Source organism: Plectropomus leopardus, chromosome 24, assembly GCF_026936395.1.
Source record: "Plectropomus leopardus strain MGB_pleo_1.0 chromosome 24, ASM2693639v1, whole genome shotgun sequence".
Classification (NCBI taxonomy): domain Eukaryota; kingdom Metazoa; phylum Chordata; class Actinopteri; order Perciformes; family Serranidae; genus Plectropomus; species Plectropomus leopardus.
The window spans coordinates 14,233,049-15,386,481 of record NC_142199.1 but is presented as its reverse complement, the minus strand read 5'-3'; the positions used below and the strand labels follow the sequence as shown (position 1 = coordinate 15,386,481).

The window sequence follows — 1,153,433 nt, the reverse complement described above, 5'->3', positions numbered from 1 at the left end:
CGTGCCAGACCTAAACATTTGCATAGGACAGCAAAGTACACTGTATTCTTTTTTCCCCACTGGGAGGTAAAAGTCATGACCGGCCCTACTCAGCCTCTGATTGGCCAGTACTGTGTGGCTTTGTTGGGTGGATCATGTCATAAGAGTGGCGTGGCTCCTTTAGAGACAGGGCGCTGTTTGCATGTGTGAGTGTATGATGTGAGTGATCGAGCGAAAGCTTGTGAGCGGGTGATACGAGTGTCAGTGACTGCATCAGAGTGTACGGAGCAGAGCAGAGAAACTGGTCTTCACCAAGCAGTAAAAGTGGTTAGCTTAGCAGTAAATGTGCAGTTTAAGTCACAATTTATGGTGAATAAATGCTGCTGCTTCTCAAGACCGAATGGAGCTCCGTGTGTGGAGGTAAACAAATATCCGCTGTGCCAGCCAACTACAGTAGGGGAGCTGAAGCAGGAATGGTTGACAATTGGTTGGTGTCAGGGGAAGATTATAAGGCAGCCAATCAGACACAGAGGAGGGCGGGTCGTGCCTTTGCCATGCTGAGATTGCCTCCCAGTCAGCGCTCTGAAAACCTAATTGTGGATAAAATAAAGTTAACATGAATTAAGATTAATAGTTATGTATACTTAGATTTTTCAAGGCAATCGGTTTCCATGATTTTTTGAAGTAAAATCAGATTTATAGTAAATGATTTGTTACAACTTGACCTATTGGCCTTAAATCGAGCGCCAGCATCAAATCAAACTGGATAACTATACTTATACTTGGCAAAGCAGCAGTCCTGCACGGTGACCCCCTGACCTTTCTAGATTAAAATGTGCCAACTGCAATAAAAGTCTGGTTAATTAAATGTTTGTGTTGTTTTGTTTTCTAGACAATGTTCACTTCCAGCAGGCAGCCGAGATTTCTGAAGCTCTGGTGGAGGAGCAGGTGGACTTTGAGGCAATGGTAAGTAATTGGGAAAACCACTGGCCGTCACTGGGAGACTGAGGCTTAGTGTTATTAAAAAAATGCTTTTTTGCCTTCTTTCAGTGGTACACAGACAAGGACCATGGACTCGGTGGCTCGGCCTTTCAACACGTCTTCACCCACATGAGTCACTTCCTAAAGAGGTGCTTTGAATGAAGTCCACTGGATCACGAAAATCTATTTTCATTGTCTGGTGTGAATAAAAAAAATGTCTAAAATTATAAATGCGGGTTTGATTATTAGCACTCCAAATGCCAAGAAAAGGTCTTAAGCACAAAGTGGTCCAAATCATAATGTCATTCTTTGTCTGTAAAATGTTGCCTTCGGCTTCTCTGGAAATTATAATGTACATTTTTACCTGTAACACATCAATATGGAAAATGTGATTTATTATATGATGTTTGTTTAGTGAATTTTACTTTTTTGAGGTCATTATTTGACCTGGGGAACAACGTTGTTATAAAAATGTGAAAGTGTAACTGTATTTGTGCTACTTTGATACGAAGAGTTTTTACAGTATTGTGTTAAATTATGCACAGAAACATCACGCACTACAATAATTTTGTATTGTTTGACCAAATTGATGATTGTTGGCTGTTTGATGTAATGATTGTTTTGTAAAATAATAAAGAATTAAATATTGACAACTATTTGTTGGATGCATCTTGTTAATTCGGCTTAATTCAGCTCTGGAGGTAATAAATGAGGGCCGTCTGTCCTGGCAAAAATCACTGGAGGCCAACATTACTGTCTTGAAGATGCTATGGCGCAGTCGTTTTTTAAACGAGGTGTTGGTATCTTGTGAAACCAGACGACCTCAAAACCAAACCAAGCGCAGAGACTGCACCGTGTGAACCTGCTGTGAGCTGTAATCGCACCACCTTTAAGCAGAAGAGCAGTTTCTCTCATCTGTGCTGCTGCAGGTGCAGCTGCTTCAATCAAAGAGTAGTATGAAAGTCAAGAGCACTCACTCCGCAACAAAATCAAGGGACCAAGAACATCCCCAGAAGCCCAAAATAACTGCTCGACTGGAAGCAGTCTCAGTCGACTGCGGGGTTTCTGACTGATAATTCCAAATCTCCGACTTCAAAGGAGCAGCACTCGTGTTTACTGTACGGGACGTCAGCTGATCTGCTAAACTACCACCTGCTGCCAGTCTGCTGCTAACTATACTATACTATATTGTATATTTGTCTTTTTAAGGAGAAGGACAACCAGCCTATTTGAAGAACAATGACTCACCTGTATAAATGCATAACATTAGTCTATGCATATCAATTAATTCGTAATATTAACTGTAAAATTAAAAAAAAAAAACAAAGTATATCAGTTTGCGATTCCTTAACTGTCCATATTGACATAGTTTTCAACAGGCCTATACACTTTATCACTCGTGGCAGGCTCCAGAAGCCAAATGTTAAAATGCCCAACTTCACAGCAGAAATAAACATGTTTACAGACTCATAATCACTCAGCTGTTTACTTTTTATTAAGGCTCAAAGTTATGCGTAATTAGGCTCAGAACCTCGCTAACACGTGGACACGGAAACTATGAAATGGCTACATTCACATTACAGGGAAGTGCAGCCCACATGGTGCCATGAAGGGTCATTTATTGGACATCAGCCAGGCATCCCAAAAACACTGCTCCAAAGGGCAATTTCTCAGATAACGCCTTCCCATCCTTATTCAGTTTAATGGTACATTTCTCAGATTTTTGGGGGTTCACAAATATTGGCAGTTGTAACACCCCGTTTAATAGGTGGAATCAAATTTCAATGTTGAAATAGATACTGGACAAATACCATGGCTGGAATGGATAATAAATGAGATCAACTCTGTAGGCTTAGTCTGATATCTCAGAGTTATTGCAAGTGCAGTACATCCTCTCACCTAAAAACTGATCACACTTAACAGCCACAAAAAAGGAACAAAATCTCATGAAAAGAATAACGACCCAAATACTGAAAATAAGACACAAAATGCGCCTTTGCAGTTTGACTCAGTCTCTACGGTGTTAACCCACAACATTAAATTGTGAGATTTAAGTGTTACAATCTCTTATTTTTCTTGCAGGATATGCAGAGAAACAATGAAGTGCAAGTCCGTCCTACCTCTCAAGCTGAATCAGCGGGGTTCAGTCATTATCCTGTTTATCAGTCATCATTACGGTGGATCCTTGTACAGTGGCTGGATTGGATCATTTGTTGAATCAGATATCAACATCTGACCTGCACAACACAGAAAGATTAGCATTCAAAAATCTACATCCAGCTGCCTTATATTATCTTCATGCATCACACTGGTAGATTTGTATGAATTTTAACAGTGTAAAAACATTAATTATTAACAGTGTACAAATACACCCACAGACCAAAACAAAAACATTTTTAGAGGTTCAATAATATAATTTGGCATTCCTGTTACCTCAGAGGAGGTAAAAACTTCAAATAACAGCTCAATCCCGAACTAAACACTCAGTCCTTTCTACTAGGTGTGGCAACACATTTTGACAAATACACACCTGAAGCGCAGTCTGGTTGCAGTTCATTTTTATAGAAGTTCTTTGGATGTATAAAACCAGTTTTATTTTGGGCTACCTGCTGGAGAAAACATAATTAGTTATTAGTTTCTATTACTTATATTGCACATGCAAATATAAATGTTTAAACTTTTGTTACTTCGTGGCCTAATTTTTAAACAAGTAATATTCATTGTGGTTTAAATAAACACACACTTGCATTTCCCATTTTTCTGAGCAGCAGTTTTGTGTGAAAGGAAATAAAATAGATATGCGCATATGCAAATATGAGCAGGTTGAGTTCAATGATTTAAGGAAATAGGAATAATCTGGTTTATTATTTGAAGTGTGAAGGTACATATGATCAATTTGATGATTATTCTAGCCAATTATCACATTCATCAATCCCAATGTTAGCCATTCTAAGCCTTTATTGTTAGTGTTTGAAAATTATGTACATATCTTTATTATTATTATTATTTTATTCTTTTTTTGCTGCAGTAACAAAACAATTTCCATCACAGGATAAATATGTATGAATTAAGTAGTGAATTAAAACCATTTCTGACTGAAAATTTAAAAAACAAAACAAAAAAACATTGGGTCTAATGGTAAATTGTTTGTTTTCTATATAGTAAATAAATACTTGAATTGAAGAAGAAGAAGAAAACACTGATAAAGGTTGACTCTTACCAAAATAGAAGAAGAAACAGAACCGGAAACTGAAGCCTGAAGATGGCGACTGCGCAGCACCACAGAGCGACTATTGGGAAAAAAAACACAAAACAATTTTCAGCTCATTGTAACTACACTCGCTTCACAAACACACAAGAAAATGTGCATAAAACCTGTACTGTGAACATGAAATATTCCAAAAAGCTAACCACATATGGTATTAAAGAACGTACATGGTATTTTTATTTAGCTGTTATTTAACTATTGATTTTTGTCTTTTATTTTATGGTAGTATTTTAGCTTTTTCGGGTGCTTTTTAAATTATTATTGGAGTTTTGTTTTATTTTTATGTTTTTAATTTTTTTAATTTTATTTATTTATTTTATCCACATTGGTTTATAGACTAAGTCTTGGTGTTGTGTATATGAAAATTCAATAAAATACTAATTATAAAAAATTAACATTTGAGTTTTACTCAGCCAACAGAACTGATAGTAATGAAAACTGTGCCATTATAACAATTAAATTACCAAATAATTTACACAAGTCAAGCTAAAATGAGTAGCTGATTAATAATTAAGCTTTCTGAAAATTAATTGGTTACTTTGTTGATAAACATTTAAGTCATTTTCCATTTTTTAAACAGTTTTTTTTCTGTTTCTTTCTTTCTTTCATAATATTAATATTTGGAGTTTTTTATTATTATTTTATAATTTAGAGTATTGTGGGGTGATTATTCTGTTTTTTCTAATACTTTTCAGGTTTAGGTGCTTTGCTTTAATAATCACAATTTGAATAATAATTTTGCTTTTCTAATGTATTTTTTCTGTTTTTTTATAATTTCATTTTTTGTGGGTTGTTTTCTTTCTATTTTTATAATTTTTATATTTTTGGAGTTTAGTTTTGGAGGTGTTTTGTTCTATTTTCTTTTTTAACAATTTTGAGGGTTGTCTTTTATTTCTATTTTTTTTTTTTTTTTCCATTTTTGGCTACAGTTATTTTCTCTCCTTTTTTTCCTTTGTGCTTATTTTCAGGTATTTTCTTGTCACCTTTTAATAATTTCATGCTAATATTTTTTCTTGTTAAGTTGCTCATGTCCTTTCATGGGTTTTTCCAAAGACATCAAGCCAATTTGCCCAGCTTTTAAAGGGTTAACCTTTATTTTTATAGAGCATAAGTCTTTATTGAGCAATGGCCCTTGTAAAAACAGAGATAACTGCACAACTGATGCAAAAAAAAAAAAAACCCCAAAAAGGGGTCAATAGAGTATCCTTGAAATTTGTTCGGAAAGAAGCCGCAGATACTGACTCACCTTCCAGATATGGCAGCACACATATCACTTCCCATCATGATGACACAGTAGCACATTAAAGCATCTTCCCTACTGTCTGTTTAACAGGATGAGCTGCGGTTGTTTGATCTTAACACCTAAGTACCAGCTGGCATCACGCATGAATAGCGCCTTTCCTTTCTGGACAAATGCTCGGCTTGTTGATTCGGCCGATGTGGCGGGGGGCCGTGTCTAATGGGTCGAGAGTAACAGGTGGACCTGGCAGAGTGGTAAAATTGGCCCACCTGAGCAGACCCGTCCCCCTCCTCCTATAAGAATATAAAAGACCACAAAGTGAGAGAGCCGGGTTAGAGACAGACACCAGGAACAAGCAGAGGGACTACCAGCACCGATCTGTGGAAAGAAACAAGAAAAGGTGAGCTGTTTAGTTGAAATGGTGAAACTGCTGTAGCTGTCTGATCCAATATGCAAACTTCTCTCTTTGTGTGTTGTTGTGAGGTTCAGGTTATAACCATGAAAAGCATCTACTCCCTGGTTGGTATCCTTCTGGCCCTCGGCTTCGTCCAGAGCAGCTGGCAGCTTCCCCTGCAGGAGGATGACAGCTCAAGGTACAGAGAGCACAAACCAGTGACAGTAATGTCAAAAGAAACACCTTTTGATACTTTATGTACTTTTGTAACTGAGTATTCTCTATTTCTGTACTCAGAGTATGAGGTTTTGTGAGAAAAGGGTCTGAATCTGACTGAATCGCAATTAAAGTCGTGGTACTGGTGGGTCGTTTAAGGTCAAATTCCAAAATTGCAGCATCCATAAGGTTCAGCAGAGTCATGTTTGATGTGACATGAGAAAACTTTACATATATGGTGTCCCAAAGACGCCAAATCATATGAAGCAGTAATCCCAAATCACAAAATGACGGGGACACTCATGACAATAGAGGGATTACTCAAACTCAGATTTAGTCATTTCAAAGACCCCAAATGTACCCAGAAAGAAAGAGGCCTGGTTGAGTTTTTCATACATTTAAATTAATTTAGTTTATTTTTTTAATCCAGTTCAGTTTCACTCTCTTTGCCAATGTTTTTGCTTCTTTCAGTTTGCTTTTTATTGTTTCGAAATGTAAGTTTTTAATTTTCATCAGTTTTAGTATGGCTTTTATTTTATCTTTTAATATTTATGGAGGATATTTGAGAAGTTCAGGTGTTACAATACAAACACAAACTTTTGTGAAGGCTTTTTTGGTCTCAATAATCACATTAACCCTTTGAAACCTGTAGCAACATTACTTCTCTTGTGCTGCTTTCAGACTCCTTTCTCAAGTATTTGAACTTTAAATCCTGAGCAAATTGGTGCGATTTCTTTCTAAAACGTGGGGAAAAAAGCTATGAGCCATTTTGTGAAAAATGTTCCATGAATTAGATTAAGAAAACCATTATGAAAAAGCGAAGGAAAAACATCTTGGGGAAAAGAAAGAAAAGAAGCTAAGGAAAAGCTATATTTATAATTATCACAATGAAATACTTACAGTTATGTTCTAAAATTATTGTATTTTTAATTTGCTCTGTAGTTTTGACACATTAGTGGATGAGCCGCGGGAGCTGTCCAACATGAAGAGACACTCAGAGGGAACTTTCTCAAACGACTACAGCAAATACCTGGAGGACAGGAGGGCGCAGGACTTCGTTCAGTGGCTGATGAACAACAAGAGGAGCGGCTCAAAGTGAGATACACTCCGAAAACGACCATAAAACCTTATATTGTAAAGAAACATTTTGACTTGTTCAGTCAGTGTTGTTTTATCCTTTGAAATCTCAGCAAACTGACTTAATTTGATTAAAAGACATGGAAAGAAGGCAACGAGCAATGAAATGATCCAAAAAATAGAAAAAAAAGAGAAAAAAAACAAAATAGCAAAGAGCACAAGAAATTACCTGAAAATTAGTTTTAAAAAATAAAAAAAACTTTTAAAAAATGTAACACTTCTGTAACATAATTTTAAATGTGTAATTAAGATAAATATGAGGGGTCGGAAGATGAATAGGTGATATTTTTTTCATCTTGCTTGCAAAAGTTAGCCTGAGATTATTAATTTGTACATACAATATAAACTTTTTTCCAACAAGATAATTAACTGCAGCACATGAAATAAATAACATCACCTCTGAATCTGAGCTCACAAGCCAAAACGTTTGATTTAATCTTCAACAATATCATATTTTTTTAACTGATCACATGAATTTGTAATGTGGAACCTTAATCTGAAAACAAACTAGTAGCTTAGTGTATGAAGTGGACGTAAAGGACAATGTGTCCCTCTGAAGTGTAGCAGAGTGCGAGTATAAAGTAGCATAAAATTGACACATTTAACCCTTTAAACACCTGGATTGACATCACTTTTCTTGTGCTGCATTGAGACACCGTTCACAGATATTTCAGCTTTTCAACCCAGCAAATTGGTTTGATTTATGTTTGGGGAAAAGGGGTACTGAGAAACTTGGCAAGAAATGTCTGACAATTTAATTTTTTTTTTTTAAGGTAGAGAAAAATGTCCAGAAAACTATTTGTATAGTTATCATGATAATTATAATACAATAATTATCAAAATTAGAATTATTTTACAGATTTATTGAAAATTTTCCAGACTACGGAGAAGCTTCTTTCCCCAGACTGTGAGACTCATAAACTCCTCCTTCAACGCCAAAAGATGTAGCAGGATTTAGGGATAAATTTGAATTTCTTTTTTTAAACATAGTTTTAAAAATGACAAATAAATCTATTTATAAATCTATATTATTATTATTATTTTTGTAATTGTTGGCTAATCTCTTAAGTTTCCGCCTAGGTTTAAAAAGTTTAAGTAAGTTTTATGTTTAGTGATTCTAATTGTACTGAACTTACTTCCTGTTAGAGCACTTTTTAAAACCTCTTGTGTGTTTTAGTGTTGAAGAGAAGCGCCACGCAGATGGGACCTTCACCAGCGACGTGAGCTCGTACCTCAAGGAACAGGCAATCAAAGACTTTGTTGACCGGCTCAAGCAGGGACAAGTCAGAAGACAGTAGGCTGTCCCTCCGTCCTTCTCCTCCTCCTGCAGTACCAAATTCCCTGCCGGCCCGCCTTCCTGTGTCTGATTCCACCCTGACGAGAGAGACAGAGTCAGAGAGAAACAGCTAATCATCTGCTTCTTGTGTCACCTTCTGTCCTTTCTTTGCTTTTTTTCCCCTTAATGTTCCTTGTGATTGTGCGAAAATAAATCACCTAAACTTTTTCTCACTGCGTTGATTGATATGTTACTTCACTGTGTGATGACTGCCGGAAATGATTTGACACACAAGCGCAAGTGCACAATGAACCAATCACAGAATGATCGTCGCAATGCAAAAATAATGACAACAAAAATGCTGATTTTCTGATGAAGGTCAAACATTGGAGCTTAAAAAGGCAGGTTTCCACGTTGTGGGGCCACTGACCCTTGACAGGCCGTGTTTACATGATGTGCCTGTGTACACACTCAGATCTGAAACGGACAGGCGGGGTGAGGCGTTCAGCAAGAGGCATGTAGATGGGAGCTTCACCAGTGATGTCAGCAAGGTTCTGGACTCCATGGCTGCCAAGGAGTATTTACTCTGGGTCATGACCTCCAAGCCCTCAGGGGAGAGGTAAAACCGACTCAGGTGGCTCATCTGATAATTGCCAGAAATGCGTGGCTCGGCATGATTGTATTTTCTCTTTTTTTGCAGTAAGAAAAGACGAGAGGACCACTGAGACGCTCAGCGAGGACACTCCCTCTGAGTGCTGCACGCAAAGCCACACACAGGAGGAATAGAAAGCCATACTGCTTTGCATGTCGTTGTGTCTGTTTTTTACTCGTGATGCAAAGATACAAAAACTCTTCCATAGTTTTTATGGTGCACCGGAGAGAAGAAATGGAATCGAGGGCATAATTTTTTTTCTACAAATTTAAATTATTTTCTATATTTTTAAGGTGAAAACAAGAACACAAAAAGTTTGATCTCAGGTTGGCCTAAATGAAACACATGTGGTGTAGTTGGTTTTCATTGCATATTCTTAATCCGCTCTGCAAAAATAAAGTTTTTCATTGTGTGTTTGCGGCATTATTTTTAGGGACAATATAACTGAAGCTCATCTTCAGTGAGCTTCACATATATACTTAAAATGTGTCAATATTGGATAATAGTCTTAAAATGATGTCCATATTTTGTTTATGGCTCTCAGCCTAATGTCACTGGGTTATACTAAAAACAAAACTTTAAAACAGCTCTTAAAATCTTTTTTTGAGATCATGACAAATTTCAGCCTCTGAAGTCAAAAACTGTGGACACAGGTTTTTGTGGACCGACCAAACAACTACCCAACAGACAGAGCGAGCTATAGAGCTGCTGGTCGCAGCTAAACGCCATCAGTAATTCCCTAAAATAGTGGGTCGCTGTCGTTTTTTGTCTATATTTTACGAGTCAGGTATCCTTCTGCATCTGCTGTTTACCTGATATTTACATGTGCACGCCAAAGATTACATCTGGCCATGCTCTCAAATGACGCTGCCTGTGCACATATCATATGGATGCAGAATTTGCCGACTGGCCAAGATGCTAGTTAGCACATTAGAAACCTGATGTTGAAAGAACAAAGTATATTCACCATGTGCTATTGAATAATAACACAAATACTTACAAACTGTTTCTGCTAATGGGTTCAATGGTAAGAAAAAACAAGTACTTAAGAAGTATGTTTTGATGTCAGGCTCTCTTGACTTTAATTGTCATCCGAGCTGCCATTTCTCCTTGTGTGCTGATTTAAACCACCAATCGATTTCATTCACCGTCAGGTTCAGACATAATTTCAACATGCTGAATCAGTCACAAAAAAGCCAACACAACAGGTCACGCTGCAAAAACTAGTGCGCCAGGCGCCTGGTGGTAACCGACGGTTGATCATAGGCTTGGTGTGTCTTAATTTAGCCTATATCAATATATTATATCTTGTTTGTTTATCATATTTTGTATTATCAATCTGATTTTGTAATGACAAAAATATCAAATAAGTGAAGGGGGGTATAAAAGTATAGCATTTGCCTGTGAAATGTAGTGGAGTAGAGTTATATTGTAGCATAAAATAGAAAATGTTCAAGGTTACAATTAAACTAAAATCTAACTAAAATCTGTTAATTCTACTTAGAATAATAAGAAAGAAAAGAAGAAAAATAAACCAGGTGCCTTGAAAAAGGAAATTTAATTAATTTGTGTTTACTTTATATAAAAATGTTAACTTTACTTGAAATCTACTTAATTTTGTGCAGTTGTTGCAACTTAAAATTGATAACTGCAATAATCTTGTTCTTTCTAAGTAGCGTAAGTAAACCAAGTAAGTCTGACTTACCTTGATCATCACAAAGAGGATTTTGCCACTGATGAAGTTTGGAGATCTGTGAGTTTCTGTTTTCTTAACAAAAGAAAATACAAATATGATTGACTAGTTTGCAGCTAACAGAATACAGATATTTATCACAGTGAACACAGTAAGTTGCAACAACTTCACAAAATCAAGTAAATATAACTACATTTTAGTAAACCTATCAGTTAGATGTAACATTCACACAAGATTAATGGTTATGTGTACTTACATTTTTCAAGGTTCGGTCTCCTTGATTTATTTAAAATAAAATTCAGCTTGTCAGATTTTACAGTGTAATATTCATCCAAAATGTAAACATATATTTTCATCTGAGTCTGTTTTACTCTCCAACATCTCGTGGGATCAAAAATCTGTGAGTGCCACACAACAAGAAATGCAACAGTTTTTAAAGATTCATTCTATTTCAGATGAACGCAGTCATGTTAGAACAAGGATACTGGTCTGTCTGGGAGACCCAACAGCTGCATTGTGGGTCAGTCACCTCCTGTAGCTCCTGTAGCTGGAGCAGCTTCAGCCTGCGGGTTGATCTGTGCTCCTGCTCTCCAATGAGGCCAAAGATGTGGAGCTCCTGAGGTCAAGGTGGAGACAAGGAGGCAAATACTTACACATTACTAACACTGTATCTGAAGAGTGGTCTAAAATAACTGTTAGAATATAGAATAAATACTTATACATAGTAGTACAGTGAGAATGTGTCTCACCAGCTTACCTCTGACCTCCAGGTGAAAAGATCAATAAAATACCACACCATTTCAGCAGTTTGTTGAAGATCTTTATTTATGCTCTCGCTCACTCGCGCTCTCATTCTCATGAAACGAATCACAAGATAACAACAGATCTGAACTGATAGTTTTCTATACAGGTGACTTAAATTATCAAACAGAAAGTGTACAGCTATCACTACCAAATTTAAGGCAGAATTCCACACAGAAGTGGTCAAAATATTTGATATTGATATAATTCTGACCCCTTATTAGTTTCTATAATCAACTAAGAACCATCAATTAGACAATGGGAAAAGAACATCTACAACAAAAACCTGCCTTCAACACTGACTTCATGTTAGTAATATATTAGTAACATTTTACATGAATAAAATATACTATGTATTATACATTGTTAAGACTCTTTACCGTTTATTACATGTTGCCCTTCCCAGAAAAAAGGTATTATTGCATCTCTAGAAGTAACGATGGTCCTGCGGCAAGACAGTCAAGTCTGTTTCACCGTCATGCAGGTGTTTTTCTTTTTAAAACAATTAGCTTCAGATGCTAACACATTGAGGGTCATTTGGATAGGAGATCACATGTCCATGGATGACACTTACTGACAAGATGACAAAGAGTATGCAGGTGGAAAACACAGAGCTTTCTGTACAGTCACCCTAAAGTTCAGCATTCGCAAATTTGATGAGTTTTTAAAAAGCCAAGGCCAAGTAGCTAGAGATACTGAAAGATCCCAAACTATGCTGAAATGTTAGCTCGAAAATGCTCCAAAAAGCTTGCCCCCAAAAGTACAGTGTTGTCAAATGAATAGTTCATTTTGGGAAATACATTCACTTTCTTTCCAAGAGTTAAATAAAAAGACTAGTAAATGTCTGTATGCTAAATATGAAGCTAATCGTAGCTAGCTTTAAAATGAAAAAAGCTAGTTTTAAAAGATGACATTTTACATTTCAGCATTTATAATACAAGTAGTATGTTAAGTGTTTATTTGTGAGGTTTGGCAGATTTTCTTACATTTGGGCAGAGCCAGGCAAGCTGTTCCACCGTTTTCTGTCTTTATGCTAAGCTAAGCTAAGCTATGTGGCTGCTAGCTTTAGCTTCATCCTTAGAGTACCAGCATGTGAGGTATCAATGTTCTCGTCTAACTCTCAGCAACAAAACAAAAAAATGTATTTCCTCAAAATATCAAACTATTCCTTTAACTCGTTTGGGGAAATGCTTTATTGGAGGTGAGACATTTATCTGTAAAATGAAGAAGACTCTGGAGTGATATGAGCTGTCACTGTCACAAAAACATTTAGATATACAGAATATATAAAATGTAAAGTCAATACTTTCAAAAAATTACTAGATTTCCTATATAGCCAACTCATTAAGATACCAGTGAAATAGATTAGTATTGGCAAATATCTACTTTTTAGGATTTCTACTGTGAGGTGCGTCAAGTCAATAGCGGCATTAAATACTGCACACAAAATCCACTTCTTTGCAGTTTGCTGTGGCAGGTTTTTCAAAGGACTACTGTTGTTGGAAAAATATAAAAACATACAAAATACAAATAAAATAGATTTAAAAACGGTTTAAAATTTTTACGTAATTGGCCCATTGACACAGCAGTTACTGTAAGTGTCATGAAGTTCTGGCTTCCTTCTGTTGCTGGTATCACCAAACACTGATATACATAGAAAAAGAACACAAATGTGTCTCGGTTCCTCGTGTTAATACTGTTTCTAACAATTTTTGTTTTACACAACTTGCACACGGACTTACATGACAAAAACACAGTGTAGCACAGTACAAAGGTGGTTGAGTGTGGCACGGTATCGTTTTTTTTTTTTGTGTTTGTTTTTTGATCTACTGATTGACAGCACAGTGGCACCGCCAGTATGTGTCATCACAAACTTGTCTCCCTGTCCAAGCTCTTCTCATGTCTCCGGCGCTTGTGTCGCTTTTCGCCGCCACTGGAACAACTGCACAAAAAAATATTTCAACCAGACGAAATATTAAAAAGAGAAAAAGCAAGTTTGAGGACTGAAAGCTTGGAAATAAGGGACACAAGTGCAGATTCATAACCAGCTGGCTAACAAATAATCAATCAACATCACACAGCATGCAGATATGTCTCACTATACTTTAAGGACCTGTGTGTAAGATTTAGGGAGATAGATTGGCAGAAATGGATTGGAGCAAGTTTTCTTTCGTGTTTAATCACCTAAAACTAAGCATCGTTGTGTTCTCCTTACCTTAAAATGAGCAGTTTACATGGGGAGCAGGTCCTAGTTTACGGTGATTGACATGTGACACTGCCATGTTTCTACAGAGGCGTTTGGTGGAGTTTTCTGTTTGTATTTTTAAAAATGCTTTATTTAGGGTTTCTAGCTGTTAATAACACCAGATTTGTTTGTTTTCGCGAGGGAGCGACCTTAAAGGATAATTTTGTCCTCTGGTGAAAACTTCTTCAATGTCTGGATCTCAAGTTATCAGAGAAAAAAAACTTCACATTAGCATGTGTTGGACTAGCCGACTGCAGCGACATGCCGACGTGCATCAGAAACACATGGATTTTTAAACTGAAACTTCTTTTTTCGGTGTTTGGTCAGTTTAAATCACCTGGTCTGTTTGTTTTGGAAAGGAGGAGACCTCTACAGATGATTCAACTCATGATAAAAAACCTCTTGTACATCTGGTGCAGAAAAAGGGGATCACACATTAACTTGTGAGAGCATGTTGTGTGAGATTCGCTGATTTGTAACATGAAACCGTGTTGTTTGGTGATTACAGCAGTTGTGATCACCTGATTTGTTTGTTTTGGAGAAGAAGAGATCTCTGCGGAAAAATTCGGCTTCTGATAAATGAAGGAGTTGTAGCTGGGAGCGGTTTTACATCTACAATTCACCGCTGGACGCCACCCAATCCCCCTAAATTTACACACTTAACCTGTAATAGCAAATGACCCTATCATTCCATTATCTTCCCACATTAAAATATAGTAATATAACTATTAATTTTACAACTTTAACAACATGCAAACACATCATAAAATGTGTTCTTAAAGTAACATGCACACCAAGGTCATGCTGTTTTGTAACAACATTCATTTATTACTGATTTACCTCTCTATCTACTGAATCAACCCCAATCTCTGAATCATTACTCGCAGCACAGACCAACACGGTTTTTATCATGCAACGATCAACAGTCATTAGCAGTCAACAGAAGACACAGGACACAGAGACTGTCCATGCTGACAGGGACTGGGAACAGCTTACCTTTGGGATATCAGCTTCTGAGAGGTTAGGAAGGGGAGCTTAGGGGTGGAGTGGAATGAGAGAAGCAGGCAGGAGACACTATGTTAGTCTACTCTGTGGGAAACCTGTGAGGGCAGGGCTGCTCTGAGATAAACCATTTTTATCCAAACATACTAGCTCCTCAGTTTCCTGGAAAAATAGAGAGTAGATGTTCCATAACATTTCAATAGTAAACACCTGCCACTGCTCGCTTTAACACTCAGAAACACCACTATCCCCTTGAATTAGACATTTTTTGACCCTGTGAAAACACACTGGAACCAGAAGGTGGAAGCATCTGATGTTAAACCTGATACCGACGTTAATAATCTGAGAGTTAAGTCACCTTTTAGCGCTGGCTTCCTTCTTCGTGCTCTCGCCGGGGTTGACACTCTTCCACACATTCCCGAAAGATCCTTTAGACATCTCGTCAGTAATATTCACTGTGGCCGGGTCACTCCTTCGAAAACACAAGCAAAATGAAAAAAAATCATTATTTCACTTTGTATGTGAGGTTTTCTACAAATAAACAGCAACAAAAAGGGACGAGAAAGCCAGCAAGACAGGAGACATGAGCCCTCTGAATAAATCATTGATCCTCCTGACGTTTAATAATCAGAGTGACTGAGCTTTTACCACGATGGTGGCTGGCAGAAATGTCATGAATTAGTGGCATGGACAACATAAAATATCAACAACCTCGTGTAATGACGGCTGCTGCTGCACCGTTGGAGAACCTCGCCGATTGGTCTTTAATTACAGTATTTATCATTGACACACTTTAAAATGTGACAAGTTGATCTTACTTAAAATAATCTTTTAAGTAAAAGATCTTTTAAGCAATCAATAAACTGATTGCCTTGAAAAAGGAAAGTAAATTTAACTATAAATCTTCATTTATGATTATTTATACCTAAGTGTTAAGTGTACTTGAAACTGAGCTGTATTTCCTAAATTTTATGAAGTTGTTGCGACTTAAAAATGTGAAAATCTTCAAAGTGACTTGGGGAATATGACATAGCTCCATGGCTGAAAAGTGATCCCGTCGTTTTGTTTAAAAATAGTGAATTACATTTACTTTTTGTAAACTGTACGCTTTGTCACTGACTTTGATAGCGTTCCCTGTTTGGCTCATAATTGAGCCAAATGTTTTCATGAGCTGAGCAGACTAGAAATGTCTCCCGTTGCCATGTTGTAAATAAGGTTTATTAATCACTGAAGGAGTAAAAAAAGTTTCCATGGCATAAGAACCTCATGGGATGGATGGATGATTGTTCCAGGTATTAGTCAAACCTGCAGGTGTTACCAGGGAAACCGAGTTATGGCGTGTGAAAAACTTTAGATTTGGATTGAAAAAAGCATTAAAATATGAATGAATGGTCTTAATTATTTTTTCTTTGGCAAGTGACCACGGTATATTGCCTGATGTGTCCATAATCAAGAATTAACAGCCTCCGCAGAAGCAACCGTCCAACACAAATGCTTCTTCGTCTGCCATTAGTTCTTAATAACGGATACCTCATCAGGCGTTATCCCTTACATCCCAAATGTCAAACTGTTCATTCAAGTCTGGAAGGAAACTTGCACTTTTAGCATATCATTCAACTGATCATAAACAATTTATTCATCAAGAATTTGGACATAGATTTATATTTTACAATTAAAACAATTTAATACTAAAATTAAATACCTTTGATTGGCATTCAAGCAGCTAGAGTTACTGTACTGTACTTAGTTATGATTGGTATGTACTTGAAGCAGACCTATGAATATTTCAGCACTGAAAAAACTGCTTTTGCAGGAGGTTAGGGCACCTAAAATGCAAAATATATGTACAAATGTGATATTTTCACCTATTATTTGTTCGTAGGTATATTGACGATAAAGAGTTTTCTTGCAATAGTTTCCAGAACAGAAGCGCTTCCCATCCAGTCACTGAAAGAATGTATTTCTTTAAAAGTTTTTGATGCCAAATCCCAACATGGATTTTTCCATGGTGTTTCTGAAGGTCTTGGTGTCTTCACATCATATTCTGGAGTGATTTTTGACGATATCAATTCTCCACTGGTCAAAAATGCTTAATTTAGCACCACGTGTGGAAAAATTATATCAACCTAAAAAAAATGCTGCAAAAAAGTGACACATAACTGAACATGGCATGACAATCATAATGTATACACTCTAAACTCTGAAAAGATGCCTACCTAAAACACAATATTTATTCATACTTAGAACTAGAAAAACTTTGCACTGACAGTACAAAAGGCAATGACCAACTGACCAACAGAGGGTGGAAAAAGTAGCAAGAAATTAGTAAAAAGTTACAAGAAAATGACCTAAAAATAAGCAAAAAAACAACTGACCCCGAAATAATAATATGCATATTCTTTTTCTGTAACATAATTTTAAATATAGAATTATGATGATTATGAATATTGTTTTCTGGACCTTTTTCATTCGTTTTTGATAATTTTCCCATTATTCTCCCCCCTTTTTTTTGACTAATTTTCATGTCATTTTCTTTGTCACCTTTTACAAATTTCTTTCAATTTGTGGGACGTTTCTTGCAGAGCTGGTCAATGCCTTTTTTCCCGTGTTTTTGAAAGAAATTAAACTAATTTGCTCAGATTTCAAGGGGTTAAAAAGATTATGAGGAACAAATGCAGCACAAGAAACTGATGTCACAACAGGTTTTTAAGGGTTAAAGGTCAAAATGACTTACTTATAGTGTCCCTCCAGTGGCACTTGTACAATGCCTTCCTCCTCGGCAATAATACTGTGCTCCTCCTGAAGAACAAGACAAAAGAGAGAATCTGAAACCCTGCACAGATGCCAGCTTTTCTGCTGCAGTGGTGCAAATTTTAAGTCATCAGACAGATTTGGCATTTCTTCGTACTGCACCTCCTCTGCAGCATCCTCCAGCTTCTTCTTCTTCCACTCTGGCATCAGGTCATCCAGCCAGCTCAGTTCTCTCTTGCTGAAGATGAAGTCCAGCAGCTTACGAATGAATACCAAGGCCAGGACCTGACGCAGCAGACACGCACGGACATCAACCAACCATAAAAGCACACAAATATACATGCATACACAAATACACTCTGTTGTTACCATCATGGGGAAGACGATGGCGGCCTTGGAGGTCTTGATGACCCAGAGCAGGACCAGGCAGCTGAGCTGAACGATGGTAAAGAGGTGCACCTTCCTCAGCGGGACGTGACGAAGGTAGATGAAATCTGGCTGATGTTTGGCCGGCATGCCGAACAGCCTTAGTCGGTCAAAGAACTGCACGGATACAAACGCACATCCACTCAAGAATTCATCCTACATCTTTCCTCTGTTACTTCTTCCAATGAAAAAAAACTAACATAAAACACTGAGCTCACCTGAATGCCTCTGAGTGAGGACGCCCCCATGTACAGAAAGACTCCGTACAGCACAGGCATGGGAATAAACTGCAGACAGAGAGAACAAATATTTATGTCTCATACATACAGCTATGGAAAAAGAATTAAGAGACCACTGAAAAATTATCACTTTCTCTATCAGTTTTGAACTATTTAAAGTTGAATTAATATTTTTGTTTTATTCTATAAACTACTGAAAACACTCTACCCACACTGTAAATAAGAATACTGTCATTTGGAGCATTTATTTGCAGAAAATAACAACAGGTCAAAATGAAAAAAAAAAGAGGCAGTGCATGTTTGTTCATGTTGATTTCTTTTAACAACACAATATTAATGTTTAAACTAAGGAAGAGATCAGTAATCAATATTTGATGGAATTACCATGATTTCTTATCAGAGCCTTCATTAGTCTTGGGATGCTAAAGTGTATCATAAAGTATCGTTTTGTAATATACTGTAATATATCAGATTGTGCCGTATCCGATCATAACGTATCGTATGATAATGTAACACAACGCGTCATATTGCATTGTATCGCATCGCATCCTATTCTATCGCAACATATCGCATCATATCCTGTTGTAACATTGTGTCGCATTGTATCGTATTGCATTGTATCCTATCCTATTGTAACATATCATATCATATCCTGTTGTAACATATTGCATCGCATCGTATCGTATCGTATCGCATTGTACCCTATCCTATCGCAAAGTATTGTAAAATATCCTACTGTACTGAATCGCATTGAATCATAACGTAACGTATCATAGTTTATTGCACTGAACTGCATTGAACTGCACTGTATTGCATCATGTCCTAAAGTATCGTAACGAATCGTATCAGTATGGTATTATCGGTTTGGTTTTATGGTCATCTTTTACTAATGATTGACAAGTTTGTAAAATGACTGTGTGGGTGTGTACTTTGGCCCCTGACCTTTAGCACAGAGGTCATGAAGACAGAGCAGCCCATCAGGGTGAAGATCATGAGGCCGGTGAAGCGCTGCTCTCGGATTCCCAGGAACTTGGGCTGCTCCCCGGGGGCCGAGCACTCGGACTCCAGCTTCAGGCTGTTGACGTGGGAGATGGAGAGCACGGTGGCTGCAACGAACCACGGCAGGCCCATCACTGAGCATACGCCCAGCATCACACCCACCACAAACAGGTCCAGGTGGTAGCCACAGCCTTTCTGCAGGGGACCAGACACAGTCAGTGAGACTTAGATTCAGCAGTTATTATTAAATGATTACTAAAAAAGAGCTCTGCTATAGTTTGACCCACTCATTTTTAAAAGAGGGCTGAGATTTATTCACACATTTGTTGCACATATATGCATTAACAACATATACAAAACATTCTCAAAGACAGCAGGTGATTTACAGAATACAAAGATATATTTGCTGAAAAAAACAGTCTTTTGGCTAATGTGGTGACTTTATGATTTTAAATAAAAGTTTTAAATGCCTTTAGTTTGTGCTCCTTCCTGTTGATGATGACGGCAGTGATCTGCTGATCCATGAAGATGAGGATGGTGCAGAGTAGCGCGGGGACAAAGGTGATAATTGTGGTCCACCAGGGGTTGGGCCCCACGGGGTTAATAAGCCAGCCACGATCATCCCTGGTTGGCTGGTGAGAGTGAGGGTAAAAATGAGGAAAATGGATGTTATAATATGCAGAGAATAAACACACGTCTGTTACATCATTTTAACTTAGAGTCAATAAATAGTTGAACAAATTTCTTCAAGTTTCTTTCTTGTTGCTCAAACAAATATGTGAAGAAGTTAGTAACGAAAAAAGGTTTGACAGAATTGTAAAAGATGAACAGTTCATAAAAAACAGTTTGCAATTCTTCCGAAAGGATTTAGACGATTTTAACGAAAGACTCTCAAACCATGCTACCGCTCTGGAATGCATTTTAAGTGTGCAAACATCTTTTGACAGACACTGCAAAATTTAAGTGTCAGGAGAGTCGACCAAGAGGAATAATTTCATCACTTCTCTGACGGAGTCCATAAAAAAAGAGAATCACGTCAGATCACAGAATTAAAGGTACAACAACTGCTGGTTGATAAAGTTGAATATGCACTTTCAAAAAAACCCATTAAACAATCAAAACAATTAATTGTGATGCAGCTGCTCAGATTCAAGCAGCATTTCTTGACCTCACCTGTCACATTTGTTCTGATTTTATGCTGTTATATGATAATGTGTGGAAACACATTTAATCGATGTTTAAGATATCAAGATCTAAAGTAAAGGTACCAAACTGATGCATGCATAAGTCTTCACGTGGACTTACTTTGAAGTTGCTGGGCACCTGTAGTTTAGGTGAGGGGATCCCCAAGGCATAATCTACAATAACCATAGTTAGGATGGTGATGAAGACAGCAAAGTCGCTGATGATGGCGCGCACCTGGAGTGAACAAAGAGACAGAGTCCCAGTTATATGCAGATGTTGTAAAAGAAAACTTCAGGTGCAGGATTTAAACACAAACTGAAGGCAAAAGTCTGACAAAAGATCAGCACCCTCTCCGAATTTGCTCCCAGTTAATCTTGTTTTACAGCAGAATGGAGACTAAAAGCTCCTGCAATCAGACTGAACCTTGGCCCACAAAAATAATATTTAAAAGAAAAAGTCTCTGCCTATCTCTTATTCTTTCCAAAGCACCTGAAGTAGATCAGCATATGTGATGAACTTCATCCTACTTTCTTTAGTGCTGCACTTTTTTGGTTTGTACCCACCAAATTTAGTATAGTTCACTAAAACAAGGTTTAAAAAACATTTTAGGTAACTGGATTAAATTTAATTTAATAATTAATAATAATTAATATTTTTTTATTAATATATATTTTTTTAAATTAATTTAATAATTATATGTAGAAAAAAACCCCAATACTGTGTATTTACAAACTAAAATAATTTAAAATATACAAGAGGTGTCTTAAGTTTTAGCCATGAGGAGTTATTGGTTTATGTTTATTGAGACTGTGAATCACTCTTCCTCAAGTGTTTGTATTGTTTTATCTATTCTGAACGTTTAAAATCTTGCCCCTGATATATATTATTTTAAAAAACAAAAACAAACAAAAACTAAAATGAACACTGAAACAAAAATAAAACAAAAAATAAAAGCTAAAGTGAAATATAGTTTGCAAACTATCTAGAATTAAATCGAAATTTATTTTCTATTTTTCTATGTACTTTCTTTTATGATATTGTTTTCCTTTTGGATAACGTGTGTAACATATAATGCTTTTTGGTTTTGCTCTTTGCATAGCAGCTTGTTTTGTCCCCTGCAGTGTCACTCAGTGTAGTCCAGCTCTGCTCCGACTGAGTCAGACTGACTCAGTCGTGCAGATCAAAGCCCCCTCAGTGATGTCTGTGTTTGTGTATGTCGTGTTCTGCTGCTGCTCAAATGTTTATTTGACAAAGATTTCTATCAGATTAAAATATTGCTCTGCTAATTCTTTTTTTTATAACTGGAAGCTGTCAAAAATACTCTTTTCTCTGACTTTTGACATCTCCACACTGTACCACATGCAGACTACAGCAACGCATTTATCACCACAAGGTGGCGCCGGTGCACCGTAGATTCATGTGCCAGCATCACGCCACACATTAGCTCATGAGTGTCATCTCAATGATAAATCATAGAAATTGCACACATAGAACGGCCACACACACTGCAGGCTTTCTGCTGTGGCACAAAACAACAAATAGATGGCAGCAGAATCTAAAAGACACAGGCAGAGGCGAAGCCGTGACATGAGAAGCAATTTCACTCCCGTAACAAAATGAGAAGTGAATGGGGGACTGTAAATTTAATGAAGCAGACTCAATTTTGCAGCCACCGGGCACTCGAACACAGTGTCTTACAGGGACTCTTTGAGTCTGTGTGCTTCAAAACTGATGCAAAGAGTTAGACATAATGAAAAGAAGGAGATGCATTATTCAGGGATCAGTGTGTACCTTGGTGGGGAAGTAGCGGCTCGTCTTGAACTCCTTGAGGAAGGCGGACATGAAGACGGTGGAGAAGAAGAGGACCACGCACCAGAAGAGGACGTCGGGGATGTAGGGGCCGTGGGGACCACAGGCGCTGCCGACAAACTCCCCGTGCAACATCTCGCACTCCTACTGGCACCAGAGGACACGGCGATGATGATGATGATGATGATGATGATGATGATGATAATTGAGGATAAATACATGATTAGAATGGCGGTGAAGACGATGGCGATGATGGATGTCGTGTCAGTGGTACATTCAGATTTGATGTATTCATCACTCTATGCTTTAAATATCTATATAGTACATGATTCATACATTTGCATACAATCCCAGTGGCCTCTCGTGCCTCTCAAACCGTTTGCTGCTTATACCTCCAACAAGCGTGTGTAGGAGTCACACGCCGCCACTGGCACGACTTATTTGTGTCTGACAGTGAGAGAATCCACTCTTCACACTTCATCTCCACGCTCATTCCGCACGGATAAATCCCGTCAAATCCTGCCCACATGGTCCTAATCCCCGCCTAGACTTATGACACTTCTTGATTGAGGCAAAGTGTGGGAGACACGACGCGGTGCCAGAGACTGTAAGAAATATCACCAACTTTTCTGGGGTATTTTGCTTGTGGCTGTGATCAGATGTGCTATTTCTGTCTCTGTAGCCTCTCCTCTTCTCTCCTGCACTCACTTTGACTGTGATTTCTTTACATCTTACTGCTGAACGCAAGATAAAATGAGCTCAAGTAGGCCATAGATGACACTTTTTAAAAATATATACCTACATTATAAAACCTGACAAGCTGATCTTACTTATAATAATCCTGGAAACCAATTGCCTTGAAAAGAGAAGGTAAATATAACCATAAATCTTAATTTATGTTTATTTTACATCTAATTGTTAAGTATACTTGAAATTTAGCTGCATTTACTTCATTTTCTGAAGTTGTTGCAACTTAAAAAATGACTACCTTGTCCCTTCTAAGTGTGTTAGCAACTTAATTTAATCAAGTTAGTCTGACTTAAGCCTTTAACAGTCACACTAAGAAACACATTTGCAAAAAATGTACATAATAGACCATTGAATATGTTAACGAAACGCATCAATTTATAAAAAAAAACTTTTTTTTCCATGTATAATGCATTGTAAAAAGTGCAAAACTCAATGTCATGTAATAGAGAGATCTGAAAGATCTGAAAATTAAAAGTAACTTCATACATACAATAAATTTACAAAAATAAATAGATACAAATACAAATGAATCTAGTGAGAAAAATCTGTATGAAATATATGCTAAAAAACAAATAGTCATTGTTATAGATACATATAGAAATGAATCGAGAAAAAAAAATCTGTATAAAATATACGGTAAAAAAACAATTGTCACTGTTATCATATATAAGCATCTGTATAAAATGAAATTGGATTTTGCCAAGCTTTTAGTAAAGCAATTTGATCATAAAAAGTTTCAACCGTGTGGTTACAATGCCTGTTAAAGGGTTAACACACAGAGGATTTTTCCAGTAAAGAAGTTTTATGTTTAAGAAAATACAAACATGACCGACTATTATGCAACCAGCAGAATACAGAAATATAGCACAGCAAACTTGGTTTAGTGAAGTAAATCTTAATAAGATTCAACATAAATTAAGAATAATAGCTATATCTGTTTACAAAATTTTTAAAAAATAAAATCAGATTTTACAGTGTACAGCAGCTGTTTTGCTATAATTCACTTCACATGTGGAGGGTTCCTTACCTTGACCTCCAGCATGGTCCAGTTGACCTGAGAGGCTGTGATGTTTCTCTCCTCCCAGTACTGCAAGGTCTCATTGCTGGGGTCTGTGGGCTCCACACACGCACACCTGTGGAGCACATTTGTGTTTAGTTTTCCTAAATACTGACAGGAGAAAAGGGTGTTTATAACAATCGACAATAAAAAAATAAATTAATATCAATCAGAAAAAAATCTATTGAGGATAATTTATGTTCTCAAACAGGTGCACCCTTTTGTTTAACTTATGTTTAATTACTTAATGACTGTTTATTTTAGTCTGTTTTAGTGTTTAACAAGATGGTATATCAACTTTATCATTTTTAACATTTATTTATTATTCTGCTTTTTATTGTTTCATTTACCTCTTATACTGGGCCTGGAGTATATTATTTATGTATGTATGTATTTATCATTGTTATTATTACTTAACTTAATTCACTCTCCATTCCACAGCGACACGATGAGCCATCACCATGACACAAATTCTTCTCCTGGCATTTCACTAAACTAAATGTCAGCATCCCCTGCTGTCCACTACACCAGAATAGAAAGCCACAGAAGGAGCTCTTGGCTTGACACAGTCACCAGCCAGCTTATGTGTCGGGATAATGCACGCTGCTCCTGACACACACTCAACATGGGATTATTCACCATAAAGCACCATTACAGAAAAACTGGACAGTGTGTCTACTGTACCGCTGCACCATCTGTCGTTTGATGAGGCAGCAAAACTGATGCAGCACGTGTGCGTGTAAACATGCCAAGTTGTGAGCGCTGTGTATGCGAGACGAGCTGCAACAACAATGACAACATCAGTAAAGAACGCTCCGAAGATGTGAGAGGATATTAAACATTCGTCGGTTCAGCATTTTTCTAAATATATTACATAAGGAGGTGCAGATCATTTATTTATTGACTTCCCTGTAAACAGCTTTGTAATGAAGAATGTAAGTGATAGTTTGTTTTTTTCTGCAGTTCCTAAAAGGAAATGACTCACTTTTTATTGATTCACTCTCCAAATGCATTCAAAGTGTTTCCAGAGAACTTTTCAAAAGTAATATCTGGATCCTTACTCATTTCTCTTCATCTACATGCAGTGTTTTTCTTCTGTTTTTCTCCTAGAGTGTGTTCTTCCCTACACAATGATTTCCTATTGCTGCCTATTGTTTATTAAACCTTTGAATCCTGAGCAAATTGGTTTGATTTATCTCAAAAACGTGTAAAAAGGCAAAGGGCAACTTGCAAAAAATATATATATTTTAAATTATTTTGCAGAATTATAATCATTTTTTTCAGGTCATTTTCTTGTTTTCTTTTTCTTTAATCTTCCCTGTTTTTTGTTTTGTTGTTTTTTTGTTGCATATTTGTGTTTTTTTTTTAATTTTTGTTTTGTTTTTAAGTTGGTTTTTTTATTTATTTATTTTTTTATTTTTTTGCTGTGTTAATTTTGAGGTCATTTTCTTGTAGCTTTACAAGCTAATTTCTTGGTCATTTCTAATCAAGTTGCTCATCGCCTTCTGCCAATCTGCCCAGGTTCCAAAGGGTTAATCTAAAGGGGAAAATATCCATGCTTTTTCACGTTGTTTTCTTGCCATTAAACTAATCTCCATCCACTGGATTTTAATCCATAAACGGTCTTATATAACAAACAACAAAAATATCAGTTCAGTTTTAAATCCATACTGCTTCAATTTTACTGCAAATTAAAGTAGGGCTGCAAGTAATGATCATTTTCATATTCAGTCATTTATCAATTACTAATTAATCAAGTAACTATTTAAAATTAAAGAACTTAGAAAAGTGATTGCTTTCAGGCAAGTTCTCCAGTTATGGTGGTGGTATCCTCGGGAAGTAAAAGTCACTCTGAATCTAAAAATGTGTGAATCATGTCTGTGTGATCATCAAATTTTGATGCTTATTCTGGCGCATGTCTCTCCCTCTTTTATCTTTCCACCTTTAAAGGAATTCTGCACCCACAGAATTACCTTTTCTTTGTCAGTTACTCACCTTGTGTCACCTTGAATTTGTGAAGAAAAGGTTGTTTTTCTACATGCCTCCACATTGAACAGAGAATCCAAAAAGTAGCGCAGACATATTTTTCATAAATTAGTAATCAGTGTCCACAATCAAAAGCTATTTTTGCAAAAATACACGCGTTTTAGAAGTACTATGTCTATGACTGGATAAATAACACTCAAATTTGATTGCAGGAGTTGTGTAAGAGTTTTTAACTAACTTAACTTCACTAACTACTACTACTATCTACTTTTTGGTAGATATTTTCTATGGTTTAAAGTGGACCCCAATGACTTTAATTCATGTTTGCCTTTTTTGGATTCTTCTTTCACCATGGAGGCATGCATGCATTCCTCCCAAATTCAAGTTAACAAACAGTGAGTAAACGATACACAAATGCTCATTTTGCAGGTGAATTATTCCTTTCACTCTCCCTCTCAGTTTAAAAACCTCAATAAAATCTCATAAAAAAATACAGTGAGAAATGCCAGAATGCACCTTCAGATTACTTGTTTTTATCCAGCAGTCCAAAACTATAATCAAGCAAAGAAACAAAAGCAGCAGCACGTATGGATTTCAAAGGAGCACTTACGAGTACTGTGTGAGTTTCTGCAGGTTGTTGTGTTTATTGATGGGGTAGTGCACCCCCAGGTGGAGCAGCTTCTCCAGGGCCTCGTAGATGAAGATGATGCAGATCAGCGCAGCGAAAGCTTCCTCAGTGAAGCGTGTGATGTAACAGACAAGCGAGCTGGCATCCGTGGCCACCAGCAGTAGACAGAAGAAGGCCGTCCACAGGCCAATACAGGCCCTCAGGGAGAGGTAGGAGAGGCCATACTCCCTGAGAGAGACAGGACACACACACACACACACAGGAGTGAAAGGACAAGCAATTAGATATGGCATCCGCACTCAAGCGGAAAACACACACATCCACCATCAACACTGAAACATTTTAGCACAACAAAAACACAGTTTGTGCTGAAAACAAGAAGAAGGGGATGATAACGTACTTGCAGAACTTGAAGAGGATTTTCTCAAAGACGAGAACGGGCCCAGTGCTGCCCAGGATGGTGAGGGGCTGACCGGCGAAAAGAGAGTAGGCTATTCCAGTCATGGACGCCCCAAACAGGGACTCTATAGCACTCTGGGAACACAGGAAATAATGCTCTGACTCAACTGCTTTACATTCTCACCTCGGTTACACTCAGTTAACCCTTTAAAACCTCAACACATTGGCTTGATTTCTTTCAAAAACATGGAAAGAAGGCGACAAGCTTTTCTTTTTGAAAGAAATCAAACCAACTGGGGTTGATTGCTGAGAGATTTGGTTCACAGATTCTTTCCCTTCAGACTGAACTGCAGTAGCTTTAATGATCCCGTGACTTTTTATGTAGAGACATCATGAGGTCACTTTGTCTAATACTTTGGTTTATGACAAAAAAAACCTGCAAATTTAACAGTCCCATCGGCATTATTAATTCTTTGTTGAACTGTGACATTTTACCCACAACTCTCAAGGGCCTATGGGAAATGGTGTTTGTTAAAGGCTAATAAAAAAGAGTGCACCAACACACTTTTGAGTGAGGTTATGTTCCCGGGCTGGATTTTTTAGATATCTGCAGCGATAAAGACGCGAATGGGATTTTGAATGAGATGAGTTTCGATGCTAACATTAACATTTAGCTCAAAGCCCTGCTGTGTTTAAGCACAGTGTTTAGCATGCAGGCACGGCCAGACCAGCTCACCACAACAAACCACAGAGAAGCTCGGATTCTAACACATGCAGAGGGAGCGTGACTTGATTTTCTGCTCAGGACACAATGACTCCACTCTATCTTTACATAGCAAATAGTGGTTTGCTGCTGTATTAATGCTCTGAATTTTGCATACGGAGGAATGAAAAAGAGATTTCTAGAGATAAGTGGAGCAGCATCATTAAGGTAAGGTAGAGTGTGCGCTTCCTTCACTCAGCAGCTGGTTTCAAGGTGCCTGTGAGCAAGATTTGTCAAGCGTTTGATGCAGGGTTCTGTTTAAATGAGCTTCTGAGTCATGTCCTCCCTAGACACTCGGGGCTGTATATGTAGATTTAAGATGATATCCGACCTTGGTTTTTTCTAAACTCTTTCAAAACTCCATTCTCATGAATATAAGGGACATTAATGTGCAATGACGAGGTGATTTTCAGTGGCCCCCAAGTGGCTAAAAGAAGCAGTTACTGTGAGTTGAAGACAAAAGTTTTGGGAGTGATCATCGAGTCTCAATAAAGACGTCGCTTCTTACCACACGTCCCTCTGTGGCCTCACCCAGGAGTCCTCCAAAAGTGATGACAGGTGACATGCAGGCGCAGTAGAGGAAGAGGAAGGAGGCCAGACACTGAAGACTGACGGCGTCTGTGTAGTCGGACAGGTAGTGAGGAGCCTTTCGCTTGATGTCCATAATGAACCCGCCGAATAACCTGTGGAGAGAAAGGGATGTTATCAAAGAATCGCACGCAAACATGAAAGATACACATGCTAATGTGAAACCGCAAATGGCATTTGGTGGTTATTAAGGCTCTAACAATCCATCAATCTGGATCGATATATCGATTCAATGATGCGATGTGTAAACATCGATCCTTATCGCCATCTTTACAATACGCTTTTATTTTGAAATTCCATGTCACCGTAAAACAGGCTAGCAGATAATGAAGCCAGTTAGCTCTAAAGTTTTTGGAAAAAGATCATAATTTGCGTTAAAATGTAAACCAGATTTAAAGAAGTCTTAAAGGTTAACATCAATTCATGTGCGGTTTGATGTATGTCAGTGGAGTCAGTTTAAAGCAAACTGCACTTAACCAATTACAATTATTTGTAATTAATTTGTAACATTTATGCCGGATAGCAAAAAAGAAAGAAAGGGCTTCTTCTGTAACTGATTGTGTTAAAAAGGCAGATAATATCCTCTCATATCTATCACAGGACCCTGAAACAAATCAAATCGATTCAGTCGAATCGAAATCGTATCAGGGCAGACTTTGTGATATCAGCAGATATCTTATCGGTGTCCAAAGGATCGTATGGTAGCGTATTGTGATGACACTGGTGATTTACACCCAAAGTGGTTATGTGATCACAAAATTGAAACACAGTGCAGCGTGACAGTGGCATTAATCTTCTCATCGAACGTATTCACTACCCCTTAAAATACACAGTATCATGTTCTCATACTGCATTGATTCAGACCTCATTAACTGCAGTCTGGCAGCACTTCTCTCCACTGCTGAACTAATGTGTGAGTTCAGCAGAGGACTATTAAGAGTACAAGCTCTATTTTCACTGCATTTACAGTGTTAGTCATCTGCACCATGAGACAAAACACTAAAAAGGGACCGTGCCCCCACACTGATTCCACTTCGGCGTTACGCATGTTTATATCAATGTAAGTGTGTACGTTTGTCGACTCATGCGTCTTTCTAAGAGCGACTTTCAGCCACAGTGAGCAGGCTCTCCTGCTGCAGCGAGCCGGGACCTCGCTGAACCAGCGAGAGATGGTTGCTATGGCAACAGTGGGTGGGACATTATGCTTATTTCAGTCTGAGGCAGCAGTGCCATGTCCCAGGAGGTGTTGGCGGCGGTGGTGGTGGAGGGGTTGGTGGGGGGGTGATAGCTGAGACGGAGCTTCCAGGATAAGATCCTGTACTGCAGCATGGCATAGATCAGCAGCAGCACATCACTCACTCGCCTGCTATTAAAGCACAGAGATGTGCACTTAACACCCCCTGCGCACTGCGCCATCATATCGATGTGCCGAGCTGGAGCTCCAGTACCTCACCGGTCACAATCAGGTGATTTCTGGGTGATGACAACATAATGTTTTTCCAGCTTGACTCCAGTCTGTAATTATTAATATCTGGCTTGTCAAATCATGGTGTCTTTTTGCACCATGAAATTATGTGGAAATTAAATTCTTGATGTCAAGACTTCTTTCACATGTGCCTTTATCAAAGAGTTATGAACAGAAATAATGACAGTTATGAGTTTAAATCCTTCAGTGCCTCTCAAAATTGACACATACCACAGGACTTCAGAGACCCGTTCAACGTACCAATACAACTATGTAAATATACTTCATTACACTTAACATAAAAGTTTTATAAAATAAATGTGTAAGTCTTTCAACAGATACTCTCACAAGTATCTAAAAATCCTAAAAAATAATTTGTTAAGATTATTTATCTATTTGACATGATTTTTCAACAAAAAAAGTTTTTAAAAAAATACAAAAAAAATACTTTGTCAAAATTTTTTTAACAAAGTTTGATAGAATATTCCGAAAATCTGAACAAATAAATAAAATGAGAAAAGTATCTAGCAAGTTGAGCTGTTGGATCAATTTGGTGACAAGGATTCAGTAAGTAAAGTCTGAGTTCCTTTAAACTTTCATCAGTACAGTATTTGAGTACTTGAATGTGGCAAACCGTAAATAACGTTGCGATATTGAGGAATGTGACTTTAAGTGTGGGACAGAGTATCTGAACTCTTAATGAATTTACACTCAAACAAAAGCTCTTTGTGGGGTTGAAGTGTGAGGAATGATAATGTGCCAGGAGGGTAGTCTGCCTGTTCAGAGAGCCGAAATTTACAGTTTGGGGAGAGCCGGGCAGCTAACAGGCGACAGGAGGACAGGGACAAAGAAGCGCTTCGAGAGCTCGAGGCTGTACAACACAAATCACGCCGTCGCCATGTAACACGTACCTCCCAGTGCGCTGCAGCTCAGGGCCACCGTGCCCTCCGTGTTCTCCTGACTCTCCAAGATCTGTCACTCCGTTGGGAACGGGAGGAATCTTCCGCTTTTCCTGCGTGGTTAAGATCACTGTCAGTCAGCTGTCTGTCACTGGCCGTCATCATGAGAACAATAACAAGCGTCAGCTGCACTTAAATCTCCACTGAGACATTTGTTGCAGCAGATGTTCCAGTTATTCCAACACATTCATAAGCGCACTAAAAATGATCGAGCACTTCTGATACAGAGTTCATCGGCATCACAATCTAATTGCACAGTGGCGTGTCATTAATTCACCACATGGGCCTAATGACGACGACAAGGAAAAGAAAAACAAGGCGCTTTTAATCGTCTGGAGCAGCTTTCTGTTAGATAATAACGTTTCTCTCCGAAACAAGATGGCGGATTTTCAAAGTAGACCAAAACAGCTAATGGAAGAAAAGATAACTAATGTTTTGGAGAGGATTGAGAGCAGAACCCTGGGGAGCGGCATCAAAGCTCGGAGTACAACGCAGTCGAGATTAGAGGAGAACACAGATGTTTAAATATTTCTCAGCAGGCAGGATGACGCAGGGCGGACTCACAGGCACATTTTGAAACAACACTGATATATTAAGACAGATTGACTGTAAACACGCTCTCACACTGTGGAGTGATAGAGCTTTTTGAGTGGCAGCAAGGGAGGCGACTCTTTCAAAAACTAACCATTTTCACTTTGAAAAACCTGAATTGTTGGTTTACAACTGGAACCATAAAATAGCAGGCTTTTCTTGACCTGGAGTGCAAATCGAAACAACATCAGCATGCGATATTCTACAGGTTGAAAAGAAAGGATGGAGAGGTCAAGTGAGAAAAAGACAAAAAAGAGCATGCAGTGGTCTTAACTGTTGGTCCGTGCTTGTTTTTTGAGTAAACACAAATATCTGTAAGAACAGAAGAAACGGCTGCCATTGTTTACTTCTGTAGTTTTTTTTTGGTTTCCTGCATAACTAGTGGAGACTCAGTATGGCTTTGTAAATCGTTCCAAGGCCCCAAGAATCCTTCACAGTATAATAGTGTAACAGTTTTAAGATGTTTTAACTTAAACACAGCCATAAATCTCCAATCTATTCCATGCATATCTGGATTTTTTTATATTGATTTGTACAATAATTAAGATGAACATGTATGTTAACTAAAACACGGCCAGAATTCTTTCATCTACTTCGTTCCTGGCTGGACTGTAAGGCTGCAGCAAAGCAAAGTGGGTAAAAACATCAATACACAGAAGCATTTACATATGTAGCCCACTAAGCCATGGTAGAATCACAAAAATCAAGGAGAAATGATCACAAAATCAAGGGAAAAAAGGCAAAATAAGCACAATCTCAGCGAGTCTACAGTATCAGCCAGCAGGACGCTCACAGACGCTTGGGTGGGATATAAAGCGTCGCAGACGTAATGTCATTGACAGGCTGGTGGTGAAATCAAGGCGTAAGGGTGCTAACAAGAACCTAAGTCGGAGGTTCTACAAAGGGCCCATTTCTAACTCAGTTCTAAAAAACAGTTATGGACTTCATTACCTATAGGTCATAAACCAAAACTTTTTTTTTTCCAAATTGGAGCAAAATGCTTTCAATAATCACTTTTCCACATTTACAACCTTTTTTCCTTTAGTTTACCTGAGAGGGCACATTTTTGGGAGGCTCTATTCTGATGGAGGGGTCCCACTCTCCAGGAGGTAACACTGTCACCTGGTCCAGGAACTCGTCGATGCCTGCCACCAGGTCGTTCCTGTCTTTGGCCTTGTAAGCAACATCGTGGAAAATCTGTGGAGCACACGGAGGGAGCGAGTTTCTTTAACAGTCTGCCGTAACACTGGGTCACCGAGTACATCTCAGTGGATTAACAGAGTCATACACCAGTGCCATAACAGGTTTACTGGGCAAAGGATTATTCCTATCAGCAGACATGACGTGAAGACAACAATGTGAAATATTCAGAGCATCCATCAGCCATCGTCACTCTGTATTTATATGGAAAAAATAATGTTATTCCTGCAAAGTAAATCACAGTGATGTGCACAGTGCGTTCCCTTATATGATGAAGTAAGCTGACATCCACACACTTCTATTTTCAAACATCCCAAAGGACAGCTGCTAACGAGAAAAAAAGGCAACATCTGGCTCTGATGATAGTCAGTAACGCTAGCTCCTAACCGCGCTGGGAAATCCTGTCACTGTTTTTATGACATACTCTACTGATCCCCAAAGGCCTCTCCTGCTCTTTAGCAGAGATAAAAGGTCAGGCTCAGTTACAGAAAAAGCAACTTACGGGATGATTTCTCTACTCGTTAAACCACCAGAATGCCGTATAAAACCACAAAAAGACAAGTATCTCACATTTATTGTTCCATTTTTGGAATACAATTATGAGTGCATGACCATAATTCTATGTTTGTACATTTAAGAAAATAAGATACCATCCTTATTATACATCTTTAATGGCTCACGTGCTTCTTTAAATATTAACAATAAGTAACATAACCCTTTGAAACAAATAAGCTTCATTTCTTTAAAAAAAAAAACTTAGAGATGATCAACTTAACAAGAAATGACCCCAAAAAATTAGCAAGAAATTAATTGAAAAAAAAGTAACAAGAAATATACCTGAAATTAGCAAATAAATGAATAAAGTAAAAAACGGAGTTATTTGTTACAATCAATACAACAGAAAAATGACAACGTTTTAATAATAATCTTAAATACTTAACAACAACTAAAAGGAGCTCTTTAAATAACTAAATGTAAGAGCTACCACATAAATAAGTGATTTTTATTTCAAAATCATTTGCATGCCTGCAGGGAGGCCAATATATATATAAATATATACATTAACTCTGCTGCCAGCAGCTGAAACTGAAGGAGACGCTGGCGCATCCTGGTTATGTTATTTATTATTCATGACAGTTTGGCAGATCTCCAGAAGCTTAAACTACATTTAGTAGAGCAGTTTCAATATTTAACCCTTTCAAACCTGGATCAGCATCACTTTGCTTGTGCTGCATTTGGATGCATCTCACAAATTTTAACTAAAGCAATTATAAAGTAAAGTAAATATATATATATAAATATATAAAGTAAATATAAGTCAATTCTTAAAACCTGAGCAACTTGGCAAGCAACGTCCTGCAAAATGCAAGGTGTTTGCTTTAGAAAATTATATTTAAAATTCTGGGGAAAATGTCCAGAGAACTCTCTCTCTCTCGCTCTATATATATATATATATATATATATATATATACATAAACTAAATTATTTTACAGAATTATTAGAATTTATACAGAATATACAGCTTTTTTTTTTTTTTTTAAATTTTTTTTCCATTTACTTACACTTTTTTACCACTTTCTGGGTCAGTTCTTCTAAAGTTGCTCTTGCTTTCTTTAGATTTTTTTTGAAAGAAATCAAGTCAATATGCCCAGTTTTTGAAGAGTTAAAATCTGAACCTTAATAATGCTGCACTTGTGCCTCACCTCATCAGTCATCAGGGTAGCAATGGACCGGCCAATTTCATGATACTGTGGTCCTTTTCCCATGGGGCCAAGCAGGATGAAGAGAAACCTGTGCAGCACAGAGGACGACAGGTTTGAGTACAAAAAACTTCTCCAAAGGGGATTATTAGCTCATCTATTCCAGTTTGACAGAGAATACAGAGAGAGACAGAGAAAGGGAGCTTTTCCAGCAGTTCATGTATCACCTGGTGGTGATGGGAACCTCAGCCAGGCCATTAAGCAGCACAGCCGGAGCCAGGCGGACGAAGGCCACCACAGGGCGCTCCAGGAATTCCAGCTCCCCCACCAGGACGTTAGAGGCCTCAGCACCGGGAGGGATCTTCTTCATGAAGTGGAGGTCGATCTGAGAGACAGAAAGAAACCATCTTAAGACAAAAGATTTAAAGAAATGTTCCACTGGGTTCCTACACCAAGACAGTTACATTTATGATTTTTTTGACTTTTTTAATGCCACTTGCATTGAAATGCCAAAGACAATTTTACAATGACTACAACTGAAAAAAGAAACAGGGAGGGACAACTTTCTCCAAATGTTAACTACAACATAAAGCATGAGTTTTTTGGTCAAGTTGAAAAACAGATGATCTACTTTGTTAAACATGTGAAACAATTAACGTATTATGTTGTCAAAAAAGTATTCATTTGGTTCAAAAGATTGTTTATTTTTCATTTGATTGAATGCGGTAAATCTACATAGGTGTTGTTTTTGCTGGTTCCTCTATCCTGAGCCGTGTAAGGTTAAATTCATTAAATTATTTTAAAAATAGATATTACCAATTATTTTGAGATTTTACACTGCAGTGTAAAGCGGGATTGATCATATAAAATTTTCTTAGAATTTTAAGTCTTTTGAAAGATTGATTTAAGAAATTTTAATGCCAATGAGGCCTTATTTATAGATTTATAGATTAAGTGAATGCCTTTTACAGGAGCCCTGGTTCCACTCTGCTTGTAGATTGAGAGTGAGAGTGATTGTTACAGTAAATAATCTGAAGAAAAATCAAAATACTGGCTGGATCTGACGCCACACAACTACAGAAAACAAACATAACTCCTGTTCACTCCGAGCTGGTTTCCCAGGCTGACCATTTCACACGTAACCCAAGCTTGGTTAAATATACAGCACTAGTTACGTGTCCAGCTATCAGTGGCCGTACATAAACAGCGGGATCAGTGGTGGGTCTGCTTGCTCACCTTGCTGAAGTCCACAGCGCTGTTTTCTCGGCTGACGTCCTGTTTGCCCTCATTGTTGGCTGGCTGGGACTGAGGGGAGACCGTTTGGCCTGTCGGGCAGAGCAGGAAACCAACATTATGTCAATTTTCACTGCGGCTCGGCAGCTATCACAACACTACTTTCCCACACAAAGACAAAGGTCTCCAGTGAGTGACTACAGGGTGCAGTTACATTCTCTGAAGAATATGATACAACACTGGATCCTTTGGCTGCAGGTGCTCAAGCTTGATTGATGAAAAGCTTAGGCTCCGGCGACAAAAGATAATATTGTACCTTGTTTCAGAGTGTGCCGGGTGAGTTAGTTTAACACTAATCTGATGAACGCTCAGGAGTGCAGTGGACTGAGTGATTTTAGCTCGGCCTTAGGCTCAGTCTAAATGTAATGAATGCAGCCATTGTAGCTGTTTGAGCAACGTGAAGGTAACTTATAAAAGTGGCTTGCTCAAAATGTCACTGAAGGAATTGTTGATGCTTTGGGAAATGCTCCTCCATGCTTTATTGCAGAGAGTTAGTTGAGAAGATACCACCATCAATCCACCATGAAGCTTCAGTACAGCCAGCAGCTGGGCACCTGAGCTTAGCTAACTGGAAACAGCTAACCTGGCTCTCTCCAATGACAACCAAATAATCCTAGCAGCATCTGTAAAGCTCACCTTTGAACAGAGCCAGGCTATCTGATTGCTCCTGTTCCAGGCCGTATGCTAAGCTAAGCTAGCTGGTTCCCGGCTATACCTTCACTATTAAGCATACAGACATGAGAATGATATCAGTCTTCTAATCTTACCCAATCGTTAAATTATGTCTTTAAAGGAATAGTTACAAAATACATGCCGAAAGTTAGATGATACCACTCTCAAAATGAAGCTGGAGCCAGTAACTAGTTTATCTTAGCATAAACAGCACAGAACACAACCCCCATCGTCGAACCTCAAATAGTCCATCTCACACTTACCTTTTTAAAACAAACTAAATATAATGTGGTACTTTTGAGGTGCTTGTCGGCAGATTTCTATGACTCAGACAAAGCCAGGCAAGCTTTTTTTCCACTGTTTCCAGTCTTTATGCTAAGCTTAACTAATCAGCTTCATATTTACTGTAAAGATGTAGAGTGTCCCAGGGATGGCGTTTCTCTGTAAGCCAACCTGGTTCCCTCGTCAAAAAGCATATGGGATTTTTCCATTTTGTTTTGGATCACTGCAGACAATAAGCTCTGTGGTAAACAGACGTTTATGATGCTCACACATTTTGCTCAGCAAGATAATCTTCACAACTGAACACCACTTTCAGGATTTTTGAAGCCTAAATGCAAGATGTAAAAAGCCACGGTCGTTTCGCTGCCACTATAAGGCTATAAAGAGGTGTTTAGTGCGATGACGTTCTGTAGTCTCATCAACCGTATTTTTTAAAACACATAAAGCTTCAAAGTTTACGAGTGGGGCATTTACCGACGTATTTTATATTGTAGAACAAAATGTGAAAGTGTCTTCAGCTTGTGTTACCCACAGACCTTTTTTAAGGCCTCTAAAAACACACTGACTTTGAGACGAGGGAACCAGAGGTGCTCAAATGCCAACAAATATCCAGGTTTTAGGACTCATTCCTGGGCTTCTCTATGAGGGTGGTATAACGTACTCTCTGCAAGAAAGTGACTTTTTCCAAAACTGTTGAACTATTTCTTTGAATGACAAGGACAACAAATGAAGATTATATTTTGTGTTATGAGGTTACACTATGAGCTAAAAACAAAAAGCTAGCATTATTAGTAATTAGTCACTGTTATGGGTGTAGAACATGAGTCACAAATCTCCGATGGTTTCTAGTCATTAGACACATTGTTGACAATGACAAGAAGTGGAGAGCATCACCATGAAAAAAGGTCCACTGCAAATGCTCTGTTTGGCCACATAAATAATTCTGCAGAATGACTTCCACTTACCCAAAGTTATTCTAAGATACTTAAAATATAAAAATAAAAGTCTGCATACTTGAAATCGTGCACTTTCCTTTTCATTGCTTCATTCTTAGGATTCAAAAATAGAACAGCTAGAGGAGCATCACGACTCTGAGCTTTGCATAAAGATGCACGAGTTTAAGAATGCAGAGGTCCTCTCTCTTCTTGACTGCAAATAACCTGTTTCTAACCTCTCAAGATGATGCTCTCCACTTTAATTTGCTTTTTTTTTATTCTATTTCTACTGCTATCTCTAGGCTCTCAGTGTTCAGCATCAGCTTAGGCGCTCTGGTTGCCTGTGCAGATTTCCTGCTCTGTGTCTTCATATTCGATGGGACAGTAGCCCTGTGCAACTGCGTGCAGACCACTAAGGCGTTTGGTGTTGCCAAAGGGCGTTTCTGGGGTCATGTGGCCCCTGGCGGAGCTCAATGGTGATGGAGGGGAGGACAGACATGAAACGCAACGCACACACCGCTGCCATGCCACATAGGAGAAAGCCTTTCTGGGTGGGGTGTTCTTGGGAAAATCAGGCAAAGACTGGGGAGATTTTACAGTGTGACAGTAGAGGCCATTTACTGGTTAAGTCAACGACACACGTGCACACACACATGCAACATATAGCAGACGAGAACAAACACACACACAAACATGGAGAAACACAAACAAGAGGAGAAAATGAGATATCACACAGCAGTAAAACGGCAAGTCACAGATGGACACACTTGGAAAAAACATGCAAAGGATCGCAACATTTTACATAAACATACTGGATATATTTGCATACAACAATATGAATGGTCAACATGGAAAAAGCAGAGAATACTACAGGGTTATGTGCAGCTGTGGACTAAGTATTCAAATCCTTTACTTAAGTTAAAGTACTATCACACGGTGAAAATACTCTGTTACGAGAAAAGAAAACAAAGACTCTGAACTCCTGCATTGAAAATGTTACTTAAGTTAAATTAAGTAAGTGTAGCAAGGAAAATGTATAAACTACCCAAAGCAGATAAATCTAAAAAAAAAAATTAAAAAAAAACACGCCAAACACCTAAAAGCCCCTCAAAATTTAAAAAAAGAACCAAAATTCAAAAGAACCCTCTAAATTACATATATAAAAAAACTCAGTTATGAAAAAGAACTCAAAATTATCTAAAAAAATACAGGAAAAAAACATGAAAAAAACTACCTGCAAAGATTTTAAATCATAAAAGCAACCCCCCGCAACCCCCCAAAAATATCAAAACAGCTGCCAATCAATATTCCGTCAATCAACTAATGGATCAACCAATAATTGCCGCTGTACTTGTGTAAATGGTTTGGTAATTTAGTACAAAACAGCATATTTTTTTAACTCCTTTTTTATGTTTTTATAAAAAGAATCTTAATTTGTAAATTAACTACAGCTGTCAGATAAATGCAGTGAAGTAAAAAGTACAGTATTTCCCTCTGAAATGTAGTGGACTAAAAATATAAAGTGGCATGAGAAGATAATACTCAAGTAAAGTACAAGTACCTCAAATTTGTACTTATGCACAGTACTTGAGTAAATGTACTTTGTCACGTTCCATCGCTGGTCATATGTACGTGCTCACCATTCTTGTCCATGGAATGAGGCTCAGACTGCTTCTTGCCGATATCAGCGAAGGAGCGTACAATGGGAATGCGGTTGGCCAGTTTCTTGTGGTTTTGGTGGTGGTGCTGTTTGAGCAGGGCCTCGCGGATCCTCCTCCTGGCATCCTGACCTACAGCGCCCGACAACTCGTGCTGATCCAGAACCATGTCTGACAAGGAAAACACACACAATGGGACACTCAAATGAGGCTTTCCACATCACTCATTCAAGAGTTTATTTTCAATTCACAAAAGCTACTCCTAATAGTGTCTGTCTCTGCGTGGCAGCCAGGGACGCTAAGCTGATTATTCAGACAAAAACCGACCCACTGCTGCTGATTTAATCGCGCCAAACCAGGTTAAGTTTGCCAGATCTCCTCAGCAGCACAGTATTTCCCACAATCACATAAACAATCTCTTTGCTGCCTTAAAAACTAACACACAGTCTTCTAGGCGGACTTCTGTTTACACATCATGGTGTCAGCCTTGCTGACCGTGCCGCTGCCCTGCTGCAAATATTTAAACTTTAAGAATTTATATTCGTTAATTGTGAGGCAGGGCAAGTTCATTTCATTTAACAAGGCAACTGTGCAATGCCAAGACAAGATACATAAGAGAAGGCAGAATAAAAACACAGATTAAGGACAGATTTAAAAAAGGATTAAAAACTGAGCAAATAAGATAGAAGATAAGAAAGGATAAAATTAAATAAAAAAAGAGTACTGCAGTTACAGTGCAGTGTTAATTTAAAGGATGTGGGAGCTGAAAGAGACCATAATATTTAGATTAAAATTAAAGTCTAAATTAGCATTTGACTGCTGTCTTTTGCTCACTCCTCTTTGCATCCAGAAACAATTGTTTTGGTTTCATCTTTGCTTTACTGGAGGAAGTTTTAGCACATCTGTGTGCTCAGTTTACTTGCTCAGTGACATGGAAATATGTCAAAATGTGGGACTGTCATGCACACATCAGCAATAACAATGCAAAGTTAGCTTTGCAGAAAAAATGATTTCGTTTTTTAGATTTAAGTTTTAACTGCAGAACTACACAAGACCATGGGGCACTTTTCAGGCCCGAGTGTTCACCTGCGATCTCCTCCAGCGAGTTGGCCCTCATGTCCAGCATCACGGTGCCGTTCATGATGCAGCTGCGAAGCTCGAAGAGACTGTGTAGAGACAGCGTGGCTACGTAGGGTTTACTCCACCGCTCACCGCCATCCTCAACATCCTCCTCAAACTTAAGCCACCTGCATGCACATATAACACAATTTGGTTAATCCATAAAGAAATTATACTTCTGTATTAACCCTCTGAAGCATGGATCATTTTAAAAGTCTTTAAACCTTTGAACCCTGAGCAAATTAGTGCAACTCCTTTCAAAAACATGGAAAAGAAAACAAGCAACTTGGTAAGAAATGCTCAGAGAATTGCAAGAAATTATAAGATTTATTAAACAGTTTTAAAAGAAAAGTTAGGGGCAAATGTCTTGGAAAATTAGATTTAGATTTATCAAAATAACATTTTTCAAATTATTTCACAGAATTATTATAATTTTTTAAGTACATCTTTCAAGTCATTTCCTTCTTTTTTTTAATTGTTTTTAAATTTCAGGTAATTTTCTTATAATTGTTACGAATTTCTTCCTGTGTCTTCTTCCTATGTTTTTGAAAGAAAACAAGGCAAAAAGTACAGACATCGTGAGAGGTATGGCAGCACAACAAAAGCTCGCAGACACGAATGGGATCAAACTCTCAGGTGCAGCAAAGGAAAAATGACACAGCTGGAGAGACTCAGCCCATGTGGCCGACTGCAGTGGCGTACCTGGCTGTCTCTTTCCATTCGGCGTCCTCACCCTCCCTGAGGCAGATTTCGTCCAGCTCGGTGAATAGGGCGTGGGGGATGTGTTCCTCATCGCCATCCTCTGTCCCCAACAGAAACTGCACTCGTTGAGCTGGTGTGTCTGCTGCAGCAAACCGGCCAGGCGGAGGACGAGTGGAAGTAGAGGATGGAGGAGGAAAGATTGCAACGGGAAAGATTTGAAATAGAGAAATCGAACATTATGTAGACTGTCTGAAGTGCTTTGGAGTGAACTCAAATCTTCCCTCAATAATGTACTTTCGAATTTAACAAACAAACAACTTTAGTCCATTTTGAAGACCTACTGTGTGAGGGAGATTCTCTTCCATCATCAGCTGTGGAGTCCCTCTCCTTGGACCTCTTCCTGTGTCTGTGTCCGTGGTGACGGTGACGTCGGTGTGACCTCCTGCCCAAGGGAACGTGAACCCCGATGTAGAGAGTGCGGTGACCTGGAGACAAGATGCAGCACACAACGTTAGATTATTCAGTCTGTCCTTTAAATTACAAACTAATTTCAAATTTAATCCACTCAAGTTTCCTTCAACCGGATTTAATATTACTTCTTTATCACACCAATTCAATATGTTTCTAACGTTAAAGGCTTGATGAAAGCGTTCTTCCCACCTTCTCTACACTGTAAAATCTGACAAACTGATTTTACTATAAATTCTGAAACCGCCTGCCTCCAAAAATAAGTAAGTAAATGTAACTATTGGTCTTAATTTACACTTATTTTTATCTAATTGTTACTGTTTTTGTTTACTTCAAATAATGTTGTATATAAAAGTATAGTACAGTTGTAACTTAAAAACGTTTTATGTTTTAGCAACTTCACTAAACCAAGTTGACTAAAGGTGAACAAATTGGTAAAATCCTCTGTGATGATCAAGTTAAGTCAGACTAAATTGATTTAATCAAGTTGAAAACACGTAGAAAGAACAAGGTTATTTCACTTGGGATTTTTAAGCTGCAACAACTACACAACATACAGTAAATACAGCTAAATTTCAAGTAAATTTAACACTTTTATATGAAGTAAACACAAAGCTTATAAAGTGCTTTGATAAACAAAGCAAAGCAGAAATGGGATACATGGAGGGCGATACAACATCACATACCCAGTCCTACTGAACAAAAACGAGATGAAACTAGGGAGGAGTTAGGGTAAAAATTTAAACCAGAGGACAAATAAAGCAAGATGTAAAATGTCAATACAAAAGAAAACAAAGACATAGACCAAAACAACAACAACAGAAGCTATAAAATCAAATCAAATAAATAAATAAATAAATAAATAAATAAAGACAACATCACGTACAAGCAAGTTGATAAAAATGGAAAAGAAGATATAAAAGATGTCACTGATTCTGCGAGCCTTATCCCTTCAGGCAGCTCGTTCCAAAGCTGAGGGGCCCTGATGGCAAAGACACGGTCCCCTTTAGTTTTAAGCCTCAACTTTTGTTTACCAAGATTACTCAAAGTAAGATCAACTTGTCAGATTTCACAGTGAAGGTCCCCTTTAAGAAAAGGAAAGACGCCTGTTGCATACCACCAACTCTCGCAGGCCAGTTCAGTGATAGAAATAAACAGAAGTGGTGCTCCTAATTTTCACAAAGTATCACGGGGCTGATTTCATAGCTTGTAGCCTCCAATACCGGGAACTAGAGAAATAAGAGTGTGACTAAATGATTGAGTCAGCCCCCCAAATATGACATGATGGAAAAAATATGCAGAGAAAACAGCTATTGAAACATCCAGTAACAGGTAAGTGCATGTCACGTGGTCAGTTGGAGTGGAAGCAGAGATGCAGCACTCAGTGGATCAACTGCAATGTGCATGCCCTCTTGTGCCTGAGCCTGAATAAAGAGCTATTGTCCTCTTTGAAATCGATATTAAAATTGGATGACCTTCACAATTATGGAGATTTTAATTTTAAATCAATACAGAACGAATAATGAGACGGGGCAGTCTGAAAGGATATTGTTCATTGCAAGCACGAGGGCCTTTCTCTGATGTGTGTGGCTGTGCGTGTATGTGCACGCAGTGAGCGTGCAACCACAGGGTCAGCGTGAAGATAATGCGAGCTGACTTTCTCCTGCTTTATTGCGGTCGAGCTGCCCGGCCAGCGCTTCCTTCCCGGCGGCCCTCGGCTCAGTGGCCGGACACAGACAAGACTATTGGACACCCTGTTCTCTTTATCTGCCTCCTGCACAAAATGAGGCGCCACAGTGTCCGGCATAATGTAACACCAAGGGCTATTTGATGCTTGAGAGCTAAACTGGGGTCCATCAGAGGGTGATAAATTACCTCCAAATTACATCTTTACCTCTTACTTTTGAGCAGATTACAAAGGGATCACGGTAATAATAAATTTCGCTCTCTTCACTTACTCAAGTACAGGCAACCCAATCATATTGTACCAAGACATGAAAATATTCCCACTTGACATTTATAAAACTGCGATCCAACCAAAGAGAGAATATCCACTGGTGATGGGGATTTTGCCTCTCAGACAACATCCAAGTCACCCTACCCTCTTGGAGGAGGTTTTTGGGGCTAAATGTAGCATGTGAGGTTAAAGTTTTTGAGTTTAAAGGTTGAAACATTCAGAGCATTCATATAGCAGCGAACAACTATTTTCTTTGTAAAGATATTGTGGAAAAATGGCATCTTGAGCAGAGACTGAAGTCACGCTCCCACTGTGTGTGTTGTCATCCGAGCTTCTCTGTTTTTTGTCACGGTAGCCCAACACGTTCTCACCCCAAGTCGTCACATATTGCTGCTTTGCAATGGATGTCTACTTATCACACTCTAGGTTTCCCTCTGCGTCTGCTTTTGACTTTCCGAGGTGCTTCTACCATCATGTCAGCACAAGCACATAGTGGGATTACGCTGCACACGGTTGGTGAAACACCAGGACAATAAACCACACATGCTAACACAAATGGTTAGGATTAGGATACGTGTAGTGTACAATAACACTAATAACACACATAACATTTATATTTATACACAGTAAAAAGAAGCATTTTTTACCTTGAAGTTGGCTGAATTTGAAAAGCTGAATCAATACAATTACTTACTTACATTAAGTCAAATTGCTTCTCTTTATTGTGTACTTTTTTTGTTTTTGTTGTGTCCCATTCACTTATAAAACTAACCTAAACCCTTGAATCTAATCAGTTAAAAAAGTTGAGGAACCCTTTTGCTTTTTAAGTTCACTCTGAGCTCAAGTTCAGAAATAAATTAGCTCATTCTGTTTCTCACTGTCAGACTTACAGTGAGAAATCTCACTCTATTTTCATTTCGTCTGAGGGAAAGATATCTGGCATGAATGTCTTAAATTGTTTGCACTTGCTTGGAGAAACAAATAATCACATCATAGCGCACTAATCAGATTTAAGCAATGCACAGACAGAATATGAATCACCTCAGAGTGCACTGACATAACGACATCTGAAAAGAAAAACTCACTTAACACCTTCCCAGAGACAGAGGTTAAGTGAGGTCTCAGGAAACGTAATGGGAAAACTACCTAAACGTCAAAATGTCTTTGCAGTTAGAGAGTGTGTTTTACTCTGTCAGAGCGTCCTGCTAAAGACGCATTCATCCGGAGCAAATTGCTGTTAGCATTGCGTAAATTATGTATGTCAAAAGCAGAGGAAAGCCTGACTTTGCACATGAGGCAAATTTCACAATAAAAGGCCCATTCCAGCAGACAGGAGAAATAAAGGAAAACACAAGAACAGAGCACTAAAGCTTCAAAGTTCATGAGTCAAGATTCATGAGTGGAGGACTTAAATAGCTCGCCTCCTCCAGGCCTCGACCACTGCTGATGTCATACAATCGCTTCTCTCTTTTCTTCTGTCAGTCAAGGCTTGAATTCGTGCAGTGGTGTGTGACAAGCTGAGTTTGGGTGTTCCATATCCTCAAGTGTTTGTGTGTGTATTCATGTATGTGCTGCTTGAATACAGCAGCTCTGATTGGCAGGGCGATGTGCATTCTCTCCGCACAACTGGCTCTGCGGCGCTGACGTCGCAGCACAAACGCTGTACTAAATTAATTATCATAGTTGCAACTCCTGGGCAATGACTTCTACTTGCTGGGGTTGTAAAGTCAAACTGATTAGCATTCACACGAACCTTCTATTAAAATATTATAAAAGCTAATGTTTTCATCTCTGGAAAGTGGCCGTGATTAGTCTGTATTTCATATGCTTTTTGACCAGTTTAGTTGCCAAAATAAAACTTTGGCATGGTACGCTTCTGCAACCAGGGATATGTATTAAATTTGTACATTTGATAAGTATAACATAATTCAAATTACATAAATATGAGTGAGGAAATAGGTGCATATAACAAGTTAGGGTAGGAATACTTTTATTTATTTTATTTTACTGTCTTTAATTAACGTCACTCAAAGGGAGACTGTATCTTGTATGTAACAAATGATGGTATGCTTTGTTATGTTTATCTGCTGCATATATATATATATATATGTGTGTGTGTGTGTGTATGTATGTATGTATATGTTGTTTTTATTGGTTGGTTTATTTGGTTGTTTTTTTTCTTTTTGTTTTTATGTTGTTTTTTTAATATGGTTATATTGTTTATATTGAAATGTCTGTTTTTTTTTTCCTCCATATGATGTTTGACGAATCCAAAGACTTAAATAAATACTTATATGAGATAAGATTTTCTTATCAGCAAAAAGGAGGGGATTTTGGATGGCGTGACAACTACATAAGGAGGAGCAGACAGCAGCAGACCACTGTTTAATACCAACAAAAGCAGCTTAATATTTTTCGACACCTCAGGACACGTCTAAGCTGTGTTTGAAGTGACCAAAACCAAAAGCCATTTATCATGTTTTCATCACCCTAACTTAAACCTAAACCACATATTAACCACAGTGTTGTCATCACACAAAATTTACTACTTAAAACATTTAGGAAAGTGAAGTTTCAACATATTCTGCACAAACGAAGCCTCCCTGGCTCTCAGTCCCAAGCCTATTGGTTTCCAAAAAAACCTCCTGAATCAGCCGGTCTGCAGTTTTTAACAAGCGCTACTGAAACAGAAGAAATGAGTGCATTTGTTATTATTCATAGTCAGCGGCAGATTAATCAACATTTGGCGCTCTCATGAGTATATGGAGCGGCAGGACCATGTGGGACTGAGTCAAAATAAACTAGTGTGTGTGTTCATGGTAATGAAGGAACTTATTACCCAATCTCATTAGGGCTGTACACAACTCCGAATTTTGTCTGTCAAGTCAGATTCAGCAGTTTCAGGTTGTTTTTTTTTTGTTTTTTTTTTGCGACTGCATCAGTAACAGCTTTGTAGCGGGTGGCTTTCCTGTCAGATGGGACACCACAGTGTGTGATTCCACTAATGCTGGCTGCTTTTTAACAGGTGTTTGTGGGCTGACGCTGTCTTGTGCATCACAGAGTGAGACACATGTCTCCCACTCGGCTGCATGTCTCTGTTTGAGATGTTGAAATAAATCGGTCGTGCCGCTGCTTTTAGTTGCCTTTAAACAAACTTTGCAGCAGACTGTGGTTTGAAAGAACACAAACAGAAAACGGAGTCTTCTATGGTTGCATCTTTCTTTCAAACAGAAATACTCTATATTAGGGCCGCTGTCTGTGGCTTTGGCTTACACTTGTTAAAATGATACATTTATAGTTGGTTTTGTTTTGTAATGGGATTTGAAAAAAATAAAAATACATAATATTACCAGAATAATCCTTTAAATCTACTGCCTTTTTTAGCCATCTAACCTCATTCAAACCATGATGTAAACCAATCACGGAATCCCACTGTAAACGGACGTCATGATGACGGTTTCTTTCTTTTTTTTAAATCAGGTGAGAGCTGAGAGGGGCTGTATGTTGGAGCGAGATAACTTCAGAGGATCTCCTTCTCCTGCGTGGTGCTGACGCAGAGTGTCAGCGTTACCACAGCAGCAGACAGAGAGCGAGTCATTACGGCACCCATCATCCCAAGATGAGGGTCCTTGAGATGAAAGCACCATCTCACCGGCACCGTCACAATCAAAGAGTGACATCTTTGCCGGCTGCTTCGCCGAACGTTGCCTGGCAACAAAAGTACAGCGGATACAGACGGGGGAACCAATTCTCTAGGTGACAGATTGTTTTATTTTCGTAACTCCTGTGCTTAACTTTTTTGACAAAAAGTTCCCCCTGAAAGAAAAGATAAATACATCATGAATGATACATCTGTCAGCTTCAGCACTTTCCTGATCTAAAAACTTCTCTTAACAAAAATACTTTTTATTATCTCTATCTGTCTGTATTACTTAGAATTGGTTTCTGCTATTTGTCTGCATTAACTCTTTGAAACAAGAAACAAGGCAACAAGCAACTCATCAAGAAATGTCCCAAAAATTAGGAAAAAAAGTTACAAGAGAATTATGTGAAAATAAGCAAAAAAACACTGAAAAGAAATTAGTGAATGTTTCAAGAAAATACGTTTTTTAAAAAAGTTATAAAGAAACTTACCTAAGGAGAAAATTACCTTAAGAAAGTGCTAAAAATAATCTAATCTATAATTATACGAATTATAAATATACTTTTGTGGACATTTTTCCCTAGTTTAAAAAAAAATAAAAATCTAGTAATAATTTCAGGTAATTTTTCTGTCACATTTTACAATTTTCTTGCATTTTGTGGGACATTTTTTTTCCAAGTTGCTCTTTCTTTTTATTCCTCATGTAAATGATATTGATCCATGTGTTAAAGGGTAAATGTTTAAATAATTGCTTTTGTTTAAGTTTATTTTCTCCCTCCTAAATCGTGGAACAGACCTTTGCACATCAGTTTATGATCTCGATTTGAGAGGGATTCTGCTTTTAATCAGCAAAGATGAAAAAGCCGGTTTTCAGAACAGGCTCTGTGTCAATTCAGGATGCTGTCGGTGCAGAAATAGGCTTCTCATTCTCTTTTACGATGGATGAAATGCTGATGCAAACACACGTGCAGTGAATAAAGCCGGCACGCTTTGATGTTGCAGGACTCACATCAAAACCTAATATCCATTTGTAATGATTTGGACAGGTGGACGGACAAGTTTTGTGCTCTGAGTGAGCTCTGCTGGCAGTAATTCTGCCGTGTTAGACATGTTTAGTGCCGTCAAATTCGGCTACTGCTTGACTGCAAATATAATGTAACAGCCCATTAATTAGGCTTGACTACAAAAGGAAAGAAAACGGGGCCAAAGATACAAAGAATACCAACAACAGCTTATTGTACATTTTGTCTTTTGTTTTCTCTGGTCACTGACGTTTCTATAACATCCTATTAAGCTTCTGTAGCCTGCTGACATACAAGAGGAACACTGAATCACTTTATTACGGTAAATCTACGCATGATGACTGGTTTTGCACTGAAAATAAGGCCGCACTAACTAGCTGTCAAATGTGCATGTACTGTGATGACGCCATATTTTGCAAAATGTAACAACATTCAAAAGGTCTGATACCGATACTTTGACGAGGCTGCGGTGATAGTTTCAGCAAGTGTGGCAAAAGGTGCCCAAACATTTTCATGGATAAAATGTCCATGACTTTTCAAGTACCAATAATGATTTTTTTTTCTCATGCCCCATGTTTTTCAAACACAACATGATTTCAGCAAGCTGGCATACACGAAGGGTGAGACGTTCCGCAGGGAGAAAATAAACAATCGTACGTGACGGTCAGCAGAGCGTCACACATCTTAGAGCTACGTGGCAGTGCTTGCATTCAGGAGGGTGCCAAAATTACGCCCAGAAAAAGTTCAAATGGGTCATCACGATCTAAAAAATGCAGAATGCATGCAGTCAATTGGACATCAGAGGACCTTTGTACACCCATTTATCAAAAATCAGCTGGGAGAGAGCTTGTTGCCACAAGGAACAGACATTTTATAGAGATACATTATGATGCGTTCAAGATCTGTTCAGTAAAAATGAGCATCAGGTGAAGGTCAACCATACCGATCTCATGATGTATTCAATGTGATCTTGTAAAATGTAGCTTTTGGCGAGAAACTTGAATAAATACAGCTGTTTAAAGGAGAAATTTGTCTTCACAGCAACATAAAATAGATATTAGAGAGGGAATTACGATAAAACCTGTAAAAGTTTTTGCTCAATTTAAAAAGGATGGTTTTCACGTGAAATAAGGTCATTTTAAGGGTTATTTCATAAATGTATCTCATTTATTTGTGCTCATTCAATTGTACTGTAATGAAGAGCTTAATGACTTTGAAACAGTTTTTTTATAGTGCAGATTTTTGTATTTCTCTAGCACAAAAGATGAAAGGTGAGACAGAACGCAGGGAGAAAATGAGGAATCGTACGCAACGGTAAGCAAAACGTCACAGATTGACGCATATTATCGCTATGTGACGTCAACAGCTACATAAATTGTGTCTCTTCTCTGGGTGTCTGTGGAAGATTACTGTAAAAATGTCATTACACACAACATAACTCCATGATTTTTCCAAAACTTTCAATAATTTTCCCATGACTTTTCCAGGCCTGGAAAATGTGACTGTGAAACTTTATGTTTTTGAAGTTACCAACTGTAGCGTTAATGATCAGTTAAGGGTGTTACCTTCTAGTTCTTCCTTCTCAAAGTTGGTGTTGAGCATGGAGCGAGTGCCCCCGCGGTCCACCACTGCCTCCTCATCAGTTCTCTACAAGAGACAGGAGAGGACGCATGTTACACACACTTTCACTCCAATACAGATTCACACACATACAAGAAGATATGAAGCACGCTGATGTTAACACGAGCTGACACATGACACTTGATCAGTGTTAATAATTAATGTCAGTACGTCTAACATTCCCCAGCGCTGATGTCTGACTCTTCATGACACACGTCCGTCCAAGGAGCCTTTCTGTCCTCACTCAAGCAAAATCCATATTTCATCTAAACGCTACAAGTTGTTACGTAATTGCCCCTCACCAACCCCCCTCCCCTCCCCCTCGCCTAGTGGGAAGATGTGTCCTGAAATGAAAACACACAAAACTCAGCATCATAACTTCCCCCGACTGTCACCATGGCAACATAAGGCAGCCAATCGCAATTTAAAAAAAAAAAAAAAAGCCACGCTCATCTGCTGAGTGCCAGATAAACAGTACACAGTTTTTGAGTCACGGTTTTAACAGGAATACATCATTGTGCATTAGCTTGAAATCACATAAATGCTCCACCACCTACACCTCCGGCAAGATGAATATCTCAGGAAGTGGAGCAGAGTTGGGGAAATAAGGACCGGTGCTAATGGATGCAACATTGTGCTTTTCTGGTTACTCTGTGCTATAAATAGCTCTGACCTTGAAAAATGAATGCTTACTCTGCTTTTGAATCTTTAATGAAAACACTGGCTTCTTATTCGTGTTTTCATTTGTTTTTCTCCAGCATGGAAACAGATTGTGTAAAAATGTATTGCTGCAGAGCAAAAAAAAAAAATCACACCTACATGTCTTTATGTCTGAAGCAATCCGAGTTATTTTAGCTCTTTTGATCACTTCCAACAGATGACCTCAAGCCATATCAACTCTCCGATCAACACTTATCAACTCAAAATGCGCGCCACTGAAAAACCCACCCTGATTAACACGGAGGGTTTAGTAATAACATGCGTGTCTCCAGCTGGATCATTAAGCCAGTGGACAGTGATCAGACAGTTTTAGCCTGAGACAGATGGCTTTCTGTGGTCCTTCTCACCAAATTCAAAAAGTTGCTGCCCCGGGAGCTTCACGCCGTCAATGCCAGGACAAAAAGTTTCCATGGTCTCCGTCGTCTCCTGCCTCCCTCCAGTCTGTGTGTGAGTTGTGTTTATCATTAGGATCATGTGTTCTCTGCCCTCCAGACGTCCTCCATGTATTTGCTGTCCGTGTTCTGCATCAGGTCATTAGTGTTGTAACAGGTCATTAGGTGTTGTTCTTTTTTTTTCTTTGCTAAGTTGAGTCACTCTGTTACTTGTTTTTAAGCTGACCTGAATGTAAAACAATAGATAAGTCCACAAAAAATGTATTTAAGGGAAACGCTGGACATTGGCAGGGATGTTCACTCTGCTGTCAGATTGTCGGGTTTTCCTGAGACAGTTTACTTTATTTTGTGAGTGTATAAACAGTTTGAAACCCTGCATTAGTTTTCTCAGTTACAAAGTATAATTCTTTTTTCCTTTTTTTTATAAGCAGCCAGTTGATTTACAAAAAACACACCTACATAAACTGTTTTTTTGGGGGGATTATAAATTGCAACAAACTCAAATGCTTAACGGTAATTAATGAAAAAACAAGCCAAGAAATTAGTTAGCATGTAAAAACGCGAAAGCACAAGAGGATGGATAGATTTTTTAAAAAGAGTCCACCTCTTTTAGATTAATCAAGACAGCTATCTCTATTATGTGAAGGAATATCTTAAATATCTTAAAATCAAAGTCCCACTTCAATCAAAATTAAGTGCTTTATGATAAACTAGGTTGATAAATAAATAAAAACAAGAGAAGAGGAGAAAAAAATAGGGGGGAAGAAAACATCATAGTTCAAGTCAATTTCTTTTACGAATCAAGACAGACATCTCTATTATGTCCAAAATAAAGAGAGAATAAATTAATTTAAAAAATAATACACAAATACAATTTTACTTGTTATTTTGTTTACAAACACAAAAAGAGATATTAAAATAAAAATGAAAATTAATTGCTGGTACCAAACAACAGTTTGTACATTACAAAACAAGTGAGAGGGATGTTAGTATTCAAATTATGCACAGGTTTCTCACAAAGAGTCTCTCCGGGTTTCATAAAGTCAATCCATATTGACCATACATTGGTGAATTTATCTTGTTGTTATCTCAGGGAACATATCAATTTCTCAAATATATAAATTTGATGAGCTTTGTTTATCCAGTCCTGAATCTAGGGAGCCTGGAGCTTCAGCCACAATGTTTCTCTACATGCCCACGGTGCAAAGAAGAAGTACAAAGAGAAAATACAGAATAAGAAATATGTACATTGAATTAAATAATAAGAAAAATATGAGACAAAATGTATATGCATACCTACAGATGCTTTATATATGTGTAATATGGTGCAATGTGGTGGGTGCAAAGGGCAGGAGGTTTGCATTGTACCAGGTAAGATATTATTATAAGATAAGATATTATATGAGCCTATACTGCATGTATTCCTTAATAACGTACCATCTGATCCTTACACGAGACACTTTCTGCAAAGCTGCATTTCTAATCCGGTTTTTCATCAGATAATGAAATTTTCTACAGTAATTTAATTTTCTTATTTTTTAATTTTAGATTTTTTTGGGGCATTTTCCCTTTATCCATAGGACAGTCACAGAGAGACAGGACCACAGGTCGGACTCAAACCTGGGCCTGAGCTAGAGGTGGCCCCTATAGGCTTTTTTAAAGGGAACCAATGTGAAACTAACTTCCTGGTCGGCCTACAGAAAAACATCATCCCTGGGGAACTCTATAAGGAGCAGAGATGAGATCACGTTAATCTGCTATACATGCTTTCAGTCCTTTCAGTCAGATTTGCCTACATATGATTTATGGGCGAGATATGAGTGATAATGCCATTAATGGATTTACCACTATGGGAATGTTTGGATGAGGATGCAGCAGTGATTACACGATGGTCTTTGGTTAGTTTATAATGCAGGCATAGAGAGTGGAAGTACGTCTGCCTGAGCTCAGGATTTTTTCATTTTGGGCTGCAGATAACTGCATCAAATCATAACTGTCACAGGAGGGATGGGCTATACTGTATTGTGACGAGCTAAAGGTGGCTGATGCTGGCCATCAATCCCTGATCCCTGAGAGATTAAGCAAGAGCGCTGGTTGTACATCACTCTCACACACAGACACACACACACGCCCACACACATGGCAAACCATGTGAGAAACAAGCCGAAGCACAAAAGGAGTGTGTGGACAGATGCAGAGTGCTGACATGGTGGGCTTACTGTATAGAGCAGAATTAACAGAGCAAGCAGTCTCCCAGACATGCAAGCACACGCACGCACGCACACACACACACACACACACACACACACACACACACAGAGGCCCAGATGAGGATTCATTATGGAGTCCCAGTAGACAGACTTCCCTAGATTTCCCCTGACAGATGGTTAATGGTAATCTGAGATACTTTGACATTTTCTTAATGTGTTAATTTGTCATTGTCCGTGCTGCTGCATTCCAATTTACTCTGATCCGACTCTCCGCAGACTGACCGCTGCACGCCATCTACTGTGAGAGGAATCACAGACATAATCAGCACTCGAGACAGAGAGGTAATATCCCAACGCCAGTGTGGCCAAACTAACTAAATAAAGACCTGACAAAATTGCCTATTAACTAATAAATGTCTTGGTTTTCGGCTTCGTGATGGTGACGGCTGCTAGAACATGAGTGTTTGTGACAAGCCTCGGGAAGGAGCAGAGGGTTGGCCGAGCGCGTCCTCGGGGAACCTCCCTCGGTCTCACTAACACAGTGTGTCCCCGAACCACTACACTCATGTAAACACAGCTAGTGTGCAATTCAAAGCCAGAGCATGAGGATTTTAAAACCAATGTTGCGTGATAGTGAATTAGACTGTGTGCAACCTCATCCGTCTATCTAATACATATCCAACAAGTACATCAATAGCCATCAATACAGTCTCCCACATCTATCCTGCATCTCCCCTGCATTAGCACTGCAGTGGTCACTGCACCACTGTAGATCAACGAGTGAAAGGCAGACTGTAACACTCGAATGTTCACTCACTGAGGAAAAGAAACAGTGTGGCTGTATTTCAGTCTAAAAACAACAAAGTACACACACATTGATATACTGACTATGATCAGGTGTTTGGAATAAGTCAGTTAACAAAGGGATACTGCAGCACAGTGATACCCAACTTCCAACCCGCGGGTCAAACCTGGCCCCTGACAGGGTGCTGTGTGGCCCTCGAACCACCTTCTAATTCACAATAAAAAAAAAAGTGATTCACACTGGGAATTGTTTTTTTATTTTTAGTATACGTAAGGTGCCAGAGTGCATGAAACAACATCAATATAGAGCTTGTTGATCAAAAAAAGTGCCAGTTTAGGATCCCCCCCAACAGAGGTCCTGGATAAGTCCATATTGTCCTAAAATCCTAGAAATGTCCTTAAATACTTGAAACATCCTAAAATCCTAGAAATGCCCTAAAATCTTACAAATGTGCCTAAAATTCTAGAAACAGCCTAAAATCTTTAAAATGTTTGAAAAAACCCTAAAAATGTCCTAAAATCCTAAAAGTGCCTGAAAAGCTTACTAACGTGCCCCATTTCTAGAAATGTCTTAAAATCCTAGAAACATGTGGGGCTGCTGCCACTGGCCCCTGGCCTCCTGTCATTTTGCAAAAGTGGCCCCTCAGTAAAGCAAGTTGAGTTTCCCTGCTTTAAAATGAAAACAAAGGTATGCTGACAAACCCTGGATGTCACAGATGACCTCTGACCTTTTCATATAACTCACTGTGGTGAGTGTAGAAGCTGTCTGCAATGATAAATCAAATGACACGGTTAAAGAAGTATTTCACTGCTGGACAGACGGTCTTTTCATAAAACTGGGCTGTCTCTGCAGTAGAAAGACAGAAATGCTTGTGAAATTGGTTTCTAGATACTTCAGAATAAGAATGAGGAAATAGTCTATCAGTGTTTCAAGGCTTTAGTATATACATTGCTGAGATAGTCAACATCCTCAGCAATCCTCATAGTTCAAAGCTGTCTTAACTGAGATGAACTTCCTGCATAAATAAAGCCTAAAAACTAAATATTTTAATCTTTTCGAAAGCAAAATACAAACACTGTGAATCAAAAAGAATGAATTCCACCTCTTTCCTCAGCTGATCAGAAAAAATGACATATCTAAGCCTGATGTGATGCCCTCTCTGACCTTTCCCAAACAAAGCTCTACCCTGCTCAGTACGACATGAGCCAGAATCCCCTGCCCGCAGGTCCCTGCCTCTATTTATAGACAGAGGTTTCTCTACCTCATGGTGCTGACCCCAGACCAGCCCAGAGAGTCGCATCACTGCTTGCCAATCTGGGTTGAGATTAATCTGCCAGCCTTTAAAACCTTGTCTCTGACCGTGGGATCAGTGATGGAGGGCCCTGTGTGGCGGAGAGAATTAAATCAGCCGTTTCTCGGTTGGCCCGCCGGCCGCTGATGAAGGTTTCAGGGGGGACGGCAGCAGAGAGCACGTGACCAAGACTCCAGGGGAGTCGGGATGGGAGATGTGGAGGAGGGGCAGACATGTGACCGGCATGATGAATAGGTGCATGCTAACATGGATGTACATTATGTCTACATTTTTCCACTGTGAAGCTTTTTTTTTTCCATCATAAGCCTGTTTGCTTTCCTGTGTTATTGATTTGAACACACAGTCCTACATTCACTACTTATATGCACGGCATGTACACTGAATGCAGCACATGTACTGTACACACAGGGACACGCATCCTGCACACAGTTCCTCTGCAGGCAGTGGTGTGATGGGGCGGAGCAGTGCGGAGAAACGAGCTATACACAGGGGAAGAAGAGGCGCAAAAGGCTTCAGGCCTGGACACGAAGCGAGGACCAGAGGATGTTCTCATGTCGCTCTGTGTTAGGAGTTCATGTGTGTGTGTGTGTGTGTGTGTGTGTGTGTACTGTATGTGCTCACTGTGCAAGCATTCGTGCAATAATGATGGGAAGTAGAGCATCATGACCTTGAAAAGACCTTATCTGATTTTGATTCAACGCACATGCTGTCGATGGATACAGTATAGCTTCAAAGTCAATATCCTGCACTGACACGGACAATCTTGCTCAGTTGTTTTTGGTGTTTATTTTTGATTTATTTCATGCAAAATGATTTGTTTCTCATCATTCAAAGTTGTTTCTGATCTGGCACCTCAGTCGCTACATTTTATAGAGTCCTGCCCTCAAGTTAAGTCGGGGGCTACACACCAGAGCCCTGAGGGTGAATCCCCAAAAAATGTCCCAAAAACAGCAAAATCAGAAATGACAGGCAGAGAGAAGAGTCTCTGCAGACACCGCCACATACTTCTATTGGGTCACAACTGATCATGGGTTATATTTATGGGTGGGTTTTTTTGTTGTTTTTTTTTAAGGAAAAACTTACTCATTTTGTCTTTAAGGATTTCTTGTCAAGAAACTATTTGGATTTTGTTATTTTTAAAAGGTCTATCAACATAAACGCATGAATTGCAATGCATTTAAGGTCCATACATAACAATGGTTCTATGAGTACCCATGAGTCTCTCCTTTAAAAACATGTCCATGCTGTTTTTATGCTTTTATGCAACATGTCATTATGGACTTCTTAACTGTTTCATAATGCAAAATAACAGAATTGAAAACGTGATAAAACAATGCTGTTATTTGCAATTAATTCTGCAATTACAAAATTAATCATCTGACAGCTCTTATTATCAATAAATTTATTACAGCAATACTAGTTAGCTTTTGAAAGAAAAAAAAAAAACCTTCTTACGAATAAAATGTTAAATTCACAGAAGATAAAATGCACGCTCAATCTAATACGCTCCAGGTTTGTGCAGCTAAAGCCTTGTGTGTTCAGGTATGATTAGTACCTCATGGTGGCAAATATTAGCAAACTAACTAACAGATACTGTGAAACTGAGATGAGAGCTGCAGTTGGTAACTTTTAGAAATATAACTTTTCTTCATAATAACTAAAACTGAAACTATATACAAACACAGCAGCACATAAAAACAGAGGCCGGGTCACAAACTTTCTCATTTCACAAACTAAAATATGTTTCTGAAAACATATGAGGCAAGAAATAGGCAGCGCAGTAACAGAATCGTATGTATATTTGTTCGGCGCTGCCTCAGTTTGACAGTTTGACCTGACGGCTGACAGTTCACTTGCTTTGATCGACATGATTGACCGCTGCATTACAGCCTCCACTGCTCTGATTGATTGTTCTCGGTTAGCTGGGGAAGATTCGAGTGATTGCCATTAGAATCAGTTAGAGGAGGAGAGGCGATATGATTTTTATATGATGATATGATGATCTGTCTCATGCAACACTTTGTGGATATTAGAGTTGTCAAAAAATCAATACTCTGGAAGAGGTAAGACTACTGCAACAGTCAAAAACATAAATATAAAATTATAATAAATATTTAAAAATAACTATAAACTATAAAATGGGTTCTTTAAGAAATGTTAACTTAAGAAATGGCAATTTTTTTTCCTTATTTTTCAATAAAATGTTGTGAGGGTTTTTTTGTCTTTATTTTCTTGGCTGTTTTTCATAGAATTTTTTTTTCATAAAAATTACCAAAATTACCCCATTTATCATAGCCAGAAACTGTAAAATTAGAAATAATTGCTGGATTTTCAAATCTGTGACGGTCCTTGAACATATCACGTGGCACGCTGAAATTACGAATTATGAATTGAGGTTGAATTTGTTATGAGCTAGTGGGGCGAGAAAAAAAAAAGCTTAATTTTGGGTCCCTGAAAAGTTAGGGAAAAGTTTCAAATTTTTTTCCTGCTGCTTAAAAGCATCATTCTGGCAGATCTTTTAATCAACATGCTCTTTGCGATGCATTTTCAGACCCGGGGCCACCCAGATACATTCTATACGAAAGAATGACCCGAGGCATTTCTTAACCAATCCATCCGGCACCTCTCAACACCTGACTCCGTGTCCCGACCACTCTTCCTAATGAGTTTCATGCCTGACATTGTTCAACAGTGCCCGCGGAGGATCGAGTGATTGCCCCGAAAAGGGCCAACAAAGCCAGCGTATCCTCAGGATCACCAGGCAGCCTCCACTCTGGCTTTTGCGAACACATCTGATGACCAACTGCTGAGCTGAAATCGAATCAACGATCGTGGGAAAGCAAAAAAAACATCCAAACAGAACAATCTCTCCTCTTTCACGTACACACACCTACGCTCACCGTCCTCACTGCACTCAATACTGAATATTCATTTTTTGGTCGTGACCTGACATGGGACAAAGGATGACTAAAACTTGCGGTGTACCCTTGGCGTAATCCTGTACACAACATCGTGTGGTGTACTTTCAACGGATACAGTCCAAAAATAAACCCAGCCAAGAGTGAAAGTGACCTGAAATGTGTGTGCTTGAACTCAGAGGAACATCCTGCTCCAAAAACAACCCGAAGAAGGCTCATTTTCCCCCATCTCACACATCTAAAATCTCCTCCACAGTATGCTCCAGTTTCCCTCTGACTCTGACCTCTCTGTCATGGTGCAGTTAAAGGTGAACGCCACTCACTTGAAACTCCTCCAGAGTGACAGCCGAGTCAGCGTTCGTTCACATGTACAGTAGAGCGCCCAGCTGTAAACCGGAGCCTGAATTTGATTCGGCTTGTCATAGCGGTGTTCAGCCTGGAGCTACTGTCGTGACAGTCAATGGGTGACTGACTTTGTTGACGGATGTTGTTTGTATGACAGCAGGAATTGTTCGAGGGTACTTTTAATGACTACGCTGTAAAATCTGACGTGTTGATCTTACTTAAAAATAATCCTGAAAAAGGAAATATGACTGTAAACTGATATTTATGTTTACTTTATATCTAAGTGTTACGTTTTCTTGAAATGTTTAACTGTTGTGAAGTTGCTGCATTCCATTAGAGCCTGCATAACACACTGGGGGTGAAAAGTGTGAAAGAAGTCAGCGTTACAGAGGCAGCAAGAATCTAACAGGCTCAAAGATATTCTGACATGACTTCCAGCTGGAGCACTTCAGCTCGGATCTGAATTATCAGTCCAAAAGATAAACAACTAAGTTAAAAACACTGTGTCTGTTCTGCAATTTATAAAAGACTGTGCACATAAAAACGTAAGGCAAGATTTTGTGCCCTGGATAGCCCAAATTTGTGAAAAATCTATGAAATTCCCTGGGATACTCTGCTCCTGATGATCATGTTCATCCCTACACACACCTCCTGACATATAAATACAGCAATCAACTATCAGCGCTGTGACAGATTTAGAGCATGCTCGTAAAGACAGCAGAAGTACTACGGCAGCAGAAATGTGTTTAAGGCAAAATTACTTCCAAATTAGCAGTGGGAATACAGAATAGAGAGAAAAATAAAATGAAAAACACTATTATTTTTTATTAATATTTAATTATTCATGTTTGGGCCCGAGCACCAACCGGTGCGAGGACCCTCTTGGAATGCAAGGAGTTATTATTTTTCTCCACAATGAATCCCATTTTTGGAGGTCCAGCCTGGCAAAAAAAATTGTATTTTGGTGGTTTCGGAAATAGGCGTGGCAAAATGGCTCCACAGCGCCCCCTAACGCGTAGCCCAAATGGCCAGTTTCACCTACAATTACGAAATTCGGTACACTTATGTATCATGCTCAGACGCACAAAAAAGCCTGTTGGACCCACCCCCCAAACCCAAAAGGAAGTCAGCCGTTTTGAATTTTGTGCTCATTTTTGGCGATTTCAGGCCTCGTACTTTTGCGAACTCGTCCAACAGGATGTCAAAAACATGTGCGGTGTCTGGAGGTTTGGCTCAGTGGGTAAATCAGATGATTTGTTTGCCTGAGGTTGCCGGTTCAAGTCTTATCTGGGACAGGTGACATTTGACTTTTATGGCATAAATAAAATAAAATATCCGCTGATATATCTGTCTGCTCTGATATAAGTCATCAATGACGTACCTTACAACGAACACTTCAAACTGTTAAAAAACACACGCTTGTCCCCTTGTCTCCTGAATGATCTCATAGTCTGCAGGCGAGCCCTCTAACCAACTGAGCTAAACCTTCAGACATTTCGGCTGTGTTTAAAGTTGCACTTCAGACTCTTCTCTGAGAAGCAAAAACTAACCTGCCCTGGATAAGGTTCAAACTCAACACTCCAAATAGGTTTTTTTTTGTTTTAATATTAATTAATTAATTAATTAATTAACATGAAAGTTTCATGGTTTGGTCTACAAATTATGTACACCAAGATTACGTGGAATTTATGTGCCCTCAAATGCAATCTAGTGGGTGCTGGAAGTACTGTATCATGTGAAATACCTTACTTCAGGTACCAAACTCTCTGCGTGCATTATCCAACTTTCACAGAAATGAACAATCGCTTTAGCTGAAGTTCACCTAGACAGACGTGGGGGTACGAGGGCCCTGTCATCGCTGCTTGCAGCTTTAATTCTTATTGGATTTTGTTTTTAGAATTGAGAACTAATGCTTTGGCTATTCGTGTTAGAGATACAGTAGTGGATTAGTCTGCAAAGCAACAATAAAAGTCTCTTTAGAAAAAAATCATATCTTTTTTCATATTTCCACCAGCACGTGGGAGAGAAAACACAAGGCGTAATGGAAAAAAACATATAACGTCAGTGCAACACTGGCTGGCCATATTAACTATCAGGTGATGTTATCTTTCATACGTAACTAGTTATAAAACAACACAGAGGACGTCTTCAAGTGTCAGCAACACCTGATTTGTCCGGGAGCTTTTGTTCCATTTTTCTGGCCAGTATAAATCACAGACATATTGATTCTCACAAGCTCCTTTCCAGGAATCTGTGCACATGATCTCAGAGAAGCAGAAATGTGACCTCCTTTCTGTGTTCGTCAGAGATCTCTCCTGAGGCTTCCACATCGTCAGAGATGATGAATGTTTACATTACTATAGCATGAGATGTGGGCCAGAACTTGCACTCTGAAAATCATATCAGAGGTTGCACGCGTTTTCCACAGAAAGCTGGGAAAATAACCAAGCAGGTGGCGTTTCATGCAAAATCCATACGACTGGGTTTTAATGTAAATCTGTCTATTTATTTTCAATCTGCTTTAATGGACTTTTTACTGTAAATGTGCTAGAAACCAGATTCTATAGCGTGTAGCTAGCTAAGAGGGGAGATGGATTAGCAGCAGCTGTACAAGCCCTGTGATTGGCTCACGGCTTCTGTTGTCATGGTTTTCATCCCTACAGATGGCCGTGGTTACCGTGGCAATGGCAGCAGGATCAGCATCGGCAGCATCACAGGGAAGAATATGCTAAGTATGCCGGGAACATTTCTACATCATCACTTCTCTCTAACCTTGTGGGACAGAGTGAGATATGGAGGGTGAACGCTGCCCTCCATAACCAGCGAATGAGACTGAGAATCTTCAAAGATTTGAACTAGCAGGTAGGAAAACTTTCTGCATGTCCCAAAAGCACAAAAAGACCAGAAAACATGTATAACAACAAGCCCAAACACAAACATATCCAGTGTTCCTGGCTTTTGTTCGCCAGTTTCCCCTCAGAGATCACCGGGGTCAGTACTGCGAGTATAAGCTCCTCTCTCGCCCCAGAATGACAGTCCCATCTGTCAGCCAACCTCCGCGGGACCTTTCACATGCACATCAGCACAACTGGCCCTCACTGCAGCACAAGAGGCGAGCCTCCCGCAGCCCATCAACTATATAAGCATTTACATCATGCGGTTAGAAAATCACATGCAAGCTTTTTACAGACAACATTGGTGATATAAAGCCACCGTTAAATCTCAACAAGAGTGGATCCAAATCAGGCTTGACTGGTTGACAAATGTATATTTGTGCATGTTGCCAAAATTGCCGAGTGGTGGCTAACTGTTTCCAATTTTAAGTACAGCAAAGTCGACAAAATGCGAACCCTCTTCCAGCTTGATTACTTTTGCAAGATTAGAGTGACCTACCTGATAAATAAATCCTTTGTTGTGGTCCACTGAGAGCATGGTGTGCCTCCTGTAAGGTTGGGGCAGGATGCCCGCTAACTCCCCTTGTGCTTGCAGCAATGGTAAGACAAGAGGCTAAGGCTCAGGGCCTGAGCCCCACTCTGATCTCAGCGTGTGTGTTTGGGATTGTGTGTCAAAGTCAGAGAGAACAGCAGACAAAGATAAAGTCAGCTCCTCTGCTGGGCCATTAGTCGAACCCGCTCCTCTCCTCGACCGCTCTACTCAGCCGCTCTTCCCATGCTGGAATATGGCAGCAGCCTCACTCCTCCACGAGCACAACATGAAAACAAAAGCAGGGAGCTCAGCGCAGCTCCGACTCTGCCTCTCCCTCTGCCGCCAACGGCTTTCATCCAGGGTAGCATCAAATGTTTCTGACAAGCGTCCATCCGCCAATCCCCCCAGAGAGATTAGCGCTCTGACATCACTGACGCTGTGCTGTGCACAGTTCTGCTCTGTAGCTCTGTTACCTAAGAGAAGCCTTAGGTCGCAGGGAGTCAAACAACACCATCCTGTCTGAGGGGCTTCACAGAGCCCCGGTGCGCCTGACATGTGCCACGGTCACTACACACCTCACGTAGAAGCAGCAGTAAGCAGGGTTGGCATTGCAGCCACACTGTATATGTGCATCTTTATGTGTCTGAGGGTGCGTGTCTGCACAACCTACCTGAGGCAAAGAGGCTGCTCTCTGGCTGTAGTGCATTGTCAGCGAAACTGTGATCGAGGCATGGTGTGCTAGAAACAGATACGGAGGAACAAGCAACTATTTCTGCTGCACTGCCTGAGCAGCTGTCATGTGCTTTATCTGATATTCCTTATTGTGTGTTTTTAATGGCAAAGATGATGTGTGGACAGAAAAATCACCCTACAATACAAGATCTGATTTTTCTGTGTCTCTCCTCATCTTACCATCTGTCTCTCACGTTCTTCATCCAGCTCTGTACCCTCTCCCTCTACCTACCTCCATGCCCTCTTCACCCTCCTCCCCACTGACACTGCTATAATTAACCATGGAAAGGGAGCACAGCCGGTCTAGGCTCCTAGCTGCGGTGGGGAGGCTTCCTGCCTGCCTGCCAGTTTTGCACAGTTGGATCAGCAAGTCAAACAGAGATTTCACACTGATCCAAGAACACCACGCTCAAAAGAACAAGCCCGGGCTCCTCCAGCAGACTTCCTCCGTCTGTTCTCACTGATCTGCTCCGACCTTGCCAATCAACCAGCCCCTAACTGGACAGCCTGGCAGAGAGCCGGCTGTTATGTCAGGGTAATAATTAGGACCACAGCACTCAAGTCCAAGTCAAATCCAGGACCAGGTCCAATCAAGTTCAAGAAGTTGTTGACAGAAGTTTAATGCCTGTAAAGAAGATCTTTCTCTGTAGCTGCACCACAAATCATACCATAGCCACAAAAAATACTGTCAACTGCTCATATAATCATCTACAGGAGCAGTTCAAACAAGGTTACTTAGGTACACTAACAATGAAGCTGGAGTCAGCCGCCAATAAACTGACTGGAAACGGGAATTAAAAGACTGTTTCTAGTCCAAATTAAGAAATCAAATCAACAAAACACAAGCAAATTAAGAGAATGTCTTCACTAATTTAACAACTCTTGCAGCGTTTTAAGACAACTCTGCAAATACAAAAAAACCCACAAGGAAATACAGAAACGTGCTGCAAGTACCACGACAAGATAACCACTAAAGTCTAAGTAACCACTAAGTCTCACTAAAAAGTGATTCACACAGTGAAGTTTTCGGAGCGGCCAAACAGTGAAACTACATTCATCATGTGATGCCATGTGGCCCAAAAAGACTTTTCCATATTATATGGCGAAAGAGATTTCTGAGTCTATAACCTAGCAGATACATTTTCTTAACAGTCATCTCAGTCCGATAAAATTAAGAAAGTCGAGAGAAGCCGTGCTATTGCATCAGTTCATCCCTATTCAAGTCAATGGAGTGCCAAACCGTAAGTAGCCACTTCAGCGTAAGTCTCCAGTGCTAATTTGTGAACTGTCTAATTCACAATAACACATAAGGTGCCACAATGCATAGAACAGCATCAAAATAGAGCCTGTTTATCAAAAAAAGTGCCAGTGGAGGATCCCTCGCACCCCACGACAGAGGTCCTAATATCCTTAATATCCAAAAATCCTAGAAATGTAGAGAAATCTGAGAAATGTCCCAAAATCCTAGAAATGTTGTAAAATCTGAGAAATGTCTCAAATCTGAGAAATGTCCTAAAATCTGAAAAATGTCCTAAAATCAAAGAAACATCGTAAAATCCAAAAAATGTCCTTGAATCCGAAAAACATCCTAAATACAGAGAGATGTCCTAAAATCTGAGAAACGTCCTAAAATCCTAGAAATGTCTTAAAATCCTAGAAACTAAAATTTGAGAAATGTGTCAAAATCCTACAAACATCCTAAAATCTGACACATTTTCTAAAATCATCGCAATGCCCTAAAACCCGAGAAATGCCATAAAACCCTAGAAATGTCCTAAAATCTTGAAAACATGTATGGGGCTGCTGCAACTGGCCCCTGGCTTCCTGTCATTTTGCATAAGTGGCCCCCGAGCAGAGCAGGTTGAGTATCCCTGCAAAATGGGATGATAACAAACTGCAAATAGTTTCATTTATGATTTGAAACAGGTCAAAATAAGCTGCAGTACGATGGCACGAATAGTATTTGAAAATGTAAACAAATCCTTCTTGTAGTGAAAGAACGGACAGCAGTAACTTAATTTTAACTGATTAAGCAAATTAAGCAAAGTGATTCCTTTTATAAGTTATGTCAACAAATCCATCAGGTGATGCTACTGAGCCCAAAAAGATTTTCTTACATCGACTTCAACTGTGAAAGAGACGTCTGTAAATCAATGGATACATTTTCTGAGCGTCACAACTCCCACAAAATGACTTAGTGGGGCGCTAAACCATAAGTTAGCCAGTCATCTGACAAAGGCTGTAGCATGTTTGCTCGATGTGCCCAACGATGCAGAAGATCAAGGTAATTTCACAGCAGGGAAGTCAAACTTTCATGGCTTCACACTTCACCGAGCAACTCTGCATCCAGTTTTCTTTATACATTCATGGTTGCATCAGGGCAGCTAGTTGCTTTTGTGACATTTCTCTGCAGCACATTTTCTGTAAGAGATTTATGTTGCAGAGTTGAAGTTTTGCACAATTTTGTCAATACAATGTTTGTCCTACAAAGGCTTATTTTTCTTAATTTGGTTGGTAGTTCATACTGTGACTGCGTTTTTGAATGTGCATTGTTTTCTTTTGTATGTAGCCAATTTTAGCCTGTAGGCTATAATTCTTCTCTGAGGACTTAAGCAGAATTGAAGCACTATTTTACATTTGTATAGTGCCATTCTGTTGTGTTGAAATTTGTAGATTTTTAAATTAATATTGTGATGGAAGGAGCATAAGAAACTGCAGTGTGACTGATTAAAGTCGATATGAGTAGTGGAGACAGAAAACTTATTTTAATGCTGTTCCTACATGTGTGTATGCGCACACACAAGAACTTTATGACCTACTTGGGCCACCCCAGTCAAATCTGGAAAGCATTTCTTCTCAATGCTCTGCACATGTTTTCAAATTTCTGACAATATTTTCTTGTGGTGCCTGTGTTTTGTCTATTTGCATGGTGCATTGAGTTCTCAGGGCCACAATGCAAATAATAAGATAATGGCTATAACTTCATAAATAGGGTACAGACATAAGATTGATATTAAACTTCTCTCTCACTTTAAGCAAGAAAGTTAATAGCGTGTAAACGTATTTACCAAAATGTTTTCCAAGTGCTTCTCTGGAGAGAGTCATCTGAAACAAACTATTATACTTAATCTAGTTCAAAACATTTGTTTCAATGTAAAATTGCTAAAGGTTACACAAAATATTCTATACTTCTTGACTTTTCAATAAGCAGCTTTATGCCCTATAAAACGTGGCTTTATTTAAGAAGGTTTCAATAAACATTGCCACCACTTGTACAGTAAATCAAGCACATTATGACTGAGTTTAAGGGGTTCATGTCAAAATAAATCTACATTTATCTAAAGACCTAAGATAATCTATTTTATGATCGTTACATTAAAATAATCTAAAAAGTAACCTCAACTCCCGAGGAGGACAAGGGTGAACACAGTTATCGAACAACAAAGGCGGTAAACATCACCCTGCATCCTCACGATATTTGGGAACATTGAAGTCTTACGGGGAGAAAATGAAGTTCTATTAAGTGGAGGATTCACAGTTGAGCCACTGGCAGGCACTTTGTGCTCGGTCTTGTCCTCAGTCTGGCTCACAGCCCAAAGTTGCATAAGCAATATTTTGTCAGAACAGATGACATGCATGCATCAAAACTCTTCTCCGCGACTGGCTCAATTGCCTGTTTACGCTCGTATCCTGTGAGTGCTTCGAAGCAACTGCACTTAATTCCCATTATCTATTATTATTTATTTAGCCAATGTGCTCTCAGCCTTGCGTGGCTGCCAGATGCATAGTGGCATGTGTGACAATTGTGTCTAAAAACACACAACATCTGCTTAACAAGCTGGCTAATGAAAGATATACAAACAAATACTGTTGTGCAATATTACCGTAGATTACAGATTATAGAAAACATGGATTAACTGCAAAATGTGATCAGATCAGAGCATGGAAAGACTACTGCATGGGGCCTATCAGGCCCAGGGGCCCATGGTGTCAGGGGGGCCCACTGACCTTTTAACTAAAAATTTTGGTCAAATTAACAGGTGCTGACCAAGAAAAGACAAAAAAAACAAAAAACAACACAACTAAATGCAAGGGAACTGCAAAGAGACACAGTGACCTCAAAGTGATCTCAGAGACAGAGAAATTACTACAAAAAGACAAAAACTGATCTCAGAGACACAAAATTACCTCGAAGAGAGGTGTGAGTCAGCACGTTTCTTATGACCTCACTTTTATCATTCCTGCCTTGGCCTTCATATTTCTTATTTTATTGTTTTTGTTATTGATTTCCTGATTGCATCCCAGCTGGGTTTTCAAACTAGTCTTTAACGAGTGCTGCATTGAGTTATCATCGGTATTACTGAGCAAATCAATATGACTTTTTTCACGTCAGATGAAGAGAATGAGAGATGTACTCACCACATCTTTATTTTCTTGGGGACTTTGCTCCTGCAAGTCAAAGAACAAAATAAACAAGTAAGACAACGGGACACAACAAGGCGTGTGGACACATTACTGTAGAAAACTCAAGTGTCCCTACATGAAACAGTGGAGAAATAAAGCACTGTAGCTGCATAATGAGGCATTCAGATGGAGTCCTTCCTGCTGTAAATTAAACACGCTCTCATGCGTGACCTTGGGAACCTGGTAACATGTTAGAATGGGGTACCGTTTTTTCTGGCATTGTTTTGCACTGAGGACTCCCTGAAATTCTAACACCTCACATACCCATACACATCCTGGTGAAACCATGACAACACATTCGCTTGCTGTGTAGGCGGAGGGACAGTGGGGACGTAGCAGTGAGTTACAATGACAGAGACCACACTGCATAGAGACTGCGGGGGAAAACTGAACAGCCATCCCACGCCACATCAGCCCTGCTGTCAGGCTTCAACTGTAAGCTCCGGAAAACTAAGACCTCATGTAACACGTCCGCAAATAGAACAAGGAGAGTATTGATTTGCCTCCAGAGCAATCGTTGCTTTTAAACATGGTGAGCACAAAGCAATATATTTTTTTTTTCATTATCTCTCTCTGGCATTGACAGTGCATACAAGGCGGCGGACATTTTTTTTTTCCTTCTCCTGCACCTGAATGCTAATGAGGAGAGGCTGACCTCAGACGCAGGCTCTGCCTCCAAGTGTTTGAGACGTTTGAGATTCTGCCGGCGGGCTCAGGGGCCTCAGACCTCAGGGGATTCGACCCCTCTGACCCCTACTGTAGTCCATCAACATGTGGGGGAAGCTCAGATAGAAACTCTCTATCACTCAAGTTGATGGTTTGGGATTTTAACAGGGGCACGTCTAGGGAGCGGCCTGGGGTGGCAACGGCCCTGAAATCTGAAAGGCCACCCCAGGAGCCATCGCCTTATGATTGGCTAACTGCCCAGTAAGTCTGAACTGTTTGTAAACGGGTGCATGTTCATGTTTCCTAAAAACGTTGTGAAATAGTGTGCAACAGACTTTGAGGTATGTTTTCTCCCGTCTGGTGGGTGTGTCAAAGGTGTGCCGAATCAGCAGCGTCATGTACTTAAACCAAATTCTGCTAGATATCTACTGACTGTTTGTACATTTTTTGTTTTATTTCACACAATGAACATATAGCATGTAACTAAACTGAGTTCTACCCTGCTGTATTAGAAGGCAGTGCGCCTGCGTAACACAACATGGTGTTCAACGCACCACCGTTTCTGTTGAAATATACGTTTTGCAACGTTTTGTCAGGGCTAGACGCAGCCCTAAATTTCCATTTATAGGTGCTTAAACCTCAGAGGCAGTTATGTACCCGAGTCATGTCTAGCCTAACTAATTTTACCCACAAACAAACTGATACAGGGGCGGTCTCTAGCTCAGTGAGTAGAGCATCCGCTCCATGTAGGCTGAGTACTTGTACTTGTACTTTTTACTTTAGGAGGAGCAATTTAATAAAGTATGAAGGCTTTATTTTACGTTTGTTTGGTGTCACTGTTGTGTTGTGATTGGTAGCTCTATTCATCTTTTAAACTAAACTATAACAGGAATGTAAGACACCGTGATGTTTGTTGTAATTAAAGAAGGTATAGGTAGTTGAGACAAACATGTTAAATTAAAGCTATGTTGACGCATGTTCCCGCAGCATGGCTCGTACTTCATGCCCAACCTGGGTCACCCCAGTAAAAAAGAAAAAAGTCTAGACACGCCACTGCCATAATGTGAAAGAATGTGATTTTTATACATTTCTGCTCTCAAATTGCGCACAAATAGGCCAAATAAATAAATCAAAATAATCCAGTGAGGCTCCTCATGGACAGATGCAAGACAGTGAGCTGATTATATCAAACTGATGAGGCATATCTTTCCCGTCTCCTCACTGCTCAAACACTTCATGCTCCCATCTCAGCGCTGTATACATACAGCAACAGCTTGATCAGGTTTCATACAGAGTATAAAAACTGGGTCGACTGGTAAACCCTGTGATTTGACTGAAAGGCAACACATCAAAGGAGCCTTATCATGCAAACACATAACTGTAGCCGCTGTGTAACATTGTAGCAACCTGTGCAGTGCATCACAAATGCCATCTGTGTGTAGGCGTTTGTGGTGAAACCGAGATAATTGCTTGGGCAAATATGAATTGTGCACGCTGCGAAAACACCAATTTGGTCAATTTGTGGTGCGCAACGTCCATGCTTGTCACGATATCCACGCGACACCAGTAAAGCAGTCAAAATATGGGTCATTTTGACGCACAGATATTGAATATGAATCATAACGATGATCTCGAGTGCTTTATTCTAAAGAGAATTTGCTTCCATTCAGCTTTGTCTCAGAGTCAAAGCTACATTTTATGAAACTGAACATAACAATAGCGTGTCGATCTACCGTTGGTAAGAGCGGCTCCATTTGAGCTCCTTGATCCGTGATGTCCATCTTTTCTTCTCCTCAGCTGCACAACAGCAAAGTCGAGATGCGCTACTCCTCTTCTGCCAAACGCTGCTTGAAGACGGCTTTCTGTGTTTTCTTTTTTTCCCCTTTCCCCTTCACATTCATCGGCCGGGTTTTCTCAAATGGAGGTAGCACAGCATTCCCGTCCTGCCCTACATAATTTACGCATGAAGGAGGGAGGCAGTGCTTCCCATTACACGCGTTCAAGCCTGGACGCGGCGATGATGAGGCGCACAAGTGAGACGCACTGTACTTCTATCCAAGGACTCATTTGTGACGACTGTTCCAACATAATTGTGTATTTGTAGCCACACAGATATGTTTTAAAATAAATAAGTGTGTCTCTTATATGAAAAATCTCTTGCAATTGTCTGTCTCTTGACAGGAGCGTGTGTGTCACGCGATTTTTTAAATTTAAAGCGACCTGACGTTTCATGCAAACATCATTCAGTCACCAAACAGATGAAATCCAGTTAATAACCACTCATGTCATGTTGCAGTGTTTGCCCATGTGGATTTTCTCAACCACTGGCCTGCGCCATACAGGCCTCACTGTTAGAACAGGTTGCCATCACTATGATCAGAATCAATCCTCGGCTGTAAATACAATATTGTATGATCGATCAATTATGTCAAATGTTCTGTGCGACCCAAAAAAAACCCCACCACCAACAGCAGTCACGCACCGGCCATCCTGTCATTATGTGAGGCTGCAGCACGCGATGGTGCACCGGCATCAGCATCCAGATTACACAAGGATGCTGCTGCGGGGAAAGTTATACACTGGCGCCCCCCTCTGGTCACACGCACGAAACGTCAATTACACACAGCACAGATGCACTGCAAAGAGCATTAGTTGGAAAAAACACTGGAATTTCATTTCAGCAATGCAATTGTGTTATCCCAATTACGTGGTTCACAGTGTAATGCTATTACCTGAATGACACTATTACAAATAACCGTGATTTAAACGTTTTATTGTCATTAAATTGTTGGATTAATGCAGACTTTCATATTAAATTGAGGATTTTACTCTGATTAGCTGCCTGTATTTCAAGGGCAAGGATTCCCAAGATGAGTCCCTGTTAGGCTTTCACATGGAAAACCCAGAGTTGATTTAATCAACAGCTTGAGCTCTAATGAGTTATAGCTTTAAACGCTGCATTGTTAATTACCTTAATAGTATTTTTTCTTCACATCATCACAGAATCACCAACAGTGGTTTTGTCAGATCGAATTCTGAGGACAACAGCAATAATAAAGTGGTTTAATATGGATCTCTTTAAGTATCCCTGACTTTTGGGGCACTTAACGGACTGTTCGTTCTTTATGGGGGGTATTTTTAAAACACTGAGGAAGGAATTACATTTTTTATTTTGGCTCAGGAGAGGGGCACGTGACTTCAAATGACTGTATTTTGTATTTATTTTCCTGAAAATTTTAAAGAAACATGCATGCACCTCAGGGACTGTGCATTATTTATGAGGGAGGGGTGGTGCAAAAAGAGGGAGGCATGTCAAAAAAAAAAAAAAGATTTAAGCACTGGGATGAAATTATGTTGTTCTTTTTCATTGCTAATTTTGGCTTAGTGGAGGGGCACACAGCTTTGGCTGTGTTTTGTTTTCCTGAGGGACTTATGTTTTTTATATATTTAGTTTTGGCTTATAGGTAAAGGGCATAAAACTTTGACTGGCTGTATTTTGTTTTTATTTTACCACACACATACCTCTTGAATCAGTCTTTCAAAAACCACCAAAATTACACCATTTATCATAGCCATAAACAACATTTTTTGTTGGATTTTCAAGTTTTTGATGGTCCTTGAGCACATTGTGTGGGACCACACAAGTGCTTCCATCAGAAAGTTAAAAAAAAAACAAAAAAAAAACATAACCAAATCTTTGCATAAAATGGTGACATTTCATCAAAATCACTATAAAATCATCAAAATCACGATTCTATATGTCTTATTAAAATTTTTGACACAAACAAACTGGTTTCACTTATTAACAGAAATGCATGCATGACAAGAATGAAAAAAGGAGTTTTGTAGTTGTTTTTTAATTCCAGGATTTCGTCATCCTACCTTCAGGGCAGAATAATTTGGAGGAAGTGCATGTAACCAATGTCGAAATTGATCGAAAGACTGCACTGAATGTAACATCTTCAACTTTTAAATCTTGTACATCCTATGGTAAGTTATATATACATATATATATATATATATATATATATATATATATATATATATATATATATATATATATATATATATATATGCAGTACTGTATGGTGGATGGCTCGAGGAAACATATTTATAGCTCTGGGGAGGGTAAAAATAAATAAATAAATAACAAAAAAAAAAAAACAAAAAAAAGAGGCAGTCACACCCCAGCCACCCCCTCCATTGATAAATAGAGAACAGTCCCTACTGTACATCCACCTAGCATCAGTACCTGAGAGAGCAGTCAGGATGTTGTTGTTGATCCGGATCCGGATCCGCCCAGCCAGGCGTCACAGCACCGACAAGATGGCCGAGAGTACGGGACGAAAGTGAGGGAGGAAACAAAAACACTGACGAGCTATCCTTGCTGCAAAAGCTAGACCCGTAGAGCTGCTGAGGACAAGTTCATGCAAAGATCGAAAGCTGGGCGATCGGTGGATTCAAGACTCCGTGCTGTGGGTGACATCTGCGGTATGCAGACCGATCGTGCTCCGAGCCAGCTCGCTGACACAACGTTTGTCAGGTTGTCTGCGTTGGCCAGCTAGCTAGCGAGCTAACCATGTTAGCTAGCTGACAACACCGTTTGCGAGAGAATACGCTTTGAGAAAGTGACAGCGGGGTCATTTTGAAATAAATAGTTGTTGCTACTTCTTCGGTTACCATTTGTCCCCGCAGCGTTACTTCCCCGAGTGGGAAATCGGATTTAACGCGTTAGTTAGCCAACTGGTTAGCAAAGTAACATTGCGGATTTCTTGCTTGCAGAGTTAGCATTAGCAGACGGCTGTTAGCTTGCTCAGCTGTTTTGGTGACTTGGGGTTGTTCCGACACAGGAAAGCTGCACAAGCGTGTTTGCGAGGACGTTTTGTCACTACAAAAAAGTACCTGAGACGGTTCACAGAAGGCCCGTGTCACCCGGAGTCCTGGAGGATTGCTAACATTAGCGCTACCAGAGCCGGGACTGTAAACAGGAGTGAAGCCGAGGAGAGCTCAGCCCTGCGGTGTTGGACGAGGCGCAAATCCAGGCAGCATCACCATGGCCCACTCTCCCGTTCAGGGTAACCTGCCGGGGATGCAGGTAAGACCGAGGTCTTTGGCATCTGTCCCGCAATAAGTAGTCCAGTGCCAGGACAAAATGTACACCGTGTGACTCCCTGCTGTGGGTTTGTGCAGCGCGCACATATGCAACACTGTGGGCATCTCAAGCACACCTTGTTAAACACCACTCTCTCCAAGCTGGCTGTCAGAAATACTGTAAACTTCATAACGCAGATGAGAGAGGGAAGTTATGCGCACATTACGTAGATGCAAGGCTGTCAAAAATAACGTACACGAAGAAAAAAGTAACGCCTGCATATGTACTCCCAAGTTTCACGAAGATCCTACTTGGATCTTGGTTAAGTCAAAATGTTTGAAAAGATGAAACCACACCTATATTTACACATAAGGTGTGGTTAACAATCAGAATAAAAATGAATTATTCAAATATGACCTTTTTTCCTTCATTAGATTTTTTTTTTTGTTCTTTTTATGTATTGGAGATTGCTTCTGTTGTACCCTGATCATAATTTAGTATCATTTTCAACACAGGTGATGCAGACTGATGATGAATTTTAATATTAAGTATTTTGATAGAAAGATGGATTTTTAGGGTTGTTTTGGGGGGTTTTCCAATATAAAACAACTGATTTGGCTGATATGTTCACTTCTTTCCCAAATTAATTTTAGTAAACATAAAGTTTCTTCTGTCGTGTAGTCACCATCATATTATGCACACTCTTAAAATGATGGCTCACCAGCAGATGTAGACATAAAATACAATGCTTTTAAAATACAACTTTATTGGGCAAAATAAGAAAAATACTTACAACTTGTGGCTGATTATTGTACATGTGCAATTTGTCAAAATAAATAAATGAAATATCAGTTTATGATTTCGGCAGAAATCAGCATGACCGTCAATTCTGATATTTCACAACCAATATTGGCCGATACCGATAATGTACTAATATTATCATTTGTCCCTATGAATTTTGATTAAAAAAAGAATCTTGATATAATGTTTTCATCAATTGACATATGTTCACATATATTCACATTTTGGCCTAAACATCTCTGTTTTTCTTTCTCTTTGTACTGTCTCTATGCATTTCCTATTTAATTTATTAAATAGTTGATGAGTGTTGAGAGGTTCAGATGTTTACCATACCTGCCACCGAGGAGCTCATCAACATATTGTTGAGCATAACGTGTAAATATAGGTGTGGTGTCATCTTTTCAAACATTTGGACCTGACGAAGATCTAAGCAGGATTGAAGTGTTGCCTTTATTAAACGTGTGTGGCGTGGAGTTAAGTGTGCAGGCGTTTCCTTTTTACATAAAATCATAATGCACCCAATTGTTGTTAATTCATGCTACAAAGGGCAGAATGAATTTGGAGGAAATGCACTTCAGGCCTGTAATTAATGTCAAAATTGATTAAAAATTGCAACCGAATGCCACATCTTTGCAACAAAATAATTGGAAACAAACCTCCAATATTTCATCCGTGACTTGAAAGCAATATAGCTCCCTAGGTCCCCTATACAAAGAAACTATTATGCACACATGAGCCTTGTTCTTGCCTTTGCTGCTATCTTTAGGATTTTGCCTGTAGGGGATAATTGTGTTGGGTAGATAACTAGAGGAGATAACTGTTCCTAATGTAAACTGCCTCATGCACCAGTTTATATTCCCTGTGCAGGCTTGTTAGCACATTTCTCTGCTTTGGAGGTGGATTCATGCAGACTCAGAGGCTGAGGGGAGGATGCATCAGAGGGAACTTCTGGGATTTTGGCACCTATAAAAGCCTCTGCTCAATTAAAACAGAATAGCTCATGCTAAGTTGTAAAGAAGTTTTTGCTGCCAGTCTGGTGAATATTGTTCTGGCCACAATTATTCATACATTCAACTGCAGGACGCAGAGGCACAAAGTTTTCATTTGAATTCTAAATTCAAATGAAATTCTTGAATTTCAAATGAATTCTAAATAAATAATAAATATTTATTTAGATATAAATAAATAAATAATGATTTAAACAAGTCTAAGTGTAAGATGTAAATCTGGCTGGGAAAGTCAGTGCGTTCAATTTCATTTAAAGCTCTAATTGCAGTTTAACCCTTTTGTTCCGAACAGAGCGTGATTGTTTTATTAAAATATGACTCATCAATTATTGCTTCTGTGCCACACTTTGCATTACATTGTTTAGTCTCTTTTGTGTCTCCTCTATGACATTAGGATCCCTTCTTGTGTGAGGCAGCTGTTTAATTTTTATCCGTCTCAAAACAGGCACATTGACCCTTTTTCTGCCCAAAAGAGGTCATAAAAGGAAGTTGTTTTTGTCAGCGCCGGCTCTTGTGTTTCCCACATTGCAGCCTCTGGAGAGTTAAGTCATTTTAGTTCACTTCCTGCGGCGTTCAAGTCGTTTTTTTTCTTGAGTCAACACTCGCAGACACATGCTGCAGTGTGCTACCCCAGAAAAGTTGGAAATGTTGGTTTGTCATTGGTTCGCTGAACACATGCTCAGCCTTTTCCCTGATTAATAAACACTTCAGAGGTCCACCTAAGGTTTTTTTTTTGTCTGACTACTTATTCACAGTCTGACATCATGCAGCAGTGCTTAATTTGTCTCTCCTGTGGCCTCTAAATAAGTTCTCATTATGTCTCAGAGTGCACAGTCATTTGGCTGTCAACATAATATCATCTTAGAGATTTTTCATAATTGCATCTTCACACAATTCAGCTCATTTACAACTACAGCACCTGATCTGTCCGAAACGCAGTCGTGCTAAATTAAACTGTGTGAGATTATGCATCCGTGCTGGCATCACCAATTCAGATTTCATTTAATGCATACTCATATCAAACTCATATATCTATCTTAAACTCTAATTAATTGTATTAAGCCACTCAAGGTCAGGGGTGCACTGTCAGAAGAGGCAAACCAGGCTAATGTTTGGCACCTCCGCAAAAAAAAAAAAAAATTGGGAAATATTAGCACATTTTACATTTACAACAACAAAGCCCCGATAAAGACACTGTGCAGTGAACTGCTGCCACCCTCCCAAAACCCCCTATGTGGGGCCCCGTCTACTGTAACTACTATGTTACAGTCAGATACCATTATTTATTTCCTTCATTTATCTGCTTTTATTTTTGTAAATGAACTAACTTTGGCCTCTGGACTTTTGGTCAGACAAACAAATCACTTTAAAACATGTGATATACTGACATTTTATAGACTAAACAGATAAAACGAGAAAGCACTTGGCAGACAGTAAACCCCCAAATGGCAGCGTGGCATAAAAAGGACTAAAATGTTATTTTAGAAGTATTATGTGTTACTTAAATTCTTTTTAACCTGCCTGTTATCCAACTGTTACACTCTTTCCCTTTCACTCTCCTGTGTCTCTCTCTGTGTACACAAACACAAGGTGTTGCAATGAGTGAATTAATGTATCCTGTAAGAATGGCACCCTGCTGGTGTTTCCTATTTACTCCCCAACATTCAGTTCTTTTCAAACATTCCTTTTTCTTTCTTTTTCTTTTGTTTTTACTTCTTTTTTTTGAAAATCCGCCTTCCCTTTCCTCCCTTGCTTTGTTCCCCCTCCCGTCACTGCCAGAATGCCAAAGCTGACCCGGAGGAGCTGTTCACAAAACTGGAGCGCATTGGCAAGGGTTCGTTTGGAGAGGTGTTCAAAGGCATCGACAATCGCACCCAGAAAGTGGTGGCCATCAAGATCATCGACCTGGAGGAAGCGGAGGACGAGATCGAGGACATTCAGCAGGAGATCACAGTCCTGAGCCAGTGCGATAGCCCCTTTGTCACCAAGTACTATGGCTCGTACCTGAAGGTGATGCTTGTTACACACATGGTGTCACACAGCGAGGTTATTAGCAATATAATGTACATTAAGAGTTTCTTTTTCATCTCTTCTCCAAGTGAGCAAATAACATAAAAGGATTTCTCTTCCTCTACCCACTCCCCCCCCCAATAATCCTAAATTAAAAACAGATTAGCCTCAGACGGCTTCAGACACCCACCGAGCCGTTATTAGTGTCATCATGACTTGTTTAGAAACGCACCTGGCTCTTGACACCTCGTAATAAGTCCAGCAACCATCTTCATAAACCAGCTGTGAATACGTCTCCACAAACGCACCGCAGCGCTTAATGCTCGTCACCGGCAGCTCACTCTCCCCTCTTTCTGTCTCCACTGTTCCAGGACACAAAGTTATGGATCATCATGGAGTATTTAGGCGGAGGCTCAGCGTTAGATTTGGTAAGTGATTACTGCTTTGTGCTTTTGTCGCACTGAGGTGTGCGACTGCCGGAGATGCACACTGAGAACCCCAGTCATGAGTCATAAAACACGGAAAACTATTAGCATTTCAGCCCCTCCGATTTCCCCGTCTCAAAGTCATTGGGTTTTTTTAGCGTGTTTTTGGTTAACGAATTCCCCACTGTTAATAATTATTGGTATTATTATTGATATCATTATTCAAATCAGAACACGACAGTGGCGTGGAAACTGGACTAAAAGTAGCTGCTATCATTTTTTTAAAGAGAAGATAATCAAATTAAATTATATAAAAATTAATTAGAAGTTTTTTGATATTTATTGTTGGGTAAATTATTTTTTGTATTAATTGAGTAATAAAAAAATCAGAGTTGTTACAGGGTTTTGTACCTGGAAGTTATTGCAAGCAAACAGTAATTTGGTGCACAGACAGACAGATGGGAAGAGGACAGGAAATAGAGAAGAAGAATAGAAGGAGAGAGGAAGTAAGAAAGAAGAAGCATGCCACAGAGCAATAAGATATTTCAGGCTTTGATACACAGACAGTACTTGTTGATTTGGCTCTTTTTGGGATTACAGACATATTCTTTAGTGTAATATAGGTCAACTGCTCCTTTTAATGTAAATCAAAGGTGTGTGTTTGGCTTTAGATGACTTACTCAGTGCTCTTGCTCCACTGTCAGCCCTGTAGAGTGAATAATCGTCCCCCCTGAGGCTCAGCTGACGCCCACAGCTCATGGTCTTTGTTTTTCTTTTAAAGATGGAGCCTGGAGCTCTGGATGAGACCCAGATCGCCACCATCCTGAGAGAGATCCTCAAGGGCCTGGAGTATCTGCACTCTGAGAAGAAGATCCACAGGGATATCAAAGGTAAACAGATTGTGCTGCTATTAGAGGACACAGGTTTCAGCTGGCTACGTGGCACACAAATATCACGTACCACGTTAATGGTATTGACGTCCACTTATGGTTTCATTCATTATATAGTTTGTATTTCATCAGGGGAATAGAGATGATGAAGCTCTGCAGCAGTTTGCTAAAAGGCTTCTGACAGTTGTTCCCTCTTAAGTAAATAAATTGGTGATGCAGATTAATGGCGTCGCCAGACGTGTGTTTCTCTGAGCCGCATCACTTCAAACTCGCCGTCTGTGCTCCTCTCCCCAGCTGCCAACGTGCTTCTGTCCGAGCAGGGAGAGGTGAAGCTGGCGGATTTCGGTGTGGCGGGACAGCTCACGGACACTCAGATCAAACGCAACACCTTTGTTGGCACGCCCTTCTGGATGGCCCCTGAGGTCATCAAACAGTCGGCCTATGACTCCAAGGTGAGGTTGAGGACAATGAGTCCAATTTACACTCTGTATCATTCACACTTTCTCTGCTATATTGATTTTTACTCCTCCACAAACACCACTGACAACTAAATAATTACTAACCACATCCTGCTGAAGATGTGAAATAGTGATGCTGTTTATGGTGTAACGCAAAAGTACACTTAAAAACAGGTCATTCATGTGGACAGTTAGGATAGATTATGATGACCCCAGTGTACTCGGCTACAAAACATTACTAATTTGAAAGCTGAGCAGCAAGGCAGATCAGGGGGACAATCGCACTCGGGCACAGTACTAATCAATCGCACCTAATACAAAGAAATGCTCTGAGAGCTTGTTTACTCTTGGTATTAACTTGCCCAATGCATCATGTGATCTGATCACTCAGACCACATTCAGAGACGGTCTGGGCTGCATATCGCTCGTCTTTCAGCAGTGTGCACACTAATATGTCCTGACCCACATTAAAGGACCACCTACTCAGATGAGGTCATGGCTTATCAACTCCCCGCTGGGAGACACAGCGCAACGAGAGCTGTTAAATGTGCATATAACACGACAAACCTCCTGCTGGTTAAAAACAACAATGCAGTAGGGATGGGTACCAAAATCCAGCATTAAAAGAGCATTGGGGCTGAATTATTAAAAAAGAGTATTGATTAGCTTAACAGTTCTGCTATTGGTATTCGAGAAAGTAAGAACAAATATTTTGTGTTTATTTAGGTGACATAAACTGACATAAACAACTCCATTTCTAATTTGCAATAGAGCACCACATGCATTTATGATGCGCTTTCAGCTTCAATCAGGAGGAGAGCTCTATGTGTCAGAGCCTGCAGAGGTGGGGCGGAGTCAGATCTACCACTCTGTCTCTCTCTCTCTCTCTCTCTCTCTCACACACACACACACACACACACACACACACACAGGAGGCCTGCTCTCAGGAAAACATTATACTTCTCTGTGATTTGACACAGACACTACTCATTGCCACAATTGCATCCACACAACACTAACAATCTTTCAAAACACAGAGGGAAAGTGCATCACATACGGGCGGAGAAAAACAGCGTTTTTGACCACCTAGCTCGTTGTTCAACCCTATAGTCTATAAGAGCGATTTCTTCTAAACAATGCTGTTGCCGAATATTATTTATATACTGTGTTTATATAGAAAATAAAGCAACGTTAATTCTGTTCTTAATTTTTTCCCTTAAAATCCCCCAAAAGAGTAAATAAAAGTACAGTTAGAGTACTGGGTCAATAAGCAGTATTAGAAAGAGTAGAAGTACCGTTAAAATCGCAATGATACCCATCCCTTTTTTTAGATGCAGTCTTTCCTTGCAGCCTGTGACTGACTTTTAGTGCTGCTTTCCTACATTTACTGAGATATTTTGAGCACAGTTTTGGCTGCTGTACCCCCCTCTGGTGAAAGTTCAACAATTTCCACAGAGGTTGTGCCGAGAACACTAGGATTAAAAGGCAATATAGAGCGTATAATGACAGGATAAAAAGTGAAAAAACAAGTGGAACAGGAGTGATTGTTGGTTAGCTGTTTAAATATTACGTATACAAAGTTACCAGCTTGTCTCCCTGTGTACTCCAGGCTGATATCTGGTCTCTGGGAATCACAGCCATCGAGCTGGCGAAAGGTGAGCCGCCCCACTCGGAGCTCCACCCCATGAAGGTTTTATTCCTCATCCCAAAGAACAACCCGCCCACACTGGAGGGCAACTACAGCAAACCGCTCAAGGAGTTTGTCGAGGCCTGCCTCAACAAAGAGCCCAGTTTTGTGAGTTGATTTGTGAAGATTTCATTTTTTTTGTGTGCACAGATAATGTTTCCCCTGACCACATCATATGCTCATCTGTTCATTTCCAGAGGCCGACTGCCAAAGAGCTGCTGAAGCATAAGCTGATTGTTCGCCATGCGAAAAAGACCTCCTACTTGACTGAGCTGGTGGACAAGTACAAGAGGTGGAAGGCAGAGCAGTCCAGAACCACAGAGTCCAGTTCAGATGAGTCTGACTCGTAAGTTTGACGCTGTCCTCCATATTGCACGTTTGCTTTTTTTTTCTGTACAAATCCAGCACGTCTTTATTTCATGTTTTTGTTTTTACTGCCCGCGTTTTGCTCCAATTCAAAAACATGCTTTAGTCAATTTGACCAAAACACTTTGTGCTGCAGGGGAGAAACATCCTCTGTGCTGCTCTCCTCCCACATTTGTTATGATGGGCTTTAAGCATTTAACGCGCATGACTTCATCACCCGTCCTAACAAGTGTTCAAAGCCGCTTTACTATCTGTCCAATCAGAGAGCAGGATGGCCAGGCGTCGGGCGGGAACGACTTTGGCAGTGATGACTGGATCTTCACCATCCGAGAAAAGGACCCCAAGAAGCTGCAGAACGGGGAGGGACAGTCGGGGGCAACAGATCAGGTGAGACTGTCATACCACTGTGACAGATTGCAGATAATGTGCGTTATTTCATAAGAACTAACCCACGCCGAGACGGTGTGAAGTTATTTCGGGATGATTGAAAATAATTCCCCCTCAAGGTGAAGCTGCACCACTTTTATTTCCCTCCACTCCCCGTTCTCACGTGTCTCTCTCTTTCCACAGACAAAAGACATTCCAAAGAGGCCTTATTCACAGAGCCTGGCCACTGTCATCTCTCCTGCATTAGCTGAGGTAAGTATGACCAACACACTGCCTGACCACTGAATAGTCTTATTTACACTCGAGACAATGGATAGGAAAATAAAGAGTCTTATCATGGGTGAAAAAGACACGACAAGTTGCATTGAAATGTATTCCGTGTGATCAGATAGTGTATGACCACATGAAAGTGCAGGTGAAATGCTTCCAAAATAATGAGGACAAATTAGCCGAAGGGCCAAGGGAGGGAGGAATGCATTGCGACCACGCTGAAGACAACGATTTCTCCAAAAATAGCTACACACACTCCCAAACAGAATGACATCATCGCCACCATGCCATTTACGAAGCTACGGTGAAGCAGAGCGTGAAGAACGGCTACAACCGGTCCTGGCTTCCTCACACATGAAACTGGCACACAGAAAAGCCAAGAACAACAAACTGTGCAAACAAGAATGTCATCAGGATCCAATCTGGATTTGAGATGCATTTAAATGCAAAGCGTAAAGAGGGTCATAGTGAATGCTGGGTAACAGAAACATGCGCTAACCACAGAAAAAATGCAAAACTTCTTAATCACTGGCAAATTTTATATCAAAAGATATCCCATTTCAAATGGTTGAAAAAAACTGTCTTTTTAGGATTGAACTTAAAACAAATTCTGCTCTGGGTTCCAGCTCTCATCATATCGTACTCAAACCAAATCTCTGCCTCCTCACTTTTCTCCTCCCTCCCAGCTGAAGGCGAGACAGGAGCAGGTGAATGGGAACCCCATGGTCCTGGATGAGCTGAGGGAGGCCATCCTGTTGGCTGAGGAGGCCTACCCCGGCATCGCCGACTCCCTGGTGGCTCACATGGTCCACAGGCTCCAGAGGTAACATCTGACTCTGAATCCTCATCATGTCATCCAGATATTTTATGCAGTAGATGACGATAATCATCCATCCTGTTTTGATTCTTTTTGCAGTTTCTCCACAAGCAGGATGTCCTCCTCCTCCCCTTAGTATCTGGCTCTCTGCCCCAGCCCTGCTCTCCCAGGCCCCCACCCCCCCAACACCACAGCCAAGTCAGAGGGTTAAAAGTCAGGGGTCAAGTCATTCAATACCAGCTGACCACGTTTGACCTCCCGTGTGGGGGGGGCTAACCTAGCCTGTAAAAATTACTGAACTCCAAAGCGGAGGATAACAGAGAAACTCTGTAGAGCTCCTTTTAGCCACTTACGAGAGGAGGAGCACGGGAGGCAGCAGAGCCCGTGGAATCGGCTGCGATGGGACTCAAAGTCAGAGCAACCCCACCAGTAAAACAGCCACGTCGGACTCTGGGCTCTGTCTACGCCACACTTCTCACGCCTCACACCACAGAGTCTCTACAAGGAATTTGCTCGACGAGGAGCCGAAAGCCTCCCCCCACCCCCCAAAATCCAAGACTTCAATCCCCCTCTTTAATGCAGGCGTCATATCCCCAGAACCTCTGAAAAGCATGCTTGATGAACCTGCAGGGATATTAGTGTGCAAGCTGCGTGTGTGCGTGCTTTAATGCACAACTTGTGTGTGGGCACCTGCGAGCGCGTTTGTGTGTGTGTGTGTGCACGTGTGCTCTCGCGTATGTAAGACTCCCTGTTAAGGCAAATTGCAGCATTCTTAATGAAACCTCAGGTAAAGTGCTTTAAGTGGACTTTGTCCTCCGAGGCAGTGGGAAGAGGAGGAGGAGGAGGAGGAGGAAGAGGGAGGGGTGGGTGCGTCGCCATGCTGTACATGATTACAAGTTGTCATTGCGGGAAATGAATCACTGTGTACAAAATGGTCATGCGCATTTTGTAGATATTGATAATGTTAAAAAGTAGATATTTAAAGATTTCAAAAGTTACTCCAACAGAAAGAACAGAAAATGCCTTGCCTTTTTGAGATACACACGTCTGCGTTCCGGCATTTCATCCGAGATTTCGTTTCTTTTACTCGTGGGTGAGTGAAATTCAGTTCAGTATTCATCGGTGTTTTCCCTTTCTTTGTGACTGAGCTCCAATCTTCCATTTCAATCACCTGCTGAATCACCGGACTAACTATGATACTAAGCTTTTTTTTTTTCGTTTAGAGGCACGAGCTTCTCCTTTGTTTTTGTAGTCGGGGGGGGGGAAGCTGCTGCCTGTACTTATGTTTAGACAATTTAAGTCAGTTTTGAAATTGTTTAGGAAAAGAATGGAGGTAGATCAGTGTCGGCTCTGAAGTAACAGTATTGAGTGCAGCTGAGGACTATTACGAGGGGGAACCACTATGGGCGGTTCAATGCTGATATCATGTTAAGTATTATTTCTCCTTGGCTAATTTATCCGTACTGGAGGCGAGGAATAACTGGCAACGACCACCGTAGGCAATCCCATCATGACACGTGCTCATAGCCAAACTAATCCGCAGAATAGGACGAGCCAAGCCGCAGACATCAACGCCATCCTTATTCCCCCGCTCCAGACATTTCTGTTCTCACTTCCACACCACGCTAGAAGTGCCATGTCCTCTTTTATGCTCTCACCAGATGTTTGTAGTATGATTTGCACCTTTTTTTTTCTTTTTTTTTTAATTTTCAGATCAGTTTTTTGCACTTTGAAAGTGTGTCGAGTATTTAAAAAAAACCTGTAAGAGGAAGAGAAAAAAAACCAACAATGAAAAAAGTCGCTAATAGCCATGTTTTACTATATATGTTTACTTAAGAGTTCCAGAATTTACTACTGTGCTAATGCAGCAATAATGTTGAGGAGTTGCATCAAGACGCACTTGTCAACACAGGGATTGAATGAAATAAAGAAATATCTGATATTTTTATAACGGCAAAGAGTTAAGTATGGAAATATGGAATGCTTTATGGATACGGGCACCTGCCTCCGGCAAAAAAAAAAAAAAAATATCTATACCTTACAGAAAAACATATGCTACGGAAATAACTACAAAATGTGTACATTTGGTCTCCTTTATCATAGCTGACAGTTTATAGTACTGTATATAATCTTTGCTTGTGTCATTTGAGAATTCCCGAGTTAAATGTAAGCTCCTTGTAAGCTTTCAAAGTGACATGAGAAATAAAGATCTAATGCTAACTGAGCACTTTGTTGCACAAGTCTTATTTTCTGGAAACATTTAAGAACGGCAAAAGTAGACAAGCACAGTGTCAGACAAAACGGGTCAGACAAAAAAATGCAGCCTGCAGGGTTCATGGACAAAATTTCATCACTTTTCCAGGACTTTTTAAGGACCCATAATATATATATTTTCTTGTCCCACTTGCACGGCATTTTTCAAACATATCAGACTTAACTTCTGATCAAACATAATTTCAGCGAGCACAGAGCGCAGGGAGGAAATACAAAACATCAGACAGACGCACATGAGAGCTACATTGCAAAGACAGCTATAGAAAATAAATTTGGCATTATGTTATATTACAGGATTGTGCTCTGAAGATTACTGCAACAATTTCATTAAAAATTTTAGCCCTATGAAACCTGAATCCATGTGGATTTTCTTGTGCTGCGTTCAGGTGCCTTTCACAAGTATTTAGAGCAAATTAATTTGATATCTTTTGATAAAAATGGAAAAAAGGGCAATGAACAAGTTGGCAAGAAATGTCAGACAAACTGCACAAAAATAAGATTTAGAAACTTAATGTTGAGAACTATATTTGGATAAGTTTAAAATTATCTTTGAGAATTATTATTTTTAAGCACTCTTTTTCAGGTCATTTCCTTGTGTTTTTTTCTTTCCTTTTTTTTCCAGACATATTTTTATTAACACAATACCAAGCAATAATACTGTAAACAAACAGAATACAAATTACTAGCAACTAAACCCACTGAGAATAAAACGTGCTTGCTTTCTTGCTGGAATAAGCAGCGTCATCCCTAAAGACGTGGTCTGGATGGCAGCATGTTGCCCTAATTCTGCCTAAATCTTTCAGCAATCACGGTGCCTTCACAGATGTGCAAGTTAGCCATGCCATGGCGCTAACACACCACAATACCATCAGAGACGACGGCTTTCGATGCTAGAAACATTTAAGATGTTCCTTTTCTTCTTTCACCACATACATGATTTCCAAAAATAATTTAAAATGTCCAGGGGTTCAAACTACATCATAAGTAACGTAGGTACATTTTGGCTTATTGTCTACAGTGTAAAAACTCAGCAGTGGCTCATTGGCCATATTACTTTTAGAGTTAAGGCACTCAAATTCTGGCAATATGTCAATGACTGACCTGTTTACTCCTGAACTGCAGCTGTGGATGGATTGCTGAATCTGGCACACGAGTCCAGGGTCCCAAAGTGTGAGGGGGCCTCCCTCGCCTTCACCTGCAAAATGTTACACAAATCAACACATACCAACTAGTAGACTGAAAATGGCCACAGAAGGCACAAAAAGAGATACAAAACTGCAAAAAGATATAAATTAAAAAGGTAAAACAGCCAGAGGGCAACAAAACATGACCACACCAAAAATAACCACAAAGAGACACCAAATCCCCAAAAGAAGCATATTGACTACACACATGCAAAACATAAAAAAACAGATTAAACATCTATTAAGTCTGTGTCGTGCACACCACACTGTGAACTCTGTTACAAGTAAAAGTCCTGCATTTAAAATGCTACTTAAGTAAAAGCAATTAAGTATAATGAGGAAAAAGTATCTAATGCAGAGAAATAAAAATGTTTTTTAATTAGAAAACAACACCCCCAAAATCTCAAAATGATAAAAAGAAAAAGTCCCCCCAACATTAAAAAAGCACAACCTCAGAAACACCTCAAAACTATTACAAAAAACACACAAAAACACTTACAATTATTTGAGGGAAAAAAAAGTACCCCCAAAACTCAAAAAATATATATATTTTTTTAAATATTTAAAAAATGAAAAAAAAACAAAAGAAAAAACAAAAAACACAATAGAAAATAACACCCCCAAGACCCCCAAATTATTGGAAAAAATAGAAAATGACTTCAATGTTTATTAAAATAATTTTCTATTATAATAAGCTAATCAATTAATCAACCACTCATTTCAGCTGTACTTGTATAAACTGTTTGATCATTTAATTTATAACAAAACATCATATTTTCAAATCTTAATTAGTAAAGTAAAAAGTACAATATTTACCTCTGTAAATGTTTAAAGTGGCATGAGAATAAAATACTCAAGTAAAGTACCTCAAATTCATACTTACGTACAGTACTTGAGTAAATGTTAGTTACATTCCACCACTGCTCTTGACTGCAGCTTGCTCTTGTTTATACAGGATAGACATGAAGGACACAGTATTTTCTACTATCAAGTAAGGTTGCATATAAGCGGCCTTAAACACACTAGTTTCTACTTGGCACGGTGTGAATCTGCAATGTGAGGTTACCTGAGCGCTGTGGGGGAAAAGGACTTGCCTTCCAGTCTGTTTTTGTCTGCATGCATTCAGGTGCCGCTGTAGTGAAGAAAATGGTAACAGTTAGTCCCCAGAGACATTAAGACACACTTGATCATACCAGCAGTCTGTGGAAGAACTTGAGCACATATATTATTGATAATATTTACCCCTATTTTCATCTATGTCAATAAAATGTTTTGTTTGGTTTTCATAAAGGTAACATTAAAACCTGTGAGATTATATTATTTATCGGATTATTCTTAAGCAAATTTCTTATACACATATCCAAATTTAGTAGATCTAGGCCCTCTGTTTTATTGTTTGAGCATGAAGCCAATCGATACATCAGAACAATTCTCCCATAACGAAAAGACAATCAAGAAAAATGAGATTGTGTACATCCTTTGGCATTTTTAATCAAATTTACATTGCTGTCTGGCTTTGTTGTTGCATATTTGTCACCCCCTTGTATCTGTTCATTTGTCTAATTGTTCTGGTTGTAATTTTCCTTTTTGTTTTTTTTATTAGAGTTTTTTTTATGTCCAATTAAGAGAAAAAAACCCAAAACAATGCAACAGTTAGCCAACCTGAGGGCTCCGCCTCGCGACGTCATTAGAGCTCACTGGGCTGCACCTGTGCTTGACCGTTTAGCTAGTTGGCTAATTTATCTCGATAATGTCGGTAAAACCGTTAATAACGTTAAATAGGCTGCATTATGCTCACTTTCGGTGTTATATTTGTATTCCGGCGGTCTACTGGTATTGGTTAAAAAATACAGTCGGAGTCCTAGAGGGCTAAAACAAGTGGAGTTTAAAATAACAAGTGGCACGCTAGCTAGCTAACGGTAGCTTCAATGAAAACATCGATAAAATCCATATTTTGATGGCTAATGTCACTTCAGGTCATTGTGAAGTTACTGTAAAATATTTTTACCTCAGTAGGTCCCGTTTGTAGACTTTATTGGCATTTAGCAGGGAGGTCGCACAACTTTAACTTCTCGAAAGGCGAACAGCTCGCTCGAGCTCGATCTGGAGGTTGGTTTGTCCTTACCGGGCTACTGTAGAAACATGGCGGATTTCACTATAATACATCCATGATACATAATAGATCCATGAATACATCCATGTCAAAAAAGCACCAGGTGTTGCTGTGCATTGTGCATCAGTTTTTTATCTCGTCAGACAGTGTCTCCCCCTGTTAATGCTTAGCGTATGGTTTTCCTGATTAATAATAATAGTAACATATAGCTATTTTTTAATAAAATTAAATATTAAAGGGTTTTGGTCCACATGCTCAGGAGGGTGAGAGGAAGGATCAGTTATGTAGCTCCTGTGATTCAACACTATTCGATTGCATTGATCAAAACCACAGTTTAAATAATATAAAATTAATTAATTAAAATACAGCATATAAAATATGTTTAAAAAAATGTAAAGAAATATATAGATGAAAATAGAGAAGGGGATATTAAAATATCTAAGAAAAATAAATGTAAAAAAATAAAAGATATAAATAATTTATTATATAATTTAAAATAGAATTATATTTATGTTATTTATTTAACTAGGTTGGTCCCCTTGAGATTAAGATTTTTTTTTCTAGGCGAGACCTGGCCAAGACTAGCTTGTCTTTGTACTGTAATAAGTTGAATATAGGTTGAAAAGGATGTGAAAAACATTGTGTTTTTTTATGTCTTACAGTGTCTCATTTTTATTGAAATCCTTGCCGTACTGTAGTCAATTAGAAAATGTCACTTGCAGTCCTACATGTGGGAAAGATCAATACAAGCTAGAGTACCGTCAGTTTCAGTATACAGGATAAATGTATTGAAAATAACCCTCTTCAATTATATACACTAATATATTTGCACTGAGTTGCCAATTTGTTTACATAATGTCACTGTTGTTTTTTATGTATTTTATCTCTGTATTTTGCAGTTTATTATAGATTTATTATGGAGTTAAGGTTGAATATCCAAAATAAAAAATAAAAACAACGCACCCTTGCCAAAATGTATGCCACATGCATTAAGATGGCCAAAATTATCCAAAATGAGTCCCTAGTGAGGCACAAGGGTGTTTCCATATTGCCCAGGTTGAAAGAAAGTAGTGTGTACACATGTTTACTGAAAATAACATCTTGCTGGTATGTTTATTGAGTCACGTGGGTCAGCAGCCGTTACCACAGGGCAGTTTTCTACCGAGATTGAATATGGAATATTATTTTTTTACCTGAAGAAGCAGTCTTTGGTGTTGGATTTTTCCCTGGAGAAGATGGGAGCATCACATATAGATATAAAACACAATATATTACAATACATACAACACTGTGCTTGGAAAATAAATACAAATGCTGGAATGGTTTCTTTGTATGCAGGCACATTACGAAAGCCTAGGAGACAAAAATTGCATCAAGATGTTGCAACACAGTGCAAAATAAATCATTGTAAAAACAAATTTACAACAGCTAAAGCAAGAAATTACTAACAAACAAATATCCAGGATTTTTTTATTATATGGATACGCTCTAAAAAAAAGAATATTCTCTTAAAGTTTTGGGGCGAAATGGGGATGATAGTGTTTGAATTATCCCTGCCAAGATTCTTCTCGATCACTGTCGGCCATAACCATGGACATGAAACGCAGAACCAAGCAGCATTTATACAAATGGTGTAGAGGATGTTCGCTTTAGATTTTGGTCTGTTTGGGCTCCTCCTCGTCAGAGCTGGAGTCAGAGCTCCTCCTGTCCTCTCTGTAGTTCTCAACCGAGTCCTTCTTGGACATCTCCATGCTCCTCCTCTTCTCCTTCTCTTCAGGTTCCTGTTGGGCAAACTCTGCTTCGATCTGAGCCGGGTCGATGTAGGTGTAGAAATACGCCATGAAGGCAAAGATGAAGCACACCAGCACCAGCAGAGAGGCAAAGAGGATGTACTCGGCCCACTGGTGAACACAAGAACAATCAGATTGCGAAGCTGGAGCTTTGAAACCTCAGCGAAATGGTTTTCTTTCAAAAACACGAGGAGAAGATGAGCGGCTTCACAACACATGGCCCAAAAATTAAAAAATACAAATATAAAAATTAGATATATAAAAAAAGATAAAAATTATAAAATAAAAAAATAAAAATAAAAATTACTGAAAGTGAGCAAAAAGAAAAGTAAAAAATAAAAAATACACAAGAAAATGACCTGGAAAAAATTAATCTAAAATAAATCTACAACAAAAATACCCAAAAGACTCAAATTATTAAGAAATAGATCATTTAAACAGAGAAAAAGAAATCTAAAATCTCAAAATTACAAAAAAATTAACATAAAATTACAAAAAAAGAAAAAACAAACAAACCACAAACTCAAAATTATTTTCAGCAAAAGAAGAAAAAGGAAACACCTCAAAATACCCCAAAATTCAAACAATCAAAATTGTTTAAAAAAAATAGAAAAGTACTCAAATGTTTATTAAACCAGTTTTTAAACTGTCTGATAGTTTCATTTATAACAAACATCAAATGTTAAACCTTCTTATGTTTTTTTTATACAAAAACCTTTTTATATTTTATAAATCTGTAACTTAATTAAAGCTCTTAGGTAAATGTAGTGAAGTAAAAAGCACAATATTTCCCTCTGAAATGTAGTGGAGTAAAAGTATAAAGTAGCATTAAAATAATATACTCAAGTTAAGTAAAAGTACCTCAAATTCATGCTTAACTACAGAAATGGAGTAAATGTACTTGGTTACATTCCAGCACTGGAAAAGATATATGAAGTTAGAGGAATCAGCTTTATTTTTATTATGTTCTATCATAAACAGCCAAAGCAGGTTTCAAACACATATTAAATGCGTTCATATCTTAAAATGAAGGTTACTGGGGGACAATATGTGCGTTCTAATGGTTTATAAAAATTTCACCCACCTGATCTGGGAGTGTTGCAGCCTCGGCCACAATGAGCACAACGATGTTACCTACGGCAACGGTTAACAGCCAACCAGCCTGCAGCACAGACTTCATGTTGCTGGGTGCCTGGAGAGCAAAGGAAGATTAAAAAACTACTTATTATAGTGAATTATAAAAGGCAGCAAGACTATATAAATATATGTATTTTGTTACTTAGTTATCCAGTGCCACTTCTGTTTCCTCTGTAAATGAAGTGATCGGGGTTCCCATACATTTTCATGGACAAAATTTCAAAATGTTTCCAAGACTTTTCAAGGGCCCAATTTTTTTTTCTCTCTTTTCTGTTTATTTTTTTTCAAACTCTGTTCAAAAATTGTTTCAGCGTCCCACATATGTGTTTAAGGACCATCAGAGATGTAAAACTCCAGCGATAATTTCTGTTTTTACCGTTTCTGGCTGTGATAAATGGTGTCATTGTAGTGATTTTTTAAAAATAAAAAACACATTTAAAAAAAAAAAATAAAGGAAAATAAAACACTATTTTTACGGTTTCCATAAAAACCACCCAAAAAAATTTAAAAGGAAAAAAAAACAGTTATTCTTTTTTTAAGAAAAAGTGTCTTCCAAACGTATTTACTTAAAAAAAAAAAAAAGATTAACAATTAAGAATGCTTCTGAAATGCGCCACAGCACAACTGCTCCTGTTTTTAAAAAGATTTTAAAACCCGAATCAGACTTGTCAGGTGAGCTACAGGGTGCTCCGATCTGCACCCTGCTGAACGCCCTTTTCAAGTCATTCGTGTTTTCAGTCGTTGTCAGATATAAAAGGAAAGCCCCCTCTACCTGTGAGTAGGAGAACTCCAGGCCAGTGACGGAGAAGACCACCTCCCCCGCAGTGATGAGGAAATACTGAGGAATCTGCCAGGCCATGTGGATGGTGTTTGGTTTGATGTCCTCCACTGAGCGGATGCTCTGCTCACACTGCACACGGTCAAGTACCAAGATGTGTTACCTCAGTCAAAAAGCATTCAAGCTATACTGTGATTCAAAAATATATTCATGAGTTACATTTTGTCCAAATCTGAAAGTTGGCGGGACGATCAAGGTGTAAGAGCTGCCGAAGCCCAGCTCCTGACTGTAGACGCACTCCTCTCCAGCGGCGCCCCAGATGTGGAACTTTGCACTGACGGACACGAGAAAAGCAGCAGTCAGAGCAAAAACGTACCTCAGGTATAACAGCGTGATATTTACCATGAACTGAGCCTTACAGTCCCCGTGGCACATTCTCATAGGATGACATGTTGTTGATGTCGATGTCCATGAAGTTCTTGTCATTGACTGTTACGTTCAAAACGGAGTTGAAACCATTAAAAAATCTGTGAGAGGAGAATTCAGAACAAAATAGGTGACACAATGTAACATTTGAAGTCAAATTAAAGACATTATTTGTTGGTCTTTGCTCAAGTTATACATATGGATATATTCTAACTGTATTGTGATTTCTACATAATCGGCTCAGTTCGGTCTTGATTGAGGACTCAATCAAATGTGTTCCCGAGATAAACTCGACAAGTTGATCAAACTTAAAATAATCTTGGAAACCAATCGTGTTCAAAAAGGAAAGTGTCATAAGTAAACAAAAATGAAAGCTTTAAAACCTAAGCAACTCATGAAGAATGGACCCAACAATAAGCAGGAAATTTCTTGAAAAGATACAAGAAAATTACCAGAAAATTAGAGTAAATAAATGCATAAAATATAAAAATAAAAAAATGAAATGGAAGGGGGAAAAAAAAGACACTTGCCTGATTGAATTAGCGCCCTGTTCCGGCTTTTTTTTGATGTCCTGGAACTGGAGACAGAAAGATATTTTAGAGCCTCCACATCTCGATACTTAAAGTTAAAGCTGATGAAATCCATTATAAAGGAAACATACAGAACAACCAGAATTACAGTCCAACCGAAATCACATTTTTTGCAGTCCAATAATGCCAACTTGTTTTTTTAAAATGTTTTGTTTGATTGACAGTGGATGGAGGGAGGATTCAGGTTTTGACCGACAGCAGCTGGCAGGCTGAGCTCCAGCAGGGGAACAAGAGAAACTTAAGAGAAACTTAAGCGTCAGCTTTTCAAACCACAGAAGACAGAGTTTAGTTAGCAGTGACGTTAGAGGTTCACAGCAGAATCTAACCAGACCTAAGTGACATTTTCAGGTTTGTTTACATGCTGTCATTTGAGCTGCAGCTGAGCAGCTAATGAGCCGAAAACTGATGCTCGCAGTGCAGTTTTGGTCGCTTGTTCAACAAGCAGGACAAGATACGCGTTCAATTTTGAGTTACACTTTATCACAACGCGTCCATCCTTATTCTCATATAAGTCTAAAAACATCTGTTGTGCTGTAGTTAATGTATTAGCACTGTCGATGTGGATGCATCTGCTCCATTTATGTTATTTTATAACTACTTATTTGTGATATTGTCATGTGAAGGAGAGAATTACAGTTAGAATTTGATTTCTCCAGCACAGTTTTGGTTATGTTTGTTTTTATGTACTTGTTTTTTTATCAAATGTTGTGTGCTAATAATTTAAATTATATTCAAATTAAATAAGTATGAGACTTGAGCAGGAAAGCAGATGAGGCCATTCTGTCTTTATATACCATTATAAATGAAAAGTAGCTTAAAGTAACATTATTCAGACAAGCTTTTAACAGTATACCATTTATATCTGTCGACCATGGAATATTTTTAAATCTTTAGATGAACTTCTAATGATTAGTATTGTCAGATATTCAAAAGCATAGATACTTTCATTGAAAATGAGTTGAGATAAAACCACTTCACTTGTAAATAGACTCTAATATAGTTCTATTTCTTACATTATTCTGTTTTTGTGTTTATAAATAATTTGCCATTTATTTTGCTGATATTTGGTGGACGTTATTTCCACTATGTTGTTTTTACTCGTGCAGCTGTAGCGTAGCGCCCGGGGTGCGGAGCAAACGCAGCAAAAGTTAAAATGAGTTGCGAAAAAATAATAATAAATATGTAATTTCAGTTGGACTTTAACCCCTTCTGTTAGGTGTACTCACCCCTATGGGCCTAGGCAGGGGCCCATCCTTAATAATGACTACAGTGCTGCGATTGCCGGCCACTAAACCAGTAATATAAGTGTTTTCACCTCCAAGATCCAGTATAAACGGTTTATCAAAGGTCAGGTAATCGTCATTAGCCTGTGGAACAAAAGATGAGTCAGTATCAACATACCTTAGTGTGAGCTGACTTACAGACCGTCTTCGTTTGAGTACATTTGAATAGTGAGTGTCTGTATACTATGACTTTTGTTGAAGTACCGTGAAAGGCTGCAGCGTGAACTCGTTGCTTCCAGCTTTGATATTCAGTGGTGTGTTAACCATGTTGATGAACTTGGCCTGGCCCTCAGTGTTTGATGGGAACTTCGGCAGGGTTTTCTAGAGGAGAAAATTGTGCGTGTGACTTGTGTTTTATACGGAAATGTGTGTTTAAGTTGCCCAGTGTATGTTTTTATGTGTGTGACACTCACATCTATTTGTATCTGGACCAGGGCGGCGGAAACAAACGCCAGAGCAGCAAGGAACATCCCAACAGTCATCCTCTTCAAGGGACTACAGGTCAAATACACACATACACACACACATTTTATAACCTTCAGGTTTATTTCTGTAGCTCCGCGTCATATTTAATCACATGGAACGATGGTTTCAGGAGGAGGCCATGTGGTGGTTTGGACGCTTTGTTGTTATCGTTTTGTGTCTCTTTGTAGTCATTACACATCTGTCTGTATTACTGCTATCTGTCATTTTGTGTCTGTAGTCATTTTGTCTTTTTGTGGTCTTTTGAGGTCATTTAGTGAATTTTAGGAATAACTTTGCGTCTTTTTTGTAGTCATTTTGTGGTTTTTTTGTAGTCATTTTGTGTCTTTTTGAGGTAATTTAGCATCTTTTTGTGGTCATTTTGTGTCTTTTTGCTGTAATTTTGTATCTCTGAGAACCTTTTGTGTATTTTTGTAGTATCTGTATGTCTACTTAAGGTCCTTTTGTGTCTTTTTTGTAATCATTGTGTGTCTTTTTGAGGTCATTGTTGTTGTCTTATTGTTGCAAATCTGTGTCTGCAGTAGAAATTTTGTGTCACTTTGAGTGTTTTTGTAGTCATTTTGCATCTTTTTGATGCCAATCTGTGCCTTTTTGTTGCAATTTTATGTCTCTTTGAAGCCAATCTGTGTCTTTTTGTTGCAATTTTGTGTCTCTTTGAGGCCAATCTGTGTCTTTTTGTTGCAATTTTGTGTCTCTTTGAGGCCATTCTGCGTCTTTTTGTTGCAATTTTGTGTCTCTTTGAGGCCATTCTGCGTCTTTTTGTTGTAATTTTGTGTCTCTTTATGTAACTGACAGCATAATAAATGTCTGACTTTTTTCAACCTTGAACTGTCTGCAAAATTAAACAAAACCCCTAAAAATGTTCATGCGACACTTTCCATCGCACATGAACAAAACAGAAAAATAAACTCACGTGAAGTTTAATTTGCACTTGGTAATCAGTGGGTAGATCAGACTGTCCATGATCGGCACCAAAACCAGGATCAAGATAGGGTTGACGGTCTGTTAGGAAGAAGGCGAGTCATTCTTTTAAAGATCCTTTTAGGAACAATCATTAAAAAATAAAAAAAAAAATCCCAACAAAGCAAGTAAAGTGTCATCAAAACAAGTGTCTTACCTGCATCTGATCGGGCTGGATTGTGAGAAGTCCCTGTTGAAGGAAAATGGAAAGAGAGAGACAGATTCTCATTGAATGAAAACTATTTTTTGTGCTTTGTGTTCACAAGGTGTGAAAAAACAAAACAAAAAAAACGTACAAAGTCGCCGTCCATGGTGGTTGCCTGGAGGGTCCATCTGGAGCCCTGTAGAGGAGACACGGCTCTTATTTAGTCTGTCTTTGGATTCTTCCAGCGCACTTAAGCGTTATCTATGTTGTTTTCTATTGAAATTTGCCTTTAATTACAGTTACATGCAGTAAATGTCAGGGAAAAAATATGTCATTACCTGCTGGTCAAAGAGAGCCCAGAACATGGGCAGAGGGATGTAGAGAAAAAGCACCTTCAGCACCATCTTCACCTGCGCAATCAGGAGTTTCTGCAGCCGAACACAGAAAAGAAATTAGGATTTTGACATCAGTGAATGTTGCGTTTGTATTTGCATATATGTAAAAAGACACCAGGTGTTAACAGAGGTTATTGTTTATTGATTTATTTCTAGTTTATCTTCCTCTTTTTATTTAAATATTAATGGAGAAATGTAGATGTTTGATTTTTTAGTATGTGGATGTACGCATATGTTTCATTAATTCGAGTATACGGTTTAAATTAATCACAGGGCCGGTTAATTAAAATTCAATGACTTATAGAGAAGGGGTGGGATTTAGAAAGTTTTTAGTCTCACTATCACTTTTTTTTGAATATGTCAACCAAGTCATAACGTGTTTAACCACTGTTTTGTCTGTTTTTGTATAAAAATTCCTACATTTCATTTTTTTTACATGTTCAAAATGAATCAAAATCAAATTAAATGTATGGCGCACTTACATCATATTTCTCCTCAGCCCAGTCCATCCAGTGGGTTCTCTTCGGGTGCTCAGGACCACGATGCCTGAAGCGGTTCTTGATGGCAAACTGCCGACAGCACAGAGGACACCTCATGTCAACTCTGATCTTTCTGAAGTACATTTTGTTTCCTCAAACGCCACCGAAAGTTTATAAAGTTCCTCAGCTCTAATAAAAAGCATTTCACTCAATTTTTGGAGTGACACCTTTCAGCAGGAGCCACTTACCCCAATGCATTTGCAGACTTTGACCAAGATGTTGCCTTGAGGGTCGTTCTTAATGTACATCCCACTTCCAACGATGAACACGACTGCAGACACACAACAAAAGTATATTTTCACATTCGACTGTTTGACAAACCAGCAACAGGAAATGATCACAAAATAAAGCAGGTCACTGCTAGAAATGTCATTAGCTTATACAGACTTAAAAATTCACGGCGGCACTTTATTACAGTACACCTCTGACATTTTTCAGAGTAGGATCGAGCTGATGAGGAATGGAGGGAAAACTCTCACAGGTCCAGAGCGTCAGATTTGAGTGAGCTATTTCATCCTTATATCGAATGGTTGGTGTTTGAAAAGATACATTTGGCTGTACTTTTTATTATTTAAATTTTTAGACCACTGAACTCTCACAGAAGCATTTCCTGCTGGTTTGTGTAAATGTGTTGTTGTTGACTGCCACACGGTAAATATGCTTTGTTCCTGTGTTGTTAACGTGCTAACTGGCTAACGGCCTCTCGGTTTCCTGTTTTGAACGACTATTACAGATAACCGCTGTCTGCTGGTGTGGAGAGTTATTTCCTCTCATGCACAGAACGTACGTCTTTGTCGGATGTCGATTTGGTTTGTTCACTTTTTAGCTGAGACACGGCGATATGAGGGAGAAATAGCAAGGGGCGTTTGCTCAGAGCCAGTTCTCGAATATCGGCTTGGTGTATCTCGGCCTTTAGTGTTTGTTAAGATCTACAGACATCTGGATCCTACAATTCCCATAATGCAACTGAGTCACATGTCTTGAGTGTCTCCGATTGGTAGAATTTTTAAGACCCCAACCTCCAGTTTTAACCATGGATCTAATGCACGCTCTCTGTTAGGAATTTGTCCCCCAGCCCCCGATGACATAACCCTGATGAAAATGAATTCTTACTCAGAGCGACCACCATGAGAGCAGCGGGGACACCGAAGGCCAGCGGGTAGCACTTCTGCTGCGTGTGAATGCCACACTCCTGAGCTGGAAAGCACACACAGACACGCACGTTTGTTAAAAAGTCAACATGTGAGTCCTTTGTGCGTTTTATGCTCTGTGATGGGCGCACCTCTGAGGATGGGGGTGATGACAGTGGACAGCAGACTGCCGGCGTTGATGGACAGGTAGAAGATGGAGAAGAAGGTGCTTCTCTGCTTCTCCTGTCGGACGCAGAAAAGTCAACGAGTCTTAAGTCAATACAGTTTAATCTTGTAAAATCATACATGATGAAACATCTGATTTCACCAGAGGCGTTGATATTATGTGCTAATCTTCGTGTCCGGCCTTGAACAGTGTAATAAAGTGACTGTGACAGATGTACCTGTGGTTATTAGTTAATGAACAACCAGCTGGAAACAAACAGAGATACAAGAAGTGCTGACGAGTGCGCTGTCCTTAAATTGCTGCGTGTGGCGTTTGCACATGCATGCAGGAAAAAGAGAAAGACAGATAACACCAGTGTCCTGCATGTGGTGTGTGCATGCATTTATGCACATAAGGAGATATTGTACTGTACTAAATTAATTGCAGCATTACTCTTTTATTGTAAAAATCTCAGTAACGATTTTTTTCACAGGTGTGGAATTTTGTACGAGGTTGTGTGAGGTTTTATAAGGAAAAACGTGCAATTTGGTACTTAAAATTTTTGCTGGATTTTATGACGGCTGATTGGGTTCACTTAAGAATTTTTATTCCCCTAATTACGACTTTGGTATCTCATAATTATGCCACAATATCTCATAATTAGAGGACACATAATTTCATAATAATTTCAAAATAGCGATTATGGGATAAAGCCTAACTTTTTATTTGAGACTTCACTGCACTTTTGCAGTTTGCGTGCAGTTGTGTTTCAAGGAAAACTCGAGGTCGTTCTAATGCACGATGAAAACTAATTAAAACGGATATGTGTGCGTTTTAACTTTAGATGTAAATATGCTGCTAGAGTGCATTAAAAAAGCATCAAAAAAGAGCTTTTACAAAAATGTGCCAGGGAAGGAGCTTCGAGTAGAAGTCCAGGCTATTAGGGCTGTGAGTTTAACGTGTTAATTGTGATGCAATTAACATGTACATAATTTTTTTTCATAAATTTCATAAATTTATTTATGTATTTATTTATTGTTTAAATTTAAATTGTGTTAATCGCCAGCTAATATTCCTTCTTTAAGAGGCTGTCGGGGGATGAGTTTTAAAGCTAAAAGCTGGAAACTAGAAGATTTAAGGAATCCAGTGGTGCAAACCATGTGATGCTATTTTATCAGGAAGGGGGGTGAATAATGCTCCAAACTTAGACCAAATTTTTGGCAATGGAGGGGTCTCTTGACCTATTTTTACAGTGTCGTATTAGTACTTTTACTTAAGTAAAGGATCTGAATACTTTGTCCAACACTGCAGAAATGTGCTTTACATTAAAGAGACAAAGTGGATGAGAGATTGTAATCTGTCTTCTCTGGCACTGTGTGTGTGTGTGTGTGTGTGTGTGTGTGTGTGTAGTGTGTGTGTGTGTGTGTGAGTGTGTGTGTGTGCTTGAGCAACATCTAACCTGATGCTCCTCAAACTGGTCTCCACCAAAGGCGGCCACGCAGGGTTTGATGCCTCCTGTGCCGAGTGCAATGAGGAGCAGACCCACCATGGACAGAGCTCTGAGGGACAAACACAGACACACACACAATGTCACTGCTGTCTGCATCTGTTGTGTTTCTGTCACACAGTTGTGTGTGTGTGCATGTGTGTGTGTGTGCAACTCACATGTGGAAGGTCATGTTGTCGGGGGTGCCATCCTTGTCTGTATCTGTGATGTCATGGATAGCACTTACTGCCAAGACAACCTGTCCCAGCGCATAAACGATGGACAGGTAAACAATGGTCCTGTGCAGAGGGAGGAGGAGGAGGAGGAGGAGGAGGAGGAGGAGGAGGAGGAGGAGGAGGAAGAGGAAGGGGCGGAGAGTAAAACAGGTGTGCAGTTTCGAATAGAGATAAGATAGACAAGGGTCAAAAATCCAAGGATGAAATTTAAAAGCTCATTCTGTAAAATACACTAAAGCCTTTGAAACCTGGAGCGAGCTCACTTTTCGTGTGCTGCTTTCAGACGCCTTTCACAACTTTTTAAACCTTTGAACTCTGAGCTAAACTGTGCAGTTTCTTCCAAAAACAAACAAAATAGTCTTGTCTATTTTTTTTAATCAAAATTAGATATTTAAAATTATGTGACACAATTATTAAATATTTTTAGACCTTCTTCCAGATTATTTTCTACATCTTTTGGCTTTCTTTTTTGCCTTTTTTTTAAATTTTGGTAATTATTATTTTTTATTTTTCTATTTTTTTTGCTAATTTCTTGCTACTTTTTAGGTAATTTCGTAATTCATTTTTAATTGTCTTCTTCCCATGTTTTTTTTTTTGTAGAGAAATCAAGCCAATATGCTCAGCTTTCAAAGGCGTAAACCCCAGCGTTGCAAAGCAAATTACCGTTTAATATTCAAAAGTCGTGTTTTGATTCGGTCGCAGGTAAAAGCGTCGCTGCATCTGAAACTCACTTGAACTTGCCGAGCCATGAGTCAGCCACGATGGCTCCCAGGATGGGTGTCAGGTAGCAGAGAGCCACAAATGTGTGGTAGATGGTGGTGGCAAAGTCATCATCCCACTTCAAGAAGTATTTGAAGTACAACACCAGCACGGCTGCACGTGGACAACAAAACAAAAAGAGAAACTGAAGAGGATGCAGAACAAGGTGGAAAAAGTATTCAGATCTTTTACGTTAATTACCAAAGCTAATATACTATACTAACAGTGTAATACTCTGTTGAAGGTAAAAGTCCTGCATTGAAATATGCACTCATTAAAAAAATATTATGCCTATTGTCTGGTACTGGTTGTGTACTTAAGTACATGTTTATGGTGCATAGACTTAACTTGAGTATTTCCATTTTGTGCTACTTTAGTATTTCAGTGCAAAATGTATACTTTTTATTACCTTTAGTACCTTAAATTCTAAAATGTTCAGTACTTGAGTAAATCTACTTCCTTCTCACCACTGGCACCTCTGTATTTTGTTTTTTGGTGTCATGTGTGCTGCTTTTTTTCATAATGATTCAAAGAAAAACTCTATAAAGTGCATAAGAACAAACCAACTCACCTCGCATGCCATAGTAGGAGAAACGCTCGCAGAACTCGTTGACCACAATGAAAAAGATGCTCAGTGGGTAGCCACAGATGGTCACCTGTGAGGGAGGGAAGGAAAAACTCCAGTGACGAAAAACGTGCTGCACAGCCATTTAAACACTTATTGCTGTGTTGTTTCACTTACATGCTAACAGCTTGCATTGCATTTTATAAGACCTTAGTTTGCTATTTTGATTTCTTTCAAAAAATATTGCAATAAGCAACTTGGCATGCAATGTTCTGCAAATTGCAAAAAAAAAAAAGAAGAGAAAATTGTAAAAAAACTGAAAATGAACTAAAAACAAGAGTTTTATGAGCGAATGACCAAATAACTAAGACAAATGCAAAAAAAGTAAAAGTATACTAGTATAAAAGTATATTTTAATTATCAGACAATATTATTTACATTTATTTTGTTTTTCATTTTATTTTAGCTCTTTTTTTCCATTTTTTTTTTGTCTGGCTAATTTCAAGTATTTTTTTTGTAATTTCTTGCAAATTTCAGGCTAATTTCTTTTAAGTTGCTCATTGCTTGCTTGCCATGTTTTTAAAAGAAAATCAAGCAAATTTACTACAAATATGTGCATCTTTTTCCAACTACTACAAAAACAATAACAGCTGGACTTACGCTCTTTTTCTTGGGCTTCCTCATCTCTTCTTTGTCTGCACAAATGAAGTAACACATTATGCAAAGTGACATTTTAACTTGAAAAAATAAATGAAAAAGCAAAATACGCCGATAAATAACGTTTAATGTGAGCAACTTGACAAGCGTAGACCAAATACAGTATAAGCTCGTATGCATAAAGCAATAAAAAGCTGCAATGCATGATATAAATAGAGAATATTCCCCTAAAGTTTGCAGGAATCCCAAATCCCATGTACAGGCAGGTTCCTAAGCATCCCAGTAGCAGGGTTCCCATCCAGACTGGGACTCACCTGCCATGGCTGCTGAGTGTGTCGACTTCAGGTCCCCTCTCTGACTCGATCCTTCAGCAAAAAGACACAGAGAGACTTAAGACCCTTTTCAAGATTCACGACACGAAGACCGAGCCGAGGCCCGTCCGCCTTCTTATGTAACCTCCCATCAACCCTCCTGCAACGCCCACTGATGCTGGACTGTGGATCACACACACGGCAGCACCTCCCAACATGCAAGTCACCATTATTCTGACCTCCCTGCACATTCTTGCCATCATAATCACAGGTGTGACTGTGTGTGTGTGTGTATGTGTGTGTGTCAGTGATTACTTTATGACTCAGGAAACTCAGATGCAAAGCGAGGGTCTTGCCTTACAGATAAAGAGGATTTGACAGGTCAGCTGATAAAGGAAGCAGCAGTCATACTGTATTTCTTGCCGCTTTACAAACTGAAAATGTAAAGCTTGGCTCTGTGACAGGATGTAATGGCACCACGTGTAAAAACAAACAAGGACTGTTTTCATATGACGGTAACAAAAGCAGTGGCGGAAGAAGTATCCTTTACTGAAGTAAAAGTACTAATACCACGAATACTCTGTTACAAAAAAAAGTTTGCATTGCAAATTGCAATTAAGCAAAACTATGTATGTATAGTCAGGAAAAATGTACTAAAAGTATGAAAAGTCAAAGTTCCCAATGCAGAAAATGCTTTTGAAAAGAACTTAAAAAACAAAAAAATATTTTTAAAAAAATAGACAAAACCCCCTGCCACACAAAATTAAAAAAAAAGAAACCCACTTTAAACCTCAAAATTAAAAAAGAAGAAAAGAAACACACCCAAAACTCAATTTATTAATAATAGAAAAAAACATTAAATTATAAAAAAATAGAAAAAAACAAACAAACCAAACCAAATTATAAAAAAGATAAACAAAAAACTCCCCCCAAATTCAAAAATATTTTTATAAAAGAGGAAACAAATTTAGAAAAAAGGGAAAAAAAAGAAAGAACACTCAAAAAGTCAAAATTAAAAAATGCACCCAAATATTAGGAGAAGAAGAAGAAGAAGAAAAGAACAGGAATAATAATAATAATAATAAGAAGAAGAAGAAGAAGAAGAAACAACCAAATAGAAAAGGACAAACCCCAGAACTCAAAATCATTAATACAAATAAATATATAGAAAAAGACTGAAATGTTTATCAGAACAGCTAGCAATTAATATTCTGTGAATCGACCGACTGATTAATCAGCTGTGCTCGTATAAACTTCTTGGTAATTTGATTTATTACAAACATCATATTTTATAAAACCTTCTTATGTTTTTTATGCAAAAATAATTTGTATTGTTGTAAATTTGTAAAGTAATTAAAGCTGTCAGATAAATGTAACGAAGTAAAAAGTACAAATATTTCCCTCTGAAATGTGGAGTAAAAGTTAAAAGCAGCATGAAGATAAAATACTCAACTGTACCTCAAATTCATACTTAAGTGCAGAACTTGAGTAAATGTACTTAGTTATATTCCAACACTGAATAGCAGTGATTAAAACATAAACTTCAGTAACCTTAATTCTTGTGCAATTCCCCAAATAAAGAGAAAGACAAACAAACAGTATGAAACACAGGCAGGACTCACGTCAGACACATGATGCTCAGCAGCTCAGCCCTCGCACACAATGACACCGGCGGGCTGTTTGTGACACCGAGCGCAGGTTTCACAGGAGTCAGCACCCCGATTTCACTCCTGTTTCTGTTCACTGAGTGCGCAGCTCCATGAACCTGACCATCACGCCCACTCACAACTAAACACACAAACAAGAGACACACACACTCTTTCAGGAAGGCAAATACAGTAAGTTATTACTCATAACTGAAGCACATAAGATAAGGACATGAAATAATACTCTAAAATGATCATTCTGTGACGTCAGTCATGACTTTATATCATCTACGTAATTATTTTTAACTGATAATGGAATGACAGTTTTGTCTTGACAAATAAGGTTAGTCGACACCCCGAATTTACTCTTTATTATATAAAGTACAGATAAATGGAAATATACATTTAAAAGAAACATATAGGAACCAATTGCCTTGAAAAATGTAAGTAAACGTAACTATTAATCTTAATTTAAGTTAAATTTATATCTGGTTCCATTTACTTAAAAATGTAGTTATATTGACTAGATTTTGTGAAGTTGTTGCAACTTAAATATGGCACATTTAATAAGTTTATTGACTTCAATTAACCAAATTTCGCTGGTTGCAAACTAGTCACATCATATTTGTATTTTCTTAAGCAAAACACAACTCACAGATCTCTGAACTTCATCATTAGCAAAATCCTCTTCGTCATGATCGAACTAACTTGGTTTACTGAAGTTGCTAACTATTAGAGAAGCTTTTAAAAGTTACATATTAAATGTTTTAAGATCCTTTATTATAAAAAAGTCCAATTTCTATGTAATATCTTGCAAGTACAGGTGCTATATACATACTGTTAAGGTGTCAAAACACCCAAAACACAGACAAACGCACACAGTCTGTGCCTCTAAACGAACCATCGCGATTTCCAAGTAGCTGTGACATCACAAATATACCATGACGACGCTTTCAGATTTGTTAAAACTTGTTAAACTTGAAATGTTTTGCAGTGTGTGTGAAGGAAATCTAAAACTTTGCAGGTTCTTTTTAAACGATCTATTGTGCAAAGCGCAAGCGCATTTATGAAGTGTCCATTTACTTTTGCACTATTCTAATTATCTAATAGCATTATTTATCGATATATTCCAATATATGTTTTACTTTTTGGACACATTTGTCAGTTTTGGACCTACATACTGGTGAACAATGCTGTTGCTGAAAACAAATGCATGTCATAGTGAGGTGAATTCATAGCAAAATGCAGATATGTGCCAGTTTTAACAGTTTCAACTCACCCACAGTAACATATATCCACCATGGATCGTGAATATTTTCTTTGTTGCGTGATCCCACTGTCAAACGAGACATGCAAAAGCTTCACTGACAGTTGGGCGTCTGCAGCTTCTGCTTCACAGATAAGTGTCGGCTTTGAGTTGCATCTGAAACAAAATGGGCTCAGAGGGTGAAAGTGTTCAAGAAATTTAAATGCATTTGAAAACTCACAAAGGAAATAAAACACTTTCACATTCTTCACATTACAAAGTGAATATTTTAGCAATTTCATGGTGAATATACAAAAGAAAAGGCATGGAAAAAGGTATTATTACAGTTTTTCATTTATTTATGTATAAGTCTTAAACATATTTACATGAGCAGTCAATAAGTAAAAACGTTTTTTGTAATCTTACCTCTGATAATAAAAGGCATCTACATGACAGACAAAGAAACAAAGGGGGTAAAAAAACAATTTGTCACACCCTTGTCTTGACTTGCGCGGTCTTTTTTTTTTAAACATCTTTGGCAAGAGTGGTTTTCTGTGCAGTTGGTATCCTCAGTAAAAATATTGCACACGCTTTTTCTTTACAGAAAATAGGTTCAAACATTGTGGTTCACTTGGCTTTAGACACTTTCTATACATGTCCGTTGGCCTAAAAAGTGAGAGATTATTTCAAATGTCCAAGGTCAGATAAAAGATAAACTCTGATGCTTCTGCGCTACACGGAGAAAAAAAAAATGCATCTGCTGTAACAGGATGGAAAAGAATAGAAAAGAGAGATGTAAAAATACTGACGGATGTATGAACGGTTACAGCAGTGGCATTTATTCATTTCTTTTCGTTAAAAACTTTATTGAAGCGCTCTCTCTTACAAACAACTGTCCATAAAAGGGAGTTAAAAAAACAGATAAGGTGTAGGGTCAAACACTGAAGTACCTCATGTCTGTTTCAACATCCTTTGGGTGGAGCTCAAGACACTGGAATAATTAAGATAACACCGTGTTTAACCCTGTCTTACACAGCATAAAAACGAATGTACACAAGAATAAATGACCGACAACTGGCAATAAGTCGATAGAATCACCGTTCACATGTCAACAGTGTTGACCGCAGTCTCCATAGGAAACAAGAACACGGGCCAACTGATAACAGAGAGGAAACATCACGTTTTCCAGCTCATGACGTGTACAGGATGAAAAATACCAAATGGATGATGATCCTCTTGACTGAAATGTGGTCGTTCCTGATGAAGAAGGCATGAGCGCGGCGTATCAGAGGATGGTGGTTGAGCCGTGTGGGTTGGCACTGGTTGGTGTGCCACTGATGGCGTTGAAGATGCCCATAGAGTCGGACAGAGCGCTCCTTGTGCCGTCTTCCACTGGGTTTATCTAACAATAAGGTCAGTTAGGACAGGTTTTTATTTTATTCCTGTTTAAAATGCACACAAGAAATTTCATTTGAGTTTAGGGACTGTAGGAAAATTATTTGAGGGGGTGGGTTATGGTATTGTGCAAAGGTCTTAAGCCACTTTAACTTTATTTTAGCGAGGTTATAATTACCACACGTATTTATTTCTCAGTAGTCTCTTTACTAAAATACAACCAGAACACACAGGAAACACACAGAGTATTAAAAAACAAATATTTCAGAATAAAGCAACTTTAACAGGCTAAAGTTGCAAGTATTTGGTGTGACGTCCCTTTCCACTTACCATGTTTTGAACTCTCTTGGGTTGGCAATTTGAGAGTTACAAAAATAATCTTCTAGGACAACCAAGTTAATAAGCAAAAATTCCAAGACTGTCTTCCCAAGAGAGTTCAGCGTGCTACGTGTAAAGGGAGGTCACAATAAATATTGACTTAGGTCTGAACAAACCATTTTGTTCTGATTTCTTTTTTGTTTATTTAATAAATTGTACATGTTCTCTGTATTCTATGTATATTATTAATTAATTTATTCTATGTTTTATTTATTTATTTAATTTTGTTTTTTAAATTCTTTTTATTTTTTTATTTATTTATTTTTTAAAATTCTTTCTACATTAATAAAAATACTGATAAATAAATACAACTTTTGCACAGTACTATTTGTTGGTTTTTCTTTTTGATGAAGGCAGAGTAGTCTACATTTTTTGGAAAAGGAGGGGAGGGTTATTTTTTTCTCATTCCAGATTTAAATTTTGCATCATTCTTCCCTTGTCTCCTCTGCGTGGAGACAGCACACTCGGCTCTGCTGAAAAATGTAGATAAAAAGATTTATCCAGTGCCTATTTATTGGGCATCAACCTCATGTTTATTTGTGTATTGTTGGAGATAAAAAAAGTCAATCAGTTGGTGGCTGTAATTTATTTAGCAGCTCTTTAGAATGATGACATATTCACCATTTTGTTATATTTGTTATTTAAGATATGACTTTCAGGGTTGTGCATTTTTTTGTGTCAGTCAATGATATTAACATGCTGGTATGGGCTATACTTTAGTATTTACATATATTTAAAAAAAAGACATTTAGACCCGCTCCCCATCTCAATAATTTTCATACAGTCTCTTAGTATTCCTCAGCAACAACAGTAACAAAAGCAGCATTACCATCCGATCTGCTCAGGCCAGCACAAAGAGAGCGGGAGACAGGAGACACGGTTAGTAAATGAGCAGGAAAAGCAGCAGTGAACATCTTCAGGGTTAGAGCGCTTGCTGTTAAATATGAAGTCACAGAAAAAGTGAGAAATGTGCAGCTTGAATTATTTCCACGTGCTATCTATAGGACACCTTCACCAAGAGTCATTTGAAGCTGCAAAATATTTTCCTGGCATTTTATCATTATCTTTTCCAACACATAAACACAATAATGTAATCAGGGTTAAAATCTTAAAGCAAGTCAGACTTAAAACTTTTACAGCCACCAGAAAAAAGCCACCAATTTTACAATTATCCAAATTAAAAAAAACAAACAAAAAAAAATGGATAAAAGGCTTTTAAAGCCACCAGAAATGAAATTTAAACCCTATTTTACAATAATCAAAATTAAAAAAACACACAAAAAACTAATAAAAGGCTTTTAAAGCCACCAGAAATTAAATTTAAGATCAGTTTTGCAAAAATTTAAATTGAAAAACAAACATGGCTTTATTTTGTGCCATAATAAATTAAGGGCTATGTTTAAAAAAAAAATAATAATAATATATATTTTTTTTAAAAAAGAAGTAACCAATTATTTTGACATCTTACAATACTATGTCAAAAAAAAAAAAAATCATAAAATCGTACATCCCATGTTTTAGCGTTTTTTGATTTCTGAAAGATTGATATAAGACATTTTCATGCTATTAGGGCCTTATTTTTTCATGGATGTATTTAATGCCCTTTAAGACTTTTTTAAGGACCCATTGAGAACCCTGATAATATAAGACACCTTACAGTACGTCATTAAAGAAGGTGGCGCATATAGGAAGACGATAAAGTCAAAAAGGAGACACCAATAAACATAAAAAAGAACAATAAAATACAACATACATGCAAACAGTAGTTAGAATAAAATAATCAGAATTCATTAGACAGGTGGTTTTGAGTCTCTAAAAATCTTCACAGATGTGTTCAAACATGGATAGATAATCTATTAAAGTACTCAACGGGCTGGATTTGTGGATTTGTGACTGGATGGTGAATTATGTGTGAGAAATCTGGTATCTGTAGCTGAAACGTATCTGATGTATTAATAAGCAGTAACATCTGATCACGGTCTGAATAATACAAAGCACGTATCCATGGCTGTCCCCCCGTGTCCCTACCTGTTCATGCATGATGTTGGACAGCTCCCTGGTCAGGTCTCTGTAGTTGGCCTTCATCTCGTCATGATACTCCTGCTGGTCCTCTTTGATCAGCCTCTCGTTCACGCCCAGCGCCTGACCGCAGGCGTCCACGAACTGCCTGAGGAGACCCGCAATGGCATGTCAGTGCCGCTTCAAAACTCATGGACAACATTTCAAAACTTTTCCAGGAGATTTCAAGGATCCAAGATGTATTTTTTTCTTACCCCACTTTCTTTTATTGTGTGTAAAACGCATGTTCTTTGCCATGTCATTATAGGTGTGTAAAAATACACTCACCCATGTGGGGTGTTACGTAGTCAACCCATCTTTCCCAGCGTGACATGAATCATTCCAGGTTATAATTAACATGCGCTGTGATCTTGTCCATTTTTAAATGTCCATTGTAATGTCCATTCATGTGTTTAAGGTTGGGCCTTTTTACCTGCTACAAGCAATTTATTTAATAAGAATTTGTCTCTGTTTGCCCATTCTTGAGGTATGAGTCCAAAACAAAGACTTTTACTCTCCAGGGGTAGTTGACATCTGAAAATATCTTGTATAACATTATGTATCTCTTGCCCATTTTTTTTTTAATAACAGGGCAATCCCATAGAACATGGTAGTGACTCTTGCCCCACTTTCCCGGCATTTTTCAAACATACCGTAGAAAGGAGAAAAAATGGAGACACTTGAAAGTAAATGAAACGTTGTCGTGCATCCACGCACATTAGAGCTACGTTACATCAACAGCTTCATAAAACCAACTCTCTGTTACATTACACGGCAGAATATCCGCGGAAGATTACTGTAACAATTTCATGACACAAATCAAAATTCCACGACTTTTCCAAACCTTGCAATTATTTTTAAATCCTTTGAAACTTGGACTGACTTTTATCTTCTTGTGCTGCGTTAAGACGCCTTTCACTGGTGTTTTGAGCGCTGAGAAAATTAGTTTGATTTCTTTCTAAAACATGGAAAAAAGGCCACGAGCAGCTCCTACAAGAAATGTCCTGCAAATTGTAACAACTTTTGCTTTTTTGTTTTACATTTTTAATATATATATATATATATACATTTTTTTTCTCTAGACCGTTTTTGTTAACTGTTTTTGCACCTTGTTTTTTTAATCATACTTGGCACAGTTTTTTTTATTATCTAAAATTTTAATAATTTAATATTTTATATTTGTAATTATTTTTTTACTATTGTTTTATTCTTTCGTTGCTTATACTTCTTTGTACCTCGTAGCTGCTGTAACATTGTGAATTTTCCCACTGTGGGACTAATAAAGGATTATCTTATCTTATCTTATTTTACCTTTTTACAAATATAAATGTAAATGTAAGTACCTGAAAACCTCTTTGAGTTGTTTGACCTTGTTGTCAGGATATTTCTTGGCACTGCTGTCGTCGAGGAAGGCTCTGGCGTAAGCAAGAGGACCGGCATTGACCTGGAAAACAATGGATCGCAAATTACAGCGATGTAATTCAGAAGCGGTCAAATGATTTCGCAACAGCACGACCTCGACGTTGGTACCTGAACGCTGATGCTGCCTTGCAGTTTGAGCTGCAGGCGGATCATGTCCACCTCTGAGGCCGAGCACAGCAGGCGCAGCTCCGCCACCTTGCTACTCATCTCGTCGATGGCCACCTCGATGGGGCTCAGGTCGGTCTGGTGTTGGTACATGACTGCTATACGCTTCTTCACATAAGGGAAACAGTGGGTGGCTGGATGGACATGAGATTGGAGGAGTAAAATAGAGGACAGGGAGAACATAAATTAGGCTTCCAAATGTCATATAAATGTTACAAAAACTATATAAGATCAGGAAAGCAGCAGTAGTGCGTGACAACAACAACAAACAGGTGCTACCTTAAAAACTGACACACTTCTTATATACATACTATAGTGTGTCTCGTGGGGTTGCAACGGTACATTGTAAAATCTTTATTTAAAATTATATCTAATTGGTAAGTTAACTTCAAATTTAGTTACATTCACTTGACTTTGTGAAGTTGTGGCAACTTAAAAATGACAAGTTGAATTTAATCAGTCTTTCTAAGTTTTATCAACTTCAGTACACAAAGTTTACTGCGCTACACATATCTGTATTCTGCTGGTTCATTTTTGTGTTTTCTTAAACACGTTCAATAAACGTAGGTTGCAATTTTCAAACTTGATCGTCGGCAGAATCCTCTTCGTCATGATAAAGTTAAGTCAGACTAACTTGTTTACAGAAGTTTCTAACATTTACAGAGGTTTTTTAATTAAAAATTAAATCTTAGATATAAAGTAAACATTAATAAAAAAAAAAAGTATAATTATATGTACTTTCCCTTTTCAAAGCAATGGGTTTCAAAGATTATTTGAAATGAGATCAACTTGTCAGATTTTAAAGTGTATAAGATGTGCACGATGCTTCTTTAAAAAATTGCAGTTTCCGGGTATTACAGAATTATAATTATAATCGATTAGAATGACCCTCAAAGGAACCAAACAGAAGGATTCATTTTGGTTGAAAAAAATATTATAATTAGGACTTTTTTTTTTTAATAAACGGCATTTTGAGTAAAACGTCTCCCTCCCGTCAACTTTCATGTCACTGGTTTATGGCTGCAACTCTGCTCTCCTATCTGTGTCTCTGTGGTAACTTTCATCACCAGAATATTAACCGAGTTCAACCATAAAGAACCACTGACAAAACTCACTATCAGTCAGCGTGATTATTAACAAGGCCAGATAACGGCTGAACTTTGGGATTAAGTGGACCGCGCAGTAATAAACCTCACCTGGCATTATCTGATTAGCGTTTATAACAACAGACGGCGACCAGAAGGATATTCTTCTTCTTTGCTTCCTCATATTGCAGTGCTGATAAGGCTCTCGAAAAAGACTTGATTTGTTTCTATTATTTCACATTAAAAGCACATTATGTTTCCTGCTCCTGTTTATTGTCTAAACTGCTGATGATGATGATAAATAATTTTCATCAGCACGTGACCTACTGGTGAGGATGGTCCGTCGTTTACACTGCTCCTCCACCCCTCCCTGCTTCTTGCCCGACACTGTGAACGGCGTCTCGAACACAAAGCGCCGGATGTTGTGGCTCTTCTCGAAGTCGGTCTTCCTGTCCTCCAGCTCCTTGTCGTCCAGGTAGGGTGTGACATGGGTCACCTGGATGTAGGCGTACTTGGAATCGAGGTCCCTTGGATTCACCTGTGAGTGCACGCGGGACATAGATATTTTATCTCAACTCAAATATAGATAGCCAGGGTTTCTACACATTGCCATTAACAAAAATTTCAAAACTTTTCCATGACTTTTCAGGGGCCCAAAATACTTTTATTTCTTTTCTTTTCTTTTTTTTTAACATATATAAGATTCAAACACAATTTCAGCATCCCAAATCTGTTTCTTTCTTCTTGTTTTCACAGTTTCTGGCAGTGATAAATGGTGTAATTTTTGTGATTTTTAAAGAAAAAATGCCTTTCAAAAAAAAAAATAATTGATCCAAATATCCATTATCACATGTCGATGCATATTTGAGCTACATTACGTCGTCAGCAGCAGAAAATAAAGTCATAATCTTAATTATGTTTTTGTGTGTGTGTGTGTGTGTGTTGCAGCTCTAATATGTTCATGTGTGTAATCATATTGGGCAAAATACTGCTAGAAATACTAAAGGTAAAGATTTCAAACAAAAACACATGTACAAATACAAATACTACATTAAACTGATGAGCTGTTGTATAAAGTTTTGTTTTGATTATGACTTTTTTTTTAATGCTGTCCTTGAACTTGAACTCACAGTGACATGAACACACACAAATGTGCGACCTGACCTTGCCAGAGTCCTGAATGATCTTGACGTTTTCTTGACCAAACTTGTCAGAGTAGAGCTTCAGGAGCCTCTGGGAAATTTCAGACAGCGGAGTGAATTTTGGCTCCTTGTAGATGTATTCCTTTCCATCTTCATCCTCAAAGAAGCCCTGAAAACGAGAGGATGGAGGTCAAAAATTCTGGCCCACTTTATCACCTGCAGCGAGGATGAGTCAAACCTTGAAAAAGACGGTTTAAGCATGCTAACTTGGGTTTTTTTTTTTGGTTATTTTTTGCCATGGTGTTTAAAATCCAGAGCTTTAAAGGATACGTCACCCACCAAATGATCATTCATGTATCAAATATTCTGTTACGTTGAATTTGAGATGTTTTTTTCTATGATGAACAAAGCAGAGAACATTCAAAACTATATTGAAACCTCATGATGTATAACAGTGAAACTTTTGGTCTCAATCACAGTTAGTTTGTGTTATTGTGTGAATGTGTTGTTTAAAAATGTCAGAGCGGACTCCTCAAAGTCACACAAACAAACAAAGTGATCGAGGCAGCTGTAGACCTGCAGCTCGTGTTCAGCGAGGTAAAATTACTGTTTTTGTCGATGGAGTCTGGCTTGGAACAGAGCATAGAAAAGTTTCACCTTCTGTTTATTTTCCCATCAGAAAATGCTGTGTGTTAGAGAAAGTACTGAGAATATTAATTAGTAAATAAGACTTGAATGATACTGTGACATTTTGGAAGCGGAAGTCTTTTCTTCCTATGTTAACATGTTCCTGTTTAAACTTCCTGTTATTAAACGTTGCTGTTATCAAACATGGATCCCTACGACTTTAATTCATCAAGAGTTTTCTGGTTAACTGTTGAGGCATCCCAGGAAGACGTTGCTTCACAAATTCAATGTAACACAGAGTGATTTACTCACTCTGTGTTACATACATATACATATGGCAATTTGAGGGGTGAAATATTCTTAAAGCGAATATGAAAACTAAGGAAACAAGTTTACAAGGGGAGTTCTTTTTCAAAATTTGACAACTTGTAACAGTCCACGACAAAAAAGAAAAATTTTTCAAACAAAACATAAAGTCGGACCACTGTCATTCCCCGGCTGTCAAACACTGATGCTTTCTAACGCCCCTCCATGTGTGATAGTGACGTAGCATTAACATGTTTTTTTTTAGTTAGGAGACATGCAAGTTCTGTAAGCAACGACAAAGGGGCGTGAGAAAGAATCAGTATTTGACTCCTGGAGATGATAAACTCTTGATACATAACATAGACAAACAAAAAAAATGTTGTTGAAGCAGACGCATACTATAGAAGGCATGCCGAGTGAGGTGCAATATACAAAAGCTACTGAAAGGACCAGTCAAAGAAAGCAACTGAAGAGAAACGGAAAAGAAAATCTATCACCGCATACAAAAAAAACACCCAACAACAAAGCAAAGAGAGGAAAAAAAAAAGTAAAAAAACATCAAACATGCAAACTTCACCATGTTACCATAGAAACAGTCTATTTGATTTAAGTATATGTAACAGCTACTAAGTGATGGATCTGTGAAAAAGTACATAGACGTGTTTGTGCAGGTGGAAACATGCCTGTTTCATCACTGAGGGTAACATGGCAACACACTGGAAGGATTTGCTATTTTGCTTTTGTGGGAAACATAGCAACATTGCTAGAAATAAAGCTGATAACAGCTTTCGTTGTTGCATATGCCATAAAATCTGCATTCAGTCAATATTCTCCCACTTTTGGACCCAAGTTCAAGCCACTATACAGTCGAACGAAGGAGATCTACGGCTACATTTTGCCACTAATAACTAAGTGATACAAAGAAAACATCAGCTCTTGCACTATTTAATGATGCAAGGAAGTGAAAGAGCACACCAGGCCAACTCACACAGCTAAACCTTTACACACTTACCGCAGCCTTGGAGGAGGAGGAGAAAAAAAGAGAAATCTCTATTAAAAAGAGAGTTGTAGTTGGGGAAAATTAAATTCAAAGGTGTGTGTGTTTCAGCGTGTGCATGCACGCAAAAGGCAAGAGGTAACATAACCATCATGCTAATATGTTAAAAGTTGGCACTGAGTTAGCGTTTATGCCCGACAAAAGCAGATGGTTACCGTGTTACGTCTGTGGTGAACTTGCTTTCCACTCTTTTTGCTTTTGGAAACTTTACCTGTCCGAAGAAGGCCACTCTGAAGTACGTGCCCAGCAGTCTTTTGCCACTGTGCATCACCTCCATCACTTTAGTGTAGGCGCGGTGGAGGGTATCGTACAGGTGAGTCAGTTTCTGTTCCACAAAAACACAGAAAAGAATTTGCAAAAATCAACCGAGAACAAGAGAAACGAGATTCATGGCATACAAACACATGGCGGTATGAGTTTACAACCACGTCTGTGAAAACATGGATGCTTCACACACCCAGGGTTCCTGACTTTTAGCCAAAAACATGTTTCATGAAGTCATCATGACCTTGACCTTTGACCATCAATTTTTCATTCTGAAGTCCAAGTGGACATTTGTGCCAAATTCGAGGAATCACCCTCAAGGCCATCTTAAGATATTGTGCTCACAAAAATGAGACAGGTGCAAGGTCACCGTGACCTTGACTTTGACCACCAAAATCTAATCACCTTATCTTTAAATCCGAGTGAACGTTTGTGCCAAATTTGGAGAAATTCACTCACAATTTTCTTGACATATCCCATTCACAAGATTGAGACAGACGAGGTCACAGGAACCTTGACCTTTGACCTATGACCACCAAAATCGAATCAGCTCATCATTGAGTCCTACTGAATATTTGTTTTATATTTGCAGAAATTCCTGTAAAGTGTTGTTGAGATATGGTCTGGCAGACTGGCAACCAGAAAAATAATGCATCCAGCTTCTGCTATCGCCGGCGCAGGGGCATAAAAATCAACCAAGACCATCGAGAGATAAAATATTAAATAACTTATTCATAATTTATTTTATTAAGCTATCTAATGGATGTATTTCTTCTACAAAATAAAATTTCTGCATGCATGATTACCAAATTAAAACCCAGCATTTTTTCCTTGAAAGCAGAAAAGCTAAATAAATATTATTCATATATCTATAAAAGGCTTCCTGCAGAGTTTTAAATTCACAACATGTTTTCTAGCAGGTTTAAGTAATGATGACATGGCTTCTGCAAATCCCGTGTTTTATCACCGTGCTCACTGTGTGCAGTTTACCTCAAAGTCTCTGCGCTGTTCGTAGATGGGAATGATGAGCCTGTAGACGTCAGCGATGAGCTCGTAACGCTCCGCCTTCCAGAGGCCGTCAGCGCACTCCTCTAACAGCTCCATCAACACCTCCTGGACACACACATAAATACATTTAACTTTGTCAAACGTCCCCCTCCTTCCTGCAGTCGCGGCTCAGAATATTGAACCGTTGCATAGAAGGATAATTCTGTTTGTTCCTATTTGTCTAAAAGGCTGCAGGGAGCTTAAGCTGAGCAGAGTGTTCCTATAAAGACAGCAGACGGGGGAGTAAATGGGTCTATCATCTCTTTTTTTAATTGAAGGATGAGTCCAGCTCATAAAGAGGAAAGGTTTTCAGAGCAGATGGAAGGTAAAAGCATTTTTCATTGCCTGCAAATCTGTTGACTGACTCATAAAAGCTCACACGTTCTGTATTCATCACTTTCAATTTCACTGGGTTATCAGTTCACATGAAGACCTATTCTTGGGCCTCTGTGTCAACAATCAGCTGCCCCTGCTGCACTGCCCTGAACACCTCTCTGAGTGCTGCTGAGTGCTGAGTCGTGTTCAGATTTCCCAACACCGCTCCGCCGGCCAGCTCACCGATTTTCTACATATGATTAACAGCACATGTCCCGAGCCCGGTGTCAAAGTCTGCAGTGCTGTCACTCTAGTTACTGCAAAGAGCAATTGATACTCTTACCAGAGATAAGAGCTCCTCTAGACAGTCATTATCTGCCACGTGATGCCAATGAGGAGCTTTAAAAAACATCCTAAATGCTTGGTCAACACAGTCCAGCATCTTTCAAACATTTAAGATTCAAACTTTATTCGGTCATAATTTTAAGCATCTCATATGATGTGTTCAAGGACTGTCAGATTGACAATCTAACAATCATTTGTGTTTTTACAGTTTTTAATTGTGATAAATGGTGTAAAACATTTTCTATAAAAATAATAACCAATTAAAAAAAAAAGAAAGAAAAAAAAATCACTTATTTAAGTTTTCTGTGAAAAAGCTTCCCAAATAACTGAAGAAAATAAATTGCCAAAAAAATTGAAAATAGAGAAAAAAAAATCGCAATTGAAAAAAAGAAAACCAGTTTTATTATTTAAAAAAAAAAGAAGCCAAAAGTTTCCCATGAAAATCGCCAAAAAATGTTATGAATTTCTTTTTTATGACCATGGGAACCCTGACAATCAGACTGGCAGGTATTCAAAGCCCAGTGTGACAGAGCATGGGGTATAGAAAAGACCCCAATACCTCATTGAAGTGAACATCCTGCATCCCTACGTCCTCCATCATGGCGGCCTCCTCATCGATGTTTGGAGTGATGACGCGGAAAGCCGAGCAGCCCTGCCTGAACATACCTAAGATATAGACACAGAACAAACATGAGACAAATTTTCACTTTGTACATATATATCATGTGTTATCTCTGTATCCTGGAACTGATCTGGACCAAAAGTCAACTGTGGCAAGAAGAGTGTTATATAAATACATCACTCGACATGCAGATCGTACTATTTTACCTTGCTATATCTGACTAAAAATATGGAAAACCAATAGTGGTGAGCATGATCATCCTCTGCAGAAACATGATCATATCATACACGTTTAGTAATTTGAACCTGTCATAAAAGACCAGTGTAAGTATATGATGTGTCACTGTGTTGGCTGAGCATGACATATAATTTATCTTCATTTGAAACAAACCATTTCTTACATAAAAAAAAAAGAAATGACATTTTGCAAACCAATCACCAGTAAAAAATCACTGTGCATTTCTGCTTTTCTGAATTGTGTCGGAATTGGGCGAAAACGTTTTTATTTGTGTCTGGCACGGCAGCAGTGCGCTTCAGTAGAATTGCACGTTTTTGCAAATCACAGACACAATACATTTGTACAAAAGTAGTGAGTGTAGAAACGTTAATATCATGCATATGAAACGTATGAATGTAGCGTATTTCTGGTTTGCAGAAATGTTCAATGCCAACATTTTCTTCTGGAAGTTGGGCTGGATGTTTGACATGATGGTTAACAGTGTCATCACTCTTTATCCATACAGGGCTGATATGTACAGTAGCTGCAGCTATCAGCTACCATCTTTACGGTTCATCTTTATCTATATGGTATAATGTCAAACTGAAACATCAGCGACATGTTAATTTCATGTGCCACCTCTTAAATTTCAAGTCTTGCGCCTTTATTAAAGTAGCCAAAGCAGCACACCACTTTTTAATTACAATGTCACTTCAGTTTTCTTGCTATAACTCTTAAAAATGTGAGGACATTTACTTCATTTACTGTACCTGAGTGGTTACAGCGCATGACAAATTCTATTCCAGCTCTGTTATCTATCCAAAAAAAGGCGAAAACGCGCCAAAAAAGAGTCTTTAAAAAACATGAGGGGGAACTTCTATGGATCTAAACGGGTGACGTAATAATACGTTTGTAATATTTTGCTCCCACAACAAATTGGTAGTAAGGGCATGTTGCTGAGCTCTATAAACAGGAAGCTGTCAAACACTGTATCTGACCTGATGATGACCTGCTGACTTTTAGAAGATCTTGTTATACAACAGAGGAAATCTTATCTTGGGAATGCAGTGTTGGAGTGTTTTTGACCTGGGAATGACCCTTGGACAAGTGTTACTGTGTGTATATATGTAGGTACACACCCTACACATACAGTATACACAGTTTAAGAACCAAGAAGTCTGATAAATAAATAAATAAATAAATAAATATGGAGATATTTTAGTCACGCTTCACATGCAAATCATGTAAATTATCTTGGTGTTCTGACCTACTGCAGTATAGTTCCATTAAAAAAGAAAGAATGCATTAATTAGTGCAAACATCTGTAGATGTAAAGCGTTGATTATTATAGTGCACAGCGAGCAAATTAAATCCATTTTATTGTGTTGGTTTAATAGTTATTCTGAGATAATCTTTCTGCTGTGTTAACCTTTAAAGCTGACTCATTATCTGTAAATTGGGATTATAAAAATGTTGGAATGGAGTTTTACAGCTGTTATTTACTGTCAAAGGAAGCATAGATTTACACTTTTACTGTATATCCTCGACTCACCTTTCCTCCACAGGTACTCAGCGACCAGGGCGGCAACATGCACGTAACACATGGCTGCCTGCAGGCGACAAACAGAGACAAGATAGAGTATAAATGCCTCACTTTAGTGAAATGTCCCTTTAAAGACAAAGTGTCCTGCAAGTCTGTGCCAACTAAACAGAAAATATATGTGAAAAACATTTTAAAAATACCTCTGAAAGATCTCCGTTCTTGTTGTGGATGCGAGCCATGCTGTCCAGCCAGGTTTTGCGGAGCTCGGGCGTGCTGGTGTAGGACTTGGCCAAGCTGTACTGGAGGTCCACCAGCATCTCCGGGTCGTTCTCGTGCTCCTTCATCTGCTCTGTGGCCATCAGCACCGTCCTGATGCGCTTTGTCAGGTCCTTCACATCTGACGGAAATGCTGTGTGCTACAACAGGATGATAGCAACATTAGCTCATTACTTGAATTGGTAATAAATGAAAGGTTTTTTATTTTATCAAATTAACAACTTCGATTTACAAAGCTGCTACCAGCTGAAATGATTTTTTTTAAAGTTTTCTCTATAGAGTTGATTGTGACGAAGATGATTTCACCACTGATGAAGTTAGGAGATCTGCAAGTTCTGTTTTAAGAACATGCTTAAGAAAATACAAAGAAAACAGATATACGGCACAGTAAACTTGATTTAAAAAGTTGCAAAAACTTGGAAAGATTCATTTCATTCAACTTGTTAGAAAGTATTAATTAATTTGATTAATAGTTATATTTATTTAAGTTTTTCCAGGCTTCAGTTTCCTCACTTGTCATTTGACAGTGAGGGGTCTTCATTATGGCATCATCGCACAGTGTCCACTCCTCACCTTGATGCTCTTGTCACTGTTGGCGCAGTTGTTAATGATGGAGAGAGACTGCTGGAAACGGGTACCCCCGATGCCAATGACATCAGCAATCAGCTGACTGACAGCAATGACCACCTGTGTGAAACCAGAGGAAGAACGAAGTAAATCTGTACTAATGTATGACCTACAAGAGCGAGGTTTTCAATACTCAAACAGACCCACGTACCTGCAGGTGAGTTCGTACGAAGGACTTGCGTCCCGTATAGTCGAAGTTACTTTTCATGAGGAAGTAGAGAAGGTGGGCGGCGTCACTGCGGATGGAGCTCAGCTTGGAGTTACAGCACTTGAGGATTTCGTAGCATAGAGAGGCACACATGTCGGCCCGGCCGTCAAAGAAGGTGCAGGGGAACTGGAGGACACGTGGAGAGAGACAGGGGGTCAAATACATCTTAAAAACTGAAGGTGAAATGCGGTTTTTCTTTTAAAAACAAGTCCTGATTTTCCTTGACGCCAAAAGGAGACTTGATGCCAGAAAAACAACATGCTCATTTACAGCAGTCTCTTGACCTCTGACCTCAAGATATCTGAATGAAAATGGGTTCTGCGGTTACCCATGAGTCTCCCCTTTACAGACATGTCCACTTCATGCTCGTCCCATGCAGTGTTTTGCTCTCATTTGATTCCTAATCAAGACAATCTGGTAAGAATTGCTTCACCTTGTCAATATGGACTTCAAAACTCTTTTTAAATGCAAAACAATGGAACTGAAAACAGTAAAAAATGGGACGTAATGCAATTAACTGATATTGAAACATAAAAAGTTGACAACCCGAGTGTCTTTCATTGTCTGCAGTCGTGTTACTCTGAGCTGCTGCCTGTCTTGGCAAGGACAGTCTAAAAAATGTGTTTTTTTAATCTCAATGAGTCTTTTACTCCTTTAAATAAAGGCAAAATTAAAAAGAATGCATGACAAATGTAAATTAGGTAAAAGAGAAAATTGAGCCATCAAGGAAAACACAATGAAACCAATTTTCTAAATCCCCTCGCCAGCCATGAATCTGAATCACCTGCCTTTAAAAGCGTAATTTAATGAGATGGTTTGAAAGATGGTGGAGTGAATAAAGGGAGACTCTGTCACCTTGTAGATGAAGGTCCTGAGTGAGGTGAAGACCTGTTTGAGGGCGGCCTCGGACTGAGGGATCTGCAGGAAGCACAGATGCACCTGGAAAACTTTCTTCATCAGAGGGTTGTGACCGAGATCTGACGTCAGCTGAGTCTGAGGACGCAGCAGAGTGTTTGTGAGGACCGGAGTGTCATGAGGCTGGCAAAATGTCGTGTGTGTGTGTGGTGTTACTGTTTGTATTGACATCTGATACCTTGAATCCCATGATGAAGATGCTGAGTGTGTCCAGCACGGTGAGACAGACCTCTGTGGACACGTTGGCCTCCAGCAGACACTGGCTGCTCACGTCTGCTTCCGTATGAGAGTACACTGCACAGACAGCACAGACACAAGGTCAGCGCCGCAGATATCGATTTATTAGAGCTATAAACACATAACACATCATCTGCATGGTCAGACTGTTAATCAGTACCAGTGATTAAATAAATGTTTAAAAAAAGTGCTTAAATTTCTGCTTGCTTGTGGAAGGAGATAAGATTCTTTGTTTTTGCACCTCCTACTGGCTGCCAACAGAGGTCAGTAAAGGACATAGATTAAATTATGCTCCTGTTAAAAAAAAAGCAATAAAAAGAAGATAAATATTACTAATTAGCATTTTAGCCGGCATGTCAGAAACTAAGATGATTCCACCAGGTTTCAGTGGCCATCGGTTTCTTTTAATTTGGCAAAAATATCTGTATTCAGATTCGTACTTGAAGTGTTTTGGTGCTACACCTGAAGATGTTTTCATGTTTTCATTATCCTGAGTGTTTATGTTGTTTGTTAATCAAATGATAAAGCGGGATTTAAAAAATATCTAAGTCTAAATTTAAGCTGTGTAACCATTGAAACTGTGGAAATGTATATACAGTATATATATATATATATATATAGTTTGCTGCTCTGGGGTATTTTTGTACGTTATTTTGTATGATGTGTGCACCTTTTAATATTGATTTTCGTTTATATAATGAATGAAATAGATATGTTAAAAATAAAATCGAAAGAAATAGACACAAAGATCTGAAGTTTTAATATGCATCTTTAAAAAAAAAAAAAAGGTCTAAACAGTGTTGTGGACATCATCTACGTCCACTGTAAAAAGTGAGTTGTGTGTGTGTATGATGTGTTTGTTTCGATTTGACTAACTCTTCAAAACTTTTTTCTTACTGCAAAAATGCTGTCAGATGCTGTTAGTATTAGTTAGTGTATTCATATTTTTTTACATTCCTGCTACTGGTCCCAAAAAGTCAGAGCAGGACAAGAAGTCTTACTGTTGTTGAAGGTGTGAGCGTTCTCCAGAGTTCCCAGCTGCTGAAGGCGGGCATGCAGGATTCCCGCCCTGTTACGAGACACAGGCAGAGTCAGAGACTTCCTGTCTGGAGCCACGGGCCCGGACCCCTCCTGGCTCCTGTTGGGAGAAGAGAAATGCTGTCAGCGATAATTTTGGATATCAGTAAAACTACGGTCGCAACGCAGAAAAGTTCATATATAGAGAATCAGTTCATCAATAATGAAATGAGGAAAAGTCTCACAGGTTTTGCAAAGAAGAAAACAGCAATAGAAATAAACAGCAGATAAATAATTGGCTGGAACATAATGTGGTTTCATGCATATAAGTACATATACATATACAAGTGAGAAGAAAAGACAGCAGTGTCTTACCCATGCAGGGAGGGGCCCGGGGCCGAAACATTAACCACAAAGCAACTTGCCAGCAGTGTTACAGTAAGGGGACCAACCAAAAGGCAAAGGGTTAAAAGATTCAGTAAGGACTGCTGTGTGTAAGTCTGTGCAAAGCTGTAAGTCATATGACTGCATATATAATGATTAAAACTAGTCCCAGTTTAAGAATCAATTAAATATTCAGTGCCAAATTTGTCTTCTGACTTAATGCATTTCCTAAAATACCCTACCTGACGATGAATCTCTTCCCCATGTATCTGAACTGATGAAGGCAGACTCTGCAGGACAAACACAGAGAGGCTCAGTCAGAGGTCATCACCGAGTTCAAGACCAGTCACATCAATCATTATGACAGCAGAGAGTGTTGAGAATGGACAGAAATGCCAATATATAATAACTTCAGGCTTACCACCAGCCGTCTCTAGCTTCATATCAAATGTGCAGACATGAGAGAGGTATCCACCTTTTCATCGCACTCTTTGCAAGAAAGTGTATAAGTTCTAGTTCCCAAAATGTCCAGCTATTGCTAGAGCCAGGAGACGATTAGTTTAGCTTAGCTTAGCATAAAAACTGGAAGCAGGGGGAACAGCTGGCTCGGCTTTGTCCAAAAAAATCTGCTTACCAACAACTTTAAAGCTCACTAATGAACATGTATCTCGTTTGTTTGGTCTGCACGGAAGCAAAAAGGAATAGAGAAGGAACAGTTTCAATGTTATGACTAAAAGGTTGTACTTATCCACTGTCGGCGTAAAACACACGGCAAAACTAACCGTTTTAATGCTAAAGTCACGCAGTAGCACAAACTGACTGACTCACAGCTCCTGTGTTCAGATGTTAAGTCACTGTTTGTCTCAGTGGAGTCTGGCTTCAAAAAAGGGATGCAACAGCTTCAATTTCCCTTCTGAAATCAATATCTGACGTTAAAGTAGTGCAGTAAAAATATTTTTAACAGAGCAATCAATTAAACTGTTATTAGATTTTTAGGTGGAGTTATTTTTAAAATTATTTTGTCAGCTTTTTATGCCTTTTTTTAGATAGGACATATACGCGGGACAGGGGAGAGAGCGGAAATGACATACAAGCAAAGGGCCACAGGTCGGAATCAAACCCGCAGCCGCTGGCGGCAAGGACAACGCCTTTGGTACATGGGGTGCCCGCTCTACCAAGTGAGCCACTGGGTGCCTGGTGGAACTTTTTTTAGGTGGCTAAAATATGTTTTGTTGCTACACCCTATCCATAGAAACATATAAGCTTATCCCTGTCTGATAACACCACTTAAAAGATCCAAACTATCCTTTTAAATTAAATTAATTGAAATCAAAATTAATCTCCTGGCTCTAGCTCGATATTTAAACAGAAAAAAACCCCTCAGATTTCCCAAAATATATGCGATTTCCCAAACACTCTTGTGTGTCTCATTTGATCTTTGTCAACCACTTGCTCTCACTTTTTTGGCTTTCATTTGATTTTCTCAATAAACTTTGGACACTCGTTATTGTGGTTAACTTAGAAACATATATTTATAATTATTTTTGACTCTGATTTAACCCAAGTTCCACTCTCACCTGCTTATGTACACTATCAGAAAAATATTTCTAGTTCAGTACTTACTCGATTAATGTGAAGAAGTCCATCAGTTCTGAGGGAGCTGCTTTGTTCCAGTATGCAAAAAGAGCCTCTAAAGGGGAAGAAAAAGATGCCTATGAAGTGATTGTGAATATCAACTTGTGTCAGAATTCGACACAAAGCCTCAGACAGGCCGTCCTACCCTCTGACATGCTCTTGAGGATATGCAGAAAGCACATGAGCATGTGTTTGATCTCGTCCCGGTCCAGTTTGTCGCAGCGCAGCACAGTGCTGCCCAGAGCCGACGCACACTGGTTCTGATGGAGGAAAGTAGGGAGAGATAGAGAACAAGTTAAAAAAAAGAGAAAAGGTTTTCAGTTATCGGGTGCAGGCGGCAGAAAAAATCAAAACTTAAAAAGGATGAAGAGCAACACTGAAACGAAGCAAACTTCAGAGATGAGAAATGTCAAGTGTTTTCCTTTGGGGCGGGAAAGTATAAGAGCAGTGAAAAAGCACATTTGCTGCAGCGGCTCCGTGCTTTGAGATAACAGCATCAGCTGCAGGTTGGAAAAAGCACGTTCTGAGGAAATAAGTAAAAGAAGGCTACAAGTCTACGGTCAGCTCAACATTCGCATTGCTAAAAGCACAAACACTCCCTGAAGTGGGACACTCAGAGGAGAAGAATGTTGGGAGGAACTTTTTTGGACGTATTGTACAGATGTCTGAGTTTGTTTTGGTTTCTAAACTGAGATTTACTGTCACAAAAAGATCCAAAAGCAACAGATCTACTTTGTCACTATAAATCAGAAATTTGCTGTACAATTATAACCAAAAGTCCCTGCTGGAGAGGTCACGCAGGTCAAACTGAATACTTGAATCGGGATGTTTTCTTCCTGATTTCCCTCCAGTCTGTGGCCTGCAGCGTGTTTGTCATTATCACTGTCCCCGTCCTGCAGCGGGTCAGGCAGGGGCACTGACAGGAGGGAGAAGTCCATGGTGACCCGCTTGTTCGCACGGTTCAGGGGTGGGACTCTGTCCTCGGGGTCCAGGGGGAGAGGGGGCACGTTGACCGAGTGCCTCCTGGTAAATCTCTCCTTTTGGTGGAGTTGGGAAGTTACAGAGCAAGGGGAGGGGGAGTGGGAGCTCTGCAGGAGGAGGTGGGAGGACAGCGAGGATGTCCAGGAGTGAAGATCATGTGAAATGAAGATAAAATATTATGGGAGCGCTGTGCAAACTAACCTTAACCTTGGTGTTGTTTTTTAAATTTGTTTACTCACTTAATTACATTGTGGCCCAGAAACTGTTGGCATTGTACATTTCTGCAGACCACGATTATGATTTATATGTTTCATTCGTATCAAAACAATGTTTTTAAAATAATATATGAGCTGACTTTATTATCTGGAGATGGAGGGGATGGTGGATGCTGTGACACCTGTCAAGCTGCAGACCGTTGTTTGAGACCAACAAACAACAAAAGCAGTTGTTTTTTTACCGAGACATTACTGTGCTTCCTGCCGGGAGAGTACATTAAAAAGCGGCTGTTTTTTATGGACAAATGCGTTGTTTTTACTGCCGGGATAGTGCCACGAAAAATGAGCACTTTAAACCAAAACAACCAAATCAAATAGTCTATGTGCATAACCCTAACCACAATTTAACCCCTGCATAGTTCAAACATGAAGTCACAATGTATTTGCTACATAATAACATACAAATGCATCTTAGGTTTGCAAAAACACACAATGCCAACATTTTTTCTGGCGACTGCTTTGCAGCTGGGGTCTCACAGATCAGGGGTTTTGTATCACAAATAAAATATTGCAAATGAAGTAGTAATCCAGCTGATTTGTCACGTATTCATCTACCTTCTCCAGGGAGTTGGTCTTATCGCTGCTCTTGTCCAGCAGGCTGTTTCCAGAGTCGGTGGAGACCAGAGAGCCTCTGGAGTCTGCGTGGTGAACTGAGCTGATGTTGGGAGTAGAGCTGTGAGGGGAGGCTGCAGGAAGAGAGAAGACAAAAAAAAAAATTGTTGCATATCAGAAGGTGGGAAAAAGTTAACATGTAGATGCATTTGCTGTGAGGCGAGTTTACCTGTTCCGGAAATGACTCCAAACACATCTTTGTGGAGAGCATTTTCGATGCAGCTCCCAGGTTTCTGAGGGGTCACCATGGAGTTGGGCACAAGAGAGTCCTCCCTGGCATTCTGCGACACAAAGCAACACAGTTAGCTGCTTTAGCTGTGCAACTACAATCACAGTAAAAGCTGAAGAAAAAATACAAATACTGTCTAAACACATTATGCTGATATTAAGTCACGTTAAAGAGAAAGCAGGTCCCGCTGGGAGAAACAGAAACACGCTGCTATTCATGATCCCACCACTAGGTGTCACTAGGTGGTTTACATTGTGGTTGCTGAGCGGAGCGGCCTCCTTAATGTCAAGTCTGTAGACGTTCTCCTGGAGCAGCCCAAACATCGGGAGGTAGAGGGTGGCCAGCCTGGCCTGCTGGCTCTGGAAGAACACAGAAAGGAGCTCATGAGCAGTGGTAGAAGTATTCAGATCCTTTATTTTTGTAATAGTACTAATACCACCCTGTGAAAATACTCTGTTACAGGTAAAATTGATTAAATAGGATTAATGTAAGTATAAAGTAAAAGTATATAATCTTAAAACTCAAAATTATTTAAAAACAAAACTACACCCCCCCCCCCCCAAAAAAACACAAATAATTTTTTAAAAAATTACAAAAAAAGGAAAAAACACATTCCAAACTCAAAAATATTTTTTAAAAAATAGAAAAAACATCCAAAACTTAAAAAAAAGGGAAACATTAAAAAAAAGGGGAAAATATTCTACAAAAATGAAAAAAAAAGAGAATAACAATCCCCAAAGCTCAAAATAAAAATAAAAAATAGAAAAGATTCATACTTCAGAAACCAATGCAAACATCTATTACATTTTTGTAAATTAGTAAAGTAACCAAAGCTGTCAGATAAATGTAGTGAGGTAAAAAGTACAATATTTCCCATTTAAATGTGGTAGAGTAAAAGTATAAAGTAGCATGAAAATAAAATACTCAAGTGAAGTACAAGTAGCTCAAATTCATGCTTCCAGCACTGCTTACGAGTCACACAGTCAAAAGTTGTGACTCTAAATCTTTACCAAAGTAAAAGAATTCTTGGGTCATGGTGGAAAAAAAGCCGCCTCAAATGTTGACCAGGTGTGATTGAAGTACAGTAAAGTCGGTCGAGAGCTGTAGAACTCACTTTCGCAGCGTAGCGGTCGTCAAACGTGTGTTTGATCATCAGCCCCTTCAGCACCTGGATGGCGATCTGACGGATCTCTCGAAACTCCTGAAGAGCTCCGCCCACCTCCCTCAGCAGCAGCCCCACCAGGAAGTGGTTTCGACAGAAGTCGTCAGTCAGGGAATAATCCAGCTGGAGATCTGCAGCAGGTCGAAATCAGCAGAAACAATACTCAAATTAATTAATGAAGGCTGTGGTGGAATGTAGCTGAGTACATTTACTCAAGCACTGTTCCTAATTACAAATTTGAGGTACTTGTACATTACTTGAGTATTTTATTTTTATTCTACTACATATGAGTACTGCACTAAATTTCAGAGGGAAATATTGTCCTTTTTACTTTACTAATTTTTTAGTTACTTTACAAATTAAGAGTCAGTTTATACATTTTTTTTTCTTTTTTAAATATTTTTCCTTGAGTTGCGGGGTGTTTTCCCTTTTAATGTAATTTTGCTTTTTTGTTCTGGTATTTTTTCCGTTTGTGTTTTTTTGTCTTTTTCAAAGTAATTTTGAGTTTTCAGGATGTGTCTTTCAATTTTGTAAATAATTTTGAGTTATTTGAGTGTTCTAAATTTGTTTTTGTTTTATTTGCTTGTTTTTTTCTGCATTTGTTACTTTTAATACTTACTTTTACTTTTACTTAAGTAACATTTTCAATGCAGGACTTTAACTTGTAATAAGTATTTTTATAGTGTGGTATTAGTACTTTTACATAAGTAAAAGTAAGGATAGGAAGACTTTGTCCACCACGAGATAAAAGAGATGTTTAGTGTGTGTCATTTACCTTGAAACCTTTGAATTCGGCCTTTTCCAAAGGGCATGGGCAGATTCAGAGGGACGTAGTGCTCATGGTTGCAAACAACCCGCAGGAACTCGAACTTGAATTCATACAAAGTCTGTAAAGAAAAAAAAAAAGAGAGAAAACACATTTAAGGGACGCTTTTATGACTTCAATTTAGCTTTAACTTCATGTTTAATGACTTTAATTAAACCAGTAAAGAGAGTGTTTTACCTTTGGGTCTCCAGGCATAAAGCAGTTCATGTAGTTGTTGATCTGCTTGAATACGAAGCCTCTGTCCATGAAGGTGAAGCAGCGCTGTGAAAACACATGAAATATCACACACATGACATCACAGATGCGGTGATTTCTTTTGATTTAAATTAAACAGGTTCATTGTTTTAAACAATCTGCTGAGGACGGTGCATAACTCTACAGTCCGTGGCATTCTCGTGTTTACCCTTCGCCAAAGGGCGTGTTTTTTTTTTTCCAAACTCATCTACATATCAAAGGGCGATACGGCATCACAGGCATCGGGAGGAGCGCCAACCTTGATGAAAACTGCCAGGCTGTGATTGGCATTGCGAGCCGCGTCCAAGTTGTCCTTGTATTTCTGGGTGATGTGAGGCATCAGCATATTCACCAGCGTCTCCACGGCGTGGTAGAAGGATGCTGAAAAACGCTGGTTCCTTGAGAGCTGGACAGAGAAAGTGAAATGAAATGAGGAAGGGAACGTAGGCTCGGAGGAAAGGAGTTAAAAGAGAGAAGAGTGAAACAAGACCAACCTTGACCTTCCCGCTCTCTATGAGATAATGAGCCACTGATTTCACCAGAGCTTCAAAGAAGTACCACGAATACTGCAAAACAAACACAGTCAGTGCAAGGAAAACTACTGCATTAAATATAATGTATAAAAGATTTCAGTTAACCTGTATTTAAACAGATGTCAGGCATTTTAATCCTTTCACAGGCATTGTAACCATACAGTTTACATTTTTTTTAGATTAAATTGCTCCACTTAAAGCCTGGCAAAACCCAATTTCATTTTATAAAGATGTTTTTAAATTATGTAGTTTAATAATTAGTTAAAATGTAAGTTCTATTTTTATTATATCTAATTTTATATTTTTGTTTCTTTTCTATCATAAATTTAAACTGATTTATTTACTGGATTCATTATTTCTATTTATTTGTATTTCTTTATTTTATGAAGTTAATTTTATTTTCAGATTTTTATTATATAAGACTGACAATTTGTTTTTGTACCATATATTTTATAATGATTTTTTTTACTCAATTAATTTTTAATTGTATCAATTTATTTTTGTTTATTTATTTTAAAATTTGATCGTATGAGGTTGCTTTTATTTTCAGATTTCTATTATATTACATTGACTTTTGCAGTTTTCAGAATGTCTATAATGTCGTATAATTTAATTTTTTATTTATTTTTTTTTTTAAATACATCATTTGATAAAGAGGCGTCTTGCTTCCTTCAGCGCATTGATACGGTTAGCAAGTGCAGTTCGGTAGAAAGAAAATAGTTCCAACATGAAACTGCTCACAGCAAGGTCTGTGGATTGTCTTGAGTAACCGGGTCATGATTCCCAGAAAGAGACGTTGCTGTTGAGTTTTTCAAATGTATGTTTTTGGTGCTTTGAGCACCACAAGCCAAGTGCAAACTAGCTCTATTATAAGAGCATCTGTATGGCTGAAAACAATCTGAACCTCACATCAAAACAATCTAGATGAATAAATAGCACGAGAGGTAAGAAATAAAATATTCATTTTTGATTTAGGTTAAACTGTCCCTTTAAGTTCCATTTTGATATCAATATTAATTTAATTACGTACTGGTTTGTATTAGAGTGATGGCCATGTGAATTTTTTTGTCAATTAAATACATTTCATATTTAGTATTTACTGTCATTTTGTATTGATTACCATGTATAAAATATGAGGAGAATTTTTGTTTTATTGGATGTATTTTTTTTCCTTTGTGCTTCTACGTTACGTTAAAAAAAAGCTGTAAAATATGGAGAATTTAAATAGAAATATTGTGGGGGGAAAAGAGTGATGGACAAAGCTAAACAAACATTTAACTCCTATAACATGGTTACATGTGTACAATCGTCTTCTCAAAGTAAACGCCTAAAATAAAGGCACTGTGACATTTAAGTAGGTAATGTTATTACCTTCAGCAGCTTGTTGCTTGTTAGGAAGTCAGTGGATGGCTTGAGAATGGCTGTCATGGCTTTAGCCAGCTCCTCGTGGACTGTTTTTACGTTGGTGGAGGAAAACGGCTCTGGCTTAAACACAAACTGAGAGCAGAGAGGGGGAGAAAACAGGCTGTAATCATTTAATTTCCACAGAAACATGCGCATTTATTTTCTGTATATCTTTAGCATGAATATCGTGAGAAAAGACTGCACCTTGATATAAGATCTCAAGTAATGTTCCAGCCCTTCTTCGTGGCACTGAGCTACAACATGAACCATCACCCTGAAGAGAATCAGAAAATAACACTGAAATATAAAGAAATAAAATAACAAAGGGGAAGTGCTATAAGGAAAAAAAAACAAAGATGGGAGTCGAATTTATTCATTCTACGGCACCAGCGCCTCATTTACTCGCTGCCTACAGAGCTTCAAAGACTCGTCACACACACACGAGACACATACATGGAGTGTGCAAACCACAGGTGAGTGTCTAATGAGAGAAAGGATTCGGGCGATTAGAGAAAAACAGGAGGAATGCGCTTTGGAATGTGAGCCGGATGAAAGTGCTGCTCTTGTGATTTTCTATGGATGGAGGTTGTTAAAAGAGACTAAAAATATTGCTGTAACACGTAGCGTTCTGCTGCTGGAAACACACATTTCACACATGTGTGTCTGAGTGTGTGTGTGTGGCTTGCCTGGTCACGTTGACAGCCACATCCTCATGTGTGGCTCTGGTTAGGACGCAGAACAGCTGGTTGAGGATGGTGGGCAGAAAATTGACCATCACATGACCCTCCATCGCGTGGAGACTCTGAATGTGAGGGGAGGAAGTGAGAAGAGATAAAAAAAGAAATGAATGAGCGCCGGCTCTGGCTGTCACACTGCCGTACGTGCTGGATTACATGATTGTATTTGATGAGGCATGAATGAAAGGGTGCGTTCTTGTGTTTTCCTTGGCGCATTGGAATACCTTCAGGTATTTCACCAGCTCCCCCTCTGAAGCTTGTTCAGACATCTCCATGATCTGACAGTGGTGGAAGAAGTTGTGCAAGTGCTGATCCTAAAGGAAACATATTTGAATACATATTTAAAGGGAATTTTGAAGTACAGTTTAAATCCAAGGACACCTGAGCAAATTGGCTTGATTTCTTTTAAAAACGTGGGAAGAAGGCAATGAGCAACGAAAGAGGAAATGGCCCAAAAATTGGCAAGAAATGACTGAAAAATGCAAGAAATTTACCTGAAAAATGTAGTTTAAAAATGTAAAAAAAAAAAAAAAATAATAATAATAATAATCCCTTAAATTCCCTAGCTTTTAAAAACATAATTATCTAAATTTACTAGTTAATTGCAAAGAAGAAGAAATTGCCCAAAAATTAGTAAGAAATTAGTAAAAAAGTACACAAAATTTTACTTTAAAATTAGTTAAAAAAGAAAAAAAATCAAGAAAAAAATACTTGGAAAAGGTGCTTAAAAAAGCAGTTCTTCCCAAGTTTTTTAAATCTACTTATTTCTTGTAATTTGTGGAAAATTTCTTGCCAAACTGTTCATTGTCTTTTTTTCCCATGTTTTTGAAAGACACCGTACGAATTTTATCTTGGTTCAAAAGAGTAAATACTTGTGAAAGCGGCACAAGGAAAGTGATGTCGCTCCAGGTTTCAAAGGGTTAATGGATATAATGTGTATATACCTGAGTGTAAACTGTGGAAACAAGATGAGTTGAGACTTTGAAGAGGGGTTTTCCTCCGTCGACCCATTTGATCTCCGAGCCAGAATGCTGCGGTGACAAGAGTGACAGGAGTATCTCATTTATGAGGCATACTGTGGATAAGTGAATTTTTGGGACACGGTGTTTACATGAGCGCAGAGAAATCGGGTTATTCATATTGCCTTTAAACATCTCTCTTTCTTTCAGATGACTCCAGCTAAGAGTTAGAGTAAAGTCGTGTGTCTCGAGTCCACACCTCTGGTAACAATTACTGCGCTGAATGCTACACCGTGTCAATTTCTAAGAGCACTAAGGGCATTTTTGTAAAAAAAAAAAAAAAAAAAAGCTTTTCTGTCAGGGTACGAACAGGGCTGAGTCAAATTCAAGTACTTCTTCAAGCGCTTATTTTTTATTTTCAAGGATGAAATTGTTTTTTTCATCTTTGAAAAAGATGTTGTTTATTTTCATAAACTTCGGCTTATTTACTGCAGAAATAGAGCTCAAAACTTCCATGTGAGCGTTTTGCAGGCTAGCACAACATTTTAGTGGCATCTATTTCCTGGTGTTTACTGAAGATTGACAGTCATACATCATTAGCATCCTTTGTTTAAAACCTTTATCTAATACATTTCATACAATAATTTATGATTCTGTTCTCCTCTCAGTTATATTCAAGTCCTTTTTCAAGGAGCAAGATAAAAGATGTCTGATTTTCAAGGAATTCCAGGATGTAAATTTCTGAGGGACAAATTCAAGTAAACACCTCAATCACCTTACATGAACCTGATCTTTTGAAAAAAAATGTGCGTTTATTTTTTTAAATAATTTTTTAATCTGCTCATTTTTATGATAGTGCTTCTCACACAGGGAGCGACATCTGAAATCAGCACTAAGCTTTATGAGCAAACGCCTACTTGATGAGCCACTTTTGCACATATATGAATTAAGTTTGCTCTAAACCCATTAGCCGTGCATCAAAGAAACAACACTGAGGGATCGTAATGGAGCAATGACATTGATTGTTGGCTTTAATGGATTACATCTTAATGCTGATCAGATTTCGCCTGCATTTCATGTGAAAGCCTGCCGGAGCTCCGCAACGTCCCAATCCAATCAAAGCAAACAAGATCTTTATCCACTAACCACAAATTGCATCACATCCTAAAGTGAGATATCCCATCTTTAAAACCATTTTGGCAAAGCAAAATACTTTGACCCTGCAAAACGTCTTAGCACTAACTCACTTTACTTAAACAGAATATTGCAGCAATCAGTGGCTTCGCATAAGAAGACTATGAAGAGGCTTCAGGGAATGTCAATTCCACACATGAACTTTAAAAAATGTTAATAATAATCAGATTTTTTTTACCTTGTTGAGGCCATCCTGGGAGCCGAGGTACCCGGCGGGCAGATTGGCGGCCACGGGCAGCAGCTGTTCATTCATGATGACTCTGCCGTCCCTGAGCAGAGGCAGCCATGCTGAGCCCACTGTGTGTAAAACAAGCACAGACACGCGACTGTTAAGTGGTAATACTGACATATCTGCAGCATGAAGATCAGAAATTAGAATCTCTCCACCTACAGAGGAGACTCATGAAAACGACCATGTGTAAAGTGCAACGGTGGGAAGTAAATAAGTACATTTACACAAGTACTGTACGTATGTATGAATTTCAGTTACATGTACTTGATTATTTTTTTTAAAAATGTTCATGCTACTTTATAATTTTACTGCACGTCATTTCAGAGAGAAATATTACACGTTTTACTTTGCTTACAAACACACAAGAAGGTTTTATAAAATAAGATGTTTGCAATAAATTAAATTACCAAACAGTTTATTTTTAGTTTAGTTTAATTTTAGTTTAAGAACAGCTGCAACAATTTGATGATTTATCAGTCGATTCATAGAAAATAAATTGGAAAGTATTTTAATAAACATTAGTTTTTTTTCCTTTTTTTTCTAATTGAGCATTTTTGGGGGTGTTGTTTTCAATTTTGTGAATAATTTGAGTTATTTGGATGTTTCTTCTTCTTTTTCAAAAGTAATTTTTGGGTGTTTTTCCCCTTTTAGAAGTTCTGAAGTTTTGATTTTTTTTTTCTTTTTATTTATAAGTAATTTTTTTAAAAAATCCCTTTTTAAAAAATATATATATATTTTTGAGTTTTGGTTTTTATTTTGTTTTTATTATAACTTTGAGTTTATTTTTTCTTTTTTTAAAAATAATTTTATATAATAATTTATTATTTTTTATAAATATCTTTCTACTTTTGGAGGTGTTTTTTTCCATTTTATATTTTTTATTCATATTCATAATTTAGTGGGTCTGGGGGGGTGTCTTTTTTATATAATTTAAAATTTTGGGGTATGTTTTTTTCTACATTTGGGTACTTTTACTTTTAATACATTAAGCACATGTTCCTGATAAAACTTACCTTTACGTAAGTACCATTTTCAATGCAGGACTTTCCCAGGGTGCCATTAGTACTTTAAAGTGTGTGAATACTTCTTCCATCACTGGTTAAGTACGCCTGCATCAAACTGCTTTTGTCCATATTATGCACGCCATTCATTAACATCAATCCACCATATTGTTTTTGCTAAAACCTCCACTGGTGTTTTCATTCAGAGGGGGGACACATGACTGATAGCTGCAGCCTACCTGGAGTCTCCACCAGGTCTTTCTTCTTGCTGTTGCTGTCACAGCTAACATGATAGAAGGTGAAGAGGAGGTGATGCTTCTCATGCAGCTGAGTAGGCAGCTCTATCTTTATCTGCAGGCGAGAAAAACACACACATTCCCCGGGTTGGTTTCCTAATACAGAGGAGGCTTTGTTCAGGAAAATGAAAGCGAAAAAATGCCTGCGGAGCATTTCCAGAGAGGATTCGATGTTGAATCGAAATGTGTTCAAACAATACGAGTGGAGGTGAGAGGTACCTCCTTACTTCAAAACACACTGCTTTCAAAAAAATATTACTTTGTGACTTTGAGCGTAAGCCACAGAGCGTATCAGGCTCTCTCCATTGAGGGTTTTTAGCCATTTTTAAGCACAATACAGAATGCACTGCGTGAATAAGACTGATTCTGAGTAACAGGAGCGCGGACGAACCTCATCGTAGAACTCCGGGTTCTGCTGGTGGTGCAGGACGGCTGCATACGCATGCTTCGTGAATAAAGGACCGCCGGGATGACCGTAGATGCACTGCAATAGATTCAAAAAGTAGACAATTATAAACCATGACAGAGTCCTGATACGTGTTTTTAAACACAGTCGTCACAATGTGGTTTAATGTATTAAGTGCTAGTTTCTGGTTTGGCTATAAATATTCAGTAAAAACTAAATAAAAATGTAATTTCTTACGTATGTAAAAACAAGCAGCAACTCAGATTTAATACAAAAAATAAAAAGTACAATAAAATAAAATTAACCCCAAATTACACATATAAACAGTTGCTAAAAACCTTCAAATGTACCTTTTGAAGTAGCAATTTAGCTTTTGGTCATGCTTGTTGTTGCTGTGCGTCAACACGATGAAATATCGCCATTATCATGATATGAATTTTTCTAATCATATTAAAATGTTACAGGTATTATTGTGAATGATATGATGTGGCACACTCCTCGCCAGGATCATAAAGTCCAAAGCCAAGTCCTAAATGGAGACCCAAAAAATGAGGTGAACGAAATTCAGTGTCAGGACGTCTAATTCCAATGTCAAATTGAGCGGAATACTGACGGCAGATAACGTCGATATTTTGTTTTTTTTAACCAAAATTCAACATCTCCCAAACATCTCAACTTCCAACTTCATATTGATGCATAATATCGATATTTAGTTTTTGTCAGAATGTTCTCAAAATGTGAAATTCTAACGTTGGACATTAAAAATATTGTGGATGAAGCAGGCGCTTCATATATGAAGGCAGCAGATTCCATTCTGGTTCCCAAAGAGCTGAAACGTTAACTGCGTTCAGGATTTTCTGATATTTAAACACACCTTCACCGGCTGGGCTTCATCCTCGTCGGAATCCTTGAATTCAATGCAGACTGCGATATTCCTCGCCTGGAGAGAGGAGACAGAAGTTAAAAACTGGAAGATTCCTGGTTCCAAAGTATCCATTTTAGCCTGGAACCATTTTTTTTTGCCAGAGACTTTCTCTACTCAGTGTCCATTTCAAATGTCCATTAGTGTCTTTACAGAGGGGGGAAATCTTTGAGGAAAAGGACTGCCAGCTGTCGTTTGAAATAAAAGAGGGCAGAGAGGCAGATGGGGGAGAGAATGGTTGGTTTCCTATATGGAGCTGACCTCGTGAAAATAGCAGCCCTGCATTCATGCATTCATGTATTAATGTATTAATGTATTAATCAGAAGCTGCTGCTCTGCGTGAGGATAATTCTATCCAGCTCTGCCACTTGGCTGAGGCCACCTGAGGCGGCTGCCAGTTGTCTCGCAGGCTAAACAGGAACACAGTATGATGATGAGAAGAGAACGCTGGCCATGCAAAAAGCATCACCTCCCAAACAGGATAAGTCACGTGTTTAAGAATGATTGTGTGTAGAAACTCGTTTTGAATTAATCTTTTAAGTTATTCTTTTGTCTTTATTTTGTTTAATTCTATTATTATTACTATAATTTCTGTTTACGGCTTATATTCTTTGAACTGTATTGGTATCTTATTGGTATGGGTTGTTTTTCATTGTTTTTGAATCAGATCTCTTGATTATTTCGATGTTAAATGTTATCTGGTTTTGGCTCTTATAGTTATATTGGGCAGGTAGACTATGTTGGCGGGTGGGTGCGGACTACTACTGCTTTTTCCTTTCTATTCTTCTCTGTATTTGTATGTGTATATGCATATATTACACCCTCATTTATTTTCTGTGTGTGAGGGAAGTAAGCCGACATTGTATAATATGTGCTATACAAATAAAGTTGACTTGACTATTGCCTCTGTAAGAAACGCTTCGTGCTTCTGCTTTGATTCATTTTTCAAAGCACTTTGTAAACTCTGTTGGTAAAGGTGCTAAATAAATACATAAATTAATTAAATTACTATTAATCACTGGCTGACTTCTAAAGCTGGCGATGGAAAAATGACACGTGCATTTAACAGGGGTCCCTTGACCTCTGACCTCAAGATATCTGCATAAAAATGGGTTTTGTGGGCACCCATAAATCTCCCCTTTACAGACACGCCCACTTTATGCTCATCCCATGCAGTTTTTTGCTGACTCCTAATCAAGACAATCTTTCTTTTATTATTTCAATATTTTTACTATGTAAAGCTTCTTTGAGTTGCCTGAAAAGCACTCTATAAATAGAAAGTATTATTATTATTATTTTTATTATCATTATTATTATTATTGTCAATATGGACCTCAAAACTGTTTTAAGTGTAAATGCAAAAAATTGGAATTTAAAACATTTAAAAATGCAATTACTCTCACTTAACTATTGAAATTTTGTAATTAATCACAATTAAAATAATAATAAAAATAATAATTTGACAGCCCTATTTTTGTGTTTCATGTAGAGGGCAAAAAAATAAAAAAATAAAAGAATAAAAAATAACAAAAGGATAAGATCAGTGAAAAATGTCATAAAACATAAGATACAATTAAAAATTAAAAAATATTTTAAAATTCATGTAACCATCATGAGCGTGTAACCAGCAACAGAAAAGGCACAGTCAGCTACACACTGCTCTCACCTTAGCAAAGGACTTCTGCCCGTCATATTTGAGGTGTTTCGGGTACACGTAGAGGTGGTTGTTATAGATAGTGAATGGCTGAGAGCACTTGGCGATGCAGGGTACAAACTCCTCCACCTCCAGGAGAGCGCTGCCGGGCCCGTTGCCTTCAAAGTTCCTCACTGGGATGTAGGAGGAAGTGACACAGTCTGCAGGCAGGAAATGAGAGTTTAAGGTTGACGTCTGATGATCATAAATAGACAGTTAAAATGTTAAATATTTGGAGGGCTTACTGGCTACATCCGGAGCCACGCTGTCAATCGTTACGTCTAAGTTCCCTAAGAGCACAGGGAGTTTGGCCATTTTCTCCGGTCTGTTGAGAAAACACATGTAGAATTTTTTTTTTTTTTTTTTAAAAAGTATCAAAACCAGTCATAGTGATTTCTTGAGCGGGGAAGAGCGTACTTTCTGAAGTCAGTCAGCAGTTTGAACATGTCCTCATCTGACAGCTTGCTGCTGTCCTGTCTGTAAAGAGCTGAAAAGCGGGAGCTTTTGTCCAAAGTTCCTGATGCATCTTTGAACACAGGCCTGCAGAGACAAAAAGACAAAAAAAATCATTGAATCTGCTGGAGAGAAAGAGAGAGAGAGGGAGAGTTTTACACTGGTGGTTTAAAGATTTGCGTCTCCCAGCAGGCCGACTTTCTTTTGACAGTTTCCGCTGAGTTTCTACGCAGCATCCTAACTCTGAATCACTGTGTGGTATTAAGGCACAAGAGAAAAAGTCCCCTTGATTTTCTTTTGTAGCGAAAAGTTTTCCCTCAACCTCAAGACATCATCAGTAATAGTATTTGGGTCCACTGGTGGCTATAAGATCAGCAGCGAGAAAGACTGCCTCTTATTTCTTGGTAGAACTCCGTCATGCTGCAGCTATATGGAGATTTATGTGTTTCAATATAATATATGTGTGAAAAAAAGACCGTCTGTGTGTCAATCTGTAAATAAAATAAATATTTGTGAAGCAAAAAGGTGTGCGAATTCTACACTTGTTTGAACAAAAATTCGGCCATTTAAGGAGAGATCGTCGGCTGATGATACATTTCAAAGCAAGAACATAAACTCTCTCTGTCAATCAAGTTTGTAAAAAACTGGCTTGCTGGGTTTTTTGGGGGTTGTTTTTGGGACCATCCCCAGAGCTGCAAATATTTTTCCTTTAGCCTCCCCCAAGTGACTCTGAGAAAATGCTTGAAGTTTATTTAAATTCAAATCCAATGATAGTTTCTGGTTTTGAAGGTTCTGGATGTCATTTTGGCGATTTTTATATTTTGGCAGGCCTGCAGTTCTGAAGGCATGTTTTCTTTAAAAAATAATCCCAATAAATAAATAAATAAATAAATAAATAAATATCACCAAAAATATTTTAAAGAATATAAACAGCCACAAATTTTTAAAGAAAAAAACTGAAAAAACTTTTTTTGAAAATTATGCAAAATTTAAAAAAACAACCCTGCCATATAAATTTGATTTTTTTAATTCTAAAAAAATCTACACATTTTTACATTTATTTATTTATTTATTTTTTTTTTTTTTTTTAAAGAAAACAGACGTGGTGATTTTGTTTTCTACAGAGATCCAGGCTAAGCCCCTAATGCCCTAAAATTCTAGAAATGTCCAACTTTATTCTTGCAATCTGTTTTATTTCATTTCGTTTCAAGCTCTTATGTGCAGACCTTAAACTAATGACTAAGCAGAAATCTGGACCCAGTTTGGAACCACTGATCAAACATACACTTTTATATTAATATCTTTTTGAGCATGAGAGACACAGGATGCTTGATTGAGGTTTTTTGCTCTTTCTTCATACCTTGCAGCCCAAGCAAACGGCATCCTGTACTGTCCCAGTCTGCTGCAGGCTGTCTTAGCATTCTTCAGCACCTTTTGAGCCATCTACAGGGAGGCAAAAGAATATTTTTACTGATGAATGAGAGAGGAAACTGTAATTCACGGTCACATCCTGGTCGTCTCTGCTAACCTCTGTACCTTGGTGGAGTCTGAGCTCTTCATGTAGGGTTCAGTGCAGTGGGTGATCCCCCCCTGCAGGACCTTCTCAATCCTGGCCACCAGAAAGATCTCTGGGTGGGGGCACGTGACTGAGAACACCCCCTGTCTGGGATACTGGAGAGCACCCACTTGGAGCCCACTGGCCTGCCTGTGTCCAGCCAGCGGACCGTCCCCGCTGCCATTGATGTGCACGTCTTGACCACCGCTGGAGCCCGATGTCATTTGTCGCACCAAAGGGTGGTTGAGATCCACGTGGAAGTCGGCCGAGATCTTTCTGCTGTTCTGGACGTCGAAGAGGGACAGGACCACGTAAAAAGGCTCCACCTTTGGCAGGAAAGAGATGATGGAAAGTGTTGTTGTGATGGAAGTTAGAGGATTAAAAAGCAAACAGAGCGAGTAGAGGAAAGGAAAAACAAAGTAACAGTGAAAAGGACACCCTTCCTTCCTAATGCACTTCTCTTTTTCCTTCAAGTCAAAGTTTACTATTGATGTAATTCATCCTCCCTTTCATTCTTTCCGCATTGCCATTACGCAAACCCATTTATGTGTGTGTGTGTGTGTGTGTGTGTGTGTGTGTGTGTGTGTGGGGTAGAGCTAATAGCTGCGGTTTCCCAGCTAAGTGTGGAACGAGCGCTCCTTCTCCAGAGACAGAGACCTTGGAGATTGACGGCAGGAAACCAGACTCAGACTGGTGCTGCTGCACGGTGGGAGGCCCAGGCTGGTTGCCATGGTAGCGGCCATTCCCTCGTGCCAACAGCGCCAGTTTTGTCAGGGGCCAGCCAAGTGGGCCATCTGAACTGTCTGTTATCTTCTTAACTGATTTAGACCTCGCCCTGGTTTGCTGCAGGACATTTGGCGTGTTTTCGCACTTGCAAATACACGTCCACTTTATAGACGTGTGATTTTCATGTCAACTTTGATAAAAATACACAGTGCGGCCTGTAATTAACACTCTCAGTTATATCTGTTTGGTTTTTATTAAAACGTACATTAGTTGTCGGTCCCTCTTCGTTCTCTGCGACGCAGCCCTGCAGGTTGAAAGACAGGTCGTGACAGCTGACCAGGACTCTCTTCCCGAACTTCTCCTCAAACTGTCGTACGTCTGGCTCGATGCCAGAGAAGTCCAGTTTCTGTGGAGACAAGAGATGTTGTCAAAAAGCTACAAAAAAAAACTTTTTGCTCATAAAAATGAGGAATAACAGGAGGAAAAATGACCATGGTGCTGGTAAACAATTCTCATACAAAATGCACAGGGCGTTATCTTCATCACCTGAGTGTCGGGATCCAGAGTGAACAGTTTCAGGCGAGCTTCACTCCTCATTTTGGACTCAATATCTCTGGCAGTCTGTGAAAAACAAATATCCCCAAACAGCTAATTTTAGAAAAAGAAAGACAATCATGCTGTCCACATCAGAGGCCTGGGTTGGATAAAACTCTGACAGATTCTCAAACAGCACCCTTTCTACAATCAATGCGGCATTAACTTTTTTGGGCCAAACTATAAACACAGAATTTGATATATATAAAGTGCCCCTCAGAAACATTTTGAAAGTCCCCAAATAATAACATGAAATGCAGGATTATATTTGAACCATGCGCGGTCTATTTCAATACTTCCGCTCTCAGTAGCCCTCTGCGTACCTGAGTTGAACACTTAATGTGATTGAGTAATATGCTGCACTGCATCCGCTTTTCATGTTGTCTGTTGTGATCTGTAGCATTTATTGTGTGATTTTGTTTGTGTGGTTAAGTGTTGTTGGTGACCTGGGATGAAAGACAAATTTCCGAATTATTTCTGACATTAAAGTGAAATCTAATATAATCTAATACACTACAAGAAGACAGCATTAAACTGCGCTTCCCTGACAGGTGTCAGTTTAGGGGTAAAAAGCTGCTGGTTGCATGGCAACAAGTGGCATGTCATGAGTGTTGCGGGATTTACGTTCTGAGCTCCTAAGAGCACCTCTAGAGCTGAAAACAGTTGCCTGCTGCGGCTGTAAACAATGTTGCGGTTTCTAATAATGATGATGATGTTGCAGCCTGAAAATTAAAAACAATCTGCAGAAAGATGCAGAAACGATCAGTAGAGCTTTGAGTTATTGAAGAATTGGGAGATTATCATTCTGGGTTTGTCACTCCAAGTATCCCATTTTAGATTACATCTTTTTTTTTTAAACCTTTGAAATCAGAGCAATTTGGTTTGACTTTTTGCACAAACTTGGGTAAAAGGGAACGAGCAACATGACATGTTTGAAAAATAGCAAAAAAATTACCTGAAAAAAGTTTTTAAAAAAACAAACAAACAAGAAAATGACCCAAAAAAAAGTGATGAAAATGAAATAGATCAAAATGAAAAGTTTTTTTGTTGTTCTGTAACTTAGTTTCAAATATATAATCAGAATAATTACAAAGATCATTTTCTGGACATTTCTCCTTATTTCTTTCTTTATTCATTTAAAAGATTTTTTGAGGTGATTTTTGCCTTTATTATGAAAAGATGGCTGAAGCGTGAAAGGGGCAGGTGGGAGTCAAACCCGTGGTCGCTGTATATGGGGCACCCGCTCCACCAGGTGACACCCCATATATTTATTTATTCATGATAGTTATCTTAAAATCCTCCCTCCTTCGTAAAAACACATTCCCAGGTCATTTTCTTGTCACATTTTACAAATTTCTCACAATTTGTGAGAAATATCTTGCCAAGTTTTGTCGTTGCCTTTTCCCCCTACGTTTTAAAAACATCAAGCCAATTCGCTCATGTTTCAATCTTTAAAAAATTGGCTTGTTAGATGCAGAAAATTACAGACTACAGCCTATAAAAGTTTGTTTTCCAACTGCCACGTTCCACATTCACACTCCTGTTCGCCACCAGTGTCGGCCTCATCTGGCCTCTGCGTTTGGAGACCATACACACTCGACCAGATGTTTGCTTGGTTAGCACCAACAGGAAACCTGGTCAGCAGGAAATACAGCTGTCTAGCAATTCCACTCAAAGCAAAAGCAGTTACACTTCAGTCTGCTTCCAAGTGAGGTCATGTGGCACCTTCAGACACCCAGAGCGCCTCTACAGTATGTGGACTAATCCATATGGTGTGGCTGATGGTGAGCATTGTTTCAGTGTTGTTGCAGATGGTAAAAAAGCAGGCTACCTGAAAGCTGTCCTGAAAACTTCCGGAGGAGAGGTCTGTTTTTCCGTGCTCCTCGTCTGTTGGAGAGATCAACAGGAGCTCTGTGAGCTGGTGTAATTATATAAAAACATAATGATGTGTCGGTCTGCCTCTCTGTGAGGAGCAAAGGAGGATTACGTAAGAAAAAAAATAATGATAATTAAGTTATTTATCAAGTACAAGCGATTCTTGTGGGGAGACGTCCTGCAGATAAATTATTCCGTGGGGTAGCAGTGAATCGAAGGAGCCTGCAGGTGTGGCGAGCATCAAAAGAGATGGAGACAAAAAAATGCATATAAACAGCGGAAGGCAGGAGAGATAATTAAACCGCAAAGACAGACGAACGAGATGTCGAAGAAATGAAACAAAAATTGCAGAAAAATGTACCGTCGTGCAGGTCTCCGTTCCTCTTCTCCTGCATGGCCTGTTCAAAGCTGCTGTGGAGGATCTTGTTGAGGGTGCCGATCCACTCGTCCATCTCCGCCTCGCTGTCTGCAGCCAGCAGGAACGTGCTCTTGTCCTGCATCTTCAGCTCGAAGGCAAAGCGACGCACTTTGCTGTTCTGAAAAGAAACAATTGCAAACAATAATTGACTCTTAAGTTTTTATCACAGCCATTTAGAGGCTCATTTTTTGTAAAGAATGCACACATATTGTGGTTTCTGAAGGGGCCACGTGCTTGAGGTACTCTACCTGAACGACCCCCATGCACGAGTCAAGGAAGATGGTTCCTTTGGGTTCCTTTGAGGTGTTCTCGTCCTTGTAGAAGTTGAGGTTGTAGGATCCATCACCCAGCTGGGCCAGATGGAAGTACCTCCTCTTGAAGGACTAGAACATGGAAGCAGAAAATGTTTACATCCCCAATGGCCTCTTTCTCTCTAAAAATACCAAAAGGGTGGAGATGGGGCATGGGAAAGCTCAAGGGTAAAATGACAAAGTACGACATGTTGTGGGATACGGTGAGCAAAGGCTGATTTGATTTCCACATGTGCAAAGAGAAAAAGAACGGACTGGAGAAAAGCCAGGATTTTTAATGACGTCACAATGATAACATGATGCTACACTATTGTTTAAAGTAAAAAAAAAGATGCTCTTGGTAACTTTAGGCTTTACTTTAAAATGACACAACACAACTTAAAGGACTACTCCAGCATTTTTAAGTGTTGTATTTTCATTATGTTGTTGTAAATCTGAGTGACAAATTTAAAAAAGAACAGCAAAAATCCAAAGCATCAGACTGCTTCTGATTGTTAGTCCCTTGTGTTTGTCAAGCTCCAAAAACACTGGATCCTACATTTCCCATGATGCAACTTGATAACATCTTTCAACAGACCCCTGCCTCTTTAATTTTTTGCCTGCTTTATACACTAATTATATTAATTATTATTAATTTATAAAACTTCTCCATTACTTTTCAAGGTTTTTTTATTTTTTAAAAATCGTCAACAATTTTAGAGAGAAAACTAAAACACAACATTAACCAAGATTTGTAAGTTATGAGATTTAAAAAAAGAAAAGAAAAATATAATAAAATAAATAAATACATTTAAAAAATCGTTAAAAAATGCCAATTCATTTTTGTTTGGAAGGCATGTTTTCTTTGAAATTTAGCGGTAAAATAAATACCAGATACAGTCATTTAAAGTTGTACGCCCCTCCCCTTGGTGCAAAAAGTGCTTAAAGAATGATTTGACATGTCTTGTGGGCAGACATGCAAACACAAGAAATTTTGGTGATGAACAAATAAACAAAAACAAACAAAACGTCACACATCGACACATATTAAAGTTACATCGTGAGCTAGAGAAACAAAAAACCGCCATGATTTTTCCAATCTTGAAAAAAATATTATTGTGAAATTCCATGACTTTTCCAGGTTTTCCATGACTGTGGGAAGTGTATATGTTAAAACCTGAAGCACACATACCCGCATAGTAACACTGATTGCACTGTTCATGTTGCCTTTGTACAGCCAGCCGTGTTTAGACACTCCTCCCTTCTGAGACCCCAGTGAGGCTGTGTCCTGCAGAAGGAGGTGCAACAACACACACATTAATACATGATACAATAAGAACTACATACATTTATGTGTGTATGTGGGAACAACACATGCACACTCCAACAAACACGTATTTGCGCACTTTGAGCTTAAAAACCTGCTGACTGCCCACAAGGCCAGTGGGAGGAGAGGCCTTCATTGACAGTCTGTTGAGTCCTGAAAAAGGATGCTCTTCATTAACAATAACATTTAGATCAACGCTGCACTTCTGTAATCTCAGGGGATTTAAGCTGTGACGGTGTTCCCATCAAAGGTCACTGGCCCTCAGTTAAATCAATGCCTGCGAGGTAATTATTGGGAGATGTGCCCTTAAAATGCCTCTAATGTCATGAAGATGTCAGCTATTCTGGGAAACCGCGAGGGACTGGAACATTTAACAAAACATCCAAAGGTTGGCTCGTAATAAAGGGGTGAAATGAAATAAATGAATACAAAAGTTATGCCACGAATTAGATATAATGTGTGTGCCCTATTGCACTCGCTTGTAAACAAGTTCAGCTGAGGCAGGGTTCGGTGAGCAGCTGTGCTCCGCATGTGAGCAGAAGACAATTCTCAGAAGACCATCGGCTGAAACACTGAGAGCTAACAATCACTTCCAGGCAGACAACTGGCAAATTTATTTAAATCGCGGAAATGTGTGAAATTGCCAAATTTGTTTTTATCTGGAACTAACCGAGGCAGCCGTGGACCAGCAGCCCCAGTGTTCTGTGAAGTAAAATGACTGTTTTGGAGTCTGGTGGCTTTAAAATAAGGTCTTCAGCGTCCTGCTGAAAAGGGCTTTTTGTGGTGAATACATTATATATGTTGCCTTCACTTAAAATGAGTTTTTTTAGGCAGACGTGTCTTTCGGTGGCTAAAAACTAACAAACTGAGGCAGCGTTTGCTCAGCACTGTTTCAGTTTATATGGGATGTGGGAGGTTTCCACCTGGAAACTATTGTAAAGGAGTATTTCGAACGTTTCCATGCACAGTTAAGTCGAGCTGTTGGGCCATTATATTGGACTACTGTCCTTGTCCCAGTATACTAGCATAGGGAGAATCGGTTTATTGACGATATGCCGCGTTTCAGCTAGTTGCTATTGGCGCACCTTCTGTTTGACCTATTGTCACATACTAAACAAGTTAGCGAATGGGCTGCATGTTGAACGGTGACAACATGGATAACTTTTCGGCGCTGTACATATCGTATGTAATCCAGGCTTTACTTTTGTCATGCTGAAACCTTTGTCTTGTTTTGTTTTCTTCTCGTCTTTTTCTTTTGTTTTTCACGGCTTTCTTACACAAAATTATGCTGATTGACTTCTGGGTCAAAGCCAGGCGTGAAGACGATGGAGCATGTGCAGAACAACTAACGCAGTTCAGGTCGGACTGAGGCGTATACATGAAATTTGACATAAGTCTGATTTCAGTAACATGTTTACATGTATTTTAAAAGTCTGGTTTTAGTCGGACTAACATCATGTAAATGTGCTAATCGTGATTCGGTTTATTGGAACAGACAGTGAAGAGGTGAAGTCTGGGACTGGTGGACTTACCTCATCTTTTTCCACATCTTCATCCACCTCAAACAGGTGAGCTGCCAGTTTCTCAGGTCTCAGCACCTTACTGAAGGAACAGGGAAAAGATAGCTTAGACCTAACTCACTAAGTTCAACTGTAGTTTATTTAACTCTTTGAAACCTGAGCAATTTGGTTTGAATTCTTGCAAAAAAAATAGGGGGAATGTGATGAGCAACTTTACAAGACAAAGCTAAAAAAAAAAGGCGAGAAATTGGGAAAAGGTTCCAAGAAAAATGTGCCGTCTGGTGGCTCAGTGGGTAGATCAGGCAGAGGCTGGAGGAGGTTGTGTCCTCGCCGCAGTGGCTCCAGATTCAAATTCTGCCCTTTGCTGCATGTCGCCCCCTCTCCCTCTCCCCCTTTCTTGCTAAGCTGTCCTATCAAATAAAGGCGTACAAGCCCGAAAAAACAATCTTTTTAAAAAAGTTCCAAGAAAACTACCTGAAAATAAGCACAAAAAATGAGTAAAAGACAAGAAAATGACTTTAAAAAATGAAAAATATACATGTATACACATTTGTAAATATACAGAATTACTGTGAAAAGAGTTTTCTATTTCTTTTTCCCACATTTCCCCCCTTTTTTTAAACTAATTTTCAGCTCATTTTCTTCTAAGCTTTCACAAATTTCTTGCAAGTTGCTCACTGACTTTCTTGTCCATGTTTTTAAAAGAAATCAAACCAATTTGCCTGGGATTCAAAGGGTTAAGCAGCTGTAAAAGGCATCTGGAAGCAGAACAAGAAAACTGATGTTGATCCAGCTCTAAGAGGGTTAAGGGCACATCACCCAAGGGCTTACATGGACTGCACACTTTACAGGTTAAATGTAAAGAGCAACGGTGATTAACACACACACACACACACACACACACACACACAAACAAAAACACAAAAATGTCAATACAGCAGCAGCATTAAAGTTAAGTCAATAAAAATGATCGAACAACAGCAGTAACATAATTTGTCAGACTTGAAAGTCAGAGGAAAGATTTTAAAATCTGCTTGGCTTTTATTTTATTGGTAGCAAATGCAAAAATATCAGGACTGATGTGACGAGGTCAAACTTCTTAGATCTAGAGATCTCACAGCTGTGTTTTGGGCCAAATGATGACCCCATGTTGCTGTCATGGAAAGACCGCTGACAAAAATAACACTCCTAATATGTGGTTCAAAGGAAAGAGAGAGATCTAAAACTATTGTTATAACTATTCCCAAGAAAATACGTGTTTCACAATCCAAAAGGTGCAAAATGCAAAAGGGTTTTTTAAATCTCAGAGCTACTCATATTGCTTGTAGCTTCACAGGATGTAGCCCAAATCCTGCAGCTGCTCCTCTAAGTGCAGCTCAAACTCCAGGCGGACAGTTTGCCCTTTGACCTTTACAAGACCCAGCTTTGCTCGGGGGAGCCACGAGCATAAACAGTGTCAAGGCCAAGGCCAGGGCTCATCTCGTTTTTACCCCACAATGTTTGAAACACTACATCTGTAAAGCACATTCCCGTCCCTAAAGAAAAGTGGCTCGTCCAAGGACACATAAGGCATTGTGGGATTTCCCTTAGGATTTAATGATATCAATCAGCAGCAGTCCCGGAATAGCTCTGCTTATCCTTGGTAGAAAAACATCGGAAGCTTTCTATTGTTGTCGTGGAGGAGCTCGGAGCTTCCGAGACACAGATTTACGTGTTTCTCGAGTTCTGCCTAAACATTCGCGGGGCGGTAAACAAAGGGCAGTGTCGCTGAACAAAATAAGATTAATAATATCCCCTGGAGGGCTTTTGCTGCATTGCGTGATCTGTGATAGACAAAGCAGCTTTACAGCACATGCACTTTTGGATATAAAGCTTTAGAGAAAACTAGACACACTGCCACACCAATCAAGTGTCACTTCATGTTTACATCCACGTCTGTGAAAACATCTTCCGCAGCAGCACAGATCTATACAATCAGCACTGTGTCAAGGTGGGCACCCAAGGGTCTTGAGTTATGGCCAAAAAAATGATTTATGGGGTCACCGTGACCTTGACCTTTGACCTTAAAGCACCAAATTCTAATCACTTCATTTTTGAGTCCGAGTGGACATTTGTACCAAATTTGAGGAAATTTCCTCAAAGTGTTCTTGAAATATTGTGTTCACAAGGACATTTGACCTATGACCACCAAAATTTAACCAGCTCCTCTTTGATTCTAAGTGAATGCTTGTGGAAAATTTGAATACATTTCCTGTAGGCATTTTTGAGATATCGCATTCACAATGGCGTGCTGAACAGACGTACGTTCATACGGACAGACAGCCTAATAACCTAATGCCTCCGGCCTCGGCTTTCGCCATCGACTTTACAAATTAACACCTTCTAATCTTCTGTTTGTCAAATTGACCTATTATCCACATTTACTTCTCTGTTGCTCAAATTCATAGTTTTCTCAGAGTTAAAGTTTACTTCAGAGTCACAGAGGACGTCATTTGATAAGATGAAGTAAAGTGACCTTCGTGTGTAAAATTGTTGGAGTGTCCCTTAAAAATCAAGAATAAGTGCCCAATTATAGTTGTCTCAATTTAGCTGGGGAAAAAAATGTGTCTTTCTCAAGAGAAAACACAGTGGAAATAATTATCTGATTAACTCAATTTGACAGAAATGGCTTTTAATTTTCCAGTTCAACTCAACGGTGGCAGTGACCTTGGCTGAAAGACTGCAGCTTAGCCGGTTGTTATGACTGTATTGTACTGTTGTACTATCACAGAGAAACTACAGTCCGATGGATCCGTCACCTCACAGCACCCGTACGTATATCTGCGGCACACACACTCACTTTGGGAGCTGGCGGAAGTCTCCGGAATACTCCTCGTACTTGTAATTGACCACATGCCAGTCAGACTTGTAGGTTTTGATACACTGCAGAGACAGAAAGGGAAAGAGGGGGTGAAAGGTCATTCCAACAAGAGAAAACTAAGATGTGCACTTATATACATGGTAGAGACACACACAGGCTCGGGTTTCGAAAATGACCTTAGAAATGTATATTTGATTTTCAGCCAAAAACGCTTTAATGAAAATGGTTCAGGGTGGACTGTTGCTTTTGAAAGGTCCAGTGTGTAGGATTTTTGTGGATATATCAGCAGAAATGGAATATATAATTTTCATAACTATGTTTTCTTTAGTGTATAATGACCTGAAACACAATTGTTGTGTTTTCGTTACCTTCGAATGGGACGTTTACCACCAAGACCACCATGTTTCTACAGACAAAGCAAACACTAGCTCTAGTAAGGGCCGCTCGTGTTTTTGCGTCGGCCATCGTAGTTCTCCTGCATGTTTGGCACATGGGAGAAGTTTTAGTTTGCTGTACCAAATTTAAAATGTACTTGACTACTGTTAAAATCCGAAAAAAATAAAAATTGGCACAAACTGTTCATTATTTAAACATTTCAATTTTACTCCACTTGTTAACCCAGAAGTTTTTTTTCTTTTTTCAGTATCTTTTCTTCATTTGCTGCACAATTTAATTTATTTTTGCATTATTTTATTTTGCGAAATGTATTTTATACAACATTTACAACAAAAATCTGGAATGTAAATCCTCCATGTGATAAATGTATCTAATAAAGTTGAACTTATTAAAACAATTTTTTTTAAAAAAGTTTCAGTTAAATGGTACAGCGTGTAGCATTTAGGGGGATTTATTGTCAGAAATGGAATACGATATTCATAACTATGTTGGCACATTTATACCAACAAGCAGAGTGGATCATCTTCCACGCAGTCTGCCAGCTTGTTTCCACAGTAGCCCAGAACAGACAAACCAAACACTGGCTCTCAACAGGGCTGTTTGTGGTGTGTTTTTGTGTTGGCCACCTTTTTTCTCCAACATACTTGGCACAGAAGTTTCTATCGTTTAATGCAAATGTTAATGTTTAGTGTAAATCCTTCACAGCAGACCTTTAGGGTAGACTTAAGGAGCTTAAGCACATCTAACTACGGTCAGTGGAAATAAGGATTGTTAAAAATTACCAGGGTTGGAAGACAAAAATCAAACACATATGTGCTCCGAAATGGATTAATATCCCTGGCCAGTGCAGGTAGTATTGGAATTACCCCACCTCCCCAAGAGAAATGATTTCCGTCTGAATGGGGCTTTCCTACATAACTGACCCTTCCCTATGCCCCGCCCCTTTGTGATGGACGTCAGCCTCATTCAGCAGCAAAAAACAGATTAACAACAGAAACCTAGACATTAGCTGGTTAGTGCTACACTTTTCAAGGTTTGAGTTTAGTTTTGGAGGAATTTCCTTCCAACCTATCCGCGTAACGTGTATCATTATTGCACAACATTCAGCTTCGGATCCACAAAATCAGCCTAAAAAAGGAAAAGTCTATGGGGCACAGCTGCATAACTGTCGAACACTTGTCGGAGCTGGTCAGTGCTGCACTATGATTGGCCGGTCTGCGCTGAGGGCGGGACTAATTCAAATGATCGCAGAGATTTTGTGATTCTTTTCCTCGCTGTCTGTTCAAGCTAACAAAGTTCCCTGAAGGTTTGCTAATCGACATGTTTTTGTGGGATCATGTTATTTGATTGTTCTTTTTTTCGCCCCTACAGAGAGGGGAGTGGCAACCTAAACATTTGACACAATCACCAGCTGGATCACTTGCTTTGCAATATTCCAACATGTGTTCATCAGCTCTGCAAATTCATAAAATGCACATGTTGAGTGAGGCAAGAGGTCACTAAAAGACTGAAAAATACATTCAGAGAGCAGCCAATCTGTAAAAGGCCTCACAGTTACTCCAGATGCACTTATGATGTCATTTCTGGCTGCAGCCATGGGGGACTATCCCCTATCAGGCTCTATCAGGCCGCACCCTGACCGACCCCCGGCACACAGCTCCTCTGAAACAGCGTGACGTGAACCGTTACTGAACTGCGCTCTCCATCTGTGGCTGATCCTCAGCACCGTCAGGAAACACGTGAGGGCGGGGAACACAAATGGAAGTTCACTTAAAGGCTAACAGAAACATTTTTTGACGTGCGCGGTATCAGTTTACCCTTGTCTCTAAATCATGTGAGCGGTCAACAAACGCTTTTCTTTTTCCACTAGCTTTCTCTGAAATCTAATCAGCTTTTTCCATGCACTGTAAACAGATCAGAGCGGCTGGATTCGTGACCTCTAATATCTGATGGGTGTGTGCATCAAGACAGAGGCGAAGCACCTGTGTTTGGGTGAAAGGCGAGAAAACATGGCTGCACTCCAAACAAAAGGATAAAGCAGGGCCTCGGTCAGGACGGAGAGGTGGAGGCTTTGGCCAAGACAGAGGGATAGAGAATGGACAAAAGCAGGCTTTCGTCCAGGTATGTGTTAGTTTTACCTCTTGGACAAACAGCGAGTGAGCCTCTTTCTCTGCAGTCTCTGGCACGGTGGAGAACAGCGTCCTGCCCTGGCGCCTCAGGGTGGAGATCTGAGGAGACAGAGGGGAAGCATGCATGAAAAAAGAGAGCAGGACAGCATATCCATCCTGCTGGTGTTTTTATACAACAGGACAAATTCACTCGCTAGTACAGTGTGTGTGTGTTTAGTGTTGGTTTTACTGCTCCTCGTGATTATAAGACATTTTATTGATCCCCACAGGGCAGTTCTCTGTGTATTTTCCTTCAAAGGTGGGTCAGAGATCAAGGTGAGCGACAGATCGGCCTCATGCACTTTCTGCCAGATGGTCAAATCATATCCAATTATTCGAAGCTGACGTTTAAAGGAATAGTTTGCCATTTTTGGAAAGGAACTTCTTCTCTTTTTTCACTTGAGGTTGTCTATAGAAGTGAGTCAATCCCCACAGACCCTCATCTGAACATGCCCAACATTCATGAAAACTGCACGGGGAGTGAATATTATACAACTCACCTGTTTATATATTATTAAGGCTTACAGTTCTGCATATTTAAGGGCAGGGCTGCTTGAGTGACAAGCTGTCTGTGAGGAGTCTAAAGTCTAAGAGTCAGAACCACCAGTTTCCATCTCTCATCCAAATATGGTCATTTCTAACTCCAATAAAACAAAGATGCCCAAAATGCCAAGCTCAAGGCCTGGTAGCTCGACTCACAGTAGCTACATTCAGCAATTCATACATTCTATGGTCTAATCATATTGATCATCAATCATGAACTATTCATTAAAAGTTAAAAAGCAGAGATGAAAGGAGATGGTGCTTTTGGAGCTAAAGAAAAGAGAACGAGTGCTGCAGAGAAAGTCCTGCAGCCTGTTTTATTCCAGTCCTAATTCTTTCCTCTGCCGGCCTTATTAGACGGATACAGACAGAGAGAGGGGAGCGAGGATCCATAGCTGAGGAGCAAAAGGCGCCTCAGGGCGTCGAGCCTTCCAAGCTATTGGATGCTGCAGCCACCATTGCTCCCACTTAGCGTTCTGCTTTTCTCCTCAACCCACAAAGATGAGTAGGAAACCAGTGGCACAATGACCCAGTTTTGTCATAAATCTTCTATTCTTAAACTGGCAAGCAGATACAGTTATTGAGCCTGTGCCCTCATTTGTCCTGTTCACTCTTGCAATAGCTATCAGAGTCTTGTCAGAGGCCCAGATGGAGCTCAGTTTATTCAGTCCTGTATGCACATCAGCTACAGCGCTTTAAAGCCGGTGGGGATATGTTAATACATCTGCAGTGAGCAAAATAATGGACTTTCAGGTGAACATAGCAGGGGTTTGGCTACAATAGACTTGACCTATTTGGATTTTTTATGCTTTTCTTGTAGCTGCAAAAAAGCAAAAATTAATTAAAATATTGTTATAAGTTGAAGTTCTGCATTGTGTACTCCGGAAAAAGTACTTAAAGTATTGAAGTTGAAAGTACTAAATGCAGAAAAAAAAAACACCTAAACCAGCAAAACACCCCGACAACTACAAACATTTTAAAAGAACTACCACCCAACCCCAAAAAACAGATTTATTTTTTTTTAAAAAAGGGAAAAAAAATCTGGAAACTCAAAATGATTAATAAGAACTATAATAAAAGTAATAAAAGTATTTACAAACAGAAAAAAACATCAAATTATTAAAAAACTCGAAATTATTTAAATGGGGGAAAATAACATCCAAAAAAACTAAAAATAATTTAAAAACAATAAACACTCAAAAAACTTAAAATTATGAAAAAAGAGGATCCTCGTGGCTCAGTGGTTATGTATAGAGGCTGTGTCCTCACTGCAGCGGCTGCGGGTTCGATTCTGGCCTCAGCTCATGGCTGCATGTCGTTGCCCCCACCGCACCCCCCCACCCCCTCCCTTCACACTTAAGCTAACCCTACGAACCATCTTCCATCGTAAAAAACCCCCAAAACCGGCAGACGGAGCCACGTCATCAAAAAGGTTGATGTCATGAGGATGAGATAGGTGATCGTCATAAAAGAAGGAGATTCGTTCCAATCGCCAAGCAGATAGACCCTGAACCAGAGCTCGGAGCGGCGCAACCAGAGAGACGGAGGTCATGAGCGACGGGACGGAAGAAGCGACAGGCAACAGGTGAGAAAGGAAAGCCCTCCCCTGGGGAACAATGCGGATGCAGGCTTCAAGGGTAAGCAGTAGAGGGCACTGGCAGCCCGGTGCCAGACGCCCCAAGAAGAGAGAACCTGTGCAGTAGCCGAGGTCGTACGGCCGGGGGCACAGCATCTCGGTGCCAGAAGCTCCAACGAGAGCGAACTGTCGAAGTCACTGTGGACGTACAACTGGGGGCAGCGGCACCCCGGTGCCAGATACCCCAGCGAGAGCGAAGTGGTCTGGTTGCCAAGCGTGCACAGCCGGGTGCAATGGCATCCCAACGCAGTCAAGAATCTGGGTCCGAAGATTGGAGGGAACCGGAGATGAACAAGAGACGAACGCGCCAGGAGGGCGGACGGGAGGATCGGCCGTGGCCAGGGTGAAAGTAGGCAAAGGCCGCCACGACTGAAAACGATTAAACTATTGTTTAAAAAAATGCCCTCCAGAAAAATAAATTTCTTTATAATTATTTACATATGATAAGCCAGGCGTGGCTACATTTGAGTATTTTGTGAGTCAAGTTTCACTTCCACTTGACAGAGATGATGACTGGGAGCAAAGGTTATGTAACATTAGGTCGGTTAGTCTAGCTGAGGACTCTTGTCACTGTTTACAAGCGGAGGCTGGTGTGTTTGAGCGCAGTCGAAGGTGCCCTCGAGCTGCAGGTGAGCAGCTGGGTGACGGGGCTAATTTCCATTTTCATCGCCTCGAGCATACTCAGTGAGACAAAGGTGTAGAGTTATATCTTAAGACATTTTTTATGGAAAAAGCTACGAAATATATAATTTATCTGAGCAGATACAAGATTTTAGGGGTTTAGTAAATGCCCAGGGAGGGAGTTTTATTTCAGTCATGAGTCAGCAGGATAAGTGGAGGCTAATCTGTGGTTATAAAAACGCAAAGGTGACGAGGTAATGGCTGAATATTAATTTTTGGGTGAATGGCTAGTTAGCACACAAAATGTGACACTTCATAGAGATTCCAGTTGTGCTCGTACTCGGCATTGGAGTCCAGTCTCAGTCAAATCACTGACAACACACAGCATGTCTGTTTGACCAATCAGTCACGGGAGACTCTGACCTAAGCGCACCACTGTCAATCTACTGTACGCAAGAACTGCTGGCTGCCAATTAACAGCATTCCTTTCACAGTCATTAAACCGCGGCTTTGATGGCCTCCGCTGGGCGAAGGGAGCGTGTTCCCACAGGCAGCGACACCGCGGGGCATGATGATGCCGGGCAGGAATTAAATTCTCTAACGGGGATTTCTGGGCACAGTGGTTTGGGGAGAAGAGGAGCAAGTGCTCTGGAGTCCTCTTTCAACTTGAAAAGATGAAAGTGACTGTATTTGACTGTTTTATCTGCACACACACGGTTACATACGTGCAGGATCGAAAATTTCATTCAAACTCTATTCAAACATACTTTAGATAGATATCCCATCTATTGTATTCAAGGACTGTCAAAATTTTTGTTTTTCGAAATTTCTGGCTATAATAAATGGTATTATTTTGGCAACTTTTTAAAGAAAGCATGCTTTTCAACCCCATTTTTTTAAAATAAATTGTTCCATAAAAATAAAAAAATTGCCAAAACATTTACTTTTATATAAATATCACCAAAAATGCTTAAAAAAAAGGTAAAAAAAAGGTAAAAAATGTAAAAAAAAAAAAAAAAAATCTTTTTTTTTTTAGAAAGAAAACAGTCCACCCAAGCCTGTTCACTAAAAAAAATAAAAGAAAACAACAACAAAAAAAAATCACCAAAATTATTTAAGTCCTCTATTAAAAAAAAAAAAGACAAAAAAGGGGGAAAAATTTCCCTGATTTTTTAAATTCAATTTAGTACACACAAACTACTTCCATGATTTTGCCAAAAGAGTAAATGATTTTCAATAGTCAGATGACCTTTCCAGACCCCCCCCCCAAAAAATGTGATTTTGAAATTCTTTACTTTTCCGGGTTTTTCACGACCGTAGGATCCCTGCATGTTAAAATATTAACCACATTCAGTCTAATATCCGTCTTAGGACGTCTCCCGTTCTACATGAATGCACATGTAGGGAGAAGTTAATCCATAACTCAACCTCCTTTCACTCTTTTTCTTGCATTAGATGTGATGTATCCATACGTGTGTGTATCTGAGCAGCTCATGAAAATGCCAGTGGGCCCGTATGTCTGGCTGCCGCCCCTCCTTCTGCGCTCTGAGCCCAGTGATGTAAAACATATGGCAGCTGAGACAGATGGACGGACTGGGTCGGACCATACAAACACACACTCGCACAAAGGCCAGTTACTAATGGCTGTGCACTGCAGACAGCCTTGTAATGAAAACCACTCATCATCTACTGATTGTGAAATAGTCTGGAGGCAGTCTGTACATCGAGGATTTCCCACACATACTCTGTTATTGCTGCAAACTTCAATTCACAAGTGGGTCTTCTATTCTCCTGTTTTTGTTGCCCTGGAAGCGAGTGTTAGTATTGTAACTGTACAGTATTTTATATATGACAAGTAAAGAATCTTATAAAACTGCTGACAAAAACATCCCGGTAGTTTAATCTCCGTAACAGGCACAGTGATTTGCTTAAAAAGCTTCTTGTTTTCTGTTTTTGTTGTATTACGCGCAGTATAAAAATACTTGTTAAATAAACTCTCCTTAGGTACTAACTTTATTTAGATATTTTCTAGTATTATTTTATCATATTTATCTGAATGCTTTAGTTACTTTATAAGGTTTTTGCAAAAACTCTTTATAAAATATGATGTTTTGTAATAAATTAAATTATAAAACAGATTATACAATTTCAGCTGCTACAATTAGTTGATTAATCAATCAGTTGATTGACATAAAATTAATTGCAGGCTGTTTTGATAAACATTTACTTTTTTCTATATTTTTGAAATAATTTTGAGGGTTGTTGGGTGGCTTTTTTCCCTATTATTTATATTTTCAATTTTAAAAAAATCTTCTTTTTAAAATAATTCTGAGGCTTTTGGGAGTTTTTTTTTTAATTTACCATTTCTTTTTTTGGATAAGTTTAAGTTTTTTTTAACTTATTTGTTCTAATCATTTTGAGTTTTGGGGGTGTTTTTTCTGAAAATAGTTTGGCATTTTCTTATGTTTTTTTTATTTTTTTTAAATAACCTGAAGGTGGGTTTTTTTTCAGATTTTCTGCATTGGATACTTTTTCTTTTAATACTTAAAGTATATGTTCCTAATTATTCTCACTTACTTTTACTGAAACATATTTTTAAAGCAGGATTTTTACTTGTAACAGAGTATTTTAACAGGGTGGTATTAGTACTTTCATTGAGGTCAAGGAGCACTTCATCCACCACCTCACCGTGAACAACAGTGTGGCTCACTGATGTTTTTTTTAACAGTTTTAAAACTGAATCTCTACTGCATAGAAGAATAAGATATATCAGGCTTTGACGCACTCACAGTAATAGTAAGCAGGACACGTTCGTTGGTTTGTCTCTCCACATGGGATATGTTAAAAATAAGAAAAATATTGAGTATGACTGACCTTATCCTTTAAAGTCTGATTACTCGCCACATTATTCAGGAGAGCGGAGGAATGACAAACACATGAGCACGAGCCTGTCCCTGTCTTCTCTCGCTCTCTCAAACTGAGAGTGGATCCTGCTGAGATCTGTCTCGGCACTGTGGTGATGTTATGTTGACACAGTCTTTGAGCTCCTTTGAACACATGCAGCAGATCCATGGAGCGTGTAAATGTTTAGAGGACTGTGAGCCAGCGATTCCACGCAGTACATGTTGAGGTCAAATCCATCGCAGATTCGACACATGGGTTCACCGAATAATGTCATAACTTTCTCACATCTTCATAACCGGCTGTGCAGACACACTGAAAACCACGCCTTGACGGCCTTGCAAAGTTTTTAGTGACTACAAGCTAGTTTAAGGGGAGTCAGTTACTAAACTGGGTTGCACAATTTAACTGTCTCAGCAATTAAAGTCGTCAGCAATGTGATGATAGAAGTTAGCCCAACTCCCCAACTCTGACACATCTCCTTTCACACAACTACAGTCATCCAAACTCATCCATAACCACACTGAGCAGCTTCCATCTCTGGCATGTGGCTTCCTCTGCGAGTCACGTGGCTCTTGTCCTCTCAGCGTATTTATTTGCTGCTTCAAAATCATGACAGTAAAAGCACAGTCAGCACGGCTGTATTTCTCAGCACAGCTTCTGCGAATCTGCAACTTTGTGGTTTATTCACATGCACGCCTCTCCAAAAAAAACAAAAGATCCACTGTCAAACTGCACATCATCGCATTCCAGGAGTTATTTTGTGATTACGTATTGCTGCTCTGACTTCATCTCGTCCAATTCTGCCTCAATCACTTGCAGAGAACAGGTGTTTATTTTCGTTTTGTTGAAACTGACATCTGAATGTGGGCGGTAACTCTTAGAAGCAATCTAAAAATATTGTTGTGAGTGGCATAACTGTCCATAGGTAAAGATTCAAAGTCTGACCTATGGGAGGGGAAAAGCTGGACAAAAACGTACCTGCAGGGTTCAATAAATGAATGTCCACGTCTTACCTGGAAGTCGTCTGTGGGGAACTGCAGCATGTCCCGCAGAACATCACTGATGATCTGGGTCTTCCTCTGCACGAGCACATTCTCGTAGTCCAGAGGCTCTATGACCTTCGGCTTTACCTGAAAGAGTAACAGCAGCGGATCAGCACGCGGCAGCACGTGGCGACTTGTTTATGGTCGCCTTTGTTTTTTTTTATGAATATTTGTGATCTTTCAGGGAAACATCATCATTATTTGACCAATAATTATATAATAATAAGGAATATGGATCAGTGGTGGAATGTAACAAAGTACATTTACTCAAGCAATGTACTTTAGTACAGATCTGAATTACTTTTATTTTACTTATTTTCTTTTCGTGCCACTTTATACATTTCAGAGGGAAATATTGTACTTTTTCTTCACTACATTTATCTGAGATCTTTACCCACTTTACAAATTAAGATTTTTGCATCGGAACAAAAAAGTTTTTAAGATGTTTTGTAATAAATTAAATTGCCACACAATTTACACAAGTATAGCTGCAATTTTTAGCATATTAATCGATCAGTCAATTGTTTTTGAATAGTTTTGAGGTGTTTTTTTTTCTTCTTCTATTTTTTCTGTTTTAGTTTTTACCTTCTTTTACCTTTTTTGATCATTTATTTTCCTGATTGTACTTACTCTCACCAAAGCAACATTTTCAATGGAGGACTTTTACTTGTAAAAAAGAATTTTAAAAGATTGTAATAGTACTTTTACCTCAGTAAAGGATCAGAATACTTTGCTCACTACATGTTTTGCTGTATGGCATGAGTTACCAGTCTGGGGTATTCACACTGTCTGGACAACAATTGTCCTTTCATAGAGTTACTGACAGCTGAGACGGACGCAGAGACGGGGCTGAATGTGGGTTAACAGAAGAGCAGATGAGACAAGCGAGAGGTGGACGGATGAGCGAGAGTCTGCGTGTGCCATTGTACCAGTCACTGTGTCACGAGCTCACGTTCAAAACCTGAACTCCAGAAGTAAATAAAAATCTCTCCTCTGAGAATTTCCAGGACCAGGCGTTATCTGCTCATACCAGCGCAGGAAGATACGCAGTCCAAACAGGATCCGTAGTTTACAGAGACGGCTTTGTGAGCACTGATGCGCGGTAAGATAGCTGAACACGGTGGTTCATGATCAAGCAAAGATTAAACTCCCCCTGCGCTGCAGATGGCGGCTCCATCATTCTGCAAAAAAAGACCCGAGGGATTCCTCCAGTATGTCCTCCCTCGACAAGCCTGACAGTGGTATCAGCAAACCGGCTTCACATGTGACACGCACATGGCTCTGTGTGCATATTAAGAGGAAGCAAACAAAGCTTTGATCCATTTAAAGCTGCGCTACGACAGATTTTAGTTTTTAAATACTTCACATTCCTGATTTTAGAGTGCTGGAGACTGGATTTTTACACAATTATTTTCAAGTATAAATAACAACAAAGCTGTAGGTCAAAACTTGAGAAAAGTCAGATTCATTCTAGTCCCCAGAAGAAAACGCTGGCATTTTCCATTTCTGCAAACAGCAAATACCTTACATTTGCATGTTTCATACATATTACATCAACATTTCTACAGTGACTTAGTATATGAGCTTACTTCGTCTGACTTTGGTTTATCACCTGCCAAGCAGCAGACCAGTGTTTGAAACCAACAAACAGCCAAACTGGTTGCGATTTAGCGAGTCATTGCTGTGTTTACAGTAGCATTTAGGCACCACGTGTGGGTGTTTTGTAGTAAACTCGCTGTTTTCCCAGCAGGGATTAATTGATCTGATGATGACACAAGATGAAATGTGTAATTTAAGGGCAATAGTTTATGAGGAATTTCAGTTTGTGGACTAAGTGATGCGTAAAATCCCTAAATATAGCGTTGAGTGCAGTTTACTGATTGACACATCATAGGATTTCGACGTAAATGATAAATTTTCAGTTTACATCTAAAGTGCAAAGTTCCCTTTATCGACAAACAAACAGAAAAATGGAAGATTAGACAAAACAAAACTTTCATGGTTCTGTATGTTTTGAAATGGTCCCTGGTCTTAATGTGGCAACTAGGCGTAGCTGTAATCCATATTATTTGGATTAGCTTCCTGGTCTGGATCCAACGAACACATAACAAACTGAGGCCAATTAAACAGTCGTCTGACCGTAGATTTACATTTTGATTCGTCCAGCCAATCCCCCTGATGATGTAATGAAAATATCCCTCTGCATCTCTCAGCCCTTTGGATGTAAAAGATCATCTGATAAGCAGAAAATCAGCGGACCTGATTCTCAACTGGATAATTGCCACTCAGACAGAAGATAACAACAAGCAGCTGTGAACTGTGACTTGCCTGCAATTATCTCTGAATACATTAGAAACACAGTTAGGTGGTGATCCAGTTTAACAGGCTGATGAAGATGTTGCTTGTTCTACAAGCTCAAATACTGTCAGTCAAATAATACTCTTACCTAACAAGTATTTATAATCTTGATTGACTGACCGAAAAATGATCCAAATCCAAATTCTGCAATGAAATGACATCTTTAAACGTTTAAACCTTTGAACCTGGACTAAACATCACTTTTCTTGAGTTGCTTTTCAGACTCCTTTCGAAAGTATTTAAACCTTTTAAACCTGGACTTATTTGTGTGATTTCTTTGAGGAAATGTTCCACAAATTGCAAGGAATGAGTAGATTTAAAGAATTATTTTTAAAAATCCTAATCATAATTTCATATTTCAAATTATGCGATAAGATTATTATAATTTTCAGCACTTTTCACCTTCTTTTTTTATTTTATTTCATTTTTTACTTTAATTTAATTTAATATCATTTTATAGGGATATTTTTGTACTTTAAAAATTTTTAAAAATATTTATTTTTATTTTATTTATTAAAAATGCATATATATATATATATATATATATATATATATATATATATATATATATATATATTATAATTATTTTTTTTTTACAAATTTCTTTGTGAAAATTTTTTTTTTGGGTCATTTGTTTGGTTGTTGCTCATTGCCATCGTCCAGTTTTTTTTTAAAGAAATCAAACCAATTTTCTGAAATTTGAAAGGGTTAATAAAATAGTAAAATAAATTAGTACAGTGGCAAACTCCAATGTTTCCAAACCCCAGTCCTACCATGGAAATATCTGCATCTATTAAAAAAAAAAAAGTGTTCAATCAGTGTTCTCTAACAAACTCGTGACCTGCATCTTTATCGCTGCACCAACTTTGCGGCCAACTTGCCGATCTGTTTGACTCTGAGGCGCAGGAACAGTTAATGAACAAAGAGAGCCACAAGTGCTCCATTTCCTAAAAAAAGATCAACATTCAACCCCCCGGAGAGATGTGCCCTGAAGCTGCTATTTCCCATTTCCGTCTAGCCCTTTTAAAAAATCTTCAAAGCTTTTCTTGAAAGGGAATCTAACAGATAAGAAACTTGTTTAAACAATCAGATCACATCGGTTCCTTTTACAACCACCGGAACGAGAGAGAGGGTTTTAGAAAAAAAAAGTTCAAAGTTAAAGATGGCACAGCGCACACTTACCGCTGCCACCTGTGACCCAGCCTCCACCTCCGCCTCAATCTCAGCCAGACTCTTGTACTGCTGCGGTGACTCTATCACCATCTCCCTTTTGGGGGCTTTGCCGGCCCGGCCCTGCATGCTGATCAATCCTGCCTGCCCGCGCTCAGGTGTGACACTCACTGCACACACGCGGCCATGGCACAAAGCAGAGTGTGTGGAGGTAGAGAGAGCTTTGCCGACGTCCAGTGAGATTCCCTCTGTGCTCAATCACAAAGCCCAGCCTCCCTCTCCCTCTCTCCCGCTCTGTGTCTCATCAGAAGGGTAGGGCCCCTCCTACTCTCACAGCTGTGCAGCTGTGGGAGTGTGTGTAGATATGGGTGTGTGTTTCTATGTACAGTATGTGACTTGAGTGAGGAGGAGGAGGAGGGGAGGAGATTGTCCACTCCCCTGTTCAAAACTTGGAAGAGGCCCAGAGTTCATGTTGTCATGTGCATGCTCCACCTGCCTCGTGTGTGTGCTGAAAATACAAAATTCAGAAGACGAGATGAATGGAAAAACAGTTCCAGCTTACAAATGATCAGAGTCCCACTTAAATACTGTCTAATAGGTACAAGAAGGCCCACCATCAGGGGGGTCAAAGAGCACCGCTGGTCCCGGCTCACAGCCAAGGAGGTGGGTTGGGGGGACCAAGTAGGAATATTTATTTACTGGCTCGTGTCACTTACAATATTTGTGTTTTCGTTAAAACACATTCCTTTTTGTCATCCAATACTCCATCCCCCGCACATTCTGTGAAACGGTGCGGTCCATCTGACAACGCAGAACACACACACGTGCCGCTGATGTAAAAATATGAAGCAACCTGCAGCCTGACTGGCAGAGTCAAAATGCCCCACCAAAAATCAGGGGCCCCTCATTGTCTGTAACTGAGGGGCCCACTTTGGAAAACTTTGTACCCCTGCCTGAAATTCCTAATGGGTACAAGAGAAGAGACCATTTATCAGACTTCGAACAGCTCCCTCTGAAGAGAGGACGCTAAAAGTTTTAAACAACGTTTTTCACAAATGCAAAGTTTAACATGTGGATGTATAATGACAGCTGGATACAGAGTCAGAGGCAGGCAAAAGTTACAGTTTTTCATGAACCGGGCAGCTAACTTCCATTTCTAACATTACACTGTTTAACTTTCATTCTTGTCTTAGTATATTTAAGCTTGTTTTATTTCTCTATTCTTGTCTTTGATGACCGTTTTTAAGTTATTATTATTACAACGTCCCTTTATAACAGGTTACTTTCACACTTTGTCCTCAGAGATTTCATGTTTTATGTAAAGCACTTTGAATTGCCTTGTTGCCAGAGTGTGCTGTATAAATTAACTTTTTAACTTTAGGAAAAAAATTATTTAATCGTACGGCTATAGACTTTCAAAATGTTAGCAGTCTGAATGAAATCTGGATAGCAAAATCAGTCAATTGCATTTAGCTAAAAAAAACCAACTGATTTACAGATGTCTCTTTTGCAATGCACGTCTATTGGAGCCACATGGGCATCACGTGACAGACTGGGAGGTTGTGTACAGTTTGACTCCTATTTTAAATTGTCTTCAAAGCCTGACGCTGTTCCTGGAGCCTTAGTACACAAAATTAATGTCTAAAATGTGTGTAATTCTCCTTTAAGAGTGCTGCGCTAGAAATCTTATGCTAGCGGATCTTTTTTTTTTAAAAATGTGTAGTATATTTCAAACAGTTTGCAGCTGTGGAGTTTCAGTGGTGATGTAAGTGTTACTCTGTGTGTAGGGACTGGACTCTGGTAAGCAAGGTCGATATACCAGCTGATATTAGCTCACTGCAATTATATCAGTGAATGTGTTAGCTGATAAATGATAAGAAATTGATGTACAAAAAATACACTATCACTGTGAAAAGGAACTGCATAGGGGACAGTTTTATGAATGAGGTTGCAGACTTCATTATTGTCATACAGGGCTGCATGACAAAGTGGGAGCTGTAGTCCCTTTACACAAAAAATGCAAAACAAAACATGAAATGTTTTTTTATGATTAGTGATGAGTTGAGAACTCTTACGGCCTGAGGGGAAAAAAAGTCTTACATCCTGCATACTCTATAACTACACTATAATTACTGTGAACGTGAGGGATGTACCAAATACCAGTTTTTGGAGCTTTGAAAGGGGAGGGGGGGGGTTAAACATGACTCAGCTAGACATTTCTGTGTTGACATGGACGGCGACATGCAACTGCAACATGTGTTTCTTTTTTAATTAGTCTTCCCCGATATCAGACAGGATTGTCAACTCGTTACGCTTGGTTTCTATCTTCAGCCTGATATTGCGTCGACTCGAAATTTCACGGGCAGGGATTATTCAGTTTTCCATAATCAATCACAACAGACCATATCTGCCTGAATCTCATGTCATTATAAGTCCACACTGATGCAAAACCACGGCAACATACTTGTTTTTTCACGGCTTTAAGAGAGCAGAGTAAATGTCGACAGCCTCGATAGCGTCTGTCTTGTCCGTAACGCTTGCCATTGTTGTTAGTCGAATTGCAACAACAGCATTAGTTCCATCCATAGTGTTGATTGGATGTTTTTTTTTAAATTTTAGCCAAAAACTAGATATACCACCATGCAGATTTATGCCTCTACACAAAAAACATGGATGCTTCACACACATCTTCCCCAGAAACACAGATCTCTGCATTCAGCACAATTTCAATGTGGGCACCCAATGTTCTTGAGTTATGGCCAAAAACATGGTTTATTAGGTAAACATAACCTTGACCTTTGACCTTTGACCACCACATTCTAACCAGTTCATTCTTGAGTCCATGTGGATATCTGTGCCAAATTTGAAGAAACTTCCTCAAGGCCATTTTTAGATATTGCTTTCATGAAAATGAGATAGATAAAAAGGTCAAAGTGACCTTGACCTTTGAACGCCACATTCTAATCAGCTCATCCTGATCAGCGTGAATGTTTGTGTCAAATTCATACAAATTCCCATGAGTTGTTCTTGAGATATCCCATACACAAGAATGTGACAGACGGATAGACGGACAACTCAAAAAGATATTGCCTCCGGCTTTGGCTATTGCAAGACATATATTTTTTTTAAAAAGACAAAAAAATCCCACAGTTGAAAACACAATATCTACCCACTGAACAAATAGTCCAATATTCGGGTCCAACTCTTAAAAAAGAAATTGCCGTTACCTCGACTAGACTGCCAGGTCATAGGTCATTTTTTTGTACATTTTTCAACAAACTTTAACAAATCCTGTGAGTGAACACATGGATTCAGCTCCTAAATTGTTCATTATCTAATGACACGGCATAAAAAATGGTTCTTCTTAAACATCAGTTTCGATTGTCAGATGGATCCTGCATCTGGCTAAAACTGTTGAAATGACCAAAAATAACTGTCAAATTTAGACACTCAATCTGTGTTGATAAAGTTCTGCTCCCCACTGATATTTTGCTTTGCTTTGAAGTGTTCCTGCACCGTATCCGCTGCAGCGGGCACTCACAGCAGGGTCAGTGAAAACGCACTTCCTCCTTATCCGGCTCTCAGACACAACACACACACACACACACACACACACACACACACACACACACACACACACACACACACACACACACACACACACACACACACACACACTCACACACACACACACACACACACACACACACTCCTGCTGCTTCAGGAACAGTTTGAGCTGCCCCTTGTTTCTCTATCCAGTCAGCGTTCTCTCCGAGGAGAATCACTCGCCTTTTATCCTCAAGCAAAGCAGGCGCCTCGGCTCAGCTGTTTTCTATCGGAGAGCGTGTTTCAGAATGATGACATTTAAAGTTTCGACTGAGGAAATACTGAGGATAAATTTATGCAAATACCAAATTTTCTCTCTCTCTCTCTCTCTCTCTCTTATGCGGCGTAAGACACAACTCTCAAACCGCACAGACGTTTACAAGCCACTGAATCTGTCTGACTTAACAAGCATGATTAATAACTCATCCAATTATCTCTATGGGAAGACGAAGTTGGGGCTCTCCAGCGTGCACAGAACGAGAGGGGGAGAGGTGGGATGTCGGGGGGAGGGGGGTGACATGCCACGGGTCAGGATGACTTCAAAGGCCGTCATCTTTCTGTTGCAGTTTCAGCGCCATTGCTCCTAACAAAATGTAGCACAAAGGCGGGCAAGGGTGTGTGTGTGTGTGTGTGCGTGTGTGTGTGTGTGTGTGTGTGCGCAGGGCTCTCTGATGTGTAAGGCACTGTGCATAATTTGCATAACTTGTTTTAACTGTACTCGCTTCAAAGGGACTTGCTGAAACGCACCATTCAGAGAAATAACTTGTGTTAAAAAACACAGGAAACTTCGCGGAGGCTGTAAAAATGAGGTTGCTCATCTTTGCCGACGGGGCACCCGTGAGGAGAGGCGAGATTGAAAAAGCTTTATGAGTTGCAGAAATTACCACCGTGAATAAAGCGGCACAAGTGCCGTAACAAATACAAAAAAGCGTGGAGGGCGGCCATCGCTACAATAGTTACACACAAAGTAACACGCTGTCTATTTTAAGAGGGCATTAGTGCGTAGCTCAAGAGCATAGCCACTCGACCAAAAACAAACGATAAAGATGTGATCGATAACTTCAGAAATAGAAGGCTAACCGTAAGTAGTGCACCTAAAAACAGGACCATTAAAACCGGCAATAAATATGAAATGCACATTTAAAAATAAAGACAGTCAAATAAACAAGACCATACAAACTATGCATAATACAAATAAATCATACACAAAATGGAACAAAACTTGCTGAGATTAATCGATGGCATTTCTTTTTCTTTTGTAAACATCTCATTTTCACTCTGATGTCTATAAGTTGCTTGTTTTTTGCACCAGTTCCTGACGAATCTCGAGTCTGCATCTCTGTACGCTCGCTGTTTGGGGAGTTTTGTAAGTCATTTCCTTTCCTCACTAGTTGATTTGTGAACGCACTTAATGTGGCGGACGCTCCGCGTTTACGTGGAAACGGAGTGGAGTCGGGTAGGGAGAGCAGGGGGTGGTTTGGGAAAGGTTGTTATTTACTGAGACGTCGCTGCTTTTCCTGCTGGGATAGCGCCACAAAATACAGTCGTTTGTTTACAATGACATCACTGTGTTTCCTGCTGAGAAAGTGCCACAAAAAGACGATTATTTTTAACGAGACATTGCAGCATTTCCTGCCAGGACAGTGCCACAAAAAGCAATTAATGTTTTTGCCAAGATGTCGCTACATTTCTAAATGCGGTTGTTTTTTTAGAGACATCGCTGCATTTCCTGCCATGATAGCACCACAAATAGCGGGTATTTTAAGCCAAAACGTGATCTTTTCCAAACCGTAACCAAGCATTTTTTTGTGCATAGACACGAAAAAAGACACGTTAACCACAATGTTGTCGACACGTTAAGTTTCAAAGTATCCGCAACATAATAAAATGCATATGTGATGCATGCACGTTTGTAGAAATGTTAAGTTTTTTTCTGGCGACTGAGATACAAAAACCTCTGTCCTAAGAGACGTGCTGTATGTGTCATACAACAGTTTTATAGCTGTGAGCCTTCTGGATCATTCTGTGGAGCTTTTGCTTTACGACAAAACAAAACTGTGACGCTCAAGCTGGTCGGAAACGTGTCATGTTTCCCGTAGAGTGGCCTGATTATTTTCAGTAGTGCTGGAAAAGATTAAACTTAATCAGTAAACTCAGTGTGTGCTCCAAGAGTATTTCGGGGTGAAGTATTTAAATAAATCTCAGCTGTGTGACCTGGCTGTCCTGTGGCCTCAGCGTGTGAAGGACTGCTGACTGTACTGCGGAGGCCTCAGCGACAGCGTCACCAGCTCAGCGTGATAATCAGCCTCTTGTCACAGACCCTGGCTGCACTGAGGTCATCCCGCTTCATTCACCCACATCTCTGGAGCGCTCGCTCATGCCATCACGCTTCCTCGAGCTATCGCTGGTGCTATGCCAGTAATACCACGAGGGTGTGTGTCTGAATGCGTGTGTGACGGGAGTGCAAAGAAGTTTACAAGAACATCTGCGTAAGAGCTTGACGTAACAAAAAAAAGTTGTTAGAGAGAGAGTTTTCACACAGCTTGAACCCATTAGGACATTTGAGCCTTCCACACCCTTCCTGAGAAGGCACACACACAAACACACACACACACACACACACACACACACACACACACACATATATAGACGTCGAGCGTCACAAAAGTCTACGGAGAATTGCATAAGGGTAGGCTGACGTAATGTTTGGGAGCCAGCTATCACTACAGGCAACCTGGAGAGAGAAAGTGTGAGGGTGTTGCCTGAGAAGAAGTGAGACTGACCCACGATACACACACATATACACACACACACACACACACACACACACACACACACACACGCGCGTGTAGCAATCACATGCATGTTAGCTGCCTGCCCTAAAACTCCTGTCACAAGCCATCACAGTAAAAATGCAGAATGTCCTTTAATCAAAGAAGCAAAAAGCAGCTCTGTCTTGTGGTCAGCGTTATAATGCTATGGCTGCAGGTAGTAGGAGGGAAAAACATGTGGGACAAGTTAAATATGATACCGGAGATGGGAGTTTTCCGAAGTCTCTATGATGTCAGAGCTCTCGGAGGTGCTGAGAGCTCAGCTATGACAGAAACATTAACCGAAGCGCAGAAAGTCCCTGGGATTAGTCCATAGCAACAAGATGTAGATTTATTCAGTCAGCCTGCTGTCTGTTTAAAAAAAAGGGATGATCCTGCTCTGGACCAGAGTGCCGGCAGCTGGTTTTAATGCAGCAGGACTTCCCATAATGGATTATGTACATTCCAGCATACAATATTCATGAGTGCATGTAACAAAACGAGTCAGTAAATACTAAAATACTGCAGAGGAAAACAATATTAAAGTGCAAAAGGTGACTGGACGCATTGCATTAAACTCTTTCGCTCACTCTGTATTAATCTCTATAAACATAAATCAGCATGAAAAAGAAGTTGTTATATCGGAGGCTATCTGATGTCCATTTTAGGTCCATTTACGGTCTTAGTAGGAAATAAATAAATGCAGGGAAACTCACTCTCCAGCTGACTCGGGTGCTTTTACATTTGTTTAACTGTGGATTCATGTACATTGTCCCTTTTTAAATAAATAGATTAGAAATTACAACAAAAAAAACTTTAACATGCAGACACAGACATACATAAATAAACAGTGGTCTACAAAAGTGTGTTTTAAGATATAAATGTATTTATGTATTGTATCACAGTTCGACCGAAAGCCGATGGGTCCTGAAACTGCATCTTTACCAACACTTATCTAACGGTACAGATACATGTGGTGCAGGAGTAAGGCCCGGTCACAAATGGATCTAAAAAGGCGTTGGACCAATAGCGAGCCAACTTGACAATGGCGACCTCTAAAGGAACGAAGAGCCACAATAGAGTCGAAAATAGAGGAAGCTATCATAGTTTTGCTGTGTTTTAAACTCATCTTTCAGAGTACAAACTGCTCCCCAAAGAAAGCATGCTTTTCAGACAGTTATGCTAATCAGAGCCTGTATTTTGGTTGTCAGACTTTGGCCCAGCTTTGGATGCTTCCTGTGTTTTCCAGCTGAACTATAATTAGGATATTAATGGAACGATATATTCCACTGCAACTGCAGATGTTGTTTTTAAAGGAAAGGTTACGAGAGGCCAACCTCAACTTAATGCTCGTCAGGAAACACTGCATCCGAAAGTGATAATGGCCTGCAGTGAATGTCCTTGACTCTAGCAATCCTACTTAACCCCCTCGCTATTGATTGTCCATTAAGTCGGTTTGATTTAACACAGGGCAGGCCGTGGGCTAATGGAGCTAACTTGAGGGAAGTAGCTTAGTGTAGCAGTGCATAAATCCAAGTGGTGGACAACATGGCTACAGACCTAGATTTCACTTTCCTTGCGCAGCACAAGCAAACTCGTGCAAATCCTGAGACGTCGACTTCCCCGCAGCCAAATGAGAAGCTTTTGATGTGCTGCACCAGTAATTGTGAGATGGAGGGCACTGAAAGATATACTTCTAAATCTAGTTCCTCGGGGGACTCTATTAGGAAGATGATTAGCCAAAATTCTGCTGATCAGTGCTGTAACTCATGTTTAATCCGACAAGTCTCCGCTCCGTCTTTAAATTATTCATTTTTTTTACCTAGTTTCCATTCTCAAGAAAGTGTGTGTGTAACACGCATGGAGAAGAAACTACTATGGCTCTAGATAGTGATGATCATACTCAGAAAGAAAAGTGAAAGGATTATTCTCCAGAACCAGGGGTGTAGGTTTTGTTTCAAAATTTAAGGGGGGGGGCACATGTTTAGCAGGGGACTCTGGTCCTCAACAAAGAAATCTTGAGCCTCAAACACTTGATTTTCTGCCTTCTGGTGGATTTTTGAGCACCAATTTTGTCTTTTTCAAGCAGTTTGTCAAAATATAAACTCTCTTATACTACTTTCAATGCACAAAATACACAGGTGTGACGCAGGTCACACCTGTGTCTAATGAGCAATTTAGAGAAGAATCCAGTAAAATCTCATCTAAAATCTACTTACTTTGAGACTTAAACTAACTTTGACATGTCATTTTGAACAGTAAACATTACGTATGTCCTCAGTGGATCGGGTCTGATGACGATGAATTTTTTAATTGACCGGGATCCATTAATTTAAGCACATACTGCGCTAAATATTTTGTTTTAATCCACAATCACACAAGTGCTGTAAACGCAGATTTAATGCAGATATTCAGGTTTTATTGTAATGCTGCTGCTCCAGTAAGTAGATACAGATTTTTTTCCCCGTGTTCAACTTAAGCTGCAACACCACTTTAAGTGGAATTCATTTTTTGGGCATTTTTAGTGGGTTTGATTCCCATTTTCGGCCCTTTGCTGCATGTCGCCCCCTCTCTCTCCCCCTTCACGCTTCACAACTGTCCTATCAATAAAAGGCAAAAATGCCCTAAGGAAAAAAAATCTGAAAAATCCAATCGTGAATAAATTGCTGATTTACAGTGTTGTGTATTGTTATTGCAATGCTACACTAAGTGAATGTGAGAGCAATATCTAAAGACACATTTTATTTGCTTTACTTTTTTTATTTTGTGTAAAAACAAATGCTGCACCAAGTGGAGTTGTGATATGAGCCATATGGAAATACTTTTAGTTTTTTGTCTTTGTAATTGTTGTAAAAATAAAGTATTGCATCGGGACTCAGTACCGGCAGATACTCAATATCAATGTCACTCAAATTAACACAAAGCAATCAGGAGGAGACTCCAAATGTCTACAAAGACATGCAAAAGAATTGCCAAGAGACACAAAACAACTGAAAAAATACATAAAAGGCACTAAATGACTTAAAAGAGATACAAAATGTCATTTAAACTAACCCGTAAGCCATCAGGAAGAGAGAGATCATCAAAATTATGACAAAAAAAAGCACAAGGACAGCAAAGACTCACAAAGTGTCTATAAAAACCCCAATATTTCCTCAAAGAGTCACAAATGTCACAAAATGTCACAAGTATTACATCGGGACTCGGTATCGGCAGATACTCATTATCAAATGACTTGGATCGGGTGCAAAAAAGCTTAATCGGAACATCCGTGGTAAACACACTAAATAATAACTGCACAGGAATTAAACTGGATGAAGAAAAAGCCCAGAAATTAAATAATTAAAATCTCAACTGACAAAAGAGGGAAAAAAGACAAGAAAATACCCTCATACACGAGAGCAGAGAGGTTATATTTGGAAGCAGGTTTACCAGAGCAGTGGTGGGAATCCACTGCTGGGATCCCCTCAGACTCAGAGTTTCCTCCTCCTCCTCCAGAGCCCCCAGCTCCACTGCCCCCTTAACGTAGCCACAGTTCCTCTCAAGGATGGAGCGCAGCCCCTCCAGCAGAACCACGCTGGTGGTGCATCCCATGGTGCCGCCAAACACTCCTCACCACCATGCAGAAAAGACCTAAATATCTAAACTCTTCGCCCAGCTCGATGTCCCGACTTGATCTCTCAACCTTGACCTCTTCCACATGCAGAAAAAGTCCTCTCTCAGGTGTGCCGACAGATGTTCACTCAGGTATCAGTTTCCTCTCCCACAGCCGAGGAGGACTCCCAATCATTCCGCTTGGAGCACAACCGTTGCCTTCGAAAGCAAATCTCAGCCCGAGCGCCGGGCCGCTGAGTCGTATCCTCCTGTGTGCAGCTCAGCCGGGATGGAGGGATGAGGAGAGAAGCTGCTCATTCAGTTGGAGCAGGGCGTCGACTCTCCGACTCCTCTCCCTTCCTTCCTCCCTCTGCTGAGGGGATGCTCAGACGCTCTCACTTTCGCTCTCTCGCTCACTCCTCTCCGCTGCTTTGCTTTCCTCTCCCTCTTCTCTCAACCATGCCATCTCTCTCCATCACGCACTCAAGCCTGTCACTTTCACTTCTTCTCTCCTCCCAGCAGGCTCCTCTCCTCCCTCACTCTCACAGCTTAGTCATTTCTCTGACTCTGCATGCTTTGTCAACAGTAAAAGCAGACTGTTACCAGCTACACACAGTCTCACCACACACACGCACACACACAAACACACACACACTGGCTGCAGCAGACACTGTTTTACTCTTTCTCTCTGCCTCATTCCTCTTTCTCCCTCTGAGAATGAAATTACAAGCGATGCAGTCATCTTTCTGATGTCATTTACATGCACTCCAAGACATAAAAAGGAATGATTTAACATCTCTTGACCTGCGTTGCCAGGCCCACAGCCATTAACGCTCGCTCGGACCAAGCCGCCGCCGAGATGCGTCATAGGACAACCAGGACAAACCAGGCAACCCGCTGCAAATCATCGGCTAATTAACGTCTCTCCCAGCCTCGCATCCTCAAGGGTGTCAGCTGTAGGATGCATGCTTGTTTATGTAAGGCTAATTTAAATGCGCGCACAAACAATTCAGTGAAATTTTTCTCTGCTTCTCTCCGGTGGCTGGTGTAAATATTTCATCAGTGGTTGACACACTCACCTACTTTTAAGTGGATGATGCAGCAAAATGGGCGAGAAGGAAAAATCATATTAAAAAGCAAGAGAGTAGAAGCAGCATTTGGAATCATGGGAATCCTTTTTGTCGGGTTCATGTTGAATTTTTGCAGTGGATTTTGAAACTGACTGAATAGTTAAAGTTGCAGTCACAATAAAATCAAAGAAGCTCAAATATGAGTTGATAAAGAAAGAAGTTTTCAGTTCAGAGCTATGCCTCTTTTAAGCTGTTAACTAGTTTCTGTCATTGCGGTGTTTTCTCATTTAAAAAAGCCTCAACAGCATCCTTTGAACAATGTCATTACATTAGGGCTACCCCCCAGAGGATGCATTAATCTAATGAAATCCAAACTGCACCCCATAATGCACCCAATAACCCTCACACACAGACATCTGCAAACTGGGGAGACCGCAGATTGCACCAGACCACAAAATTATTTCATCAGGATCCACAAACGACATTCATCAGCTGTAAACAGGGAACAGTGGAAGAGACCAAATCCCCCTCAGTCAGCAAAGCAAAGTTAATGCTCTTCTCAGATGCTCATCTTCAAATCTACAAAACAGTCAAGTCTGCCATTGATCATAAATTTACTCCATAAACTTCATGGGTTTTTGCAGGTTTTTTCAGCTTTCCAGTGGTGGTGAGCCTTTAAAGGTACAGTTCACCTCAAGTCAAAAATGCATATTTTACTCTTACTGATAGTGCTATTTGTTGATCAAGATTTAGTTTTGGTGTTGGATGCCATAGAAATGTCTGCCTTCTCTCGAATATAATGGAACTAGATGGCACTTGGCTTGTGGCTCTCAAAACGCCAAAAAAAAAAAAAAAATTTAAGATAATCTACAGATCGTGTTGTGAGCAGTTTCATGTGAGAACTATTTTCTTCCTACTGAAATACACCAACTGTGTCACTGTCCTGTACAAAGAGGGCCGTGCTTGTGAGGGGAGTTCGCAGAAACTGTATGTTTCCTTCTGCGTAGTGATACGGTAGGAAGAAATGGTTCCTACATAAGCATGGTCTGTAGATTATCTGGAGTCATGATTTCTGGGAAGAGACGTCGCACTCTGCAACTCACACAAAAACAATCTAGACCTACAAAGAGAAAAATATGTATTTTTGAGTTTGGAATAAATTATCCCTTTAACCATTTGAAACCTAGACAAACTGGCTTGATTTCTTTCAAAAATATGGGGAGAAGGCGACAAGGAATTTAACAAGAAATGGACCAAAAAAGAAATTATTAAAAAGTTATGAGACAATTACCTAATAATAACAACCAGAATTGCCTGAGGGCTATTGCACAAAACTAGGATATAGTGGATTAAACCAGGATTTTCCAGGTATCCAGGCTGAATTTAGCCTTGACTCAGGTGCATGAAAGCAGAGTCTCATCGGTTACCATGGGGATTTATTCTGTGCAGCTACCCTGCTCTTGACCAGGCTTGTTTAATCCTTGTGCCTGATTTCTTCAGTCAGCTGTCACTCTGATCTGAAAAAAAAACACGTTTCATAATTATTCCATGGTCTTTATTTTGTATTCACTTTTATTAGCCTGCATTAAAATAGACTTTGTAATTCATTAAAGTAAGCCTGCTGCTATCATTTTCAGTGTAAAGTTAAAGGTAACGTGCACACTGAGGGAGATTTAAACCAGGTCCAAACAGCTAAAGTCAGCACTGCTGTCCACAAAACCACCTGTCCTCCTGATCATGTTACTGTCATTAACGGGGACTCAAACCCAAGACCTGCCGGCAGAAACTGATATGATCATCCACTACACTGCATTATCCGCAGTTCTGTGCTTTACACTGATGTGCCTCTCTCATTACTTATGCATTAAATCAATCCCCTATCTTTACTATTTTTTCTCTGTTTGATCATAACGTCCAGATTTACCTTTTTTCCACATTATATGCTTTACCTCCTCATACGTTTCCATGAGAAGCTGCTGCTCACTCTCTGAAATGTCTGCATCATGACACATGTGGTCTACTCATGACAGCGGTGAACGCGCATTAATCCAGAATACTCACACCTGACTCGACACTGACTCTCATCCTGGTTTAGCAAACGTGCAACGCAAACAAGCCTTTTTCCGTTATCCTGGATATCTAAATTCTACGTTTGTGCAACACCACCTCTGGAAAAATGCTTAAAAACCATAATATTTCAAAACATAATTTTAAATATGAAATTATGGCAATTATAAATGTTGTTTTTAAGACATTTTTCTCTAGCTTTTTTTTTTTATTATTTTTTTTATAAACATACTAATTTCGTGCAATTTGTGAAACAATTCCTACCAAGCGACTAACTGCCTTTTTTTCCATGTTGAAAAAGTTGTGAAAGTTGTCTGAAAGCAGCACAAGGAAAGTAATGTTGCACCAGGTTGCAAAGGGGTTAACAACACACTGTTTTTCTTATGTATTAAAAGAAAAACAAATCAGATCCGTAAAGATTTACAGGGCCAATGACGAAATGAAACCCTTATTTCTAGTGAATGTGAAACTGCCATGCTTTAGCTGCATGCTGAAACAATAATAGACACACAAGAGCTTCTTCTGCACCTCTCTAAGAAAGCACAATTCTGTTGCCTTTACATGTTTGAATGCTTCCTGCATGTGCATTTCTGAACGCTGCCTCCTGAGCAGCAGACGGAGAAAGAAGATGTGCATCACTGCTGCCTCCCACAGGCTGCTCCTTGCACTGCAACAACACCGAGGCCTGATGACTCACTGGAAAAACAGACGGACAATGCTCCTTACCTCATTTTTTCTAATACATTTTTGGGAAGCACTCTCACCACATCCACATGAACCAAACAAAAATACTGGGTAGGGATACGTAATCATGAAAGCTTTGCCCAAAACATAACGTGACCCAGAGAGCACGCAAAGCAGAGCAGTGATTCAAAAGACGGCACGGCAGCCAAGTTTTGACATAAGGCGCATGGAAAAAATATCTAGGGATTTGTTTTGCAAAAAGTAGTCCTAGGAGACTTTCACTACTCAAGGTTTTTTTGCAAGCAGGTTTAGAAATCCATGTCTGATTAAACTGCATTAATATACTGATTAAAACGCCATTTTTTACATTTTTTATCCTGATTTGTGAAACAAGACTGAGGGGACCAAAGTGTCAGGGACCCTCTTTTACCTGCAAAATGTTCCTCAAATTAACACAAAGCATTCAGGAGGAGACTCAAAATGTCTACAAAGACATGCAAAAGACTTGCTGAGAGACACAAAACACCTACAAAGAGACACAAAACAACTGAAAAAATACACAAAAGACACTAAAGGACTTCAAAGAGATACAAAATGTCATTTAAATTAACCCAGAAGCCACCAGGAAGAGAGAGATCATCAAAATCATGACAAAAAAATGCACAAGGACTGCAAAGACTCACAAAGTGTCTATAAAAAAAACCCAATATTTCCTCAAAGAGTCACAAAATGTGACTCACTAACTATAAACTGACACAAAATGGCCCAAAAAAGAGATAATGTTTCCTCAAAGAGACACAAAAGCGACAATAAAAAAAGTCACTCAAATTAACACTTAATCAACTAATCACTGCAGTTAATTTAATTTAATTGTTTTAATTGTTAATTTAATTAATCACAAAGCATCATATTTTATAAACTCTTCTCTTTGTCTTTTAAATGCAAAAATTTTAATTAGTAATGTAACTAAAGCCGTAAGATAAATGTAATGAAAAGTATAATATTCCCTTTTGAAATGTAGTTAAGTAAAAGTAGAAAGGCTGAAAGTAGCATGAAAAAAAAACAACTCAACTACAGTTGTACCTCAAATTTGCACTAAAGAGTAATTGAGTAATTGAGTAAATGTACTTAGTTACACATTTTGTTTTTCCATTGTAATTTCATTATATATATATATATATATATATGTGTATATATATATATAGTGCAGGTTCCTTTATCTCAGGCACATGTGCCAATAGTTTCATCAGGGACCTAAATTCAGGTGAACAATAGTTAATGTTAGAATCTGGGTTAGACTCGTGATTCTGGTACTGAGCGTCTCATGAAAGGCCTGCAGGTTATCTGGCAGACCAGCACAGGAGCCTTGTGCACAATGAACAAAACAAAAAAAAAGAGAAAGAGATTTTGGCTGTGTTCAATACTCTTCATGGCTAACAAACCAGTAATGAGATAAACAAGTGCACTGCCGCTGCCTTTTCCTGTAATATATTCTAAACCAGGTCACTGCTTAATGTGCTCTAATTCTACCTAACTCAGCCTTAACTTTCACATGGAAGGATGCTCCGGCTGCCAAAAGGACCATGAATGTTTTCCACACTGAAGTGAAACGTCTATTTTTGCACAGGGAACTGGGTGTGCAACTGTGTCGACGGGGTTTTTTTTATGGTCACTGCACAATTTTTGCAGACACGACTGGCTGCGTTCACAGCTGATTGGAATAGCAACTGTTGTGTTAATCGTGATTACATTAAAGACGTGAAGTTAAAGGGGCACTACACCGATTTAACACATTTAAGTCAGTTTATTTGTCAAAGTGAGAACTTTTCAAGTCTGAGAAAAAAACCCTGATGATGTCACGGTGATAGGATGATGTCATCGGGGGACTTCAGCTCAGGGAGACAACATAAGTGTGTGGAGGTGCAGAGGTGCAGGTCTGTGGTATCAATCGCATTATGAGAAATGAAGGTCTGTGTTTTTGGTTTGGGTTTCACCCCCGGTGTCTGGTAGGAAAGTAAAAGTTAGTATATCTCAGCCTCTGCTGTTTCAATTTGGACTTGGTGTTTTAATCTGTTTCCCAACACTCCTGCATCGGTATGAATGTTCAATATCAACTTACACCCTTTTAAAGGACAATTTCCTGGTGCAAAAGGACTAAAAAATTAAAAGATCTCCTCTATTCATGTGCAAACACTAAGTTTTGAGTTACTCATATATCAGTATAGTCTTTATAATATGCCTAAAATGCTATTTATTGCAAGGCTGTAGCTATGGAGTCGGACCTAAACTGCTGGGGGGGGGTCCAGACCCAGATTATATAATAATCAAATGCACAGCCACAGGGTCCAGATTTCTCACAGAATTACCACATTTTCCATTTTCTTTCCCAAAATGTAAACAATACATTGACTTTGGACACAAATACCTAAAACATTTTGCAAGAATAAACAGAAACGGTGCATCAAAATAGAAGCTCTGTGCGCCGGAAATTCACCGTACATCAAAATAAATAGTATTTTTTCACTAATTTACCACGTTCTCAAGTGCTTTGCAGTCCATTCAGAGTGGACAAGCGACCCACTTTTTGACGGCGACTCACCAGTGGGGAACCACTGCATTATATTATGTAAATATGAAATAAATGAAAGCTTATACTGTCTACAAATTTACACAACATGACTGACACTTTTCTCAGACTGTGGACTATCTGACAAATATAACGTAAAACGACATTAACGTTAGTTGAATAGAACTGTAACTGAACTGAAGAAACTGTAGCAATAATATTGACAATTTGTGACGTTTCTTTATGATTATGACTTTGCTAATGATACGTCTTGACAGTGGCCATTTTTCGATTTTGGAGGGGACATTTTAAGCGTTTTGGAATATCGGGATGGATGTGTAACCCCCAACATACATTACAGTTCCTGCCTTGATTTCATGCAAAGATAAACTTTGCACACTTGCAAACACATCTTCACATGTATCTATTCATGATCAAACAGTGATTTTGTGTTTTGTGCAAATTAGCAAATGCCCGCATGCTAAAAAGCTGATAAACAATCACCATCGGGATTTTAGCATGTCATAGTGAGCATGTTGGCATGGTGACAGTTCAGCCTCACCGAGCCCAAATCCAAACTTCATACTATTCTATACAGTATACCGCGTACGAATCATCACAGTATGCTGTTTTAGCAGTTAGTATATAAAAATAAACAGACTTTTTGTATATTTTTACTTACAAAAAATTACACAATGATGTGATTTTAGCTGCAATCAAACTGCTACTTTGGATCTGCTAGTTAATTTCCCAGGAGACACAATAATGTTGTTTTTTTTTTCGAGATGTAATACTTATTTTTATTTATTTATTTGTTTTGTTTTCTGGAGCTGTTTCACCACAGCCCACAGTTTACTGTAATGTTTTCCAGCTGGGAGCAGCATCAGTGCTATTTCACTAGAAATGCTCTTCCATGGTCTGTTTAACCTTACGTTTAGATTTTAATTTTGTTAAAACGCTCACTATTACACTCTATGGAATCTGCATGCAGTAATCTGAGGATGGTCATACCAGCAAAGACAAAAAACTGTGACTTCTTAAATAATACACTGTCAGCACAATGCTGATCCCATCTCCAGTATTTCATCTTGAGTCTTTTACTTCAAGAATATGATTTAGCAGCCTGGTCTTCACCCAAAAATTTGATTCATGGGCCCAGACATTTTTTCCACAGTAATGAGATAATAATTTACAACGTTCTGTTGGAATTGTGGGAGTTTGTGAGACTGTCTGCTCAACTAGAAATTCAATGTTACTGTCTGCTCAACCTTGGGCGTATTCTTCCAATAAACAACAAAGGGAACCTCAAAACACTGAAGATGTTGCAATAAGTTGAAATCTCCCTTACTCGCTCTCTTGAATCAACACTGCGGGCCATCCAACAGAAACAAAAACACGCAGCAACTATCCAATAAAAACGATGTGGCGCTCAAACAAGAACAGACTTTTTCGTTTGTAAGCCTGCAGGCTCCAAAGAGCGATCACAGATCTCTTTGGCTGAATGTGAAATCGTGTCATGAAGCAGGGATTTTGTTACGCAGTGATGCTGAATCTTGCTGTTTTGTGTCAACCTTAAAGGAGAATTGAAGGCTCACATGCAGGCGGGGTAATGACATACAGGACCGTCTACATGCCATGAAAGCAAGCAGACAGCGGGATGTTTATGCCAGTGTAAGGGTGGTAACGACAGAGAATGAGGTAGCCTAAATAAAGACGACATGTAAACCGCACGCACAGAAAAGCCCAGGCCTCAGCGATCAGCGGCAGCAACTCGTGACACCACAAACCCGGCAGACGACCAAACGCCCCGCTTCATCATAGGTCCTGTATCATGACACGGATATAGGTCAGCAGTGCTAAAGCATCTGCAAATCTGCAGATTATCTCTGCCAGGTTTTTTTTTTCATGCTCTAATCAGAACAAATCCTCTGAAGTGGGAGTTCACGCTTAAGTGAAATTCCACAGTCTGAGCTGCAGGTCTGAACGCTGCAATAATGGGAGGTGATATTAAGGTATCAGAATGCACTTTACACTCCAGAGGAAAAAGAGAGGAGCAAAAAAAGACAACGTGTGTGTGTGTGTGTGTGTGTGTGTGTGTGTGTACAAGTTGATCTGACTTCCAAATAATCTTGGAAACTGATTTCCTTGAAAAAGGAAAGCTTACTTTATCCTGTTAAGTTCTTGCAATTTTAAAATGACAGCTTTATTACCTTGTTCTTTTCGACACCTGAAACACACTGCCTGCATGAGCGTCGCAGAACCTAATGGTTTTTTTTTGGGGTTTTGTTTTATTGGCGCCAGGCACGTCTCAGTTGCCTGTCAGCCACAGCACCTCTAGAGAGATGGTGGATCGCTTTTATTTTTCCACATGCCGTACGCACTTGTTAGCAGAAATAGACTGTGATAATGGTGTTTTGGTAATAATATCTACTCTACACCATCTTGTATTACAGTTTCTATGTCTTTATCTGTCACAGAGATGAGAAAATACAAATAAATCTGTTTTACCAAAACTTTCCTGCTTCCGTTTCAAAATAAAAGTCCTCTGAGGATGTCTCTGTTGACAGAATCCCATCAGTTGTTGATAAAAGGCATTTTATTGTGAAACATTTGCAGGGCTGTGTTGTTGACGATGCAGGAGCTGCATAACTTTGTAAATGAGTGGAATATGTGCTCATAAATGTGGAAATACAGTATTCATAGCAGCAGGCCGCCATGCAGAAGCGTCAGAGCAACAACGCCGCCAGCAAGAACATCGCAGGCGTGAAACAGTTCAGCTAGGTTTCTCACGCATGGAGTGTGTTCCAGGCGTGAATGTTAGCAACTTTTGTAAAATAAGTTAGCCTGAATTTACTGAGAAAAAAAGTAACCAACTTAAAATGACTGCCTCAATCAGTGACGCATAAATGAATTAAGTTAACAAGTTTGATTAACACAAAGGCTTTGAAATTGAGTTGAGAAAACTTAATTGATTTAGGTGTTACCTGAAGTAATTTTTTTAGTTTTTTTCTATTGAGCTGATCATGACAAAGAGGATTTCACCAATTATTAAGTTAGGAGTAATAGCAGTGCCGACACGAGGTCTGTGTCAAACGTAAAGCCAGAAAGACGTGACCATGGGCAGCGCAGTAATGTTTCGATTTCAGATGTCGTTGGCAACCACACTGCTAAGTTAGAATATCTGCAAGTTCTGTTTTTTTAACATGTCTATAAACAAGTATGACTGACTTGCAATCAGCAGAATACAGACACAGATGCAATACATAGTTTTATTGCAACAACTTCACAAAATTATGTAAACTTAACAATTAGATAGAATTTAAACATAAATTAAGACTAACGGTTATATTTACTTACATTTACCATCGGTTCAATTTTTTAAAAGTAAAATCAACTTGTCAGAGTTTACAGTGCAGAGACTCTCATTCAGCACGGCAGCGACTGGGCGGAGGTATAAAAATCCTGTAAGCAAGCATTCCCCACAGTTGGAAGTGATTATTAAAACTGCAGGGGCTGTCTTTACTGCTCTGCTGCTCGGCCTCCACTTTACGGTATAGCACAGAGCCAGCCACGCCTGCACTAACTATGGCGTGTGTACTGCGAGCATCTAACTGGCCTGATCTGGCCTCAGTCTTGAATCTAGATGATTTCTCACATATGCAGGTATTCATAATTAATGCTCCCTTGGGTGCTTAGTGTGACACTAAGTTACAGAGGAGAAAGAGGGCGAGTTTATAAATAGCCGGGACACCTACCATCATCTAATCCATTATTAAATACAGCCCAGGGATCTGATCTGACATCCATTATGCCACTCAACAGTGGATTTAGGCAGAATTAATAGGCCACTATGACAAAATAGACAAGTTTGAGACTAAATAATGGATTTCGTTTCATGTATACAAGAGAGAGGAGTATCTAAAATTTGACACTTTCCTTCATCTTCAAAAGAACTCCCTGCATCCTTTTGGTTTAAACTTACAAAAGCAGTTAGATCAGATCAAAAAGTTGCCACATGAGCATCCCACCGCAACCCGAGGCCCTCCAACCTGCTCCTAGCCGGGTGAAATCTGAGCTGTCGAGGAAATACTTTGATGTCTGGCATACTATATATATGTTTGCTTTTGCCATACCAGCATGTCGGCCTCAATGTCAAATGGGCAGGGGAAACAGCTGCGCCATAAGTACACAGTCAAAAATAGAGGTACAAGCAGGAGTACGGTTTTCACAGTAGGACCATAACTGCACATAATGGGACCCAGATGCGTACCTTGTGATCCACCATAAAGGTACAAAGTCGTTTCTATTAGCTTAAAGTACACGTTACTGCTCATTCAGCCTGAGCTTAATGTACAGCTGCCAAAGGTAGTTAAAGGGGCATTCGGTTTACTCGTCAGTTACAGCAAAACTCGGCTCATGAAAATAATCTTGATTATGTCATAAGTCGCATTGACACTGCCTGTTCAAGGTGGGAGTATAGCGCCATTATGCCACCTCGCCGTTCTGTATGTAACATGCGATTGCAGAAAAGTGTTATGTTGACGACCACAGCGCTAGAGATTTAAAAAGCAGCTTTTAGCTATTAAGTTAAAGAAGAAGAACAGCGGCCATAAATGTCCGCAAACTGAGAAAACTATGAGATTCGGGAGCTCCTTAAACTCCGAGCTGAGGACGAGATCAGCCGCCAAATAACAGAAACGGTAAATAATTGTTATTGACATGTTATGCAGTGGGTTTTTTTGGAAAGTGCTGCCGATGCAAATATTATATGTCACACTAGAGACCAGTACTGTGCATACTGAATGGACTGCATACCACGGAGGTAAACACACAAGCTAGACGCTCTTTGGTGTATGCAGCAGGTGAGCGCTCCATTGGAACAAAAGGCACCAGCTTAACATCTGGTATCTACTTATTATTATATATCTATGGCTTGGAGAAATTAAATACATAAAAGATGTGCGAATGACAGCGGTAGTGTTTGATGGGTGTGGGCATTTACAACGCAGCGAGGGTCTAACCAAATATGTTATTGGTTTCACTATTGGCAACAGTGTTTATAAAGCTTGACTCTTTAAGAGTAGCTATCCCTTTAAAGAAACAGTTCAATGTTTCAGGATGTGCACCAACTCACTTTCTTATCAGGAGCTGGATTTGAAGATTGATAACATTTGTGGTCTGTCAAATAAAACCACAACCAGCAGCCAGTTAGCTTCTCTTTGCATAAAGATTTGCAACATGAGGAAAGGACTAATTTGGCAATCCATATGTGAACCAAAACACAAAAAACAACTCCGTCCTGGAGCCTCCAACAATAAAGGTGGTAACTAATGAGCTGCCATATAGACACACATCATTCTGCGCAATGAAATGTTTACCTCTGCTCCTCTTTTTCTGAACACATAGGCTCACAGTCTGTACTATAATGGCAGTGATGCACAGTATGTGAGGACACATGTCCAACCCCAGAAGAAACACATTAGCACTGTCCACATTACATGGACCCCTCGTCCGCTCTGCAACATTTGGAAATTAAACCAGCAAGTCCAGAGTGATACGACAGAATTTCTGCTTCACTCCCACTGTGCTATGGCTCCTTTTTGAGCTGACTTTATTGGTACACTAGGACACACAGATGCGATTGACAATGTAACTTGACGGTTAGGGTGGGTTTTATTGCTCTCAAGTCTCATTACAATTGAGACTAAACTGTCTGAGCCTTTTGATGACTTTATTACAAGATCAATACGCACACTGGGACCGTGGAGAGAGACTGCAGCTGTAATTGACAGCAAGAGCTAATAGTTGTGGAAAAAAATGGCATATTGATCACCATTATGAAGCAAGACACAGTGACAGGGTTAGTCTGGGTAAGTCCCTGAAACTGAACTACCAACAATGCAGCCTGAAGGAACAATAAACCCTGATCAAATATTGAATTATGAAGAAATGCAACCTATTTTAACACAGAGGAAGATGTCATATCTATGCCATCATTGTCCTCATTATTATAAACAAATCTAATGAGTATATGCCATGCAGCCCACATGCAAAACACAGACGGTGTGTCTTTGGCAGTTTTTACCTTCGTCATTACTCAGCTCTTTCTGTCTAACCTATCTGGTTGCAAGTTGCACCTGAGGGGTCAGATGACAGGTGAGCTAAAAAAGTGTGCAGGCATTCATGTGTGTGTCGTCTTTCTGGTCCCTTTAAACTTGGTGGTGTATATGTCAGTTACCTGGCAACCCCTTTGAGAAAGTTGTAACAATGGACACCTGGTAGAGCGGGGACATGGGGAATATGCACCAGCAAGTGACGGCATAACCACAAAAATGTCACCATTCTCAAAAAAATGATGTTAAATACTTCAAGTTTTCCTAATAAAAAAAACCCCATACATGTTTTTTTTTTAAATAAAATAAAATAAAATGGTTTTGAAGCAAAGGATCAGTTTTGTAGCCTCTATGGTTCACCATTGTCTGAGTGCATTGATTAAAGTTGTAGTGTTAAAAAGACTTTTTTACTACAGTATATAAAATATGTTTTAAAAAAAATAAAAATAAAAATAGAAGAGGGAATATTAAAAATATAAGAAAATATTTTCAAAAAAATACATAACAGATATATCACTTTAAATAGAATTATGCAAGTGCTTCAAGTTAAAAAAAATAAAAAAATAAAACACAGTTGGATTTGTAACAAAACCATATAATGGTAAATGTTATCGGTATTAAATCATTAAATTCTAAGGGTTTGGTTCAGGTTTAGAAAGGTGCAAACACACATCGACGGGGACACAGTCTTCTTCACGACACCCCCACAGTGAGCATACAGTCTTGTTATGTGAGTACAGAGGAGTCAGTTAAGGTTTTTCTTCTTACCACCAACACTGACGTCCTGACAGCCTCGGAGACGCTTTGCCTCAGCTCTGCGGCGGTGCCCGGTTTGTTAAGCCCCCTGGTAAACTTCCTCGCCTCAGGTAGAGCAGAAGCCATAGTATAGTCCACCTTTCATGAGACAGCCAGGTACCGAGGACAGCAGGCTGCGGCGGCAGCTCCGAGCGGCGCTACGACGGCTGAAATCCTGCGCTCCCGGCTGCCCGACGTGCGTAATAGCACCGTGACGCTGTTTTTATCCCGCCATCGCGCCTCTCTTGAACTTCAGCTCGGTCAAAAACGGAGACAGCAAACCGGGTTACCACAAGATGACTTCTCCGGTCAGCAGCAGTCTGAGAGCAACATCCAGCGGCTGCTATTCTCTGTCCCGTCAGCGGAGGTCCCTGCCGAAAACTGGCACGCCCCCCATCCTCAGTGATGCCCAGTGGGACAGCACCGTGAACCAGCCCTGCGATCATATTTAAAGGCTATACGTCGAAACTGGGATCATGAACGCATCGTTTCTACTGTGAGACTTTGGGACAGTCCACACTGTAAAACATTAAAGGTTATTCTAATTTAAAATAATTTTAGAAACAATATGGCCTTAATAAAGGTTAATAATTATAAATAGTCTTTTTTTTATGTCCAAGTGTTACGTTTTCTTGAAATGTAGTTAAATTTACTTAATTTTGTTGCAACTTGAAAATGACTGTTTTTTTCAGTGTTAGCGACTTCATTAAACCAAGTTATTCTGATTTAACTTGATTATGACAAAGGATTTCACCACTGATGAAGTTAGGTCTGCCACTTCTGTTTTGTTAACATATTTAAGAAAATATAAATATGATTGTATAGTTGTTAACCAGCAGAAAACAGATATACAGCACAGTAAACTTGGTAAGCTGAAGTTGCTAAAACTTTTAATTTAATTCAACTTGAATTTTTTAAAATTGTAACAACTTCACAAAATTGGGTAAACATACAGTAAGAGTTTTAAAAGCAATCAGTTTCTAAAACTAGAATAAACTTTTACAGTGCAGCTACCACTGTAAGGTTTGTTCTATCTTCAGTATCACTGTAATGTTTCCATCATGATGTCAGAGATTTGGATGTTTAGATGTCAGTTGATGCATCAATTGTTGTATTATTACAGGCTGCATTAAGTATTTATGCTGCACTAAAGACTATTTTGAGGATATATAACTGCAAACTGCACACTGTTGTGCTGCAGGCGCAGGCGAAAATTGCCACCTGCAGTAATAAATACTGTTTAAACCCTTCAGTCTGTTCTTCGGGCTTTTAACTCTGTATAAAGTTATGTGACCGCACAGAGGCAGTAAAGTAACACTGAGAGTTGAATAACTGCTGATGCCTTCAATAACAATCGGAAATGGCACAGTTGAGCAAGTCAACTTGTGAAACATTGACATCAGGGCGTAAATCGAATGTAATTAAGTACATTTACAAAAGTACTACCCTTAAGTATAATTTTTATGTATGTGTACTCTTGAATATGTCCATTTAATGCCGATTTATACTAGTACTACACTACATTTAAGAAGTAAATACTTTTTAATCACTGGATTTATCTTGAAGCTTATGTTACTAGTGTCATTACGAATTAAGATTATTGATGCAAAATATAAATAAACTAACAATACATCGTTTGGCCTTTAGGTAAAGCCACCCAGCATCATACAGAGTAATTAAAATTAGCTCCATATTTACCAGCTGTAATTAAAGTGATGCAGAGATTAATGCACTTCTAATTACCATTCAAAACAATTATAATGTTCTGACAATGGCCATTCTGTAATATAGTACTTTTACTGTGGGTACTTTAAGCATTTTTTAATGGTAATACTTTTTTACTTAAGTAAGATTTTGAATACTGGATTTTTACTTGTAATAGAGTATTTTTTCACTGTAGAACTGCTACTTTTACTTTAGTAAAATATCTGAATACCTCTTCCAAAACTGAATAAGACAATATCAATGGTAATAATAATAATAATAATAATGTAAAACAATGTAATGTAATCAGTTACAGTTTCTGTTAAAAAATCAAAATGTTAGTGATAATAATAATAATAATAATAATAATAATAATAATAATAATAATAATAATAATAATAATGATAATAATAATAATAATAATTCTGAGAATAATAATGATTGGGCTATTGACATTTTTTTTTACTATAAATTAGCTATTGTTTATCTTTCTCTGTGCAATATATAAAATAAGTTTGCATATTGAAGCAGCATTTTCCCTGCAGGTAAACACTAACCATCACAGAAATGTACAAATATCTTGGTGTATTCCTCGACTGTCATCTCACTTATCGACGCCACATTGAAAACCTCAGTGAGGAGCTCAATCAGAAACTGTGAGTCTATAAAAAGATCAGACCCTCTCTCACCCCTTCTGTTTCAGACACATATCGACACGCAGTACCTCTCACCAGTTTCCTATTGTCTCCCAATTTGGTCCCTCGCCACAGAGGAAACCATTGAAGCAACAGCAAGACAATAGAGCTTACAAGATCCATGGAAAGCTTCCCCGCCGCACTGCACTCTCACAGTCTACCGCCCCGACTTTACAGAACTGTACAAAAAACCGAGCCAGATCCCAAACAACAACTCCAGTCCTGCACTTACTGCTTTACTTCCAAGTCACAACACAAGACAAGAACGCACCACTAGATCACTTTTACATGCACTTGTTCCTGTTTCGCCTCATAAAAACAGTTATGTCAGAGATCATTCTTTCCCACCTGGACCAGATCTGGATTACATTCGAACAATAACCTCTATTACTCATGTTAAACATGCATATAAACACTCTCTGACAGAAGGGAATACCTGAAACTACTGGTTCAAATCAAAAACCATCTTGCTCACGCCACTTAAGAGCCAGTGTGGCTGCCTATGTTTTGTTATTGTTTTGTCTTTAATGATTATTTCTACTTTTAAGTCTGTGCCTTTATAAATACATTAAAAAATGAAATTGCACAGGTTGCATTCTAGGACAGAGTTTCAGGGACACATTGGGGAAAAACAGTTTTTTGAGACTTCAAGAATAAATTATGAGAAAAAAACGTCTGATAATATGAGACTAAAATTGTAGTTTTACATGAAAAAAGTTGTAATTTAAATTTGGACTTTACTCTCATAATATTACTAGTTTATTCTCATAAAATTACGATTTTATTCTTGTAAAATCACAACAATTTTTTCTTGTAAAATTACAACTTTTTTTCTTGTAAAAATCTGGCTTTATTCTCATAATATTAAGACTTTTTTTCTCATAATATTGCCATTTAATTCTCATAAAATTGCAACTTTTTTCCTTGTAAAATTACTTGGTTTTGTTTCTTGTAAAATTCTGATTTTAGTCTTGTAATATTGCAAGTTTATTCTCATAAAATAACAACTTTTTTCTTGTAAAATTGCACCTTTTTTCCTTGTAAAATTACTTGTTTTTTTCCTTGTAAAATTCTGACTTTAGTCTTGGAATATTGCAAGTTTATTCTCATAAAATAACAACTTTTTTTCTTGTAAAATTACAACTTTTTTTCTTGCAAAATTATGACTTTATTCTCGTAATATTCCGACTTTTTTCTCATAATATTCCGACTTCATTCTCGTAACATTACGGCTTTTTTTTCCCTCATGATATTACAACTTTATTCTCGAAATTACAACTTAATTCTCACAACATTGACTTAATTCTCCAAATCTAACTTTGTTTCCCCTGTAACATGGCCCTAATCCTCCGTCGTAGCATTCAGATTACTTCACTGTTTTCATAACATGCATGCTCAAACTGAGTTTGAGTCTTTACAGTGTTTTCAGTAAACTAAGAATTGCATGGAGAGCCTGAACGCAGCACATGTTTCCAGGGTGTTTTATCCACAGTCTGCGACACAGCGGCGCTGCAGCACCCCTCCTCTCTATGTAGGACTGTCCTCCACCCCCAACACCAACCCACAGCAACCTGATACCGGAGACGAGCGGTCCAGACAAGCCTGCAAACGAGGCGTTCCCAGCCGCCCAGCCTGTCTGTCTGTCTGCCCGGCGGAGCTCAGAACCGTCAATGCCAAACGCTGCAGACTGCCTGGGGGAAGATCACACCGACAGATATCCAGTCCCTCAGTCCGGAGGAACGTTAATAATCTCCGTCTATCGCCAACCACAACAGCTCAACGTTGGCGCCGATGACTTGTGAATTATTATTTTTTCCCATAACGAAGATCGTGAAATGAGACGGGACGCGGAGAACTAACTGGCTAGCTGTTAGGCTAACATCGGTTAGCTTCCATAGCGGTCTGCTTGCAACCCAACCGAGCTAATCGGCTAACGTTTATATGCCAAATTTTTGTTAGTTATGTCGACCGATCGCGCAGTTTTTTGAAGCGATCACCCGAGAATGATCTGCACGTATGACAAGTAGTTGTGCATCGGTTGTTTTTAGCGATATTTAGCTTCTTTGATTAAGTTTTCCAGCACCAGACAGTCGCCCGAGGCAGCTAGCATGCTAGCTAGCAGATATGGACGTTGTGGGCTGGCTAGTTGTAGATGGCAGATCCGCCAAACAAGTTAGCTCCTCGGTGTCCGGTCTGTGCGGGAGTCGATAGCACGACCAACTTTTATTGGCACTGAATGTTGGTTATCAATCAATCGATCCCGACAAAACAGCAGCTCTTTTTCGCATCGTTTCTCAATGTGCTGTTCCGTGCCCGAGAGATCAGTTCAAGTTATTGAGCTGACGTGAAGAGGAAAAAGGGCTGAAAACAAACTGCGAAATCAGAGGACCAGAAGAAGTAAAAACAAGACTTGAAGGAGCTCAAACTACGAGACCAAAGTCGGTGTAACGCTGTCATGGCTGTGGGCCGAATCACGATGAAATCACTCGCTAATTTCGGGGTTTGCCTGGCGATTCTCCTGACTTCTGTGGCGGGTAAGTGGCTTAATGTTATTAGTGAATTGATTTTTTTGGAAAGAGGTAAATGTGCTTCTCATGAATATTTGATGCTTTCCTTTTGGTTTCTGCTGCCTGTATTTGGTGCAGATGTTGCAGCCTGTAAAATGTGAGCCACTTTTGCCTTTTCCCAAATCATATATAGTCTTTTATTTGACTGGGGAAGCTCTAGTGTTGATCATATTTGTGCATTATTTAGTAGTTTTATTGCAGATCCTTACAGGCATAATTTCCCTTATTCAGCAAATCCTCCCTAGAATTTCTGTAGGAAATGCCTATCTGTCTGTCACTTAACTATCATTTCTAGTGATGCATATAGAAATATTGGATTTTGTGCAGACATGCCGATATAAAAACAACCAATCTGGCCCTTTACTAATCCCAATATTGATATATCAACTTTTATTCCCACCTGATTTTAGTGATCAAGTCTCCTGTAGAGGAATTGACATATTTTGCATACTCTTGTGGCAGATGGACACACAGAATATAATGCTTTTTTTCGTGAATGAAATATTCATTCATCTCATGTAAAATAAGAAAAATACTTCAACTTAGGGTTGATGTTTTTTCATGTTCACTTTGTCAATAATAAAAGAACAGTTTGTGATATTCACAGAAATCAGCACAGACTCTGATATTTCATTTTAAAGCCTATATCTGCCTATACCGGTGATGTGCCGATGTTATCGTGCACCCCTAATCATTTCCATCCTGTCGTCTGCCTGGCTCATTTGTGGTGTGATCTGTAGTTAAGTAAACCTTCATGGAGATATCCCCTTTAACAGAGCACAAGTGCACCCCTGGCTCCTTTTTAATCATTCTGTGTACAAAGGCCTGGAAAAACACCGCCAAACATACCGCAGTCCTCGTCTGCCAAGTTGTGCCCCTGTTCAAGACTTTGGGCTGAAGCCAGGCTTCTGTGAGACCTTGAGCATGATAAGATAGTAGCTGTGCTGCACAGAGATGGAGGAGTGGTGCATGCAAGGAGGGGAGAAGAGGTGGAATGTGTGGGAAGGGTTTTTACAAGATGGGTAATTTAGGTGGTAGAAGTTCAACATGGTGCTCAGGCTTTGGCAGCGTGTTTGAAAAAAGGTGGTCCTGTCGCCTGGTTTGCTCATGCAGTGTTCCAGCCGAGTGCGTGGGTGTGAATGTGTGTATAAACAGTCTTAATAATGGATTGTGAGTGTGTGTGTTATTGTTGAGACTCCTCCGTCCATTCATAGACAGGGTGTTATCAGAGGCCCAGAATAATAACTGCTGTAGAGGGAAATATGTGAGTGTGGAGCATAATGTGAACACAGAGTGTGACTGTGTTCATTACTTCGGGCCGGGGAGTGCAGCCAGACCATGCCCCTATTTGCATTTACATTTGCATTTAACAGACAAGTGGTAGAGTCCGAGTATTTTTTAATTACTACTTAAATAAATGTTATAATTGACACTGCAATGTCAAGACAGCCTCTGATTATGGGCTGAATGCATGAAGAAATCTGAAAGAAAAGCATGCTGTTATAATGTAAATTAAAAAAAAAGTAAATGTAGATGAGTGTGGTGAAGAAACGCGGTGATTCAGCTGAGAGACAGTTGGACATGATGCATTTACTCAAGAGATGAGTTGTCAGGTTGTGACGTAGGATCAGAAGGGGGGGGGGGTGGAAAATGCTGAGTGCAATTTTCACCCTAAACTGTAATATTCAGCAAAATGTAAAACTGTAATTTATCACGTCAGCAGCGTGCACGCTGAAAGATTTCTCATCACTGCAAAAATATTATCGCCTTGATAAGCTCACCTTTATGAGACGTGGCGTGCAAATTAGTATTCCCCTAGAGCTGCTTAACGACTACGGTGACGGGCAGAGGATTGACATATTCACTCAATAACCGGCACAAGGACGATTAATGGATACTTATATGCATGCGTGCCATGTAAACAGCCGATAAATCCAAATCGTTGCACTGTGCAAAATTAATTACGGCAGCAGTCGGACTTTGTTGGCGTAATGGCTGTAAAGAGACAGGAGACAAGAGCGCGGGCTCCCTCTGTGCTGCTGTTTGGCTCATGAATGCAAAGCAGAGAAATCCCAGTGCCATTTCTTTGGGTGATTGTGGTAATGATGATGATGAGACAAAGCAAAGGGCCTAATAGTCTGCCCCAACACCTTCCCCTTTGCTCCCTGTGACTCTGCTCCAACATTATTGCCTCCCACCTCAGCTATTACCTCTGTTCATTTCTTTTTCAAATTATCATCCGTTCCCTTTCACCTGCCGTGTGTTTAACCTGCTCGCAGCCGAGCTTGTGTCGTCCTTCCGCGCCCTGTCCCCTGTGACTAATCAGTGTGTGGGTGTGCGCCTGCTGCTCCAAAATCTGGAGTAGAAACCGTTCCAAACGTTGGCACAAGCCTGCAGACGCTACCTGCGGCATGACCACAGGTGTCCTTAAGCAGCGGCGTTGGATCAGGACGGACTTCAGCCGAAACTCTCATCAAGCTCAGTTTGTAGCACGTGCATGCTCGTAATGTATGCCACAACCTACATTCAGGCACTGTTGTCCCAGGTAAGCTGGAGGTTTTTCGGGGTCCAAAGAGGATTAGAGCTGAAGTATTATACCATAGCATAAAAAGAACTGCTCATTTGCTCCGCTTGTCCAAACTCTGAAGCTGTGTCTCACGGGCCCCATACTGTGGCGCTGACAGGCCCACTGTTCCCCGAGCAGGCCGCTCCTCTGCGGGCCGCGGGGGACTCTTGGAGCTGTCGGCTCCGCGGTCACATCAGCGGCTCAACCGAAAGTGAAGTTATTGGCTGGAGATTACAGACTGGCGCTGAATAGGTGCGAGTCTGTTTACCACTCAGGCTAGCTCACATTGGAGGCTGCAGAATTCGGTGAGCCAGGTACGGGCTGCTGTCAGCCGTGGCATTTAATCTGTGATTTTAATTGCAAGGTTGATTGGAGAGGACTAAGAGGAGGATGAATCAGAATCGCCTAAATGCCAAGTACAATGCATGATCAGGAATTTGCCTCGGTGGTTCTGCAGCAGAGACATTTTAAATACTAGAAAAGTAAGGATTGTAGCAGCACAGAGAGAGCAGTGAATCTCCTTTTTAAATTAAAAGGGGGGACTACTCATTATTTCCCTTAACGATTAAAGGAGGACTGATTGATTCATGTTCTTTTACATTTGTCTCATACAGCGGCGTAGATGGATGATGCACGTTTTGCAACAGTTTGTATTGAGTGTGTTGTATTGACGTTGACCTGTGATTCAGTAGGCGATGTCATTGTACAGTGTGCATACTTCAAACCTCATGTGGTACCCAAGTGTATTAGATCCACGTCGCACAGTGCAGCTGCGCTAAACTCATGCGATTGATCAAATCTCACAGTCTGTAGGAGGCTTAAGAAAGAAGTGAGCTTACCAGACCCCTGTAGCCTGCTCCTCGTCTTCACTTGAGGCTTGCCGCTCCGAGCATCACATGCTTGACACTCCAAACGAACTGGCGGCAGTCAGCTTGCGTTGTAGGTGATGTCCTGCAGGCGCCAGGTTTTATGCCAAGGAAGAAGGAACTGTGGGATAGAAAAAAAAACGCATCTCAGGTTGTTTTCAGAATTTGAATTTGACGATGTTATCAGAGAGCAATGCTCAATTAGTGAAGTTCTCAAAAACCGTTACTCCCTCAGTTAATTGCTTTGTTTATAGTGTAACAAATTAAGGAAAAATGCCCCACATATATATCTGGTTGTCTGACTAACAGTCCAAAACCCAAAGGTATTCCTTTTTTTTTTTAAAGATATATAAAAAAAAAAAGTAGCTCTCATAATTTGCCACCATCATATACAAAATTCATATTTTCAATAAGAATTCTAGCAAATGCATGCATTTAAAATGAAAGCAAGAGGGTGTGAGAAAGCAGCGCAAAATTAGAACACGTAATAGTCAGTGTGTTGCGTGTCAATCAAGAGCACTGGTTTTGTGCAAAGCCCGGGGGCCCGCTTTACCAAGCAGCATCACCTTTAGCTCTCGGGCTCGTCTGCTGAATGTGCATTACGGTCTTTTCAGGATGTGGAAGCGGCATCCTTGTAGAGTTAAATACAAGGACAGGAAACAGGTAAAATAAGAGTTAATGTAATGATGTGTATTTATTCTGTCTGTGAAACATTTCGGAGCAATGCAATTTAAACAGGAAAATGACTTGCAGAGGCTGAAGGACATAAAAGCACTGCGCCCACTTTGATTCCTTTATGTTTTACACTCGGTCCACAGCATCAATTCGTGAGAAGAGATGACACCGACTGCATCTAGAAACAGGCCAGTGCTGGGATATAGCTAGCCTTTTACTCTATTAGATAAAAAAAAATCAATGCCTGTGTCTCTTAGTACCTTCGTTTGAGTTTTGAGCAGAGGTAAAAACAAAACCAGATACAATAGAACAGTGTTCAGCCGACCTTCTGGTTTGGCAAAAAGGAGAAATTAGTGGATGTTTTAGAAAACAAAAGGTGCAGCCTTGAGATGGTAACTCAGAGTGACAGCCTATGATTAACACGAAGCGTTCTCCTTGACCAGCAGAGACAATAAGTCTAGAGCGCGCAAAAAATGTTGCTCCAAATATGGATGAACCTTTTTTTTTTTCTTTCTTTTTTTGTGTTTTCATGGATAGAAACTTTTGAAAGAAGGGTACTTGTTAACAAATCTCCAGTAGCTTGCAGGCCACATCTAAGGATATTGCTCTGTCTTTGTCCCCTGTGTACTGTGTATATCTTCGGCCTAATATGTTTCTATACAAACCAGCTTATAATAGTTGCAGCAACAATAAAAGGTGCAGTTACGAGAACCCAGCATTACAAGCAATCACTGGTGAAAAGTACAGGTTTCACACCGATTGCACACATTCCAGAGAGGAAAATAGCAGAAGATGGCTTTTGGGCTTGATAAGTATAAGTCTGCCCTATACGGATAACAGTATGAAGGTGTGAATAAAACGATATTTTCGATCAAATATGTCTATTGATGTTTTGACGGTGTTGTAGTGTTGGCTGTAACATAATGTTATTTTTTTGATAAATAATCATCAGTAATGTGGATAGAAAGTCAGTAAATGGAAATAATAGAGCAGCCTTTAAAACCAGGAAAAGACACCAATGTGATGTAAGATATCCAAAATCTATGATGGTATTTATTTACTCTCATGTTGGAGTCAGTCGATATTTGTTTTTCGGGGGCCGATATGATGCTGGTTATTAGTAGTTAATGAGATATATTTTGGATTTGTAATAAAACAAACTCCAATGCAAAACTATGTTTAAATGCCTTTTAGCCGAAGTTTGATCAAAACTAGAATCTTAAACATCATATACAGCAAATTCCCAGCAACTTTTTCTCTCATAAAGTCCAGTGAAAATTTCATTAAAATTTGAATGAAATAAAAGCAGCTCCCCAAGATTTTACAACGTCATAATATTTATGTCGATATCAGGTTATGCTGATCGATAAAGTTTAGGAACAAAAGCAGAAGAAAATAATGGTGGAAGATGTCCATAATATCTGTAATAATAGAAAGATATTAGAAGGATGTTCAGTTTGCGATCACGTAACACAAAGGAAAGCAGGTGTTGGGCAAAATTGTTTGAAAAAAAAAATGTTTTAAATCGACCAACTAATTCATCAAGTAACCGTTAAAGAGGTCTTTGTTTGTGAGCACATCACAGCACCGGCGAGCTGTCACAGAGCGGGTGAAACCCCGTCATACCAGACAACCACAGGATCCTGTCATGCTAGTCTGCGGCCCCTCGTGTGTGTGAGGAGTCTGTTCATTTATCCGACGAGGAAAAGATGTTGTCATAAACACATTTAGATGCAGCCTGAAACCGAACTTTTGCTTGCTCATAAATAATCGAAGATAATACAGCCCCCCCTGTGGTGCGATGGTAAACACCACCACTCTGTCATCTGTGTTTTCATGACATATTCGGGAAAGTTAAGGTATGGCAGGAGGGCGGGAGGGAGGAAAGGAGGGGGGTCGAATATTTGGTAGAAATGCATCGTGGTCAATAATGGAGGCCTCTAAGCTTTGAGGGTATAAGCTCCAGGATTAGCATAACTGTACCAGACCCAGACAGACACAGACTGAGTGGTGGTGTTTTTTAAGGGGGGGAGCAGTCCCGAGGCAACAGATGGGGCAGATTAAAGCCCACACAGGCCCCCCCGTACCCCCCGTATACACATCTTTAAACTCAACCAGGAGACTTGGAAAATTGGGGGTGTCAGCAAATACCCCTGAAACCCATCCATCCTACCTCAGCAACAAGCGTGCACCCAAACAGCAGCAGCAGGTACGATTAGGACCGATAACACGCTTCTGACGGCAGCCGGCGGATGATGGAAACAGCGTGCACGTGGGCACGCGTGGTGAATTTTGAGCGTTTGCACCGGCAACGCTTGAAGGCACATTATTGGCAACCGGGTGGCAAAAGTAAACACCTGAGAGACGGACCGTTTATGTGCATACATTTTTGACAGAAGCACAGAGTCAAAGGCTCTGCGTGGATCAGGACTGGCCGATAAAACAACAATAATATCTCAATGTAATTTTTCTCCTATAGTGATAAAATTTTAAAAAACTGATAAATCCTCCATATAATGAAACCATCCATACGTCTGTAAAGGGGTAATACACCTTACAATCCACTTACAACCACCAAGAAGAAGAATTAGTAGTAGAAATAATTGTAGTAATAGTAGAAGTATTAGTGGTAGTAGAAGAAGTGATAGTGGTAGTTGTAGTAGAGGAAGAGGTAAAAATAACATAAGAAGAAGTAGGAGTAGATAAGATATGACATCATGTAAACAAAGGTAGCGTGAATAAAACTTTCGAACAATAACTTGTCTGTGAACATGATTTCTGCCTCCATCACGTTGGATAAACTTTAATTGCTTCTTGATGGCGTCATAAAAGTCCGTCTTTTGTCATTGTTTTGATTATGAACGGACAGAAGTGACACGCTGTAGGTGTAAAAACGTCGCTGTAACTCTTCTAAAACTGTCCGTGCGAAGAGTCTGATGTGCTCCTCCATACTTCTTTATCTATTTATTGTTTTATTCGCTGACGTTATTTGATTATAACTGTTTGGAATCGACTTCAGATTTGTGTAACGTTATGCTGTTTGGCAAATGTTGTCATATTGTGGCAATAAATAACAGTTTAAACCACATTAAATGCAAAAAATCTGCCTTAAAAGAAATCATGACTTTTTTTTTTTTTAGCAGATAATTAACAATATCGCCCAATATGAGAAATTTTATTTTACCATCCGGCCCTAACGTGGATGCAGTTCTCTGCGTAAACAGTTAATCGGGAGAGTCCTGCTTCCATATCTCTGTGGCTGTGGACGGAGCACACACGTCTGCAGAGGAAATGGCATTGCACGGGTGCGTCAGGCACGTTTCAGCCTCAAGTCAAGAGGGCCTCCTCTGCTTTTTCTCCGCCCCTCCCACTTTGTGTTCCTGCCTCTTATCTCGGACGTGAACTCAGAACGAGCAGCGGGGAGAGAACATCCAACACATCAGTGCACTCTGTGACTTTTAATCAAGTCTCAGACCGCGTCTTGCATCTCTCCGATGGGCCTTGGCAGTAGGAAGGAGAGAGCCAGATTAAATCGCTGTTGTTTTTTAACAGCAAGGCTGAGGGGAAGGGGGTAGTCCGCAAAGGGAGGGATGGGGGGGGGTGTTGCACCGAAGGCCAATTGGGGGAGGAGGCTTCGAGGGGGTAGAGATTAGCAAATAACTGGGCCATGGGTAAACACTCAGCAGTGCCCGCCATCATCCAATGAGCAGGCTTGGAGCAGAAAACTACTCTGGAGCCTTTTGATATGACTCCCCTCTTTCTCTCCCCCTCTCTCTTTCTCTCCCTCCCTCTCTCCCTCATCCGCCTCACTCCACTGGCCTCGCCTGCGTACTCTGACCCACAATCCAATACTGCAGTGGAAGCCAAGATCACACAGCGAGCTCCATAGAGCAGAACCGGGGACAGAGCCTGCCACGGCCAATCACTGATAAAACACAGAGATTGGCAACCAACCAGAAACGCCCCGAAAAAAACAAAACAAAACAAAAAAGGCCGAATTCAGTCAAAGAGCCAACCGCGGTCGAGCCGAGCGGCAGACACACCAATGAGATCTGACTACAGGAGTGCTCCCGTGGCTCCGACTGCAAATGAGCAAAGCCTTGTTGTGACTTCCCGGGTTTGAACTTCATCCCATGCCACACTCTCTCGCTTCTCTGTTCACTTTCTCGTGTGTTGAGCTTCTAAATCCAATAAATATGTTCCAGAGAGTGAATAGCCCTTTGGTGCTAATAGTAAGGAGGAAATGGGGGTTAAAGTCCGTGCTGTCCATTCATCGCGTGATTGCTTGTTCACGCTTGCCGTGCACGCACAATGAAATCTATCTATATCTTTTACACTCTGTAGTGTTTATATGGAGGCATTGCTCTCTTGCTTTGTATAAATGCAGCAAAAATGTATGGAAATAACCTTCTCCCTTACGACAGCGAAGTGCAAAAATCAATCGCACTTGTGAATGAGAGCCCAATCAATTTCTAGATTGGACTCAGGACATAAGCCTTTTTATCTTCAGGTTTTTGGTTTTTTTTTTTCAAGCCAAAGAGCTCTCCTAGCATCATTATAGGGTTTTCATTTCATAGCCTTGAATTGTAGTAAAAAATGTGAATAATTAATGCCGGTATACAGTATCTATCCAGCTTTGAGAGAAAGACAGGAGATAGTCTGCTCTGTGGATTTCTGTTCTCCAGTCCAGGCACAAGGTCAGTCTGCTGCTCTGTCTGTGGGTGTCACCGGCTCCACTTCCTTCTATTGTTCCTTTATGTTTCTCCTCATTTTTTACTAGAGTTCCTCCCCTACAACTCATGTCCTCACCTCCACACCCCTCTCCCCTTGATTTCTCATTCTGGATAATTACAAGGGAAGTGTATATGAGCATAAAAGAACCAATAAAGACATATGTTTTTGAAAAAAAAACTCTACATTCAAGGGAAAAATCTGATCAAAAGTTCATGAGTTTAGGAGCTTTTTAAGCACTGAAACTCTAGTTGATTGCTCAAATAACGGCCAAATGATGCACCGCTTTATATGCTACCACCGCACAGAATTTTGGGACGCCATCATCTCCTTTCCTCTCGTAAAGGAAGGTTTACTGTAAGAATTAAAATTAAAAGTTATATCCTTTTACCTTCTTCACGTATTAACACATACAGTATAACATATTTACAGTGTCAACAGGGCCAGATTTCATTTGAAATTTTGTCATTTTTTTAAACAATGGGTGCTTGATTTCAGAGCGTGGTAATAAGAAGCAGGCTGTCGTTTACGTCGGCTGAATAAGAATAGAATAAGAACTGCTGCTAGCAGATTTTGTTGGCCGTGGCTAGCTACGGTTACATTCACAAGTGTTTCGAAAAACGCTGTTTCTGACTGACGTCTTAATGCCCCTGGCCTTTAAAATAACACTGCTAGCCGGACATGCTAATGTCTGTAGCTTTTGTGAGAGCAGACAATCATGATTTATCCATTTTTTATGACATTTCTAAAAAGATTTCGCTTTTGAGAGGCTAAATAGCCAGCCAGTGCCTAGTTAGGGTTGTAAAGCCATGTTAGGACAATCCCTGCTTAGCGACCGGGTTCACGAAAGGGAAAGCTGATGCCCAACGAAACTGAGGCCATTCCCATTTCATTGCCATGTGATAATACATAATGAAATGAAATTAGTTGATCCTTTGCACAGTCAACCTTTAATGCTAAAGTGGCCTAATCAAAATAATTGTGTTGTCTGAGTTTTGTTAACATGTCCTCTGGAGGCAAGGACGGCCGAAATTGATTTATTTTTCAGTAATTGAAAACGGGGAGAAAAATGAAGAGCTCTTTGCTTGTTCTTCTGCAGAAAAGCCACCGCCCCCTCAAACTAATGAACAAAAGAGAGAACGACAGCTTGAAATGACAGTTTTGTTGATAAAATAGTAACTTTATAATAAGATTGCTGCATTGATTTTAGCACAACAGAATTTTTTATATAGAAATTTGAACGGTTGTTGTGTATTTAAAGTAGACAATAGACCTCTGGAGTGTTCATGGGGGCATTTTTTCCTTTTACGCTTACCGTCAGTTGTCAGCCTCGCACTAGATCAGAGCTGATCTTCCCTCTGCAGCAATAGAAAAGTGGTGAAATATGAATGAATATGGGCCCATTATGTCTCCGCTGTAACACTCTGGTTTAATAGTAGAGCTGATGTTTATTTTGGGAAAAATCATGCTTAGAGATTTGTTATTTTTCCACATCATCTAAGTGAAGAGCTGGAGCTGCCTTTGGGTGGAAATAAAAACCACTCCAAGGAGCGATTCCTTTCCTGTGTTCATCTGTGCAGTATTTATTTGATGTATGTATTTCATGCTCTGTTGGTTTAGCATTAATATATATATATATATTTTTATACGTACAGTATGTGACGTAGAGCATGTACTATTTTTTGGCTGTAACTGGAAGCGCGAAGGGAAACCTCTGCTGTCGGGAATCGGATGGCGAACCCTGGTGGTGCCATTACCAGCTCATTGAAATTCAGTTTCCTCGTCGGAACCAAAAATCCTCCACATACTTAACCCTCAGTTTAAACTCCTTTCCCACTCTGCATGTGCACGGCGTGCTTCCCCCTGTAGGCAAAGTCATTCCCACAGAACAGTAGGCAGCGAAGGCCCACAGGTTGAGGGCAGCCGAGGCCCACAGTAGGCCGAGGTTGATAGCTTTATCTGAGGATGGGAGCAGAGGAGGAAAGTTGGCGGCGTGCCCAGCAGAGCTACCACTCCATCGCGTCACCCTCTGCCCACACAGGCTAGCTTGACCTTGGGCAGGGCACAGTCCCCCTCCTCCCTCCGCCCCTCCATAGCAGACTCACCACCACCCCCGCCGCCCCGCCCCCCACCCCCTCCCGGATAGAGGAAAGGGAGGAGCTGGGAGTAAGGGAAACAAACTGGCACATCATGTTTCCCTTATCAGAAATTACCCACAACGCAGGCTGCGTACACAAACACACACTCTGACATTGGCTCGAACTATTTCTCCCTGGCATCATTAGCGCTCTCCCAGACTTTTGACTGCTAATCAGCAAACTGTCCGTTCACAACCACGCACATTCTGGCTTTTCTTTACGCTCAAAACACATTTGACACCATCTGAAATTCACGTTTTCTGTAAACCCCCGACACAGAAAACAAACCCGGGGCCGCAGACTATGAATAGTTTGGTTCTTAAAGGGACATTTCACCAATTTTCAACCAGCTCGGAATCAAAACAATGTGGCCAGCATGTGAAGATAAACTGTGGTACACTTCCCTCCGTCTGTCCAGTGCCTGGATTTCCCCTCTCCCCCCTCTGAGGGAAACTCATTAGTTCCTACGGCCATCACACTCTAAAACAATGCTGCTTCAGGCTGCAGGGATTGTGCAATACTTCCATGATGTTTTAACGGCAGGGTGTATACAATATGTGTTATGTGCAGTGCAATATTTTGCATGTGCATTTTGGAATATGCACAATTTATTGATGTGATTTGGTACAGTTAGTGCTGTTTCGTTCATACGTGATTTGTTTTGTTTTATTGCTACTGTGAGGGTTTTTATGGGTGCAGCGTCTGAGCCTCGGACAAATTTCCTCCAAGTGTTTCGCCGGGTCATTGCTCGAACTACAGGCTGTACCTAGAGTTACAGGAAGCAGTGAAAACGGAGGCCGAATGAGATCATTCAGTGAAACTAAGCAGTGCTGATCAAATATAAACCAAGATTCTGTTACTGCGTTGCATATTTCTCGCCTCAGATGTTTTCAGAAACATGTTTTAGTTTATTTTTTAACTGTAATATGAGATTTGGCCGCCATTGTTTAACCCAGACCAGTCCGCATCGCATCACCCACCAGTGGGAGGGTCCTTGGACGGTTTTCTAACTCTTGAGCAAAAGCATGTGTTTTTCTCTGTTTTCTCTGGTCATGTAGCAGGTATTTCAAAAGTATTTGCATCTTTCTACTGGCCTCTCTTTATATCGGTGAAATACTCCTTTAAGGATGGGAGCTTTAACGTGTAATTTTTTTGACTTTTACTCATCTTTGTAGTGTTTTAATGGTCATCTTGCAGTTTGTCAGGGTTTTTAATTAGGGTTGTCTCGAGCCCTGATGTTCACTTTCTCTGCACGCCTCTGCATATGTTTTCGTTCTGTCCTTCAGGCTAGAGTTTAAATTGGTGTTTCTATTGATCTTTGCCTGCAAACACTGCTGCCTCTCACAAGCCAGACAGCTAGTTCTCAGCTGTGGATTCTTCCTGTAATAGACCGACGCGGTACAAGTGTCGTTCTGACTCTGTAGCTGGTTTAGCAGAAAAGAAATGTCTGTGTATGTGTTTTTTTTAAATAAATATATAATGTGAAACTATGATTGTTTGTGCTTTGGCTTTTTTAGAAAAGGGGTTGATGTAAAACGCTTTCATCTCCATGAGACAGCGTTCATCTAAAATGTGGATGTTAAGAGAGAAAGAGAAAATCATCGATAAAGAGATGCGATGAAAAGCTGTAGAGCTGTCCCTCTCCCCTCACCATGTTTGCTCATTAACACACACTCACACGCTGCCTCCATCTTTGAGTTGTACGTGTTCACCTCTTGTCAGCCAACTATTTCAACCGCTTTGTTGCTTCCGCAAAGCGACTTACCTCCGAACTCCTCTGTTTCTTCACAGCGGCGCAGGGCGAGGAGAGGGAGTGTGCCTTCACGGACCAGCAGCAGCAGTGGGAGGTGGAGCGAGTCGCGGGGGGCGAAGGCCGGGTCTCCCCAGAGAACACCACCATCCGATGCGCCAAGGGCAGCCACTGCTTTGGCCTGTGGGAGAAAAGCCCCCCAGGAGAAGTGCGACTCGTCAAACAAGGTACATCTTAAGAAACAAAATCTACTTTATACAAATGCAAATAATCATCTTAATGGACAGCTGAATTTTACCTCTGATGTACTTTATCGACCGGGCGTAATTGGAACCATTGTTGTCTGTCCATCCAAGAGAGGTTTATTGTGAAAACCTGTGGAGTTTACAAAATAAAATCTTACTGATGAAAAATAGTGCAATCAAAAACTACATCTACCGCCACGTTTGTATGCCTCTGTGCAGCAGGTAAGTTGCATGCACAGTTTACATCCAAGTCAACATCCATGCAATCAACACAGTTTCAAAATGGGCACTCAAAGTTCTTGAGCTATGGCCAAAAACATGTTTATGAGGTCACCATGACCGTTGAGGTTCGACCACCAAAATCGAATCGTCAAATTTGAAGAAATTTCCACAAGGAGTTCTTTGATATATCGCTTTTTAAAGAACGGGACAAATGCAAGGTCACTGTGACCTTGACCTTTGACCACCAAAATCTAATCAGCTTGTCGTTGAGTCCAAGTGAAAGTTTTTGTCAAATTTGAAGAAATTCCCATAAGGTGTTCTTTGATATATCGCTTTTTAAAGAACAGGACAAATGCAATGTCACTTTGACCTTGACCTTTGTCCACCAAAATCTAATCAGCTTATTGTTGAGTCCAAGTGAATGTTTTTGTCAAATCTGAAGAAAATCCCACAAGGTGTTCTTTGATATATCACTTTTTAAAGAATGGGAGAAATGCAAGGTGACTGTGACCTTGACCTTTGACCACCAAAATCTAATCAGCTCATTGCTGAGTCCAGGTGAACGTTCGTAAAATTTAAATTAATTCTCTCTAGCTGTTCTTGAGATTTCGAGTTCATAAGAATGTGCTGGATGGACAAACAGAGGGGCTGACAGACAATCCGAAAACATAAAGCCTCGCTGCGGCATAAAAGTTTCAGTATACCACAGACAAGTATTTTATTAATATTTTGCCTAAATCATTATGTTTTTTTATTACCAGCTAGCATCACTAACTGTCTATCTGTCACCTCTGTCTGTCAGGTTGCTGGACTCACCTGGGTGACCACCAGGGATGCCGTGACGAGCGCTGTGTGGTGACCAACCTCCCCCCGCAGATCCAGAACGGGACGTACCACTTCTGCTGCTGCGGCAGCGACATGTGCAATGTCAACTTCACAGAGGACTTTCCACCACCGAGCCCCACCACGGCACAACCCATCTGTAAGGACACACACACAATCACTGCTATGCACTGTACATGTAGGAATACATTCGATGACGTCGAAAACAGGCTTTTTAGTAGCGACTTTCATTTAAATTAGCTAATATTTATGTAGTTCTAGTTTTGAATTATATGCTGACCATTTTTTGAAAACGGAGGCAACGAGAGAAATCCAGTAATCCAAGAAATATTCTTAAAAGTCATTAAAATCGCCAACATATCCACATTGTTACAAATCTTTTGACCTACGCTTTATTTCATACTTGAACTTGCTTGGCTAATAACTATATTCCTCCTTAAAACTTATATCTGGATATTATGGGATAATGTTTTATAAGTAGCTTCAACCTGTCCTTACTTTTGTTTTTAAGATTTGGTTTAACATTACCTTGAAAAAGTCTCGCGAAGTGTTAAATGGAAGTGTCTGATACAGTTAGAAAATCACTTTGTCACCTGTGACTGTGGGTCAGTTCCACTACAAGGACGAACTTACAAGAAGAGTTGTGTTTCCTCCGATTGAATTAATTTTAGATGTTGTTACAGTCTCCCTCTTTTCATGCGGATAAATCGACTCGGGACCTGTATTAGAGACTCTGACTTCTGCCCTGGTTGCAATCATCTCTTACACAACTGGGTGCGTGAGGCGGAGGGGGGAATGAATGAAAGAGAAGTGACTAACAAAGGAAAGAATGGGAGAAAACAAACGCCAGCCCACGTCGCTCTGAAACACAAAGCTAATAACAGAAAAGAATGAAAGGATGTTTGATATCATCGGAGCAAACGCACCTACACCTACTCGTAGCTACGTTCTCTATCTTCCTCCTCCTCCTCCTGTGCTTCCTCATTCAGTTTTTAGAGTTTAAGATTCCCGATTGCTCTCTCTTATGAAAATGACAGCTATTTACTGCACAGACGAACTGCTCTGTGTTCACAGAATTTTAGCTTTCTCACTCAGAGGCGTATAGATAATATCCACCAAAGGGTTCTAAAAGTGTTTGGCACTAAAATTCTCTTTCTAACAATGCCCGTTTTATTTTTTTGAAGTTGTTGGTGAGTTCTTAGTAAGGTGTCAAACCAAGTAAACAGATGTATTGTTAAAATGTTCCATCCTCTCAAGGTTGAGCCGTGAATGGAAGCAATGTGAGGGGGAGGGGGGTGACGGCGGTGCTTCATCATCTCTCCTGCCCACACATCAACACAAACACACACTCTCCACCATCCATGTCGTCTCTCCGCATTCCACGGATTACAAGGCGTCTGCTCGATCTGTCTGTCGGCGGGCGTGCCGGTGACTGTTCCACCGAGTACACAGATGACGAGAAAGTTTTTTTGGGGGGAAAATAACCATTTGGCGTCAGAGGGACGTTTGATTGATCACAGAAGCTTAAGTTTGTGTTGTGTTATTAATCCTGTTTGTGTTTTTGCAAAGTTAAGTTCCTGACGTGTCTGGGCAGGTTCGTGCCACCAGTGGTAGGAAATTACTCGAGACAGGTGGCTGTTTGAGTGATCTTAAGCCAAGAATCACAGATGACGACATTCAGAGCGAGGTTGTAGGAGATTTACTTGGATCTTTTATTTCAGTAAAAGTAGTAATACCGCAGTGTGGAAGTAAAAGTCCTGCATACAGGAAGTCATCACATCAGAATTTACTTACAGCAGGGTTCCCACGGTCATAAAAACCCGGAAAAGTCATGGAATTAGTAAAAAAAATATTGAGCGTTTCGGAGAAGTTACAGAACTTTGTCGTGTGTAATGATATTTTTACAGCAATCTTTCATGGATAACCTTCCATTAACTGCAATTTTAATATCTGTAGCTGTGGACGTGACGTTTTGTTAACCGTCGTGTACATTCCTTCATGTAATCCTCACGTAATGTTTTAATCGAATTTGTTCGAGAAGCGGCAGGCAAGTGGGAAAAGAAAAAGAAAATTATTACCGGTTGAAAAATCATGGCGAAGTTTTGAAATGTTCATCCATGAAATGTGTGGGAACCCTGTTAAAATATAAAAAGTAAAAGTACTCAGAATGTGTTTTTGAATTGTAACTTTTTATATATATAAATGTCCCAGCATCGCTTTTATGGGGCAGCTGGTGGACGTTAATTTGAACATCTTTACGCTGCTGGAGGGATGGAGACTTCTAAAAAAAAAGCTTATTTTGAAGAGCAAATTCAAATTTTGTTGTCAAAACACCATTACATCTGGTAAAAAGGCGCATTATGACTTGTTTCAGACTCAAAATGTAGGACTTGGCATTCGATACATAGTTGTATATGCAATAAAATGACTTGGTCTCTCCTCTGGTGGACACTGTTATAACGCAACACAGTTTACTTGTTGATCCTGTTTTGTATTTTTAATCAGAATATGCAGAGCGGCTCGAACTTTTGAATAAATGCAGCTGGGTAAAAAAGGGGCGATAATCGTCGGAGCAGCATAAACTTAAAAAGCGACATTACCATAACGGAGACAGACTTTTGGTGTGTTTGCCAGTGTGTGTGTGTGTGTATCTGTGTTTGTCAGATGGCTTCCTGTGCAACTCTGTTGTTGGCAATGAACTCACTGACCTTGGCATTTGAGGGGAGCTGTGTCAACCCCCGTGTGTGTGCGAGAGTGTGTGTGTGCATGCATGCTCATGCTAGCATGTCAGTCAAAGCTGCCCTCGGGCTCTCCAAGTCATCAATTATTGATAAAGCCGGTGTGTCTCACGGCAGCACCAGAGTGTTGACAAATATAACGGATTTGCAGGAGAGCGTTTCTGGGTGTGTTTCTGCACAGCTGCTCTGGACCTTTTTGTGCGTTTTCTGCAGAGTGCACAGTCCCGGTACATAAGAGCAGGGCGAATATCTAAGCGTGTGTATGTTCGTCTCCAGAGTAGCACTTAAAGCAGATGCACTTTCATTAATCAGAGACACACGACAGCTGAAACTGCAGCCACCTCAGCTAACTGCTTTTATCTGCCGCTGCAACCAAATTCATTCTCGCTGTTTTTTAGGCATTTCCATTCTCTCGCTCTGTCCATTCACTTCCCACACATCCTCTGCTTTTTCTCTTCCTGCTCGGCTTTCCAGTCTGTTGACGTTGCTTCATGCTTGTTTGGCCTAATTGATGTTTTTTTTTCTTCTTTCTTTTCCTTGAAGCGCTTCACGGCATGACTGATTGTAAGCAAACACGCATACTTGCACACCCAAGACATTTGAATGTTTGTGTGTATGTCGGACTGCGTTTTGTATTTGGGCAGGAAAACAAAAAAAAAAAAAAAAAAAAAGACAACATATGCTATGCACACTTGCCAGTCTATTGAGAATCTCGCCGTCACAGGCAAAAAAGACCCGTTTTGACCTCTTTTTAACACGACAGCAGCAGTAAGTCGGTGTTTGAAACATCTTTCTGTATGATCTAACACGGACTGTCACCTCTGCTTTATTTCAAGCTACATAATAGAAGCAAATAAAAGCTAGAGCAATTTCCAGCAGGTTAAAATTCAAGGACAGAACTGCACAAAAGCAACTAATGTTGTCATGATGATACAATTTCTTAAAATTTTCAAAAATATATTTAAACCATAAAGTTCGAATGTTTATGAAAAGATAAATATATCAAGACTTTAATATGACAAAAACAACTTTTCTTTTCTGGTTAGTGGAAGAGAACAACAGCATCCTGTCGTAAACATCAACAATGCACGGTTCCCACGGTCATGGGAAAACCTGGAAATGTCATGGAATTTCATAATCAAATTTTCCAGGCCTTGAATTAGTAGAAATTGAAGGTTTTGGAAACATCCCGGAATTTTGTTGTGTGTGTTGAAATCAGTTGTTCCAATAATTTAGACGCCAGAAAAAAAACCCTCAGTTCATACCATGAGAAGTTTCTTGTTATTATGACGTTTTTCACGTTTTAACGAGACATTTTCACGTTACAAGGAGATAAACAGCATCTTATAACAAGGAAAGTTTGTTGTTGTGACGTGATGAGGTTGTGTGATGTAATAACGTGAAAATATCTTGTTAAAACGCGAGAAAACAAGAAACTTTCCATGGTGTTGGGTTGTTTTGTTTGTTTGATTTCGAGATACCTTGGTAATGGTATGGTGTCGCTCACCGTGAGAATTAAAGGCGCCTTTGTGGAGTTTTCTCTTAGACAAACAAAAAAGTTCTGTTTACAATCAGAGGTAATCACTAAAACAAACTGTGTGTATCCCTGAAGTCTAACGAAAGTGTTGAACACATTTCCTTAGAGAGAAGATGCATTGATAGCTGTTTTTTTTTTAAATTTGTTGTGTCGTTTGTATTCATTACTACAGTGTTTCCTTCCCTGCCTTTGTTAACGCTCTGCTACGCTTCTTATGCAGCAATGCGTCAACTAACTAAATTACAAGTTTGTATCAGTACTTGACACCTTTTAGGATATTGACCCAAATAACCGAGTGTGTAGTAGTAATGAAATGTCTCCAGTCAAACAGTACCTGCACTCCATGCTTTTTGGGCCAGGGGTTTGATCCCCAGCTGTCCTCAGTCTCCGCTGGATCAGCAAACTCTCCGGTGCCGCAGTCACAGTCATTTCAACGTCCGTCCAACAAGCCGTTAAAACTCCCACGGTCGTGAAAAACCTGGAAAAGTTGTAGAATTTCACAATCACATTTTCCAGGACTGGAAAAGTAAGAGAACTAGTAAAAAACCATTTAAAGTTTTGAAAAAATCATGGTGTAATAAATGACTTTAATGTAACTTAAGAGAAAATGTATTTTCTTTGGCTGACGATCAAACGTAGCTTGAATATGCGTGGACTTGGAACAACATTTTGGTCGCTTTTGTTTATTTGTTGTTGACAAAAGTTTAGAAATTTTCTTTCTGCATTCTGTCCACGAGGCATGTCCAATAATTTTTTTGTACATTTGGCTTTAGGGGAAGTGCATACAACTTTAAATGGCTGTGTTTAATATTTATTTTACCGTCCATTTTTAAAGTTAACAAACCTTGCAAACCTGTGGACCCAAGGGTCTAGAGGGCATGTTTTCATAAAAAAGGCAATTTTCTTACTATTATTATTATTATTATTATTATTATTATTATTATTATTATTATAAGAAACTTAACTTAAAATTAAATTTAAAGGAAAATATTTGTTGATTTTCTTTATTTTATTTTTTATTTTTAGTGGGGGGTTTTTTCTCTTTAATTTTTTATGGCAATTTTTGTAGAAAAGGTAAAAAAAAAAGTTTCAAAAGTTTTAAAATTTTCCTTTTTCTTAAAAGTTATTTTGAAAGAAAACCACAGGTTTGGAAGCCATGTTTTCTTTAAAAAAAAAATCCAAAATGACACCAATGTTCACAGCCAGAAACTGAAAAAAATAAATTAAAGTTGGATTTTCAGCTTTCAGACTGTCTTTGAATACATCATTGGGGAACTGAAATCATGTTTAGCAAGCGGGGCAAGGGGGGAAAAAAAGGGGGTCTTTGAAAAGTCATGGAAAAGTTTGGAAATTTTGTCAGTGAAAATGTGCAGGTGCATCTGTGTCATCTCTGTTTTTTACTATTTCAGATGATATCATGTTTCTGCACGAGTCTTGTTTGTTTCAAAAGCTCATCCTCTACATGAATATGTAAATCAACGCACAACACAGAGCTGCGGATCTGCTGTCGATTGTAAAAGTGTGTCTGATGAACTGGTAACTCAGCGTGTGGATATGAGCTGCGGAACATGACCTACCTCTGACTTCCTGCTCACAAATCAAAGGCCAGCGCGCGGCTTCGGCTGTTTGCTCTTCCCACAGAAAGGTCACAGTTTGATTTGTACTTTTGTTTTTGATGTGTCCCCCTTGTAGACCCTCGCACACTGCGCCACGAAGAGACAATAATTATCGCCCTGGCAACCGTCTCCGTGCTGGCCGTGGTTGCTGTAGCAGCCTTCTTTGGTTATCGCATGATGCACGGTGAGTTACCATGGTGCCACGCTGCGAGGAAAAGCAAAGGAGATTCATTATTCAAGGCTGTTTAAATGTTCTTTTGGTGGAATTTCAATTAATTTAGCAAATGGAATCAGAGCTGATCTTTTGTCTAAATGCACCTGCATGTTTTTAAATGAACTCTCTGCGCACGTGTGTGTGTGTGTGTGTGTGTTTGTTACAGGGGATGGTAAACAAGGCCTCCACAACCTGAATATGATGGAGGCTGCGGGCTCTGAGAGCTCTCTGGACCTGGACAATCTCAAACTGCTGGAGGTCAGTGCATACAGCGCGTGCTTTGTTCACATTTCTACCTCCGTCTGTGTCGACTGGCTGCACCTTGTCATATTTTTAGTTTTGTGCCAAACTGTCATCTGTTCATCAATTGTATCGGTTTGTTTTCTGGCCCAGAAAAAAAAGCCAAAGTCTTTAGAGTACCAGTGCAGAGTGCCAACACGACACTGTGTAACACTACTCTCGCTGGCCATATGAGCCAACAGGGAGCCAGAGCGGCAGTGATTGTAAATAGTTTTACGATAATGTGACTCATTAAGATTCAGTAACATTACTGACACAGTTGCGCACTGGTGTGTTGTTTTATTTCGTGGTGATAATGGTTTAAACGGTCTTGTTAAAAAAAAGTAAATCCCCCCCTCAGCGGCATGGCTCACATCTTTTATACCCCAAATCCTGTGGATTTCAATTTGCCTGCTTTTAGGAGATGAGAGCTTGTATCATTGGTTCGGGGCAAGTGGTGTTTCTCAGCATCTCGATACACACTTTGTGTGTGTGTGTGAAGGAGGGAGGGAGAAGACAAGAGTTAGGAAGAGAAAGGAGAAACCAAAGGCACAGAGGCAAAAATACACCCAAAATACATCGAGGTTTACGGTTACATTTGTCGTGTCAATGTGACCTTTATCATCTGATCACGGCAGCACGCATTAAGTGACAGGTCAGGGCGCACAAAAATAGGATTTTGCTTACACTGACACAGGATCCTGAAAACCTGATATGGAAGTGGGAGAGCTTATATTGTGATAGGAAGTCAATGGAGTCCGCATGATATCCAGTCACAATGACAATATAAGCAGGGTGAAGGGATTAGAAGGCCCGCAGGAGAAACGGATGCGGTGTCTGATTTAAATAAAATCCAGCCAAAGGAGACGATGCGATGGCAGCTCAAACTTCTAAAGTACAGTTTAACTTTTCTTAAAAAAAAACCTCACTACCTGCAAGTTTCTCTTTTTTTCCCCATAAAATACAGATTATTTTCTAATTGGAAGCCACATTTTTAAAGCAATAAAAGGCTATCTTGGTGCGTATCACAAGCTTATTTATCAAATGACAGATGAAAGCAAAATTCTAGGATTTTTTTTTACCTTGGTCTTATTTTCATGACCAGTCGTAACTTTACGCTTACCACTTCTGTTTCAGATATTCAGGGAAACTTAAAACTATTTGACAGTGTGGCCTGCAATAAAATAAGTGTTGCGGCCTCTCCCTCTGTGCTGCTGGCTGCATGTCTGCAGCTGCGCACAGTAACAGTAACAGAGAAAGTCAATAGCACTAACTCTGCAGCAAATCACCAAAATGTCCCCAGATTTTGCACTGCACAGAAAAAAAACAACTGCTGGATTTGAAGCAATCTCAGTCCACTGTGGGTCTGCGGCAGATGATTTAAGCATCCGACTTTTAAGGGGCCGGCCCTATGAATTAGGTAAACAAAGGGCAAGTGCAAAAGAATTGGTTCCTAGCTTTGTTAGCAAACAAGATTGCCCAAGGAGTAGATTCATATGCGTGTATGTGCAATAGCTAGTTTCAGTGTTTATTTTAAATTTGCACTCAGAGACAAATGATAATAATGATCCGAGTAATACCTGCAGGTGATTTAAGCTTCATGACTAAAATGCGTCCCCCCTTGTTAACCTGCCCTGAGGTCCAAAAGCAGACGCCATCATATCAGGACCAAGACCTGTGATCAATAAATATTCTCCGCTCAGCCAATCAAATCTGTGCATTCTGTTAAGCATTACGATGCGAGTGTGTGAGATACACACGGTCAGAAAAATGATTGAGAGAAAAGTAATTTGCCTGTGTTCTAAAGAGAGAAAAACAGACAGCAAAAATGAAGCTTTTAATCAAGAATGGACTCTTACATGTTCATTCTTCCTTCAGGCGGTTCAAAACCAGTATGACTCATTATATGTTCCGAGACCAGGGCCATTATTAAAAGCGGCGATGTGAGGCACCGCTACGCGACAAAGCACAGAGCATCTTTTGAGCAAATGCGCCCACTCAAATCCGAATATTGGGTACAGAAAATAAAATATTAGATATGGCACTAAATCGCTGAATCACAGGGCAAGTTGGGGCAGGAGGCGGTTGGGGGATCTGTTTCCCCTTGTTAAAAATTAAAAATAAACTCAACTGAAGGCTGCAGCAGCCTCGTGCTGTTTTCCCTGATATTGTTTTGCTGATGTCATGTTTCCTGAATCCTTTCAGGGGTTGCGAGTGCAAAGTTAGCATGACCCATCCTAACAAAAGGCCGGGGAAAAAAGGATTTTCCCTTTAACTGTCATCTTTACAAGCAGCAGAGCAGCTTATTTTTAGATGATCATGCTGGGGTTTTTTTTTTTTTTTTGTATTTTGTTTTCTACATTCAGCCTGGCCAGCAATTTTATCAAATGCATGCTTTCAGCTGCTTCACCACACTGATAACATTAGTGAAAAAAACAGAACCGAGCACTGAGTTGTCTCAAGTAGATTTCATGTCTCTACAAGCTGGTAATCATACTGGGGAGAAAAAAGATAAAAATCAGTGGTAGTGGTTGGAGGAAGGCAGAAAACACTGATAGACATCAAAAACCAGGGTTCCTGCAGATTAAGGCGGTTCTAGACCTTTTTTTAAAATGCTGCTCGACATTAAATTTAAAACCAATTTTCTAGTAACTAAAATTTAAAGGATTTTAAAGGGGGGGGGGGGGTGTTTCCCTTCTTTTGACATCTATTCAGTGCATTTCAGAACAGAGTGAGAAAGAAAGCGATGTCTTTTCAGGCAGGAGTTGAATTCAAAACACCGTCCTTGTGCATTATCAAATGCAGGCACACGTTCTTTCACATCAGACTCATTGCAGCGGGGCAAGGGAGAGGGGTGGGGGTTTTGGGGGGGCATGGAGTCTCACTCAAAGACAAAACAGAGGCCAAAGCTTTCATGGTGTGTTTTCGAGGCAGAGATAAATGTTTTTTTAGCAGACGTGGAGGTGGAAATCACTGAGAAATAGATGCACTCCTGGAGTCATTTCTTACTCTCATGCAGATGATGTTTTAAGCAGAGTGTTTGGAGCTTAATGGCATGCTCTGCTCTGGCTAATTCAGGACACTAATTGAATGATTTGGAAGGGACTTGAGGCCATTTTAACTGTTTAACCCTGCTGCTTGCCTCTAATTCAGTATATTTCCTGCCTAGCCTCTGCCTGCCTGCCTGCCTGTATTTGTCGACCTCTCTTCTTGTTGTTTTCTTGCCTCTTTATCTGGCATTTTTTCTATATCTTTGCTTGTCGGCATTTCTGTGACATTTCAAAGCGGCACAAACAAAATTCCACTTTCCTCTTGTTTCTTGTGAGACAGGTGTGAGCTAAACACTAAAAAAAAACAACATTTTTTTTAAACAATCTCTTCATCATCCCACCACCGTTACCTCTTTCAGCTGATCGGGCGCGGCAGATACGGCGCCGTCTACTGTGGCTCCCTGGATGAGCGGCCTGTGGCTGTGAAGGTATTCACTGCGGCCAACCGTCAGAACTTCCTGAATGAATGCTCCATCTACCGGCTGCCGCTGCTGGAGCATGACAACATCGCCCGGTTTGTTGCCGCAGACGAGCGGACAGGCCCGGAGGGACGCACGGAGTACCTGCTGGTCATGGACTACTACCCACATGTGAGTAGCAGGGAGGAGAAGAAATTTGGTGTGAAGAGTGTGTGTGTTTGTGTTCAACATAGAGACAGGTGACAAAGTTTGCAATTTTGGATGAAAAATATGAGGCACTCACTGTGGCTGCTTGTTCCATGCATTCTCTCAGTGCCACGCGTGTGTGTTACGGGCGTTTTGAAATGAAGTTTCACTGCAGTTCTGCAGAGACAGAAAGAAGAGTTCAGTGGAGTAAATAAAACCACAGCAAAGCCAAAAAAGTCAGTCTCTAATATGTATGTTTTACACATTTTTCTGTTGATAAATGGGTTGAATATTTTTTGAATTAACTGTGTAATCTAGCAGTGGTGAACAAAGTAAAAAAGTCTATTACTTGAGTCAGAGTATAGATACTTCTGTCAGTTAAAGTACTGGAATACGTGCTTCTAAAAATACTTACGTATTACGTCTTTTTTTTTTTTTTAAATTAAAAAATAATATAAGTCAACACATTGGTAAAGCCACAGCTTAAGTGAAAAAACTAAAAATATTTCAAATAGTTTCCAAAAATTTTGCGGACAAATCCATTAAAAAGTAATTTGACCAAAAAAAACACAAAAACTGTGACTTTTACAAGCACAGACAAATTGGTTTTTTAAAAAAATCAGCTGGAATTATGTAAATGTTTGTTAGCTGTTAGTTTGTGCACAGTAAACAAAGAAAACACGTCAAACTATAGGAGTCATTCTGCATTTCTTTAAAAATGGACTTGAGGTATGGCCATAGAGAATCTCCATCTATCTATCTGAAAAGATTTTGGTTGTTAAATATAACTAAGACCAAAATCTGTAGGTGTCTTTCCAGAGAAAGCCTCGGAAGAAGTGAAAACTGCAATCTTAACAGTGACTCTTACAATTCTTCCGCAAATTGGACTCACTTCTTCTTTTTTTTTCCTGAAAATACTTACTGGTCAAAATTTAAGAACACAACAAATGACCAATAATAAGCTATACAACACAAGAAAAAGAGCAAAATGACAGCAGGACAAAGCCGAGGGAGAGATTTAGATCTAGATTTTTCAGCTGCTGACAATAAAAATAAATAATAATAATAATAATAATAATATTGGACGCCTTAACTCTGATCTCGTGAGCAGTGGACGACTCCAAGTAACGTCAAGAAACGTGAGAATCCAGATGCTTTCCGAGAGCTTGTCAGGCTTTTTTAAAATAGTGAAAATAAACTAGTCCCCATGAAACACCCTCAAGGACCCCAGTTTAAGAACCACTGGTCTAAAAAATGTTAGATAAGTGAAAAAAAGCCTTCCTCTGTCTACCAAGAGCCCAAGGTGACCAACAATCCAAAGATATTTCATCTGAAATTGTAGCAGCAATTCCCCACATCTGAGAAAAGATGAACTGAGTGACAGAAAATGAATTGCCGTCAATTTTGTTATCTTCTAATCTAGAAATCTTTTCAGCACCGAGAAGATTTGTATGAGTTTGTTGTGAATTATTAAGGCTCTGTTCACTCAAAAGGGTGAGTGGGTTAGCAGGGACTGTGGAGGTGATTGTTTTGCAGCTTTTCCTGCAGACAGATGAGTATACAGCAAGTGTAGCAAAAGAAAACTTTGACACTCTGACTGCTTCAGGCTGCCTCCAGGAACTCTATTTTAATGCAGATTCACCTTAAAATTGCATCTGTTTGCCGTCCAAGCCTTCGGCATCATAATCACAAGTCAACTGACCTCCAGCCAGCCTATGAAAGCAGCCTGTTTTGCACCGTAACCATTACGCCAAGACACGTTGTTGTGGAAACGTGGTGCAAGCCAGGACAGGAGCCTGCGACAGATAATGCATTCAAGTAAATGGTAATATAATTTATTTAAAATGAACAGATGTAATGTAATTTTATTTAGTTGCGGATGTGCGAATTGCCTTGCGATTGATTCGGAGAGAAAAGATGAAGCGAATGTGCATGTTTGTGCTGCAGGGCCAGACAAATAATGGATTATCAAGGCTGATGGAGATAATTGAGGAAGGAAAATAATAATAATAATAATAATAATAATATCCAATGTAATTTCTGCTTAACATTTTCACGGGGGTTTTTTGATATCTCCCAGAAGACATTATCATATCTTACAAATTCTAAAACCAGAACAGCACATTGCTTTCTCCTACAAAAATCTCATAAAGCAGGGAAATTGCGAGACTCTTGTAAAGTGGTGATAAAATATTCTGCGAGTCAGATTTATTGTGAAACTCTGGCCTCTCCACTGCGAGGTCAGAGCACTTTTTTTTTTTTCTTTTTTTTCAAAGCTCTAAATTATAAATGTGATGATAATCTTTGTGGAAAATGTCCGTCTTTGACCTTCTCTGGATTTATTGGTGGTGAGAACACTATGGGGTTTTGATTTAAAAATGTGTTTTTGTGCAGCTGAATGTGTGTGAGATGAACTCAGTAGCAAAGTCAGGGATATTGTGATGGGTCGTAATTGGGTTGCATAAAAGAGTAACATAAAAGGACGAAAAATGCTTTGTGAGGACGATAAACATTTCTTTGGTTCTGCCGCGTTTATTAAAAATAGAAGCGTAATGCTGAATTTTGGGATTACTCTCCTAGATCTATAAGATTAAAACAAGCCTCTAAGAGGGAGGTCCTAAATCATATATAAAGTCACCTAACAGGTTTATTGTATGCACATGACTCATACCGGTTGAGTCTGATTTGAGCGTAAACATAGCAGACACTCAAAAAATATTACTTCATGTTGTAACAAGTGCAAAAATAGATGTATGCATAATAAAAAAACAGTATAGCAGCTAACGATGTGTGCTCCATAAAGGGAAGAGTCATGGTTAATACAGGCCAGAATTGCAAATACTAAAGGCAGCAATGTTAACTCGCTATATTTTTTAACTGACAGCCAGCCAATGGCTTTTCACCTACTGCACAGTTAAGTCTGTTACAGCAAATTAAATACGGGAACAAACGCCGTCCTATCAATCACTGATTGGGTCAGACGTGACTTTAGTTTAGGCTGACAGGCGGGCTCATTTGCTGCAAAGAGGTCACATATCGGGCTATAAATCACCTGGGCTGGAAATGGTTTAGAGCTGCCAGGGGCTCTGGGAGCAGGTAAACCAGGCTCAGCACGCTGAGGATAAAATCGCTGACTATGTTTGCATGCCTCTAAATGAATCTGAATTTGATACAGGTCGTGTTAACACCACATTCAGTTTGGATACTCAAAATTAGACCTTTTTTTTCCAAATGAAGCATTTTCTGATTAAGATTTATAGGACGTGACGATGGTTTTTTTTTTCAGATTTTAGGAGCATTCTTTGGACACGTGCAGCCGACGGCACATGCAAAATATGCAACTCAGCTGCAGGTTTCCCCACAGTTTGCGACGCATGGCCTCGCGCCTGTTTAGGGTCAGCTCTGTGTGTTGTACACAGATCAGCCGGTCAGCAGTCTGCAGGGCTAGATAGAGACGCACGCTCAAAAGAAAAGTCCACATTTCTGGTTAGGACAAGAAACACAAATACTTGAAAACACTATGAAAAAACTTGGATACTAAGACGTTTTGGTATTGTTTAAATACCGCAATGCCTACCTTTTCATGAAAGTGAAAGACGGAGGCTGTGTTTGCATGATTTAACAAGTCCGCCCACCATTGGAAAACTTTTTTAAAAATCCTATTTTGATGCTTTTTCATGATAAATTACATGCGAGGGCACGTTCATCGGAGTATGCATGGCATGCAAATGAGAATATTAGTGGATTATTCATTTTCATCAGCCATGGAAACAGCTTAGAAGAAATTATGTCCTTTTCAGCATTTGGGGCAAAAATTGGAATATTTTGTGCGTGTAAATGTAATCGTCCTAATCGCAAAACTTTTTGGAGTTTTGGAGAGTGAGCTCACCTCTGGCTGGCATTAAGAATAATGGAGAATTTCTAGACTGTTTAGCCTTTATAAAAAGAGACTGAGAAATAAAAAGGTATGATCGTAATAACTTTGCTAAAATAAAGTTTATGGTGGCTTTTGCACAGTATTGTAGCGTAGTTAGTTATTTTTCTTATAAATTTCTTATAAATAAAATTTGATATCAGTTGTCGCCTGCTGTCTAAGTGTGCCCTCCGCTGTCACCTTCCGAGTTAATGCTTATTTAATTCATACATTTTAATAAGTCGTCCATCTTTTAAATGGGTGGCAGCTGCACAAAATTGGGCGCCGCAGGCCCACCTGTCCTTATGCATATGGCTGAACACACACACGCTGTTTGTTGACTGAAACACCACGTCAGCATTTCTTTTTTCTTTTATCGATTTTGTTTTTCACTCTCATCCGTGTGCCTTGTCTGTGAGATCTTTTTAAGTGACAGGAGTGGCTGATATTTTTTTTTTTCTGAATTCTCTCTCCATCTCTCTCCTGTTTGTCTGTCTCATCTCCCTTGTTTACCTTCCTCGTGCATCTCTATTTTGGTCTGCCGTTGTCCCTCCTTTGACGCTGACTCTCTGCGCCCTCTCTCCTTCCCTGTCCCCTTTCCTCGTGTCCTCCTCAGGGCTCTCTGAGTCGCTACCTGAGCGTCCAGACCAACGATTGGGTCAGCAGCTGCCGGCTTGCTCACTCTGTCACCCGGGGCCTGGCGTACCTGCACACGGAGCTCTTCAAAGGAGGTGAACTGGAGGACACACACACACACACACACACACACACACACACACACACACACACACACACACACAGAATTAATTACATAACTGCTCGCAGTTTACTCAGACTCAAGTTCCAAGGCTGCTGCTTCCATCTGTTACTGAAACACACACCAAGAATTGTGATGGAAAAACGGGAAAGCCTCCGTGTGTGTGTGTGTGTGTGTGTGTTGCCCTGTTGGTTTAGATTGTGTAGCGAGGCTTTAGAGTGCTGTGTGTTTGTGTGTGTCACGCCCTTTAGTTTGTCTCACTGCCTAGCAGTTGAGCCTTCTTAGGCCCTGCACACTGCGGCTCCACGTGGGTCTGTTTGGCTTGGAGCGCTTTGCATCCCTGCATTTTGACAAACACACACGTACACTGTGCGTGCACGCCCAGTCGAGGGTATTTATAGACTGGCCTCCAGCTAGCCTCAGAGAGTGTAAAAAAAAATGGAGAGAGATAGAGAGAGAGGGACGAAGTAGGGGGGAAGGAAGGCGGATGAAAGATAAGGATTCAGATGACATGTGAATATCCCCGTGGCTCGATGAAATCAGTCTTTTGAGGCAGAAGTGACAACTGAACTAAGACTCTTTTTTTTTTTTTTTTTCCCATCACCAAACCTCAGCCTCAGCGCTCACGCTCGGCCCTCCTCCTTTCCTCTTCATCAGCACGGATACACATCAAACGGTCCTAGAAGCGAGGGGCGAAGAAAGTGCACTTGAAGTTGTGTGTGAAGTAAAAGAATAGAAGTTATTCTGTTTGTGCAAGCATGTGATGAACACAAGCGGGGGCGTCCGTCTCCCTGAGTCGAAAAGCGATCAGCGGAGCGTTGAAGTGACAGAAGAGACGGAGAGGGCTGGTGTTTGTGTGTAGCTGCTAACAGCAGAATCTCTCAGGCTTTGGTACAGTCGTCATCCTCCCCCACTCCTCCTGCACATCAACAGCAGGCAGCAGATAACTGTGGCGGCCGCCCTCTGCCTCGCTGCACCCTCTGCTGGACGGTCAGGCGCTGCAGGCTCAGGCTACTCTCTGATATGGTCTTAATCCCATTGTTGTAGATTAGATTAGTGGGTTTAGCTGTCTGTTGACAGTGCAGCTTGCTTTGGCGAACAATGAGTAATGAGGGTAAAAAGAAAGCTATACGGAAGGATTTTCTGGATTTTAACATTCATTTGCAAATACCGCAAAATTGTGCCAGAGAATATTGTACGTGTGAGGCAAACGTTTTGGGAGCGCTGTTGCAGGCTTACATTTTAAATCAAAGACAAATGAGGCCCAATCCTTTTTGTCTCGTATCTTCCGCTGATTTTCTTTGTCATTATTTTTTTCTCCCCCCTTTTTTTTTCATCCGTCAAGACTTGTACAAGCCGGCGGTTTCCCACAGGGACCTGAACAGCCGCAATGTTCTCGTCAAGGCTGACGGAACGTGTGTCATCATCGATTTCGGCCTGTCAATGAAGCTGACGGGAAACAGGCCGGCGCGTCATGGGGAGGAGGAAAACGCTGCTATAAGTGAGGTGAGTGTTCAGGAGCTTTTAGAATCTCGACCTGAATTCGGTGCGATGGAAGATAATCGGGAGAATACAGGGTTTCCACACACTTTCGTGGACAACATTTCAAAACTTTTCCATGACTTTCCAAAACATACGCTGCATTACATGAAAGATTATCCATGGAAGATTGCTATAACAATTTCAGCACACAAAACAAAAATTCCATGACTTTTCCAAAGCTTCAAATGATTGACATTCATCTTCTTGTGCTGCAATTTCAACGCCTTTCACGGGAGTTTTTAGCCTTGAACGAATTGGTTTGATTTCTTTCGAAACATGAAAAAAAGGCAATGAGCAACTTGACAAGAAATATGCTGCAAATCGCAAGAATTTAGCAGTTCTAGAAAAATCCATTAAAAAAGCAAGGGAAAATGTTGAGAAAAACTATATTTAGAATTGTCATTATTGTAATTTTTAGAAAATATTTAATAGAATTATTACCTTTTAAACACTTTTTTCGTGTAATTTCCTTTTTTTTTAACTTTCTTTTTTTGCTTATGTTTAGGTAACTTTCTCACACTTTTTACTAATTTGTTACAAATTCAAATCAATCCAGTTTACTCAGGTTTAAAGGGTTGAAAATTCCATGAATTTTCCAAAACTTTCGATCATTTTGACTTATTCCATGACTTTTTAGGTCTGAAAAAATATGTTCCATGACTTTTCCAGGTTTTTCATGACTGTGGGAATCCTGTATATGATTTGGACAATTACCACTGACATAATTCCTCACCTTGTCTCCCTTTTTCTTTATTTCCTTCCTGTCTCCTCTTTTCTCGTGACCCACCCCTCTGTGAACCAGGTGGGGACGATCCGCTACATGGCTCCAGAGGTCCTGGAGGGCGCGGTGAACCTGAGGGACTGTGAGTCGGCACTGAAGCAGGTGGATATGTACGCGCTGGGCCTGATCTACTGGGAGACCTTCATGAGATGCACTGACCTTTTCCCTGGTGAGACACACAGACGGACAAACAGACACACAGACAGATGAGAGGAGGACTGTGTGAAGAGAGACAAAAAGACACATATTGTTGTAGTGTTGTTTTAAACCTTCAAACCATCATTAATACTGAGCCATCTCACACTACACTCAGCAAAAAGCCATCAAATACCAGCAGTGGAATGGAACTTAGTGCATTTACTCAAGTACTGTGATTAAGTATAAATTTGAGGTACTTGTACTTTACTTGAGTATTTTCTTTTCATGCTGCATTGTGCTTTTATTCCACTACATTTCAGAGGGAAATACTGCACTTTTTACTTCACAACTGAACTCTCTAGTTACTTTAAAAAATTTAGAAAATAAATAAATAAATAAATAAAAAATTTTGCTTTGAAAACATAAGAAGGATTTATAAAATATTTGCAATATTTTTTTTTTTTTTTTTTAGAATTTTGAGTTGTTTTTCCCCCCTTGTTTTTAGAATTGAATTTTTCGAATTTATTTTGAAGTTTTGGGTGGGGTTTTTTTCTTCTATTTTTTATAATTTGGTGTTTTTTGGATCTTTTTTTCTTTTTATATATATTATTATATATATATATATAAAATATATATATATATATTTCTTTTTGTCTTTTTATTTATTTTCTGGATACAATTTTAAGTTGTTTGGATGTTTTTTTTCTTTTTTAATCGTTTCGATTTGGGGTTTGTTTTTTTTTTTAATAATTAAGTTTGTTTAAATGTTTTTTTTTCTTGAATATTTTTCTGCACTGGGCACTTTTACTTTTAAATACTTATGGTGCATTTTCCTAAGTATACTTAATCACGTCGCATATTATTTTCAGTGCAGGAGTTAAACTTGTAACAGAGTACTTTCACAGGCTGGTAGTAGTACTTTTACTTAAGTAAAGGATCTGAATACTTCTCTGACCCGTCAAAAACACATTAATCACATTAGGATGCAGGCACAGAATCTGTCATTGAAGACAACATATTCATAAGCTTAATGAATATTTCTGCTACACGAAAAATATCCAAGACACATCGTTGCTCTTCCTGTCCTACCTCTAGGAGAGTCCGTGCCAGAGTACCAGATGGCCTTCCAGGCGGAGGCAGGAAACCACCCGACATTTGAGGACATGCAGGTCCTGGTATCCAGGGAGAAGCAGCGGCCCAAATTCCCCGAGGCCTGGAAAGAGAACAGTTTGGTACGTTTCTAATACACCGTCAGCAGAGTGTGAAATATGTCACATTATCTTGAAGTGTTTCACCTTTATTATATAGAGAACATGGCAGGAAAAGAGAGGTAAAATATGCAATGAGCACACCTGGCGGGTTTCAGATTTTAAACGCAGTGGCTACATGATGTGTATCTTAATACAAAGCGATTAGGACAACAACTTAAGGAAAAATCCAGAAGATAAACCTTATTTTGCTCATTTCTAGGCCTTGAAAAGCATGGGAGATTTTTAAAATGTTTCCAAAAAGAATCATTTAAACATCTTTTTGGCGGCTGCGATCGTTCCTCCTGCCCATACAGACTGCAAAGACAAAATCCACAGTTTTTGTTCTGTGGTGACGCAACAGTCGGCCTTCGTCGCCACTTCTAGTTCTTAAATGTCAGTTTGGCGCGTCTGGGTGCTGAGACAAATCAACTGGGTACCCTCCAAAGTTTGTCTTTTCAGCTCGAAAAGTCTCCTTTGCGTTTCCTTGAACCGTGTTTACTTGAGAATCTGCGGTGGCGAGACAGCGACACAGAGTTTGGCACAAACATGACTAACTAACATACACTTTTCAAGACAAGAACACTAGTTTTTGCAGAACAGGAATGTATTTCTACACAGAACAACGGCTGAGTTTTGTCCTCCATCACTTACATTGAAATTGACCTATAAATGATCTCTTTGCACCTGGTTTGAAAAGGACGAACAATTATAGTGAACAGTGACTCTGTCAGTCTACACACTGCACAATGGGTGTGTGAGAATTGTTTTATTAATATATTCTACTAACCTTAAAATGCTGAGGTGGTATGGGCCCTCCTGTGGCTCAGGAGTTAAGACTTGACCATTAACAGAAACACTGAGTCCTGCCAGGGACCTTTACTGCATCTGTCTTTCCCTCCTCTGTCTTAAAACAATACTGACGGCACATATTGACATAAAACAGTTATTGGTCACTGTAATTGTTCCTCCTGTCCACACGGGCTGTAAAGAGATCCCCTCTTAAACTGAACCCCTTAACGCTTCCCTCGGCAAAAGAGAAAAGGGACAAAATCCAGAATAGGTTTCCATAGTGATCAGTGTTTTTGTTTTTAATATTCTATCCAACATTTTTTTCTTACTTAAAAAATGTCAGCAAATCAAGTGACACATAAATGATGATAATAATAATTAGAACTCGCATAAATAAAAATACAGCAATTCCAGAAAACATAAAACAAATAAACAGAAACATATGCATACAAAACAAATCCGTGTTTATTCATTACCACCATCTACTCTGATCTAGCACCCAAAAAGTATGCGAGTGAGTCGCGTGCACGTCATGTGTGATCCACCGCGTCAGTGTTTATTTTTCTCATATTGCTAAATACTCAAACTGCGTCTCCCCCAGGCGGTTCGCTCTTTGAAAGAGACGATGGAGGACTGTTGGGACCAGGACGCAGAGGCCCGACTCACGGCACAGTGCGCTGAGGAACGGCTGGCAGAGCTGCTCCTCATATGGGACCGCTCCAAATCTGTCAGCCCGACACTGAACCCCATGTCCACCACGCTGCACAACGAGAGGTAGGCGGCTACACGTGACCGTCACTATCGCTGCGATTCGTCTTTTAAAATGTGTTTTAACATTTTCTGCGCTCTAAATGTTTCCTTCCAGAAATCGTATGACGCCAAAGTCTGGCCCGTACACAGACCACCCTTCCACTTACATTGAAGAGCACGAGGGTGTAGCCAAGAACACGCAGTCTGACACCACTGGCTCCGTCAGTGGTCGAGCCGGGCCCGGGACCGGAGAGAGGAACAGGAATTCCATCAACCAGGAGCGCCAGCAGCAAGCCAACGCCCGCCTGCCCAGCCCGGAGGGCAGCAGCACCAGTATGGGCCTGAGAGGCAGCCCCTCAGCCTCCACTACAACCACCACTATTATCTCTGACTCTGAGGGCCCAGCAGGGACCGCCACAGTCCCTGTCTGCCTCCACCTGACCCAGGAAGACCTGGAAACCACCAAGCTTGACCCTAAAGAGGTAGACAAGAACCTAAAGGAGAGCTCAGACGAGAACCTGATGGAGCACTCGCAGAAGCAGTTCTGCTCTCCAGATCCGCTGAGCCCCGGCAGCTCCAGCCTCCTGTACCCCCTCATCAAGATGGCCAGCGAGGCCGCGGGCACGTCAGACCCCGCTGCCCCCATGCCCACCACCATCTTCCCCCTGCCCAAGCAGCAGAACCTGCCCAAGAGGCCGTCCAGTCTGCCCCTGCGCACCAAGCCCACCAAGAAGGAGTCCTCGTCTTCGCTCAGGTTCAAGTTTGGACGCTCGGGAAAGTCCAACCTGCGACAGGTGGAGGGGACAAAGATGAACATTGGTGCAGTAACGGGCACAAATACAGTGGTAGAGGCCCATCGGGGCACAGGCACAAACAACACGCCCACTCTACGAGACACGCACGTCAACGGTAGCGTTAATGGCGCCGTCAACGGTCACGCCAGTGCCGGGATCTCGTCCATGGCTGCAGGCGGAGCTACAGGTTTCGGAGGATCCAGCATAACTCAAAACGGGTCCGCAGCCTTGAGGTCGGACGACAGCCGGCTGAGCCTCGGCGTCATCACAGCCAGCCCCGACGAACACGAGCCGCTCCTGAGCCGCGAGCGAGAGCAGCCTGACCCGAGGGACACGTCGTCGAGCGTCGCAGCTCTCCGCTCAGCCCGACCCAACACGAACAACAACAACAGCAACACCGGCCACGGCCAGGGGGACGGGGAGAGCGGAGGAGAGAGCGACGGAGGAGAGGAGGAGGGGAGCGGGGAGGGAGGAAGCAGGGAAACCACGGGGCCCTCGGGAGAAAGCTCGGGCGCGGGGTCTGGCGTCGCTGTCCCCCAGGGGGAAGCTCCAGTTACCATGAGAGGGGAGGCCCTGCTCAGGCAGCCCAGAGCCCGCAGGCCTGAGAGACCCAACTCCCTGGACCTGTCCTTCACAACACAGGATCTGGCCTCACTAGGTGATTTCACACAGCAGTCACTGTCGCGTCCAGAGCATTTAAGAGTTTACCGACAAAAACCGGAGCTCTGTGGCTTCATAAGATTTATCAGACTCTGATATACAAAATACCTTTTAGTGGGATGCATTCACAATGTGCACATCGGATTTTTTTGGCAATAACAACAAAAATACAGTAGGGATTCGTGCTAATATCGGCACGTCATCGGTATTGGCAGATATTGGCTTTAAAATGAGATATCAGAAATGGCCAACATGATTTCTGCCAATATCACAAACTGATTTTTTAAAAGTGAACACATACAAAACAAGTGGCAGCATTTTTCTTATATTGCACAATGAATATATATTGCATACACTGAAAAGTATGTATTTCATGTCTCCATCTGCTGGTGGGTTATCACAGTAACAGTATGCATAATATGATGTTCATTCCGCTGCAGAAGAGACTTAATGATCACTTAAATTAGGTGTTAAAAAAGTGGAAATATCAATATCACATACCGGCTATTGTCGGATATTGGCAGAAAATGCAATACTGTACATTCCTAAAATATAGATTTGTCCTTTAAAGTATTTTGCAAGATGCAAATCCTTACATTGGGGACATCTGAATCTACAATTGTTTGGCATTTTTTAAAGATAAATTATTCAAAACAATGTGGTCCATTATTAAAATATTCCTTTTTTTATTTAACCGACTAACCTACTTAACTATTAAGTTAAACATTTGGTTCAAATGTTTTTATTGTCACATAAATGCAGCTTTTTTGGTCAAGTTCAAAGGTTGGATGATCTACTTAAAATGCCATAAATAAGTAAATAAATACAACTTTCACAAGAAAAACATATATTATTATAAAAGTATTTAGTTAGCCTTGAAAAAAATGTTATTTGTAAATTATCGTTTCATTGGATGTGGTAAATGTGTTGGTTTCTTTATCCTTTTCTGCATGATTTTTATTCATTAATTATTACCAGATATTTTGAGATTTTACAAAGCAAGGTCAGAAAAAAAATTAATAAAATCCGCTTTTTTTAAGCACTTTTTAAGCCTTTTGACAGATCAATTTCAGTCACAACACAAATTATTTTAGATTAATATATTCAGTGCCTTTTGAGATTTCTTTTTAAGGATCCAAAGGAACCCTGACTGCAGTGAGAGGCGGCAGGATTATCAAAAAAACATTTTCGTTGTTCATTTTTTTAATAATATGCAAGACTCCAAATCTCTAGATGTTACTCAGCTCATGCACGCAGCGATGCTGCTCTAATGTGTTAACACGATGCTGGGGAGAAGAAAAAAAAAAAAAAGGTTCCACAATGCACTTGTGCGGCCCCGCGGGTAAACTGAATTGCTCGAGTGGCATTTTAATAAACGGTAATGCTAAAGCGACCTTTTCAAGGGCACGTAGTCCTGCGTGGACGCTGATAGGACGCAGTTATTGAAAATGTTCGTGTGCCGTGGTGTTGCTGGGACTAACCGGGGTTCCTTCCTGTTTTCCAGGGGACGGTTTGGTACAGCCAGACGGAGCCTTGGGGACCGGAGACAAGATCAAGAAGCGCGTCAAAACGCCTTATTCGCTTAAAAAGTGGCGACCCTCCACCTGGGTCATCTCCACAGACACCAGGGGGCCTGAGGTGAACAACAACGGCTCCTCCCGCGGGCCAGGTCACAGTCAGAACCGGCCTAAATCCAGTTCGGCCATCTACCTGCGGGGTGGGAGCTTGGCGAGCGAGCCCAGCGACACGCACGTGTGAACTCAGACCCCTTTGACAAGACTGGATAAAAAAAAAATAAGCAGAGCACGTTTGGTTTCTGTCGGTCGAGTTCTCTGCTCGAAATCAGCAAGAGGAAGCTATGGAGTGTCACGTGAACAAACAGTGGAGTCTGATCGTGTACAGTAATTAGGCCTGTCTCACTCCTGTGTGTTTTCTGATGACGGCATTGCTTTAAATGGAATCCAGCTATGCAGCATTCTCATCCGCTTCTGTTTTGCGCGTTTTATTAATCCTCCCTTTGTCTTTTTCTTTTCATCCTCATGAACATAGCAATCTTTTCAATGGATTTCTTTCTCTCTGTGTGCACTTTGAACCGACTAAAACCAGTGTTTTGAAGTCCTGTCTGTTGCGACCACAACGAGAAGTGGTCTCTAAACTTTAAAAAAAAAAAAAAGGCGATGAAAAACAATCAACACTATGAGCGTTCTCCGTCTCGCGCTTTGCTGTATCGAGCAACGTTCGCGAGTAGGCTCTGTAAAAGAATCGACGGTCTTAAAAGACAGAACAAACTAATATAATTTTTTTTTTTTTTAAATTCCTCGATTTGTATGCAATACCAATTTTTATCTTTTTCGACTGTATCCATTTTTTTTGTATCATCATTTTTAATTGTGCAATAGGATGTAGCTTTTAGATGCTTTTGATGTTTTTATCGCTTCCATCATTTTCGGTCATCGTTTTGTCCCGTCGTTACTTTGATATGTTAATCTCTGTTGCACTTATGACTTGTCACAATCGTTTTTGTAAACAATCCATCGTACACTATCACCCCGAGTCAAGAGGAGAAAAATGGATGACAATCCTCCTCTCGTTCCCTCTTCTCTGAACTATTTTTAGGGGGGCACAAACACTAACAATCAATCCCAGCTGACTGGAAAAGTGGGGTTTTTTTGTGGAACTCCTCTGCTTGCACAATTACACCAGGAATGGCTCACACTTTGGGGTCTTTTAACACTACAATCACCAGAATCTAATCTACGGAGGGATCTGTTACAGTCACTCACTGTACCACTATCGCCTGATCTCACTGTGGACTGTTTTAGCTATCTGTCTCTGACTGAAAGACCACAAACACCAGAACGCCCAGATTCTTCTATTTGAACTCTGTCGGAAATCAGAAACTAGTCTAAAAAGAAACCAAACCCCTCTGAAGCACGCTGGATATTATTTCTGCTTCTCGTTGTCTCATCCTTTTGATGTTTGAATGACTGATTTCTGTGTGTGTGAGCGTGCACGTGTTGTGTTCCTTTACGTCGGCGAGCATTAGAATTGTCGGGGGGGCCTAGCGCTGTACAGGCGTGCTGAAATGTCATTGTACTCATTCTGTATTTTCAGCGCTGCTTCAGGGCATATTAAAATCTCATTTATGTTTTTGTAATCTGTAATTTGTATGGAGAAAAAAAAACATACGTATGTGTATTGCATTGATATTTGCATCATTTTTATGGAATTCTGTTTTGCATTCAATGGACATGGCCTTTGATTCCATTGCTATGCATCTGCTCGGTACAGTTTCTGTAAACATTTTCAAGTCAATATGGAAGAAAAAAACTCAATAAATGTATGAAATAATTGTTGGTTATAATCTGTTAAGGACATGTCTCATTCGGGCGTTTTAATTCTGAAAGCACCGCAGCAGGAACAAAATAGCAGTTGCAAATTTATAAAGACGTTGATCATTTCTACCAGCACGGTAGCGATTTTTCACAGCAGACATTTAGACCTGGCGTAGCTGGTAAAGCACAGGTGTTACTAATTACATTAATAATGCTGCAGTTGTATTCAAATACTCATATGACTGAAAGCAAAGCAGCTAAACGAAACTCTGCCTATTAAATTTATCGCTTACACCTGTGTTTTTTTTTTATATTGTGACATGTCAAACTAATTCAAACTATCTCACGTTTCTGAAATTGTGTTTTATAAAGCAAATATGCACTGTTGCCTCTATGATGAATATGAAATTGCAGCTGTTAGCCTAACCGAACACAGCGTAAAGACTGAAAATGGTCAAAAAGCTATCCTGGCTCTGTTCAAATGTAGCAAAATCGATCTGTCAGCACCATTTAAGCTTTCTGATTAACATATTTTGTTTCCTTTATTAATAAATCTGTACAAAAAGTGTAAAAACCATGGTTTTATATTTTAAAAGAGTGCCAAATGGATGTATTTTTCCTTTTAAAAACTCACACTGACAACAGTGTATTGTCCTTTTCACTTTTTCCTTGGTGCACATCTTATTAAAACCATATTTTAATACTTTGAAAGTAGGTAGGGTAAGTAAAGTAGGTGTTTAAACTGTATGCAGAGGAAAAGGCAAGGTTAACAGTTGTTTTTGGTAGCATTTTGGGAGCCATATTTGTTTTGTTTTGGTTAAAATAAGTCAGAAACAGATTAAAAATGGATTTTATCAAGCCTGTGACATAAGACTGGTCTCCCACACTCCACTGCCAGTTGCTAAAGTGGACACACGAGGGAGACATTTCCTCTCCTCCACTTGTTTACCTCATTTCTCCTCTCCGCCGTCTGCTCCACGCGCCCTAGCAACTGCAGCATCAGCACGAGCACAGCAGCGTTGGTACGCTACGTCACAGCTCTGCTCCGGCAGCGTCAAGTCCGCGAGAGGCACCGGAAGCTGAGCGACCTGCATTCAAAATAATAGAAAACATGTCAAATATATTTTTTAATTTTTATTTTGTTTTAAATTTTTATTTCAGTACCATGGTAGGTTTGCCCGTTTTAGGTTAGTTTTAACTGGGTTTTTTTTGTTCTTTATAGGTTTTTATTATTTTCAGTATGAGTTTTATTATTTTATTGTAATATGGGGGTTATTGCAAGATTTACAAACAATACAATACAAACAGCACTCTGACTGACAGTCATGTAGATATCCCAGTCTCAAAAACCATATGCACAAACGCCTGCTCACACTTTTGTAGACAAATTTGACCAAATTGACATTTCTTAAGCTTAAATATTTTCCTGTATATTTTTAATTTGTTGGTTTGTAAGTATGTTATATTGTTTTAGTAACTTTCCTGTTTTTTTCTTAAGTCTTTCTTCCATAGTTACCTTTAATGTTTAATCACACAGTTTAGTTTTGTTTTACTTAACTATAATAACCTTGATTTTGACCTTTTTTTCTCCAAGATTTGTAAGACAGAACAACATTTTACATTTAATTTGAGAGCTCACGTTTCTATGGCAACAAACATGCCATGTAAACTTGTAGGTGCGGTGTATATATGTCAAAGCAGAATGAACTTGCAAGGGGGCTTTTAGGTAAAAATAGATACTGCAGTTTTTCTGTGCTACAGCACTGCTTGGCCCCAGATTTGTTGTGTAGTACTTTGATTGAACTCATTAATAAAACAACAACACCTAAACACACATTTGAAAAAAAAAAAAAAGCTAAGGTCTTTAAACTACATTTTTATATATGGTGTGAGGTCAAGATAGGGCTTTAAAGTCTGATAACATACAGACCCACATTAAAGCCCTCATAATCATGGGCAGATTATGAGACAATGGGCCCCTGGGTCAGACATGAGCACGGCCCCCACATCTCTCCTGCATAAGACTGGAGACAGACACAGACTTTGTGGTCATTCTTTCTTTTTTTTTTTTGAAGTCATTTTGTGTTGCCTTATAGTAATTTTTGTCTGTTTTGGGTTAATTTGCCCTTTTTGTGGTTATTTTGTGTCTCTTTTAGGTAATATTGTGTCTTTTTTTCAATCATTTTGTGTCTCTCTGAGTTCATTTTATGTCTTTTCTGGTCATTTTCTGTCTCAATTGTTTCGCACCTTTTCGTGCCTCTTCCTAGTAGACAGGGGAGATTTATAATGATTACATTGGATGGTTGCAACAACTGTTATTTCCCAAATCAGAAACATACTAGAGTGATGACATTTACACGATATATGCTGCATTACACCTTCTGCCCCAGAAAAAAAAGACAGAAGACAATCCTGACCTTCCTGTATGAATTTAAAAAACATACTTAATTTGAATCATTGTTTTGTTGACTCCAAAGTGACATAGTGAGCATGTGTCCAAATCAGTGTGTCTACCCAGCACGCGGTGTTCGGTCATGGCAGATATGGTGGGGATGGTTGCAGTAAGTTGTTGCAACCATCCCTAAGTTAAGCAACCATATCAAAACAGACCAGACCACAGATTAGTATCTTCTTCGATGCACAGGTCACTGTAATTACCTAAAAAGGCAGTTTGCCTAATTAAAAAAAAACAAAATAAGATTAGCTGTTATCCATTACATTGTTCGTAATGTAAATCAACGAGCCGCTTTAGTCATGCATTTTTAAGAACACATTTAAGTAAATTACCACAACCCACGGTAAACCAGAAGCTTTGAAATTGAAATTTCTTACATGGAAATAAAAACTCAACAGAATGGAAGTTTTACTTTGAAAAACACATCCGGAAGTTATGTTGTTTCCTCCGCCGTGCTTCACACTGGTCCCTCTCTCCCGTCGTGTCAACCGAGGCTAGCCCAGCATCACCGCCTTCTTCTCTCTATCCCCTCTGTATTTTTCTGTCCGCTATTTTTTTCCACCTTTTCCAGACACCTCGCGAGCTCCACTTTGCGCAAAACGCACCTTCCTCTTTTTTACGCTGATTGTTTTTTGGGGGGGGTTTTTTTGCATCGCAGAGCGTTTTTTGGGCTCGCTTGCTTCAAGCCGTCGTGCCGCATCAACCGGAGAGAAAAACATCCATCCACGACGACGAGGAGGCAGGGTGCGAACACAGCAACGCCCATTTTGACACCTACCGCTTCACTACTACACCCGCGGAGACGTGCTCGTGTCTTTTTCTATGTCTGCCTGTTCGTATCCAAGAGGGCTGTCCTCGCTCGTAGCCTGCGCCGTCGTCCCTTCGCCCAGTCTGATCCCATCGCCTCTTTAGCATCTTCCAGTAGTGAATATCAACAGGGGCTGAGGTGCTCACGAGCTCCATGCCCCCCTGCATGCGGCGCGGCGGGATCACATTTCTGCAGGTGAGTGTTTTTTTTTTAAAATCTTTTTACATTTCTGATGCTCCTCTGTCATGTGGACGTGTGCGCTAGCATGCAGCGTGTTTTGATGATGAAGGTGATGATATGTGCGAGGGAGGGATGGCTGCGTGTCTCATAGTAAACAAAATTGGCCTACATTACCCTGTACATGCAGTGGTGGAATGTAACTGAGTACATTTACTCAAGTACTGTGCTGAAGGGCAGATTTGAGGTACTTTACGTTCCTGTTTTCTTTTTCGTGTCACTTTATACTTTTACTCCACTACATTTCAGAGGGAAATATTGTACTTTATGCTTTGCTACATTTGTCTGAAGGCTTCAGATACATTACAAATTCACATTTTTGCATTAAAACATCAGTTTTAAAAATCAGATGTCCAAACAGTTAAAATTAATCGACTGTTATTAAAGCATTTTTTCACACGTTTATTTTATGTTGTTTTAAAATAATTTCAAGTCATCAATCAAATTTTTTTTTTAATTTTATTTGTTTTTTTTCTAATTTTGACTTTTTTAAAAAAAAATATTTTTTTAATATAATTTTGAGGGGGGGTGTTTTTTTTCTATTTTTAATGTTTTCTGTTTTTGTTTTTTTTTCTTAGTTTTAGGATGTTTTTTATTCCTATGTCAATTAAGTGCAAAAGTAGATGACTGAAGTAGATCTATATCAATGAATTATCAATAAACAGAAAATTAAACTTTTACATTTTATAATTTGTCAAGCAGAAGTGACAAAATTGTGAGTATTTGCGTTTTTTTTCCACTATTCCACTACATAATAAATATTAAACTAAATTGACTGTTTTTTTTTTGTTTGTTTGTTTTTTTTACAAAATAAGCTACTTACATGCATTAATTTGGGATTTAGGAAAATATGATTGTGGTATTTTTCCCTATTTTATGATATTTTATACACTAACTAAAAAATGGAGAAAACAGAAGATTTCCATGCTGCACATATTGATTTCTGTGCACGCTGGCTGTCCCACTTTTGCTTTAGGCTAATCAATTAGGTCTGTCTTGTGTTATGAGCTTATCTGGTTTGAAGTGACCTCAGTGGCTCCTTCAAAAAAAAGCTGAAGAGTAACATGCAGTACCACAACTGCTACTACTACAGTTCCCAGTACTATTGTTGCTGTCAGCCTCCAGTATGTTATAGTGGGCTGGTTTGTGTGTACAGACAGGAAAAGCAGCAGTCAAAATAAAGAAGCCTGAGCATTTTGCTAGCAGACTGCTGATGCCCAAACCCCTGTTTACACACACACACACACACACACACACACACACACAAAAGCAAGCAAGCGCGGCTGTGTGTTAATGAAGATCAGTCGGCCCCGTTCCCTAGCAACAGTGGTGCGCGCTGGTCAAGGCCCCTGCCAAATTTAGCTCCTGGACCCGCGCTGCCAGTCAATGCTGTGTGTTTGTACTCATGGATACAAGCAGCAGGTACAGTGTGTTGTTATTAGGATTGGAGAGCTTTTAAGTTCATGCTGGGAGCGCCCACGCTGAAAAAAATAAAAGCTTTCTCTGTCCTGCAAGGTGCCGTGCATCCATTAAAATGTGTGCATGTGCAGCTTGGTATATGCTGCATTGCTGCAATAGTAAATGATATTAATTAGCGTTAAAGCCCCAAAAGAGAAGAAGCTTTTGAACATGTGCAGATTAGATATTTAGTGTGCCCCATATACCTGAGGCTTCTGCAGGAACCCAGGTTCAAATACAGCTTGTGGCCCTTTTCTGCATCTCATTAGCCCTTCTCTCGCCCACCTTTTCTGTCCGTCTTAACCTGTCCTATCAATAAAGGGAAAAACTGGACTGGGTTACAAATTTCTACTTTAAATAAGCAAGATCAGTCAAAAAACATCAATCAAAAACCTTCGCAAAGGGCGAGGCTGAGCAGGAAATGGCCATAACTCAAATCGTCTTTGATGGATATTTATTAAACTTGTTGCAGACATCTGGAATTAAGTCCTTAACCAAGTTTTGCTCAAGTCCAGTTTAAGCATTTATCGTTATCCTGCACTTATTACAGCCGGACTTACTGCTGCAAAAGTTACACGTGTTTCCTTTAACCCTTTTGTTGGGATACGCCGATCAGAATTTGCTGATGCTCGCTGGTACCCGGGTGTCAGTGCACCCATGAAAAACAAGTGTCTCCAGCTCTGGATCAGGGTCAGTCGGGCAGAAACCAGCACCTGCCCTCAGTGCCCCCTCTCCACCCCCACCCCTCTGCTTTAAGCTGTTTTAATGCCATTAACCAGGGGGCTGTGTGAGACCAGAGGGGGGCATATCCGCTCTGCCCAGCACGGGACGGATTAACATCAATCTGGCAACACACTCTCATAGACACATACGCGCCCACACACACAAACCTAGACAGACAGAGTAAGACAGTCATGAGCTTATCCTGCAGGCCAGCTGTGTGTCTGTTGATTTGTTGATGTGTTTACCATGTGTTGACAAATAACTTGTTTACCGGCACACTCACCTCGGCTCCTCTCTCTCTCCTCCTCAGACTGCATCCGTGGCCTTAACCTCCCACATCTTCCTGCGGTTCTCCTCCGCGTCCTCCGCCGTCCCCCTCCTCTCCCTCTGAGCGCTCTGCTCCTCATTCTCCTCTCGGTTACCCGCCATCGCGTCCAGCTGTGGCCCTCACAGGGCGCGCTCGCTGGCTCTCACCTGACAGGTCCCTGGCCTCAGGACGACAGCCAGCACCAACAATCTCCCTACATGAGGGACAAAGCGACGCAGGTGAGTGCTGCAGGGCGTTTCTGTCTGTGTTTGGGGTGATGTTTAGGTGGGTGGTGCATGAGTTTGTTTATATGCACAGAAAACAAACAAAAATACAAATAATGAAAATGCATGTACAAAGAAAAGAAAAACTCCAACAAGGATTATTTATTACTTCTGTCTGAACAAGAAAAAACTAGTTACTAAACAGAGATTAATCATGTACACATTTTAAAATATTCTCTGTGGAATTTAATCATTTAAACTACATAGTAAAAAGAGTAAAATAGGACCCCTGTATTTGAATCAAATTAGACTTATGCTTGTGAGAATTTTGGAAGGATGCAATTGCCATAAGTAAAAGATAATGCTAGGCTAAAGCTAACCACGCTAAGGCCGCATATTCGGTGTGATGACCTTCTGTAGTTTCATGAAGCCACTTACACTTGTCTTTTTTATGACACATACGAGTTTTAAAGTTCACGATGGCGTATTTACTGATGTATTTTATGTTGTAGAATAAAACGTGAAAGTCTCTTAAGCTTATGTTTACCACAGACCATATGTAAGGATTTTAAAGCATTGACATTTAAATGAGGGAACCAGAGGCGTTGAAATGCAGATTTAGAGGTTCGTAGCTTTATAGAGTGCTGAAGGGATATTTTTGTAAGCCAACCAGGAAGTAAGCATGGCACTGGTTCCCTCATCAAAAACCTTATGGGATTTTCGGTTATCGCCAAAAATAAGCTGACTGATAAATACCACTTTTGTGAGTTTTGAAGCGTAAATGAAATCACCAGAAGCAAAAAGCTATTGTTAGGCTATACACGAACTACATCGTGGACGCACGACTTAAACGTCACAATGACAAAGACTGTAAAAACACTGTAAAAACACGATCGAAAAATATTACAAACAGATAAATCTACAAGTTTGAGTGCGAGTCTGTAAAGCTGTCACAGTTGACAAGTGGGTTCAATGAGTTTCTGTGTCCGCTGTGATGACGTCTAACGTCCCCGACAAACACTGTAGCCCAATTAGCCACTTGTTAGCAACCGCCTCTTTTAAGACGAATAAAACCTTAAAAGTTCAAAAAGCGGGTTTAAGCCAAAATATTTTATGTTGCAGAACAAAACGTTGAAATATCTTTAGCCCGTGTTAACCACAGACCTTATTTAGGGCATTTTACCGAAAACCCATTCATAAAACCCACAGACTTTTAGACGAGAGAACCGTAGCTGCTAAAAGGCTAACGGACTTCCGCGACTCACCACTTCACCACAGGGGTGCATTCATGCTAACATTAGCATGCTAACATGATGCTATTTGGCCGGTATAATGGTTAGCATGTCCATTTTAGTTTAGTCTGTTAGCATGTCAACATTTGCTAATTAGCAATAAACACAAAGTGGAGCCAACCCAGCTGCTGTTGTGTGGAAGTGCAAGTACTGACGAGGGACCAGCTTTCGACACAACACCGGCCCCAGCCCCCCCCCCAAAAAAAAACTGTCGAAAAAACGTAGTATTCTTACACATTTTTCCATGTTAAACAGAAAAATACATTTATGCACAGTCTGAATTCGTGTTTCCGTTTCACCCAGCTAACACGTGAGCTTAATTGCCTCGTTAATTCATGGTACACACTTTAAAACGTTACAGAAATTAAATAAAACTCACCAGCGTTGGTCACTCTTTTTAGTTGTTAAGTTAGTTATTCGACCGTTTAAACAACACGTAACTCTGGTTTGGTCGAAATAATCCCCCAATTAAAGGGTTTAGATGTGAAAATAAGCTGATTCCTCTGCTTTCTGTTGCCCCCGCGTGGACGACGGAACAGCTGTTAACACAAACCGCCCCGCCCAATTCGCTACGGTCTGCAGGCTGCCTTAAAAAATTCAATTTACTCAAATAAATAAATAAAATAATATTATTCCTTTCTGATTTCCTTAGATTACAATAGTTTTAACCACAGAAGAAAAAATTTAATTCCACAATGTAAGTTCAATGTCAGCGTGTTTGGGTGTAATTTCACAGACTGTCCAGCAGATGGCATTCATTCAAAACCGCAGAAAAGTATTATTATTATTATTATTATTATTATTATTATTATTATTATTATTATTATTATTATTAACGGAGTATTATTATTATTATTATTATATTTATTTTTCATTACACCTTTCTGATTTTCTTAGACTACAATAGTTTTAACTAAAGAAAGAGCTTAATTCCACAATGAAGGTTTAATGTTACCAAACCAATACTTTTTAATAAGTAATCTATAAATTTCACTTTTTTTGTTCTGCCAATTCAGTTATTTTATATAGAAAAATTAAATATTAACAGCTTTACCTTAAGTTTTGTTCCTTACAATAAACTAATAATAATAATAATTAGTAGCTGTAGTCGCAGGAGTATGAAAGATATTATTATATTAATAATAATATTATCATTATTAATTTATTTTTGGCATTGATTCATAACAAACCGCAGAAGGGACACTAAACACTGATGTCTGTTCCCCAATAGAGTGGTGAAGGGATGACGTATTTTTGTAGGCCAACCAGGAAGTTACTATCGCACTGGTTCCTTCATCAAACGTTTATGAAACGGGCAATCAGTACAAAGATTGCAGATGGTTGCATCATCATCATCATCATCATCATCATCATCATCACAGTGCTGGGTTGCGTCTATCAGTCACAGACTGACTTTGAGGCAGACTAAGGTCAAACAGAAGCCCTGAGATATTTCTGTTGGTGTATAAAATCCATAACAATGTACTTATAACAGTGATGGAGGAAGTATTCAGATCCGTTATTCAAGTAAAAGTACTAATACTAACCTGTAAAAATGATGTTACAAGTAAACTTACTACATTGAAAATATTGCTTGAGTAAAAGTAAGTATTCTCAGGAAAATGCACTTAAAATATTTTAATTAAAAGTACCCAGTACAGAAAGAAATTCTAAAATAAAAAAATGACCACATACAAAAAAAATCTAGAATTCTAAAAAGAAAAAAAACACCCAAAATTATAAAAGAAAAAAGCAGGGAAAAAACATCCCAACACTCACAATTGTTTAAAAACAAATAGAGAAAACATCCCAGAACACAAGATTCTTAAAAAAATAAATAAATAAATAAAAAAAAAGCCCTAAAAAAAAACCCAAATAAAATTTAAAATCAAATTTCTAATAAATAGTAATATAATAGGTGGAAACCCATTATTATTTTAGAAAAAAATGAATTATAAAAAGAAAAAAAGCAGGGAAAAAACATCCCAAAACATTTGTTTAAAAACAAATAGAGAAAACACCCCAGAACACAAGATTCTTAAAAAAAAGATTAAAAAAAAAAAAAAACAAATAAAATCTAAACTCAAATATCTAAATAAAATAGGGGGAAACCCATTATTATTTTAGAAAAAAATGAAAAAAACACCCCCATAACAATAAATTATAAAAAGAAAAAAGAAGAAATAAAAAATGCTTTAATAATGTTAATCTAAGTAGTTGTAATATAATTTTCTGTGATCAGCTCATTTTTGCAGCTTTACTTGTATATACTGTTAAATTAATACCAAAACATCATATTTTATAAACTCTCGTTATGTTTTTTTAAGCAAAAATCTTAATTTGTAAAGTAACTAAAGCTGTCAATACTCACAGAACCTCAAATTTGTAATTAAATACAGTACTTTAGCAAACGTACTTAGTTACATTACACCACTGACTTATGACAACAGTCTTAGCTGCATTGTGGGTACTCTGACACATTTAATGACAGAAGCACATTATACAGTAGGTTTTAGGATGGTTGACTGGCCTTATATAATGAAGAATCTATGGATTATTTGTATTATCTATAGATTATGAAATACAGGTCTGTTTTTTGTTAGTTTTTTTAGCTGTTTTGTGCTTTGTATGTTTGATATTTTGCTCTAAACAGTGTGTGTGTGTGTGTGTGTGTGTGTGTGTGTGTGTGTGTGTGTCAGACCCCCAGGGCCTGGGCAGATGAGAGGAGGAGGGGCTCTCACAAACGCTCGGCCTCCTGTGGGAGCACCGATCAGCTCAAGGAGGTCAGTTTCTTTCCTAATTTCATAAACAACCAATGGAAAATTGACAATTAACTAATCTGCATACATCGATATGTCTGCATTACAGTGCCTGTGTGTGTGTATGTGTGTGTGTGAACCTCTCCAGATTGCCAAATTGCGTCAGCAGCTCCAGCGCAGCAAACGCAGCAGCCGCCATCGGAGGGATAAAGAGCGCAAGTCCCCTTTCAATGGCAGTCACACCATCATCCAGTCGCAGGTGATCAGCAGAGACAGTGTGTTTGAGGGTGTGTGTGTGTGCACGTGTGTGTGTGTGTGGCTCCTGGCGTCTTCTGGAGCGCAGCCTGTCCTGCTTTCTGGGTGTCCTCATGAGACAGAGAAAAGAGGACTGTCTGAGTTATCTTGCAGTTTTTATGCACAACATCTTTAGACGAGCTCATTGAGGAACACGAAAAGCCGCCAGCAGCAGGAACACGTGCAAAGTAACATGAAGAGTTTCCAAAATGTGCCCTCTGTTGATCGCAAAACAACAGAATCTTTAAAAAAGGGCAACTTTTATATTACTAGTAATCAAATGTAGGCGTGGGCAATATAACGATATACTGGGGTATTTATTTCTTTTGTTTTTTGGTCACCTTTTACTAATTTCTTGCAGTGTGTGGGACATCGAAAGCGTTCAAACCAAATTTTTTAATTCTATAAAAACAGGGTTTTTCTCATAGTGTGTGTAGTGTTTGTCGCCTGTTAATGATCCCGAGTCTCCTGTTTCTGTGGCTTATTCAGTATTTATGATTTATGGATACTTGGATGCTGTAATTTTTCACGTGTGGGCGGAGAAATATGATGCATGCATTTATATTTTTCTGCTCCCTGCAGCTAAAGCAAAATGCTCGATGCAGAATCTGTATTAACTGCATGTCTCCGTGTGTGTGTGTGTGTTTGCAGTCGCCTATGCCCAAGACGATCCTGATACCCATCCCGATATCCAAGTCATCTGCGCCTCGTTTCCGCAACAGCGTGGAGGGCCTTAACCAGGAGATCGAACGCATCATCATCCGGGACACCCCTGAAAAGGACGAGACCATCGTTGTAAGTTCCTCCGACTAACGTCTTTTTTTTAGTATTTACACACCATCACTTTAAAAGTAAAATCACAGCGTCATATTTTACAGTGTTTGAGGATTAACCCCTCGGTGCAACGCTGTTATTGTGACCTCATCAGTGTGTGTTTGCGCCACAGCCACAGGATGTCCCAGATGGACACCGCGCGCCCCCTCCCGTCCCCCCACAGCGCAGCAGCAGCACCCGCAGCATCGACACGCAGACTCCCTCAGGGGGCGGCCTGAGTGGTAACCATAGCAACTGCAGTAGCCGTCCCGACTCCATCTCGCCCTCCTACCTCACCGTCCTCAACGACACGGGCGGAGGCAGCCCCTACGAGGACAAAGGTGACGAACGCACACAAACTATATATTATAGCAAATGTATATTGCACACGAGTCCAGCTGACCCTGACCTTTGACCTCCGTGCCTGTCCTCAGAGCTCGGACCCTGCTCCCCGCTGCCCAAATACGCCGCCTCTCCTCGACCCAACAACAGCTACATGTTCAAGAGAGAACCTCCAGAGGGCTGCGAGAAGGTCAAAGTGTCTGAGGAGACCATGTGAGTAGAGCATCATAAAATATCCAGATTAACCCTTTAACACCTGGACCGTCACCAGTCTGCCTGTGAGGCGTTCAGGCGTCTCTCAGGAGCATTTAAACCTGGGAGAATTGGTTTGGCTTCTCTTGAAAACATGAGTTAAAAAAACACAATGAGCAACTTGGCAAGAAAATGCACAAAAAAATGAGTCAAAGTGACCAAAAAATAACCTGGAAATCTTAGATATCATCAAAAATTAGGGAAAACATTCAGGAAACTATAGTTCTTATAATTAGGTATTAGATCACTTTTTAGCACTTTCTAACTAATAACAACTAATTTCTTGCTAATTTTTGGGCCATTGATTGGACGGTTTAAGAGAGCGGATGACGTGCAGCAAAGGGCAGAGGTTGGGATCGAACCCACGGCTGCTACACATGGGGTGCCCGCTCTACCAACTGAGCTTCTGGGTGCACACAGTTTATTTTGACTCATATAAAGCATCAAATGGATTAATTAACTTTCCCCAACAAAAATTCAACTTTCCTTGTAAATGTGACGCATTGATTTGTATTAGTGCTCTTGTTATGAAGACTAAACGCGCGTGCGTGTGTGTGTGTGTGTGTGTGTGTGTTTACAGGCCCAAACCTCTGCAGGAGATCCCTCCGTTCTTGTGTCCCGACCGCAACAAGGTCAACTTCATCCCCAACAGCGGCTCTGCCTTCTGCCTCGTCAGCATCCTTAAGCCCTTACTCCCCGCCCCGGACCTCAACTTCCGCTCCGGGGTGGGCCTCCGAAGCCTGTCCCCGTCCCTCGTGCCTCTGTCCACCCAGCCCTGCCTCCTGGAGGAGCCCGAGAGCTTCTGACGGCCCACGGCAGCCCCCGCCCCCCTCAAAAATCAACAAAATCAGAAAACATTTCCTAGGAAACCCTTCTGCTCCAAAAAAGAAAAAAAAAGAAAAATGCCTTCAGCATGCCAGCTAAGCTCTCTCTGATGTCCTTATCTTGTTGAAAAAGCGCTTCCCACTGCCTCTCCTCCTCAGACGACTACAACGTGAGAGTCCTGCAGCCCCGTGCGCGGGTCTGCAGCTAACATTTCATCGCTTTCTTCTACCTTTAGTGCTGGTTATGTTCCTGTTTTTTGGGAGGAAAAGGGCGAAAGGACAGACTCAATTTTATTTCATCGTATTATACCATGGCGCCTTTCCACGGACATATCTCTTTTTCTATCTGTAGTTATTTCTCTTGATATATAAAATATGCCTTCCATTGATTTAAAAAGGAAAAAAAAGAAAAAAAAAAGGCCGCTGGTTTCCTTGCCGGCCGAGAGTTTGACCACAGAGGCTAATATTGGTGCTGCCAGATTTATCGTAGCAAAACTTGAACGGTCGCGACAAAGGAGAAGTTTAAAAAAATGTGCCTGATATTTTAGACCGCTCAGTTTCGCTAAACCAGCGTAGTGCTCGGATCATGTTTGTTTCTTTAGCACGACACACATGATGTTTGCACTACGGTGGCCATAGATACACACGGACGAGGCAGGGACACGCAGGAAATATACCAGTGAGGTGGGACGCAGCCCAAACAAGACATTTTCTGACCACCTGTCGTCTAAAACCAGACATCTGTTTTGTACTTTTATCTATGGTGGCTCTGAGGGTCAAAACAATTCAACATTTAAGAAAAACACTACATTTTCCAAAACAAAGTAACATTTCCTAAAAAAAAAACAAAAAAAACTACATATCCCAAAATGCCACATTTCCAGAAAAAATAAACACGTCAGAAAACAAGATAATATTTTCCAAAACAGTAACAAATTAAAAAAAAAAACCAAAAAAAAACAAGAATTCAGAAAACAAAAATTACATTTCCCAAAAAAAACATTTCAGGAAAGAAAAAAAAACCCAAAACAAAACATTTCCCAAAACAGTGAAATTTTCCAAAACAAAATAACATTTCTTAAAACACTACATATCCCAAAACACTTTAACATTTGCCAAAACAAAACATAAAAAAATTCCAAAAACACTACATTAAAAAAAAAAAAATCTCTAAAACAAGACATTTCAGAAAACAAAAATAACATTTCCCAAAACACTACGAAATTTTCCAAAACATTTCAGAAAAGAAAATAACATTTCTCAAAGCACTACATATCCCAAAACACTTAAACATTTCCCAAAACATTAAAAAAAACAACCATTTCCCAAAACACAATTTCCCCCCCACTGGGATCAATAAAGTATTTCTGATTCTAAAATGCAACAACAGATGTTGTACTCAAATTGGGAAATGTTATTTTGTTTTCTGAAATGTGCAGTTTTTGGGAAATGCCATCGTGTTTTAGGGAATTTTTTTGTTTTGGAAAATGTCCTTTTATTCTGGGAAATGTAGCATTTTCTGATACGTTGCAGCGTTTTCTGAAACGTTGTGTTGTTTTGACACTTTCGGGCCACCGTATTTTTCAGCCATTTACAGTGACAGCTGACTGTAGAGTGGTGCAAGCTGATGCCTTTGTTCTGCTAACTGGTAGCAGTGACCTGCTGCCCTGCTGGCTGGTGTGTATCTGTGGGAAACACAGGCCAGGGCTATGATGTTTGCAGCGTGTTCAACCTGTGTCTGCTTGCCCCCCTCCTTCCCAAGCGCCAGCCTTTGCTCAAAATGTCCCTTTTTACTACACGTCCATCACAGCCGCCCCCTTCTGTTCCTCCTCCTGCCATCTCTCTCTCTTTCTCTCTCCGTTTCTTTCCCTCACAGTCACCGAAATGCTGATTTCCTTCTGTCTTGCTCAGCTCCTGTTGTCGTGAAATGTGTCCGGGAGGGTCGCGTTCTCTCTGGCTTGCGGGGCCCCGAGCACAAGGAGGTTGGAGCGCCCAAATACTACACTGCAGAGCATGATGGTAGTTGTAGGAAAGAGAAATCCTGCTCTTTAAAATCTGGGATTGCTTGAATTTTCTTTTTGCAGATTTTATGGAAATTTGGTTAAACTTTGTGAATGGAAACTGAACTGGTGACAGCCCCAAAGTGGCCAAAGTTTAAGTCCTTTTATCACGTGTCAGTGCGTCGTTTTTGCAAAATATTTAACAGAGAAAAGTCATTTAGGAGCAAAAAAGTTGGGGTGCATGGTGCTTCACAGTCTTTTTTTTTTTTTTTTGTCAGGACAGAGCAAACCTGTTTCCAAAATAAAAGAAATACATCCTTTAAAAGAGCAAAACATGCAGAAAAGAACCAAAAAGAAGTGGCAACACTTGAAAAATCATACATCACAATATTTCTCCAACAAAATGCTTTCACAAAATATTTACACAATGAGATATTTGGGGTAATGTGGATATAATGACTACGTGGGTAAAGAAAAATAACAGAACAGCTAGAACAGTCTGCTAAGTTCATAAAATTACATAGTTTTACTGTATTACAGCCTTTAAAACAACCTTTAAAACGTATAATATTATGACATCAAAAAACTTTCCCTGTGGATTTTGAAGTCTTGAAAGTAAGGTTGCAACAACATGAGATGAAAATATGGATAAGCAAATGTACAAAGTATGATAATCGTTAACTTTCATATTACTGTATACCTTAAAACCGTTATATCGCTGCAACCCTGCTTAAAAGACATTAAAATAAAGCCTTAATTGGTATTAAAATGTCTTAAATAAATCTCTCATCTTAAAACGATTTTAACAAATCGTTCTTTGATGCCATTGCTGTTTGAAATATCAAAATAATTGAAAAAGTCTGATACAAACCAATGCATGAGAAGCTTGTATTTTATGCAAAAACACAGCATGATGGGAATTGAGGCAGGGTGCGAAACAAAATCGAAAAGAAAACTGGCCAACGAACACTAGTTCTTCCTTATCACAAGTCAAAAAAAAAACATTTGGGCATGTTTTTTCTTTTAAATTTCTTTCCGAGCGGCATTAAAACGTCTTAAATCTCACTTGCCTTGAGCCAGTGTGTGAATGGGTAAATTTGCTTGTGTTGTAAAGCGCTTTAAATGGTCGTTAAGACTTTAAAAAATGGCTTTATGAATGCAGTCCATTTAACTGTCGTGAAACTTTAACTGTAACTTCGATTGACGCACAGAAGTGTGTGTAGAAAAGGAAGATAATGTGTAGTTTTTTTGGGGGTTGCTCGCCTCTGCGTGCTCGGGCCCATCTTCCTGTAAATGTCATTATTACTTGACTGTGCCTGCTGCGGTGGGATAGGAATGTACCGGATTTGTAAATATAGAGGCACAACTTGTGTTTGTATAATCGGCTGACAAAGATATGTATCTGAATGAGTCTACAATTGTACCATATACCCCTCCCTTCCTTCCTCCCTCCTCCTCCTCCTCCTGCTTTTTCTCCGCTGAGTACTGTGAATTACTACATGTCTCATTATTGTGAATAATAATGTATTTATTTATCAGGAGTGTAATTGGGTCTTCAGAGAATTTTAATCAAGAATAGATTACATCGTCCATCTCAGGTTGTAGTGAATAGGATACAAAAAACAAACTAACTTCTCAGCGCACACTAACAAGTCTACACTGATATTAAAGAGAGCAAACCAACAGCTGCTATCTATGTAGCCTCATACAGTGGAAATCCTGACTGATGTAAACCTGTAGCAGAGTACAAGTAGAGAGAGAAGTGTGGATGTCATTTACCCGGAGACCTGATTTGGTGGCGAAAAAATACGAAGAGTTCTGTTCCAAAATGAGATATCCACTTGCTGAAAAACAATCACGGCGACGTGTTCTTATTTGTCGTTTTTAGACGTCTGTTTACAAAAAAAAAAAAAAAATGTAACTGGTTTGAAAGAGCAGATTCATACAAATATAGATTTTTTTTTTCAAAGTGGATGAAGCGCATTTTGGAATGAGAAATGCTCGACACGATGATCCTTTGTTTGCTTGTCCAGTTTATTGGAAATAGAACTGCCAAGTTTTCATCTGTTAAACCCCTCGAGTGAAATAATAAAAAGGCATAGTTGAATTAAATAAAGCATTTGTGATTGACTTGAGAAATACATTCTTTTTTTTTTTAAGTGTGTAAATTAAAAAGTAAACGGCATAATACACGATGTAACACAAGCACAGCAGTCGCTGATCCTTCCTGCAAAAAACTGACTGCCTTGAAAAACAATCTGTAAGTTAATCTACTTAAATTATGTTTAAATTTGATCTAATTGTTAAATTTACAATGCAATTTGCAACTTAAAAATGACAAGTTTTGTTAAATTAATATTTCTAGGTTTTAGCAACTTAAGTAAATTGAGTTCACTGAGCTATATATCTGTATTCTGCTGCTGCAAACTAGTCAGTCATATTTGTATATTGCTGAACATGTAAACAAAACAGATTTCGCAGATCTCTAAACTTCATCTTTGGTGAAATCCTTTTTTTCATGATCAACACTGTATTGAAAACTTCCAAAAAAGGATTTTCCAAGTTTTCCCAACTCAATTTCAGCTGCAGTTGTGTTAAACAAGCTTAATAAAAATTTAAAAAATCATTTATTTATGTGTTACTGATTGCAGTTATTATTTCATTTATTTAATGATATTTTAATTTATTATTTAATTTATTTTTATTTATCTAAGTTGGTTAATAATCTTCTTTTTTCAGTTAAGTCAGACTGACTTGGTTTACAGAAGTTGATAAAACTTTGAAAAAATAATTTTAAAAAATTCAATTGTCATTTATAAGTTGCAATGATAACCTTTCAAGTAAACTTAACAATTAGATATAAAGTCTGTATAAATTAAGATTAATGGTTATATTTACTTTCATTTTTCAAGGCACTCGGTTTCTGAGATTATTTTTTCCCTAAAATCAGTTTATCAGATTTTACAGCATGTGTCCCATCAAAAACAAGAAGAAAAGAAATAATGACAGTTACTTGATAGCAGGGGTGTATTTGCATCCCCCCCAAAAAACAGAGATAGTATAGTGCAGTTTATATCAAAAGTGTTTTTTCTGAGATGTCAGACACATAATTTGACCCCATGATGCACCGTAGCTCCGCTGAGTGAGATTCATACAGGCACATAAATGTCGAAACTGAGGATTTGGTTTCAGTTGGTGCATGTGTACGACGTATTCACATCAACAGTTTAACTATTATCCATAAAATGCGTTTTTTAGAAAGCTGACTCTTCATTTTGTAAGTGTTCACTAAACCAAACATCCCAATGCGTCAGTTTTGACAGCTTCTTTTTTTTTTTTGTCCCTTCAAAACAAATATAATCAGCGGGAATTAAATCCAGCTCGGGTAACACAGAAATCCATTTTATGAGATGGTAACAGTTCTCCAGTGTTATTTTTTTCCCCACACATAAAATAAAATTTCAAACATTTCATCTGTGAATTCTCAAAATACACAACACACAAGGTTAAAAATAGACTTTACAGTGTTATTTTAGTGTTACTTTCTCAGTGTACTGCGCAACCAAAAAAAACATCTGATTTCTTTTGCAAAATAATCTGAAAATAAATACATTTTGATGCATCTTTAGTAGCAGATTTAGAGGATTTAAACAACCCGCCCGGCCCTAAATAATCTAACCCTGTGTCCTGCTTTAAAACCTCCTCCTTCGAGAGAGAAAAACGATCACGAGATAAATGTTGCATCCTCCACACGTTTTTTTTTCTTGGCCTTTGACTTGTGATTGTGAAATCTGAACGACGGATGATGATTCCATCAGATTATTATCCCGCAACATTCAGAGCCAGAGTGAGTAGAATCGGAGATCCAGGGAGACGCATGAAGTCTCGCAAACGCCACAGACAGTTTGGACAGTGTGTCTCCGCTGTAATGCAACTCCGCTTCAGACAGTCACTGTGACGCCGTCGGTCCTCTCCAGAGACGCTCGCGCGTCAGTGTCAGCCGTTAGACTGAATCCCTCTCAGAAAACAGAGATATTCCCTCACAGGGATCAGCAAAGCGTCACATTATTTATTTTTTTTAAAATCAAACTGCTGGAGTCTTTCAGCTCCAGAGTTTGTGCGGCGGTCTGTATCACGGAGCGAGCTCAGCTGTGGATTACCCGCTTTCTCTGAATCTAACGTCAGGCGTCTCGGATCAGTAAAGTCTAAAGACTGAATTCAGTTTGAGCACGTGGGGATTTTAGCCGTCATCACACGAATGCTCTGATGCTTTAATCTTGCTAATGCTTCATCATCGAATCCCTGCAAAACTAATGTCAACCGCAATCAGGTCTGCTTTTTGCAAAAAGCTAGTCAGCCATATTAACCTATGATGATGGTTAAATAATACCTGTGTTTACCTGCTTAGCATCCGCATGTTAGCGTTGTCATTGTGAGCATGTTTGCATGCTGATGTTAGCTTGTAGCTTAAGTACAGTCTGTAAGAGCTGCTAACATAAAAGCTGTAAATGCTCTAATAAAAGCACTTATTTTATCTGCAATTAGGTATCCCTATCCTGAGCTGCAGTGATGGAATAAGAGTGTAAAAGCATCCGCGCTGGCAGGATTACTGACCCACCCTGTGGTGAAATGAAAGAATAGAAATAGCAGTGTGAGTTTAGTCCAAACGGAGCTTAATAACCCGCTGATCTTGCTCAGTGATACAGGCCTCTGCTGCAACTTGAGTTCCTACTGTTATTGTGCGCAAACACAGGCTCAGTGAGAGGCTGAGGGTCCCTTCTTATCGCTTGTACACTGTGTATATATGTAGAAACTACGCATACTCTTCATTCATACTTGACAATCATGTGCTACGACGTTTCAACATTAAGCAGTAAATAGATTTGTTTTTTAGACATCCTGCGTCTCCTGTGATGTGCACACACGCAGCATACAGACACACCCAAACAACGCAAACATCAGCACACACACACACACAAAAAAAAGTGCGACGCCATCCAAGATAAACCCGTAACTGAAACATTCTCTCCGCTTGACAGAAGCTGCGATAACTGAAAGGTGACACAAACCACTGTGTGTGTGTGCGTGTGTGTGTGTGTGAGTCAGCAGCGTCACGTGTGGAGTTTAACAGTCATTTACGGAGCCGCAGAGAGCAGCTGCGAGTCGCTGAGGAAAGCATTTCACAGCCAACACTGTTTTCATTTTCCAGTGTGGCACAGATGTGAGTGTGTGTTTGTAAGTGTGGGTATGTGGTCACCTCTACTGGTAACAGAAATGCATGTGTGTGTGTGTGTGTGTTTTTTCGCTGTTTACGTGTGGTCTTTTACCTGTCACGAAAACTCGCTGACATCAAGATCCAAATCATACACTGCAGCACACACACACGGCCGGGACTTTAGGCGTTGAGCAGCTCATCGGCAGAGCGTCCAATGGCGTCGGGATTGGAGAGGGGGTCCAGGTCTGCGAACAGGTTGAACCAGGCGGACATGTCTTTGGATCCACCTGGAGCAGCTGCATGCACAATCACACACACACACACACACACACACACACACACACACACACACACACACACACACACACACACACACACACACACAAACATGCAGTTAGAGGAAAATTTGGATTCTGGTTTGTGGTAATTTCATTGTTTGAAAACTTTGTCTGGTGATATGTAAAACTCGAGTACAAGAACGACTAACATCTTAACAGACTAGAGGTCGGTTTTGTGTCGAAATTTAGTTGGACGTGCCAAAAGCTGCAGTTTCTCTAAAGGCCACATGAGGCTGGCTCCAAAAGTGAGTCAATCCCCATTTACAGCAATAATAATCATGTTTACAGCCTGGTGCAAAAAACAATCAAACAAACAAAAAAAAAGGTATTTAACCCTTTAAACCCTGGGCAAACTGGTGCAATTTCTTACAAAAACATGGAAAAATGGCGACAAGCACTTTTTTGCAAGACATTAGTAGATTTGGAAAATTATGTTTAAAATTTTTTTTTAAAAAGTTAAGAAAACGTGACACTTTTTTTCCCATTTTTTAAAAAAATGTATTTATTTATACAGTTTTCTGGTAATTTTCCCGCGCTTTGTCCTAATTTCTTACAAATTTTTGGGGCATTTCCTCTTTTGTTACTCAATGCTTTTTGAAAGAAATCAAGCCAACTGGCTCGGGTTTCAAAGAGTTAATGTATGTATATGTGTGTACTCATTGTGCAAAGTAAGAAAAATACTTAAAGTTAGGGTTGATGATTTGTACATGTTGACTTTGTCAGTAATTTAAAAAACATATATATTGGTTAGTTATATCAGCAGAAAATATGATGTTGGCTAATCTCCATATTTCATTTTAAAGCCAATATCTGCTGATACTGATGACGCGCTGATATTATCGTGCATCCTTACCATTAGCGGCTGTATTTGGAGCCGGCTGAGCTGATTGGCTCTGACCAGGAGGAGGCTGCAGGGGCGGAGCTTGGAACATGGGTGGGGTTGACCAGCCTAAAAAAAAAAAAAAAAGAACAGGGTTTAATTAGTGATGGATCAGCGTGCTGCAGTGTACTGCTCCCTCCAGCAGAGGGCGGTGTGACTGACCTGCAGAGCTCAGACTGTGATCCAGCAGCTGGGAGGGCAGGAAGCCTGTGGGGCTGGGGGGGTGTGAGGGCGGACGTGCCGCTGCTGCTGCTGCTCCGCTACTCGCTGCTCCTGTGCTCTGTGGAGGAACGCTGGGATGTTCAAACAGCCCGAATGCATCCTGCCACTCTCTGCTGAACTCCTCGCTGGCCCCCGGACCAGGGCTGAGGAGGTCTTTGAGGAAAGCCATGTCGCCTCGTTCTCCATCCTCGTCTTCTGGTCTCAGGCCTGTTCCAGCAGTGTGGGGTGGACCACCTGAGAGCAGACAGAAAGGAGAAAGACAGAAGGGGTGCTGTATTAGACCAAATAAAGCAAGATTAAAAATAATAATAAAAAAAAAACAGAAACCAATCACTGAGGTTAATAAGACTGACCTTAAAAAGATAACTCAAAAAGAGAAGAAAATGGCCCCCAAAACTTGCAAGAAATTAGTAAGAAAAAAAAAAGAAAAACTTACAGGAAAATTATCAGAAAATAAGCAAAAAAGCGAGAAAAAAAGAGACAAGAAAATTACATTAAGAAAGTGCAAAATAATTACATTTTTCCTGTCAATAATTTTAAATATATAGATATACTCAGGAAAATAAATATATTTTTTTTGTCTCGTCACCTTTACTTTTTTTTTCTTCAATTTTCCAAACATTTCTTGCTCATTACCTTATTTTCTCTTTGTTTTCAAAAGAAATCAAACCAATTTTCTCAAGTTTGTTAAAATGCTTGTGAAAGGTGTCTGAATGCATTCAAAACAAAACCGATGTCGATCCGGGTTTCAAAGGGTTAAGAGCATGCTTTAATTCCATGCAAGGTTCCCATGGCTGGAAAAACCTGGAAAAGTCATGGAATATCAAAATAATATTTTACAGGCTTGAGAAAGTCATGGAATTAGTAAAAACCTGTAAAAGTTTTAAGTTTTAAAAGTAATGTAACGTAACGGCAAATTTATTTTCAATACGATAGCTGTCAACATTATGTAGCCTTAATATGCGCCGACTCAAGGACTGCACGACATATCGTGTGTGTGTGTGCAGACACAGTTTTTCTAAAGTGAAAATTTTCATTATTTGTCTCTAAAAAGTCATTGAAAAGTTTTAAAATGCTGTCTGCCAAAATGTGTGGTAACCCTGATGCTTGAATACTTTTTAGTTTTAAAGTTTTGTTTTTATATTGCAGAATAAAGAACACAATCCAGCACCTTTCCTCTGCAGCACAAAGGCGTCGGAGGGAGAAAAGGAGCCGTTTTTGTCTGACATCCTAATTACTTTTTCATTGAGCCACGCTGCAGCATGACTCGGCTTTTCAGAACACCTTGTAAATTGCCGCAGCTGAAATTTTAAAAGAGGTATTTATCAAGAAGTCTCTTTTTTTGATAAAGCCGAGCTCCCCTCTCTACAAACGTGGAGTGACATTCAAGTCTAATGAAGCGTTTCCGCGGGAGACACAGGTGCGACTAACAACATCAGTGTCTACAGAGCACTGCAGTAATTACCGGAGCTGAGCCTCCGTTAATGTTATTAGTTTCACCTGCGCTTCTCCTGCTTTCATGAAGCTTGAGGAAACACAAGTGCTCTGATTCTACAACGACTATGAGAGAGAGTTGTGTCTTTTGGGTGTAAAAAGTTGAACTTTTTTTTTTTTTTTTACAAAAGAAACTTGTGAAAAAAGTACACAAAATATTTTAGACCGCCAAAGGTTTGGGAATCTGCAGCTTCAAATGACATCTAACAGGACACATCTGCAGCTCAAAACTGTAATTTGCCAGATCCTGTGCACAGGAAACATTTATATTGTTTGGTATATATGATAAACCATCCAAATCTACTCTGACCAGGTGTGTTCAATGTCCACACAAAAAAAAAATCACTTAAATCTTACAAAACCTTGACTTTTAGTGATCTTAAATGCAGTGTGTGTGGGGGGATGGAAGGACACTCAGTCTGTACAACATTTTTTGGGTTAGTCAGTGGTGAGTAAATGCAGCCAAGAGCATCAAAGAAGTGAGTCTCGGGACTGAAGAAGAAGCTTGACTGTTTTTCCTAAAAGACAAGTGAAGGAAACAAAGCCTCTTGCACCCAGCAGGCAGACTGGATCCAGATCCAAAGTGCTAAAGGAAGCAGAGCCGAGATCCCAGCAGAGGGGATTTGTGCCAAGCAAAAAGTGAGATGGGAAAGCTGAGAGCCAGCGAGGTGGCTAGAGGGAGCAGGAGACAGCGGGCCAGTTTACCAATGGCAGGCGGCTGATTTGGACCTCCAGCCCGAGGAGGAGGAGGCAGGAGCTGGGGCTGGAGAGGGAAGTGTGTCGGTGCTGGGAGCTGCGGCAGGTCGCAGGTCATGAGGATCAGGTCGTCGTCAGAGCCCACTGACAGTCCACTGAGGTCTTGCAGGGCGGGAGTGGGGGTGTTTTGGTGCGCTGAGATCAGAGGATCAACAGGCATCCGGTCCACAGTCAGCGACAGAAATCCCAATTTACATTTACACAAGTGCTGCTGGCTACAGAAAACACCAAACAATAGCTTCTCAACACACACACACACACACACACACACACACACACACACACACACACACACACACACACACACACACACACACACACACACACACACACACACACACATACACAAACTTACCACTGTCGCTGGTTTGGCTCTGTCCGTCACTGCTGTTGGTACGTTCTAGAAAGCAGGGAGCATAAAGAACAGCACAACAACGCTCATGATTTGCATTTTTTTTGCTCATTTTTTTCTTACTTTGTTAGCAGCCATTGATTTCTGTTATTAACCATTGCTTTCTTATTTCTTCTCCTCTCTTGGGTGAGAATGTATTTTTACAAATGTCCGAGAGCAGTGTAATGGAGATGAGAGAAAAAACATCTGATTTTCACAGCCAAGCAAATTTTTTTTTTAATTTGAGGGACGTAACAAAAAAAAACAGAACATGAATATCATTGAATCGGATTTATATGATGTTATAGAGTAATAATTATAATGATTGGATTATTAAATTTCCATACATTTTTCGAAAATTGGGAAAAAAAGACAAGAAATAATAATTAATTATTATTAATTTCCAATTATGCATATGAAGCTGTGACTTAAGAATAAATTCAGAACATTTCAAGAAAAATGTTGCAATATTACAAAAATAAAGTCGTTATAATGAGATTAAAGTTTTTAATTAATTAATTAAAAGCTGTATATTACAGAAATAATCATATTGGGTAAATTAATTAAGTAAATTACTTTAGAAAAAATGTTAGCAATTATTTAGAGATTTTCTAAGGCAATGTGAAAAAAAAAGATTCATAAAAATCCAGCTTCCCGTGCATTTTTAAGACTTTTAGAGGATTGATTGACAACACACACATTTTACTCCAGTCAAGGCTTTATTTCCAGATTGATGAATTCAATGCTTTTAAAGACTTTTTAAGGATCTGGCTCATTGAAAATCAGGATCGTGATTTTCATTCAAGAACTGAGCCGCGTAAACTAAGAAAAAAACTGTGGAAATGTGCCTTTAAGTGTGTGTTTAAGCCCACAGGGGGCAGCACATACCTGCTGCAGACGCACTTCCTGATGGTTTGTCGTCATCCAAGGACACCAGACTGAGGAAGGAGGAAGGAGGATGGGAGGAGGGGAGAAAATTAAAGAGTGCCTTATCTAGCTTGCAAGACACGCTTTAGCTATTTTTAGCAATGCAGTAGCCTCTATTTGATTTGGAGCTGCAGTCTCAGGTTCCTAAGGGCCTCAGCTAACACATGGATCACTACTGATCATCAAATGGAAAAGCTGACGCACACACAGACTTACTGAGCGAACACGGGCATGACACTGGCGTCATGTTTGATGACGACACAGCTGAGGTGACAGTGTGCAAAAACAAAAGGAGAGCGCAGACAGCAAAGTGAAATTATGATGGAAACTGGATAATAAATGGAGTGTGTGTTAATGACAGGACACAAGAGAGGAGCTGCATGAAAGCAGACACAAGGGCTGCGGTCGCAATTTCATAGCAACACACTGTTTAGCAGAGGTGGGATTAAGTCACACGTGCAGGTCTCGAGCAAGTTCCAAGTTACTGTGGTGAGAATCAACGCAGACAAAAATGTGAAAATCCAACAATAATTTCTGTTTTTACAGTTTCTGGCATGCCTTCAAATCTGTTTTCTCAAGAAAACACAAAATAAGAAAAATATCATGCTTTCCAAACCAATTTTCTTATAAGAAAGTAATATAAGAAATTAAAAAAAAAACTCTTCTCCTTTTAATTTTTTAATAGGAATTGCAAAAAAAAGCCCCAATTTTTATAAGAAAACAAGCCTTTCAAAAATTTTAGGGAAAAAAACTCAATTTTTTTTTTAGTTTTTTATAAATATCACCCAAAAAAATTAAAGAAAAAAAACCAAACACATAAAAAAAAAAACCTTAAAAAGTGCATGAATTGCATACAAGTTCCTGTGAAATATTACTGCATGAAAACCCTGGACACGACACCGGCGCAATGCACAGTGCAATCTAGTGGTGATAACAATGTTCATAACAGACTGCGGCGCACAGCTATGAAAGCAGACACACTAATCACTGGTTGCAATGTTAACTGACTGATTAAGAGTCCAGTGTTAGTTACATTATGCAACATAAATGACAGGGGACACGCTTGCTATCAGGTAGTGTAGATTCTGGTAGAGCCGATGCTGGCATGGGTTACCATGGTTACATGTCTCCAACCGAGAAAGATGCTCTCAGGAAGTGACATGGTTATTACAGCTCAGTGTGATCAGAAAGACTATTCAATAAAAAATTTCAGTAAAATATGCTGAACAGTAGTACACGTGGACCATCATATGCGATGCTGTACGCGGCGATCATGTGGCAGGATGTCAGAATTGGATTTTAATTTAAGTCATGGTTTTTACTGTGTCCTCTCACCTGTCTGTGTTGCTCTGTAGAGCTTTCTCCTTCTTCTCCTCTTGTTTCTGTATGTCTGTTATTTCCTCCAGTGGGTCTCGCAGGTCCTGCAGGACAGAGGAATACAGTTAAATGTAATATGAAGACACGTATGAACAGATCGCTTCAGCTGAGAGGACTTCATACTGTGTTGCTGCTGTGTGCTCGGGACCACACACTGGTGTGTCTTTAATCTGAAGTACCTTGAGTGTGGTGAACTGGTACGGTACGTGTCCTTGGAAGGCCTCGTGGATTCCTGACATGGCGTGGGCCGTTTTCTCCCAGAACTGCAGCAGAGTGGTCTGCCAGGACAGGATAGAAAGACATGTTGAATAAAGACAAAGACCAGAGCTACAAGGTAGAAACGTCACGACATTTAATGGGGGTGTACACTGGTGATCCTTTTCAAAATAAGAGCTGACTACACCATTGTGAAGAGTCATTCTTAATACAGGATTTCCACACATTGACATGGACATAATTTCAAGACGTCTTTATGACTTTTCAAGGACCCCAAATCTTTTTTTTTTTTTTATTGCCCCACTTGTGTGGCATTTTTTAAACATATTATATTCAAACTCTATTCAAACATAATTTCAGCATCCCACCTGTTCAAGGACGGACGGCAATTTTGAAAATCCAACAACAATTTCTGTTTTTACAGTTACTGTCTATTATAAGCGGTGTAATTTTGGTGTCTTTATAAGAAGACATCTTTCAAAAATTGATGAAAAAAAACCCAATCATCCAAATTTTTACATTTTCTATAGATATAACATTTAAAAAAAAAAAAAACAGGCAAAAACTTTCAAAGACAAAATGTCTTCAAGCCTGTTTTCTTAAAAAAAATCTCCCGTCACCAGATACAGAAAATGAATCCACTGCTATACATGATTATTTTTCCAAAATTTTCAATGATTTTTACTTGCTCCACGACTTTTCCAGGCCTGAAAAATGTATTTGTGAAATTCCATGACTTTTGCAGGTTTTCCATGTATGTGGGAACACTGTAAAACCAAATCACCTGGTAGGTACAGAGGGAGTGGGAGAGCATGTTGCAGCGACTCGCTCCCAGCATGTCCACCTTCTGACACACGTCGTTCTTTAGTTTCTCAAACTGGCTCTTTGTCCCTCTCACCTGCGTTTGGACCTGAAAACAGGAAAAAAAAAAAAAAATTATACATTTCAAGTGAAAGAGAGCGTCACTCTGATACTCCCGAACCAGCGTGCTCGGACCTTGCGGAACTTCTCCAGCTGTTTGTAGGTGTCTGGGTCCAGTTCTTGGGAGACGTCTTTCATCCAGAGCAGAGCTCCTCTGTACTCTGTGCGGGCCTTCTCCATACGACTGACTGTCAGCAGCGTGTCAGCGATGGCGCGGCGCCTGAACGTCTCCACTTCCTGGTGCAAACGGTGCAGTGGCGGGCAAAGTGCCATCCTATGGAGAAGGACGCGATTTCAGAAAGTTTTTCAAAATTTTAAAAAAGATACTCAGCAAAATAATGCTTTTGTATCACTGCATGTCAGTGGTGGAATGTAAGTAAGTACATTTACTCAAATACTGTACTTAAGTGCAATTTGAGGTACCTTAAAATTTAAAATTTTTGCATCAAAACATAAGAGTTTATAAAAAATCTTTTCTTGTTTCTTTTTTTAAATAAATTGAATTACCAAACAGTTTATATGAGTACAGCTGCAATAAATAGGTGATAAATCAATCAGTCAACTGACAAAAAATTAATTACCAACTATTTCGATAGTTTTTCTTCACAAAAAAAAAAAAAGGGGGGGGGTTCGGGTGTTTTTGTTTTCTAATTTCAAACATTAGATTTTTTTTCCTTTTATTTAAAATAATAAATAATTTAAAGTATTTTGCAAGTTTTATATCTTTTTAATTTTTTTTGAATAATTTTAAGATTTGGGGTGTTTTTTTTTTATAATTTTGAGCGTGTTTCTTTCTTTTAAAAAAATATTTGAGTCTACTAGATGTAGAATTTTGTAGTGTTTTTTTTTTTATAATTTTGAGGGGTTTTGTTTGGGTTTTTTTTCTCTTTATAGATTTGAGGGTTTTTTGGTGGGGTTTTTTTTTCTATTTTTTTAATAATTTTGAGGTTTTTTTCGGTGGCCTTTTACTTGTCACAGAGTACTTTCACAGTGTGGTATTAGTACTTTAACTTAAGCAAAGGACCTGCATACGTCTTCCACCACAGTTCAACACAGGATCATTGGCGTCAATAAGTTCTGCTCCTGACCTCTGCTTGGCGGAGGTGCACAGGGCCTTGCTGGTGGCGTCCATCATGTTGCCGGCTTTTGTGCGATCGTGTTCGGCCTGGAAGCGCAGGAACAGGCCGAGCTCGTTCTCCTCCTGAGACAAGCCTGGAGAGACAACTGGAAGCTTTAGTCCCGCATGTCCACAAAGGACAGAAACGGTTTCGAGAGCAAAAGAAAAGGAGGATGCAGCCTGTTTACATGAGAATCTGAAGGCTTTGTTTCGTCCCCTGAACACAGAGGCATCGGTTTATTTAGAAAAACTAAAAAAAAACAAAAGCTCAAAGATCGCCTCAATCTCAGGAAGTTCTGTGTTTTTTTAGAATAGTGAGTGAGTGATGCAGTTTCATAGCTGACTTCCTCATACCATGACTACTACGAGTACGGCTGTTCAAAGCTGATTTTGAGTCGAGGAGACTCGTGTTCAGCAAAAGCAACTTACGGCTATTGATCACAAACACACAAAAAAATGATAAAACTGTATGTTCTATATGAGCAAAGATGGCAAACTGGATGTTTCTTGACTAATCTGAAAGCGAGTGAAATAAATCCTTCCTGGTGTTCCTCTGTGAGGAGAAATTATGTAACAGGTCTAGTTTTTCACTCACGTGTGATCCTGTGCTGGTACTTCTCGATCACCTTCAGCAGCTCTGTGCACGTTACCTGGACCGAGCGGAAGAACTGAGGAAACAAACAGGATGAATTAGAATAGTTAAAAAAGTTTAAAAAAAATTAAAACGTTTTTAAAAAAGAGTTTAAAAAAAAGATGATAAATGCAATAAATTGAATTACTACAATGTTTATATAAGCACAGCAGGAACGATTAGTTGATTTTTGAATTAGTCGACTGACAGAAAATAATTGCAAACTATTTTGATAAGTTTTTCTCCATTAAAAAAAACCCCACAAAACTTTAAAAAAAAATTTTCAGGTGATTTATTTCATTTTTTTTATGTATATAATTTTGAGTTTGGGGGTTGTTTTTCCCCCCTTTATTTTGTGTTTTTTTTTTCAAATTTTGGGGTGTTTTTGTGTGTTTGATTTCTATTTTTTTAAATAATTGTGAGTTTTGGGGTGTTTTACATTTCTCTAATTATTTTGAGATTTTCAGCCCTTGCCTCAGTTCTTTCTTTGTTTTTTGTTTTTTTTGTTTTTTTTGCAGCGTGACGCTCCAGTGAGGCACTCAGCCTCTCAGTCTCTGAACACAACATATTTTTCTCTTGCTCACTGTCTGGCAGCCTCTCCTCCCATCTGTTCGACTAAACAGTGACTAAATGAAGAGTTTGTCACAGCAGAGTTGAAACAAATAGATCCAAACACCCATTTTTAAACGCTGCGTAACATTACGAGCACCAGGTTCTTCCTCGCACTCCTGAAAAATACAGAGTCACTATCTTAAGCACACATTTAGCGTGCACGTGTCACATACCACATCTTCTGGAAATAGAATCAAACAGTGGTGGGAAAATACATTATATTTTAGGCATGTACACATCAATACATCAAGGCCACCAATTTAAAAAAACATACAAACAAATCATGATAGTTAAAAATAGCTAAATAGCTTTACATATACTAAATGTATATATTTCAAGCGCATGTGATATGCCTATGATTTTTTTTCCCCACACATTAACTGGTATTAATAAAGGCCAAAGCATTTTATATGAAAGTAAATATTAAAAAATATAAGGTAGGAGAAGCGGGGTTCCCACACTTTTCCATGGACAAAATTTTAAAAATTCGCCATGACTTTAAGGACCCAAAATATATATTTTTGCCTGGTGTTTTTTTTTTGTTTTTTTTTTTAAACATATGAGATTCTAACTCTGTTCAAACATGATTTCAGCATCTCACATAATGTGTTTAAGGACAGTAAGAAATGTGAAAATCAAACATTTTCCATTTTTACAGTTTGTAGCGATAAATGGTTTCGTTTGGGCGATTTTAAAAAAAAACATGCCTTTCAAAAATTAAATGGAAAACAGTTAAACGAAAATCACCTAATTTTTTAAAGGAGTAAAAAACTTTTTTTGAAGAAGAAAAAATGCTTTCCAAACCTCTTTGCAAAAAAGTTTTCAATAAAAATCGCCAATAAAAAACAGGAAAAAGGGGAAAAAAAAGAAAAATTCAAAGAATAAAAAAATTGCCAAAACTTTTACAGAAAACATGCCTTCCCAACCTTTCTTAAAAAAATATTTTTTACATAAAAATTACTAATAATTAAAAAGAAAAACACGCAATATTTTAACTTTTTCCTAGAAATTGTCGAAATGTTTTTAAAAAATAAGTTTTTTTTTTTTTTTTAAATCAAAGACCTATTACACACACAAACAAATGTTTTATACACAGAACATTTTAAAAAATTTCAATGCTCTTTAGAAGTTCCATGACATTTTCAGACCTGGAAAATGTGATCATGAAAAAATCCATGACGTTTCCAGGTTTTGCGTGAGCATGGAACCCCTATACAAAAAAGAGTAAAGAGCTGCCTGCTTCTTCTCCCTGCAGCCAGACAGGTTTAAGACTGCAGAAAGCAGAGGGAGGAGACTTTTATAGTTACTGATTAACTGCAGAATAAACAGCTGCCACCTTCAGTGTGTCTGCCTCAGCAGTGGCCAAACATCTGTCAGTGTCAGATCTCTGGCTTTGTACAGGTCAGCGCACCTTTTCTGATGATTAATAGTGACATGACCAATCCTGATCGACGCATCAAGATCATATTTATCTAATGTCAGCTGCTCCGTCTGAGTCACAGCAATATGGCGGGGGAAAAACAGAAGCAGAAGCTCAGTTCTGTCTTTCAAATGGAGATTTTCAGTGTCGAGGTCAAAGTTTCCTCCATCAGCCAGAAAAAGGAAAATACTAAATACAACGGTGATGAAATCTGAATGTGCGCTGTGGAGATGTTGTGATAAAAATGCGATAAAATCAGGTTAGCTGTACGGCTGCCATACAGAAGCGGCTCCAAATCTAATCTGCCCCGGTGGCTTTTAGTGGGCTGCTGCTTCACAGAGGACTCAGAGTCCAGATTAGAAATGATGAAGGAGAAAAACGAAAGCAAAAAATCAGGAGTGCTGGATTTTGCATGTATATCCTCTTCTGCGTTGCACCCTTGTCTTTATAACCCCTTTGAAACCTGGATCGACATCGGTTTTCTTGTGCTGTGTTGTGATGCCTTTTAAAAAGAGATTTAACCCTTGAAACCTCAAGACACATGGTGAAAAAGGCAATGAGCAACTTGGCAAGAAATGTCCCTCAAATTTGCAAGAAATTAGTAAAAGGTGACAATAAAATTACCTGAAAAAAGCAGGAAAATTGAAGTGAAAAATGTCCAGGAAAAAATTAATAATAATAATAATAACTTGTAATTTGTATGGCACAGTTCACACAGCAAGCACAACTTAAAGGGCTTTATAAATAAAAAAAAAATACAGAAAATACAGATAAAAGACGATAAGATAAAATGAATAAGATACAACTAAACCCAGCAAATACATGCACACATAAAAGAAAAAACTAAAAACACACACAAAAAACTATACGTGTACTTACTATAATTTCATATTAAAAAAGTGTATGGATTTTTCATTTTTCATTTTTTAAAAATTTTTTTTTGTCATCTGCTTGATTTTTTTTCCTTTTCTTTTTTAGCTTATTTTCTGGTAATTTTCTTGCTTTTATTATTTATCTTATTTTATTTTTATTTTTTAAACTAATTTCCTGCTTTTTTTTTAAGCCATGTCTCGTAAAGGTGCACATTGGTTTCCACCCATGTTTTTGCAAGAAGTCAAACCAATTTGCTCAGGTTTTAAAGGGTTAACCCTCTCCCCTCTTGTCTGACTTTATCTGCGTCTCAGCAGGAATAAACAGAGGCACAATAGCAGGAGGACACTGGAGGCCTGATCTTGTTCCAGGGTGAACAAAGGCCTCACAGTGCGTCTCGAGCGGCACGGTGAAACTCGACCACGTCCCCGCCTCACAGCCAGACAGCCTGTCACAGCTAAATGCCAGCACATCCAAACTGCCCACACTCATTTGTGGCGCTGGTGAGAAATGACTAAAAGGCGGAGGAACAAACCGATGGCATCACTTTCAAAGCTGTGATGTGGTGTGAGACGTCTCACTCATAATTACAACTCTTGGAATATGACTACAAGAAAAGAGCTGTGCAAACAGTGGACACCTTGTGCCAACACTTTGACGCTCTGAAAAAACCTGTCTCCACAGTCATGCTGCAGACACCTAACACCCATGACTTCATGTAGGAACTGTTGTCCTTTCACAAAACTTAACCTGACAACCGTGTCGCCGCGCAGAAGGAAGCGTGCATCTACTCATGGACAAAAGGGTCGGGACGGCGCAAAATGTAAACAATGTAAACACAGTGGTGCTAGGTGAGTTAGCTGTACATGCACGCTTCCTCCCTCCATCCGTGGTGATTCGGTTAGTAGGTTCCATAGAAAGAAAGTAGTCCCTTGCAATTAAAATAACGATCAATCCGAGCCTTACTGACCTCTGCCTGATCTCTGCTGCCCTCTCTTTCTTCTGTCTTTTTTTATTTATTTTATTTTATTATTTATGTATATATTTATTTATGTATTTTATTTTTATTGGTTTTTTATTTTTGTTTTTTTTTTAGTCTTATTAACCCTGAGATCAATTAATTATTAATGCACTCTACAAATAAAATGTAAAAAAAAAAGAAGTTATTTTTATTATTATTAATAATAATAATAATAATAATAATAATAATAATAATAACTACTTTTATAATGACAGCAAATGCTATTATGCCTGATTATCTAGTTTTTTTCCTGTCTTGTCTATACTTCCATCTCCAACTACCCTCATGTATGCACTGCCTGTAACTGCTCTGTTTCCTTGTTGTACTGCACTTTTCACTCACAAATTAAAATACAATTCTACAATTTCATTTAGCAGACGCTTTTATCCATTCCCATCATAAAGAGTTTAAAAAGAGAGATTCTGTAATTTTGTTGTTTTTTTTTAAAGCAGAGGTGACCAATTGTTTTGAGATTTTACAAAATGCAACGTCAGAAAAAAAGCTATTCATAAAATCCTGCTCCCAATATCTGATAATTTTAAGACTTCTGAAAAAAAATGATATAAGACTTTTTAAAATTAATTGAGGCCTTATTTATAGATTATTGAATTGAATGCCTTTTTAAGACTTTTTTTTAAGGATCCCCACAACAATTGAGAAGAAAAAATCAGAAGGAACATGAACATGCCTCAGTTTCAGCTGTTGACTGATTATATTAGATTTAGTATTAACTTGGTAAGATGGAAACAGAGCTTGCGTTTTCAGACTAAATGTCTTCTCTCCTACCTCCAGTTTGGCATCCAGGTCAGCGTCAGAGGCCACAACGTACTCATCCTCCTTCTTGCCCGTGGCTTTGATGAGGACCTGCTTGGTCTTCCAGAACTTCTTCTGCATGCGAGCCATCACAGAGCTGTCCTCAGCCCGGCTCAGCATGTCCCCTGCAAACCTGGAACAGAGGCATCAGTCAGCTGACGTCTGTCAGTAGCTGTGATTATATAAAACCAACTATACAATGTTCAATACCACAGCGGGAAACTGATACTGAGTAGGAAATGGGAATGAATATGATTTTATTAATAGCAGTTTCATTATCGATTTTGCCTTTGATTCCGACTCTTTATACAAATCTCAAAATTATTCAAAAAAAGGGAAAAAAAACCCCAAAATCTCAAAATAGCTTTGGACCATTTCCTTTCGTCCACCATGATTCTTTGCTGCTGTCAGATCCCAACATCATTATCACATTACTTTATTGTCATTTTATTATTTATTATTATTATTAATATTTTATTTTGCGATAAAATGTAAGTAAAACATGCCATTATTGAAAAGAGGAGTTGGGGTCCATAACATTTAGGGCATAACATGCACTTTTTTAATTAAAAGGTAAATATAATAAGGCTATAACATGACAATGAAAACTTTTATTTATTTGTTTATTATCAGAAAACAGCAGAATAACAGTAGTAAACATATAAGAAAGAGGGAGAAGCACAGTGGTACAGTGTATCAGTTCTGTGGAAAATGAATATTACAATATTAAGACTTTTGTTGTGTTTTTTTTTTTTCTTTAAAAAAATCTTTTGGACAATTTATCTTCTTTTTTCTTTATAAAAAGGCTTCATTTTATATAGGCTTCTAATAGTATTTGGTGATTTTTTTTCTCTTTAAAACTTTTGGTGGGGGGGCTTCCTTAAAAAAAATTGCTCTTTTTTTCCTTGAAACATTATCTGTGATTTTTTTTTCTTTCCATTTTTTTCTGTGATTTCAAAATAAAAATCACTTGTCACAGCCAGAAACTGTGAAAACGAAAATTAGGGTCTGTCTTTGCAAACTGACATCTACTGTGGGAAGTTTTAACTATCGTATAAATAACGGTAATGGATACTCTGATGTAAACAAGAATGTCCACTTACCCATCCATCATTGGATATCAGCCTTTTTCTGCTCTGAAAACACAAAAAAAATACAAAGATGGTATTTAGACAACAAGAATAGGGATAACTTTTCACCAGCAGGTCCTATTTTAATAAAAAAAATGTATACAATCACAATGTCACCCATCATAACACACTAATAGTAGATATATTACAGTAAAAAAACCAAATCATTTGATAACAAGAACTGCATACAGAGGAAGTTAGTCAGTGACTCACATAGTTGATCATCGTGGATGAATTATATCATATGACAATTTCTGCCTTGGATATGATTTAAATAGCAATTTTAACATAATTAACCATAAAGTTATCCCCAGCTCTATTATATTAATAATGAAGGCAATTTTAACTAACTCCTTTCACTCTTTGTCTCCGAAAACTTTTAGAAGGAAGCTTTAAAAAAACAGAATCACTACACCTCATACCCCACAGTATCTTACAGAAACTCAATTTCACAGCTGTATTCAAATGAATAATAGATGATGTTATAAATAATGTTAAATAATAAATAGTCACTGATGTCACTGATTGTCTATCTGGTTTTCTTTTTTTATTTAGGGGCAGTCACACACCTGATAAAAGAGTAAAGACTTTGTCAGCTGGGTAAGATTTTGTGTAAAAACTGTTTGATGTCAGTGGGAGGGACAGTCAAATAATGAATAACTGAAAACTGAGCTGCTGCTGGTTTTCCAGTTGAATCTTACTGGGGCATACATACAATGCAAACACGAAAACAGAGCTGACAGCTGTCCCCCAGTGCAGTATAATGGAGTTAGAAACGGTTATCATGATGATTATTATGGCTGGACAAAAACTCGGTGCTAACGGCTAAAAAGCTAATCTAATATTGTTGAGATGAGACACCTGCGACTACCAGGAGTCAGCAGCCAGCTGTCTGTACAGCAGGTGTTCACTCACAACTAATGCTGCTTTTATTACAGGAAAACACACACAACGTTCACTCTGGTATTTACGGACAGTTGAAATACATTTACTACAAAGTACAAAAGTAGAAATAAACGTAACGGTAGCCGAGAAAACGTCAGTGAATGAGCTCGTGGGCTAGCAGCAGTTTAGCTCTTAGCAATGTCGTGGCAAGAACAGTAACGTCTTGACACGTTTATTTCAACGGCAAGTTGGTTCAAAAAGTGCGTTTTTTCCGTTGTGTTCGGTTTATTTATTAAAATAAACGTACCTTTACCGTTGTAGTTTCGTCCAGCAGTGCGAGCATCTATGCAGCGCAGCTCGGCTAGCCTCCTCCGCCGATAGCCGTCATAATCTGACTCAGAAACAGGATATGCAAAGTGGCTCTCGCGCCGTTTGGACGCGAGGGGGCGCTGCTGAGCGGGACATGCCGAAGACCGTCTATTGAGAAGAGGAGCCACTCAGAGCGGAAAAAGTGGCTGCAAATGTGGACTTCATGAGAAGTATTCAGATCCTTTACTTTAGTAAAAGTACTGATACCACACGATGAAGATACCCCGTTACAAGCAAAAGCCCTGGATTGAAAATGTTATTTGGGTACAAGTAAGTAATTATAATTAGGAAGATATGCTTAAATATTAAAGGTAAAACTACCCAATGTAGAAAACTCGTCAAAATACCTAAAAATCTTGTTATCATTGAAGATAAATACATTTAAAAACACACCAAAACATGTTACTTATAAATATTTAAAAATATTTAAAAAACAAAACTCAAAATTATGAAAAAACAAGAACAGAAAAACACCCAATATAACCTTTAAATAATCAGAAAAGGGGGGGGGGGCACAGAATTAATATTTGTAGTCAAAAACACCCCCAAAACCCTTTAAAATTTAGTAAGAAAGAATATAAACACCTCTAAAACTCAGTTAATAATAAAAAGTAAAAATACCAATTGCAGAAAACTCTTCAAAACACAAATAAAACACCTATAACTCTCATAATTAAAAATAAATGGGAAAAAACACAAAAAATATATATAAAAAAACAAATCTCAAAATTATGGAAAAATACCCCAGAAAAAACACTGAAATAACACCTAAATTATCAAATAAATAAATAAATTAATATATATATAAGATATATATATTTGGAGTAGACAGAAACACCCCAAAAACCCCTTAAAATTTAACAAGAAAAAAGGAATACAAATGCCTCAAAAAGTCAGTTATTAATAATAAAAAAATTCTAACAAATACAAAAAAATACCCCAAAAACTTTAAATCCTAAAAAAGAAAACTTGAAATAATTTAAGGAAAACATCCCCCCAAAAATCTCAATTAAAAATATGCATAAAAAACATAAAATGTTTATCAAAATAATTAATTAATTCTTTTTTTTTTTACTCTTACGTTTTGATGCAAAAAATTTGAAAAAGTTTGAACAGTAACCTAAGTGTTTCGATAAATGTCGTGGCAAAAGGTAAAAAGTATTAAGTGGCATTGAAAGTAAATACTCAAATAAAGTACAAGTACCTCAAATTTGTACTTAAGTACAGTGCTTAAGTAAGTGTACTTTGTTACATTACAGTACATAAGTATTTTTGGGAGTTTCTGCACTTTACTTGAGTTTTTATTTTCCATCAACCTTTTGTGTAAAAAAAAAAAAAAAAGAATATTTTTACTCCTTTACATTTTCCCTTAGCATTTTAGTTCCTTACCACTCAACATATATGGAATATTGAGCTAAATGTTTTTATAATTTTAATAAAGAAACTGACATTGATAAACTTAAATTATAAACGTAGTCGATTTGAATTTTGAAAGATACTAAAATGTATTCAAACTACAAATAAATATCTGAAAAGTTTTTTTTCCTAGTAAAACATTATTTTAATTCAGTTCTGGAATTTTTTAATTTCTCAGTTTATAGGTTTTAAAACATCTTGCCAAAGAACCGCAGATGAAAATTAGCCAGCCGATTAGCACATTAACCAAAAATTTTGATTATTGTGTGCTGAAAAAGAATCAAATGCAATTTAAAGATGAAAAAAAGGTGTGGATATAGTAATCTGTCATACCTGTACATGAATAAATATACTCAGTTACATTCCACCGCAAATATATTGATGCTTTGAGTTTTTCACCTCCAGTCAATAGATTTTTAGAAATAGCATTTGTAAAGTATTCTCAAAAATACTATATACAATCAAATACTAATCATTTTTTTCATTACAATTCATAGTAATTCTGGAAGATAGAAAAAAAATGTTTTTGTAATGGATAATTATAGTGCTGTGAAGGTGCTGAGCTCATTCATGAAATCCTAGAAACGCCCCAGAGTGAGACCTCTTGATTTTTGCTCCTCTTTGGTCAAACCAGTCTGAGGAGGAAGTTCTCCTCAAGACATGCACTGCTTTTTCTATTTCTCAGCCAAAAAACACTTCTACTTAAATAATATATGAACTATATCAGAGCTAAATAAACTATAGTATTTCATGTAAAGAACCCAGTATAATCACTTCCGATAACGATGAGGAAATTTCATCCCCAAATCAAAATTACACATTTTCCCCTTTTTCATAGCGCCATTTATCAGTCTAGTCATCCCTCCCTCAAATGATTTGTATAATGCACCTTTTCTGTATTTTGCATCCTCAAATTGCCTTTAACTTTCTCTTATAATATCTGTGTATCCTGAAAAATCAAACAGAAGGAGGAGACAAAATTAATTTATATTTTTCTTGAGTTACAGGGAAAATAAGACGATCTTTAAGAAAATAGGTGTAAAAATTGAGAGGGGTAAAAATAACCAGGACAGCAAAGAATAAAGTGTTGTACTGTACAAGATTCGAAACCTCTGCTGCTGTCATCCGTCTGTCACAATACTGATATTTCCCATCGCTGAGTCCTTAATGTCTCTGGAGACGGACGTGGAGGCTCTCTGCAGTCCATGTAGAGACTACGCCCCCGCATCCGTCTGACAGGCTGAGTATCTGTAGGTGTACAGCTTGTTATCTGCACCTCCACTTAACATCAGCTGGAAAGAAACACATACAAGTACACAGATTACACACCAATTTAGTGTCTGAAGTTTGTGAAATATATACAGGGATCCCCACACAAACTGTCTTGCATTCTCAAGGACTCCAAATACTTTTTTATATCTTGTCCCAATTTATGAGATTCAAACTATCTGAACACAATTTCAGCATCCCACATGATGTGTTCATGAACAGTAGGAAATTTGAAAATTCACAATTATTTCTGTTTTTACAACACCTTGGTTGGTGAATTTTTTTGGCAGTTTTAAAAGAAAATATTCCTTTATAAATTTAAGAAAAACAAAAAAAAAAAATCAGCCAATTTTTTCTATGAAATGTCAAAATATTTAAAATGTTTTTATAAGAAAAAAGAAATCGCAATAATTTTTCCAAAGAAGATTTTTACCTTCAAGACCTGTTCTCTTAAAAAAAAAACTCAGAAGTTTTCCATAAAAATATTCATGTATTCTATTTAAATATTATCACCAAGATTTCATTTCATATAAATATGCCTTTAAAACCTGCTCTTTAAAAAAAAAGGAAAAAGTTCACCCAAAATTTTGACTTTTTCTACAAAAATCGCAAAAAATTACAACGAAAAAGAAAAATCTTTGTTTTCTATTTAAAAATGATTACCAAAAATTTTTTTAAAAAAGAAGACAAAAAAATCAACATTTTATAAAAAAAAACATGCCTTCAGGTCCTGTTCTCTCTTTACAAAAAAAGAAAAAAAGATAAATAAATCTCAAAAAATGTTTTTTCTACAAAAATCGCCAAATCTTAACTTAAAAAATGAAAAAATCTCCCCAAATGTTCAAGTTTTCCATTTTCTAAAAATCACAAAAAAAGAAAAAAATCACCAACATTTTTTAAAGAAAACAAACCTCCCAAACCCGACGTAACAACCCGTAACCCGACATAACCAAAACACTGTCGCACGTCGACATATATTAGAGCTATGCTACATGAATTAAGTGTTATATTGAGGAAATCTAATTTGGTGATGATTTTTCCAAAACTGATTTCTATGATTGAAAAGTTTGTCTTACCCCGCTTTCTGTCCAGTCCACACAGAAGACTTTGTCCTCGTGGGCCGCCAGGTCATACAGAGGAGCCTTACAGCTGCGGGATGTGAGAGCAACAATTCATGTGTCAGTTTTATCACCGAAAGCCTTAAAATCGGGTTTATTACACAAAATATATAGAAATATACAAAAGAAAACACAAGCACAGACTTCAGCTGAGCATGGAGGTGCAGAGGGCCGAAGAAAGAGCTTTAAAGTGAAAGTATTTCATTGCGACAAAGACAGGAAGCTGTTTAATTGAACAGGATGTCCTGTCCCACATCTGGAAATGAGATTTTAATAATTGTCTTGATGTAGCTCGTCTCACACAGTCAGAGCTTTCTCTACAGACGTACCTTATGTTGACTGATTCAGCTGCTGATAAAAACAAAGAAACGTACAAAAAAAACCCCCAAAAAACAAGAGTTTCTAAAATCTGATGTTTGGCTATAAATGGTCATTTATAATGGTAATTGGTAATTTTTCTTTAATTTGATAATTCTGATGTCTTGGGGGGTGTTTTCTACTGTTCTCTCTACTCTCTACTTTTAAGATTTTTTTTTCAGTGTTTCTTTTTCTATTTTTTTTTTACAAGTGTGAACTATTTTTTATTACTATATTCTATATTTTATAATTTTAGGTTTATGTCTTTTTTTTAAACCGATTTTTTTTTTTTTTAATTTTTTTTCTAATTATCTTAATATATTTAAAATAATTTTCTTGTAATAATAATTTTCTCAGGACTTGCTTCACAGACCTTCTTGTGTCCCACAGTTTGACCAGGTTGTCAAGGGAACCCGAGACCAGCTGGTGCTCGTGTGACGGCGCCCACTTCACGGCGGTGACCCAGCCCGTGTGGGAGGTCAGAGACAGCAGCACCAGCGCTCCGTCTGGAGAGGAGAGGAGGCGTTAATAACGCTGAAGAGGAGAAGCGATCGCGGAGAGTGGGAACCAAACAATGCTGCTAAAAACAGACTTGATCGTGTATATTTTTGACACCGAGACGTGCGGTTATTCAGAGCGCCGTGGTACCTTTAGTGCGAGGATCCCACAGCCGGATGTGCCTGTCGGTGCTGCCCGAGGCGAGTCGTCGACACAGAGGAGAGTAGGAAATACAGTTAAACACTTTGCTGCCCGTCTGTGGAAAGGACAAAAGCATCAGCTATTAATTATGGGGGGAAAAAAAGTGTCAAAATGTTTTTAAAAAATGCACTTATTCCTTGTTGTTTGAGCTTTAATGGATTCTATTTGCAGAATTCATACAAAAATGTTCAAATCATGTTCAATTTTAGTATCTTTTAAGCAACTATTGACTATATATGAAAATATAGATACTTTTTATATCTGAAATGCTTGAAACAGTGCCAGTTTTTTCAGTCTAAGACTGCAGATACAAACTGTAACTGTATGTAGCCTGAGAGGCAAAATCCAGGGCATACAAGGTGAAAACACCTGGTTGACTCAGTTTTTGACCCCGTGTCTGCTCATCAGTGTAATTCTCACCAGCGTAGTCTTGGATCCTCCCGTCTCAACGTCCCACACGCGAATGGTGTGGTCCCATGATGCACTGCACACTTCCTCACTGTCGCACCACAACACGGAGGACACCGCCTCGTTGTGTCCAGATATCGTCATCAGGGGAGTCTGTGACAGCGGGATCAAACTGGAATTTCATCTTTTTTATATCCCTTCATATTCAGAAAAAGTGCTTTTGAATAAACAAGATTTTTAAATGTTTCCATGTTTTATGTCTTTATTTTTGTGTGTGTGTGTGTTTTGATTTTTGAAGTGAAAAAATAATTTGACTTTTTAATGCATTTTTTTCTATTTTATTTCTGAATAATTTTGAGGGGGTTTGGGCTATTTCTTTTTTTTGTTTCTGTTTATTTTCTTTTTAATCATTATGAGGTATGGGTGGGTTGTTTTCTAATTTAAAATTTATTATTATTTATTGATTTTATTGTTTTTGGAAAAACTTTCAATGATTTTTGAAAAGTTCTGTAACTATTCCAGACCTGGAAAATGTGATTGGGAAATTCAATGACTTTTCCAGGTTTTCCATGACCGTGGGGACGCTGTATAATAGTTTTAATCGCACCGTGTTAGCCACACTGATGTAATTCTCTCTTTACTCACCCTGGTCAGACCGAGCTGCTGAGTCTTCTGCTTCTTCCTCGGTCTGTCACCAGCTTCTTCAACCTCGTCTGCCTCGTCTGTGGGCACTGACGGGAAATAAAAAAAAGGTTGTTTGAGATTTTAAATCTTTATTGCTTCACATACGTGTCAGTAACTATGGAAACCTACCTGCTGACCAGATCTTCAACATTTTGTCCCAGGAGCCGCTACAGAACTGTGAGGACACAAGACAAATTCAATGTGTCCTCTGTATCCAAATCATGTCTACTCAATTTTTATTTTTCACCACCATCCGTCCCTCTTTACCTTTGAGCCGGTCGGGTCTGTCGCGACAGTGTCGACGCTCCCCGTGTGTCCCCGGCAGCAGTGTCGGGCTTTCAGCTTGTTCCTCTCAGAGTTCCACTCCCACAGCAGCAGCGTCTGATCCAGAGACGCCGTCAGAAGCAGCGAGGTCAGACCGTCTGCACGCAAATAAATGTCTAATGAACGGCTGACAGAGTGAAGGTTTTCCACTTTGTACGTCTTTGTTTTTTTTATTCTTTTTTTATTGTGAAATACGGTGATAACAGAACAAGTGAAAAGAAGTGCGATGACATATAAACAATTAAAAAATAATAATGGAACTAAAGACAGCAAAACAAAATCATACAAAACAAACTGGGAATCAGCACAGGGTTAAACTGGTGGGCATACATGCAATGTGGTCCAAAAAAATAAATGAATAAATAAATAAAATAAGAAAAATAAAATAAATAAATACATAAATAAATCAAATAAAAAAAATTAAAATAAAATGAATAAATACATACAAATTAAAATTAAAATTAAAATTAAAATTAAAATTAAAATTAAAATTAAAATTAAAATTAAATTAAATGCTCACCTCTTTTAACCCAGGCTACATCTTTAACCACATCCGTGTGTCCGGCCACTGTCATCACCGCCTTGCCCTCAGCAGACCAGATCCTGGCTGTCTTGTCATATGAGCCTGTTAGGATCCTGCAAAAAAAAAAAAAAAGCAAAACATCCCACTGTCAGCTCTGAGATTTATTGCAGATAAACAGCTCAGTGCAAAAGTCTCAGGTTGCCTTAAACTTTATTAGCTTATTATTATCACTAATGTTTATTTCTCTTTACTACTGTCATTTTACCATTCAGCATCTGCGTCCACAGAGCTAATCCAGTCGTCGTGCATCATGCACTCCTCAGGCTCTGGAGCCGTGATCCGCTCCACATACTCAATCTCCACCACTTCTTCCTGAAACACATACAGACGCACTGGTGTGTAAATATGAAAAACCGCATTCACTGACAGTTCAGTCCCCAAAAAAACAAGTATTCAGTGCCATTAATGGAGCAGGCGCACACCGTCGATATGCCTTCTGTGTCCATGTGAGTGGACAGCGGCATTCGCAGGAACTGGCCCCTGACCAGGAAGTCGAACTCCACTTTGCTGTGAGATGCTGCGGAAACAGAAAAACAACATGTGCATTCAAGAGGTTACAATCGTCTCTGATCGGGTGCTGGGGTTTTTATGGAACATTTTACATAATTTAGGCTCAATTTTAAAAAAAAAGAAAAAAAAAAAAAAGAGATACACATAATCAGAAGCAGTACCTCGGGTGAAAAACACACTTTATTTTGAAGTACAGTGAATTTGCAGCAAAGAGCTTTTTATTTTGAAGTGTTTGCTGTAGAATGAGGGTTTTTTTTGTAAGAACAGGAAGTATTTTATTGGTGTGTTCTTAATAGACCCATGGTTATTTTCCTTTTTTAATAATAATAGGCCTTTGGTACTGTTCTTTATTATCAGAGGAGGGGGAGTGGCTGAGTTTCTATTTACCCTCCACAAAGCCACAAATACATGTTCAAGAAAACTTTTTTTACAGTTTATGGCTGTGATATATGGTGATATTAATTTAGTGGTGCGCCTGTGGGTTTGGAAGGCGTGTTTTCTTTAAAAATAACAAAAAAAATCAAAACTTTACAAAAAAATAAAGAAAACTGCTAAACATATATTTAAATTACCATATTTTCTAGAGAAAAAAAACATTGCCCAAAAATTTTTTAAAGTAAAAAAAAAAGAACAGCAACAAAAAAATTTCCTACAGAGGTCCTAGCTTAGCTTCCGGTGTCCTCAAATCCTAGAAAAGCACCTGATTCAAACTTTTTTTTGCAATTAGTTTTACTTCATTCTGTTTTAAGACCTCATATTATTTACAGTTGGTGCAATAAAATTGAATATATGATAATTTATCTCATGTGCAGACCATGAACTAATGACCAAGGAGAAATCTGGACCCAGTTGGGAGCCAATGGCCTAAACAATGACAATCATTTCAGAAAACAAAGATATAAATCTGATTTATTGATATATATTTTTTTATTCTTACCATTTTTAGCCTCCAGCAGCTTGTTGATGATATTACTGAGGTCCTGCACTTCAGAGGCAGCAGGGATGGAGAATGGGACATCATCTATAACATACCTACACAGAGAGGCGTGTTCTCAGTTTATACCATCAAATACACACATAGAATAAACACTGAAATGAGCCGTTCGTCTTTTTATTTACTTTAAATATGAGCACAGCAGTCAGCTACTGCGGCTGTTAGCATTAGCTAGGTAAAACAACAAGCTACAACAGCGACGAACTGTTAGACTTAAACCGAAAAATGTACCAAAATGTAAAGTAACACACGAGTAAAGGGCAATTTAGTGTCTCACTGTTTACTGTAAGCTAAGTCTTGTTAGCTAGCCCGTTAGCCGTCTGTGTTTTCTTGTTTCGTTAACGTGAATAAGAGCTCACCTTTTGTCCTCTGTGAAGAACCTCGCCTGTAACTGCGACATTTTTACTTAAATATGCCTCTTACAAACCACTAGTAACTGTAACTAAAGATACGGCGAAGTAGTTAAAGTGTTTCTTCATAACACATCTGCCTCTCATGAAGTCATGCCGCCATGTGCTACCACAGACAGGCACTGCAGTAGAGCGCAGATACAGCCGATCGATGGTTCGGATCTGTGCTCCTCCAGTAACGAAGTTCCCAGGAAGTGCGCCACGCGCTGATTTTTTTTTTTTTAACAATTTTTTAACAACAATCTTTTCGCAAATACCATGGCAAATATTTTTGCATCGTTATTCAGCAAACTAATAGGTCTCCAATTTTCAATACTCAATTTATCTTTTATTGGTTTAGGAATCAACTTAATCAGACCTTGACCTCTAATTACTTTGGCTATTTTTTCCCAATGTAATAGCTATCCGTCTAATGTCATATTTCATTAGTTCCCAATATTTCCAAAAACTGTTTAGAGAGTCTGCTTGCCTCTGATATTTCAAAGATTATTGTTTGGGCTTCATTTTTAAATTGCTTATTTTGTAATAGTATTCTATTAAATTTCCAGTAATCTCCATTAGAGGCTATTTTTGTGGGCACAATACATTTTGGTTCTCTTAATTTCATTTCTCTGCTCGTGATTATGATATGATTCCCTGATAAGTTGTATGTATATTTGTGTGTGTGTGTGTGTGTGTGTGTGTAGAGAGAGAGAGAGAGAGAGATAAATATACCATTATCTATTGGTCTAAAGAGACCTCCTTAAATCACTGGCTAATTTTTGTTCAGCTGTTGTTAATCACTTCTACGCATGCTCTGTGGGCCAGTAGATCCGTGTATTTTACTTTTTTAATAACTGAAAAAGAGTTTTCTCTGCTTCATGCGCCACTGAGCAGCTCATGAACGAGGCCCTGCCCCCACGGCTGTATCCAGATTTTACTATAATACATCCATGGATGCAAAATTTCATGCAAAATATACAAAATATACAATTTTATGTGTATATTATGTATTCATTTATTTATAATTATTGGATTAATTTTTCTTTTAATTTTTCATTTCCTTTTAGATTTTTTTTAAGCTATGGAAAACCAATGTGTATATTTATAATAATTACGTATTTGAAATTAGTTCACAGAATTATAGAATGACATTTTTATATTCATATTACAGCAATGTATAAAAATAAAATCCACACCATTACAGCAAATACTGTTTATTTCATGAGGGCAGACGTTCAGTCTTAAACAATGCAAAGACTTGTCTAAAGACAAGCTGGGACTCTTTCCTCATCAACTCATCGCTCTGATCTACGATAACGTTTCATTTATCAAAAAAAAAAAAAAACAACAAAAAAACCCACAAAACTTTCAGATCAGAGTAATAGAAACTATCATCATTTTAAAAATATAGATTTACTTTAACTCTTATGACTGTGTGCTGTCGAACTGCTCCTAACTTGCAATTATAAAAGGAGATCCAATGATGATTTTCTATAACGAGCAATTTTTGAGGTCCAAAAAACAGACATTTAATACAGTTTTGCCCTCATTAGATATAAATGTATGACACAAACATGAAATCACATAAAAACTTAAACAGAAAATATATACACTCTCCACTTTTTCACTCGGCGTCCTCCTCCTCTTTGACCTTCTTTTTCTTCTTCTTTTTCTTCTTTTCTGTCGACTGGAGAGAACAGCAATGAGCACGACTAGTCAAACCTTACGAGAACTGTTTTTACCCCTCAAAAACCCGGAGCAACAGCAGTTTCCTTGTACAGCTTTCAGGTGCTTTTTGCAAGTATTAAAATGTTTAAAACACGATTTCTTTCAAAAACATGAAACAAATCTGCAACCTGGCATGAAATGTCCTGTAAATGGCAATAAATTAATTAATTAATTAGTTAATTTAAGGTGACAAGAAAACAACCTAAAACTTAGCTTTAAAAACTATCAACTAAATTGTGAAAAAACATCAAGAAATCTATATTTATCCTTATCATTATATATTTATATTGGATTAAAGAAATGATAATATTATTAGTTTACTTTAGCACTTTTTTCAGGTCATTTTATTTTTTTTTAGTTTTAGTTTTCTTTCCTTTTTTGCTAATTCAGTTAATGTTTTTGCACCATTTTTTTTCCTAATTCAGGTAATTTTCTTGCAAATTTCTATTAGTTTTCTTAATTTAGGTAATTTTTTAGCAACTTTTTTCTTTTTCCCTAATTCCCTAAACTTCTTTTGTAAAAATGAAAAAAAGTAATAAAAAAATGATTTTTTTCTAATTTTGGGGACATTTCTTAAGTTGCTCATTGCCCTTTTTTCATGTTTTTGAAAGAACGTTTCGCCCAGGATTCAAAGGGTTAAGCTCAAGTTTCCAAACACATTCCTACCTCTGTCACTGGCATCTCCTCCTCTTCCTCCTTTGATTCCACCACTTCTGCTTCCTCTTTCTTGTCCTTCTTTTTCTTCTTCTTTTTCTTGGTTGTTTCCTCTGCTGCTGCGGACGTTTCTGCTTCTTCTAATACTAAACAACATAAATAAAACATGTTGAGCATCATAAACGCGACAGTGGACAGCCACGAAATGAGTTTTATTCCTGTTTTACACACCTTCTATTAATGGCTCCTTTTTGGCCTTTTTGGGTTTGACTGCCGGTGTTACGGGCTCCTCCTCCTCCTCCTCCTCCACCTCCTCAAACTTCCTCTTCTTGGAGGTGGAGGGAATAGTCGAGTCACCGGATGGATCGTACATTCTCACTTCACTGTGGAGAAACAAAAAGTTGCTTTAAACGTTTCGGATTTGCACGTGAAAATATAATATCAACGCAAAGGGGCAGTTTGTGACGGTTCACCTCTTGTGCTGGTATTTGTCTGCCTTTGCCATCGCTTTGCCCGTTCCGCTGATTCTTCGGATCTGAGAGGGAAAAAAATAGATGAAATCAGATATATTATCACTGACCTATTTAACCCTTACGGACTGTTTGGTGCATTTTACACTCTTTCATTCTTCAGTTTTTTTTAAATAATTTTGGCTGTGGTTTGCAGAGATTGTGTATTTTTGTTTAAACTCGGAATTTCAGCTCCTACAGTCATTCGAAAATACATTTTGGGAACAAAATTGCTGCGTTCATACTGGTAAGTGCAAAAAATGTGTTATTGAAACACATTCAAACTGCAATTTTTGATCCCACGGCCATCAAAGCTTAAATGTAACGGAATAATAATACAAAGGAGGCATGAAAAGAAAATACTGAAGTACCTAACATTTGCTGTTAAGTAAATGTACTTAGTTACATTCCAGCACTAATGAGGAGACCTCTGGTACTCACTCCTTTCTCCTCCAGCTGCCGCAGCCTGGCCTCCAGTTTGGCACGGTTCTCTGCTCCCATCTCTGCGTTGGTGTCCTCGCCCAGGGCATCGTAGCGAATAGCCAGGGCTGCTTTAGCTGCCAGCATTCGGGAGATCTGGACAATATTTTGACAGAAAAAAATGTAACTTATTTCCTAACCAGCAGACTGTGATGATTATTATCTGATCCAGCTTCTCGTGAACTCACCTTCCCCTTGTTCTTGGCGGTGGTCTGGCCCACGAGGGAGGCGTGGTAGATGAGGCCGTACTTCGGAGTGTCTTTGCGAGTCTTCAGGGCTCTGAACAGAGCCTTCTCTGCTCCTAGGATCTGCACGGTGGATGCCGGATGCTTTGCCAGATTCAGGAGGGAACCTGAAATAAAACGAACAGAGACGAGTCAGTGAAGACGCTCTCTGCAGCAGCTGCTCAGCGCACCGCTCCGGACAAGCTCAGATGAGGTAGTGACTTAAAAGCATCAGGTTTTTTTTTTTCAGGAAAGCGACATCATGTCGTCATCATCACCGCTTGGCTGCCTGTCACACACACACACACACACACGCCTCTACACGTCTCTGTAGCTTACCTGCGTGAGAGATGAGCCGGGCGCCGACCAGCTCGCCCACCATCACCGTCAGGTTGGGTGCGATCGCCATCATTCGGTTCTTTAAGTAGTCGTACAGCTGAGTGCGGTATTCTGAAATCTCTATCACCTGCAGGAAAGAACATTCATGTTACGGCAGTAAGGGGAAACGTGTCAAAGCGGTTCGGTGTTGACGAGCGAGAGCTGTTAAAAAACGTGACTGTTCAGATGAGGTAGTGACTGAAAAACCCACACGATTTGTTTCAGGGAAAAGACAACTGTCGTCATCATCACCACTGTCACTTCAGCTCAGAAATACAACAGGAATATATATATATATATATAAAATAATAATAAAAAAATTAATTTCTTTTCAATTAAAAGTTTTTCACACGTATTAAAGCTACGTTACATTTTTCAGCTACAGAAAATAAATTCACCATTATGTTAAATCAATGCAACTGAACTGATTACACACATTTCCATGAGTTTTCCAAAACTTTCAAAGATTTTTAATAGTTCAATGACTTTTCCAGGCCTGGAAAATTCCATGACTGTGTGGGGAAAAAAGTGCGTCTTGGTCTGAACACGTAATGAAGACAGACAGACCTGATCACACAGGTGCTTGATGTTGCCGATGTCCTGCTCCGACACCTCCGTTCCCATGGAGATCTCCGCGGCCAGCTTCACCTCTGCCTCGATTTCCTCGGGGAGGATTTCGGACAGATCAGAACCTGCCACGTTTGTGCGATCACCTGGAGAAGCAAACACGCACGTTCAGCTACTCGGGAACACTTGTACTGAGACTTTCATACAGCTGCTCAGGAAGATGATTTTGTTCGTTTGATTTTGTTTACCGATATGGCGAACAGCTTTGCAGTAGGCCAAGTTATCGGTGATGACTTTTCCCAGCTCGGGAAAGTGCCAACCGTACCACTCCCTGCAGCGCATGATGTAGTTGTTGAGCTCCTTATCCAGGTCGTCCAAAAGTGCTGAAGGGACAAAGACAGGAAAAAAAAAAAATCAGTCACAGTGCACGTGCACAACCGAAACAGAAAAAATGGGAAGAAAAGAAAACTAAACTAAACTGAATATATTGGGGTGTTTGGATTGATTGTTGGATAAAACTAGTTGTCTAAATTTGATTTTGATCAGGCTTGCTGAAGCTTGAGGAAAGCGGAATTTAAGACTTTTTAATGCCGCTCAGACCAGTGTTACAAAAACTAATATTAACAAAAAAAAACAGACACGACACCAATTATTTTAAAAATTTTAACAATGAAAAGTCAGAACAAATGTTTTAAAAAAATCATAAAATCCCAACAATCCCACATCCAATGTCTTTACATTTTTTTTAACTTTTGATGAATGGATTTAAGGCATTCTAAAATGTAATTAAAAAAAATTCTAAATTTAATTTAAAAAAAAAACATGTATTGGCACATATTGATCAGGGTTGGGGAGAGTTTTGCCAAGTATTATTGTAACATAAAACACAATTTTATAATTTTAATGCAAAAAAGCATTTGGGTTTTCTTTTCATAACAATTACCAATTATATTAATATTTAACCATGCAAAATCAGAAAAAAATAACGCTAAAATCCCATATTAAATGTCTCCGCAAACTAAAAAAAACCCCAAAACTTATTAATTCCGATTTTAAGGCGTTTTTTTAATTTTTTTTTTTATTAATTAAAAATTCAAATTAAACTTCAAGTGAGCTGACATTGAAAATAATTCTTATCTGCAGCCGTATGTATCATTATATAATATATATTTTTATGCATCATAAAAAAATTCCACTTACAGATGGCTTGCACAATCATGGTGTCCACTTTGTCCGGACTGAACTTCAGCTTGTAGCGGGACAAACTGGAGAAAACAGAAAGTAAGACTTATCAATGAACCATTTTACACTTTTTAAATCTTCCTGTGCCTCGGGAGAGACTGCTGCCTCAGTGGTAGTGACGAATGCTGAAATAATTCCACAAAATTGTTTTCGGACAGCAAGTGTAATCATAGGCAGCAGTCGCGTTCATGCGCCGTGGTGCCCGAGTGCGATCGTACCTGTGAGCCAGCCCCAGAGACATGGCGCTCATCTCCCTGGGAGGAAGTCCGGTGATGAGGCCTTCCATCTGGCTACGGATGCATCTCATCAGCTCAGCCACGGCGGGGCTGTGGACGCAACTCACGTCCAGCTTTTCCTGCAAACCACAGCGTTTTAGAGCCACAGCGCTTCACTTAACTATTTAATACAAACGCACATGTGAAGTCACTTACTTTAATAACGCCGCCCAGCTTTGCATCGCTGATGGCCAGCTGCTCGTGAGCTTCTTTAGCAACTATTTTCTTCAGCACTTTCTTCAAACTCTTGCCGACTTTCCCCTCAGTGAGGGCCGTGGCAGCTGAGAGGCACAAGTCAGGAATATTGCATCAACAACATCTGCATGAACTACTGTATAAACACAGAAAACAGTCATATGTCTGAGGGAGAATTGTAGTTCCTGCAGTTTGTGATAAGTAATATATTACGAGGAAAAATACAACAGAAACACTTTAAGTGATACACATGAAAAACAATGAACATGTTACATTATCATAAAGTATATATTTGGTTTGCAAACATAAGCTGTAAATACTTGGATTCCCATCATAACAAGTTTAAGATCAGAAATTTATTGAATTATTTACCAAAAAACAAAGATGCTACCAAAAAAAAACCCAATAAAAATCAACTGCCCATTTATGAGCATTGTTAAAAAACATTTTTAAATATAAAAATCTATTTAAGTAATTTTAATAATTAATCCTTCTATGTCTAAACTACCTACTGACAGCAGACACCGTGGTCTCAGTGGTAGTGACGAATACTGTGAGAAATGCCTCATGTTTTCATCGGACACAGAAACACATCACAGACCACAGATCTTTGGTGTATATCAACGCACAAAGACGCGTGTCCTTACCTGCCAACGCCTCTGTTGTGTCCTGAAACTTCTCAAAGTGCTTCAGCTTCAAACTAGAAGGAGAAAAACAGAACAGTTAATGCTTTATGTAATCGACACGAGTTGCACAGAATCACATGACGACAACGAGGCCATTCCATCAATACTTACATTTTGTTTGCCTTTTCGGGAGTTTCAAACTCCTTATACAGGCTGTCAACTTGCTGCAGCTTAGATTCATCAAGGACCTGAAATATGACAGAAGCTCTTAAGTTTGTTTATATATATATATATATATATATATATATATAGTTATAATTAGGACTGAAAAATTAGGTCTGGGCAGCACTGATGTATGAACGAGTCAAACCAACACATGTATGCAAATGTACACATTTTTCAAATAAAGCTGCACTCCAGATTCAGTGCTAATCAGTGGTGGATAGTAACAAAGTACATTTACTTAAGAACTGTACTTAATTAAGGTCTTTGAGTGTTATTATTATTTTTAAAGGTATTACTTTGACTCCACGACATTTTAAAGACAAATATTGTACTTTTGACTCCACTACATTTCTATGAAGGCTCAGGTTACATTTGTTTTGACGTCAGTGGATGTTTTATTTTTTTTCCTCTTTTCTAAAATGCAAAAGTCCATTAACTGTCATCATGCAGTTCAGCTTATGTGTTGTGGTTTTGTTCCCATATATCTACCTCACACATGTGCGACTCAGATTGAGCAGCTCATCAGTAGAGAAAGGTAGATAAGAGAGTTCAATGGCTACAGCAGCAGATTAAGATTCTCCAGGCCATACCTCAAATGCATGTTTATAATTATTAAAATTAAAAACAGTGTTTTGCTTCAAATGCATGCTGTGTTTACAATGCAATAACTTAATAGTAATTTGCAATCCAACTTAGAAAGCAGGTCAAAGTTTCATTTTTTTTTCTGAGAAGAAAAAAGACAATGGTGGCCCTTTTGTCAATTTACGTTTCTATGGACATTAATACAAATAAGTCAATGACTTTAATGTGTTGTCTTACAGCTATTAGGATCTGTAAATGTGACAATATGATACAACTGAGATTTGTTTTTTGTACTTTGAACACTCAAGTATTATTGAAGGCGACTTTCTCTTGTATTACATTAGTATTTATACTTTTAATCGAGTAAGAGGGTTGAGACTTTGTCCACCACTGGTGCTGATCATGTAATAGCACCATATTTATGATTAAATGTCCAATACGCACGTGAACGTTGTGTTATAAGCAGCAGAAACAGTGGCCTCAACACGCACGTGGTAACAAGGCCTTCTCACCGCCGACTTTAACGTTACCAAAAAACACGCACGCACACGCATGACATTACAACAACGCCTTAACACAGCTATGAACAAGTTAAAACATTAATATGTGCTTTTTTTCCTCACTGCCAGTTACGCTGTACACGGTTAAAACTACATTGTTTCTGGGTGACTAGCTAGGAAGCTAAGCTAACTCGAGTAGCTAAAGCGTAAAAAAAATGTCTTATTTTTTGTAAGTGACAGGAAACAGAATACATACTTTAAATATCGCATATCCAGCGGCTGTCTCGAATAACACGAGCATTTTGGCGGCTGCTCGGTTACTTTACAGGGTTTAAAACTCTTTTCTCGGAGTCTCCTCCACGATGCTGCTCCCACTACGTCTGAAACACACGCGGGCACTGCGCACCCGGCCACCGGAAACTGCTGTCTTCTTCTTCTTCGACGTTTACTGACGGTGGGCAAATTTGGCGCATTACTGCCAGTAAATGTAGATTAAAATGTCGAATCGGACTGTTTTTTTTAATAAATAAATACATTGCTAAATAACTACGATATTTTCAGGATGAAAAGCGAGACATGTTTCCCTTTTTTTATTTTGTTTGTTTAATTATTTAGTTCTAATGGATATTTTTAATATATTTTTCCGAACAAGAAATGTATATTATTGTAAGTATTATTATCTTATACATGTCCTGCTATTTTTTTTACACACTTTAATTTTATTTTAATAGTTGGTATCGGTTGTTTTTTGTTTTGTTTTGTTTTTTAAATTAATGAAATTAAGTACATTTATGACATGAAAAACACTTTCTACTTTACTTTGTCCAGCAGGTGGTACTCAACCTGTATAAAAGTGAGATGGCACTGGGGATGAGAAGAATTTATGATTCTTTTTGAACAAATGTTCCTGTCTAACAAATTACCTCTGGGGGTTTCAGTGACAGTTTGCTACTTCTTAAAATTTTATTTATTTTTAAAAACTTTTTATTTATTCAATATAAAAAAGACCCACACACATACAACATACAGCACAATGGAGATGTTTACAACCCAATCTCGTACTTATATTTTTATTTATTTTTTGGTCCTTTCATGTCCGTATTCAGAATATACAGCTGCTTTTTCTTCTTCTTTTTTATTTTTAATGATAAATGAGTGCAAATCAATAACCTTTGGAATATGGCCAGTTGGCTGGATAAAATATAAATATCTCATGGGCTGCAAACAATCAATCAATTTACCCAAACAATTATTATTATTTAATTGATAATTAAATAATAATAAATTGTTAGTTGCATCAGTATGGTATATCTTTTCCACCCAACACTGACAAAAAAAAGAAAAAAAAAAGACAAAATTCTTAAAGTGGCATGATTCCAAAGAGATCATCTTGTTTTTGTATAGTTTATAGTAACTAACTATAGTTAACCATTCTTAAAAGGTGCGACCACCGACTACTGTCATAAAGTGGAAAATACGAGCACATCAGAGGGCTCATTCATCCTCTGGGGACGTTTCTGCAGAGTCAATGACCTTTTGGAAGGCTGCAGTCGCGTCCTCACACTCTAAATTCTTGGTTCTTGCTGGAATCTGACGGAGAAATAACAGTAGAACAGTCACTTAATGGTCAGTACGGTCCACACACGCACACACACACACAAACACACAACTATCTAGCTATCTATAAGGGTTGAGCAAGTACACCATTATCTGTATCTGTTTGACCAACTTAATTATCTGTGTCCCTATTCGTTCTCAGAGGGGGCGGGGCTTGAACCGAAAGTGGGTGGGGTTTAACCTGGATGTTGGTGATTTAAGCCTGAAATTAATATGGCTTTATTTATGATTAATTGGAAAGCTAGAACAACTTTTAATATAACAAAAATCACATCACAATTTTTAACAACTGTTTTCTAACTGTTCTAAATTACATTTATGAAAAAAAACAACAAAAGAAACATTGCAAAATGTTATTTTTTGCACTGCCAAATTCGTACCTGGTTGCACACAGCTTTTCCGTAGCGCACAAACGTGGCAAAGTGCTCACAGTTGAGACTGAAGAGGTTATATGTGAAGACCTTGTCAAGGAGTGCATCTCGCCTTTGTCTCATGTCCTCAGGCGATGATGGCGTGAAGAAATGGCGGTTGTTGCTGATCAAGACGTGGGCTCCTTTTGGTACGTTGACCTCGCCAAGAGGCACTCTGCGGATCTTGGTCTCCCGAATAAGAAAGTCACCACATACAGGCAGCCATGATTCTATGGACGTACGTATCCTGTTCATCAGCTGCCCTTCATCTGAAGAATAAGACAAAAAATATGGATCCTTTAGATTTTCTGTTTATTTGTACTTACTTTTACTTGTACTTTAGTACAATTTCTTTAAAGTAGTAGTGCTTGTACTTGAGGACAATATTCTGGTACTCGCGCCATCCCTGGTTAAATGGTTTATAAACTGACAGAGCTTATAGAGCTTTTTTAAAGGGTGCTATTTAATAGAATAGTAGCATATAAATCAAAAAGTGGCCTCAACACTAAATATCAAAACATCAGCCATCAGCCAACTAAATTTGGCAACTGAAAGCTGTCAACCACAGGAGCCCTTCACAGCTCAAACACATTCCTCAGATATTTGTCCAGCCATCGTAACGTCATCCTGAAGCACCTGTTGAGGAGTCCTGAGTGCAAAAATCTATTTTTAACCCTGTAACACCTGCATCAGTTAACTTTGCTGCATTTAGAGGCCTTTCAGTTGTTCATTACCGTTCATTACCATTACAGTTCATTTGCTTATTACCGTCTTCCCATATTTTTTGAACGATTTTATTTGCTCACGTTTCAAAGGGTTAAGAAGTCAGTATTGTTTTGTATTGCAGCTTATGTTATGTAATCTATGCATGTAGACTGAATGTTTTACCTCACCTGCAACAGCAAAATGGATCACATGTCCATCTTCATCATACACTCCCCAGTGCGAATATCCAATCGGGTAGGAAAATTCTATCATGTCTCCAAACTTGGCAGTGGATTCAATTTCTTCAACCTGCGTTCATAACAAAAACACATGATGGTAAATAATAATCAAAGAATTAAGTTTCAGATGTGTCTCCACCCTGCTCCACTCCCTTGCCAGCCTTGAAGCAGGTTCAGCCACATTACAATCACCCTGAGGAAGGCTGCTGCCACAAGTGGTAAAACTGACCCCCCTTATTTACAAGTTATAAACTAACAATTTGGATTACATCTATCTCTTGCTCTTATGGAGGTTGACTGCTAGTATTCTGAGTTAGACAAAAGTACCTTCTTAATGAATGCAATGTTATATATGTAATAATGCAGGATGAGTTTAAAATAGGTTCTCTATATATATTTCTTTGCTTTCACAGTTCCATTGGCTTAAGTTGCATTGCTATATTTGCACTTTTCTATTACATAACATTTACCTCCAGAATTACAAAGTGTTATATATTATGAATACATCTTCAAATGGTAAAACATTGTAACATGACTGTTCATACTAAAAATATTTTTATCTTAGTTTTTTTCCACTCTGCTATTACAAGATAATTAACAGCTGATCTTTGTGTTGTCAGTTCTTACCTGCTTCTGATAATCCATGGCTGATTCCTGGTAAATTAATGTCAAGATGGTTGTAGCTCGTGAAGTTCAGTTTGTCCTCACAGGGTGTGTGTGAGAATCTGGTTTGGACTGTTTGTGGCTTGGCATTTATTGGAGGGTAAAAAGACAGCTGATTGGCTAATACAGTGAACAATACCTTAAGAAACTGCCACAAACAAATAACAAATTAAAATAAAATAAAATAAAAATGTAGACGTGTGCATTATTCTTCAATTTTATTCATATAATTAATATTGTTTAAAAAATATTTTATATATGTATATGTATGTATGTATGTATGTATGTATGTATATATACTGTGTGTATGTATATATATATATACATACACACACATATACATATATATATACACACACACACACACACACACACACATATATATATATGTATATACATATGTCATGTACATGTGACCAAGTCACCCCAAATCAATGCTTAATTTTTTTGCTACACCAGACAAATGAGACACCACTTTTAATTGATTTTAGTGTATTTTCTATTTCACAATATTCGATTTTTTAATGATAAATCAGCACTTAAAAAATAGCTTTAATATTACGAGGGGGCGGGGTCAGAGTGATAGGCACCTTACAATCTAATGTAATCCAATCACAAACACGATGTTAGTGTATAATTTTGTCATTTCGTTCGTCCCTGTTATTGGTGGGCGGGTTGTGTGTATTGTTAAATATTCGACGAGAGCGAGAGAGTGCACGAGCGCGAGAGAGAGCGAGACAGGGAGAGAGAGTGCGCGAGCGACCTCACAACTGATGGAGGACAGAGCAGGACACCACCTCAACTTTTCAGCTTGTGGACACCCAGTCCCTGTCTCTCGGTGAGCTACTGTCCCGAACAAACGACACAACTCTGCGATGAACAGGGCGCGCGACACAACGACAGCCTCATTTGCATACGCACCAAAATAGTAACTTCTAAAAATACAGGAGCACAGCAGGAAGCATCTGGGCGCGGAGGACATAATTACCACATTAGACTACAGTTATTCGATAAATAAAGGGGACAGAGACACCGCAGGGATGATGAGAGAGTCCGCTGCCCCGGTGGTGGAGCGGCCCGGACTGGAGGACGTGGCCGAAGAGGAGGACGTGTTCGCCGGTGAGGGGAGCTCCCAGAGCACGCTGGAGCCCCGCAGCTGTCAGGTGTGTGTGTGGGTGTGGGGGTGTTTACCGGTCTGTGAAACCGTGTGCTTCCTTCCTACTACCTACATCCTTAAACCTTAAACATAATAATTGTCAGAAAATGATTTTTGACGTGTCTTGTGTTGTCCGAGAGTTGCTAACGTCGGAATAGGCTAAAAGAGTGGGACAGCTGCGCACGAGCTATGTCCCTCGGTGAGTGGATTTCACTCCATTTGGAAGACTTTATTGATAAAAAATGTGACTTTATTATGTTTGTGTGTCTCTTAGTTCCTTGGGGACACTGAAGTGGAGGGGACAGAGGAGGAGGACGGCCAGCTATCAGTGTCCCAGATGGAGGCAGAGTTTCTCCAGCTGACCCTCAGGAAGCAGGTATCCTACAGGTAGGAAAACACGAAATCAAAAAAGCGGAATGCGACCCACTTTCTGCTAACCTGTTCTACCTGAATGCTACACTTTAGCCCTTCCCTGACTTGCTTTGGCGACTATGTAAATGTTTATAGCACTGTGCACATCTGTGCTTGTGAGAAAGGTAAGTGTTAAAGGTGCTGTCTCACATGTTTATGTGTGTATCCAAAGTGAGAAATTAAGATGAGGTAAATTCCAGAGACTTAAACCTTGTTCAAGCACTATATCAGTGATTCTCAAACTTAAAATTCAAAGACCCAAGGTCCAGAATAATTGGTCATAAGCAAATAACTCTTTTAAACTTGCTTATAACTTCTGAGTATCGTACATTCAAGTTTTAGGCAGTCTGAGACAAAGTGTTTTTAAGCCTAGAGGAAATAAATTCCACAAAAATAGCTTAAACCAAAGCACTGTCCATACGTCTTTGGAAACATGGTTTTCTGGGTCAGCTTTTGTTTTTTTTTTTGCAAATTTGGATAGTGACATCCTCACTGCATTGGCGACGTAATGTGCACTAACAGAAGTATAAAACATTTTTTTCAAAGTAGGAAATGTACATTTTATTACATTCTCTAAGTGAAACAAATAGTTTCTTTTTACAGTGTGATGCTAACATCCTTTAATGTTAACAAGAACTAGAAGATTCTTGGTTGTACACTATTGGTGGCTTTACCTAAGATGTAAACAAGACAGGACAAATGTAACAAAATGATCTGAGCTCAAGCGTCCTTCTCATAATCGGTATACTTCTTCAAATTACGGGTGGGCAATATATAGATTATACTCAATGTATTGCAGCGTGTTCCACATGAGATAGCCTTTACAAAATAAAATGACAATATCACGAACATTGAGTTTAAACTGGCATTAGACTTGCTTTAGCATTCTGGTACTCTCACTCTCTCCGATGGCTCTTTGCATCTCACATACATATACACACACACACACACACACACACACACACACACACACACACACACACTCTCGCTCATCCTCAAAAGTGGTTCTGCTTGCCTGGTTCCTTTTTAAAAACTTCATTATTAGAGTACTTGTTTTACATTTGTTATATAACCGTTGCTGCTTTATTTAATTTCATTTTACCTATACGTTATTTTAGTATTTTTTTGCAATTTCTAAATGTCAAGAAATATATTGTGCATTACAATTTAGCCTTATAATTCTGCAAAATTTTGCAGAAATTACTTGAAATTGAGCTGTATACTTGTATAATTGTATACTTATATGAGTAATGAGTCGTCTACAATGTACAGATATATAACACAATGAATCAGATGACATGTCTAGATAGATTTGGTGGTCAAAGGTCAAGGTCACGCTGACCTTGCATTTGTATCATTCTTGTGAAGTGATATCTCAAGGAGAGAATTTCTTTCTTTGACATAAACAGTCACTTTGCCTCAACGATGAGCTGATTAGAACCAGGTGGCCGAAGGTCAAAGTTGAAGTGACTTCATAAAACGTGTTTTTGGCTGTAACTCTAGAATTCAAAACACTGACTTCGCGACACTAATCTTGGGTGTCTGTAAGTGTAACCTGACTTATTTTTTGGGCTTTTGCCTTTGTCTGATAGGACAACTTTTAGTGTGAAAGGGTGGAAAGAGAGGGGATGAAATGCAGTCTGCTGCATTAAGGACATGGCCTTTGTACATGGGATGCTTGCTCCACCAGGTGAGCAACTGGCGCCCCAGCGTGCTACTGTTTTCATAGTTTTCTTCAGTGAATGCAAGTGACTCACCGTGGGACCTATGCAAGTTAAAATGTGGTGGCACATGGGATGAGATGGTAACTCTCTCTGGTGTTGGGTGTCAGCTGTCACCTTAATCTTTCTCTGTCTCTTCACTGAATCCTGGGACTGGATGTGCTATGGATGCATGTGCACACAACCATGCATCAGCATCAGTACGAACAGAGAAGCCAGCAAAATCAGAATGTGCTGTGAAAATGTGCACTGGCAGACTTCAGACCAGCGTATATAAGGTGCACAAAAAAAGGCGAGAGACAGAATGAAATAATCATCTAGGAATGAAACAATGGGAAACATTAATGTATGTTTACGTGTAAACGTGAACTGTGTTTAATGACGGCTGTTCCCAGTCTTTGCAGCTCAGTAGGAGTTGAAGTTGTGATTGTGTTTCGCACTGCAACATCTTCGTCCTTGGATTTAAACAGATCCACTTACAGAGTGGCTCAAGCTTTTGAAAAACGTTCATTATATTCCAGTAGATACACAGTCTGCATCCGTCGCCTACCATGACAACCTCACCTTATTATTGTCTGACATTGTTCAGCCAGTAAGGAAACAAAATAATGTGAGGAGCACAAAATCTCACTATTCAGAGAAGAATGCTGACTGGGTGGTGCAGTTCATACCTGTTTTACCCAGATAACATTTTAACTCTTTCACTTTTTACTTTTATAGAATTTTACCTCTGCTGGAGGAGCATTTTTGCTGGAGTCACATTACTTTTACTTTGCTATTATTGCAGTACTATTTCCATGTTTGGTCTTGAGTGTGTGTTGGGGTTGTGACTCAAAATCCAGGGTTTCCTACAAATTCTTTTATTTGTGTTGCACCGCCACAGAAGCAGCATTTACCGCTACATTTCATTTAGATTTTTTTTTGGAGCTGTGTTTTCTCTCTCTTTCTCTCTTTTGCACGGCAGCACTTACTCTGTGCACAGACGGAGCAGAAGAGCACCAAGCACAGTCAAACTTAATGTTGTTGATTTATATTTTTCTAGTGTTGTCTTTCGTTTTCCAAACTACTTTAAAAGAAACCAACTGGCTTTATAGTCGACTTGTCCATCTTTTTTGAGGTGTTTATCACTAAAAAAGTGCTTTTATCTCATGAGGTTGAGTCTCTTAAATCCCAGCCAAATACTTGCAAGTCCTCTAACCTCATTTCATTCACTAGAGGCTTCTGGGATGCAGTCAGTTTGTCTGGCAGCCAGCTGAAGATAGATTTAACCAACTCTCCCTTCTGTATTATTTTAGGGCACTTTCACCTTACAGCTCACTATATTGTCATTATTAATGGGGTTGCTGATGCTTCCTCCATCAATGAAACATTGGCCTGTCCGTTGCCCTAGAAACAGTTGGCGTGTGATTGCCTCTAATCTGATTGTGGTCCCTCCTCCTCTGTAAACAGCCCTCGGTCTGAACAGCTGTCCTCTCACTGCTCCAAGCAAAACCTTCGCTACCTGGATATTTCTCTGATTTCATGTTGTCATTGACAGTGATGGATGAAGTATTCAGATCATTTAGTTTAGCAAAAGTATTAATGCCACACTATAAAAATACCCTGTTAGACGTTAACATCCTGCATTGAAAATGCTACTCAAGTTAAGATAAGTAAGTATATTCTGGAAAAAAGTACTCACAGTACTGAATGTGGAAAAAAACCTAAGGAAACAAAAGAACCCAAAACTAAACAATTAAAAACAAGAAAAAAAACATGTAAATTTTATTTAAAAAAACAAAAACAAAAACAAAAATTATTTTAAAAAGGCGAAAACACGCCCTTTATTTAAAATTATTTAAAAAAGGATAAATTTCCCCCCAGAAATCAAATTTATTTAAAGAAAAAGAAAAAAAATTATAAAAGACAAAACACCCCAAAATGCCATATTTAAAAAAAAAAACAAAACTCAAAGTTATTCAAAAAAATAAAACACTTAAATGTTTATCAAAATAGTTGCCAAATTAATTTCTGTCAATTAATTGATTGATTAATGAGCCAGTCATTGCAGTTCTACTTTAATAAACTGTAAACTGTTAACTGTTAATTTAATTGACAAGAAAACATTGTATTTTATAAGCTGTTATGTTTTTTATGCAAAAGTAACTAAAGCATTCTGATAAATGCAGTGAATTAAAAAGTACAATATTCATTTCTGAAATGTAGTGTCGTGAAAGTATAAAGTAGCATGGAAATAAAATACATAAGCTAAGTACCTCATATTGTACTTAAGTACAGTACTTTAGGGAATTCCATTGCTGGTCATTGACAAAGCTTCACAGGTAAATACACAGATGATGACAGATCCAAACAAACTGAATTATTCAGGGAGTAACTTTACACCAAACTGGAAAGCATCGTTTCAATCACCTCTTTGGTTGAATGTTTGACATTTGTGGCTCCTCTGCTCTGACCCTACATCCCTGCAGCACAGTGACAACTTCAACTACTTCAGTTTAGTGCTTAAAGTTGTACTTCACACAACGCTAACATATAATATCCACAGTGACAGACCCTTGATGTGCCGCAGTGACATCATTTGTTTCATTTGTATTTTTCATTTAATAACTAACTAAAAAATGGGCCCTAAAAAATCCCATCACTAAGTTTTGCTTTTTTCTGGAACTTTCAACTACATCTTGTGGCCTTTGTTAATAGACAGAGCTGTGCAACTGACATCAGTTCAGTTGTTCTTGTGTGACTTTCACTAGCAAGGACCAAGAATAACGAGAATGAAAGGGGGAGATCGGGTTAGGAGGATATTTAAGCCGGAAGAGGCACGGTTGAGGTGCGGTAGAGGTGTGGTCCTGCCCCTGAAACTCTGCTATATAGCTTCACTTGTGGAAGTGTGAACAGATGTTTGGTGGGAACACTCTCTCTGTTCAGTCAACCGAATCTCCAGAATAAATGTTGCTGTTGTAAGTTTTTGCAAAACAAAGATATGTCACTTATGCACTTTTGTTATGCAGTGGATATGCTGGAATTTTCTTCATGTTTATTGTGGTTAAAAATCTGAATTGTCCCTTTAAATCACCGGTTTGCTGAGATTTCCATCAAAGTATCGTCACAAATAGCCCGCTTTTCAAAGGGTTCATACCAGGCTCAAATTTAAACGCACCACTGCTTTTGTGCACGGTGTTTCACTTGATGCAGCCAAATAAGACGCAAAAACTGTTATTGACAGGCAGAGCCACACACAGATTTGGCGCCCCAGGCAATCTTCACCCTGCGGTCAAAAATGCATTTTTCATCTTGTTCTTTCCGGAATTTGAGGTTCATTGTGCAGAATGATGTACTATGTGCACATTGTGTTTTCACATTTATCAGCTAAAGGTGGAAACTTGCTCTGTACTCACATTAAAATTCAGTTTAAACCAACGATCTAGCCGCAGGCTTTGGAGATTATGCCTCACCCTGGTGGTGACATGGCAGTTACTCTTTTTTAACCCTTTAACACCTGGATTGATATCAGTTTTCTTGTGCTCTTGTGTGTAGAGTAGAAAATGAAAAATGACCAAAAACAGCTCGGTAAAAAAAAAAAAATAATAATAATAATTAATTTTCTTGATTTTTAAAAAAATGTTATTTTATTTTATGTTGCTTTTATTCAGATCATTTTCTTGTAACTTTTTACTAACTTCTTGCTATTATTTTATGGCTATTTCTCAAAGAAATCAATGCAGTTTACTCAGGTTTCAAAGGGTTAAGGCTTGGCTCTAATAGAAAAGGAAAAGCAAAATTACAATTAAAAATATGTGGTTAAAAAACATTTACCACTTTTGTGCAAGTTCACACAACATCCATGAATTCATGCTTTCTAAAATATATGGGCATTATAAAAAACAATTTCTGGTGTAGGTTTTGGCCTCTGGCTGCATGCTACAGTCAAAACAATAACGACTGTCTTTACTACCTGGGAAGTGTATTTGAAAGCCTCTCTGATATTAAACATGAATACATGCCACACGCTGAATGTGATCTTACACAATATGTGTCCGGATCTGCCCCTGCCCTAATTCACGCGTTTAATTTGTGCTTTCTGCTTCACTTTTTCAAATGTCAGCGCTGGTGTCTGATTTCAGGTGTAACATTTCACAAAGGGAAGGATGTTTTCTGTCACTGCGCTGGAGGTCATGGGAAGACACGGGGAAGCTGTTCATCAGCCAGCTTCTTATGTCACTGCCAGCATGAGATAATCTCAACATAATTTCGTATAATCAGTAATCCAGAGAGGATTGTGCGTGCGTGCTTGTGTTAGCGGTGGGCGGGGGGGTGGGGCAGGCTGGTACGGCTGTCAATTCTCCTGACTCACCACAGGAGTTATGTAACCATCAGTGTCTGTATCTGTGGCACTGCTACACTGTGTGTGTGTGTGTCTGTGTGTGTATTTTATTTTGTTGAAATTACATTTACCTAGACCAGGTCATAAACCGTATGTGCATCATGATGTTGGACGGTTTTGAGCAAAATATGTCCAAAGTAAAAGAAATAGTTTGGATTTTTTGAAGTGGGGTCACATGAGGTACTTATCCATAGTCAGTTTATTATACAAAAGATGATGTTTAAAGTTCAGAGAAGCAGGCTGGAGTACTGACATGATGCTAAGCAATGTACTGCTGTGAATGGGGGCCAGCAACAAAACATATTTTAGCCAGCAAAAAGTGTCCCATCATTAACTTTAACTAACTCTTTTAAACACCAAAGTCAGGCAATAACACAAACAAACTAACTGATTAAGGCAGCAGTAGACTAGATGCTCCCATGTTCCAAGAGGTAAAATGACTGTTTTTCTCAATGGATGCTGTCTTTGAAGAGAATGATATAAGGGCTTTAGTCCCCTGTCAGAAATCTCTGACATCTAGCCTATTCATAACTATTTATAAAGTTCTTACCAAATAAATATGCTGTGTATGATTTATGCAAACCATTGTGTCTGTTCTCACAAAAAATGACCTATTTTGATAATTGTTGACACAAAATTCCTGGTGACGAGAATTTTTAACCACTGTTTTAGACTGTTGCATGATATTTTGTTGCTGTCAGCTTCACACTTTCCCAGCCTGTTGTTCAGTGATTTGCTTTGTGTGGGTTGAATCTGTAGTCGGCCGTGGCTTCGCCCAAAGCCGTGGGTACCTCAGAGACATGCTACAGGACGTGCTGTGACATGATGACTTTCTCTGCTGTTGGCTTGTCAACAATGACTCCCTACACATTCACTGCGGTTTGTTATTATTGAGCAGCACAGCTGTGAAGTTGTGACTGAGTCAGAAACCGCGTTAGCAGATGTGGAGGATATCTCAGTGAAATGCTTCTCACGAGTTTGCCTCTTGCACTTCTCACAATCTGTTTGAGGAATCTTTGCAGTTTTCAGCAGTGCGGCGTATTTCTCATTCATAGGTTGATCTGCAAGTACTCGCCTCAGCGTCTCGAAGGCATCATCCAGAGGTGCACTTGATCCTCACATGAAAGTTAAATCACAAATCTCGATAAAAACAGAAATTTGTGAACATAAGTTTCTCTGCAGCTTCCTTTTCTGTGTAACCAATGAGTGCTGAACTGCAGTCTTGACGCCAAGCTCTCTCAGAATTCTGGTTTTCATTTTTAATACAGAGTCATTAAAATGTTTAGATTTTGCTAGTCAAAGATCAAAGATTAGTTTGACCTTGTCGGTCTCATTCTTGTGAATGAGATATTTCGAGAAGGCTTTGAGGGAATTTCTTCAAATTTGGTGCAAATAACCTCTTATACTCATGGATGAACGGAATAGAATTTAGAAGTCAAAGGTCAAATTCGTTTGACCTTCCTTCCATCTCTTTCTCATGAACGCGATATCTCAAAAACACAGGAATTTCTTCAGATTTTGCACAAATGTTTCTGTGGACTAAATAATGAACTGATTAGATTTTAGATTGTGTTGGCTTTGGTCGTAGTTCATTACACGTCTTTTTGGCATTGGCATTTTTTCAGTGCTCTGCGTGATGAATTTGACAGCATGGAGTGAGGAACTGCTGTAACAGTAACATGTTTCCTCACATATTCGGTAAATTGTCTTCCAACTGTTGTTTTGACACAGAGCCATGGTGAAATCTCTTGAAGACCTCATCTTGACGAGCATCGATGGCTTGTATCAACTTGGAATTTACTGTCGGCTGAATGAAGTGCATGTTTTTTAGCAGACTGTCCTTGATGCACTTTGTGTCGTCAGTGCATTTGTCTTCACAACTCTTCATGGAGGGCTCATGCTCGAGAGAGATGGCAATGTCTGCAGCACATTTCCTTGGCGAGCTTTTTATCTCTTTTATCTGCAACATAACTTAGTAAGCACGAAGTGGAGGAGAGACTAAGGAGAGACTTCATTCAGAGTTCATCAGTGCATAATAAAGACGGATAGCAAAAAGTTCTTTTGGGATTTAACCCCATTGTTACATGAAAATTTAGGAGGAAGAGATGCCATGGTAGTTTAGGAATATAGATATTAGTGGTAGAGGTGAAGAGGAGGATAGGATGAGGAGCAGAAGTGGACACTGGATGCACTAAAGACTGGAGGTAAACGGGGTAGAGGAAGGTTGCATCTGTTTGACCTGAAATGACATTTGACAGCAGCAGAGAGGCTTAGAGAGATTGTAGCAAAATCTGGTTGGATTAATTTAGAGTGACGCCAGCTGATGGAGCAGCAGAGTGAGGCAGGCAGATTTGTGAATGAATGTAAAGATAGTTTCCTGACTGAACTTTTGGCTAAGTTTCATATAACTTTCCATTTCTTGGTGCCAAAAGTGCTATTTCGCAGTAGGGGTTGCATTGTCTGGACCCACCCTGGAGATGTCCAGAAGCTAGGTGACCAGGTTGTGATCCTTGAAGGTGCTTTCATTTTTTGGGTCACAACCTTTTATATCATTACATGTTTGATTTTTGAAAAAAGAAAAAAAAAAAGAAAAGCTTTGCCCCCCTGGGTAGAAGTGATGACCTGAGTGAGTAACTATGACTCTGTGAAAACCATTGTGTCGTCTGATCCTGGGCACAAACATGCAAGAGGCTCCACCACCTCTGCTGAATAGGACTGAAAACACACACTGAGACTTGTCGTCATTTTGTCTTTTGAAGTAATTTTGCATGTAGTTGTTTTTCGGGTAATTTTTGGTCTTTTTATGCCTTTTTGTAGTTATTTTGTGCCTATTTCAGTTAAATTTGTGGTTTTTTTTGTGGTTAATTTCTGTCTCAGTTGGTTGTTTTGCCCCATTTTGTTTTCATTGTATGTCTCTTTGAGGTACTTTTGTGTCTTTTTAGGTGATTTATATATATGCCCCTTTTTGTAATCAATTTTCTCTCTTTGCAGATGTCTTTTTGACATGATTTTGTGTTTTTTGCATCATTTTTGTTGATTTTGTGTCTCTTTGTGTCCTTTTATGTCTCTTTGTTGTTGGTTTTATTTTTTGGTAGTTATTTTGTGTCTCTGTTAATGTTATTTTGTGTCTTTTTGGGGGAATTGTGTCTCCTTTTTGGTCATTTTGTGTCATTTTGTAGTTGTTTTGTTTCTCTTTAATGGAATTTTGTGTTGTTGTTTTTTGTCTTTTTGGTTCTTTAGTGTCTCTTTGCAGTTCCTTCGCATCTCTTTGTCACTTTTTGTGTATCTTCCTGGCCAGTATGTGTTCATTTGAGTGCATTTTACAGATGTAGTTTGGGCTTCTAGGCCTGAGCGTAGTAGGCCTGTTCAGTAATCCACCCATGATCACTCCAGGTCATTTTTACTACATAAACTGTGAGGCTGTGTTGAATAAAATGACCAAGCAGTTTTGCATGATAAGGTGCTGTTTGCACAAAAGGCATCAAGGTGCATCTGGTATTTGTAATCACACTGGGCTGGTTATCAGTGACAACAGAGGAACCCAGACCTGCTGCCTGCAGACGGCTGTAAAGACGTTAATTAGCTGAAAGGAAAGACTTCATACATGTTGTGTTTCTGCAGCTGACACATGCTGATAAGAATCAGACATTAAGCGCTGCCTTCCTGGCAATAATTATACTAATTGTAATACAATTGTGTTTATTCTGTATAATTAGATATGTCTGGTGCCTGAAGGATGCACAATGGAAATAGACCATTTTTATTAGAGAGGGCTTGTGTCAGGTTTACTAAGCCTTTTTAATGGAGTTAGCCTGACACCAGGCTCACAGCATGTTTCTTGTTGTTAGAACACAGGTCTGTAATGCCTTCTGAACAAAATGTTCCCCTTGTGGCAATGTATTAAATCTAATCGTCAGACTCAAATCAGATGAGCTCTTCATTTTGCCCGCTGCATGAGCTTTTCTCTTATTATTGTGCCTGAAATGTCAACTCTGTGCAGGAGCTATCTGATAACCCGAGGCTGTGTTCATACAGCTGCATGAAAAAACATGGCATTTCATTTCGATAGAACCACAGTGTGAGCGCAGTGAGAGCAGGGGAAAAAAAAGTACATAGGGTTGTCATGGGTTGTGGCCACTCATATACATACAAGATCACATTTGTGGTACTTTATATCATGAACGAGGTACATTAATTCTTCAGTCTGTCCTGCAATTATTGACAATAAATAACCTCACAGTCTTTCCTCTCGTGCCACTCTCAGTATAAATTTGATTTTTTTTGCTAGTAAGGCTCTAGAATTAGTGAAATCTTATTTTTGTTGTACTCTGGGGCCTAAATATTTTCACCTCTTCCAGCAGCTTGCATGCCTTTAGTCTTCTCTATGCCTTTAGTATCTGATGTTGTCTGTGGTCATTTTACCTCGGCCTAAGGCAAGACACTAATGATCATATTGATGATCATGATTGACAAATGTTGGATGAATATTAACTTGACCGGCTGAGGGAGTGGGAGGGAGAGAACAATGCCCCTCTCGCCTCAAGCCAAAAAGTTGCATAATGTAGCACAACAGTACACCAGATGGAAGCAAACACAGATGGCCGAGATAAAAAGCAAAAGGACAGATGGGAGTGTCAGTGACCACCAATCGAAAAACTCCTTGTCTTCTTAGGACTCTTTAGTTTTCAGTATGCATGTTGTTTGTGTGTCCTTGTGAATGAAGATGCCTCAGCTCACTTTCTTCTCTAATGACCCCAGATTTACCTCTTATCTCGGTAAGAGACCAAATCGCTCTGCGTTCCATGCATCCTGTAGAACGGGATAACACTTGTAGCATGCTGAAACAACAAATAATCCAAAAGATAAAACACAATTTAAGAGCGGGATGCACTGAGATCTATGACACTCTTTCTGTAGATGTTTTTTTATTGATTTTTGGGTGTAATTGTAACTCAAAGGCATCCCTTTAAATGGTTGCATTTTAATCTGATGGCAGTTAACATGTCGGTCTCGTGCTTGAATAAGCGCCCTGGTCACTTTTAAATAAAAGTCACAACTGAAATCTGACTGGAACATTTTTGTAACACTTTCAACTCTCCACAAGTCTGAACTGAATGCTGTCAAACATTCAGAGACAGAGAGAGAAATGTACCAATTGTTCCACATTCCAAAAACACTGTCATTTATTCATTTTCTCAGTCACCATCACTCATGCACAGCATCAGTTGCATCAATTTACAAGGAAACAGAGTGAAAGAGCTGATTTTAAAAGGGACAGTTGCCCCTAAATGAAATATACATATTGTGTTGCAAATCAGTCGTAGAGATGTCTGTGCTCCCTCACATTCATTCCAAATTCAGATGTCAGTAGTAGCCTAATTTTAAGCTAATTTTCCTTAAAAAAAATTTAGGAAACCAATTTCCTTAAAAATGAAAGTAAATGTATTCTGCTGTTTGCAAACTCATGTTTATATAGCCTTAAACATGGTTAGAAAACATAATTCATAGATCTCCACACTTCATCATGGGCAAAATCCTTTTCATCATGATTGAGTTAAGTCAGATTAACTTGGTTTACTGAAGTTGCTGAAACTTAGAAAGAACAAGGTGATGTCACTTATCATTTTTAAGTTGCAACAACTTCACAAAATGCAGCTACAAGTAAACTCAGCACATAGATATAGAGTAAACATAAATTCAGATTAATAGGTACATTTATTTTTTCAAGTTAATCGGTTGCCAAGATTGTTTTAAGTTAAATCAACTCGTCAGATTTTACAGTGTAACACAGCACTCAGCGGTGCTGTTCACAAATCACTGATGACTTGATCCGATGATCACCTTAGGCCAAAACTTTCACTTATTACACAGAAACCAAAATAAAATAAGCAGAATGTCATGAAATGTAGTGGGCACCAAGTGATGAATCTTTTTCATTTTGGCCCTGAGATTTCCCTGTTTGACTGAAATCTCATCTTTGCACAGGAGCTGTAAGTAATAATAAAGTCATATGCCGAGCACAGTCATTCTGTTTGGTGTGTATACTGAATGAATCACTAAACAAAGGTCAATGTCATTCACTCTGTTGATGGTTTGAGACTCAGCTGACACATGCAACATTTGTTTGCACAGGAGTTTTCTGTCATACTATTATGCACAATGTGGCATACTGTGAAGTGAAGATATTAGTTTTTATTAAGGTCATTTACATTGGCATGAGAATAGGTTTTATTTTACAGTATATGCAAGTCAAATAAGGAGGGCGCTGGCTGTCATATTCTGGTTATCCAGGCTGCAGAATGATTAAAAAGTCTTTATTGCCCTGTCTCTCTGTGATGACCTTGACGACAGTAAAAGCCGTTGATGCATCGCTGCTATTTATACCAGATATGAAAAGCCATGAACAGCTGCCTGGAAGGTAAAAGTGACACTGTCATAAACTGACAATATGTTCACAGAATGGTTAGCAGGCATGTTCAACGTGATTTTTGGATTGGACAGTAAAGCTATGAAAATATTATTCTCAGTACGGGTTCTGTTGTCAGTCCTCAGCTGAAACAAAACTAGCAGTTAGAGTCAGCTGTTAGTGTGCAGAGTCAGATACAGGAAGTAGGGTAATCAATGTCACTGATCACTGCTGTCACTCCACACTGGAGAGGTGACAGGGTCACCACATAATGTGTTACTCTATCCCACTTCTTTGCTTTTTATGTGATTTTTCACAAAACAATAAATAAATCATAAGTGTTGCTATAATTAATGTTATTATGTGATATAATGGTGGCCTATATGTTTGATCAAGCTTCGGTTGATCATAGACTTTCTAAAATAATGGACGAGTAATCAACGGGATGTCACCCATTTGTCATTTTGAAGCCTCAAGTTTGGCAATTTGGCTGTAACTATCTTGAATTTTTGGAGCCAGAAGTGACCATATTTGGAAGATAGATGACAGAAGGCCAGGGGCCAGTCGCAGAAGCCCCATGTTTTTAGGATTTTAGGACGTTTCTAGGATTTTAGTTTTTTTTGTTGTAAAATAAAAAGCTAACCTAGCCTTTTTTAGATGACCAAAACATTATAAAGAACTTTAATGAACTGAAAACACAGAAACAGCAACAGCTATGGCCACACCTACACACGACGTTCTCCCCCCTGTACAGTTAACATGAATGTTGAAATTTGTTAAAGACAGCAATGCCATCACCAACAATAATATATTGCTGTGTAACCACCATGTTGTAAAAAGGTCCTCCTGACTCACGAGTTAAGTTGGCACTAACATGGGGACATGAGGCCTCCTGCAGATGGAGCTGACTGTCAGCAGACAGATGGGTCAGATCTGTACTGGTTATTCATCAATGTCTCTCTTTGTCTTTTACACTCACATCACTGGGAACACTCCGTCTGCTGGTTGTCGAATTTAAATTATCATGACATGCACTCGGAAGCGAGGACTGGTCAGAGTGTAGTAACATGGCGAATGGCTTCATATATCTATCAAAAGGGGCTACTGTTGCTATTAATCTGCAGCTTCATTTCAAGTATCCATCTTCGTTAAAAAAAAAACCCCAGTCCTCATGCATGTCATCAGGTTTAACACCACCTACTATTCAGTACAACTCTTAGTTTGATACAGATTAAGTATTTTTTGGTAGCTTGTTGTATCTGTCGGCCTCGTTTCCACAGCAGCTCACGCACGCAGCAGCTCTGATGTTCTTGTTGCACGTTTCCTCTGCTATCAGATGTAAACGTCCCCACGAGAACCATCAGAGAGAGAGAGAAAGAAGAGGCCGTACTGCTGCCGACCTTTCTCTGCAACTCATTAGGAAGATTGTTTGCTTCGGGGTCAGGTTCGGGATTAATATTTGAATTATAATCAGAGTTTGGTTTGGTAGAAACAGAGGAAATGGGTCAGCGGTGGGTGTTTGGAAGTTAAAAGGATCTCTGCGAATTGTGTGTCATGCTGTTGAGTGGCATTTTATTTGTCATGGAAATACCGAGTGGGCGACGGATGAGAGGGAACAGTGATGACAGAGAAGAGCAGGTGTGTGTGTGTGTGTGTGTGTGTTAGGATGTGCTCTGTCTGTCAGAGAGGCTGAATCCACATCTTTTATCCTCTCTCCTACACACAGCACATAGATATTTTATTGCTATATATAAAACAATATTTTATATAACAATCAGGTCAGGTTGCAGTTAAGTAATGATGACAGCGTAATCACAATAAAATATGGTCCATTTTTTAAGTCGGTTCTTCTTCCATAGTGTGCGATTTGGACTTAGAAAGATTGAATATTCACACATCCTCCACATATGTTGCAATTTTAGCCAATCCTTGTGAAATATCTGTGAAAATGATAATGCTAGTCAGTGTGACCAATCACTGGCCCTCTCTGCATTTTCCAATATTTAAATGAGACTGTGCTTTCTCAGGCTGCGTGTAATCCTCACAAGCTCCGCCAACTCAAATGTCTTCAATTTCGTTTTGATTTCTTTTTTTCTTTTTAAATTTATTAGCATTTTAAGGGTCATTTCAATTATTCCAACAATAAACCCGCACCACCCCAACCCCCACCCCAAGAATTATGACTGAGGTAAGATAGTGTAAAACTGTGAAGAAAAAATAAAATAAAATACTTTATATATTACAATATATTATTATTAAATGTTAGATAATAATAATAATAATAATAATAATAATAATAATAATTATTATTATTATTATTATTATTATTATTATTATTATTATTATTATTATTAAAAAGATAGTAGAAGAAGTATTAAGAAAATTACCTGAAATTAAGAAAAATAATTAAAATATGGAAGAAAATAACCCTTAGAAATAGGTAGAAATTAAAAAAAAAAATTAAAACATAATTTAAAATATTTAATTATTAGAATTATAGTTTTTTTTTGCTTTTTGCTTTTACATTTTCCCTAGTTTTTCGATAATATCTTTTCAGATCATTTTATGGTCACCCTTTACAATTTTTTTTCTTTTGCAATTTGCAGGACTCTTCCTTCCAAGTTGCTTATTGTCTTTTTCCCCTATTTTTTTCAAAAGAAATCAAACCAATTTGTCAGATTTCAGAAGTTTAAATGCTGAATGGAGCATTACACAACTGATGGAGATGTGTTGTTCGAGGGTGAAGTATGCAGCGGTCCAGCAAATTGCCAGACCAGTCTGAGACAGTCTTTCCAAGAAATTTGACATCATTAGTGGTTTCAGCCAGTGCTCAAAGACATCAGTTCATATTCAAGAGACACTGACACTGTTAAGTTTGGCGCCAAGGAGGAAGTAATGTGATGGTGTGAAAGAGCCAGAAATTTGACAGAAGCAGGATATTGCGGTGGATGGATGGCTCAACAAAACATGGGACTTTAAAAAGCAAACCGTTGTTTTTTAACTGTTTCCTACTAGCAGGTATTGTTTTTTTTTTTTTTTTTTAGTAGTTCCCCCGAATCAACAGTTTATCACAGTAACCATGAATGGTCCCCAACAACATCATTCTGATCCAAACCACCAGGCTTTTTCCCTAACCAAGTTGTGCTTAAACATAACCAAACTGAAATAGAGGCAAATGGCTTTAATAGCTAATTTTCTGTTAGTTAGTTAGTTCGTTCGTTATCCCTTTGAAACCTGGAGCAACATCAGATGCATTTGGTATATTTAGGTATTTAAACCTTTGAAATCATCTAAGCAAATTGGTGCAATTACTTTCAAAAACATGGGGGACAAAAGGCAATGAGCAACTTCGTAGGAAATGTTTTATTAATTATAAATATCTATTAGTTTAGGGAAAATGCATTCGAAAAAAAAGCTAGGGAAAATCATACAAAGTGGTGAGGTGAGTGGTATTGAGACTGTGACTGTTGTCAATTTTGTTGTGATTCTTATTCTTATTTAATCATTATGTTGGTATGGTACATAGGAAGTGAAACTATATATTTTCTGATGTTGAGACCATAAATTGACTGCTTTTAGGTGATTCATGGTTAAAAACAAAAACTTCAGTTTCTTCTGCTGGGGCTAATTGAATGTGCCTGAGTTTGGAAACAAACATTTCTGGCTGTTTCTCTGTTAAGCAACTAGATTTCTCAAGTTTGTGTCCCAATTTCCATAGCTTTTGTGAAGCGAAGTCAAAATTAAAGGCCTGAAAGTGTACTTCATTACCGGTTAATTCATGTTTTCAACTTATTGCAGCTGTAAGTGAGATAATTAAACACACAGCTGTCTCTGTGTGGAATACACTTCTCAAGATGAACAAATATCCCTGTAATTCCAAACGCATGACAACCCTGTGAAGTGAATACTGAATCTTGAAGGAAATTGTGGTTAGCTGCCTGCTATCCAGCACCCTCATGTGGACAAATGTTGAGCTTGCGTTTGATCTGGGTGTGTTTGTGCGAGTGCCAGTCAGTGGAAATGAGATGAGTTTTTCTTCTTGATGTGAATCGAATTCAAATTAAACTGTGTAATTCAGCTCACACTGAACTACAGTCGCATCAGATCCACTTTTATGTTGCTGCTTTGCATCATGTGTTTATTGAGGATGAGGCTGGTGTTTGTCTGTGTTGTTCTAGTTTTATGAGTGTATCAAATCAAGGCATAGCTTCTTCCTGGCTGTCACAAAGCTCCATTGTGCTCCACTGTGATGGAAAACAAACACATCAACGAGACACACAGTTGCACTGTGTGACAACACGCACACACACACACACACACACACACACACACACACACACACACACACACACAAACATCATCCTGCTGCCACAAATACTGAGCACAGCACCAAATGTGGATTAATCTACAGCTGAAAATAGTCCCCAACAAAAACACTATATCCCCAGTTTGATAAAAGCTAGAAAAAGCTAGAAAAGTATCAAGAAAATTACCCAAAACTGTGACTTTTACAGCTTATTCTCTGAAAATAAGCTGTGGTGGAAGTACTATTTAGATCCTTAAGTAAAATTACTGATACCATCCTGAGAGAATACTCTTTGACAGCATTGAAAAAAATGTTTAAGTAAAAGCAAGTATACGCATAACAAAAATCGCTGCAGATTCAGCTTCAGTACCAGAGACATATTTTACTTTGTGTGACCTAAACAGAGACATTTGTGAGGGCTGTGAAGTTTGAGGCTGTTATTTTAAGACCGTTTGTAGTTTATTAAACTGCAGTGTTTGCTTTTTGTCTTCTGTTTCGAAGTAAACTGTAACGGGTGTGTTTTGGACCCAGATGCAGTACACAACAACGCTCTGGCAGTCGGTAATAACTTTTATTAATACCAACACAACAGAAGTTCAGTGAGTTCGTTCTTCGGGCTGTGAGCCCTCGTCATGTCTCTGGGGGTCCCACGAAGCGAAGAAACGAAGCTTGTAGCCACTGTGGCTGGTGATGAGGAAGCCCCGTAGCACCACGAGCCGACAACACGTGTAGGAGCATTGTCGGGGGTCGAGCGGAAGAGTGGTCGGGGACAGAAGGCAGGTGGGTTCACGGGGAGTCAGGCGAGGAGAGCAGGTCGGGAACAGGCAGAGCCGGCAACGGAAGATCTGGCAGGAAAGCGCTGGAAAGACATGCATGCTGCAGAGGACGATCTGGCAATGAATGAGTGGGCTGGAGTGTCTTAAATACCGGGTAGATTGATGATGAGCTGCAGCTGTGGGGAGAGCAGGCTGCAGCAGTGGGCGTGGCTTGCAGGTAGAGCAGGTCAGAGGAAGGTTAGTGGAAATACTGGCAGTGAGGAGGAGGAGGAGAATGCAGGAACCATGACATAAACAGTCCTGTTGGACTAAATCATCATATCTGGAAGACATCATCATGCCATTAGACAAACAACTACACACACACTGCTGATTAACAACGTGTGTTTATAATTATAGAAGCATGCCATTTTCACAACTCCTTCAATATGTTTTTTTAAAAAAATCTTTTTGCAAATGGTGCAATTCCACTGTCATTGTTATGTTAACCCTTTGAAACCTGAACAAACAGGCTTAAATTCTTGGGATGAAAGTCTGCACAATTGTGGATACAGGGCTTAAAAAGTCAACCAGGGAGGCCTCAGACACTGTGGGTTTTACAGTGCAACAGCATGTTCAAATCTTTGCAGGTTTTGGCTGCATTGAGGATGTAAACAGTGCAACAAAAACTAGCCAACAGCAGAAGTGATCAGCAGTGAGTCAGTGAGAGAGTTTTAGTCAGGCATGCGACAGGGCAGCTCACACTGAGGCCCCGATTGTAGTCATTATGCACTTCCTGGTTTTTAGCCGGGCGGGTTATAGAGGATCAGTGTGTGTTTACGAGAGAGTGTGTGTGCTGCAGCGTGCAACTCAGTTGTGTGTGTGTGCGTCAGCGGGCGCCTCACATGGAGTGTAATTAAACTCTGTGAGAAACTAAAGAAGAAGAGGAAACAAGAGGAGGATGAAGACAAGGGAGCAGCAAAGTTAGTGAAGAAGCAGAGGAAGAAGAGAGGGAGGAGGAAGACAGAGGAGTGAAAAGCTGCAGAACAAACAAAGAAGAGAGCGAACAGTGACAGGAAGAGTGGACGATACTGCACTGATACTGCTGCTGCTGACAGCTCTGCTGCTGAGGGGGAGACGTGGAGAGGAATGCTGGGAAGGATTATCTCTCCCTCAGGACTAATCTCTCTCTACACACACACACACACACACACACACACACACACACACACACACACACACCTTGTGTATCTTGTAAAAGACCTTTGGCATGTGGATTATTGACTTTGTAGCCTCTGCAGGGTAGCCATGTTTGAAGTCCCAGTGGTAGTAATAAACCATTATAGTAGTGTAATACCACTGAGAATGGCCGTTTGAGTGTAGTACTTTCATAATATTACTTAATTCTTCAAAGCAGTGTTTTGTGGGAAGTAAGTTTTAGATTAGAATTGCTTTAACCTTAAAGTTTATCGTGTTATAGTGGTGCTGTAGCTGAAGCAGAATACATTTAATTCAGCAGTTTCATTATAACTGTATTGTGTGCAGTACTTTGGGTATATATACTCTCTAACATAGTACAGTTCTGTTACAGATGAGTTATTTAAATGTATTGATTCTATTACTGCACCCTTTGGTTGTAGCTCTTTGACTTTACATAATTAGTCATTTTCTCCCGGTTATAGATTGTATTTTACTACAACAACTTTATGACTTGTAGGTGAAAGAGCGGGGACTTTCTTAACAAAGACTCCATTCGAACATAGCAAAGTCCCGATAATACTGCAGCTTCAGAGGAGTTTTTTTTTTAAATGTCATGTTGCTTGTAGCACTTTAGGCAAACTTTACATAATCAGTCATTGTTTCTTGGTAATCGGCAAGATTTCTACTCTCACATTTTGAAGTAAGCTTCCATTTGAACATAATACAGTCCTTTTAAATATTGCAGCTTCAGAGGAGTTCTTTATATGAGGTGATTTTATAATGCACCCTGGTGTGGCTCTTTGGATACTTTGAGCACATTATACATAATTAGTCATTATCTCGTGGTCATAGTTGATATTCCTACAATGAGAACTCTGTGATGTGAGTAGGTGAGAGAGTGGGGACCATTTGCAGCTTGACGGACCTTTCCTCAAGAACCAGTCAAGATGATTTCGACTGCTTCACTATTTGGCTTTTATTTAAACACCAAGACTTCTTTCGGGAATATTTGGAATACTTAAAGGAACTTCGGAGATCTCCTTCGCTTTGGATTGCTTGGACAACACAGGGGACATTCAGGACCTTAAGCCACATATTGACTTCTCCTTTGAAGAAAATTGCACATTTTCAATTATGGTAGCTCATCCTGCCAAAATGTGACAAGTTTTAGCGAAAAAACTAAAGGAGCTAAACAAATTCTCTGCCATGGATTCCGACCTGGGATCAGACGCTGATGTGGGACGCGAGGCTGGACTTGAGGCCTGTGGCGGCGCTCCTGAGAAAGACATGCAAGAGACAGAAAGAGAAGAGCTGCTGAATGTAAAAGAAGGTGATGGAGAATTCAGCTCTGCATCCTCCTCCTCCAACTCCTCCCTGCCCTCGTCCTCCACCTTCCCGACGTACTTCCCCCAAATCTGTGTGGACGAAGAGAAGGAGGTGCTGACCGGCTGCTCCAAGTCTTTCACCGGACTCAAGCTCTTTGGCAGGAGGTAAGACTGAACGAGTGAAGACGAGAATTTGAAAAAGATTGTGGCTAAATGAAGGTGGTTTTCCCAGCATTGGTGTAATACTGTATTTTGGTCAGTAGGTGGAGCCATTGATTACGACTGAGCATGAGGAGACAGGATGTGAACAGATGTGTAGGACTCACATTAGACACAACATCCAAGCCTTGAAAATGCACACGCACACAAACCAAAGGACCTTGCGCATTTCTAGTAAAACAAACTCAAGTGTAGACAATCACACAGCTGTTGCCACGTTTACACTTCCAGGTTTATTCCAATCATTTGGGGAAAAAAATCCTGGTTCTTCCCGAAATGTTCTTTTTCCTGCCGTCCCCTGTGACTCAGATCAGGGTGATATTTTGCCGTGTTTGTGTGTATGTGTATATAACCTTGCCAGTGGGTCAGTAGTCATCATGTGGAGAGGGGACATGATTCCCACAGCAACAGGGGCAGCAGTTGTCATGCCAACATTAGCAGCGCTGACAGTCTTGCCTCCAGCTTGGCTGTGCACTCCGATAAACAGTTGTCAGGAAGCAGCGGATCATGGTGCAGCACTAAAGGCTAATTTGGTTTGTCTGGTGCCCGCGAAGAAAGCAGAACACACACCCAGTGGTGGAGCACTTTGTGTGTCAGAGGAGGCTCATGGGCAATATTGGTTTACCGCTGTTTAGCAACTTATCTTCATGAATTCTTTTCATAGGGCTGAATAATTCAAGGAAGTGCAGTATTTCTGTCCAGTATTGTGACTATGACTTCAGCCTGTGTCATTAAATGACATATGTTTGTTTCACATATCAAGGTTGTGGCAAAATAATCAGTCAAAATGATGCATTTGCTGGTTTGAACTCTATATTTCTAACATCTCAGATTTATGGAAGTTTCTGCGTGTATATGTGTATGTTTTCTGTAACATTTTAAATAAATAAAAGCCTAACCCTAACCCTATGATTAGAAAGATTTTTTTTCCGTGTCACCTTTTACAACCTTTTGCATTTTGCAGGACTTTTTTGTTACTCATGTTTTTCAGCATTTTTTCAAAAGAAGTCAAACCAATTTTCCCAAGTTTAGGAGGTTTAATTGCTTGTGAAAGACGTCTGAATGCAGCACAAGAAAACCGATGTCCATCCACAAGCAAACACCTATTTGCATATATAAAGAAATGAGAAGTAATGGCATCTTGAGGAGAGATTGAGGTCTGGCTTCTTTTGTGAGTGTTTTAATTTTAACTTCTTGTCATCTGGTTAACCAGTCTGGTTTGTATGTACCCTCCCCAATAAACATGTGGTTATGAATAGGAAAAGATTCATATCATCCAGCTTGAAAGTGTGACATTCTCTAAGTAACAGACGAGATAACGAGATATAATATTAGAGGAGATATAATTGCTGCTGGACGCTCAGTAGAGGAATGTGTGTTAACCCTTAGGGGCCTGCTTCAATATCACACACACCTGTATGGCTTTGTGCACAAAATGCACTTTTCAAAATCAAGCTTTAAAAAAAAAAAAATACATTAATATGATTATTTTCTATTTTCATTTTGGTATTTTCTTTTTTAACTAACATCCGTATCATAAATATCAAATATTCATTCTCTTTTGGAATTGTAACCCTTTAAATGATACGTTTTTGTCCTTATGTCATAACCAGTAACTTATTATTACTTTTTTAATTTAATTTTTATAAAAGGCATTGGCTATAAACTTGTTTTAATCAACAGAATACATGTATTTTGAGATAAACAACATAGAAAAAGTAAAACAGCAAAGCATGAAAATAATAAAGGTGAAAGTAGTCTTTTTGTGTGCAACATGCATGGGTTGGAGGAAATGAAAAATGAGTGTTTGAGTTGGAATATTAGTCTGTGCTTAAAGTCACTTCTCTAGTTGATGCAGTTCAGTCTTGAAAAACAAAAAGTGTGCTTCTGAAAGGGGATGTAGCTCACAATCACATCATCTGTCCTCGGCCTTTTCTGTTTCCTCTTTCTGACTGTGCACTTGATGTTTGACTGTGTGTGTGCATGTGTGTGTGTGTTTGTGTGTGAGAGAGAGAGAGTGAGCATTTGACTGTGTTTCATGCAGCTTATGAAGGAAGTACACAAAGTTATTTTAGTCCTTTCTCAGGCTCTTTTTCTATCTCTCGCTCACTCTCTCTCTGAGCCACACCCACTCTCTCACCCACCACTCTGTCAGTGTCTCTCACCCCTCTCTCTGCCTCTCTCTCCCTCTCTCTGCGCTCCACTGTAGCGGTCACTGTACACCGGGGTTTAGTGTGAGCGCGGCAGATAGATGAGAAAGAGAGGTGGAAGCAAGGATGGATAATTTTCTCCTCCTTTTTCAGGTTGGCTCCTAATTTATTCTTTGTTTTCATCATATTCATTAGGATACAGAATATTGTGTGAGCTTTATTTACTTCAAATGTTGAATTTATGAAGGTAGAGATAACTTTATGAAGTGATAGTGAACTTAGGGGCTGATGCAGTGCTGCTGTATTTTCAGTCAGTTTAGACAAAAAGGGGTCAAAACCAGCTGATGAGAGGGAACCTCTGTGATAAATAACACAAAAGATCCTCACTTTTTTTACAACTTTAGATTGTACTCTCATGTCTGTCGATCTGTCGTGAGGTAGAGTTTTAGCACAAAAGGCCTGTGTGCGATTCTTCATCAGAGTCACTTGTCTTTTATTAAGAAATGAAAGAATTTTAACACAATTGAGGAAATAAAGTGAGAGCAACTGCGTGAACTGTCACCTCGCAGCAAGAGGGTTCAGTGTTTTTTTTTTTTTTCCCGGGTCCTCTGGGTTCCTCCCACACCCCAAAGACATGCAGGTTAGGTAACTGGTGATCCTAAATTTCCGTGAATGAGAGCATGAATGGCTGTCTGTCTATAAATTCATGTGGAGGGAAACTCCTAAGCAGATGTTGCAATACAAAGTGGAGAGAGTGCAAACAAAAAGTCTAAGAAAAATACTACTACTAAACTACTACTGCTACTAAATCAAAATTATACATAAAATAAGAGCTGCAGAGTTATATATAACAGAGTTAACTTATATATCTTTACATGTTACAATTACAGCAGAAAATTAAAACAGAAACTTCACATTTCTCAGCAATTAATGAATTTCCACTTGTGTACCTGGCAATAATGTTGTTGTTAACGCGACATCCGATCTCTTGATACGTGGCTAGGATGTGAAAGACCAGCATCCCCAACCCCCAATTTTAGGTGTCACCCGTCAACACGTGCCTGCATGGTGTAAAATATGCTTCAATTCAATTTCAAACTTCAAAAAAACAAAAAAATTGCATACTGTTAGTGTGACAAAAACTGCATGTCCAAAGTAAATTAGGTTAATTAAAAAATGTGCCTTTTTTCTAGCAAGTGTCTAAATTAGGTCAAGTGTTTTACCCCTGGAAAATATAGGTTTTTTTTTTTTTTTTTTGAAAAGTCAACGCCAAATAAACTAGCCAAATTCTGGACGCTGACACTGCCATCAGTGGGCCCTTATCAAAAATCCGTGTCCAGTTGCCTGACTCATCTAAAGCTTGAAATAAATGACACCCCAGAATTGGGCCAAATAAACTGATGCGCTTCCAGCTGCCGACACTGCCATCGCAGGGAGAGGTCATTAGCATCTGTGTAATGTTTTTTTTTTAAAGGTTTTTTTGTTTTTCTCTGCACTTTTTATGCCTCTTTTTTTAGCTTGATTAACATTTTTATTGAAAAGTGAACTAAAACCAGCTCTTACTGGCACACACTGTCACAAACCACAGCTTTAAAAGTTGTAGTTCTCTTCTTGTGGTCATGGGTGTAGTCATTCTGTATGCTACGGTCCGGCCCCTCGTCCAGTGCGCCTGGGTTTTTCACCCTTTACTGTAACGTAAATGAATGTTGTATCAGAGAGGAAGAATTGACATGAAGACAGTCAATGAATGATAACTTAAACAACCAGCAAATGTCACATAAAATACTTTAAAATGGTGATTTAAATGTATTTACATCATTGTGTAAGTGTTTATACTGTGGTGTCATTGTGCTTGTAAAAAGCACTCTGGAGATTTAGCTCTCAGATGACGTTATCCTCATATATCCGCTGTGTTAAAAAGCCTGTAAACTGAGGTACATCGGATTATGCTGAGCAAGGTTACTCAGGTGCCTGTATTTGTGTGTTTGCTGAAATCTGTGTGTGTGTGTGTGTGTGTGTGTATTTCAGTCGTCAGGCTGACATAAGAGCTGCTGTTTAGACTGAAAACATGTCACCATGAACTGACAACACAGAGGGAGAGTGGTAATAAGAGGGCGACAGATGACCGCTGTTTGGACTGGAAACATATGTGTATATCCATGAGAGAGAATAGTGTCACACTTATTAATTTGTCACATAGCATGGAAAGATAGATAACAGGCAAAATGTCACTGTGCAAGACTCTAAGGAGGCAGTTGCAGTCTTCGTGCATAATACTGTTCCCACAAAACATAATGTCATCCATCTAAGTTAACCCTTTAAAAGGGACATCTTTTTTTGTGGTGCTTTCAGATGCCTTTTATGAGTATTTAAAACCTTTAAACCCTGAGCATATTGGTGTAGTTTCTTTTTTTTTTTTTTTTATTAAAACGACAAGAGAAAATTGTTTCAGGGGGTAAAAAAAAGCAAGGGTTCTTAGGTATTTATTTATTATTTTTAAAAATTATATTAAAAAAATTATGCCACAAAATTCTTAAAAAAAATTTTTTTTTTGGGCAATGAGAAAAAAAGAAATGTTCAACAAATTGCAAGAACATAATTTTGAAGACGCTATAGAGAAAATCGACTAGGGAAAAAAGAAAAAAAGCGAAGGTAAATTTATCATTACATATCTTAAATTATGTTACAAAATTCTTATAATTTTTAAGCACCTTTTCTCTGTCATTTCCCTGTTTTTTTTATTTTATTTTAATTTTTTAAACTAATTTTCAGGTAATTTTCTTGTACTTTTTACTGATTTCTTGTTAACTTTGCTTCTTTAGATGCTGATAGCCTTCTTCCCATGTTTTTGAAAGAAATCAATCCAGTTCTCTTGGGTTTCAAAGGGGTAAATCATAACTCCAAATTCCTAAAGTTCCTCAAAGCTCACTGCTAATGTTTTTAAGGTCGACTGTTTAATGCGTCAAGTTTTGAGCACCGTAACTTTAGTTTTAAGCCTTTTAAACCTTCAATAAGTGGTGTGGAATAAAACTCCCTCTGCTACTCTTCCCTTCAGAAATCACATATATATTCCACGTTTTTTTCCCCTCATTTATGTTTTGAAGGAAGCAAAATTTGCTGGTTGGATTCAGTTCATGGCCAGTCTTTTTTTCCAGGAAGTGTTTTGTTCCTGTTCCTTCCTCCAGCCGTTAGTCCAAAGAATGTGTTCTCTATCACCTCACACATAGTTTCTCTCTGGACTGTGCCAACATATCTAGTTTTACATTTTTGAATGGTGTCGGTTATCCAGTTGTCTCTCTGCTGAAGCCTCTTACATGGCCGGGGCAGATCATGCTTCCTCTCATAGTTCACTCCATCACTGGCTGTCATAAATCTCCATCCTGATGACTTTGCCCCCGCAGTGGAAGTCCCTCACGTCTGAATAATTTTACGGATCTAAAGAAACAGCTCCCAAACTGTCTGGGCAATTTTCTGGTCTTTTTCAACCCGTCTGCAGCAGCGAATAGCTGCATGAACCGCAAATCTCTCCCCAACTTTAGCTGACCAATGAGCTGACCCCCGACCCTTGCACAAGGGTCGTTGTCTGTTTTTTATTGCAAATAAAAAACAGACAATTTTTTTCCTTTTTTAAAATTTTATTATTTTTTTAATATATGTATATATTTTACAAAACCTTATCCCTATCCATGACCCTTTTTTAACCCAACCCCATCCCATCCCCTAGACCCTTTATATGGGTAGCATGTGGCCAGTGCAGTTAAGAAGCAGTTAAAATGTACAGTTAAAAAATTGAAAAATAACAGAAAGTTAAATAAAATCTAATAATCCCAGAAAGAACATTAGTAAAGGCAATGCCTTGAAATAAAAATAAGCAGTCATAATAAAAAAAAAAAGACCTAAGGGGGAAGGACTAGTAGTCGTGAGTAATATCTCAAATACCAAAGTCAAACAAACACTTTCATACAAATCATCTGATAGTAATGAAAGCTTTTTTTCCCAGTATGAAATGGAAATGTACTTATTCTTATTGTGCACGGTGCCTGTCAGATGATCCGCGTGTAATTCCAGCTATATCTGTAAAATCCAGAGGCCTTTTCCATTGCCCATCACTCTGTGGGCAGCTTTAGGGCAGCTGCAGTCACAGAAGTCTTTCTTTGAGCTCCGAGCTCCACAGTGAAGCTGACACTAAGTAACAAGCCTGCTGGTTTTGCGGTCAGGCTGATAAACCCCAATGATTCTTGGACTTGGTGAGGTTTGAGTTTTCATCAGAGATGTCCTTTTGGTGCATTTTGTGTATGATAAAGAAGAATGTCGCTCTATCAGGCACGCGGCAAAACATTTGCATGCTTCCTCATTTTCTGCACATGCTCAAATAGTGTCCAAAAGATTTTACGCTAAGATTACATCACACACCTAAAAATAGCTTTTCTAGACTGTGGGAAGTTTTTTGCAAATATGAAAACTTTGTTGTTGATTGACTTCTACAGATGTATTTTTTATAATCGTGGATGTCTATGGGTTAACCAATTACTGCGGGTTGTTTTTTTATGGCATTATCTAAAAAAAATCTCTATCAATGCAGTGACAAAAGATCTATACTGTCACAGCCCTAAATATAGGTAAAAAAAAATTAAATTTTACAGTTTCCCAGGTTTTTTGAATGGGTTTGTAGTGGAAGCCAGTGGACATCATCTCAGTATAAATTAGAATCCGTATATTGCAGTTTGGGATAGGTGTTTTTGGTTTTTTTTTTAATGTGCATATCATATTCATCCTCCCTTGCAATAAGGTCAAGTCAACTTTATTTATATAGCACGTTTAAAACAACCAGGTTGACCAAAGTGCTTTACAGGGTAAAAAGGCAAATAGAATACATCACACAACCTAAAACAATATCAAAATTATCGGCAATATCAATAAAAACAGTAAAATCTGTTGGGATAAAAACATTTTCATCTTAAACGAAGGCCAGGGAGGAAAGATTTAATCGATTTATAGATTTTAATAAAGCCAATCAGAGCGTGGTAAAAGCGGCTAAAAGCTTTGGTCTTACCTCAGAAGAGTTAAACCACATAGCTGGAGAACACTCTTCACATGTCTGTATTTACATAGCACTCCACTGTTTTTCATGTAAATATTTAACCCAACAGTGCACAGCTCTGGATAGTCTCTCTCTCACACACACACACACACACACACACACACACACACACACACACACACACACACACACACCCACACACACACACACACACACACACACACACACACACACACACACTGGCAGAACCTCTTTTTTCTCACCCCCAGGCTGTCCACCTGAGCTGGTTGCTCATTTAACAGAGTTTTACACCCAAGAATAGAAGTATTCCAGATTTAGTCTTTATCCCTTCACCTTAAGAACACTCAGATGTGGGAAACTTGCAGACACTTATAAAACACACTGGCTTGAAGAACTTTTAGACAGCAAATACGCCGTCAGTGCAATATTTGTTTGCGTACAGATGAAGGATGTTTGTGAACTTGACAGGAAGGATGGTTCTTAGTGTTTTTGGATCTGATGGTGTCTCTAGAGAAAATGTCATTACTGTCCTGTCCATTAAAAAAAAAAAGCTTTAAACATGTGCACAAATGCTTTAAATAACAGTTAAAGTTCATCCCATCCTGACAAATGAACAGCTGTCGTGCAAATAACTACTTATTACTGATTTCACCACAACAGCTCACAGGGAGGTCAGTGTGAGTTCATGCCTCCTCTTCCTAACAGTCTGTGCTGTTGTTAACCATGAAGGCCATCTTTGCCTAACCTCGACCAAGTCGATGTAGCTATAATGTATAAACAGAGTTTGAATCTGATATGTTTAAAAAATGGTGGGCAAGAAAAAAATATTTTTGGAGTCCTTGAAAATTACAAAATGTAGTCGATAAAAATGTTTAGGAACCCTGTTTTATTGACTGTAGCTTCCCTCCACTCTTGTGGCAGAATGTCCACTTATTCACAGGAATATTCAAACATGATAACCAGACTAAGCTTCTGTTTTGGAGCATCACTCTCAAAATTGCACATATTTCCTTATATGGGCATATTAAATTACATATTCTGCGCACACTCGTAGTCTCGAGGGGACAAACTCTTTTGATTTAACGTCCTGATTATCTTTCCACATGTTGCATTTCTTTGGAGCACCATTTCAATCACAGTTCTGTTTTTTAAAGCAGTTCTGCTTTCTTCATTAGAAAGCCTTTATTTCGAGAAACAGGCGACAGGAAGATGTTTTCCTGCCTCCATATGCAGATCGAAATATCCCTGTATTTTTTCTCGTCTCGCTTCAGCCAAACAAAGCCCGCTAAGCCGTGTTGACATGCAAATACACACTCAGGTGGGTTATGTTTTATTACGGAGTACTCTCATCTCATCTCTCCCTCACTCTCCCCCGTTATGGTAAGGGATTATCATTGTAGAAGGCAGCTGTTACATAACAGCAACACATGCACATACACACACAGGCGTGCACACACACTCATAGTCATAATATAGTTAAGAGGCGAGGAGGGATTGATAGGAAAGGATCAGAGAAAAGCAGTTTTAAATATTCTTAAGAAAGTCTGTGCTAAGCATTCATTCTTTAATAAACAAACAAGGACAAATTATAGCTGGACTTATACCAATTATTTCGAGGCTGACATAGATATTTGACATTGAGTTTATCAGATAGTCTGATAAACTCAACAGTCATTTTTACATAGACATTAGAGATATTTATCACTGAAAACTGGTAATTAAAAAAAACATAAAGTACATGACCTTTCTGCACTGAAACTTATCATCACATAACATATTGGCCAGAAAGCTAATTTTAGCCAATATATCAGCCCTGACGAGTTCTAAATTAAATATACTGCTTCCTGCTTTTCCTACAGTGCAGCTGCTTTGCTGCTCGCTGTCCATTCTGCTTACATTCTCTTGCCTATTTTGTTTTTTTTTTGCGAAAAATTATGGACAGTGTATTCTTGATACTCATAAATCACAGTGACTAAAATTACCCAGAGACAAATAAGGCCCAACCATATATATAGTATATATATATTTTTTTAGGGCCTGTTAATCAGTGACTGAACACAGGGTGAAGCTCATTAGCAGCAAGAGGACAGCTGTCATCAACTGTTTTAGAAAATTGTAGAGCTCAAAACATAGACCACTTTGAATGTGCAGTTAAATGGACTACGTGGGAATGATACCACTTTACTATGGATTCAAAACAGTAGACAAAAGGATACAGGGCAGCACGGCTAACTAACACCAACATGACTGCAAAAAACAAACAGAGGAGCCGTTCGACAATACATCTGGAAGTAGTATTCCTCTCTTGAACTCTCTCAGTGCAAAGCCTAATAATAAATCATTTCCTTGGGAAATGGGAAGAAGAGTGATAGCCACAGCCCAGTGCCTTGAGATTTGTCACTATTGGCTGGCCTGCACTACTATGCAAGCAGAGGGCTTCATCAACCCCTGAGCTTAGTTGGACTCAGCCTCCTCCACAATAAAGTCTACAACTTGGGAACAGTTTTGCACCACTGCTGCAGGTTCCCTGTAGCCCTCTTCCAGTCCAGCAACCAGAAGATGAACCAACTTCTTCTGGGACTGCAGACATAATTTTTGGGCAAGTTAGAGTAATCTCCACAAGTCAAGAGCAAAGATGCTTAACCTATTATACTTCCTGCATCACCCATCTGCATCCCCCATCTGCTCCCCTGTGAAGGATGCAAGAGAAATCAATACAATGACAAGACATAAGACAACATGTCAGAAACTTTGAAGGAGAGCCAGAAGTGGACTTTAAACACAGAGGACATCAGGACCAAGACAAAGGATCTCCACCTCATTTGCTAAACACCACTTGTGAGGATTCCCTTTTTTAATCCACTCCTTTCTAGTCAGCCTCTCAACCTCCTCTCCTCTCCTGGAGTTCACAGACCAGAAGAGAGGCGTGATCACTGCTGGGACATAACTCCCTCAGTATTTACCTCAACCATTGGCTTTAAGTACCCAGTCAGCTTTGACACTTGTCTCACTTACAAAGCCTGCCGGCAACACTGCCAGGGAATTTGGTGGTCTATTTTAAACGTTTGATCTGCTGCAACATGTTAAAAGGCCCACACACAATAAAGGACATGCACTTGATAAAATCAATCTTAAGATTCAATGTAATATCTATAAAGAGAGGCTTCATAATTTCAATTAAAAACAGCTGAGGCCAGACAAGACTTTATCCCAGTAGTACTAACAATTCTTGTGCCTTGTACACCCCTTTTGAGAAGCTAACTAATCTCTTTTGTGTACTATGACTTTTTCTAGCGTTAAGCCCTTCTCACAAGCTGCTAGTCCTCCACTGCCCTCTCCGTAACAGATTCTCTGGGCAAATCATGATATCCTTAAATAGACTACATTACCCAGGGGGCACTGGGGGCACATGTACATGCACTGCATGACACTCTGGCACTCTCAAATGCAGAGACTATGTTTTTGCCATTGGTGATCATAAATCTAAGCAAATCACCATGACACGTGAAGTCCTCCAGGGTTCTACTGGGCCGCTATTTTTCAACCTTAGCATGCTCCCTCTAGGTCAAATCACACATGACAACAATGTTGCTTATCACAGATTCGCAGACGACACTCAGATTTACTTAGCTCTCTCACAAGTGACTATGGTCCCTTTGAGTCACTCTGTCAATGCCTAGAGAGAGGAAATGGCTGGATAAAATAATTCTTTTGTTAATTTGATTAACACAATGCAGTCAAGGAGGACAGAAAGATACAAAGTTATTATTCAGCTTTGAGTCAAGAGCTATAAAGACAAGCTACTAAGTGAATGTGTGTTAAGGCAGTTCAAAATTGGGACCCAAAAGCAGACACCAGAAGACTGAACTGTTTAGACGGTTTATTTTAGGAAAAAGGAAAGTTGGTTGAAGGCTTGGCTGGAGTGGACAGGCTGAGGAGGTTGGATTCGGTGGAGCAGGGCAGGCAGTGAAGTGGAAGGTGGAGAAACTAAATTGGCTGCTGAAGACAGAGGTGAGGCAGGTCGAGTCTTGTAAAGTGGTGGAGCTGGCATGGAGGATTGCTACAGAGACAGAACGATCTGGGGGAGTCTGGAGGTCTGAACCAGGGTTATATACACTGCAGGGCTTGATTGGAGATTAGGTGCAGGTGAGGAGAACCAGCAGCTGCAGGTAATCAGATGGGCAGGCAGGAGGAGGTAACCCAGAGTCCACGCCCAGCAACACAGAGGCAGGAGGAGGGAACCCAGAAGTCCACGCCCAACAACACAGACAGACTGAGACAAACATGACACAATAGGGAGGGGGAAAAACAACAGGAAAACAGGAGAGGAAAGGGAGAGGCTAAGCCCAAACCCTAACAATGTGTATGAAATCACATCTGGATTTTATCAGTATACAAAACACTTTATATAGCAAATGTTAAATGAGGTGTTTGTATTTTCCACATACTATACTACTATAACTTATGAGTTTTTTTTGTAAATACTGTACTTTGACTGTTTCAGTTTTTCAACATATTGTACTATGACTTTTTTTTTTACATATTTTACTTTGTGTGTGTGTGCTGTTAGCTTTCCTGATCTAATTTTACTGAGGAATTGTTCAGTGTGTAGAGAACTGGATAGGTGCAGTCACACTGGTGCAAAAAAACCACTTTATTCCCTGGAACAAAAAGAGTGCCCCAGGGATGACGCTTTTCTGGAGGCCGATGAGTAAGTTAGCTACACCCTGGTTCCCTCGTCAAAAAGCCTATGGGACTTTTCATTTTGTTATTCATTTATTGATTCATTTATTTATTTTAAAATGATAAAAATGATAATGCAAAATGATAATATAGGTTAGGGTTAGTATAGGGTTAGTAGTTAGGGTTAGTAGTATACTAGGTTAGTATAGGGTTAGCAAGATTCCTGTTAACAGCAGCACATAGCCTAAAACTAATAGTGATACAAATACACATGAAGAACATAAAATGGGAGCATTATTTTTCTCCATGGTTGCAAAAAGTTACGACAGCTCCTTTTTCTGCCACAGAGAGGGAAGTTTGTCCCAAAGATTGCGGCTGTATTTATATATATCCAACACCCTGATGGAGGGTGCGTCACTCAGCTGTGAAGTTAACTAAAAATGGAGAGACTCTCTGAGATGTAGCGGAAGTTGGTAGGGTCCAGTTTTTGAAATGCCTAACATCTGACTTGCTCAAGTGTGTTGAGGCGATACAGATTGTACTTGGTCACACTTCAACAAGTTTTAACTTGTTGAAACGAGGAAGCAAAGTGAAAAGGAAATCAAAGTGTCACGTGAGCGCTTTGAAGTGAACTGGCCTTAAGTCCTCAATGTGATCAAGAAATAATAATAATAATCATGGCTTCATTTGAAGAAATAGCATATCACCTCAGAACATGATTGCAGTTAGCTTCGGTGTGTGGTTTAACGGAGGCCATTCATCGCTGTGACCACCCCTGACCTTTGTGACAGAGCATTAGGGGAGAAAATGCTCATCTGTTTCATGTCAGCGGTGGGATTAAGTGAGCAGCAGAGCTTTCAGCGTGCTGATGATTCACTGAGATGGGACTTCCCGTTCGACTGCGCGGTGGTTTCAGTCGCAGAGCTCTAAGCTGCGCTGTTCTCTCTGATGTCTTGTGTTACATTATATACTGTTCCGCTCATACTCAGCGCTGATCGCACCACATGGCATGTTCTCTGAGCTATAGTCTCATCTGGTGTGCTGAGCTAGTTGTTTGTGGTCTGCAGCAGTGCGTCGTGTGGCTCCTACTCAGTCATTCTGTTTCTTGTAACTTCGTTGGTCAAACTAGAGACAAATACAAAACAGGTTCTTTGTTGATTTTCCTACCTCTCATAACCACACACCTCTTTTGTGTTTCATAGTTTTTAATGAGTTTAATGTCCCATTTACTGTAAACTGTGTCTGCAGCAGGAAACACTCGGTCCGTTTGATGCCTAGTTGACAGTTATTGTAATAAAGGACAGAGCCGCAACAGTTTAAGAGTTAATCATTGCACAGTTCTGCATGTTGCAGTTTCAGGCTTGATGCGACTTTGTGTTTCATATGCAAAACTGCCCATAGTGTGACAAGATGTGTCATCCTGAATAAATATATGCTCAGTTTCCAGTTTATTATGCCCACCGAGCTAAAACGAACGCAGTCTGAGTCAGATTTCTGCAATGCATCCTACCTTCATTAAAGTTTTTTCAGATTTTTTTGTTTTTTGACATGATGGAGCATCTAATGAAGTTGTTTACAGTCCCTTTGCCATCCAACAGCAAGTAAAAACAAGTATCAGCACAAAGTATGCAAAAATATAAATACAAAATATAAATGCAGTAATAGTAAAACAATTACCAAGTGTATGGAAATATTTAAAAGTACAAGTATGTATAATGTGCCGAGTATGTAAAGTGTGCAAAATTTATAATGTAAAGAAAAACAGAAATGAACAATCAGTACTAATATTTCAATATTTAGAATTTTAAATATGTGTAATGTGCTGAGTGTGTTAAGTGTGTAAAATGTAAAGAAATACAGTACTAAACAATTAGCACCAATCTGTGAATATATACATTTTTAATATGTACAGTGTGCTGTACTGTAAAGAAATAACATCATTTTGTGAAGGGGGAAACGTTTAAATACTTTTAAAAGGCATCTGAAAGCAGCACAAGACATGTGATGTTGCCCGAGCTTTCAGAGCTTTTAGGGACCAAAAGCAAACACTTTTCCCCATGTGCCTTACTTTGGGCCCAGATTATGTGTCATTGATCAAGCAAAAGTGGAGTTGGACACGCCCAAAATGCACTTGCTCCATACAAGTCCAGTAAGATGAATGTCACCTTTTTTGTGACATCTCAGATTTCAGTCAAATCAATGGATAGAGGAGCTCTGAAATTAAATTTGTGGCCTTGGATTAAAGCAAACCTACAGAGTTCAGATTAGTTTTCATGGTGTCGTTTCTCGATTTACCATTTTGCTCACGCTCCTGCCTGTGATAGCATAATTTGATACTTCCCGACTCAGCAAATTTGTCCTGAAAATATCTCAGCACTCAGAGTGACAGATTTGTACTTAAAGGAAAAGAAAATCCGATCAAGCTTGGGGACATTAAAAGAAACCAGGGCATGACTCTGGCGAAACCCAGCACACTTACCGGCCCTTCTCTGCACTAATAGTCACAGAAACGAAGAGAACCAAAAGCTGAATTAAGCACTAAAAGTGACCGCAACGCCTGTTCATTGCCACTGCTTATCAAATCACAAAGATAAGACGGACATATCTGTATAATCTTTTGGATGCGACGCAACACTGAGTGTGTGCGGCTGTGCTGTCTGATAAGTGTTAAAAAGGAGAGGTTAGAGATTAACCCTTTGAAACCAGAGCAAATTGACCACATTTCTTTCAAAAACATGGAAAGAAAGCAACAAAAGAAGAAATGAAAATAAATGAGTAGAATGAATAAATAAAAAATAAATAAATTTAAACCATATGAAAGGAAACTTTTGAAGATTTCTGCCATGCAATAACACCTCTACTAGCACGTGCTGCTTCATGCCTGAAGGAGCTAGTTCCTACCGCCAAGTGCATTGTATCATGTGACTTATAAAGCAAAAAAAATGTTTCCATTGCACTTTTGCAAAATACGGCTTTTTTGAATCACCAGAAAAAACAAGTCATGCTAGCGTAAAAACTTCTGTTTTCTTTTTTTCATCTCGTGAGGAAAATATCTGTTTAGCTGCCAAAAACTCAACTATGTTCTCTATCTGTGTCTAACTGTTCATCAAAACTTTTTCTCTAAATGATAAGCTGAGTGACTTTGAACACAGCAGCACTGCATCAGGGATCCATAGATGGAATTAACAGCTGGTTAGATGATTAAACATTTGAACAAATGACTTGTACACAGACACCGAGTCACTACGATTTGCCAGCGCAATCATAGAGAACCCCAGTAACTGACTTTCAGAATTTAACCAATATTTATTACTAGAAAGGAAGGACTTCGTTTTTTGAATAGTTTTACGTAAAAGATTCTGTTTGTTGATGTCAAATAGGGAACACATTTAATAAACACAAAAGCCTATTTGTCCCTTCAGCATTTCTAAAGGACGACTGGAAAGGAGCTGGACTTCCATCAGTTACCATGGATACCATCCTCCGATGCATGAATATTAAAACATCATGTGAACTAATATCTGACCTTTAACCTTGAGCTTTAGAGAAGACATGGAAAAGGCACTGCTACCTCCATTACCCAAGCCTTTTTAATATCTTCCGCATTGCGATTGACTCCAAGACATGATGGAATTCTTCTTCCAACGTCATTTCCGTCGTCGCCAAAAAAGACAGAAGCATGCGGCCGCAGCGCGTCAGCCTGGTCCTGCTCTTCAGACCAGCAAAGCCAGGAGGCGCTCCAGTGCTGGTCTGCCCTCTGTGGCTTTAGTTCAGTCCAGACGCTCCTCTGTCGGTTTGCCTCCCGTTTCCACCGACCAGCGCAGGCGCCCCAGTGTCGGCTTACTGGTGGCCAGTGGACAGAGGCGACAGTCTGTCATAGAGGTAACAAAAACAAGCGAAGCGTCAGGAGAGTCTGGACGAGGAAGTGAGAAAGCAGACGTAGTCATCAAGAGAGGAAGGAGAGGATTTCAGTATAAACCTCACCATAATCGCAATGCCCCTGGCAAAGTCCATCGAGGGATGGCGATGCGACATCGATGTCCCTCTAAAGTCAAATCTATCGAACCTCATTTACTGGGATCCTCCATGTTACTTGCGAGTTTAGTCCAGATGGGCAGAGGAGTGAAAGAAAAGGAAGACGAACTGGACGTCTCCAAGTGTTCCTGTTCTGAGTCAGATGGAGAGGAAGAGACTGATGAAGAAGATATGAACTCCAGGTCCACAGCTCAGATGCACTTAACTCAGGCAGTCCTTATAGAAAACATTACACCCCGTCCATTGCTCCGCCCTCCTCGCTGTCTTAGACGAAACTCCTCCCATCTCCTCCCGGTGGACTCTTTGTTTCGCAGCAGTGGAACAGGATATGGAGTTTACGGTCGATACAGTCGACGGGGGTCCAGTCAACTTTACCGGGCTTTAAATAAACAGATCCAGACTTCCACAACCAGCCCGAGTCTGGGTCAGTCCGCAGGTCTGAGCTCCGAGCCCGGAGCTGCAGAGACAGATAGATCGTCCTCTGGAGCTTCACTCCATAAAAGCTCCTCTTCACCCCTGGGGGGAGCAAAGGGAACCATATACTATGACCCTTATCTGGAAACATGGGAGAACTTCCTGTCGTATGTAACACACACACACACACACACACCCACACACACCCACACACACACACACACACACACACACACACACACACACACACACACACACACACACACACACACACACACAGAATAACAAAGTGTACATGTATCGGTTCTGCACTCCACTGCAGGGATCCTCTACTTGCTTTGCTTTGTGGCCACTTTTGCTTTTGTGGCCAGGAGCTGGTTGCAGCAGTTGCATCCGTTTCTAGAATGTTAGGACATTTCTCGGATGTTTGTAGAGATTTAGGATGTTTCTTGGACTTCAGGACATTTCTTAGATTTTAGGATGTTTCTATGATTGTGGAACGTTTCTAGGATTGTAGGACATTTCTAGTATTTAAGGAGGTTTTTTCAGAAGTTCTTAGGATTTTAGTCACATTTGCAGATTTTCAGACATTTCCAGGATTTTAAGACATTTCTTGGACTTTCAGACATTTCAGGATTTTAGGATGTTTGTAGGACTTGTAGGACGTTTTATAGTATTCTTGGACATTTCTCAAATTTTAGGATGTTTCTGGGATTTTAGGGGGCCTTAAAATGCAAACTGAAATTGGCTTTTAGAGAGTCGTTTTATGAAAACGCCACCCCTTCTATTGCTGTTTAAACTGGCAATGTGCAGTTCCTGCGAGAATGGTAACGTCACAGCCGCACTTCTTACATGTGCATTACATTTCAGACGCATGCACAAGTAGGAGGACAATAATAACAACAAAGAAAAAGCTCTTTTGTCTTTCAGACCATTTTCTTCCTTAGTTGTTTATACTGCGCCTTTCAGCTCCACGTCATGCTCTCCTTATCGGCTCTTTGCTGCTTCAGACGGATTGTTTAGATTTTTTAGATTTAGTGCAAAGTTGTTGTAAAAGGCTGCTGTTTCAGATGGATCATTGCAAGACTTTATCCAGTGCTCGCAGTTTGTCATTGATTTAAATATGTTAAACTATACACACACACACACACACACACACACACACACACACAGAATTTTTTTGCACTGTCAGCCAGGAACAAGGGAGTAACAATAGCAGCTAATGTGCATGCTGTCCTCGTGTCATAATGTTGAACTTAAACACACAGATAACATGAAATATCTGTGTTTGTTTCCACTGTCCAAAGACAGGCTACTCTGGAAGCTGAAATGCTCCTAAATGTGAATGTGACTGGTTGTCTGTGTATATGTGTGTCAGCGTGGATGGATAAAAAGTGTCACTGCTGTGCACTATGGCCAATTTTTGGTTGTGTGTATTGTGTGCGTACTGTCGGTTTAGACATCAGCGCAGAGCATCATGGATTGAATGCAGATACTTAAACCGTTTTCCAACTGATGCGGGGAAATGTTTCAATCTGAAATATACTTCTGTATTGTACTCTTTATACTTATTACTTGCTAGCAGGGAAATCAAGAAATTTCAACACACCCCGGAATATGAATTTTAAGCTTTTATTATGCCTCTGTGCTAACGTCTTTCTGTTCATCTGATTCTAGTAAAAGCATTATCTCAAGAACACTTTGAGGGAATTTCTTCAAATTTCAAACGCTAAATCTCAAGGGCACCTTTGTGCAATTTCTTCAACTTTCACACAAACACTGGCTTTGATTCAGCACTGAACTGATTAGAATTTGGTGTTCAGCGGTCGAGGTCACTGTGACCTTGCATCAGTCTCATTTTCGTGTACGCAATATATGAAGAAAGCCTTGAGGGAGTTTCCTCAAGTTTCACAGACACGGATGTAAACTTTAAGTGTAACTTGACAGGTGCGCAGAGGCATACAACAGCGGTATATCTAGTTTTTCATATATTTCTTTTGAATTTGAACCTGCGGAAATAAGAAAACCTCCAAGAATACGCCTAAAAAAATAACCTTACTTTGTTTGACATGTTAAGAAGGAACATTTCCAAACATAGAGATCCCATTTTTCACTTTCAGATCTGATGTTGGGAGATTTTAGTTTTATTGTAAAAAAAAAAATGTTGTTGCCTCTTTGTATTTGATCGTTGAGCAGAAAATAAGAGTATTCACAATTTGCTGTCTCTGTGTGTTTTTCCAGGAAAGCGATAGCAAAGTCTGGCCTGCACCATCTGCCCTGTCAGCCCAGCACATCGTCCCTGGGCAGGACCGACCCAGAAGCAAGTATCCGCAGCACTGTGGACTGGACTGTGAGTCAACGGGGGTTTAAGAAAACACAAACAGAAAATGTTGGCATTGCATGTTTCCACAGCAACGTTACATTTCCATGTAATTATGTCGCGGATATGCTGAAATGTCAACTTTCACAACACATGTTTCAATAAGATGTGGTTAACATGTTGTGAGGAACAAAAATGACATACGGTTTGAAAAAGATCATGTTTTGGCTTATAATACTGTGTTTTGGGGGCACAATCCCCAGTAGAAATGAAGTGATGGGCTTCCAAAAAATGACGTAAACTAAAATGACCTGACTTAAAAAAACAGCAATGACTCGCTAAATTAAATCTGATTTTGAACAGTGGTCTGCAGCTCAGCAACTCCTCCCCTACACCAGAAAATAAAAAAAAATGATCAAATGATTGGCAGCAGCGGATTTCAAACAAAACCTGTAAAATTTAAGTAAAATATCCCATTTCAAATAAAGTTTTAAATTTTCATCAAAGGTTTGGTGGAGAAACGCTTTTACTTTTTTCCCCTCTGAAATTTTTACAATCAAACACCTTAAATTAAGGGGCAGCATTCAAAAATCTAACAGAAAAACACTTATTTTGCAGATTTTTCTGATTTATTACAATCATACACCCTCAATTTATTGAAAAACGAGGAAAGAATCTGAAAAAAACCTGTATAATTGAAGTAAAATATCCTCATTCAAAGAAAGTGCAAAAATAGTACATTTACACAAACTTTCATCATAGGTTTTGCAGAGAAACACTGTTATTTTACAGATTTTTACTAATTATTATGATAAAGCATTTTCAGTTACGTGATGGTACTGAAGTTCTGTAGAAAAATACTGTTATTTTACAGATTTTATGAATTATTATGATCAAGTACCTTCAGCTGAGTGAAAAATGGTGAAATGACTGGCAGTAAAATGTGTGGGAACCCTACGTTAGTCAAATGGCATAGCCTCAGGCTGAGAATGAACTGTCAGTGGTTTCACAATACTGCACGTCTTTCAAACATCATCAATTACCCATGAGCCTTTAATTTTTCAGTGACAATAAAACAGATTTATAGAAAATGAGGTGATTTTTTTTTTAAATGCTCTGTGTCCTTGTGTGTCTGCAGGAGACAGCTGTGTATGGAGATCATATCTGGTTTGAGACAAATGTGTCTGGAGACTACTGTTATGTGGGCGAACAGCACTGTATAGCCAGAGCACTGGTGAGTGTCTCACCCTGATTGTGTCCTCTGTCCCCCGTCCCTCTGTCCTCCATCCCTCTCTGTGTTCTCAGCACTGTTTTCTACACGCTCCATTCATACAGCTGTTGTGATTTAGTGCATTAGGGTGACGCATCACACAGTTTTCTCTCAGTTTCTCAGACCAAATGTTTACACATCTGCATATTTGCAACTCACGTGTTTACACATCGAAATCTGCTAAATGTTCTCTCGCACAGCCTTTCAAATCTGCACCAACTAAACAACTGAAGCACTTTTAAAAACATCCCCTTCATCAAAACAAGTAGCAACATCTCATGGTCCAACTTTTTTTTTTTTATCCACGTCTCATCAGGCTTCATTTGGCCTGTGGACAGTGGTGGACAAAGTATTCATATCCTTTACTTAATTACTCATACCACCCTGGAAAAATGCGCTATTACAAGTAAAAAGTAAGAGTAAGTATACCTGGTAAAATGTACTTAAAGTATGAAAAAGTCAAAGAAGCAAATACAGAAAAATCTTCACAACAAAAAAAATTCAAAACATAGAAAAAAACAACCCCAATATCTCCAAATATAAAAAAACCCACCCCAAAATTATAAAAAAAAAGGGGGCAAACGGTTCAACTTGAACTTGATTCATTCTGTTGTGCATTCTCTGTCATTACTGCCCGTCACGCCACCAACAACTATATTCAGATTTATAATTAAAGTACATCAAGCCCATTAATCACTCTGCCTACCTGAGTGAATCTCTGACAGCTTACTGACAGTAACTCCGCTGCTGGATAATCCTCTCATATTTGCTAAAAACAACACCTCATGAACAGTGATGCTGTTGTGATTCATCCCCAGCATCAAGGCAGTCATTCAGTGTCACCGAACATGGTCGTGTCATGTTATAATTTCACTCCTGTCAGCTCATATTAAAGTCAAACACATGGCAAGCAAGTCACATCTCTCTCTCTCTCTCTCTCTCTCACACACACACACACACACACACACACACACACACACACACACACAAACAAGGTCAGTCATGTTCTTTCTATGAATCTGTTCTCAGTAAGAGGCATTTGACTTCTTGCAGCACATGGCTGACTCCAAGTGGCCACAAATGGTATTACAACTTAATTTTATCTATTTATTTACTTATTTTTGAGAAAAAATTAGACACTTTATTCATCTTTGGAAGGGTTAAGGTAATAAGGAACTCTACAAGACATGGCCAAAAAATAGTTAAAAATTACCCAAAAACAAGAACAACAACAACAAAAAAGCCATGAAAATAAGCACAAAGTCAAAGTTAAAAATAAAACAAAAGAAAGAAATTGACCAACAAAGTGATGAAAAAAATCTATATGTAGACATTTTTCCTGCAACATAAATTAAAAGTTAAAAAAAGGGTTTCTGGACATTTTTCTAGTTTTTTTGTGATAATTTCCTGATTATTCCTTGCATTTTTTGCAATGCATTTTAAAAAAATAATTTCAGGATATTTTCTTTCTTTTTTCTTGCATATTTTGAGACATTTCTTGACAAATTGTTGAATACTTTCCCCCCTGTCTTTTCCAAAGAAATCAAACCAGTATGAATAGGTTTCAAAAGGGAAAATCCCAGAGGGGAAATTCAAATTTTCTCACTGTGTTTTTATGTACACACAAACCGGTAATACTCCTGAAATGCATTCAATTTTATAATTACAGTTACACTTTTGCTCATGTGATTTTTTGTCAATGATGTTTTTCTGTATGTGAAAACTGATCATGTTCTTCTTCTCTTTTATAGCAAAAGTCTGTCAGTCGCAGAAAGTGCGCCGCCTGTAAGATCGTCGCCCACACCATCTGTATAGAACAACTGGAGAAGGTAATTTCTCTCTTGTGTCCTCAGAATACTTTTCCCAGACTGATCAAGAAATCAAAATGAATTAAGCTGTTTAATTGACTTTATGGAGACAAGAAACGTAAAGATGCAGGTGTGAAACGTCCTCCATGACAGACAGATAAAGGTGGAGAGAGGATAAAAGATGGATATTTAAAGCATCTTACACGTGGGATAAAAGGTGACGGAGGCACAAATAAAGAAGGATTAAACTTTTAGTCCTCAAGGATGAGTTTAAGATGAGAGAGAAGTGAAAAAGACGGATTACCTTAAAGCCTCACTCATGATGGAAATCTAAAATTGGATCCAAGATTCTTTATTTATTTCACAGTTATTTCATTTGTTTCATTTTCATTGGAGGACAGCTTGTCTTTAAATGTCCCTCCTGTCTAACTTGCAGTTTCCCAGCTCTAGGGCCATTCTGTTGGACGCCACCCTGCCCCTCAATGAGCCAGACTTTAGAGTGAGATACACAAACCTCCTCCTGTCTCTCCTCTGTCCTCGTCTCTGTCCCTCAGTCAGACAGAAACACACAGACCAAAGGTGGTGTCTGGACCTTTGTGCATGTTAGTGTTTCCCGCGGGATGAGAATTTATTTGGAGAATCTTTGTAGGTGGGGGCAAATGCATGGGGGAGTGCCACCCAAATGAAATCTCTACAATACATGGTAAACACATATAGCGTGTATTCTCTTAAGGTTTGTGGATAATGTACTTTTAAAGGTCCAGTGTGTAAAATGTAGTGGTCACAAATGCAAAATGCAACCTTCTGATACTCCAACAGATGAGAATTCCTTCAGTTTTTATTGTTGAGGAAGTTTTAATGTGAAGCCATATTCGAGCCTCTGTCTCTTGAATATGATATCTCTGATGTCTGTCTGATGGGAATTTCTTCAAATTCAGCACAAATGTCCAATTGGACTCAACAATAAATATATTAGATTTCGATGGACATAGATCAAAGGTCAAAGTCACTGTGTCCTTGTGTGTCTCAAGAACACCTTGACTGAATTTCTTCAAATTTAACGCGCGTGTCCACTGGACTCAAAGATGAACGGATTAGACTTTTGATTTAGATTTTTTATGTTTATTCCATTGCTGCCAGTATATCCTGCTAAATCCTACGCACTGGATCTTTAAATGAGTCTATCGCATTTGAATCTAGTCCAGGTCGGACACACATCCTTTGCAAACTTCCACTTTTGTTCTTGCATCATGGAAGGGTGATTTTCTTTTCCTTAAATCCCGTAAAAACTTCTCTTTAACTGATTTTCTTTTTCCATCAAACTGGTATGACAAATCTAATGCCACTTTCTGAAACAGCAGAGGTGGAGGTAACAGCAAAGCGGGATCAGGACAGAAACACTCTTTATAGACTTTGCCGTCGACATGGAGAATAGAACATTTCCGAACCCCCACAGTGCTCAGCACATGGAACAGTTTGGTTGACGATCACAGAGTCCTTTCGGTCTATCTGCTCTGGTCATGGTGGCCCTAGTTTTTCCTTTTCTTCTGTGTACACTTCATCTTAGGAAATTGGGGTTGTTACACCATTTTCCTCCGCCACAAAGTCACACGTTTGAACCTCTTTGTCATAACCACTTCTTTCTCTTAAAACATGTTTTTCCCTGCCTACCCGATCACTGGAAATCCTTTCAATCAAGACTCTACAGCCGTCCGTTCTGGAGCTTCATGCTTTTTCCTAAAACCTCTCACAACATTTTCTTTCTCTGCTCTCCTCCAGATTAATTTCAGGTGTAAACCATCTTTCAGAGAATCAGGCTCTAGGAACATCCGAGAGGTGAGTTCTTGGACGTTTAAATCCAAGCTGTGCTGCTAATTACTCAGATTCTTCTTTTTTTGCAAGCCCAGAAGCGAACAGGCAAATATTTTTATGTTCATATTCAAAATGGGTTGTGAATTCATTGGAAAATGACCATTTGTGCGATTTGTGTGTTTAGCCCATTGTGGTGCGTCATCACTGGGTGCATCGGAGACGACAAGAAGGCAAATGTAAACAATGTGGGAAGGTGAGTGGTATTTCTGATCATTTCTTTCTATTAAAAAACAATATAGACATAGACATAGCATTTTTGCTTTGGCTTTACTTCTCAGCCCCTTAGTTTGCTGCTTGGTTATTCACTTTTTTTTTTTTTTTAACATTCGTAAACATTATTTCTCTCTTGCAAGTCCCCCAAATTAATGGAAGTGATATCCTAAATTGGCTAAATTGGCACTTTATCTAACATAAATGAAACAGGAATTTTAATTTGATTTTTCGAAAGCAGTGAAGCACAAAATTAAAGGAGGTAATAATTATTGTTTCTGTTTTCGTGTGCAGGGCTTCCAGCAGAAGTTTACTTTCCACAGTAAAGAGATTGTGGCCATTAGCTGCTCCTGGTGCAAACAGGCTGTGAGTATGTCTGGAAAAGATATATACATATATCAACGGCTTTTTCTGCAGAATTATATTCTCTCTAGTCTTTAAATCGGAATAAATACATTCATAATATTTCCATATTTCCCTCTTTAGTATCACAACAAGGTGTCCTGCTTCATGCTGCAGCAGATTGAGGAGGCTTGTCCAATAGGAGCTCACGCTGCCCTCATAGTTCCGCCCACATGGATCATTCGAGTCCGCCGCCATCAGGTAACGCTGCTTTCAGTCTCTTTTTTTCCTCCTAGTTTGATTTTATTGGAAACACAAATATAAAACATCAACCCACACCCACCCTAAACAAACTTTGAGTCTACATTGAAAATAATGGTGATAATGATAATAATAATAATAATAATAATAATAATAATAATAAGCCAAACTAAAAAACTGAAATATCAAATATGATGCAAAATGATTTCTATTTACTCTGGCTATTATTTCATAGTTCAGGCTTTACAGGGTTAAAAAGATAGTTATAGCTTATTAATCAGAAGCTTTTATATTGTGCCGAAGTGTGATATGAAGGGTCGCCTCCTGACATCAACTTCCTTAGCTTGAACCTTGAAGTGCAAACTCGATTTTCTCAAGTTTGAGAAAAAAAACATCATGTCCTCCAAGCAGGGAGACGCTGATAGAGGACTCGATGATTTCCAGAAGAATTCTCCTTCGTGCCAGGAAGAAGGATAATGCAATTACATCCGCCAGTTTGGCTCGTACGTTTGGCAAATCTACAGAAACCCTAAAGGATGTCAGTTGAGGGACATGGCTGCAGATCCATTTGTAGAACGTCGGATAAAGTTTGAAAAAAGTTCCCCCTAAAGTTTTTGAAATTTCCACGTTGGGTATATTCTGCTAATTTTGCCTTTGAATAGTATCCTGTGAAGGGCCTTGAACTGTACGACCTTGAGCTTTAAGACCCCACCAATGGTCTTAAAGCTTAACATTAATTTCTTTCTCTCAAGCAGCTTTAGCTTTAAAACCAATTTGTTGTAATGCGACATAAGGCAAAGATAAATCCAGTCGAGGATCCAATTTGAGGAGTTCCTCCCAAGGCAATTGAGTCAGTTGTGAAGGAAACTAAGTGGATACATAATAGGTGTTTTCAGACTAAACTGTTCTGGATAATCCTTGAAAGGAACTGCCCATTGAGCTGAGAAACACATACCATCACCATTTTTTTTCATTTGCATTGCCAATAGGAACACTGAAGTTATTACTGTAAGACAGGCAGTGGTTGCTTTAGCAATGTCAGTTTAGCTTTGATGAGCCAAAACCACCTATTTCCACTACTTTATATATGCCAGGGGGCGTGTCTAGGGAGTGGCCTGGGGGGTGGCACGGCCCACTCTGAAATCTGACTGCCCACCTCATTCAGATTCTGCTCAGTCATGTTGAATTGTTTGACAAGCAAACTGAATTTTTGTGTAAAGGTGCAGTTTTGGCTCTAACCGGAGAGGCAGTAATGTGCCAAAGTTGTGTCTGGCCTGCCAAAAAGCCACAGAAGAGGAAGAAAATCTGTTTTTGAATTGGAGCGGAGCCACAGCTCTCTATTTTACATTCGTGTGGAGTCACTCTGTTGGGGTTTGAGTGGTAGCCCTATATGTCTTTTTAACTATAAACAGGAATGTAAGACACTGCAATGTTAGGAATTTCAGTAGGTTTGCCTGCCTAAGTCAGTGCCCCACTTGGGCCACCTCAGTGATAAAAGTCTGGACGTGTTACTAATATACGACCTAAAGCCTGGACTTTACCGTCAGTCCATTTGTCTGTTTTCGTCCACGTTTTTTATTAACTGCTGCTGTCTCTGTTTTGCATTGTATGTTGTAACAGGCTTTATGTGGCCAATGTATGCCTACCCTCTCTGAAATAGGAGTTCAAAAAAGTCCCTCAAAACATCACTATAAGAACTACAATCGCTCCTAGTTCTTGCTGTGCGGACACAATGATAGGTGATTGTTTCTAAAATTACATTTTATTGAAGTAGAGGTGAATTTAAAGTGACACCAGAGCTGATAACAGATTTGACATGCATGGCATTGACTGAACAGCAGGGGGTGTCAGCTGCACGCGAAAGGATAGCAACTTTTGGATATCAGCTGACAACTAATAGTGAGTGAAATTTTGTTGGGGAAGGCCTTATCCAAATTTCATTTTCTGGAGAACACCTCCACTAGCTTTAGGGTGTTTAGCAAGTCATAAAAGTTCATTTTGTTTAAAGTATGAAAAAAAGATAAACAAAGTGGGGTAGATTGAAACAAAAAATGGGTAAAATAGTCTGTTTTACAACAATAATTCTGTAAGTTATATAATATTATAGCTATTGTTATAATTTCTCTGAACGTCTGATTTTGTTTGAGAAAGTTGGGGGAGTTTGAAGATAGTGTCAACCCCCAGATATTTGAACCGTAATTGGCGTATATTGAAAGGCAAGTTTGACTGCTGCAGCTGTGAAGCTGTTATATTAATAACAGGGAAACCAGTTGCTTTTTTTTGAAGATGTGGAGATCTGGGTAAAGAGATAGCTTTTGTTCTATCTACCCTCCAGGTGAACTTTCTCGCAATAGAGCGGAGAAACAGGGGTTTTTGAAAAGGGGCTCCATCACTAAAGTGAATAAAAGGGGACTTTGATGAGTCCTGTGAGGCAGTGTAAGAAAAATCAGTTGGTGTATCATTAGTGCAGACTCTCACCTGCTGTTTAATCTATATATGGAAGATGGATCCATGAGGTGAAACGTTCACCAAAGCCATATTTTCTAAGAGATTACAACTCCTCTATTCTATCAAATGCTGTTTTTTTTTAGTTTAATGATGTAACAGCTTCACAGTGTTTGGTGGTTTATCCTCTTTCACTTGTGTTTCAAAATAAAATGAAACATTTCCAAATATTGGTAGTTAAATTCCTCCTATTGTGATTGTCTTGAGACTAAGGTGAGATGGTCAGCATATCAGAATGATGTTGTAGTGAGCGGTTTTGTCTCCAGCATGTTAATAATGAGCGTGCATGTGTTGATGTTAAGCAGAAGCTTTGTCTTTAACTTCATCACACACATTTGTTTTAATGAAGAGAAAGACCGTTTCCTTCATTATGAGGAAAAAGCTGCTTCCTGTCTTCCTCTCTGCTCTCCGTGAGATCAGCCCGCAGTGACCTGACTCTAATTTGTGTCTCTGACAGTCATCTATGAAGTCAAGTAAGAAGAAGAAGAGAACATCGTTCAAGAGGAAAAGCAGCAAGAAAGGAGCAGAGGTGAGTCCTGTACTGTCGTTTGCATCTTTAGCTACCTGGTTATGAGATACGAATTAAACAAGCAAAACATATTTTATGTCTCCTTACAGTGCTTTTGATTATTTGCTTTGTGTGTGATACACTCTGAAACTCCCTTATAGGATAACTTTGGTATTTTTCAACCTGGATCCTATTTTCCCATGTTTTTTGTGCACAATGGAGATAGCAGTTTTTGAAAATTGGTCTAGTATTAAGCAGGTTTGTTTGTTTTTGCCACTGACAGGCTCATACTGTAATTCTAAGTGTGCCAACTTTATAGAAATGATCCCTACAGAGATAGACATTTTTTTATAGAGTAAGATCCATTTTATTTAAACAGAAACAGCCCCAAAATCGCGATCCAGCAAACTCCATGTAAATGAGCACATTTTTTTCATTGGAAAACACACTTTATTTAAAGTTGAGAGAAATAAAATAAAACTTACAAGAACCATCATTTTTTCACTGCTCCAAAGATCACCAAGTCTTGTTTGGTTGAAATAAACCCTTAAATGTTGCCTCTTAAGTCTGGTAAGCTTGGCAGTAGTGATTTGGGGCTTTTTTTTGTCACTGTAGACTGCAGCGCTCTCACTCAATACTGGACTAGTTTCTAAAATTGTCGTTCCCTTTTGTCACTTGGACATAAAAACATGGTAAATGTGTTTGAAAAATGCTTAAGTTACTCTTTAAGTATAAAACCTTTTTTAAAGATAGGGGCGGGATTTGTGGTAAATTTGCAGTTGTTTTTGTTTCTCAGGAAGGACGACAATGGAAGCCATTTTTAATCAGACCCATCCCTTCACCGCTGATGAAACCACTGCTGGTGTTTGTCAACCCCAAGAGTGGAGGAAACCAGGTATTCATGAGCAACCCAGTCAACACAGCCACTGGGTCAATTACTGGAGTGATGCTGGTTCAGTGAACTAGTAAATAAACCATTAACAAACCATCAACATGACTTACAAAAGTCTTACAAAACAATGTCTTAGTACCAACTGAATCTTTGTTAATTGAGTTACTGCCAGTCCTCCTGCAACCATTATTTTCTCTGTCTGACAGGGTACGAAGATCCTGCAGTCCTTCATGTGGTTACTGAACCCCAGACAGGTGTTTGACCTGAGCCAAGGAGGACCAAAGGAAGGGTAGGTTTCCCTCTCTCACACACACACACACACACACACACACACACACACACACACACACACACACACACACCCACACACACTCACACACACACACACACACACACACACACACACACACACACACACACACACACACACACACACACACACACACACACACACACACAGCTGGTGCTGTCAGATTTGTTTGATTTAATCAGTAATCAGTGTCTATCTTATAGCCTGGAGCTGTATCGCAAAGTCCATAACCTGAGGATCCTGGCCTGTGGAGGAGACGGCACGGTGAGTAACACACCAACACACACAGACTATGATGTCAAGGATACATAACTTCCTGGATAGATAAAGGGACACAGCTTTTTGTCTCTGTAACGGCATGTCTGTGTGTCTGAAACCAGGTGGGCTGGATCCTGTCTTGTCTCGATGAACTGGCCTTAAATCCTCAACCTCCTGTTGCCGTGTTACCACTTGGGACAGGAAATGACCTCGCCAGGACCCTCAACTGGGGAGGGGTGAGCACAAACACTGACAAACACACAGCTGAACCGTACGAGTCAATACAGACAGTCTAATTACACGCTGCTGGCAATCCGAACAACTGCTGGCTCATTTCTAATTCACCACTCAGTGAGCCCTCGTATGCTGCGCTGAAGCTTCTGAATTTGCTTATTTTTTTTCTCTTTAATTTGTCACTAATCTGTATGTACATATGGATTCAGTCCAAACTAACAAACAGGTGGTTCAGACACAGCTTTATGTTCTGAGCAAAGTTTCCTCAAGCTGCAGCTATTGTTATTCAGACGTAAGAAAGTCCATCTATTTCAGCACGTCAACATTTATATTCATATACACATGTATGCATGTATATGTACATTTTCTGCAACTATCCATATATTCCAGGGCTACACAGATGAACCTCTTTCTAAGATCCTTTCTCACGTGGAGGATGGGACTGTCGTCCAGCTAGACAGATGGAATCTACAGGTTGAACCAAACCACGCTGCAGGGGCTGAAGTGGACGAACAGCAAACTGATAAGGTCAGTGCACATATACACACAGTGGCTAAAAAAAGTTATTATATACACATACTCTGAGCTGACTTTTGAAACTTCCATAGTTTAATAAGTTTATGGAGCCTAAGGACTCTAAAAACAACCCACTGAATGCGCTGACCTGCATGTACAATCCAGAAATCTTCTCATTCTCTTGCCGATGCCTTGTCTATCAAACAGTTTAATTTGCTGTGGATGCAGCTTCTTAAGATAAATAAAATAAAAATAAAATTAGAATACAGCCTAACTTCACCACCCAGTTACACACTTGAAGCTTTACAACTATTCTAAAGCATCTTTGCCAGACAGAAAAATATTTCTAAAAAGTGTATGAATTTACAATTAAAAAGTACATTTAAATTTGTTAAATTTTGGAATAACATTCAGCCAATTTTGAAATCCAAAAGTGAAATACTGTTGCCAGTGCAAACAATTTGTTGTGGATTTATGGACCTTTTAAATGTCTGCTGATTTCACAGCAAATATAACCAAATATAACAAGTAATGAGAGCCTTTATAGAAATATAGTGGATTCAAAGTCATATGTTTCCAAAAAATACAATCCTCCCGTAAAGTATAGATACTCAAAAACTGTACTTAAGTGCAGAACTTAAGTAAATGTACTTAGTTAGTGTCCACCACTGCCTCTGATTGAGCCATAACATGCTAAAAAAAAGTGAAAAGTGAGTGAACTTGTTTATTCCTCCATGCGTTATGCAAACATTTTTGCCCAGCTACTTTAGATACAAACGATGTCTGTAATTGTCAGGCTTGTTTTCTAGTAACAAATGAACACAAATATGATATTGAGACCGATATCAGCATGTGTGGTTGTGCCTTTGGACTTTGATACTACAATACGTGCACTCATTTCCTGCCAAATTTCCCTTTAATGAAAACACGGCTGTTTAAACAAATAAATACTGACAAATATGTCTCTGCTCTCTGTCCATGGTGCTGAAATATGCAGCTAAATAGATCTGATGAGTGGACTACACTTTTTACTCAGATGTGCGTGTTGTGTGTTCATGTTCGTGTGTGCTCTCTCTCAGCTTCCTCTAGACGTTTTCAACAATTACTTCAGTCTTGGATTTGATGCCCATGTGACTTTAGAGTTCCACGAGTCAAGAGGTATGTTCACGTTAACAACCAGAACAACAAAAACACAAATGTTACTACACAATATATTGCGTCAGAAGCTCCTTATTATTGTTCATATTCATATTAATGTGTAAAGATTAGTGCGACCTGTGTGGAAACTTTACTTTTCCATTTAATTTGCTAAATATTTATGAAAAATCTTGATTTACCGTGTCTGTGTGTGTCACTATTTCAGAGGCCAATCCCGAGAAGTTTAACAGTCGTTTTAGGAATAAGATGTTCTATGCTGGGGTGAGTTCTTCTTCATGTTAACTCTTTAAAACCTGGGCAGATTTGGTTTGATCTCTTAAAGAAATAAAGAAAGAAAGGTCATCTAAATAATGAGAATCATTTTGTAACATTATTTTAAATATATAATTATAATTGTATTTTTTTTTCCTGAGATTTTTTCTGCATTTAAAAAATGCTTCTATTTTTAAAAAAGAAAAGAAAAAGAAAATGGGAAAGTGCAGAGAAGATTTTTAGATTATTTTCTAATATAATTTTTAATGTGTTATTATGACAATTATAAATATACTATTTGCTTAGCTATTTTTTAATTTGAAAGAACTTGATAAAAAATTCAAAAGATTACCTAAAAATTAATTAGAAAAAACATACAAACAAATGAAAAAAAGTAAAAAGATGACACTTCTAAATATACTTTTTCCCTAGCTTTTTTTGTTTTTTTCCCCTTGACATTTTTCCCTAGCTTTTTAAAAATTATTTTCTAAATCTATTGATCATTTGCTGCCAAGTTGCACATCACCTTTTTTTCCCCATGTCTTTGACAGAAATTACACCAATTAGCAAAAGGTTCTGAGATCTATATACCCGTGAAAGCAGCTGAAAGAAAATGATGTGTTGGTTCAGGTTTCAAAGGATGGACATCAGTGTGTGAATGTTTCTGTCTCACTTCTGTCTCACTTCTGTCTTCCTTAATGACACACTCTTAACAATTTGACATTTTGCTGACAAACTAACCATCAGACAAGAAGGTCATCTTTTGAACCATTTTGTCCAGTATACATCTGTAGACTGCATACAAATGTAGTTTTATCAAAAGTTGCGATCAAGACCTACAGAGACTAAAGTCCAGAAAGGGAAAACACATTTAACAAAATGACATGAGACTTTTAGTGAGAGAAACTTCCAGTATTGGTGTCGCTCAGACCAGCTGTGTCGCTGCACTGCTCGGGGGCGCTCCGTTTTTCTTTGAAATCTAACAGTTTGAGGTCGGAGGTCACACCAGTTGCTGTGTTATAAATGTCTGCTGTTGGTCCTCGGGCTCCTTTATGTGGCGAACATGAGGTCAGTCAGATCAGGCCGCTGTGTCGGAGAGAAAATAACTCTGCGGTGATGAAGATTGAATGCTGTCTCTGACTTTGCCAGGGGGCAGTGCAAGATCTCTGCGTCCTACTGTGGGTTTTATAGAGCACTCCTCTGAGGCTGCCCTGCTTACCTGTCTGTTTGTGTGTGTGTGTGTGTGTGTGTCTCATACAGACAGCGTTCTCAGATTTCCTGATGGGAAGCTCCAAAGACCTGTCCAAACACATCAAAGTGGTGGTGAGTAGCCATCCGTCAAACAGTCAGTCATTTGCACACAAACAGAGTCTCTCTTTTTGTCTGTCCGTCTCTCTGTTGTCTTCGTCAGCGGATGCACGATGAGGGTCTGGAATTTCATGGTGGCCTGTCGGGCTCGCTGTTTTCTCTCCATCTCTGTTTTGCTTCTCCTCTTGTCTTCTGGAGGATTTAAGAATTGGGTCATTTAATAAAAAAAAACAGCACAGAGCAGGGACAAGGATTATGTAAAAGAGGGAAATGTTAAAGCTGGAGTGCAGAACTCTTGTTTCCACCCTCGGGCAGTGAGAGTAATTAAACAAACATTGTTGATGTGTATGTATAGCGTATGCCTGCAGGTAGGCTCCCTATATTCCTCCCGCCCCTGAGAGAGTCTTTTCTTTCATGCCTCTGCACCGGCAATAGTTGTGGCTGGAGGCATTATATTTTCAAATTGTCTGTCTGTTTGTCCTGTTCTCTTTTACTACTACAACAATTGATTACTAAACAATTGATAGCCTCTGCAGTATCAGACGCTGTATCCAGTAGACACAACCCATTTTTAGGCATGCAGACCTGTTTAAGTGAAGGAGTTTAAAGTTGACTCTCTGTTACTCTGCAGTGTGACGGGACAGATTTAACGTCAAAGGTTCAGGACTTGAAGCTGCAGTGTTTGGTCTTTCTCAACATCCCCAGGTAATACTACTGACACCACTACTGTTACACCACCTGTTACCATGTCGACTGCGTTTTTGGGTTGTCTGCCTGTCCGTCTGTCTCATTCTTGTGAACACGCTATCTCAAGAACACCTTAAGGAAAATTCAAATTTGGCAGAAACGTTCACTTGGAGGATGAACTGATCAGATTTTGGTAGTCAAAAGTCAAAGGCCAAGGTCAGTGTGGCCTTGTTTGTCTCGTTCTTGTAAATGAGATATGACAAGAGCACCTTTTAGAGGACTTTTTTCCCTCAGATTTGACACAAAAATCCTCTTGGACTCAAGGATGAACTGTCGCCAGTCATTTATGGCTTTTATCAAGTACATTTAACCATGTGGTTACAACCCTTAACATTGCAAGAACTGAGCATCAAGTGCTAAATTGGAGATAATAAGAGATCAAGAAAGTCCTAAAGTAGCTTTAGACTATCCCTGGTGTATCACTTTATATGCAGTCTGTTTCTTGGCACATTTGCTCTGTGCAGGTCCCCAGGAACAATGGACAGCTAGTCTGGGTTTTTTTGTGTTCCGTGTTAGCGATCTGGTCAGCCAGGTGTTGTATTGTTCCAGTAACACAGGGCTGAGGTTGGGACTGAAACACAGATCAGGACAAAGGAGGAGAGCGGTGAATAAACAATAGCAGAATGACAGAAAGTCTGTAAATGAGGAGAGCATGATTTCATTAAAACTGACATCTGCACACCAACCTTTTGTGTGGAAGCAGATTCCACGAGTTGGGAGCCTAACCCTGAAACCTGGCACACAAAGCCAGGTTTTGGTGCCACCGTCCACAATGCCATCTCAACCCATTCTCAATGTCCGCTGATGAATATGATTTTGGCAAAGACTGGTGTGCACCAAGTCTGTTCTGGTCTAGCTCTATTTGTTTTGACAGTTGGCTGATAAAAATCATATAGCATGTGAGGATTTTAACGTGCAGTCTTTAAATACAGTTGCTGTCAATCGTTCTCAGAATTTTTTTTTAACGTGTTTGATATTTGTGACTGGCATGGGGCCGAGGGACACGTAACTCAGCGCGTTACCTAAAGTTAGCTTTGTTTTGGCTTTAGGCTGCACAATCCTACGCGCCTCTCCATCCGGGATCTCAGCCAAACTCTGAATGTTTTTCCTCTTTTTTTTTTTGTTTTTTGGCCTTTTTGGCCTTTTTGTCATATTAGCACAAAAATTAAAATCTTGTAAAGAGGTCCCCCGAGTTCAAAACAAACAAACTGAAATCCCAACCCTGACATTTTAATGGATTATCAAAAAGTCTGCATGTGGCTCAGCATAAATGATCAACACTTCAACACTCACATTGTAATTTTCCACATTTTAATACGTTTGAAAGTCATGAAATATGTTTCAGAGTTCAGTAAGCAGGAAGCAATATTTTTTGTTTTGGGGGATTACCTTTACATAAGTGGAATCTGCATCAGGTGTTGATTCTTTGAAAGCTTCCCTGAAACAGCAGAAATTTCTTCAGCAAATCCAGCTGCATTAACAGTTTCAATAAATGGACATTTTATTGATGTAAGTGTCTCTGACTGTACTGATGGCTGTGATGATGACGTGGTGTGTGCGTGTTGTGTTCTTCAGATACTGTGCAGGTACTACACCGTGGGGAAACCCCAGTGAACACCACGACTTTGAACCCCAGCGCCATGACGACGGATACATCGAGGTCATCGGATTCACTATGACCTCACTAGTATGTAGCTTACTGTTCCTGAAATGTACAATAAATAAGTTTTGCAACTTACAGAAATTAGGAATGGGAATTTAAAGCTTGCTACGATTAATTTATTTTTCTTTCCTTTCTTAGTTGGGTAGGTGATTTTGTTTTAAATGTTCAAAATTAAATGTATTTAATTAAATACAAAAAGATGATCTCCTATTAAAGGTTACAAAAGTGCGAGTCTACCATCATAAGTTAAAAAGCCACAATGACCCAAATGTTGGAGGATTTGTGATTTTAAATTGCAAAGTAAAATGTGTGTGTGTGTGTGTGTGTGTGTGCGTGTGCGTGTGCGTGTGCGTGCAGGCCACTTTGCAGGTTGGAGGTCACGGCGAGAGGTTGAACCAGTGCAGAGAAGTGACCCTCACCACTACAAAGCCTCTGCCAGTACAGGTACACACTGTATACACAGGTACACACTGTATACACAGGTACACACTGTATACACAGGTTCACACTGTGTATACTCATGTTACTGTAGGGTTACGTGTTATACAGTCAGCCACATTCTTCACAGTGAGAATCAGTGACGCATTATCACCACGTTGTTCACTGATTATGAATCTAAATGCACGCACTGAGGTAGTTTGGGGATGAACCTGTTAATATGATTGATTGGTGTAATTGTTAGGTGGATGGTGAACCTTGCAGACTCACTCCCTCTGTGATCCACATCAGCCTCAGAAACCAGGCCAACATGGTTCAGAAGACCAAGCGGCGGACGTCACTGCCGCACCTCAACGAGTAAGTTACACACAGATTGTCACAACTTCAGCCAGCTGAGTTAATTCAGACTTTCTGACCCTGCTGCCAAATAGCATGATGATGCGATTTTTTAACAGAGGAGCCGCTAACCCAACTTGCTTTGCCTGGGGGCCACTTTTGCAGAATGACAGGGGGCCAGGGGACAGTTGCAGCCCCATACATGTTTCTAGGATTTCAGGACGTTTCTTGGATATTAGGATGTTTCTAGGATTTTGGGACATTTCAAGGATTTTAGAACATGAACATGCTCAGATTTAGGAATTTTTTGGGGATTTTAGAAGGTTTCTAGGCTTTTAGGAAGTTTCTAGGATTTAAGGAATGCGATTAATGATTTTAGGGCATTCCTCAGATTTAAGGATGTTTCTAGGATTTTAGGACGTTTTAAGGATTTTAGGAGGTTTCTAGGATTTAATGACATTTACTGAATTGTTGGATGTTTCTGGGATTTTTAGATCATTTATAAGATTTTAGGATTTTTCAGCTTTTCAGGACATTAGAGGCTTGGCTAGGGATCTTCCATTGGTGCTTTTTTGATAAACAAGCTCTATTTTGATGCTTTTTATGCACTCTGGCACCTTATGTACTGTTATGTACTACAATTCTCAGTATGTGATTTTTTTAATGGTGAAAATGGTTTCAGGGGCCATCTGGCACCCTTTCAGGGGCAAGATTTGGCCTGTGGCCATAAGTTGAGTATCTCTGCTCCAACTGGACACGACTACATACAACTTTTAATTATGAGTTTTCTGAAAGCTGTCTGGTCTTTTTTGTGTCTCAGTCAGCAGCCGGTCCCAGAGAGGCTGAGGATCAGAGTCAGTAAGATCAGCATGACCGACTACGAGGCTCTGCACTATGACAAGGACAAACTACGGCAAGCATGTAAGAAAACACACACACACACGTGCACACTGGAATCCGTATATATTCCAAACAGCATATTTGTAGACACACATCGGGGAACTGATGGAACTGGACAAACTGTGTGGGAGTTTTGGTCTTTAGCTGGTGCAACACTCAAAACACAAAAATAAGCAAATATATGGAGGTCAGAACAAAAAACAGACCCAGAAAAAGCATTAGGATTAAACCTTATAGTTTTGGTTGAAAAATGTTTTATTCGTGACATGATACAGAGTACAGAGTGGGGAGTGTAGCCAGAGAGGCAGCTGCATCAGAGACAAAGTAGTGCATTTTTATTTTTTATTTTTTGGCTAACAATTTAACTCCTTTCAAACCTGGATCAACATCAGTGTTTCCTGTGCTGCATTCAGATGCCCTTCACAAGTAATAAAACAGCTTTTGTGCTGCTGGCTTTAAAGTCGTAGCAGCGGTGGTTGTTGTGGTGGTGACAGGAGTGGCGGTTTGAGTCGGATACTTAGGAGGAGGATACAACACGGGGATCTGGTAGGTCTGAGGACACACACGATTGGCTAAAGTCTCCCGTCACAGAAAAGATTTTCTAAAGCCTAAAAACAAAGCCAAAAGGAGCTGCAGAAGTTTAATTTTTCGGAGTCCCAAAGCCAAAATAAAACTGCCTATTGCATCTTTGAACTCCTATATTTTTCTCTGCAGAGAGTAATCGGTTATATAAGCTCATATTTTCAGCCATTGTCTCATAAGTATGTAGTCATGGTACCCAGTAAGGAGTTAAACAGGGCCAAGAAGCTGCAGGTCGATGTACCTGAATGACGGCAGCATCTTCACGCTCAAGTGGGAATAAATAAAGCTGCGTGATGATTAGGAGGTGGAGCGCTGATGTGAAGGTCAACGAGATCACTGCAAGCTGTCTTCTTCATGCCGCATCTCAGACACCCTTCATTTCTGCTGAGGAGGGGCTGGATGCGTCTGCGTTCAAACAAAACACACACAAAAACTAGAGCAGCACGCTTATGTTTCAGGAATATAGAGTGGGAACGCTCCTCTGTCTGTCTGTCTCTCATTAGGAACAATTACACTCAGCTGGCTACACACACACACACACACATAGAGACACACACACATGCATATGCAGTCAGTGGGTTTATTTTAGTTTAAAGTTTTGACACAGGGTGGCGCTGTTAGCTTTTACAATACAGTAAACGGCATGTTAACATTTTGAAACCTTGATTGACATCAGTTTCATCATCATTTGTATGCACTACTTGGGGGGGAAATATGTATACATATTACCTTCATATTAATAAAATAAATCACAATCATATGTTTTTCTTTTTTTCAAATTCAGTTCTGTCGTTTTTCGGACCGATTTCATAATTTTCATATCTTGTCCTCTGGTCTCTGGTCTGTCTAAAGTTTTTTTTCTCATTATGCAAATCAATCACTGCTCTCAACTTGTGGATGTGTCACACTTTGGGGAGACGGTAAAAATATGCTCCGTACTCCGAGGCGCTGCCGTTATATCATCTCTCGCTGTGGCTCCATCCCGAACATGAAGAGAAAATGGAGATTGTATAATAAAGATTCTGATGACCTTTCATGACTGCACATGGCTGCGCAGCATTACACAAGAGCTATCATCTAAGAGCTGATTCAAATTCTGATCAAATACTATGGAGACGTTGTTTTGGCTGGTAAAAATAACAACGTATGAGTACCAAATGTTAGATAAATGGTAGCAAAGTCATTGGACAATCATAAAGAAATGCTGTTAGTTATAATATATGAAGTGGGTTTTTCCACATCCCTAAAACCTGTTTCAAAGCCAAAGGTATCATGGGAGGAAGGCAATGAGCTATAAAAGAAGAATTAACCCAAACATGATCAAGTAATCAGTAAAAAATACAAGAAAATTACCTGGAAATTATTTAAAAGAAATTAATAAATAAAAAGAATAGAAATAATTAATTTCTTAATTTAAAAAAAAATGTAAAAATTTAAAATACGTAATTATGATTATTATAAAAAGAGTTTTTAACAGTCCATCGAAGTCTTTCTACAAGACTGTTACATTTATGACTCAATGTGGACATAGTTTAATGCTTTGAAACCTGTGCAAATTAGCTTGATTTCTTTCAAACGCACAGAGAGAAGGCAAATGAGTGATGAAAGAAATGACCAAATATTAGCAAAAAAAGTAAGAAGTATAAGAAAATTACCTGTAAATTAGTAAAATAATAATAAAAAATAAATAAATCAATAAAAGTAAAAGAAAAGAAAGTTAAACCCACCAAAGAATAACCTAGAACCTAGAAAGTGCTTAATAATTTTGTCACATTATGCACTGTGCATTTTCTAGCTTTTTGAGATCTATTACTGTCTTGCAATTTGTCGAACATTGCCAAGTTGAACAAGTTGCTCATTGCCTTTTTTCCCTTGTTTTTGAAAAAAAAAAAAAAAATCACACTAATTTAAGATTTAAATACTTGTGAAAGGCATCTAAAAGCAGCATGAGAAAAAGTATGTCGTTCCAGGTTTCAAAGGGTTTATACTGATGTGAAACAAAGAAAAACACCTCATCCTCACATTTGTTGAGTTGGAACCTGAGGATATCAGGCTATATGACCCAATTAATCACTTATCAAAGTGCTTTGCAATTAATTTTCCGCTGCGAGACTAATTGACTAATCAAATAATCACGTTCTAATCATGCTCTAATATGTCTGTGGAAATCCTTCAGTGCGATTTACATTTTCCACATTTTGTCTTCTTGATGCAAAACCCTGAACACTGCTTGTATTTTCATGAGCTGTCTTCACAAAACAGTGCATCAGCGCACACAACAAACCATCTGCCCGTGTGCAACTTGAAAAGGTCAGATAAAAAACAAACTCAAAGACAGTCCATTAAATGAATGCAGCATTTGCAATTTGAAAGCGTGTTTGGTTTTAAGATGCACTTTGCAAATATACTGCTGTGCTTTTCCTGTCATATTTCTAAAGGATTTTTGGGAAAGAATTAGAGAAACGCGGACAGGCTACATTTTACTTAAATCTGTCAAAATACGACTAATGCTGTGTCTCAGTTAAGATACTTCCATTAGTACTACACTGTGCGCACTGTGTCATTACTTTTGTAGAGCCCAAATCTTGACATGGTAGCGTTGTCTCAAATCAAACACAGCTGATTTTTTTAACGTACTCGATGGATATATGTCTCTCAAATTGTCACAGTTTTGTTTATATCCATGTTAGTGAGCACTTCTCCTTTTCCAAGATAATCCAGCCACATGACAGGTGTTTCTGTTTAACTCTTTAAAAACTGTGCAAACTGGCGTGATTCCTTTCAAGAACATAAGAAGGCAATGAGCGACTTTACAAGAAATGACCCAAAATGTTGGCAAGAAATTATGAATGAATTAATGAAATTAAATTAAAATACAAGAACATTACCTGAAATTCTGCAAAAAATCCCACAAAAAAACAAAACTAACAACAACTATAAAAAGACAAGCCAAATACAAACAAGGAAATGACCTGAAAAGAAGCCCCCCCTAAAAGATTTTTTTCCTACATCATTTTAAATACATATTTTTTTCCCCATATATTTTTTGTTAATTCTCTCTCCTTCTTCTTCTTCCTAGCTAAGCCAAGAATGTCCTTAAAAATGTCCAAAATATCCTAGAAATGTCTGTAAATCCAAGGAATGTCCTCAAATTCTATAAATGTCCTAACATCCTAGTAACACCCCAAATCCTAGGACCATCCTAAAATCCTAAAAATGTTCTAAAAGCCTAGAAACATCCCAAAATCTTGGAAAGCCCTAAAATCCTACAAATGTCATAAAATCATAGAAACAACCTAAAATCCTAGAAATGTCCTAAAATCCTAGAAATGTCAGACAATCTTAGATCTTAGACATACTAAAATCCCAGAACTGTCCTAAAATACTAGAAACTTGGGACATCATATTGTCATCATAATCATCATGCCATCATAAAATCTCAGAAAAAGTGGCCCTCAAGCAGAGCAAGTTGAGTGTCCCTGCTGTATCCAGGTCTCCTTATACATCCATGGTCCAACCTCTTCAACCTCAAGTCCAACAGTCCACACTCAGCATTTTGGCCGTTAGGACACCATCCAGGTTCTCATAGCGTATTTCATTTTTTCATACTTCTTGGTATAAATGCACTAAAGATAGCAAACCTAAGCACAGAAGAATCGATACAAGACACAACATGAGCTTCCATAGTCAAGTTACTACAGCTCACTCCCACTGCAGTCTTTGTCTTCCACACTGAGACATTTAGTATCAATGAGAGGTGTATGTGTGTGTGTGTGTGTGTGTGTGTGTGTGTGTGTGTGTGTGTGTGTGTGTGGGTTTGACAGCTCTTTCAGCACAATGATCTGTGTGATGTTGAGCCAGCAGTGTTTGTGTTGGTGCAGCTGGCGGCAGGCCTGCGCCGCCTCGGGGAGCACTCTTGTTTCAACGACCTATGTCGGCTTACAGATGACGAGCCAGCTTGGTCAGGCTCATTTAAGGAAATAAAAAAAACACACCAACGTTAACTTGGCACGGAAACTTGGCACGGAGCGTAAATTATCATTTGTGGAGATGTCCAATATTGATGTCATTCTTAAATACTGGGCTTCACTAACTAAACTGTACAAATGTGCCGCACATGATTCGGCTCTATGTGCTTTAATTATGTTCAGCACAGAATTTGTGTTTATGCACTTTTTATTCTCCTTTTTGATATTGAGGAACAGCAGGCACATTTCGAACTGGAGTTACTTTGAAGTAACTTCCAGTTGGCCTTGTCTCGTGGCTGAGTAGGAGACGTCTACACAGTCTACGCGTTTATGTTCTTTTATTCTCTGTAATGCAGAGCAGTGATCGTGCTGAGCTGAATGTTTGCAGCGGAGATGTCTTTGTTAGTTTTTTGTTTATGAAAAACAAAAAACGCCACATCACAGCCTCTAGCTTCTTGTTCATTAATACAAAAACCAAAAGCAACCCATAGTGTCCAGTCACAGTCAGGGGCGGATCAGAGGACAATGAGCCTCTGGGCACAGATATGCAAAGGGGGCCCCACCACCTCTCCTACATAGACACACTGACTTTGTGGTGGTTTTGTGTGTCTTTGTGGTCATGAATCAGATTTTTTGGGGGTTTGTGTCTCCAAATGGTGTTTTTTGTGTCTGTACTAGTTTTGTGTCTCCTTGTGATTATTTTATTGTGTGTCTTTGTATTCATTTTGTGTCTCTTTGTATTTATTTTTCTGTCTCTTTGTAGTAATTTTGATTTCGACATGATTTTTGGAGTAACATTTTGCAAGTAAAAGTCAGGGCGGCCCTTTGACACAACGGTCCCCTGGGCCTGTGTGCGGTCGGCTCACTTAGTAATCCACCCATGTTCGCAGTTCTTGTGGTCTCAAAGTATCTGCAGACCTGACATGTGGTTTTGAAATTGCACAATACCTCACACACAATGTCAAATCTGCTTTGACTTGTGATTTTAAGGACTTGAAACAGCTCAAAGAGGATGTTTTAACAAATATTTCAGAATAATTTACAGCCAGTTTATCAGCTGCTGGTGGTTCCCAGTTTCGGTCCTCAGAACCACTGTGCTGCTTATTGTCCTTCCTACATATTTAATTTGACACCAGCGCCTGCTATATGACCAGAATGAACACCAGCAGCACTCAGAGACTCCTGGGGGCCGAAGTTGAGCACCGCTGTATAAGTAGATATCAAAGTGCTGTTGGATAATTGTCTTGTTCCTCTGTATCTCCAGCCATTCCTCTGGGACTGATCGTGGTTTCCGGTGACAGCGACTTAGAAACCTGCAGAGAACACATCCAGCGTTTGCAGGAGGTAAGGAGGAGAGAGGAGGGGACGGTGAGGGAGGGGGGTGTGGAGATGAAAAGACTGTGGTTCTGTGACACTGAGTGGAAAGAGAAAGCAGCGTCACAAAGGAAGATGAAGGGGAGAGGAAGCAGAAAAGTTTTTTTTTGTTTGGAACAAAGCTAATTAAAGTGTGTTTGGTTGAGTTAATAGACAGCAAGGACTTTTTGCAGTCGTAAAGTTTGTTTTACATAACATGCAGAGGCGTCACACTCTGAAAACAACTGTGTTGTGTTTCTGTCGAGATGTCAAGTTGTATTAAGACATCTATATGGCTGGGTCTCGGCTCGCTCTCATTGGCTGAGCAAATGCATGCAATTTTCAGTGCGCTGCCTCACAGTTTGAGTTGTCAAGCCTATAGATCGCTCTCCTCTCTACTCTGCCATGCTTCCATTTTCCTCTCCAGGACTTCTGTTCTGTGCATCCTTCCCTCAGGTGCTTGGGATTGCAGGTTGGTAGTTGGATGCTGGAGCTTGTCGTGTGTGTTTTTGTAAAGCTCAGAGGCACACGGGAAACTAATAGCTCAACATTTTATTGGAAAATATTACAGATGAGAATTATCAGTCAATCAATAACTTTCACTTTGCATTGTAAATATGCTAAAAGAAGCAGAAAAACATCAAACACAGGAAAGACGATGCGTATGGAAGGAGTGTAGTTGTATAGTGTGTGTTCTGCTAAAACACTTTTTTGGTCCAAACTGCTCATTGAACTTAGACAATACGTGTACAGGTGACAACATTCAACCACAGCATCGTTAATAAGAAAGCTTGAAGAAGGAGCTAACAGGTTACTGTGCTGCAGTTCTCTCAGGCGTGTTTGAATTTACTTATTTTTTTTGAGTCAAACCATCAAAGTCATGAGCAGCTTCCTGTCTGAATACAGAGATGGATTTTGGTGGAAAGGTTACAGCTGACACCAGAGCCAGCGTGAGTGATTGATGGCTGAAGGAGTCGAGTTAAAGACGGCTCCGAATGTTCCACCAAAATGACATCCAGCTTTGAATTTCTCCACCGCGCACACATGCAGGCACACATGCACACACACATGCACACACACACACACACACACACACACACACACACACACACACACACACACTATTCTAAACAAACAAACACCCACACACATAAACAGAACAGATTCTGTATCCTACTCCAGGGAATACAAAGTACAGCATGTGGCTAGTACTACATTACTAATGCATTACACAACATGGTTCGTGCACACAGCTGAAACCATGTTCTAAACAGGATCAGAAAAAAATTGAATATCCTTTTATTCACTCCAAATACCACGCAAAATAAAAACATACTAACGTTTTAGTCAGCATCAAAACAGAGCAGAGTGAGAGAATGAGAATAGCTCTACCGAAATGCTTAAAATAAAGAAAATAGTGTGCTTCACCTAAAAGAGTACCTCAACAACTCCGAGTCTTAGTTCCCAATCACACTGAGACAGACTTCAACCTTGGCAAAGCGCGACGTGCATGTGGAGATGGGCTGCGTGTGCAAGCGGGCGCTTAAATGCGAACAGAAAAACACACACAAACCTAACTCCTGTAATAAGACAGGAGATTACTAAACCTGCATGCAATCAGGACATGAGACATGAATTCCCCTCATATCTCACATTCTCCAGCGCTCTCTCACAGTCCAACTGCTAACTTGCTAGCTCGCCTATTTATCTGCATAGTAAACGCCATTATATACCCAGTAGGGAGATTCACCTGGCTGCTCATGCAACTCCGTGCATGTATTTGACGGTTAGTATTTGAATAATGGGGTGACCTTCATTGTAATTAAATGCGGCTTATATCAACCTTTTATCTGCATTTGTCATTGTCCCACTGTTCCTATCACAGTTACTGGTATTAAAACAGTAGTAGAGCCCGCTTCTTGCTTGATTTCGATTAGCTGAATGAGCCACATGGGGCCTTGCAGAGCAGTGCGCCTCTACGCCTCACGCTGAATATTTTTATTTTATTCATGTCTGCCGGAAAAATGTGACATGAGCAGCACAAGAAAGGAGCACATGCCTTGCATGCTGTATCATCATGTATGGGGCCCTGGTCTCCTGACATAGGAGCAAGACTGTGTGGCGGTTTTACCTCGTTTTTTGTTTGTTTTGCACCTCCTTGTAGTCAGTATGCATCTTATTGTGGTTTTGTTTCCCTTTATTGTAGCTCTGTGTCTCCTTGAGGCAGTTTTTTGTCCTTTTTGATCATTTTGCATCTCCGTATGGTCGTTTTGAGTCCCTTTGAGGTTATTTTGTGTCACTTTGACACACTTTTGTCACTTTGTGTTTTGTGTGGCTGCTTTGTGTTTTTTGTGGTTATATTGTATTTCTGAGATGCTCATAGGTAGGAATACATTTGGTTGGAAAAATACCTAATCCATTTAAAATAGTAATTATGGTGTAGTTTTTGACAATTTTAAACATATTGAGTTAAAAAATACTGGAACCAGTCTTAAAGATGTAAGTTTTTAGCCCCAAGCTATGAAAATATTTACCTTAACTGCAAAAAAACGGTTCAGCATCTGTCACTGGATACGCCTCTTTCATAATATCATACTTTCCCAACTCAGCACTACTCTCCAGCTCTACTGGCACTGTGGAAAGGAGGGAAATGGTGCTTTAGACCTTTATCTTGTGTGTCAGACGCTAAATATCACATGAGTATTGCAGCTCTATCCATTTTGGTCCTTTCATGTTCGAACAGTCATTATGGAACATCTCCCTAATGGAGACCTATGTTTGAAAGGCCAAAAGGCCATTACTTTAACAGATAAATGAAGCCGGCAAAGTTAGAGATTACATGTCTGAAACAGGGCTATATTCAGCCGAGCCCAGTCCAGACTGTGGCTGGGAGGAAAGTAAAACTGAGAGTTTGTCTTTTGTACTTTCTTTATTACAAACAGCAGAAATGATTCCATGAGTGTTTAACCATCAATGTCAGACACTTTAGGATGAAAAGTGAAATAAAAAAAAGGCACTACTGAAGTGGTACTGGCCTTCCACCTGCAGAGGTGAGAGGCAGGTCATCTGTTTAACCATTTTGTTCAATAGGTCTGAGTACAGACGCTTTCTTTTTAATTTGGTTGTAGTAGTAGAAGTATTTTAGTATGTGTGTGGAAGCTTTTATAGCAAAACCCAACTGTGAAGAAATCAATGTCAATAGTTGTCTGTGAATCGTCTTTAGTGACTTTTTGCTTTACATGAAAACACTTTGAGTACTGGAGCTTCTTGAGCCTCTATTTTCAGTGCAATGCAAACACTAGAGATGTGCCAAGACTTGTTTTAAAAAAACAACTAAATAATAAAAAAAGAAAAAACACTCAAAACTCATAATTATAAAAAATCCAAAAAAGTCTGAATGATAAAAAACATAAAAAAACACTCCAAACTTTAGAATGTAAAAAACATAAAAATAAAACACATAAAAAAAAGAAGAAAAAACATCCAGAAACTTAAAATTATAAGCAGTGAAAGTAACACCCCCCCAAAATTTTAATTATTTTTTAAAATTAGAAAAAAACTTAAATGTTTACATCTTCTGAGAATCGACTGATGGATTAATCAGCTAATTGTTTCAGCTGTACTTGTATAAATAGACTAATGAAAGATGAATGTGCAAAATCTTTCTTTGAAAAGTAACTGAAGCTGTCAAATAAATGTATTCAAGTAAAAAATACAATATTTCCCACTAAAGTGTTGTAGACTAAAAGTATAAAGTAGCATCAAAATAAAACACTCAAGTAAAGTACAAGTATTTCAAAACCATTCCCAAGTACAGCACTGCACTGTATCAGGACTGCAAATGGCAGGATAGGTGCAAACAGATTCAGCTGCATTTTAATGAGGCTGCATAAAGTAAGATTGTATTGTGTTGAAAATTGCGTCTGTCACTGACATAGACATCTGAGAGCCATGCTTTGACTTTGAGCATGACACACAGCACATAACATACTGATTCTGTCAACTTTTTCTTTTACACATTTCGTGATGCACAAAGGCACATCGTCGGTGATGTAACCTGGGGTCATTCGCTGTTTTTCTGCATCAAACTGCCTTTTCTCAGGCAATCTAGTTGGTGGAGATCAGTCGCTTGAATCCAACAGCATGCGTGTTTCATGGATCACGCCTTTTGATCCTCAGCCATCTTGATGTTTGTCTGTAATGGTCATGATCGCTCATCTCTTTGCAGTGCTATGATACGGAGAAGCTTTAAAGACAAAGCCCCAGTAGTGATTGTCAATTGGTACATATGTGCCAGCCATCCCCCTGCTGCTGCCTTCGCCAATAATGTTTGTTTACTGCGCTCTCTTGATCTCTGTAGCCTCCTCCTCCAAGTTAATCCTAGAGGGAGCGTCTTCGCCTCTTGACGAGGCTGTGTGCCTTCCTTCCAACAATTCCTGTGCAGATAGTATCTACCGTGTAGTCGGCATCTGCCCCTCCCCAAGGCTTCGGATTCATCCTAAGGATTTCCCTCTCTGGTGCAGTGGGCATATTAGTGTTTTTTCCAGATCCCAGTGGAGGATCTCATAAATGGACTGGACCAGCTCAGTTTTTTTAGAAATCCAGCCAAAAAAATCTTGTTTATAACTTGTTCTCTGGAGCATACTTCCTCCCGCCCAGTTTTCTGTAACCATGAAACTTCTTTCCTGTCCTTCCTTAGTGTCAACGCAGAAAAACACTGAGCCCTGCCCATCAAAAACCGTTACCTAGCACGCTGTTTTGCAGCTATGACTCAACCTGATCAATCTTGTGCCCTAGATGTCCTTGGATATCTAGGGCACAAATGTCCTTGGACATTTTTTTGGGTAACCAAAAACTCCTCTGTCAGTCTGCTAAAGGGTTGCCTTTGCTTGTTGTGAGTTAACATATTTATTCTACAACCCAACCCTTCTATGACACATTTTTACACATTTTATGGGATGAAATGATTAATTGACTACATTTAATATGCAAATTTAGAGGTCAAAGGTAAGCTTTACTGTGAAATCATACTGTTTTGCAAAAACACTTCGACTGCTGTTATTTAACACCATAACATAAGAATGAAAGATTGTGACCACATCTGAAATTTGGTCTGATACTGAATTGGTGACACTTAATGTGGTTGTCCACCTTAAAACTGTGATCGTCTGCGCTGCCGGGTTGAAGATGTATGTGAAGCATTCATGTTTTGGAATTTTTAGCTTCTTTGCGGCAACATCCATATTTGAAGCATCGTCTGTCGTCATGGTTACATATGAGTCGAGACAGACATGGATGTAAACTGCAACTTGACTTACTGGCAAGGCATGTAGAAATGGTAATCTATTTGTAGCCTAAAACAGAGTCAGTGGCCACTTGTAATGGCTATTCTGTAGATGATTGTGTTGCAACCTAAAAGTGGGTCTTCCACTTATTGGAAGGTCGGCGGTTGGATCCCCGGCTCCTCCAGTACGCTTGCTGAAGTTTCCTTGGGCAAGATACTAAACCTCATATTGCTTCTGATGGCTGTTCCATCCGTGTGTGAGTGTGTTTGAATGGTTTACTGAGTAGCAGGTGGCACTTCGTTTGGCTGCCTCAGCCTACAGAGTGTGGATGTGTGTGAATGGGTGACTGTAGCATGTAGAGTTAAAGCGCTTTGAGTGGTGAAAAGACAAGAAAGGTGCTTTACAAGAGCAAGTCCATTTACCGTCCATTTAGAAAACACAACCTTGTGCACAAAAAACCTGACTCGACAGGACTTTCAGTTTGTCCTCAGATGAAAGTTCAACGTAAATGGCCTCAGCGTGGGTGCAGATTTGAGGCGCTGGGAATTAATGTCTTTCACGCTGTGCCGTCCACACAACTGTAACTATATTTCTACCTGCAGAATTCATCTTTTTTCTGCTTTTGATCAGCCTTTTTCATCACGCTTTAATGCTTTAAGAGGATAATTAATCAGCACACTTCTCTGATTTAGATTCCCTTTCACTTCACAATATATGAACAAAAACACCCTCAAACTAGTTTTATTCATGAAATCATCAGAAGATATACACATAAAGTAGAGATTAGTTTCCCCTCATGTGTCTCAGCATGTTAACAGCATGATGCATGGACTATAGTTTGTGTTTTTTTGATATGTGTGTGTGTCTGACCGGTACAAAGTGTATTGATATACTGTGTTTCAGTGTGCTCACGCTATCAATATTCTGTTTTTTGTGGGGAGGTAAGTTAACCCTATGAAACTTAAGTCGGCATCAGTTTTCTAATGCTGCGTTCAGACAACTTTCACAAGCTTTTTAACCTTTTGAAACAGGAACTAATTGATTTCTTTTAAAAAACATGGGGGAAAAGGCAATAAGCAACTTCGCCAGCAAAAAAAATCCTTTAAATTGAATACATTGCAAGACATTTCTGTTTGTTTGTCTTTCATTCTTTTTTTTATTTTAAGGTATTTGTCTTGCATCTTCTATTTTACTGCTACTTTAGCTTACAACTTCACTAATTTCTCAGTCATTTTTAGGTCACGTCTAGTTAAGTTACCCTTTGCCTTCTTACCAGTTTTTGAAAGAAATCAAATTAATTTGCTGAGTTTTGTGAGTTGTATTGCGAGCTGTTGTTTGAGGGGATTTAGACTCAGACTGTTGCATCCAAAGAGATAAAACAAGTGCTCAGTGACTTAAAGTGAATCTTTTATTTCTAATTGTTTCTTTATTTCAGTGCAGGGTCAATTAATTTTTCTCTTTGAGGCCCTGATCACGTTTGAAGAGGTCTGAGAACAATAACAATCAACTGAGAAAGACAATTCAAAGTACAGTTCCAATCTTTGCAAAGTCTCAATTGTTCAATAAATGCTTTTCGCAGTTTTGTCTGTCACGCGGTCAGCAGCACACAGGATCAGACAGAAAACCAATTATAAATGTTATAACTGAAACTCAAAGAGCTCGATACTTTTGAAATTGAACCATAATATAAAGTCAGTTTTCACTACTTGTAGTAGCAAAACTTTCTAAAGCTCTTTAGATTCATAATATATCATACTTACTGTGATACTGCGATTGGCCCCCAAGCAAAGCAAGTTTAGTATCTCTGATGTAAGGTATGTATGAACAACAGTTCATTCTCTATTTAAAACAAACAAACAAACAAACAAACAAAAACAGTTTGTAAATGCCATAATAGATTCTAGCAATACTTATTACTACATGAAGTAACTTAAAATTACTTAATCAGCTGATACTACGAAGCAACCAGCAGCAGATTTCTGTTTAAGACAGAACATCAACCATTAAACAGGAAGCAAAACTGGTTGGAGGGGGCTTTAAGCCGTATGCATCTATTATATTTATTATTTATAGTGTAGATTGACAGAGATACATTTGATATAACCTAGTAGTTGTTTCAGCACCGTGGACAGCTCTGTTTGTTAAGTGTCGGGGCTGCGGGCGCAGCAGAGGCGCTGATGTGCTGTCCGTGGTGCTGAAACATCGCTGCTGTGCGGAGTAATGCACAGAATATTTGCACTGAACTCCTTTTTTAACCCTATTATAGCAATCAAACAGCCAGAAGGGAACTGACAGGGAAGTGGGCAAAGTTTAAAACAAACATTTTACCGATAGAACTAAAAAGTCATTGTTCATCTGTTTAATCCAGCTGCCTCTTTGGGTAGCACAGGCAAACCTTGGGTTACACAAATGTAGCCAACAGACATAAATACTCAGAGAGTATTTTGCTAGCAATAAAATTAAGGATGCACTAGAGACTGAAACATATTTGGTGCTATAATAAAATCTATAATTGTTCCTGCATGTTTGGTTAAATAATTGGAAATAGTGTTTAAACTAGAGCAAAATATCACAGTCCAGAGTTTGGGTTAGGGTTTATAGTGGGAGGTGAAAGAAGTAATTTACTTTACTTGAGTAAAAGTACCAAAACCACACTGTAAAAATACTCTGTTACACGTAGAAGCTCTGGATTCTGGAGTAAAAGTACCTAAATTATGAACAGTAAAAGTACTTAAAGGTATTTTTAACAAGACATCGAGACACTTTGCAGCCATTTTCCAGCCCCCAAATCAAGTATTTTTAACGAGACCTTGGGACATTAAGCATATGTTTTTGCAGTGAAAAAAACAGATATTTTTAATGAAACATTTAATAGCCATGTTTCTTACAACAAAACCAAGTATTTGAACCTGAAATAAAGAAACAAAAAAGGTTAATTTAATAAAAGTACATGTAGTGCAGAAAAAAGATTAAGATTTAGTGGAGTAGAAGTAGAAAGTGGGAAAAATTGAAATACTCAAGTACACTACACAAACCTCAAACTTGTACTCAAGCGTTTGAATAAATGTACTTAATTACATTCCACCGCTGTTTATTAATTAACACGCGTTGCACCGAATGACATATATTATGCAAAGCTTTGTAGTTTCACATTAATTTAATGTCACCTTGTACGCAACGTCTCTGGTTGGGACTGAATTTAATTGTCGGTGTCAGTCAGAGAGGTGGCGAGGTGTTACCCAGCGCAATAAAACAGAAACGGCATCTCATAGAAAACAACCTCAGCCGTGGAAAATGTGTCACTCTTAACTCCACCGTGTACAGCATGTGACAAAGTAGAGCTGCACTGTCACAAAAAATAGCAGAGTAGTCGTCCGCATCCCAAGGTTGTTTAATACAAAGTACACCCACTAATCTGTCTGTCGGGAAAGTGGGAGACGATACTGAGCAGCAAACAGTTTGAATCAGAGTGGTTAACAACAATGCAATGCAACAAATGAATTAATAAAGGGATTAATTAAGTCTTCTTGACCACGTCACATCAAGTGCTACTTAAGTCCACTTGAAGAGCACTACTGGGACCACTACAGATAATTGCATGTGAACATTAATTAATTTGCATTTTAGACATCACTGACTCTCACTGAAACACTTTGGCTACAGTTTAAATTCCACCATACAAGGAGCAGCCATGTACAAGGTTTTGACCTAGTCTTGTTTTGCTGTCTGAATTTTTTCTTCTTTCTGTCCTCTCCGTGGCCGTGGGGAGTTTTGAGCTACTGGGACGCAGTACTGTCATGCTCTGTCATCCTGACAGGTGCAGCGGAGGGGATGAGGTTGCTGTGCTTTTACAGTGCGCCGGCCTGTGTAACCTGAAGAGAGCACAGAGCTGTGCAGTCTTATTTCACTGCTTAACCCTTTGAAACTCAAGCATATTGGCAGGATTTCTGAAATCTGGTAAGAAGGCAATGAGCAACTTAACAAGATGTAGACCAAAAATTGGCAAGAAATTTGTAAAAAAAAGAAAAAAAAAATTACAAGAAAATAAAAAACAAACAAAAACAAAATGCAAAAAATAAGAGAATAGTGTTAAGAAGGTTTTTTTTCTGTATCATAGTTTTAAGTACATAATTGTAAGTATTTTTGGACATTTTCCCTAATAATCGTTCTCCCACTCCCCATCTAATTTTTTGACAACGTGACAAGGAGTGCCACAAAAATTAGCAACAAACTGATAAAAAAACAAAAAAAAAGAAAAAAACAAAAAAAAACTCAGACATAACCCCCCAAAAAAACAAGAAAATGACGTTAAGAAAGAGGAAAAAATAAAAAAATATAATTTTCTGTATTAAATTTTTAAATACATGTTTATAAGAATTAATATATATATATATATATATATATATATATATATATATATATATATATATATATATATATATATATATATATATATATATATATTATCCAACAATCCTCCTACCACTCCCCACCTAATTTATTTTTTAAAAATAATTTCTTAATAATCTTAGAATTTTTTTGCAAATTAAATCAATTTTCCCAGGATTAAATGCTTGTGAAAGGCATCTGAACGCAGCACAACAAAACTGACGTTGATCCAGGTGTTAAAGGGTTAATAGAGTGGACTTCACTTTAAAGGTGGCTTCATAATTTTCAGTGGGTTTTTTTTTCAATTTATGTTTATGTTTCAATTTATGATAATTCTGTATCTTTCCTAAAGGGGTTGTGTCCACCAAAGCAGACACAGACACCGTGTATGAAGAATTAACGAGCAATCCTTTAATAGCCAAAAAACAGGTCGGTACACAGAAGATCCAAACAAAGCTCAGGCAGAGGTACAAAATCGTCTGTGCAAAAAAACAGAAAACAGGTCTAACTCTCAAAAAGGCTCACAAAACTCACACAAGGACTTGACTGGGAGAGGGGAGACAATTGGACACAGGTGCAACACATTAGGGCTGTGCAGGTAATCACACAGGAGGGAGACAAGGAGATAGGACCTCACGTGATTTGTGCAAAGCATTTTTGCTACGTATAAACCTGCATACTGCTCTGGCTGCCTTTTTGTTTTTGATTCCAGAAGTCGCACAAACAAACTTAACGATAAAGTCAACGCCAGACTACAAACTGCTGTATGCTGTGAGGTAAAATGATAGTTTCTGTCAGAGGAGTCTGGTGAGTTTAAAGAGGGCAATATAACGGCAGGGAGAGGGCTGTCTAATGGCAAGATAAAGCTGTAAAATCATCTAAATATAGAGTACACTTAAACTGATATTGATTTTTATTTTTTATTTTAATGGTGGTTTCTTTTTCTTATGAGGCTTATATATGTTTTACTGCTGCCCCTGTACACAGCCACCAGACTTCACTGACAGAATCAGTTATTTTTTGTTCTCACAGTACAAAAGGAGACAGTCAGTTTGTGTTATTGCTGGACTTTTGGGACTTGGGACTTTTTTTTTCACCTGGATAATTAAAGGTTTTTTTCATGATAAAATAGCACCATCTGCCACCTCGAAGCTCAAATATTCCAAGCTAACACTTTCCTGTCAGCGCTTTTTGATAAAGGCTGAGACTTTTGATGTGAGAAACAAGGTAAAGACAATTAACCCTTTGGAACCTGGATCGTCATCACTTTTCTTGAGCTGCATTCACATGCTTTTCACAAGTTTTTAAACCTGTGAGAGAAGATTGTTCTGATTTCTTTCAGAAATGTGGGGTAAAGGACAATTTGTAACTTTTACAATTTTTTTTATACTTTTAAAAGCTAGTCAAGAGAACTATATTTACAATTAAAATGTTGAAGTCATTTATTATAATTTTCAAGCACTTTTTTTCGGATAATTGCTTTTTTGGTAACTTTTCGATGTTCGTGTAGGTTTGTTTTGGGTTTTTCAGGTGAGTTTCTAGTACTTTTTCCCTTTTTTTTTTTTTTTACTAATGTCTCGCTTATTTCTGGGTCACTTTTTTCTTTACCTGCTCATTGTTTTGAAGGAAATCAAGCAGATAAGCCCAGCTTTTAAAGGGTTAACCAACTGAAATAGCCATAAATATCTCAAAACTGTACAAAATACAGCCTCTTCTATTGCATCTAGTATGAATCTAGTCACAAAAATAGATTTACAGTATAATCAAAATACTAAAATGTCTTTTAAAAAAGTTTTTTCTTAAAAAAGAAGCAATTTGATCGCAAAACTAAAAGTCAGCTGTGCGGCTACAATTACTGTTAAAGGGTTAAAATCATATTTAACACAGTCACTGTTAACATTCACTTGTTGCTCTGTCTTGTTGCTCTCTTACTGAAATCAGACATCATTTCCTCGGTTCTCTTGGTATTTAGCCGAAGAAAACTGGCCTGACACCAAATCAACAAACGCCTCCACACATCCTCGATTCTTTATTCCATCTTCAGTCATCAAAACAATCGCTTCTGTGTTTGGGGGTTAAAAAGAAGTCCATATTTTTTTATCTCTCCTGCCTCAGTGACATGCGCGCATGTTAATGTCCGACCCTTGTGAATGGTGCACATGGCCGTGTAATAAGCTCTAATCCAGCCGCGCTCCCTCAACCTTCAAAAAAGGAAAACGTACTTCCAAGATGCTTCATAGAGCAGCTGAAAAGCAGAGGTAATCCCATTACCTAAATGCATGTAAACGAGCTGGATGCGAGAGATCTCTGGAACACGCTGTATTTAGGCAACCGGTGTGGATGAGAGGGCCGCGCTCTGCTCTCCCTCTGTGGATGTCATGTACCCACATCCTTCATCTCACAATGAGCTTTTCATCTTCCCCTTCAGGAGCGAGCGGAGCAACACCAGCTCTGCGAATGTTATTTTTAACAACACTATCCAGTTGTTATATAGGTTAGATCACTAACACCGAGAAGACGGCTCGTGAGTTGTTGTCAGACTTTGTGTTGCATAGCAACCGGATGATGTAACGCTCGTTTTCGCCGTTTGATCTCCTGCTCTCTGGTGATGCTCGCTGGTGCAGTTTTTGTGAGATGATTTCTGGTAACAGTGTTGCACTTCAATTAGTATGTATTCAGTACATTTATTCACTGTGTGACCAAAATATTACTGTCTGTGTTTGTTTTTTTACTGGTAAACATCAGTACAACCAGACTTTACATTTAAAACATATATTTTGAGATCACGACTCAGCAATTTTAATTATCTCAGGAAAAAAAAAAACTTTATGTCGTGATGACGCCACAATCAACCCAATAACCGGAGATGATAAAAGGTTTTATTTGTCATCTCCAAAAAAAAGTTTATTTTATTAGGTTATCTCAAAAAATAGTTAGTTAAGATATGTCATTGAAAAAAACAACACTTTTATGACATTATCTTGGAAAAACAGAAGGTTTGTTGTTTCAAGATAGCAAGATAAATGACATTGTTATCAAAAGATAATAAATGGTTGTTTTGTTATGCTATTTAAAAAAAAAAAATTGTTGTCATCTCAAGATAACGAGATAGACTTGGAAAAAGTGCTTAAACGGATAATAATTCTGTAGCATAATATTAGATATGTAATTGTGATGAATATAAATATAGTTTTTCCTCAGCTTTTTCCCTTTTCTCGAGATATAGGGTACCGTTTTAATAATAATAATAATAATACAAAATTACAAAAAAAGAGAAAATAAAGAAAGCGAAGCAAAAAACAAACAAGGAAATGACCCAAAAAATGCCAAAAAATTGTGATGTTGCTGTAACATGATTAAAGTATGTAGTAAGATATACTTATAGTAAAGTTTTTACCTTCTCTAGCTTTTTAACAAATTTGTAGCACATTTCTCACCAAATTGCTCATTGTGATTTTTCCTTTTATTTTAAAAATTAAATACTCCACTGCTGAGGGTTCAAAGGTTTAAATGTGATGTCGCTCCAGGTTTCGAAGGGTTAAAATGTCAGCAGCATTTAGTTTTATTCATATTTAATCAATTTTCTAATACCAGATTTATATATACTTTAAAAAATATAGGTAATATGTCATCCTTTATTGGATTTTTGAGAATTATTGTCAGAATATTTTGTAAAGAGGAGACGTGTATCTCGCTGCTGATTCCTCGAGCGATAGGCAAACTGCACATCCAGGCCGGCGCTCCTTTTTGATATATAACACACCCGACTCCAGACGCAGAGTGAATCAGAGACGAGGCTTACTAAATCTGACCGAAACACAGAGAGAACTCAGCAACTTTGTGTGTAAGAAGGTAAACTGGAGCGAGCGCAGGAGCGGCGGGAGAAGAAAGAAGGTGAAGAGAGGAGTCAGTCAGTCAAACGTGTTCAGCGTTTGATTCCGTGTTTGTAGGGCTGCCGTAAAAGCCTGCGGGCGTTTTACTCGGCTCGAGACTGCTGCCAGAGTCGACAGCAGGATGAGATAAGTGCAGACAAACGCAGGGAGGAGAGTAGGAGTGTTTACTTCATCCAGCCTTTCTGTCACAGTCTGCACGAAAGCTTTGCAGTTTGAAGGGAAAACAACTTTTCTTTCTTTCGCCTCGTTTTTCCTCCTGTCGCGGCTGTTGGAAGGTGACTTTTTACATTCAGTCACTACTCTACAGCGCTGAGCTGAAATTGTTTTGTGTTGCTTTGAGGCTGCAAGAACGGCATTGATGATAAATCTGACTAGTTTTACTTAGTTAGTGTACTCAGGAAAATATACTTAATGTATTAAAAGTACCAAATGCAGAAAAACAAGAACCTTAAGATTACTAGAAAACTCAAAATTATTTAAGAAACTAAAAAACACCCTGAAACTCAAAATTGTTTGAAAAATTACTAAACACTCCCAAACTCAAAAGGATAAAAAACCTAAAAACTCAAGATTATTAAAACAGAGAAGAAAAAAACCCCAACAAAATATTAAAAAATTGGAAAAAACCCTAAACATCCCAAAACGCAAAAATTACAAAGAATGAACAACCCAAAAAATTTTTCCAAAAAACCTTCAGAAATATTTTTTAAAAAAATTTAAAAAAAAAGACCAACCACCCCCCAAAATTTAGAATGATAAAAACTAGAAAAAACACCCCCAAACCTTAAATTGTCGAATAAATAAATAAATGAAGTTATAAATAATAGGAAAAAAACACCCTACAGAACTTAAAATTATTTTTAAAAAAATTAAAAAAACAAAAGAAAAAAAAATTAAGTGTTTATCAAAAACAGTTAGCAATTAATTTTCTGTCAATTAACTAATTGATTAATCAGCTAATTGATGCAGCTGGACTTGTATAAACTGTTTGGTAATTCCATTTATTACAAAACACATTTTAAAAACTCATGTTTTTATGCAGAAATCATAATTTGCTAAGAAACTAAAGCATTCAGATAAATGTAATGAAGTACAGAGTACAATATTTCCCTTTTAAATGTAGTGGGGTAAAACTATAAAGTGGCATGAATACTCAAGTAAAGAACAGGTAACTCAAATTTGTCCTGAAGTGCAGTACTTGAGTAAATGTACTTAATTACATCCCACCACTGTCTTGTCTGCTTTCTAATTTTCATGTCTTGCAAGCATTGTGAGGTCACAGCTGTCACCATCTTTGTTTTTGTCTAACCTTTTCGTAAATGTCAGCGTGCTGTCTGCTCAGCTGCTTTGTTGCTGCTCCTGTTCTCGTTCTCAGCGGATTGCAGATGAATCAATTCTATAAAATCTGATTCTCCCAGAACCGCTAACGTCAGATAACATGACAGACCGAGACAGGATGTCACTGAATACAAGATTCCTCTTATTAGCAGTAGAGCCACAGGTCAAGCTGTTTTGTCAACTTCAGACCGAGATGTTATTGGCTGGTAGACAAGCAGTTGAACTAATCAGGAGCCATGCAGGTCACTGAATACATTTTGCTCTTGAACTTTAATTAGTTCCAATGCCCATTTTCCTTCTTTCACATTGTTAACTTTTTTGTGTTTTTTGTAATGTAAAACATCATGTCAAAAGTTACTTTTTATTTAGGTTAAGTCCCATTTTTGCTGTTTTGCTGCACCCTTATCACTCTATTAAGTAGGCATGAAAATGTTTTGGCTTAAAAGAACGTTTGATGGCACAAAAGTCGCTGAAAACACAGCCACAGGATGCTAAAAAAAACCACCCATATTTGGGGGCACAAATGTTTAAAAGCAACTTGTTTAAAAAAGCTGTTTGAGGGCAGAAACACTGCTGGAAACACAGTGACTGTGTGCAAAAAACCCCACCTATTTTTGAAGATAGAATAACAGCTGTAAATGCAGCCATGAGTTGCTAAAAAGATCTACATTTGGGGGTAGAAACACAGCTGAACATGTAGCCATGGGTTACTAAAAAACACCCACGTTTGGATGCAAGAACACTGCTGAAAACACAGCGACAACTTGCTAAATAATAGCCAATGTTTTGGGGACCAAACCACTGCTGCAAATGCAGCAACAAGTCACTCAAGAACAGCCACATTTTGGGGCCGAAATGCTAGAAATGCAGCGACAGGTGGCCAAAAAAAACATCCACATTTGGAGGCAGAAATGCTGCTGAAAACAGAGCACCAGGTCGCTAAAAAACACCCATACACACGTGTTTGACATCCACAAACATTTGTACAGGTCTGTAAAAAACATTTGGGGGCAGAAGTGCTGTTTTAAACACCATAATGTGTCACTACTGAACAAGCAGAGATGTTTATTGTTGTGCAGCTTCCTAATTAACCCTGAATTTGAATCAACAACGCTGTAAAACAGTTTCAACACGATCTGAACACGATGGTTTTTGTTTTTAACAAGAATGGCAAAACAAAGATGAACCAAAGTTTTTTAAAGCAAGAAGGAACTAAAGAGCATGCAGCATATAACATAAAGCCTCAGACGCATGCAGGAATGATGAAACTTGAGGCACAGTTAACAGAATAAAACTTAAAGTTTGAAACATTTATAGAGAGGAGCAGATTTAAGGAGGCAGAGGATCCACATTTGTGGGGCTTCTGCTGAGAAACTCCATTAGCACAACATTTAGCGCTTGATCTGTGGACAGGCAGGAGTCTTTGGTCGGAGGATCTAAGGTGTCTGGCAGTGTGGTGCAGGGGCAGCAGTTCACAGATGGAAGAAGGGCTAAGACCAGTTAGTGCAGCGTAAACAAAGAACAAGGTTTTAAACTTCAGTCTGCAGCTAACAGGGAGCCCGAGCGGGGAGGCAGGAATCTCAGTAATGGTGTCTGGTTTTTTTTTGATCTTGTTAAAAATCTTGCTGCAGCTTTCTGAGCTAATTGGAGACGGGATGTAAAAAAAAAAAAAAAAAGAACCAAAATACAAAAAGTTCCAGTAATGAGGCGAGTTGATTTGAAGGTGTGGACATCTTCCTCCAGGTCACAGGCAGAATTCCCCTGTGTTTTACAAATCTGATAGACCAGTTTGTTCAAACTTTATTGCTAAATCAAATATGACGCCTGCTTCATTTATGTTTTGTTATAAGGAGATAGTGTCCTCGACCATATATAATGGACGTAATCAACATGATGTCACACACTGGTTTGTGGACTCCCTTTTTTGAAGTCTTGGGTTCAGCCATCTTGGATTTTTGGAGCCCAAAGTGACCATATTTGGAAAAAAAATGTGTAGCTAACCCTTACGCTAGCTGACAGCTTAGTTAGTATGGTGCAGCATGGATGTATTAAGAAAACTGGATACAGTGTTGGAGATGGGGGCCTATTATATCTATAGAGTACCCCAGGGATGAGGTTATTCTGTAGGCCAACCCAGAAGCTAACATTGCTCTGGCTTCCTTGTTAAAAAAGCCTTTGGGAATTTTGCATTGGATTTTGGATTGTGGCAAAAAACAAGCTCTGTGGTAGTCAAAAGTTAATGATACTTAGAGGTTTTGCTCAGCAAGATAATCACCCAAAATGAACACAGCTGCAATAATTACTTCATTCATCGATCAGTCAATTCACAGAAAACTGGTTTGATCAACACTGCATGCTTTTTCTCTGTTTTTTTTTTTAAAAAAAAGTATTTATAATATTTTTGAATTTGGTGGGTTTTAATTTACTGTTAATTTTCTTTTGTAAAATTTAGAATTTTTTATTTTTTTGTTTTTATAATGTTGAGGTTTGAGATGTTTTTCTCTTATTTATTTTAATAACTCTGAGTTTGTGAGGTGTTTTTTTTCTATTTTTTTTTTTTAGAAATAATTTGTAGTTGTTTTTTTGTTTTTTCTTTTTGTTTTTTCTTTCTTTTTTTAAAACTATTTTTCTGCATTGGGGGCCTTAACTTTTGATACTTTTATTACTTGTTCCTAATTAAACTTACTTTAACTTTATTTATTTATTTTTACTATTTTCACTGTGCAGTATGAGCACTATTACTAAAGTTAAGGGAGTGAATGTCTTCAGTATGAAAAGTTATACTAGATTATCACAGTTATTAAGCTGCAAAGGAAGGCAAATCTGAGTGTCATTAAAAATCCAGATATTTTTGGGTGATTTAGCACAATGTTAGAATATATAAATAGATCAAAGCAGCAGAGTGCAGAATCATTATTCCAGAGATTAAAGCTCTGTGGTCAGACAGACACAGACACAGAGGAGGAGAGAGTGTGACCTCTGACAGATTACTGCGGGCTAAATGACAAACTACATTCAGAAAATCACCAGTGAGGACTAAAGAGGAGTGAATGTGGCGGCAGGAGGAGCCGGGAGTCAAACTGCCGTCCCTCTGTGATTAGTTTGTTACCTTGCAGGCCACCTGTGACATTATGCCGTTATGTTCCTGCTCTCTGCTGTGAGCTCCACATTTGTCTTTGGGCTACAATTTATGCAGTTTTACAATTTAGTAGTTTCCTTTTATTATTTGTCGTATGCAGTGTTGTAAAGTTACCTGACTTTTAGCTTTATGATGGCAAGCATTACGTGTGGTTTTACCTGTGCGTCGTCTGTTATGTTACATTATTGCATTGGTTGTAATGCATTCAGACGTCTTTCACTATCATGTAAGGGGAAAAAAGCAATGAGCTGCATGATTAAAAATGTCCCCTAAAGTGCAAAAAATTAGGAAAATGTGACAAGACAACAGGATGAAAATTAGCAGGGGGAGATTATTAGATATTATCGAAAAATTAGGGAAAATGTTCAGAAAAATGTCATTCTTAAAAGTATGTTACATTATTTTTTTCAATTAAATTTTTGCCTCTTTTTAAAGGTAAGTTTCGCCTGTTTGCTTTTTTCCCTTCTCATTTTAGGTACTTTTTACTAATTTCTTGCTCATTTTTTGGTCATGTCTTGTTAAGTTGCTCATTGCCTTGTTTTGGAAAGAAATCCAGCCAATATGCTCAGGTTTCAAAGGGTTAAACAATGTAATGAACTGGCCCTGGCTCTCATCAGTGTTTTTTTTTGGCTCTTTTTTTAAGAGCCCAGACTGCTCTTTAGCTTCAGAATTACAAAAGGTAGAGCATCAAGTGTTCAGCATTTGACGAGTTGTGAGGGAGACCAGGTTGGTTCCTAGGTCGGCAGACCTCTGAAGTCAACACTTGAAAATCAAGTCAATCAAAATGCAAATAACACAACAATCACATCTCAAACATTTGTTACATCACATCTCAAACAAGAGTTATAATGGCAGGTTTGACCACAAGTAGTTTGCAAACATGGTACCTTGTTGCTTTGCCCTGATGTTAACAGCTCATATTCACCATAAAAAGGACGTCAAACAGATTGCCCGTTCCCGTATCAGACTGTTGTTAAACCGCAGTTTCACACTTAAAGAAAGAAGCCAAACTTGCTCCTCCAACCACCCATTTCTTCTTCTTCTTCTTTTCTCCTAATCTAACTCTGTGTCTGTTTATCTTTTCAGGAGGATGCAGCCAAGCCGAAGAATCTTTCCTCACAAAGATTATCTCCAAAGTGGTGTTTCCTTGACTGTAAGTACATCCCGTTCTTTTTTTTTTCCTTGGTCTATTTCTCCACTACCTGGACTCCCCTCATGTACATTATTCCACAACATAACTTCACTTTCTTCAAATAAAGAGTACTCTTGCATATGAGAATAACTCAGTTAGGCATAGGTTTGTATTTTTATTCAAAACAGGACCAGTCAGTACTTCACTGTGACCCTTCATGACACAGAATGAAGTCTTTGTATCAAATAGCCTTGAAACTCAACCTCATATCTCGTCAGTGCATACTAAACTGCATACAGAAAAGATATGAATACTATACTGTATCTTCCTAGAAGAATGCAATGCTTTTGTTTTCAGCTGCATATAATGTATTCCTATGTGAATATGTGTATATCAGAACAGGTCTTTTAATCAGTGCTGAGTTTACTCAGCCTGTATTAGCACGACTTCAGCTTATATAACAGACTGGGATTGCCAGCTGACTCTATTATACATGTTCCACTTGGATTAGCTCGGTGACGTTTGGTTGCGTCAGCTTGTGAAAGTTTGAGCACCCAAACTACTATGACTGCAGTCGGTTTCATTAAATATGCATCGAAAAATTTCACACGGACTGCAAAACCTCTTTATGATGCTCACTGACCAAGTCATTGTTTTGCTGGTCACGAGTTAAGTCATGTTGCAAGTCAACAGTGACAAGTCCCAGTTTAAGGTCCAAGTTCTAAACTTTGAGTTTGAGTCCTAAAAACATCACAATGGGCTCTTTATCAAATGAAATACCATTTTAACGGCATAATTATATATTCATTTCCTGCTTTTAAAAAAAAGTTCATTTATTAGTTAAAACAATTTTGTCAGGAGTTTTTGCGTCTACATTTGTAATTTTGGACCTGTGGTCACTCAAACGGGGCCACTAAAACGTCTTGACTGCCCGATTTGTTCGTTGCAGTATTTTTTGTTGTTTTGATGCTTTTAATCAAGCAAACGGCGTGATACCAACGTACTTCTGCTGGAGGCGATGAAGAAAAGAAGAGGGTGAGCCATGCACGTACAGATTTTCTTTTGCCTCGTTTATGAAAAGGTTTAAACTGCCCCTATGTAAGAGGTTGAAATGTGAATCAGTTTGGGTCTGATTTAGGTGTTTATACGGATCGTGTTTGAGTTTATAAACCTATTCTAATCAGATTAGTGGGCTCCATGTAAACACCTCCTACAGTAGCTTTAAAACTCTGCCTGGTATAGCCTCTTAAAGACAGGAATGATCGCTCACAATTAATGCAATTTAAAAAAAAATGACAAAAGTGGTAATCGCATTACTATTAACAGCCCAAGTTTCCATCCTTTACAGTCTAAAAATGTATATGAAGCTAATATGAGGATTCAGCAGTCTGAGTTAAACAAAGTGACAGTATTTTAGTATGTTTTCTCTCTGACAGCACCTCCCTGCTGAGCTTCAGTGGAAGGGATAGAAACACAAATAGGGAATTTGGTCCTAAAAATACTCTAACTTTGTTTTGACTTTGACAAACATGTTTAACTGAGGCTGCTGAAGCCTCAAACCGACTTCAGATCAACTTTGAAAAAACAGCTTTTTGCACACATCTTCTACTGGGCGCGTGCAGTGTGCATGCACGTTTCAGCGCATGTAAATGGCCTGTACACGACATTCATTGCAGCCACATGGAAGAATCTAATTTCCATTTAAAGAAGGTTACACTAAATGAAATGCACGCAGAAACAAAACCTGTGAGATGCAAACAGATTTCCGAGATTCTGAAAATAACATAAAGCGCAGTTCCATCTGATTCTGTTTATTGGTGAATGTCATGAATATTAATCTCATACAGCGGCGGCTTACCAAAAATATCACAGAGGAAAAAAATGTCACTTACACAATGTTATACATGCACACACACACACACACACACACACACACACACACACACACGCCTGTGTTTGCGCCCTGGTGGAATTTAGCCGAGAACAAACAAAGATACAACAGCTCGCTGAAACAAAAAAAAAAGAGAGAGAAGTGTTTGAAGAGGACAGTGTGTGGGTGGTGAGCAGGTGCGCAGGTAGCTTGTCGTCCTGTGGGTTAATCCAAGCGACGTCTCACTGCGTGTTATCCTTTTAAACATCAGTAAACCTATAGCACGCTGTTATGAAAATTTCACTCCCTGATCAGGCTTTTAGGCTTCAGAGATCTCCGAGTCCTTTGATACTAATGATCCGCCCGAACCAGTCCTGATCTAATATTTAGATGTCTCTACATAATGCAGCTGCACAGTGCACACTTATCCCCTTTTCTCATACAGTATCTCAGCAATCACCATCTAATTAGAGGAAAATATTAAAAAGGGAAATCAATATTTCAAATTAAAGCTGCAAGCAGCAGTCGGCAGGCTCTTGCGCCTTCTTCTCGTCGAGGCAGGTTTGCATTTCTCTAACTTTAGACGCTGAGCTCGACTTAAGGCTCATTTATACCCCCTTTACATATGAATATAAACCCGTCCATTTCAATTGTGTAAACATCACTGTCCTTGTACTTTTGTGCGTCCTTAATTTCGGCAGAGATAGAGCAGCTCCTTTCAACAGTAAAAAACGACAATTTTTAGAACTTTGGGTCAGAATATGTGCAACATTTATTTGGAGCGTATTAGAGCCTTGAGCGTTCAGTCTCCTTCCCTTTATACTACTTATTTATCAGGGGTAATGCTCATTAAGCAACAATTAGTCATCCGAGTTGGACTAATCTCCATTGTTGGCTGTTGTTAAAATGGTCCTACAGGCATGGGTAAAAAGCCTCATTACTAGCAGAAAAACATGAACTTTTTTTTAAATCCAACCGAGCAGAACTGGAATATCTTTATCAGAAACACTTAGAACAAAAGTGTCGGGAGGAAACTTATGTTCAATTTAACAATGATAAATTCTAATTGCCTTTTTAGTGTGGACGATATTTAAAAGGTTAACACTGTCTTTTTGTTTTGTCTTTTTAGCTACAACGGCAGATCGTTTCTACAGGATAGACAGAGCACAGGTAAGATTACCTCTTTATTTCGTTAGACTGTTAATTTAATACATTTAGAAATGCAGAGGAGTTAGGAGATTTTTTATTTCCAACTATGAGTCATGTGTGCTGTCAGCATGGGGCCAAAACAACCTACCTCCAAGAAGATAAGCCAGCTCATCACGGTGCTCGCACTAACTCTCAGCGGTGGAACCAGATGTCCACTGCTTGATAAGCATGAACAGATTTTGGTTCCTTGCCAGCTGCTTAATTATTCCCATTGGTTGGGTCGTACTTGGCACATTTGGCATGTTGCTCTGACAAGTGGTTAGCACACCGCAGGTACAGCGGCTTGGGCTGCTGCATCTGGTTGCCGTGTCCTGTTAATATTCAGCTCCTTCCGAGTTTAGACTTTCACTATCAGAGGCAGAGAGCACACAGAGAATCACAAAAAATGTCACGCCAACAATTAACAACTGGCTGTCATGGCCTCATTACAAGACAACAGGCCTCTGAGCACGATACGCAGAAGGCCCCACCACCTCTGCATAGCAAAACACAGACCTAGCTGTGTTTTTGCCTCTTTTTTGTTGTTTGGCTTTTTTTTCTAGTTATAATACATCTTTACCCCATCTCTTAGGTAATTTTGTGTAATTTTTTACTCATGCCGTGTCTTTTTCTCATTTTTAGTCTTTTGCTGTATTTTTTGGTCATTTTCTCTCTTTGTAGTCCTTTTGTCTCTTGGAAGTAATTTTGTGTATTTTATGGTCATTTTGTGTCTTTTTGTGATCATACTGTGTCTTTAAAGTTGTTTTTTGTATTTTTTGTTGTCATTTTGTGTCTATTTGTAGTTGTTTTTGTCTCTTTTGTCATTTTGTGTATTTGCTTATGTCATTGTATCTCTGTGGTCTTTCTATGTATTTCTGTATGGTTACGTCTCTTCGAGGTTATTTTGTGTATGTTTGAGATACTTTTGTGTATTTTTTTGTTTTGTCTGTTTGAGGTCTTTTTATTGCAATTTTGTGTCTCATTGTAGTTGTTTTATGTCTTTTTGGGTATTTTAGTCTATTTCTTTACATCGTTTTGTTTCTCTTTGTAGTCATCATTTCTCTTAGGGTTACTTTGTGTCTGTCTGAGATAATTTTGTGTTTCTTTCATTTTGAGTCTCTTCCTGGTCAGCATGTGTTAATTATTTTGTGTCTGTTTGAGATTACTTTTTTAATATTTTTCGTCATTTATGTATGCTTGACTCCTGATTACTATTGTTTACTTTTATTTAAATAACATAAATAAATTTTACCTTTAACACAGTATTTTCACACATTGGTATTAGTACTCTAAGTAAAGAAACTGAATACTTTGTCCACCATTGCAGCTTTGTTTTGTTCCAGTATGAGCATACTGGTTAAAGCTGTCTTTTGCTTCAATTTTTTATCAGGAACATCTCAACTACGTATCAGAAATCTCCCAGGAAGAGATCTTCATCCTGGATCCTGAGCTGGTTTTGATGTCGACGGTAGCCACGTCCCCTGCAGCCATGCCGGACCTGGTTAACCCCGCCTCCAGCCTGGTCAACAGCGGGTAAGTCAGTCACCACCTCCTGTCAGAACAGTTTTCCACTAAATTCACTGTGCTTGTTGAACTGGTTCCACTTCAGGATTCTTGAAACCTCCAATATTACAGAAACTGGCCACAATCAAGACGTGTCTGACAGTTATAGTGGAGAATACCTTCAGGGGCAGCTCGTCTTCAGCTATAAAAACCTGATTTGCAAAGCAATGAAAAGTTCTGTGTTATGACACGAATTTTAAACTTTACAGTGAGCTACAAACCCCACAGCCAGTTGTGGACGACGTATTCAGATCCTTTGTTTAAGCAAAAGTACAAATACCACCCTGTAAAAATACTTTTTAATAGTAAAAGTCCTCCATAGACAATGTTACTTAAGTAAAATTAAGGCTGTATAATCAGGAAAATATGGTAAAAGTATCCAGAAGTAAAAGTACCCAAAGCAGAAAAATCTTAAACAAGATGATCAAAAAATGGCAAAACCTTATAATAAAGAAAAAGAAAAAGGAAAAAACAGGTCAGGTCAACAATGTTCACACATGTTTTTTTGATGTATGTTTTGAGTAACAAATATTTTACGGTGCATACCCCACTGCAGAATTCTGTTTTCTCATATCCTGCCTTTTACTGAGCTCATCAGCATTCGATCTCCAAACACTTGGTGCAAATCCTGTGTTTTGTGATTTGCTATTTACTGTTGAGCCCAAACACAACTCTTTTCTTTTCTTTTCTTTTCTTTTCTTTTCTCACTTTATCTTGTTCTGCCTCATTCATTACGCAATATAAGCACAGAGCCCGAATGTGGGCAGCTTACCAACCAACACTGTAAACTGATGAAAGACAGTAAAAGGCATGATTAATACTGTGCGTTTTAATTTGCATTCACTGGTTTCCATCAAATCTCAAGAAATGCAAATCAACGCCTACAATAGAGCGGCGAAAATCTGTACATCAGTGTGCTATTCAGCTAGTCCCAACAGATACAAACAAGAAACCCACTGAGCAAAGATTTCACAAATTCTACAAAATGTTTTGTGAATGGAGTTTACATTTGTGTGTGTGAATTTTGCTTAATAAAAAAGATACAGATAGCTGGGAACAATATAACAATAATATTTTAAGATGAATATCTTAGTTAGCCAAAGCTTGCATTCCCTTTAGCTGTGTTATTGTTGATATGCAACATGAACTTGGAGAAGGACAGTAGTGTAATTAAATGGCCTAATGGAGCTATGAAGGAATGTTTTCGGGTCTTCTTTAGCTGGACTGTAAATGGAGTCACATTCACCCGCTCACACACTGGTGGCTGAGGCGACTACACAAGTTGCCATCTGATTACCTGAACATTCACATGCACTTACTCACCAATTTGGAACAATTTATGGTTCAGTATAGGTGGTTCGTATATAGCAAATGCTATAGACGAGATAGATGCTGATAATGAGGCTGTTGTAAATCAGCGTCTTCTCAAAATTAACCTAAATCGTAGTTTGTTTCACTTTGCTCCAGCTACACTCTTAAAATCTTGGCAAAAGAAGTAGGTTGGCATAGCTCCACATCAGTGTGGACTTTAAATGACTTAGATCCAGGCAGAAACAACGGTCTCGTCATTGGTTAGGGAAAAATCGAACCTTCCTCCCCCACAGAAATCGATCACATTGGACACAGTGTCAGACTGAAGATGGAAACACTGTAATGAGCTGAAAATACTGTCTGATATTGAGCAAGTCCAAACCATGACTTAAACAAAGAAAGTATGCTGCAGCATATGTAAGATGCTACACATTTGTTTGTGTGTAAATGTGTTTTGTGAAGGGAGAGATGCAGCTACAGCTGCCTCTGTTTTTTATGTTTTGACTGTTCTTTTAAAGAAGTGCTTAATGACCGCCATTTCCAGGGCCTGTAGGGGGAAAATAATAACGTATTGACTGGTTGCAAAAACTCTGATTCTGAGTTGTTAAAATTGTGTTTGAAAAACCCTGTAAGCACAAGATAAGGGAAGCAAGAGTGAGATTTTAAATGTTGCACAATATTCTTCAATTTTACAGCTAATAGGATCAAACTGTCACGCTTATTGAATTGGTTTTGAGTGGACTTAAGGACAACTCAGACCCCTACCTGATATTGAGGACGTAAAAGCTTGTCTAATTTTCTGAATTTTGTTAGTAATTAATGAGGCCAATTCGTTTCATGACTCGGTGGATTAAAGTTCAGGGGCCACCTGCACCTCAGGATTTGTCAGCCTATCAACAACAAATTAATAGAATTTAATATTATGATTTTTAGCAGCTGCGCCGGCAATAGCTGTGATCAGCAGCATATGTGTTCAGGTTGTCCGTCCATCTTTTTCATGTGTTATCTTCAGAACGCCGAACGGGAAATTCCTCAACTTTGGTATAAATGTCCACTTGAACAGATTGGAATTCGGTGGTCAAAGGCTAAGGTGCTCTGACCTCACATTTGTCTCATTGTCTTGAATGCGATATCGCAATAATACCTAGTGGGAATTTCTTCAAATTTGGTGGTCAAAGGCCAAGGCACTATGACCCTGTTTGTCTCATTGTTCTAAACAAGATATCTCAAGAAGGACTGGTGGGAATTTCTTCAAATTTGGCACAAACATCCACGTTTTCCACCAGCTGTGCTCAGCTTTTGGATTTCTTTAAATATTGCGTGGTATTTCTCCAGGGTACTTTTTTCCTTCTCATGACATTCTTGACTTTAGTGGGAGCAGTGGCATCAACATTTGGTGTTTTCGAACTGAAATTATCCGCAAGATTATCTGCTGCGGGGGCGGCTGTGGAACAGAAAGCCTGAATGAATAATTCACTTGTGTTTTTACTGATATACCGTTCAGTGATTATCTCTGTTTGAACATTTGTGCGCGGTAAGATAATCATCTCAAAGAAAACAGAGGAATGATCAGAAAGAGCAGCATCCGTCAGCACAGCCTCAGAAATCCTCAGACTCTTGGAGATAATAAAGTACTCGCTTTGCCTCTTATCTATAGTTATCCAGAATACAGCAAACTTCTTTAGTGCTGTTGTCCTGGGGGTTATCATCATAAATTTTAAAATCATAAATGACTACACAGTCAGACACCAGTTCAGGTAAATCATCAAAGTTGGCACAGTATTAACCCTTTGAAACCTGAGGAAATTGGCTGAATTTTTTAAAAAAAAGTATGGGAAGAAGGGAGCAAGCAACTAAAGAGGAAATGGCCCAAAATGAACAAGAAATAATAAAAAAAGGACAAGAAAATTACCTGAAAATTAACACAATAAAGAAAAAGTAAAGAAAACAATCAAATGACCTGAAAAAAAATCTACTAAATTTCTGTAACATAACTTAAAATGTGTAATTTTAAATATTATAATATGGTAATTATAAAAATTGTTATAGTTCTTTTCCCACTAGAAATTTTCCCCAGCTTTATTTTAAAAGTATTTTTCTAAATCTACTAATTTGTGCATTTTTTAAATTATTTTTTTTACCATGTTGCTCATTACCTTTTTTCCCATGTTTTTGAAAGAAATCGTACCAATTTGCTCTGGGTTCAAAGGTGGAAATACTGGTACAAGGTGCCTGAACCATGGGGAGTTCAGTGACGATTAACAAAATACTTCTGCTTGCATCAGATAGAATTTCCAAACAAAACACAGCAGTAACCTAAGGCAGAATTTAATGTGAGTTAACCAGCACAAAAAAAACATAAAAACCATTGTTGGCCCCCACATTCAGCATAATTTGAGCACCGTCTCCCACAGCTAAAATTAAAGGTTAAATTGTCTTTTCAATGAGTTTTCCTCTTTACTCCACATGAGACCTTCATGCTTTTTTTCCTGTAGACTGGCACACAAGTCAATTGAGCTAAAACATGAATTTGGCTGTTTGTGGGTGGGCGGTTTTCCACTTACCCTTAGGTTTAACTCCCAAATTAGCCCAGCAGGTAAAAATCTCACTGACAGTGCATGACTTGACTGGTTTTGTTTATGGACTGATGTGCTGGGGAAAGTACATTTAGGACGAGTCCAGCTCTACTTTTACTCGTTAAGTGGTGAAGTAAGGCACAGGTGTGTTTTTAGGCATAACACAAATTCAACCAGTCAAAGTGGCATCTCCCATTCCCTTTAAAAGCCAGGTGTGATTGTCACCTTGCGCACTTTAGATTTTGTTTCCATTTGTTCCACAACTTTTCAGTTTTATCCATTTACTTTTTTTTGTTAATTCTCATAATATTATGACTTTTTTCCCTCAAAATTACAACATTTATCTCATAATCGTATGACTTTATTCCCAAACTTTAAGTTTATTTTTTTCTCAATATGGCTCTGAGTATAATCACGTAATATTAAGAAAAATTACAACATTATTCATGTAAAATTACACCTTTTTTTCTTGTAATATTACATTATTTCTTGTAACAAACACATTACAAATTTAGTTTTGTAACATTTTGACTTTTTCTTGTAAATTAAAACTTTAGTTTTGTTTTATTACTATTTTTTTCTTGTGAAATTATAACTTAATTCCCATAAAATTATGACTTTTTTGTGTAAATTACAATTATATTCTGATAAGTTGTCATTTATTTTTTCCTCATTATTGCCCTGAGTTTTATTACAAAATGTTACGAAGAAAACACACCTTTATCCATGGAAAATTACAATGTCATTCTTTTTTTCACTGTGAATTTACGACTTTGTTCTCCAAACGTTATGACTTTTTTCTCATAAAATGAAACCTTATTTTCATAATATTACAATTTTTTGTCTTGTTAAACTTTTTCCTCGTTATCAATATTGCAACTTTTTTTCTCCAAATTCTTATTCTCATAATATTCTGACTTTTTTCTTGTGAATTACTAAATTCTTGTAATAATACAATTGTGTTTTTCTTTATCCCTTTCTTTTACTTTTCTTCCTTAAATAATGACTCTGCAATTGTAATATTATGACTATATTCTCAAAAACTCTGATTTTATTCTCATTTAATAGGGCACTGATACTCTGTGTTATTCTGTGTAATTTTTGGTGAGATTTGTGGGCAAAAATCCATATTTGTTGTGAAATGGCTTGAGAACAGTCTATGTATCAGCGGTGGAGCACACGGGAGTGTCATTGTTAGTCCATTTGACTCCAGTTAAACCTCAGCGTCATCATCATCATCACACATCAGTGATCACCTGTCACTCTTTTTTTGCTGATCTTTAGGGACAGTCCCTCTAGTCAGACCTCCAACCCAGTGTTTGTCTACCCTGTCACTCCTTCCTCTCCTCCACCTTCATCCCCTGTTTCCAGGTAAAAACACGCATTGAACACAAACATCCCGTACACTGCAAAGTTCTTTAAAAAGCTTTTTGAATTATGTCTCATTTTTATACAGTTATATAAAACAGTCAATACAGTGACAGTTACAGTTTTTAAAGTATGTATGCTAAGGCAAAACTTTGAGAAAACAACATTGTGTTTCAGTCAGAAAAGTGGATGTCAAGTTGTATTATGACATCTTTATGGCTGGGACTGCGGGAAGGGCTCGGCTCGCTCTCATTGGCTGAGGAAGCGCATGCAAATTTCATTATGCTGCTCCGCAGTTTGAATTGCCGAGCCTATGGAGCCTATTAAAGGGCAAAGCCTGCATGAAGTAGAACTGCATAATTCGAAGGTGTGTGTGCATGTGCACACAGATTTGTGTGTGGGTGTATAAATACATGAATAATATTTTCTATTTGCATTTTTCCACACTTTATTTTCCTTCCTGAAGTAGCCAAGTGTTACGATGGTGTTTGCTATGGTTGTGTGTGTGTGTGTGTGTTCCCAGTGTGTGTGTTTGTGGACAACACATTTCCCTACTTGCCCTGCCTCCATATGAAATCCTTTTAGCCATATTTACACACTCACTCACACAGATTAAATTCTCACCTACAGGAACCTGTTAGAGTAGTTGTCTGTTGATGCTCTTTAAATGCTCTCCCTCTCCAGGCAGGGGGTTGTAAAAAAACAGAAAACAGACTTAGTGAGAGAGGAGATGGTGTAGAGATTACTCTTTTTTTTCTCTGTTAACTGATTTTTGGATAATTCTGGTGTTACTCTTCCCTTCTGCAACCCTGTGTCCTCATATTAGAACTCTAACAAATATTATGATTTACAAGTCTTTATGAAGCCTTTTTCCACTTTTCTTGTGCTGCATTCAGACATCTTTCACAATCTATTTAACCTTTTAACAGGAATAATGTGATGCAATCTCTTTGAAAGTGGGGAAAAAGGCAATGACCAAGGTTGCAAGAAATGATGCATAAATTTCAAGAAATCAGGAAAAAAGTGACAAGAAAATGGCCTCAAAATTAGTTAAGAAAACGGAAGGGGGGGTTTGAAAAAAAATACACATTTAAAAAAAAATATTCAGCACTTTTTGGTGTCATCTCCTTTTCACTCTTCTTTTTGCTCATTTTTAGATTATTTTCTTGCAACTTTTCTTTTTTTTAAACAAATTGTATGCTAATTTTTAGGCCACGTGTTGTTAAGTTGCATTCTCGCCGTGTTTGCTCAGGTTTTAGATAGTTAAATCTAAATACATTTATAGTTTGATATGACACATGACATATTTGACCAAATTCAACAATAGAAACAAGCTAAGTCACTATTAATTAGGAAGTACTCATTTGAGGATATCGGGACTATATCATTGTGTTATTGCAGCATTTCCACACAGTGTGACAAACTGTTCTGACAGACAATTAAACAAACCTTAGAACGTGGAGCAATTCAAATTCATACAGAGTTACATAATAAACACATCATTAGACTCTAAATATGTTGCATTATTTGCAAATTTGCTTTTGCAGAAGTATTTTTTGGCATTGAAATGAACAGTTTTAGACTCAAACTGTGACCCCTAACCTATAAAGTTACAAGGATTGCACAAATGTTGCGGTGTTTGCAATTGTTTGTGTGTGTTTGCAATTGTTTGTGTGTGTGTGTGTGTGTGTGTGTGTGTGTGTGTGTGTGTGTGTTCATGGTAATGAAGGAACATGTCACCCAGTAACACAGCTGTACAAGAAATGTACTATGGAATTGCCGGTTTTATCCTTTAAAAAACTGTAACTTGTAACTTCCAACATTGTTTCACTTTAGGAACTCAAGATGGTGAGTTAGTTTACAGTCCAAGAACTGAATGAATAAGTGACCAATCAAATCACAGACCCCTTCAAAGAGGTCTGTAAGAGCTGAAGTACTTCCTGACACGGAGACACTCTGTTTTCTCTCCATTTTTGTGCAGGTGTATGCAAAGCTGTGTTTATGCAGATCAACAGATGGTGCTTCATTTTTTTTAACCAGCTCAGATCAAAAAATATTTTTATCTATGAGAGGAGTTCTCAGGGGACATCTGTTGTTTATTCTGAGTAATGCTCTCGATAGGAAGCCTGCGACTGAGTCATGGCCATGATGATATTCTGTATAACAGCACAAACTGGAGTGTGATATTTCGTTTATACAACAGTTGTACAAGTGCCATTTAGTGGTGGACAGTAATAAGAGAACAGATTATGATTTGTTTATTTATCTTAAGATTGATTTGGCTCCACTGATACCAATAGTTCCACAGCATCCCTGTTTTTTAGGTCTACATGTTAGGGATGGCCAGTTACTTAGTATTATATACATTTATCTGTACATAACCATATTCTGCTGTTTGTAAACTAATCAGGCATATTTATATATTCTTAAACATGATAACTTTGTCATTGGTGAAATCCTTTTTGTCACGATCAATGCTATCGAGAAAACTTTCAAAAAAATGCTTCAGCTGGTAACACATGAATGAATTAAGTTTTCTCAACTCAATTTCAAAGCTGTTGTTTTAATCGAACTTGTTAACTTGATTTGAAAAAACTCAATGTATTTATTAAAAATTTACGTAATTCTTTCAAGTTGGTTAACATTTTTTTTATTTCAGTTAAGTCAGACTAACTTGATTGACTAAAGTCACCAACATTCAGAAAACAAGGTAATTTCAATTGTCATTTTCAAGTTTACAAAATAACTTTACAAAATAAAGTAAATATGACTACATTTTAAGTAAACTTAAGAATTTGATACAAAGCAATCATAAATTCAGATGAATGGTCATATTTCCTTTTTTAAGTAAGGTCAACTTGTCATATTTTACAGTGCAGTATTGTTGTAAATATGACAGATATGAATCCTCCGGTTAACAAAAACGTCTCTTTTACCGCTCGCATAATGCAGTGTTTACTCATTAGCATCAGTGCTCTTTTGTACCATTTTGGTAATGACTGGTAGTTATTAGTATAAACATAAGTGGGCTCGCTGTGCTGACAGCACCACTGAAGTTAATTGACCCTCGCTAACAGCTCTGAGAGTACCAGGCTGTTTGGTTTACAGCCCGGAACTGTATTTACTTTTCATGCCATCTGAGTTTAACGATCACAAGTCTGAACACTTTGATTATCAGCTAGTGGAGCAACAATGCAGACAATATGACAGCGGGGTAAAATCAACACTTAGAGGATCAAAACATTTCTGCGAACATATAGATTAGTGTTGAGAACAGAAAAAAAGAGGGAACAAATAAAGTAACAGGTAAAGGCAGAGCAACACAACCTGCTGATCCTCACAACACTTCCCTTTGGCTATGTGTGTGTGTGCGCACGCATGTGTGTGTGTGTGTGTGTGTGTGTGTGTGTGTGTGTGTGTGTGTGTGCGCGCACGTGTGTTGGCGGGCTGATTTGCAATGCTGAGTGCACTGAGTGGGAGGACGAGGAGGAGAGATGAGACCGAGAGGCAGGGGCAGAGTGAGGGAGAGATGGGTTTAGGAGAAAAGATAGAGTCAGAAAAAACATTGGATGGAGAGAGAAATGCATGTCAGAGCACTCGAGAGTCACACCAATCTACTGTTCTTAGACGCGCACACACGCACACACACACACACACACACACACACACACACACACACACACACTCTCTCTCTCAGTGTAGCAGTTTGCCCACGCAGGGCCAGAGGTGAACGCTATTCCTCCCACTATAATTACCTCTCTCTCTTCTGCTCTCCATCCCTCTGTCTCTCTGACAAACACACTGAAACACACCCACACACCAAACATTTTGTTTTTAAAAAAAACGATTTCTGAGCCGATTCGCTTCGTTGGTTGACACTTCAGCAGCAGGTGTAAATCTGTTTAAGCCGACACAATCAGGCTGTCAGGTCAGGGAATTTCTGAAATGTGAGCGAGGTGTATTTCAGGAAAGAAAACTTGAGATGTCACAGTCACACAGATGTGGCAGAAATTCCTTTCCAGTAGAGTTTTGTAATATTTGAGTTTATATTTAGTGTATTCACAACACGAACAGAGAAAAACCAAGAAAACTAAACCACAGACGCTTGCCTTTATGGTGGATTGATGCGTCCGTCATTGTGGTAAATGTTTTGTGCTGGAAACCACAATTGTAAAGCTCCAACTACAATACAATCACATATCCAGGAGAAAATCGACCTTTAGTTGAGTTTTGCCAGCTCTTGTTAGACTGTCAAAGTAAACTTCTATGTCAAAAAGGATTGTAATTGCCATAAAGGCTCAAAATAATTGAAATTTTGGACATTTACATTTTAGTGGCAACTGTTAAGTCAAGTTAAGTCTGCTGATGAAAGTCAAAACCTACAGGACAAGAGAGTTTGTGAGTTTAGATCAACTTTTCAACATGAGAATTGGCTCTTTGTCCAGACAGATTTGTGGTCAACACAAGGAGTTAATTGTAAGTCCTATTGTAAAAAAACTAAAGGGGACTGATACAATTGCTGCTAACCACCCCCAACCAATACCCCCCATTATTGTCTTTAATCCTTTCAAACCTGCAAACTGAATTGTTCTTTTTTTTTCTTTTCAAAAACATGGGAAGAGGGCAGAGAGCAATAAAAGAAGAAATTTACAAGAAATCAGTTTTTAAAAAACAACATAAAACAAGAAAATTATGTAAAAAAAGAAAAACAGGTTCGTTTTTTAACTTAAAATGTTAACTTCACTGACATTATTGGATGCCCGTCAGACATTAGTGATTTTTAGAATTAGTTTTCAACAAGCCTACAACTAAAAATCTTTTATAGCTTTTGTTTTTGGTGTGCCACCCAACGACTTTCAGTTTGGCCACCAATACTCTGGTACTCTGTGAAACCAGACTTGTATGTATTTATGTCTTCTGCATCCCGTTTGTCCTTGTAAGTGTTGCTGTTTTGATACTTTATGTGAGACTCGTACTGGTCTTCCTTCACAGTCATGTTTAGGGAGATTCTTCACGTACTGAAAATTCTGAGAGAATTTCATATACCTTCTTCTTCCTCTTGGTATGCCCTCAGCTTGTCCTACTTTCACACCGATCAAAATGCGTTTCTCTTCCTTCTCCTTTTTCTCTACCACTGGCGTTATCTTGCTCATGCTCATTATCTCAGCGTTCAACTCTTCAACTCTATCTGGCAAGGATCCATTCTTACAAGTGAAGTGAATGCAGTGAGGAGGTGACAAAAAGGTTGTGGATTGTAGTTTTGACATTGGAAGGCAGGCAGTGATCACTAGCTTACACATGCCTCCTGACACACACTATATTCCTTTGAAGAAACTGACAGGGATGTTAAAAAAAAGATTCTTATATAGGGGAAAATATGCATTAAGAATGTACTCTGCAGAACATCTTTCCTTCATACATTTTCATACTGTGAGTATCTGAACTTAGTACAGGAAAAGCTGTAAGCTCTCAGAGATTGAGTTTGTTCAGTGATTTTGCTTCCTGTGTTGTGCTGTAGTTCTTCTCAGAGGCATCGAGTGAACAGTGACAGCTCTGCCGGTGATGCTTTGATGCACAACCCAACCCCTGTGACCAGCAAACTCACCAGGTCAGTACTCTTAAGCCTCCTGCTGACTTAGATTTTTTTTAATCTTATAAGTTTTGTGCAAGCTCAACTCTGCGACAGGATCTTAATAAACTTGGGTAAGAAGTCAAGTTTGATAAATTGAAAACTGTACGATGACAATGCCTATCACAGGCAACGACGTACGTGTGTCGATGTAAATGTGCAAGAACAAAATGTCCTTGCATGATCCATCCACGCCGCTGTAGTGGTAAGAGCGGACAGCAGATTTGCAACTCTGCTCTGCTCTCTGCTACGTTCAAGTTAAGAAATGTTTGACCAAAGATTTCACCACATTTCTTTCCCAATTGTCATCTTTTGTCTGGGACAGTTAAAAATTGCACAGTGTATACAGCGCTTTAGTCTCTCCTAATGTGGAATTGGACAACATCTCTACAATTCTGCACCTCTGCACCGCTCACGTTCACATTAGAGAATGAGTTTGTTTTTTACCACTCAGCTATGATTTTTGCAATTGAGCTATGTCTTGTTATTGAACCCACCAATTGCTGCTCGGGGCTAAATGTTTTGTTTTACATTTCGTGTCATTGAGTTTCATTGCTTTTTCATTCTGCTTCCTGTTAAATGTCGTCTATTTACTGGTTTGTGTTTCGCAGGGCGGGATGCATCCATCGCTCCAACACCACAGGCTCTGATTTTAAACCACGACTGAGGTCAGTACACTCATAAACACATGTTTGCACTGTTATTAAACCAGCAAATCATCAACACAACACAGTTAGTTAACAAGAAAATGTATCCAACTGACTGTGAACTCAGAGGGAGGGATTGTTTTTCACTCACGTACAACTTCATCTTAAATCACTAAAGATTCAACAAAGCAGCACGAGGTGAATGCAGGTGTTAGAACGCCGCCACAAGACTTTGTGATGTGATACGGCGGGGCATTTGATGTGTCTCTTTTGTGTGTGAGTGTGTGTGTTCGGCTAAGTTTTCATTCATTAACAACCCCTACACAAAGTTCTTGTTATATTGTCAGTTCGAGTCGAGTCCCCGTGTCACATCCTTCTGCTCATTAAAACATACTGGTAGCCATTAAAGCAAAACAGTACTGTGCTCATTAAAACACCATCGCACTGACAAAAGAAGTACATGCGTTTTTTTGTTTTTTTTTGTCCAGCCTGTCTGCTCAGGCTGACGCATGAGGTCACATCCCATGTCTAGTTAGAGACACACTTTATTTGAGGGGCTGTGCATAATACTGTCAGGACACATGAAGGAGGCTTTATGAATGTTTAAGACTATTGTCATTTAAAGACCCAGTGTTTAGGATTTAGGGGGATGTATTGGCAAAAATGGAATATAATATGATAAGTATGGCTTTTTTGTGTGTATAATCACCTCAAAATAAGAATGGTTTTGTTTTTGTTACCTGATGCTGGGTTCAGACCCGATTTTGCTGACATAACCCTTTAACAGGATTGTGAATGACAATGAGTGTTGTAGGCAACAATCGATCATTTTATCCCATGTAGTGAGTCATATAGTAAATTAAATATGGATGTCTTCAGGGCAAGGGAATGAAAACCACAAAACATGAGACGGAACAAAAAAAAAAACGAATGAGTGTGGGCGCAGAAAAACCTAAGGGCAATGATATACTTTGTAGAGTTACTTGTTTCAACTGTGGTCTGGTACAACTATATTAAATAGGGAGAGTGAGTCTTGAATTGTATTCAACATATTAGAAGCAGTTTTCACTCTGCCCTGTGCTGGACTGTGTGTGTGTGTGTGTGTGTGTGTATGCATGTGTGTGTGTGTGTGTGTGTGTGTGTGTGTGTGTGTGTGTGTGTGTGTGTGTGTCTGAGCAAACTAAAGTCTTCTGCAGGAAAGTACGGGAGCATCAGAGGTTCAATCTTTTCCAAGCTGCTCATCAATTTTAATGTCTCATTTGTCTCTGCATGTTTAAACGACAAAACAGATGATCATTTTACACTTTTTTTAAATTGTAGATTAATTTTCTTGACAACTCATTTCTTTCTGTCATCTTAACCATTAAATTTCACTGCTACCTGTCCATATTAAGACAAAGTGTGTACATCAGTGTTTGTGCGTGATTGAGTGTTTGAGAATGAGGACTGCACTGTAGCTGGCTGTAAATGCAAAGTGGACAGAGACACTGAAGTGGGTGAACAGCTTTTCTGTCTGTGTTGATCTCTTTGTCCAGGCAGGAAAAGAGCCAAAAGACAAGTGAAGCGGAGAAGGAGCGAGAAAAAGGTAACACACACACACACACACACACGCACCTGACAGCTACGAGGTTCAGCTCTGTGTCGAACGTGAAATTTGAATGAATCTTTAAATCAAACGTCAAGCCGTTACAGCCGGTCTAACAACCTACCTATAGGACACAGAAATGTGTGTTTGTGTGTGTGTGTGTGTGTGTGTGTGTGTGTGGGGGTGTTTAGAAAAAGAAGTGAGACAGCCTCTGTGTCTCCAGACAGACTGTTTTCATCTCTGACACATATTTTTCTCAACCTCTGTCTCTTTGCGCTCACTTTGCATGCTGGGAGTTGGCTGTGTGGGAGCCTGAGCTGTCTTTTCTGTCAGCTTCACTGTGGTTTTATTCTCTTTGGGAACTTGCATGTTTTCACTCCATGATCTGGTTCAGTTTAGTTGCTTTCTTGGCCGAGACTTCGCCAGCAGTTTTTGCGTTTGATTCCAGTTTTGGTGTTTTGCATTTTTGAGCTGAACACAACCCAGTTCTCGCTGTCAGTCATTAAAGTCACGATGGAAATCAGTCAAATTCTGCAACAACAGTCGGGCTGCTGTTTCTCAAAGAGACGACTCAGAGGAAAGTATTCCTGACAACTTTAGATTGTTTAATATACGGACATAAATTTACATCTTTAAAAGATAAATCTTATTATATATTGTTCATCATTTCTGTCAGCTTTACTTACTAAATTATAAGATGTCATCTAGGAACACTGTGACCATCAGACAGGTCAGGATCCCAACGATCTAAGGCAGTGGTTCCCAACCGGTCCCGCCACTGGGTCCAGATTTCTCCTTAGTCATTAGTTCAAGGTCCACACATGAAAGAAATGACCACATATTCACTTTGATTTGACAAAATCTAACTAACTTTTAGCTTAAAAACAGAATGAGGTAAAACATATTGCAAGAAGTGCAATTAAAATTATTCAAAATAAAAGTTCTGTGCAACAAATTCACTGTACTTGTACAAAAATAAAGTGTACTTTTCACAAATTTGACATGGTCACAAGTCACTTGCAGTCCATCCAGAATGGGAGAGGGCCCGAAAACCACCAGTTGGGAACCACTGAACCACTTTTTATGCTTCTTACTGTGGAAATAATTGATCACTTTATATAGATCAAAAAACCCCAGACAGAATAACAGTGCAACTTGTCATTAAATGGATGAAAAAGTTCAGGTGAAATTCTGTTAAATAAATCCCTCATACATCCAGGAGGTAATGTAACACCCAGGGAAATAGATGCGTCATCCTCCATACTGTCTATATCAGGTAAACACTGCTTTCAAGGTTACGGTCCTTTTCTCTGGAGTACCAGGTATAAGCGAGAGCTGACTGTGAGCCGTACGCTCCATGGAGGCTTCTAGTGTCTCAGTGAGGAGAGGGTGTTCTGTCAACAAGAGCACTATAGCAAAAATTAAGCAAGGGATCAGGGGACGGGTTCAGTTTTTATACCTCCACACTGAGGAGAGCTGTGGCCGCAGGCACATGTTTTTGTACATCTGTATATACAGATATATATCTATATATATATATATATATATATATATATATAGATAACATTCAAGGAAGGAAGTAATGATCAGATTTTGGTGGCCAAAGGTCAAGATCACCTTCACCTCGTCTTTTTTACTTAGACGTAGATGGATTTTTGGATAAATAACTGTGAAGGGCTTATGAAAGCAGCACAAGAAAGATGCTCCAGATTTCAAAGTGTGAAGATTAAAAAAAAAAGGGCTATCCTAAGTTTTTTATTAGCTGAAGCTGTTTGCTGCATTAGTGCTCCTTTAATGCAGCATTGTCATTGAAATGCTTCTTCGGTGAGTTTACTGGGATATAGACAGACAGCAGGAACTTAATTTACATTTTATGTTGTGATGGGGGGCTGGTGTTTTTTTTTCTGTCATATTTTTTAAATATTTTTTTCTTTCTTTTTATTTTTAAATTTTGAGGGGTATTTTGTGAAAAAATTTCTGGTAACTTTGAGGGTTTTTTTTAAATTGAAATATTTTTTGATGTGATTTTCTCTCTCTAATAATTTTAAGGTATTGGTATTTTTTTGTTAGATTTTTCTGCATTGGGTACTTTTACTTTTTATTCTTAGAGTATATTTTTCTATAATTTTTTTTTTTTTTTTTTTTTTGACACAGCACTATTCTCAGTCTGACTGCAGCCAATCGAAGAAACTGAGTTTCTTCGCTGAACACTTGTTTACTGGGATATTAACAGATAGCAGGACCTGAATTTGCATAATCTGTTGTGGAAAAAAAAGTCGATTAACTTGCAGAAATGTTAAAATTCAATCTACCTTTCTTTGTGTTCAACATCAACGCATCTGCTAATTCCGATGCAGACATTCGTCCTCTCTTTCTCACACACACACACACACACACACACACACACACACACACACACACACACACACACACACACACACACACACACACACACACACACACACACACACACACACACACACACACACACAGACAGCTCCCATAAGGGTCAGACAGGTTGACTGCATCAAACTGAGAGTTCAATGGAGCAAGTGACGTGCGTCCGTGTGTGTGTGTGTGTGTGTGTGTGTGTGCCCAATTTATGAGTGTGTGAGACAGAAAGAAGGAGGAGTGGGGGGGCAGGTCTTAGCATCGCCTCTATGGTTTTATAAATCTCCTGTGCGCTCCTGTCTTCCTCTCCTCTGCCTCTCCCCTTCATGTCTTAAGGCTGGCTCTCATTTTCTCTGGTTTACTTAATTCCTTCCCTGGGCTAAATTCATTTAATTCCTACATTCAAAGTGTGTGTTGGGTTTTGTGGTGTGTGTGTTGTTTTTGATTTGTCTTGCAGCCACAAAAGCTCTTAGAGATTTTTGAAGTCCTCTCTCTCTCTCTCTCCCACACTAACACACTCGCACTAAGCCTAACATAACTGGATTAGGACTCAGCTATTTAGAGGGAGAGGGAGTGAGAGCGAGTATTGAGGTCAACCTAATAAACATTCATCTCATATGTCAGCCTGGCTTTAGCCATACGCACAGCATGTGTTTCAAGCACTTAATGACATTAACATACCATGCTGTCTGCGCGGGAAATGCTTTTGATGAGCACGCACATTATATTGATGAAGTTTTAATTCCAACATTTATATCTAATCTTCTCTATCTCCCTCCGTTTGTTTCTGTCGCTCTTATATGTGCCAGAGATGTTGTTTGAGTGTGTGAAGAACAAGGACGTGAAGAAGGTGAGTGACACTTTCATTCGCCAGTCCCATCATCAGCGTTTGAATATTCATCTGTCTACACGGCACGGCTAAAAACCCAATCATTTCTCCCTGCGAACATTAATTACCATGAGGTGTAATTGATATAATTTGACTGAATTAAACAGGGATCACGCAGCGTGGTGTAAGTTGAAGTCCCTAACTGAAAAGCAGTAAACAGCTGTTAGTTTGTGATTTAAACATTCTAAACATGAAAATAAAAAAAGCTCAAAACACGTCGTCTGTATAGCATCCAGCCACTTTATGCCTTGAAAGTTCATAAACGCCAAAGTCAGACACACGCGGTCATCAGCAGAAATAGCGAGCATGGAGTTTAATGGTCATAGAGACTTTTTGACCTCACGGTCTGGATTTCTGTTATAGACACGAGGAATGATCGATTTTACGCAACTTTTCCTTTTCCGGTACAAAATAAAAGCCCTCTGACAACGATTTTGTCGACACATTCCTTTAAATGTCTTACACAAGGCATTCTATTGTAAAATAATTGCAGGACCATATTGACAATGCAAGCGCTTCTACCGCTCCATTAATGAGTAGAATATGTGCTTTTAATTGTGGAAATACAGAACTCATAGCAGCAGGCGAGGCTGTCATCTTCACCTTGTTTGAGGAGAAAGAGACAGAGCTCCTCCTGCAACTTTTTTTCAGCATCCTCCTCAGCAAAGGAAGAGAAAAAATCCAAGTGCTGTGCCAATTTAAAGCTCTGTTAATGTTTAAAGTGGTTTTCATATATAAAAAGTGACAAAAAAAGACTAGAAAAGAAAGCACATCTACACTTTGCCCCTCATTGAGAAGTGAATTTTCAGTCACAAAATCTCTTTTCCATTCTCTCGAATTTAACCCCCATTTGGCCCCAAAGCTGCAGGAGCTGCACCTGAAGGGGGCGGACCTCACAGTGCTGGACTCATCCGGCTGCAGTCTGCTGCACCATGCTGTCGGCACAGGAAGTAAAGACACGGTCCGCTACATCCTGGACAACGGTAACTATAGCTGACAGCCATATAAATATATATATGGTGTTTACATTCAGACAAAACAAAACAAAATTTTGAGCATTGAACATATTATTTTCTTCATTCTGGTGAATTTTTTAAGCACCAGTTTACTTGTGACGATTCAAAACATGGGAACATAATGGAACATAAAGCAGACAGGCTTCAAGCACGTACAGTTTTAAAATATTTACTCACCTGTACATCAGCTTCTCTAGTTTCATGTTATCTCTGCTAAACACAAATGTCCACATGACCCTCCATATACATGCAGCCGTGCATACTTTATATATGAGCCCTAACATGCCATTTATCACATCAATAATAAAAGAATGATATCAGCATATCCAGGGTACAAGATGGATGTATCCCACGTCTTGATTGGAAAATGCTAAATTTGCAGAAGGAGAAAGATATAGAAGTGGAATAAGCTTTTTAAATGTTTCAATTTTGTCATATTTGGAATAATTGGTGTGCATGTAAATCATCATTTCCCTCGTGTGTACACCCTTGACCAAGTAATGACCGTGAATGACTCACATGGCCTTAATTGTTGCAGATGTGACATTTATTGAGACATACTTCTTGTTTTCATCATGAAATTTGTAAAATGTCACTGTGAACTTTAATTGCGAAGAGACAATTTACGATCGATCTGTTGTCACACTGCTAGAAATAAGAATTGCAACAATAAGATAACTAATCCAAATTCTAAAGCACATCCTGAGGTAATGTTAATGTGTTACAGTCTCACTGTTCATCTGCTGCCACTGCAATAAAGAGAATTACGAAATTCATACTAATAAAGCAATTACATACATTTTCCACATAAAACCACTGAACGCAAATGCTGATCGTCGTGTGTCGCTGATACTCAGCAGTCATGCTCAAATGTCACTCTACTTTCATCTGTCTGTTTTCCAGCTCCAAGTGACCTGCTTGATGTCACAGAAAAAATACAGTAAGTAAAGTCCTGGATCCATCCGTGTCCAAACTACTCAAGAATTTAAAAGGTTCCCACGCTCACAAAAAACCTGGTTACGCCATGGCATTTCACTATCACATTTTCCATGGCCTGGTAAAGTCACGGAAAGAGGAAAAAATAAAAGTTTTGAAAAAGTTTTTTTTTTTTTACACCCTCTAAACCTGAACAACCTGGATTCATTTCTTTCAAACATGGGAGAAAAAGGAAAAAAAAAAAAAAAAAAAAGCAGCTTATAAGAAGAAATTACCCCCAAAATTTGCAACAAATGAGTAAAAAGCTCTGAGAAAATGACCTGATCATAAACAAAAAAAAAAGGAAATAAAGAACAATAGCAAACAAAAAAAATAACCATGTAGAGTTTTAATAATTACAAACCTTTCCCCAGCTTTTTGAAACTCATTTTCTAAAACTACTACATTCTTGCAATTTGCAGGACATCCCTTGCCAGTTAGCTTATTGCCTTCTTTTTTTTTGTCATGTTTTCAAAAGAAATCAAACTAATTTGCTCAGCACTCAAAATACCACTGAAAGGCGTCTGAATGCAGTTGACTGTGGATCCAGGTTTCAGGAGGTGAAAAATTATTATTATTATATTTATATTATTATATATATTATATTATTATTAACGGATTTTGTCATGTTTGATGCCATTAAAATAATGTAACATAACAGAAAAATAATATGTATCGATGCGTGACAACATTTTACTCACTGTTACGTGTACATTTTCCCTTCATGCTGAAATGATGTTTGAAAAATGCCGGGCAAGTGGAGCTTGAAAAAGAAAATGATCGCAGCTCCTTAAAAAGTTCACGGAAAAGTTTTGAAATTTTGTCCATGAAAATGTGTGTTAACCTTATAAATATTACATGTGAATTCAGCAAATTATGAAAGCTTGTGACCATAACTTAAAATACATATATAGGTGTTACAGTGTGGCTGAGAACATGTTGTCAAACTGTGAAACTTTGCCCCGTGACTGCAGCATCAGCTTTGATGTTGTTCCACTGAGCCCCGCTCCGTCTATATGTGCTGCACATCTTAACAAGCATTCGAAATCTTAAAGAGAATAAACATAAGAAAGCAAACAAAAGCCGCAGGGTGCTTGGTCATCAGCGATGCTCGACTCTCACAAGACACGAGGTGCTGTTCTCTCATGTTCGCTCTGTCTCTCTCTCCGTCTGAACTCTGGACCAACAGCGGAGAGACAGTTCTGCATCGAGCTGCATCCCTGTGTCACAGGACCATCTGTCATTATCTGGTAGAAGCCGGAGCCTCGCTGATGAAAACAGACCTGCAGGTATGTTCTGTACACATGTGTTGGGGTTTTTCAAGCTTTCAGTGAATTTTATTGCAGAGAAAGTCAACCGTGTGGTTACAATGCCGACTGAAGGGTTAATGTATGCAAAATGTCTGCAAGAATTTATATTTTTGTGATTTGACACCACTACAATATGTCAAGAAATTTCTTTAAATTTGACATTCACAAACATTCACTTGAATGATAATTAGATTAGAATTTTGTTTTTAAAGGGCATGCATATATCATGGCTCAAATTTGCCACAAATGTCCACTGGAACTCAAGACAATTTTGCAGTTTATGCCAGAAGAGTTATAAACATGGATAGCTACTGAGCTACTTACTTTGTGACATCTTTTGATAAGACATATTAAAGTTAGTACTTGCTAAGTGTCCACTCCTCACTCTCTATCTGTCCTCTCTCACCCCCCCCCAGCCACTTCCTGTCTGCTGTCCACATAAGTCTTAAACCAACAACCTCAGAGTTACATGGCAGCATCTTATCACCTGTGTTTCCTCTCTCCCTTATGGAAGTTAAACCTTTAAAGTCCACTGCACTGCATGAGTCTTGAACCGCCAACCTCTAGGTAACATGGCAGTTTCTTATCACCTGGGCCACCTTGTCTGACTGTTTGGTGCAGCTTCCATGTGTATTTCTCCGCTTCCTTATGGAAGTTCAGCTTCTCTCTGAGTGTCATTGCCAGAGTTTTATCACCTGTGCATCAGCTGGCTCATCATAAGTGCTGTTATTAAGCATTTTTGACACTATGTAAGTAAGTAAGTAAGATAAAACTGAAATACAACATCCAGTTGAGTTGAGTTGTCGGAAACCAAGGGTTTGAATCTTACTTGGGACAAATACATTTTAAAGTTCCATTACCAAATGAAAAGGTTAAATACGCCTGGAGAAAAACTATGAATGCCGATGGGGCTGGTGGCGTGGTGGATAGACTGTAAGGACAGTGAACCTAAGATTGAAGGTTCGAATCCAGCGTCGCCAGAACCGGAGGTGCTTCTATCCGTTGGGTGGGAGGGAAGGGAGGACGTATTTCCTCCCAGGGTTTCTGGGGTGTGTAAAGCAGGGGTTATACCAGAAAAACGTAGAATCGGCTGAAGTTTAAGAGATAAGTGTAGAAGTAGCAATTGGGTGAGGTTGTATTTTATGTGTATATATAAATGTAAATATATATATATATATATATATATATATATATATATATATATATATATATATATACACAGACACACACATAAAGTGTGTGTGTGTGTATATGTATGTATATATTATGTATATATTTTAATATAAAATATTATATATTTAATTAATATTATCATTATTGTATAATAATTGTATTGTTTTGTATAATAAGCCAACACAAACACTGTTTATCAGCTAAAAAGACTCTACAACATACAGCTAAGCGACATATCATTTTAATTTAATTTTTAACTGACTACAAGTACATTTTTCCTGTCAAGAACTTAGTTATGCACTTGACTCACAGTTGAATTTTTGAAACAAGATTCGATCTCACGACCTTCCGATCATGAGACAAGCACCTTAGCTCTCAGAGCTATCCCTGGCTGATGAAAACTTTGTTCCTTGCAGGTAAATTAAGTATCATGACGTCTGTCAAAAAGCATGACTGATATGTGGGTCAGGCCATGAATGAGCCGATATTGTCTCTGCAACAGATAAATCATTATCAGCAGAGACTTCTGGCATTTTTCTATGAAAGTCTCTCAAGCCTTTTTGACAAAGGTATACATATATTTAAAGCTGATTTAGGTTGACTTTATTTGGTGAATTTTCCCTGCCCAGAGCTTAACTGACTCATATATCAGTGGAGTCTTTGACCAACACTGAAATTTCCCTGTCAACACCACATGACCCTTATATCAGCAGGGCGAACTGCTTTATCAGGTGGAATAGGTAAGCAAGATTTGATCTCATGATCTACTGGTTACAGAACAAGCGCCTCAACCCTCAGAGCTAAACCTCCCAGCACTTGAAGAGTTTTCAACGTCTCGTTTGGCTCTGTACTCAGGACGATAGCATTCAAAAGACACCTGTGCCGAGTAAGATTCAATCTCACAACCCTTTGGTCATGAGGCAAGCACCTTAACCCTCAGAGCTAACCCTCCCAGCACTTGAACTGTTTTCGACGTCTCCTTTGGCTCTGTACTTAGGACAAGAGCGTTCAAAAGACACCTGTGCCAGGTAAGATTCAAACTCAGGACCTCCAAGTTACTAGAAGCACACTCAGTTCTGGCAATGCTGGATTTGAACCATCAATCTTTGGTTTACTGCCCATGCAGCCTATCCACCAGACCACCATCACCACCATCATCTTCTGCATTCAAGCTTTTTCTCCAGGCGCATTTAACCTTTCCATTTGGTAATGGAACTTTAAAATTTATTTGTCCCAAGTAAGATTCAAACCCTTGGTTTCCGGGTCTGGGAGCAAGCACAATAACGCTCTGAGCTAATCCACCTGACACTTCAGTTGTATTCAATGTTCCATTTCACTCTTATCTTTGGACAGAAAGCTAAAAAACTCACCTGTCCCAGGTAAGATACCAACTCTCAATCTCCAAGTCACTGAGCAAGTGCATTAACTCTCTGAGCAAAACCACCCGAAACTTCAATTAAATGTCTTAACTCAGGAACAAGCACAAGTGGCTGAAGCACTCTTGGTCAATACTGGACCAGTTTCAAAAGTTCTTAGACACAAAAACACAGAAAAACTAGGTCAAGGATGTAAAAACACCAATTTTAACCCTTTAAGTAAATATTCTGTTTTCTGGTTAGGTCTACCGCTGTGAACGTCTCTTGGTGTGTATTGTGTGTGTCGTCTCAAACATGCATCTTCTTTCATTTTTCTTCAGTTTTCCACAAAGGTTTCAACAGTGTAGAAAAAGCTCCTCGCCGGCTGGACTCAGCAATGACCTAGATACAGAGAGAGGAAGAGAGAGGGAGGGGCAGAGAGAGGGGGAAGAATGGAGGGAGAGAGATGGTGAGAGAGCGCAATGGATGGAAAAAGAGACGACTGACTTGAAAACACAAGACTATGATTTTGACATTGCGATAAAGTACTGTTTTATCTCTACATATCTCTGCACTCAGCACTCAGGGTCTCTCTCTCTCTCTCTCTCTCTCTCTCTCTCTCGTTTTTTCCACTCACTCTCTTACTGGGAATGTTTCCAAATCTGGTAGAACCCCAAAGACAAATGTGCACGCACACACACACACACACACACACACTCTGGACTCAACTAATTAGGGTCTGTTCAAAACTCTGGAAGTGAATCAGCACATAAGCCCCTCCCCCCTAAACAGCCACTTAGAATATGCGTATGTATGTATTTACTGTATATTTGTGTATATGTTTGTGTTTGTGTGTGTGTGTGTGTGTGTGCATGCATGCATGTGCGTGTGTGTTTCTCTCAAGGACACATGTTATTTATTTCATTTCAAATTCAGTATTTTCTCGTTATCTCATTGCTTTCGCTTGCAGACAATAACGCCATAACAACAGCACTTTACAGTTATGGAGAAATGTGAAATGGAAAACTCGGCTGGCTGTAAACTCACTATCACACACACACTGTTGACACGGCCACTGAGTCCTAATGAAACACCACAATCTCTACAGTGCAGAGGAGGGGAGAGGCCGGTCATTAGAGCAAGTGGGAATAAGACTCCAACTGAAGCCTGCTTTGTTTTTAACAAGAGTCCAAAGCCCAGTGTTCATCACAGCTCGCTGTTAAACCGTGTTAGCAGAGTCACCAGTATGTTATTTATTCTGTTTACTGCTGAGTCTTACAGTACCAGAGGTCTCACTGTGTAAGGGTTTGGATTAAACAGCGTGCTTTTTTTGAATTTTTGAGTCTTGTGTATTGTCAATGAACCAGGATGTTAGAGGTTAACTATGTGTCTGTGAAGATGTGCGCAGAGCAGTCTCTGATGTCCCGTTGCTCAATCACAACTCATCCACTTTATTCTCCCATGACTGGATATTAGACAGAAGAAGCTTGGTAGAGGAACAGCTCTTGGTCCAAGTCAGGTCAACACAAAAAACAAACAATTGAAATAAGATAAATAATGTATACTTGTGTCTTTTTCAGGGTGATACTCCAAAGAACAGGGCGGAGAAAGCCAATGACTCTGAACTGGCAGCCTATCTGGAGAACAGGCAGCATTACCAGATGATACAGAGAGAGGACCAGGAAACGGCCGTCTGAGCAGGACGTGGATGATGACCCTGCTGTCTTTTTCCTCATCCTCATGAGTCTGACGGCAGCTCATTGAGGCCTGTATGAAGGGAGGACTGGTACATGCATTCCAGCTTGTGCTTTCAAGGAATGACACGTGTCAGCAGACTGAGGGGAGCTGTGCCAAATCTGATCGCAACATGCATTGATTAAGGCATGAGGAAGAACGGAAATATGATGAGATGTACAAGAAGCCATTCCATTTTATTTTGAGTTGCCCAGTCATAAGACGTTTTAGTGAAGTCAAACAATGGAAAGAGTGTTGGAATGTGCGCAGGTATTTTGTCTCTGGCCTTGAAGAGTGATTTTGGGGAGTCAATTTGGAACGGACTTGTTCTTCAAAACTCCTTCATATCAAACAAATTCAAAGGACTCAAACTAAAATCATCTGCCATAAATTAGCGATAAACCAATGTTTATTTCTATGTTGTTGTTTTTTATCAGAGTCTATAGATTTGATTATATCATGGGTGAAAAAGAAATCAGGAAATGTAGTTTCTTACATTGACCCATGGAGCAAAAATCTACATTATCTAATTGTTAGGATGTTAGGTTAGGCTTGGGTGGTATGGATGTTTTTTTATACCTGAAATTTGACCACAGTAAACGGTATATATGATGGTATAAGTGTGCATATTCTCACACCTATTTTTCTTATCTAACAGAAAAATACACCATCTGAATTTAAGTTCCACCAGTAGCTCTGATGGTGTGTGCTGTGCACTACTTACAATATTTATGACTCTATAGAAAAAGAACCCTTCATGATTTCTATATATCCTGATAAACTCTGATGCCACCCAAGCCTATGATAAGTTTTTGTTTGGTGAGATTATAAAAAATATTTTGTGCTTGTTGTGACGACATTTTGGCGTTGGATGAATATAAACAAGCAAATTTTGACATAGCGGTTAAAGAAAGTAATAGAAAGGTGAGATTCATCCTGGACGATGAATATCCACAGCTAATTTCATCCAATCAGACCCTTTGTTTTTTGGAATATGGGTATCAGATCGCTTTGCAATCTAGTAGTTTTCAAGAGATCTTGTTTGGACCAAAGAGCTGGACTGAATGACCAATCACGCAACTGGCAGGTACCATCCTAGTAATATCCCTGTTTGCTTTTTGGAAAGTGATTATTTTGCTGAATATAAACGCCATCATCAGTTATGTTGTTAACGTGCTTTGGTTGGTCGTACCTCACCCATGAGACTTTATCAATATACTGTATCTACTGTATTTCGTTGACTTATATCAACACATTCTAGAGATAATTATTATTTATATGTTGGGAAATAATCGAAGTGATGTTTTTTATGGTGCCTGTGCTGAACGATCGGATGTCAGATGACTTCACATTCCTGGCAGGGGGTGGGAAGGTTGGACTGGGAGTCAGATCAGATCAAATGTACATTAGTTGAAAAAAAAAAAAAAACAAAGAAAATTGTGTGCTTATATTTCATTCAGACGGCTTTTGTAAAGATCAAATATGATTATTTACAGTTTCTTGTGCCAATATTGAATCTTGTTTACATGTAGATATAGGCTGAATCATGCTGACGTTGCGCGAACAGCAACAATTACTTTCGGGTAGACAAACTGGCAATCGATTTCAATTGCAGAGGTAATTGAAATCGGTAAATTGTTCATTTCTGTTGTCATTTTCAGCTGTGACTGATCATGCAGAGAATACAGTGGTCCAGCTTATCTGAAATTTCTACTGGGCTTATTTTAATGTACTGTGTTGCTTTGTTAGCATCTTCAGTTCCCCAAATCTTGCAACACGTGGGCTAAGTAATCTACTACTGTCGATTCTGCTGCAGCAAAAGGTGTTTTAGCCACATGATAAATCAATATAATATAAATTAGAACATTTTATCCACTTTGCAGAACACTGGAGTTGCTTATCGACAGCCGCTCTGACTGATTAAAGTGTAAAGTAAAGAAAATTTCTTTTTGTCTATGGCCTTCAGAAATAGCTGTCTGACGTTAAGGAAAATATTCTCGATATAGCTTACTCTTTAAATTCTATATTTTTTGCCGGCCTTTTCTTAGGTGACCATTTGATTTATGTATTTAGCTGAATGGTTTTCTACCTGAAAGTTATTGTCAATTAACACTGTGATTCGGTCTATAGTACAAGTCATTGACTCTTGATTCTTTAATCTGAACTGTGTTGAGCACCAACACTGAGGAGCATTTCAATTTCTGGGGTCACTTTTTGAGACTGCAGCAAAGTCAAAAATTAAACTTAAACCATCCTTTCAAACTCTGTCTTCTTTAAGTCCTTTTAAGCTTTGGAGAAGGACAGGTTTTTAGCCCCTTCAGAACCCAATTATTTTAGAAAACACCCAAAAATATGTATTGATGGACTCCAAATGCACTAATGAATAAGTTGAAAAAAGTCACAGTAAAGCATGTCGTCCAAAACTTGATAAAAATGTCATACTATAGCATGTGGTCCAAAATATCGATTAAAAAAATCCTCAAGGTATAGTATATTGTCCAAAAATTGATAAAATACATCAACCCTCTCTCTGTGGATTGCAATAATGCGATAATAATTGCGATGTTTCAGCACTCTGGACAGCTCATTTTCCCTCACTCACACCTGCATGGAACGAACAGAGCTGTCCGTGGTCCTGAAACGACTGCTACGCTATGTCACATTTATCTCAGCCAATTATTTTGTTATTTCTGCTCTTTCAGCTTTATTTCAGAAATATAGAAAAAAAAAAAAAAAAAGAAAGAAAGAAAGAAATATTTGGAAAATTTCAAGAAATTAGTAGATTTAAAAAAATATTCTTAAAAATTGTCCAGAAAACTAATAATTTTCGTAATTGTATATTTAAAATGATTGCTCATTGCCCTTTTTTCCCATGTTTTTGAATTTTTAATTTTTTTTGTTGCCGAAAAAACCCCCCCAAAAAAACAGATATTTAAAAAGACTTCCACATTTTGACAGAAACATTTTGTCTGAAAAGGCAAAATTCTTACTGATGCCTAGAATTAAATTATTATTTTATGATGGAGGATTAGTGCTATTTAAAGAAAAAAAATCTTAGAATATAGTGACAAATTAAATAAAAGAAGTCTAAATATTCCAAAAGAAAAACAACTATTATTGTCTTATGTTGATATTATTCAACTCGTACTTTTATCCTACAAACAATGCATAAAAAATCAGTGATTTAATTTCTCATAAAATTATGATTTTTATCTTTTTTTTTTTTCTCTCATAAATCTAAAAAACACGCGCAAAACACTAGAGGGCATATTTAATATGAAAAATAGCGTTCCAGTTTTGCTTTATTATTTAAGAGAAAAGTTTACTTTCATTTCAAAACTGCTTTAAAGATCTCCTTGGAAAAAAATTACACCACTACAAATGACCAGACGTACTAAGTTACGGTGAAAATGGGACGGTAGAAAAAACAGTCACGGTACATGCTGTTCCAACAGAGAGAGAAATGAATGTAATGTGTGATGACCCTGTACTAACCAATGCTGACTACTTTCTATAGCGTGAAGTGTAATGTACCACAAACCTTCCAGGAAGCTATGAGTCAGAGATTTGTACTATTTCTATGAAGGAGGAATGGATTCCCTCAGGGGAAATAATACATTTACATTGGCCGCACTGACAGAAGCTGCGGGAGCAGGTGGGTCGATGCACTCAAAGACAACTCTGAAGTGACTTAAACATACAAAGCCAGGGGCCAAAAGCATCAACAATGTGTGCAAAGAACCTGGTACGCCTTTTCTCAAAACATAAACTGGTGTTTATAAAGCAGTAATGTGTACCGAGAACGTGCACACCTCGGGCACTCTCCGGAGCGCGGTTTTAGCCGTGTTAGCTGCAGGTGATAAGAGACGGGAAATGAGGTTGTTTTGCAGCCAATGGTGCATTTATGGAGTTCATTTTAAATTATTAATGTGTGATTCATATTTATTTACATTCATCTCCCTGTTTGTGATTGTTTCAGCACTAAAAATGTAAAATTTTTACAATCATTAATCCCTCTGATGTTCAATAATCACAATGATTATTAAATTTTTTCCAGGACGACGGTTTGCAGAAATGTGATGAATCAGAGATACGGACGCTACGAATATCCAAAGCAGTACAAAATGACTTTGGCATCAACGTGTTGATCCTGAAATTCTCACGCGGCGCCGCTCTGTTGAGACTTAACGCGTCCGCCTTTGACGTTTTTAGGTATCCTTCCGTGTCAGCCATCTACCATCACGATGGTTGGGGATTTGTCACGAATAGTTACAATCCCCAACCATGGCACATGGTATGATGTAGAGAAAAAAAGAAGCGAATTCTGGACTCCGGCGTGAAACACACAAAGTTATTTTAAGTCCTGGTAAATATATCCTCAGCGAACAGTTACAACACTGATCAAGTGCCAGAACAAATTTACAAATGGCATATGAATGCATTGATATAGTTCTTTAATTCATCCCACAGCAGACCGACTAAGTAACCTCACAATTTCACAGCATGTTGAAAAATGTAGATGATGTTTTTGGACTTTTAAAATATTTGGTGATTTTTTTTTTTTTTAAATACATTTTTTTTTGTGATTTTCTGTTTTTAAATTTTTGGGTGATTTAAATTAAATTAATTAATTAAATTGTTTCTAAATTTGTTCCTCTAAAAATTCTTTTTTTTTCCTTTTAATTTATTTTTCTGATTTTTAAAGAAAAAATGCTTTCCAAACTCAACAAAAAAAACAACCAAACAAAAAAAAACCCCAGAACAAAACAAACAATATACAGCCACCCCCCTCCTCTGATAAATAAAGAACAGTCCCTTATTATCATTTTGAAGAAAAAAGAAAAAGCCACATAATACCAAGTACACCTACTGTTCTTACGAAAAAAAAAGTCTCAATCCACAGCTGGAAACTTGCACTTCAAAATAAAAGCTCTGTGCTGCAAATTCAAAGCAAAATAAAGTGTGTTTTCTCACAAACCTGACACGGTTGCACTTTTGGACTGCAACCCATCCATCGGGAACCACTGCTTTAAGGCATTTTGAATTCGGATTGAATCCTGATTGTAACTTCACCACAATGAACCTGATGAAACAGAGATTTTACATCAGCAGATGTTACAATAAACAAGGAAAGAACACTTTTTTGGGACATTTTTCACTGTGATAAGAAATATGCAGAGCAAAAGAGAATATTCATACTGTGACAGGGAGATTTTAAAAGTAGATTCCTTTTGCAGAAATGAGCGACGGACAGCATTCACAGAAGCAACGCGGCCCGCTTTCTGTGAGAGCTCATTCCTTTAAAATCTCTATTCATTTTCCCATTGACAAGTACAAGCTAATTTCTTATGAATAATAAAAGCCTTATTTCGGAGGTTATTTTGCTGTCTTTGATCAGCGCTATGACACACTGCCAAGTGCTCTTACGCTCATTTTTACAAAAGCTTACTCACACTATATGAACTGCTGTGCGGCGAGCAACACCTACAGCAACAACTTGTCGCGGAGCCACGTTTATATATATAGTAATGCTGAAAAATTGATGGTTCAAGGGTTATTGTGAAAAAAAAGTTTATTTGGAGTAATATGTGTTCTAAGCGATGTTAGTTAAAGAATCTCTCTGGCTCTTGGCTTTTTTTAAATACCATCAAAGCTTCTCTTATAGTTTTTTCCAGATTTTCTCTGCTGTTATTCTTGCCTCGATGTAGATCAGCTCCACAATATGGCTGCGAGATGAAAGCAGAGACGTGAGTCGATTCAGTCGCATCCGATAAGAAAAGCGATCAAAGACGCAACAAAAAAAAGAAAAAGCTGCCGCGAGATTCTTCTGGAGTTTTATAGGCGCCGCTTTTCTGTCTCGTGCACTGATGCGGATCTATGTGATCAACCAAATACAAAAGTAAAGTGGAGAAATGTGTTTGGTCGAGCACTTTTGCGTGACCCGGTTGACCCGGCGGCCTGCAGAGGGTTGTGCGTGCATCCTGCCAGCACATGTGTGCAGGCAGATGAGTCAGGGGCTTGTTGGTTGGATGGTTAATGTGTGTGTGTGTGTGTGTGTGTGTGTGTGTGTTTGAGGGCGTGGGGTGAACGGGGCTAATGCAACCAGAATGAACTGGTTTGGGAGACAAAAGCAGGGGGCTCGGGGAGGTGCATGAATGAGAGTTATAGGAGGCGACAGAGACAGAACTTTCCCCCTGAGTCGATCTGCAACAGCCTGGCAAACAAGTAAGTGTGCTCTCATCTTTTACAGAAATGCTCTGAACTTTCAAAACTGACAAAAAACTGTATCAATAATTCATTTTTTTGTGTGTGTGTAGTTGATTGTTTTAACAAAGAGTCAAGTTTTGCTAAAAACCTCGACAGCTGACATATGTGAAGTGTGTTTCTGAGAAAATGTGTCTAAAAATCTTGTTTTATGTCTTTGTGTATTCAAAATTACCCTTTGAAACCTGAGCAACTTTTTTTTTTTAAAGATTGGGGGATATAATGAGCAACTTAGAAATCAGTAAAAAAAACAACAAAGAGAAAATTGCACAAAAAAGCTTCTTTTAATATACTTATATTATTTTTATCTCTCCTTGTTTAAAAAAAAAAAAAAAAATTTAGGCCATTTTCTTGACATCTTTTCCCTATTTTTTTCACAGTTTGCCTTCTTTCCTTCAAGTTTTGAAAAAGAAACCAATCTTTTTGTTTTTCAGGTTTCAAAGGTTTTAATGCTTGCAAAAGGCATCTGAACGCAACACAAAAAACTGATGACATCAAGTGTTAAAGGGTTAAAACGAATGTTTAAAACAACCACGTCATATTTACTGTCAATGTTATTCCACTATGTGCCCTGAAATGTATTTTATAACATTTTTAATTAGTTTATTTAAACTGAATAAAGTATTCCAAATACTTTGGATTACTTTTGGAATACTTCTATATCATGGTGTTTTGCACATTTTTCACATTCTTGTCCCAGCTGTGCAGCTGAGACATCCTAATTATATTTAAAATAATAATCCAACAGTGTCTAAAAACAGGATATTTCATAATAATAATAATAATAATAATAATTCATCTATCACTTCTGATCATTCATTTATACTTTTTCAATTTTTATACCATATTACCAGACTTTCCAGTCTTTCTATGTGACTTTATTTATTATAAATTATGAGTTAGCGAAAAAGTTGCAATATTATAAAAAATCTATTTATTTATTTTTACTTCTTTTTTACTATTTTACTTTTTTATTCTGAAGTTTTACAGATACATAATTGGATATGAAATGGATACATGTTGTACTGTACTTGTCTTATGTCTTGCTCTTGCACGTTGGCAATAGCAGCAGTAGAACATCTAAAAACACTCAAAATTATTAATTTTTTGAAAAAAAATCTCACCTCAAACCTTAAAATTATATATAAAAAAGGAAAACAACATCCCCTTTACATCAAAATTATATAAAAAATAAATAAATCAAAATTAGAAAACTGTAAAATCCCCCAAAAAAACCCAAAGAAATGAAAAAAAGTAAAAAAAATAAATAAAAAAATAAATTGCCAAAATATTTGGCAATGAATTAACCATGAATCAACTGATTATTTTAATTAACTCATTCTTGCAGCAGTACTTGTATTTTTATACAAAGTTGTTTTATTTATGAAAATTAAAGAAGAAAATTCCTAAATATTTCCTTTTTTAATGCATAAATAAGTAACTGAGGCTGTGAGATTATTATAGTGAAGTAAAAAGTACAATATTTTCCTCTGAAATGCAATAAAAAAATTAAATAGCACTAAAAGACTAAATGTACTTAGTTACATTTGGCCACTGCACATCAGCCCCTGTTTACTGTAAATCAAACTCTGCACTGTACATTCGTCCTCGGCTACTTCCCTCTCCCATTTGTTTGCTGCTTATCATCTGCCCGCTGGGTTTTTATTAGTCTTTATGTAATTGTCCCATTTCCTGTGCCAGATCGCAGCACTTTCCCCACATCTCGACTCTAAAATGCTGCAACTAAAGCTCTTCTGCACACACTTCATATGGTGCGTGTGTGTGTGAGCACGGAAATGTGTGTGTGCAGAAGTTAAGCCACTGTGGCACATTTTAAGGGTTCGATTGAAACGTCGTAGTTGTAAATGCATGGTTTTTTTTTTGCTTCCTGCTGATACAAGTAGCTTTGTTGTGTTGGGGGGGTTCGCAGTGCGTGAACGTGCGAGTGTGTGAGGATGAAAGAGAGGGGAGACGGAGAGGTGGAACGCGCCGGGCAGATGGGAGCAGTGTTGAGAAAATTATATATTATTAGCTTTGATTTTTGCTGACAAACTGGGCAACGGGACAGGCTGGTAAGCGGCAACCAAAAGGCGATTAGAGAGAAAGACAGATGCAGCTCAATAAAATTTAATTGTGCAAAGCGTCATTGCCCCCAAAGTGAACATTTATAACCCTGACAGCTATGAATTACATTCAAGTGCACTGCCGTAAATTCTCAGATAGTGGCCTCTCACCTCAGAGCGAATCAGGTCTTTAGATAAAATATGTTTTAACAACAACAGTGTACTTTTTGTTTTTTGTGTTGTTAGAAGTTTGATTTTCTATATATAAAAATTGGAAACTTTTATATATTTACCTGTTATCTTGATGACTTCAACATATGTCCATTTCCACCGATCCTGGTCCTGGTGCAAGAATGCCCCCCATACACCTCTATTTGTGGATTGTGCACAGGTCCTCTGCTGCAGTTTTACTTGCCCCCGGGTTTTCTGTGCAAGAATATTAAAAAGAAAGTTAATGACAACATAAGTTCATAATGTGTACCAGGTAAACAAGATATCAGTGGAAATAATGCATGCATTACATATTCCATTATATTTAATATCCAGTATAATATCCATTTATACTTAAGTATAAACTAGGACAGTGTATCTCCATACAGAGGTTTGTATCATATTCTATAAATTAGATGTTACGCTCATAATTTGCATAAAGTTGCAGAGGTTAGGTTGAGAAAAAGAAACATGTTTGGGCATCTTTAGGTTGTTAATACAGATGTTTCACATTAAAACTCTTCCAGAGTATCAAAGGGTGTAATCCTTCCTTTCCCGGTAGGTTTTAATGTGAAACATCTGTAGGAATCGCTGACTCATGGCTAACTTGTGGCTGAGTGCATAACTGTCTGATAACCACACAGCTACATCAGCATTCTGCTACGTTACTGAACTTTTTGTGGGGCTTTGAGTCTTATGTGTTTAGCACGTTTTCGGGAAGCTGATTGGCATGTGCAGGAAGTATTGCAACTTGTTAACCAAATTGACAGCGCTTTTCATGCGTTTTGTATTCATGAGATTTGGCCATATGTCGACTGAGTCATTAGTATATTTTTTTATGTATAAAGCCATTCTGGGCAAGTGTCCACGTTAATTCTGCCAATGTATTTCCTCAGTATTTAAGTAAATATTGAATAAATGTTGACAGAGCAACTGGTGCCAGTAGAAACGCCAGACCTAGGTCATTCAGAGCCACAAGGATGCTTCCCTAGGATTGTATTTCAACCATGATCGGTGCGAACCTGTGAGACAAGAAAGTACAGTAGCTCAGAGGAAGAAGCCAGTAACAGCTAGTAACATGTATTAGAGAGAGAGAGAAGGCGAAGGGAGCTCAGTGTATCATGTCAAACTAGGCTGGTCCAAGGCAAGCCAGAGCCAGCCCTAACTATAAGCTTTACTGAGGAGGGAAGTCTTAAGTCTACTCCTAAATGTGGAGACATGAATGTTTGTAAATAGAGAGAGAGAAGGAAAGAAAAGCTCAGAGTATCATTGGAAATTCCCTGTCTGACTAAGCCTACGTAAACCTGACTAGGGGCTGGTCCAAGGCAAGCCCAAGCAAGCCCTAACTATAAGCTTTACTGAAGAGATAAGTCTTGAGCCCACTCTTAAATGTGGAGACATGAAAGTCTGCAAACAGAGAGAGAGAGAGGAGAGAAAAGCTGATTTGACACGTGCCTTTTGATGGAGGTGTATTTCAGCCTTATTTCACATTGCTACCACAGTCTAAAACTCAATGTATGCCGTTGTGTACAGCACATAAGTCAGAAGACGCTTCAGGATGCAGAAACACAAATAAATTATGAGTAAAACCGCCGCTGAAGTCAAGTGTACTGATTAAAACTGATGTGTTTTTGCGCCAAAGTTATAAGACAGAAGACTGACAAACAAGTCCGTTTAGAGAGGCTGTCAGTTACGGGTGCCACGGAGATGTGTATGTTTACTGTCTCTCTACCCATCTGTCTCGATTCCTTCCTCTGTCTCTCTGGTCCGTCTGGCCCTCTGTTGTAGTTAGTAGGTCATACGGGGACCGATAAAAAGTCATTTCCGCTTGGCTGCTTTCAAAATCCCTAATTACAGAGTCAACAGCAACACACACACACACACACACACACACAAGCTCTCAAGCCCTTATCTCAACCTCCCTCACTTCTAATAATTTGGTCAGAATCCAGACTCCAAACTTGGGTGGCTGGGGAGAAAAATTTGTCTTTTTCACAGAACACTTGGCTTTTCAGATTAAAAAGTGAACATGCCACAGAAATTTATATTGTCAGCCTTTTATCATGAGCTGTGTGTGTGTGTGTGTGTGTGTGTGCGCGTGAAAGTGTGACTGTGTTTTGCTTCACTGACCAACTACGACTCTTGGTCCTGTCAGATAACAACACTATGTCCGCTGAATGCCAGCTCTGCAGAAATTAAAATGAAAGGTTATTTGTTGTAATCCTAGGTCTGCACTGCATAGTAACGCGAAACGATGCCAGTCCCACCTCTCCGCTCTCCTGAAGAGTCAAGTTCAGGCGGTCATGCCACAGTAGCCATGGAAACCATTGAGCACCAGACAAACTACTAAACGTGCATTCGGATTGAACACAAAGTGAATCTTCACAAATCTGAACAAATTTGACCACTTTAGTGACCGTTTCACTAGAACGGCAATGCTAGACAACAATTTGAGTCCATATTTTCTTCCTGTAAGCTGACACCATTCACATACACTGCAAAGCATTGCAATGGGAAACATTATTTGCAATATCAATAGATGGTATAACTCTTTGATCACCAACACATGTATTAAATAGCTATGCTTAACAAGGCGGGTTGGCCACTAATCGGAAGATTGGTTCAATTCCTGGCTCCTCAAGTCCGCATGTAGAAGTATCCACATGGCAAGATACTGAAACCCAAACTGCTCCCAATGGCTGTTCCATTGGTGCGTGAATGTGTGTGTGTTAACACTGAGTAGCAGGTGGCACCTTGTTTGGTAACCTTGGCCATCAGCAATCCATGAATGGGTGAACTCTAACGTTAAAGTGCTTTAAGTGGTCCGAAAGACTAGAAAGGCGCTATACAAGTGCAGTCCATTCAACATTTGTGACATTTCATCTGGATTACTGCATTATTGAGATTTATTCCACCAGAAACGGGGCAAAAAGCCGCCACAGGCACTTGCCTGATGTTCGATTTTCTAGTATTTATAGTCATACGTGCCTTTATATAGTACATATACATATAGTTGTAGTATAGTATTGTAATTTCAACAACTTTCTAGCTTGTGGGGCTTCTTGTCCTAGGCAAAAAAGATTTTCAGTTTTATGCTACTACAACATAATTGGCTATTTTTACAGTCAATTGACTTTGCTCTTAAGGGAATATCCTTCTCCAATAAGTAAATGGAGAATCGATCAAGTTTTGAGAAACATCACTTTCTGACAATACTTGCTGCCTGCAGGTTCATCCAACCCTTTAATGTAGTCACATTCTTCTATTTTTAATTCACACAGTATATGGATTTGCCACTTCCTGCCCTCTATCTGAATTGCCACAATAGTCATGTAATTGCAAACAATCTATACAAAGGGACCCATTTAGAAAGGTGTTTCTAATATTTGGTCCACCTCCATTAACATAGATAGAAAAAGAGCTGAATAGGCCAAACTAAAAATATTCTCACAATGGTAGAGCTCAGAGTTATTACACTGGTGTACCTAATGAACAGTTACAGGCCAGTCTGCATCTTTATCTGTCTGCTCCTGTTACCAAACTCAACCAAACTGCAGCAGAGTCTGGACAAACTCAGCAGGAATGATATCCACAGGTTAACAAGCACTGAATACTAAATCTGGTACTATATTTTTATGGGCTGCAGTTTGGCTTGTACGGAAAGTGTTGAAGGCATCAAGTGTGTATAGGAGCTGGTATCAGTCGAATTGAGTCAAGTTGAGCACATGGGTTTGTGGTTTAGGCAGTGAGAGCATACAGCTGAGGCAGGCCCAGAGGGGAAAACATGATTCAGTCAGTCACCACCCACATTGCTTTAAGCTAAACTTCCTAACCCTTGTCACAAAGCAAGTGAGTTTGGTAACACAAGGAAGCCGAGTAGGCGGTAAAGCCGAGGGCTTCTGTCACGTTGGGCTTTAGACTGTGAGCACATGGCTATTTTTCGGAGGCATTATGTATCAACCTTGCAATCAATACAGAAGAATTGTGCACCAGTGCTCAGGCCATATCGCGTTTAAAAGCTATTGCTCACTGTAATTATATTTCCAGTCTTTCATTTACTTTGTGATACAGGATGACAATGCAGGTTGGCCTTGACTTGATCAGGGACAGCGTCTCAATGTAATGCACAGTAAAATGCATGCAGAACTTTTCAAAATAAACTCAATGTGGGTACAACACTTTTGTTGCCTAGCTAGGTGTAGGCAACAAAAGAACATGGTTAGGTTTAGGCAATAAACAAACCTGGGTAGGTTTTGCCAAAAAAAGGTCAAGATTCGGTGCTTTAGGCAACAAAAGGATAAAGTTCGGTTGCTGCAACAAAAGGACAAGGTTTGGTTTGGGCAACAAAAGAAGGGGGTTAGGGTAAGGCAACAAAAGAAGGGGGTTAGGGTAAGGCAACAAAAGAAGGGGGTTAGGGTAAGGCAACAAAAGAAGGGGGTTCAGTTTAGGTAACAAAAGAATGCAGTTTGATTTCGGTAACAAAAATACAAGGTTAAGCATAGGCGACAAAAGTGCGTGACTATAGCTAGATTTAGGCAACAAAAAATAGGGTTAGGTATAGATGACAAAACACCTAAACCTTTAGGTATTCGTCCAATGGGCTTTGTCCATTGGACGAAGTGCTATAGTATTTGAGGAGTTGGGAGTGAGACGAGGTTGTTCTTCGACTGTGATAGAGAGCAGCAATCTCAATAAGCAGAGAGGTTGCAACGGAAATGTGCTTATTGTGTGTATAATTTAACTGACAACCAAATGACAGAGCAAAAAAATATGAAACAGCCACAGGTTATATCCTAATTTAATCTCAGTCATGGGGGAAGACTCCACGTCTGTCGTAATAAACCACAGTCAGGGAAGAAGAAGGAAAGCATTTCTTCCTTTCGTCTCTCTGACACACTCATTCCACTGGAAATAACTTCTCATACATCCTGACCCCGAAGAAATCCTTTCTTTGTCTACTTTCATGTTCATGAGAAAGTCAGGATGTGATTTCAGGACTGTTTTTTTTTTACTGTTTTTGTGTCTTGTGGCAGATGGACCTCTAGGCACTGACAAAGATAATCAGAGCAGAGAGAAGAAAGTCACTCGGGGGAGTTTAGAGTTTTTCTGTCTGTTGACCAGGATTTTGCTTTCTGATAGCGTCGACGCATTCGCACAGCGACTACAGTGGCAGAAATATCACGTCTTTAAAATCAATCCATCCTTGCATCTTTGGATTATATGCAAAATGACCGAGATCAAAGACCCATTCGAATCTAAAGTGTTTCTCAGAAGCATTAAATATTCATTTCTGAATAAGCAAAGTTTTATTTAGGTCTTTAAGTATTTATTAAGAGTTTAACACTCAAAAACTTAGCATCCTCATCAGAACAGAGTGGGTTTGGTTTGATAACTGGATATAAACTAAACCAACTGATACACAGGGGCGGATTCTGAGACAATGGGGCCCCTGGGCACAGGCGTGCAAAAGACCCCACCACCTCTTCTAAACAGGAGCGTGACACACTGATTTTATAGTTGTTTAACCTCTTTATGTAGGTTGTTTTGTGTCTTTTTGTAGTCACTTCTCTTTCTCTGTAATAATTTTGGGTCTCCTTGTTGTTACTTTCCATCTTTTTTAGTAATTTTTGTCTCATGGTAATTTTGAGCCTCTTTGTGATCACTTTTTGTCTCTTTTTAATCATTTTAAGTCTCTTTGTAATCAGTTGTGTCTCTTTGTGGCCAACAGTGTCTATTTGTAGTCATTTTGAGTCTGTTTGTAGTTGTTTCACATTGCTTTGTAGTTGCTTTTTGACTCTTTGTAGTCATTTTGTGACTCTTTATGGTGGCTTTCTGTCTCTTTGAAGTCATTTTGAGTCTCTTTATAGTAATTTTGAGTCTTTTTGTAGTATTTTTGTGACTCTGCAGTCATTTTAAGTCTCCTTTTTGAGTCTCTTTGTAATCAACTGTGTCTTTGTAGTCATCTTGAGATTCTTTGTATTTGCTTTGTATCTCTTTGTAATCATTTTGAGTCTTTTTGTAAGTACTTTACATGTGTTTGTGGTCACTTTGAGGACGAGTATGTGAAATGTGATCTCATATTAAGTAGAAATACGCATTAGAGCACATAAAATCTAAAAAGGACATATGACCTACTGTCTAATTGGTTCCTCCACTCTTAGCTACTGTTGTATTGCACAAACATACTTACACTGGCGCACATAATCAAGCCCTGTGGTGTGATCCCAGTGTGTTTTTCGGTCACTGGCTTCACTCAGACTGAGATTTTGTATCATGGATAAAGAGCTTGCGATAGGGTTCTCTCTCTCTTTCTGTTTGCTGCTTCCTGTTTCTCTTGGCCTCTGTCTCTTCTCACTCGCTACGTTATGTGCAGACAGGCTGGCCTGGCATCCTGATAACATGAACTTGATATTCTGTTTCGCTCTGTTTATACAGACTCTCTGGCACCCCAAACACTGAGAGCAAGAGGGTCCGTGTATGGAAGGAGGATGGGTTAAATAAAACTAGACTTTCACCAAGGGAACCATCCCTTGGAAACCAAAAGTCAACGTTGTTTTAAAGTAACGCTATGCAATCTACGTTGTCATTTACTGACGTAGTTCACATAGAATTTGTGTCACGTCAGGTTATTTACCAAATGATCTTCTTCTAAACCTAACCAAGTGGTTCTGTCGCCTAAACCTAACCCAATCTTCACTCCTATCTGTGCATTGGTCACATCATTGCAGCCTTTTCCAAATACCTGGATTATACACAAATTTCTGACTCATGATTACACGGGATTTGTAGGAAATTTTGTGAATTACTTTTCGTAGGAAAACGTATGAACAGTGGCAGAGTTTAAAGCCAAACCATGACCTTTTTAATCCTAACCATTTAATTGCATAAACCTAACTACAGTTTTTTGTTACCTAAAGTTAACCATGTTCTTTTGTTACCCAAATCTAAACACAAAATCACATTTTTTGTTGCTTTAACCTACTTTCGATTCTTTTACATCAAGCCAAAGCGAGTTTACAGCTTTATAGGTCAGAAATGAGTTTTCTCTCATTATCTGGTTGTTTCTACAAGGTGAAGGCTTCTGAGCCAGGAAGACAGTTGCTTTCAAGCTCTGTCACACACTCACAAACAAATGTCAAGCCCAAATGAAAAGAGGCCACAGCTCCACTATGATGATACTTATCTACAGACATAGAGCACAGCTCACAATCAGCACTGGCTGTAGTGCTTCAGTCGTGTCTTTCTCAGGATCTTTTTTCCATTCTCTCGTCTCATTTTGGGTGCTTTTGACGCCAATTTGTCTTACAAATGATCTCAAAATTAGGTCATTTCAATCTCTGAGATTTGACGTATTGTTTTCGACATTTAAACATGTCAGAGTGCAGGCATAAACACAAAAAAAATCAACCTGCGATATAACTGAATAATCACGATGCACTGGTGTGCTTCGTCAGCAAACGCTGCAGAAAGCCGAGCTAACTATGAGCCACAAGGGACACTGTTATAAAGGGCCCCCCCAAGAAAAAATACTAATGTATATTTAATGAAAAGTGGTTCGCAGATGAGGATTTTGGGTTTGGAAAAAGTTGATAATTTCACAGCTGAATGCTCCCTTTGTTGGCATTCTCTTCCATGTAAATTTGAGGGGAGGCTGGCACTCGCGTGTCAAACTGACAGTCGGAGAGACAAAGAGCATAATGGCAAAAAAGTTATGTAAAAAAACAACCAGATAATTTCATAGTTATATGAAATATGAAATATATAGTCAAAAATCCAAACTATTCATTGAACGTACACTGAGGAAACAGTCCAATAACAGGGTGAGGGGGGTAACCCCACAACAAAGTCCCCAGTTGGATTGGAACCAGGAATGCTGCAGGGTAGAGTACGGAGCAGCGCTAAAGTGCATTTAATATGCATCTTTTGATTTGCCGTCACTATCACTTTCACTGAAGTGACTTTAACTGTCACAGTACTTTAGTTGTTACTGAAATATTGAAAATATGAAAAGCCAAGCTCTTTCAGCCTGTCTCTCTGTCTGTCACTCACCCTCGCTCACTGGCTCTGTGGCGGCTGAAAGGCACACAGTACATCTTTCCCTCTCTGTTTGTGCTGCACTTAAGACTGCACACAGCGCTCTGCCTGCGGGTCCTGGCATGTCAAATTTTCACAACACAATAGCTGTCTCAATTTTTTATAGAAATCAATAAAATCCCACTTCAGCAAGCTGTTAGCGGCACTGAGATCCCTTATTTGCTCTTTGAGGCATTTTTAATCAGCCATCCGTGTTCATCCGGGGCCCGGTCGCTGGGACAGCAGCCTGGGCAAATTATTCCTTCTCCACAGTAACGTTTCCCAGCTCCTTTTCGGGGAAACCCGAGGCGTTCCCAGGCCAGATGAGATATACAATCCCTATAGCATGTTCTGGGTCTGCCTCAGGGCCCCTTACTGGTTGGAGGTGCCCAGAACACATCAGGATGACTCTTCTGAGGGATTTTGGTGGCTTCCTGCCACAGCGGGTGGAGGTCGGCCAGGAAGACAGGGTCATCGACCTCCCTAAAGAACCTCTTCAGAACGTCCGCCACGTCTTTCGATGAAGTGGTCTCCAGCTCACAGTTTCAAGCATCTTTATGAAACTCCTCTGTCAGGAGTTTGATTCTAGATTTGACGCCACTCTTCCTCTAGGTTCCTTTAAGAGGAGGCATCCTGATCAGATGACAGAACTACCTCAACGGGCACCTTTTGACGCAATGGAGCAGTATCGCTACTCCGAACTTCCTATAACCTTCCAAGGTCCTCACCCTATCTCTTTGCCACCCCTCAAAGGAAACTCATTTCGGCCACTCGTATCCGCAGTCCCATTCTTTCGGTCATTACCCAAAAGCTCTTGACCAGAGGTGAGGGTTGGGACTTAGATGGACTGGTAGATCCAGAGGCTTTGCCTTCTGGCTCAGCTCCCTCTTCACCATGACGGCCCACTGCAACACTGGCCAAACCAACCAAGACCTCGAAATACTTGAACTCCTTTATGCCGCAGTAACTCTCCCCAAACCAAGAAGATGAAATCCACAGTTTTCCAGCAGAGAACCATGGCCCCAGACTTTGAAGTACTGACACTCATCCAAACCACTTCACACTGAAACCGCCCCAGTGCATGCTGGAAGTCACGGTGTGATGACGCCAACAGAACCACATCATCTGCAAAGAGCAACGATGGAATCCTGAGGCCCCAAAACTGGATACTTTTCCCCATGAACATCAAAAACACACAGAATCTTTGTGTAATACTAATTTGTGGAGTTTAACTAAGTACATCTACTCAAGCACTGTACTTTAGTATGAATTTGAGGTCCTTGTACTTTACTTAAGTATTTCATTTTCATGCCATTCATTTTCTTTCTACTTTTACTCCACTACATTTCGGAGGGTAGTATTGCACTTTTTACTTCACTACATTCATCTGAACGCTTGTTACTTTAAAAAATAGGATATTTGCATTAAAACACAACAAGACTTCATGAAATAGGATGTTTTGTACTAAAATTAAATATAAAATGTAAAATTACCAAACATTTTAAACAAGTACAGCTGCAGTGATTAGTTAAATGATCAACCAGTTAGTACATTTTTTTTTAAATAATTATAATTTAAATAATTATTTTTCTTTTTAAGTTTTGGGATGAGTTTTTTTTTTCTATTTTTTATAAATAAAATTTTGGAGGTGTTTTTTTAATTCCTTTTAAATATTTTCAGTGTTTCTTTTATATTGTTTTTATTCTAATAATTGTGATTTTTTGGGGGCCCATTTTTTTTTAATTTAGAGGGGCTTAGGGGCTTTATTATTTATTTTTTAAGTGTAGTAAGTGTAGCAGTTTTTAAATGGATTAGTTGTGTGTTTGCTACCACTAAATAGCAAAAAAAGTGTCCACAAATGTTATGTCCCTGCAGTAGTTAAGAAGCATCCTGTGGGGATGAGGGGACCGTCATTAACCCTTAACCTGCAACAAGACTCTAAGTCGTTCCTCAACACTGATTGGACACAGTTATATTGACTTCTTACCTTCATTCTGAGCCTTAATGGGACTCTCCAAATGCATAACTCCAAAGTAAATTCTCAGCCTCATTTTGTCTCCTAACATCACAGCTGTCTTACCAACATGATCTTAAAACCAATCTCTTAAGCACTGGAAGATACATAAATGAGGCTCGGCTTGACCAGGGTCTTTACGGCCATAAAAATGTTCTCACTCCCCCTGCTGCTACTTCACATGATCCTGGAAAAGCTTGGAAGCGTTTCCTCATGGGATGCTGCTGCGTTGCTTTTCAACCGCAGTCCCTGGACAGGTTATTAGTGCAGCAGTGCATAATTGCAGCCTGGTTGGTGTGTGAAACATCCTCTCCATCATGCTCCACCAGCTCTGCTTGCACTGCTGTGTATGACTTAAAATGAGAGAAGCTAAACCCTAAAAGAAATGTTTTGTCTGAGCTTTTCGTGAGGACGCTGACATTGCACGTCTTGCTTAGTAATGTATATTTGCATCTGGAACGTTCACTGTCTGTTGATCTTAAACGTTCACATTGATGTTACGATTATAACTGGCATTTCAGCACTTTCAGTCATTTTTGTCTTATTGCAGGATTCATTTTTGTCTTTTTTTTGGTTGTTTTGTGTGTTTTGTAGTTGCTTCTGTCTTACTGAGGTCATTTTGCATCCTTCTTAGACATTTTGTGTCCTCCCCTGTGGGTGCTTTATGTGTTTTTTTTGTGGTCATTTTGTACTTACATGTGGTTATTTTAGTTGTTTTGTGTTGCTTTGTTGTCATTTTTTTGATCAGAGCCAAAAGATGTGGCTGAAAGCTTCCACAAGTACGTGGACCTTGTGACCAATGTGTCATGCGTTTTTATATTTCAATAACTTTATAAAAGTACAACTGAATCATGCTAACATACATCAATGAGTTCTAACTCATCAATGTTAGTTTCAAATAAGTTTATTTGTTGATTCACTTTTTGGTAAAAAAGAATATTTAAAACTTTTCCAGTAAAGAGAGGATGATCAGATCGGCTTAGCGCTGAGGCCTTAGGGTGAATCCGTCGATGTCAGATCCTGCTGGCTACTGAGGCAAAGCCAGTGATAGCTAATGATGTCTGTTGGCAAGCTTGAAGCCTTCACTTGAAGATAAAAGAGTTTTGCGGATTGAAAAACATGAATAACATCCATCTTCTGCTGGCCGTTTTTTTATCTCACGTCTAAATGAAGAATCATTTCGATAAGTATCTGGTATGCAGCGGGACTAGAAGCTGAACCCAGAACCCTACAGAAGCGAACTACATATTATAGCAATATATATATGTTTGTTATTGGTAGCTCTCTGCTGGGGAACGTAATCTTTGATGTGATCATTTTTCATGCTGATGTCTTGTTCTGTATTGTATTCGGAGCATAAATGCGTGCCTCAGTAGGGATACAGGTTGCGGATAGCACTAAATATCTGCCCACCTTTCCCAGTAGTAAACACAGAGTGGAACAAAAAAGACTAAATTAATCTAATGAAACACTAAACGACTACAAAGAGACAAAAACGACCAAAAAAACACCTAAATGAAACACTGAATGACTACAGAGAAAAACCAAATGATTACAAAGAGACACTAAATGACTATAAAGAGACACTGAATGAAAACTAAGAGACAAGGAACATTCAAAAAGACGGTAAAGTTAAAGGTAAACCGCAAAGAAACACAAAATGACTACAGAGAGAGACAAAACGATTATAAAAAGACACCAAATGACCCCAAAGAGACAAAGAGCAACCAGAAAATATATTAAATTACCTCAAAGAAATGCAAAAAAACTACAAAAAGAGACAAAAGAACAGAAAATCAGCTCAAAGGGACACAAAACAACAAAAAGACAAAAAAAAGCACCCCAAAACAGCAAGGTGATAAAAAATCACATCGAATAGATGCGTACAAAAAGATGCCAAACCTGTGTCTGTGTGTCTCGCTCTTATGTAGGAAAGGTGGTGGGGCCTTTTTGCAAATCTGTGCCCAGGCCATTGTGTCATTATCAGCCTGTGCTATTCAACCATGTTATTCTAGGAAATAATCATAGCCCATCAAACAATGCTTCATTTCAAAGAACTCTTACAGCAAAAGAATGTTGGCTGCTCAGCTCGAGCTGATGGAGGAAGTTAAAATTTTCTAGAAAATAAAATTTATGATCTAATGTTTATAATAATATAAAAATTGTATCAGTATATTTTTCAGATTTTTTTCTATTATTTATATTTGTATAATATATATTTTTTTTACGTCTACCGACTGTGCTGACTATACAGAAATACAAAAGAACGTCACATTGGTCTCACTGAGAATTTATAAAAGCTGTATTTCTAAAACAACATATGTTCTTGTTGTCTTGTGTTAAATGGTGTAAAGTCCCTTTTTTCAGGTTGTTATGAGCTGCGATGCTACCATTAATGGTTTATCACTTGTAATGTGCGTGTACCTTTTTTAATGTTGATTCTGGCCGCTGCGGTGTATTTGTCCAGGATGAGGGCCGCGCTGCTGCTGCTGCTGTTAGTCACGCTCATCACCGTCCAAACTGTAGCTGGAGGGAAAAACAAGAAAGGTAAAAAACTCTCTTTATCTTTGTCGTTCCTGCTCTTTCTCATCATTTCTATATCTCTGTTTTTAAAATACGCTATGAGTTCCTGCAGTTTAAGTGTATAAAATCTCATATCCACTTCCACAAACGTCAACAGTCAGTATCTCCTGATTTTATTCATTTTTATTTATCTTTTTTATTTTGTTGTATTTTTGCATTCTGAGGATATGATAGGAATACAGGAATCTCAGGAAAGACTAATAAATCTTCAATATCGATGCAAGGACAAGATCAAGGGTGTGGTTGTAGGAGGGTGGGTTTATGTACACACTGACTAAAGCCTATTGAATCCAAAAGCGTGGAGAAAGCAGAACTATCACTATCAATATGCATGTGAATGTTAAAATCCCCTATGCTAATAATTTTGTCTGATTTAAGCACTAAACTTGATATGAGCTCAGAGAATTCAGATAGAAATTCAGAGAATGGGCCGGGGTACACTATAACAAATAGAATTGGCTCTAGAGTTTTCCAGGATGGGTGAGTTATATTGAATTAAACAAATGAACATTTACATTATGGGTGTGTGACTGTGCTAAAAAATTCAGACAGGCGTGTAAGACGGCGACTCTGCACCCTGGTCCCAACTCTGGTTTGTCATGGCTTTGGGCCTCTAATAAACTCGGCCAGATTCCTAGAGAGTAGAGCAGCTCCATCCAAAGCAGGATGGATGCTGTCCCTCCGGATAAGACCAGGTTTACCGCAAAAAGAGTGCCAATTATTAACGAAGCCCACATCATTTGCTGGACAAAAGAAACACTTATTAGAAAGAGATTTTGCACCTAATTGCTTAATTTAGCATTCAGGCATTTCCCAGTTTGCAGCACTCCCCTGCAGACTGGTATGAATTTGTGGATGTTGAAATCATATTGAAACTATGCATGTCTGAAACAGTTCTCGAAATTATTGTGCCCACAGAGAAAAACAAACCCTCCCAGTCCGGGTCAGAATGCACCGACTGGCGCTATGGCAACTGTGTCCCTAGCAACGGGGACTGCGGAGCAGGGTTTAGAGTGGGGTCATGTGACCAGCAGAACAAGAAGATGAAGTGTAGAGTACCTTGCAACTGGAAAAAGGACTTTGGAGGTAACACACACACACACACACACACACACACACACACACACACACACACATACACACACACACACACACTCACAGAATAGTTGTGCTCCATTGGACTGTAGAGTTAGAGATTTGATGGATACAGTGCAGGTGATCTCAAGTCATCTGCAGCTCCAACACCCAATGTGAACTTTTGCTTTATTTTCCAACGCATCAGACAAACTGTTCACACTTGACTAAATGATTCCATCGCATGTCAAAACAGACGTGGAAGAAACAACATCACACCTGTAACACATGATGCAATCCAGCGCAGCAGCCCTGCATAAATACCTCTGTGCAGCTGTAATGATAATTTGTGTTGATATGTTGTCAGCAAAGATTCTGCTCTAATTGATTCAGCAACAAATGCTTATGACATACTTTGTGATATGCCTGGAGCTTGTGCTCTCCCATGTTGTTGCATCATTTGGCAGGTTGGTCTTTCATTTAAAACCCAGTTCAGACCAAAGATTTGCAATGAAATGTGTTAAAACTCGTATCTACTTGCAGCGATCTAAAAACCAAAACGACTAGAAGAGTTGATGTGTTGCCTCCATAGCAGCACTTCCATTCCATATTCTGGCTTTGACAAAATATTTCTTAAAATTTGGCACAACAATCCTTCGGAGCCAACAATGAATGAATGATCAGACTTTCTTAGATTTTGAGGTTTAAAGGTCAAGGTCACAGCGACCTTGCTTTAAAAAATGGTTTAGTCTTGCTGCAAATCTTTGGTCCGAGCGCTTGTGAGAGGAGACCTGCACTTACTGTACATTTATCTTATTAAGTAGGAAAACGTTTCCAAAGGTAGGGACCACATTATGATAGTGAGCTAAAAAAAGCCACGCTTTTCTGTGCATTCTGGGTATGAATAAGTAATCAAGAAAACGCAGAAAGCGTGCAGACGTGTATGTTGTAATTAGATCTGCATGTAACCAAGTGCCAACCAATGTAGTACTTTATAGGTCAGGCTGTGTGCTTTGGAATTAGCTGCTGCATGAATGAGGGAGATCAAGATCGGTGAGATGTAAAGGTAGAAATTTTGTGGTTCTGGTTATGATTATAGCTGTGCACTTCACTCAATGTGGAAAGGTCGGACAAGTTATTTTTAGTACAAGGTGAGTTGTTTGACTAAGAACTAAGCCGAAGCTCAACCTTGAATTCATGTTCTGAATTTGTCTGCTTTTACTGCCGTAAGTACTTCAGGCACCCATTCAACCTACTAATGCCCACTGGACCGTGTCTGTATGTGTGAAAGCTGTGTTGCATGTGTTCAGGTATGTTCTCTTTGTCTCTTTACCTCTCTTTTCCAGCTGACTGTAAGTACCGCTTTGGCAGTTGGGGAGAGTGTGATCCGACCTCTGGCTCACGGACCAGAACAGGGACACTGAAGAAGGCTTTTTTTAATGCTGAGTGTCAACAGACCATTTCCGTCTCCAAACCTTGCACTGGAACAACCAAGACAAAAACCAAAGGTAAGACAGACAAGTTCACCATTTGGTGTTTATCCAGCTCAATGTAGAGGAACCAACTATGGGCAGATTTGTGCAAAATTTGAGCGGTATTTTCGAAATGTCGATAAAACACAATCGAATGGGGCTTTCTTGAATACAATCTAATGTGAATTGTCTTTTTTGCCTTAAATAGGAAATTTTCCAAAATTGAAGTGTTTCCATCAAGTGTATTTTATATAAGCAATTTCAATTTGCACAATTTGAGATGTATATTGCTTTTTAGAAACTATATTTGAGGTTTTCATGTTTCATGTTAGATTTTATACCTGATTGCACATACATGTGGATTTAGCCATCTCTACCATTCCAAACCTTTACATCCCACCACTATCAGGCCAAAAATCCTGCTTGTACATAAGGAAAATTACAATATACTGATATTTTAACTTTGGAGAGCCTTAAGAATCTTTTTTCCTCCTCGCCCATACCTCTCCTGCAGATGATCTGAACTGCCATTTTAGATTCCTTTAATTCCGTATCCTTGTTCAAATACAAATCAGTATTTTGTATATAATAGTATTCGTGACTATGTTTGTGTCTTTTCCAGGCAAGAAGAAAAAAGGCAAGGGCAATTAGAAACAGGCTGTACTCAAGAGTCTCCAGGAACAGACAAGAGTCTTCAGAGCTGAAGAACAAATAGAAATAAAACAAAAATGATCTGAACCAGCTTTCCTCTGACAGTTGCACAGTGCCCCCAACACTTAGAGATTTATAGCCTAATTTCCATACACGCAATTTTGAATCCAGGTTTCCTAAACTATATGTAGCGTATTGTTACTGTATGTGTCCCCAGCAGGTAGGATAGCAAGACATTTTTTTAAGACAAAGAAAGGAGACCTTTAGACACCCATGTTTTCAACAATCATTAAAAAGCCCATTTTTTAAGCAACGGTTCTTCCAAATCAAATCTGGGTAAAAACTCAGCCCTTTAGCAAATACCCTAATTTGTAAACCTTATTTCTAAGAGTGTATATACATTTCTAAACTACCATGTTCCTTAACTTTGAAATATTGTTCAAAAAAAGTTCTTCATCGACCCTTTGACCAATCACTACCAAACCTGTCATAGACTAAATGTATCTACACTGGGCGTGGGAGCTATTTTAACTCCCAGGTTGTCTCAGCTTGTCTATGCTTTGGGTCTGAATCATTTTGTTAGTCTTGGATGTGTCAGTAGCATCCACACACAAACTTGTATACTCTGTGTTTTCTTGTTTCAGCTAATTCTGGGACAACAAACACAACCAAGAATCCATGCTTTTCACTTATTCTAACCACAGTGGCTTGTAGATGAAAGGGCATTTGGAATATTGGCTTTGTACATTTCCTTTCCCTTGTCATACATTTTTTAAACACTTTGAATATTGAAGAAAACACATTTTATGTAAGGCTTTTCCTTGCTCACCATTTCCTCCCACTTTAGATTGACCTTTTTTTCTGGCGTCATTTCTTTTTCCACTTTTCTTTTGTTTATTAAAATTTCCGAACATACTGTAAAACTGTGTCCTTTGTATTATTTCGGACTTCTAAACTCTGTGTCATATGTATCTACTGTATACTCTCTTGTCTTTTCTGAACAGGTTTTTTCCATAATGAACCTCAGGATGTCTTTTCAGTCAGGGCCCAACACTTTGTCTGGGGCCCAGCTGAACATTTGGCCCTAATACCACTAAGATTACAGACTCTATTTAAAGTAGATTAGCATCAAATTTGCTCATAGGGGTTGATGGACAGACTTAAAATGGTAGACTTTGTGACTGTAAAATCCTTTCTGAAGGGTCCAGTGAAGAGCACTGCTTTAGGGTTCCAATGGGACCCAACACGAATTTCATGGGAATGGACAATGGTTTCCATTCCACATTCAGATGGGAAGCGAACACTGAACTCCTGCATAAAAGTCTGGGGTTTGTTTGATTCATCCAACGCTCTCGCCCACCCTATAGGGACCTTTGTGCTCCTGATATTATGCCACTTCTGGCATCGTTTTAACTTGACGCCGTCCAGCGGCATATCATGCAGACAAGACAGGTATCGTCCGGCTGTGTTCTCAACTGACGCATACGATACGTATCATGCTGCCGCAACAGGTGTCTGGCAGCATATCATAACACTGTAAATTGTTCCATTGGGCCAAATTCTTTGCCGATACCACCCAAGTGGCGTATCATATAGCCGTTTAAGGTGGCCTTTCACCAAGATCACTCCAAAAGCAATGGTATTTCACAACTTCAGAATAAGAACAGGCTGACATAACAATACACATTGGCAGGAATTTCTCAGGAATATTACAGATAATAATATTAACAACACTGAATTCCTAGAACATTTTCCCCCTGTTAAACTATTTTTGGACAATTTTCCTGATCTGACTCAAAGGTTTCAGGACAAAGGCTGTTTGTTGTACCAAATGTAAAGCCTCCTGAGGTAAATTCATGATTTGTTACATCGAGCTACATAAATCAAATTGACTCCAATTGTCTTCAACTAGTTGTGATGTAGATGATCTGGTGCCACTCCACTTTGATCTCGTTTTAATGACCTGATTCGGCTGTCTCTGTAAAACACACACATCGTACGCACCTCCAGTCAGTCCCTGTGTGTCTCTGTCTCTGCGATACACACTAACACACACCTACTGTGTCACTGTGCCTTTGATGTAGGCTAGAGAAGAAAGCCTTCATCAATAAATAAAGAGCTCCCTACAGCATGATTTATTTCTGCTGTCTTCATTCCAACCGATTCACATTTCACTGAGGTTCCACACATGGAGTTTGTCCTGGTGTTTGTGAAGTCGCATGAACTTTGCAGTGTTATTTGATGCAGTCTGTTTTGTAGCTCCCCTTTGTTTTGCCTGTGTTATCATTATTATCATTATTTTTATTCCTATGAGGAAATCTGTGCATAGGAACTATTAAGTCCAACATTCTCTTTTCTCAAAAACTATCTCCTCCTGCATTTTCTTTTTCTCATTTGACACCAAACTTGCTCCACTGCGTCTTCAGACTGTCCCCACCAACAATGCAGTCAGATTTTTTTTTTATTAATTTATAAATTGAGAATTTAAAAAAAGAATTGCCACTAAACTCGGACGAGTTTTCATTTAAAATTGTTGCCTTTTTTTTTCCCTGCAGAGGTCGGGACTAAACCCCCAATGTCCTCAAATCCTAGAAACACCCCTGTTTTTGCATTCAATTCTTGCAATATGTTTTATTTCATTGCGTTTTAATCCCATATGTGTTATTAACATTTTGTGAATAAAATGAAATATCTTGTGTGCAGATCCTGAACTAATGCCTATGGAGATATCTGGACCTATATTGGCCGGACCAGTTGGGAACCACCACTTTAAAATGTAATTTAGGGATGATGACAAAAGTAGGTTCGGTCCCTTAGATGTACGATCTCCAGCTGTTGTCGAGATAAATAATCTCCACATGACCAAATTTTAATTCTTGGAAGAAAAAACCCCAAAAGTGAGTCCTGTCTACTTTAACCATTAGTGACAACAGGACTAAAAGTACTAATAAAGGAGGGAAAACTGCCTTTTCATGCTGTAAGGAAGTACGACGGAAATGAAAACAGCACGGAGAAAGATCAAAACCATAATAAGGGAGCGCGAGGCAGCCCACGGCGATGAAACACTGTCACAGTTAAAGAGGGACGCAGAGAAAGCCTGGAAGGGTTTACAGTCTATTACAGGATAGAAACCCAAAGGACAATTTATCTCATTTACTAACGAGCAGGACCTTGTCGGGACTCAAAGAGCTTTTGTTGTGGATCCCACACCGAGGATTTTAGATGAGAGAAAACGAGAGGTACTTAAAGTAGAAAAAGGCGCTTTTTATCCTGAAGATGAGTGTGTGTGCACTCTAACCACCTGGGCGGGACAAACGGTGCCATTGGCTGCAAATACAGTTGTGACACACACATTTTAAGGAGGTTTTGCTTTTTTCTGCAGCTGTGATGCAACTTTTTATGTTTTTTTTTTTTTTTTTAATCTCTTTTGAGTCACAATGTGTCTCTTTGGGGTCATTTTTGCTTGTCCTATTGAGATAAATTTGGTGGTTTGCATTCATTCTATATCTTTTTTTGAGTTTTTTTGAGGAAACTTTGTGTCTCCTTTGGTCTATTTGTGGTTGTTTTGTATATATTTTGGGTCTCATTGGGGTAATTTTCCATAAATTTGTGTTTCTTGAGATATCTGTGTCTTTTTCTGTGTCTCTGTGGTTATTTTGTGTCTTTTTTTGGTTGTTTTGTGTGTTTTTTTTAATCCAACTGAGTCTCTTTGGTGTAAATTTGTGTCTCACTGAGGTAAATTTGCGTTTCTTTGAGGTAACTTTGTGTCTTTTTTGGTCGTTTTGTGTCGCTTTGTAGTAATTTTGCATCTCTGTGGCTGTTTTGTCTGTTTTTGTGGTTATTTAGTGTTTCTTTGCAGTTTCTCTGGATCTCTTTGTGGTCTTTCTGTGTTTTTTATGGTCATTTTGAGCCTCTTCATGGCTTGTAATTAATTAATTTTAGTGCCATTTTGTAGGTAAAGGCCATATTCAGTACCGGGAGGGTAAAGACTACATAGTATATGCAAACAGACAAACAAACTGAAGTCACAGAAAAGCAGTACACCTGAATAATAATAGGATAATAGAAGTGATTATTTCTTATGGGCATGCTAATGGAAGGCACACTACATCAACATTTCATGGATTTCTTACGTCTTTTTCTTCATTGTGATTAGAAACAATATCAAATCAAGAAAAATATCTTTTAAAAAGTGGCTCGGAGCAGGCATGTTTATCCAGCAGCTAATAACAGGAAAGGCTGGAGCAGAAAACAAACCTTCCTCAAGGGCAAAGCTAATGCTCGTATTGTTATCCAAGCACAAAACACACAATGGAGTCATATCATAATCATTCGGCTTGTACAAACCCACACGTGATCATTATGTGTTCAAGAGATGCAATCACGTGTAGTTAGAAATGTGATTGCACAAGTCAGAATAAGCATGTGAGGCTGAAAAGTTCTCACTGACCTTTTGAAGATGTTGGTTGAAGAAATAAAAGAGGCAGGCTGTGTGTGTGCATGGTCCAAAAAACAGTCCGCCACTGGGAAAAAAAAAAAAAATCACATTTTAATGCAAAGAAGCTGCTTCATATTTTGCGCAACTTTTAAAAAATAAATAAATAAATAAAGTCAAGTAAGAAGTACACATAATGCATATACAAGAACAGAAGAAGTTAAATAAAAAAAATGTAAAAATAATTAAAAATAGCTAGTTAAAGTTCCTCCCATGCTGACACTTTTATTTACACTTTTTGATTAACTTATTTTTTCGCCGATCACAAAAAACAAAAACAAGTAATCGGTCAGGCTGACAATCTGTTGACCCCTAACAGGCCTTCAGGGACTGTGTAGGAGAGACACATCAGATTGGACCTACCTTAGGCTTACATGGTTTCTTTAATAAGCCATTATGAGCCTACTGTATAAAGACACCTGATTTGCAATTCATTTTAAATTGGAGACAAATCTGGCATACATATTAACTTTTCCATCTAAGTACCTGTTGCTGTGTGCTCATGAACCCAGAGGTTCTTAACCTTTAGGAAAATCCCTCATACATACATTTGGAATATGTCAGTGTGTGTAAATATGAATAATCAGCTGAGAGCTCCGTCAATGTATCAATCTGTTATCTTGAGGATTTTACAGAAGCTGGAGACACAAAATGTAGCAAATTCTGATTACAAACTGGGAGTAAACAAGAACAAATGTGTTTGTATGGCTGAGACACTGCTGATAAATTACACAGACACAGACGGGCTCCTGCATACGGTTTCGTTGGTGCAATATTTGTTTTTCGGTTGATTGTGTTAAGTGTGCGTGCAAGATGCCTCACGCATACAAGTTCCCGTTTCACATTCCTCATGCTGATTATGCGTCCTCATAACAAGAGCTGCTCAGCAGAAGATGACCGCATTTTCACCATGGCAACGCTGCCTCTCCGCTGCTATCTGTGTGACTGACTGCTACAAACCAGTGACTTCTATTGTTTTGTTATATTGCTATTGTGTGTGAGGTGCTCAGGTTTCTGTGAATTCGTTTCATATAGTGAAAGTCACTGTATAGAAAAAGTGGAGAAACATACTGATTATAGTGAGGGCAACATAGAATTTTTTAGATGAAAAAAACCCCCGAAAAACAGTAAAAATTAGGGCTGTCAAAAGCAAATATTAACCTAGATTTACTTTTTTTTCCTTTTGCTTTCAGATGCCTTTGCATTTTTTTTTTTAAACTTTGAACACTAAGCAAATTTTTGCAATTTCTTTCCAAAACATGGATAAAAAAAACAAAAAAAACAATGAACAACTTGACAAGAAATGTCCCACAAATTGCAAAACAATCTGGAGATGTAGAAAATTATTTTTAAAAAGCTAGGGAAAAATATCAAGGGGAAAATATGATCACCATTATAATCATCATAATTATTTATGTTACAAAATGATTGACCACCATTTCCAAGTAATTTCCTGATTTTTATCCTTTTTTTAAAAAGAATTTAATTATTTATCATATTTTTTATGTTACTATTTTTTTTATGTTACAAAATTAATGAGCACTCATTTCCTTATTTTTAACCTTTTAAAAAAGTATTTATTTACTTATCTATTTATTTATCATATTTTTCTTTTTTTATTTATCATAATTACTTATATTACTAATTTTTTGTTATGTTACAAAATTAATGAGCACCTTTTTCAGGTCAGTTTTCCAGGTCTTTTTTCGTTATTTATTTATTAATTTATTCACTTTTTAAAAAGTCCATATTGACAAGCTGAAGCATTTCTTACCAGATTGTCTTGATGGAAGTAAAGGACCGAAGCGGTCCTGAGTGGTCCGGTTGATGCGGTGGGCCTTTAAAAAGCCTGCAATGAAAAATTAAGTGCGAAATTTTTAATGATTTGTAATTAGTGGCATAACTAATAAAAAGAACAAAAAAAAATCCATAACATGCTGTTCAAAATATAATTCTAACATTGATATATTAATTAATATTAATATAACTTTCGCTCTTTTTTTTGGATACTATCTAAAACTTATTTTATAGTCATTTTCTTGTTATCTTTGACTATTTATTACAAGAAAAGAAAATGCAAGAAAAGTGATGTTTATCCAAGTGTTAATGGCTTAATAATCAATTATAGGATTGAAATTGAGAAAATGTATTCTGTTATTTAACGGCGACTTTTAACCCCCCCCGATTCTGACTCCTAACGACCGGCTCCTCCTGATCTAGGTCAGCTCTGATGTTCTGATCTCTGTGTTCCGTTTCATTGGAATCGACACTGGAATAAATGATGTGTGTAGTTTCTGTCTGTGTTGCCATGGCTACGCCTCGACATTAGCGTTACAGTGCCAGTTCCAGTGGGAGGGGCCTTTCTCCGGTTCCCAGTGCTGATGCTTGCTTTCTTTAACAGATAAAAGGCAAACGTTTGCATTGAATGATAAAAATCACATTACACAGATGGAGAAATGTATTGATCTTCATGTGTTTGTCTAATCCTCTCTGATTTCTTTCCCGCAGTAACAGTGATTTCAGTCCCTCTCCACTCATACATGCACTTTTCATCTTGGAGTTTCAGCGTGCAGAAAGAAGTCTTTGCAAAGAGTTTCCACACTCATTTTTGTGCTTATAAGTACCTTTAGGATTTGTGCCATCGCAGCTATTCTGGAGCCAACTGTGATCCTACATACAACTCACACTTATTCTAAAATCTAACAAACAGTCGATGAAGCAAAGTTGAAGCTGAAATGACTTAGTAGACATTAGAAGAGTTACTGCAGAAAATTAATTTATTTATAGTCCAGCTTAAATATAATATATAACATAATATAATATTTATATTTTCCAGCCGGGGCAACATATTCTCAACCCAACTTGTCACCATTGCAACTAGAGACTCTTTTATGTGCAATAATACTTATTTATACTCATTTGCGCTGTTAAATTTGTATTTCTGTTGTCCTATGATGTGTGTGCATGTGTGTGTTTATTCAGATCGATTTATTCTTGTATTTGCATTAATTCCTGTTCGATTTAATAAAGTTGTGCACGGTAAATATGTATGTGTATGTAGGCGTACATACATGTATGTATATGTAAGTGTATGTGTGTATAAATATGTTTATAGTTGCATATATGTGTAAAATATATATATATATATATATATATATATATATATATATATATATATGTATATATATATATACACAGAGGAGTCGGGATAAGTATTTTTTTTTTGCTTTTTTTATTTGCCATATTCAAAATAAAGATCTTATCTAATTGTTTCATTTTATTGTACTTATTTGTTGCATCTACTGTTTTAGATTCTAGTGTCCTTTGTCACTGCCGCTTTTACCAGGACCTCAGTGCATAATTTTGTACCCTGTAACGTACACGCACACGGTGGGATTATGCTGCACGTGCTTATATTTAGGCAACAACAGCACATAGCAAGCAGAACGCCAAACATGCTGGCACGGATGGCACAAAGTAAAGTGTAAACATAGCCCTGGTTGTAAATAAACTTGGTGGCCTTTTAAAATCAAACATCACAAAACCATGCATTTTATAGGAAATTCTGTATTGCAATTATAGATAAAGATAAAAGTTATTACATACCAACGCTGCTGCTGCTGTTTGCTGATGGAAACAACAGAGTTGAAAGGTCAAAGGGTGACTTCCTGCTTCCTACTTCCTGTCTCACTTAAAGGAGCATGTCAAAGAAAACATTAAACATAGGAAAGTGTTATGAATACAGACCGTAAAAGAACCATAAATGTGAATCTTACTTCAAATTTGGTTGCATTTACTTAATTTTCTAAAGCTGTTGCAACTTGAAAATGACAAGTGAAATGACCTTGTTCTTTTGTTTTAGCAACGTCAGTAAACCAAGTTAGTCTGACTTAACTTCATCATTGCAAAGAGGATTTGGCTCGTGATGAAGTAAGATCTGCAGGTTCTGTTTTTGTTTAAAACTATGCAAATATGACCAACTAGTTTGCAAGCAGCAGAATAAAGATATAAGGGACAGTAAGTCAGGAGTTAGTAAGTTAGTTTAGTTAGTTAGTCTGATCCATCCCACAGGATTATAGGACACCATCACAATACAAAGCAAAAATTAGTTTGCAAAATAAAATATGACAAACATTCTTTCAAAATTGAATTGTGCAGTGAAAAATAAATTTTGCAAATTTTGCAGGTTTACAGCAAAATTTTTCATACAAGAATAACCACCTTAATCTTCGTGCATCATGCAATATATACTGAATCAATGTCTGTTTTTATGTTGCAAAACTATGTAAGGTTAATCTAATCTTACTGTCTCTCCTTCACTGACAACAGGTGACACTGTTAGCATCAAGCTTTGACCGAGGTCTCTTGATTTTCTCCCAAAGTTTCTCTGCCTGAGTTTGTCCCATAAACTCCAAATAATGTAGGGCTACCTTCCCTTCACGTTCATCCAGGACCGCAAGACAACATCCATCTGTTCTTTCTGTGTCACTTTATTTAGGCATTCATAAAAAGCACCGCGCGTTTCTTACATTATTGATTCACTGCTTTTTGAAGCCCGATTTTGTTGATGGACCATCTTGATTACCCAGCAAATCTTGGCCGAAAAAATGCTGAGCTGCCGTGTGCCTCTGGGCTTTTTGCTGTTCACTTGTACTGGACATGTAATGATGTGCTTCCATGACTGCCACTTCTCTAAGGCACTATGGTTGTTTTCAGCTCTTGATTTGTTGGACAGCTACTCATTTGAAGGTGTCACCCTCACGAAATGTTTCGTTTTCTTTGTACAAGATGGTGGAAGACGTATTTAGACCCTTTACTTAAGTAAAAGTCCTAATGCCACAGCAGTGACTGAGTTACGTATGATTCTAAGGTTACTATATTGAAAATGTTTGGCGCAAACCTTGATTTTAACATTATGTCCATGGATTGAGGATTTGAAAAACTGGAGCAGGTGGAAAACAAATAAGGAGTGGTGCTCAACTTCTGCACTGGCTCTCCAGGAAATGTCCAGGAAATCTTTACAGGCTCACTCAATGGAAGATGAAAACACCCTAACCTTCTGAGACGACAGTGACATCAGGGGAATAGATCTGACAAATGAGAATTTACCCAATCTACCATCAGATAAGACTGCCTTTGAGCTGCTTTCCTTTCACTCGGAGAAAAACCTGAAGGAACTTTATCCTAACCTTTGCAAAGCCTTGAGAATTTCAAGCAATTGGTGACAGCAGCATTGACAAGGGGGAGCTTTTTTAAAAATGAAAGGTCATCAAAAGCTACCTTTGATGCCAAAGAACCATTTGACTGGTCTGACCATCTTGAGCAAAAATCATAGTCCTGCGACAAAGTACTTTTTCATTTTCTTTCAGTCAGTTCAGTTAAACTCCAACACGTTCTCAAACCATTAGATGGTGCAACTTTGTCTGCGACCTTCTGCGTATCATGTGCACCAAACTGGTTAAGGTTAGGGTTAGGGCCGTTCTTAAGTAATGGCGTCCGTGCACGTTGCATGTGGATGCGACCAGTGCCGTCTGGCAGCGTATAATAACAACAGTGCCTGGTCTGTCCAGCTGTGTTCCCGGTGGAATGGGAAGATGACTTTTGGCTTCACGCTTGTGCGCAAAAAAACAATGACAAGAGCAGACAAATTTGACAAGTTCGGAGTGAGAACAAGTTGGGTCATCGTCATCATCTAAATGTCATGTCCTGTCAAATCATCAGTTGAGGTAAGACTGACTTCACACCTGTTAGGGGATTGGTGTAAATTTTAAAACATAATTTAAGCTATGTTCAAAGTTGCACACAGTTGGAGCAAAAGGCTGCACGACATTTGGTATCTTCTACATGTGCACCATTGAGAGTGTCCTTACCTAATACATCTCCGGCTGGTATGGTGGCTGCATCGCCCTTAACCGTTTGGATCTACAGAGAGTCGTGAGAATTGCCATCCATGGAGGACCTACACACAGTGATGCAGGAAGAAACAGGATTACCACAGACCCCAATCACCCCAGCCACACACTGTTTTGCCTTCAGGTCACATACGCTGAGAATGAAGTGGTGTGTTGAAGGGAACAACATTTGCATATTCATAGGCTCTGGATTTTTCAATAAAGGATTTTTAACAAGGTGAGACCTTCCACACAAGTATTTTTAAATTTATGCCTTCAGACATGTCTGGAGGGGCTCTTAAAAATCTGAAAAGTTCCTTTGAATAATTACATTTTTATACAGTGTAAAAGGCTGTGCCATTTTTAGTTCAATGTATTTTGAAACAACACACATTATACATCTTTTCAACAGCAGGTGTTTATTAGCATTACAGTTTTGTATCAACACAAATTGCTTCTAATATATCTTTAATACATCTCTTTTAAAAAGTAATACTAGCTGTGTATTGTGCCAGGCTATGATTTATGTTGCTTTGAAAATGATACGTCTATTCAAATGCTGTTTTACATGGAAAAGTATGAAAGTAAGTATGGACAACCATAAAGAATTATACAGACAAAATCAGAAATAAAAAAATAAAAATCACCAGAATGTTTTTCCCAAAAGCCAACATTAGAAGCCAAAGATAAGGAAGGACCTGACTACTGTGGCACTCAGTGTTTTAAAGAGTAAATCAAACATTATTTATAGAGGGCAGAAAACTGCTGTTTAAGTTCTATCGCCCACGAAAGAAATAAAATGTTTTCACCATACTTACATGTTTGAGGTACTGTTGGATCACTGAAGTTCTTTTATTTTGAAGACTTTCAGCTACTACTTTCTGCACACATGTTTTTTGGTAATTAAATAAGTTCCTACTTTCTCCATTTAGTAGTAAAACCTACTTTCTTAGTTTACTTCTTTACATGTATCCTGAGTTACTTTGTTGAATTGTTGAACTTAACAGCAACTGTTTTTGGTGATCTCCAATTCTTTCCTTGCTGAAGTGATGTCGAAGTGTACTCAGTACACTTTGAGAACACAGTTGGCGTTATACAGTTAACCAGCCCCCACCAAATTTTCAGTGCTTTTAAGCTGAACTTGGTTCTGCCTTAGATTAAGTGCCACCCAAAGAGCCCAAATTTAGGTTTGGGAACTCATCCAAAAAGTGGTGGGATAAACAATAGAAAACAAACCTGTGACAATGACTTCATCTTAAAAGGTACGTTTTTCAACGAAAAACCTTTGTTTTTGTGTCTAAGACACAAAATGGTAAATGGGCGACATTTGTACGGTACTTTTTCTTTCTCAAAGTGCAGCACAATTCACACACACATTCGTAAACTACCTTGTGGCTCAGAGGTAGAGTGGTCGTTACAGTGGTTGTTCACTTATCGGAGGATCTGCAGTTCGTTGGACAAGATACTGAACCCCAAATTGCGTGTGAGTGCATTTGAATGTTTAAAAACTGAGTATCAGATGGCACCTTGTATGGTAGCCTCAGCCACCAGTGTGTGACTGTATGTGTGAAGGGGTGAATATCACAGGTAGTGTTAATGCGCTTTATTTTGTTGAAAGACTAGGAGTGCAGTTTACCATTAACTGGCAGCTAATTCTACCATACAAGGCACCATCTGCCATCTTCAGATAAACATTCACACGCAACTTAGAGCAATTTGGAGTTAAAGTTGGGGGTTAACAGTGCCATGGGATAAAATAGTAAATATATGCCGATGACACTGTCTTAGAGTCCACACTGAAAAACACTAAATTTACCTTTTAAGTTACGGGTCATTGCATTCCTGTAGTAAAAAAGGCGTACTTGTGTACTGACCAAGAGTCTATCTTGCAAGCTTAAGGTTGGAAATATTCAGTCTTATACTTCTGCACTTTCTGCACATTAAGTGTTGATTTACCCTTTAAAGAGTCGCTCTGTTTACATCTTCTCCGCTGTTGGGAACCCAATTCTGGGTGAGTTGCAGATTAAATGTAAAGCATATACAGTACATATACAGAGGTATTAACATAGAGGAAACATTACATGGACATAATATGTGGGTGTTTCCTTTAGTTTTGCATTTATATTACAGATTTCCCCACTCCCGATATAAAACATATGTCATCTCAATACAGGGATGAACTCTTGACATAAAAATGAATGGCAAAAATCAGTTGCTCTTCCATATGGTGAAAATGTTTTGTTGTCACTTAACTGATACCATTGAGCTGAAGTTTTTAATAGCAATACTCTGACAAAATATAAGACTACAATTCACAATGTCTTTAGATCACTATAACGTTCATGCTCTGTACATTGGGAGGTAAATATATTTTATATACTTTGACAGAACACAAGGACCATGTCTCTCTCTTTGGAATGAGTCAGTATGTGATATATTAAGCTCAAATATTCACAATCGTTGTGTTGAGTATTTACAGCAAAGAGCTTTAAATTGACATTTGAACATACAGTGGTGTATTTCGACTGGTGACTATTTACTACCTTTGATTTATACATTACACTGACTTTACATATAGATCTTTAAAAAATATTTGGACAGTGTTATACAGTAAACTCTCAAATGAAACAAAAATTCAAGTTGTTCAGCCCAATTAAGTTTTCTTGAGGCGATTGCTTCAGTTTGCTAGTTTGAACAGAATTCATCCAGATTTATGAAACAGAAAATGTGATTTTTAGCTATCATGGTACAACATTTGTTCATCATATTCTAACAGGAAAAAATACATTTTGCGTGAAACCCGCTAATATGATGATAAAACCTGTCATCACATATCATCAGAAATATTTTAGCAAGAGTGTTGTTCCAGGGATTCTTCAGCATCGTCATATCATCGGAGAAAACGCATACTGGGGTGCAACACTGAGCTAACCATTGGCTATTTTTTCAACTTTTCGCCAAAGCATACACGCTCCTCCATTGACTGACTAAACGACCCTGAATCATTTTTAAATGTGCCTTCATTTCTAGAGATGTGGTACAAACTGTATCTTCACATACAGTGTGGACTGACATTTGGGGCTAAGGCTTATGCAGGACCAGAGACCTTCCTTTGGGGCTGCTCTTTGGGCAAATATTTTTAGTATTCAGGATGAATTGGAGACAAAGACTTGTTTACTTGGTTGTGGCTACCCTTACAAAGACGCTCCCTGTAGTGGTTGTTGTGACCTTGGCGGACTCCTTAGCATCACATTATCTCTAAGTCTGAGCCACCCCATGGAGGAAACTCATCTGGCCACTTTAATCCGTGATCTCATTCTTTTGGTAAGCTCATGACCATAGGTGAGGGTTGGGAAATAGACTTGTGGTAAAGAGGCTCTTGATTTCTGGAACCAAACTGCTTGTCCATCTTATGCTCCACTTCACCAACTATACTATGAACAAGATCTTAGGATACTTGAACTCTTTCCCTTGGGACAGGTTTGGTTGCAGAACCCCTTGCTTTGCGTAGAAGTGAGTCCGACTTTATCTCAGTGGTACTGCGACATCTTCTGCACTAGATTCATTTACTTTCCCTAGAGCCAGTCTGCACTGCGAGGGGTAAGCACGCCTGGGTCTTTGTCCCTGCCTGCCGCCCTGTACACAAGAACCTCAAACCTGCAGTTCAAAGGGTTTTTTGTAACCATGGCCATGGTAGTGCCCCAAGTATGTCTTCTGATGAGAGCTCCTATCATCTTTGCCAAACTCTGGCCACACCTAACTACCATGGTTACAAATAAACTAGATGTTGCTAAATGAGAAACGGCTGTTAATGGTTCTTTTCAAGGTAGTGAGAGACTTTGTCTCCAATCACTTCTGAAATGCGCTGAATACTAAATACTTTAAGGACATAAAGTCCAGTAGTTGTACAGAATACAAAATTTGATTTAGTTTGGTATGTTTGGCACTCTTCCCTGTTACAGCTCAGTTTAAGATGGATGGAATTTCTCGTGAATATATCGTGCCTAGTGAAGCTTTAATTCCTTCAGTCAGTGAAGCAGTCAGGCAGTTAGTCCAATTCCTCTAAAGTCTGCTGTCGTGCATTTATTCTGCACATCTTGTCAATTAAGCATGTCAGCTAACCAAGTTGTGATCCTCACTGCCAATCATGTCCTGCAGTCTGTCGGTGATTGTCTTTGTACGGCTCCTGCGGTTTCTTTGACACTTTCTTTTGCTTTTCTTTCTCACTCTTTCTCTTCTACTTTCTTATTACACCGAGCAGCCATTCTCAAGTTGTTGTTGTTGCTCTAATCTCGATACAGGCTTTATTCTCATTGTGAGAAAACAAACAAATAGGTTTTTCAAAAGTGCTGTCAAAAACTCTGGCTTTTATGATTGAACCTGAAGTGTAAATGGTAGCAGAACTTAAGAAGAAGTGGCAATAGAAAAGAAACTCAATACGAAAAAGGAAAACATACAGAAGAGTAAAAATGTGAGCAGAGATCTGTTTCTATGTAGGTGTAAACTGGCTGAACAAATACATAAAATGCCAGCCAATAAAGGGATATATTAGTAGAAACAGTATTAGCAGATTTAAATGGCATCATTTCCAGTGCAATTACTTGTTTTATTTTGCTCCAAAATGCTCCATAGCAATGTTAGTCATTTGCAAAGTAAAAACTTTGCAAAAGAAATAAAAAAAACAGCAAGAGAGAGAAACACGGCGTGAAAATGAAAATACGATGATGTGGAAGACGGCATGAAAAATAATGACTAAATGAAGAAATACTGCAGGGGAAGGAGCAGAATGAATTACCAAAGGCTTTTGAAATGATCCTACAGAGTCTCACTGCAGACAACAACTGACAATAACAGGAGCTGTTTTCACTTCATAATCTCTTTGGAATTCTCCCCATTTCTACATGTTGTGACAGTCATGCAATTATATGCCAAATTATAGTCATATTCAAAATGATCACTGTTTCGTAACAAAGCACACTGTGAGACAGCACATGCCTGTGCTATAGAAGCCAAAGCAAAACAGTGTTGTTGCTTAAACTTTCAATTTTAGTCAGAATGGAGGAATTTGATTCAAAATGGCTCTGTAACAACTGTCCTTTGGGCATAGACGACAGACTTTAGTCTCTGAACAGCAGAGAAATGATAGGAAATGAGGCGAGAGAAAAGTAATGGCATGCAAACAGATCACGGCCTGAATTCCGTCACATTTTGCTGAATGCATTTTAACTGCTAGTCCACCAGGATGCTCTATTTCTTTGCTACTTTGAGTCCTATTCTTGCAAAACTTGCAAAAAATTAATGTTAATATCATGAGTAGGTTGATACCACTGTTCCTGGCTGACTGGTTTTAAAAGACGAAATTTGTAAAAGGAGTCTTGAATCTGAATTTGACCGTCAAATACATGATATTGTACCAACAGAAACACTTGCTTTTAGATCAGGCTTTTACTTCTTTCTGTGTCATGTCAATAAAACGACCCTTGATAGATGCTTGATATTCAAAATTTTTGCTTTATTTTCACTACTTTCAAGCAAATTGTTTCAGTTTTAAAAAAGAAAAGGCTTCAATAAAGCGAAGAGAAAGCTAAAACTTAATTTAGCCTAAAAGGTGTAGCAAAAGTTTGCGATGAATCATGCAAAATATGATATAAGCATTGTATATGGTATGTTTTTGCTTTGGTTTGTTCTCGAGAGGTTTCTGATCAAATTTGCTTTTTTGCACACAAGCTCGTATCTTCAAGTTTTCATAACTTTATTTATCCAGGAAAAGTAGCTCGCTGAGATTAAAAATCTTTTATCAAACTAAATTTCCCAGGAGTGAATTGGTGATTCAGGAGTTGTCCATCCAATCCAGAGAGGAGCTCCAACTATGAGTAACCTCACATTGTATTTGGAAAAAAACAAATGTTTCAACTTATGGAACCTAGACTCATTTCTCCCACTTGGTAATCCATGGTTCATCCCTCATAATTTGATCTTATTGATTTGATTCAGATTTGATTTGATCTTGTTTTATCTGGCCTTTTTTAAAAAAAAAAGATCCCTTTTGATCTGATCGTGAATAAGTCTTGTTGATGTGATCCCATCTGATTTGATCCTGATTTGACCCTGTTTCTCTCTGATCCAGTTTAATTTGATGTAGTTTGATTTGATCCAGTTATTTCTGATCTAAATTGTTTTGATCTTGATTGATCCTCTTTAACCTGATCTTGTTTAATTGGATCCTATGAAATTTGATCCTTTTTAATTTGATCTCGTTTGATTTGGTCCCATTTGATTTGACCCCACTAGACTTAATCTATTTTGATATCTGTGTGCGAGAAAAAACTAACTTATATGTAACAAAAAAAATCTTTCACACTGCTCTAAAGTGGTCAGAGTTTCTGAGCTGGTGCTGTGAATTGCTCCTATAAAATCCCGACATTGTTAAGGGCAGAGTGAAAATCAAAAGGAGTCATCTAAATGGAGAGGCAGTGAAAAAGGCAGCAGGTTCTAAAAGAAAACTGGTACTTTAAGAACCTTTTGCATCAGGTCACTATGAAGCCTCACTTTAAACACTAACACGTCTAGACACGGTGTCTCCAAGCTTCACCTCAACCCTTGAAGAAGCACTTCACGAAAGTGAAGTTTCCGTTTTTAGTTTGGCTCTTAGACTTTTTCTCAAACAGGCTGAAATGAGGCGGAAGAGTTTTTACACGTATATCAAAATAAATGACGGGTATTCTATTAAAAATTCAGGGCTAATTATATGAAGCTAAACAGATTGGCCTTCCACTGACGTAACATACTATTCACCAATGCAACCTGTCTAATCTTCAGCCACTTGCTTTTGTCTCACTACTGTTTGATTGTGATGTAAAGTTTTAAAACTCTTTTAACCTGCAACTTTGCTTAACAAACCTCCCACACACAAGTGAGGATGATTGGTGATGACATGGCAAAGACAAACTGTGGAAAATAAGCACAGCCTGCACATAAATGACAGCAGAACAGTGAAGTTAAATTAAAGAATTCTGCATCTTTGTGGTGAACTGACATCTGACTGACAGCGCAGCAGCCTCGCCAGTCTGCTAAATGTTTAGTCAAACTTTCACTCACCCACACTGAGTGAGCGTAGTTAGACTAACCAAATGTGATTGAAAAAGAGGAGGACAGTCAACTAGACCCAGAGGTAAGTATACGCCTTACAATAGCATATATGCATACAGTCAATTAGGACTTTGTGAGTTCAGCCTCATGAGCCCCATCTACAAATGTTGACCGGACGCTGACCGAGCATTGATATCTGACGAACTGGGAGTAAGACCAGGTTGGAAAATGTTACAACTGCGCAAGATTCAGCCAAGAAACTTCACAGGTTGTGATCAAAAGGATGGAGGAGTTCAAAGATGGACGTGGTTTAAGGAAGTAGGCAGAGAGTAGGAGAGAAGTGGGCAAGTAGCAAGCCCACTGGAAGTACACCTGGCTTTGAAGCCAATTTTCGTTATTGTCGAAAGGTCTAATTACACCGTCACATAATTCTCTGCAGCCAAAAAGGACATTGACTTACATGGCGAAAGAGTAACAGCGCCTGCAAAATGACTCATTTCACTACCGAAATTGAATTCACTGGGTCCTAACTAGAAGAAAGTCAAAAAGAGCTGCACAATTAAATCATTTTATCCCGATCCAAGTTAATGGAGTGCTAAACCGTAAGTAGCCGGATCAGCCAAGGGGGACACCTCTACTGCACCAGTGTGGAGGTACCACCGATCATCCGCTTAATTTTATACATGGCAGTTGAAACATACTGGCTTCTTGCACCACTGAGCAACTTTCATGGGAATGTGCAGTCCCCCGCTTTCAACACCGAATCCAGTTCTCTTAATACATCTATGGGACGAAGTACAGAAGGGGCCATCCTTGGTCGACATTCGCCCTGGTTTTATTTTTGCATCCTTTTTTCTCTTTTCTGTGGGTAATAGGTGCTTGATTAGGTCATGACCAGCTCCTGAGCCATGCTAAGCTGACACATCCACATAATACGCAGACAGAAAGCCTACCCCAGTCCTGCTGAGCCATACAGGATTTTAAGCACTCCGGCTGACTGGTAGACATTTCACTTCTCAAATGGGATAGCTGCGTTTGAAACGGGCCTGGGACAAATCCTTGTTGGGCATGAATAATGTCTGACCTAAATTTATAGCCTGCACAAAATTCTAACCTGACATCCCCTTATCGTTTATCCACATGATTGAACTAACAGCTGTCAGTATGTCTCATAAAGAGAAAGAATCATTGTGTATGAGGATAGGAGGAATAACGAGGACAATAGATTAATTAATGAGAATAAAAAAGAATTCTTTATGCTAATGAGTCAGTCAAAATTTAATGCTGCTATCCTGATTTTAGATTAATTATTGTGTTTTTAGACTTTCTGACTATATCTCCAGCATTGAGCCCAGGACTTAATGAGGAATTCCTGTACTTCCTCTGTTCTCCTCCCAATGTGGCCTCATTTTCTTCCACAGGCTCATCATTCTCTCCCCCTAATTCCCTCTTTTACCCTCTGTGTTATTTTCCTCCCTCTCCAGATGTTTTCTCTATAGAATCTATTTTCTTCACTCTCTCTACCTCTCCTCGTCTTCTCTTTTTCATCTTTGTTTCATCCCCTCCCTTTACACACTGTACTGCATGAAGCTATTAAACAGTTTGGTGTGAGGGGAGATACGGAAACAGTTCAGTGAAGTGTTAAGCCTGAAGAATGTCCGTTTAGATGAATTTTGGTTGCACTTGCGTTGACAGTAAGTACATTTTTCAAAATACAAATCCTGTTTTTGCAGTATTGAGGCTTGAAGCTGCAAAGTGGATTGCATTGTCCAGTCAGCTGAACATTCGTTAGAAGAGTCAATGCCTCAGTTATTATGCAAAACAAACCAATTTACTTACTGTAAAAGATTACCTTGCAGTCTACTGTACACCATAACACTATAAAGTCCTTATGCACCACAAGGTATGAAGAAGATATAACTCCTTAACATCATAAAACAGTGGAGGGTTTCACAGATCCAGTATTTTGGAAACAATCCGAATCCAAACCGCATAACCGAATCTGAAGTGAAGAAATTAAAAGAGACAGCTATGACGAAAAAGAGCAAACAATCCTGAACTTTGAGTGAAGTTTGAGTCATTTTATTCGTTTCCAAACCTAACCCCAATAACTTTATTTGCCTAAACGTAACCTCTGTAACTTTATGTTAAGTAGTCACTTTATGTCAAGGACTTAATGTCATTTGCAGGGCACTAATTGGTAAGGTGGCTTTCAAACCATTATATGAGGATACATGGGATATGACTAAAGATAATCAAACTGCAGTCTGCCCCCTTTTATTTTCTGTATTGAACTTGGCATGTACGGAAATATTGAAACCAAAGAAGTGATTAAGAATGGAAAATAGAATCAAAAAGCTGTTTCCACTTAACAGATCCGGATAAAGTCAGAGATAATGTCTTTGACTTGATGTGGTGCAGACTTAGCTTTACTTTTTCATTTAATTTGTCAACCAAATTTCCGTCCCGCAACTATCAAATGGATAAATCAAACATCAAAGTCTAAATGGGAAATCGCCACAAAGTGACATGCCCACACTCCTCGGTGGATGAATGCTCTTTGCTTGAGAGGCGTCATGACTAATTTCTCTGGCCAAGCTGCATAATGTTTGTAATGACTACATCAGAAACAAAATTCTCTCCATGAAATTTCATGTATAAAGTCATGGCAATTAGAGGATAAGGCCATATTTTGTAGACATCTTGCACATTCATTTAATGCCGCCATCTGGGCAAACAATCCATTTGGACAGAAGAAATATACGATTAGAAAAGTGCAGCCAGACAGCCAGAAGCTGATCATGGCCACTCTTGACAACTCACGCAGTGCCCAAATGTGCCCGAGGGAACGGTCCCTCCAGCTCCCTTACAGTTAAATTGCAAAGATAACAAAACAGGGACTGATTTGAATCACGCTGTACTTTAGGGCTTCAACAAATGTCTGTTTCTGAGCCACGACAAAGGCCAAAATGTGGCCTGCAACAGATTAGGTAATCTTGTGATTTTTAGCTAAGAAAACTGCCAGAAATGCCTTTTGTTGTGGCCTCCTGAGGCCCAAGCTTTATGTTTGGTATACATTTTTTAATTTCTCCTTGCTATTTGAGATTAGCAGCACCTTCTTGTAAGAGTACCAAACTGTTCATTTTAATGCCTGAAAATTGTTGCGCAAAAACAAAATTACAAAGAATGCAACACGTGTTCAATGTTTTGGAAATCTTTGGGTTAGGGGTCACTGCAAGGGCGTAAACCCATCATTTCAGAAGTGAGGGGGGCAGATTGTTCAGGAATAAAACGACTTTTACTGAGTGATTTATCATCCTCTCACATTCAATGTGTGGCAGCCAGGGACTGATTCAAGTTCTTTAAAATTATAAAATGTTATACTATTAAAAAAATCAAAAGTTTGAGCTGCCAAGCTCTGGCTGACTTGACACAGACTGACCCTCAAGCATCTCCAGAGTAAGTAGCCAGATAATTAAGTGCCAAGTGACAACAACTGAATGTGAAAAGTTCGGTAAACGCTGTGGAAATTAATCTCAGACATGTCCTTAGCCAGTTATAATGTGTCCTCACCTGTGAAGCGTCAGGCTGATGGTCAGTGCTGCAGCCTGCTCTCTGTCCTGACTGCTGCGTGCTGCCTTCTCCCTGCTCTATCTATTGCGATTCAGATGAAAAATATGTGCAAAGAATTTTTTTAGAAAAGTAGTTGTTAAAAAGCAGTGAAGATGAATGCCAAAGTCTTCTTCTATGAATATATTTCCCTGTAGCCATTAGTTATAATCTCTCCTCACCTGTGAAGCGTCTCCCTGACTGTCAGTGCTGCAGCCTGCTCTCTGCGTGCTGCTTTCTCTCTGCTCTGTTTATTGCACTAATACAAATAAAAACAAAATTAAGAATAGTAGTAGTGAAATAGCTGTGGGAATTAATCTCAAAGTCACTTTTATGCTATAAATATGACAGCTATAATCTGTCCTCACCTGTGAAGCCCCTGCATGAGCATCAGTGTTGCTTTCTGGTCCACCTTCTCCTCCCTGCTCTTTCTGTTGGAGCATTAAAGATTAAAAAAAAAATAAGTGCAAAGCAATACTGAGCACAAATTCTGCGCAGAAATGAAGTAGGAGTGGCTCTATTCCTAGCATAAAGCTAGCTCACCAAAGGTAACAATATCGTAAGTATTCTTCTTGAAGTAGTATGCAAAAATGTGCTAAAAACAAGGAGTTGATGGAAGTCACTGCAGATTATGATTTGACGGCTTATGCATTGGAATCACCGAAACGCACACCGATCACATGCTATAACAAATGTCTTTTATAGGTCACATGATGCTATGGCTACGCACTCCCTCGGGCATGATGCAGCAGGCGCTACAAGATGTGTTATTGCATCGCATTACTCTTCAAACGTTTAGCACATAATCTGGATGTTTTGAATCCACAATTCCTGTGTGAAATCATGGACTATCATACATGGCCGCTCCCATGTAAAAGGGGCTTACCTTTCCATTATCACTCATATAACACACCTACATGGTCTTGGATAATAATGATGGTTAGTGCATTCGCCATACTTCTTGGAATGTTATAATCAGGGGAGAAAACTTAAGTTTTGACCAAATCTGTAATGGAAACCTGCCTTTTGACATATTGGCAGTGAGAAATTTTTTTTAATTGCTTGTGCAAACCCTTATGTGTGACTGGCTCTGCTGTAAGTCTGTGTTATTACAGCTAATTTTTAGATAACTGGTGAAGGCTTGTTAAGCTGGTTCTTCATACTAACTACTCCAACTGGCTGCTGCCATCACCAGTTCGCGCCACACTGTCATTGTGATTAAGGCCGTTGCCATGGCTGCGGCATCGGCTCTTTTTTAATTACCATGGCAGTGACATATTTTTAATGGGCGGCGAAGCTATTCCTGAACTCTGAAACTCATCCATCATATCCCATAGAAGCACGGTGATTAGCTCAGTCTTAAGGGTAGCCGGGCAGGTTGAAGAATCACTGTTTACACTCTGGATCTGAATGGGATGACTGGTATTCATTTGCAGAACAAACCACAGGTGCTCATCCCCTGCAGATGTCTCTTCTCTTTAGAAGAACTCTCCAACTATCATCCATTTCACCCCTCCAGCTCCTTCAACTCTCTTCCACTCACCTTCTCTCCCTTTGGCCCCTGTTCCTGCAGTGGTTTTCCCCCCCGTCCCCATCCATCCCACCCTCAGTCTGCTCCTCCCATCTCATCTCGTACCTATATTTTTATACTGGCACAGCAGCAGGTTCTTGAATGTCTTTTTAAATGTGGCGTTGCACAGTGCGTAACAAGCGGGGTTGATTGTAGAGTTGACATAACACAGCCAGTAGCCAATAATCCACACAGTGTCAGGGACACAAGACTGGCAGAAGGTGGAGATCAACACCATGACGTTATACGGCGTCCATGTGATGATGAAAGCCAGCAGGATGGCAAAGATAGTCTTGGTCACCTGTAGAGCAAAAGAAGAAAAGAGAAATGAATAGTAAATGAGAGCGCAGTTATCTTTTTGATACCCCAGGCATCTATTTGTTTTTGATTCAGTTCACTGTGGTATGAAAATCAATTTGCTGAGATTTAAAACTTGTTTGGGATAGTTAATCCATGAGCGTGAACATTGTGTCTGTTGTTTTGTAGTTTTAAATAAAATCTTTGTGCCTACTGGCCTGAAAATTAAACACTTTGTTTGACAAAACAATGATGCAACTGACAAAAAATAACAGCAGAGTGATTGAAATGACATAAAAGATTGATTATTTCAAGTACTGATTATAATTCAGAACTGAAATAAACTCAAATTGAGGAAAGGCAACAAGGGGAGAAGAATAATTTGAAATCACCGATTTTTTTTCCTGGCAGTAATGCTCAGTATACATGCTTTAATAACTGGGCTAAAACATGTTAAAACATTGTTTTTGTCCTTTTAGCAAGTCGATTCCTACAATCAGCTTCAACACCACAGGCCTAGTACTATAATCTCATCACACAGCTATTTGGTACGGTGGCTCTGAGAGCTCAATGCACTGCATATGAAGATAACATATGCAAATGCACACAACAAAGGCAAATGAAGAAACGTCTTCACCAATTTGACGCCGTATTTAGGACGACAATTACTGCTACTACCCGATGTATTACTTGCAATAGTCAAAGAGACTAACAAGATGGTTTAACGCCAAATTCTAATCATTTCAGTCTTGAGTCAGAGTGGACATTTGTGCCAAATTTGAGGAAATTTTGCAAGGCCTTTTCGAGATATTGCCTCCACGAGAATGAGAGAGAGGCAATGTCTCAGTGACATTGACCTTTGACCATAGAGTTCTAATCAGTCCATCCTCTTCCACTGCTGTTGTTTTGAATTGCAAGTGCTGGAACAAAATAAAAAAAAATATGCTTTAAGATACATGCATTCACTTTAAAAGCTCAGAGGAATGCTTCAAAATGCCATCTGTCATTTTGAACACTAATGAAGGGAAGTGACTGCAACTCAACAGCAAATAATCAGCAGCTGCTCTGTATTATTGTAATACAGGTAACCTGGGTAGTCCCATCTGTAAACCAACAACATATTGTATGCTGCCATGCAAAACTGATCATTTGTTTATTGTCATGTTAAATGAAACTGCAATTTTCTATCTGGACGATTAACAAAGGTGTAGCCTGGATCACGGTATAGTTTGCTTGTGTGACCTACTTTGCAGACCAATAAATTTGATTCAACTATTAGCATTTAGTCAGAAAAGATTATGTGAGGGTAAAACTAGAATAACTTCTGATGTTTTGGATATATTTATCGTTATTTGTGTGTTTTGTGTAAGAATACAAGTGGATGTTTGTGTTCTCAAGATGCTCTGAAGATATTATGCTCACCTGAATGAGCCAATGCAAGGCCACAGTGACCTTGAACTTTGACCACCCAAGTCTACTCAGTTCAAGGTTTGGTACAAGTGGATGTTTGTGCCGAATTTGAAGACGTTCCCTCAATGTGTTCTTGAGATATGGCATTGATGAGGAAAAAAACAGGTGCAAGGTCACGATGATCTGGACTTTTGACCACAGAATTTGAATGAGTTCATCCTTTTGTCCAAGTGGACGTTTGTGCCAAAGAAATTCCCTAAATGTGCTCTTAAGGTGTGGCGTTGACAAGAAAGAGACAGGCAAAAGGTTGCAGTGATCTTGACCTTTGACCAACAAATTTAAATCAGTTCATCTTTTAGTCCAAATCGACATTTGTGCCCAGATTTGAAGAAATTCCCTCAATGTGTTCATGAAATATAGAGTCTACAAGAATAAGATGGAAGGACTGACAGACAAATAACCTGAAAATTGCATGCCTCCAGCCACCGCTGTCATGCAAGACAGCATAAATACCTAATGTTACTCCCATTATTAACACTCATATATGCCTTTGTGTTCTTGCACTATTAATCAAACAACTGTTTCATGTAATATAATATGTCAGCACTCTATGTATCCATTTATGCCTCATGTATGTGCAGTGTTACATTAACATACTTTCTTTTCCCTGGCAGCCATCTGTCTTTTCCTCTTCACTTGGCTTCTAGCGATGCTTGCAAACTTTCGTGCCACAGTCCTAGGGCGGCTGATTGGTATTGAATGCCTCTCGGCTCCGTCTACAGGGGGGACTATCTCTATAGCTGTGATGCATTCGTCCCCGGCCTGCTTTGTTACAATCTTTATCTTGGACCACCTCGAGGCGGAGTTCATCTTGGGCACTGCAGGATTGGCTGTTGTCGTGGCAACTGGGTCGGGATTTGTTGTTGCCTGTAACAAAACCAAGAGAATTTTGTTAGGAACCTTTATAGCCTAATTGTGTGACTTCTTGTAGTATGTACCATGACAAAAATGCCAGAATGATCCCTAAAAAAAAATACTTAGTATCCAGTGTTACAGTTTTTATCTATTGCTTAGGCACATTTTCCGAAGCACTGTTGAAGTTTTTAAAACACTAACAGCAATCATTGCGAGAACCTTGTGTAACAGAAATTTAAAACGAAAAATAGAAAGAATGATGCAAGGTCACAGCAATGAAAACGCAGTCACAAAACTTTGCAGATTTGTGATGGAGATTAAAATGAACAGCATGGTCAAATATGAACGTTCTCGAAAATGTGCCAAAAGAAGAGGGCAGGGAGTCGGGAAGGGGCCCTTGGCTACTGTAGGCCCCCGACTGATGCTCGCTTGAAGTTGCGGATTGCTGTATCGTGGCTACAAAGTTCCTATCGTAGGATCTGTAGTTTGTATTGAATGCAAAAAAAAAAAGACAATAGAAAGTTGTTCAACTTTTAAACACCAACCTCAGATATCACCTCGTTGTTGGTGTTGTCCTTTGGTTCTGTGGGTGGGATAAAAGCTGTGGAGGAATCATTGGAGCTCTCTTTTTCCTCCTACGCAGATAATTAAGAAAGATAGACGGACAGAAAGAACAACAACACAACATTAGCAATTAAAAACTAGATTAGGCACTGCTACCACACAGTAAAAGCATCCAAATGACATGAATCTATGAAGCTGTGACACTGCTGATCAGCGCATACGTAAGCAGAGATGTTAATGGTGTGCGAGCGCGTACCTGTGTGAGTCCTGGACTGGGCTGTGCCGGAGGCTGTGGCTGAGCAGCTTTTGGTTCCTCCACTCTGCCATTCTTCACAGCCTCCAGCGCAGTAGTAGTCGAGTCCAGACTGAGTTTGGGAGTAGAGCGGGGACTGGCCTGGGGACTGGTTTCATTATTATTGTTCTGCTTTAACAGGTGACTCTTCATCAAGCTAGGAGTTCTGAAAAAAAGCAGATAAGCACATTTTACAATCCACAAATGGATATGAATAATAAATTGCACATGCATTATGGTAATTTATTCTGCAGCAAATTGTGTATATGATTTATTGATGTTAAAATGCTATTGATGTTAATAGCATGCATTTCACCATGCTATTAACATCAATAGCATTTCACCATGCTATTGATGTTAATAGCATGGTGAAATGCATCTAGTGCCAAGTTGAGATTTATTGACCCATGTGGTAACTCCTCTGGTTAAACACAGAAATCTACTCTCCTGGATGTTGTAAAGTTTAAGCTGAGAGCAGACAGAGTGAGCCTTGGGCAGAATGATAGCGATACTGAGATTGTGTATTTAGCACAAACTGTCTTTGTTTGGAATATAAAGGCATTTAGATGGACGGCATAAAAGTTGAATATGGGTAGTGTATGAAAGGAAGTTTGACACTTTCTTCTGCAGCGAAAACTGCTCATCATTGGAATCCCTTGGAACTAACCAAATTCAAGCTCAGCACAGTAGTCGTCAAATATTAGTATCATATGTTCCAGGAGCTGATAATCAGGCTGACTTTCAGGCACAGAGAGTCTGCACCCAGAGGTATTAGTTATGTTGTGGATTTGGCAAAGCTTGGACTGATCTGTTCTGTCAACAGAAAAAAACTCATTGTGAGAGCTGATTTCCCCTTTGGACTCAAGGAGTTCCCATAGACGTTTTTAGAGTGACTGAAAGGCTTGTTGTATGATTTTCACCACTACCTATGATTCTCCATATACTCAACTGGATTGCCATAGGTCATTAAAATGTGCTATTAATAGCTCTATGGTTGCCAGGGAGGTTTCGTTTGCGGCACACCTCCAGTCGACCCATTGCCAACTATGGTACTTGCCAGTTAAGGCAGATCTTCTTTCCCAGTCTGACTTGGTATTCCAACCCATCAACTCTGCCAATGTGCGCAAGGCCACTTTGCAGCCCCTTCCTCAGGAGTTAGGCCATCCAACCAAGCAATGCTAGAGCTCCACCCACCCCTAAAATGGAGGGTGTTCTCTGAATATTGTCAAAAAAGCCAGCTAGACACAGCCGTATGCTCTGTCCACATGGCTTTGTGCTTCCTTCAGATGCTTTTGTGTATGCTTCCACAATACAGTGGGAGGAGTGTCAGCTGGGAGACACTGCTTCTTTTGTCTAAACAGCATCTGTTACGTTGAGTGGTTGACACTATTCATACGCCTACTACAAGCAAAACCTTCCTGTCCCTGGTATGCTTGCAGTGAAACCCGTCTAGAAGAATGTCTTCTTCCTCAGTTGCTTTAAGGGGAGTACCTCCAGCAGGGACAGGAACACTACAGAACAGTAACCATCTTTTGCCGCTCAGGATGGACTGGGTGCACTTACAGATGGCAAGCAAAGCCCGCTAAGGTCTGTCACATGACTGTTTTGGTATAAAGTCCAGAGGATAGGTGGACAGGTTGCATTATTTATGGTAAATACCATGATGACATCATGGTTTAGTGTCATAGATCCATAGCAATACTTGTAATTTTAAATTAATGCATTATAATTTCATTTTTTCCCCCCATGCTATTGTTTGTTTCTTTCACAAAGTTGTTTCTTACATATATCATTAATTTGATTACGTTGATGCTCTTACTTTATTCCTTTCTTCTCCTTCTTCTCTGGTTTGTGTTTGGAGACCCTACTCCGGGAGGCCAGGGAAATGTGGATGTACAGGACTGTCATAATAATGACAGGAAGATAGAATGCTGCTATGGCTGTCCCAAACGTCACCGCAGGGTTCGAAAGGAACTGTAGGAAAGAGCATTTGACATATATACGACGGTTTATTAGGTACACTTGTGTAGTACCTGAACTGTTTAACTTTAAAGTTGTATTTAGTGTTGGAGGTATTAGATTATCACATACTACTAGTCTGCCTAAAGTATCAGTTGGTTTTATGTACTGTACCTGAATATAACACTCTCCAGGTGGCACTGTTCGCTGTCCAACGATGAACTGCCAGAACAAGATGGCAGGAGCCCACAGTATGAACGATAGGATCCATGCGGCCGCGATCATTAACCCCGCCATCTTAGTTGTCCTTCTCGTCGGATACGTGAGGGGTTTGGTCACGCAAAAATAGCGATCGAAGCTGATGATCAATAAATTCATCACCGAGGCGTTTGAGACAACATAATCTAAAGCTAGCCACAAGTCACAGACCACCGGTCCGAGTGGCCAGTAGCCGACGATGATGTAGACTGTGTACAGGTTCATGCTGAAAACACCAATGATCAAGTCGGCACATGCTAATGAAAATAAGAAGTAGTTATTGACAGTTTGTAGGTGGCGGTTGACTTTGATGGAAAGCATGACTAAAATATTTCCTGTGACAGTCACGAAGCTCAGAGATCCCGTAACCAAGGCGATAAAAAACATCTCCAGAGCTTTGTACGGACTTCCTGCCCCGGCTCCATCATCCACAGGGGAGCAGAAAGTTGAGTCATTGGAGGACGTGTTGCATGAGGCGTTGGAGAACACGTCAGCTGATTGGATGCCCAATGACCCTGAAGGCAGAAAGAGAGAAAAAACGAAATTATAGCATGGACATTATCATAATAGTGGCTGATGACCTGTAATTTAATTCTAACTTTAAAATGACTGGAAAAGTGAGTCGGTGCATTGACACTAACCCTCGGCTTTACATTAAGAAAACTACCAAGATAATGATAGACTTTGGCTTGAAGTACTTTTTTAAAATTACCAAGAAACTAGTTTGTATGAATAAATTTAAATTTCTTGGCACTATAATCACAGTTAACTTTAATTGCAATTTTTTAGAAATGTTAATCATGGCTCATTAGAGATGACACTTTTCTAAACAGTTTGAAAATAAGCTATGAGCAACCATTTCTTTAACGCCTCTAACTGCTCCATTGGGGACACCCATCCGGTTTTACTGCTCCTCCCCATCCACTCTGCACTTAGTCGAGTTTTGCAAATGTGAAATCACTCCTTGCAGTATAATTACTTCTCCCTCTAGTTCCCATCATTAAAACTATCCATTGTATTTGGATATCATTGTGATAGAGGTATTTTCTTTCTCAAAGTCAAAGGTGCTGACGCCTATAAGTGGGTTTCCGTTACAAATTTGTGCAAAACTTAAGCGATATTTTCGAAATCTTGCTGAAACGTAATTGCAAGATGATTTTAATTGAGTTCTGCGTCTTCTCTCGCAATGTTATTTGACTTTTCCTCTCACAATAAAATTCCAAGAAGCATGGTGATGGATGTTCAAAACATTAGGATAAGTACTAAGGATAAGTACCTCATACAACCCAACTTAAATAATTCTGAACTATACCTTTAAAAAAAAAGTTCTGATACGTGTATAGAAGAATCACGAACATAAACAGTGATGCTTAAATCTGTTAGATGACAGTAAAAACAGAAACAGAGAGGAGAAACTCTAAATAGCTGTGATTCAAGTACAATATTAAAGTACTTCAAGCTATAATAATCCAAAAAATAACAATAATAGAAATAGTAAAATAACAAAAATAGCAGGTATAAATGGATAAAATGGGGCTGTTTTTGCCTCCTTTCCTGCACATTTACCACTACTGGGGTATTATTTTACAAAAATACTAAAGGTAGATGAATGATTCAGGTTTTTTTATCTTTTTTTTTTTTTTTTTTAAACAGCTATCATCAGCACAAAACCCACTTTAAGCGGTGAAATCCAAGAGGATTAAATTTTTTCGATTTGTTGTAACATGACTCAGAAAGTAGTGTGAATAAATAATGTGTGAGAAAGTTGTTTTACTGACGATAACCGGAGTTTATACCACTGGATAAGCCTGACTGAAATTCCCCCGCATGAGTCATGTGTTTGTGCTGATGATTTCAGCTCAATATGAGCTTCAGCGCAGCGCTCTCACTCAGCAGAGATTTTCAAGTCATTAGTCAGAGTCCCTTTTCTTTCCTGCCACAGAGGTTTTTTTCAGAAGTACAGTATAAATCAATGAATTTCGGTGCATTTACAGAGCAAATATTTTGGTTCAACTGGCACTGAACCACGCGTATGAGTGTTCCTACCTACAACAAAAACCCTTTTTTTCAGGGCTGCTGAGGACGAGAGTTCAGGACCATGGAGTACAGCTGCACAGCATGATCACAAGGTTTTCATGAATAAAGGATATTTTTTGCCTCGTTTACTTAGTATGTGTCCACTAAACTATGTAGGTTTATTCAGAACAGATAAAATTCAAATGGATTATGCACACGAGGGAGTATAAAGGGAATAAAAGAGAAGAAATGCATGAAAAGCTAAATTGATTAGGGAAAATATTCTGCTTTTTTGAGTTTTGGTCAACTACCACGAGTATCATCTATTTAAACGCCATAGCAACAAGCGAAACAGGACACCATCGTCATCTGTAATTTGTAAATTTTTACTCTTTTTTTGTCTTAGAAAAGGCAGCTGTTAACACGTGGCTAAATGAGACGACACAACGTCATCACACCAAACGCGGCGTTAAAGCCTCGTTGTGTTGGTGATGCTTACAGCCAAACATCAGCTTTTTACTTCTGGTGATTGCATTTAGGCTTTAACCCTTTGGGCCCGCTTTAATATTACAAACACTTGTATTGCTCTGTGCACAAAATGCGCTTTTTTTAAAAAAAATCAAGCATTAAAAAACATTATGCATTGAATCGAGATCATCTTTTTAACCGACATCAGTCCTAATCATAAATTCAGTAGAAACTAGTAAAAAAAAGCACATGAAAATCAAATAAAAATTAGCTTTACAAGAAAAAGAAAAGGAAATGACCTTAAAAAGGGGGTTATTATAAAATTATAATAACTCAGTAAAATATTTGTTATTTTAATTATAATTATAAATATAGTCTATGAACATTTTCCCCAGCTTTTGTAAAAAAAAAAAAAAAAAAAAATCTAAATTGACTAATTTCTTGCAATTTGCAGGAATTTCTTACTAAGTTGCTTACTGCCTTTCGCCCATGTTTTTGCAACAAATCAAACCATGTTGCTACTTGTAAAAGGTGTAGAAATGCAGCACCAGTCACGCCACTGGTGATGATTGGCGGAGTGACAATGGCGTTTGTATATGAGTTTATTTTTGAAAAGGTGACCACCTCTAACTGGACCGGCATATTATAAACCAGCTTATGGCTGAAATGAAATGCTCAAACATCTCTCTAATACATTCATATAGAATGCTAATCAAGTATATTCGCATGTGCATTTATAGCTGGCACCACTTCAAAGCCCCATGCCTATTGAAAATTAATGCACTCCCTCGAACCAATCTGTGCGGCGAATTCAATTTAGGCCATGGTTTAAATATACAGCGTATTGTTCTTTTAACAAGATGCTGAGTCAACACAGTTATTCTGTTGATATTTAAACTCATTTAACAGAGAGAGACTGGCTCTCTCTGATAACATTCAGTGGATGTATTAAGTGCAAGAATAAAACTGCAAAACCAGGAAAGTAGGAGATGAGTTCAGGGGGAAAGAGGGGAGATTCATATTTTAAACATTAAAGCAGAACTTCAATCATTCTCAACCTTCCCACATAATTTTTCTCTTTTTTAAAGTATTCTAGCAAATGGTTTTGTCTGGACTTTAAGGGTTGAACTGTTTATTCTACTACATTGACGCTAAAGAGAAATGTTTGGATTGGCAGTCCCACTGCACTAACGTGTAGATTTGCAAAATAGAGCTAAAAACATAGTGACTATGATGGTCCGCAGGACTTGGATCGAGCTAAAATGAGGAAAAACAACAGAACTGGGCACTGATACAGGACCAGTGTTCGCTAACAAGCAGAAGTCATTTTCCATGACCCACTGATTCTAAGTATGAACCTGCCAAACCCCTGGAGAGTGTTCAGCCAGTCAGCTGTAGAGAACATGAGCTACCTGCTATTACTACCTCTGTGCACTGACACTTATAGGCAATTTGTGCAAAATCGGATGAGTAATATAGTTAGAGCTCTTGCTTTAAAAAAAAAAGGCAACTGGAGCTTAAATTCTGGAGGTTTAACTGAGAAAAGTTTCTTCTGTACATTGTACGTTTAGTTTTTGTTATGCTTTTTTTATTCCACACTTTCCTGCATATTCATTGATTTGTGGCGGCCTGCCACGATTAAAACACAAAAGATTTTTTATTTTTTTATTTTTTTAAAAGATTTTTTATTTTTGAAGCTGGACCATTCATTAGTTTTTAGTGTTTATTTACTTTTTCTGCAAATTTAGTTATCTATAGGCTTGCTCCATCAGCATTTTATTGTACTTGTACAGTGACAATAAAGATATCTATGAAGGGGAGCTGTTAAAAACCATACAGGATTCTGATATACGTTGCAGTTCTTGGAGTGCAGAGCATACTCTGGGCACAGATGGAGCAGCAGAACGTCAGGCGCATTGAAAAAGAAACTTAGCCGTTCATTCTATGTTTGAAGCTGGACCGTTCATTAGGAACACGGTTGAAAAATACATATACAGAGTACAGAGTGTACTGCAGCTATATATATATATAGCATTCTATTAAACACTGCAGCTTTCAGAGCACAGAGTATATACTTTGGGCTGTGTTTTTTCTGTTTTTTTTTTTTTTTTAAATAATATTGAGCTTTTTGGATGTGTTTTTTTCTGCATCCTGTGCTTTTACTTTTAATACTTTGTGTACATTTTCCTGATAACCCTAACCCTGAATAAGATTTTTCTGTATTAGGTACTTTTACTTTAAATACTTAGTACATTTTCCTGAGTTTACTTACTTACTTTTACTTAAGTACCATTTTCAATGCAGGACTTTACTTGTAACAGAGTATTTTCCTAGGGCAGTATTAGTACTTTTTTTAAGTAAAGGATCTGAATACTTCTTCCACCACTGCATGTGCAACATATATTCACCGCAAAACCCTGCACAAACTACATGCAGGATGATACCACACAAACACACACACACACACACACACACACACACACACACACACACACACACACAGATATCTAGAATATAAAAAGGTTGTTTTTCTTTTCATTTTAAATAAGCTAATGAAGCTACTTGACAACATGAGGATATAACGGTGTCATTAGCTCTCTTCTCATTTATGCATGCAGGCCTCACCAACTAAACCAAAATACTGCACGATCAGTGCATGCATATCGCATCACACACACAGACATTTACACATACCGACCAGCATATAACCATAAAAACACGGATGCACACACGATCACACACACATACGCAGCTCCCTTGGTACCAGTTCAACCACAGCAAGGCATCAGCTGAGAGAGCAGCTGTGTTTAAACATGTATGCAATGTATCTGCAGTGTTTGAATCATGTATGTGTATCCTGCCTCTCTATGACAGGCCAATGATATACTACATTTATGCAGAGAACTGCAGTTAGCTGCAAATCTTAGTGTGCTGTTACAGAAAAGCACATTATTGGTTTTTAGAGAGCCTCTGCACAGAAGAGACTGTAAAAAGCCGAGTTGAAACACTCCAACTTATACTGCAAAAATCTTCTATAAAAATTAAAGAATGGTTCAAATCATGAATGGAGCTAAAACTTAATTTTTTTTAAAGAATCCCCCAGATTCAAAAAAAAGAAAATAAAGAAATGACCAAAAAACTAAAAATAAAATACAGAAGAAAAAAAAAAAACACCCCAAAAAATTTTCACTAACCAATAAATGTCAAAAATAATTTAAAATTTGTAATTGTTCATCAAAACAATTGGAAATTATTGTCATTATTGTATTAACAGTTTGGTAATACAATGCATTACAATACAGTATTTTTTTTTACATTTTGTTATTTTTTTATGCAAAAAACTATTAATCAGTTAACTTAAATGTAGAGAAGTAAAAAGCACAGTATTTCCCTCTGAAATGTAGTGGAGTAAAGGTATACTGTTTTATCTGAAATGATTTTTTTTATTCTTTTCACTTTTTAATTTTTTTTTACCCCCCTTGTTAATTTTTTTTTAAATATTTGTTTATTCAACCATTAATTATTTGATTGTTTTTTTTAATGAACTTTCAAACCACCCAAACCCCTGAGGAAATTTTAACCAAAGTTGTTTTTTAAGTGGGAGTATTTTGCGTTTAACCCTCACTAAATAAATTTTTAAAAATTAATTAATAATAATAATAATAAATAGTAATAATACTACATGGAGGTGAGTGAGAAACTTTTTCCTTTTTTTTTTGTAATTTGGTTTCCAAACTCGGAACACAGAAGATAACCACAATACAAAATGGCATGTAAAAGATTTGCAGTGGACTTTAGGTCTAATTATAATCACACCACGGAGATCTGCTGACCCTGCAGGTTAATTAATGTCCTGATAATTCATGGAACACAGGTAAGAGATCACGACTGCGAAAAGGACCCAATGTGCTGCTTGTAATCATCACGCTTACATGTTCTCCCACAGCAGCACGCAGCCACAGGCAATGCAATTACACACAATCGCAATTCACAAGTGCACACATGGTCACTGTGCAAACACACTTTAGAGACATAATTAAGCTGCGAATTGTAGCCTCCTGGTTGTTTGTGGAAAGTAAGCTTTTCCAGTTACGGACTCAAAGCTACACAAACTGATTTTTTTTTTTTTGGATGCTGAGGAGCAGAAGAACTGGACTGTCAGCACAGACACGTTATCACACTTGAAGCAGTTTTTGTGTGCCTGATTATGAATTCAAGTCCAATATTGACTCTCCATCTGGTTTGGACTTGAGCAAGTCCAGAGGAAGATTCGGTCTGTCTGCTGATTGGTGGTGCACGTTGCTGCTGCGGGGAAACCAGCATCATGAAACTGATGAGACTTAACAGACAACCGAAATAATACCTCACATAGATCAAAGAGATTTGAGGATTTAAGACATGTGACTTGCACAGCAATAACTTAGTTCCACCTGCACACATATACTGTCATATATGAAGTTAGTGAGATTTACTTGGGCAACTGGGGCTAAAATTATCCCTACATTTATGCATTATACATTAAAAAACCCTCAAAATTCAAAATTATTTAAGAAAAAATGAAAATACCCCCAAACTCAAAATTCTAAAAAGAAAAAAAACAGAAAAAGAACAGAAAAAAAAATATTTTAAAAAACTAAATTATCAGAAAAAAGGAAATACAAATGATCAAAAAATATTAAAAAGCACACACACAAAACCCTCGAATAATGTTAAATAAAGAGAAGAAAAAACACCCCCCAAATTATTCAGAAAATAAAGAAACTGAAATTTTTAAGAAAAAAAGAATACTAGAAAAAAAAAACTATTAAAATGTTAAAAGTGAGATAAAACATAAAAATATATTAAAAAAACAAAAAAAAGGAAAATGAAATGCAATTTAAAAAAAATAAAAAAAACAAAAAAAAAACTTAAATGTTTATCAAAACAATTTGCTAACAATTTTCGGTCAACTCACTGGTCAACTAATCGTTGCAGCTGTATTTGTAGGAACAGTTTGGTAACCTTATTTACTACAAAAGCATATTTTATAAAACTCTTAACAGGGTAAAAGTATAAAGTGGCATGAAAACAAAACTTTCGTGTACCTCAAATTTGTACTTAAATACAGTACTTGAGTAAAGCACTTGTGAAGAAACAAAAAGTTGAAGTATCATGAACATATCTTCGTCAGAGAGCTCGCGTTTTGTTGCAAAATCCAACATAAAATATATGCATATTCATCCCTGTAGAGCTCTATCAATATGTATTTATTATCTATACGTGCTGAAATTCTTTTATAATATAGTCGGAGTAAAAAAAAATTTAAAAACCCAATGAAATTAATGAAAAAATTCATTTTAGGTCAGAATATCATTGAGTGGCTTTTGAAAGCTATTGAGCAACATTAGTCGTGTTATGTTCTAAAAGCCACCCAGAGCTCTCTAAATTTTTTATGCATCACTCGTGTGCCAAAGGGAGCTAATTCTGGATACAGGGTCTATTGTTTATGTAATACTCTAGTTACTGTACTCACAGTTTGAGGTTTTTTTTTTATGTAATCATGAAGTAACCTCGAAAACGAAATTAAGAGATAAAAAAAAGACATTTCAGTTCCAACACAAGGACACCCCTGCACACAGAACACAACACTCGGCTTAGATCCTCTCCGAAAAACACACCACACAGGCTGATGAGAGGCACTTTGCCATCAATTTCATCACCATCATCTTACACACTCATGTATACATGAACAGCATTCCAACAACAAGGCCGGAGCCAGCGCGCTCCTGCAACATTTATGTCTTCCTAACATTGGGCGTTCACACGCACAGTCAACAGACACAGCAGCCAGCACTCTTCTGAAATATTCATCTAAAATAGACATTATATTAAATTATACAACTGAAGATGTTGGCGTGTTTCATTCCGCATTTACCTACTACGGCTGCAGAATTGGAAAAGTCGAAAATGTGTGCAGAACAACACGGCAAAGAGTCGCTCTCAAACAGAATGTATGAAAATAGAAACCCACGAACATTTTTATACATTCAACAAATCCTGTAATAAATGCTCACGGAGGTTGATTTAACTCTATGTTTTCGTTTGAGACTAGAGTACGGCAAATGGATCTGCACCAATGAAAACAGTCAACATTTTTACTTTTTACTTGAAACATTTTGCTATAACCTGAAAATATGTAAAATATCTCGCAAAAAATATCTTGTAAAACACGGAAAATATCAAAAAAAAACTTTCTTTCTCGTACGAGAAACTTTCTTGTTGAAAAAAGAAGGAAAAAACAACAAAACATTCTTGCTACAACTTGCAAAAAAAATCTTATTATAAAATGTAAACAACAAACAAGAATCTTGTTGTTTTTTCAAATAAAAATAATTAGTAAAAATGTGAAAAAATCTTGTCTCATAACAATGTATTTTCCAGGTTTTTACCAGATATTTACATTATGATGAGATGTTTTCCTATTATAACAAGAGGCGTTTCTTGTTATAACATCTTATAACATGCAAATATCTGTAAAGTCTCGTAAAAAATATTTTATTAAAACATTAAAATCTTGTCATAACATGAAAATATCTTGTAAAAACGTGAAAAATATCTTGTTATAATGAGACACCTTCCATGTTTTTACCTGATACAGTTTTTTTTTTTGTTTGTTTTGTACCGACAGTTGTACACTGTTGTACCCTGCTGTTTGTCAGATGTGTGTTTAGGTATGGAATGCTCTATGATTTCTGTTTTTCTCGTCTTTTTTCCATCACCTCCTTCCCAAAATGTCCCGAGAGAAAGGACAGGTGAACGACAGGGTGACTTTCTCTGTCATACCTCAACGCTGAAATCAAAACACCCATGTTGAATTTAGAAGAAAAGGCTCAAATAGTAGAGGAAGTCTAAAACGGTCCGTGGGGAGGAAAGAAGCCGGTCGGGCAGTTTTCCAGCAAACAAGCCCCTGTGGGGCCGCTGTTGTTGTTTTGCTGGAAGTGTGGACGCGAGCAAACCGACAGCAAGCCCACAGCATTATCCTCATTATTGCTCCATTGTGGGCTTTTGTGTGCAGGGCAGTCCTCGGTGAGCATAAACGACCAGTTACGCCTGTTAAGTCAAGATCACAAACAAATGATTATGCTGCAAGCACCAGAAAAAAAACCATTAAAAAATAAAGAAAGTCTATAATCACACGGCTTAAAACAACCGTGCCTTATTTTTTGTAGCTTTATCAGTTAAGATGATATTGTTCTCAGCACAGGAGCTGCTGACGCTTTGGATTGCTTAAACTCGCTTCCTCGATATTAGGCTTGTAAGTTTTCATAATTACATTCCGATGACAATTAAACTGCTTCGAGTGTTACATCCAGAGAGGACGTTTCTTAGAGTTATTGAACCAATACGTTTATGTGTCGCGCTGGATTCACCTAGAGGCTGAAATTCACCCAGATGCTGAAATTCAACTAGATGCTGAAATTCACCTAGATGCTGAATTTCTCACATGCATTGGCTAACAGAAGCATCTGTAGCTGCAGCAACACAAATAAATACAGAAATCATGCACTGGATAAATATTATTTTCATCCACTTGTGATGAACGTTTTTGCACTGCACAACCGTAGTATCACACGACCAGCTCACAGAGCACCCTGCTTTACAAATTCAGATTTTTGCATAGAAAACAGAGTTTATAAAATATGTTTTGATAGAAGTTAAATTACCCAACTGTTTATACAAGCAGCTGCAACCATAAATTGATTTATTAGACGGAAAATTAATTGCCAACTATTTTGATAAACATTCAAGTCATTTTTTAAATATAATTTTGAGTTTTGTGAGTGTTTTCTTTTTTTTTTTAACAATTCTGAGTTGCTTATTTTATATTTTTGAGTTTTGTGGTGTTTTATTTGTATATTACTTAAGTTAAGTATATAACTTCAGTTACTTTTTTTTTTTTTTACTTTTAAAACGTTGTACTTATTCATGAATATGCATAGTTATTTTTACTTAGGTAAAAATTCCAATGCAGGATTTTTTTTTGTAACAGTATTTTTGCAATGTGGGATCTACCGTGTACATTCATAGTATTAAAGTAGTATAGTATTCTCCTGATGTCTATTTTCTGTGTGTTTACTTGCATGTTTTCATGAGTTTACATGTTTAGTTTAGCATTCCAAAGTACCTCTCTTCTTCATAATGAAAAATCTGGAGTATTAGACTCGCTTTGTGTGCCTCATAGGGCTCACTTGACTGCTCTGACATCCATAATCCCCAAAAGTGCTGCTGTACCAGCTGCTAGGCAGTGCAGACTTGCAACAACACGTGGGAATCTGGAGAGAATTTCTGCTCTTAATGCAGAGTCACAAAGAGATTTAGGGTTTTTACTCCAGTAATGTTTGGAAAAAACATATTGACTTTATTTGTAACAAAATTATAAAGTCACTTGGCATCATCAGCAAACTACAAAGTTTTCTGAATGTTTTTTGTGTATTAACTTAATATTATTCCATGATTTATCTGACTAATAGTAATATTGATTGGGCAAATACATACCCCTCTAATCTTCGAAAACTATTTGCAGAAAAAACGATTTGTAGGATTGGCAACTCTCTCATCCTCAAATGAGATGTTCCTCTTCAGATATGTGTATTTGTACATAAATGCATGCCTTTACTGTCTTCTGTGTAATCATCCTTTAGCCATTTCTTTGAATTTAATTCACAAATTAATTCATATAATATTAGACACGTCAATCAGCTTCACCTTCCATTTTACAAAACAAAACGTGGTCAGTATTCCCTCAGATATTGTCGTGCATGGATATAAAATGATAAAGTACGCGTAGTGAGAGTTAAAACAAGGAAATTACATTTAAATCATGATGTTTAACTCATTGAGTGCCATTAACGTATATAGACAACCCTCTCTGCTTAATGAGCCACAGTTGCCCGAAGTGCAAATGTTGAAACATCTGCATGTTGTTCATTCAACTGATCAATGCCTGATTAAGAAAATAATTTCAAAATACTTAACTAAATGCTAAATACTGACGCTAAAGTTAACTGTTAATTAAATTAGTCTGAGGTCGGAAGAAATCTGTTAGTGTCCGCCTCTATATCCCTCTCTTACACCATTTTTCCTTCTTGCTTTGTCACTATGCCCTCCCTTTCTCTTCATCTCTATATCTCTTGCCTCCTCTTTATCCTTTGGTCAAGCCACTGGTTTGTTCTCTGTGTGTGTGTGTGTGTGTGTGTGTGTGTGTGTGTGTGTGTGTGTGTGTGTGTGTGTGTGTGTGTGTGTGTGAAGCAGAGACAGAGCGAGATTTACCCTCACCCCCAACATCATAGCAACGCCAATCCATATTTCACAGTGCAGGGCCAGCAGCACTCTGTGCGACTATGGATATGCAAGTGTGTGTGCTGCATGAGTGTGTGTTAGCAACATTAGCTATTCTATTTGACACATTCGCACTGGAACGGAGCTTCTCTCCTTTTCTAGCATGCATCTGAGTCCTTAGTTACATACATTTTGCTTGTAACCTTTTGGGTTTTTCTTTTTCGACTTAATTTAGTCCAGTTCCGCAAGAAGCCACGTGGCTAAATGTTATGCTCTCAAACTAATCACTGGTACTTGCCAAATTCTCAAAATCTCGTCATCTCGCCCTTCAGCCTTCCCTTGATCCAGTGCAAGGATGGAGCAAGTTCTCTACCTTGCACTGGAGATGCAACCAAAGTATCTTAGGTATCTGAGTATCTTAAATTGCGAGTACAATGCTGCGTGGAGCATGCTGGAGAGCTCAGTCACATTTCTTTTTGCCTGATTTTCTATTATGCCTCATAACATTGACATTTCAGCCTTTGCTCCCTAGTCTGCTTACCTTTGTTTGACGACCTTTAGCCAGTTTTGGAAATTTGCCTTCTTGCCAATACCATCTTGTCAATGCTTGTCCTGCTAACTGGCTATTTGTCCCATATCGCCACCACTCTTTGGTTCTCCAGCGGGCTCATGCCATTTTTGAAGTACATTGTGGCGACCCACAATTGAGGCAGATAATAGAGTTCAAGGCTGCTTGCCAGGTATGTTCCCAGTGCATGCTTTAGCCCTTTAAACCCCTTCCAATTTCCATTGACCGCAGCTCCACACCTCACTGGACTTCACCTCCCTCTAAGGGTAAAACGAGACAGACATGCAAGAACCACCGAAACCAACAGATTATTTCTAAAGTTACTCAACGTGTTCTGCAACTTTCTTGTGATTAGAATTATCTCTTAGTATAAATGAAATTCACAAAAGGGCAAGGCCTACCATGCCCATTGCTTAGAGAGCAAAAACTCTACTAAACTCTACTCTCTAAATACACCAGACTTTCTCAAGATCTGCAGGACCCGTTAAAATAATGATTTGGTAATTTTACTTGCTCAACTGGTTACAATATGTACTTATGTAAAACATAAGTAGAAAGGTAGAAATTAAGGCTAATTCCACACATAAGCCTGTGGCAAATAAAGCTCCAGTCCAAATAGTAGTTGTTGACATAACATTAAGTATTTGAGATTTCTCAGACAATACTATATTGTTACATTTTCTAAACATCCTTCTGAATCTTCATTAGATCTACTTATTAGCACAATCTCTTTAAATTAAAGATGGGTGAAAATGAATAAAATATGTGCTATGTTAGCACAATCACTTCTAATCCTACCAGACTAGTCGTTTTCTCTAGCTTTGAACAGTTGGCACAAATCCGCATCTGCCTCTAGTCAAACCCCTATCCCCTAATTCCTCTATCCCCCCTCTGCATCCTACCCGCTCTCTCCAACTTTACATCCCTCTGTGCCCATTCTGATGCCAGCTCACAGCCAATGTGCCAGTAACAACATCTGGGGCTGATACATACACATCCATACTCAGACACACATGCACAGAGATGCAGTATATGCAACATGGCAACTGCAATATCCTCAAAAACTAGGCCAATACAGGGTGGAAACAGACGATGACAGCACGACTGCAGGTCTAAATCATGTTAGCCGCACTATAAAGGCTTCATTAGGATGGTACCTCCCACAACCCGTACCCAAAGGAAATCTTTTGAATTAATATTACTGAATAAAATGTGGGTAAAGAATTAATCTGACTGATTGACAGCCTAGAAATCAGCTCTCTACTCCCATTTCACTCTTCACCTACTATTGGAAGCATACGTTCTCACACTGGGGGGGACCCTACTATTACTCATATAGATGCAGATTATTTTCTTGATTAATCAATTATTCATTACATCTATAAATTTATTGGACCTCAATGGCTGAGAAATGAAGCCAATGCAGAAGAGCCAAAAACTGTTTCCCAGATTGGAGCTATGGTGTCTAAAATAAGCTGTATATCAAAAGATCTAGTCAATGAAGTGTTTTTTGGGTTGTGTTTTTTTTTTAACAAAGTCAGAATTGTGGAAGCCGTGTTTCACTCAAATTGATTTAATATTCATAGGAATACATTTCAGAATATTGTTTAATAATGACATCAAGTAAAGTATGATTCTGGATTAATTAAAATGTAAAGAATATTTGTGATACTCATAGGTATCATTTGGATTCATTTTAACAAATTTGTATTTTCTACCAATTTTCATTTCTTCAGTTTATGAGTCAGAGTGGAGGTGGGAACATTCTCCCATCAAATTTGTTTTTCAAAAATGCCAAAGATTTCTTAGAAAGTGGCCTACGCCTTCTTTTGTGCCTAAAAAATGTTAGTAAATGAGGTCCCTGGCCAGATGACATCCCCTCCCACCAACATATCTGTTCCCACTCTCTCTCAACAGCCTTGCAGTTTATCACACACTCCTTACCAGTTCGTCAAAGTTCCAATAAGCTTCTTGTCTCTTCTGTCTACTATATGCATGTGTATGTTACCTTTAACCTGGCTTCTGAAATATGTTACTTAGCCTTAGATTCTCTTGCCTAACCTTCGTCAGATTAGTTTGCTTGCATGGACTACCTTGCCAGTTTTGACCCTTATATGCCTCATGATTCGGATACCTGCATTTAAGACTATACAGTGAAAGAAACACGTAAAAAGTGTTTAATACGGCAACTTAAATGTATTTAATACTTGGCGCAGAAGCCTTTGTTTGCGAGGACAGCTTCAAGATGCTTCCTGTGCGATGCAACTAATCTCCAACAGTGTTCAGGTGGGATTTGGCCTCATTCCTCCGCACAAACAGTCTTTAAATCTTGAAGATTTCGGGGGGCCCGCTGAATCTTCATCTTCACTTCCTTCCACAAATAATGGGTTTAAGTCTGTGATTGACTGAGCCACTCCAACACCTTTGTTTTCTTCCTCTGGAACCAATTGACAGTCTCTTTTGCAGTATGCTTTGGATCGATGTCCTGCCGCAAGGTCTACCCACATCTCATACTCATCCTAATCCTCCAGGTGGATGGCAACAGATTCTTCCCAAGAATTTCATCCATTCACTCCATTCATTTTCCAATGGATAATTTTCATACCACCATGATTTCATGTCTTTCTAGAGCTATTTTTTAATTGGTCTTTGCTTCTGTGCAGAGTCAGTTGACGATGTTCCTTTGACTTGCAGAAAATGGTCCTATTGGTACTGTAGGAACATTTATTGAGTATAGTTGAGAAATCCATTGGTAACCAGTTCCAATACTATGATGCTCGACAATCTTGTTGCAAAGGTCTTGGTAGAAGTCTTCGCCTTGATCCATCATGTATTCAATACTTTTTTCCTGTCATTGCACTTTATTGCACATTATGGATTGAAATGTTGTTTTTTCTTTTTCTGTATAGTTTAATACCAATGTCTGGTCTACATTTCATATGAAAAGTCAACAAGTTCTCATCCCAAGTCATCTTATATTCCTGCTTTGTCAGAGGACTTCCCCGTCTACAAATTATAAAATACTGTTTCCGTTGGTGAAGTTTCAGGATGCAACTACAGCATTCATTGATGGATCATGCAGACGGGACAGGTGTTGTTTGGCTTATCAAAACACCACAAACTGCTCCGTCCACCCGCATTCTCAGCTGCACCAACCGGTGGCATATCATACAACTGCAAAAGTTGGTTTCTGGCATCGGGATCTAACACTAACACACACAAAATGTTGACATACTGAATACTTACTTCCTACACTGTATATTTGTTAATCAAACCTCTGAACTAATCCTGTATGGCGACTGGGTTGTTTGGGTTGCCCGTAGTTCCCAGCCATGACACAAACACGTGATGTTCATGATTATGTAAATGGGGGATTTGACTGTTGAAAAATGAGCCATGAGACCACCTAAACTTCAAAAAGAAACAGTCCAAGAAAAGAAAAGCGGGTAACTTCAAAATCTGGAGCGAGTTCACAAAGTATGTTAAAGCCAAGAACAAGGAGCTGCGAGTAAATTTTTGGATCAGAATCATTCAGGAGAATAAATCAAAAAAGGTCAGAAAAAAAAGGAAAAAAACTGATCTAACCAAAGGTAAAGAAATGGGGTACTGCCTGAAGTGGAAATTATACTTGCAAGCGGCAATATCACAACTGGGCTGTAAATCCCTTCAGAAGCATCAAAGAAGCTTCAGAAGTCTCATAAGTGTTTCATCCTTTGGAAGACACTTTAAAGGCAATCTGTGATGATCCAAATGTACACAAAATGTAAGCAGCGCCACTGAAATTCAAACTCAAGATTGGAACCTGTGCTCACTCCCAGAATAATTAATAGGTCTGCAGATACAGGGACCGGCGCTGTCAGCCACTAACACAACGGAAGTGTGCTTTCTGTTGCTGTGAAAGGTGTTTATCCCTTCTTTGCAACAAAAATTCCTCATATAATACACTTTTCCAAATATCACCAACTGGATCTCAAGCATCCATGAGATAATAAACCTTTAAAGGGTCGTGGGGGTGAGAGTTCATTGAAGGGTCTCTTTTCAATCTACTGTGCAATGTTACAATCACCCACCACAAAAAATCCTCCTCTTTATTCTGCAGATTGTTAAATATTTCATCAAAAAAATCTGGGGTCATGCAAAGTTTAGCAGAAGTTTAATCAATCTTTTTCCTAAGCGTTCGCTCTCTCTCTCATTCTTTGCTTCTTCCAACTCCATCAGCTGACTATGAAGGGCGGAACTTTGATCTCGCCATGATGCTCATGTGCCAATCATATGGTTGCTTTCGAACTTTAAAAATGTTCTCGTCTCTGCTGCCCGTCACATCGGCCCGTTCTTATTCCAACTTTGTAAAATACCACCGCTTTGACAGTGCTTTTGACGCAAGCTCATGATGGCGAAAGCAACCTTTGCGTCAAATTGAAACATCGCTGGCTGGCAGATGAGAACACCGCCGGACAGAACTGGTTGTGATGTTATTACACGCTGGCAAACAGCAAGACAGAACCTGCTGCGTCACTTGAGAACACGGCCGGGTGGAAACCATCGCGTCAGTTTCCTAGACTTTTTTCAAAAGTAAAATCAAATTGTCAGAGTTTACTGTGACAGCTGTGTAATACTAAACTAACTGGAGTGAACATAAACTCCTGACAACCGTCGGCCAGTTAAAACTACATGAAGCAGAAGGCAGGTACAGGACAGCAAGAATGCATCTGCCAGAGATGACCACAGAAACATTCATCTCAGAGCTGAGTGCAGACAGAACGAAACAGCTGTCAGGTGCATGTAACTGAAGCACCAAACTGTCAGAGCGGTGACAGAAACGGAGAAGATTTAGGCTGCAAGTGTGATGAGGAGCAGAAAGCCAGAGTGGCATCATCGTACAGAGCAGCCCATCAACAGCTGGAAATAAGGGAATATGTGCAACTCTGACTGGTTATGATTTATAAAATACAAATAGATATTTTCTAAAAAAAAAATGTGGACCAACCATAGACTGTAGATAAAGATGGACAGCATAACAGCTCCCTCAAAGTGTAGCTTTTCAATTTGGATCGCCCCCTGGTGTTTGGCTGCAGTATAGGTCATAAAGCCCGCCCCTTCATGTTAGTGAATGGGACAAACTAAAAACTCGCCAAATACATTTTTTCCTAAAATAAGACTTCTGTCACTTAAGGTAGTTTACTAAGTTATTAAATCATACAATTATTGCTTCTACTTTATTTATATACAGTCTATTCTGTCTCCATAAACCACCATTGTCAAAAAGACGTCTGTAAAACTGTTGATAGGGCACCTCGAACTGCAAACGAGGTCAATTATGACTTTTCCTGTAATTATTTTTTGATCTATGGAGGTTTGTAAAACTTAGTAAACCTAGGAGATTGAAACTTCTTTGGTTTTTGTGCTAGAAAACTGCATTGAGCTCAACAAGTGCCAACTTGGCATCCGGTATCTGGTTATTGTTATGCATCCATGAGTTATGTGCTGGACTATTTATTGACCAGGGATAGGGATATACTGGAATCCATCACTGGTTGCCTGGCAACCTCCTCATGATGACAAGACTCTAGGCATAAAAGCAAATAAGTGCATTTCCCAAAATGTCAAACTAGTACTGTGAGACTTCACATAAAAACACAACAACTGGCGTACTGTGGCCTAAGATTATTCATCAGACTGTGATATTTAACCCTTTGAGCCCTGAGCAAATAGGTTTGTGTTCTTTAATGGGGACATAAACAACCCCAATTAAAAAAAATTGAACAATCTCTTTAAGAAACTGAAAAACAAAACCAACATGGCACACAGTAATGTTTAACACAAGAAAAAGTATTAATGCAATCTTTTTGTTTTGACCAATCTGACAGAAAATTAACCTAACAGCCCCCTCTAGTGGAGCCAGCGCTAGACAAAGCAACTGTGGAGCAAGACTGCAAATAATATATAATAAGAAACAAAACGGCCGAAAACAAAACATTGTCTTTGCGTGGATTATTCGTACATGCAAACAGCAGATCATCCTCTACACCCACAGTGTCCTCGTCTCAGTGACAGGGAGCTTGAGTCTCTTCAGTCATGTGTCAGACAAAAAGAGGGGACATCACCTGCGCAGGCTGGCAGTCTTTACAGCATTTAAGCAGTGATGTGATATTCTGAAACCTGGGCTGTGCTGGAGGATTTATAAGCTGAGCTTCTGACAAAGAAGAGAATCACAGTGCAGAGTGAAGATGTACAATAATTGCTTATTTAAAAGAAAAATCTCCACAAATCGAATGCTTTTTCCCTCTATTTAGGAATGCACATGCCAAAAAAAGGCATGTTATACAACTCATGTTGAACAGCAGGTTTACATACATGGAAGAAAATCAGAAATGACTGATGAAATGACCCAAAAATTATCAAGAAATTAGTGAAAAGTATATGAAAATTACCTGAAAATTAGTAAAAAAAAATAAATAAATAAAAAAAATAAAATATGTAAGTATGGAATTTATAGTTTTTTCCCTACTTTTTTATTTTGTTTTATCTAGAAATTTCTCCCTATTTTTAATTTTTTTTTCCCTAGACATTTTCCCCAACCTTTTCGTTTTTCTCTAGACATTTTTCCCTAATCTTTTTCATTATTCCCGAGATATTTTTCCTATTTTTTTTTAAATTTTTACCAAGAAATGTTTCCTTTTCTTTCCCTATTGTTTTTCCCTTTTTTTTCTTTTTTTCCCTGGACATTTTTCCTACACTTTTTTGTATCTTTTTCCCTAAAAAAAATCCTGAGCTTTCTATAAAAAAAAAAATTTAAAAAAAGTCTAAATTGACTAATTTCTTGCAATTTTTGAACTTTTCGTACCAGGTTCCTCAATGCTTTTTTTCCCATGTTTTTGATAGAAATCACACCAGTGCTCATGGTTCAAAGGTTAAGTCATGCTGATGGAGATATAAATTAAAAATATGTACACTTGGTAATAATGGCTGTTAGTAGCTTAGAATTCCAAAAGTATGGCAGAAACACACTCGCTGAAATCTAAAAACACACATTTTTCCTTACTTTAGCATATGCATGTTATCATGCATGCACACACCCACAGCCAAAATTCTTCATCCGCACACACAACTGTATAAGTGCACACACTCACACTAACAAACGCGCCTCGCCGCCACAGGGAGCTGTTCTCTGCAGGAGGAGGGATGTAAATAGGATAGAATTAGGAGAGCAGGAGGAAGAGAGGAGACATGCGAGGTAAGGAGAGGGGAGCAAGGAGAACAGAAGAGCTGCTGATGGAGGGGAGGAGACAGGGGAGGAATCGCAGAAAATGGAGTAGAGGGGGAATGTTACATCAACCCCCTGATGTTTTATCTGGAACTCAGCGCTGTCAATCATTTCATCATATGGAGTCTGCAGCCCTTTTCTATTCCCACATAAGAAAAGACTTCTGTAACCACGTATTACCTCGCTCACCCATCCTGCCGCTCAGTGGATGCCATTTAAAAAAATACTCAGAATAAAAGGTCAGAAAAGACGCGTAAGTGCGCACATGATTAAGATCTTCAATCACATACTATTGAGTGACAAGAAAATTTGAGACCCCAATTCACGCGGATGCGATCAATACGGCAGTCAGTCAATAGGACCTCTGATAGACTGTTAATTGCTGTTGACATCGGTGGCGGATCTTCCTGCAGGTGTCATAGGCGGCCAATTAGAGCCCAACACAGACATTGTTGGCATTCAAAAAAAAACGTAATATATTGACGTCAGTGGAGTCATTAGGCCTAAACGTCTTCAGCCCTGAATGTTTTATAAAAAGCCCAGATCTAGTAAGATACTACAGTATAGAATAGTATAGTGTAGTATGGTACAGTACAGTATAGTACAGTATAGTATCGTAGAGTGTAATGCAGTATAGTATGGTATAGTATAGTATAGTATAGTACAGCAAAGCACAGTGTGGTTATAGTATAGTATAGTATAGTATAGTATAGTATAGTATAGTATAGTATAGTATAGTATAGTATAGTATAGTATCGTATCGTATCGTATCGTATGGCATAGTATAGTACAGCACAGCAAAGCATAGCATGGTATGATTATGGCATGGTTATAGTATAGTATAGTATAGTATGAGTATACAACTTGAAATGGCTTTGTATTTATTTTACCCCCCAAAATTTATTTTCTTTTATCTTAATTTTTGCCTTTTTTAAAAACATTTGGCTTTTTTTCCCCCAAATTTTTTATTTCTCGAAACATTTTTGGGCAATTTTTTTATTTCCTTCTAAAAATAATTTTAGTAGTTTCAAAAATAAGAATAGGCCTAAGGGACTGTTCTTTATTTATCAGAGAAATGGGGTGGTGTGTTTTTTTTAACTACCACTTTTATCATTATTGTTATGTATTTATTTTTTTTATTTGTTTTGACTTATTTGCTGGTTTTCTGCGCCGAAAATGCTCAGTCCAGCACTGACATTTTCTTCTCTCAGTTTTGAGGCAGTTGTTTTAACGTTGTTGGACCACATCGTAGAGTCTGTCTTATATTTTGCGTCTCCGAACATTATGTGTAAATGAGTTGAAAAATTTTTATCACGCAAAGAACGAAAGCAGCTGCCTCTGCACAAAATGAACATCCTAAGTCAGTAAATATCACTGTCTCCTCATTAAGTGTCTTCTCATGGTTTAAAAACTACATTTCCCACACTTCTCTCCTCCTCTCTCAGTATCTGTGTGTCTCCCACGCCTAATATTTCAGATATATTCACATTATGTTGTCAATTTTTGCACTTTCTTCTCTTTTTTCGACCCTTCGCTTTCATATTTCACTAACGACGTGAAAACGGGAGATGAGGTGCAGAAGGAGAGGTGCCAGTGGGAAAAAGAGAGGAGAGGGGGAAGGAGGAGAGGAGGAGTTTATTCAGGCTTTTTAATCCCTGAAAACCTGATTCTGTTCACCGTTTTTGTCTTCTCCTCCCTCACCGCCTCCTGTCTTCCTACGCCCCGTTCTCCTCATCTTCATTTTCTCCTCATCTGCCCCCGAGGGAGAGCTGCTGCTGTCATTGTTTGGATTTAACAAAACATTTCTTAAAAATTAACCATTTAGACATGGTTGTGAAAAAAACTGCCAGCTCTTTTCAACATGATGTCGATTACCGATCATGTGAAGGCAAAATCCTCACATATTTGCTGCCTCTAAAGCATTTATTTCATTTTTTTATTTTTAATTATTAGTCAAAAATGAGGGAAAATAATGAATAAAGAATGGAGAAAATCCTCCTCTCATTGAATTATGATTTAATTATTCACTATTATTCAAGAGAATGCTAATACATAATGTTTACCTCACATCTTCACACTGTCTGCTGGGGTGTGAGACTATTGGCCGTGCTATTTTGTTTACGCTCCTTAATAATAAAAAATTATTTTACTGTAACTGTTTGCCTCATTTTGTTTGACACATCCAGGAAACTTGTTTTTGATATATATATATATATATTTTTTTTTTACTATTATTTGTGATTTAAATTATAATGATGATGATGACTATTGATAATAATTTTATTATATATTTTTTTAAATCATTTCTATTATTTTAGCTTTAACGTCAACCTAATAAATGTTAATAATAATAATTCGTATTATTATTATAACTATTATTTATTTATTTTGATTTTTTAAAACCATTTTTAATTATTTTACCTTTTCTTAACATTAACCTAATAAATGAAAAATATATAATAATAAAAATAAAAATTAAAAATAATACTATTAAAGACTTGGATTCATATAGTGTCTTTCAAGGCACCCATGGTTAAGACTAAGAAAAAAAAATTTTTAAAAAGGAATAAAAAAATTAAAATAAAATAAAATAAATACCCAGAAAAAAAACCAATATTTGTCTGATGAGTGAGCTGGAGCTGAGCATGTGTTGAATGCATTGTTGGCTTTTGCATGCCTCACTTTACCAGAGTGCATCACGGTAATTCAGCACTGTGAGTGAGAAACAACCACCAGATCAAAGTCACTTTACGCACCTTTCCAGGGTGTCACAAACCCCACTGACGATCTATCTGATGGCATTTTCCTGACAGTGTCACCTCAGAAAGAGCCTACGTGCCGTCTCTAGTCATGTGGAGTTATAATTTAACCAAAAATACTCCAAAAAAAAACTGTGCGCAAACCCTCAATAACTGTGTGCGTGCTGCGTATTAAAATGCACTCACCATTGAAGTTCCAGGGAGGCTGAAGCCCCCCGACTCCGTTACTGTCGTTACTCATGTTGCATGGCGGAGCACCGACAGCTACCGACCTGAGCGCGCGCTCTCTCTCCCTGCGCGTCCTCTCCTCCACTTCTCCAAGTTTCCCTCCGGCTGGCGCACCACAGCCACTCCTGTAGTCCTTCTTCTGACGGATATCCCTTTATTTCTTGATTTGTCCTCCACTCTTTACTCTGTTGATCCTGCGCTTCTCTTTTCTCTTCTGGTGTTTTTTTTTTTTATTTTCCTCTCTGAGGAGACGCCGAGTCAAGCAGCGGCGTCTTCAGGAGTCTGTAGTTTAGACATAAAAATAATTAAAAAAAAAAAAAAAAGATTCGGCATTAGAATGGGACTTATTTTTTCTTTATTAGACATTAAGTCTCCACGAATACCAAAATCCCTCCGCTCAGCCTCTCGCGCATGATTTTGCGCGCACCAGACGCACCAGAGAGCGCACGTTCATTCAGAGAGAGAGAGAGAGAGTGGGAGAGGGGGATGTACAGAGAGAGAGAGAGGAGAGAGAGAGATGCACACAGAGAGAGAGAGAGCGAGGGAGAGAGAGAGAGAGGAGAGATAGAGAGAGGAGAGCTAAAGAGAGCAAGAGAGGGGGGGATGCAAAGAGAGAGAGAGAGAAGAGAGAGAGAGATGCACACAGAGAGAGGGAGGGGAGAGAAAGAGAGGAAGATAGAGAGATGCACAGAGAGAGAGAAAGGGAGAGAGAGAGAGAGGAGAGATAAAGAGAGCAAGAGAGAGAGGGGGATTCACAGAGAGAGAGAGAAAGAGAGGAAGAGAGAGAGGAGAGATAGAGAAGAGGGAGATATGCACAGAGAGAGAGAGAAGAAGAGAAGGAGAAGGGAGAGAAAGAGAGGGAGAGAGAGAGATGCACACACAGAGAGAGAAGGAGAGAGAGGAAGAGAGAGAGGAAAGGGAGAGATGAACAGAGAGAGAGAGAAGGAGAGAGGGAGGAGAGAGAGATGCGCAGAGAGAGACAGAGAGATGTACAGAGAGAGAAAGCAAGAGAAAGAGACAGAGAGAAAGGAGAGAGAAAAGGAGAGAGAGATGCACAGAGAGAGAGAGAAAAGGAGAGAGGGAGGAGAAAGAAAAAGAGAGAGATGCACAGAGAAAGAGAGAGAGCAAAAAGGAGAGAGATGCTCACAAGAAGAGAGAGAGAAAGAGATAGAGAGAGAGAGGAAGCGAGAGAAAAGGAGAGATGCGCGCAGAAAGAGAGAGAGAAAAGGAGAGAGAGAGAGAGAAAGAGAGATGACTTGTGATGTCATTTCTTCTCAGCCAATCCTCAGTGAATCCTCTCTGTTGATTGCATCTAACATTTATTTCTGCACATTGTTTGGAATTCATCAGGAACATTCACTCAGGGCTCAGAGGAGTGGAAACGATACTTTCTACTGAAGGAAAGTAAAACGGTAAAACTCAAAAATCACAACATCCTGCACAAAACTATTTTTAATGGCATTTCTCTGCTGCATCTGCAATCAAAATATCGCCAGATTATTCCGTTCCCATGATTATTCATTAGTATTATTATGTTTTATATATTATAGACATTTTTTCTTTTTTGCCCCGAGAAATTTTCCCCTAGCTTTAACAAAAAATAATTTTCTTAATTTAATATTTTTTTGGAACATTTCTGTTGTGAAAAGTGTCTGAAAACAACAGAAGAAAAGTGATGACTCCAGGTTTCAAAGGTTAACGAGAAATTAGCAACTTAGAGCAACTTAATGGTATATTAAATTATTATATTAATTATATTATATTAATATATTAAATTATTATTTAATTATTATGTCTTTTATAAAATCTGGAAAACAATTTTTTTAAACAATATTGTAATGATCAGAATCTAAAAATTGGACTTCTTTATTATTTTTTAATAATTTGTAACTAATTTCTCGAGATAATTTGCATATATATATCTATGTATATACAAATTGATATATGTTTATATATGTTATATATAGATATATAAATACATACATAGATAGACTGATACATACATAAATACACAGATAGATAAATGGATAGATACACAGATATAATTTGATATATTTTATTATATTTCTTTAACATAATTTAAATGCAATTTTTGTTGTTATTGTTATTATTATATTTATAAAAATATGTTATATATAGATATATAGATACATGAATAAATTCATAGAGAAGTACATAGAATTTTTTTAATGTATTTTTGTTATTATTATATCTATAAAAAACACGTTATATATATATAGATAGATGGATGGATAGATACACAGATAGATGCATAAATACATACACACAAAGATATATAATTTGATATATTTTAGCGTATTTTTTCTTAAACATAATTTAAATGTAATTTTTGTTCTTCTTATTATTATTATTAAATCTATAAAAACAATAGAGATTTTTTTTTTTAGGCAAAATTTCATTTCAAATAATGTCCCCTGCAAGGTTAAATGCTGACTAACGTTATCACTGTAACACGGCGACTGATTATTAAATGTTCTTTCATATAAAACATTCCCTAAATGTTACACGAGAACAAAGGAAGAACATTTTGAAAACAACAAAAATGCTACTGAGGCCTGAAATTACAGAACACAACATTAATATATATCCAGTGATTTTTATACCTTAATAATTGATCCATTATGTGTGTGTGTGTGTGTGTGTTTGAGCCAACAACCTTACATAAGAAAAGCTTTGCTCCAGTCACCTCACCTGTCACACACACACACACAGAAACACACACCTGCATGTGTCATTATGGATTGAAGTGGGCTGATTTTGGCTCGGCCATTATCTTCTTACACAACCCACTACAGTGAAGAGAGTCTGTGTGTGTGTGTGTGTGTGTGTGTGCATTACTCATGTGCTTATGTGCCATTTCAAGTCATTTCTAAAATTGCACACTAATAAAGCGCTGCGCTCCATCTATCAGCCCTCTGCTCTCTCTTTTGTCAGCGGGGCTGCTCGGCTTCTTTGTGATGCATTCAAGTCACAAACACCAAACCGATGCAATTACTACCGCTTTGAAACCTGGAGACGCGCACAAAAAAAAAAAAAGATTTCCTAAAACTCGTGCACACCAGCATCCACATGAGTCGTGTTATACTGACCCTTTGAAACCTGCAGCGACAGAATTGTTTTATTTTCCTTTTACAAGTTTTTAAAAGCTTTGATTTTTGAGCATATTGGTGCAATTTCTTTTTTTTTTTAAATGCATGGGAGAAAGTGAGCAATTTGGTAAGAAATGTTCCACAAATTGCAGGGAATTTCTAAATTTAGACAACTATTTTTTTAAAAAAACCCCAAAATATTCAAAATAAGTCCCACAATGGAGAAAAGCTGCACAAAAAAGCACAGATATAAAAAAGCAAGATAAATCAAACAAAAAGAAAAATACAAATAGTATAAATAAGAAATAAAACTCAACAATTTAAGAAAAAAAGGCCATATGTCCTATGTGCATCTGAAATAAAATATTAAATTTGGTATATAAATACACAAATTTTGATGTAACAAAGGGACGTTTGCGATTTCTTTAAAAAAAAAAAATGGGAAAAAAGGCAATGTGCAATTTGGTAAGAAATGTTCCACAAATAGCAATAAAATTGTGGACATTTATTTTTTAAAAAGCTAGGAAAAAATGTTTAGGAAAATAATAAGAAAAGCTAGGAAAAACTATATCTATAAATTGTATAATTAAATATTTGAAGTTATGTTCAAGAATTCTTACAATTTTTAAGGAAATTTTCCGGGATATTTAGTTTTTTGGGGTTTTTTTTGTTTAACTTATTTTTATTTATTTTTGGTTTTTTGGGGGTTTTTTGGGTTTGGGTTTTTAAACAAATTTTCATGTTCTTTTGGAAATAAAAAGTATTTTTTCTTTACTAATTTTCTGGTATTTTCATGTGCTTTTTGTTAATTTCTTGCAAATTTTGGGGTTATTTCTTTCTTTCGTTGCTCATTGCATTCTTCCCATGTTTTTGTCAGAAAGCAAGCCACATTGCTCAGGTCTTAAAGGGTTAATTTTAGCATCGCACAACAATATGTGTGTAGTATTCCATATTTGACAAGAGCAGATCTTAAGATGGGATCACTCCAGCCACAATACAGCGATGAGTGATTTTAAAGCAAATATTAATGTTATGTATCATAATTTTTAAGCACGTTTTTCATTTTTCTTTTTTTTTACCATCTTTTGTGTATGTTTGTGTTTTTTTGTTGTATTAAAGTAAAATAAATCTGATGATAATTATCATGTTTTCTCACAAAATTACAAAGCTGGTTGAAAATCAGTAAAATATTCCTTTAAATCTTCTGTTGAAGAATTTAAAACAGGCGTTGCAGCCTTTGACGTGATCTTTGGATGCCTCCATTTCTTGAAATAGTCTTTTTGGAAACTGTTTCTGAACTTTGAGAATCAAGATAGCTCAGAAAAGCCACGCACACCTGTTTTGGTGACCTGGTTGTCATGGCAACGTGGCTACGGGGGATGCAAACTCCATGGAGTCTGTTTCCTGTTTGTACTGTCATAAATATCTTCATTTCACACAACTGATTCAATAACAGCACAAACCTTATGAATATAATACAAACTCCATTGTTTGCTTTAACCCTTTGACACCTTTGAGACAAAAATAGCAAGAAATGAATGAAAAGTGACAAGAAAATTGCATGAAAATTAGTTTAAAAGAATATTAAAAATCAAAAACAAACCAGAAAATTACCTGAAAAGTGAAAGAAAAAAAAAGAAAAAATAATAATATAAATGATTATGACTATAGTTTTGTAATAATTTTCACCCTTTAAAATAATAATAATAACAATAATAATAATATATGTATATGTAAAATATATATCTCAGATGAGAAAGTATGCCTTGTTAAAAATAATGTGTCACGAAGCATTAAATTTGTTCAAGGCTCAAAATCAAGTGTTTGATGCTGTATCCAATAGTCAAATCAAATTACAAACGACAACAAAAGTACAACTGTCCCCTTAAGAAAACATAAAATAGTCATTTTACTTAGTTTGATTTTCTCCAAGTATGAATGGTTAGACTCCGGGATTCTCAACTATCTTTGCTTAGGAGCCACTTTTGCAAAATGACAGGTGGCCAGGGGCCAGTTGCAGCAGCCCCACATGGGCCCAGACCTAAAGAATCCCTGGTACCACCTGAGGAGGCAAGTCTAGTAAAGATTTTTGTAATCCTCCATGTCTGAGTGACATATTCTGCTGTGATAACCTTTGCAGAGTGGAAGCTTAGTTATATTAAACATGACTTTTATACCCATACTTAGTGGCAGGCATCCCTAATAATGAAATGAGCATTTTTGCCCAGAAGCTACCTTGGCTACAGCCAAAGGTTTGGTAAGAAACTGCTCTTTGGTTGTTCAACTATAAAATGATAATACAGGGCAATAAGTAAAACCATGATGAGGTAAGAAACTATTCTAACACTGTAAACACATATGCTTAGTCATAAATACATGTAATCCCTTATATGTCGTTAGAGGTCTAGATTGATATGTCTAGAATCACCACACTGTGCATCAATGTATACTACAACCACAGTAATTTTATCACCATCACTCATAAGACAGCCCTCTCTCTCATCATGTGACTCCCTGAGTACAGTTATGTATGCAAGCGCATTACTAACATTTTTCTTTTTTGCATTTATGAGACATCACTTGATATTGATATTTTAATTCTTTTAAACAGTGATTCTCATCACGTCAGAGATAAAAAAGTAGAGTAAAGTTTATTCATGAAGCCTAATATTTGCCTTTGTATTTAGCTTTGAATGCAGGCATCATATTACTGCACGACACTAACTCAGCCTCTTCCCTGGAGCCTTTGTCCTCCCAAGCAGGTTTCCTTGGATCGCAGTTGTGCCCGGATCGTGGATCGTGGCTGCACTGCGGCCATGGTCCTGCCTGATGTCTACTGCAACTGCTATAATATTAATTATACTGACAGCATATATACACTATCATATGTTAATATATACCAAAAGGGTCTAAGGACCAAAAATAAATAAATGAAGTTAAGTGCAGTAACAGGACAGTGTGTTAGAATTCTCTTTTCTTCAGCAACCATGTGTTACAAATGGAGAGGTAAATTTGGGAAAAACACATATGTAAAGGAGCACACACTCTACAGAAAGTACAGCATCCGAAGCAGCATGAGAAGTCACTTTATTTGCAGCAGTTCTGTCACAACTGTAGTGCTTGAACTGAAAAAGAATCCATTTCTTTACATTATGAGCAACAAAAAAACAAACAAAAAATCAACACTGTACATGTTTGTATGAAAAGTTATTGACCTGATAAGTGGGTTTTTTCATTTCACATCTGTGGTTCAAATATCATAAAACACAGATGTCACCGTCTACAGTGTCAACATTGTCTACAAACTTTTCACACTACATGCTGAAATGCCTTTTATTTGTCGTCAGAACTCTTCTCACAGCAGCGAGTGTGTGTTTCTCTCTGGATGTTGTGCAGGTTGACCTCTTGTCAGTTAGACACAGCATCAATGTCTATATTAGGGTCTCAGTCGAGTCCTTGTTACAGTAAGACAAACTTTTCACAACCTTTCACTGATACAACAGTGTACCGACACTACCATATATCAAGATCCAAGCTTCTTCAACCCATAAATAGAGGCTTTGTTTGGATTTAGTTCCGTGGAATATTAAATTTAAAAAAGCCTATTCTTCATCAGCAAGTACATTTGAAAGTCCTTGTAGTCTTGCAATAGCAGCACTGTGAGTGGGTGCATTGGTGAAAACAGTCCCCACAAACAAAGGTGTTCCTCTCAGGATGTGGCGAATAACTGTGCAGGAGCCCGACACCTCGATGTGGAAACCCAAATCTCTCAGTTCATCCTCTGTCCGCAGTTTGGGTTGACTTGATGGAGATGCAAAGAACTGTTGGGGAACATGAGGTGATATGATGTATGACTGCATAACATTGTTACAAATATTCTGCCCTTTTATGTTCGTATATAGAGTGCCCCAGGGATGGTATTTTTCTGCATGCCAACTAATGTCGCTCTGGTTCCCTAAAAATAAAAAGCCTATGGGAAGTTTTTTTAAATGCAGAGGGGCAAACAAGTGTTTTTGATACTTGACACAAATACAGACCACTTTCAGGGTTTTTGAAGCCTTAATGTAAAAACAATAAGTATAAAGCTATTATCATGCTAAAGCAAACTACACTATGCGTCACCACAGCAACAAGACTGTAAAGCCTGTTTGCGTGGTTTGGCGTAATGACATCTGTAGTCTCATTTAGCCACTTATTAGCAACCGTCTTTTTAAAGACACAGAAAAGCCTCAAAGTTTGCGAGTGTAATATTTACTAATGTGTTTTATGTTGTAGAAAAAAACTTATTTCTTTAGCCAGAATTACCACAGAATTTATTGAAGGCTTTTAAACAAAAAAAAAAAAAAAAAAGTTGTCTTTGAGATGAGAGAACCTGAGGCGCTGAAATGCCAACAAACTGAGCAGAATAACTCACAGCTTCTCCTGTTGTTGGGTCGATGAAGTCTGCCCAGTAGCCTGCAGTCCACAGAGCGAAACACATTTCCTTTGCTCCGCTCACAAACTGCAGTTGGGAGAAAACGCAGTCAGCAGCTGCTTCAATATCATGTCTCATCTTCAAAGTTATAATAACAAGAAAATATCCCAGGACTTACTCTGTGGAGCAGCTGGTCTCTGTCCAGCTCTGCTGCCTCCTCACACCAACTGTTACTCTGAGTGACCGTCACTACCGTGATGGAGGAGGTGGGCGCTGAGGGGAACATGAGCTCAAGATCTGACACACAAACACAGTTCTGTTAATTCAGGTCACGAGGAGCCGATATGTGAGGTGAGTTAAAGCCAAATAACCGTCCCTTACCTTTTCTTAACAGTTCAGGGCAGGAATTTATCGAGCAGTCTGTGTCCGTCTGGCTAAAGTATTGCTCGGCTTTGTGAACTCGCATGTCTATAGTACCCAGGGTACCCTGATGAACAAACAAACAGACACTGATAAAGCAGCTTTAAGGACCAGACATAATAATAAAACTGAGATAAACATTTGAACACATGCAGAATACAAAACAATCAATTTTGTTTGATTGCTGTTTGTATCATGTTGCAATCAATAACTGTGATAACTGTCAATTAATTTGATAATCTTTCAAATAAAATGCCATTAAATGTTTTTCATAAACATGGAAAGAAGGAAATGAGCAACAAAAGAAGAAATGACCCCAAAATTAGCTAGAAATTTGTAAAAAGTGCAAGAAAAAGAATTAGTACCAAAAAAAAAAAAATGCAAACAAGACTTGGAAAAAATCCCTTAATTTCTTATAATTCTGTAACATAATTTTAAATATGTAAATATGATTATTATAAATATAGTTTTTCCCTAGCTTTTTTTAACAAAACATTTTCCCCTTTTTAATGGGTTATTTGGTCATTTTTCACTTACTGTTAAGTTGCTGCAGAGTTGCTACAACCCAAAATTTATAAATAATACAGGAATAAAAGTAAATAAAAAGCAAAGGCCTTGAGACACTGAGTCTTTTTTTCAAAAGTCTTACCTGGAACTCATTAACAAACTGGGCCAGTATGAACTGGTGTCTCTCTATGCTGCTTGGGGCCGTCAGTACATCGGGTACTGTCCTTTGCACTGGTGTCCTCTTCTGGTTTCCCATGCCCTCTAGGTGGCAGTCAAAGCCTGCGTTACCTGGCAACTGAAAGCGCTGGTCCTGAGGTCCAAATGGTCCCATGTTCTCATCAGGCCACACAGTCCTGGGACCTGGAGGGGACGTGACAAAGATATTAGAGTGTGTTTTCTGCTGAAAACTGCATCTCTAACACTGTCTGAAGCCTTGTTAGACCCGTCATCTTGTCACTCTTTCACATATTGTTTTGGTAACACAATTAAAGGGACTGGAACGAGCACAAAGACACACCAAACTAAAATCAAAGTCGTAAGTTCCCTTCAGATCTCACCTGAGTCTGTGGGGGATACAGCTGTGTAAGGCTCGTCTGAGCTTGCAGCAGAGAAGGTTCTGGTTCTTCCGACTCGGAGAGCAGGGAATGCTTGATGGCCAGCGGCCTTCGATAGGACCCACCGGCCTCGACCACACAGAATCTGTACAGAAGCAAAAGCACCTGTTAACAGACGTAAACATTTTTCAGAAGGCCTACTGCATAAAAGAGGGGCAGCATTTGATTAATCCTTAATACAGAGGACAGTATACCTGCAGCTACACACTCCTGTTTGTTTTGCATAATCGTGCACATCGAATGTAACCCACTTTTAGGAAACGCTTGAAATGTTGTGGTGAATTCGGCATTTGGCTGATTTAACAAAAGTCACACTAATTCACACAGGTGAACTCAGTACAAGTGGGATACAATCCTAAAAATGTTGTGGTAAAAAAGGTAAAAGCTAGAAGACACTTGATGCTTTGACCCTTTGAAACCTTGTTTCCTTTCAAAAGTGTGAAAGAAAACCAATGAGCAACTTAAAAAGAGATGCTCCAAAATCAGAAATGAATCAGTTTGTCAAAATTACTTGAAAATAAGCACACAAAAAGAGATTTTAAATCATAAATCAATAAAAACGACTTTAAGGAAATCCTAAAAATGGAGACAAAAACAAAAAAAAAAAGTATTTTCTGAAACATAATTTCGAATACTTAATCACAAGGTTTATAAATATAGTTTTCTGGACATTTTTCCCCTACTTTTTTCCCTCCATATCTAATCATACCGACCAGATAATTTTCAGCAATTTGTTTCTCACATTTTACATATTTTTCTGCACTTTGTGGGACATTTCTTGCCAAGTTGCTCATTGCCTATGGGGGCAAAGGCAATGAGCAACTTGGCAAGAAATGTTTCAGAGGATGACATGCTTGTGAAAGGTGACTGAACGCAGCACAACATAAAAGGCTTAAGCACTAAACAAATACCAATCTAATGACAATGTTTTAAACTAAAAAAAATACTACATTTCTTATTCAGCTTGAATTTTGTACAACACATAATATCCTGCAAAAATGCTTGTTTTTTAAGACATTTGGCAGACACTCTTCTTCATAGTAGCTTCATACATGGGACAGAGCTACAACTGGCCATGCTATGAGTAAGTAAGGAAGATATATCACTTACACTACTCGACATTATTGCTTGTATTCTTCTTCTGTTAATATTAACCTGTTGGGTAAAAACAACAACAATTGATACAACAGAACACAAAAACAAGAAACAAGAACAAGAAAACACAAATTGCGATTTTTAAAAGCTGGACTGCACCAACAAGGATCAACTTTTAAACCTGGTTATATTATGGTTAAAGTTTAAATTCTGTCACAGCAAACGAAACCTCTCTTTAAATCTCAATTTAGGTTTTACTCTAATCACAGATTCAATTTAACTCTGTTGTAATAAAACTTTAATCTCCAGTTACTGGGTGCTGACAGCATATGGATCATTTCTGTATTTATTTACATACTTCTTTATTTCTTGTTCTTTGTATTTCTATAAAATATTGATTCAACTTCATTATAATTCTGCTTAAGAAAATAAACTTGTTTTTACTCAAGCAAGATTCATTTTTAATGATGCAACAGAGTTCTGCTTGATTTAATATCTAGATTTTCTCATTTTACACTGAGTTTTACTAGACTCTGATATGAGCTAATCTCAGATTAATTTAATCCTTGTTAGTGTAACCCAGTCAGTTTGCTTTACATTTGCTAGCGAAGGTTACTTACGGTTATGTTAGCACATGCTAGCTGACATGATGCAACGATTGCATGGATCTTAAACGGGTCAACAAAAGAAACTATGGTCGAGTCTAACGTGTGTTTGTTAAGAACAGCATTAGCAGTAAGCTCGTAACTGGTATATAAAAAAAAAAAATCATAACATATAATAGGTTCAACACAAACAAACAGCTAACTACTGTTAGCGCGTTGTTTGCTAACGTTAGCCCATATGGTCGGTCAGCTGATAACTTCCTGATACTTTCCCTTTTTAAACATCATTGTACACTTCCTCAATAGATATCATCTTGCACAAAACACATCACAACCTCTACAATTAGCTGGTTCACAATCGTTGTTAAAAAATGACAAATAAGTATCTGTTAATAGGATTACATAATGAAAAGTACATGTTGTTCTTACCTGTCAACTAGCACGTCCACAACTCGATGCTATCGCAAAACAACAACGGAAAGTGACGAGGGACAAACTACTGCGCAGTTTGCATAACGGTTACGTCCACTGACGTTTTCGCGTTTGCGACGTAAGGTTGGGTAACTGAGGTTTTGGAAAGAGTTTCACCATTTTCTGCGTGAAATTGTGTTATTTTGGGACAATATACATTTCTAATACACCACATACTTTTCGTCCATTAACCCTTTGAAACCTAAAAAGGACATTACTTTTCTTTTGCTGCTCTCAGACGCCCTTCACAAGTATTTGAACCTTTGAACTCTGAGCAACTTGGTGTGATTTCTTTCAAAAACATGGGGCAAAAGGCAACAAGCAACAACAAAAAGCTAGGGAAAAGTTATATTTATAATTCTCATAATACATATTTAAATAATGTTACAAAATGGCAAAAATGTTTACACACTTTTACAAGGTAATTTCCTTAATATTTTTTTTTCCTTTTTAAAACTGAATTTCAGGAAGTTTTCTTGTACTTTTTTGTTAATTGTTGTTGTTTTTTTCTTTTGTTGCTCATTGCTTTCTTCCTAAGAAATCAAGCCAATTTGCTTGTGTGTCAAAAGGTTAAACCAGTGCAGCACTTCAGATATTATGACGCGTGTAATCTCATTTTTAACCACAAGATGGCAGCAAAGTACAAGTTAACATGACCAAGGATTCAGTCTCGCTTGTATCTGACTTGCAATGTGGCCTTAACATTGCACACTAGTTGGTATTTCTGAATTCTAATTTAGTTTTTAAAGTTTCTATTATGTACATTTGATTGCCATATTGTTATTAGTTCTCTAGCTTGCTTTAAAATGCAGCATGTAGTGCTGTTTGGAGACTGACCCTTTGAAACCTGAGAAAAATGGCTTGATTTCTTTCAAAAACATGGGAAGAAGGCAATGAGCAACGAAAGAAGACATTACCCAAAAATGAGAAAGAATAAGTAAAAAGTGACAAAATTAAAAAGAGTCCTAAAAAAGGAAATGGGAAAAGTGCATAAAAACTTATAATTCTGTGATATACTTTTAAAAATGCAATTATGGTTTTCCCCTAACTTTGTCCTTTCATTCCCTAGCTTTTGTTTAAAAACAAAAAATAAAACCATTTTCTAAATCTACTATCTTGTAGTTTGTGGAACATTTCTAAACAAGTTGCTCATTACCTTTTTTCCTACATTTTTGATAGAAATCTCACCAGTTAGCTCAGGGTTTAAAGCATTGAATACTTGAAGACTTTGTTCTGATGATTTTTAAGAGTTCCAGCATGTTGATAATTCAACTGTCTAACAACAAAAGGAATATTGGTTGTTTCAAGATTCAGTTTTACAATACGGAGCAGGTAGAGGTGTTATGAAACAGTAGGTAATTAATGCCAGGAGGCAGCTGATTCAAATGGCATTAACTTGTAGATATCAATACACAGTAACCAAAAATAAATAAATAAATAAACAATAACTTCAGTGGACAGCCCTCTGTGTAACTGAAATAAACAAGGGCGGGTGAAAAGTGCATTAATAGCACTTTCACTTAAGTTCTTCAAACTCCTCTAATTCTCTTTGTCTTTACCTTGGCTAACCTCTGAATAATGTCCACAATCAAAATGTGTTTGTACCTGGCAGATCCCAGGTGGGAAAACTGTAGAGAAAAGGTACACATGCTCAGCAAAATCCCGTTCCTTGATCGATAAAGTTTAAAAAGAATAGAGGAATTGTCCTGGCAAGAACAGTGTTGTTTGCTTTCAGAAGACGCAAAGGACAAGGACAGCTAGTAAAGTACATTTTGCTGGCGTAGACACATCTCTTTAGCTGACTTGGACACGCTGATTGACACTTTCTCTGAACTAACAGGATATGCAGTAGGAGTTTACCCTGGGACCAACATGCTTCACTCACTGTGGGCCGCTGCAGCAACGTCAAGTGTGTGTGTGTGTGTGTGTGTGTGTGTGTGTGTGTGTGTGTGTGTGTGTGTGTGTGTGTGTGTGTGTGTGTGTGTGTGTGTGGTGATGTGGCATGTGGAACCGCATAGAGCTTGGCTGTCAGTGAATCTCCCACAGGATCATTTGTAACAGCAACACAGCATCCACCCTAGATGGAGCCCCTGTGGGATGTACGCGCACACACACACACACACACACACACACACACACACACACACACACACACACACACACACACACACACACACACACACACACACACACACACACTGATATGCACCAGCATCCCAAAGCAGTTTCCAAATGAATTCTTCACCTCAGGCTCTCTCCACAGTGTTGTTGTTTGGAGGTGGAAAGCACTGAATGACTCAAAATGAGTTGATTCTGGTGGAAATTCAATGCTGTGTTTTGTATTGAGATATGAGACATTAAAGCTGCACTGAACATTTTTTTTTATCATCAATTACACTGTCCTTTGTGTTTAAAATTAATCAATTTGTCATAAAACTTTAGAAAATAGTAAAACTCTCATTCACAATTCCCCATGTGACGTCTTAAAACTGCTTGTTTAGTCAGAAAAATAGTCCACATTCAAACTGAGAGGGGCAAATATAAACAACCTCCTGTGTATTTTTCAGTCTGCTGTAATAGCGTAATATAATAGTCCAGTATCAGACCTAACTGTTTCTGTGAAACGCCTTTCCCTGGACAGCCGTGACGGGTTTCGTGAGTGGAATTCCAAAGTGCAGCGAAGCCTTGAGACCTCCAGACAAAGCCATGACTCAGACGAGGTCTTTTTATTGCTGCGCTGTCAGGCCACATCGCATCTAGTCTGGAATCAGCACTTTTCTATTACCATTTCATCCACTGTCGAAAAACCACATTTCCATCTCCCATTCTGAGCTACCTGCCTGTGTCAGCAGCAGCACGCTATTAACTGCGCTCACTCTTTAGCTAATGATATATTGAGAGCCATTAAAGACCGATATCCCATCTCCTCGGCGAGATGCAGAACATATTAGAATTGCAGAGTTACAGGATTCGGTCACGTTTCCATCACCTCCACGTATTTTATCCATGTTTGATTGTGTTGGATTTAAAACCCCAGTGTTGATGTGTGAGGCTTTAAATCTTTTATATCTGCGGGCTGCAGTCACGTCCTCCATGTCAGCCTTTGTTTTGTTCGACATTACTACAAACTGAACCCTGAGGCTTCGACAGTTACATTCCTGCAATTGGTTACTTGCAAGCTTGCAGCTGTACAAACAAACAAGAAACATCCTCTAAGATGAAATCTAGCCTGCAGGATCGGGTGCAGAACGTGGGCCTTACCTTTGTTTACTTTCTTGCTGAGAGTCAAGAATAAATCTTGATTACATTTTTTTTAACTACGTTTAAAATCTACCTTTTACCTTGTATTTGTCGGCCCAGTACGAAGCTGGTTAGCTTAGCTTAGCATAAAGACAGGAAAAAGGGGAGGTGTCTATAGGCTCTGTCCAAAGTTAATCTCGAAATGTTTTATGTCCTTTGTCCTTTGTTATCTGTATCACATTCAAGGAGCATGAAAAGGTCAGTATTTAACACCCTGGGAATGAGACCAGGCTGGGCTGGCTGGCAGGAAAACAAACAACTAACAAGATATAACATGTTAATTAGTTAACATTAGAGGGTGTCGGTAGGTGGATTTCATTAGCTTTGCGTGGACGTCTTTATGCAAAGCTAAGATAAACATTTCCTGCTTGTAGCTTCATATTTAGCACACAGACATTATAAAGAGGCACCTATCTTATCTAACTGTAAAGAAAGCACATAAGTTAATTTCTCAACTGTTTCTCTAATATGTAAAAACAACTAATGTTAATGTATTTTGAGCTGTGATGGCTTCAAGAAGTTTATTTTCTGTGAAGCAGTCACATCCTTAATCATCCAAACAGCCAGGCAGGTTAACACATGTCTGCAGAGTCTCAGCTGCTCCGAGTGTCACCAGCTGGCTGCCAACTGCCTGCAAACACCACACTGGACGCTTTCTCAGCTCACTTAACAAGGAGAAACACACGAAGTGTCTGTGGATCTGGGTAAACTGCAAAAACATGCATGTTTCAGGGGATTATACTGCATTTATTAACTGATTTTTACAATAGTTTCTTCAGACAACTGTGAGCTGTTTCCATGCAGCTGCTGATTTTCACCCAGACTTACTAAAAAAAAGGACAAGGATGTAAAACTCCAAAAATCTGTCAACGTATTTATGTATGGCACTTGTTTTCTGAAAGTTATAATAAAATAGATGTAACCTTCACAAACTAAAGAAGCTTTTAGCTGAAGTTCGAGCTGGACGACAATTACCATTTTAATTTTCTCATCTCTGCAGGTCTCCAGCTCTCACTTATTATTCAGGGACCTCGCTGGGATATGTTTTGTTGTTTTCTCTGTCAAGGGCATTTAAATGACCTTATTTGTTACATCTCTGTTGCTGCTCTGCATCACTGCCATACAGACCACATCTACAGCTCTCCAGGGTGGCATCTTTAAAAAGACTTATAGGTTCTTCACTGATGGGGTTAATCTTTCAATATTAACCCAACATCCATTCATTTTCTTCCCTGACTGACCTAACTTTGTGAACATGGTCACAGTGGGCATTGATGCAAAATGCATGAACAGCCCCTCCTGAAACATGCAAAATCATATGAATAGAGAGTAACATGCACACTCTGTGCTGCCTCATTAGTGGTGGTGGACCTCAGGCTTTCACACGGAAAATAATTGAAGAGTTCAGCGCTACTGACAACGCTCAGAGCATTTTGGAATCCATTTTAACTGTAAGCACCAGGTGCAAGTATGATAATATCTCCAGAAAGTAGCACAGAGGCTCAAGAGAGTGCAATAACCCACTGCAGAGATGATTTCTGCTTTAACAACAAACAAAAAAAAAGCCGGCTAATGAAGTGCCAAAACACCATGGTGGCTCAACCAGACTAAAGCCAGCTTTATTCTTTCTGTGTCTGCAGAAGGGTCCGCTCTGGTCCACCGGACATAAATGTCGCCATGTCCACATGAACCCCGAAGCAGACATCCACATGCAGTCCAACATTTGTGACCACGCAGACTGTCCGACTGCTCAAGCTCCAGTTACAAAATATAATCTCTTGTTCTACACTCCAGTCAAGCTGGTGCTGTATGCTCCTCTGGCTGGTTTTCCACAGGAAAAGGCATACAGAGATAACAAAGCGGACACTTGTTTTGAAAACAGAATGTGCGAGTAGATCTGCAGTTAGCCAAATTCATACAATTAATATCTAAAGGAATACAATTACAACTGGGACAACTTGAAAAAAAAAAGTTGTGGATCGCGAAATGTTCACGCAAGAAACACCAGATCAAGTTCGAAGCTTTACGTAGACATTCAGTGCAGTATGTCATTGGCTCTGAAGTCTACAGCCACGCTACCTATGGATGGATTACTGAGCGGCCCTAGACACACAGGCTCAGGGGCCAAAAAAGTTTGGGGCCCCTGTGGCCTTCATATGCAAAATGTCAAATTAATGTGTACCGATTAGGAAGAGACTCAAATGACCATGAAGAGACACAAAAATACCACAAAGAGATACAAAGGAATTGCTAAGAGACACAACTAACTAAAAAAAATGGCGAAACAACCACAAAGAGACACAAAGAAAACTACAAACCAACACAATATGACCAAAAGGGAGAGAAAAAAAAGTACCTCAACAAGAAAAAGAGATCCAAATTACCACAAAAAGACAGAAAACAACTGCAGACACAATCTGACCTCAAGGGACAGAACAACAAAAAGATGCAAATTGACAAAACAAACCACCACAAAGTCTGTGTGTGTTGCTTCTGTTTAGGAAAGGTGGTGGGGCCCTTTGCATATCTATGCCCAGGGGCCCATTGTCTTATAATCAGCCCATGATGCAAGCAACTCTGTTAAGCAACTATACACAAAGCAGTGCCTCAAGCTGAATGCAACCACCAGCATGCTAACATACTGATGTTTAGCAGGTTAAATGTTGGTCACTAAGTTTAATTTGATCCACCTGATGTGACGTGAGGCCTGGATCCACATCTGAGTTGCTGTTTATTGTCTGGACAGGGACAGAATACATGTGTTGGACAGCTAAACAGTTAGCGTGCAATGGTTAACTTAAACCCAGCATGATACAATAGATCAACTTATAATTTTAGCACAGCAGCTAGCTGGCTTGACGACCTAACTGGTTTCTTTTTAGCTGAAGGCTGCTGTGTTGTGGTGCTATAAGGCCGTACACACGCATTGCGAGAGAACCGTGGCCTGCACGTTCTGTGGGATAGATGCCATTCTCCCTGTTGAAAGTTAGTGTCGTACAAGATTGACTTTGAAACTGCTACTTAAAGGCAGAAAAGCTACATAATGCTGCTTTAAGTGCTGCAAAATGCTGTGTGTGTAAAATTTCATTCATGCTCCACACTTCTGCACCAAAGTGGTCACTGCCATCCCTCGAGCCATGCTGCAAGCATGACTAAAAATGGAAAAATGTAACTCAGCTTAGTGTATATTGCGATACAGTTGTAGGCTATAACTCTAACAGCAAATGACCTATCTGGTGAACATTTAAAACACTTCAGTGCGTCTGCTGCTTAAAGCAAGGGAGATTTAGGACTTTTGAAGTCTTTTTATTGCCACCCAGAATGAAGTTTATGACCAATTTACTTATAACCAAATAACCAATTGTGATGTAAAATGTGACTCTTTGTCCAGAGATGAAGTTTTCTATGTCAAATGTTGAAAAAACACTCCTTTTGAGAGCAGAACACACAGAAGACAATAAATATATTCTATTATCATTAAAATATCCATTTAAATAACCAACAAAAGTGGGAAATATCTGCAATTTTTGGCTGGTTTTCTGTGCAATTTTATGTTTCTCGATCTGCATGTGAGATTCCACTGCTTGGATTTACATCATGACAAGTTTAAAAAAAGATGGAATTTATTAAATTGTTTAACAAACAACCTCAGAAAAAAAGGTTTAATAAATCCAATGCCTATTTAAGACTTTTTAAAAATCCTCAAGAACCCTGACATTTAAGGTCCTGAGTGACACCTATTAAGTCCAACTTCATGACCCATTCACTCTCAGTTAACTCCTGTGTGCTCGTCTTGTCCCTCGGTGCTGCAGAAAGTTCCAGTGACGCACAATGAGCTTAACTTGGCAGTTACAACTGTGACAGGAAGGGTCAGAAATAACAAAATATTACTGTAGGTGCTTGCACCTGATGCTCGTTTATCGAAGTCTGTTCCAAAACGCTCTGAGCGCTGTCAGTGCTGCTGAACTGTGCAATTAGGCCTTTTCCCAGTTGTAAGCCTGGGGGCTGCAGTCACTAATGAGGTAGTGGTGGGTGTGTGTCTGCTGTTGCACTGTGCGCATAAAATTATGTATATGTATAGAGGGCCTCGGGGTGTAGCTGCACCACCGGCGCCAACTGATGCTCGACTAGTGGCTGGTGGTAATGTAAGGCAGGTTCTGGTAAATCCCCGATCACTGTGTGCTCACTTTTACTTTGTTCAGTAACACCGACGTCATACCTGAGAGCTGCTCCTTTATGCAGCAAAAGCTTCATTAAAATTCAGGCGGCTAGTAATTATGAGCAAGATAATTACTACACAGTTTGCATACGAGAACACTCAAGCATGTGCCACCCTGATCATTTATGCCATTTTACATATCTTTACATATCATGAATGCATGCCTACAGAGCAAAGCCTCACAAAGTGCTCCAGAAGCGTTCTGGTTCAGATGATATTCGCAACACTGAATTTTTTCCAGTCAGATTGAAACGATGGAAGTGGAGATAGAAAAATATGGTTGCACATGTTTTTCTGACCATCCTGGTAAGAGATGAAACTCTCAGGATTGATGCACGTTTTCACTCTGAAGCAAAGCCTCTCCTTCCTCAATTGCTTTTCCACCAGGTTCTTCTGAAAAACCTCACTATGTGTGTGTGTGTGTGTGTGTTTGCTACCACCAACCACAAGCAGAATCAATACCTGCAATAAGTATCTGGCATCTGGAGTGTGTACACTTGACAGAGTTTCATGAGATGACTCACTTGAATTGTCGTCATGTGTATGGATTTTTACTTCTTGCACCACAGATCAGAGTGTGCAATCATACAACTGGCACTACTGGGAGACTTGGAAGTGTCTGTAACCACATGAAGAAGCCGGTAAAGCTGATAAAAACACACAGTGGAAAAGCAATTCAGATGGAGGAAAGTTGGGTTTTGGAGGATGGATAACTTGGCTAGGAGGTGTCGATGCTACAACTTTTTTGTGTTCTTCTTTCTCTGTGATTATTTAGAATAATGATCACCGCAGCTTAAAAAACCCAAAAAGCATCACTAGACAATGGTTGCACCCCGTCCCTCCCTCAGTAGAAGAATGGGCAGACACAATGAATGACATATGCTGAAAAGCATCACTCTCTCACTTCATTAACAAAGGGAGAACTTTAAGAAGAGAAGGTCAAAATGTGTCACTTTCATGAAAAACACACATTTTGAGATCTCACAAACTGAAACAAACACTCCCAAACTAACTCCACAGGTATGACGGACTGTCCCCTTTATTACTGTATGATGAAAACTATATGATATGCTTGATGATCGAATTGCATTATCCTTTAAAAATGCTAGATGATCCCCTGCAAAGGTGCTGAATTCTTTTATCATTTTTATTTATTTATTTATTCTCATTCTACATGTAATATTGTTCCATACATCCCTGTTCTTTGGTTCAATAAAAGCAGGTCCTATTATCCTACTTCATGCCAAGAGACTGGGGCTAAAATGTGAGCAAAACAGCCACAACAGAGTATTGCTATCAAGTATTATAAAAATTTGGTTACATTATTTTGGCATTTATAACCTGGTTCAGTTTGAATGGTCACACACAAAAACGTCTATAAAGATCTGTTATTGAAAAGTTATTTGTTATCTAATATAAAAAAAAGACGGAGCCACTAATGTTAGCCTGAGCTCATGACTGGCTCACGCACAGTGAACGCTCTCTTCCTCATTCAGACTTTCTATTGTGACTGTAATCCAACACAGTAATGTAGAGAGCAGGTGGACGTGATGGTGGGTAATAACTGTTGTTAGCTTGTCAACTTATTAGCCAGGCCTGCTGATGTTAGCATAGGTAGAGCAGACAAACACACTGTTTACTTTAGCTGCGTGCCACCTACCTTGGAGGTCAGAGCTGGGAAGGACGTCACATCGAAGTTGGCTGAATTCCAGCAGGCCTTCGAAAGAAAGACAAAAGATGTGGTCAATAACAGCTGTAGCCGGGTAAGCAGTTGTTAGCAATAGCAGTTGATAATAATGCATTACACTGTATCAACTCACAAGCAAGCAACATAATCAATGATGACACTGGTGGGTGTGTAAAGGAAAAATGTGAGGTCAACATACAAAAGCAACAATACAATAAAGCAGCCTAACTTATCCTGTCAGCTCACACTTCAATGTTAAAGACCGACTCAGGGATAAATGGAAGGGATCTTATGTGTGCAGCAAACTTTCATCAACACGTGAATAAAGAAATGTGAATGTAACGGCATTATTTTTCATTTAGTAATGAGAACAGTATCCTTTTGGTCCTTGAAGATCAGCAGGAGCCTTTGGTCACAAAAGCTGCTACAGCAAGATGAAGCTTTGAAGGTCAGCATGCAAAAGTCGCAGGATAATTTACTGTACGTTTATACTCTGAAGCAACAGTGCTGGAATTTATATTTCCTCCGCTCTTATCTGTTGCCTTTTAACCAGGCCTCAATCTGACATTTTTTTTAGTTGGAAACACTGTGTCAGTCCTTCCCACTGACATTTAACTCAGCCAATGGGATTACTACTGCCTCCAGATGAGCCTGCAAGAAATGTTTGTGTAACTAAAACTTCTATTCTCATGTACATCCGCATGTGTGTGTGTGTGTGTCGGCGCTCATCATTTTTCAGGGAGCAGAGGTAGGGTGACATTTCTGAAGGCACGTAAAACCTTGCCACTGTCTCACAGCACTGTCTGTTCGGATTACAGCAGCAGCGTCGACAGGGAAAGCTCTCTCAAAGTGTGTAAAAATATCCAACTTCTGTCACGGCTGATGCACAGAAAACGAAAACAGACAACATGACTTCAGCTCGTATTAAAAAGAGGCTGGTTCGTACCAGCTTATGCTAAATTGTGTGTGTATTTTGTGATCTCTAAATGCAGGAAAACAGCTTGAATACTAATGAAGTGATTATCCACAATTTGACAGTTACGGCATGTTTTCCTCATACTTTACAGCAATTTTAGCCTCTAAGGGACTTATTTGAAACAGCACTGGAATAAGAAGCTGACTTGTCTCGCACAATGTTAACCGTTTGAAACCTAGATCGACATCACTTTTCTTGTGCTGCGTTCAGACGGCACTTACAAGTGAGCCTTTGAACGCTGAGAAAAGTGGTTTGATTTCTTTCAAAAATGTGGGTAAAAACATAATGAGGAACCAGAAATGTAAAGCAAATAGCAAGAAATTAGATTAAGAAAATGTATATGTTTAAAGATGTCCAAAAAACTACATCTCTAATTGTCATAATATATTATAAAATTATTTTACAAGTATTAAAGTCACTTCCTCCTAATCATTTCCATGTTTTCTTTTGTTGTTGTTTTGTTTTTTACTTTGTTGTTTGTTTGTTTTTTATTTCTTAACTCATTATCAGGGGATTTTCTTGTACTTTTAATGAATTTCTTGCTATTTTTGGGTCATTTCCTCTTCAGCTCTTTATTGTTTTAGTGTCTTCGAGGAAATAGTTATAGCAAGGCCGTAGCCACGGCGTTAACATTGGGGGTACGATGCTGTGAGAGTATTAGGGCCATTGTTTGCTACTAAATGTAATGTCATAAAATAAAATAAAATAAGAATTCTTGAGGTGTTACAACTAAAAAAAAAACTGTGATGCTATTTTGAAAATATTACTGCAATGTTTTCTCAAAATATTGTCACTTAATTCTAATAATTTTAAAACTTAACTCTTAAAATATTACTTTCTTGTAATGTTATTATTTTCTAAAAATTATGACTTTATTCTCTCAAACATCCTTCCTCCTAACATAGCTCTTATGAACTGATAAATCTGATAAAGAATGGTTTTCATTGTGGGGGTCTAATCATGCATACAGATTTGGTTTTACTGTGTTTGCTGATCTCAGGATATCTTAAAATCTGAACAAATAACTATTTATAAACTTTTCCAGGACGTTTCAAGGACCCATAATACTTCATTTTTTCCCCTGCCCGACTTACTCAGCATTTTACATCAGATTCAAACTCTACTCAAACATAAATACAGCTGGAAATGTAGAAAAAAAAGAGGAAACATATGCAATGGTAAACAAAACGTCACATATCAACCCATATTAGAGCTACATTGCGTATCAGCTACAGGACACAAATCTGTCGTTATTTTACACGGAAAGTTGTCCATGGAAGAATACTAAAACAAAAATTCAAAAACTTTTCCAGAGTTTTCAGTGATTTTTGGAATTTTCATGACTGTTGTCAGCCTGGAAACTGACTGAGACAATTCTGTGACTTTTCCAGGATTTCCATCACTGTGGGAACCCTAAGAAACACCCAAATACCTGCACTATCAGTGGCAGTTATTTTGAAGAAAGATCCTTTGCAATTCAAGGGCTTTGTTTCAATTTCTGCAAATACAGGAACAAGTACACAGCATTGTTTCAATGTGCTCTCTCAACATCCCCCCCGGGCCATGTGAGAAACCCCTCCACACCTTCAGGCTGAATGACACAAAATGGCATTGTGATGACGGCATGGTGCACAAAGGGTGTGGATTGGGCTCTGCGATGCCACGGCTCATAATGCCCCCCTAACCTGCTCTTTCATTTCCCATTCAAAACAACAGAGTATCATAGTCTTTGTCAGATCTCGGAGGGTGGCAACTCAGCGCGAGAGGCGACGGTCCAGTGACTCTAATACAGTTTGATTGAGGGGATTTCACACTCAGTGCCTAAAGGTAATGCATTAGCTAATCTCAGCATACAATGCTGCTGTTTGTTAAACCTATGGAGGATAAAACAATTCCTTATAGAAACATGAATCTCTGACAGATTTCTTGCAACAAAACACAGTAAAATCACGAGAAATGGAAGAATTTACCGTGCAGAAATAGATTCAATACACATCCGAGCAAGAAGCTAAACAAGTTCACAGTGTGAGGCCTAATATGTATTGATGTGTTCATGTCAGCTGTCTCTTTGGCTGTGTTACACGCTCTGATGATCGCCATCCTGCCCGAGAGCCACCTACATGGACCACATGGGGCTTTAATACAATAGTGAGCTTATATAATGCATAAGGAGGATGTGGCAGGAGGTGAGGATGAGATGATGTCATTGTTAAGGGTCATTTATCATCCCTTTACATGAGAAATAAAATGTCTTCTTTGTGTCATATGATCATGTCACACTTGAACTAAACTACTATTCTGTTTCACTCGTACCCGTAAGTTTTCAGAAAATGTGCACAAACACAGACAAAACGAACAGATAAAATACAGATAAAAGGCTCCATCGTGTCTAATAGGGATGATAACAATTAATCGACGACCAATAATTGGTCATTAAGAGTTTAATCAAACATGAAATTTTATCAATGAATTAATAGGCTGTGCAATATTACTTCTTAAATGGAGTGTTCGACCATTTCTTTTGTTTTATGTTTTTCATTGTCTGTAAATATTTCTGTCTGAAATACAATCATTTCTATATTTCCTTTTTTACATGTACAAAATAAATCAAATCAAAAATTAAATATTAAATATTGTCAAAGTGTATGCCATATATTGCTGTCAGCTTTGATGGCGGAATATACACATTTGGTATTGTTTAAAATAAACAATGTTTATATGTGTTTTTCACATAACGAATCAACTAATCAATCATTAATTTTACCAATACTTGATTGAGTATAGCGCTTATGATTTGCAACCCTAGTGTCTAATGTTGACCACAAATGAACCCAGTTTCTGGTAAATAGCTATGCTTGTTTGTTTAGAGACGTCCTAAAAAAAAGGAACAGTATAATTGTGTAGCTGGATTGTAAGACTACATGAAATGTATCCATGACACACATTTGCCTTCACACCAAGCAGGTAGAGCTAAAACAATTAAATGTGTGAATTAGCCTCCAGAAAACTGACCCACATTATTAAAACAGGAGGGCAGATAATGGTAACAGACAGCTGGAGGTGATCCAATGAGTTCACCACACATCAGGCACCCCAGGGCGGATTTAACTCTTCATGGTTGGATTACACGCAGCAGCATGATACTGCGCCGAGGGGGGAAGCACCTTTGAGAAACAATGAGTGCCTGCATGAGCTGAGACAGATCTCTCAAAGGTCAGGGGTTGTAAGGAATAAAATAAGTTTTCTACATGTGTTTGCATTTCAACTCACATAAAAAAGAGAATGCTATTGTGCATTAAGAGTCTGTTTACTCCTTCAGAAAAGGAGTGAAACTTGAGTTTCTAACAATTAATTCAATTTTTTAGCAAGTAGAATGTTTACAATGTTCATCATCTTGGTTTATTATGTTAGTGTGCTAAATCAGCACCAAACACATAAAAAACAACATCAAGATGTGGTGGAAATGTCATTAGTTTTGCAAGTATGCAGCCAGGGACCTAAGTACTAGACACAAATCACAAATTAGTGCCTCACTGTTGTACAAGAGGAATTGCCAAAGTTTGGAAAATTTATCATCTGGGGAACCATGAATGTCGTACCCAAAGCAGTGCAAATCTATCTAATAACCTATGAAATATTTCACAGAATAACAGACAATTTTGACCTGCTGATGTCGCAAGAAAAAAGCAGAGGGATCACAAAAGTCCTTAGGGTTCATCCTCTGGACACCGTGTCTGTTTAAATGTCCTGGCAATCCATTCAATAGTTGTAAGGAGCTATTTCAGTCTGGACATTAGTGGTGGACTAGCCAACACTGCCATCCCTAAAGACACTTTACGGCCACGGCTAAGGAAGTTCTCACATCAGGGACTTGGGGCCAGATCTGTGAACAGTTGACCACAAAGTCCAGTTGGTTGGATTAGTGTGAGTGGTGCCTCTATCCTTGCCCCGGTGTACTTGAGAAGGTGGTCTTGAGTACACTTCATATGCACTCAGGTAAGATTCACATCAGGTGTGAAAACAAACACGGAAGAAGATGAGAAGCTATTTAGCACAAGTTGTCTGCAAATGGAGTTGCAGAGGCATTTTTGCATTTTTTGCATTTTAACACCGCCAATCTCTTCCGATATCATATGCGTGCTGATCTTGTCGACTGAACTGCAAAGCCATGGGTGATAAAGTAGGATGGCAGGTGAGAGGGTCATTCTTGACAGTCTCCAAAATATTAACAGGCATAAAGCAACGGTGGACTCCATGGGCTTGGGATTTTGCGTTCTTTTCTCCACATAAACGAATGTCACTTAGACGATAACACAAATGTACTTTGGTACAGAATAATATCGCTAATGTGAAAGCTGAGTGGTTGGGGAAATTGCACTTGGTACCAATTAATATCTAATATGAAAACACCACAAGAATATTAATGAAACTGAGGCAAACAAACAAATTAAAACTGAAGGAGAGAATAATCAACAGATAAAACCTGCAGCCTCGCAGCAAGCAGCCACACATTTCCTGCTACTGACCAGTGAGTGGCATTTTAAATTCTCAACTCCTCTTAATTGGAGCCAACCATCTGCTCAGGCAACCATAGCATGAGCTCAACAGATATGAAGCACTAAAAGAAACATTAATCTAAGACTCTCAGTTACTGCTGACGTCAAAATTCAACAATGGGCGCACACACACAGAGTTACGTTAGTGACTTTCACTTTAAGTCGGATATATAGTTGCTGTTAACTATGCAAGAAAGAACCAAGACAGTAAAGGTGTGGGCTGGAAAATAAAAACAATGAGTTTAAGCCTTTGAAATCTAGATTGACATCAGCTTTCGTGAGCCAAAAAATTGCAATGACCAACTCGGCAAGAAATGTGCCACAAATTATGAGAATTTATAAAAAAAGTGACAAGAAATTTACACAAAAAGCATTCAAAAAAAATGTCAAAAAAATGAAAAAATGTCCAGAAAATTATATTTATTATTATGTTTTTAAATTTAAAATTGTGTAACAAGAAATATATATAATACTTTTTTTGTTTTAGCACCTTTTTAGGTTATTTTCTTATTTGTTTTGTTTTTTTATTGTTTTTTTTTTTTTTTTTTACATTTTTATTTTCACATTTAAGAAGAAATTGTAAATGTCTTGTGAAGTTGCCTGTTGCCTTCTCAACACAAATTTGCTCAGGTTTGAAAGGGTTAAAGACACTAAAACGCTCTATAAAGAATAAAGCTGCAAAGCTAGAATATAATTATCTGTAGGTTCAACACGACCTGCAACGCCTCTCACATGACATATAGTCTTTTGATCCATTGTTAAAGATGAAACAATGAAACAGCAAGGTTTGGATTTAAACACCGCTCCGACTTATATCTGTGGTTGTAATAATGTCCACTGAGCGTTTCACTGCTTGCTGCCCTGTAGTCCTGGTGACCTTTGCTCTGCAGCATCATTAAATAAAGGCCTTGTGACATGTCAAAGTGTGCACATGTCCTTTCCTCTTTTAATGACTCACACCCTATAAACCAGGACACCACCACACTTCACAAGGTTTTGTGTTTTCCAGTCTGCAGGCAGGGTTACAGTGGTGACAGCTGAAGCGTGACCGTATTGCTCTGCTATCGCCGTCTTTGTCTCGTGGCTCCGTGCCTGCGTACAGTGCAGGAATGTGCATGAGTGTGGCGTGCCAGACAAGGTGAGAGCGCTGACCTCTCTCAGTCAGACAGAGGCAATGACCCGACAAGCGCTGACCTAATTTGGTGGAGTGTATCTCTGATCTGCTGATGTTACCTTCAGCAACCTGCAATGTTGAAATTCCCTGCAGCTGTTAGTCATGACAGGTGGAGGGAAATTGGGATGGTGTGTTAGGTGATCCAGATCTGAGCTGTATTTTTTCTATATTCCCTTTTACTTGTCAGGCAAAAACAAAATGACTGTTTGAGGTATTTGGGTCTTACTTTAATGTATACAAAGTATACAAAAATCAAATAATTATTAATAAATATAGTTTTTCCTGAAAAAATGTTAATTTTTTGCATATTTTACCAGCACCTGGCTGGTGGCTGGTGCTTATGTCCAACCCTGGTGGGTCTGTTTGAGTGAAGGGCGTCGCTACAGTCTGAGCCAGATCCATCCATCCCTCCTCCACTGCTCTAGGCAAATATGGTCACTTCTAGCTCCAAAAATCCAATATGGCAACAGCTGAAATGTTACACTCGAGGCTTCAAAACGGAAATCCACAAACCAATGTGTGACACCATGTGGACTACATCCATTACGTATACAGTCTATGGTGCGGACATGAAGGCTAGAAGATCAAACATCGGATCTTCGGATTAGGGAACGGCTCGCTCTGTCTGGGCTAATTTACAGTAATAACATGCAGAGACTGTCCTCCACTTCTTGGGCCCCTCATGAATATGAAAGGAGATGAACTGTATCCATTGTGGTATTGATTGACCAGTCATTTCAAAAGGTCACAATAATCCATCTGGACCAGGAGTACACTGAATGAATTTGACTAAATAGACAAATGTATGCGTTCATGTTACTTGACTGACAGAAAGACAGCTCAGAGAAGACTTGAATGTGATTATTTTTGGCGTGTATGTCAGTTATTCAGGCAAGATCATCCCCAAATTATCTATTAAAATATTTAAACATTACAGCAACAGAATAGATTAGTTAACCACACAAACATTAAATCATGATATTAAGTCACTTTATAAATTAAACATTTTCCTATTAAAAAATATTTTAAAAAGAGTGTCATACAACACTAAACAAGAGAATATTTTGGGTCCAGTCCTCTCAATCTTTACTTCCCCCACTGGATTAAGGCCATTGATTCACCCAGTGCACTTCGAGGTCAAAAATTGGCTGTTTGCCCAATCAATGGCCACCTTCCCGCCGCCTATCGACCAATCAATAGGCCTACCTGCTTTAATCTTTCTGCAGCTTCCTCTCTACGTGTAACCCTGCATCTATCCTCAGAATGGCACTGCATCCTCACCAGCAGCAAAAACTCATAACGAAGCCCAAATTGGTCAGAATCTCCTCAGGAGGACGTTCGGAAATCAATACTTTGAGAGAGAGAGAGAGAGAGAGAGAGGTGGATTCAGGCGATGCTGATTGTTATGAGTCTCCAGCGAGACGATCATAATCTCAATACTGTTGTGGAAGATATGTGGAAAACTGTCTGATGAGAGACCAAACTGTGGCTTTTTTTAAAGAAGTCTGATGGACAGACATCTTCTGTAGCAGCTAATTCAGATATTTAATTTTTACATGCTAAAATATACTTAATAGCCCTTTATTGTCTCAAGTCTTAAAGAATGACTGGAGGAGGAGAGCACAAAGTCATAAAGACAACAGCCAGGCTATTGAGCCGCTTTAACCTCAAGGTCACCTACTTTTCAAATCCCTACACAGTCATGGCGAGTGAAGCATACCTTCGCATTGATAACTATTGATGAGGTGTTCATACAAGGTTTAAAACCTTCAGTGGCCACCAGCGTAAGAGATAAACCTCCATTAGCTATTAATTTGGCCTTGGAGGCAGCGTAAAAAGCTATAAATACAAACAGTTACCCATTCACACATCCAGCAAATACAAAGCAATATTCACAATTTTCTTTCCTTTTTTTTGACTTTTTTTGACTTTCCTTTTTTAGTGGACGGTGCCAGCAGGAGAAAAACTACTGCGTAACAGCCAAAGATGCAAAAAAACTGTACAGAGCTGAAAAGAAATGCTAAGTTGATGATCATTTTCTGTTTATTACTAAAACTGATCACTTTTACTTTTAAAAAAGTCATTGTTAATTGTTAATATAAAAATATTGACTATTGCAGCTTCAATAAGGCCTATACCTCCCCCTTGTGCCATGACTGATGGAAAGATAGAAGGTTTTCTTTAGATGTCTGACAGGAAGTGATGCGTTGTGCTTGAAATAGGAGAGTACCAGGGTAGCATGAAGAATGACAGCCAGAACCAGCCACAAACTCAAACTAAATCAATCTGATTTGATGAGTGATCTTAGGGAAGCAGAAACAGCACAGCAATAACCACTTTTCGAGCAACAATGGAGTAAAAACACCCCAAAAGGACGATCTTACAACTCAGTAAGAGGCAGTGACAGATCGCACCAAGCCCGCCACCCCCACCGTGCACTCATGGTGCGGCAGCAGACTCAGATGAAGGAGGTAAATAGGTTTTGACAGCAAATTACAAAGCCTCTCGGCTGGGCTGGGCAGCAGCATCATGTGTTTTAAAGGATGGTGAAGGACACATAAGAGACAGATAAACACAATGAGATTCAGGGTTGCCCTATAATCCAGAGACAAAGCGTTAACAGGTACAGGTGCATGTTGCCACCTTAGGGACATTTAAGAAGGACATGTTGGTTTTAAAGTTGTGGTTATTTATTAAAAATGCTGCATATAGTATGTTGCGATGGGTGAACGGATTCTTTTCAATTTCAGTTCCTTCAATTTGACCCATATAAATGCATCAAAACTTTCAGATTTCCATTCCTGATTCATTGCATTTGTTCTTCGTTTTTGTGAAATACTCCCAAATATAAAACATAACACATCTTGTTTGTAGTGTACATGCTGTTCATGAACTAAACAAAGTCAGAAGGACAACCATCTAAGGAGCACAAAAATGCACCATTACGTTCAGCTAGCGGAGGTCACAACTCAATTTAATTGGCCTTTCCTCGTTCATTCTGTGCCGTTTCTGCACTACGTTAAGATGTGTTACAGATTCACAAGCATGCTGACATTCAACCGGGTACATACTGGGCACTAAAAACAGTCATTCTGAAAGATTTGTTTTTTTTTCATTATTGTCTTAATTTTGGAAACACATCAGCGAACAGCATTTTTGGATTTATTGTTGGTGTATTCAGCTAGACAGCAACTCTTAATCTAAACTGCTCTGTTTAAAGCAGATTTTTGGAGACATGTTTCTATCTTTTAGCAGAGCTTGCCCAGGTACACTACTCATCTGTGTGTGAGACTGATTATGTCAAGTGTTTTAAATCGTGATGTTGTAGCAAAAAATGCATGTGTTTAGGATAGGGTGTGCATGTGTTTAGGATAGGGGTGTGACAATCCACAAAATCATAACGCGGCGGACTTTGTGAGATCAGCAAATATCATATCATTGTCCAAAGTATCCATATAATATTGTATCGCAATGAAACCAGTGATTTACACCCTTAGTTTAACAAATACAGAGGGTACGACTTGATAAATGAGACTTGGATTATACTGAATGATTTGAGTTTGTAAACACACGTTTTGATGTATATGTGCTGTTGTTAAATGTGGACCCCTAAGACTTCAATAAATCAATAATTGTCTTTGTTTGTGGATTCTTTGTGCACCACAGAGGCATGCAAAATAAACAAATTTATCTTCATAAATTCATCATAAAATAGGGTAAGTAACTGATTTACAAATTATCAGTTTTGGGGTAAAGTATTAATAAAAAAACCCCACTTCATTTCTATTCTCTAAGGCTCAAGATACAAAGACGTATTTTTTCACCTCAATGCCAGCGAGGGTTGTGCAGGCAAGTGTAAATATTTTCTGCTCTGAGGAACCTTGAATGATTGTTGGTGTAAATACTGTGATGCACCGCTTCTCCATCTTCCATTCGCTCTGAACCAACCAGGATTCAGCTGCTTTTTTTTTCATTCACTCCGCTCTAAAAAAGGTTAAAAAAGAGTCCAGCCTTTACCTCTGCACACACAATGTCACCCTCCATTGCTTATTCATACACACACGGAGACGAGCGAACACACACACACCGGCAGCAGAAGATGAGGGTCAAGGACGGGTGGGACCTCAGAGACATTGTTGAAAGCTGATGGCCTCTCCAAAACAAACAGAGGCTGGGATGCAGCGAGAGAGAGGGAGCGGTAAATGAAAGAAAGCTATCAGAAGTAGCAGCTGGATTGGTTGTGACAAGGCACTGATGGGATAGAGAGGCTCCTACAATATAGAAAGCCCTGCCATCAGCAGTTCTGTGCCTTCAGGTAATGGGCAAATAACATGAATACACTTCCTTGCTGATGCACTTACTGCGACAGTATTGCACTTTGGTTCCTGTGAGAGTGCTTTCCTTTGTCGCCTCGCGGAGCAACAAGGAGAGGCAGCAGCATCTGGCCACACCATCCCTCCCAGCAGATAAACTTCCATCTTTGTCTTCCTCACTGTCGCTCCATGTTTTTGCTGAACATTCAAAATGTTTTTTTTTAAAAAACCTGTAATTTCACTTCTGCTTCTATTACCCGCTACACAAAACCCGCCTTGATATGAAATAGCTCTGATTCATTTTCCCCCGACAGATGGAAGTGAAGCACCATTTTCGATTTGCAGCTACCAGCCAGGATTCACTCAATTACCCAGTGGCGTTTTTGTGACCTTGCACAAGATAGTAATGACCTCCCCGTCCCGCTGAGCTCTTCTTTTTATTTTTTCTCTCCTTTTTTTTCCAGGGGACAGCAAGTCCTCCATCACAGCGCGAGCTGATTGATGCCTTAGGTGCATGACCTCATGTTAGACAAGGATGCCGGCAAATCAAGTCTCTATTTCAACATCTTTTTTTAAATGCCAGGCTATTTTGATTTCACAATTATATTATTTTCAAGATTCCTTACATCTTGAATCAATAGAAGTCAATGAGATTTTCTCTGTTAAACATTAACCCTTTAAAATCAGAGCCAATTAACCTGATTTTTTACAAGAACATAAGGAAGAGGCAGTGAGCAACTTTATGCATCAAACACCGTCCCCCTCCCATCCCATCACTCTCACTGACCGCTACATTTCTGCATTTATCTGGCATTAATATGACATTAATGCATAGTGCATTGACTATTTGCATTATGCGACAAGGTATAGTGTACCTTACTTAAAACTCAGGATTTTTACAAAATGTTATTATTTTTATTTTATTATTTTTATTCTAATTTTCTAATGTTTTGCGTGAAGGGCAACAGGCATTGTCAGAATTTCATTGTGTGGTGTAAACGGCTGTGTATGACAATTAACTTATTGAATAAGAAATGACACCCCCCACCCCCTCCACACACACACACACACACAAAGCATGATATTAGTTAAAGTAAAGAAATTTCCTGAAAATAAATAAATAAAAATTATAAAAATGAGGAAATTACCTGAAAAAAGTTAAAAAATAAATAAATAATAGAGAATAATAATAATTAGTTTTCCGGACATTTTTTTCCCCCTTTTCTGTGTTCATTTTACTGTACTCTCTCTCTCTTTCTTCTTTGGTCAGGTCATTTTTCTTTTCATCCTTTACTTTTTTCTTTTTTTTCAATTTACAGTACATTTCTTGCCAAGCTGTTCATTACCTTTTCTCCATGTTTTCTAAAGAAAGCAAACCAATTTGCTCAGGTGTCAAAGGTGTCAAACGCTTGTGAAAGGCATCTGAACACAGTACAAGAAAACTGATATTGATCCAGGTTTCAAAGGGTTAACCAAGCCACACATTAGCTCCCCCGAATCTGAAATCCCTTCTGGTTGGATGATCAGAACCATAAGCAGCAGCTAAATCACTGCCTTGCACAGGATGACATGCAAACTGCTCTTGTTTAACAAAGAATAAAGCTCTGTCACATAAACGCTGACAATAATAACCACAGATTATACAACACACGACTGCAGACAGGATCATTTAAACATGCTTGCAAAACACGTCACATCTGAGAAACTGCACTTCATTGCATTTCACAGTCAAACTGAAACTAATGACACACAGTCAACAGAAGCTCATATACATGGATGCATGTTAGCACCACACATACATTATGCATAATCATAACACGCTGCTGCTGCTGAGTTTGCATCATCATTGTGTTCACAAAACAATTTACTAAACATTCCTTGAAAATGAAGTCAAACATTGGAGCATGCCGAGCAACTATAACAAGATTACACGCAGAATAAATTGCATTTTGCATCTTTCATTGTCTCCTCATTATACCGATCTGCTGTAGCTCTGAGACGAAACACTGTCTTACTCAACAGAAGAAAACCGTGACACAAGAGGCTGAATTTTAAGCTTTGGTGGAGAATATTTGAGGAAAAGTTTACCTTTGACCTCGTCTGTGATCATACCAAAGGTTTGCTTATTTATGCTGCTGGAGGAGGAGAAAAAAGTATGATGCATGATGTTGGTCAAATGATGTTTGATCCAGTTCAAAGTCAATAGAAGCTGCAACAAACAGCAGCTGATTTTTCTCCTCACAAGAAACATTGTGCAGCTCTGACACTGTCAAGTTGTTTGTATGACTGCAGAAGATTTACTGATATTTCTAGTCCCATTTTGCATTTGTTCCTTCTGAAGCAACTCGCGTTTCCTTTGAGCTGCAGACAGTTGTGGTGTCATGCTCCAACATCGAAGCCTTAAAATAGAACCACATTAAATAATGAAGGTGACGCAGGACAAAAAAACATCCATGCACCAAAAGTCATTTGGGGCACATATGGTTTTATCCTGACACCGGCACCTGCTTCAATCTGAGGTCATTTTATTTGTTTGAATGATTATATCAGCACAAATGGAATAATTACTTGATTAATAACGTGTCAAAGGGAAAATACAATGTTCTGAAAGTACCTGTTCACTTCTTTAGTGAAACAGAACTAGAAAAAATATACTTGCCTGTAGACAAATATTGAATTTTTTCACATGCTCCTGACCTGCTATGCACTGACTAAGGACTATATAGGTTATGCATATCATTTGAATTAATTAATTGGAAGTTGAACACTATCTCAGTTTTCCCTATAATTAGTAGCAAATTACATAGTTCTCTTCAGGAAACCTTCCAAAGAATTTGCAGTCACATATCAGTTAATTTCTAGGAAATTAAGTTAGAAATTAAGTAAGTTAGAAGGGCAAACAGACCGCGTAAAAAAATCTGTAAGACTAACCCGCCTATTTATTTATTTTCTTTCTTAAATTAAATACTCATTTATCAATTTGATTTTTTTTCTGGTGTGTTGTGTTTGTTTTTTGTGGGTGCTTATGTTGCTATTTTTGCTTTTTCTGCTTTTTATTTCTCGCTAGTTTGCTTGCTGGCTCTTTATAATTATTTGATGAGTTACATAAGGTGCAAACTATTGTTGTACTGTCTGTTTTTCATTTGTACTAAATAACAATAAATCATAATATTATATTGTGAGGCCTCAGGTGATTGCCACCGCTCCTGATCACACCGTCTTTCAAAGCAGCAACATTTTGCAGCAAAATCAATCATTTTAATGGAAGTTGTTGTAATGTTTTCAGAAAACTCTAAATTAGGTCACAGCTTTGTTTACAGCAACTCGCTAAATGAGTTTTCTCAGTCAGACCACGTTAATGCTGTTCGACGCACTTCATTACAGCATCATCATCCTCACATTACTGCACACCAAACAGCTTCCAGCCGCACCGACATGAGATCATAATGCCTTGATGAGTGGTGACAGTGATCAGAGCGTAGCGTCACACACGAAAATGACACACACCTAACGGCTGAGGAGTAGTGACAGTCATAATGAAGTATCCATATTTAATATGTCAGCTGCTGGTGTTTCAGTCTAAAACTGAACCGTTGTGACTCTGAGTGCGGAGCCTTGATACAGTAGCTGTTCAGCAGTGCTGCACTGACACCCTGAGGCCTCTGTGTCACTCGTCCTGTACAAGACCAACTCATTCATAGAGCACATGGAAGCTATTTCTTGCATGACGTCACTGCTCAGAAAGGATTTTACATTTACATTTTACATGACGTGGTTTAAAATCTTGAAAATGCACATACAAGGTAGAATAATTCAACCACTGTCACTTCACATGTGGCATAAAAGAGATTATATTGTATTTTTGCCGTGCAGTGAAGCAGAGCGTGCAACAAATTCACTCTGAACTGATGAAACAAATTCATTTAAAAGCAATAAGGGGCCTTATCAACATTTTACAGAGTCTGCAGAACGTTGGCTCAGTGAGATATCATTTTCAGCTTCCTGGGGGAATATGCCACCGTTCATTTAATCCGTGGCTCCCTGCAACACTTCCCTCAAACAAGCACAAAACAAAGGAAGCCGAGAGAAAGGAAAACACAACTCATGTTTCATTAAATCAGTAGGAAACCAGAAAGCAATCAATGCAGAACACGACTTTGCCATTTTCCTATTCACTGACTCAGAAATTGAAGGATAGGGATCTTGTAATTTGAAAGCGTCGGATGAATTCTGTTTGATTGACAGCTGCTGCAGTGTGCACATGGATATGAACAGACACATGCATGTAAAAGTATACTTGCATCAATATTGTGTCACGGCTAATAATTAATTCCCAATTTCTCCACATTCAAACAGTGCAAACGCACTGTCTTATTGATTAAAAGCCACATTGGTGTTAAGAAGCAGCTCCTCTGCAGCACAATAATCTATACTTCATTTCGACTGGAACTTGATAGAATTAGGAGGTAATGAAACATAAAAGGTTTTCCCAAAGGTGGCAGAGAGGGAGATTCAGCATAACATAATTCAGAAGTTCTGTTTCTTTTCTGCTCTTTGTGCACTTTTCTTCAAATAAGGCTGTGTATGAAAGCAAATGGGAGACATAAATATTTAAATTTTTATAGCCACTGTATACTTGCAATTAAAATTTAGGCACCACTGGGATCATTGCACTGAAACATTTTACTTATTTGTTCGGATTTTACCTGTTTGAAATTAAAATAAATAATTTCTTGACTGGCAATTTCAAAAGCTAAATTAATAAAGGAAAAAATTAAAATTTCAGGTTGCTCAAATTTCACTGGTCAAACTCAAATCTAGAAATGAAAGAGTTGAAAATTTTCAAATAAAATGTCAGTCATACACTCCACTCCACACACTTTTTTCAATCTGAATTTGTGATCATTAAATTATTCATTGCAGTTTTTGGAATCAAGAAATTCAAACTTAACTTAGACAAATGGTTTTCAAAGTAAAATATGTCAAATGAATATAGTGGTTAAATTTAAATATTGAGTGTTTTAATGGCAGTACAATTCAAATACTAGCTAGTCCATAGCTGTGAGTTTATTTACTTCTAAATGATGAAAAAGCAATATTACTGTATGTAAAGCATCCAGAATATTTCAAAGACATCTCTGCTTTGCAGCATCCACTGACTGTCACAGGATGTGACAGCGGGCTGCAGAGACCACCGTGCTCTGCAGTGACACTCTGTCCACTCGCATCAACAGCATCGTTCCTCACAGCGGCATGTCACTATCCCGCCTTTAACCACCTGCTCAGGGGGGAAATAAAGCAGCTATGGCAACACCTGCCCACATCTGACGCCTCCGCGGCCACCCAGTCACTGTTTTTATGGGTCACGAGATGATGGCTGGTCATTTTTCTGATGGCCGGATACAAAATGCTGGCAGGCTGCTGAAGAGGAGCAGAGGCTGGTTTTAGTGATGCTGCACGTTTAGTTGCACTTTTGAATCACCGACGTTAAATATTACTCGGTGATAATGTAAAAACTTTTGACAAAATAGTTTCACATTTTGGGAAACGCGTTCAACGGCTTTCTTGTGGAGTTAGATGAGAAGATTAATACCACTCTCGTGCTTGTTTGCTAAATATGAAGCCAGAGCCAGAAGACGGTTAGCTTAGCTTAGCATAAAGATTGGAAGCAGGGGGAAACAGAAATTTGCAGACCAGCACCTCCTCTGCAGCACTCCAGACTCTCACTATTTAGTCACATATTTTGACCACTGAGCACTACTAGTATTTTTCAAATACTATTAATATATGAGGTGGAGAGCTGTTAGTTATTTTCCAGCTTACAGTGAATAAATCATCATGTTTAATGGCGCCGTGGTAACAGTCTGACTTCATGAGTGGTACTGCAGTAGTGTGAGCAGGTGGGACACGTGTTTGTACTTTCAAATCTCCAATTGCAACTATTTAGTCACATTTCGCGAACACAGAGCACCAGTGCGACATGCAAATATCAGTAATATTTAAACTGAAGCGCTGTTAGTTTGTTGCCCGTGCACTGTGAATGAATCCTCACAGTTAAAGACCCCACTATATCCGTTTAACTGTCTGCTCACGCTAACATCCACCTGTTGACCAGAAGCTTCAAATCCACAACAAAAACATCAACACTTCCGGACTAAGACGAGCCAGGTCCTTCAAAATAAAAGCACTCTGGGTCCCGCTTTGATTTATATAATTATAACAGTACTATAAAAGTACTTCATTTCACTTCCTTATAACCGTATTTTAGTAAATGTTATTGTAACAGTTGTGTATTCAACTTTATTATATGATAGCAGCTGCTTTATTTAACTGTAACTGCAGTTCATCCAATAGTTTTGTTTTTTACTAGTCAACATTAGTGTAAAGGACATTTAAAAATATCGAGATATATATTGTGCATCACGATATAGCCTCAAAATATCAGAATATAATTTTTAAGCCATGTCGCCCAGTTTTAGTGTAGCATTTAGCAAGTATATAGCCAGATATTACTCTTTTTTATTTTATTTTTTTTACAGTTAGCTGAAATCGTCTACCCAGGTGGTGAGAAACACAACTTTAAATGAATGCTAATCTTGCTCCATGTCTGCAAGATGAGGGAACTGCTTACTAACAAGTTAGCCATATAAACCTTATAAAATGATAATATGTCAGTGTTGAAGCTTACACGTCTTCCTTACATACACTGAGCAAATGAACTCCAGTAGATGGAGCATGAAAGAGTGTCCAGATGTACTTTTAGCGACAACATTAAGCTATAGGTAACTAAAAAAAGGTAACTCAAACGGTAGCCTGTTTGAGAAACACTGAAACAACGTAATATTTGCTCGCTCGCTCGTTCTCATCATGTCCAGTTAAGACAAGGTACTGAATTGCAATATATTGCAAGGTGTTCCTGTTATCTTGAAACAAAAATCTTTAGACTCTTGTTTACGTGTGAGAACTGCAGTGCATGATGGTGATTAAATTACAACACTTATCTTGAACATCGTCACGGTTGGTTTCTGTATTTATCAGAAGATTAAATAAATTCATATATGAAATGATGTAACTGCAGAGATATCTGTCTGCTGTGCTGTTAGACACACACACACACAAAGAATACAAAGATGAGAGATAAAGAGCGTAAAATGAAGTGATTTACTTTGTAATGAACTGGGACATAGTGAGCTTGAATCTATCGGGTCAGATAGTATCTGCAGTGACTGTTCAAATCTTTCATGTTTAATATTTGAACAATTACCGAAGAGACAAAAACAAATGCGTGTACACATACATCCACAGCTGTCACTTTGATACCCTGAAACAGAATTTGTCTGAAGCTCTGTAAATTATTTTTAGCCAGACATTTTGCAACAAAGTGGCGGTGCAATGTTTCCTTTTTAATTGAAGTTTAGTCTGTCACTTGGGAATTAAAGCATCAAATAAACTGTGCAGCAATGTGTCCTGAATTTGTTTTTAATATTGAGTGGAAATAATATCTCCCACTTTGTCTTCGAAGTTATTAACAAAAACAAGACACTGCCAGTGTTCGAGGGGGAGTTTCAGTATTCATATGAGCACACGGAGGAGATTAAGTTTTTTGGAGCACATTTGGTGGCTAGAAGAAGGACTTGGACCAACACACTCATCTCTCTTAAAGTTTCTGAAGTTTTGTGCTTACAAAGTTTCTAAAAAAATTAAGCCGTAAAATCAGCAGTTTGTAGTCAGCTGTGAAATGTCAGAAGACAATTTCTAATAATACCCAAACTATGAGTGCTGTGAAAACCTTTTTTTTTTTATCACTTTTGTTATATTATTTGGAAATCAAGCAGGGTATTGTAGAATAAAAACAAGAAGCAATATACTGCATGATGTCTCTGAATCATAAAAGTCTTCGGCAAACACGCCAGAGTATATTTAATCTAAAACTTTTCCATTTGCAGAATGTGAGTGTAAACACTGAGTAAGAGCTTTAGAAGAAGGTAAAGAGACAGAAACAGGGAAAAGTATTCGGTTACACACCAAAAAGTACAAATAATGTATCTGAGTGCTACCTTTCATTGTTTTTCTGATGGCAGAAGGCAGCGGTCGCACAGCACCCATCACAGACACACTTCAATTAATGTACTGTATTTGCTCGTCACCCTTCATACCACTTCAGCTTCTGGCTTCTCCCTCAGTTAATATCATGACGACGCGAAAGTGAGCAACTGGGAATTCCACGCTTCACATTCTGCAATTTCACACGTTTGAAAAAGAAATTCACGAAATCTCATTTCCAAACCTAATTTGCTTTTTACAATGCTCAACTGCCCAGTGACGAGAACAGATTAAATGGAGCCAAACCAGATGCGCGGCAATAAAGCACCAAGAAATTAAATTTTCTCTTAAAGTTGCACAGCAGTAAATTACTTTTAAAGTTGCAATGCTTTAGTAAAGTTTAATTGCCGTAAACACTTCACAACTCATTTTAAAGTTGAGATCTAATTAAAATTCACTTATGCTAAGAAATCACCTTATGTTTCCTTGGTATTTGTTTTGACTTTTTTTTTAACCTAGAAGAAGAAATATAAGAGTTATTCATCAAGTACCAAATACAGAACTGCTCGACTGATTGGTGCAATGACTCTGTGTGTGACTCTGTGCCAAGAAAAAGTTGTGTCTAAACTTATTTCCTATTTTATTAACTCACTGTAGTTACTGTCCACCATTTTATTTGAGAGTCAGAATTATGAATGTTCAGTTAAACTGCTCACTGGAGAGCAAAACTGACCGTCTGTTGCACAGGGAGTACTGAACGAGTTGTGAGAGAAAAGTTTCAGACACAGCCTAAATATTACCTCACTTCTAATGGCCACATGAGCTCAGTAAACTGGCTTGAGACCAATGTTGTTACTCGGCTGCCCTAAATATTCTTTGTGTCGTGATTTGAATCACGGGGAAACATGCCAAACACAGAGGTGACAGGCCTGCTCATTTACCAACTGGACACATGAAACGGCTCAAACCATCTCGACCTTTGTAATGTGGTAGGATCACAAAAATGAGTGTGCAGGACCGTGGCACTTCATAAAAAGACATAAAAGGTAAGATTTGTTCTGAATTTACCTCTTTGAAATCAAAACATAAACTTCTTGAATTGGAAATTTCAAAAGCTGAAGTTTATTCAGTGTTAACAAATTCAGATCCAAAAGTTAGATTTTGTTTGTTTAAATTGATTTGGTCAAAATTCAGATCCAACAATATAATTTAAAGCATCTAGTTTTTTTCTGAAACTTGGATTTGTGGACTGTAATTTGTGAACAATGGAAAAAAAATCAAATTCAACTTTTGAAAATGCAAGTAAAGACATAAATTCAGAACAAATGAATTAAGATACATGTTTTTTTTAAGTAAAATCTTTAAATACTACAAATTCAGTGGTAGGTTGTTAAAATGAAAAAACTTACTTCTCTTATTTGCTACCATAAACTTAGCAGGGATAAAAGTAACACAAACAGAAACTGATGTTAGCAAGCTAGTCTAAACACTACTTAGCTAAATAAATAGTCCATAAAGTGTTTCACTTCATGAGTGGAAGCTAGTTAGCTTGCTTGTTTGAATAGGAAATAGGAAAGGTTATAATCGGTATGCACATTTGGGTCAAATGATCTTTATCAGCTCTTGCTGCAATATGCACTGATGGAAACACAACACTGGTGTGAAAGCGCAATTTTTAACTCCTTAACCAGCGAGCTGCAATGACATGCCTAACAAATCCAAATTAGTCTGCACTGTGTTGGAAAGAGAGACTAAAAAAGTAAGCAACGTATCAAGAGAAGTAATCACCGTAAAGTTTTCACAGATCTCTATGCTGCTTGCTACTGTTAAGAAATTTATTGGCTGGCCTGTCCATGAAATCAAATGTGATACACCCAAAAAAAATGGGAATATTCAAATTTTAGCTCAACTTTACATATACTGATGCTAGTAAGAAGCTGAAGTCAAGAACTGTCGCCTCCTAATGTAAATACACGAGACTGGGACAAATAAACCTCTGCAATGTTCAAGTGGTTTCCAATTGCTTCCATTTTGCAAACAGCATCTGGGTGTTTTTTGTTGTTTAGAAATCTGCAGATCACTCTGACCTTCAGCCGCCTCCCTGATGGCAGCCTTGTAACACCATACTTTGTCTTCTCTGTGTGGATCTACTCTCCGGTTTGTCTGTGGCTCTTCTTTCCTCCGAGACCCGCCGGGCCAATAATGAGTTTGATATTAAAAGCCTGGGTGCTTTTTCATGTTCAAAAAAGCTGCTCAGCAGGACACTCACAAGCCTGGAGACAGCAGCCCGCTGCCTCTGCAGAGCTGCAGGAGAACGATCGCACACAGCAGCAGAAAATAATCTGAGCAAGTGTGTTTGACAAAGCTAAAATGTCAGAACATTTTAGGGAGAAAGCCGTTTAAAGGTCTTGTATGATTAGGTGCCAACTGATGGGTACATTTCTGCACGCTTTTCCGTTTCCATTTATTTTTGTATGAATTCTATCTTATCCTTCACATATTTAGCCATAAAGACCTCCAGATGCCAAAACACTGGAGGTGAAAAGCACCAAAACATGTAAATCTGTAAGATGCTTAACTCCCACACAGCACCTGCTCTTTCTGTGACTCAGCCGATCTGCCGGCTCTGTAACATCCTCCTGTGTGTGTCTCTGAGGAGCCACAAAGGTCTGCCTGCTGCACACACACACACACACACACACACACACACACACACACACACACACACACATGTTCAACACACAGGCCAGGGCAAGGCCTCTCTCTGACTTAATCTGACTGGTTTGTCTTGCAGAAAACCAGCCATGTGACGACTCTTGAGAGATATGCGGCTTGCTTTTGTTAATCCCCTGCCTGGAACAGAAAAACTTGCTATTTTACAGCCCGAAACTACTACTAAACAAAACATACAAAACAAAAGAAAAGCACAAAGAGCCTGCAGCTTCCATCTGTTTGCTTTTATCACAAAAAGCGGCGGCTGGATTTGTTCTGATTGCAGAAACATATGTACATTACTTATTATGGAATACTGACAAAGAACAACTAACTTTTTAATTTTGTCCCTTGGTCACAGTTTGAGCGTGTTTGCCTGTCCGTCTTTTCACCACCAGTCTCTGCCACCATGTGAGCAACATAATCCCATCAATTCTGCTTCAGTTTTCCATTGATGTCGGCACTGGACTTTTGTTCAACTTTTGAGCCTCATATGCTCAGAAACTACAAGGGAATGAAGAGTGGTTTTTTTATTTACACTTTTGATTGAGGAAGTGCCAAAACATGTGTGTCATGGCTGCAGGCCATACCATTTTATTCTGATTATTTACAAAAGGAATGGGTACTTTAATGGGACATGCCCTCGTGGTTTTTGTGTGCGCGCCTTGAAATAATTAGATAAAAATCAATTCCAAAAACATTTTACATTGCGTCAGAACAGAACAAAAACTCCTTGGAGAGCCCAGAAGATAAGATTTAGCAATCCCCGCCTCACTGGCCAAGGACATCAATAACAAAACACGACATTCACTGTAAATGATCCATCTGGTGCTAATGGATGGATTATGAGACAATGGGTCCTCTGAGGTATTCTGCTGGTTAAACATCACACTAAATTACTGCTATTTTGTTCATGCTACACAGGAAGACACACATCCCTTCACTAATATCATCCATGAAGGACAAAGCTTGTTTTATTCTATATAATAAATCCCATGAAAAGACCAAATGCAACATGTGATAGATGAATAGAATGCAAAAAAGCACATGTACTGATCAAAACATTCATGCAAAGACAAAAAAATGAACTGATAACAGATAACAGCACATGTGACACATGCACATGTTTTCCCTGCACTTCAGGAGATGTTTAACATTGGTTGGTGGGTTAAATGGTGTTTGAGAGACCCGCAGACAGATGACTCAAAGCTTGTAATTCAGAAGAAATTAATTTTCGTTGGATTTTTGTTTAATGCTTGTGTGTGTTTTAAACTCAGCAGAAGAGAGCAAAATTCCTAACATCAACATTACAGATAAAACACACAGTTAGGCTTAAGTGACTGCAGTCAGTGCCTGTTCTGTTCATAAGGTCCGATTGCAGAATGAGGGGACAGAGTTGTCCCTCTTGTGCCAGCACAGGAGGTGGTGACAGCTAAGCAACGTTGTGTTGACGGGAGAGGCAGTAGGACGGGATTATGGGCAGGACAGGTGTGATGTTTTGACGACGTGTTGTGTGTGCGACCCATCACGAGAGATTTAAAAAGCAGCTGTTAGCAGCTAGCAAGAATAACAGCGGCTGTAAATGTCTGCAAATTGGAAAACCAACGAGGTCCCTGTCACCATATGACAGGGACAGTAAATTATAGTCATTGAGATGTACCGCCATTGTTACTGTTTAGAAAGCACCGCTGACGCATATATTATATGCCACACTGGAGACTGACTGTCGTATAAGACATCACACCTGTCGAGGTCTATACCTGACTCAGAATTATGTCAGTAAATAAGATTTCAGGCAGTTTAAGGCAGTTCAATACAAATATTTGACAATTTGTTTTGTTTACCATATAAACTTTAAAGTTTTGACGGGGCTCAGCAGGATGTTCACTGTGAAAGCGGCATCATGTCATATAGAAACTAAACAACCAAAGGCATCTACTGGCACCTACGATGTTGACATAGCTAGTCGGGAGAGGGCTAAAGATTAGTCGAAGGACATTTCAAAGTGTCTCTCATCTCAAAATATTTAAATGAAAATGTGTTCTATGGGTACCCAGGGGTTTCCTCTAAACTGGAGCAGCCTTTTTCCCAGTAAATGTTTTGTTCCTTAAAATCAATGTACTCCAAATTAAAACAGCATATTTGTCTTTTTAAGAAAAAGGACAACCAGCCTATTTGAAGAACAATGAAGCGCCTAACATATAGATACATGACACATTAAAACATGATTTGTTGAGTGTACAGCTTTTAATTAAATTTTATTATTTAGCTAAATTTTGTATGTGGCCCACATTATGCTGCAATGAATTTAAGAAAACAACTTTAAGATATAGATTTTGAATTTGAAAAAGAAAGGCCCACATTAAAATAAGATAAATGATGAAATAAGGTAAAAGTCGAAAAACACGGATCTCAACATACTGAATTCCTCCACTTACACACATGAACATGTACTGGAGTGGAGGTGAGGTTGTAAACCGGTTTTTCATGGAAAAACTTCACCACAGTCATCTGTCCTCGCATGAGAAAAACAGTTCACCTTCTCACATACATGAACGCACACACACACACACACACACACCAACAGTGACATTTCAGGTCCTCCCAATGACAATGTCTACAATAACCAAAGGGCAAAGTGTGTGCGTGGAACTGTGTGTCTGCGTGCGGGAAAAGGAGGACGTCATGTTTACACAATCTGACAAGCAAATCTATGGCGGAGGAAAAAATGCTCAGCCACTGGAGTAAAAGTCTGCAGCCTTAGAATTTGAAAAGATAAGTCTTCTATAAAACACATCACAGATATGACATATCTGGGTCCCCACCAGCGTGGAAAAATTGTCTCAGACTCGCACAAGTGAAGTCACAACAACTCGCTGTCATATTTCTGCTTCGTGCCGGCATCAGTGAGTCAGTAGTGTTCGGGATTTCAGGTTTAAATTAGTCAAGCTGCTCCCGCTGTGTCGGATGGTTTCACAAATTCACATTATGACTATTTCTAGACATACACAGTTACTTCACGACAGCGTACAGCACTCTGCTCTGTATCCAGTTCATACAAGGTTTGAAAACTTTCACTTGGTCCGTTTTTTTAGTTTTGTTTAGTGAAGTTTATTCCCGCCTTCAAAAATGCAAAAAGATCTGTGTCATGTGTTTTCAGTGTAGTGAGGAACACATGTTGTTGCAGGATTCTGCACTACGTGGAGCAAATATCCTCACAAGGGAGGATGAATAGTGATGGCATATTGGGGTTATTTGGGGTCTAGATTTGGATTTAGGGTCAAAACTGGAAACGAGCTACATGACCTAAAGGCCATTTTTCACCCCTGCTTTCATTTCCTTAGAGAGTCTGTATAAAACAGAGCAGGTCAATGTTACAGTTGTTAACATGTATGTGCAGTAGTTTAGGATTTAGACTTTTTAACACCTGCATCACACTTACAGGACAATTAAAATCTTGATAAACCTAAACATAATCCTGAGCTGGTCATGAGCATGGACTTAAAAATCATTTTTTTTAAACATTTCATTTGGATTGGCTCATTGTTCAGTTGATTTGTGTGTACAAGTTTTTCATCGTCTCCAAATGTCAGCTTTCCAATAGCTGAAAACACACAAAATTGTCAGTTTGTTCTGTTGCGTGACAATGGCTTTTGAGAATTTTAATTTAACCTAAAAAGTATCACATTTTCATAAAATTCTGATTGGAAACATATCCTTTAAATGTTGGCTGTCTGAAACTGGAGTAAATAATTTGGAGATAAGTTATGATAGGATGTTCACTGGGCATCGACATACTACTGCACACCGAAGCCTCTTTTTTGATTTATTATCTAAAGCCTGACATATGTTATTCTTCTGTGCCATAGAGCACCAGAAACACATCAGTGATTACCATGATCACACAAAATACTGACACTGCATACTTTATTTTGACTCAGTCCCACACACAGGATATTGCTGCTGAATATTCATGCGAATGCCAAATGTGGATTAATCCACAGCTGAAAATAGTCTCAAACAAATGCACTATTTAGTCCAGTTTGAATCAGGTTTGATATAAAACTATGTTATAAAAGCTGTTTTTTAAGAAAAGTGGAAACTAAATGTGATCAACACAGACTTTCATCTTCAGCTAATGGTTTTTGGGCTCAGAGCCACAAACAGAGCACCCTGTCACTAGCGAGGAGCATCAGTTTTGGGCGATATCCACGGCACTTAGCACAATGTTCCATGATGTTTTTTAATGTTCACTTTGAACAATATCTCTACGTGGCCACCACAGTATGGTTAGTTCACAGAAAGAGAAAACAGGGGCGCTTTTGTTCAAGAGGTTAAAACTACAATTACCAGAACGCTTCACACCTGATCAGACCAATAAACGCTCCCGCTGCAGGTGATGTAATGTGGCCCGGAAGTATCCCTTTCACAACAAACTGTAAGTTTTGGTGTTTTCATAGAATAAAAAGTTTCATTTTATAATGACCTAATGTCCTCGCAAAGTAGTGAGACAGGCTCAGGCCTGTTTTAACACCCACCACCAAAATGATCTTAAACACCCTCAAACTGTATTCCCTACGGTCCTTTTGCTTATTCAACTCTGATATGCACACTTTTCCAGCATGTCAGCAAGTTTGCTTGTCGCCGCTCTATCGAGAACAACTTGAAAGGGGCGTCTGACTGCGACTTTGCTCGCTAAGCCTCTGGATAGACTCCCACTGCCATCCTCTGGCTTTCACATCCACACAGAGAGAGGGAGAGCATCTCCCCCCTCGCCTTAAGAGTGTGTGTGGGAAGAACACACAAGAGATAATAACTAACGTGTCAAACCTGGAGCGAGATCAAAGCGGCCCGGCTGACAGGAAACCTTCTTACCAACACGGCGGCGGTACGTGGGGGTGGGGGGTGGGGGTGGGGATTTACACGTTATGCAATGCGATGCAAAGCAAAGTGGCTGTTGTATTAACAATCAAAACATCCCCAGAAGTTCTCAATGAACTGTTTCCTTCACCTCACATTGAACTCAACGACCTTAAAATCCTTCCACAGCAGCATTGTGGAGAAACACAGACTGAATGTGTCTGCAACAACATTATGGGATATATTTATAAATGTCCCTTGCAGCAGTGCAGGAGCTCTGTGTTAATTGATCTTCTATGCTGTACAGAAGGAGCCCTAAAAGCAATTAAATGCTTTTCAGTTTATTCTCTGCAACTGAAGACTAATTGTGTTTTCAACAGAGGCGAGGGAAGAGCCAGGACGCACCTGCAGCGTTTTTTAATTAGTCATTTTTCTGAGGCACTATTAAAGAGACTAATCTATGGAGAGACGCGCGAGTCTCTTGATGTTTACCTCCTCTCTCCCACGTGGGTTTATATGGAGAACGCGAGGACAATAAAGTGAAAAGGTAGCAGGAAGGAGGAGTGACAGCATGCCAGCTCTTTTTTTTTCTTTACTTTGGCACACATCACGAGTCCCACTTCATCTGAATAAAGTTTTTGTGTGACAGTTTCCAGCTCACCCTTGAAAACTAAAGCAAAGTTGAGTATCTCATGTGCTGCAGCCACTTCCAACTTGTTCGATCAAGTCTCACAAATGCACAGTTTGTTTCCTTAAACTTTTAGGATTTGTGATTAATTCTTGGTTATATTCTGTCATGAATTCCTGACGATGTAGTGACAGTTAGCTTTATTTTAGCAGCACATACCTGTGTTACTAATGTATATTTTCACCAGTGAAGGCATTGCTTTGTTATGCGTTACATTAAATAAACTATAAACTACAGTAACTAAGACCAGTAAATTTACTTTGACAGTTTGTGTTTCAACTTGTTTGCTGCTTTGTCAGGCACTAAATGGATGGATGATCTCAGTTTGTCTTTCATTAGGCGCAGAAGGTGTAGAGATTTGTGGTCGACAGATTATCAGCCTGGCCAGTTATCGGGGCTGATATTTGGCATTTTGCCGACTATCTGTATCTGCGTTTTATTTAAAAGATCACTGATGAAATTAAGTAATTAAAAGTGCAACATAAATTGTCAGCATGGAAGGAACTTTTACTTTGTAAAACTTCATAGACCTATTTTTATTTATTCATTTTTTATCAAAATCTTTACTTTATAAAAATATTGCTGGGAACTTGCTGTATATGATTTTAAAAGTCTCAGTTTTGATTAAATGTTTGCCAAAAGCATTTAAAAAAGTTTTGTGTTGTAGTTTATTATATTCCAAATTCTAAACATTGTAGAAAACAGAAAGATTTTCTATTTTAATGTAAATGCAAATCGTTTCCATATATTGGTTACGAGTGTCATTAACTACTAATAATCAGTATCATATCGTCCCCAAAAAAACAATATCAGCAGACCTCTAGCAGAGATGCAGTTAGGAGCAGTATGTCTCCTTCCAAATGTATCACTCTATGGCTTTGCTAAAAACACTTGGTAAGCCTTCAGTGGTGGACAGGAATTTTCTGGGAGTGCTACATTTACTCTGCAATCACAATCCTCTTTTAAACTGTCTGTTAAAGGCAGAAAAAGCCTGCAGTTATGCAGCTTTGTTGTTTTGTGTAAAAGGTACAACTGCAGAATGGGGGGGAGTATTTGCCAGCATTTGGTCTATTCTTTATGAAAAATGTGACATACAATTCAAAACCAGCGTGCAAGAAGTCCTGCATGAACTACGTGCCATGAGTCACACGCTGCATACTCAACTTGCTTGCTACTCCGGAGTTTGTCCCAGCACACTTGTTTTTCACAGGACACTAGACTTTAATGAATCAATCTGATGCTCTACTTCACAGCTGAGCTGAGTTGCCCAAAGAGAAACTAACCAACCGCACCAACCCAGATGCCAGAAACAAAATGTTGGGACTGCAAGTTTCTGCAAACCACTAACACATTATATATGCACATTATTATGAGCCTGGTACACTGAAACTTTATATTTCAACAATGCTGTGGTTAAGACATGGTTAGGTGTCGATTCAAAAACCACTTGCTTATAATTAGGAAAAGATCTTATTTCAGCTTAAAATACCTGTTTTTTGGGGGAAAAAACCCTGCTGGAAAAACAGCAACTTCTCAGTTAAAATGACTTCTTTTTGTGCCACTAAAAATCATTGACAGGTCTCTACAAAGCATTTATGTATGACGCCTCAAAAGCAGCTGGAAACACAGCAATGACCTGCTAAATACCAACTGGTTTTGTTGTTTGTTGGTCTTGATCAGTAGTCTGCAGTGGTCCACCATCCACCATCCCCTCCACCTCCTGATTACACAGTCAGCTCTACGTCACGTTAGAAATGTTGTTTTGATGCGTATAAAACATGAAAATGCTCACTTCAATGTATTTTTTTGCTCGCTTCTGCTTCAGAACCACAAAACTTAGCCACGACTGAGAGGAAGTACCTTTAAATCATATTTTGTAGTCATCTACTTTGACCTACTTTGAAAATTGAGCCTATTTCAGCATCTGTAAGACAGGCTTTATTGTTGTGGCCGGCACAAAAGGATCCGACATGCTGTATCACAAAGATGCATCATTCATTTCAACTTCTAAAGATGGATGTTTTGGCAAACTGCCTTATACAGGATGAAATCCAACGCCTGACTGACAAATGTAGGACGGGTGTTTTGGATGAGAGCTCTCAGTGTAATCAACTCCAGGGATATAGAAATAGAGGCCTCAGACAGGCCATTCATTACCAAGAAAGGCCTACATAAAAAAAACAATAATAGTGAAACCAAAAAATTCCACATACTGTATAATATCTCAGACCAGTGGTGGAGGAAGTATTCAGATCCTTTACTTAAGTAAAAGCACTAATACCACCATGTGGAAATACTCAGTATAAAGTAAAAGTCTTGCACTGAAAATGTTGAATAAGTAAAAGTAAGTACTCAGGAAAATGTGCTTTAAGTATGAAAAGTAAATGTACCTTTTTCAGAAAAATCTAAAATAAAAAAATAAAAAAACTCAAACCTTAAAAATGTTAATCAAAACAGAAAAATAGCTCATATTTTCTGTTCTCTTCTCATGTTTTTTAATGCAAAAAATGTCATATGTTTTGTAAGTGGTGACTTCAGTTGTCAGATAAATGTAATTCAGTAAAAAGTATAATAATTCTCTCTGAAGTGTAGTAAAGTATAATGTTGCATGAAAAGAACTGACTCAAGTCAAGTACAAATACCTGAAATTTGTACTTGAGTACAGTACTTGAGTAAATGTACTTAGTTACAGTCCACAATTGTTTAAGACTCAAACATACAACAAACATTATATACAACATAAAATACAAATCTAAAACTACACATACCATAGTCTAAATTCATTGCAAAAGGCCCAGCAAGATATTGAATGTGATCTGTTTGGGAGTATTCATATCAGAAATCGAATGTACATTAAAGAGATGTCAGCCTCCAGGATGTTTAGAGAGACCAGCCCTCTCCTCTTTGTTTCCATTTCCCCTTTGAACTCCGCCAGTTTCAGTCCCAGCTGAGAGGAAGGAAAGACGAAAGGAGAGAAGAGGAAAGAGGAGAGCAAAGGAAGAGGTGGGGGTGGGGGGGGGCACTTCCTGTGAAACCTCCAGCAGTTACGGATCTGAGAGGAGATGAGCTCAGTTCACAGGGGGAGCTCCTTCACCCAGCAGACACAAATACCATGGCAAAGTGCCATTACAAAGAAGGTCAGAGTGTAACAGGACACATCCTCCAACTGCAACAGGGGTCTTACAACAAAACATCCAGTTTTCAGGACATAGGACAGGAAATGAGGAAAAGGATGAACATCATATCATCCACGTGTTCAAGGTCAAGTGCTCCATCAACTGTACTTTACTACATTACATTTAGTGATGGCAGGATGAAACAGGAAGCATTATCACTTGTGAATAAGCCCTCAGGAACAGCGCTGGGCTTTGAAGCCAACATGGCACAGTGCCCAAACTATGTAACTATAACTTCCAGGTCAGTCACATGATGCCACTGTGGCCAAAATACACTTTTTTCCCATACATTGTGAAAAAGACGGCCGTAAATCAGTAGATTTTCTGAGCATCACCGCCCCTGATGATGATGAACATGATAAATTGGCTGAAAAAGTGCTGACAAAGGCAAACAGTGCGGGACACAACACAAAAACAAGGCAACAGACAATCACCAACGGCCCACCAACAAAAAAATATGTTAGCTCTGAATTGCCTTGCACCAAAATATAACCAGCATTATCTACGATTTCTCTGGCAAAATCACAGTTTCTCACCCTTTTATCACCATTTCTCGACAGCAGATGCAGATAATAACTAGACTCTGTGGTACCACACACACACCCTCTGTGAACTGGAATAAGAGTATTTCTCACTGATGTTTTGGATTGATATTGCCAACTTTCTAAACTGATCTTCCTGCACTTTAATAATGTATTTCAACTTGAAGGGGATGCCAAAAGTTGCATCATATAAACAAATTTCTCAGCTGTATGGACAGAACTGAGAAATATGTGGCGGAGTAGACAGATTACTTGGAAAACATTGCTGACGTGGACAAATCCTCAAGTAAAGCACACACCATGTGCATGAGACTCACTTACACACTTTTTGGGGGTCTGAGAGCTAATTGGGTGCTTGTAGATCAGAGTAGATTGTGGCGCATGTCTATGTAGGAATATGAATTTTTTTCTTTGAAAGATTTTTTTTCCTTAGAAGCCCTTATGTGTTTTTACTCTGATTAATTATCGTCATGATTATTTTTTATTTAGTTATTTATTTAGTTTTATTTAGATACAGTTTTACATTTCATTCGCTAACCACAGGTGACATTATTTAAATGTCAAAGAAAGTTAAATCAATCATTTATGAGAAAAAATTAATTTCAACAATATAGCAAATAAGAATTAAAAACCTATTAGGGCCTTTAAGTTACAAAATAATTATATGATGCATACAACACAAACTTTGGCTTCAAAAATATGCAAATATATTTTGTTAGTTTCTTTGTTTTTGGTTTTCAGTTTTTGTCTTCTCATTTTAGCATTTTGGGTTAGGGTTTTGTCTATGTATCTGTTTGAATTTCTGTAAATTGGGCAATAAATAAAGTAGAGGGGGGAAACACACACATACGCGCGCGCACACGGAAAAACACAACCTTTTCAGGGGACAGTAAATATAGTATTATTACACTCAGCAGAACAAGAAAAACTTAAAATGTTAACTCACAGTTCGGTGTCAGTCCATGAAAAACAGTCCGTGGGCCAAAAATAAAAAACAACAACAACAACAATGGCGTCCTCTCGACCAGCGGCTCACCGGCGTTAGCTTACAAACTTTAGACTTTTTCAACTAAAATTACGCCACAATTGCGCGTTATTGTCCACAGCTACGGTCTTCGTCTGTACACGCAAACTTTCACCCGACTAAACTGTATTTTTAGCTATTTTTCCAGCTCTGTTTTCCTCCTCCTCCTCGTCTGCTCTGCCTCGAGGCTGCGCACTGTTTTCGCCCCGCCCTCTCACGTTCATTTCCTGTCTGACAACCAATTACGGCAGGTGTTTCAATCGATACCTTCATTAACCAATCACATATAATGGGCTCAAAATAAAGGCACAATCCGTGTTTTTATCACTTGATTTATCCCACGGTTTGCTTTCAATAAAATTTTAACTGTTTATTCTAACTACTGAGTCACTATTTACATGCTAGCTTATTTATTAGTAAATTAAATATAAATCAAAATCTTCTTAATCTTTTAGTTCACCATTTGTTTCTTTATTAAGCTCAATTGCTGTTGGTTGATTTCTTTACTGCAGCATTTTATTCACTTAATTTGGAACTAACTTGTTTTAACCAATTACTTATAACACTTGTAATTATAAGCCAGTTATTTGTGTGTACGGGAGGGCTGGGTGACATAAACAATGTGCTGACAGGAGTAAGGAAGTAGTAGCCTATAAATACTGAAAGTCAGCATAATGAGGCAGGTTGGGGTGGTTTATCCTTACCTTATTTCCTTTCCTAAACCTATAGGTCTAACATGTCCTGCCTATCCTATGTAACACCTTACACTTTATAACACCAATCCATGTTTCTTTTACTGAAGCTAACTTGCATAACTCTACATAAATTCGTAAAATATCATAAAAATTGTGGCACAAGAAGACACTTTAAAACTTGATTTACTCACAAAGGGGGGTGGGGGGGTCAGAAATAAAGGCAGCATACTCTGTGCATCTGATAGACCAACATCTGCAAGAATTCCCAGACTGAAGAACATTGCTTGGGGTAATTTATGCCAAACACTTGAGGCACGCATACCGCTCTGAGCAAAAAAATGATGCTCCCTTGCTCCTCTGTTCACATCAGTAAAACCTGAGAGAAGTAGGACAAAAGATTCAGGCTTCACATTCTGGACTATCTGTACATAATGCGGCATATTTGTCCAAATCTGTAGCATTTCACTCATTTTACAGCCCTATCAATAAAGATTTCATTTTACAATCTTTTATACACATACATACATACATAGTAAAAGAACAATCAGGCAAACAAGCAAAAATAAATATATTTAAATAAATTTTAAAAATTAAAATAAAAAGAAAATATAAAAAAGAAAAAACATTACAATAAAAACATTACATTGCCTGTTTTACGGCGCGTGTTACCCACTTTTAAATTAATCTTACATATTTTCTGTACAAGGAATAGTTAATGTTATTATCACTGTTTTCTTAGACAATAAAAATACTCAGATCACAATGTGATGAAGAAATTATTCTTGTTGTAAGATGAATGGCATGGTTTTTTTTTGAAGTGAGCAAATATTGATCATGTGCTTTAGCAAAAGATAAAGTGAGTCTTGGCAGGATGTGGTCAAACTGCAGTCATTTGAGACAGGAGATGGTTGCCGGAAGTAGCTGTATTGATTCCTCTGTGTGTGTGTGTGTGTGTGTGTGTGTGTGTGTGTGTGTGTGTGTGTTTGCACTGTGTATGTAACTGAAGCATCATTCAATTCAAATGGGTTTTCTTACAGATTGGTGGCAGAAAGGCTTTTAGGTAAAGTTGAGACAGAAAAAAAAAATCTTTAAGACTCCTGGATGTGAAATTTTGAATGCGAGCTAGACCTTGGTTACATTCTTGTTTCAAAAGTTGTTTTTTTTTTTACATCAGCAAAGCCGATCATGGCATTTCCTAACTTGTCAAAAGATTCAATTTCTATCAAGAATACATTTATTTATTTTTTTATTTCAATACTAAATGGAATCCAAGAATCAAAACCAGTCCTGCAGCTTTTTTTGATTGACATCAGTTTAATTTGATGCATTGGAGAACACATCACACATGTCACATTTTTAAGAGTGAACTCATGGATCAATGCTGAATGTGAATGTGATTTTTTTTTTAAAAAATCCAATCCACAAGGTCGTGTATCAGTGCTCCCCGTGTACCAATGCTTTACATGGATCAATGCAAACCAACATGGATGACTGCTGGGGTTACATGGTCTCCTTTGATCCATTATTAATAGTGCTGAGGTGCTGCTTTTTTCTGTGTTTTGACTGTGTGTGTGTGAGAGGGAGAGAGAGAGATTCCTCAGAGGAATATTTTGTGCACACAGCATATATTACTGGCAGTAGCTACGAGAAAAATTGTCCTTGGCAAATTTCCTGGAAAAAAAAGTTTTTAGTGTCATCATTTTGGCTTGTTATTCATGTAGTTGCTGATTAATGCTGCGGCTGTTAAAGTCATCATCAATATCAGTATTGTCCTCATTCTCATCCCAAACCGGAAGGCAAACATCATGATCTTTTTTTTTTTTTTTATAATTTTTATCAGCTGACAGTTTTAATATGTCAAGTAAGAAACTCCTTTGCCAAAAACTCAAATTAAGTGGGTCATTTTTGGTTTCCTGCTATTATATTTTTTCTTTTGTTCAAGCTCCCCTCTTCAGAATCAGTCTAAGCTTTATTGTGTAGAGCCCATTTACTACTAACTCTCTGCAAAATAAAGGCCTTGACATCCACATCCAGTCTAATCCAAACTCCTCATACACTCATTCACACAGAGAATGACGGCCGATGACACAGGCAGGTCTCCCACATCACAAAACCTTACAAGTCTTTCACATTTGTAAAAAGTCAGTGACGTTAAAAGGAAACCTTGACCAGTTCATCCTTTAGTGTTTGAAGCAGGTAAAAACAAGCCAGTGAATCATTTTCCAGGTAAACGTTAGCCGAGGATTTTCTCTTTACCTGCAGATGCCTGTCATGCTTTGGTAGTACAAGTGGAGAGAGTTGCAAAAAATAATTCAAGCATTGTGAAATCAAAGCTTTCCGTTCTAGGGCTGCATATAGTTCACCACCCTCATGGTGGAAGATTTAACATCAAAATTCATAGGGCATTTCTAAACAAAAGCATTTTTTTTTTCTTTTTGTTTGAAAATGAGAAATGAGAATGAGAAGAATGAACTGGAACCCACCACTAATGCTGTATCCAGGTCTCTTAATATACCCATGCTGTCATGTAGAGAGGGAATTTGTGTTTCCTCGGACAGCGAAGGAATGGCCCGCCTCACTCTGCTTCTGATTGGCTTATACCTGACGTTCTTACCCTAACCCGAACCAACAAACTCAAGTACTAACGAGATTCGCTGTCCTCATATTTGCACGTTTGTGTGTGGAAATACTATGCGGTGGATTTGCCAATACTGAACAGAGCTTTTTCAAATGACCTTCCTCCGCAAACTAATATAGTCAGCTGATGATAGGCTACTTGTGGTTGGATATAAAGCTATAAGTTATACTTCAGGTAGCCTGACATTTGCAAACAAAGTCTTTTATTTCCACCGCATGATCTATGAAACTGTTGTGTGATTTTATGTGATTAATGAGTGTGAATGCTTTTTTTTCCATGTTGTTTAAGCGCCCAAACCAAAGACAATATTCTGTCACTATATGACAGACAATCTTGAATCTTGTCACAGTTTAATCTGCTCCATACACATTTGCTCTTTGCTTTGTCACTCAAAAAATGAACCACACTCTAAACTATTGAATTTAGAATAAGTTTTACTTTTACTGCTAGTGCTTGTTAGCTTAGACAATCTTTGATACTTTGAAGGAAAAGTGGGAATTTGGATGTAAAAACACAAGAAAATGCTTTCTCCTCACACTGGGTGCAGTAAATGACACCATTCACCCAGGAACACAAGGTAACAACACAGAAAGGCATTTTTCATTTAATAGGACCATTAAGTGATCTCTTAAGGGACCTCTTTGAATGTCTGACATTAAAGCGGCGCGAGGCAATTTCACATACTGGCAGCTGCAAATGGAAGCAATAGATAAGTGCTTGAAATGTAATGAGTTTAGTCGCCAGAAATCCAACAATGTGACTTCAGTAAACTGCACTTGGTACACTCACGTTAACCAATACAGAGAACACTCAAGGACAATCCAGGTCTAACGCTGGTCTGAGTTTCTCAAAATTGAGTGCTTTGACTTTGTTTGTGCTTCATTCAACATTTACCGAAGAAATTTGACAATTCTTGATGATTTTTAAGATAATTTTGCATTTTTGTGGGCCCAAGTCACAGCCACGACACAGCCTTTGAATATCTGGAGCTTCATACCAGAAATCATGTAACATTAAGTCAGCTTTCTCATATGAAACAGACACATATCTTCATTGTGGTCAAGGGGAGTTAAGATGTGGATCGGTCTTTGTTGGACGGCTTTTTGGATGGAGTGAGTGTTTTACAGTATTTCATTTTTGAGGTTTCCATTGTTGTGTCTTCTGGGTGGAGTCCGTTTCCCATCGTTGTCCATATCCATCACTTAAACTAAATTAGAACAAACTGTCTGAATCTGTAGTGCTTTTAAAAAATGACCCGTGCATGATCTTTCAGGTGTTTTTTAGATACCTGATTAGATGATGCAGGATGTTCTAAAACGCCTTCGGGATTTTTTCTTCGGGTTATTTCTTAATTTTCCAGATGGCGGGGAAATCCCGAGAGTTTGCCTTGAAATATGCAGAATGACAGCAGAGGTACAGTGTTCCCCTTGTTTAATTGAGTTTCAGTTTTTGGGCCCCCTCCTCGCAGGGACTTTGAGTCATCCATAACCTCGCTGAGGTTTAATTGCTTTTGGCTGTCGAGCACCTCGGGGAGCAACGCGGCAGCTGTACAGGATTCCTGCGTTAGGAGGTACTCAGGCATACTTTCACTGAACTAAGAGGGTTTTTTTACACTCATGAAGAGACTAAGTCGATTTTAAAAATAAAGTGCACTATGGATTCACCACTAGTATCTTAATATTTACATAAGAGTGTCAAATGTGTTAGCAATTAATGAGTGTTTCCAAACCCTGCCTCTCCGTCTGTTCTATGCTACGGCGAATTAACAAGACAATTATATTACATTTTCAGCCCACATAATCCGTCATGATTACATAGAAAAGCTGCGTGCCTCATGTTGACTTATAAAGTCTGAACAAATGTCGTCTTACTCACAAATTCACTGATGAACTGCTGCTTGAAAAAAAAAGAGGCTGCTGCACCCCTTTGTGTGCCGGTGTAAAAAGAATAGCCTTGAATTAGTTTTTCATCGGCTGGTCTACTCTTTTCTGCACCGATGCTGTCAACAGAGGTGTCTCCTCAAGCGCACAAAGGGCAGTTTTCTTATTTCACCTTGACACGAATGAGCGCATTCGTTAAAAACTTTGCAAAAAAAGCAAAGGTGCGCTGTGGTTTCCTCTCAGCGAGCTGCTCTCTGATAGCGTGCATGTGAATGTTTCTAATAAGGTTTCTAATAATAGTGTTGCTGTGGCTTCTTCCATCTGTGATCCATCCTCAATCTTTGGCTTTGCTCAGAGATGACTGATATGTGAAGAGTCAGTAGGCTGCACGCAGCTGATAAGCCAAGTCTGCACAACCCGATGGACTCACCTCTAATCTCCACACAGTTTGATTCCAGGGGTTTCCGTGTGTGTGTGTGTGTCTTGGACCACCTAACCTTGGCAGATTCATTTTAAAAGGCTGAAGAGATATTATCTCACGAGCTTAAAGTGGAAGAGTATAGACAGAGCTACTGGGCGTACACTAGACCCTTCAAACTCTTATTCTGGGTTCACTGCAAAGACTTCAGGAGAAATATTTAGTGCAAGTGATTAGAAGCATTTTCGTTAGCACACACTGATGCAGCAGATCCATGCATTTATTGTTAATTCAGTGTTTTTTCCAATAACATTCTGCTCAACTGTTTGGTACGGCACAGTTGGAGTTACTATATCTTACCAAAAACGTGCTAAATTTAACTCAATCTGACCGAGTTATGTCTACCATACCGTTTAGGTTTGTTGTCCTAAAAAAAGCCACTAAATGTCATTTTGTCTTTAAACAGTCTGGCTTTTAATTCAACGTTGGTTTGGCTTGGAACTGTATTTATCTATTGTCTATTTATTTATATATTTTGGTCTGTTTCACAGTTTTTACTAGTTTCTATATAATTTTATTATTTTTAACATATTTATTATCCTACTTGTGTTTTCATCCTTTCATTATTTACAGTCTGAGTATTCTATTTATTTATTCATTTTATTACTATTATCATTTCATTTATTTATCCATTCATTTTTATCTTTCTGTGTCCTGTCACTGGTGTTTCCTCATTTAAGGTGGCGTTTCTTTACTTCCTGGTTTAAATGATGTACTATTTGAGAACCTCCAAGTGGAGGTTGTGCCAAATTTAAGGAAACTCCCTCAAAGGCCTTCCTGAGACATTGCACTCACAAGAACAAGACAGACGAGGTCACAGTGACATTGACCTTTGACATATGACCACCAAAAGCTAATGAGTTCATGAGTTGGGGTGGACGTTTGTGCTAATTTGAACTCTCAAGGCAATGCTGAGACACTGTGTTCACGAGAATGAGATGGATGGACAGACAACCAAATTATATAATGTCAAAAAAGGGTATTTACAAGTCACATGTGGGCCCAATAAAAGTCCACAGCCAGTTTCAGTCTGTTTCACTACATTTTCAAACAAAACTGTTTGGGCCGTCTCTGTTCTGTTGTCAAACACTGCACCATCTATAGAGCTGACTGTTACCAATCGCTCGTCATATATGAAGCACAAAAAACTGGGTTACCATGGAAATAAAAGTCACAGTGAGACTTACACCTAATTGGTCCATATCTGACCTTGGCAGGAGGTTGATCGGCTTAGTAAACATTTATGCTAATGATGCTGCATCTTTACCCGCTGCTCCATCAGCACATGGAGATCCCGGAGGAGTTCTCCTCCCCTCTGGCTCCCTGCTGAGACACCAGTCACCCACAGTTTAAAGGCGTGTGGAGACGCTACTACCTCGAATTTGCATTTCAATCTGTAATCAACTATCGAAGTATTTGTGTGTGTAGTTTTAAAGTGAGAAATGTGAGGGGCATGGATGGCAAAATCCAGCCCCCTCCCTCACACCAAAACAATTTGAGAGGCTCTCTGCTGAGCTAATGCATCTGAATACATTACAGTCCATTAACAAACAGCCGCTGCAGGATGTAATTGTGATTTAATAGCCTGAGACACGAGAGGTACCACATGGATAAGACAAGTTTGATTAAGAGGACGATCATTAAGTGTAAACCATCTTTGAAATGTGCATTGAAAGTACGTTACGAAATTTGGCTTTTCCTCAAGCCTTTTCTGCGTTATTTATACCCCACAACAAATTTTCTCACTCTGACGTTTCTCTAATCTCATAAAAGCGTGATTTCCTAATTTATTTCTGCACACAGCTCACACTCGAGCCGACAATGGGCCTGTTTTCATGGGACTTGAGGCAAGGTTTTCATTCTGCCATAATAAAAACTTGTCATAATTTCAATTTTTAACAAGATTTTAAGACAACTCATCAGAACAAAACAATGTCCAGGAGTGAGGATAAGATTTAGAAGCAAATTGAGTTACAGCTCAGCAAAACAAACGCACAGCGGGGTTTCAGCAGCGCACCAGGAGTGGCTGACAACTGATAAGCGTCTTTGGCTCCATGTGGCATCAGTGGCGCAGTAGGGGGGGTTGGGTGGGGGGGTGTTGATGGGTGGTGAGCATGCCAGGGACCCATCCGGAGCTGATTCATGCTAATCGGGGCAGGTGGGAGTCCTGGGTGCTTTTTTGTTATTGGTGAAGTAAACACACTCAGCAGGAGGGAAGTGTCACTCTTTGTGTCTTTCTCACACCACACACACACACGAACACACACACACACACACACACACACACACACACACACACACATACACACAGTGATTTTGTGATGCTCCAGTTTCTCTAATCTATAGGGGGTCCTCGGCTCATGGAGATACTGTAAATTAACTAATAAATAAACAAACACTCTCAACGGCGGTAATGCCTCATTAAGATTGCCTAGAATTTGGATTAGTTGTGACCCAAGTGTGTGTGTGAGCCAAAGCCACATCTGGGACTGCTGGACAGGAAGTGGTGATGGCTGAGGTTAATGAGGTCGAAGCTCGGAGGAGAGGCTGCTTAGAAAGATGGAGAGAAGGGTGTAAAAGGCTATTCTGGCCGAATCATAGAACAACAGGACAAAACTGCCGTGCAGTCATTCACCTGAATGAACTGTCTTTACACTCTCTCATTCCAATTAAAAGTAGTAATGGTTAAAAAGGAGAACTAAGATGCTTTTCCATTTCATGTCTTGTACAATGAATGTTGATATTAAACATGGCAGGTTTGAAATAAAAAACATTTACAGTAAAAAGTGCCGCTACACGCCTCTACAGTTGCTCTTCGGCTGTAATAGAGTGCCACATGATGGTTTTTTGTAGGCCAACCCAGAAGTTAATATCACCCATCAGGTTCTGGATCATCTCAGAAAATAAGCTCTGTGGCAAACAAACATTTATGATACTTAAATATTTTGTTCAGCAAGACAGTCTTCACAAATGATCACCGCTTTCACAATTTTTGAAGGCCAAACACAATTGCCAGAAGCAAAAAGCTATTGTTAAAAACAATGTATAAACAAACCACTCCATTGCATCGCCACCCTTATGAGGTGGTAAAACCGTGACTGACAGACCTTATTTAGGGCTTCTAACCAAAAACCCATTCAAAGAACCCATTGAGTTTGAGACTAGGGAGCCGGAGGTGCTGAAACGCTGAGTGATTTCCAAGTTTCAGGACTCTAGGTCCTCGGGTTCTATGATGGTGGATGGAGGGAGGCTTAAAAATAAAGGATCCTAAAACATTAAAGCATGTAAAAATGTTCTACTAGAAAACCAAATGACAAGTATGAGCCTGAAAATGAGCAAAATAGGTCCTCTTTAAAAGAGGAGGAAGTTTTCTCAGGGAATGGCTCACTTTGAAAACTTAAAATGTTGTCTTCATTATCAAAACCTTCTTCCAGCACCAGAGGGAGAAAACCTTAAACACAAGCATCCAAAACTATCCAGTCACAGTTCCTGTTGTCTCTAAGCAAACAATGTGAGGCCGAGTTGAGGTAAACTGGCAGTGCAGGGTGGAGAAACTGCACTTTAGGTGTAAAATAAGAGGTTATTTTGCATGTTACTGGAGAAAAACACAAAAACTTTGTGTCTCAGTGGATCATTTGCTCCAGCCCGTTGTAGCATATCTGACGTTTACTGCTATAAAGAAGATAAATTTAGATCTTAAGCAGACCATGAGGACTTTCCCCTGACAACATGCTCAGACATGTGTTGGGTTTGGCCTCTGACCAAAAAGGCCAAGCCGGGAAGCAGATGGCAAGGAGAGCAGAGATGTAGGAGGTCAGTGGTCTGGATCTAGACCACAGACATATGGCAAACCAGACCGGAGAGAGCGGAGCATGTTGGGAAAAGACCAGGGAATCCAGTTCACCAGTATATAGAAAACTATTGTACGGGAAGTCAAGTATTTAATGTCAAGTCTAAATGTCAAACTAGCTTTCAGTTTTGTAGTCACAGCTCAGTTCGTGCCAAAATCCACAGGGCGCTAGCTAGCTCACGAGAAAACTGTAACCAATAAAACATGAGTCAGGGACTTTTGTGGTGATCTGGAAGCTGCTCTGCAGTTTACCACAGAGACATTCCAGCAAGAAGCATGAAAAGATTTTCCTGTTGTTCCCACAGTCGGGTCCAAACAAAAGCCCCCATGGAGGGCAGCAGTGAGCCAAAGTTTTCAAGTGAAAAGTGGTACTTATTAGTACAAAGCCTTTACTAGTTCAAAAAAATGGCACACTATCAGGTCATGTTCTTGCCTAAAAATAACAGATATTCATTTTGTTAATCAGTTTTATCTTTTGTTTTCAAGTTTTCAATAATAAAACGTACCTCTGATCTATTCAGTACTCATGGGTTTTGCTGCTATAATCTCATTTGTACCTCAAGTTCAAGTATCGATAAATAATAAATAAGAATGTTTTTCAAACTTAAACTTTGTTGATTATTTAATCAAGAATATTTAATATTATAGAGAAACACTAAAGTTTTAAAGGCATTTTAAATCACATTCTATGAATTAATATTCAGGCTGCTCTCAAGTAATGCACCACAATTTTTTACATAATCCATGTGATCAAGAGCCAGTGACTTGTGTTTATCCCCCTGTAGTCAGAAAGGTTGCGATCATGTGACCTGAGCACTGACATGAGTAAAGAAGAAAGTAGTGTAAAGACAGACACCACACAGGACTTTCCCCAGGAGACCTTTTTAAACCTGGATCAACATCAGTTTTGTTGTGCTGCATTCAGATGCCTTTCACAATCATTTAAAACCTTTGGGACCCGAGAAAATTTGGTTTGATGTCTTTTGAGAGCAAAGGAAATGAGCAGCTTGGCAAATAATGTCCGGCAAATTGCAATAAATTACCACAAGGTGTAAAAAAAGTGACATGACATTTAGCTATGGGGAGATTATTAGATATTGTCAAAAATAGAGGAAAATGTCCAGAAAACTTATAATTATATATTTTGTATTATGTTGTAGACTAAAAACCACTCATTTTAGCTAGTTTTTGGCCATTTCTCCCTAATTTGCTCATTGTCTTCTTCCCATGTTTTTGAAAGAAATTAGGCCAATTTGCTCTGGTTTCAAAGGGTTAACTTGCCTAAACCCAACCTATATAATATAACTTGCCAAAACTTTAAGTGCCCAGCAATGTATCTTTTCCCAAACCTTACATAGCTTTTCTTGCCTAATCCTAAAAAAAAAATCCAACCATATCTACTTTCCTAAACCTTACCTATGTAACATAACGTCATTCGTATGGCTGTACATTTTTGTGACATATTAAGCAGGAGAATGACAGGAAACCTGGACACCTTGAAAGTTCTTCATATGAATTTGATCTGCTGAAATACTGACAATGCATTTGTCTATAGCCAAGCAAACCCAAAATGTGAACAAATTTGAACAAAATTGCATGATCTTAATGAATTCCAACAGAAATATATGATTATCTTTGCCTCATAAACTTCAGCTGAAGCACTATCTGAAAGCGCCTTGTACACAAAGGCTCCTCACTGTTACTTTGCCTAGTTGTATCAGCATTTTAGATTAAGCCACATGTTCCCCATGTTGCGCCAGTTCATTCATAATGAACTAAAGGCTTGTCATTAAGCTCAAGCCGTCTGCACGCCTCAGAGCCACGGGGAACACGTTCCTCTCTTCATCCTCTTTTCTCAAAGACCTTCAGCCCGGACCCAACACAAGCTTTTTCTGTAAAAGAAAAAAAAAAAAAAAAACGGCCATTGTTTTGCTTCAGCCTGTCTCTATTTTACAGCTGTGCATGACTGATTGTCTAAGGCAGGCGGATTGGGGGGGGGGCAATGCACCACCAGTTTAGACCTATTGATCTACACGCTCCCAGTCTGTGTCCGTCCCAGCTGGTCCTGCAGGAAAATAGTAAACTGCGGGGGGGTTGAGGTTAGCGGCTGCTCTCACACACACACAAACAACTTGGGGAAGCCGGCATATACATTCAGAGAACTTAAAGAGTGTGTGAGGATATTCTGGGGGCAAGCAGCGATGACGCCTCCTTTATTGAACTGTTGTGTGAAACACAACAGCTCGCTTCCACCTCAGCCGTGACTTCACCGGTTCAATGGCGGCAGTCGATCGCACATAAAAAGCAATATGTGTGTGATAGATGATCATTCGTGCTCAATCGAGTTTTTGCTTTTGCCATAACAGTTCATCCAAGCGATCTTATTTCTTAATCAAGATGAAAAAAGCTTCTTCGCCTCTACAAAGATGGTAAAGAATAGTGTGCCATCCTCACTAAGCCTGTTACTGCAGAAAGATTTAGTAATTTATTCTGTTTTGCACTGGAGAGTGGGAAAAGGATATTTGGCTTAATATTAAAACTATTTATCAAAACTGTACATGTGGAAAATCTGGAGTGATAGTTTAAAGTGGTCTTGGGTTAGTTTGCTCATCATGAATCAAAGTCAAATAAGCAATCAGAAGCTTTTTTTTTTCATGCTGTGATCCATTTATTTGTGTGAAATTGAGGAAAAATGTCAAGTGAGAAATGGCATCTTGTAAAAAGTCTTAACAGCTCCCAGCTCCATTTCAAAGCGCACAGTTTGTCACCTGTCAGATTAATGGGCTGGGAGGCAGGTGTAAACAAAAGAATATGCCAACAAGACGCTCTAATTCTCTTTCCTTCAAACAATTTTTGTCTTTTGGGACTGAGCTGCCAAAGGCTACAATGGAGCTCAACCTTTTTATGTGCCAGATAGGAGTGGCTTCTTGTCACATTTCTCTCACATAAATGGCACCACTGTATGAGTTTGTGACTCATGTCTGTGTCAGCCTATTTGTCAGAGTTTTATATTAGACAACAGACTCTTCAGCCATGCCAGCGGCTCTGTGAGATGGCAGGCTAACATGCTCACAGTGACGATGGTGACTAGCTGCATGTTTAGCAGGTATAGAGTTATGTTTACCTCAATAACTAAGTGTGTTCACATCTGATAATTAGCAGTAAGCACAAAAAATAGCTCAGATGGATGGGAATGTCATGTTGTCTTGACAATAAGCTTATTGGACAAATTTTGACCTGATGATGGTGCTAGATTCAAAGTTAATGAATCTCTAAATTAACTCTGTGAAGAACATGAATCTCTTAACCAAACATGAAAAAGTAAAATTTTACAAAATTTTAATACAAGTTAAAAGTTTGACTTGCTGGTGGCACCAAATTTCATCCTCTGGGGACAAAGAATGCCTGCACTAACCTTAATGGCATCCACGCAATAGTTGTGAAGATACTTCACCAAAAAACAAACATGTCAATCAAGAAGCAACCTCTGAAAAATGAAGCTGATGAAGCTAATGTGGAAGTGTCAAAAACTGCAGTTCCTCTAATGGCCACCTGAGGCTGGCTTCAAAAGCCAAAAAACAACAACAACAACAACAACAACAACAACAACAACAACAACAACAACAAGATGGCAGCAGGCAAAATTCCATATTTAAAGTTTCCAAATAGGACTCCACACACTAACGGGTGGCGTCACGATGGTTACGTCCATTAGTTTCATACAATCTGTGATGTCAACCTTAAGGTGGTGCTCCAGGAAAACTAAGAGATCACCAAAGTCAGTAGGATTCATCCTCTGGGGACTATAAATGTTTGTATAAAATATCATCTGATTGTTGTTGATATATTTCAGATTTACATGCTGGTCCAGATAACACTGCCATTCCTCGAGCCACAACAATAGAGAAATATACTCTGTGCATCTGAACAGCTGCAAATCATAAGATCAGTACCTCGGGGGAAACTGCGGAAATCACTCACAGCACATCTGCAATCAATGGATTAGCTCACTTCACCTCCCATACTTATACACTAAGGCTGGGTAAAATGAGGCGTTTTGGGACACATACAGTACAAGACAGGGTGGACTGCAGAATTGCTAAAGACTGAATTTCTGCCAGCTCAGCCCACCAATAGGGAGTGTTTAAGACCAGGGCTGTGCTCAGGCGCTCTGCTTTAGTGGGATTCCTTACTTATTACAGTATCTGGGTCAGGCTAAATACCATTACAGTCTGGACCCGGCTGTCGAATTAAGGCTAAATTGCCACAGAGATGTTGTGTTTTTGTCAGGGTCAGTGTCACTCTGCTATCACAGTGAGTCTGCGGTAAACAACTTCCAGTGTTGCAGAAGTCGCTTGGCGATAAAGTGTTGCAATTCAGTTTGTGTCGTCTCCACCCTGCCTCAGTCTACCTTGCTGAGCTATGTCCTACATTTCCCAAATGCATTTCAACAAGCCTCTAAGAACTAGACATGACCATTCAAATATGTCTGCATGAAGGAGAAAGTGTATGAAAAAGACCAACAATGGAGGCAATAACATGAGTAACACTGTTTTTTTCTGTTGAAGAAAGAAGCAAGTTGTGTCCTTCACTCAAACGCTCAACATGTCAGACATACTTCACTCTGATTTATGGGGCTATACTCTGGGTGTAGAAAGTGCTATTTGATCTACATCTTGCACAGCGGACTACTCCCTTGTGTGTCTGGTGAAAATAGAAGCAAAGCCAACTCGAGAAAGAGGCCCTTGCTGTTTAATAGTGAAGGACTGACCCCAAAACCAGATAACAGCTGTTGTTTTGCTGAAAATTGCTCTCTCTCACTCCATTATGCAGGAAATAATGTGATGTCACTGAAAACCTCATGAATGCAGAACAACATCAGATAGCTTTTTTTGCTTTCTGTCTGAGAGTTACATGAGAAGATCAACATAACACTCCTGTGCGGACACGAAACATAAAGCTATCGTTAGTTTAGCTGAACGCAAAGACTGCAAAGGAGGGGGGACAGGCCCGACTCTGTCCACTGTCAACAAAATCTGCCTGCATCCTCTAAAGCTCACGGATTTACACGCTGTACCTCAACTGTTTAATCCGTACAAAAAGTAAAATGTAAAATGACAAGTTACTGTTTTATGAGATGTTTTGTGAGATGCCGACACTTTTTTTCTGGCCATTGGATGATAAAAAGAATCAACTGACCACACTATAGACTGAAGGTCAAATCTAACACACGCTGCTCTACATGAATATTGTAGCTGCAGCATGTCAGTAGAAATATAAGACGAGTCCACAGACTTCACAAATGAGACTTAAATCTAATATAAATGCATGTTACTTGAAAAAAAAGTTTTCTCCATGCAGCCATAAGGAGCACAGTTACATCTTTCATCTCTGACATTTATTTTTCACCTGACAGCCCTGTTTTCCTGCCCCTGACAGCCTAATACATCTCAGCCCTTATATACAGTATGTGATGAAGTCATCGCTTGATATATAGGCTTGCTGTGTGAGGAAAAGCAGTTTGCATGCTCGGCAGCCCCGGGGAATTTACCACGGCCCGTACGACATTGTCTGCTTCCAGTGATACTGTAGCTTTTTCAAGCAGACGAGACGCTGAAGCCTGACTCACAGAGAGCTTTTTGTTCCATTCAGCTGCTACAAAACCTGCTTTTCACTGCGATGTCAGGACAGTCAAGGACTCAAGTCCAACTTGTTTTTCTGAAAGGAAAGATTGTTGTCATATATTGGAGCTGATGTGAATGGTAACTCTGCTGTGTAAATACTAAACTATTTAAACCCATTTTGTGTGAAATCTACAGTAACCACTCTTTTTTGCACAATGTTTAGTGAACTGGGCCCAGCTACCCATGTCTGGGTTGAAAAAAAAGAGTAATAAAATAAATGTTATTGCGTACAATCAAAAATGAAATTCAGCCAGTATCATTTTATGTACAAAGAACAGAGTCCAACAGAGGACTTACAATATTATTAACATGACTAATGCTCAATCCCTATTTCCCAAATGTTCCCCACCCAGGAATAAACCCTCCTGTCACAAGCTCAGTTCCATTTAGGTGGGTCATTACAAACAATAAACCACTCACAATGTGAGTGAAGGCGAATGTAAACTCAGAAAAAAGACAGTATTTATGGTTTCTAAGAGATTTGACTTCGGGCATGTTTGTGCACTTCACATGCAAAAAGCTTTTGTTCGAAACAGCAAACAAAGACTCAAAACCACCGTCACATCTCAGCTGCGTGTCTTTGTCTGCGTGTTACAGAGCAGGAAACCATCAGGCCTTATGTCGACTGCACCTGTGCAATCATGACAACACATCACAGGTGTGTCCTTCGTTCTAATGAGTCCAATTAAAGGACGAAGAAAACTAAATATTACTCAGCCATCACACACATCACCTTCAAATACTAAATAAATTTAATACATTGAGGTGCATTTAATGTGAAGTTGACAACTGATGGTAAAATTACTGTTCCAGAGTTTGACGATTTTTGTTTCCTTTTTTTAAAACGGTAAACTTCTTGTAAATTTTACTTCTTTGTTTTTTTTAACTGTCATTTTTTTTACATACATAATATATTCTGAAACAGTGCTGTGGTTTCATAAAAATATTTAGTATTTCTTTATGAGGAAAACAAAATTTTCCAAAGTCATACACTAACATACTATTCATGCTAAGCATGAATTATGTAGTGTGTTCACACTGCACAATATGTGGATGAACGCATTAAATGTTTGGTTGTATACTGAAACTTGTACAGTGAAACTTGTTGGCTTGTTTTTACAACATTTAGGAACAAAAAACTCCTGAGTCCAAAACTGAGAAAAATTTCCAGTTTCTGTGAACACCACAGCAGAGGGGGCGTTCACATGAACTCTTCTTGTGAACACACAAAACACAACCCCATTTGATCGCAGCACTAGAGACGTGAGCTTACTGGATGTACTCAGCTGCCCCACAATGCATTACTTCTCTTCAGACTGTGCAACAGCTCGCACAGCAGAGATTCTGAACCAGACTAAAAGATGTTATCAGGTCATTTTAATTTTTTATGTTTTTTTCAGCAAGAAAGTAACTTTAGATTCCTACTATTAGGTCAGTTTCTCCAAATAACACGTTTGGAAAATTGCAGTGTTGTCAGAGATGTGAGAACCACTAACTGGGTCAGACTGTCCATCAATACAGTCATGTGATGCAGTCACAAAACTGTCTTGCCTGAGTGGACTTAAATGTGAATAGTCTGTTGGCAATGGCATACTTAACTATTCATTCAGGAGGCACCATGCAGTCCATATATTGAGTATGCTATAGAAAATACATTAATATACAAGTCCAAACACAGCCGTGGTCTCAGAAGGCAGTCACCTGTGTGATACTGCTATGATTGCAAAGCTCTTTGCATAAACACACAGATGTGGCTGGAATTAACTTGTTTGCATCACAGGTGCTGAAGTCCGCATCTGATTTTTGTTGAGAGCGGTTGTTTTTTTTTTACCCGCTTTGACTCATATCTGATTTCTGTGTTTACACAAGATCTCTTTGGTTTACAGCTTACACAACCCGCATGCGTCACCAACTGATACAAACGTGAAAGAAATTCTAATTGAAGCTATTGCTTCCATATGAGCTGAACTTTAAGGTGTTAAAAAAATGGATCATCCTTGATAGCAGCCTGGCCTTGGGCAGAAATGATTGCTGTTACCTCAGCTCGGAGGAAAGTGTGAAATCTGGTGAAAACCCAATGACGCAACGGACAGAAAAATACAATCTGTGCCAACATCAACACAATCGATTTACTTCAAATGGAAGACAGACGGTGTTTCCAATGAGTCGAAGCTCTGGTGAAGTGAGAACTTTTGAACTGAAAGATGGCAATGCTGTGACATCATGTTTTCTCTCAATGAACAAAAAAAACGCACTTCTCTTCAATTCCATTTGCATTTATTCTAAAGGGAAAATATATAATTCAATAAATATTGCGGCAACAACATTGGCAAAGACAATTGAAGGTGACATCAACATTCAAGAAAACATGATAAAGTACACGGGGAGGAGACAACGGATTAGAAAATCAAGATGGGCCACTGAGCTGCCAAATGTGACAACACTGGCATTTGAACAAGCTAACTGGGAAGTTACATTAAAAGTGCATCAATACCTTTGATATTTAAACAGCTCCGTAACTGCACTGTTGTTAGAGAAAAAAAACAAAAAACTTTACACCGTAAACAACACTTCAGATTAGTCTCTTTTTTTAACTCCCATTTGTTGTTTACATTATGAAGCATTTTCTTATGAAGGGTAATGAAAACCTAAAATGACCTTTCATGTAAAATGAAATTATCCAATTTGAATAAAGGCCCGGTCACATCAGAGGGTGGAACAGCATAATTTGCCTTCTTAAAGTGGTTGGCTTCTTTACCTGGTGCATTGTAACAGTTTAGATGATGTCTTTCGAAAATGCACATTCGTATGATATCTAACAATTTAGTGTCCCACAAATGGCGTTGTTGTTAACTTTTAACTTAACATTAACTTACATACTTAATGTAAAGTTACACTGATTTTAGGAGTAAAGTTATATAGGTTAGATTTAGGCAAAGAAACATGGTTGGGGGTCTTCACGTTACGTACATTATGTTAATTTACGTAAGTTATGTTTTGGCAAGTAAAGTTCCATAGGTAAGTTTTGGGAAAGTAAAGATTTAGGTATGTCACGTTACGTCCGTTCCAAAGCACAAAGATACATTGCATTAAGTTACATTTTAGTTATGTAAATTAAATAAGTTAGGTACATGACATATACTCAAAATTAATTTGGTTTTACATTTGATACAAACATCAGTGTCCTGGGGAAAAGTCCTGTGTTTGTTTGACCAATTCATCACTACAACATACCTCCTTATGTGAACTTTCTCTATATATACCACTTCCTTCTTCACTACCATCACCGCATTCGTAAAGTGATCATGGCTGTCGCAGCCCCCGATTACGAGGGGATAGCACGAATTACGATGAATTACTTTTCGTAGGTAGATATACAAACACCGAGAACAGCCTGGCTGATGAGCTGACTGTTAACACCCTGGCCTGTCAGCTAACACTCTGACGCTTCAGCTTCACATTCGTCTTCATTTTCTGTCTGTTCCATTTACTTGCCTTTCAGCTGAGTAATGCTAACAAATTTTATTTTGAGCAATTATTATTATTTTTCTGATTAGTGCTTTAGCTAAAATAGTTAATTGTTTATCCAAATAGTTGCTGGTGTGACTGGGCCTTTGTGAGTGTTTTGCCGAACAACAGAGTCTGAACACCGCAGGGGAAAGGCAAGGCAGAGATGTTTTCAGAGCCTAATAAACAAGCTTTAATTGTTGCTTACATTTTCACTCCCTCCCTAAAGTGCAGTGGGAAAATGACTCATAGCTCAAACTGGCTGTCTGCCTGTTAAGACCTTCTCATTTTACATAATTAGTCACGTTTTCACTTGATATGCCGTGGTCAACTAAAGCTTTTCAGCCCATTAAGGCTCCATTAAGTGTTTTAAAAATGCGTTATGCAAGTTTTGTGTGTTTCAAAAGAGTGTCACTAATTGAGGGGCCAAGTTGCATTTGTTTATCACATGGACTTGAAGAACTGTTGGGCAAATCCTGGAGGCTGACTACAGCTTCGAGCTATTTCGCTTATGGCTCCCCAGCATGATTCAGAGTCCATAAACATGTCAGTGTGGAAAACATTTGGGATAATCTGTCTTGAGAGAGTCTTTATGTACCTTTAGCTGTTGACGTGAAATAAACGGGCACTGAATGGCTGTCTGCAACGACCGCGCAGTTACGAACTTGAGAATCTTTCAGCTGTTTGTGATTGAGACTCATCAGGATGAAGCTAAAATTAAACAGTGATGCAGTTACACACCAATGACTTCACATTATACCGACAACATATCAGAGACAGGGGATGAACAGCGTCACATTTTCCTTGTGCGGGACTAAGAAATTCCTCTTGTAGTGTCCTCTGCACGCAGACTAACAGTTACAGGAGCAGGGGTGAGAGTGACTCAGTTCCAAACTACAGTGACGAGTTGTATAAGCCCTCCGAGCAAAAAGTCTTTGATCCAGCACAAACAACAGCAGCTCCTCTTTTTTCCCAGGCAGCAAACCCCCCATCGCCGGCTTTGGCTCTCATTCAAAACATCACATGTTCTTAAACCTTTCAAATGAGCATCTCCTAATGACATCACTCCAACTGCTCATTTCCTGTTGGTGTGGAAAGCCTCGACTGCATCCGCTCCGTCCTCCCAGAGGAAGCAGGTCACTTCCCCGAGCAGGTAGCTCGCTGACAGATAGCTTCCTCGTCTGGTGGGGCGGGGGGCCACATGGATTGGGACGCTACTACGCAGAGTTCTCACTGGTGCAGAGTATTCCAGTAACATGTACATGAATTGAAGCTTATAAAACCCCTTTCCGGACACATAAGGGGTCTTTAGCATGCAGGAAAGAGCGTCACCCCATTGCTTCCTGCTTGCGCTGAGCTCTGTCCTCAGTCTTAGTCTAATCCCCCGCAGTCCAATCAGTCACATGACCGAGCAACTTTTGGCTTTGTCCTTCCGGAGGTCTGAGGCCACGGCCGCCAGGTCAGGCCGGCCGGGCATGTGTGAAATCCTCTTGTTCCCGCGGGTGGCCTTACTGCGCTTGACGTTTTTGTTGTTCTTGTTGATGCAAGCCAGCGTGGCCACGTGAAAAATGTCTCTGACACTGTTCTCCGACTGCTGAGCTGAGCACTCGATGTAGGGCGCCGAGATCTGCTTCGCCATGCTGGAACCCTGAGGAAGATGAGGTCAAATATGGTCACCGCCGGAAGTTAAAATGTGCAGGTCAGGTTAACTCGTTTTTAAAGACTGGATTTGCTCTCTTAGGGATCAGTTATGGCTTACAAAGTACAATAAGCGTTCATTCATGAGTAAATCCAGTCAAAAAACTGCTTTAGTAGTTGCATGTTTCATTGAATATGTCTAACAATGTACAAAACTTTAAATCTGCATACCTGGTCATAAGAGACTGGTGTCTGTCTGTGGTTAGAAAGCTCCACCAGTGTGCTCAGGTCGGTCCGCAGGTCAGACTTGCATCCAACCAAGAGCATCTTAGTGTTGGGACAAAACTCCTGGATCTCTCCTTTCCACTGTGGAGAAAGACAAAGGCTTGCATCATGCAATATTCAGAGAGAAAACAATGTTTTCCTCTTAATTCATTCAAAAGTAATGAGAAAAACTGGAAAACTTTTACCACAGCTGCTAAAAAAGGCTTTAACTAGTCAGATTGATAGATTATTTTATTCATCTCCAAAGTGAAATGAAGTCGTCATAGCAACCCAATACATTAAAATACAACAAAATGCAAGGAGGCAGTAATTATAGGGCGGTGGCACATTCGTCTAAATACTCAAATATGTACAAATGCCATGTTAAAATGTGAGTATGTGAATATGAGTTCTATTAAGTTAATCAATACAGCACACCAATTATCAATTACTTAATTACTGAAGTTACTGAATAAGTTATTAATGTTTCAAATACAAGTTTAATGTTTGATAGCCTACTAGGATAATAAAATCAATTGCTTTTTCAGTCCACATGATACATATTACTGCAATAAAAATGACTGATGAGATGAACAGACTGAAAACTGTATCTTATTAGATAAAAAGAGATGTTGACAAAGTTTTCTACAATTTGCGATTGGTTATCGCAATGCTTAGCAAATTGCAAAACATTTAAAAAAGAGGGGTTGGGCCCCCCCCCCCCCGTGTTAAACAGGTTATTATGGCACTGTAATATTAACAAAATATCAGTATTTAGTTTCATTTTCCTAACAGACCAAATATGAATTTAAATCAAGCAAAGCCTAAAGTTTGAAAATGTAATCTCACGGCAAGTAAGTGTTCTAACATGTTAAAATATGCATGTTAGCGGGAACGACCTGACACAGCGTCCCACGAGTTCCACCCCCGCCACCCATCCTTTTAAGTCCAAAGGTTAAAGCTGCCACTTCCTGCAGCCCCTCACGATTTCAACCTTGGAAAGGAACTACAAATAATCCCCATGTTCCCTCCCTGACAACAATAAATGCTCTGTGATCGATGGTATTTCTCCAGGGGCATTAATCTGCGGCTCATGTGCCTCAGGGCTGGCTGGCTGGCCGGCTGGTCAGGGGGATCAAGTTCATTGACATCCAAAGAGGAAGTTGTTTTGCACAATGTGTCTGTCACTCAGTCTGCACAAACAGCTCTTGACTAGAAGCCAACGAGAGCGACGCTAATCTTAATCTAGAAGGTAAACTTGTTGGTGTTGTAACTTTTTTGGGAAAAAGAACATGAAACAGGAAGTTCCTTATAAAACTGGAGCAGATGCAAGGTGCGTATTACTGTCGAAAAACAATGGTTTTTGCATATTTTGCAACCTTTTTTCTGAGTTGCATTAAGCCGTCTGCCCATCAGATGACTGCTTTATGTTCAGTACAGTCAATGCGACCACAGTCATCAGGCGTTAACCACCACCAGCTTCATGTGAGTAACCAGCAGCAACATTTCAGTTTAAAAGTCAGTCGGAGCAGAATGTTACTTCCTACTCCCAATCGCCCCGGGGATTTAACCCAGCGACCCTTCAGTCACACTCCAACTTCACATCCTCACATCACAAGATCTGACGTGACTCAGGCAACAGTTAAGTCTCTTGACTCTAGATGAGGCTTTTGTCAGCAGATCAAACGAAATCACAGCCTTTACAGTGGAGGAACGTTTGAGAGTTTAGAGGCTCTAAGACTTCTGCTGAGCTTATCAAAGGCTTGATGATCGCGTCTTGAATCAGTGTGTTAGAAAAGAGCAACAGACCTTTTTCAGCACGCTGTCAAGGGTTTCGGGGCGGCTGATGTCGAAACAGATGAGGACGGCGTCGGAGTCTGGGTAGGAGAGGGGTCGCACATTGTCGTAGTAGGGAGATCCTGAAACAAAGAAAAAGAAGAACGTCAAACAGTATTCCAGAGTTTATCCAAAGGTGCTTGAAGTACTTGAATTCACGACTCAGAAAGTTAAAACCTGGAATACTTTGAAAATCTGACCTTTTGATTTAGTACTTGAGAGGATCACAAAATGATCAATTATTTGATGAAATGCATTAGATGAAGATTATAAACCAGTCAGCAATGAATCGTCATGGTTGCAATTATTTGCTGATGCTGTATGAGGGTCAAACGTTGGTAAACACCAGTAAATAGTTTTGAGCTGCACTTTGGCGGTAAATCAGTGAAAGTTAATCAATAATAAGTTAATTTTAGGCTCTGGTCACATGTTTGCTCCATTTGTAAATTTGTACTTTTTTCTTGGTTTGGGGGAGAAAACAGTTTCATTCTTGAAAATAAAAATAAATGCTTGAAAAAGTATTTTGAAGTCCTTGAATGTGACTTGGCACTATTTGTACGAACCCTAGTATTCACACATAATTTAGATTTAAAAAGAATGGATTATTGTGCTGGATTAGCACAGGTTTCCCAATTCAGGAGTGTGATGGTGGAAAAATCTGTTCTCCTGGGAGGCGTCATATTTTTTACTGGAGGAAATACCTTCATCGATGTGAGGGGCAGCAACTACAATCCACAGAAAACCACAAACACATTTTGTTGTATGCATGACCACGGCCAAATCATTGCTTTAAACTCAAAAGTATTTCTGACAGTTATTCTCATATGGCATGATTGCAGCTCCGCCATAATCCATAGCAACCAGGCGAGAAAAAACAAATAATGCAGCATCAGTCGAAAAAATGTGCTGACTACGACACTTGTTGAAGAAATCCTCCGTGGAGAAACACAGAACTTCAGAGAGAGGAATACTTCAAATTGAAACCATGTGTGAGGGCGACGCCCATCTCTCCGGCAGACTGAAACATCTCCGGAGAGGAAGGGGGGGTGGCGTAATGTCAAGGTGAGTCAAGATCACATGACGAGCTAGAGCTGACCACACACAACCGGCTGCCAAGAATCTGGAGAATTTTGTTTTTGGTAACTGAAGGTTCCCCTGGGAGGTCTTTTCTAAACACTGCTGCGGAGAAAAGCCAGGAATGCACTGTCGCACACACGCACACGCACACACACACAGAGTTGGGGATCTAGTGTTTCTAATCTAAACAGTCTGGATGGGAGACGACACCGTTTATACAATCCGTGCTTCCTTCCAGGCCTGGGCCTCGCACAACAAAGCATGACACTAGCTGATGTGTGCACAATAAATGTAGCGCCGCTGCATACAGAAATGTGAACCATATCTATGTCCACAATCATGCGTTCCCAGTGTGTGAGCCTGGGTCGTCTGGGAGGGGATCGAATGGGCCGATGAGGTCACTGCTACATCCAACGAGGAACATTAACAATACTCCAAAAACGCTTCACCCACTGAGTGCGACAAAGTAACCTTTATGATGCAGAAGTTGATATGAGACATACCCTCTCTGTGAAACCAGAGAAAAGCAGAGCTGTGGCTAATACTTGAATCAGTATTTTGCCTGAGGTTAGCAATTCATCTGTATCTAGAAATCCACACCACTTCACTGTAATAGCTAAATTATCGTGCTTAAAATGATGTTTTCATTACTCCAATTATTACATTTACTGTGGAATTCTTTGTAGTAATGACTGCCTGTAATGCTTAAGGGACTGTTCTTTATCTATGAGCAGGGTGGGCGTGGCACAAACAAAGGTAGGCATGTTTATTAATTTTCTGAGCACTGGAGAGGGACCTCTGTTTTTTTTATTTTAGCAAGGAGGAAGGAAGTACAACTTTAAATGGTGGTATTTTGTATTTGTTTTTAATATCATCTGAACCTCAAAACCAGCTGGCGGGTTTTAAAGGCACGTTTGCTTTCAAAGTCGCCAGAATCATAAAATTCGAATCACAAGAAAATGAACAAAATTCATGGTCACAAATGGCAAGATTAAATTACTTGATGGCCATTCAAGCTAGCAGGACGTTAAACCGGAAATCAGTCGCTCCACCAGTGGAAGTTACCCACTCGGGCCCAGTGTGCATGCTCTATGGGCCCAATAATACAGAATATCCATGTACTTTAATACAGCAGAAATTGTTTTTAGTGTTTTTAAGCTTCATGCACGACTGAACAGCTCTCATAGGAATGACCGGGGCCCCGCCTCCATGCGGTATCCAGCTTTTCTTAATGCAGCCATGAGGTTAAGTTAATTATCTTGTGGGAACAAGTTATGATCTTGTGCGAACAACATAATAACTTGCTCCCACAAGATAATTAGTTACTATAGTTAGTTACTATCTTGCGTGCCAGGATAAAAATGGTAACCTTTCAGAACTTTACAGGCTCCAGAGATAGCATAAAGCCATATTTGTCTAACTGACTAGCATCTAATAAAATGTAATCATGAGATCCTGCTAACAGCATTGATCCTACTTTATTTTATTGGGCACATTTGAGCATAGGGAGATGGTGGTGACGTGTTTTTTGTCCTAACAGCGTGCTCTGACTCAAACCCAAAATTCCACAGTATCATTTCCCAAATGTTGTTACTCAGGCCTTCCAGGATGCAGCAGATCTCTGTGTCTTCATGCCTTTTACTATTTCAAGGGAAATTCAGTGAAGTGTGAATGCCAGAACCTACACAGAATAAATTATAGTGACGTCTTCACCGGAACATAATGTGTTTCAGATGGGAACAGGCTGGTTATTTCCCAACGACTCTCTGCTTTCTCACTCCCCGAGGATCTTTTAGAAAGCTGATAGGTGACACCACCGAAACAAAAAGGCCGACTGAGCTTCTATCATCGACACGGCACAGGAAGAACACGGCTGAGGAGGAATGTGGGATCCCCGCAAGAATTTATTCCCCATTTTTCACGGCTGTCCCACAATCAATCACGACCGCATTGCATTGTTGGAAGTTTTTTTTCCTTTTTTTTCAGCGCTCACAGCCTGGAACCAATCACTGGAAAAATAAGACCCGGCGACTGAAAGGGTAAGCTGTGGAGTCGGTTGACATTTTACAATGAATTGATTGTTTTGACCAACTCGATTGCGGAGAAACACACATATGCGTCGCCGGGCTGCAGTGTGTGTGGTCTTGTTTTCGCATATTCTTGTGAATTTACCTGGAGATTAAAGTATTTATAGCTGCAGATTCTCTGAGTGCATCTTTGCAAACATAAACAGTAAACTTTCACAGAGGATCAGAATTTGCATCTAGTGTGTTGAAATGTGTGCGTGGGCCTAATGGCTTTCAGGAGACTTTTAATAGGAGACGTCGTCTTTCTTGTGGGTCGTTTATAGCCGAGTCGTAACTGCATCAGACCTGCGTCTGAGACTAAACTCTGCTCTGAGGTCATCTTCCTGCCAACCAGAAAGATAAGAGGAAATCCCACAGCTAACACACACACACACACACACACACACACACACACACACACACACACACACACACACACACACACACACACACACACACACACACACACACACACACACACACACAGGACCTGGTGACTGTCATCTAATTAGCTCCTGTCATTGTTCCCCCACAGGATCTCTAAATCTGGAAGGAAGACACACACCCTGTCCTCCCCTGTCCGTCCTTTAAACACACAGTGACAAATACTCTCCAGCCCTCTCTTAAATATATTCTCCCTTGTGTCTCGCTCACAGCAAATGAATGCACAATGACATGAGAGGATACAGTAAACTGCGACACAATTCCACTGTGGTTCTGATGAAAAAGCGATTTTCCATGACTGAACAGAAAATGTAAAAATGTCCTTCCTTCCTGGTTTGCTAATGTGCTTTTTCGGTCTCGTTCCCACAACAGCTGGGATGAAAAGCACCACTAATGCAATAAATATACATGAAAGAGTTGGAAAATACATTCTGCACCATTCATGTAATGTGACTCAATGTACAAATTCCCAGATGTTCCACCAAAAAAAGAGAGAGAATCTGATATTTCCTGCCGCCTGCCTGTGCTAAAATATCCCATAATGCTCAAGACATCCCACTTTCTGTTGGAAGCTTTCACACAAATAGCTTACAGACATGGAAATGTGCTTTATCTCACATAAACGCACAGTCCTGAGGTAAACCAGCTGCGTCTGACAGTCTGGAGGTGTGGCAACAGGTCTGCAGGCCTGCTGATTTACTGCATAGCTAACATAGCAGAGCGGAGCGGAGCTGAGGGGCGGTGAGAGTGTGTGTGTGTGTGTACGTGTGTGTGGAGAGGCGCTGAGCCTTCAGGGACACCTGTGGAAACAACAAACAGCGACGTGCACGTCCAGCCATCCCACACCATAGAGCTTAAATACCAGCCAGACACATTCAACACACACAGAGAAGACGACAAAGAGCAATTTAAACTGCAGTAACCCGAACTAATATCAGCTGTAGTTGCTGTGGTTACCAAGATATCTGCTGCTGCAAACACTGCCATCCTGCTCAACTCTGAAAGGACCGAGCTAATATGAGCTACAATACGTGTATATAGCTGTCACCTTGAATCCTGCTAAACCCAATTAAAAATCTAAGGGGGGGGGGGGGACACACTGGAAAATCCGATTTTGATGGACATCCCTAAAAGTGTAACAATATGAGTTTCCATAACATATTTGCACAAAACTTATATATATTTTGAAGATGTCGATAAAACACAATTGTGAGATGACTGCGTTTCCACTGAGTGATGTTATGCTTGTTCTCCTGTCGCAATAACATTCAAAGAAACCCCTAACATCCAGATGTGAATGCATCTAAAACACAAAAGAGCCACATGAATGAGCTCTGCAGGTGTTGTTAGTGACACTTGAGGCCACATTCACAACAAGGTGTGAATAAAGCAAGACTCTGATTACAAATGAAGTTCGGCATGTGCATTCAAACAGGAATGGACGGACACGGAAAGCCAAGAGCGTAAGGTGTTCAGTGTCAAGACCAGACACTGATTTTAATGTCAGGTGTCAGGTCCTTTCACGACATTAGCGGACAGGAAGTCCAATAATCTCTCCAGGAATCCCACTGCCCTTCAGTTCATACACTGTATCACCACCAGTGGCTCAAGGCTCTCTCGCCAGTCGGCAAATTCCAGCGTGATTCAATTTCCCCTTGGAAACGAGGTAGGGCTTTAGTGAACCACGCCACTTCTCTTTCACTCTGCGAGGGATCTGGGCCTGCTGGTACAATAGGGGTCTTTGTAGAGGAGGAAGTAGAAACCTTTAGTCTGAGGAATGCCAGACATGCGGCTCCAATTCGCTGAGCCTAGAAATGTGATCCTGAGCAACAATGGCCGCCGACATAAGAATGGAGGGGGCACGGAGCGTGTGAGCGGCAGAGGAGCTTACAGAGAGCATGAAAAAGTCTCACAGTTCAGCTGTCCAGCATTACAGGGGAAACAGCTCATGCAACATGCTTGGGAAGCTAAACAAGGCAATGAGCTATCTTTTTTTCCTTTAAGAACTTTATCTGACTTCTGTTTTTAAAAAGTGGGTCATCTTTTAATGTGCAGAGTCGGCAGCTGTTCAAATCGGCACTAAACAAAAAAACAACTTTCCCTTAAGGTTCCCCAGGATAAATATTATCAAATGAGATCTGTGGGGTCTCACACGTGGGTCTCTTTGGGAGTCCTTGATGTAAAAAAGCCTGAGACTTCCTGTGTTTTTTCCTGATAAGATTATATTCAATCTTTTATTTGTACTAGCTTTGGGAAATCGCCTAAACAAGTTGGAACGAACACCTTGTACTAAGCTGCTTCGTGCAGTCCACTCATAATGAATATCTGACCAGAGCAAAGGTGCCAAATCTGATTCAACCAATCCACCATTAGCCTGGGATTAGCGCGGAAACGATTAGGTGACTGACAGAAAATTCAAGAACGGCAATTTTGGTTTTCCAACCTCATACGTTTCTGCGTTCACTGCCTTCATAGATAGCTTTGTTTCCGGTAAGAAGAGAATCATAAACAGCAGTGGGACACTTGGCAGCTAAGGAGCGAGCTGTTTTTCTCAGGAATTTGTGAAGAACAAGCAAGAGCTAAAGCAAGAGCCATGACTGGACTTGTTTTTATCATGTGGCCAGAAACATGACTCTAAATTAAATCAAAGCTCCATGTCAGCTACAGGATATGTGCAAATAAGCAACTGTTTGTTAACATGTTAGCCATAAGTACATCAGTGCTGTTGTATAGCTTGTTGTACTGTGCACATGTAGCCATCAAATACATGAAAAAATTGGAAAAATTAAAAAGAAAGACGGAAAGTTGGAAATCCGACTTCTGGGGATGTTCCAGTGTAAATTTCTGACTGGGAACTTTTATCTCTGACTTAACAGTATAAATTAAACACACTATTAATAGTATAATTGTGACATCACAAGTTCTTGGAAGTTTCAAAGTAATTTTTAATAGCAGTAGAAATTTGACTTTTTTCACAGACCCTTAAATATGTTTGGTTTGGACAAGCAATTTTAAAATATCACCTTGAGCTTTAGGAAAGTGTTTTAGGACTGGGCAATATAACGGTATTATGTCGCTATCATAATATGAGACAAACCATCATTTTAGATTTTGGTTTTCATACTATTATAAATATTGTGTTTTCCTGGTTTTATAGGCTGTATTACCACACTTCTCTAGTTGTTCTATCATTTGTCTTTTGCCTCTTATTCATTATAACCATGTTACTTATCAAAAATCTCATTGTGTGAATATTGTGTGAAAGAGCCAATAGACAGCCCTCCAGTTTTGTTGCAGGATTGATGGAGGTATTTGGTCAAAAATATGGTGCTATTTTATTTTCTTCCAAATTGCCTAGCCCTCATCTTTGGGTAAGACAAGCAATTTAAAGATACCACCTTGGTCTCTGGAAAAATGTGATAAACATTTTTTTCTTTTTTGCTATTTTCCTGACATGTCAATAATGACAGAAGTCGTTAGTTGCAGCCCTGCCTGGAATTACCCACTAACAGCTTTTTAGATGGATTTTTGCTCCTTTCAACTCAGGGAAATGAGATGAGGCCTCGGGCGCTCTGAGCCACGGGAGTTGTTCTGTTTACCTTCCCTGTCTTCCTATCCTCCTGTTTGACTCTCACACAAACACCTTTCGCAGCTCATTTAGACATGCAGGCAGACAGCATAAACCGCTTCCTCTGCTGCTGAAAGACGTGCGAGGCATCAAAGGCTGCGCCTCGGCCCCATCGGGCCCCACCCTGAGGCTGGGGAAGCAAAGCCAGCACCGACAAGCAGGGTGGCGGACAAATGGAAGGCAATGCAACTGGCAGGCATTTACCTTAATGACCTGGATTACTCCCATCACCCTCCCTTTTAAACACACACACACGCCAACCATCTCATTAGGCCACTCATCACAGCAGAACAAAGACCACCACAGTGTGTGGAGGTGTTTGAGAGGAAGAAGGGGGATGAAGTGTTTGTCTTTGTGTCCTGGTCTTTGTCCTAGTGCATGCTGGGGTCACACACACACACACACACACACACACACAGCCTCCCGAGCACACCTCAGGAGATAAGGGATCGATTGGATTGGCCATGGCCGATGGTTGCCTCTACAAAGCGACCAGTCAAGCCGAAGGCTGTATCAATCAGTCATTGGGTGTGTGTATGTGTGCATGCTGGGTGGGGGTGAGGATTGAAGGGGGTGGGGGGGTCTGGCTCCATCTCAGACCCACTGATCTAATAGGAACGGCGTCCCCCCCTTGCTGTTTTATGAAGCAGAGAGAAGAAGAAAAATGGCTCCAGGCGGCCTGCCAACACAGTGCAATAAAACAAAATTCTCACTCTTGCCGACTTTCATTTCTTCGCCTTTCTACGTCCACAGCACACATATACTGTAGAGGAGGAAGAATTTGAAATCTGATCTCTTGCTTTGCTTGCTTGTCGTGTTACACTGTAAAATCTGGCAAGTTCATTTTACTTGGAAAAATGCAGGAAACCGACTGCCTTGGAACATGTACGTAAATGTGACTGTTAATCTATCATTCATTTCATTAAACGTACTTCATGTCTAACTCTTAAGTTTGCTTAAAACTTAGTTATATTTAAGCAACTTTAAAATGACACGTTTAATTAAATCAGTCTTTCTAAGTTTTAGCAACTTCAGTGAACCAAGTTTTCTGTGCAATATATATGTATTCTGCTGGTTGCAAACTAGTCGGTTTTACTTGTGTTTTCTTAAACATGTTAAGATAATAACTAACAGATCGCCTGACTTTTATCATTGGCAAAATCCTCTTTGTCATGATCAAGTTAAGTCAGACTAACTTGGTTTACTGAATTTGCTAACACTTAAAAAAGAACAATGTATTTTCATTTGTCACTTTTAAGTTGCAACAACTAAACAAAATTAAGTAAATACGACTAAATTTCATCTTAACCTAACAATAGGCCACTACACAGTGAACATAAATTAAGAATAATGGCTATATTTACTTTCCTTTTTCAAGGCAATAGGTTTGTTTCTAAGATTATTTTAAGTAAGACTCAAATTGTAAGATTTTACAGTGTGGAAGATGAGGGTTATTAACTCTGAAGCATTAAAACAGCAAAAATCCAACTTTATGCTCGTCAGAGGAGGTCCAGCTGTGGTTACAATCGTGTAAAACCAAAATCTGTAAGTTAACTCAGTAGTTTTGCTTCATTTCACGCTGATCTTTGCTTAAAAGGCGGACAGAGTTACTCAAACATCGCTCAGGAATTCCAGGCTGGAGACCCGCAACAGCTGGCTGTCTGCTTATCCCCGCCCATCACATACACACACACCACATGCTCACACACACGCAACATACGCCTCACTCACGCCTCACTGCTGTGCTATTCACTGCTCAGGCATTGATGGATGGGAAGGTTTGTTTACACACACACACACACACATTTAAACACACACACACAGGGGACGCAGCAGCTGGCTTTGGACCCTGAAGTCCAACCAACAACCGATAAAAGCTTTGGAGCCAGTGTTGCACAACAAAAACTTTCCCGAAAAAGCCACAGTGGGAAGAATTTCAAAGTGTGTTCACCAGATGTATGAATACTCTATTCAGCCTATCATTATCTTTCCTTTCCCGTTTCAGATTTCCTCCCCTGGGGAGAATTCATGAATCAAATCCAGCTCTTTTTTTGAATTTGAGTGTTACCCCTGAACTTTAATACTTTTCTATGTGGGTAAAAGGTGAGCTGTTTCCTAATCTGAGGGGAAACGTGTCTGGCTTGTACAGCAACTCCAGACTACGAGAAAGGATTAACCCAGCTTTATTGATTAAAAATGGGTCACAGATTAATTTCATTATTCAAAAAGGGAAGCCTCTTTGTGTTCTGTGATTTGGACATTTGTAAGGAAAATATATGGTGGCCCTGAAGGTCAAAACAATACAACATTTCAGAATATTATATTTCCCAAAACACTGCAACATCTCCCAAAACAAAACCTTTCCCCAAACATTAACACAGTTCCCAATGTTGCAACATTTTTGGGAATTGTTGTAGTGTTTTGGGAGATGTTGTTTGGTTTTCTGAAATGCTGTTTTGTTTTGACCTTCAGGGCCACCATAGAAATACCTGAATGAAGCTATGGCCACACACAGATTCAATTTTCCTTCTATTTCATCATCTCTACCCAGCAGGACAGGGGTCACAGAGGGGTTGTGCAAGTGAACTGCATTTACGGACATGTCCAGACATTTCACCACAAATGATTTGCAGAGACGTGAAGCAACCAAGGTAAGAAGGAAGGTGCAGTTACCTGAGGTGTCCCACAAACTGAGCTCAATCCTCTGCGTGTCGATTTCGAAACTGGCTGTGTAGTTTTCAAACACTGTTGGGACGTAGCTCTGCAAGACACATGGATAAAGTAAGTGTTAAAAATAACCAAAATTAGGCTTGTAAACTGCTGAATAATGCTACATTATTTCATCTAGAGATGTCCTGATCAGATCAGAAGGATCAGTATTGGGCCCGATCTACACATTTTTAGATTGATCAGGATAGATTATTTTGAGCATGTGCCCCGCCCCATCCTTTATTTACATCCCCCATCACACAGGTATCATCAACAGAGAGCAGGATATGCAGCATATATTTTCAGGTTTTATTGTAATGCTGCTAGTCCAATGAGTAGAAACTGATTTTTTTTCATGTTCAACTTAAGCTGCTACTCCACTAAAAGTGGAACTGAAATTTGTGCTGTTTATTTTTGGTGAACTAGCTTTATTATTATGCTGTAAAATGCAGAACTGTGACTGATTTTTATTTGCTGTAACTGGGAATGTCAAAGTTCAGCTATAACACTACTTTATATAATTGTAGTGTTCTGTACTTGTGTTACATTACTGCATTAAGTGAACTTAAGCAAGTTCTAAAGACACTTTTTATTTCATTTACCTCTTCTTTTTTAAAAGAAAAAACAAATGCTGACTCAGTGGAATTGTGATAAGAGCCATATTAAAGATTTATAGCTTATTTTAGTAAAATAAAATGAAATAACTGTTTGGATGCAGTTTTTTTTCTTGTATTGCATTGCAGGGTTATTAGACTGTCAAGCATATACACTGGATTGGTTTTAATAACTTTTAAGTATTTGAAGGGTGCACTGTGCAACTGTATTATCCAGGTAAATAAAAGTATTGGATTTGGTATCAGCTGATAGTCAATATTAGGCTAAATGACTCGGATCAGGCAAAAAAAAAACCTGATCGGGACATCCCTAATAACATCATAATACTACAGCACTGTTACCTCTATTAGACATGCATGTCAGCTGCAACACATACATGCATCACACACTCTATACATGCCCTTCATCATTTTATCATCGACCTATCACACTCATCCATCCCCATACGAGCACGAGCTGCCTGGTTATCAGATCACTGTGTTAGTAATAGCAGGTTAATGAGCATCGTGTGAGTGAGTGTGCGGGGTGTGCGGGGTGTGCGGGGTCTCACCTCCGGGAAACAGTCCTTGGCGAACACGTGAAGCAGGGCAGTCTTCCCGCACTGGCTGTCTCCCACCACCACTATCTTACACTTCACACTCTGACTGGGATCCATGCCGGATTTCAGAGATAGTTTCTGACACGAGCGTCTCTCCTTCATTGATTTCAGTCGCAATTCAGTATAAAAGTCCAATCCTGCGTGTGCGTGTCTGTGCGTGTGTAGGAAATGTCGAGATGTAAAAAGCGACAGAAGCGTCTCCCAGCTTGCCTGCGTGCCTCCCCCGGTGTCTCCGCCTGCTCTGAGCCGGTAAATGCCATTTGCCTGTATTTATAAGGAGGCAGGAGCCAATGGCAGCAGCTCTCCTCCCGTCAGGACGAGGCTCGTCCCTCCCGCGAGCCTCCACACAGCAGCCTGCTGCTGCTGGGTCTGTCCTCCAGCACGGCGCCCCCCTTTGGACTACTCTCTGACTACAACTTTATGTCAAATGCATGCAAGATTATTAATAATAAGTCACAAAAACAATGGTAATCTATTGAGTGGCTGGTAGATTTTGGACTCCACCAGCCTCAGTGGACAAAGTTAATTTCCAGCCCTGTTAGTTAAGAGTAATTTAAAAAATAATTAAGTTTTGGATCTGTCTTACAAATGAAGAAATACTGGAAAAATGTACTGTTCCTTGTGAAAAACAACTGTTAAAACTGTTAAATCTATCTATCTATCTATCTATCTATCTATCTATCTATCTATCTATCTTTCTATCTATCTATCTATCTATCTATCTATCTATCTATCTTTCTATATATCTATCTATCTATCTATCTATCTATCTTTCTATCTATCTATCTATCTATCTATCTATCTATCTATCTTTCTATCTATCTATCTATCTATCTATCTATATGTCTATATATAAGAGTACATAGTATATATTCAATACTGCAGTAACATTTACATTGAGAGCAAATATTAAAAGACAAATATCGCATAGCTATATCATGACAGTTAGCAGATAGTACGTATCATAAAACATTAGAGTTACTGCAGTAAACATTAACAAGAGAGAACGAGAAAGTGCAGCTGGTACCAGCAATAAGATAACGTGCATGGAAAATAAGTTTTCAACCGTTTCAAATATTCAATAGCCTATCAATGTGTATCAATAAATTCATATTTTTAACAACTATTCTCTCCCAACAAATGGTCCCACAAACTGAGTTGGTTCATATTTCATGATGCTCTCTTGCATCACACTCAGATATCTTCTATTTTTGTCAGTAAATGCAACTGTTATTGGTTTTTCAGGGCTGACACCCATTATTAGTAGTTAATGACAGCGATAATCAATATCTGGAACTAATATGCATTCAAATAAAAATGAAAATCCTTCTGTCAATATTTAGAATTTGTAATATATAACAAACTCCAGCACAAAACTTTCTGCATCATATACGGCAAGTTACCAGCAACTTTTTAAGAAAGTCAAGTGAAAATTTAAATAAAACAAAAAAAAAAACCAAATTGCTCCTTGAGGTTTTACAACATTTTTTTTTGCACTTTTTAATTAATTTCACTGGCGATCATTAAAATAAAGCGCCGATGTGGATAACCAGCAATATGCCAAATACTGGTTCAATTAATTGGCCAGGCCGATAATCTGTCGACCCCTTATGTATAGCCTTGCACAAAATTCAAAAAAGAATTAACAGCAAGTATTGAGAAGGGTACATTTCATAATTAGTACATAAATAAAACTCAATGAATGGAGTTGAAATGGGCTATAATTTGTAATTACTCATGTAAAGCTTATTTATAGAGGTTTTCTTTTGTCTTGACATTTGTCTTCACTTTAAATGAATTTAAAGCATTAAAGTGTCACGCTGCTTACCACTGTGAGAAACAATTTATTCATTAATATATTCCCTATACAACTTAACTGCACTTAAACAGTATGGTGATTGTGGCAGTTTCATTAAAAAAGTGCTATAAAAGTGTTTCTGCTGGGCCACAGCACAATAAAGAGCCCGTCGAGGCTCCTGTAACCCTGCAGTCCAGTTTTATCCCAAAGTGATGTTGCAAAACACCTTTTTATCATCATTCTTTACACATTTCACTCAATTCTTACAGAAAACGAGCCAGAGGCTGAACACTGAGCAGGTGTTGACTGAGTCACACACTTAAGAGGTTTTCCTAAGAAGTAATCAAATTTGGAAAACTAATAAACCCAATGAACCCAGGACCAAGTGCTGCTTATATCCAGTGAGCGGCTTTGGTAGTTTCCCCTCATTATTTGTGAATAACACGCATACTTATTGTGACACACACGGCCAGAGAGACACATTAGCTTTCACACAGATCCTTGGGAGAAGACACAGAGAAATGGGTGAAATGAAATCTAGATTTCCCCACAGGCTCGATAATGCACCACATTCACATCATTCTGTCTGTTTCAGAGTGTGAACAGACACCCTTCTGGTCTCAAGGCCCCGTCTCTCAGCCTTCAGGCCGCTCTCCCAACACGGCATCACCGCTAATTTTACAGAAATGGGAAAACAGCAGCGTTCTGCATCAGCTCTCCCCTCTGTGACAGAGTGATTGGACTCTCTGTGTTGCTGGCAGCGTTTTTTTTTGTTGTTTTTTTGGGGGGTTTTTTTTACGGTGAGACAGCTCCACCCTGCAGGCTGTGTGGTGGGAGTCCCGTCTGTTGTGTGGGAGCTCTGCCTCCAGGACACAGCACTGCCAGGAGAGAAGGGACGGGGGGATTTTACACACTATAGCACCACTATTTGGCTGCCATCTCTGTACCATATGCATTTGACCTCATTCATATTCTGGCTGACTCAGATGATGATGGAGATTTTACCTGCATGGGTTGTCTTTTTGTGATTTTTGTCTTGTGTATTAATTTGATTTTCTTTTTTTAAATGCGGTTTAGCTAATCCATAATCCTGCTTCTTATCTTTATCATGTCTTTAGGTTCAAAGAAGTGCAGCCTGCTGAGACTGAAAGGACCGTTACAGAGGAGACAGTGAGCACAACCACATTATCTGAGGTGTTTACACACTGTGCCCCTGTGCCCTTCTCCAGTTTTTTTCAGGATGAATGCCTCTGTGTGTGTGTGTGTGTGTGTGTGTGTGTGTGTGTGTGTGTGCGTGTGTGTGTGTGTGTGTGTGTGTGTGTGTGCGCACGCACATGCGTGCGTGTGTGTGTGTGTGAGAGTGCTGCGTTCTGCTATAGCCTGCAGCGTTGCCAGTCTCACTTGGGTGCAGCCACACATTTGGGCCAAAGTGAGATTGTGCAGAAACAGCTTAAAGGACAAAGTCACCGATTTATATATTTCCTCAGTCTGTAATGCATTTAGGAGATATTCTTTGTGTTATTTGTGTTATTCTTTTGTCTTTTCCTTAACATGCCATTTCCAAAGCCAAGTTTATACTTCTGCCCTTTCTTACGGCTTCCCCTCTGTGATTGTAAGACAATGGGCACAGACATGAAAAAAGCACCGATATGCAAGACGTTACTGAATCTACTCTGGATCAGAAATCATTTAATTAAAGTGCTCTAGCCACTCATGTAAAATAAAAACAGAAACTCAACACAGTGGCACAGAAACTATGCCGCCAACTACTATTCTGGAGGTGTAACTACAGAGCAGACAAACTACTGCACAAGTACAAATACTCACAATGGCACACAACACTTGCATAAGCTACACACAACAATACACACAAAGACACACAACAATAAATCAGCCTTTAGTCTTCATCCCTCTCTGACTTCTTATACTTCCCAAAATGCCCTGCAGCAAACCACAAATGCAGGATATAAAATTGCCAATGCATTGTAGGTTAAAGGAGAGAGTCATATTCTGGTGACGGAAAAGCCAAACTCGACATGTCGTGTATATCATTCTGGACTGTTGAGTCTTATGTCAATACAGACATTGATTCCCTCCCCCCTGCATCTACAGCATGATTGATGTTTCAGATGAACGTACAGTGTAGTCGGCATTAAAGTGGGTCTTTGTATTAATGGAACTGGCAGACAAGTGCTGTCGCCTAAATACTGTACATGGCTCCAAGAATAGAAATGAGGGTACCACCTGTTTGTGGTCACATGGCGCTGTCAACATCCTGTGCATCTTGTAAATTTCCATGACAGCACACAGACACAAACTAATCAGAGCTCATGTTCCAACAGCTTTTACATATTCATATCATTTCTTCCCTCTTTATTGTTTTTTTTTTAACTGAGGAAATTAAAGCAGACTCGTCCTTTTTAAGCACCACAACACTCTTATTTTGGAGATAATGTGAATGAACAGAACATGTAGCTTAGCATCAGCTTGGTTACAGAGATGATCTTGAGGTATCCTTGACATAAACGTCAATAGCTCAAATACTGCATGTCTCCTCTGGGACCACGTATACGAGCCATCCTCACTGCCTGTCACATACGATGGAATAACGCACAGATGCCCTTGGAAAATAAGGGATTTCAGGTATAACGTACGAAAACTGTGATGCAACTAGCAAATTTGAGTCCTTGGCTGAATGATTTTGGATGCTCAGACTAGCAAAAATAATGATTTACATTTTAATTAATACACTTAAACTAATAACGTTTGAGGCGCACACGCTGTATGAGATGAATACTGGATGACCTTGGTCTGTATTCCCGTAATGCTTTATTACACAACTGGGTCAGCACACATCTACCTTGCAGTATTTTTTAAAGCAGTTCAACATGTTGGCACGCTAAATGTTGGAACCGTGACATCAAATCAGCTACAGATATTTTTAAAGCCATAAATCGTTTGAATTATTCATACTGAAAATACCTCAAAGCTGTAATATTGTACTTTCCGATGATAAACGCACATCCGCGCGTGTTTTTTATGGCAAGCATTGCTGTTTGTGATATCCAGTACAGTTCAGGTCTGGGTCACGCACCAGTGCACTTAATTCTTCCTGTGTGTGAGAGGAGTTTCAAATTTAGAGGGATTTGTCATGTTGTTACCATGAATTCCCAAAACATTAGGTAATCACAGATACTGTAACTATTGTAAATTAAAAAACAGTTTGTCCAAGCAGGTCACACGATGATTAAGAATGAGTAAGAAATGAAAGTACTGGAAGTGAATGTGAAGTGGTTTGGTTTTAGCCAGCGGGCCGGCAGTGCTGGAGGTTACTGGGGAGTCTAGGTCACTGGGCCGCTCTCCCTCTGCCCTGACAGCAGGCTGCCCCACAGTTATCTCTGTCGACGTGCATTCAATCAGCGGAGCGCTGACATTTACTGCTGGGGCACACACACACATTCACTTGTTTCCAGTTTGAGAGGGGTTTCCTCGACAGTTAGTCACTGCGACCGCTGGAAATTAGGGGCAGATTCAAAGCAGTTCAGGGAGAAATAGCGATGGACGATTCTTTGGTTCTCTATTCAGAAATTGGTGCGAGCACCATGGGAATTGTTTTACATTTAACCCCTTGAAACCTGAGCAAATTGGCTTGATTTCTTTCAGAAAGGGAAACAGCCATCTAGCAAAGAAGAAATTACCCCTAAATTTGCAAGAAATTAGTGAAAAGTACAAGAAAATTAGCTGAAAATGAATGCAAGAAAAACAACACAAAGAACAAGAAAAAAAGGAAATACAAACAAGAAAAAAAAATACTAATACAAAAGTGCTTAAAAATGATAGTATTCCGTAACATAACTCAACATATATAATTTTAAATAATCTTATCATGATAATTAGAAATATAGTTTTTTTTCTACCTTTTGTCTTTTTTCATTCATTTTCTGTAGATTTTTTAAAAATTATTTTCTAAATCTACTAATCTCTTGCAATTTGTGGCACACTTCATACCAGGTTCCTTTTTGCCTTTTTATCCATGTTTTTTTTAAAATGAATCCCACAAATTTGCTCAGAGTTCAAAGGTCTCAATAGGCATCTGAAAGCAGCATGAGAAAAGTGATGTCGCTCCATGTTTCAAAGGGTTAAATATATAAGTCATAAACCTCCACATCAGTTTTAAACATACAGCATTGCCATAACCTTTAAATCATCGTCTAACTACACTGTCTGCTGCTTTGCGTTAAAGGCTTGAATAAAATCTTCAAAGCGCCTGTTAAATAAAATACATTTTGTCAAACACAAGATGTCAGAGTTGTTTGACCTCTCAGCATTCTGGCTAACTGGCTCTGCTCTCAGCTCGCAGCCTTGATCTCCAGCTGACGGCAGCAGGGGGCCGCAGTCTCTAAGTGCTCCAGTTTCAGAACAAGGAGGGATGTTATTTCACACCAGCTGAGCCAGTGAGTGACCCTTAATGACATGTGTGTGAGAGTGTGTCCGTGTGAATGCGATCACACACAAATTCATTTCCCTAATCTGCACAGTGAATAAATGCCCAAAGTGGTGACATCACTGGAGTTACTGCAATCCCACCATGATGACATCATCAAAGAGACATAACTGTAGTTATTATAAGTTTACTGCAGTGATTTAGTATTTTCTGAATTATATCAGAAACAAATTGGTGACAACAGATTCTTTGTTAAACCTCTGTTCATGGTTATCGAGTGCCCCCAACTTTTCTTAAACTGAAACTTCACAAATATGCTCATAACCTTCGAGCTAATTAGCCTAATTATCATGTCTGATTGTCCATTATTGTCTTCCTGTCCTAAAAGAAAAAAAAAAACCAAAAACAAATCCTTAAACCAGGTTTAACTTTAGAGGTCACATTTGTATGTACTCAATACTCTGACTTCTTTCCAAGTACTATGGTCTTTTACATGTTTAAATAATAATACATTTCTTTTTTCCAGTGTAGAAGTATAGGAGGGTATATGTACATATATTTAAGTATCAGTTTCTTATTCAATTGATAAACAAATATACATAAATAAATCCGACTCTGCAGATACCTCAGTGTACGCTGCTCTTGAAACAAATTGGTGGATTGAAATTAAAATTCATTGATGCTCTACATCAAACCGGCTCTATGTGAAATGTTTTACAATCCCAAAAAGCCTGGAGTGAAGAGCTTCATTTTTAAAACAGTCCCCCAAAATTTTTCCATCCTATTTATTAACGTTATCTTTCTGTACAAGATTTTATATCTTATTAAATTACAACATTCCCTTCATCTTAAATTCATACCTTTAAGTCTTGGTTCCAAAAATGTGTTTTAGATTAGAGCAAAGTATGTTTCAGTTTTTTGAAAAGAGTAAAGGCTTTGAGGGTGAGAACTAACCAGTTCCTTAAAGCCTACTTTTGCTCGTGTTTTTGGAAAGGCCAAAAAAAAAAAGACTTCATGGATCATCTATGAGTACACACTTCTATATGTGAATGAATCACTTAACAGGGCATCTGTATCGAGTACAATTCCACACTAACTTCTATTAAGCAATTGTTTTCAGTAGTTTTCCTGACAGCACTGAAATTTCCAGATGCTGTTGTTGTGACTTCACTGTTGTTTCGGAGAAATCATGGCTGAGAAATTGCTATATTTAGAAGTAACCTCCGTCACTGTAGTGTCATCACTCAAAAAACCCCACAGTCCATGAAATCATGGCAGTGACATCACTGTACTGTCTGTGATTTTCTCCACTTTGACAGTTTCTGCTTTGTTGGATCCGACGTAATATGAATTGAACGTGGATTGGAACATCATGAACATCACTGACTGGGAGGATTTCCAAAATTCCTTTTAGCATTAAAAATGTCTTGAGAAATCTCTCTTCCTGTTTCCAGAAACCCTCTTAGTTCATTCTGCTCTTTCGTTTTTGGCTCCAGTTTTAATGGAGTGACAGAGAGGCGTGCAATAGGTGAAATTAACATTAAAACCTGGTTTCTCATACGGATATATGCTTATTATCCAGGGTCAGTCTGTTCAAACGTTTCATGGGACCGCACAGTTTTACCAAATACTGTCTGAGTCACCGCTGCTGATAGCACAGCAGAGATGGAAGAAGTATTTAGCTCCTTTACTTTAGTAAATGTACTTATACCATGCTGTGAAAATACTCTGTTACAAGTAAAAGTCCTGCATTGAAAATGGTACTTAAGTAAAAGTCAGTAAGTAAACTCAGGAAAATGTACTAAGTATTTAAAGTAAAAGTACCTAATACAGAAAAATCTTATTAAAAAAAGTATATGTAAAAACCCCAAAATTAAAAACTATTAATAAAAAATAAAAAAAGTGTAAAATGATAAAAAAATAGAAAAAACACTCCCCAAAAATAAAAAAAAAATTAAAACAGCCCCAATCTCAAAATTATTCAAAAAGAAGGGACAAAAAAACAGACTTAGAAACAACTGAAACTAACACCCCCCAAAACTAAAAATATGAAAAAATACTTTTATGTTTATCAAAATAGTTGACATTGGTGAATCAACTTATTGTTGCAGCCATACTTGTATAAACATATTTTATAAACCCCTCTCATGTTTTTTTTTTACAAAAATCTTCATTTGTGAAGAAACTTAAGCTTTCAGATAAATGTAGTGACATATAAAGTCCAATATTTCCCTCTGAATGTACGGGAGTAAAAGTATAAAGTAGCATGAAAAGAAAATACTTAAGTAAAAATGCCTCAAGTTCATACATAACTACAGTACTTAGTAAAAGTACATAGTTGCATTCCACCACTGGCTGTCAGTCAGCATTACATCAGATAAAATCATGGAGCACCAGAGCCAAAAAGTCTCATTATTTAACAGGTAAAAGTCTCGACAAAGACATTCTGGGTTTTCTAGTGCATGAAACAACGTCAACTGACTGGAACCCTCTAATGAATCCTAATAAGCCTCGGCTCTTTTACTCCCCCTTAGCTTACTAACACATGACATTTTGTTTTAATAAACCATTAGCTTAATATCCTCCACTGGATGTACTGTAGGGCAGCGAGGGCACGGCACACACACTGTGACGGGAACACACACAGACGTGCGCAGACAGAGGAGAAAGGCAATGGCGCGTTAGACAAGAGTACAGTAAGTCTGCGGAGTGTCCCCCGTCAGTCATTAGGTCCGTTCAGGCATGGATACACACTGATGTAATGAGGCACAGTGAATGTGTTCAGGGTGTGTGTGTGTGTTTAATAGATTGGAGGATGAATCATTCCAGGGATGACCTGATTCTTCAGGGAAGTTTGAGGAAGTGTGTGTTTGTGTGTGTGTATGTGTTTGGGGGTTAACGGCGCATGAAATTATGTCTTCATTAGCATCTCCTCAAGATAAACCACATGATGGGGCAATAATCGTATCTGTCAGTGACATGACGGTAACAAAGGATATTTGTGAGTCTAATTATTAATTGACGGCAGTGAAAAAATGATTAAACCCTGTGTATCCGTTTTTAAATACCTATCTACCACAAAAAAACTGCCTGTGAGTACGCTGACATTGCCCACAAACCGAGTGGCTTTATTACACGGATGTAAAAAGATAACTGGATACAGTGTTGGAGGCGGGGCCCTTTTCATTCTTATGAAAGTTGCTCAGTGGTGCATGAAGCCAAAGAAGTTAAATTTCCTGGGTAATAAAGGAAAAGGAAGTGCACAACAGACCAAAATTCCAAAACCCCATTAGTCCAAAAAATGTTTAAAATGTCTAGTTTCCACAAAAAGACACTCTATGCAATTAGTTTGTTTCCCAGCAGTGCTGAGCTGCCAATCCAGGAGGGCTTTAGCAACCTGACACTGGTTTCCCTGCGATTTTTGGAGCAGCAAACATTGGTGTTTTAAGCCAAAAATATGATTTTTTTCCCACTATAACCGAGTAGTTTTTGTGTCTATACCTAACCATGCATTAACCACAGCATTTAAAAAAATAACTTTATCCTGGTTTACAGAAACATACAATGCAAACATTTTTCTGGCAGTTGGGTTGTCTAACTGCAGGAAATTTGTACTTTTGGAGAAGCAGGATTTTCTAGAAATTGTTTTGGGGATAACGGGCTGTCAGAGAAATGGAAATGGAAATTTGGGCCGCTGGAGCAACAGGCAGTCTGCTGTAGACTTTGCAGGTCGAGTGACAACTAACTTCTGCTAACTGGGTGAAAACTGTGTGGTTCTTCGAGACTTTTGAAATGTTAGCAGACTGATTGGATCAAACACACAAACAAGTGATTTTACACAAGGTTGTGACATTAAGAAAAATTGATTAATTGATTTACACACATTTCTTTCACAATGCAAGTCGATGGGGTCAAATGGAATCACTTGACCCTAAAGTTGTCGTTACACATTTTAGCCACAATGTCAAATTGGCTTCAAAGCCTGTCTGTTTTCATAGTTTATGTCAGCTATTGCAGCCTCTTTACTACACTATTGTTCTGAGGGATTGTTAGTCTGTGTTGCTTAGTTCTAAAAAAATTGTAAGCTGATAGCATACTGTTTTACTGAGGACTAGATTTTGTGGATGCATGCAAAAATATAACAATCATCATAGTTCATTTTTTGGTCAATATCATTGGAGAAAGTGTAATTGAAATTGCAGTTTTCACTATCACAGGTTACTTTCTTTTGCTTTAGTCTCTCTTTTTTGATTTTTTTAAAAAAAGAAAATATATTTCAAAGGCTGTCGAAATCATTCCAGTTCTGCTTTATTTTGCAGTCACGTTGTCTGCGATCCAAACCAGCGCCTGCCGTAATTCCTCATGATCCTCGGAAATGTGCGGCTGCTGTGCGAGGATGTGGTTTTTGTTAACAACCGTGCGCAGACCCACCACAGTCGCCCGATGAGTCAAATCACATCACAGGGGCGATCCAGATCTGAAGCGGGCGTGTGTATGTGTGTGTGTTTGCGTGTGTGTCGTGTGAGGTGGAGATGAGGGTGACAGCCAGGAAACAGCCTCTGGTGTCATCCAGCTCTTTATCACTGTAATGATAAACGAGAAGCTCCATATGTTTTGGGATGATGTTAATGTCGGGGCTAAAATTTGCCCTCATGCGCGGCGAAAGAAAGATAAGGCAACCACTGCTGTCGCCAGTGTGGGTCTGATAAAAAGCTGTGAAATATCAATCAGCACTGACTGATGTTAATGTTGACATGTTAGCAGGGTTCGGATGTGCTCTTTTTATGGCTTTCAGGTGACATGATGTGCCCCCTGGCTGCTTTATTAGAGGTCCTCAGCTGTAAATGACAGGCAGTAGCTGATTATATTTCTAATGAGTATGACCGGGGGTATTACGCATACAAATTTTTGATGGGGCAGAGTTTCAATACTGGACATGCACAGGAAAGACAGTCATTCACTTTATTATGCAAGATTAGATCAAAGATATTTTCATTTATGCTATTTTTTTACTTAGATTTTTAGTGAACTTGATAAAAAATGTTGCTGGGAACTTGCTGTAAATGAAGTTGAATGTTTAAATGTTGATTAAACGTTTGCTAAAGGCACTTTAAACAAAGTTTTGTGTTGGAGTTTGTTATTTTTCTAAATTCTAAATACTGACAGAAAGATTTTCATTTTTATTGTCAATTCATAGCGGTTCCAAATATCGGTCTCATTAACCACTAACAATCAGTATCTGTATCAGCCCTGAAAAGCAATATCAGTCTACCTTTAATCAGTGCAAAACATGATGCAAAAATACAGTGTAACAAAACTTTGTGGCCATATGTTAACTGTAACCTTTACCCAGCGAACCAGAATGACCTTGGTTTTGACACATTTAATTTGAGATGTTGATAAAAGTTAGTGGTTTCACATTTGGAAAATAAATTCATAGAAAATCAGTCTAACTCTCTAAATAAGGACATCCACGCTGAAATAACCCTCTCAGATATTTCATGTTCTGGCTAAATATAGCTAACAACCAGGCCATCTCTCTGGCCCATATACTGTATGTGTTAACTACTCTTCACTAGACCTATATGAAAGTGACAGACGTGGCTGCTGGGAGGTTTGAGAGCCTCTACAGCGCAGAGACGAGCTAAATCACACTGTGCCGCGTTCACTGTGAACTGTCTGATAAGCTTATCCTGCAGACACACATACATGTGTAAATGTTGTATTACAATGCTTTGCTTTGTCTTTAGATATTTAAAATATTAAAATTAATGATGGCTGAGTTCCATTTTGCTACCTGAGTTTCAAGGTTATTTTTATATTTATTTTAAATAATTATGCCTTTATGAAAATAATTGGTGATTTATTTTCCACTTAACCTTGCGAGAAAATTGGATCAATTTCTCTCAAAAACACAGGAAGAAGGCAATGAGCAGCTTAAGAAGAAATTACTTTAAAAAAAAAAAGAAAAAATTAAAAAGTAAAAAAAAATTACAACGAAATTACCTGAAAAATGAGCAAAAAATGAGGGGGGAAAAAAGAAAAAAGAAAACAAAAACGAAGAAAATGACTTGGAAAAATGTGTTTAAATATATAATTATGATATTTTAAAAAAATAGCAAAAAAGAAAAGAAAACATAAAACATAAATAGATAAAAAAAAATCATAATTATGTGACATAATTTTCAATATATAATTATTCCACTAACAAATGTAGGTTTCTGGACATTTTCCCCTTACTTATTTTCAATAAAATTCTAAATCTACTAATTTCTTTCAATTTGCAGGATTGAGTTAAGTTAATTAGATTTCTGGTCGTTTTATAGACATGTGCGCAGAGTCTCATTCAAATGCATGTCGCCTTGAAATAAATGGTTTGACGTGAGAAAGCAGAAAGTAGAGTATCACTGTCATCTGGGTCCTCACTGCGGCGTGCCACACAGTCAGATGAGAGCATCACAGAGCTTTCTGATAGCTCAGAGTCGCCTTCTCTTTGTCAGCACTGTGGTGATGTTCATGCCATCTTTGGAGCGCCTCCACAGCTCATCCTGCAACCCCCCCACCTACTGGCAAGCCTCAGCACCGTGGCCTGGAAATCAGCACCAGACGTGGCGAGGATGCAGCCAAACCGTCACGCTGCCCAAACTGATGGAGGGAGCTCGTGACGGGGGGGGATGGGTGTTGAAACAGGAGGTGTGATTGTGTCAGCATCTGTGAGTGCGCATTTATGTGCAGGAAAATGGGAATCCTGCATACAGATATGAAAATTTAATGTCTGTACGTGCACGGGACGGCCAACAAAAATATGTTGCAATATGTTTCAAAGCGATTGGGATATCCCAGACAAGGATGGAAATAAAAACGCTTTCAGGGCTTCCTGAAAGGAAAAGAGGTGTGTTGTTACTTTGAGCCAGTGTGGTGCTGGGATTTAGAGGTTTCAGGAGGTGGGGGTTTCATGCCAACATTTCTTTGATCTACTGAAGTGGCCTGAGGTCTGAGCAGCCTGCTGTGAGAGGGGCGGTGGGTGGAGGGTAAGTAGGTGGAGCAGAGGTGTGTGTGTGTGTGTATGTGTGTAATTCAGCACATAAAACCAAGGTTACACATGAAAACGCTGTAGTGCGCAGCCTTGTATTAAAAAGGTAATTGTTTTAATGAGATTATGTGTCAGGTGAGATTAATATGAGAGGCTGATGAGTTCATAAATCATATTGAGATGCACACTGCATACATCACACAGAAGAAAAAATGTTGGTTAAATTAAGCCTTTTGAACAAATGAAAATCTATATTTTGAAGTATTTTTGCAATATGTAAAAAAACACCCTGGACAGGCCGAGTATTATTTATGTATTCTTTAAATGGCTTCGTGTGAGAAAAAAAGTCCCATTTGTTGAACTTTGAGGGCACACACAGGTGTGTATGTATATTCTTACTCCATGACATCCCAAGGTAAATATTGTACTTTTTACATCACCACATTTATCTGAACGCTCAACATACTTTACAGATTACAGTTTTTGCATAAAAACACAAGACGTGTTTATAAAATATGATGAGTGTTATAAATTAAATGACCAAAGAGTTCATGGTAGTATGCTTCAATTAGTTGATAAATCAGTTGATTGACAGAAAATCATCGCCAACTACTTTGTTTGAGGTGTTTTGTTTTGTTTAATATTTTTTAGTTTTGAGGTGTTTTTTCTATTGTTTTTAAGTAATTTTTAGTTTTTTATTATTTTTCTTATAATTTTGAGCTTTTGTTTTTTTTTTTTTTTTTAGATTTTTCTGTATTTGGTAATTTTACTCATACTTTAAGTACTTTTTTCCAGATTTTACTAACTTCCTTTTACTGAAGTAACATTTTTAACTTGTAACAGAGTATTTTTAACAGTGTGCTTTTAGTACTGCTACTTAAGTAGAGGATCTGAATACTTCTTCAACCACTGCCTGCATATCGAGTTGGGGTTTTGTGTAGGAGAATAATGGTAATAATGTGAGATTAGAAGTAGGCTAAGTATTACTTATTGACAGAATTGCTGCATTTACATGTTGACTCAACATTTTGGCTGGTGGCAGAACCCACCATTCATTTGTCCTTCGGATGGGTGATAACAAACATGAGGAGCACTTGGGCAGAAAAGCACCTTTTCCTGCAGTGGTGGTGATGCACAGAGAGCGTGCATTAATGTTATATATGGGGGAGGCCGCCTGAGCAAACAAAGAGGGATTCCTTGTAAAACAAGCACATGAGCGCATGTGACACATTTGCAAATGCAGCAGCGAGCCGGTGGGCCAAGGGTGTAGCCAAGAGGGGGAAATGTCACTTGTCTCTCCTCGATTTGGGTCTGTCTCCACTTATAAAAGTCTCATAAAACCATTAATGCTGTGCAGATGTAGACGTTTTAGCCGTGAGCTAACAATATGGAGGGCGCAGTATGTTGAGAATGCCTTTGATCAGGTCTTTATGAAGGAGACGGGCACTTTGATGATTTTGCTGACATTTCCAGGAGACTTTAAAACCTCGAGTCGGGCTAATCAAATCAGTGTGTATTCTCTCTCGTCGAGGTTAGGTAGCATGTATGCGGGTAGCCTTTTAGGAGTTTGTTTTTTTATGGTTTGGAGATGAGGAGACATTGAGTCTAAGTGCTTTTTGAATAAATGAAAAGATGTTTGCACTTTATGCACAGACACAAGACCTTCAGCAGACTTCTTAATATAATGTGCATGCTATAGTTTCTATACCTGCATTATCATGGTCATGTGTACAGTGCATACGTTGTGCATTGAGCCAAAAGTTAAACACTTTCGTTTTTATTTTGCATTATTTACAGGTTTAAGTTGAGGTTGAAGGTTTTTTTATGCATATAAAAGACTTATTTCTCTCAAATTTGGTCATAAATTTGTTAAAATCTGTGTTAGTGAGCACCTCTTCTTTGAAACCTGGATCAACATCAGTTTTCTGGTTCTGGGTTGTGATACCTTTCACAAATACTGAATGCTGAATACCACAATCAAAAACCTGGTCAGAACCGGATATCTCACCAAAAAAGCATCTCTGTAATCTCTACTCAAGTGCGATCCTAATAAATGCTTGTTGTTGGATTTTTTTCAATATCAAACCGCATATTTTATCGAGGCTTTTTACTGTGTCCGACCCAACGTACACCTGTGTAGTAATCCTGCTGTTTAATCAGCGTCTTGATATGCCACACCTGTCAGGTGGAGGGATTATCTCGTGCACAGGATTTTTTTCATTTTAATTCAAGCTCTGATCAGTGTATATTTGTTTTTTTTTTTGGCTGTAACCTACGTATTTGGACTTCTTACTTCACAACATTCATATCTGACAGCTTTAGTAAAGTAACTACAATTAGCCAATTAGAAAACTACTATCTGCGAAACATTTAAGTTTTAAAAAGTTTTTTAAACTTTTTTTTTTATAATTTTAAGTTTTGGGGGTCATTTTTTGTTATAGAAGATGCATTGAGTAGTTTAACTTTAATAATTTAAGTATATTTAAGTATATTTTATACTCATCTTATACTTAGTTGTACACAATTAAAAACAGCATAAAATCCAGTTGAACAATCAACCAGTAATAACAATATTGACAATTTGTAAACTTAATTTGAGATTATGATTAAATTTGCAAATCATTATTTCAGACAGCAGTGGGTGGTTACATGTCACAGATCAATTATTGTTTTTAATATCAGTATATAGGTGAGGACATTTTGAGCATATTTGAATATTGGGCAGGAGTCCACTACAGTATTTTATATTACTTTCTTTGTCTAAACTAAACAGCATTTCTACACACAATCTGTGTCATTGTCTTTCTCCTCTGGATATTTCTTTGTCTTTGTCTGAGCATTAACATTTCACTTAAAGCCAGAACCATTCATCTTCACCACGCGACTGATTTCAGATGCCGACAGCATACAAATGCACTCATCACACACACCTGCATGTGCAAACACACCCATGCTGGCACATCCTGTTGGCTCAGTAGGCCGCTGATGTATTCACAACCTTTTCTTACACGACGCCGCCTCGCTCTTCTCCATCTGTCCCTCCTCGTTTTACCATTTAGTCCAGACAAACCAGATAACAGCGGTGTGGTTACAGCGAACCCGGGTTATAAATTATACAGGGAGTCTTTTTATGTAATCTGTTCCCAGTATAATTATGCAAATCTCTCTTTTGTCAAGCTGAACCGGATTACTTGGGTGTCTCTGTGTGGCTGTCACTGGCAAAGTCCTCACTTTTTAGGGTCCAATCTTGTGCAGTTTAAGTGAACTCACCACACCGATTACATCCAAACTTTCACACTGTCACAGATTTATTTTATTATCAACCTGGGGTCCTGTCATGGTCAGTGGAGCCTGTGGAATCGCAGACAGACTGCGAGACGGTGCCACTGATGCCATTTCTGTGGTGGCTTCAATTTTGAAAAATGTCAAGGCCATTAAATCGCACAGGTGCTTTCACATGAATCTCAATTATTAGACCAATTTCTGTAGGTTTTTTGCCTCCTGGACACATCCGCGGACAGTTAAAAATAAGACAGAGTGCCTCAAATGATCTGGAGAGACACACAAATCATCTGATGCCATGTGGTGCCACCTGAGAAATATGCCTCTCTCAGGCTCCTGGTATCTCTTGTCAGTTAATGGAGCCGAGAGATGAGGGCTGAAATTGAGAAGCCCTCCCACAAGACAGTATGAGCAATCATATGATATTTTGGACCAGCTGCAGACAATAAACCAGTTTGACCATCAAGCCAGTACATCACTTTCTCCAAAAACTATGACTTCTACCTCCCCAATGCCTTTCAACAATTCTCTTTCTTCATTATATTAGGAACAACATTTCTTGCCTAAACTGGCTCTCGCACAGAGAAATCAGAGTCAGATCTGTGTCACTGAAGAAACACTCTTCAGTGTGCAGGATTTAGGGTGAAAATAATACATATGTTTTCTTGAGTGTAAAATCACCAGAAAATAACAAAGGTTGTATTTTACTACCTTTACATGAGCTGTTTAAATCTATATAGGTATTGGGTCCTTGTCCACAGAGTTCGCTGTGTTGCGCCACGATGTTTCTACAGTAGCCCAGAACAGACAAACCAAACACTGGCTCTAGATAGTCACATACACGCTTTCATGCCGGCCACTATAGTTAGAGGCCTGTCTGTGATGAAAGCATCGAACAAATATAGATTTTTAAAAATAAAACTGTTCTAGTCAATGTTTTTACCGATAGAAGTCACGCGGCCCGTTTGACTATTTTAACACGAGCGCTCTGAATAAATAATGTATCATCCTACTGATGCGTAATAATTCTAATGATTGAGATTTTGAGAGATGATGATGATTTTGAGAATGATTTTGATTTTAAAAAATGTGATTATTTAAAGGTTAGGGACGCTAAAAACATCCACAGATTTACGTACTTACAGTTGTCCTGGCGCCACTGCAGAACACAGTGGTGTAACTTAGTAATGACGGGCCCTGAAGCTCCTTACTTAGGAAGCACACGGACACACACTCTTAGATACGCACACACGATTAGGTATAAACATGAAGCAGGTTCCTACAGCTTAAAGTATGTTGGATTAAAGTCTTTATGAGACTCTTTTTAATGATACTTGGAATGAAATCAAACTTAACCCATATGTTTTGGTCATGCCCTGCTCTGGTAACCTATTGGTCTGTTACCTCTGAAATACTATCAAAGGCATGTTAGTCTAAGAACATACCCAATGTATTTTTTATGCCAACATTTCTGAATACAAAAACAAATTAAAATTAAATATGGGAATCAGCCACCATTCTGATTTCTGCTGACATGACAAACCGTTTTTTTCTCTTTTCTTTCTTTCAACAAAAAATAAACAGACGACAAAATCAGTAAGTAAATAAATAAAATTAAGTATTAAAATAGAGATAAACCAAGGTGCGGGCATACAGATGGGATATATTCAGTCATAGATGAAGAAAACTCCATAATTTTCCACTAAACAGATATATCAATATTGGTTGCTGACCAAATGACTTGTCATACATCTGCATTTCGGATATCAGCAGAAAATACAGCTTCGTGCATACCTAAAAAACACCATGTCCCAAAAACTGACAGATAAAGTGGCACAAAGTTCACCCACAAAAGCACAAACACATCATGAAACAGGTTCTCAGCGGTACCTCAGTCCAAAATGAAGACAACCTTTTAAACAAGGGCACGGCGGCCCAACTGATACCCCAAAAAATCCCCTTGAAAAACACTTGTACTCACCAATTTGAATGCTTCTGTCTCTGTCTCTGACTGGTCCAGCCTGCAACCGAAAATATGTAAATGTAACAGATTTCTAATGCTAGGAACAGCTAGCATCTACTAGGCTATTAGTTAGCTTACCATAAAACATAACAGGCTGGCTAGCCACCTGTGCAGAGACATTCATTTACAAGTAGCCCACAATTTTGCCAACATAAAACATGTATGCCTTGTCTTAAAATTCACAACTAACACAATAGCTAACGATACAATATTTAAACCAATGATATCCAGCTTGCTGCTAACGTTAGCTTACCTGCTACGTGTTTGTTGACACTAAGGGGCAGCGCGAGGGTCTTGTCCACGAGCTGGCGACCTGTTGTAAAAATGAAATCCATAAGAATTAAATTTAGGGAGTTAAATAACCTTATCCTCCTTTTATTTTCTCTTATTTCTTTATTTGGAAACCGCTTCTGTGTTTGCATGACAGCTCGCATGGCTTACCTTGGAGTCCTCAGCTTTTACTTGTTTACATTTTGGCCGTGTCCCCGAGCTGGAGTCCTGCCGTCCTGTCACCTGATCAAATGGAGACTTCCGATTGGACAACACATATATATTACCCAGAGAAGAAGAAAAAGAAGAAAAAGAAGAAGAAGAACATGGTCAACTAATACTTATGAATGCTGGTCACTTGATGAATGATTTTAACAACTATGTTTTATTTGACTCTTTTAAATCTGAATTAGGGTCAGTTTTCTTGTGCTGCCTTCACACACCTTTCACAATCTATTTAAACCTATTTAAACAATCTAAATTGATTTCTTTGAAAAAGACAATTTTTTTTGCCACAATTTTTAAAAAATTAGAAAAAGGTGACAAGACAATGACCTCAAAATAAGTTGGAAAAAAGGGACAGGGGTAAAAAAAAAATCTATATTTATATGTACTATAAATTATGTTACAGAAAAAGAGGTATATTCGTATATTTTTAATATTAATTTTCCGCACTTTTTTGGGAGAGATATTCTTGTTATTCTTGTATACTACTTTCCTCCACTTTTTGGGCCATGCTTTATTTACTGTACTTACTTCAGTAAGTTCAGTAAGTAAACAGGTGATGGGGGCAGTACCTGGTGACTCACCTGGTAAAGCAGGAGCCCCATGTGCAGGAGGTTATGTCTTTGCTGCAGTGGTTGTGGGTTCACTTCCACTCTTGGCCCTTTTGCTGCATGACATCCCCTCTCTCTCCCCCTTTCACACTTTCTGTCCTGTCAGATAAAGGGAAAATCCACAAAAATAATCTTTAAAAAACAGCTGATGGGATCACATTGCACTGGAGCTGTACGTTGTTTAATTTCATGTGACGTACCAGGGCATCACTTTCTCAAAAAAGGGGATTTTTTTCTTCATAATGTCATTTCTGAACCCCTAAGACATTGCAACACTTCTCTTTCTGCATCATGATAAGAACAGTTGAAGCACAGATTGGCTAATGAGATAAAACAGAGTCAGGTGTGCATAATTGCAAAGTCTGAATGACCCTTTAAGTATGGTCTGAATGAAGACTGTTGTCACCAGGTCCTTGTTTTCATCTGCAGAAAATCACACTGTTGTTTTTTAACCAGAGATCACATGCAGCCAGCCTCAGCCAAAGTCAAAGTTATAAATTCAGGGGGGCCCACATATGGCACACGTGTGTTGAGCATTGTGGCCTGTGGTGTCGAGGTTTAACAGGCAACTTCTTCACACCCCGCTAACTGCGAGCTTTTTGAAATGGTCAGAGGAGAGACTGATAATTGTACCAACACTTCCTGAGGTTATCCATGAGGCGTCGTAAAGTGAGAAAGAGAGAAGATGGTGCAGTGCAGGAGGTCAGGAACTTAAGCCCCTGAAACTTAAGAAAACTGGTTAGATTTCTGTCAAAAAACATGGGGAGAAGAAAACTTTTTGTCTTTTTTTAAAGATTATTTTTTGGGGCATTTTCCAGAGACAGCTCAGAGACAGACAGGAAAGGTTGGAGAGACAAGGGGGAATAACACGCAGCAAAAGGCCACAGGCTGGACTCAAACCCTGGCTGCTGTAAAAGCCTCAGGCACATGAGGCACACACTCTACCAGTTGAGCTCGAGATCATCCCAACATAAAGAAACCCCCACACAAGTGTTCCACGAGTTTTAAAAGCTGGGGCTATATGTATATTTATATATTATATTTTAATTACTGTAAAAAAGAAAAAATAAATGTAGAATTATGTTACAGAATTATTAGAATTTTTCTGCATTTTTTCCAGGTCATCTTTGTTTTGTTTTTAACTTCCTTCTTTTTTTTGTTTTTTAATGTAGTTTTTTTATTACTAATTTTCAGGTAATTTTCCTGTAATTTTTTATAATTTCTTACTCATGTTTGGGTCATTTCCTCTTTCATTGCTCATTGCTTTCTCTCCTTGTTTTGGAAAGAAATTAAGTTTTTTTTCAGGTTGAAGAGCATGACAATCAATGGGATCACTGGGGTGCCACAAATCTGAGGACACACAATTTACACATTAATCATTAGTCACACGTGGGTCACTTGTGTAAAAATTAATGGGATTTGGTCTGTTTACATTATGGGGTCATATGTTGTGAGTCCAATTAAACACCATTCATCCTTTTTCCTCCGCTAACACACTGTTTTCCTGCTCTGTTGCCCCCAATTTTTCCTACAAGACTCTTCCATCACAACCACTAACGCCCATGCAACATTTAGGCAGAGCAGCGGGGGGGGGGGCTCCCTGCCTCCCCCTCCTGCGCAGGGTGATGATCTGTAAAGAGAATCATTAAGATGCAATTTGTGACTGCGACGTGCACACACACATCGCCTGGAGAGAACGATTCATCACCAGCAGCCTCGCTCCTCACAGTGAAAACATATGATGCAGAGGCTCGGCTGCTCGGCTGCGTGACCTCCGACCTCTGAGACGTGTGTGCCTGAATGTGACCGCACGAGTATACACACACTAAGAATAAAACAATAGCTGCATGCAGGATTTGTGCCACAGCGCTCCGATCTGAGTACCTTGTGATTTGTGTCTTTATTTCTCTTTTAGGTCAAGTAGTGTCTGTTTGTGGTCAAATTGCAACCCTGTGGTAATTTTGTTTCTTGTTGTGGCTGTTTTTGTGTCTTTATAATTGTTTTACATCTTATTGTATGCATTTGACACCTAGTCTGTGTCTTTTCAGTCTCTTTTGTGGTCATTATGCATTTCTTTCTCATCGTTTTGTGCCTCTTTGTGGGAGTTTTGCGTCTCTTTCTGGTCACTTTGCTTCCCTTTATAACATTTTTTTATTCTTACGGGTTGTTTTGTGTCTCTTTGTAGTCACATTTGACCCTTTGTGGTCATTTTATTGACTTTCCAACAAGAAATGTCAACAGTCAAAGTCATTAGCAGCCTGGTAGGCCAATTCAGTGATCCATCCATGGTCCAATGACAGCTTTGATCCACAGCAGATCCAAACCCCCAGGAAACATCCTTGAGAAAGACACGCAGTTTTCTGGCCTGCCGCTGTTTTTGACCTCCATCATGGAAGTCATACAATTAATATATTCAAAAATGCACCCACCTAATTGCACTTTATGCATAATGAGGAGACAGGATGAAAGGAGATGTAATGGAGGACCAGTGTCAGGACCATTTCAGAGAAACACATTCATGCTCCTTGCATGTTGACCCTTCTTTCCATTTCAGCACAATGACTCCGGCCCCCTCCCAAATAATGGATAATTGCTGGAGACGTGTTATCAAAGGGGCTCAGAGGTCTGCGTGTTAAGAGGCAGCGCGCTCTCCTCTGCTCCTCTTTGATGAAGGGTTCTCCTGCTGTAATGTAATTCCTCCGTCCTCCTGGATGTTTTCATTGTATTGGAGAGCTTCCCCTAACGACTGCAGCTCGGCAACCTCTCCCACTATGTTCCTATGGTAACAACCGGGAGTGTGTGTGTGTGTGTGTGTGTGTGTCTGGGAGATGAGTGATTGTCTGTGTTTGTGTGCGTTCATTATGGTGGTGTGGCTCATTTTTACATAATGAATCAATTATGGAGGCTGCGGAGCGAGCTCATTTGAATAATCGCAGAAAAAAACACTCTGTACACGACATGATTTTACTGAGCATCTTCACACATCGCATGTAGGTTCAGCATCTCCCTTGGAGAGGGTGCAGCACTGTGTGTGTGTGTGTAGGGAGGGGAGAGGGTGTATAATGGGACGTCCAACTGACATCATTTGCCTGCCAATCTGCACCCTGCTCGCCAAAGCCAGCCTCCATAATAGCTTCACTGAGCAGCATCATGGCAGCATCTCTATTTTTAAACAGTTCATCACAGGGGAGAAAGTGTCATACCGCCCCCTAATGTCCAATGGTGGTCCATAAATCTGATCAAAACTACAGAATAATCCAGGAACATTTTACAGCCACATACATAAACATTCTGAAACCTGGATTTACGACACTTTTTTCTTGTGATGCATTCAGACACATTTCACAAGTATGTAAACCTTTCTTTTGAAAAACACGGGGAAAAGGCAATGAGCAACTTGGCAAAAAATAATTTCTTTGCAACTTATATTTGCAAAAAATAATTTCACTCTTAAGTTGTCCTATCAAATAAAGGCAAAAATATTTAAAAAAAACAAAATCATTTTTAAAATTCTAGAAAAAAAGCTAAACTATATTTGAACTAATCATAATTGTATATTAAAAATAATTATTTTAGAGAATTATTATACTTTTTAAGCTAATTTTTTCAGGTCTTTTTTTTTTACGTGTGCAAGTTTTAGGTCATTTTTTTTGTACTTGTTTTTCCCCAATCTTAAGTTGCTTCTTGCCTTCCTACCATGTTTTTCAAATAATTCAAGCCAATTTTCCCAGGTTTCAAAAGGTTAAATAATAAAGCCTCAATGACAGAAATCAGCTTTACCAAGTTCAAATTTGGGTTAGTATTGATATATTTTACAATCAGAAATACAATTATTTTTTCGGGATTTTCCCTTTATTTGATAAAACAGACAGTGAGAAGGAGGAAAGTGAGGGGATGACATGCAACAAAGGGCCAAAGCTGGAACTGAACACATGGTTTCTGTGGCTTTTATATACTGAACACTTGGTCTACCACATGAGCTACTCAACACCTCAGAAGTTATTGGCATGACCTGTCTACCCATTTCATAACACAGACAATGAGAATCAGGATGACATGCAGCAAAAGGCCAAATGTGGACTTGAACCCATAACTGCTGTGATTTTTGTTCAGGGGGTACCTGCTCCACCAGGTGAGCTACACTCTACTTGCCTTTAAAGTTATCTGTCTTCAGATTTCCTCTCACTATTTTCCTTGGTGTTGCTTTAATGTATAAAAGCACTAATTGACTTTTCTGACTGCAGATAGATCAATGATACAGTTTCTATGGTTGTAAATATTAGGCAGGACTGTGAAAAATATATCACAGGGATCTAAACTCTGGCTGTAATCTACCTTCACTTCAGCTGCTGTTTTCAGACTGATTTGTGGGTAACACGCGCCATCCTGTGGTCAGATAAAAGTACATTCATTTGTTTTTGCTCCATCTATGACTTCCTCTGAGACCCTTTTCCACTATCATTGAACCAGTTTCATTCTGGTTCTGGCATCTAATATTAAAATGTTCAGAGCATTTACTAATAAACTAATGAACTGGTCTAGAACCTGAACATTTGGTTCTCAGCTGGACCCAAAAAACAGTAAGTTGTGCAGTGGTCTTTTAAGTCTTCTATAAAAATCACAAAAAAAAATCCCCCATGAATAAAAAGGTTGCCAACACTTTTTTCCAAGTCTGTTTTCATAAAAAAATTAAAACAAAATAAGAGAAAGTAATTACCAAAGTTCTCTATACAAAAATGCCAAATTCTTTTTTTAAAAAAGGAAAAGAAATCACAAAAACTCCACAAAAAAGAAAACATGCCTTCCAAACCTGTTTTCTTAAAAATAAATAAATAAATAAATAAAAATCACCAAAGTTTTCCATAAAAATGGCCAAAAATGAAAAAGAAAAGACTTGGCAACACTTTTTAGGTTTTCTTTAAAAGCTGCTACATCGTGGCAGCCTGATGCTCAGTTGGTAGAGAAATAGCTCATATATAACGACTGTGCTGTTAACACGAGTTCAAGTCCACCCATGGTCCTTTGCTGCATGTCATCCTCTCTCTCCTGGATATTTACTCCTATGCTGTCCTTTTAAATAAAGGCAAACATACATTTTAACAAATAAAATCACTTTTAAAATTCTAGAAAAAATTCTAAAGCTAAACTGTATTGGAAATTATCATAATTATACATTTAAAATGATTATTTTAGAGAATTATTATAATTTTTAAGCATTTTTCAGGTCATTTCTTTTTATAACTTTCCTTTTTTATGTGTATACATATTTTAGGTAATTTTTTTGTAATTGTTTTCCCCCAATTTCTCGCAAATTTTTAGATCATTTCTTCTTCTTCACTATTTTCCTTTGGGCTGCTTTAATGTGTAAAAGCACTAATTGTTTTTTTCTGAGTCATGGATGCAGATAGATCTACGATACAGTTTCTATGGTTGTAAATATTAGGCAGTAATGTGAAAAATAACTGAGTGTCTCACAGGGATCTAAACTCTGGCTGTAATCTACCTTCACTTCAGCTGCTGTTTTCAGACTGATTTGTGGGTAACACGCGCCATCCTGTGGTCAGATAAAAGCATTTGTTTTTGCTCCATCTCTGAGACCCTTTCCCACTATCATTGAACCAGTTTCATTCTGGTTCTGGCATCTAATATTAAAATGTTCAGAGCATTTACTAATAAACTAATAAACTGGTCTAGAACCTGAACATTTGGTTCTCAGCTGGACCCAAAAAACAGTAAGTTGTGCAGTGGTCTCCTTAATATTTGGTCCATGTTCTTTTTTGAATGAAAACAAATTCACAAATTTAAGAAAAACAAAACAAACAAACAAAAAAATGTCCCCAATGTTGATTTCTTTTTAAAGTTTTTTTTAGGCTTTTACCTTTATTGTGATAGGACGGTATAAGTCTAAAAGGGGGAGAGAGAGAGAGGGGACAACATGTAGCAAAGGGCCAGAATCAAACCTGCAACCACTGCAGCGAGGACTTAGGTTCTGCACAGAGCTACTATACTATACTATAGTAGAGTTAACAGTTTAGGGGTTGCCCTAAACTGTTAACTCTGCTATAAAAATCACCCAAAAAAACCCCAAAACCCTACAGATAAAAAATTGCCAACATTGTTTTCCAAGCCTGTTTTCATAAAAAAAAGAAATTAATTACCAAAGTGTGTTAAAATAATTGAATGTATTACACACAACACATTTCCATGATTTTTCCAAAGCTTTCAATGATTTTTTACTAGTTTTATGACCTTTCCAAGCCTGGAAAATGTGATTGTGAAATTCCACGACCTTTAGAGGTTTTCCATTATGGTTCTGCACAAAGCTGTTGGAAACGCAGGCTGGTTCACTAGGTAGCATCAAGGTTTCAAGAGTCCTGAATGGAACCGGTCCAAGAGCCAGAGCTAATATGGAGGAAAAAGGTTTTGTGAGTCTGTGAGTTTAGAAAATGTGTCCTTCACCGTCTGACAGAACAAGTGACTAAATATCGACATCCCGATGATTTTAATGCACGAATCCTCCGGCACGTAGAGAACATCTTTGTACAGGAAACTCAAATCATCGCAGATTTCAATCAGTTTGTTTTTCTTCTCCTCCGTGTCAAAGTCAATCTGATGAACTCTTAACATCAACTGCCAATGCTTCACCAAAAATTTGAAGTCACTTAGCGCCTCCTGGATCCTCGACTCTGTCTTGGAAGGTTTTCTCTCAGTCAACAAAATCCGCGTGAGTTCGGTACCTTCACACTCGACACACACATCAAGACCTTTCAAGCATCTGTCAAACTCCGTTTGGTCACATTTTTTAATGTATCTGAATACATAGGAGTCGACCCAGACGCTCCCCTCCTCCTGATCCAGAGACAGCTCGTCTCCGTCCACAGTATCGCTCTGTGAGACGCCTTTACGTCTGGTCTGGAGGATCTTAGCTGCTGCTTTGCTCTGATCTGATTCCTTCAGATAGTCAGAGCTGTTGTAGAAGGAGTCTGTATGATTCTCTCCTCTGATCTCAGGTACTGAAATCCTGTCTGGTCTGCTGCGTTTTTCTGAAATGTCGTCTACTCTTGGCCGCTCTGCTGATATTTCCTGTGCAGGGAGAAGGTTTCTGCCTGATAAGGAAGATCTAACCCTGTCACTGAGCGCTTGTGTGCGGCTGGCCTTCGCTGGCTCGGTCCTATTTTCTCTCTGCTCCTCCTCTCCGTCACTGTGTGTGTCACAAAGACTCCCCACAGCCACTCTCTCAGGGGAAACTTTTCGCCTCGGGGAAGCGTTTTGAGTTTTTGCATTTGAGCGCCGGCTTTGGACCGCCTCACCTGGGGTCTGCTGCGGCGTCGATAAGCAGTCTGAGCTCGGCAGTCCCGGCTTAGCTTTGCGGCTTACAGAGGCCACGGACTCATGATGAGATATTACCCTCGGATTAAGAGGAGTTTCTCTTAGTTTGACGGCAGCAGTTTGGGCTGAGACTTGGGATTTAAGCCGGCTGGCCCTGAGGGTGAGGTCCTGTCTCAGGGCCTGGACGGCAGCAAAAGGCCCTTCAATGGTGGCTTTCATCTGCTGGGGGAGACACTTGAAACGCAGCGACCTGTGAGCGGACCGCAGACTCTGAATCAGCGAGGCTTGATCTCTGCCGAACAGGGAGAGATCCACCGTAGCGCTGGGGACGTATAAAAACACCTGCAGCACAACAACACATTTTAAGTACCAGTTTGATAAGAAACAAATTAATAAATAAATCAGAGTTTATGAATTAACTAAACAGAGGCCTTCTTAAATACTAATGTAATGTGTATTTGCAGGGAAAATGAAATATAACTAGCAAAGTGATAAATGGATGGGGATGAAATTTCTAAAATTACATCAAGGTTTCTTGGACTCTTAATTGACGAGAAACTCACTTGAAAAAATCACACTGGTTTTGTTTGAAGCAAGGCTACAAAATCTCAAGGAACTATAATAAAAAAAACGTGCATTATTACATCCATCTGCTAAAGAGGAGGATTATGAGGCCTGATCATGCACGTGATGCAAAAACAGACTGTTAATTTATTTAACTAGTGCAGGGGCTTTGTTTGCACTTTAATCTGTGAATTCAGGTTGTACACACTGTGCATTTTAAACAGCTGTATATTTATTATAATTTATTTATTTTAACACACACACCACATGGTTTTCATTCTGCACTTTAATACCATTTCAATGGCTCTTTTATTCTTGGTGCTTTTATATATATTCTTTTATGTCAAATTTTGATTGACATCACTCCTTGTGCTGCATTTGGACACCTTTCATGAGTATTTAAACCTTTGAATCCCTGAGCAAGTTGCTTTAAATTCTTTCAAAAATATGGGGGAAAAGGCAATGAGCAACTCTGCAAGAAATGTCCCCAAAATTGCAAGTAATTAGTCGATTCAGAAAATGATCCCTGTTCACCCTCTCCCCATTATATTTCTAATTATTGTAATTCTATGTTTAAAATAATTTTTCAGGGTTCAAGCTTTTTCAGAGAATTCTTCTTATATTTTCATTTATTTTTTAACTTTCCTGTTTGTTTGTGTTTGTTCATTATTATTATTATTATTATTATTATTATTATTATTATTATTATTTTATATATAGTTAGGTCATTTTTTGTACTTTTATTTACTTATTTCTTGAACATTTCTGGGTCATTTTTTCTTAAGTTACTCATTGCTTTCTTTCCATGTTTTTGAAAGAAAGGGTTTCAGTGGGTTGAAGTATTGTTTATAAAAACAGACTTTCCAGAAAACTTAAATGAATGTTTTATCTACAATTCTAGTACATAAACTTGAACTTTTGAACACATTCTTTGTTTTTGTCCCAATACAAAAAGAAACTTAAAAGTGGTTTAATATCACAAAGATTTGGTTCTGTATAGATTATGGCTGTGTTGTGTGGCTGCTGCGTTTCTGCTTAGTACTGATTTATTTGATGTTATGTTCATTTCTTTTCAGTATTGTTGATTGGGTGGAAGATATGTATTTATATTGATATTTCACTTCACAATATGTGATATATTTCCTTATTTTCCGGAGGCCCATTGTAGGTTTTTTACCTCACCTGCACATGAAAACAGTTTAATATATATCCCTTTTTCTTTTTTCTTTTATGTTCAAATGTGAAAATAAATAAACTAAAACTAAAAGTTACAGATGAGCCAAAATCACATGAATTTTACTTAAAACGTCAACTTACATCAGTCGTGAAGGGGAACACAGTGAGAAGGTAGTCCTCAGGAAACTCGCTGTCCATCATGATGTGTTGCTCCTTTCGCACCGCCCTCTCTGCATCTGCCAAGAGAGCCGCACTGTTTCTGCAAGGTCTCCACTCATGTGTTCATTATAATGATGCTTCATAAAGACACTCTTGTCACGGAGGCTGCACAAAGCCGATTTATTATCTACCCGTCTGATGCTACTGTGTGACTATAATATGGCAAAATAAACCATTCATCAGCCAGGCACACATCCAAGCAGCTCTTCATGTACATAAATGTTTAAATAAATTAGTAAATAATGTTTTGTACTGTATAATTGGTTCCCATGGGGTGGAGCTGTCGTTCCCACGGGAACCAATTAGAGCATAAAACAGGCGATACATTAAACAATGACTGAAGTTGGTTTAAGGCATTTATGTATTTTCATTGCCATTCACTGATGCGGCCTCAGGTGTGCTTCTCATATACTGCCATTACAGTCCAGCCACAGCTAATAAAAATCAAAAACAAACAAATAAATAAAATATAACCACACAGCTACCTGGAAATTGAAATCTAGTCAACTCCTCTGATCATCAAAAATATTCAGTCTAAAAAGTTTTTAAGTAAAAAGTTTGTTTTAATCAAATTTGCTAAGGTTATTTCCTGATCCACTTTACCAGAATATACTGTTTTTGCTCTTTGTTGGGACACTAGCAAAAATATTTAGCATTACTTAAGGATTGTACTTTATTTATTTAAAGCAGAGAAGAGCTGGGATGCCATTTTCTCTTTTTATAACTATATATCGTGACCCCACAGCTACAACTATTTTTCCTTGAGTCTGACCTGAGTGACTGGAGCAAAAAAAGCATGCAAGCAAATAACCCCATTTCACAGTTTCTTATTTTTTTACAGTTTCTGGCCATGATAAATGCTGTGGTTTTGAATTTTTTTTTTTAAAGAAAAAGGCTTTTCAAACCCAGTTATGGGTTCGGGGGTTCTGGGGCAACTTAGAATAAATACAAAACATGAACATTTAAAGCTGAATGTCCCTCCTCTAAGACAATTCCTCCCCTATTTTTCACCATCTCCTCACCTCCTATAAATAATGAACAGTCCGTAAAAAGGAAGAAATGTCAATATATATTAATATACAGTGTTGGGAAGGTTATTTTTTAAATGTTATATGTAACAGATGATGAGTTACCCTGTTAAATGTGTAATAATTGGCAATAATGCTGAAAAGACTCGTTGCGCTCAAATTTGTCTTAATGACTTTGCTAATCCACATTGTCCAAAAATATGGAAAAAAAAGATGTAAAAAAACAAAATGAACATTTTATTTAACATATGAACTTTTTACTGAAAAGACTGTTTTAGTCTGTAACCTCTTTGTAATCACCAACATTTTGATTAGTAATTGCAATTTAACTTTTTTTCTCAGTAACTGATTACAATTACATTTCTTTTGAATTTTATTGACAAATTACTCCTCAACACGGTCAATATAACTCATAATACATAGTTTTGTTCAAAATGTACAAAATTGGCGAAATAAAAATATATTTTATTTTATGATACAGGTGGCTGGAAGAGTACAAACAGGTGCAGGTGTACCAGGCTCCGTTAGAAAATCATCGACTTCTGTGTGTAGTGGAGTGTTAATGGTTTAAAGGCTAGGTCACTCATTTTCACACCAGAAATACATTAAAACCAGCTGCATGTGTTGTCAACTTACTTTTTGTGTATCTCAATATGCCCGGATATTTATTGATGCTTAGCTTTATGACTAAAATGCGATGACACATAAGAGGCACTAACAGGAGCTACTGAACAAGGAAGTCAAACTAAAAACTGTCATTTTGAAAACTGAGCTCGGCGTGTCAGTTATAAACACCAGTTAAGCTGTTTATTAACGTATGTCACACACACACACACACACACACACACACACGCAAACAAACAAACAAACACAGTATATTATAATTACCTAGTAGCCTGTTTAGCTACAACTTGTTAGTTTACCTTTAGCTTCGTCAAAAGTGACAAAAGCGACTCCGTCCATGTTGGTGGGATATTTCACCACCTCGACGTCTCCTCCGTGACTCCTCCTGCGACTCTGGAAATGAATTGTCAGCTTGTCAATCATCCTGCTGAGGGGTAACACGTCGGGGACACCGGACACAACCACCGTCCTGCTCCTCTCCTTTCGGGAGTCGGTCTCCATCTCGGCTGCAGACATGAAGCTTAGCTAACATACCAGCTAACTGCTAAGGCGCGTTTTTTTTTTAAGCACGCGACACCAGAGACCGTTTTTTGGCTGGGCTAAAGCGCGCGCCGTTGCTATAAACACAGATTTACATGTAAATGTGTAGTTTCACTTTCACTCTGCTTCAAGCTGTCTGACAGTTAAAAGCTGTAGTAGCAGCATTTGTCCACCAGGTGTCTCTGTTTCCCTACATTTCACCCACAGAGGAGACAGTTGGTTCAAAATGGCTAATTTATGCAGCTGGAAATTAGGCTGCTAAGCAGAGCAAATATCTCTGCAATGCCCAAAAGGCAGATTCAAACCTAAGGCAACATTTTCCACAGAGTTGCCTCATCATCTTGCTCCGAGGAAACATTTTAATACACCCCTCAGTTCTACATTATTGCTCGCCTTTCAGCACTGGAAAAAGTTATGTCAACACATGTGGTGCAAACATTTATTAGAGTCAAACCAAAAGACAAAAAAGAAAAAGAAAAGAAAAGCCACACCAGACACAGAACACCTCTCATGATTCACACAAACAAAGAACCGAAGTGACAAACTCGATTGCATTTTTCTTGTGCATATAAACATTTTAATTAAATATAAAAGAAAGTGGCCTGGCCGAGTGCAACAAACAGGTACGAGGGGGGTCGATAAAAAGAAAATCCAGGCCCTGTCCGACTCCAACCTCCATCTCGTTCATCACTTCAGTGCAAATCCAACATTCACCATGTATAAAAGTGACTTTAAATAATTCAGGTAGTATATCTATTATTCAGTGTTTATTATTGTATGGGCTCACATGGTACAAGTGTTACTGCGTGTTATTGTTGGGAGCATGTAAACGACAGAGGAAACCCAGTCCTGTGTGTCAGGATATAAATGCTGCTCGGCTTCATGAGTCTGTGGACACATGGTGGAATTATTGATGGATGTTAAATAAAACTGCTTTGATGTGAACGCTCTTAAATGCAATACGGAGCCCCGATTTCACAAATTTTTAAAGTGGGCACAAAAACATTTTTGAACCAGAAACAAGTTCAGCTCGTGTCGTCACACTCATACACCTGCGATCAAAAGAGCCACAGTGGAGTCACAAACAGCTGACAACTGAATCCCAAACATCTCAAAAACACTTTTAAACAGCAAACTAGAATTTTTAGAATAGAGAGGGGCCAGCTCAGCGGCCACGGACGCATTTCAAAAAAAAAAAAAAAAACCCGTCGGCCAGAGAAAAAAAAAAAAGATAAAATGAACTAAAACGAAATAAAAGTGAACATTCATTCTTCAAACATTTGATTTTTGATTTGGACAGAGTCTGAACCGAGACAGTCCAGACTGAGGCAGCAGAGGCAGGTGGTTGGATGTGCGTTCATGTGGCGCTCCTTAGATGCACCAAGATCTTAGCAGCTATGAGCCGGCCTTGTCCGAGTCACACGGCTCCCCTTTGTGTCTAGTTCTGAGTTTTAAGGTGGCCGGGGGCCTGCTGTGGTGGTGGTGGTGGAGCGCGGTGCTCGGGGCAGCGTATCTAGAGGGTAGCATGGCAAAGATGGAGTATGATGAGGCCAGGTGTCCGCTGGGAGCGTCTCTGGTCGTGTTGTTGCACAGCCGGGGCTGATGGTCCGACAGCCGCTGGATCAATTCGCCCCCTTTGCAGAGCTCTGCCAGGAGGTGGTGGGAGTCTGTACAGCTGATCCCCTCTGGAGGATCTGTCACTTCCAGTATCTGACTGCTCACTGCAGACACACACAGACAGCACCGTGAGCAGCCGAGCCAGTAAATAAAACAACTGTCATGGGTGAAGAGAAAATTCAGACCTGCACCATCGGGAGGCTTCAAATAAAGTGCTGCTGTCAGCTTTAAAGCTCTCAGTGGAAGGTCAGTCGAGCTATAACTTATAGAAAATATCACAACATTTTGTGTTTTTACTCGTTTTTGATAGATTGCATATTTTAAAAAATGTCTAAAAAGCACGACATTTTAGAGGCAATGATGTAATGTTGAACTTTCCACTGACACTTAATGCACAACACAGTGGGCCGCCGCCGAGCCCCCTCCTTGTTGATTGTACCAGTGCGATTGTTGACAAGAGCACCTGAATAATGCAAAAAAATACCTCGGCGAGTGCAAAAAATACGACGCTATATTTGAAATAATCAGCACATTTCTCTCGGCACAATACCGCCGGGGCTGCAGGTTCCACTGCCAGGTGTGAATTCTGCCCTGTCTGTAATTTATTCTGCTTACATTCACAAACAGACGCTTTTCTCCACAGCTGCCGAGCGCGGCAAGCATATTTTGACACAACAAAAACCTGATGTTATTTCAGTTAATCTGCTAAATAGACTACACAGCAGCTGAGCTGATCAAACGTGATGAATCTGAACACGACTTTCATTTATGATTGACATCTGAAGCCTGATGTTTCACTCTGGTGTTTTGAGAAACTGAACTCCTACACACAGCTTCATAGAAATCATTTCACAATATACCAGGTTTATGTATTTAGCCTCTTTCTGTAGAGGGAAGGTCACAATTTGGTCAGAACCTGATAAACTAAAAAAGAGCACTGTAAACTCAGGGTTCACTAAACTCAAGCCTCCCTCTGGACTTCCTATTACCTGCTTCACCTACACTGAGATCTGAAGACAGAGATTTTCTGCTGGCCTTCCTCCCATGACCGCTACGCCAAACCCCCAGTGGACCCTGAGGACACAGAGGACAGCAGTCAGGTTATTAGTGGAGGAGTGAGGGGATGTGTGCTGACCTGATATGTAATAGCTTTATTTGATAAAGACAAATAACCACAGTTTTAACTTTTATTACTGATAGAAGACTTGAAAGAAACACAATTTCAAAGTGTTCAAGCATTATAAGTGTGTGTGTGTGTGTGTGTGTGTGTGTGTGTGTGTGTGTGTGTGTGTGTGTATGTGTGTCTGACCTGGTGTTTGGCCACCATGTGGGCAGTGTGGATCAGCGGAGGTCTGATGGAGGGTTTGTACTGCAGAGGTTGGCCCAGTAGAGAGTAGTGTGCTTCACCTACACGATACAATATAGACAAAACACAGAAAGTTATCAAAGACCGTGGATTTTTAGATCTGCACCTTTTAAAAAACGTAACATCCAACGTTACCAGGAGTTTGTATGCAGTTATATTTGCACCTAAATCCTCAGCAAACTTAGCATGCAACCTTGCCTTCTTTAGGTAGCTAGCTGATTTTTGCCAGATATTAACTGCCTGCTAAGCCATTTGGCTAATTTAGTGATTCCAGTAGCACAGCCAACACATTAATAACATTATTTGAGCAAACAAAATCCATTCTGTGTAATTTCTGGACCTTTATGAAGTCCAATTTGTAAATTAGTCTTTAGTGTATAAGCTTGCAACCTAGCCCCCTTTTAGGTAGCCAATTGACTTTTGCCAGATTTGCAGTAGTTAGCTCAGGTTTTCGGTGGTCTGAGTTAGTGTAATCTTCGTTTTAAGGGTTGGTATACTGTGTTTAATTGTAATAAGTAAGCCAGCTAACTAGATATATTAAACTTCACACTTACATTTTTTTAACGGGTGCTTTTACTACTGAGTTGAAAAATGTAGGGAACATTTTCTTATAAGTAACAAAAATGATCAAGTTAGCCAACTAAAAAACTGGAAAAAAAAGAGCGGAAGAGTAAATTAAGCGATGCACAAAACAGATTTTTGTTTGTGCAACTGAAATCACTGTTTGGATGATAACTTTGCAACAAAATATGATTAAAATGCTTACTAACACTCAGGATCGAGGCAGAAATATATATGTATTATATATATATAATACACCTCCACAGAGTTTGATTCGCCTGCTCTGAGCATGTCTTAAATGCTGGTCTGTGAGAGCGTAAACAGTGGTGCTCCGGGTGTCTCTGACCTTGTCCACTGTGGCAGAAGGCTGTAGGGAGCGGCGGGTGGTGGGCCATGACAGGGATGGACGAGATGCCTGATGGGAGGCCCTTGACGCTGGGCGGCTGGCCTGGCGAGGGAGTGAGTGCCGGAGACAAGGGCAAGCTGCTCTACACACAACACACCGGCGGTGCAACGAAAGGGAAACGGGGAAGAACACAAAACACTTTCATTCAAAAAAAGCAACCATCGCCATTTCTCTCTTTTGCAAAGTCATTCTGCTGTTCAAGTTGTTGCTTTAATGTACCGTTCCATCCACATTAGTCCCCCTAATGTACCATTACCCCCTAATGCTAAGGACTATTTTCTCCTCATTTTCAGGTTACGCCAGCGTTGACTTCATTTGCAGAGCCTATTTACTTCGACATTTAACCTGCCTGGAGCGCCGGGGAGGCCCAATTCTCACGTCACTGCAGACTCAGACAACCAAACTAAATTGCCTTTCAAATTGCTTTCTTGTGACCGTCTTAACTTCCTGACACATACTGTATTGTCCTATGTGGCAAACATTACCTGCACAAATTTATAATCTAATTTGACATTATTTGGATATTGTTGTTGTCAAGTCAAACCTCTGGGCGACAAAGCTAATTAAATCTTCTCACAACCACAAGACAACCTCAATAAGGTTATTAAAAGGTTATGAACACAATGTGAGGACTTTGCAGCGCATAAATGCTGTTTTTTATTTTAACCATTGTTTTAAAAGTGGTGCTGTTTTGAGTGATGGTGTCGATGCACATGGGCAGCGTTTGTACCTGGGTGTTGTCTGGAGGCGGGGGGAGCTCAGCAGGCCTGCGGCTGCGCTGGTGCTCGGGGCCCGGGTGTTTGTGGCTGGGCTGTTTCCGCTGGCAGGGGGAGGGGGCCCGGGGCTGCTGGCAGGAGGGTGCTGTCATTTGCAGCATCACCATGCCGCTGCCGGGAGCAGGGGGTAACAGCCCTGCACAAACAAGAACAAAAAAGGAAAAACACAAGCTATAATTGAAAAACAGTGTTGACAGGAGGCACATCAGGTCAGGCAGACAACACTTAATACTTCTTATTTCTATTTAATTTGTTCTAGAAACTCATAATTTATGCACCAAACTCTAAATGTGTTTTTGCCCAAAAGCTCCCTTTCAGCACTTTTGTTCAGCTACACACCTCATCAGTGAAAACGTCGCTTTCACACCGTTAGCCGCTGAGCAATTAGGTTCTAAGTGCCTTGATTATAAGGGCACATCCGTAGTGGCAATAATAGTCCGTTTGCTTTTGCTGCTAAATCCTCTGCAATGATCCGGGAGATCCAATTATCTTATTAGTTTGTGACGCATGAAAACAAAAAACCCTAAACAATCAGAGGTTGAGAAGCAACCTTCTGCTCCATGAACTCAAAAAGTATATCATTTTTCCGTCTAATTAATTTCTGTTTACATAAAGCTCAGTGAAAAATCAGAATATAAGCTTTGCACAGCCGACGCCACTGTTGATTTATGAATTATTACCTCACAACAGTAGCAAGGACAATGGATATTTGGACTTAATCTGCAGATTATTTCTGGCCCCGGCCTAGCCAATTAAAAATGTTTACTGGTGACGCTGTAGGTGAGGCCGTAGCGAGACCTTCATCTGACCTCATTACTGACGGGCTGGAAATGATGGCTCCCTCCATCGCTCGCCCATAATAATCAGGCATGAATAATAAAGGTCATTAGTAAGGAGACTGCCCCACCTGGGCCTCTGGACGGTGATTCTGTGAGTCCTCGAAAGGCCAATACATGAAAAGATGGGTTATTATGGCCATTTTTATTCTTTCAGACTGACTAGTAATTTTTTATCCTATTTTTATATTATTTCACTTTGGTAGTTTCATCTATCCGTCTCCCAATTTACCAATAAATATGTATTACAACCAGACCGATATATTGCCAAAGCGGATATATCTGCTGATATTAGCTTTTTATTTTATACATGGAGCTGGGCAATCTATCGATATTTTATTGATATCGTAATATGAGACTACATATCTTCTAAGATTTTGGATATTGTAATATCCTAAGTGTCTTTTCCTGGTTTTAACGTCAGTAGAAGATGCACACAGTACACACAGCATAAATTAAGCAGAGAATTATCATTTAGGAGTTGGACAGTTGGGACACAAGGACTATTTTTACTGTAATATCAGATTGGCCAATGCCAAACCACGTGATAATATATCCCTATACAACCGCTGCAGCATAATTGACATTAAAGCTGCCAAAAACTTCATCCAAAGAGTCACAATGACATTAGTGTTTTCTCATTTCAATGTTTTTTTTACCGTATTAAACAACATTTTGAGTTGTCGTCAACATAACATCTACAGTGGACGACCTACCGGCTGTTTAATCTCCATGCAGCTCTGTAGGAAGAGGAGGATGTGCAAATCACTTTCACTTATCCACACCCCAGGGAGCCGTCATCACCACGCCTCACTCTTTCTCATTTTGAAAATCCGGAGTGTAAATCTAATCACGCTTCTGACGCTCACACAGTGGCAAAGTAAACCCGGGGAAGATTATTTCATTATGAAGGCCGAGTCATAGCTATGGAGGGATGCATTCTGCGGTTATTGACACTGAGAGATGGGAAAAAATAAAGACTGTCGGAGCGCTGGCAGTGATGGGGAATCTCCTGGGCAGCTAATGTCAGAGACTGAATATTCTCGCTGTGCTGTGTGATCCTGCTGCACATCACTGTGTGTTTTGGAGCTCGTGCTTGGGAGTGGCTGGGCTTCAGAGGGGAGCATACCTGCATACTGTTGTCCTGGATGCTGCTGGGAGACGCAGGGGGAGGAGGTCTGAGGAAACTGGAGCTGCTCCATCATTTGGGCAGGCAGGAAACTCACTGTGGAACTGTGAATAAACACAGAGGAAACCAAGTGTTTCAGAGCTTCTGCAGAGTTCAAGTTAAATTAAGACTTAATTTTTACAGCATAGAGAGCGCAACTTAAATGTTGTTGCATTGTCATATTGGCCATAATAACAAAACATGCGGTGTTTCCCATGGAATTAATTTATATGTCTCCTGAGCTCACAATGAGGTGGAAAACTAGGTTTTTGTGGGACCGTGAACACAAGGCAGATGGGAGTTCTTTTTTTTCTTTAGCAGCAGTCAGCAGTTTTTGTGATGCGGAGTGAATGATTGATATTTTGATCTGCTCAGAGCTGATCAGACCAGCTCGATGGAGAAGCTGCTGCTAGTGAAGGCAAACTTTCAGACCCAGCCACGTGAACAGTTCAGTTTCACTTTCACTGCATCTGATGTTCTGCTGCTCCAGAGTACGCTCTGCACTCTGAGAGTGTAATGAATAATTGAACAGTATATATATTCTAACAATGCTCCTAATAAACGGTCCATCTCCAAAAAAAAGAAAATCCATTTGTGGTGACAGATGTTTTAATCGTGGCAGGTTGATTAAACAAATAAGTGAATGTGTGGGGAACCCTGAGTTGATCAGGCAGGGATGAGGAGGCTAAGAATTAATTACAATATGCTTGAGTTTATTGACATTATTGACTATTTGTTTAAAAGTCATTCTTTAAAAAGTAAAAGAAAAACATTTGATGTTTCAGCTTCTGAAATGTGAGAATTTGTTGCTTATTACTGTCTCCCTGTGTATTAATTTGAATACATTTCAGTATTATACTGATGCTCAAACAAAGCACGTCCTCAGCTCTGTTTAAAAAAAAATGATGGGCAGTTTATACTGTTTTTGGATGTGGCATTGACCAAACAATCTAAAAAATAATAATCTGCAAATGCAAATTCAAATAAAAACTTTTCCCATATCTGCAGATACTCTGTATGGGGTTTAAATGTTGCTAAATTTGTCAGCAGAAGTGTTCCTGGCGCTGCAGAGCCTTAGCACCTGAAGAAAAAGATGCGATGCTCACACCTAAGTTGGCCTTAAAAGTGTTTAGAAAATCACTTCTAAACCTGCACGGACGTAAATCTCCAGGAGCGCCGAGATCTTAGCGCTTCAGCTGGGGTGTTAAATTTGAAATTTAACTTTAAGTCCATCTGCAAAGCAGGCGCTCTGCTCGGTAAGCAACCTGCCTGCAGGGACTCATGTACAGCTGGTGAAAAAGCAGGCTGCAGGTGGACAGTCGGGCCTCGTGGGAGAACACTGAGCCTCTCCAACGCTGCCGCATAAATCATTTCCACACTGACTGGCCTACTAAAGCAGCCTCATTTTACAGCTGGGACGATGAGAGAGTGACCTCTTCTTTCTCATGTGTGTATGTGTGTGTGTGCGTTGTTCTTCTGCAGGTGATGGCTGCCTACATGGCTGTTTCATGTCTGCTGTTTGTTATGTATACGAGCGTGCACAACGGTCCCAGTAGTGCTCCGCTCACCAGTATCCAGATTGATTGGGTCCATGGAGGTAGAAACTAATTACATGTTTTGCTTTCTGTGAACTAGTTCTATCAATCAGCTTATAATGAGAGAAGCACAGCGCTCACACTGCTCCACACCGGCAGAGTAATGGAGAAAAACGAGTGGAGCTCTTAGGGAGGGCGCGGAGTCCACATTCATCAGCTACAACGCGGACCTGGTTCACCAAAAGGATCGTGGTGATCACTTCATCCCCCCCCCTCCACAGTGAGCAAAGATGACCTTGGCTCAGAGATGCTTTGGGGATTCACTCATCAGGTCTATAAATAAGAGGCACCTTCAGGAGTGAGAAACGGCATCGAGCACCTGGAAATCGGTTTCTGGGACAAAGAACATCTAAAGGCGAGCCAATAATCTCGCCTGAATCTGATTAAAGCTCCTTCAGCTGTCAGAAACTGTCGTTATGAAAAGGATGAACATAAATCGCACTCCGTTTATCAGTGTAAACATTACTGAAAGGTTCTGTACGCAAAATTCAGTTTTAATACATCAGAAAACAACTATTTAAAGATATAATGGAGTAATGGCATCCTGAGCAGAGGAGAAAGTCACGCTCCCTCTGTGTGTGTGTTGTAATCGGAGCTTTTGTGGTTTTTTGTGGTGAATCCATGTTAGTGCATGTGTGTATCCCACTGGCTAGCTCATCACCGCCAGTTTATAGTCATAAAGGAGTAAAGAAAACAGAAAATAAAGATAGAAGTTTTTTTTTTCTTAAAAACTGAATCAAACTGATTATTACATTGTCAAATTATTGTATATTTATTTAATATTTGACAGTCTATGAATTGATTAATCAATGCAGCTCTGAAAATTACGTAAACATTCAGTTATCTGGTATTTTCTATTTAAAAATATTCTTAACTAGGCACCTTACAAGGTGAATAAGTTTAAAAAAACGTTTTACAAAAATTACAAAAAATATGTGCACCCTGCACTTCTTTTGTGCACTCACACAAAAAATTGATCTTGATCATTTGATGCAAAACCAGGCACACTGTGTATTTTTATACTATGCATGTTTACACTAGTACACAGGGCTCTCTTAAAAAGAGATTTAGATTCCGATGAGACTTCCTGTTTGAATAAAGGGATGAATAATTATGAAAACATCTTTTTTTCTTCAGTCAGCCATATGTTGTTGTTGTATTTATTTATTTATTCTGTTGCATTTGATGTTGGTTCAGCACATATATAACAACCTAATATGAGAAATAAATCGTGTTTTTGTGTGTGGAGTGTCGATGGTACCTCATGGTGGTGTGCTGGTTGGGGGGGAGCAGGCTGTAGCAGGGCTGCATGCCAGCGACAGCCACTGCCCCCTGTCCTGGCTGACAGGACACAAACACTGGCTGCTGGTACGTCTGCTGTGGCACAGAAACCTGCTGCAGGAGGAGGATTGGAAGAACAGTCGGTAAACATGGAAACCGAGCAAACACAGACAAAAACACAGAAAACTGGCTTTAATGGCTGATTCCAGCACATCACTGTTAGATCCTTTTCAAAGGTCTTTTTTACTCATGTAGTTATTCATTTTCACAGCTGGATAACAAGCAATAACATTTTAAAAGTGTCTTAAGATTTCCACTTGCTAGAAAAACCAGTAGAAGAGCGTCACAGTGAGTGCTTTTTCTATGACTGGTGTGAGTGAACACTTTAGTTTTACATTCCTCTGTTAGACATTTCAAAAATGAACACACTTTTGTATTCTCTTTAATCCTAAAGGACAAATAGCTCAAAAAGTCAACACTGTTTTTTCCATTAATATCAAGCGAATGCTTTTATTTTTGAGGCTCTCTGCTCTTTCTGGTACGAAGAGCGACCAGCAGCCTCCTTTGACAAACAATGGTCTCAAAACCGGCAAATTCCATTCATGACAAAATGAACCGAATGCTCTTTTCTATCTTTCCTCCGGTCATATTAATCTGACACTCATCACAGTACCTGATAAGACTGCATTGGAGGGTACTGGACCATCATGCCTTGCATCTGGTTGCCCATATTGCTTTGCTGGTTGCCAGTGAGAGCGAGGTTGGATGTTGGCTGCACGCCCACTATGGTCTGGTAGCTGGACGCTGGGTTTGGCATCATGGCTTGGTGCACTGAGGCGAAATGAGAAAAGGCACAACGCTGTGACCGAATGAAAGGAGACTCCTGATAGGAAACACGGTGAGAATAATCAAACGATTAATATTCATGATTCCTGTGCGGCACAGGCGAAGAAGGCACTAATAAAAGCTCCGTTATCCAGATTTTTTTTGGGGGGGGGTAGTTGATTTGATTGATTTTAGAGGGAAATGTGCTCATCCCCGGGAGGAGAACAAAAGAAGGAGCAGCAGATTGAAAGATTGTGGGAGTCGGGGCTCAGCTCGGGGAGTTGCGCTGTTGCAGCTAAGCAGGTTTGAGGCACTTGGAATAAATGAGAAGTCGATATATTTGATTTAGCCTGTGGTGGCCTGAACCTACAACCTGAGGGGCCTGCTCATGAACAACAAAAAATAAACGTCCACTTCATCGAGTGATTAAGTTCAAACAGAGAACGGGAACACATTTCTATCGTACTACTTAAAAAGCCATTTAGAGTGCCCCGAAGAAAGTGACAAAGTCACACGTCCATTTTCCAAACGGCCTAAAATGGCGGCGCTCGCTCCTAGCCGGAGGGGAAGGGGAGAATCACACACTTAAATGTCAAGGTGACAAAAAGAGACGTTTGAAAATACTGTCCCTCGTGACACACACACACACGTGGTAATCCAAGGGACAAAGCAGAGGACGTCCTTTTGTGAAGGTGTCTTTACAGTCTGCCGCCCTGGGAGAAAAGTACAACTAGACAATGAGAGTGCTCGGCGAGGAACAGAGAGGGGGGGGGGACTATTTTTATCCACCCTCGTCTCCCACCTTCACTTACAAACCAAGCATGAAATGACCGTAATATCAAACGCAGCCCATTTTATTCCATTCCAGCGGGCAGCAGATGAGGGACGGTGGTCGTTGACCCTATGGTTTTTGGAGGGTGACAGTTTAAGGATTAGAGACGTCCGGTGAGGAGGCTGAGACAAATTACAAAGGAAGTTTTTGGCTTGCGTCCACTGCGGCGAGGTGACTGGGTGTCCTGCAGGTGAGGAGTGAGGGGCGGAAAAAGAGACCGGTTCACTGTGAGATTCATAGAGGCCTCTCAGACAGCGTCCCGGCCCCGCATCCCGCCTCTCAGGCTCAACGTGCTTCCTCTACGGCAGGAGTGTCAAACTCATTCTCGTTCTACGGCCACATGCAGCTCAATTTGACGTCAAGTAAAACCATAAGATATTTTACAGTTTAACAAATTGGATATAGTAAAAATGCTTCGTTTTTCAGGATGGGTGCAGTTTGAGATGCTCAACTATTTCAGTCATTGTCAGGAATTACTTTTTAAAGCGCCTCAATTTTTAGATTTGAGTTTCATAAATGTTGGAATTTTACTTTGGAATATTTCTAAATGCTCAAATTTTGTGCAGAGTCAAAGGTGTCCTCAACTCAAATATCCCTTTGTCAGGAATTATCTTTCTAATTTTTACTTTTACTACAGAAAAAAATCAAAGAAAAAAGACAATTTTATTACAGTTTATTGGTATTTCCTTAATAATTTGTCGAGATAAAATCGGTCAGACTCTGATATTAATGACTTCTATGAAATGTCGCACTTTGCAAAGTCCTCCAGAGGGCCGGACTGGACCCTTTGGCAGGCTGATTCAGGCCCGGGGGTCATATGTTTGACACCCCTGCTCTACGGAATGACATCACACTTTTAAAAACCATTAAAATGAGCAGGCTCCTGTCTTGAAAGGCCCAAACAAAACAAAAAAAATCAACACAACAGATAACTGACTGCCTCATTAGATCCGTAACAGATACTGGAGGGTTTATATCCAGTGTCCGTGTTTTAGTACGACTGCTGCTTCTATTTTATGAACTGTTTTACAGTACCTTTTCAAATTCACTGAGGTATCCCAGGATTTTCTCATCACTGTTTTAGTCATTTCTTTTTAGACTGCGCCATGTTTTCGCAACTAATTATTTTCATTAATCACCTAATGTGCCGATTAATTTCCTGTTGAATCGTTTCGCCTACAAATGTCAGAAAACATCAATATCATTTTTCTCTGGGCCCAGGGTGGCATTTTCATCATGGCTGCTACAGCTTGAGGCAAGTAATATTCAAGACTTTTTAAAAAAAAAATATATATATACATTTAATAGTAATTTTACAATAACCAAAATTGAAAAAACAAAACAAAACATGAACTGACAGGGATTACTACTTCAATTAGGGAAAAATGCTAATTGTACCATAAAACTTTCTGAGCATCTCTGCTGGAAACAAAATAACACTTTTGTGATTTCACAATGCAATGTCAGAAAAAACAAATCAAAAATCCGACTTTCCATGTCTTTGTATTTTTTAGACTTTGAGAAGATTGATTTAAGACATTTCAATACAAATCGAGGCCCTATTTAATAATAAATTAATTGCCTTTTTCGACTTTTTACTGTTCAGTGGGGACTCATAGGGACTCATAATATTCCTTTTGACTCAACCAAAAGACATTAAGTGTATGATCACATTTGTCAAAGAAAAGCTGTAAATTCTCACATTGGAGAAGCTGAAATCAGGGACTGTGTGGCTTTTTTTTGTTGCCTGAATGATAATTTAACTTGACTAATCGATGAACTGCCTCACCATTTCAGCTCTGCATGAGGGTACCATCTCAATCTTGTTAAGGTTTTCATCACTCCTTAAAAGAAAAGCTGCCTTTCTTTCATGTAACTTCCCTTGGAAGTGAGGTTTGTTGCATTTTCTTCCTGGCACTGGCTAATAAACTGTAGCGTCACCAAACAGTAAAGAGTAAGGAAGACAAATCCGTCAATCCCTTCACATATAATACGAGCTGCTTTCCCAGAATGACCATGACTGAAGCCGCAGCCCTGTGGTGGCGGTGACTGTCTGATGCAAGGGAGTGGAAACATGCACAGGTTCCTCTGTGGACTCTGGCTGCGCCATCAGAGAATTCCCACTGATTACTTATTTATTATGTGTGCACTCCCTGCTACAATATCTTCACCTTTAGCCGGTCTTATATATCTTTTTTTTTAATTAATGCAAAAACAGAAGGGGAACGACGTGCTGAAGTCAATTTTTTTTTCTGTTTCCCTGAGAAATAATTGCTGTCCTTTGCCTTTGTAGGTCAGCTTCATTTGTCCGCTGTCTATTCCCCGGGTCCCCAGCAGGGAAGCCGCATTTGCAGCCTACAGATGACAGAATAGTGCCGCAGCCACTTACAGAGACCCGCGTGTGCGCCTGTGTGTGTGTGTGTGTGTCTGTCTGTGTGTGTGTGTGTGTATGTGTGTGTGAGAGAGAGTGTACAAGCCACAATTGTAGCAGCATTACATTCAGTTAGGCAAGAGTGTGAATGTGTGTGTGTGTGTGTGTGTGTGTATGTGTGTGTGAGAGAGACTGAGCAGGAGCTAACAATCTCAACTCCTGCGGTGAAAGAAAAAAACAAAAAAAACCCCAGAATAATCAAGTGGATGACTCCCGGGGAGACATCTGAACTCGTAAAAAAACAAACAAGCAGAGAGGAAAGAAAGGGGGGAAATATTTGTCCTTCACTGGAGCCATCGGACCGAGGCTGGCATAGCTCCCTTGTGAAGAAACACGCGAGAACAACAACAAATAAATGCTATCTAAGAGCTGAAAGGGAGAAGTTTAAATCTGTTGATGAAGCAGCGAGGCCGGGTTTTCCTCTTGACGACAAGAAGTCTCAACTTTCAAGGAAAAATCAGTTGCTTCTCATCAGAGACTTTCAGACCTCGTTCATTAAAGCACCCTTTGATTTGTCTTTAGATCCACAGTGGAAATATTTCAAAGCCGTGTCTGAATAAGTTTGCAGCTTTGGTTCATCGCAGAGAACTGGGGAAGGGAAGGTATTTGTCAGACAACCCAACTTTGACTCAGATTTAAAGAGGACCCATTATGCTTCTCCCTAAACTCTATCATATACATATATATATATATATATATATATATATATATATATATATATATATATATATATATATTTCTATTTTCCAAACAAGCTGACGTCAGTTTGTGACACATTTCTTTATTTGATCATCTGTTACTTCAGCTGTCTACATGCGGCACATTGCTACATGTAGCTACATGCTAACGTCAAGGAAACATGTAATCTTGATTGCTGATGTTAATTTCTCCCCAATTTCAGATTGGATTCCTACTCGAACATGACCGGTTGTGAAGACTTTGGTTAAGAAGCTTTAACTGGTGATTTAAGGGTATAAAGTGCTGCTATGCTTTGTAGTCATTTCCTGGTTGCAATAAAGAGGCAAAATCCCTCTTCTTCTGTGGACCACCATGTGACCTTCTGGAAAAATTATGTATTGCAGTTAATGATCGAGAAATATTTCTTTGATCTTGTTAAGACTGTGAAAATTGGTAATTAGAAAGACCACACAATTCGCATAAGTGATGTCATATCTTTCTCTCTCACTGAAGCTGCGACGCCTGGATGTTTCAAACTCACATCAGCAACAGGTCCTGCTTATTCTTTTGCTTCCCTGCTTATAAAAACACTTAACACTTAACTTTTCACTTAACTACATTTTAGAGGGAAATATTGTACTTTTAACTTCACATTTATCTGAAACCTTAAGATACTTAACAGATTAACATTTTGCATAAAAACATAAGAAGTGTTCATAAAATAATTTTTTGTTACAAATCAAATTACCTAACAGTTTACACAAGTCCAGCTGAAATGATTAGTTGATTAATCAGTCAACTGACAAAAAAACAACTGCCAACTCTTTTGATAGATATTTAAGTATTTCTCTTTTTAAAAATAACTATTTTCCCAAATTGAGGTGTCCTGACAGACATCGTAAAGGGAGGGGACTTTGCCTCTCTATGACAGTGCACAAACAGTAAGGGAACACATCTGGAATCAGAAGTGGACCAATCAGAGCACACTGAGCTTTTTCTGGAGGGGAGGCTTAAATAGATGAAGTGTCACAGAGGAAGAGTGAATACAGGTGTTCCAATAAAGAAAAAGATAACAATAATCGTGAAAATGAGCATAATAGGTCTTTTTTAATGACAATACTAGTGTCAAATAGACGTAAAAATAGGGCCTTGTGTGGCTGTGTGTACCTTGATGTGCGTGTGAAAAATGTGTCCATCTCAACCATTGAGAAAGGCAGCATGACAGAGATGATCCATGCGTCAAAAGTGAAAATAAAGGGATTTACTCATTAATATTATACTTACTTAATATTTAACATGGATCCTCCTTAAAACAGTCATGTTAGTACCTTGTTGGAATCCTAACGTTTCAGACAGGCAGTATGAGACAGATAAAGTGTTTTTTTTAACTATTAAAGTGTGTAAACATGTTTAGTAGAAACCCCCAAAAATGAGAATGAACTTGAAAAATAAGAAAAAATGGGTCCCCTTTAACAACAAGGGTTAGACAGACTTATTATTACTATTTTTCAAACAGGGCCCTCTTTGGCTGAGTGTTTTTTTGTAAAAAAAAATGTGTCCATGTCAACAGGTCATTTTGTCTCATTTACGCCAATCTTTCACAGACTTTTAACATTTTACACAAATCTTTTCAACTGTTGAGAAAGCCAACATGATTTAAATGATCAATGAGTCAAAAGTGAAACTAACTGGATATTCTCATCATAAAATAAAGACGTAATACTCAGTATTTAACGTTAAAAATGGCCTTGTTCCTACCTTGCTGCTGGGGCAGGTTTTGGCTCTGAGGGCAGTTATAGGACAGCGGGTTGACAGGGGGCCGGTAGTGTTGCTGCTGGCTGGAGCAGTGGGGGTGGTGGGCTGAAGAGCAGTAACACGCCGACATCTGGAACAAACACACAGCACGAATTCAAGCACCGAGTGACACTGTCAGCAGTCCCATTTGAATCAACTTCCCAGCAAGAGGAGAAAAGAAGGATTAGTCATGACGCTGGTTTCCCAACAGGAGTGACTCATGTTGGACACATATCCACACTCTGAAGCGTGGTATGAAATGTCTCTACCTGCTGGACAGGCTGCTGGATGTAGGTGTGCTGCTGGAGCAGCTGCTGGTTCAGCGTAGACCCGGGGAAAGCAGCAGGGCCCGGGGTGGAGCTGGGGTACGCGTGGTTGGGGCCAGGGGTCGGGAGCGGGACGGGCTGACCCTGCAGCACACCTGGGTGTCCCCCCGATGGCCCCGCCACCATGAAGCTAGCAACCTGCTGCTGCTGTGGAGCTCCCTGCAGCACCATAGGGGAGGGGTGGTGGTGGAATACGGTCGGGTAGTGGCGGGCGTCCGGAGCTGAAGCACCACTGTCGCTGGGCGGCTGCTGCGCCAGAGTCATGTGACTGAACTGGGCGTTGAGAGAATCAGGCTGCAGAGAGAATTTAGTGTTTAAAAACCTTACTGATAGAATATTAATCAATATGATTTCTAAGCTCAGTGCTAAATCAAAGACTACTGTAAAACAAATGCAGTGACCCAGGTCAGAGAGTCTAAAGTGATCTATTTATCTGCATCACTACGGCATGCCAGTTCAGGTCATTTCTGACATGTTGTCGGAAAAAGTAGTGTTTTTAGTCATGGATTATTCAGCGCCAACATCTGCTGATGAATTAAATATTAATGGAACTTTCCACAGGCATAATTAGTCACAGAGGCATGTCTTTCACTAAAACCAGGTCAGAAATGAGGTTAAGTGAATGCATGATCTATATATGTGGGAACCGGCTCCTGCTGGATTTAGATACACCTTTCCAACAAGAAAAAAAATCAACTGAACAGTGAAGCAGGGTGATAGCAAGGTGTTTTAAAGCTTGAAAAGGTGAAATAATGCTGTAATTTAAAAAAATCGTGTTGAGCCAAACCTCAGAGGACAAGAGCTACACTAAAAGTGCACACCAAACTCTGCTTGATTATAATTTAAGAGAACTTTTTCTGATGTGGCAAATAACAGAAAATAATTTAAGAGCTCATTAAAAGGCATATAAATACAGTCAAAGTAGAGCATTTCTTTCTGGGCATCTGTGTCAGAGTTTAGGAATTTGAGTGCTCTATAAATTAAGTATTAATAAGCCAGATCTGACAGGAGATGGATCGAGGAGGGGAAAAAAACAATCAAATGGAAGAAAGAAGGAGTTCTGTACCACAGTGTACTGTTGGTTAGGACAGACGGGCAGGAACTGAGAAGGAGGAAGAGGAGGAAGAGGATACGAGACCGTTGGGTTGTGAACAGGCTCAGAGGACAGCTGGAGAGGAGGACAGATCGGCTGAGGAGGGAAGGGCAGAAGAGATGGACAGAGGGACAGGAGATGAGACTGGAGGAAGGATGCTAGTAAAATGGTGGGAGCTTCAACTGACCATTTGCTAAACACAGCTTGTGTTTTCACTTAATGTTACACGAAAAAAAGCGTTTACTATTAAAACTAACTGATATGTTAGGTAACACTATCTCGAGTAACGCTGACTGGAGAATAAACTTCCCCACAAGTAAGTACCATTTCGGTACCACAAGTACCATTTAGGACCAGTGAGGAGATACAACACAGAAAAGACTAAACATGAGCCTTTATTTTCAAAAACGGAGTCTTGATACCGGCTTAAAGCAGCTACAAGGAGTGTTTCCATAAGCCAAACCATAACCGAGAAAATTAGCTATTTGAATATTTTCATTCTTATTGGTTGTCTCTGGGTTTGATCCTCTTTCATAAAGTTACACTGGTGGCTAAAACAAAGCTATCTAATTGTTTGGATAATGCCACTTAAATGTAGCCAACGTTTGTTGCATTTGTCAAGCAAAGGAAGCGCCGCAAAGCTTTCTGTGATTATGATCTATGCAACCTGCAAACAGCTGTGTTAACAAAACAAACTGTCTTCCTTTACTTAAAAAGAAATGCATGTGTTCGCCTCAGGCTGTGTAGCAGATATCTTTAAGATATCGACTAAATTAACCAATTTTTTCAAGCATCTAGAAAAAAATACTAATTGCATGATTTTGCTTGCAGCCAATCACTGCAAGTGTTTAGCGACTAAATGCAACATGTGATTGGTGCACAACTGCAGCAGCTGCAGCCCTTACAGTCTGTAATGTGGTGAGGTTGTGTGTGGTGTATTTAACAGAACTGGCAGTTTAGTGTACGCAGATGCCACTGAAGCACTGGGAAACATGGCTATATGCTACACGCCACTCCACAGGGGACGCCAAAAATCAATACAAAATAAAAGTTCCTTGTAGTTGCTTTAAACACGGAGAAATCCAAAGCTTGACAGGCCTGCTGTGCCTTGTTATGATTGTTAGGCGGTGAATAGACAATTCGTTAAGGGGTTTAACCAACGATCAATTAAATGGCTCAGTGAAGCTCTGACCATCTAACTATCAGCTCCCATTTCAACACTACAGGTTAGTGAGGTTAGAGAAAGTTAGAAAAAACACTGCTGTCGTTACATGAATTTAATTTAAGTGACAAAAAGATGGAGAAAATGTAGCCCCGCCCACTGACCTGAGAGTGGAGGTGATTGGTTGGCTGTTGCTGCGTCGTGCCAGGGATTGGCTGCTGCGGGGCTTTTCCCTGCTGTGGGTTCCTGCCAGCAGCGGGGGCGACGGAGGCCGGGTTATAAACTACGGCGCTGCCATCGGGGTGGATGAAAGGCTTGCCTGTCAGATTCAGAGGAGACAAACAACCACAGTGATGTGAAATGTACACGCACAAACAGCTGAGTTCTGCTCGTCGTGACAGCGAGGACACACCCAAGCATGGCTCATGAGAGGAGAGGCGACGGGAATTAACAACCTTGGCAGCATTTGAAGTTCAGTTTGCAGCTCAAAAGTGTACAACTGGCCTGTGATGAATATTTACAGATTTCTCCCATCTGTTCAGTGCATTTTGATCAGCATGCTTTTTGGTTTCTAGTTTGACAGACAAACCGAGTGCAGCCCCATGCCAACCTGTGGTTCTGTCCCCAAGTCATGAATAATTCATTAGCAAACCAGAAAATTACAAGATGTGAGCATTTCTTTGATTTCAGGCAGCGGACTGAGATTGGGTCACCATCAAAAAAGAAATCCTGTGCCTTCTTGTGATTTTTGCAGTGGTGGAAGAAGTATTTAGATCCTTTACCTTAGTAAAAGTAATAACATTATACTGTGAAAATACTCTGTTCTTAGTGAAAGTCCTGCTTGGAAAATTGTAATGCAGAAAAATTACACACACATCCAAAAAACTCAAAATTAGTTGGAAAAAAAATCTAAAAAACAAACAAAAAACCCTCTACATTATTGAAAAAAGATAAAAAGAATAAATCTCCATAAAGTCAAAATCATATATATATAAAAATAGAAAAAAACTGCCCCAAAAATCAAAAATGAAAATGACACCCCCCCAAACTCAAAATCATTTAAAAAATATATAATTAAAATACTAAAACTAAACTAAATGTATCAAAGCAATTGGCAATTAATTTTCTGTGAATCGACTGATTGTTGCAGCTGTACTTGTAAAAATTGTTGTGTAATTTAATTCTCATGTTTTTTATGCAAAACTCTTAATTTGTAAATCAACTAAAGCTGTCAGATAAATGTAGTGAAGTAAATAGTAGAATATTCCTTCTGAAATGTAGTGGAGTAAAAGTATAAAGCCGCATGAAAAGGACCTCAAATGCATACTTTAGTACAGTACTTAGGGAAATGCACTCAGTTACATCCCACCACTAGATTTTTGATTCAGTGAAACGTCGTTTTTCAAAAGAAACTCTGGTTGTCATCGTCACATCACTCACCTGTGTGTGGGTTGACCAGCACGCTGCCGGGTGGTATCCCTGAGGCTTCCAGCGGCAACACATAATAGTTTGTTGTGTCTGTGGCTGATGGTGGCTGTGAAGCGACGCTCTTGATCATCTCAGGAGGTCCAGAGCCTCTGGTGTCGGCAGCCGGGTGGATTAAAGGTGCGCTGGGGATGCTGGACCAGGACGAGGCCGAGACTGGGAGAGGCAGCTGGGGACGGGACAGAGAGCTGGACGAGGAGCCGACGCTGCTGCACGATTCTGAACCTTTGGAGAGAACAAAGAGTTATCATCTATTTCTTAAATTCACCAGAAAGACTTGGAATCCTTTGAGAGGAGGAGCATTAACTTGTTATCACACGGGTGGACAGTTGATGGAGATGATGGAGCAGTCGTGCCTCTTGCTAACAATGCAACCTCTCCTGTGGCTGCACGGCATTCTGGTCTCTTGAGGCAACTGTTGATGGAGAAATTGGTATCTGTGCACCGTCTGTGATGGATTTCTCCCTGTATAATTACCGCATGGTGTGCAAAATGGTGAGTGTACAAAAGTTTTTGGAGGAAGCAATCTGGCGTTTGGAGTTTTAGATGGCTGCGTTTTTTTGGCCTCTGGGGGGGGCATGGCAGAAGAAGTTTTAGAACCACTTGCTTATTGTTAAAAAAAATAGAAAAGGGACGAATGAATCCTACACACATGCGGTTTAAATAATTGGGTTTTAATTAGTCGGCTTGCAGTGATCATTTTGGGTCTTTTCATAAATAACATATGGATTTTTTAAAAACCATGATATTTTTTGCTTTATTCTAGGTCTGTTGCCATAGCTATTTCAAGTGGATGACAATACTGTAATTAAAATTGTAATTGCAAAAAGAATATTATTGTCATTTAAAGACTATTCTATGACAGTGACCCTTTCAAAGAACAATAATTGTGTATTTTTTAAAGAATATTTTGATATTGGAATTGGAATGTGTTTTTTTATAATACCCTGAAATTATAAAAAATTTAAGGGTATATAAAAATATGTTCTTTCTTTTTGTTTGGCTTGGTATCTGCGCAAAAGAAAATGCTTAGGTGCTGCACCCAAGTCTAAATGATGACAGTTAAAACCCTGATGTTTCTCTTAGTATTGTGTGTGCTAAAATGTTGGGGACACTGTTTCAGATTCTCAGTCATCTTGATTATGGTAATTCTAAGTGCTGTATTTAAGGCAGCTGAACTTGCTTGAGTCTCTTGAGGATGTTTCACCTCTCATCCAAGAGGCTTCTTCACTTCTGAAGAACTGAGGCGGAACGTCTTCAAGAGACTCAATGAAGTCCAGCTGTCTCCGATACACTTAGAAATGTTGGTGACATCTTTATGTAAACAAACATGCATGTAAGCAGGAGAGCAATATCACACAATGACCTTGATAACTCTTTGTTGACCTTGATAAATCACCATAACAGGCAGCAGCAATGCCTTGCGAGTGCTGCATGCACACTGAAATCATAATGAGAAAAAAAAGCTAATTTTTGATTTCATCAAAGCTTATGGCTGCCAGTCATGGCTGCTTGTAATGGAGATTGAAATGATGAATGACATTTGTGGCAGAAGTCTGTCATGTGAATTGTTAATGTTTACCTAAGGAAAAGTAGTATTATCATTATATAAAAATACTTGTTTACAAGCAACAGTCTTGCATCCAAAACTGTACTTGTATTAAAGTACAGAATCATCAATTGTACTTAACGAGTATCAAAAGTAGTAGTGCTCTTTACGGAGCAAAACTACTAATACACAATGTAAAGCAATGGATTCTATATTATAAGCTGGTCATATGGTTTGTATGTTAAATTTCAATCTGTAAAGTACAGCTGCCAAACAAACGCAGTGGAGGAAAAAGTGCAATAATTTCCTCTTAATGGCAGAGAACTGGAAGTCGATAACAGCACAAAATGGAAAAGGGTACGTCGCTAGTACTTGAGTGTTTGAGCAAATGTACTTAGTTACCAAAACCCACGTGGCACGTGAGCTTTGTGACTTTGACCTAAAACTGTGAAGATTATGTCAAAATGAAATCACAATGGCAGAAACAGAAAAATAATAACAGAAATAATAAAGTTTTCATTTCAGACGACTGAGAGGAGTTCTGCCTTCATCATATATAAGCTCTTGTTCTCAGGTAGAGATGGCGTGCAGCCTGTTGCAAGGAGGTTATTCGAGGGTTTAGGCGAAGGGCAAATGCAGCTGAACACGGCAGCGCAGGCAAGATGTCTCCTCGACTTATACTCCCAAAACACAAAGTGAGGGCAGCCAGCCGCCTCGTAAACAACTTAAAAAACTGCTCAGGCAAGAAGCCCGCTGCTGCTGCTGCTATACCTCTCAGTGAGAAGAAGAGAAAAAAACACAAGGAGACTGGCAAAAATAGAAAAACGCCAGACGGAAACAGTGGCAGGGAACAAAAATGGGGAGCAGAGGCCGACCAAGGACTTCTCTCCTGTATTTGCCGAGATAAAGGAGACAGACCCGCGGTGACGAACACATTTCATCTAATCTCAGCCAATCTAGTTACAAATGGATCATATTGTGGAGTAAGCACCTGCAGTTGTGGAGCAGCCTTAACTTCATCTCGGTGACGTGCGTGCCACTTCCCCGGCGCTTAGGCTTATACATTATGCAGTAACTCCTCACTGCTAGGTTTTACACTACTGCTGCTACAACACTTTTTAAGAGCCTCCTCCATCACCGCGCTGCTGTGCGGTCATTAGTTTTGACAGCTGTCCGGCTACAGGGCGGCCCGCAGACTTTATCGACCGCGGCAGGACAACAAACATTTGTTCTGATGAGACCTAAGGTGCCCTGAATGCCTGAGGATTTTGCTTGAAGCTCAATATGCAAAATATCTATTTCTGTCCCCCATGTACCCACAGTAACATCTAATTAGGAAATATTTCACCTCCATGCTGTGACAGTTTCCTTTTCCCTTTCTGAGTGCTGGAATGAAAGAATTACATTACAGCTGCAGGGATTAATCGATTGGTTGTCAACTATTAAATGAAATGCCAACCAATTTCATGATTGATTTATTAGGTAGGTCATTTTTTTAACAGAAAAAAGTCAAAATTCTCTGATTCCAGCTTCTTAAATGTGATTTTTTTTCTGGTTTCTTCATAAAATACGACATCTGAGGTGGTCATCTTGGACTTTGGGAAACACTAATGGACATTTCTTACCATTTTAATTGACATTTTATAGAGTGAACAGCTAGTTCATTTAATCCAGAAAATAAGTTATCGACAATGACAATAATAGCTGCAGCCCCAAACTACATACTCACTAACGATTTAATTTAAACTTTGATAGACTGACAAGAACAACTCTACCTGTGCTTTTGGAAAAAGAGCCACCTATCACAGAAACACCTGAGTCATTTTAAACATGACGAGGTTTCTCCTCTGAAAAACAAGTCATTCACATGTGTACATGGCAGAATATTGACTGCTGCACCTTTAAAGTGCAAGTAGATGATGTTTTTTGTATATCAGGCTGCCTGAATATGGTATATTTTCACTGTTGTTTTAGTCTGAGATGAATAAGTGACTAATCTTAGTAGTACAGTTGTGTTTCACGGCTCTGGTCTCCCTCCACTTGCCTGTTTTGGAGAGCCTCCCGGTGCTCTTGCTGCTGGCCGTGCTGTCCCCTCGGACGAGGCCGGGGGAGATGCCGCTGAAGCTGCTGGCCTTGGTGATGGCGGGCCGCGGGGCGAGCCGATTTGAGCTGTCCGAGCTGTCAGTGCTGCTCCACGGTCGGGGCTCGCCGTGCCGCGGCAATGTTTCTGTCTCGGAGCTGCTCTGCCTGCTGGCGCCCGATCGGCCGGCCCGTAACCTGGAAAAGAAAAGAGTGTTGAAATTGTTTGTGCTTATTTAAATCTTAAAGGTCCCATATATGCAAATTTTCAGGTTCATATTTGTATTGTGGGCTTCTACCAGAAGATGTTTACATCCTTTATTGTTCAAAAACATTATTTTTCTTATAGTCTGCCTGAATATAAAATAAACACTGAAAAACATTCAGGAAAACAGGAAATACAAAGGGGCCCATTTACAGTGCTTATGTTGAATCTGAATAGTATGACTATAGTAACCAATAGTTGTGACATCACAAATTCACAGATGTCATGACAGCTCGTTTGAAGGCACTGTTTCTGAATACTGGCTTTCTGCATTTCTCTGTGACAATCTTCTTGATACAGTATTTATAAAGCACATACACAGGCTCTGTATTAAATTGGACATGGAAATCTAACTTTTTACAATATGAGACGGTGAGTTAGAATTCTGTTTGTATTTCTACTTTAAAATGCTTTTAAATGGAGAATAATAGAGACTTAGCCACTGCAACATGTTCTTAATCATATCACAGCATCTGCAAACATATCTTTGTTGAAAATTTTGTCCATACAATGTCAAAAACAGTAAAAAATAAATAAATACAAAAAATCCAACACAAATTCCCAAAGTCCACAAGTTCTTGTTTCTGTTTTTGTGAAAAACTGTAAAAAAAAATTTAGTTTTATGCTATAAAACACACAAAAAAGCAAACAAATCTTCATATTTCAGAAGATGGACCTACAGAATTTGTTGCATTTTTGCTTTTAAATTTGATAATTATGATATAACCTGCAAATTCATTCTCTGTCAACCAACTAATTTATTGATCGCTTCAGCTCCAATCTTACCATTTTTAGGTGAGTTAACTGACTAAAAAGTTTTCAATCTTTTGACACAAAAACGACTCAACTATAATATCTGAATCATGGCCAGTATTCATCCTGTAACACTCTATTCAGCTATGTAGATTTAACTATACCAAGCCTGCATCTTTAACATAACACCCATGTGTTCTGCAGTGTTTAAACAATAAAAGATGGCATTTAAAAAAAAAAAAACAACAGAAAAAACATCTCATGGTGTAGTTGGCAAGCTCTGGTTGGAATAGGCCGTCCCACATGAGGACGCCCGGGCAGAAAATCCTATTTAACAGCAGCTTTCCTGAGCAGCAAAAACAAATCCTCAGATCAGCACTCCTGCTCCTGAGCGAGCCGATTAAGGCGGACGGTGATTCAAAGGGGTTTTTCTCCGCCGGCGGTTTCGGGGCCTCTGAAAGAGCTGAATGATGTGTGACGGGCGGCGGACCTACCTGAACATTTGCCGCCTCTGTTGGGTGCTCATGCATGCGCCTTCATCCTGAGCGCTGGAGGGAGGGGGGAGGGAGGAGAGAGGTATTAGAGGAGCAGGCGCTGACAAAATGAGATATCCACCATTTTGAAACATGACAGAGCTGACTCTAATTGCTGCTCTGATGGGTAAACTATAAAAGTGAATTAAGGTAGCAGCGATATGAAGAGCTTTAGTTACACTTTTAAGGATCAAACCGGATCTGTTTCGGCCAATTAACTGACAATTCATCATCCACATTTGAGGGCTTTTTTGGAACAAAATTATGACTCAGTGAGAGGTGCAGCAAAGTCGTAAGATTAATGTGATTTTACTGCTTACCTTCTGTCTAGTAAGAAGTGATCTCCCTGTGGGTGCAAATGAAAATGACAGTCAGTTAAAGGGGTGCAGGCAGTTCATAGCATTATTTGTTCCTATTGTTATCTTGGAGGCTACGTCTCCTTGAATTAAAAATCTACTTGATTTCTTTATTACGGAAGCGTAGAAATGCCCGGCCAGAAAAAGAAAACTGATCAGTATCAGGTAATAACATGAAGTTTCTTCTTGTAATGTAAAAATATCTTGCAAAACAACATTCCCACACATTTTCATGGACAAAATTTCAAAAGTTTTCATGACTTTTCAAGGACCCGTAATACTTTTTTCCCCCTTGCCCTGTGTTTTCTAAACATATCAGATTCAAACTTTATTTTAAACATAATTTCAGCTAGAAATTATATTATGTGGCAAGAAAATGAGGAAATGTATGCAATGGTAAACAAAAAGATGTCAAACATTGACCCATGTTATGGCTTTTTCCACTACAGGAAATTAATTTGCTGGCATGTTACATAACACTGTGGGTTATCTGTGGAAGATTACTGAAATTATTTCATTGCACAAAAGAAAATTCAATTTTTTTCCCAAACTTTGAATGGTTTTTTGGTAATTCTATTACATTTATAGGCCTGGTAAACGTGAAAGGTTTTCCATGGCTGTAGGAACCCTGGTTATAACGATAAAGTTTCTTGTTTTAACATGAAATATTTTGAAAGAATGTGAGTTAAAACAAGAAATTTTTGATGTTTCCACTGCCAAGAGGGTCAAAGACAGATGTCAGAAAGAGATCAACCCTCTAAATTATCAAACATGACTTCATGCCCGAGCAGAATCTTGGAAATTTTGGAAACTTTTCTACTAAATTCCAGGGAGTCCAACTGAGAGTATTGTCTAGCTTGACATATCTTGAAGGCAAACATACAGTCACAGCCCAGTGGTTCAGACAGGTGGTATATATTCAGGTTAAGGTGGTGGAAGTAAACACAAATATTGTCTCCTGAATAGTTTTGTCGCAACCATTACTTCTTCCATAATTAATTTAATATAATGTTTAATTTAATTTGTAATAGCTGTGGGTTGTTTTTTTTTACTTTAATACTTTTTACTTTATTTTTTGTTTAATTATATTTTTTATTTATGCTTTGGTAAATGTGCCTTAAAGTGGCCTTGTGCACACAGTGCATGCATCGGATCTATCCTGTGTAGGTGTGTGAATGCATCTCCTTTATAATATTGTTTTTGTTTTCTTTCTTGTTTATGAATCATTACTTATTCCATATCCTTTTGCTATCTTGTCATCTGTGATCATGTGTACATGTAATTAAACTTGTCGTGGTTTAAGTTGCTATAAACACTCTTTTTCTACAGGAAACAATAAAAAGCACGACTGAAAAAAAGGGACTTTTCATGTTATTACCTGATATTGGTCAGTTGTTTTTTTTCCTGGCAGTTTTATGCTTCTGTCCTTTATGACTGACTGCAGCTTTAATCAATTCATCAATAAACATCATAGCTTTGACAGCTGCTTGCTGTACCTGCTGCAGGTCTGCGCATAAATGTGACTCTATAGGTTTGGCGTCACATCAGAGGGACCCTGTCTAAAAATTCATAAATCCAGCAGCGATAATTGGTAGCAAGAAATCTACAGAATTTGCACATGAATAGAAACGACACAAAGATTTGTGCAACATGCCCCCCACCTCCCACCCCCTCTCCTCCACCACCTCCCCCAACTCCGCCTACACAAACAGCTCTCACATCATGTGCAAATATCCTTTCTCTGGCTCGCTGGTACTCCTCCTCCCTCTCCTCCATCGATTTGCTCCTCTTGTCAGCTTTCAAACGCATTCGAATCTGGCAAGGACACACCACACACACACACATATACACACACGCGCTTCTTTAGCAGCTATGTCAGGGACGCCAGATTGTCCCACTCTTACCAACATGTCAGAAATGAAAGTGACAGCTTGGTGGAAAAAAAAATGCAAAAAAAAAAAAATGCAAAAAAAAAAAAAAAACACCTACCGTGCTGTCTTCGCGATCAAAGCTGGAGTTGTCTCGTTTGAGAATGTAGCGTTTCTGAAAATCGTCCGCCCTGTCATCCTTGATGTGCTCTGAGAATTTCTGATCGGGTCTGTTGGTGGGGGGAATTCACAGGAGTTTTAGTGGCAGCTTAATTTCAGGCAGATGCTGACAGTGACATATGTTAACCAACAAGCACGGTGGGAAAAATATATCTGTCCATCGATTGAGAAAGACTTTACTCAGATAAGGTCAATAAAAAGATCATCAAAAGACCAAACAGGGGCTCACATTCTAGTGTTGGTGGTTTTGTTGATCACCACTGACTTTCCGCTGGGGTCCACATTGTGGTCCATGCCAAAGTAGGCTGCCACTCGGTGTAGCAGCATCCTGTGGTAGGACGTCATGGGTGGGAATTTTCTCTTTTGGCTTCTAGAAGGAGACAGAAATGATGTTTAAATTGATTTTTTGGGGAAAGTAACACCAGTCAGGCTGGAATGACGAGTTACACAGGCAAAGCAAGGCCTTTTTCATAATTGTTTCATCATGTATGGATAAATCTGCTCTCGACTGCTTTAAAAACATTTCAAAGTACCTGAGTTAACCCTTTGAAACCTAGATTGACATCAGTTCTTTTGTGCTGCATTCAGACGCCTTCGAAGCATTTAAACCTTTGAAACATGAGCTGCTAAGATTGATTTCTTTTAAAAACATCTTAAAAAAGCAATCAGTAAATTGGCATGGAATGCACCACAAATTGCAAACAAATTGTGACAAAAAAAATATCTGAAAGTAGCTTAAAAAATGGAGAATAATTATAAAATTATCAAATAACTAGGGAAAAATATCACAAAAACTAAATTTATAGTTACTATAATTATATATTTAAAATTAAGTTACACAAAAACATTTAATTAAGTTAAACATAAATTTGCTATTTTTATTTTATTTTAGCTTTTTTTTAATGTAATTTGCTAAAACTAATCTTTCACTGTTTTTTTTCAGCTAATTTCTGGTCATTTTCTTGCAAATTTTGGGGTAATCTTTGTTTTTGGCTTCATGTTTCTAAAAATAAATAATGTCAATTTTATCATTTTTTTCAATCAATTATTATGGTCTTTTGAGTTCAATAACCTTTCAGAGTCATCTTTTTAAAATTCTACGTTTCTAAAAGAAATAACGTAAATTTGTTCAGGTTTCTGAGGGATAACCGGAGGAAAACTTAAAGCCATAATGACTACATTTGTAATTATGATCCAAATGTAATATTTTACACCTTCAAAAGACACTTAAAGGAGAATATGCTGACCCGAGTCAAAAGTAAGGTCACAGCCTCCTTATAAAAATGATGTGATGCTTCCAATTTTCTACAGCGCTGCAACAAAATGAAACAGCTGAGACGCTGAACAGCTGCTCGTCTTAATTGTGCGACATCAAGCACAGCCCATCTGAGAGCGTAAACATCCTCCTGTGCTCCTGTTTGAGGAATGTCTTAACTCAAATGGAAAAGTTTTCATTCCCAGCTACTGCAGCTGGGCTCGCTAATTAAGTTCTCCTCCTCCGGTTCAAACGTGCCACGGTGTGAATTGAATCTGAGTGAAAACAGTAATATCTAAATGAAGGCGTCTTACTCATTATTGCTGATGAAGTCCAAGATGTCCTGTTCCAGCTTCAGTAGCATGATTCGATCCCTAAAGAAACGACACGTGATTGTTTTTGAGCTCATTATCGATAATCTTCATTTCTCTGGTCATAAGAAAAATCAATGTTCACACAGTAAAAATAAGAGCTGTTAAGCAACACTGTAAAATGTATTTTTGTGTCCTATGAAACCATTTGGTAATAGCTAGAATTGAGCCGAAAACTTGGATAAAATGAGTGCTCAAGACCACCATGGCTGTCATTCCTATGCTCAAACATGAAGAGCTGGACGGGTAAATGTGTCAAGCTGATACAACGGATCACTCTTCACCCAGACACTTTGAAAACTGACATAGTCACTCGCCGCAAATGTGACCTCCTACGTTGATTCTTTAAGCATACTGCGTTCCTAATGAATGTAAGGCTCGTGATCAGATTGTGGGAGACTCTCCAGCTGTATTTCCTCTCCTCGGTCCAAAAATTTAAGCATCTAAAAACGCTGACAGGAGAAATAATATTTACTCCCTTATTCTCCATGCACTGTGTTGCTGCTATCATAAATATGTGACTGAATGTGATCTTCTCTGTCAGAAAGCTTGCACTTCCTGGTGTATGTGCCATGTCCTCTCAGCTGAAATAGATCTGACTCCGTTAAACCCGTCTTTAATTCTGTTTATCGCTTTACTAAATTAAAAAAGACAGCTGCTTTTGTGTCGTCACTTGTTCCTTCACTTCTCTGCAAATACAGTAATTTCCACCACAGGTATCATCTGAGTAAAATGTGCCCAGTGTGTACTTGTGATGAAGGAAAAATCCTTGTTTGGGTCACCGTGTTCAATCAAAAATGATCTGGAGCTATCTATCCATTCAGCAAATTTTTGTTTCCTAGGATAGCGAAGGAAGGACCCTCCCTGCTCTATTTCTGATCTAACAAATCTAACAAATCTCACTCCTCTTGCCAATCAGAGGGAGAGTCAGGCGGGTCATTCCTTCGCTATCCTAGCAAATCTGCCTCTAGAAAGCTAGAAATAAAACGTGAGGCAAAGCTTAAAAATTACAATAGCGTCCTATATTTTGGACACTCCGGCTCTTCGTACTTATTTGTATTTTAAGATTTTTTTTTGGCCTATATTTGATAGGACAGCTGGAGATTGACAGGAAATGGGGAGGATAGGGAGCAAAGGGACACATGAATCTTGAACTTCCTGAATGTTGCATTTGGTCAATAGCGGGAATTCCTGTGTCAAGTTTACCAAATTTAAGCAATTTGTTTCATGAGAAAATCAACTTATCACAGCAGTTCCACTGAAATGGTAAAAGTTTGTCTTCAGGCTCAAAAGATGACCTCCTGAGGGTCCGTGTCTCACTGCTGCAGTCAGATTTGGGTGTTGAGCGTACCTGGGGTTGCCCTTCAATGTGTTGACCAGGAACTCGTGGAGATCTATGCCCGTTGAATCTGTGTAGTCTTGACTGGAATCTGAAGAGAAACACAGATGTTGTTACCTTTAAAATGAAGACAATGCATCAAAGATATTCTGCTCTAAATGTTACCTACACACAGTCTCCACAAACTCAAATATGTCCTGATTTATAAGAAAAATCTCCCTCATTACATGCTTGTCGTTTTCTGAATATAACTGTATTTATGTGAATAATAAGGGACTTGAGATGTTCCGCCCCGTTAACTCCCAAAATTAATGATAAACAGCTAATGAAACGCCCGTTGTGAATATTGATATGCAAATTAATCAGCTTGTCATTCAAGGATTTGCGAAGAAAAAAAATGGAAAAAGTCAGACTGCACATTCTGAAGAGAGAAACTTCACTGAGGGTGACATTGCTGGAGATCACGCTATTAGTTTGTTGTTATTGTTGTGACCGATATGGAAAAAATAATAAAAATAAAAATCTGGCAGCCTGTGTCAGCAGCAGTGAGCGCTGCCAGCTGAACCATTTAAGAAATGAGGAAGTGGTCTGATAACGAAGTCGACACCGAAAACGCGTGTTCCTGTGCACCAACAAAAGAATGGGACCCATCAGTGGGAGTCGGGGGACACCGGAGCTCGCTCCCCTCGGTGGGTGTCTGGTTTCTATAATTGGAGGCTGCCTCATCAGCGGTGTTGCTCCACAGAGGGAAGCAGACACCTTTAGACGCCTGTGGGAATCCGTATAATTGCTTAACACCTTGAGCTTGTCGCAATTAACTGAATCACGCCAATTATCGGCCCATAATGAGATATCGTATAAAACAGAGAAGTGCCTCTGGACAAACTGGAGGGCACTGTGCGGGGGGAAAAAAAATGTTTAGGGTTGGCTGTTCCTTGACATGGTAAAGGATGTAATTATTAGAAGACTGTAATTTGGCTGAGTGACATGGATTGTGTGATAAGTATCATTAAAGCATTTGGCTTCATTTCAATACTTTGTCAGTGACACACTGCCAGCAAAGTGACATTGTAAACACATATATAATCTATCGCAGTGGTGGGCGTTGCATTGATTATACTGCATGTATTGTAGGCTTGTTCCATGTGGGATGTATAAAAAGACTATAGTGTGAGTTTTTGTATCTGCAGGGCTCCAGACTGCGACTACTTTATTGCATTTTGTAACCAGAGAGCACCGGAGCAACTTGCAAACACTATAAATATATGAGCTGTTGGTTTGTTTCCCGCTCACAGCGAATAAATCCTCACGTTTCGCAACATCACTGAAACAGTACTTTACAGTACAGTAACAGTACTACTGTACTTTCAACGCTTCCGTACCGAGACGAGCTGGGGACTTCAGAATAAAAGCAGTGCTTCTGCTTTAATTGGTTTCATTACATCGATACTTTATCTAAAAAAACTACTTTATCAAACTTTATCAAAACAGTTCTTTTTAAGACTCCATTATTATAGTTTTTTTATTTTAACAGTACATTATTAACTTAATTAAAAGAGTGCATTACTTAATTAACAGTACTTCAGCTTTATTATAACAACACTGATTATTATAACAGGTCTTTATAACAGTACTTTGTTTAACTTTATTATAACAATAGCTACTTTTTAAGTATTATAGTAGTCGACAGTAGTTGAGAAGATATTTCAAAATATCAAGATATATATTGTGTATTGTAATCTTTGCTTAAATTATGATGATATTATTTATAGACTATATCGCCCCACCCTAATGTATTGCGTGATTGATTTTCAGATGTGCACATATTCCCCTATCTATAAATTCCATTTTCGGATGGGGGAAAAGGACATGCATCTTTCGAGCTCCTTTTTTTGGGGAGTAAGCAATGTTTATAAATGAGGCCCCAGGTGTTTGTGATGTAAAGAAAGCTGAGGTGTTAATGGAAAGATTTCAGCTCCTCTGACTGTGATGGAAAATCTGTTTCACTGACATCAGTTTCGTCAGCTCGTCTTCCTAACCTTAAAATCAAACCAAGGACATAGACACGTTAAAACGTATACACAAGGGGATGAAAAATACTAATTTAAAAAATAATGAAAACAGGTTAAAAAAAAAAAGAGGAACTTATCTCTAAAAACATGAAATATCATCAATAAGAGTGGTTTGTTTGAAGGGATACAGATTCAGAAATAATGCTCCCATGACCCTGATTTTACCCTAAACAAATTGGATGCGAGCTATCAGGGACAGGCTGATCGGGGCTCTCCTCATACTGCAAATTTTCAGTCAATATTTCTTCAGGTGAGTCATCACACAAACAGCTCTATGTGAGAGTCAAAAGACTTTTAAAAACAACTTATAGAAGTTGTTATTAGTGCCTATAGGACAGATTTGGGGCTTAATTTCAAGACTATAAAGGGAGTTTAAGAAGTTTAGCTGGCAAGTGCCACCTATATTAAAGAAAAATGGCAAAGGGAACCTCACAGCTGCATTCCAGAGAAAGTCTGGACAAAATATTGTGAATTTCAAATGAAGATGTCCACCTCAACAGTATGAGGGGCATTTGGCTGGAAGAGTATTACTAAATATTTTAATTAAACCTGCTCAGAAGTCTCATCACTCTTCCAGCTGCTGGAGGAAATGTGGCTCCCAGGAAGCCAAACACCGCCATGTGTTTTGAGCCTGTCCAAAAAATAAATGCTTTCTGGCATGAGCTTTATACAGTATGAGTGACTATAATGTGGGATGAACTCATTTTTGAACTTTCAGCATCTACAAATATTTGAAGTGAATACTTAAATGTAGCTGTTAGTAAAGCAATTAGGAAGAAATGGCTTAAATAGACACCCCATCTACACAGAACCGGTATGACATCATTATGAAATCTTTACAATAGAAAGAATTCCCACTGTGGCTTTAGGAAATTAAATTTGGAGGAAGTGGAAGATGTTTTTTTTTGTTTTTTTTCCCAAAACACTTATTTAAATTTTGATTATTCTTTAAATCATATTCATTTATCTTAAATGAACATACACCTTTTATGTTTATAATAATATAAAATTAATTCAAATAAAGAAAAATAAAATAAACCAAAATATGTTTGTATCAAAAAAAGACAGAAAAGATGGATCGCTCTATAAAAAAACTAAGGATGACTGAACTGTTGCTAAGGTTAAAAAAAAAGAAAAAGAAAAAAGACCTTGTGCCTTGAGCACTTCGCTGTGGGTTTAATTAAATTTCTTACCTCTTGACAGCATTTTTCTTGGTGTTTTCTCAGGTTTGTCCACCTTATCGCAGCTCTCCTCTTTCTCAGCTTGGTCCTGTGTGGCTCGATCTTCTTTTTCAAAGGGCTGCAGAAGGAATCCGTCCTGTTCAAGGAAGAAAAAAAAAACACTGATTGAAAACCTGATAGATTCAGATTTGTGAAACCGAACTTGCTGATGTCTTTATGAAACGCTGGATTATGTGTGTGTGTTTGGACGCCAACACATAAAAGCAATACTGGCAACATTTGAGAAGAGCTTCATGTGACCTAAGTCAGTTCTGATTCGAGGAACAGACATGAGACACTCATTTAGAAAGGAGCCATTAAATATGAGGCGTTTAATTCCCTCTGATCTCGCCTGAGGTTCTGGGTTAATTAGAGAATAACATGGGCAAAAGAGGTCACGGAAAGACACTTAATAAACTCTCCTGGTTTATCAGCCAAACTTGTTTCCTAGCTGGTAATAATGCGCCTGCGTCCATGAATTCCAAATCACAATGGCAATTAATCTGCCAGATAAGCTTGTTTTTTATTAAACCGCCTGAATAAAACATGAATTTGAGCCCAGAATTAAACAACGCAGCACATTTCATTCCTTAAAATTCAACAGAATGGAGGAGTTAGCTGTAATCCCCCTTCCAACTGTAAAAAATTTGGAAAATCAAGCGTGCTGCAATCTGAATGGAAGATGTGGATGTTTTTGCGAGATCTATTAAAAACGGCCTTGATTTACCCCAGTCGTGCTCTTCCTCGCCACACACACGCACACACACACGACTCAGAGCAGTATCTGATTTGCTTTTCAGGCAATTCTACAAAAGGCTGAAAGGAACGCTGAAAAAAAAAGAAAAGAGGAGAGGGGTTGCCAGTGCACCGTAAGTGGATTAAACACAACTCTGGGAAGCTAACATCAGACAGTGTGTGAGTGTGAGTGAGTGTGTGTGAGTGTGTGTGAGTGTGTGTGAGTGTGTGTGTGCAAGAGAGAAAGGAATGAATGAAGGAGTGAGAGCAGGGGTGACCTAGTGGCGGGAGAGCGGCTCATAACCAAAAAAGGTCACGAGTTTGATCCCTGTAACAGCTGCGGAGCCAGATAATGAGACGCTACGTTCTTCATTTCAAGACGCTCTGAATATATGTGAAAATGTAATATGCTAATGCGAAACGTGACTGACTAATTGCCTGAGCGAGACTGGGAGAAAGCGAAAATGAGTCTAGGACTGTGTGCTGTGGAAGTGACAGCGAGTTCATGTGTGTGTGTTCGTCAAAGCAAAAGGATTTTTTTCTCTCTCTCTCGCTGGCACGAAGCGGTGATGTTTGCTACTTAATGCCACCCTCGGCATCACATTGAAGCCGCCCGGTTGATGTGCAGCTGTTGCGAGCTGCCTCGTTTGTTTCCTGACATCCATTTACCTCGAGATAAAGGAAAAAGCAGCGTGAAAATGACGGTCCTCTGAATATGTAATGAACGTGCTGTCAGTCTAAAACAAAAAGTGCGCTGCGTATTCAGAGGCCCCTGACTATCGGCCATTGATTGGAATTGACAGCCGGGCGTACAGTGTGGGGACAGATGTAGTTTTTCAGGATGCAGAGACGGCTTGGACAGCCTACAGATCCATACAGCCCTTTGTTAACGCTTACAATCTGACATTGGAGACAATAACGGAAAATGGCGAACAATAGGAAATGTTTATAATCAAGCGGTTTGAATGGGAAACAGAGATCTTATGTGTACTCCACTTGTGTTTTTCTCCTCTTCCTTTATTGCTTTACCTCACTCCTCGAGGTTAGTTTGCCGCAGAAGGAGTCTGGACTCCGGGCCCAATAACAGTAGCGGGGGAAATATCAGGAGTATTCAATTAGAGCGCTCCACAGCTCTCTGTAGCTGACGTGTGGAAATTGTAATTTCCTCGACATGATTGATGGCAGTAATACAGGACGTCGTGTGAGTGCAGACGATGCGAGACTGTTGTGGGAATAACACCGCCCTCTGGTTACGGCGCTCGATGCTGACTGGCTGAAACGCCCCGCAACAAACACACCTGAGTGTAAATGTGTGTGTGAAAGTGTGCCAGGGGCTGTGCAGAGTGGCATGTAATGGAGAAACTTCGATCAGAGCGGGGCTTTGCCCGGAGATACGCCGCCAAAGAAGAGTTGATTTAGCAAAGTAACGGCCGGCTCGCTGCTGGAGCTCGGCGCTCTCCGTTTTGATGATGTGATGTTTTCATCAAGCGGCCACGGGCAGGTATTTAATCATAGCTGTCACGCGAAGGGACGCTAATCAAGCATCAGAGGTCTACCTGCTCGATTGTAATGAGCTGAGATGAAGAACTGATCCCTGGTCAGCACTTCGGCGTGATGCATGTGGGCGTGGGGGCTTAACGAATCGGGCTGAGGTGTCAGAGAACAACCGATGTCACACTGGGCTTGATGGGATGACTGGGATGAATCCTGCTCCATATGAACAGTGTGGGTGCATGTGAGTTAGGGATGTGCCGGTATCACATTTTCACGCTACGGTCTTTGTGGCCAAAGATTTCATGATAAACTCTTCTATCATAATAACCATCAAACTAAACAGAAAATTTATCAGAGCTGAAATATATTAAAATTACTCTAGGGCTGAGCAAAACATTGATATTACATCGATAATGCAATATGAGACTTACAGAGACAGGCAAGTCACACAAGTGCAAGTCTTTTCAGATCTTCTGTCTCAAATCTAAGTCAAGTCTCAAGTCATAAATACTATGCTAAAGTCAAATTCAGTCTTTTATCATGTTATGTTAGCAAAACAAGACTCAACTTTGCGATTTTAGTCTGCAACAACTTAAGTCATGTGACTAAATCACTAAATCTAAAACTTCCTCTGGAGATCTTAGATTTTGAAAATACTAACATCATAAGTGTTGTCTTTTTCCGGATATAAAGGCTGCATCATGGTAAAATGACGTCATTTTTTGAACTTGCCAGTAGGGGTGAGCATGAGTACTCCAGTACTCGGTTTCGCCTAATCTCCCATGTGTGTAACATGACTGTAGAGCTGCTGCTTCATCATCAGACACTAGGAGATTTTCAATTTATTTTTATTTTTTTGGTCATTTCTTCAGGTGTTACACATTAAAAAAAAAATCAAGCCAGATTTCTCTCAAGTTTTAAAGGATTCGCTTTGAATTTATGGTTTAAAAGGCTAATTGAAGCATGCATGTTCAATAAATTAATCTGAACAAGTTTTCTGTTGTTGGACATTTTACACTCTTATTCTTCCATTGCATTTTTTTGGGTGAGCTGTCAAGTACCTTATTATGATTTAATGTGAGTACATGAAGACGCCCTCCCTACTAAACAGACCATTCTTGCTGTTTTATTGTTTGCAGTTATCCACTGAATCATTACTTCCACATTATTATTGATTATTTAGCAAAAATATCATTGTGGAGATATTTTGTTGCGGCACCAATAGTCAACCCTAAAATGTCATCAATATCGTGGTATTTGGTCCAAAATACTGTAATTTTTGATTTTATCCATATCACCCAGCCCTGAATAACTTCACACCTAACTGAATTTTTAACCAGTTCATTTAAATTATGTATGTCTGGAATGGATTTTCAAGTAATTTTCTAAGCATTTCCTGCTGGATGTTAATAGCTAAAAGGCCGAAACTTAGAACGAAACATGTTTCTTTACAGTTCTCATAAGCTACCAGCAGAATATTATGTTTGCATTCTTGATGTAAGGAGTTTCCTGTTTGTCAGTCTCATACAATGCATGCTCTCTCTCACTGAACGTTATGACCTGGCACCCATAAACTAGCTGCACTTCAGTACTAGCTAATGTTAGCAGAGCAAGTCACTACTGCACAGACACTAGTCTTTCTGTGTCAGAATATTTCACGGTGGTAAATAGTAAATCTGGCATACCAGCACATCCCTAATGTGAATGCACTCTGGTTAATCGGAGACTGTTACCTGAGGTGCTGCTGGAGGCTCAGGAATAGGGCAAGGAAAGGACTCTTCACACACTGCCAGGCTCCGCACGAGCTTTAGCCTGGTGTTGGACTAAGGGGGAGGGGGGTGCAGGTAGGTGGGCACAGTTAAAACCATGCACACACACACAACTGCATCAATATCATCACAGTGACAAGCCAAAGTGAAACAGAAACAGCCAGCGAGCACAATCGATTCTTGCAAGCATATCATACAGTTTCAATATTTCACATTTTAGCTGACAAATCGTTCCTCCGAGTGACTGAGCTTTCCCTGCTAAGGTGATTGTAGACCAGTGGCTGCAGATATTCTCAGATAACTTGATCAGGACAATCGTAAATAAAAAATGGAGTAAGCATTCTCACATAAACCAGAGCTTTCTCGTGTTTTTCCTGAGGGAGCGTCAACAGCAATGCAGCAAGCACACAGGAAACGTCCATCTCAAGCGCAGGCATAAATCACCAGAACCTTCGCTATCATACATGTAATGTCACCTAAACAACTCATTTTAAACATCTGGAGCAATGCGACAGCTGGCTGACAGGAAACACTGACTGATTCCAAACAAACAACCCAAGTGCACATTTTGCAGGTTAGAGCATCCTTGCACAACATGCATGTCGAGCGTACCGTACCTTAGAGTACTTCACAGGCTGTCCATAGGTAAGGGAGGGGTGCAGGGGGAAAAGTGCACAGGAAGAAAAATCAAACAAACCACAGAAGTTTGGTGGTGGGGAGAGAGGATTGTTACTTTAAGAAAAGTGGAGAAGTTTGAATTAAATATGACTGGCCTACATTTTGGCATGCTACCAGCTCTGCAAAAGAGCAAAAACAATTCCAACAAAGCAAAAAAAAAAAAAAAAAAACAAATATTCTCCCGTAATGTTTTTAACGTTTGTTCCTAAACTGAAAAGTTGAAGAGCACAGAGCAGAATTTAGCGGCATTGATCTGCAGAAACAATAAATTGTGCAGCATGAAATCTGAAGTTCACCCTTTTCCTGGGAGCAGAATTAAATTTGTGGAGCATATGCTATCAAAACGGCTGCGCTTTGGAGCCCCTTCTTCACACACACACACACACACACACACACACACACACACACACACACACACACACACACACACACACACACACACAAAACACACATTGCGGAAAACAAAAGCCAGACGTGTGGCTGCGAACGATTCAGGTCAGTTTTATATGCGTCGCTCCCAGCTCCATTTAGCTGTCATGTGAATCAGACCCCGGCGCTGGAGGTGAGATGCAGAGAGCAGAGAGAGACTGGCCGCCCAACAGTGTGTGAGACAGCTCGGTGCCTTTGCGCTTCACGCACTGGTGGCTGTGTGTGTATGTGTGAGTGTGTGTGTGTGTATAAACAGACGGTCTCTCAGTAGCATGCATAGAGGAGCGGAGGAGAAAATGGGGGGGAGGCAAGACCTGGCAGGAGCCATTTCTGGCAAAATTGTAACAGAGCCCAGTCCTCTGCTTCCTAATCCCAACATGCGTCCACACACACATGTGCACACACTGTCCTTCCCACCTGTCCTCTGATATCAAAAGGACAACCCCTCCCCTCCCTGATTGAGCTGGAGGGCCAAATAACACCTATGAAAAATTGAAATGGACCGCTGTTCGCCCATCTCTGATGCCTGTGACCTGCCGCGCCCCTTTCTATATCAGGTAAAATGGATGTGGATGGAGGAGAGGAGGGCTGGGAGGGGGGAGAGGGCTGGGACTGTGAGCGCACCGCTACACCAGCTAATTGAGCGGCGTGGGGCCGGTGGGGAATGAACAATGCCGGCAGGAGATAAAGGAATGGGAAAGGGGGAGAGGGAAAGGGCTGAAGTCAGCAGAAGTAGGGCGGCCACCAGCCACCTGTCCTGCCGCAGAGGACGGAGCCGGAGAGCTGGAGGCAGATGGTGGCAAAGTCACCCAGTCTCACACGCCCCGCCCCCCCCCACCTCCCCGCCCCCCTGCTTTTCCTCCGTCGGAATGCTCTTCCACGTTACCCCCCTCCCCTGTTTCATACCCCAGTTCCCTTCCTCCTCTATTTCTCTCACAATGAACATTTCAGGCATTTAACCGGCGCTCTGACACAGAACGACAGAATTAGCTTCACCTCCTCTGCTGCTGGAAATTACGAGCAGAAAGGTCAGGGGCTGCAGTGCCGTCAGCATATCTTGGCATATCCTGTGACCACCGAATAATTATGCCAGGGTGAGTTTTAGGAGATGGGGTAGAGGTAGGAGTAAGTCACTAGATACTATACATTTAGGGAGGTCACAAAAAAGCATTAGAGGGGGGAGAGATACATGCAAAGTCAATTTAAGGTGAGATGCATTAGGAGAGGGACAGAGTTTTGCTGAAGAGCTGATTAAAAACTAGCAGCTTTCTTGATTTGAGGCTAGGATTTTTCACCAAAAACACTCATTTCAACCACTACTTTCAAATCTATTACAGTTTAAATGTAGAAATGTATTGACTACAGGCAGCACCAGTCCCATAGTGCTGTTGGTAAATACTGGAATTCATGTTTCTCATAAAAAAATGGCAGAATTATTGGTGCATTTTATGAAACAGCAGCCACTGTGGTCACAAGTGGCAATAACAAGATAACGGCAGTGATTTTCCCTTAATTTGCCAAGATTCTCTTGAGCGACTCACTTAAACGAATGGTTAAATATTAGCATTAATACACTTATTGAGAGGATTGATTATTTAAGCTAACCTAAGCTTGTTAGTTTCTATTAATCTTGTTATTGAACTGATAAGGTTATCCCATAAATGTCCTTTCAAAGAAATTAGTTTTCCCCCTACAATAACACAGAATAATTACTCCAGTGTTTCCACTATATCTATTCCACAGCAGAGCACCACTGTGAGTCCACTGAGGCCATGAAGATTACCCTGCAGTCATGTTGTGTCCAAATAATCAAAAAAAAAAAAGTTCCTAGCTGTGAAAATTCATGTCAACGGCCCCTCAAGTTGCAACAACAAGTCAGAAAATTGATGAAAATGTTGATGTCATAAATGCTAAAAACCTGCTGGACAAAAATGTTTAGATGATGGTGAGAGAGTTTTTATTAATTCACATATAGCATGTCAATTTGTCATTTTAAACATCGTGTTAGGGTGTAATAGATAGTTGCTGCCCAGCTGATTACAATGAATAGTGATAGAATTATTGCTTAAAAATGACATATTTTCTTTATAAATATGTGCTGTGAGGTGGATCTAATTCATGCCGATGTGAAGAGTGGTTCATGTGGATTTGAAAAGAAAATTATAAATATTTGGAAATGTAGGCCAACAGCTAAAGATTATAAAAAGAACTTTAAAGTGTTGATTTTTAGAGTGGAAACTGGTGTGGCGGTAGGTGGTAGATTTAGGGGAAACACTGGACATCATTATTAGGACAAATAGGAAAGTGTCATAAAGTCAACAGTTGCTAACATTAGCCCCCATAATCCACTGGTCATACCAGACCAAATAAGGCTGTAGCAGCAAAACGCCTGATTGTACTGAAGTGAGCAATGTTGCGTTTTATTGCTGATGAAGTCAACTTCATGTTTCCAAGTAAAGATTGTGTTATTCTGTCTTTCAAAAGTTACAGAGTTCAAGTTCCCTTTTGCTCTGCCTGTTCTGGACAGATTTAACTTTAAACTTCCATCTTCACGCTTCATTTTCATCTCCCCTCTGCTTTCCTTCCTGTTTTTTTCCCTTCATTTCTCAACACCTTCTCTCTCCTTCTTTTTCACCTTCCTCCTCTCCTTGATCCCTCCTCCCTACAACCTCTCTCCCTCCCTCTCCTGTGTCCCCTCCTCTCACCCCCGCAGCTCCCCCATGCTGGTGTCATTCTGTTCCTCGGGGTAACATAGACACAGGAAGTTGGTAGATAAGCCAGGATTTGAGCTCCAGATTATCTGCCTGCCTGACTCGCTCGCTCTGCCTGCCTCCAACCACAAGGCCAGATTGGCCTGAATCCTATTTTTAGGCTGCAGCCAAAGAGTCAATCCTTTTACTTTCCTGGATTCAGCTTCCTTGGCCACACTCGCAGAGATTTCACATCATTTTTTGCCATTTGTGAGCACAAACGAGTCTGCACTAGTCTCACTTTTACAGCCAAATTATCAAGTGCAAATTTCCTGCGGTCCCAAAGCACATTTGTTGCAATGACATAGAGACCTAATTAATTAGCAGTTTATTTGAGAGCGATCTCAGCTGCCCTGAATCCCCTCTAGATCCACTGCTTTAATGTCTCCATGGAGGATGCACCAGATTCACTAGTTTCCACGACTAAATGATCTTTACACACTCGGGAGTTTCACGGGCGAGGAGTCTCACCCTGATCGACCTCAGAGCCGTGGCACATTATTTTTTTTCAGCGTGTGCAGATGATGCTTTTCAGGAATAATCTTTCTTGCTGAAGCAGCTGAGGAAATCATCTTAAATGCCGCAGGTGACAGGAGATCCCCGGGGCAGTTTGTGTTTGACGTTGACTGTTACTGAATTTTCATGGAGATGAGTGTGGAAGAAAAGTGAGAATCACTCCGGGTCCAGTCAGGCTGCTGGCGCCTCGAACCTGATTAGACGACTATGACGGATTTAGGAAAAGAGACTTTCTGCGCACTTTCAGATATTCTATCCTTACGATACAGGACAGTGATTTATATGAAAGACGTCTTTCTGGAGGTTTTTTTTTTTTTTGAGTGAACATAAATATCATTCAGTTCTTTACCTGTGCGTCCCTCTTATTGTTGCTGCCGTGTTCATCTCTGCTGCTCTGGCTCTGGTCGGTGACCTCAGACTTGGTGGCGTTGTCTTTTGGAGATGGCGACATGTCGGCAGCTTCGGAAACCTTCATCGTTTCAGTGTCGACTGTATCGGACATTCTCATTGCAAAGTCTTACCGGGAGATGCTGGCAAATATAGAGAACCTGGAAGAGACAAATACATCTATGAGGGCTGTTTTTTTGACGTATTTAAAGAAAGAATCACATCATTATGTGAGAAATTTTACGTTGGGAGAGGCTACACATGTCATCTTTTATTTCAGTTTCAAAGTATTAAATAACAGATTCAACTAAAATACACCACAAAGTATTATGTTTTTATTTCAGTTTAAACCCGGTATTAAGGTGTTTCTTTGGTGATCCGATCACAAGTGGACAGCGTTGAATATAAGTGTGAACGACCACCAAGTTGCATTGTCATCAGCCCACTTGCTGAGGTTGTCTGTGATATATTTGTCCACATATCTATGTAGTGTAAATGCAAATGTGTCCTGATTGTGTTCCTGTCAGGACTACATCATCAATGCAGGACATGGAGGTTGTACTGATGACAGCACACAAATACTCTGTAACTTGCCTATTTCATGAAAAACTGTCCATCGTTTTACCCTCAAACGGAAAAATGTTTAATATCTCTGTTATCGACACAACTGCTATCGTGACTAGCAGGCATTCTCGCAGCAGCTAGCTAAAGTGTGAGCATAAAAATGTCTTGATGTAGGAATATCTGAAATCTAAACCCCAATTCTAGATATGAAGACCAGGCTGAACGTTTCTTTTCAGCAGAACCACTTAGACAGTGAAATGTTACAAACACAAACATGTGCGTACTTTTTACATTCTAACTTACTGCTATTGTATCAAATTTAGGATCATCACAACTATGCTATGTTTAAAAGTACCAAGTGGTCACACAATAAAAAAAAGAAATCACGTATTGAAATAAAACATTTTGGTTTTATTTGTTAATTTTTTGTTTCATAATCCCATCAACCCAATGAATCTGAATCAAATCATGAGGCGCCTAGAGATTCCCACCCCTTGTACTTTAGGCAGCTCATCAAAAATTACAACTTGTGTGACAAAATACAATTTTAACACATTCTCATTATACTTCACAGAAACCATCAGTCAAGTAATTGTATGTACACATAAACACAATAATAAACTTAGTTGAAGCAGGTTTCTTATTCCATAAATAACAATCTAACAACAAAATAAGCTTGTAAATTCAGAATCAAACAGATCTGTGTATGCGCTGATCTTTAATTAATGTCTATAAGGTACAGATCAATGCAAATAAATATAAAGAATGGAAACACTGAGCATGCGGGGTGTGTCCAGTAAGGAGAGTCTCTGGTCATTGTCCTCATCCTTCTTCTCTCCACTGTGGAAGAGAAACAGTTTATCATCATTACGTCAGTGATATAAACTCACTGTAAATTACATGTGATAAATGCAATAATCAATAAATGCAATAAAGAGTCCTGCTTTATTCAACTATAAACTGAATTATAATATTTAGTGGAAATATGAGGTGTATTACTGTTGCATTAAGGTCCAACAGTAAAAATAGTAAAAACATTTAACACGAAGAAAACTATCTTTATGAATAAAGAAAACTTACTTGTTCACAGGAGCACCAGCTCTTCATATGCATCGCCGTCCACTTTGTTTCAGTTTATCTTGCGAGTTTTATTTTGAAAGAGGAAGCGCCAACTCCGCAGCAGTAAAAACGGTGATTGCACAGATGCTAATTTCTCACTAAGCGGCGTAACAAATGTTTTCATGGCAGACATTTATAGCAGCAGCAGCACAGGTGTAACTAATACCATTACTGATGGCTCCATATCTAAATGGAACTCAGCCATTTTTAATGTCATTAGTTACATCTGTGTTAGACAACTCAGCTCAGTGTACGCTGTGAGAGAGCTCTGTGAGGGAGCAGGAGGAGGAGGAGGGAAGAGGCGGTTTGTGTCATCAGCACAGTCTGTGGTCATCAGTCACTCCTTACTGTCTGAGCTGTCTCACAGCTCCGCAGCTGTTCTGCGACAGACAATGGACATGATTGGACAAGACGCAGCAGGAGGACAGTTTGCTCCTGTGAGATTCAACAGCTTAAGAATACAGTGTCTGGCCCCTCTTGGGCCCCAGAAATAATAAACCTTTGACATCATTTTTGAAAGTGTTTGAGGAAAACATGGAGGGGCACATGTCCATAGCATGAGTCATCCAACCTTTTATGGAGCACCTCCAATTGGAAAAAAATAGGTTTGAAATTAGCTGAATATAACTTAATTGTGTTGCAATATTTCTAAGTGAACCAGAATGTGTTACAGATTAATTCAAATTCTGAGGGTGCAGCCTAAAGGCAGTGCAGCCAAAAAGGGGCAAAAACACAGTTACATTGGGTGTCCTGCTCTTGGCCCTTTGCTGCATGTTGTATCGCTCTCTCACCCCCTTTCACGCTATCAAACTTCTGTCCTATCTAATAAGGGCAAAAATGCTAAAAAATAATCTTTTTTTTTCTTAAACTAATTTATCAGCAAAATGTGAAATAGCCAAAATAATTCAAAAATTTAAAAGGGTATATTATTCAATTTTAAAGTTAAATTTTAAGAAATAATCATAAGAAATAAAACAAAATTCAATTAAATTTTTTTTTGATTAATGCTTCAAAGACAAATTTTCTAATTTTTCTTTTTGTGTGCAGTCAATCAAAAAAACTTGGAACTACCAGCACACAGAATATACAGCCATATCTCATCAGGAAGATTCAAAGGTAATAATAAATAAAAAGTCTTTTAGATATTCAGCCTTTTATTACACTACCTTTGAGTGAGCACAAATTCAATCATGCAATATTATAACACAACCTTTAGTATAACCCTCTTTCACATGGAATACATATTTATAAAAACTGTCTCAAAGGCCTTTTTATTATTTATAATAAGTCCCTCTCTAATATAATTCTATGTTGCTGTAAAAACGACAGATTTCTTCTTCAAACAGCGTATTTATTCAAGTTTCTCACCAAAAACTATATATTGCAAGAATATTTTGACCCAATAATGTTAACATTATAATTAACCTTTGCCCATTACTCATTTTTACTTGATAGAGCTTGGACGCATCATAATGTAACTCAATTAAACCTCAATTATACATCTTTTAGCTCTGTTCGCTCACCTCCTGCTGATTTCAACACATATTTGTTTACACTGCTGCAGAAAACAATGGGCTGATTTGTGGATGGGCTGATTTTAGGCAGATAGATCGGTGAATTGTGTATGACGTTCAGCAGCAATTATAGCTCATTTATGACTCTGGTTCTAACATAGAGACTTTTTGGTGGTGACGTCAGCTTAATTTGGCAGGATGGGGGAAAAAAATCAAAATAAAAGAGTTCTATATTATTGCCAATCTTGGAACATTAGCAGTTTTGCACCTATGGTCTGTTGCATGATATAAGTGTGTAATGCCATGACCTCCCTATGTTGAAGTCATGGTGCGAGTTCATCGTGCTGCTCTGCCCTAATTATGCAGCCAGGCCCCATGCAGTGAAACACACACACACACACACACACACACACACACACACACACACACACACACACACACACACACATCGGCACAAGAAGGGAGGGCAGACATCTGGTACATGAGAGCTATGATTAATAGGTTAATTAGAAACGGGCTCATCAAATTCACTTTGCACATCAAAACTGGATCCACACATGACAGCACCTACTCTGTGCTTCAGTGTGTACGTGACTGGCTGCGTGTGTGTTCCAGCCTTCACCAATCAGCGGGGGCATCAACCTATTTGCCCGCCAGTGATCAGAGCCATTTTCCTATCTGATCGCCGAGCAGCAAAGCGGCTGGCTGAGACTTGATTGTTTATCTCCGTCCCAAAAGAGCTGAGGCAGCGAGCGGGAGCCGCTCTCGTTTAAAAGGCGGTATCCAATTCCTCTATGTCAGAGTAATTGACTTCTAGTGAGGTCCGCTGCTCTCCTGAGCTCTTCTGCCAGGCAAATGGACCGCTAACCCGATGCTGTGCGGGGCTAGGAGGTTAGCTTAAACGTAGCCAGGCACTGGAGAGTCGGATGTTGAATTTCAATGACCTGTCAGAGGTTTGACAAAAGCAACGCCGGCTGCTGCTTTACATTATTTTTACATTCTGAAGGAAAACAGCTTAATACTCCAGAGTGCCACGCACGCCTTTGAATATTTAGCGTCTGTTGCTGACATTTTGATGAGTGAAGTCTCTTGAGTCGCTCCGTTGAAGATTTGCAATATTGGACAGATATTTTCAAGAGCCGGGCCTGTGATGGATAGCCATTTTGTCCCTCACCGAATCATTCATTCTTCCAAACACATTTTATCATGGGACACGAGTGTTGGACTAAATTTGGCTTCAGACTTTGATGCATTGGAATTTCGCCGTCTCGTCTCTCATGGCTGAGGTAATTGCACCGTGAGCCTGTTTGGAATCCCTGATGTTTTGACTGCATAAGTAATATAGATCATCATTTGATCCTTAGTGTTGCATTAAGGAAACGTCTGGGAATTTAGAGAGGAGCAAATTAGTCTCTTATGAGTGAGACTGAAAACACACGTCAACGTATTTCTCTTATATGTATATTTCAGGCTCCCTTAATATTGTAATGTCATATCATGGATTATTCACTCGATGTAATGATAGCTATTTGCTTTCATGCTACAATAATGTAGCAGGAGGGGAAACTACAATCAATCAAGTGCATTTCAGAGTAACTGTTACAACGGTTCTGAATGAATATCTGCTTTCTCGGTGCTCCTCAGCGTACGCCAGTACTTAAAAAAAATACTTAATTACACTCCACCTTTCAGGTCGGAGAAATATCTTACTGTAGTTTGTTAAGTTTAAAATTAAAAGCTTGGCAGCTATGGCTCTCTCAGTCAAAACAAAAGCAATGCTAACACTGCAGTCAGTTTCTCCCGGTTAGAATTCCTCAATTCTACCAGGAGCCAGATTGTCTGCAGACGTCTCCTCCTCTCCAAATCAAATTGACCTTGTGATTTAACTCAGTGGAAACACTGATTGTAACAGTTTAATGATAAAAATCAGTGCTTCTCTGACGCTGTTTGGTTCGTTGCAGAGGGGCAGCTAGCCCTGGGCCTGCTGGTGTGTGCTCCCCTTCTCGCAGGACTCAAGGTCCAGATGTTCAGGAGTTTTTTACCAGGAGCAGGATTATCCACAGAGGTCTCTCCCTCTCCGGAACAAACAGACTCCACCATTTAAACTGGTCAAAGCACTGAATATGTTAAAAACCTGTATTTATATGCTGTTGTTTGGCACAGCAGGGGCTGGATTTGAGGTGCTGCCGATGTTTGCTTATCTTGTTTCTCTGATAACTTCCAGACGTCAAATTGCTAAAATTATTCATCCATGTGAAAACATATGGGTGAAAACAACCAAGATCAAAACATTTTTGCTTAAAGCTGGATAAAAAGTCAACTAATAAGATGTCTTCATGTATTTCATCCATTAACTGTACAGCGGTTTCTAGAAAGAGTACTTAGTGAGATGTGAACAGACTCGGTGGGTTGAAAAAGCAATGTAGAGAGTTTAAATACGTTATTTCAGGTATTGGTTACTTTTGATGGACTTGACATTGCACTACTGCAAAGCTATTTTTAATAACATTTTACTCTTAGTGGTGAAAAGGGCTCAAGGTGTTGTGGGGAGTGAGATTAGGGCTTATGAAGTTATTTAGTTTTATTTTTAATTCTTCAGTAGTAGTGATAGCTGGAGCATCAGTGCTGTGGTGATGACGTTTTTCTGTAGGCTAATTCAAATTTGTTTCTCTTGGATATTGGATTATTGCAAAACAATAAGTTCTGTGGAAAACAACCATTTATGATGCTCACACGTTTTGTTCAGCAAGATATTCTTCCCAAATGAACAAAGCTATCGTCAAGCTATAAACAAACTACAACACGGTCGCATGAATTCAACATCACCACCACGAAGCTGCAAAGCTGTGTTCAATGTGATGACATTCTGTAGTCTCATTTAGCCACTTGCTAGCAACCGCCTTTTTAAAGACCTTATTTCAGGCATTAAAACCCCCCACTGATTTCAAGACTAGGGGACCAGAAGTGCTAAAATGCTAACTCATTTCTAGGTTTTAGGAGTCATTCCTGTAATACTCAAAATGTGAATAAATGTGTATGTTGTGTAGGTTAAAAGGAAATGAATTGTGCTTTCTTAATGCAAACACATATTTGACAAATGAAATACAAATTATTTCCCTTCATGAGAGATTTGATTGGCACCCTTTTGATTACATCATCTTGTTGGGCCCTCCTCTTCTGAAGTGGTGTAATCGCACCCAAAAGCAGAATTAGCGCCAACAAATGTTCCCCTTGATGAGTCAACTTCTAATATTCACACGACAGTAGCACATTTTCCGAAACTTGACATTTATAACATCAAGATTCCCAGAAAATGTACCAAATCCCTTGACTGAGTATTAGTGAAAAAATATAGAAACATAGGAGACATACTTGTTGCGTAGCCAGTGGTGGTTGTGGCGAAGAAGGATGTGGCTGGTGAAGTCGATGAGGCTGAGCCTACCGATGCCATTCGAGACTTCTTTGCCCATGTCTGCTTCAGCTGCTCTGAACAGCAACCGGGGCCTCCGACACCCTCATGACCCCTGCTGACCTGCAACCGAGAGAGGCACGGGGTTAGCGCTGTGGCGTTAGGGGTGAGAAAGGGTCGGGGGTCGGGGTCGCAGAGGTCGAGCGGACTGACAGCAGCCAGGACGTCAGCAAACTCTGAAATATTTGTGTGTCGGAGCAAAAAGTGAAAGTGTGTTTGAGTGTGTATTCCTGGGCCTGTGCGTGCCGATGCACCATAAATAATTGATGAGCACCGAGATGGGAGTGCGGCGGAGGCAACAGGAGGAGACACCCCTGCCAACCTCGTAAAAACCAAGCATTAGGAATTCAGAGAGCAGCGGGGGGAAGATAGCATTTCTCAAGTGAAAATCCTCTGCCATTTGGTGGCACATAAATTTCATATCGTTGAGCGTACAATCTCTATTTTCCAGCAAATTCTTTTCTTGCTGAACTACAGGGCGACACTGGCGGGGCAGGGGCAGACATCTGAAAACGACAACTACAGGACTGCAAAATATTCACATAATACTGCAGAAAAAGTGTTTTCTGATTCTTGCTAAATCAGTATTTCACTGCGCGCTTCCCTTCACTGCTCTGCTGAATTGCTGCCTTAATTAGCCATGTTCCTGCTCTACATTGTGGAAATGTGACATTATTGCTTGACTTTATTGGCTGCGGTTGGTTGTAATTGCCAAGTTAGGATGATAAACATCAGATTAGGGCTGCAACCAGCTTTCATTTTCATTATCGATTCATCTGATGCTTGTTTAGACCATTATCGTTTTTTGGTTTTTTTTGGTCAATAACATGTCAGAAAATAAAAAGACAAATATTTTAATGCCCAAGGTGGCTTCTTTAACCCTTTCAAAGCTGAGCAAATTGGCTTGATTTCTCTACAAAAACACAGACAGAAGGCAATGAAAGAAGATATGACCCCAAAATTAGCAAGAAATTAGCAAAAAATTAAAGATAATAAGCTGAAAATTAGTTAAAAAGAAAGTTAAAAACAAAAAACTAAAAAAAACATGGTTATGACCTAGAGAAAGTGTTTATAATAATTTGGTAACAATTGTTTTCCGCTAGCTTTTTTTCTTTTTACCTTGAACATTTTTCCCTTAGCTTTTTTAAAAATACTTTCCTCAGTCTTCTAATTTCTTGCAAGGTTTCAAAGGGTTAATTGTCTTGTTTTTTATGACCAGCAGTCCAAACCAGAACAAATAAATGGTTCATCTATAACCAGAATGGTTGCAAACTCACTAATCGATTATTGGTTTCAGGTTTACATCAGATTTCTCGATGCTGCATGCTCCTTTACAACAACATACACGACTGATCCTCACTCCGGCTTCTTATTGTCTCCCTACGTTTCTCTCCCTCCTCCCCTAATCTCCGTCTCAGCGAGCGGGCGAGGTGCCACGTTGACTCTGGCACCCGGCGGTGCCAAGGCCTGGCGGCTGCTCCCAACATGGTCTTGGTGCTGAGACCCCCCCCGTGCCGGCCAAAAAGGTCAAGTGGAATCCCTGCTCACTTTATAATCTTTCCTCTCGTGACACCTCAGCCTGCAGCCGGAGCGGAGATGATGACGGGTGGAAGCGAGGTGACATAGAGCAGTCGCCATTTGGTGCATTGCTTTTGTTCAACCACGAATACCAGTCCAAGACTCCAAAACTCCTTACAGGGAATATCATTTGTCCTCACACTTGTCATAGTTGTGATCTCATTCTTAGTGAGTAAATAGGAAATCTGAATATTTGCTTTTCTAATTGACATTTTAGCAAATTTGTGGGTAAAATGTCCTGTTGTGCCTGTAGCGTTTCTCCCTGGCATAGGCAGATGGACGAGTGTGAGGCCCGAGGCAGGATCTATTCATCAATGTAGATGTCCTTTATATAATTACTTACATCCATAGAGAACAAAACAGAAAATATATCTCCCACTGCATGGTCATCTCTCGATAGCCTCTGTCTTTTTCCTCTTGTTCCAAAATACTCTTATCTCTACCTTTGTACCTCTTATCGCTTTCTGAATGCCCCCAGAACCTTTTAGATTATTCAAGTGTGCATCATTTTGGCACCGTAGCTCAAGATTTTGCCCTCCTCGCTCGGAAAAGTGGTGCCAATTCAAGCTTCGGCGAGTAGAGGCGCCCGCGAAATGCCCAAAATGGAAAAAAATGTGGATCCCTGCTATGTAATTCAGTGCTGGTCCTGCAGCTATCACACATGCACACACGCAGAGTGTAAAAGTTGCTCTGACAGCGGTGCGGCTGAGTCTGGCCATAGGCGCTTCAGGTTTTATGACCAGAGCTGCTGAGCGGGCTTCAGGACTTCACACTGATCCTGCGTGTGTGTGTGTGTGTGTGTGTGTGTGTGTGTGTGTGTGTGTGTGGGTGTGAGTCTGTGTGTGTGTGTGGGTATGAGTCTGTGTGTGTGTGTGGTGGAGATGCTCTCATGAATGCTAATGGCGCAAACAATGCACACACACGCACTCAAAAAAAATGATTTGACAGACACAGGCAAAGCATCAGCGTTCGATTGGTGCTCAGCAGCTTCTGACACACCTTAGCGCTGCAAAACACGCACGCACACACACACAAACACACACACACACACACACACACACACACACACACACACACACACTCACTCACTCACTCACTCACTCACTCACTTCCACGGCAGTGAACTTGTAGAGACGCTCCGCCCGCTGCCTGTGCGTCCTCCAGTATTGCGCCGGAGCTGACAGGGAGTGGTTCATTGGTATTACAGTCGCCGCAGAGCGCAGCAACCTTAAAAAGGCTCCCTCAGGCATCATTCAGTGTCACACCGCCCCTTCACACCACCTTTATCACCATGCCCAACGGCATATCAACCAAGCATACACTTACACTGACGCATCACACCTGCCAATCAATGGTTTTAAATGCACATTTGTCCATTTGGACGCATAAGAATACAAGAATCTAAAATAACTGTCACAAAAATCAAAAGATGACAATAATTTGATCAGCTGAAACCACATATGCAAACACACATTCGCCACTTATATTCTTGACAAAAATTAACACTCAAAAAACCCACAGCGGGGTCATAAGGGTGGCCGTTAACTGAGCAGTTAATCATACACCACGCTCTTAACAGACTACTCTCACGGACAATTACATTCGATGGCAAGCTAATGAGAAATTTTTCAATCACTGTGAAGCGGCACAAGAGCCTATTGGTGGTGGCGGTGGCACACGCACACAGTAACAGGCGAGCAAGCACACTCCAGCACACTTATTTTCCTTCCCCTTCACACAAGCACAAACACACACCTGCCTCTCACTCTTGCAAAGGCTGACCTTTCCCTCCCACACCTCCGCTCTGCTCTGCTCTGCCCGGCTCTGCGTGGATCAGGGCTCTTGTCTGGGCTAAAACCGGCTCAACTGGAGGTGAAGGACCCTCAATCCCTCCCTCTATCTGCTCCTCCAGCCCCGGCTCTATTCTCGGTAGAGAACAAGGGGATGAGTCAAACAGCGGGGCGGAAAAGAACACCTTCGCAAGCTTCTTCGTCCAAAGAAAATCTGATGATTTCTGAGCGCCTGAGCTGCTTGCGGCTGCAGATTTCGAGCGGAAAAATAATTCACGCTTTACTGCTGCTGATGAGCTTTTGCAAGTGTCACATAAAAAAAGGACAACAGTAGGAGCGGTGCCAAACAGCTGGGACATTGTCTGCGGAGATGTCGAATACTAAACAGAGCTCTATTCAGCGGAGCATGGGGAAACAAAAGCAGAGATACAAAGGTGATGCCATGTCTGGGGGCTTTGTGTCACCTGCTTGCCATATCCGAGGAAGAATAACCACTCCTGCTCGGCTGATTTCTAGAATTCAACCACAGCCACACATTTTACAGCAGTTCATTGCTGACAACCAAACACAACAACAAAAGGACGGATTTAGAACAAATCGGCTTCGGCAGAGCGCAGGACATGCGCCCCGGCTGATAAAATCAGACATCAAATAAACAGTTAATTAGGTTACTAATGCTGGTTCGCACTCGTGGCGCTGCAATAAAATTGATTTCAGCGTTTTGCTAAACTGAGTAACTAATCTCCCATTTTCTCGCCATTTCTGCTAATTGCAAAGCAAGGGAAGCACTGACAGGGGAGCTATATAATTGGACCAGAAAACGATTAGTGTAAAGCTTATGAAATTATAGCACTTTCATACACTGCTCGCCTCAATTTCTGGGGCGACTAAGGCAGTGTCAGTTTAAGGAACTGCCTGTAATAGCTCAGACTGAATTAACTGGAAAAACATAAACAGGCACAAATGAGCCTCTAATTGCGCTTCTCGCTCTGCCTCCAGGTCGCATAAGGCGGTGGGAGCACGGTGCGGCGGAGCAGAGGCGCAGTCAGCCGGCATTAATAAATTAAATCCACAGCAGAGCATGTAGGTAATCCATTACCTATCCCACAGGAGAGCTTCCAGGGAATATCAATCTAGGCAATTAGAGGAGAAACAATAAACAGAAAACTAACATGCAAGTCTAGCAGTTTTAATCTACGGAGCCTTATGAGAGGAGGATGACTCAAAAAGTCCGCCAGACTCATTAAAAGTCCATTTGCAGACAACACCTGCAGAACAAACAGGGGAGAGAGGGGATGAGCTTGGCTGGAGAACAATGCAGAGCGAAGCCTCTTATTGGCTCATCTTGGTTAATTATCCTCGTAATGAAAAGCAGAAGCAGCATTGGCAAACTGGCGAGGAGATTTGGGAAGCTCTGGCTCGGCTCACTGAGTAGCGCGGCACTGACAGCACAACCCAATCTCATGTTGCGCTGAGTTTAACAAGCCAGAAGCAAAAAGACTGCACACTTGCTTGCTGCCATGCTATGATAAAAGAAACAGAGAAGCTGAGATTTTCGCACGGATTAACATGTTTTTTTTAAAGCAGAATTGACACAACAGGCAGAAATCAAGAGCCTCGAAGGCAGAGAAAATGTTAGAAACGAAAAGAAAAGCAGAACAAGATAACGGACAAGAAATCAGGAAATCAGAAAAAGCGTGTGAGATGGCTTGAAGCTGCAGGACCTACCTGCCCGGCAGCTCTGCCCTCCATCCCTTCTGCCACTCAACCGTTTAGTTTCCATTGTACAGGAGGCACAATTTGCTGGAGAGGAGGCTGGAGTCGCCTCCCAGCTCGCTCCTCGGCAGCCTGCTGCCTCCTGTTCGCTCGCTCGACTGAGTGAGAGTGTAAGACGGGGAGAGGGGAGTGTAAAGGGAGAGGGTGAGTGGGTGTCACAAAAAGAGAGAGAGAAAGAGGGAGGGTGGGAGGGAGGGAGAGTGCTGTGCGAGCACAAGTCTACCTGCCACAACCCATCAAGCCAGTCAGCCTTGGAGACAGCGCCAAATCAACAGCTGGCCCCTGTGTGATGTCAGAGCCTCAACAGCCAGTCACGGCAGCCGAGGCAGGCCGGCGCTACGGAACGCCGACTGAACCAAAGTCACCGGCTAAATGGGGCTCTTCATTAGCTACTCTGCTTTAGGATGGAGGCGGGGGTGAGAGGGAAGAGGAGGAGGAGGAGGAGGAAAGGGCAGCCAGGGACATGGGATGGATGGAAGGAGAGGAAGAGAGGAGGAAGATGAGAGAACGGGAGGGTGGGAGCAGTAAGAGACGAAGAAAGGAGGCGAAAAGAAAGCCGAGGAGAAGGAGAGGAGAGGATAGGGGGACGGGGATCGACATGTCTGTGGCCAGCTAGGTGCTCAAAGACCAGGTGGAGAGTCGATGGGGAGGCGCTGGCCGCTGAGAGGCCGAGCTGTTCACTGGGCTACCTTCCCATTAAAGCTGGCACCCTGCTTTTCACACAAGAAGACAGGGCTACGGCTAATCCCACAGACCGCCACCACCTGAAATACCACTAGGGGTGTGCTATATTATATCGTACATGATAATACCAATATAATATTCAAAATGAGTAGAAACATGTATATCATGATAATGGCAGTATACTGGAGGAGAAATTGCAGCACATACCTTATTTATATATATTTTTACTCTTTATAGATTGAAGGCAATGTTTTTTGCAAGTGTTAGATGTGTAATTTTTGATTGATTTTATTTTGTCGCAATATTTTTATTTTATACAAAATCTGAATCGCAGCATGACTGTTTATGATCTCAAGTACTGAGATTGTTATTGTTTGATTTCTACAAACCGTTTGTCAACACATACAACTATAACACTTATTTTGTTGCAATTTGTATGTATTTTCTTAAAATATCCTTTGTATTTTTGTCATATCCTCAAGAATATTGCAAAAACACCCTGAAATATCATGATATCATTTTAAAAACATATCGCCCTCCTCTAAATACCACCCATCACTGAATCAGAGGAGCTAAATACTGCAATAAAACATTCAGCTTCAGGCAATCTCAAATAAGCTCATTGGTGGATCAGCTAGAAAACAATACACTGACTAAGGAAGGAAGTGCCTGATCAAACCGCACCCTCTTTTTCATTTAAATCAGCCTTTTGTGACTTAAGAGGATTTAAAAGGAAAAACAATGAGGGATCACAGCCTCCGCCAGAATTCACTCGCCTTGTTTATTTCATTAAAGATCAAGTATTCTGCTTGCTCTGCACACACGACGAAGAAAGAGTGATAATTGAGCTCTGGAAATAATCGACTTCATGAAGCACTTTCATCACTAAGTGACTGACAAGCTGTCAAAGACACAGGAAGTCACAAACAGGTCCTGTGCGCAGCTCCAAGTCTAGACTGCCATAATGTGATTGTTTTTGTCCTTTCAGTCACTCAGACTTTAACAGCAAACACAGTGGGCGGAAAAGTTCCTGCTGTCACTTAGCAACCAACACCAGGCTGCGACAACCGATCCGATCCAATCCTGCCTCATAATTGTACCATTCGTTATGCCAGGTCTCTGAAGAATTTATTATTGTGTTTTCTTAATCCCACGAAAAGGTCACCAATTGAACAAACTATTTATGGATAGGCGGATGAATTATTTAATGGGCCCCAGACCAAATATTATAGGAAAGAGAGATTTCCCCCCCTGGAAGGCGATGAATTATTTAGTCACTGGGACACATCTTTGGTGAAAGCTATTACACAGCATCCTCAACCTCAATATCGGATAATGTCATCAGCTCCAAATATGCCCTAACCTGCGTAATGAATGGTCAACAGAGTGGCGGCTGCGGTGAGGCCTGAGCAGCGGCGAGGGGAAACAGTTATGGCAAACAATTATGAGCATTTATTTTAAGCCCTGAAGGGGTGAACCACAGTGCAGACAATCACAAGAGCAGGCAGGTAAAAAAAAGATGTTGATATTTATCTCTATGTCACTCCAACATGGACATAACCTGATTGAGGATTTGTAATTGAGCAATTATGGTCATGATTTCCCACAATATATGTAGCATATCACTGGACAGCACAGTTGCAAGCCCCTGCAAAGATTAACACATCACTTTCTCCTCTCACTTAAACAGCAGCCGGAGGGACGGAGCCAGCATCCTCTCTCCACCCACCAGACTCCGCTGGTACCGTCATGAATATGATACAATCCTGATGCTCAGCATCTGTGGTGGCAACTTATAAGCACAGTGCCATCTCTACAACTCTATGAAGCCATCACTGTCTATGTTAGACCATTGTAATTATAGTGGTTATAGGTTATGTATTACACATGTACCAAATGAGTCATTAGATGAATGATTTATGGCCTTTTAAAAACACAAATCTAGTTTAAATCAGGTTCCACTATACACTTTAAAATCTCTCTGACAACAATAATGGAGTTATACTGTATATGCAAAATTTAAAAGAGCTAAATTACTATGTAAATGGCTTTTTTTTAATAATTTTGAAAATGCTTGTGGTTGATTATGTGCAAAACTACATTGCATCATTAATCATTTTACATTAATATTTACAATTGACTTAAATGACAAGCCTTACAGGACTATTTCCACTCATTTGTCATTCCAAATACATTAACCCTTTTGCACTTATTTGGTATACTCTTGCTTGTGAGGCAACTGCGCAATGCTATATGCCATTTATTAATACATGAGGCTTGCTTGATTAAATTGTAACATTGCCAAACATATATAATGTTATCACAAAGACAAGCTATTACAATTATATTAAACCATAGAGAAAGGTGTGGAGACTCGTCTCAAACAACGTATTTAATTTGCATTCAGTGCAACGTAACTTCAATGCTAGTTTCTCTCGCTTTTCCACAGCGAGCCCATACCACCAGACTCCGTTACAAATTTGGTAATTTATATGCTTCCTTGCTATCGGCGAACCCCGGACAACATGTGGCATTTCAATATAATAGTTGATACGTGTAACTTTAATTCGGCACATGAGACATGTACACAGGCAGCGTAACAATGTAATTATAGCTCAGTTTATTGAAGTGGCTAACGGTTAACCGTGGTGCTCACTGCTCGCTGCCGCATATCACCGGGAGAGAAACAGCCGAACCAGGCCCGAAAGTTATTGAATTACACCATTATATTTCATTACTGCTGTTTGCTTTTTCGGACGAACGATGAATTTCAGTACAATTTAGTGTGTGAGGTGTTTATTATAACCAAAAAGTCAGGCAACATTATAAGCTACATTGGTATCGTGTCGCGGCTAAGCTAACGATTATTACCTGGCACTGCTAACGCTTAAACACGGCCAAACACCGGGCGCTCTGTGCTGTCACGCACTAGCAAGAGAGATGTTTACTGCTAAGTAGCTCGTGTTACATGATTACAACAATCCGGTTAACGTGGTTTTCCCCCCCACAAACCGGTAACTGTTGGAGAATATACTGCAGATATCTAATGTTGCCTTACCGCTTTGGTTTACAATCGGTGAACACAGCCGTGGTCTCTGCCCAGGGTGAAGTAGCTAATAGTGTTTGTGGCGGAGTGAAGGAGAGGCGGTGGAGTCCGGGGTTGCCAGTTCTGCTTGTGAAAGTGCAAAAGTCAATGTAATATAATGGGGCTCTGAAAATAAAAGTAATGTCATACAATAAGCATATCAGAATAAATAAGAACAAATAAATAGATGCAAATAAAAAAATCTGTATAAAATTTCTGGTAAAATAAAAACAAAAAATACACATTTTCAATGTTATATAATAATCTGAAAATACAATTAACAAAATAAATTTCAAAATAAACACATAAAAAAATACAAATTAAAAAATGAATCTAGTAACAAAATCTGAAATCTAAAAGAAGAAGAAGAAAAGGAAGAAGGCTCCGCTTGCACACCTTTTCTGCAAAATAAAAAGTTCTTTAAAATAATAATGATCATTCGGTAAAAGACTTATAAATATTATGATTTAGTTTGGGGCATTTTTCCTGGCTTTTAAAAAAATAATAATTTTCCAAATCCACTAATTTCCTGTAATTCACGATACATTTCTTGCAAAGACAGACTTTTTTTGTATAACCATGTTTTCAAAAGAATGTTGCCAATGTATGTTTCTGAAAACCACAAATAGGTTACATTTGTTGTTATTATAGAGCAGAACTTTAGGTCTGTGTGACAAAAACACGTAAAACCAAACCAACTCCAAAACCACAACTCAAAATATGACTCTGCCAAGTCACATACACTGCTTTTAACTCCAGCAACAATGCTATCATCTTCAAATGTATGCAATACTGATAAAGCTGCACCATGAATGTTTAGTGTGTCATCATAATAGCAGTTTCCCCTCATCACCTAGCTCTTAGAATGGCCTAGAGACTGTATATCATCAGCATATTCATCATATGAAAGGATTTTAAATCATTTTACATAATCGTTTTAATACTAATTTTATTTGATTTTACCTTTTATATATTATCACTTCACTCTTTTATTATAAATCTGTATCCTTTATTATGTTTTTATATTTCATTGCTCTGTAAAGCACTTTGAATTGACCTATTGTATTAAATATGCTATACAAATAAAGCCGCCTTGCCTTGCATTTTCATGCTTATTCACAATATTTTTTAACTCTAAACTTGTGGTAAATATATGTGTACATATGTATTTACTACATTTTTGTCTACCTGTCAACTGATACACTGTATCCTGTTAATAAAAGGAGATTTATTAGTACATTTGTCCTTGATCCTGCTACATCTTTGGAGTTGAAGGATGATAATATATATAATATATGATAATATACAATGAAATGCACTGCAGGAACTGAATGATACCATCAGCAGCAACATCACCAGGAAACCGGATGTAATCTCTAAGTAGCTGCTGATTCTAATCAGCTCAACTTTCTTCTCAAAGATGTAGCAGTGTCAGGGACCAATCAATGACCAATGATCTTCCTTGCCTTACCTTACCCTAAATACCTTTACACATATGTGTCAGTGGGCAATGTATATTAAATTTAAATTATTTAATCTCATCTCATCTCATTTAATCTCATCTGTTTGATGTGAAGGTTGACCACTTACAGTAAAAAAAAGACAAGAAAAAAGGAGAAACTGGACTATTTACAATTTTTTGGTTACATTCTTTGAGGCCCACAGTGTGTGTGAGTGTGTGTATACATAGGTGTGTGATGGGTCCTATATTTCTGTGTGAGATGATCTGTGTGTGTGTGTGTGTGTGTGTGTGTGTACAAAAGGTAGATTTATTGTCATTTTTCTGAAACGTGGTTTCAGAAGAAATTAGATTAAAGTTGATCCTAAATCCTTCTACATCTTTTTGGCGTTGAAGGAGGTGTTGAGGAGTCTGAGCCTGGGGAAAGAAGCTGCTCCGTAGTCTGGTGGTTCAGCAGCGGATACTTCTGTATCTTTCTCCAGGTGGCAGCAGGGTTAACAGACTGTGTCTGAGGTGGCTGCTGTTTTTCAGTAACCTTTGGGTTCTGTGCAGACACCTCACCTCACCGAGGTCACTGATGCTCTGTAGATGGGAACCAGTGATGTTCTGGGCAGTTTTAATCACCCGCTGTAGAGCCTTCCTGTCCTGGGCCATGCAAAAACCATGCCAGTTTGTGATGTTTCCAGTCAGTATACTTTTTTTATTGTTCCTCTGCAGAAGATAACCAGGATCTTGCTCTGGAATTTGAAAAGACTCAAAAGTACGTTAATATATGCTATACGTGAACCATAAAAAAGAGAAAAATGAGAACACCAGCTAAGATACACCCTGATATTGGCAAAACCGCAGCAACATTTCAAAAGCAGTCCAATCCGCGGAAAGACCACGGACCTGGCAACCTTGGTGGAGTCCAGCGGCGGCCTGGGAGAGTGCGTCACATCGTCACGTTCGTACACACGTACGTCTGACCGTTTTTGGATAGCAGCGCGCATGTACGCAGTTAGTCTGACAATTTCGTCATTTGTCATAAATATGTTTTAACACTGACTGTGTAGTTTTCGGTAAATAGTAACAACAGCAGCCCATAAAGTACCGGGGAGTTGCAGAGACTACTCAGTGGTACGTGCTGCGGAGTGAACCCCTAGTTTGCCGCGAAACTTTTCAGTGTTTCACCTCAGTCTGCTGTTTCATAAACTATTTGACTGCTGTGCTTCACCCCACCGTCTCACCGGGTAGGCAAACCACGCATACACTTCCAAAAACAACGCTAGTTTGTTCGTAGTTAGCCTAAATGCTAACAGGACATGTTAATGTGTGCGCGCGAGCACTGCCCCTGAAACCAGGATGCCATAGCAACGCGATGTGTAGCAGGTCGGCTCTATTTGGAGGAGCACATTGTAGTGTAACTCCAAAACACACATAACCTAACAAAAAGGATCAATTTTGTTTGCTTGCAATGTTTTCCCACTCATTTGTAGCCAGGTACAAGGTCCAAAAAGCAACATATACTAACAAAATGCGTTAAGAAAAGAATATATGAATTTAACTGATTTTATTTCTAAGGAGAAGTCTGTGTACTTCCGGTGTTGTATCGAAATGTGTGTCCCTCCCCCGTCTTTAGTGCTGCTCCTTGTTGAACAGTTTATGTTGCTAGCTTTTGCTACCACCTGACTTCTTTTGGTGCTATTACTCACCCCAAATTTAGTCTTTTCATACTTTGTTTTGTGTGAAAGTGTTGTCGGCTCCTAACCTGCCAATTTATTCTTTGACACCTTAAAAATATATCTGTCAAAGTTATGTTTAAACAACATACATAACTTAAGCTAACTTACTGCAAAATACTGCCTTCCAGATCAGAATATAATAGCCTGACACATTTAGGTGGTTTGGTGGAAAATTAACTATCAGATTTAATTTGTGGTTGTTATTGTTATTACATTATTTTATTATTTTTTTTTTTTTACATTTATTTAACCATGAAGTCCTTTGAGATTGTTTGGCTTAGGGGAGGGACATACAACTTTAAGTGCTTGTACATTGTATTTAGGCTATTTTAAATATCCTCAGACCCCTAAAACCTGCAAATGGGTTTGAAAGGGATGTTTTCTTTTGAAAGTCTCCAAAATGACGCCATTCATTACTCAGAAAAAAAGCCAGAAACTGTGAAATACACATCTCAGCCACCCCCTGCTCTGATAAATTAAGCACAGTCCCTTACAATCATTGTTATTGTTCTTATTATTATTACTGCTGTTACACAAAGTTTCCCAAAGATTACAACTTTGATATAACAAGTACATGATGCTAAGCATGCACAAAATATATGACATTTGGCATTTATCATAGACACAGCTTGCTCTGTGACATCTTTCTGGACAGTCCTGTCCTCATGATAAGTTGTTACTGTTTTAGACACAATGATTTTGAGGGCTTGTTGGTGTACACTTCCCAACTCTAATTACATATGGAAGCAGAACGTGTGCCTGGATTGACCAGGACAGCAGCAGGTGAGGCAACACAAAAAAGATGCTGCTGTCACTGGGGGCAGCTGAGACAGGCAACTTTTAGCTTCTCATCTAAAATTCAGACTGTCTTAGTCCGCTTTACTGCGTCATCCAGCTTCCAATAATGGCATTCCTGTCAGAGCTGGTAGGCAGCAGAGGAAAGTTTGTTACCATTATATAAAACATGCTTAAATCAGCATTGGTATAGTCAAAAAAATTGCCTAATAAATGTCTAATAGATGCTGTCATGACTAATTCAGATTAAACCTACTTTAAGATATAAAACTCAGTTTACCAATGTGTTTTTTTTCCAGCCTAAAATTGGAGCCAGCTGACTGAGCAGGGCTGAGAAACTGATGAGGACTTAGCAATGAAAATGGATGATAATGGCCTACAGACCTCTCGCTGTGATACAAGATGGTCACAGCAACTGTCAGGCCTTCCTCACAAGCTCCTGCAGCGCCTGATGCCTTTCCAAAGGGAGGGAGTGGAGTTCGCTTTATCCAGAGATGGACGGTAAGCAGTCAGCAAAGTCATAGCTATTCTGTTTATATCAGTTTAATTTCTGATTTTTAAACGTTTATTATGTGAAGTCCTATGTTTAAAGTCTCATATTGGAAAATTCAGACTTCTATGTTTTTTAAAATTTTTATTATGAAGCAGGTGTATGTGTTGCATAAATACTGTGAAAGTATCCAAACGCTCGATCCGCAGAGAAAACACACAGCCCGTTCTCGGAAACTGTTTATCGAGAAATTGTGATGTCACATGTGCAATATAGAGTAAACTTTATAATAATGATAATAAACTTTATTTATTATCATTATTATACATTATACAATTATACAAGAAATGCAGCCAAACATGCTTTGCAACAAAGAAATTACATGCACCGAGTACTTCACATGAAAAGACATAATAAAACTTGAATGTAAAAATAAGATAAGATCAGATTAAAATGCATAGAATGCATCTTCACATGGATAAAACTGCTTGATAATACCAGTGAGAGTAAGATAAAAAATAAGGACAAACATAAAATGCACAGAATGCTTTACATAAGATGGAAAATAAATCCCTTTAAGATAATATTAATAAAAACAAAGCTAAAAGTAGAGTGTATAAAATGCATAAAATTAAGGAAAATGTGACAATTTTAAGAGGTGCAGCAGTGCGTAAGTGTATAAAGGTAGAACACGCTGCTACAGTGCAGTCAAAATCGTTTCTTGGATGCACGAAGACGCTGAAAACGCAGATGTGGAAGACCTGCACACACTGACCAATCAGGGCAGACTGGGGGTCTTAAACGGACAGGTGCTAAAATGCAGCATTTCAGACAGACAGTGAATCCAGGTATATTCAGGCAGACAGTATGAGAAAAATAATGTGTTTTTTTAAACATTATAGCATGTAAACATGTTCCAGTAGAGAGCTAAAATACAAGTATGACCATAAAATGAGCACAAAATGGGACCTTTGAGAAACAGCTTTAATGAATACATTATTAAAAGTCATTTTAAAACTAAAGTCCAGCTTGCATCTTGCAAATCAGCAGTATCAAGACTGGGGTTGCAGCTGTTTTAAGGTGTGCTGTGGTATAAATATAGTTGGTTCTCATACTGTGTACATTTGCTTATCTATTGTTTTGGGAAAAAATGCATTCAGACAGAGAATAAGTTATTTTCAAATGGGAGACTTTTTAGACATATATCCATGAATAAAGTGGTTTAAAAAAATCTCCCGTTTTAATTTCTTTAAGGGTTATTGTAACTGATTATGATAATAATTCTGTGATGCGGCAATACTGCTGCAACCGTAAACATGACAAAGAAAAACATCAGTGTGTCTGACTGTAGTTGTAAGGGTCTGCTGCATGTTCTCAGTGTATCCCCCCTCTGGGTTCATGCCATCCAGTGTTTGCAGCCTTACCTTCCACTTCACTGCTGCAGTGTGTAAATATTGATTTATTGCTATGAAGATGCTTTTAGCTCAAATCTATTGTTGTAGCATTTCATAAAAGAATACAAGTAGATTCTTGTATCTTCACTCAGAGGCTTCACACATTTGCTGCCACCAATTACAGGACGGCGTTATGAAAACGCCGGCGCTTGATGTGTTTCGATTTTTCACTTCTTGATGATGAAGATGCTCGGCTTATGTCCACAGTTGAAAACAAAACTTTGTAAAGGCATTTTGGCCTCTAATGCAGCATCAGCGCTGATAATTTGCCAGATGGAGCAGTCCTCCCTCTATGGGGAAAACTTCAGTGGCATTATGGAGGGAAAAAGTCATGAATGTGTGTGAATATATTCTAAAATTAAAAGGTCAGATAGAGTCCAGGTTGTATCTAACAATTACCAGTCCGTGCAAAGTTTCTCACTTGCCCTTAACTCCTTAAGTGTTTGGCTGTGTCGAGCATTAGTTGCTGGAACCGACCAGCACTTCCTTCTCCCCGACCAGTCGATGTACGCTCGGGTTCTCGGGAAGGTCAGCACAGGGGGAGCCAATCTTAGCGCCGCTGCTGTGATGCGGAGCAGCCATATTGATTCAGGAACACTGGGAGGCACTGCTTTGTTACTTGGGTGGGTCAGGAGTCAATTGGCTCTCTCTGCACCGTGTGGACAGCTACCTCAGTCAATTGGCATCAGTGTGACAGGGAGAGCAGCGCGGGCAGTGCTGCTCTCTGGAGACGAGCTGAAGTGACGTTAGCACAAGGTATTACAGGTGGAGGGAGCCCGAGAGGGGAATGAGCACATGACGTTAGTTTACCAACATATCAGTGCATATAGAAAATAAACATCTTAACATCGTAACTAAGCTGCTGGAGGATTGCTGTGTGAGGAAGGGATATTTCCAGAGCCCTTTATTTCTATGAACTAATGCTGTAATTTACAGTCACGCCGTTTTCGCTACAATAGGTTTTTATGCTTTTATGTGCAAAAATACTTGAATATTTACTCTTATATTTATTAATACTCGTTTGCATTTTTAAATTTGTATTGTTTTTATCCGTGCTTAGTCTTAGATTATGTTGTTTTATTTCATTACATTTATTTGTTATTGCTGATTTGTTGTTTTGTATTCAAGTCATAGAAATAGCATTATAGAGGACATTATACTGTTTGCTGAGGTCATTCTACAAGTGTAAAAGGAAATGGCGATTGTTTTTTAGTTGTCATGGTGACAACACATCACATCACACGTGGGCTGTTTAGTATGTGACATTCACCAGTTTGAGAATTCAAGAAAAAGAAATACAACCGCACCAGTCCAAGTTTCTCTCTTTCACTAAACAAAGACTTCAAATCGTAGCTTAACTGCTATGTTAACTCATCGTAAAACACACACAATTTTCAAGAGATTAAAAATATTGACCAAAACATCTTAGTCTTGACTTTTTGCTCAATCGCCAGCTCTTGTTTGGTCAGAATAAACCCTTCATTCACCACTTTATAAAACTATAAAAAATGAAATTAATGCCTCTCACTCGTTCTTCAGTGGCAGCTACAGTAACGTTACATCATGTTCCATCAAACATGCAATTCATGTAAAAAAAGAAACAAAAACATTTATCTGCTAGTTTTATAAATTAATTTTTTTGCACTTTCTTGAAGTCATTTTATTGCTTTTTTGTTCATTTTTTTTTCTTTTTTGTGCTTATTTTCAGGTAATTTTCTTATAACTTTTTACTAATTTCTGCTATGTTTTGGGGCCTTTTTTTTTATTTTTTAAAGATTATATTTTGGGGGCATTTTCCCTTTATTCATAGGACAGTTACAGAGAGACAGAGACAGAGGTGGGTGAGCGAGGGGAGAATACACACAGCAAACGGTTGCTGGTTGGACTCGAATCTGAGCTGCTGCAGAAGCCTCACGTTTATGGGGCACACACTCTACCTGATGAGCTAGAGGTCATCTCAGGGCTACTTTGCTCAGGGTTTAAAGGGTTAATGCTAGTGTCATCCATTAGCATTAAAACATGAGACCATTTTCGGAAGCCAAGAAGTAATGTGGGATAATATAGTGACTAAAAATGCATCATTTTAAACCCACTGTACCGCGCTCTCACACAGACAGACGGCAAAGATGATTACAAGCTAAAAATGGTCATTTTATTGACAGTAATGTTGATGTGTCTGTGTATCTGAGGCACCCTGCTGCTCTTTATTTGCTCACTCAATATCCTTGAAAGGAATTAAAGCAGCAGTGTCTATTTTTACGGATACTCAGCAGAGACTAGAACGCCGTGTAGTTGCAGACTTGTTGGATTTTTAGGAAGGAGTGTAACAATTGTGGGAAATGTAGGATATCAGCACCTGAAGTGGAACTAGACGAGGCAGTCTGACAGAGAAAAAAAAAATAAACGTCAGCCCTTCATTATAAAATAACTCCTGGAATGCACCGAACATCACAGATTGATGTTGGATATCTAACGGCGTGGGAGGATCCGGGGGCGGATTTTTCCTTTAAATCTCGTGTCTTTTCACATCCAGAGCATCAAGCGCACCGAACCAAAACATCAAATGTTGTTGCGATTCACATACTTATGGCCGCCGCTGTATGGGTCTGTGTAGGAGGGGGAGTGAATTTGATGGAGTTGGAGAGGGCTAATGTGGGAAAGTTGTGGAACAGTGCGACAATAAAAACCCCCGAGATGTGGTTGATTGTATTGTTTGGAAAGTTTGGAAGAAGTGTGTTGTTTGAGTGCTCACATATATTCGGCTATTCTGAAACATACATTTGCCCACGGTATATCTTTAAAACGCAGTACTCTGATATATAAAAAAAACATCAATTTGGAGTAAAAGTACATCCATTAAGAGCTCTTGGTCACTTCCATTAAGGTGTTGACTGCAGCTCGGAGCTATCCATGAGCATCCATGTGATGCACTGTATGTCCGCCGCGCTCTGATTTGTCCAAAATATGATTGTAAGTGACTGGCTGTGCTTTTATTGAATAAGACCTGCTCTGCTGATGTGAGAGGAGATCAATAAGCTGACTGTGTCGTCTCTGTCTGTGATGGTCAAATTACAGAGTGGAGTCCTTTCCACAGATGGAGTTTGTTCTCTGTACACATACAAGTTGATTTATTTACGCCCATTAAGAGTTGTTCGCTTTACGCTGAGTGGTTCCATGTAATCATTTGGGTTATTCAGTGGTACACTGGGAGTTGCAGTACTGGGAGTACAATTTCAGAGTCCCTGTTTAAAGTAGTAATACACAAGATTTTCATTAAAATGGAGAGAGACAACTTCCCTTACTGTTTCCAAGTGATTTCGGCGTTGTTGCAAAGACAACCGGACCGTTTTCTGTTTCCCATAGAGCCGAGTGATGAGGCTGTATTTCTTTTGCTTGGCAGAGTATCCACAGTTGGCCTTGTGGGGATAGTAACTGCAAAGAACCTACATATACACTCTTTTTTTATTTTAATTAGTTTTGAAACTTACTTGTCTGGGTCATTATTAAACCTGTCTATCCTGTTATTTTTATTTTTATTTTATTCTTCATTTTTCTTTTATTATCTATTCTTGTTATTATTATTTCATTTTTTTTGTAATTTTTTTTTTTTTTAATTGTTTTTCTGTCTTATATTTTGACTGTAAAACACTTGATATACTATACCATAGTATACTATACCACACCATACCATACCATACTATATAATACCACAGCATACTGTACTATACTATACTATACTATACTATAGTATACTAATATACTGGTGGTGTCATAACTGTGTAGCTGTTACATTGTGCGATTGAGCATTTTCTTCACTGGGATACGTTAAAGTAAAAAACGTATATTTCCACTTTAAATGAATGTTTGTTCGGTTGCTATCCATCACTGGATGAGGTGGCACATTGGTGACGAAGCCTATGGCTCAGTGATGAAAGCCCATGCATTTGGAGTGGTACAAACTTGGTGTCTGTGGGGACTTTTGAGGGACAAATTTAAAGAGGATAGGTCAAAATCAAAGCAGCAGCTTGAGGAGAGAAATCACTTTTAGTCTCTACTATATGTTATGCAATGTCAAACCTAATCAGTTTCATTATTCCACTGAGATCCAGCAGTCTGCGGACAATTCTCATGTACCTGACCTGTAATGTGAGACGGACACTCGGTCCAGGATCATCTCAAAAAGAAGAAAATGTCCCTTACATCTTTAAAGCGCCTCATTTACAGTGTTTACCTTCTACAGCGCTCTATATTCCATTTCCTCCTAATTAAGCGTGAAATTTGCCATAATTTTTAATGTAAGTTTGCGATATGAAGACGGCAGGAGTTCTATTATACAGCATGAAAAATGTAATTTTACTCACCATTAGTAACCCGTAGCCTTAATAGCCGGCTTTCCTTTATTTGGATAGTATTGGAGGTTTTTATGGAAACAAAGTATAGAGGCTACACATGATAAATAAACTGTGCAGCCTGCTGGGTCAGTTTGTGTGTTAGAGAGAAGAACTGGGCTGGTGGGAGACATTTTTAACGAGTATTGTAACATAAAAAAAAAGCGCTTTTGTTTAGTTTATCATTTCAAGAAACTGAAATCTTTGGAGAAAAATGCATCATTAGAGCCAAACATTCATACATCTTTATGTACATGCTCCTGAATTAAATGCAGCACAACGTGGATTATGATTAAACTCTCAGCAAAAAAGAATTACAAAGGATTATAAGGCCATAATGTAAGAGAAAAGTCACACCCACATACCATAATGAAACATATTGTGTTCACTGTTGGACTGACCTTGATGAGGACCCTCATTAACCCTTTAACCCCCGGATCAACATCAGTTTTCTTTTGCTGCATTGAGACACCTTTTACTAGCAACATCTAAAACCTGAGAAAACTGATTTAAAAAAGAAAAAAAAAGACAATAATTAGTAAAAGTTGACATGGAAATGATCTGGAATTTAGCTGCAGAGGATTATTTTGATGATCAAAAAATGAGGGAATACAGAAAACTGTATTTATGATTCTCATTATTATGTTCTTAAAATAATTTTATAGAAAAAAGGATGTGCTGCAGGTTTGTGAAATAATACATAACTAATAAGGAAAATATTAATGACATTCTGTAATGTGAATGTAGCAGAGAGCAGAGCAGAGCTGCTGTCTGACTCCCCATTAAGAGAGAGTGTACATTTACGCACAAGGTGCTTCATCGATAATTTCAGAAGCTAAAAATGTGATTCTGTTTTTTCTGTCAGGTTAAAAACTACAGTTTGTAGTTTGTCTGCTGAAATGTCCCACAATATATGCTGCAGTGACGCCACTGCTTTTACTATATTACTCTCAACAGAAATCTGCTCATTTCTCCAATTTGCTGCATCCACCATGTAAATAGCAGTGCGCCAGCTGCATGCACACCTGGCTTTTAAAAGGAATGGGAGATGACACTCTGATTGGTTAATTTATGCTACGCCCAAAACACCCCTATGATTAATGAGGGGACTAAATACAACCCCTATGCACTCAGATTATGTACCATTTAACTAGCAGAGAGGAGTTGGACACGCCCAAAATGCTCTGGTGGCATGCATATATGACTATGTACTATAGATTGTTTAAATATGGCCTTAACTCAACCTGCAACTGTGTTGTCTTTCTGTGACAACCTGTGACCATCGTCACATGCCTGAGCTGCAGCATAGCTGCCTATTTAATAGGTCATTTTTTTAATTTAACTGGTTATTTTTGTCTAATGTGTTTTTTTAATTGTTATTATTTTTTGTTTGACCTAAAATAAAAACAAGGTAGATAAAAAGATAAATTAAAAATATAACATCAACAACAATAATAATAATAATAATGAAAAAGTTAATTTTTGCAGCACATTCAAATCAACATTGCAAAAAGTGCTGCACACATTAAAATCTAAATAAAACACACACACAGGAAAAATAAAAACAATACAATACAAGAGAGAAATATAAAAACAGCAATTTAAAGTTCAGCAGAGCAGAGCAAAGAAAAAGAAATTAAAAGAGAAATTATAGGAATGTCTTCTGATAAAAATAAGTCTTCAAAAGTGATTTAAAAGGAAACGATGTAGCAAGCCAGATCAATCCACAATATATGGTATATGTATGGTGAAAATGCTGTTGTGATAAGGCATTTTTTAAAAGATTTATTTTCCTGAAGAAAATAGTATTCAAGAAATTTTATTGGTTATCTTTTATGTAGGGCGATGCATTTTTTAGGATAATATGCGATGTTCATACTGTGCACATTTCAGCAACATTTAAAATACTATTTGATTACTGAAAAATAGGATTAACAGTTTCAAAGGACAATATTTTTTTCTGACAACGTTTAGGGAACTTAGGTCATAAGGAACATCTCTACTTTGGGAACCAGTGGAATAAAGTTAGGTAAAAACAACATAGGACAAAAAGAAAAGCCAGTGTGTGTAACTTTATTGAAAGTCCAGCAAGTACAAAAAGTGTTTCTATTTTAAGCACCACTGAAAAAAAACAATAAAAGAGCTCTGTGATAGATTTGGGTGGCAGAAAGTTGTGCTTAAGTTAAGAAAAAAACAAACCTGTGAGCAAAACACTGGTGAATTGCCCCATATAGCTCGGTTTTAAACTTTTCCTTTTAAAGTCACGCACACTATTGAAACATCTTCCATCTCCCACAGCCCAAACCTCTTCCGCCAAAGGCTACTTTATTTTGATTTCAAGTTCATTTGCAATGTACAGCCAAACTGCACCCTGAACCCATAACTGTGTGTGAGCGTGACACACTGTAGCCCCCTCTGATCAGCCTTTTGTGCAGCGTCCAACCTCTGAGCCGCTTTCCCGCTGACCGCAGCGCTCTGCGGGTCCGATCCTCAGAAGAGAACCGTAACAGGGCTGGAAGATTGGGGTTAGACACGACACATCAGCACGCAGAGGTCAAAGCCATCAAATCATCGTAGCCAGCTTGGGAGGTAGGGGAGCCCATTTCCTGACACTTTGGGGCTTGTGGGTTTCGGAGATAACATTAGAAAGATGGGGCGGCGGGGACCGTGCCGTCGTCAGGCAACAGCGCTGCAGCATCCTCGCAGTCTCAAACCGTCAAGACGACACTCAGGTTATTTAAAGGAGGATGATTAATGTGTTGGGAAATGGCAAGCACCTGCCCCAGCCCGCCGCGCTCCCTCCCCCAGTTTGTGTGTGTGTGTGTGTGTGTGTGGGTGGGTGGGTGGTGGTATGCGCAAGCACATATATGTATGTGTGTGTGTGCACTTTGTATATATCATGCTTCTTTTTTTCCCCTCTTTTCTTTTGTGTGCATTTTTCACACATACTAGCCCCTGTGTGTGTGTGTGTGTGTGTGTGTGTGTGTGTGTGCGCGCGTGTGTGTGTGCACATTGCGCTGACTGGGCCGGTGTGCTGGCAATTAGAAAAACCACCAGTGGCAAGGTGCACATTAATCATGTTCCTCAGCTGAAAGAGAGAAATGGGGCGGAGATGGGGGGAAGAGGAGGAGGTGGAGGAGGAGAGAGAATAATGAGAGACCGTGTCTGAGGTATTCAGAGCTGCTCCATCGCACTGTTTGCTCTGACATGCCGTTGGAAGCATTTATGAATAAGCAAGGTCATGACAATAGGCCCGAGTCCAGCGGGCAGAGAGAGGCAGAGGTTGATCTATCTATACTTTTTCCACGGGGGACAACTTCAGCTAAAGAATGTGTCGCGCTTTCATTGTTCCTTTATCATGCAGAGTGTAAAGGGGCTGTTCTGTGGTTGCTAAAACACACCATATCAGAGACAGCCAGACAGGTGAGCTGCTGCTTTTATCCTAGTTTAAGGCTCCACTGCAGGCTCATCGTACACTCCTAAAATGTGCATTAAAAGGATTAACTGTTTGTTAAAATGGCTTATAAAATGAACATTTTATTAATCTTTAACCCTTTGAACCTGCACAAACTGACCTGATGTCTTTCGAAAACATGGGGAGAAGACAATGAGCACTGACCCAAATTTTTTTGAGAAAATTGTGAAAAAACAAGAAAATCACCTAAAAATTAGAAAAACAAAACAAAATGAAAGTTAACCCCCCCCAGACAAACCAGGGAAAGTGATTAAAAAAGAAAATTATCCTGTGAAATATTTTTAATATATGATAATTCTAATTATACATATAGTTTTTCTCAACACTTTTCCCTAGGTTTTTTAAAAAGTAATTATCCAAATCTAGGAAATTCTTGCAGTTTGCAGGACATCTCTTGCCAAGTTGCTCATTGACTTTTTCCCCACTTTTTCAAAATGAAAGCAAAACATTTTGCTCAGGTTTTGAGGGTTTAAATGCTTGTAAAAATGCGTCTGAACGTACCACAAGAGTTGTCAACACAATTGGCACAGACCATTTGAAAGGCAGCGCTACTTTGTGCACTTCTGCTATGAACGGAAAGCAAGGATTGAAAGAATAAAAATCTGGAGCTGCAGATGGCTGGAAGATGCCATCAAGACTAACAGCATGTAAAATATTACCCCTATAATATTAAAACAAGCTCGCTGCATTTTATAACAGATTTTGACAGCAGGCATTTGGAGAAATTGGACTGTGAAAGTGCTCACACTGCAAGATGGAATTTCCAAAAAAGAGCAGAACGTCTGACATGCAGATTGTCCGACAGCCAGTTGATCAATTCTAAAATTAGTCAGGGGCTGAATCCGTACAGTGTGTGCCTGGTATTAATAAACTCACATCTCTGACCAAAAAAAGTTTTAAAATATTTGTATTTAAATTCATTTATTTATGGCTCGACACCTACATACAACAAAAATAATATGGTTAGCTGAAGGGAAGCTTACCAGAGTTCATTTATCAGTTCTATCCATATTGTTTTGATCCAAAGCTGGTTGAAAATTGGCGAAATATCCCTTAAATGTACCTCACACACCACAGGAAGATTTTGCAAGATGATCTTGAGAACCTTATAAGAAATCGTGGCTTTGCTGATGAATGTCAGAAGGGTGTTTTTGTTTAATCTTGGACTTTCCAGCTCAGCTCCCGCAAAAAGTTTAAAAAACACTGTGAAAGCAAAATTGTTACATTCATACTGTCTCAGTCTAACTGCAGTTTTTGATCCCACAGCCATAAAAGCATAAAGACATGCACTGTATTATTTCTGGGTGTCATTCTGGGCTTTTGCCTTGGAATTTTTCATCTTTAATCTTTTCTACCTGATGATGTCATTTTTACCATATTTGGCATATAAAGAATATACATGCTATTTCCCACTAGGTGCACTGTCACATTCAATGTTGCTGCAAATCACTGACATATCCCAGGCTGTGATATTAAAAAAAAATCTACTTTGCATGTATTATATTGAAATTAATTCAATTACTTTTCATCTTAATAGAGGCATCATGACAAAAACCTGGCATTTAAAGGGTTAAAATTCTGAAAATTAATGAATATTTGAATTTATGATTAGGACTGATGTTGGTAAAAAAATTAACTCAGTTGAAGTAGAAATTAATAATGTATAATATTTTTTAAAGCTTGCATTTTGTGCACAGAACAACATAAGTGTGTCGTATCAAAGCGGGCTCTAAGGGTTAATTGCCATGTTAACACATGTTAAAACGCACTTCATCAAAGTCGACAGAAACAATAAAAACTTGAAAAGTCGCACGTTTCCACTTTAGATTTGTTGAAAACATATAAAGACACTTCAGTCCTTCCCAAAGTCCAACTGAACTGTGAATTTGTGATCAACAGCTCTCGCCTGTCAGCAGAATATCAGCTTGTGAGCTGACAAATAAAGAGCATAAGATTTGATGTCTTTTTTTTCAAATTGACAATTTCCTCGAAAAATATCATTCAACTCTAGTTTCTGCATCACCCAGCGTGCTCCTCTCTGTCGCTGGGAATTGGATGAACCCAAACGCAGCGAGCTCTCCCCAAAGTCTCTGCCAAGACACAGAAGTTTTCAATAGGAACAACAACAACATAAATATTGAATAGAAACAACAGCGAACTGAAACAAAGCAGCAGCACAGAGCTAAATCACAAGTGACAGATTTGTAATATGTCCAAGAGCGACTGAGTGTGAGGTGACGGTGTGTGTTTTTCTGTGGCCAGAGAGGTTTGAAGAGTTGGGTTGTGACAGGAAGCTTTGGACAGGCCAACAGTGTCTGGACACGAAAAACAATAACTTCCTGTCTAATGAAGGATGCTGTGGTGCCCTTGAGCAAAGCGCTCATGCTGCCCAAGCTGTTTTTATGTATAAAGTTTTTATAGGAACCAGGTCATGTCTAATTAAGTCTTCTGTTTTCTTTTGTTTTACAGATGTATGATCGCCGATGAGGTAAGCACACACAACGCTGGCTCAGGAAATCTATTTTCTTTAAAAAAAAAAAAAAAAAAAAGGAACCTGGGACTTTTGCTGCATGCTTTCCAAATTAATTTGTCAGCACTGTGCAGCACTCCCACGTGCCTAATCGCTTTTGACACACGAATCATTCTGAGACCTTATTACTCTTGGGCCTCACATCAGCGCAGCCGTCATATGCAATTTACCGCAGAGTCTGCGTGCAATTGACTTGTTTTTCTCCCCCCTTCGCCGGGTGTTGATTTGCTCCGTCCAGATGGGTCTTGGGAAGACGGTGCAGGCCATCGCGGTGGCGTGCGCCTTCAGGCAGGAGTGGCCCCTGCTGGTGGTGGTGCCCTCGTCACTCAAGTATCCCTGGATCGAGGAGCTGGAGAGGTGGATCCCCGAGCTGCAGCCTGGAGACATCAACCTGGTGGAGAGCAAGAGCCACATCATGTAGGTCATCCACCTTCATCCCCACAACAACCTCACCTGTGCAACACACACACATTTCGGCTCCGGTCCAGGTATCCGAGGAGATTTTAATGTCCTGGAAAAATGGGAGAAATTCGAGTCAAATATTATGTGTGTTCATCGAACTTAAAAGCAATTAGTAGAGAAGCTATAGAAAAAGTTGAATAGTTTTTATAATATACTCACGTGCATGAGAACGCAATTTAAAAATTAATAAATATTGCGTCAGCCTACATTAGAAACAGGATAAAACAAATAATTTTTCATGTAGAGATAAAAATAAAACAGAACAACTATTTTCAAACAAAAGAAAAATTTGTCGTGTCAATAGACTTATGTGCATAATAGTGCTGTTTTTAAAATAAATACATATTTGGCGAGCCTTTGTCCATTGGGGCAACATTTAAACTAAGAATTTTCTGCAGCTTAAGCCCAACATATTCTCAGAGAAGATAAAACAGAAAAACTGAACTAACAAACAAAAATAAATCCCATCAATTTACTCATGTGCAGAATAACACTATTTTAAATCCCCCCAAAAATAAATACACTTTGCCCTACCCTAGCGCTGTTGGGGCAACATGTAAACCTAAAGAATTTTTGCAGCTTTAGACCTTCATATTTTCAGATAAAAAAAAAAAAAAATTTAGGTATTTGCAAACAAACAAAAAAAAATCAGCCTCTTAGTTTTCTTATTTTATTGCAACTAAATCTTGGTTTTCTGACTCCTTAAATCTGCATTAACTTATTTTTTGGCCACTTGGGGGCAGTGGACCCAAGCTATGAACACAATACTGACATATTATCTCATAAGTACATAGGTGATACATGAGATACAGTTGCTTGTTTACACATTCAGCAAATTTGGCAATATTAGCACTCTTGGTGATTAATACTGAATCTCTTTAGCTCTGTTTTGGTCTCCACCGACTCAATCAGGCAGAAGCACGACCACTTTGTAATACAGACCTTATGTTAATTATAAACTTGTGAAGAATCATTATCAAAATGTGTTACGAGAATATATTTGGATTATGGGCCTTCATATAAATGATAAATATTTAATCAGCAAACATCATTTTGTTCTTCTTTTGTTCTTCTTTGTTCATCGGTTGTGGACGACACTGACTGGTCAGTATGTAATGTTTAATGAAAGGCTAATATTAGCAAACTGATAAAACCTCCGTACTGTCAAACTTTTTATTTAACTGCAGTTTTCGAGAGAAAAAGTCAAACCTTTAGGGAAATAGAAGAAATGTATTACTGACTGTCTTAAAAAATAGTTGCATTTATGACTTTGTTTGAAATACAAAATGTCAAACGTGTATCACTTTATTTTGCAGTGTTACCTTGAATTCCTAAAGAAAATGTTGATTTTCTTGCATGCCTCCACAGAAAATGCAAAAATTGATTGACTGATTAACTGCGGACTGAATTTAACAGCCTTACTATGTACATCTGAAATTAAAGTGAAACTTATCTTTGCCCTCCTCAAAGCCTGGCTCTGATATTGAGGTGTTTAGCATGTGTTTGCAAAGTACGGAGCATACGACTGGTCAAATGAGATTTAGATGTTTTGATGTAGTTTTGTTGTAAAACAAAGTCCCCAATCAATCAGTCAATCAATATTATCTCCATTTTCCATGGAAGCATGCAAGAAAAACAAGGTTTTCTTCACAAATTCAACGTAACATGGTCGGACTGATTGACTTTTTTGTGCTGCGTTCAGACACCTTTTACATATTTTGAAACCTTTGGACCCTGAGCAAAGCTGTTTTGAATTCTTTTGAAAACATCTGGAAAAAGGCAATGAGCAACTTGGAAAGAAATGTCCTGCAAACTGAAAGGAATAAGACGATTCAGAAAATGTTATTTTTTGAAAAGCTAGGGAAACAAGTCCAGAAAACTATATTTGTTTTATCCGAATTAAATAGCCATGTGTGATACACACACAGGGACACACATGCACTAACATGCAGTTACGGCTACACAACAAACAACAGAGAAGCTCTCTGCTAAGGGCGCCATTAATCCACTGTATCTGTACATAGTTTATAGTGGTTTGCTGCTATATTTATGTTGTGAATGTTGTATACAGCTCTTTTATCGGTCATCTTGTGCAGCTAACCAATAATAATTAAGGCCCAGAAACCTAAAAGACAAGGTGACGTCTTTAAATAGTTCAAAACGTGAAGATTACATTTATCATCACACATGACTCATAAAAACCCAGCAAATATTCACATTTTAGCTGGAAACTGTGCATATCTGTCTTTTCTTCCTCAAAAAGTAATTTAATGATTAATCTATAAAACATTTTTAATTAATTCAAGGCAAAATTCTCTATGTTATGGAGCAAAATAGGGTCACATTTTGCACATTTAGACCCACAGTCTTTAGAGTGCATAAATATGGATATTTAAGCAAAGTACATAATCCAGTGGATTATGTTCATCATACACAGGATTATGTAAGTGAAAGGTTGCAGCCATTATTTGAATTTAAGTGGAAGTTGTGTCCTTCTGCTTCATGCGAGCGGTAATAATTTACCTAAAGAGCTGGAAGGAAAACATAAACACACTCGGTCGCACAGCGCGAAGGTGCGGCAGGCTGATAGACAGAGAAGTTGACAATTTAATCTCAAAGTGTCCCTCGGTGTCAGGAGCCAGCAGGGCCCGATGTTTGACAGCGCTGACAGACAAATCATGTCAACGCAACGTCTGCAATATTGAACAAGAGCAGGAAAAATTTTCAGCGCGGGAAGAGGAAAACTGCTGTCGTGGAGAAATGTGGCTCATTTTCGCAGCTGTTTATATAGACTCAGGTTTGCGGTGCATCTCCGCATGATGGACTAATGTCATGTATAAAATATCATCATCTCAACTTTCCCCTAGTTCTCTTAGTTTTTTATTTTTGAATGAAACTTTCTGCATGTGTGACTTGGAAGGAAAAAAAACTCCACCTCACATCACAGACAAGGCGCAAAGAGGTTGTGAAAGCCTTCTGGGGAAAACGTGTCCTTGAACTGGGAAGTGTTAATGACTGAACAGGGAGGCAAGAAAAAATTATGCAGCACCTCCTCTGAGCATTTTGACTCAATTGTTGTTTTATAGAACATGAATGACACCTTAGGTTTATTTCAGCTTGTGTGTGTGTATGTGTGTGCGTGCGTGCGTGCATGCGTGTGTTTGTGTGTGTGGCGACGGCAAAGAAATTAGAAGCTGACAGATGCTGTAGAGGTTTTTGATTTCTCAGAGATTCTTATTGAGTTCCATGCAGCTGAATGCTGCCGCCGTGTTTGTTTGTTTATCTGCAACTGTGTATCTGTGTGTTTGTGTTAAGGGGCTGCGCATAAACTGGAAAATATAGAAATTGCAATGCAGCCCTGGAATGGATTTCTTAAGCGCTAGAGAAGAGTATAAAAAAAAAAAAAATCAGCAGTCCTATTCTGCGCCTGGCAGTGTCCGCATATGTGTCTTCCTTTGTGTGCCTCAACATTTATCAAGTCCACACTCCCATTTTAAATAGTCTGCTTTACTTTACCTGGAGGGCGCAGCTGCCGAGTCAATAAACACTACAACATTTGAACAGATGTTGAGTTTCTATTTAGTACTCGCTTTTAATATATGTTTGTCAGTGTTAAAGGTGACTACTGTAAGAGCACAACAGCGGTTTAAAGGCTGACGATATTTCATAGCATGTATTGTGCTTCCACAGCATGAAATATCTTCTTCTTCTGTGCCAAAGAGCTCCATTATTGTCCAAAAAACTATTAAAAGCACATCAATGAGTCACACTGCTGCACTCGGTGACATGTTATTGTAATAAACGTCGGCACTGCAGCTTTTTTTTTTTACTCAATCCCAAATACACCATCATGCCATAAATGCTATTTCAACCAAACGTGTATTAACCCTGGAGCGAAATCTCTTCTCTTGTGTTGGACAAATTGGTGAGATTTCTTTCAGAAATAAAAAAAAAATGCAACAAGCAATATGGTAAGAAATATTCCACAAATTGGAAGAAATATGCTGAAATAGATCAATTGTTTCATAATTTAAAAAAAGGGTACCTGCTTCGAAAAATGCAAAACAAACAAAAACTGGCTCTCTCAAAATGAAATATTTTCATTTTTTAGTGCTGAATGATAGTGAATTGAATATATATCTTGGGTGTTTGAACTGTTGGTGGTAAAAAATGAAAAGCGTAAATTGCATCTCTAGTAAATAGATGACGTGTTTATCACGTTTGTGTTTACATGTTATATAATTTTTTTCTAAATGAAAAAGGATAATTTATGATGCATCACTTGAAACATACATCATCTGCATAGTGTGTTTTTTCTGTGTGTGTGTGTGTGTGTGTGTGTGTGTTCTTGTCCCTCCAGGGGTATCAGCTGCAGTAAGGTGACAGTGCTGGGTTATGGTCTGCTCACCACGGATGCCCGCCCCCTGGTGGAGGCCCTGACCAGGCAGCAGTTCGCTGTGGTCGTGGTGGACGAGTCACATTATCTCAAATCCAGGAACGCAGCGCGGACTAAGATTCTGGTGCCTCTTATCCAGAGTGCCAAGCGGGCCATCTTGCTCACCGGTACCCCTGCCCTGGGTCGGCCTGAAGAGGTAAGACAATCTGGTAAAATGGAAATTGACCAGCGCCTCATGTTAAAATACAAAATTAAAGTGTTTTGTTTACTTCCAAGACAAGATGAACCTTGCTGATTTAAAACTCCTTTATAAATTGATAATATTTAGCCCTTTGAAACCTGAGCAAAAAAAGAAAAAATCCAGGAAAGACCTGAAAAAACTTCTCAAAATAACAATTATTTGTACATCTGTATTATTACTGTACAGTTAATTTGTATGAATAATTCTAACTATATTATGATAATTAGAAATACAGTTCTCCAGAATTTTTTCTCTGGGCTGAAGAGGAAGGAGCAATGTAGGAAATATAGGAAAAACATTCAGCAGATTATAAGCATACATACATTTGCTTCAAATGGGATTCTGAGCCCACAGTCATGAAGAATCATTAGTAGGTCATAGAGCTAACTCGGGGCTCAGCACAGGTAGATCGCCATGGTAACTTGCTCTTGAGCAGGTTACACTGCGATCTAACATTCAAAAAGCCAATTAACTCTCCCCGGCATCACTTATCCTCGAGGATCCCGTGGACTTATTTCAATAACCTTTGTTGCAAAAACTTCATTTACAAAGGCCGATATGAACAGACACTGCACTGCAATAAATGAGACAAGTAATAAAAAAGGAGCACATGGGGGGGGGGACTATTGAGTTTAGAGACAATAAGAAGTGCTGTTCACAGGACAGCCGTGTTTGGAGAGCGCCGCAGCCGTTCCCCTCTCCATAATGATTTATTATATCATGTTTATATATGATGCATCGAAGCAGTAGATTGCAGCTATATTCCATCACAGCAGCCGCGCAAGATGAAGTGGACTTTGTGAATAGAAAATCTTTTCACAGTCTCAACGTGAAGAGACAATACAGTATCAATAAGATGTACTGTATGTCCACTGTGCTCTAATGATGGGACACTGATACAGCCTTGTGCTTCGGCCTTTACAGTCTTTTCCTCCAGTCATCCTCTCAAGCCTCAGGAGCAGTTAGTTTTGGCTTTTATTATATTCTTTTGTTGCTCATGTGATCATTATAATGGCTAAGTTCATTATACAAGTCAGTAGTCAATTTCTTCACTATACTTGCATACAGTTCTTCAAGATAACCTCTGCCTTATTTTCTTTATATTTTATTGCTGCTATTGCATGTAAAAATTAGTAGTTCACTATGGATGTACATATACTGTACACAACATCCTGTTTTTACTAATATAGTTCTACAGCACGCGCGCACACACACGCAAACTCTCTCTCACACACACACACACAGACCCATAATTATTCATAACCTGCCTTTTTTGTTTATTTGCTTTTATAAAAAAAAATCTGTCTCTGTTGTACCAATATTGTACAGAATACAATTTTATGTGTCCCATTTCTTAGGGCTATACAAATACATAAAAAATGCATAAAATCATTGAAAGACCAAAACAAAGCAGAAACATAACAGAGGCAACAAGAGAATAGGAGTTAAAGCTCCTAAAAACTCAGTTTTAATATTAAGTGTTTGTTATTTTTGTTATTTATATATAATAACAATAATCTATGTTAAAGTTTGGGGGTACAAAACCTCAGGGATTTTATTTATAAGGAGATGACATTTAACAACGTCAAAGCTGTGTGGATGTGGCAAATGTTGCTTAATCCTGATTGGTGAAAGGAAGGTGACATCACCTTTTTCAGACTAAGCCGCGCCCACCTCACACAGTCGAGTCACACTAAAAAAGCAGCACAGACAGAAATGAAAAAAAAAAACAACCCTCAACTTTGGGAGAAAATTACTGTAAACTCAAACAGGAGCAAACAGTGCATTTATTAGGAACTATTTTGAGCTGCAGACTAATAAACTTTTGTTATTTGATATTAGTTTCCATTTCGGAACATTTAGGGTCGGGATCTCAGCAGTATGTCTGGCATGAGACCGTGAAGAGACTCAAAACTACTAGATTCCATAAAATGAAACCACCTCAAAAGGAATTCAATATATTCTATTTCACTGATCAATCATTGACATGATTGGGTGGAATAACTGTGTAGATAAACTGGTTAAAAAAAAAAAGTAATCATAGACATTATGCAGAGCAAAATGATATCTTAGGAGATCTATAGTCGGGGTCATGTGTGGCAACCCACAAGGATCAATCCCAGGATGCACTTTAACCCTTTGAACCCTGAGCAAATTGGTTTGATTACTCAAAAACATTGGAATAAAGGTGATGAGCAACTTGGCAAAAAATGTACCAGAAATAAGTACATTTAAAAAATTATTTAAAAATCTGGGAAAAAATGACAGAGGACTGTATTTCTAATCATCATAATTATATATTTAAAATTATTTTATAGAGTTATTATAATTTTTAGCAGTTTTTTTCATGTCATTTTTCCTGGTGGTTTTTTTCTTCTCTCTTCTGTTTGTTTATTTGCTCATTTTCAGGTGATTTTCTTGTACTTTTTTCACTTGCATTTTTTGCTTTAGGTTTCTTGATAATGCCGGTAATTTCTACTAACTGCTCATTGCAGTCTTTCCATGTTTTAGTAGGAAATCTAGCCAATTTGCTCAGTGTTCAAACAGTTAATATCTGATGTTGATTTAAACTTTTTTTTTTAAATTAAAAGTATCAAAATAGTAAAAAGTACAAGAAAATTACCTGAAAATTAGCACAAATAAACCTAAACAAACATATCAAGCAAACATGGAAGTAAAAAACACCCCAAACCAACAACAGGGAAATGGTCTGAAAAAAACACTTAAAAGTATAATAATGGTCTCAAATATTTTTAGATATGTAATTATCATGATTAGAAATATTGTTTTCTGCAAATTTTTACCTTGCTTAAAAAAGGTCTCCTGAGGTTCCAAGGGGTTAAATTATGTCAGATATGCCAACCTGTTCTCATTCCAAAGCTGTCAGATACTGACGCTTTGTCACACTCCTCAGCATGTCATAGTGATGTACGAGGCATCATTCAGCGCATCTTTGTGACGCACAGCTGAAACATTGTAACACGTCGTTATTGTTGTGAACCAGCACGACATTTGAAAACAGACTGTGAACCAGTGTAAAGCTAAATCTGCTGGGGTTTGGTCACCTTTATTACCACTTCTGTCGCTGTTTTGTAAAGGCACTTAAAAAACATGTTGGTTAAGATAAGTATTAATCCAGGATTGACATCATGTGTTTGTGTGTTGGCGATGTTAAAGTACGTATGCGAGACGGATTCCACCGTCATCTAACTGCCACATTGCTGTGAGGAAAACTTAATTATTGCCTCGACTTGATCATGATAATTAACTGATGAGATTCAGGCAGCTAATTAATTCCAAAATAGAGCTTAGTACTTGTAAGAAATCTCGAGAAGATGTGTCATGGAGACGGTTTGTTATACTGCACGTGTGTGCGTGTGTGTGTGTGTGTGTGTGTGTGTGTGTGTGTGTGTGTGTGTGTGTGTGTGTGTGATACATGCCATCCTGTCTTTGCCACTGCCTGCCTGCAGTGTTGAGGTTAGTTTTTTAGATATCATCTCTCCCTCTCTCTGCCACTAGAATCTGAAACTGAATATAACATTTTATCATCCGCAGCATAAACCTGATAAGCCCTGTCCCTGCCTCTGTGCCAGTCTCCTCACTGCCATCATTACTCACTGTGGGCTCTGACATCGAGTTAGCACACAGCTCAGGGCATGCTGCACCGTTCATGATGTGCCCTCATTCCACCCACCTATTATATCAACAGTGTGAGGGGGGAAAATGCAAAGTTCCTGTTGAACAAGTGCTGAATTTAGAGTAGCGCTCTCACTGTGGCTGCTTATTCAGATCGCCTTGCTGCTGATTACCTGTCATTACTTCAGAAATTGCTGCAAATACTGAAAAATTGACATGTTGACGTTTGCATACGCACATTCTTTGAGCTTTGTTGCAGCCCACGATGCACACACTCTTTACCTACTCACTGCATGAAAAGGCTCTTTTCAAAATGCCATACATCCACTGATGACAGAACAGCTTGTAATTTTTATGATGCAAAATCTTTTGATGACTCAATTTTCATGTCAGCGCTTATTTAGCAGCAGTAGGTCGCTTTTCCTTGTCTGTATTTTCATTTAATTTTCACATCAGTCTCATTTTCTTCGCCCAGTGTGGCGGGTTGACCTGGTTAATTGCACAACACGACTGATAAACTAGGCGAAGGACAACGGGACCTTGAATAAATTGCACACAAGATGCACTTCATGACAGTAGACTAATAGTGAGCACAGGTAAGGTCTGCGTTTAAAGCCAAAAAAAGCTCTTGCTACTTTTGAGTTATTGCCTGCAGCTTTCAGAAACTGAGAGGTGAGAAGTTGTGGCAACTATACAATCTTTATGATGTGCTGCTAAATTTGCCAGTTTGGTGTGGGAAGGAGATTGGTGAAATTTACATAAGATAGATGACACACACACACACACACACACAAAAACTTTTTTAAAGAAATACTTTGGGATTTAGGAAAATACAGTATGCTTCTTCTCTTTCTTGCAAGACTTATGTGAGAAGACTGTTAGAGCAGCTGCTTAGCTTAGCACAAAGACAAAAAGGCAAAAAAAAAATAGTAGTAGTATTCAGCCATGTTTATATCATGTCTAACATTACATGTATTAAATAGTATTTTATTTTAAAAGTGTTTTTTAAAACTTTGGGTGAAGCGAGCAGGGTAAATTAGCAAGACTGGCTTTTACTAAACAGTGGCTAACGTTAACGTGGGAAAGAAACATCTCCTGGTGAGTTGCGGAGTGTTTACTCGTTGTTTAACCTTTATGGTAAAGTTGTTCATATTTTACATGTGACATGAAACTTAGTATGACAGAAGGACAAGTAGAGAAGAGTAAAAAACTAATTTTGGTGAGTTTATGACTGTAACGTAAGTTAGCTAATGTGACAAAGCAATACCTAGCTAAAAAGTTTGCTAACATTAACCACCACAAGCTAATGGACAATTACAGGATAAAAGTGAATTCTAAAATTTAACATGGCATCAGTTTGAGTAGAGAAAAGTAATAAAGTCATTTAAATAATGTATATGTCCATTATTTATCTAAAGTTTGCTAACGTTAGCTACTACAAGCTATAGGACAATTACTGGAAATTGGTAAATGCTAAAATTAGCATAAGTTTAGCTTGTAAAGAGCTGTCAATGAGTCAGTTAACTAATGTAAGTTACAGAGCATTATTTAGCCAATGTTTGCTAAAATTAGCTACCACAAGCTAAAAGATATTATTGGTCAATGATTAATACTAAACTCAAATAGAGGAAAAGTTATAGATCCAGTTAACTAATGTCATTTTTACAGCGTTATTTAGAATTATTTTGCTAACACTAGCTAACACAAGCTAAACGATAATTACTGGATTATGGTGAATGCTAAAATTTAGCATAGCATTAGCTAGAGAAAACTGTAGAGTCAGTTAACTCATGTCAGGTACATAGCAATTTTTAACTAAAACTTGCTAACATTAGCGACCACAAGCTAAACGACAATTACTAGATGATGGAAAATGCTAAAATTTAGCGTAATTTAGCTCATAAAGAGCTGTTAATGAGTCAGTTAACTAATGTTAGCTACATAGCAATAGCTAGCTAAAGTTTGCTAACATTAGTCTACAGTCTACAGGATAATGTTGAATTCTAAAATTTAGCTCAAATAGAGAACTGTTAATAAGTCAGTTAACTAATGTCAGTAGCATAGGTATATTTATATCAAGTCAGCTAACATTAGCTTTCACAAGCTATGGGACTATTACAGGATAATGGCAAATGCTAAATTTGCATAGCATTAGCTCAAGTAGAGAGCAGTGATAAGAGCTGGTTAATAAATGTCAGTTAGGTTTTATACAATTGGCTAAAGTCTGTTAACATAGACAATTATGGGATAATGGTGAATGCTAAAACATAGCATAACATTAGCTAGAGTAGTGAGCATTGATGAAGTGATGAGTATTAGCTACAGTGCTACATTGATATAAAGTTAGCTAACATTAGCCACCATTAGCTACTGGTCACACCAGAACAAGTGTAGCAGCCAAACCCCTGAGTGTAACAAATTGAGCAAAGGTGAGTTTCTGTACATTGATTTATCTGTTTTTATGTATGAGGAAAAATGTGCTATATACTATATCTTTGTCTCACCAAATCCAAAAAGAATTGCTGAAAGCTTACCAACATTAGCTAAAATGAAGGTAGTTAGGTAGTCTCATTTTATGGTGTGTATGTTGTCACTATTTTATGGGTAAAATGACAAACAAAACAGATCATACTGCATTGAAATAAAAAGACACATGTTATTGGATGGAAAACGTGTGAGATATACTGAGAAGGATAATTTACAGTTAAAAGGAGATTCATGTAAAAAAATGTGACAGTCTTTGTGTCTTTGTCTTCCTTTCCCTCACACACACACACCCTGTAATGTGTGGTTTAATACAGCATATCAGTTAAAGTCCTTTTTCTGTCTCTTTCACAGCTCTTCATGCAGATTGATGCTCTTTACCCGAAGAAGCTTGGAACCTGGCCTGACTATGCCAAGAAATACTGCAATGCCCATTACAGGTGAGTCAACACACACACACACAAGCTGACATCCACCAAGTCCAAAATGTTCCACTTCCTGTGTAGGGTATCTTTATGCTACTATAGTGTAAAAACCCAAAGTATAAAAAGACAAGATCCTGGACAGATTCCGACTAGCTGTTACCTTTCTGCTCTTCTTCAAGGTTTTATGCTAAACCATGCTCAGATAAGCTAAGCTAATCATCTCCTGGCTCACAGTGACATCAGAGTGGTGTCAGTCTTTTTATTTAACCAAGAAAGTGAGTAAGTGTATTTCTTAAAATGTCAAATTATCCGTTTAATACCTTATTTTGTTCTGTTCTCATGTTTAAAATCTTAATTCTTATCTTAGAGGTATTAGCAGAGTTTAATTTAGATCTCACCCGCCATTAAATTCTCACTCTTTTCAAGTGTCTGCTGGGATAAGGTGGGCTGTACCTGTGTCTGGAGTGGCGCTGCTGCTGAGTTGAGGGTTTGTTGTCAGAGCCAGACCACAACTGAAGCCAAGCGTTAAATGCCAACTGGCTGCCAGTAGCCAGTGACGATCAGTTACATGTGTGAACAAACACATCAAATGCATTGTTTTGGATGTCCATCAAAGTCAGCAGCTCGGTCTGGGATGGGCCTGCTGCCATTAATGATAACACTTTGTATATAATAGCACTTAGTGTGGCAGGGGAATGCCGTTCTGAGCCACATAAACATATCCACACAAAAGATCATACACAAAGAAAAGGGCACGAGGCAGTATCATGTGACTAAATCTTCCTTCATTATAGAGAGGTAATTGTGGGAAATGGCAGCAGTCCAGGAGACAGAGAGCCTCACAGCTGGAAAGCTGCTGGTTCAAATCCCGTCACCAGGCAGAGACGTTATTTTAGAAAGAGTGAATGAGTTACCCTTCTCTCAGCAGCTACAAGTCTAAATACCGAAGTGTGAAACAGCACATTTTGGCAGTGCCTTGTTAAGTTTGTCCACACTCGCGGCCAATATGGCAGATAACCAGCCTTTGTGTGCAGGGCCAGTTCTATTCTAAAAATCCATTTGGCAGATAGATTGTGAAAGTTGCCGTTGAGTTTTGGGATAAACCTGCTGCTGTGGCCATTAGACAAAATAGTTTCTTGCTCTGCAAAGTGCCCTTAAGCAAAAAACTGATCCCCCGACTGCTCCAGCAGAGCTGCTCAGCAGTAAACGATGGAAGGCTGTTGTAGTGCCGGGCAGCTCCCAGGTGGGAATGTTTAAATGTGTTTAACTATTCCTTCAGGGCATTGCCGTAAATAAGTATGTTTTCTTAGGAAGTTTCTCTTGTAGAGAAATGTGTATAAAAAACAAATGCATCAGCAACAACAGCTTTGCATCTCATTCACTCTGTGCAGGTTCTTTGGAGCTCGCAGGCAGTGGGACTGTCGCGGGGCGTCCAACCTGGAGGAGCTGCACCAGCGGCTGAGTGAGATCATGATCCGCCGTCTCAAGGCTGATGTGCTCAGTCAGCTGCCCCCCAAAATCCGCCAGCGTATTCCCTTCGACCTTCCTAAGGAAGCGGCAAAGGTACATGTTTGTCAGACATTCATTTTATTTATCATTTCCTTGTTGTACACGAGTGATATGTTTCTGCATTGTCCAGGGCTGCGACTATCAATTGCTTTCATTATAGACTAATCATTAATTGATAAATAATTTTGTGTCTAGAATGTCAGACAGTAATAACATGCCCATCGTAATTTCCCAGAGCCCAAGGTGACATTATCAAATGTCTGGCTTGAAAAAAAAAAGACTAAAATGATTAATTAACTATCAAAATAGTCCCCCAAATAATTTTCTGTTGACTGACTAAATGATTAATTGTTTCAGCTCCTACATTTTCAGACGCGCCCAGCACAAATCTAAAAATCTAAATATCCAGTTGAGTGTCACATCTGGATAAATGAAGATGCCACAAATTCATGCTGTTAAGTGAAATTAAATTCTTTTATCGCCTAGTTTGTGTATTTTTCACCACACAGGGTGCGTTTCATTGAAATGTAGAGTGTCTCATATTCATCACTTTTTGATATTTTGCTACTGTGTCTTCAAATGTTGTCTCAACTAATTTTCAGGAATCGATAAATTGTTTTCAAGTTAAGCAAAAATGCCAAATATAGAGTGCACGAGCAAATGTATGGCCTGGCAACTCGAGCAGTTCTGTTGTTGGGGAGATACTCTCAGTCTAACAGCTTCAGGCCTCAGGGACTTCATGCAAATCTCTGTCAGGGGAAACATAACAGATCCGTTATAACAGCTGACGGTGTAACATACTGTATAATATTCTCTGGTCCATTTCCATGACTGTCACCTCTCCTTCACTGCCTCCCATCCAAGTCAGGGACCACTTTGCTTGTGCGAGACATTTTTCAGCATCTAGCGTTCCCTCTTTATTTCTGTTACAGTGCGGTGCTGCTCTGATGACACGTCGCTGGTAGCTGCATTAATATTTTCTAATTGTTTCAACCACTGTCACTGCTAATTAGTTCTGTTTTTGTCTGTTGAGTTCTGAAGCTCCGCCGTGTCAAGTTCTTCTTTTTACCCTCGGGCAGCATTAACCGATCGTCTTATGTAGACAAGTTTGTGCAGTTAACAGTTTGGTGAATTTGACTTAGAACACCCTCAAGACTTATTCTCTTTTTTTTCCAGCTTCTCAGACGTTAAGGTTTGCCGCTTTTCTCTGTTTATATATCATAGTAAACTGAATATGTTTTGTTTTTTGATTATTGGACAAAACCAGCAATTTAAAGACATCACCTTGGGCTGCGGGAAATTACGATTGCCATTTTTTTACTATTTGCTTACATTTTAGAGATGAAACAATAAACAGATAAAGCAATTATGAAGACAGTGTTGAGCGATCCTCTCCATAACAAATACCGTTTTCTGTGTTGCTATTATCATTATTATTATTATTGGTCTGGTAGTAGATGTAATGAAATTCATTGATTTCACCATGCCAAAGCCTCTGAAATGCTACATAACAACACAAGACAACGGTTTCAAAATCATATCATACATTTATATCACAGCAGTGGTGAAGCCAGTATTAAAGCTGTGACTCAATTTAAGCGAATCGGAGCACTTGGAGTGTAGGTCTAAAAGATGAAAATAATAGAATTTATGAATGGTTTTAAACACACAGAGATGTGTTTGCGTAAATTAACACATTAATAGCCAACATTGTCAGGGTCACTGAGTAGAAAAAACAACCAAAGATTGTTTTTTCTTCCTGCTCACGCCATGCAGCTCTTTTTCTGTCTCTTGATGAGCGAAAAATCACTTCCCTGTCATTTTCACTCTGTGGATTGCTTCAATGGAAAGAATAGAATCAGGGTGGAAAGTTAAAGGTAAAAACCGCAGAAAGCATGCAAGGCCGAACTGAGGCGATGTGCTCTGTCTATCTGACCTCTGCTCTTTTCAGTGCACCAGGGACAGTGCAAGCCCAGCCGATCTGTATTTTGGTTGCTTTTGCTGTTTTTCTATAGGGTACAGAAAACTTAAACTGAGAGGACGTGAATTTCAAGGAAACAAAATGTTGACAGTGCCACTTGTCACGTTGCACATTCAACTGAAAGAAGACAATTATTTAAATTTTCTCCTAAATTAGCCTACAAAACTGTTTTTTACTCTATACTTGCACTTACCTGTGGGCAAAATGTAGATTAACCCAACTCACTCTAACACCTATTTTCCTACATAAAACCTACCACTGCATGGGACTACATATTTATTCCTTACCTTTATACTGACCTGCAATGCTTAAATAATAACAACATGATTTTTCTGAAAATCATTCTTGAATTTTAATTTTAAATATGGTTCGATGGATGATGCCAAAGTAAACCGAAAATGCAACTGAGTGTGATGTTTGCAGTTTACTCATCCATTCATGTACGAGAGATATTACTTCTCTTTGGAACTAAAACTCTGAATACTGCCTATTGCTTCTTTAAGATTAAATAACTGCCCTTTCGCTTATGCAGAGATACACTGAGGCGTGTGTGTGTGTGTGTGTGTGTGCGTGTGTGTGTGTGTGTGTGTGCGTGTGTGTGTATGTGTGTGTGTGTGTGTTCCCTCTCCACCGGCGTAAAGAGGATACCAGGGTATTTGTAGAGTAAATGTCATGTTTCGTGTGTAGGTGTTTACATCTCTTTTAGCCTCCCCAAAGTTCTGGTTGCGGTTTCTGCCTCCTACGCCGCACTGGATGCATGTGTGCACGTGAATGTGGCTTGGACCTGGCCCCATGCGCCCATCCTCCACTCGCTGCGTCGGGTCGCTGGTGTCAGTGCTACGAGGGGTTTTTAGTTTCCCACTGGGAGCAGCCAGCGCTAAGAACAATACACATTTAGAAGCATCCACTTTGTTATATTTTGCATCATATCAGCAGGAGAGGGAGAAAAAAAACACTGGAGAGCTCTTTCAGCGCTAATTACGCACCGAGCCACCATTCCAGGAATGACACAACAATAAGGAAGTTACTCGGGAAAGTGATGATGCAGGATTTTTACCCCAATCTATTTAAATGTTAAGGGACACTTTAATTGGGGGCTAAATATGGTCAGTGTTTCTACACAGCGATGCCAATTAGGCCACAGAACGTACGTGTAGAACAGCTGGAAAAGTTCATGTCACATCTTGTAGTTCTTCTTGCATTGCTTGCTTATCTCAAGTTGGCTGAAACAGCAGCTGTAATATCCTCCGAGAAATGAGCTCTGGGATCATTTGTCTTTGGTGAAAACAAAAAGCACGGCTGGCTGCGGCTGGTTTTTACAGTTTTGTTTTGTTACTTTTTTTGTTCATGAGATGAATGTATGAGTGTTTTTAACAGGTATTTGTCCACAGAGAATAATAGACAGACGTTTTATGCTCCCAGCTAAATGGACTGGTTTTAAGAGATGAGAAAGGGAGATGTGAAGTGGCCAGTCACCCAAAGCGCCGGCCATTGTGCTTCCTACAAGCGCAAAATCATGAACAATATAAAACATAAAAGCCTGGGTGGACATTATTTTTTCTCAAAACAAACTGTCTTTTGAAGGATAGTTTTGCTAACTGATGATACGCACAGTACACCAGGACCACTCACCAGTTCAGCCTCGTTCCTCCTGTCTCATTTTACTCCCTAATGATAGCTTTTATCTTCAGCAGCAGACACTTTTTATGCCCCTCCTGCCCTTTACGTTTTCAGCCCTGGCCTTTTGTCAGTGTTAGTCTAGCGAATAGCATCAAGGGTGGAGTGTTTAGCCACTCATCCCCCCCCCCCGGCAGATTAAAAAGCAATGCCTGGATGTGAAATTTTTAATTAGAAATAAACATTGAGCGACAGTCCAAACTGTGTTTATGCAGCTGCTGCTGAGTGAAACATCTGAGAGGAAACATAAAGGAAACGCAGCTTTGTGCTCCTGCAATATGATACTATTTATTCATTCAACCGTCCTTGACTTTGACGAGGTTTGAATCCACTGAAATGCTAATTATTTCACTAAATAGTGTAAAGCTTTCATGTTCCACCAAAAGCTTTTTCATTGTAGCGGTCCAGGACACGCAAAAAAATGCAGTTGTGAAACTTCCATTATATGTGCATGTGCTCGCATTAATAAGGCTTCTCTCCATTTCCCACCTTTTTTTTTCTTGTCCCCTCCGACCCCCCTCCTCCCCCTCGCTCACTCATCATTATGTGTATGTATGTGCTTAATCGCGCACGGACCACCTCTTCCTTCAACTCGCCATATGGTTCACAGTTTTGCATCGTTTGATATGCAGCGCTTAAAGAAAGTGTTCATTCCTGTGGAATTTTTTTACACATTTTGTGGCGTTGCTGCCTGAATTCAGACAGACGAAACTGAGAGTTGTGAACAAAAGGCAAAAAATAACCTCCAATGACAAAGTGCTCTGAAGTTAGACAATTTAGAAAAAGTCAAAGGAGCACTTGAGATTATAGGCACGCTGGAGTTATTGCATTGAAATTGAATCAAACCCAAGTTTTGCAATTATTCCACACAGCATGCTGCTTTTCTTGTTACATTTCTGCATAATGTGCTGCATTGTAGTACAAAATATTGCTGCTAATTCACTATATGTTTTTATGATAAACAGGGCTAACCTACATGCTGACAACAAATGCAGGGCCTCTCTGCGTGTCTTGTCTATGAGCAGGAGATAGCATATGCTGCTCCTCACCGGCAGCCTCTCCCACTGTGCTCCTCTCAGCTCTCCTCCACCGCCTTAAATACTCCTCGCCAATCACCTTGAGAGCACGCGAGGCGTCTTTGATTTATTGTACCGGCCCGGCTGCTTCTCCATCTTCGACCCCGGCTTGTCACAAGGCGGCTATAATTGGGAGATGCTCATGACCCACCTAACACAGCAGCCCAGTCGGAGGGGGTGGCATCCTTGGGAATTCTCCATCTTTCTCTTTCTCTTTTTTTCCTCTCCCTCTTTCTTTCTTTCTCTTCCAGGGAAAGTAGGACACCCAGCAGCACCATTAATTGTTTTGCCCTTTATATCTCAAAAACAGTAGCGAGAGAGAGAGAGAGATGGAAGGGTGGATGAAGAAGTAAAGGACGCAGCCTCACTGTCTTTGTGCTCTCCTTCGCTTCACAGGAGGCCTCGGCCAGCTTCGCAGAGTGGGAGAGACTGATGAAGGGGCTGGGATCAGGGGTCGCCACCACGGACAACCCCTTCACGCAGGTCATGAGCCTGGTCACGCACATGTACAAACAAACAGCTATTGCCAAGGTAACAGAAGACCAGAGAACATGTTGTTTTAACCTACTCTATGTCATTATACAGTATACCTTTCATGGACAAGGCTGCTCATATTTTATATTTCTCAAAATCCTACTAACCAGTGGTGGACAGTAACAAAGTACATTTACTAAAGCACTGCGCTTAAGTACAGTTTTTTAATTTTTTTTTAGTATCTGTACAATAATTGAGCATGTTTTTTTTTAAACATATTCCATTTGAAAAACAAATATTGTGCTTTTGACGCCACTACATTTCTATGAAGGCTCTCACTCGTGACATTTGCTTTGAAGTCAGCAGATGACTTTTCTTTTCCAAACTGCAAAAGTCCATAAATCCACAACAGATTCTTTGCACTGGCAACAAAAGCTCACTTTTGGACATAAAAATTGGGTGGGTGATATCCAAAATTAAACACTGTCTGAAAGTTATTTTATTTATGAATTCATACAATTCTTAGTAAAATTTTTCTATATTGCCAAGTTACAAGATAGAGCTACAGGTGTGTAACAGAGATGTTATGTAGGTTTGTTAGTTAATTCATTATTTTATTTATTTATTAAAAAATGATAGCAATTCCACTGTTTGGGAGGCAAGGCATTGGCTGGAGGACAAGAAATATTTAGTTTAGAGCTAGTAGTTAGTTGACACAGAGAAACACACAGGAAGTGTAGTTAAAAATGAAAATGATAATGGTGGTCCTTTTGTAAATGTGTGTTTCTAGGGGCATTTCTAAAGGCTTTGCAGTATTTTCAACAAGCTTTTTATTCTACAGTTTTTGCAAGAAGTCATTGCACTCAGTGGGTTGTTAAAGAGTCATTAGGAACTTTAAATATATTGTGACAATATACAACAATGCATTGAAATAAAAAAATACATTGAATAATAGTTTTTTTTTAAAGTAAGGAAGTACTTTCTCCTTTATTGGAGTAATTTTTGACCAGTAGTATCTATACTTTGACTCAAGTAATAGACTTATGTACTTTGTCCACCACTGCTACTCCCAAGTATAATCTGTGTGTATAAAGCCTGATATCTTATTTCTTTATGTCATAGAGCTGCATTTTGACCAAAAACACACCAAGGAGCCACAAAGTTGCACTGAGTCACATTGTTCCCTCATTAGCATGAACACACACACTGTAGTTTGTTTTGACTCAGTCCCACAAACACCATCATGCTGCCATAAATACTTACTAGAACGCCAAATGTGTGTTAATCCATTGCAGAAAATAGTCCCCAGCAACTTCAGATCGACTAGTGTTTGCTAAAAAGTACATCTCCCATTTGATTTAGTAAATTATGGGGATTCTTTTTAAAGTAAAACTATTTTTTAAAGACCTTCAGTCGGAAGCTCGGGGCTTAGTGTTACAAACAGGGTCAGAAATCAAAAGGTATTGAAAGGCAGACTAACACATTGTTGGTCTTGATTTTTTCATGGATTTTCAGGGACACAAGCCTTATCCTTCAAACAGCATAGTGCTTTAATATCTGGATGCTGAGAGTGATATTTCATCTTAGAGCATTTGTACTTAATGCACTCAAAGCTCCACTGGCGGTGAGCTGCAGTCAACATCCAACAGGAGCTGCTTTCACCACTGGCCCTGCGCTCTCTTTTATCAACTCAGACGGGAAGGGAAAATGTTAACTTTTCAGCACCTCAGACAAAAAAGCAGCCTTGGATTTTGTGTTTTACCAACATGCATTTGACATTCATGCAAGGAAGCAAGTCAGCATGGCCACAGAGCCTTGTGCCTTTCGTGTCTGTAAACTAGAAAAATAGGCTCCTTTCTGTAGCTGTAATAAGAGGAGATTTTAATAAATAACAGTTGTAATAGTTAGATAAGAAGATCAATGCCACTCTCATGTCTGTATGAAGCTTCAGCCAGCAGCTGGTTTGCTTAGCTTAGCCGAAAGACTAAAAACAGTCTGGAAAACGGCTCGCCGGGCTCTGTGTAGAGGTAACAAAATCCACCTACCAACACCTCAGAACTGAGGTCAAACGAACGGTTTATTTTCGGTCATTGACTGAATTTTTTAAACAGTGACAGAAAATTCTGAAAGCCGTCTGTCAGTTTGACAAATTAGAACACAGAGGGCGAGCTACCATAACTTTTAGTAATTCAGAGTGTCCAGTTGGTGGCACGTACATATTAATTAGTTGTTGTCTAGTCCTGTCTTTGATATCATGTGCATGAAGCTGAATATTGGAAGTTTCTTTGCTTGGTTTTTGTCTCTGTTCATCTTTTTCAATCGATGTAGTGCTGCAGAGCACAGCCAAACAATGCTCTGCCACTTTTTCTCAACAAATGAAGCAATAGTATATCTTCAGTTTGCATATACTGTTTGAAATTCATACATACACATCATTACTAAAGTATATGTCATGCAAGAGAGACAGCAAAATAAAATGGAATGGACAAAGTTCTCATTTTGGCATTTAAGGATTGCTGACTGATTCACATCAGCTCATGCATTGAATAACATGGAAGAAAACATTCCACCCTTAAAATTGGCAGTAGCTGCTGGCAGTAGCCTTTGAGTGGCACAGTATATTTACTTTTTTCTCAGTCTATATCATCTAACTATAAATGATGAAAAGGCAGCAAAATATTCTTTTATTTTAGACTTATAGCTGACTGATGTATGTAAACTTGCCAATGAAGGAACAGTGGTTGCATAACCTTTGAAAAGAACCACAGATTAAACCATAGGCATGTCATCCTTATAAAGAAAACGTTCTACAAGTTAATTCTGTAACTAAAAAATGAAAATGAATGAATGAAATTTTATACGCTGTGGAAAATGTCTAATCATTTTTGAAAAAATGACGGGTGATAATAGATCAGATAGATGACAGAGTTTTTATCAGCCTGTCTGTCAAAATGATGAACAATGAGAAAGTGTGACGCAACCTCTGCCTCTAAGGATACGAGAGCGATATCAGTCTTCTGGTGTAACAAGGAAGCATATAAATAGTGTTTTACCATAATGTAGAACTGTTCCTTTAACTTGCTTTTTTTTTTGTAGCACAACATTAAGTTAATGCAAACATGCAAACCATGAAATGATAAATGTCTTTTTCAAAATAATAGTATTTAACTAAGCACACAGTAATTTCTGGACAGTAAACTATTAGAATAAACATATTGGAGCCAAAAATGTAACAAACGCCCCTAGTTGTTTTTTGGAGTTAAAAGTCAAGCTTCCCCCAGCTTTACATAACTACACAAACTGTGAGAAAACAGACAGCCTCACATCATTAGTGCCATATTGCCATACTTTTCTAGATGGATAGAATTGCAACTTGAGGTTGAGTGTTCACAGGACATAATTTAACCTCGATGACTCCTCTGATAGCCAACAGTAAAATCCTCAGACCACCTAGAACAGTTTAAATAACTAACAAATTGGCAAAAGAATGCAATTTTTATTCATTTTCATGTTTCAGGAAATGGTGAATTGATGGTACAGCATCATGTTCAGAGCGCTTGGCCAACCACTCAGTGGGATCTCATGGGAAAGCATTGCCATGGTAACAGAGCCTAATGGTCGCCAGTGAAAGCACTTAGACAAAGTAGGGAGTTATAACTGAGGTATTATTTAGTTGCGTCCAGCCTGGCATGATTACACCTTATCTCAAAGTTACACACCGCACTAAAATAGCATCTCTGTGATGTTGTTGCCATGGAAACTCAGTCGGCTCTCAGTTTGAAGTGACATTTTTTTTAATGAGAGAGAAATAAGCAATGTGGGAAGGTGGCTTTATGCACACAGTATGAAGAAGGTTGGGATCAGAGCAACCGGTGTCGAGACTCTAACAGGCATTTATATTTCCTGTTCCTCAGTGGAAACATTTGTTTTAGACAGTAAGATAGTTTCAGCCACTGATCAGTTTCTTTACCAATCTTGATGCTGTGAAAACAGGCAATTCCTCATTCTCTTAAATTTGTAGTTGAGTAAACATTTCCACCAAATATAGTATCCCTCTCCAATCATCTGCCATGTTCAAGAGCTGGCATTTCTCTCAATTAGCCCGATGCCCTCAGCCATGAGGAGCGTAGCCCCGAGGTTAACGAAGACCGGAGATAACCACTGAATGCAATCATCGACACGCTACTCGCTCAGCCTGCCTCCGAGCTTGGATCTTTTCTGCGCTTGGCGTTGTTTGCTGATTGGATTTCTGCTCAGTTTAGCCTAACACTGGACCTCCTTTCATTACAACCCCCCCCGTCCACTCACCCACCTCAAAGCCGATACTGCCGGCCCAGTCTCATTTCCTCTCCTATTGGTTTTTAGAGCCAGACACACTTTCTACTTCAGGAAAAAAAAACGCGTTCTTTCTTCTTTTTTTGGATCATCAGGAGGGGTGGAATGGTGTGATAGATTCACACATCTATGTCACTCTGACGAGCATCATGGCCCCTGCCTGCCTGCCAGTCCGCTTGGCGACGGAGCTGCCAAACGCCTTTGGGGTATTTTTATTGCTTTACCCGCCAAGCATCTGCTCCCAATTACCCAGAGAGGACAGCTCTGATGCTGGACTTTAAAGCGAGCTAACGGGCCGCTTCAGACAGCCGAGAAGTTTGTGCACTAATTAAACTCAGCGGAAGGAAGCCGGCGAAGCCAAGCCGTCAGTAATGAGGACCCCCCAGATCAGAACAGGGTCGGCAGGCCTGGCGGAGAGATTCATTATCAGGCGCATCGGCTAATTATCAGCAAGGCAAAGCAGAGGTTCTCCCACCAGAGCAGGTGTGATGGCGGCAGAGGTTGTCAGGTTGCAGGAGGTGTGGAGATTATAGGGGTGGAATTCACACCACGGAGAAAGGCCTGTCTCCAAAAGCGTCTAGTAAGGGCTCTGTTTGACTCAAATCAAAACTCAGTATTTCTCACTAGTTGGTGCTATTCTTGGCTGCTTTTTGGCCTGGGGCTCTGAGATGAGCCGAGCCCGGATGCTCAATGACACGCTCATACAGCACATCCACTACGGCTTTGCAGAAGGTAGCGGGGACGGCCACAGCCATCACAGTGTGATCGCTGGGCAGCAGCACACGGTGAAATGATAGATAGGGATACCTGCAGGGTACAGTTAACTCACTCGCACTTCTGCTGCTTTCTTTTTTAGATCGTTAGCTTCACACTGTCAATCAGGGTCGGAGACTTCAGCAGAAACAAGCAGGATCGTCATAAATTTGTGATGTTTTTTAAGCATTGTTACCATTTGACTTCATAAATAAAACAAGACTAACAGGTAAAAAAAGGCATGAATAAAACAGGGTTATGAGAATAAACCAAACAAATAAGAATGAAATGGTTGAACTTTTACTTGCAGCAGTGATTTTGGACTGTAGCCAGCCTAATACACTTTTTAAGGGCATTTGCAAGTTCTGACAAAATCTGAAAATGTTCTGAATCAAGTGTTGAACATCTAGTAAACAGACTCTTTTTCTTAATAAATCTAATACCATGACATTTGGAGAAAAAAAAAGGCTTTTGTCTTTATTAAGTTGTTGGCAAATTCAGAGAAATGTGTTGTATCTGGTGTTCAGATTCCGAAAAGAAAGAGCACACACCAATCATATCTCCAAGCTGTGAGTTATTGATTTGCTCTCACTATCTGTGAGCTGACAAATGCGCCCCAGTCGCTCTGTGTGCTCTCTCCTTTTAAAGTCTGGATCCCTGGCATTCAATAGAGAATCGATCACGCAGAAAGGATGCCGCGGTGATTAATTGACTTCTTCACTGATCTAGCCGATTCCTCTGTGTGTGGTCGACCGGCGGAGTGATGGATTCAGTAGCTCTCTTTCATCTGTGTCTATTTCTGTGTGTGTGGCCAGGCGGGAGCTGTGAAGGACTACATTAAGATGATGCTGGAGGCAGAGCAGCTGAAGTTCCTGGTGTTCGCCCACCACCTCACCATGCTGCAGGCCTGCGCTGAGGCCGCCATCGAGGCCAAGGTAACCTCAGGCGCTCCGCAAGCAACTGGATCTTTTAAAACGTGTTAAAAGGATTCAAAACAGACTGCTGGTTCAAACTGAAGTTTCTTAAAACTAGAGTTTATAGAGGCATAGGTGAATTCCGATCCAGTTACAAATACAGGTTGCAAAGGCACGTCCTTGTAAGTCTCATCCTCTTCCATATCAGCTCGAAACATAATACTCTGCTAATTACAGGGACATGCTCATCTATTTATGGATGTATGGAAATGTGAGGTACATTGATGATGACTGAACACCATGCATCTGCCACTTAACATAACATAACATAATGTCACTTAACCATCAATTTTCTTTCTTATTTTAAACATAATTTCAAAGCTTTAGTGTGCTATGATCAGTAAACCAGCTTCCTGTGTGCTTAGCCGTTATTACACAAATAGGTTGTTTAAAAAACCATCTATCATGACATATATCCATTGTGTAAAGAAGTAGATGAAAGAGGATTATAAAAAAGGAAAGGATCACAAAAAAAATGTACTAGACTCTGTTTTGGTCAACCAACCTGCTTCAGCATGTCCACTCTGAGTAAACCAGACAGAAAAAATTCAGTCAATTTTAGCTGCACACCTTCCACAGAGAACCTCAGTAATGAGTCCTAAAATGCAGAAATGAATTAGCATTACAGCATCCCCCAGTTCCCTCGTCTCAAACTCAATGAGTTTTCTGTGAATGGGTTTTTGGCTAGAGGCCTAAAATAAAGTCTGTAGTTAATATAAGCTTTAGAGACATTAACGTTTTGTGCTACAACATAAAATATGTCAGTAAATACCCCACTGTGAACTTTAAAGCTTTATGTGTCTTAAAAAAAGGTGGTTTCTAACAAGTGGCTAGAAGAGACTACAGAATGTCATCACAGCGCTGAATGTGGCTTTATAGCCTCGTAGCGATGCCAACGCGTTTTAGCCTAGCAGTAGCTTTTTACTTATAGTGATTGCATTGAGGCCTCAAAAAACCCTGAAAGTGGTGTTCATTAGTGAAGATTATCTTGCTGAACAAAGCGTGACAGTATCATAAACATTTGTTTGACGCAGGGATGATTTTCTGCTGTAATTCAAGTTTCAAAGTGAAAATGCCACAGGCTTTTTGACATAGATGCCAGGGTGGCACTAATGGCTGTGTTGGCCTAAAGAAAATCTCATTCTTGTATTGTAGTGTCCTCAGTTCAGAAACAGAAAATGTAGCCAAATACTCAGAACTTTACCTTGGGTGCTCTCAGTGTAATCTACAACATCTTTCACCATTTATTGTCAATGGAGCAGCTCCATTTTTATCCCTCTAACTTTTGGATTTGGGAGAGAGTTGTTCATGTTTACTATTGTTTTTTCGACACACTTTGACCATAGGAGTAACAAATTAGATTTGAAAATGGGTGTAATTCTCTTTTAAATGGTCCTGGTTTGTAAAATTAAACCTACTAAAAGACTCGGAGGGTTCTCAAAAGTAAAACAGATCAGGTTAAAGAAAGCTCAAGGTCACAAGGTGGTAAGTTTACTGCTAGCAAATCTATCTGTGGTTTTAGAAAGTTGATGCTAGATAGAAAACTGGTAGACAGAGAGAGAGAGAGCTATCTTTCTTTTGCTAGTTAATAATTTATTTAACTAGCAACATATCTAGCCATCTATCTAATTCTACCATCTTTATCTCACTATCTATCAATTTCTCTATCTAGCCTTACTTAAGATGTTAAAAAGCTATAGAGCTAGTTAGTTACGAGCTATGTAGCCAACATCAATTTACACGTCTCTATCTCTGTGATAATCAGAATTTGAGGCATGTAATCATCGTCGTTTAGTGTGTCAGTACAGTGACTAAAAGGTTTTGGTATTTCATATCCAAGCGCATTTCTTTTTTATTTTATGTGCAAGAAAAGGTAAGTGTCCTCCATGCAGCTGTCAGTTACACATCATGGCACCTAACCATTAATGTTCTTTCTTATTCTGACCATAATTTCAGAGCTTTTGTCAGCAATGATCAGTCAGAAAACCAGCTTCCTGTCCACTTAGCTGTTATAACACCACACTCTTAAATAGCTTCAGTCTGGTTTCCCAAAACCTCAAAGAGGTGGTTTAAAAAGCGCTGGACTTTGTGTTATTCTTGCACACGTCAGTTGCTTTAAAGCAAGAGGGAGCGCTGTTTCTATATGGTTGATATTTCATTTTGGCAGAAATGGTTGTTTCTGTCATTTCCATTTATGATTTTAAATTTTTTCCCAGCTGCAGAGACCTGAAATGGCCATTAACAGTAACCTGGAAGCACTAAATGTGCAGAATGTATTCATATTTTACTCCCTCTTCCTGGCTAACCAGAGATAATTGGCCCCATACCTAAGTTTTATTCTTTCATCTTTTGTCCCTCTGTGTTTGTATGTCAGAACCTTACATATCTGTGATAATCTTAGACGCATGAACACGAAGCTCACATGTTGGGCTTGTGAGCTTCAGTGGGAGCTATCTGGCAGATGTTACCAGTCATGTACTGCAAAGTTCAGATGTACAGTATAACACATGTACAATATTTAGATAATTAACTAATTATAAGTTGAAACGCAATAAATCATCTCTTAAATAATCTATTAATTATCGTCTAAACGTCTTTTTCTCATTCTTGAAAAGAAGTCTACTTTTTCTCTCTCAGAAAGTAAACTTTACTTCCACAGTTCATCTCCCAAGGCGTGTTTCACAAGTCATCACAAGCAAACGATGTCTCTTAGTTCAGTCCCGACAACCTGTGAAAGAGTTCATGAGTGTGCCTGCATGTGTGTGTGTGTGTGTGTGTGTGTGTGTGTGTGTGTGTGTGTGTGTGTGTGTGTTTGTGTGTGACGCAGGGGTCGAGGAGGTGTTGTCGAATGTAATGCAGGGGCACGATGTGTGATAGCACATTCCACTGCGAGACGCTCGCTCTCTGGTGCGTTCGCACTCACCAATTAACAGAGATGGGCTAAAAAAAGAAATGACAGGCAACGGGCTGCAATGAGAAGCTAGGCAGAGGCGACTCACATGACGTTATCGCCGCTTTTATGCTCCACGCTTTACCATTTCTCACCTGCTGTCGATGTGGTTGGAGAGTTTGTTGAATAAAGTTGTTTTATACTAAATTAAGTGCAACTCTGATGAAACAGCAGGTGGATTTTTTGAATGTTTTTATGGGCTTGAGATGCTCAAATCTAGTGGATGTTTAATGCTCCCTGAGCACATTTATGTGACCTTTATTTTTCTGGGAAAAGTCAAACCGACCTCTGTGTTCTTTCTCAGCAAGGTTCTGCTTCATATTCATGCAGTTGCTGTTACATTCATATGTGGGAGCTGCACAGTACAAAAACACTCTCCTACTGTCGGCCACTAACCAGCTCTGCAGGACCGATGGACCCAAATCAAAAGAGAGCAGTGGCCATGGTGCATTAGCAGCTCAGTGAATGTCAAGTTCAGGTTTAATGAACACTGAGCCGCCGCTGGCTTTGTTTGGCGTTATAAAATGTTACGAAATATTCTGTCATTACTATTGCTCTCATTTTCTTTCACTACTGTATCTAGTTCACTGCGGCTCCTCTGCTCATGTCCTCTATGATGTGTTCATTCACACTTTTGTCATTGAAATATATCCAGTTTGGAGGTTAATGAAATGCTCCCTGCCTTTAATGCTCCAGTACAACCTGCACTGGCTTTTTAGAAGCGAACAATGCTGTCCACCACAAACTGTGTGAACCTTCAGTTGATTCAGGGGGATATGCAGACAACCACACTTACATAATCTCATCCAGTTATTTGGAGGAGCACTTCAGATGACAATCAAGCTCTGCTGCAAAGGCTTAGAAGTATTTCGGCTGTGTGTGTATTCACTTATACACCTGTCATAAATAACATGTAAGACTTGGTTGGTCTGGCCTTGAAGTTGAAATTTTGTTTAAATTTAAGTTGAAAATATTTTTTTACAGAGATTTTCAGTGAATTTATGTTTATTCAAAGAAAAAAAGAAGCAAAAATCCAGTTGCCCATGGTTTTAAGGCATGTTTTCTTCAAAAAATAGAAATTGATTGATTGATTTTTTTAAAAAATTATGTTTAAAATAAAATTTAAAAAATGTTTTTTTAGAGAAAACTTTGATATGAATTGCTATCTTTTTAAAGTTGCTGACAGTTTTATAAAAACCTTAAAAAAAATTGGAGATTTCTTTTTTAAAGAAATAAGGTTTGAAAGGCATGCTTTCTAAAAAAAATCTTAAAAGATTTGGCCCATTTTCTTTTTCGTAAGAGTTTGAAAGGCATATTTTCATTAAAAATAGCCAAAATGAAACCATTTATCACAGCTGGAAACTATGCAAACAGAAATTAGCGTGCATTTTCAAATGTCTGACAGTCCATGAAAACATAATGGGAAACGCTGAAATTATGTTTGAACAGAGTTTGAATCTGATTGGTTTAAAAAAAAAAAAGCTGGGCAAACTAAAAAATATATATATTTTGGTTCCTTGAAAAGTCACAGAAAAGGTTGAAATTTTGTCCATGAAAATGTGTGGGAACCCTGAATATATCACTGTCTTTCTCTTACAAATGAAAACATGATGAAAACATGAATATTATTGCAGCTTGAAAGCTTTTCCTTTCTCCAAATGCAACAAATGATTCTAAAAATGAGCTTTTCATTCAAACATTTCTGTTTCTGTTCCACGGCAGCCGTCACTGTGTGGTTTATCACTGCTCAACTGTCATCCTTTGTGAACTGAATTTTCTTCCAAAAAGTAAACATTCTGTCGTCTTGCCTCTGTTGTTCCAGGCTGGTTATATCCGTATCGACGGCAGCGTCCCGTCCTCAGAGCGAATCCAGTTGGTCCACAAGTTCCAGAGTGACCCAGAGACGCGAGTGGCCATCCTGAGCATCCAGGCAGCTGGTCAGGTACTCACACACTCGAACACTCTATGACATCATATCTTTGATTTCAGTTGCGATATACAAATATAAAAAAAAATGAAAACAAAATCTGCTATTCAAAGAGTCACAAATCACATTTTGTGCTGGCATAGTCATTAAGGAATTATTCAATTTAATTACATTTTTTCTAAAGCGACATGGTGCAGATACTTTTAATTGAATGAATACCTCAAGTGCTGCTGTCTAAACCTGTGTTGCACTATGTAAGGCAACGGGATGAATAAAGTCATTTGGTGCATGTAAGCAATGATAATGGCTGCTGTTTGTTGAATTAAATCATAATCAAGGTTTGTGCAAGAAGAAAAAAAATGCTGTGAAAATGTGTTTTACTCTTAATAACAAACTTAATAAACTCATTGACATCTATTACTCCGGGTGACAGACCGTGTGCACAAATGTTACGCATTCCAATCAAAGGAAGTAGGTGCTTGAAGCTCTTCTATGGCAATTAGCTGCTAATATTCTGTTATTAAAAAGGATTTCGCCAAATTACATTTTATTGGATGTGGGCTGGAGTGTTCCATTTGAGCTGGTTGAATAGGACATTTTTGCTCTAATTGAGCTATTATTAGTGTGTGTCTGTGTGTGTGTGTGTGTGTGTGTGTGTGTGTGTGTGTGTGTGTGTGTGTGTCCTCTCCAGGGTTTGACCTTCACCGCAGCCAGCCATGTGGTGTTTGCCGAGCTCTACTGGAACCCCGGCCACATCAAGCAGGCTGAGGATCGAGCCCACCGAATCGGGCAGACGTCCTCAGTCAACGTGCACTACCTCATCGCCAAGGGCACCTTTGACACCGTCATGTGGTCCATGCTCAACAGGAAGGTACTGCGGGTGACACACTGGGAAAGATTTATGCTCAGCCTTTGATTCATTAACACACATTTCACCAATTAATGTCATTTAATCTGAATGATAAATCACTAGAAACACGGTCCAATATCACCAAACATTTATGTCAAGGCATATACCTAATTAATTATCAATTTAATTGAATATGATCTCACTTATATACTCATCTTCTATCGATCAGCCAATCTCTGGAGAAAAAAGTAACATCAAACATATCATACACAGCAACTGCCTGAATAGCCTTTTTATCAGTGTTGTAGGATATGTCTGTTTTGCTGAGCTATTTCTGTGTGTGTGTGTGTGTGTGTGTGTGTGTGTTTGTACATTTGTACATACACATGTATAGAATAGATGGATAAGATAAGAAATAGATGATTATTGTAAAGATGGAAGTTGGCTGTTCAAAAAGAGATGATCTTCTGTATTTCAGTGCATATAGTGTATGCATTCATGAACACACTTGTGAAACTGATTTGCATGTGAGAACAGGCTTTCGGGATTTGCGTTAATAATCACACATGTCAAATTTTGTAATCAAAACTGATTTATTTCAATAGTTTTGTTTAGGATATGATTTGTAAAATAAATAATTAAAACCAAAAAGAAACATAAATAAAAAACAAACAAACAAACAGAATGTCCTCTATGTCCTTCAGGAAACGGTGACCGGCAGCACCCTGAATGGCAGGAAGGGTTACCTGGAGGCTGCCGTAGGCGACAAGGACAAGTGGGAGTTCCTCAACTTTGCAGATGCGTGGACGCCGAGCGAGATGGTGCCGCCGCTGGAGGGAGACGCAGGGAATGTGAAGGATGACATGTTCTTCACTCGAGTGAGTTCATCAGAAACACCAGTAGGAAGGGATTATTTTAGTTAAACTCTTTTTAATTTGCATCTGAGATCATTAGAAAAGGAAGGTTTTTAAAAATGGACTGATTATTTGTTTTTTGCCTTTTAAATGCACAAACACAAGAAACTCCAACAACACACAGTAACCCAAATAACTAACCACCTAAGTGAGATTCATGCTATCTGATGTACAGAGCACATTATCTCCTCAGACATATAAACTCACTTGAATATGTTGGGATCTATAAGTTTGAAGATGTCATATCTTTGTACATATATAAGCAAACGCTCAGTCCCATTACGGTCGACAGTGATGCAAGAAATAAACATCAGGAGGAAAAGAAGATAAATCATAATTAAAGAAAAGAATAATTATCATTTTGAGACTGAAAAATTAGCCTTTAGGAAGACAAAAATGTCGGCACTAAGATGTGAAGCATCAGATGAAAGAATGGGAAAACTGTGGCATCCTCATACTCATAAAAAACTTACAGCTGCTAATTTGGCAAAGACCTGGTTTGGATCTTTGTCAGGTTAAATGGTGATCTGACCTGGTCGTTCGATCAAATAGTTGTAGATTTCATTCACTTGTGCCATTTAGTTGGATCATTTTGCTAAGATAAGCAAAATAGGGAAACACTGTGACAGACTGACACATTTAGTTTATTAGTCGCGGGGTTTCCATTACAGATTTGCGCAAAACTTAAGAAATACTTACAAAATGTCATCAAAAGGTTTATTTCTATTGCTGCTACCTCACTATGTTTAATCTTTTCTAACTGAAGGCGATGTAGGCATGTTAGGCGAGCGACAATGGAAAGGCAAGCACCTTACACATGGTAGCGGCCACTTATGAGGGATTTCTGGGATGTGATAGTCCACGATTTCACAGAGGATTTGTGGATTCAAAACTTCCAGATGATCCTCTCAACTTTTGCAGTTACGTGATGCAACAACAGCTCTTGTAGCTCCTGCTGCATCATGAGGGAGCCAGTTCCTACTGACAAGCATATAGCCATAGCATCATGTGACCTATAGAAGCAAAAAAAGTGTTTCCATTGCAGTTTTGTGAAATATGGCTTTTTCTAATTGCCTGAAATACCACCTCATGTGAACGTAAAAACTTTTTAGTGATAAATTATTATTATTTTTTTTTAATTGACATGTTCCATGAGGCGTATTTTATATTTGCAATTTCATTTTGCATAGTTTGAGGGTTAATTGGAACCCCATCTAATATATCTTTTCCTCTCTGTTAGTCATATTGGCCCCCATTTATAAGATGAACCTATGACACAAAACTGGGTTTCTGGTCATTTCCACGCAGAGCTCTGCATTTATCAATGTGAATGTGAGCGGAGGCTAATGTTCACTCAGCGGTGCAGCAGAGGAAATATGGCTCAGTCGGAAAATTGTTAATACACCATACTCTGACTGACATTTTAAGTGTTTGCAGCCACATATTAATTACTTTAAAATGTTTAGTAAATGTTAGAAAATATTATATTTTGAAACAACCTACTTCAGCTCTTTCACAGCTGGCGGTGTCCCGGCTCTGTGGGACTGTCTGCAAGCTGAACACAACTCCTGCATGACCCTAATTTATCTGAAACTTTTATTAGAAATAAATAAATTAGTAAAATTAAAAAAGCAGCCCCAGTAATCATGGCCACATTCTTCACATTGTAAATCAGTTATAAGCTTTCATGTGAATTTTCTAACAATATCACTGTGACATAATATTATTAATATATGTCAGCTATGGGTCAGTACATATCGTGGATGTATAAATTTCATATTCTAGTCTTAACCGAAGTTCGATTCTTCACTGCAACACTGTGGACCGCAGCAATAATTCCTTACCATTTTTTTGATTTCCTTTGATGCCACTTTTCAGGCGCAAACAGAACGAGTTTGTTAAATCGGACCTTAGAGGTCAGCGTTTCCATTTCCAGCTCAGATGAGTTTTATTCTCTTTAACGTATTACGCCTCTCCATGTCGTAAACTCTCAGGGCAAGGCTTCCAAACTCAGAATAAATCGGGGAAGAATTTGTAAACGACGATTGTTTTCAGTGGCTGCGTTTATCAACAGCCGCTCGTTTGTACGCTGTGATCGGTGAGATAAGACCGATTCATGAATCACACGTGAACCCTGTCTTAGGTTGATTTCTGTTCTTGGATCTGCGCTGGTTTGTACGCTGGTTTGGTAAATGAGGGCTAAAGTGCTGAAATAAAAATTTGACTTAAAATCTCATGTTTTTCACCAGTTACAGGCATTGTGTTACTGATTCAGCACTTGGTTGCATATTGTGGCACCAGTTGTTTTACCTTCCAGAGGGCGTGGTTGTCAGATTATGACCCGCTGTGCTCCTTGCAAGAGGACCCACTCTGTATGTCAATGTAGTCTGAGGTACCGAAAACACAAAAATCCTTAGTGTGAGATGATTATACACTATTTAAAACATGTTTATTATATTATATTCAATTTCTGCCACTATATCTCCCATATCTGTCTTTGATATATCATCACTGAGTCTGTGTGTTCAGTTAGTGAGGAAATTTTGATATCAGGGGGCAAAAAGTTCTGTACTTTGGTTGTTGTTATAGAGAAAGACTGTAAAGAGACCTTGGGAAAAGAACCCTGTCACTCAAAACAAGTGTTCTCTTCGCTCTAGCGATGTCTTCTGAGTGGAGCTTAATGAAGTCCTTCAAAGGGGAAGAAACCACATTGTGAGTAATTGTACTTACTGACTTAGAAATATTACAGTTTTTTAAATTAAAATGACATTTGGAGTGCAGTAATCACAGTCGTGGTGAGATTTGCTGTCCTGGCGTTTCAAGGCTTTTTTAAATAGATGGAGTTGAATGCAGTAATCAAGAAAGAACATAAGGAGCTCATCTGTATTTAAATAATCATGAATATGTCTGAGGTTTGTGGGATTAAATAATGTTTTCATTTTAGAGTTTGTCAGCTTTTAGTTTTTTCTATTGCTCAAGCACATTTTTTGAAATACTTTCTCAAAACATTAACTGCAATCACCAAATAAATAAAATACTTAAAATATTTCCTCCTCCATGTGTTTTAAGGAATACTTTTAATTATGCTAAAATGTACTTTTTCATGGTTTTCCTGCATAAAATTAAAAAAAAACTAGGGTCTGGAAGCAGATCTGAATAATTGTGGATCTGGCGTCTACTGCGCCCACCCCTGCTGCTCATGCTACGATTCACCTCCGCTTTCCATCATATCTGCTATGATGGTGTTTTTGCGAGAAGTGGTAGGAAGCTCCAGGGTTTAGTTTACATCACAAAACTTAACTCTCTACCATGTTTGATGTCAAACTTTAACTTTGCTAATGCTAAATCTGCTCTTTGTACTGACAAGTCCGCTCTGCACTGAGGATTCAGGTCTCCTTGCCGGTGTCGTGTCAAAGTCTGTTTCTCCGTTGATGTGTTTTTTCTGTACTAGACAGCGATTGGTTTTCCTATCAGTGACATGCCTAATCTAGTTTGCACAGCATACTCAGACTTTAAAGTAATGCACAGACATCGCTCCGTTCAGTAGAGCGGTGGTGTCCGAACTTTTTTGAATTGGGGCCAGATCCAATACGCTTCTTTCTTCAAATATGTTTTTAAAAAAAAACAAAAAACAAAAACACAAACAAATGGGACAAATGCAACTGTTTCTTCTTTCACTGAAATTTATTCAACTTTCCACTGCTCTTAAAAGCTCTGGTCCTCACTGCCGACACTTCTTTCTGTGGCCATGTCTTAGCAGAAAATGTCATATGCTTGTTTGCGAGTTCTGCCTGTGCAGTTCCTACTCGATCTATGTATGGCAGTCCTACTATTGTAAGGTAAAGGGAAAAAAAGCAAAGTGATTTTGCTTAAATAACCAATATTCTTAAAAAGTCAAGCAGAGAGCCGTTTAAAATCTGTCCAGGGGCCACATTTTGCACCAGGGCTGAACTTTTGACATGCCTGAAGTAGAGGAATGTGAGAACACCTCTCTAGTGACAAGTTTAGTCAAAGTTACAGAAAACACATTATCTGTTTCTTTATGTTGTTTCTCATAAAAAAATACAAACAGTAGGAATAATAATTATACATTTTATCTGTAGGCACCTTTCAACGCACTCAAGGACGCCTTACAAGAGACAGTTGTAAACAAGCCGCAATGCATCCATACATCATAAAGACAAACAATCATTAATATACCATAATAAGTTCATATAAGAACCTGACAAAATCACTGTCATAAAAACTAGTATAACAGAATCATCATCAGTGTGTGTCGCCATAAAATCAGAGTGAATTTGCCAGCTTGAAAAGATGTGTTTTAAACATTTGACAGATATGACATTTGAGTATATGTTGAACACATTTACAGGTCACTTCTGATCAATACAGTGGGTTTCACTTTCATGCATCAGCCTTATTAATTGTCAGGTTGCGTCTGTAGCAAGTCCTTTTTGATGTTACTGTCAGACTTTTTAAATGTGAAAAACTTTCTGTGCCTTTCTATTATTTGTCCTCTGGTAGTTTTTATTTCCTGTGTTACTAGGATACACATTGGCATCAGACAATGTTGCTCTGTATTTTTATCAAAGGGTAAAATAATTGCCTTGTGACAAGTATAATGAAAGAGAGATTAAAATCATGGAAGCTCTTTTGCTTTACAGGTGGATAAAGAAGCTGATGTTTATGTAACTAACTGTGCGCCTTGATTTAAAAAACTAACTTAAGTTTCCATCTTTTTCTTAGTTTGAGAAAGAGAAGCAGCACGACATCCGTTCCTTCTTCTCCCCGAGCACCAGCAAGGAGAAGAAGAGGAAGAGAGCTGAGGATGAGGAAACATCTCCCTCCATCTCCTCAGAGACGGCCGCCGCACCATCTGGCAGTGAAACAAGCTCTGACAAATTAAAGGAGAAGAAAGAAAAGTCCCATTCTGAAATCTCGGCACCAGACCAGGACTTCGCCCCCCAGCTCAAGAGGGTCCGGACACCAAAGCCCAGCCCGAGTCCCAGGTCCAGATTTGGTGGGAAGCGAAGGTCGGCTGCTGGCTCCTGTAGCCCCAGCACCCAGGTCTCCCTCATGGCCCCACGAAAGCTGTCAGAGCCCGATGCTTGTGCCCGTGAGAAGTGGAACTGTGGGGCCTGCACCTACGCCAACAGCAGCCTGCTGCCTTACTGCGAGATGTGCGAGTTCCCGCGCTTTTCTCCTGCTGTCCAGTCAGGTAGGAATTTTCTTTTTTTTTAACATTGTTTTTTTTAAACAATCACTGGGTAAATAAAGAGGAAAAATAAATAGGCAAACAAATAAACAAAAAATTAAAAATACAAGAATTAACAACTAAACAAAAAATAAAATAAAATAAACTATAACATGACAATTAAAAAATAAGTAAAGAAAAAAAATATATAATTTAAAAAAAGGTGTTGGTGCAGTATAGGTTTGTCCAATGACATTTCCAGGAAGTCATTCCAGGCTTTCCATGTTGTAAAAAATCTCTGTGGTGTACCTCTTACATTGTACATCATCTTTTATTAGGATATACAGTAGCTGAGTTCATTTATCCACCATGGGTGGCTGGGTGGGTCCTCATTAATCCATTTGGACAAAATACATTTGTTTGCTTCTGTCATGGCCAGCCAAAAAACATAGCTGAATGTACTGAGTTAAACTGACAGTTAGAGTAGTCTCAAAGATGTACTATGGAAAGTGATAAACAGTCAGGTGGGATTAACAAAATTAACAAATCATCTGATCTGGTCACCTGCACTGTGCGTGTCTGCTTGTGTGTTCCACTTTTTGTTCCTATATGAACACACTAACTTCATTTCAATGCAAACTGGATTCCAGTAAGAAAAAGACGATAATGCAGCTGCCTCTTACTTGAAATGAAGCACCTGAAGCTGAAATCCATTCATATCTTTATTTTCCTTCCTGTCAATATCAATCGTAGCAGTCTGTTGACATAATACTTTTGAACAGCATTACAGATTTCACCAGATGGAGATGCGTGATAGCGAAAGATGGAGGCAGGCTTGCCAGAGTCTGAAATAGCACTGCTCTGAGAATATTGTCTCTCTCTCTCTCAGATGACAAGGACACAGTATAATTCTCACCTGTCAAACTGAGAGAGAGAGAGAGAGAGCGGGAACAGGCTCTTACTATTGCTGCAAACGTCTCGCACAAAGTTAGGAAAAGTTGAGCCGGCTCTAGCTGATATCTCTGACAGCCTATGATTGTATCTTGCAGGAGAGAGGGGAGGGAAGTCATTATGACCTGGCAGGCTGCAGGTCCGCGCTCTTTAAATGTCTGAGATGCATCACATCGGATCACGGGGTTGAAAAAATATCCTCAACTTTGACGCGGTTTCAGCAGTGATATTTAAGCAGCGTTAGTGTTTAGTGTTTCTTTGGGTGCAGGATGTTGGGCTGAATTTTATATTCATATTGACGTTAGAACGTTTGTAATTTAAAATCAGACAAACCTATATATCTGCACACATGGATCAGTGTTTGTGCTTGTTGCTTCTTCTGCACGCTGACACAGCCTCCCACTGACAATCATCTGAAAAAATGAATACACCAACAGGTGGCAAAGAGGATTAACTAAACAGAGAGCCATGGCAGGTTAGAGTATACAGAAATGAAATAGGTGCCTTGTTTGCTTCATTAATTCACTGACTGTTTACATACTGCACATACGCTAAATATCACAAAATATCTGTAGGGGAAGAAAAAAGATTAGAAAGAAAGATTCTACCAAGAAAAAGCAATTTGTGTGAGCTAAGTTACGGTCGGAAATTGAAAGGTCTCATTGATTAACCCTCAAAGACAGCCGCCCGTGGCTAAAAATAGCTGCCATTCTAAAATGTTAAATAACTTTTAAATCAATAATCCCATCAGCATGCTTTGAAAAGGCATGTTAAGTGGAGAATCTCCGCTTCCCAGTGATCACATAAGCCCTGTTTGGATGTACATAAATATTAGAATACACATGTTTTTCACTGAAAAATGCTTCGGATTATCTTATGATAAATGGCTGTAACTTGTTAAGGTGAGAGGAAGACTGAAATTCATTTGGAAGTTCAAAACATTTATCAACAACTTTCTAAATGAAAAAAAATACGGGAAGTTCACATAAAAACACAAATTTTTAATGGCTTTTTTAAAAATTCAGTTAAATTCATTCATTATTACACAAAGCAAGGGTAAAATTGTGACTTTAAATGAGTCAGACAGAAACTTGGGGTACTTCTGAATCAAATGATGCTAGAATTGGTTAGAAAATCAAAATAAATACAGGAGAGTCATGCACTCCTAGAATTGCTCTAAGTCTTTGATGGTTAATTCACTGAATTTTATGTACTTACCTTTAAAAGTGTGTTTTTGTGGTGCTGGTAGGCATGTTTTTTGCAATGTTATCTGTTTCCCCCTTGTTCCACTCTGTAACCTAAGCTAAGCTAATCAGTCTCCTGGCTGTAGCGTCATATTTTGTCTAACTCTCAGCAAGAAGGCAAATACAATTGCCGTCATAGTTAGGGGGCGTACAGTTGTGATAATAGAGCATATCAGTGGCAAAAACAAGAACTTTTAATGGGCGTAAATTGACGGTGCAAACATGCCCTGAGTGTTTCCATTGTAGCCTAGCAGCTGCCCACACTCAGTACTGGACCAATTTAAGAAAAAATGCACACAAACACATGGGAAAATAGGGTCCAGGTAAAAACAGTGGAATTTTAGGTGTATTTGATGTGCAGAAAGTCACACGGCGACTCTTCAGCGTGGTAGCGAATGCTTTGTTTTCCCCCTCAGTGAAAAAATATATGATGTTTTGTGAGGGTACAAATACTGACTGTATCAGTAATAGGTATTTCAAAATGTTGAACTATTTCTTAAAAGACATGTTTTATAACTGTTCAGCACCACAACTAACATAATAGTTGAAAGAAAACAGTTTTTAAGGTCATGAAGGAAAATACTCAAGTACAATCAAGTGAATTCAAGGAACCAGAATGCAAAGGGATGGTGAGGATGACTCAGGACTGAACGACCTCAGTGTGAGCTGGAGGGAAACATTGCATACAGATATTTTTTTATTATTATCTGACAAATTATAGGTTTTTATATTTTATAACGTAATTAAACTTTTGTGTGGAGGACACGTTATCAGAGCATCGAAATGACCAATGACACTGACTTAAACAAATTTTTGCAAATGTTGATTGAATGAAGGACCAATTGATTTCTTTTACTGATTTTTCTAAATAGCCCTCATGTAAACTACACGTCCTAAATAAGAATCTAAATTGCATAAAACCAAAATATTTTTCAATAAAGGAATTTTGCCACACTAGGTAATTAGATAGACAGGTAGAAAGATGTGCATTTATCTCTCGATTGTTATTATTATTTTTCAGTGGTGCCAACTTGTCATTTTTCAGTAAAAATCAACATTTTAAATGCAAAATAGGTCATTTTTGAGATTTTTGTGGATCTGATGAGTTTTTCAAAAGGGGGGGTGATGAGTGCTGCGAGTACAGAGCCACGCAGGGGTAGTTTTTAACTGCCCGCATGGTAAGAATCTTTTACAGTAGCTTTATGATAAATTTGTGGCTTATATGATGGTGTGTCAAGTGTGGGGCTGTGAATTACCCTGATAAGGCTGTTTTTATTTGTAATGTAATGTAATTTTATAGAGACAGGGACATCAACCTTACATGTAACAAGGAGAGATGCATTATACCAGGTTTTATCAAAGCTGCTATTTTCTGCCCATAATTGCTGGGGCAGGTAGATGGAATAAATAAATTAATGACAGAAATTGACTGAATAAAGTTAGCCAACGTTAGTCAGTGTTTTCCTCTGCGCTGCTGCTTGTACTTAGTAACATTAAGACGTATTTAAGCTCTATTCAGTAAAAATGACAACTGGACAAATACAATTATAACGTTCACAATTATTTTGTAAAAATTAGTTTGTTGATGTGAAACTTGAATAAATACAGCTTTTAAAAGGAGATATTTGTAAATGTTTTCACAACAATATAAAATAGATATTAGAGAGGGCATTGTGATTATTACATATAGTAGGCCTTTAAAGCAACTATTTTTTTAGAGATGTTTTTCATCTGAAAGGTTATATTAAAGGTTGATTTAATGATTGTGTACTAGTGAATTTGTATTTATTAAAAGGTAGTGTAATGGAGAACTGAATGCCTTTAAAAACAGTTCAGTGATTTTTTTTATGATGAAGATTTCTTTGTTTCGCTTGCACAAATAAAAACGAAATAAGCATATCTAAGCGATGTCTTTTAATTAACCAAGCAGCAGTTGCAATCTAAAAAAAAACCTTTTACTCGCTACAAAGTACTTTGATAGAGTTTTGGACCCAGCTCAACACTCTCTTGGCAGTTTTTTTTAACTGTGTTGAACTAACATCCCCTTTACATTACTTTTATAGCAGTAAGATTACTTTAATTAGAGGGTATTTCTATCTATATCCTCATGCTGAAATTGACTGGAAATACACATTTAAAAACTAATTTTTAACTTTCCAGGAGGTATGCCCCCAGATCGCCCTAGAGGGTTCACCTTTTTGTCACCTTTGTCACCCCTGATGAGTTTGCATCCCTGCTTTTTGCTGTAAACACATATACCGTACATGTGCAGCACCCAGTATGACGTTCAATGTTTTTTTTTCTGTGTGAATGACTTTCAAGTTGCATTATGCAAATATGGGATCTATATTTAGTGTGAGTATAGAATAAATATTGGCTCTGCTGGAGGTTTGTTTGCTGCTCAGTCCATTGGCAGTGAGGACGGTGCACTTAGAACACATACAGTTCAAACAAGCAGTACCTCTGCGTTTGAGCATCAGCGAAAACACACACCCACACGCTCACCCACACACACATATCTGTTAACAGAATTCACCCCCCATTTCATTCTCAGCTGCAGCAGATGCTTGATAACTATTCAGCAATCACACTCTCCTCTTTGTCACAAGCGCCACTCTGCATTCACAGCAGCAGGCTGTGTCAGCTCGCTAGACGGGGAATTTAACAACCTGCTAAATTTGTAAATGACAGACTGAGCTGAGAAATAACAACTGTATTTATGGAGATATCTCTCAACTTGGCACTGCAATCCTCAGCTCGTGGAAATGTTAGAAAATAATCAGGTCAGAGCCTACAGTATGACATGAGAGATGGTATCCCTTCAAGAGCAACAATTTCTCACAATGACAGAGAAGAAAGTTGTGACACTGGCTCAGAAGTCGTGTCACTGGCATTAAGACGTGTTGCAGAGGATCACAGAATACTGACGCATGATGCAACGACATCAGGGCTTCATTTTCAAAGAAAAGGAACAGAGGAAGCATCATTTGGCTTCAACTGTCTGTGGATTTAAGCAGCATGGCAAAAATACAGCAAGACAGCAGCTGTAGAGGAAGAATAGTCAGCATACAGAAGGATATTGGTCTGTTGTACCAGGAGGCGTTTGTACCAGAGTGAACTGTAACAGAATGAGATGCAAAATATAAGAAAGATTGCATGAATAAGAAAGACTTTTATGACTTGATGGAAAGTGTTTAAGCATGATGTGTGAAAGAGAAATGCTAAATGAAAATATTATTATGTTGGAGTAGTTAGCTAATGCTACTGTAGGTATTAAGTGAGTTAGTCAGACACGCTTACGTAACCCAGCTCATGTTCAAGCACAGTTGAATCCATGCCATGCTCTTTTGCTCTTGTGTTTTGCCTTTTGAAAGGCTAAAAGAAGAAACTGTCCTCCAAAGCCTTTTTCAGCTGTATGTTGAGTATTGCTCTTATTGAAGTGCCATGGACACCACTTTTTTCATGTTGGGAAATACAGTAGGCCTGCAGTGCCTAGCTATGGTTGCAAAGCTGTAATTAAACAATCGGTGTTTGTTGGAGGGGTTTAGTGTAAAATTGTAAAAGCAAAATTCTTTTAAATTTGGGGTAATCGGTTGAAGCTGCGGCTGGTTTTATAATGCCCAGTTTTCTTTTATTAAAGTTGTTGGCTCTCTTTGCTGTGGTGGCCTTCACTTCTCATATTTACTACAGGAAATTATTTCCTGTGCGCCAGGGAGGGAAACTTCCAAAATCACAACAGCTTTCATTAATTGGACACAAATTGAATCACTGTTGGGCTATATCGTCAGTAATCAAGAGCTGTTTTTAATCAAAGTGTCATGCGTTATAAACTCCTTTATGTGACAGGCTTTGGCATCTCAGGTGGTCTCGTCTGAGCAGTTTCCTGAAGTCGACCTAGCACCAGTGAACAACAAGACAGCTTCTGTTCAACCATTTTCAGGTTGAATCAGTGGTGTTGAGTTCCTGTGTTTGCAGCTTTTCGAGGCCGAGAGCGTGGGCACGGTTCAGTTCTTAAGCTCTTTCACCAGTAGACCAACAATTTGTCTCTCAGCACCTGCTGTGAGAGAGTATTCAGGAAGAGGGCAATTTGGTTATCTCCTGGCTCTCTGCAACTCTCAGCTAGCACTCTCTCCTTGTCCTGATTTTTTTTGGACTGATTTTAAGCATTTAAAGGTCGACTCCATCTGCCATCCTCTCCAGCTTTTTCAAATGGAAATTACTTAACTGTTACCAAAAAGCAGGAACATGATTATAACAATAATAGTAATAATAAATGAAAGGCATGTTTTCTTTAAAAATAATCCTATTTTTGTAGAAAAAAGGGCAATTCTTTCTTTTTAATTTTTGTCATTTTAAAGAACTCTTTGTTTGTTTGTTTGTTTGTTTGTTTTGTTTTTCTGAAATTTTTGTAAGGTATGTTTTCTTCAAAAATTCCCAAAGTGACAGCAGAAATTATTGTTGGATTTTAAAATGCCTTAAACACATCATGTGGGACGCTGAAATTGTGTTTGAACAGTTTGAATGTGATATGTGTAAAAAATGCCGGGCAAGAAAAAAAATGACAAATGAGCGAGCCCTGGCTGAAGACATTATATTCCTCTCTTCATAGCCACCAGACTCCTTTCACAAAAACAATGATTTTACCTCGCATAACACGAGAGTTGCTGGTTTACTGCTTCCTTGATTCGTTTATTTGTGTTATTGTGTGACTTTTAGATCCACACTAATGTAGCATCCACAGCAGTGCAGCAGTTGCTGAGCTTCTGTGCTGGTGAGGGGGTGAGAGAAATATAGCTAATTTGGAAGATCGATAACCCACAATTCTCAAAAAAGGCTTGGCTCAGTCACAGAGAGGAAATGTACATAAGGTGACATTTGAAAACATTTTTAAAAGGGCTCAGGAGAATAGCATTTTGGAGCTAAAACGTGTACTTTCAGCAAAATTTGAACGTTCAGAGTTAAATACACAAGAAACACTTTGATGAAGCTAAAGAATGATATTAAAAAAAGTAAAAATAACAGACCTGGCCCTGAACAACAGAGTATCTTTAACTGTTTGATATCAGACAGTATTTGAGGACCGAGTACTTTCCTTTTCTTTGCTACGTTTTTTGCCACAGGCTGCAGCTGTTTCACTCCCTGCAGACTGCAATGAAAGCTTTTCCTGTTTTATTCAAGCACTGGAGTGTGTTACTTTTCATGTGAGTCCTCATAAGCTCATGCCGTTGGCTCATGCGTAGGATCACATGCTTTTTCCAGTGTGTTTGTGTGTAGTAGTGTGTTTGTGTGTGTCTGGAACCGAGACTCAATTTTGGAGTCTCATCAAGCCACTACAGACATAATGGGGCCCTGATTGGGGGGAAAACAAGAGGGTTGACGGGTAAAGTCGAGGCACGGCCCTGTAGGATTTCCCCGTTAACATCTTCCTCGGTGGGGACAGCTTAACACAAATTGAGCCGTCTCTCTGCGGTCTCGCTCGGCTTGTTAGTGGAGGGGGGCAGCGGCGGGGCCAGGAGCCCGGAGACTCACATGACATTTGAGGGAGCCGACTAGAGGCTGGCCTTTTGAAGAAACAAGCCACAGAGAGGCAGGATCACTAATTAGCCCTCTGCGTCCCCGAGTCTCACAACTTACTGTCTTGTTAGATTTCACACCTCAAGTTCAACAAATAATGTGAAAGGATATGATTTAAATTTAACTAGGGAAGTAGGGAAAGGAAATTGTGTTGCACTTCTCTGGAGGAAGTTCTGTTCAGGCTGAAAATGACATTTACATGTGGTTATAAATAATTGTTTTCTTTCCTTCAGCTGCTACTCTGTCTTTTAGCTTTACCTTGATAATATACTTCAGTAGTGTCAAACCCTCAGTTTGTGAGCAGCCGTGCCTCAGATCAAGACTTAGAAGTAAAATTTTAAATAACGTGGAATATGAATGGCATTGGCATAATCCTTGCATCCATTAACATTTTCTTGGCTTAGATTCCTGCTTGACCTTCACAGAATTACAGCATTCGGTATGAATGAAAATGACATGAATGGTTCTGACTAGTGAGCCTAAAAGGTGCTGTAAGCTGATTCTTTAAAGCAAGATCTGCGATTGGCATCCCGCCATTATCAGCTGTTTGAATACTGCTCGCTGCGCCCGGCTGGAGCGGCGCACAGATGCAGCAATCGCTGACAATTATTTTGTTTAGGTTTAATTGCACACGATGCAGGCGGGCAATTAACAAAACAATGTGACACGAACATAATTCATTCTCCCGGCAAATTATATTGACGGTTTGATCGAGAGCTGGTGGAAGAGTGGAGGGGGGTGGCAGGTGTTCCATCTGCAGCCCTCTGCTTCACTGACGATGTGCTGCTGAGCAAGGCTCTGAGACCAAAATCTCCTCAGCAGTGTAGACGTTCAATTAGTGATCAGTTTAATCAGCCAACTATTTGGAATAGATCATCATTTTAAATATTTTTTTTTTTTACGTTGTTAATGCTTCCTTGTAAACATGAACATCCTCTTACATAAGTTGGGTGTGTTTCCCTGCTAACATCTATTCATCTATTCATCTATTTTCCCCAATCACATCCTCTGAAATTGTCAGTAAAGGACTTATGATAGCTAATAACATCACTAATGAGCCATATTGAGTTTTACTTTCATGTCAGCAGTCATTTTGTCACACTCTTCAGTTGATGGATATCTCGCCAGGGAATGAAACTCTTCAAAGTCTGATTACACTGTGCACCTCGGCCAATAAAGTAATCTTAATCTTTCTCTCCCTCCCTTTTTTCTCTGCTGGCTCAGAGCCACTCAGGCCTAAGCAACCCCCCTCAACCGAACGGGACCAGGCATGCGTGGTCCTCCCCAGCTCCGACAGCAAGCCAGAACTCAGCCGGGGAAAAGACCAGACTCCAAAACCACGCAAAGACAAACAGAGCGAGGAGGAGGATGAGCCTCTGAAAGACAAACAGAAACCAGGAGAAGCAGAGGAGGAGGACAAGCGGCAGCTCAAAGGCAAACAATCAGTGGGAGAGCGAGGCGACAACGTCGCTGGCGGTGGCGGCTGCCTCCCCCCCGACCACACACAGGGTAATCCCACCTGCAATCTTCTACTTTTCATATCTAGGGAAATTGGCTAGTGCCGCATTGTCACCTGCCCATATAATCCTGTTTAATATCATCACTTCAAACCAATAAGGGACTATATCTCATTCCATATGGGGCTGGGCATTATTATTCTTACTATTATTAGTATCTAGTTGGGGATATTGCCTATTTCTGCACTCAGGAAGCTACAGGAGATATTGAATAAAACTTATCTCCAGAGTGCAGCTTGTTGAAACAAGAGACACCAAAATACACACAAGGTTTGAGGTTCAATCACTGTCCAGTAGACAACCCATGAGCTTCTGATTGGCTGTTTTTTAATAAAGTGGACTGAGGTCTCATTAGATAAAAGGGACACCAACTTACCCTTGAAACACAACCTGCTTCCCCTGCTCTCCCCATCCACTCCGGTTATACGTGTACATGTCTGCGAGTCTCTGAGGCTTGTGAAGAAACAAATTCCCAATTACACAGTGTGTAATATTGCAAATTAAGACCTCTGTGTTCAAGTAGTTGTGTCTCAAAGGGATACACATTGCAATAAATTGCGCTAATTACAAAGAACTAATTACACCGTGTGCAATATGAAGTGCCTTAAAAAAATTGCCAGACTAGCAGAGTCTAAGAAAAGCCTGTGACCTGGGTGTTGCCTCTGAAAGCGTGCAGACATTTTGGGTCAGAGTTATTGAAGGATGAAACTGAGCTGGTAGCAGTTCAGGGCTGTTTTTAAAGCTTCTTTGTCAGATACTTAACATAGGAACGAATATTGCACAAGCCATTTAGGTTTTAACAGGCAGGCTATCAACCCCTATTACCCTTTAACATCCTAAGATCAGTGTGCAACAACTTGGCAGATTCCTTTCCTTCAAAGACACACACACATACACAGACACACACACACACACACACACTGACATCTATTAGTGGCCAGAGATTGTCAAGTGGTTAATTTCCCGTCTCTGTAGCTACCTGTGCCCCCCCAACGGTCTAGGATTGAATCCCACTGCAGCTTCCCCTGCAGTGCCTTCTGCACTGTGCCCCCCCACCCCTCTACTCTCAGGCGAAGAAATACTAAATGTGAGCTAAAGGCCCGCTTTCCTTTTTGAAAAACACCTCTATTTAGAGCGACTCTAGGGGAGAGATAAAAGCCTCACTGTCGATCAGAAATGGCAGCACTAAAGAGACACTGCTGGATGCCAACTTGGCCCCCCACCTCCCCTTTGGACATGTGCTTTCCCTGGAGTAAGCTAATGTCTGTCTGTCTTTCTGTCGTCGCTTTATCTACAGTATGTGTGTGTCTATATTATCAGTTTATATATGTCTATCTTTCCATTGTCTATTTTTTTTTGTCATATAGCTAGTTAGATGTCTTTTTTTGGCATTTCTGCTTTGATAATAAGAGAGATAGACAGGAAAAGCAGAGGAGAGATGTTGATAAGCAGAAAGGGAAAGATCAGAGGGTAAGGACTCAGCCTGTATGTTTTCTACCCCATGAGATAGGCGCTATCTATCTATCAATCAGTTGTCTATTTATCCCTCAATATTTATATCAATATCAATATTTATTGATATAACCCGTACACATATTGTGGGCACAAACCTCGAAAATCCACATTTCACTATTTTATATATATATATATTTTTTTTTTCATAAATTAAGTCTGTTGGTCCCCCTCGATGTCTATCACCGGGTCTTACCATTTCTCAACCAATAAAATGTACTTAAAAAAGCTTGTGACTAAACCTCCTATCTTCATTGGATCCTTATAAAAACACAACGTTTTTCTAATTCATGAAAAAAAGCAATTTTAGAGATAGGAGGTTTGCACCTGACAGAAACACGATGTGTGAATCAATGGCCCGAACCTAAATTCTAAACCTGTGAACTGGAGCTAAACATTTCTGGTAATAACCTACTCACTGTTGGCTATACTTTGTGTCATTTCCAGTGTGTATCACAATAGAAAATGTGTGTTCTGCTTTAAAAAGTAATAAGGACAGACAGACGGACTGCAAACTCTTCTTTTGAGTGGTTACTACTTAAGCTTATGACCTCGGTTGCACAGCTGATAACCTACGTGGTTTGTATACACGAGCGCACAGTTGATAGGTACAGTGGTTTGTTTACATGACGTTACAGAGGTGCATGTTAAACGGATTCAGTGTGGACAGAGACTCTTACTTGTGTTAGACCTACATATTTGCAAAGGGAAATATTTTAACAGGATATTATGACCGTAGGGATTTAAATATGTCTGGACCCCAGCAGATTTTCCAAGTCAAAAGCCGAATCAGAAAGCCTGAGCACAGCAGCGATGATGAGAAAGCTACTTGTTATGTGACACATAGAGACAGAGAGGGGGAGAGAAGGTGTAAATTGGTTTGTTGCACTGTGTTTCTGAAAATTATAACAACTTACTCAGAACGCTGCTTTGTCACTTTATTTCATGTCGTAGAACAAAACATGAAAATCTCTTCAGCTTGTGTTAACCACAAACCTCATTTATGGCTTCTAACCAAAAACCCTTTTAAAAAAATCCATTGATTTTAAGACGAGGGAACCAGAGGTGCTAAAATGCGAACAGATTTCTGGGTTTTAGAACTCATTAATGGGGTTCTTTATTTCTGTCCATATATCTATATAGGTAGCTATCTGCCCAGCTGTCTGTTTTCTGTCTATCTTTGTCGCTATTTATCTGTTTATCTAGATAGTAGGGTTGTCTGTCTGTCTGTCTGTCTGTCTGTCCATCCATCCCGTTGGTGCTTAGTTTGTTTGTTAGTTACATGCAGCTGCCACTCTGTCTCTGGCAGCGTGGATTTAGTATGAAACACAGCGGTTGTCCAATAAAAGTGACCTATGGGGTCAGGAGCGATGCCTAATGATTTTCCTCTACCTGCCCGTGGTTTTAGAAGGCAAACCGCAGAGCTGTCGGCCGCCCCCACCTCTTGATTGCTCTGAGATTACTTTCCTCACAGCACAGACAGGCAATCACTCCTCCTCCACCTCTCTCTCTCTCTCTCTCCCTCTCTCTCTCTCTCCTTACTGTCTGTCGCCTCATCTATCTGCATGACCCAAACACTCCAACATGTATACATGTTTGTTTGGATGTTAGTTCAAACGTTGCGGCACCATCAGCTGCACCAAACGTCTTCATACTTAAAGTGTGCAGTTGGAAACATTTTTTATATAAATATATCTATGTCTTTTGTTTCGATCCTGCAGAAGATGAGATGACTCAGTCCAATTAGGCGTTGTTTTCTTTCTCTCGCAGTAAAATAACAGATAAATCCCTTGGGGTGTTTTGAAGGCACTGTTCATACTGTGTAAGTGACAGTCTAATAAGACGGCTTTGTAAGATGAATTGCCCCCATCGTATAAATGGCCCACTTAATGCAGCTGGCGCGTTCCGCCACTGCAAACAGGGAAAGGGGGGGAAAAAAACTGCTTACAACAAATATAGGGTGCACATTGCAGAGCTGCTAGGTTTCATTACAGATGTAGAAGGACAGATAGATGGGATTTTGTGAAACGCGAGTGTCCTAAAGATGGTTTGGCTCCAGGTTTGTGGTGCTGCACAATGCCTTCGCCCGGTCGTCTCGATATTTTCAGACACAAAGTGGCCCATTCCAGCCGATGCCGGGGTGAGATCAGAACAGCGTGTACCAGACCCAGGGAAATTGCACCTGTGAGGGTGGCTACCATAAAAATGAAAGATATCAACATTGTACAGGATAGGTCAAGGAGAGGAAATGACTTAACAGGATGATCTCATTTTTAACAAAAAAGTTTTAGTATCAAATTGTATTAAAAAAAATTCCACAAATCAGTGGTTGAATATAACTTCTGTAAATTCTCAAATTAAAGCAGATGCCATCTGTGCAGGCAGTGCTGCGACGGTAGCTTAGTAATGATCATAAAAACAGCAAAGTGGAAGCAGGTGAAATGAATTAGTGAATGAAAACAGTATTTGTGTAAAAATGACAAACCTGGAGCAGCAGTATCTGCTAATGTTGCACTGAAGTGGAAATATAGTTGTTACAGATTTTATCCAGACAGAAAATAAAACAGAAATAAAAGTCTGTCTCTTATATAAAACTGTGAAGCAAAAGCCTCGTTATCTCTGCAGTTGAGGTAAATAGTTGAGGTACTTTTACTTTACCAAGTTCTTCTGTTTTATCCTCCTTTAGATTAATACTGATGGGGTCATTTTGGGTCTGAATGAGTTCTTGTATTTGTGATATATTTCCTTTTTTGCATAATTTTGCAAGTTTCAAATAATTAGGTAAACAGATTTATTCAGATGTTCAGCTGCCACAAACACTTTGTTTAGATTATGAAGCCTACACTGCCACATGAATCTACATGTTAACGTCAGGGAAACCTCTAATTCTGGTTAATTTCCCTCAATTTCGGATCATATTCGGATTCAGAACATGTGCGCTTGTAAAGATTTTGGTTCAGAAGTTATAATTGGTAGTTTTTCTCTGTTACAGACAATTACCAGCTGCAGTGGTGGTGTAGAGATGTTGCGATATGGAGGACTTTGAAGTGACGACCGATCAGAGCAAACTTAGCTTTTTTGGTAGCTGGGTTAAGAGGGAGGAGCAGGGGTGCTCTGTAGCTCACCTGGAAGAGCAGGCATCCCATGTACAAAGGCTATGTCTTTGCCGCAGCGCCCACAAGCAGCGCCCAAACATGGCCCTTTGCTGCATGTCGTCCCCTTTCTTCTTCCATCACATGTTATACCTGTCCTATCAAATAAAGGCAAAAAAGCCCCAAAATATAATCTTAAAATGGCCATACAGGTGGTCCAGCACAGACAGTATGAGACAAAGAATGTCTTTTGAACATTAAAGCATTCAAATATGTTTGACTAGAAAATTTAAAAACAACTATGAACCTGAAAATAAGCAGATCCTCTTTAAGGTTATGATCTGAATGTATTACACCACTAGAAGATGATGAGATGATAAAAAATTGTGAATTAGGCAAAAAAAATAAATAATTTATCCATGTAGTTCACGGGAAAAAAGTGTAGCAAATGCGATCAACAGAAAATCGGAAACGGAAATCAACTCTAGCCTTAACTGTATTTTCTGATATATTAAAGCCCCTTAAAAGTTCAAATCTTCAGTATTTTTCTGTAACATCGAATGTACATGACTGAATAGACTAAATTGAATCAAAGTTCAGGACAAACGTCCTTGAATATTATTCATGATCACTCAAACAACCCACACCTATCATCACGTTTCCATTCAAACATCGTTGAACTGGTGCATGGAAGTACATGATTTCATCCTCTTCCAACTGAACCCCACCCACTTCAAACCAGTGACGAAAAAACACAAATTACAGAAAATAACCCCAAGACCTCAATGACTCATGATGAGAAGCTGATAGAGAAAATGTGTTTGCTTGTCCTTCAATATCTTGATATTGCAGGGCATGATGGGAAGGATGTCTTTGTTCCAGTGTGTTCTTCTGTCACTCGAGCCTCACAGCGTTTCAGTACAAAAGCTCATTCCGTCCCATAACAACCAGAAACCCGCTGCAGGTACATGGCAGCACCTGTTCAGTGGACACACTCATGTCACAGACATCAGCTTGTGTCAGTATTTTCTCCCATTAGCAAGCCAAACGGACACACACACACTCTGGTGAACACACGCCACACACACACACAGACAGACATGGCAGACAACTGGCCACACGAAGTGATTTAAGGCAAGTATTATCAGAGTGTTATAGGTCATTGTCTAAATGAAGCGTGGTCGAGCAGCGGCAGTCTCATTTCCACCGCCTGACCTTTTCTTGCTAGATGCTGGCAGGATGAGCGAGCTACATGGCTGACATTAATGACCTGCTCTCTCTCCTCTCCTCCTCTGTTTCTCTCCATCTGTGACTGTCACTTTATCTCTCTCTCTCTCTCTCTCTCTAGTGCTGCGTTTTCATCCTGTCGTTCAGCGAATTCTTGAGTGAACATGTGAAAAATAATTTGGAAGGTTTCTGCCAAAGAAATGGGCTCTCTGTGTCGCTTCAATGTATCACAAAACATGAAAAGGATACCTCAGCATACCAGGATATCTCCTTATTTGCTTCAAGTCTGAAAAATTGTCACTCAGTAAACGAGAGGGAGGTGTCTAGATTACAACATCACTGCCTGCCTTGGTGTTGTACACCACAAATGATGCATGATTTTGCAAATCTATTTTTTTTCCACCTAATATTTATTCAGAAACTTAAAATCAGCAGCCAGCATGGGATGTGTGTCCAATCAGGTCTAATTTTGAGACACTTGCTGTCTTTATTCTATGAATGTGGCATTCACTTTTGCTTTAGAGGTAGAAAACCTACAACTACCAGAATGCACTGCTCGCCACTGGACCAATAAATACTCCCACCGTTGAGTAATGTAATGCAAATTCGTCTGCTTGAAACTATGGCGGCTGTTGGTAACAAACAATCTTACATTACAGTTAAAAAGAAATATAAAATATTTTAATGACAACACTAGAATTAGCAACGTAGTGTCTTGGTTTGGTTTTACTGTTTGATGTGCAGGAAGTAGTGTGCCGCCTACTTCCTGTTCACTAACTCTTGCTATTACAGCTAAACTGTACACTAAAATATATTTCTGAAAACATTTTAGGAGAAAAATAGGTAGTGCAGTAACATAATTTTGATTTCTGGTTGACCTGTTTTACAGTTTGATCGCAATTTGGTCTGAGTTTGAGAAAGACTAAGAGGGAGGCAAGTCTGTCTCTTGATCTGATTCTATATTCTGTGTGTCCATGGTGGGCAATATGAAAGTGTGGAAATACAGCCTGTAGTTTGAGTGACAGCCAGGGGGAGGAAGCGCAACTCCGCAGAATTATCCATTTTGCATCATCGGACTGAATTTTTTTTTTAAAGATTTTTTTGTTTTAAACATTTTTATTTGATAGAACAAACTGCTTAAGAGTCAAAGGGGGATAGATGGGGGATGTTATGCAGCAAAGGCACTGGTTAGATGGAGGAAAGTTAACCACAAAATTGACAAATTCTTCCCACATTGTTTTGATACAAAGCTGGTTGAAAATGGACAAACTATCCCTTTAAATGCTTGTATTTTACTATGGCAACATTTTGGTGCTAAAAATTCATATTTATTACATTCCAAACAACCTGCACTGCTGCTTTTAGAAACATAAGTGTAAGTGTATAAGATTTTTAGACATGAAGGTCGGTTTTCATATAAACTTGTGAGTGCAGAATTGACTCTAATTCCTTTTTATTAAAATTTATGGAAATGCCAAAGATAATTACTTAAACATTTTCATTTCAGATTCCATAATCAAGTGTTTGTTATTAGGTAGTTCCAAACACATGTGTACACATTTTAATGATCTGCTACAAATGTCATATCTCCTCAATATTGTGCTGTGTGTAATAAATCTGCGAAGCCGCTGGAGTTTAATGTCTCTGCTAGTCATTGCATCACCAGAGGAGCAAACAGAGGTACCAATAAAGCAGTGAAAGCCAATAATGAGCCAATAATATATACTCAGTGAGATATCAGCAAGCATCTTCCTCTCTCCCTGCAGACCGGAGAGCCGCTGCGTGTCTGCCGTCTGCTGCTAATGACGATGATGAGGGCGATGATGGTGATGACGCCAGCGCCGCCCATCCCGTCTACCCGGGCCTGCAGTTCTGCGCCAGCCAGTACACAGACCGAATATATCTTTACTCCAAGGTACTGGTCTGTGTGAGTGTTTGATTGTGCATATTGGATAATGGTTAGACTCAGCTCATAATGGGACCAGGGTTGTTTTACTAATGATTTTTCCTGGCTTATTTTTTTCCTCAAGGTTGTGAATAGATGGTGCAGTAACAGGAAGTGTTATGTAATGCAACGCTTTTACCTCAAACGGCCTCTCTGTACTTCACTCTCATCAACTCTCACTTTGGTTTCTATCTTAATCTCTTGTAGTTGTTTTTTAGTCCTCCTAAGCTGCCATGCAACACCTGAGATTTACAAGGCAAAGCTTTGCAATATATGTTTTTTTTTATGCATACAATGTGAAAACTGTCAATGTCAATTTGTTGCTTTGACTTGCAGATGTGTTTCAGCTGCAAATGTCTGCTCTTGGATTTAGTTTAGTTTCCCATCAATTTCACTGCGTAGTATCAACACATTTCACTTTTCCCTCAGTAAACTGCATTCCTGCTCGTGCTGTCACAGTGAAGGAATTTGCCCTGCTGTAATTAAGGCTGGTTAAAAAGTGCAGTATGCGGTATTGCTGCCACTTGAAGTTGTTTTTGCATTTTACCTTATTTATCCTTATCAAAGTGCTTTGTAAATAAGCTTTATTTTTGGCTATTATTCGGTTTAATGTCCCTTTTTGATTAACAAAGATGATATAGTTTCAGACGAATGAAATACTTGTTTATTGTTCAATGCAGAACACAAATGGGCATCGAGGCGCAACAAAGGGGGCTGCTTTTTTTTACACTGAGACGCTTTGGATGTGTCTGGTTGCTATGATACAGAATATCGACAAAAGTAAAAATGTCAGTACAATTTAGAGCACTTGCTCTGGTTGAGGGGAAGGATGAAGCACGTAGGGAGAGTGGAGGGACCCGTGGGTCCATGTGGGTTCTGTTTCAGTTTCCAGGGATCCCATGGTCATGGAAAACCTGAAAAAGTCATGGAATTTTGATATGTACAATGATTTTTACAATAATCTTCTGTAGATAACATTCCATAACAACAACATCATTTTCTGTAGCTGTTTAGGTAACATAGCTTTAACATGCATCAGTGTGTGACAGCGTTTTGTTTACCATCATGTACGTTTCGTTGTTATCTACCTGGGTTCTTCTCTCTCCTTTCCTGTGTGCCACCGAGCTGAAATTATGTCTGAATCTTTAGTTTAAATCTGTTTGTTGAACAACTCCAGGCAAGTGGGGCAAGAAAAAAAAACAACTTTATTCTGGGTCCTTAAAAGTCATGGAAAAGTCAATGAAAATGTGTGGGAACCCTGAGTTTCTCCTCCATTGTTGTTAAGTGATGTGACGGTTGGTGGTATTTGTCCTGCCCTTCCTACATTGTGATTGGACGGCCGGATAAAAAGTGACAGCGACAACGCAGCGCTTTACCCAAAGTTTAAAAGCTCTTTTATGATTAAAAGCTCAGCGATGCATCACACGGCAATCCTCAGAGCTGAAAAAAAAGCCAACAGGGAAGTGCCAAAACATAATTTAGGACAAATTGCACTGAGTGACAGGCTGTCTGCCGATAGTGTCTAAGTCAGATCCTCCCATCGCTCCTCCGCAGCGCCAGCCTCTCGCCCAAATATGGTCAAGACCAAGATGGTGACAGTTGAAAAGCGGAACTTAATGCTTCAAAATGGGAGCCCACAAACCAATGGGTAACATCACGGTAGCTATGTCCATTATTTTAACAATCTATAGTTATGCTGCTGGCATTTGAATTACAGTATAAATGCACGGCGCTCCCATGAAAAAAAGAAAAAACGTAAACATAGCGCATGGGGTGGTTCCTCTTATTCCTGCCTAAGAAGACAAACGATTTGAAAAACAAGCATAAAGGTATTCTTACATTATTGGAAACATGGCCAAAAATTACTTTTTGTTGTCAAGAAGCCTGAAATAAAAACAAAAAGGGTTTCCTGCGCATTACAAAAAAGCTCTGCACACTTTCACAACTAGAAACTTGTCCATTTTCATCTTTCAAGCTGCACTTTGTGACATTTTTCTTTAAAAACACACTTAGGTTACACACTCAGGTTAAGACTAGCAACATTCACAACATGACCTCACAGATTCACTGAATTACATTTTCACAAAAAGTCATCAAGTCAAAAGTTCAAACAACACAACTGCATATAATTTATTCCTCCACTGAGAAGAAGCTGGACTGTCATATTTAATATGATGTCTGATATCATGTCACATGTTTGTTTACCAGTTACATTCAGAACTGTTATTCCTGCAGCATGTGTTGTGCAGCTTTAACTGTCAGGAAACAAGTTCTTTTTACTTTCTAAATGAAAGTCAGACGTGTCTGATGTAATAGTTTTTTTTATATCAGGTCTCCAGGCAGTAAGAATAAGTAAAACTGAAAGGGCATGTAGAGTTGTGATACCCACTCGATATTTCGTTCCTCACCAGCTTGTTCCTGTCATATTCAACTGCACAGTGAACAAAACATAATTAATTAGTTTTTTTTTTTCGCGGGAAGTCTCATTGAGATCAGGATGTCTTTATGAAGATAGAGCTGCAAACAACACTACAGTGAGAAAATAGGAGCAGCGCAGTTCTCTCACACATTGCTAATTAGCAAACAGGACAGATGTGAGGAAATAGTTACAGGCAACATTAAGAAAGTCAAAGTTTGAGAATGAAACTAATGGGGATTGAAAGAGCTCAAATTATTCCAGTTACAAGCTGCATTCTGGTAATCTTAGACTTTAAAAATGTGCCACATTGTTTCATTATAGGTTTGTGGAAATGTACTATTACTGAATGACCGTGGTGCTTGATGTTAGATCAAGAGCCTGTTTGAGTCATTCGTGATTATTATTGTTTTAAATTCTTTTCTCTGAGATTGATTGAACCCGTGTGGTAAAAGAGGAAAGAGAAGCTCTTCAGATCCATTTTTATTCTTCAGTTCAATACAAATGAAAGGTTTAGGAATTACCAAAGGATTACCAATCTGATTTAACAAAGATCTGCCCATCGTCAGGCCTCTTTCCAATGTTTCCTGTTTTATCTAACATCCTCCAGCACTCAGGAAGTCTCAACATTTTATCTAGTATACTTGGTGCACAAATGTTTGAAGTTTAAAAGGGCAGTCCACCAATGCGTGAAAGGACATGTAGGATCAAGGGCGCTTTCTTGCATCGAGTTCAACTGTCTTTGGATGTTTTGGATATTGTCGGTTCGGGCAGCATAATTAATCGCAAAAAAAAGAAAAAATCCCCGTCTTGATGAATATTTGTACGCAATCTAATTTCTAAATGAAGATGGTTCACTTGCTCTTATTTCCCAATGCATCCATGTCAGCTGCATTAGCAGTTTCATTTGCTATGTGTTAACCAACAGGATCCCCCTGAAAAAAAATCTTATTTATGTTATTTACCTAGTTTATGTGCACTTGTTTCATTTTAGCTCAGTGTGAGAGATGTTAATGTGTTAATTGTCCAAACAAGTGTATTTATTAATCCTAGTCCACTCAAAACCAAAGATAGACCCCAAGCATCTTAGACGCGTTTTTTCACTTGTGCATCTAACATTGCAATTAATGTTTTTTAAGAATCGTGTAAGAGGATCGTGATCTCAATTCGTGAGTCAAATTTTAGCAGGAATTGTGCAGCCCTCCTGTCGGTGATAGTGAGCAGAAGTTAAAACAGTAGAAACTTAAAAATATGCCGGCTGCATAAAGTCAGTCCTGGAGACAAAGTCTTATATATCTTGGCCTCTGCTGCAGGGGTGTTTTTATTTGAGTCTTTTTCTATCTGTCAGGTGGTACTAAATCACTGGAATGTCACTTTAATATTACTGTTTTCCGTGTTGTTGACATACCTTGGTCTAATGTGGTGTAGAACAAATGGATGCTAACATTGCTCAGAATAAAAACCAGTCGAAGACCTTGCTGCTCTGTTTAAATAGTAATGAACAACAACAGTGGCAGAAGTGACAGAGCGCTGCAGACCGTTGGAGGAAGAAATGTAAGATCAGTCATAAATTTGTACATATCCCCTAACAAGCTCCAGTCGGTTCATTTTGAAAGAGCTGACCAAGAGATAGCAACAAAGACACCGAGGCAGAGAAGAAAAGAGAGAGAGTTTACCTTCAGTTTCCAATCTTGTTTTGTTTTAAACAAACAGCACACGCTCTCTCGCAGAGGGTTTTGGTGTGAAGACATCAGTATTTGATTCAGATAATCAAGTAAAATGTTGTTTGAGCTTCGTTTCTCTGTGAACTTTGTGTTGCTTCCAGCGCCCTCGCAGACAAAGATAAACTATAGTTTAACCCCAGTCCGACTCTGATTACACTCCGGTGCATTCTTGGCACTCGTCTTGAGTGCCACTTGCCAACAGACCTCTGTATTGATCGGATTGTGATACTTAATGCCCTTTTGTTTCATTCATGAGGGATCAGATCCCTTCCCTACTAACGTAGATAAGAGACAAGAGGGTTTTACATAGAGAGGACCGAAGCGCTGAACTGAATCACCAATGGAATATTACCCTGACGGCAATAGACAAGTGTCATGTACGTGTGGCTGAGACGATAAGCTGCGGAGATAAATGTCCCCCGCTGTCGTTTAAATGATAAACTGTAGGAATTCTGGCTGGAAGGCTGTCACATTGGGATAATCCTGGAGCAGGCGTAGAATTCACACAGGGGGCCGCTCAATGCACAATCAGAGGAAGATTTGTCACCGGGGTTTGAATGAGAAATATTGAGAGTATTAGGAATTTTATGTCCATTTTCTACACATCAAAGAGTTGTTTTATTCAAGGATTCACTGCTCCTGCTTTCGGGCGGGTGGGTGGATTGTTTCATGTCAACACCAGGAGGAGCAGATGGGTGGGGTTTACCACGTCAGTATGATTCAGACATGCATTATGTTGTGCTTATAAAACCTGCGCTATGACTCTGCATATTTTAGGGTATCCGTTATGTTGTCATATGTGACAAACCGCTGAAATACTTAATAAAAATTATTTCATAAAAGGTCTATATCTATAGCTGATATAGAGTATTGACATGATAGTATATCTACACTGTAAAATCTGACAGGTTAATCTCACTTAGGTAAGAGCCAGAAAACCAATCGTCTCGAAAAGTCTTAAGTTATTTTGACTTTATCTCTAAGAAGTCGACTTTATAATCTACATAAAGTAAACATAACTTGAGACTTGGGTTCCCATGGTCATGGAAAACCAAAAAAAACAATGGAATTTCACAGTCACATTTTCCTGGCCTGGAAGAGTCATTAAATTTGTAAAAAGATTTTTTTGGTCCTTTAGATACATTATTCTTCAGCGTTGTGTGCATTGATGATGTTGTTTAGCCTCTATGGTTTGTCTTGGAATGGTTGCTAAAATCTGAGGAAAACACAAAGCAATCCTGCCAGACAACAATAATACCACTCGGAGACGCTAGGTGGGGGTGGAATTAAAAAGTTGAAAACTTGACGCTTTCCACTTTAAACTACAGTAATCTGAGATTGAAATGATTGTATCTAGGATGTATGTATTTTTTACTCATGAGCTCGTCCTCGTGGAGGATAGTTCATCTCTTTTTAATCTCATATAAAGTAGTAAGGCTCTATTCCTGCTCCGTGTTGTAACAGCACAAGTCGTTTCCACCGCTCCCCTGACTCTGCGTGATATTTATTTTGCCATCATCCAAATAAACACACGGGCCTCTGCACACTGAGGGTGCCGCACAGGAAAAACTTCCTATGTTGATGCTGATGTTGATTTGTATCACCAAATCCCCGTGTCAGCTGATGGCAGGTATTAACCTTTAAACTTTATCTTTTCTCCTGTCTCATGTCTGTCCTCTCTGTCCACCATGTCCAAGTGTCTCTGTAAGCTGCAGATTGTTGCTTTTGCCTAAATTCAGTGGTCAGCCTCTGAATGTCCCCTGATGTTTGGCACAATCGCTGTCATCTGAGGGAAGTTAACTCTGAGTTTAAGTGGCTTCCCAGGCTTCAAATTGGCAGTAGTTAGTTCTAATGAAGCAGTAATAACCAGGAAAGTGTTCTTTATTGTGGTTATTTTTTCACAATGATAATGCAGATACCTTCAAGCTGCGGCAGTATGATTACCCATAATCACAGCAAGGTACATTCTCGTGGGTATGTGCAGGTTTGTTTTTTTACACTCTTTACAGTCCTCATTATTTTTGTTACTAATGCATGCGTACTGTCACAAGAGAAGCATTATGTTCAAAGTAGTGTACATATATTAGAATAAAGACGAGAGAGATCACTAACGAGCTCCTTTGTTACCACAAGAATTGCCATGGCAACCAATAAAGAATAAAGTGTGGCCATATTACAGGACTTGGATGTAATTGGATTCAAGTTGTGCAAGTTAGTCATTAAAAATCTGAATGCATGGCTGAAAATACACGTAGTTTAATACAAATCGAGGTGCAGAACACGTATGATTGACTAATTACATATGATCACTACATATTGCAGAGTGACAGTTTAAGTGCTGCAGCTGCTATTGTCATACATGTTCCATCCAGGTGTAAATTGCATCCTATAGTTTCATTTATTATTTTAACTTATTTTAAGAGTGACGACTTCTTTTGTACTGTAATCCCTTTACAACCCACACAAGGTTCCTTTTTCACATGTAAAAATAGTGTCAGTGTGTTATTATCCGCCCTTCTTTCTACATGTTCACAGTCAGTGCGTTTACATGCACATGAATTACCCATTTATGAGACTTATCCCAGTTATGGTCATATTTGCAGAGAGAAATCAGGTTATTCCAGTTTTTTTCAAATACATAATAAAGACTAGTATCCGGGTTCCTGATGACTGCAAGCTCAGTGATGTTTCCAAAACAAACTGTCAATTTGTAACAGTTAATCTGACACATCTCACATCCTGTAACTGCTACACTTAAAATTGTTTGACTGATGCTTAAATTAATCCACATTCACATTACTTAAAGGAGCCGTAAGGGAATTTAAGTTTGGCATGTATTAGTATCAAGGGACATCTGACTTTGAATTTTTGACTGACTTTATACAAATTACGTGATATGGATAGGGGATAACCACGCCCGAATCAACCAAGTTTCATTAAACTGTGAAAAAACTAAAATTACAGTGTTTCAAATTTAGATCTAGGCTAATATCTGATCTTTTTTATGCTTTTTATTATGCATGTAAGACCCTAAATTACATATTTTGGCAATTTGGGTACCCTGAGGCTTTAATGGGCTTCACACTACTGAATGCCAACAAAGCGTCACAGACTTGGCTCCTTTACTTGATCACCAAAAACAAGAGATACGAGCAACAGGAAATTTGACACAGATCCTTCATTTTGACCGGTGTCTGCCTGGCACTTTCACTGCCACCGTGCAAAACAATACTAACCTGCTGAAGTTTAGCAGATATAATGTTCACCATTTTCATCTTAGTTTAGAGTGTTAGCATGAAACACAGAGTAAAGCTGAAGCTGATGGGAATGTCTTTCATTTTGCCGGCTGTTTGTTCATAAACTGTGGATCAATTTGATGAAAAATGTTTACCAGTGTTTCATTCTACGGTTGGACAGACAAGACGACTTTCTCACACAAACTGCAGATGATGTGTGCGGAAACCTGAATCAGTGACAAATGGCAGTGCAGCATGCTACACTGAATCCAGCATTTTCAAGCAAGATGTATTAGTATGCATATATAAAATGTCTCCATCATCAATTGCTGACAAAAACATTGCTTGAATCAGTTTCTTCCTCGCACGAAAAGAAAAACAGTGTTTGTTTCTGTAATAGAAACCCAACTTCACACTTAGCTTTTTGGCAAAACACTCCAGATGATGTTTAAAAGACAGATTGTCTTCTAAGAAAAAAAAAAAGGTTTGTAAAAAATTTGTAAATTGAGCCTCGTTCAATCAATTTATTACTTAAAGTAACAATGTGATTACATCGTCAGCTGTCTGCTTCGACCTTGAAAACCACATCATCTCAGTTTTGTCAGCTGTCTGCCATGCCCAGCGTTATTTCATCCACCTCTGCATTTGCGCTTTAAAGTCTGCCTGAAATGGCGGTTTTGGATCAGGACCAATCGAACCAGCAGATGGTAGAAAAATTTGTAGTGTGGGTTTGATGTTGTCAAGGAATGGAAGGAAAACTTTAGCATGTCAAGAGCATCACTTCTATGTTTGAGTGAGCTCCATCATCGCATTCTGGTGAGGACGGAGATATTTTGTAAAACGAAGGTTGTGTGGACAGAATTATTCTTTTAAACATAAGGGGAAAATATCTTTCTTTCTTCTTTTCTTAAATAGCTGTAGACAGAGCTTAAGAATCGTTTTTTTGTTACCTTAGAATGAGCTGTTTATATCTTCATACAGAGCGCGTCCTCTTCCATGTAGTTTGCCATGTTGTTTCTACAGTAGCCCAGAATGGACAAAACAAACGCTCCGAAAAAGGGCCTTTCATGTTTTCCTACACCCTTGGCACACGGAAGAAGTTTCATTCGGTTGTAATCTGCAATCTCACCACAAGATCCCCCATTTGACCTTTAAAAAGAATAAAAAAGTAAAAGAATATCAAAGTTCAAACATGAAAATAGATGATAATTCAAGTCAAATAGCTGTCAAACAGAAATCGCTTCATGGACACTATACAGTATATTTTATCTAGTGGTGTTGCAATTATGTGATAGCAATGACCAGCACTGAACACAGCAGGATTTGACTTAATCTGTCTCACGGTTTCATTTCTGCTATCTGAGACAGTGATGTTAGCAGTGAAAAAAAGATGTATTTTATGAGACAACAGAAAGACACCCACCTTCTCTGACACATAAAACATTCATTTGACAGCATCAGAGAGATTTGTTTGCAATCTATCCCTCCGTACGTTATATAATGACAATATTACCCTGACATTTATTCTTGTCAGGCGAGTGAAACAATAACTCTACCGCATCGTCATTCACTCAGATAGACAGCGAGCAAGTGAACGCGCGTGGTCGTATTTGTTTGCTTTGGTTCCACCAGTGACTCAGCAGCAAATCCCACGTCTCACCAACTGTTTGGGCAGGAAAACACGAGGAGCCAGTCAGGAACCTCCAAAGAACCATGAAGGGACTGTGTGAAGTGGAGTGGGGCCACTGTGGAGCATTTACTGCCTCAAAGAACCACCGAGTGTGTTTTATGGATCTCTCTCCGCCTCATGAGTGAGAGTGTGGGGATTAAAGCCAGAACCATTGTCTAGTTTTTTTTGGCATTTACGCTTAAAAAAAATAACAAACAATAAATCAAAAACTCATCGTTTCAGCTCTGCTAAGTTGAAATACTTTCATTTTCATTACTTTTTTGGCATTTATAGTCCCAATGAGATCAGCTTATAATTCATGAAAACCCCCAGTACAAATTATAAAATGATTGTTGTTGATATGATGGAGTTGCGCGTGCAGAAATGAATACTTTTTTCTTTTTGAGTGATTAAGTAATTAAATCAATTCTATATGAAGCAGCTTTTAGTCACAGAAGTCTTCACAAAGAAAACTGTAATTGCTCCAAATACAAAGGGTCAGTTCACTCATTCTGCTATCAAACCACGAAGCTGTTTTATTGATGTGATTTCAATATTTTGATCGCATTCTTTTGATGATTGTGTACAGTTTCTAAAGAAAACATTAAACCATAAATGCAAAGTCAGTATTTATATACATCCATATATTATCTTAGTTTAAGGAAAAATAATAAAGATATGCAGGATATATCATTTAGAGTTCCTGACTCCTAGGTTTATGGAGGAAGAAAAAGCAAAACAAGAAATACAATTACTTTCTAGGTTGTGTGATTGTATGATATATACGAACCTCTTCCAAGCAAAGAAATAGTCCCTGTACAAACTTTTGGCTGCATAATCGATGGATTATTTAGATTTATGCCATAAAATTTGGTTTCAATCCAGTAGCAAGTAAAAGAGGCCCACTATCTCAGACATGGATACGAATACTTTTTATTAATAAAAGCAGATGATGTACTTTCATGTACGAGGGAGCAGTGTGTCATGATTTTCAAAATGAACGTTAAGCGATAATGTGTAATAGCTAAAGAGGACCAATTACAGAGAAGACCAGAGAAGATCCAATTTGACTGAAATAATAATTTGACTTCTATATACCTGGATATTCTTTGCCTGAGCTACTCTGAAAAGACGTCTTCATTTCCCTCGTCCTCCCTTCTTGTCTGTTGCAGCTCAAGAGTTCTCTTCCTCAAGAGAAGTGTTTTTCCTCTTTTATTCAGCCTTTACTGCAATTATGTGTCAGATAACAGTATAATTTGTGCCGTGGTGCAAATGCACAACACCTATGCTGTTTGTGTGCAAACATGACAACAGCAGTGGAGAAGCAAAGAGTATGCATTAGTATCTGTAGTATAGATACAGTCGTATTGATCCACCAACCCCTGCTGAAAGGATGTTTGTGGTACATTTTATAAATGTCATTATGAGCACAAATATTTAATTCCATTAACTTCCATAGCATTGAGGTGACAGTGAAAATCTTAAATCTCATAGCAAATAAAACCAAAACCACATGATAACTAACATATTTGTAATAATAATTAGTGATATCATGTCATATCTCTTTCTCTCACTAAACTGTTAATAAATAGAGTCGAAACAATGGCTGCACAATATGCAAAAAAATCATATTGCAATTGTTTTTGACGGATAACAACACAATGCTTCATTTATAACAGTTTATTGTGGCACTTTTTATTTTTATAAAAAAATAGCAGCTCCTGCGATTTGGATATTGGCTATATTGCGATTTTTGATCAAATTTCAATCGATTGTGCAGCCCTAGTCATTAAAACACCTTAAGCTTGACATTGAAGCTAGCAGTTTTACAAAAATAAATAAATAAATAAATAAATCTTCAGTCAATGTCCACTTACTTAGACTCTCTCCAGGGCTTTCAGCCACGTCTCATGAACTTTCTTAGTATCACTGAGTGTAAAGAAGTAGTTTTAAATAAATATCCCAGTTACAAAAATAAAAGGAGTGTCTATAATAACACTAATTAGATTAAGACAAAAAAAAAACAAAAGCAGAACTTGCAAAAAAAAAACTAAATATTTCACAGATGTTCAGAAAGAAGGCACAGATTTCATAGATGTATGTAAAGTCTTCTTCGTATATGACAGTAAATACGCTGTTAAGCTCTTATCTGTGAGGCCAAAGAGTTTTATTCGTGGTATCTCTAGTGAGAGTGATGGTGATGTTAGTATCAATAGTGTTAGTAACTGTAGTAACAAATCTCTTTGCTCAAGGCTGTCTTCTTCCTCTCTGTCTCCTCGTGTGTTAGGACGGGACTCCGTTGAACTTGAGCTTCGTCCCCCTGGACATCAAACTAACCAACTGGGACGACCTGCCCGAAGCCTTCAGCCGGCGCCGGGAAAATCGAATACAGGTCTGCCCTTCCCGCCAGGCTCTGTGTGTGTGTGTGTGTGTGTGTGTGTGTGTGTGTGTGTGTGTGTGTGTGTGTGTGTGTGTGTGTGTGTGTGTGTGTGTGTGTGTGTGTGTCTCCCACATGTGCTTTGATATTCGTGAAAATGAGTGTGTGTGTGTGTGTGTGGATTGGAGTGTTTACACAGGGGAGAAGTCGCTACTTAATGTGTCATTACTTTAAAAGCGCCTTTAAGGGGAATTCTGCTGGAGTTGATTTTTAGGTTTTAAATGTGCCAATTTTTCCATTTTTGATTGATTATAAAGATATTGACTATATGACTTTCAGGGTTGCCACGGTCATGGAAAACCTGCCAAAGTCATGGAATTTCACAATCACATTTTTCAGGCCTGGAAAAGTCACGGGGCTCGAAAAAAAATCATTGAAAGTTTTAGAAAAATCATGTCAGTTTGTGTACCGAATTTAATTGCATTAAACTAATATAACATAATGATTTTATTTTCTATAGCTGATGACATAACGCAGGTTTTCCGTCTATCCCTTCATGTCTGCCCACGAGACATGTTCAATCATTTTTTGAGGCTGTTTTTTTAATGATATGACCAGCATTCATAAAGAAAACATTCCCTGTGGGTTTGGAAAGCAAGGCAATTTTTTGTTTTGTGTTTTGTTGAAAACGGATCATTTTTTAGAGATGTGTTTATTCATTTTCTTTTTTTTTAATTTGGTTGTTTTGTTTTTTAATTACAGGTTATGAAGGCATATTTTCTTTAATTATTTTGCGAATTTCATAGAAAATTTCAAATATAGGGTGTTTTTTTGTTTGTTTGTTTAATTTTGAAACGGAACATTTTCTTTATAACTTTCCAAAATGACACCATTTATAATACTCAGGAGAAAAAAAAGGAATTATTGTTGGATTTTGAGATTTCTGCCAGTCAATTTCAGCATCATGTTGGAGCTGAAATCATGTTTAGTGTTGGAATCTTACATGTCTGAAAAAACACGAGGGAAGAGGGGCATGGGAAAAAAATTGGGATCCTTGAAAATTCATGGAAGTTTTGAAATTTTGTCCATGACAATGTGCAAGAACTCTGGATTTTACATAATATCCAAGAAGACAGACAATTCTAGAGTGCAGCTGAAAGTTGTTGAGTTGGGAAGCCCAAAGGCGGCTTTAAGGATGACCTTATTTTTAGACCAAGATAATTCAGTTTGATATCACAGTCAGTCGGGCTATCTCCCCAATTCCACTGACCCAGTAAAGATGAGGCTGTTCGGGGTTATTAAACAGATATCAGATATGTGTGTGTTACAGCCTTTCAGTGAAGCTCAATTTTAACTAAGAAAAGTGGCACCAATGATGATGAGGAGGAAGAGCAGCAGCAGCCTCCAGAGGTGGAGGTGGATTGTGGACTTCCACCACTGCAGGGCCGCAGGGGGGAGAGAGAGAGGAGGGGCTGGAGGATGATGGAGAGAGGAGAAGAGAGAGGGGGCGGTGTGGGGGTGTTTGGGCAGCCGAGGAGACCGGCAAAAGAGAAAGTGCCGTTTTATGACGGTCGTTAAAGGAGACGGATCATCGCCTGAAACGACCCCGCACGACAACCAGCTAATATTAAATCCTGCAATCTGCCGCGGCAGTAACGGAGCCGCTGACAGACGCCCCACCTGTCACGTTGTTTATGTTGGTTTGTAAAACGAAGGCGTGAGTTGCATCCATCCTCTGACCCATCATTTACGCCCTGTTACACACCAATTGTCCATCAAAATCAATAGTAAGCAAGCGGTTTAATGTGGGCTGCAACGCGGCTTGGACAGGGAGGCAGTGGTGTGTAAACTCACCCACACAACCAAAGACAGGCTGCCCGAGCAAACATTTTGAGAAACAATTCATAGGAAACTATAATTAATGATATCTGAACAATCTGTATTTCATGAAAACTGAGATGGTTAAGGTAACTAAACATGAATAATACATTTCTTAGAGGTTACGTTGTCATTCTCTCTGATGTAATTCTGTGCTTTTTACAAGATCAGGCTATTCTGTGTATTTCGGCAAATCCCATGAAAAGACAAACAACAGACAGTTTGTTTCTGTGTCTGTTTGTTGCGCTCAGACAGCTCACATGTGTATAGTTTGAGGTTTTAGCAAACGTCATTCAAACAGCGGATTAATCCACATGTGGTCCTCTAGCGAGTGTTTCCAGCATCAGGATGGCGCATGTGGGATTGAGTCAAAATAAACTAAGGCGATGGTGTGAACTGTAATGTGTTTTTAATTGTTGTTAGACAGCGATAGAGGTCTGTGGCACAGAGGAGGAAGATACATCAGCAGATATATCAGCAAAGCCAACCTCACCAATTCAGCGTTACGAGCAGTTGCACAGGGCACCCTCATCTTCAGGGGACCCTTTAATTTCTTTTTCTATTATAATCATAAAACTACAAAATTGAAATTGACCTTCTAAAAATTTCCCAACAAATACTAACATTTTGTGCCATTTTTGCCAACAAATTGTGACAAAACAATAAGCTTAGAGACAGACGTTAACATTTTATTGATTATTCTCAACTGATCATTGTGCCAAACATGTACAATATCATTAGCTATGTGTAGTAAATGTATACCCATCAGTAGAGCTTTTACAATTAATTGTATTTTTGAAGTAAAAAAACAACTAAAAATTGTCCCATTCCAGCTTCTTAAATGTTAGTTTTTCAGTTACTGAATCTCTTTGTGATGTGGACACAATAAGACATTTGAGGACGTCATCTTGGGCTTTGGCAAACACTAAACGACATTTATTCACCATTTTCTGACATTTACAGACCAAAAACCAAATCCTGAATCCTGATGAAAGGAATACAGGAATACAGCTTTATTCTTTAGGAGATAAAAGCGTGATTAACATACAGCTCTGTCCAGCTTCACAGAGATAAATCAAAGCCCTCCCAGTTTCCACCCACACACTGTCTGATTCTCACCTATTAACCCACACGACCTTTGGAGGAGCTGGAAGCTGGAAACACCATCCCACTCTCCTCCTCAGTCACGACTTCTGACTTCTGATTCCACACCGCTTGACTTTCGGCTGACCTTCGATGACCTCACAGAACAGTTACCGTCTCCGGATGTTTCATCTAAAGCAGACAGTCCAGTCTATGTAGAGCAGGCTTTTCTTGATCAGTCGGTGGATTACATTCCTCCTGACTGCAGCACCCTGATCTCAGTCTGAGCTACAAACCTCAGCTCAGCCTTTAGTTACTCTGATCTTCCAGAGGTATCATATCAAAATCACCAAATGATTTGATTTGCTCTACCGTGTCATTTATTTATATCAGACAGTACCTTTAAATGTCGTTATACGGGGTTACCACGGTCATGGAAAACCAGGAAAAGTCATGGAATTTCACAATCACATTTTCCAGGCCTGGAAAAAGTCTGAAAGTTTTCAGAAAAATATTTGAAATGTGTTGTGTGTTATAAATTCAATTTTTTTTTTTTTAAATGTTTTAGACCAAATTTTTTGACTTGCCTTGGAGGGCATGTTCTCTTTCAAAAGATTTTGGCAAATTTTTCTTCTGTAAAAGAAATTAAAAATTGAAGAGTTTTATAGATTTTTTTTAGATGGCGATTTAATTTTTTTTTTTATTTATTCATTCATATACAGTTTTGGAAAGCATGTTTTCTTGAAAAACAAATCTTTAATTTTCTTCCCCAATTTTTACAGAAAACTTTGTAATTGGGGCAATTCTTTTTTCCTTAAATTTTTGAAAGGTATGTTTTCTTTAAAAATCACACCATTTATCACAGCCAGAAGCTGTAAAAACAGAAGTTATTGCTGGATGTTCAAACAATCCTTGAACTCATTAATGTGGGCTGCTGAAATGATGTTGGAAGTTTGAATCTGATATGTTTAAAAAAAAAAAAAAAAAGACTGGGCAAGAAAAAGAAAAGTAATGGAAAAATTCTAAAGTTTTGTCCAGGAAAATGTGTGAGAACTGTGGTAAAAATATACCATTTTCATCCTCATGTTAAAACACTTATTTTCATCCTGTTGCTCTTTTTCTCTTTGATTTCTCTTTTGTTTTACCTGATTTTAATCTGCTGCTGCTGTTAGTAATATTTCTGTCAAAATACACTCAATTCAACTGCAGAAACATCAACAAAGAAAGCTTGGGCTGGAAAATTGTCTGTATAATGCACATTGAGTTTTATCTAAACACAAATCATCTTTTTGTGAGAGTGGGTATCATCTATGAAAAAAAGAAAAAAAAAGCACTCCTCCAGTGTAATATACGTAGGTAAATTGGCCATTAGGCCTTGGTGCTTGGTGCGCTATTTGTTATTTTGCCAGTGGATTTTCTTTGAATCCTTGACTTGGCTGAAAGCATATACAGCTCTCTCCTGGTTTGATGGGTTTTATTCAGCTATCTGGTAAACTGTCTCCTTGTGTGTGTTGGTGTGTGTGTGCTCTGCAGTTTGGATTGTTTGTTTTCAGCTTAAGTGTATTTTCAAAATTGAAAAACTGAAGAAAAAAAAGTGTTTTTCTCTTAAAGAGTCCAAACTTATCAATTTGTGTTGAAGATGAAGGCTCCAGCAGTCTCGGTTTCAGCTTGAAATTGAATATGAAGTGAGGTGTCGTGTCCCCTTCCCTCACCTGCAGGTGCTGAGGTTCGTTCAGGACTGGAGCAGCCTGGCAGCCATGAAGCAGAAACTGCTCCGACGCAGCGGCCTCCTCTTCCACAGCCCCACTTTAGGCCTGCAGCAGCTGGCCGCCACCCAGCGCCCTCACTTCAGCACAAAGAGGTCAGATTCTAGCTGGAAAAATGTTCTTGAAGGAAACAGGCTACTTTGACTTTCAAATACTTTAAATACTCTGGCCAACTGATGACGATGCAGCTGATAAAATCCCGTGGCAACAATTTTAAATTGAGACAACAATTGGTGCATGTCATCAGGAATGCTTTTGTCTAAAATTAGGAAGCCATTTATTTTTAAAAAAATCCTGAAACAAAATGAGCAAATCTCCTCCTGTTATCACTATAAATAAGTCTGCAACAAGGGAACAAATATGTCTTCCCCTCTGAGCTGATCAGTGAGAACTAATTTGACCCAGCACCCCCATTGTGCCGGTACAATGGGGGTACATTTCAAAATAGTGGAAGCGGCAAGATGAATTAATTCCCACCGTTATGTCAGAAACCGGAAAGCAGCGTGTGAGATTTCACTGAGAAACAGGCAGATTTGTAAATACTAACTGCCCCAGGCGTCATGGAAGGCTGAATAGTATTTGTGTGTGCTTGCATGTGTGTGTGGGTGTATCAAAGGGTGTCAGCTGAGGCAAAAGAGAAGATGGGTGAGTGCTGCTGTGTATGTGTTCATGTGTGTTTTTTGACAAACAAGCATTGTTGCTGGCACACTAATTACAGCTGGCGTGGATAGAGGCAGGGAGAGTTTGCCAATTACAGGGTAGACTCCTGTGCGTGTGTGTGTGTGTGTGTGTAACTGAGAGTGTGTTCCTCAACCGGGGAATGTGTTTGGGTGCACGAACCTAATCAAGGTGTGAGTAGGAGGCAATTGGCCCGGCTTGATTTGATACCTGTTTGATTTATTCACTAATCAGAACCAATCAAGCTCCAGCTTCGGCTCAGCGGGGCGATCACGGCTCACCTTCCCTGCACTGAGACGCTCAGCTTTCAACTACTTCAAACTTAATGCACTTTGCCTTGGTTTCCATCGCTGTGGATGTTTTCGTCATAAGCCACTCGTGGTGATTTACAGTGATTTTAGAAGCGTTAAGAGGATTTTAATCGGGTTGCATCCTGCCTAAGTATGCCTTATTGCTAGGATTACTGTAAACATTGGCCATAAAATGTTTATTATGCGCAATTATTATAGTATAAGTGCACAGTTTCACATGAGCAGAGTTAACACCAGGAAATATTCGCCTCCCATTCACACATGAAGTTCAACTTTGGTGAACTTTGACCAGCGAAGTTGCACTTTTAAAGACGTATGTGTGGAGAAGACATTGATTGTTGCTGTGTTTAGTATGTCAATGTGATATTGGCCATGAAAAATACAAACTGCCCCACATGAGAGATGCTGCCTGGCTGGCAGCGAGTCAGGAGACAGTAAGACGAAAGAATGTGGAAAATGTATAAATAACAACATAACAACATATTTTGTGCTTACATTAGCTGGCACACTAGCTTTACAACACATCAGGCACTACCTACATTCAGCACTAATATCATGAGTTTATCCTAATAAGAACACACTTTCTTTCTTTCTTTCTTTCTTTCTTTCTTTCTTTCTGTCTTTCTTTCTTTCTGTCTTTCTTTCTTTCTTTCTTTCTTTCTTTCTTTCTGTCTTTCTTTCTTTCTTTCTTTTCTTGTTGAATTAAAATAAAATACTGTGGTGTTTTTTCAGGTGGATTAGCGAGTTAGTTAAACCACTTGTTACTTACTTGTGTTGCTCTGCAGCGCAGAGACAAGTCTAGTGCACTATTTGTAATATGTCCTCTCCTATATCTGAAATATTTCCAAACAACTCATGATTATAGTTGCCGACGGATGATTTTCGTTTTTCCCATCTGCAGCTGCAACATTTGGGGAAGTTTGGGCAGCCGCAGCTGCAGGGTGCACGCGTGGCAGCATGACAGCTCCTAAAAAGTGGATCGTGCGTCAATATTACAGAAGATCGTGTTCATTTAATCATGGGAAGCCAAAATCCCAAAATGATTAATTTTTGATTAATTTTGCAGCCCAAAGATCCAGTTAGTCTCCCTGTGAACTATTCCAGTGGAAATATACCATAAGTGGATTGCAGCCATCATTTATGTTATCAGATTGCTTTTCCTGAGATGACATGTCAGATTGTCTACTGTGAAAAAGGTCTATTTTAATGTATTTAGAGAAAGCATAAACAATGTACACAGCCGCTATTTGTGTAGATTGATGGAAACAGACACATTGGACAGGACAGCTGTAATGTGGGAATAAAATTACATTCTTAACATCTGTATAATAACATTAATTCAGAAATCATACACCATAGTGCCTAAATAGACGAGAAATGAATAAGTAACCAGAAAATTTGGCTCAGAATATGAAGGGCGCTTTTTGACATCGTGTCACTATAGCAGCTCTTATTAAAGCTTACTCTAGTGATTCAGAATTACACTTCCACAAAGTTTGGTGACTTGTGAGAGACAGATTTAGCAGAGGCCGTGATGTCCTGACTTTTAGTCCCTCGAATAAGACACACTGCAGAGAAAAAAGAAAAAAAAAAACACTAGATCCTGCTCTTCCCATTATGCAACTTTATAGTGTCTTTCATTAGACAGTCCCGGCCTGATAAACACCCACATCTTTCAAACTCTACACCTCCAGTTTGTAACACAGGCTCTCTGCTATAAATTTGAAGTCTCAAGCCGAACAGAGAAAAGACAGGGTTATTTTCTCCGACTTGACAAAGCTCCTCTAGAGCCACAGAATAATTATACAACTGTTTTCACTGGATGAACGAGTTTTTTGAACTTTATTGGAAAATCGCCACTTTAAAGTAATAATCCTTCAGATTTTCAGCATATCAGAGCACACTTTTGACACTTTTTATGGCCAGCAACTTATTTGCATGTATTTTCTTTGTGTAACTGCCTCTCCATGGAGAGGCTTTGTTATTGACAGTGCACACCTTTACCCTAGTGTGTTTTTGAGTTAGTTCTTCTTTCCGGCATGTCTGTTTTTGCATCAAAATATGTTTTTTCAAGCCCCTCTTAGAAGTATGTCCACACGACCTGATGTAGGTTTCTGCATGACGACTTTGAATTTGGAAAGGTAGATGGGAGCACTGGCATAGAAATTAAGCAACTTACTGCTGTGGATGCCACTTTAGTTTGATTTTCACAATAATAACCTAACTAACCGATCAAAGGCAGCAGGTTGATCAGCAAACTCCAGTGTGCTGTGAGGGAAAATTACTGAGCCTGGCAGTGGAACAGCTTCAGTTCCTCATCTGAAACGACCGTCAAACTGTAGGATTAAGTGATTAAATATGCTGTTGTAAATATCACATACACTTAAACTTAAATTTAAACTTTTTTTTAGATTTTAATTCCAGTGAAGGCCTTCACCTTCCCCAATACACACAGTTCACTGGCAGTGTAAGCATAGAGAGTACGGAGGGTGTTAACACTAGCAGGATCTGAGCTTTGAGATGGAAGATGGTGCTATTTTATAAATACTAAACCATCATTTTACATAATGAAGACACACTGAACTTCAATATAATATAATGCTGCATTTGTGAGCCATTTATGCTATTGTCTTTTAACACATTTATAGATCTATAGTCAGTGTATTACCTACAGTATATGGCTGTCAGCACGCTCCCAGTTTGGAGAAACAGATAGGAATGAAGAAGTTATTATTTTTCACGTGTTCCACTCTAAAAAGTTTGCAAATTTTTCAGCATTTTATGTAGATCATCAAACTTTTTACATTAACCCAAAAGGTCATGTTTTATTTTGAAGTTAAAAATTGTCCCTAATTCAATTAATTGATGTCAGTTACTGTTTCATTTGTCTTCAATTCTTCAAGAAAACAAGTTTAAGTAGCTTTAAATACAGTTTGTTTGTAGTTCCCATAGTGCAGATTTTCATATACAAAATGATGTTAATTTAAAGTTGCCATCACACCTACTGGATAATGGTTAAACATCGAAATATAAAACTTGAATTTGTAGCTTCATGTTTCTTCAGAGGTGGACCATTGCAGTGCATGTAATTGGGTAGACTGGAGCTGTACGTCTCTCTGAGGCCAGTGGAGGAGAGCAGCCATCAATCACAGCAGCTTCAGATGGGCCAGACCGTAGCATTAGCTCGTTAGTTTGATTTCACACAGCTGAGCAGGGCCTGGCCCCGGTGCTGAACCGCAGGCCGGCCTGGGAGGAGCCGGGCTGCTGTCTGCTGCTCTGCGGGTCTGCAGGTACGCTGTCAGCAACCGGCTGCCGCCACAGGCCTGCGGCAGCGCTCCTGCAGCTGTGCATTAAACGTCTACCAGCAGTAAACCATGTCCACACAATCCACCGGAGCTGTTGGTAAGTTATCTTGAAGGCATTGTACATTGAAGAAAATACACCTTTTGAGTTCTGGCAGAGAATTATATGAAGAGAACTGACACTGCAATCATGTGTATACAGTAAATATGAAGCTACCAGTTACCAAGCAACCAGAGGAGACTTTAGGAAGTTACAGCTCCCGGCCAAGCAATAGTCCAGAACATAACCCCTTGTAACCCGCGAATTAGCATACAGACATGAAAGTGGTATCAGTCTTCTCATCTTCCTTCCTAAAATGTCAAACCTTCCCTTTAAAAGTGCCCTGTGACCTGTCTACATTCAGCATTTCACACCAAAATGCAGAAATAAAGAAACGTGATGAATGCATTTCCTTGCTCACAAAATATTTGCAGAGCTGATTTTTGAAAATATTTAAAAATCCATTCATAGTCGGTCAGTGAAAAAGCATGACACCTGCAAGGATATGCTTGTATCTTCCATGTTCATGGTATAAACATTGCTTCATAGCACTACTGTGGGTCTGACACTTTCAATGCAAAATATATAATGTATAAGGAAGGAGCAGCAGTCGTCTTTAGTGTAAAGAATTACTGTCCAAGCTGCATATAAACATGCAAACACACACACACATCCACACTCTCCCAGAAGCGCAGTTGGACTCCAGTTTAGTGTAAGGTATCTCGTTTCATCCAGCCTCTGTGCTGGGACTGTTTGAAGCAAAGGAAGCTCATGTGTTTGATGGAGACTTACCTTCTTCCTCATCTCCCCTCAGCTTCCAGAGAAACTTCTCCTCTTTGATGTGTCTCCCTCCTCCACTTTCTGCCTCCTGTCATCCATCTTTCCTTTATTTTTTTTTCCTCTCTTCTACCTTTTTTTCCATCTCCCTCCCAAAGAAAGTATTCTGTCCAGATGGAGGTGGTGGAAATGCATAAAAATGTCACTGCATAGCCTGCAGGGCTGAGCAGGAATACTAAAAGCAGAGTTTAACAGTGGCAACAGTTTCCTGTTTAAATAGCAGGGTGTTTCATGGAGGCGAGTATTTCATTAGTAATCAGGGGAACGGCGCAGTCAGGATAGAAACACATCACATAACCATTCTGGAAGAATTAAATAACACATTCATATTTAAATTTCTTTTTATATGGAAATAATACGCCTTTGATAGTGGTGAATACACCTGTGAGCATTTCAACTGTATGTGTGTTTTTTGTTTTTTTTTTGGCTGAAACATCTAATTTGCGGCTGAATTTTGATATAAGTGGCAACAACCTTTCAGGAAGATGTCAAATGCTTTTACAGCACTTTTTACAGCCTAGTTAAACAGTTTTAAATGTATTTTTCTACATGTCTCATAGGTCTAGGAGCTGTCCCAATTATTGATTTTATTTCAGAGGGAGCAGTGCTGCCGTTTCTCTGCCAGCCATAAAGTTTCATCAAACCAAGTTTACGAATTGACAAAGCTGTCAATGCAAATGTTTATAAAATACGACATTAGTCGTCGATCTACATAACAATTAGTGAACAGCTATATCGCAAAGATTGATTGACTGTGAAACAGCCGTACTACACAGTAGCTGCCTCCTGTCTCTCCATCTGCCTTTATTGTTGCTTTTTAAAGGGACAGTTCACCCTAAACCAAAAATATATATTTTCCTTTCACCTGTGGTGCTGTTTATCAGTCTAGATTGTTTTGGTGTGAGTTACAGAGTGTGGGAGATATTGACCGTAGAGATGTCTGTCTTCTCTCCAATATAATGGAAGTAGACGGAACTCGGATTGTGGTGCTCCAAAATAATCATGACTCACCCCCACACACCCCAGGACAGAGGTCCTAGCTAAGCCCCACATGTCCTTAAATCCTACAAGCATCCTGTAATCCAAGAAATATCTTAAATTCTATAAAATGTCCTGAAGTCTTATAAAAGTGATACAATCCTAGAAATGGCATTAAATCCTAGAAATGGCATTAAATCCTATGAATCTTCTTAAATCCTAGAAATGTCCTAAAATCATAGAAATGACCTAAAATCCTAGAAACATGCTTAAGTCTAGAAAAATCAAAAATACTAGAAATGTCATAAAAATCTAGAAACATGTATGGGCTTGCTGCGACTGGCCACTGGCCTCCTGTCATTTTGCAAAAGTGGCAAGTTGAGTATCCCTGCTCCACAAGAAGGTTGAATCTTTGTCAGTTATTCAGTAGCAATAAGACACATGCTGCACCTTTAAACTTAAAAAAAGTACACAAACAATAAAAATCATCACAGAGCCCCAAAATACTGTCAGATCATTAGCTGGTTGACTTCAGCAAACATCCACCCTGCCAAAGTGTCTTTGAGCAAAACAAGGCATCTCCACCACCTGTCCCACTGATGTGTGGGAGCTAAGTGTGATCTCTGACCTCCTGTAGAGGAGGACAAAGAAAGGATAGCTGCTCTATGTGGACCATTAAAGTGTTGTACCATTGCTTTGTAGAAAGCCTTAATGTTACCTGGCCACGTTTAGTGATTGGTCACTTTTCTTCAAAGACCACAGCAATTTTCTTACAGCTAGAACACACAAGTCAGAGATTTATTTTCCTCCCAGCTCCTCCTCTCCTGTATTTGGCATAAACTCTCACACCAGGGGGTCATTTTAATCCCGTCCAGATTGTCATGTAGTGTTTCGTGCAATTTTCAACTTGCACACCTAGCATTTGTATTACATAGGCCATAAAAACCAACGGCGGGGTAGATGGATTAAATTAGATGATTGACGGTCTCTGTGGGGAAATTAAATTGCTGCCGCAGCAATAGTGATGGATTCAGCAGACAAAGCGAAGAGAACAAACAGAATATGAGCACACAAATAGGATTGAAAATAAGGAATGAAAGTAAGAATTTGTGCATTTTAAGCACAGTTTGGTGCCAAGAAAAAATGAAACGCGCATCTGGCTTTGCACTGAGGCTGTTTGTGGAGTTCTGCCAGTTGTGTGGGTGTTGGTGTGTGTTACATTCGTGTGGGTGAGTCCCAGGATTACCGCAGTCCCGACTAGATGACTAAGACTACAGCTATGCTTGAGCAACATCAAATTTCCCATCTTACCTGGTGCTAATGCTGTCCAGAGAGAGCTTATGCATCTTCTCGCTCTCACTCCCCCATACTCTACATGTGAATCAGCTCTCTTCAAGCTCTTTGGTTATATAACGTGTGCAAATCCTCCGTTCCTTCACAGCCCCGTTTATCCCATTTTCACAGGTACCTCAGCAAAGACGAGGTGGCCCGGGCCTCCCTGAACAAGGCGCAGCAGGAGGGAGGCAGCGTTCAACTGGTCACCAAGGAAAACTTCTTCGCCAAACGGAGGTCTGCTGCTTCGCTAACGCCACCTGCTTCAGAGAGGTAGGTTAAAGGGGTAAATGTGTGGGTGGATGTTCACAGCAGGAGAGGTCAAGCTGTCCTGAGGTCTTGAAAAGTCTTAAATTACATCTTCTTGACTCGAAGTTTAACATTCTGCAATCTTAGGTTTCAGAATCAGATGAAGATGTAGCTGATTGCAAATCATCTGCCTTGTTTATTTGGTTTATTACAAATGCAAGATCACCGCCAACAGCATTTAGTTCTTGTTTTAAACATGAGGTTTTATGATCAGTACATGGAGGTGGTCTGTGTCATCACGTGGCTTTGTCTTTGGGATTTGGTGTATTTTCATTTTCCTTCCCCTTGCTGTCTCCATGGAGATCTGTGTGTGCCTTGTGGGAGAGGCACAAAGGCCCGCTGAGCATGTTAGTACAGTAAATATAGACCATAATACAATCTACTGGCTGAGTTGCAACCAGCTCACCCAAGGAGGGAAGATCACTATGGAAACTGGTGAATTGTTGTAAAGATGATTTTTTTTTTTTAAGATTATTTTTTGGGCATTTTTTAGCCTTTGTTAGATAGGGCAGATCAATAGTGTGAAAGGGGGAGAGAGATTGGAGACAACATGCAGCAAAGGGGAGTCCTTAAGTGGGAGTTGAACTTGAGGCCACTGCGTTAAGGACACTGCCTTTATTCATGGGGCGCCTGCTTTATCCACTCAGCCACTGACACCCCTTGCTACTCCTTTTACTCTGGTAGTGGCATGAGCAAGTCACATTGACTTCAATGTACAAATTTGTCTCAGTCTACATGAGCTTTGTGATATTGTTATAATAATGTTCTGCAAAAAGCCACATGCAGCTAGTAAATGGACTGTGCTTTTAACAGGTCCAGTGAGCTCTTAAGTATGATCAGGCTTTATCTTTAGGGCACTGATGATCAAATGATGTCGTTCTTTATCAGTAAAAGGTGAATCTCACAGTTAGCAGACGTCTGTTACTGATTGTTATGGTAATTTTGTTTTTAAACATTTTATTCTCAGTGCTGGCCTCCCTTTGTGCAAAACCCCCAAAACCAGCACTGGTTTCAAATGGGCACCAAACTTTTTTCAGTGCTGAACTTTGTCTGGAATAATAAAAATTGAATTTTTCAACAAGCTGCATTTACAAACTATTACTAAAAATATTTTTAAAAAAGAAAGAAAATACACCTAGTGCCAAATTATTACTGAAGGTTGCATTGCAGCAGCCAATATGGATTTGTACCAAACTGAGTTTCATTTCTTTGTTCCATTTTGTAGTTCAGTGTTACATCGGGTATCTGTATAAATACTGCTAAAGTTAATTAGATCTTCTTTCTTTCTTTTATGCTAATCGGTTTCTACATTTTCATTTTGCTCAGTCCAACACGAATGTGTCATTTCAAACGTTGGTGCCAACGACTTAGGTGTTATTTGTCGGCTGCACCACGTCAGCCCAGCGTGGCATGAATCACAGGTGTTTGCTTTAATATTATGAATGTTAAAACTGAGATAAACTGGATTTGACAAATTTTCTCAAATAAACCACCGTCTCCATGAAGAAAGAATTTAAATATATAAAATAGAGTCGTCCTGTTCAGCAGGGAGAAGGCGCTCAGCTGATTGACAGCTGGACTCAGCGGCGTCAGATGTCGCTCCTCTCTCGTGCCGTTGGTTTCTTTTGGTATAAAGCATCAGAGATCAGCTCGGCGGTAAACATTAGCAGGCTGTGAGCCGTTTGCTGAAGGCATGTCGCGTGATTTCTGGGGTTTGCAGCACGAGTTACCTCATGCTGCGATGTAGAGCTGCCAACACGCTCATTCGCTTTGTGCATATATGAATTCAAATGACTTTGAGTCAGTGCAGCAAAGTACATATGATTGATTTTAATAACATTATTGCAACGAAACACATTCTTTAATATGTTTTTTTGTATTTTTCTGCCTGATTCATTCAACATTTACAGTTAATAGCAAACCATGTATTACTGGGTTACTTTTTTTTTTTCCCAAAGTACCATGTTTCACCATTCTCAGTTTGGGCCCACCAGTAAAAAAGTCTATTTCTGTCTCTCTTTTATCCACAAGATGTTGCTGGCACAGCATTTGTCTCTTGGTACTTCCAATTTTTGGTATCTTCTCAACTTTGAAGCAGCAAGGTTCCTTTTTTAGAGGGTTTTTTTCTTCTCCATTTCAATGATTAAATCTCACTCTGTAGTGCTGTGTCTCTCTGGCTCTTTGTTCCTCTCTCTGTCTGTCTGAATTGTAAACCATGGGGAAAGAGAATTTAGTCCATCTGTCCCCTCCAACGTGGCTCTAGCACCCTGCTGGGACAACATGGCAAATGCCCAAACTCGCTGTCCTCTGCCAAAAGGACAGGCACACACACACACACTTGAAATGTTCTGCAGATGCATCACCATCATGTACAGTGTATACACACAGTATGTAGACATTTCTCTCTCTCTCTCACACACACACACACACACTTACACACACGCGCGCACACACACACACACACACACACACACCATATGTCCATCAACTCTGCATCTGCAGCTCACAAAGCAAGCAGAGATTTTTTTTTTTTGAATTGGATGAATAGATATTGGATTGTTTGCTTTTCTCTACATTGAATCTGGCTGTTGGCTTCCAGACTGACAGGTCAAGGTAGCTCATCTTTGATGTTTAGTGCATAAAGGGCTAAAAATCTGCAGCAGCCATGCTGCCTGAATCAGAAAGATACGAGGAATAGATTGTGTATATAGATGGAATCCATTTATTTAGTAGCATTTAATGTGTTCTCCCCTGATATTGAAAATAATTCTGAATACTGTACTTTGTCTTTTCTTGTCAGTACCTTGAAGTGTTAGTGCAGCTTTAGCTCTGCTAAGGTCAAATTCCACCATGTTCAGAGTTAAGTTAGTTAGCTAAACATTACATTCCTTACAGTGGGGGAGGAAGTAATTACATCTTTAACTAAGGGATGCACAATGATGTCAGCACACCATCGGCAGGTATTGGCCTTAAAATGAAATAACGGAATTGGCCAACATGCTGATTTCTGCCGATATCATAAACCATTTTTTTTAAATGACAAAGCAAACATTTATCAACATCAACATCGACCTTAAGTTGAAGTAATTTTCTTATTGTGCACAATGAATAGATATTACATACATTAAAGAGCATTGTATTTCATGTCTACATCTGCTGAGCCACCATGATAAGAGTATGCATAATATGATGTCTAATTCCACTACAGAAAGACTTGCTTTAATTCTGGATAATCTGCATTTTTGCACCACTGATTCTATCAGTAAAATGACTGAAAATGAGGTCTTGTCACATTTTAAAGCAGTTGATGAATGAACTCTTTCCTCCTTTTTCTTTCTGTGTGTCTCTGCAGCCATGACAAGACGTCCTGTATCACAATGGACAATCAGCTATCATCACAGTCTGGCTACCTGCAGGCGTTGGACAGTGAGGGCGTCCCTCTGTGTCTGTCCTGCCAACAGGCCTGCTCTACCACCACCGGGCCCTGGGACACTCGATTCTGCAGCCACAAGTATGTAAACACTAAAAACATACAGTTTGCAGGCTACATACATTAGATACAAATGAATTAGCATGGTCTTCGTGTAATGGGGAGAATCTAAGGGATAAATTAGACATCTCCAGGTCTTTTAGAGTCACACAAAAAGTTCCAGAGACTTGCTTCAAATCGCAGATGCATGTAAATCTGAGCATTCCCGTCTTGGAGCACCAGATGGGTGGGGCTTACTGCCACGGGACGATCCAGCCCGGCGTCGGTAAAATGTCTGTTAAAGATAGAGCATATTAAATTAACTTTCAAATAGTTTGTGATTGCTTAAACTTTACAGTACCGTTTGTCCTCTGTGCCAAAGCCCACCCATCTGGCACCTAAAAATTTAATTATAGTCAGAGATTTAGGAGTTTTTGTGCAAAACAACCTCAAAAACTATAATATTGACTTCACCTTGTCTTTACTGGCTTCATTTAAAAAAAAAATACAGTTTTCTGATGATTGAAATAGATTTCTGTTTCCAGATTAGACTGCAGCTCCTGTATTTGTAATGATCATTTTCCTGTCATGATCAATTCACTGCATTTTAATATCAATATGAATTAAGTGTGAAAATGTTGATAGTTCAGTCTCTGCAATCTTTTGTCTCTGAACGAGACGCTGCACCCTTTCCAGATCATTTACATGGTCACTCTGTACAAGACCGCCAACTAAATTCTAAAGAGGTTTCTCTGTGTCCCTTTACTCTCACTTCCCTTTGAAAGTAGAAATTCAATTTCCGTAAGTGCTTTTCAAGAGCCAAATTCAGGTCATTGAGTCAAGGTGAGATCCTTTTCTCCTCTATAGCTGGATTTGATCAAACTTCAACACAGAGATGTGCTCCTGTTCACCTCGCAGCAGAATCATAGCAGAAAAGAGACAATAACAACTTCCCCCGGTTTGTAAAAAATAAAGAATTTCAGCTGTTGTTATTCTAAATGTAAAAGCAGATTTATTTCCCTCTTCACCCACAGGTGCCAGGAGGAGTTCCAGTTGCGCTCAAGCCAAACGTACATGCGCTCGCGAGTGCTGGAGGCGGAGGGGGGCATCTGTCAGCACTGCGGCCTCCACGCCCACGACCTGTTCCTTAAGGTCCGTGACGCCCCGCCCTCCCAGCGTAAGGATATCCTGGACAACACCTGGCTCGCGCAGCTGTCAATCAAACAGGTCAGTTACCAGAGCACAGGAAGAAAGTGTTTTCAAGTGACAGATACAGATGATAGTTCATTGGCTGCAATTAACATCAAACAATAGTTGTATAGACTGTATATAGAATAATGGACGTAGCCACCGTGATGTCACCCACTGGTTTGTGGGTTCCTGTTTTGAAGCCTCAAGTTTGGCATTTTAACTGTTGCAGTCTTGTTTTTATGAGCCAAAAGGGAGCATGTGATAGCAGGTGATTGCTTGGTTAGTACAGTACGTTTATAGCGATGGTTAACTGTGATAATGCTCATCCAAAAACAGGCTTTAAAACATTACAACAAAATGTACCTACCAACAAACTGAATATCCATCTTGTCGGGGGGATTTAAGAACAACCAAATGCTGAACAAGACTTATTTAGGTGACTACAACATTTTCAGTTTCATGTACTGACAACACACAGAAAAAGAAGAAGAGGAGGACATACTTTTTTAATGTTTTGTTAACCATTATAAATGTTTCTTCATTTTACTCCCTGCCCTTTATCTCACACTTCATGTACGTGACTTGTTGACAAGCGGTACCCACTTGTCACTCAAAGCAGCCCCGCCCTTAATTATGCATAACTGTAAGTCTTGATAAAAATGTAAATGAGTGAGTGATGTCAAAATTCACCTTCATACAGTCATCATGAACAGGTAAATTAGCTTTGGAGACCGAGAATGTTTTTTGTACCAGGCTGTGAACATGTTTGTTTCTGCTGTGTAGTCAGGCATTTTAACATCTTTTAGGATTGACTCTCTCTTGGAGCCGGTCTGAAGTGGCCAGTTGATAAGGTTGCTACTTGGTGAGCGTGCTAACATCTGCTAATTAGCGCTAAACACAAACTACAGTCGAGGCTGATGGGTGTATCTTCAGTGATTTCCTTAGAGTTGGATGTCGGGGTTCAGGTGAAATACAGCTGTTTGCACCTTTAGTGCTTTCTAAGCAAGTAACAGCCTTATTAGAGCCACAGCATTAAAGACGCTACAACACACATCGTCCTAACATTGCTCTCCTGATGTGAGCTACATAACTGACAAGAAAAGCCATTTCTTGTCTGTGTAAGTGCAAAAATAAAAGCACCCTGTACTCCCCATCCCACCCACCTACGCACACACACACACACACACAGGTTGATCTGCACTCCAAGGGGCCAGCTCCCAGTAAATGGATTGCTGGGCCCATTGATTTTTTTTCCCAGTGCCAGGCCTCGACCAGTAAGCCTGTTTGATTTGGTTGGCTGTTATCCTGCAAAGCCAGCCCCCACCCCTCTCTCTCTCTCTCACACACACACACACACACTCCCCCCTTCCAAGTGCCGCCGGCAGCAGCATCAGCGTCGATCGATGCTCCCAGCTTTAGAGGAAACAAACTCAGCCACATGATAAGACGCCGCAGCAGTGGAGGAGCCTCGAGATTATAGGCTCATTCTTTGGTTCATACTGGGACGGGGGGGGTCTGGTGTGTGTGTGTACATGTGTATGTGGGTCTTTATGTGTACCTTGGGGTCTCTTTGGGTGTGTGCAAGTATGTGTATAACAGAATTCTGCCATGTCTGTATTGGTATTTTGGTGTGTGTGTGTATTTTCTGTATTTATTAGGGCCTTACGGTGCCTGTGAGCAGAATTCTGGTGTGTGTGTGTGTGTGTGTGTGTGTGTGTGTGTGTGTGTGTGTGTGTGTGCGTGCACGCGTACGTGCGTGCGCATGTGTGTAGTAGTAGTGGGGTCTGGTGTAACAAGGTGCACAGTTTTGGCACAAAAGCAGGTTCAATTGACTGGAGAGAGAGAGAGAGAGAGTGAGTGTGTGTGTGTGTGTGTGTGTGTGTGTGTGTGTGTGTGTGTGTGTGTGTGTGTGTGAGAGAGAGACGTGAACTCTGCCCTTGTGAGCAGGCCTGTTCTTTAAATCTGTTGGGATCAATTCCAGCTCGCTGCCTTAATGTCGGCAGAGTAGCACTCAAAGCAGGAAAATGGATTTTTTGCCCTGAACTCTTCCTATCAGGCTTCTCTCTCTCTGTTTCTAATTCTCCCTAATTCTCATCTTTTGCTCCTCCACTTGCTTACATTGTATTCTCTCTCAATCCCTTTCTTCTTACTGTTTCTGTCTTTCTGTCGTTTTGTCTATTTCTTTTCAGGATAAAATGAAACACACCAGCAAGCAACATATTGGTTCAGTTTCCAGGTCGTTTTGTTCCCAGTGTTTCCTCTCTGCTCCACTGGAGTTCAGTAATCTGCTCCAGTAAATACACAAACCAGGTCATTCAACCAGTAACTTGTTTGTTCTATATACAGTAGGCTGTTGATTCTGCCTGCATGTTATTAGTATAGATTTAACAAGTGAATTAGAAATCTTTAATTGGTCCCTGGTAATCTATTTGGGTGCTCAAACACTTTGCTCATTAATCAATCAACAGAAAGTCGTTTATCATGAAAACATACAAAAAAAAATTCTAGTTCCACTGTCTCAAATCTGAAGATTTACTGTTTTTCTCTGTTTAATGTTACTGTTAATTTAATATCTTTGGCTTTTGTACTGCTTGTAACTGTTACTCTTGGCCTCTTTTTCACATTTTTTTTAGCATTTTATAGACACTTTTCAGTGTCTATAAATGGATAATGGATTATTTTTTTAACCCTATATCCACGCTTTTGTGTCCAAGTGACAAATGTGAACAAAAATTTGTGAAACTGGTCTAGTATTGAGTAGGACGGCTGCAGCCAGCAGCTACGAAACAGGCAGCAATGTAACCACTTAGAGCATTTATGCACTTTTGCATCCAATAAAAGTGCATCTTTTGTCACTGACAGGCTCAGATTATCATAAAAAGTGTTTAATATCACTATGGAAAAGATAGAACTTCTTCTTTTTATTTAACCAGAAAAAGGCCCAAAATCATCATGACCAGATTGTTTTGAGTTAAAGAGTCATTTAGCATGTATACAGTCAGCATATTTTTGCATCTAAGTGTTTAAACTATGGGTCAGATTCAACTAAACCAGAGTAGTGATTGTTGGAACAGTGGAAAGCAACCAATGTGGGGTTTTTTTTTGTTTTTGTTTACTTTTATATTTTTTGTTTAAGTGGAGTCGGGTTGGTTTAGCAATTGGACAAACAAAAAGAGTCTTAATCTTCAACAAAAAGCTCTATCTCTTTAGTTTAGATTGATGACAAAAGTTAACGCTTTTATCGGACGTTAACTGATGGTGAGAACATGCCCTGAGTGGTTACAATGCAGCCAAAAATGATGGTTAACAGTAGTCACTTAGACACCAAAAAATTAGGAAAATACACTCCATGTTAAAAAATACACAAGTTACCCTTTAAAAGACCTCATGGCAGGTTGTTAAAACAAGATTAAGAGTCTACAGCTCTGTTAGGCAAAATCTAAGTACAATGGTTGTGAGAACTAAGTGCTTATGTGAGATGTTAACATGCTCAACATTTAAATGCTGATATTTAGAAGGTACGTTTCCCATGTTCACCATATTGATTTAGCATAATAGCATTCTGTAAGGTGAGCACAATGACAGTGTTAATATGTGTTTCATGTTCATCTTGGCATGCTTAAACACTAACACTTGGTAATTACTACGAAGCACAGGGTCTCAGGGCTCAGGTGAAGTAAGGTTGTATTTTAAGTGCATTACTTCATTAGACGTACAGTGAAATATAAAAAATAATACCATAATATCCTATGCATCTTTTGCAAAAGCTACTAAAATGCTTAAGCAGGAAATGCTGTTCATTGGGAAAGTGATGTTTTCATGTTTTATTCATGAAATGGAAAATATTAGATATTACAAAGCCATTTACAGTTTAAAAACATGGCTTTGGCATATAGGTGTATGTATCGTTCTGTAGCATGTTATTCCCTCTGGTTTATTTAACCTCATTTCTGTGCTGTTGTCAGGCAGACTCACATGTACTCAATACAGTTGCCCATTATGTAGGACAGAAAACATTTGTAGTGGTTTATATGTCTACTATTACTACTACTATATCTGATGGTGATTGATAATCATTGTTTCATGCATCCTTACATTTGAAACCTTTGTCAGAGGCCTTATTTTGCATTTTTCTTTCATTATTTCCTGTTGTGGATTTATGCCATTTATGCAGCTTGCTGTCATGAGCACTTTTTAAGATCTATTTGTTTTTTATCCTTTTTTGTTTTGTGAAACACATTACAGAAGTGCCCCTGCGGTGCAGATTTGTTTAATACAAATGGTTGTGTGTGTATGTGTGTGTGTGTGTGTGTGTGTGGATGAGTGTGTGTTTGTGTGCTGCAAAAAAACCTATTTGGGTCACTTTAGCACTCTGAGCTTTACTAAAGACATCACATCAGTTCAAAAAATGAACTTTAGCATAGATGGATGGTTTGGGAGGGCAGCGCAATCACTGCTTGTTTTTGGCAATTTGGAGCAGTATAAGAAAACATCCAGGGGTAGTCAGTGCTCTGAGACACTCACTATTTCATTCTGTGTGTGCCTCCAGCTGAATGAGATGATCCGCGCTCCGGTCGAAGGGGACTTCTGGCAGGTCGACCACATCCGGCCGGTCTACAGCGGAGGAGGACAGTGCACCCTGGACAACCTGCAGACGCTCTGCACCGTCTGCCACAAAGCCGTACGTTCACACTCCGCATCGCTGCACCCATAACAACCGCAGCAGCAGCTTTTAGAGCCAAAGGGCTTAAGGGGCAAAAGCAATCTGTCCAACATTTAAGGTGCACAGTGGATGGACCTCTCCTTTATCCCCATATAAAAAGAAAGCCCCATCACTCATATTGAGGATCATATGTGATGGCAGTAATGTGATACATGGTCAAACACATTGATCAAAAGTCATACCATCCCTCACACGGCTATATATTGCCTGTAATAACATCACATGATGTGCCTGTATGACATAATGATATATAGCATTTGTTGCCTTGGGAACATTTTTCCTTCTTGAGCTCCTTCAGTCAATATTTCATAATCACAGACAATCCACATCTTTAAGACAGAACTGATCAGCGAGCAGAATAAAATTCATTGTAACCTAAGATGTGCTTTACTTTCACGCCCAAATGCATTTTTGTCAGAGTGGGTGTCAGTCTGGAAGAAAGCGCTTCATACGTTGACGTGTGTAAACTGATGTGGAGAGCTGCTCGTTCTGATAAGGGGGTCCTCTCGCTGTTTATGCCACCGCTCGGACACTTTAATCTAGAGATGCTCAATATATTGATCTCACTTTTCTCTTCAGCGCCCGACTGCAGATTTTAACCTCTTACATCATGTTCCATTTTTTTTTTTTTTCCCCCACAGAGGACGGCTCTGCAAGCCAGAGAGCGGAGCCAGATGAGGAAGAGCGCTGCAGCTTCCAAGGTTGCGTCAGACATCAGCAGGTTCTTCGTCAGGAAATGAAACGCAGGTTTAGTAAGGGTTTGATAGGTGTTAAATTTCTTGAATCACGTTGTTGAGTTCTGACTTTTAGGATTTCTGCACTTTAAAAAGAAACTACTTCTTTCAACTTAAAAAAAAGTTAGTGTCCATGCTGCCTTAGAATATTAAGTTGACTAAATTTAAGAAGACAAGTTTGAGTCAAATAAGGTTCATCTCAATCCAGTTCTGTTGATATAATTTAGTTTACATGACTAAACGGTTTGAGTACAACTGACTCAAGATCAAATTACGGAAACAAAAAATAAGTAAATTCTGCTGAATTGAGTTTGAGTGATGTAAACTAAAGAAATCAAGCACAAGTGAGCTTCAAGTTATGTAAACTTGAGGAGTTAAGTACAACTGAACTTAGATCAAGTTACATAAACTATATAATGACTGTAACTGTGTGGATGAAGGTGCATCATAATTCCTCAGTGACAACTCTCATTTAAGTATCAGAGCTGCCATTCACTCTGACAGATTAGGATAAAAGGTCCGCTTTCCTTTGAGTCCCTGATTTTCTTCGACTTCGCTCTCCGATGATATCAGCGGCGTCCTGTCGGACTCTGCTGCACCTGTGGAGATTTACCTAAAAAACAGTCACGACTGCATCAAATGCTAATTCAGCCAACTCCCCTCTCGTCCCCGAACCGTCACAAGGGCGGTAGTTTTGATTTATGATGGCCCCCTTTTGCTGGAGGCTGAAATGGAGCAGGTTGTTTAGAGAGATGCTGCTATTTTAAGGTTTTTGCAAACTTGGTGAAAAGTAGCAGGTGAGCGATGAATTGGGGGCTTTGTGATTAGAACTTCACAGCAGAAAACACAACCAAGTGTCCTCATTGGCGCCCTCAACAAGTGGCGCCTTGCAAATCTTGCTTTTTGGGAGCTAGATGAACGCTCCCTCGTGAAATAAAAGCCTATTTCCATCTTGTTTCATGTTGTCTCCTTGTGTTCCTCTGCTGCTTTCACCACGGTTCGGACTGTAAATACACCAAGACGTTGGTTGTTCTGACAAGCTAGCAAATCGTTTCATCGCCTGAAGTCAGGAACATTATTGTCCATGTCCACGCATCTTCCTCCTCTTCAGCTGTGCTTGATGATCTGAACAGAGCTAAAGTCAGTCAGAAGGGCTATGTTTAGACAGACGGAGAGCAGAGTTACTATGGAAACAAGGCTTCAGGTTCAGCAATGTCGGGAATATTGAATCTCTTCTTGTGAGAGTTATACAATGAGCCAGACAGACATCAGAAACTCCAATCAATACCAGCAGGCTCCTGTGAAAATGAGGCCGTCACATTCCTCCGCAGCAGAATTTGACTTCCCCTCTCGGTGCTGAGGCTCGGCAGGTTGACGTCGCCGATGTCGTCATGTCACGATTTGTCTGTCTGTCAAGCCGCGTCAAACCCCAAACTCAGCAAATTCCACCATCGCTGAAAAGTTTTTAAATTTTTCTGGCAGCCCCAACTTCTCTCAGCCTATCAGAGCGCTCAGCTTCAAACTTTCTCGGAGCCCATGTGGGTGCACGCGTGGGTGTGTGTGTATTTCCCCTACGGCTGCTCCAGGTCTCCACTTAATAAGACCGTTGTTCCTCTCCTGTCCAAACCGACAAGCTTTGTGAGTAATGAACATCTCCCAGGCAGCCTTCCAACAACAGCAGGTTTCAGTGTCAGTCCCTGTCAGCAGCCAATGACTCTGATCTGCTGTTTTATTACACCCAAAAGGTGGATGTGCACGTGTGTGTGTGTGCGGGAGAGAGAAAGTAGCGCAAAAGTGTTCTGCTGTGCGCTACACAAATAAAATGTGTGTGATACACAAATAAAGCGTGTGCAAAGTGTTTATTGGAAGAGAGAGGAAGTGTGTGTTTGTCAGACCAGACGGAGTCATAATGAGGCAGCGCCCAGATGAAGACATCTCATGTTCTTCCCAGAGGGGCTGCTGGGTAAAGAGCAGCGCTGCAGCCGCGTGACACTGTTTGCGTTGGACCACCTATCAGCCCAGAGGAAAAACATTACCTCCGTAGGTGATGACAGTAATAAAGATGGACTCAAACACCGCTGGCCGGCCACTGAGGTCTGCATGTTTGCTCTCCGTCGAACCCCCCACCCCCGTCTTCCTTGAAAGCCGGCATCAAACCCGACTCACTTTCTCCATCAAGTGCAATCAATGTCTTTGCCTCGGCGCAGAGACGTTTCAACAGGTTCCATAGCAACACGGCATACTCTGAACGTCACATGGCCAAAATTAGCTGGGCAAATATCTGGTGGAAATAATCACATATAGTTAGAAAATCACAGTGTAGTGACAAAGACAAGACAATAGAAAGAGGAACGACAAATGGCACCATCTGCAGAAAACAACGAAAAAAGAAGTGCAATCCAAAATCACCACTGCAGAGAACGAGCCATATCAAACTGAATGACAAATAATCCAACAGTAATAGACTTTTAAGGATAACTGGTGATAGTACTTTTTTTTCTTATTGTCAACAAATCCCACGAAAAGACCAAAACCAACAATGCATCGATTCTACTACCAAGTGTTGTTTATCTAAAGCCTGATATATTTTATTCCTCTGTAGCTTCATTGTTGTCCAGAATTATCCAATTAAGAATAGTGAAAAGGCAGTTTCAGCTTTAGTCTGTAATGTTTAAGTGCAACACAATATGTGGGGAACATGCAACTCCAAGAGATTGGATCAGAAGGAAGTCATCTTGTTATACTTAAATTTGTTTCTCTCAGTTGTCTTTTTTACTTAGAAAATGCTTGTATTGTTTAAATCACGGTATGTCAAAACTACAAAGAGGTGAACAAATTTAAGGAAAAAAGGCACCTTGATAGGGCTGCAGAGGGCTCAGAATTATGTCAGTCAAATTGGATTTTCTTGTTCAATACGAATATTCGACATCTTTTTATTTTCCATATGAAGTTTTGTTAAACGTGACTCAGCGGGACACTCAGTGTGACAGCAGCATTTACGTTATATAGTAAACAAGCTTACAGCGCTAACTCAGATTGCAAATGTTTTATGTTTCATCCAGTCAGTCCAATAACATTTCTAAAGTCGAGAAAAGCTGCAACACTCCAATTACTATCACTTACAAACTAATGGTCAAAAACAGTTTTAATCACCCCAAAAAACATATTATTGTCTAAATGTATTTATATACCCAGGAAGAGAAAAGAGAGGAATTTTTGATATGTAAATAAATATTTTGAACCTGTGTTTGAGAGAAGTCAAGAGACTCCTCAGTCCCATATACTCCATCTTGCTGCAGAATCTTTACTTGAGCACCAAATGTTAATCAATCCGCAGCTTAAAGTAGTCCCCAACAAACACGCTCTTTCCTCCTGTTTAAGTAACATTTATGAAAGACTGCAGTGCTCTGCTATTTTTCATTCAATGAGATCATGTGCATTGTTTGAAAATAAAACTATATATTTGCAACAGGTATAAAGATAGAGAGAACTAACACATTGTTGGTTGTGGTCTTATCACAAACATTAAAAACATCAAAAGGACCATTCGTGGAGGAATACATTTCTGTTAAAAATGAATACTAACATCAAAGTTGCAATAGTGTTTCTCAATGTGGGTCAGAGGACCTCCAGGGGCCCTTCACAGGGCTCCTCGGGGTCCACAGCAAATTGAGAAATAGATTAATATCGCTGTAACTCAATTCCACAGGAATTTCTCTAATTACAAGCATTACATTATGTGTAATAATGATTATTGTAATTGTAGGTTTCATTTTCATTATCACCTCCCCATAGGGGTGACAAAGTGTGTCTTTGTTAGGGGTCTGGGACGTGAAAATGCTTGAAAAGCTGTTCCAACCAGGCAAAATTTGACAGTAAACCATACAAATCATTCATAATTCAATCGTGATTTGCATTCAGACAGCAAGGCGTTATATTTGGCGCCATTCCATTGGTTATTCCATTTCAGCCTCGCCTGCCCCCATAATCTACTTTGGCCTTTTCAGCTGAAGGAAGCGCTTCTACAAACCCAATCTTGTGTGACAGGTGTGATGGAGAAGGGCCAATAAAAGCCTGCACAGCGCTCTGCGTGCAGCCGCCGGCTCTCCAATCCGTGGCTGAATCCTGCTGTGGTTTGATTCCTGGCTGCCATATTCTCCACTGTGATCCCTCTGTGTCTGTGACCCTCCCTGCCCTTCAGCATGGAAAAGGAAATAGACACGAGGGAGGTCGAACCCCGCTGCTCTCCTTCAGGAGTGAAAAACAGGAGCGGCAGCATCTCCGTCTTGCCAAAGCACCTCTGATATTGTGTCATTTGGTGGAATGTGAACTGCAGAACCTCATTATAGAAAAGGAATGGACCTCCAGTCAGACCTCCGCAGTGTTGTGTTACAACATCAAGAGGGCTTGTATTCTAAAAGGCTGCACCCGTATCGTCTAATTGAACTCTGGAGTCGACGTTTAGGAAGCAATTCTTGGCTTTAACCAGCCACAGCCGATGAGAGGCTTTTGTCTTTATTGTCATATTATCTCTTGGGATGGTGATGAGATGATTAATCATTTCCTGCTGCAGAAACTGCTTGCAGAAAGCTGGCACAGCTCTGCAGAGCGCGACGCCCTGGGTGGAGGAAAACGGTATTATGGCCCAGGTAATTGGTAGAGGACCATCACTCATGAGCGATCTAATTAATCTCATTAAAATACCCTCTCTGGTTGCACAGAGATGTTTCCAAAATGGGCTTATCCATCCTGATGAGTGTCATACACGCAAATGATATTCCAAGAGAAACTGCAGCCGAGGCGAGTAACAGAAAAATCGATACAACAGTTTCATGCAAACAGTGGCTGGCTATTTCCTAATGTCATTCAGCGTGGTAGGGGATGTGCAGTGGTGAAAGGATGCTTTCTCATTGCTCAGCTGGAGGTGGCTTTTGTCAAGTCCAAATTCTATTTATTCAAGATGGCTCCCTGGTTGTCTCCCAAGATGCATGGCATGCTGCGGATTAAGACCAAAACCGCAATCAATTCACCCAGCAGGAGATCAGGGGAAAATAACAGATAAGGTTCTTAGCAAAATTCATACAGTCCCCAATCTGGCTAGGATTAATGTATGTCTACGCTGTAGCTCGCTCTCATTTGTATGTTGGAGCTTGTGCAGGGCTAAATTGGCGCGTCATGTGGTCTATTACAATCAGGCTTTGTAAGGAAAGGCTCCTGTGAGGACTGGATGTGACCACAGTGTTTTACAAGGTATCTGCAGGGCCAGACCTAGCACATGTAGTGCCTTAGGTAAGGTTCCCCTGCCCCCACCCCCCCAAAAAAACTATTATTATCCTTTAAATCCATTGTATTTATTATAAGAAGAGTTAATGACAATCAATACAAAGAAACAAATGACAACAAAAAATAAAAACATTTTTAAAAACTAAGACATTACAGTATGTGCAAATTTACCACCTATGTTACCTATAGGAAGATCCACCATTCGGCACCACCTAATGCAATGTAACCAATGCATTTTTTTATCCATATTATTGCAGACTGAGTAGGGAGAGGGCAGCATGCAGTGGTCAGGACAGACACCAGGCTGCAGCACTGACAGTCAGGGAGAGGCTTCACAGGTGAGAACAGATTATAACTAATGGCTATAGGGAAATATACTTATAGAATAAGACTTTGGCATTCATCTCCACAGCTATTCCTGAACTACTCTTCTAAAATTTCTTTGCACATATTTTTTGTCTGTATTGCAATAGATAAAGCAGGGAAAGGGCAGCACACAGCAGTCAGGAAAAAGACCATGCTGCAGCACTGACCATCAGCCTGAGGCTTCACAGGTGAGGACAGATTTTAACTGGCTAAGGACATGTTGTCTATAGGATAAGAGAGACTCTGAGATTCATTTCCACAGCTATTACTGAACTTCTCATGTTCAGTGTTGTCTCTTGGCACATAATTATCTGGCTACTTACTCTGTAGATGCTTTAGGGTCATTCTGTGTCAACTCAACCAGAGCTTGGCAGCTCAAACTTTTGATTTTGTTCATTTTAAAGAACTTGAGTTGGTCCCCGGGTGCCATACTGTGGTAGTTTGTGGTTATTTGGTTCTTTAGCCGCTAAGGAAAGGCACAATTGAATGTGGGAGAAAGTTAATCGCTCAATTAAAGTCGTCTTATTCCTGAACAATCTTCCCCCCTCACTTCTGAAATGATGGCTACGCCCCTGCTGTCTCCTGTAGAAAGATCTGCAGCAGGCATAATGCAATGTAGAACTAATGTAATCTCATCTATATTTTATTATCTTTAACATTTCCAATTTACAGCAGGCTGTGTCAGCATATCCATCTATGTGAAAGAAAAAAAAGTCTAGTATTAATTTAAAAGAGTATGCATAAAAGCACTTAAAACTAACATATGCAGCGTTCACTTAACATACATTTCATACATTGAAATGTCACATACAGCCACATTAGAGTCCTGGCGGCACTTTACATCAGAGGAAGAAAGCCACAGTAGGCTCCAGTATTACCGCTTTCCCCTTTCATGTATGCTGTGTTCAGATGATTGAGGTTAAAAATGGAAAGCCGAACAAAACGCCCTCCAACAAGTTCCCTTTTCATGAGCCTTAAAAGACATCTTTTCATCTCCCATTTTAGTTTGTGGCCATTGATCAGCCATCTTTCATAGATTGCTTCCAGACATCTATTCAGCCGCTCTGTCGCTGCTCAGCATGCTTTTATTTCATAGGTCTTAATGGCAAGGTCTGGCTTTTGTGCTTAGATTAAAAACCTGAATCGCAATCGTTTGAATTGCCGATAAACTCACAGGAAGTAGTCTTTGTTGACTTTTGTAAAAAAGACTGAACCAACAGCTTAGAAAGTTTGCACACTGATGCAAAACTGGATTTTTTTTTTTAAATTTGGGGGGCAAAATAGGACTTCTCTTGCCTCATCCTGCAAAATTAGGATTTTTTTTTTCTTTCTGCGCATGAGCCTGAAAAAGGTCATGTCAGTCTTGTGACAAGAGTGACAGGTCTGGGGCATCATTACTGAGACTTGGAAGGTCTGTGTAAGCACCTTTGGTCACCTCAGGAGAATAGATCCCCACTGCGCTGCCGTCGGCCTAATGAGCACAGACAGCCCAGTGTCTAATGAGAAGAGGGCGATTGCGACTGTCTTCCATCAGCCCTCTGCTCTGCCGGTACAACATCCCATAATGCCTTGAACACACGGCGTGAGCGACTGAACAGTGGCGAGTATCTTGTCACACATCAATGAAGGGGCTACGGAGTCAGCGAAGGAATGTGCTAAAAATGTCCTCACCGCAGAGTCCACAACTGGAAACATAGTGACTAGCTTCCTTTAGGTTGACTTCATATTTATCCACACAGTCAATAAGATCATGTGACAGCGCGTCTGGACCGGCTGCAAGAAATAATTCGAGGCACTTCATTGCAGCCTGTTCTCTATGTGGTCCCTTGTTTCCAGCTGGCAAGACATGTTGGGATTACATCTACTAAAGCAGTCTGTTTTTAGTTCCTACTCAAACATTTGGTGAATTCCTGGCATGTCCAACTCCTAAAAATCTCCCGATAACTTACTTTTTTGTTCTCAGCCTCTTTGCATCTCACATTAGAGTGTGTAATGCTTTATGGATGCCAGAAGGGAACTGCAGCCTTATTCGCTTGCAGCTGAAAAACAGCTCACCTTCTTGCACATGTTGCAAATCATCGTGTGTCTTAAAAGGAGCTACAGGTTTGCTTTAATAATATGTTTCACTGGAGCAACATTTGCTCTTATGTCCACCTTTTCAAGGTTTGTTTCCAAGCCGTTTGAACGTCCTTCAGTGGATATTGTTGGACAGATTGGCTTTGGACTCAGCAACAATTGATTTGCCTTTGGTGGTGATCCAGATCTGGGATTTCTGCCACTAGATGATGATTATCACCTTGTAGCGTTGTTATAAAACTCGCAAAAAAAAAAGAAAAAAAAGACTTGAATCCAAAAGTTTTGGGTAAGTTTGCAAGAGGCCAAGTTTAACTTGAAGTGTTAGGAGCGATTTCTTTGGAGAATTGCTCAGCGTTGGCGGAGGTTCTCGGGTGCCTTATAGTTAGAAAATTAACCCAATCAAATCAGGAAAGAAGGAGACACCTTTTCTTAGCAGCAAACACAATTATTCATATTCTGCATGTTGGCATTTCAGTTCAGCCAAAGCTGTGATGTAAGTTATTGTGAGGCTTCTCCTCCCTCGTACAGTATCATTAGCAAAAAGCCTATTAATACACTGAGGAGCGGTTAGTGTAATTACTGGAACCACAAAGAATAGGCCTCCTTTCTTTTTGATATTATGAATGTATCGTGGCAAAGAACACTCGATGAACTATGAAGGCCATTATCAGTTTAGTTTTATTTCACTAGATGTTGCTGTAAATGCTAAATATAAGTGAATGAAAATGTGTAGCTGAGTAAAATCTGTCATCAATCTTTCATCATATATGTAAATCTGACTTCATGCAAAGCCAATTATACCTGTGTCACAAATGCCCATTGAAATTTATTGATAAGTACTTTCACAATTGCCTCTTTGAGTGGGTTGCATTTGGCCACTCAACCGTGGACATCTTCACACCCACACCACAATTTCTTTTTTTTTTTTTTGTATGTTCAGTTATGCCAGTATCTCAATTACTGTGCGAGTGGGCTGGTGCAAAAAAAGGGGGGAAAGTTGGCTATAGCAACATTCACCATCAGCCCACACAGAATTATTCTATGTGATGATATAAATCCTATTTAATTATGTGGTAGCGGGCAGGTTTGCCAGGCGTGATGAAAGGAGCGAGGTGTTCAGATACACCTGGAGAAGCGAGTTGGACGATTTAACACACGGCGGGAGCATCAGCGTTAATCCTGAGAGTGTAAAAATGGAGTCTACCCCGTGCCAGGGTTTATATAATTCAACTTTTTTTAGGTAGTTTTGAACACATGATGTCCTAGATTCATATCAGGTGTATTAGGGAACAGGCAACAAAAATAACTAACAGAAAGTCTGCCGCCCAGTATCTGAAATAAGAGCGTGGATACCTGATCCCAGCCTTACGATACCCAACAGGACCTCGCTGGCTGGCTCGAGTTAGGACAGATGTCTCCAAATGATGCTCCAGTTTGGCCTACTTGAAATTGGACTTTAATTTCTTTTGAGAGGAAATATATTCAATGGTGCAGTGGACGGTATATGCTGGCCATTTGAAGCTTATCCACCTATCAGCCAAAAAGCCATTGGAATTTACAGGAGAGTATACCCATTTCCTGATCAGTATCCTCACCATCTACCATCTCATCAACCAGCATTACACCACTGAATATAGCATTAAAATAAGTCAAAATAATGGATCAACTGTCTGTATTGGGCCACTTTATGGTCAGTTCTGGGGCTTGTTATTTGCGTGACGATGCATGAACTCAAACACAAATTGTATGTCTGCTTGCATTAATCCTTTGAAACCTGAGCAAATTGGCTTTATTTCTTTCAAAACAGGGCATTAACAAGAAAGTAGTAAAAAGTACAAGAAAATTACCTGAAAATTAGAGGGGAAAAAAAAGACGAAAACAACCCCCATCGAAAACAAAGCAACAAACAACCAAAAAAAAAAAAAAAAAAAAGGAAATAAGGAAATGACCTAGGAAAAATGTGTATAGAATTCTAATAATTTTGTCATGTGAATTTAAATAGGTGACTTTATTTCCCTAGCTTGTTGAAAAGAATTTTCTACTCATATCTTGTAATTTCTGGAGCAGTTCTTGCCTAGTTGCTTGTTGCCTTTGTTTTTTGAATGAAAAAGCACCAATTTGGTCAAGGTTTAAATGCGTGTGAAAGTGATGTCATTTCAGGTTCCAAAGGGTTAACTGTATCTGGCTCAGGACGGTTCAGACATAAAAAATCAGATTTCCCACTGGGTTTAGATCAGGCTCGGTCACCACTCTCTCAGGTTCAAGTTGGGTACGGGTAGAAATGTGTAGCCCAAGCCCCGATATATCCTGAAAGCTGATGATGGTGGATGTTGTGACTTATTTTGTGTCCTGACAAATAGTTGCACCTTTTGATTTACGTCCAGTGCCAGTGCTGTAGTCTGCCAAATAACCCCACATATACCCATAACTTGTGGTTTTTATAGTTAGATTTTTGTAAGAGTGACAAAAAACAAACTATAACTTGTTCATTCATCAGCTTCAAGGCCCAGACACAACAAATCGACATCAAAGAACAAGTGTGGCTGAAGGCCGACTGTTGTGTCCCCTCATGTTGCCGGTGTTTCAACCAAAAAGTTGCACTCCTTTTCCTTAATCATACCCAAGTTGCATATTTAATTTGGGAAGCTTGAATGTCGTTCGGGGTTTTTGCAGAATCATTTATTTTCTAGTCCTATACACAATGATCACTTCTATATTCACGTCTTTCTCGAATACATGACCAAATACAAAAGCATGTACCAAGTTTAGTCTGTGAAAGAGAGATTCATTCATGTAATTTTCGTGTTTAATTAGTCTTGTTCACGAGAGCTGCCCATTGTATTCCATCAATACTAGAAAACCAGTCTATTGCTTGATCTGTGTTTGCATTCATCTTTGATTGTGATACAGTCCTTTACATGGTTGTGGCTCCGTAATAGATTAGTTAAGTTCAGGTGGAATTTTATTCATGTCTGTGGGGAACTTCGCTTGCTGTAGGTACAGAGAAAAAGAGACGAATAGAGAGTAATGACGATGATTCATCCAGTAAATGCAACATATATATGAGTGTACTCTACATCAGCAGGCAAATATGTTTTACAGCATATTCATAGTGTCAGATGTACTTCAGCGTTTACTGAAGTGAGTGATTGATTCTTTGTCAAATTAATGAGAAACTGATTCAAAGAAAGAAAACAAAGATAATAATATGACATGAACACATGCTGGAGGAATTACCCGCAGCAGGTGCATCTTTGGGATATTTCTCTCTCTCACACACGCACACACACACACAGGAGATTAGCTTTGTTGCACTCACAATTGCACACACAAAAGCATGAACTGCTGCCTCGCACTCACACATGCCTCTGCTGTTGAGAACATGTCGATAGATGATTACAGACGTTTCGGCGGCAAAACAATTTTTTGGCGTCATTATCTCAATGTTTGGGCTGTAATGCTTGACATTGCATTAAGGCACCATATGGGGAACAATGAAAATGTAAAATATAAGCACAAATATAAACCCTCTTATTATTGTGACTGCTTTTCATACCTGCTGTGCTCGTCTGGCACAGCACATAAAAACATATTGTTTTTAGTGCATTTATGTATTGTGTAATATATTTCATAAAACTGCAGTCGGTATAGAGGCAAGATACCATTATCATATCTCAAAGCTGAAACCAGAGTCACTATTTTCATCTGCGCTGCTTCACCTTAAGATATCAATAAACCCTTGGCAGCACCCCCACTGCTTCACCCTGCCGCTGCGAATACAGAAAACCAGATTTCTATGCTCTGTTGACCCAAATCCAGCTTTGGAAAGCCTCGACTCCTACCTTTCCAATTCAGCTTTCTATATAACCAACTCATCCTCCTCCTCATACTCCCACTCGGGCCGCATAATCCATAACGTTTTGTTTCGCTGCTACGCCGATGACACCCCGCTGTATCTCCCACGGAAACATGATGATCCAAATAGCTGCTTCTGTCGTGTAAAGCACAGGACGTCCTAAAGGCTTCAACAGCTGCATGGTAGTAAGTTATTTTAACTGGCAGTCCCTCCATGAAGGCATCATTGTAAGAAAACCAAAAGCCAAATTAAGGTTAAAAAGAGGTCAAGAAGATAATCCATTTTTATATAACTTCAATCAGTCTGCTGTGACTCTTACTAAAGCTCCAAGAAACATCAAAGCCAAAATTTCCGTGATAATTTCCACATATCTGAGAGCTCTGACCTTTGTGGCACTGGCTGCATAACAATAAACTTCAAATGAACATCAAAGCTCATTTAGCCGCACAAAGTCTCCTTTATTTGTGATGTATTCAGGGTAAAGTGCTACCCTTTAGTGTTTAAGATCTCTTGTCTCTTTGCTGACTTTGTTAGCAGATGCCAAATCTATAAGCCAGGTTTTTTTGTCAGTTACTGTTACTATGGAAACTTAGGTCTCTGACAGAGTTAAGGAAGCTAACATTTAAAACGTATGCTGCATTAAAGTGCTTCCTGAATGGTTCTGTTTACCAAGTTGGCGAGTCAGCTTGTTGCTGCACCGGTATGTTCCCTACAAACATGAGAATGGTGTCGATCCTCTCGTGTGACTCTCGGCAAGTTTGCACGCTCCCAAAAAAATTCAAACTATTCCTTTAAGTGACTAAAACAATTTACAGGAAAAAAAATAAACATGCATGTTATACCCTTACAGTCATGAACACATTTTAGTTTTCATGTGACTGTGAATCATCATCATCAGCTGGATACATTTGGGTCATGTCTGACAAAAATTGAAAACTCAATTTTAACATGATGATGTTATAAATTCTTTCAGTTGTCGAGACGCCGGTGACAAAAGGCATAGCAGAGTATAAAGCATTAGGAGGAAAATAATTATCAGGGTAGGTATTTTCTTGGTGTTGTGATTGCAGGGTCATTATGCTCTCCCTAATGAAACAAACCAGCAGAGAGCCTCCATCTCGGCTGTAGCCGTTATCATCGCCCTTCAGAGAATATAAAAAGGAAAACACTTCAGCAGCAGGCTAATTAAAACCAGAGAGGTCTGGATGAGGAGGCCAAACAACCCACACAGGTGGCGGGCACGTCACTGTGTGTGTTTATGTGTGTGTGAGCTACTGTAGCACATCATGTTTATGCATGTCTGTGTGAGTGTGGGTGTGTGAGGCAGCAATTCATGTTTTTTCTTTATTTGTGTGTGTCAGTGTGGTACATCTGCGAGTGTGTGTGAGGAAGCAAAGGACAATGTTAAAATGCGTGTGTGTGTTTGAGGCAGCAGTTCCTGTGTGTGTGTGTGTGTGTGTGTCAGAGGTGTATGATTGTTAGAGGTGCTTTCCATTCATTTTAATGGCTTCAGCCTCCACTGCTGTCGCTTCATTCTCCTGCCTGCACTGCTGACAGGAAGGACCTAGCAGCTTTCATCTGACAGGACCCTGCTCAAATAGGCCATTGGTGCACCATAATTAGTTCAAATGTCGAAGCCGGTGAATTATTGATGATTGGGGACGAGTAGGGAGGAAGACATTTCACATCAACTGTGTGTGTGTGTGTGTGTGTGTGTGTTTTTTTTTTAGCTGTCTCTTTTTTAAAGGACAGCTGGTGCTCTGCGGTTCACACCACAAACATGAATCTCTGGTGTTCAGGCCACGAGAGGATGCATTTGCATCGGGCGGAGAAATAAACTAGGGTAGTAAAGGGAATAATTACAGAGAAAAACTGTGAAATAATGTCTTGTTTTTCACTGAGAACAGCTGGCTAAAGAGAGTGCTTCAGCTTTCTTTCCGGCATGTGAAAAAGGGATACCTTAGCAGTGGCTGGAAACAAAAAGTAAACCACGCCATGAAGACAGAGGCTAATTTATGCTGCTGCCAATCATTGGATATAATTGCGCTACCATGGCATAATGGCAGCCCAGGCCCAGTCATTTTCCCCCTCCGGCTCTATCTCAGGTACTTAGAGGGGTTTCCATCAGCTCCTGATTTTTCAAGAGAGACCTCTCAGACAGGAATGACAATGGACTTTCAATGGCTTATAATTATGCCACTTTCCTGCACAATTTTCTGGGCATCATTTGCATTAAGACTCATATGGGTATAAGTGCACCATATGCCGCTCTGTGAAGGCCTTTTGATCAACTCCACCGCTGAAATTACCGAGTGCCGTGACATTTCCTGGAATGTCTCTGAGCCTCTGCTGTCCGACAGTTATCTGAATCTGTTAATTAGATGGATCAAGTCCAAAGTTTTTGGCGGCACAGGATGACACGTGTGTGTGATGACTGTGACTCGGGATCACAAAGTGTGCTGAGAGGCACCTTGGATTCATGGCATGAAACGCAGCGTCCTTTTTCAAGGTTATTCAACACTGCGTCTTGTTTGCTTTTTTAAAAAAAAAAGAATCCTAAAAGCAGAGAAAATGATGCTGGATGTTTGTGTAGCTGCTGATCTGCCCTGCTGGTAGTGAAAGGCCAAAGGTAATACTGCCATCTTGTGGTCATGACGCAGTAAGACAGCTGTGGATCTGAGACACATCATGATAAAAAGAGACATTTTTTTCAGTATATCTTTGGCATATTATTCTTGTCTCAAAGAAAATAAATTTAAATGATGCTGTCATCATTTTGCATCCTGGATCACATCAAAGAGGACCACGAGAAAACTTTTAAAGTGCAGCTCAATCATCCATTCACCTTAAATTTGTTTCATTAGCTGCTGAAATAATCATAACAATAATGGGATTTGTGTCTGGGACCTTTGCATTTGCATGTCTATATCCATTCCTGTCTTTTGAGTTGTAATTAGAGCTTGGACGGTGTTTTCCTTTCAGATGGCTCTTAATTCTGGGATTTGTTGCTCACAAAAGCCTCTCTCATATCTCTTCCTCTCTGCGGATTTTCGAGCAGTAGGCGTCTCTTATTCAGCTCGAGAGGTTGCTGAAAATAAATCATCACCCTCCCACCAGTATGCGAGAATGTCCAGATGGTTGAATTTTCACTGACGTCCTCCTGCTGAATTTCCCCATTGTCTTTGCACACTAAAATTAGAAGGTAATACTTGGTGAAAACGCTGCGTCTGCTCTGAGGGTGCTAGTTAATTATCAGGAACTGGATTTATGTTCCACCCACGAATGAACCATCAGCGCTGCATTGTGTGAGAGTGTAAAGTCCAACGCTGAACCTTGAAACCCCCTTGAGGGTTTGTTGGAGGGACCAAATGTGAGGTTTCACAGACAAACACTCTTTGCAGCGTGTTCCTTTTGCGAGAACAAAAGAAAGAAAATGCCCTCAAGGTGATTTAGCTACTATAAGAGAAAGATTACATAGTTTCTACAATTACCAAGACACAAAAGCATGCTTAAAATGCCCAAACTAATTTAAATATGCTGCTCATGCAGTCGCTCAACTTGTATTTCCAATCATGCCTCATTACTCCCATTAACATTACTAATTTAGTAGCACAGCAACCCAACTGCTGATCACTTCAGCACTCTATTAGAGCTCCAATATGGCTGTTTTAATTATAGCCTGCACTAAAAGCTGATCATTTAAAGTCATCAGTATTGTTCAGTAAGTAGCCTGTGCCATAATCAATTAATCAATCGAGTGCATGTAAGCAGAGAGGCAGCAGGAAGTGACCATTGTGTGTTCGGTTTTGATGAGAATTCCCTTTGGCGGCGTTTGACAAATGACCGTTTTATCTTCGAATGCAGCGAGGGCTTAAATTCAATGGGGAATAAATCCAATGTTATGAGGCTGGGATTAAACCATCTGCATGATTTGGCACTTCTTTTCATTTTTGCATGCTATGTGTGCTTTCCAGGCCAAAATTAGGGGCTTAAGATTTTATTTTTTTTTGCACTGAGGATTGCGTTTTTTAAGAGTGAAACTTGACTCAAGGCGATCCCGAGTACCTCGGGTTGAGTGTTCAGATTTAACAGGGAGGTCCTTGCATGTTTGTCGAACTGCAAATGGAAAATCGATGATTTCAGTGGCGACAAAAATAAGCAAGGCGTGGAATATTTTGGCAGATCAGCTCTTGTAGTCAGAAATTGGCAAATCATTACATCCCAGTGACTTACTTCTTTGAACAGTACATGGCGTGTTTAGGCAGGTAATTGTATCAATGTTGTATAAGCAGCTGATTAATATTCTGTATTAAACTGATAAAAAATTGAAAATGACAGAAAAAGTAGTTTAATTTAAAAAACAACAACTCAAAGACCGTTTACTATGATTTTTACTCCTCAAGCTTTTAATTGCATCACAAGGTCTTCCTCACTGAGGGAACTATCTTTTTGGTCAGACTGCTTTTCCAAAGGTCAAGAAATTAGAAAATCTGCACATTTGAAGAAGTAGAAGTAGACACTTTGCTTTAAAATTGAGGCACAATCATTATTTGATTCATTATTGAAAACTGTTGCATATTAATTTTCTGTCTTTCGGTCATAGTTTGACCCAAAAAAGGTTCCAGAGCTTTCAGCCATATCTCAGTGTCTGTCTTTTCAGATGAGAGTATGTTTAGATGTTTTGAAGACAGCTCAGTCTTTAATTCTTTTATATTTTTCTCCACTGTTATCTCACAGAGGAAGCCAGTGAACTGCAGCTGAGAGCAATGGAAAAAAACTAGTAAGTAGACAATAAGTTTTTCTTAGGTCAACAATTAACTTTCTGGAGCTGAAACTATAAATTGATTTGACTGTGGTGGAAATATTATTAGATTCTTTACTTAAGTACAAATACTGGTACCACCCTTTGAATATACTCTGCTCCACGGAAAAGCCCTGCTTTGAAAGTGGTTAAGAAAAGTAAGTGGGTATAATCAGGAAAATGTACTGAAAGTATTAAAAGTAAAAGTACTCAATGCAGAAAAATCTTTTTAAAAAATCCTCAAAAAACCTTAAAATTATTATTTTTTAAAGGTATAAGAAAAAACACACCCAAAAAACTCAAAATTATTAAAAAAGGAACACCCCTCCCCAAAAAAACCCAATTTTTTAAAGAAACTCTTTTTTAAAAACAGAAAACAACATCCCCAAACTCAAACTTATTATTTAAAAAAAGAGCGGTTGTACTTATATAAACTGCCGTGTAATTTAATAAACAGCATCATATTTTGCAAACTCTTCTTATGATTTTTATGCAAAAATCTTATTTTAGGGGGTAACTTAAGCTGTCAGATAAAAAGCCTTAGTTGCTGCTCCTCCTGATCCGCGCGTTCATTTTACCTCCGCTTACCTTATGTTGCCATCACAGTTTAAATTGGAACTTATTATGGCGTTTGTGCCCCTACGTTCATGAATGAATGCGACTTTTTAGCAGGGTGATGTCGAAATAAAAACATTACAGTAAAAGGAAAAATGTATTTTTAATTACATTTCAGGGATCTAATGATTTAATTATTTTCATTCAAATTTTTGTATGACTTTAAGGGTTCCCAGGGTCATGGGAAATGTTGAAAAATTATGGAGATGTGTGTCATTAATTAAATTTTATTATTGTAACATATCAGTGATACCTAAAAAAGACATGGTGTCTTTCAATTTTTTATAGAAGACGTTTTTTTTTTTGCGTAATTAAAAGAAAAGGTGTAGAAGATAAGTTTTCCTCAAAAAATTTGGCAATTTTTTTTTCTTTAAAATCTTTTCGCAATTTCTACAGAATCATATAAAAAAAACACCATAGCTACATCCATTATTTTATACGGTCTATGATTGAAAGCCAGTAGATTAGACAAAGTTCAGAAGACAAGTCAGTTCTGATAGTTGATTAAATAATTTCAAAGCAAAAATGTAAGAAAAGAGTTGCTGATTCCAGCTTCTCAAATTTAAATACTTGCTGTGTTTTCAATATTTGACAGTTTTATGCAAATCTTTGAGACAGGAGTGCTGGTTGGATAAAATTAAGACATTTAAGATTAAGAAATTAAGACAAGAGTCTGTGAACTTTTGATTTTGCAATCATTTTCTAGACTAAAGGGTTAATTGAGAAATGAAACGAACAGCCTATTAAAAGCTTTGGCAACTCCTTTTTGTTGTTTTCTTTTTCATTTAATTTCACTTTAGAGAAAGGTTTGCCCTCTCCGACCAAACGCGATCAAAAACTCAAAAGTTAAATCCATGTTTGTGGTTACATGTCAGATACTTCAGAAGAGAAAATCACTGATGTGTAAAAAAAATCACTTTTACACCTTTATTTGGGCTTCCAATACACAAATCGAGGATATGTTCATCAATACAGTCTGCTTTAGATCTCATGATACACTGAATGGAGGAAGGTTTGGACTGATGCAATAAACCAACAGATTGAAATCTGAACTACAGTCCTATATACACAATCTTATTTTAGAGATCTGTATTTTCTGATAGTTAATAACATTTATACTGTATAGCGATTGACAAGGTACAATCACAAGGCCTTTTTGCAATTTTAGCCGATATATCTTAAATGCACTTTCACAGCAGATGTAACGTAAACTTCATTTGTAGCTCTAGAATGAGTCTGCACATTAAGTTTAGGTGCGGCCTTAGAAGTCCCAACAGACAGCAAATTCTGCCTCACGTGTTTTGTTTTCGTGGGACGATTGATGCACTCTTTGAAAAGTAAGCAGACCGTGTTTTTCTATGACAGATACCGAAGTACTGCCGTCGTCGTCAGCAAATGGACGAGGTGATACATCTCCACAGATACAGGTAACAAACCCAAACAGAGGAAGATTCGTTCTTATATCAAAAAAGTTCAAGACCTGAGATTTTCAGTGGAACAAAATGTCTTAACATACAAAAAAAAAACAAAAAAAAAACTGTCTGTAAACTGTCACGATGGCTGCGAACACTAGCTCTGTCTTCCCTTTTGTGACTGAAAACATGCACGTTAAAATCATAGTCAGCTCGCGTTTAAAAGAATGTTTAAAAATCTCATTGTTCCAGCCGCATTCTCAAAATTTCATTTTTTTTGTTGCAAGCTAGTAGTACACAGCTCTATGCATATAATTTTACATTTTTGACAGCTTAACGAGAATCATCAGTAATCAGTGTGTAGACACGACTGAGGGCGATGCAGATAACTTAAGACAAATAAATTCTTCTTTTAAAATTCTATTAAACATGGTAATACCTTATTCTAGACAACACTGCGGACTCTCTGAGGGTTACAAGTTCATTCCTTGGGCACTTAGTAAAGAGTCCAGCATGTCAAAAGTGTCTTTGTAGTCAGTGTGTTGGCCGTTGGAGGTCAGCATGCCGTTGGTTCCGTCGTGGCCGTGGTGCTCCATCATCCGCTGGCCGCTCTCTGATGCGTAGTGGGACGAGCTGAGGCCTCCTTTGGAGCTCCTGCTGCTCTTGGACGAGTGGTGGTGGTGGTTGTGGTTTCCTGCGTCAGAGTGAGGCCTCTTACGAGACGAGCCGGAAGAGCCCACATCCGCGGCTCGTATATTTAAGGAGGCGTTCTCTATTGTCCCTCTGCTGTTTCCGCTGAGGGAGTAAGGGTGCGAGTGGCCGTGTTTTGAGTGACGGTGGCTGCCGTGCTCTTTGTGCTTGTCTTTTCCAGGCAGAGTCCCGCCCTGCTCTGAGCCTCCGTGACGCTCAGATGAAACTTTGATTCTCATCTTGAGCTCCTCGCTCGTGGCTGAGCCGTTCTCAGCAAAAGAGGGAGGCAGCCGAGCCTTTTTCGAGCTGCTCTTCTCTCTCCTGCTGTCTCCTGACTGGCCGGCCTGCTGCGGCTGAGAGCGTTTCTTGTGGTGATGCGAGGAGAGAGCCGGGGGCGGAGCGTACATGTCCGCGCCCGGCTCGTCCTTTATACCGTTCTGCAAGGCCATCTCCGCCGCATGTTTTTCTCTGTACTTTTCCAGAGTCAAGACTTTCTGCGGCCGCGAAAAAGCGGCAGCGTTTGTACTGAGCTGCTGGTGTTTACTACTAGACCCGCCTGCAGTTTTGTGTTCGTGTTTCACCACCGTGAAGTCTGAAAGGTGAGGCTCGGAGAACTGGTCGTAGCCGCAGCTCTTTGACTGGTCGCTCAGTGGCTGGTAGGAGGCGTAGGAGGCTGCGATGTTGTTAAGAGAGGGCATGTCTGAAGAGTCTGATGAGGTGGAGGGGAAGAAGGAGTTGGTGACACCAGGAAGGCCATCTAAGGATGTCCCCTGGAAGGCACTATCCACTGTGGGGCCCTCCGTCTTTGGCTTCTTAGCTGCTTGAATAGCCTACAGGACAGCAGAGAATTCAGATATTGACGGTTATTTTCCTCTCTGTTCCAGTCAAATTATACACACTGCCCTTGTATAGCTGCCTCACAGGTATTTCTGACTTACCCTCCAATTTCGTATCCTCTTCAGTTTGCTGGGTGTCTTCTCCAGAATCTGAAGAAACTCGTGTGTGAGCTCTGAAAACAGTGAGGACAGCTGCATCAGGATCACCTCTCCATACTGTGAGTTCATACTCATCATGCAGATACTATTTGCTGACAACTGAGACTGCAACACATTGGCCTCACATTGTCTTTCTAGCTGGATAATTAAGCCACATTTGTTGCGCTACGTTTTAGGATTAATCAGACATTTATTTTCTTGATTAAGCTAAATTTCTTGGAATTACTCAAATCCAAACCAAACACCTCAAAGCGACACAAACAGTCATACTGTTCTGAACTGAAACAGAGTCGTCATATCAGAATTTATGTGACTTTTATGTCACTCTAGATCAACATTCATCCCAGTTCTGTGCTGGCAGAAATTGCTTGAAATAATCAGTGAATCCATTCACGTCACAGTCCCTCCACATCTGCACAAATCTCCCTACGAAAAGCTGCAGATACAAATTTGAAGTGCTTTCTCCACATTCCAGTCCTTGTTATCATCTGCTGTATCTGGGGTTTTTTTCTTTTAAATTCATAAATATTAATTTTAAATAATATTAATAACTTTTATAGCACCTATAAAAACAGGGTTTAAAAAGACAAAAAAAGGCAAAGCAGAAGCAAGAAGGGTTTCTTGAAGACGCAACACAACTATAATAACAATGATACCAAACTGAAGCCAGACAAAATATAAAGTAGAATTTAACATGAAACAATTGCAAAACAAAAAATAACAATAACAACCCATAACAATAAGAGTAAATACAATTGAAAGAATATTAGCAGGAAAAAAACACTGAAATAACAGTACTAATGACAGAATTAAACACAATCGAGACGGAATAAACAAATTAAATGATTAATTAAAATAAAACCAAAAATTGATGAATTAAATGTGGCGGTGGATAGAGGTTGATTGGGGCACTTTGAGTAACATGACATAATAATAGTTTAAAGAAAAACAAGCCAATGCAAGAAATCAGAAAATGGCAGTTTGAGGGCACGGACCTTAAGCTGCTTAAATAGCAAACCAAACTCAACCAGGGAAAAACACCCCAACCCTAAAATAGCATCAAACTTTTCTGTAAATTTATAACATTTAACGCAACACAGTAATTTGGAATTATATATCTGAAGTTCAAGAAAAGGACCAATAAGTGACAGAAGCTCTTACCGTCCAACAGCTGTAATGTTACGGTGCGGTCCACGTACTCCCACCAGTGTTTGCTGTCTGTAGACACGGGGATCTCCCAGTTGGACCACTTGCAGGCCAGGTGGATGCAAACACACGCGACGACTGTAGGTCTGTACTGCAGGCAGAAGGTGGTGAGGTGCAAACTGCAGGAGGAGAAAAGACACAAAAGAGAGAAATACAACCGTCAGCCGCAGGCATTTTATTCAAACATACAAATTTAATATACATCTTAGACAGTTTACAACATAGCAACATGAACATACATTCAAATTAATAGCAGATTTTTAAACAATACTGTAAAGCCATCAAAATTAAAATATTATTTTCACATCACATACACACAGCCTTACCTTTAAGTACTGGAACAGCTAAAAAAAATCCTACGTTTGTTACGTTCCTAAATGTATGAATGAGTCATACAAACAGTTTCATATGGCAATATACTGAACCTGTATTTGTCGCACATTGTTGTGTTTTGATTTGAATTTGTAAAAAAATTATAAAGCATTTAAAACAGTGTTTCTCAATCTTTTCATGGGAAATAATTTCAAGGAATCTTTACTTTCAAGTAATTCAATAAAATCTATTCACTACTTCTATTCGCTTTAAAATGAGTTACGACAGAAAGTAACTCGTCATCACTGAAACATCACAACATCAAACATGAGAACTTTGAAGGGACAGTTCACCCCAAAATCAAAAATACATATTTTACCTCTTACCCGTAGTGCTACTTATGAATGAGGATTTTTTTAGTGTGAGTTGCAGTGTTAGAAATATCTATCATTGTATCAGAGAGAGGCAGACATATGATACCTCCAACACTCTGCAACTAACACCAAACAAATCTAGATAAATAAACAGCACTACACATAAGAGAAAATGACGTGTGTTTAATTCTGCTGTGAACTGTCCCTTTAAGACTGAGAAACACTGATTAGCCATGGCAAAGGATTAGGCTTTAAGTTTTCTACAGTTAATTTTCTGTGCACCCTGAATCCCAAACTACACTGCAAACTGGCTCTCAAAGCAAAAGACGCTGAAACACGAGTACAGGCAACACGGCTGATATAAGCAGCGCTCATATCAAGATGAGTGAAATGTCCTCGTATTAAATCTGTAACAGCGCGTATCTTAAATATATGTTGTGCTGTACTGTCAGCACAGACATGATGTTCAGACTGTTTGTTGACTGTAGCCTGAGGAACCGTTTCTTCCGCTGTCTCGCCCTCCAGCTACACCTCAACAGACTGTATTTGCTCTTAACAGCCAGAACAAATTTGGCTGCATCTGTTATGTCACCCAGATAGATAGAGAGATACCCGGCAACAACATGAACACTTCTCACTGATATAATTATTTTAATACCCTCACAATCATCAGTCTAGTTAAGACAATAAATCTTTCTTTGTGCATGAACTCAAAAGAAGAGATCCTATCTACCATCATCTGGGAGCTTCAATCTGTCAGACTTGCATTTCAAACTAGCAGGTTCTGTAAAACAAGTAAAATACACACCCAAAACAGCAGAACAACATAATCAAGATTTGAAACTTATTAACAAATTGTTAAAAAAATACAATAACTTTAATATACACTTAAGTTAACAACTATATTAGATTTTTGAGATGGTCATTGAAACTAGGTTACCACAGTTTGCAGTATAGTTTGGCGTTTCATTGTTAGCTCTTTTAGGGTGAAAAATGTGCAAAAAAAAAAAATAAAAATTTAAAAAGAACTGTAAACTATACTTACCAAAGCACTCTATAAGTTTAAGAATCTTTAGTGGCAATCTATATTCAGGCTACCGCTTGAGTGTTTTTTTTTGTTTTTTTTTTTTAGACATATGCACTCCGTACCAAACAACCTTGAGAGGTAAACAGCACCACTACATTCCACCTTGTGCATTCAACCCCTATGTGCCAACACAGAGCCCTTGTACAATACACCGCACACAGCAGCCCGGACCGGTACTTCCCCACGTTGGGGGTTCCCGGGATCCAGGCGCAAACAGGGCGTTGGACACAGGAAGGGGGGCCCTGCAGGACAGGAAGCTATAGTGTGCCATTACAGTGCAATAATGGGAACAGGATAATAACCTGTTGGTAGCCATGAAATAGGAAGTCTGTGCCAAATCCTTGCTTGCTGTAAAAGAAGGAGAAAGTTCATTTTAGGACTTTAATATCAAATAATGCAGTGCAATTCATGTAGCTGTGTAGATGAAAAGATTGGAAGCTGCACAAAGAAAAATTAAATTATGGCACAACAGCTAAAAACAGCAGCCAAATAATGATTTTTCCATTTTAAAAACTGTTCTTTAGAAGCAATATAAAGTGAAAAAAGATGGTTATACCTCGCACTAGCTGGGAACACCTCACAACATCTGTGTGTGGATGATCAACTGTTATTTCAAAACCTGCAATAAAGATGTCGAATGTCAACGATGAGCCGCAGATGTAGGCACAACGTTAGCAGAAGCAGAACTCCTCCGTGATATTGTGGTTTCCATAACTTAAAAAAAAGGAACTAAAAGATCGACCCCATGTGTTTGTTAAATATTTGAAAAGGCAAACTGCATAGCCAGTGTCAACATGCCCATGTGGTACATGTGTAATTTTGTTGTTTGCATTTACTCCTGCAGGAGTAATGCTGCTACAGTGGCTGACAGTAGAAGCCAGTAAAGCACAGAAAGAAAACTAAAAAAACAGCACTCACCCAGCGTCTGCAGCACTATCGTTTCCAGTGCTACAAGCTCTTGTGCCTGCTGCTGGAATGCCTGAAAAAAAAAATCAATCAGTGAACAATTTTAAATCTGCTTTCCAACACCTTTATACTGTTGACTGTTGTCAGCATTTCTGCAAGATAAAAGCAATGACAGCAGGGAAACTGCAAAGGCTGGTGGAGTAACAGTATTTGTAGAGGGGACTGCTGCACCTTTTAGCAGTCTGATATAAATGTATGAGCACAGTAAAGCCTTTCAGTTTGAAGACTTGTCTTGTGTCATACAGCTTTGATTCAACCTAAGTTGCGACAAAAATTAGTTTAAACTTGTGCATTGTTTTTGCACTTTGATGGAAGGGTAGCACATTAAAAACTTGCCAAAAATGAATAGCCCTTAGATCACAGCTCGTACAAAGCAGGCAAAGCAAAAACAGAGCGTGCTCAATGTATGACACTCTACAACTGTAACATTGCAATAAGTTAATTGGGATAAAAACTGCAATGTCAATAAAATACAATATATACAGTATACAATATACAAATACAATTTTGCAGCCCCACTCACTGAGGATGCAAATTTTTAGAATGTAGATTTGGCCAAATTAATTTTGTCCTCTCTTCCTAAAACAAAGCACATTATTGCAAAAGGTAAATATTATTGGACTTAAAATTAAAGTTTTATTATCATCCAAATCTTATCTGCAATAAGACAATTATTCGGTCCATCAAACCTCTGACAACTGTGGAAAATGTCGACCACAAATTCATGGAGCAAACGATTATGTGGCGTGATTGATTTTTAATTTTGTGTCATGCATACAAGCATGTGCTCAATCCTAAAGGGTTTACAAGACACCGCTGCAAAATTGTTGCAGTGTAGAGTCAAAAATGCATGTTATCTTACTGCTCAGTGCTTAAAAAAATACTCTGCCATCTATCCCCGATCCCATAAACAAAGTCTACCACAAAAAAAGAGATTCCCTTTGTAAAACGCAAATCTTTTTTTTTAGCAGCCATCCAAACCAAAAGAAATCAACATAAATGGAAGTTATTTGAAAAGTTGTTGCTGTAAAGACGCTCTCTGCTGTAGCTGCAGATGTCTTTTCTCTCTAAAGCCTTACAGCGCCACTTAACAACTGAGCAAACTCCCCTAAAACCAAACTTCCCCAGTCATAGTTTACTTACGTTGCTCTTAGTGTCTAGGGCGGGCTCTTGTGGGTTAATGCAGGCATGGGCTATTTTAATGACATGCTCCAGCTTTCTGGGCTGCTCCTCAACTTTTGCTGCCAGGAACAACGTAGTCTGAGAAATGACCTAGAGAGAGAGAAAGAGAGAAAAACCTCAGTCCGTTTTCATAGTCGACACTGGCAGTAATTATAGCATCAGCCAACACTGCGGCGGTACTTACATTTCTGTGGAATTTGCTGAAGGAGTGAATCATATAAAACCTGTGCATATATACTATAGCAGTGTTGATAATCAGTTGCGATCTGAGTAAACAGTTAAGGCATAAAACATGGATGATATAACCAGGGTTCCTACAGCTTAAGGAAAGTTACATTTGAGACTTTTTAAGACCTTTTAATACCACTTTTGGTTAAAAATTGCAACATGAACTGACATCAATTAGTTGGATTAGGGACAATTTTACCCAAATGTTTACCTCAACATAATACATGACTCTTTGGGTTTTAAAGTTAGATAATCGACTTTTGAGTGGAACTCATGGAAAACATTACCCTTAAGTTATCATGTACATATTAAAAATGTTCATTTTCATTTGATTGGATGTTGTAGAAGTTCATGTGTTGTTAGTTTCTCTATTTTGATCTGCATGGCTTAAAATTCCTTAAATTATTAAAATAAATAGATGTTAGCAATTATTTTTAAGATGTTACGATGCAGCATCAAAGTGATTCCTAATGTCCTAGCAGTTTTAAGACTGTTGATAGGAATTTTAATACCCATTAAGGCCTAATTTGTAGATCAATGAATTGAATGCCTTTTGAGAGCTGTTAAGTCTGTATAATATTATTACAGTGTGAATAAGTACACTATAGTTTGACAGCTTTAGTGCAGAAACCTTGAAACATTAGCATCGAGCTAGCGATGAGTAGACAGTTAGCAAAACGTGTACCCGGCGAGTTAGAGCAAATCGCACAATCAATTCATTGACCCCGTCTTTCAAATGTGTAATTATACATTTTTGAAGTAGTATTTGGTTAAAATAACACGTACAGCTGCGATCGGTGATGATCTGCCTGCGAGATATTGAGACACAAAGCTAACAATGGAATCAGCAGCCTAAAGAGACAAAACAATAGCTAACTAGCAAGCAGGCTGAAACGCTTCCACACACATACATGCAAACAACATGATAGTTAAGTTTAAAAGGCCCTTATTTTCAGGGAAGACTGTGTGTGATTGTGAAAGATAGTATCTATTTTAGGGGGTTAAATATGAATTGTGGCAAGCCTCGCCATCCCGGCCTCTCTGTAAGCTAATGCTAGCTGAAGCTAACCCGTCTGTCGGCCGGCTGGTTTTCAGAAAGGATACACGTTGAGTCTCTGGCCTATATCTTGGATTAAGTTGGCGGCCTGCTGCCGGTAAGAGAGCTCCCTGTCGGCCTCTATTCCGCTGCGTCGAGACGGCGTGTTTTCGAGCTGCTCCCGGGTGAAGAGCCATTTCGTAGAGGGTCCCCGGTGCACCGCCATTACGCTCCCACAGCCAAGCCCGACGGTGCTAGCATCGGGAGGGAGTGGGGCGACGGGGGCACCGGAAGGACGAAATGAGGAGCCGAGGCTGATTAAAACCGGTAACCTGCTTTCTGAACAGCGCACCTAGCGGCCGACGGTGTAACTAGCACTCAATGTTGCAATGCTATACTTTATTTATTTATTTATTTATTTATTTATTTATTTATTTATTTATTTATTTATTTATTTATTTAAAGAAACATTTTTTTCCTCAAAAATTGTATTTATTAATCTTTTATAACATCCCAGGGAACGTTCCCACAAAATTGGCCAGTGTTAACCACAAGTTACAATAATGTTTTGAAAAAGCCTTTTCAATCTAATGTTCAAAAGACATTTTAAGGATGTTTATCATTTCAAGTGACGTTCATGTCCCCCTGCTAGCTGGGTATGTGTTTGCAGATGAATGTGTCATTAGCTAAAATTTAAGAATCCTAGTTTACAAGTCACCTTAAATCCCAAATGGGTGCTAGATGTCAAAGATGTCTTTTTCAGGCTCCTCTTAAGTTGATTTGCCCTCCTCTGAACATTTAAAATCCTACCTTGCTTTAAAGTTTTTTTCTGTTTCCTGAAGCATGGAAAATGGTTGAAAATGAGAAGAAGCAAGAGACCCCCACAAAGGACATTAGTTAAAATGTGTATTTGAAAGGCTTACAATTAATATATATGTCTAAAACCTTAATATAATATTGTTAAGACCATCTTAAATAAAAAAAAAACAGTATCCATATGAATAACAAAAGCAATATATGTTTGTAAATTCGATCATTTATCTAGGACAAATATAATACAGCAGTCGGGGGGAAATTTCCTAGCCACTTTTAAGCCACTAAGGGTCAGAATTGCACTTTCAATGATTATTACACTGAGAACAAATTAAAACATTTTTATTTTTTGCTCCCATCTTTTACAAGTTTAAGTTTAAAATTGAATCCCTTTTTTAAGATTATTTTTTGGGCATTTTTCCCTTTTGCTTATAGGACAGTTAATTATAACAATAATAATAATAGCTTGGATGACATAGATTATAATTATTTTTATTTTATTATTATTATTTCAGGGTAATCAAATACCTCTGGGTGCAAGCATCAGTATCAGACATTTTATGGGAGATGAATATATAGTGAAACTATATGGTTGAACATCTTCTAGCCTGCTTTACTCTCTTTCTACTACTAGATGGAAGCAGAGACCAAGAAATAAAGCTCAGTGAGAGAAAACTCCCTCTGGCCCATTGCTCTCACAGAACAATATTAATACGATGCATCATTGTAGTCTAGACTGATTAAAAAATTTAAAAAAAAAAAAAAAAAAAAGATTCAAATTGATTTATATGTATTTAAATGTGGACTTTATTCATAAAATGACAAAAAAGTAAAAGTAATGTAACATGTCAGGCCCGTTTTATATTCCCCTCACATTTCAATTATAACACATTGCATTTGGAAATTGTTTTTAAACTCTAAGTGAACGCTTTATTATTACTAAATACATGAAAACCCATTGTCAGCTCCGCGTTTTATCCCACAGAAAGCAGTATAAACTGTTAGTGCGCGTGCTTATCCTGCAGCTCTGTATCTTAGCAACCCGTTACCGGAATCCCGTTCCTTTTCCCCGGTGTGGTGTAATTATTCCAAGCAAAAACATAATTTAATCACACTTTAAGCTTAAACTAATATAATGGGGGGAGGGGAAACACTCATCATCGTCCGTGATTTAGCCACAGATGAGGAAATAACGACGCTTATCTGAAGGTGTAAATGCAGAGATAGAAAGTACTGCTCACGAGGACAACCCGTGGTGACTAACTTATTGTCACAATAATATCTTTTAAAGAGCGCACGAGACGGTTGAGTAACGGCCCCGGTCTCTCTGCGCGTTTTCCTGCTCGCTCAATCCACCTGGGACATGTGTTTTCCTCTCGCGCGTGGCGCAGAGCGCGCGGCACAGCAGCAGTTTTGCTCGGCTCCGGCGCGTGCACAGGTCTCCGCCGGGATTGTTAATTAGAGTCCAGGTGCGGCTTTTTCACGACGTCGCGAATTGGAGCCTGTTGAGAATATTTTTTCTTTTGGTTTCTGCTTGTCCAGACTGAGAGCAGCAGGTTTGTCAGCAGACACTCACACTACCGGTTACCACCTTCAAAATAAACAGCTAGACTATTTCTTTAACGAAAACTGTGCAAATTTAAACCTTAAAACATTAAGCTACTGATGAATTCAGACTGTTTACATAATTTAAGATAAGTTAAATTAGCCGACTAGCTAATACAACAATAACAAATAACTTAATTAAAAGTTTTGCATTCCGAATTTTACTGAGAAGCATTTTAATGTTTTTGGAAGTACATACAATTTTGACAACATGATATAGCCTACTGTTTGGGTAGTTTATCTACACTAGTGCATGCTATTTTATAAATTCATGATATGTATTAAATGTGGATTTTTTTCTAGAATGTAACTAGCAACTGTGTATGTCAAATTAATGTGATGGAATAAAAAGAAACCAAATTCCTTCGAGATGTAGAGGCACACTCAAGTTAAGTTCCCAAATTGCACTTGCGGTCCTTAAGTAAATGTAAATTACTACAGTATTTTGGGTAACCAGGAGTAAAAAAAATGCCGTTATTATCTATAAAATAATAATATCAAAAATGCTTAAATGTGGGATAATTTCTGAACAGAATAGACGTTTTCGCATAATTGTCTTTCCAAGTGACGTGAGGGCGTTTGTTTTGAAATTCACATCTCCTAATTTCCGGTATTGTTTCACTTCACAGTGTGCAATTTGGCGCAACTGGACCTGCAGCCCTGCGAGGAGTCTCTCCCTCCCTCTCTGTCTCTGGGTGTCTCCCCAGTTGAGAGCCTGCACTTCTCGTCCAGGTGTGACATTTTTGGAGTGCCTCATTAGAACCGCAACCTGCCGAGAAGATGACGGACTCCACACCGCCAGACTCCACCGCCGTCCCGGACCCGGTTGTTGCAGTGGACCCCACGGCCGTGAACGGGCAGTGCGAGCAGGCGGACCCCCAACAACAAGAGCAGCAGCAGCAGCAGCAGCAACAGCAGCCCAGCACCGAAGGTCCGACAGAGGGTCTCAAGATGGACCAGGAGATGAAGATAACAGACAGCCTAGAGGACGGAGGTATGTGTGAAAGTTACAGACTCACCGGGTGCCCCGTGGCCAGGGCGCACACTGTGCGTAATACCACGGAGAGTAGCCCAGTGTGCAGTCTGTTATTCTGTATTAGGCTGCGAATCTGTTTATTATGATAAAACTTTAACTATACTGAAAAGTGTTGCTATAAATGCTCCCAAATGTTCCAAATTGTGCACAAATGAGACAAATGACAGACACCTTAATGTTATGGTCAGTATGACAAATTATCTACAGAGCTGTATGACGAGGAAATACAGAGTATTCTGTTTGACACACAGTACTGTGCAAAAGTCTTTGGCCACCATAGAGTTGTTGTTTTAGCAACTTATATATAACAGAGAACATATACAGTGCATTAAAATACTAAAAAAGTCCGATCAAAATGGCTTTTTGGCTTCTTCTGACTGCAGTCAATAGTGTGAAACATGGAATCATACAATCATAACAAAAGGTAGCTCAAAAAAATCAATATTGAGCTTTGGACATGTTTTGAATGCAACCTGGTTTAAATATACCAGAAGATTAGTATCATAAATCTCATATTGACTCTCCAAGAGAGTTCAAGACATGCTGAGTGGAAAGGGAGGTCACACTAGACACTGATGAAGTTGGTTTATTCTGAAGTATTTGTATTTTTAATACTGTATACATATTTACTGTATGATCTAGTTGTACTTAAGTAAAGAGACTAATGAGAAAAAAGTATGTATGATCATAATAACCTTGCTTAAATAACAAAATTTAAGGTGGCCTAGGACTTCTGCACAGTAATGTATATTAGAATACAGATTATTCTTTTAGACATATGTTGCCTAAAATACTGTGCAGTGATTACAGGTTTTGTTAATTAATCAGTGGATTGGTTTTAGTGAAGCCCACAGATCCATTAAAACCTTGATAGGTGTTTAATATCTTAAATATGGCAAAGGTGAAAGTGTAACTTGTATTCTGACGCTTTCACTCCTAACTAATCAGATATTAAATATAAATTCATAATGTTAATTTTGGCCGTATAGGTCTCATTGATTAGTTCTGATGAGGTGTCAGGTCACTGTAATGAGATGCATGCATTATTAAAGACACTGCCGAACCCCGATTATTATGAGAGTGCTAACAGGAGACTGATTCTGACTGTTTCAGAACAATCTGTCCTCACGATATTACGACATTACAATCCTAAAACTCTGACTTAACACAAAAGCAAACATGACTTTGTGAATAACTCCAGCACATCTCAAGCCTTTGCAAGTTTATTATCATGGCAAAGAGGAAAAAAGTGGAAACCAGCTGCCTGGTAGCTGTTGATGACAATTTAACGCTTAACTGGTTTAAGGAATGTCATAGATTTTTCACATTTTTTTCGGGTGTCTTTCGGGTCTTTGGTCTAAAGCAGGGCTATCCAAACTTCTGTGAATAGGGGCCAGATTACATAATGTGAGAATGCAGCTGCTTCTTCATACAATTTATTAAAAAAATGACAAAGGACACAAACACAGCTGTTTTATCTTGAAAAAGTATTCAATTTTCCACCGCTCCTGAAAGCAACAGCTCTCACTGTAGACTTTATTGGTATTTTTTGCTGTGGTCATGTCTTCTACCTTTCAGGGAATATCTGGTGTTAGGTAACAGTTTACTTGTTTACTTTCTGTTTCTAAAAAAAACATTAGTTATTCCAACGTCATTCTACACACTGTATAATAGTCCTGCCATCATGAATGAAAGTAAATGCAAAGTGATCTTGCTTGATTAACCAACACTGAGTTAATCATATGGTATATTTTGAAAGCTGAGGCCATTTAAAATTGGTCTGAGGGCCACACTGGCCCCTGAAATGGACTTTTGACATGACTAGTATGGAGCTGTGGTTCTCAACCTTTTTCTTGTCAAGGACCCTGAAATTGAAACGTATTATGTCACACAGACCCCCATTTGATAAGATTTCACCTGAGTGACCTCTATTTGAAACATTTGAGTCATTATATGATTAGAAAAGATAAGAATTCATATTGAATTCATACATTTTATCCAATCTTTAAATTAAGATATATCGTTTTCACTCACACTGGGCTACCGCTATAGTGAATTAAAGGTCCAGTGTTTAGGGTTTAGAGGCATGTTTGCGGAAATAAAATTTAACAGTCATGACATGTTGTCAGTAGTTTTTAATCAGTTTTTAATCACCTAAAACTGTGAATCATAGCATTTTTTTGTTACATTAGAATTGGAGTTCCCCATATTGTTCTGCAGTAACCTTCAACGGACGAATCAAACGCTGGCTATAAAAACGTCTGTTTGTGTTGTTCTGTTGGCCACCCTTTCCTACACTTCTAGAGAGGTTTCCGTTTGCATCCACACTGCTAGATACCACTTAATCATCCACACTAGACCTTTAAATAGTGAAAATAAACAGTCCTTCATCTTTTTGTGACACCCTGGAACTCTCTAAAGGTCCCCTGGGGGTCCCCGGACCCTTAGTTGAGGACCACTGATCTAAAGAACAGAATTACTGGATTTTCTCTGGAAAAAGGAAGTAAATTCTGCTCAAATTAACCTTAAATATAACCAGGATCAATTAATAGTGTTATAAAGTGACTGTGACTCATAAACATAAAAACTGGTGTTAAGTTTATAGATAAGACTTAGTTAGGACCTTTCTGACCTGTGACCTTGTTAATCTGGGGTCACGTTTCAGATGTCTGTGAGTTTTTAGCAGCTCCAAGAGAAAAGAGACGTTTCCCCTCTAAACTTCTCACATGTTTTTCATGTCAGTAAAAATCTAATAATGCAAGATACAAAAATATGTGAGTCACAGGGGTCTTTTTTTTTGCTAAAGGAAAATTTTTTTTAAGTTTTGATTATTTAATTACATTTCTCAGATTTTATTACATTACTGTAACTTTGACTGAAATAGGAAACAAAGCTCAACTCCACTGATGTCTGAAAATCAGTGATACAGTCACAATACAGTCAGTTACTTTTGGGTTTATGTTACAGTTTATCCAGTCTACAGATGTTCATTAAGACCAGTAACATGCATCATCATCATCATCATCATCATCATACATTTACAGCTGTTATAGCCATGCCCAGTCAACCACCTCAGACCTAAATATCCAATCAGCTTATGGCTGGATTGCCATGACATTGTGTAGAGACATGGTCAAAATGACTTTTCCTCTGACACGGGGGTTTTGATGTTTTGATGACTTAGTGCCACTTTTTAGAACCAGCACATGATTGAGGGCCACGCAGGAAAAGTGCAGTTGCAAGTTGTCCACTGAAATCTCTGACTTTAGCTAACATCACTCGCACTGATGATAAAACTTCAGTCCTGTGACACTCGTGAGGAGCCACAACTGTCACACAGCCAACAGCTTTCTACAACTTGTCATCCCTAATTTCACAGATGCTTGTTAGGGTTTCATGCGGATCCTTCGTAGTGTATTAAACAGTGGTGGAATGTAACACAGTTCATTTACTCAATTACTGTACATAAGTGCAAATTTGAGGTACTTGTGCTTTACTTGAGTATTTTCTTTTCATGCCACCTCATACTTTTACCCCACTAAATTTCAGAGGGAAATACTGTACTTTTTACTTCATTACATTTATCTTAATGCTTTAGTTAATTTGTAAATTAAGATAAAAATATGATGTTTTATAATAAATTAAATCACCAAACTGTTTATACAAATACAGCTGCAATTCTTAGTTGGTTAATCAATCAGCCAATTGATAGAAAACTAATTGCCACTGTTTTTTTTGTTTTGTTTTTTGGGGCTGTTCTTTTTCTGTTTTTTATAATTTTAGTTTTTTATTTTTTTGTTTTAATTAATTTTAATTTTTTTCTTAATCTAAATTAATCTGATTTTTTTTCTAATAATTTTGAGTTTTTTCTCTTTTAATAATTGTTATTCTTATTTAATTCATTTTTTATTGATAACTCAATGTTTTCAGGTGTTTTTGTATTTTAATAATTCTGATGTTTTGTAGTTTTATTTTCTGTGTTTTAATGTAATAATTTAGAGGTTTTGGCATGTTTTGTTTGATTTTAAGATTTTTCTGCATTGGGTGCTTTTACTTCTAAAACTTTAAGTACATTTTCCTGATCATACTTAGTTTTACTTAAGTAACATTTCATTGGAGGACCTTGTGAATTGTAAATGTACTGTACTTGTAAATGAGTACTTTTACAGGGTGTTATTGGTACTTTTACTTACTGGCATTTAATGTAAGCTGCTGAAAGTTAAAGCACTGAATTGGACTGCAAATGTCTGAAATATAATGAATGTATTTCATATCACATTCAGGGATCACACACCATGTTTCTGAGGGCCATTGGCCGTACTTTAAGCAACAGTGCTCAACACCACCATGTTAGAGTTAACATTTGTGATTATCAGTAAAATGTCTTACACGTTTTTCAACAGATTACCATGAAATTTAGTACAGACATTCATATTTTCCTCACGATGAATTCGTATGACTTTAATGATCCTATATCTTATCTGTAGTTAAAAATCTCAATTAACTTAAAACTGTCTAATGCTTCGGTTTTGGTCAATGATGAAATCGTTAACTGATGACGTCCCCATCAGCATCGGATGTACTTTTTGTACTTTTTGTTCTGAGCTAATGCTAACATTAGCATGCTTACAATCACAATTCTTACATGGTGATGTTTAGCAGTTTATATTTATTTGCTTATTAGCTCTAAGTGCAACATCACTGTAGAAAATGCAGAAATATACAATAACTCCATATAATTAAAGTCAGTTCAATGTTTATCAGTTTGGTATTGCATTAATTCGTACATGTTCTAAATCTGGAAACTGAGCTTAAAAGCAGCAACGGCGAGTTAAACCGCCCCCTCTGTTTTCCTGGCCGCGCTCTCTGACTCATATTTGTCTGTATACTGTGGGTCACTGTGCCCTGTGTTTTTGTCTGCAGGTCTTCTGGAAAGCAGCATGCGTCTGAAGCCTCATGAAGCACAGAGTTACCGCAAGAAAGCTCTGTGGGTGTCTTGGGTGTCCATAGTGATCACCATCATCCTGGCCATCGCCGCCTTCAGTGAGTAACGCTGCTTCACGTCTTTTCTTTAATGAGTCTCACAGGAAGTGATGTTTTTAACCATTTTGATCACAGACACACACAAAAAATCCAAAGAAACACTGATGCCTGCTGTTTGTGCAGTTGAATGACAGGTTTGTTAATTACTGTGACACCCTGCTGATCACTGTGACACCCAACAGCCTGATTAAACGTCAGCACTTAAAAGAAAGACAGCATGAAGGACATGAATCTGATGAGAACATGCCACTTTGGCAGTCCACGCTTCATACCGAGATCCTGTTTGATTCAACCCTAAACCTTGAGCCTCCCACCGCCTCCACTCTAAATGACGGTTTCTCTCAGTGAAGAAAGCAACATGGAACATTTGTGAGTTAAGTGTGAGCTCGACCTTGAGTCTTGCTTTTGTTTTGAGCTTTTATTCCTTTTGAAGGCAGAACAAGTTTGAACGTTTTTGTCGTAAGCGTTCTGATTTTTCCTCCCGGATACAATGAATCATTCTGGGTTTTGACATTGAGAAGAGAAAGGGAAAAATTCTGAGTGTCTCTCACGCTTTTATATCCCTTAGTTTTAATTTCTCTGCATGTCAAAGGTTGCTCTCCTTGAATCTAATTTGGGATAGAAGTGATTCACTTTGTAGGTGTGATTCAGCTTATATTTCGTGTTTTTTTTTTAAATTTGTTAAATTGGAATTGAAGGGCCATTTCAGAAAATCCTGCAGATGACTTAAACATTTGACAGACTTGTAGACATTTAACGATGAATGCATGTCAGATATCTTCCAAAACATCAAGTAAAATGTGACAAGTGGTGCTTGAGATGATGATGTTTGTTGATCTCTTGGTAGTCTTGTCTATATTCAAGTGATGCTTCTTCCTCCTCTGCAGTAAATGCAGATTGGTGCTTGACAGATGCGTAAAGAGGATAAGCTTTGCTGCAGTGTAGCTGATCACCTCAGTATTGGTTTGCAGATGTGCAGATAAAAGAGCTTCCTGTGATGCTGAAGAAGGATAGCATGTTATATTTCTTCTCTGTGAGCTTGTTTTTAAATGTTCACGTAGCTCATGGAGAAAGACTTGCAGCTGGACATTTCTCTTCTCATGCATTTTGATCACATCTGTGTCGTCCTGCAGTGGTGCCGTCGCATGTCACATCACGCCTCTTACTCATAAATGAAACATGGCACTGCTTGTAAATGAGCTGCAGAAAAGAGCGGAGGAAGAGATGAATGAGGCCGGTGCAGCAGCAGTGACAGTAAACAGTGATCTGACTCGCAGTCACACCGGGCCAGTGTCATTACACACACGTAATTGGATTATTTCGATTGTGACGCTCGAGAGAGAAAAAGTCGTTAATTGGAGTCTTGTTTGAGGTTGAAATCGAGAATCGGTATTCGATTTGTAGGTACAAACTGACCACTTGTGTCAGAGTTAGTGAAGCAAGTTGTTGGAGTGAAGTGGTTATAGACTGAGAGGTTTTGTTTTGGAAAATCACAGCCTCTTCCTGAGCTCCGTCTGTGTTGTTTCATTTTGGCCATTTCCTGTTCTGATAAGGAAACGCGGGCAGAGAAGCGGGACTGGACAGGCCTGTCTGTCAGCCTCCTTCTCTCTGGCATGTGTGTTAAGTCGCTTAAACTATGTGTTTAATACAATCAGCTGAGAGGCCCATTCAATGCAAACTGGAGATTCTAGTCCAACATGTCATGCTATTTTTTTTGTGATTTATGAAGGTATTGTTATGAAAAGGGTTAATCAGTTTTATATTAACGCAGTTTAATTTCAGTAGTGCACACTATGATCGTATTATTGCTGTGCAAAGTCTCCACTTTGTTCTGCCTGCAACTTCCTGTGTGACACTGTGGTGAAAATTAAATTTTATTAGCAAACAAGCCGCTGCCCCAGTGCATGATCACAAGAGGTTTTACTGTCAGCGGCTGTTTGGAAACAAGCCGATGTGTACTGAGAGTAAAATATATCGTCCCCATTGTAAATATAAACAGTTTTAATGGGCAAAGACTGTGTGAGAAAAGTCTTTTTATGAAGCAGCTGTTAGCTGGTTGGTCACACCCTGTCCTCCTTTATGTCTGTTAGCTCTGTACTTGGACTGTCCTCAGCATGTCTTTTACTATGAGGAGCTTCATAAAGTCAGATAACACTAACTTCATTAAAACTAATAGACTCAGGATGCAGAAAATACGCAAAAAACACCATCAACTCTCTTTTATAAGTGTCCAACAATAGTGAGCTAATTTGTAAAGAGATAAAGGACTGGTTGACATTTGGTCCCTTTTATTGTCTATATGTGTGCTGAAGCTTATAATAACTGCTTCTATAGCATCATTTAAATATTTGACACAGTAAGTTGACATATTTTCACCACAAATCAAGCTGTTTATAAAACAATGATTATCATTATTCATTTTTCTTATTAAAGAATTAATTTGACATATTAAGAAATACAATCATTCGCTTCCATGAGATGATCGGTACTGCTCTCATGCTACATTATGTAGCATAAGAAAATAGTTAATTTAGAAAATGATTCTAGGGAAAGAAAATTCCAGAGAACTTTAATTCTGATTGTGAATTTTAAACATTTTTAAGGTAATTTTCCTTTTGTTGTTGTTTTTTATGTATTTATTTTCTTGTTCTTTTTACTAATTTCTTGCTAATTTTTGGGTCATTTCTTCTGAAGTTGCTCATTCCCTTTCTTCCATGTTTTTTGAAAGAAATCAAAGGGTTAAGGGAGTCACAGGCTATAAATATTTCTTGGCACCCAGCGGGTGCACGATGAGTTTGCCAGGAAATTGTTGGAGCACACAACTCCTCTTAAAACTTAGGGTTTTCATGCTTCGTTGTTTGTATGAATTGAACAAACAAGTTATGTTTATTAAAGAGCTTCAGAGGTACCAATGTGCAGATTTTACACTCTAGAGAGAGCCAGAGGGAACTTTCTTGTATTCACACTGTGGCTGACGTTGGTGGCTGCAGAGCCGCCATGTGAGAGCCCCGCGGGGTGTCGGTGCCGTCACCCCACCTGCTGCTGTTCCCTGTCAGCTCTGCACGATGACAGAATGACACAGATCCTGTTAAACATTAGCAGGACTCAAACATGGCAAAGACTCCATCCTAAGCATGTCTGAGTGTGTGAATGCTGCAGGTGCGTCTTTAACGTCATTGTATGGACATTACAGTGAGGAAAGAGCATGTGAATGGGACAGTTCATAGATGAAAGGTGCCACTGTCACTTTATATTATGGTTTTTGGAGCAGTCTGTCGCATCCATCTTGGGAAAATGAGAGTGTTGGCTGTTGGCTGCTGCCTGTCTATCTTTAGAGAAAGAATACGAGTGTAAACTGGAGGAAAAGTGGCTTTCAGCAGCAGTTTATGTTGGCAGAGATTCCCAGTTCACCTGGCTCTGCTTTAGTTATAGAAAAAGTTTGACCTTTTGGCAAACACACTTCGATTTGTTGCAGCGAGTTAGATGAGAAGATCGATAACACTCCTATTGTCAGGTAGCACAGCGGACAGACTGAATCTGAGCTGTCCTGTTTACAGTGGTGGACGAAGTCTTCAGATCCTACAGTATCACAATACCACACAGTGAAAATACTTTGTTTCAAATAAAAGTCCTGTATTAAAAATGTTTCTTAAGTAAAAGTAACTAAGTATAATCAGGGAAATATACTTTAAGTATTAAAAGTTAAAGTCCAATACAGAGAATTCTTTTTTTAAAAAGAGAAATAAAAACAAGCCAAAACCTTAAAATTAAAAAATACAAAACACCAAAAAAAAAACCCTCTTGAAAATGTTAACAAAAATAGAAGAACGCCACAAAACTCAATTATTAGAAAAAAACAAACCCCAAACTAAAAATTATTTAAAAAAAACACCCCAAACCCCTCAAAAGTGATCAAAAGACACCTTAAAAACTTCAAATTATATAAAAACAACAACAATGATTAAGATTAGTAGCAAATAGAAAAAAACAGGGTTGCAACAACGATTCGGTTCAAATCGATTATTAAATGTGTTGGCAACATGGATGTATTATAGTGAGGTTGGCAACCATGTTGGCAACGAATACAATTATCGATTTGTTGTGTCGCACGATTATTACGTCACTCGCTGTGCTACGCCGACAGGTACGGAAGTGGAAAAGGCAGAGAAAACGCTTCGTACAAAAACTTTAACTTTAATATTATTTTGACAGCTCACGTATGTTCAAGCAACCGCCTCTTTGTGCACTTCTAGCACTGTTGTCAATGATAATATGTTTTTGAACAAAGTGATGGGAGAAAAAAAAATGCTTATTTGATTATTATTTCTATTTGTATTTTAAAAAAATCTGATTCATAGATTAAATAAAAAAATAATTGACCGCCTAATCGATTATCAAAATAATCTGTAGTTGCAGCCCTAGAAAAAAACAACCCTGAAACTTCTCTTATTAAAATATAGTACAATACCCAAATCCTAAAAATTATACATATAAAAAAAATGAAAAAAAAAACCCAAAACAAACAAACAAAACAGGTGGCAATTAATTTTCTGTCGATTGAATGATTAGTCAAATAATCATTGCAGTTGTTCTTGTATAAACTGTTTGGTAATTTAATTTCTTACAAAACAGCATTTTTATAAAAAAAGAAACTCTTGTCATGTTGTTATAAAAAAATCTTAATTTGTAAAGTAACTAAGCGTTCCGATAAATGTAGCAAAATAAAAGGTTCAATACTTCCCTCTGAAATGTAGCTGGATGAAAGTATTATGTTACATGAAAGTAAAAATATCTGAGTTAAGTACAAAAACCTCACATTTGTACTTTACAGTACAAGAGTAAATGTCCTTAGTTGCATTTCACCTCTGCCTGTTTGGATCAGACTGAAGCAGAGTTGTTGTTGTGACCCCAAATTTCACCTCCAGCTCATGTTTTCTTGTCTGCAGTCCTTCCTAGAATAAAATGAGCAGAGTAGAGCTGAGCTGAATGAAGCAATGAGAAAGTAATGGAGCCGCTCGCTGCTGCTTTAAGACGTATGCATCGCCACAACAACACAGTGAGACAAACACCATCAGTCCACCAAGTGTAAAAACAACCTTGACAACAAAGTGTTTCTCTGATATGCAGAATGCAGCTCCAGAAACAGCCAATAACGCGGCAGAGCTCGGGTAGTGTTTTATCTTCTGTTCTCCTGCTTCTCTTGTCAGATGTGACAAGCAGGGAGGAGGAGGGGGGAACTGGGAGACGAGAGACCTCATATATATGTGTGAGTGTGTGTGTGAGTGTGTGTGTGATAGCCTGATGAGATGCTGGAGCTCCGTCCCCGCTGACACCCACCCAGCTTTCTTGGGAGCCAATTAGCCATCACTGGGCTCAGCTTTGACGACTGCAGAGCAGCAGCAGATTCATTTACACACAATTTCTTCTCTCGGCTCCTAATGAAGGAGCTAGGAGGAGAAAAGGGAAGGAAATAGGGCAGAAGGGAGGAGGAGCGAACATTTCTGGATTTGGACATCCAGTTCATGATGTTACAGGCAATTCTGTGGGGTTTCCATCATGAAAAATGTCTATAAAATTGCATGAAAGCAAAAGTTTTGCCTGCAGTCACAAATCTGCTCCCTTGATGATTTAGTAGATGGTTTTGTATTTCAGTCAGAAATTGAATCTGCAGTCATACTTTTCTTGAAGTTATTTTTAAGCCCTGCTGTGTGTCTTTGTGCTCATACATGCTGCACAGGCTCAGATGATGTGCCAAAGTCCTTCACATGTAATCAAAAGAAGAAAGCCTCATGCTCCTGCTACATTTTCCTTGTTATGTCAGCTCTGGCAGATATGTGTCACTTGGGTGTCTCCACAGTCCCTCCCTCTCTATTTACCTTCATTTGAACAGCTGTCAGGTTGTGTTTGCCGGATCATACGTCTGTTATCACAGCGAGAGCTCAGGCACACAGGGATTGACTTTTTCATCAGAATATCTCCAGCCTGCCTGTTTGAAGAAGAGATCAACTATGTACATTGTGTAATCTGTTTTTATTTCATATGCATCATGCAGAATACACTGTAGGCTATGATGTTTCTGCAGTGTACAATATATGGTACTTGTGTGATGATACATAAGTTAAACTATCTGGAAGCCTCTTGGTTTTTCAATCTTCTTCACAAGAATAGAAACATCTAGACATCACACTAAAAAAAGAAATAAATCAGACATTATAAAAATTAGCGTCAAAATTGTACACAACATGTTTTAATTGGCTTTTAGGGCTGTCGAAACATCTTCTTTTATTATGTTTTTATTTTTTTTTTCAATTGAAGACAAGTGCAAGATGGAAATGTGCAACAGCAAGAGGGCACTCAGGATCCCCCAAAAAGGCTTGCACAACAAGACAAAGTTCAGATTGAAAATTAACCCTTTTCTTTCAAAAACTTTGGAAAAATTTGGTAAGAAATGATCTGCAAGAAGTTAGTAGATTGAGAAAATTCTTCTTCTTCTTCTTTCTTTCTTCCTTTCTTTCTTTCTTTCTTTTTTTATTTTTCTTAATTTTTTGCGCAGCTCAAATTGTTTAGATTTCTTTCAAAAATATAGGGGAAAAAAGACAAGGAATGTCCCACAAATAGTAAGAAATATATTTTTACAAATCCAGGGGAAAATGTCCAGAAACTATATTCATAATTATATTGAAAAATACATTACGGAATTATTATTTTAAGCACTTTTTTCAAGAAAATTATTCTTTTTTTAAATAGTTAGGGACAAATAAAAAAACTATGTAAAAACTATATTTATAATAATCATAATTACATATTTCATATTAAGTGATTATTATTATAATTTTTAAGCACTTTTTCCAAGCCTTGTTTGCCTTTTTGTTTTCTTTTATTTACTGATTTTCATGTAAATTCCTTGTACTTTTTGGGTATTTTTTTTCTTATTTCATTGCTCATTGCCTTCCTACCATATGAATTCTCATTAAAACATGAACTTTCCTTTTGATGTTCACTCTTAAATAATGGATAACAACATGTTTTTGGCATATATATTAGGACATTGACAAAAAAAGAGAAATAATAATAATGTTCCTTTGTTTCACAATGACTTTCATGAATGTCTGTGTAAGGCATGGGAGTTTAGCCTAAAACTGTGCCGACAGGTTGCCATACCCGAATGCCATATCAGATTACATTCTCTAAAATCTAAAAACTCTCAGAATCTCTAAATCTCTAAAAATTATGAGTCAGGCGCTGTATGTGATTCTGCTAAATAGACCAAAAATTGTTGTGCAGATCATTTTTGTAATCAGCTCTTGTCACTGCTTCTGTGCTGCATCTCTGCAGATCTCTGGTGTCATAAAAAAATCCCACCTACTCATTTGTATTCAGGGGTTGCTCCTGTTTTTGCAAAAGCAAGTGAAGGCAGCATTCATTTCTTTTTTTTTTCATTTTTGGTATGGGGAAAGTAGATGATTGCACCTTCAGCCCAGAGAGAGCAACTGATGTAGATGAAACAATAAAAGAGTGAAGGATGGCGAAGAAAAGGGTGATCTGTAGGTTGCTAGAGGAGGAGAGAAAGAAGGGAGAAGATGGAAAAAATCATGATTTTGCTATCCTTGCAGCAGAAAGAAAAAGAGTGTCAAAAGAGGAAGCACAGAGAAAGAGATACCACACAATGCTGTGTTTCTATGTGCAGCGCTGAGGCAAGTTTCTGGCCCCCAGTGAGTGTCGCTAAAAATAAACCTGGGAGGAGAGGAGAGGATTCCTCCCCTCTATCTTTCCGCATCTTTCTCCCTTTTCTCTCTCCTTCCTGCTCTTCATATTCTCTGCCACTGCAGGTGTGTGTGTGTGTGGGGATGATCACACACGGTGCTTCAGCCTCAATGTTTGTTTTCAACACAGCTACAGCTCATTATTATTGGGCCAAAACAGGCTCATAATATGCTGATAACTAAATCACTACAAAATGCATCTTACCCGGCCTGTCTGTCAGGTTTTCTGCACAGACTAGAAAAATTCACACAAAAATGCCTCTGGACATAATTATCTATTACTGCAGCCAAACAGTGTCCTGAACTACAATGAATGTGTTTATATATATGTATATTGTGAATATGTGTTTATGTACAGATTCAGTGACAGGAGAATGCCATTCTGCTGTCTGTATTCTCACAAAAATCAACTTAAATGGTGTTTTTTTTTTTTGCTCTCAGAGATATAAGCACACCTCCTGTAAGCAGTCTACAGTGTGTAACATGAAGAGATATTGTATAGGTTCAACAGTTAACACTGCAGCATTACAGCAGGAGACATCAGATTATTAAACATAATATGCAGAATAATCCATGTTCATGACCAGATATCGGAAGAAGATAGACAAGATAGGATAAGCCTTTATTGGTCCCACAATGGGGAAATTTGCATTTTTACAGCAGCAGGGTTTGTACAAGATGAGCAAGCAAAAGAGCAACATAAATAGTAGAAAAACAAGATGCAGTAGTGAAAAACAAGAGTGTAAACTCAATAGTTAAAAATATTTACATCAGTTGCACATGGAAGATAATTGCACTTGTAAAAAATTGCATAAATGGAAGGGTGTGTGTATTTGCACCACGTGAAATGAGGTTGAAGGAATATCAATCAACACACATGTTGAAATAATGTGACACGTGTCCCTTGTTGTTCACTGTCCCTCCTCTTCTGTTTTCTTTCCAGCTGTTTCCATCATGCGCCACAGTGCTTCAGCCTTTGGATTTGCTGTAAGTTAACTGTAAAAACTTCCCTTCACTAAAGCTACAATGAGAAACACTGTATGCTGTAGTGAAGAGAATATTAAACATCTCCTGTTTGTTTTTGCTCTGCAGTTCGACGCCACACTGGATGTGTTGTCCTCCGTTATTGTACTGTGGCGGTATAGCAATGCTGCAGCTGTCCACTCAGCACATCGCGAATACATGTAAGTACAGTCACCCAGACCAAGTCAGACCTGGTTTAATGACATACTAAACAGGATTTTCTTGAAAAAAAGAACCATGTATAGACTTACACAGGAATAATCCCCCTCTGGAAGTGAGTGGCAGTCTACATACAGTCAATAATGCTCCTAAAACCAGAATAATATTAGCATATCCCACATGTCTTCACTGGAAAATGCTTAATGCTTAGGAATAATAGGGGAATATTGGTGTGCATGAAGCTGTAGTCAGTGTTCGGCAGGCTTTTTACTCTAATTTGTTTTTGCATTGAATTATCTTAAAAAAGTTGTAACCACCCAAATGAAACTTTCTGATGGCAAATCTGATTGGTGATCTGATTGACTGATGTATTTTTTAAAGTCAGTGTTCAGCTTGAAATAGTGTTCTTTTGAGTGCTTTGTTTCTGTTTATATATATGTATATATATATTTAGTTGTTTTTTGATTTTTTTTTTTTGGTCTAAAGTTAGAAGATTAGCCCACTTGCAAACCCTGCAATTGTTTTAGCCTTTGTTTTTGGTTTTATTCCATCTGTGACGACCAAACAAACTTAGAAAAGTGATGAAATCCATTCCAGTGTGTCCACTGTGTCTCATGTGTGGTCCGCTTTGTCCTGTAGAGGAGTGTGTCACATAAAGGGTCTCTGCAGCTTTGTCAGCCTCGGCCCGTTGGGACCGATCACAGACAGGCGCCTCACGTCTTATCTATACCTGGCTGACAGTGGTATGTGTGTGTGTGTGTGTGTGTGTGTGTGTGTGTGTGTGTGTGTGTGTGTGTGTGTGTGTGTGTGTGTGTGTGTGTGTGTGTGAAGGTCAGGTGGGCTTTTCAGAGCCTGTTGAATGGTCAGGGTCCTGACAGTTCTCAGGTGACTCAGAGAGAGAGAGCGAGAGAGACAGAGAAAAGCAAGTGTAATGCATTCATCTCTCACTTTATTTTTGTCCTGTTCTCTTCAGATGAGTCTTAATGTTACTAGAGGAGTTAACAGCAAACGAGCTGCCGTTACCCAGAAAGCAATAACCACTTTATCTATGAAAAACAAGACATTCAACCAAAACAAAAGCATCTGTTGTGAATGAATCAGATGAAATTATTGCTGTCCTTTCTGTCAGAGCATCTGGTAGATTCACACAGTGAATCTGTCAGTCCAGACGTGCACACACACACACACACACACACACACACACACACACACACACACACACACACACACACCAAACACACACAAAAGAGCAACTGCTAATGAGATCAACAGATGAGATCCTGTCTTCTGGAGACGAGATAGTAACAGAGACAGAAAAAGACATTAATTCAACCGGGGATTCAATATATGACATGCACCAAAAATGAAATACCATTTAGTGCTAACATACATTTCAGTTTCTCATTTCAGAAATAGCCACACAAATACCACATTTTTTGAAAATGAAATTTTAAATGAACTAAAGCATGATCATTTTTGTTTACAGGCCCGAGCCTGATAAAGTAATAAACAGATGAATATTACAGAAAGAAAATGAACAAATACCAGTTGGAAAAAAAAAGATCATAAACACACACATGAATCATTGAAAGATATGTTTTAGTCACTCTTCCTAACATACCTTTGTTAACCTGCAATTAATCCCTAACATGAATTATCGAAGGGCCTCTGTGTCATCTCTAAATTAAGTCAGTTATATCTTTGGGTGATTCATGAGTGACTGCCATACATTTATCAATCTGCCTTCATTTCCTTTTATTTCGGCGCGTAGTCTTTCTGTGGGTGAAGATTTCTTTATACCATTGTGTTACTGATGGAGGTATTTCTTGGATCCAATAAAATAGTTGGAATACCCGAATAAAAGTAGTCGCCAAAATTATGAGCTGCTCCTTTGTTGTTGAATTAAGAGGCAAGTGTAACAGTAGAATAAGTCGCTAAAAGTCATGAGGTCACAAACGGATTCTTTTAATATCAGTTACAAAACTATTTATCTAAGGTTTGCAAACATTAGCCCGGGGGAGAGAGTGTGTTTTATTACTGATGAATTCACATTTAATTATGGAAAAAAGACTGTTTCCTCCTTAGATTCATAGTTTTACTTCAGTGTTATTTTCAAACATGAATATACTACTTTTGGTAATTAGTGCTATGAGCATTAAAATATGCATGGTATTTAACTGCAAGTCTTCATTAATTCATAATTGCTGAAAATCAAATATTCGTCTTAATGGTGTACCTTTTTCTGTGCAATAACGTGATCACAGAACAAGAAAAGACAGGCACCAGGACACATAGACAAGAGATGATATAAAATAAGAACCAGACAAAAGATAAAAATAAACAAAAAGGAATACAGGTTCAATGGTAATATTATGTAGATGTATACATTTTTAAGCTGCACATATGCAGATTTTATATATCCATACATAAACTCTTACTCATTTTTGTGTGCAAAGGTGAGGGACAAGGGAAGGGAATTAGGGGGTGAGGGGAGATGTAGGGAGCAGAGGGTGTGTCCCACAGACAGTGACAGTGGCCAATTAAATTATGAATCAACAGCATAAAACAAAAAACAAAAAGGTTTTTCCATCACTTACTTCCAATGTAAAAAAACCCCTCAAAAAACATATGCTCTTAATTAAGAAAACTATAAACAAAAGTCAATGATTTTGTCTCATTGTATATTCAAAATCCAAAACCAGAATAATACATCTATATCATCAAGATATATAGAAGTTTCTGTCTTCAGTCACATGCTGTAGAAGTTGTGTTTTTGGTTGATATATGAGTGTGTTAAATCCTCTCATTAAAACATCCACACAAAATCATTTTTTCACAGCAGCCTTCGTTATGTCACTTCAGCGGCTAATTGGAGAATATGGATAAAGTTCAGGAAGCTACTCAGCTGGTAATTGTCTTCGCTGAGAGGCCAGGCTTCTCTCTGTATTACACACACACACACACACACACACACACACACACACACACACACACACATATTCATACATAAATGTTCTTTATCTCAGAAAAGTGAGAGAAAGTGAGAACTTAAACGCACGTATGTACATGTACTTAAGTCGACATGTATGACATGTACACATGGATCAGCTAAAACACATTCACACACAGACACGCACGCACACAAACACACACACAAGCACACCCACACACGCACACACACACACACACACACACACTCTAAAGCATTGTTTGTTTTTCTCCTCTGGCTGTTTTTTAATTGTTGGACAGTTAGTGAGAAAATTAGTGAAGCATATCCAGAGAATCAATATTATTCTTGAATTTCTTTTTTTCTTTGTGTCTTAAGTTTGATCGAAGAGATGTGGCTGAATAGTGATGCACAGGTACAGACCGGTTGCCAAGGCAACAGGCTCAAGATGTCAAAACAAGACAAATTAGGGAATTTTGTTTCCCAATGAAAGAGGGAGCCCTTCGAAACAAAAACACCTTAATTGACATGACTGCGGCAAATGTTAGAGTGAATTACTGTTGTTGCGGTTGCTGTTGTGTTGATAGTGATGTCATCCACCTGTGATGTGATGCATGTGACGGAAAAGACGCTGTGTTTTGCTGGAAACCTTCACATCTTTGTTTTGTTGTTGTCGTTGTGGAGCCAACAGCAGCTTAGAGACACGGTGTCATTTTTTCATCCTCTGCACCCCACAGGGGGCCTGTTAGTGGGGATTGAGAGCTCCCAGCATGTGTGTGTGTGCGTGCCCCTCCATGGCCTTCCTGTAGTGATGTTGGGTGTTGCCTTGGTTACCTCATCCGGTCAAAAACCCAGGACACTAAAAATGTGGTTTGAGAGCAGCCATCTGAATTGAGCACACACTGGTAGCCATGCATGACCAGGGCATATGCTGCAGTTGATCTGTGTCTCCCTCTGGACTTTGTTAATTGGTTAAAGGTTTTTAAAGGACATCTGCTGCTTCCAAATAAGTCTTGATGGAGCATCTTCGTTTCATATGTAATTGTAAATGCAGTCAGCTGTCATTCAGGATTCATTTAGGGTGATAGATAAATGTAGGTTTAGCTGTCTTTTTCTCAGCATAAAGCCTGATTTATGTTCGGGCAGCAACTTCCTGTCATCTTCTGTGTGTGTCACTTTTTTATCGCTCTGTGTCATTTCTCTAAATCTGGACGTTTTTGCGGGTCCTTGAATGTAGCGCAAGGGGAATTTATTTTTTTATTTATTTTTTTTTTCCTCAGCAGCAGTTTGCAAAGTTTGAGTTGTGGTGGATAATTGATCTGTTGATCTGATCAAAACTGATGATCAGATTGATAGATGAGAGGAGCAGCTACTGCAGAGGCCAGTGAACTCATTCTTTCTGACCCAGTGCAATGAATGCTTCACTTTTTATTCAGCTTGGTGTTCTGCTGCTCTGTTTGTGCCCAAATTTAACCAAACACTATATATATTCAATCAGTGCTGTCAGGATAGTTTTGTGTGTCCTGGCGTGAGCAACATGGGGTCATATCCGGTTGATCTGATCATCAAAACAGTTGGCAAACATCCGAAAATACCAAAAGTGCACCTCCTTATCAATGTCCTTCATTTGCTGGACCAAAACATTGTTGCTCTTGTTTGTTTAAATCGACAATTTCCTTTACTTTTTCTCTCATTGTCATCTCAGTGTAAGTAAGTAAATCTCCCCCTCTGTGATTAACTCACTGACTTCAAATCCCGTCATTGTTAAAATGGAAATGGATAAAGATAGATACAAAGTAAATACAAGGATATATATATATATATATATATATATATATATATATATATATATATATATATATATATATATATATATATATATATACCGATCGGGATGCTCTGATGTAACTAAACAAGCCAGTTGGAAGATCTTACCATGAAAACGACCGAAACCTTTCGCAGAAACATAAGTTGAGTACGCAGCTTTGTGATTTCTGCCGAGCAGTGCTCTGAAAAACTGTTGACCATCCTACCATAATGTCGTGTTAAGGTGTCATTTTCTCTGTGGTGACACTTAATGCTGCTAAAAGAGAGCAGGTGGTTACTGGTGTCTTTCAGCAACACCGCTGTCAATACATTTACATGATAGATAACCAGACGGCCACCTCAGCTAATGAGCGCGGACACTATTGATTGGCTCACACTGTCCAACTTGGCACAGGAACTGTAATTTGTGTTTGTGTGGTTATTAATGCACTCTTCATCACTGTTTACTTCCATCTCTTTTCCTCTACAGAGCCTGTGTTATCCTGGGCGTTATTTTCATCCTGTCCTCCTTGTGCATTCTGGGTAAGGCTATCCACGACCTGGCCACCAAGCTGCTACCTGAAGTGGTAAGAATTTATCCATTATCTGCCTTTCACAAGCTATTGAACCCATTGAAACCTGAACATATTGGTTTGATTTCTTTAAAAAGAAATTGAGAAAAAGGCACGAACAACTTGGCCAGAAGTCCAAAAAACTACAAGAAACAAGTAAAAGGTGACAAAAAAAGAACTGAAAATTAATTTTAAAAAAGGGATAAGGGCTTATTTTCAGATAATTTTACTGTAATTTTTAAATGACTTCTTGCTAATGTTTCAGCCATGTCTTGTATTGTTTGTTTATTGCCTTCTTTTTTAAAGACATGAAACCAATTTTCTAGGCTGCATAGAAATATTTCACAACAAAAAACTTGATTATAGTTAATTACCACGTTTTTATCATATATGACATCGTACAGTAAATATCAGTGTGCAGGAAATGGCTCTGATGCAGTGCAGGGGTTCAAATTAGATTCAAACTGGAGATAGAGATATTTGAATTATAGCCTCGACCATGAGGGACAGGTTGTCATGCATTAACACATGAACAGTCTGTCGTACATTGTGACAGCTGCATCACTGTCAATGAAAAAGTCAAACAGGGTCACTTAACGGTTTGATCCATCTCACTGGAGTCATAATGCAGAACTGATGCCAGTAGTTTGGTGTTTAATCTGATTTTTTGGTGGAATTTGTGGTTATTTTTAACACTACTCTGTCTGCCTGCTGTGGTACGACCAGTCTGCCAGTGACGAGGATTTCTCTCAGAATCCAAAATGCCCTGCTGACTTTGTGCCTGTTTCCAACATTACCCTCCCAAAATCTGAGTGTTCTTCTCAGCATCCAAGACAAACATGCTGACCATTATTCACGTGATTTGCATGAAGCTGCTGATATAATGTGGTCAATTCTGTCCCCGTCCTGCCATTTGAACTGGCAGTAAATCTGATAAGATGGCCGTCACGTGGTGCTGGTCACTGGAGGACTGGTTGGTGGTTCAGGTCCAGCTGAAGGTCAGGATATAAAGAGGAGCAGCTCAGTGTGACTGAACAGATGGCAGGTTTTGGCTTTTTGTCTTCAGGCCAAAGAAACCACAAATCACATCTTGTTGATTTGATTCTAATTAAATTTGATGTGTCAAGGCTGCAGTGGTGCATTTGGGAATCGTCAAACTATTATCATATTTGACTCTTTCATTTTCATATTTAGTAGGCTGTAATGCAGGCAATGTGAAGTTGGATAAAACAAACTTGATGCACTCATGCGTGGAGTAGGAACAAATGCACTTGAATTAAGTTAAAAAACAACAACTTTTATTCAAAAAATGGCTACTTGCTTTAAAACACCGACCAGTCTTTGACTGTGAGGTGTCCATCAGGGTGTCCATCAGCGTATGTGTGTGTGACAGAGGTTTAACAGTGTTGCTGCTGCTGTACGAAGAATGTCACAAATCTCATAGTTTTATTGCCCTGTTGCCGGGCAGTAGTCAGCTCCGTAGCTGCGCAGTTGAGGATCTGAAGCTAATGATGGTGATGATGAGTAAATATGGGAACATGATGCTTTGGTGAGCTGAATTCCTGTTGAGAGATTATTGCTGTTCAGGCCCTCAGTGCCTCTTTCTGCTTTAGTTCTGGGATCTAATTCACACTGGTGTCATTTTGAAAGTAGGAAACTGATTGTTGCTGTCTGTTTTAGCCTCAAATGCATGATTACACATTTTAAATAATGGCAGTATCTACTGTACAACTCCCAGGCTGATTTTACCAGTTGTGTGAAGACTTTATTTCAGACTCTTAAAGGAGCAAACAGCAGCACATACAATCTTAAAAGCTTCACATCTGAACTGTATCACACTACAGCAAAGAAAAGAAATCATGCGCTCGAACATCAGTTTGAAAATATACTTTTTAATTTCATTCTGAGAAAAAGAAAATCTTGTGTAGCTGCTTTACTTAAAGATATACTATATATAAACTGTCAGTAAATAACTAAAAACATTACATCCAAATTTAGCCCCTTTTCTCTCTGCGACTGTGCTATCGTAGGAACGTTATATTTTTTGTAATGGAAAAACCAATACTAGCGAGCTAACTAAGCTAACCGCTGGCACCTACCTGTCCAAAAGAAAACAGGATGACTCCACATCACTGTTCATCCTCTTCTTGTGTGTTTTTTCAGCACCGTCAGCAACATTTTTGCAGCTTCCTCTTATATGTCTGCTGCTACGGTCTGATCCTTCTCTTTTTATAAAGTCCAAGGTTACTATAGCTAACTAAAACTCTATTAAACCAAAATTACGTATGTGTGAAAAATAACTAAAATAACTGACATAAAAATAAAAACTCTATTTATAGGATATTGTTTACTAACAAATATGGGAAATGTCATGGTCTTGTTTTTTTTCAATTTTGTCAAATTTGTCAACAACAATTATGAAAGGCGTTGCATGTTTTGGAGACTGGGATGTCTACATGATTGTGAGTTAGTTGTCTTCACAAAGTATTGTTGTTTTTAAATCTTGCCCCTTACAAATACCGCCCATATTATAATAAAAAACTAAAAGCTAACACTGAAATTGATAAAATCTAAATAAAAATTAGAACTTTTTTAAACAGAAAAACTAAACTGAAACAGGCTCACTCACTGGAAACTAACTAAGTCTAATCTGAATTAAAAACAAAAATCAGTAAAAAAGGAAAAGCGCCATAATAACTCTCGTCCTGACCCCAGCAGCGCTTTTATTGGCTGTGGGCTACACAGCAAAATAAGAAGGAAAATTAAAAACCTGGGGAAAGGGCAGAGTCTCTGCAGATGAGGAAGAGAGAGGAATTACTTTTGTATGAGTCCACAAATGAAGTGTGCCATACCATTTATACATTACTAAAAATCTTTGATTTTACTTCTGCTTCATATTGTTGTTACAGGTGGTGATGATGATGCTAAGTTTCAAATCTAGATTGATAAAAGGGTAAACAGATGAAGATCTGTTTAATGGGTGAGGAATTGGTATTTTGGAGTGGGTCAGACAGGATTTAGCTGGTGTTTCTGTGTTTATTTGTACATAATTCTATTCTTGTGAGTATAGATTTCATTTCGGTTAACTTTCCAACTCAATAACTTACTCCCTGCCTTGTATTATTGCAACATGCTTGTTGTGATATTGTTATGAAATATAGACGGAGAGAACAGACCGACTTCACAGTGGAATACTCCACACTCTGTTAAGGTTAGATTTTGGGAAAAGCATAAAAAACAAAATTCATCAACACAGTTGAATGCATCTAAATCATTTTTTTCGTGTTATTGGTCCAGATGCAGAACAGAAATATACCGTGATGAGACATGCACATTTCAGGGGTTTCAAATAGCCTTTGCAGCTCACTCAGGCTCAAAATTCAATTAGTCTCCAAATCCTTTATTGATGTTTCAGACCAACTGTGTTTTCCATCTCTTCATCTGTGGCTGCAGCGAGGGGAAGCGCCGGGCCTGACTGACAGCGAGCAGCAAAGCATAAACAAAGGCCGACTGTGGGAGCGGCGAGGCAGACAGATTGTGTTTTTCTGAGTCGACCCGCTCCTCCTCTGTCACACAGTTGGCTTCTACCACTCTGCTTTCTGGTGCATCACACTTTGAGTTAAATATAGCGTGTGTATGGCTCACAGCCGCCCTCAGTATTCAAATGCTAGAAATACGGTTTATTCTCACAGCCTCGCGCTCCTTCTCGCTATGAAATGTTAATAAGCAGCTGTTTAGGTATGCAGTCATGAGGAAGAGGAGGGCAGAGACAGAGAGGGTGGAAGAGGAGGCATGAGGGGGAGGATGTTTGGTTTTTGACACCTGACTGTTCCTGCTCTGCTGCTCCTCTGAGCCCAATTAATGTCGGTTAGCAGCCAAAACAAAGTTGTGGTCCTCATGCAGGCATTTCATCACTGTTTGGTGGAGACCTTTTAACTCTCAACAGGGTCTCCTTTATATGTTAAATGAATTTGAAGAGTTGCAGTGACTTCTGAGAGTTGAGAAGATTTCACAACCCCTGTGCTTATGAAATCCACTCAGAAGCCCCCAGAAAACCTTTGAAATACACGATCCCCAAGCGAAAGACGAGACAAATTTCAAATCTGTAGCTGTGTTCAGTGGAGCCACGCCAGACCTGAACTTTCAGACCAGATAGTACCACTGTGATTAAACTTTTCATGCATAATTATATCTAATAATAATAACATCTTCGTATTCTGCACCAGCAGCTCTGTAAGTTATATGTAAATGTCAAGAACTGTGTTCACATTCTGGGCAGGTTCTGTCTGTCATGAGCTCTCCCTCCTCTCCTTTCTCCCCCGTGTGTGTGTGTGTGTGTATGTGTGTGTGTGTGTGTGGGCATTTCTGTTTCTCATGGGTCAAAATGCCGGCTAGTGCACTATGAATATTGATGATAACTTTACTGGGGGGATTCCTCTTAAAGTTGATTTGAATATTTGAGGAATGCAATATCCAGATACCATCAAACATGATGTACTTTAAGTAGTAAAATACTTCTAGTTGTAGTATCTTGGGGTGGCACAGTGGTACAGTGGTAGGCACTGTCGCCTCACAGCAAGAGTGTTCTGGGTTCAAACCCGCCAGCCAGGACCAGGGTCTGATAGCTTTGTGCCAAGAACACAGCAGTCGCTTCACAGTTAAGCTATGGCTTTGGCTACACTTAAGACATAACAGATTTGGATTGTTTGCAGAGCGGATGTGCAGCAGAATGTATCTTTTGCTGACTATACCTGCAGTGAACATACAGCATAGAGCTGGAGGAGTCACATTCAAAGCAGATGGTGATTCAGCTTTCGTTTTGGGATGTTTCTTAAATTTTTGGACTCTGCACAGCACTAATGTAATGCAATATGGTTAGGTAAACATTTACAGACTACAGAAGACTTTGTAAAGGATAAAGTTACAAAGAAATTGCTAGCTGGTACTGTCAAAAAAAATACTGACCGCGTGATTAAGACCCAAAAGTGGAAGCCCAGTTTGATACAAAGTAGCTAATTTACATTAATTATACATTAACAGGAAATATTTTGGTGTTTCGTTGACTTTTTGGCATCACAAAGTCATTTCCTGTGTATCATAGTTTATTAAATAAAAAATATAGACACTTTATGATCAATGTCTCTGCAAAAAGGTGTTGTATGTCTCACGTAAAAAATGTAAAAAGAAGACTTGCCTTTTATTACGTTTGTAGAGTGGATCTCCGCTGTGCACATGCACCACTGCTCTCACAGCTATTATAGCTGGTTTCATTGATAATATTGTAAGCGTAATGATGCACCAGCCATTATGTGAACGGTCCGCATCCATTAGGTCTTCCACATAGCCTCGGTGTGAGTAATACTCATAAACTACGAAAAGCAGCTGCAGTAAGGAGAAAAAAGACTAAATATAGTCTATAATTTGTTCCTTATAGCTAAGATGGTGTATGATGAATAGCTTCCATTTGAAAAATAATTGTAGGTTTGTATTTGCTGAAATTAAATATTTGTCCTTGTTGCTGAAGAATGTATCCAATATTTTGAGAATAATTAACTATTAAGTTATTATTCTCACAGCTGAGTCACAGCACTGACTCAGGCCTATGCAGCATGCTGAGGTTTTCTCTCCATCTCCTCTTTGATGTGTGCAAGCTCGCCAAAGTAGCTTTTCATGGCTCCAAGGCCGTAGTGCAATATTAATGCTGCCGCAGAGGCACTGAGTGCTCTGCAGCTCCCTTTCTCTTTTCTCATCCATCCCTTCTTCTCCTCCACCCATCCTGTGTGCATTCAGTTTGTGATTTAGGCTCACAATAGGTGCAACAAGAAAGTAATCCTGAAGTTCTTTAAAACCACCGTGTCAGGTCAAGAAAAGGCATATGATGAGATAGAGATCATTTCCTGGAAAAGTAATTAAATAAGAGCGATGAGACGCAAAGGAATAACCATTATTTGAGCATGATTTCAACGAGTGGTCGAGAGAGAGAAGTGATGTTGTCTCTGTTGCAGAGATGCTGACAAGTTACGTTTTCCAACTTGATTCTCAAGTCTTTGAGTTAGAGTCCAAGTCAAGTCTCCTATGTTTTAATCTCTCATGTTTCTAATGATCAAATTTTTATTTAGTTTTGTGCAAGGTACAATAACAAATAATAACAACCAGTGCAATAGCGCATCCTCATACACTGAGCCGCATCTTATCCATATGTGCCCATTAACACATTAAACCTCCCCTCCCTTCTCCACACAGGCTGGCTTAGAATGTTCTTGAAGTCATATGATTTAAAATTAATGAATCAATTTAAAAAAGAAGAAAAAAAACTCACAGAAATAAATAATAATGATAAATAAATAGAATAAAATAAAGAAATACTAAAAAAAACAACAACAAACAAACACAGAAATAATTGCTCATATCATTCCTCTCTCCTCCATGTAAAAGAAGCCAAACAAAACAAAACACAAAAACAACTCGGTAAAGTGAATCTAGGAATAATAACCAACCTGATTCATTAAGGTGAATTTTGCCTGACCCTCTCCACTGCCTTAGCCAGAGTTTCAGTATTATTCACCATGACCTTATTGGACCGGGCAATAGACAGTTCCAGAGATATTATGTCATGTAGTCGAGCAGCCCATTGAGTAATATGTAGTGTATGTTGGGATTTCTATCTCTGTGTAAGAATTTTCTTTGCAGCTGTCAAGCCTAAAAGCAAGGGATAATGAGGAATCAACATTTAGAAGTAAAATTATCGGAGTACATCGATTACAATTATAAATCCTATCAGAGAAGCCACTTGAGACCAGAAAAGCTCCACCTCTAGGCATCGCCACATTGTATACAAATAGGTTCCTATATCTCTATTTTTCCATAAGTGGCAAATGTATGTGGAGAGTGATATGAAAGTTGATGGCACCACACAGTGTGCATTTGCTTATGTATGATATTGTCTCCGTACTGTTATAGTCATTATAGCAGAGATGCTGAGAGCACAGACGTCGTGTGAATGAAAGGCTGTAGCCAAAACCTTTTTCTCCGATGCACATAACTCTGATGTTTTCTGCAGCCTTTGGGACCACATCAGACCGGAGCTCCATTACAATCCTCCCTGCTGGCTTCCTGTCGATAGAAATGTAAAAGTAAACTTTAGATAACGCCATACCGCAACTGTCATGCAAGAACCGTTGCCGTGTAAATGGCCCCTCTAACATCAATGCAGTCTGAGGGAAATTCAGTTTTTTTTTTTAAACATAAAAGCATTCAAACACGCTTTAGTGAGTACCCAAATTACAAGGAGGAACCTAAAAAATTAGCATAATAAGTCCCCTTTAATAAATGCTAAAAAAAAGTCTTATTAGTTCACTAACTCACAAACTACTTAAAATCATGTTAAAGTAAGATACTTAATGATAGATATTGTTTTTGCCCCTTTCCTAAAAAAGTACAGTTCTGCAGGAAAACATTAACTGTAAACCAAAATCTAAATTAAATTCCTCTTTTTTTCGTGGTGTCTGCAGTCTTCTGCTCAGACTGCGAGTGGCCTTTCAGTGGGATGTAAAACCCAGAACACAAAACACTCACAGCTGCCTGTACAGTTATAGTACAGTTTTTACTTTTTATTTTTGTCATTATCATAATACCTGACATCAAACAAGCTGTTGGGCCTCAAAGTGACATGGATCAACCAGTGGTACACTTTGAGGGAGGACCAAGGATTGAACCCTGTGGGACAACAGTGACATGACCAGGTGATTAACAAAGAACTGATCATTAAGTTAAAAAAAACATGACTCTCACTTTGTCTCTGTGCTTCCGTCTGTCTCTCAGGATGACTTCCTGTTCAGCGTGTCCATCGTCAGCGGCTTGGTGTGCATCATTCTCGCCGTGATCAAGTTTATGCTCGGCAAAGTGCTCACGAGCAGGGCCCTCATCACTGATGGTAGGTGCCTGTCGTTTGCCACCTACATAGAGCCAGGTGCATTTTGGTTTAACGAGATGACCTTTGAGTATCTGACAGATATTAGAGGCATGTCAAGAATCTGTCATGTCACGAGACACTTAACATGTAAGCCACAGCCAGCAATGTCACATGTCCATTAGACTCTTAGCAGGTGTCTGAGGGACGCCCAAACACAACGAGGGCTGAATTCCAACACTTACAAACCCCTCCTCAGCTAAAACGTGACTGTTTTTTCTCTTTTCAGGATTTAACTCTCTGGTCGGGGGAATCATGGGGTTCTCCATCCTCATAAGCGCTGAGGTGTTCAAGCATGAACCCCAGGTGTGGTACCTGGACGGGACAATAGGCGTCCTCATAGGTCTGATCATCCTCGCCTATGGAATCAAGTAAGTGATTACAAGAGAGTTTTGATAACACATACGGTTGGCTGGCTATAGCCAACTGTATGTGTTGGAGATGTGTTGGAGATGTATAACCTGGCTATACATCTCCCCTGTCACTGTTTTCTGTTTGTTTATGGGGAATGAGTGCCTCATATAACAGATCTATGATGGTTTCTTAACATCTTTGGTTCTTATACATCTCTTACAAACATCATATATATGGTTTTTGATCAGTTTAAAGTAGTGGTAGACTTTTTACTAGGGTGGCCTGAGTGGGACACTGATTCATGCAGGGTTGGCATGAAGTATGAGCGCTGCTGCGGACACAGGTGTTTGCACAGCTTTGATTTACAATTTTAAATTAGTCAGCCTAGACACATTACTGCCTCTCAGGTTTAAGACCGAATTGCACCTGTAAACAAAATCTCAGTTTGATAGTCAAACGGCTCTAACTGACTGCACAGATAGCCAGTCATAGCGAGGTGGCACTTCGGGCGGCCAATCATATTCAAGGGGTTGCCCCGTGCAACCACAGGCCACTCCCTAAACACGCCCCTGGTTCAAATCACTGGGGTGTGTTTGTTTTGAAAAGGAAGAGACCTCTATGGATAATTTGGCTTCTGGTGATTGGTGGTTGCAGTCTACAAGTCACCACCTACGCCACTGAATCCCCCTAAATTTTACACTCTTCACCTTTAAACAAGTGTGCTGCTCTTATGAAAATCCTTACTGCAAATGCATTGAGGTTTTCTAACTTAAGTAACACCCAGAACCTAAAATTAACCTCTGTCTGTCTGCAGTGTCTCACTAAGTTGATACCAGATGTTTTATTAAAAGGATCAAAGCATTTGCATCAGCTCAGTTTTTCCTTTCCTCCTCTCCTGCTGCAGGCTGCTGCTCGACATGGTCCCACGGATCCGACAAACCAGGAACTACGAGCGCTTTGAGTGACGGAGCGCAGAGGGAAAGAAAGAGGGAGTAGAGGAGGGATGGACGGGGACTGACTGACTGACTGACAGGAGAGGGACAGGGTTTCAGTCCCTATCGTCCCTCCACAGATGAACGCATTCAGTCCTTGAGGTGCCAGTGGTGTCCATACTGTCCTCCCTTTCAAAGAACTCTGAGGATCCAATGATGATGTTCTTGTCGCCTTTTAAGTGTTTTACAGTTTGGTGTACATATGATCTATTTATGTATTTTAACAGTGAATGGGACAGTCTGTTCTTTCATGCCTCCATATTTAAACATTAAAAAGAGAAAGGGAGTTAAACTAACTTGTAAAAGTTGTTGACTCAGTTGCAGAGACGAGGCAGAGCTGCAGGAGACACATGGACGCCGAGACTCCATAACTCCCCCGAAGCAACAGATTTCTGTACAGCGAGTTGATGTACAGTACCTCAGTTACACCTCATCGCCCTGTCAAAACACAGCAGTTTATTTTCCCATGGTTCCTAGAGGCCTTTGCTCAGCTGTGCTATAAAACGTGGCAGTGTGGCAGGTGAAGCTGATTGATGTAGCTGATGTAGCAGAGGAGGATTTATGCTGTTTGACTTTTTTTTATGACAAGAGAGGATATATCAATACAAGGCCCATTTGGCACAGAGAGCAGGTATACAAGCACACAGGCTCATGTGATTTGCCGTTTACAATATTTATCCAGGCTGTTGTGACGGGAGCTGAAGCCTCGGGTGGGCACTGTTTCAGCAGCGTGATGCCAGCGCCGGCTTACACCGCAGGAGGATGGAAATCAGAGTTTTTGGCATCCAGTCACACAGTCATGACCTGACAAATGTAACAGAAGAAATACGACAGAAAGCAGCTCTGTAGCTTCCACCGTTTTTGTTTGTTTTTGAAGCTACAAACCCAACTATATCTTTTGTACGTTGACACTGTGCACCATCTACTGACCAGAAGAGGTAACTGCCACACACACGTGAAAATGTATGAATGTGCATCTGATACAGCTATATACAGAGCAAGCTTTTTTTAATAACTGAGATAAAACACAGTTTATTTCCTGCTTACTGTCAGCACTCCCTTTATTAGAACCTTTTATGTTTCAAATCTTCACCAGGCATCTTAATTCAGCACGTTTTCTACAACCTAATCGACTTCCTGTCAGTAAAAGGGTCATGCAGATTGTTGTGATTTACACACAAAGATGTTAACATGATGTCCCGAAATACCTGTCCAACTACTTTGATCGCATCAGAGACAATCGCAATGATTCAACAAGACATCGCCCAACAGGTTTTAGTCTTTCAGATTCAAAAGTTCAGTGGGCAAAAAACAACTTTTTATATACGGCTACAATTGAATGGAATAAACTTCTAGTGTCTCTGAAACTGATTGAAGCAGAGAGACATTTTATTAGTCTCTCATAGTAGGGACCTTTTGTGTTTCTTTTTCAGTTCTGTATGTAGTGATGTGGATATTGTTAGGTTAATCCCTGACAGTTGTAGATGTATGTGATAACTGTCTTCAGGTGAAGCCGTTTCTAACGTGCATTTTATGATCGTAAAATGGATCGATCTATCAAATTCACTACAAACAAACTGCAATTTAATACAAGCGTGAAAGGCACCAAATCTCACCTGAGTGAGATACCACACCAACATTAAATGTTAATTAAAATTAGCCAAACAAAACCTTTAAAACCTGTATTGACATCAGTTTTCTTGTGGAGTGTGCAAGCACTTTTTACAAGCATTTAAACCTTTTAAACCTGAGCAAATTGGCTTGATTTCTGCCAAAAACATGGGAAAAAAAGGCACTGTGCAACTGCAAGAAATTAGTAGATTTAGAAAGTTTTGTTTTTTTTTAAATCAAGGGGAAAATCCAGAGAACTTAATTTCTATTTATCATAATTATTAATTTTACAGAAATATTATATATCTTAAGCAGTTTTTTTCAGGTTAATTCCTGCTGTTTGCTAAAGTTTCAAAGGGTCGCCATGGTAACTTGTGCTGCAGACCTAACCTGCTCAGGACCAGTTTATGTGAAATCGGCTGCGAAGCTCCTTTAACAGCTCCTTGCATCGCTCAGTAGTAAATGTCAATTTCTACACACACATTCACAGCTGAGAGAAAACATTATAAATGCACTTTTTTCCAAATTGCTGAGCAACAATGTTGCAGAAATGCCAGTGAACAGAGATGTGCAATTACATTAGTGCGCATTGTATGCATCGCATTGTGTTATTTTTGTTTTCAATTTGGACCTACAGTTCATTAGGGATGCAGAGAATCTGAGCAAGAGTGTACAGCCCTCTGGACCAGCTGATGTTTATAGTTTCGGGTTGAAATCGGATAAAAAAGCTCACTTTAATTTGGCCCAAAACTAAAATGATCTGTCATTACGGGACAGTGTCAGACCTCAGTGCAGTTCTTGAGTGTAACGTTCAAATCTGCTGCATTGAGTTTAAAGTTAAAGAGGTGCAGAATTTGAAGTTTTCACATTAGAAATAAAAAGAGTGAACTGAGTGGTAAAATATATTAACCTATAAATTTACAAATTTAGTCTTTTTCTCAGTATTACTTTCTTAGGGACTGTTAATTATTTATGATTATGAGTGGGAAGGGGGTAGTGCAGATTTGAAAGACAGGTTTTCATTACAAATCACCAAAATTAATCAATTTATCACAGCTGGAAATTGTAAAAAAACAAAGTAATCATCAGATTTTTAACCTTCTGATGTACCTTGAACATGCAGTGCATGATGAGGGCTTCCATCATTAAAATCACTTGATTCTTCATGTCTCATTTACAGTGATGTGGTTATGTAGGAGGGAGGGTTGTGTGTACCCCTGGTCACTCAGTGACAGTCCCTTATTAGTGACAGTGTTGTTTTGGCTGTAATATGTTTTTCTCATATTCTCCATAGGTGGAAGTAGGCGACACACGAGCAATCCGTTTTTGTGCAGCAGTAGAATGAAAAGATGTCAAAAGGACCGCACACAGAGCCTGAGGAGGAAAGCCTGGCTAAACAGAGACAGTTGATAATCACCTCTATGCAAGGTACATACAGTCACAACACACTCAGAAAAGTCATGGAATTTGCAAATAGCGATTGCAGGGCCTGGAAAAAAATTTGGAAAGCTAAGTATAACCTGAAAATTCTGGAAAAGTTATGAAATTTTTAAACAAACCTGTATAATAAAACAGGGTGTGCTCAAAGAAAAAAAAATTAAATTGAAATTGAACATTTGAAAAGAATTTCTGTTTTTAGAGTTTCTGGCGATGATAAATGGTGTTGTTTTTGGTGATTTTTAAAGAAACGTGTCATGTAAACCCATAGAAAAAAAAATGCAAAAAAATTTAGTTCACAAAATGCAAAAAAAACATTGAAAGAAAAAAATAGCCAAATCTTTACACATGGAAAAAAATGACTTTTTTAAATTACCCAAAACTGTCACCCTGTCCCTTCTTAAAAATAACAAAGTTATCAGTTCTAAGTGGCACGAGATTAAAATACTCAAGTAATGTTAAAGTTCCTCGGATTTGTACTCTGTAACTTTAATAACAGTAATTGGGATCAGTTGTGTAGTAGTATTTCTTTAACCCTGAAATTAAATAATCCAGTCATTAAAATTACTCTCAAACATTGTCGAAATTTGATGAAATGATATTCATGCATTTGTTAAATTATTCGCAAATGTAAAATTATTTTTCCTTTTGCTGGATGACAATTTGTGGACTGTAAAAATTGATAATTGTATTGTTATTGTTTCTTGGATGAGGGCCAGTGTCTGTCTAGAGTCATAAAGATATTTTGGTGCCTTTCCTTCTCTCTTGATGCCTGATGAAGACCGTGACTGAAAGCGTCTGTAGTGAGCTGACAGTGTGCAGGAAGCTTTTCTTCTTCATGATTTCATTTTGCAACCAGCTGTGAATTCAATATTTGAATTATACTGTGAAAGATTCCTCCGTGCAGCTGTTTGACTGCTGATAATTGTTCAGTAAATAGTTTGAAAAAAGACGTCTGAGTTATCTGCTAACTGCTGCTTTGGTGTTGTCACTGTTTTTCTGTCCGCTGGTTGTTGTTAACTGATCATGTTATTGGCTCCACATCAGTGAAAGTGGCACGCGAACCGCAGCGATGGTTTTGGACAACAGTAAAGTCAATAGTCATCTTCTTTATTGTGTAGAGAGTCAATATGTATCGTCTCTTCTCTGGAGCTGCTGTTTGTTTTGGCATTTAGAACAAGGCACTTTATTTTTTCTAGCGAAGTTTGTTGACTTGTGAAAAGATAACACTCAGAGTGATTTGAATCATTTAATAATGATGTTACGACTTCATACAGCCAAGGCGTTTGGACTTGGCTGCTGTTGGTAGATCCTCCACAGAAATGAACCATCAGCTCGGCTCTGACCTGATCTCCAGTTTGGCTTCCAGTTCATCAGCTTATTTAATTCATGTTTGCTTTTAACCCCAAATTTTGACGTGAATGTGCACAAAACTACGAGTTTACTGACATACAGTGGATACTACACTTCTCAATATGGAATTGCATCTGAAAATAACTTTGAAGCCTTAAATGTAAATGCTCAGTGTTTAGCGTAAGCACATTAATGTATACGTGCTGCGTGTAACAAATTAACTTTTATCAATGTAACATATCAGTGATATACAGAAAAAATTGTGTGCCCATGTGTTTGGAAGGTATGCTTTCTTAAAAAAAAACAACTTTTTTGTCTTTACAATTTTTGGCAATATATAATGATTGTTCTTTTTTTTTATTTTTTTTATTTTATTTTTTTTTTAAAGAAAACTGGTTTGTAAGTCATGTTTTCTTGTAGAAAGTATTTGCATTTTTTTTCTTTTTAAGCCCCTAATTTCATAAAATCCAAGAAATGTCCAAACTTCTGAGAAACCTCCTAAAATCCTAGAAATGTCTGAAATCCTAGACATATTCTAAAATCAGAAAAATTTCCTAAAATCCTTGTCAAGTCGTAAAATCCTTGAAATGTCCTATAATTTTTACAAATGTCCAACATCCAAGAAACCTCCTAAAGTCCTAGAAACATCCACAAATCTGAAAATCGTAGAAATGTCTTAAAATCCTAGAAATGCCCTAAAACGTCCAAAAATCTGTGAATTCTCCTAAAATCCTAGAAATGTCCTGAAATCAGAAACATTTCCTCAAATCCTTGACACGTCCTAAAATCCTTGAAATGTCCTAAAATTCTGGAAACGTCCTAAAAACTAGAAACATGTTTGCAAAAGAGGCCTCCGAGCAAAGCAAGTTAAGAATCACTGCTCGACATGTTAATTGATACAGGTACATTTCTGCCTCATCTTGGTTAAATTGTTGAAGACGGTCCTTTTAGATGCACAGGTTACTCATAATGACCAAATACTTCACTTTTTATGTAGTTCTTGCTTTTCACCCAGCACTATCAGTACTAAGCCATGTCAAATCAAGCTGTATTCTCCTTTAAGGATCACCACTGTCCTCCCTTGGCATCGCCTGTCTGCCTTCCCTGGTCAAAGTCCTGCCGTGCGTTTTGATAAGACAGGCACTGGTGGCATCACAGTCACTCTGCTCTACACCTTGCCACGCTCCACCATCTCAAGACAACCTCTGCTTTACCCCAGAATGGATCCCGTGTACGAGACCGCCGAGGTCACCTACGAAAACCAGTCGTCAGGTGTGTATGACCTGACCTACGAGGCGCCGTACCAAGAGCCCTCTGACCTCGTAGCAGAGTACGAGAACACGGGACGGGCCATCGGGCAAATACCAGCTCCCCCTTCTCTCCCCCCACCTCTCCCTCCTACAGAGGAGAGGCGAGGCAGTTCCTCCTCCTCCTCTTCATCCTCCTCATCTTCCTCGTCTTCCTCGCATGCCGAAAATGAAGAGGAGAGGGAGACGGAGGACTGGAACAGGTATGAGGAGAAAGAGGAAGAGGAGAAAATAGAGGCAGAGGAGAGCAGCAAAGATCTGAGTTGGGTGAGAAGATCTCCAGAGGTGGAGGAGGAGAAGGAGGAGAAGGAGGAGAAGGAGGAGAAGGAGGAGGAGGAGGAGGAGGAGGAGGAAAGGAGGGACTCATCACGCAGATCCTCATCTTCCTCATCATCTTCATCCGCCTCTGAGAAAGAGGAACCTGAGAAACCCAAGCCTGAGAAGGACGGGCCAGAAGTCCAGCTTTTTGTAAAGGTAGGGGTGTGTTGGATTTAGGTGAAATTGAGCTCAGTTTAATCTGTTTGACATTTTACAGCGTGCATGTTTGCACATGTTGCACGCGCGCACACACACACACACACACGACCTTGCACGCTCAAACTGACCACCCATCTTTGAACTAAACTGTAGGCCTCATAAATCGCAGTCATAATCCCATTCATATCAGTTGTTCATGAACAAGAGGTGCAAAGTCAGAGTGTCTCCTAATGTGTGTGTGCGTGCGTGTATGTGTGCGTGCGTGCGTGCATGTGTGCGTGCGTGTGTGGGTGTGTGTATGTGTGTGCATATGTGGAATGTGACTGTCACACATCTAGATTCAGACCTTGTAGGACTTGATGTGCTATTGTTTGAGACTTCTGCCTCCATGTGCTGTTCACACACACGTATTTATAGGTCATCATGTTTAGTCATTTGTGTGTGTGAGAGAAAGTGTGTGTGTGTGTGTGTGTGTGTGTGTGTGTGTTACTGTGTTTCTAAATATAAGTTAAGTTGAACTGACAAGAATGTTCTGACTCAGTGTTGGGATAGTTGGGGATGGTTCCTGTCGCATGGCCATGTGAATTCACGTGTGTGTGTGTGTGTGTGTGTGTGTGTGTGTGTGTGTACTACACTAAGTGTGTATCGAAATATCTATCTATCTATCTATCTATCTATCTGTGCTGAACGTTGTACCTCCACACCCAAACATTACACAATCTGCAAATGCCACACTAAAGTCCAATAGCGCTGGAGTAAATAGCGATCATAAATCTGGCACTTTGAAACTACAGCTGCATAAATTATAGCAGTATAACTCTGAGGTTATTGCAGTAGAATAAGAGCGGCGGCACCGAGCCCAGTCAGGGCTCCAAACTATTTTAATACTGACTGACTTAAATGCTTTATTGAAGTGTTAGCATTGTGTTAGCATCGGAGCCTAGTTTTAATTACTTAGAAGCTTACTTATTCAAAGTAAAGACAAATCCAATAAATTTAGCATAATTGTGTAAATGTCAACAAAACTTGCTTTAGATCAGTAATATCTTTGTTGTACACACCATAACTATGAAGATGAATATAATTCAGCTACTTTATTTCATTAAATTGTTCCACTGCTTACCCTCTGAAAAAGGACTGCTGGGTATCTCGACCAAAATCCATTTCTAAACAACTTATTAACATTTACAACCACAGACAAGTGGATAACTGTAACAGCCTTTTATTAATGATTTATTAACATTAATGAAATGACCAGCTTTTGTTGGTGGCTAATTAGAAATTAAAACATTTTTTGAAGGTCTTTCTGAAGAATCACAGACTTAGCTTTAAAAAAAAAAAAAAAACCACATACAGCAAGTGTAATGCTAAAGGAGGATTTTCCACAACCTGGCAACCCAAAAGCTATTCTTATCAGTGGCTTCCCAGCAGGCCACGGCTGTCATTAAATGTTGATATTTGGTTACATTTAGTTAAATGGCTGGATAACTTCTATGCCAGCATCATGACGTAGAATACTGAGGACAAATGAAATCACTATTTTGTTGATTGTGTTAAGTAACCAGGATCCACTGTTTTCAAAAGACCAACGTCATCTTGACATAGTTTAGTTGTAGGCGGGGAGAACTAAACCTTGTCTGCAAAATGCCATGATGGTAACATCCACAACTTGACTTGAAAAAATGTGAAATTCTTGAGTTGTTAGACATTTAAAATATCGCCAAACTGATCGCCAAACAAAATTTAACGTCTTTCCCACATAAGGATATAAGGGTATAACATCTTCCTAACATTATTGACCTCCAGTGCAAGCCGGTGTAAGTAATGTTAAAAGCAATTGTAAATATATTACATATATTACAGCTCCTAATCCCTTTATAAATGATACTTTATTAGAAAATGGTACTGAAATATATTATTAGATTCTTGAGTTGAGCAATACAATTTCCCCTTAAAAATGGTCCACAGTTATCAAGTATTATTTTTAAAAAGCTGCTGAGTACTTTCCTACAACAGCTGTAGTTTTAAGCAAACATTAACCAAACATTACAAAGAAGTGCATTTGTTGGGGACTATTTTCAGCTGCGGATTAATACACATTTCGTACTCTACATGGTATTTACAGCATATTTTGTATGTGGGATCAAATCAAAATAAACTACAGTGCCCAGGGTCACCCAGTGCATCAGTGTGGTGTGTTTGTAACAGTTTTTGGACAATAATCGAGCTGTAGAGGAAGAAGATAAATCAGGCTTTAATACACATACAGCATTTGGTAGCAGGATACATTCATTCATCAAACATTCATCACAGGGCTGAGAATTCCCAGCATGGGACCCACGGGTGCTGATGAGTCTGAGAAGGAGACGATGACTCTCAATGATTCAAAGTCACCCGGTTGTGCTGTCAATCAGAGCGGTAAGAGGTGGGAGGGGCAGGGCACCCTTGGGTGACTTGCTCTGCCCTTTCCCCCCGTCACTACATTAATGCTTTCAGTGACAACCCCACCCAACATAAGGGGGCTATTTTTGCCTGACAGCGTCACGCCCCACTGCTGAGGCCTCGGGTACAAATTGAACCTCTCACACACACACGCACTCTCTGGCACTCGTCCTCGGCTGACACTGACAGGAGCTGCTATGGGACCAAGCGGACCTCACCGCATGGACCTGGAGTAGAATCTGCTGTAAACTGACACGACTGACACACACACAAACACACCTACACGCTTGTGGAAAGAAAAGCAAGGCGAGTTTTACTTGACCATGACGGATACTGCGGCCGAGGAGGACAAGGACCCTGATATTGAGCTATTTGTCAAGGTGGGGAGTTTTGTGTGTGTGTTTTTGGTGTTGGTTCACCACAAACTGACACTATATCAGTTTACTTCTCATTTATGAAGTACAATTCTGTGCAAACTTTATTATCTTACCCTACCTTTAACAGCTTTTTTTTCATAAGGTCAAGTATTTAGGCTGCATATGCACACTATAGAATCTGTAAAGTGTGTGTGTGTGTATGCAGAGGGTGGCTCCTTTAAGCGTGTGCATGCCATGTTGTTGTTGTGTGCTGATTTTTCCATGTGTTAACCTGACACCCACGTGCATAGACAATCTCTCTCTTTCTCTCTCCCAATGAATTATTACTGTGGTCCTTTCAGTATTCAGAGCAGCAGCTTGAACGCTCTGAGGTTATGATACAATATGTGTTAGTTTGTATATTAAGGTATGCAAGTGTGTATTTATGCGCAGGTTTTAGCATTTCCCTTTGTTTGGTCATCACAGTGGAAACATTGCTCACTTACAGTCATTTAATAGATAAAGCAAGTGCAAATTACCATCAGCATCTTTTATCTTCAACATTGGTAATGAACAAATCTGATCCATTTTTCAAACAAGGCTTGCAAAATCTTTTATGTTGATTGCATAATGTCATGGCTTTAGCAAAATGAAAAAACTGTGTTAAATTTGGAGGCTATTAGCCGAGCTTCAACTATGCAATCTGCCTGCCTCCGGGTACAATCTCCCAGGAAAAATGAAAGATCAATTTATGGCATAAAAGGAAGTGCATCAACCATTGCGCAACAAAAGCGGGAAGAGAACTGTGCTGTTTTTTTTGGGTTTTTTTACCATGTCCAGCACATCTGCAGCAAAGCATTCATTTTGCAGTGAACTAGTGATTTTGCAGATGTCATAACTGTCCACAGTAGTAGTGGATTGATTGATTGATTTACAGGTCAGTGAGTTTGTGACATTACTATAACAGTTATTATAATGAATATGAAATGAACTCTATACTTTATATGAGTAATTAGTGTAATATATACCATGATGGTAAAGTTAGATGAAAAGCTGCCACATAGCTAAAATCTTGGTAATGTTGGTAAATTAGATTTTTTGGCAGACAAATGAGAAGATTGATACCATTCATATACCTGTATGCTTCATGAAGCTATAGCTGACAGCTTTTTATCATTTTTTCATTTATTATTTATATATACATACATAGCTTAGTATAGGCCTATAGACTGGAAACAGGGAGAAATAGCCACTGAAGTAATACGTGTTTTTATTTCTTTGCTAAACACTTGATCTACTGTAAGAACTGGATACTGTGCATCAACTTTGAGTATCACGGCACATGATGTCCTTCATTCTGGTGAATTTTTATGCACTAATTTGTATCTCTTCTGCATAAATTTATGGCGTAAATGGCATCTGCAATTTTGTCAAAATAAAAGTCTTCGGGTACTTTCATGCTTTTAATTTATGGGGTTGAATCCACATGTGTGTGTGGTATCTAGATGGCAATGTAAAATATTTTATTTACATATTGAACTGAAATGAATGGACGTCCATGTTTTTATGAAGAAATGCTTCATTCAGATTTCTAAAACACAAGAGCATTATTTACACTTATTTTGTCATTTTTTACACGACTTCTTGTCTCAGAGCTGAATATCTTTCTGTATAAAACACATCAAATCTGCCAAATGGGGTAAGATGACTGGACTAGTTTCCTCACATATTTCAGAAATGGAGTGTCAGTAAGCAAGGGCGAGGAAAAAAGATCACACTTATGTTTGAACAGTGGCAGCGTGTGTCTCTGTGGATTGACAGGACAGTGTATGATTTCTGTAGCTGATATGCCACCACACTATTGTACAGTAGGAACCACACGTCCAAGCAGCGTGCAGTGAAGCGGCTAATGGAAGCAGCGTGGATTATTCATGTTGGACTCGGTGTCTCGTTACAGTGTCCTGTTGCAGCTATGCACGCACACACACACACACACACACACACACACACACAAACACACACACACACACACACTCAAGCAAACATAAACACATACTCATGCTACTGTTTGATCATATGCCATTTATAAATGTGTGTATGTACACACACAGACTTAGCCTCAAACCCACTGCTTCAAACTAAAAGGCGCTGATTCATCTTTTTGTACAATGTGTGTGCGTTTATCTGTGCGTTGCGTGTATGTGTGAATCAGTGTGTTGCAATGAGTTTGTGCATTTATACAGCTATGGAAAGTGTTTATGTTTGTCTCCATTGCTGAATTAGTGTCTTACTATGTTTCTCTCTCTCTCTCTGTGTGTGTGTGTGTGTGTGTGTGTGTGTGTGTGTATGCAGGCTGGGAGTGATGGGGAGAGCATTGGAAACTGTCCCTTCTCTCAACGCCTCTTTATGATCCTCTGGCTGAAAGGTGTAGTCTTCAATGTCACCACTGTTGACCTCAAGAGGTAATAATAATAATATCATGTCTTTGTTGTCTTTGCATATGGATAAAAGAAAAAGTACTCTAAAAACATTAAAATTAAACCCACAAACACATCTCTATGTCATTATGAGACAAAAAACAACTTTCCGCCTCTGTACGTGCACTTCAAAATCGAAGCTCCTGTAAAGAATATAAGCATATGTAGGTGTTTAAAGAGGCTCTATAGGATATTCAGAACAGCAAACAACTTTGCTGTGTAAAGGTAAAGTGGATTAAAGGCGTCCTGAGCATGAAATGATACTCCAGGATACCTCTGTGTGCGCATAAGTGCGAGCTTCTCTGTTTTTTGTTGATGATGTCACCGATTTTCAAACATCTTTTCTCGGCCCAAGAAGAGTTTTACATATACAAAACCTCCATGGATCAAAAATTCATAAAAGGAAAGGTCATAATAGACCTTGTTCGCGGTTAAACTTGTCCTGTCAACAGTTTTACAGATGTCTCTTTTACAATGGTGGTCTATGGGGAAAATGCTTTTTGGGTGGCAGGGGATTTTTGGCCACTGGGAAAAAAATTGCTGCAAGGCTGAGCAGCTTTCAAAGAAACAAAAAAAAGCACTATTTCTGCGTACCTGGATCTTCCACATCATGGCGCTCATAGAGCATGTGCACTGTGCCCGAGTGGGTAACTTCTGCCAGCTGAGCAACTGACTTCCGGTTTAGCGCTTTGTTTGCGATTGGCGATCAAATAATTTAATCTTGCAGCTCTTTTAGGCTTTACTGAATGAATTCAAAGCCTGGCGCTCTTCCAGGGGGCTTGGCCTGTCTGCAGGCAAGCTCTGAATCATAGATGTGCTCTGAATATTGTATAGAGCTCCTTTAAAGTATTACATTGACCTACTGTATACACAACATCCCATAACTACCTGTTTGACTAAGCAGCTAACAGATAGCTTACGAGCTTTAAGATGTGCATTTAATTATGCTCCTGCTCCAAGTGTCGCTTTGAGAAATACATGGAGTTAATGAACAAAATCTCAAAGGGTCACATTTAAAAAACGCTTCACATAAAAGAGTAATTGTTGCTGGGAAATGAGGCCCAAGATAGTCAGTTATAGTAGCTACAGCACCGCGGCTTAACAGACCAAGAGAAGAGGATCCTTTGTTTACTGTAATCTGTAATGTTGAAACAGTATTTCATTGCATATTTGTCGCAGAGTTTTTAAAGTGATTCCACTGTTATTAGGAAACCAGCTGACCTTCACAACCTGGCTCCGGGGACGCACCCGCCCTTCCTCACCTTCCAAGGGGAGGTTCTCACAGACGTCAACAAAGTAGAGGAGTATCTGGAGGCGATGCTGGCTCCGCCGAAGTAAGCCAAACACACAGAGACACAAACACACTCACACGGGAAAAGGAAATAGAACAAGCAGCATCCTTTGTAACGTCATGTTTTTGTTTCATAGGTACCCCAAACTTGCAGCAAAGAATCGTGAATCAAACATAGCAGGAAATGACATATTTGCCAAGTTCTCCGCTTACGTCAAAAACACGAGACCGGATAAACATCGAGGTAAGCATGCTATATGCAAAACTTATGTATCCAAAAAACATATATTCAAACAGAAGCACTGGTTTACAGTGATGGAAAAAAAAATCACCCAAAACCTCAAAATGATAAAAGGATAATGATATGATAAAAAAAAATACCTCCCAAAATTAAAAATAATTTTTAAAAAAGGGCTTAAATGTTTATCAAAATAGTTGAGAATTTTCTGCCAAATGACTCATTTATTAATCAACTACCTGTACTTGTACATGTATGAACTATTATGTAATTTAATTCATAAGAAAACATCTTACTTTATAAACTCTTCTCATGTTTCTTATGCAACAGTCTTACTCTGTAAAGTAACTAAAGCGTTCAGATAAATGTAGTGAAGTGAAAAGTACAATATTTCCCTCTAAAATGTAGTGGAATAAAAGTATGGCATGAAAAGAAAAAACTCAAGTAAAGTACAAGTACCTTATTTTCATACTTAAATACAGCATTTGAATAAACATTCTTAATTCTACCACTGCTGGTTTATGAACTCTGGTGACCTTCTGGCCTGGATATTTGCTGTATCTGTGTGTCCCAGCATTAGAGAAGAGTCTAGACAAGTCCCTGGACAAGCTGGATAAGTACCTGATGAGTCCACTACCTGATGAGGTCCAGGTGGGACACCCTGGTGGCGACGGAGAATCCAAACGCAAATACCTGGATGGAGACGAACTGACGCTGGCTGATTGCAACCTTCTGCCCAAACTTCATGTTGTCAAGGTAACCTACTTTGGATTGAATTAGGTTCATTTGATTTTTTCTTGAAAGAAGTGTTTCAACCACTTATTTTCCACAGGTGGTTGCGAAGAAATATCGAAACTATGACATCCCGTCTGAATTCAGAGGGCTGTGGCGTTACCTCAACAACGCCTACAGCCGGGATGAGTTCACCAACACGTGCGCAGCCGATGTGGAAATCGAGCTAGCCTATAAGGACGTTGCAAAGAGGTTGGGAAAGTGAATGCGTCACTCCCACCATTACCATTGTAACTTTCTCTACTTTTACAAAATCTACTAAATCACACTGATAACACACAGCAACTACAAAGCATGAGTCGTTTTTAACGTGTACGGGCTGAAATGTGGATCGATGTAGGACATTGGTGTGTGTCTCAAAGAAAGGACGAATGATTCAATGTTTTTTTAAGTGTCTGTCTCAATTTTTATGCCTCTGTGATAATACTGTAAACCAGTGGAAGAGGCTGAAATTGTTGGCCGTGGTGATTATACTGCTAATATTTCTCAAAAGAAAAATAGCATGATTTTTTATTGAGGAAAAGGTTTAAAGTTTGCAATTGACCAATCAAATGTCATGCCCCATATGGGCACATTGATAGGACAGCTTGAGATAGGGCCGCTGCAGAAGCCTTCGCCATACGGGGCACACACCTTACAGGTGAGCTAGAGGTCATCCCACACTACTGCTTTGTTGTCAAATCTATGACGAGTGTTCCAATAATAAAGTGTGTAGGTAAAAAAGAAACGATTATCTGCTTTAACGTGCTGTGCCAGAATGGAAAGCTTGACAGTCCCTAGCAACAGAACCCAATCAAGGGTGGTTTCAATTAGAAATGTCAAAAATTAATGGGGAGAACAAAATTTAGTTGGCAGACCTCTGGTCAATCTATGATGGAGGTTTTTTTTTTATCTCCTGAGCCTTACTGAAATATTACCCCTTTCTACTCATAGTTAACCTGCCTGTTAACCCTTTGAAACATGAGTAAATTGGCCTATTTTCAAAATCATGAGGAAAAGGCAGGGGGAAAGTTAGAAAGAAATGACCCAAAAATTTGGCAAAAAGTGCAAGAAATTTACCTGAAAATTAGGAAGAAATGAAGAGAGAAAAAACAAGGAGATGGCCTGAAAAAGTGCTTTAAAATAGTACTAATAAAAATGTAATAATATATTTAAAAAATAATTTAAAAAAACTATAAAATATTTTTAAGGTAACTCAGTGCTGTTTCCTTCAAAAAAAAAACTGCAGTGTGAAAGTTTAAATACTTGTGAAGGTGTCAGAATGCAACACAAGAAAAGTGATGTCAATCCAGGTTTCAAACAAATTCACATTGTCAATTCACATGTAATAGGAATAATGGGATGCATAAAACATGATTCTCTGACTTGTCCTCTTTCTTCTGTTGTATTATTACATCGCAGGGTCGAATTAATAGACAAGAAAAAGTTGTGATAAAAAACAGTTAAGAATGTGTTTCAGCCAAAGTACCTAGTAGACTTCAGAGATATGGCATCTCTTTCCTTTTCTGTCAGAGGCGATTAAATGATTGACTTTTACAGCATCACACCACCCTTTACGTATCATACTGACCCTCGTATTAAACGGTCACAGTCTATGTCAGATTGTTCTTTCAGTTTGATAAATCAGCCAATAGTGGAAGAAAAAGCACCCAAACAAACCAGGCTGTTGTGCTGTCATGTAATTTTAATCGTGAGTGACTTCTTGGGAATCAAGCTCTGCTCTGCCTTCAGCTCTTTGTCTGTACAGTAAATTATATATGTCTGAATATAATATGAATGTGAAATATTGATGTCATCAAAGGACTTCTCCTGCCCCGCGGAGCTGTGTGATAATAATATAAACGTCATATTTCTGTAAATGATTGTAGCTCAGCTTTATTCATATTCTTTCTGATGATTAGAACCAACTGTGTATATGTCGCTTATTTGAATAATAAATCTATTTTCTCAGAGACGAAGTTTGAAAGTTGTGGGTTTTTTCTACTGGAAGCTGTCTCGTAGATGTATGAGCGTGGTACATAAGAATGGATATTGAACGTGCCTTCATGTCAGGCTGTTATTGTGGGACGTGCAAATGTCACAAGGAAAACAGCAAATCGTGAATGCTTTGTCGTTGAATTGTTTATGAAAATACATGCAAAGTCATGTTAGGCGTGTCATGCTGTCTGGTTAATCCACTTTTATTATTGAATATTGGGAACACTTTTGTGTTACGCCATATATTTAGCCATTTAAAGAGATATTTATCCTGACCTCTCACAAAGTTCTCTATTTTTGTCATAAATCAGCACCCTAACTTAAGATGTATGCAATTTTCATGTCATTACATGACAAAAATCATCATATCCCTTGATTATTGAGCAGTGGTTTACTTTTTAGCACATTTAAAAAATGCATGTTGTGTCTTCTAAATGTATTTAGTGACTGAGGGTGTATTTAAGCATCTCTACATTATAATGCAAAGGGATCATTGCCTAATTTAAGGAGCCTTTGTCATCCAACAGTCAGCAGATGGCAGTAAATACAAAGCTTTCATTGGTCAGCCACAGCATGAACACACAGTTAGGGACTGTTCTCTATTATCTCTACCGTCTCTTTACCTTGATATGGCAATTATCACTTAACAGTCGCCAGCAAGCTTTGGCTAAATAAATAACTGCGTAAAATAATATATTTCTAAATTAAAATATATTTAAATACAACTTTTGTCGCAACTGCTTCTGGTTTATTCTAAATATTTGGATTTTGGAATTGATTGTGTGTTGCATATTCCAATGTAATTAATTTCTGATTTCTGAGTGAACGGATTCCTTAAATTAATTAACTGCCTTTAAAACCAGGGGAGGACAACACCTAGACTGTGCTTTATTTATCACAGTGGGGGGTTGCTGGGGTGTGGCATTGTGTGTATAGCCGATGATTACGTACACATGCAAAAAGGGAGAGACATGGCAAATAATATATATATATATATATATGTATATATATATATATGTGTGTGTGTGTGTGTGTGTGTGTGTGTGTGTGTTTGTATTTTTGTGTTTATTTTCTGCCAATCTGTCAAGAAACACACCCTTAAAACTACACCGTTTATCAAAGCCAGATAAGACAGACCCCCCCCCCCTTCACTGCAACTGTCTTGTAAAACGCATTTCTCCAGGTCACTCAAGGAGGCTCAAGGAAACATAACTGTAGCCTAAGGGAGGGTTTAAAAAAAAAGAAAAAAAACAAACAGAAAAAAAGCCACACCCAAGCCAACCCCCTCCTCTGATAAACAAAGAACAACCCCTTACCTACATCAAATATCACAAGCTTGTTATTTGTTTTAATCATAGACTGTTTATAAGATAACCTTTATTTACAGTTGGTGGTCAAAAACTCTTATTTTGTTGAGTAAAGCCTGTTGACAAACACAGTGGGGTAAAAAATAAAGTCAGTATCTCTGTATTGAAGCAGAGGTATGAAGTGGGATGAAATAATAATACTCGTGTACACGTACCTCATTTTATTACAGTATTTGTACAGTGCTTGAGTAAATAATTCACTGTCCAGCATTAGCCTCTACGTTTCCTGCAGAGCGGTAACACAGAGACGGTCCCTAAACTGTCGCTCGCTTTCTGCAAGTGGGCAGAGCAACACAGGGGCTCGTGCGCTGTAGGTGAAACCAGTCTGCCCAACACAACGACGTCTCCGCTCGCTCTCCCCCTGGATTTTAAGTCTTTTCATCACCTCACATCACCGCTGTGGGTTCCCGACAGAAACTACAGAAAAGGTAAACCTCTTTTATGTGACCGTAACCTCCCATAAGCCCGTCTTGTGCCTCATTGTTGGGGGGAAACGCTGGGAGCAGCGGCGCAGTGTTTAGCTGCTCGGGAGTGGGCGACTTGTCATTGCGGCGTGTTTTGTTGTGAAATGTGTGGTGGTCGACTGGGGCAGCTAGCTCGTCTCGAGCCCTAAAATTAAGCTAATGTAGCCAGAAATGGTGATAGCTTGCTTGTAAGTCGGCTAGCCACATTAAAGAGAGCGTGGTAGGTAACTGAGCTGAGTGGCTAACGATAACGCTAGCGGTGTTTTTGGTGCCAGTTAGTGAATTAGGACGTTACAAACCGCAGCGAGCAGGGGGTCCTATTGTTATTACACGACCGGTTAGCTACCTAGCATATAAAAGAAGTGAGAGCAGCACAGTATGATACTGTATATATGGACCGCAGGGTCTCTGTGGCCCAATAGCATCATTGTATCTCGAAAATGTCTCGAACAGGTTGTTCAAGAATAACTCAGTCATTGCCAGCTTGTCTTGGTTAAGGTGCATTTTTACAGCAGAGCTTCCTTAATGATGTACATCTGAGATATTGTTTGCAATAAAGTAGCATTGCTGTCAGCTATTTTTAGTTTATTATTCCATCATGTGTACAGTTAACCACGGAGAAAGCCGGTGACATTTACAGCTGCACTATCATTGACAGGCAGCAGTCGTCGTCGCTAAGATTTTGTGCACTTATTTGTGTCGTAGAACAGTTTTATTCCCCAGAAATATTTAATTTTCAGTTTTTATGCTGTAAAATATAGATTTTTGGATTTTTATAATACATACAGCATGTCAAAATACTTTGAAATACAGAGGATCGCCATTATGATCATTTAAGTCTAACATTAAAAACACCTGTGCTGTAATTAATGTACCAGCTGTGTTGATGTGTAATGTATATGCGTTTGCTCCATTAAATTCAGTGTTTGTCATATTGTCATGTTAAAGAGAAAATTACTGTCAGAATTTGAATAGAGGGGAGGTTTTTACTATAAGCACCTTTAGGTTTCTTAACCTCTCCTGCACAATTCTTCTTCTTATTTATTTTTTGTTATCTACTTTTTTAAAAATCAAATCTTGGGTGCCAATAAATTAGAATTTTAACTTAGAAAAGAAAAAATTAAATAACATAACATGTAATTACTATCTTAATACAGTACAAATGAGAAAAAATGACACAATAAATACATAAAAAGAAAAAATATCATATGTCATAATCTACACAAAATGGAGTAAATTTATTGCAATAAATGCAAAATATGATAAGAATTTAAAAGACAAAAAATATTGCACAAGCTCAGAGACTGCATGGTCCACAGAAATTAGTCATTCAGCTGATCATCTGACAAATTTAATCTCTTTAAATAATTTATAAAAGGATTCTATATATTCTCAAATGTATGCTGCTTGCCCTTTCATATGTAAGTTATCCTTTGTAATGGACTGATAATATCAGTCTTATCAACTGATTAGTTCTTGACTTGTTTCCTTAAATTTGCGTAACATTTTTTTGCACAAAGTGAGCTGAGGTCTATAAATGCTTGTTCATTGTTACAACAGGTATGTTCCTCTGGATACAGGCCCAACATAAAAAAAAGTTTAGGGTGTCTTACAACAGTTTTAACAGACACAGCAGGATAAAACAGCAACCAGGCATTTCACCTTGTTACACACGAGCCAGGGCGACGTGTTTGCTCGGGGTTTTTCTTTCAGCTTCCACAGATGATGTTGCGTTTTGGTGACACAGCCTCAGATAACAGGCTGTGGAAGTTAATCATGTTAATTCATGCCCTGTAGGCGCACTGTGTTCTTTTTTGGAAATGCTTGGCTGGAATAACGGTAGGACCTGTGATTTTGGCCGGCATTGCACAATACAACACCTGTTTTGAAATCAACCTGGGGTACACTGCAGTGCATGCCAGGTTAGTATGTTCTTTGTGTTTTGCAGTTTTCTACTGAGGACTAGTTAAAGCTAGAGAAGTGAAATGAGTCTGTAACAAGGATGTAAGGAGAATGAGAGGCTTGATTCTTTGTTCTGGTGTGTATTAGATCACTGTGGCTCATTGCTGAGGCACTTAGCTCACCAGCAGTTCAGTAATTTGCAGTCTGCAGACTCTGAACCATGAGCAGTCTCATGTAATCAGGTTATGAAATGCTGATATGATTATAGGAGATGTATCTTGTGTCATTATCATGCAGGCTGCAAATGTGATTGGGTGTACTTTCAACAAGAAGCTTGTCAAAAAGATGCTTGTGAGTCGCTTTTGGTACAGAGAAATCTCCCTACCGGGACAGTAAATCTTATCTTATTAAATGTGACCCAGCAAAAATGTCCCTCCTTCCTGCTTATGATTCGCAAGCTAATGCTGAGTGTAGTGACCATCCCAAGGTGAGCCGCCAACTGCCCCTGGCTTTATAAAGAGCTCTTTCAGCCACCTTTCTGCTGGAGCTCTTGGGATTATAAATCCTGGGGAAAAGGAGCTTTGCTTCGGTGGCATGCTTCACTGGCAAGAAATCGTTGGAGGGTGTGTGTATGTGTGGGGGGGTGATGCTTTGGTGGGCTCGGGTGGAGAGCCAGCAGAGGCAGCGGAGGGATGAAGAGCAGGGGATTGAAGATGGAGGGATCGGGGAGAACTGGGCTGTGGTGATGGATGCCATGCAGGGAAGTGGAACACTTGGCCTTTCTGTGATCACAGCTTTTCTTCATTGCATACACATAAAAGATGAAACTAAACACACAACTTTGAAAACTTGAAGCTCATATATCAACAACAGGACTCCAGGCTCCTAAACACAAAGCAAAATTTTGGTGTTTTCACTCAAACAAAGATATTAAATGACACTTTTTCAAAACTCTGCCTTTAAATGTAACTGTTTTAATCATGTTTGGACCATTGTTGTTTTTTCTTTCTTTGTGTTTTCTGTGCTCTCAGCATCATGGAAAATGAGGACTTGCCCTTAATGATGCCCTCGAGATTTAAATAAAAAAAGGTTATCTTTGTCAAATGTTGGAAAACCCCTTTTTTCCCTCTATGTATTTGGTTTACCAACAGAAATTGGAAGTATCTGGTATTTCTAGCTGGATTTCGGTTTTGTGTTTCTTTCTCACTCTGCGTGTGAGATTCCACTGCTTGGATTCCAATCACGACGGGTTTAAGAAAAGATATTTATTAAAATATTTAACAAAAAATAGATGTTACCAATATTTTTGAAATTTTACACTGCAACATCAGAAAAATGATTGAAAAAAATCCTACTTTCCATATCTGAGCCTTTTCTTTTAGACTTTTGAAAGATTAATTTAAGACATTTTAACACAAATAATGACCTTTTTCTTAGACTAATGAATTCAGTGCCATTTTTAGGATTTAGGATCTGTGGGAACCCTGCAATCATGTGCTAGAGCTTAAAAAGGCCTTAGGTGGCTGCGACTGTGTTGGGGGAAAATGGAGCAGTGTGGAGCACAGAGATCGAGGCCAAAAAATATATTTAACAGACAGTAAAGTCAGCTGAAAATTGTACCGTATGACAGTGACAAATAAATTTGTTACCTATTTGAATATGTGCTCTGATTTGATCATCACAGCTCCAGAAACACAGTTTTTACATTTTCTCACTGCTTTTTGAATTTTACTTATTAGTGTGATTTTTGCGAATTTTTCCAAAAAAAGTTAATATTTGTGTATTTGATAGACTGATGTGCAATGTATCCTCTGCTGACACAGTGATCATGCCGACCCACTGAGTGTGTCAATGCGATATTTATATGATTGTATTAAAATATGGTGATATACATAAATAACAAAAACATGTAGCCTATTTATGGAGAAAAAACCCTAAACTTTAAAAAAAGGAGAAAAGGGAAAAGATTTCTTCCCATCTTTATACATTTGTGAATCTGTAATATGTCCTCATGAACCACAATAAACAGTATTTTTAATGATAGTGTTGTAGATTTATTTCAGATGTGTTTAAGTGATGCTCCATATGAGATATTAATGAGCTGTGTGTATTGTTTTGTCGGAAAGAATCAGGTTTGAGAAGAGGGATTGTGGTTTTGAGTGCAGTGTTTCATTTTGCTAGAGACTCGTGGATAAAATACTTTACTCTTTTCAGTTTTATGTGTACAGTTTTGTGAAATTGAGCTATAGTTTCAGAAAATGTGTTTAAACGATTGGGAAAAACTGTTAAGGGCTCCTGTTCTTGGGGCACAAACACACAAACACCTGTCTTCTGTCACTCGTGAGGTCAGTCTGGTTACTGATCAAAAATTCAAGACAGCATTCCCTAACTGTGATTTGACTTATTTAACGCCAGGGTCTGTATAGAGTACACTTGAGGTCAAAATGAGGTATAAAATCAGCTCTCAGGGAGAAGATTGAGCCATGTGCATTGCACTTTAGCCAGAAACCCCACTCCACCTTGGCACTCCACTCTGAAGAAGCTCTTTCCCATCATGCAGCACACACATTCGCTTATTTACAGTCAGCCTACTGTTTGGATCTCTGCAGTTGCAAAGCACTCAGTTATGCGTGCTGCACATCCGAGCTGCAGAGAGGTGTTCACTGGAAGGGCAGCTCACAGTAAGTCTTATTGAAAAGCTGTTTTCACATTCAGTGCAAAAAACTGAAGAGGTAATAAGAGGAAGAATTTCAGAAAGCCTTTACTGTAACCTTAAACATTAATCAAGTCGTCCATTTCAAGCCTGGTCTTTGTCTCAGAGACAATTGAAATATTCAATTTATAGGCATAATAATGAACTTTTATCTGCTGATAAAGACATTGAAATGTCATGTGGGTGGGAGACAATTATGTTGAGGGTTTCTGCAGATCCTTAAAAAGTCTTAAAAACATTGACCTCATTTATCATAACATAAGGCCTTAATTGGTATTAAAATGACTTAAATTAATATTTCAATAGTCCTTAAAAATGTCCAGACATGGGAAGCTGGATTTTACAAAACGTTTTTTATGACGTTGCCTTGTAAAATATAAAATATTGGTAACATCTACTTTTTGTTTAATAATTTAATAAATTGCTTTTCTTCAACACGCCATGCTGGGAATGCAAACAGTGGAATCTCACATGCAGAGTGAGAAACACAAAATTGCTAAGAAAACCGGTGAGAAATGGCAGATATTTCCTACTTCTTCTGGTCACATAAAAAGATATCTTTATGATATTATAATATTTTCATTTTCCACCATGTGTTCAACTCTAAAAAGACCCCAGCCTTGAGTTCTGTGCGGGCACACGCCTTTACGGGTACACATGCCAAATGAAGTACTCTATTGGTATCGTTATCGCATTACAGCTACTGGTATCAGTACTGTATTGCAATTTTTTTAAATGATACCCAGCCATAATCGTCACAGCACTACCAAGGATAGAGTGAGGACATTTTGCCACTCCTGACTTCTTAAAAGGCTTTTTGAGGATTTGGGTTGCATTAAGAGTGAAGAGCAGCATTAGGATTAGTTTAACGTTGGTGAAAGTGGTATGATTTAGGCATGTAGTGCACAGGGACAGGGTTTTGGGATTTAATGTCAGTGAAGGCATACATCATGCATATTTTTGCATACGTCTCACTGCTTAACTCATTGACCTTAACCCTTCGAAACATGAATGATTTGGTTTGATTTCTTTCAAAAACATGGAAAGAATGAGCAATAAATAAAAATGAAAAATTAATAAAAAAAGTTACATGAAAATTAGCTGAAACAGGCAAAGAGCTAATTTCAGGATATTTTCTTGTCACCTTTTACTTTTTTTTTTTCTTTTTTTTTTCAAATTTGCGGGTCATTTCATGACAAGTTGCTGATTATGTTTCCCCCATGTTTTCAGAGGCAATGAAATCAAATTTGCTCATCTTCCAAAGGTTTAAATTCTTGTGAAAGGCTTCCAAATGCAGTGCAAAAACAACTGATGTGGATCAGGGGATTCAAAGGGTTAAATGCTGCACTTAACTCTGAAAATACTTAATGCTTGTGTGTGTTTGCATCACTTAAGTGTTGGTCTTGCACATATTGTAATGAGGCCAACTGGTGTTAGCATAACAACAGAGCTTGTATGTGGTGCTGACAGGAGGAAGGAAGTGCAACGACTACTCTCAGCACCTCATCTGCAATTCCTACCCACGCTTGTCGCCGGGGTTGTTTTCGACATGCAGGTCATGTTCAGGGTGGTCTTGTCCTCTCCCTCTCATCTCATGGCAGCATGTTGCGGCAGGTTAAACCTGTCAGTGCTAGTCTGAGGAAAGTGATGCTTTTGCAGTGGTGTTTTTTTTTTTTTTGCGAGGTGACTTTATAAAGTGTTTGGAACAAGCATGTCTATTGTAAAAGGCAAAAAAAAAAACGTTTTAGTTCTTGGGCATGCAAAGACCTCGAGTGTTTGCATTTGATTGTTGGCACCCACACACACAGAGGGGATGGAGAGAGCAGTTCCTGTGAAGTCAGTGTTACAGTCCCTGAGAATGTACCCGGTGGTGTTGGTCATCAGTGTCTCAATAATGATAACTTCCCTTTCTTTTGAATTTCCAAAAAATGTTCTGTCTGTTTGTTGTTGCAGTAATTGTTGATGTCATAGTTATTCCTGCACTCCCTGAATCATATGCTGGCTCACTAACATGGCATTCAGTTATTAAAACTACTGAGAACCCCTGGCACAGTATGTCATAAAAATGTAACCAAAAAAAAAGACATTAAAAAAGTCATAGTGTAGTATGCCATAAAAATATCATAAAAATGTCACAGAAAAGCATGCTAAAAAACATAGTACAGCATGCTATAAATATGTCCCAAAAATACAACAGTATGCCAAAAAGAAACATAGAACAGTATACAATTAAAGGTCATTAAATAGTCACAGTATTAGTAATATTATCTATAAGTAAAAGTGTCATAAAAAAGAACAGTACACCAATGAGAAGCACGGGTAGCCATAAAATGCTGCAAAAAAAGTAGAGTACACCATAAAAATGTCGCAAGAAGTACGTTATGCCATGAAAATGCCATAAAAAACATAGTATTGTATGTCAGAAAATACCATAAGAAAGTCATAGTGCCTAATGCACTATGACTTTTTCATGGCATCCTTTATGGCATACTGTACTTTTTTTTAGTGTTTTATGGTGTCTCTTGCTTTTTTTGTGTTTTGGCTTTAACTTTCAAGAAAATCAAAATTGACTCTATATTGTGTATCTCTAAAAGAGATTTTTGGGTCTCTTCCTATTTGGCTTCCTTTCCCATAAGGATTGTGTGAAATTCAGCATGTTTTGTTTCTCCCGGCTCCAAAAGTGCTGAGGCGATTCCTTTTTGTGAGGGCAGTCAAGAGTTCACAGATTCTCCCAGTGTTTAGGGGGGAGAAATGCCAGTCTTTGCGGGCGCCCTGGGTGTTTAAGCTGTCCAGGGGCCTCTACTCGATCGGAGCAACCGGTTCCTGTATGAACGCTCCCCTGCGGTCACAGTTGATTGGATTTTAGCTTCCAGGTTGGAGCAGGACTTCTTCCTGGGCAGGTCAAGGTTGTCAGGTGCCGGGCTTCAAATTTGGTGGTTCACAGCGTGTTACTGAGAGTCCAGGGGTGAAACTTGAGCCCCCCTGCTGCAAGGATAACCTGGTTCTGTGATGAACATCGTTTTCGCTCTGAAACTTAAATACCTAGTTTCTTGTATAGAGGTCCACAAAGTCATTCACTCTTATCCGACTGACTGAAGTGAAGAGAAAGAGATGGAGGGAAGCAGACATGGCAACATTTGAATGTTTTGTGATCTGATAGCACATGTTTATTTTTTGAATGACATTTGTTTTATATTTGCCATGTAAATGAATGCATGCTTGTGTTCAGGTACTGAGGATTTTACCTCCTGCAGCAATGTGTCACTTGTCATTGAGCAGAAGTGGCCCCAGAGAAAAGCAAGTTTAAATATCCCTGCTCGTGTGCATCACCATCCCTCTTGATGTCATCACCTGACACCTGATAAAACCCTGAAATTGGTCCCCTTGAAGACCTATTTGAGTCCATCAGTGACTCACTAAAGAACACATTAACATTGATCACATTTTACATGAACGTCTTGAACCGAGCTTCGGGGGGAAAGCTCATCTCAAAGTGTGCTGTTAGCTGTTGATATCTGGTTACGAGCTGGATTCACACCAGTAAGGTGGTGAAGCTGCAGCAGGGCCTGTTTCTCTGGAGGGCCTAATGAATAATTAAGAGGCGGGGCTTATGTGAAGAAGTCCATTAAGATGCAGAGTCACACCGGTCTCCATGGTAGCAGGGCCATATTATCAGGATCACGTCTCCTTTGGCCGGGCAACAGGCAAGCTAGCACAGTCTTAGTCGGAGAGGATAGACGTTGACTGGAAAGAGGGATTTCACTTTGCCGGATGAGGTTTTTAAATGATCTTTGAAAATAAAGCGGAGCCTTTAAGCGTCTGTGGAAAATGGAGGGCTGTCACAGCATCAGTAAGAGAAAAAGGTGGGCTGAGTCAGGCATGAGGCCATCTTGAGTCTTGTGCATGTGTATTTGCTTTTGTCTTGCAATGTTTTATTGGGCAGAGTTTGGTCGTACTGAATTGATTAGACGATTAGTGGACTGGCATAAGATAAATCTGCAAAAATGTTGATAATCAGTTAATTTATAAGGCATTTTTTAAGCAAAGATAAACTGGTTCTAGCTCCTCAAAAATAAGTAAGACCCCTTTTTACACCCTGCATTAAGATGCATTACCTATCCAGATTGTATCCAGACATGATTTAACTTGATTACATGTGTACGTGGTATTAATATGTGTCTCCAGTGCCCACATTGAGATCCAGTTGAGATCTGATTGTTCTATTCAGCTAAAAAAGCCGAAAGTTTCCAAACAGGCCAACGCCCCTTCACCAACAATAGGGGTGAAGCATATCATATTGTTCATGATAAAAACCTTTTCTTTTTAAATTTTGGTCAACAACAACAAAAAAACTAAGGGCCATGGACTGCTGTCACTCAGATTTCCTCTGTATGTAAGTCCATCATGCAGCAGTGATGATGCAGGATGACAGTGGGTTACATGTCAGTCTGAGTGACTTTACGCCCACAGCTCTTTTAGTTTGTTAAAAGCCAGTGTGAACATGAACCCAGCAATATTTCATTTTTGTAAGAGAGACCAGCAAATTCTAACAATTAAAAATCTGAGGCGATCACATTTTTTAAATTTTTTACTTAAATAAGTTATTTATTTGATAGTCAAAATAGCTGCAGATAAATTTTACAAACATTTTATGTCAATTTATTAATTGAGGAATCGTCGCAGTTCTGAAGTACATCCATAAAACGGACCTTAACGATGTCACTATAGCCTCTGGGACCTTAGTGAAGGGCATTCTCATTACTTGAATAATCAATAATGAAATCGGTAACTGTCAGTCGTGGCCTTGGAGTATAGCATAGGTCATTTTGCAGCGCAGGCTGTCATAACCCTTCTTTGAAAAGTAAGGCTGTCACTACCAGAGAGCTCTGAAGTTACCTGAGTGTGAGAAGCCAATCTCTATTTATATTCAGAATAAAAATGGATACTTTTTCAAAGCTGATCCATAATTGATAGCCAAAGCTACATCTAGAGCATATTTCATTACTTTCTTTGGTTATGCAACGAGCTCTTAGTGTATGTTATTTCAGTTCAGTAGAATGCTCCCTCTTTTAGACCTGGAGTAATGCACTGGAATTAATCTGGACCTCCTCCGTCTGCTTCACCTTTATAGAATAACCCTAAATACACTTTTAAGGAAGATATTTTGAGCTCCAATCACAGATGCAAAGGAAATGGACGTCTCTACCTCGCTCAGCCATCTGGCCCGGTCTTAATAATTCAGCATATGACAGGACAAGGGCAAAGGCCGTGTGATTAGGGCTCCGCTGGCAAAGATATTAAAGGCTGAGATGATTATTTAGACAATAATGCGATATTGTTTATTCTAAATCCCTATGACTTTGCCATAAATCAGTTACATCTGCGCACACGGGGAAAATAAACCCATGATTGTGGCAACAAATACCAATCACGGTAAACACTCATAGTGGATATTGCTTCAGCCTTGAGCAATCCTGCTGGTATTTGTAAATCTGAGCAGGCCTTACAAAAGCTTGAAAAACACGGTTCTGCCTTGTTATCAGTCGTGAGTTGCTCTGTTGCCACTGAACCTGAAATTGACTCAACTTTTTGTCTTGAACTTTGAGCCGATCTCATGTCTTTTTTCCACTTTGCAGAGTCATTTTGTAGTCTGAGGGAAATGTGCTGCCTTTGAAATGTCCTTGTATCTGTCCCCTGATATGTACTTTTTTGAGTGACATTGTTAAGGATTTATCTTTATTTATTTATTTATTTATTTTTGCATTAATTAACAGGAAATTGACCAACCAGGACCTTCCAGATACATGTGTTTTTAGCTTCAAATCACTTGTCACACCTTGATTCTAAACAGATTATCTCCAATATATTATTACTACAAAAAGCAATCAACTGCACTGCTAAGATATAATGCTTGTATTGGATTTAACTTAATTAGTTTTTCACTTTAATATTAATTAGTTTTCTCTGTTAATGCATTATAACTCCAGATTTAGTAAAGGCTTTTTACAGTGCGTAAATATAAATCTCATCAGTGTAACAATTAAAGTAAACATTTTTCATTAGGAACACAGTGTGAAAACTGTCAAACAGCAGCCAGGAAACCAAATCTGTAATTTCAGAGTAGAAATTCACTTGGAAAATAACCATAATTTGTCTCATTCCGGCTTTTTTCAGATTGTGATTTTCTTTCTCCGTCAGTGGCAGTTATCCTACCCCTCTTTTGAAATTTGTTTCTGTTATTTCCTTGCTCGAGAGCACAGAAGACCTTCCTCTTTTCATGTCTTGCTTGGCATATCAGTACGCCGGTGTGGTCGATACCTGAAACTGAAAAAGAAATGCAATTTTAGAGCTGAAATTTCAGCTGTATTGTCCCTAACATGAAAAAAGCCCTTTAGGAGATTTGGGAGGACAGTGATTCCTCCCAGGCTTGAATGATTTGATTGTTTCTGTCTTCACCTCCTTTTGAAGCTACAGGGTTTTGTGAGCTGCTACTTCTACCAACTATTCAGCAGGTTGTTATGTTATCATCTCAAGTTGCAAAGGGTCATATATTCTGCAACCTTAGCTGGCTGTCAACACAGTTTCACTGGGCTGTTGCTGCTGAGAGCCAGAGGGCTCGCTGCCAGACAAATTAAGATCCTGAATTAGAAACCAGAAGGTAACTGAGAGGAGATATATGCTCCTCTGGGGGCTGAATAGCTGCATCGGCCCGTTCTCTACAGATTATACAACACAGCCTGTGATTGGGAGGCTTCCTAACAAAGGAGTGATGTTACGTGATCAGTTTCAGTCTTAAATAAGATGGATGGGATGTCATAGCATGACTAGAAGTGCCAACTTCACTGTCTTTTTTTTCTCTGTAGTTATTTATTTAGTTTACCTTTTTAAAATATATCATTATTTCTTTATTTTTTTTATGTTTATATTTTTAAAAAAAATGTTTATTATTATATTCACTTTTATTTCTATGCAGTTTCATATATGTTGTGTTGTTTGCTCAGCCCCTCTTCTCTCTCACTTTTCTCAGCTGCATACACACATGCACCTTAACATATGTACACAAGTGACCTCAATAACCACACATACCATATGATCATTTTTTGTATGTTTGTTGTTGTTTTATTTGTTTGTCTGTTTGTCGTCCTTTTTTTTGTCCTGTCTAGTCCAGTCATGTCTAAATTTCCATTTTAATCTACTCCCATATATGCATTGTCTGTCAATATCCTGTTGTTGTTATTTTTTTTCCACCGCCCTTTGCACTCACTAATTGAAAAAAAAAAAAAAAATCAAATAAGATGGACTGACAGGAAATCAGGCTGGAGAAGAGAGCCAACTAAGAGGATGTGCATTCAGAAACTGAAGCAGCAGAGTCAGTGTTCTGTGTAGGTTTTGGCTTGTGCATCCTACAGCGATGCACCATGTGGTAGTCGGCGCAGGGTTCCTCTCTGATAAACAGCCCCGAAGCCTCCCGTTGTCGTCGGCGCCCAACTAGCAAGCGCTGCCAGCCTTTTCCTGCCCTCCTCCAACAGAGTCCCAAGCAATGAGAGACATCCGATGTTATCAGCACTGCAGCGCTACTGCCAAGGGCTTGTCTCATGAATTCACAGTGCAGTGCAGAGATTCGCCCCCCCCCTTCCTACCGAAAGCCTCGTTCTGCACACATCACAAAGCAAATTAGAGTTAAACGCAGAAAAAAGGATACAGGAATTTGCATTTTTCCTTGTCGTCATTTTAGACAATACAGTATTTATCCCTGCTTTGTTGAAGTGTGTGAAAGGATCTGTCCGCACAGAAACACGAGCCTTTGTCTTAAATGACTGAACAATTATGGTGTGTCATAACCTGCTGTGAGATTCCAGCCCTGTTGGAGGCTGCTCGCAGCTGTCTCTGACCTATTTATGAAGCTGATGGATGGAAGGTGAAAAGAGCCTTTTGTGTGGCTGCCTTTTGTGTTTCTTGGGAAGGTGCTGATGATGTTTCCGCCGACAGTTCTGATGTCTTCGCTGCGCCTCATTCTGAACACTGACCACTCAGAAAAATATTCCGAACAACAGATCGATCGATACAATGATTAAAAAAATGGACCGGTGAAGCAGTTTTGGTCAAGTTGCGGTGTTGCGTCCACGGAGGCGGCTGCGGTCCTGACCTGGTTAGAGCCGCTTTGAAAGAGCATAAGAAAGCTGCAGTTCAAAAGCAAGGCTGCAGAAATCCCCTCCCCACACTTAGCCTCATTTACAGCTACAGTGGTTGAATGCAGATGAGAGAACATCTTTTTCTTTTGGCTGGATTGTGCTGGAAAGATCATTTTTTTTCTTTTTGTTGCTTAATGCCGTAAAGCCAGAGGCATTTATTTAGTTGTGCATAGATTGCCTCGAGGATTTCGAAAAGACTTGTTGAGCTATGTAACAGCTTCACAAGTGCTGCAGGGCCATTTCATTTTGCGTTATGCACAAGAGTTTGATGATTTTGACCAAATGTGATATCATTGGCATGGTTGTGCTCAATCAGCTATTGAAATGTGATTTTTGTTGAATATGCATAGCTTTTTAGGACTATTATCTATTTATATGTTTACTCTCAGCCGGTAAAACATGGAAATAAAAACCTGTTGATGATGTGGGAAGTCGACCAATTTTACCTCCTTGCTCAGGGGGGCTCTATCACAAAGCCATATTAGTGTCTTAATGAGGTATGTTGAGTCAGGGTTTTTTGTTCTGTGAAGGTGGCTCTCTTTTAATCTGGCTAGATTGCCATGGTAACTTGTGCTGCAAACTTAACCTTGTTGGGAGCAGGTTATGTTCAGAGTTTTAGCTTGAAGGCCCAGGTGACTCTACAAGAAGCTTCTATGAAATCACAGGGAGCTTTAAACATTGTGCTATGTTTTTTAATAGGGGTGACATCTACCTGTATATGAATTGAGTTACAGCACCTTCAAATCATACCATAATGTTACCACTTTGGATCACTTGGTTCTGATTTGCTGAAGTCCGCTTTACACTGCTGGTTTATTACAGCTGATAGATTAATCTTTTGATATTTATCACAGATAATATTCAAACAGTAAATTAATTTCACTTTGATTTTTCCAGTCTGCTTCATTATGGGACAGAGTCAGATCTAAATATAGTTCTTAATTATAACACTTAAATTTGCTGCACTAAGTTTAAAGTTTCAGAGCTGCAGAATGATCAGGTGTCACGTTAGAAATAACTGAGTGAAAAAATAATATTGTGCATTCCTCTTTCACCTTAATTTATTCATCATTCATGATTTTGTAGTGTGAAATGGCCTGCTGAAGGCACCATTGGCTCCACAGTCAAAGAGAGCCCAGCTATGTTGAGCAAGCATTGTGGTACGACCCCCTGATCTGGTCCTGCGGTCATGTTTTTCCTTTTTCTAATTCTATTTTTCTTGTTTTTTTCACCTCTCCTTTTGTTTCAGATCACTTTCTTCCCTTGTGTGCCCCCCCTAATTGTCTGCCCCACCCTGATTAGTCTCACCTGTCCCTCATTAGTCCTGCAGTCAGCTCTCATCATGCTCACCTGCTTTCACTCCCTCAGTTAGTCTTCCCTAATTATCTCTGCCCAGTTCTTTAGTTTGTCAGTTTGTCTTCATCCCTCCTTTGGTTTTATGTTGTCTGTTTTTCCTGTGCCTACCTACTTGATTTTCAGACTCTTGACTGTAAGCCTTTTAAAAATAAGTCTTTTAATTCTGCTGTCTTTTTTTCTGTCGTCTGCATTTGGTCCAGTCCTACGTGCTCCTCAAAACATGACATATCTGTTGCTACAAATGTGTCTAAAACAAACAGTACATAGTTAGAGTCAACTTTGAAGGCTTTTAGAGTGAGTAATTGAGACAGTGGACAATGTTGCACAAAGCAAAAGCTATAGCAACAGGAAAGGGAGAGGAGATTGTGGTTTGTGATTTTGATAACGGCTCACTCACCAAGTGTATGTTCAACTCTGGCCCCATTTACACTTCATTTCAGCCGTCTCATGTCCAGATAAAAGTCCAGATGTGACTTAAAGACTCATTTAGACTCAAGTAAATCCATAAATGCTTCCACAGCTGGGTGCAACTTTTGTATGACTGTATGTGTTGAAATCGCTGGAGCTGTTTTTCCTAGTTGCATGAATGAAACAGGCAGAACAACAGTTGATTTCAGTGTGTCAGCTGCTGTTATCACTGCAGACAGATGCTGTAAGGGCTATTTCCACACACTAGTCACAGTTGGGGTAAAATATGCATGCATTTGGGAGATGCTTTTACGCTGAATTTCAATTCAGTTTTCTCTATCTTTATGTTTAAAAATGAAGAATCTTTATTCATATATTTATATTTTTTTATATTTTATTCATTCAGCATTACTGTAGACTAACTACTTAGCACTAATACTGCTTTGACAAATTCATGTTGTATCTGACCTTATGCCTCCTACAGATTTGTATATAAGTGGGAGTAAATGAGTAAAATCTTGACCTTTTAACATTTATGTACACATGCTCATCCACATGCACACAGTCCAAGACAAACAGCTTCCTACATTTATCCAGCAGAAAAGCCTGTTTGGCAACATTTGGCCGAAAAATGAAAACGTTATAACAGAAAAGGCATGTATTAAAATTCAGTTTGTGTACTGGCTTGTCAGTGAGGAAGATATATTGTGGGCTATCCAAATGTTTATATTTTGAGGGAACTATAAACCCTCTTGCATAAATTCCATAGAGCCCCATCAATCATGAAGATCACTGTGTCTGCGTGAGACGAGGCTGCTCTGTGTGGCCTCTCTTTCATGAGAAGCATTAAACTTTAAATTACTTTTGAAGACCTTATCTTGTTTTTAGCCAGTAGTAGCATGTACTCATGCATTAAGTCAGACATAACCGAAATGCCCATAGACTTTGCTCTTATTTTCCCTTTGAAAGAAAAGATTTTATAAAGATGAGGCCCTGCATGTGGTAATTTCTGTGTGTAAAAAAATCTAAATTATATATTATTGACAAAACAAGTGAAATCGTTTTCTCTGCAGCCTGGCTCACTTTAATGCATGCCTCCATTCAACCTCTGAATTCTGTCACCTTCGACACACAGCCACCTCCAGTTGGGATACAGTGTGCCTCTGTGCTGTGTGGTCTGCTGCAGCTATAAACTGGCTGCTTTGCTTAAAGTAACAGGCTGGAGATCTGCACTGCACTCATGTCTGACCTCATGTTTAGTCACTTATTCATGGCTAGTTCCTCATTCTCCAAAACCGTTTCCTGTGAACTTGATGCCTTCCTGCAATGTTTCTCAGCAAGCTGTAATATTGCATAATCATGCTTTATCACCTCTAGCGTTTGGTCTTTGGCTGTCGCTCTTTGAAAATCTGTTTATACACTGCAGAATCCAAAATCACACCTTCTAAATGAAAGTTCAGCCTTAGTAAAGCATAACCTGATGTTGCAGGACATGCTGTGTTTCTGCCTGAAAGAAAGACTAAGCCATACAACGATATTTTGGGCTCTCTGAATTTATAATCTACTCTCTTTCCTCTCTGTCTATTCTGCAGCAGGATGCAACAAGTTGGACTCCGTCCACTTAGATGTTACTGAGCGGCGACAATGGGTCAGAGAAGGAAGTCACGCCGGTGAGGCAAACACACCGAACACCACCACCCAAAACCCACCGCAGCTTCACCGACTGATGCAGCCATGCCCCGCCTGCCCTCCTGATTCTGCTCTACCTTCCCTCGGTTGAATCAGAGTCACAGCAGCCTGACAACTCCTCCGGTCAGCATGGCTACACCTTTCCTGTGGAAGCTGTCGTCCCAGAAGCTGGGCTTCTTCCTGGTCAGCTTTGGGTTCATCTGGGGCATGATGCTGCTGCATTTCACCATCCAGCAGCGGGCCAGCCATGAGAATAGCGCCGTGCTGAGGCAGCAGATCCTGGACCTCAGCAAACGCTACATCAAGGCGCTGGCTGAGGAGAACCAGAGTGTCATGGATGGGCCTTACGTGGGTACCATGACAGCTTACGGTGAGTAGCTCTCTCGCTGAGTCCTTTGAAACCTCTAGCGACATCACTTTTCTTTTGCTGCTTTTAGACGCCTTTCACATGTATTTGAACCTTTAAACACAAAGAAAATTGGTGCTTTTTTTTCAAAAACATGGAGAAAAGGCGATGAGCAACTTGGTAAATAATGTTCCACAATTGCAAGAAATTAGTCGATTTAGAAAATTATTTTAAAAATCTAGAGAAAAATGCCTTGTAAAAAAGAGAAAAATCGAGGAAAAAAACTTATTTATAATGATCATAATTAATATTCAAAATGATTTTTTAAGCACTTTTTCCGAAGGTAATGTATTTAATTATTTTTTGCTTTTGTGTGTGTGTGTTTGTTTGTTTTTTAATACATTTTCAGGTGAATTTCTTAGAATTTCTTGTTAATTTTGTGTAATCTCTTCTGTTGTTGCTCATGTATTATTTATTTATTTATTTATTGTTATTACAAATTTTCAGGTCATTTTCTTGTAACTTTTTTCTAATTTCTTGCCAATTTTTGGGTGATTTTGTCTTTCATTGCTCATTGCCTTCTTATGTTTGTTAGAGAAATCAAGCCAGTTTGCTCAGGTTTCAAAGAATTAATGTTGAAGAACCAGTGAATCTGAAGCATATAGGTTTCATTTCCAGTTGAATAACATGGGAAACATTTGCAGGAATAGCTTGCTTTTAGCATAGCAAAATTAATGTATGAATCACTGCTACATGAGCCATAGCTTCTTTCATTTTCATAAGATTACTGCCAGGCAATAAAACAGAAAGCAAGGTACGCTTTAATAGAGTTAAAATGTAGGACTGGTCTCTGTTTCCCCACTTCTTTAAATTGGAGCGACTGGTTCCACTTGTCTACCTCCTGAGCAGCCACAACATTGCCTATATTCAAGAGAACCTGTGCGGGCGATTTCACGCTGATACAGCTGCATCTGAGCATCATACTGTTATAGCACAGGTCCAGGAGAGCCATCAATAAGTTATTCATGCCGTTAATAGACCTGTATGGCTCGATGGGAGGCTTCATTAGAAACCTGAGATTGGAATTGATTGTTCTGTAATGCCCAGAGAAACAACAGGATACAGTAAAGCTGCAGGAGATTTAATCAGCTCCCAGAGAACATATAGAAGAGTGTGTGAAGAAACCAGTGCAGCACTTCACCCTTGAGCCTACTGGTTTGATTTCTTTCAAAAACAAGGGGTGAAGGCAACGAGCAACTTTAACACATGGACTAAAAAATTGCAAGAAATTAGTCAAAAGTTACAGGAAAATTCAGTGAAAATAAAAGAATGAAAATTACCCCCAAAAAGTGCACTTTTTGTCTGTTATATAATTTTAACCAAATAATTGCAGTGATTACAAATATAGCTTTCTGCACATTTTTCTCTAGTTCATGATAATTTTCTAATAATTCTCCTCCCTTTTTTAAACTAATTTTCAACTTTTTTCTCACCTTTTACTAATGTCTTGTAATTGTGGGATATTTCTTGCTAAGCTTGATTTATTTGAAAGAAATCAAACCAATTTGCCAAGGTTTCATAGGGTTAAATAGCTTGTTAGAGGCATCTTAATGCAGCACAAGAAAACTGATGTCAGTCCAGGTTTTAAAGGGTTAAAAGTACTGTACATGCAAACATACCACCAGACAGAAACTACTTTCAGCGGGCTGTACTTTCCATTTACGTCATCAGTATTAGTCGAGCCGCTTGAAGAAAATCAAACCTCAACATCTGGCTTATTTAATCATGTAATTTGTAATGTGTAATTTAACATTACCTGGTTAATAATGCAGGATGAAGAATGAACAAGGTCAGATTATTCAGCTGTAATTCCCCACTCATAGACATTTTTCAAATTATGCCTAAACACTGTATTTACATAGGACCTATCCTTATTAATCACGTAATTAAATGTGATCAGAGCTTAGACTGTAGATTTTCCTCTAACATGATCCAGAGTCTCCAAGGAACAGTGTCCTGTCCAGTTAGTTTCGTTCCCTTGTATGATGGATTGATTTGTCGGAGCTGCAGCACAGTCCGCTGACCGCCGTCCAATATCACATCAAAATCCATTTCATGTCCTTGATTAGATAGGGAGGCAGCAGGATGCTGTGCGCTTCCTGTGCTCACTCACTTGGTCGATGAGCTTCCCTGATACAATTTGCAGAATCCCAGTTTCCTCCTTTGATACCCATAAATGACCCATAAAATCTTAATGCATTTGAATTTAATATTGTGTCTCCTGAAAGCCCATTTGTCAAGTCATGTTACTTTTTTATAGCCACGATATCACAAATCACAAATTTGCCTCAAGGGGCTGCACAGTCTGTGCAGCAGACGACACCCTCCGTCCTCGGCTGACTGTACCTGTTGAAAAGCAGAAGCAGATGTCAGCGTGTCAGAGCGGCGGGCAGTCTCCCTGCACACACACGGACGAGATACTTTGTGATAGGACTAAATATAGTATGTCTTCAACTAATTTATATTACTGTCTTCATGTTAGGCATTCTGTTAACACCTTCTTTCCTTTTTTTCTTTTTCCTGTCATACCTCTTTCTCAGCATAATGATATATTTGTGATCTGGGCTACGCAGTATATCGATTTTATGATATGATGCTATATATCAACTATATATCGACTCTCAATATTGTAATATTGTAAGTATTGTGTATTCCTGGTTTTAAAGGCACCAATTTTTAAAAGTCTCATGTCAATATTTATTGAAATAGTCAATCTTACAATATCACTACTATGAGGATATCAAGGTGCTGGTTTGACTCCAGCCCGACTTGTAATTGTAGAGCTAAGTTTTCCATGGGTCAGTCCATTATTCTGGTTCATATTTTTTGGTGATTCACCAAGTCATTGTTTTGTTTTGGTTTAAAATTTATTTGAACAACTCGTAGACTGTACCATCCAGTTAATACATCAGCAATTAATGATTGTTTTTTGTTGCTGATTAATCAATCAACAATCTTTACAATTAACTGATTAGTTGTTTAGTCTGTAAAATATAAAAAAAAAACTGTGAAAAATGTCAATTAGTGTTTCCAAAAACCCAAATGTTGTCCTAATATTTCTGGATTTTTTTTAGTCCAAAATCCAGAAATATTAAGTTTACTGTCATAGAGGATAAAATGAGCCAAAAAATTCACATATAAAAACTTTTTTTGGTCTTGAAAGTTGCTCAGCAGTTAACTAATTTAATAGTTAACTACTAGGGTAATCATTGCAGCTCCATAAGCTGAGATGCAGTTTTATGTTGTTTATTAAAAATTTACATCAAAGTCAAACCAGGCAGCAGTTTGCAGCAGTAATGACATTTTTTCCACGGCCAGGAGGTGTGTTCATGTGTTTCAGGCGGGAAGAAACTCTCTTTAACACAGGCCAGCATGTCACAGGAGTCACAGGCCTCTGTTTACTCATTGACTATGAATGTTTGCTGGCTGTATTTAACTGCTAACAACTTTCAGTTTAATTGTTGATTGATCTGCTGGTTATTCTCAGTTAATCCAATGAGTCGCTTGCCGTTTAAAGAGGGAAGGAAGAATCTTTGTGTAGGTCTGAAGTAAAATAGAGAGCGATGGAGTCAAACATCAGTGCCACGTTTGCATCAAAAACATGTCTCTCTACCTGAAGTCTGTCTCGAGGCGCCGTCACACCATCCTCTCCCTCCACTGTAAAGTCAGACGTGACGAGGATATGATCTTTCCTGAAACCGAGCCGTGCAGCATTATGTGACAAGCCACCTGACACCGTGTCTCGTTGCCACACAGTTCAGCAGCTATTGTGGATTTCTTTTGTGGCGTGGAGACATATCACCGTTGTAGTCTCTGCCTCGGCCTGCTCCGCCGGGCCAGCACCAGAAGTCAAGAGAATAAGGCTTATATTGGTCTAATCCTCTCTGTCCTCTCTGGGGTGGAAGGTCACATTGTGTCCTCCTCCTGCTCTTTGTTATATTACGTTGGTAGGATACACAAACCTCTGATGAGCTGGGCCGAAGTGGATGACAATAAACAATAGAAGTCACTGATGAATGTTCTGGGCTTACGGTTCCAGTGGCTTAATGAAAAATCCCCAGTCATTGTGCATCCAGATTGTTATCTTATATGACACTATTATTAAAAACAAAGTGAAGTTCGCTGTGTGTGCCGCTCCAGGATTTGTTTTGCAACTGCATCACCTTGCTAAGAAATATTGAGACAGGCAGAAATGTGTCCCTAGGTGTGCTGTTACTCATCTGGTTACCTGGCAGCAGCATTAGTGTGCAGAAGGACAAGTCGAAGCATTATTCACAGTCCCGTGAATGCTTTTTGAACACACTGGCTAATGAAGGTCTCTGACTCAAAGCCTCACATTTAATCTTTGTAAAACCTGAGAACAAATAACTATTTGTTCTACAGATATATACACATTTTTACAGTTTTTTTCGCTCTTATTTCTCTCTGCACTTCTTCTCCTGATTGTAAATGCAAGCTAAGAGCAAATGATTTATTGTTTTTCCTATCATAAAGCATGTTGACATTAGCTCCGAGCTGAGATATTAAACAGGCCTAGAGGCTCTCTGATGTACAGCCTGGAGTCAGTGGGCACCGGCCGATGTACAGTACGTGCCAGAGGTAAACAGAGGGGGGCATTAACTCCGGGCTCACCCCTTTTTTTCTAATTATGCTCAGCCCAATTGCTTGGCAAGGCTGCCAGCTCCAAAGCTTTCCATTTGCTTTCTTCCCGCTCTCACTGCTCCGTGCATCTGCTCCTCCCAGCGCACGGCTCGTCCAAATCAGACGGCGTTTTCTCTTCACACGAATCAGGCTGGTGTGCTCTGCCAGGCCTCGTTGTGCCCTTGCCAATCTTTCTGACGTGATGAAAACTGGCATGTCAAATGCTGCACGGTGAGGGAAAATGTGGCGCTCGTATGTGATAGACAAGCTGCAATTATCATCATCCCAGCAAGGCACGCTTGGTGCACATTGGATTGTGTCTGCACACGCAAAAGCCAATGCATTGATGATAGATATGAGTTTGATAATGATGACAGAGCTCTTTGCTGCAAACATGTTGTTGATAACATAATATGTGTTGTTCTACTTAGAGCAGCTCAAAATAACTTAACATTTCCCTGCAAATGTCATTGCAATTGCTGCCAGTTAAAGTATTGAACAAGCAGTAAGGGCCTTAACATTTTGTATGTTAAGGCATGGCAAGGCAATCTAGTTAAGGCAATCTAGCAATAGCTCTGTCCTATGCAGAGAAATGCTCACGGCCACAGAAATGCAAAGACCCAAATTAAACAGCAAGGTCATTTAGAAAGTCGCCGCAGCTCCAGTTTTACATTTAAATGAGCCTCAAAGAAATCCAAAGACTTGTAGTAGGAGATAAAAAGTCCACACGGCAGTTGAGTGTGGGCTAGCACGTATTCACTGTTAGTAGTGAAAAATTCTTTTACAGCTGTATTGATTTTTATGCTGAATTTCATGCTGAATTTGGGTGATTCTGTCTCAGCAGTGCACCTGACAGGTTTTATTCATTCCAGTTTCTGGTGGGGAAATAATACATTTCACAACCACCCCAATAATCTGATTCACATTCTTACTTCCAGATTTGAAGAAAACGCTTGCAGTGCTGCTGGATAACATCATGCTGAGGCTCGGCAAGCTGGAGTCCAAGGTGGAAAACATCTACAACGGCACGGGGGGCAACCTGACCAACGGCACCAGCACGGCCACGCCCAGCGGTACCAACTCAGAGAAAGTGAATGTGGCAGGTATGTTTTCCATTTTTATGCCTCCGCATTGGCAATAGCATTATAGCATTATAATAGAATTATGTTTTTGCGTTGTCCGTCTTTCCATCTGCAGTATCTCAAGAACGCCTTGAGGCAGTTTATTTGAATTTAGCACAAAGATCCAATTGGACTCAAGCATGAACTAATTAGATTTTGGTGTGTGGGTCAAAGGTTAAGCTCACTGGCTTCGTTTATCTCATTTTTGTAAACGTGATATCTTCAAGAGCAACTTAAGGGAATTTCTTCAAATTCAACACAAATATTGTGTTGGGGGTCAAAGTTCAAGGTCACGATGACCTCATAAAACATATTTTTTGCCGTAACTGAAGAACCTTGTGTTCCCACCTTAAAACTGTGCTGATTGTATAGATCCTCTGTGCTGTCGGGGGGGAAGACGTGTGTGAAGCGTCGTAAACTCGATATAAACTGTAAGTGCAACTTGACTGGTGTGTGGAGGCATACGACCGTGTGCCGGTATTTCTAGTTTGCTTTGCTTTTGAGTAGTCTGGTTTGTGTGCATGTTGTGGGGAAGTGGTTCGAGAAGGAAAGCTGGAAGGATTTGTCTTAAGTCTGGATTTGTGCACATCTTCAATAAAGACTCTCATCCCAAAGGATTGGAGCTTTAAGAGAAAACTCTCTCCAGGCTCATCCTCTCAGAATAAGTTCAGAAAGTCATTATTCGCATGAACTGTGACTCATGTATGAGCAAGTTTCTTTTTCCAGAGAGCCCCTGTTGTTCAGGCTATGAATACACAGTAAGAATATAGTAGCTGAGGCCAATTAAAGAAATGAGGATAAGCTGATTGTGGGTTTTTTTTTCTACGACCCTTGTTTCATTAAAAAAAATTCCCATAGTTAATAACATTCCCGAGGCATACAAGCAGCTAAACACGGCCAGTATATTGCGTAGTGCACACCAGGCACATTTATAGGACCAGACCGCATCCTTGGACATAATTCAAATAAGGCCTCCGTTCACGCTGCATGACCCTTTTATTAGTTTTCATTGATTTTCCTGCCAGCTTTCAGATGATGGATTCAGCCCGGTTGAGAGAGCGAGGTGTTGGTTTTTCTGGGATCCTGGGACTTGCTCTCAGTTGTTTGCGCAGCATTAAACAGTAGGAATGTGAAATCTGTGCTCAGAGGCAATATATGTAGAATTGGATTATGCTGATTGAGTTGTGCAAAGTCACATTTGAACAGATCTAGTCCTAATGACAGCTGCTGCGCTGCCATCTCTTATCAAGATGTCTCTTCTGTAACTTTCTCTCTCTTAAGACGTTGAGGTTCCAGATTAATAGACATGAGCATCACACGAAAATGATCATTATCACGACAATTGACGTCATAGACCGCACTCCGATGTGATGACTCAGAATGAGAATCTGACTTCCTTGCATTTAATCTTTTTTCCATCAATGACAAACCACTTATGCCACATCCTTTCACAGAATCTGCAACACCTAGTGCAGAGTCTTCCTTGTTTCGAGTCTTCTTTCTCTTTGGATCCTCAAAGTGCTTTTCTCTTGTCCTGAGGTAAACGTTTGAGAAAAACTAACTGCTAATAGTGAACTGAATATTTTTGGTTATATGCAGCTTTGGACTCCATAAAACTGTAGTACCTCTCTCACCGGACAAAAACAAACTAATGACCACTAATGTCTGACTTTTTTTTCTGTTGTGGGAAAGGTCATTATTGGCTTTCACCCCTGAGACAAATGACTCTGCATTAGTCACAGGTATTTATCAACTCCAGCTCGATTGGCAGTGATGGAAACATGATACCCGGGTGGGCGCAATTATCTTTTCCACTTTTCTTGCAAAATGCTATGACAAAGTAATTCTGTCTCATTTATACAAGCACCCAAACATTGCTCCAAATTAGTCAGCATTGAGTTTGGAAGAAGAATGAATAAGTTACTGATGTAAAAAAGAAATAACTATGGTGACATTTTCACTGCCCTTCAGGCTGCTTTCTACTGTTTTCGATCCCTGTATTCTGGTGCATTTGAGACATCAAACATGACATACCTATAAAAAACAGACAGGCTTACAGCAGAGTTCTATACATGGCTCTGGTCTACTAGCAACAAGAAAGGATGAAAATAATAAAAAATATTGGGAGATATTGCCGTGACAATACAGATTTTTCCTCACTGCAGTAAAAAAAAAACAAAAAAAACACCATGTAGCTGTAACTTCATCACCATGTAGTGTCACACAACTGTGATATTGCTGTGATGTTGTATCATCACAGCCCTAATATAAGATAAGGTTTTATGAAATTTAATGAAAATTAAACAATAAAAAATAAAAATGGTTAAGAACGTAGACTTTTAAGCCCCTTTCCAACTGGACAAAACCCCAACAGCATACATGTGCTAATTTTGATGGAAAAGGGGCATTATTGCATCGAGTCCTTTTAAAAATGACAGTGACTGTGGCAGCCAAGCCTCCTGTCTCCTCAGGCAGTGTGTACAAGAGTCTGTTCTCTGTCTGGTCTCAATCCTGCCATTGTGGACACTAGAGATGAGACACTAATCTCAACACATTGTTGGACAATCTTGGCTCGAGCTCCCGTGCTGCCTAGCGATACTACCTGGACCTGTGACACATGTCAATAAAACTGCAGTTCACTTAAAACTTCCAGCAGCCCCCTTGAGAGACAACATTTGGATCCTGAATGCAGGTCAAGCTGACAAAGCGGCAACTACATCTCTCTTTGGCAACAAACTAAAGGGCCCAACACTTCAGAGTCTCCATCGGAGCATGTCTCCTGTCTTGGAGTGGGTGGCAGGCAGCACTACTGCCAACTCCTCTGTTGCTCCTCCCTGACTGGAAGGCAATTACAGAGATAAGAATCTGGACAGTGAGGGGAACACGCCTGGCTTTCAGAGAGGCCTCTATCAAGATGGAGCTGAGCAGCAGCCCTGGGACTGCACTGTTTGCACCTCCATTGTGTAAATTTCCTTTGCCAAAGACTCTGGCACGTTCGGGACCAAACCTGGATCTTTTCACTCTTCATAGTTCATTCCTGGCTTTTATTCAGTAAACAAATTTTCAAGTAAATTGGAAAGAAAATGTGAATTAATGCACCTTTTCATCCAAGACTTTTTATTGAATCTTGCTTCCACTGGTGATGGAAGCACACTTATTGTAGTTAAGAGTTGTGACATTTGGAGGCTTTCTCCACACCCTTACCTGACCGAGGTAACTGTTCTGACACATGTTCGTCTTGTTGGTCAACTGAGGCCTCCAAAAGAATTCAGGAAATTTCAAAAATGTTTCCATCTTGGTAAACAGCGGTTGTTCAACATGTCAGATAATACTAGTGCTGAAAGACATGACAGTGACAGTCATGTGGACCTTGTTATCACTGTTGAGTTTTTGTTCGTTTGGCTTTGTTTGCTGTTGGTTTTGTTCCAGCCGACCTCTGACTTTTAGGAGTGTTTGTCTTTTAGGTTATCTCATTGATGTGATTAATGTTAACATTTGTACATTTAAATATGTGCAGGGTTACATCGTGCCAGTAAAGCCATTTCAATTGAAATTGAATGGACATGAGGAAAATATGCAATATGCATTTACAATTAGTCCTTTAAAACCTGAGCAAATTAACTAACTAAACATGGGCAATGAGCAACAAAAAAGAAAAATTAGCAAGAAATTAGTGAAGTGTGCCAGAAAATTACCTGAAAATAACTTCACAAAAAATCTGATTAAAAATGTTTAAAAACAAAAATAAAAAAGGAAATAACCTGGTAAAAAGTGTTTAGAAATGTATAATAATTGTGAAGTATAATTTTAAATATTTAACTGTGATAATTATAAATTTAGCTTTTCCCTGGCTTTGTATTTTTTTTCCCCAAGTTGCTCATTGCCTTTTTTTCCCCATGTTTTTGAAAGAAATTGCGCGATTTGGTTCATGTTTCAAAGGTTTAAATATTTGTGAAAGGCATCTGAGAGCAGCACAAGAAAAGTGATGTTGCTCCAGGTTTCAGAGGGTTAAAGTTAACTCAGCTGTTGACTCAGACTGCTCAGTACTTTGGTCTCGAAGAGCTGTAGTTTATTCATTGACAAACTAAAACCTTCACTGTACATTTACTATCACTAGACATGTGACGATGGGTTTATTACTTAAGTTGACATCGAGATGACGATAGCAAAACCAATATATTTTGCAGCCATGGCTCATTCGCCAGAATACTTGCTGAATTTTATGTGACACAAACCCACAAACACATACTGCACTGAAAAAGAAATCACATTATCTGAACTGTTAGGGGACTCATTGTAGCTCTCTGAAATCCCACATCGCACTAATTTGGTTGAGGCTGTTTTGAAAGAAAAACATGAATGAATGCCCCAAATGTTTAGGGACTCCTGTTCAAGCTTCTGATGATTTGCTTACGGTGCTGGTATTGCATTTTGCAAAAATCTCTTTGTCAGGAAAAGTTGTTAAGCATACATTGATACAGTGTTTCCCACATAATCTGAATCTTTAGCCCTTTTCATACAGAGATCGCGCAGCTGCTAGTATATCCCATCTCCGTGCCTCCTCTGCATTTTTTCACAGAGCCAAACGACGGCAGCATCGTTCCTCTCCAGTGTGTGATTTTAAATTGGTTCCAGCATTGCGGGATCAAAAGAGGTGTGACGTTATACACAGCAATGTCGGCCTCTTGTGTGACATATAAGATACGCGTCAACAGCACTCTCTAAACAGTACTACTATTACTAAAACTTAACTACTTTTTTTTTTTTTTTAATTTGTGTGTGTGTGTGTGTGTCCCTTTGTTTGTGTTCATTTTGTGCCCTTTCTCTAAATTGTGGTGTTTTTGTGGGTCTGTGGATGCAGCGCAGGCGAAACTCAATTTTAGTCATTTTATCTCTCTGCACCATCAGTGTGCAGTGTGCAACAGTGTATATATATATATCTTTATAGCGCTAGAAAATCTATTTGTTGCTGCAGATGTTTTATATGTTTTGGCCGACTTAGGATCTAGCCACCAGATTGCAGACTGGTCCACCATTTCATCAGTAAGTCTACAATAAAGCTTCAAACTGAGGCTTGTGTTGACATCTTTTGGAGTCCAATTTTCCCTTTGCTACTTACTGCTGCTGATGTGAACAGCTGTGGAACAAAACTTTCTTGAGATTGGTCATCTCTCAAAAATGCAGCCCACTCTCGTTGCTTTACATCCGCACTCCATGCAGTAAAACCTGCATTGGCACGTTTTTGTTTGCTGTGATGCGAGTCTCTGCTCAGGAATAGCTTCGGCCTTGTTGCGTTTAGCCAAGGACACCAGGCAAAACAAGTCGATCTGGCCTTGTTGCCGCTTAGCAGGAGGCAGATGGGACTCGGTCCAGCAGCAGTCTGTGACGCCTTGTCTTGCTATGTCTTGCTGATGTGGCTAATCAACCTCCCTTGCAGTGTTTTCGTCTGTGGGCCGGCTCGTGGCGTGGAAATGTAATCTCCTCCCACACACACACACACACACACACACACACACACACACACACACACACACACACACACACACACACACACACACACACACACAAAAACAGCCAGGCAGAGAGACAGATGTAATGAATGGTCAGGTGGTGATTTGCAGCCATATAACTGGGCCTCGCTTCCCTCTTTGTCCATTTTGTCCACGATACGATATATTCCCCCACCCCGTGCGAGTGTTTAAAGTTATCAGTGTTTCTTACAGCTCGGCCACACCACCAGTGACATTTGGCTGATTTGTAGAGTGCTGTCTTTGTGACACGGTTCGTTTTTTTCAGTAAACAGAGACCTGCGCTTTTACAGCTCTGGGCGTCTTCACTGCTTTGTCTCTCCCTGCTATCGATCTGCTTGCATCTCTGTTAGCCAGTGAAAGATGAGATTCAAGGTCTCAATGTCAACAAAGGAAAAGGACAAGGACAGGGTTTCTAGTGGGGATTACACGTGTCCTGGTTATATCATGATTTCATCGCTCCCCTGCACTGTGTTTTAAACATTCAGCTGATGTCGTCACAGCAGCTTAAGGGAGGACGAGAAGGTTGATTTCAGTGCTTCACTCAAGGACTGTTTTCCTGTAAAATCAGAAAAATTGAATCTATGAACAACCACCATTTTGATCCTGAAAAACATCTCTCTTAGGGCAGAAGCTGTGCTCTCTATTATGTTCAGGGATGCCTGTTTACTTCTTCAGTGTACAGATCAATACTAATAAAGTACGCACAAACCCACTCAGTGCAAATAAGTTGCTGAGAGATGGTGTCCGCTCCCACACACTTTCCAACACCCGCATGAATCCTGACACTCATCACCTTACAGTTTAAATTCCAACGCAGCATAAATGAAAGCAGAAATCGTTTTATTTGTAGCAATGCTGATTTATACTTTGTGTTGTTATTTGTGTAGCACTAAATTTCTGTAAATACAGAGTTACTGGAAAAAAAGTTTAATCTAAAATTGTTTGTATACATTATTGTATTAGATTTTGAGTCTTGGTTGATTAGACTGGCCCAGGTTGATGAGTTTGATGCTTTCTTTGTGGCTGCTTCAAAATAAAAGCCAGCTTGTGTTTCACCAGTTGAATGTTTTAAGTTTAAAGCTGCCGCAGCTGGAAATGTTACATTTGCATTACAGGTGACTTGACACATCGTAAAGAGAGTAAACAGTTTAAAATGAGGCTGGTTTAAATTAGAGACATATGCGCTGAATTACATACATGCAGCATTCCTTGTAAATTTGGAGTGGCAGACTCCGCCAGTAACTAATAAACCAACAATACTATCTACTTTATAGAGAGATAATCACTAAATGCGAATACATTTACAGTGACCATAAATTGTATCAAAAATGGGGTTTGATTTCATGAAGTCATTTTCTTATAGCTTTAATTTTCGGATCTGACTTTTTTCCCCCCAACAATGTCTTTATTGATTTTAGACAAGGGTATGCACATACCAGTACATGTTTATATGTGTGCATACAAAAACAAAAACTGTGAACAAAATCTCAGTATAATGACTGAACACATACGTAATCTATCCCCAAATATCAATAAATATATAAATAAATATAAATTTTAAAAAATCACTTAATAAATAAATTAAAAAAGAACGAAATTAATCAATTATAGGTTGAGAATTACATCAGAGTGAAACACTTGAGTTAAAGCAAATCTTTCAGGTTTAACTTCCTACAGTGTTAATCGTATTAGGTATATGTGTAGCTTGTCATAGCTTGAAACCACTTGTGCTTCCCACCAGTGCTTGTGTTAATGTAAATGACAGCACTGTGACACAATGTGTTAAAATCTGCAGTGATGCAGAAAATCCAGCATCTCGTTTGAAGCGCAGTCAAATATGAGCCTGTAATGAGAGCGAGCAGATCTGAATCTCGATGCCTTTTGATGCAGAGATGATGAGGAGAGGAAGTGTTTCTCAGCTCCGCAGCCTCCACATCCCATGCTTACCTGCCTGTTTGAGCTCTTGATGTGACACAGTAGGCAGCCTCTGCAGACCAACAGGCGACAAGCACAGACATGATCTTGACTACGACTGTTAGAGTGTGTGTGCATGTTTTCATTTGCATATGGAGTCCATCCATAAGTGTGAAAATGGGCTTGTATCTTGTGCTGTGCTACTGCAAGTCCTGAGAGATCCCTCCCCTATGGAGTGCATCAGATCTTCTTATAGCAGTGTTGTAAACAAACAGCACGAAACTGCAGAGAGCTTTGCTTTCATTAAGTTTTCTGCCTGGCACTGCGTAGAGACTGCGAGTGCTTCCTGAGGCGTTGTTGACAGGGATCGTGGGATCGTCACACAGTTTGCTAGAAGTATAATGAAGTAACACACTATCTTTCACATTTTAATGTTTCAATCACACTCATCCCAGAAAAATGAAGAAAACCTTCTCTTGAACTCCCAAAAATGTCGGAGAGAGAATTTTAATACATACAGCAGCAATATACTGCAGCACTTTGCTTCTCCTTCGTACAGCTCATACCAGATATAACAGTTTGATTGCAGCTTCTGTTGGACAATGAGCACATGTATTTGGATTTAAGGTGTTTTAGAGACTACTGAGGGAGGAAGGTGCAGTGCTCGATCACTCTGTTAGATTGTTCAAACGCAAGGGTTCCCACGGTCACGGAAAACCTGGAAATGTCATAGAATTTCGCAATCACATTTTTCCAAGCCTGGAAAAGTGATGGAGCTAATAAAAAAGTTTGGAAAAATCATGGAAATTTATTGTGTGTGATAAATTAGATTACCTTTATGTAACATAATGCTGAATTGATTTTCTGTTGCTTGTGACGTTACGTACCTTTAATATGCGTCAACGTGTTATATGTTCATTTTGAATATTTCCCACGAGGCGCATGTCAAATCGTTTTTTAAGCACTTTTGGCATATGACTTTAAATGCCTGTATTTGTATGTATTTTGCAGCTGATTTTAAAAGAAAACCTGAAAATCTTTACAATTTTTTCTTCTTCTTTTCACTTTCCTGTTAAAAAAAGCTAATTTTTTCTCTCTTAAATTTTTGGCAATTATTATACAAAACGTAATTTTTCTTTTTTAATTAAAAAAAAGGGAAAACAGGTATGGAAGGCATGTTTTGGGGATATTCTTTTCTTCTTTTTAAAACATTTTTGGAGTCTTTCTTTACTGTAAAAAATGTGGTGATTTTTATAGAAAAACAAAACTGTAAAAACAGAAATTATTAACATCATGAAAATGTGTGGGAACCCTGGTAAATGTCTAAGTTTCTACCTTTTTCTGTGTACCCTGAAAGGGACAGTTCAGCCAGCATTAAACGCAGAAAAGCTTTCTTTCGTGCAGTGAAACGGTTGTGTTGTGTAGTTTGGTAGAAAGAAAATAGACCCATGTTACCTGCAGTCACATAAAAGGGTGTCATTTTGAATCTGTGTATTTTCTATCATCGGGCAAAGCTCCTTATTGTTCCTTTTGAGTGTGAAATGTAGACTGTCAGCATTGACACTGGCACTGTTTTCTACTGAGGGCTTGAGCTAGCTGCAGCATAACAAGAATGAAATGAAAGCTTTTCACTAATCATTTGTACACAATTTGAATGCAGCCACTCCATAGAAGTATATATACAGTATATGTCACCTCCACGTCCACACGTTCCCTCCCCCTTCCCCACAGGCAGACTCGTCCCTCTTGAGGTTGTGGCTGATTGAGGAGGCAGGGATGGGATGGGAGGAACATCTGGGGCTGACACACCATTGGCTGGGACACGTGCACCCCACTTTATCACGGACTCCGTCTGTCTTTTGTTTTCCCTCCTTTCAAAATTCAATTTAATGACTGTTTTGTAAGGACTCCAGTGATCATGGAATTTGAGAAATGTAATTTGGGGGTGTGTTTAAGACGTGGAAAGTAGGGGTTTTACATTAGAGCCAGAGCAAAGAAAATAAGGATATGTTATGTTCTTTCCCTTGTGCACTCTTTCTCATTGTGTTCTTTGTCTCTCCTCTCTCGCTCTCTTTGCTCTCTGCATACTGCATGTCTCTGCTTCTCTTTGTATGCTGCACTCCATCTCCCTCTGTATCTTCTTTCCTCCATTGTCTCCTCTTCCTCCTCGCCAGCATTGTTGTTGCACTGGTTAAAGCAACAGCCCTGGCCCTCAAGGAATAAAATCTGCACTGCCTCCTTTTACCAAATATCAACCCTTTCCCCAGGCATTTTTCTTTTATGAATCCACATGCACACACTCACACATGTGCACATAATATACAAAATCCACATCTTACATTCATTCAGCTAATTTTCCTTGAGGCAGGAGTAGCAGGATCTAAATCCTGGGATCAAGCAGCAGATGCAGGCACACTCGAACTGAATGCAAAGATGCATTTGCATCAAGTGACAAGCAAGTGTGTAATCTCAAACACTCGTTCATACATGTGATGTAAGCTCATACATTCATTCACACTTCATAGGGAGCTAAAAACTGATCGTGAGAGACTTTTAGTTTTGTGGCTCTCAAGCTGTTTGGCTTATGACAGCACTCCACTGTAGTGCCTTTGAGTTAAAGCGCTTACTTCAGTGTTTACAGGAAATGCACATGTCTGGCAGGTGACTGAACATGTTTTCATAATTTAAGCCTTTCACGGGAGATGGAATTTTACCATGAAACCTGTGTGTAGCTGTTTTTATTCCAGAGATGATTCTTGGTTTCATTTAAAGTCCCTCTCATCAACAACAACTCAGTGTCCCACAGCCTAAACCCATCAGATTTCCCCCATTTGGCCAAAACAACAGTGGAACGTTAGTCATAGCTCTGCAATGATGAGAGTTAATCAAGGCTTTTTGGCTGCGTTGTGTCCTCACGTCGCTCTCGGTGCAAAATCCGAATCTTTCTCCTGGATATTTTTGGAGAGAACAGTGGGCCGATCAGATTGCCCGAGCACAAAAGAGGGATTGATTACAGCCAGGCGCTGTGCTCTTGCAGCAAAGGAAGGAGGAGAGAGAAAATTCAATGTGGGCTTGAGAGTAGGGGTTTTACATGGGGGGGGGAGTTGATTTTTGCCTCAAGGACTTCACTGTGGAACACTTGTGTGGACCAGAGACAGTGCGAGACATGTGTTATGACCAGCTCCAAACACGTGCCCCTCACACTGGAAAGCCCCTGCTGTGTGCCTTCAGGTGGCAGGACCTAGATGAGTGTTTTGGAGGTTTCATTTGACGTGTACAGTGAAACGACTCACACTCATGTTATATAAGAGAGACAGCTGAGCCGTGTTTTGTTAGTTGAGAGGAGGTTGAGTTTAAATTTGATGACTTCATTTTATCTCCTGTCCCTCTCATATATGATGACGTACAATATGCTCTTCTCTTCTTGAGCTTTTTCATGTTCTCCTCTCCTCCCCTCAGATGTTGTGATCAAACTGACGGAAAAGTTACTGAGAATTAGTTTTAAAGGGCATGGGTCAGCAAATATAGTTAGCAACCCCTCCGTGAAGAGCAGTGTCTGAAAAACACACATTTTTTTAACATGAAATTGCTTTATTCAGTATTTTTACAGCATTAAATCACCTAATCCGTTTGTTTTGGAGAGAAAGAGACCTCTACGGATGATTTAGCTCTTGATTAAAACCTCCCGAACAATGAACACTGAAGGAATTCTAACCTTTTATCTATTTTCAATCGGCTTTACTCATTGCCTTTACTGGTCAAAAACACCTTGTCTGTTTGTTTTGTAGAGGAAGAGACCTCTGTGGATAATTTGGCTCCCGAAATACTGAAGGCAATCTAACCAGGAGAAGTATTAACTGGTTGGTTGCAATCTGCATACTGCTCCTTTAACTCAGATTTCTGACTTAAATCTAGAAAAGGGGCTCTTCTTGTAACTCCACAATTTGCCTGAGAATCACCACATTTTTAACTTTTCTTCAGTATCACAGTAATCCAGTGATAATTGTCTGTATATCTACTGGTACACTGTAAACTTGAAGTTCTAATAGCATACTCTACATGCTTTTAATAGTGCTAAGATGTAAAGAAAAACACACAAAAAAAGTCCCTGACAACATGTTGACTTTATGCTTCCTGTTTACATCCCCTCTGTAGTTATAAAATATTGCTAACAGATTCTGTTTGAGACACTTTCTCACTCTGCTTTGTTAGTAGGAACAGATTTACTTTGAACTCTTTTTATTCATAAGAGTTTGATCCTTATGTAACAAAAAAAGCACCAAAATGTCACCATGGAAAATAGCACAGAATGTGGAAAGTGAACTGAGTCACAACATCTTTGTGACAGCAGTTACAGACTCAGTGAGGCTGTAACCCAAGAGAGTCAGGCGAAGCAGAGGCTGCTTCTTGATACAGACCCCAACTCGTCTCCACCTGCACAGCTGTTGACGCTCTGTAGCTGAGAGGACGTCGTCCATCAGCCAGCCTGCCTACTGTCTAATTGATGAGCTGCTGCAGAGATTCGCACACACACGCTAAACGCACACAAACTCACACACTGATACCTCTGCGTCTTCTTGCAAAGTGCATCTAAAATTAGTGTTTCTAAGCCAGTGGATCAGAGGACATAGAGATGAGGAGAGCTGCACTTTTCACCCCTTTTTTTTATTTATATATATATTTTTTAAGCCTTCAGCTCTGCAGAAACACATCGTTTACTTTAAATGACGTTTGTTCACTGCCGGGATGTTTTTCTGCAGAAGACTGCGTTGTTCCAGCATAATTGTCACAAAACTCCCGCAATCCTGCTTTTGTACGCCAATGAATTTCACACTTATTTGGTATATGCTGACCAAACTGTGTCATTAAAGCTAGGCCTTTGGCAGATCTCCTGTTGTTTGAGGGAAGGTTTTTACTTTGCCTGAGAATGAAATCAATGAGAGCGCGAAAGAGAGAGAGATGGGGAAAAAGAGAGAGAGGAAGAAGTACACAAGAGAAAGAATAACATAAACCAGATGTCCTCAATCCAGTTCTGGAGTTGTCAAATTTCACATTACCTCATGGACTTGGACATACACACATAGGGAGGGAGAGGGGAAAATAAGCCTGTGTGTAAAGTGTGTTATTGTTCAGTGATGATACTATATTTAAGGGCTATCAGATGGCCAACACTGTGTGCTAGGAACTTGCTAATGGTGACCTCAGTGCTGCGAGTCTCTTTGAATGATCTCATCTGTTTTTGTACCTCTGGTTCTCTGTACGGTTCACTTTAGATCACTTCTTAATGCGTCTTTTAGCTCATTATTTTCACTTTTATATGTCTGTATTTATATCATTATACCTTGTGGTGGTGGCTTGCTTTCATCTGTTACGAATTAACCTTGTGTGTCTGCTTTCATTTGATTGTCAAAACGTTCTGTGAGCTGTTTGAAGAAGGTTTGTCTTTTTAGCTCCATGTTCTGTTTTTGTTCCTCTGCCTTGGTTTCTTTGTCCTTGTGTTTGCGCCACAGAGGTGTGGTTTGGTTCTTGGCTCTTTGCCTTGCACCATCGCTTCAGTGCATCAGTCACACCTCTCATCGCACTATTCATGACCATAGTGTATGTTTGACAGCAAATACGGAGGGTGTTACCTCAACAACAGCTCCTTCAGCTTAAACTCACAGCAGCTTGTGATTGGACTTTGTCTATGTACATGGATATGAAGTGGGACAGGCAGGTGAAGGGTTTTGGCTGGATTGATATCCATCCGTGTTTCAGTGGAGGTGAACGACAAGAAATGGTCTCCCTTTGAAACAGCACCACCTCTGCTGAGTTTGATTATGAAGGGAGCTATATTTAGCTGCTCCTTGGCAGCAGCTTCTTCTGCTTGATTAAAGCAAGGAGAAGATTTGCCTGGTGGCTTTGGCGCTCGCCGGCCGACTGGCCGAATGACAGAATGAATGACAGGCTGCCCAGTCGGTTGTTGGGTGGACTGACTGGATGACTGGGCGTCTGAGGGATGAGATAGTGGTAACTCACTCTGTGCTCATGGCTCTTGCATGCTGCACAAGACAGCCGCTTTACCGAACGACAAATCACAAATCAGGTTTCTTAAGGCGGCAGTACAGAAATTGAGGGCACAAAGACAATAAATACAAATTCGAGGTGCCCAATAGCTCAATTGGTGGAGTGGGCACCCCATGAACAAAGGCTACTTCCTTGCCTCTCTCTCCCCCTTTTCATGCTTAAGCTGTCTTATCTAATAAAGGCAATAAGCCCAAAAAAAATATTTAAAGGAAAAAGATAAAGCCAAATTCAATTTGATGGGACAAGAACACCACAACATGAAAGAATAAAGGATTTGACAGTGAAAGCACGAGACAAGGCTACAAGCACTTGAAATATCTCTCTAATCCAAGTTGATACCAACCTCAGTTCAATACTTATATTTACCCAAATGTCGATTAAATATGTATCTGACACATCGAAATAACAACTTGTCGAAAGGAATACTCCCCCCCCCCCCAAATGACCAATTGTATAATAAGCACTCAATTCATGTTGAAAACTTCGTTTATCACGCATGCCTCCACAGTTCATGAAGAATCCAAAACCTTCTTGATGAATTGAAGTCACATGAGTCCGCTTTTAACAACCTCAACTATATCATCACTTTCTGAGCATGTGACTGTAAAATTGAGTCTTAGATTATACAGCACAAGTTGTATATGACTTTGTAAACGGATGTTTTGATATAATTTAGCTGTTGTTAAATGTGGATCCCAATGACTTCGGTTCATCAAGAATTTCCTCCACTTTTGGATTCGTCTTTCACCAGAGGCATACGAAAAAACCCCATTTCTTCAGAAAATCACTGATCACGGGGTGAGTTATTGAAATATAAATTTCCATTTGAGGAGAGAAGTATTCCTTTAACACCTGTGAAAGCGGCGGTTAGGGCAGGATAAAAATGAGAAGCTGCTTCTTTTTGTGCTTGAGAAGAAAAGCTTTAATCCTCCGGTTTGCTGCTGCCTTTGGAAACAATAAGAAGCCTTTATTGTATTCATCTTGTGACTGGCTGACTCCTTCAGAATTGGCTCACTGGCCTCCCACCTCTTTCCTTTTTGAACCTCATAGGATTAAAATCACATTATTCCACAGCAGGGTTTGGTCAGCTACTTAAACAAAATAATAGAAATATAACACTTGTTATTGGGTTCAAAGTGATCATTATTTGGCTTACTGAAGCTCTTCTCTTAAGAGTTTCTGACTTCTTTTCTACTGCAACTCTAAAGCAGCTGTTGGACCCAGCTAGGACAGAAATGGAAACAGAGAAGTTTTGGCATCCAGTGTACTGTCATGCGTTTGATAAAAATCTAAGTTTGGGGAGTAGTTCTACTTTTCTGCCATTTCCTCTTCCTTGCTAATATGAATGATAGTTTGACTACAGAAACAGCGAATACTCAAAGATTGATTATTATTATTAGATTGATTTTACTGTACAGACTTACATAAAACAGTATTTGAGTCATGATTGGGTGGAACTTACCCAGTATACTCGGTAGTCAAACTGCACACCTGTTGAGTGAAGTGTTGCTAAATAGTTATTCTCAGAGTTAATCACTATATTTGAAATTATATGTTGTTGTGACTACAGTGTGACTACGTGACTACAGTGTAATTGCATTATGTAGACAATGTTGCTGTGTATTCACTTGTGATAGTTAAAGCTGACAATATCAGATATCTTGTAAACTGATCCTGTTAACAGCTCTGACTCTCCACTCTTCATTGCTTACTGACACAAAGACGTTGTTGCAAAAAGGTGTAGAGAGGCCTGGGGGACGAGACATTTATGTTTTAAGGGGGTCATTCTCACAATATCGCTGATACAACCACACATCAACTCGACAGCCCGTTCTCCCTCCCTACATGGTGACTGAAGCAGTGAATGGAAACTTGTGTTGGTGGCTTTCCATCTTTTAGTTGTAGTGCTCTCTGGCATTTCATCACCTCTCTTTTATCTCTCATTCTTCCTGATACACGGTGCTGAGGGAGCGGGTGTCAGAGAAATATGTTTTTCACACTAATCCAGGCGATAGAGCTGCACAGAAAGATGGAGCGAGGAAAAAAAAAGTTCACCAGTAAAATATCTGTTTACTGCAGCAGCTTGTCAGTAAATAAACTGAATGCATGATGTAGGATCCCCTGCTCCACCCTACACCCCCCGCCCAACCCGACAGAAGACTGACCCAGCTCTGGAGCCGCTGATTAGCTTCACACGCACAAATCTCAATAAACACACACATCCTCGTCCTAAAACACCACCCACAAACTCATTACATCAGTCTGGTGTTTGCTTCGAAGCTTTTATCTATTCACCGCACAGCCTACCATAATGCATTATTTATATTCTGGCTATAAAGGTCAGTGGCGATGACGTTAACGTCTCTGAATGGTGATCTCAGAAAGGTGATTATATGGAAGGGAAGCCTGCGTGCAAGCCATGCATGTTAATCCTACAGTGATACTGGCTTCCTGGGATATTGAAAGCAATGCAGAAAAGATGTAGTGACTCCTTCCCCTGCTGCAGTTGCATTCATTTTGTTTATTGCAGAAAGTGAACAGTCTTAAATACTTTTCATCCTGTGTTTGCATCAATGTGGCCTTGACTGGCCCCGGCGCTCTGCTCTTTGTGGTTTCTGTTGTTATGGCATTCACATTGGCGAGCCAAAGGTGATCCTGTTGGCTGACAGTCATCCCTGACCACAGAGTAATGGGCGGTCTACAGCTGTCGAGAAGCAACGGGCCTGACCAGCTGAGGTTGCACCACAGACGTGTCAGCATGCTAACATGCTCATGTGTCAATGTTTAGCAGGTGTAATGATTACCATCTCTGTTCAGCATATTTGCTTTTTAATAGCTGATAATTAGCACTAAACACACAGTACAACTGTGGCTGATGGGTAAATGTAAGCTTGAACCTCTCAGGTTGTTTTTGATTTATCAGAGGGCGTTATTAACAGGTGCACACCAAAATGCATCTGGTTGCAAAGTTGGATAGACTTGCAACCAATCAGGCCAAAGAAATGTAGTCTCCAACCAGCCAGAGCAAAGAAACATGACCTTCAGACTTGAGGCAATTGCAGCCAGTCGGAGCAGCGAAATGTCTGACAAGTGACTTTTTCAAATCTGGTGTAACACTCTTCTATCAGTCATCGTATCAAAATCCCCCCTTTATTAGATAAATGCTTGTGATCGGCCCCGCTCGCGCCGAGCCAGCTAGAAATCTGTCTGAACAGGAGGAGGATCAGATGCATCTGCCAGAGCAAAAGAAACCTGAGCTTGCAGATTTGTCTGGTTCCCAGGCTCGGGTAAATGATGAATTTTGCAGGTATTTGGTCTTGATGTGCAAGATGTTGGTTTTTAGCCTGATCATGGCTCTACATGAAAGGTCAGAGGTCAACAGTATCAGTAAGGTTTGTCATGTGTGGATCGTGAACCTGCGATGGACAATGGAGCAAAAAAAGTTGTCCTCCATGAAATTTTATAGCATCTAATTTTTTATTCTTTGTTTTTGGAACCAATATCCAGTAGCTGTTAGAGGAACTAATGCCGCTTCCCCCTCAGACTCACCACACAGCCATGTTGGTTGTCACCTGGGTGGCATATTGGGTTTCTTCTCCTATCCTGTTTCGTGTGTTTGTGTGGCTCTTTTCATTTACAAGAGGAAGTACATGAGGAAGTTGTCCCATCACAGCTGAGAGAAAGAACCTGTTGAGAAAAATGGGATGGCATGCTTTTGTACAAGTCACTTCGGCAGCCACTGCCTTTCATTTTTATTTTTTAAAAAGTAGTGAGCTGGTTGAAACTGGTGCAGGTGCAGTGTTATTTCTCCTCTAATCGATCAGACGTCGCCGATCAGTTCCTACAAGGTGTCACTATTCAGCACTTTAATTCGCCAACTAGAAAAGCTTGGTTAGTGTGTTTTTAAAATGCGAAGGTTTTCATCTACATCGTCTCCAGTTGGAGGATCATCCATGCCGATAAAGTCACAGACAGCCGACTGACATGACCTTATTGATTTTTCTCTCCTCTTCTCTCTCTGTTGTCCTCCAGACCTCCTAAACGGAGCCCAGGAGAAGTGCGAGCTGCCGCCATTGGAGGGTTTCCCTCACTGCGAGGGCAAGGTCAAGGTGAGCCACCCATCGAAACACACATAAAGACAGCCTCTCCACCTCGCTCTCTGTGCTTGTTTTTCTATCATAGTTCATTTTGAAATAAGTAAAAGAAGAAATAGGTAGTGAGAAAAAAGAGCACCGCCTACAGAAAGTCAAACTACATAAACAGAAAAGATGGCATCACACGCCCACACTTGGTTGACTGGCAAAAACTCTTCTGGGGAAGAGCAGAGCGAAAAAAACACCACAAGTATAAACAATGATCTAATTTTATTACCAGCATAACGGTCCATGTGTGGGGAATATTAGACTTCAGAGAGGTTTAATTTCACTTTTAGGGGCCTCTTGAAAGCCCACACACTGACACAGGTGCACACACACAGATGTATGCACAATTTCAATCCAACATCTCTGTTTTTGTGTGTGTGTGTGTGTGTGTGTGTGTACGCGTGTACGCGTGTACGCGTGTACGCGTGTACGCGCACTGGTCTCCCTGGAGCTGATAGGGCCCTATCATACACACCATCTGCTCAGCCAGTCCCAATCCTCCACTGATACTGTCAGCATTTCCAACTGGGCGCCAGGCGATGCCAAAGCCTGCTTTACACACACACACACACACACACACGCACACACACACGCATACTGTACACAAGCCTGTTATTTCCAGAAAACTGTTATTCCACAGCAGTTTTACTATCAGCACACAGTAACATCTAACAAATCCATGTTCTCACTTTATAGAGCTCTTAGGTTGCCATTTAAACAAATATAGTGCAATCTTCATGTCTTCGCCATCCAAGCGTCTCTGATCCAAGCCCATCTGCCAGGTCTCCCCTCTGTGAACAGCTTTGAAAACTCGATTTTATATCTCACCGCGTGCTGCTGCTCCCTTAGGTTACTGTAAGTCGGAAAGCATGATGTACTCCAGCCTATCAACTAAGCAGGGTAGCTGTCAGTCCACATCTTGGCTTCTACTTCGCATGTTATTCCAGCATGTCAGTCACACAGAAATCTGCCCGCCAGGGATCAAATCAGCTGAGGGGACATAGAGGAATATTTGTTCAAGCCCTGCTGCACCTTTTCTGCTCTCCTTAAGATTTTTACTATTATTTCTGTTGGAAGATTTATCGAATATGCATGTTTCAGTGAAAAATACCATTTTCACATTGATTTATTTCCACACATTCACACACAAGAGCACCCCAGAACAACCTCTGGTCTTCCTGTTGGCCGCTGAGCAGTTCCACCGGATGACTTGCACATGTACTTGATGAAAGGGAAATATTCTCCCTTTTATTTTCAAACCCAGATTTTCCATTTGATTCCAGGGATTGAAGCCAGTGACTTTTAAGTCACAACCCTGCTGCTTCTCGAACCTCCGAGCCACAAAAACAGCCTGGACTGTTTTTTCTTTTTTTTTCCCATTAGGGTGGTGAAAGCTAGATAGGCAGCTCCTACTATAGATTTTGCTGCCCTGCATAATGTATTCTCCCAGCATCCTAACCAGCCCACACACCACAGTCACTTGTAACATCACCTGGACTTTTTTTTGCTTCATTATTAGGATGAAAAAAGCTCCAAATGACAGTTTGAAGTAACTTTACAGCTGCTGATAAAATATATTTAACTGCTATTAACTCACAGTGGGCTCATATTTTTCACCGATATTAAAGTTTGAGAGACTGGAGGGGTGATTTGGGTGAGAATGCATGTTGGGCTCAGATTTAATCTTTTTTGTCCTTCTCTTCCTCAGTGGATGAGGGAGATGTGGCGCTCAGACTCCTGCTACGGCAACTATGGCGTGGATGGATCCACCTGCTCCTTCTTCATCTACCTCAGCGAGGTGAGTCCTGTGTGTGTATGCGCATGTGTGTTAATTGTAACCACGTGTTTGAACGTAATGAAGATGTTGTAAGTGTGTTTGTACCCAAAACAATGGGAGCTAAACCTCTAAAAATTCAACAAATGTCTTGATTCACATACTCAGTCACACAGTGTAGCTAATACTGAGCTAGTTTGTAGGTGCTGCTAACTTGTATGTGTGTATGTGTGAAAGAGGGAAACCAAGAGAAGAACAGATAGGGAATCAACACATGGACTGACCTGTTTTTGCAGAAAGAGACTTTGTCTGTCTCTAATATTGTGAACAGTACCTCTGCTAGCTGTCAGACTATTTTTCTGCATCCCCGTAGCTTTCACATGAATCTTTATTGACAATTGTCAACAACCAGGACGGTCCGCAGGGGCTGACGAGCCATTTTATTTTCTGTTTTACTCGCACAGTGTGAGCACATAAATCTCTAGCTTTGGCTTCGTATTGCAGAGGATTTACTCATACAGTAGGAGTTAAAATTAAGTATCATTTCTAAAACAGGCTCAAATCGCAGAGTGTATGCCCAGCTTCACATGGAACAAAATCAACATAGACTGCATATATGTGTGAAGAAGCAGCAATAGTCACAAACCATCTAATAATGGTCAAATTTACAATTCACAAAAGTGCTAAGTTGGTCTCGCAACATTAAGATATTGCGGCCTTTTTTGTGTTGACAGAAAATATTCAGATATTATAAAGAAGGAATTGTAAAAGAAAGATGCAGTCATAAGTCAAGTTTCCATTTGAATGTAATGCAAATTTAAACAGAATTTCCGTACGCTAAAAAAAGAAAATGCAAATAAATGTACCAATGCAACCCACTCAGGTTAACATCAGTAATCAGTATTGCCAGTGAAAGTGAAAGCAAACCCCAGCTTTGTCCTATTTCCATTTGGTCTCTCTATGTTTACTTTTTTTGGGGCATAGCTTCCTCTTGGATGCGTGGTGTTTAGGGTCTGGCACCAGGTTGCTACCTTTTATAAAGTCCCAAACTCACCTGCATGTTGTGCCCAGAAATGTCCTGAACACAGCAAACTAAGGAGAGAATACTATATTCTCTTCTTCTTTTGCGGAAGGCAGAGTATCTGCACATAGATACACTGACACACACTTCATGTGGGTCATGAGTGATGATTTTGACAAATTTTTATAAAATGTTTTTTCAGGAAAATCCTGAAAATCCTGCATAGTATACCTTTAAATGATGAGGCCGTACTTTTTATTTACCTGATTGTCAGTAAAACCCACAAAACCCACTCTGTTTCTTAATACCTTGTCTGTGGATCTTTCAAAAAAGGCTCACAAATGTGTAGTTTTAAAATAAAGGCTCTTCAACTTTCCAAATCAGCATGTAACTGTAGTTTTTAGCAAATGTTACTCAGACTGGAGTAAATAGAGCATTTGTCAGAGATTATTTACACACTGCTACAATCTACAGTGTGTGTGTTCATCCCAGCGGAAAAACATATCAGCCGGAAAACATTGCAGCTCATTGATGTGTTTTTAATAGTTTTTGGACAACAATGGAGCTCAGTGTAATAATCAAATCAAATCAATAATGTAGCTCGTGGTGTTTTTAGTTGCAGTAACTTCCTGTGAAAACAGGAGTAGAGTAAGCTGGGATTGTAGCTGCATACTGCACCGGCACAGACAACCCAAAAAATGTAAGGTTCAGAGCCCTGACAACACCCCGTCACCTGAGAACAATCGTATAAGAATGAGGCGCTAAAAATAAGCGCAAAGGAGAGAGGTATAGGGGATTTCATTTTTAATGAGAGCAAATTAGAGTGTGTTGAAGAGGACAGTGTGGGAGGACGAGGAGACGATTCGGTGGGAGTGGAGGGAGGGGAGGGGTGCTTCTTAAAGAGATGAGTTCTCAGCCTCCGATGGGAGACGTGGAATGACTTTGCTCCCCTGCCTTAGTCTCTACATATCCTCAGCAAATGGTAGAAAAAGCAGCCAGACCAGCATGGAAGAGTCGTACATTATTGACGAGCACTAACATATAGAAGCTTGTGTTCCTTCAAGGGACACTTTGAGACTTTTAATATTGTATGATTTATCTTTGCCAGACCAGTCAACATGGCCAGGATTCATTTCTGGTGATGAAAGCCATTCATTCTAGTGAAAGTCTGTCATTCAGCCTCGAAACCAAACAAAATTTGATGTGAAAATGATTTGTTTTTATACGCTTCCCATAAGAGCCGCGATTTAACATTTCAAATATCCCTCATAGATCACAGCCGTGATTACCATTCTGTTTGATTCAGATATTTGAGCGCGCGTCTCCCTCCTCTCTACTGAAAGTTTTAACATGCTGTCTCATCAAGTGTTGATTTAAGTGAGAATCAAGCTTTTTGTCATCTACTGGGTGGATATTTTGTTTATAAAAAGCAAGATTTCAGTCATGACTTCAGCTCTGGGAAGGTCAGAAGCCTGTTATGAATATTGTATATGAGCTGAAAGCGTTGCACAGAAAGCCCAACCTGCTCTGTATGGAAATAGAAGTTAGATGGACAACAGTACAATCCATTAGGAGAAAACCTTTTTCTGTCTTGCTCTCTGCTCATGTCCATCCACTGTGTTCTGGAAACAAACACACTTGCTTTAAAGAGCTGCAGAGATTCGAAATGTCTCTCTGTCTCAATCCTGCTAATCTAACAGCCCTCAGCCTCCACTCCTGGTCACGTGCTTACACGGTTGCCATGACAATTTGCATGTATTTCCATTTAGAATCTCTCCGTCCGCCACGGCTCGTCTGTTATGAGCAGACGCTCAAACACACACCCTTTGCCACGTATAATCCATACTTGTCGACCACAACATTAACCTTGCGAAGAGCGCAGATCAGAAAGGGCAACATATCATGATGGATGTCGGCTGCAGAAGGTCAGGGCTCAACTAGCATCGTGTGTGTGTGTGTGTGTGTGTGTGTGTGTGTGTGTGTGTGTGTGTGTGTGTGTGTGTGTGTGTGTGTGTGTGTGTGTGTGTGTGTGTGTGTGTGTGTGTGTTTTTGTGGTTTGAGAAGGAGAATAAACATACCTTGTCTTGTGTTGCACAGCACACGCAGCACTTCTCCATGTTCCTCCCTGTGGTCAAACAATAGTCATGTCCAATATAAGAGGAAGGAAATGCTGAGACAGAGAAGTAGAAGTAAGAGGTCCCACCTTTTGTTTTGTGGGGGCGTTTATAACGGGCCCTTTGTTTTCTTCAAGAAGTCCATTAGGGATATACTTTCCTGAGAGAGAAATGCGGTGATAGATACACAGTGAGACGACGTCCGACACTGAAAATGCTCAAGCAGGGTTCAGCATTGTTCAGAAACCGACTACTTTTTCTATTTTTTTCTACCTTTTCACATTTATACCAAAAAGAGAGAGTTCTGGCACACTGTCCAAACATTTTATTTGTCAGATCTTCATCAGGTTTAATAACAGAACAAAGAAAATTGAAAACAAAAAGATTACGCCTTCTCTGGCGAGGCCAGGAAGATACCATGAGCTGAGTTTGCAATCAGCTCCACAATCTGCGTGTATTCAGCCTATTAGAAGCCAACTTCCAACATCAAATATGTAAATTCATGGCAAAGGCTACTGGTAATAACCAGGGCAGAACAATATATTTTTGACCAACTTGTGGAGGAACTATCCTAAAAATTACGTCATAGAAAAAATATATAAAGACAATTTCAATGTTTATAAATAAAGATGTAGAAAAGAGAACGAAAACACCAATATAGAAAAAATATCAACTCACAAAGGAGAATACACTTTATGCAGATAACTGCACAGACCATCAGGACTTAAATACACAGGCAATAGAAAATGGTACATAAATACACAAAAAAAAACTGTGCACCTCAAAAGAAGGATCTGTCATAGCATATCTTGCATTACAAGTTCATTAAAACAAAAATTAAAGCATTTAAGAAATGACAACGAAGATAAAGGTTAACTGTCATATTTCGTACAAGCCCCCACACATGTGCTCTTCTCAGCAGAGATGAAAAGGATGTGAGAGAGCTCATTCTTAAGCAAATTACATCATCAGCTCCAGGAAAGCGATTTTTTTAAAATAATTTTTTGAAAAAAAAGAGTCAGGGAAAGTGAGTTACTAGATTTATTAGCCCGAGGTAGCATTTTAGGTGCCCTGGGAAATCAGGCAATCCTTATTGTTGAGCCCTGTTAAGTGATTGTAAAGAATATTTAATCACATTAAAAGATGGATTGTAAGACTCAAATCTACATTTTGGCAAATCTTTTTGTTTTTGCATATTAGATCTGTACCATATTTGCTGGTGGTTTGAAATGCGATTCCATTCGGATTCAGTCTCGATGCTCTTGCAGCTAAAATGAGATCCTGCACCGCAACTTGACAGCGCAATCATTTAGAGGTCATAATGTGAGATCTCCATTTCTTACGCCTTGACGTTGAAAAGCTACCTCACCAGTGTATTCACCGTTGACTACCTCGTTACCACAGCAACCCATGCAGATAGGCTGGTGATGTCCGGACATACAAATCTAGTTAGTGTGGACAGTCTGCCCTTAAATATATGATTTGAGAAACAAATCTGATATTTGCCTTCAGTCTGAACGCAGCCTCACAGCTCTCTGTTCAGCACAAGAGTAACAAAAGAGCAGCAATGTGACAGCCAGTAATACTTAGAATACTTCCTTTTACAGCAATAATAGAAGCACTGATATTCTGTCTGCCATTCAGCTCATTCAACCACTGATCTTTTTGCTGTGATATTTAACTAGTATTTCCTCACATAAAGTCCTCTTCTTGCAGCATGAATACATTGTTGCTGCTCCAAAGGTGTTTTGTCTGCACATATTCCAGATTCAGCAGCAGAAAACAATTTATCCTGCACTCTGTTGCTCTTTAGACATGCACGCCAACAACTGGGAATCAGATCTAATTTAGCAACATCTGAAGTGTTAAAAAATATCTTGCTAAATTGAAAAAACTTCATTAACGCAATTATTTGTGCCTCTGGCAGTAATTTGCAGCGCTCTCAGTAAATGTCTCCCTACGGCTCTAACAAGACCTCACTTGTTTGTCCATTATGATGGTCTGAATCTGTGTTACCATTTCTCTTTGACGGCGATGATCTGTTTGTCGTGAGCAAACTAAAATGGTGTTTTTCATTCGATAGGTGGAGAACTGGTGTCCTCGCCTGCCCTGGAGGACAAAGAACCTGAATGAAGAAATAGACAGGAGGGGACAGGTGAGAAACACAGCAAACACGTCCTATTAGCGCTAACCTAGAAACACAAAGGACACCTCAGTTTCCTCAGAGCTTTTATCCAAAGACCGACTGCTAACGCTCTCTTTTCGCTACTACGCTGTTTTTATTTTAAAACACACCTCGCACCATTAGTAGAAAACTGGATGTGTTTGGGTGTCATAACATTTTAAGTGCCACAGTTGTGATCCAAGTGGTTTGAATATATTAATTTCAGAGGCTTGTATGTGTGTGTGACAACTCCAGACTTTGTGACAGCAAGTTTTCCATTAGCATAAATTTTTAAGCGGAGTCCCTCTCGACGTTAAATCCCACTCCATCATCCTGACACCACAGAAGAAAGTGACACTCAGTGCTACTTAATGGGGTATTTAATTTTAGGAAACACTTGAACTAATATGAGTTTTTAATATGTAATTGTGTAAAATCAGGGCTCCCATTGGCTATGGAAAACTTCCAGGCCTGGAAAAATCATGGACATTTGTCGTGTGTGATAAATTAATTGATATTAATGTAACATAAAGATGAGTTTATTTTCTGTAGCTGACAATGTAACATAGCTTTAATATGTGTTGCCATCTGACAACATTTTGCTTGTTTTTGTTTATTTTTTCACCAAGAAAGTTTATTCATTTTCTTCCTGTTCTGGATCTCTCTTCATGTCTGCCAAGTCAAATTTTTTAATGCACTTTCGGCGTTGGGGAGGTGCGCAAAACTTTAAATGGTTGTATTTTGTATTTATTTAAAAACATCAGTTTTCAAAGGAAACATGAAAATCGTTGGCAGTTTTTTTCTTTTCTTTTCTTTTGGGCAATTTTTATAGAAAACTTTATTTTTAAAAATGGCAAATTTTAAACACAACTAAATATTTTTGATTTTTTTTGTTTTATCTTTTCTTTTCTTGTCATTTTTTTTCTTATGATTTTTAAGAAAGCCGGTTTGGAAGGCATATTTTCTTTAAAAGTTTTTGGCAATTTTAATGAAAAAAAAAGTTGGGTTTTTTTTTTCCCCCTTTAATTTTTGAGAAGCGTGTTTTCTTCAAAAATCCCCCAAATGGCACCATTTATCACAGCAAGAAACTGAAAAAATAAAAATCATTATTGTCTTGATCACACTGGGGACACTGAAATTATGTTTGAATAGAGTTTGAATCCTAATGTTTGAAAAACACAAAATGTGTGGTAACCCTGTGAAATGGACCAGAATGACAGTAAAGAGCAGTGTGTATGATTGTAGTTCAAAACAAGGCAGCAAATGAGCAAGCAGGCTGAGGCTGATCCTCAGTGTCAACATGCCTCGATAGCATAAAAGAGCGGAGCGGTTCTAGACCAAAGCCGGAGTGACGGGACCTTGGGACAAATCTGGAATAATGATCTTCTATCCCTGCCAATGCACCAGCTCACTCAAATCCCACTTAGAGCGCCTCTGCGGGCCGTCGGTGCTCACGCGCAGCCCACAGTATCCTCGAAAACACCCCCCCCCTCACTGTGCTGCGGGTGAATCAATATTAAGCACTCTTCATCCCCTCTCTGGATGCATCAACAGCTCCGAGCCCTCTGTGGTGGGGAGATGCCATTTGACAGGCTTTGGAGATTTTAATTCAGGCCCAGATTTTAATAGGTTCAGTCTGTGGAAGTGATTTCCTGTCGTGATGAGGGATGCTAATGCCCTGAAACAGCCTTGTTTCAGCCACCTTAGCAGCTGGTAATGGCACTGTGGTTTCTGCTTTTTTCACTCTGTCTTCCTCTCGGCGACTCTGTCTCATTCACAACTGCTCTGTCGTCTTTCTCTCATTTTCCATGTCTGATAATACACCAATAAAAAGACTTGATATGCTATATTCAGATAAGTGATCTTGCACTATAGCAGGATTCAACACCTTCTGCAGATGTGGCCGACAGAATCCTCGGTTTCATTTCCTTATTTAGAGTTTCATCACTTTGACTTCCAGTAAGTCGCCGCTCTGAAAACACAGGATGGACTTGATGCAACACGCAGTCAGATGTTTTACAGCTTCATTGTTTTTCCTCACATCTCATTAAATCAGCTTTAATGACCCTTAATGTATCCTGCTGCTGCTGCTGATAACAAGTCCTCTCCTCTCCTGATTCCTTTATCCTCTCCTGTCCCGTGCTCCCCTATCATTTCCTTTCTTGTTTTCTCTCCTCGCCTCTCTACTTCTATTTCTTCTCTCCTCTTTTCTTCTTTCTCCTGTTGTGTCCTCTTCTCTCTTCTTCCCTTGCCGGTTTCCTCTCCTATCTTTTCTTTGTTTCCTTCCCTCATCTCCTCCTTGTTTCATCTCCTCTCTCCTCCGCTCTTGTTTCCTCTCTTTGTTTCCTCCACTTTTGATTTCCTCTCCTCTTATTTCCTCCCATCTCTCTTCTTTCTGCTCCTCATCTCTCCTGTTTCCTCTCCCCTAATATCCTCTCTTTGTTTCCTCTGTCCCCTCCTCTCCTCTCCTCTCCCCTCCTCTCCTCTCCTCTCCTCTCCCCTCCTCTCCTCTCCTCTAAATGAGCTATAAAAGATTTGACTGATGTTTTCGCTCCTTTCAGCCTGCACAGCCAAACCCACATTTGCTTGTAACACAGAGGGCTTTGCACTCTGAATGCTTCACTATTTGTTGTTCTGTCACCATAAAACTGCTTTTCTGAGTGCAGTATTCTTTTTTTTCTCACAGTTTTTACTCCAAAGATTTATATTAAGCTTTCTTTGATACTTTGCTCTCAGGAGAGAACTCGAACATGCGCACATATTTGTGTGCCCTCCATAAATAATTTCCTCTGCAGATGTCTCTGGCAGTTTATGATGGTTATTATCACCTCAGCAGAATCACTTGAATTCAGGCTTCAGTGATTAAAGAGGGATTTCTTGGACATATAGCGGCTGACAATGGTGCAGCATATTGAACATTCACCATTCATTCATCCACATATTAAATCCATCTGCAAATCTACGGTGCTGAAAGATTTCAGTAGTTTGGGTAAACCTTTTATCATTAAGTTACTACAGTTTTTCTTGAAGGGTTTTAAATCCAAGAAAACGTCCCTTGAGCTATTTAGGAAGTGTAGTCGTCAATATTGCAATTTTAAACACATTTTTAAAGATCGCCATGGGGTTACATCATAATAGCAGCAGAAAGAAGGATATGGGAAAACCTGGAAAAGTCATGACATTTTTATAACCATATTTTCCAGGCCTGGGAAATATAGTTATTAGTAGTTAGTAGTTAAGTAATTAAAAGTTTAGGAAAAATCATGTAATTGTGTTCTGTGTCATAAATGAAATGACATGAATCATTAATATAACCCAGCTGTGCAGCTGGGACATAACATATGTGTATTCTTAGAAACTTTAATATAAATATATATTTTAAAGAAAACAGGTTGGGAAAGTCATTTTCTTTTGATTGATTGATTTAATGATTTTAATTTTTTTCTTGTATTTTCCATAGGCACATTTTATTTAAAAATTGCCAAACGCCATCATGTGAGATGCTGAAATTATGGGTTTGAATTTTATATGTTTGAAAAATGCCAGGCAATTATAGCAAAAAAACAAACAAACAAAAAAAACTATTTGGGTCCTTGAAAAGTCATGGAAAAGTTTCAAAATTTCTAACATAGAAATGTGTAGGGAACCTGGTGAAAGCATTTGAAACAAACAGTCTTTGAAGACAATACAGCAAGCAAACGGATAACAAACGGAACAATATCACAGTTACAGTGTCTTTAGATTAGATTAACAGCTTACTCCTTACTTTATCTGTTACATACTGGACAGAGTAACATGTACATGACAGACTGTAACAGTGTTTGATGCTGTGTCTGCAGGCGGAGGTCCGGACGAGTTTCGAGGAGCTGTACCGCGTGATGTCACAGCGCGAGGAGTTCCGCTGGATGATGCTGAGGATCAAACGCATGGCTGAGCCATGGGTCAGCGCCATCCGCTCGCTGGCTGCCAAGCAGAACCTGGCCCGGCGTCGAAGGAAGAAGGTGAGTGTAACATGCAGTGCATCGTAGTACACTGGAGAAATCAAGTGAGAAAGACTGACTAGATGGTGTTCAGAATACTGAATGAGAAGCTTTTGTGTGCTGCATACACTACAGGTGTAATTAACACGTCAGTTTGAGACAGAATATCATGAAATTGTCACACATTATTTAACCAGCCGAAAGACACACACCCGCACAGAAACAGGTGCAATCAGATATAATGAGCGTTCTACTCGCACAAAAAAATATCACAACTGAATAATAATAAAGCGATTAGCTCAAATTTGACTGTTTATCGCCCTAAAAATGAAAGATGCATAATCCTTTCAAGAAGTTTCTGAAAACACCTCTCTGAATCTTTCAGCCTCTTGCACCACGCAGGTACACACACACACACACACTTATTCACACTTATAAACCACTCAATTTTTCCTCAGAGAAGAAATGGTGTTGAGAAAGGACTGACATGGATATTCCATTGTGTCCCAAGCTGTTAGCAGCTCCCAGCACTGAATAATGTACTCCACACTTTCCACTGGCCTTGTGAATAATTCACATCGCAGTCCCGTGATACATTGGTGCTGATGCAAAGCAGCATCGTTTTAAACAAAGCACAGAGAACAAGCAACAAGAACCCCCCCCCATCTATCTATCAATCTATGTGGGCTCCCACTGTCAGGAAAATCCTGGAACAGTCATGGAATTTCACTATCTTGTTTCCCAGACCTGGAAAAGTCATGATGTAAGGAAAAATAACTGAAAGTATTTGAATTTTTACCCTTTGAAATCTCAGCAACCTGTGTTGATTTCTTTAAAAATGGGAAAAAGGAAAGAAACAACTTATAATAAGACCTCACCCAGAAAATTGCAACAAATTAGAAAAAAGTACAAAAAAAATGACCTCAACAAAAGAAAAGGAAAGTAAAAAAACAATAACACACATGGAAATGACCTGAATTTTATCCTTTTAAATTGAATTTTTATGCTTTATGCAACCTGGATTGATTTCTTGCAAAAATGGGAAGAAGCAACTTATAAGAGATCATAAGCTCAAAACTTTTTTAAAAAATTACTAAAATGTATTAGAAAATGACCTTAACAAAAAATTAAATGTATAATTAAGTTAATCATAAAAATAGTTTTCTCAACATGCTCCCCAGCTTTTTTATTATAATTTTCTACATTCTTGCAATTGCGGGACATTGCTCGCCAAGTTCCTCATTGCTTTTTTCCAGGTGTTCGAAAGAAATCAAACCAATTTTCTCAGCACCCAAAATACTTGTTAAAGGAATCTGAATGCAGCACGAGAAACTGAATTTTGATCCAGGTTTCAGAGGGATAAAAATCATCAGAAGTTTTGGAAAAGGTATTGAATTTTGTTGTGTTTGATGAAACTGTGACAGTAATCCTGTGTGGATAATCTCTCATGTAATGTAGCATAATCTTAAATTTATTTTGTGAATTTGGCGATGTGACATTGCTGTGATATGAGTCGATGCGTGATAACGTTTTATTGACCGTCACGTTCATTTTCTCTTTGGATCTTGTCTCTCCCTTCCTGTGGGCCAGCTAGCTGAAATTATGTTTGAAAAACGCAGGGCAAGAAAGAAATATTTTTAATCAGTCCTTGAAGTCATGGATTAGTTTTGAAATTTTGTCCATGAAAATGTGTGGGAAGCCTGTACATATTTACAGTGGCTTCCCTCTTTCATTTCTGCATCTCAGTTTAGTCTGTTCAGTCTCTAATTAAACAAAGAGTGTTTTCCTCTCCAGATACTTTCCAAACCAGGTCTTTATTTCATCCGCTAATCTCTTTTGGATATTAATCCGCACTATTAATCCTTGACTGGTGTGCTCTGGGACTGAGGCTGGCTGTCAACAATGAAAAATGCATTGGTCACTTCAAACAAAGCCCGCTATTACTTCCTTCTCCTGCTGTGGAACACTGTGTTCCCCTCAGCTACTGAAAACCATCCTGTGTGTGTGTGTGTGTGTGTGTGTGTGTGTGTGTGTGTGTGTGTGTGTGTGTGTGTGTGTGTGTGTGTGTGTGTGTGTGTGTGTGCGTGTGTGTGTGTGTGTGTGTGTGTGTGTGTGTGTGTGTGTGTGTGTGTGTGTGTGTGCGTGTGTGCGTGTGTGTGTAACTCGCATGTGTTTTTCTCAGCGTGTGCACTGTGCACCTGACAGTGTACAGGGACAAAGTGGAATTGCTTTCACAGTCCCCTGCTGGGATAAACATGTTTTTTACACTCCCCGTTTAAATCTTCTCAAATAGGAAACCAGTGGGGTGTCTTTGAATTATTTGTCCACCATTTTTCTATAAGCAACTTGTGTTTTGTTTCTCTTCATTTATCTGTGTAGGGAAGTAAGGAATACAGATGTCGCAGATTTCTTTCAGCTCCCTTACATTATACACTCATTAAAATAACACCTTCATCTCCAACTGTAGCTGTAGCTCTTTTCAAGCCTTGACGAGACATATTTTCCCATAGAAACCCTCATCAGGTATGCAACTCTTTTATCAGGTGTTTCCTTGTATTATCCACACAGTGATATACAGAAGCACTACCTTTAAATTGTGGTATTAAAAATCACGTTTAACACTACCAAGAATGGAAGGAATCTCTGTCGGTCTGTCGCTCGATTTTCTCAACAATCATTCATCTGATTGACTTCATACTTGGCGAGTGTATTGCTGAAGACCCAAGGGAGTGCAGTGTTGAGTGCAAGCTCTTCAGATCTACAAGACATACTTAGTTGAAGAGTGTTATGTACATGTGTCGTGTATTGAGAGGAAAACTCTATGAACTGTTAAACTATCAAAGGGTATGGTGAGCTCTCCATCACTTGCTAAAATTCATACAGGGTTTCCCACACATTTACATATTTGTGGCAGGCTGCCACAAATAAAACATCTGCCATCACATATTGATTTTCTATTTTTGGAGCTAGACAGTCAGTAGGAGCGCTGTCAGAATACATATACCATTTGGTTATGCGTAGCTCCACACAGGAGCACAGAGTGTACTCTGGGCACAGACAGAGCAGCAGAACGCCACGTGCAGTGAAAGTGAAGCTGAACTGGTCATTGCGCTCTAGTGGTTTGCAATCCCCCACCTCCCCCGTGCCCCTCTTTTAATCCATTGATGTGCTATGATTGGATAGTCTGTTCATTTACCACCAGTGGCTCAAACCCCACAAACTGTTGCTGAGGAAAAAAAAGATCTTGAAAAGTTGCGCCTGCGCCGCCTTCATGGACCCGTAAAAACGTATGAATTTAGAGAGGGGGCACAGGAAGACACAGAGAATGGAAACACAGGAAAAAACAGATACTACTTCTCAGAAAACTCAAAGACTTCAAGCATATGTGATTGATTTGGCAGAATAACAGTTTGTTCCTGGAAATAGCCTGCTCCCAAATAGCTAGCTGTTAGCAAATGAAGCATATGCTATACCATTGCCCGGGTATGCAACTATGTCCTGAAAGGCATTTTTTTTAAAACCCAAGGAGGTGCAGAACCGAGTGTGAAGTTATTTGAATCAGCAATTCTCAAGAACGCTACAAGCAACAATACTGGAGGCACAACAGTACCAGAGGCTAAGCATTTGGCACATTCCCAATGGGCATGCTTTTGAACAGTCTCTGCGCTGGTGCCTTAATGGATTCTGCACTACATGAACTACTCTTGTCACTCATTTTATTTCATGTTTTTTTCTTGTCCATCAGATCCTGGTGCACCTGGGCCTGCTCACCAAGGAGTCAGGCTTCAAAATTGCAGAAAACGCCTTCAGCGGTGGCCCGTTGGGCGAGTTGGTCCAATGGAGTGACCTCATAACCACGCTGTACCTGCTGGGCCATGATGTTCGCATCTCAGCCTCCCTGGCCGAGCTCAAAGAGTCAGTACCAAAACCACTAAGCATACAACCCCCACTTGTTCTTACTTGGCCTGCACTGCAGGAAATAATCATGCATAACTTCAAAGGATCCAATTTTTATTCGAGTCATAATATGTGAAATCAGTGGACTACTTTTTTGAGCCAAACAGCCTGAGCCAATGATCACAATTGTTGTGTGTCCAGATGTAGGTCTGCACAACAGATGCTTGAGGTCAGATTCAGAGAATGTTTGGGAGGGACGAGATGCTCGATTCCACACTTTGCATCATTTTTGCTGCATCAGTGCCCTAAAGTCAAAGCACCTTTTGTTTACCATGTTTGTTTTTTTACATTTAGTATTTGCTGAAGGTTATTTGATTGTGGTACACAAATACAGCTCCTGTGCTATTTTTCAAATGTTTGTTGGTGGTTTTACCCAGGTAAAAAAAAAAAAAGCCTGGAGGGCAAATAGAAACTTTAAACTCAAACTAGCCTGCTGACTCACCTTGTCCAGTGGGTGCATGCTGTTTGACATGGATACAGGAAAGTGTGAGCTGCTGTGCTGACTAAAAAGAATCTGGCCCTCCAGCCTCCGTGTACCAACCTCACTATGTCAGGGATGATTTTAGTTGTTTGCTTCTCCTTAAGGCATAAATACATTAATAAATACACATGTTTATGTTAAAAGGTTGTGCTTGTAGTTCAGTTCAACACAAATTATAAACACAACCTCTATTAATGAAATCTTCTCTACGAATATTTTTGCACCTCTCTTTAGCTTTCAGTCAGATATGTAGCTGAAGCACTGAACTGAATTATCTCCTGCATGCTTTGACTGTTTTTTATGATCTTGACACCTGAATTCAACAAATATCCTAAGGTCTGGAAAAATAAATATATCTTTAAAAATTGCATGCTACAGAAAAGATCCTACTGGTCTCATGATATTTTAGTTTGAATGCATTGTTGTTTTTTTAACATTTCTGGAAAAACTTGTTGATTAGGTTGTAAAATCAAACGTTTCTCCCCAGGATCATGCGCAAGGTCATGGGGAACAAGTCCAGTTGCCCGACCCAGGGTGACAAAGTGGTTGAGCTCATCTACATTGACATCGTCGGTCTCACCCAGTTTAAGAAGACGCTGGGACCATCCTGGGTCCACTACCAGTAAGTACATTTATATGGCTCGATCAACTTTTGACTATGTGTAGTTCCCAATATGGCCACACAGTTTAGGGTATTTCATATGAGAGATTTCTGTATTTGTGTTAGTAGTAAAAATCATTGAAAGTTTTTGAAAAATCAAGGAAGCGTGTTGTGTGAATTATATCAATGTAACATAATATTGATACGTAAAAAATGGCAGGCCCACAGGTTTGTAAGGCACATTTTCTTAAAAAAGATATGTATTTTTGTAAAAAAAAAAAAAAAAAAACCAAATATATATATATCAATATATATTATGTGATTTTATAGCTTTTTTTCCTTTTCATGTTTTGGTAATTTTTATAGAAAAATAGAAAAAAATGCAGACATATTTTTTAAGCAAACAGATTTGGAGGGCATGTTTTCTTTACACACTTACACTTTCACACTGGGTTGTTTCCAGTAAAACCAGTGCTCTGCAGTTGTCTATGGCGCAGCTCCGTTGGGCCGTTGATGGGTAATTTACTTTGCACTGTAGCTGTTTGTTTGTTTAAGGTCTTTCCATTATCTCCAGATGAACTGAGTAATTTGTACATTCCTCTAACCTTGTTCTGCCACCGCCAACTGTGGTTTCACAGCTCCTCTCACATATGCAAAGGGCATTGGGTTGAGCCTTGTCTGGCACTTGCTTGCACAATGAGTCTATTTTCTGCTCATACATTACTGCAATCTCCCAAAAGGCCGCAGCAGCGTCTGTTGTTCGCGATGTTTCGAGTCTATTCGCTCTCCGATTGCTCCGCTGAGGACTGCAGACGGGGCCTTCCTGGTTTGTTTTGAAAAAGCTCTCATCAGCTCCGACTGACAGGAAAAGAGAAGGAACAATAAGTCTGGGGGCACTAATGGCCCCGCTGGTTCCTCCTGCTTGTCACCAGGTTTTGTTTGTCTGCGACATAACACCTTAAACTGCATCCGCTCCCTTTGTGCCCTGAGGAAATTGATTCAGCCTCAGGCGTAATGTAAGGTCCAGATGCTGTTTTCTGCATTATTTCTCCCTACCATTATTGGACACTTGTGTCAAAGCACTTAATGCCACCGTGCTTTGCGAAGCAAGACCTAGACTGAAGGTTGAAGCGTTTATTCTTTCAAGAAATGTAACCTGTTGTGTTGCTCTGCATCGTCTTGCCAGAGTGTCTTTTACACTGCTGTCTCCTGTTAGCAACTTGCATCCTTTGCCTTTGTGGCCCGAGAATCCCTTTGTGAAACCATCTTCTCTTGACTTTATTTGTCATACAGGAAGTCAGGGAGAAAGATATCCTATGGACAGAACATGCCAGATTTGTTTGCATATCAGCCCCCAAATTCTTGCCAGCAATAAACTGTCGTTATTGTTCCCTTTTCTGTGGTTTATTCTTTGTGTTTGGGGACAAAGCAACCAAGTGTGTCAGGGCCATTTGTGATTAATGTGTTTTGTTATTGCCCCAGTCTTGTGGCTATCTGTCTTACAGTGCTGTATCATTGTGTTTCATCCTACTTTGGAGGAATGGGAATGCTCTAAGCTGTTGTTTTCTGGATATAAAGCAGAACCAATGTTGCCCTATTGTTCTATTTCATTTAATCCTTTCATCCAATAACTGAATCGGGCACTGCACTTTCATCTGCATCGGCAAGGCTGCAGAAAATACGTCAGTGTGTACCAGTTCTACATTCGATGGGAATAATGCAGAAATGAAACTGGACAAATAACAAGTTAGTCATCGGCCGCATGTGTTCCACAAGTTTGATTTCATCATTCCTCTTTTGGCTTCCATTTGTCACTTCCTCACTTTCTTTTGCCAGACACTTTGTTTTGACACAACACTGTCTGTATGCATTGCTGTGTGTGTGTATATGTGTGGTGTGATTCATGCCACTGAATACCATTCAATCACAGAGTCAGTGTTGAGGTATTTGTGGTGCAGACAGCATCTTGCGCTGTTTGACTTGTAAAAAACTAGGGATGCACAATATGCTGATCTTTATATGATGCTTTAACCCTTTGAAACTTGGATCAGCATCATTTTTCAACCCTAAGCGAATTGATTCAATTTCTCTCAAAAACATGGGAAAAAATGATGATCAACTTCATATTAATATCAACAAATTGCAAGATGTGAAAATTATGAAATTGAATTTAAAAAAAAATAAAGGGAATTTCTTTAAAAAGCTATGTTTATAATTATCTTAATTGCACATTTTAAATGCACATTTTAATTATTTAATATAAAAAAAATTTTACACACTTTTCTTGATCTTTTTATTTTATTTTATTTATTTATTTTACGTATTATTTTTCTGTCTTTTTTTGGCTAATTTTCAGGTAATTTTCTTGTACTTTTTACTAATTTCTCACAAATTTTTGGGGGGTAATTTCCTATCAGGTTGCTTATTGCCTACTTCCCATGTTTTTGAAAGAAATCAAGCCAGTTTGCTCAGGTTTCAAAGGGTTGATCATCATAGAGATGTGCACAATTAGATTTTGGTATTATACTCTGAATTTAGTGAAATCGAATTTAAATCACATTCCGTGGTACTGCATCTGCTCTGCTCTCCGACACTTCCCTCTGCTCCGCCTGCGTCTGTCTGCGTGCGAGAGCGTGCCACGTAAACACACACCGTCAGGCTTGTTTATTTGATAGAGGACATGCCGGTCAATCCTAAAACAACATACGATTTGAAGTGTAAAAAACATTCATTGCTTCTTGGAGAGAAACATATGACTGGGTTGAGAACAAATAGCTCCTTCAAGGAATAGCTCAGTGCATAGTGAGTAATATCAAGTAATATCATTATATTTAACAAGGTTTTCGCATCCCATATATTTCCCCATATTGTGCAGTTATTGTCAAAAAATATTATTTTCAGTGCCTGATATCAGACAGAATTGTCAACTCGTTGCACTCCTTTTCCATTTTTAGTCCGACATTGCGCCCCCTGCTTTCCTTAACCAATCACTAAAGACTTAATGTTTCCACCTGAATCTGAATAACTCTAAGTTCATTATGCATAAACATGCCAACATGACTGTTTCCTGGGGTTTCAAGCGTGGAGCAGAGCAAAGTAAAACAAACTAGATAAGCCTCGATAACAGTGTCTATATCTATATATGCGTGTCATTTTTTGGTATTACTCCAGGTACAATGCTGGAAAACACTTGATGACGGTCAAGGGGCACTGATTGTCTTATGGAGTCCCCTTACGGTGCTCTCTGATGGTTTTTATTTTGACAGAGAAACTGCTGTTTCATGTGGCAGTGCCAGGTGGATCAGTGGACTCAGTGGAGTGGGAAGATTCCAAGGTCTGGACCCTAGCAAATATTTTAAGACAGTTTGGGCAGAAAATCTTTATAACTGACCACTTAACCAAGCCTGGCTGCTCTTAATTATTGTTGCTATGCCTGTTTTTGTGTTTAAACCCACTAAACCAGCTTTCCGTTTCAGCTTAGCACATGCAGGTTAAACTCATAACACTGGCAGGTTTTATACTCAAATTTTGCAAAAATTACTGAAACAATGGCTCTTTAACTTAAGACAGAAAAGGGCTCCTAACTGGTTACACCTTATAATGATACTAAAGGCTCCCGGTAATATGTTAACTCGTGGCCTTTGAGCCAGTGCAATGTTCCTACTAGTTAGCCAGCCATGTTGATGTTTGCGGCTTTTGTTGCAGGTGATTGGTTCGGGAGAGGTTGATGAAAGGACTCAAGCATGTTTTAAGGAGAGAGGCAGCTTTTATAGGTGTTAATTTATTGCCTAATAACAGTCGAAAAGGATAACAACTGAGGTTAAAGTCTGTTAAGGAGAACACACTGTGAATGTTTGTGGTTTATGGGAACATGTGAAAACAATCAGATGTTATTAGCTGGATGACAGTTGCAGTAAGATAATGAGTAACACATTTGAGTTTATCTTTCCCAGCTCTATTTCGACCTTGAGAAGTTTTTTCTTCTAGCTGAACCATGTTCAGTTTAATGCTTTTACAAAATTGGCTGATCTGTCTGATTATCATGCAGCTGTTGAGTTACGCTTCAGGGCTTTGCAGACTTATAGCACACCCTCAGGTAGATTGATATAAAACAGAAATCCCTCATCTGATATGTTTCCTAATGACCCATATGGGAGCATTTTATTTATTGCTTATTTCACATGGGAGATAATCATAGCAGGAGAGAAAGCTATCGTTTACAGCAGCTGTTGTTATACATTATCCTTTCGGGATCACTTTAGGTGGATTACATTACAGTGAAATTACACGACTACTTTGACAACAACATCCGCACTCTGCCCGGCTCGGTTTGGGTATTGCGGCAATGTGTTACTAAGTGCGCACTTGTTGAGCTGAACAACCGCAACTCCAGCCACATCACGACGGCCACTGTCAACTCAGCGGACATGGGCGATGTGCTGAAAGCCTCGCTGCGGCCATTTTTACATCATGTTATGGTTTCAGCAGCACTTCCCCATCTGTTGAGGACGGATCTACCGGGGACAGATGAGGGTTGTTTTCCTCCAGAGCGAGTGGAGATGGCATGTGGGCTTGTTGTTGTTGTTGTCATCGTCGTTGCTTTCAGTCTAAAGTTTCCTCATGGTGAATGTGTTTCCCAGCTCTATAGTCTCCCAGGGCCTCTCACAGTTCACACAGCCAGCTGCACAGCATCTGCCCGGGCGGAGAGACGATCACTGGGAGAGAGGGGGGATTTTTAGCTGCAGATGTTTACGTGTGGGACACTGAGTGTGTGTATGCATGTCTGTTTACACCTGGTTTCTCCCTATCACTGTATGATTAATGCTGAGTATTTTACCTTGACCCCAGAGTAGAGTCACCTCATTTTATAATCTCTCAAGACTGATCTTGTGCTCAGTGAAAAAGTCTCTTCACTTCTGAATACTCTAGAAGAAAGGAAAAATATTTGATTAATAGCATGAGATAGATTCAGCTCTTTGTGGCCAAGTCACCAGATTCAAATTAGCTTTCCTTTCTCTCATCGGCTCTTTGCCTTCCTAATCGAAAAAATGCAGATGGCGAAAGACAGGGCAGACCAGACGTAATCTAGAAAAGAGAAGTGAGTAACAATGAGCGGGTTAGTGAACGTAGAGCATGCAGTTTAAGGTCATGAAGGAGCTGTTCTCTGCATACATACCATTCCCTCTCCTGCTTGTGGTCTAATTAATCCTGTGCTGTGACCTTTGAGTCAGCTGTGATGCTCATTCACAGCTTCGCACCTCTTCAGGACTGGATTTCACTATCTGTCTGTCTGAGCGTGGATCTAATGTGTGCTTTCATTGTCTCGATGGAGTTTGTTTTATTTTGTGTATATACATTACACTCTTTGTGTCACTGCATATATTATGAAAGACATGAGACACTGGAACGGTGTATAACCACAGATTTGATTCATTTAACCCTTTAAACTTTTATACTGAAGCAAATAGGTTTAAGTTTTTTTTTAAATCATGGGGAAAAAGGTAATAAGCAACTTGGCAAGAAGAGTTCTCCATATTAAAATAAAATATAAAATCTCGGCAAAAAGTTCAAAAAACAATTTTTGGAAGCAACCCATCTCCTTTTTTTTGCCAGTTTTCTGGGGATTTTACTGTTATTTAAATAAAAATATATATATTCTTGCTATTTTTGGGTCTTCTTAAGTTGTACATTGCTTTCTTCCCATGTTTTTGAAAAAAAAAAAGCTGAATAACTCAGTTTTCAAAGGGCAAAAATGCAAAAAAAGTATGAATTAAAGGGATTGTTTTGATTTTTTGAAATGGGGTTGAATGTGTAACATACAGTAGATGTCAGTCTGCACAAGTCCAATTTGGAGAAGCAGGCCTTAGTACAACAGCAAAGCCAAGCATTGTACTGCTGTGTATGGGGTCAGCAACAAAACATATTCTAGCCACCTAAAAATTGCTCATTAAAACGCTCAATATGAGTTAAAATGTACACTATATTGAGAATATTTTCACAGCTTTAACTTGCCTTCAGATGTCAATTTCTGAACTGATATTGTTACCTCGCTTTCATCAAAGCCAAATTCCATCAAGAAAAACTTTATTTATTTTATTTAACTTAAAAGTGGTTAGTCCAGATTCACCAAAATCACACAAAAACACAAACTAACTGATAGAGCCAGTGGTAGACCCGCAGCTTCTGTATTAAGTGAGCCAAAATTACTGTTTTTATCAATGGAATGAGTCTTGTGGCTTTGAAGAGAGCTTAGATGTTGGCTTTCTGACAGAAAGTTATAGTGGTGAAAATACTCTTAATGTAACGAACACTCAATCTCAGTTGTTGACAGCCATCGTCTGTATGTAATACACTGATTTTGGATAAGTCCCTCATATAACCCCACTTCAAAAAGTCTGAACTACATCATGTATTTTTTTTCATACCAATAAAATGTTCCATCCCAAATGGCATTACAGGAGACACAAAAATAACACGAAGACGTCTTCATTCATGCTCTAATAAAAAAAACCACATCATTGTTGCAGACCACATACTGAACAGGATTAGTGAACCAAAAGAACAAACATGATAAAACATGTTTTACACAGAAATGAAATGGACTAGAAACATAATACAAAAGATCACCTTTTTCCAACAATTTTCCAACAAAAAAGACTTATTTATGTATTTCCATTGTTGTGACAATATAAAACACAATGCGTCTTTTTTTCTATTTTATCTAGATGACAAAGTTTATGTAGTGGTACGCCACCAAACCCTGATTGTGTCAAATAAACACAAATAATCAAACTTCTGTACCTTTAAAATACATGTTTACCCAAATAAAACACCCTTTCCTTACAGCACTAACCAACAAGAAACAGGTAAGTTAATCTAAGTCTTCAGGCTGACTAGTGTGATTTAAATGCATATCAAATTTACAAATCTATCATTGCCTTCACATGGAGTTAGGCAGGCGGTGGATGGCAGATGGACATCACCGTCTGGACGACAGGAAAAAACAAGAAGAAATGAAATATGCATGATGATATGTTGTGATGGTGATGTCTGATGTTTATATAGAATGGAAATGATTTAATATATAATTTTGTGTTTATTTTATGTAATTTTACTAGTAATGTCCATGAATTGTCCAGATAATTTATGCCTTTTGGGATGTAACTATGTGACATCCAGTTGTTGTGTACTATGGCAAAAAACATGTTTTTACATTGAACTGCAATGACGTTTAATGTTGACAGTACTTTGTGCAGGCCTCTCCAAAGTTTTACCGTCCTGTTTTCTTGTCCACTTAAAATGATATCCGTGTTGCCGTCTGCCATCTCCCTGATTCCATCTGAAAGCAGCACAGTGATAAAAGCACTGGGTAGTGGTTCACTTCAGCTACACTACACTATAGTTGTGGGCACAAGGTGTGGACAGTTTAGCACATATTGAATAGTGCCTTTGTACATAGATGATTTATAATGGTGTTAAAAGGCTTTGTTGAATTCACAAGCAAACATAATAAATAAACAATATCATGTTGATATTAAGAAACTTTTTGTACATTAATGTGTGCTAAAGCAATTAACACATTTGTCTTTGTGTGAAATCACAGGTGCATGCTGCGGGTGCTGGATTCGTTCGGTACAGAACCAGAGTTCAACCATGCCCACTACGCCCAGTCCAAGGGTCACAAGACGCCGTGGGGGAAGTGGAACCTCAACCCGCAGCAGTTCAACACCATGTTCCGTGAGTTGACAGCAACACACAAAAAACACACTCACTTACCAAAAGTGCATCTGCTGACCATCACGAAAGGGCTAGTAAGCTTTATCTGTAGTATTTAAAGAGAAAAAAACAGGCCATTTGGCTCATTTGAAGCCTGAGTGCAGGATTTAAAATGTGTTTACCACAGTTAATGTAATGAAAACCAGCACGGAGAACTTTTCTGGTTGATCCGTCCTCTGAGTCAACACCCTAAGAATGCAACACGATCCCTGATCCGTCCAAAAAACAAAATTCTTCAAGTATGTTGTGGTGAAAACTGGCTTTCGTCTCCACATAACTCTCGCAGATTTTGTTTAAATAAGGTCAATTTGCCAAATGCTGCTACTTGCAGTATAAATAAGTTTTCATCATCATTACACCCTGGGCTGTTTTCTATGTCGACAGTTCCAGTTAGATTTTCTGCTCTGAATGAGCTGTTTTGGTTGAAAAGGGGCATAAAAGAAAATCCAGCACGTTGCTAATGGAATATCATCAAGCAGATTAAAGGAAAGTAAGAGGTCAGACACTCTCCATTTTAGTGTGATTATGAATGTAGGACGTAGGGGTTTTATTGCTCTGTGTGTGCGCATCACTCCGACTGTGAGATCACTCTGTAACTGGAGTCAAGCACATTTGCTGAGGTGGATGAGTGGTGGCGGCGCAGCAGAGGAGAGAGGGGAGCCAGGCCCCCCTGGGGTATTGACCTTTTCCCCATGGCTAAGAGAAAGTGAAATGTTACCCCCACAGTCCCCGTTTGCAAGGTGAGGCCTGGAGCTCTCCAGAATGCCACTGCACCTGAATAGGCCCTTTGTCTGCTGAATAGGGTATGTCTTTCTCATAACACACTGGAGCCTTTGCACAAAATCCAGTTAAGAGTCGCTAGGTTAGATGATATCGCTGGTGAAACAAGTGCACAGTGGTTTGGCCGAGTGTTAAAACTACAGAATGGCATCACTTCCAGGCACGAGAGACTATAAAGTTTTCTCTGCATTGTGCTGCACAACACCTTAGCTCCAGGCTAAAGAGGAGCATGTATACTACTCAACAGTATTATATCAACAACTGTAAGGTTGATGGATTAGATATCTGAGGTTTGTTATTGTTATCACACTGTGCACAAATGATATTTGCACATGGAGCTGGAAGTGTGCATGTCTGAGCAGGTGCCTCTGGCAGCTTGGATTTGCAGTGGGTGGAGTTTTATCCTTGTGTAAATTTCACGAGTGGTGTCAGGATCTGCAGAAGTCATTCCCTAATCTAGTTGTTTAGAAGCTGTCTCACATTTAATCTGGTCCTGTGTGGATTGTCTAAAAATATTCAAGAATTCAAATACTGTTTGCAAATAGAGTACACAGTGTACTTCAAATCAGAACATAAACACAAAAGAAACATTTGCTTTGGGGGCACTCGGGGTTGGTTGGCTATTTTCTGGTCCTTTTGAAGGTCATAAAAACAAAAATATTTACTTCCTTCCTCTGCATTAATCTATTATGCCAAAACATCTAAAATTTACTCACTTTTTTGGTGAGGGTAGCACTAAAGTTTCATAGTTTCAAAAGAAAAAAAGTGGTCTGTGGACTAAATGTATTATAAAGCTGAGTGAGATAGACCGATTGGGAAAATGCCAAAAAAGCCAAAAGAATCAGAAAAATTTTGCTGTAAAAATTTTTTTGAAAGTCTGTGATGAGTGATGGCCACCGGCTAACGTAATTTCATCATGAAGTTCAGTCAAATGATGGTGGGGTTGGCTGGCACATGCGCCAACCAATCGTAATTTAACTGTTGTAACTGTATATTGATAGCTCAAAACTATATTCAGGGTTCTCAGGGTCTTGAAATTCCTGAAAAGTTGTGTTATTAGAAAAATTGTTTTCAAGGCCTTGAAAAACAGAATGTTTTGGAAAAGTGTCTAATATATATTGTTGTAAATACCGCTTAAAACAAGTTCCTAAAAATCCCCAAACATGTTGAACATTAAATGAAATCTGTTCGTTCTATTATAAAATTTAAAATCGCATGCCGGCTCCATGATAGTTGAAACGTCAGTAGTATCCCATGATTGGGATTGCAAATTGCCAGATATTCTACGAAATGTTCATGTTTTCCTGTTTGGATTAAATGTTCAGAAATGTTTCTATTGGTAGCTTCAGTCTGTATGCAAATGTGGCATTTGAACATTTTGCCAGCAAACCCCACACAACATACGACTTCCAACCCTGTGGTGGGGCTGGTTGGCACAAATGCACATGACTTGAATCACAAATCATCTAATTTTAGAAAACATGTTTGTATAAACATATTAATTTATAGCTGTGACCTTAATCTTTCGCTTGCTACTGGTCAGAATATTTATTATGATATAATAACTATACATAGAGTGAAAAGTGGGCCAACCAACCCTTGTCTCCCCTACTAGTATGAATCTTATATAAAATCTCATATTTGGATTCTTTGATGGTTGAATTGTATTAAAAGTTGCCTACTGAATATAGATGTAACAATGGACAAATCAAGTGTGAGTAGGTAATCTATCCTAGATTTGGATTGGTCCATTTGTTACGATTAGGCAGTGCTCTATAAATCATTGGTCCGGGGAATTGGGAGTATCTGGCTGCCGGCCAATAAGACAAGACACTGCCAAATTGACCTCATTAATCTATTTCAGAGCTGGGAAAGCAGGGAGTGTTTTCTTGTGTACAGTTTGTGTTTGAATGGGCTGTGCATCTTAAGTTATGTTGGCTCTGTTTCTTTGCAGAAGTCATTTATAATCAGGGGAGCTGAACACTTGCAAATATAATAAAGTTAACCTCTCCTGTAGGTCAGAATGACTTGGAAGGATTGAAGTCCGGCCAAGTCTAATTCATTTACGCCATCATCTTAAAAATGGGTTTGTTACAGAGGACTTTGGTACGGGATATAAAGCTGACTACAGACAGACTTTGTATCAAATTATTTTGGAAACAAGAATGAGTATGAATAATGATCCGCCCTTTAATCCCTCCACTGTCACAGGGATATATATACACGGACAACAAATCAGCTTTGTCAACCAGGTTTCTCTTAAACCCTTTTCCTGTGTGTATCCCTGCATCTGAATGCTTAATCCCTTCCGGAAATGATGATTAATACCGGTCAGAGGTCGAAACACAGCAGCAGATAGTATTTATCTTTGAGGCATTGCCAACGACGTAATTGACCCTGAGATCTGCCAGGCTGATAGTGCCTGTAAAGCTCTGATTGATAATGTCGCTGGCACACCCACTCACTAAAGGTTATCTTTATTATCCATCTGTGTGGGATCAATAGGCTGGTGTTCTGTTTCTGACAGTCTCAGATTGTTTTCTCTTATTTTTTCTTTTTTTTCAAATTTTCTGCATTGGGTACTTTTACTTCAATACTTGAGTACAGTTTCTTGATTAGTTGCATCTACAGCATTTTACTGCATTATCTGATAGCTATTTTACTTAACAAACTAAGTGTTTTGCCTAAAAACGTAATAAAAATTTCATAGTATGTGATGTTTTGTTATAAATAAAACTACCCAACTGTTTAAGTGCAACTTAAATAATTAGCTGATTAATAAATTAGTCGATAAACAGAAAATGTATTATTGTATTATATTATATCATTATTTTGAGATTTTTCTGCGTTGGGAACTACTTTCAATACTTTAAGTACATTATCCGGATTGTTTGGATTTACAGCATTTCACTACATTTACCTGATAGCTTAAGTTATTTTTTATTTATAAATTAAGTGTTTTGCCAAAAAAAATATATAAAATAAAATATATTTTTTTAATGTACATTAAACTACTCAGCAGTTTAAGTACCGCTGAAATAATTAGTTGATCGATCGATAAATCAGTTGACAAAAACACATTTTCAAATTTTTTACATTTTTATTTAATTTCCTTTTTTAAATATGCATTTTTCTTTCAATACTTTCAGCACATATTCTTGATAATAATATAATGCTTTCATTGCACGAGTCTTACTCGTAACAGAGTATTTTCTAGTATTTGGTCTCTGTCTATGTCTCTCAGGTGCCTTCCTGGCTATTTAAAGCCCAAAATATTTTTTTTACCTCATATCACAAAAACATTTGTGCATTTGACACCTCCTTTCTAAAGTTAATAAATTATAGTCTAATGGCTGTCAAGCAGTCGCCCTACCTGAACTCCATATATCTCTATACTCTCTTGGATTTACAGCATTTTGTGATGAAACATTGGTGCCAGAAAAGAACATCTGACCCTTGAACACTTGCCTGCGTCTATTCAGTGATGCCAGCAGGAGGGGGAACATTGAGGACGTTATTTTGCTGTAATTGAGCACCTCTCACTATGTTCCTACTCTCTTTTATTCGAAACCTTTGCAGATGCTTGCTTTGATTGATTGCAGTGGATTAGCATAATGGCAGCGTTGCAGAAAGCTCCAACAGTGAAGTCCTGAAATGATGTCAGTGTCTACACAGAAACATAACACCACTTCTCTTTATTTTCTTTTCTTTTCAATGCATTCACCAAGCAAGGGCAGCGTACTACAGTTATTAAATTTGGTTTGTTACATACTCGTCAATACGCATTATGGTAGGCCTTGATAGCCAGTCACACACAAAATATTTTAACCTATTAATATCCTTTTTATCTTCAAATGATCAAAGCAAGGAAAACATACTGTACCTATACTACATTTGGCTCACACAATGCCAGAGTTGTGTGTGAATAAGTTGGTGCATAAAATCAGGGCCAAGTGTTTTTCTTTGTCCTCAGGCATTAGTTATAATTTAAGCATGTCAGCAACTTTCTAATCATTGCTATTTGTCTGTTAAGTGAGTTATTTATTTATTCTCTGGGTGTGATGACAGACAGTTTTTTTTTAACAAAGGGAATTAAAGGAACAGTTGTAAAGATTTAGGGGGATTTAGTGGCATCTGCCGGTGAAGATTGCAGATTGCAACCTGTTGAAACTTCTTTCAGTTAGAATTTTTTTAGCGTTCATTGTGAGACAAATTATCCACAGATGTCTCGTCCTCTCCAAAACAAACATACCAGGTGATTAAAACCTGATTAAAGCTGTTTCATGTTACAAATCCATGTTTTCAGGTCACTGTTCAGCATGTTGGGGATGGGCCGCTAGCCTAGCACATGCTCATATGTGCTTGCCAGATTATCCACAGAGGTCTCTTCCACTCAAAAAGAAACAGATCTGGCGATTTAAATCGGTAAAAACACTGAACAGAGCAGTTTCACGTTACGAATCAGTGTTCAATAAAATCCTATGCTGTTTTGCGTGTCAGAGATAGACTGCTAGCCTAGCACCTGTTAATGTGTGCTCACCTTTATTCATTCAGATATGCAGGTTTTTATCTTAAGTTAAATTATCTGAAGAGGTCTCTTCCACCCAAAGCTGGATTTAAACCAGTAAAGACACTGAATAAAATAGTTTCCCATCAAAAAGAGCTGTTTTTCTCACACTCTTGTGATGGAGGGGCTGCTAACAATGCTGGCTGACCCAAATTATGCAGATGTCTCTGTCCTGAGCCAGTGTTAGGTTTGTCCACTCTGGGCTACTGTAGAAACCTGCAACACAGCGATTTCTTTAGACAAGTACCTGCTCCTTATGTAGATATAAACAGCTCATTCTAAGGTAACAAAAATATTCTTATTTTCAGGTTTTTAAAAACTAAAGGAACCATACTTATATCAGACTCAGTTTCTGCCCATATATCCTCCTAAATCTCACACACTGGACCTTTTATATGACATTAAAAACCCTTAATTTTTCCTCACTGTGATGTTTGCAGCACTGTAGGACCGCCTGGTAGACACTCAAAAAGCTCATCAGTAAAATCTCAAAGCTGTTTGTGTGTTTCAGGTGTAGTCTTTGTATTTTCACCCTTCAGGCCCATTCACAGAAGTTGTTCAAAGTCTTTGATGTTGAGTTTTAAGAGCGCTGGAGATTTTAGTGCTGATGATGCAGTTTGAAACCTTTTTTTTTTCAGCGTGGCCAGCACTATAGAAGTTAGTTTCTTCTAAAAATGAGTCTGCATTCTCAAGTGTTGGCCCAACATTAATCACATAATCCTTAGTCGGGGATTACTTTAGTGTAATTTTTTTGTGTGATGATGTAGTTTAGTCCTCTGCTGCTGATTTAGTGAATTCCCAGCTCCTTTTTAAAGAGCACAAAGGAAGCCCCTCTCACCCTGTCAGAGACGATATCCTGCCCTTAGAGTGTCTCCGACATTTCTTCACCCTGCTCCTCCACTCAGCTCGGCCACGTCGTTCCAATATTGACTCCCAATCAAACACAATGCCCCGCTTCCTCACATAACGACCCCCCCGACCATTCAAGAGCGACAAAGCAGCTGCTTCTCCGGCACCGCTGTCCTCCCAGGCTGTTTGTTAGCTAATAGCAAAATGAAGCTGTGGCACATTGAGTGACATTTTGAGTGGCGGCTCTAGTGGGAGAGGAGGCATCTGTTGCCAAATGCATCAAGAGGGCCTAACACTAATTAACAGCCTGTCCTGTTTACACAGTTAGTTTGGTACATGAGTGTTCGAGCTGCCTCCTCCCGGCGCCGAGGACCATCTCTGCCTCTTTGCCATCAGAAATACATCTCAGTTATTAGGAGGGGCCACCTGAGGCTTTTGCACCGGTGTTCATTTTGTTCCCTTATGCCACACAGACACCTCACACAGATGTGGCGGTATCTTCATAACGCCACATTCCTGCGCTCTCTCTCACACACACACACACACACACACACCGAACACAAAGTGAACCACCAGTGGGTGAAAGGCTCCTCTGTGCATTGTAACGCTGGGGAAGTGCAGAAAAGGAACAGGATTTCAATACAGTAGATTAGAAGTTGGACAAAGGTTGCAACCCGGAGACATGTTATCACAGGTAGTGTGAAGATGAGATAGTGTGACACTCACATAGTCTGGCTCTTTGCCCAGAAAATGTACTGCACACTTTATTAATATATATATCCTAGTTAACATGTCCCGTCAGGATGCTGAGAGGAAAGTGTAAAGCATGAAGAAACCTGTGATATGCATCCAACAAATGTTCCTTTAGTTTGATGGAACCTGAATTATACTTTATTGTTCTGATAAGGAAAAGCTAATATAAAAGGCTTTTGTTTGTGCCCTTTTCATTGTTTTTGGCAGTTTTTAATAATTGCTTTGTCTGGCACTGGGCTCATTTACTCCCCATTTTCTGCATTTTTTTTTTTATGTGTGCCTAAAGATATTTAGCTGCAACCAATATGTGGCCTGCCTGGAGAGATCGAGTGAACAAACATTGGCTTTTTGTCGAGTGGGAGAAAACGTCCCATTTCAGGCAACACCCTAATAAAAACACGTCAACAGCATTTGTGAAACTGCTGCAGCACAGCTGAGCTGTTACAGTACGTCATTGTTTCTGCTGCTCTCTGCTGCAGTTAAGTCACGATTCGGCAGCTGTATTCCTGTCATCATGTGTTAAGCGACATGATTAATGATGAGTCATCCTCTCTTATTAAATAAGGCGTGATTAGACCTGCGGACATTTGCAGTAGTTGAATCTGACTTGTTTAAATGCTGCCAGGTACATGTAAGTTGAGATTCTTTGCTTAAATTCTCAATAAATCCTTCTTTTATTCACTATACTGAAGCCAATTCCATCTCCTCTGACTGACCGACCTTAATTTGCCTCCGTAGTAATAGCGTTGCGGTAAAAAGTGAGCTCTGACCGCAGCAGCTCCCCAGGGACTTGCACACAAACCACAAACTGTGCACCCAAACACCTCGCAGCCTGTTTCACTCTCTTTAGGAGGTGATGAGGTCTGCGTTTCAGTCTGCTCCGAATACTCCTCAATTAGATTATCAAGCATATTCAGTTTGGACTGATTCTCCTCTGCCTACACTCCAGACACTTGTCTTTACATTTGTTCTACAAGGCAGATGGCAGCGTGGTAAAGAGCTGCCAGCTTCAGGCTCCACACTTGACCTGCTCATCTTGTTGTTCCCATAGTAACTAGTCATCACCGGGCAATAAGGAACGGAGTGAACAAAAAACCCAGAGTGCTTGTCGAATTGAGTGGTGCTTGTCTCTCTGTGGAATTATGATCAGTGCTAAAAGGCGGGACTGAAATGGGCTTATTTATTTAACTGACTTATTTGTGTGTAAGATTTATTGAAGGCGTTGTTGTTTTTGCCTCAGTAATGCATAAATTTGGATGAGGACAACTGTGCCTGAAGTCATTTTGTCATTTTAGTCCCAATAATGTGATGACTGACTTTTTTCACTCCTTTTTCATTATTTCGGTTTTGCTGAAACACATTTAAGTGCATCACACTGATGATGTAGTGAGGCCTGAGTTTTTAACTCAGGGGGTCCTCAGAATTAGCAGGAAAATACACATTAACATAAATTAGGGTGCACAACTGATTGAGTTCTGATCACAATCACGTATCAACTCAAGCTAAAATCAAACTAAAAGCCAGCCTCCACTTTTGAAGAGCTGTCCTGCAGCTATACAAGCACCCTGCAGCAGGAGCCTGTGAAAAACTTAACTAAATGTTGCAAATAAAGATGGCACAATTGCAATTCGTCAACAGTCATCATATGCAAAGAGTGTGTGAGACTTGCATCTGAGTGTCAAAGCAACACAACCAAATTGTTTAAACACATGAAAAAACATTGTGTGCGATGAATGCAAGAAGAACTTTGCCGCTGATGTTACCGTGCCATGCAGTTAAACTCCGACCCTATCCAGCATCATCTCAGACATTAATAACAACGATGCTGCAGCGTGTTACGGTACCATGAGCACTGTTAAAAAAAAAAAAAAAAGAAAGAAAGAAAGATAGAAAGCGGTGTATTTGTATCCATTGAAAATGTACTGGATTCAGCTGAAGAAGAACATTATTTTAAGACTTACTTTGATACAGAGATTTGTCAGTGAGCAGGATGAGCACAGGGACAAAGTAAAAATAATGCTCTGCTGATTTAATTTTGGATGAAAAGTTTCTGGCACAATTTTATTTTATTTATTTTTTGTGTTAATGTAAAGTGCAAAAAAAAGTCCCTTAAAACAATGCATAACCAATAAATTGTCTCAGTATTAACCAGAATAATCTGAATGAACATTTGGCCATAATTGTGCAGCTCTAACTTGAATCCAATTAATCATTAGCAAAGATAGTTTGGACCATTCAATAAAAATCAATGCATACATTACAAACATGTAATTTACTTAATACAACTTAAATGATAACTTAAATGACAAGCAAACTTTTCCCAGTTAATCTTTGTGCAGTCATGTGAGATATCGAACTCTAAATGTAGCACATATCCATAACAGCGAGGTGAACAAGTTAGCTAATGCACTTATGCAGTATATGTAATTGGGGGTGGAGGTGTGTGTGTGTGTGGGTGTGCGTGTGCACTAATATTCAGATGGGTTTGCATGTATTTATATATTTGTTTCTTTTGCCGCAGCTCACACCCCAGACAACAGCTTTCTGGGCTTCGTTGTGGAGCAGCACCTCAACGCCAGCGACATCAGGCACATCGATGACATCAAGAGGCAGAACCAGTCACTGGTCTATGGCAAAGTCGACAACTTCTGGAAGGTAACTTAATCTTTTATGCATTGCACACATGCATGAGACGTTTACGATATTTCAAACAAGCTGTGCACATTTTTATGCCCTGAAACACCTGACACACGTGGCCTTGTTCTAATGGACATTGAGTGGTTTTCTAACCTGGTTGCAAATCAGAAGAGTTTATAGACTGATGACAGATGCACAGAAAAACCCACAAACACATTCATATACTGCACTGCAAACACATTCACACCGGCACACACACCTTCAAATGATTGCATGATCCGGCGTATACACATAGATATAGATATAGTAGGTATGCATTCCCTTTGAACATGAAAGGGGCGAGGACTAGGCATGCCAAGAACACCAGCGCACCAAGGATAACCCATTTTCAGACCTCTGAGACCTCGCAGGGAAACTCTTTGAACAACCTTGGGTAAAACTTTCACAGAAAACTTAATAAGAGTCTGGTTTAGGAGCTCAAATTCAGCTTATCGCCCTCTCCGTGAAGTTTTTAATATATTCAAATACATGCTCACACTGCGGCACAGAGACCAAGGGATTACTGTATCCTAGACAAAAACGACTTAGAGACTTGGGGAGATTTGCACATTGTTTGGCATGCCATGGATGGTTGGATTACTGCCCGCGCCTTGATGAGCTTTCAGCCAACACCATGTATGTTGCAGAGTAGCTCGCTCCAGATGCAGCTGACTCTGTAAATGTGTGACAGAGTAACTCGGTGGAATGATAATAGAAGCTGCAAGAGAGAATAGTCCTCATGTGACATGGCTGTTGTGGAAATGCCATCTCACATCAATAGATGTGAACATGTGCAGAAATCAGTAATAAGCCCAACATCACTGACTAATCATCTGCAAATACTGTTGCATCAGACTGTCGTGGTTTGTTCCACTTAGCTTTACGTAACTTTATCAACTCGTGTCCATACAGCTCTCTCACAACAGTCGGAGCAGATGAGTGTCCGAATCAAGGACACATAAACATTATTTCTTGGCTTTGGATGAGTTTTTATTTTTTCACTCATGCCCATTTTTACATACTAGTGTAAAGTTCACACTGATAACAGGGCTTAAATACATTTTTTCTGTGTATATGCATATTTTTTTTTTACATGCAGTGGGGTTTTTTTGCATCATTTGGTGTGTTTGTCCTTCTCTGTTGACAAACTGCAGAATCTGACCGCAGTTACAGTAATGTACAGTAAAACTACTTCAGATTTCTTTTGCTCATAGGAACATGTCTCAAACTGGTAATGTCTTAACTTCTATTTTATATGAATATTTATTAATTTTAATAATCATAAGTATCATGGATTGGTCATTGACCTTAACACTTCAATTACCATTTTCTCATGATTATGACAGCTTCCAATGCTGTTTGTGATCTGTATGAATGAAACAAAGTGTGATGCTGGAAGTTATTGGAATTATCGTGATTCTTCCTTTATATATATATTATATATAGTTAAGTTTTTTTTAAATAATAGAAAAAGCACTTAGATATATATGTAAAACAAATAAACTACACATTTATAGTGAAATTACGTGTTACATGAGACCAATTTAATATAATTTTTAAATCAGAATTTTCACAATAATTGGCAAGTCAGTGTCTGAAAGTATCAGAAAAACATCAGTTTTGTGTTGTTTAAACAGTAATACATTGATGATCTCTCAGTCAGCCTTCAGCACTTAAACAGAGGCTGAGAGATGAGCTAAATGTCCTCCTACTGCCAACATCAACCTTTCAAACTAATTTTATTTATATAACACCTTTCAAACAAATTTCTTTACAAAAAGAAGAAACAAAAAAACAAGATACAACAACATAGGAAATGTGCAAAAATGTATTTTAAAAAGGGCATTTTAATAAATAGAAAAAATTGTGATGGTACCACACTACATAAAGCTAGACTAAAAAGATAGGCCTTTATTAGTTTACGAATAAAAGTATCAATATTTCCAGCTCCTCTCAGGTCCTCCAGCAGGCTGTCCCAACGTTTTGGAGCGTAATAGCTAAAAGCAGAATCACCAATATTTTAGTTTTACTCTGTGGAACAGCTAAAAAAGAACTGAGGGGCCTTCGTCGTTCATAAGCCAAAAGCATCTCTGAGATGTAGTCTGGTGCAAGGCCGTGCAGCGCCTCATAAACTAAAAAAAGAATTTTAAAATTAATGCAAAAACGTCCAGGCAGAGTAAGAAGGCGCAACTGGGTCCATAGACTTTTTGGCCACTGGCATCTTGGTTTTTCGGAGACCAGAAGTGACTATGTTTGGACGAGAAAGCGAAGCTATGGACTTGAGGGGTGATTTTGATTGATGTACTGTAGCGACGTCTTGCAGACTGCATATCACTCAAACAGGCTGTATAAAAAAAACACCTCTTGTACATGTGTGTTTCTGCTCTGAAGTTGGGCATTTTAACATGAGGGTTTAAGGGGATTGATTCGCTTTTGGAGCCTCAAGTGACCATTCAAAGAACTGTAATTTTTGGCACTTCCATTGGCCTTATTTTTGAGCCTTGCAGGTTGCTGCTTGGCTGTATCTGGAGTACATGTCTGTCTTATTTCCAGGTTTGAACCTACGTCATTGTGTTTTATGATGCTGCTGCTGTGTTGTGCTGCTCTGTCTTGTCTGTGCATGCACGACTGTACATTTGTACGTGGTATCTTGAGCCTTGGGTAATAACATCAGCCTGCCTCTATTGAGCTCTGGTGAACCTGATGCCAGACGTGACACCAACATGTTCAACATTTTGAGAAAAATACTTAAAGTGATGAGAAAAATGGCGAAAAATTGCAAAAGCTGTGGAATCATTTGCTTTTACACCTCCAGGATTATTGTGATCCTGATAAATATAGATGTGATTTATCCCGAGAGAATAATTTGGGCCAAATTCAACCAGTGAAACAACACAAGGAAGTTTTGTGTTTAAGAAAATACAAGTCTGACTGGAAAATATTAACAGTAACTAAACATAGTCTAAACTAAGACTAATCTAGAAAGTATTCATTAACAACAGGTGTACAGTTTGAATTCCAAAGGTACATTATAAGGCTCTCAATCCCGAGGTGTTCTAGTTTTTTTAATCCAGAGAGAGCTGGCCTGCTGCTGTGCTTTATGGTTCGAGTACTGAGTCAGAGCTCACGCAGCAGCGTGCCATTCAGTGCAGCTTTAAAAGGGCAGACGAGGGGAGCCCATCAGCTCACAGCAAGGGGCATTAGTTGCCAATCAGACTCCCAAGCGTGTTCATTACCTCCTGCTTTTAATTAAAGGGCCATTTTGGAGCTGACTGATAACGAGCTGACTGGCTTAGTCCCCCCCCTTCTTTTACACCACGCAATCTTTCGATTCTCTCTCTCTACACTTGAGAGGTTTTTATTTCAAAATGATATATCCACTATTTGAAATAGAAAGCGGGGCCCACTTTAAGAAATCTATTTCTCGCATGAAGGTAAAATTCACAGTGGAATTATACGCAGGTTATAAGATTAATGATCTGAAGACTCGCCAGCTAACGCAAGAGGAAGGTGCAGTCAGCTTTATGATATGTAGCAATTGAATTATTCTCTTTTCAGCTTATAACACTGCCAAAGTTCAGAGTTTTTGTCGCTTATCAAATCCTTCTTGGTTTTGCCTCCGTTACTGTACCAGTCCCACATTTCCAGTGTTCTTTCCGTACAATGTTGTTTATCTCAGGATCAGATGATTTGCATTTTAATGCAACTTTTAGCTGATGCAAGTTTAATGTTGAATTAAAAGTAAAATCATTGAGATGTAATGGAATATTTGCTTTCCTGGAAGGAATCAAACGAAAGATCTGCACATTGTATTAACAACTCGCAGTGAATTTCAATTGTACGTCCTGACCACGAGGTCTGCATTTATCAAACTGAACAGGAATGTTCCACAAAAGCAGGAAGTGCAAATGCCTGTGTCGTCTGAACAGCCCTCTTAAACCCCAGTTAAAAAAAAAAAAAAACATATAAGTCATGCTCTCTGTTTACACAACATCTGTGTGACAGCGGATGTAATAAAGGAACGGGGCCCATGCTCAAAATAACTGATCCAGATCAATTAAAAATTGCGTTGATCAGGCCCAATATAACCTCATATTATTGCCTGCTTGATAAAACAAATAAAAAATAAACTCAAGGCTAGATAAGACTTCACTAACTTTGCAAACTAAAGCAGTATTTCCATTGAGGTCTTATCAGATATTTTGCTTTGTGTGTGGAGAAACTCTGGACGTTGAAACTAGAGCTGCGAGGACCAAACTTTGGAGTGAGCGAGGCAGCGCTGACACAGAAGTATTCTCTAGTCGAACACTGTCTCCTTCCTCGCCTTTAATTTGGAGGGGTTAATGTGGGTTAGGCAAGTAATAGTCTCCACGCAAAGCAGAGCCCATTGAAAGGCCTTCTCTGTGCCTGATCAGTATGCAGAGGTGCTCAGGTCACACTCATCCCACAGGTGTACGAAGTGAACTGGTGTGTGAAACAGAATGAGTAATCACCCACACAAACACACACATTCTCGTATTCAAACACATTTTTCAGGACTTGTAGTTTTTGCATGTTTTTTATCATCACCACTGTGGCTGAATGTCAAAGGGGGGGGCAGCATTGTTTGTGACACGTGGCAGATGATTTGTAGTGCATACGAGTTTGTTAGTTCTGCGAGCACAAAACAATTTATTTTGCCAAGGAGAAAATATTGGCAAAGCTTTTTCCTTCTCCTTTTTTGGCTTATCTATTGAAGAGTTTTGTGTATTCTCAGCGTAGTATACAGTTGTATGAGCTTACAACAAAGAAAACAATTGAACCTCACAGTATCAAGAACAGAGGCCTAATGCTGTGGTCGCACTGAATGTGATACATTTTTCGTGTTGCATTACTTGCGCATTGGATTTCATCTTCTGAAACAAAAGTCTTAATTTAAAAACTGTTTCATTTCAATGTGCTCACAAAAATATTATTATATGTAGTTTTTTTACATAGCCAGTCAAAAGCAAAATTTGCTCTTTTTTCAAATATCTTGGAGACTGGATGGAGTCAGCCTTGCGTGTTGCACTAAAAACTCTGGAGAGGATGTGCTTTAAAAAAGTGGCTGCTGATGTGAGCCTTCTCAGGAGAGGACGTGTCTGGTGTCTCCCACTCATTTAGACATTAGTGTCAGCAGTGCTAGACTGTATCATGAAAAATTCATGCCTCTTAAGGTCAGTGTAGCTGAAACGTTGCAATTATAAGTGACTGTGAGCTAATTATCAGCATGCAGATTTTTGGGAAGCACAGGGGAGAGTTTGACTGCTCTAAGGTTGAGGTTATACCTAACTTTATGCAAGATTCCTCATTTTGCTGAGGAGTCGCTGTAACCTGCTGAAGGCTGCAGCAGCAGGTGGCTCATCAGACCTGAATGATGAGAAGAACAGAGTGATCCTGGGGATTGAAGAACCAGGATGGCAAGTAATTATTGGGTTGTTGAAGAGGCAGTGTTGCTGGTGAGACCTGAAATAAAATGGCCAGACCCCCTCTGAGGGAGCCGTTTCCATAGTAACCCAGTTAGAGGAGAAGAAAGGCAGAGCAAGGCAGCAGAGAGTGACTGTGTTTCAATACAACAGCTTTTAGATATTGAAGTATTAAATATTTTTAATACAGCTTTCATATTGCTACCCTGTCTCTATATCTTAATTCCTTCTCCTTTCCAACTGGTGTAGATTTAATTAAAGAAACTAATAAGGCTTAATGGCTTTTACCCGGACTCACCTCATGAGTGCACTACATCTCTAATAAAATGGTCAGTGTCGCTATTTCTCAGCGTTCAGTCAGTAAGAAGCGTTTGATGAGACGGAAGAGAGCGTGGCGAAAGGTGAGAATGAGTAGGATGTACAGAGAGAGAAAGCTGCAGGCCCTTGGCAGCATATCAGAGGACATGTCGAAGAAAGGCAAAACACACACACACACACACACACACACACACACACACACACACGTACAGAGCTGGCATATGCAGAGCAGGAAGAGCACCCATCCCACATTTTTACCCTTGCAGGCTCATAAACAGACAACAATGTGCTTTTTCCCACCTTTCATGATGGATAACCAAGTTGAGTTGAACATTAAACCGTCTTTAGTTTTACTGTGCTTGTCTGATCAAATGAAGCAATCCCTCATGCCATTAAACTGGCGTGAGTGCCAGGCTGGAAACACGAATCTGACGTTTGAGGAAAAAGCTGGATCAGAGCGGGGAATGTTATTGCGGTTATTGAATCGACTCCTTCTGTCACAGATGTTTTATTGAATTAGGCTCAAGACATATCCAGAAGGTGCTGTTTGTTGCTACATTATTGTGTAACTCAGATCTGTAGTGTTAAATATTCTGTTGTGCTTTTATCTGTATCACAAAGAGAATGTATTATATTTATTTAAATTTTCTGAGGAAATTTGAGCTTGAGCTCACTGCTAATCGTGCTTAAAATGGAATAGTGGAAATTTTTACATATTGCTCTTAGAATATTTTAAATATTTGCAAATTATTCTACGAGCAAAATTTCAGCAAATTAGCTGAAGATCTGCACTCGAAATATTACAAAGACTTGAAAATTACGAAAATTATTAAAACTGTTTAAATTTTCAGTAACTACAAGTAGAAAGTGGCTGCTGACAACAATTTCCAAAGTGAAAATGACAGTTAAATGGAAGGGAAGCTGAAGTGTCAGTTAAACTGCAAGAGCTGAAAGAAAGTGAAGCTTCAGCCGAGCTTCAAGCATGGAAAGTAGCTGAAATGTCAGTTTTGTGTGGGTGATAAATTGAGCTGGATGGGTCAGTTTTAGTGTCCTTAAAACAAATTTGCCGCCTTAAGTGTGTAAACGGAAGATCCCAGTTAAAGTGTAAGCACTGAGAGCAGTGGTAGTAAATTGTATGTGAACGCTGTGGGGCTTAGAAGTGCTGAAGGTTTTGTTGTAGTTCAAAGGAGAAGATCTGAGCCCTGACGGATCGAAGTGTCAGTAGAAGTGTTGAAGCATTGGAGGCAGATGAACTTGGATTTATAACAAGAGGAGCAACAAAAAGTTAAACATGTAAAACAAGAGCAATATTGAAAATCAACGTTAAAAAACACGGATGTCCCAAATTAGCTAAACATTTTTGAAAAATGAAGTTTCTCGGAACGATTAATCATATTTAGTCCTTGTGATTTCCCTGCATGGGGACACATTGACCCTGCCTTGATTCAAAATGACCTAAATTGTGTTGTGCTCCATCTGCTTCGATTTTATTGAGCAAATGCAGGATGAGTGAACTGAACGTCAGCACTGTTAACTTCCGTGATCATTCACAGACGCAGTAAATGACTAATCCAGATTTATGAGGGGAAGACAGGATGCTACTAAGAATTGTGAGAGCGCGACAGAAAATAATCAACAGTGAGATAAATAAAATTAGCCTCAGGGGAAAACAATAAGTAAAATAATATAAATATTAGAATTAAAGTAATAATTAATTGACCAAGCAGTCTAGTTTTGCTTATACCACATTAATTGGCAAGTTTTATGATAATTAGCCTTGAGAAAAATATGAACCCCTCCTCATGACACCTGTTTTGTTCACTTCATGCCTCACTGAGTTGCAGTTTGAATGTATGGAAATGATGTTAAGGTCCCTCCTGGTGCCGTTAACTTCTGTATACAAGGTGCAAAGCTTTTTAATGCACCCAATGAAGTGTGTGACATAACAGGTGTTTCCATAGCTGCAGGATAGGCAGGAATAATATAGCTGCTGCACGTGTTTTTTATTTATTTCTCTTAAACTGGGCTCACAGCACATTTGTGCTCAGCCTGTTACACTTGAATGATTATGCAACCCACATATACAATACTGAGACTCACTTTTCAGCAATCACACAGCACCTCCTCTGCTGTCTGACTCAAAAACATGCGCTGGCCAGCCACCAAACTCCAATAGGTTACACACTGTTACGTCTAATGGGGCGTGGGAGAGCATAGAAGTAAATAACATCTCCTGACTGCACGCCAAGCACTTCTGGATACTATTTACCACCCATGTTCCCCTGGCAATTCTTAAGTATCTGTCAAAGTGTCTATTGGGTTTTACAGCGCATCCGTTTAGATGTTTATTTACCAGTACATCTGGCGCACATTTATCTGTCAGTCGAGGAATCTTTTAATCTGTAGTGGTGGGCCCATCAGACGCTACAGAACCACACTGGAATTAAGTCATACAATAGCTCTAATGATACCGATCGCACATATTTACGACGAAAATGTGTATGATAGCTGTAAGTAGCTGTAAGCCACTGTACATTCCAGTATAATGAGCTTATTTAGACTTGATCATCGTGTAATACTGAGCTTTTTGTAATATTCACTGTCGAGAAAGACCATGGCTGAGAGATAAATACAAGTAATGTGTATGAAATTGACATAACTCAAAGTACAACAGTGGACAATAAGAAAAGTCATTGCCTGGGTCTGATCGCCATTAGTGTTACTAACTTGTGCAAATCGCCACCCTTAAAATCAACCACAACTGTTATTTCTCACTTAGTCAACATTATCACATCATTGCAGAGATGCGTGAGTTTAATGTGTGTACGTTGTGTGGGAAAATAATCTTTCTCTGAAGAATGGGTGGAGTGAATTTTCATCTTGAATGACAAGCTTCCAGTTTTGGGGCCCCGTAGTCTGTCAGTTGGAAATGATTTCAGCTGGGAAGATGATCAGAGGTGCGTTTGATGTTTGATGTCGAAGGCAGTTTGAGGGTCGAGTAAGTCGAACCAAGCGCACCTGTCTGCATCCTGATGAGCCAAAAGCTTAAGGTTACTGCAGTAAAAGTATTGCACTATTATTTTTTTGGTCATTTGAGTCTTTTTGAGAACATAAAGAATGAACAACAGGAAGGCAGAAATTGTATTGAATCATGTCTCAGGTGAAGGGGGAGGTGGATTGTTTCAGCTGAAATGTGCTGTACAGCAACATTACGTGAACGGTCCCTGGCGTCTCGACACCACAGCCTGTCAAGAGAAAGTGCTGAAACATGAAAATCAGCTCTCAGCTCTGCAGCTCGGCCTCTATACGAACATAAAGAGAGGAAAAGTTTTAAGAAAAAGGGAAACTTTGCTTTACAGTCATATCAAGCTTGTTGATTTTCATCTAAACCACAGATCAGAGAACTGATACTCATCATTTCTGTAGCAGTTAATAACCACATGATACTGAATAGTGTGTTGCACATCAACAGGAAATGAGTGGCGGCAGGAAGTGTGTCACTTAGCAAGGTGTTGTTAAAAAAACAAATTTCTTGGCTGAGACCACTTTTGAGTGGTCTTTACCCGGATGGTCTGTTTTTAATTCTTACTTTTATTGTAAAATAAAATGAAACATAAAAAACCAACAAAAGAAAATGAATAGATGAAATAGAGTAAGAGAATAGACTGTCACCAGGGGCAGCGCTCACGTTCACATATGAAACAGTTGAAACAGTATAGATGGTTGTTCTGTATCTGCAGTGGCAGTCGAAATACAAGTACTGAACGTAGATGAAACGGAGGTTAAATTAGCAGGGCTTAAAGTTTAACCTTTACCTCTTTTCCACCAACATAAGACGGAATCTGCTTCAGTTCCTGCGCCTAATTTTGTAAATTTCAAAGCATTTCAACAGTAATTAATTGGTTTAGAACCAAGAAATAGCAGGTTTTCTGAACCTGAAGTGTGAACAACATCAGTGGGCGTTTCATACTCTACATGGATGGAGAATGATGAAGAATCCAGCGATGGAGAAGTCAGCGAGAAATTATTGAGGGGGAAAAAAAAGCGGGCAGTGGTCATGTGAAAGCTGTCATTTTGCAGTATATTGATTTCCAAATTATAAACCTTGCATATTTGTTGGAAAATATTGCATCTTATTACTCATTTCTTTCCCATAAACTGGTGAAATGCTCACAGTCGTAATAAGGGATCAATGTCAGCATCAATATCAAGTTAGCTGTGTAGCTCAACCTTTCCTTGCCTTTACTCTCTCGCTGTGAGTCTCAGAGGTTGTATCTCTCAGCCTGTAAGCTTTCCTCCCCGGACACTCATCCCTCAGCCCCCCCCTCCTCTGCCGACAGAAAGCAGCCGCCGCCTCTCCTGTTTCCTCTCTGAGCCAGGGTTTACAAATTCCCTCTGATTTACAAGGTCATAAAACTCGCCTCCTCCTTCTCCTTCTCTCCTGCTTCAATCAACCTCTCCAGCTAAAGCAGTTATTTTATAACTCCTTGAGCATGTGTTCCTGTACAAGGCTGGCTCGATCGATCTGCCCCTATTTTCACGTTGTATGTTTACAGTGCATATGAATATACATGTGCTGTCTGAAGTCGTGGATGGTAAACTGTCTCGTGATGCTATCAGCAACAGTCATAACTTCTGTGTACTTCAAAGTACTGACAGCCAGGACGGACCGACACACTATCATTACATGACGGAAAAGAAAATCCATATCAGATCTAAAGCTGGCGGCTTGCATGTGGTTCAACTCATTTATTCCTGTTGCTTTTTGCCAGGGATGTGATTTTTACATCTTTAAGCCTGTCTCCAGGTTCCTTTTAAACAGGCTTTGCTGTATTCTGACCCTGTTAGAGAGGATGCAGCCATGCTCCAGAGAGCATCTGGCAAGTCATGTCCTCTGACCGTAAAGCTTTGTGTGGTGACTGCCTCGAAGGGTCATGGCAGTCTGTGTTCCTCTCCTGCTCACACAAACACACACACACACACACAGCCATTCAAGCGTTCACAATAAACACATCACACACATCCTGCTGCCTGAAGAGACCTTGTGATGTTTTTCTTTTAGTTGTGTTTCTTTTCCCTCCTCTCTAGGCAGTAATGCCTCGCATGTACAGTACATCCAACAGCCGTTACCTAAAGTGTTCATTATAATCCATATTCTAATTGACGTACTTCACAAGAGAGTTCTCCTGATGTCTGAGAGTGCAGTCATGGGTGTACAGTGTGAACAGGAGGGCGCTCAACAATGAACCGGTCAGATTTTGGTGGTCAGAGGTCATACGTTCAGGTCACTGTGACCTCGTCTTTTACATTCTTATGAACGGCATATCTCAAAAACTTTCACAAATTTCTTCAAATTAGGTACAAACGTTCACTTGGACTCAAAGATGAACTGAGTAGAATTCTGTAGTCAAAGGCCCTACAGCATAACAGATATCCCAAACTATTTAAGAAATGAACATGAATCAGTAGACTACATTTGAGTTATTGTGTTTTTAAGCCTCACTTCCAGGCAGGTTAACATATAGAAATATTAGTGTTAATATTTTTGGACTATTGCAGTTACAAAGTGTCGATGTCTCAGCTCTCCTTGTTCATGGGCTCTTTCTGACCTGCACAACCCGTCATAGATTTTTCAAAATGTGTGCTAGTGTGTGTGTTTGTGCCGCCTTTTCAGGTGCCAACCAGCAACTTTAATTTCTAAATCCCCTCACACACACACACACTCATAAATTCCAGCTCAGCTCTCCTGAGTGAAAAGATTACAGGGTAGTGATTTCACCTTCTAATTAGGACTTCATCTCTCACGCACTTACACACACACACGCAAACACACACAAACACACACACACACACCCAGCCGCTTTAGTTACAGCAGACTGGCTGGAGGCATCTGATAGCCAGGCCTCCAGGGACTCTGACAAGCGGCTACCTGAAATTTAAGCCCCAGAAGGAAGCACTGAGGTAGACACACATATACACTTACACACACACACACACACACACACACACACACACACACACCCACCCACACACACACACACAAAGTTAGAGCAGAGACATGTCCTGGAGGCAGAGCAGTTCCAAAGCAGGCTTGTGTGTGTAGGAGTTGTGTGTGAATTTGAAACAAGTCGCTTTTAACAATCATGAGGCCGTGTTGCCCCATGGCTATTGAAACTATCGGTAATCGATAATATTCCAGTTTGTATGAGTGTGTGTGAACATACTTGTGTCTTTGAGGCATCCTGTCATTATCAGGATCAGAGGGGGGGTCTTAAAAAGTCTGTGTCCAGGGTGAGAGGGGTCGGCCACAATTCTACCTGCCCTCCTCAGGGCCCTGGAGGTGGACAGGTCATTGTGAGATGGCAGGTGGCAGCCAGTCACCCTCTCTGCAGCACAGATGATACGCTGCAGCCTTTTGTTGTCCCTCGCCATAGCTGCAGACTGTGATGGAGGAGGTGAGGATGGACTCGATGATGGCACACAAAGGGTGATGGGGGCAGGGGCGATCCTTCTGAAATCCACAACCATCTCCACTGTCTTCAGAGTATTAAGCTCTAGGTTGTTCTCACAGCACCAGGTCATCAGATGTTCATCATCCCCACCAGAAATGAGTCCAATGAGGGTGGTGCCAGGTGAACTTGAGGAGTTTGACAGACTGATGACTTGAGGTGCAGCTTTTTGTGTACTGGGAGAAGAGGAGAGGAGAAAGAACGCAGCCTTGAGGGGAGCCGATGCTGATGGTTCTGCTGTCAGAAACATGCTGCCCCAGCTTCACCTGCTGCTTCCTGTCAGTCAGGAAGTCTGTGATCCACCTGCAGGTGGAATCAGGCACGTTCAGCTTGGAGAGCTTGTCCTGTATTGTCCTTATGGAAAAAATGGTCAGCTTTCATCTATACTGCCTCCCTCAAGGGCTCAGCTTTAAGAGCTGTACTGAACGTGTCCCCCATATGGCTCAGTCTGTGGCAGGTACAGGACAAAGTGAAAAAGACACTTTTTGCGCTGCATCTCAGCAGGAAACGCAGGGGAATATTTTGTGTGCGAATTTGGCAGGGTTATATGGCAGTCATGTCCTCGTTTTTAAAAAATCAAAGACCTGCTGTGAAAATCTCAGTGTAGGGACCATCAAAGGCCTTTTTATTATGCAAGTAATGTTTCCATCCAAACTGATTAACTTATTTTTAAAAAGAAGCTCTTGTGGGGCTTCTATGACCAACTTGACAGCGAGTGCCAAGAAACTGAAAAGATGTTCAAAGTAAACACATTATAGGCCAGCCCAAGAAACCAGTGGCCTAATATCTAGAGTTGATCAACATTTTTAGAAGACTTCATCATTACATTTTTATGATGCCACATATTACTGCACAGTCTGCAGAACCCCAGCTCTCTCTCTGTCTCTCATTGAGTCACCATTAAAGTTGTACAGCATCTTTTATATCATTAGTAATTCTGCTTCGGTACAAACTGGACTGTTGTCACATGGACTGAACTCTTAATCCTCAAAACACACGAGAGAAGGCAGAAGTAAAACACAATCACTGCAGTTAATTATGGGAAACATAGAAGGTGCCCTTGAAGATAAAAGTGCACTTACAGGCAGAGAAAAACAAATTGAAACATCTGGGGGGTTCATACAGATATATACATGGTTTCAAGAAGTTTTGGAAATCCGAGGATCTCCATCAGGGTGGACATAATTCAGACAGACTGACGTCACCTGTTACGTTGTATAGGCATACAAAAAGAAAATACAGGTTCACAGAAAGTAAACATTATTAACTACTGACTTAACAAGGCATCTTCCCGGTGTTCCTGAGAAGTAAAAATGAGGGGTTGTGCAATAAAAAGCCAGAACCAGCTGAAATTTAATATAGAACTGCAAAGATGGGGGCCAATAAGAAGCAAGAAACTTCAATAGAAAAAAGCCAGACATCTCTACTGATATTGATTTATCTGTTCCAAGAAAATGGAGAGAATCGAAGCCCAATACTGAAACCTGAGTTGGAAACGTGAGCATTTCCCCTGTAAGAGTTTGTCTCAGAACATAGTCCCCGAATAACTTCAACTGTGTTTGAAGTTTAGTATCACTACTTAGTACAGCGGTCTCCAAAATTCACCTGCCCTGGATAAGGTACAGTCTCAGGATTTTCAACCAGCTGTCTATTACCCTCAACTGATTTAGATGTTGTTTAGTTTTAGATGTTTTTTGCCTCCTCATTGAAGATTTTCTCTCACACCTTTAGATGAAGAGTTCAAAAATAAATAAATAAATAAATAAATAAAGTCTATAAATAACTAATTCACAAGTGTATAGTGTGGATCACTCCTAATCAAGAATTTAAAAAAACTGAATGTATGTCTTTGTTTGTTCCAGGACAAAAAGAAATACCTTGACATCATCCACAGCTATATGGAGGTTCATGGCACCGTGCATGGCACCAGCACTGTGCACCTACCAAGCTATGTCAAAAACCACGGCATCCTGAGTGGCCGAGACCTGCAGTTCCTCCTCCGAGAAACCAAGGTGAGTCAGCCCAGCTCTGAATTGTTTCATATGAAAAAAATTACCCTTCAGTGACATATAAGTGTGGAGGTACAGTGCTTTTTAGATGAGTATGAAAGCCACAAACCAGCTCCCACGCTTTGACATTTGCCATGCCCTTATTTATTTGAAACCAGCTCTGAATGTCCCTCTAGTTTAATCACTGTGTGAAACACAAAGTTTCCCAAAACAAAATTTGAAAAATTTAAATTAAAAAGAAAATGTTAGGTATGCTATGATAAACAAATGACCAAGCTTGAAATGACGGGAGGCCCATTTGGTTGAGCAGGTGCACCATGTAGAGAGGCGATATCTTTGTCATCACCTCTCTTTCATACTTAACTTTAATCTATTGAGGAAAAAGCCCCAAAAAAATCTTTTAAAAAAATGCCAAGCCAAACCCACTGTGTCTGAATGCAAAGAGTAAGTAATTTGCAAAGTAATTTAGAAACACATAGATAAAAAGTAACTTAAAAGACAAGTTTAATGTTGTTTGGTAGGTAAAAGTGCCTTTGTGAACTCTGACCTTCTTCTGAAAGAGCAGAGGGGCTGTGGTTTGTCCAAGTCCGGCCTCGGTCCAGGCGTCCACAGAAGCACTTCTCCATTCACGTCATAACTTGTCTCTCGCTCTCATTACTCCAACCACACAAGGACACTGCCACAGAGACTGCAGCCAGGCGTGACTGTTCGTGTGAAGCGAGCTCTCAGCTCAACACACAAATGTTCACAGAATGTTTGTTGGGCTATTTAACACAAAAAAGCTTTGTTTTGTGGCGGAACTGAGAGCTGTGAAGTGGAGAGCATGTTTCCTCACATTGATGTTAGACTTTCCATCTGCTGCAAATCCTTTACTTCAAATTACAATTCAAATGCATGATATACACAAAAACAACAAAACAGGGAATGCAAACACATTTTGTAATCAATTACGCCTGAAACAGATCAGTTTTATCTTTGTGGTTTTATCTTGGGACATGCAGTTGGCAGTTTACAATGATAGCTGTGCCAGATTTAGGATCCAAGATAAAAATTTCCTCTTTCCTCTGCTAAGAAGAGGTGAATTTACAGCTCACATTAATTTAATAACATACATTCTCTGGTTTTTGTTTAATATCTAGTGTCGAAAAAAAAAGTTTTATATTCTTCATCCATCATTATAGTTGTTAATAGTGGCCCACTGTCTCATTTTCAAAGCTAAATTCTCTTCAGGGAATTTCATAGTGACATGATATCATGCTAAAAGACTGAAGCTAAAGCTGTTCGCTCCGGGCAACTTCTGTATAGTTATGGTTACAGGATAATATCATTATTGGGAATTCTTTTGGCCCCAATAATTGTGAAAAAAGAATCTGCCAGCCCAAGTTCGACATGTTTGGCTGCTTAATGTTGGAAGAGGTGATGTGTTTAGGGCAAGGACTAACCGATGTGTTTGGCTAATGCAAGTCTCTCTTGAGTACAATTAGCTGGGTTTTAAAAATTCAATTAAGAGTAAGACAGAGCTGCTAATTTTAGGCAGAACTCTGATAGCATCCAAGACCAGTTTCCCCACAGTGAAGAAATGCTAGTTGTGAATAGGGCTTCTGTTAACCTAAGCTGTAACCCTACAAAATAAGAGTTGATGTCGTGACCTTGAAGGTAACGCTGTGTTACTACTGCAGGGAGTGAGTTTTCACTAAATTTTGTGGAGCCGCTCATTGCCATGGGGGAACAGAATTAAAATGACATGGTCCCCAAAAAGCAGCCAACAATGCCCGCTGAAGGTGAAAACCATCATTAGTGCTGGCATGGAAAGATGGAGTCTGTCTTTTGGCTCCAGTCTGCATCCTTTTCAGAAGACTAAGGTGGGAGGGAGCTTCGATTTCTTTAGCCGTTGAAACCAGATGCCTCCTCATCAGAGCAGGGAGGGAGGAGACGCAGAGAGGAGAGAGACATCACACGAGAGCCGGGGCAGAGATACACAGTACAGAAGAGCCATAGATCATGATTCAGACAGTTCTAGAAAAAAAAAAGATGGATTGAGATTTAAACCTCCGTTTGTACTGAAAAGATTCTGAAGAATGCTTCAGCTAGAAAAGGATTCTTGGGGCTGGCAGATCCAGTGCTGCACTGAGCTCCTAAAACCAAGAATCCAGTGATGTTGGAGGCACTGAAAGAGAGAAGCAAAGGTGTGTTAAGAAGTGGAGCACTTCATTAAAGTGTTGAAAACAGTCTGCTAAGGACTGGTGCTGCAGAGCGCTGCACAAAGAGTCAATTTAGATTTGGACTGATGTAGGGCGGCAGGCTGAGATCTTCTATATTCTATATAACTTCTATATCTCATTACAGGTAGCTTTGCATGGAAACTTCCATAGAGAAATGGCCAATTAAATCCCACAACACCCCAACATTTTAGCCACATTGTTGTTTAAAAGTTTCCAAGGCAAACGGGAGGTGTTTTCAACAGGCACCGTTTTCACAACACATTCAGTGTTACCTGCAATCAGACTGCCGAAGCTAATTGGCCCCCAGGGGTTTAACTATTGACTCAGTGTATTGTAAAAACTCTATGAGTGAGGAGGCGCCTCTGTGAAGAAGAGGAGCATGTTGCTGTCGGTATCTGACATTTGATTTCCTCTCAAACAAAAACTTCCTGAAATAAACTCTGACGTTCAGTTCTGTAACACGGGAATAGTGTCAATGATCAAACCGCTCAAGTGCGGCAGAGCTGTGCAGCATCATGTTGTACACTGATAGAGTCACAGGTTTTTTGATTTTCCTGACTTTGCTCCACGTCGTATGTCTGTCGAACACTACCTAGTTAATTGCCTCCTACTGTCTGCCTAAGGTGTATTTATTTTGTCTCTTTCCCACTCCTTCATGCAGCTCTTCCTCCATCTAACACACCGTTATCGTCATCATATTCTGCACAATAGAAAACAAACGCATCCTGTGGCAGGTGCTGGTATTAGCAATACTGAGAACAAACAGCCCAATTAACTCTGAGTTGTTAAACTCAGCAACTGCCATGTTTTATGCAATGTGGCATCGCATGAGAGTCATGAGACTATCTGATGGTGGAGCACAGTAGTGAGCTGGTTATTCTTTGTTTGCACAACAGTCAGTCTCGTCAGCTCATAAACTTTACAGAGACCGAGTCAAAGGTAACTCCGGCGCCAACTTGTGTGCTCTGCAAAATAGTAGATACGTCTTTGTGTGAGTCCTTATGTTTGTTGTCTTTTTGTGGTGTTTTTTACTCAGTGGAGTGTTTTTTAAGTTTCTCTTAACTTTCCCTGATTGGCTGTGCCATATAATTATATTCTGTCTACACTGTGATTGAGACTAGGTATCATCTTTGATTTTGAATAACATAGTAAGTGTTGTATTTTCCTGGTTTAAAAGGCTGCGTATTGGCTGTACCAACTCAGAATTATGTCAGTCAAATTGGCTGTTTAATACGAATATTCTACTAATATGGGGTATCGGACCCCCTGATATGGGCCGTCGGTTCCCTGTACGACCGGTGCCAGAGCTTGATCCACATTGCCAGCAGTAAGTCAGACTCGTTTCCGGTGAGGTTTGGACTCCGCCAGGGCTGCCCTTTGTCACCGATTCTGTTCATAACTTTTATGGACAGCAATCTTCACGTAATATAAGAAGACAAGCCAATGCGTGCTAATTATGCTCCTAGAGAAACAGTCGACCACTATTTATAGAAGAAGAGGACGAAATGTCTCCATGACACTGAACATTGACTGACAAGAACAAAACAAAACCCGACTGCTCGACTTGAAGAATCTTAGGTGACTTAGGGGTCTCTGACTGATCATTCAAATCTTTTGATTTAATTTGACTTAATTGTCAGAAAGAAAAAATAATTTGTCTTACATCCCAGGACGTCAACTGTTTCACATATATACAAAACAAACACACAAACACCACAAATTGTTCCAAAAGTGGGTTCAGTGCCCCAAATTACTCATTACCGATTGCATTCAATGTTTGACCCTGACTGCTTAGAAGCCAAACTCTGATTTAAAATGTTTACAGCCTGAGGAACAAAAACCTCAACCTGTTCAGTCGAGCTTGTGGGACTTGAAATCTTCTGTGCGATTGCAAAAGCTATTCTTCAAATCTTGGCTGTGTTACAGTAAAATTGAGTTCTTTTCAAACTTACCACACTACTGTGGCTGTTCTATTATTTGCCTTTACCCACTCAGTAATTACAGCAATATTACCGATGATTATTTATCAAAAATGTCTTAGAATAAATATTTTGTGAAAGCACCAATAGTCACCCTACAATATTGTCACAATGCCAGTATCAAGGTGTTTATTAAAAAATACTGTGATGTTTAATTTTCTCTTTATTGCTCAGCCCTACTTCCACAGACAGACAGCTGAGAGACACAGAAGCTTATGTGAGCTTTTACTGTAAGAACTGAACTACTGCTGGTATCCAGTGATAGGAAAATGATATAATGTCAGAAACACAATATGAAACACTGTTTCTCATGCTAGTCGAAGAACTACCCAAGATCTTATTCAAAGTGAAAATAGCCTCCTAACAAAGGCGGCGCTCCTGCATTTGAGTACCATTGTGATGCCTGAAATGAAAGCTTCATTACTGTATGTGTGGGAGTGGCATGCACAGACGTGCTTACATTGCTCTCACATTTGAAGAGGAGGAAGTTATTGCACTTGCAGTTGGCAGTGGTTTCCTGTTAGGATATAAATGTACACTAACGCAGGACGTTTGAACGGGGGAGGACAAATCAATAGAACAGCAGCTGTGTATGTGTGGAGCATTGGATCTTATAGGCGTACGGTCCTTTGTGTACCACACTGAGACAGAAAATGGCTCTAATACTCACAAGCCACAATTCTCATTGATTTCTCTGTGTAAATCTATGACAGTCACACAGAGGAGACGCAGGCGTCATGCATTCATTTCTGCTACATCACTGCTTCTCCTCTCTCTGTGTCCCCACTCTTCATCCCCCTCCCTTCCTCACTCCCTATAAATAGTGGGCAACTGTTTCTCTGGGAGCTTTTGCATGCACACACAACATACACACACACATACAGGAAAAAGAAACGGTTTCTGCTGCCACCTGTGGGCTAAAGTCTGTCGCTAACAAGGCTATAGGTGCTTACCAGAAACATGTTAGTCATGTTTACATATGAGCCCAGGTCTGATTATTCATACAGACATGGTCCAGCACTTTCTGTCAGACTTTGTGTTCTGCTTCATGGGCAGATACACACACACACACACTAGCCACTACAAACACACACACAGAGTGTCCATTGTAGCCATCCAGCTCCAGCTCTCCAGTAAATGAGCTTGTTGCTCCCACCACCTTTACCTCCACCCTCCCTCCTCTCTGTAGTTCAGGGTGACTGTCTCACGCTCATGTGGACAAGCTGCCTGTAGTTTCTGCACGCTACAAATATTTGCTCTTCCCATCCAGAAGGAGTAAACTTGTTATTCAAGCCCCTCTTGCTCGTTATATGTTCAGTGTTTACTTTAAAGTCTGCCAGCAGGACTGTGGTAGCAGAGCACCACAGAGCTTGTCTTTTAAATTTCTTCTGTAATCTTTCACATTTTTACAATTCTACCTCAAAACAATAGTCCCATGACCTAATGTACATGAGAGTTTGCCTGCTGTATGCAATCCTCCTGTTCATCCTGGCATTTTAGTATCCCTTCCTAACATGTGTCCAGTTTGAGTGATGGAGGACAAAATCCAGAGAGCATCCTCCACAGTGACAATCCTCTTTGATACAACATTCCCTCTCATGGCTCCCCCAGACACTGTTTCTGTGCTTGTGAGATGCATCTAAACACAACACAAGAAAATGGATATTGATCCAGGTTTCAAAGGGTTAAAATGGTTTCAGAAACCCCTTTGTACATTCAGATCACGTCATGAGTCTGTATCTTTAAACTTAGAGTACATCTTAACTTTTAATGTGTATTTCCATCACAAGTTTAGCCCTAAATTCTGTTTTAATTAATAATGAAATTGGTCTTTGTTTTACTGGCAGACAACTTGATGCAACAGCCAGTGATATATCTCAGTGGTGTACTAATATTGGTCTGTTGTTATTAAAGTGGTCCTATCGTGAGCATCTTTTGTGTTTTCAAAATTCTCATGGGGCTACTCAGGTGCAGTGTTTCCATCTGCAAAATATCCTCTCCACCACACGAGACGCTTTTGGGAGGAAAAGACATTAGCACGCTGTCTTCGTGTTATTCCACTTGATTTTCCTTCCTTGTTTTAGAGAGAAATTGTGCTGCCTTGACTGTATTTTGTGCTGATAACATGGGAGGTTTGCTTCAACAGGGGCTAACTGCTGCGATCAGCAAACAACAAAACTTCTCAACACAGTCAGTGAACTTTTTCTCCCCCTGCAGGGTCCGCTGTTATTCTGGTTATTGTAGTCACTCCCATGTGCTTCCTCCTTCCTGCCTCCAGTCTTCAACATGTGCTAGATTTTAAGCTTTAAAAAGCATGCACATGGAGGCTGATCAATTTCTCCGTATTTTCTCTCCCCTGCAGCTGTTTGTGGGGCTCTCCTTCCCCTACGAGGGTCCCGCCCCCCTGGAGGCCATCGCCAACGGATGCGCTTTCCTCAACCCTAAATTCAACCCTCCGAAGAGCAGCAAGAACACTGACTTCTTCAAGGGAAAACCCACGCTGAGAGAGGTGAGAGGAAGAGATCTGTGGGGACGCACTCTGAGTCTTTACCCTGCAGACTCTTCTGCTCAAGATCGGACTTTTTAAAGGTTGTGTGTGTTTTTTTCTAACTCCTGCTCTCTCGCTGTTGTCTGCAGCTGACCTCTCAACATCCGTATGCCGAGGTGTACATCGGTCAGCCCCATGTGTGGACGGTGGACATTGAGAACTCTGCCGAGGTGGAGAGGGCCATCCGCTCTATCCTTAGCCAGAAGGTAAGCACAGAAAACAACATTTATATACTTTTTCCTCATTAAATCTGTGCGTTGATTATATAATTATTATATAATGGATTTAACGAGATGACTGTCTCATAATGATTAAACAGATGCAACTTCTTAGGCTCAATAAGTTAAAGTGTTGAAATTACATAAAATGTATTTATTTATTGTTCAACATTTTTAAGGACCAACAACAACTCCTAATCTACCAATTATTTTTGACCCATGCATTTCATAGTTTAGTCTATAAAATAGCAGAAAAAAAAGAAAGAATCACAGCCAATCACAGTTTCCCCAAACTGCAATTTGATATATTCAGAATCCTTGTTTGGTCTGACCAAAAGCCAAATAGCCAGACATTACGTTAAACATGATTTGATTAGTAACGTTCTGTTGATTCATTAACGAATTAATCAATCAGGCCGAAAAAAACGGAGATCAAACCGTAAAACTTTGTAATGCTGATCAAATAGAAACCAAGATTCTGTTACGGTGTTGCATATTTCTCGCCTCATATTTTCAGAAACATGCTTTAGCTTTCTGTTTATACATTTATTGGGCTGATCAGGCACAATGCATTCTGGTAGTTGTAGGTTTTCTACCTCTTGAGCAAAAGTGTCCTTTTTATCCGTTTTCTCTCGCCATGTAGCAGCAAAGAATTGGTGTCTTTCTACTGCAGAGACAGCCTATTTTTTTATGTGGTGAAATAATTATTCATGAAGCAGGACATTTTCGGCCCTTTGCTGGAAAATATGACGTAAACTGTTAACCAATTATCAAATTTGGGCACCTAATTGACAGAAGTAATTGGATGGAAACCCTCCAGAGAGGAGGAGTGGACGCGCAGGGAAGAGAAAGAGGAATACCAGTTGCGTCTTCCCGTCCAGCCCCATGCATATTTAAAGGCCGGGCTCAGGACCTCGTGTTGTGCTGTGCTCCACCGAGCGAGTCGGAACAATGGCTTTGTTCACTGGACAAGCCTGCGGAGCCTCATATGCTTTGTGATCCGTGGCGAGCTGCAGCCTACCAGGCTCCGGCTTGGCTCTCGCTCCCCCTTCTCTCCTCCTCATGTTCCTCCACACAAACAAAGACACTGAGAAAGCAGCGAGTGGCTTAGTGCTGCAACAAAGGCCTCAGTTGTTGAGTTTTCTTCTGTAAATCAGAGTGTGGAGGACTGAAGACAGCGGTACAAAGTAGGGCAGAGAGCGCGCTGATGTCCAGGCTGAGCTCACACACACTGGCTCTGTAGGTTTAAAGTGTGTGACGTCACCACCACAGTATCTCCTCTCGACACTTGTCTGTCTTTTGTGTGATCAGATTGAGCCCTACCTGCCCTATGAGTTCACGTGTGAGGGGATGCTGCAGAGAGTCAACGCCTTCATCGAGAACCAGGTACTGCCCGTACATAAAAACATATAACATATAAACATATAAACATAGTGCAGATTAGCATTCAAATCAAAAGACTTTATTCAAGCTGAATAGAAATCTAAATCTCCTTTAAAAGACGACAATAGCAAATGATGACTTTTATCTCTGCTGACAGTCAGCATCAACAGCTCTCCACGCTGCTCTGCTGCCATCAGCGTCACTGTCAGGCAGTTACAAGTGTGAGCGCTGGGGTTTCTACAGGGGTCATAAAGATAACTCAAGAGATTTAACATTCTGCAGATCATAGAGGAACCAAAAACACCGATATACAGTTACAACATCCAATCAAACCGCAAAAAACAAGCTTTTATTCAAGTTATGGATACTTATATAATAACATATGTTCATTGTTTACCACATGTTCCACACTACAAAGAATTTAATGTCGATCATCTAACTTAACTTCTTAAAGTTGTGTTTTATGTTTAAGTTAGCATTTAGGCAAAATTATCCCTAATCCAAGTAATAGATATTAATTCATCTTTTTATTTTCCTCAATTTGGGGTATTACAGAATACAAGCTAACAGACACATCAGTGAATACATAGAAAATAATGGAATAATTTAAATAAAAATGCTCTGAAATTTGATGGAGAATTTGATGTATTATGCATGTGGTGTTACTATTTTTTTTGTGCTCCACACAAGTTTTTTAACTTATTAACTTGAACCCCCAGAGACATACATCATGCTAATGTAATTAGCATAAGCGTAGAACATTTTAAATTGCATAAATTAGCCTCGGGGCTAACTGAGTTTACTCCTATGTAACCAGGATCAGAAATCACACAAGACTTCAAATGCTACTTTATTGTTTCACATTTTATTGTTTATCTGTGAAATTAGAGCACAGAAAACTTAAATTATTCAAATATTGCTGTAAATATTTCCAAAACACAAGTGAAAATTCAGCTAGAAAGAATAAGTGTACAACATTAATGTTTTAATGGGTGTTATCAATTGATTACACTTTTTAAAATGTATTTTTGGAACCTCTGTTTTAAATACAAATTTTGAGAAGCATAAAATATGCTTTCTGTGAGCGGTTAAATTAAGAACAAAAAAGCCCAGCTGCGATGTTCTTTTCCATTTTGTCAAACTGTAATTGCCCTTAATTGTTATATCAGTGGTGATATTGAACGGCCCGATTACCAGCTTGCCTGTGTCGTCATGGTGATGTGTGTCTGTAGTGTGACGTGTTGTTGTGTCGTCAGGACTTCTGCCACGGTCAGGTGATGTGGCCTCCACTCAGCGCGCTGCAGGTCAAGCTGGCAGAGCCGGGACGCACCTGTAAGCAGGTGTGTCAGGAGGAGCAGCTCATCTGTGAACCGTCCTTCTTCCAACACCTCAACAAGGACAAAGACCTGGCCAGGTAAGACAAACACAAAAAGAGACAGACTTTGCACACACAGACAGACAAATACACAGAGCCGGACAGAAAGGGACACAGGTAGAGACTGGGACAGACACAGGCAAAGACACACACACACACACACACACACACACACACAAAAGAAACAGAGACAGACACAAATAGACAGACAGGGCCACGGACAGGCACACAGACACACAAACAGACAGACACATACAGTAAGAGACGGACTGAGACAAAAACAAATACAGACAGACAGAGACATAGGCAAAGACACACACACACACACACACACACACACACACACACACACACACACACACCCCCCGACTGACCGACAAAGACACAGAGAGACAGGGACACAGACACAGACAGAGACAAAGACAAACACACACACACACAGACAGACAAAGAGAAAGAGACAGACAGACAGAGACACAGGCAGAGACAGACACAGACAAAGACAGACAAACAAAGACAGACAGACAAAGACAGACAGACAGACAGAGACACACACAAAAACACAGGCAGACATAGACAAAGACAGACAGAGAGACAGAAAGATAGACACAGACAGTCTGTCTGTCTGTGTCCCTCTCTGTCTGTGTCTCGATCTGTCTTTCTCTGCCTGTCTGTCTGTGTCTGTGACAGAGAAAGGCAGATAGAGACACAGACAGAGGCACATACAGACAGAGAGACAGAGTGAGACATAGACAGAGAGACAGAGACATGTAGAGACAGATGACATCCAAACCACCGGGGGACCCAGCAGTAGCTCACCTCGTACAGCAGGCGTCCCATGTTCAACTGTTCAGTGGGTTTGACTCCACGCTGCGTCCCTTTGCTGCATGTTGTCCTCTCTCGCCTCTTTCATGCTTAACCTGTCGTTTCAATAAAAGGTAAAAGCCCAAAAAATCCTCGCTGACAAAATGAGAATTGAAAAACACTGTAAGGTGAAGCGAATAACGCTGATCATCTCATTAAAATGTCACGATCTCCTGGGAAACCGTCATTCATGTGGATGCCACTTGATGCGCTCCACCCACCACCACAGAACAAGCACGCCCCCTCATGGCGACAGAGCGCCACACTGCACGAGGACTCTGACAAAGAGCTCAAGGCATCGACCTGGCCTCCAAATTCCACTGCTCTCAATCTAATTGAGACACGCGTCATGACTGATGCATCGGATTGGGATCTGGGAAATTTAGAGGTCAGGTCGACACCTTGAGCTCTTCGTCACATTTCTCAGACCATCCCTGAGAAATGTGACAGTGTGGCGTGGTGCATCGTTTCCCTGCAAAGATTTTAACAGCATGATCAATATAAATCACCTCACCTGTCACTGTATGTCACACGTGAACACAGATACGAGCACGTAGACTTTCTCTCAGTCCGAGTTGTTGATTTGAAACATGTCCATTGGGTGGCAGCACAGCACAGATCTGAGCTGATATGTACAGTTTATCAGGAGAATGTTGACTTGAAATAAACTGCAGTGTTTTGTCAAAACCACCGGAGGGCCTCGTTTGTTTACCGGACTGAATGAGTCAGGACTCACTGGCCTGAAGAATGTCACTGAAACCGAGTTTGTGTTCAGCTTCTTCACACTCTAACATTAATAAATGCTCAGTAAGAATCAGGGGTCATGGAAAAGTCCATTTCCAGGCCTTGAAAAGTGATGGAATTAGTAATAACAGACAGACAGAGACACACACTGAGACTAAGGCAGACAGAGACAAACACACAAAGACAGAGATAAACAGACAGACAGACAGAGACAAACAGACGGACAGAGACACAGACAGACAGACACAGACAAACAGACGGACAGTCAGATAGAAAGACAGACACACAGACTGACAGAGATACAGACAGAAAGACATACAGAGACACAGACAGAAGACAGAGATACAGACAGAGAGAGACTGAGACTAAGGCAGACAGAGACAAAGAGTTAGAGACAGAAAGACAGAGACAGACAAAGAGAGACACAGACTGAGACAAAGGCAGACAGAGACAATGGACAGACACACAGAAATAAACAGATAGACGGAGTCAGAGAGACAAACAAACAGACAGAGTCAGACAGAGACAAGACAGACAGAGACAAGACAGACAAATACACAGACAGAGACAAGACAGACAGAGACAAGACAGACAAATACACAGACAGAGACAAGACAGACAGAGACAAGACAGACAAATACACAGACAGAGACAAGACAGACAGAGACAAGACAGACAGAGACAAGACAGACAGACAAGACAGACAGAGACAAGACAGACAAATACACACACAGAGACAAGACAGACAAATACACAGACAGACAGACAGACAGACCGAGACAAACACAGAGACGCAGGCAGACAGAGACCTAGACAGACAAATACACCAAAAGACAGACAGACAGACAGACATGTCATGGAAAACCTGAACAAGTCCTGAAATTTCACAATCCCAATTTTCCAGGCCTGGAAATGTCAAAGAATTAGTAAATCATCGTGTCCGTTTCTCCATCCTTCCTCTGCGTCTCTGTCTTCATGTGCACCACACAACTGAACTCAAGGAGAATGGAGTTTGACTCTTTCATGTCTGAAAAACGCTGGGACAAAAAGGAAAAGAGTTATTAAAGGTCCTTGAAAAGTCAAGGAAAAGTTTTGAGATTTTGTCTGTTAAAATGTATGTGAACCCTGCAGAGCTGAACCTGAGTGAAATGTGTGTGTGTGTGTGTGTGTGTGTGTGTGTGTGTGTGTGTGTGTCTCAGGTTTGGTGTGGACTGTCAGACGGTGGAGTCGAGCGCCGACACGGTGGTCCCTGCCTACAGCGAGACGCGCCGTCACTGCATCTTCCAGTCTGACCTGCTGCTGTTCAGCTGCGCCGGCGCCCACCAGTCACTGCGACGCATCTGCCCCTGCCGCGACTACATGAAGGGCCAGGTGGCGCTGTGCAAAGACTGCCTATAGCACCGACACACGGGCTGACGGGACGGGGACGGGCTGACGGAAGAGCGGGCTGTGGCTGGACGGGGTCAAAAGAAGTCGGAGCAGCTTAACGAGTGTGTTTGAGAGACGTGCGGCTGTCAGACACACACATTACATTTTGTTTTTGTCTGGACAAACATTCATGAGACTGCGTGTGTTCATCGTATTTATTGTTTCCTCCAGCTGCTGAAGTGACAACCGGAGCAAAACTCTGATTGACCGGCGGTGGCGCTGCGATTCCCGGACGTCGTGTAAAATTACTTGAATCAACAAAGGGAGTCGTTTCAGACTTTAACGCTGCAGCAGACGAGCTCTGCTGCTGCCTTGGTAGACTGCACATAGCAGAGACGGCCTGCCGGATCGTCAGGTTCATCAGGGCAGCGAGGGACCAAGGAGACTCACCCGCCGCTTCCTGACAGCCGCCACGCCCTATCTCGCCCCGCCCGCCCGCCCGCCCGCCCCTCCATCCACCTCCCCCGCTCAAATCTGAAACTGTTTATTCTTTAGGTAGGTTTGCACTGGACTGGCCCACATCCCCACACACACGTACACACGCAGGGCCAACAGACGGCGGCTGAAGAAGAACCCAGTTTTACACTGTAACCGACCCGTCCCTCTCCTCCGGACAGACGCGATGAGAGCGGACATGTAACGTAGATATCTAGATTTTTATTCTGGAGGTTTTAGCATTTCCTGACACGCACCCCAGACTAAGAAGCGGTCCTCGTTCCCCCCTAAAAAAGACAGAAAAGTCCAGTTTCATACGTTCACTTTTAAATTGCACACTTGTTTTAAATGACTGATGATTTATTTAAAAAAGGGTCATGTGTGTGTTTCTACAAGAGGCCAGTGGAGGAGCGCTAAACTGATTTTGACTGTTTCAGCTCATCATCCGGTACTACGCAGAGGATCAGAGGGAGCGAGGGTCATTCTCTGTCGCTAAAGCTGTCGCGTGCCGGCTCGCCGTGCCGTAAAGTCGTAGATGATAGAGCGTCGTGAGTAGCAGCGGTAACACCTCGATGCACCGAAGACGCCACAGCCTGCAGAGAGACATGCGTACTGTGTCTTTATGTACACAAAAACACAGCCACATTCATTTCCCATCGACAAGACAAACGACGGAAATCATTTTACGAAAACTGAAAACAACGAATACATGCCAACGCAAAACCTCGCAACTCCTCGTTTCCTCTCCATAATCGTTAGGATAATAATTTGCCTGCAGATTTGCAAAGAAAAATTAAGGTAAAATTCGTAGTTCTTGTGGTGAATGGAAAAAAAAATGCACTACGGTAATCTATTTGCAGAGGTTTAACATGATATTAGTAACACTGTATATTGTTCATATGGGTTTTAAAGTTTTTCTTTTTTATTTATTTTGTATACAGATCTTTATCTCTGTGTTTGCTGGAAGTCTTTGTTTTTTTATTTATAGAAAGGGTGTCTCTTTTTTCATTTTATAGATTTTTATTTATGGAGAGTCATTTTTAAAAAAGAAAAAAAAAGCTTATTTGTCTTGAAGTGTATGACTGAAAGTGGGAGGCTTCTGCTGCTGCTCCGCTTTCAGTGGTGATGTGAGGAGAAGTCCTAAGTCCCTAAATTTTGATTATAATGTCCTAAACAAGAAGTCATAATAATTTTAACAACTGAATATTTTAAACTCAAATAAAATTACGAATTCTCTTTAAACTTTGCATTTATTAGAAACAAATTTTCACAAATTTGTGAAAAACTGTTGTTTTAGCTAAGCTAAACATCAGCTCATTCGTTTTTGGCATAAGTTTTTCCTCAAATGTTCAAAGTATAAATTGAGCACCAGACAGGAGAATAAATAAAATCAATTTTTAGACAAATATTAATTTAAACTAGCTGGAGAGTTAGTCCAAATAACCAGCGACTGCTGCACAAAACGTGAAGGGAACAAAAGACAAATTATTTTGTCATTCATTAATTAAATCTCTGTATTTAAACCAAATTAAACTCTAATCAATCAATCGGAGTTAATTATCACTGTTTATAATTTTAACTTCAAATGTCAAACAAATTTAAAAGTGTTAGCGCCTCCGTCTAACTTTTTAGAATAGCACATTTTGAATACTGCCTGTTTTCTTTACCACAGTGTTGGGGGGAAAGGTGTCAAATATTTAAGTCTAAAGGCCTCTAGTCCAATTAATTTTCTCAAGTTCAAAGTCCGAGTCACGTTACCTCTGGAGTCTCACTGTTTTGATGAAAACACGTCTTGATTGACTGCATTTTCATGGAAACGATTTAACAATTAAAACGTGATTTGACATTTTAAACCTTAAAAATCTAAAAATTTGCATCAGAGTTGAAAAGACGTGAGTCTAAAATGATGTCAGGTTGTAACGACAGAACAGGACTCGTCCAAATCTCTCCATCATCACCGTGAAAGAGGACCAGCAGCGGACAAAGCGAGCCTCGTCTCATTGTGGACGCCAGCAGGAGCGTCATACACTTTGTGCTTTGATTTCCGATCTCAGTTTTTCTGTTTGCACACGTGGAAATTCAGACTGAACTGCACCTGTACTTTGTCACTGTGTCTGCGCAGACTGTTTTTATGTTTTCTTTTTTTACTTTTGTAAACAGGTCAGTGATCTGCCGCCAAGTTAGTGTTTTAAGATCATGATGTGCCTTTTCATGGTTAAGTTTGGTTCTGTTTCCGTTTCGGCCTGACAGGTCAGCGTCACCACATAAAAACACGGCTCACATACTCGTGATGCGGCCTTCGGTCCCAAATTTAACTCCACAGATCAGCTAAAAGAGAGTTTTATTTAATGCATTTCATATTTAATCAAATTCTAATTTAATGCAGTTATAATCGGTCAAAACCTTGTGATTTGTTAGACTGGATTGAGTTGCTCAAATTTGGAAAAGTATCCTGATTGAACATTCGCAGAACTACAGTGTAAGAAAGGATAATACCAGAGTTCACTCAGCAGATGTTTTTGGATGGATTTACATGTTTTGTAGATAATAAATTCAAGCAGTCATTTGATTTCAGAAACGTAAACACATACTTTGGGTTCCCTTTTTCCAGTTACTTTGTGAAGAATAAGCTAAGAATACGTCATTACAGGAACTTCCTAAGTGTGAAATACTCTCTTATCAAAGTTCAGGATGAAATTTAGGATGCTAAAAAAAAAAAGAAAAAAAAAAGCTAAAGACAATAAAGATGAAATAATAATATAATAATAAATACTAAATATTATGACGCTTAAAAATGTCATCAAATAATTCATTTTAACAAATTATTTTTAAGGAATAATTCATTTAAATAATTGAGAAGAAAACAATTAGTGCCTCCGACTCCTTGTAGCTACAATTAAATGCCTGTCTTTTTCTTTTTTGCAATCGATTGCAATCTCGCTAAACAGTGACAAATGAGAGGCGTTGATGTTAATGCTCATCTGTCCCTAATAGCTAAATTATAATCAGAGATACAGGAAATTACATTTAGAGTTAAAGGATTTCTTAAGATAAGAGGTCTGGGATAGCCGTAAGTCAAAGTCATGACTTTATGATTTGCTTCTGTAATAGGAATATATGAATTTTTTTCCTGTATTAGGAATATAGGGCTTTTCTTATTTTAAAAACAGGGTTTCCACGGTCGTGAAATTCCTGAAAAAAGTTATAAAATAAGAAAAATTATTTTCCAGGCCTCGAAACACTTTGAAATCAACTAAATGTTTCAGAAAAGTTTTTAAAATGTACATTGTTTTTGCTATTATTTAAATTATGTTCAGAAAACTCAAAAAACATGTCTAACATCACACAAAATACTCTGTATTTAAAATCTGCGTCAGTGACCGACTGTTGATTAGATCTTTAGTTTTCTATCCTCCAAAAACAGATGCAGCGTTGATGTTTTGCAAAGAACTCTATCAGCATATGCAGCAGGAATGTCTAATTTACGAGTACAGATCGGAGGCACCAGCAGTTTGCTTATTTGTAAATGCGAGCAAAGTGCACATTTATGGGCCTGCTCATTTTAAACAGCTTAAATAAAGTCATGGAAGTGGAGTCAATTTTTAAAAATTGGTAAAATGTGTGGGCATTCTGTAAAAAAGAAGTTAAGATAGGATAAGCATTTAGGATGTTTTCCTGTCATGACGCCCCCTTGTTTCAGGAATCAGAATAAAGCAGAACATGTATTAAAAAGCAGCTGATGTACTCACAGCGGTGTGTTTTGTTGCGTCTGCACGGGACGCTCTGCAGTGTGGGATCAGACTCTGAAGTTAAAGCAGTGAAAGTGAGAACAACAGTGGTGTTATCCTTTCATTTCCAGATGAAGCCTCATGATATTCTGCAGTTTATCAACAAATCCAACATTAGTCTGTGGGATTTGCTGACAATAATAAAAGCTCAGAATATCAGCAGTCTTATCCTCATACATGTTGGGATGGTTCAGTAAAAGAAAAGAAATCGAAAGCAGTTTTGAAACTTCTGTGTTGTTGTTGTAAACGCCTTATTTACTTTGTGTCAGTCTCAGCATGCTGTCCATCAGATTATCAAAAGAACAAAATCATTTCTTCACCATATCTGTCTGTGTTAACCTCAGCATCGAATGTCTCCATTATTAAAAAAAAACAAAAACAGAACAACTTGCTACTTACAGCCATACAAACACGTATCAGTCTTTGTTTTTCAATCTCGACCTTGTTTGAATCTGTCAGTTAGCATCCAGTGACTGAAACAACAGAGAGGTGACGATGTGGTCCGAGCAGCGGAAGGTGAATAACGCAATGACAACATTTTGTTTTTGTTTTCACAGTCCTTGATGAGTAAGAGGGATATAACTTTATTTTTAAATAAACCTTTTTTCTGTGACAAAAGGCTCTGACTCTGGTTTAATATTTGTTTTACATCACAGCAATACAGTTTTTAGATTTTCTTTAAAAATCTATTTTTTCTTTAATTAACAAGGACCTCTGTCAGGGGGTGTGGAAGATCTGGCACTTTTTTGATAAACAGGCTCTATTTTGATTCTGTTTTATGCACTGTTTGCACCTTATGTAAAATGACAGTACAAAAACTGTCCCCACTGTGAATCACGTTATTTTTGTTGTGAATTAGAAAATGGTTGGGGGAGGCATCTTGCACCCTGTTGGGGGCCTGATTTGTCCTGTGGGCACTTAGCCGCACATGACTGATGTAGAGCATTGCATGCCTTGCAGAAACCTGAAATTTGCTTTTGCTGTCTTTAATACACCACAAGGTAACACATGTGTAAGCAGCTCTGAAAACCTTTGGTGTGGGTAGATCGATCAGGGGGCGAAAATGAGCTGCTACGTGTGTAAAATCAACAGGACTCATTGTATTTTCCTGACTGGTAAATTGCAACACAATGCTGCAATGTAGTGTTGAGGGGTATTATGGGGCTGGTCATGCACTTGTAATTTAGACTCATTTACCACAATTCATTTTCATGGATGGGTTCCTGAACGAGCCTACTATAGCCAGGGGCCCAAAGTGTCCGAGGCCCAAAGTGTCAGAGGCCTTCATCTGCAAACTCATCCTGAAATAAACACTTATCAACCATGAAGAGATTAACAAAAGTGACCACACAAACCACCAAAAAGCGATGCAAAGTAAGATAACAAACAAAATAAGGTAACAAAATAACTAAAATAAGGGGCAAAATAACCACAAAGAGATACAAAAGACACAAAACCATCTCAAGCAGACACAAAACAACATCAGAGACACAAAATCATGACACAAAGACGCAAAACAACCACAAAAGACACTTACTGACCACAAATGACACAAAATTAAATAATGGGATCTAAAGGACCCCAAAAGAGAGAAATAACCATGAAAAGAACACAAAACAACCATAACAGCACACAAAATGTCCTCAAAGAAGCACAAAAAAAACACAAAGAGAACACAAACAAATATGGTCACACACAAAATCTCCATTTAAAGACTCATTGCCACAAAAAGAAGCATAACAACTACAAAGAGACACAAAATACAACATGCAGGAGATCCACCCACCAAAGTCTGTGTGCCCTGCTCCAGTGAAGAAGAGGTGGAGGTCCTTTTGCATATCTGGGCCCAGGGGCTCGATGATTCATGATCAGCTCGTGCTTCTTATAGAGGTATTTCAGTGACTTTGCAGACTGGAGGCAAATATTAGCTTATTCTAATAACAGTCAACCCCTTTAATATTTATACCAGTCAATACATTGTATGCACACATATCCTGCCCTCCGAATCTGAACGCTGATTGGCTGCCTGTCCTGCCAATCTAAATGGGGCGTCTGTCGACGGTTACGTCAAGATGGCAACACCAAAAGCAGAAGTACGGAATTTTTTTACTTCAAAATAAAATCAAAACGTTTTTAAAACGAAAAAAACAAATAATTTGTATAAGTACTGCGTTTCTACCAATAAAAAATCACAATATTAATTACTTTTAACGTACACAATGAAAGAATAGCGAACAAAAACATCTTTATTTTATTTTACGGTGTGGGACGTTTCAGAGAGGAATTTATGTTGAAATACATCGCCGGAACTTTCTAGAAATAATCTAAACTAGCTCGACAACCGCCAAACGTCGAGTTTAGAGGAAGTCCAATGATGATGTTGCTACGAAAATAGTCCCGGGGGGAAAAGTTATTCAACAGTACAGTGCTTGGAGGACGACAGGACGTCAACGTTTTAACAGGTAACGTTATTAAATATACCGCAAGCATTATTTTAACGCTGTAACATTAGCAAGCTAACATGCTATGCGGACAGCTAACGAGCTCCCCTAAAATAACATTCATTTTCGTTGCGCATTTTTATCAACTATTCTTTGGCACATGGCCTGTCGTAAATGTCTGTTAATGTAATTAATGATAACATTTCTTTGTAATTTTCTCCAGCAAGGGGGACTTCCCGGCTCTCCCTGTCTGTTGGCTGCTACAGAATAATTGACAGATAAATATTTAGCTGGAAGTCAGCTGCGTCACTGCCTAATTATCCGCCTTTGTTGAATATTACCGATGTAGATAATGAAACAAACATATAAATGTTCAGATATTGCTTTTAAGAAGAGCAGAAGAAGACTATGTTGCCCGAAAAGTGTATTTAAAATACTATTTAGGTGAAGGCAGGTCATATGAGGTAAAGTAGGACAAATAAGGTTTTACATCTTTGAATATTAGCTGCCAATATACAAATATGTTTCTGCATTGTTACCAGAAATGTGCTTTACATCAAACAATATTTTTTATGGTCTCAGATAACAAGAACAGGACAGAGCAAATATACGAAAACCCACTGGTCTCCTAATTTGCCACAAAACCAATGTGGCTTTAAGATTAGTAATTATTGCCGTTAAAGTAATGAGGGTGGAATAACACAAATGTAGGACTTTTTGACTAGAAATCAAAATATTTTTACACACATGCCAATTGTAGAAAATAAGCAAAAGTTGGATAATATTTTTAAGGAAGAGCTACAGGTTAAATCATTTGATAAATAAAAAACTGATCTGATAAATGGATTAGTGATTAAAAATCCCCAAAAGTGACTGTCTCATCTTACCTGAACATGTCATTGGAGTGAGGTCAGGGCTGTTGATGGGTAAGGTTTCTAAATAATGTTATTTAACAACATATTTTCATCGTGGAAATATAGCAAATGACAATAAAAAGGTTTAAAAGTAACACGCAATGTCGTCTGCAGAGCTTTAGGTGGTTTTCTTGGTAATCTACCAAAAAGTAGCCCCTATTAACTAACTTCACCCTAGACTTATTTGTGCTCGCTGGGTCTTATTCAAGTGATTTCCCCCTAAATTTGCACCATTTCATTTCAGGCTCTTCTGAGGCAGAAGCAAAAGGTTCAAGTCTTAAATTCTAATAAATGTAATCAAATAGAGAGAGAAGCACAAAGATGTATTCAATGTTTCTCTGTCTTCCACTTGTATCCAAAATGTATTTGATGCCGTTAATCTAATTTCTTTACTTTTATTCCAGTTTCATGCATGTGTAAGATGACAGCTTGTCATCTTTACATCCAGGATAACTTCCTGAGTTTAGAAAGTGAGTTAGAAAATTAGATTTCATAGAGGCGAGTAGAAAAGGAGGAGAGTGATGGGGGAATTACATTACACACTAATGTGTGGGTGTGCATAATGCGCTCTTTGCAGCCCTGCTGTCATGTCTGATTTTCACTATTAGTTTAACTATTTTAAAATATGTGTTTTACTGGTATTCATGGTATTTCTAACTGTGATTGGATAGCTTGCTCCATGGTATGTGAAGCTGGCCTCTGAGGATGTGTTATGAGTAAAATATTCTATTTGTAGTACTCTGCAAACTTGTTTTTGTAGTTATTTTAAATATGTTTGACTTGTTATATCCTGCATATAAAACAGGATTCAGGTTGTTAGAGAGGAGTGGCGGGGGAGGTTTGCACGCCTCACTTAAAGCAAGCAAACAAGGGAAAATCTCAAAACTTACAACACTTAAAAAAGATGTAGCAGGTTCAAGAAAGGAATTTTAATTTCATTTATTAAACTATGTTTTAAAAAATGACTAACTCTACCATGTACCTTGAAAAGTAAAATTAAAATTCTTTTCACACACATCATCCTCACCACACACTACGGAAATTACTATGAGCATCCGTTCTAACCAGTTTCTACACGACTCAAATAACTGTTGGCCCACTTTTTGCCTTCGCCCACACTGAAAGTAAAAGGAAACCATAATAAGAAATGTTAAAGCAAGTTGACATGACGCATGAACCTATCGCTCACACATCTACATTAATAGATTGGTTATCATTTATGTGTTTACTGGTGGGACAGCATGAACTAACTGCTGCAAGTTTCACTTCCTCCAAAGTCAAAGTAAAGAGCCAACGTCTATTTTTGACACAAAGAGAATCAGGCTCTCTCTTTGTGCTTCTTTGTGTGGGAATAATGATGATTATTCTCACTTCCTTTTTCATTTTTGTAGCTTTACCCTTAAAGCTTGACTGATGTTTTAGTCTTTTGCGCACATACAGTCTTGAGGTGACAGTTTAGCCACGTGAAACAGCAAACAGTTTTGGTTAGCCATCTCTGTTGGAAGAGCAGATTCATCCACAGATCTTTAAACTTTTATCTAGTGTTATTTTAATTGGTCCAGTACTTAAGTTTATGACTAAAACTAACGCCAAGGCTTGTCGCCCAGCCCTGCGTTCTCATATCAGCATAAGTTTCACTTAGAGTTTAGTGCTAATGGCAACATGCTATTACACTGAACTGAGATGGCAAACATTAAACCTGTCAAACATGAGCAAAGTAGCATTGTGAGCCTCAAAGGGCCACTACCGTGACTTGTTTGAGTACACCATGTCTAGTCACATGCTGAAACCCTTCTCTTTCAAATCTTTTCAGGATGTTGCTGAAAATACTGCTGGGCTTCCTGTGTGGCGTTAGAGTTTATGCTCAGCAGGATCCTCCCCCGCTGCTGCTGGTGTCATTCGACGGTTTCCGAGCAGACTATGTGCAGAGGTTCCCCATGCCGAACCTGAAGCTCCTGTACAGCCAAGGGGTCCTGGTGGAGCAGCTCACCAACGTATTCCCCACCAAGACGTTTCCCAATCACTACAGCCTGGTAACCTTGCTGCCCGTGGTTTTTGTGTTGTGAAAGATGAGCTGTCAGGTCACTGAAAACACTTCCTCCTAGCTCTTTGTCTGATAATGTGAACAAATCATATTGCAAATGTTGTTTATCAGTTAAGTATCTTGAAAAGCCTACATAAACCACTTTGGTCCGATTATGTACGTGGAAGTTGATAGAATAATATGAAATACACAGCATAGTCACATAATGAATTACAACAATCAGAACAAAAGAATTAATAACCATCGTTGGTTTCCAGGTCACAGGGCTGTACGCCGAGTCTCACGGCATCCTGGCCAACAACATGTACGACCCTGTCAGCAACAAGAGCTTCCACGTGGGCAACAACAACACCGACGATCCCGCGTGGTGGAATGAGGCGCAGCCACTCTGGGTTACAGCACTGGACTCCGGCTATAAGACGGCGGCCATGATGTGGCCCGGCTCTGATGTAACCATCAGCAACCGCACACCGTCACACTTCCTTCCCTTCAACCGTAATGTGACGTTCCAGCAACGATTGGGGAACGTGACAAAGTGGATATTGGGAGACGGAAAGGTAGAAAAGTTTCAGACATATTTCATTGTATTTCCATTCTTTTTTCGTTTGCCCATGAATATCTTTGCTGGTTTCCATTCCCTCTGCTCCATCACTCGACTAATTACCTTTTAATGGCATTTTAGTGTACGAGGCAATAACACTGGGATGTCTGGGTGGGTTAGTAGCTAATGAATGACACTCTGTATAATGCACTCAATTCCACCAGGAGCCAGGAGTGAAGTTTGCAGCCATGTACTGGGATGAGCCCGATCGATCAGGTCACCTGTTCGGCCCTGACAACGACACTGCCATGAGCCAAGTGCTGAAGGAGGTACAGTAATTTTGTTATGCTTAAAATCTCTTAAAAACACACTTGATTCTGACACAAAATGTTCCTGAAATCCTCTGCTCTAAAAAAAAAAAAAAAAGACAGGGTTTGTACAGTCATGAAAAGCCTGGAAAGGTTGTGGAATTTGCAAATAACAATTTCCAGGCCTGGAAAATATTTAGAATACTAAATGTAACCTTGAAGGTTTTTGAAAAGTCATGGTATTTTGTTCCACAAACCTGTATAATAATGTGTTCAAGGACTGTCAGCAATTTGAAAATCCAGCAATAATTTCTGTTTTTACGGTTTATAGCTTTGTTAAATGGTGCGATGGATTGTGATTTAAAAAAAATAAATCTCCTAATTTTTATCTTTAAAAAGCTCCAAAAATTAAAAAAAAAGGGTGTTTTCTTATAACTATGTTTTCTTATAAGCATTTGCAGTTAAATAACTACAAAATATAGCCATTGCCGTTGCATGCCCCTCCCCTAAAGCCAAAATAAAGAACAAAGTTCCCTCCCTACTGCTTAAAAAATGATTTGACATGCCTCTCTCTTTTTGCACCACCCTCTCCCCTCATAAAGAACTAATAAATGTTCAGTTCTAATCCTGTTCTGAATTCATTATTTAAATAAAAGACAAAATCTATAATATAGTAATGCAGTGGTCATTTCAGAGAATGTATGATCTTTGAAATTTGCCTAAAAATCATGAAAAAGTCATGAAAATGTATTGGTAAAATGTGTATAAACCCTGATCTGATGAATGAATGTGTTTCCATCAGTCACCCGTACTTAGTTGTGCTCATACTGTGGCCATTGAATTACAACACATGGATTGAGGCAGCAGGTTTTGGTAATATTTCCTTAGTGCAGTTAAGTTTGTGTTCTTGCCTAGCAGACCTGTTTATTATGATGATGATAATTTATGGAAATAAACTGTAAAAATGGTAAAAGCTTTGCATGATCCAAAGTCTCAGCACACATGAGGGTTAATCAGATTTGTACAGACTGTTTTCACTTGAGATCTTCTTGATGGAAGCCGTTATTGATGGCCGTGTTGTTTGCAATCAGGTTGACGACCACATTGGCCTGCTGATTTCGGAGCTGAAGCGGAATGACCTCTGGGGTCACGTCAACGTCCTGGTAACCAGTGACCACGGCATGGCTCAGTGCTCGGCCGAGCGCCTCATACGGCTGAACGACTGCCTCCACCCTGACAACTACACGCTGGTGGACCGCACACCTGTGGCAACACTCATCCCACATAATAGTAACAAACCCTCACATCAGCTAACATGAGATTAAAGCATACAAACATAACCACAATAAGTCCAAATTTTGTTTTTTCTGTTCATATGCTTTGCAGGCATAGAGGTCATCTTTGCCCTGCTGAAGAATTGCCACCCCAATATGACGGTATATTTGAAATCGGACATCCCCGATAGGCTGCACTACCAGAAAAACGAGCGCGTCCAGCCAATCACACTGATCGCTGACGAGGGCTGGACAATAGTGCAGGGAGAGAAAAAGCTCCCAAGATGTAAGTTTCTTCTTTGTAGTTATGCTGTGATAAATACAAAACCATTTGTTGTCACCTCCACCCACTGCTCCCTTCTCTTTCACAGTGGGCGATCATGGCTATGACAACTCCCTTCCCAGCATGCACCCATTCATGGCAGCTTTGGGGCCCAGCTTCCGTAAGGGTTATAGAATGAGCAGTCTGCAAAGCGTTGACATTTACCCGCTCATGTGCCATCTGCTCTCGGTGCCCCCGCAGCCCAACAACGGCACCCTGACTCAGGCTCGGCACCTGCTGGCTGCTGAGGCTGGCTGGAATGTCCCTCTGGTGATCAGCTTGGTGGTGGGCGTCCTACTAGTGCTCACTACAATCACTGGTAAGTCTAACAGGGTCCCCACAGTCATGAAATCAATGGAAAAGTTATGAAAGTTCTGGAAATGGTTTGGAATTTACAGAATGTTTTGGAAGAGTTAATATACATTGTTTGGGAATTGTTTCAAATATGTTCCTAAAATCCTAAAACATTTCTAATTAAAGGCAAAATTTGTTCCTTGTGTTTAAAATCTAGTGCTGCGTTGACCACGGAAATGTCACAAGCCGACTGGTATTGCATCATTGCTCAGGGTGTGCCCCCTTACATTCTGTCATAAAGAGAGAAACAGGAAAATGCCAAAAAGCTGTTAGTATGTGCACGGTCTATTGTCATGTCAGGTTGGTGGCAGGAGAGTAAAGTTAGCAAGTGCTAGCAGTTTTCTTATTTGCAAATGTCCAGGGAGTGCGTGTTTAATAATATGACTGTATCTCTGTATAGGCTTACTTATTTAAACTACTAACACAAAGTCATGGAAATGGGGTGAACTGTGATGGAAAAGTTTTTAAATTGTATTTGTAGAAATGCGTTGGGACTCTGGTCTAAACAGGCATGTCCAAAGTCTGGCCAGTTGGCCGTTGGGCCAATTTTAAACGACCCTCTGTTTGTTGTTCAAAATATACTATATGTGGACCCATGCATTATTGGTTAAGAAAGCCAGATCACACTGCGCTTCTTCCGTTCACCTCATAATGGCAGGACTGTTACAGAGTTTGTAGACATGCACCAAGTAGGAGCTACGCAGGTGGAACTGATGTCTTCTCATGAACAAACAAGCAAACGGATGGTAACCTAATCGCAGACATTTCCTGCTCTGTAGCAGACATGGCCACAGCAAAGTAAGGGTGTTGGAAAAGATAGGCTTGAGTATTGTGAATAAAACATCGTAGTCCCTTTATCAAAGAGGTTTTGATTAATTTAGACTAAGATTTAATTTCAGGTACATTTTGAAATATCAGCTAAATCCATGACAAGTCAGTGTAAGTGTAGTGCATGTCTCCAGCTGATCAACAAACTAACATGTCCTGTTTTTCTTCAGTTATGTTCAGGTTTCTGAACTGCCGCCGCCACTCAGGCCCCCGACCCTTCCAGAGGCTGCAGCTCGATGACCATGACGACGACGACCCCCTGTTGGAGTGAGAACCAGTCAAAGCCGGTCAGTCCACACTAAACTGTGTCACCTGTTTCTGCTCAAATAGTTACTTGACATGTTGCACTTTATTCACTGATGTGTCCCTACCTGTCACTGAACACAGTATGTGCGTTGTTAATATGTATGTACACACACATGCAGGAGAAAAACCTGTTTTTTATCAAAACCCTTCAGGCCCACTGAAACCTGCTGTGGGGTTGTACACTGGTGTTAAAACAGCTGTAGGAAACAGTGAATACTGTTGTATTCATTGACTCTCCATAAGGTTACTGTTTTTAAAAACCCTGTTACAATAGACTTGAATATGTGACAAGGGCCAGTGGAGTTTTCTTGTAGGATGTTACTTGTTTTGAGGAAATATTGAGGATTTCTTTTGGTCAAAAATAAACATTGAGATTAATATTTTTATTCTAGGAGAAAAAAAATGACTTAAGTTGAAGATTTAGGAGATTTATTTTATATTTTTCTCTGGCAACTGGATTTAAAGAAATCTCTTTTTTTGTATATTTTATTTTTTGTATTTGTCGTGTTCCATTTTGTCAGCAGAGGGAGCCAGTAGCTCATTTAAGATTTATATTGCATCTCACTGAGATCCTGTGTGTCTTGAAGAGGAAAGCTTAAATATATATATATATATTTCCAATATTTTCTTGGAATTATTTTGATTGTTTTTCTGTGCGCACTGTTACGGTTTTAGTTTATGTGTGACACTGATACCTGACTCTGAAGTTATCTAAATAACACTTTCACTCGCCTTTTTCCCAAATGTGCATGCTTAAAAAGTGAAATATGACAGCTGAATTGATACATTTTTACGATAGAATTTTAGTGTAATAGGCAAGGACGACTCTAAATGCCACACTAAAGTGAAATGGTGTTTGGAAAAAAGAAATTTCTATGCAAATTATTTCTTAAGTGTAGGTGTGTCAGGATGCCATTCTGTACTTCGACTAAATGATACCAAAGACTGTTAAGATATTCCAAAAAAATATATTGCAGAGATTTGTATCATAAAATTAAAGCAATATAATGGTTGTTGTCCTTATTGGCATCAGGTAGGACAGTAAGCTACCGGTTAACCTAGATTTTAATTACAGTACAAGATCAAATTCAAGTAGCAAGTTAAGAAATAACTTAAAATGTAGTAAATTTTCATATTTATCTGATGCTACCAATTCATCTTTTCTTTCAATCAAATCCATTTAAAAGACCGAAACCAACAATGGATGCATCCTGCTACAAAATGTTGTGTGTTTGAAAGACTGACACATTATCTTCCTCTGTACTAAACAGATCAGTTGCCCAAAATGTGAAAAAACTATTTCAACACATCAAGAAGGATCACTGTTGCACCAGTGTACCTTTGTCATAATAAACAGGGGGCACTGTTACTGTAGTTTATTCCAACTGAATCCACCATAAACCTTCCTGCTGCTTTAAATACACTCTAGAGCACAAAATGTTTATTCATCCACAGCTGAAAGTAGTCCCTAACAAATGCACTATTTCCTACCTTTAGTAGAGTAATGTTTGCTAAAAAAAATGTGTCCAGGAAATTATCTAGTTAAATAAATAAATAAAAAATAAATAAATAAGATTCATATTGATAGAAGGAACCAGTGACCTTGAGGCTGAGTGCTACCAACAGGACTGGATGATCTTTTCATAGATATCTTGAAGGTATACTATGCAGGAACTGTCAGTTATTGTTTGTAAACATTCAGACTTGGCCCCTCCTACCTACTCTTCTTCTTATGTGATCTGCAAGCTACTGTATTATTGCCGGGACCTTACATTTATTGTAATGGGACTCTTTAGCAAGCTAACTAAGCTAACCGCTGTAACAAAGAGAAAACAGGCCAACCCTGCACTGCTCTTTATTCTCATCCTCTCCTTCAGTGCTCACCACTGAAAGTGAACCTCAAATTTTCTCTCACTTTGTCTGCTTGGTGTTTCGCCTTGCTGTATTTGCATATTTTCAGGCGCTGTGTCCAAGATTTTTGTAGCTTCCTCATGGAAGCGTGCTGCACCTACCTGTTCTCTACCTCTTTATGAAGTCCAGACCTCACCTGCGCACTATTTTTCGTGTGGGGCCACACACCACTGCCCAAAGGTTTCAGTGACATAAACACAGCAGAATAAAAAAACAGGAATAGGAAAATCCTGCATAGTATACCTTAACACAAAACTAGCGCCAGCCTCATCTTTTAATGCAGCCCTGCTTGCATGTATCTAGTGTTCATTCATCTATTCATGTGTGTGCATGTAGCTAGGCCTTTCGCTGCTGAAACAAGCGAAGGGGAGCAATTCCACACCCCACCATATCATATTTATGTAGTTTGTGATCTCTCAATGCTACACGCAAGCTGCGTCTTTGCACTCTATTTGTGTTTGAATCCCAAAGGTACTGTTTTTATGTTTTTGAGAGGTAAAAAATATCTCACTATGCAAATCCTAGCCTGGAGAGATTCCTGTTGCTAAATGACATTTTCAAAATGAATAAAATTGATTGAAAATCAGACTCTTTGTGTTTTGATTCGCTCATGGTATGGAAAGGAAAAGCGACACACGTTTGGAAAAATTAATTTATATTCCTTTATATTTTTTTTTCTCCATCGCAGTCACAACATTACAATGTAATAAAATGGTAAATATATAAAATCAAACTCAATACTGACGCATATACATTTCTGTATCGTGTTCAAAACCAAATGAACTGTACATGTTTTCATTTATATCTGTTTTTACATCATTTAAAATCTGTCATAATTTCTATGTAGTCATCTGTATTATTGTAAATCTTTGTCTCTTCACAGATAAATAGACTTTATTTTCAGGAGGTATTGTAACAAAAATAACACATTTCCTAACGCTGGCCACGTAGAGCCATTGAAAATATCATTCAACTCTTCCCCAGAATGCTTCAACACTATTGTAGACACAGAATACACAGACAAACAAGAGATACACAACGTGTCTTCTCGTTTCTCTCCCGTCTCTTATGTGGTTGGTCAGAAACATTCGGTGTGAATTTGGGAATCCCCCCCCCCATAAAAGACCCGAAGATTCCTGAATGATGTTTTTATGAGCTGACGCATAAGCGGTTTGAACACGGTCGATGACAGCAGCCATCACTTCTACAGTAAAGATGGGAGATGTTAGACAGACAGCCTCTGCTTTCACTAGAATAAAATCTGGTTTTCTCTTTGAACATTTTCTCCCTCAACTTTGAAACATGTGCTTATGTATTGAACTGTTTGGCATGTAGCTGAACGCTGCAAATATGACCGTCTTATCAAGCTATTTTATCACACCCGTAGTCAAAAATGTCCATCTTAACAAAAAATGACTGTTACACTGTGCTAGTTTCCAAACATGGCAAGAAATCCTTTTCTCTCTCTTATTTGGTGGTATCAAGCCATGTAGGCAGGTTTGCTTTTATTTGAGATTTCTGGGTCCACCCAAAGACAGTGGAAGCAGATGGATTTTCATCTGTGGTGCACACAGCATTAAAGGGACAGTTTACCCCAAAATCAAAATTACATATTTTTACCTCTTACCTGTAGGGCTGTTTATCAGTCTCTATTGTTTTGATGCAAGTTGCTGAGTGTTGGAGATATCAGCTGTAGAGATTTCTGCCTTTTCTCTAGTATTATGGAACCAGAAGATACCTGACTTCTGGTGCTCAAAGTGCTGATTTTTTTTTTTTTTTTTTGAAAAACTCAACAGCAGTGTCTCTTTCCAGAAATCATGACCCAGTTACTGAAGATAATCCATAGTCCTTGTTGTGAGCAGTTTCATGCAGGAACTATTTTCTTTCTAACACAGTACACCCCTCAACAGTATCACTGTGCAGAAGGAAGTGTGCATCTACTCATGGACATGAGACTTGTCACAATGCAACAAGTTAACACTTATGGCGTCCTCCTCAGCTGAGTTGTAACATTAGCTAGCTCAGAGGTGCTCAGTGATCTAGCAGTAGACACACACTTCCTTCTGCGGCCATTTTTTGGCATTTTGAGCACCAAAAGCAGAGAGAAATCTACATCTTCAGAGAGAAGGCAGACATCTCTACGGCAGATAACTCCAACACCTGGCAACAATATGCACCAAATATGAAGTTAGAGCTGAAAGACACTTAGCTTAGCTTAGAATAATGACTGGAAGTAGGTGGAAACAGCTAGCTCTGACCATCTTTTTAAACTGGACCAACTTTTTAAACTTTGCACAGAGCCAGCCTCTCCGTTTCCCCTGTTTTCACTGTTGTGCTAAGCTAAGCTAACTGGCTGCTAGCTCCGGTTATCAATCAACTATTTTTTTAACACAATATGAGGGGTTAAAATGGACATTTTGCACTCAATTTCTTCACAAATCATTGGTTATTGTAAAAGTCTTTCTTTGCAGCACAATCAAGCTGTTTTTTTGTCTTTATGAGGAATGTGATACCTTTCATTATTCATCTGTTAATCCTGCAAAACCATAGTTGGCTTGTGGCTGTCTGGCAAATCACCTCCCAAAACACCATCCTGCCTACAGATCTAATATCAGTGTGCTTATACTCAAGACAACACGATGGCACAGACTGCTACGAAAACACAGTTTCCAGTCAAGCCGTTATTTTTCTTCTCTCGTTTTACATTCTGGATATTTATAAGGAACATTTACTATCAGTACGTTTTGAAAGAGCCATCAAACCAACTCATCAAACATAGATCCAACTGAGGAGGATTACCAGTAAAAGGTATTTACAATCAAAATGCCAACCACAAGAAAATAAAAAGTACTTTTGCACATCGAAATTTCTAGAGCTACTCTTTTTTTTTCAAGCTGAAGAACACAGTAGAAAAAGCATGACCCCGACAAAATAAAAGCTCATGGTACATCTTATAGATACATCCACGTTAAGGTTTAGTTTGACCCTGCTCTGTGCTTATAGTATCCACACCTGAGTCAGACCATTGAAATCCCCCCCCGCTCGTTCTCCATGATAGGATTTGTGCCAAAACAACCTCTTCGCTTCAAAAAGGAAAGGATTTCAAGTGTTGTCGGACTCAGATCTGGTAGAAACTGGTCTGAGATCAGAAACAGCTTAGCGTCTGGCCTCCAGTTCTAAATGATGAGTAATGATAATTTCACAGCTCTGGACCAAGCAAGTAAAACTTTGGCTAAAAAGAGCATATGAAGCATTACTGACACATACGGCACTCACGCACATACACACACTCACACGCAGCCCAATCACAGGCCTCATATGCTTTGCAGACCCTGATAGTGGAACATTTAATCCAGAGAACAAAAAATAAATAAATAAAACTTTCTGGTTTCACAAACAGATGCACATTCCTCTGTCGGGAGGTTGCATCTATCCTGGTTATCCCTTAAAGGTACATTACACTGTTTTTACTGCTCCTCCCGACCAATTTGAACCCATCAACAGACAAACTTGATAGAGAAAAATGTAAATTAAGAAATGTACTAATGCAAAAGTAAACAAAAGTTATATCATGTTTGCATTGTTGCGCATTGATACTTAATGCTTTCTTCTCCTCTTATTTGCAAACAATGACAAAAGGCAAAAAAACAACATAAACAACGTGAGAACAGTGATGTGGTATTTTTTGTAAAGGTTATCCAAGCCCAGAACCTTTCTGTCTGTGCATAGCTGTGGATGTGTAGCCATACAATAACACTGACTGGGTTTTTTCTACAGAGTGGGCCTGGCTAAGGCTCTGGGTTTTTGGGTGAAGGAAGAATTTCATGTACAACATGCAGACTCGACTGTAGAATGTGGATCCATGTTTTTTTTGACAAATAGGCTGAATTAAAAGCAAAATGAAAAAGTTATGAAACCTGCAGTTTGATTATGAGCCTACAGCCGAGTCTGAATGCCATACATGAATACTTCCGCATAAACTGTTTTTTTTTTTTTTTTTGTTGTTGTTTTTGGTTGTGTTAGTGTGTTAGACCTGATTTGTGTTCAACCTGATCTCTGATTGGCTGGAGCTGTGGGTGCAAAGGGGCCATGGTTTGGGTCAAAAGGTCAGAGGTCAGGAGAAGCTGGTTGGACAGCTGCTCTGGAACATAAATCTCCCTCTAACAACCCAGAAGCACATACGAAGCTGTGACTCTTCAAACCGTTAAGCCTCTGCAGCGTCCACTTATTTTCCTAGGAGCACACGTGCCCTCGAATCTACGACATTCATGCAAGAAATTCACGAGCACGATCTGAACAGAAAATGTCTGACTGTATTTTTCGGACAGTGTGCTAACACAGTGTGCCGTTCTCCTTTGATTCCTGTGCTCCGACACACCAAACTCATGCTTAATGTACAGTGCATGTCCACATGTGAGTGTACCAAAACTTAGCACCACCTTCCTGAAGTTTGTTTTTAACCACCATATCTTAAAAAACCTCCACTTCTGGCAAGCGAATAAGGCATTGTTGCTTTTATGTGTCACTCTCTGACAGAAGGTGTTGCTTTTTTTTACGTACACTCTCTACATGAGATTGATTGAATGACAATATTCAATCAATCTGAATGTAAAACACTAAACATATTTGGCTAAATTCTTCACTGTTACCACAACAATACAAAAACCAGCCATCTTTACTCAATAGCACCATATGAATATTGTTCCCAAATTATAAAGGGGTAAGGGATTATTGGACATTAGTGTGTGAGATTGTGTGTGTGTGTGTGTGTGTGTGTGTGTGTGTGTGTGTGTGTGTGTGTGTGTGTGTTCAAGCGGTGAGGTAGGGACACAGCCCATGTTGTAACACTACTTTTTGTGTACTAAGCATATCTCCCTGCTGTGGAGGAAAACCCTGTGTGTATGTTTGTGTATGTGTGTGTGTTGTGAGCGTGTACACGAAGCACATCTCCTTGCGTCGGAGACTTGCATAGCTTCTGCAGGACAGGAAGAGCAGTTGTCCGTTTGGACGGAGCCTTTGGCACAGCCTTGGCCGATAACTGAAGGCAGTACTCAAGTTGCACCATAGAATTCAAAGAGACAATCTGCCCTTATTGCACCATTAAGTACATGTGTGTTTCATATTTGCACCATATGAAGTGGGATTAGCAGCCAATTGACTCTGTAGCTTGTTGCACCATATGAACACCGATGCTGCTGCTTCTGTTGCGAGTTCGCACCTACCAAATCTAGTTTGCAGCAAATTAACTGATTTGTCCTTTTTCTTTTTTTTTTTTTTTTGAATCGGCTAGCACCTCGGAAAAGTAATGTAAGCTCGCTCTTTGTTCATGTTAGTCAAACTTAAAGGGATACGTCAACATTTTTGGTGTTAGTCTCCTTTTGTCATCTGCCACGTGGCTGAAACAATTCTTCCAATAACAAAGCTTGGGATGGGGACCCCATTAAGGGTCACAAGATCAATCTTAGGGGCCAATTAAAGGTCCAGTGTGTAGGATGTAGTGGCAAACCCCTTCTCTTGTGTGCCAGACATGTAGGAGAACCATGGTGGCCAATACGAAAATGTGAATAACCCTATTTAGAGCCAATGTTTGATTTGTCCATTATGGGCTACTGTGTGTAGAAACATGGCGGATTCGACCACCCCTAAGGTTACAAAAACACAACAATTCTTATTTTCAGGTGATAATACACTAACGAAAATATATCTATCTCATATTTATCAAAGTGAGCTCCAACTGAATTCTTGGTGGTTGCAGCTGCATTGTGGGTATTGTAGGCACCAGGTTTTGATCAGAAAAGTTTCCATGGGGGGGATTAAAAAGGAAGAATCCCTGGTTCTGCTGCGTTGATTTTGATCCCTCTCTTTTTTAACTGTCCTTTGTGTTTCCAACAATGTTATTGGAGTCCAATGCTAAATTGGTTGAGCACTCTTTTAAAGGAATTGGTTCAAAACCAAAAAAAGTGTTCACTATATGATGAAACGTCTTGTCTCTCTGTCCCTCCTGTCCAACTACATTCCCAGGCCCCTTCAGAACCATCCACTGGATGCCCTCAGACCCATCACCTGACTGCCCCACCCACCTAAACACCTGTTCCCACTGCCCCTATCTGCTCTGCAGCTGCCTGGCCTTCCCAGTTTTGAGGTATTTATACGATTAATACAGTATACCTTCACTCTTCAAATAAATCAGTGAATTGATCCTGTCCGTTGTTGTCCGCATTTCCGTCCAATCGTACATTTCTTGAGTTGTGACAGCCAATCCTATTTTTTCTTAATTCCTGACTTATTATTATTATTATTATCATTGTATTATATTATTTACTCCAAGGAGTTTATGTCTCTGGTTAAGTTAAGCTAGGAGGTCTGTGTTCGCCAAATGCCCTTCTATATATAGAGTTATTGTCTAATAACTTTTTGTCAATGAACTTCTGAAGTTTTTGCTTGATCACTAAAAAATGATTACATTTGGTGGTCATTTCGCAAACAAGCTTGCTTTTAACCTTGGTTTTAATTCCTACAAGTTAGCACACCTGGACAAGAAAACAAAGAGGCTCAAACTTTTCCCCCCAAAATGTTGAAGTACCCCTTTTTAACACTCTTAATACTCTTAATACTCTCAAACTCTCCTGCTCAATCCTCTTGGACGGCAGCTATAATAAGAAGCATATGTGTTTTTGTGTTCATCAATCCTAACCGCACCATCTGAAATGGCTCATGGCTGGGTTTCACCTGCTCTACCATCAATGTGGGACTGGAGAAAAAGTGTGGAGCGTTGGCCGGCAAAAACACTTTCACCCCATTCCAAACACTTGTTTCCGCTCGCCGCCACGCTGTGTTAAGGCGCCCTCCCCCCCGATGGTGTGTGATTTCAGGAGCAACGTTCCTGTCGACGGCCTGATGACTGATATCTCAGCTCATTTGTTGTCGCCTGCCAATGTAACAGCTTGGATTACAGGGATAAACAAACAAAAAAATAAATAATGAGCCATACATCACAGCTCAGCTGTGGGTGGCTTTGGAGGAGTTGATGTTGGACTTGTTACAGGATGAGACAAGTCGTTGAGAGGGGTGGTGACGATTAAAGTCCAAAACTGTTTTAGATCAGCTTCAGTGGCAGCACCCTGTTAGCGTTGGACTAACATGATTAAGACATCACACGCAGAAAAATGTAGTAGATATAGATCAAAAAATAATTTGTCTGTATTTGCTCTTTCTGTTGAAGATCTGGCGACGAATTCTCTTTGTCGTCATTGTCTAGCAAAGCTAACTGATGCAACTGAGCATTTTCTGTGGACGGAATCACTATGAAACCTCCCATGACCCTTCTAAACATAACAGGAAATGATGGAGATGAAATGTTAGATCCCTAGACGGCAAGCACACATTCAAAAAGTTTGATAAGCATGTGCTGCCTTAAGTTCCTTCCTGTATTTTGACATATTTACAGTATTACTGTACATCAGTAATACTGCCAACTTCAGCAGGCGGTAACGGTAACGCTAACATGGGAGTTTATCTGGAAGATGATGGTGTCACTGTTTGTTTTTGATTATTCTTTGTAAATTGTGACGAGCAAACATATTTTGCAACAACAGCTGTAGCATCCATCTGTTCTCAGTAGATCTTTAGCTCTAGCTTCATGCTAACACCTTAGCAAACAAGGTTTTAGCTCCATGCTAACACCTTAGCAAAAGGCATTGAGTGAGGCCTCTTGGCAATAAAAAGATTATTTGTTTTTTAGCATGTGGCATGTAGACTTGTAACGTTTATAACTTTAGCTCCGCTAATATCCAAGCTATCTCACCCAGTATACTAGCAATGTAGCTAGTTTTGTTTTGAAATTTATTTCAGGCAGTAAACCACTAATTCAAAAAGTATGGTCATTTTGGCACAGTCATTTTTTAAATTACATAAAGTGTCACATTGCTAGCCATTCAGGAACAGGAACATAACATTATTTTAACGATTTTGGGCCTTATTTTTGAGCTGATACTACTTCTCATTGTCTCACTTTTAGAGCTTATGTTGCTAACTGCCGCCAAACGTAGTAAGTGTTAGCATTCTTCAGGGGCATTTTGGGAAAAATGCTTACTGGCTTTCTCTCTTAAAGTTAGAAAGTACTGGTACTAGTTTTTCTTCTCTCCTTTCTCTAACTTTAAACAGAGCCCAAGTTAGTGGCTTCTTACAGAGTTCAATCTTTATGCTAGGCTAAGATGCCTCTAGCTCCATATTCAGTGTACAAATATGAGAGAAAGAACTTCTCATTTAACTCCGGCAAGAAAACAGATATGTGTTTCCCAAAATGTCAAACTATTCCGGTAGCACAACCTTTGAGTGAAATTTCACGCTTTAGATGCCAATACCCTCTCTGTCTCCATCTTTCCCATCATGCTCTGCAACTCTCCCTGGTAAACCGACCACAAAAACCGATGTGTCCAACTCCCAAGTCGACAACAATTACAAGTACGTTAAAAAAACATCCCTTTTGTACATAGAAAATATATACACTACCTTTTGACTAGACTAACAACAACATGTTCACAAACTCCTTTTATTAAAAGTGACGTCTGTTCTTTCTTTGTGTCACATCTTCTTTATCGACCAAATCCCGTGAATGTGTGAGCGGCGCAACGTAAACGGCATGCGGCGGTCAAAGACTCCGATTTGAAACTGCGCTCATTTTTCACATTATTTTTAGTTTTTTCTTCACAGCGGAGAGCGAACGTGTGATATTAAATGATGAGAACAGATGAAGAGAGATCAGAGGAGTTTGGAAATAGAGAGACAGAAGGATAAAGAGAGAAAGAGATGGACTCGCGCTGAAGCAGCTTGTTGAGTCATGGCCATGGGACTCGCAGGTCGTGGTGCCCGCAAGGAATGTGTGTGTGTATGTGTTTGTTTGAGTATGTGTGTGTGTGTGTGTGTGTGCATAAAGTGTTGTTTTTGTGTGTGTGTGTGTGTGCTTACATCAAGTGCGACATTGTGCATGTGAGAATGTGTTTCTAAGTCTTCTCTAAATCTGAACAACCATGTATTCATACATGTCTTTTTAACGGTGCTCATGTATACTGATGTGTGTGTTGATGTGTGTGTTTGTGTGTCAGAGAGAGGACTCGTACTGCAACAGTTCATACAGCAGGGGTCCGTCGCGGTAGCGGATGCCCACAGCGGCTGGCGTTATGTACTGCAGGATGTTTATAGTCCTCCGCAGGCGCCTGTCTACGTAGTGGGCGTCCCATGCTGGGTAACGCTTCCTGGGCATGTCGATCTTTATAAGCGGGCCCTCGGGCTTGGTGGTTATCGGCGCTGACCTCACCTGGAAGACGGGGAGACACGACTCGGCCACATCCTCTTCCGTCTGTGACTTGGCCATGTGGGCCGGGGTGGGTGGGGCACTGGGTGGAGCTGACGGGGGGAGGGGAAGACCCCAGAGCAGCTGGGCGCAGCAGGATGAGGCGGGGCTCGGCTGGAGGTGGGCGGTGGCAGGGTGCAGGAACCCGTAGTACAGCAGCATGACCAGTACTCCACCAGCGAATGTCAGGTAGACGCCACAGAGCGCTGGGACAGCATAGGAGTCAGTCAACACTGGATCCCTGTAGGCATACCTGCAAGATAGTGGTGACATGAGGTTTATAACTTTCGAATTTTGATTGGTTTGATTTCTTTCAAAAAGAAGAAATAAAAAAAAAGAAAATTAATTTTAAAAAGTGCTGAAAAAAGTATATAAAAGTATATACATATATAATTTTAAAAATATAGTTTTCTCGACAATTTTGCCTATTTTTGGTTTCAAGTAATTTTCTTGTTACCTTTACTAATTTCTTGAAATTTTTTGGGACATTTCTTGCCAAGTTGGTCATTGCCTTTTCCCCCATGTTTTCAAAAGAAGTCAAACCAATTTTCGTAGGTTTAAAGGGTCAAATAGCTTATGAAAGGCATCTAAATGCAACCCAAGAAAACTGATGTCCAAACAGGTTTCAAAAGGTTAAACAAGAAACATTTTTGGTTTCTCCCATGTGCAAAATGCAAGAAAATGCAAATGTAACTAACTCACCACAGCCCAGTGAGGATGCTGTTTTCGGCCAACACCACAGTGTAGTACGCCACCATCCTGTACCGCGTCCGGCCCTCCTTCACGTTAAACCAGCAGAAGATGTACACAATGCCGACCACCATGTTAAAGAGCACCTCTTCCCACTTGGACATACAGAAGTCGGTGCCTCCGTGCACCACCCAGAAGGCCATGGCACACCAATGGACCACCACAAAGATGCCAAAGTAGATGTGGAAGAGGGAGGCGAAGAGGGCGAGCGAGAGGACGCGAGATGAGATGGTGAAGAGGCGCCAGAAGAGGTGCAGCAGCGCCCCGCGGTAGCTCATGCTGCGCTGGTCGTCACGAGAATCTCGCAGCAGTTTGTGGTAGGAGGCCAGAACCCAAGCGAGAGACAGGAGGGAGCCCAGGGAGGAGATGCCTACAGAGGAGGGTTACAGAGGTGGAAGTGAATTAATCAGAACAAAGTATTTTCAAGGTTCGTGAAACAAAAAGCACACCGGCATAAAATTATCACGAGTCAGTGGGGGTGTTTTGTGTAATAATGTGAGCACGTTCTTAAATAAGAGGTGGTGTGTGACACGACAGAAACATTTGGTACTGACACCTAATGGTATGAGTCTGAAATAAAAAGTTATTTTTTGATGTCCCAGCTGCTGTTTGCATCCACCCCCTGTGCTAGTCACATATTTGCATTTAGGTAGAAGGTGTCCCAAAACTCCAGAGTGATAGAGATGAATAACACCAGTGGGTGGCCGCCTGGATGATGCATTTCTTGGATGAATAAGGGAGAGGAGGCTGATGGAGTTTGGCTATCACATCCCCCGGACACCTATGATTGTGCTTTCTTTCCACCTGAACAAAAAAAAAAAACACTGTGAAAATCTAAAACGCAGCACCATCTGCAGCCACAAATTACAGAGCATGATGTGTGCAAATTGCTAATTACTGTTTGTGCAGCTGCTGATTTGTATGTGCTTTGTGGCTACATGAAAACATGGTGTTATGTTTGTTAATGTGGCGGGCAGGGAGTCCATGGTGTTCATGTAGAGCTGGTCTCTCTGGCTGTTTCAGATTTGCAGTGGTCTGAAGAACTGAAGTCCGGTGTGATCTGTGCTCCACCTACACTGCAGCGTCTCGGCTCGGTTCTCCTGGATCATGATGCAGAGCTGCAAGACCAGCTGAGGCGCAGATTCCAGGAAAGTCTCCAGCAGCCGCAGCATGTTGACGTCTGCATACTCAAACATCATGGCCCAGTACCAGCGACGCTGGTGCTCCTTCTGCCGACGCGACATGATGCCCAGATACAGCGTCCTGATGTACCTGCAGGGGGTCAGAGGTAAGGTAATTAGTCTTTAAACTATACATTTTTTCAGCCTGTTGTTTTTATCATTCACACCATTTTTCATTTATTTTCTTTCTCACTTCTTGTGGGTATTACTTAGGTATAAGGACTAATACCAACATGTCAAAATGCTCTTTTACAAGTAAATGTTCTTCATTTAAAAATGTACTTATCTTAAAAAACAAACAAAGCATGCTAAACCCTTAAAATTACTAGAAATAAATCTTAAAAACTTTTAAAAAACATCAAAATGATGATTTTTTTAAAAAAATAGTAGAAAAAATTTAAAAATATGCCGCAGCTCAAAAAAATAAAAAACAGAAAAAACACCAAGAAATCCTCAAAATTATGAAAATCACCTAAAACTCTAAATTATCAAAAAAGAAAATAAATCTTGTCAAAATAAAGTCCTCTGCTACTTTCATGTTTTTATTGAGGGGACAAATACACATGTGCTAAATACTGAGGCAGACGTATGCATTCTCCCTGAAATCTACACAAAGAATTAATTGGCTCCTATTGGCTACTTTTAATAATCTGCCTTTCCTTCATTTTCTCAAAGATGCTGAAAAATTGCTATTCTTCAATATACAAGAAAGGAACCTGAATATACTTTGGTTTTGTCAAGTGGTTGGATAAAGAAATTTGAGTGTGTTACCTCTCTAAATTATGGTGGCTAAATTTCAGGAAACAATCAGCTGATGAATCCGTGATGAAAACATAAAATCAGTGGTTGTTGCCCTAATGCACATGGTACAGTACCATGGTACCCAAACATAAAATATCAGAAATATCTTTGTAATGCAACTCTGGCAACAGAATTAAAAGCTATTGCCCTGCTGAACTTTTGCTATAAATACTTTTAGTTTTCATTATAGTCTGATCGTTGATAGAACCTCTTTTTGAACAAACAACCATGACATAATTCCAATCCATACATATTGAGTGAAACTACAGTACATGTGGGTGGGATGTAGGCAGTGCTTTCAATTAAAATGCCTGAGGGCACTCACAGAGTGTGTGTGTGTGTGTGTGTGTGTGTGTGTGTGTGTGTGTGTGTGTGTGTGCGCACGAATGTGTACATGCACGTGTATCCAAATGTACTCTAATGACACCCTTCCTCTTTCCTGTGTGTGCATCTCGACTATATGTGCATAGGTGTCATCGCGTGTGTGTGCATTTGCTCCTACATTATGCATGGCTCTGTATGTACGGCTATTACATCCTGTTTGAAACATACAAGCTTAACGCACAATACATAAATAATGCAGCAACCAAAGAAAAATGCCTACATGTGCATGCACACCACTCACATGGTAGACACGTTCATATCAGTCTGTCTCGATGCAGATGTCGGGCTTGCAGAGGCACGTGAGCTATCCAACATGGGAGCGTTTCTCGCTCATCAACAATCTAGTGCAGGGGTGTCAAACTCATTCTAGTTCGAGGGCCGAACACAGCACAATTTGATGTCAAGCGGGCTGGACCAGTAAAACCATTAGATATTTTGCAGTTTATCAAACTCTGATACATTAAAAATGCTTGATTTATGGTATAGGTGTAGTTTTAGACGCCCTAAACTCAAATATTTCAGTTATTGTCTGGAATTTGAAATCTTTTTTTTTATAAAAGCGCCACAATTTTCAGATTTGAAGTCATTTCAACTTTCCAAATTTATACACTTAAAATGCTTGATTTTTGTGTCTGTATATCGTCAGAAATGTACCAGTCAGTGTCAGGAATAATCTGTCTATTTTTTATTCCCAGCAACCCCCAAAAAAATCCAAGAATAAAGACAATTTCCTCACAATTTATTGGTATTTACTTTTTTATTTTTCAGAGATAGATAGAAAGTTGGTCTCTAGTATTAATGATTTCTTTGAAATTTCACGCTTTGCAGAGTCATCCAGAGGGACAGACTGGACCCTTTACTTTAGCAGGTCGGCCTGTTGACCGTATGTTTGACACCCCTGTACTAGTGGCATGGTGAAGAGAGAGGAAAGTTTTGCAACATGAAAACTCCAGTCTGAAACGTGTTATCATACTGAGTCACAAGTTGTGGACCATGAACAACCTGCAATGCGCAATGGGTATAATATTCTCGCTGGACAATCCAAAAATGCTTGTCTTAGACCTATGAAATAAACCTACAGACTGAGATAATCCCGTGCTGTCAGAGGAAATCCTTAAGACTTGAAAATCTCAAACCTCACACAAATAGTTCTCTTTAACTGCAGCATTTGAGCTAACTTGGACCAGCCTCATGTTACCAGTAAGGTTCTTATCTTTTGTAAGGCCTCCCAACAAGGATATGTAGTAGTCAGCTCACAGAGGACTTTAATGGCAACATTTACATTGTTTTTTTGACTGCAAGGTCAAGAGTGGCACCAAAAATGCACTCAATTCCCAGGTTGAGTGGAGCCCAGCTCGCAACATTGATAAGGAATGAGCTCACTGTCCCAATGGGACGAACAGTGCTCTGGATGGACTCATTGGCGGTTGTAAGGTGGCTTAAATCGAATTCCTGCAGGTTTAAGGTCTTTATCTTAACCTGAATTGCTGAGATCCAGGAGCTTACTGACTCAGAGACCTTAAGATATGTCCACTCAGAGGGAAATGCTGCAGGGAAAGACTGACTGACCTAGCAGAGCCAAACTACTCTTCCTATCTCCTGGGTTTGATGGGGCCATGGAACTGCACTCATCCACTGAATTTTTTGGCAGAAATATGTTGGATTTTGTGGATTCTGCCAGGTTGAGAGGCCAACAATTGGCACCAACACACCTGGATATCGTGACAAGACTGGACTCAGTCTGTTACTGTCTGGCCTATTTGTTGCATCATCAGTCTCCCTAGCTCAAATGACCATGACAGGGCTGTAGAGGTTAAGAATAAGCTTAAGCCTTGTCCACATGTACACAGATTGATTTGAAAATGTAGCTTTTTTTTGGCCTTTTGTCCACACGCAAACATAATGTATGTGTGGCACACAGTGAGGAGAGGAAAGTTTCTCCTGCTGGAAAACTCTGATGTGGAACTCTTTATCCTTCCCATACATGGCAGGTGACGCTTCACTATGTGTTCAGGTTATTTTATTCTGTTTCACCCACCACAGAAAGCATACAGGATAAAACAAGACAAGATAAAAAATATAAGATAAAACCATTAAAGTGCTCTAGTGCTTATCAAAATGTTAAACAAGTAATAAATACCAATAAAAACACTAAACTACAAAACCAAACCCTAGAATAAAAACAATGTATAAACTATGAATAAATAGATCATAAAAACAGGCTCCAAAATGAGCTGGTGCACTTGTGTGCATTTTTTCTACAGCTTGTTTACCAGTATGATGGCAGCTGGAACAAACCTGCTTTTATAGCGCTTTGTTTTACAACTTGGGACTAAAAATCTCTGTCCAGAGGGAATAAGCTGAAACTCATTGTGCAAAGGGTGCAGCTTGTCATTTAAAATGGTGTTTGCGATCCACTGTAACTGTCTAGTATACAGCGAGCAAGCAAAACTTAATTTATAGAGGACATTACATTCCAGGTGGAAGCACAACTTTATGCACATAAGGTGAGGTAAAGGTGGCAGGCACTCAAGAAAGCCATCAACTGACTACAAAAGTTAAAAAAAATCCATTAAAATAATATAAAAACTCATAAAATAATAATTAAAATGAAGAGTAAACCACCAACAGACACAAATAAATGTCATTCAGAAGAGAGGATAATACATATGAATTAAAAATGAATAAAATACCTAAAAATAGAATGAAACCAACAAAGGAGTAAAATTAAAACACACAGAAATAAACTAATATGAAATAAAATATTACTTAAAGTCAAACCAGACTACTGGAATGAAACCAAGGAAAAAGATAAAAAATCTATTAAATAAAAGCACAATAAAATAAGGTCATCATGGTTTCATCTCCATGGAGGTAGAGCAGTTTCATCAGACAGTGTAGTCGCTGGTGCCCCTTGTTTTACACACAGCTGCATGATTTTCTTGGAAGTTCAGTTTTGAGTCAGTGATTGTCCCGAGGTATTTGTAAGATGCTACAGTGTGGGCTGATAAGGTTTTGAATCTAGGAAAATAGTCTGTGAACAGAATTGCCCGGTGATGGCCATGACATGCTGACAATTTCTAGAGCTGCCTCAATAATCTATGTTTTTTCTCTCTCTGCACTCTGGACTTGCTTTGCTGTGCTGTATGTTATTGAATTTACTCTAAAGAGTGAAAGCTATTCACCCTGACTTCCTGTGTTTGACTGACGGATAGAGGGCTTGCCTACATTTCCCGACATATCCTTATTATTTTATTCTTCATATATATTATGTTATTGCTTCTAAACAACCATTCAAAGCCACATTAAGTGCTTATGTTGCTTTTAGATAAGATACAAACACCAAAACGCTGTTTGTCCTTGACTCAATAACAGTGAAGGATAAATAAGCAGCATAATTTGTTTGGCTTTCTAAAAATCCATAATCAGGAAGTCCTTGTTGGGTTTAAGGACTGAGGCTTTGTTGTGCAGTGAAGCAGGCGACCCTGTCAGCCACTTAACGCCCTAACATGGAGGGATGTGTTTTCAAACCATATGTACCAAATACAGTAGATCCTCCACCCCTCCACTCTCACTCCTCCCCTCGCTCTCTTTTCAACTCCCATCCCCCCCTTTACCCATTGTGCATGTGCAACCTTTTCTCCCTCCTCCTCCTCCTCCTCCTTCTTTCCACAGCCTCTCCATCTCTAAGCGATCTGTCTCAATCAGGCTGTACCATTTCCTCCGCTTCAAACACACCCTCCCCTCCTTCTCCTTCTGCCTCCTTCCCATGCCCCTTGCACTTCCTCCAGGTGGGAGAGTCCATTCTGCAGGCTGAGGGGGTGATTACTGGGTGGGGTGCAGGGAGTTAGAGAAGGGATATGTGAGTGGAGGGGGTTGATTTAACCCTAACAACAACAGTGAGGTTGAAGCAGAGGAGCTGAGTAACACAGCGGGATGTAAACACACACACACACACACACACACACACACACACACACACACACACACACACACTCTCTCTCTACTCTCCCTGCTGCCCGCCCAGAGGCAAGCGGACACCATTAAGGAGTCTTCTTGGAGAGAGGGGTGGAGAGGGAATGGGAGTGAACACTGTACTTCTGTAGAAGGCTAGGGGGCTGGAGAGAAGCTAGCACACTCCTGCTACTACTACTACTACTACTGCTGTTAAAGCTACACACACATACACACACACGCATGCACATGCACACGCAAGTATTTGAAGCAAGACTCAAGGAGAGCAAAATAACCTACAGTTTCAATAGGAACACCAGTGTGTGTGTGTGTGTGTGTGTGTTTGTGTGCAGAGCAAAAGGGTGCATGTGTTTCTCTGCTTTTCCCGCCAGTGCTTTTAGCACTACAATTAGCACCTTCCCTTGTCCAAGTGTGTGTATATGTATGCATGTGTGTGTGTGTGTGTGTGTGTGTGTGTGTGTGTGTGTGTGTGTGTTTGTTTGTGTTTGTGTGTGTGTGTGTGGGGGGGGTGTTGCCAGAAGCGCAGATGCTTTTCCTCTTTGTACTCTCCATGCATGCTGACACTCATGGGAAGGGCCGTGACACCGTTTTTCCACCGGTCACACACACACACCCTGACTGGCACAAGCACACACACACACACACACACACACACACACACACACACACACGTACACACGTACTTACACATTCACACATACACAAAAGTGCACAAATACACGAGCAGCCCTGACTTCTCTGTTCTCCAACTATTGTGAGGGATCCTGCTGTCCATGGTGCTGAAAATATTCAGCACCATGGACAGCACCTCAGACCGGACAACACCCTGTGAAAGTGTCTTATAGATTATCTTTAGTTAATATAGAGTGTATAGAGCAGGGATACTCCACTTGCTTTGCTTGGGGGCCACTCTGGCAAAATGACTGGAAGCCGGCTGCAGTCACAGTAGCCTATACATGTTTATAGGATTTTATGTTTCTTGGATTTTACGATATTCCTAGGGTTTTAGGACATTATGGGCTTAACATTGACCTCTGCTGTTTTATGCACTCTGGTACCTTATATATAATAACAGTACAAAAACAATTTCCAGTGTGAATTGCTTTACTTTTATTGTGAATTAGAAAATGGTTAGATGACCGCCCGGCACCCTACATGGGGCCAGATTTGGCCTGCAGACCATAAATTGAGTATCACCGGCTTATGTTAACATAATATAGATATTATTAATATGTTGCGCCCCTCTCAGCCATAAATTCTGCTCTCAACTGGACAGTATGAGCTGCAGAATTCACTTTTCATAAGTTGACCCATAAAAGAAAAGAAACTCAAAGAACTCTGTGAAAGTGGGATCACTGTCTCTCTGACTGTCTTACTGTGTCCCCCTCACTGCCTCTCTGACTGTCCCTCTTAATATCTATCTGCCAGTCCCAGATAGTAACTGAAGCGTTGGGGAGGTCAGAGAGAGCCTTTCCCTGTCCCACTCTCGCTCTTCGTCTCCTGCCTGTCAGTGTGAAGCAAGCTTTGCTTTCCTCTATTTACATGGAGGAGACACGCCGCTCTCCACATTAGGGACATTAAGGCTGGATTGCACCACAAGAATTAACTTTTAAACCAAGATTAAATCATGGTTTAAGTTTATTATTAAGTTTTTTAATTCTGTTGCAACAAACTCAAAAACTAGCTTCAATTTAAGAAAGAATAATTTAAACCTTTAAACTCTTCAAATCTCAGTTAAGTGTTTACTCTTAACCCAGATTAAATTAGTTCTGTTCTGTTGCACAAATACTTTAATCTCCAGTTTAAACTGTGATCCAGGGTTAACGTTAAACTTACTGTGAGAAGGTTTAACTTTTAAAGTAGCTGCCTTTTGGTATTAATTGAGCAAAATAATCAAGTTCCTCAAAGAAAGTTGTGACAGAATCAACACAATTGATTTTATGATGATGATAAATGGTTCGACTTTCTTTTTCACTCACCAGGTGCCGACAGCATGTTGATTATATTTGTATTTATTTTTTTAAGTACATTTTTGTGTTTTACTATTTGAATTTCAACATGATGTTTGTCCTCATTCACAGGGTTCCTGCAGACCCTTTAAAAGTCTTGAAATGCATTGGATTCATTGATCTAAAATTAAGGTCTTAAACTTAATTCCTAGTTAAAAAATCATAAATCTAACTTGCCGTAAGTGTATGAACCCTGGATTAAACTCAGTTAAAATTCTGTTTAAAGACATAAACCTGGCTCATTTTAAAACGAGATCTGCTAAACTCTGATAAGAGCTACTCTTCGATTAAATGAATCCTTGTTGGTGCATCCCAGCCTGAGTGTGTGAGAGAGAGAAAGATGTGACAGAGGGAGAGATAAAGGGAGGTGTGACATGTTGGGATCAGGTGTGTGTTGTTTGAGCCCCCCTCCCCTCCCCGGCCCTACCTCCACACTTGTCCCAGCTGGAGGATGTGTATGGTGGCCTGCCACAGCCAGATGGTGGCCAGCTGCAGGCGGTCCTTGCCGGGATACAGGCACCCCAGAGCCACCGCGCCCCGCTTGGTCAGCCCCTCCACCTCCCCGAGCCCCCCGCCGGTGTAGTCCTGTACGAACCAGCGGAAACTCAGAATCTGGACCAGCACGGACGGCACCAGCACGAAGAAGAGAGTGAGGCCGAACCAGAGGTAGTCCTGCCTCTGGTAGTAGTCCATGGCCAGGCACAGGTCCGTGCCCACGTCCCAGAAGAAGACGAGGAGGGCGAGGATGATCCAGAGGCAGTCCAGCCACAGCTGCTCCCGGGGCGGGCAGTGCGTCTCCCGGACACCGACCCCTCCGACAGGCTGGCCCCCTCCGAGCATGGAGCCGAGGCAGGCGGAGCGGCAGCCCCAGTAGCACGCGGAGGAGCGGCAGCACTGACAGATGTGGATCGCGGCGGAGTCCAGCGGCTCCTCAGCGTCAACATCGTACAGCTGCGCGAACCCGCCGCCGCCGCACCCGACCCCGGCTTTGCCGCCGTCCGACTGCGCGGCCATGTTCCCCTTCCCGCTCCTGCCCTCCTGTGATATGCACGACAACCGCACCGTGGTGCTTTCTCGCGGGGCGCGGATACCACGTCACTTCCCAGATACCTGCTGTCCCCTTCCCTCTCGCGCCGCGGCGACTGCTGTGTCTCTTTCCCGCCCGGGGCGCGAGGAGCCATCAGAGCCAGCGGCCGCAAGACGGCGGCTCCCCTTCCTCCTCGTCCGGTCGAGACACCGCCACCGGGCGCTCACGAGCAGCAGCGGAATCCGTCCAGCAGCCCTGCATCATCCCGTCCTGCGCGCGCGGTCATCTAGGGCGACGGGAGGCTATGACGTAATGCATCTCCCGCTGTTCTTAAGACGTGTGAGAGGATGTGTGTGAGTATATGTGTGTGTGTGTGTGTGTGGGCGCGCGCTGGACTCCTGACTATTATCTAAAACCACTTCTAGTATAAACCTTCCTGATCAGTCAACCTGAGGACCTCCGACTCCCGCCGCTCATCCCGCCCGCACCCAGGCTGCAGGTTCCCGGCATCAGCTGCAGCCTCTGTCCGCTCTGCTCCTCTCCGCAGCTCCAGCCCTCTGCAGCTCCTGCTTCCCCTCTCCACTCTCTCTCTCTCACGCTCACTCCGCCCTCTACCGGATAAGAGCCTCAACCCCGAATTCACATCTGTATACGCGGGCGTGTGCACGTGCATCAAAATGTAAGGGTCTTGCAATATGCTGTATTGCAGTGATACTCAAGTTATGGCCCGAGGGCCAAATCTGGCCCAATATAGAGTGCTTGGTGCCCCCCAACCATTTTCTAATTCACAATGAAAATAAAGTGATTCACACTGGGTATTGTTTTTGTACTTTTAGTATAGCTATAGGAGGTGTCAGAGTGCATAAAACAGCACAAAAATAGAGCTTTTTATGAAAAAAAAAGTGCTGGTGGAGGATCCCCTACACTCCCTGACAGAAGTCCAAATTAAGCCCTGAATGTCCTAAAACTCTAGAAACGTCCTACAATCCAAGAAACCCCCCCAAATCCTAGAAACATCAGAAAATCCTAAAAATGTCCTTAAATCCAAGTAATTTCCTAAAATCCTAGAGACGTCCCAAAATCCTAGAAACGTCCCAGAATCCTAGAAACATCCTAAAATCCTACAACTTTCCTAAAATCCAAGAAAATATCCTAAAATCTGAGAAATGTCCTAAAATCCTAGAAAGGTTTTAAAATTCGAGAAATTTCTTATATCCTAGAAACCTAATATATTCTAAAACACTTCCTAAAATACTAGAAGCAAAATCCAAGAAATGTCCAAATATTTTAACATCCTAAAATCCAAGAAATGTCTTGAAATCCTAGAAATTTGTTGAAATCAAGAAACTTCCTCCAGATCCTACAAATGTGCAAAAGTCCTCAAAATGTCCTAAAATCCTAGAAACATGTATGTGGTTGCTGACTGGTGGACTGGTGTCTGATGTCCTGTCATTTTACAAAAGTCGCCCCCAAGCAAAGCGAGTCGAGTATCACTGCGGTATTTGAACAGCGTGATTGTTTTCCAATGAAATCAGCTGGTTTTCCATCAGAGGGAGTAAAAATTAGATTTCCACCGTGTGACATTCATCTCTCTATCAGCCATCATCCATTCCTCCATCCATCCTCTCTCAGCAACGGCCCCCACTCCATCGCTTTCTCTGCACTTCCCACCTCTCCCTTTCTCCGTCACACTCTCCATCCATCCCTCCATCATTCCCTCCAGTGGGCTCACTGCCCTGTGGCTCTGCCAGCCTAATCAGCCGTAACATATGTGTGTGCACTGTGTGTGTGTGTGTGTGTGTGTGTGTGTGTGTGTGTGTGTGTGTGTGATCCCTGCTAGGCAAGCGGGAGATAGAGAGGCGAGGATTTAGGAATGTGAGAAAGTGGGATGAACACTATGTGTGTGTGTGTGTGTGTGTGTGTGTGTGTGTGTGTGAGAGAGAGAGAGAGAGAGAGAGAGAGAAAGGAGGAACTGAGGGAGATGGGAAGCTGAAAGGCGGATCGAGAAAGTGGGATGGATTTAGGAATTAGAGGAGGGATGAAAGGAGCGTGCTTGTGTGTGTGTGAGAGAGAGAAGAAGGAGCAAAAGAGCTGTTTTAAAGGATGAAAAAGCTTGACAGGAAGAATGCGTTTTGAGACTGAAGAGGGAAAAGCACAATGAGGCACGGAGTCACAAAATAGATGATGAGAGAAGGAAAGATGATAGGAGCTGAAGAAGGAAATGAATGATACAAAGGAACATTTTGGTGGATTTAGGAGAAGAAAGTCTTTAGGGTGGGATAAATAAGGATTTTTTGTGAGTGATGAAGGTCAGGGAAAATTCAGGAAAAAGATGGATCTAAATGTTAAAACAGGGACTGAGTACACAAATAAACCCTTGGAAACCCAAGCAAATTGCTTTGATTTCTTTCAGGGCTACTTTAAAAAAAGACTCACAGATTGGCAACAAATTTGTAAAAAGTTACAAGAAACTTATCTGGCAATTAGAGGGGAAAAAAATGAAAGTTACAAAACAAACAATAATAATAACAAATAATTTTTACCCTTTTTTCATGAAAAAAGGGTAAAAAAAAAATTATATATAAGAACTGTAATATTTTTCTGGACATTTTTCCCTTTTATTCTTGGATAATTTTCTCTTTCTCCTGGTTTCAATATTAATTTACAGGTTGTTTTCTTGTTACCTTTTACCTTTTTTTTGCAATTTTCTTATTGCCCTTGTTTTTTAAGAGAATTAAACCTTTTAATTGTGGTTTCAAAGGTTTAAATACTTGTGTAGGCTGTCTGAATGCAATGCTGATAGCCATCCACCGTTAAAAGGTGAAGGAATGAGAGTAAAAGAGATATATTTTCTAAAAGGGGCACACTGCTTCAGTTCTGAGTCCTCTCATAAATGTAGTCAGAAATGTCATTAAACTGAAGTGGGATGCACGCACAGGCTACATCACCAAGACGTGCAAGCTCACCCTCCCGCTCTCACACATACATGCTTAATTTATTTTTTCCCAAACGTACACTCACTCAGAATATGCTAGCATGCACCGCATATCTTCATCGCACACACACTTGCTCACCATTCTCAGAAGCACGTTTCTGTACAAGCACTTTCTCCCTATTCCTGTCCACTGGAGATTAGCCCCTCTGTTGTCATGACGACCATGGCTGTGCGGCTGAAGGACAGGGAGGGAGTCAGTGGTTGTATGGCTGTTTGTGTTTGAGACAATAATAATTTGTGACATCAACGTTGGAGTTATTCTGCTACAGCTCAGTGTGGGCTTTTTCCCTCCTGACACTTGGACTTAAGGCTGATTACACCAATGCAAAACTAGGTTATACCAGAGGGAAGACTTTACACTAATAATGTACAAACAAGATTTACGTGCAGTGAAATAAAAAAAGTGCCAGTGGAGCATCCCAGCACCCCTCGACAGATGTCCTAGATAAGCCCCCAATGTCCTAAAATCCTTGAAACATCCTAAAACCCTTGAAAATGTCCTTAGATCTGATAAATATCCAAAAATCCAAGAAATGTCTTGAAATCCTTGAAAAGTTTAAAATCTTAGAAATGTCCTAAAATCTAAGAATTATCCTGAAATCCTAGAAATGTTCTAAAATCCTAGAAATGTCCTTAAATTCAAAACATCCCAAAACCATTGAAAATGGCCTCAAATCTGAGAAATGTCCTAAAATCTGAGAAACATCCTGAAATCCAATAAAGGTACTTAAATTGGAGAAATGTCCTGAAATCCTAGAAATGTCCCTATATCCGAGAAATTTCTTGAAATCCTTGAAATGTCCTAAAATCAGAGAACATCCTAAAATGCTAGAAATATCCTAAATTCTAAGAATGTCTTGAAATCCTAGTAATGTCCTAAAAACTGAGTGTTGTCTTGTAATCCTAGAAATATCCTAAAACCCTTGAAAACCTCCTAAAATCTGAGAAATGTCCTAAAAACCAAGAAAGGTCCTGAAATCAGAGAAATATGCGGAAATCCTAGAAATTTCCTAAAATCTGCAAAACATCCTAAAATCAGAGAAAAATCCTAAAGTCCTTTCCCAGTTTTTTCAAAATATGCATGGAAAAAAATGACCTGAGCACCTGCGGAGTGTCGGCAGCAAACCAGGGAGATGTTTGATGCTACTGTTCACAACAGCTTTTCATGAATTAAAAATAATGAAGTCCTTAAAGTCAAGGTTTCACATTTGAGCCCTGGGAAAACACAAAAAATCCAAACAAAGTCAACTTTTTTCCTGTTTTTGTTGCAAGTATGATGCGAAATAGGCTAAACCAGAGGGAAAACTTGACACAAATGATGTACAAAAATGATGTAAGTGGAGTAAAATCCAAACCTTTTCTTGTTGCAGCTGCAGTCTCCACTATACAATATTTATCCGAATGAATTAGCAAAACTGCCGGAGGGACTCCAGATCAAATGCTTCCTGTGTGCTGATGATTTGTCGTGCTGTTCGAGACAAAAGCAGGCAGTGGCAGCAGCTCTTGGATCAGCAGTGAACTTCAAAAGATAGGAAGAATCTTGTTCTGTGATGATTTGAATCAGGGACGAGTTTTAATCTGAATGACTGTGAGGACAAGATGAGATAAGAACACCACAAATATGCAGACATTTCTCCATGTGCAGCAAGGCATTGTGGAGAAAGAGCCATGCAATTAACTACAGAGGAGATTCAGTTTATTTAAAAAAAAAACTACCAAAAAGCCTCAAATGTTGGGCAAATTCAACAATAACACAAGGTTAACTGCAGCTGTATTTGGCTCTGAATAGAGACCCCACAGTTGAAGATTATGTGAGCACAGTTAGGGGGACAACTGAGGAGGACACAGATTACTTCCAACCCTTAAATGAGGCCTTACAGTGGTGGAGAAAGCATGTAGAGCCAGTGGTAATCCCACTTTGTAAAAAATGTCACAAAACTTGAAGTCAGTGTGTTTTTTGTTTTTTTTTGGAGATTGCCAATATTTAGGTGCCTGTTTTTCCAGAAGCGCCGCTGTTACCCATTTTGCAGAAATAATGATGGCTGTGTAAGTTTCTGCAAATGACGGATACATTGCATTTCTGCGTTATGCTATGGTAAAACTTAATGTCTCAACAATACTGTGGTTAATGTGTGGTTCACTTTAGGCACAAAAAAAACCCACTTAATTATGCTGAGGAAGAGATCATGTCTGGTCTGGAAATGCAGCACTGTTTTGGTACAAAAAAAATTCGTGGCACTATCCCCGCAAGAAACGTAGCAATGTCTCTGTAACAAAAACAACTGCTATCCTTCATAATATCCAGCGTTGAAATGCAGGAAAAACAACTGCATTTTGTGGCATCGTCCCAAAAGGAAATGCAGCAATGACTTGGTAAAAAAACAACCACTCTCTTGGCAATATCATGGCTGGAAACACAGCACTGTCTCAGTTAAAAGCAACCACTTTTCATGCCATTATCCCAACAGATATTGCAGAGATGTCTGTCAAAAACAGCATCTTTTATGGCACTACCTGGGCAGGAAACTCAGTGGTGTCTCAGTTAAAAACAACCAACTTTCATGGCATTATCCTAGCAGAAAACACAGCAATGCCTTTGTAAAAAAAAAATGTTTTTCATACCACGATTCCAGCAGGAAATGCAGCATTGTATCGATAAACAACAACAACTGCTTTTTGTGGCACTTTCCTCTTTTTATGGCAAAAAGTAGTTGGAATCACAGCAAGAACTCCCTAAAAAACAACCAATATTGTTATTTGTTAGTCTCAAACAGTGGTCAGGTTTCTTGCCTTAGTGTTATATCATTAACCATCCCCTTTCACCTCCCTATGATGAGTTAGCTCACGTCAGAGAGACAACAGAAGGGCTAATCTCATGCACTTGTCAACTCATACACAACATCCCTTTACTTTGACATATTTGTGGTTTGCAGAAACATACAATGCCAAGATTTTCCTCTAGCGACTGGGCTGAGCCCTGACACTTGCAGTACCTCATCCTTCTCCATGGTGGTACATATTAAATATAACACCCTGCACACCCACACTTCAATTAATTTGGCTGACCAGACCTTAAACCAGACTGTTTTAACTGACATAATGAACTGCACCTGCTATGGTGGGACAAATTTAATCTTTATCATTTATCTTCAGCTTATTGGTTCACGAAGAAGAGAATAAAAAATACATTTTGTGCAGCAGAATATGTGAACATCCATACCAAAACCTGAGGGACGCTAACAGACTGAAGCTCAAAAAAAACAAATGATATAGGCATATCATGTCATTCCATGTTCATTTTATTAAGCTCACAGAGGTACTTTTATACCTTTCTTTCATTGGAAATGGATGTGTCACTATTTAAAGCTTTGGCAGTGTAAGAAATCTACTTTTATGCTGTTAGAGCTTATATGAATTTGGGTCTCTGGGGTGTTTGGGGGTTCATATGTAGGCACATGAATGCAGATAGCACTGAGCAAAAAGTAAAGAGATGTCGGTGACTTTCAATGTGGCCGACCGTCTCCGCAGAATCAAACAAGTTTAAGGTTGACTTGGTGACATTGTCAGAGAACTACCGCAAAGCTTTTGCAGTTTGTGACAAAGATATTCTCTTTTCCCTCTGCGCCCTGAACGAGCCATTTTCCATTACAGGGTTTTATGACTGATTACAAGAAGAACCACTTCAGTGTAGATGACTTTCTCGCTCCTTTGGGGGCCGATTTGTCAAGAATTAAGAATGATGCTGAGACTGAAGCAGGATGGGAAGAAGGTGCTGCGGCTTGCTCTGAATCGAAGGACCTTTCATGGTTTGGTGCCAAGGTCAATGTGCAGAGCAGCGCTGCAGCAGGCTTGACTGAGCCGAGACACGAGGAACACAAAGGTCCACTCGAGTCAAGCAGTATTTATTATTTATGAAGCACTACAATGAACACAGGTTGAACTGCTTGTATTTTAAAGGAACCTAAACAAAGTTATGGAGAGGCAGAGAGGACAAGCTAATCACTATTAAAAACAAACAAAAAAAACAATAAGCTTGAGGAAAGCAAGACTTTTTGTATTTGAGCTCCTCAGCTTTAAAAAATAATTGAATTCAGACATTATCATTTGTTGGTCAGAGTGCTGCTGCATCATTCAGTGAGGACGGAGCTTTCAGTTTGAGTAAAACACATCTTGCAGAGCCGTCACAGACACTGATTCTGAGCGGCGGGCTTGTTGAAGGCAGATGTTTGCATTTTAAATGAATTGTTAGATTTCTGCAAAACAAGGACTCTGAATGTACTGCATGGCTGTTTTTGTGCTGCAAACATGCATTGCCTCTCAGGGGCGATCCTCGACTCTGGGTGGACCTCGGCCAAAGAATCCCATTGAGGCCCCCTAACCCTGATGTATACCCCCCCCTCCCCTTTTTCTCTTTGTTTTGTTTCTGGTATGCTCCTTTTTATTGTGCTGATAGTCACATCTAATGTATGCATGACAGGTACTTATTGTAACTGGAAGAGACCACACTTAGGGTTTTTTGGGCAGCAATGCTCTGTGAAGTGCATATATGAGAGGTTTAATGGGGTTTATTGTTGTCATTGCAAAAACAACCAATATGCATGAACTTTCCAAATTTTCTGGGAGGACCTGTACATTTGCATGGTTTCTCTCTTCTGACGGTGCATTGTCATTGTCATGGGAATCAACATCTATTTCAGTATTTGAACGCTTATTTTTTTGATTGTTTTATTTTTAAAATCTTGGAGAAAATTGAAATGAGGTGGCTAATGTGAGTAAAGAATGAGTCCAGTGTCTTTAGTGCACTCCTAACCCCTGCTTCTAGCTACTAATATGGCTGTTGTATGAGGAAGGGTCATGAGAAAAATTAGGCGCACCAATTGGGGGCAGCTTTTCACAGTTGGCAACTGTGGTGAAGTGCTTGCATCTAGTGATGTGACCCATCACACAGCATTCTAATAATTACTCACAGGAATATTGCATGCAATAGTCCACCTTCCACCTTTTTTTCCCCTCACTCTTTCTCTTGAAGCTCTTCCAAAACTGAGTCAGGTTTAAGTGGTTGATTAGTGTTCTTACTATCCTCCCCCTTGTCGTTTCACGTAAATAATTATCACTGAAGCTTCAAAGCTCAAAAAATGGTATTCAGGGCAGCCGACTCTTCGCCATCTGTTTCTGCTTCTGTGGTGAATAAGGATTATCACTCAGGTTAATTGAAGAGTTGGTCCTGATTTACCAGTGAACTCTGAGTTCCCTCACCTGAAAATGGATTTGACTTTGGTTTAAATACCTGAAATAAGGTCCATGACTATTTAATTATGTCTTATTTCTTCTGATATTGGCAGAGTATTCACGTTTTACTTTGAAAAGCCTTCAATTATGACACTTCTGTTACGGAGGCGCTTCTTCATCGTGGCTTATCACACAGCCCTATGCACAGCTCTGGTGTTGGACTGACTCAGAGAGGTTAACACCAAACTGTGCTTCAGATGTCTGATGTCATTAATAATCAGCGTGAGCCAGTGAGTAGTACACATGCATCACTCTGTCTCAGGCCTTTACTGTACATGTTATTCATTTTGTGTATTAAAAAAGAGCTGACAGTAGGAGTTATATATTTAAAGTGTGAGGAGAAATAATATTAGTCTTTGCTTTGTTGATGTAACATGAAAAATGTCCTCGCCGCTGTGTCACTGACAGCAATTAGTCGGCAGTTATGACAGACAGTAGTGGGAGTTTGGAGGAGTAAGGCACACTGCAGCAAACAGTTTGACTCTGAAAGCACCGAAATGTAATAGACTCCACAATCTGCTGGGGTGTAAATATTTTCACACTGCTGAGAATCAGTTGGATCTTTTGTACACTGCAGGGCCGAGAAGCATGTTTGAGAACGATGGAGCAAATTGCACTGGTAGACGTTTTTATTTATTGCGGGCCAACAGTCTCAGAGCTCAGATCTGGGATGATGTTTTTTCGAATCTGTTGCATGCCGAGCATTCAGTTGGTGGTGAAAGAATGTTGAATATTTTTGGTAAAGCCTCAGTGCTGTCTGAAAGCCACTTTCAAATCTGTGAACCCTCAATGTATATGTCAAAATGCAAAAATAGGAGATTTAACTGCTTACTTCACACGTAGACCACACTGAACTAGGTCGACATCAAAACTTCTAAACACTACTGAAGTAGATTATCCCAGAGAGGCTAAAGGTTGACAAAAACACTGTTTCAGATGTGTACAACCTTTATTTTACACGTGAAAATGCAAAAAGCAGGGAGATTTCACTGCTTTTTTCATATGTATAGACTACATTTGACCAGGTCGCTTTCAAAAACGACTTAACTTAGACTTATCAATTTGTGACGACATTATCCCAGGCACATATTACTGAAAAGCATAGTTTCAGATTTGTGAAACCCGAATTTTCTTTGTGAAAATTTTAAAAAATATTATTAAAAGAAAATCACAGTTTTATCTGCATGTAGCCCACAAAAGACCATACTTAGACTTGTCAAATCTGGAAGAGGTTATCCCGTAGAGGTGAAATAATATTAAAAAACATGATTTCAGATTTGTGAAACCTCTATTTTATTTGTAAAATGCAAAAAAAAAAAAAAGAGGGAATTTCACTGCATTTTACGGTGTAGACCCTATTTAACCAGGTCTCTCTCAAAAATCCCTTTTCAGACTTGTCAAATTTAAACTGTATTATATATACTTAAACATCTCTCCTGTTATTCTGAAAAAATAACATGCTTTCCCAAAGCGAAACCAACATTTAAAATGATTATGTCCATAGATTTGGGCACTGCCTTGACCTGCCGTCACCGTCTGGAATTATGGGTCCGCAAACATATAGTTGGAAAATGCAAACATCACCTGAATAAGAGTTTGTGGTTCATTCTTAGTGACTGCAGTTTATTTTTCCCTCGTTTCCCCATTATATACTTACAAGAATGACTGCTGCCATTCATCCACAAATGTTCTGGGCCTTTGTGTTGGTGTGCGACAGAGAAATCCATACTTTCGTTCCTTTCACTCCTCAGTCTCAAAGGTCCTTAAGTGAACTTTGTCACTACAGATAGAGCTGAGCGCTTTGTGGTTTTCATTTTAAATCCCAGTGACTGACAAAAAGGACACGGGCTACACAGAGGGACATTTCTTGTGACAAAAAGCTTTTGGCAGAAAAGGACAGACTCATGCATTATGGCAGGCTCAGACTGTTTCTCCACTTTGCACGAATGGGAGGTAAGTTAACCCTTTGAAACCTGTGCAAATTGACTTGATTTCTTTCAAAAACTTTGAAGGAAGGTAATGAACAAAAAAAACCACAAAAAAGAATGTTACAAAAAATAAACAAACAAGAAAATGACATTAAAAGTGCCAAAAAAGACAGTATTTTTAAAAATGATGATGCAGGAAATGCATTAAATTATACTAATATTTTATGTTTCTTAGTCCCCAGATTATGAGCCGTCACTTCCTGTTTCAGAGAAGTCCAACCCCCTGACGCTTGATATCGACCGAGCTTCGGCCAATCGTATTGTGAGGATGCTACAGGCCTGTGACGCCCAGATGTTTCAGGAAGAGACTGGAGCGACCTATCAGGTACCGCTAATTCATAAACAACAAGTAGCCACTGAAAAAACCTTTATTTAGATTTTTTTTTTTTAATTTTTCATTTCAATTTTTAGAGGCTGTTGAGTGAACAAGTTGTGGAAACACTGATGGAGGTTGCTCAGGACGTCGAGCTCATTCTTAAGGTATCTACTTTGCTTCTGTGGGTGTTTCTGTGGGTCAGTGAGGCGTGTTGCTAAAGCCAGTCTTCTGCTTCTTTAACAGGATCCTCGGGACAGCCTCGTTGTGCTGAGTGGTTGTGGGACTTCTGGTCGACTGGCTTTCCTCATCTCGGTAAAAGCTGCCCTGAAATGTGATTGATTTTCCCCACTGCACATCAGGAATAAGGAAGCAAACTGTTTGTTTCGAGAATGTTGAAGAATGGAAACTGATATTGTAAAGCTATACAGATCAAGACAGTAATGTTAGGAGAATGTTACTTAAAGCAACTGCAATGAGCATGTTTTTTGTTATGATTTTGGTGGTATTCCCCAGACTGGAGACTGTATTTCCATGAGCACCACTGTCTACTGTCGTAAAGGTCATAAAGCTACAGAAGCAAGCCCCTGGGAACAGCCCTGGGTTTGAAGCAAATTTACATAGTTGCCAAAAGCGGTCACGTGATGCCATGGGACCCAAAAAGACTTCAACCATAGACTTAAATAGTGAATGAAAAGTCTATAAATCAGTGGATGATTTGTTATTAGTGTCAGAACTCCGTTGGTATTTGATCCATTTGGTCAAGTCTAGAAGAGCTGTAAGACTAAATCATTTTATCCCCATTAAAGTTAGCAGAGTGCTTAACCAGATGTCCGCTCTAAAGCCAGTGGAAGTTAGCTGCTTGGTCGCCATGAGTCTCCAGTGCGCCTGCTCTGTGGGCCCCATAATGCGGAAGGTCCAGGTTATGTCAAACTACAGAAATAGAGCTTTTTTGGCTTCATGCATTAATGACCAACTTCATAGGGATGAACAGGGCCCCACCTTGTATCCAAGTGTCCTAATACATCCATGTACGGAAGCTTATCCTCCAAAGATGGCTCGGTATATCCCAATCTCTAGAGGCATTAATATTAAATTAAGACTGTTTCATATCCAGTTACTCCTTTAGCTGTTTTTATGAAATCAGCTGATCAAATCTCACTTCTTTTACAATTACGTCACGTGTTGTGTGTTGTTTGTGTGTATTGTTAGTCAGCTTTCAACAGAGCACTGAGGGAACTGGACCAGAGTTCGGTCTACTCGTACATCATTGCAGGGGGAGACAGGTATGTTTTGTTACATACTTGAACTTTATTACCCTCAAATTACACAGACAGCAGTAAATTAAGTAAAGTTTATATTGTGAAATACAGATATGTTCTTTTTTTTTGCAATAAAACGCCTCGTCTTTAGATGAGAAGTCTCATGGTGAAGTTGTGTTGAGTGTAGTTGCTTCTGTTTGAGAAAAGTGCTTCAAACTTAGTTTAAGTGAGAGTATGTAACATTAGAGAGAAGAAATAAAACAAACGTCTACTTAAAAACGACCTAAGAATTTCTAAGCAATAAAACTCATTTGACTTAAGCTTGTTCAGGTAATGTTACCTTATTTAAGCAAGCAAACTTTAGACAGACTTTGCTGTGTAAGTGACATTACTGAGTCAGTTTGCTGACTTTAGCATGTTTTTATCTCTGTGTAACAGGAGCACAAGTAGGGGCAAGTCAGCAACTCATCAGTAAGATCAGTGATACACAGACATATGTCTAAAGTTAACATTTGCTAACATTAGCCACCATACGTTACTTGCTAATTAAATACCTTTTTTCCTCAGAGCTCTGCTCTCCTCCCAAGAAGCTCCTGAAGATGATCCTAAACTGGGCATGCTCAGTTTGAAGAAGGTAAGGGACGTGGTGAAAAGAGTGTGTGTGAGAAAGTGTAAATGTGCTTTTTTAAAGCATTTGAACACTGTGTGTTTCTGGCTCCTTGCAGGTGTGTGAGGGGAAAAAGCGGGTCTTGTTCATTGGTATTTCCTGCGGCTTATCTGTGAGTCAAATTGGTCAGAATCTGAATTTGGCAGGGTGTTGATTTATTTTGCAAACTTGCAGATACCTAAAGCTTGTTTGTGTACAGTTAATTTCTGCCTTGTATAGGCTCCGTTTGTTGCAGGTCAGCTAGACTTTTGCCTGCAGCACCCGGAGGTCTACACTCCTGTACTGGTTGGCTTCAATCCTCCACATCAGGCCAGGTATGTGTACAGGAACCTCACTCGTATTTCATTAATATTATATAATGAAAAGGTCGTTGAATTAGGGTTAATTTGCTTTAACATGTCAATTTTCATATGATAAAGTTCATTTTACACACCAAAATGGTCATGTTTTTAGGGATGAGCCCATTCCAGGCTGCACGTTCACTTTCCGCAGTGTGGTGCAAAGGATGCAGGAGCTTTCCAAAAGTCAAAAAGCGTTCCTCATCAACCCAGCAGTTGGAGTAAGAACCTTTATTTGTACTCATCCTCTTGTTCGACTCAGGAAAGCAGCGTGTCTCTACTTTGTGACTACACTGACTGTGTGTGTGTGTGTGTGTGTGTGTGTGTGTGTGTGTGTGTGTGTGTGTGTGTGTGTGTGTGTGTGTGTGTGCTCAGCCAGAAGCCATCAGCGGCTCGTCCAGGATGAAAGGAGGCAGTGCCACTAAGATTCTGCTGGAGGTCGTCCTGTCCGCTGCTCACGCTGCCACCTTTACAAACACACCCATCACTTACAAGTAAGCATGGTGAAAAACCCTGAAGAGCTTGTTAAATTAACTCAAGCTCCATCTCGCGTTACATGAATATATTTGTGATGTATTTATTCACACATCGAGACTCCGTCTTGTGCAACACCATCGTTCCTCCAGTCTCAAATTTTGCACCCTGAGGTACAAGTGCAGTTTCCTAAGTGCTTCTTGGTGTTGACAGCTGATTCTCTCCAGCAACCAACTGAAAAAACAGTACGCAGCGTCCTGTACATGCTTTTCACATTAGTAAGGGCGCATTTTGCAATATCTGATCACATACTTGAGTGAATGCCGTTAGTGATAAGGTTGCAGAAGAAGTCACATGTGGCTGCATGTACATTGCTTCATTTTCAGTCTCCATGCTCTATAGGTAAAGGAGTAATTAACCCATTGAATCCTGATTTCTTTCAAAAACGTGTGCAAGGAAAGAAGAAATGACCCAAAAATTATTGAACATTACCTGGACAAGAGAAAAAAGAAAAATAAATGAAAAAACAAACAAACACTGAAATGACCTGTAACAAATGCTTAAAATTATTAAAATAAAAAAACTAAAATTAGATGTAGAAAAGACAGAAAACGTCACAAACACTATATGAGATGAAATAATAATAATAACACTAACAAAACAAAAAATACAGCATGGTATACATACATATTGCAACACTACAAATGACTAATTTTAAATATTCAATGATTATAACTATGAGTATAGTTTTTTACTCTTTTTTTCCCCCAGACAATTTTGCAAGCTTTTTTAAATAATTTTCTAAATCTACTAATTTCTTGCAATTTCCTACCAAGTTGCTCATTACCCTTGTTTCTGAAAGAAAATCAGGGTAAATTGCTCTGTGTTCAAAGGTTAAATACTCGTGAAAAGGGTCAGCACATGAAAAGTCGTGGGTTCAGGTTTTGGAGAAAAAATAAACACATTGTTTTGTTTTTGTAAATTTCTTGCTGAACTAAACTTCATGACTAAACCAGCGGTCACTCGTGACTGTACAGCACACCGTAACATTCTTAAAACCACACATGCTATTTCTTTAAGTGTCCCTTTTTTTCTCCAATTTTTAATTGTGTTTCCATTGTGCATTACTGACCTCTAGAGGTTGTCGCAGAAAAGAAATTCTGCCATTTTTAATTGCTATTTACCGGATTGTGCATGATTGGACAGCATGAGTATATGTACATTTATTGAAAGAAAGAAACACAACACATTAGATTATAACATTACAACAAACACATTGCATACACATTTGCATACATTTGCACCTGAATGTACAGCAGCTTTGTATTTCTCTCCACAGGAGCATGCTGCAGCACATGAGAGCATACGAGAAAACTCTGGATATCACTTACGCTCAGACGGAGGGGATCAGTGCTCTGCTGGAGGCAGCTGGACACAGGTGGAACATCCTGTTTTACACCTCTCACTGTGACCTTGGCTTTGATTTAACAAGGCAAACACACTCTTTCTGATTCAGAGCAGCATCTTGGCTTCGTAGGTGCCTGCGTTTCATTCAGTATTTCACAAAAACTCTGATATAAGAAAGGGCTCAGAAAGACAGTGAATTTTATTTGTTACAAGGTGGAAATGCATGGCAGTCTCTCCATACAAACCCACAATAATGACATTTTTCATGGTGGATTAGATGTTTCTAAATCCTCCAGCGGCAGAGAAAACTGATCTACAATCCTGGCAGCCCACACAGATGCAATATGAGACTTTCCTCTTCATAAAACAGACAGCCCTATAAAAAACATCTAAAATGTGTAAGGTGATGCAGATGGAAACGCTTTCTGTTGATTTGATGTGCTACTCTGTGTTTCAGTCTGCGGTGTGGTGGGCGTGTGTGTTACCTGGGCTGGGGCTCCCTGGGTACGCTGGGTCTCATTGACGCCAGCGAGTGTATACCCACTTTTGGAGCAGGTGAGCAGCAAAACAACACAGCTGCATTTGCAACTGTTGAACACCTTTTCTGTGTGATTGAAACAATCTGTGGTTAATCATACAAGGCGCATTTTACCAGATTTATTTTTACATTTGCATGATATACAGTTTATCCTTTGTGTGTGTGTGTGTGTGTGTGTGTGTGTGTGAGAGACTACGAAGATGTTCGAGGCTTCATCAGTGGAGGATACAGAGAGCTGAACAACAATGAGGGCCCGCTGGTATGTACAGCGAAACAATGCAACATCTGTTTGAACAAAAGAGGAACATAATAGAATGAATGAAGAAATAGTTATTGCAAATACAGAACAAAAGCTCCAATCTGACACAATTCACGATGGCAGTGGTTCCCAGCTGGCTGGTTGCAGGTCCACTCTGAATGGACCACAAATGACCCATGAGCTCAGAACTTTTATTTTGATGTTTCCTGCTGAAGACTGAGAGAGGAGTTTTTTTGTTTTTATTTTTTATCAACAACATTTTTGTAAGAGAAAGAAGTTCGACAAACATTTTTGAAAATTACCAGAACTTTTTTAGAGAAAATAAAATAATTGCCAAAAGAGTTTTGATGAAAAAAAATCCCACATATTTAAGAAAAAAACCTTACAACAACAAAAAACAGCCAAAAGACTTTTAGAAAAAAAAAAGCCAAAAATTTGAACAGGACTAAGCCCCTAATATCCTCAAATCCTAGAAATGCAACTGGTTTTAACTAATTGCACTTTATATTTGCAATATGTTTTATTTCATTCAGTTTTAAGCCCTCAATTGACAGTTTGAAATAAATGTGAATATGTGGTCATTTCTCTTATGTGCAAACCCTAAGGCAGTGACGAAGGAGAAATCTGGACCCAGTGGCTGGACCAGCTGGAAATCGCTGCACTTAATGATTAAAAACTGTCACTATATGAGAGAGTTCACATTTTTTCTCAACTGTAGTTATGCTGTCTGTTCTAGTTGACTCCAAACATGGAGATTTCTGTTCCGGGTTGTCTTTATGAGTCTTAAACATGTCTTACAAATCCTTACAAGGCATTACCAAGTATTAAAATGTCTAAAATCCAATTAAAATGAAATCTAGCTGTTATTTAGCAGCATGTAATGACTCATGTGTCTCAGCTGTATCTGACTTGTAGATTAACCCGGAGTAGGATTACTGTGAAATACATCCTCGTGTACCTGCTTTATGAAACCCAGTAGGACTGGATGTCTGTTTTCAATTAATCTGCTTTAGACGTTTTATTACACTGCTGGTTGGTCTCTATTCAGTCATGAGCTACTACTTAACTTTGGTGCTATTTATTGCCGAAGCCCCGAGAAGCAAATGAGGGGAAAAAAATTCAAGTGATCAATTTTTTAATGTAAGCTCTCATTAGTTTTCTCTCCTGTGTTTATGACTTAAGAAAAGGTAATTTAAAAAAAGGGTTTTCCAGGATATTCTGTCTAAATTCCTTATTTTCCCTTTTCCATCTGTGAAACAGGTGGGTAATAAAAGTTTTGCCAGATGCTTTTTTTCTGCCAGGATCATTTTTCTCACCTTCTTTTTTTGGCATATGTCAAAGCAGGTAAGAAAAAAGTTTTGGCAGGTAATTTTTAAAATGTTTGTTTTTGTGACACTCATTTCGTCTCGTTCACCGCAGACTGACAAAAAGCATTCATGTTTTCTTCCAGGTGACTTTTAATTTTTTTGTGCACTCTAAATACAATGTACATATATTATATATGTGTTTGAAAGTTATGTAGCATTACAAAATTGCCGTCATTCTTTTGGCAAGTTATGTGTTTTAATCTGTCCTGATAAACAGAAAAAGAATAATTATCCTGACCAAAAAAGACCCTGCCAAATCTTTTTTACACCTGTTTTCACAGGTGAAAAAAAACACCAACTGAGAAAAATGATGCTTGCAAAACTTTTTTTTTCCACATTTCATTTGATTTTGTTTTTTCGAGGAAAGATTATCTTGGCAAAGCCTTTTTTCCCCTCACATCTACTTTAGTTCTAAACACAGGAGAGAAGACACTTTTAAGATCAGTTAGAAAATGGATTGTCAGAATTCTGCTTTATGCAGTAAAAAAACCCATCAAATATTTGACTTGTTAATAATACACGTCCCAGATTTCAGTCTGTATGTGCTTGTGTAATTCCCGCAAATCTGTTGAGTGCACCACTTGAATTCAGCACAGGAATGGTGGACTCCGCCACCAACAATGCAAAATACAATATATCATAGTACCAAGTGATGCCAGCCATAAAATATATAAAAATATTGGGTTTGATATGATGTCAATCTTGAGAATTATAATTTTAAAATCCCATTAAAATATCTTGATAACATTAAATATGACTGAAGAAGCATCAAAGATCAAGTTTGTATTTTAACACACATAAAACTACAGTACAAAAATACACGGTGGATTCTTTAAGGTGTACATGTGTTTTTCCTTTTAGGGTCCTGACTTTTGCATCGCACATGAGGATTTTTTACATCAAGTTCTGCCCTCTCTTAATGCCCGGGATGTCGTTCTTCTTATCTACACACAGTCTGGTGGGACAACAATTTTTTTTTTCATGTTTGGATTACAGATCAAATCTGCGTTTGTCTGAACAGCTTCACTCCACAGACGATGTCGGTGAAGTGGCGAGGCTGGCCCGCAGAGTGAGAGAGAAGATGTCCAACCTGCATGCTGTTTATCACTGTGCTGATGGAGACGCTGAAGCTGCTGCACAACAAGTATCTGTCTTTGTCTCTATCTGTCTGTCTGTCCATTTATCTGTCTATCTCATCTGCATTGTTTTTTGTTTCTGTTTTTTCTTAGGATAACATCAGCAAGCTGTGTTTGTCCTCACTAAAAATCACTTGGCAATCGCCTGCTTCAGAGAGTTTACTACACATGGTACAGTACACACACACACACACACACGGACATATGCATTGACTCAGCGGCTCACTGGAGTATGATAAATAACTGTTTTGCCTCATTTAATCCCGTTCTCTTTGTCTCCCACCCTCCCTCAACAGAGCATTTTGCAGGGCCGTAAAACAAATTCAGTCTTTATTGATTTTCACTTTTTCTTATTCCTCGTGTTCTGTAGGTCTTATTTTCGTTGGCAGGTTATTTTTTTCTGTTTGCATTGCTTCCTTTCAGTCCAGCTTATGTAAATGCAGGGAGCAGAAAATCAATTCTGCCTCTCTCTCAGCAGTGGGAGCTGTCCACTAAGCTGCTGCTGAATGCTGTGAGCACCGGAGCTCACGTCTTAAAGGGGAAGATTTACCACAACTACATGATCGACTTGCAGGTCACCAACAGCAAACTCTACCGCAGAGCCACACGTCTACTCCAGGTATATAAACGTACACCCTTAATGGGACATAAACCACCAAGGAAGTTTGCTTTTAGGCTCAGCTAATGCAGTGCACATTACATGTGATACAGTAGATATCAGTTTAAGTTAAGTTTTTTTAAGATAAAATAAATGCTAATGTTTTTATCCTACCAAGCTATTCCCTAAAGAAATCTAATATAATTGAGAAAATGTTCCTCTGTTGGCCTAATATTCGGTTCAGAGTAATAGCAGATTTGTCTGCTGCCGCCAGTCCTGATGATGTGTTTTCCTAAATAAACTTAAAAAATTAGAGTTACAGAGCTGGATTTTAATGGAGGATCCCTCAACAAGACAAGATTATGTAATAATGCAGGACCTATCTCAGTTGATGTTGTTCTTTAGTGGTGCAAATTCCCAACAAATGAGCAAGTCATCCCAGAGAGAAAAAGCAGCTGATTCACACTGAAAGATTTTGGAGCTAAATGGAAGCTTCTCCTTCCAGAAGCTGTCTGGTTGTCCTGAGTCCCAGTGTGAGGAGGCTCTCCTGAAGGCCGTGTACTGTGTGGACAAACTGACAGTGGACATTACATCGTTTGACATCACCACACACACACTCACTGCTAGAAACAGGACCAAGGTGAGGAGGCAGTTTGGTGCATACAGCACTGGAGGAATGTATGTACGGATGTTATATTTCCTCTCTGTGTGCAGGTGGTCCCTCTGGCTTTGGTCTGTTTGCTGACTGGTTGCTCTCTCACGGAGGCGGAGACTCATTTGGAGCAACGGCCAATTGTAAGGGAGGCTGTGGAAGCGTGCCTGTTATAACTAACATTGCATGATGTCATCGTCAAATCCCTTCACACTTACATTATACTCATGAATTTAATAGTCACCTGCACCTGGAAGCCTTAACTTAGCAAACCATGTTGTAACACTAAGTGTACAATTAATTTGTACTTTTTTTCCACCAGATCGTGTTTTGAAATAAGTGGTTTTAAAAATGTAGGTTTAGAATATCCTCTGAGCACTAAAATCTTCAAAATATAATTCAATTTAATGCCCTTTTGCATGATTGGCTTGCACAAAAAAAATGTTTTCCTGATGTATTATGTGATAATTTCTTAATTGCATAACTGGATGATGTCAGGGACTGTTATTGATGATGGGGAAGACAAATGTGCAAAACATGTCAAATGATTTTTTAAGCACTAAAAAGGGACTTGTGTTTTTTATTTTGGCTTAGGGGAGAGACTAAAATCTTTAAATGGCTGTATTTTGTGTTTATTTTAGATACCGGTTAACCCCCAAATCCCGCGGCAGGCTTGAAAGGCATGTTTTCTTTAAAAATTGCCATAATCACACCATAAAAACAGAAATTACTGCAGAATTTTCAAACTTCCTAGGGTTTTTTAATTGATCATTTTAAAGCAGGATTTACATTTTGCTTAAGAAATTTGCTGTTTTTTGTTTGTTTTGTTTTGTTTTTTGGTGGTGACTTTAACGTCTGTGCTATTTGCTTGATCTATTTGCTCCAATCAGGGTTGCCACATATTTTTAAAAAGTCTTGAAAGTCGTTAATTGGCATTAAAATGTCTTAAATAACCTTTTCAAAAGTCTTAAAAACGCTTATACTTTGGATCTGGATTTTTTAAAATCTTTTTTTCTGACAAAGCATTGCAAATGCTCAAAATAATGGGTAACTTAAAAATAATGCTAATAATTTACCAAATGCCTCTTGCATTAACATCACCAAAGAGTCATGTTACAATAAATATCTAAAACATTAAATAAAATTTCCTCCAACTGTAAGTAATTGACATTGATAATTTTTTTATTTACCATCAGTACTGGATTCTGTAAAAATTGGTTGTAAATTTCATTCCAAGTGGCATTAAAAAAAGTCTTAAAAAGTCTTAAATCACACTAGGAAGCCTTTTCAGTACGACCTACATTTGGTGTGAATATCTTTTACGACACAGGGAGCTTGATGCACTTTCCCCACCTAACAAAGTCACACCCCAGCCACAATGCTCCTCTGATTAATAAAGTGCAGTCCCTTAAAAAAGGCTATAATTGACACTGGGGTGATGTTTGGTGTGTCATGGACATTTTTACCCCTGTGCGCTATAAGAGTTTTCTGCAGGCACAGGCTCTGCTGTATCGGTCCATGTGATCAACCTCAATCCCTCTGTGGCTCAACACACACAGGTAGCGGATTAGCGTGACGTGTGTGTATCTTGAGAGCAGCTGAGCGGCTTTGGAAACACCTTTGGAGCACAGCCAGTGGGGAACAAGAGCACAGAGCAGAAGAAGGTAAAATGCACATCAGATCTGGATCAGAAATATAAGCAATTAAGAAAAACAGCACGAGAAATGCTTTTCTGTGCATTTATTTTATTTATATCAACATGATTACACTCGCACATTCATTTGCTCCCAGTACATGATGTTCACTTAGTGATGTCACAGACTGATGGACAGCCAAACAGACCAAAAACAGCATAGGCACACACACACACACACACACACACACACACACACACACACACACACACACACACACACACACACACACACACACACACACACACACATAAAGGATTTTGTTAAACTAGATAAACACATTTTCCCTCGTCCACGCTGTCCCTTTAAAAAGTACAGTTGGTAAGTAAGCTCAACTCACTCAGCTTGAGGTAAACGAGAGAAAATACTCTTTAGGGGTCTTAAAAAGTATATTTTCCAGCATTTTAAAGAGCAGCTGATCCATGTCGGGCTCTTTGATTCTGCAGGAGAGCCACTAACGGAGAGACAGGATGTCAGGAAGCAAAAGACCGTGATCTCCCATCTGTCCCTGTCAATCCACCTTCATATAACCATGGATACAGTAAGGCATCAGTAACACGCTTCACGCTTGTTGGTCCACGCGGCTGGTTAGGCAAACCCCACTTGAATCTAGAGCATGCATCACAAACCCACGAAAAGCTCTTATATTTAAGCAGCACTAAAAGGTTTACATCGACCTGAAATTCAGACGGTTTTGCCTCAGATATGCTCGTTTGTGTAAGTTTTGAAATCCTGGGAAAGAAATGCATGTGTGGTTAATGACAACATGAACTGTATTACATGAATATAATGAGGTACAGGTGCTGAAGTTTACACATTAGCATGTTTAAAAGGAAAAACACACTTTGAATTTCAAAAAAATTCAAACAAAAGACACTTAAGCTACTTAAATACAGTTAACGATTTGGAATGAAATCACTTTTGGAGTGAAAAGTAATCCAAAAGTAGATTTTGTGCCAGAGCCAGGGTAACTGTTTCCCCTGCTTCCATTTTTGATGCTGAGCTAAACTAACCATCTCCTGGCTTTAGCTTCATATTTAGCGTATGAGAGTGGTATCGATTCTCTAACTCTCACCAAAGAGAGTGAGCAGATCCTAAAATCTGAAACTATTTCTTTAAAGTAATCAGGTTACATCACAGAGCTTTAGTAGATTTAAACAGTGCGCTTCTTTACAGACTACAGATTTAAGCAGGTAGTTAAGTAATAGCTAGGAGATGACCTTCCACACCCCTGAGAATACAGACTTAATGAGTCAAGTCTAAATAATTGAACTGATACACAAATCAAGTATCAATATACTGAGTCTGTCAAACACTACTTCCATCTAACAGGTCTCCAAGGTACTTTGTATATCAGTTAAGGAAGCCCATTTCCATCAGTGTTCTGAAAAAAATGAAAAGTTCCTGTTAAATCATTATAACAAGCAACTTTTTCAAAAGAATTAATTAGTATCTCAAAATACTGAAAAACTTTCTCAAAATGATAACTTTGTATTTTAAAATAATGACAAGAATATTCAAAAAAATAACTCGAGACACTCTAAAAAATAATTACTTAGTATCTCAAAACAATGAAAAACATTCAAAATAATGACTTGGTATCTCAGAATATTGATAAACTTTCCAAAAAATAATGAAAAACTTTCTAAAAGTAATACAAGTATCTCAAAATAATAATAGACTCTTTCAAAATAATGATTTACATTCTCAAAAAAAGAGAAACTTTTCAAGATTACTTAGTATCTCAAAATGATAAGAAACTCTCCTTAAATAATTACTTTGTATTTCAAAAATAATGAGTTAGTATCTATAAATAATAAGAAATTTCCCAGCAAAAATAATGACATAGTATCTAAAAAAAAACTATGGAACTAGTGAGAAACAATTCTAGGTCATGATTTTGAGAAAGTTTCTCATCACAATGATTTCGCAGGATCTTTTATTACCATCACTGGCAGATATGAGCCTCCATAATTAATGGCTATATGACTTAATACATTTTTAAGCCTGACTTCACAAAATACACCCATGGGTGTCAAAATGATATATATTTTTTTGTTTTAAAAATATACCTTATTCATACACGTACAATATACTTACAATTAACTTAAAAAATATACAAATAGAATTCACATAATTTAATAGGATGAGGTGGTGGTTTCAAGTTTCAAGATTCTACACCGGGTCTGATAAAGTGCTTCAAGTGTTCCAGTCTTAGTTTTTGGTCCCAGTTTTTAACCGAAATAACTGGTGTAGGGCTGATGGGAGTCGTCTGTGACCACGAGTTTGTTTTCATAAGTTTTTTAAAAGTCATCCAGTTCAGCGTCACTCTCTTTGGGTTTGCGGCGTTTGACCCGGCCCGGCGAGCGGCTCCTCCTCTGGCCCGTACCGCCGCCGGTGGATCCACCAGCAGCGATTTTGGGCACTTCTATGGAGTTTACAGGATTCTGGGGGGAATCTATGTCCTCCAAGGAGCCGGGCTGGGACTCCACAGAGGTCCTGGTGATCTGATGAAGCAGAGCACCGTCCTCCCTTTTGTTCTGCTCTCCCCCCTCCTCCTCCTGCTCCTCTTCATCAGGCTTAAACTCTTCTACAGCGTCTTCCTCCACTCCGACTTCTTTCTCCCCCTCTTCTCCTGTGGTTCCGGCCCCTTCGCGTCCTGATTCGTCCGCGCTGGTGTCGCTTGGACGTTTGTTGTCAGTGTCTGAGTCTTCGGCGTCGGCCTCCTCTCCCTCGGTCACGGTCACCCCCTGGCCCTGAGGGTCAAACATGATGCATGATTTAGGAGCAGCTGTAATTAGCTAAATTGGGTCCGATGGAGGCAGCTAAGTGTCACTAATTACAGCTATATGTTTGTTTCACAGCAAAAGTAATTATTGGTATTAAAATTAGAGTCAATCAGTGCAGAGAGGCTGCAGTAATAAAGCGAAGATTTTCCCGAAACAGTTTGCCTCTGACAATAACAGCAGACGTCCATCAGTGCGAGCGTCGTGCTGCTGCTAAACAAAACAGATTTGTTCAGTCTGTCTAATTGGATCGAGAGATTATCTTTTCTCACAGGCTTAGACTTAGTGTTGAGGCTGCAGTACAGCACTGTAGGTCAGATTCCTCTTTCAGGTGCAGCAGACTTTAACCCAGCGGTCATGTTCAGCCTGTTTAAAATAGATGCTGTTCCAACTGCTATTCATACGCAGAGTCTGCTCATTATTACACATGTAGCTATACACCAATATTGTTTTTTCAGGACCGATACCGATGATTCGTAGCCAATTCATTTACAATAAAAAACAAAAATCTTTCTGTCAATATTTAGAATTTGGAATGTAACAAACTCCAACTCAAAACTTGAATGCCTTTAGCAAATGTTAAATCAAAACTGAGACTTTCAACATCGTATACAGCAACTTCCCAGCACCTTTTCTTCTAAAGTCAAGTGAAAATTTCAATAGAAATTAACAAATAGAAATTGCCCTCTGAGGTTTTTAGTAAAGTTCCTGTCATGCTGACACTTTCTTTGCACTTTTTAATTAATTAATTTTAATCGGCCATCATTAAAATAAAACACAGGCACAATGCCTGGATTTCCAAATATTAGGACTCAGTCCTATATGTTGCATTTAAATGATAATAAGGGGTTAAATCAAAGCTCTCCCTGAACAGTTGCTAAACTACATCAGGTACAGAGCGTCAAAGCTGAGCACAAAAAGTGAACTGTGATGGACGTTTTAAACACACAGCTTGGGCAATAGTTTTTTTTAATTGAATAAATTCTGGTTGCACATGATTCATCTCACCTGTGACGAGGTTCTCCCCTCCTCCGACGCCTCCCCTCCCTGCTCTTCAGTCTCTCCTCCTTTTTCATCTTCATGTGACTCCTCCTTTTCAGCGGCATCATCCCCCTCATCTTCATCCTCCGCCTCTGCCGAAGCGCTGACGTTTCCCTCCACGTACTCCTCCACCAGCGTGGACTCCTCATTTTGCACAGCGTTGTCATCCTCCGTTTCCCCAGATGCCTCCTCTTCTTCTCCTTCTCCACTTTCCCTGCCTGTCGTTTCTTCCTCCTTAGATTCAGTCCCCTCCTCCGCATCTGCCTCCTCTTCCTCACCATTTTCAGTGGTCTCTCCTTCACCTGCTGTTGCATCTTTAACTGTCTCCTTGTCACTCTCCTCCTCCTCTTCCCCTGTTCCTGTCTCCCCTTCGTCCTCTGCGTTCTCTTCCTCTCCTGCTTTCTCCTCATCATCTCCTGCGTCATTCTCTCCTGTGTTGCCACCAGTTTCCTCCTCTCCTTCTGCTGTCTCCTCCTCTCTGTATTCTTCTTTGTCACTCTCCCCTTCATTTCTTGCACAGTGGCACTGGCACTCTCCCTCCTCCTCTACATTTTCTGGTGCCTCCTCCTCCTCAGCTTCCTCACCACCTGTTTGTCCCTCCTCCTGCTCCTCATCACCAGCACTACTCTCCTCCTTTTCCTCCTTTTCATCTTCTACCTCCTCCTTTTCTCCTGTCTCCCCCTCATCTTCCTCTTTCCCTTCTTCCTCATCTTCCTCTGGGATCGTCTCTTCTAAAACGATTTCAGCTTTGATATCCTCTTTAGTTTCTTCCTCCTCCTCTTCCTCCTGTACCACCTCTAAATTCCTCCCCTCCTCCTCTGTGACCTCACTTTCATCTTCCTCCGGCTTTGGCACGGCTACAGGCGATGGGCTTTTCTTCAGCTGAAGTATCTTCAGGAGGTCGAACTCCATCATCACCGGTGCTTCAGCCGCCAGCGGATTGGCTTTGAGAGGCCGGGCGGCCATTTTCTTGCGGACGCAAGCATCACAGGGGCAGTACTCGTCTTCGCTCCGCTGGTCGCTGAACTCACCCGTCAGATCTTCATCGCTCTGGGACTCACCAGTTTTCACTGACTGGTTCTTCATGACCTGAAACATAAATCACACATTATCTTCCTGACTGTCAAGCGATGTGCAGGGTTTGCAAACATTTTCATGGACAAAATGTCAAAACTTTTCCATGACTTTTCAAGGACCCCATTTTTTTCTTGCCCCTGTTGCCCGGAGGTTTTTTTTTCAAGCATAAAAGATTCAAACTCTATTCAAACATTATTTCCTGGTTTTCCATGTCTGTGGGAACCCTAGATGTAAAGAATTTGTGGGACTTACCTTTAATATCCGACGCCTCTTCTCCGTCATGGTGGAGTCCCTGGAGAGGGTCCCTCTTTGTGGTGGCCGGGGCGGCCTCCCCCCTCTGCCGGCACGACTCTGGATCTTCCTCACCTCACGCTCGATGCTGCTTTGGATGCGTCGGCTGACCTCGTCCCTCAGCTCATTGATCATGGTGTCCAGGATGAGGCTGTCATCCAGGTCCCAGCGGACTTTGAACTCCGCCATGGCGGTAATGTAGTGGTTCATGAACTGTTTCTCTAGCTTCTTGAGAAGGTGCAGCACCCACACTGGATCAGGGTCTTGGGATAGTTTCTTTGACAAAGGTGCGCGGAGGACAGTTGGGGGCGTGGCTGAGCTGGAATCCTCTACCATCTCTCCTTCGTTATCGGTGGGGGATTTGGAGCTGTCGTGAGCGGAGCTCTTGTCTGATGACGAGGGATTATCTGTGATCTTTGGGCTGTCCAGACTCAGAGGGACCGAACTTTGGTCTTCACTCTGTACTGGTTCCTCTGCTGCATCTTTCTCCTCCGCTTCAGTTTCCTTGTTCTCTGCTTCTGCGTTTCCCTTCTCCTCTTCAGCCTTCTCTGTTCCCTCATCCTCATTTAAAGAGGTCGTTTTGTTTTGCTCTCCACCGGGATTTCCATTCTCCTTCCCCGATCCTGCGGAGCCACTGCTCATCCCCACCCCTGACGAGGACCTTGGAGGAGTCACCTGCTCTTTGCTGCCGTCCCTGTCCTCCTTGACCTCAATGTTTCTGGGTTCAGTGAGCCAGAGGGACTGAAGGATGGCCATGATGTCATCATACTGCTGCATGCGGTCCTTCTGTTGGTTGTAGCCGGGGCTCGTTGTGGGCTCAATGAGCTGGAGCTGGGCCAAACAGTCCAAGAGCCCCCAGGCTGAATTACTCAGTCTACGGCCGTAAACTGGAGACACCTACAGAAGATTATGTTACATACATTAATTAAACTCACATTCATGCAGTCCATACTATTTCCCTGTAAATTAGACATCCTTGAAAAGCTACACATGCCTCTATTTATTTTATTCAGATGTCTCTCCAAAGCTCAACTTTTTTCGTTTCTGATTTAGTGGATACTTTCAGTTGATAGAGCCACTTCTAGCAAACCTTTATGGGTGTGTGAAATTAGTCAATAGGGAAGAAGAGGACACAGTCTGCATCCCTGTGTTTTTTGGTCAAATCTCAATTTAATTGTTTGATAAATTTGTCTTTTTTTCCCCTATCGATTTGAACTTTGTTTTTGAAATGGCTTGTTTTATTTTGGGGTATTTTGATTTTGTGACGTGACAAATCAGTTTAGCATCACACAGCAACTCTCCTAACATCAGTCAACACCCAAAGATCATCAAACAAATAAAGTGAGTAACCAAATACAGCGAGCTGGTCACATCCCACGGCGTCTGTGGGCAGCTATTCCAAACTTATTTAGAAGCCGCAATATTACCTCTTAAGGCCTTTAAAGTTATCCCAGTAGCCTACAACAGGGGGAAAAATGATGATCATGTGACAGTGACCATATATCTGCGATCCTCGTTTAAAATTGATGTGATAATCATTTGAATGTGAATGTATTGATGATTCTGTTACGCACTATATTTGATCTGTAGTAGATTTGTGCAAAAATTAACCCTTTAAAATTGAGCAAATTGGCCTGATGTCTTCCAAAATCATGAGATGCAATGAGCAATGAGCAACATAACAATTGCCCAACAATTAGCAAGAAATTAGTAAAAAGTACAAGAAAATGACCTGCAAATTAGTAAAATAAATAAATAAATGATACATTTTTAAAAAAAATTATAACCAAGAAAAGTGCTTAAAATGCTGATATAATTTTAAATACTTAAGTGTGATCATTATAAACATAATTTTGCCCTAACATTTATAAAATAATTTTCTAAATGAAAAACATTCTTGCAGCTTGTAGAACATTTATCATCAAGTTGCTTATTGGCTTTAGCTTTCCCATGATTTTGACAGGAATTGCACCAATTTGCTCAGAGTTCAAAGGTTTAAATAATTATGAAATGCATCTGAAAGCAGCACAATAAAAAGCGATGTCAGTCCAGGTTTCAAGTTTAAAAAAATGTCAAACGTACTCAAATTCCAGCTTCTAAAATGTGAAGATTTGCAGCTTTTCTCTGTTTCATAGGATTGAAACTTAAATATTTTTGGGTTGTAGACTATTGCTTTGACAAAAAAATATTCAGTAGACAAATTGTATATATTAATAAGTTAATTGCTAAAAACAATTAGGCAATGGTCCAATGCAATGTTAACAGTATTTAGATGCAGCTTTAATGCAGTGCTACCAGGATGTTGGCTGATCCAAAAATTCATGTCGCCCTGGTTCCCCTGACAAAAAGCCAATTGGATTTTTCCCTTTTGATTGTTGAAAAAAAAAAACTTGTGGCAATACTCATACTCATAAGTTCTGTTCAGTGATAGTCTTCACAATTTAGCACCACTTTAATGATTTTAGAAGCATAAATCGTCAGATGTAAAAGCTAAAATTAGGATATAAACTAACTACATCATGGTCCCATGACGTAATGTTGCCACCACAACGAAGCTCTTGTTAGCAACAGCCTCAAATTCACAAGTGGGATATTTACTTAAAGTTTTCTGATGTAGAACAAAATGTGATCTCTTAAGTCTCTTAATCTCTCTTGTTTCAACCACAGACCTTATTTTAGGCATCTAACTAAAAACACTATTTAAAAAAAACACTGACTTGACTAACTTGACTGACTCTATAGTGTCATCCTAAAGACAGACAGACAGCATGAACCTTGATAGTTTTTCTGTGATTATAATCACGGGGACAAAAAACAGTTTTCATACAGTTATAATCTTACCTCCGGCATGCTCTGACATCGACCCAGAGAGGAGCTCAGAAGAACCTTCATCACTGCGGCTGAAGAATGCAAATTTCTGGGCAGGAAGTCACCACTTAATTGCGGGTTGTTGGGGGGAGTCGAGGCTGGGTCACCTGGAGTCTGATCTGGACTCTTCTCCTCTGCTGCATCACATTCAGCTTCCTCTTCTTTCTCCTCTTCCTCTTGAGCCTCATCTTTCTCCTCATCGCCCACTTCCTCATCCTCAGGACTCTCCTCCTCCTTTGCTACCTCCTCTTCAGGATTCTCTTCCACCACCTTCTCCTGCTCCTCCTCCTCATTCAGCTCGTCACCAAGCGCGAGTATGCTGCTGTTGGCGGGGATGCTCCGCAGCCAGTCGCTGACAACCTCATTGGGGGACGCATTTGGCAGGCAGTCAGGAGACACCTCCAGCTCTTCCTGGTTCTTGCTCTTCCGAGACTTTTTACTTTCAGACTTGTCACTGGTTTTGCTGGCCTTTGACTGTCGACTGTGTGGTCGTGCAGCAGCCATGGTTTCCTTCAGCATGTCCGCAGCAGACAGAGACTGAGACAGAGTGCTCTCACTACAGGTCTCAGCCTTGCTGCATGGTCTCTGGCTGTGTAAAGGACAAGGGCTTGAGGATTTGATGTCTTTCTTTTGAGAATTGGACGTTTTGACACTGCTGCTGGACTTGGCCTTGAGCTCTTTGACTGAATTCTCTCCTTTTGAGGCTTTTGACCCTGAGTGAGCTGAAGCTGCTGACTTGGGACGGAGGCAGCAGGGACTCTTGGAGCGGACACTTGCTACCTTGTTGTCTGCACTGTCTTCCCCTTTTGCCTGACTAGGTGGTCGACTGATGGCCTGATTTTCAGTGTCATTCTCTCCTGAATCTCCAGCTGCATTGGCATTTTTGGCGCTGGCACTTGCAGGGGACTTGCTCCGAACTTTAGCACTTGCAACTGACATTGCAGAGGATGTCCTATTTTCTGGGGCATCCAAATTGCTTGCTTTTGTTGTTGAAGCAGACTTCACACTTCCTGTTTCAGGGTCATTTCCTTCTCTGGTTGGGCTGGCACTCGGAGTCTTACTGTCCAGCTTTTGAGCCACTGCTTTGACTCCACACTTACAACAGGACTTGTGAGAACTGCTGCTTTTGGTTGAATGTGCACTGGCTCCTCTTTCTGTTTTTTGTTCTCCGTCACCTTTATCCTCACTCCCTCCTGGTGTTTCAATAATAGGGATCTCAACTGCTGGACGATTGTGAGACAAAATGCTTTTAGGGTTGGACTTTTGAGACATGACAGACCCTGCTCCGTCATTTTCTTCCTTCATAGCGGACTGCTCTGTTGCTGACTTTCTCCCAGCGTCTGCGTGAAAAGAAACATTGGACTTGCCACTGTCTGAGTCAGCTGTTTCTTGGTCTTCTGGCAACCCAAGAGAGACTGATCCAGATGAGTTTCGACTCAGCGGTTGCTCCGTGCCTTCTGATTCTCTCCTTGGTCTTTTGGACGAGGACGACAGTATACTGGCAGCCCGCTCAGAAGCCTTCTCGCTTTTCTGCTCCTCATCTTCCTTTTTCTCCTCCCCTTTTTCCTTCTTTGCCTTTTCGAGAGCCGAAGCCGCTCCACAGCGACATTTGGATTTGCCAGATTTCGCAGAGGTTGCGGAGTGAACCGACAAGGCACTCTGCCCTCTTGTCTCTCCAGGCAACAACTGCTGTGCAGGGGACTGAGGACTACTGGAGGTTGCAGATTTGGGTGAGTGGGTCCGTGGGGATCTTCTGGGTGAGAGCGTCTGCCCTTGAGATTTACTTCTTGGCGCATTTTCTTCAACAACATTTTTATCTGCATCTGCTGTTTCAATAACAGCAATATTAGCTGTTCCATTATGATTGGACTTCTGCGATAAAGTTGAAACATTAGATTTTCCTGATTTAGCCGATGCAGCGCTTGGGGCTCTCTCTGCTGTCTCATTTTCGTCCTCATGGACCCCTTCTGGCGTTTTAATGGTGACAACATTTGGACTTGGTGACACCGGTTTGGGACTCTTGTCACACTTATGAGAAGTACCGGACCTCACTGAAGATTTTGACTTCACAGACATGGCACTGGCCACCCGCTCTTGATTTTCATCTTGCTTCTCTTCTCCATTTGTCTCAATAGAAGGAATATCAGCTTCATTTGGATCTAGAGACGCTGCAGCGTGATTTGACTTTTGGGACTTAGCAGAGGTGTGCGATTTCTCTGACATGGCACTGGGGGTTCTGTGCTCTGTTTTGTCCTCCTCTGTGTTTACTGTGTCTTTGGCTGGAGAGGCCACTCTTGAACTTTTAGACATTGCAGAGGAAGCTGATTTAGCAGATATTACACTTTCAGGCCTCTGCTGTTCCTCCTCTACCTGCTCATTGTCTTTTTCATCTGAGCTTGGAGATGCTGCAATTTCATTGCCATTATTGTTTGATTTGCACAACTTTGAAGACTTGACAGACATGTTTGACTTGACTGATCGGTTAGATGCTTGACTTGCTGCCCTTTCTTTTCCATCTCCTTCAGTACCTGACCTGGGAGAAAGTGACCTTTCCGAAGCTTTGGTAGGCTTATGGGATTTATTTGACTTGGCAGAAAGATTGGACTTGGCTGACATGACACTTGCTGCTCTTTCTTCTGGATCCGCTCCTTCTTCCAGTCCTGTTGCTTCGATAGCGGGTTCATCAGCTGGTGATCCTGCTTTTGCACATTGACTGCAAGTGGATCTATGGGATATGCCCGATTTTGCTGACACATTTGATTTAGCTGATTTAGCAGACTGGGCACTGTCAGGTCTCTCTGCCTTGCCAGACTTGACAGAAAGAGCACTGGGAGTTCTTTCGTTTGTGCTGTCGTCTGCCACAGCTGTTGGGGAGGCCACCTTAGTTCTTGTCTTGACTGAAGCACTAGTCTTTGCTGAAGCACCAGATTTGGCTGATAATGAGCTATGTGCTCTCTCTACAGAGTTCTCTCCTTCTGCGTCCTCTCTTGTCTTTACGTGAGCTGTGCAGCTGCAGTTGGACTTATGAGACTTTGCAGACTTGTTGGACTGGGCTGACATGGCACTGGGGCTTCTCTCCTCCCTTTTTTCTGCTGCAACAGAGGTGCTGCCATTACAGCCAGACCTGTGTGATTTATTGGACCTGTTGCTTATGGCTGAGGTGGCACTAGGAGCCCTTTCTTCTTCCTTTTGTTCTGCTTCAGGATTGGACGTTGTGGACATGGCACTCGTTGCTCTGTCCTCCAGGATGTTTGATATCGCGGAACAGCGCCCATAGTTGGTGAGGTTGGTCTTGTTGGACTGTGTTGACACAGCTGAACCTTCAGAGTCATTACTTTCATTATTGGCATTCTCTTGGCTGGACAGGGGTGTTGCAGGCTTTGGAGAGGCTCCCTGGGAATCACGGGACCTCTGTGATGCTCTGCTAGTAGAACTAGAGTTAACCCCCCGTTTGCAGCCTCCACAATTAGGACATACACTAGATGACTGAAGAGAGAGTCCTGTGTGACCAGACAAGCCACTAACAGCCCTCTTTATCTCTTCATCCTCATCATCTGCAGCCCCCTCTTCCTCTAGGTTTGGGGACCTGCCAGACACTCTGCTTGTTTTGGACCAGGAACTGGTAGCCCGATCCATCTCCTCTGCTTCTGCTGTTGAATGTGGGGTGGTTGCACCACATTGACAAAAAGAGGCTTCAGATACTGCTCTGCTTCCTCTGTCTTCCTCTTCCTCATACTTCTCAGTAGAATGGACAGAACTGGCTGAGATGTTGCTTGTTGGTTTGTCGCTCAAGTGAGTCAGGGAGGTTGGGGATGGGGATGGTTCATTGCTGTGACAGCATTGTGAGGCGCTGGGTGGCAGGTCATCATCTTGGTCCTCTTTCAGTGATTGCAGGACATGAGAGGAGCTGCTGACTGCAGACAGCGGACGCTCCCCGTCTTCCTCCGTCCTTAGCTCATCCTCCACCGACTTCCTACTAAGTGGTCGTAGGTTGCTATCCATTGCAACCACTTCACTGCGGCTGCAGCATCTGTTCACCCTGCACACCTCTACATGGGTGTCTCCATCCTGCTCCACCTCTACTCTGCGCTCAACCTCCTCCGACACAAACATCTCCTCCTGGACTAGCTGGCTCTGCTCCGGACCTCCTCCGCAATTGGCGAGTCGTGCTCGACAGCGCACCACCCTCCTGGAATTACATGATGAGGAAGAGCTAGAAGAGTGTGTATGTCGCACCATAGTATGGGTGTGACTGGATGTGTGTGTGGGGGGGACAGGAGGCTTTTTGTGGCTGTGTGCTGGGTTTTCCCACAAGTCATACTGCTGCTGTGGTCTCTGGTAGCAGCAGGGGCAATGGCTCCCCTCCAACACACCCTGCAGAGGTTGGTTTGAATAATCCATACCCTCTGGGTCGAAGGACGTGGAATCAGGGTCGGAGCAGCTCTCTGATTGGCCTTGCTGCAGGTAATGGTGCGGGGCATGGCTCAAAGGGCAGCATTCATTTGTCAGAGACGGGGATTTTTTAACTTGTGTAGACCACTGGAGTGTCTCATCATTGTGTAGGCGAAAACGCACCCTCATCTCCACTGAGAGGCTGCCATCTTTATTGACCAGGACTCGCTTTTCAATGTCATCGTTTGTAATAGCCGCTCTGGAGGCACCGTTGCCATATGACTTCTCCGAAGACAAGGAGAATCGGGTGGAGCGGTTTGACGAATCTGACCGAGGGTGGATGATGCTCTTTTTGGTTTCCAGACCAAAGTTAACTAAATGGAGAGAGAGAGAGAAAAGCACATTTAAATGCAACCAGAATTTCATTTTTTTACTCTTCTAACTTCTTGAGTTCAAATTTAAAGTGTGTGCACTGGGTGTTTACCCACCCACTAATGCATATTAGTCTACCAAATTACCATTTTTCTTGCTTTCATGCCCTTCGCTATACTCGCTGGCTCTGGAATGAGCCCCACGAGGTGGGGATCTTGCTCCTTGTGTAGCAGGAGATCGGGCCCCATTTCCAGGAGTCCTGGGGCCGAGACCAGGCAGTTTTTCCTCTGAGCTCTTCCTGATAAAGTTCACCAGCATTGGGCTGAAGGCCTCCCGGCCGACACACACCAACACACCAGGACAAGTCATCAGGCTTTGTACACTGTCAATCTGGAAACAAATTCACACAGTGTCAGTTTTCAGTGTCATCTGCAACCACAAAACCTACTCATTATGATGATCATACATTCAAAAACAAACCACTTCATACCCTGCGTCCCTCTGCAGTGTAGAGCTTGCGGACATGAAACTGCATCACCTCAGACACCTCATCAAGAAACGCTCTCAGGCTCCTGGTTGACCTCCTACCCAGCACAATGCTCCTCCTCATCCCTGGCTCGCTGTTCTTCACTAGGAGAATCCGCCGCTGCCTGTAAGAGAAATGGCCAGGCGGTGTTGTGGACGATGATTCCGGCCGCTGGGGCCTGCGGCTGTGATGGTACCAGATGCTCGGGCGTTTGCTGGCTAGCTCCATATTGAGTGGCTTTGCCTGGCGCCGGTCTGAGCAGACGTAGCAGCCGCCGTCCTGGAGCTGCTCCAGGTGTTTGATGGCGTGGGTGCCGCGGGGAGTGGTCACAGTCCGCACGCCAAATGGCAGAGGCACCTGTGTGTGGACACATATGTACACATATTTTAAATACAGTCCATATTTGTGTCAATCTATTGCAAGTGTGTCTCCAGGTCAGTTTTCATTCAGCAGAGAAACATTTAAGGAAGTAGAACTACAGCTGCATCGACACAGCCAGCTTCAAAAGAAATCTTGACATCAGAGCTCTGATATCTCTCCCACTAACCTTTTGGGAAAGGTCGTCCAGCAGGGCGTCAAAGCATTTGAAGCTGCGCTTGTGGACGGCCATCCTGACGCCCCCGAACTGGCTATCGCCGCTTTTGTAGAATGTGATCCGCTTGGCCGGGGTGGCTGTGGTCACATAGGTGGGGCGTGAGTTGGAGGGGGGTCGTGGGGGGAGGGGCGAGGCATGTTTAGATGGGGGCCGGGGGTCCCACATCCCTGTCTGGACCGACTGCATAATGCGATCTCACACACACCTGAGGGACACACACAAACATGCAACACGGAATATAAAGAAGTTGTTGAATCAGTGGTGATCCTAGACTCTGGGCAAGCCCAGGGCAATGAAGCCCACCGAGGCCCCCCAACATCCCCTGGTGTTGTTTTTATGTGAGGCTGGAGGCATTATGTTTTCGGGTTGTACATTCTTGTGTACGTGATATCTCAAGAAAGCTTTGAGGGAATTTCTTTAAATCTGACACAAACATTCACTTGAAATCAACAATGAGCTGATTAGATTTTGGAGGTCATACGTCAAAGGTCAAGGCCACTGTGTCCTTGTCAGTCTCATTGTTGCGAATGTGATATCTCAAGAGCCTCTTGAGGGAATTTTTTCAAATTTCCCACAAACTTTTGAGTAGATGTAAGGATGAGCTGATTAGTTTTGGTGTTCAAAAGTCAAAGCCATTGTGACCTTGCATCCGTCTTTTCTTGAAGGTAATATCTAAAGAAGGCCTTGATGAAGTTTCCTCAAATATGGTAAAAACATCCACTTGGACATAAGAATGAAGTGATTAGAATCTAAAGGTCAAAGGCCAAAGGTCACAGTGACCTCATAAAACATGTTTTTGGCCGTAACTGATGAACCTTGAGTGCCCACCTTGAAACTGTGCTGAGTTTATAGATCTTCTGTGCTGCCGGGTAAAGATGTGTGCGAAGTATCCATGTTTTCACTGACATGGATGTAAACTGTAAGTACAACTTGACTGGTGCGCTGAGGCATACAACTACATACCCAGATTTTTAAGTTTCCTCATCTTCTTATTTTTCTTTTGTTTTTGGCATCCAGAAAGGTGTTGTGCTGTTGTTCGGTTGGTAGAAGAAGCCCCACTTAAAGTTTTGGGGCAGCAGAGGTGCACTATGTAGTGCCTTTAGGGGAGGCTCAATGTGGTAAATAGATGTCATTGCAAAATCTGATATAAGTGGCCCCTTTCAAATATTTTTTGTGGGAGCCCAAACAAATACCTTGATTGCTTCTCTTGACAGTGCACCCATGTTGATTACCAAAACAATGCATCTCTCATAGTTTTCAAGAGAGCACTTTTCATCTTATTATCTTCTCAATGTGTTATGTAGCCTTTTAGTTTTCCATTAACACACTTTCTAATCACACTCACAAGGTCACAACTCCTAATCAGGGGGTTTAGCTGAGGACATCCACTAACAGGACTACCTGGCATATCAGGGTGTTACATGTGTCATTTGGCCACAGCAGGGAAAGACATTCTCTACAAAGTCATCCAAATCAAACCAGTAAGCTGCTAGCTAAACCGTTTCTTACCTGACCAACCCAGAAGAGTTTTTTTCCCCAAATTACTTTCCAATTTAATAATCAGCATGCCTAAAAATAACCAGATTCCTTTAACCCTTTGAAACTTGGATCACCATCACGGTTTTATATGCTGTGTTCAGACGCCTTTTACAAGTATTGAAACCTTTGAACCTTGAGCAAATTTGCTTGATTTCTTGCAAAAGCATGTGGGAAAAAATACACAATGAGCAAGAAGTGTCCTTCAATGTTCAAGAAATTAGGAATTTAGAAAATTAAGTTGAGGAAAAATGTCAAAAACTAAACTATATTTTTATATTATTATATATTTTATATTATTTTACATAATTACTATATTTTTAAGCACTTTTTTGGGCCATTCCTAGTTTTTTTCTTTTCTTTCCTTTCTATTTTTTTTTTTTAAATGAATTTTATGTTTTTTAATTGTTGGGTCATTTCAAGTTGCTCATAGCCTTTTTCCTATGTTTTTCAAAAAAATCAAGGCCATTCACCCAGGGTTCAAAAGGGTAAGATTCATAATAATTCCCATTGTCTCAAAAAATGGATAAAAGACCTCTGTGCTGGCGCCAGTTTTAATCAGAAAACAGTCACATAATGTATTATGAACTACAAGCATATCTGTATAGATGTTAAAGACAGCTTCCCACAGCCTGCTATATATAGTGTAGTGGCCTAGCACACATATAGAAATCCTATTTGGAACGGACGTTAAAACTGACTGTCCTGCTTCTGAACAGCTTGCATAATACACAGTACGTAATTCACACTGTTTCACTTTTCTAAAACGTCTCAACGCACTGATTGACAAAGTGATGCAAAACTTTTCTAGTTAGTTGAGATATGTTTTCAAAATTGGTGTATCTTCACATAAAAAAAAAAACTGTGACATAAGCAGGTGAATCAGTGCAGGAGACGACAGCCAGAGTGACACTTTGCTTCTTATATTCAGTAGAAATGATAATAACGTCAATAATGACTGTTAAGTGTGATGATTCTCGATGAAGGAATGAGGACGTTACCAGCAGGCTTAACAGGCATTATGAGGCTATGAGACTGCAGGCCAAATCACTGCTCTTTGCTGTTGACACTCAACGTGACGCTCTGCTGCTTAATCCCTCTTCAGCTCGATTTCTATTAACAACTTCACACCTAAAATATCATCACGTTTATACATGATTTTTAAATAGGACATGGTGGCTAATCACTGGGTTCTAATCAAAGCATTACAAAACAACAAAACAGTGATGAAAGAGAATATGACTGGCAGCTGGACTAAAGGTCAGCCTGTACTTTACTCTGCTTTCAATTATTTTCCTTTGCTGAGGCCTACCTGAAAATATACAGTACACTGTGGTGGAATGTAACTGAGTACATTTACTAAAGTAAGTACTGTATTTCAGTATAAATTTGAGTTACTTGTACTTTACTTGAGTATTTGCTTTTCATGCTACTTTATACTTTTACTTTTGCATAAAAATCATAAGAAGATATAATATGTATATTTATAAATTAAATTACCACCAGTTTATACATTTACAGCTGCAACAATCAATCAATCAGTCAGTTCACTGGAAATGAATTGCCAACATTTAACTCTCCTTCTATTTTTAAATTAATAAATTGTTTGAGTTTTAACAGTTGTTATTTTTTTAATTTTGATATCATTTTAAGGGTTTTTTTTCCTAATTTTTAAAATCTTTTTTGAATTTTCTCCTTTTTTTTTTTTTTTTAGCAATTTTGAGTTTTGAGTTTTCTAAATTTCTAATAATTATTGTTAGTTTTTTGTACATGTATTTTTTTTTTAATATCTTCTGCATTGCATACTTTTTCTGATAACACTTACTTACTTTTACTTAAATACCATTTTCAATGCAGGACTTTCACTTGTACAGAGTATTTTCACAGGGTGGTAGTGGTACTTTTACTTAAGTAAAGGCTCTGAATACTTCTACCACTGAAAGTACGAACATTTAAGGTATAGTCAATTTCAAATACAATAATATTAGCCAAGTGTACATTCTTGAGAGACAGTAAACGACATAAAAAATCATCAATACCATATTTTAACAAGACATTGTTAACGTTGTGCGCTTGCCCTTTTAGCATGTCTCTGACCACGATATACCAGCAAAAAATCTATTTTTAGCACATTTATCACCGTGGATTACTTTACCACTAATTCTAGGTCACTGTTAACTACAACCCATCTAAAGTCACCTAAAGAACAATTTCTATGATTATGCACAAATTTAAGAGATTTTTAACGCTTACATAAGTACTTCTGAACAACTTCTACCACTTATTTAATCACATTTTTTCAAGTAAATAGACACACTACTCACATATTCAGGAAACATGGTCCACAGAGATGTGAGAAAGCAGTCGGGGAAGCAGTCCGTGCAGGGTCTGACTGACTGAGTCAGACCAGAAGTCAGCACTATGCGTTTTGATGTGTGTGTATGTGTGTGTGGCGGCCTCCTCTGAGTCATACACTAAGATGTACAGCAGAGCCCCTGCTCCACGGCTCTCTGGGAAAAATGGCAGTTGGTAATCAGGTGCACGGTTGGAGGAGGAGGAGGGGGGCGGATGGAGAGAGGAGGACAGAGGAGAAGACAGAAGGGTGGGGGGGCTAAGGATAGAACGAAAAGCCTGCTTAAGAAGGAGCAGGGTTGCCATGGTGAGGCCAAGGCGAGTGATGTTCTTATGTACGAGGCACCTGACCTGGAGGAGAGGCACATGCTAATTTGCAATCATGATGGATTCTTTTCTTTTCTTTTCTTTTAACTTATCATCATGTGGATGGTAGAGCGGAAAATGTGTCGAGGTGGCCTGGTCTGCAGTGGTCTGTTTGTAGAGTCCGTATGTGTGTGTGAGTGTCAGAGGTTTTACTTTGAAATCAGAGATCTTAGGTTTTCAGCACATATTGCTCCCTCCTTCTCTTTTTTTGTTGTTTTTTTGTTATTTGACTCTTTCTATGCCTCCGTCTCCCACACACACACACACACACACACACACAGCTCTTAGGCGTAGAGGATTTTAATTATAGACAATCTGTCTGACAGCAGGGTGCCTGCTGTTAAATCACTGAAAACACCAACTGCTCCTGTTGAGCTGTGCGGTTCAAACTCGTTCTTATTATCGGAGGAGTGGTGGCAAATCAGTGATGAGCAAATTAATACCGGTTCGTCATTACAACCAGCAAACCACCATTTTTCGGAGAAACAAGTAGCATTTATTTATCCCTGTTTAGTTTATTTCTTTGACCCTGTTTAAATGAACCAAAATTAGAGGCAGAGCGCTATGTTTGGATATAACGTCAGAATTATGGCTCCATAAATGGCCACTGAAAATCTTGGGGTGGCACGCTGAAACAAAAGTTATGATTAAATTTCAGGTATAGTATAGTTCCATACATGTTTCTAGGATTTGAAAACTTTTCTTAGATTTTAGCTCATTTCTAAGATTTTGGAAAGTTTATAGGATTTTAGGCCGTTTTTATGATTTCAGGATGATTTTAGGCTTACAGAATATTTCTAGGATTTTGGTACAATTTTCTGATTCATCGGATGATTCTAGGATTTTGGGACATTTTTTAGGACATTAGGGGCTTAGCTAGTACCTTTGTCAGGGGTGTGGGGGATCCTTTAAATCACTTTATTTTTATTGTAACTTGGAAAATAGTTGGAGGAGCCAGATTTGGCCCACAAGCCACAGGTTGACTATCACTGGCTGAGGCTGTCTAGTTTCACAAGATACCAATACATTCACACTGGCTTAAAAAATGAGAGCGCTGCGGCTTCTTATGTTGGCTTCTAATTTTGTTGGTCTGCTATTTCCTTTTTCTCTGTTTCTTTTATGGAAACCAGCTGCCTGCTGCATCTGGGAGCTATGCGCAATATGAACTCTGTAAAAAATTAAACAAGTCTACTTAATTTGAAATAAGCTCATAGTTCAAATGCCTTATGTGTTAAAAGCTGGTAATCATTTTTTCAAGATCTTTTTCTCTCAGTCCAGTTTAACCAAATTCTGGCGTCTATCGAGGTTTTGTCTTTCTAAGTAAAACTACAAAATAAGACTCAGGTTGAATATGAAATTGAAAGAGTTTTTAGCAGACTATTGTCACGAAAGTCCTTCAAACTTTCAGATTCAATAAGAACAGCCTCTTGCTGCGCTTCAAGGACACCATACTGAAACGCCAACTGAAAGCACTTTAAATTCAAGTTTAAAAACGGCAAAAAAAGAAAAACAAATCTCAAAATCGAAGCTACTGTAGACGCTGTGGTGCTTTTGAGAACACCAAGTGCAGTTTACACAACAAATCTTTTACTATCATTTAAACATCCCGACTTACGTAACCCCTCATTCATCAGTCCGTGTCTGCTTCACAGCTTTTATGAGAGACAGTCAAGAGGAGGTGGGCCTCAGAGGATTCTGGGTAGACAGGAAGTCAGGGATGAGTAGGTCCTGTGCTGACAGGAGCGTCAAAGTGAAGCATCAGGCAGCTGGTCTCTGGAAAACTGCTGGTGCTGATGGGAATTCCTTGCGGATAAATCTAGGAAATCATCACCTCTGCATTGTTGTTGGTATTACGCAACAACAATCAGACAGAGACTTTAATTTTCTGCCTCTTAACATGTAAACAAAAGTAAACAGAGTCCTGTCAGAGCCGGTGGTGGAATTTAACTCAGTACATTTACTCAAGAACTGTGCTAAAATGCAAATCGGAGGTACTTGCACTTTACTTGAGTCTGTTCTTTTCTTTCCACTTTATACTTTGACTCCACTACATTTGCGAGGGAAATATTGTATATTTTACTCCACTACACTATTACAATGTATTGCTAGCAATTTTGATACAAATTTAAAGTCTTTTTCTTGTTTAATTTTTCTATAATTAATTTTAAGGGTCTTGGTTTCTATTTTTTTTTTAATAATGTTGAGTGTTTTTTTACAAACACATACACACATATTAGATAATATTAATATTAACCCATTTCAGCTGGAAATTTAATTGGAACACAGTTTTTTTCTTCTTTTCTCGCTTTTAATTGTTTTTTTAGTTTCTAATAATTGTGAGGGGTTTTTGTGTGTGTGTGTGTGTGTTTGTGTGTAATTTTGTTGTTTTAAATATATTTTCTGACTAATCATTTTAAGGTTTTGGTATATTTTTCTCACTTTTTAAAGATTTTTCTGCATTTGGTGTATTTAAATACTTAAAGTACATATTCCTGATAATATCTCCCTGCTATTACTCAAGTACCATTTTCAATGCAGGACTTGTAACAGAGTATTTCCCCTGTTTGTTCTTCTTAGGTGAAGGATGTGAATACTTCCTCCACCGCTGGTCAGAGCTGAAGTGTAATTGGTTTAATCAGGGGGACAAATAAAGAAGAAAGCAGAGGGCAGATTATACCATGTGTGGCCTAGTTTGGATGTCCACTCACTCCTCCCTGTACAGTCCCTCCTGCTCCCTGTCTCTCATCCAATAAGCAGGTGTGTGTGACTCACCTCATCCTCACAACTGGATCTCACACACAAACAAATACTGTGCATGTATATAGAGATTATATATGTGCATACCTCCTCCTAAACACAGAGACTATACAAGAAAATAGTTATAAAATGACACCAAACGTGACCAACGCGCAGATTGATCTACAGGAGTTTAAAGTGCATGTTGCTGTAAAGCCACAGGAGTTTGAGTGAAAATAAAGAGATGAATCTCACCTTTCCTGACGCATACCGATGTGATGATGACGTTAGATCACTGGCTGATGAGGTCCAGATAAAAACAAGAAGCTGTCAGGTGCTGAAGTCAGGTGGAGCAGCGGTGGACAGCTCCGTCTGCCACATCGGTCCGAGCAGCGCTGCGCCTTCAGTTCACCTCGCAGATCGCAGATATGAGGCGCATGTTCACACGCGCGTCAAGATAGCATTGTATTGACCGGAAGTACGCTGATTTAGACCTTCAAATTAATGCAGCTCAGGTTTTTTACGGCAACATTAAAGGCTAGAATATTTACAAGCTAAGTAGAACCAGCAAAATGTACTTAAGTATTAAAAGTACCCAATGCAGAAAAATCATAAGACAAAAACACATCCCAAAAAATCAAAAACTATTGAAAAAAGAAAAAAAATATGCATGCAAACAAAACAATCAAGAAAACGCGTCAAACTTCGAAATAAAAATAAAAATAGAAAAAAATCCGAAACTAATATTAATTATCAAAGAATACAATTAAATGTCCAAAAGTTAAAATTATAAAGAGAGGGAAAAAAATGCCCCAAACTTCAGAATCGATAAGAAAATAGAAAAACACCCCCAAAACCCATTTAAATTAAAAAATAACAAAATCTACTTCATAAACCCTTCTTGTGTTTTTTTTAATTAAAAAAAAACAACAACTTGTAAAGTAACTTAAGCTATCAGATAAATGTAGTGAAGTTAAAAGTACAATATTTCCCTCTGAAGTGTTTGTGGAGTAAACGTTTTAAGTACCTAAAATTAATACTTAGGTACAGTACTTGTAAACTAAATGTAGCTACTCAGTTTTCAACAGTTTTCTGAGTTCCTTCCTCTTGGGCATGAGGAATTAAGCTCAAAAGAAAGAGTCTAGCCCCATAATCTAAAAAATGTTTTTTTACAACTAAGCCAGAGACCAATGACCCTAAAATTTAGGTTAAGAACTGTCATATTCTTCCAAGTTTTCCGTATCAAATGTAGAGGAGGGAGAGGGAAGGCAATACAGACCTTTTTAAAATTAATTTTAGAACATTTTACTCATGGACAAATTATTTAGAAACTCTAAAACTACATTTTACCTGCTTTTCTGTGGAAATTCCCTGAAATTTAGCAGAACCCCATTCACACCCCAATACATTTTTCATGAGCAACAAAATGTGAGGTTTTTTTTTTTATATTAGTACAGTTACATACATATATCTAATGCTATTAATTATCTACATAATAATTTTCATGCGAAGATAAAAATGTTATACCTTTAGTAATTTAGCTAATAAAACTTTTATTTTTAAGTACCCGACCGGAAACTGTATGTTGTTGATATGGCTACCTTAACGTAATCTCAATCTGTTATCTTTCCATAAAAAATGCACTCCTCCGTTTTTTAGAGAACCATAGGGGGAGGAGGAGAAGACAGGAGGAAGGGGGAGAAGAAGAAGAGGAGTGGGATTCATGCTAAAGAGGATTAACCCTGTGTGTGCCATCTGTAGTCCCTGATAGATTAAGCCTAGTGACATGATAGCACCAATTAGTGGCTCTCTAACAAACTCACTGACAAACAATAACAGTGTCTAAGACAACTTTTCCACCAAAACATAAGCAAGACAAAACTATAGCAAAGTTAAGATAACGTTGAAACAAGAAGACAAAATAATGCAAGACGCAAAATGTCAGTATAAATGAATAAATACAAACGCATAAAAATAATAAAAGCATTAATAGGACAAAAATTAAAACACTACAAATAAAACATGATTTAATTTAAATTTAAGATACAATTTTAAAAAGAAATTAAAAATGAAATAAAAGATATGAATAGTTTCCTATTTGTTTCAAACCATTGAGGACGATTAAATCTTATTGATTTTAGAATCATAAATCAGTTGTTACATTCCACCAACAGCGGTGCGAATTTTAAAACAGCACTTTATTAAAATTATTGTAAGGTTTCCTTTAAATGTATTTGTAGTTTATATTTGTATTTAAATGATTCATGTGCCTTTATTATTGTCTGAAGTGCGAGACACTGAGTTTTATTTTATTTCATTTTATTTTCATCCCACAACTTCCATAAACTGACCCCTGCCTCACGTCGTACGTACGAGTGACGTGATCGCGTTCACTGCGTCGCGCTCCCAACCGACGCTCCTGCGTCTGTCTGTCTCCAATGGCAACCAAGTGCCCTTGCGTAGTTTATAAATGATGGAGTCCCTCACAGAGAGCGAAATAGCACAGATAGCGAGGCAGCAGGTAGGCGAGCATTGAATTAACATCTGGGAACTTTATTTAATGAATGAAAACAGAATGTCGTGTTATTATGTCGCCAGGAACTTTGTAACAGGAGATAATCGACCCAAACACGCAGTAACCGGTTAGAGAGTTAACACTAGCTAACTAACAAAACACACTGCTGCTCATTCTTTGCACCGTATAGCCACTAAAACGTTTATACTAATGTCTCCCAGCTACATTACTAAGAGTTATACTTCATGTTAAGTTCTGAAATGTTTTTATTATATGGGCTATTTACTCAAATACTGCACTTGAGTACAACTTTTGGCACTTGTACTTGAGTATCTACATTTTATGCTACTTTATACTCTCTTCCATTTAATTTAAGACTGAAATATTGTACTCCACTCCACTATATTTATTTGACATAGTTACTTTGAAGATTGTTAATATAACTACAAAACAGTATAATGGCCTCTTATAATCTGATACGTTGCATTAACTACAAAACTGTGTAAGGTATAAGGCTCTGTTCATTATTTATGAGAGAGGAGGGCTGATGCAAAACGAGGGAGGCAATGTATTTCCCCCAGACAGTCAGGGAAGCTCAAGTCAAACTAACTAACTCGGGGGGATCTTGATTTAAAAAAAAAAAAAAAAAAAAGGAAAGAAAAAAGTTTATTTCATCCTGATGATTTTGAGGGATTTGAGGGGTGTTTTTTCTATGATTTTTCTAAAAATTTTGAGTTTTTTGGGTGGTTTTTTTTTTATTTTTCTGCATTGGTTACTTGTAATACTTTTTCCCTGATTATACTTACTTTAACTTAAGTAACATTTTCAATGCAGGACTTCTACTTGTAACATATATTTTTTACAAAATGGTATTAATACTTTTACTTAAATAAAGGATCTAGATGCTTCATCCATCACTGCTTATATCAGCAAAAACAATGTGTATATAAAGTGATTAAATTATAATTCAAAGACAGAAGTGCAGAACAATTCAGTTCAGTTGTGTCATAAATAAAAATTAAAGCTCCACAACTTAAAATCCTGCATATTCATCAGTGCATTAATAATAAAATAATTGTGTTTTTGTGTGTGTATCCCTGTCTGTGACAGAGAGAGGCAGGTGTGCAGAGGCTCAGCTGTCACTTCTCTTGGCCTGAGTTCTGCGATGAACGGCAGTGCTTCCACCAGGAGTTTGTGTATGACATCGCCATGTTCGCTGCGGCCAGTGGCTTCCCCTGGCGTCACGTGATCCGGGCTGCTGTGATTGCCAAAGGCATCTTCCCTCAGCTGGACGGTCAGAGCAAACCGCAGACAATCTGCTCGTGTGTTTTATTAAAACATCATTCAAAGAGCGCAGTTGTGTATCTTATTCTGCTGGTGATTGGTGGAATAAACCTCCCAGGCTTCTATCTTGTCTTTTATCCATCAGGTCTCAATGTACCCAAACTGTTGTCCCTGTTGAGAGACGCGCTGTCTGAATATTTGCCAAACCTCACCTCTGTCCACCGACACGAGTTCACCCGCTTCCTCACAGACACCTGCATCAGCCGGCGGAGGCTTTTCCAGGCGGCAGTGAGCGGAGCTGCTAACATGTCCATCGCTCAGCTACACTTGGAGGTGCAGTTGCCACCCACGCCCTGTCCTCTAGCACAGGTAACAAAGCTTCTATCATCAGTGACAAGCAACCAGCAGTGGTGGAAGAAGTATCCTTTACTCTAGTAAAAGTGCTAATACCACCCTGCGAAAGTACTCTGTTGCAAGTTAAGGTCCTGCATGAAAATGTTACTTAAGTAAAAGTAAGTAAATATGCTAAATTATTAAAAGTAAAAGTACCTCATGCAGGAAAATCTAAAAACAAAACACCTCATTACCTCAAAATTATTTAAAAAAAGAAGTAAAAAACACCCCAAACTTAGTAAAAAAGAAACAGAAAACAAAAGTGTGTGTGACTGTGTGTGTGTTTAAAAAAACAAATTAGAAAGAATAAAAAAATATACACAGAGGAAAAAAAAAACACCCCAAAGATCTCAACATTAAAAAGAAAAATGAAAATCTTTGCATAAAGTCTACTCATAATTTTTATGCAAAGATCTTATTTGTAAAATAAGTAAAGCTGACAGTTAAATATAGTGAAGAAAAAAGTACAGCGTTTCCCTCTAAAGTGTAGTGGAGTAAAAGTATAGAGTAGCATGAACAGAAAATACTCAAGTAAAGTACCACACACATTTTGACTTAAGTACAGTACTTGAGTAAATGTACTTAGTTACATTCAACCCCTAGCAGACAGCTCCAGTGAACACATGCATGTGATGGGTGTGTGTTAACGTGCAGGGGACAGATTTACATGAGTGGGAGCATCAGCACCAACGAGGGAAGCTCACCTCAATGTTGCGGCAGAAGGAGGAGATGCTGCAGAGGCTGCGAGAGGGGTCAAGGGTCACTTTGGGGGAGGTTGATGTTCCTGAAAATGAGCAACTGGACAAAGAGGTAAGACTCACAAAAGGAAAAAGAATTTTGGAATATCTTCAGTGCTCTGATGAACAGTTTTACTCTGCAGGGTGTTGTGGCGTTGGTTCGTGCAGCAGTGAGGGCCACAGAGGGCCAGATGCTGCAGAGTCTGAACCAAGAGGCGTCCCTGCTCAGCGACATCCTGCAGCTCAGACTGCAGCAGGCGGCTCTGGCCACAGGACGGCTCCACAGTCCTGTTCTCTGTAACACAAGTCACAGCGGCGCACATCCAGACGCAGCAGGAAAGGCGAAGCAGCACACAGCAAAAACAGGACAGAGGGAGTCTGGGCGTGCAGTGTGAAGACATGACGTATGAACAAGTAATTTCCATTTTGAACTCTTTTGCTTCTGGAGATTTCTGTGTTATTTCTCACCATTTCTGACCTACATCATTGTCCATTGTGGGAAATTTAAAAAAGTATCTTCAGGTATCAGACACTAAAATGTAATGCTTCTTAAGACCTTATAGAGATCATTTTTAAAACAAATTTTAGACTGAATTTTTGAAAAAAATCATCAAGTCGAGATCATTTTGTCACGATTTAACTTATCTTCTAAAAATTCAGTTAACTTAAAAATGTAAGGCAGCCCAGACACTAACATTTTCAGGTTAAAACAGTTTATATTTACAGTGTAGAAATTAGTAAATATGTGGCCTTGTGCAGATGTAGGTTTTATGTAGGAATATGGTTATTAGAGTGAGTTTGATTAATCTACATTTTGCCAACAGGTAAATGTAAGTAAAATAAAAAAGTACTAGGTTTAAATGTTTTTACATCCGTGTGTACTTTCAGGTGGAACAAGGAGACTCATTTTGACAAAGGCAATTACAAGATAGACAAATGAAACTAGATCTACTCGCTAGATTCACTAGATTTCAATGGAAAAGCCGTAAGAAGTGGTTTCATTTCAAGTTTCAAGTATTTATTTAAAAAGAAAAGAAGTCTTTGGTTTGACAGAAAAAGCTGCAAAGAATAGCTCTATAAATAACACAAATATCCCAAAAATTAAAACAACTTGAGCTGTAATGCTTTTCATTCTACACATCTTTCACAAACAGACAGCACAGCTCCAAAACTGAAGAGCTCAGTTTTACTCAGTAAAATAAAAATGACTGCTACATTCATTGATTCATAAAGAACATTCATAAAGATTCAGCACCGAGACTGCAGCTTCTAGACAGAATGCAACAATACAAGTCATTAAAATAGAAATAACACGAATATAAAAGCAGCTAGTGCAAAAGTCAAACAGCTATTAGAAGCTTTTCTTGTTTAACTGGAACATTTATTTTAAAGGTCAACAGCTCTGCTTGGCAACTACGGTTGCAGCACCTGTAAACTACAGCAGGGCTGCCAGTTGGGCAAAACTCTAGAGCAACAGTACCCAAATAAAGCCTTTCTGTGTTTATGGTTACAGTACGTTTGGTGACCAGTTGGAGTGCAGCTCGAACTCGGAGTCAGCTGGTTTTTGGGATGGCAGAGGTGCCTCCCTAAGGCAAGCGTTTAGCTGCTACATATGACAGACGCATAATATACAGCAGGCTGTCATCTGCATACTTACATTCACAATATGACATGAATACAGTACATTCAGAGAGAGAACTCAACTCTCTTAACACTTCAGTAACTTTGCAATTGTATCCAGCGTGCTCTTGCACAAACGCCGGATGGATGGAGATTAAGAGGGAGAAAAGAGATGTGATGGACAGATTAGGAGGGAGAGGAAGAGTGAAGAGAGCTGGAATGTCTTTATGCTTCTGATATGGAGGTTCACATTGTATTTTTATGGTCAAATTGATTGCATTTATTTTTTATTAGACTATTTTTTAGTCCTCTTTTTTTTAATATTTCAGGTCATATGTGGTGACTTTGTCGAGACATAACTTTTTAAAACAAAATACTGAAGGCTAAAATGCTCTTAAATCCTCACGCGCAGTACTGTGTAAAAGGCTTAGGCCAACTGAAACTTTTTTATTTTAGGAGGGTTAAAATAACCACGCATATTTATTTCTCAGTAGTCTCTTTACTACAGTGCAATCAGAACATGCAGGAAACATTTACACTGTATTAAAAATGCTAATATTTCAGAATAAAACAATTATTTGAGCTACCTTTTTTTATGATTGTGCAATTCTTTGTTTTGCACTAAATATTGACTTCAGTCTGTTTGTTTGTTTTAATGCATTGTTCTGTTTTCTTTTTTGTATCTTAATAAAGAGACTGAGAAAGAATTAAAGAAAGAAACACAAAAAGAAAGAATAAAAGAAAGATATCCTCATTCAAACTTTGCTAAAACAGTAACTGGTGGCCTAAGACTTTTGCACAGTACTGTATTTTCAAAATAAAGCTTTGCTACAAAAGGCTCAGTAGACTTGTGCGAGCTGGTTTTGCACGGTGATGTGGGTCAGCATGGTCTGCACCAACTCTGAGAGGTCGTACTCGTGCTTCCAGCCCCAGTCCCGCCTCGCCGCGCTGTCATCGAATGCCATTGGCCAGCCGTCCGCTAAAAAAAATAAAAAGAGACAGGAAAGAGATTTGGTATTCAGCCAAAACTCTTTGTGACTATTAGGTAGTCTGACACCGGTCTCACCTATAGCCTGCAGGACTGGATCCACTTTGTAGGTGACCTTGACGTCAGGCAGGACTTTGTGTATCTCCTGGGTGAGGTCGTGTGGTGTGAAGCTCATAGCATTGATGTTGTAGGTGCGGCTGAGAAGTGTTTCCTCCGAAGCCTCCAAGAACTCTAAAGTGGCCCTGAGACAGTCATCTGGACAGGAAGAGGTTCAGACGAAGGGGGGGCAAAGTGACGGGTGAGCAGGAGAGGAGAGATAAGAAAGAGATGGAGGGAAAACAAGGTGGATTACAGTTTGAGCATCATTAGGAAAATTGAAATAGTGACAGAAAAAAACAGCTATTTTTTGACTAAATTACAATGTCCGACATTACCAATGTACATCATAGGAAGCCGCGTGTCGCTGCGCAGGTTGCACTGAAAACAACCGGTTTTCACAGCTGCATGGAAGATCTGGACAGCATAATCTGGGAAATTAGAAAAAACAGTTCAAGATTAAGACCAACAACAACAGAACGCATTATATCTCTTTTGTTAAATCCGTATAAACAGTAGCTAACTACAAAAGCTCGGTCCACCATCTTTATTCCACTCTCAGGTAGCTTTCACCTTAAAGGGATAGTTTGAATTTATTAAAGGGGGCTTGTAGGACGTCAGTGAGTTACCTACAGTAGATAGCTGTCGACATGCCCCCAGTTTGGAGAAGCAGACAGAACTACCGCCACATAAGCTAAGCCATGTACTGCTGTGAACGGGGGAGGCATCAAAATATATTAAAGGGAGGTAGTCTGTGCTACATTTAGAATATTTTCACAGCTTTTCTTTGGCGAACTGAAACATATCTCCGCTCTTGTCAAAGCCACCAGAATCCTTTTACAAAAACAGTAATTTTTAACTTGCAGAACACGAGAGCTGCTGGTCTAACACTGCCAAATACATTTTGCTGGTGCTTCTGTCTGCTTCTCTAAACAGGGAGCGTGCCGACTGGCATCCATTGTGGGAAACACTCACTATGGCTAAGTATTTCATACAACCCCACTTTAAAAGAAATTGTACTATCTCTTTAAACACCTCCTCCTCAGACCTGCTTACCTGTGGTTCCTCCTCCAGGCTGGGAGTCAGCTGAGATGATTCCTGGATACCTGAGGCAGCGGAAATCCAGCCCGTACCTGTGGTGGTAGTACTGACAAAGAGAGGGAGGCAAAGCTTTAAAAGGTAATAAGAACTTTATTTATGTATTGCCTTTAAAACAGAGTTTACATATGCTTTGACAAACAAAGCAAAAGTAGAAATGGGATACACAGAGGGCAATACCACAAAAAAAGCCATACAGTCCTACTGAACACAAGCGAGACAAAGCTAGGGTAAAATTAGGAGAAAAATTAAAACAAGAGGACGAACAAACCAAGATGCAAAATGTCAATGGAAAATAATACAAATAAATAGACCAAAAACAACAAAAGCAAACCACAAATTCAAGGAAATAAAAAGAAATTAACATTGGTTAAAAAAAATAAATAAAAAGTAAAATAAAATAGGTTTTAAAAAAAGAAGTAAAAATAATAATAAAAAACTGAAAATAAATAAAAAAACACAATCACATGAAAGCAAGTCTATAAAATGGGTTTTAAAAAGTGATTTAAAAGAAGTCACTGTTTCTGTGAGCCTTATCTCCTCGGGCAGGTCGTCCCAGAGCCGAGGGCCCTGATAGCAAAAGCACGGTCACCTGTAGTTTTGAGCCTCAACTTTGGAATGACCAGATGGGCCCCACCTGAGGATCTGAGGCTGTAAATTGGCTCCTTTGGGCTCAACATTTCAACACACTTGATGCCTCTGTGTGCCTCACCTCACCCATCAGCTCTGCATGGACCTTGGAGACACCGTAGATGGTGCGCGGTCTCTGCACACACAGGTGGGGGGTTGGGTCCCTGGGTGAGGACGGACCGAAGGCACCGATCGTGCTGGGGACAAACACACGCAGACCATGTTCGGTTGCGATGTCTAATATGTTATGGAGACCTACAAAGAGAGAGAGGGTGCACGTAAGAGTCCGTGTTGAGGTGAAGCTAAATACTTTTACAACAGAATCTGTAATCTTCGGTACTTTCACAGTAATATAAATTTAATGAAAATGTTTGCGCATTTACCTGTGATGTTGACCTCTTTGGCTAGTGCGACGTTGTTCTCTCCGACAGCGGACAGCACAGCTGAATAGTGAACCAGCCAGCTGATGTTGTTGTTCACCACAATTTCCCTGAGGTTCTTATAGTCAAGAATGTCTGAGAAGATGAATGGACCTGTGGGGGACACAAAAGACTATTTTTTTCTATATTTTCTGGGCCCAAATGAGAATGAATTCCCCCAAAGGAAACATTTATCCTAAAATTGACAGATTTGCTTGAAAACAACCTCACAACAAAACCTGAGTGATGTTTTTTTGGTTGGTAAAAATCGATCAGGTATTATATAATCTTGTACCTGTGTTGAAAAAATTGCACAGACCCAAAAGTCAATTTATTTTGAATTCCATGGAAGAAAAAAAACCAAAAAACACACCATTGTGGTAAACGTGGTTGGGGGGTTTCCTGATGTCGGAAAGGATCACATTGTTTTTTCCAAATCGTCTCCTGAAGGTGAAACAAAAATGTAAACAAAATGTAAATATTAACCGAAGAGAAGATTTTTCACTGTTTTCGCTGGTTTTTGAACTACATCCTAGATTATTGAGTTGATAGCCAAGATGTAACTCCTTACCTCAGCAACTTGGCGAGCCCCACCCCGAGCTGTCCAAGCCCTCCTGCAATGGACAAAAAGAAAGAAAAATGAGTTACCAAAGACAAGAGTCATTGTGTCTGTGTTAAACTTTATATTATAGGAGGAAACCTAAAAGATAGAGCTGATATAGTAACACAGACCAGTCAAACACCCACCAGTGATGAGGACTTTAGGGTGGTCTGTATCAGTGCAGGATGAGGGAGCTGTTCTCCCAAAAGCTGCCAACTGTCGTGAGGATGAGCTGATACCACATACTGCTGACATCAATCGCGCAACACTGCACTGGCTCCCAGCATGCTTCACTGCACCCCTCACTGACTGCATCACCAGCATTGTACACCTCCTAGAAACAAAAGCATGCATTAACAGCAACAGTGACCACATCTGAAGTACTACCATGTCACAACAGTTGCATCACGGTTACTGAATGCACTAATGCTGTCAAGAGCAATCTGTCTCTGAGCTTCAGGTGTAGGTGTCGCTCTAGATGCTGCCCCGGTGTACAGAACAGTGTGTACTTTTACTCTTTATTCAGTGTCACTGTAGTCGTAATTTATTCTGCAGATTAACTGTGATAATTTCTGGTTTGTTTCTCTCTGGTTCTTTAATTGTCATTGCTTCATCTTTGGTTTTAATTTACCTTAATACCTTTTATTCTAAAGGTGGAAATTTAAAGGCACATTTTGCCTATTTATTAAATTGGAGCAGGCAAAATAAAGACACACAATGTGTGAATAAAGTCTTGCCTAATCCTAACACCTACCTCAGATTAGCTTCTTGCAGCCTGCTGCTGACTTGGTCTAAATATAGACTAGTTCATATATATTCCAGACCATCCTCAATCTTGTAGGGGCAGTTAGGTTCATGTGGACCAATCCGAAATGCCAACTTAGATGTGTACACTTACAAAAATAATGCAATCTAACAAGTTAGTAGCTCTGCAATGTATATTACATTTGTGTATTCGAATTTAAAAGTTGAGATCAATGCATTATTAGGAAGTATGGCTTTACAACTGCGTTACTACATGCATTACACACTGATTATTTATATATATTTATAAATGTATTGCAGCTTTATTACTTGACATACAATCTATCCCGAATTGAAAACAGTACCTAAATGAATGTCAAAAATGTGTTATGTCGTGTTTTAAGAGTTATACATGTTTAAAACCCGGAAAGACATTTAAATTTGTGATTTTTAAAATTAAGTTCAACGGGACGTGCTTGCCTCAAACTGCACCTGCGCTCAAACAACAGCGTTACCAAACCGGGTGCTAAACTAATGTTTCCTACCATATATTAATAATAATAATGTGACTATCTGTGGTGCCAGGCCAACATAACACCACCTCTCCCCCTGCTGCTGGACGTTAGATAACGGTATCGTCAGCCTGGCTATCATCTAACAGCCTGACGTGAACATTAGCGAGCTGAGGCTTTATGCTTTATCCGCTAAAACTCCGCCGATCAGGCTGCAAACGGCTCTCTGAACTGGGTAAATAAACACTTACAGTAAAATCAATGTTATTTCTTACTTTAATGTCAATCTTACAAATGAAAAGTCGTCTTGGGACTCCTTCAGACTGCCAGTGTTTGTGATGGGACATGGAAAGTAATCGCGTGGCTCAGATGCACTGTGATTGGTTTACAGCTCGAGAGGCTTGTCCCGCGAGCCTGCCCAAATAAAATACAAACTTCCTGTTGTGGCTTTCAAAATAAAATCTGTATTTACAACTGAAGGAAAGGGTGATCAAATTAATTTCCGGTACTACAGTAAGTGTTGGGAAGGTTACTTTTGAAATGTAATATTTTACAGATTATTGGTTACTTTAAAAAAAAGTTATGAATAAGGGACTCGTTATTTATGAGAGGGGAAAGTTGGCGCAAAATGGGGGAGATACCTCAAATATTTTTTTAGCATTGGGGAGGGAGTTCTTTTACCTGGTTTAGGGGAGGGATTTTCAGCTTTGAATGGTGGTTTTGTTTGTTTTGACTAAAAAAACAAACACCCAAAGACACACAAAAGATATGGTAATCGTGGAGTGACGGTCATGCATTTTTCTCCAGTCCGTCAGGGTGGCTGGCTGGTTTAAGGAAAATTATCTGTACCTCAAGGGAGGGGTCATGATATAAAAAACAACAACAAACCAAAACAAAACAATCACAAAAAAAAATGAAAGTGATGTAACTTATTACATTTAATTACTTCCTGATAAACTGGAAAATAAAGCTGAAGAATGTCCAGCAATAGGCTATCCCAAGAGAAATCGCAGATGCAAGGGGAAAAGATGCAAAGCAATACAATGAATGTCATATTCTACATATAAACGTATTTTATTGCAAACAGCTTATTTGGATGTAACCCCTTTGCTATCACCAACATTTTGATTTGTAAAGGAGAGTAGTTTTTTTTTTTTTGATATAGCATAACCCTCCCCGGATTTACAAATATTTCCCCTTAATCCATTCTGTATGACTAAGGGGAAATGCATGACCATCCCTAAATAACAATATTTCAGTATTTATCTATAAATGGTGTGATTTTGGAGATTTCGAGACAATTACATTGAAAGATCTTTGAAATATTTTTCTTACTTTATATTATATACTACCTAGGAAATAAACTATTAATAATAAGTAACTAATTAATAATTAATAAAATAATGGCTCTAAATGAAATTAAAAAAATAATATGATAATAGTAAATAATAAGTAAACAGTAAGTTTCTTGTTTTCCGTATATAGGGGAAACAGCGCCCCCTGTGGTTGTAACTGCAGGTGAACGTCGCCAATCATGTGATCAATAGACGACACTGCACCCTAACAGGATTAAACACAGGTCCGTTAACCTTTTAGCAGCTCCGGTTCCCCCGTCTTAAAGTCTGTGGGCTTTTAAAATAGGCTTTGGGTAAAATGCCTTAAATAAGGTCTGTGGTTAACACAGGATAAATATATTTAGACGTTTTGTTCTGCAAGGTAAAATACGTCCGCGACTTGCCCGCCTTTACAGCTTTCCAGAGTCGCTCTCAAACTTGTAGATTTATCTGTTTATAATATTCTTCGATCGTGTTTTTACCATGGATCTATTATAAATCGGTGTTTACAGTTGTAGTTGTAGTTGTGACGTTTAAGTCGTGCGACCATTGGTGTATAGTCCATGGATCTATTTTAAATTGCCTAATAATAGCTTTTTTGCTTCTGGCCATTTCATTTATGCTTCAGAACTCACAAAAATTGTGTCCCTCTGTGAATATTATCATGCTAAACAAAACGTGTAAGTCTGTTCATCAGAGAGCTTTTTTTGTTTGTTTTTGGCGATAATCGTAAATCCCATTTAAAAATCCCATAAGGTTTTTGATGAGGGAACCACTGCGATGCCAACTTCCTGGTTGGTTGGCCTACAAAAATACGTCATCCTTTCGCCACTCAATAGAGTTAATTAAAAGTCAATTAAACACACAGAAGAAGAAGAATTAGTTTCCTGTCTGAAGGTCAAAACACCATGTCGGGGTATTGTCATTGTCAGGCCGCGGCAAAGCCGTAAGTGGACGATTTTTAAAAAGGAAACTATTAAATTAACGGCGAAGCCAACCATATAATGTGACAATTGACATTTATCAACGTTATTTATATGAAATAATATTGGCTAGTTAGCTTGTTTCGTAATGTTGCTAATGCTAACGCTACCGCGTTTTGGAACAGCTGCATAAGCTAATTAGCGGCGACGGAGAACGAAGAAATGGACTTTTGTTAACCAACTAACCGAAACACGGACGCAGACAGCAGGTGCAGTGGGACATATCATGACGTGGAAATTTCTGGAAAGCCACATGAACTTGGACGTCACCAACGTAAGTGAGACACACCTACTGTTTACTTCTCTGTCTCTTTGCTTGCTTGTTCCTTTATGGCTAAATGTCTACTTTTGACTGTATTTTAATCGATTTTCATCTCTTAATTGTGCTCTTCTTGTTAATATGAAAGCGATATTATGTACTGTACTGAAGCTGTTGTGTTGTTGCTGCTGTCAGCCCGCCGAGGCTTTGAATAATTTGGTTTTATTGGTTGTTTTGCATTTGCAATGTTTGTCTGCTAGAATTTCTTTATTACTGTTTTTATTAAGCTGAGCTGTAGTGAGTCATTCGCTTTAACACAGTGAAGTCAGGTAATTTGAGACATAAGGTTAAATTGGACAAATACAGTGTGACTTGTTGGGCTCTTAAATATTAGCAGGACTAAACATGTCCTCGAGTTGTTGCTACAAATGTGCTTTACATGAAACAATCATTTAGATTGTTAGTCTTAGAGTTAAAAATATTACAGGTCTCAACTTGCAGAACAGTAAATTGCAGCTAAAATAATAAGGGCATAACAACAAAAGTAGTTGCAGGATGCTGTTTTTTATTCAAAGTTATACAGATATTTTCACTACGCTCTTTACTTTTTTATGGGAAAGGGTTTTGAGTGAGTACTTAATGTATTCAGGTAAAAAAGTTCTATGCTAAAACCAGCATGGTTTAGGTTACTGGATGAAATAACTCTGACTTAAATTATTATTTATTATTATTTTTTTATTTTATTTTTTTTTTTTAGATTTTATTGTCTCAGAAAAAATAAAACTGAAAATTAAAACTGTGAGTCCATATCCACATCAGTCACAATACTCAAGAATAAGCCATAATTGTTACGCAAGCATGTCAATAATTATACTTTAACTTTATGCCGACAAGAATATATTTGGATATAATCCCTTTGTAATCACCAACATTTTGACTGGCATCTAATTTGATAATAATAATAAAAAAACACATTACATGCCAGACATTTACAGAAATTTTAGTATTTTTTTCTCTTAGAAAATATCAAAATTGATTCTGTGAGTCCATATCAGCCACAATACTCAAGAATTAGCCATAATTGTTACACACATGCATGTCAATTGTAGACAATATGGCTCCAAGGAAACAGACAACAAAAGAATGGGAACAGCATGGCTAAAAAGTTTAACAATCATCTTTTAATAAATAGCCAGAGGTTACATGAATGATTTAACAAATTAATGAGATAAATGCATTTAACCAGTTAAAAACACACGAACATGATTTTTCATATGACCTTACCTGCTGTCCCAGTTTACCTGAACATGTTATCGGACTGAGGTCAGGGTTTTTGACCTGTTTGAAGTCCTAAAGTTTCGAAATTATTTTACTTAACAACATTTTTTTTCATAGACTCATAGCAGAGAACCATAACAAAGCAACAAAGATAGACCACATAGTTTTTGCTGGTTTTCTTGTTAATCATCCAAAAAGTGTCCAAAATTACCTGACTTCATCCTATTGAAGCTGTTGTGTTGTTGCTGCTGTCAGCCCGCCGCGGCTTTGAATAATTTGGTTTCATGGTAGTTTTGTATTTGCAGTGTGTGTGACATGTGAATGAGCTTGAACAGAAGGTCTGCTAGCTGCTTCTAAGAACTCCTTCATTATTGTTTTATATTAATCTGGGCTGTAAAGAATCATTAGGTTTAATAATGGGAATATGGTTGGCCCTGCTGGCTACCTTGTGTATGCCCATCCTATAGATACGACTGTGTAAGTCATGTATTTAATACATGCAATGTGTGTTGGTAAATGACACTCCCTGGTCCCATTTTGGCCCCATTGATTGAAATAAGCCAGAACCACAACTGCACGCGCTCTCCAACATGTCATCGACATAAATATTTTGTAAACCAATGCAGGCTTATTGTTGAAATCAGAAGTTCCCATAAGAATAAATGAAGTGATCGTCCTGTTGTTGTGAACATTTACCAGAAGAATGACAGGTGTGATTAACTTATTTGAGATGTGTTCATGCAAACCCCATAAAATTAATGGAACAAATTTCCCTCCTGTAATTAAGATGAAATTCAGTGTCACTCATAACCTTGCCCCTGCTAATTATGTACAAGTGATTTGTTTTCTGCTGCATGCAGGGAGATTAATCTGTGTCTTGCATCGCTAACTGAATGGTGGACAAGTGTACACACTCATATGCAAACATAAGACATATGCAAACATCTATGCATGTGTGGAAAATGTCACTCAAAAGAACACCTATCAACCAAGAAAATACTCAAAATGACCTCAAAGAGAAGCAAACAAACTACAAAGAGATACAAAATTACCAAAAAAAGGCAAACCTCTCTCAAAGACTAACTATCAACCTACTAACTAATAAGAGATGTAAATGAACTACAAAGAGAAACAAAATGACACCAAAAAAGGACACAAATATATTTGAACGATCTTCAAGTCAATCACATCTTAATAATTGACTGGAAAACACCGACAATTTTTGGAAAATAATATATGGAGAGAAGCACTCACAGAAAAAAATAATATTTATTCCAGCAAACTGCAGGGCTTCTCTATTTTACATGTGCATGTGTGCGTCTGTGTTGTTTTTGAGCCACTAGGTGGCACTAGACACCAAGAAATCCAAGATGTCAGTATGCTTGCATCTATGTTATTTCTTTGCTTAGCAAATGCAAAAAGGAATGATCAGTTTATCCTATCAGTTGTCTTTTCTTTTTTTCTGTCATATTAGCCTTTATGTTTACTACAAAAAGCAATTTTCAAATATGACACATAATTCACTTGGTGAAATTTACAACAAATTATCATATGCATTTGCATTGTGTTTAGAGGAGCATTTAAACATGTTTAATATTTGGAGTCGCTTGCTACTCTGTCTCTACAGAAACTACTAAATGATGAACTTAAAAGTGTACACAGTAGTGCCAAAATACGGTGTTTCTATTTAGGAATGAATTTGGCAGGATTAGTTCCGTCTCCCTCCACACTCTAAGCGTTTGGATATGAACCAATTTTTCCTGTGGATTCACTTCCAACCGTGCAGAATGGGCCACAATAGATGATGCATGTCTTATTGTTCATTTGCCTAAATAGCCTCTGTTGTTTTTGCCATTTTGGAGGTCTGCCAGATATCCGAAGATGCACAAATTCCAGGCTTGTTTTGCTCATTGTTTCCTTGTGGACATGCTTGAAGTAATGGGAGGCTTTTCTTGTTGTGGCAGACTTGATTCTCCACATGAGAAACAAGATATATTCTTTGTTTAATGTGGAAATTCAGAGTGGAAATAATTGTTGTTTACATACACAAAAATGAATGTAATTACTCGTACCTCCTGGTTGAAATAAATTGTTTTACACTTACAATAAGACAAAGAAGCGGTGCTCTAGTACTCTTACATACACTGTCAGAGCAATAGATATTACAGTAAATTATTCACGTCTCATCAAAAACTGCCTTTTCTGTTAACTTTTGATAGCTAGTCTTTTTGATCACACAGATTTACATGAATAGTCATACAGTGCTTCAATTCTGAAAAGCTACAGTATATTTACTTTATTTTATATTTAACTTCGTTTGCCCTGAAGCACCACAGCCACAGAGGAAAACTGAATTTTGCACTCTCATTTAACACAGACGGATTTAGTTCTTATTGTTGTTGATGTTAGTGTTGCGCCCTGTAAATCTTCTCCCTTGGAAATGGAAGTTTTTGAAGAAGTATTGAGAACTTTTTTAATTGAGAAAAAGTTGTAATTCCACAGAGTAAAAATACTACACTACAAGTAAAAGTCCTGCACTCAGAATCTTAATGCACAAAGCATTTTCAGCATAATTAACGTGTTAAAGGTACTTATTATGCACAGTGTTTCTGCACTCAGAGTGGATATTATGGAATATTCTTATTGCTGCATAGACATACAAACAGCATTTTAATGTTGGCAACGTGGAGCGTATTTTTATTATCTCATCTTGTAATCTATGACAATGCATCAATTTTCTCACAAATTAATTAAGCTGTTCTGGATTTCTGTAAATTCTAAGTTCCCATTATAGTCTACATCAGGGATGTTCAGCTTGCTTTGCCCAGGGGCCACTTTTGCAAAATAACAGGATGCCAGGGGCCAGTTAATAAAAAAAGATTAGTAATATTTATCAGATAAAATTATTAAATGAGGCAGATCCAGTCACAGCAGTCTCGCACAGGTCAGGTGTAAGCAGGGGCGTTTCTCGGGTTTAAGGACAGTGGGGGCTTAGCCCTGACCTCTGTTGGGGGGGGTTGTCCTGGCATTTTTCTTTTTCTTTTTTTTCTGAGAATATAGAACAAGCTCTATTTTAATGCTTTTTTAATGCACGCTGGCACCTTACTTACATTCATAGTCCAAAAAAATCCCCATTTGGTATCGATTAATTCTCATTGTAAATTAGGAAATAGTCAAGAGCCTGCACCTACTTTACTGTCATTGCACAAATGCATAACAGAATTACAGTAACAGTAGTAATAAACAGTCAGTAATTATAGTCAGTAAATGCACTTGAGATTTGCACTACATTATACACACAGTCCGAGTCTAGTGTTTAATAGAATTCAGCAGCTTATATGTTGAGTTGCTGGTCGACTGACAAGCAAACAGGACAAACATAAAAACCACTTTGCAGACAGAAAAGCTGCTACATATGTGTGTGCCACCTTTTTGTCCCCCTGTATCAGAGGACTTTTATTAGGGCAAAATTAAAGACATGTGCACCATAAGCTAATGCAGAAAGAAAAATTATGCATAATTATTCACCATAATACAGGAAATCAAGTGTTTAATGCTTAAAATTTTCTGCCAGAGTTCCCCCAAACCCCCTTTTATATATGTTGCCTGTTGAAACAAAAGCTATGCTCATGTCCACGAGCCTTAAGTCATGTATCACTGATCTACAATATTAGGCTTAAATGTAAAAACAGTGCTAACGGTTTTAAATTAGCAAAATAAAAGCCCCTCATAAGACATCTCTATTAATTAGTAGCTGTCTATGCCTCCTCTTAATTTAGCCACCCACAAATGATCCGAATCCGCTGTTAACTTTTCACAAAAGCTGAAATATTTACACAGCATGTGATAAAAGAACACAAAATGTCCACAAATGGATGATTTTAATAATTACACAATAATGATAACCATGTTTCCAAATAAGCCCCATTAGAATGTAAAGATACTGAATGTCTTTCTATTGTATGAGCCTCCGTCATCCATCCAGTCAATGTTCTCCTAATTCACCATCATGACTCCCACCACTAATGGGATTGTAGGCAGACCTATTTATTGCCATTAGGGAATTGAGGCTACACACAGCGTGTGAAGGGTTAATAAGAAACAACTGGAGGGGTCAGAGGTGTGTGTGTGTGTGTGTGTGTGTGTGCGTGTGTGTGTGTGTGTGTGTGTAGCACATGTGGTCATCATGAGAGGGCTGGCCTTTTGGTAATAGGGGGTGGATTTAAACAAGGATCTTCGGGAGAAGATTTATCCGCGGGCTGTGACACGGGGACAAATAGTGCTGATAGGCGAAGGCCTCTCGGAGTCCAGTCTGGATGACAAATAGTAGTCTGTGTGTGTGTGTGTGTGTGTGTGTGTGTGTGTGTGTGTGTGTGTGTGTGTGTGTAAAATAGGATACCAGACCATATTCACTTATCACTGAGTCAGGTACTTCCTTGAATTCGCTCTTGACATCCAGCAGGGACCCATTCGCTTCTCGCACTCGCCTCTCTTGTTTTGTCCCTGCCTCTCTCTTTCCTCCTATCTATCTCTCTTCTCTTTAATACCCCCCCACCTCCTCCTTCTATACCCTCACCTCCTCTCCTCCAGCGCTCTCAGCAGTATCTCCCCAGCCTCTCAGCTTCCCATATTACACTGCCAGATAAGAGAGGAGAAGGCCCCGACTGACAGGAACCCCAAATTAATTTACAAGCAATGATGCCGTTCCTGTGCTGATAGAACAGTCTTTATACAATATGAAGGGACAGGGAGTGACGCCTCGGAGGCTCCACTGGGGAGGCAGAGCGACCGTGCTATCTTTGTAATTATAGGAAGAGACCTTGATCCTTCTCTGTCTCTTTCTGTTTTTTTTCCCCCTCGATAAATGTTACAGAAAGAACCCCAGAGACAAATCCAAGCTTACTGCGCTGGATATAAGCGATGAAGAAATCAGTTTGATTTCTTTCTCAAGTTATTCTTTCTTTTTTGCGGCTTATATCATGCATGATTTCATCACACATTACATACTGTACTCTAAGAAACATTCAGGAGACAATTGTGCCACAGTTGTTCCTTCCTGCTCAGTCTCCCACCGCTGTTACTTTCAACACTTATCGCGCGATTCGCCACAGCTCTACGGCCTAATAGGCTTACGGCACCATAGAATCTAAAGAAATGTAAGTGGATTAAGGAAATCAGTTTTCCAGTTTATATAGCGTTCATTAGCCTCTGCCAACGGTTGATGCTGGACCAAAGCTTCCACTATGGGAGATGATACACCCTGAGTTTTTGGCATCCATGCTTCAAGGTCCCCTGACAATCGCTCCAAAATAAGGAGATAATAAAGGAAGTCTGGATCCGAGCCGGTGCTCACGGTCTGCTCTCATGCAGTCGAGGGTCAGTACTTGAGCCTGCTCACTCTGCTCACTCGCTGAATGGCTGGGTAACACTTTTCCTTTAGACACATCGAAACTGTGTAAGGCCTTGTAACATGCAGCCAACTTGCAAATTATTATAGATATTTTTGAGGCCTCTTTGACCAGATCAAAATTCACAGGATTAAAGGACCAGTGTGTAAGATTTTGGGGGACATATTGACAGAAATGGAATATGATATAATAAGCATGTTTTCTTTAGTTTATAATAACCTGAAAGTAAGAAACATTTTGTTTTCCTTACCTTAAAATTAGCTGTTATTATCTACATAGGGAGCGGGTCCCGAGTTTATGGCGATCAACATGTTGCACCGCCATTTAACTACAGTAGCCCAGAATGGTTAAACCGAACACTGGCTTCAGATAAAACCATTAGCATTTTTACATCGGCCACCATAGTAAGAAGCCCAACTGTAATGAGCAGTGCCAGAGTTTCACAGTTTACAACGTGCAAGTGCTTTATTCAGCGGTTAAAATCATTGGATCTGTTTGTTTTGTAGAGGAAGCAACATCTGTTGTTTGGCTTTCGGGAAAAAACCCTAGAACATCTTTGGTTAATCTTAAGCTATCAGAGAAAAAATGGGACTTCACATTAGCTAGCAGCCCGCAACAACATGCTTAAGTGCATTGGAAATACATGGATTTTTAAACTGAAACTGCTTTATTTGGTTTTTAAACAGTTTAAATCATGGGGTCTTCCTTTAGCATGTTGTGTCGGGACGAATGTGATGTATTAATCAATATTAGAGAAGACTTTGGACTTGTTGGGCTTCACCTGGGACTTAATAGCTGAGACTGGACACTTAAACCAGCCTTACACCCAACGACATCTCAAGCAATTTTACTGTCATAGAAAAATGTCTGTGATCTAGATCGTTTGGTGTGAAGTTCTTAAATTCAGTCTGAGCTATCATTTCAGCCTTTTTCCCATCTCGCCGTTCTGGGTCATGCAAATAGTACCTAACAGGTGCTTTTTTCAGCACCAAACAGGAAGCAGCAAATCACACAGTAAACGGTGAGGGGAGTCTGGGGTGGTGCAAGAACATGAACAACTTTCAGTTCTCCTATTTGGAAAAGGAGGAGAAACTGGTGGAGTGAAAAAGAGTCTGTGTTTAATTAGGCTGTATGTGATTCACCAACCACCATTTATTTTACCAAGAAACCTGAAGTTTCTTGGTAAAACTCACGCTCATACAATCCAATCTTATATTACTGGATTATTTATTATATTGGAGCAGATTCGACAAGAATACTGTGGACATATGATGCCTTTAATCTTCTGTTTTTATTTTATAGGATTTTTTAGACATGCAACTTATTGTTAATATGTCATATATGTTAAAGGATGTTTGCAGCATGGAATATAATCTCAAAAGAAATCTAGCTGTAGTATCGCAAATAGTGACCTTGCAAGTCTTTGCAAAATCTTGTAGTGTGTGACTAAAAACTCACATCGTCCAGATGTAAGAGACTTCAGTCTTTTAAAAGTCTATTTGGGTCTATTGTAGGCTTTGCAAATTTTTTTATTTACTTTTTTGGCTTGGTTGAGTTTTGGTACTAAATTCAGAACAAAATTTCCTTCTCGCATATTGTGTCAGAAAGAATGTGATATTCGAATCATAGTCCGAATACGGACTAGACTTGAAAAATGTTTTCTTGTGGTCATTATCAACCTCCTGCGGAGCCGTTTTAGACGTGTGCATGTGCAAACTCATTAGGGCCACTGTTTTAGACGTGCGCCAAAACTGTGGCTCTCCGGCTCTGCAGGACGATGCTTCTTCTTACAGTCTATGCTAAACAACCCTACCCATAATCCTTTTCTGTCCAACCTGCTTTCTGACTTTGACTAGGTTGAGTTTAAGTGAATAACCATGTTGCATTCATTCGCGTCGCGTACATTACACACTCATACAGGCAGACATCATAATGACATGTTAATCGAAGGTTTTAGCCAACAATCTTCAGACCAGAATCTGGATAAAGAACTAGGTCCATGGCATGGGATAGAAATATTACATTCCCATGGGGGAGTGGGTGTCCTTCCAAACACACAGGAATGGATTCGTTCACATAGTTTGGAGGCTAAATGCTTTGTGAGCTGTGAAATGGGTAATTTGTTGAAGCCAGCGTTTGGGGGGCAGCTGCACGCAGTTACACAGTCCTGCCCTGATGGCAGTCCAGCAATCCGACACACACCAAACTGATTTAGGTCCAGTTAACACACGTTAATGTTGGATTCCCAGCATTATCAGCTCTAGCGCTCTGTGTTACAGAAGTGGGTGACAGTTGGCCTGGACATGTTGCCACGTTGGAGTGTGAAACCCTTTCTTTTTGACAGATTGTTGAACACTTCATAACCTCTGGTCTCCTTTTCTTGGAGGAAGTTGTGATACTTCTTGCTTTTGTTGACAGAGGTCCACAATGGTTGCATGTCCATTAAAATATTCGTAACATGTAAGCAGTTTTTTGTTTTGTTATTGGTTAAAACCATCAATTAGCCCTTTGTTGATAGACAGAAAAAGAGGCTTCATCAATTAATAATTGGCCTTTATTGGCGTGCATTCACACAATAAGTGTGCATTGCTAAAATATATATGTATGATTTTGCTGACAGCCAATCACATCAAAAGTTTTTTGATTTTGCTGAAGTAACCTAGATTTTTGAATGCTTTAGAGTGTATTTCGTTAATACGAACACAACTTTAGGGCACAATTACACAAAAAGGGATTTAAAAAAAAAAAAAAAAATTTTAAAAAACAAAACAAGTCTGATTTGGAGGCTTTAATCATCGCAAAATAATAATAAAAAAGAAGAAAATGTCCAATCTGGGGATCCATAACCTCTAAAACGCTCAAAACGTGGTCTGGGGTCGTAGGGGCTGAGGTGCTGCTGGCATTACAGCAAGCATTACTTGGTAACAGTTGCAAGACGAGATCACGGCGCTAACATAGCTGCCATAGACACGTCGTGCAGCAGCCAGATTGTGCTCCTGCGCGGCTCAGCTCCTCTCGCAGACGGAGAAGTGTAAATCCAAAGCTGAAAACTCCATTAGGCCGAGTCAGTCATGCATCCGTGTGCTCCAGTGCCAGACAGCTCTGTAAATCAGCTTCCCCTTTTTTCTAGCTCCACTGAAGAAAACAATATGGGTAGTGTCTGGGTACTGAGCATCGGGCCCGTGGGTTACACACACAGACACACACATACACACACACACCCTAGGGGCCTGGCTGCTACAGAGTGAGACCAAATGCTCTGATCCAGGTTGAACTAACCACTGACATGTGCACCTGTCAGACATGGGCTGCTGAAGGTGTGTGTGCATTTCAATGTACTGTGTGTGTGTGTGTGTGTGTGTGTGTGTGTGTGTGTGTGTGATATCTAGACTTAGTGAGCCCTTTATGCCCCAAAATTGCATTGAGCTCTAACACTCATTGTGTTCACATTCATTAGTCTGTTTCTTTGAAGCATTCGTGTTGAAGTATATCGTGATTTAATGTTTGTTGTGGAGCTTTTTTCTTCTTTTTTTGTAGAGTAAAATCAATATTTGAGCACAGTTTGTTGCAGAATAGCTTCCCTCTAAACATTTGGATTCTGTCTCCCTCATAATAACACACACACACACGGAAACACACAGACTGTAAAGTAAACGGATTTGGAGTGTGTCCGCCCGTCCTAATCTGTTGGCCAGTAAAGGCTGACTGAGGCCTAGCAGGTGCTAGACACTTGTCTGTGGAATGCGGAGGGCCAGACCTCAGACCTCCCACCAGGACTGAGCTTCCTCTGTGCTGCGACTGTGTGTGTGTGTGTTACATGTGGAGGGTGTGTGGGTGGCGGTCACCACCTGCTCTCGACCTAATTTCAGTTTTTTCTCAGGACCAAAACATTGCATTGCACTCGACCGGGTTTTAATCTAAATTATGATGGATTGAATTGCAAAATTGGAATGAACAGAATTTCCACAAATATTTTGTGTTTTATTTCTCGATGAAAATAAAGCATGTGATGTTAAGTTATAATATCAGTGTCAAAATACACCATTTGGCCAAATATGATTTCATTAGGTTTTCCAAGATACAGTGCTTTTGCTGTTTCAACATTGCTTATATTTGAGTTGGTAAACTCAATTATATTAATAACCTCAGGAAAACACATAATGAACTGAGACATAAAACAAGTTGAAAAGCATAAAATTTATCTTTATGTATAAAGAAAAATGATTTAAAAAAACAAATATTCCCACTGGAATTCACAACATAATACATTTAATGTACACTTCAAAACATTATACAGCAGGTTTATCCAAGATTCAATAAAATGTTAAAAAAAAAAGATAAAAAAGTTTTCCTATGCACATCACACAAGTTGAGCTAGTGTGCTAGTGGTGCCACTGGGACACTGAAAATCTTGCGATGGCACCCAAAAATTAAAAGCAAAAATTGAATTTAAGGAATTGTATTATGCTGTTGAAGTATATTTAGGCTAGTTGAAATCTATGTCAGTATGGAGAGTTTAGAAATCACATACTGATTGGTTTCTAATTTTACAGTTGATACTGTCTCAAAGTAGTAATTTGAGTTTTGCTACACTCCTGGTTTAATGTGTTATGTATCGACTGTATCTTCTTAGGTGTTCTGCGATTTTTTGTTCTTCAAAAGCTGGTTGTCCTTTTCCATATAAAGAAAAATATATAACTTTAATCTGGAGGAGTACATTGTTTGAAGCAACAAAACATTTACTGGGTACAAGGTTTCTTATGTTTAAGGGAGATTGGTGACAGAAACCATTTTTATTCAGAAATATTTAGATGAGAGTTCAAGGAAACCCTTTGAAAATGACCATGCCAGTTTTTCCCTCCTTAAAAATTAGCGTAGATTTGCAGCATTATTTAGCCTTTGTCCCAACAAGCTATGCCGACATGGTTGGTACCAAGTTTCATCAGGTACGTCTACCTTCTGCAATTATTTTTAAAACCACACTAATAATAAGTAATTTTATTATTTTGTCTTTTTATTTCAGGAGAGGTTAAAAATGACAAAATTCCAAAAGTACCAATAATACCTGCTCAGCCTGCCTTAAAAAGTCCAGGGTTTATGTGTCTTTTTGCTACGAATATAGTCCAGAATATACATCATGTGGGCACATGTCAACGACTTTGACACCTTATTATGCTCTTACTCCTGTTTTGTTACCCTTTTAAAGCACAGGGAAGAAAACCATGTACTGTGTTGTCTCCATCTGCTAATTCATCTATAATATGATATTTGTCCTTGTTTATTGAGGCAAAAGCATTTTTTCCGATTTCCATTCACATATGGAAAAAAAAAATAGTTCCCATACAAATGAGTCTATGAATGTCGAGTTTTGTGGTGATGTTTGCTGCTGTGTCCGCATCTGGATTAGTGTCTTTTCTTGCAGTTGTCATACCTCTTTGCATGTGTGAGTCACAGACCACAGCGAGTTAATTACAGACCCTCATCTTGTAGCTCCGTATAAATAAACTACTATTAATTCAAGCTTATCAGCGTAACAACACGCAGCCTTAAATGAGTGTGAATCAGCAGAAAAGCGTGGTGCGCGCTGTCTCCAGTCTCTTTAATGTAGATTAATGCTACCTGCCTGCTTTCTTGCTGCCTCTGTGGACACCAATTAAGAGCAATAATCACCTTTTCATGGTCTGCTCTCTTAGTAGGTCATTACCCTCCACCTCATAGCCCCAGTCACACTACTTTCACCAAATACAGGATAATGAGGAAAGTTTGGAGGGTGTTGATGTTATTGTGCGCTTTATTTTTGTGGGCGTTGTTGTTATTCTAGTCACTGAAAAGCACGAGTCAGCGCTTTATACAATATGCAGAATATTCATAAGTAACATAATTTAGTACGGTGCGTAAGACATTTCACATATAGGAGCATCAACCTGAATTAAATGGAGGTAAAGGGTCGAACCACTGATTTATTTCTCTTCCTCTTTCCCTACCTTCTCTTTTCCCCCTTTCTTCCTTCCGCTCTCATTTTTCGCCGTGTCAGAATGACTGATGGTGGCCAGCAGAACTGGGTGTCCGGCATTATACCTCCGACAAATGGCTGCGGCCTGCTCGGCCAGGCCTTGGACCGGACAGAAATCAATATTTCACCATTTAAAATCTATCAAAAGAGGATTTTTGAGAGTGCTACAGCTGCCTGCCTTCCCCTCCACCCCCCTCCTCCACCCCGCCATGCTACAAACACTGAATCAGACACTTTGTAGTTACAACTAGTAATCAATAAGCCAGCACCTTCACAGATCTTAACCGCAGTCGCCTCGGAGCGGTGATGGATGGCGAGGAAGGCCGCGATTCATTTTGTCAGGCCATTACGCCGGCGAATTCTGTCCACTTCATCCTGCAGACAATCATTTTTCACAGTTCATAAGGAGCAGAAATGGGTTGCGATGGAGGAGAGAGGAGGCAGATGAGAAAAAAGAGAGGAGAGGGAGACAAAGAGGAGGCAGACGGGGAGAGAGAGTTAACCAAACAGGGAAGAAATTAAGAATACGGGGAAAAGAAAATTGAGAGGGAAATACGGAAACGAACGGGGGTGGAGAAGAGAAGAGAGTGATGACAGACGGTATGAGAAAGCAAGAAAAGGGAAGAGAAAGCAGAGATGTAAACCAGACTGAGCGGCTCCTGGAACCATTTTCTGCCTTTGTGGAAAAAAAGAAACACTGCGACATAAAATCATTAAAAGCTCAGCTTCATTTTCATGTTTAATCTTAAAAGATTGAACCTCTATTTGCTGCGAAACCAACCTTTTGATTTGTGGAAACTTCCCTGAATTATATGGAATAAGCCAAAAGAACAACAACAAAAAAGTGTTTGTTCGCTAAAAACAACACAACAAGCCAGCTAGACTGTGTTTACGCCGTGTGTAACCAAATCGGTCAGGGGGGAAATTGATTTTTTTTTCCCCCCTTGCTGAAAGCATTTTATCGCTATAAAGCACACTAGGGCAAAGTAACCATGAACAAGTCCCACTAGTCAAACGCATTATGTTTACAAAACAGCAAAGTGGTAAATTAGTCGAGCTAAAACGCACCGCGCGCTCCCACACAGTAAAATATTGTGCTATTATTTCGCTTCATGTTCAATTATAATAGCCATGGAGTACTTTGTGTAAAATATCAGCTTGTGTTAGAAAATGTGATGGTGTCAGGAAACAAACGGACTAAAATTAGGAAGAGAAAATCCCTCCTTTCTTCACCTTCTGTCATTTGCATTAATATATCTCTCCCTCCCTCTCCCACCTTTCCCTTCCTTCCTCTCTTGGCGAAGCTCCCCAAGACCCACGGTGCTCTTGTTGGATCGGTCTTGCCTCGGAAAACAAGCGACAGCTGCTGTGTGTGTGTGTGCGCACGGATGTGTGTGTGTGTTCGTGCTGCCCGCTCTTCGTGGTCTCGCCCCATATGTTGGCCCTCACCTGCTGGCGGTCGAGGATTATGAGCTACAAGCCCTTATTAAAACTGGATTTGTTTACCCTCCTGCTTGCACGCGGCGACAACAAAAACAGTATGACCCGTCCGTCGCTGGGCCACCGCCCGGTCGTGAGAAAAGCCGGCCAGCCGGGGTTACAGATTTGGTAAAAATACACAAACGCTGAGCCTCATTTGTAAATGGAAGATTATTGGAAACATTATTTTATGTAAACACAGTGAACTTGGAAGATTATTTTGATTCTCCAAACTAGACTTTGGTCAAACAATACAAGCAATTGAAGGCATGAAGGATGTGCTTTTTGTCCCTATTGTCTGATATTTTAATAACCAAACGTTTAATTAGTAATAAAAAAAAAAGTAATCATTAGGTATCCCTACAGTGGACTAGGAGTCCGCCTGCATGTGTGGTTGCCATGTATGGTGTAGTCTATTGTCTAATAGGGCTAGGCCGATAAGTCGATTCATTTCAAGTTTCACGTTTTTTACCGCTTTTAATGTTGCAATCAATGTGTAAAGGCCTGTGCGCACAGCAAGTCTGTATTTTTTGTACTCCCCGATCTGATAAAAATTGTCTGATGCATTTTATCGTTTTATTTGTTGCATAACTTTGCACACATTTCCTCCCTTGCTTCTATCTACTTGATGTACCTCTTTTTCTGCTAAAACCTTGATTGTGGAGGCTCATGCACACCTCAAAAAAACTTGTAGACAGGTGCATGGGAGGAAAATGTCCATAGAACGTCTATTGAATAAAGCTGTTTTGCAAATAATTGGAAAATGGGCGAGAATACTCTTTTCGCACCTCTTTCTATGCTGTTGCCACTCGTCTTGCTTTTGTGTGACTATTATGTAAGCTGCATTCGGCTCTAAGTATCATCTTTGCTGCTGTGCATTTCTGGAGAGGCTAACATTACCTTCTTTTTGTTGTGGAACATTTAAAAATGAATATTGCATTCACAGTTTTCCCCTTCTTTTTTTTTTCTTTTGATGCCCTCCTCTACACTTCTGCCCTGTTCTTCTCTTGTTCTGGATGTACGTGTCTTTTGACGGATGCCAAAAATGCCAAAAATGTTACTTCTTCAGTTAACTTTGAAGAAAGAACAAAAGTTTCGGAGTCTGTGTAAACCTGAATTTTGGACAACAAATACAAACTTGGTGTGCAATGGGGTGACCCTGACATCATATCTGCTTCAAGACAAGCAAAGCCGAAGTGAGAAAGCAAAGAAATTTCGTGGCCTGTCCGGGGACATGGACCTTCAGTGGCTGTGGCAAATGTAGCAGTTTGTTGCAAACTTATCGCAGGATTTCAGCATTGCATTGAAGAGCTCAGATGGCTCGTCTGCTGTAAAGTTTTTTTTTGTGTGTTACCACAGGTTTCAAGTTCAAGGCTTGAAGGCCACGCCTTTAGAGCCCCAAACTCTGTTGTGTGTGATGTAGTTTGGAAACACTATGTCTTGGCAGGAGCTCAAAACTGCCAGAAATGTGTTTTTTTTAAATTACAGTTCAATATTTCCTGTAGTTCTTCACTGTAAATAATTTCACTGTAAAATAACAGCAAGCTACACAGTAAAATAATGGCAGCACAGACCTTTTAATATATACCATTATTTTACAGTATCCAACGTTTTTGCAGTCTGTTACTGTCAAAAATTTAATGCAGCACATATCTTTGTTAGATGTGAAAATATTCCAGTAAGCTAATGCTCTATTTTACTGCCTCCCTCTGCTGAAGCTGGCCTCTTTGTGCTTAATTACCGGGTTAACGAGAATGTTGTTCCTTTATTGCAGACTATGATATCAACATTACCAAAATAAAACGAAAAAAAGCTGGTAAATAGGCTAATTGTTTGAGCTATTCAAATCTCCTCCTCACTGAAGAATGGTTTTGTTGATGTGTAGCACATGTCCTCCAAACTGTGCGTCCTCTTTGGGAAAAACTGCCATCCAAATAGGAAATTATTTCTGTTTTCTCAAAGAAAATTGACTGAGAAACAGAAAGCACTCGCCTGATGTTAGGATTACAAGGCTAACTTTACATCAAACTCTAGATCGAGCTCCAAATTCTCTTTGCAGCAGACTGTTTCCAAAAAATACTGTAGTGTCCTGTCATTTAAAGCAACAGCATACTGTTAAGGGCCTGGTTCCTGTTGCTTCAAGTGGGGCAACCCACAATGCAGTACCGTTTTAAACAAATGTAGTGTTTTACTGATGAGTTGGCTGTAAATTAACAGCAGTTGCTTACTACTGCATCCAGAGATATTGAAGGGAGTCCTCAAACAAATGAATGTGATCTTTTCAAAAGCTAGTGTTGTGTGTAGTGACTTTTCAGTCTGCATTAGCGGGCAGATTGAAGGATCTTGTCCCAAAATGAGTTTTTCTCCTTCTTCTTTGTCGCTGTAGTTGTAGTCTCCAGGCTTGAGAATGAGTGTTGGTAAAGCAACAAAAGAAAACAGTAATCTCTCCTCCCCTCCTCTCTATGCATCCCTCTTCTCTCAAAATGTTATCCAAGCATCCTTGGATCAGCAGAGGTTCAGATATAATCTGTTGTGTTACAACTCAGTGACCTTTCTATCTCTTTCTTTCTTCATCTGTTTCTGTTTGGACCCTGACGACGACAGCAACCTGTTTGTGGCTCATTTTCTCTTTTCTCTTGCGTCATCTCTTGCCTCTTTTGTCTCATAATCTACATCTCTTCATCTCATTTCTGTCTTCCGCTCTTTTCTTCTTTGCTCTTCATCTGTCACTCTCTAATATTATCCACCTGCCCCTCTTCTGTTTTCTCTTTTTTTTCTGCCCCCTTTTTCTTTCCCCTTCATCTGCTCTCATCTCAAGCCCTTTTTGTGTTTTTTTCTCCATCATCTCTCCTATTTTATTTCTTCATTTTCTCGTTATCCTGCTTTATGTCTCCTTCTTTCTCTGTCCTTCTCTTTATTTCCCTCTCTCCTCTCGTGGCCTTCATTACTTCTTCCTCTCGACCTCTCTGTTTGTCTCTTTCCATCATGATAATAGTGTGCCTTTAATAGGAAGCCATCAGTCACAATAAAAGTTTGCTCTCCTCCTCTCTGCCACCAGTAAAATCCACGTTTACGGCGACAATTCCCATGGACTCTCTCTCTCTCTCTCACACACACACACACACACACACGCACACACACCTGCAGTATATAAATATACACACATCCATGCCCCCTCACCCCACCCTCAGCACTAACTGAATCAGTGCAAAGTCAGCATCTCTTTTATGGAAATTAATGGGGAGTGTGACGAGATATGGGGGTCGAGACAGGGAGGGGAATACAGGAAAAGGAACGACAAAAGAATAAAAGTAGAGAATCAGAGAGGAAGGAAAATGGGAAGAGTGAAACACGTAAGATGAGAGGAGGAGGAGGAGGAGGAGGAGGAAGAGAGCAGGTGAAATAGAAAAAATGGGGGAGATAAATGGGAGAAATACAGCGAGCGAGATGGAGAGCGAGGCGCAGAAAGGTAGAGGGGCAAAGTCAGCATCTGTCATGGAAATTAACGGGGAATGTGACAAGTTATGGAGCGGAGACGGAGAGGGGAGGGAGTGACGGAGAGAGACGGAGGTGTAGTGGGAGAGTCTGTTGGTTCCCAGAGTAACAGAGGTGACGGGGGGGGGGGTGATTTGGATGTTGCTACGCCTAATGTTTTACTTTTTTGGTATCTTCACCTGACTATACAGCACACTGAATTCAGCTAAACAAGCCAATTTGTTTATTCTACGTTATTTGATATGTTGGCAGATTGGTATTAAAATTTTGAATGGATGTGGAGTTTCTTTGTCTGTGTAGACTGGATATATTTTGGCGTTATTAAGAGAGTTTCCTTTTTTTTAAGATGGTTGGGATCGTATTATCTATTGTATTATTGGAGTGCTTATGAATCTGTATACCCTTTTGGAAATCTAATAATCTCTGTGCATTGGCGGTTGTTGGCTTTGTGTGTCTGGATAAAAGATATTAGCACTATATTACATCTTCCAGCTCATTTCTGTCCATCACAACTGTATCAGCTGGTCAGTTTTTGCTACAGTTGCCAGAAGGGGGCACAAAACTACTGGCTTTGAGTCAGTACGGCCAGACACAGACTTCAGAATAAGGCCTCCACCTCCTGGCTGGCTGTATTTTATTTTTAAGTGATAATTTGTTACATTTTAAGCTTTATCTTTGTCATTTTATTGTGTTTTTTTAATGATTTTTCAGTCTTTTTTAATGAAAACTTAAATATTTTTTGAATAATAACCAGATTTGCATCGTTAAATTTGGCTTTATTTCTGAAATTTTTGGTGACACATATTTTATTAAAAAGAAAAAAATAGCAATTGATAATAAAATAATTGACCAGTTAATGTGAGTTTATTTGTACAGCACATTTCTTTCAGTGCTTTACATAAAATGCATGTAGACAAAATTCAAAAGACAGTATAAACAGACACATATTAATCGGATTTAAAATAGTAAAATGAAAATTTAACCAAACTCCAAGTAAAAGAATATTACACAACAGAATTAATAAACTGTGGCACAATACATAATGGCAATGACTACAAGTAAAGGAATCATCTAAGTTGATAGTAAACAAAAACTATAAGAAAGTGTTTGGAAAAGTATTAAACTTCCATGATAATGTCTGAATTTAAAATTACTGCAGATGTATTACACTTACATTGTAAAAAAAAAACAGTTAATGCTGCAAATGTGTGTATTGTTTTCGACTAAATAGCTGCTCTAAAAAACACAAAAAATAAAAAAAAATAAAAAAGGACAATATAAAAACATAACAAATGCAATGAAATCTTGCAGCATTTATTTTGCATGTGTGTGTCAGTTTCCATGCAGTTTAAGTTTTAATAAATGAGAAATCAGGTTAAGTAGCTCAGAGGCAGGGACAAAAGCCAATTTCCTTTCTGCTTGTCACCTTTTGTGCCAAAGCACATTGGAGGATTGAACCTGTCAATCAAGAGTCAAACCAGCATGTTGCCCCCACAGCGAGACAATGACAAAAGCCCTTTTTGGGCTTAACTCTTTGAAGGGGCTTTTAATGGCATTTTAGTGAAACAAAAACAGACACTCTGTTTATGTTAGAAACAACACACAACGTGCGACATCATATGAGCATCATAGATCAAATCATATCTGACCTTTTTTGCAGTCTAAATCAGTTTTTAGTAAATTTCTGTACAATTTAGAACGAATGCAGTTATTCACCTTAAATTGCGTCTAACTTTTTACATTAGCCATATGCAGTGTTGTGGATTTATAATAAGATTCGTAGTCCTGAAAGTCCATAGGATATAATATTATGAATAATATACTGTATGTGTGGAGATTAAAACTCATTTATTACATTTTTTTAGTTTATTGGTTTCTCAGCAGGGACGACTGATGGGAGGGGGGTCAGAGAAAAGAGAGGGAATTGGGTGCTAAAGCACAGATTGAAAAAACTTCCCTCGGCCGGCCAAGCATCACAGACATCAAAGTGAAGACATTGTTTGGGAGGAACAATGGCTGCCGTCACAGTCCAGGAGTTCGTGTGTTGTTGCGTGTTTGCGCTCCCAGAATCCCCCTCTGACGGCGAAATCACTGGATTATCAAACCAGCAGATGCAAACCGCAGAGAACAATATCATCGGCAGCCCTCAGAGGGGAATCCTCAGAGGCCCGTCTGTAAGAGACGCACAGATAACATCAAACAGAGAAAGGCTCTTCTGCTTTAGGAAACTCCACACAAATTCACTTTGAGCGAATCAGATTATTTTTACGAAATTTAGGACCATATTAAAAGGTATAAACTACAATAAACTGCCCTTTAAAGTGGATATACTTTTCAACCACGACCATTCAAACTTATAAATTGATATTTGCCAAATCAATGGTGCAAACATTATACATTATAATGTATTTCACTGTAAATTTGCATAAATTACTGGCTGTACGCTTAACAACTTTTACACTAACTTTGCCTGAGACTACTCTGATATAGCAGAATGTTGCTGTAGAAATACAGCAATGAAATCTGGTTTTAAACTAAGCAATATCAAAGCATTAAATTACCATGTAAATATATAATTCACACAGTAAAGAGCAAAAATATAATGTGAAGATTTCAAACTGGTTGCGCTTTAAAACCGCAGCAATTACTAATGAAGAAGAGACCCTGCATCTGACATGAATTCCAATTAAATACATTCATGTTTTAAAAATAAAGTATTAAAAACTCTAATTTTTACACATTTTTTGACTTGTTCAAACCTTAAATCAAATATTTAGAATTTAAAAATGAATGCCCACATTCAGAAACTGTGTGTCAAGAAAAAGACAAAGAATATTGACGTGTATATGCGCACCTTGACCCTGAGATGGCATAATTCTTATTTCTTCACACAACTGCGTTAGTTTCTTGGTCCCTATGGGATCAAAATATCCCCAAAGTTTAATTCGAGAGGCTTTTTATTTGAAAAAAAAGTTTTATGTGCCACACGCTTCCTTAACAAGGTGTAAACAAACCCAAAGAATTAGGAAAACGGCATCAGGCCCAGCGCGTGTATCTGGAACGGACTGTCCCGGTCAGCTGAGAGCATATGGGAATACCATCACACTGTGATTTGCTGTGTCGACATCCTTATAACCTCTGGGATGCTTCAGCCATGGAGGTCCAGGCTACCAGGCCTTCCCTCACACTTCAAAAACCACAGACAGACTGGTGGGGATAATGCAAAACATAGAGAGCGACTGGAGGATGGAGAGACAAAAACAGTGGGAGAGAAAAGGAGATGAAAGGGGATAAAACAAGTAGTTTTTGAACATATTCAGTTTTCCTGTCACTGGGAGACTTAGAGTATTTGAAGTTTTCATGTGATTACAATTGTTTCCGTAGTTGCCGCTGCTGTGATTGTGAAATAGTGCGTTTGAGAGACAGAAATCCTTGGAGAAAGTCCACCTTGGCATCTGCTGGCCAAACAGAAAATCAATAGAGATCAGAGTAATGGCAGGACACACACATACAAACATACACGGAGGTTCAGTGAATTAAACCAACACTAATCACACCTTATTAGCAGAGGCTCAAGTGAACGCCAACAGAATCGATCTGTGGGTCCGATAATGGGAGTCATTAGCGTTTTAATGAAGCCAAGTTTGGCAGAAACAAGAAGGGGAAAAAGGTGGAAGGAGAGAGAGAGAGGAGGTGACTCACACAGCAGTGAGAGGAAAGATGAGTTTTGGTGATAGTGATAAAGAAAAAGTGCAGGAATAGATGGATGTCAGATCAGTGGAGCAGAAATCGATGCTGAAAATGATATTTTAAAGCTACAAGCAACATTATTCCAACATGATGTTTATCATTTTGCACATTCATTTGGCACATAATAACCCCACTTATATTCATTTAGCTGGGCCTTTCTGCACAGTCTAACTCCTCCGTTCCTCATGTTTCCTGTTATTAACATGTAGCTTGTTAGCTCAGACAAACCCGTTGGTGACAGAGGCAGCAGCTTGTTGAAGGAAACAGGACGCAGGAGGTCACAGCACGCTGTTGAGCCTGACTGCCAGTTAGAAAACACTCGTGTTATTCTTGCATAGACAAATATATTTTTTAGGATTGTCTTCAATCCATTAGAAGTTGGAGAAAAGGATTTCCATGTTTTTTTTATGTCTGATGAACCATAATCCTCGTTTGAGACCAATAAGATGACGATTACTGCCTTGCAGTTCAGTGCTGCCAACTGCAGCAAGTAACTAAAGCAATAAATGGACCAGCTGCGCTTCTGCTGAACATTTTGGAAAGCTAAATGGGATAGGAAGAATTTTAAACATCTCTCTAAAGCCCGGTATACACTGTAGCTACAACCTGAAAGAAATGTGGTAATGTCTTTGGTTGTGGCTCTAAAATAGTGGTCATACGTCGAGAGGTTCAAAGATGGCTGTTGTCGTGGTTGTGCGATTAAAGACAGCTTAGGATAAATTTCTGACAGTGTCAGAAATTTTGGATGACCATCAAAACTCTCTGAGTGCTGTTACGACCTACATCTACTAACCTACCAATAGAAATGCAACGAAATGAAGCACTGATCAGTGCAACTAGTGAATGCTAAATGCTAGTAGATGCTAATACTTCGAGCTGTTCCTTCTCCTCCTCCTCCTCTTTTTTTCAGACCTTTTTAGACACTCAGACAGCGTGATTCATGTTTGTTTATGTTGTTTATGTATTGATGGACAAACATCGTAACCTGCGATTCAGAAGGCACTGTCTTTTTTCAGTCTGCATAATATTATATTGGATCAATGTTGCACACTGTTTGCACTAAACTTCTAAGATTGCTAAAGTCTGCATGAGGCTTTGAATTGTTTTATTGGTGGTAGAAATAAAGTTATTGCCTCACTGAAGAGGCACTAATGTTGTTATTACTTTAGATCGTCATATTTTGATAAGTAACTGATTTTTCTGTAACCTTTCACATTCTGTAATCTAGCAGTACATGATGTAGACTTTTGCTATTTGCTCCGTTTGTCAACGATCACCTACAGCATTTTATGCTGTAAATTATAACTCATTTTTCCCAGTCGTACCCAGAAACAGGTAGAATTGCAAAGTGAAAGCTGAGCTAAAAGCAGAGCGATTTTAACGCAGTTTCTTTTCATTGTTCTATAGCCAATACATTGTGCAATCAGCATTAAATTCTGAATTAAATGTTTAAACGTGAAGGTTAATTCATGCTTGAATTTCGGTGTGTGTCTGATCCACCAACCAGCGCTTAGTTTAGTGAGAGATCGTAACGGTTCAGGTCTCATTTCTACGGTCTCCTCCCACTGAAATAGTGCAGCTCACCAATAGAGGCTGGCAGTGAGCTGAGACAACAAATACAAAATGTCAAGTTTGTACATAAACACTGCGTATCTTTATAGATTATGTTGATGCTGAGTGGACAAGAATACTGTTATGTGTTTTTGCAGACACGTAGTTTGGCATTACAATCTCAAAAGGAATCAAGTTGTAGTCTTGCAAGTAGTGGCCCCACAAGATCCTCAGTCTTTGCAAAATGTTATAGTGCGTGACTTAAAATCCTCACAGTGTTTTGAGAAGTGATGCTGCCTTCATGTGCTCCTCAGAAATATTGTATTTACAAGCACACGGACAGCTCTCCAAAGCTGTAATTCATTGATATCTGAGCTGTGGAGTTATGACAGAAATGGCAGGAAGCGGTGAAACAGTGTCAACAATTGACAGTAAAAAATGATGAGTTTAGTCATTTTTTATTTAATATCACATTGTAGTGTATGCATCTATTAACTGTAGCGAGCAAAAAAACTTTCAATTATAAAGCATGCCAGGCGAGCACACAAACACTGATAACGTTATTTTATAACATGAGTTGTCCACATTAATGCATAAACATGGAGGCCAAAAGTCAACATTTTTCAATGGTAAGAAACCTTTTTTAAAGAATTCCCACCTTAAATATCAATTTTTGAACACATGTAGTTGTAAAATGGTGTTAAGGTAATTGCCATCTAGATTAGATGTAAAAATATATATAAAAAATAAACTGAATATATTGACAACAGCTATTAATCTCTTGCTTAAGCACTCTTAGAATTAAAATGCAACCCATCTTCTTTGTAGCTTTCATGTTGTTCCTACTTTACAACCTCATAGCACATGAACACAACGAAGTCGGAAGAACGACTTTCCAACCAGGAAACTACGACTTTCCGGCATCACATGAATGCAGCATAAGAAGGTGTCAGTCTTTAGTCCTTTGAAAGTCTTTTAAAAGTCTTCGAGTGTATAGTCGGCATGAGTAGTGCTCTTTGTGAGGTGTAACCTGGACCTCATCTGTTAAATTGGTGGAATGTCCCTTTAAGTAACTGAACGCTCAAACTGGTGATGCTTCTTTGAGTAAAATCTCTGGTGGTAGGAGCTCAGTTTATTTTTTTTTCAAAGTTGATTTCAGCTTATAAAGCATTTTTCTGTCTGGCTCTGTTTATAGAAGTAAAACTCCAATCTGCAGAAAAGCAATGAAACAGGCCTGGGGACCTGACTTCGAGAAATGCTGACATATACGAATGCAGTTTATGCGTTTAGCTGACACTCTTATCCAGAGCAATGCAAAATAAGTGCAACAGTAGAAAAAAAAAAAGAAAATCCCAGATAACCAAAATCCCAAGCAGCTGTTGTGTACGCAGACAATAGATGTGACAAACATTTGTCTCCCCTCGAAATGATGACGGGAAATAAAGAAGAGTAAAGAAACCCGAGCTGGGGAGCTGTGGTCGCAGCATTTATTTTGTCAGGAGTTTCTCTCAGTGCAGGAGGAGGACGATGTGATTCGGAGGGGGGGGCTGTGATTACTATAGTGTGCCAACAGTGAAGAAAAATGATGTGCATGTAATAGTTTCCTGTCTCCTGCAGTAGCTGATGGGGTGTTTTATGTGTGAGTTGTGCCTCTGAAAACACAAACTAAAGACTAGAGAGCTTTTTATCCGCTGGACAGTGCAGTCATTGAGATGTGGGATGTAGTGTAGCGTTAAGTGATAATCTGCTAATGGCTCATTTCACAGTTTCACACAGTCATCCTTTGTTTTCTTATTACCAAAACCTGCCTGTACAACCGTAATTATTCAGATTTCACAAGAGAGGATGTAACTCTTTATTTTGAAGTAGAGGGAAAACATTGTTATGACACATTCATTTCCTTTTTGAGGTAATTCTACTTGATTTAGGGCTGGGCATTATGTTAATATTATAAGACTCGATATTTGGTTATAAAGTGTTGTATTTTCCCAGTTTTAAAGGCTGTGTGACAGTAATGTAATTTTCTGAACTTACCACATAGTTAGCTGCTATTATTTGCTGTTACCCGTCAATCATATCTGCAGTTCTGATGATAATTTATCAGAAAATATTACTGTGTCAATATTTTGTGAAAGCCAATGTTCAACTCTACAAAATCGTCGAAACATCAATTTTGAGGTATTTCGTCAAAAGATATTGTAGTATTTGATTTTAGACATGCCGTCCAGCCTGACTTTATTATACAGTGTCTGAAAGTAATTTTTGACTCTTGAGGACTGCAATTAACTATTATTTTCTGTTATTTTGTTGATTAATGGATTAGTTTTGGATTAGTAATCTGTAAAACTGTGAAAAAAAAATGATCAGTGTTTCACAAAGCTCAAAATAATGTCCTTAAACGTCTTGTTTTGTCTACAACCCAAAGATATTCAGTTTAAGAGGAGTAAAGAAACCAAACATTAATTTAAGAAGCTGGAATCAGAGAATTTTCTTTATTTTCTTAAAAAGTACTCAAAGCAATTCATCGGTTATTAAATTAGTTGGAGATTAATTCAATAGTAGACAGCTAATCAATTAATCATTTCAGCTCCACTTTCCAAGGCAGTGAGTCGATGAAAAATTCCACCGACCAAGCACATTTTTTTCCACCAAAATAATAAACTGCCTTTTTGAGCCACGAATGCATTCAATCCAGTTACTTTTACTAAAATAATAATAAATCGTTTGGAACACAAACTTAAAAAAGAGGCCCGAGCAAACTTTTCTGCAAAATGATTTAATGTATTGATCAACAATTTTTCAGTTCAAGCCTGAATACAACTGAAGACGTCTTGATTTCCAAACCTTGCCTGGAAAAATTTCCTCTTAAATGTGCTCAAGGATCAAACCTAAAAGTCAATTTGAAAGTTATGTAAACACATCGGATTCTTAATTATTTTATGCAACTAAAACCTCTTCATCAGACTCCTCACTGTAATCACCCGTTTATTTGCTCCAACCATGAAGTCTGTCTGATGTCCCGTACAACAGTGCTGCAAAACCATGAGCGCTTGAGACGGTCAGTTTCACGGCACTGTTTAGACACGTGGAAAAACACATGTGGCAGTGTGTGTGCAAGTGTGTGAGGACAGAAGCAGTGCACTCACAAATTACACTAAAACACGGCAGAGAGTCTCAGCAAAGTTTCTATTTTATTACATTACTGATTTGGGTGGAAACATTTACTCGCCCTCTGAGATTTCTGGCAACAATAATCGACCTGCTGTTGATGCTTGGCAGGTGTTTATTTCAGACCTTGATTCCATTTCCATAATTCCATTTGACTTGATACATTTATTCCAAATATTGCACTTTTTACGCCAATGAATTTATTTTACAGCTGAAACTTTTATCCTCAACCTCCCATGTTGTTGTTTTTTCTTTCATTTTTCATTTTCTTTTCTCTTCTCATGTCTTCTTTTGTCTCGCCATCTCTTCTCTTTTTTTCCTCTCTCCCAGTTGCTCGTCCTTGGCTTTGACCTTTTCCACATCCAATGCAATATTTTCTGGAGCTGAATGTCAGCAACCATCAAAAATGACTCCCCTCTCAAAATGGCATCAATTTCAGCCTTGTTAGCCCCCCCCCCCAGCGCTCCATGTGCGCACACACACATATACACAGTGGTGGACCAGCAGCGGACAATGTAAACCAATCCCTCCATTGCTGTCAGCGAACAAGTGGCCACCCGCTGGGTGAAAAAAGGGCACGGTGAGAAATGCTCTCAATCACTTTCAATTAATCCCCCCCTCCTCCTTGCTTGAAGGGACAGTTTTTCCATGGGGTGTGTGTGAAGGGGGCACTCAGATATTGATTTATTATCCTACAATATTTCAGGCTGGCAGACCCCACACCAGACCTGTTGGCATCAGGGAGTCATTAAAGCAGCAAGTGGGGAACGTATTTGTTGGAATATTAAAAAACATTTTCTGCCACAGTTTCCTCAATAATACGTAAAAATTCCCCCTGTTGTGATTTCCAGACAGTTCTTATCTCATGCTAATAGTGTGGATAATGATAATAAAAGAGAGCGCGTGTGTGTGTGTGTGTGTGTGTGTGGTGGCGTGCAAGATGAGCAGCGTCCCTGCTTGAAATGATTAGAAGGTTGGGGCCATTATGAGCTCCTCTCTGCCTTTTGTATCTGCTGTAATGAATACTGAGGGGGGCATTTGGAGTACTTTGAGGAACTAACAGCCTTTTTAATCCTTTAATCCTGAGGAAAACCAATTTCACCCCTATACACACACACACACACACGCACACACACACACACACACACACACATAGACACACACATAATTTGAAATAGGTTTCACTGAACCCACTGTGTGTGTTTGTGTGTGTGTGTGTAGTGTGTTTAACCTGCTCTCGTTAATTTCCCGGCTCAGAGACCTGGTGATCCTGGAGATTAGGTTCATTAAAATCACATATTGTACGCACCGTGCTGTGTGTGTGTTTGCATGTGTGTGCGCTGGGATCAAGTGAGCAGATAGGGAAGGGCCATCAGCGTTGGGGTTATCGGCCCTGTAGGTCTTGCCACACACACACACACACACACACACACACATGAAGATGACCCCCCCGCGCACAGCAGCGGTTGCTGCAGTTTGACCCTGACAGGCTTGACTCCTGCTTGTCTGTGAAACGTCCCACTGTGACGAGAGCGACACAAACCTGAAGGCGGTTTTATCCTTTGAACTTTACATAGTGGAGGCCAAATCCTTAGCTTCCTAAAAAAAACTCTTGATTTTTAAAATCAAACCCAACTATGTCTTTGATGCACCGTATCTTGCAAAAAGCAGGATCTATGGCATTTATTTGTTTTTTCTATTATTTCATCAAAATGACATATTTAGGACAAATACCTGCAGAAAGCCTTAATCTTTATCAGGACTCCAGACTTTTCCTTTTTTCAAATAACGGTTCTATAATGGTTTAGGGATCGACTAATATTGTTTTTTGAGGGCCCAAACTGATAACAATTATTAGCAGTTAATGAGACCTATAACTGTTATTTATAACCGATATGCATTTACAAATAAAAATCAAAATGTTGTGTCAGTATTTAGTATTTGGAATATAACAAACTCCTACACAAAACTCTGTTGTTTAAAAGATGTTTAATCAAAACTGAAACTTTGTCAACATATGACACCTTTATCTTGACTTTCAAGAGGTTTATATGTTTGCATACACATAAGGAACTGTCCATGTGATATTCTTAAATAAAGTTTGGTATAATGTTTTCAAAGAGGTGCAGGATGGGAAATAATCTGAAGCTATTCAGTTGCTGTCTTGCAAATAGTGGCCCTGCTGCAATGTCCGCAGTTTCTGCAAAATCTTATAGTGTGTGATTTTACATATCACATTGTCTTTAGATATGAGAGGGCGTCAGACTTAAGTCCTGTTGTGCATGGTAGACATTAGTTACTTTTACTGGATCTACTTTGAGGAAGACTATACTAAACAGGATTATCTAATCTAATGGTTATATATAGATGTTATAGTTATGTAGATGCAAACCCTATCCATCATCACTATGACCTACCGAAAGTGTTTGTGTTGTAATTATCTGCAGAGACTTTGCCCTCTGCTTGTATTTTCTTCTTCTCTTCTTATTTTGCGTGGTCGGGACGTCCGAGGACACTGCTCGCAGTTGCGGTTGGGACTTTAGAAAAAGGTGAAAATAGCGGAACCGGGTTCTCAATAGAACTGGGTTTCGATCCCCATCCCTATCATCTGATGTGTGTAAATATTTCGCTAATTAGGTGACACGGCTAAGGTCGGGGACTGTAAACCACTGCTTTGTAATGTGACAGGTTTTCTGATTGTTCACAGTTTGAAAGTTTGCAGTCAAAGAGGCAACATACGGTTTAGAAGAAAGCAAATTCCCATTTTCTGATCCATCATGGGCAGCCGGTATTATGAAATATTCTATCACTGACAGCTGGATTCTTAAAGGATTATGTTTAAGAAGAGCACATGCAGCTCACGCAGTGGTTACTGAAAAAGGTTGATAAGGAAGCAGGGGAGGAGTGTGTGTGTGTGAATTCCTTTATGTGCTCGCAGCATTTGTGTATTTCTTTTCTGAGTGCGTGTGCCGTGGCGACTGCATGTGTATGAGGACGGTGTATATTTCTGTGCATTACTCCAGGCAGCACCTCCTATCATTGCTTCATAATGGAGGAGTGTCTGGGGAGTTTTATCACTGAGCCTGGCTGTTCGGGGGACTTAGGGGCCGGGGGCCCTGCTCAGAGGGCCCCCATGATGCTGAAAAGGTGACAGAATTGAATAGAGGGTAGGGACATTCTGCTTGTCTTTATGTGTGTGTGTATGGGAGAGACAGAGAGGCGATGTGTGTGTAAAAGTCAAGAGGGCAGCACACAAGAGAGCGCCACAGAAGAATCGTCTTCCCAGCATGCCACAGGGCTTCCCTTACTCCCTCCATAGGTGAGTAGCAACATAATTAGACAGATAAAAAGCAACAGCGAATGTGGGAGCTCAGATAAGGTCTAATGAGACGGAGACGGGACAGAGAGGGAGAGTGACGCGAGCGAAGAGGAGAGGGGGATGGAAAAAGAAAAGGGGAGAGGAATAAAAGGAGGTGAGGCGGAGAGAGGGAGAGAAAAGGACAGAACAGGCCAGAGATTCAGATCAGATGAAGGTTATTAGTGTGAGATGACACATCCGAGGAGTCCAGGACAGGCGATCTGATGTCTCTGCCTCCCCGCTGCGCTCCCTGTCTCCTCTTCCTCCTTCTCACTGCAAAAAGTCTCCTTCGCTTCAAATCATGTATTATTAAGTCTTGTCTCTCACCTCTCTGAAAAGTTCTGCTTTTTTAACATTTCAGCATCAATAAATCATTACGGTTTTCATTTTGGCATGCTGATATAATAATTTAATGATAGAGAGAGGACTGGGAATCTCGTCAGGACATACTGCGTCCTACTTTGTGTGCCAGCAGTATTTTGGGAGAAACGTTCCAGTTCTCCTTTTGGCCAAAAACAGAAGAAAAAAAAGGACGCTGTTCTTTCAAGAGTAAAAGACGCTCTCAGAGTTTCTGGAACAAGTTGATGGAAAACAAACTTCCAACATGTATATTTCCCTCTGCAAGTATGCAGAAAAGAGAACAAGCAAAGATATTGTTTTTGACAGAATGCAGCAGGGTTTTTGGGAATTGTAGTCTCAGCTTTAACAGAATAAACTTGGACCCTAAGTGAAATCAGTCCAATATTGAGCAAGAGAAAGCTGCAAAGTGATTGTTTTTTCCACTGACAGGCTCGGGTTGTTATTCTAAGCATCTGACAGCATCATGGAAATGATCCCTACAGAGAAAGAGCTTTTTGTTAAAGAGTAAGATCCTTTTTGTTTCATCAGAATCAGCCCCATATCACTATTGCCAAACCCACCAGACTACATTTCAATAAACAGCGATTTAAGCGTGTGTAGAGCCAGCATATTATTACATCTAATAGGGTGAAATAAGGTTTATTTTAACCAAACCAGAGCTGGTGGTTGTTGGAACGGCTGAAAGACAAACCAAGATGGCTTTTGTGAGTTTTATTTTGTCTCTGTCAACTTTGAATTAAGTGTGTTTTACAATTATATAATTACTGTTTTTTAAAATGGAGTCTGGTGGTTTTGGCAAAATTGATTTCGGGGCTGTTTCTGGTTAAACAAAAATGATCTTACTCTTTCGCTGCAAAAACCATGTTTTGTGATAATGGGCTCTATAAATAAAATTGACTTGACTTGACTAGCTATAAAGAGTTTGAGCTATATCTCTGTAGGTATCCTTTCCATCCCTTTTTCAGACTGTGCAGAAATGCCCTGAGTGGTTACATTGCAGCCTGTTTCTCAGCTTCCTCCTGTAGTGCTGTTGCTCAATTTGGGACTGATTTCAAAACTTGTCGTCTTTGTTAGTCATTTTAACACAAAACCATTGGAAAAAAGGATCTGAATTGAAAAATACCAAAGTCACTGTAAATTATATATAAATTATTTTGAAAAATATCTTGAATCAGTTGCTTTTCTCCAGAAAGTGTAAAAGCATTGGACACAGATGGCACTGAATTGGGAACCTGAAACAAAATAAGAGACATAGAGACATTTTTTGCAGTGTTCCCACTCACTCTGTCTCCCTCTCCGTCTATCTGATCTCCCTCTCTTTCTCTCCTGCTGCCACCAACTGCTCCGCGTCCATCTGGGTACAACATCCGCTCTCTGGGAGGCGTCTCTGTTTATCTATATCATCCTGCAGCAGATTAGCTGACACCTCTCACCCCTCCTGCTTTGACCTGCCCCGCTGTCGAACCCCGATACACATTCTTCCACATTTCAGTAGCTCCATTCCTAAACACTCTGCAAGTTCTCTTTAGTCACTGATTTTGTTTTTGCTCTTTTCCTAAAGGAAGCAAACAATGCGAGTGATTGTTATTCATTCAGTGTGTAGTGTAATGAATTGTTTGTCTGTTGTTGTTGTTTTGGCTCTATTCCTTCAATCATTTGTTGCAGATCATTTGGCTGTGACTAAGTTGGCAGTGAAGACACAAACATGAAGTGGGCCATATCCTCTCAATACACTCTCCAATCATGATCAGAATAGCTCAGTGGGTAGAGTAGTCATCAGTGTACCTGCAGCGTATCTGATGGATGCACTTTTGCTGCACGCAGATACATTTATTTAGATCTAACCTAGTAAATTCATGTGATAAGGGAGAAACATGAGAAATATGGTTTGAGAGGCACATAAAAAATCTTATATCAAGGTTTACTTGCTAACTTTTTCCTTAACTTTTAAAGACTCGGTCTGAGCAATATCTGTGACGTCTGAAGATGCATTTTGAAGCTCAGAGAAAGCTGTTTCATTGACCTTATGGTCATGCTATTTACAAGGCCACAAATGAATGGAAGTTGTTGCAGCATCTTCAAAATCTCTCAAAACATAAAGAACTTTATACTAATCACTTACACTTCTTTACACTGAGTTAACGTGAAAGGTCAGGAGTCAAGATAGGGATGTGTGTAATTAGGATGTAAATGACAATGGTGATGATGAAAAGAAAAAGATAAACAATTTGTGTCTTTCCCAAGTTGTTCTGGCTTGATGAAAATGTAATGTCTTGATATACGTATATCACTGTAGTCATGCATTTACAGACACATATTTGTTTCCTCTTCACAATGCCAGGAACCGTCTGTTATGTTTTTCCGTATTATGCCAGGACATCACATATGTACATGCATCTCGACCTCCAATTTTTGGGTATTTTGCTGTCTAACCCTTTTGTATGATGGCTGGCAATTTTCAAAGTGCAAAATGCTTTGCAAATTAAAAAAAAAAATCCAAACCTTAATTAATGAAAACCATAAATTGAAAATGATGACTGATGAATATCTGTCAAGTGACACTTATCAAAAGTGTTGAGCAAATCGACTATAAATCAACCTTGATTTTGAGATTACATTTATCTGATTGACCAATATTAGCTTATTGAACAGCACTGCATAGTTTCATAATTAGCTTTACAGGATACATAAATATGAAAATATTCAGGCAATATTGCTCATTAACGACGATCTCATTGTAATAGTGAGCAATAGTGAACTATATTTCGCTCACTTCTCAAATGAGCAAGTTTCATTGTCAACATGCATTGACGCTCAGCTCCGTTGTGACATTTACATTTGTGCTTTTATAGCTGCACTTGTGTTTCTCAAATTCGCAAAGTATTTCGGATAAACTGTACATTCAAAACGTCTCGGCCATGCACCTGTGCATGTGCACGCCACTGAATCAAGTGGTGGGAATGGCGAACCCCGCCACTGACAAAACTAACTACTCTATAGAGAGGTAACATCTGAGTGAAAATGCATAGCGTGCTATAGCAGAATGAATGCCAGTGTATGACTGGTATTCACAGCGGTACAGTTTGATATGACTGAAATCTTAAGGATTATACCTTTAAGTCAGATATTTAAATGTCTTTTTTTCTGATTGGGTCATGGGGGAGGGGCTCTGATCGTCAGCAGTATCTTATGTATCTTACTTTGGAAGTGTTGTGGCTGATTTGAGAGTTTAACTGGAGTCTAAAGTAGTGGTTTGAATGAAGTGTACATTAACCAGTTAAAGTATTTGAAGCCATGTCTTTCTGTCTTCGGGTCTGGGTTCGTTAACACACTGCTTTTTAATCCGGAGGAGGTAATGGTATCGATTAACACAACCAAACCGGTTGAATACCCAGCAATAAGATGATCAATCATATCTTTAAGAGTCCCGGGCCATATGTTTTAGCCCCCGCAATAATTCAATCCCCATTATCCGGGCTAAGGAGGAGGCCGTAATGGATTTGTGCACTCTAACAGAAAATGGCTTTTTGAACCAACACACAATTAGCACAAAGAGTTTTGGCAAACCATACCCACATTATCAACATAATGGGAAATAAGCCTGCAGCTTTTTGAATGAGTTAGAAAATGGGGGGTTAATAATGTGTACAGAAAGTTTTCAACTTTAATTTATCATTCCAGCAGAGACCATTAATCAAAGCAACTGTGAAGTGATGTTTTTTCCATTGATTTTAATCTATTATTTAATCCCCTTAGTTAATTTCCCCACAAACTACTTTTTATGATTTTTAGTTCACTGCTGGTAAGAAATGGGCCTCATATGTGTGTTCATCCCGACAGCATTATAACGGTGAATAAAGAATACAATGAGCCTCGATATGAAGTGTTGAAGAAAGCTGATAAAATTTCCAATTTTTGCCAGCAGTCGTTATAGTGAGTTTCAAGATGCTAACCTGCCTCGACACACCTGCGTTTATCCTTCATAACAAACCAAAACACGAAGAAGCACAAGTTTAAAACCAATCACTGAGGCAAATTCAGAGGCTACATATGTGTGTAGTAAGAAAATCGTCTTAACCGAAAGTCCACTTTCAGCTATGATGTGTGTCGATCCTCCACCCATATGATCGCCTGATTATCGTGTGAATGACGTGCCGGACTTGATGACAACTGAGTCATCTTTAGCTGTCGAGGAAGAACATACGGTGCGGTTGAAAGATGCAGAAAACGCTAAGAGGACAAGGTTGAGCGTTTATTACGCTATGGTTCAGCCATACATTGTGATTGTTCAAGTCTTAACGGATCAAAAATGTGGTTTCGTATCTAAAGTAGCTTGATTTGTCCTGTATTGTGCCCACACGAGCCTCAGGACATCTTCATGTTTTTTTCTGATCTGCCTTTGTCCAGGGTTTGAGTTGTTTCGTCTCTGTGACTGGAAAATTGGGGTTGATAAGAGGAGACTGGGCGCAGATATAACAACTTTTTTGTTTTTATGTCATAATTTGAAAACGTCTCAAAGTATTTAGATACAATTTTTATGAAGGAAACCGGTAATCTGTGATGTTTTTATGAGCAACTTTAGAGTCAAAATATTCATTGAAACGCGAGCTGTCAAATGTTACATCTAACCCTCACGTGCAGGAGCGATTGTCAGCACATGGTGAATGTATTATTGTAAACGTAATATGGCATTTACAACAGTGCACAAATATGCGTCGAAAGCTCTGTCTGTGTCAGCAGATGTGCTACATATCTTTTGGCACCGCAAAATAAAACTTGTGCATTTAAAAAATAAAAATAATTAGTAATTTCATAAGTGTAAGAAGCAATATAGTCGGATAATGTAAATGTGCAACCTCTCTCTGCTTTTGTTATTTATGAGCAACTTTGCAATCTTGCTTCTCTCGATTTTTATCTTTTCGACTGTGCATTGCTTTGACACATATATTTCTCACATTTGTTTGTTATATTTTTCTCAATATTGTGTTAAGAATCACATCTTTTGAGACAATGGTTCAATGTCCCTGAAGTAACCCAGAGTCAAAAGAATAATTCCCATACACGAGGTGTACGAAAAGAGGGATGGAAAAATGGAGGCTAGTAGGGATTTTATTAAACATGATGACTTGTCTGTCGGGTAAACAAAGCTTCCTCGCCTGGTGGCCTAATACTCTGAAAAAGTGCCAAATCAGCCGGCGAGGATTCAGTGTGCGGGGATTAAAGCTAAAACCCGAAAGGCTGTGGCACCCCTGTATGCAAACACAGTCCGCTACGTTAACCCAGTTTGATATCACAATGCATAATCTCTGCTGCTTTTTAAAAAAAAACACACACACACACACACACAAACACACACACAGGCATAATCTCTTCTTCCCGCAACTGTCGGGGTGTGACCTCTACGGCCTGATGCCCGCTGAGTGACGGGCCGCTCATCTCTGCACAGCACGCCGTGTTAGGCTCATGAACAATACACACACACACACTTTTGTACATACTGAAAAGACATCTAGTTATTTTGTGTGCTGGTGTATTTTTTTGATGTGTAACAAACGCACATTGCGTGTTCGTTTTCGTGGTACAACAGTGAATTTTTCTGTCAGATGACATCATTTCAGAGGATGACCTGAAGTGACCTGTCCTCCTGTGAAGCTATAGCCTTCTTCTTTGTTTTTTTTCAACATAAACAAAGATAAACAAGTGTGTATCAGAGTTAAACAGTCCCTCATTTTCACTTTCATGAGTTTGTCACTGACTTTGTCCCCACTGTGTGTGCTTTCCTAGATTATAGCCCCCTCTTTAGTCTTCCCACTACTGTGTTGTCTAAATAACAATATGCGGTGACACTGAGCAGACATAAACTTGGACGCAAAGACTACTTTCTATTTCCAGCAGTTCAGCGTCAGTCTAACCTGCCACCTCGACATTCACGCCACTTTCAAACGCTTCAGCGACCTCCCCTTCATATGTGCACCTGGCACTCATCGGACCTGTGGACCGACAGCAAATACCCGTCAGTTAATATTTACACAGCGTTTACAAAGCCACTTTTCCAGTCAGCTATAGGTGCTCTGCAGATGTTTATCATTGTGGGCATTGATCCGTGTCTTTCCATGCAAAGGTTGGACCCCGGAAAGGTTAATTGGAAAACAAGACAGCAGAACAGTTGAAAGACTTTCAGTCACGCTAAACTAAAAGTTTATGTATTTTGTATGTTTTCTGTTGGTGCTCTGAAGGACAGTCAAAGTAAATGAATAGTGCATATACAAATGTAAGGCGCCTACGCACTAAAACAAGCTTGCAGGGTTATTGCATCATACATAAAACACAAAAACACTATTTTAGGCACATTCTTTCTTTGACTGCTCAACATAAATTAAAGTGTTTAATACTGAATTGCATACCTGGTTAACAAAAGCATTACGTTGCAATTTGGAAAATGTCGTGTCGGCTAGTGCGGGGTTTAAGTCAGGGTACGGCATTTAGCGTTGCAATGGTATGTGATTTTCACAGTACGATACCAGTCTCAAAATATTACGGTATTACACAATTACTATTACTGTGAGCTATGAGCCGTAAAGGATTAAAAACAGAAGGGTTCTTTTGGTTATCAGAAGTAAAATCATTAACCATTTTTTAATGCAAGTATCTGTAAAAAGTCTCCCTCTTGACAAAATAAAACAAAGGCAAGATTACCTTACTTTTTTGATTCGCAAATGTAGCTGGTAAGATAACCAGTGATTTTTATACTATGGTCTATTGTGAAATAGGTTTACAGCTTTGACCCTAACGCAATTTAAAAATCATGAAATCAATACAGAATTAAAGCTGTTAAGCAGGCTTCTCGTTTCTATATTTTGCAAACTTTGTTACTCTTTATTTTTTCTACAAACTACAAAGTGAAATTCTTGGCAGCAAAAATAAAGCCCGTTTGACCCCATCCTGGACAATACTGGCCCAAACACTGCAACATTTCACGTCTACATCCACACTAAAAACCTTTTTGGTTTTGCATTACTATATTGCTATAGTTATACCGAGCATCCACTCTACTCTGGCTTTTTGAAACCACTAAAATCCAGATCTTTGAAAATGCTGCCAGCCTTGTTTTAGTTTCAAAACTCAGAAGTTGAGTTTGAGTCTAAGGGGTGAAAACTGTGGCTTTCAGAAATGATGTTGGCTTCCTGTCGGTGTCTCATCAGTGAAAATTAGTCAAAACATGACTGGTAGGTCCAAAAACATTTCACCCTTCTTGTGTGGGTACATGGTAGAACTGATAATGCTCCCGACTGGTACCGCGCTAATATGTTGCTATATTTGCTTTTTAATGACCCCAAATCTGGTTACCCCGACCTTGACCATTATACTTATGATATTTTATGTAGCAGTACCACCTCATCATTGGTCAAAGCAAAGAAATCCTTTGCTTTACTTTTTGTGTGTTTTCTTCTGCTTTCTGTTTTATTTCTGTTTGTACTCACATGCTTACTACACCTAAATGGTCATGTGATATGGATTCTTATTAATTTGGATGTGGACCAAGACTCTTAAATAGTGCTAAACGTTCTCATAACCAGAAATTGTTTTCATTTTAAAAACCCCTATCAAAAAATAAAAAATAAAACTTGTTGTTGACGTGGTCTTAGTTTGCAGATGTGGTTTGTAGCAGCAGCCACACTGAGAATTTAATCCTAAATTTTTGACCTAATAAGACTTTTGACTCAGGCTATCTTTGGTTGCCAAGGCTCTGAATCGGTGGATGTACCTAGGACTATCATTTTAGACAATTTTATATCAATTTTTACCTACCAAAAAAGCCAACTCATTATTTCTTTTAATTTAAAGGCAAATTTTGCCATACTGTTAATTATAGTTTAAACTGTGACTTATTGTCAGAACATGAAGGCACTGTAGCTCATGTTCTGTGGCGAATTCAGTAACGGTTCAACGTCATCGATAGTCAAAACAGTCATACTAAAAATAACTTAATGCGTGTGTCTAATGTGGTAACATTGCTGTTTGCTTCAGTGGCCGCTGGGTTGGTCCACTGATCTTCTTCTTCTACCACGGCAGCTGCTCCATCTTCTTCTTCTGCTAACTGCTATTTAAGATGCATTACCGCTCCCACTAAGGGCCCATGGGTCGTTCATGACATGGAGGATTTATCGAACATCTATTATATCGGTATTGAGGGAAATGATATTGAGATAATTATCGTTTTATTTGCCCAGCCCGACTGACAGCTTCCCTGACATGAATAGTCCTATCACCTCTCTGTGAGCCCAGAACTGTTTGCAAACAGTTATTTCCAGTTTTGTGCTTTATATCACTTTGTGGTGAACTGGAGCCAAAAAGGGGAGCTGAGAGGCCCTCGAGCTGAAGAGGAACCACTTTACAAGCAATTCATCACCTTGCTGTGGCCCGTCTCTCCGCTCCCTCCTCATGTCTCTCTCCCACTCCCTCTCTTTCCACTGCTCTGGCTTTTTATATCACTCTAGTTGTTCTCCTCTATTCCTCTCTGTCCCTACAAAACACCTCCCCTCCACACCCCTCATCTTTCTCCCCCCTCTGCCGCCGTTTCTGGGTCTCTGTCTAATCCTGGAGGTGAAAGCTTCGGTTCTGTCATGGCGTATGGGTATCTGACCTCAGCATCGCCTCTAATCCGGCTTAGTTCACTTAATGATGCCACTTGTGGTGCCACGAACGCCACCGAGAAGTCTATAAAAGCCTTCCATTAAAATGCAAATCTGAACTGGCGGAGAGAAGCTAAGCGACACAGGAGTGGGAGAATTTGACCGCAGACCCCTTCTTTTTCGTCTCTCAGCTATGCAGCCGATGCAGCAAACGCTCCCTCCAATAATAACTGATTCTGTGATTAGGAGCACCGCTGCATGTTGGCGATGAAATAGACTCCCATCCTCCGCAGAACAAAACGAGAAAGAGAGGGAAAACTCAACCTATTCCATTTCAGAGGAGACTCATGCATTTTTTTCCTCCCCCTGTTGTTGTCAGGAAATGAACAAATGGTTATCAATGTTCGGAGGGTAAATCTCCCATCTCTCGGCCAGGTTTTCCCAGCTGATACTATTTTCTCTGTACAAGGCAGGAAATGAAATTTCACTGTGCGCCATATCACCTCGCGTTCGCCGCCCCCCCTCATCTGCTCTACCTTTTTATCAGGATATTCTTTACTGAGAGAGAGAGGAAGGAGCCTCCTCTCCATCTCCAAACAGAGAAGTTGTCTCCAGCAATAACATGCCATACACATCAAGGCTGATACGCACGGCAATAGAGTAGTTTCAATTTACAGAATTATTTGGTGGAGGATGGATTTCTGACCAATTTTTTTCTATGGAGGGATTATACCATATCGTGTCTCTCACACTACGGTGTGCGATAGTGATTTTGTAAAAACATATCAGTGTGCTTTCATTACAGCTGCGTCTAAATGAAAAAATGCATCGTGACTTTTTTGTTTTGTTTGTATGAACAAAAATGTAATTTAGCGTCAGGCCAATCTACGATGTCCAACTTCCTCGAGGGAAAAAAAATTACACTTTTCTTCTTGATGGTCTTTGAAAACGCCCTGGCTGAAACAGCATGTTCATTTCATGTTAAAAAATCAGAATGTATTGACTCATATTCATGGAGAAAATTATTTTGGTTTTCACAACATTTTACACGGGACTGGAATATTTCATTTGTATATTTTTTCTATTGTAAATATAAATTTTAAAATAGATTTTTTTTCACCCAACCACCAATTCATGAGTAATTTATCAGTTGCACCAACTGTAGTTCTACTTAAATTTTTCATGAATCATAACTTTATTGAAACAACAGCTTTCAAAAGAAAGTCACAAAGTGCAATACAGTAAAAACAATCATAACGCTAAAAAAACATCTACAAGTCATAATACAGCATAAAATAGTATAAATTACAATAAATACCATTAGTTAAGAAACAGCCAAACAAAAAAAGAGGATTTTAAGAAAAATGTAAAAGGGCTCACTAAGTTCTGCAGGACTGCCAAAGCTTACTTTGATTAAAAATAATCCACCAATTATTTGTCATTAATTGATTGTCAGCTGAGACTCCAAACATCTGAAAATAGTAAAAAAAAAAAAAAAAAGTTTTAGGTTTAATTTCCTGTAATATAAACACAAAAGGAACAAATCTTCACATTTGAAGAACTAAAATTATGTTTTATTGTTGCTTATTTAAATCCCCATTAACCGCCTTATGAATCCTTTATAAAAATATATATTTATAATGCCAATACAAATTGACTCCACTTGACACAATTCATTACATAACAATGACAATACAACAACAGCTGCACTCATATGCACATTTAGCAAACATACAACAAGACAAGATATAAGGATATTTTGGAAATGCTTCTTGGAAATTGACTCGTGTTTGATTTGGAATATTGGCTCCAGTCATTTGGGCTTCATTGTCCCATTCTGGTTCCCAAATGAGTGAGAAATGGCCACACAGTAATTGACGTTAGATAGTTTCAATTCACATTACTCATACAACATTTTACTGTCTTCCGCTGAAACATATACCCTCCTAAATCCTTACACGAAAATAATTAATCAAGAGAAATCAAAGAAATGTAGACTGAGAGAATAAACCAATGGAAAAACTAACTGGTGGCAGAAATTTCGTGCTATTGTTTAATGTGAAAAAGATAATTTGAGTCGTGGGCTGCCAAAATGCTAACATTTTTATCAGCTCAGGCGGTGCTTCTCATTCCAAACAGCGTCTTGGAATAGAAATTCTTCAGACAACACACAAACATTGTTTTTGGCAGAGCAGGGGAGATGAGGCAGTGTTGTTGGCTCCGCGCTGAAAACCTATTGAGAGTCAGGAGAGTGAATTTTGGGACGCTTCACTGCCCCGTCGCTTGCCAGTGATTGGCCCGATTCCTGCTTTCAGAAATGTGGTCATGGTCAACACACACACTCGCACACAAACACATTGAATAGAACTTCTTTTCAGGGAATCTTGTACTGTTGACATAATATTTTCAGAATATGAGATAGACTGTTAGGGATAGTGCTGAAAAATTGCATAACATGAAGCGAATATTTTCCTTTCCTTTCCTTAAAAAACATTTTATATACCAACAATCAACATCATAAACTTATTCCTTCAGGAGAGTAAAAAAGAGACATATTTTATAACAATGCATGGCCATACATTGGCAAAATTTCCACTTAAGAAATGTCAAACATTGGTTATAAAACTCAGATATTACTTGCGCAGTATTGTTACTCTCCCTCAGATTATGTGTGCTGCGTTCGACAGCACAGGCCCAGTTAATGTGTTTAATTAACAGTGCGAGAGAGAATACGTCTAATATAAATGTGCTATTAAATATGTATATATGTTTAAAGGGATGCTTAATCTATGGAATTTGGTGTAAATATTTTTACTTTCTAATACCGTTTAATTCTAAATTTCAAACCTGATATAAAATAGTACTTTGTCAATGCTGAAATTACCACTGCAGTTATGTGTTGTTTTTTTTTTTGGTCACAGTCTTTTGAGTGAAATTACTCAAATTTTCAGGAAAAAAAACATACAGTAGCTAATCTTCTCATGAACCCCAGTTGGCTGAATTTAATCATTAGAATTATCACACTTATTACATGTTTAAAATTAATTTTTAACGTTATCACTTCCGCATATTAAGTCAGCAAGTTTTCCAATAAATTATTACTTCAAATTGATACCTCTGTATTTAAATGACGTTTGTAGTGCTTCATTATAAAAGAAGAAGCTGTTACAATAAATAGAAACTTTTATTTCCGTTAATTTTGGTGCTGTCTACTAAATTCAATACCTGGTGGTTAAAAAAGCTGCGTCAACATGTTTACAGTGACCTCGATATTGTGAGAGGGCACAAAGTGTGATATGTAGAGTGTGAAACAATAATTTTGAACCCAAATCAGTCAAATGAAGTGATCCAAAGGACTGAAAATGTCCCATCTGTGCTCATTTGGCCTTCAAGTGCCCAGAGGGAATTAGGAGAAATTAACAAATGGCATTAACTCAAAACTGCACAGTTACAGAAATTCAAACATTATCACTGAACACGACACAAATAAAGTGATGAAACGTGTAAAGGGCTGAAATATGAAGCAGGTAAAATTACAGCATACGTCCATGTTTCATCTGTAAACCAAACTACATATTAAATACTGATAGGAACAAAAATTTTACCTCACAAGTCTTGAGTCCACTTTAAGTTATTATCGGCTACAATAACGTAAAAAAAAAAGAAACTATGTAAATGTACGGTGTGCCTCGGTGGAACAGCAGTGTCAAGTTAGTTGTGGGAAATGGAGGGTGTAAAGTGGGAAGGGCACGGTGAGAGAGAGAGAGATGTGGGGAGCATCTGCCTGTGGTCATGGTTCATTCACTTTCGCTATGGCCTCTCAGCTCTTTGAAAGTGCAAGATGGTGAAAGAAAGAGAGAAGGAAAAGAGGGGGGCTTGGAGAGAGTTGGCATGGCCCGAAATTCCCCCTCATTTTCATCTGCTACATTCATCATATCCCCGAGTCGATCGCTCTTTCCCACTTTTTAACTGCCCTCGTCGCTTGAACCCGAGGTCTCAGAGGAAGTAAATAAAAGACGGGAGCTAAACCAAACTTGGGATGTCACAGCCTGTGCAGCCCAGGGGAGTGGTGCTCTCTTTGCTCTCCTTTTGACATTGCTTGTTCAAACGGTGTAAAAAAAAGGGGAGAAAAAAATGTTCGGAGCAGTTCTCAGGGTAGACGGATTTTTTTTTTTTTTGTGGTTGACAGAAAAGAATGAGCAATTTCACGCAGCATCTCTACGTCACAGTTTCTTTCTGGCATGCACAGCCCTAAAACACTTTTTTAAAAAATATGTTCAAGCTTGTATGCATCCAAATCTGGAGCGAATGCAACGAAATTCAGTTGCAATCAAAAGAGGCTCCATCATGAGGTGTCTGAGGCTCCCCTCTGCTTCTCGGATAGACCCGGGGTTTTGGGTGCTAGAGGGGGCGGGGGATTGATTTGTGTGTATGGTGTGACAAAGGCAGGGCGTTTGCATGTTAAAGAAGACTTTTTTGGGGAAAGATGCGAGGTCACTGTTTCGGAGGCCTTTCGGCACAGCGCTGATAAGGCAACACAAGCCGACGCATTCGACAGGGGAAGATGTATCTGCATGTGATACAGCGTCGCAGCCGGCCCTGCCCCGCCCCGGCCACGCCCTCACCCAACCTCAAATCTATAGCGTCAGGAAGCGAACCGTCACTCTTCTGACTTCTTAGGAATCACACGTTGACCTCAAGGGCGCCAACGTTCGAAACTGAGTAGAAATGACAACACAAGTCCACAAGTTCAGCTAAGAAAGCAGGTCTGTCAGATTCTATTATTCCGAATTGCTAATTTCCTTTAAAAACTGACACGGCCCGATGTTCAACAAACACATTCAAAAGATAATCCTTTTATACTTCTTAGGAAAGCCTAACACATTCGAATGTGACGTCTTTGTCATGTCACAGGTTTGTTATTGGTTGTAATGGTAATAGCCAGCAATACAATGACAAGACAACTGATTAGGTCAATGAGCGGTTATGTTGAAGGAGTTAGACGCTGAATACAGAAAGAAGTATGAAAGAAAAGCGACCAAGCAGAGAGAAATCTTACCATTGAAATGTTTTTGCTGTCACAAACTTAAACAATGCATGTTTTGCATAAATGTGCGCTCGGACACTGATTAAGGTCAAAATATGTCTCATTTGATGAATGTTAGAGATGCACCGATGTTTAAAATAACAATTTTTCCAATAGTTGATACAAGTGTTTTTGTAATTTTCTTTTTGTTGTTATTTATTCCTCCTTTTGTGCCAGGGAAAGAAAGGAAAAAGCTTCATTATAAAATTGTTAAGTCCTTCATCACACCATCTTTGAATGAGCACAAATTGACAAACTGACAAAGTGAACATGTACAAAACATCAACCCTAATTTGAAGTATTTTTTTAAATTTTGCACAATGAATGAATATTACAAACACTAAAAAGCATTTTATTTAATGTCTCCATCTGCTGGTGGGCCGTCACAATAAGAGTACGCATTATATAAAGTTTGTTCCACTACAGCAAAGACTTGATCTATAAAATTAGGTTGGAAAAAAAGTGAATATTTCAATATCAATACTGGCCAGATGAGTTATATATTGGCATACTGGATATCAGCAAAAAATCCAATATTGTGCATTTCTAATTTACATAATAAATGCAGTATAAAACAAGTTGTCACCAGACAAAACATTCAAATGTGCATCCCTAATTAGAGCATTTTGATTTTCCTTCATCCAATCCTCATTTTTACTGAAGTGAGCTGAAATGCATCATAATGTAACTCCATGCAACCTCCATCAGAAGTTAGTTTCAGCCAGCAGCTGCTAACAGCTATCAGCTAACAGCTATCAGCTAACAGCTAACGTTAACTAGCTCTCGTCTTGCCAGTCTCTGCACAGATCTGTTGTTCACGATGCAGCATTATCAGGGAAACAATAGGCGGCGTCCTCTTACGTGTAGATAGTGAGTTTACTACATCCTTCTGTCCCGACGTGTCCCAGGGAAGATCTCTGTTTAGTCCGAAACACGGCTGCCGGCTGCTGTCAGTTATCCCGTCACACAACAGTGAGATCACAGAGCCCGTTTGCCAAACAGTCGTTGTATTCCTCTTGTACTTGCTCATTTATTTTAAGTTTGTGGCCGTTAGTCCGGAGCTCTGCTTTTTAGCCGCATCACTGATGTGACACAACAGAAAAATTGGCCGTTTCCATCTGTGAATTCCATCTTTTTTGCATTTATGACAATCAACAAGGCAAATATCGGCCGAAATGGTTGTTCAACCAGTAAATTGATGCTTCCCTACTTGCCATTGTTTCATAAAAATCGGATAAGGAATTTGACCAACACTGATAAAGGTCAGAATATGTCTTGTATGATCAATGTATATTGTACTCCTTTTTTGTGTAATGCCGTTTTACATCGATGGAGCACATTTTGCCTTCATGTATCTTGACTGTAATAGATATAAACATATTAATCATCTGGTGTACAGTCCATCCATGATTCCCGGACTATGTTTTAAAAGAACAAGGTCAAAATAACACCAATCTTATTCTGAGCCTTTGAGCCAAGATCTGTTGCTCTTCATATTTTTTTATAGAAGTTTTCTTCAGTGGGTTTTGAAGTAGAAAGTATCTCTCGGTTTACTTCCTCTCTTTCCTCTCCTCTTCTTGCTCCGCGCCGTCTTTGCTGCACTTCTCTGTTGGCTACACTCTTTCATTTGTGAGTCCTTTGTCCTCTTGCGCGCCTCCGTTTTGTCCCATTAACTCAGACGTGTCAAGGCATGCCCATTGCTGGCTGTGCCCAAGCCCGAGCATGGCAAAGCAGGACAGATGGTTGCTAGGGAGGTTGCCAGGGCGGATCAGTGGGCCTGTGTGTGCGCCCGTGTGTGTGTGTTCAGTATCTCAAAGCCACGCTTCACCGTCGGACAATGGCATCGACGGCCCACACCGGGGCTGGGTTGTGGCACCAAGCCGCGACCCAATAATGCCGGTGCCGCTGAGGGTTGCGACCTGGAAACGGGGGCCGACTGTGATAACAGCTTGGCCGAGCGGCGGGGAGGACACCTTGTCAGTGTCGCCACGTCGTAACGCGTGAATGTCACTGTCCTGCTTGCCCGCCTGCCCTCCACCTCCTTTTTTTTCCTTCTCCCAATCACCCCCCCCCCCACCTCCTTCATCCACACACACTCCTCCCTCTTCCTCGCAAGTCCTCCATCTTGAGAAAAACAACATGTCCCAGTAAGATATGAAGACCAGAACCAGGAGGCAAATAAAAGGATTCCCGTTGATTTACTGCACCGTTCTATTCTGGGCTCGGTTTTGAATCCACGCCTTGGCAAAGAGCTCGACTTGCTTTGATGACCCTTTTCTGGAGACTGTAATCCTTGTCTTTTGGTTTATGGCACGTTGTCAGTTTCGCGTGTCTTCATCGAGAACGGTCTGTCTTGTGTGCAGCCATAATACAGACACCAGTGAATTATAAGATTACAGACCTGTGTTTAGGGGCCTGTGGTGTCTCTTCTATCTCTGATCTGATCCTGAATACACTGAATACACTCTGAATGATCATAAAAGAAAACACTGCCTAATAAGTAGATGAATAAATGAGATATAATTCCTTTAACCCTTTAAACTGTGCAATAGAAATAGTATTTTTGCTCATTGTGATTTCAGTTCTTTGAGAATCTTTACATGCTTTATGCCTAAAATCTATACAGCCTAAGTCAAAAAATTTGTCAGTAAACCATAATAATTGAGAAAATATTGCAATTGTGTCGTAAATAAAAGAAATACAAACATCCGACATGTTTTTTCATCAAATTTCAAAAAACAAATATATTGGTTAAAAAGATTTATTAAAGGAAGAAATATGAACAAAATATTTCTAAGCAGTTATTTGAACAGCCTGTTCTCATTACAAACTCGTCAAATAGCGCCGCTCTGTCAGTGCTTCTGGTGTATGTGCACAATGCCATGAGACACCTTTGTCCCAATACGTAGATGTCCACTGACAGAGCTGCAACATGTGATGAGTTGGGATTAGATTGTGTCAGAACCACGTACATGATTTCAGCTTTGACATATGCTCATTTTTATGAGCTGAGTTCAAAGACGCTCTGGTGCCGCTGCTCGTTTTCTCTCAGTTTTTTCGTTTGATGTCAGTTATATTATGATTTTTATTATTGATGGATGTAAACGTGGTCTTGCAAACCACAATCTCCAGCGGCCGCATCTGTTTTTTAAGGCTTCAACTGTAATTTAATAGAGTACTTGTACTTGTACTACATTGTTAGATATGAGCACATAGCTCAGCAGCAGCGTACACGCTGACTTATGTGCGTTTCCGAACAACTTTGAGCAGAGTGTGCCGTTCAAGGAGGTGCAAAGACTCCAAAGTATGTGTAAATTTAAACTTGGCTTAATCTTAACAGGACAGATTACACTCAGCAGGTGAGTCTGTGGGTAACAGGGACAGGCTGCTAGCGTTGGCATGGCGCCCCACCAGCAATAACTCTAATGGAGCACTTTGAGAGCTCCTGGGAGGGGAAATCAAATGATGTCAACCATGTCATAATCCAGACCTGGCTCCGTGTAAGAAAGTACAATTTTAAGAGAGCGGACGGTCGAATTGTTCGACGGATTTGGGCGCAGACTCATCATGTCTTATATGACCTGACATCTGGAACTTCTGATGTAGTATTGATACCCTTACTTACATTAAAGTACCAATACCGCACTGCAAATATACCCTTTTACGAGTAAAAGTCCTCCTCTGAAAATGGTACTTAAGTAAAAGTAAGTTAATGTAATCCGGAATTTGTACCAAACTTGAATTTGTGAATTTTTTACTTGAATTTGCACAAAACACACCCAAACATTAAACCTTAAAATTGTTAGAAAGAAAATAAAAAACCCAATCAAAATTACTATGAAATTGTATATAAAAAAAAACACCTCAAAACTCTTAGAATAAAAAAACATTTAGAATATAAAAAATGGAAAAAACACCCCAAATACTTAAATTATGAAAAAAAATAAAACTTTGAAATAATAATTAAAAAAAAAATAGAGGAGAACACCCCAAAAATCCTCAAAATTATTTGGGAAAAAATATTGGCAAAAATATTAATTTGTAAAAAAAAAAAAAAAAACTAAAGCTGTCAGATAAATGTAGTGAAGTAAAAAGTACAATATTTCCCTCTGAAATGTAGTGGAGTAAAAGTATTAACAGTTTAATGTAAGATAACAGAATACAACATATAACAGAACGGATTTTAGGACTTTCTTGCTTCATCACAAACCAAATTATGACAAAATTTTAGACCAGTTACTGATAAAAACAAATAAAAACAATTAAAATACAGGAAATATATATGTTGAGCTTTCACGTACTGTCAGCCCTCGTTGCAAAGGCCAAGCAAACACAGCAGGAATATATCATAAACACAACCGGCAGCGGCTGACAGTGCCTCAACACGACGCTTCGTTCTTCAATTAAGAACCTAAAACAAAGATATTGCGATCTGTCTCCGTGTTACACTCCATGTCTGATGTCTTGCTCTCACAGAAGCTCCCTCAGGTTTTTCTCTGATGGGTTGTGAAGCCACAAGCTCGTGTTTCTGAAGTTGTGACACTGAAACCACAACATCGTGCTCGGCTATGACACAAAACGGGATCAATCGCTCTGTGATTATGAGCTCTTGCTTGTTAACAATGTTGGTCACATCTTATTTTCCCAGAATTGGTAGAGGAGTGTTGATGATGTTTGTATTTCGAAGGATGGCAACAATGAAGCTCTTTAAAAAAGCACTTTGTTCATCATCTGGGACTGAAAAGAGATTTGTAGTTTTAAGGCGGAAATACATTTTTGATGGCTCAGTGCAAAAAAAAAAATCCACAAATGTTTCCACAAGTGAGTAGTTTTAAGAGTAAGAACTCTGGTGGGATAACGAGAAAGATTAAAGTTAAGGTTAGGGGCATAATTAGCTTTTTAGTGTTAAAGTTGACGTACAAATGTGACACATTCTGGTTGTACTCGGCCAGAAAGTGACAGCCGAGAACCGACTGATGAACCGTCATGACATTAGCACCCTCTCACACTGAAGAGGAGCAGGGAGAGCTGCCTATTGAAGCACCACAGGGTGCCGTCAGATCGCTCGCTCTGATAGGGACACCAACCTCCAACCTGTGTGTGTGTGTGTGTGTGTGTGTGTGTGTGTGTGTGTGAGATCTGTCCTCTCACTCGGACCATTCAGCCAGTGACTGATGACGTTCCCCTCCAGCACCAGGCGACATCACGGCACAAAGAGCCACTCCGGGTGAAACAAAGACCCTCTAATTGTGCCTTTGAGCAGGCCGCTTGGTCAGTCAGCTGGTGGCTGGTGGGTCCCTTGGGTCCGGCAGTCCCACAGATTGGCTGCGGCCTAGGCCGCTGCTCCGGGAGGAAATTAGGAGGCTTTGTGTCTCTCAGTGTGGCCGTATGGGCTCAAATAACATTATGATCCACTCTTTTCCAGAATTCCAGACTTCAATTCACGACATCCATAAACTTATCCATCTTATCCATCCATAATTTTAACACGATAATCTTTAAAAAAAGATGGTCGATGAGGCACAATAAAAATTCAGTTGATATTGATAATTATCTTAAAAGTCAAATCATTTCTTCGAAGTTTAAAGGCGGATTTTTGCTCCTGAGTGAAAGTCCTGATGAAGTCAAATCTGAGATTTCTTTTGAAACACATTATAAATTTTAGAAATACTTGCTGAAAACACAGGAAATGTCTGTGAATTATAGTATTGAATTGTGGAGCTAGACTGTTTTTCACCATTTTCATGTCCAGTGCTTTTCGGCAGACCTGATATCACAGCTGGATGATGCACCGGTGCCATCCTTAACATTACCTCACCTCCGCTACAGATAGCCGACATAATTAAACAAGTCTCTTAAATGCCTCAGTCAAGAGAAATAAAGAAAATAGCTGTCACAATCGTACATTTGAGTCTTTCAGGCTGAACTGGCTCTGGGCGTGACAGCGGTACTGCTAACTGCTGTGGCTTTGTGCTTTGTGCCAATGTTAGCTACTGTTAGCTGCTGAACGAGAGTCTGTCACACGCAGCGGATCTCTCATTTTTGGGTGTGTGAGCTATGCTACTGATTTAGCTGCTAATGAGAATCTGCAGCTTCGCAGCAGCTCGTTCTATGGCCCAGTGCCTTCTTCTGACACGACCCCAGCGTTTCACAAAAATACTACCCTTGAAACCTTTTTTTTTTTTTTTAAAATACTCAGCAATTTTTGTAATCATTCAAATTTGGCTGTGTGGTTAATAACACAGTTTTCTGTGTTGTGACAAAGTTAGAACACATATAGTCCCTGTCACTTTAAAAGGCCATAGCAACAAAGCAAATGATATCTACTTAAAACTCAGTTTACAAACCAGTTTATTTATTTATTTATTCATTTTTTGGTTGAAATGGAAACTTAAGAAACAAGTCAGAGTACTTCTATACTCTTATATCATTATGTTTTACTCATAATGCAAAGTGACTGGAGGTCACGGTTGAGTAATAGTGGTAAAAGTCTTTTAAAGTAGACATGCGTGTATTAAAAAAGACAAAGCAGACTGAAAAAGAAATAATCTCTAACAACAAACAGACACACAACACAAAGGCAAAACAAAGCAGTGCAGTGACAGCAGTTGTATGCCATGCGCTATGATTGACTACAAAATATACAGTGGCAAAATGTGGAGCTAAAAATAGTGAGTCCAGGTCTCCGGGAGCGTCACGACTGTGACGGCTGCTGGATGCTGGTGGTCTTATGTTGTGGATGCAAACAGGCCATTTGGTCCTATTGTTAGCCATTGTTAAGAGGGGCTATTGAAGACTCACGCTGGCTCTCTGGCTGAGGTCAATGAGGTTTGATGACGTTGTAATGGATACTAAATGACTCTTTAAAGAGGTGAAAGAGAGCGACCTGCAGTGTTTTTACATCTAATAAACTCTTTTTTTTTTAAAGAGAATGTCTGACAAATCCAAATAAAAGAAACATAATAGATTTTTTTAAATGGTCAAACTAGGACTCAAAACAGAAAAAGGGCAGTGTACCGTCTGCGCCGGTTATTCTTATAACAGAACCTCACAGAATCCACGCCATTGCTGCCGTGACAATATCCCCACATCAAAACATGTTTTCTTCAAAACCAGGCGGCTATTTGTGGCGTCTCCCATGTAGCGGCATGTCGCAAGGAGAGTGTTTGTTGTTGCTGTGAAAAGACAGCCTGCTCTCGGAGACATGTTTGTGTGTGTGTGTGTGTGTGTGTGTGTGTGTGTGTGTGTTGGTGTGTGAGAAAAGGCCGGCTGCTAGGGTGAAGCAGCGACAGACAACAGACTGAGAGGCAGTCTGCTCCCGCTGAGCCTGCACTGCTGTGCTCTGAACACACCACTAGAAAGTGCTCTTCTGCAGATTATACATTACTCACTCGCTCATAGTCGCTACTTCTGTCTCACACACACACACATTCCCATGCCTTACACAGCCTGCACAGACCCCGCTCTTTTTTTTGTGGAAAATGTAGCACTTTATACTCTGCTCCTCTCTATGGGCCTACAAGATCATCTTATTATCATTTTTGCATCACCTGCAATAAGGAGAACATTGTTGCAATTGCTATTTTTGTTGCATTTGGTCGTGAGGTACAGAAAATATGCAAATTCAAAGCCAAATTTTAAAGATAAATCACACCTAGGCATTCATTTCTATTTTTAAGTAAAAACAAAAGTAGCACAAAATCTGTATAACGTGTCTGCAGCGCAGGAGCTTTCAGCGGAGCATTGATTTCATTTGTCGGTGTTGGACAGATTTGTTTGACATGGGAGATAAGAGGTGGGGCTAAACTCTGCTGCTGAAAGGCAAAAGGGGCGAGTCGAGTGTCTGAAGAATAAGATGGATGGAGAGAAGGCGTCATCAGCTCCATTCTCATAAAATCTATCTCTGTTTGTGTCACACTCAAACTCACCTCGAAATCAGGATGAGAAAAGATTTTTGTTCTAATGAATTTTGCACCAATGTATGTTTTTGGAAACGCCCCATGCATTCACATGCTTTCAGCCTGCAGAGCTGCATTGGTGTGTATGTTTTATGTGCCCTGCGCCTCCTCCGCAGGGTCATAAATGTAAATAACAGTCTGCAGAGAGATTATGGTCTCCATGCTAGACTGCACTGCCAATTGAAATCTGCTGATGAGGCCGGTCAGAGCACCAACTGTTCCTCAGACAACACCACCGCGCCACCAATCCATCGCCATTTGTTATCAGCACCGGCCTGCTGGGTCCATGGTCCTGGTCCCTCAGGACAGCAGTGTGTCTGTTGTGGATTATTCTGAATATTAGAATTTGTCAAGGTTTTTACATTGGTAATACTAATATGTGCAGGTGTGTGTTTGTTGATTTAAAAGCTATGTTCAAATACATAGATAAAGTAATAAATAAATGTGTGTGGATCCCACTGGGTGCTGACTGCATGACAATAGAGGAATTCCCAGTGGCCCCATTGACTCCCACTGAGACTTCTCTGTCCCACTGGAGTCCCATATTTCTTATTTGGAGTCCCCAGTGTCTCCTCCATCACTCTTAAGACAGTAATTATTTCTTCGTTTTCAATTAGCAGCCGTCACCCCGGTGTGGACACACAGCCCACTGAGGATGTGGCTATTTCCTGCAAACTGCAGTCAATTAATCCTAATTTTCACTTTAAAAGCAAGGTTACACGAAAATGGAGCGACCAAATGTTTCTTCTTTTCTGTTGCTAATGAATGGTAATCTCGACTGGACTTATATATATATATATATATATATATATATATATATATATATATATATGTATATATATATATATATATACTGGGAATTCTTCTGTTGTCATTCAGTCAGCACACAATATAACCATTCAGTAAACAAAACATTTACAGCATATCTCTGCTGTAAAGTTGGACATTTTACTATGGGGGTCTGTGGGGATTGACTTGATTTTGTAGCCAGCCTCAAGTGGCCATCAGAGGAACTGCAGTTTTTGGCACTTCTGCGTTGACTTAAGTTGCTGCCTTTCATGTTGCGTTTCCCAATATGTGGAATATTACCCTTTAAATAAATAGTTTGCGATTTTGGATGGGGCCAGGCTGGCGGTTTCCTCCTGCTCTCAGTGTTTATGCTAAGCAAATTAGTCAATGCACAAACGCAAAAATGATGTTCTTCCCATCTAAATATTGGCAAACAAGTGTAACAATTTAATGATTCGAACTACTTCTTTTACACATCTGCTGTTTTTACATTCACCATCTGGTTTTCCTCCATTACAGCCACAATTATGCATTTTTTTTCCTGACTTGGAATAGATTACAAAAATAAACTGCTTAGTTAGTGTTCAGATGAAAAACAAGCATGCCAAGCAAGACAAACAGGCCCACAACTTATTACTGGGCAATGATGTCTGTGCTAAAACAACCCAACAATGGATGTTTCAGAAGATCCATTACTTCTCTTGACGTGCATATTTTGTGTTTTGATAGTTGTTTTTCTTATTTATTAAAGATAAAGAGGAAACATGTCACTGGCTCGTATTTATGAACAGACAGATATGACCCTGTGTTGAGATGTTAGTTAACAAAAGGTGGCCAGCAGCAGCTCATGCAGTAGAAACCACATGGTTCACATTTGAATACAGACTCTGAACTCTCTACTACATGGACCACAGTGGGAATCAGAATCACGTGCACTCTGGCTTTTGGGTTGATGCCACGTTGTCTAAGTCTGCGGATTGAAGCTTTAAATTGTTGAATTTTGGGATGCGCTATTTTTGTGACGAGGATGTGGCTAAATTCCTTTTGAAAACTCATTAAAAAACATTAGCTTCCTTCTGAGAATTTTGAAACGGAGAAAACAATTTCCACATTTGCACATTAAAGTAATTTCCAGGCAAATGTTAAGCACATGTAAGGAGTCGTTTAATAACACATTAAAGGATTACTGAGACAGAAAAGTGAATCAGTGCAGCCTTGAGTGCTTCAGAGGAGCTGGGACTGACACTCCATTTCAATTGTAATGTGGTGGCAGCAGCCCAGAGGTTTGAGAGCTGCTCTGTGGACGATCTCTGGATTAAATCCCTTGTTGGAAACTCTTCTTTCCTCTGTTAACAATTTCTGTCAAGGTTGAACCAACAATGCACTTAACCCCTGATGGCTCCAGTGGAGCTGCAACAGTAGAGCACTGTGGTTGTGCTTTCTGCTGGGATTGTGGGTAACTGTGACTGTGAAGAGGGATGTTGTGGAAGCGGAGCATGAGTCAGCGTTCTCTGCATTATTTAAGTGAAACAGACCATTTTCTAATGTTGCCTAAATACTGAGTTTGAACAAGATGTTCAAACACACTGTATAGTCTATGTTTATATGTGTGCATACATGTGCATGTGTGTAAATATATGTGTGTGTGTGTGTGTGTAGGTATGTATGTTACTCTCTTATATTTTTTAGACATTAGTTCGTGGCCTCTTCTTGGTACTTTCACTCTTCTCTCCGGGGATTTTTTTGTTAATTGTCGTAGTGTGGTGGTTGAATTGTTGATTTTTGTTTTGTCTTTTCATTTACTTAAAGTCTTTATTTTCTGTCGTTCGTTTTTGTTTGTCTGTATTATAGGACCCCCTTGTACAATAACAACTTTCAGCTCTGTCAGCACAGTTAGCAGTGTCAGCACGGTGCTAACATAGTTTTATGGAAAAGTCGTCCTGCTGTTGACGTTTTTAGTTTTTTTTTTTTAGTTTTTTATCAGTGTTATTATAGTTGTCTGTTTAGCAGACGATTGCTGTCCGGCAACAATGAAGTTCTAAAAAGGACTAATAAATATCTATTAACTACATTTTTTTATCCATGCTATGCTAAAGAGGTTTTGCGGCTCAAAATAAAGCTACCTACTCACTGGAGCGACATTTGGGGAGACTGGAGGACTAGTAAACCTCTTTCTGAGCAATACCGTCCAACCACTAGGACATTGTTATCAACAGTAGTTGCTGAATCAATAGCAACGCTAGCTAGTTGCCACGTGACCCCAGTGGTGCACAGTGCAGAGCAGCCAAGGCTAACGTCAGCTAACCAGCGTAGAAAATACATTAAAAGGCATGACGTTTACATCACAAAACCTTAAAATTTCAGCACCCCTAAATTGATAGCACTTTGTAATGCAGTGCTAAAGCAGTTAGTTACATGTTAATGTGTGCCGAGCTGTTGAAAGCAAAATTTACCGAAACTGACATCCCTAATTTTAACTAGTGGTAAAAAAAATCTCATTAATGTCAGTCATATTTTTCACTGTCTTTGTATTTGAAATGTCAAAGTGAGAAAAACTATTCTGTTTTCATTCATTTTACACTTTCAGTGTGTAGAAAGATTGTGCAAAATGTGCACGATAAATATAAGTAGAATTTGTTCAGGTGTTTAAAATTTGAGTTGTATGAAACTTTGATGCATGATGAAGCATAACTTGGAGATTCTATCCCGCTGTGGATAAACCAGTGTTGTTGCTCTTACGGGAAATGTTGCCGTCATTATATTTAATTAGCTTTCCTTAGCGCGTCTATAAAGAAAACAATTATTCTTAATTAAAATCGCTGCATGCCGTTGTGTGCTTTCAAAGTAATAAACCACCAGCGCTGCTGCACACATACTGAGCATAAATAAATAATTTCTAGTCGTTTCATTGAGCAGTCACTTTACATTTACCATGGGGACAACTGTATACAAGCGCCTCATATTTACCCTAATGGGCATTGCTTATGTGGCATGCATAATTGATAGACTTTAATCAAATAACATAGGGCTAAATACAGTTTAGCTGTGTTTGAGCTTTATGTATAAACAATTAATTGTTAGTCATGTAGGTGGTATTGCTAGAGTCTGTGCTAATATTGCATTTATGTCTGTTTAAGAATATTAGCTCTAAATTTGGCCTCTGTAGCATTTCTGTTCAATTCAGATATCATGTGTATGACAGTATCAGTGTATAATTGCAGTTGCTGAATTAATTTTTGTTTTAATGGTATTAAACATATTTTCGCCTCAGCCACTGTAGGATTCAAAGGCAGTGTCAATAATTTATTTTTAATAGCAGACAGTGTGTATTTTCTTTTAGAGTGGGAGGCCGCAGAGCGCCAAACACAATAACAGTGCAGGCCTGTGACGAATGAGAGGGGTAAATATTGTGTATGTGCGAGAGCTGCTGAGGCGAGGCAGTAGCCTAAAGATGTGCTGAAGATGAGCGACACACACATAGACACACACACACACACACACACACACACACACACAAAACACACATGAATTTGGTTTAATATGTAGCTTCTCCACATGGGAAGTGAAGCAGAACCCTTGCTTGCTGTTCTCCCACCAGAAGGCTAGGAGAATACTCTGTATGTGTGTGTGTGTGTGTGTGTGTGTGTGTGTGTGTGTGTGTGTGTGTGTGTGTGTGTGAGCGCCAATAGTTGACTCTATTATTCAGTCACTTCATATTCTTCAAATTGCTCCAGGAGGGAAAATACACAAAGGGCCCTGGAGGACTGTGAGAGCTGCTGTTATGATTATTATTATTGTTGTTGTTATTAAACATTAGAGGAGGGGGAAGCGACATGAAATATAATTTAAAAACTATCACTGTATTTCACTCATAGGTGATCTTGTCTTGAATGCATACACCATTACTGTGCTAAATCATTTCCAGTGCAATCCAAAGACATTGGTGCTTTGGTGTAGTGGTTTTTTGAGTGTTTATTTGGACCTGGATGAGAATAATTACACTGCAGCTGTTCTGCTGCTTAGACCTATCCCTACCAGTTTTAATGGCTCCCACTGCCGGCTGTGACTGGCTGTTACTTGTTGTAATGTGATGTGTTGATAAAGTGGTTAGGATTAGGGCGAAAAAGGTCCTGGTCAGGGCTAGTACTTGTCAGTCTCGTAAATTCTCTTAAATTAAAGTGGCAAATTTATGAGAAAGAACAAACAAATGTACTGCCAGAAAGTCTAGTGAGGTAAGAAAGTACTGTGTAAAGTAATGTAATGAGTAAATGTTTAAAAACTTTTTTTTTTTTAAAGCTTCTGAATGTACCTGGTGTAGATAAGCTTTAGCATGCAGCTGAAAAGACCGATTCGTCTTTACGTAATATGTCTATGTTGCTGGGACACCTAGCAATATACACCCAGGTTTACATACTGTCCCATCTCTAAATTCTGACCTTTTTGTACGCCTGTGAATGCAGCGCAAGTTTAGTTTAGTTCCATTTTTCCTCAGCAGCAGTTTGTGGAGTTTGAGTCGAGGATGATCCGTTTATTCGATGACAGGTCATCAGATCAGATTGTTGGATGAGAGGAGCCGCTGCTGCAAACATTTGAACCTAATGCAAGTAACAATTAAGTTTCCCTTTCACTGCGTCTGGCGTTCTGTGCCCTGTCTGTGCACTGAGAGTGTGGAGTTTGGTTCAGCTCCAAAATTATGCAATCAGCTCATGGCCACACTTGTTTAAATCGCCACACATAAATGAATGCATGGAAAACCTGGGTGTAAATAGCCACGTTGGCTATTCCACTGCGGATGCAAATGGCATTGTTGGTTACAGACAATCAGGTGCAATCGCTATCTGCCTAATATTTTTGATGGTCAACATAATCATATTTGCTTTTGGTGTTTTAGGCCTGTTTAGCAACCAACATCTTTAAGACATTAATAAAACCTAGAAACCTCATACTAGTCAAATGCTTAGATAAGCAAGATTAACTTCTTCCTCCACTCCAGTTTCATTTCCATCTTTGGCCACATTATCAAACTCAGGTGTCGTCGAAACTTTTCACACTTCAACATGTGGGTGCCTTTCAAAGAGCTTAATTAAACTAATTATCCAACCAGAGCTATGTTAGATAGGCAAAGTGATTAAAGTTTCAGTCCTTTTAATGGTGTATTATCAAAGCCCTATAATTTTCTCTGTAATTTAGAATTAATTGGAAATAATATGTACGGTGCACTGGGCACATAGTGCGGCCCTCTAATCTATGGCCTTTGTAAGTGGCTGAGATAAAGCTAACCTTTTCCCCCTTCATGCAGGTTCAAGTTAATTAATTCTCCTTCTAATTGTATTCTAATACAAAACGCACATTACCTCCGTTAATACTTCTCCTCGAGCCTGAGCAAAAAAAAAAAAAAGCTAATAGAGGGATTGAATCAAGAAAGAGGACAGAGAAGGGAAAAAAAGTAGTCATTTTTCCCCCTTCTTCATTTTCTGAGAGAAGTGAAGTGTCAGCGAATTCGGGGTGGCGAGGGCAAAATTAATTATTTCAGCTTGATAAAGCTTTTCATCTCCCTGACTCCTTGCACTGAAAAAGCCAATTAATGATGTCAAACATGCTCTTCCTCTCCAGGGACAGCCTCCGCTCTGACGAGTGTGTTTACCGCAAAGGGACAGACTGGGTGAACTCCATATGTGTGTGTGTGTGTGAGTGTGTGCTACCTCCATGCCCACCACAGGACCTTCCTTCCTAATCAGGGCCCACCTGTCAGGGCCCTGCCTCATTATCTATGTACAGAGAGGCCATTTTGTCAGGGCAGCTTCTTCAGCAGCCAGCAGCCTTCTGCCCGCCAGCGGGAATGTATGGCACTGTCCTCTGTGAGATAATTCATTTAATTATGGGGTAGAGGTGGCCCAAAGCAGGAATAGGTCAACACAAACTGACATGTAGCTCAGTGAATAGCTCATACGGCTTCAACTATGTGCAGGACCCGAGACAAGAACATACAAATTTCTTCCATCTGAGTAAAGGTTAACTTGCTAATTAAGTGAATGGGAAAATTCTCTTATCATGTGCTGCTGAACGGCGGGGTCGGAGGTCAGAGTCGGCTACAGCAGCAGCCCTGGTGGAAGTATTTAGTGTCTTGCTCCTGCATACTGGAACATTAACATACTTAAATGCATGATTAAACATTCATCTTGAACCTGGGTTTGTGGATTAAACAGTTGGAATTAGTAAGTGTAAGTGTACAAATTAGGGATTGATACCAAAGCCTGGTATTAAACCAGCCCCAGGTCTAAATGATCAAAGACCGAATGGTTAAGCTCTGACATTATCAGTTCTTTTTAACGTTGTGATTTCATTTATTGCCATGCTGCTCTGTTCCAGGGCTGACCTCATACCCGCATGACACAGTGGAGTGAGCGAAAAGCAAGGGGGGCACAGTGGAGACAAAGTAAAGACTCAAAAGTAATGAAGTTGATGACAACTACACTCATTACTGAGTTCAATTTCGTAACCTTCTGCTTACACATAGTTTAATCTTACCTTTCTGGTAGAGCTCAAACTGTTGCTGAAGATAGTTTTAAGTCAAATCCTCATATGGTTGACAAAGGTGTCCCACAAGGATCTATGTTAGGCCCTATGCTATTTGCTCTATGTTCAGATTAATGCTGATCATACCAGTCCACGCTGTTTTCGTGCACTGTTCATATATATATGTTGCACCCACAAATCACACCAAACTCAGGGTAAACATATTTTGAAAAATAACAAAAATGTATTCTAAAAGAATAAAAGAAAATAACAATGACTTTCTGTTTCCTCAGCTGCTTTTCTGGTTTCAGCAGCCAACTGAAGAACACGACCAGAACCCCATTTATGTATGTCGACTCGCAGGTGATCTTGTGCCTTTCACAATCGAAACAGAAATAATTGAAATTGAATGGGGTGGGGGGTTGGGGTTGGGGTCTGCTAACATTAACACAAACAGTGCTGTCATAGCGCGCAGGCCTCTATCACCTTCAGTGTTGTCTCAGTGCGTACAGAGTTTGGCAAAAAGGCATATTCTTGGTCTGCCCCATGAACCTGGAACACACTACAGCAGGATCTGAAGCTGTCCATCTTGATCCCACTAGGGGATTTTAAACTTATTTTAATGGCTCTGGAAAAAGCATCTTTGGAAACTTGCTCCTGTTTTTAGTATTTTTATCTGCTTTCACTTAAATGTTGTATGTGCTGAATTGAGAAATCTGTCTATAACTAATTGCTGATATATTGTTGGCTTCCTAAACAGGTCTCTCCTGACAATGACACCAGATTATCTGTGTGAATAAAGGTTAAATAAAAATTAAAATTATAAATGTACATATAACTTTAACTTTATGTTTAATACATAAAGTGATGACACCGAGCAATGATTTTTTCCCCCCAAAAATAGGGGTGTTAATTTGTTGGGCACTAATTCATTAGAAATCATAGCAGCCCTTGTATGAGGACACGCTGGCTGATTGGTATGGATGATCTCACTGCAATCCACACTCTTGATGAAATAGATATAGTACAGTGTTAGAAGTGGTTAGAAATTTCAAAGATCACATTGAACATCTTGCTGGGAAACTAAAAAATCAGATTTTAACATTTTATTTTTATGGAAATCAAACAATGCAGCTTGTTTCTCATTTGAAAACACAAAAACTAAAATCCACACTTGATAATGGAGATATCCCGTTTGCTCATACTGCTGACATCACCCCTAAACCACTTGATGCTATTTACCACAGTGCTAGTCATCACTGAAAACATCAACCACACTCACCGCTGTGGGTCATATGATGTCACTGACATGGAGAGAGCATCGGCATACCTGAGTTTTCATTTATAAGGCCGTGCTATTTAAGCTGATTTTTACGACCTTTAGTTGAAATCATGGGGGAGTTCCTCTTAGTATCTCTGAACTGGACTGATTTCTTCCGTGTCAAGTTGCCATTGCTTTGGTGGACACTTTTATTTTTTATTTGTGTGAATGGACAGCAGATTAAAACTATAAAGACAGCAAGAATAAAGCCTGCAGCTAATAAATGATAGAAAAAAACCAACAAAGAGCCACATCAGCATCTCTCCACAGGCCATTCTCATTTTGGAGCGTTTTTCCTCTTGGAAAGTTCACTCTGGTTTTGGCTTACTTTATTTTTTATTATGTTTACCTTCCTAGGAGAGATTAAACTTTTATTTTATTGTGTTTCTGCTTATGAAATTTGAGTTTTTGTAGTTGGAGGTATTTTCCTCGGTAGCTTCTGCTTACTTTCTACATCTGTTTAACTCACGACCACACATGAAAAATTACTGATGCTGTGTGTCTGTCTTGAAAAGTGATTTTATACAGATAAAGAAACACGAGCATACAGAAACAAAAGCGGTAGGATGTGTTGTCCATGTCAGGCATCGCCATGTTAAGCTTTTGTTCCTGTTTATCTACTTATTAATGACGTGTGTGTTTGCTGTGATCCCCATGTGTTCAGACAGATCATCAGCAGGACAGATCACTGTAGCATGCGACCCACGTAGAAATTGTGTGTGTGCATGTTTGTGGATAAATATGTGTGTGTGGACAGAGTGAGAGTGAAATATGGACTTGGACGGGGAGATGAGGGTGCTGGCGCTGATCGCTGACAGCGTGATCAAGATGTACTTGACTGCTGTGTGTGTACGTGCGTTCAGGGGGTTTTGAATGTGTGTGTTGGCGTCTAAATATCTACTGCACCGGGACCCCCCGTCGCTCTCCCCGACCCCCGAAACTTCATCCATTCAGAGAGATGAGGGTGATTTAAAGTCATATCCAGCTTATGCAACACACACATGTGAAGATGTACAAAAAGACAGACACACACACACTTATGGGAACCATGTGGGACAGACTGTCTCTGACATTACAACCATCATCTCACTCACTCTCCTACCCATGGCTGCCTCGTTAAACCTTCATTTAGAGAGGTTGTGTGTGTGTGTCAGGCTCCTCGGAGCATATTGATAAAATTAATGCCTGTTCGTTTATGGGAATGAAGTTCTCTCTCTTTACATCTTTCCCTCTTTTGAAATTGATTTAGTCATCAGTCAACTGTTCAGAGTTTACGCTACACATGTGTGGGCATGTGTCTGTTTGCATTTGAGACATTTAAGTTATGTTTCTGTCCGGGATGCTATATCAAAATAACTGCTTTCTTTAAATTCCTAAAGGGAGCAGAGCCAGACGCAGGTAAAAAAAATATGTTTTTGACATCGGTTTGAAATGTTTGACCTCGCTGAGGTGGAGTTGACTTGTTTTGTCAGGCACTAAAAGGATCTACTTTCCGTCTTGTTTATCACCCTCCATTAAGATATTAATAACTCCTTAACTGCAGGAGCCACGTGGGAAAAGTTGTAAGTGGAGAAGAGAAAGAGAGAAAAGCCTGGTAGACATCCGAATGCTTTTTTTTGTCTTCCTCATCAATGAATACAGTGATTATAAATAACGGACAGATTTGTTACATGGTCTTTAAAGTTATAATCTGTAAGAGTTTCACAAAATCAAAGCCCATATTTTAAACTAATTATGGTCAGCGTATTTTAGCAAAAGCCGTTCGTGTATTTGCATTCAGTAATGACCTTTCTTTAGAGCGCCCGGTTTTTCTGCAGGCCAGGAAGGTCTGGAAGCTAACATCACTCTGGTTCCTTCATCAAAAAGCCTATGGGATTATTTTGTTGGATTTTGGATCATTGCAGAAAATAAGCTCTGTGGTAAAGCAGCGGTTATGATACTTACAGGTTTTGTTTAGCAAGGCAATCTTCACAAATAAACGCCACTTTCAGGATTCTTGAGGCCTAAATGCAATCGGCAGAAGTAAAAAGCTTTTGCTAGGTTAAAACGAACTACACTACGGTTGCATGGTTTCCGCTACAAAACTGTAAAGCCGTGTTAGGCGCAGCTTAATGTGATGACGTTCTGTAGTCTTATTAGGCACTTGTTAGCAACCATCTTTTCGAAGACACATAAAAGCTGCAAAGTTCAAAGTGGAGTATTTAATGTTGGAGAAAAAAACATTTAAGTCTCTTTATGTTGTGTTAACCACAGACATTATTTAAGGCTTCTAATCAAAAAAACCCAATTCAAAACACTCATTGACGTTGAGACGAGGGAACCGAAGGTGCCAAAATGCTTATTGATTTTTGGGATTTAGGACTCATTATTGGGGTTCTCCATATAGTTTTTTGAAAGTTGGCAGCGGAGTCCGCCATTCCTGCACTGGATTCAGTCTGTCTTCATGTGCATGAAGAAGTTTGAAAACACTTGCAATTCTTACCAATAGCTCATAGTGGCTAAAGCATGTTAGCGAAATGTTAAGCAGTCATTAGCATTTAACATGATCCCATGATTGTAGCTGCTGCTCTTGTAGCTGTTTAGTTCTACTTCAAATACAGGTTAGACCAAATAGTTTATAACCTTTTCCACACCGTGTGCAAGAAGACCAACAAGATTTATACCCATGCAGTCAACCAGTACAGCTTATCCACCATAAGCCAGGATGCTCTTCCTCATCTATTTTTAATTTAACTATGTGGGAGTTTACCGCCGGCTGCAATCGAGTCGTTTTATTTTATTGTGCAGACATGTCTGAGTGTCACGGTGTAGAGTGGCTGCTGACATTTGGCAGTTTACAGTACACCTTACCAGCCGCCAGTGGTGTGTGTGTGTGTGTGTGTGTGTGTGTGTGCATCTCAGTCAACATCATGTATGTTCACACTGAGGTTTGTCTGCCTTTATAGCAAAATATCCGCCTTAACGAGACATTTTATTTAAGCTAGTACCGGTGGAATTTCAAATTTGATGAGTTCTGCGACCCCCAGAGTCCCTCGGTGACAATTTTGTACATGAGCTGTCTCATAGCTTTTCGGCAGCCGTTCCACCAAGCTCTCCAAATTAATTTAGAGAATGATGAGGTTAAATATTTTACAAGACAGGGCTAACAGTAGCATTTTTAGACAGCAGTCAGTGGAGGGAGTTGGTGTTTTATGAGATTTAAGAAAAGGCTGACATTTTTGACAATGCATGCATCTGTGAATGCAGCAGAAGTAGGTACACTCATCCAGTGTTCTCTGTATGTCTATATAGGAATACTGTCATATTGGGGCCAGTATAAAACGTGTTTGGTTTAAAAACAGAGATCTCCCCGGGACGCCAGTCGGGATAAAAGTAACTCATGTGTCAAAGGACGTGCCTTTTTTTGCCTCTAAGCTAATAGAGTTTACACTGAGTTATATTCTATTGAGTTCAAGCACTATTCAGTACAAATGGAGATAGGCAAGGGTAAATTATCATAATGAATTAAAATGTTATCATGTATCATGCGAGAAACATTTGAATAAATAAAGTTGTTAATAGGAGAAAGTTGTAGTTTTCACACCAATATAAAAAAGATATTAGACAGGGAATTATTATATGTTATATATAATAAACAGGCTTTTAAAGCAGTTAAAAAAAAAGGTTTTTCATGTGAAAGAAGGTGATATTAAAGTTTGGTTGTAAACTTGTACAATTGAATTTGTGTTGATTCAAAGATAGTGTAATGACGGACTGAATGACTTTAAAACAGTTCAGCTATTTTTTCATAATAATGGTTTCTTTGTTACCAATCACAAAAAAGGGAATAAATTTCAACAAAAGCCAAATAAACAACACAAAAAGCCTTTGTATCCGCTATTGGTAAAATTGTTATTGTAAACACTGGTATTGGCATTGCATCATTGAAAAACTGCCTCAACAATCAAGGATAATAATGATAATAATTATCCAGTACTTCAAAATAATACAGTAAATCAGTAAAGGAGCCACTGTGCATAATTAAAACTGTGGCTCATAATACTTCAGCTCTAAGTGTACTGCTCAGTACTCCAAAGTTATCACTCTTTAACATTTTACAGACGGATCACAATCAAATGCACAACAAGTAAAGGCAGAAAATACTAAATAGAGATGTTTATCTGTGGTTTGGAGTGAGTGAGATTTTTTCTGCTGAGCTCCGCCTCTCATTTCTAATACATCAGTGCGCTTTTATCTTGTGACTCTCTGCACTCTGTGTCATCACACCTCATAAAGTACTCAAATACCCCCGACTGCCCGTTCTGTTCTTACAGAAAGTCATAGAGAGTGAAAAGCTGTTTGTTGATACACTCCAAATAAATCTTGGAGCCTTGTCTGTGTCCACACTGATCCACTGTTGACAGACATCGCTCTCTCTATTCCTTGTTGTGTCTTTCATCCTCCTGGTTTCAATTGAGTATTTGTTCTTTTGGCATGACGGAGGAATTCCACATATTGCCAGTGTGGAAGGTGACAAGATGAATTATGCTCACTTTGAGAATAAATTATCCAAATTATTAGTATTCATGTAGTGTTCCGATAATAATCCTTTGAAAGTAGGGCAATTCTATAATAAAGTTAATGAACTCAATTCTTTCTTATTTCCCCCTCTGTCTCTCATTCATTGTCCCCCTCTTCATCTTTTCATCGCCTCTTTTTTCTCCGCTGCCTCGCGTAGCCACAGATCATCAGAGTCCTCAGCGCCACACTGATGGCTGGCGTGTTTGACTCAGTGTGTCAAAACAGACCATACTGTCTTATTTGAGACCGTGACATTTTCTTTCTCTTTTTCATCTTTCCTCCCCCCTCTACAGCATCTTTTCTGTTGTGCCAAATTCCTCCATGAATGTCCGCAAGCATTTATTTTCTTACCAATGACAGATGCAAAGAGCCCGTGTGAGATGGGCGGCTCTTTACCGACCTATCCTCACTTGAACCTCAGTGGTCCACACTTGATTTTTGAACTGAATACTTCATATGGAGTTTGTATAAACCTTTCTAATTTTGCCTTTAACCCTTTGAATCCTGGGAAAATTGGCTTGATTTATTTAAAAGGGGTGGGAAGGGGATGGCAAGCAAGTTAACAAGAAATGATCCAAAAAATAGCAAGAAATTATTAAAAAGTAACAAGAATTGTACTACTCCAGAGATGGGGGACTGTATTATTGTTGATATTACAGCTGTTATTTTGGGTTAGTCGAAGTATTTGATTTCATGCTGTGTTCCAGTTATCATTGTTATTATTATTATCATTATTGTTTTATTATTATTGTTATTATTATTATTATTATTATTGTTATTATTATTATTATTATTATTATTATTATTATTATTATTATTATTATTATTATTATTGTTGTTGTTGTTGTTGTTGTTCTTTTTGTTGTGAGAATTACTAAGAGAATTATAAACAGATTTTTTGGGACATTATTCCTCTGTTTTTTGATAATATCTAATAGTACCCCACAGCCTATTTGCTCATAGTTTCCCTGTAACATTTGACCTTTTCTTTTTCTTTTTATAGTTTTCAGGACTTTTTTTTATTTTGGGGTATTTTCCCTTTATTTGATAGGACAGATGGTGTGTGGTAGATATGTGTTTGTTTGTTTTTTAAACTCCAATCCTATTTTTTATTTGGACAAAGTTAGAAAAGTCATGGATATTGATACAGATACAATTCCTCGCTGTGGACAAAGTGAGGGGAGGGTCCCAGGAGGAGTTGAAGAAGAGGAGGAGAAGGAGAAGGGGGGTGGGAGGTGTGGTGGCAGTTGAAACCTCAGTAGTGTCACAACTGCCAATTTGTGGCCAGTTTGAGATGTTGACATCTGCATTCTTCCACGTTCGCTATAACTCTCCGCGCTGAGCCCAGAGACCAGCTTTAGATTGCTTTATTTATCTCGAAACTCCTGTGGTTGAAAGGATGCTCTGTACTAGACACAGTGTGTATGAATATGTGTGTTTATGTGTATGTGTGTGTTTGTGTGTGTGTGTGTTTGTGTGATAAAAAAAGGAGAATGTCACAAGAATGTGCCAAAAATCATCATACTAATCCTTCTTTAGACAGTATTGTGAAAAACTGAGAAAAAAGAAATCCTGTGCTTTAATTGGTGCTTAGATATGTCCTGATTTGGATTCAGTTTTATTGTGGCAAAGATTTTTATTTGAAAGAAAAAAGATATTTGTTTTGTGAGACGTGAACAAAAAAATTCCCATAATATGATATTGTTATGGGCATTGACATTGATATGCAAACCAAGAGCTTTACTGAATAGTTTGAGGCTTATTCACAATGCTGACATTTGAATTTTAAATCAACAGAAACCTTCTTTTATTTTAGTTTTTGCATGTCTCTTCATTCAGTTTAAACCTGATATTCCTACACAGTTGCAGACTGATTTCATAGAAAGTGTCTGGTTTGATTTGTCCCTGTCATTGAAACAAACCTCCACAATATTCACACACTGCACTGCAGTACACCCTGTATACAGTACACACTTTATGATCTCCAAAGGCCATAAACGCTGACATCAGCATTGCTCAAAAGTTCATTGACTACTCATATTTCCTGAAATGCCCCTTGCAGATTCCTGTCCCTCTCTATGGGGGACTGCTGTCCTCAAACAGCTACTGTCTGGTTCCCATGAGCTGTGAAACAGGATCATAGCACTGCTACACAGTTAACAATGCTTTTTGATATATGATGTCTTCTTTTGTGATGGTTTGTCCACTTTGGGGGACATTAAGACCTAAATGTCTTTGGGAGCAATTTATTCATCAGTGTATGTAACATGTTATCCATGGACCGTTCATGTAGAAGGTCTTGGTTTTAAGTTTATAAGCTTTCATTTTTAACTGGAAAAGAAAAAGAAAACTTGTTGTACCGTCTCCCTTTCATGGGTTTTCCAAAACACAAAAGCAAAACATTTTTCTATTGTAGCTTAACTTGTGTTGCCAAAACAAAATTAAGATCAAGTTTCCCCTGACTGAAACTACAACTTGGCAGAGACTGGAGACCAGTTTACTGTGGGGAGGTTTTAATCTCCTGTAGTATCAGACAGGGAGTCCCCAAAGAGAATATTAAAGGATAATAAAAAAAAGGATTTCCTGCAGAAAATCCATGTGAATGCTGACAGCTGAAGTTGCAAAACATTGCTAAAAATACAAGAATCTTACAACGCAAATGCATAGCACTGCACCGCTGAAAATCTTCAGACTGAATGGTTTAAAGGCAAAGTTGGAAGCTGAACTGCATTTCCTGAAGAAGCTAAGAGCTGAAATACATTGCTCAAAAAGCTTAACTATAATATTTTGAAAGGTAAAAGTTTTAATTAATTATCTGAAAAAGCTGAGCTGAAAGAAGAAATGCCTTGTACTTAAAAAAGCTTTAAATGCACAAAAAAAAAACAGTTTACTAAAAACATGAATGTGCTTTAAGACCATGAAAGCTTGAGCAGTGCAGAGTGTGTTGTTTTTTGTTTCGGCGCTCATGTATCAAGTTAGAGCGTGCACGCTGCTCGCCCGAGCAGCTTGTCAGGCGCGTCTGAGCTGCGCGTCAGCTGCAGCACATCAAGAGAAACGGTGGCTCGCTATTTTATTATGCGTGACGCTCATGTTTGTTGACTCTGTACCACTTTATACTGCAGCTTAAAGTCTGTCTCTGTCACAGAGATGAGGAAATACAAAGATGTTTGTTTTACCTCCACTTCCTTGCTTCCCTTTCAAAACAAAAGCCCTCTGACTGTGTGTCTGGACAGAATGCCATCAGTTGCTGATACAATGCATTTTATTTTGAAACATTTACAGGATGGCGTTGTCAGCTGTGCAGGAGCTTGTATAACTTCATAAATGAGTGGAATATGTGCTTATAAATATGAAAATACATGGACTAGTTATAATTATTTCTGTTAGAGAAAAGTTATAGTGTTATTCAAATTGCACTAATTTTACTGTAAGATGCTCTGACTGCTAGATTTGAGGTTTGTTACTGTAACAAAGAGTAACTGTTTTGTTAAGTGACTTGAATTTTACATTGTTTTATTTATTTTGCTGTTGGATAATGTAGGTTGCACTACATTCCTTTTACTTGAGTAGAACAAGCTCTTACATTAATTTTATTTTGGAGAGGCTTTATATCAGACTGTAAAACACAGTATATTTAATAGTTAGATAAATTTTAAAAAAATCAATAGATTAATCAATAAAAAAATAATCGTTAGGTGCAGCCCTACATTTGATCATATTACGATCTAGGGCCTTTTATTTTGAAAATGTAGTTTTGTCTGGGCCCCTGGGGTTCCTGCTTTGGTTACATATTCCTGCTGTAACATGTGCGGTTATGAAGCTTTTATCGGGTATTTTTAATGGTAGAAAGCGCCGCTATACTTATTCCCCTGACTGCAATGTGCAGAGAAGCTGAGAGACGAAAGACCCGGAAACACTGACCAATCAGGGCAGACCGGGCTTTTTCGGGAAAGCTTAAAGAGACAGGCACAAAAATGAGTGTTTCAGAGGATGAATGCAGGTGATCCAGTATAGATGGTGTGAGGAAAATAAAGTTTTTTGAAAAATAAAGTTATGTTAAAACCCCCAAGTAGGAACCTGAAAATGAACATTATAGGTCCCCTTTAAAATGTTGCTTATGTAGGCTCAAAACACTGTTCCTGGCTGTAGTTCATGGTTTTGAAGGATTGCTCAATATCAGCGTTCTGTCTGCCGTTACGCTCGGGTTTCAATGTATTGCTCAAGGACACCTCAGCAGGCTTTATGCTCACAGACAATAAATGGGGCTTGAACCCACATTCTCTGGTTGAATGTCAGTTCCTGAAACCACAGAGCCATCCTGCCATCTTTCTTTCCACTATTTTTGGGATGCTCTGCCAGTAACCCGCGCCAGTGATTGCAGGCTGCTGCATTTGATGACCCAAAGAATGTAAAGCGATACGTATCTTCATATCACAACCAGATTCAAGAGGAGATTTAAAGAGTACACTTGCATTCAATACACATCTTGTCTTTTGCTATTTGTATGTGTGTCAGTCACTCCGTCGGTTGGTCTCTCCGTCTCTGTGTCTCTCTCTAAAGTATGAGAGTGATTACAAGAAGCTGACAGTCAGGTCCAGGCCTGTATCTCGGTCCTTTATCTTCTCAGAAACGTCTGAGTGTGCATCTCTGCTGCGTCAACTCTGATTATTGTGATTTCCTTTCATTTGGCCTTCCGCTCAGTCCACCACACACACATAAATACACACACACACGCAGACAGATACGCACTATACACAGCGATACGGAGATGCACACTCGCCCACCCACACCATTCCAGGCGCTTCCAAATGAGAGGGACAGTAGTGGTGCCACAGGCCGCAGGCCACCCACTGCTGCAAATGAGCACTGTGCAGTCTATTGCACTTCATCTGTCTGTCCTCTCTAAGACCAACAAGCTTCTGGTGTTTGTGTGTGTCTGTGTGGAAGCATCACACATACTTTAATCAGTGATTGCTTGCGTAGCCTTCAGAGATAATTCTTGTTTGAACATGCTTGATGCACCAAATGGATGAGCTTTACCACACTGGGACAGTTCAAATAGAGCCAGATGATGTGTTAATAGCAAACAACAGTATTAAAATGTTCAGTTGAAGTGATGTGCTCGATCTTTTCCTGTTTGGCTTTTTGTGCTTCATTCGCTTGTGATTTCGCTGATGTGCCAAATGTCTTTAAAGCTGCTCTAAACAATAGTTTTTTATATTGTTGTTCAGTCAGTCGTAGGCCTTATGTTAATGATCTATTGTAGGAAATATGAACATGACGTCCATCATTCTGTATTTACTGGCGTCAGCACACACGTGTCTTGACTTAAGAATGTTGCCAACATTTTAGCGACCATTGTAAGGCTTGAGTGCACCAATTCTCACCTTTTTCCCTTCACCCCCATACTCAGGGTACGCAAGTACGAGAAAAATGTGACAGAACAAAAGACGACACAGTGTAGCTAACCGGTAGCCTGCAGCCGCACTTTTGGAGTGATGGAGCTACAGTGCTGGTCGTTGTTAGCTTGCCAACCCCTGAAAATGAGCCAAAAAGTCTGTCATTTGTAGTTTTACCCTCCAACAACTTCAATCTCCATCAGCTTCATTATGGAGGTAACTGCTGGAGATAAGCATCATTATTTCCGAGTCAAATCACTTCATTTTGGTTTTATGTATTTATTTATTTTTAAAGCTTTATTTATTTGAGAGGACAGTTTAGAAGACAGAGGGGACGACATGCAGCAAAGGGCCATGGTCGGAATTGAACCTGCGGCCACTGCAGCACAGACAAAGCCTTTGTACATGGGGTGCCCGCTCTGCTAATTAAGCCGCTGGGTTTTGGGGCCAAATTTGTGTATTTCTTTGATACTCCTGCAAAGGTATCGTTTGTCATATTCCTAAGAATGAAAAGCTTTTGTAAATGTTTGCTAAAAAGACACTTAAAGTGTGTTAAGTGAACCAACAGTTGGGCTGAAGTCACGTAATGACACGGCTAATAGCCCGTAGTGACTTTTTGTGGTGTTTTTAGCAGCCATAGCAACTTTCAGAGTTGGCAGCGCTGCTCAGTGTAATTACTGTAAACAAATGGGTCCATGGTTGTGACAACTGGTAGCTTTTATCTCATACCAGTGCTGCTGTTAGTGGTAGTGTTTCTCAAAATTAAGACCACATTTCGCATAGAGGATGTTACTAATTGTTCTCGCTCCCTTTCTGCCGCTACATGTGTTTGTTTTCTGTTTACTGAAGAGGACAGACGTGTTGGAAGTCATTTGTTTCCACTGGCCTTTTTCTCTTTCGACGCTGTTGGCTCTGTCCAAGATGTTTGAATCTTTGGCTCTAGTTAAATGATAGGAACAGGTAACACATATCAGCGTGTTAGTGATCTTTTTCTCTGCAGACGTTCTGAGTCATTTTGTGAACTCTCTTTAGCTTTTATTCCTCTGAGTCCCTTTGTGTTTTCCCTTTCTTAAATATCCGCTGTAATTTTGCTGTGAGGGCTACAGGCTGGATGTCAGGGCACAAAAGAGAAAAAAAAGGCAGCAGAGACAACCCAGGAATGTCATCCAGCCAGCCAGTCAGCGAGGCCAGGGCAGGCGAAGTGCAGAAGGGCCACAAGTCTTTGAAGTGCGCCTTGACAGTTGTGGACCCTGGACGCTCCCTGGCACAGCGCAGCGAAACCTGATCACGTTTCATTATTTTGATGGGAAAATCAGACAAACGGTTCACTTGAGGTTTATTTTAGTGCTGCTAACCTCTTGTCAAAGCACAGGGAACTCCACCATAATGCATGGACCAATGTGCACACACACACACAGACGTACACATACACACACACGTACACACTCCTGAGTGGCACGTAGAGTTCACTTTAGATTAAGCAACAAAGAACACATTCATCTTACCGGGGCGGCCAGTAGTTTAATGTGTTCCGGTCTGTTTTGTGTTTTGTTTTATTGTGCTGTTTCTTACATAGTACGTACGTACACACACACACACACACACACACACACACACACACACACACACACACAATTACATCAGTTTTGTGTTTGACTTAAAGCAGAAACTTGTGCACTTAAAGGCTGGCATGTTTTATGGACACATCTTTTTATTGCTGTATTAATTCTCTTGGTCTATCTGTAGTTTAGAATTGAAAACTGTATTTTATGACTCTCATAGAGCAATGATCTTGGAAAACCTTTGATTTCTCCTGGGTTTTTTTTTTTTTGTAAATCAAAGAAAGTTTGACTGTCTGGGAGTTTGAAATAACATAACATCAACAGAGCGAATGAAAAAGAATATATATATGGGGCGGATTTCACAAAGTTATACAAAAAGAAAAAACTTTGGTCAATGTGTCAATAGGTTGGGTTGTGTGATATCCTGTGAGAATGAACACACAACAGTTCATTTAATATTCGAATTAATGCCCCACAAATAGTTTACGTCCTTAACGTGCAGTTGCAGAATTATTGTACAGCGATGAGATTTAGGCAATAAAAGATACTATGTTTAGGTTTAGGAAAAGACACAAGAGGTGAGGACGTACCTTAAAATGACCCAAAGTTCACAAGGTTCTGAACACACCTCTCCAGGGGAAAGTCTGGATTTTTGCCTCCTTACTCCCTCTCCCTCCTTTACTCCCGTCAGCACGCTGGTCATGCGATCGCAGCCTTTCAAATCACATGGGATTTGTACGAATTTTATTTATTAATAAATTACTTTTCGTAGCAAAACCTGTGAGAACAGCCTGGATATGTAAAATTGGGGGCGAGCCTTATTACCTTGTGTAAATCTTGTACTGAACTGCCACTGAGTTGCATTGTGGGAAATGTAGGCACCCCTTTTTTGAATTTGAAAAACTCAACAGTTACGTTTCTTTGCAGGAACCATGACCAGGAGTCACGACTCGGTTACAGAAGATGATCCAAAGACCTACAGACCTACAGTACCTACGGGTAAGAGACAAATATATTTAACACAATTTGCACTACAAATTTCATAAAGGAGGAAAAGGAGCAATGGAATTAAAGCACTCAAGTGCAATCATGAGGTTATTCCTGTTTTCTTACCTCTGTAAGATGATTACGGTGGTTCTTTTCTAAAGGAATGCACCTTCAATTCAGCAAATACATGTTTGATTTTAACAGATAATTAACTAACATTAAATGAACATGTTCAAAAATGTCTTTGTGAAGCTCTGGCACATGTCTGAGACATTTCTAACAATCAGACTAAGCTAAATATTTAGCTTCGACAACATACAGCCTGAGCGGATCAAGTAAGTCGCCGACTTACAGAGAGGAAGAAGTCGCCACTATTGACTCTATACAGCCGATGATTGTCAGCCATACTGTATAACGTTAATACTGGATCGTCCTGTAATGACAGATAAAATGCAGTCCCTTACTGAATCAAAATCATACACTATGTTTTTACATGATTAAAATAATAGAAAAAATGATGATATATATTTAAAAAACGGTTAGGAAAGTAGAGAAATGTTCAATCAGTTTGTTGGAGAGAATGTCCGATCTGTCACTAAATGTTACGACATGACATTCCTGTCTGTCTCAAGGAAACTATACATTTAAAAAAAAAGTATAGTTATTTGGTTTTCCCTGTCTGACTACATCCTCAACCCACATGCATAAAGAGTGCATCGCTTTTATTAATTTTCAACTTTTTGTCTCTAGTTGGGCTTTTACAAACAGACCTACAGTGTTATTAAAGTAATACGTTTCAAACCTCGTAATACACAATAAACACGGAAAATGCAAGAGAATACATATACAACAATACATGTACCACAATCTACACATCAAAACATTCGCCACAATATACATACTGCAGTACACACACCACAGTACATATGCTCAAAGACACATGCCACATTACACTAATACCCCTTGGAAATTTTCAGTGCAATTAAGTGAAGAATTTCCACATGTTTTATTTTACTGTTGTTCTGGGAAAAAAGATTAGCATACAATTAGGTACCGCTACTAAAGCTTGTTTGCAGTCACGTGATATTTCCCTCACCGAAGAAAAAAAAAAATCCAATCACAAATCCTAACTCAGTGCTTACATTTTTTAAAAATGCCTGACTTCCCTTCCTAGGAAATAATGAACAGTCACTATAAACACAAAGGGAGGCTGCAGCGGTGACGCACCGAGCACCTGGTCCTGTTACTACGGTGTGCATATGACAGAGGAAAAATAAAACAAAAAACAAATCCCCAGCAAATCACAGAGATGCTGATTTGCATGGGACTAGTATTATCCCATGACCTCTGCGTTTGTCGAAATATGGTAGGTGATTTGCCCTGAAAGTTTAACTTTACACATTATGGATGAAAATCACAGACGTCCAGTTATTACAAATTACAGGAGGTCCCCACAATAGACTAATCCCATGCAAATATGTCTTATTTTATGTGTAGATGGAGGATTTCAGTCCATGTCTGCCGCCGTTTCTCAGTGAGTTTTTTAGAAAACTACTTTCAGGACTTGAGAGCAGCTCCTGTGTTTTCTTCTCTGATTTGACCGGTTGGCACAGACGCAAAGCTTTGGCATTTTTACAGGACTTCTCAATGCAGAAATCACTTCCCGCCCCCCATCTGACGTCATGTGCAAACAGCCTATTGGAAAGCACTGAGTTTCGACTCCAGAAGTCGAGCCCATAATTCATGCAAGGCATCATGTATAAGGTGGAGTAGGAATAAGGTGGATAGACTTTAAAAGTTAATACGGCATCTGAAAGTAATTACCACAATAATTTAACTGTAGTAGGTGTTCTTATCTGGTCTTGTAGCTCACAATGTAGCATTTATTTCAGGCGTCAGCAATATTGTAAGAGAAGGTCTGTGTGTTATTGTGAGCCTGGTTCATTTGGTAGTGAGCTGCAGTGAATCAGAGCTGTGTGACGGTGTGTGAGGAGGAGGCAGTAAAGCAGAAAAGACAGCCTCTGTTCCTGTGACTGACAGCCTACAAGGCCCTATTACATGTTATATTTAAAGTGCCTTGTCCAATCAAAGTGTCAGTCACAGTGTGAGGGGAGGGGTCAAAGAGGGACACAATGTCATTTTTTCCACTGATTGACAGGTAACAAGCTCCTATTAGCTTCTCTGTCACTCACACCGCTGCTGTTTGTTGCTCCCAGGTTGTATTTTGTTGTCCGCCGCCGCTCTGCGCTCAAATGTTTTTTTTTCATGCTCCATGACAGAGACAAAAACGAAAAAAAAAAATTGTGTGACTGTTTCTTTTATTTGCTGAAAGGGGGAAACAGCTGTTAAAGCCCACTTGAATGGTTTCCTTTAGGATGTAATGAGATGCTGAGAGTGCAGCTAATCTCTATTCTTCTGCCTAAGTCCGCTGTTTAACCAGGGACATGAATATATGGTGGGTAAATGGCTTCTCCCTCTGCCCTGGAAGCAATCTGTTCACTTCAAAGGTTAAGGGGGGGAAAATGCAGCGTTTAACTTACCCCTCCCTGCCTGCTCAGTCCCTGTCTTCATTTTATTTTCTCTCTCTCTCTCTCTCTCTCTCTGTTTCTTTTCTTTTCTCATTTGGACTTCTTTCATCAAGAATTACATCAAGAGCTGTCTGTCTTTTTATTTCTATTTTCTTCTTTTATTTGCTTTTTTTCTCAGTGCAGCTTTGTAGTGGAATTAAATCATCAGAATAGTGATTTTTTTTTACTTTTTGAGATGAAGTAACATGTCAAAATGTTGTTTTTCTGTCTGTCCTCCTTTGATTTTTTTTTGTCTTTTTCTCTGTGTCTCTTCATCTATTTATGCCCCCTTCTCATCCTCTTGTTTCCCTCCTCAATCCACCTTTTCCAGCCTCTTTTGTGTTTTTGTGACAAAAAAAACAGCAGTTACAAACCCTGGGAATCCAGGTAAAGCACAGAGAGGCTTTACCAGTTAAAGTAAAAAAAACGGAAAAGAGAGGAGGGAGGGCGTCTTTTTAACACGAAGGCAAAGTAGAGGATCAGAAAGGCAATGCTCGGACAAAAAAAGGGATAATCCGTGAAATCTGTCCAGGTCAAGGGTCAACTTCCAGCCAGCCATGTGCGTCTCGGCATGTGTGTGTGTGGAGATTAATTTAAGGAGGCCACGGAGGAAATGAGGGGAGAGTTAAAGGGGGTGTTTATCCTCTTTAAACTCACTTCACTGCCAACACACCAGGGAGCCCCGAGTGAGGAAACAGAGAGGGGGGGTCGCTCTGTGTCTGACTCTCCAACCCACACACAATGCGTATGCTAATCATTGTGAATTTTAATTAAGTTTCACCCGTTTTGCAATCAAACGGAAAACACATACAGTAATTGTCCCTCTTTACATACAGCGAGCAGCTGCTTGATATAGATGTTTTCATTAGAAGGTGGCGCTGTGTGTGTGTGTGTGTTTTTGCGTGCTTGTATGCAGCGTGCGCATGTTGTTAATGTCTGATCAGCTGATAAAGACCTCGCATCGTCTGTACGATGCATAAACACATCAGCAGTCGCATGTAACAGAAACAAGCATTTATGTGTTTGCCCTCAGCTCTTCAATTGAGAAATGAGTGGAGGGCTGAAGTACTCTCTCTGACTGCAGAGCTGCACGTACGTCATGCAGATAACAAATCATTTCAGGCTTGATATTTTAAAGAAAAAAGTGACAACATCTAGCGTGACCTCCGTTGCTTTTAACTAAGTTCTGCAACTTTGATATAGAAACTCACAGAAGTTAAAATTAGATGATTAATTAGACATGAAATAAATAATTATTGTACCAAGACGTATCTCATGTTTATGCTTAAAATTCAGATTTTTGTAGAAAAATGACAGAAAATCTAGAACTATGTTGTTGTTTTTAAATAGATTTTTTGAGGTGTTTGCATTTTAAAAAAAGGTTGAGGTTGTGGTTAATCCTTTGTAAAGAAGCCCACCTTTCAAGACAAATGTGTTAGAACGAAAATAGTCCAAAGAGGCCGCAAAATATACAAATTATGTGATGACTAAGGAAACCTAAATAGGACATTATGAACTACATATAATAAGGCTTGTTTCATGCTCAGTTCTAAATTCCAGATTTTTGTGGAAAAAGTGAAAAAAAAAATAGTGTTATTGTCGTCTCTCTCTCTCTGTGGGGTTTGCATTAAAAGTGGTTATTTTTTGCAATTTCATGAACTGGAGGCCCACATTTTTAAAGTCCCCATTGGCAACCTAGTGAAAGAATTCAAATAGCCTAAATATGCTGCAAAATATATATTAAATATTTGATATCTATGGAAACCCGAAGTGGTCACAATTTAAAAAGAAACTAGAAAAGACATTATGAAATAAAAGATCATAGCAAAATGCTTTTCTCAGGTTCAGGTTCTTAACATCCGAACATCCTCCTTTGTAGAAAAAGTGAAAAAAAAAATCTGGTATTATCTCTTTTTTTAGAGAAGAAAAATAATCTAAATATGATGCAAAATATATAAATGATGTGATGACTACAGTCACCCAAAGTGGCCAAAATTGAAAACAGTAAATAAGACATTATGAAATACATGATTGTTGACTAGAGACAAATGTCATTCTCTTCTACAAATGTCAATGTCAGTCTTAAAATCTTGTTGGTTTTTTTTTAACAAAATGAAAACAAATCTATTATTTTCTCTTTTGTAAAAAAATGAAAATAGTCCTATAGGCTGCAAAATATACAAATTATCTGATCACTACGGGGACCCTCAGTGGTCAAAATTGAATAAATAAATACTTATGAAATAAATAATGAATGAATATATCCAAAATGTATTATAAAACATGAAACTGTGAAATAATCCAATACATTTTCCTGTGTCTCATTTTAATTTTTTTTTTTTTTTAATAATTTCCTTTTTTTGAAATGACGGTTTTATTGCATCATGCTGCCTTTAAACACAGTGTGGCTCGAGGCAAACAGGGTGGAAGCTGCTTTATGATTGGCTTTGCAGACCAAACCAACCGCCAATCATACAAGAGGCTTTGCCCTGTTAATCTTGATTGACAGATGTGGGATTAATACAGTAGGTAAAAAAAAGATGTTGACACAAAAACTGCTGAAAACAATGAAATCTGAAATTACCTCTAATAAATCTACATTCTGCTTTTTCTGCCTGACAAGTAGCAAAACGATAAATCAGTTATTAACAACTGATTTATCGACTTATTGTTGCGCTACAGTTTTGTATTATTTTTATAAAGCTCCGCGGCACATAAACAGCGCGATAATTGTGTGTATTTCTCGGTGCTTCACGGTTACACATCAACACGACAGGTTCCACTTCAGCTTGTAAGAGTTTCTCCGGCCACTGCAGGTGCCTCTGGGTGGAAGGAGTAAAGAAGGTCAAGGGTCAGATGTCAAGGGTTTAGGGGCTGTAAATGCTCCCACTGGGCCTGACACCTGTCACACATGTGGGAGGTAGGATAAGCTGTCAGCCTGCATGTGTGTGCGTGAAGACGGACACCAGCAGCACTTCAAGTGGGAGAGGGGAAAAAATGAAGGCATGTGTAGAATGTAGGGGGTTTAAAATCATTTTAGACCGTGTCGTGTGTGTGTGTGTGTGTGTGTGTGTGTGTGTGTGTGTGTGTGTGTGTGTGTGTGTGTGTGTGTGTGTGTGTGTGTGTGTGCATCCAGAGAGAGAGAGGCTAAACACCTTGCACGCTGCACCTGTATGCAGGGCTTAAGTTACCTCTCATGAACATTTGGGGAGAAGAACAGAATGCATGTTTTGCCATGGCCCACACACACACACACACACACACACACACAGCAGAAAACAATGCCCCTCCCTCGCTAAATAATTTTTATTATTAGGCAAGTAATTGATGCTCGCCCCCCAAAGTATTTTTGGCTCCCGTTCATACAGAAATTTGGAGGTCATTCAGGGACGGGGAGTATGTAAGCAGGGCGGATGATTGACGCACAGGCAGCGCTGGACTTTCAAACTTTCTGCTGTACTTGTGTAAAAATAACTCCTTTCCATCCTCGATCTTTTCCACAAACATCTTGTCCCTGCTGTTTGCTCCACAGCAAATTTAACTCAACAAAACATGAAATTGGTGTTTTGACTGAGTTTGTCATGTTGGCGAACGTCATGTTTGTCCCTGCGCTCGTTTCTATGACAGTAAAGCTCCGAGCCACCCTTCAGTCGCTTTGTTTTCTGCCTTATTTACAGAGTCAGGCAAGGGTTTTTTTTTTCTCTCTCAGCATCCGACATCCAAATTGACTTGGAATCAGTGCCACCCGGCTTTGCCAAGTCCACTGCCCTGACATGGATGCAGGCTCAGTCTGTATGTGTTTAGAGGAGAGCCAGATTTGATGTCGGAGAGAAGCGTTTGGCTCATCTGTTTCTAAATGAGAAGAATTAGAGTGATAACGATGACCTTTGTGTCTTTGCCAAGTGTTTCCAAAGGACGCCACTGATTTTACTCAAAGTCATGAGGAACATCATCCGGCCTGTAAAAATAGTTGGAAGAAGATGCTAGGTATTTAGTTGCATTATGGGACATGTAGGACTCTGTTTTTGGTGATAAACCCTAACTAGAAACTAAAACTCTGCCTGATTTTTATCTGCAAGTCTCTCAAGTTCATGTTTTGTTGATTGTGTAATAAATTGGCTCCCAACTGGTGGAGACGCATCAAGTTTATAAAAAGCACGCTTCATTTTTAAGTAACAGTAAATTTGCATCATAGAAATGCAGTTTCTGTTTATTCTTGCAATGTGTTTTAATTCTTTATGTTCTAAGCCCAACGTGGTGTTTATGTTTTGTGAAATAGAATTGGATTTGTGGTAATTTATCTCATGTGTGGACTCTGTGTTTGAACCAGTTGGGAACCACAGGTATGATATATCAATTACTCTTTTTCTTATTTTTACAGTCAGCTTTTATCTAATCAAATTTGACTCTCAAAGGATCACCCCCATCATTTTTATCATGCTGATTGTATCACTAAACTTGTACAAAGTTCCCTTTTTTAACCATGTATTCAACATTTGGAATTGATTCAATTTCAGCTTCAGTTTCAATTTCAATTTGCTTCATTGGCATGGCCTGTCGATACATTTGTCAAAATTCTCATATATTTTATGTACGGATATGTGATAAAAGACTGTGTATGTTGACAGGTTACTTGGATGTGCAGTGGTGGATCTTCCTACAGGCAACATCAGCAGTCGTCCAGGGACGCAACAAAATGGGCGCAGGTAGGAAAAAAATATACCTATCTATCTATCTATCTATCTATCTATCTATCTATCTATCTATCTATCTATCGAACACAACAGTGAATTGAACATGAAAATGTATGAGCTATCCAGACCACAGTACAAAAAAAAGGTATGTTGTATGTTTTTTTTATTATTGTTTATGAGCTAAGATGTTTGTTTATGTTGTTTGGTTTGGTTTAAGTTTTAGTTTATTTGCACACAATTAAAAAACTGCATAGAATCCAAATGAATTAAAAAAAAATGTGTCAGGAGAGGTCAAGAAGCCAGAGGCCCCGAAACTTGAAAACAACAAACAAAAACAGAGAAAAACATACAAAAAACAGACAAAGAAAACCCAGAAATTAACATCTAACTTTTTTTTTTCGTGTTAATTTCTCTTTAGCTCTTGTTCATAACAGATACAATAAATATAATGATGATTATAATAATAATAATAACAACAACAATACTAATACCAAAACAAATACTTATGCTACTACAACAACAACTACTCCTACTACTACTAATAATAATAATAATTATGCTACTACCACTAATAATAATAATGAGAATAAATGGGGGTGGGTGCCAGGGGAAGCTTGCTTAGGGCACCAAATGTGCTAGATCCGGCACTGCTTTTGGCAGCAGGTAACAAACTGAACTTCATTAGAAAAATAAGTCGTTTTTAAACATCAGATTGGCTTCATATGTTGGAAACGTGTATTTTGCAGTGTTTACAGATACAGGTGAATGCAATAGAGGCAACAGAACTTGGACTTGAACGTATTTGCTTGTAGCGAAAAGTGTTTCCCAATCTTTTCCTTCTCATTTTCACCTGAGCGCATGTGTGCAGCTGCTTCTGTGAGTGTGTATGCTCACTAAAACCGCCCAAAGCCTTGTAATACAATGTTACTGGTAATTAATAAGTCAGTAAAATGGCAGAAAACACCTCTCTACACATCACTCAGGGTTTGGAATAATGCCATTCTTCTCTGTATATGTGTGTCGACGCTGTGTGTGTGTGTGTGTGTGTGTCTGTGTGTGTGTGTGTGTGTGTGTGTACAAGCAACGCACTAAGTGGGATAATAATACAGTGACCCCGGGAGGCAAAGTGATTAAATTATAATCAGTGCGGATTAATTAATCTATAATATTTATTCCTATTATGGCGAGGGGAGAGGCGGCGCGGAGCTTAGAAAAGGTTATGTGCGCACGCTCCTCGCTCTTTGTCTCAGTGAAAAGCGACGCTCGGGGGCGGGAGAGGCGACAAGGCCCCCTTGACAACGCAGGCAGAAGGTTATTGCTGATATCAAGCGCCCTGCATGCAATTATCTGTCACAACAAATAATTAAGAGGGCTGATAATGAGGAAATTAACATTTCCATTGTGGAGATGCTTTATTGTCTGCTTGGGTCACTGCAGAGGAGCCTTCCAGAGCGGCTGCATAAATTATCTGTGCTGCGAACATGTGTGTGAGGGTGTGTGTTGCAGTCTTTAGAGAATGATAAGAGGGGACGTATCAGAGGGTGTGCGTCTTTGTGTGCAGGCATTTTTGTGCAGAGCATCACTGTGGAGACCTCTGGGTTAGAGGAAAGCAGTCAGCGTTGCCAGGTTTGAGCGACATCAAACAGTCCAATCAGAGCCTTCAACATGCATGTTATGTAAAAAAGTAGCAGTTTTTATTTATCTATCAAGAGTGTTTATTGGTTTATCCAGCATGTGTGAAACCACCAGGGTTCCCACAGTCATGGAACGCATGGAAAAGTCATGAAATTTCACACATATCACATTTTCCAGGCCTGAGAAGTCATGGAAAATCATTTAAAGTTTTGGAAAAGTCATGGAATTTTGTTGTTTGTAATGAAAAAGTGACCTTCTATGGGATGTAAAATAAGAGCAAATTAATTTTCTGTGGCTTTTGACTGAATGTAGTTTTATTATGCATTGATGCGTTTTGTTTCCCATCACGTACGTTACGTCATTTTCTCCCTGATTTCGTCTCTCCCTTCATGTTTACCAGCCAGCTGATATTATGTTTGAAGAGAGCTTGAATCAGAAAAAAAAAACATCTTTTACTTGAAAAGTCATGTAAAAGTTTGGACATTTTGCCCATGAAAATGTGTGGGAACGTTGAACCACACATATTTGTAATGATTGATGAATATTTTGTTAAAATTACTCACATTCAGTGCAAATGTGGTTGCATCTAGACAAAACTAGACACTTTATTTCACTAACATTTTCAATAATTTAGCAATTCGACGTACTTTTTAAAGGAAATTGTGCAACATTTGTTGGTCCAAGCCTCTGAGATGTGAGGATTTGCTGAAGGTAACTGCTCACTGAATATCTTTTGGGTTTGGGACGACAATCTAAGCAATTATCACTTTAAGCTCTGGGTAATTATTATGGGCATTTTTCACTCGTCATGAAAAATATTAATCCAGACGTCTGGCTAACTCACTTTTTTCTAAAGCTGAAAACACGTTGTCGACATGGCGCTTTGTCACTTCATATGAGGTGCGACAAGTGTCGACTTTAGCACCAACAGAAAGGGTCAACCTGCAAAGCGTCAACTGTAGACCACAAAAAAATTCTACCTCTGCTTTAGCTTAAAATTACGGCACTCACTTATTAAACTTCAAACTTTTTCTCGCTTGAACAGGCGACATATTAAACAGGGAGTTTGGAAATCCCAATCAAACACATATTTTTCCGCATTGTGGCTTTTTTTTATATATATATAATAATATATACACATTTATTTTGTATATTTTATTATTCCTTTCTGTATAATACTTTTAAATATAAAATCATTATAATCAGAAAATATCATTTTCTAGACATTTTTCTCTCTTTTTTAAAATAATTTATAATACTTATATCCTTTTTTTAATACTAATTTTTAGCTAATTTTTTTGTCTCCTTTCACTAATTTCGTGCAGTTTGTGGGACATTTCTTGCCAGGTTGGTCTTTGCTAATGACAGTACTCTTTAGTTGCTGCCCTGATACTGACCAATAATGACCAAATACAAGTTTAACGCAGAATAAAGAGTCACATTAAAGTATGACTGTATTGTCATATTCAGCCTACAGTCGTTGTAAAGAACAAAAATGACTCATTATGTTCGAGCCTGCTGATCTCAGCAGATTGTCAGTCTCCATCGAACCTCTCAAATAATACAAAAGACGTGCCAAAACTTCAGGAGCCGTCCAGTATCATTTTTACCCGCCCAATCAAATAAAAAGTAACAAGCTGTGGCTTCAAAGACGTGCACAGAAACGCCCCCCCGAGTCTGACAATGAACCTGAATCACAATATAAAGCTGTGGTCTCCACGGCAACAACGTGTTTAGTCAGGATGGAAGTGAGAGAGAGACAGAGAGATCTGGCTCCATCTGTGGATGAGTTGGGGTTTTTGGGTGATAGTAGGGTGAGAGTGGGGGGGGGCATGTTGGGGATCTCTGGGTGGGATCAGTGTTTTCACAGGAACTTGACCCCCAGACACACACACACACACACACACACATACACACCCTAAAAGGCCCCTGGTTGCCATGTGTTTTGACTGACACATCTTTGACGCTCTGTGTGTAGCCAAGTTTAGGTCTTCTATATGTGTGTGTATGTGTGTGTGTGTGTGTGTGTGTGTGTGTGTGTGTGTGCGCGTGAGTGCATGAGTGCGTGTGACGGAATATTTCCTGGCTTTTGAACTCTGCCTGATTGACACAAATGGGTTCGGGACAGCCCCCCTATAGGTCAAAGTGTGTGTATGTATATTTCTGTGTGTGTGTGTCTGTGTGTGTGTATGTGTGTGTGTGTGTGTTGGCATGACAGCTCTCGCTCTGCCCCCTCCCCTCCCCTGCGGCTCATATTGAGGGCGATTTTAATACCCCAACATGTTTAGGAAGAGGCATTGACACCGTATTGTTCCCCCACAATGGAGGGCAGACGGAGGGAGCTGGAGGTCGGGGGGGAGGGCGGCGGACAAAGGGACAAGCGAGCGCTCACGGCTCGTCTCCTTTCACCCGCCGCGTCTAGACGGCGATGTTCCACGCAGGGTCTCGGAAGAAAAGAAAAAGACGGAAAGAGAGTGGAAAGGAAGAAAGACAGGATGTGGTGGAGGGGGGGTGGGTGTTCGGTGTTGTGCGGTGGTCTGAAGACGATCTTGACAGAGTAGGGAAGGCAAAAGGTCGCAAAGGTCACAACCTGCCTTATCTGACGGGAAGGTAAGAGGATGATGAAGGGAAATACAAAAACTCAAATGATGCTGCCTTTAAGGACCGCTGTAAAAATGTAATATTCTAATGTTATATGTTAGTTTCTGTGATGTATGACAGTGGAGCGTTTTAACTCGTTATATTTCCAAATGATTATATGTGTCTAACTAGTGAGCCTCAGATGTGCTCATTGGCAGATTTCTTTACATTTGGACGGGCTAGCCGTTTCCCTCCGCTTCCAGTCTTTATGCTAAGCTAAGCTAACCTTCTCCCCATCCTAGCCTCATATTTAGTGCACACAGGGTCCCAAAGATCCTTAAAAAGTTTTAATTGGTATAAAAAAACAACTTAAATTAAGCTTTCCATGGTCTTAAAAAATGTTTGGAACACAGGAAATACGATTTTATTAAAAAAAAAAAAAACAACAAACTGTTAAATCTCAAAGTAATTGATACCATCTATTTAAAAAATGCAGATGATAATACTGAAACCAACAATACTCATATTTTGTTTCTGGCTGGGATGCTCAAAACAGAAGATTCGGTGTCTGCTAGCTTCATGTCACTGTATAATAAACGACATAGGAAGTGCTGATTTAACAAAAAATAGGATATTTAACCAAGATTTTGCGTCATTTGTGAAGTCAGCACAAGGCAATGCAGATGAGACTCTGTGTATTTGATGCAAAAAGTTTTTCAATCCTGGTACGATGGGAATCAGTGGAATCCCAAATGCAGTGTGTCTTCACCATGTCTAGATTTTTTTTTCTCCACATTTTAAGTAGATAATCTACAAAAAAAAAATCTAATTTCATGTCAAAATAAACCCCTGACACTGATGTCTGTTCTTTTTTTCCCCTTTAAAAAGAAATTGGTTTTAGTATTGGTCTTAAATTTCATTTAGTGGAATTAAAAAGTCTGAAAAAGTTGCAGATCTAACTTGCATTAAGGTGGAGGAACCAAATTTGAACTTTTCTCTGATAGTGTTCTATTCATTTATCTTGTTTTTTGAGGGTAAAAAATGTAGAATATACAAAGGGTTAACAGTCCTCCACTGTCTTGCTCTGTGGCTCAATCATGATCAATTCATAATAGTAGTTTGTTCACAAGTCTTTGTGAATAGGGAATAAGAATAAAATGAAAAAGCGTATTTCCAAAATTGTCGCTCTATTTCCATAAAAATAAATATATAAACACAAAAGCCATCTATTTAGTTCCCAAAGCAGACTCATGTAAATAAAAACACGCTCTATATATAAAGCCAATAAAGTGAAAATTACAGGGAGCATTTGAAGGCAACAAAAGCACCTTCATCACCATTATTTACAACAACATCCTCGACATCATTAACTTAAAAGTCACGCAGTAAATAAGGCATTGTTGTGGCCTATTTTTCTATATATGTCCTTCTGTCTGAAGTTCTTTGCAGTCATGAAAAGGTTTTTCTTTTTTTTTTACTGCTTTAATTGTAGTTTTGATTCATTGAAAGACCACAAACCTGACACTGTGAAAGTCTAAACTTGAGATAAAACAGAGGCAGGAAGTGAAAGAGACGGAGAGAAGGAGGCAGAGACAGACACAAACAGACAGGCATGCGTCTATGAATGCACACATCAGTGTCCATGAGGGTGTGTACAGTACGTGTGTGTTTTGGTGGATGTTCGGGGCAGGTGGCTGCAGTTCAGCGGGGGTGTAGGGAGGGACCCCCCAGCCTTTACCAAACCCTTATTTTAGCCCTGCACTAACTAGTCCGCTCCAATAAACCTTTCACCCTGAGGGCAGTAAATCGCCAAACAACTGGTGCGGTTGGCCCTGGCTGCCACCCACTGTGACACGTCAGCAGGCGGGCGTAAAACGGGCATGTCAAATGCCATCAGAGAGGAAACTCTAGAGGACTGCTGGCTGAGTGTTTCAACCCCCTACAGACAACAAGCAGGAGGCCCCACAGAGGCCTCCAAACTGGATTTAACATGAGAGATATAACAGTAAAAATTATTTTTAAAAAAAAGAAAAAAAAAGGATAATTACTCTACTAACATATTCAACAAAACATGGTAATTGAGTATGTGGGATAATAAGGAAAAATGTATAGGCAATTAATAAAGTGTAAATGCTTCAGATCAAATGCTTTTTTTTCTTTCTTTCTTTTAAAAATTATTTGAAAAAGAGTCCTAAATTTCACACGTTAACAATAAGATGTAATGTTCAGACTCAAATAAATGACAAATAAATATGTTTTTTTACATTTTTTTTATTTAAGCTTTTCATTGTAAAAATTGGAAAAAATAAATAAACAATATCATCTTAACTCTAATAATTGGTCCTTTAGTAAAGATTATTAAATATTATGCACTTTCATATTAAATTAAATATTATTATCGTTAAAAAAAATCCCTCTCTGTTAGAGGGAGGTCACAGGTCAAAATTCTGAATTGTGCTCAATAATAATATTAAACTTAAATAATGTAGCACCTTTTAAAACTAATTTACAAAGTTCAAAATTAAAAACATTACATTACATACATTAAAAACTACAGTTAACTACAGTCTAGTTGTTTAACTACAGTTAAATAACAAAGTTTTTTTTTTTTTAAAAAGTGCAATAAACAATAAATATTTATACAAAAAAGGGTAACATTAATCCAAGGCTTTTTAAGTGCAAGTAGAAAAAGTTTATTTGTATTTTCTTTCAACAAAGCAGAGTGCTTTACGTAAGACATAAAAGGGAATAAGACAAGACAAGACAATAAGATAAATAAGATTAAAAGGTTAAACTAGAATATGTGTCCAAAACAAAAAAAGCTAAAATAGAAACAATTTAAGAGGTAATGTCCCTGATTGCGCAAGCCTCAGATTTATTTTAGGCGGGGAGTTCCCGGGCTGAGGGGTCCTGAATACAAAGCTGAGTTGAGCCGAGATTTAAGGACAGACAGCAGGGCCCTGCAGGAGGATCTGAGGCTGCACTCTGACTCATGCAGCAACAATCTAGCATGTAAGCAGTAAAATCTGCAAATCAACTGTAAAACTGAGGTTAGACACTTTTCATCATGTCAACGGCCATAAAGCAAAACTGCTGAATGGCTACTTTTAGCATTGGAGAGTCCCCGTGGAAGACAGATATAAAGGAAATGTGATCATGGTCTCAGCAGCAGCAAAGAAACGAAGCTGATCGACTCCAACATGATAAACGGAAATTAAACACACTCAGAGGAATACTTTACCCGCAAAACGATCAGTTCTGTATCAGTTACTCACCCTGTGTTACACTGAATTGATGGAGAAAACTTACTCACATGCTTTTACGGTGAACAAAGAATCCAAAAACAGAGAAAATTCCTGGTGAATTGTAGTAAAATGGGCCGCATATAATAACAGCAAAACTATATCAAAACACGCATTTACAAACACTCACAGTTAGTGTAGCAGGGCCGTAATCACCCGTTTAACATCAGGGGGACCATTTTCCATCTACATCTATCTATCTTCTGTGACCCAACCCTCCAGGGGCGTCATTTTAGAAACTCAACAGCCGAATTTACCATTGTAGAGAATTTTAAAGCAAAAATTTAAGGGGTTCTCAAAATTGTGATGACTTTTTCAGGGGGCTTGCACATGACCAGGGCGAGGCAGGAGGGGGCACATTTTCATGACTGAAAATATTATTTTCAAGTTCTAAATATTTTTATATTTTATTCAATATTATTATTATTCACAAGCAGAGTAATACGCAGCCCAGGTGCACTCCTCGTATACGGAGGTGTTTTAAATAGTAAGATTTTGGGGCAGTTGTGCATGTTTGGGAAATAATGAACACACTTGGATTGTAAGTTTGTAAATGAATGCTTTGATATTCTTTTGCTGCTGTTAATCACGGCCCCCTATAACTCCAGTTCATCAAGAATTTCTCTGTTTTTGGAGTAAAATATACAGGCAATTATTTAAAGTGTCTACAGATTCTCCAGATTCTGGAAAAAGATAGAAAACAAAGATACCTACAGTATCTTTGAGGGGACGACCAAGAGTGTTTGACAGCGAGAAGGTTAATAGCTAAAACATTTTTTAAATTATTATTATTTTTTTTCATTTAAAAAAAGAGTCCTAAATATCACATGCTACCAATAAGATGTTATGTTCTGACTCTAATGATTAGACTGGCTGTGATAACAAATATTGTTAATAAAAAAAGATAAAAATGGCTAACTTTCATTTCAGCGTTGGAATTTTTTTTCTGCTGTTTTGGTCACGGTGAGGTCAGATTCTTCATTCACAGTGGAAGTATGTGAGAAAAACAACATTTTCTTTTTGAATTCAGCTGAACACGGGCTGAGTCATTCATAAAGAGATGAATTTTTGTGAGGAATGTATTCCTTTTAGTTGTTGCTGTTCTTACAGTGAGATAAAGTTTATTTGGGGTGTTTAACTCTTTTTAAATTTCCCACCACGTCTTTCTCTCAGCAGCGTCCCCTCCTCCTCCTCTCTGTTTTCCTGCTGATGAGCTGACCCTCTTCCTCTCTCTCTCCCATTTCACTCTCCCCCTCACACGCACCCTCTCTCTCTTCCCCCTCTGCGTCAGCTTGGCCCCTCATTTCCATATGAAAGTGCATACGGGGGCCCGGTGGTCCCCAGAGTGCGCCGACAGACCGTGCGCCGCCCCCATTCAGCTCTCATTTCCTCTCCGACAGCGAGCCCTCGCCGAATCAATCATGTTTGTGCCTTGGCGGCATCCAATAGCGTTGGACCTGCACCGCCGACGGATCCGCCTTTATCTGCACCACAGTGCTCCTCTTAACGCACAAAAAACGAAATATTACACATCGAAACTCACCTACGAGCATCTACCCACACTCACACACACACACACACACACACACACACCGTCACCATCTGCCAATAAACGGGACAGCACTTAGAGAACTGATTCACCTAATTAGCAATCAATTAGCTTGTTACCACCAGCAGTAATTACTTTTTATAGAGCCAGAGAGGAGTGCAGCTGCTGCCACTAATAAAACCTGGACCCTCCTCCCCGGCCCTCCGCACCTAACAAGCCCTGTCTGAGAGAGAGTTATAGGCCAAGGGGAGCAGCCAGTGTGTGTGTGTGTGAGTGAAAGTGTGTGTCGTAGACAGGGGGGGGCCCAGCAGAGCAAACAGAGTCCCCAAGGGGCCTCTCTCTTCTCCCTTTCTAACGGGCTTAAATCCTCTTTTAATGAATATAGGGTCAAGCTAAATGGGAAATCCATCATGGCAATAAAAGCAAGGAGCTTCAGCCGGGGAGGTTCTGAAACGTGAATAGGCCGACTTTAGGTGATGTCGGACAGAGCTGTGGATCTTCTCTTTTTGTGTTTTTAGCCATGCTAGCAGCGAGGCTCTGTGGAACGGGAATATCAGCCTGGTCAGTCCAAACTGAAATATCTCAACAACTCTTTGATGGATTGTCCTGGATTTTATTTGCAGATATTCATGTTCCCTAGAGAGTAAATCCAGCTGACTTTATTGAACCCCAAATTTTTCCTGTAGCAGCAGCATTTGTTGTTCAGATTAGGGGTGGACATTATGGCCATATAATAATATTACAGTATTTTAGGATATTTTGAGATAATGATTTTCTTGATAATATGACAAAAATTCTGGTATATTCTTAACATGCGGCTGCAACAAAATAAGTGTTGTAGTTGTGTATGTCAATGGAAATGTATTTCACCTTTAAATATAAGTAATCAGTAAAAACTGAAGACAAATCACATTTTCAGTTTGTAAACGATAAAAGTAACTCAGTGAAATCCAGATTCTGTATGAAATATAAGTATTAGACAGAACAGAAATGTTGGTTTGGTCAGTTCAGATCAGTTATTTTCACTTATTCTGCAAAATATCTCAAGATCTTGGCACAATTCAGACATTCATCGCTCCTAGATGACGTATCCTATGACTTTTCCTGATTTTGAAATGGCAATAAAAGCTAGAAGCAGCAGCCAGAGAGATTTCGAGATGCGAGTAGTCCGTCTTTTGTTGATGTGGAAAAAATATTATGAATCTTGTCTTTTTTTGGTTTTAGCCGTGCTGGCTGAGTGGTTCTGTGGAAACGAACTGTTAGTCTGTTTGATCCAGAATGAAATATCTCGCAGCTCGTTGGATTGTCATGGATTTCTGTACAGATGTTCGTGTTCTCCAGAGGATGAATCCTACGGACTGTAGTGATTGCTTTACTTTTCTTGTACTGCCACCAGCACTTATCCTGTGAAATATTTCAAGAAGAATTCAGGCAGCCATGGTTTTCCTGATTTTCAGACGCCCTAATTACTTAAAATAATGTCTAATGTATACATACATGACTCACACTTCTATTTAAAAAGATCCTATTTTTCCTGAATCTTAGTTGATGACCTCAAATGTTTCGTCAGCTCAAAAGTTCAAAAGTCAAACTCCTCTCCTCGTAATGTCCTCAAGCATTCAGGACACCTCCTTTTTTGAAATTCATCTCTTTTAATCCACCATGCTCTGCTTTCCCCTCCCTGCGTCTATTCAAGCTTTGACTATTTATTAAACGCAAACTTTGAATCCTTTAATCCTAAATGTAGCGCTTTATCCCCTGAAGCAGTGAGGGAATAAATCAGCATGTTTTTTTTTTTCTTCTTCTTTCCAGCAGCACGGGGGCTCACAAATACCTATTTGAAGCCGCAGCCCCCTGTTTACTTGTAGCAGCATGTTGGCTAACAATGGCCCCAAGTGACAACCAAGGTTAATCCTATATGTCGCCATTATGCGGGGTCAAGCTTCCTCGCCATATATTTAGTGTGTCATTAATTTCCAACCTGCTACTGCTGTGGCAAGAGCAAGCTGCCGCTGCTCAGGACCCTCGCTGCACACACACACATGAACGTATGTGTGCAGATGGATGCACACACACGCACAGACACACACACAATGACTCGCTACATTAGCTAAATGGTCGGAGCGCCGTCTCTCTCTCTCTTTCTCTCTCTAATGAGACGGGTCTCTGGATCATGTAGTCTATTCATCATTCTGCTTGTTCCAATCTGGCTCTTCTTTTATCAGTATTTCGTTGGAGGGCCGAAGTCGTCAGAGGCGACATAAATCACCTGTCAGCATTGGTCCCTGAGCTCCCATAATGCTCTATTAGTGGTCCCACCACTATTATTGACAAAGCCGTGGCCAGGTATTACAGCCTGTTCATCTGCTTTGTACAGTGTGGTTACTTTTTCTTCTTTTGTTGTCGTTTGGGTTGGGCCTAGGGTGTGAAAATTTTCAAACCCCTTTGATGTTGAGCCAAACAACGGACGGGAGCGGTTTATTGAATTTTACTGAATCCATTATATATCTATGTCACTTAATATAAACAAACTACATAGCTATCAGCTGTGCACTCCAGATCAGACTGGAGACGTAAACACTTATCCAAAGTAACAATTATAGGAAGATAGGGAAGATAGTAAGTTGGTTACTCACCCATCTTTTATCAGAAAAACACACGTTTTATGTTGCAATATTTTCTGGAAATCAGTGTTCATTTTGGCAGAAATTTCAGATACAGTCTCAGTCTTCAGACGAAAATGCTTATTGGTTTTAGTCACATTTTAGTCATTTTATTCCTTCATTGTTTTAGTCCAGTTTTTGTCGACGAAAAAACGTTTTATTCAACGGAAATTCATGACATTTTATTCAAGATATTTTTTCTATTTAAACTAATCTAATTGGGCTTATGTAGGTCCCAAAAATTAGAATCAATAGATGAGATTCAAACTACCAACAGCTGATACTGCTCTATTGTTTTGTGACTATTTACCGAAGTTTACAACCAGTTGGTGGTCCAATATCACACTGCTGCTCATAAGACATTGAAGAATTATTGCACACACAGCCGTTGCTTCTCTCCTTTCGTCTCATTTTATATGTTGGATAGTCTGCCGCTGAAATTTTTCGTCTCATCAACAAAAATAAAGCATAGATGCCATCACAGTTTTCATTATCAAGATCTGTTTTAGCTTGACATCATCTCCTCTTGGTCATGGAAAAAAGGGTCGTTGATGAATAATTTCCATCATAGTTTTCGTCAACTAAATTAACACTGCTGGAAATTACATACAGGACAGCAAATAGCACTTCATCTTAGCCTAGCATGTTTTGAGCGACGTTCATTTACCTCAGCAGAAACTTTCAGCTCCCCGACGATCTTCCTCCTGCCACCTGACACTGTGTTTAGGTTTTTGTTGTGAAGAAAGTAGTTGTCAGGTGACGTAGTGCAGTAGTATTTGAAGATGTCTGTCTGCATTGTTAACTCGTCTGATGAAGAGTTCGTAGCTTGAAACGTCACCTTGGTGGTAATTATATTAAATATTCATGGGGGCATAATCTAGTGTGTGGACTTTGTTTTCTCTTGTCTTGTATTATCTCTCGTCCAGCACCTCGCCTTTTTGTCGTCTGGGTTGTTGTTGTTGTACAACATTTGTTTAAGACCTCAGCCGATGTAACACCACGCCAATGAAGAAACTGAAAGACCTCAAAGGTTTTTGCCAGCCGAGCTGTGACATGCACTTGTGCATATGGCAGGTTCATTACATGGTTCAGATATAAAGGTCTTCTCAGTGTATTCTGGTCACTTCACTGATGGTGTCCCACGAGACAAACCCACCAGAAAGAAGAATTTAACCTCCTGCAAAACCCTGAGAAATTTAAGTAAGCAATAAAAAAGTAAAGGAAGATGCCTTTGCTATCTCCTTCCAAAAGAAACTCGACCTCTCAGCCCCCACATCTGCAGCCTGTCCCTCAGGTCTGATCAGAAAAGACAGGATATGACCTCATCCGTGACCCCGTGACCCGAGGAAGTGCTTCAAAAGAAAACGCGAGTTCATCTAGGGAAGACTTGCACGAAAGATGAGGTTGCTGGAATCAATGCTCTGGTTTTCTTTTTTTTGTTTTACGATGAACATGTGTTAGTAAATGAGTAAATGCTGTCTTTGTTTATTCTGTGCAGCTGTAAAGGAACATGGTGGATCTTGCAGTTTCGCACTCCCACTCTAAAATAGTAAAACTGCACTTTTTATAGTGTAGAAATGAGCGCTGTATTTTCTTGTGGGTAAAAAGAAATATCAAGATTCACCTCAAACCACCTGTCTTTCCGTCTGTCTGTTTGCGCTCAGCTTTTCTTCATGCGTAGTTACTCTCCCATCAGCCTCCTGCACTGAACACTGTTTGTCTGGTCACGCATGGCTGTGTGTGTGTATGTGTGTGTTTGTGTTTGTGCATGCGTGCCGCTGCTGCCGACCAACCAAGACAAAGGAGGGGCCGCTAGGGAGAGACTGGAAGTGTCGGTGAAGACACACACACACCTCTGTGCCGTCTGAAAGAGAAATGAAGGGAGAGGGGTAAAGACGGAGAGACAGACACAAGGGGAAAAAAAGACAAAAACAAGGAGACAAGGGGGAGAGAGGCTTTACCCAACAGTCCTTGGTCTGCAGCCAAGTGCACAGATCCGTCCGATGGGAACACACAGTCTGTACACCTGTTCGAACCAGCTGGCCACCACTACCTGTCTCAGTGGCAGCTTCGCCCTCAGACACACCCCCACACTCACCGAGGTGGGGGAGAGTTGGCAGTGGGTGGAGGAGATGAGCTGTTCACTGAGTGGAGGCTGAAAATTATGTGGGTGCATCTGTGTGCGTCTGTTAGAGAAGCTGAGAGATCGGCAGGTAGAGGAGTGGTGGCTCTTACACCTGACTGAGCAACAAGCTGCGGCCTGCCTCCCTAAAGTTCAGCCCACTGTCCCTGCGAGTTAACGTCCACATTGCACACGTCTGCACTTCACATTTATCCTCAAATGCCATTGCTCAGTTCCCCTGCAGCCTCCTGCTTGGTGTCTTTTTTATGTAGCGAGGCAGAGAGTAGCGTGTGGAGGTTGTGCTGGTGTTTTAGTTGCCTAAGCACACCTTAAAAACACTACCCTTTTTTCAGTAATTTACTCCCTCTGTAATAACAGAAAGCTGCAGGACTGATGTGATCTTTCTCTTTCTTTATCTATCTTCCAGGCGTCAGGTGTGGGCCACGCCTCCACCTGAGCAGCCCGTGTGTGTCACGAGGCCTCTTGCTTTTCATTTGAGCGCCACTGTTAGCAGGTTAGAGCGGTCACACGGCCCGTGTGAGCAGCTCGTCTGTGGCTCATTCAGCGTGTCGCCAATTTTGTCAAGCGTGGTTTGCAGCTAAAATAGACAGTGAAAGTGATCTGTTGATAATCATAATAACATCATACCAGCAACTTCGCACCTTTGACTCTTTCTATATCTGTATACCAAGCCTTAGCCTTAACCATAGTTTATTTGCCATAAACACGATGTGTCCCTAAACCAGGTTTAAAAAAGAATATAGAAAGAGGGGAAATACATTTTCTGGCACTCAAATCAAATCAAATCAGTAAAGGAAAAAGCAAAGGCAGACATGAAAAAGAGAATAAAAGGAGGAAATTTCCAAATGAATGAACGAACAGATGACCTCCAGCCCCTCCCCTCCTCTGGGCACCACAGATGTGTGTGTGTTCTGCGGGTGATAAACGCCAAACCAATTGAAGCGATATGACAGTGGCCGCATTAAAAAAAACGCCCTAAATGGCATTTGCATGTTGTAATTACTGCTGGCTGGCCTGCTCTTTGTGTCTGTGGCCACCGGGGTCCTGTTGAGAAATTACCCCTGAATGAGTGGCCGAGAAATGAGGTGGGAAAGGTGTGGTGAGGTCAGAGCAGTAGCATGTTAACAGCTGACTGCTGCTGAAAACCAACGCAGAATGTCACACTGTGTGTCTGTGTGCCACATTTTCCTTTAAAGGTGTTTTTGGCCATTTTGAAAATGGCGCCTAAATTCCTCTCGGGATCACATTGAGCAGACATGACACTCTGACACCAGGCCTGTGAATGTAAGTCTCACCAGATTAGATGTCTGTAAACAGCTTGTGTGTGTGCAGGTGTTAGAGATTGGTAGATGGATCGAGGCAGAGAAAGAAGGTATTGGTGTGTGTGTGTGTGTGTGTGTGTGTGTGTGTATGTGTCTTAAATCTCGTCCCTTGAAATAGAATAAGGAGATCTCACTGTGTCCAGTAGCTGACAATTTAGCACTGAAACCAAAACCGGGCGGCTTCACTTTTTATGGACGTTACCCATTTAGCAACCTTGTCGAGTTGCAAACAGAATGCAGACAAATAGAGCTATGCAGTGTTGAGGTTCACACATTTGCCCCTGTACGAACAATTCATGATGACCACTGCTGAGTACCAAAGTCAGTACAGTGAAAATGTGAAATGGTCCGACTGAGGAATCACCTCATTAGAAAAGCAGATCATAATAAATAGGTGTTTTTGTGGGGTAAATGTTCTCCGTGTATATATTCTTTTATGTTTGTCGAAACTTAATTTGAAGTCAGTTGAAGGACACATATCCATATAAAACACAAGTAGCTGTGTCATATGTTATTTGAGACCTGTTTTTTTACCCTGGCTATCAAGTTAAACACATTAAAAAAATATTCAAGAGTTGCAATTTAAAAATAGAATGGCTGTTTAATTTCACTTTATTTAAGTTTGCAAATTTAGTGTCAAAGGCTGAAAGACAGACTACTTGATTCAACATATCCTCATACAACAGTCTGTAAGATATCTAATGGAAATACAAATACAACGATTTCTATATCTAGCACAATCAGTACCCAACAAATAAGTGCCCTTATTGGTTAGGTTAGGTTTAGGAAAAGAGACACGGTTGGGCGAAATCACGTTAAGTACTTTATGTAAAGTTACAGAAGTTAGGTTCAGGAAAATAAAGTTATGTGGGTTGAGCTTCAAGAGTAAAGGTACGCTGGTTGAGTTTCAGAAGTAAATTTTAGAAGGATTAGCACAGAAAAGCACTCTCAGTAACAGACTCAGTACTATGCACTGTAGCAAGGAACGCCTTAGGGAGTCCTCTCTTCCAAAAAGAAAACGACTTTTTAAATCCTTACACATAACTAGGCAAATTTGCACAGAAATGATGCACTTATGATGCATTTTATCCTCTGAGTCTTTTTTACTGTTGAGTTTTTCTGCTATTGTACCTCTGCCATCTGAATTTTATTTTCAGGTTTTAGTCCTGTAGTGTTTTTCAGGCTTGTGTTTTTTTCTGTTTGTTGTTTTTAACTTGTTTTTATTGTCTTGTGGTGTAACTCTTTTTTTTTTTTTTTTAACTGTGAGCTGCTCGGCACTTCAGTTTCCTTCGGGATTAATATAGTGAATCTAATCTAATCTAATCTAATCTAATCTGAGGATTAGTTTCGGAAAGAAAGTTAAGGAAAAGAAACATGGCTGGGTGTCATCATGTTATTTTATTAACGTACGGCACACATACTTACATGCTCACGTGAACAACTATCTCCTGGGGACAATCCTGTGTTTGTTTGACCCTTTCACCACACAAACTGCTTTCTTAAGCAGACATTTGCTCTTTCTGCTACTTCTGTCTTTACTCCCGTCAGCACATTCGTCACATGATGGCAGCTTTTACAGTAACATGGGTTTCTATAACAGTTACTACCTCATGATTGCATGGGTTAAATGAAAAAACTGGGGCTTTACTTTTCGTAGATAGACATCCGAACAGTGTGTGAGAACAGCATTATTGATGAGTGTGTCTTTTATTTTTTCAAATGTGATTTTATAAATGTTGTTGTGTATTTAGATTTCTCAGACCTTCAGTATTTTTGACCTTTTACTGGCAAAGAAAGTGCTGGAGCTATTTGTAGGTAGAATTTAGTTGTTTGCAAGTTGTTTTGATTATTTTAGATGTATGCATTATTTGGATTATATTTTGATCGTGTTTTATTCTGCTAGTTATTTGTTAAATTATTGTTAATATTATTATGATGTTGTTTAGCTTATTTACTTTTTGCATAATTGGTATTTCGTTTTGTTTTTTTGTTTTGTTGGTGAATTGAGTAATATGGGGCACCCGCAGTTATATAGATAGGTAGGCAGGTAGGACCAACATGTTTTTTCGCCTGCTTTGGCCAAAATAAACAACAAAGAACCACAATAACTTTGAATGGACGGCCGCGGATGGCCGCTAGAGAAAGTCTAACTAAAATAAAGTAAAACAAATCTCAAAAAACTGTAAAAACACCTGTTTTACTGCATTTCTCTTTTTTTATTCCAGCAACAATCTGAAACGTCAATCTGAAACCTGTCAAGTAAAAATGGCTTAATGACAAATTGCAACCAAATGTAGTTTTTAATGCTCAGTGTAAACACATTCCTATTTCCCAGATCACCCCTGATATAAGCCAGCCATCACGTTCAGTTTAAATGTGTTTCAGAGGATTAGGTCGAGCAGGTGACAGTATTGATCAGTGATGCATGATATCTTATTTCCTCTTCTGCTCACTATCTACCTATATATGTCTCAGGATCTACCACACTATGGTTTGCAGATGTTTTCTATTTTTCTCTCCTTTAGACTATATTCTAGGTAAAAAGTGTTATTTGTGTCTAGTTTCTTATCATGATGCTCACTGGTTTTTCTCAAGTAAGTAGACTTCACAATATGTGTATTAGAATAATTATACCACTGATAATGCAAATAATTGGTTGAATTGGTCCATTTATGGCCAGCTTTTCTCCTGAAAACAAATTCGAAACATTCAGGTAAAAATGGCTCATTTTAAGTCATTTTTATGTGATTGGCAAGTGATTTTCCCGCTTTAACCCCACCCTCCTGGCACTCCAGCTGGGTTAAACAAACACTCCTATTTTCAAACAGCGTTTATACTTGAAATTTTTTCTTTTTTCCCTTCATCTAGTGAGGCTGAAAAAAGAGTGTGTGTGTGTGTGTGTGTGTGTGTGCATGTGTGTGTCTGTGCAAGCTGATATGTATTTGCACTATTGATTGTGTGTGCAGTAGATTGCACACTTTTGGTGTGTTTCTACTTGCACCAGCGTGTGCATACAGCAAGTGTGTGCAGCTACAGTATGTGCGTGTGTCAGCATCATCGCTCCATCTCCCACGGCGTCTCCTGGAAGCTGACAACTGGATAATAGCTTTTTACTTTTCCAGAGCAGGGCTCCGGAGAGAACTAATATGATTATAAATCATTATTCAAATAGAAAGGTGAGGCGCGGCGCTCAGGATAGTAAGAGAGCATGATAATAGCATCATTACCTTTTATTTATAATTCACATTTTTTTCTTTTTTTACCTTTTTCTTTTTTGCAAACGTGGCAACTCAACCTAATGTAAGACTACAGGGGATTTCTCTGTGTGATATGGGGAGTTGTACATGCATCAAACTATCCTGCAGCAGAGGAGAGAGAGATGAAGATAAAGTGATTAGAAAGAGGGAACATTTATGATGGAGGGAGAGGGGTGTTTGTAGGGAGGTAAATCACCAGTTTCATCATGATACAATATTACATCAATTCTTTGGACAATGGTTCAATATTTGCAGATATCACAAAGCCTGCCACAATACGATTTTGATTCGATTCGATTCAGTGGCCTGCAGTTAATATGACATGATATCACATGATCACTCAACACAAACTGTTACAGAAGAAGCTGCCACCCCTTTGCCTTTGGCCACTAAAGACAAAAATATCACACGAATAATGTAAATAATTGTAAGAGGTTAAGTGTAGTAAAGCAGCAATGTGTCAGTAAAAAACAACTGCCTCTTAAGACGCTATCATTTGAAGAAAAACAGTTAGGGGTCACTAAAGAACACGCATGTTTGGTGTCCAAAAAGCCACTGGAAACACAGCAATGACTCACTAAAATGCAGCGGATTTTATTGTAAGTAGGTCTTGAACAATGGTCTGCAGCTTGGCAGTTGTTTTAACTCAGTGTCACACCATCCACCATCCTCTCCACCTCCCGATGACAAATTCAGCTCACTTTAGAAATATTGATATGAAGCAAAAAAAAATAACGCATCAGTCAGTTCAAGCAATGACAACTTCTTATGAAATCACATGCAACGAGTGCACTACCTTGCGTCAAGAGAATTAGCTTCTTTTGTACAATTAAAGGCATTTTAAAGTCACGCTTACTTAATAACTGACAGCAAAACACAAGTTTTTAAGTAAGTCCTTTGTGTCGTAGTTGTTTGGCCTGCAGGTCAGGCTTAACTGTCTGAATTTGTCCAAGCATTTTAAGACTTAAAATTTTGAGCTGAAGGTGGAGAAGTTAAATTATCCATCCAATTTCATTATCGTACCACAACAAAGTTTTAAATCAATTTACACGTACATTTGAGTTTAAATTTCACACAATATTAGGTTTTAATGTAATTATCAACATTATTATAGCAACACAATTCATCATAATTATGTTTGCAAATTAAAAGGCTTCTCTAGAATTTTTATCCCTCAACCATGCATTTAATGAGGCAGTGGTGATAGGTAATGTACAAATGTAATGTATTTGTGGTTTGCAGAAATGTACAATGCCAACATTTTCTCCGGGCAACTGAACTGTGGAAAGACAGTTCCCTGTATCCCTTTATTTTATGCAGTATTTTTATAATAAAAGAGACACTTGTTTGTAATGAAAGAATCCTGTTAGCTGTTAGCTGTTAGTGTGCGAGGTAAGACGCTCTTTGTTCTCTAAGACCAAAACCTCCTCAGAGTCATCTGCTTGCACTCGGCTGACCTGCACAGCTGACTTGTGTTGTGTATTGAAATCAGACTCTGATTCGGCGTCAGAGTCACTTTTAGTTTCAGGGATTTATCTGATGCTCTCATCCAGACAAAGATCCAGCATCATCTCGACAGGGAAGCCATTCTGCGACTTAACTAACCCCTTTGTTATTCCGCCGCTGTTCAGGTACGAGCTCCTGATGAGCAGGCAGTGCATCACATGTCACTAAAATTCAGATGATTTAGCAGCCGATTAGTCACGAAGCTGCAGCTTTGTGCGGAGTGCGACAGGGAGGGAGAATAGAGCAAATCCATCTTTGTCACAGCACAAAGATGCTGCTCGCTACAGACTTAGCAATTCCCCCGCTGACAATTCACGAGATGTAAATCGGAGAAAATGTGAAGTGACTGAAACAATGTCATCTACAGTTTAAGATAAGGTTGCATTAAACATCCCGAGAGAAGAGAGACTTAAGAACTGATTGAGGATCAGTTTCCCCTTTGAGGTTATGTCAGCTCTTCCCCGGTCAAAGATCAAAATCGGTGCCTTGATGTTCGCTCCAACAAAATGTTTCTGTTTAATCCAGCCATATAATGAGGCGCTTCCATTGTGTGCATTTATGTGTGTGTGTAGTGTGGCTGCGCAAACAGCAGAGGTGTGTGTACCCTCGTGCGTATGGTCGTATGTGTGCATGAGTATTCATGGCGTCCCACTGAGTAGGAATCTCACCATTTGTCCTCCAGCTGATTTCTGTAAATGCAACAAAGGGGGCCCAACCCAGTAACTTTATTTTTGGCCTTCCAGCTCTAAGGCTTAACAGATGTCACTCTCGACTCCTCTGCTGCTCGTTGTGCTGCAGAGGAACATATAGCCGGGAAATGTGAGTCGAAATTAATTTCAATAATTATCCACTGCGTTTGTACTGAGCCACTTCAGTGTCTTGGGTGGATCTGAACCATCTTCAGAGTTGGTCTGAGATGCATTTTAACCAGATTTTAAAAGGTGTTCATACATCTGTGTCATCTTAACTCCTTAAACTGTAACTACTTGAGGAAGCAGTCTTTCTCCTACACTGTAAAATCTGACAAGTTGATTATATTTTTTAAAAATCAAGGAAACTGACTGCCTTGTGTGAAAACCTGCTGTGGATAGATTGACATTGGAGTTGGTTGAAAGCTTGATAGAGATGCTAAAGGGTGCATTTGGCCTCGGTGTAATACACAGATCGGCATGACAAAGCGTTGGTCTTTGAAGACCTGGGAATAAGAACAGGCTGGCAAATATCAACGCTGAACAAATCTCTGGCTTTTGCTTGATGTATAGTGTCGGCAAAAATGTTGTTGCACATTTGTTGCAAGTTTGTTTGGAAAACAAAACAAATCGTCCAATATTCGTATTTAACGGCCACATCTGATTTGACTGGCATAATTTTGAGTCGGGTACAACCCGAATGCACGGCTGCATGTTCATGAAATTATTTTTGGAATATCTATTTTTTCATTAGCCACATAAACAGCTTAGTGGGAATATTGTCTTTTTTGGAAAAAGGGCAAAAACCTGAATATTTTGTGCATTTAAAGGTAGTCACTGATGGAGCACCTGCACCATCACCACCTGCTGAAGATCAAAGTGAAACATCTGCAGCCTGTTTATCACAGTCTCCTCAGCAGCTTTGCCAATAACAGTGTTTGCTGCAGTTATCAGCTCTTACAGTTCTGACGAACACCAGCATCCTCTGCTAAAAGTGTGCTTACCTTTTCATAGCAATTATTTCTGAGGTGCCCTAAAGCAATGCCCCTGAACCTCTAATTACCTCAGCGGAGACTCCACAGTGGAGAACAAAAGACACTTTTCTTTGAGCACAAGGGAAACTTTGACAAAAGAACATGCAGATTCAGCAAATCCAATCTGAGCTTAAGGTGTTTTTATGTGTTTTCTCTGAGATAGCTTAAGAATGCAAATTGGACTATCGCCCGTGCAATAAAATCATTTTTAAAAAACGCGGTGAGGACTGTCAGAGCTGCAGGGCTCTGCTGAGGGATGATAAAGCGGGTTGGGGTGGGAGACTTGACCTTGTACCCCAGAAGAAGGGGGGGACCGTCATTAGTGTGGCACCAGGAAGGTTGTACACTTGACCTGACAGCTCTCGGTGTCCAGATAAGAATGAGGGATGAGCTTCAGATCCTCCCTCCTGTCCTCCTCCTCTGAACAATCCTAAAAACTCTGGCACCAGGTATAAAAAGAAACAGAAAAAATGTAACCACTCAGGTTCTCGACTCTGGCTGCTATGTTTCACTGGCTCAGCAACACTTCTTCATCTCTCCTCCTCCTCGCCCTCCCTCCACATCCCCGGCGACAGCGCTCAGACTTGTTAGAAGACTGATGTCTGCCCCAGTTTAACTAATTAATCTTTCTCAACTCGAGAGGTTTTCCTGAAGCCCGGCAGAGACCATCAGACCACTGAGTGATCACACCTGGGTTTTGCGGCGGAGATACATTACTTTACGTCAGGTGACAAGAGGACAGCGCACAGAGGAATGCCTGTGCTGGATTTCTTTTACTAAATATCTGAGATCTTACAGTGCTACACCTTGCTAAAGATTAGAGTCTTGCTTCAGTACTTTTGATACTGTTGAGAATATCATTAACCCTTTGAAACCTGGATCGACATCAATTTTTCTTGCGCTGCGTTCCGAAGTATTTAAACCTTCGAACCCTGAGGATATTGGCTTGCTTTCTTTTGGAAAGAAAAAAAAGGAAAGAAATGCTCTGCATTTTCAGGAAATTAGTAAATTTAGATTTTTTTTTCAAAAGCTAGGATAAAAGTTCAAAAAAACAATTATATAAATATCATAATTATATATTTTTTAAAAAATTACAGAATAATTATTATTATTTAAACACATTTTTAAGGTAATTCCCTTCTTTGTTTGTTTTACTTTTTCCTCCATGTTTTTATTTTATTTTATTTATTCTTTGGGGGTTTTTTTGTTTTTTTTTTCATTTTTAGATATATTTCTTGTTTGTTCACTTTTTCCAGCAAGTTAAAAGGACTAATTATTCAAATAGAGCATAAATAAGTCTCACTTTTAATTCAGCTCCTCATGGAAAGTACTGAACATAAAATATAAAAATTGATAAACAATGAATTTAATTCATTGTGATTTTTTTTTTTTTTTTACATTTTTGGATTCTCCGTTCACCATGGAGGCATGCGAGTAAAGTTCAAAGTAGCAGAGTAATTTACAAATTCAGTGTAGCACGGGTTGTAATGAGCATACAAATGGTCATTTGGGGGGTGAAGTACTCCTTTAACTGTACCATTGTTGCCATGTGCAGATATTGTTGAAACAGTGTAATACAGGTTTTTTCAGATTCATCTAATATCAGTGCTGTTGTCTGGAGAATTTGAGCCATAAATGAGGGTTTTGATAAAAACTAAGCTTTGCTGTATACCTCAGCTCTTTCTTCATCCCCATGGTCTGATACAACATCCTGCATTACTGCAGCCAACATACTTAACCAGTCATTAATCTGACTCAGACAGGTTTCCTCTTGTAAAGATATCATTCATCTGGCAGCTCCGGAAAACCCAAAAAAGGGTTCAATAAACGCATTCAAAACATTAGCTTAAAGCTTCAAAACTATTATTTTATGTCTCTGTATTGTGACAGTCTAACAGCAAATAAATCACCATGTTAACGTGTGCTGTTTTTTGGACTTGGCACATCAGATTGGATCTTGGCTGCATTGATATCATCCTGTATGTAAAGAAAAAAAATACAGGAAATGCTTCTGTCTCCATGGAAACCAAATGAGAAACAACAAAAGCTCCTCATACTATTTTTATAAGATTTATATTGAGCATCAGAAGTGAACTCCCGGCCAATGAAACCTCCTCTGAGAGGACTGGCAGCTGATTGTTGCATCTTATGTTGTCTGCTGGATTTTTTTGAGGGAAATCTGCTGGATCGCTTTAGAAAACGGACGCTTCTAGTGTTTTTGGCAGTAGAAAAGACGTTCATACCTTGGACCAACATCCCATCCCACATAAAAAGACGGGGATTTATGGGGAATGTCGTCTTAATGCGGACAAATCTCAAACACTAACAAAATCTCTATAGATCATCTTTACCATGATCTCATTTGTTTGTCACTATACCCAGATGGTACAGGTAATTTGACAATGATATACTGACGGTAATAATTACGAGCTTTAAAATCTGACCTTTTGAACACGCAGACAGAAACAAATGATGTCTTGTTCATCATAAATCTAGAATAGATAATGTTGCTTCACCGTCTGGGCCAGGTAGGATTGTCTGTCTGCAGGACGGCAGTATGAGCTCTTATGTCAAAGCTTCATTAAGTCCTGGTCCATGCTGATTGTTACCAGCTGTACTCCGACATACTGTCTTTGTGTGTATACATGAGTGTTGGTTGGTTCGTAGAGTCAGCGGAGTGAGTTATATCCTGCACTGATCTAATGAAGGTCCTGGGGAGGAAAAGGACTCGATATACTCGATATCTCCTACATACCATGGAAATGTGATGCTAAATAAGATCCCTGATGTTTTTTTCTTTGCTTCAGAGGAGAATGACATGATATAGAGTGTAATGTTTGTGTGGGAGCAGCAGTACAGTAGGAGCTCAGACTTTCTCAGAGCGATTACGGATTCAATTCACTAACCCGTGGGTCACTGAGCCAACTACTGAAAGGCGACTCCATCTTTTGAATTCCAACGAAATGTCTTTATATAAGCTTATTCCAAAAAATCGAAAAGGTAGATTGAAAAGTCTTCAAGTCAAGGAGGACAAAATACTCACATTTCACTTATTTATTTGGCTCGCATGATGTGGATTTTGGGTTCAGCATTCCACGGAGAATCCCATTGTTGAAGCGCAACCTCTTTTTCTAAACACAGTATCTTAATATAAGCTCATATTTTTTCACAGTAAATAGTGAAAAATACGATGAAATATTTTTTATACTTTAAAAAATAAGTCAATTTATCCACAATTATTCTATCCGTCATTTGTGTGGATGCAACATGCAATTAGAAGCATGTTGTTTTCTTCAAGATGCTGAAAAAAGCATGTACTTTGTGGTCTGGGAACTGGAGCAGGAGAGCGGTTTAGTGGTGTGACCGTCGGGCCACAAGTTCAACCCATCAGCAGCTCTGAGTCCCACGAAGGTCTCTGACATGTAGATAACCCTTTGTTGGCCGTTTGGATTAAGACACATGCACATTTGCTTGAGCATTTTTCCTGTTAAAACATACCAATTTTACTATTTTACTTTAATATTTTTATTGTACCGCAGCTTGTAATTCCTGTTTTAAAAGGCGCTATGAATAACATTTATTTACTTACTGGTTAAAAGTGTTAAAGATGACTATTTGAGAAAAGAAGGTATTCTGTAGGGGTGGGAATCGCAAGGTAGCTCATGATACTTGGTCCATGATAACAATTGTATCACAATATTGCAATTCTGCGATGATCGATATATTGGAAGGCAATTCATCTACGATACATCACGACATCTGTAACTAAAGAAGAAAAGAATCCCCTAAAAAGGCAAAAAGAAGTAATTATGTATTTTTATATTGCATTAAGTTGTCAGTTTCATAGAATTTGACAACTGAGATGGAAACAACAAAGTAGATAGTCTTAGCATAGTGCTTCACACACACTGACTGCACGCTACATTCATCAAATATTGGTCAAATTGTGCACAGAACTAAAATAGTGTAAAGAGTATATGGCTGTCAGCTCTTAGTTCAAGTCATATTCAAGTAATGCAATTCAAGACTGTTAAGGAAACAGAAATACAGAAATATTTACATACACCATTTTTTTTAATGCAATGCAAGTTTTCTCCGTAGGTTTTATTTGATAACATTCGTCTGTCAAACTCCTCCCCTTCAGTTCTGCTTTTCATACCGAGTGCTTCTTCACATTTGTTTTGGCCATTGTCTCTCTTCTCCTGTCATCCGTTTATTTATCATATAAATACATAGAAATTGTGTCTTCAGTGATTTAAGTTCGTAAGTTAATTGTTGTACTTGATCACATTTAAGACTAAACCATGGACATTTTCATGGGCCACCCTTAACCCCCCCTTACGGCCGGCCGGGTTATGATTGGGATTATGGAGTATTCTGTTATTTTTTGCACATGTTAACACCGTATTCAGGTTTCTGAACAGTTGTCGGCACAGAACATGAGATGGTGAGAAATCAAGACGCAACAGCACAGAGGTTATCAGAAAGCTGGACGCTGCCAGAATCACACAGAGATGTGAATAATCAGGTTTCTTAGGTTCCATGCGAACATCATACCTTAAATAGATCAAAACCAGTCAGTGTTTGAAATAAGAGGTTGCAGTGGATGATTTGATGGGCGTCTACTTGCCGGTGACAGAGCCCAGTTCCATGTTGATTTAATAAAATCACACCTCGTCCTCAGTGGGACTCCCACTCTTGATCCTGACCCTCACTTGACTTCCAAAGCCAATAAACAGCTAGCACATGCTGATGAAGGAGAAGTGAAACTGTTACTTTTGGCTCCCGGTTCTCGGCTTTGATGTGAAATCACCAGAGGACCTTGGCTGATAGACTAAATATATACAGACATCTGCACCTCACTTCATTCGTGTTTTATGTTCTTCGCAAACATGTTATTTTTTTCTTTTACCCAGCAACTGTGGAGAGAGTCGTGGTAGGCTAATGAAAATCGGCTGTCGCTCGGTGATTGATTGCACGAACAGCCAATTGGAGCCCTGCTCCACACAGAATTGGTTTCATTTAAACCAACAGTGGCACTGCTGCTTTGTCATTTCATTAAACGTACCAGGGCTTGAATCCTTTTTATCCGTGACTTGTACTGAATGAAAGAGAGCCAGACAGGATAGCTATAGATCCAAAACCATGTGTGCAACAGTGCAAATAATTCCACTTTTCATCAAAAGGAAGGAGAATAGGAGGGAGGAAAGGAGCAGAAAAACAAAGCATGTGCCAGATGAATTAGTCAAGTATATATCATGGAAAATGACTTCTTTACAAAGCGAGGGTCATGTACCTGTGCTGGATTTAAGAAGCTTCTATGAGTTATCATGCTATCATTCCACGCTGTCAGTGCCTTATTATTTGGAGGATCAGTGACGCTTGTATTATATTTCACTCCCGACTCCTTTCGGGGAACCTTCCACTGCAGCCCTGCTGAGCCCACTCATAACTGGGGGAGTTTTAGGACTTCATAAGTTTTCCCAGAGAAAAGCCACAAGACTGATTTAGCTGTAATCTTATCCTATGTCTTTATAGAAGCCAGATCTGGTGCATCGTGAGCTGCGCAGTCAGGCTCAGCGATATATAATATGAGCTGTGGAAATGACAGAGTCGCCTCCTATGTTACAGGGGTACAACTGAAGAGATGAGCTATTGTAGGCTCTGTTTGATGCACAGAAATAAAAGAAGACACTATAGGTTCTGTAGAGGTGAGCGGTTACAGGACAGAACCGCCCCACTTACGGGGCTGTTTGCTTGTCTCTGGGCATGTCGAGTCATGTACCTTCAGCCTGTTCTTATTCCCAGGTTGTCAAATACTGCTAAATGGTCACGTCGCTCTGCATGCAATATCAACACCAAAGGCACCCTTTAGCATCTTCATGGGAAGCACCAGGCTTTCTGCTAACTCCAATATTAACCCATCTGCTGCATTTGACAATGAGAACAACCGATGTGGAATTAAGAGTGAAAGTGTGCATTCGCGGGGGGGAGGGAAGTGTGTCCTGAGGAAATGGAATCTATCTGTGGCGGTAGCAGACTCTTCATCTTGTATTTTCTGCGTGTGTGTGTCATTTTTACATCATTTTGTGTTCCCTCTCTAAATTCATACATTTATGTGGGTCCCTGAATACAGCATATGCAGACCTCTTTGAGGTCTTTTTTTCCCTCAGCAGCAGTTTGTGGAGTTTGCAGATTGGTGAATTTTAGGAGATTGGTGGGGAGGCGAAAGATTTCAAACCTCTACTGTAGACATGCTTGAGTAAAAGTACAGATTTCTTTCCAGAAAATGACTTTGATAGACGTTAAAGTCAACTAATTTAGAATATTAGTTGAGTAAAAGTCTTAAAATATCTGATATTATTGTGCTCAAGAATCAAAAGTAATTTTACGATATTTAATGTACTTTAATGTACAGTTTTAAAAGTGAAAGTACAAGTAAATGCTGTTAATTAAAAGTAAGTGATTAGTTTTGAGAAATATGAAGTTTATACACCACCTTACAAACTGGAACCATTACAGGAAAACCAAGGTCTTTGTTTTAACAACTTGAAGAACAAAATCAAGTTTTTCCTTTCTTCTCATACCTTTATGTGTTCATCCATCACCTCCTCCCTTCCTCTCCTATTTTCTAGTGAGTAAGATACGTAGGAGGAATGTTATTGACTAAAAGTAAAAAACTCAAACGAAGTACAAATACTCCCAGAAACTACTTAAGCACTGTAACAAAGTTTAATTACTTCATCTTTGCAAATTCCCCCACTTCGGGACTAATAAAGGATTATCTTATCTTATCACATTACACCACTAGTCAGCGGATTGAACGGTTAAGTTTCACTGTTGCTGTGCCTGGGGTTCTGCTGCTCCGTCTGTGCCCAGAGTATGCTCTGTGCTCCAAGAGTGTGGTGTAACACATAACCGAGTGGTATTAACATTCCAATAGCGCTGCTAATGAGGGTCCAGCTCCAAAAATAGAAAATCAGAACGTAGCAGATGTTTTGATTGTGGTGGGCTGCGGCAAATAAATAAATAAATGCATGGGAAACCCTGGAGGGGAAGTTAATGGGTTTGAATAAAACTAGGAGACTGCAGTTTATGTTCTGTGCAAATCCAAAAGTTAACGTTCCGCAGTTGATATACTGCTAGTCATAGCACACTGACGTCACTCCCGTGTTGTTTTTTTGCACTTAACATGTGACAAACATATTGATCTTAAAGTGATCCTAAGTGGGACTGTTTCACAGCATTATACAGCGTTACAGTGTGTCTCAGTTAAGTGTCATGCAGATATGCTAAAAGATGCCCAGCGCATTGACATGAGAGACTGAAGGGCGTAACAACTTGTCGTTATTTGGAGACCTTGGAATGAGAACGTGTTGGTGATTTATGCTTAGCTGCATGTATTTGTTTGTGTCTGTGCTCTTATAGACAAATGTCATTCAAAGGAGAAATCCCAAAGTGTGGACACTGATATTTTCTACAGCATGAAAAGACATATTTGTCTTTGACTTATTATTCCTCCTTCCCTTCGTGTCACTAGTCAGTCCCATGCAGCCCACAATCTCACAAGTGAATCACCCTCATATGATGAGGCAAACTTCAAGTGGGTCTCCAACATAAAACAAATGTAATGTCACCAGAAAAAGTCTGAAGGTAGATCTCAATATCCACTTTGAGAAAGCAATTGGTTTATGGGAAACGTGGTCTTCATTTCAAGGAAAAATGTGCTCTATTTAATAAACGAAGAAAATTGAATGATATTTGATGCTTGGAGAAGAGACTGTCAGTTGGTATCATGGCCTAGTATTATTTTGTCTAAAGAGAATGGCAGAAAGAGAAACACATGCAGACAGGAGAGAGAGAAAGAGAGCAGATGAGGGAGCTGAGCGGAGGGGAGGGGGCGGCTGCAGCGGGTAGGAGTATCACCGCACCGTCAAAGTCAGATCAATTTATGCTGCTAAATTCTTCAAGGCGTCTGCTGAAAGCTGGAGGGGGGCTGGGCAGCATGCTTGTTTACCGCTGATGAGAGATAATTTCATATTCTCTGTAGCAGGAGTCACCTGATAGTCACTCATACCAGCGGATGAAATATTGGGGCCACGACGATCACAGCGGGACTCTAATGACATATCAGTCTGCTGCTGTAGCAGCAAGGCTACTTGTATACCTCGCGGCTGGATGGGTCAATTTAGATCACGTTCAGAGTATAAATTAATCAGGGAGCTGGGGGAGAGAGTTTCAATTAAGGAAACCTGGATTGAATTGTGCTTGTATGTACCTACACTGTGTCAAGCAAATGTATTAATATCATATCTGTCTTTTTATGGACAAAAAAAAATGACCTTTTTTCTCAAAATGACACAAAGACGTACCAAAATTTCCTTTATGAATGCATCTGAGCACTGCTTCATCTCAAGCTTAACCCATGACAGAAATCCCAATTCATGCATGCGGTTTTGTATCAATGCATGAGAAGCAGTGCGTCGACTTATCCCAAATGCAGATGTCAGAGCAGGCTTTCTGGTTATCTGATCTGACATGTAACATGGCAGATGTATCTGAGCTGTATGTGGCACGAGATGGGAAATGAAAATTACTCTACTTTTCATTTAAATAGTGTTTGTAGAGCCAATGAAGCGTGTTTTATGTTTGTGGAAAAACGATGCATGCTTTTGTTTTTGGTAAATGAAGTTTTTAGATGGTGATGGATCTAGTTTGAGGCATAAAGGACATCCAGAAGGTCAGGATCCTGATGGGCTATATGGGGCCTTGGTCAACAAAGCTGTTGGAATAGCTTTTTATACGCAGGCTGCTTTTCGAACGTGCTGTCTTTGCAGTCTAGGGTGACACATTGACAGACATATAAATGTCTGTCAGCAGACTGTGGTTGGACTGAAAGCTCAAGTGAGAAAAAGAATTTTGTTCTGAGCATTGGAAGAGGAGTTGGTTTGTGACGGCATGTAAGCTTGGCAGGCATCCGATTACAGTGCGGATGCTGCAGAGGGTTGCTTGTTTCAAAACAGTTAAAGACAATGAGGAGATCACAGAGGGACACGATGGACTCATAATAGAGACATACAATATGGCTGCTGTGACTCAAAATGTCATTAGGCCAGGATATTTGGATGGATGGAGTGGCGTGTTGACAGGACATTCTGAGTCTTAATAATGTTTAAAAGATGTGTTTATTGTGTAAAATGGAAACTGCTGAGCTAACATTAATGGATTTTTTACTTCTGTCTTTTTTTTTTTCTTTTTGGCATAATCATGTTCTGAGTTTGGAACGCGATTCCCAGAACACCTTGGGGGATGCAAGCAGGACATAATAGTTGGAGTTGATCAGGCTTTTTCATGCATTGTTCGTGCATGGAAAAAGGATATTGTATATATGTTCTCACTAAGTTTCCTTTCCCAAACCTAACCTACGTTACTTTACTTGCCTAAACTTAACCCACATAACTTTATGCTGAGTACATAAATTTATGTTAAGTACATAACATAACAACGCCAAAGCATGTTGTTTCTTCTAAACCTAATCTACATTATGTAAGGAAACCCAACCATGTCCTCCTAAACCTAACCTACGCAACTTGACTTGCCTAAACCTAAACTACGTTAGATTTTGTAAGTTACATAACTTTACATTAAGTATAATGTGACATCATCATGCTTAACGTTACACCAAGTACGTGACATAAAGGGGGCCGAGATATACCGACTTTCGTTTTTATTTAACCAGGAATAGTCCCATTGAGATTCAAAATCTCTTTTTCAGTGATGTCCCGGCCAAGACTGTGCTATGACAAATTTCACATAAAAGAACAAATAGACTAAGTACACAACAGCAAAAAGTTAAAAACAAACAGCATAAAGAAACAGAACTGTAAAAAAGACAGAAAAAAATCAGCCAATTTACAACAAACAACTAAAATTAGCGGCGATCGGTAGCCAGACAAGTGCAATCATTGGTCAAAAAGTCATCTCTGAAATATGGGTCAAGCTTTAAAAACACTTAATACTACACTTCCCACAATTCATCTTGCCTTTAAGCCTTTCAAAGTCCACTCTCCCAGTTAAGCTTTCTGTTAAAATGTTATATTCTCTGTGCTCAAGCTGCCAATATTCTCTTTGATATGTAAAATTGAAAACCCCTTCTTTAATTCAGTCTGGTACCCAGCTGGTCAGAAATCCATCCTTCAAGTGGTTGTATTTTTTTCATTTTTTCCTCATGTAGTCACTTTTTTTTCTTGTTTTTCTTCATGTGATCATGTACATTTTTACGTGATCAGCTACATCTCTGGATTTGGAAACTCTCCGTATGTCCCACCACCTCTTTTGATTAATCTTGACCAGCAGAATGTGGACTCAGACACATGTTCCTGATCACAAATCAGAGTCCATTGACAGCGATTTGATTAAGACGCAAACAAAGTGTCTGGCTGAAGATGTGAGTGACGCTGGGACTGGGCGAGGCCGTCCCGCGGGTTTGGCTCGGCTCTGCTGAGGAACGTACACTAAAGGAGACGTCGCTCAGCGCTGAGAGCACTGTGTTACACAACTTGATGAGCAGTCAGGGAGGGAAAACAGAGAGGAAAATAAGAAGTAAATAGAGCTGATGAAGAGGGGGAAATGAGAGCTGGTTAGTGGCTGTAGACGTGAACTCTGGCTGAACCCCCCCCCTCACTCTGGCGGCCTCTGTTGCAGCCTCAACGGGATGAGGCATTCGGGTACGACTCCGAGAGCCTGACATCAAACCGACAGCAAGACATGATATCTTATTTTCCTGAGCCGCGCTGACACAAATTCGGCTCTCCACTTATTATTTTCTCATGCCTGCAGTGAGAGAAGAAGTTGCGCCCGAAAAGAAAACTCTCCGGCAGTCGTCTCCCAGATGTTCATGCAGTTCCTTCACTTTTAATTCCAATAATTTGCAGATTGTTTTCATGACGGAGGATAAAGACGTTCCTCTTGTCAGAACTCTTCGTTTTTGATTGAAAGAAATCCTTGACCCACGAGTGCCTTCAAATTACGCCAAAGGAACACGATTGCATGTGCATGCAATTGTACCTGTCAATCTCTGCGTGAATATAAGACATGTGGACAAGGCTTCTCCATATATACGCTTCAGTATGTGTGTGTGAGTGAGAGAGATGGGATTGCACGTCTCGTCTAAAGTCTAAAGAAGTGAAATGTATGTTCAGAGTATACATCACACTTAAACTGCCGTAATGGCTGAGAAGTGCCGACCGCCTTTATCACACATCATCTGACAGCGACATATTGGTGGAGGAGTTTTTCGATTTGGTTCATGCTAATTCGAAAGCCGGCGTCGAGCGGTATGGATTCGACCTGATCCGGCGCCAACGTGTCACCTCTCCGCAGCTGTGCTCCCTTGCCGCCGCTGACAGCAGCTTCAACAATTAAAGCTGAACAAATAAATGGCTATCACATCTCACGGGGAGGTGAAATTGGCCCACTTCAAGCATATCAATCAGAGCAGATGTGTGTTTAGATAATAGAAAGACCACAGCAGGGCACGTTTAAGTGTTTCAGAGCTGGAGTGTCCACTTGAGTTTTTTTCTAGAACAGCTGCTTCACTGTAGAGCAAGTAAAACACCTCTTTTGGATTTATAATAGGACTTTAACTCTTTAAAACCTGAACATATTGACTTTATTTCTATTTTAAAATCATAGGAAGAAGGCAATGAGCAACTTAACAAGAAATTACTGAAATATTAGCAGGAATTTAGTAAGAAGTTACAAGATAATTCACTGAAATTATCCTAAAAAGATAAAGAAACAAAAACCGTAAGTGACCTGTAAAAGTTGCTAAATTAGAATAAAAATAAAAAATATGAAAAATAATATATTTTTCTGTAACCTTGGTGTAAAAATATAATTATAATAATTCTGAATTTAGTTTTCCTGAACATTTTCCCCAGTTATTTGATAATTTTCTAATGATTTTCTCTCTATTTTTTGACTAATTTTAACCAATTTTCTCAGGCTTTATAGGTATAAATGCTTGTGAATTGCGTCTGAACACAGTACAAGAAACTGATGTCAATCCAGGGTTCAAAGGTTTATACTGGTTGGCTATTAACATTTAAACTTTCCAGCAATACAGCAACACAGTAATAGCGTAAGTTGCCAAGCAAGCATGTCTTCAGGTTGATTTTATGAATATTTTAATGCCATTTGGAATATTAGGCTAGAACATCGAATGTAAAACAGAAAACGATCAGGATACAACTCTGTCTTACTGCACTGTGAACTAGGCTTTAGAAAATGATACTTTTTGCTCGCTATATGAAGCCATTTTAGCCGATGTATGAGATCAATGAAAAAAGACTGCTTGATAAGATTGGATTAATTTTCTGATTTTTGCATATACCTATGTAACCTTGATATTTAAAGGTCCCGTAATATGCTAATTTTCAGGTGTATATTTGTGTTCGGGGTTTCTACCAGAACATGTTTATATGCTTTAATGTTGACAAACACATTTTTTAACTCAAACTGTGTGCCTGAATATGCCTGTATTAACCCTCTTGTCTGAATTAAGTTAAGTTAATTAAGGAAAGGTGGCAGAGGGGAAGCGTTTTTGAACAATGCAGTTGGATTAAGAAGCAGTTGCCGACCACATGCACAGTTTTCGCTCTGCTGAGTTGAGTTCACCGTGTTGTACTTTTGCCAGTTACTGCCTGGGTTTGGCCAACAAGGATAGCAGGCATCACAGAGGCAGAAAGAAGATAAGATGGAGGAGCTAACAACAACAACAACAACAATGTTGTTGTCATGTTGTTCATCACAGCGGCAGAAAAAAACTTGGCCTGTGGTAACATTTGCACCAAACTGCAGATCACTGGTTAATTGTCCAAATATGTAGAAATCTTTGGTAATTTAGTGGTTTTCATTGTCTTGCAATAGTGTGCAGCTGCAAGCTAGCTTGTATTTCTGCCAGTGTGCCACTTGGCAACTCACACCAAAACAATCTAGATTGATATGTAGCACTGTAGCGAATAGGAAGAATGTGCATTTTTGATTTTCAACTTCCTTTAAGTCCAACATATGCTCTCTTTTAGCTTGGTTTTTGTCCTCCACCAATTCCTGAGGCAAATATCTGACTAATTAGCTGCTAAATGCTCTGCTATATTCACCAGCTAGTCTTTAAGTTTGTCTGCTGTTTGGTGATGGAGGTAATGTTTAGTGGGTTTATCAGAGCTTTTTTAACTGTAAACAGCTGAGATTGAAATGAAATCACAAGCTATAAAACCAAAACAATGACTTGAAAAATACTGCAAAACATGGTTCATGGAGTCAGGTGATTTTTTTTTAAAGTGTTAATCCCGTCAAGCTACCCGCCTGCATATGACTGTGCATGCTTCTCTCCACCGTGGCCACAGAGTCTGTTTGCCATCCAGCTCAGACAGTAAGAAGACGCACTTTAGGCCTCGGCAGCAGCAGCATCTTCGAGCGCTCTGCTCTACTGCCACAACTGCACATTCCAAATGGAGTCTCGGCTGGGTAAGAATGCGCGTGGTGCTGGCCAAAAAACGAGGCGAATTAGCATAAGTGCCATGTTCGATCCATCAGCAGGGAACTCAAATGGCTGCTGGTCCTCATCCCATCCCACTTTTGGCCTTGTTTGCGGAGGAAGTCGTGAACTCGGAGAGAGGGAGAAGGGAGAGGCAGCCTGTTTAAGTTGATATTTGCTCTCAAAGTAATTTGGAGCAGATTTTTTGGAATCAGTGAAAGGGCTTCGTTGTAATTCCCTTTCATGCTCATCTTCTATCTCTGAAGTCACCACGGGGCCCAAACAGCAGCATAAGGATGCCAGATGGATTAGAGGGATTCTCTCTCTTTCTCCCTCCCTCCGTCTCTTTATATCGCAACATGTTTTGTGTACAGGGATCCAGAAGGCAGATGACAGAAGACCAAATCACACTGGCTCTTTCTCACTGTCACTCTGTTCTTCCCTCAAAGTAACTTACTCTGACATGTCTGTTTTTTTTGCTGCTGGAGCTTGCTGAAATGATTTCCTCCTCCACAAAGTGACTTGCCGTCATTGGAAAAGGATGACATAGAAATGCTATTGGGTCCTATTAGAGTTTTTCTTAAATTTAGGAAAAACAGTCTCTTTCTTATGGTTGAACTCCTCCTCTAACCTTATGTGTTTTTTCTGCCCCGTTAAAATCTAAACAATTTCTCAATATTAACTTTTAAATAATGGATGACATGCAGCAGCAGCAGGAGTCAACACAAATATCTCAGACATAACACGCAAAGCTACCAGCCAGGGATACCCGGTGGGCACGGGGGTCCTCTTTACCCACAAACTCCATTATAGACAATAGAAGCCAGGCATCGCCATGGAGGGAACGCTTCCTTTTCAAACAATAAAAGCTGTTCCACTTCTGCATTGCATTTGTATCCGATGAGTGCTCACATGAGAATCAAAACTGTCCAGTGTAGTGTTTCATTTCAGCTTTTTTGAAATTACATTGAAGCTCATAGTTAGTCTGAACAAACACTGACTTGTTACTGATGAGCTGTGTCCTGCTTTAGATTGCTCCACATGGTAAAACATCCTCCCTGAATGACAGCTGGAGGTAACATGTTAAGTGCTATCATGGAAAAAAGCAGAGGGCCCCGGGTCGGAGTCATCTGCCGGGGATCTGTTGGGCTGGTTACGAGGATCCTCATAAATATCTCTCACCAGCTCATCAGCTGCATTGCGCACCATTTTCCAGCCAGGGCCTGAGCTGTGGGCTGGCGGAGACGAGCTGTGATGGATGCCGTGTGGCACGGTCACTCGCAGTGCTGAGGGCCACACTGATAACACTTGAGAGGAAGTACGTGTTTGTGTGTGTGTGTGTGCGCGTGTGTGTGTGTGTGTGTGCGTGTGTGTGTGTGTGTGTGTGCAGGCCAAGGACAATTCTGCTGCATTTCTTTTCATCTTTAAAGGAATGATTAGACATTGTAATAATGAAACAAATAAGAAATACCATGTTAATTAGTGAAAGCGGCTTTTTTCTATTCTTCTATACAGACCAAGTTGTTGACCCAAGCTTTAAGCTAACACATCCTCATATCTAAACGAAAGGTCGTTTACTAATTACTCCCAAAACAAGTTTTAAACACATGGCAAGGCAAGGCAAGTTTATTTGTATAGCACGTTTCAGCAACAAGGCAATTCAAGGTGCATCACACAGAACATTGAAATACAACAACAGGGGGAAAGGAAACACATTTAAAACATTATAAAAGAAGCATGTAAAAGGTGATTAAAAAAAAAGCAAGTGGGAAAACAACAGATAAAACCCAAAAATATAAAAACACATATATTGAAATAAGAGTTGCAGTAAAAGTTTCGAAGTAAAATATAAAATTTAAAAAGTAAAAAGCCTTTTAGTCAAAGGCAGCAGTGAACAGGTGAGTCTTTAACCTTGACTTAAAAGAACTCAGACTCTCAGCAGACCTGATATTTTCTGGTAGTTTGTTCCAGATATATGGAGCATAGAAACTGAATGCTGATTCTCCATGTTTAGTTCTGACTTTTGGAACACAGAGCAGACCTGCACCAGATGACCTGAGTGGTCTTGATGGTTCATACTGGACTAGAAGGTCTTTGATGTATTTTGGGCCTAAACCATTCAGTGCTTTATATGCTAGCAAGAGAATTTTAAAGTCTATTCTCTGAGAGACAGGGAGCCAGTGTAGAGACCTCAGAACTGGAGTGATGTGGTCCGCTCTCTTGGTCTTAGTAAGGACTCGAGCAGCAGCGTTCTGGATCATTTTGGTTTATTTTGTGAAACGATTGCAGACACCAAAACTACTTGGTTTGGTTTAGAAGAAAAATTACAACTTTGGTTAAAACAAGTATGTTTGTTTTGTAAATTAAGTTATGTACATAAGTTATTTTACTTTACGTGCATGGTGGAAATTCAGTATGTTGCATAAGTTAACCTACATACGTCAGTGAAAAGATGTCAATATTGAATTTTGGTCTCACTTGGGACATGGACAACTGTCCTGGAAGCCCTGTGTCATGTTGATTTCATACTGGACAGGGACAATGGGTGCCTGGAAGAAAATCGCGTGTTTTTTTGGTTCCACATGGAACACGAACCACAGTCTCCTGCATGTAAGTCCTGTATCTTTTTGGTTTCACACGGGACACAAACAGCTGTCTCCTGGGTGAAAATCCTGTGTTTTTTCTCCTTTTATTTTGTTCTACATGGGACACAAATCACAGTCCTGTGTCTTTTTGGTTTCACATGTGACACAAACTGTTGTCTGCTTGATGAAAGTCCTGTGTCTTTTTTCACATGGGACAAATAGCAGTCTTCTTGGTCAAAAGTCTTGTGTCTATTTGGTTTCACATGCCAACAGCAGTCTCCTGGGTGACAGTCCTGTGTCTTTTGAACAATCTATCACCCCATCCTCTCAGCGATGTCAACTTTACTTTTTTTTTTTTCCAAAAGATTTTTTGGGGCGTTTTTGCCTTTAATTGATAGGACAGTGTGAAATGGGGACACAGAGGGGGGCTGACATGCAGAAAAGGGCCAAGGCCACTGCAGCTAGGACACAGCCTCTATACATGGGAGGCCTGCTATATCCACTGAGCTACAAGGCACTTTGACACTTTTTATACTAAGTCGCCTGATTTCCTCCTTTGCTCCATTTATAATTACTTCTGCCACTAGTGATCGCCACCTGGTGTTTAAAGTAAATATGGATCGTAGTAATCTGCTTGCACAGATGATCTTTAAGGCCGCTTTCTTTGGGAAAGGGCAGTCTGTCATTTTTAGCGTACAGATATGATAGTGGTATCAATCTTGTCTTCTAACCCTTGATGAGAAAGCGTATTTTCCAAAATGTTGAACTTTTGCTTCTTCAGTTGGAACATACAGTATTAGGTGCATTAAGGCTTTGTAGACCATTGTTGCCAGATGACTGGAGAAGCGCAGTTTTCAAACAGATTATGAAACATCCTTACTTTACCAAGTATTCAATAACATCATGTGGAATTAATTTTGAAAGGATCCATGAATCCAGAAGAACATGCAAATTTTCAAATCATTGTTTGGCAGCAGTAACATAATGGACTGGAGGGTTGCCATTTTGAATCCGTGCTTGGGAATTCAGGGCGGGTATATTGAATGAGACATGCTAGTCCCTCCCTGTAAGGAAAAAAAAGTACCAACACAAAGCCCTTGAGCAAGAAGACATAGACCCAGAAGATGTCCTGAGTGTGATTGCAATGCAGGTATTTCCTCAAGGCTGTGGCAGTGGAAATTAATATCCTCTAAGCTGACTTTCCTGTTTAAATGCAGGCTTAAACATGGAGAATGTTAATGTGACAACCACTACATGCTTGTGCCAAAATGTATTTGCTGCGGAGACGTCTCTGCGGACAAACGTGAAATCCTAGAGTTGGTTGCCATCCCTCCTGTCATGCTGCTTGTAAGAGAATTATTCGCTCTGGTGTGTAGCTAAACTTGTGACAAGGCCGCAGCATTGGGCCAATGACATTACAGCTGCTGTGCGCTGCAGTGGTCTAAATGAGAGGATTGAGAGGATCTTGTTGCTTTATGTCAGGCTTTGTGTTGGCCAAGGTCAAATAGCAGAGCATTGAACATGTAGCAGATTAATAGCTTGTAAGCCTAAATTGTTGGTGTGTATTGGCTGACAGGTGGTGCCAAAATAGCAGTAAGCTTAGCATGGATGTCAATACACTACTTGTCTCTTTTTAGACTTGCTCTTACAGGGCAAATAAACATGAGCATTAAGAAGCTTGTGTTTTGCCTTCTCTGTAATCTTCGGCAAGGTTTTCCAAGGTTTGCCTCGTCCACCACCACCTCACACCTCCCCGGCAGCTCGGCCTCGCCAGGTGGTTTGACTTTGGAGCCACTTTTCCACTTGAGGACTTAATGCAGACACACAGGCCCAGCTGGAACCCATTAGGCTCATGACTCAGCCACCTAGGCCAAAAACATAACACCAGCTCAATCAGCTGGTGCAGGAGGCCTCCACCGGACAGGAAGCTAACTGGAAACCATTGAGTGTTTTAAAGTTGCTCCTGGAAAGACATCCACCGTTGATGTTGTTTTTGATATAATTTAAGACATGTAGCCATTTGGTCCAATGTTAAAGGGGACCTATTATGCTTTTCTTTATTTTCTGTCAGAAGTATAATGTTACAGTGTCGGATGTTCATATTAAATGTGGCCAAAGTTTGAAATAATGAGGTGAATGTATGTAAAAGTTAGCAGAAACCTCCAGGTTCAGACCGATCTGAATAATCTGTCCAACTTTTTTTTCTTACTATCGAGAGAAGCTGACGTCAGCTTGTGACTCTTTAAATGGTTATATGTTCCAGGCAGGTTACTGCCAGTATTTACATCCCAGAAATACTCTATATGAAGCTTAATGCTAACGTCAGGAGAAAATGTCATTTTCGTTGCTGATGTTTTTAATTTCTCCCTATTTTGAATCATGCTGGAACATGTCCGGATGTGAAGATTTTGGTTCAGAGGCTTTTATTGGGGATTTTTTTACAGTGCAATGACCATAGATGTAAAAAGAAAAGTGGATACGACTCTGAAAATAGCTCAGAGGCACATAAAGCCCAAAAAGCTCCAGTTTCGTGGTATAAATTTACCCGGATCCTCCACATTGTGGGGCCCATACACTAAGCCCACTAGGGTCCTCTGGCAGTCAAACAGCTAACCTCTGTTTAGCGATTTATATGGGGATAAAATTATTTAATCTTGCGGTTTTTCTAGACTTGAGAAATTATTTTTATTGGATTTGTTATTGGATCAAAAGGATTAAATTGCGGGGCTCCCTGTAACTCACCTGGTAGACCAGGCGCCCCCATGAACAAAGACCATGTTCTTGCCACAGTGGCTGCGGGTTCAAATCCTACCTGCAGCTCTTTGCTGCACGTCATTCTCTCTCTCTCCCCTTTCACGCTTTACCTGTTTTATCTGAAAAAGGCAAAAGACAAAAACATATAATCTCTAAAACAAAACAATCTGATGGTGAAACGAATCATTTTGCAGGGTTTGTGACACTTTAAAAACTGTATCTGATGATTTACAGACATCTCTTTCATAGTTCAGGTCTGTAGTAAAACAGTCTTTTTGGTGCCTTGTGGCGTCACATGATGGACTGGGACGTTTTTGGCCACTATGTAAAATTTGCTTAGAAGCCTTGCAGTGGTTTCTGGGGGCTTGGCAATAAGGAGTACACAAAGATGCAGAGAGCAGATATGGAAAAAGACACACCGACCAATCAGAGCAGACTGGGCATTTTTGAGAGGGTGATTTAAAGAGACGGGCGCTAAAACGAGGCGTTTGAGACGGAGTGAATACAGGTGCTATAGCAGTTTTAAGTGATGTTTATATGTGTGTGTATATGCCCAGTCTGCATGCTTTTCCACTTGATTATCTGAGTACCAGAAATCACATGCACGTTAGTGTAATATATGAGGAACTTCATGTCCAATCTCAGTCTGTTTGTACGAACATGGGGTTTATTATTATCAAAGTCTGTCAATGGATTGCTCATCTCCTGATGTGGGAAAGATGAAGGTTTGTGCAGATGGTCTTCAGGTCAGAGAGGGCAGAGCTCCGTCTCTCACTCTCACTTTTCTGCTTTGTCACACCCAAAAATACAGGCTGGCTTAGCCTCTGGCTGACCTGGCCTTGGCATGTTGTCAGTTCATATGTGGCAGTCATCATAGCACGTTTGTTTATTGTCTTTCACAAATATGCTATTTTTATGTTAAGTTCTGGAAATTGTTGTAGATTTTGTGTTTTATTCTTTAGTCCAGTTTGGAGTTGGCTTCCTTGTGGGTGTGAAGTAACACACACTGGTGTTCGCTTTGGGAGCTTAAGTCTGCTCCGAGGGTCTTTAAAGGTCTGTGAGGTCGCCGAAGGCTGAGTCGGGCTGAACAGAGAGACATCTGTCCAGGCCTGGAAGGATTTCACGCTTCTGGCCGTCCAGATGATTTAGGCCCTTCAGGGCTACCTGCTGGGAGAGGCTCCCAGCGGGTTAACCTGACACAGATGGATCCCCGCACCAGCACTGAACACACACACACATACACAGATGCAAAGACAGATGCAAGTGTGGACATGTCGGAGCAGAAACACACTGACACATACAGCATACACACAACCACACACGCAAAGCTGAATTACACGCACTCATAATGTAGATCCAGGCCTTTAGACCAGAGGGACGTTCTCCACAGACAGGCCGACTGATGGATGTCATACCACACAGGCATTACTGAGCAAGCACAAGTGGACACAGAAAAGATCTATACTTTTCAATGATCTCATCTGGACATGGAGCCAGTCCAACTTGGATACAGTTTTTTTTTCTAAATTGGTATTGAGTGCATTTAAATGTCTGATTTACTTTATTTGTCAGTTAGTCAATTGCTGTTAAAGAATTGACTGATTACATGTGAGAAGCTGATTACATCCAATCAGCGTTCAATCATCATTGTTTCATTTCAATGCAGTTTCAATTAGCCACATTTTGACATGCTTTCTTTAATTTATCTTAAAGGAAACAAACAGCGCACCCAGTGGTAGTGAACTTTTCTTTTTTATAGAAATAATGTGAAGCTCTATGTCTGAAGGTAAATAGAAAGCTAAAGCAAGAAGGCAGTTGCTACATATATGACGAGAAAAATCTGAACAACCTCTGTAAATCTGGGCCTTATTCTGCAGATAATGTCCAAAATTTATAAGGGAAGCACATATAATCTTGCTTGTTTCTAGCCAGACTCACTCTTACCCTCTGTTTTCAGTCTTTATGCTAAACTTTGATAACCAGCTGCTGTCTGTAGCTTCATATTTAGCATACAGAAATAAAAATCTTGGCAAGGCTTACTTCCTGCAGTATTTAACTTTTCCTTTCAAGTCTGTCTAAAAGCATTAATTCTGCCTCAAAATCTTCTCTTTTTAACTCTGAAAAATGAAAAGTTACCGGTTAACATCTATTCCTCTCATTTTGACAAGTTAAAGAAGTATTTCACTGTCGTATAAATTGTTTTTTCATAATAAAACTAGGCTGTTAATCAAGAAGAAAGATGCAAATACTTTTGAAACTGGTGCTACATGACCAGAGAAAACTGAGAAAAAGGGCTGGTATTTGCTCAAAAGGTTGAAAAGCTACAACTTATACTATGCGCTGCGCTAGGCCAGTAAACCCTCCCGCTGTGGGGTAACGTGATGCAAACCTGGCAGTTTTGACACATGAAACAATATGGAGACTGGCTGGTAACAAACAATATGCTGTGGGTAAAGAGTACACTAAAATATGTCTCTGAAAACACTTAAGGCTGGAATTTGGCAACTCGCTAACAGAATCTTGGTTTATATTTGATCTGCACTGCTTAGATTTACAGTTTGATCTCAGTTTTTTCATCCTCCAATTTTGCAATATGGAAAGCAGTTTGGCGCCCATCTTCACAAATTCCTGTATCACTGCCAAACAGCGCACTAAATTATGTCTCTGAAACATTATAGGTGAGAAATAGTGGATACAGTAACAAAACCTTGGTTTATATTTGATCAGCGCTGCTTAGTTTTGCAATTTGAACTCAGTTTTTTCAGCGTCTGTCTTTGCAGTACAGAAAACGGTGTGGCACGCACCTCCTGTTTACAGATCGTCATATTACAGCCAAACAGTGCACTTAAATATGTGTCTGAAAACATTTTAGGCAAAAAGATGAAGGTCATATGGCTACAGACTCTTTGGTTATGTTTGATTCAGTCAAATCAAATAATGTGTTTTCCTCTAACCCACTGAAAAAAAAAATTCAGGATCTCTTTTAATGGCGAAGCAAATTTGTCCAGTGGGACTGACTCTGGTCCCAGTGGTCTCTCCTAATTCTGTAAAGCTGGGTATAAACTCCTCTCTGAGGAGTGGCAGGGATCAGCAACATCTGGTCAGGACATCAGGAAACGCCTCTCTTTCTCTCCAACACACAAACACACACACACACACACACACACACACACACACACACACACACACACACACACACACACACACACACACACACACACACACAGATTAAGGCACACTGGTACTCAGACATGCATTGCAGTGAGCGTGAGGCTCATGAACATCTGGCTTCCCAGACTTCCCCTTCAGGGAATCAACTTTTTGGTGTTTTCAACCAACTGCCTCTCATGTCATTTCTGGTTCTTCTCTGCTTAGAGTCACATAAATTATGGACAAACTCACTGTTGTCTTTTTCAACCGTCTTTCCTACTACGCTGCAGCTAAGGTTTGAGCGCATCAAAGTTTGGTTTATAAATGCACAGGACTTCATTTCTGGCTAATAGGCACGCACCGATTGTGAAATTCTGGTCCAATAGGCAGTACCGATTGTTGTTGTTTTTTGTTTTGTGTTTCTGGTTGATTTATTCTTCATTTTTTTGCCAGGTAAACAAAGAAATCTTAATTATAGGCAGATGGCAGTCAACAAGCCAAATATCAGGCGATACCAATGTTCAGACAATAAATGTATGCATCTCTTTTCCCTTATATTTCACAGACTGTGGCCTGTACACCAAACTCTATGTGATTTTGGCACCACTGTCTTCACCAATATGGACTGATGGGTTGTAATTAATAATAACCGAAATAAGTTTATTAACAGCTTGAAATTTACAGCAGCATAATCTTTTCCAGACTGACATTATTGAAGAGCATCTTTGATGACTTAGTAAAGTGACTTGACTTAAAGTGAAAACTTTTGCTAATAGCTTAATAGAAAGTTGGAAACACTCTTAAAAGCATTTCTAAATTCTGTTTAAATAATGACGTATCAATATTATTTATAATTTTATACTTGACAGCATATTTAAAAAGGAGCAATCTTACCCTAAACCTTTGTCGTTTTTTTTTTTTGTTTTTTGTTTTGCAGGCCCGCCCCAGTAATGCCTGTAGAATTTGGACAAAATCTCCATAGACTTTCCACAGAATTGGAAAAAAAGATTTATTTAAATGAAAATTGTCTATTAGTCTACATTACAAAAAAAGGAAAAAGGGGGGGAAATCATTCCACAGAAGTCTGCAGATTTTCATTCTGAATTACAGCTGGAAACTGTAAAATAAAAAAAAAGAAAAAAGGTTGATTCTGCTTGGATCTGTTTAATGGCATATTTGATATTTTTAACTGCAGACTCAATGACGTATTTATTAGTGACTCACTCTTGACAACCTTGCAACTCAAAAGTTGTTCTCAAAAATAGTTTGCAACTTATCTATATGGCGTTACTATATGATTGTTAACCATTAATAAAGATATTGCAATTGCAACTTATAAATGCTTAATAAAATGTTTCTCCTAAAAGGAGACATGTTTTTAATAAATTCGATTTAAAGCTTTTTTCCACATCTTTTCATGCTGCTCCACCAGCTTTTGTTGTATTTTTTAAGTTGAGTGTCGACAAAACAAATCTCACAACAAATCTCAGAGTACCACAAACACATTCACCGGCAATTATTCCCCGGCTTAATTCATCTGCTTCATCTCGTTTGAAGTCTGTGGGGCCTATTTTGGTTTCTTTGTGAAGCAAGTGAGCCAAATAAGCAGTGGAAGCGAGCCGCTGCGTCGGTGTCCTCTGGGATCGCCTCGCTTTACCATCAGCCCATCAGGGGCCTGTTTCTACACACATTAGTGGTTAATTATTATCAGCCCGCAGCCATAATGAGCGCCGCATCGACCTGTGGCTATATGTGTAGCAGTAATATTACTTAATGGAAAAACAATCAGCCAGCTCTTCCCATTGAGCAGCTTAAGGAGTTTGCATAGATAACAGGCGATTGATTCAGGAGGAAATAAGAAAGAGAGTAAGTGTGTGTGTGTATGTGTGTGTAAAAGGGCGACATTGGGTATTTGTTATCTGATTTTTTTGAGAAAATAAACTAGGTTTTAACTTAAAAAGTGGTTTTCCCACCTGCAAAATCAGTAATAAGCCCTTTTTGAAAAAAAGCAAAAAAAACCACAATTCTAATGAAATAATCATAATAATAATGCAGATTTTCATGTGTTGCTTTTTCGTGAATATTTTCCTATCTTGATGAGTTGCAAGGCTGCCAACTATTGTGTAATTTATTACTTTATTGAGCAAAAATGAACTTTTCACCTGCTGGCACTTTGATTAATCTTCACCAGGAGCAGAATCATTGCTGGCAGAGCAAGTGCTGAAGAGACAAAATGATATTACAGAAGAAATGAAAAATGAACAATTAATAAACAAGGAACTGAAAATGAGGTCAATAAACTGGCCTCCCAAATGTACTTTTCAAAGAACGAGACAGTCCTTCCTCCACATATCTGTGACTCAGCTCAGTCCAAAGTCAGTGAAACTCCAAAGAAGACAAAATGTGGCCTGACTTAACACTATAATGAAAAACTGTGGCTTTTCACATCTGTCTTCAAATAATGCTCTAACCAAGAAAAGATCTCTGCAGAAAAAGAAAACAAATGCAAAATGTGCCTTCTAGTGTAGCCTTGCATGCTATTTATTTCTGCCATTTGTAAAATCAGGACAGAGTTTCCACCATGAAGACATTTGGCCGACTGACTGTAAACGTGACTGGGCTGCGAATCACATCACAGTGATCCATAACGGCTCATCCACCCATCAACACCCACTGAAACTATTAGATTCAGTGTTATGGCAAATGCTATCCTTTACAGTATTATTATTAACATGTTAAAAAAATCACATTTTCTAAGGATGTTTTTTTTTAACTGTTATATGATGTAACGACCAACCACGGTCACACTGCCGACTGAAACATTTTGGTAATGTCACGCTCAAGCACTCACACAGTTTCACTTTAATTTGACCTTTTTGATTTATTAGGTTTATGTTCATCTTTCACATAAAAAATCCGAGATATGTCTGCCCTCCTTATGGGAAATATGCCTTTATTTTGCAGGTTTATTTTTTGCGTCGTGTATATTAAGCTGGTTGTAAACTGGTGAAGGTGTATGGTTTTATTTTCCTGTGTTTCAGAAGGGTTTGGCTGGCCAGCTGCAGTTTGTTTGTCAGTTGTAGTTCAGTTATGTTATGTTTTTTAGAACCCAACTGAGTGACTCTCGCCTTTTCCCAACTCATTTTTGGGTAAACTGAGTACGCATATCCAGTAGTCTTATATCCAAAACCTATATCCCGTGTCTTCCTGCTCAGTTCTGAATGTATGGCAAATTCAAATGAAAGATTTGTTTATTGCGGGCGCCCAGTAGCTTGTGCAGAGTCTGCGTCCTCACTGCAGCAGTCACAGGTTCAATTCCAACCAGCAGCCCTTCGCTGCATGTCATCCTCTCTCCCCTTTCATGTTTAAGCTGTACAATATATAATGACGGCAAAAGCCCAAAAAACAGAAAAAAAACAAGTTATTTATAATTATTTATGTTAGTTATAATTGATTTATGGATTTAGTTTTACTTTATACTTAAACTCTGCTATATTTCAGATACAATATACTTTTACTCCACTGTATATATCACACAGCTTCATAATGTTTTATGAACAAAATTTCACAAATCAAATATTAGAGACGTACAGAAAATGATTCCAGATTTGTGCAGCAGAACTTGAAAAAGTTTTCTCTTCTCTCTTACTCCCAGCCCAGTAGCAAACCGTGAATGCATATAGCAGATATATTGAAACTTTACGTTTCAGCAACGCTGTGGTTAACGTGTTGTTAGAAAACCACTTAGCTATGGTTAAGAAGAGATCATGTTTGGCCTAAAATTCACGGTTTTGGGGGCACAATCCCTGCAGGAAAGACAGTGATGCCTTGCTAGAAATCAACCGTTTTTCTTGGCACTATTGCAACAAAAAAACAGTGATTTCTCAGTGAAAATCTACAGCTTTATGTGGCACTATCCCTGCTGGAAAAACCGTGACGTGTTACTAAAAAACATGTTTGGTGCCTCAAAACACGCTATTAATCATGTTAAAATCCCTCAGATTAATTTGGTGGCCCTTTGAAAGGGCCCAGACCCCTCAGTGTATACTGGACTAAACTACTGTATCTTACATGCATCAATATTAACAATCTAATAGTCATATAGGGGATGTTTTTCTGCAGAATGAACACGTTTATTTTTGATATTTCAAAGACATTTTGCTGATAATACTTGTAATTAAGTATGTTTTAAATGCAGGACTTTTTCCTTGTGACAGAGTTTTTAAAATACCGAATTAAACGATCTGAGAACTTGATTTAGCTCGATGATGATTTCTGTCACGTTCACCAGAATCACATGGCCTTCTTTGGCACACAGTGTTCATTTCCGTCCTTTTGAGTTAAACATAATGAAAAGTGCGTAACCAGAATGCTATTCTTACACACAGCATGCATCACAGAGTGGCGTCACACTGCTCTGAAGTCTGTATTTGTGAATGTCTGTGGAGACATGGGGGGGGGACACATGTACACATGCGTACACACATGTGGACAACCTCTGAATTCCCATCCACCAACCAAAAATGGCTGGCATCTTTGAAACGCTGACATTTAAATTTGTCTTTGATGGTTCTTCACCACATACTTGTCATAACACTGAGGGAACGTTCCTCTGCTGGCACTGCACTCCGCTATTCAAAAGCCTCGGCATATTGTTGTCATTCCTGACTGAGACCGCTGGCTAATATAGCCGCGGGACAGCCTCGAGCTCAGTGGGTGGCAGCCATGAGAATTTAACAATCAATTCTTTACATAAACTATAATAATAACTTTTCTTTCTTGTGACATTTGATGTGATTTTTATAACTTGTAACCAAAAAAAGGATTCTTTATTGATCTGTTTGTTCTTTCAGAGCGTTGCTCAGGGGCACGTCAGAAAATATTTGGTTCCGATTTGGAAAATCTTTTTTTTTTAAATCATACTTTTGTTTTGTCTCTTGGCGTCTGGTTTCTAGCATGTTCTAGCGTTGCAGGAGGTCATCCACGCACTGACACAAATCTGATCCCCGACCAGCTGTTAGAGACGGCTCATCCTCTGTCGACAAACATCTGCGGTTCATCTCAACAGTTTGACGGGAAATATACAGGACTTCAGCTCCCTTCTGCTCCTCTCTTTTCTCCCTTTCCCGGCTTCTCTCTGATGTTTGTTTTTGCCTCGAAACCATCTGCTGCCGATGATTTCTGGAACACTGAGTTCAATGCACAGAAGCTGGCGGCGGCGGGAAGAAAACAAATTTAGTTGACGTTTAAAGCAGAGTTTGTCTTCTGCTTAATGTTTGATGAATAAGAAAAAACAAAAATCACAGTTTCTAAGTAATTTTTGTGTTGCGTAGCATCGTGGACATTGTGTTTGCGGGGACATCTTTTCACATAAACGTGTCAGCCATGTCTGAACTTTCACCCCTTTGATTGGTCACAGCTCAACATGCAGGTGTTAAGCCTCACACCTGTTAGCAAGAGGAGGGGAAGACACACCACAGACAACACAAAAAATACAAATTACTGCTGCTTTGCCCAAAACACTAAATAATTATTCTATCCAGTTGAAAAGTATCAAATAGAGATGAATCATTACCACAACAAAGACACTCTATCATTTGGCTGAGTATTTATTTGTAAGAATTGTGACCAAGATGTCATTTTATAGTTGGAAAGTAGACTTCAGTGCTCTCTGATGAAAGTCTGTCATGCACATGCTTCGAATTTCTTACATACAGTATTCATACCCCTACCTGTTAGCTGTTGTGGGATGTAATTTCGTAAATTTAGATTTCAGCAGTAAATATTTTACTTTTTACTCCATTACATTTTTCTAAAAGCTTTAGTTGCTAAAAGAATTTCAAAAAAAAAATTTTTTTAATAAATAAAACTACCCAACAGTTAATTCATGTACAGCTGGGACGGTTATCTGATATCTGATAGCAGAAAATTGGCTTATTATTTTTGATAAACATGTAAGTCGTTTCTAATTTGTTTTGAATCATTTTGAGCATTTTATGGTGGGTTATTTTTTGAAAGATTTTTCTACATCGGGCACTTTTACTTTCAGTGCTTTAAGTACATGTTCCTAATTACTTATTTTTTTTAAAAGTTCTGTTTTCACTGCAGGACTTTTACCAGTAAAATAGTATTTTCACTGTGTGGTATTAGTACTTTTACTAAGTAAAGGATCTGAATACTTCCTCCACCACTGCCTATTAGGTTCATCACAGTAAGCACTTAATGTAAAGTGAACATGATATTAAAATAATTCAAGTTGATTGTAGGCTTCACACGGGACACAAACCACAGTCTCTTGAGTCAAAGTCCTGTGTTTGTTTGACCAGTCCATCCACCCCGACCACTTCCTTTGTTACTCTTTGTACTACGCCACCTCACTTCTTTCTTCACTTTCGTTGTATGACTGAAGACAGTCTGCTGCCATTAGTTCATGTGATCACAGCCTCCTGGCTTATGATTAAATGGGTTACATACAAACACATACGTTTTATTACGAATAAGTGCGAACAGTGAATGAGAACAGCCTCATCTGTGAAAATCTCTTGCTTAGATCATTTGAGTTTGATATTCAGACATTCTGTGAAGTTCTCCCTAAGTTACTTTGCGTCAGTTATCATCAGATTTGTCGGACGTGTGTTACTGAAACCTCATGATCTGATGTTTAAGCCTGGCGCTGTGAAACTGACTTAGGGAGCGTTTTAAAAGTACAAGCAAAATGACCAAGAGAGCTTTTCAGACTTTTGACAACAGCTTTTTTTTTTTGCATTACAGTTTAAACAAACTTTTTTTCCATTGAATTTCCATTTTTACTTCCGTCCAATGAATGCATAACTTCTTTTAAAAAAGCAATATAAATGCAAGCAATCCCAGCTCTCCCAGGCCTTTTTTTGCGCTAACTGTCCCTTTTTTATCATAAACAACTCTTGTCATTAGATAAAAAACTTCCAGTTTTTGAATTGAAATAATGCAACGTGTCCCTGACTTGCATTTGACTGTGATTTCTCACAGATAAAATCATCCACTCCAGTAATTTATTCCAGATTTTATAATGCAGATCATGCTTTATTATTTATTTAAAATATAAAATATTTTCTTGTGAGCACTTAAACTTATACATGTTGATATCCTGAGTGTAAACGGCAGTAATTCAACACAGAAAATGAGGTAGTCTGGAAAAATTTAACTACTTCCCGTTTACTCCCCGCCTACATCTGGCAGATATTCAAATTTTTTTCAGACACGAACAGATACAGATATTTGCACTGACTTAAACCGCCAACTTCTATACATGTTTCACAATATTTTGCGTCCTACATTAACAGCTGAAACATGTCTTACCAGAGAATGTAAATGCATTTTCTGCTTTGATGTCTAAATATTCACTCAACTTAACGAAATATGAACTTAACACTGAATCAATAACTAATCTATGAAATCAGAACTGCAAATGGGTTTGCATAGATAATGAACACACACAGGAACATGACAGCAAAACAGAATGATGAAGATGAAACACATGCGCACTGAGAGACTGACGTCACACACACACACACACACAGCCAGACAGACAGACACAGAGTTATGCCTTAGATGGTATGTAACAGACCACACATTGTGCCGGCTGTGTGTTAAAACAGTTATTCACGGTCTCGCATTCTGCTGCACAGATCCAGAGTTGTGTTGCCCTGGTAACCTGAACTTCTGGCCTTGGTGTGTGTGTGTGTGTTTGTGTGAGTGTGAGCATATGTGTATGTAAATATGTCTTTGAAATGACATGTTTAAAAAAGAACAATTGCCCTTAAAATCATATTATAGCTCCTGCACATGAACTTCCCTAATTATCCGCTAAATGAATCGCTCTCAACTGCAGCAGATTAGATTTCCTGTCATAGGTGGAGCAGCCAGACTCGCTGAATATGGGAAGCTTTACTGTCTTTTGTCAAGCGAGGCTTCATAAATAACTTAGACTTCCTCCTCTGGACGCCTGCCAGTGGCTCTTCACCATAAACCTCACAAGCTCCACGGCTTTCTCCGAGCAGCCGACTGCAAAATGGACTGCCGGCTCTTGACCCCTCGAGGAGTTCAGAGCCATATTTGAGCTAATATTTCTGTAAGGAAGAGCTAAAGCAGTCGACCACCCTCCTTCCCACAACCCCGTATGTGGGTGTGTGTGCGTGCATGTGTCGGTGTGTGTGAGCATCGACACGTAACCCAAGACACAAGCTGTAAATCAAAACCGTTTATTTTTGACGTAACAATATATTGATTAATAATTGTGTCCGGTCCATATGTTGAAACAATTTTTACGGTGTAACAAGTTGGAATTTACCTCACTTTTTTTGGAAAATCTAAACAATGCTGCTGAAGTTCTTGTCAACTTTTTCCATTTTTCAATAAAGAAAAAAAATGCTCACACCTCATAACTCTGTAGCTATATAGCTTATAAAGGTTTTTTTTTTTTTAATTTTTAGTAAGCCCATGTTGGTTATGTACAGTAACCTATTTAAGAAGTCCAGCCCTTTACAACAGTCAAACATTTGGGATGACCGTGGATATGTAAGGAGGACCAAAAGTTTGTTTATAAAATTGCTGAGATCTCCTGAATCATTGGTTGCCAAATGATTTTGTTGACGTCCTGGTGATGGTTGTCATGTGCTTTTGTTATCTAAACATAATCACGTGCAGATGCAGAAAGATACCTGGAGCATAATATGTAAAGGTGTAAGTCCGCTGCAAGGTGGCAAAATGTGACGACCGGGGATGGGAACGTGGTGAAATACCCAGATCTCACACTTTGTGGGGCCCGTAGAGTAATCGCACCACAAACTATCACTGGCCAAACGGCTTACTTCTGGTTTGGCGCTCCACAGACTTGAATGGAGAGCTAAATGACAGAATTTTGTTTCTCTTCTAGGCTTTAAAAATGTAATTAGACTGAATAGATCAAATCCCGATAGTGAAATTAGTCTTGTCACAGGGGATGTGATGCTCAAAAAAATGTATCAACTGATATACAGATGTCTCATAATGTTAGTCTTTGGGAAAAAGTCTTTTTGGGGCCCATGTAATTCCGCGTTTGGTCGCTATGTAAAATTGGTTTGTTGATGCTGTTCTTGGGGCCTGAGTCAAAACTGGTCAGTTGGAACCAAAACTTCAAATTACTTGGAGAACTCTAATTCAGGGGTCGCTATTGCTGCAGAAAAATAAATAAAACTTCAGTTTTGTCTTTGTAGTTTTTACAATTTTAAACTAAATGATACATTTACAGCCAAAGTCAACACTAAGGATATATATACTGATGTGTAGCAAAAAAATATTAATTTAAAAATTAATTTGAGTTCAGATTTCAAGAAAATTTGCTTGCTGTCATTCAATGTAGTGCCAAAACACACACACACAGTGTAGCATATGCACATATTTCACAGCTCATAGTGGACAAACACATACATGCACACAAAAGTGCCGCCCCACATTCATCATAGTGCTCGAGCAGTGATAGAG

At 39.3% G+C, this 1,153,433-nt stretch overlaps 29 protein-coding genes, 3 long non-coding RNA genes, 4 other non-coding genes and 1 pseudogene across 81 annotated transcripts in view; 14 read left to right on the top strand and 23 right to left on the bottom strand.

Annotated features, from left to right (window-relative positions):
- LOC121962747 (dipeptidyl peptidase 4-like) overlaps positions 1 to 1,616 on the top strand; it is a 15,652-nt gene extending 14,036 nt beyond the window's left edge. Inside the window, exons 25-26 of the mRNA XM_042513033.2 lie at positions 872 to 945; positions 1,030 to 1,616. Of these exons, the coding sequence (XP_042368967.2) occupies positions 872 to 945; positions 1,030 to 1,122 (167 nt within the window). The 3' untranslated portion in view covers positions 1,123 to 1,616. The remainder of the gene's footprint in view (positions 1 to 871; positions 946 to 1,029) is intronic.
- A 4,168-nt stretch (positions 1,617 to 5,784) lies between these two features.
- Positions 5,785 to 9,555, top strand: LOC121962998 (glucagon-1-like). 2 transcript variants are annotated; one of them, XM_042513352.2, is made up of 6 exons: positions 5,785 to 5,868; positions 5,958 to 6,061; positions 7,021 to 7,173; positions 8,393 to 8,509; positions 8,967 to 9,110; positions 9,192 to 9,555. In XM_042513352.2, the coding sequence occupies exons 2-6, from the start codon at positions 5,967 to 5,969 to the stop codon at positions 9,214 to 9,216; spliced, it is 534 nt and encodes a 177-aa protein (XP_042369286.1). In that variant the 5' UTR covers positions 5,785 to 5,868; positions 5,958 to 5,966; the 3' UTR covers positions 9,217 to 9,555. The 2 variants fall into 2 exon arrangements, with proteins under 2 accessions (XP_042369286.1, XP_087930261.1); XM_088074135.1 differs by having other exon boundaries at positions 5,791 to 5,868; positions 5,952 to 6,061.
- A 2,079-nt stretch (positions 9,556 to 11,634) lies between these two features.
- On the bottom strand, positions 11,635 to 69,781 carry LOC121962653 (sodium-driven chloride bicarbonate exchanger-like). Of its 4 annotated transcripts, XM_042512886.2 has the most exons (27): positions 69,474 to 69,780; positions 67,030 to 67,059; positions 49,696 to 49,777; positions 41,382 to 41,525; positions 41,041 to 41,182; positions 40,306 to 40,466; positions 39,202 to 39,390; positions 35,616 to 35,704; positions 34,607 to 34,764; positions 34,383 to 34,470; positions 32,530 to 32,676; positions 30,841 to 30,941; positions 28,385 to 28,559; positions 27,115 to 27,248; positions 26,697 to 26,942; positions 24,071 to 24,176; positions 22,276 to 22,437; positions 20,605 to 20,718; positions 19,770 to 19,931; positions 19,243 to 19,494; positions 18,280 to 18,348; positions 18,005 to 18,178; positions 17,798 to 17,920; positions 17,619 to 17,683; positions 15,243 to 15,356; positions 14,879 to 14,916; positions 11,635 to 13,579 (listed from the first exon to the last, which is right to left on the bottom strand). In XM_042512886.2, exons 1-26 carry the CDS (start codon positions 69,519 to 69,521, stop codon positions 14,904 to 14,906), a joined length of 3,288 nt encoding a protein of 1,095 aa, XP_042368820.1. In that variant the 5' UTR covers positions 69,522 to 69,780; the 3' UTR covers positions 11,635 to 13,579; positions 14,879 to 14,903. The 4 variants fall into 4 exon arrangements, with proteins under 4 accessions (XP_042368820.1, XP_042368818.1, XP_042368819.1 ...); XM_042512884.2 differs by lacking the exon at positions 14,879 to 14,916 and having other exon boundaries at positions 69,474 to 69,781; XM_042512885.2 differs by lacking the exon at positions 14,879 to 14,916 and having other exon boundaries at positions 41,041 to 41,179; positions 69,474 to 69,781.
- Positions 69,782 to 72,031: 2,250 nt separating this feature from the next.
- stk24b (serine/threonine kinase 24b (STE20 homolog, yeast)) lies at positions 72,032 to 84,174 on the top strand. The gene is made up of 12 exons (XM_042513003.2): positions 72,032 to 72,231; positions 72,591 to 72,835; positions 76,420 to 76,650; positions 77,022 to 77,078; positions 77,857 to 77,965; positions 78,260 to 78,417; positions 80,033 to 80,218; positions 80,308 to 80,456; positions 80,740 to 80,863; positions 81,047 to 81,115; positions 81,820 to 81,956; positions 82,050 to 84,174. The coding sequence occupies exons 2-12, from the start codon at positions 72,794 to 72,796 to the stop codon at positions 82,084 to 82,086; spliced, it is 1,299 nt and encodes a 432-aa protein (XP_042368937.1). The 5' UTR covers positions 72,032 to 72,231; positions 72,591 to 72,793; the 3' UTR covers positions 82,087 to 84,174.
- Positions 84,175 to 88,604: 4,430 nt separating this feature from the next.
- Positions 88,605 to 101,497, bottom strand: slc15a1b (solute carrier family 15 member 1b). The gene is made up of 23 exons (XM_042512972.2): positions 101,361 to 101,497; positions 101,050 to 101,084; positions 100,396 to 100,480; positions 99,797 to 99,938; positions 99,009 to 99,128; positions 98,803 to 98,902; positions 97,330 to 97,420; positions 97,161 to 97,244; positions 96,236 to 96,318; positions 95,991 to 96,077; positions 95,452 to 95,541; positions 95,265 to 95,309; positions 95,126 to 95,158; positions 94,922 to 95,010; positions 93,939 to 94,020; positions 93,730 to 93,846; positions 93,469 to 93,609; positions 92,183 to 92,229; positions 91,646 to 91,753; positions 91,446 to 91,560; positions 91,221 to 91,358; positions 90,396 to 90,503; positions 88,605 to 89,422 (listed from the first exon to the last, which is right to left on the bottom strand). Exons 1-23 carry the CDS (start codon positions 101,365 to 101,367, stop codon positions 89,171 to 89,173), a joined length of 2,199 nt encoding a protein of 732 aa, XP_042368906.2. The 5' UTR covers positions 101,368 to 101,497; the 3' UTR covers positions 88,605 to 89,170.
- A 3,090-nt stretch (positions 101,498 to 104,587) lies between these two features.
- Positions 104,588 to 202,840, bottom strand: dock9b (dedicator of cytokinesis 9b). 6 transcript variants are annotated; one of them, XM_088074528.1, is made up of 53 exons: positions 202,701 to 202,840; positions 193,365 to 193,512; positions 158,131 to 158,247; positions 151,384 to 151,473; positions 148,829 to 148,911; positions 146,002 to 146,071; positions 144,335 to 144,430; positions 143,101 to 143,235; positions 142,796 to 142,970; positions 142,391 to 142,446; positions 140,512 to 140,586; positions 140,231 to 140,371; positions 139,221 to 139,565; positions 139,045 to 139,127; positions 137,649 to 137,771; positions 137,477 to 137,556; positions 137,205 to 137,392; positions 135,491 to 135,556; positions 134,602 to 134,694; positions 134,154 to 134,265; positions 132,860 to 132,978; positions 131,473 to 131,559; positions 130,753 to 130,842; positions 130,478 to 130,593; positions 129,996 to 130,065; positions 129,759 to 129,884; positions 128,349 to 128,420; positions 128,114 to 128,260; positions 127,798 to 127,881; positions 127,570 to 127,681; positions 126,747 to 126,925; positions 125,884 to 125,991; positions 125,573 to 125,684; positions 125,347 to 125,477; positions 123,681 to 123,795; positions 123,524 to 123,590; positions 122,143 to 122,190; positions 121,501 to 121,637; positions 120,441 to 120,556; positions 120,203 to 120,340; positions 119,291 to 119,473; positions 119,086 to 119,199; positions 118,437 to 118,652; positions 118,246 to 118,303; positions 116,415 to 116,521; positions 115,139 to 115,261; positions 114,096 to 114,209; positions 111,917 to 112,063; positions 111,080 to 111,290; positions 109,611 to 109,801; positions 109,424 to 109,524; positions 108,051 to 108,189; positions 104,588 to 105,651 (listed from the first exon to the last, which is right to left on the bottom strand). In XM_088074528.1, exons 3-53 carry the CDS (start codon positions 158,158 to 158,160, stop codon positions 105,535 to 105,537), a joined length of 6,036 nt encoding a protein of 2,011 aa, XP_087930654.1. In that variant the 5' UTR covers positions 158,161 to 158,247; positions 193,365 to 193,512; positions 202,701 to 202,840; the 3' UTR covers positions 104,588 to 105,534. The 6 variants fall into 6 exon arrangements, with proteins under 6 accessions (XP_087930654.1, XP_087930652.1, XP_087930655.1 ...); XM_088074526.1 differs by lacking the exons at positions 193,365 to 193,512; positions 202,701 to 202,840 and adding an exon at positions 184,967 to 186,235; XM_088074529.1 differs by lacking the exons at positions 193,365 to 193,512; positions 202,701 to 202,840 and adding an exon at positions 184,967 to 186,235 and having other exon boundaries at positions 121,501 to 121,568.
- LOC121962685 (bone morphogenetic protein receptor type-2-like) lies at positions 188,921 to 228,772 on the top strand. The gene is made up of 13 exons (XM_042512936.2): positions 188,921 to 189,926; positions 202,727 to 202,912; positions 203,955 to 204,134; positions 209,963 to 210,070; positions 210,267 to 210,358; positions 213,789 to 214,019; positions 218,564 to 218,678; positions 220,050 to 220,210; positions 221,049 to 221,196; positions 222,261 to 222,397; positions 223,806 to 223,978; positions 224,070 to 225,406; positions 226,913 to 228,772. Exons 1-13 carry the CDS (start codon positions 189,848 to 189,850, stop codon positions 227,164 to 227,166), a joined length of 3,201 nt encoding a protein of 1,066 aa, XP_042368870.1. The 5' UTR covers positions 188,921 to 189,847; the 3' UTR covers positions 227,167 to 228,772.
- On the bottom strand, positions 204,146 to 213,985 carry LOC148185513 (uncharacterized). The gene is made up of 3 exons (XR_015775880.1): positions 213,780 to 213,985; positions 209,848 to 210,091; positions 204,146 to 208,748 (listed from the first exon to the last, which is right to left on the bottom strand). It is a non-coding gene; the product is annotated as an uncharacterized LOC148185513 (long non-coding RNA).
- A 2,886-nt stretch (positions 228,773 to 231,658) lies between the features above and the next one.
- On the top strand, positions 231,659 to 242,494 carry fam117ba (family with sequence similarity 117 member Ba). Of its 2 annotated transcripts, none has more exons than XM_088074533.1 (8): positions 231,659 to 232,201; positions 234,735 to 234,970; positions 238,947 to 239,030; positions 239,116 to 239,265; positions 239,952 to 240,095; positions 240,247 to 240,454; positions 240,548 to 240,668; positions 241,288 to 242,494. In XM_088074533.1, exons 2-8 carry the CDS (start codon positions 234,950 to 234,952, stop codon positions 241,511 to 241,513), a joined length of 954 nt encoding a protein of 317 aa, XP_087930659.1. In that variant the 5' UTR covers positions 231,659 to 232,201; positions 234,735 to 234,949; the 3' UTR covers positions 241,514 to 242,494. The 2 variants fall into 2 exon arrangements, with proteins under 2 accessions (XP_087930659.1, XP_087930660.1); XM_088074534.1 differs by having other exon boundaries at positions 231,661 to 232,201; positions 239,155 to 239,265.
- A 3,052-nt stretch (positions 242,495 to 245,546) lies between these two features.
- Positions 245,547 to 265,197, bottom strand: ical1 (islet cell autoantigen 1-like). 4 transcript variants are annotated; one of them, XM_088074530.1, is made up of 16 exons: positions 265,075 to 265,197; positions 263,856 to 263,888; positions 262,726 to 262,885; positions 257,981 to 258,053; positions 257,357 to 257,480; positions 256,344 to 256,542; positions 256,132 to 256,257; positions 255,311 to 255,409; positions 255,090 to 255,175; positions 253,971 to 254,018; positions 253,716 to 253,765; positions 252,792 to 252,836; positions 252,386 to 252,571; positions 250,127 to 250,420; positions 249,938 to 250,033; positions 245,547 to 249,042 (listed from the first exon to the last, which is right to left on the bottom strand). In XM_088074530.1, the coding sequence occupies exons 2-16, from the start codon at positions 263,864 to 263,866 to the stop codon at positions 248,927 to 248,929; spliced, it is 1,713 nt and encodes a 570-aa protein (XP_087930656.1). In that variant the 5' UTR covers positions 263,867 to 263,888; positions 265,075 to 265,197; the 3' UTR covers positions 245,547 to 248,926. The 4 variants fall into 4 exon arrangements, with proteins under 4 accessions (XP_087930656.1, XP_087930657.1, XP_042368936.2 ...); XM_088074531.1 differs by lacking the exon at positions 252,386 to 252,571; XM_042513002.2 differs by lacking the exon at positions 253,971 to 254,018 and having other exon boundaries at positions 265,075 to 265,193.
- A 2,323-nt stretch (positions 265,198 to 267,520) lies between these two features.
- wdr12 (WD repeat domain 12) lies at positions 267,521 to 274,081 on the bottom strand. The gene is made up of 13 exons (XM_042513101.2): positions 273,858 to 274,081; positions 273,442 to 273,536; positions 272,417 to 272,511; positions 272,200 to 272,306; positions 271,932 to 272,047; positions 271,355 to 271,509; positions 271,217 to 271,262; positions 271,049 to 271,134; positions 270,416 to 270,556; positions 269,945 to 270,050; positions 269,670 to 269,802; positions 268,898 to 268,970; positions 267,521 to 267,844 (listed from the first exon to the last, which is right to left on the bottom strand). The coding sequence occupies exons 1-13, from the start codon at positions 273,896 to 273,898 to the stop codon at positions 267,767 to 267,769; spliced, it is 1,272 nt and encodes a 423-aa protein (XP_042369035.2). The 5' UTR covers positions 273,899 to 274,081; the 3' UTR covers positions 267,521 to 267,766.
- Positions 274,082 to 275,088: 1,007 nt separating this feature from the next.
- On the bottom strand, positions 275,089 to 282,506 carry nop58 (NOP58 ribonucleoprotein homolog (yeast)). The gene is made up of 15 exons (XM_042513056.2): positions 282,332 to 282,506; positions 280,940 to 281,016; positions 280,790 to 280,842; positions 280,104 to 280,228; positions 279,891 to 280,027; positions 279,631 to 279,695; positions 278,679 to 278,813; positions 278,431 to 278,576; positions 277,825 to 277,951; positions 277,450 to 277,613; positions 277,223 to 277,357; positions 276,746 to 276,807; positions 276,504 to 276,655; positions 276,285 to 276,418; positions 275,089 to 275,577 (listed from the first exon to the last, which is right to left on the bottom strand). Exons 1-15 carry the CDS (start codon positions 282,374 to 282,376, stop codon positions 275,515 to 275,517), a joined length of 1,620 nt encoding a protein of 539 aa, XP_042368990.2. The 5' UTR covers positions 282,377 to 282,506; the 3' UTR covers positions 275,089 to 275,514.
- Positions 277,684 to 277,771, bottom strand: LOC121963093 (small nucleolar RNA SNORD11B). The gene has a single exon (XR_006107197.2). It is a non-coding gene; the product is annotated as a small nucleolar RNA SNORD11B (small nucleolar RNA).
- Positions 278,039 to 278,123, bottom strand: LOC121963092 (small nucleolar RNA SNORD11B). The gene has a single exon (XR_006107196.1). It is a non-coding gene; the product is annotated as a small nucleolar RNA SNORD11B (small nucleolar RNA).
- LOC121963090 (small nucleolar RNA SNORD70) lies at positions 279,767 to 279,856 on the bottom strand. The gene has a single exon (XR_006107194.1). It is a non-coding gene; the product is annotated as a small nucleolar RNA SNORD70 (small nucleolar RNA).
- Positions 280,663 to 280,751, bottom strand: LOC121963091 (small nucleolar RNA SNORD70). Its single transcript, XR_006107195.1, has one exon. It is a non-coding gene; the product is annotated as a small nucleolar RNA SNORD70 (small nucleolar RNA).
- Positions 282,507 to 283,013: 507 nt separating the features above from the next.
- Positions 283,014 to 285,773, bottom strand: LOC121963008 (phospholipase A and acyltransferase 2-like). The gene is made up of 4 exons (XM_042513366.2): positions 285,674 to 285,773; positions 284,996 to 285,116; positions 284,073 to 284,371; positions 283,014 to 283,665 (listed from the first exon to the last, which is right to left on the bottom strand). The coding sequence occupies exons 1-4, from the start codon at positions 285,689 to 285,691 to the stop codon at positions 283,570 to 283,572; spliced, it is 534 nt and encodes a 177-aa protein (XP_042369300.1). The 5' UTR covers positions 285,692 to 285,773; the 3' UTR covers positions 283,014 to 283,569.
- Positions 285,774 to 286,414: 641 nt separating this feature from the next.
- LOC121962649 (diacylglycerol kinase zeta) lies at positions 286,415 to 399,962 on the top strand. 5 transcript variants are annotated; one of them, XM_088074427.1, is made up of 37 exons: positions 286,415 to 286,872; positions 287,140 to 287,252; positions 326,175 to 326,283; positions 327,392 to 327,487; positions 329,275 to 329,352; positions 331,111 to 331,167; positions 331,328 to 331,396; positions 331,708 to 331,779; positions 331,900 to 332,016; positions 334,979 to 335,050; positions 335,826 to 335,924; positions 336,128 to 336,210; positions 336,435 to 336,495; positions 336,612 to 336,725; positions 337,114 to 337,251; positions 338,319 to 338,397; positions 338,603 to 338,658; positions 339,910 to 339,972; positions 340,589 to 340,662; positions 342,280 to 342,391; positions 342,725 to 342,811; positions 343,050 to 343,162; positions 343,962 to 344,062; positions 349,856 to 349,935; positions 350,372 to 350,416; positions 369,075 to 369,141; positions 372,120 to 372,160; positions 373,569 to 373,711; positions 378,913 to 378,999; positions 384,515 to 384,604; positions 385,237 to 385,293; positions 386,808 to 386,857; positions 390,058 to 390,098; positions 391,000 to 391,120; positions 392,057 to 392,093; positions 393,318 to 393,417; positions 397,547 to 399,962. In XM_088074427.1, the coding sequence occupies exons 1-37, from the start codon at positions 286,750 to 286,752 to the stop codon at positions 397,661 to 397,663; spliced, it is 3,162 nt and encodes a 1,053-aa protein (XP_087930553.1). In that variant the 5' UTR covers positions 286,415 to 286,749; the 3' UTR covers positions 397,664 to 399,962. The 5 variants fall into 5 exon arrangements, with proteins under 5 accessions (XP_087930553.1, XP_087930552.1, XP_087930549.1 ...); XM_088074423.1 differs by lacking the exons at positions 286,415 to 286,872; positions 287,140 to 287,252 and adding exons at positions 309,743 to 309,892; positions 322,907 to 324,100; XM_088074426.1 differs by lacking the exons at positions 286,415 to 286,872; positions 287,140 to 287,252 and adding an exon at positions 305,575 to 307,535.
- Positions 396,232 to 418,851, bottom strand: LOC121962652 (uncharacterized). Its single transcript, XR_006107151.2, has 4 exons — positions 418,749 to 418,851; positions 406,321 to 406,453; positions 402,679 to 402,783; positions 396,232 to 396,368 (listed from the first exon to the last, which is right to left on the bottom strand). It is a non-coding gene; the product is annotated as an uncharacterized LOC121962652 (long non-coding RNA).
- Positions 403,790 to 423,027, top strand: mdka (midkine a). Its single transcript, XM_042512882.2, has 5 exons — positions 403,790 to 403,925; positions 418,792 to 418,871; positions 419,826 to 419,993; positions 421,328 to 421,489; positions 422,076 to 423,027. The coding sequence occupies exons 1-5, from the start codon at positions 403,852 to 403,854 to the stop codon at positions 422,102 to 422,104; spliced, it is 513 nt and encodes a 170-aa protein (XP_042368816.1). The 5' UTR covers positions 403,790 to 403,851; the 3' UTR covers positions 422,105 to 423,027.
- A 2,911-nt stretch (positions 423,028 to 425,938) lies between these two features.
- Positions 425,939 to 430,269, bottom strand: LOC148185512 (uncharacterized). Its single transcript, XR_015775953.1, has 3 exons — positions 430,206 to 430,269; positions 428,374 to 428,448; positions 425,939 to 426,627 (listed from the first exon to the last, which is right to left on the bottom strand). It is a non-coding gene; the product is annotated as an uncharacterized LOC148185512 (long non-coding RNA).
- A 2,199-nt stretch (positions 430,270 to 432,468) lies between these two features.
- LOC121962873 (muscarinic acetylcholine receptor M4) lies at positions 432,469 to 578,278 on the bottom strand. 6 transcript variants are annotated; one of them, XR_015775868.1, is made up of 11 exons: positions 525,503 to 525,796; positions 493,490 to 493,546; positions 473,033 to 473,356; positions 450,370 to 450,968; positions 450,056 to 450,210; positions 448,201 to 448,402; positions 447,926 to 448,015; positions 447,123 to 447,392; positions 443,371 to 445,059; positions 443,153 to 443,233; positions 432,469 to 432,558 (listed from the first exon to the last, which is right to left on the bottom strand). XR_015775868.1 is itself a non-coding variant. In XM_088074461.1 (11 exons), the coding sequence occupies exons 5-11, from the start codon at positions 473,085 to 473,087 to the stop codon at positions 444,814 to 444,816; spliced, it is 1,617 nt and encodes a 538-aa protein (XP_087930587.1). In that variant the 5' UTR covers positions 473,088 to 473,356; positions 493,490 to 493,546; positions 577,726 to 577,765; positions 578,021 to 578,080; positions 578,209 to 578,278; the 3' UTR covers positions 432,898 to 444,813. The 6 variants fall into 6 exon arrangements, 3 of the variants coding, with proteins under 3 accessions (XP_087930587.1, XP_087930586.1, XP_042369128.2); XM_088074461.1 differs by lacking the exons at positions 432,469 to 432,558; positions 525,503 to 525,796 and adding exons at positions 577,726 to 577,765; positions 578,021 to 578,080; positions 578,209 to 578,278 and having other exon boundaries at positions 432,898 to 445,059; XR_015775866.1 differs by having other exon boundaries at positions 443,153 to 445,059.
- Positions 479,255 to 484,381, bottom strand: mmadhca (metabolism of cobalamin associated Da). 2 transcript variants are annotated; one of them, XM_042513079.2, is made up of 8 exons: positions 484,269 to 484,381; positions 483,250 to 483,294; positions 482,083 to 482,224; positions 481,668 to 481,885; positions 480,980 to 481,085; positions 480,777 to 480,895; positions 480,599 to 480,685; positions 479,255 to 480,005 (listed from the first exon to the last, which is right to left on the bottom strand). In XM_042513079.2, exons 2-8 carry the CDS (start codon positions 483,259 to 483,261, stop codon positions 479,787 to 479,789), a joined length of 903 nt encoding a protein of 300 aa, XP_042369013.2. In that variant the 5' UTR covers positions 483,262 to 483,294; positions 484,269 to 484,381; the 3' UTR covers positions 479,255 to 479,786. The 2 variants fall into 2 exon arrangements, with proteins under 2 accessions (XP_042369013.2, XP_087930764.1); XM_088074638.1 differs by lacking the exon at positions 484,269 to 484,381 and adding an exon at positions 483,855 to 484,207.
- On the bottom strand, positions 543,061 to 559,452 carry rnd3a (Rho family GTPase 3a). The gene is made up of 5 exons (XM_042512956.2): positions 559,140 to 559,452; positions 557,939 to 558,026; positions 548,024 to 548,133; positions 546,182 to 546,316; positions 543,061 to 545,960 (listed from the first exon to the last, which is right to left on the bottom strand). The coding sequence occupies exons 1-5, from the start codon at positions 559,287 to 559,289 to the stop codon at positions 545,712 to 545,714; spliced, it is 732 nt and encodes a 243-aa protein (XP_042368890.1). The 5' UTR covers positions 559,290 to 559,452; the 3' UTR covers positions 543,061 to 545,711.
- Positions 578,279 to 585,505: 7,227 nt separating the features above from the next.
- LOC121963693 (uncharacterized) lies at positions 585,506 to 590,632 on the bottom strand (annotated as a pseudogene). Its single transcript, XR_015775814.1, has 3 exons — positions 590,113 to 590,632; positions 588,084 to 588,178; positions 585,506 to 586,544 (listed from the first exon to the last, which is right to left on the bottom strand). The product of XR_015775814.1 is annotated as an uncharacterized LOC121963693 (transcript).
- A 146-nt stretch (positions 590,633 to 590,778) lies between these two features.
- On the bottom strand, positions 590,779 to 648,859 carry r3hdm1 (R3H domain containing 1). 10 transcript variants are annotated; one of them, XM_088074161.1, is made up of 27 exons: positions 648,736 to 648,859; positions 639,753 to 639,912; positions 633,146 to 633,344; positions 629,041 to 629,058; positions 628,388 to 628,477; positions 624,399 to 624,522; positions 621,146 to 621,224; positions 619,738 to 619,797; positions 618,398 to 618,538; positions 618,110 to 618,218; positions 617,840 to 617,935; positions 616,085 to 616,110; positions 615,726 to 615,779; positions 614,179 to 614,411; positions 610,541 to 610,810; positions 609,265 to 609,419; positions 607,912 to 608,034; positions 606,789 to 607,139; positions 606,484 to 606,610; positions 600,633 to 600,790; positions 599,940 to 600,073; positions 597,045 to 597,148; positions 595,034 to 595,215; positions 594,244 to 594,385; positions 593,280 to 593,377; positions 592,960 to 593,044; positions 590,779 to 592,074 (listed from the first exon to the last, which is right to left on the bottom strand). In XM_088074161.1, exons 3-27 carry the CDS (start codon positions 633,302 to 633,304, stop codon positions 591,749 to 591,751), a joined length of 3,444 nt encoding a protein of 1,147 aa, XP_087930287.1. In that variant the 5' UTR covers positions 633,305 to 633,344; positions 639,753 to 639,912; positions 648,736 to 648,859; the 3' UTR covers positions 590,779 to 591,748. The 10 variants fall into 10 exon arrangements, 9 of the variants coding, with proteins under 9 accessions (XP_087930287.1, XP_087930286.1, XP_087930288.1 ...); XM_088074160.1 differs by lacking the exon at positions 648,736 to 648,859 and adding an exon at positions 644,946 to 645,113; XM_088074162.1 differs by lacking the exon at positions 648,736 to 648,859 and adding an exon at positions 644,946 to 645,113 and having other exon boundaries at positions 599,940 to 600,070.
- A 2,283-nt stretch (positions 648,860 to 651,142) lies between these two features.
- zranb3 (zinc finger, RAN-binding domain containing 3) lies at positions 651,143 to 753,405 on the top strand. Of its 2 annotated transcripts, none has more exons than XM_042513403.2 (22): positions 651,143 to 651,340; positions 653,040 to 653,241; positions 665,017 to 665,035; positions 665,316 to 665,494; positions 669,900 to 670,131; positions 676,651 to 676,736; positions 678,113 to 678,284; positions 683,361 to 683,495; positions 689,342 to 689,461; positions 694,273 to 694,392; positions 695,069 to 695,248; positions 695,932 to 696,105; positions 700,888 to 701,359; positions 710,329 to 710,613; positions 718,219 to 718,367; positions 729,730 to 729,834; positions 734,499 to 734,641; positions 742,157 to 742,297; positions 745,686 to 745,844; positions 746,837 to 747,029; positions 751,543 to 751,674; positions 752,358 to 753,405. In XM_042513403.2, exons 2-22 carry the CDS (start codon positions 653,096 to 653,098, stop codon positions 752,454 to 752,456), a joined length of 3,441 nt encoding a protein of 1,146 aa, XP_042369337.2. In that variant the 5' UTR covers positions 651,143 to 651,340; positions 653,040 to 653,095; the 3' UTR covers positions 752,457 to 753,405. The 2 variants fall into 2 exon arrangements, with proteins under 2 accessions (XP_042369337.2, XP_042369336.2); XM_042513402.2 differs by having other exon boundaries at positions 651,143 to 651,453.
- Positions 753,406 to 770,360: 16,955 nt separating this feature from the next.
- LOC121962798 (cyclin-T2-like) lies at positions 770,361 to 779,218 on the bottom strand. Its single transcript, XM_042513100.2, has 9 exons — positions 779,004 to 779,218; positions 777,856 to 777,937; positions 777,633 to 777,761; positions 776,442 to 776,502; positions 776,080 to 776,142; positions 775,826 to 775,871; positions 773,706 to 773,869; positions 772,488 to 772,558; positions 770,361 to 772,379 (listed from the first exon to the last, which is right to left on the bottom strand). The coding sequence occupies exons 1-9, from the start codon at positions 779,159 to 779,161 to the stop codon at positions 771,333 to 771,335; spliced, it is 1,821 nt and encodes a 606-aa protein (XP_042369034.1). The 5' UTR covers positions 779,162 to 779,218; the 3' UTR covers positions 770,361 to 771,332.
- A 1,893-nt stretch (positions 779,219 to 781,111) lies between these two features.
- On the top strand, positions 781,112 to 815,017 carry LOC121962908 (transmembrane protein 163a). The gene is made up of 9 exons (XM_042513229.2): positions 781,112 to 781,304; positions 781,983 to 782,347; positions 787,313 to 787,432; positions 796,139 to 796,182; positions 796,288 to 796,379; positions 801,621 to 801,717; positions 809,524 to 809,635; positions 809,901 to 810,042; positions 810,930 to 815,017. The coding sequence occupies exons 2-9, from the start codon at positions 782,134 to 782,136 to the stop codon at positions 810,988 to 810,990; spliced, it is 882 nt and encodes a 293-aa protein (XP_042369163.2). The 5' UTR covers positions 781,112 to 781,304; positions 781,983 to 782,133; the 3' UTR covers positions 810,991 to 815,017.
- clic5a (CLIC family member 5a) lies at positions 813,928 to 826,752 on the top strand. Of its 2 annotated transcripts, XM_042513228.2 has the most exons (7): positions 813,928 to 814,056; positions 816,482 to 817,199; positions 822,353 to 822,462; positions 823,686 to 823,811; positions 823,906 to 824,012; positions 824,581 to 824,762; positions 824,839 to 826,752. In XM_042513228.2, exons 2-7 carry the CDS (start codon positions 816,639 to 816,641, stop codon positions 825,001 to 825,003), a joined length of 1,251 nt encoding a protein of 416 aa, XP_042369162.2. In that variant the 5' UTR covers positions 813,928 to 814,056; positions 816,482 to 816,638; the 3' UTR covers positions 825,004 to 826,752. The 2 variants fall into 2 exon arrangements, with proteins under 2 accessions (XP_042369162.2, XP_087930480.1); XM_088074354.1 differs by lacking the exons at positions 813,928 to 814,056; positions 816,482 to 817,199 and adding an exon at positions 819,790 to 820,024.
- A 1,648-nt stretch (positions 826,753 to 828,400) lies between these two features.
- mgat5 (alpha-1,6-mannosylglycoprotein 6-beta-N-acetylglucosaminyltransferase) lies at positions 828,401 to 934,062 on the top strand. Of its 2 annotated transcripts, none has more exons than XM_042512919.2 (17): positions 828,401 to 828,570; positions 844,773 to 845,236; positions 850,852 to 851,016; positions 868,578 to 868,654; positions 870,396 to 870,485; positions 875,680 to 875,751; positions 879,600 to 879,761; positions 883,486 to 883,655; positions 884,666 to 884,800; positions 892,383 to 892,516; positions 902,026 to 902,159; positions 916,314 to 916,463; positions 923,024 to 923,170; positions 923,299 to 923,415; positions 924,739 to 924,813; positions 926,067 to 926,224; positions 928,993 to 934,062. In XM_042512919.2, exons 2-17 carry the CDS (start codon positions 844,996 to 844,998, stop codon positions 929,189 to 929,191), a joined length of 2,226 nt encoding a protein of 741 aa, XP_042368853.1. In that variant the 5' UTR covers positions 828,401 to 828,570; positions 844,773 to 844,995; the 3' UTR covers positions 929,192 to 934,062. The 2 variants fall into 2 exon arrangements, with proteins under 2 accessions (XP_042368853.1, XP_042368852.1); XM_042512918.2 differs by having other exon boundaries at positions 828,402 to 828,570; positions 844,770 to 845,236.
- Positions 934,063 to 935,773: 1,711 nt separating this feature from the next.
- On the top strand, positions 935,774 to 951,315 carry enpp4 (ectonucleotide pyrophosphatase/phosphodiesterase 4). Of its 2 annotated transcripts, XM_042512862.2 has the most exons (9): positions 935,774 to 935,906; positions 938,613 to 938,832; positions 939,101 to 939,400; positions 939,609 to 939,713; positions 940,784 to 940,982; positions 941,079 to 941,252; positions 941,338 to 941,607; positions 942,641 to 942,757; positions 950,709 to 951,315. In XM_042512862.2, exons 2-8 carry the CDS (start codon positions 938,614 to 938,616, stop codon positions 942,739 to 942,741), a joined length of 1,368 nt encoding a protein of 455 aa, XP_042368796.1. In that variant the 5' UTR covers positions 935,774 to 935,906; position 938,613; the 3' UTR covers positions 942,742 to 942,757; positions 950,709 to 951,315. The 2 variants fall into 2 exon arrangements, with proteins under 2 accessions (XP_042368796.1, XP_042368795.1); XM_042512861.2 differs by lacking the exon at positions 950,709 to 951,315 and having other exon boundaries at positions 942,641 to 945,275.
- xkr6a (XK related 6a) lies at positions 945,326 to 964,902 on the bottom strand. Of its 2 annotated transcripts, XR_015775812.1 has the most exons (5): positions 963,567 to 964,902; positions 955,865 to 956,061; positions 954,742 to 955,159; positions 952,371 to 954,292; positions 945,326 to 952,336 (listed from the first exon to the last, which is right to left on the bottom strand). XR_015775812.1 is itself a non-coding variant. In XM_042512860.2 (4 exons), the coding sequence occupies exons 1-4, from the start codon at positions 964,151 to 964,153 to the stop codon at positions 953,788 to 953,790; spliced, it is 1,707 nt and encodes a 568-aa protein (XP_042368794.1). In that variant the 5' UTR covers positions 964,154 to 964,902; the 3' UTR covers positions 945,326 to 953,787. The 2 variants fall into 2 exon arrangements, 1 of the variants encoding a protein (XP_042368794.1); XM_042512860.2 differs by having other exon boundaries at positions 945,326 to 954,292.
- gckr (glucokinase (hexokinase 4) regulator) lies at positions 955,942 to 984,609 on the top strand. Of its 2 annotated transcripts, none has more exons than XM_088074159.1 (20): positions 955,942 to 956,077; positions 974,277 to 974,403; positions 974,614 to 974,763; positions 974,850 to 974,918; positions 974,998 to 975,066; positions 975,964 to 976,037; positions 976,581 to 976,647; positions 976,739 to 976,792; positions 976,900 to 976,994; positions 977,134 to 977,239; positions 977,394 to 977,512; positions 978,832 to 978,930; positions 979,357 to 979,454; positions 979,629 to 979,696; positions 981,925 to 982,021; positions 982,098 to 982,207; positions 982,293 to 982,370; positions 982,678 to 982,818; positions 983,303 to 983,437; positions 983,512 to 984,609. In XM_088074159.1, exons 2-20 carry the CDS (start codon positions 974,362 to 974,364, stop codon positions 983,623 to 983,625), a joined length of 1,785 nt encoding a protein of 594 aa, XP_087930285.1. In that variant the 5' UTR covers positions 955,942 to 956,077; positions 974,277 to 974,361; the 3' UTR covers positions 983,626 to 984,609. The 2 variants fall into 2 exon arrangements, with proteins under 2 accessions (XP_087930285.1, XP_087930284.1); XM_088074158.1 differs by having other exon boundaries at positions 982,675 to 982,818.
- A 565-nt stretch (positions 984,610 to 985,174) lies between these two features.
- rp1l1a (rp1 like 1a) lies at positions 985,175 to 1,006,511 on the bottom strand. Of its 2 annotated transcripts, none has more exons than XM_088074812.1 (8): positions 1,006,337 to 1,006,511; positions 999,044 to 999,296; positions 998,461 to 998,853; positions 998,117 to 998,360; positions 993,180 to 997,972; positions 990,300 to 991,235; positions 988,938 to 990,059; positions 985,175 to 987,899 (listed from the first exon to the last, which is right to left on the bottom strand). In XM_088074812.1, the coding sequence occupies exons 2-8, from the start codon at positions 999,275 to 999,277 to the stop codon at positions 987,447 to 987,449; spliced, it is 8,175 nt and encodes a 2,724-aa protein (XP_087930938.1). In that variant the 5' UTR covers positions 999,278 to 999,296; positions 1,006,337 to 1,006,511; the 3' UTR covers positions 985,175 to 987,446. The 2 variants fall into 2 exon arrangements, with proteins under 2 accessions (XP_087930938.1, XP_087930939.1); XM_088074813.1 differs by lacking the exon at positions 1,006,337 to 1,006,511 and adding an exon at positions 1,002,952 to 1,004,127.
- c24h8orf74 (chromosome 24 C8orf74 homolog) lies at positions 985,588 to 1,014,922 on the top strand. 4 transcript variants are annotated; one of them, XM_088074824.1, is made up of 7 exons: positions 985,588 to 985,684; positions 1,005,923 to 1,006,102; positions 1,009,707 to 1,009,890; positions 1,010,026 to 1,010,249; positions 1,010,928 to 1,011,083; positions 1,011,154 to 1,011,424; positions 1,014,789 to 1,014,922. In XM_088074824.1, the coding sequence occupies exons 3-6, from the start codon at positions 1,009,806 to 1,009,808 to the stop codon at positions 1,011,403 to 1,011,405; spliced, it is 717 nt and encodes a 238-aa protein (XP_087930950.1). In that variant the 5' UTR covers positions 985,588 to 985,684; positions 1,005,923 to 1,006,102; positions 1,009,707 to 1,009,805; the 3' UTR covers positions 1,011,406 to 1,011,424; positions 1,014,789 to 1,014,922. The 4 variants fall into 4 exon arrangements, with proteins under 4 accessions (XP_087930950.1, XP_087930949.1, XP_042368754.2 ...); XM_088074823.1 differs by lacking the exon at positions 1,005,923 to 1,006,102 and having other exon boundaries at positions 985,594 to 985,684; XM_042512820.2 differs by lacking the exons at positions 985,588 to 985,684; positions 1,005,923 to 1,006,102 and adding an exon at positions 1,008,500 to 1,008,602.
- Positions 1,011,776 to 1,018,111, bottom strand: LOC121962822 (L-threonine 3-dehydrogenase, mitochondrial-like). 3 transcript variants are annotated; one of them, XM_088074821.1, is made up of 10 exons: positions 1,017,994 to 1,018,111; positions 1,016,609 to 1,016,796; positions 1,016,433 to 1,016,475; positions 1,016,235 to 1,016,305; positions 1,015,826 to 1,015,975; positions 1,015,525 to 1,015,697; positions 1,014,771 to 1,014,861; positions 1,014,053 to 1,014,145; positions 1,013,697 to 1,013,873; positions 1,011,776 to 1,013,609 (listed from the first exon to the last, which is right to left on the bottom strand). In XM_088074821.1, exons 2-10 carry the CDS (start codon positions 1,016,784 to 1,016,786, stop codon positions 1,013,470 to 1,013,472), a joined length of 1,116 nt encoding a protein of 371 aa, XP_087930947.1. In that variant the 5' UTR covers positions 1,016,787 to 1,016,796; positions 1,017,994 to 1,018,111; the 3' UTR covers positions 1,011,776 to 1,013,469. The 3 variants fall into 3 exon arrangements, with proteins under 3 accessions (XP_087930947.1, XP_042369064.1, XP_087930946.1); XM_042513130.2 differs by having other exon boundaries at positions 1,018,011 to 1,018,101; XM_088074820.1 differs by lacking the exon at positions 1,017,994 to 1,018,111 and having other exon boundaries at positions 1,016,609 to 1,016,816.
- Positions 1,018,112 to 1,153,433: the final 135,322 nt, after the last annotated feature.

Bases quoted from the DNA above. Each gene is read 5' to 3' on its own strand.
- LOC121962998 (XM_042513352.2), top strand. From the start codon at position 5,967: ATGAAAAGCATCTACTCCCTGGTTGGTATCCTTCTGGCCCTCGGCTTC. The intron at 8,510-8,966 runs GTAGGCTGTCCC...GTACACACTCAG, and splicing joins CAGGGACAAGTCAGAAGACA to ATCTGAAACGGACAGGCGGG. The intron at 9,111-9,191 runs GTAAAACCGACT...CTTTTTTTGCAG, and splicing joins TCCAAGCCCTCAGGGGAGAG to TAAGAAAAGACGAGAGGACC.
- LOC121962653 (XM_042512884.2), bottom strand. From the start codon at position 69,521: ATGGACATCACGGATCAAGGAGCTCAAATGGAGCCGCTCTTACCAACG. The intron at 34,765-35,615 runs GTGAGCAAGCAG...TCTGTCTCTCAG, and splicing joins GCGCTGTGGACTTCAGCAAG to ATCGACCTCCACTTCATGAA. The intron at 26,943-27,114 runs GTACGTTATCAT...TGTCTCTCTCAG, and splicing joins ATCCTCTTCAAGTTCTGCAA to GGAGTATGGCCTCTCCTACC.
- stk24b (XM_042513003.2), top strand. From the start codon at position 72,794: ATGGCCCACTCTCCCGTTCAGGGTAACCTGCCGGGGATGCAG. The intron at 77,966-78,259 runs GTAAACAGATTG...TCCTCTCCCCAG, and splicing joins GATCCACAGGGATATCAAAG to CTGCCAACGTGCTTCTGTCC. The intron at 80,457-80,739 runs GTAAGTTTGACG...CTGTCCAATCAG, and splicing joins AGTTCAGATGAGTCTGACTC to AGAGCAGGATGGCCAGGCGT.
- slc15a1b (XM_042512972.2), bottom strand. The intron at 96,319-97,160 runs GTAAGAATTCAT...GTGTGTCTGCAG, and splicing joins TCTCATGGTGGTCGCTCTGA to TCGTGTTCATCGTTGGAAGT. The intron at 93,847-93,938 runs GTGAGTGTCACA...TTTCTCCTCTAG, and splicing joins TGGTCCAGATACAAATAGAT to AAAACCCTGCCGAAGTTCCC.
- dock9b (XM_088074524.1), bottom strand. From the start codon at position 171,698: ATGGGATGCACCACCAGCGTGGTTCTGCTGGAGGGGCTGCGCTCCATC. The intron at 118,304-118,436 runs GTATTTTTAAAA...TGTCGCCTGCAG, and splicing joins AGAACGGAGATCTTTCAGAG to GCAGCCATGTGTTACGTGCA. The intron at 112,064-114,095 runs GTAAAGTTTCCA...TCTCGTTTTCAG, and splicing joins GAGTGGCCTTCTTCGGACAG to GGCTTCTTTGAGGATGAAGA.
- LOC121962685 (XM_042512936.2), top strand. From the start codon at position 189,848: ATGGCTGTGGGCCGAATCACGATGAAATCACTCGCTAATTTCGGGGTT. The intron at 221,197-222,260 runs GTGAGACACACA...TCCTACCTCTAG, and splicing joins ATGCACTGACCTTTTCCCTG to GAGAGTCCGTGCCAGAGTAC. The intron at 222,398-223,805 runs GTACGTTTCTAA...CGTCTCCCCCAG, and splicing joins CCTGGAAAGAGAACAGTTTG to GCGGTTCGCTCTTTGAAAGA.
- fam117ba (XM_088074533.1), top strand. From the start codon at position 234,950: ATGAGGGACAAAGCGACGCAG. The intron at 239,031-239,115 runs GTCAGTTTCTTT...TCTGCATTACAG, and splicing joins GCACCGATCAGCTCAAGGAG to TGCCTGTGTGTGTGTATGTG. The intron at 239,266-239,951 runs GTGATCAGCAGA...GTGTGTTTGCAG, and splicing joins ACACCATCATCCAGTCGCAG to TCGCCTATGCCCAAGACGAT.
- ical1 (XM_088074530.1), bottom strand. The intron at 253,766-253,970 runs GTAAGTCTGTGT...CTCCTTCCTCAG, and splicing joins GTCATGCCCGTGTTCGCTCA to TCTGGTGTCCTTGGATGACG. The intron at 252,572-252,791 runs GTAAGTTTGTGT...CTCTGATCTCAG, and splicing joins GAGCCAAACCAGCGACAGTG to CGCACCAAAACACCCCCACT.
- wdr12 (XM_042513101.2), bottom strand. From the start codon at position 273,898: ATGTCGCAGTTACAGGCGAGGTTCTTCACAGAGGACAAAAG. The intron at 269,803-269,944 runs GTACCACGGCGC...TCTCCTCTCCAG, and splicing joins GTGGGATCCTCGCACTAAAG to ACGGAGCGCTGGTGCTGCTG. The intron at 268,971-269,669 runs GTCTGTGAAGCA...CACATCCCGCAG, and splicing joins AAACTGTGGGACACAAGAAG to CTGTAAGGCTCCTCTGTATG.
- nop58 (XM_042513056.2), bottom strand. From the start codon at position 282,376: ATGCTCGTGTTATTCGAGACAGCCGCTGGATATGCGATATTTAAA. The intron at 280,229-280,789 runs GTAAGGACACGC...TGTGCCTCTCAG, and splicing joins CACAACAGAGGCGTTGGCAG to CTGCCACGGCCCTCACTGAG. The intron at 278,577-278,678 runs GTAAACAAAATC...TTGCTTCTCCAG, and splicing joins CAAAGCTGTTCGCCATATCG to GTGATCGCACAAACGTGGCA.
- LOC121963008 (XM_042513366.2), bottom strand. The intron at 284,372-284,995 runs GTGAGGTAAAAC...CTTATTCTTCAG, and splicing joins GATCCATTTTGCTGTTGCAG to ATGAAGGGCAGCTGATGAAC. The intron at 283,666-284,072 runs GTACGAATTTGG...TTTCTCCGTCAG, and splicing joins GAAAAGCTGTGTGCAACCAG to ATTCCAGCAAGAACCAAGAA.
- LOC121962649 (XM_088074423.1), top strand. From the start codon at position 323,109: ATGATGGAATTCTTCTTCCAACGTCATTTCCGTCGTCGCCAAAAAAGA. The intron at 344,063-349,855 runs GTAAGAAAACAC...CTGTATCTCCAG, and splicing joins GGACAAACTACGGCAAGCAT to CCATTCCTCTGGGACTGATC. The intron at 390,099-390,999 runs GTGAGTGACACT...TTGGCCCCAAAG, and splicing joins AGAACAAGGACGTGAAGAAG to CTGCAGGAGCTGCACCTGAA.
- mdka (XM_042512882.2), top strand. From the start codon at position 403,852: ATGAATGAGAGTTATAGGAGGCGACAGAGACAGAACTTTCCCCCTGAG. The intron at 403,926-418,791 runs GTAAGTGTGCTC...GTATTTGTCCAG, and splicing joins TGCAACAGCCTGGCAAACAA to GATGAGGGCCGCGCTGCTGC. The intron at 419,994-421,327 runs GTAACACACACA...TCTCTTTTCCAG, and splicing joins CTGGAAAAAGGACTTTGGAG to CTGACTGTAAGTACCGCTTT.
- LOC121962873 (XM_088074461.1), bottom strand. From the start codon at position 473,087: ATGAGTAACGACAGTAACGGAGTCGGGGGGCTTCAGCCTCCCTGGAAC. The intron at 448,403-450,055 runs GTAAGAGCATCA...GCTTTTTTTCAG, and splicing joins AAGGAGAAGAAAGGAATAAA to AACTCCTAGCTTGATGAAGA. The intron at 447,393-447,925 runs GTTGGTGTTTAA...GTTTTGTTACAG, and splicing joins ACAACGAGGTGATATCTGAG to GCAACAACAAATCCCGACCC.
- mmadhca (XM_042513079.2), bottom strand. The intron at 481,886-482,082 runs GTGAGATCTGAA...CGTCCCCTCCAG, and splicing joins TGTATCCCCCACAGACTCAG to GTCCCAGGACTGTGTGGCCT. The intron at 480,006-480,598 runs GTGAGTTATTCT...GTTCCCCAACAG, and splicing joins ACCCAACAACAGGAGAAGCT to TTCTTTGCATCTCCATCAAG.
- rnd3a (XM_042512956.2), bottom strand. From the start codon at position 559,289: ATGAAGGAGAGACGCTCGTGTCAGAAACTATCTCTGAAATCCGGCATG. The intron at 558,027-559,139 runs GTGAGACCCCGC...TGTGTCTTGCAG, and splicing joins CCAAGGACTGTTTCCCGGAG to AGCTACGTCCCAACAGTGTT. The intron at 546,317-548,023 runs GTCTGTTGCTCT...CTTTCTCCACAG, and splicing joins TTGACAGCGTGCTGAAAAAG to TGGAAAGGAGAGATCCAGGA.
- r3hdm1 (XM_088074161.1), bottom strand. From the start codon at position 633,304: ATGAGAATGTCCGATACAGTCGACACTGAAACGATGAAGGTTTCCGAA. The intron at 618,539-619,737 runs GTAAGACGCCTT...GTCTCCTTCTAG, and splicing joins GACTTCATCAGCAATAATGA to AAGCCAAAAGAGAAAATTCC. The intron at 617,936-618,109 runs GTAGGTGTTTTT...TGTCCTTGCCAG, and splicing joins TTGATCGCGAAGACAGCACG to ATTCGAATGCGTTTGAAAGC.
- zranb3 (XM_042513403.2), top strand. From the start codon at position 653,096: ATGAAAATGGATGATAATGGCCTACAGACCTCTCGCTGTGATACAAGA. The intron at 689,462-694,272 runs GTAACCTCAGGC...CTGTTGTTCCAG, and splicing joins AGGCCGCCATCGAGGCCAAG to GCTGGTTATATCCGTATCGA. The intron at 745,845-746,836 runs GTATGTAAACAC...CTTCACCCACAG, and splicing joins ACTCGATTCTGCAGCCACAA to GTGCCAGGAGGAGTTCCAGT.
- LOC121962798 (XM_042513100.2), bottom strand. From the start codon at position 779,161: ATGGCGGTGCACCGGGGACCCTCTACGAAATGGCTCTTCACCCGGGAG. The intron at 777,762-777,855 runs GTAAGTACCGCC...CTCTCTCTCTAG, and splicing joins TCAGCAAATTCCACAGAAAT to GTCATTTCTCAGACTACGTT. The intron at 775,872-776,079 runs GTATAACCATCT...CTTCTTTTACAG, and splicing joins GTGTTCCCAGCTAGTGCGAG to CAAGCAAGGATTTGGCACAG.
- LOC121962908 (XM_042513229.2), top strand. From the start codon at position 782,134: ATGACGGACTCCACACCGCCAGACTCCACCGCCGTCCCGGACCCGGTT. The intron at 782,348-787,312 runs GTATGTGTGAAA...TTTTGTCTGCAG, and splicing joins AGACAGCCTAGAGGACGGAG to GTCTTCTGGAAAGCAGCATG. The intron at 809,636-809,900 runs GTAGGTGCCTGT...TTCTCTTTTCAG, and splicing joins CAGGGCCCTCATCACTGATG to GATTTAACTCTCTGGTCGGG.
- clic5a (XM_042513228.2), top strand. From the start codon at position 816,639: ATGGATCCCGTGTACGAGACCGCCGAGGTCACCTACGAAAACCAGTCG. The intron at 824,013-824,580 runs GTAAGCATGCTA...TGTGTGTCCCAG, and splicing joins GAGACCGGATAAACATCGAG to CATTAGAGAAGAGTCTAGAC. The intron at 824,763-824,838 runs GTAACCTACTTT...TATTTTCCACAG, and splicing joins CCAAACTTCATGTTGTCAAG to GTGGTTGCGAAGAAATATCG.
- mgat5 (XM_042512919.2), top strand. From the start codon at position 844,996: ATGGCTACACCTTTCCTGTGGAAGCTGTCGTCCCAGAAGCTGGGCTTC. The intron at 851,017-868,577 runs GTATGTTTTCCA...GTTGTCCTCCAG, and splicing joins AGAGAAAGTGAATGTGGCAG to ACCTCCTAAACGGAGCCCAG. The intron at 926,225-928,992 runs GTAAGACAAACA...TGTGTGTCTCAG, and splicing joins AAGGACAAAGACCTGGCCAG to GTTTGGTGTGGACTGTCAGA.
- enpp4 (XM_042512862.2), top strand. From the start codon at position 938,614: ATGTTGCTGAAAATACTGCTGGGCTTCCTGTGTGGCGTTAGAGTTTAT. The intron at 939,401-939,608 runs GTAGAAAAGTTT...CAATTCCACCAG, and splicing joins GGATATTGGGAGACGGAAAG to GAGCCAGGAGTGAAGTTTGC. The intron at 941,253-941,337 runs GTAAGTTTCTTC...TCTCTTTCACAG, and splicing joins AGAGAAAAAGCTCCCAAGAT to TGGGCGATCATGGCTATGAC.
- xkr6a (XM_042512860.2), bottom strand. From the start codon at position 964,153: ATGGCCGCGCAGTCGGACGGCGGCAAAGCCGGGGTCGGGTGCGGCGGC. The intron at 956,062-963,566 runs GTAGGGCCGGGG...GACCCCCTGCAG, and splicing joins CAGCTGGGACAAGTGTGGAG to GTACATCAGGACGCTGTATC. The intron at 955,160-955,864 runs GTAGGTGGAGCA...CCTCCTCTGTAG, and splicing joins CCGAGCCGAGACGCTGCAGT to GCATCTCCTCCCTGGGCTCC.
- gckr (XM_088074158.1), top strand. From the start codon at position 974,362: ATGGCAGGCTCAGACTGTTTCTCCACTTTGCACGAATGGGAG. The intron at 975,067-975,963 runs GTAAAAGCTGCC...GTGTATTGTTAG, and splicing joins GACTGGCTTTCCTCATCTCG to TCAGCTTTCAACAGAGCACT. The intron at 976,793-976,899 runs GTGAGTCAAATT...TGCCTTGTATAG, and splicing joins GTATTTCCTGCGGCTTATCT to GCTCCGTTTGTTGCAGGTCA.
- rp1l1a (XM_088074812.1), bottom strand. From the start codon at position 999,277: ATGCAGTCGGTCCAGACAGGGATGTGGGACCCCCGGCCCCCATCTAAA. The intron at 998,854-999,043 runs GTTAGTGGGAGA...GTCCACACACAG, and splicing joins TGGACGACCTTTCCCAAAAG to GTGCCTCTGCCATTTGGCGT. The intron at 998,361-998,460 runs GTATGAAGTGGT...ATTTGTTTCCAG, and splicing joins ACACTGCAGAGGGACGCAGG to ATTGACAGTGTACAAAGCCT.
- c24h8orf74 (XM_042512820.2), top strand. From the start codon at position 1,008,552: ATGATGGAGTCCCTCACAGAGAGCGAAATAGCACAGATAGCGAGGCAG. The intron at 1,008,603-1,009,706 runs GTAGGCGAGCAT...TGTCTGTGACAG, and splicing joins CACAGATAGCGAGGCAGCAG to AGAGAGGCAGGTGTGCAGAG. The intron at 1,010,250-1,010,927 runs GTAACAAAGCTT...GTTAACGTGCAG, and splicing joins CGCCCTGTCCTCTAGCACAG to GGGACAGATTTACATGAGTG.
- LOC121962822 (XM_088074820.1), bottom strand. From the start codon at position 1,016,816: ATGCATGCTTTTGTTTCTAGGAGGTGTACAATGCTGGTGATGCAGTCA. The intron at 1,016,306-1,016,432 runs GTAAGGAGTTAC...TTTCACCTTCAG, and splicing joins GGGCTCGCCAAGTTGCTGAG to GAGACGATTTGGAAAAAACA. The intron at 1,015,698-1,015,825 runs GTAAATGCGCAA...CTCTCTTTGTAG, and splicing joins CAAAGAGGTCAACATCACAG to GTCTCCATAACATATTAGAC.